The 1,153,433-nt window shown below is 39.8% G+C and overlaps 8 protein-coding genes, 3 long non-coding RNA genes, 1 other non-coding gene and 8 pseudogenes across 19 annotated transcripts in view; 10 read left to right on the forward strand and 10 right to left on the reverse strand.

Annotated features, from left to right (window-relative positions):
- OSBPL6 (oxysterol binding protein like 6) overlaps nucleotides 1-80,050 on the reverse strand; it is a 207,483-nt gene extending 127,433 nt beyond the window's left edge. For both annotated transcript variants that reach the window (XM_028123062.2, XM_028123077.2), the window contains exon 1: nucleotides 79,962-80,050. The gene's annotated coding sequence lies outside the window, so the exon portion shown is untranslated. The remainder of the gene's footprint in view (nucleotides 1-79,961) is intronic.
- On the reverse strand, nucleotides 5,187-6,441 carry LOC114224047 (large ribosomal subunit protein uL3 pseudogene; annotated as a pseudogene).
- Nucleotides 11,120-11,474, forward strand: LOC114224074 (transcription elongation factor A protein-like 8; annotated as a pseudogene).
- Nucleotides 80,051-117,063: 37,013 nt separating the features above from the next.
- Nucleotides 117,064-117,170, reverse strand: LOC114226160 (U6 spliceosomal RNA). Its single transcript, XR_003612690.1, has one exon. It is a non-coding gene; the product is annotated as a U6 spliceosomal RNA (small nuclear RNA).
- Nucleotides 117,171-135,749: 18,579 nt separating this feature from the next.
- RBM45 (RNA binding motif protein 45) lies at nucleotides 135,750-151,800 on the reverse strand. Of its 2 annotated transcripts, none has more exons than XM_028122123.2 (9): nucleotides 151,382-151,800; nucleotides 147,266-147,388; nucleotides 145,043-145,169; nucleotides 142,474-142,596; nucleotides 141,401-141,580; nucleotides 138,274-138,403; nucleotides 138,016-138,100; nucleotides 137,647-137,810; nucleotides 135,750-135,950 (listed from the first exon to the last, which is right to left on the reverse strand). In XM_028122123.2, exons 1-9 carry the CDS (start codon nucleotides 151,679-151,681, stop codon nucleotides 135,758-135,760), a joined length of 1,425 nt encoding a protein of 474 aa, XP_027977924.1. In that variant the 5' UTR covers nucleotides 151,682-151,800; the 3' UTR covers nucleotides 135,750-135,757. The 2 variants fall into 2 exon arrangements, with proteins under 2 accessions (XP_027977924.1, XP_027977905.1); XM_028122104.2 differs by having other exon boundaries at nucleotides 151,376-151,800.
- A 9,728-nt stretch (nucleotides 151,801-161,528) lies between these two features.
- On the forward strand, nucleotides 161,529-172,649 carry LOC114224279 (cytochrome c, testis-specific-like; annotated as a pseudogene).
- Nucleotides 172,650-189,347: 16,698 nt separating this feature from the next.
- On the forward strand, nucleotides 189,348-565,348 carry PDE11A (phosphodiesterase 11A). The gene is made up of 20 exons (XM_028123415.2): nucleotides 189,348-190,259; nucleotides 237,125-237,283; nucleotides 331,257-331,346; nucleotides 335,526-335,666; nucleotides 350,953-351,017; nucleotides 373,940-374,072; nucleotides 390,178-390,253; nucleotides 392,684-392,751; nucleotides 393,495-393,587; nucleotides 432,136-432,186; nucleotides 475,377-475,523; nucleotides 475,762-475,869; nucleotides 490,908-491,017; nucleotides 500,672-500,762; nucleotides 504,333-504,433; nucleotides 518,848-518,925; nucleotides 524,430-524,493; nucleotides 531,147-531,221; nucleotides 535,992-536,075; nucleotides 565,190-565,348. Exons 1-20 carry the CDS (start codon nucleotides 189,348-189,350, stop codon nucleotides 565,346-565,348), a joined length of 2,805 nt encoding a protein of 934 aa, XP_027979216.1.
- LOC114224853 (cytosolic 5'-nucleotidase 3A-like) lies at nucleotides 217,667-228,276 on the reverse strand (annotated as a pseudogene).
- Nucleotides 565,349-567,829: 2,481 nt separating the features above from the next.
- On the reverse strand, nucleotides 567,830-574,244 carry LOC114225215 (uncharacterized). The gene is made up of 3 exons (XR_003612518.2): nucleotides 574,186-574,244; nucleotides 573,572-573,686; nucleotides 567,830-568,765 (listed from the first exon to the last, which is right to left on the reverse strand). It is a non-coding gene; the product is annotated as an uncharacterized LOC114225215 (long non-coding RNA).
- A 524-nt stretch (nucleotides 574,245-574,768) lies between these two features.
- Nucleotides 574,769-576,925, forward strand: LOC148164694 (intraflagellar transport protein 70B-like). The gene has a single exon (XM_088021623.1). The coding sequence runs from the start codon at nucleotides 574,867-574,869 to the stop codon at nucleotides 576,862-576,864; it is 1,998 nt and encodes a 665-aa protein (XP_087877749.1). The 5' UTR covers nucleotides 574,769-574,866; the 3' UTR covers nucleotides 576,865-576,925.
- Nucleotides 576,926-578,717: 1,792 nt separating this feature from the next.
- LOC114225209 (intraflagellar transport protein 70B-like) lies at nucleotides 578,718-580,694 on the forward strand (annotated as a pseudogene).
- Nucleotides 580,695-587,889: 7,195 nt separating this feature from the next.
- LOC114225218 (uncharacterized) lies at nucleotides 587,890-633,050 on the reverse strand. Its single transcript, XR_003612519.2, has 3 exons — nucleotides 632,978-633,050; nucleotides 588,659-588,821; nucleotides 587,890-588,058 (listed from the first exon to the last, which is right to left on the reverse strand). It is a non-coding gene; the product is annotated as an uncharacterized LOC114225218 (long non-coding RNA).
- A 4,155-nt stretch (nucleotides 633,051-637,205) lies between these two features.
- IFT70B (intraflagellar transport 70B) lies at nucleotides 637,206-639,626 on the forward strand. The gene has a single exon (XM_028124696.2). It carries the CDS (start codon nucleotides 637,206-637,208, stop codon nucleotides 639,201-639,203), a length of 1,998 nt encoding a protein of 665 aa, XP_027980497.1. The 3' UTR covers nucleotides 639,204-639,626.
- A 6,277-nt stretch (nucleotides 639,627-645,903) lies between these two features.
- Nucleotides 645,904-793,554, reverse strand: AGPS (alkylglycerone phosphate synthase). The gene is made up of 20 exons (XM_028123497.2): nucleotides 793,229-793,554; nucleotides 761,374-761,463; nucleotides 749,368-749,458; nucleotides 747,226-747,346; nucleotides 747,056-747,130; nucleotides 742,727-742,798; nucleotides 741,141-741,220; nucleotides 729,811-729,891; nucleotides 719,729-719,854; nucleotides 717,140-717,248; nucleotides 707,525-707,652; nucleotides 697,645-697,696; nucleotides 694,080-694,156; nucleotides 691,677-691,789; nucleotides 686,206-686,275; nucleotides 685,211-685,272; nucleotides 680,655-680,744; nucleotides 675,332-675,431; nucleotides 673,114-673,171; nucleotides 645,904-651,546 (listed from the first exon to the last, which is right to left on the reverse strand). The coding sequence occupies exons 1-20, from the start codon at nucleotides 793,552-793,554 to the stop codon at nucleotides 651,425-651,427; spliced, it is 2,043 nt and encodes a 680-aa protein (XP_027979298.2). The 3' UTR covers nucleotides 645,904-651,424.
- LOC114226067 (U4 spliceosomal RNA) lies at nucleotides 680,413-680,484 on the forward strand (annotated as a pseudogene).
- LOC114224349 (large ribosomal subunit protein eL32 pseudogene) lies at nucleotides 776,747-777,154 on the forward strand (annotated as a pseudogene).
- A 101,699-nt stretch (nucleotides 793,555-895,253) lies between the features above and the next one.
- Nucleotides 895,254-929,041, forward strand: NFE2L2 (NFE2 like bZIP transcription factor 2). Of its 3 annotated transcripts, none has more exons than XM_028122206.2 (5): nucleotides 895,254-895,443; nucleotides 924,326-924,592; nucleotides 925,099-925,188; nucleotides 926,241-926,432; nucleotides 927,315-929,041. In XM_028122206.2, the coding sequence occupies exons 1-5, from the start codon at nucleotides 895,399-895,401 to the stop codon at nucleotides 928,533-928,535; spliced, it is 1,815 nt and encodes a 604-aa protein (XP_027978007.1). In that variant the 5' UTR covers nucleotides 895,254-895,398; the 3' UTR covers nucleotides 928,536-929,041. The 3 variants fall into 3 exon arrangements, with proteins under 3 accessions (XP_027978007.1, XP_087877752.1, XP_087877751.1); XM_088021626.1 differs by lacking the exon at nucleotides 895,254-895,443 and adding an exon at nucleotides 896,014-896,114; XM_088021625.1 differs by lacking the exon at nucleotides 895,254-895,443 and adding an exon at nucleotides 896,564-896,639.
- Nucleotides 929,042-935,436: 6,395 nt separating this feature from the next.
- On the reverse strand, nucleotides 935,437-945,421 carry HNRNPA3 (heterogeneous nuclear ribonucleoprotein A3). 4 transcript variants are annotated; one of them, XM_088021627.1, is made up of 11 exons: nucleotides 945,294-945,421; nucleotides 943,300-943,422; nucleotides 943,064-943,210; nucleotides 942,776-942,986; nucleotides 942,425-942,514; nucleotides 942,249-942,341; nucleotides 942,087-942,167; nucleotides 941,033-941,173; nucleotides 939,941-940,063; nucleotides 939,771-939,843; nucleotides 935,437-936,992 (listed from the first exon to the last, which is right to left on the reverse strand). In XM_088021627.1, the coding sequence occupies exons 1-10, from the start codon at nucleotides 945,363-945,365 to the stop codon at nucleotides 939,791-939,793; spliced, it is 1,134 nt and encodes a 377-aa protein (XP_087877753.1). In that variant the 5' UTR covers nucleotides 945,366-945,421; the 3' UTR covers nucleotides 935,437-936,992; nucleotides 939,771-939,790. The 4 variants fall into 4 exon arrangements, with proteins under 4 accessions (XP_087877753.1, XP_027978270.1, XP_087877754.1 ...); XM_028122469.2 differs by lacking the exon at nucleotides 935,437-936,992 and adding an exon at nucleotides 937,667-939,678; XM_088021628.1 differs by lacking the exon at nucleotides 935,437-936,992 and adding an exon at nucleotides 937,667-939,678 and having other exon boundaries at nucleotides 945,360-945,380.
- A 323-nt stretch (nucleotides 945,422-945,744) lies between these two features.
- Nucleotides 945,745-1,032,448, forward strand: LOC148164695 (uncharacterized). The gene is made up of 4 exons (XR_015767863.1): nucleotides 945,745-946,062; nucleotides 947,234-947,455; nucleotides 967,517-967,633; nucleotides 1,032,331-1,032,448. It is a non-coding gene; the product is annotated as an uncharacterized LOC148164695 (long non-coding RNA).
- A 73,359-nt stretch (nucleotides 1,032,449-1,105,807) lies between these two features.
- LOC114222651 (macrophage migration inhibitory factor-like) lies at nucleotides 1,105,808-1,106,260 on the reverse strand (annotated as a pseudogene).
- Nucleotides 1,106,261-1,153,433: the final 47,173 nt, after the last annotated feature.

Genomic DNA, 1,153,433 nt, shown 5'->3' on the forward strand with positions numbered 1-1,153,433 from the left:
GATTTTGCATACTTTATTGTACATAAGTTACACCTTTTAAACAAACAAGCAAAAAACACCATCCTTACTTCAAAAAGTTCAGTGTTCCCTCGCCTTGATTAATTAATGAACGCCGACCGCTACACTAACCATCGCAAGCATGCCCTTTGTGATCCTCGCTGTTATGGAGTGTGGATGCTAGTAGAGAAAAATCACTTCACTGGTAGCACTCTTCATTCGGCAATAAATCACATACCACCTTCTGACATCTCATTGTACTTTTTTTCGATCACTTGACGATTTTATATTTTGCTTAAATTTATATCTGGTTGGTTTAAGTCCTTCTATGCCTTTAAGTGCCAGGCACAGTCTTATACGCAGCATGGGTTTACTAATTTCTTGTTTACTCATCTATCACCACCATAGTACTTCTCTCGGCCTGGCGTTTCCTGGCCAATGTTCTTTTCTTCGGATTTTCACTTTTTTCTGCCTCCTAGGAAGCCTGTAAGTCTGTCAAACACTTCAGATAGTACACAGTCTATGTTTATATAAGCTCTATCTACTAGTATAGTGTAGGAGGTGGCTTACGTTATTCTAAGTTTTCTTTCTTTCATAAACCCTTTCAGCCAATAGTAGAATGAAATTCATTCTGTATGATTCATCCTATTATAGAACCCTATAATAAGAACGTGGAAGAGGTCAAGTGGGCAAAGTACGGATAGGATCGGGAGACTCACGTCATCAAGGGGAAAATGATAAGCCTTTGCTTTGATACCTTTCAACGCACCGGCCAAAAAAAGAAAATAGCCAAGCCTCTCTAGCTTCCTCTTCCCACAGTGCTCACGGTCCTGCTAGTGCCATACGTAGCCACACGCCCAGAAAACACCCCTGAGAATGACGTGTAGGATGCCATGCTACTCATCTCCCCAGTCTGTTTTTTTAAATGTGACTTTTCTAAGGGTCATTAATTGAAAAGTTCCAGAAAAAGCATGAGCCCTATAACCGAATGTACTTAACAACAGTTACCACTGATCTGACAGAAAGAGCAAGAACCAGGGATGACTTAAGTTTCATAATTTTCTTTTCTGTGGTGGTGTTACTGACAGCAGGCCTCCCGTGATTCCCAAAGCTACCTGTTCGCGCCTAAAGTCACAAGGCTGCAGGTTGCATCTGGAAGTCCCAGCCTTTCTCTCCATGTATTCAGGCTTCCTGTTGACTTTCCTGCTGACCGGCAGCATCCCCAGCCACTGAGCATCAGCTGCCCTCATAAGAGCTATGCCCACTTCAGAGACGGAGCAAGTTGATCCACCGCAAGCCCTGTGGCTTCGTGATGAAGCATGCTGCCGTAACAGAATCAGTTTCTGTTTGGTTCTCTCCCTGGTATTCAAAGGGAGAAGCCCAAATGTTGCAGAGCTTTACTCTTCTATTATCCTGGGAACAATCGTCAGAAGTCATGCTCCAGGGATGCTTGTGTGGCTCAGTCGGTTAAGCATCTGTCTTCAGATCAGGTCATGATCCCAGGGTCCCGGGATCGAGTCCCACATCAGGCTTCTTGCTCTGCGGGAAGGCTGTTTCTCCCTCTGCCTGCCGCTCCCCCTGCTTGTTCTCTCTCCCCCGCCCCCATTCTCTCTGGCAAATGAGTAAGTAAAATTTAAAAAGAAAGAAGTCATGCTCCAACGTTATGACAGGTCAGTGTGACATGCTAAAAATACGTCCCCACATAATTCATATGTTGAAGCTCTAACCCTCAACATGGCTGTATTTGGATATGATCTAGGGCCGTTAGGGAGGTGATACAGGTTAAAGGAGGTCAGAAGGGTGAGCCCTAATCAGATAGGACTGGCGCTTTATAAGAAGAGGAAGAGCCAGTAGAGATCAAAATCTCTCCCGTCCCTCCTCCCACACCAGCTCACAGAGAAACCATGTGAGGACACAGTAAGAAGATAGCCGTCCATGAGCCAGAAAGAGTCCTCACTAGAAACCAACCCCCATGGCACCTTGATCTTCAACTTGTAGCCTCTGAACTGTGAGAAAATAAGGATCTGTTGTTTAAGCCACCTAGTGCATGGCCAGCTTCTGTTAACAGCAGCTCCCTCTGACTAATACAGTCAGTGAAGGGCTGCAGGGGTAGTGGCATCCCATAAAAATCAGAGAACACATATATGCAGTCCACTGGGTGCAATGCAGCCCCTGAATCAGCTCAGCACAAAGAAGCACTTCACAGAAGGATTGAGGATTAGGCTTGAGACCAGAATTCCAAACAGGCAGCCCTGCAAACTTGAGTGTGATTTGTCCTGGCCTCACCAACCCCATGTCATCCTTCCTTTCAATTCTTGAAGAACCTTCTGGTTCCTCGGCATGGAAAACACTTCTTTCCCTTTCTTCATCATCTGTTTAAGCCCAGTTCAGCCCAAAGGTTAGTGCCCAGGCAACATTCTCTCATGCCACAGGCAGGGCCCTCTCTCTGTCAGGGTCTCATAGCACCACATTTTTGCCCCAGCATTTGAAGCAAGTTGGCAGAGAGAGATTTCTGTGATCTCTTTTTAGGCGCATGTTTTAACCACTAGTCTGTAAACTTCCCACAGCTACACGGTGCTCAAATACCTGCAGCACAAAGTTGGGAAAGAAGTGGAAAAGAGGTGATGAAAAGGGTAGGGGAGGGAAGGGGGGTAGGGGAGGGAAGGGGAGCAGGGGACAAAGAAAGTGAAAGAGAAAGGCTGAAGGACCCAGTACACTGACTTTGTCCGTTTCGGCTGCTGGACCAAAATAACCACGGGCTGGGTGGCTTAGACAAGGTGGAAGGGCCAAGGGAGCTCGGGGAGGTCTCTTTTATAAGGGCACTGATCCCATTCATGAGGGCTCCATCCTCAGGACCGAATCACCTCCCAAGGCCCACCTCCTAACACCATCACTTTGGGGGTTAGGAATTCAACATAGGAATGTTGGTGGGAATAAAGAGTCTAGTGTATCCATGCGGCAGTCTTGTCAGATGGAGGCCAGCGACAGCAGGGAAGCATGCTGACCTGCTCACACTTGCCCCCAAAATGCTGCCACGCTTCCAAGAGCTGGCCCAAATCTTTCAAGGCAAAGCCACTGGCAAAGATCTGTGACCTCTACTGCAGCTGTGGGACAGTTAGTCAGTCCTACAACTTGAAACAGCATTAACTAAATTAAATTGTTCTGTGCAAACTTTGGGGGCTGTATTTCATCATTTTGTACACATACACACACATCTACACGCTTATCAGTATAAGACTCTTAAAAAGTGACATATAAAAAAACCCCACTGTGTCCCACTGATGATACTCTTGAGTTTTCAAACCTCTCTTGAGCTGCACACCAGTGATTCCCTACCTATGGCCCAGGGACCCCTTGGGAGATTATGATGCCATTATTGTGAGGGGCTCACATGCATCCACAAAGCAGAGTTCTGCCTGCAGACAGAATACATTAAAGCCCAATTATTAAAGGAGACAATGCCTTATGAATCCATAGTACTGGCCTGATGATCAGTTTTGACATTTATATGACGGAATGATGCTACTGATCAAGTAACTTCAAGGGACTTAATTTGTTTTTTTATATGTTTATGGATTTTACTTTCCCCTGGTTAGATCATTTCCATAACTCAAGAATAAGCGGAAGACCTTAAGGAACAAAGCACCTAGCATTCACGGCGTAGAACAATGTTCCGTGTACAGCCCAACTGCTGGTCATCATGTAAGAAGCCCCGCCCCCCGGACAGCTCCCTGAGCCTCCTGTTACTGGGCAGCAGTCCTGTCCTCCATCCTAAATATGGACTTAGTGTGACTCTCGCCAACAAGAGGAAAAAAGCTCTTGGCAAAAGGCTACAATGTCAGAGGCTTCAAGGATATCTTGAGGCCAAGTTTAAATTGATCATCCTCATTTTAGAAGGTACTGAGAATTTGTGTCTCATGAGTAAAGCACACATATACCCATACCTGAGCATCTCTGCAAGCCCTGAGGCTTCCTAACCGAGGTGTGAAAGACATGTGGTCAGAGAGATACCTGAGCATCTCTGCAAGCCCTGAGGCCTCCTAACCGAGGTGTGAAAGACATGTGGTCAGAGAGAGAAAGGCACCATCACCAAGCATCCCAATATAGCTGAAAAACATCCTGACCAGGAGCTGGATGTCTGGATTTCTAGTCACAGCCCTGCTGCTTTGAAGTGTGTCACTTTGCAAGTCTCTGGGGCTTGGTCTCTTTATTTATAAACTGAAGATGTTGGGCTACCAGATGATCACAAAGCTCCTTCCAGCTCCGACAGTTTATTTTAGCTGTACTTTAGTCCAGGATCACCCTAACAAGGGTTCCATTTCCATTATAAATTTGCAACTATATCTACAAAAGACAAAGTCTGGAACTCCTGATAAGACAAGAACTAATACAGTACCAAGCACTGGCTATACTGAGCGTTATATGGGATTTGGACGTACTTTCTCCAACTCTGAATTTCAATTCTGATTCTTCACCTCAATTCCGTATTTCCCAACTTATGAATTCCAAGAAGCACTGAGAGATATAGAAACCCTAGGATTCCAATATTTTTCTAGCACCTTTTTTCCCCCAGAACTTTTTAAAATTAAGACTTTATTTCTTAGAGCAATTTTAGGTTCACGGCAAAACTGAGGAAGTACAGAGATTTCCCATGTGCACCTGCAGCCACACAGGCACACCTCCCCCATTACCAACATTCCCCCCAACTCGTATATTTGCTACGATTGATGAACCCATATTGACACATCATAAGCACCCAAAGTCTATAAATTATGGTTCACTCTTGTTATTGTACACTCAATGGCTTTGGACAAATGTATAATGACATCTACCATTATAGTAACTCAGAGAGTATTTTCACTGCCCTAAAAGTCCTTTGAGTCCGTCTGTTCATCCCTGCCCCGCCCAACCGCTCCAACCCCTGAGCAACTACTAACCTTTTCACTGCATTCATAGTTTTACTTTTTTCAGAATGTTCTATAATTGGAATCGGTATGTAGCCTTTTCAGATTGGCTTCTTTCAGTGGGCAATATGCACTGAAGCTCCCTGCATGTCTTTTCATGACTTGATAGCTCATTTCTTTTTAGTGTTGGATAATATTCCATTGAAACATTCACTTACTGGAGGACATTTTGGTTGTTTCCAAGTTTTAGTAATTATGAGTAGAGCTTCTTCCCCCTCCCCCCCCACTGGAAGATAATGTTTATTGAGATCCCACCAGCTGCACAATCTGCTCCTGCCATTAAGCTCCTTCTTCCTTTGCAATTTGGTCTTTCTTAAGTGGTCCCATGAATGCTTTCTTCTCCTCCACTGTCTGGAATCGGCCGTGGCCAAACTTGGAGGTGGTGTCAATGAACTTAAGGTCAATCTTGTCCAGGGCCCGCCGCTTGGTCTGCACCAGCAAGGACTTGCAGAGAGTAAGCACTCGCTTCTTGGTTCCCACGACACAGCATTGCAGCATGACAAAGTCATTGGTCACTTCACCATAGTGGACAAAGCCACCCAGAGGGTTGATGCTCTTGTCAGACACAGACAATGTCCGTGGAAGCATTGTTCTTGATCAGTTTGCCATCCTTGGTGAGGTAGCCCTGGCCGATCTTATAGATCTTCTTGTTGATCTCAGTGCAGTGATGGTAGCCCTCTGGCCCAGCCTGAGCCACGGAAAACGCCACTCGGGCAGGGTGCCATGCCCCAATACAGGCAACTTTTCTCAGGCCCCGGTGGGTCTTGCAGGGTAGCTTCTTAGTGTGCCAGCAGCTGGTGACCCCTTTGTAGCCTTTGCCCTTGGTGACACCAATGACATCGATCATCTCATCCTGCCCAAACACTTGGTTCACAGGCACCTGCTGCTCCAGCCTCTCATGGGCCCAGTCCAGCTTCTCGGCCACTGTGCCTCCGTTCACCTGGATCTCCATGAGGTGGGCCTTCTTCTGGCATAGAGGAAGCAGATGCATCTGGGTGTGGGTGATGACCCGGATCACCTGGCAGTACCTCATGCTGTTGAAGTCCTTATCCAGCTGCTTTTTGCCATCATCATCCTACCACTTCTTGCAGTATTTGGTGAAGGCCTTCTTCTTAGACTTATGCCAGTTCTTATAGAAGCACCTTTTGCATTCATCACTGATGTTCTCGGCAAAGATGGTCTTAACAGGTACGGAGGCCTCGAGGGGTTTCCACCATGCCCAAACCACCATGGGTGGTGTCTCCACAATGGTCACAGCCTCCACAACTTCCTTCTTATTCACCTTGGATCCTAGCCTGTCCACCTCCCGCACGATGTGAGTCATGCCAGCCTTGTAGCCCAGGAAGGCTGTGAGAGGGACAGGCTTGGAAGAGTCATCCTTGGGGAAGCTCTTGACCTTCCCACGGTGCTGGCTGCTGTGCTTCTGAGGCAAGAAGCCCAGAAACCCATGCCTGGGAGTGGAGAATTTCCAGTGAGACATTCCGCCGCCAAATGTTGCCAGTAGAGATGAGCAGAAGTTCTGTGAACATTCCTGTACAGGTTTTTGGGTGGACATAAGTTTTCAACTCCTTTGGGTAAATACCAAAGAGTGACTACAGATCATATAGTAGCATGTTTAGCTTTGTAAAAAACTGCCAATCTTTCTTCCAAAGCAGCCAATACTATTTTGCATTCCCACCAGCAACAAATGTTGCTCCACATCCTCACCAGCATTTGGTATTATCAGTGTTCTGGATTTTTGCCTATTCTAATAGGAGCGCAGTCATACCTCATTGTTGTTTCAATTTGCATTCCCCTGATGACATATGATGTGGAGCATCTCTTCAGATGCTTATTTGCCATCTATATCTCTTTTTTGGTGAGGTATCTGTTAAGGTCTTTGGCCCATTGTTTGATCAGGTTGTTTATTTTCTTATTGTTTGGTTTTAAGAATTCTTTGTATATTTTGGATAATAGTTCTTTATCAGATATGTCTTTTACAGATATTTTCTCCTAGTTTGTGGCTTGTCTTCTCATTTTCTTGGCATTATCTTTCACAGAGTAGAAGTTTTTAATTTTAATGAAAGCCAGCCTCTTCCATCTTTAATCCATTGGATCCCACAGGCTTAGAGAGGAAGGCTATTAAGCTATTTTCTGTTGAAATAGCAAAAGGAGGGGACGCTTGGGTGGCTCAGCTGATTAAGCCTCCGACTCTTGATTTTGGCTCAGGTCATGACCTCAGGGTCGTGGAATCAGGCTTCTTGTGGGGCTCTTGATTAGCGGGGGGGGGGGGTTCTGCTTGAGATTCTCTCTCTCCCTCTCCCTCTGCCCCCCACCCACTGCTCTCATGCACTCTCTCTCTCTCTCTAAAATAAATAAATAAATCTTTCAAAAAATATATCAAAAGGAAATTGTCTTTACAACATTGCATTTCACTGATGTCTTTTTCAAAATATTAAGATTTCCTCTTTAAAAATGAGTATTAAGTTTAAAATAAACATAAACGACACTTCATTTATGTATCTTGATTCATGAAATGCTTCCCCTGGAAACAGATTCTGAATAATAATAATGAAATAGAGTTGCTAACATGTTGTTACTAACCTTAAAAGCTGGTATATTTGAGGTGCCTAGGTGACTCAGTCAGTTAAGCGTCTGCCTTCGGCTCAGGTAATGATCCCAGGGTCCTGGGATCGAGTCCCACATTGGGCTCTCTGCTCATGGGGGAGTCTGCTTCTCCCTCTCCCTCTGCCCCTCCCCCCCAACTCATGCTTTCTCTCTCTCTCAAATAAATACATAAAATCTTTTTTATTTTTTTAATTTTTTTAAAAGATTTTATGTATTTATTTGACAGAGAGAGACACAGCAAGAGAGGGAACACAAGCAGGGGGAGTGAGAGAGGGAGAAGCAGGCTTTCTGCCGAGCAGGGAGCCCGATGTGGGGCTCGATCCCAGAATCCTGGGATCATGACCTGATCCGAAGGCCGATGCTTAATGACTGAGCCACCCAGGCGCCCCCATAAAATCTTTTTTAAAAAAGCTGGCATATTTGTATTCTTCCCCATCAAAAACAATTCCCTTTCGCAACAAGCATTAGAGAAAATTTAATACTAAAACAACTGAGAATATTTAACACATTTACTTCACTTATTGTAGATATTCAATGTGAAAACAGACATACTTTTGAGACTGGCATTTTAAACCTTTATAAGCAGTTTTTCTAGCAAAGAACAAAAATTTACATCTGTATTTAATTCTGAATCTCCCTTTGGAGTCAGTAAAATATTCATGTTTGCATCTCTAATTATGACAATAACATGCATATGTGTAATGTTTTGCCTTAGATATTGAATGTGTACATGAACTCATATGCCTTCCAGACTAACCAGGGGACACTGAAGCCTGGGCCTCTTGCCTCCACCCTGTAGAATACAAAATAGTAGTCAAAATGTCTTACACACTGCCTCCCAAATAACAACAACGTTCAAGTTAAGACCAGGAGGGGAAATCTGACAAAAATGATGCGGAGAGCTTTCTTGACTATGAAGGGAAACCAGAACCACCATGGGTATGAGGGGCTTGTTGGCAGTTAATTCTGCCTTGTTTTCACACACCAAATATCTCATTTCTAAAGATAAAAGCCCTTTTCAAGAAAAAGTTCAAAGTGAGAAAACAGTTGAAGGAGGGTCAACCGAAGCTGAAATTCGCTCAATACAAAGTTTTCCATTTGAACTGCCATAATGTGTTTTCTGATCTCCTCACTTCACATAAATCACTTCACATCAAGGCGTTCAGCCATTTCCTGTCCGGCTGAAGCCAGTGACTAAGATTTGAGCTTCACCTTCTTGATCCTTTTCTTTACTCAGACATGTTCAAATGTAGCTTTTGGGAAAGGGCAAAGAAGTAGGTAGAAAACCAGATCATATAATTCAAGATCCCTTTGCAGTTTCGTTTTCTGTGATTTTTATAATTATTTCCTTAGCCTCTTCTCCATTCTTGTACAGTCCTTGGTTATTCACTCTGCACTTTTCCAACCAATCGTCACTTGTTAGTAATCTTTAATTCAAACTGGAAGTATCAGTCTGAACTCATGAAGCAATTTGCTTAATTTTCTAGCTTTATGTCCTGAAAGGACCAAGAAATAATGACTAGCCAGCAGCGATCACCACCCCTAGTGTTCATATTGTGTCTTGAAATACTATTTCCGTCAAAAGGAACTGGAGCTCCATGGAGAAATGGCTGAATCGAGGCCTGGGAATAAAAGGTACAATGAGCGTGGAACATCTTGTCTATCAAAGACACTCTAAATAAATAAGTAGAAAGATAAATAAGTGGATGATTAATACATGTACACACACACACACACACACACACACACACACACATACTATATACACAATTCAGAAGCCAGTTAGAAGAGGCCCCCCAGCCTAGCCAAGAACTGGGTAATTTGATCATCAAACAGAATAATGATTGCAAATGGATTCAAACATATTAAATGTGTTTAAATCCATGAATTCATTTAAAAAGTTATTGGTCACTTTTAGAGGAAGCCAGTTAACCAACTCATTCTGAAACTGGTAAATAAAGAGAAAGAATCAGATTTATCTTGCTTTTCTATTACAAGCTTGCTCCTCAGGATAAGGGAGAAACTGATGCAGAAGAGTTTCTCTTTACGGAAGTTTCCAGCTAATAACTGAAGAAAAATGTTAGATTTAGAAGATCACCATGCAGCACCTCCTAATGAGTGAACGGGATCTCAGCAACAGTCCTCGATGCTATGATCACCGGAAGCCAGTCCCACCCTCCAGAGGTTTCACAAGGAAATGAATTATCCACTATTGATTCAAACTTAACGCAAACAGCAAATGGAATAAAGTCGAAGTTAATTTGACCTTTCAGACTCTCTTCTTTTCAAACAGTTAAAGAAACTACAAGTAATTCAGCAACGTCAGTATATAAACTTTCTTTGGGAAAGACACTGTCTGACAAAGGAGCCAGAGGTTCTTATAAATTAGTTCATCCTTGGGTTCACCGCTCTACTTATGAGCCTTTCCTTAGATAAACTCTTACACATATATCCCCTAATAGTGACAAGTAAGGGTAATTCTGCTTTTACTTTTTTGGTCTGTGTTGTCCTTCTGTAACCTAAAATAGAGATAATTGAGTTAAAGAATTCAAAGAAAATTCCCTACAGAAGAAAACCACTTTGGATCTAATTCTACTGTTGAGTTCTCACTGATTTCTTTTAAATGAAATGAAATGAAATGAAATGCAAGCTCTGGGTACAGTAATTTAACCACTATTTTGATCATTCCTCTTCTACTTAATTAGTAAAACTAAACTGTTAAGTAATCCCATTAAAAATGACAAGACAGGTAAATGGCTTTCTGAATCTTACAATTATCAGTACTTGACCTTAAAAAATCAGCACAAGCTCAAATGGAATTTGATCAAGAGGACTCCAGAAACATATAGGCAGACACACTAGGGGAAATTAGTAGGAAAGGGACCTGAGGCATGGGGAATCATTTGCATAAGCAAATGAGTTGGCTAGCTACAGGCAAATGATTTCATGGAGCCCCAGCACCACCAACCTTCCAAACAGAATCTGCTCTCACGGGAGGAAATGATGGATCCTTCATACGTCAAGAAAAACTGTTCATCTCCCTATATGAACTTAAGCAACGATAAAATGAAGCCAGGACCTGGGTTTTCTCATGGTATCACTCAGGAAATCATCTTTCTGTAGCTATGAGATAGGAATACAGCACCAGGGGCACCTGGATGGCTTAGTTGTTAAGCGTCTGCCTTCGGCTCAGGTCATGATCCCAGGGTCCTAGGATTGAGCCCCACATCGGGCTCCCTGCTCCGCGGGAAGCCTGCTTTTCCCTCTCCCACTCCCCCTGCTTGTGTTCCCTCTCTCACTGTGTCTTTCTCCATCAGATAAATAAAATCTTTAAAAAAAAAAAAAAAAAAAGAGTCGACGTGTGCAGAAGTCCTTATAGTCCAGGGCCTGTTTCCCTGTAGCAGCTCCGTATTGCTGGAGAAGGAGAAAAGTGTCCCGGATCCTTTGGTCTTTTGGGCATGACACAAATCGAGTGAAGGAAGGAGGCAGAAAATCCCCTGGATCCCTGCAGGATTAATTTATTCAAAAGAAATGCCAGAAAAATACTCAACATGCAAAAGTCTTGTGAAGAAAATGAAGCAAAACCACAAAACATGCCAAAGACCAAGGCCGACCGCCCTTCAGAAGATGAATCACAGGAGGCAGAAGGAAATCAATCCTCAACCTTCCGAAGAAGGTGTAAGCCAGGAAGCAGAAGGAAATCTTAGAGGAGGGCTGACCCAGCCTGGCAAGGGGTTTAAAGAGGACACTCCTGTGAGGCATTTGGACCCTGTAGAAATGATAAGAGGAGTAGATGAGTTGGAAAGGCTTAGGGAAGAGATAAGAGTGAGAAACAAGTTTGTGATGATGCATTGGAAGCAAAGACATTCACACAGCTGTCCTTACCCTGTGTGCTTTGGGCCTTGAATTCCTTTTTTTTGTCTGATATTAAAATCTGGCCCCTGCTTTCTTTCTGTTAGCATTTTCTGATGTATCTTTGACCTTCATTTTACTTTAATCATCTGGTGGAATTTTGTTTTAGGTAGTTTCCTTGTTATCGGCATCTCACTGAATTTTGTATTTTGACCCATTCTCCAGGTCTGTTTTTCAGTTGGAAAGTTTCACACATTTGCATGAAAATATATTCATTATATATTGTGAAGTAAAACATAACAGATTACAAAGCAATATATTTAGTATCAGCTCACATATGTAGGATTAAATCCCAAATTTGTGTGCGTGCACGTGTGTGTGTGTGTGTGTGTGTATACATACAAACATATATCAGAAACATAACTGCTTATTTCTGTGTGGCATGAGCTTTTTTCTTTTTGCTTATATGTATTTTTTCATGAACACATGTCACACACACAAAAAGAATTAAAGTCTTCTTCTTCTTTTTTTTAGATTTTATGTATTTATTTGAGAGAGAGAGAATGAGAGATAGACAGCACAAGAGGGAAGAGGGTCAGAGGGAGAAGCAGACTCCCTGCTGAGCAGGGAGCCCGATGTGGGACTCGATCCCGGCAGTCCAGGATCATGACCCGAGCCGAAGGCAGTCGCTTAACCAACTGAGCCACGCAGGCGCCCAAGAATTAAAGTTTTCTAAGTAAGAGTTAAATAATTTGCAACCAGCTTCTAAGGACAATGGGGACACCTAAACTCTTGATGGAAGAACTATTTAAAAAATGTAAACCTCAAGTTACCTCTGGATCCCTTAGCCAGAGGAATAAAACTGGCAATTCTTACAAAAAAAAAAAGGAATACAGCACCAGTCTGAATACAGCACCTAACTCTGGGTCAAAAGACTTAACCACCATGATGCTGAACGAAAGAAGCCTGATGCAAAAGAGTATGTACTGAATGACTCCACTCCTATGAAGCTTAAGAACAAGCAAAACTAATCTCTGGTAGGAAAAAACCAAAACAAACAAACAAACAAAAAACACAACAGTGGTTACCTAGGGAGGGTGGGGAGTTGACTGAGAAGGGGCATGAGGGAACTTTCTGGGGAGACGGAATTGTTTTTGCGGGGTATAGGTTACATAAGCATACCCATTTGTCAAAGCTATAGAGCTAAGGTTAGTGCTTTTCAATGTATGTAAACTTTTAAAAACTATAAATGCTATCATCATCATCATGTGGGGGTAAGAGCTGGTGAAGGTATAGATGATTTAAGGTGGCAGAAAACTGATAATTCTTGAGATTGGGGATGGGTACATGGGGGTTCACCACACTGTTCTGTTTACTTTGGACACGTTTAAAATTTTCCATGCTAACGGTCTCTTTAAAAAGACTAGAGCTTTAATCCCCTCTCCAGTACTTAATCGGGTGCTTGGCAAATCTCAAACTTTCTGAACCTCATTTTACTTATTTATAAACTGAAGATAATGATGCCTGCACATCTCACTCAAAATAACTCTGGCTTGTTGCCAAGTATCCCGTGAGGCAATGGAAATAAAAGTAACTTCTAAGCTGTGAAGTAATACATAAATGTAACAAATCAATAATGAAGATTTGTAATTACTAATAGGCTAACATTCCATCCTGGAATGTTTGAGGAGATCATTAGTATATTTCTTTCAACAGAAATATGAGGTGTATCTATTTGTTTTCAATAATTCCTGCTTGAAAAAATACTAATAGAACTGATAAATCAAAAGGATGGATAACATAAATGTTATTTATATTTACTGTAAGATTTATTTTGCGTAACTTCCTACTAATGCAAAAATTAATGCCTTAGGAAAAAGTTTGATTGCCTTCTAGAAACATCAACCTGATGGCTGAGAGAAGATGCCTAAAAGCACACTCCAGAAGGAAGTTGGTTTAGGAACTTAAATGACATAGATAATTCACATGCTTAAAACTGAGGTTCAACTGTTATAAAACCCACTGAAGCTTAACCATCCAAAATAATGTTCACGAGCACATATAAAATCACAACATTAGGGATAAGAAACACTACATTCTTAATGTGAATCCATTATACTTAGAAATTAGAAAGCTGGACTTCTAAATATTTGGCTCTTCAATGTTAAGGCACATAAATATTCAACTCAAGGAAGCCCAGTAGACATATGGACCGTTTCTTTATTTTATTAACTTGTCTGTTAAGCTAACCTTCGTCAGTTACAACTACCACAAAATACAACTTGTACTGGGAAAGGGAAAGAGAGGCAGAGACAGCGAGAGAGAGAGAGAGAAGTGGTGTGACTCTATTCTAATGTCCCAGTCTAGTCCCTAAGAGTCAGAGTGTACCCTGAAAAGACAAAGGGGTTGGCCTGGCGTGCTGTTGTTTGTTCAAGTTTCAAAGTAAATAAGCATGCCGGAGGGATGTTTTAAAGAAGCACATTCCAGTTCAAAAATACACTTACAAGAAAGTCACGTGGATACATTCCTTTGCATTCATCTTACCTTCAAATAATAGATGTTTGCACCCAGTGCCTACTTTCAGGGTTCGAACATCTTTGAAGACCTGGTTTAGGCAAACATGCTGCTTTCATGTCCGTTTTCCAGGCTGGCCTTTCTGCTCTGCCTGAAGTGACCTGCTGCGCTCCTCCTCGGGCAGCCTCAAACGCCATGTCCGTTTTCTTCCACGCAACTTCCCCAAAAAGTGTTGGCTAACCCTGCCAACTGCTGGGTTTCAGGATGGCCCAAGGAACACCATCTGAGCTGCTGTTTATGAAATTACTAAACAAAACCATGACTGAAACTGCCCACTTCTTATTCCTTTGTCATGGTAGAGCACATTATACAACACCATAACCAAAGTACTGGTCATTTCAAGAAAAATCAAGGCTTCAAGCTAAAACTCCCATTCTAGCTATCACCCTGTTCATAATACCTTCACCATTAAACTTAGGTTCTGAGTTTATATTTCCCCCAGTTTATATGGCCCCCAATATGGTGCAAATAAAATATAGAACCGTCTAGTTAAATCTGAATATCAAATAAACAAGGAATCTTTTAGTATAAGTATGTCTCAAATACTGCATTCTATACTAAACTTTTATACTAAAAAAAATTCCATGTTTATCTAAAGTCCAAATTTAATTTGGTATCCTATTTTTATTTACTAAACATGGCAACTTGCAGCCCCACCTCCACTATGATGATGGATAAAATCAACATGCCCATAAAGAACACACTAACTGTTATATCCACTTTTGATTCGCTGGCTCTGAATTTATCCTTTTAGAATATACAGCATGTAGATAATATAGCAAACTATGAGAAAAAGCAGGATGACATTACTGGGATAACCTCCCTTTCCCCGACTGTGAAACGGAAAGGGTTGGACTAGATCTAAAATTCCATTAAACTACTGAATTCTTAACAAACCTTTACCCACATCAAAGTTAATCATCAATGTCTGAAAACTCATGTCTCCTGGAAGAAGTTTCTTCACCAAAACACAAAACAAAAACCAAAAAACAAAACCAACCAACTCAATTTGTCGTCCACTTCTACTTGTCTTCCAAAAGCATTTCCTGAAACTCAACAGTAACAGTAACAGTAACAGTAACAACTTCTCTTGTACAGTGGCTTGAGTGTTCGCTAATATTTGCCACCTTCTATAGATTCTGTCCACAGTCCACTCTCTCAGAAATGTTCAGGGTTGTAGAAACTAATTGTCTAGTCACACCAGGGGCCATTATCACATGTGGTGATCCCTAATGTACTGCTTACCAAGAGGTCATATTATTTTAGCAGAAGATCCAAAACTATTCTAAGACAGAGTTGTGCCATGATCTCATCATGCCAGGAAGGAAGAAATAGCAGACATCTAATTCATGTCGACCAAAGACAGTCTAGAAGTATTAATATTAATTATAAGGAATGGGATAGGATTTATGCCTTTCTGCATATCTAAATTTGGTTCTATTCAAATGGCCTCAAGTACCAATGTTGTTATCTGTGACATAGAGGGCATCTAACTCAGTCCTATTTGCTTAACAAAAACCATTGACCATATGAGAACAAATGTTGTTGTTCCAATGTTGTTATCTGTGACATAGAGGGCATCTAACTCAGTCCTATTTGCTTAACAAAAACCATTGACCATATGAGAACAAAAGTCTGCCATTTTTTTGTTTCATCCAAATCATCTTCCCTGTTTACAATGTTTTGATTTGGGCAATTATGTTAATTACACTGGCACACTGTGGCCTGTGGGCCAAATCTTGCCCTCTGCTTATTTTGTAATAAAAGTTTTATTGGACCACAGCCATGCCCATGTATTGATGTGCTGTGTGACTGCTTGCACACACAACAGGAGAGTGAGTAGTTAGCGACAGACCATATGGCTCAGGAACCCCCCAATATTTACAACCTGGCCCTGTACAGACAGAGTTTGCCAATCTCACTAATCCCTTGCACTCTTCAAGGGCCCGGGGGGGCGGTTTTGGTGTAGTAGCTCATAAGGCCAAGTGGAGTTCCAATAGAACACCACTCTTCAGCCTCAGATATTCTTAAGAATCCAAAGGAGAAACACACAAGCGTGGAGATATGAGAAAGCACATTACTTTCTGCTTGGAGTCCAGCATTTCAAAAGGTGGGAACTACATCATGGCCAGCACACGTACAGGATGCTTGCTGCCACCGTGACTTGCAGTTCGAGGAAGAAAATGCAGGAAAGCAGGGATACAGAAACTGTCTCCACTTGGTGCCAGTGCCTAGGAAAGGTATTGTCACTGTTACAGGAATTTAGAATTTAAATCAACACAGTTGTTCCGTGACTTCACTGCTTTAGGCAGGAAGGGTGCATGATCAGAAAGAACAAGTGCCTTCAAAACCGAAATGACTCTGAGCCTTAAAAGAGCCCCACGTAGGTGCCTCGGAGGACAGATGGTCAGAATGACATATTATGGGCTCTGCGAGGCTCTTGCTGAATACCGCCTCCTCTGCAGTAATCAAGCATGAAGGGCCCCTTGTAATCTCTTTCTGCTCCGTGGAAAGCCCTTGTAAGCAGAAATGGCACACTCACAGTTAATGAAATTTTATGCCGTTGAAAATTAAACGCAGATATTCCTCTAGTTGAGAGGAGCAGGAAGGAGAAAAAAAAAAACTCATAGTAACTGTTGCTAAGTTTGACTTCACAATATTGACAGAGTAGATGACTTACCAAATAAAAACTTTAAGAACTGGGACTAATTCAATCCTTCAAACCCTCTTAGGGATCACAATGGGCTCTCCCACCAGGACAAAAGCAAGCCGTGGTCCTTTCTTCCCTCCTTTGAGTCTTATTCTTCCATTATGTAGCATCTTCCACTCCCTGAGCCCACCACTCCCTTGTTTGCCTAAAGGTGGGTCCCATGCTTGCAGTCCTTTGGCTCCTGCCAGACAAACACAGAAAATCAACTACACACCCACACCCCTGGACAGGGGAAAGAGACATGCCAGCTTATTTCACTTCCAGGTGCGGCCAGAACTCAGTATGTTCCTGCTTTTTTTATTCCAATATTTGGTGGACATCTACTATGTGCCAAGGACTGTGCTTAGGGTTAAGGTTCAAGGGTAAAAATAGACACAGACACAACCTTCTCAGGGCATTGACAGGCGAGGGGAGCAGAAAGGGCAGTTATCAGGTAAATAATCCCATAGAGTCTAAGGTTATATTATAAACGAGTCCGAATCTAAGATGAGGAGTCAATACACTATGTTCAGGGCTGTGAGGGTGAATGGCCGGAGTCTGAGAACAGAAAGAGGAATCCTCATTCGGGATCTGAGGAGGCTTCTGCTCTGCACAAGTGACATTTAAAATGAAACCCGAAGCAGAAGTAGGAGTTAGTTGTTCAGGTGAAGAACGGAGCTGAGGAGCATTTCAGGCAGAAGGCAGAGCAGGTGCCAGCGCCCTGAGGAAGAGGAAGTGTGGCCTCATCAAGGGAAGTGAGAGTGAGGATGGAAAGAGAATGGAAGGCTGTGACCAGGGCAGTGAAGGATTAGATATGAATACATAAAGATCACTCTGTGTGTGAGGACTAGTCCTGAGGGGCAGGAACAGAAGCAGGGTCAGGAGTTGTGGAGAAAGGATGACCATGACCTGGTTGCGGGGGGGGGGGGGGGGGGTGGTGGTGCACAGTAGGTGTGCAGAACAGTGGCATGATTCAAGACAGATTTGGAAAATAGGATCAACAGGAGATATTGATAAATGAGGGAGAAAAAGGTACCAAGGATATCTCCCAATTTCCTGGCATGAGCTCCTGGGTAGATAGCTCACCATTTACCAAGACAAGAAATACTTTGGGAAGACACTATAGGGTGAAGCATCAAGAATTCCATTTTGCGGGGCGCCTGGGTGGCTCAGTTGTTAAGCATCTGCCTTTGGCTCAGGTCATGATCCCAGGGTCCTGGGATCAAGCCCCGTGTTGGGCTCTCTGCTCAGCGGGAAACCTGCTTCTCCCTCTCCCACTCCCCCTGCTTGCGTTCCTGCTTTTGCCAACTCTCTCTCTGTCAAATAAATAAATAAAATCTTAAAAAAAAAAAAAAAAAAGAACTCCATTTTGCAAACCACACAGCTTATCTGTAAAGAGTACAGGAAGATTTACTAGCTTCTATGTAACCTTCTTGGTCTGTTTTCGTCATCTGTAAAATGGGAAATACGGTAAACCTACGTGGCTAAGACAGAAAGGGCATATACATTTAAAATACATGGCATGATTCCCAGCACACAGCAATCTCAAAAAAAAATTGTTAGTGGCTATGATTATTTTTTTACACTTGAGGTTTGAAATGTCTATTGGTGACCTCAGGCAAGATGTCCAGTAGGCAGTTAGATAACTCGGCTCTGCAGCTCAGAACTCTCTCCTGCTGGGAGAGTTCTGGCTATGAGATTATGAATCAAACACCTTGTTACAGATTTTATAATAGCAGCTGGAGATTTACTTGTAAATTGACTGAAAGGTCAGTGTCTGGGTATCAACGGCATATAGATGGCACCCAAAGCTATAGAAAATAGAGTAATTTGATGCAAAAGTGAACTCTAGGGAGAAAAACTGATGGGTGAAGGAATGAGCCTGTAGGGAGTTACTTAACCACAAAACAAAGATGAAAAGTTGAAGGAAAGCAAATAGATATAAAAGGAGTCTGTACATTTTATTCTATTTCTCCAAGAAGAAAAGTGGCAATCTTAAAAAAAGAGAGTCAGTTACTCCTTACGTATCAAAGTGTACACAAAGATATATTTGTAAAAATATTCACTGTAATGCCAAAATAGCAAAAATGACCTCAAGCAACCTAAATCAATAATAGCAGACTGATTAGGTAAAGTATGGCACATCCATGTAAAGGAACAAATGTATAGCAATAAAAATCATGCCATAGATGATTTATTGGAAAAAATGTTCACATTTTACTGGTACACCTACTTTTCCGGTGTATATATTGCATAATATACAATAGAAAAAAAGACCCAGAAAAAGAAAAAACACCAGAAGAGCAAACAATACCAGAAAATCAATAACAGTTGATTCTAGATAATGAGATTTCAGATTATTTTCTTTCCTTGTGTTTTTTTTTTCAAAATATCAGCATGAGTAGATGTTAATTGTATAGACAGAAAATGAAACAAAGCGGAGAACTCTCATGTCTCCCTCTAAAACATCTGACACTCTTAGTTCTCAAATCCTCAAACCAAAACGCTCAAGACAAATACGAAGACTGAACACTTGATACAAATGTCTCCAACACAGTAAAAGGAACCTGACACTGTTGTATGCATGGAGAGCAATATTTACTGATCCTTCCATAATGAAATAGAACCTCTCCACCAGCGGCTATGCTTTTCTAACCTTGAAACAACCAATGTTAAGGTTACAAGTTGGATTACATTCTTCTTGATCTTCAACAATATGCATCAAGAGACAATCACAGGAAAAATTCCATTTCATCGTAAAAAGATAAAGCAGCACAAACTTTCAGTCTGTACATAATTATGTACCAACACAGCCACACAACCAAACCTGAAATTTCTTTCTGTTTTAAGGGAAGAATCACGTATTTGGAAAAAAAAAAAAAGGATTTTATTTATGTATTTGGGGGTGGGGGAGGAGCAGAGAGACAGGGACAAGTAGACTCCACACTGAGCACAGAGCCCAATATGGGGCTCAATCTCACGACCTGAGCCAAAATCAAGAGTCAGACACTGGGGGCACCTGGGTGGCTCAGTCGTTAAATGTCTGCCTTCGGCTCAGGTCATGATCCCAGGGTCCTGGGATCTAGCCCCACATCAGGCTCCCTGCTCCACAGGAAGCCTGCTTCTCTCTCTCCCACTCCCCCTATTTGCGTTCCCTCTCCCACTGTCTCTCTCTGTCAAAATAAATAAATAAAATCTTAAAAAAAAAAAAAAGAGTCAGACACCGAACTGACTGCACCACCCAGGCACCCCCAAACCTGAAATTTCTTTAAAAGGAAACATTAAACATTTTCAGAATACCCTTACTTCCCCACAGTATTTTTAAAATTTATCAAGAAAATTTAGGGACGCCTGGGTGGCTCAGTTGGTTAAGCATCTGCCTTCAGCTCAGGTCATGATCCCGGGGTCCTGGGATCGAGCCCCACATCGGGCTCCCTGCTCAGCGGGGAGTCTGCTTCTCTCTCTCCCTCTGCCTGCCACTTCCCCTGCTTACGTGAGCCCTCTCTCTCTCTCTCTGACAAATAAATAAATAAAATCTTTAAAGAAAAAAAGAAAATTTACATTGCCCCTCTGCTAAACCATAAATAAGCTTCATAAAAGCAGATTAGACTTTCTCTGATATAAGCAAAAGAAGAAATTCTCCTTATATCCCGGTTTTTGATGTCCATGCCATCTTGGCCAAGTTCCTTAGCTTTTCTGAGTCTTGGGTTTCTCACCTAAAAGCAAGGGAAACGTAACTTTCCCTGCGGGAGCTTTCTAGTTTGGAGGACCACGGCAGCTGCATGGGTCCAAATCTCTCTACACATCCTTCCCAAAAGACGACAAAATCAACAAGATGGCAAATATCTTCACAGGCCCAAGGCATTTGTCACGATTAGGGGCACAGAATACCACAAACTTCAAATTACCTGTCAGTGTCGGAAGAAACGAATTTCTAGAAGAGCTGCTTCTGCTGCTACACACCAGTGAGTGTGAAGAGAGGCACGTGTGCAAGGAGAACAGGGGCATGGAGGGGACTCCAATGAAGCCCAGACAAAATTACCCCCGAAGAGGGAAAGTCGTGTGCCAAGTGTCCACAGAGCACACATGGCCCGAGGCCTGGTAGCTTTCAGCCCCAGCTCCACGGAGCGAAAGGGCTTGAAGATGAGAGAGAAGTGTTGCTTCTGGGAGAGAAGGAAAGAGGGAGTGGTGCTACAGCACAGAAGGAAGACAGAGAAAGTAAGGTTCCTACGACACACCAGAGCCTTGCCATCCACCACCAGCAGCACACATTGGAGAAACGGCACCTCTGACAGAGATGCGAGCTCCCGAGCCAGCAAGAGCACCGCGGAAATGCTTGGGAAGAGAAAAACATCAGAACCCTACCAAAGAGCCGCTGAAAACTCTCCCCACCCAAAGCAGAAGGAACCTGAAACAACACTCCAAACTGACTTAAATATCCTCACAGAAGCATTTGGAGATCTGAAAAAACACCTAGAATCAGAAATACAAAAATTAACACCAGAAATGGATGAGGACAAGAAAAGGAAGAAATGTACTGAGAGGTGACTGACTTCAACAAAGACAATGCAGAAAAAAGACAAAAGGACTTTTTCATCAGAACGGAAAAGTTGTAAGGTGTGAGGTGAAATAAGGAACATGGGAGAAAAAATCTAAAAATGACAAAGCAGGACACAGTAAAGAACTGGGCATGCGTGAGAAATGGTGAGGGGCTGGGGGCACGATAGCACAGGGACAGTCACAGGGAGGTAAAGTTGAGAAGCGAGACTGGAACCAGATTCATTCATTCTACACACACTTTTGAGCATTGAGGGCACAGGTGCTGGTGGCCATCAGTGGAAGTGGCCCTCGCCCTGTGGGGAAGACAAAGGGGGAGTCAGCAACCTAGAGTAAGGAGAGTGATAGAATCAGACTAAACAGCGAGGGAAGTAACTCTAGAAGCAGAATGGAAGACATTCTGGAGCGTGGCAAGACTGGAAGGGAGGCTAATTAGCAGGCCATGATAAATAAGTCTGAGGTAAAAGCATCAAGGTTTCCTGAAGACCCCACATAAAGAAGACCCCAAGGCTTCTATTTTGGGAAACTAGAGACTGACTCCATAGTAGATGGAAAGAGTTTCTGCTCCATATTGGGCATGGCAGGATACAATCTAGAGACTGGGAACTTGGGAGAGGGCAGGACCTGGAGACCTTGGAGGTGGTCATGTCTCTGGGAGCAGGGGTGGCTGCTGGACATGCAGAGATGGCACATGGGTAACTGAGGGCTCATGCCTCCAACGACCATGCCACAACTCCGGGCGCTTCAACATTTAAGGGGCAGAAGAGGAGGAAGAGCGCTGGAGGTCGAACAGCAACAGGCATGGAGCTAACAGAGAAGGTGCCCAGAAGCCACCTGAGGAGACATTAGGGAAATGGCAGCTGGTCCCCAGATACAGACTGTATGGAGACTGACGAGAGTAAGGGCTGAAAAACAGGAACCTCAGACAGCACCAGTGATTCCACTGAGAAGCAGTTTGGGGTTGAGGAGCAAATGGCACTCATAAAGGAGAATCAGGAAATGCTCTTACGGTGAAGGGAAGAAAGAGAATGGCGACACACAAGGGAAGCTGGATCAAGAGAAAAGCTGGGAGTGGAAAGACAGGTGGGGGCCAGCGGCGAGGCCAGAACTGCAGAAACGCCAAAAGGAGGATAGAAGACATGGAGCAAGAGAGAGGAAGAAGCCACGGTTCTAGGTGGGAGCTACCAAGTCAGCTTTCGAAGTCAGGGTCTTTTCCAAAACTGTGAGGGCTGTGTGTCAATGCCACTGAGGCCAGCATCCCAGGGGCCCATGAACAGCTCTTCTTTCTTTCAAACCCGGAGTCGAAGACACAGCTGTGGGCCCCAGTTCTGCCACTCCCTGCCTGTTCCCCTTGAACACACGCAACCTAAATCACCCCAAGCTCAGTTTTCCCATCAGTAAATTAGGTATAACAATACCAGTCACACACACCCCCACCTATGTCATGGTGTCATTGTGAGGCCCCCAAACACAGAATGTGGGGATGCACAGAACAGCCCTGTGTATAAATCACTGGGATCTAATTATTCCATGTATACTTGCTTCTCGCTAGAGCTAGTGTTTGCTTAATCTGTGCGCATCCCACACAGGGTCAGACACACTATTTTGTACAGGTGTTTCCCACACACTGACTCGGACTAAGAACCGACCTCATCTTCTTGAAGGGTACTGTGGCTGAATTGTTTTCTGTGTCCCACACCACTGCCCAGTGAAACCATCATCTTCAAACCTGGGGTAGGTTCCCAGGCTGAGTTTTTAGTTAAGACTCCTAGCAAACTGTGACAGAGTCCAACAACACACACCTTGTAACAGCATTTTCAAATTAGCAGAAGTGCAATTATGAAAAGGTTGCCATATGTTACAATGATTTTTTTTTAATTAAAAAGAAAACAGTAAGAAATCATCCTAGCATACTTAGCCATTGCGCCTAGAAAAGGCATCTAGAGAAAATCAACCACCCATCCCAGCGGAGCGAGGAGGCAGGGACGCCCCCTGCGGCTCTCACATGGTTCTACAGCAACCTGCTAGCAGTGGAAGACATGCTTGAGTTCTGTCGAATCATCCAGTAGGAAGCAGCGGCAGTCAAATCCATCATGTCATTTCTCACTCACATCCCTCTTACCTCTGAAATGGAGCATACTCTGGAAAAGTACATTTTAATATGGCTGCTACAGACTTACCTACTATTCAATCAAGATCTTTTTATAACAGAGATAATATTGCATCTGTAACTTAGCCCTTTGTGGGGGGCAAAAATAACACATGTAGAGAAAATACTTTTTTTTCACTACCAAAGAAGCAAATTATTTTTGCTGTTCTATACAGTACAGTACAGTAGGACTCATACATTTTAAACAACCTAGGTAAGTTTTTTTGTCCATTTGAGGCAAGTCTCAGTAGTGATTTAAAATTAAATTGTTAACCAAGTGTCAGGAACCACGAAATAAGCATAAGCAGTCGTCTCCCTCTGAATAGCAAACACCAGGATATGCAGAATCACGTGAAAGTATAAAACCATACAGTAGTAACACCACCTACTGAATGGCTTCAATTCAAGAAAGCAATCTACTACCTTTAACATCCAAGGGGAAAATGTTAGGACTGTTATATTATTATTATTCTCTTATTATAAAAAGATACTCACTTATTCATTCATGCAATACGGCAAGCATCTATTACATGTCAGACATACTGCTAGGAGCTGGGAATGTGATGTTAAGCCAAACTGACTTGCCCTTGCTCTTCTCATGGACCTATGGTCTAATGAGAGAGACAAAAAATAATAATAGTAATGAGCAGCTAAGCATCGGATTGTGCTCAAAGGAAAAAAGACCTACTACTATAATAAAAAAAAAAATAGGAGAGAGACTTAACTTGAAAGGAGGAAAAGGCTTCTCAGAGAAACTAGCATTGAAGCTAACACTGAAGCCAAAGAAGGAGAGGACACTCCAGACAGAGGGAACAGCATATGCAAAGGGTCTGAGGCAAGAAAGAGCTGGACATACCAAGGACTGGAAAACGACCGGCAGCATTTAAGTGGAGAGGGGAAGGAGAGGAAGGCATGAAATGAAGTGGCAGTTGTAGGCGGAGCCAGATAATTTGGGGTCAAATACAAGATCTGGGTTTTGTTTTGTTTTCTAAGATGGGAATGGAAGAGAATGAATTTGGGATATATTCTAGAGATGAATGGATAGGACTGTTCAATATGGGTGGGGAGTGCAGGAGGGAATGAGGCGCCAAAGGCATCCATCCCAGGTTTCCGGCTGGAGCAACTGACTGAATAGAGGAACACAGCAGGAGGCAAAGGCTTAGCTGCTACGCAGGGATGAAAAGACTGGTTCCAATCACAATGTTAAGAAGTTAAAGATGTCTTTGAGACCTCCAGATGGAAAAGCCAAGTAAGTGGTGGGATTCAATGACACAGAAGTGTAATACGTGTGCCATGCCACTCTTAACAAGCTAGATGAGTAGCTCAACTGGGTAAAGGTTGTCCAGCCTTCTTTGGCATTCCCATCCTCTTACTCACCTCTGCATACAGTCCACTCCCAGGCCAAGGAGCAGATCAAGAAGGGGAAGACAGATCATCCCTAAGAACTGTGAACAGTGCTCATTCTCAATTACAGCCATTTACATTCTGAGGAAGCAGAGAAGACTGGAATAAACCAGGTACAGAGAGCACTAAAGATTTTATAAACTTTTATATATGTTATCAATTTATATATCTTATAAAGTATATACATATATGACTATTAATAAAGTACATGAAATATATATAATTTTAATAATATTCTTAAATAAATAAATTTTATATAAGAAAATACAAGCTGGGGCATCTGGGTGGCTCAATCGGTTAAGCATCTGCCTTCCACTCAGATCATGATCCAGGGTCCTGGGATCGAGCCCCACATCATCTGGCTCCTTGCTCAGCAGTGAGCCTGCTTCTCCCTCTCCCTTTGCCCCCCCTCCGCCCCCCCAGCTCATGCTCTCTCTCTCGTGCTATCTCAAATAAATATATAAAATCTTTAAAAAAGAATATGACTACATTTTTAACGTTTTCTGTGGTTCATGTAGTATGCATATTGTTCCACAGTAAAAAAAAAATCTTAAAATTGAATCATTTTTTAATATTTAAGATAAGACTTATATGCTTAAGTTAGCTCATCTCCTATTTCTTTGATAAAAACTTAAGGCATCAATATCCTACTTACATTTTGGCCAACTGGCAGTACTTGGAAAAGCATGACAAAATGGTATGAAATCATTTATTGTATCAACCACTGATTCATGGTTTCAGGTTGTAAGGGACTCCTAACCCGTATCTGATCCCTGGGTTGGTATTTTGTTTTTTAACCAAATTGCTATGATTCAAAATTCTTTGTTCATTCAAAATTTCCACCAATTTCATAAGAGCAAAAACTGCAGAAGCAGGCTCACCACACTTGACTTCTGGCAGGGCGACATTTAACAACGGCGAGACAGCCACATAAAAGATGACGTCATCCACATCTGCTGATTCACGCAGAAAGGGGGGAATTAGGAGGAGCAGACAGTGAAGCCAAGAGCGATATGGGAATTGTGATTACATTTTACTGGAAAGTAGGCTGCTGAGCTAGACAACTGCTCAAAAAGGTTTCTGGTAGCCAATGAAGAAAAAGGAGAAGGCGGCTATTTTGTGAAATGAGATTAGAAGAGTCAAACAGTATTGGTGAAGCAGAGGAGTAAAAAGCAGAATTTTAGCCATGAAAGACTGAGACCGAGCATTCCCCTTTCTTTCCCTGAGTGCACACTTCCCACATCTAACCCATTTAAAAACATAGCTTCTCAGTCACACTTTCAGAAGATAAACTTTAAAATCATCTTAAACCGGGGCGCCTGGGTGGCTCAGTCGTTAAGCGTCTGCCTTCAGCTCAGGTCCTGGGTCCTGGGATCGAGCCCCACATCAGGCTCCCTGCTCCGCGGGAAGCCTGCTTCTCCCTCTCCCACTCCCCCTGCTTGTGTTCCCTCTCTCGCTGTGTCTCTCTCTGTCAAACAAATAAATAAAATCTTTTAAAAAAAATCATCTTTTTTTTTTTAAATGTTTTTTATTTTTTTATTTATTCATGAGAGTCAGAGAGAGAGAGAGAAGCAGAGGGAGAAGCAGGCTCACCACAGAGCAGGGAGCCCGATGCAGGACTCGATCCCAGGACCCCGGGATCATGACCTGAGCCAAAGGCAGACGCTTAACCATCTGAGCCACCCAGGCGCCCTAAAAAAAATCATCTTAAACCCACCTTTTGTCTAAGCAATCATGCTAACACCTTTATAGAGCTCATAATAATAAAACTTTTTAAATGGCTAATACACAATATGTGGCAACATAAATTCTAGAGTAAAATGCCTATCTGTGCAATACATGTTTAACTGCCTTAAATATAAATTTCTACACTGAACAACCATCCATGCAGAATGCTATTAGTACATTTAAGGCATCAAATAGAAAAGAATCAAGTACTTACTCTTAAGCCATGCCCATTTTCATAGAACTAATTCCCTAATGTGAAGAAAACCAAAAATTGATTGTAATCCACTGTTGTCATATCATGTATTCAATAACTGTTTCTTGAGTATCTACTATGTTGTATTAGGAACTGTGTGAGACCCAGTGAGTAAGATAATCAATTACTGAACCAAAATTAAGGCACTGAGAAGTATGAATGGGACCATGGAGTCAATTATTAATGACACTGGTATAGAAATAATAATAACAAATATTAACATCAACTTTTAATAAGTAATTATTACGTGACTGGTTCTCTGCTAAGCACTTTTTAAATTATTATTTTTAATTGTGGTTAAAGACACATAACATACAATTTGCCACCTAAATCATTTTTTTAAGATTTATTTATTTATTTGAGAGAGAGAGCAAGGGAGTGGGAGGAGGGAGAGGGAGAGAGACAGAGAGAAGCAGACGCCCCACTGAGCACATAGTCCTATGCCGGGCTCAGTCTCATATCCCTGAGATCATGACCTGAGCCAAAATCAAGAGTCAGATACTTAACTGACTGAGCCACCCAGGTGCCCTGCCATTTAAATCATTTTGGGCTGTATGATACAGTAGTGTTAGGTACATTTACATGTTGGGCAACCATTACCACCACCCACCTCCAGACTCTTTTCATGTTGAAAATTGAAACTCTGAACCCATAAAATAATAACTCCCATTCCCTGCTCTCCTGAACCCCTAACAACCACCATTCCACTTAAGAATTAAAATTTCATAAGTATAGCCAAAAATATACTTCTATTTGAATCCACACGTTTGTGGCGTATCTTTTTCAACTAAGGCAACATTAAAATCAAGAATCAAAATAAACTGTACTTAGATTTCTGTAAGACAAAGTATTAAATCTGGATTTTTTTTTAAAAAATGAAGTATATTAAATTATTAACATTTTAAAGAACAGAAAGGTTTTACTGTAAAAATTTAAGGATTAACCTCATACTCCCAAACCTCTGTAAAATTTCTATTTCATGTTTTAAAACTTAACACTACGGCACATGTATAAAATTTATTAATAAATATCATACTCTGGATGTAACATGCACAAAAACTTTTTAGCAATGTGGTGTACAACCAAAAACGCTTGGGGAACTGCTGAGAAAAAAGTGTTTTGGTCCCGTTAACGGGAATCAGTGAAAGGAGGGATGGTGAGGAGTTTGTTTCCAAACGTGTTGATACGTACTGAGTTAATGTGTCAAGCAGAAGATCAGGTTGAGGTACCCAAGAGGCGAAAGGACATGTAAAGCCTAGAGTGCAGCTGAGAAACGGAATCTATATTTAGAAGTCATCTGCAGAGCAGTGACCAGAAGAGACGTGAGAAGGGATGAGAACCATGAAAAAACAGGACAGCAGAGGCCTACACAGAGGGGAGTCCCTATATTTAGAAAGTCCAGGAGAAAGGAGACCTAAAGGAGACAGGGAGCTAGGAGGAAAGCCAAAAGAATACATAAGATGGATACCATAAAATGAGACCACAGTGTCAAAAGTTGTAGAAAACTAAGGCATTGAGAAAAGACCAGTCACTGGATTTGGCTGCCATGAGGTCATTTCAGTCCTCTGAGAGCATTTTCGGTAATGGGTAGTGCCAGAAGCCTGATTCAGATCTGACTGAATGGTGAGGAAGAGGAGATAAGAAGTGAGTGGTCCACAGGGAAACTTGGTGATGATGGGAATGAAAAGAAAAGTAGAAGAGCGATGGATGGAATGGCTTGGTCGCAAGAATTTTGCCCCTTAAGAGATATTTGGCAATGTCTGGCAACACTCCAGAGTGCTACTGGCATCTGGTGAGTAACGGCCAGAGTTGCTGCTAAACATCTTGCAATACACAGGACTGCCCCCTACAACAAAGAATTATCCAGCATAAAACAATGATGGTGCCCAAAATTATCAATAGTGAATCATTGAGAAATTCTCCTCTAAAAGATCAGATAGATCTGAGCATTTTCATATGGTAAGAAGCTACCAAACTTAAGTTACAAAAAAAAAAAAAAAAGAAAGAAAGAAAAGAAAGGATGTATTGACAAATCAGGTTCTCACAAAAATGGCAAGGTAAATGACTAAGGGCAGAAACAGGTGGATGAGCACTGGAAAAGAGAAGACCTTTCCAAGTTGTTTCAAATGGAATGGAAGCAGAGACAAGAGTAAACAGAGAGAACTGGAGATCAAAAAGATGAAAGTTAAGGGAGCTAATCTCAGATGGCCTTGAAATATCTCCCTAGAAAAAGGAGCAGCAAGAATTCCACAGCAATATGGGGATGGAAGTAGGGTCTTCAGAGGGGAAGGCACTGGGAAGAGCCCCTACATGGGTAAAGCAGTTAGAGGGACATGAAAGTTTTACCAAGTACCTATGAGGGTTTGGCAGGAGAAAAGCAAAATCAACTCAGCTTCCTGAAGACTTATACAAAAAAGTCATTTATCCTTGGAGCAAAAGATAAGAGAATAAATAACATTAGGGTTAACTCAAGGTCAGGATTGGCCAGATAACTCAGAGGAGGATAAAAAGTAACAAAAACTAGATAGTCCTCCTGAACTGGCTTGCTTGCAGTGCATACTAAGGCAATGAAACCTAAAGCAGATGAACTGAGAAGACAGAAAAGAGGCTGGGCACCATAAGAGAGGCAACTACCAGGCTGGGAAGAATGAGAAGAAAAGGAATGACAGAAAGCCAAGGTCAAAGGGTAATTTTGGGGTCTCAAATCTTGGATGGCAAGTTGTTTCAAATTATGATAAGGCCCAAGACAAAGGCACGCCTATACATGGCTAGAAACTATTCCTGACATCCAAGGAGGGCAGGGAGGACTCAAGCTTCCTGGATCGCACCATCCGTAATATATTCCCACCAGCACGTTTTCCGTGACCACTCACTTAACAGTATGTCTCTGTTCAGGTACACCAATCACATTGTCGCTAGATCCCCCTGTATATCCCACAGCACCTGTCAGTGCTGACATGACCATCTGAAGTTAGTGGAGACTGTGTCACCAGAGCTAGCTGGCCCACGTGGAAATCGAATCTCTCTGACGTCAAACTCAGGATCCTGAGAGTTGCACATAAAAGACACTATCACGATACGGTAGCACATAATATTCCTTATTACAGGATGGACACCATGGCTCATGGTTATCACTATTCTCTACTGTGGTAATAAGCGAATCCAGCTTTACAACCAAGACAAAATTAGCTTTCATTTCTTGCCAGTAAACTCCAACTGACTGTACTCTCTGAAGACACAAACACCGCTAAGCACTATTTCCTAGACTTACCATTTTCTTCCAAGATCAACATGTAAGAAACAGAGTTTCATTTCACCATCCTTCTAGCTACTACCTTTTCACACAAGTCCTGTTCCAGCATGCCCTATCATCTTAAAAGGACAATTTAATTTTTAAGGGACTGCAGCAACTAGAAAAAATGGATTAAATAGAGCCAATGACTAGGGAGAACACACAAAATGAGAATTTAACTTTATATAAAATTAAGTAAATAAAAAAATAAATAAATGAGAATTTAGCTTATAAAAAATAAAACTACTTTAAATAAATGATATAAAATTGAGACATTCTAAAATTGATGTTTTAATAAACATTCTAATTTTACTCCAAAATCAAATAAAGTATCCAGATATGAAACTGTCATTTTTCAGAGGGCTTTTTAAAGACACCCAAGGAATAGTTCTTTATGCTGATGAAAAAAATACTTAAAAATTGTAAAAAGAGCAACCACATATCTAAATATTAGGTTGTTCAATCACAGAAATCTTTTTTTTTTTTAGATTTTATTTATTTGTCAGAGAGAGAGAGAGCACAAGCAGGGGGAGTGGGAGAGGGAGAAGGAGGCTTCCCGCTGAGCAAGAAGCCTGGTGCCAGGCTCGATCCCAGTACCCTGGAATCATGACCTGAGCCAAAGGCAGACGCTTAACGACTGAGCCACCCAGGCGTCCCTCAATCACAGAAATCTTGATATTCACCAAATGCTGTGAATTGTTCTCCAAAGAGAGATTATATCAAATTATCTGCTGAAGGGAAGAAGAGGTACAAATAAGACCAAAGAACAAAAGAAAACAATAACCCCAAGACTATTTATATAACTAGATCCCTCTCCCCAAATATTATATAACTAAGTAATTTCAAGCATCAGAACCAATGTCTGGCCTTTTTGACAGACAATCTACAAATAATAATTAGGATGGCTCTTATTCTATCTACTACACCCTATTCATAGGGGTCCTGGAAAGTAACATCTAACCAATAATCCATTTATTAAAGACTTTCTGTGTATAGCAGCAGAGCGCATCCAGCAGAGCAGCTAACCCAGAGCTCATCCGAGGGTTGTGTGGAACTTATCACACATATCTGATAATACAAGTGGCAGGAATGAATGGGATCAGTCATAGACAAGGTCAAGAAAGAAGAAAAGAGACTCAAGGCCAAACTCTCTGAATCAGTGACTCTTGGATCTTAGGGAGTTTCTTAAATTAACAGACCATCAGACCCCATCCCCACGAGTGTGATTCAGACTGTCTGGGGTGGGGCCCAGGCAAAGGGGTTTTGTAGCAAGCACTTCAGATGATGCCAAAGCAGGTGCTGTGTCGACCTGCTTTTGAAAAACACAACCCCAGACCGTAAAAAGAAAAAAATTGATAAATTGGACTTTATCAAAATTTAAGACTTTTGCTCTACAAAAGATCCCACGAACAGGGATGAAAAGACAAGTAATAGACTGAAAGAAAATATTTGCGTAACTGAATGAACTCTACGGATGGATTATCAATGTCAATTTCCTGGTTTTGCTCTGTCCTATAATTATGGAAGATGTTACCTTTGGGGGAAACTGAGTGAGAGGTACATGAGAACTCCTGTACATTTTTTGGCAATTTTCCATGAATTACAATGATCTCAAATCAAAAAGTTATTTTTTTTTTTAAGTAACTACTTGTCTGTCTAGCTATCTAGCACTTTGGTAACAAGCCAGTGGCTTATACTAAAGCCTGAAATGCTGTTTATTTAATAGAGCCAAAGTCCAGGAAAGGTGACAATTCACAACTTGTAAAATCTTCAACAATGTTAACCTGAATTGAACAGGTACTCTCCCCCTCTCCATAATAATTCAGATGTAAGTGCAAAAGTTGAGATTGTTGCTGTTGTCATTATTAAATATTTTACTATCCAGAGCAGTGTTATGACATACCACAGAAACTGAGTAAGTGATATGACTTCAGATATATATAATTAATATTAAGACCTGTTAGGAAAGTATTTGCATTTTCTCCTTTTAATCTAATACTGAGTGAATATTATTTTTAAGACTATAAGATTAGTATTATTCAAAAGCTAAATAAAGTAAGTTATAGAGAAAAAGAGAAAAACTAGAGAACTATTACTGTTTCAATATATAGAGTGTAACAGCAAGAGTATTTTCAGTGTCTCTAGAAGTGCACCTACTGTGAATAATAATACTAATTAATTGCTGGTACTTATAAGGTACTTCTATGTGTTAGATACTATGCTCAGCTCATCATAAGTGGATCATCTTACTTAACACTCACAACCCACGAAGTAGGTATTGTAATGAAAGATGGGAAAACAGGGAGATTAAATAGCTCATCCATGGCCAGATCTCTTATGACGACAAAGCTCCTGATACAACCACTGAACATCCAACCCCTGTCACTGCTCCCACACGTCATCACCACCTTACACCCAGAGGGCAAGAGGTCCCCCAGTATGACTCTGAAAATGTGACAGAAATTAAGGGCCTCGGGGTTCTTGATGAGGTTTTTAATCTGACACTAAGCATTTTAAGGACCAACTGGATGGAGTAAGTAATAATATTCGCCATAATTCCAATTATTCTGGATGAATTAACATTGAAAACAGAACTGCCAGAAATGAAGCTGTCCTGCTTACAGCCCACTGAGAAGCCTTAACCAATTCAGAGGAAGTAGCCAGGATAAAATAAGGCCAAGTAAAACCAATGGAAATGGCCACAAGTCTCAAGAGAGCAAGGCCATTTTATAGGAATTAGAAACAGAGTAGCTGTTAATCTAATTTCTAATTTCACTTTTACCATGTATTTCATTTCTGAAGGCAATTCAAAGGATTCCTTTGAGTATTTTCTCATCTTTTTTGTTTTGTTTTTACAGGAGAGGTCCTGATTTTTCAAATCTATCCAAAGACTGAAGAAGCAGCTCTTCCTATTTCTACACTCATAATATCAAACATGTTTCTTGAATCAGCTGTGTTTAAAGGGCATCAAGAACTGTAAAGAGTGTAAGATAATTTACAGTTCCCAATATTAAGAAAATGAATACATTCCCGGTAGTATACCACAGACTGTTTCTACTCAAGCCATTAGGAAACTTCTTGTATATTTGTTATCCAATGTCAGCTACAATCACAAATTATATGATAGTTTTTTTAAAAAATCACATATGCTGGGGGGCCTGGGTGGCTCAGTTGTTAAGCGTCTGACTTTGGCTCAGGTCATGATCCCGGGGTCCTGGGATTGAGCCCTGCATCGGGCTCCCTGCTCGGCAGGAAGTCTGCTTCTCCCTCTCCCACCCCCGCTGCTTGTGTTCCCTCTCTCGCTGTGTCTCTCTCTGTCAAATAAACAAAAAAATCTTTTAAAAAAATAAATAAATAAAAAATAAAAATCACATATGCTGAGTCATTGTGAACTGCTTCTGGGTGAGAGCAGTTAAACAAGGACACCCAAGGCTCAGGACAGGCCCTACCTCCACCACATAGCACAGAAAGGCACTGAGCAGGGGTATTGCTGGGACTACTTTTGGAAGACCAATTGGGAGCCGTTAGTCCCAAATAAGGTAGTGGGCTGAGAGGGAGCTCAGTGTTCTGGGAATAAGGAGCACCACTCATGTAATTACAAGACAATAGAAACAAGAACAAAATGTAACAGGTTATTTAAACCCTGAGAATAAAAAGCTAAACAACTTAGTCAGTAAGTATTATCTCTGTAGAGTGGAGTTGAAACAATCCTATACCTGTCCTTTGAATAATCTCACCTAGGGGTAAATTCTGCTGTCCACATGATGGACCACACATGATCTCTGCTTCAAAGGAGGATGGTCAGGGGCTGATCGTAATGGCTCAAATTTTCCCTGGCACCTTTCAAGTTTACACATATTTCATGCACCATATGCACCCATATTTTGTCTATTTGACTTTTCCAAGAAACCCAATATATCAATGAAGATCAGATAGAGTGAAATTACAAAACCTAGGCTAAGCTCTAGGTTGCATAATAAGTCAAACTGAACCTACCTTTTGTGGTGAGAGTACTGATTGCCTCTAGATCCATTCTCCACTTTTTCCTTTCAGAAACAGAAACCTCCACAAGTTTTAGCTGGCACACGATCAGCCAGCTAGTCTACAATTCCCAGCCTCCCTTGCAGCTAAGTAACGGCTACTTGTTTCTGCTCAAAGGGATCTGAGAAGGAGGTATGCAATTTTGCGTCACAGACTTTAAAAAAGGGAATTGCTTGCCCACCCTACCCCTCCACCCCAGTCCCCAACCTTCCTACAGGTAGGGCACAGACGTGGTTCTAGCCAGCCAACTTGTAGCCTGCAGATGAGGACAATATTATGATGGTAGCGCAACATGATAAAGCCTCAGTCTCTGAATGACCTCTTTACCAGGGGTTCTCAAACTTTAGTGTGCCTCAGAATTACCTGGCTTGGCCCACCTCCACAGTTCCTGATTCACAATTTGCATTTCTAGCAAGTTCCCAAGTGATATTAACACAGCTGATCTGATGCAACAGGCTGGGGAGCACATCTTAATAACTAATGAACTAGACGTGCTCTTTCATTAAGATGGACACTAGCCACATTGGTCACTGAGCACTTCAAAGGTGGCTAGTGAGACGAAGGGACTGAATTTTTAATATTATTTCATTTTAATTAACTTAAATATCAATACTTGATTTAGTTAATGAAAAACTTGAGTATGTGAAACTACTTTTTTCAACTGTAAATTTTATGACATCTAAATACAGACCAAGTATTTCAGATGAAAATTCAGTGTCCAAGCCGAGATGTGCTGTAAGTGTAAATTAGCTCCGACTTTGAAGACTTAGTAAGAGAGAAAGAATATGACATATTTCATTGGTACTTTTTCTCCTGGAGTATATGTTGAAGTAACATTTTGACTGTATTGAGTCAAATAGATTATGTTATTAAAACAAATTTTTAGGAAATTTAATATTGTGACACATGTGGCTCACATATTTTTATTGAATGGCTATGATCTAAACTATATTATGTGAATGAGAGAGAGAAAGTGGGAAAGAGATCATCCATCTTATTTGGGCAATTAGCTTTATTTGTGTCTCTTTGTAACAGCTGCTTAGCCTAAACCCTGATTATCCTCCTATGCAAAATGTGTAATTTCCAAATTCCTGGTGGTAAATGTACGATGCTACCACTCCTTTCCACTCATCCTAATCCTCCTTTCTTGTTTTATTCAACCTCAATTGCACAGAACGGATTAATCACCATCTTGAAATGAGACACATTCACATCTCTGGGCCACATGAGCTGCCTTCATTCACTCATTCTTCATTTCTAAGCTATGATAGGTGACCATGAACCCATCACCTGCTGCAAAAATTAGACTTTACCATAACTGATCTACCCAAATGGCCCTCCCAGTCTCATCCTCCTGGTTCCTACTACCTAAGGTAACAGCCGTCCTGAATCCTGTACTCACCATTCTACTACTTTCCTCTCTCTATATTATCATCGTGTCTATATGTATTCCTCAAACCTACAGTTACAATTTTAGTTGTTTTAAATATCTAGAAAAGGGAACTATATGTACTATTAAAAGTTTTTTCATTTTATATTGGTAAGACTCATCTATGCTGTAACTCTTTCATTATACTTTATTTTGATTTGGGTATATGTCCCATTGGGTGCATATACTACAGTTTATTCATCTACTCTCTTACCCACAGACATTTTGGGTTTTTCCAGGTTTATGATGTTGTATACGGTGCTGCCACAAATACTGCACATATTTCCTGGTGCATATGTGCAAGAATCTCTTTTACATATATACTTAGGAGTAAAAATATTGGAAATGTGGCCATGAGATAATGCCAATACTCTTTTCTAAGATACTTGCACCAATATAGTAGCAGGTGTGAGATCCTCTGGATCTCCATCTGCCCTAGCACTTGAAATTAACAGATCATTCAAATTTTCCAATTGAATGGGTATAAAATGGCATTTCATTGGAGCTCTGAGTTGTATTCCAAATCACAAATGATGCTGAACATTTTATATATATATTTTTTGGCCATCTGTGCTTCCTTATCAGTATCTATAAAATACCCATGCACATCCTTGCCCATTTTTCTAGTGGTTGTTCACGCTTTTCTTCTTGATTGGTAGGACTTTGTATATTCTCAAAAATGATCAGTCCATGGCCAGTCTTGTTTCATCTATACCCCTATTTCCCCACCCACAAATTATACTGAAGCAAATCTTAGGCATCATATAATTTCAATAAGTCTCTTTAAATGAACAAAATTCTTAATTTTAATATAGTCCAATTTGTCAGTCTTTCTTTTATATTAAATGTGTAGGTTTTTGTTTTTTTGGTTTTGGTTTTTATATCTTAAGAAATCTTCTCTGAAGACTAAAAGTATGAAAACACTTAGGAAATCCTTTCCTACCCCAAGTCTTAAGGTTTTCTTCCTGACATTTAAGACTCTAGAAGGAGTTGATTTTTTTTTTTTTTTTGTATATGGTATAAAAGTGCAAGGTGAAGCAGCAAGTGTTGATGCAGAAGCTGCAAGTTCTCTAGAAGATCTAGCTAAGATCACTGATGAAAGTGGCTACACTAAACAAGAGATCTGCAGTGTAGACAAAACGGCCTTATATTGGACAAAGATGTCATCTAGAACTTTCATAGCTGAAGAGGAGAAGTCAATGCCTGCCTTCAAAGCTTCAAAGGACAAGCTGACTCTCTTGTTAGGGCTTAATGCAACAAGGTGACTTTTATTGGAAGCCAATGCTCATTGACCATTTTGAAATTCTAGGGCCCTTAAGAATTATGTGACATCTACTCTGCCTGGGCTCTATAAATGCAACAAAAAAGCCTGGATGACAACGCATCTGTTTACAACACAGTTTAGTGAATATTTTAAGCCCACTGCTGAGACCTACTGCTTAGAAAAAAAGATTCCTTTAGAAATAGTACTGCTTACTGACATCACACCTGGTCATCCAAGAGCTCTGATGGAGATGTACAATGAAATTACAGTTCTCTTCATGCCTGCTAACAAAACATCCATTCTGCAGCCCATGGATCCAGGAATCATTTCAACATTCAAGTCTTACTATTTAAGAAATATGTGTCATAAGGCTATAAGGCTTAGGTTGCCATAGATAGTGATTCCTCTGGTGGATCTGGGCAAAGTAAATTGAAAATCTTCTAGGAAGGATTCACCATTCTGGATGCCATTAAGAACATTCGTGATTCATGGGAAGAGGTCAAAATGTTAACATTAACAGGAGTTTGGAAGAAGGTGATTCCAATCCTCTTGGATGATTTTGAAGGGTTCCAGCCTTCAGTGAATGAAGTAACTGCAGATGTGGTGGAAACAGCAAGAGAACTAGAATTAGAAGGGGAGCCGGAAGATGTGACTGAATTGCTACAATCTCATGATAAAACTTGAATGGATGAGGAGTTGCTTCTTATGGATGAACAAAAAAAGTGGTTTCTTGAGATGGAATCAGTGAAGATGCTATGAAGATTGTTGAAATGAAAACAAAGAATTTAGATGGAATATTACATGCTATCAAATTGCATCACATGCTACAGAGAAGTTGTTCATGAAAAGAAGTGTCCATCGACGCAGAAAACTTGTTGTCTTATCTTAAGAAATTGCTGCAGCCACCCCAACCTTCAGCAACCATCACCCTGGTCAGCAGCCATCAATATTGAGGCAAGATCCCCCACTGGCAAAAAGAGTAGGACTCCCTGAAAGCTCAGATGATGGTTAGCATTTTTTAGCAATAAAGTATTTGTTAATTAAGGTACATACATTGTTTTTTAGACATAATGCTATTTCCCACTTAAGAGACTAGTATATAAACATAACTTTCATATGCACTGGGAAACAAAGAAACTTCATCTGACTCCCTTTATTATGAGATGTGCTTTATTGTGGTGGTCTGGAATTGAACCCGCAACATTTCCGAGGTATGCCTGTACACTACAGAAGTCAAAATCATCCAGAGATAGGTTAGGAAACAGTCATTCCAACACTTACTCAAGACATAAGCTTCTACTGAATGCTAAGCACTAGGCTAGATGCTGGAGAAACCAAGACAAACAAAAGGAAGTTTGTAACTGAGGTCAAGAGAGGGAGACATGCACATAAAGAAATAACAGCAATTGTACAATATACACTAGACTTAGCAGAGCATGTAAAGGGAGCAATTAGCTGGGAAAATCATGAGACTGGCTGGTGTCTCTGTTCTGCTACCCGGCTCCTATAAAAGACATTCTTTTATAAATAACTCCTCTTCCAAATGTGTATGCTTCCAAAGGGCAAGGAGAGCCTTAGAGAAAAGAAGATTTACACACTGTGTTGGTTATTCTCCATTTGCCCCCCCCACCCCAGATCCATGATCCAGCCTTCTCTGCCCTTCCCTGGGCTCCAGGAAACTGCGTTACCCAGAATCCCTTACTCTAGCTCCCAGATGGATCTGGCTAATAGAAGATACCAGCAAGACACTGGAGAGGAGAGGGAAGGGGAGTTCACATATTTGAACTCACCCCCATCTCCCTACCTGTCCCAGTCCTGCCTGTAGCTGGATCTATACTTACAGTTCCCTGGGCACGGTTCTCACTGGGTCCCAGGAACACTGTTTCCTCCCTCATTTCTTCTGACCTAGAGACAGCACTGGCTCCCACCTTTGCTACCTGTGAAGTGCTCTACCATCACCTGGGGGTTCCCTGAGCCCTGCCCTCGACTCTTTAAATCATTCCTTCATTAAATACTCCTCAGGTAAACCTTTACAATATACCATCAACCTTACCTGCCAGAACTCTAACCGAAACCATAATTTTCTGCAACTAAGAAATCCAGCCTCTAGAAAATATCTGAGCAAGGCTTACGTTTTCAAAGGGTCTGAAATCTGGACAATATCATCACTGCCCAACATTTACCGAATAACTACCTTGGATAGCGCCTCTTATCTTGTGCTGGGTATGCCAGTTTTGACTACAGTAAAGTTTGCATCTCTCCTGGACTTGGTTTGCCATCCTCAAAAAAGTGAGTCTTAAGAGCAGTTGTGGGTATTTTAAGAGTGAGTCACAGAATTTTTTTTTTAATGTAATGGGATGAATTAAGCACCTGACTGAGGGTTCTGAGAATAAAGAATGGTCGGCTCACTGATGTTCCCAGAAAGGTTTTCATCCCAGGGCTACACAATGCCTTTCTGCTCAGATCTGCATTCTGCTTATTCAAACAGCTAAAACAGTGCCACCTGTCATAATAACCATCTTGATACACTACTGTAGATTTGTTTTGTTTAAAAGAAAAACCAAACTGACTTTAACTACACTAGTTTCAAATCTCTAACAGCTCGGATTCATGGCATTAACAAGTAAAAGTATGTCCTATGATTCTGAGTGGTGTCACTCTGATTCCAGAAAAATCAGTCATGATTTACTCAGGCTACAATGACAAGTACAAGACGAAAACAATGTTAGTTCCTCAGACCAGGGTTGGCCAAACACATTAGATGAGTCTGTTTCAGTGAAAAAAATATTGTTATTATATGCTTTTCAGAAGTCTTCACCATTTTTTTCCCTCGCCAGATATTCATTTACTGGCCATGGATTTTTTTTTTCCAAACATAACTTTTTGGTATTCATTTTCAGTGCCTGTGCTGCAGTGTTTTTTTATGCTGCTCTTTATTATTTTGATTTCTCCATATACTTCAATGCAACCTTCTCCTCCTTCTTGCCTCTATTCTCTCCCTGTTCTCTTGATGCACTTTTCCTTCATTCTCTCCTTTCCCTGAGTTCATTGTCAGATCACGGCATAACCTCATCTCCCCGACACATTAGCAAAGTGCCCTAAAATTGACAAATGCACTTCCGCTGCTAAAGACAGAGTTCCTCCCATCAGAAGAGGCATTGCCCCTGGGACTCGGGTTATCCTTTGGGCATTTGATTAGAAGCAAGTGAGGTAGCCCAGGCAACCGCTCCAAATTGTCCTAAGCTGCCTGGCAAGCATGTTTTATGCAGCCTGATGTGAAGGTCACACTAGCCAACCCTGTGACAGTTAAAGGCGCAGTCTCTATGCAATCAGCTAAGGGCTCAGGGAACATCCATCAAGATGAGCTCAATAACATTTGCATAATCATAAAATTGTCAGACTCCCAAAGCCGTAAGGACCCATGTGAACAATCTATTTCAAAGAGCCAAAGATACTAGCTTTGAAAAGGAATAACAATAAGCGAGTGTGCTAAAATCATTAAAAAGAATACATCAAAAACCAACCAGATGGAATCCAATCACTTAGCTGGTAAAAACACTTGAGCTACTCAGTTTTCTCAAATGATTTAAAAACAGTTCTACTCTGAGGCAAGGCAATAAACTGAAAGGCCTGGAAAAAGTCACTCCATACATTTACTCCTTATAATCTCCTTAGATCAGAAGTGTTTAAGCTATTATTCTCAAACAGCAAGACTCAATATTGAAAAACATGCCCATACCCGCTAAATTAATATTACATTTGACTAAATCTCAATCCAAATTCCAGTCCACTGGGCAAAATACCTACGCTGCAGAGAAGAAATCCATGTGCCTAAAACATAAAGTGCTCTCAAAAAACAATAAGCCAAGGGCGCCTGGGTGGCTCAGATGGTTAAGCATCTGCCTTCGGCTCAGGTCATGATCCCAGAGTCCTGGGATCAAGTCCCACATCGGGCTCCCTGCTCCTTGGGAGCCTGCTTCTCCCTCTGCCTCTCTCTCGCTCTCTCTCTGTCTCTCATGAATAAATAAATAAAATCTTTAAAAAAAAAAAAACAAACAATAAGCCAAAACAGGAATACCTCCATGCAAAAATGGGAAAAGAACACAAACTAGCCAATTTACCACAAAATTCAAATGACCAGTACATTACAGAGAAATAAATGCTCAGCCTCAAAAACAAGGATACAATTTAAAATAAACGACTTTTGGGCACTGGGTGGCTCAGTTGGTTAAGCGACTGCCTTCGGCTCAGGTCATGATCCTGGAGTCCCGGGATCGAGTCCCACATCGGGCTCCCTGCTCAGCAGGGAGTCTGCTTCTCCCTCTGACCCAACTCTCTCTCTCTCTCTCTCTCTCTCTCTCTCTCTCTCATTCTCTCAAATAAATAAATAAATAAAATTTTTAAAAAAAGATTTAAAAAAAATAAAATAAAAAAATAAAATAAATGACTTTTAACATAACAAATGGATAAAGAAGCAGAATAAACTTTGGGGAAAGTAACATAGTAACAAGTCTCACAAGCTTTCAACATATGTTTTACTTTGATCTAACAAATTCTACAACATTTATTTTTGTTTATTATTTTATTTATTTATTTATTTTTCACGGGGTTCCAACTCATGACCCTGAGATCAAGACCTGAGCTGAGATCAAGAGTCAGTCGCTTCACCAACTGAGCCACCCAAGAATGTCTCTATTATATTTAAATGCTTATCTTAAGTACATAATTAAGCAAGTGCCCAGTCATATGTACAAAGATGTTCATCAGAGTATTGCTTATTATAACAAAAAATCAGGACACAACCTATGCGTCCAGCAAATCTCTGCAGCCATTCTAAATGATGATGTAAATATAGAGTCACCAATACGGAAAAAAATGGCTCAATATTTTCTCTGGTTAGGGCAAGTGTAAGGAAAGGGAGAGGTTTATAAAGCAGGATGTTTCCATTTTTGTAAGAAAAAAATATATATATACACATATAATAACTTATTTATAGGAATATAAATCCTAGGGAAGAAAACCTGGGTATTTAATACCAAATGCTATTTATTTATGGATAATGGGATTATGGGTGATATTTACTTCTTGGGTGAAGTTCCACTTTAATTTTTTTCTGCCATGAACAAATAGTACTTCCCATAACAACATTTAGTTTTGAAATGTTAAAAGGAATTGTAATTAATTTTCATGCACACCAAGAAGTTTTATTTTTTCAACAAGGCTTCACTTTAGGCTAAGATTATTAAACATCTTTGCAATATCTGAGTCTCCACAAATTAGAATATAGAAGGTCCTTAAGCATGTATGGAATTTAGGGAGATGGATGGACAAGAGATTAAAATGACATCACCAGCATCAATTACTGGAAGCCAGGCTGGTCACCCAGGAAAGCTGTAACCTAGAGCTGCTTCTGACATAATCAAAGAATCAGAACTTCCTGGGGTTGGACAGGAACATGCTGCCAGCCAGCTCTGGTTATAGACTCTATAAGGGTGACTTCTTTAGCTGAAGCCTTCCCTCTTTCCCCTCTATTCCCAATGCATACACAGAAAGAGAGAAAAGCCAACAATACAACAGAGAACATGGGATCGAAGAATGTGCAGTTTTTTCAAATACAGAGCTCCAGGGTGGTTGACTCCAGTGGGGATGATTTAAATGCTGTGTCTGTGCAGGGTCAGTTGAAAGTACAGATCTGGGTTCAGGAAAGTAAAAATCCATTCATTTATACCCGGTCAGCCAAATAAAAGTATCTAAAGGATGCTACTTCATGTATCATCAACCGTGAAACCAGCCGTCCTGCCCAGTCCCCGAAACTTGGCTGGTTGACTCAATCAGTGATCCTGTGAGTATTGCTCACACTAATCAAAGCCACACCTTTACAATCCACATCTCTGTGGGAACAGGCTGTACTTGACTGATGGACACTGCTAACGTTTATTCCGAAACTACTGAGGGTTAGCCAATATCATTGTGAAGATATTTAGAAGTTTATTACTTGGGAAAGACAAGTAAAAAATTTATCACACACACACACACACACACACACACACACACACACACACACTCCCTTCAAACAGGCTTAAAACCACATAATCTTATCATTTAACTTATATTTCCTAAAAATCATGTCATAACTTCATCTCCCCTCGCAGGTTGTTTTCTTTCAGTTTCACTCAGTAAGGACACACTCATCTAACAAAGGGCTGTATGTTTACTTTACAATGTACTCCTTGGAGCAGCCCTGTGTGTTTATCAGGTATTTAAATCCTAGCAGGCTTTCCACCCTACACTAAAATAATTGACAACACCATGCCCACCCAAATTTAGCCAATGCCCCCACAAGCCCGACACAGGGCTTGATCTCGCAACCCTAATGTGACCTGAGCCGAAATCAAGAGTCGGATGCTTAACTGACAGCACCACCCAGGTGCCCTTTTTCTCTCCTTTTTTAAGGCATATGCTAAGTGGCCATCTCTCAGCTGTGCACGGTTGGGATTTCCAGAGACTGTTTTGCAGCGGTTAGAATTTACAGTCTATACAAATAGTCTAGTTGAAACAGCCAAGCCCCCGAATGGAGAGGGAAACAAAAAGGTTCTTTACCAGAGAGTCGTCGAGCAGCCTCAGTGAGCCGACGAGTCCATTACCTCTGAGCTAAGCCTATAACGGAGCCGGCATTCTGGGGCAGAACCGGCTTAATGGACATGGTCCAGTTATCCCATGAGGGCAATTTTTTTTTCAGATGCTTTCACTGCTCAGCCACACCCTAGCAGCATCCAGTAACCACATTTTCCCATGCAGTGTCTCAGCAACATGGTAAAAATCCAAAACCAACAGGAAGATCCCACTTCAGGAGATAATCCTAATGTCAGTAGCCTACAAGCAGCCTCTGTACACAACCCCACAGATGACACTTCTGCAACATACTTTCCTTCCAGAAGAAAACTACATTTGAATTTCACCTTTTTCTTTTATAAAAATATAAATTTATTTATAAAAATATAAAAAATTTCAAATTCCAATTAGGAGTTTGTTCATTTTATAGCTTAAAAAAATGGAGGATATTCTTCCCATTAATCCCAGGGAGTGAACCAGCCCACCAGAATTTGGTTCCCCATACATTGGCCCAGCCTGTTTTCACATCCTGGCATTTGGTTACATGCACACCCAAGTGCCACTGGTGCAAAGCAGTTATTCCATCAGAACTGCGTGAGAGCAGGGACCCCAAGACCAGCTCCCAGACCATACAGCATGGCTTCGTTCTCTGCCCAGCACTTCTAGCCCCTTTCCTGGGCACTCTAAATCTGAAAACTGTCAGAATTAACTGTCAGTTCACATTTCTGAAATCTCCAGAACACTAGTTAGGACAACGTCCAGAATTTGTTGCCTTGAAATCACATTGCCCAGAGAGCACTGTGGTGATGGTTATTTAAAACTATCTGAGGGCGCCTGGGTGGCTCAGTCGTTAAGCATCTGCCTTGGGCTCAGGTCAAGATCCCAGGGTCCTGGGATCGAGCCCCGCATCGGGCTCCCTGCTCAGTGGGAAGGCTGCTTCTCCCTCTCCCACTCCCCCTGCTTGTGTTCCCTCTCTCTGTGTGTCTCTCTCTGTCAAATAAATAAATAAAATCTTTTTAAAAAATGAAATAAAAAATAAAACTATCTGAGCTCAGCATATTGAAGATGACATGTCACAATGTCACTAATTGCTTCTGACATGTGAGGTTTACCACTGGAACCTCTGAATATGAAATGGGTCTTGGATTTAATAGCACGTAATTAGCTCCTGTTACATTCCAAAAGGAGAATCTTGCTGGAAAGGGGTCCAATGGGATAGGTTTCAGCAGCAACGTGCGCTAATTATAAATAATTATTTGCCAAGAACCAGCCATTCAGACACTGACATGTAACTCAGCTTCACCTCTCCTCGCCGCCAGTGTAATCAACAATACAAGACTGTAATCCCTGGCTCCTTTTTGATACTCATCTAAATGTCACCCTTGATCTGGACACTAACTGTAGAACCCAACTAGAATGGAGCTAATATCTTTGGGCTACACTGTAGGTGTGAAGCACCCCAAGTTCTGAAATTCACTTGGGTTTTGAAGCTTGGCTTTACCACTTACCATTTTTTATTTTGGGTAAGTGGTTCAACATCTGTGCTTCACTTTCCTAATCTGTAAAGTGGGGATGAAAATACCTACTCCAAAAGGTTGTTGTGAGGATTAAATGTGACTATGGATAATGCAATCAATAAACAGTAGCTACTAATACAAGTTCGTTTGTTACCAACAGTCTGTTGCCAAGAGTCTAATTCAGATTGGCCTTCCTCTTGAATACAAGCAAATGGAAGCGTTATATCTAGAATTCTTGAGGCCGCAACTAAAAGGGCAGGGAAACAAGACTGAAGAAGGGGGAGAGAAGAATAAGAGGCAGACAAGAATAAAAGATACAAGCAAGGAATTTGTACCAGAGGAAAAAAATTAGCGAGGAAAAAAAAGCCAGTTAAGGAGGAAGTTGAAAGAGAAGCAGGGATAAGGAGGAGCCACCAGGTGAGTGCGGAGATTTTCCAAAAGCAAAAGAGGAAAAAAGAAAAGCACAGGGAAAGGCATTCCCATTGCTAAACCAGAACACTTCTATTAGTAGTATCAGACCACACATCTCTACACGCCATGGCAATAATAGATTATATTTCATTGGCATTCTCTCTTTTTAAAAAATGTTTACATATTTGTCTCGTTTTGCCCTAAGAAGGACCCACCCTGCGAGACAGACCAGGTAGATACCATTACCCTGGATTTACATTTAAGGACAAAGAATCAAGAGGCTGACTTGTCTACAGATGCATCGCTTGGGCATTTTCCTACTCTTAAATTTAACATTCTTTAATCTCCTCATTAGAAGCACAGTCTGGTTGCCCTCTGACAGCAAGAACAAATCCTATCCTATTCTGATCAAAGAAAAAGGAAATTAAAGTTAGTTCGGATTTTAGAAAAGCACTTGCACCTTAAAAAAAAAAAAAAAAAAAAAACTTCATTTCAAAGCAATTTGAAACTTACAAACTGCCAGAACAGGACAAAGAACACTCACGCTATCACCTAAAAACCCTCCTGAAATTTTGCCAACTACCCCAATGATTTCCTTTGCAGCAAAAGGATCCAATACAGATCACTCGATGTATTTACTATGTCTCTCAGTCTCCTTCCGTCTAAAACAGTTCCTTGGTCCTTCCTTGAGTTTCATAACTTTTTTTAGAAAAGATTTTATTTATTTATTCGACAGAGAGAGACACAGCGAGAGAGGGAACACAGGCAGGGGAGTGGGAGAGGGAGAAGCAGGCCTCCCGCCGAGCAGGGAGCCCGAGGCGGGGCTAGATCCCAGGACCCTGGGACCATGACCTCAGCTGAAGGCAGACACCCAAATGACTGAGCCACCCAGGAGCCCCGAGTTTCATAACTTTATTTTAAAATAATTTCAGGCACAAAAAAGTTGCAGGAACGGTACAAAAAACTCCTGTTTCCCCTTGGCCTAGAACCCAATTGTTTTGACTTCAGTATTTTTCTGAACCACGTAAGAGTACATTGTGGATATGGAGGCCCTTTACTCCTGTGTCTTCCAATATGTATTTCTCCAAACAAGGACATACTTACATGACAATCACACGTCTCCTTCAATCTGGAACAGTTCTGTCTTAACCTGTCTCTCTCATCCTTGACAATTTTAAAGAGTCAAAACTTTTGACTTGAGTCTCAGGTGACCTGGGTCACCCTACCTTGGGTCCATCTGATGTTTCCTCGTGCCCAGATTTGGACCACGTATTCCTAGCAAGAAGACCCCAAAAATGATTGTTGCACTCTTCTTGGCTCGTCACACCAAGAGACACAGGATGTCAGATCATCCCATCACCGACAGTGCTAACCTTGATCACCTGGACAGGTCTGTATCTGCCAGTCTTCACCATAGAGTCACCATTTCCTCCTCTGGAAGAATGAGTATTTTGTGGAAAAATACCATAAGCCTGTGCCAATATCCTGTTCTTCATCAAACACCCACCCACCCTTTGACAACTCCTGTAGTCATCAACTATCACTTCGATGTTTGCCAAATGGTGATTTTTCTATTTTCTTCCCTTTTTCTGTATTTATTTGTTGGCATTCTCCTATAAGGAAGAGCTTTCCCTCCCCATTCTCATTTATTTACTGATCAATATAGATTCACCGAATCTTATTTCATCTGATGGTTTATCATACATTACTAACATTGTTTATTTTGATGCTGCAATTTTCCCAGATTAGGTCAGTGAGAGCCCCTTGCACTTGCCTTTTTGGAAAGCAGGTTTAGTGAACACAATTTCATGTACCAAGAGGTATGTTGGAGGCCAAAAAACTCTGCTTTTTCAATTTGCTTTGGGAGTTGTAAAACAACACACAGAAATCACTGACGAATGTTAGTCTTTTTTTTTTTTCTTTCCCAATAGCGACTAGCTGACATTCATTTTTAATTATAAACAGACATCCTCTTAGAATCAAATGTCAGATAATTTTCAAAATGAAGTACCTATATTATGCTTTATAAAAAGACTGAACACCTAAAAAACAATCTTCAATACTAAGCATCTTCCTCAAACTTCTCCCTTGGTTCAGGATACTCCTTGGGTGATCTAACACAGGCTGGAAGTCACACCAGCATCTCAACTGACATGAGATAATGTGTGTCAATGCACCAAACCCAGCACAGTAAGTGGTGTTCCTTTTTGTCCTTTTACCGGTCTCAGAGCTAAACATCCATTCCTCCTCTGGTACCACCGCTGCCATGACTGGGCTTGTTACAGTCCCCATCTTTGAAGCACTAAACCCCAAAGTTTCATCTTCAAATCCTCTCTCTCCCTCACTCAACTGATAAACTCTGCTCCTGCGGGAATCCAGCCTCTAGTTCAGACTCCTGCTATTAACCCTCTCCTTCTCTCGCTTCACCTTCCACCTCAGATGCCTCTTCCTAAATTCTAGAAACGTGGCACTCCCCAACAGAGAACCTCTTCTCTCCCTGAAGAATAAAGCTGGATCCCCAAGCTTGGGGCTCAGGGTACTTCAGGCTCTGCCACCAAACCATGTCTCCCTCGCATTCTATACCACAACCCCACTAAACTGCAGGCCTGCAATTACTTCTCTACTTATTTGTGTACTTACATCCACTGCAAGACCTCAAAATAGAGGGTAGCATTCTGCTTCGCCTTGTATCTCCACTGCCCAGCTGTGTGCTCAGGAAATGTTTGCTGGGTTAATAAATCAAAAGGCACCCACAGAAGACACTGTTGTCCACTTACTAAGAGCACTACACATAAAAGCCAATTTTCCTAGAATTTTATTACTGATTCATATTTGAAGTAGCCCCATATTTGTTTTGAATAGCAGAGTAATTAGGTTATTTGGCATACTTCAGCAGAAGAGGCAAAAACCTCTTCAGAATGGCCATTACCTCCATAGCTGATAAGCCCACCGAATAAGTATTTAATTACCATTCTCAGTTCCAGAAGCGCCACACTGTTTTGTTTTGTTTTTTAAGGTTCACTTTGTTTTTAACCGGGTGTTTTGTATCAAAGGTTTATTTGATGGTTAACTTTATGTGTCAACTTAGATACAGGCTACAGTCTCCAGTTATTTACACAAACACAAATGTTTTTATTAGATGTAATTGAAGTACATAATCAGTTGACTTTAAGATGGGAGATTATCCTAGACAATCTGTGTGGGCCTGCTTCAATCAATCAAAAAAACCTGAAAAGTGGAGCTGGGGCTTCCCTGAAGAAGAAACCCCACCTGTGAGCCCCAGCTTGGCACCCCCCATGCCCATGAGCTCCAGTCTGCCTTTCCTGACCTCCTGCCCCGTGCATTTCCTACTTGCCTTGAACCCCTCTCAATCACATTAGCCGATTCCTGCAATACATCTTTTCTCTCCAACTGGTTCTATTTCTCTGGCAGAATGCTGACCAATACAGTCAACTTCCAGAATAAAGGGGAAAGCTGAACAGTTAACAAGATCTAAATAAGGCTTTCACAGTATTGCTCATTATGGAGTGGGAAGTGTTCGAGTCTTAGAACATCAGATACCCCCTATTCAAACAGAAGTACAAATACACATAACATATGCCGCAGCTTCTGTCCGACAGCATTCATTATACATTCATTTGGCAAATATTTGTTATGAAAGGCACTGGGGAGAGAATGGTGAGCCAGACAGGCATAGTCCCTGCTCTCAGGGAGTTTACAGGCTAGCAGGATAATCAGGCATCAAAACAGTAATTATATAAATACTCATTTAATTATAATTATGATGAGTGCTAGGCAATACAGGATGCTGTTGGCATACTTAATAGGGGAATCTAACCAACTGGGGAGGGCTTTTGGGAACGTCACTGAAAAGTTATACTGAAGCTAAAAGCAGAAGGGCAAGTAGGCAGTAACAAGGCAGAGCATAAAAGGAAGAGCATCCCAGGCCCAGGGAGCCATCTGTACAAAGGCCTTGCACAGGGAAGGATCTAGATGAATTCAAGCACCTGAAAGATGGCCGGCAACTCCAAGCTGTTATGAATTAGGGATGAAGAGCATACAAGCTCAAAAGCCCATACTAGTGAAAGACGTTGATCTTTACAATGGGTAATCCCTTCACACCTTAAAGGAGATAGTGACCTGATGAGATTCGTGTCTTAATACTAGCAGCTGTGTATAATTTGGAAGGAGGTAAACTGGATTTGGGGAGACCAGTTACAAGGCTTTTGCTACATTCCAGGAAGGAGACAATGAGGACATGGAAGGGCAGGGGGATGGGGATAGACAGAAATGGTTAGAAGAGAATCAACAGGACACGGAGTTGTGTTGGATTGCTTCCCAAGTTGAAGGGCCAGCGTGGGTGGGAGAGGGCAGATTTGGAAGAGATCACGGGTCTGTTTTGGGCTTTGCACAACTCTGCAATTCCTACAAGATGTCCCCATGAAAATACGCATCTGGAATCCAGAAGATACCTGGTCTAGATAAATATGGGGAATTTGCTAGCACCGATTATTGATTACTGATTATTGATTATAAATGTCTGGGGAGCACAGACATTTCAAGCGGATGGGAAAAAGAGCCTGAATAGGAGCAATCAAGAAGATCCATGTTCACAGAGTACACATTTATTTATACAAAAAACTTTTCCATGAGCTATTCTAGTTCAGCCTCCATGTTCAAAAGGGTACCCATTTACACTGACAAGGAAATAACCAAGTGTAAGAGTAACAACTTAGGGAAAACCCAATTCAAATGGACATGAATAATTTCCAGCTAAATTCCAGGCAATGAATACCACCTTACTGATTACTGTTTGCAATAGTTATTCAGTCTCTGGGTCAAACTGCACTTTCCAAAGTCACTTCTTATTAACACTAGTGGCTTGGCCCTTTATGTATAATTAGTTCAGGCAATTAGTTGTAAGGCTCACATTCAAACACACTGCTTTCATCTTTTGAAAATTGCTATGTGTCACATTATTCTAAAAGCGTCTCACTTGAAAGAAAACACTGAACCGATAGAAAGTGTTAATTTTTTAAAAGTTCTAAGAGTGCCCCAGCACCCAGAAGAGTAATACTAATAAATTAGTGCAGGCTCGGTGACTAAAAGAACCTGCTCCAGGAAAGGCCACATTTAAATTAAAACTGCACTTTCTCAGACTAGGAACACTTCTTGCCTTAATACTCCCCATTAGTATGACACAAAATGTGTCCGAGAAGGGTCTACAGTGAGCTGAAGTTCAGAGGGCAATTTGTAAGGCAGCCTTATTATAACTTATAAAAACAGGCTCAGCAGAGGCCCACAGATCCAGCAGTCACAACAGTGTGATGCACAAGTGGGAACTTAATGAATATTGATGATGACATTGTTCCTCCTTTGCACGCTGTTTCAAGGCAGCCCCCAACTTATCAATGGGACTCGTGCCAAAAAGTTGGTTTTTCAAATCTATCACCTGGAACTTGAAACCTTCTTTCCTTAAAAATTGTGTTTTATAAATGATGGAGCCCAGGCTATGGACTAACCATAATAGAGTGTAACTATAGTGTTCCTAACCACTATTTATAACAATGCTTTGGTGAAGAAAATACATTGAGCACAATTTAGTATTCAAGGACGGAGCTTCCCTCTGCAGCAATCCCAGAATGGACAAAGATGCCACTTTTCACCACAGGAAAAGAATCCACCTGGCTCCGAGCTGGGAAGCTGGGCAGAGGGGTAATGCAGGGCAGCAGCTGGGAGTCAGGGCCAGGGGCTAGCATGTGACACATCCAAACCAAAGACGAGGATGTGGGGGGTACTGTGGAGTATGGCAAGGCAAAGACTCAAGCCCTGGCAGGGCCTTAGGGATAGAGGAAGGTTAGGGATTCCCTACAAAATGACATCAGGCTGTGGTCAGGAAGTAAACAGCAAGTGTTGGAAGCAACCATGCTCTGGCAGGAGCCCTAAGGGGAAAGGTAGTTTTGGGGTCAGGGACAACCTAAAAGGTGAGTCCTAAGTAATGTCAAATATTAATCAAAGACTGAAGACCCTGCTTTCAGGACATAATGCCATCCCAAGTCTCTGAAGCCATATAAAAAGTATGGAGCTACTCCCATATGTGTACACAGGTACTTCATCTGCCCAACCTCCTGGGATTTACTAGGTTCAGAAGCTCCTGGACTTTGTATCTTGGTCTATCCATATAGTCACGCCCCATCTGAACTTGGTAGCTTGGCTCCAGATAACCATCTTCACCCCACTTCCTGTCCTAGCCTCTGCTCTGTCCCAGGAGAGAGACAGTGGTCATTTATATGTCCAGAGTACATAAGGCTTATGTACATGCCTTATGTGTCTACATTAGTCTTCCAAAATTGATATCCAAACTTAACGAGCCATCAAGCCATAATATTCAAAGGATGGCCATCAAATAATATCCTTGAGTTGAATCATCTAACAGTAAAATACTAGCCTATCCTAATTTCAGGGGAAGGCCAGTTTGAAAGCCTTTGTTGACTTTTTTTTTTATTTTTAAATTTACTTACAGCTTTTACTTTCAATACAGTGCTATATTTACACGCAGCAATAATATAGAAAAGGACAAAAACGTATGTCTTAAAAAGTTAAAAAGTCATTTAAGTTATTTAGTAGGTAAGAAGTAACGGTAGCCATGCCAATAGCCTTCAGGTAGAAGGTTGGGAGACTGTTCTCTATAAAATCTGTCCTGACCAACAGGAAAAACCAAAAGATGTTGCTATGATAATGGGGGCAGGCTTCCTCAAGGAACTGAACTGATTCTGTCTGAAGTCTTCACTTTAGAAGCCCCACTTGAGTGCAGGGAGATTCCAAATCAGCTCTCTGGGGACTCACTCTTAAATAAAAGTAAACAACTGAGGATCACCAGATATTTAAGGAAAAGCTTTAACATGAAAGATAGACCAACAAGGGGTGCCTGGGTGGCTCAGTTGTTAAATGTCTGGCTTCGGCTCAGGTCATGATCCCGGAGTCCTGTGATCGAACCCCGCACCCTGCTTGGTGGAAAGCCTGCTTCTCCCTCTCCCACTCCCCCTGCTTGTGTTCCTTCTCTCACTTTGTCTCTCTCTGTCAAATAAATAAATAAAATCTAAAAAAAAAAAAAGATAGACAAACGAGTAAGCAGAAGGGAAGCAACATGAAGGAATTAGAGATTGTACAAGGAAGAGAAAACATCCTTAGAGGAGTAAGAGAAGATATTATATCCACAAAACAAGAATGGTATGGTTAAGGGGGAAAAAAAGAAATCGGGATATAAAAAAACTCAATAGAAGGGCTGAAAAATAAGGCTGAGGAAATCTTCCAGACACTAGGCACAAAGATTAAAAATGAAGAAATATGAGAAAAGATAAGAAAATTAGAGAACCAGTGAATTCTGGAAGCCCAATAGTCAAATAAAAAGAATCCCTCCCCCCCCCACCAAAAAAAAGAGAGAAAATAGAGAAAAATGAGGGAGGAAAACCATCAACAAGACTAAAGATGTTTCAAATCTTAAGGACCTGAATTTTCCAGACTGAACTAGCCCACCAAATACCCAAAAAATACTACTAACAGCCAGACAGAAAGTAAACTGGGATTAGATTTTTACAAATGAGGTTTTAGAATAGCTTTCGTCTTCTTAACAGAAACATTGGAACCTAAGGAACAATGGACTAATAATGCCTTGAATATTCTGAAAAGAAGTTTTCCAACCTAGAATTCTGTATCCAATCAAATAAGCAATAAAGAATAAGAATAGTGTAAAAATATTTATAGACACTTAAAGTGTCAAAATTTTGCCTCAAGAAGCTAATAAAGGGTGTAAAAAAGAAATGGAGGAGAGTGGGGAATGAAACAATAAAAAAAAAATACTAGATTAATGCAAAGGAGGCTAGAGAGGAGAGAAAAAAGATGTAGAAATAGATTTAATTCTAAATATATTAGTAATCACCTAAAATGTAAATAATTAAATATTCAAGCTACCAGACAAAGATTTTCAGGCTTAAAAAGAAACCTAACTTTATGCTGCTTATAAGAAATACACCTTAGGGGCACCTGGGTGGCTCAGTCGTTGAGCGTCTGCCTTTGGCTCAGGTCATGATCTCAGGGTCCTGGGATTGAGCCCCACATTGGGCTCCTTGCTCAGCGGGAAGCCTGCTTCTCCCTCTCCCATTCACCCTGCTTGTGTTCCCTCTCTCGCTGTGTCTCTCTTAAATAAGTAAATAAAATCTTTAAAAAAAAAAAAAGAAATACAACTTAAATACAGAAAAGTTGAACATAAGAGCCTGGATAAAAAAAGATGTTTAGCTAGAGTAATATTATGCAAAATACACTTAAAGTCATTAATAGAGTTTTTTAAAAAAGTATTTCTTAATGATAAACGGGTCTATCCACCAGAAAGACAGTAATCATAAAGTGTATGCACCTAATAATTAGTGCTCTAAAATGTATAAAGCAAAAATTGATAGAACTAGAAGGAGAAATTGACAAATACAGAATTGTGGTGGGAGATTTTAACATAACTCTGTCAGATGTGAAAAACAAGCAGACGAATTTACTAAGAATATATACCTGCACAATACAATTAAGAAATTTGTATCCTTTTAGCATCAGACTCGATTGTCTTCACATTGTTGGAAATAGTTCTTTATATTGTACCTATTAAATCTTTTGGAGAAGGAAGAAAAAGGGGCTGGAGGGTGGAAGGAAGGGGGAAGAGAGAGGTAAAGAGAGAGAGAGATGGAGGGGAGTCCCTGGAAAACACCAAAGGAAAAATGGGATGACAGACAAGCCCTGCTGAGTACAGAAGGCAGCCCAGCTGGAGAAGTAAAAGCCAGAAAGCTGTAGTGATGTCAGTAAACATCTTTAGATGAAATGTATACCAGATTTCTTATGGTTTAATGTGGGGGGATCTTGTTACAATATGGATTCTGATACAGATGGTCAGGTTGAGTCTGAATTTCTGCATTAATACTCTGCTTGCAGGTGATGCAAAGCCTGCTGGGCCAAGAATCACCATTTGAGAAGCACAGACTTAGACAACTAATGAAAAGCTGGAGTTAAATTCATGATAAATACATAGAAGACTGAGCAAAGCACAAACAAAAACCACAGCTATCAACTAAAGCGAAACAAAAATTTTGTAGAAGGAGAAAAGTAATTATGATCTGTCTACTCCATGGCTCAGCAATGAAGTGTGTTTTCCTAGTCACAGTAATATAGGTACTGAATACTGATCTAACCAAAATATAACTCTATTGAAATGATGGATGATGGGAAGTTGGTGGTAGGGAAAATGTGTTAGGAAAGAAGCTGATTCTAACTTTCTGTGGTGAGAAGTTAATACACAATTCTTATAACTTAAAAATAATTAAATAGCAATATATTTAATTTAGAGATATGGAGGTTAATATCAAAACAATTAACTGAAGGGGGTGATAATGGTTGTTTTGAGGAGGAGGCAAGAGGATGGAGGAAACTGCAAAACTATTGTTATTTCTGGTTAAACTATAAGGGAGTGCTTAAAAAGAAAAGAGCTCCCAGTGGCCAAAGTTTCAACAATTTGAGAAACAAAGAAAATAATTTTAGAACTGGATTATAACCTATACAATCAAGTAAATACCCAAGAGTCCACACTGACATAAATATTTAAATAAACAAGGGAGACATTTCTCACTATTAGGGAAACACCTCAGTAATAACTGTTACAGTCAAGACCCACCGATGGATACTAAAATTAGTGTGTAAAAGGTTGAAGAGAAACAGGATTTGTGCCTACTCTCAAACTACCTCCCCCAAGCTACTTATTAATAACAAAGAGAAAAATAGTAATTTCACAGTGGAGAAACCCAGCAGATATCACTTTAATCCAGCGACTGAGGTCAACATTACTTATAATAAGACATGCTGACATCACACAGCTCCTAATATGATGCTTGGGAGGAAGGCACAACATCACCTCTACAGTATTCTTGCCTAGTATTCATAACCGCATCATAATCATCAGAAAATATCAGACCATCGATTGGAGGGCATCCTACAAAATATCTGAGCAGTATTCAAGGTAATCGGACATAAGGAAAAACAAAGGAGCTGTCACAGATCGAAGGAGATTAAGGAGACATAATAATTAAATGCAATGTGAGATGATCCCAGGTTGGATCTTTGAACAGAAAAAGGATCACATAGTTTTAAATGGTGAAATTCGAATAAGGTCTATAGTTTAGTTAACAGTACTGTAGCAATGTTATTTTCATCTATGTGCTATAGTGATGTCAGATGCTGACATTAGGAGGAACAGGTGAGGGCTGACCAGGAAATCTTGTATTAAAGTTATTTGAAAATACAAAATTAAAGCAATAAACAAAACACATCTTTGTACAGCACAGTGCAGAGGCTGAAAACTATGGACCACAGGCCACACCTGGCCCACTGCCTAGTTTTGTGAATAAAGTTTTATTGGAACACAACCACATCTATTCATTTACATATTATCTATGGCTGCTTTACTACTACAACAGCAGACCTGAAGAGCTGCAACAGAAATTTTATGACCTGCAAAGCCTAAAGTAATTACCATCTGGCCGTTTTTAAAAAAATCTTGCCAACCCCTGCCATGTAGTTAAGAGTATAGACCCTGAGTTCAAATTCTGGTAATCCATTACTAACTGTGTAACCATGAGCAAGTTACTTAACTTCTCAGTGTCTCAGTTTCTTTATAGGTAAGTCTGTAAAGCAGAGATAAGTTACTGATTTACTAGGGTTATTATGAATTTTAAAAAATAAAAATAAAGTATGATAAATGTAAAGTTAACTAATAAATGTAAAAAGTGCCTAGAACAAAACCTGCACATTTTTTAAGTATATGTCAATTAAAAAAAAAAGTTTAAGATGAAACTGAGCAACAACAGTGAAAGAATTCTATTGGACAATGCTGTGTTTCTAATAAAACCTTGTTACTCATCACATTGGCATATAAGTTCTCTAAACTTATTCTCCATATTTTGGTTAATACTCGTTTAACATCAAACAGTTGAAAAAGAAAAAGTATTCTCAATACTAGCTAGAAGACATTACCTCTTAAATTAGACTTTCTTAAACTAACAGTTACTATGTAGCTTTAGAATGGTCTCTGAACATTTAATACCTTCTCTTAAGATTCTTTCAAAATATTCCCTCCCCCTCCATCTCTTCCCCTCCTCAAACATACCCAAGAAAAATCACTCCAGCCCAGCACACCCGGGGTTCTTACAGGTGACTTCCCCTGCACCCTCATGGCATCCAGATGTTTGCTAATGTACCTCTGCAGGCATCTCCTGGTGGCAGGTGTATTCACAGCTGGAAAAACCAACTGTAGTAGGCTGAAAAATGGCTCCCCAAAGATAGGTTCACTTCCTAATCCCCAGAACTTGTGAATGTTACTTTATATAGCCAAAGAGAGAATATTATCTCATATGGGGAAAAAATATGGCTATGATATTGAGAAGAGATGCTTATCCTAGATTACCTGGGTGGGTTCTAAATGCAAGTACATGCATACTTATAAGAGAGAGGCAGAGGGGGTTTTGACACAGACATAAAAGGAGAAGATGGACACAGAGAAAAGAGTGATGTGAAGATGAGACAGAATCTGGAGAGATGTGGCCACAAGCTGAAAAACACCAAAGTGTGGAAGCTGAAATAGGCGAGGAATGGATTCTCCCCTAAGGCCTCCGGAGGGACAGTAGCCCTGCCAGCCCCATGATTTTAGCTCAGTGAAACTGATTTTGGACTTCTGGCCTACAGAATTATGAAAGAATAAATTTATGTTGTTTTAAGCCACCAAGTTTATGGTAACTTTTTACAGCCGCCATACAGTGCAATATACCACAGCACTATGCCAGCACACGCGGGTATGCACACCATTATAAGCAGGGGCCCACCGGCTATTCCATTTTCTCATTTAAAAAAACCCAACTCCTATAAGGGAGAGTTGGTAAAGATATTACAAAAGCCTTTGGTGGGGCGTGTGGGTGGCTCAGTCAGTTAAGCAACTGACTCTTGATTTCGACTCAGGTCAAGATTTCAGGGTTGTGAGATGGAGCCCTGCCTCAGGCTCCATACTCAGTGCAGAGTCTGCTGGAGATTTTCTCTCTCCTCTCTCTGTCCCTCCCCCTGCTCTCTCTCTCAAAATAAAATCTTTTTTACAAAAAGCCTTTGGTAACTGAATTAAATCCTTTTTAAAGTGATTCAACATGAATCAAATTTTCTAACTCTCTCTTCATCTTAAAAACCAAAGTAGGGGAGTGTCTGGGTGGTTCAGTCAGTTAAGCCTCTGACTCTTGATTTCAGCTCAGGTCATGATCTCAGGGTTGTGGGATTGAGACCCACATCTGGCTCTGCACTCAGCATGGAGTCTGCGTCTCTCTCTCTCTCTCTCTCTGCCCCTCCCCACCTCTCTAAAATAAATGTTTACAAACAAAACAAAACAAAAAAATAAAGGAAGAATTGTAATATCACTTGGTGTATAGGTTGAACTACTGTTGGCTTCATGGTTTTGTGCTCTGACTCTCTGCCCCATCAGTCTGTTGTATATAGAAGAAAACTATCCAGTGACACTTTTTTCATATGCAGCTTGTGCACCCAGTCTCTCTCATTGATATGTCTTAGCTCATAATCCCTGAGTTCTCACTTAATCTGTGAGTTCCCACTTTTCTTTATGTTGACATAATATACAAAAGCTTTTTACCCATACAAGAATCCAAACAAGGATCTTTTGTTGTTGTTGTTGTATTCCACCTATTGGAAAACACTATAATCCCTCATACAAGACAAAAATGAGATGGTGACTTTCTCAAAATAGCCAGTAAGACAAATCCTAATCACATGGCCTTCATATATTAACAAAAGAATTATTGTGGAAAATTAGATGCATAATTTGATTAATCAACATACTGAATAAACCTGAATAGCTGAAGGTTTCATACTGACTAAATTGTGACTAGTTTTAACAGTTTGAAATATAACTTTAAAAGATGGCAGAATTAATACTTCTTTTGCCCAGACTTTGATACCTCTATAGCCAAGAGCCAAATGCTTCTAAAGTGTGACAAATGATCATTCTAATTAAAACTGATCAAACACTTAGCTGTGCTGCTTAGTGGCATAATGCCCTTAAGAGGATTAGACAAACAATTCTGGAAATATACAAAGCCATTGTGTTTGTTACTGAATTTCTGATAGAAAGAATAGAACATATGAGTGTTTCAATAAGTGACTACCTTTAACTTCCCATTTGTCCAAATGACTGACCTAAAAATGATTTGGATATATGTACTGGAAATACCTTTTACTGTGTTGCTTGCTATTTTGTTCTCTGCCAGTGTTTTTAATAAAATAACTTCACTACAGTCAGATTTTCAATGTTTTCCTTTACGATGAGGACTCTTTATGTCTTTTTTAAAAAACTCTTTCCTTACTTCTTTTCTAGAAGCATTGTTGTTTTACCTTTTTCAGATCTACAGTCTATCTGGAACTGTTATTAGAGATCCAGGATTAATGAGGAGATCAGGTACAATTCTGGGAACGCCTTTCTTCCACATCACTTTCACTGCCATAATCCAAGGCTAACCATGCCACAGAGACCTTAAGGCCTCTGAAAGTGTTCTTCTTCTCATCCATCGGCCTTCATCTTTGATACTCTCCTTTCCTGATCTAGTCAGGAGCTGTCCCTGCAACCTCTCCCTTTTTAGCACCCTCAGTTCCCCTATCACTCTCTCAACACAAATCTCACTGTTGGCAAGGAAAAAAGTAGTAGGGACCAATTGGTTTGGAAGCTACAAGAATGGGGCTTGAAATCTGATTATATAGTCTATGAGCTGCAAGACTTTGGCAGTCACTTCACATTCTATCTCCTCATCTCTGACATTGAGAAGGGCTGGGACTGAGGGTGGGACAAAGCTGGGGGATGGGGGATGGAGAAGGATTATCAATAACAACACCTTTCAGGCTTATTGCAGAAATGAGAAATAATGCATGTCAAGGCCCTGGCACAGAGCAGGCACTAAACAAACAAACAAACAAACAAATAAATAAATAAATAGTTCCTACCGAAGAATCATCAATAAATCAATAAAGCCAGTAGTCACCTCACTCAGTTGCTTCTGAATATTGCCAGAGAAACCCTTACCATATCAGCTATGATTTCCCATTCACCACATTGTCTATGTAAACTTTTCCCACAACCTCTCAAGGCCTCTATTTCACTCCTCTGTCTGCCTCCTTACTTTCAAAAGACCCGGGGGGTGGAAAAAAAGGACCCAGGGAACTTCAACTTCTAGCCAAGATGAACTAACAAGGACCAAATTTGCCTTTCTATCAGAAACAACCAAAAAGTGGACAAAACATATGAAGAAATAGTTTCCCAGACACCATCTAGCAACAAGAACAGTGATCTCTGGAAGATGGGAAAGTGAGGTGAATCCTAAGATTGTATCTGCTTACTGCCTTAAGAGTTCTGGCCACAGGGCGCCTGGGTGGCTCAGTTGGTTAAGCGGCTGCCTTCGGCTCAGGTCATGATCTCAGGGTCCTGGGATCGAGCCCCACATCAGGCTCCCTGCTCCGCGGGGAGCCTGCTTCTCCCTCTCCCACTCCCCTGCTTGTGTTCCCTCTCTTGCTGTCTCTCTCTGTCAAATAAATAAATAAAATCTTAAAAAAAAAAAAAAAAAAAAGAGTTGTGGCCACAGCACAGGGAGGGAGAAGCCAGGCAGGAACCAGCAGACTTACTGAGTTGAAAGTCCAGAACACCAAGGAAGCTATGGTTCAAAGGAAAGGAGAGAAGTTCACAGAGAGAGAATTCTGGAGAGATGCAGAGAGTCCTCAAGAATTCCGCTTAGTCTTGCTCACGGGTATGAGGAAATTAAGGAGGTTGAAGGGAAAAAAACGTCAAGAAAGATTAGAGGTAACAGTGCAGTGCCCATACTCTCACAGAATCAAGAATAGTGCCTGCTCCCACCTGCCACACTGGAAAGTCTTATGATTCAGGGGACACTGGACAAAGTACGCAGAAGGGTCTTACCCAGTTCTGGGAAGCAATTAGCCCTAAATTAAGCACTGTTCTAGTCCTACCTACTAAAGCTTAAAACAAGACCTAAGAGAATCAAGCTATTTCCAAGTAAATTAACTGCATCACAGAACAAAGTTGAAGAATATTTATAGGAATTAAAAAATATCCAGGACCAACAAGATAAAATTCACAATATTTGGCATCTAATCAGAAATTACCAGGAATGCAAAGAAGCAGGAAATTATGACTCATAAGGACATCAATCAATCAATCTCAATCCAGAGTTGATACAAATATTAGAATTAACAGACAAGGACATTAAAACAGCTATAATTGTATTCTGTATGTTCAAAAAGTTAAATAGAGATATGGAAGATATTTCAAAAGACCCAAATATCACTTCTAGAGATGAAAACTGCAAGGTCTGAGATGAAAGATACACTGGACTGGATTATTTTAGACATTGCCAAAGAAAAGATTACTAAGCTTGAAGACAAAGCAATAGTAGCTCTCCAAAGTGAAACAGAGACAAAAGAGAATTTTTAAAAATGAAGGAGTATCTGGGGTGCCTGGGTGGCTCAGTCATTAAGCGTCTGCCTTTGGCTCAGGTCATGATCCCAGGGTCCTGGGATCGAGTCCCGCATTGGGCACCCTGCTGCGCTGCAAGCCCGCTTCTCCCTCTCCCACTCCCCCTGCTTGTGTTCCTGCTCTCACTATCTCTCTCTGTCAAATAAATAAACAAAATTAAAAAAAAAAAAAAGGAGTATCAGTGAGCTGTAAGACAACTGCAAGCAGTCTAATATACAGGTAAATACAGACTCCCAAAGGAAGGAGAATGAAGAAGGGGTAGAAAAAAATTTTGAAGAAATAATGGTATAAAATTTTCAAACTTTCTTGAAAGCTAAAACCTCATAGATCCAAGAAGCTCAATGAACCCCAAGCAGAGGAAACATGAGGAAAACCACAACTCTTTCTGTCATGTGAGGATATGAGATGTCTATAACCTGGAAGATAACCTCACCAGACCCAACCATGCTGGCACCCTGATCTCAGACTTCCAGCCTCCAGAACCATAAGAAAGAAATTTCTGTTGTTATAAGCTATCCAGTCTTTGGTACTTGATTATAGCAGCCCAAACAGGCCAAGGCAGGATCTACTTCTGCCTACAACGTGACTTGATTTTAAAGCTAAAATCATATCTGAAAAGGCATTGTAAGAACAGCCCTAATCAGTAGACAGATTTCTCAGGATGAAAAAGAATACCATTGGTCCCATCAGCACTTTCTCCACATCTGTATACATACTTGCAAATCAATCCTAATGTGTACCCTGTACCAGGTCTGGATAGATTAGTAGCCAGACATGTGATGGTAAGTATTAGACTGGCCCTGGCTTGGACACCTCCCGGAACCTCTCAGAACCTCAGGTTCCTCACCTACAAAATGAGAAAGGTAGACTGGAAGATCCTTTCTGTGATTTGGGTAATGCTGGAAACGCTAATGTCCTAGTGAAGTCTTAGGTATTGAGACAAGAGAATATAATGACAGATACTTCGGGCATCTGTCTGTCACAAAAGATTCTCAAAATAATCCTCCCAAAACCATGATTTTGAAGCATGGCCATTTTTCCCTCTCAAGCTGTCATTCTGATTTTATGGAAATCAGCTGTCTACCGCCCACCAACTCCCAACATTGCCTACCAATATTTTCTTTAGGCGGAGGACTAACCATGATTCTTACCTACCTTCGAATCAGAGAGATGAATTTAACTTTAATTCTCAACAAAATAATAATATATGTAGAGCGTACAATTTTAGGAATAGTCCCCTAAAAGCTTTCTGAAATTCCTAAAGAAAATCCATCCATTTTAGAAAGAATTCTAAGGAAGCATGAAAAAACTGCATAAAATTATCAAGTAATTTCCTCCCCCCAAAACACCAGTAATATATCCTGGCACAAAGTACTTTTAGATGCAATATTATGATCCAAGTCGCATCTTTAAACTAAAACTTGGGGCCAGGGGCGCCTGGGTGGCTCAGTCATTAAGCGTCTGCCTTCGGCTCAGGTCATGGTTCCAGGGTCCTGGGATTGAGTCCCGCATTGGGCTCCCTGCTTGGCAGGAAGCCTGCTTCTCCCTCTCCCACTCTCTCTGCTTGTGTTCTCTCTCTCGCTGTGTCTCCCTCTCTCTCTGTCAAATAAATAAATAAAATCTTAAAAAAATAAAACCTGGGGGCAGATGTGAACTAACTTGTCAAAGTCAGGGTTCCATGACCACCTTCAAAAAGAGCTTACCAATTTCCTGTTTTAAGTACAGACATCATACCTATGCCAGAGAGGAAAGAAAAATTTGTGGATAGTTTTTTAATGTGTCTGAAGAAAGAGAACCTTACTTGCAATTAACTCATAAGTTACTGCTTTGCAAAGAAATGTCAAATGGACTGTTTTAAACCAAAAAGAAGCAATGAAAAAGCTCTAGCATCTTCAACTTAAAGAAATGCATGTTAACCTTTGTTTACTTTATTGCTGGCTTTGAAAAACGTAATCCCTAAACCTGGTCATTTCACATTATGTGGTCTGTTTACAAAGAATAATTAGGCATTTTACTCCAAGTATTTCTTTTCTATATTTCTTACATAGAGAAGCAAGTAACTGTCAGTTGGCTACTCTAAAATGGGCATTTGAAAAAAGAAGTACAGCTTTATCCAAATATGTGTTTTCCTTTAAAGCTTAAAGGAAAAACTCTACAAGCGTTTCCTTCAATGTTCCCACAGATTAGAGTGTAAACACAAACTAAATAAACCCATAATTAACATTTCTAATAACAAACAATGTACAGTGTAATTTTACATGAATCAATTAACAAGAATTATATATTCAACAGCACTTACTGAATGCCCACTATGTACAAGGCGATGTGACATGAGAGTTAAAAAGATGAATAGACAGAGCTTTCTATTTCTATGAAAAGCCCTCTAATAGCATTAGTTTTGGGGATTTAACAAGTGAAAATAAAAAAGCACCCCTTAATGGTTATCAGTCCCACTGAGTCTCCCCATGACACCAGAGCATTCACTCAAAGGCAGCTAAAAGTTGAAGACTCAATATCTCAATGAGCCAGGAAACCAAAGGATACAGCCCCAAACCTAGGCAATAAACCAGTCTGTCTTTTTCTAAAAAGACCCAGAAAAGCATTTAGCAGCAAATATGCAAGCATCCTCAGGAGCAAATCAACAGAAATACGAAATGTGTGCAAAGGGTAATGGTTGAGGTTTAGGGAAGAACAGTGGAAAGGAGGAAAAAGAGTATGCCTTTTTATTTGTTTAAAGCAGAATTTCCACAGTAAAGCCAAAAATTAAAATGCTGCCTTTACCTGCTGTCACATGGAAGCTCTCATTTGGTTTAAAGAAAAGTGGGTTATTGTCTGTGTCTCTTTTAATTACCAATTGGGATTAATAATTTTAGTCAAAAAAATAATAATAATTTCGATCATATTTTACTATTTGCCAGAGAGCACTTCTATACTGAAAATAGCAAAGCCAGAGTTAAGAATTCAAAAGCATCTGATGGACTTATGCTACATCCAGTTTCTTCTCAGAAAATTTAAAAAAAGAAATTATAACCTGTCATTAAGTAGTAGTTAATCAACATAATGTACTAAATGCCAAGTGTGTTAGATGAGGTTGAAGTCTGAAGGAAAGAATTAAGGAAAATTCTAGTTGAGTAATTATCCATTAACTGAAAAACTAAGAGCCAATAAAATTCTCTATGATCACTCTCAGGGCACCTGGGTGGCTCAGTCAGTTAAGCATCTGCCTTCGGCTCAGGTCATGATCCTGAGGTCCTGGGATCGAGTCCCGCATCGGGCTCCCTGCTCAGCAGGGAGTCTGCTTCTCTCTCTCCCTCTGCCCCTCCCCACTGCTCATTCTCTCTCTCTCTCTCTCAAATAAATAAATTCTTTTTTAAAAAAATTCTCTATGATCATTTTAGTTCTCATATGTCTTTGATGCTACTACTTGTATCCCGAATACAACTGGTGACATTTGGTGAGTTTGTACTGTGGGCCAGAAAAACACAGAACAAATGACACAATAAGCTGAGGTTCGGGCTTACATTACAGTTAAGAAAACCATTTGGGCAAGACCATTACTTAACCTCTTTGTGTGCTGGTTTTCTCATCTTTAAAATGGAGCTAATGATAGTACTAACCAACAGCATTATCGTGACGATTTGATGAGTGAAATCAAGAAAAGCACTTAAAACAATGGCTGGCACATAGTGAACTGTACATACATCTGCGATTATTATTGTGTCTGTATTTTTGCAACTAATAGGACAGTTCTTCCTACTAAGCTCCTTCATACATTCTTAGTGGGAGGGAAAAAATGGTTTTAGAAAACTTCTGAAGGATTGGGCTGTTAGAGGATACGTAACAAAGGCCTTAAAATGTTCATATCCTTTAATCCTCCAAATGGCCATTTTGGGGAATAATCGGAGTTGTAAACAAAAATCTGTGTACAAGGCCATGCATCAGGTTATTTATCATGCAGAAAAATCACCTCGCTGTCCAACCAGAGTTAAGTAAAACATGGCAAATGAATAAAATGGAATATCCTACACCTATTAAAAATTAAGTTTAGCTATAGAAACAGTAAAAGGCTCAGAGGTTGCTAGGGGATGATGTTGGCGGAAAGGAAGAAGAGGCGGAACATAGGATTTTTAGGGCAGTAAAACTATTCTGTGTGAGATGATAATGGTGAATACATGTCCACTATACATTTGTCCAAATCCACAGATTGTACAACACCAAGAGTGAACCTACTGTAAACTATGGACTTTGGGTGATGATGATGTGTCAAAGTTGATCATCCATTTTAACCAATGTGCCATTCTGGTACAGGGTGTGGATGGTGGAGGCTCGGCTTGTTTGGGGGAAGGGGATATATGGGAAATCTCTGTGCTTTCTGCTCAATTTTGCTGTGAACCCAAAATTGCTCTTAAAAATAAAGTCTATTTTTGGGGTCCCTGGGTGGCTCAGTCGCTTAAGCCTCTGCCTTCGGCTCAGGTCATGATCTCCGGGTCCTGGGATAGAACCCTATGTCGGGCTCCCTGCTCAGTAAGGAGTCTGCTTCTCTCTCTTTCTCCCTCTGCCCCTCCCCTGTGCTCATTCTCCCTCTCTCTCTAATAAATAAATAAAATCTTAAAAAAATAAAGTCGGGGCGCCTGGGTGGCTTAGTCGGTTAGGCGTCTGTCTGCCTTTGGTTCGGGTCATGCATGATCCCAGGGTCCTCGGATCAAGCCCCGCATCAGGCCCTGCTCAGCAGGGAGCCTGCTTCTCCCTCTCCCTCTCCCTCTGCCTGCCTCTCTGCCTACTTGTGCTCCCTCTCTATCTTTCTGTCAAATAAATAAATAAAATCTTCAAATAAATAAATAAAGTCTATTTTTAAAATTAAGTTTAGAAGAATAATGGATGACCCAAGAAGTCATCATGATTCATTGCTGAGAAAAAGAAAGCAATCTATAAAGAACTGAAAACATATATCCAAATGCTAAAATTTAGCTTCCAGAAACAGTACTAAAAGTGATTTTAAAACACATTTTTCTGTGTTTAAGATATTAAGCGCCCATCATGAACTAGGTCCTGAGAATACAGCAGTAACTAAGATAGACAGTGAAAGGAGACAAAAAACAAATAAACCCATAAGGAAGATGTTCTCGGATGGGGGTGCACGGGGGTGTGTTACTGAAAGAACAGCAACAAGGCCAGTGTGGCCAGTCATCAGAAGTTGGCTCTTGACAACTCTGCATCTAAAATACCTTGAAGGTACCGAACAATTATCATCTAAAATTGGTTAAGAGTCCAGGCTTTGGAGCCAGACAGGCCAGGTTCGAATCCACCTTGGTCACTTGCTACAGTTGGATTGTGAGTTGGTCACCTCCTCCCTGGACCATGGCTTCCTTATCCATAAAATGAAAGTGACAATATCAACTGCAAGAGCATCTGCAAGGCTTTAAACAAGAGCATAATCATCTCAATTGTTTCGGAGGATGCTTGTCAGACAAAAAAATGCTAAACAAATGGTAGCTAGTCTTGAAAGTACTCTTTAGAGAATTTTTAAAAAACCACACACAACTAGAAATTTTACCATATTTGAATCACATCAATATAAATAAATGATATCTTATCTGACCTGATGATTCTTTCAGTTATATGCCATGTCTCAGAAATTCTGTTATGTGCTATTTTGTCAAGAAAAGCCAATGAATACCCAACCAAATCTCTGGCCCAAGGAGGATGAGGAGGGGATGCTTTTCACAGTCTTTCTAAAGTCTCATTCTCCTTGACTCTTCTATTATATTTGTGATAGCCCATTTCTTTTCCCAGAAATTCTTTCCTCTCTTAACTCGGGGACATGATTCTTGGTCCTTCACCCATCCATCTCTCTATTCCTCCTCCACCCCAGATTTCTCCTAGCCTCCCCACCCCCTAAAAATGTCATCAGTCCCTAAATTTTTATCCATTGCCCCTCTTAGCCACAAAACCTCCTCAGATACTACACAGCCCCCACAGGCACTCACGGTACTGAATCACACTCTCGCCGTGACACTTATCTCATTCCACTTGGTATTACACTAAATTATACCTTATCTCCCCTTTCGGATGGGCAGGTTCTTGGGAGCAGGGTTGACAGCTTAATCATCTTTCTTTCTTCTTTAAGACCTAACAAAATCTCTTGAACATAGTCATTGCTATCAGTAACCAAGTGGGTCAGCGTATAAAATACTTTTGACAGATTAGTAATATTAAAACAGAGCCTTACAAATACCATTGACAATTTTCTTCTCTCTCTCAAATTAGCTTTTGATTTGTAACAAGGCATAAAAGACATTATAACCGGGGCGCCTGGGTGGCTCAGTCGTTGAGCGTCTGCCTTCGGCTCAGGTCATGATCCCCGGGTCCTGGGATCGAGCCCCGCATCGGGCTCCCTGCTCAGCGGGAGGCCTGCTTCTCCCTCTCCCACTCCCCCTGCCTGTGTTCCCTCTCTCGCTGTGTCTCTCTCTGTCAAATAAATAAATAAAATCTTTAAAAAAAAAGACATTATAACCATATTTATATTTTACATAGTAAGTTTCTAACTAGTGAATAATATAGTTAATTTTTAATTAACACAGTAAAAATAATAACAGCTACCACTTACATTGCACTTACTATGTGCCCTGTTCTTAGAAATGTATATGCATTAATCACTCTATCTTCCTAACAATCCTCTGTGTTAGGCACCATTTTTATATTTGCCATTTTAGGAAACCAAAGCAAAGTAGAGCTAATTGACTTATTCAGAGTCATGCAGCTGGACAAAGCCAAGCAAGGATTCGAACCCGGCAGCCTTGGCCCCAGTCTATGTTTTTGACCCTCAGCCTTACCTAAATAGCCATTTTCTATAAAAATCTAATTTTACATAAGCATTTTTTAACTCCTTCAGAATTTTTTGCAGAAGATTGTTACTCATAAGTAATATGTTTTTCTTTAATATAAACAAATATATCTGTATTAACCACATGAAAGTTCTGGCTAAAGTATGCATATATAACATCTTAATGCAAATATCACATTGTGTCAATTTTGCATTAAATATTACAATATTTTAAGTTACCTCATCTTAATTTCTGAATGCTAAAAGATGGTACCAGTCTAACATGGAATCTTCTTGACTATCCCAGGAAATTTATATTTCCATATAAATTCTTCTGTACTCTGAATCAATTTTCAATTCAAGAAAACTAAGAATTTTCATGAATATGTAATATAAATCATGCTAATGCTACTTAGCATTAGGTATCACAGAGAAGAACTACAAAAATGTTATAATCTTGTTGAAAATGACAATTTAATATATGGTGTTAGGTTTTTAAAGGCCATATTTAGCCTTAATTAATTTACCTCTAGAAAATAATCTCTATTACTACAGTCTACTTAATTCTCAGATGTTATTATACTTAAAGTTTTTAGGTTAATAACCCAAAAATAGTGATGGAGAATTCTACCATTAAAATGCAAAGCAAATTTTTAAGCAATAAAATTCTTAAAATGTGATAAGCCACTGCTTGTAGGTCTGATTTTTCAGCAATTAAATTTTTTGGGGGGAGGGGGGAGAGAATCCCAAGCAGGCTCCACGCTGAACATGGATCTCACGACCCTGAGATCATGACCTGAGCCGAAATCAAAAGTCAGACGCTTAACCGACTGAGCCACCCAGGCACCCCCCTCAACAGTTAATTTTTAAGGAAAAAAATGTTTCGGTCTTTGCCTTACCAAAAGTGAAAACATCCAAGAATGTTCAAAAGTAAAATCCTATTGACTTTAACCATAAAAGTAACCTGCCCAAACCAGATACTCTTTTTGGCCTTTTTAAAAATGTAAAACCTTAGGGGCGCCTGAGTGGCTCAGTTGTTAAGCATCTGTCTTCGGCTCAGGTCATGATCCCAGGGTCCTGGGATCGAGCCCCACGTCAGGCTCCCCGCTCAGCGGGAAGTCTGCTTCTCCCTCTCCCACTCCCCCTGCTTGTGTTCTCTCTCTTGCAGTCTCTCTCTCTCTCTCTCTGTCAAATAAATAAATAAAAATATTTTAAAAATAAAATAAAATAGGGGCGCCTGGGTGGCTCAGTCCTTGGGCGTCTGCCTTCGGCTCAAGTCATGATCCCAGGGTCCTGGGATCGAGCCCCGCATCGGGCTCCCTGCTCAGCGGGAAGCCTGCTTCTCCCTCTCCCACTCCCCCTGCTTGTGTTCCCTCTCTCGCTGTCTCTGTCAAAAAATAAATAAAATCTTTAAAAAATAAATTAATTAAATTAAATTAAATTAAATTAAAATGTAAAACTTTAGATTCCAACAGGCTCATTCCCTGGGTCCTGGCACTTGCTGTTCCCACTGGCAGGAAAGGATCTGCACCCAGATATTTTCACAACTGCTCTTTCTCATCAGTGAGGTTCAGTTCAAATGTTTTTACCTAGCAAGGCCTTTTCCCTAGTCAGTTCACCCAAGAAAGCCCATTGTTATGGATTGAATTATAATCTCCCAAACAGATAGGCTGAATTCCTAACTCCCAATACCCCAGAATATGACCTTATTCATAAATAGGATTGTTGCGATGTAGTTAAGATAAGGTCATACTGGAGAAGGGTCAGCCCTTAATCCATCGTGACCGGTGTCCTTATACAAACAGGAGATACACAGAGACATGGGAAGAAGGTTAGCAGAGAACTCAGTTATGCTACTGCAAGCCAAGGAATGACGGGCTGCCAGAAGGTAGAAGAGGCAAGGAGGGACCCACCTTGATTTTGAACTTCTAGCCACCAGCACTGAGACAATACATTTCTTTTGTTTTAAGCCACCCAGTTCCTGGCACTTTGTTATAGCAGTGCTGGGAAACATACACCCACCACCACTACCCACTCCTCTCGGCCCCATCCATCACTTTTATTGTCCTCACTGTTCTTAAAAGTATCTAAAACAGCAATTAACTATCTTTTACTTTTTATTTACTTTTATTAGAATGTCAATTTCATGAACACTTTTTGATTTTGTGGCCTTTTCTGACTTAGTAGGTGCTCAAGAAATATTTTGTCAAATAAATTAATGATCCTGAGAAAGATGGTAAGATTAAAGAATGTCAGAATGATCATTCACTTCTAATACTCTGAGCAAGTATAAACTGGCCTGAAAAGGAGCTTCTGCTTGGCTTGGGAGGACAAAATTCCCAAAGGGCAGCCAAAGGCAGACCCTTGGTGGAACAGGGAACAAGAAGGAGTCTCTGAGTTGTCGGGGATAGTGACTGCTGTGGGGTTTCAGGAATGATGAGGTAAGAGGGGGCGAGACTGAAGTGCTGGCAGAGAGAGACCTGGGTGTGGAAAGGGCAGGGGCCAGCAGCTCTGTCCCAAAGGGCATCCACTGGCGGTTTCCCTCTTCTCTGGACTTTAGCCTGTCAGGGTAAGGATGAGTCTTTATGGTAACTTACATCAGATCAGAATGAGCCCCAAAGTTGCAAAGGAATGCTATTGGTTACAAGTATAACAACTACTTGTTATAGCTGCTTGGTTACAACTACTCAACATTCTTGATCAGTAACAGTGATCCCTAAGTAACTTTTTTAATTGAAATAATGGACATATAACACCCTATTCATTTCAGGTGTACATCATAGTGATCCGATAATTTTTATACATTATGAAATGATCCCCATTTATTAGTCTTGTTAACACCTGTCACCATACAAAGTTGTTACAATATTGGTCACTATATCCCCTATGCTGTACATTATATCCCCATGACTTAAATATTTTATAACTTAAAAGTTTGTACTCCTTAAATTTTAAAATTATCTTGGTTTGAATAGATAATATGTTCACACGTTTAAAAATTCAGAAGATAGGGGCGCCTGGGTGGCTCAGATGGTTGAGCTTCTGCCTTTGGCTCAGGTCATGGCCCCGGGGTCCTGGGATCGAGCCCCGCATCGGGCTCCCTGGCAGGGAGGCTATTTCTCCCTCTGCTGCTCCCTCTGCTTGTGCTCTCTCGCTCTGTCAAATAAATAAATAAAATCTTCAAAAAAATAAAAATAAAAATAAAAATTCAGAAGGTAGTAAGGGGTATACTAAATAAGTGTCCTAATTAAGTGTCTTTCCCATCCCCACCCCAACCACCCAGTTTTCCTCCCCAGAGTCAATCTCTGTTACCAGTTTCTTATGTCATCTTCCAGAGATAGTATTTGCAGTTGTACACATAAACATGTATTTATAAACTCATATTTAACACCCATGGCCATATCCCACTCTGCACCTTGATTTGTTCCCTTATTATACCTTAGAAATCATTTCATATCAGCAAATACAGAATGATCTTACTTTTTTAACTTTAGTAATTGGTAACAGTTTGTTACTTATAGCTACCTAGTTTTGTTTCTGCTCCTAATTATTTAACCGATCCCATGCTTCTAGATACTTAGCTTTCCCTGAGTCTTTTGCCACTACAGATAATGCTGCAATGGACATACATCTCTGCACAAATTAATTTTGTGATGTACAAATAGATCGATTAAAAAGTTTCTTAGATTTCCAGGGGTGAGAAGGTAGGTGAATTTTTAATTTTGCTATCCACAGATGCTGTACCATTTTGTACCCATACCAGTAATGCATGAACCTGTCAGTTATCCCCAGAGCCTTGCCACCATAAGATGGCATAAACATCAAAATCTTTTCCAACTTAATAGTATGGAAAGTGCTACTTAAATAGTTTAAAATTACATTTCTCTTATCATGAGTTGAGCATAATTTCATATTTCTAAGTGCCATTTGTAATTCCTTTTCTGTGAACTGTTTGTTCATTCCCTTGCCCCCTTTCCTATTAGATTAACAGTCATTTTTCTTAAGTGATCTATAGGAGCTCTTTGGATATTAAGGAGTTAAACCTTGTTTGTGACATGGTATAGTTTCTTTCTCATGTGGTAATGTTTATCTTCTCTGGTACAGATAATATTTTTCCTTAAGTGGCGTTTAATTTATCACTCTTTTATCTTACTCATTCTATGTTCTTCAAAATATTTAAAAGCTTTTATTTTTTTTTTAAGTGTAGAGGCAGATAGCCTCCCTCACATCTGACCTCCATCAGATGGGACTGAAATGAGACTGGAAGACAAACTGGCATAGAATAGCTCTCTAATTCCTGCCTTCCTGGACCTTCCTCTCCCATTACCCCGAGTTCTTGCAGATTCTGCGCGCTCCTCCTTTACTTTCTTCATGGAGTTTCACGTGAACCCTACATTTGCTTGGCCTACCTTGGAGATCACACTCTTTTTATAGTTCTTACTTCGATTTGAAGTTTACTGAGATCAGAGGAGATCAAAAAGAATTTCATTAATGTCTTTTCATAATCAACATGCCATTCAAACTGTGCTACTTTTTCTATTCTAGGAAAATTATACAACAAAAACTGCTCAGATTGTTGCCTGATGGGGTGCGAATATGCAAAAGATTGTCTAGCTGTGACAGATAAACAGAAAGCAAAAATGTTATCTTAATTTAAAATAAAAATCAGACTTTATCTCCAGAAATGACATGAAACAATTTTTTAATTTTAATGTTCTTTTAGATACTTTATTCTTTAAACTTTAGTAATTGATCATAGTGTGCTACTTATAGCAACACTGCATTATGTATTAAAAAAAATTAAAAACTTCTTCAAATTAGGATAAAACTTAGGCACTGATAGGAGATGTGAAATAAAGCTATTGCTAAAAATTGAGGCCAGGTTTATTTTAGGTTTGACTTTTGAAAAAAAGATTCTAAAAATATACTGCTGTTGTTCTCCCTTCTACTTCCATGCTCTTTTCAAAAGGTGGATAGGTCTTCCCAAGAGCTATGGTGAGAATTGCCTCGATTTGATGCAAGATAAAAAAGTAGAAGTTAATGTTCTATTCCTGACTCAATTCCCTCTACACTTTGATTTTCTCTTATATTAGCATATGGAAAGAGAATGTCAAAGGAAAAGAGATAGAAAAGTATCTAGCCCAGGATAATATAATTTTTCTCTATCCTTCCCTGCCCATGGAGTTAAAAGACAAAGTTGTGGGGATAAAAAAGGAAACAGCAAAAAATTTTAAATAATGATATTTGTAGTGTCATTCCTTTCATCATACCCTCAGAACAAAGTCTTTTCTCTAAAAACCCAAGAAAATTATACACACACACACACACACACACACGTATGATTTCACTTTCTACACCAGCCACTCAAGAAGAGAATGATACAAAAGAAGGTTAAAATTCCACTGCAGAGATTGATATTAGTTCATTCTCTCATTCACTTACTCAAAATTTAGGGCAGAGCATTATTTCCTGCTACCCCCCAACAGAAGTAAGTTATTTGGCACATTATCTTCTAGCTATATTTGTACATGGGGCTTGCACCTCACTAGGCAAGTCTCTAGGCCTCAGGTCACCCAGCTGGAAAATGGGAGAGTTTGGAATAGAGGATTTTTTTAAGATTTTTTAATTTGTTTGCGAGACAAAGAATGAGAGACAGAGAGGATGAGAGGGAGGAGGGTCAGAGGGAGAAGAAGAGTCCCCGCTGAGCAGGGAGCCCGATGTGGGACTCGATCCCAGGACTCCAGGATCATGACCTGAGCCGAAGGCAGTTGCTTAACCAACTGAGCCACCCAGGCGCCCTGGAATAGATGATTTTTTAAACTTCCTTCAGCTCTAACATCTTACTAATCTAATATAAAGGTCATCCAAGCACCAGCCATCAAGCAAAGATGAGTATTTCTAGCGCCTGAGTATTTTCTCCATATATTTTATATATGTGAATTGATAAACAGATTTTCTGGAGCAGAGAAAAACATAATCCATCATCTCTAAAGGAGAAGATAATTTTTAGTGTATTAATCATGAATTCTTTGTACTCAGCGTCAACCCTGGAGAAACGGATTCAAATGACAATCTGCCAATATCTTATTTAAATGTTATTTACCTACTTAAACTTACTTTTACTTAAACTTGTTTACATATTTACTTATTCAAACTTATTTGAAGTTTAAGAGTTAAGTTACATACTTAACACTCTCTCTAACCCAGTTATCCCTTACACAGTGCTGGATAATAAGCTACCTGCTTTGGCCTCCTTTCTAGCTCTGCTGTTTGACAGCTCACTATAGATTTTGAGACACTGGTCTTGCTGGATGGAATATCCTCACACACGGTAGGTTTACTTTCAAGTAAACTGCCAAACCAGTAGCAGAAAGAGTCACTGGACTTTTCTGCTTCCTATAATTAAGGTAATCCTTATAATTTAAAGACATTCAACTTTTACATTATGATTTACTTTAATATAAAAACTACACCAAGGGCACCTGGCTGGCTCGGTCAGAAGAGCATGTGACTCTTGGTCTCAGGGTTGTGAGCTCGAGCACCACATTGGGGGTAGAGATTACTAAAAAAGATAAACTTTCAAAAAAAAAACTGATTTAAAAAACTATACTACTACACAAACTAAGTGAACACAAAGAGAAGGGTTCATGTAACCCACCAGGAACCTCAACTTGAGACCATCATGATTCAATATAGTCAATTCCCTGTAATACAGCTGGATCTTTTAATAACCATTAATCTTTGTCTATTTTCTATTTTTCCCTTTAAAAATCAATTCAGTGCTAAGACACATTCCATTCTCACCAATCTGACTTCACCCACCCAGCTCTCCCTTCCCCTGACCTCTGTCTTTCTCCTATTTGACAACACTGAAATGTCTTCATGACAAAAGAACTTACCATGAGTTTAAAGCCGTCTGCTTTAAAAAGTCAATAAAACAGAAGTACATTTAAAGTAACTGTTCTTTGCAGGGACCACATTTTTTTTCCCCATAGCACTCTCAATTCAAGGAGGTCTAAACATAAATCCGGGAAAAGTTTAAGGAACAAAAGAAAAAATAGATACTTCATGCAAATTCCAAAACCAAAGCCAGATCCACCCCACACACATGCATACATATTCAATAGTAATTTGTTTTCAGTAGATTCTATCATGGGTAGACCCTGAGGGCAGACAGGTTTATGACCCAGCACTTAATATGGTGTGTGGTACATAGTAGGTGCTCAATAAAGATGGGCTGAATGAAGAAGGCAGGCACTTGATGGCCCATGTCAAACTCACACAAGACCCACAGACTCTGGTCACCTCTCTGTGAAAATGATCAGCCTGGGGTTTGGTAATTGAACGTATAGATGCAGAACTGCCTCCAACTTCACGGAAACTCAGAACCACGCCAGAAGAGCAGACTACCAATTTCACTAAGTGAGATGAATATCATGTCAGTTATCCCTAAAATTAATTTTAGCTCATTGTTTTGACCAAAGCTACTGAGTCCAGTCTGGACTTCAAATCAGTAAATATTTATATCTATTTAGGGGCTGTAGGGAATGTGTAGCTGAAGCAAGAAATACGACTAATCATCCCTGAATAATAGAGGCTTATGGAGAGAGTCCTTTACTTTCTTAGGAGCTTTTTGATAACTTCTGACTCTAATGGTAAACAACAAACTTTTTCCTTCGGGAGGTCTGTCTTTCTCTTTTTCTTTTTTTTCTTTAAAATATTGCCACATTTCCATTCAACTGCTGTTGGAACTACCAGCAAGATGTCAAGATGTTCTCCAAATCACTATGCCAAGGAAAAGCAACTGAGGATTAGATTGCCTTGGAGAAAACTATACAGCCACTAATCATTATATCAGCTGGTGTGAAATCAGTGAGAAAAGAACATTAGAAAGGATGAGAAGTCAAGAAATATAAGTAAAATCAGAAAAGGAATTTTAAAATAGGATGAGCAAATGCTGAATACCTATCATAATATTTACAAATTAGAATGCCAGCTAAAGTGGTATTCAATCAAAATGACACTATATATTATTCCAGAACAGCCCTGGAAATAAAAAGCCCTACCTGTCCCCACAGGAGAACATAAGCAACTCTTTATTATAATGAAGAGAACTTCAAGGGTTGAAATCCTTTATCTTTTTCAAGGGAGTATACGTCAGAGAATATAAATGCATGTGCCATTACTTTGCAACATTAGACGGGACACAGTATGAAAGCAAACATCAGCCCTCAAGGCTCCAGTCCCTCAATTACATCTTGTTCCCTGAACCCATGGGAAATGGCTATTAGTATCTTCATTTTAGATGTGCCATAACTGAGGATTAGAGTGGTCTGTTTCCCCAAATTACACACAACTAGTAAACTGTCAAGAAAAATTGGATTCCAATTCCTCTGACTGTGATGCCAACACACTCTCAATTTCCTGAACCTGCTTCCTGTCGATCCAAAACAGCTTCTTCACACCGTGGCCCACTGATCATTTACCTCCTTTACACAAGTAAATTAAAAATTACACAAATGCATTTTATGTACTCTTCCCTCTCAGATACTCTTCCATGCGCACCAGATACATCTTTAGAAAATCAGTTTTCACTGTGAGAGTCCTAACTGCCCACCAGCTCCAAGTTCTTATCTTCAGACATCAGCTTGAATATCTATTACCCCAAACTTGACATGTCTAAATCACACTAAAAGCTCCTACCACAACTTCTCTATTTCTTTTCATTAAAGTGAAACATCTTTGACTCCTTCCTTCTTTTCCTACTTAGGATCTTAAGCCTTGGATTCTTCTCCCAGCGTCTTTTAAAATCCATTCTTTCTTTTTAGTTCTCTCCAGATGGAGAACTCTCATCTCAATCAGTAACCTCCAAACCAGGGATCCTGCCTTGAATCTCTCCCCCTTCCCACCCCCCATCTATCAGTTCTCTAGACTTTTTAATAAACTCTTTGAGTGGTTCATTGTTGGAAAATTTCCCATGGCTTCTTCCACTTCTGTTCATTTCCTCTGTCCAAGATGGCTGAGGTTCCTCTTCTCAACAAGGCCACTTCCTGCTCATCTTTCCCATAAGCCTCCGCCATGAACTCTACACAATACATGCCCACACACAGGCACTGCTTCCTCATTCCTCAACTGACATCTGGTGGGCCTTTTGGTACAGGAGCCTTGTCTGCCTTATGATAACTCTATATTGTGCTTATTTTCTTTTTCTTAGAATTTTAAATTATTACTGATACATGCAGGAGACCCTCTTTCTTTCTTTCTCCTTTCTTTCTTTTTTTAAATATGATGATCACCTATGAACTTACTCTAGCTACTAAGTTATTACCAATAACTTATATCCACCTATGTGTTCCTCCCCATGCCATCCCCCTGGTCCTCTCAGAAGACAATTGCTGTCCTAGGATTTAAGTTAATTCCCTTGCTTTAAAAAAAAAAAATGTATTTCAACACACACACCTATATAAATGCTTGTTTGTATTTGACGATTTGTGTTTGCTTATTTCCCTGGCTTGTGTAAATCAGTACAACAATTTTGGGAAATAATTTGCCAATATCTAGTAAACTGAATACTCACACATCTTACAAATCAACAGTTCTGTACCTTGGTATTTCCCCAAGAGAAACACTTGCACATGTGCCCCAGGAAGCATGAATGACCAGAGGAGGACTCTGCAAACTTTTTTCAAGTGGGGAAAAAAAAAAAGCCATTGGCAGAACTGGGAAACATATTGCTACACATACATAATGGAATCATGCACAGCAATGAAAGTCAGTGAACTACAGCTATATACAACATGGATCAATCACGGTGACATAATGTTGAGAAGAAAAAAATTCCCAGAAGTCAGTGGATAGCATGAGACCTTTTTCGTAAGATTAAAAACGAACTTTAAAAAAGTATTATAATCATTACTTAACCTTTGCAGTTAAAAAAAAAAAAAAACTCTTGAGAATTCATGACTTACCCCCCAAACTAGACTACAAACTCTTGAAGGCAGAGACATCTTTTTATTATTTGTAGTTCCTACAGTACCTAGACCAGTGTCTTGAACAGATGGATGCTCATAAGTAATTATTCATTGAATGATCACTGAATGCTACCTAAGCAAGGCATTTTAATGAAATTTAAATTTTCTCCCTAATCCAAGAGTTTCATGAATAAAGTCACATAAAACTTTTACCTACTTATACATTAACCTAATTCTATTTCTGCAGTGCTACTACAGATCTCCAACCACAAATATTTCATCCTAGAAGGACTTTATCTTTCTTCCCAGAGTAAAGTTAACATAAGTTTAAAGCAATCTAGAGACGAGAAAACTTAGGAGATCCTGTAGAAGTTCAGCAGAATCTCATCACACTATATACCAAGAGACATCTGATAAACCACCGTAATTTGAAACTGAGATATCCCAAAAGGAAACCATCCACTGAATGTATAATTAAGTTATCAACAACAAAACTGAAAATATGAGCAAAAACAGGATTTTTAGGTTTTCTAAAAGCAAAGATTTTAATTTAAATATTTTGTTTCTACACTGAGAAAAAAATTATTTTTAGGGGAAACAAAAGAAATCCAGGGGCAAAAGAATAATAATAATAGTCCACCAATCAGGACCTTCCTTATAACTCAATGAGGACTATGCATATTCTCTATAGGTGATTATAGCGGAGTTACACTGCAGCTTCCCTTCGACCTTGGGAACTCTGCTCACTCTGAGTTACTGGGAGGTCTTCTGTTTCATTTATTATTAGTCTTTGTATCTGCAATGCTGTAGCATTGGATAGGAATATCAACATTGTGAGCTTGAAGTACCTAAAACTGTAGAAATGCTTCCAAAAAACAAATGGGGGTGGAGGAGGGAGGAAAAAACACAACCAGGAGGAAAACAAAGTTAATGATATGAAGACGGGATATTTTTGAATTTTACTTTTGACGAAAGACTACATTTATGATTCAGCTCTGTAATATACAACTATCCGCTAGCATGCAATTTTTTTTTTTAAGAAAAGATGTCATGGAAAAATTTTATTATTTAGGAAAAAGAATCACAAGTGAACATAACATACAATTTGCTAAAACTAGTTCAATTATTTTAAAAGGAAATTCGTATGGAGAAAAAAAAAAACCTATAGGACTTTGCGTCTGGGAGAAAGAAATAATCTGGTAACCCAGTGGGTTCACTTAGTTTCGAGTCATTTGCCTCATGTCCATTATGTAATGCCTTCCCCAGCTTTGGGTCTCTATGTTTAAGCTATCGTTCAGGTATATCACAGAATTGCCACAGAATCAGTATCTGGTCATAACTTTCAAAAACAGCTCCAAAGGTGTCATGCAGATGTGCCCACAACAGTAGAGGCTTAAAAAAAAAAAAAAAAAATCTGCTGGTGTCATTACTTCTTCCCGGCTTCCTCCCCAGGTCTCCCTTCCCCTCCTTCCCCAGCATCCCCGGCGACACGATCTGCGGGCAGCTCCCGGCTCGATGCAGGGGAAGCACGTCTTGACTGCAATGCAAACGCTGTCCCGGTCTGAACCAGGGAAAGCTGACTCGGCCCTGGCTGGAGGTGTAGACCAAGGCTGCAGGGGAGCCAGCAGCGGGTGGACAGGGGTGCCCCGCGAGGGCAGTCCGCAGTGCACGCGCACAAATAAAACCCAATGCCACAACTTCCCCAGCCGCTCCTGTCGGCTCCCGGGATTCGCTGGGAGGTGCGGCGTAGGCGTTAGCTGGAGCTGGCGCGGGCGCCGGCGCTCTCACCGCGCGGGTTCGGTTCTCCGCTGACAATTACATCAGTCCTCTCGGCCCCAGCTTCAATCCCCGGCAGCCAGGCGGAGCGGGGGCGCCGGGCAGCGCGGAGGAATGTGGGCGCGGGAGCCAGGCGGCCGGAATTCCCCGACAACAAGGGGGAAGGGAGGGTGGCGAGCGGGGGGACCTTGACCCAGACGCCCCCTCCCACCCTGGCCATGGGGCCGGACTGGCATCGCCGCCCCAGCCGCCCGGGCTAACCGGCCAGCGGAACCCCCATGGGGCGGCGACGCCTCCAGGGCCCAAAGCCCGGCTGCCCACCCGCGCGTCCCTCCGAGTCCTCGGCCCTCCGGACGCGCACAATGCCCCGGGGCCGCGGTGCGGGCACCGCGGTGCCAGGTCGCGGGGTCCCCTCTGCGCTAGGACACCTACCTGGAAGGCGAGCAGCGGCGCCGCCAATTTTGCGGCGGCAGCGGCGGGAGGCGGCCCTGGCAGGCGGGCGGGCAGACGGGCGCGCGGGCTGGCCGGGGAGCGGAGGCGCGGGCGCTGCCTGCGCGGAGCCGCGGACTCCAGCACCGACAGCGGCGGCGGCGGCGGCGGCGGCGGCGGTGGCGCTGCGCCTCCAGTGGTCCACCGCGCCGCAGCCCCTCCTCTCCCACGGGCGGGGCGCGCTGGCGGGGCGGTGCTCCCGCCTCCCCGCCCCCGGCTCCCGCGAGCGGCCCAGGCCGGAGTGGCACCGCGGGTGGCGAACGCTCTCGCTGGGCGCCCGCCCCGCCGGCACCCTTCACCGCGCCGCCGGGAGAGCCTCGGGCCGGGTTCGCGGAGCCTCCGACGCGCGGGGCTCCACCGCCTGGGCTCACCCCCCGCCCGGCCCCCGTGGGAAGCCCTGGTGTCCAGAGATAATCGCCGTGGAGACCCTGCCCGGGCGTCCCCGGGCCTAAGAGCCACAGCAGCGCCCTCGCCCGCCCGGGGCCCACGGAGGTGGGCCGGCAGCAGGTCTCCAGGGCTGGCCCCGCAGGGCCCGGGCTCTGGGAGCCTGGAGCGCAGCCGCTCCGAGCGCTGTGCGAGAGCGGGTGAGAAGGAAGCAGCAGCCCGGCGGCCTCCCCGGAGGTGCTGCCCAGCCCCTGTCCTGGGCCGACGTTCAGGCTGGTCAGTAAACACACAGGACTGTGTGTGCCTGCCCGCCCCCCGCCCCCACTCTCCCACCGCCGGGTCCCTGACACTCCGGAGCCAAAACTTCCCAGGCTCAGAGAAACGCTTGGGTTCGGTGAAAAAAAAAAAGGATCCGTTGGTTAAAGCTCCCCCGCACCACAATCCTTCCCACACCCTTAAACTCTTCCACCTTTAGACGGTTCCCAGCCTATACCCTAGGGTAGATTAATCTGAAGGCAAATTTGCTCCAAGGACGGGGGTTAATTTAAATATTTGCACAGACGTTTCTTCTGTAAATGGATGACTGAGGAAATGTCAAAAGTATTTCAAGACATTTCTATCATCACCATCTTCAGGGGGGAAAAATCCAGACAACACTGATTGAGCCTAACATGAATTACTACAAAAACAGCGCTGGAGTACTCTATGGGCTGTCCAGGCGTTCAGATTGGATGGGGCGGGGGGCGGGGGGGAAAGTGTTTGCCTTCAAAAATTGCAGGCATTGCTACCCACTGAGGCAACTCGGTGATAGTGTTTCACTGTTCTCATACTGTCCTGTTGTAAAATAACAGGACACCTTAACTCCTTCACTGTGAAGACAGTCCCCTCAAGGGAAGGATTGGAGTGCTGACCCTCCCTTAAGCAACATCGCCTTCTCTCTCCTTCTGAGTTCCGCTGACAGGAACTACTGAGACCACTCTAGCTAAAAAGAGGAGAAAAGTCAAACCCCATATACAAGAAAATACAGAAGAGTGAAAGGAGATAAGAGAGAACACACACAGAGTCCTTCATCTAAAGGAGTACTTCTCAAAGTTTTCCACTTCTAGGGAGATAGAACCATAAACTATTGGGGCTGGGGGGGGCGCGGAGAGAAGCTACCACCACTTAAACCCGTTTTATCTTAAGAATCCCTGCACACTTTTCACTCTATTCCATAGTATCTCTGTGTTTTACTATTTTAAAAATAGGTTTAAATATCAGGAAAAAGTGTTCTACCTGTCTCATTGATGAATAATCAAATACGGTGTAATGGCACTACTCCCATTGAAACGGGCAGATTCCAGAGGGCCGCCATTGTGTATCAAAGTGGCTTCTTCACTCTGCATCAGTATTTTGGGAAAACTCAGACTGGCGTAGATCTATGAATAAGAATAACAGGCTTTTCACTGCGTTTTGAGCTATGGCCAGGTTATGGCCCATAAGTTGCCAGAGAGCAATGTTTTTATTAAGTGTATATTCTTGTTAAGAGTTTAGGTCACAAGTCATATGTTGGCTAAAAGGATCTCTGCTCCCTGATTCATTCCTTTTATTTGTCTCAAAGAAATACTTGTTCATGGACTTTTTCAGTGAAGGAAGTTAATGATATTCTTAAAATACTATTACTCATAAATGAATGGAGCTTCACATGAATCATAGGCTCCACCATCGATTCACTTCATACAACTCTCACACTTCATTTTTCTTTTTTTTTAAGATTTTATTTATTTACTTGAGAGAGAGAGAACACGAGCGAGGGGAGAGGCAGAGGGAGAGGGAGAAGCAGACTCCCCGCTGAGCAAGGAGCCAATGTGGGGCTTTTTCCCAGACCCTGGGATCATGACCTGAGCCGAAGGCAGACACTTAACCTACTGAGCCACCCAAGTGCCCTCACCCTTCATTTTCATTATAATTTTTCTATGAGCACTATTTTAGCTGGGGTTTCTTAGAAAGAATGACGTGCTAATGCTTCGCTGAAAGATGCAATCCCTGGGCATCAAGAGCAAGGAAAAGAGGTCATTCGACAGGGAAGAATGGGAAGCAAATAAATGGTGATATATTCCCAACCTGGTCTATGCTTCACAAACCTGAAAAGACACAGTTGCTTGGCCATGTAAAGTATTTATGGACAGGCTCTACAGAAAACTGTGCACAGGAACAATCCATCAACGTGAGGACCAAAGAAGAAACTTACCTGCAATCTCCCTCCCATCTCCTATTTCCCACTGGTCAAAATTTCTCCCACTGATGGTTCACTACCCCAGCTTCCAGGTTGAATCATCTGACTCCTTTGGCAGCTACCTAAGAAGCAAATCCATGCTCTTCAACCATGCTCTGGGATTTGTGCTGAATTGTTCTACAGACAACTTGGTTATGCTGGAAGCTGTGTTTCCCAGTATCCTCTTTTCTACTTCCCAGGTCTGTATGCAACCAGATGGATAAAACTGAAGTTGCTGGAGACTTGGCAGGCAAAAGCGAAGCAGCAGCAATTACCCTCTGAAAGTTGTCATTGGTTAGACGTGGCAAGAGCCAAATGTCCACATGCAAGAGGGTTCTTGTTTGTTCTCAGTCATCCGTACTCTGTGTTCTCCTCTGCCCAATAACTATGACCACAGTTGGGTTAACAGACTCTTTACAGACACTTACAGAGGTGGCAGCTGCAAAGGCCACAACCTTCCGTGGACTTCTACACCAGCCCTCCTCATGGTCCCACTGCAGCGGCTGGATGTGCCCAGCTTCCAGATTTCCCTGAAGGCTTGGACTGCTTCGTCTGTTTGAGGGCTGGTCTCTGATCTTGGCAACCACTTTCCAGACTCTTACTTCCCCAGCTCCTTCCACAAATGTGGAGGTCTAATTCCCATAGGAAATTCTTTATTCAATGTTCTTATGGAGCTTCTGCCTTCCTGATTGAACCCAGTCTGCCAGAGGCTTAAGCTTGTGGCTGATCTGCCCCAGGGGGCTTGCACTGGGTCAGTCACCTTGTAGGCAGTTGAGGCAGGGCGAGTAGCTCAGAAACCTGGAGAAATGTGAGGCTGAGAGAATCTGAAGAGGTACTCTAGCAGTATCCCATATAAGCAGTAAAAATATTCATAGTTTTGCTTTGTATTTGTTCATTGACAGTATTTAGCTTTGAAATACTTTTATTATTACTGAAGTAACCCTGGTGAATCACTGTCACAAAATGGAATGAACAATGGCTTTTTTTTAACCTTTCTTGAGATATCAAGTAATACTCCGTTCATTTGTGAGTAATAGTATTTTAAGAATATCATTAACTTCCTTCACTGAAAAAGTCCATGAACAAGTATTTCTTTGAGACAAATAAAAGGAGTGAATCAGGGAGCAGAGATCCTTTTAGCCAACATACGACTTGTGACCTAAATCTTAGCAAGAATATACACTTAATGAAAACATTGCTCTCTGGCAACTTCTGAGCTATAACCTGGCCATAGCTCAAAACGCAGCGAAAAGCCTGTTATTCATATTCGGATATCTACGCCAGTCTGTTTTCGAAATACTGATGCAGACAGTGGAGAAGCCACATTTTTCCTTGAGTGGAAAAGAATAAACCAAATCTCAGCTGGAAAATTCTGACCAGTATCTTCCCCCAGCTATGGAAGCATCCTACCTGAGTTTCCCACTTTTGTTATAAATGTGAACATAAAGATGGGCCTTCCCTTTGTAACTTACTCTCTGTGAAGTTGACTTTTTTAAACAAATTTACCAATTTACAAGACCAAAGGAACACAGTGAGAAAATCAAAAGGCAAACTCTTTGAAGCAAGGAGTTCTTGCAGGAAGGGTGAAGTGTTAGCTTTTAGGGTGAGGGGCCTTCATGTACTCTTAACCTTCAGCCTATTTGTCACACTCGGCACTGCCTTTGAACATGTGCATACATGTTTCCCCCCAATTTCTCAATGCTCCTTAAAAATCACAGATGCTGTTGAAACTTTTCTTACCAAGAATATTGCCATCAAGAACTTTTGGCAAGATCAGGGGCACCTGGGTGGCTCAGTCATTAAGCGTCTGCCTTCAGCTCAGGTCATGATCCCAGGGTCCTGGGATGGAGCCCCACATCGGGCTTCCTGCTCGGCTGGGAGCCTGCTTCTCCCTCTCCCACTCCCCCTGCTTGTGTTCCCTCCCTTGCTGTGCCTGTCAAATAAATAAATAAAATCTAAAAAAAAAAAAAAAAAAAACTTTTGGCAAGATCAGAAGCCAAACTTCCAGGTCCCTAACTCCATTTGGTCCTATAACCTTCATTCCCACATTGTCACCATCTGCCCAGATGAGTTGCTGATCCAGCCCAGAGAATACTGTTACATCCACTTCAGAATGAACCTTTCATTCAGAGGGCTTATCAGAGTGCCTGAAAGGATAGAAAGAATTGGAATTTTGTTGAGTTTATTGGTTGCAGGCATTTTTGGGTTTTCGATGACTCTTTTACACATTTAATCCAATAAATATTTGTTAAGTATCTGTTATGTGTTAGGCATTATTCTGGGTGCTTGAGATATGAGTGAGCAAAATAGAGCCTACTCTCATAGAACTTACATTCCAGCAGAGAGAGACAGACAAGAAGCAATAGACCTAACAGATAAGTAGATTACACAGCATATTAGAAAGCCTTATGTAGGGGCACCTGGGTGGCTCAGTTGGTTAAGCGTCCAACTCTTGATTTCGGCTCAGGTCACAATCTCAGGGTTGTGAGATCAAGCCCCACATGGAGCCCCTCGAGGAGCCCCACCTAGAGCCCACCTCGAGCCTACCTCAAGCTCCACGTGGAGCCCTGGGGCTCCGAGCTCTGCAGGGAGTCTGTTTGAGATTCTTTCTCTCTCCTTCTCCCTCTGCCCCTCCCCCCACTTGTGCTCGCTCTCTTGCGCTCTCTGTCTCAAAATAAATAAAATCTTAAACAACAACAACAAAAAGAAAGCCTTAAGTAATACAAAAAATTGTAGAAGTTGAGCACATTAAGAGGGATGGAGGTGGACTGCCATGTTGCAATATTAAATGAAGTGGTCAATCTGGGCCTCATTGAGAAGGTGGCACTTGAGCAAAGACTTGAAGGAGGTGAGGAAGTTAGTCAGGTAGATGTCTGGGAATAGGAAGTTTCCACTCCTATCAGAGTGACCAGCCACTGCATAGCCTATGGAGTGGGCATTCTTGGTGTGTTCCAAGAAGGGCAAGGAGGCCAGAGTGCCTTGAACAGAATGAGGGCAGGAGAGAGTGTAGAATGAGGGCAGGAGAGAGTATGCAAAGAGAGAGGTAATGGGAGCCAAATCATGTAGAACCTGTAGGCCATAGTGAGGACTTTGAATTTCATTCTGAGTGAGGTGGACATTGATCACAGGTCCATACAGTGGAGTAAAATGATTTGACGTATGTTATAAAAGATGTCTGGCTGCTGTGTCATGAATAGGCTGTTAGAGGGGCAAGGGTGGAAGCAAGGAGGAGGCTGTGCCATCACTCTGGTGAGTGCTAACAGTGGCTCAAGGCCAAGTGGTGGAGTGGAAGGGTAAGAAGTGGTCAAATTCAACATGGGTCTTCAAGGTAGAGCCAGCTGGATTTTCTGATGGATTGGATTGTCCTTGCTGATAAGTGTTTGCATGAGTTATGATTGAGGCTTATTTTTCTTATACTATTCACTTGGTGAGGTTGTGAGGAGGAAACCTAGGGCCCTGCTGCCTCTAGATACTGGGGAACAGTGATCACTGGCAAAGATCCTAATGCCTGAGGGTGTCCATTACAAGTGCTAATACCGCTATTTGCCCAGCAACACAACAGCGCTCCATGATTTGGGTTTTTATAAAACACACACAGACACACTCAAACACAAGATTCATCCACATGGAAAAGTAGAATGTTTGGACATACTCACAACAAACCCCGTGGGGGCACAAAAATTCAAAATGAACTTTCCCCCCAAAATCATAGAATGACATTGGCAAAATGGAACCCACTTTGTACTTCTTATCCCCCTGCTTCATATCCCAGGGCTTACTTAGAAAAACAAGACTTTAATGTAAGCAAACTCAGAGCCAGAACATACTTACTTAGCCCTCAGGCTTTCACTACTACAAAGAATGGGGCATGTACCAAAGGTGTGGAGAGATGATTTAGTTGGTTCTCAAACATGCATTCAAAGACATTGATTCATAGAGTGAGAATATAACTCTTTCCCTTCCTTTCCTTTCCTTTTTTTTTTTTTTTTTTTTGGAGGTGGGGGTTGACCTCAAGAAGCAAGGCTTAATTTGGTGCTTATATGTTTTGAATAGCTCTGTTTAACATTTGCAAATCTCTCATTTTAACAACAAGCAAGCAGATCCCAGCCTAGGAGCCTTTGATCCTAGTAGGATGGTTTCAGAATTTAATAACATTTTATTTGTTGGTCTTCACTGTATTTATTTTTAGAATTGTTTTCTCTTGGTAGCTTGTGATACAGTTGTGATATAAAGTTTTTTTAAAAAAGATTTTATTTATTTATTTGACAGAGAGAGCGAAAGAGCACAAGCAGGGGGAGTGGCAGAGAGAGGGAGAGGGAGAAGCAGGCTTCCCACTGAGCAGGGAGCCCCGATGTGGGGGCTGGATCCAAGGACCCTGGGATCATGACCTGAGCCGTAGGCAGACACTTAACCGACTGGGCCACCCAGGTGCCCCTAAAGTTTGTTTTTAAAATGCATTCATTTGGAAATATTTTTTAAAGGAAGTCCATTCAGAAACATACTAGACAAACAATACCAAAGATAGTAAATAGATACAGCCCCAAAAATGATTAGAGCAGTAAGAAAACTGAAAATTGAGAAAAACTGATAAACTGGAAAGAGCAAAGTCAGAAAGGCTGAACTTCTAAACCCAGTCTCAATCTTTTCTTGCTGTTTGACTTTGAACACATTTCTGAACCTCTGTCTAAGCCCCAGATTCTTCCTTTCTAAAAGAGTTGAAAAAAAATTTCCAAACCCTACTAAGGTTGTGGTGAGGGCTGTTAGAGTAACATATAAAGTATGTCCTGTACAGAAGGTTCTGGACAAATATTTGGTTATCTCTGCCTTCCAAAAGCCCATCCTGCCTTAGAGATGAAACACAAATGTCATGACCTTCATAAAACTTTCCCTAATCCCTGCCAGGTTTGAATGCGATCATTAATCTCCACAGAACTGCCTCCTCTATTTTGCTGTTCTTATCAGTACTCTTTACACTTGCCTTGTTCCCCTACTTGATTACAAGCTCCATGAGGGCAGCTCTTTGTCCAAAGTCTTGTATGTCATGGATGATTAATATATATTCGAGTAGCTTAATTCAATTAATCACTTCTTCAGTGATAAACTTGTGCCCAACAACAAGTACCTTAAATCAGCGTGTCTGCTGACAAGCACTGAGAAGCCTTTCACTCATCAGTGCACAGCCCAAGAACATTTACACACATAAGGTACTGTCCCTAAACATAAATCAGTGTCTTACACATAATACAGCTTATGCTGTTGAGATTAATAAAGTACAATTTAGTTAAAAGTATGACTAAGTTCATAGTTTTGGTTATGTTTTTCCTTAACTGATACTTTTATGAATGAGTCCACAAATTTTTGGTTTGTTTGTTTTTAATATTATGAGTCTTTGCACTGAGAGAGGTTGGGAAACACTAGATTAAATGGCACATAAAAGCATTATATTGCCCTTGGTTTACACTCTCAAAGCTGGTATCAAGATATATTTAGGTTGATACATCTCTTAAGATTGTACCATAATATCAGACTAGTTCATGAGTTCTAAGCATTTCTTGCCTGATACACAATATAGCAAAAAAAGGCTACACAGTAGGGTCAGGTGTCTGGCTAATACCAGAAGCACCAGCAGTATGTATTGCTACACAAACCACATGTCGCATTATTTAGATATAACATTTCAAGTTCGTTTTATCATTTTACTGTTTCTCATTTTACTTTGTGAAACACACAGGTAAGATCTTCATCTGACATAAGAGGAAATAGGCACTGAATGTGACTTGCCCATGGTCACACACGTTAATGGAAGTTCTAGAACTCTGTTCTTGGCCTCAAATGCTTTCCCACTTCCTGACAAGGCACCGTGCCCTGGAGACCACATACCATATGCAGAAATATTCAAAAGTTAGAAATCAAACAAACTGTTTCATAAAATATGTTCTATTCTCCTACTTTAACGATGATACCTTTGTCATGACCTGGAAGGTATTCAGAATTTTCAAACCCCTTGTAGTTCTAACCAGATGACTTAGCAGTGCAGCAAAGTAGGGTCCTGGCTCCTGCCCACGTCTTGCGCCTCTTCTCTCCCCACTTCCAGCCCTAACGCATCCTGGGAGGATCTTTGTGCTCACACATGAGGACAATCCAGCCCCTACATCTAAGCTCTGCTTATACTTCCCTCAAACAGTTGCCCTTTGGCACAGGGTCCTCATTGTCCTGAGTGTGGTATAGAAGAGAGGCAAAGGCTCTGGTGGGCATGCCACCAGGGGCCTGCAGGCTTCGTGCCTGAAGGGGAGGTGCATGGCCGGAGGAGGACAGGAAGTGACCTCTAGATCACAGGGCCAGAGCAATGGCTCCCTCAGCTGACACAAGGACAGTTCTGATCTGCACTTAGAATTCTTTTTTAACTTCAGCATTTCCTGGGAAGAAAAATCCTTAAGCCAGATGCCTTGTAACTATAAAAGCTCACAATCTCCCTACTTCATTATTAAACCCCATTTCATCATTACAGAACTGTAAAAATATTTAAGGCACTCTATATATTTCAACTGGCAAAACAAGCAAACAAAAAACTATTGCTTTAAATTGACTTGGAGATATTGATAAACAGTGATAGTCAAATTCTTCAATATAGGATACAGAGAGGAAATTGCCAAAAGTAATTCATAAAATACAGATTCTGTTTTGTTGTTTTTTTTTTTCTCTTCAAAATCTAACTCACAAACTAAACAGATGGAGACCAATTTCCCTTTAGGGAGGTGAGCCTTTGACATCTGAGGACTAAATATATGTAGATGAGCAAAATAATATATCATACCCTCCAGGCTTTACTTTTCTTTCTTTTCTTTCTTTTCTTTTCTTTCTTTCTTTCTTTCTTTCTTTCTCTCTCTCTCTCTCTTTCTTTCTTCTTTCTTTCTTTCTTTCTTTCTTTTCTTCCTTCCTTCCTTCCTTCCTTTCTTTCATTACCTGCTGGGTTTTTTTTAATTTTCTTTTTTTTATTATTATGTTCAATTAGCCAGCATATTCTCCAGGCTTTTCTTAAAGAAGAGGTCCAGAAATAAGTGTCAATATAGGGAAGTGTCCTGGATATGTCTCTCCAAGACTGACCTTCCCTAGGTTTTCTCATTCCGACTCCCCTGACCTATCCGCACTTGGCTCCCGGGAATTTTCGGCGCAAACAGAAAGTTCTTCCCCTTGGTTCCATTTAGTAGGGCCAGCACACGCTGACATTTCCAAAATATCTTCACTGAAGAGTAAGAGCAAGGTAAATGGAAATAATTAACTTAAATATGGCCTTGCTTCCAGAATAAGGTTTCTGGTCCTCAATTACTTAACTGCATTTTAACATCCACAGGTTATAATTTCCCAGGTAGCTTATACGGTTTGTTTCCCTAAGGGCTCCCTGCCTCTCTTTGCTGGGGGCATCTGCTTACCATCTCATCTTCCTAAACTCCCAGGAATAATGTAATCATCCATTTGGTTCTGTCCTGGGAACAAGCATGAAAGACCCAGATGCATGGTCATGGCTATCTTCGGAGCCTGTCACACAGACTCTGTTTTTAGTTGGCAAGAAAAATCTCTTGTGAAATTAATTGTGAGAATATCGTTGTTTGATAAACTTCAGTGATCAACTCTCTCTATAGCTGAAGACCTCAGAAGAGACTTTTCTCCTTTCATCAAATACAGAGCCATGAACTCATCCATTATCAGCCCCCCAGGAGGATATAATGACCACAGAACAATGTGCAGGCGTCAGCATAACATTAGTGTAGACCACAGGAGCCCTTGGTTTAAAATAGTTGAAAGAGAAATACTCTGAATTACTGCAGAGTATCCTGCATTTAACATTATTATGAAAAATGTATAATAGCCCTCTCTTTTTCTGACGAATCAGAATCTGCTTTTAAAGTGGAATATAATTTAGAACTGCACTGATCAACAGAGTAGCCACAAGCCACATGTAGCTTGTATTTAAATTGTAATTGTGTTAAATTGTAATTGATACCAGTTAAAATTAAATAGAGTTTAAGATTAGTTCCACATTTGCACTAGCCACATTTCAATGCTCAGTAGCCACACGTGGCTTGAGGCTACTCTATTGGACAGCACAGACGAGAACATTTCCATCACCATGGAAAGTTCTATAGGATGATGCTGATCCAGAAGATATTCTTGTCACTAAAAAGGGATAAATTAATGGGGTGCTTGGGTAGCTCAGTCGTTAAGCGCCTGCCTTCAGCTTAGGTCATGATCCCAGGGTCCTGGGATCGAGCCCCACATTGAGCCCCACATCGGGCTCCCTGCTCAGCAGGAAGCCTGCTTCTCCCTCTCCCACTCCCCCTGCTTGTGTTCCTGCTCTCACTGTGTCTCTCTCTGTTAAATAAATAAATAAAATCTTTAAAAAAAAAAAAGGGAATAAAATTTAAAACGTTTTTCCTGTCACTACAATTCTGAGCAGAAAATGAAAGGGAGACTCAGGAGTAAGATAAAAACTGCTTTTTTGTCTACTATGTAACAAGTTTTAGGACATTTTCAGCAGTTTGGAAGGAAGAACCACTTATTTAACAATTAACAGGGTAGGAAAGAAAATCTATGCTTAAAGTGAATTTTAAGGTGCAAAAATGGAGAGTAAAAATAAATATCCTGATGTTAAAAAGTGAAGGCTCAACACAGAGTAATTTAGGTGAAACCAAGAGAGAAAATTGGCAGAACCAGGAAAAAGAGATTAGACTAGACCAAAACAGGTATGACTGTTTTAGTAGCCATATCTGGCTAAGAGATCTGGCAAGTTTTTCAGTGAGAAAGAACTATAAATCAAATCAGGACCCAAGAAAATGTCTTTTATAGTTGGCTACATATAATTGTGCTTAATTACGTAGTAAAATTGTGTATAGTGAAAAACGATAAATGATATCAGAGCGTGTTCTAGGATGGCAAAAATCTGATGAGATGTCTTTATGAGCATTGAAGCTATGAAGAAAGCAGACAAAAAATTAAAGAAATCTTAGAAAGCAGATAGACTTACATTTAATGCTACCTAGCTTTAATTATTTTATTTATTTTATGTTACCTTTAACTATAGATTCCCTATGTTATATAGTTCAGATATGTAAGATTTGGTTAATTCATTCATCCTTCCAAAGGTTTCTGTCTGGGCAATTGATTCTTTTGAGGACTGGTTATCACTAGCTATTCTTTGGCTGTTTTTAACCATTTGATCTCCTGTGCATTTTTTAAACCTATTGCTGCGGGATGAGTCAGACACAAATCTGTTCCAGAAGTAGACTGGTCATGATGAAGGACCCAGAATTCGATTCATTGTAAGAAGCAGGGTAGTATTTTTTTTCTTTTCTTGAATAATGGAATCAAGAAATACACACAAATACACATGCACGCACACATACACACATGCACAATCAATTTTGAAGGGCCCCCCCCACCTCGTGACATAACATGTTCCATAGCATATTTATCTTCCAGTCCTCTACCCTTGATTTTAGGTAGACTTCAGCAAAACTACTACTTTGGCCTATGGGGAAGCAAAAAGACAAAGTTCAGTTTACATCAGTCTAAGTGCCACGGGGAGATAAGCAGAGTTTGATTAAGATGAGAAAAAAAATAAATGTGCTCCTACCTGCCTCTCCAAGGATGGAGGACACCTCTCCAACAAAGCCAGAACAATAACAAGCTACCAATTCTGTCCATCCCACCACTTTCTCACTATCCATTAGTGCCCTCCTGCTCTTCATGCCCCTTTTTGCCCAGTTTATATTCCAGGGCCTACCACTATAGTTCTGTAATAAAATATTTCCGATTCCTGTGCTGCTTTCCCTGATTAGCTAAATTCCAGCCCTGTAAGGACTCAACTACCCCACCTTCTCTTGTTCTGCATCTGAGCAGCTAAATGCTGATGGAGAAAATTTTACATTGGCTTCAACTTTACCTTTGGAATCTTAGTTCTCCAAGTGCCCTTTATGCAACACAGCCATCATACCACTTTCCTTGTAGCTTTCTTTTTGGGTCTCAAAAATACTATTTCATGCTTTCTACTCCATCCTAAATCTGCTACTTCATACCATGTCAAAACTCTCAGTTGTTAATCTTGCTTCATTCTTTGTTGGGAAAAATAGAAGCCATCCAACAGGAACTTTTTGTTTTCCACATTTACCCATCTACAGTCCTGGGTCCCCCCTCCTATCAGAGGCCAATGCCACCGGTGCTTTGAATCCCAGGTGCCCTAGCCACCTCAAGGACTTTGTTCATTGAGTTATCAACCACTTCCTCCTCCTGTCATTTTTGACAATATACAAACATGTTCTAGTGTTGTTCATTCTAAAAAGCCTTTCTTGATCTGATCACCTATCCAGCTGCTGTATGCTTGTCTGTTCCCTTTCATAGCTAAATTTCTCTACCTCCTTGCTTTGTATTTTCTCCATAGGCTTCTGCAATCTGGCCTGTGCCCTACACTCCAAGACTGCCCTTATTAATCACCATATGTTGTTCCTAGTAACCTCAGTGTAGCCAAATCCAATGCACACCTTTCTAGCGACATCTTACTTGACCTTTTAGCTACATTTGACAAGTTCACTACTTCTTCTTCAAAGCATTCAGTCTTCTTTCTTGATTTCTGGGAGATTTTCCTTCTATCCTTTGACTCACTTCTCTCAATTTCTTCATGGCTCCTCTTTTACCAACTTCTAAATGTTGGGGTTCTCTAAGCTTTCATCCAAGGCCCAGATGCTTCTCTTTTCTAGGTAATCCCTCCAATCCAAACTTCTTCTCTGAGCTATAGACATTGTTTTCTAACTCCTGACTTAACATTTCCATTTAATATTTCCAGGCATTTTGAATTTAACTCAATGATTTTTGTCCTACCAAACCTCTAGGGTATCCTATCTCAGAAAATTATACCACATTCCACTTAGATGCCCAAGCCAGAAATCTCATGCCTCATATCTAATCAATCATCAAATCCTGTTGTTTTTACTGTCAAATGTGTCTAAAATGTCATTTTGAAGATGTCATTTCTTTCTTCTCTCACTGGAAATCATACAAAAGCAAAAAGGAAGGAAGGAAATAAGAAACTCATAAGCTGTATTTCTCATTATACTAAGGAAACAGCTAAAATCGCAAACCGTAAAACAAGTGGAATGGTTCCCCAAAGCAGGGGAGATCATGCAGGGTGCACACTTAGCAAAAGTGGTGAGAGGGTCTATGGATGTAAATCTTAGAGACAGCAAAGAATGTTTCTTAAAAGTGACAGGTACATCTTTATTTTCATAATCGAAATTCCTTGTTTATAACACTAGGGACAAGGTCCACTTGCTGGCCATGAGAGTACCCTGGACCTGGGTTGGTTCTGAGAAGCAGGGGAAGAGGATCTAAACAAGGAAGTATAGAGACAAGCTATATTTACAGGAAGCAGTCTGTCTCTTTGGCAGGATGGGATAAAAAAAATGGATTGTGAAAATTTACTGCCTGTCACCATTGGCTGAGAAGTAAAGGTTAAACAAAATTACACAAAATCAAGATTATGAAAAACATTCAGGCGGCCTGTGACTGGGCCTGGTCTTTTTTTTTTTTTTTAAGATTTTATTTATTTGAGAGAGAGAGAGAATGAGAGAGAGAACACGAGAGGGGGGAGGGTCAGATGGAGAAGCAGACTCTGCTGAGCAGGGAGTCCGATGTGGGGCTCGATCCTGGGACTCCAGGATCACGACCTGAGCCGAAGGCAGTCACTTAACCAACTGAGCCACCCAGGCGGCCCTGGTCCTGGTCCTTCTTGCAAGTATAGTAGTAGCATAGAAAAATTCAGCTGCTTCAGAGACAAGTAATCAAAATGGAATATGCACAGTATCTTTACAAAATTGCTACACAAAGAAAAAAAGGAAGAAAGTGTTGATAAAGCACTCTTACCAGAAAAATGTTTCCATAGAGCAGATGAAAATTATGATCAAACATTTTATCATGAATCTTAAGAATGGAATGAATTAATCTCCTTTATAAGGAAAAGCCATAAAGCAGAGATACAAGAGTTCATGGAGCAGATGTTAACACAACAGGAAGAAAGGAGATGATAGAGCACAGGGAAGAGTAGGAGAAAAAAATGTAACCATCAGGAAAATGAGAGCAAAATGGGAAGGAATACATGGGCAAATAGGTACTGCTGAAAATATAGGAAAGGACATAATTTCATGGAAATGAGGAAGCAAGCAAAATGCAACAGAAATTTAAAATTTCTTAAAGGATTAGAAAACAATGATAGATATAAAAGGCAAGCAAAAGAGAGCAAATTGCATAATTGAAGTGTCAGGAAAACAAAGAGAAAGAAATAATACTGATAGACATAACTTTAGAAAGTTATCCTAAAATAAAAGAATACCTGAACCTATATCTTGAAAGGACTCAATATATCCGAGGAGAAACTCCCCCAGAACAGACATAGCCCATTAAAGTTGCTAAATTTCAAAGAAAAGGAAAATTTAAAGCTAGGTTCAGACTTCTACATAGCAATATTCAATGCTAGAAGATCTTCAAAGGAAATCAGCATCCAAAGATGCTAATTGTTGCTCAAATGTAAAAGCACAACGTTTTGAGCATGCATATTATTCCCTTGAGTACTACCTAATGATTCTATCAGATGACAAGCGTAGGTGAAACAAAAGATGACCTAAGAAACTACTACAGAGGACTATCAGGGAGCAATGAATATATTTATCTAAGAGTAAAACAGTACAGGGATGAGGGTAACAGAATGAAATATAAATCTTCTGTGCTGGACAATGCAAAAATGAAAAACTAACAAGAGTCACGGGGGAAAGAAAAAGTAAATTGCATATGAATGTGTTGATTTCCTTATCTTTAATAGCTCAAAGTCAATGGATAAATACAATATAAAATTGTGTAGTAGAAAAAAGTAGGGGGTGGAGGAGAAAATATTAATTTAATCAATGCTTATGGTAGGAAAATAGTAGATATACCTACAAACAAAGGATTGGGGCATTATATAGAGTTGTACTGTAAAGATAACAACTAGAACAATATAAGTCTTCTTATTTAGCAGAAGAAATACACAAGGAAAAAAAATCATAGGAAATTGACTACTGGTGACTTATTTTTTAAAATATGGAAAAGCAATTACAAAAATAACATTAAAGAGTTGAGACCAGTGGTGCCTGGCTGGCTTAGTTAGTACAGCATGTGACTCTCCATCTCAGGGTTGTAAGTTTGAGCCCCACGTTGGGTGTAGAGATTATTGAAAAATAAAAAAAAAAAAATTGAGACCAAAATCTATTAAATCAATGAATATAAATGGGCTAACCTCACATCTTAAAAGAAAAGTACATTTTGATTGAATCATACAGCAAATTCAGTGCTGAATCTAAGGGATATACCTAAAACAAAGTAATTTAGTAAGGGTAAAAATAAAAGTATGGGGCAAAGTCAATTAGGCAAATGCAAACAAAAAATTTGTTTGCAACAAATTGCAAAACAAACAACAGAAATGGTGATCTTATACCAGAAAAGGTTGGATTCAGGCCAAAAACTATCAAATAAAAAAGGACAGCCCTTTATAACATTCCAAAGTACAGTTCATAGGAAGAAATGAATAATTTATATCTGTTATCAAATAAAATAGCATTAGCATTTATAAAGCAAAAAAAGAAGGTGATGCAATAAGAAATGGAAACACATTAGGGGTGGGAAATGCATCACTTCAGTCCACAACAGGTCAGGAAGACAAAAAACAAGTAAAATTATAGCACACTTAAATAATATCACGAGATAGTCCTTATTGTTAAAACAAAATATATCCTCAAGTGTCCATAGGAAATGTATAGAGTTTTATTTTTTATTTTTGTTTTTTTAAGATTATTTGTTTATTTATTTACTTGACAGAGAGATAGAGAGAGCACAAAGCGGCAGGCAGAGGGAGAGGGAGAAGCAGACTCCCCGCTGAGCAGGGAGCCCATTGTGGGGCTTGATCCCAGGACTCAGGGATCATGACCTGAGTCGACTTGAAAAGAAGGAGCTCTCTTAACCCTTGGGTACTAACGAAATCAAACTAAATTTGGATGCTATATAGAAAATAACAATAATGAAAAGCTAAATCAGAACCAATGAGACACAGGTAAGGCAGTACACAAAGGTAACTTTACAGTTGTAAAATACTTTCATTAACAAAAAAAGAAGCAATAAAAATGTATCAATTAATAAGTTAGAAAATTAACCACAAATTAATCTTAAGGAAAGAGAAGGGTTGGGAGAGATTAAGTCAAAAATTAATAATTTTGACGGGCGCCTGGGGGCTCAGTTTGTTAAGCAACTGCCTTCGGCTCAGGTCATGATCCTGGAGTCCCTTGATCGGGTCCCGCATTGGGCTCCCTGTTCAGCCGGGAGTCTGCTTCTCCTTCTGACCCTCTTCCCTCTCGTGCTCTGTCTCTCATTCTCTCTCTCTCAAATAAATAAATAAAATCTTTAAAAAAAAAAGAACACAACATTCTTTTAAAAAATTAATAATTTTGAAAGTGTAAAAATAGTAAAACTAATATATGTATGCAAAAACTATTTTTAAGAAAAACAACAATAGAATATAAACTGTTAATTGATCGTAATAACAAACAGAGAAAGCATAAATACAAAGAATAAGACATGAAAAGAAAGAACCGACTTATGCAGAAGAAATCAAGAGTCATGAGTCTGCTTAACCCTATCAGAGACTTTATAATCTATGAAAAGAAAGTTGAAAACAGGAATGCATAGATGAAAGGACATTTGCAAAGAGGTTATAATCCTTGTTTTAACAATAAGGACTATCTTATTCATGATATTTTTTAGGTGTACTATAGCCAGGTAAATATAATTTGCCAGAACTAACTGCAGAAGGGACAGGACATTCGAAGAGACCAATTCCCACAGAAGAAATAATGCAGTGAAAAACCTAACCCTCTTTTCCCTTCTATTGATAAAAAAAAAAAAATCAGGCCCACAGGTTTCACAGAAAATTCAGGGGAAAAGAGATAACTCTGCTATCTAAAATGATTCAGAGCATTAAAGCAAGGAAACTCCCTAAGTAAATGTAATGAAATGCAAAGATTGCCTTAGAAAAAACACACAAACCAATCTCACTTATGACTATGGGTGCAAAATTCCTTTTAAAAATTGTAAGTAGAATTCAGTAGTGCAATAAGACTATAAGATACCAGATCAAGTAAGGTTTTTTCAAAAACTGCAAGGATAATTTAATATTAGGGAATCTAAACTAGAGTAATTCATTACATTAATAAATGTAAGCATAAAAATCATACAATAACTTTTATATATGCCACTGAGGCATTATCGGTTTAAGAAAATAAACTTCCTGGGCGCCTGGGTGGCTCAATTGGTTAAGCGACTGCCTTCAGCTCAGGTCATGATCCTGGAGTCCCGGGATTGAGTCCCGCATCGGGCTCCCTGCTCAGCAGTGAGTCTGCTTCTCCCTCGGAACCCTCCCCCCTCTCATGCTCTCTCTCTCTCTCTCATTCTCTCTCAAATAAATAAATAAAATCTTAAAAAAAAGTTTAAAAAAGTAAATAAATAAAAATAAAAAAAAAAGAAAAGAAACTTCCTAACAAAATAGGAGTAGAAGAGAATTTCCTTAACGTGATAAGATATATAGTTACCTAAACCGTAAAGCTAGCATGTTGCTGGATAGGTAAATACTAGAAACATCTTCACTAAAGTCGGGAAGAACTTAAGGATGGTTTAGAGGTTAATATTGATCACTATTTAACATTCTTTTAGAGGTACTAGCTAATGCAATTAGAAAAAAAATGAGAAAAAATGTGGTACAATTATCATAGTTTACAGATGATATGATTGTATGCTTGGAAAACCTGAGAAAATCTTATAAGCAGTAAAAGAACACAATAATGTAAGTTCTTATCTACAAAATTAGTATACAGCAATAAACATATATATCACTCTCCCTAAACCTGTCAGAATGGCAAAGGGACGGGGTTACACTGATTGTCATCCCAATAAGGCCACACCTGCAGTCACGGATGAGGTAAAGCCCACTCAAACACCATGGGGCGGTTTCCCCCAAAGATAATCTAAGTGCTGTCCGAAGGGAGAAGGAGGAATGGATGCTGGGGAGGCAATAAACAAATGTCCACTTGGCCAAAGAGAGATTAGATATTTTCGCTCTTGACATTAGTAACTGCTACTACTCTCTCATAAGATGAAACAATAACCAATAGTATAGTGGATACTAACCAAAAACGTTTAAAGAGGAGCTAGCAAGGATAGTAACAGTGCTGGGTTTTGTTTTTTCTGCCTCCAGTGGGGATATTTAAAATGAAATAATGATTCTCAAATCCTGATAAGCCATAAAATGCTGTTATTCCTTTCATCTCCCTTCCTCCTCTCTCCTGTTCCTTATTTTCTTTTTTTGGCACATAAAATTATCCAGATGAGTTCTCGAAGAAGGGGACCTTAATTCATCTGGGCATATGTGTATTAACGGCTTCTGCTACATAGTTATATGAAGAACACTGAATAATTGCTGGTTTGAGGTCAGTAACTTTTTTATATACATCATTTAGTTTATTGTAGATTATTGGATCCCAAATGCCTTACTCATTATCATTAACAGGATACTCATATATCTCAATTACTCTCATTCTCCTTGGATGGTTTAAAATAGTGTATTTTTTTAAAAGCCTAATAGCACTCTCTTATACTTTTATCCCAAATGGCTTTTACAATGGCAGTAATTATGTTGTATTGATTATGTATTCATGACTTTCAAATACACAAATTATTACAATTGTATCTAGAAGTATACTTTGGAGAAGCATTTTTTTTTTAAATAAGTTACTTTGGGTATTTAAGAGATGATTGAGAATTTCTTCTTCAGAATAGATTATTCTTCACTAGATTAAAATGCAGTAACTGGTTAAGATAGATTGAAAATAGAACCTTTATGATCCACAACTGACTTGACCGAATTACAGTAATACAGCAGTGGAGAGATGACAGGGATCATTTGTGTGTGGGAAGAACATGGTAGCATGTTTTGATGGATTTTGATGGATTTCATTGTGACGTTTATCTCTAGCAAGTATTACTGGAGTTGGGATGCAAATCTTAAAAGTTCTTACCCCCGCCCAGCTTTATTGAGATATAACTGACATATAACATTGCAAGTTTAAGGTGTCAAATACGATGATTTGATGTATGTACATACTGCAAAATGATTGCCACAATAAGGTTAGTTAACACATCCATCACCTTACATGGTTACAATTTGTGTGTGTGTGTGTGTGTGTGTTTGTGTGTGTGTTTGTAAAAACTTTGAAGATCTACAATCTCAGCAACTTTTTTTTTTAAGATTTTACTTATTTGACAGAGAGAGACACAAGGAGAGAGGGAACACAAGCAAGGGGAGTGGGAGAGGGAGAAGCAGGCTTCCCGCTGAACAGGGAGCCTGATGCGGGACTTGATCCCAGGACCCTGGGACCAGGGCTTGAGCCACCCAGGTGCCCTCAGCAACTTTCAAATATATGATACAGCACTGTTAACTACAGTTACTATTTAAAAGTTCTATGAAGCATTAATATAATTATTAAGGTAAAAGGACTAAAAGAAATCTTGCATTTATAGTAATAATAAAGGAAAATGAAATAAATACATTGAGTTTGTGAAAGCATATAATTTAACTGTTGCTTGCATTTTTTAAAAGATTTTATTTATTTATTTGACACAGAGAGAGAGACAGCAAGAGAGGGAACACAAGCAGGGGGAGTGGGAGAGGGCGAAGCAGGCTTCCTGCCGAACAGGGAGCCAGATGTGGGGCTCGATCCCAGGACCCTGAGATCAGGACCTAAGCTGAAGGCAGATGCTTAATGACTGAGCCATCCAGGCGCCCCTGTTGGTTGCATTTTTAATGACTCAAACTTTAAACTACAAATACGAAAGTTTCACAGAAAAACATGCATTTGTATTGTATTATATTATATATTTTTAACACAGATAATGCATGTACCAATTTAATAAATTAAAATGACCATACTACTGTTTCAAATGCAGAATATAAAAATTACTGTATGCCATAACACAAACTAATATGATTCAGATTAAATAAAACCTTTTTTAAATTTTATTTTATTATGTTATGTTAGTCACCATACATTACATCATTAGTTCTTGATGTAGTGTTCCATGATTCATTGTTTGTGTATAACACCCAGTGCTCCATTCAATATGTGCCCTCCTTAATACCCATCACCTGGCTAACCCATGCCCCCACCCCCTCCCTTCTAAAACCCTCAAAAACTTTTTTTTTATTTTAAAAATATTTTATTTATTTGAGAGAGTGAGCATGCATGAGTAGGGGGGAGGGACAGGGGGTGAGGGAGAAGCAGACTCCCCACTGAGCAGGGCGCCCGAAGTGGGGCTCGATCCCAGGACCCTGGGATCATGACCTGAGCCAAAGGCAGATGCTTAACTGACTGAGGTGCCTTAATCAGGTGCCTTAAATAAAACTTTTATTTTTAAAATGATGTAGAACACTATTTTCTGTCCCTTGTCCCTTTCAAAAGCAACATAAGAATAGATAATGACAAATACATTTGGCCTAAGCTAAAATAGGAATATGTTAGAACAATCAATTATTTCTTGAATAGTTGATGTAAACACTTTATAGTATCAAAAACTAGGAAAGAATATCGAGTAAAAATAAATCTTTGTCTTTCCTGCTGCCAGTATCCAATGCCCCTCCCTTGCAGAACCATTGGTACCAGTTTCTTGTGTCTTTCTAGAGCTGTTCAATATGCAAAGAAGCTAATATAATACTAGAAATTATATAACAGTATCATTTACCTGAAGTTCAATACTGAGGTTTTTAAATTGAAGAATACCTCCTGGGTATTATTAGTATTCCGTATTAATGTCTGTAGAAATATTGTATTCTGCACCATAATTTGTTTAATCAATTCTCGTATGAGTCAGCGTTCTCCAGAGAAACAGAACCAATAGTGTGGATATGTAAAAGAAAGAAATCTATTTTAAGGAACTGGCTCATGCAATTACAGAGGGTAGCAGGTCCAAAATCTGCATGGTAGGTTGAAAGGCTGGAGATTCAAGTCCAAAAGCCATCTGCTGACAGAATTCCTTCTTGTTCGAGGGAGGTCAGTCTTTGGTTCTATTTAGATCTTTAGTGACTGAATGAGGTCCACCCACTTTATGGAGGACAATATGTTTTACTTAAAGTCCAGTGATTTAATGAAAATCTCATCCAAAAACACCCTCACACAACATCCAGAATAATGTTTGACCAAATATCTGGGCACCATGGTCTAGCCAAGCTGACATATGAAATTAACTATCACAGGTGCTTATTTAATTCATAATTTTTAGCTGTTAGCCCGTATCCTAATACGTAAATTAATTCACAGACATGCATGTATATCTATAAAATAAATTCCCAGAAGTGGAATTGCTAGTCTATGGGTGTATGCTTTTAAAATTTTGATAAATATTGCCAAATTGTCTTCCAAGGGCTCGCACCAATTTAAGCTTACAAAAGATGAGAGTGTGTTTCCCCAAGCCTTTCCAACACAGCGAAGGGAAGTTTTTGATCTCGGCTATTTTAACAGGTATGGTGTGAGTTAGGTAACTAATGAGAAGGCATTACTTGCATTTATTCAGGATGGTGTTCCCCATGGTATATGCAGATTCAGGATGTGTATGGTAGTGTAATCACAACAATGTTGGGATGAAATGTACAATGCAATTTATTTTAGTATTGGCATAACTAATCTAGGATAAGAAACAATCAGTATAGTAATCAATATTATTTATTTAATTGTAAATGATCATTGAAATCATAAACTTCGTAACTGTCATATGCTAAGATACCATGTTAATCACAGATTAGAACTCTGGTGACACCGGGATGAAATGTCTAAAATAATATGTAATAAAAGAGTTGATAGGGCCAGCTTTGAGCATTTGTTTTGTTGAAACTATGTTCTCCATTTCATCTAATAATAAATCATATGATTTGGTCTCCTTCCATGGGGGTTTTAAGTCATGATACATAAAAATCATAGTCTTATTTTTTTAGTTACAAAAAGTTCTGTTCATCAGAAAATGCGCTTTCTGTTCACAGAAACAGATGGTATGTAATATTTGACCTTCTCAGAGAAGACAGAATTGAAAAGTACATGTACAAGAGTATAAACACATGCATTTTGAAATGCTACAGGTGAATACACAATTTCTAGTTAAAAATTTTCTTAAAATAGAGTACGTCTCTCATCAAATGTAGGCCTTGTCTTTAGACAATGGGTCTGAAAGAAGATAGGCAGCTTGGAAAGAAGGAAATCATTCATCAAAGTACTCTGCTTTTCTTTCAGATCTCTTGTGGTTAAAGAGGAGAAAAATAAGACAGCAGGGAATAAAGAACTCAAACTCTAGCTATCAAGGTTTCAAACGTGTAGCAGACATAATTATCAAGGCTTCTTTGATAAAAAGGCACACGTTAGGTTGGCTACCCAGCTCAAATGGCCATATTTGTCCTACTAATCTCATCCTTTGTTTGAGGGAATTGTTCATCCTTTCTATGCTCTGAAGGGAGGTTCTATCCCTTACAGGGTAATCCCCACCTCTCAAAAAATGCGCTTATAACTAAGAAAGAGTTAATCACTGTACACCCCCTTTGGCCATTGTGATTGGTCCAAGGCATGAGTGTATGATTTAGTTCATGCCAATAAGTGTCCTTCCCTGATATTTTCCAGGTTGGGGCTAAAAGAAAGCACCTCTATTTCTGTTTGGTTGTTAAGCCATGAGGATGATGAGCGTGGTTTCACTGGAGGCCATGATTCTAGTCTTATGTGGATTTCAGTCCCCAAATCATAAAGCTAATAATCAGAGAGAAGCAGATTCACGATATGGAGAGAGGAAGAGAGTGGGTGAGAGAGAAAATAAATTTAAATCATCACCTCACATCCATCAGGATGGCTGCTAAAACAAAAAGCAAAAAAACCCAAGAAACAAACAAACAAATATGTGTTGGTGAGAATGTGGAGAAATTAGAACTCTTGTGCATTGTTGGTGGGAATAGAAAATGGTGCAGCCACTACAGAAAACAGTATGGTAGTTCCTCACAAAAAATTAAATATAGAAATACTGTATGATTCAGCAATTCCACTTCTGGGTATATACCCAAAGAAAGTGAAAGCAGGGACGTGTACAGATACTTGTATACCCATGTTCATAGCAGCATTACTCAAAATAGCTAAAGGTGAAAGCGACCTAAGCGTCCCACTGATGATGAATGGATAAACAAAATGTGGTGTGTACATGTGGTGTGCATTATGTGGTGTGTATTATTCAGTCTTAAAATGGATGGAAATCCTGACACGCGCTACAGCATGGATGAACTTGAAGATAATATATGAAGTGAAATAAGCCAGTCTCAAAAGGACAAGTACTATATCACGCTACTTACGTAAGGTACTTAGAGTAGTCAGATTCATAGAAACACAAAGTAGAATGGTGGTTGGAAGGGACTGGGGGAAGAGGAAAATGGGAAATTGTTCAATGACAATAGAGTTTCACAAGACGAAAAAGTTTTGGAGATTGATTGCACAACGATGTGAAAGTACTTAACAATACTAAACTGTATACTTAGAAATAATTAAGGTGTGAGTTTTATGTTAGTGTATTTTACCACAATTAGAAGTTTTAAAATTTAGCAAACTCTTAAAATCGTTAGAAGAAAACATAGGTAAAAGTCTGTCTAATGTAAGCATGATGTCAAAAAAAGCAAAAACCATAACAGAAAATGTCTAATATATACAAAGAATGCGTTAATGCTGCTTATCTGTTGCTCTTAGCATTATGACTCCTTTTTTCATCTTTAACAAACTATTTTTCTGTAATGAACATTATTGATTTGCATAATTAGGAAATCTGAAAATTAGGAAAATGAGATAGTTTTTTTTTAATTAGGAAAATGGGATACTGTTTTTTTCCCCCTCCATTCTGTCATTCACCAGAGACTGAAAAATAATGAAATTCAATGTTGGTGAAGGTATAGAAACAGGTACTCCTATACACTGTTCATGGAAGTTTCATTTGGTACAATCTTTCTGAAAGACAACTTGGTCATATAGACCCAAAGCCTGAAAAATATGTGCATTCTTTGATCCATCAATTCTGCATGTGAGAATTTATCTTAAGGAAATAGACCTGTAGCCTAAATGTTTAGCTACAAGCTTTTTCATTGTCAATCTCAGTGTGATTCATAATAGTAAGAAATTGAAAATAAACTAAAGATCCGACAGTAGGACAATGATTTTAAGTAAATTGCAGTCATATTTATAGGAATATACTTTGTAGTCATTTAAAATTGCATTGCAGAAGAATAATAAACAACGTGGAATAATGTTCATTATACAGTGAAATTTAAAAAGTAGGTTTTAGGCTCCCTGCTCGGCAGGGAGTCTGCTTCTCCCTCTGACCCTCCCTCCTCTCATGTGCTCTCTCTCTCTCAAATAAATAAATAAAATCTTAAAAAAAAATAAAAGTAGGTTTTTAAAATTGTATGAGTGGTACGATATCACTTGTATAAAAAATATGGTCTATATATTACAAGTAATATATAAAACTAGAAAGACTAAAAAGGCATGCGTTAAAATGTTAACTGTGTTTTTTTCTAATGGATTATAGATGCTTTCTGGAATAGTATAGTAAGTGAAATGCTTATGGATCCTCCAAAGTCAGTTAGGCCCAGAAGAATGGGGTAGGATTAAAGAAAAAAAAAAGATCTAAAATAATAAAATTAATGTATTAATTTTTACAATATGTTTAAAAATTAAAACACCCCAAAGTTCTTTTTCTCTGATGTTCTCCTTAAGAGACACAACACATGAAAGACAGAAAAGAAAAAGGGGCCATCGTATTATTATTATTATTATTATTATTACCTGGCAAAACAAAGTGACTTTACTGACATTTCTGCTAATAGAAGTTAAGATTTAAATATGACTTTCATGCTACTAATGAATAGAGACATGAAAAGATTTTAAAATTATCTGAAGGTAAATTATTTTATTTTCTATTCCATTTCAATAATTACCGTTTCCATAATTTCCACCCTATTTCCATAATCACCACTTTTTGTTCTAACCCCCTTCTTGATCCTCATTTTAATTCCAATTCTTTCTCTATAAATGCTTTTAGTGTATATATTATGTGCTCAGTGACACATGTTTTTTAAAAGTGACTCATCTGAACAATGAGAATTAGACACTACAGATTAATTTTGTGCTGTACATGTAATTCTACGTATACAAGTAAGTGGAAACTCTTTGGGAAAAGGTCTTTGACACTTCTCTTTAAACTAATGGGAACACTACAAGCATAAACTGTTAACAGAGGAGAAAAAAATGTGTCAATCTTTATTTGGCTCCTTTGGAACTGTCCTAGAATATAAAAATCAATGTGATACCAGAGATCACATGAAGAGGTCTAAAATCTCATGGAATGAGAAAGATTCAAATAACCCCAATTCGTTTTTTTTTTTCAAGATTTTATTTTTTTGACAGAGAGAGACACAGCGAGAGAGGGAACACAAGCAGGGGGAGTGGGAGAGGGAGAAGCAGGCTTCCCGCTGAGCAGGGAGCCTGATGCAGGACTCCATCCCAGGACCCTGGGATCATGACCTGAGCCGAAGGCAGACGCTTGACGACTGAGCCACCCAGGCGCCCCAAATAAACCCAATTCTTAACTAGAGCTAGGGATATAACCTTTAAAATGAAAGAGCTGAGGGTAATTCGTATTTCAAACTATAACAAAGTTTCACATCGCGGATTTCTGAGGTCTACGATTTGACGAAACTCATGTCCTGATTATCCAAAACACAGAGGACAGCAGTTATCATAGTCGAGCCATTAGCTACCACTTCTACATCCTGTCAAAAAAAAAAAAAAAAGGGCACTGGGATGCCTGGCTGGCTCAGTGAGTAGAACATGTGGTTCTTGATCTTGGGGTTGTGAGTTAGAGTCCCACGTTGGGTGCGGAGATTTTAAAAACAAATAAGGGCGCATGTGTAAAGACAAAAATGACCAATAAAGGACCAATTTTGAAAACAGAAAACAGATTAGGCAAATACGAACTAACAAGCTTAATGTCTTTGTTGGAACCAGATCTGGAAGCATTAAGTTACAGCATTCATATGATATTTTATCTCAGTAAAGTAAAAATGTGGAAATAAGCATACATGCTTTGTAAAACAGCACATCACATTTATACAACTTAAACAGTTTAAAAAAGTGATATCCAAGACTACCTACTTTGGCAGAATTTTAAATCTCACCAGCCCTAAAGATAATCATTTCTTTCCTTTTTTTTTTAAGATTTTATTTATTTATTTGACAGAGAGAAAGTACAAGTAGGGGGAGTGGCAGAGGCAGAGGGAGAAGCAGGCAAACCTGCTGAACAGGGAGCCCGATGGGGGGCTCAATCCCAGGACCCTGGGATCATAATCTGAGCAGAAGGCAGACACTTTGTGGACTGAGCCACCCAGGTGCCCCAAATTATCATTTCCTTAACCTAAACATTTACTTGTATGGCTCATGGTCTGCTAAAAATAGAAGTTAATGAATGAAATAGAGTTAATTTATGTTACTAAAATTTAAACCTCACTCTGTTTCTGCAAAAAATGACTTAATCTACAAACCGATGCTTGGGGTAAAGGATTTATAGCAGTTTTTCAAATAGGAGTGGTTCCAAGTACTAACTTTTCCCAAGATATTTTCCCAAGGACTTTGTATAAGAGAACTTCAATTGATGTGAAATGGAGAAGAGTATTGCCTATGTGGATGATTCAGTGGGGTGCCAAAAATATCTTTCTTACTAATGTCAATAGATTTGTTGCTTCCTTTCACCATTCTGTGGAAGTGCTCTGTTGTAGTAAGCCTCAAAAACAAAAAACCAAAAAACCAGAGAAACCCAACAGTCTCTACTGCAAATTCTTTTAAGGAGAATGACACGTTCCATCCACACACCCTAGTGAGAATGAGTTACTCTCTTGAGAAAGGAAGAGCCATGCAATAGGAGTACCTGGAAAAGGTGTCCCCGGGAGGCAGGGGTTGAGAGAGGGAGAAAATAGCAAAGAAAAGAGAGGTAGAGGCCAAGACAAACTTGTCTCAATCTTGCCTTCCCAAGACAGAATCTGGCTCCCACCTATGCTCTTTCTGTTCCCATTCTCTTAGTCTCTCCATCTTCCCATTTCGTGCTAGCTGATCAAGAAACAGAAAGTGGAGCAGGCGAGAGGGAAGGCCATGAATCTCTTCAATGTGGGGAAAATAAAAAGAGGGGAGGTCATAAAATTTTAATCTTACAAATTACAGCCTTGTTTAATAGTAAAAAATTGAAAAGTAATGATCCTTTTTGGCTCCAGAGAGAAATCATTGAGAGAGGATGGCACAGGTTGGCTTTCCTGAGGAGCAGACTCTGAGTCAGCAGGCAGGAGGTTCATAAGGAGCGTTCTAGGGACCATCGCCTATGTAAGGGAAAGGGAAGGCAAAGAGAAGGGAAAAGAACTGGCAGGGGGAGAAACTGAGCTGTGATAGATTCTCAATGAAAGCCTTTGTCCTCTGGAATGTTCCTTAGAAGGTTCAACCCTTCTAAGACACTTTGAATTGAGTGGGGCAAGAGGGAACTTCACAGTCACCAGCGATTGGATGCAGAACACCTTGGGAAGGGAGTGTGACCTTAGGCAAGGGCATTCTTAGTTGAAACAATCCCTAAAGGGGGCTGACAGGTGAGGGCCGATTTGTCTGCAGCATTCCTAAAAGCTAGGGCCATCAGGCCTTCAGTTCTGAAAGGGGATTCGGGTAGTGTATCACAGTGCCCACCACAGAGAGAAAATTAGTACCTACCACAGAGCTTGATATGTTACTCGACAAACATTTGTTGAAGAGATGAGTTTTGTTTTGTCTTTCAAATTGCTTGCCCTTTTCCACCAGAAAAGCAAATGTGATATTATTAAAGCTTTTATAGACAATTGCCTTTGATGTAAGTTTTTGTCAAGTACAAAGACTGGCAAGAAATCTTTGTAACGAAACTATACCTGTGGCCAAGGAAAATGGCATTATGTAACAGACATCTGTGAGAGTCCGCTGTAACTTTATGTGCATGTAGTTTTGCATTTTTGTAAAAAAATTTCCTTTTTGAAACAATGTCAAACATACAGAAAACTTAACAAAAAAAGTACAAAGAACTTTTGTTATTTAAACAATTTGAGAATAGGTTTCTGGCCAGATGCTCCATTACCCCTTAATACCTTAGTATGTATTTCTGATATTCAAGGACATTCTCTTATTTAACCATGATACAACCAAGCAAGATCAGAAAACTAACATTGACACATTACTACCATCAAATCCTTAGACCCTGTTCAAGTTTTGCAAATGTTCCACTGCCATTTATAGCAAAAGGATCTAGTCCAGAATTAGGTGTTGTATTTAGTTTCATGTCTCCTTACACGTCTTCATTCAGCCTCAAATAGTCCCTCAATCTTTCCTTGACTTTCAGGACCTTATCACTTTTGAAAATTATGGGTCAGTAATTTTTAGAATGTTCCCCAGTTCAGTTCTGTCTAATGTTACCTTACGATAAGGTTATGTTCCTTTGGCAGGCATCTTACAGAAGCGATGAAGTATTCTCATTACACCCTATCGGGTGGGGATAGGTTCCACATTTTCAATTTGTCCCATTACTGGGGTATTCACTCTGATCATGTGATTAAAATGATGTCTTCCAGTCTCCACTATTATAAAGTAGCCTCATTTCCCTTTTTAATCCATAAGTATTTTGTAGGGAGATACTTGAGATAATGTAAATATCTCATTCTCATCAAACTTACAACTTACTTATATCAGTGTGGACTCATGGATACACATATTATTCAATAGGTTATAATTTACTACTATTTATTTTAATGCTCAAATCATCCCAGATTTATCTAGTGGTATTCACTTCGAGCTGCTGTCTGTGTCCTTTTGACTTCCCCTTCATCGTTTTGGGAAGCATTTCCTTACTTTCTAATACAAGAAGATGTTCCAGGTTTAGTTTGGACTTCCTCTGCCCAAACCCTGGAATGAGCCATTTCTCCAAGCCTCTAAGACCGGCTCTCCACTAGTGCTCTGGACCCATCATGAAGATGTAAAAGAAATGCTCAAGAGGAGTCTATGAAAGCTAGATAATGGATTGTGTCTTGCTCTTTGATTTTGAAAGATACAACACTCTGTGCTTGAAATCCTAAGCTCCAAAGGTACAGATTTCCTAAGAGTTTATTGCAGTATCTTCACAGTACAGATAAATCTTTAGCATATCTCCGAGGTAATGCACTTAATCATACTTGCATAACATGGAACATTTATATAACCAAGGCCTGTAAAGGGTGATAAAACCTTTTTAAAACTGCTCTCTGGAAAGATTTGTCACTGCCGGTTCAGCAGCATGGCTGGTGGACTTTAAGCAGATGACATGGGTTTGTGTTTCAGTGGAATCTTCTAATCTGAAAATAAGCTCTCCCTCACTAGGTTGCTGTAAACATTAAATGAGATAGCCCCTGTAAAATTGCCATGTAAACTGGAAAAAAAAGCTATTTCAATATAAATTTTTTTTAGAAATGCTAACAATCACTTCACTGTTAAAACCTCTGAAAGTGAACTCCTTGGTTTTCTCAAGAAAAACCAGTGTGTCCAAAATCTCTAATACCATTAGACTTTTCAAAATGTGAGATTGCCTTTATATGCCATATTTTTTCATAGGACCTTTAATATATCACAAATTGCAATTTTGCTGAAATCTCTGATGATTATGCTATTATTGATTAACTTTCTCACATGCTTTGTTAATTTCAGAATATCTTCTTCTTTGAGGTCATCTACAGATAAAGTGTTAAGCTGTTAAAATTACTGAGAATGGGCTACTAATGAAAATAAAAAGGCTGCAGCTCTTTCAAAGGTGAGAAAATGGTTTGTCAGACTATGGGTGGCCTACGGCGGACCTAAATAATGTGTCACGAAGAAAGAGAAATGTTAAAGAATTCCCACTTGGTCTTCAGTAGGAGACTTGTAGAGGAAACAAAACTATGAATTACTGCTAACTTTTTAGTATAAGAATGGTATTGTTTTTTGGAGTCCTCATCTTTTAGAATACATACTAAAATATTTTAAAATGAAATAGGAAAGATATTTTTGCTGAGGAGAGTGGGTCAGAGTATACTTCAAGGTCAGCAAACCTTTCTTTGTAAATCCTAGATAGTAAATGTTTTAGGCTTTGCAGGCCACACAATCTCTGTTGCAACTACTAAACTCTGTTACTGTAGCATGAAAGTAGGCAGAGGCAACATGTAGACAAAGAGCATGGCTGTGTTCCAATAAACTTTATTTACAGAAACAGAAATAGGCAGTAGGCTGGATTTGACCTGTGGGTTATAGTCTCTCAAACCCTGGTATAAATAAAATAAGATTTACCATGATTAATAATTATGAAGCTCACGGGTACATAGAGGTCACTAGACTATTCTGTGTATATTATATATTTGAAATTTTCCACAATAAATTATATATAGTAAAAAAGTAAAAAAAAAGAGATAAAAACTTGTATAAGGCAAACAGAATGGGATAATCAGGCTATACTAATATTTAATATACACATTTAAAAGTAGTTTATTATGCAGCCATCAAAAAATGAAACCTTGCCACTTGCAATGATGTGGATGGAATTAGAGGGTATTATACTAAGCAAAAGAAGCCAGTCAGAGAAAGACAAGTACAATATGATCTCACTGATATGAGGAATTTGAGAAACAAGACAGAGGATCGTAGGGGAAGGGAGGGGAAAATGAAACAAGACAAAACTGGAGAGGGAGACAAACCACAAGAGACTTTTAATCTCAGGAAACAAACTGAGGGTTGCTGGAGTGGAGGGGGTGGGAGGGATGGGGTGGCTGGGTGATAGACATTGGGGAGGGTATGTGCTATGGTGAGCACTGTGAATTGTGTAAGACTGATGAATCACAGACCTGTACCCCTGAAACAAGTAATACATTATATGTATATAAAAAAAATAAAAAAATAAAAGTAGTATATCTTAATGATTGGATTACTGGGAAGAATAGAAGACTATTTCCTATTTTCCTTTTATATAATTAGCTTGATCATTTTTCCAAATGTACTGAATTTGAATATTTATGTCTATCCTTTAAGAAACGTTTTTTTTAAAGATTTTTTATTTATTTGACAGAGAGAGAGACAGCCAGAGAGGGAACACAAGCAGGGGAGTGGGAGAGGGAGAAGCAGGCTTCCCACTGAGCAGGGAGCCCGATATGGGGCTTGATCCCAGGACCCTGGGATCATGACCTGAGGCCGAAGGCTTAACGACTGAGCCACCCAGGTGCCCCGAAACTGGTTATTTTTTGTAATGTACTAAATTTAATCATACCTCAGTACCAAGAGACATTAAAAACAGATTTTATGTTTAAAAACCATCACAGAAATAAAAGAGAACCTTCATACAGTATTCTACAACTTTGGGTGGTAATGCTGTTAAAAAAGTTCAGTGTTCAAGGTTCCCCCTGCTCCAATCCCATGGCTGTGCCACATATGAAAGAAAAAACACACAGCTTTAAAAAAAAGACACAACTTTGTTCAATAAGATACAGCATTTCTGTGAGGTAGGAACAGAAAAGAAATGCTATGAACAAATGGGGGCTGGAGCCATGGGCCTGCTGAAGTGGGTCGTGAAGTAGGCAGAAGCAATTGAGAGTCTACATTCTCTTTTGGGGAGAATAAAAGTGCCCTAGATGAGGTGGGTCAGGGACAGGTTTGCTGCCTAAAATGAGATGCCGGGCCGGGGGATCCTCACTTCCTTCCACACCCTTACAAGGAAACTTTAAAAAGCTGCTGTTGGCTATTTCTTGGCCCTATAACTTTGTGGGAACCTGGGGGCTTCTGGAGGCAGAACAGAAGTGCAAGCTGGCAACCAGCATCTCACATATTACCATGGAGGATGAGATCAATTACTGGCCCAAATTCTTCTCCCCTCTCTATGTCCTATGCCATTCTAAGTTTGAAGTTCTTTCCACCAAAAGTCAACATACTTTTCCACCCTTTGACTTTGGGCTCAGCCATGGAATTTGTTTTGGTCAGTGGGATATTAGTGGATGTGATGAAAGCAGGGGCTTGTGCTCATCTGATGGGGCTTACCTTCTTGTATTTCTGTCATCTCACTGAAAAGGGTTTTCCCCAGAGTAGCTGCCACTCTTCAACCCGGGCCCTAGCATGACTATTTGCAGAGCTGAACTGCCATACCTGCCCATAGCCCTGCAATGTGAAGCAGAGCTGCTTTCGCCATTGCCACCTAAGCTGCTGTATCTCACCTGCAGACCCACGAGAGAATTAAGAGCTTATTGTTATGTGATAAAGAAAACCTAATACTGGGATGCTATGTAACAAAAACCTAAAACATGCTATTAGCTTAGAGGACAGGTAATGGATGGCATGAAAACTATTACAGAAGTTGAAAAACAGCAACATGTGTTTAATAAAACTGTTACCTGTTGTAACATGAAGGATAGTAGGGATGATTTCTAGGCATATGTTCAAAGTACGAGCCAGTTACTTTTAGTTCTATTTTATAACGTGGTATAAGAAACAGATACATTTGGGGGAGAAAAACCCCTGCCAACTTGCAAGGAGTATTTAGAGGAATTCAGAGTCCAGAGCTTGTTTATTCAGCAAATAAACCTCTTCACCTCCAGCCAGTAAGGGAGTCTCAGATTCAGCCTGGGCGGGGGGGGGGGGGGGGGGGGGGCGGCAGGATATTAAACTTAAAGATATTGCTGTAACTAAGAATGTTGTGTAATCTAAAGAATTCACCTTCTGGGAGACGAAACCAAGAGCAGTAGAGAACAATGGATTGGAGACATACTGCTAGGGAGCAGAATTAGGGTCTAATTAAGGAAAATTCTTTCTTTTCAGAATAGGGGTACCCCATAACATTTTTCCTTTGGTATTTTAGAACAAGTGAATGCTAATAATGCCTTTTAATTTCTCTCTTTTTACTAGGAGTTAATTGTAGTTATCCTATCCCAGGTTCTATCATTCCATGTGGTATATAAGATTGTGTGTGAAGGGGCGCCTGGGTGGCTCAGTCGTTAAATGTCTGCCTTCGGCTCAGGTCATAATACCAGGGTCCTGGGATGGAGCCCTGCATCGGGCTCCCTGCTCTGTGGGAAGCCTGCTTCTCCCTCTCCAATTCCCCCTGCTTGTGTTCCTGCTCTCACTATCTCTCTCTCTGTCAAATGAGTAAGAATCTTAAAAAAAAAAAAGATTGTGTGTGAAGATTGCACACACATATTCCCCCCCCCCCATATATCTTAGTTCACAGGTTTCCAGATCAATGGGAACTACATCCAAATTTGATGTATATCATGAATTACTGGATATTGATCATAATGCTATGATTAGATGAGGCTGTTGGGGGTCTTAGGATAAGGGTGAATCTGTTTTTCTGTGGGACACATATAAATAATTGTGGCCAAGAAGATGGACTGTGGTTGACTGAACTGATTCCTGGCCTCAATCCTTCACGCTTCTTTGTGTCCACCTTTTGCATTTTTAAATTTGAAGAATATATTTAAATTGCTCCTTGATTTGGGGCTTGACTATCAGACTTGCTTTGCCATTAGATGTTTGTAGATGTTATATAAGCAAGGGCTTGAAATGCTTGCATGATGGGTTTTGCTCTATTGTGCTCCTGCCTTGATCATGAGATGAGCTTCCCCTGGATAGCTGCTTCTCCTTCAGCCTGGGCTCAACAATGAACACAAGTGGTACTGCCCAAGCTGACTACAGACCCACAGTCTGAATTAGAGCTGTCCCATAGACTTGTGAGCATAATAAATGCTTACTGCTGTGTACTACTGAGATTTTGAGACTATTGGCAATAACTAATCAACACAGGGGAGAAATCTCAAATTGTCAATGTAAGACCTGATTTGAGACTAGAGACCCAGGGAGCATGTTGGCCAAGTGCAAAATCCTTAGATAGAAAGTTGTAGATAACAAGCTTTCCCACTCAACTTTCCCATTCAAAATAAACAGGGAAATCAAAGTTCCAATGCACATGAAGACATCTACCATTAAAAAACACTGCCATAAAGTCAATAATCAGAACAATTATTTTCCCTAGATTAAATTGAAGTAAAAGGACAATCTAAAGAAAGAAAAAAGACTGTTTCATATCCTCAAAGAGATGAAGCAAGACGTACATATTTTATTTTTATTTTTAAAGATTGTATTTCTTTATTTGACAGAGAGAGAGAGAGAGCGAGAGCAGGAACACAAGCAGGGGAGTGGGAGAGGGAGAAGCAGGCTTCCTGCCGAGCAGGGAGCCTGATGTGGGACTCGATCCCAGGATCCTAGGATCATGACCTGAGCCAAAGGCAGACACTTAACGACTGAGCCACGCAGGTGCCCAAGACTTATGAATTTTAAAAAAGAATAAGACATTATGAAGCAAAATCAGGCATGATAAAAATAGATAGGAAGAATTAAAAATTAGAAGAACATACCTATTGAAATAGAAAACTCAATGGGCACTCTAGTCTGCACACAGTCTAAGAGAGATATCCTATGTTAGAAACCATTACTGAAGAATTAACCCAGAATGCAACAGAAAGAGATTTTTAAAAATAAGCATGAGAAAATAAGTGACACAGAGGACAAAATGAAAGACTCTAACTGATGGAACTTCCAAAAGGAGGAAATAGAGAAATTACAAAGAAGCAGTATTTGAAGAGATAGTGGCAAAGAACTTTCCAAAATTGAAGAATAACCCCTAAGATAAAAAGTGCATTCTATACTGAGCAGGATAAACATAAATTCATATCTAGAAACATCATAGTAAACTGCAGCATATCAAACATAAATAAAGTAAATCAAGCCCTTGCTGTACCCCTTTTATGGGGATATTTATCAACTACTTCTTAACAAAACTAAGAAAAAATAGAAAAATCTTAAAAGTAATTACCAAAGAGGAAAAAAATAATTAACTATAAAGGAATGATAAAGAATTAAATCAATATCAGATTTCTAACTGGGAAATACAAATGATAGAACACAATGGAATAACAGCTTCAAACTGCCGAGGGGAAAAGAACTCTGAATGTAGAATTCTATACTCAGGCAAAAGCTATCATCCAAAGAGTGAAAGCAAAATAAAGACACTTAGAGACAAAAGCAAAACAAAACTCATAGGGACGCCTGGGTGGCTCAGTCGGTTAAATGTCTGCCTTCAGCTCAGGTCATGATCCCAGGGTCCTGGGACTGAGTCCCGCATTGGGCTCCTTGCTCAGTGGAGAGCCTGCTTCTCCCTCCACTGCTCCCCCTGCTTCTACTCGCTTTCTGACAAATAAATAAATAAAATCTTTAGAAAAAACAAACAAGGGGCACCTGGGTGGCTCAATCAGTTAAGTGTCTGCCTTTGGCTCAGGTCATGATGCTGGCACCCTGGGATCGAGCCCCACATAGGGCTCCCTGCCCAGTGGGAAGCCTGCTTCTCCCTCTCCCCCTGCCTCTCTCCCCAGCTTATACTCTCTCTCTCAAATAAATAAAATTTAAAAAAATAAAAATAAAAAACAAAACAAAAAAACAAAACTTCTAAACACATTTCACTGGAATAACCACTAAAGGTTGCAAGAAGAAAAGTGAATCCAAGAGGAAGAAGTTAGATGCAAAAAACCATGGTGCCTCTATGGTATATAAGTTATATATCACTATGCTGTTATTTAACAAAAAGGAACAATAATGAGCATAAAATATGTTGGTATATTTGAATATTGATTTAGAAAAATTATAAAAAAGTTGATGCTAATCTAACCTTACACCCAAAGGAGCTAGAAAAAGAAAAACAAAGCCCAAAGCCAGTAGAAGGAAGGAAATAATAAGGATTAGAGCAGAAATAAATGAAATAGAGACTAAAAAAATAATAGAACAGATCAATGAAAGTAGGAGTTGGTCCTCTGAAAAGATAAACACAATTGGTAAACCTTTACCCAGACTCAAGAAGAAAAAAAGAGTGGACTCAAGTAAATAAAATCAGAAATGAAGGAGGAGAAATAACAACCGACACCACAGAAATACAAAGGATTGTAAGAGAATATTATGAAAAATCATATGCCAACAAATTGGACAACCTACAAGAAATGGATAAATTCCTAGAAACACGTAAGCTTCCAAAACTGAGTCAGGAAGAAGTAAAAATTTTGAACAGACTGATTACTAGCAATAAAATGGAATCAGTAATCAATAAACTTCCAACAATAGTTCAGGACCGGATGGCCTCACAGGTGAATCTACCAAACATTTACCTGTCACCCTTGCACAAGTGCCGTGTTAATCTTCTCTGTGTCATTCCAATTTTAGTGTATGTGCTGCCAAAGCGAGCACCTACCAAACAGTTAAAGAAGAGTTAATACCTATTCTTCTCAAACTATTCCAAAAAAATAGAAGAGGAAGGAATACTTCCAAATTAATTCTATGAGGCCTGCATTATCCTGACAGCAAAACCAGATAAAGACACCACAAAGCAAAACAAAACAAAGCAACCCAACAGACCAATATCTCTTATGAACATAGATGCAAAAATCCCCAACAAAATAATAGCAAAGTGAATCCAACAATACATTTAAAAAAATCATTCACCATGATTAGATAGGATTTATTCCAGGGATGCAAGCATGGTTTAATATTTACATATCAATTAATATGATACATTACAAGAGAAAGGATAAAAACCATATGATCATCTCAATAAAGGCAGAAATATCATTTGACAAAGTACAAAGTCCATTCATGATAAAAACTCGCAACAAAGTAGGTTTAGAGGGAACATATCTCAACATAATAAAGGTCATATATGCAAAACTCACAGCCAACATCATACTCAATGGTGAAAAACAGAGATTTTTCTTTAAGATCAGGAACAAGACAGGATGTCCACTCTCACTCACTTTTATTCAACATAGTGCTGGAAGTCCTAACCACATCAATCAGATGAGGAAAAATAAAAGGCATCCAAAATGGTAAGGAAGAAGTAAAACTTTCACTATTTGCAGATGACCTGATACTATATACAGAAAACCCTAAAGACTCCACCAAAAAACTACTAGAACTGATAAACGAATTCAGTAAGTCACAGGATACAAAATTAATATATAGAAACCTTTGCATTTCTATACAATAATGAAGTAATTAAAGATACTAAAAGAAATTAAGAAGACAATCCCATTTACAATTGCACCCAAAAAAAAGTTGATGCTAAGTTTTTAGACAACAGTAAAAGATAGGAATTTGGTAACAGGTAAATAGAATGCAGTAATCTTCTTTTCCTGTTTGGAAGGAAGAAATATTGAATAACTTTAGACTTTGGTAAAAATTTTACAGATATATATGTAGAATATAAGGGTGGCCACTAAGGAAGAGAAATAGAATTTATAGCTTCCAAATGAGGAAAGCATAAAGGGTGAGGGGAAAATAGAGAAAAGCTTTTCAATCTAGTGAAAAAACCAGAACTAAAGCAAATGTAAATAATGGTAAACAGAACACATAAAATGGTAAAAAATAAATCCAGATTTCATTAATCACATAAATGTAAATTAGGATTAAGCCAACATATTGAATAGCAAACAGAATCAGATTTCATAAAAATATAAAACCAGCTACATGTTGCTTCTAAGAGATACATTTAAAATAAAATGACACAGAAGACTTAAAGGGATAAAGATATACTAGGCAGAATTCTGCTTCTGAAAATGATAGAGCAGGTTTATCTAAGTCTTCTATAACAATTATAAACTCTGGGCAACATATTAAAAAACAGCTATCTGAAGGCATGGAGAATGACCAACAGCAGGCAGAAACTGAGGGGAATAATCATTTTGGGAATCACATCGGGTGAGATTTGTTTATAAAGCTTTTTACCTGAGGGTACTCTCATGTCCTCTTGGGTGCAGGGATGCTAGAACTCAAGCAGAAAAGTGCAGTCTTACTGCTCTGAGGAGTCAACTGGCTGAGTTTAGAGATGCCCAAACAACTTTGAAGTTAGGGAGTATAATCAAAAAAGGAAAGAGTCACAACACAGAGAGTCCCAAATCCATAATGAACCTCATCCTAATTTTTAGCGGACTCCTTTGGCTGCACTCGTGCAGAACAGACTCCAAGGGGGCAGGTGAAAAACAAAAGGGGGAAGGCTGAAAACTGCAACAGAAATTTCAGCTGCAGTCCATTGCAAAAGAGTTGGAGCTGGAAATTTGGGTCCAGATAGATTAAATGCCTTCTAAGACAAAAATGAGCAGTCTTCAAAAGCAGATAACAGAATCTGGAATCTCTACAATGATTTGTTCCCAATCTCCTGTATACAATAAAACATTACTAAACACGTGGATGTTTATAGCAGTTTTACTCTGCAAGCTGAAAACAACCCAAATGTCCATCAAAGGGGAATGCATTAATTGAAGACTATTCTAACAATGGAATACTACTCAGACATGAAAAGGAATGAACCAAGCATATATACAACAGCATGGATGTATCTTACAGACCTGCTGAGTGAGATGGGGAAACACAAGAGTATTTGTTGTATGATTCCATGTATGTGATGTTCTAGAAAAGGCAAAAAACTATCTATTGTGAAAGAAAACAACCAGAAATAGGATCATCTCTTGTGAGACTGATGGGAGAGGGGTAGGAGGGAACCTGCTGCTTCAATGGATAGGTCCATATCTTGAAGGAGACTGGCTGTCAAGAACTGTGAAGGGTCTGAGGTTTTACCCTACTTGCAAGACAGCAAGTTAGCCTGCCAATCTTGTGGATGCTGGCAACAGACACAAACTCCTGAGTCAGAGACAAAGAACTTTATTATCCACAGCACAATAAGCAGTTTGAGCATCATGTTTGCATTGGTTCCTCTTGTCCCCTAAGTCTTAAACAGGTAACAAAGAGGGGCCCAGATTGGTGCTGTGTATGCAGTAAGCTTGTGTCAGAACTGAAGATCTTCAACCTTCAGGAACCTGAATCTTTTAGAAAGGCCAGTAAGTGTACCTGTCCTTTGCTCTGGAAGAACACATTATCTTTAGCATACTGGACAGTAAACAAACCTGCCTTTTGCTCCAGAGGGGACATTACCTTTCAAGACTGTTCACTATAAAAACATTCCTGAAAAGAGAGACGTTGCCTCTGCTTGCAAGACATGTGGAAACTGTCTCCAGCAGTTACAAGAGTGTATGCATTTGTCAAAATTTATTGAACCTTATACTTATTATTTGCACACTGCACTATAATTTTTACCTCAAAAATAAAACAGAACAAAAAGACCTGTAAAACAAACAAAAAGAATTAGGTGTGCACAAAACAAGTGGGACAGTAATAGGGAATTCTTTTGTTTGGGTGAATCCTTTGAAAGAGGTTTGGGAGGAGCCAGCCTGCTCTACCCAAGTGGCAGCTGGCCCTACAGTAGTACACTATTTCTTCAAACTACGTAAGAATTAGACTATATACATAAGGGCAAGGAAGCTATTTTTTTCCTTCTTCTCACCACTGTGTCCCTGAGCACTCAGTACATAGGTGCTCAATATGGTCGCTAGCTAAGCTTGTGCAGCCAAAGTAAAAAAGGGAGCAATGCTTTCACCCCAAAGCCACTGAGTCATCATTTCTTCTTCTGCCATCTGTAGTCCCTCTCTCTTTTGCTTTCTTCACTTCCTCTCATCTCAATTATACTTTTCTCTCCTTTTCTATCACCCCACTCTCTCAAGGGGCCACAAAATGAAATAAAATAATCTCTCCATCACATGCTTTATTTTCGTGACAAAAGATTTTATACTTCATTCTTAAACAAAGAACAGCACTTGAATTACAGTGTGTGAACTTAAGCAAAGACATGGAGTCATACTTCCTGAGTGTGACTATCAGCTCCATTATTTACTTGCTGCGTGTCCTGGCAGAAGTCATTTAACGTCTCTGTGTCTCAGTTTTAATTCCATGGAACTGTTGGGACTGCTAAATGGGAAAATGTCTTAAAGTGCCTAGGACAGTATTGACTTAGCAAGAGTTCAATAAATGTTACCTATTATTTTAAAATATCACCAAGATTTGTATGTGGACTGTGATTTAGCCACTAATACATTTATAAAAAACACCAGAAACATAAAATTGAAATTAAAATTAGAATCTTTAAGAATCAGCCTAGTAAGTAGGGTCTCATTTTGAAAAAAAATGGCATCTGAACAATCACTAGGATATTTATAGAAAACTTAGATTTGTTTACAGCATCTCTGTAGTAAGAGACATATATAGGACCCTCTATGTTGTAATCCAAATAGATAACCATTTTGTGCCCATTATGTGTAAAGTGCATAGCTGAGTTGGAGGTTACAAAAATAAACAGGCTTTACTTACAGAAAGCGTTCAGTCTTGCAGGGGATGCAGTATATTTTTTAGATTTTTAAAAATTATACATGTTCACCAAGGAAAAATGGAAAATGGTGAAAAGCACACACACATTAGCTTCATCTCAAACTCACCCTAGCTTAAAAATTTAAAAACCACACTATATGCAATTTTGTATACTGTTTGTCTTCACTAAATAGTAAGCATTATTCCCATGCTATTCCATAGTTCTGGAAGGATCTGTTGTTGTATAATATTCAATTGGTGCGTATGGTAGTTTCTGAATTGTTACAGCTGTTGATATCTAGTGTACTGGTTAAGAATATGGGTTTCAGTGAAGACTGTGTCCAAAGTGCTGCTTCCCGCTTTGCTGGCTGTGTGATCTTGGGCAAATTACTTCACCTCTCAGAGCACCTTAGCTTCCTTTTGATAAAACAAGAATAATACTTCATAGGTTTTGAGATGTAAAGCAATTAGCCTAATGCCTGGCAAATAGTAAGGGCTCAATAAATTGAGCTATTTTTCTAAGAAGCTGTTTTAGACATTTTGGTTCTCTCACTGATACCCATCCATACTTTGTTTCTCCATTACATAGCAATCATGTAGTTAGAGGGGAGGGTTAGACATTGCTTCACTTACAGATGTCAGGCTAATCCCATTTCTCCAGCTAGCGACTGTTTCAAGGAAACCAAACATAATCTAACTGTCCATGGCATTTACACAATCACAAGAATGGATAAGTAATCAACTTGCAGATCTCATTATGGTCCTATGAAGATAAGTATTACAGTAATAATTTTTCTTAATGTGAATTGCTCTTTCATCAAAGGATAAGCCCCCTACTAGGCATGGTTAATTGTTCTTTGAACATATTATTTGCACTTTCTAATACCTTATTTAGATTTGTTTACATCCATATTCATGGGTAAACTAAGAATATATAGCTTTCATTTTAACTGCCTTTTAAGTTTTGTTATCAGGGTAATGTTATTTATGCAAAATGGATGTGTGTACTCACTTTTTCCAGGCTGCATGGAAAAACTTAAAAACCAGAGGAATAATGTGCTTCTCAAGTCTGGAAGAATGGATAAAGTGATCAGGGCCCATTTAAGGATCTACAATTCACTGATAACTGCCTGAATTTCTTCTTTGGTTATTGACCTGCTCAGGATTTCTAATTCTTGTTGACTGGATATTCTAAACTGGTATACTTAACATTTTATAACAAATGTTTAAATTAAAATATATAATTGAGGATGGCACTTAAGTCTCCTCTATGTTTTTTCATACCTTTTGTTATTTCTGATTTTGAATTTTTAAAAAATGCATTTGCTAGGGTGCCTTTTTACTTTTTTCTAATTTATTTATGAGTCTTATCTTTATTGTTACTTTTGTTTCTAGTGTTACATGTTTAATTCATCCATTTCCCCTCTATGCAACAACGGCTACCAATTTGCCCTTTAGCATAGCTTTAAACATATCCTCCTCTACTTTTTTGCCATTTTGTTTTCACTCTATTTCATTGCATTTCTTTATAAAATAGCTATTTAGAAGAGGGCTTTAAAATTATTTTCCAGGTGATTATGCTTTTATTATCTGGTTTTATTACCTTGTGATCAAAGAACACAGCCTGTACAACTTCTGCCCTATAAAATGCACTTCAGGGGAATTATCAGGCTGCAAGGATTGCTTTCAGTTCTTTTACAGTCTGCTCAGATGCTGACGGAACGTCCAGCAGGTGAGCACCAAATGCTGAGCCATTTCATTCCTCCAGGAAAGCTGAGGCCCAGAGGGTCCAGGTTTGGAACAGAAGTGATTTCCTTGCAATTTGCCTTTAGGGCAAAGAGGCCAAACAAAGTTTAGAACAAATTTGAGGGTTGTTTTGAATCTTGCTGTAAATGCTCTAAATCAGCCGATGTGCAGAAGTTAAGAGATGTTTCTGGGTTCCCTAAGCTACCTATTATTCAATATTGCTATCTGATTGATTTGTAAACTATTCCATTTGAGAAAAAATTGTATTTTTTTATACATAATTTTTTTCCCATTTTTATTTCCCTTCTACTTGGTTTGTCTTATGATAGTTCACAGAACACATATTAAGGTCTCCACTATAATCTCCACATTATTTATTTATTTTAAAAGACTTTTTTTTTTAAGGTTTTATTTATTTATTTGACAGAGACAGAGATCGCGAAAGCAGGAACACAAGCAGGGGGAGTGGGAGAGGGAGAAGCAGGCTTCCTGCCGAGCAGGGAGCCCGATGCGGGGCTCGATCCCAGGACCCTGGGACCATGACCTGAGCTGAAGGCAGACGCTTAACGACTGAGCCACCCAGGTGCCCCATTATTTTAAAAGATTTTGAGAGAGAGAGCATGAGCAGAGGGGAGAGGCAGACTCCCTGCTGAGCATGGAGCCCAATGCAGGGCTCCATCCCAGAACCCTGGGATCATGACCTGAGCTGAAGGCAGAGGCCCAACCGAGCCACCCAGGAGCCCCTCTACACTATTTTAAAGGCCTTTGTATTTCTCCATTTTAATTCTATAGTATTCTGCATATAAACTCTAGGGTTTGTTGTCTTCACTACAAATTGTAATTTTATGTAGTGAATATGCTATTTATACTTTCTCTAACTGTACTCTGAAATACTTTAGTATTAGGCGTATGTGACAGAATTTGATTAAAGGTAAGTCTTCTGGAAGAAGTAAATCATTTCATTCTGTTTTTAGAATTTAAACAATTTAAACAGTTTTGATCGTAATTGCTATTCTTATTTCTTTTGACTTTTGTCAAATATGCGATTCCTTTTTTATCTTTTTCAAGGATTTGGACAGGAGACATTCTGTTATTAATTTTATCATTATTCACCTTAACAGATTTCAAAAGATTTTTTTTTAAGTAGGCTCCACGCCCAGCATGGGACCAGCATGGGGCTTGAACTCACAATCCTGAGATCAAGACTTGAGAGCGAATTGGGTGCTTAACCAATGGAGCCACCCAGGAACCCCTCAAAAAATTCTTAAATTTACATTTAATTTTCAAAGTAAAAAAGTTTTATTTTTTTTTTTAACAGAAGATAGGATTTTACCCCTCATCTCACATTCTAAAAAAGAAACTGTGGGATCTCTTCCTGGCCTTCATTAAGTTAATCTGGGGTTATTAAACCCCATTTAAATTTTTTGAGATAAGGGGTGGCTGAGTGGCTCAGTTGTTAAGCGAGTCTGCCTTCGGCTCAGGTCATGATCCCAGGGTCCTGGGATCAGGCCCCACCAGGCTCCCTGCTCAGTGGAAAGCCTGCTTCTCGCTCTCCCACTCCCCCTACTTGTGTTCCTTCTCTCGCATTGTCTCTGTCAAATAAATAAATAAATAAAATCTTTAAAAAAATTTTTGAGATAAATCATTTAATAAATGTTTTAAATTATCTGCATTATCCTAATAGTTTTATTGATTTCAATACTTTCTTTCCTCATTCTTTTCTTCCTAATTTTGGTTCATTTTGGTAATGTAGTGATTATATTCAAGTAATTTTTTCCATAAAGGGCAAGTAAGTAGTGTGTGTTGCATATCACAGAATGTTTTTCTGTTACAGTCACATGTGTTTGACTGGAGAAATCCTAAACTACAAAATTCTGCTCCATCCCAGCTGGCATTATATGTGTAAAAAGAGGATCTTCATTTAGACTTGAGCCTTTTCTTAGATCAAGGATTCTCCTATTAAAACTATTTATTGTTTAATTTGTTCTTGTTTTCTTTGGGAACACCTATCATTCAAAGAATAAATCTTTGTAATCAGCCTTTTAAATCTGTAACTTTTCTCTCACTAAATTCATCTGAAGGTGCTTTTTAAAGTTTATCTTTTACTCTGGTGCTTTTGGTTTATTGTAACATCTTTAAGCCACAGAATCCCTTAAAGGGAAGCTTATTACACACAATATAGAACACTGAGGAAGGCAGCTCTGATCTGGTTGTGAACATCTTCCTTTTGTTGGCTTAGGAGACCCTGCAGATTTCTGAAAACCAGTTTGATATTCACCTTTCTTCATTTGGGGCTAGATTTTCTTTAGCACTAGGACTATCTATTGTTTCTGACACAAATTTTAATTTGGCTTCTCCCTTTCTTTTCCCACTCTCTTACTCTTCTGCCCTCATCATCATAATGCTCTGTTGCACCAGGATGGGAGCTGAGGCAGATATTTTCTAATATTTCGTACTATACATGCACTGGAAAAACAAAGTCCTTTCTAAAAGCCTCAGGATTTTGTTTTTCTCTCATACTGCAGAATGGTCTGTCCCATTAGCCTCATGCTGATTTTGCTTAATTCATTAAGAAAAAAACCTTTAATTGAAGTGTAAGATAAATTTAAAAAAATGCATAAACCATTAAGAGTATAGCTCAAAAAGTTATCACTATGCTAGTGAAGAAAGACAAGATCACTAGCACACCATCAGCCCCATTTCTGACTTCTCCCCACTCCATTCTGCCTAAAGGTGTATTTTGCTTGTTTTTGAACTGTTTTATACTGGGAATCATACAGCACATTTTTTGTTGGCTTGTTTTTTTTATCATCATGTTTATAACAGTCATCCAAATTATTACATGTAGCAAGTTAGCTCATGTCCTTGTTACAGAGCAGGATCTCACTCTATGCATTCCGTTGACACGAGTTGTTTCCACTTTGAGGTTATTATGAATAATGCTAAGAATATTCTTCCCTATATATTTGTGTATGCATGTGTTCTTATCTCTGTTGGATACTTGCTTAGAAGTGGAATTACTGAGTTGAGTGTAGATGTATGTTTCAACGTTAGTCGGTATTTGTCAAACATTTCCAAAGTGGTTGGGCCAATTTACCCTACTGCCAGCAGTTCACAAGAGTTCCTGTTGCTCCCCATTCTCACCAACACTTGGTACTGTCAATATTTTAATTTTTGCTGTTCTTAACAGTGTAAGGGTATTTTACTAGAGTTTTAATGTGCATTTCCTTGATGATGAATATGGCCGAACATTTAATAGATTTAAAAATTATTCTTAAACTTACATTACCTGTCAAAGTAATAAAGACAATGTTTTAATGTTTCTTTAAAAAAGATAAGGAATTTACCCAATTCTCCCTTCCTCTGCCCCAAAACAAAACCAAAACACAAACACAAAAAAACGGAACTGTGATTCCTTCCTGGCCTCCTTTGTGAAATGCTTGTTCAAACCTCTTGTCCATTTAGTTATTCATTTCTCAGTGAGGACAGATTTAGCAGGGCCAGCTGCAGAACTGGCAGACTCTGAGGACTGCTTTCAGCTCTTTTTCAGTCCACTCAAGTGCTGATGCTGATCCAGCAGGTAATCAGAAATGTTAAACCCATTTCGTTCTTCCAGTAAACCCAAGAAGTCCATCAGATGTAGGCTTAGCGTAGACGGTAACGAACTTCCTTGTGATAAGACCAAAGTTCTTAGGAAAGACGGCTAGAAAGAACACTTTTTTTTTTTAATCCTGCTCTAAGTATTCTAAATCTGGTCATAGGTAGAGGCTAAGAGATCTTTTTTGCTTTTGCTGCTCTTGTCATTACTCCTCCCTTTTATGACCACCACCCCCCTACCCTTTTTTAGGTAGGGGGGTGAATACCAGCTGTGGCTCACTTGGTTAAGGAAAAGCTCCAGGATAGTACACCTTCAGTGCCACTGGTTAAGAATCCAGAAAGCCTCTTCTGATGGGACTCTCAAGAGTTGCCTCAAGTGATTAGAACAGCTTTCTTATACATAGGGTACTAATAAGCACTGTCAGATGATGGGAGGCTAAGGTGTCATCTTGCTTTACTAACAAGTTATTTTGACATGGAATTTGAGTCAGCCATTTATAAAAATCTATCCCTTATGTAAGGCTTTACCTAGCAAAAATTCCTTCTAGTTTCCATTATTCTTACCTAAGTTTCTATGAATAACATTAACTTTTTTTATTTGACTGTTTCATGGGTATTTTTGCAGAAAACTGTCATAGGAATGTTGTAGGTGTTTGTATTTATACTGCCTTTAGTATCGCTTTTATTTTCTAGATGAGAAAACAGGTCCAAAAAGGCAATGTTGGTATCATGTATGAAACCTGCTCTTGGGGAAACTGAAGGTTCACTATCAGTAAGCTCTAGAAGACATGATACATTCCTATATGACAAGTAACTGAAAGCTATTAAGTAGAAGTATATTGCTCATCTTTCAGGATGATATAAAGGAAATCTACTTTCATTCTTTCCCCCCGCATACTTTCTTTGAGTTACAATACTGAAATAAGACTGGGCTGTGTGAAAGATGAGACTACATGACAGTGCCTAGGATTCCCAGATTCAGGGTAAAAGTGGAAGGAAATGAGCCCTGCTAGGAGTTTCTGGTGGAAGGATTAAGCCAAGGTAGTACCTAAATGGTAGATGGGCCCTGGTAGGAGTTTATGATGGTTAAACCAAGATGAGTGCTATCTCTCCAAGTATGTGTTTTTTTGTTTTTTGGTTTTTTTTTTGGTCATTGTTGGTCCAATTTTGGTCTTGCCAATGCAAGTCAGCCAGTTTCAGTTTTCAGCAACCACTGCAGATTCTTCCTAAAGTCAGTCCTATCAGTAACAGATCACAATCTCCTTCTACACTGTCCCCCAAGTGTCACATTCTTAAGTTACTAATGTACTAATTGCGGAAGAGGAAGGAAGTCTCTTGTGCCAAAGGATCAATAATTTAAGAATGTAAAAACTATTTTCTAGTGCCAAAACCCAATATAACAACTTTGTCAAGGATGAAAGGGAAAAAAATTAAATGATGTATTTTTGTGTATCAAATCTTCCAGCAAATGAGGATGACTTTAATTAGATGACTTTAAAGTAGATGACTTTAATTTTCCTTTTAGCATTAAAAAACCACACAAAACAGAACAGAACAAGCCCAGAAACCCTCTAAGAACTCTGTGCTAATGAATGCTGTGACCTGTGTATTACTAATGCTGAAAAATGATGATAATATATGAGCAAGAAAATCAGTTAGCAGCAACAGCACTCACCTACAAAAATCAGAAATGGAGTACAGGCAGGAAAATTAAGAGTGTAGATTCATAGGAGTATCTGTGAGTAAGCACTTTGGTTGTCCTATTCTGCTCAACATTTTTCCAATTTCTATAGAAAACTGTACTTGATTTTTGTACTTCAAATACAAAAGTGATTTTCCTAAACCAGTCTCCTGGTGCCCTCCCTCCACCACTTCTGCAGCAGCATTGTCAGAAAGGCCGTCTCCAGGGTACCGCAGTGCTTGTGGCCTTAGTCAGCTTGCAGCTTAGCTGGCTCACATGGATCCTGACATCTGGATAGTGACTGCAATTCATCTCAGACAGTCAGGGGACTCTCTTTCCTGTGACAGATAACCACTCAAATGGATTTTCATAGGGCCTGGTAACTTTCTCCAAGTATAATATTAGGGATCTCCATATTCTACTGAGGACAAGTCTTTTCTACCTTAAATATAGTCAAAACATGGTCATGATAATGAACGAACTGCAACTTCATATGTTAACTAAATATTTCTAGCTGATCCCCTAGTAATACCATACCTTCAGTTCCCAGGATCCATGTGTCCTTGAGTTACTGTTTCTAGAAAAGGAAATAATGCAATCCATTTATTAGAATTCAGATGTTAAAATGAAACTTCTTATCTAATAAGGATGACCTTTATGTTTTCTCTCTTTACTGAAGTCATATGTAAAAACAGTTGCTATGATTTTAATAGAGCTTACTATCCACATATGGAATAAAATTTGCATATGGCTATACCCCTGGATGAAAAGGCCATATATATATATATATATATATATTTCATTTGTTCTTGACCTCACTGAGTTTTAGGCAAATAATAAGTTACTGAAAATTAAACTGTACCTATAAGTGAACAGATTTGTGAGTACATCAAAAAAAGCATTCACTTTGTAAGAAGATTCACTTTAGGATTGTAAAAATACTCAGATACATACATGTGTATTTCTGTTCTCCTGTGATTATTCTATTTCAGTTTTTAAACACTGATGATAATTACATCACCTTCATGCTCCTTTGTCCATTTAAAAAGAATGATACATATCTATATACTTCTTTAGAGACAAAATCTTTGATAATTCATTAAAATAATTTACTTCAAAATAAATGTAAATAAAAAATGAAACAAGATAGAAGCTTTGAATGGCAAAAGCAAATAATTACCATCCTATACAAACATCAAAAAATATTTGCTAACAAAAAAGCTGGCCTGACATCTTGCTATATCTCTAAGACTGCTTGTGTTTTTCAATTTCTTACTGTAATTCATATTTACTGATATTAAATTAAAGCATGCTAAACTCTAAAAAATGCTTAAGGTAAAAAGACTCAGGAACTTCTCAATGTCTTATTTTTACAATAGTCCAATTTAAGGTACAACACATAGAATCTCTTAAGGCCAGTATACTACGAAGTCAATGCCATTGACTACCCTAACAAATCACTTAGGGAGCTTATTGAGAAACTCAGCCCCAAATTTGCAGATTCAGTGTACCTGTATTTTAAACAAATACCTGAGGTGATTCTTGTGGACACTAAAGTTTAAAACCACTGCTTTAGACAATTAAAATCCTGTCATTTCATGCTCAATGCCTTAAATAACACTGGAATGCTGCACTTCACTGTTTCTAAGTGGCAATGTTTATCACCACCTAGTGGTAAAATCTCTTATTTCTATTTTCTTTCTCTTCATTGATACCACGTAGGTCCCAATTAAAAAAGAATAACATTCAGAGACTATGAAAATTTTAGAGTAATAATTTCCTTAGTATTTTGCATTAACTTTTTATCTACGGTGAGATTAAAAAGCATAAAAAATAAACTTATAAATAAAACCACACCACTACCATTGAATAAAAACAGTATATACTGTAGAAGAATCTTTCCTAAAATACATTCGTTGTTGTATCAGTGCCCTGTTAGTAGTGTGCCTCTAAAAATACATTGCCCAGTGCAAACCATGGTCTTCTTTTGGAGATACGGGGATGATACATATTAGCATATTAAAGGCTCTGAGAAGTTTCATGGTCAAAATAATCTGGGCAATAATAACCATTTTCCAAATATCTTTGACCATGAAAACGTCTTCTCTAAAGAAACTTAATGAATTCTCTCAAGACACTAGTATTTCAAGGAACATAGCTTAGGACATGATGCTCTAGAAACATCAAATCTGATACCTGCTTTCAGCATCTATAATCTACCATAAAAGACCTGACAATGAATTTACAAGAAAGTTTTGATCAGGCTTTATTTTAGATGCTATTTATATTTGAACCACATATTTGAAAGAGAAGTTTATTGATCTGAATTGCTTAGTATTTTTTTAGGTTAATGAAGTACACACCTAATAAAAACCCCTTTATGTTGGCAATTTTAGTAACTGACATATGCAGAGCATCTAAGTATCTATATATCATGTTCTTATACCCAAAGTGCATTTGAAGAGTAAACATCTAAGTGACGACATGAGCACTAGATTATTAAATGCTATTTCTGAGGTTTTAGAACCTCCTCGTTTTAAGAAAAATGTGACATTCTGGCTTTTAAAAAATAAACTTTTAGGGCTCAACTACAAGGGACAACTGAGACATGCAGCTGGAAAATGCAGCAGAAGGTTGCAGTGTAAAAGCAGTGTTTCGCAGGCAGAGAACGATGCTACAAATCTCTTTAGAATTTATACGAAGGAATCAAGGAACTAAATCTACAGAAGACACCTTACCGAAATCACAACTGGTTGCTGAAACTGGCTCCCTGACATTAAATGCAGAATGGAGAAATTGGGATTATTTCATCCAAATAGAAAATCTGGAGGTCAGGAGGGTATATGAAAGCTATCGGGGCGTCTGGGTGGCTCAGTCGTTAAGCGTCTGCCTTCGGCTCAGGTCATGATCCCAGGGACCTGGGATTGAGCCCCGCATTGCATCAGGCTCCCTGCTCTTTGGGAAGCCTGCTTCTCCCTCTCACATTCCCCCTGCTTGTGTTCCCTCTCTCATTGTCTCTCCCTCTCTGTCAAATAAATAAATAAAATTAAAAAAAAAAAGCAAGCTATCACCTGGAAGATCCAACTTCTATATGGCCCAGTGAAAAACTTAAAGACTAATAAGGTGAAAATTGTGGGGAATCAACTTTTGTTAATTATGAGGATTAATCGAAGATGCAATGGACTCAGGTATGAGTTAAGAGAACGCCTTCCCTACTTTTATACTGTTTAGATTAACCAGCTGCCAGATATATTTCTGGGGGAATTCAAGTATTACCTGAGTGGTAGAGTCTGATAACCTGTAGGGCACAATTTGGTTTCAATCCGTGAAAATGGAACTATGTGCACAGTAAATGAGTTCATGATGAATAAGTCTATCTGTTGGTAATTAATCCTCATCTCCTCACTTAGGTGTTTTTTTTTTTTTTTCCATTTCGAATGAGAGCATTTACTTTCTTTTCAAAATATGCCCTTTGGTTCACAAAGATTCCATTCTCATTAAGTCCTGCCTGGGAAGATGAGATTGGAAATTTTCTCATCTAAATTTATTAAAATTACTGATTCAAAAAAAGGATTTCAATTTTTCAATGGAGAGATGTCAAACTGCAATACTTTTATTATGCTCAGTGAATTTAATCTTTCATTATTTTTAGTTTAACTCAGAATGTGAGAAGCACAATGAGGAGGTAATTCAGTGGTCTTAATAACTGCATACCATTTATAGTATCTTTCTTTAAGATGCTGACTTTCTGACTTAGATATACCTTTTTTGATACATATTATTCACCTTAAGAGCAGCTAAAAATTTTTCTTGGATTTTCAAAATACAAGCAGAGTAGGGTCCTAATTTTTAATCCCTTTTTGGAATGACTATTCTTTCTATCATAGTCTGTTCTGAAGTTACTTACATGTCACGTTTTTACAGTGACCATTATAGCTTGTGTTTATAAAGGAAAATGTCCACCCTCCCGCAAAGCCACTAACATCTATTTAAACTTATTATCAATAATAACCTAAAACTTTTTTTTATTACCATTGCTCTATAATCTTCAAAGATCTTTATAAAATTACCAACAAATTTTGGCATAACCATAAAAATACAGTATAAAATATTTCTGATGTCTTTTTTTTTAAAGATTTTATTTATTTATTTGAAAGAGAGAGAGAGAGAGAGAGAAACAGCATGAGAGGGGAGAAGGTCAGAGGGAGAAGCAGGCTCCCCGTTGAGCCGGGAGCCTGATGTGGGACTCGATCCCAGGACTCCGGGATCATGACCTGAGCCGAAGGCAGTCGCTTAACCAACTGAGCCACCCAGGCACCCAATATTTCTGATATGTCTTTTGGCTCTTGCCTCAGATTAAGTTTAAGTATGTAGCCAATCTGCATGTGTAGGCTGAGCAGCAATTACCATATTTTATTGAATCTCAGATGCAATTGACTGAAGGAAGCACCTTTGTTTCATGTTCTATTAAGAAATAAAAACAGGTTGTCAATTACAGTATGGCACAGTTGATATCACGATGTGTCCAATTTCAGAAATACAAAAATGTGAAAAAATGTGCATCTCAAAATCAATGAAATATGTCATTTTGTCAAATTCTAAACACTGTTATATGTTTTATTCTCTTCTTTCACATAAATAAGGCATGATTTAGTCAAGCAAAGAAAACTTTATTTCTGCTACATATAACAACATATTGCTCTAAGAAACAACTATTATATTAGTTTAAGCACTGATGTGTGAATTCAAAAATACATGTCAACAATCCGTGCTCCCCAGACAAAACAATGTTGTGCACAGACTATCAGGTATATGAAAAAAAAGCGGTCAACTGTCCACAGGGAGTGCGTCCAGTCACATTTTCAGTCAGTCAGCTGAGGATTATGTCATTATTTAGTCTTTGTTCTGTAGAAAGAACACAACAGAAGTATGAAAATCATCACCTGAAAGGAAATAGCTATTGTATTTAGTATTCCTAAAACATTAGGAATTTCCTTTATTTCAAAATAACCAATTTATCTGCTTACTTAATCATAGATGTCCCCAAATAAGCAAAACCAAACTTACTCAGAAGGATGATGCAAGCAGGTACTGAATTTCTGAAGGGAAAATGCTGTGAATTAATACAAAATCAGGATGCTCTGAAATACTAAAATTTTTATTTTCCTCAAATAGAAAGAGAAACATTTTGTACATTAAACCCACTTCAAAATAGAAGTCAATTACTTTCAAAGTTATATTCTTAGACCAGTTTCTTTTCCTATTTCATAGGTGTAGCTCACTTAATCCTAGGCCTATTTCTCAGAGACAAAAGGAACCAGCCTTTATGAGTGGTGCTTGTCCCTTGAAATCAAGGGAACAAATAAAAAAAATGCTGTCCCTTCCAAAGAACTTCAAGTGCTATAATCTGTAAAATTTGGGAAACTCTTTCATATTATTTTATTGAACCTTAAAATAATACATTTATTTAATATACCAACAAAGGAGGAGAATCTCATGGAGTCCACAGTAAATAGAAAATCTACAGCAAAAATAAATTTAAAAGACGTGCTGCAACTTGTAAGACATTCAAAACCAATACAGCTGGTTATGTCCTACCATTTTTAGCTAACCTGAACCTACTTTATCTTTGCTCTGAATAGGTACAATGGTTCAATTAAGGGAAAAAGGATAGATTTATATTTTATGAATAGTCATGCTGAAGAATATGTAATTCCTCTGATGTAGGGAACGGGATAAATGTACAGCACTTTTACAGGGAAAATGTGGTATTATAATGCTTCATTCGCGAAGCACCAGCTGGCCACATTTTGTATCATTAAACTTTTAGTTTCTGACCATCCTGGTAAGATGACATGCCAAAGATTCACTGAAATCACCAAGGCAAGAGTTTTAGCTCACACGTGCAAAACATTATTATATTTTATAAGGAATTCTGCTGACTAATTTTCTCTCAATAACCCTATTAAAAAAATCAGCCTCAGAAAGGTGAAGAGATCTGCCCATTCATAGTCAGTTAAACGTCGGAATTAGAATTCCAAGCCAGATCTTCTGATTTTTAAGTTTAATATTTTTATACTATACAAATAATCACTAGGAAAGGCTCAACCACAAGAGTAATTCATGTATTTTCCCCATATTAAGAACTTAGTATTACTATCCTTTTTTAAGGACAAAGATTCTTTGAATAGAAGAATTGTTAGCTATATATTAAAATATTCACAGACACAAACACATTTTTGTATGCTATTTTAGAAGATAGCTTGTCTAACCAGAATTCAGGTCTTATCATTTTATTTGTAAATGTAAAAAGACAGTTTTGTTTTAAGGACTTGTTAATTCTTTTTCACTGGCATTTTAATATTTTTACATCGTATTGGGTAATGGGAATGAATTTTGTAATTAAATAAAACATTTCAAGACATTTCTAAATTAGGATTATTCATAATGGGCCCAACGGGCATTTCCTATTGCCAACTGCCTTCTAGGAAGGAGGAACTAATCACCTGACTTGTTCTATTAGAAAAAGGGTCATCAGCAGTAAGGATTGAGACAATGCACTCTGATACTTGCTAGTTGCCATAATTGGTCAGAAAGAAAATGGAGGTAAAAGAAATTTGCTTTCAAGTCAGTAACTTCCAAGTCAATCTAAAGTGCTTGCCAACCGCTACCATTTGACCAGCAGTGGACTTGGGAAGCTGGTGTGTGTGGGAACAGGGAAACTCTCAGCTACCCCTGAAGCTCACAATTCATTTCCAGAATAAAAAAAGTGAAAGAGTTGAACATTTCTACTTTAAAGAATGTTTCCCTAAGCCATGGAGATATATGTTGACTATCACAGTAAAAGAAATGTTAAGCTTGATCTCTGAAAACTAAAAGAAAAAGAAATTCATATGGCTGTATGTATCATTATAATAGACAAGAGTTTTTGGTAAATTGGCAGGGTTCCTTTTTCAGGACATATATACACATGTGAGAATACTTTTTGAATGTGTGGTTTTAATGCACAAACTCACAAATACAAGTCCAGAGAAAAACATCTAGGTTCAAAAGGTCCAAAAAGACGTATTATTTGATACTACTTTTTAGACATTTCACTAGTGAGACGTCAAAACACTCTTTATAAAGGTTATTACAAATTACCTTAAGTTATAACTCAAGATATTGACATTAATCCTCTAAGTTAAAAATCTTTAGTACTATTTCAATTTTAAAGTTATATAAACATACGGTAAAAAGTCAAATTCTTAATATTAAAACATTCACAAACAAAAAAACCCACTGTTTAACTTTCTACATTGAAATCTGATTTTATTTTGTAGAAGAGCAAAAGCATTCTCCCAGTAAACACTGAAAACATTTAAGTTTAAAAGTTCAAGTTTAAAAAAAAATATTGTGAAATTAACCCAACCTGTGGTTTTATTAGCCAAGCACTAAGTCACAATGCTTTTAACTGACAACTTCCAAATCCCTAAAAAGAAACTCTATACATATTCCTCTTGCTATAATATTTAGCCAACGTGTTTTTAAAACTCAGACTAAAAAGGGCTTACCTCAAGAATCAGTAAGTTCTTTGTCGTTTGTTAGATTCTTCTCTTGGGGAATCCGCCAGCATAACTTTAAGTCTGACTCCATTTAGGATCTTTCCATGTAAAGTAGTAATGGCATCATTTGCGCTTATTCTATCTGCATATTTGGCATACCCCACGTTTTTTCCTGACACAAGGTAAACTTCGATCAGGTTACCAAAACGACTGAAACAAAGTTAAAAAAAAATCCAATGAAATTGATAAAAATACAACTGTTTAGGTCCAAAAATTGGGGTCCATTCTGGACTCCTCCTCCATTCCTCTCCCCACACCCAATCTTCAAGTCAATCTTCCTTTTCAAACACGTGCTCTATTAGTCAAGTTCTCTTCATTCTCACTCAGGTCTCTTTCCTCATTCAGCTGGTCATTATCTTTTCCTTGGAATGCTCTAATACCTTCCTCACTTGTTCCCCTGCCCTTTGGGCTTGTCCCTCCCTAATCTATTTTCTACCCTGTCTTTCTAGTGACCTTTCTAAAACAGAGATTTGATCATTTCCTCCCTAAAAATCCCATCCAGGGTGAAGACCAACTCCCTAACATAGCTTGTGGGCCTTTCTTGACATGGGCCTTGTCCTCTCCCACTTCACCCTCCCTCCCAGTCTCTCAAATTTCATACTCTAACCATCTCCTTTCACATTCTCTCTTGCAGAAATAACCACCCCTGCCCCCCAAATCCCTGCTTCTCTAGCTAAGTTATTTTTATCTGCCAGGTCTCCATTACACATTGCTTCTTAGAGCTTCAGAAGTAGATGCTCCCCTTAATGTATTTCATAGCCTGGACATTGCTTTTCACAACACCAACCTCACGAGGTTGTAGTATCCTATTCACTTGTTTGTCTCCTACATGAGATTAGCTCTCAGAGGACAAGAACTATTATGTCTTATTTACATCATATCTTTTGTTTACACAATGTCTCTTGCACTTAGCATGATGACTGCCTGGTGCAAAGGAAATGTTCAAGAAATAAACCACATGAATCAGTTAAATAAGTCAAAATATTTGAACTACTAATGTTTTGTGCAGCTCTTCAATGAGCTTCCTATTTTTTTTTTTTTACTTTGCTAACACTGTTATAAGGCAAATAGGAACAAGACCAAAAAGAAAAAAGTTAAGATTAAAGTTCTATTAAAAACACAAAAATAAACAAGAGCCTTCCTTTTTCTACACTTATTATGTACTCTTCCTTACAATCAAGTAATTGTTTACTCAAAATAATCCTTAAGGATCCAACAGAGTGCTGACAAAATAGAAAATGCTACTCTGTTCAGTTGTATTACAATCACTAAGGAAAAGTTATATAAAAAGAATTCTAGAGGAAAGGTTGACACAGATGTATTTTCTATCAAGAAACAAATGATTTGTCCATTTTATGCATGCAATTTTTCAAAACAATACTGTTTTTTTTTTTTAAAGATTTTATTTATTTATTTGACAGAGAGAGAGAGACAGCGAGAGAGGGAACACAAGCAGGGGGAGTGGGAGAGGGACAAGCAGGCTTCCCGCAGAGCAGGGAGCCCGATGCAGGGCTCAATCCCAGGACCCTGGGACCATGACCTGAGCCAAAGGCAGACACTTAACGACTGAGCCACACAGGCGCCCCAAAACAATACTGTTTTATGTCTTCAAAACAAAGTAACAGGAAATTCTGTGTGGAGACTTAAGATGTATAAATAATAAAGAAGAGAAAGAAATCATATATTTTAAAAGGTGATATAAATAAGGAATTTTTTAAACTACAGAACAAATCATTTCTATCTGATAAATATTGGATATAGGAAGTTTCAAGTTTGTGAGAGGGCTTAAATGACTGATTTAAATAAATTATATTATAAACGAAACTTCGTGGAATTGAAATCTTACCAGAATATATCCTCTAATACATCTAAAGGTAAAGGATGAGGATTAAACACGATAAAAAGTCTTTCTTTCACAGGAGTTTCAGGAGGGGCTTTTTTTTTGCACGATGGAAGTACAACATCTGTCTGGATTTGAGGCAACTGTGATCCAGAATTTCCTCCAAATTGCTGTTGAAGAGTTAGGTACAAAATAAGAAAAAGAAAAACTGCACTTTAAGGATTTTAAGCCAAGAGCTAAAGAGATCTATATCATGACTTCTATGTGATCTTGTACTGTAGCTCTGAAAATTTTCTTACATAGGCAATAAACAAAGGCCGCATTTATTTTATAGCCTACTGATGTATGATAGAGGTTAAATTCTTACCTACTTACCAGAAATTGCTGCTGACTTGGGTTATTCCACACCATTGATGCAAGCTGTGCTGCTACCATCTGCGTTGCCATTTTTCTGAGAAGACTAAAGATAAGAACTGATAATTTACAGAAAACTAGAAATACTCAGTCTCTGACCTGTAACTTATTTTGTGTGACTTCCTCACCCAAGAGGTCAACTGCTTCCTATTCTTATTCTTCAAGTCATACCATGTATACCCAAAGCCCTGCTGTAAACCCTCCTGAGATAGTACTTACTCTGTTGCGTTACTCCCATCATCAATGAAGGAAACACCTATCCGATTCCCAGGAGGGTACTGAAACCCATGTAACTTGTATTTTGCATAAATAGCTGATGCTACGTTGAAATACTGAACCACTCCATGACCTAAAACAAAAGTAGAGAACATCAGGAGTTAAAAAGAACACAGGGTACCCAAAGCCTGTCTTGTCACAAAATCAAACAATATAGAAATAGCCTGTAATCACATAACTTGTTAACAGAGAGTCAAATGGGTCAGAAAACAAAGTTTTATTATACATATGTGCAACAGCTATGTTCCTACAAAGTCTAAACCAGATTTTGGCAAAAATATAAACATGATATTTTAAGGAAAATGTGTAATTATTAGAGTAAGTTCTGTCCAATGAATTTAATTTTAGGATATTGGTGTTTCTTATATGATAGATATACCTAAAGCCAAACAGTTTTTCTTTTGAAATCTGCTTTGAAATTTTAAAATTTTCCCTATCATACTGAGTCGGAAATGAAATGAGAATATATAGCCTGATAAAAGCATACAGTCATCAGGCTTGCTGCAGTGCTAGAGAAAGGAAAAGTGTTATTTATGAAAAAGAAAACGTAGGGAACAGAGGCTCTCAGATTAGAAGTCACATATTTCACATTTCTTTGGCGAGCTTTCAGCTAAGGAAATAGATTTCAATTCAGGAGGGTGATGCTGTAGTGGGGGGATAATTTTATACTGGTGTCCATATGTGGACAGCCTTGTAACACAACCAAAAAGTTTTCATGATATATAACCCATATGTATAATATAATATAATATAATATAATATAATATAATATAATATAACATAGATATATAACCGATATATACAGTATAACCCACTTGAGGAAAAACACTGCTATAATTTCATGTTCCTTTCTAAACCCAAGCACCCCAACATTTTAATGAAAATAAAATTCAGATAGCAAATGAACATATAAAACTCACAGAACTCTATGATGATACCTCTATTAATAAAAAGGTGCCCCAAAACACATATATTTATTTATCAGACACATTCAACCAGAGAAATGATAAAGAAGGTAAAGGAACAAATACATTTCAACATACCAGATAAAAGGGAAAGAAATACAAAAAAAATAGAATTATACATAATAACGAATGTGCCAAAAAACACAAAGTGTGTGCCTTAGAGTCAGAATAAAGAATGATAGTCTAAGGTTGGGTTAGGGTTGGAGATGGTCTAAAGTAGGCTCAGATGGGTAGTCGTGCTAAGAGACCAGCGCTGGGTAGAGTAATAGTAAGTGCAAGTGTCTGTGTGAAAAGTGGCACCACTCCAGGCCTGCCAGCCCGATGACCTGACTCACTTTCCTACTTCCCCTTACATCCATAACACCCTGAAAGGACTAAATCGAGTGTATCTATAGTACTAGAAGAGATGCCAAGTATGACTTCTCTATACCACCTCTCCAATTCTCTAAACAAACCAATAAGCTCTTGAGATTTCCTGAGTGCCTACTATGTGCCAGGACTTGCAATAGGTATTTTACATACAGCATTTCTAATTCTTATCTAACCTTGGCATAGAAGGTATTAATAATCCTCTTTTACAGATGAAGAAAGAGAGATTCAGAAAGGATAAGCAAACTGCCAAGGTCTCAGAGCTACATGCCAGTGCTGGGATTTGCATTTTGAGTCTAATGTGAAATGGAATGCCAACCATTTTCCATTATGCCACAATAACTCCATTTTCAAAAAGCCTTAAAAAATTATGAAGATGGTTAAGCCAACACTAGATATTAGGTTTAACCAATTAACTAGTTAATAAGTTCAAATGGCTATTAGAGCCTTGCTTCAGATTTTTAAAAAAGATCTTATTTATTTATTTGAGAGAGAGAACACAAGTGGGCAGGGAGAGGGAGAGGGAGAAGCAGACTCCCCACTTAACAGGGAGCCCGACATGGGGCTTGATCCCAGGACCGTGAGATCAAGACCTGAACCAAAGGCAGACGCTCAACTAACTGAGCCACCCAGGTGCCTCAGAGCCTTGCTATAATTAAGACTGGGAAGAAGTAGAGAGAGAAGTAGAGCAATTAGATAGCTTGAAATGAAGGGAAGGAGTTTCATTTTGAGGCATAAAACAGGGCGCCTGGGTGGCTCAGTTGGTTAAGTGACTGCCCTCGGCTCAGGTCATGATCCTGGAGTCCCTGGATCGAGTCCCCACATTGGGCTCCCTGCTTGGCAGGGAGTCTGCTTCTCCCTCTGACCCTCCCCCCTCTCATGTGCTCTCTCTCTCTCTCATTCTCTCTCTGTCAAATAAATAAAATCTTTAAAAAAACAAACAAACAAACAAACAAAAAAGAGAGATACGGACGAGGAGGACGCTTTAAGGGTTTTAGAACTTCGCCTAGGGGTGCCTGGGTGGCTCAGTCGTTAAGCATCTGCCTTCAGCTCAGGTCATGATCCCAGGGTCCTGGGATCAAGCCCCGCATCGGGCTCCCTGCTCGGCGGGAAGCCTGCTTCTCCCTCTCCCACTCCCCCTGCTTGTGTTCCCTCTCTCGCTGTGTCTCTCTCTGTCAAATAAATAAAAATCTTTAAAAAAAAAAAAAAAAGAACTTCGCCTAGCATTAATCAGGAGTACAGGGACCCCATCCTGAGGTATTTTGGTTGTACAACTGGAAAGAGAGAACACTCTATATTGTGGGAGTTAAAATATTCTTTAAAAATAAATGACTTGGGGCGCCTGGGTGGCTCAGTCGTTAAGCATCTGCCTTCGGCTCAGGTCATGGTCCCAGGGTCCTGGGATCGAGCCCTACATCGGGTTCCCGCTCGGTGGGAAGCCTGCTTCTCCCTCTCCCACTCCCCCTGCTTGTGTTCCCTCTCTCGCTGTGTCTCTCTCTGTCAAATAAATAAATAAATTCTTTAAAAAAATAAATAAATAAAAATAAATGACTTGTATAAAGGACATATATTCTCAGGGGTTTATTTACTAAGGTATCATTGTATTTGAAAGTTTAAAGCGGAGAAAAAGAAAACATAAAGTTGTCACAGAAAGAGTATCTGACATAAGAAGTGCACTGGAGAAAAGACATTTTAACAAAACACAGTATATTAAAAAATAATAGACATTATTTTACCATAATTAGAATAAGGATCTCGTTGAACTTCGCAGTATTCCAATCCTGGTACTATATCAAAAATACTGAAAAGCTGCTCTTCAGTGAAAGGAACTCTTGATACAACTGACAGGCGTTTGGAGATAGCTTCTTGGCCTCTGTTGTCATTCTTGTCAAAACTTGAATACTCAGATTGTTGTTCTCCAACAATATAAAAAAAGTATATCTTTTAATTTCTATACATTCAACATTTTAGGTACAAGTAAGATGAGCTGTCATTCAGTCCATTGCATTGGACCAAGGCACTGTATTTTGTAGTATGTTCTTGGGCATTAGCACTATCAGAGGGACCAATGGTGAAAAAACAGACAACTCTTCCCACTCCCCTGCCTTTGACACAGAAATATAAGCAGAAATGTGTAGTCTAACTTCAGAGGAATATGTTTAGTATGCAAAACTGCAAAATATGGTACGAGTTTCACCTAAAAGAAAGTTTATGCCAAATAACCTTTATAGGACTTACTTCCATCACTCATTTCTCCCTTTGGCTAACTTCTACTTTCGTCATTCCTCTCCTTTCTCTAGCCCTAATTTTAAAGCAGCAGTACCTTAGGGATAAATCTTAGGACTCACACTGAGGGAGTATCAGGATAGGTATCTCATACTTTTTGGTCCTACACAAAAGCAGAAGCTCACTCAAAAAAAGTGGCAGTGATGCAGTTTAGTATTTAGATAATACATAACTAACCATAGAAAACTATAATTGGAATTATTATTTTTTCCTATTACACATAGAAATATATAATTATATATAACATAAACATATAACTATATTTGTTATACATAAAATATAATAATATAAATAAATTTATATAATAATTTCCAATTACAGTTTTCTGTTACACATAGTGTTAGATACTAGTTACGCAAGTGTTAAATATTAAGACCGTGAGGAGTCATGACAAACTTCTCAAAAAACCCCATATTAACTTTTATTCACTAAGTAAGATTTACAGACTAAAGAATATTTTATGAAATCCAAATCCAATTGTATATACTACTTATACTATTAAAATAAAGGATAGCTTACTCACCAAATGGAAACATATTAACTCTAGGTTCATGTCCCAATGTCTCCTGCCTCATGTTACTATAATAGTCTTGTTCCGAGGATTCAGATGCTTTATTTTTAGGTTCAGCCAAGATTGCCCTAAAACCTGAAAAAGAGAATCTATGACTTTCAAACTTCATAGCAAATTTAACACACCTGCAAATATACTTTATTGCTATGCTTGACTTAGCTTTTAACTGTAATTGTATAAAACAAAATCTATACAAGGGCCATCTGCACCAGACCTACTTCTTGGCTTTTTGGAAGATGGCAAAGAATAAATAAAAAGCGCAAGAATCTCAAGTTATGGGTCAATGTAGACATGAAAGATCAGCAATTCTATCTTATCCTTTCCAGTCTCCCCGCTATTACAAAAAATATCATGGCTCGTTCTCCCTGGTTCAACATCAAAATCCTATAGGGCTCTTTACATTCAACCTGTTAGCAAGACTCTTCCTTTGAAATACACTTACAAGATGTTATCTTTTACTCCAATTTCTTTGCCTTTGTTTCTAAGTCAGATTCCCTTCAATTAATTACAACTCTTTAAGTGGTCTCTTTGCCTCTGGATCAAAGGTTTTAAGTAGGGGCTCAAAGATGGGCTTCAAAAAGTGGGAAGGTTCCATGAACTCTCTGAAACTTTAAACAAAATGTTTATGTATATGTGCATATGGGCATATTTCAAAGGAGAAGGTTCATAGCTTTCAACATACTATGCAGTGGCTCGTAAAAGGATAAAACCAGTCACTTTGAATTCTTTCTCTGGAAATCCATCCTTGAAACTGTGGTTAGATCAACTGTCCTAATAGTTATTTTTCTCCTTTTAAAACAATCTACAAGAATCCTAACTGAGGTTGAACTGTTTATAACCTCCCATATATGATGCCAATGTATCTAGTTAACTTTGTCTCCTAATTTCTCAACAGGATTATTACGCTTTCTTCAGACTGTTCCTTTCACAGTATTAAGCAAAGACATGTTTACTCCTAGCTCTGTGCCTTTGCTAAAACTGCTCTCACCCTCTGTCCTGCCTACTCTATACCAGATGTCAATCTTACCTCTAGAGGTGTTCTCATGCTCACAGTGCACTTGTTTCTCACCACTGTTGGACCATACCACACATTTTCTAACATTTTCTCATTTGGCAAATTTTTATTGAGTCTATTAAAAATGGCAGTATCTTTGATAGAGATCTCAATAAATCTTTATAGAGGGCCTATAACTAACTGTACTAGGTACTAGGAATGACAGAAACAGACAAATAAAACATACTCCCTGCTTTCAAAGAGCCTTTTAAAAATTCTTTTATTCTTTTTTTTTTTTAAATATTTTATTTATTTATTTGACAGAGACAGACACAGCGAGATAGGGAACACAAGCAAGGGGAGTGAGAGAGGGAGAAGCAGGCTTCCCGTGGAGCAGGGAGCCCGATGCAGGGCTCGATCCCAGGACCCTGGGATCATGACCTGAGCTGAAGGCAGCCGCCTAACGACTGAGCCACCCAGGCGTCCCTCTTCTATTATTCTTTAACTATTTTTTGTCTATTAGATTTTGGCTACCCAATATAATTAAATTCCTTAAAAGCTATATATTTATTCCCTTTGTATCTTTTTACTTAACATATTGCTGAGTATACCATAGGTACTCAATTAATGCTGGTTGACTGAGAAATTTAGAAGGATCTGAGAGGAAATTTTGGTATGTATCTTAAGGTCATTTAAGGAGGGCACGTTCTGCATGGAGCACTGGGTGTTATACGAAAACAGTGAATCGTGGATCACTACATCAAAAACTAATGATGTATTGTATGGTGACTAACATAACATAATAAAATAAAAAAAAAGAATTCTACTGATTAGCAATAATTCTTTCCAGTACATATAGATCTTTATAATATCCTAAAACCTACTAATTATTCCTCATTTCTCAAGGTCAATATAACCAGGAGTATGACAACAAAGGATATTTTCCTTGGCTTCTTTAAAATTCTTATTCTTCATTATATATATACCAGCAATAGCAAAAGATCCAATTAATATCACTCTAGCTCACAATTAACCCAATATATATTTAGTTACCTATGTGGCAAATATTACACTAAGTCTCAACCTTAACCTTTATGTTTATTAGTATATACTTAATTCTATTTAAGGTTTAGGTTAAATATGAACAAATATAACAGAAAACTGGAGTTCTTTTTTTTAATATAAAGAAAAAATATTCTTTAAAAAAGCCTGAAAGGGTAAGTCAATTTTTTAATACTTAAAAATTTTAAATTACTATAGAAATAATAACCAAAATGTGGCAACATATTTTCACTTATTAAATTAATGCAATTGCTCATATTTCTCTTCAGGACAGTGCCTCAATGAAAACTTAATCACAGCCCCCAAATAATTTTCATCTTAGGTATATACATATATTTAAACTCCCATTGCTAGGATTAAATTAGCAGGTATGGTTATTAGCAAAACCAAGTGTTAAATTCAGTTATTTAGAATAATTAAAAGTTTTTAAGAAGTCTTTAATATGTTAAATGAACATATCCTTACTTCGATCACAGTTTTCTATTGCTTGGGCAGCTTGTGATGGTTTTAAGTATCGAACATAACCCAAACCTTTACTTTCTCCAGTTACTTTATTCTTAATAATGCTGCAATACTCGATATCTCCATACACCTATGAGAGTTAAAAGAAATGATCTTAGAGGAGTCAAAATCAATAACTGAACAGATTATTTCAGAACTTAAAGTTTATTTGTGTCCCTTATTGGCAAAACTAGAAATGAGAATTAGAATTTACAGCCATTTTTAATAACAGAATCCAAATGTCACAAACTAATGAGGCACTAGAAAAAAAACCATACTAACGATACAGGCAAATAATAACCAAAATAATGATGATTTTCATTTTCATCTTCTGAGCATTTGCTTTACATATATTATCTTACTGCTACAAAAGTCCTTTAAGGATATATGTATAATATGTATGTGTGTATGTATATATGTATGTATATGTATATATACACAATATATTATAATTTGTATATCTATATATATTATATTATTTCACAGACAAGGAAACTGGGTCTTTGAGAAATCAAATAATTTGCCCATGTCATGGAGGGCGAGTAAGAATGTGTACATGGTTTGGAAAGCTCCAAAGTCTTGCTCAGTGGTGATTACAAGGTGGAATTGAACCTTCCATATTCAAATCTTAGTTCAGTCCCTTATGAACTGAGTAGTTTAGTTATCTTCTCTGTGCCTATCTCTTTACCTGTTAAAAGGGGCTAAAAGTTGTACCTACTTCAAAGGGTTATTTTAAGAGTTAAATGAACTAATAGACCTAAAGGGTCTGGGACACACTAAACATTAGCTACAGCTGTCTGCCTTCTAACAGGACATAACTGATTATGTATTCTTTTGAAGAGGAGCCTCTCAAAGTGTATCACTAAAACACACTGACGTACTCAGAAAGTCAATTCTCTATGTGAAAAATATGGGTAAAAGTTTACTTTTAATGTTGGTAGAAATATGGGATATAAATTCTTAGTATTTATTTTTTTAAAGATTTTATTTATTTATTATTTAGAGAGAGACAGTATGTGTGTGTGAGCAGGGGGAGGGGCAGAGAGGGAGAGAGAAAATCTCCAGCGGACTCTGAGCTGAGTGTGGAGCCATATGCAGGGCTCCACCTCACGACCCTGAGATCATGACCTGAGCCAAAATCAAGAGTCAGATGCTTAACCAACTGAGCCACCCAGGTGTCCCCTTAGTGTTTATTTTTTATTTTATAAAAGTCTCACATAACCACTTAGCTACTTAATTATTATACATTTGGATAAAAATGTCATATTTGTTCACTCAGAAAAAGATAAAAATTTATAAATATATAAGATAAAAACTTCTTTCTTACTATTGGAAGAAGTATGGAATATATATTTTTGGTAGTTGTTATTTTTGAGATATTTTATTCAACTCTTATTTGGGGTAGGACAGAGAAAGTTTGAAAATTACTTTTCACTGTTTCTTTTCTTTCTTGCTTGTTGCCCACCTGATTCATAATGTTGGGAAACTTAGTAGAAAAAGGATAAAAAATTACAACTTAAAACAATTTAAGAATTGCTTTTTAATAATTTTTGTGATATCACATATATAAAAATCAATGGCTAAAAAGAGATTTAAAATTCTCTTCAAATTTCATGGACTATAATCTTGCTATATGGTTCAGAGCTGTAGTTTTTTTTTCCTTTTAATAGAACTCCTTCAAAGGCTTAATTTTAGGACAAAAATTCTATAAAGGATGAGCCTTTCTGCGAATAAGTACATCTACCTGCCACAAGCTTATAATCAATACTAGATAATACAGTTGACACACTCAGGCTTCCTTGACTCCCCTCTATATGAGAGCAACAGAGTGGTGAGAGGGTCCTTGGAAAGTGTAAAGACCAAGAGCAGGTTCCACCACCTACAAGGTATGCGACCTAATTTAAAACTCCGGGCTTTATACTTTATTTTCCTGAATCTGTGTTTTCCTTTTATGGGGGAAAATACCATCATTAATATTTCCCAGTTTTTATGTTTTTTTTTAAGTTAGTTTATTCTAAGTTTAATATTTTAAAACTAGATGGAAATAGATGATTTAAAAACAGTTCCTTAATTCTCTACCACCAATCTAATCATCTAACTCAAACAACACTTAAGATTTAATAACCATACAACCAATTTAGGATTGTAAGTTACCACAGATGCTAGCTGATTAGAAAACATAAGTACCTTAAATTTTTCCCGCAGATCTTCTTCTGTGTAGGACTTTGGTATCATAACAAATATTCTCGTAAGTTCTTCATCTTCAACATCGCGGTGACTTCCAGATGATCGGGACTGAGCAATGAAAACCTAAGAAACAAACAAAATCCAAAAAATAATATAAAAAAAATCAGTTAACTGCTTTCCTATTTCTTAAGTATACTTACTTCATTATTAGTGTGAGATTCATGTTAGGTTAAACACAATGTAATAGCGTTTTGTCAAAAGTTTTTTTAAAGCAATCTTTACTGCAATGACATTTTATATGAGATAATACCAATGTCTGCATTTATTTTTGCACTTTTGTCTGCCAAGAGGAAGTCAGTGCATTGAAAAAGAATGTATACTCTGTAGTTGCTGAACAGTGTCTAATAAATGCCAATTACAGTTGATTGACTGTATTATTTAAATACAGTTTTTACTGATTTTGTCTAGTTGTTTTATCAGATACTAAGAGAGGAGTATAAAAACCTGATAGCAAATTTATCTTTCTCCTTTTAATTCTATCAGTAATGCTTCATGTATTTTGAAGCTGTATTACTGGCTGCATAAACATGTGGGATTGTTATGTACTTTTTGACTGATATTCTTATTCCTATGAGATTGCCCTATCTCTGTTAATACTCTTTGTGTTGAAGACCATTTTGTATGACATCACACAAGCTTTTTCTTTTTTTTTTAAATATTTTACTTATTTATTTGACAAAGAGAGAGATAGTGAGAGCAGGAACACAAGCAGGGGCAGTGGGAGAGGGAGAGGGAGAAGCAGGCCTCCCATGGAGCAAGGAGCCCGATGCGGGGATCATGACCTGAGCCGAAGGCAGACGCTTAACGACTGAGCCACCCAGGCGCCCCTCACACAAGCTTTTTCTATCCTTTGACTTTCAACCACTTTGTATCTTTATGTCTCTTTTAAATAGTATTTAGTTTGGTCTTTCTTTTTTTATAAATCCTGATAATCTCTGCCTTTAATTGGCACATTAAGTCTACTTATGTTTAATGTAATTATTGATATAGCTGGGTTTAAGTCTAGAATGTCATTATTTTTAATTGTTTTCTTCTAATATTAACCTTTAAAAAAGGTAACATAACCATATTCTGGATCATCTTAGGGACCATCCAAATTATTTATGTGAGCAAGAAAATGCACAGGACTACCTGACGCTCCATTTTCTACTATTAGCAATTTAGTTTTACTGAAACATCAACTGTGACATTAGATTACTTAGATTTTTTACTTGGATTATGATACTAGGTTGTTACTTATTACTTTATAAAACTGTTTTGGTTTTATATTATCCTAGAGGAATGTTAAAATCTCTAATTAGGATTGTGGATTTGTACAGAGCTATAAGGATAAGAATTTTAATGACTAGTTTTGTTTTTTTATAAATTGAAGATGTAATAAAATTAATATAAATCACCACACAAAGCCCTTAAGGTTTCTTTTTTCTTCTACTTTAAAGGGAGGGCTGTATACCATTCAAGTATGAGAAAACCTCAACTTATGGAATTCCAGAGTAGGAGGCAGCAACCCAAAGGACAGAGAACTTATAAAGCCATGGGATTTCAAAAGTATGAAACAGAAGATCATATGTTTGCTTAGAAAACAGCTGTCATAGAGGTATAGGACCTCGTTGACAAGATACAGCTGGAGACATATTCCTAGAGTCTACTGTTACTTCAATAAACTTACACTAGCAGTGTATGAGGTTATTAGTAACAGAGTACTGAGCAATACAGAAACGACCCACTAGAAAGTCAGTCTAGTGGACGTATCACTAATGAATGATCAATAGAAAAATAAAATAGGAAACCTTTACGAATATGGGAAGATACTGGGGGAAAAGAAAGAGACTCAAGTTAAGATTTGAGACTGGAGGTGTCATCAGATCACAAATTTCTAAATTTTAGAAGTCTAGAGTGTTTCAAATTTCCAATAAGGCAGGCAGCGTCTGAGCAGAACACATGTATAATAATTAACCACCTAATGGAGATTTCTCCTGAGACTTTATGTTCAGACTACAGACTAAATAAGAGGCATTCTTGCAAAGCTGAAAACCAAAACTTTACCACTTTCCTCCAGATAATGTAGTTGGTCACAGAATAACTCTTACTTAGCCAATCTTTCCTGGCTGCAGGCCCAGGGCTATAATTTTCTTATGTGTCTTATAGATCCTTTGGAACTTTGCAAAAGCAAACTACATGAGAAAAGTTGAAGCTGAATTAATTTAACGGGAAATACAGAGAAAACAAAAAGAAACACAAAGAAACTACATTCCAGTGAAAGACAGACCAAACTGAACCTGCTGAAGAATGAACTTAGACTGTCTAGCTCGATCCTGTAGTGCAACAAACTTCTGGGTGAAACTAAGTGGACCAAAACGTGGAAAACAACTTAAACTTGAATTATTTTGGGGAGTACCTTCTCTGCGGCTAAAAGGGAGGGTACATTTCAGTGATGGGACTTTTACTTCTCTTGTAGGAATTTAATTAAGGAAAGGGGATTATATAGGTTTGAGATTTGGGGCACTTTTTGGGTTGCCCACAGAGCTCTGGTTATACTCAAAAGTATAAAAAAAACCCTGGGCTAATTTAATTAGAAGGAGATACAAATCACCAATCTAGGACAGGAGTCAGCAAACCACAGCTTCCTGTTTTTCTACAGCCCATGATCTAAAAATTGTTTTTACATTTTTAAAGGGCTGTTAAAAACACCGAACATGTCACAGAGACTGTATGTGGCTCACAACACCTAAAATATTTACTATCTGTCCTCCTACAGAAAAAGTTTGTCAACCCCTGATCTAGCATATGCTGTTGCCTTACAATTCATTTTATTGATGATCTGTTCTGCTCCATTTCAGAGAGTTGGGGAGGTGGAAATAAAGGGAATGTCTATGGTGGTCTACTGTATTGCTGGTATACTCCTATGCTCCTTCTCTTTTGTGGATGGAGATATAGGGAAGACCTCAGAGACTGAAATATCTTTTAGTCTTTCATTTATGTCAGTATTAATAATATTCTTACCAGTTTTCTGTAGTAAATGGGAGGAATAAAAGGGGGAAAAAAAGTCGAGGGAAAAGAGAATTTTGTGGAAGTCTCCAACAGAATTACATACACAGCAACTATTTCTACAGGACAGGTGAGGGTACAGTTTAAGCAACTGTCAGATAGATCCTCAGGATTGGGTCCTGAACTGAGTTCACTGCCAGTAAGGAATGACATTTTGGCTACTACTGACCATAAGGATATATTGAGGGCCTACCTTTTGCCAAGCACTGTGCTAAAAGCATAGATAAAGTCAAATAACTCTCAAAATCACCCTTCCTGCCACATGTCAGTTATCTTAATTTTACACAAGTGTGGAAAGAATATAAATACCTCCAGGGTGAACCAAGAGTATACAAAGAAGCATTTAATAACAATACCACTACACTACCATCACAATAATTTGGCTCTTCTTAAGGCAGTTTACTTTGGTTGCTTTCAAAGAAAAGTGGCAATAACAAAACGTATGCCATTACTACTTTCACAAAGAGGGCTTAGTTAAGAGGATTTTTAAAAATCACAATGGTGTGACAAATATACAATAGCAGCAGTTTTAGTCACCTTGACTCAAACATTATATACATGTACACTTTCGTCTGGTACTGGGCAAACGCCCAACACCAGAGAGGCCACAGTTTAATACACCTTTATCAAGTTGTTAAGCTCAGTACCAACCTGAAGAAAAGCAAAAAAAAAAAAAAAAATCTGTTTTTATACATGGTACACGGGGTTATGAGAGAGGCGGTTCAGAGGTGGGCCGTGGAGTCCGGAGCTGCGTAGTGGTGACGGCCGGAGTGGAGGGAGGCCCAGTCAGCTCTGCAGCTGAAGTCGGGGCGGACGTTCTTTCCGCACCGTCCAAACCCCCGCACCCCTCTCTCGAACGCCATCCTCCCGCCCCCGGAATGCCAGGCGCTGCCCAGTACGCCCCAAAGAGGTGCTGTACTACCCCGACCCCACGCTGACACAGCTTCAGGTGCAGGGAGGCCCCATCCCTTCCCACTCCCGCGGGTACCCCAACCCCGGCACCTGCACCTTGATGGGCTTGGTGTCATTGGGGCTGAGGCATTGGCCGTGCATCTCCTCCATGGCCCTGCAGGCCTGCGAGCTGCGGGCGAACTTGACGAAGGCGATGCCCTTGGACTCCTTGGTGTGCTTGTCCCGCACCACCCAGATGTCCTGGATCTCGCCGAAGGGCGAGAAGCGCTCCCTCAGCACCGACTCGGGAGTGTACTTGCTGATCACCAGAAAGATGCGGCTGTTGGGGGGCTCGTCCAGGCTGTCCACACCCGGCCGGAAGCCTCCGCCGCTCGCACAGCTGCCTGCTTCGTCCATGGTGCTCCACCCCGGCGCGGGAGCCAGGCCCGGGTCCCCTTCAGGTCTCCTCCTTTCCGCCGCGCCCGCCACCGCCGCTTTGCACACCCAGCCGTTGTGGGTCCGGCGCTCCGCTTCCGGAAGACGCAAGAGTCGGGCGCCTGGCGCGGTCCGGCAGTGCCTGGTGCCAGCTTCCGGGGAGCTGCCTGCAGCGCCCCCTAGCGGTCCGGGGGGTAGGGAGACCGACCCAGTCCGGGAGTCCAATCCCGCGGAAAGGAGGCTCAAACTCAGGTGTGCCATCCGCATTCCCTGTGGCCAGAACAGCCCTGTGTGGTGCACAGGCTTTCCCAGCGCTGGCTTCATTCCCATCCCTAGAGCCCAAGCATTCTTCCCCCAAAGTTTGCCATCTTGGTCATAAGCTCAATCGAAGACCATTACAGGATAAAGTTAAAAACCCTATAGCCTTTAGAGCTATAAAGAACTTCTGAGATAATCCAATTCCAGCCTCATTTGTTGAGAAAATTGGGGTGAGGAAATCGAGGCCCTTGGAATAGCCAAAGATAATAGGGGTACAAATAACAGAGCCAAAACCAGAACCATCTCTGTCCGCTGATCTGCTCAACTCCCACAGGCACCCCTGGGGATTTGAAGGCTGAAAGGGTGGACTGCTCAGCTCTAGGACTAAGAGAAATCTTAATGGCAAGCAAAGTGGGAATGCATACTTACTTCTAAGACTTCTGTTATAGGAGACTTGAGGAGAGGTAGTGGGAAACTAGGAGAAATCCAGAAACAAGATCTGGATTTTGTAGTGGAATTAGAATAAAATGAAAAGAATGAAACAGAAAAGTGGTCCAGGAGCAGAGCTCTTTGAAAGTTCAAGTCCAGGCTGCTAAGATCTGGGTTGCTTTGAACTTAAACAGATAAATACTATTTATTGTGTGCCACCTGCGTGTCAGCTCTGTGTAAGGAGCTAGACACAACAATAAGGAAAAGGAAAAACATGATCCCTGCCCTCAGAGAGCTTTCTTTCTATTGTGGAAAACTTACATGTAAATATATAGTGCAAAATAATGTCTGATTGTGTTAAATGGTTTCGCCACTGAATTGTATGTTTGGACAAGTCACTTCATATTTCCAACTTCAGTTTCCTCAGCTGCAAGGAGAAATAGTATTACCCACTAAATGGGGTAGTTGTTAAACTCAGTTAATTCATCCATTTATTTGAGGACTAAATGTTTTTGACTGTCTACTATGTGTTGGGCACTGTGCTATATTCAAGTGATATAGTATTAAACAAAATGATCATTCTCTTTCTCTTACGAAGTTAATAGATTGAGTTTGTATACTTAGGATTTTATGAGATAATATATATGGAGCTCATAGCTTAGGGATCAAATGAGATAATATGTGTACAATGGAACAATGGAGATGAATTTTCTTGTTCCCTTTGACTAGGGTATCCATTCCCCCACTTTTGATATTGTACACTTGTATGACAGAAACTAAGAGTCAGGGATTGTGGGTTCTCACTCTGGCTTTAGCATAACAAGATTATGATAATTTCTCCTTGCTTTACATCCTGTATCTGTGGAGTAAGGACTCTTTACCCTGGAGCTTAGCAAGTCAAGGAAGTATCTTGTTTTAACTTTCCACTTCTCTTTGTCTTACCCAGATCAATCAAAGTGAATGAAAACAATGTAGCAATGTTAATAATTTTATTGATGTGAGAATTTGAAGATTCTAGCAACACTATTTGCACACCAGTGCCATCTAGTGGAAAATGTATAATTTTCTTGAACTGTACAGACTGGGCAATTTTCATTCTTTGTGAAACAAAATTACTGATTGGTATGCTGAAAATTTGAGGCTGATGTTTAGAGCAGTTAATTTCTTTTCTTAAAGAAGAGATAAAAGATGAATAAAACAAAACCAGGAAGAGAAATATCGGGAGATGCTAGGAAAGCAAAATTTCTTTATCAATCATGTGAAATACCACATATGCAAGGAAAATAATAAATTTACTTTCTCTAATGACTTTATGACTTCTCCATCCATTTATTTTAAACAGTTTTCTTGAGATACAATTCATATATCATACAATTCATCCATTTAAAATGTTCAATTAAATGGTTTTTAGTATGTTCACAGCATTGTGCAACCATCACCACAATCAACTATAGAACATTTTTTATCACTCGATAATGATAGTTTTGCCATATGTCAAATCATATAAAATCATATTTGAACATGAAACACATGTAGCTAAAACAGCTAAAAATTCTGAGGTTTGAAACAATGATTATTAATTGGTGTTATAGTAGAGAAAAGATGTGCTGTGCATTAGCAGATTAAATTTTTTCAAGGCTTGGGGTGCCTGGGTGGCTCAGTCGTTAAGCGTCTGCCTTCGGCTCAGGTCATGATCTCAGGGTCCTGGGATTGAGCCCCACATTGAGCCCCACATCGGGCTCCCTGCTCAGCGGGAAGCCTGCTTCTCCCTTTCCTTCTCCCGCTGCTTCTGTTCCCTCTCTCTCTGTGTCTCTCTCTGTCCAATAAATAAAATCTTAAAAAAATTTTTTTCAAGGCTTTACAACATGTAGCCTATAATGTACAATTATTAGAATGATAACACTTGTTGATTTCACATGAAATCATTTTCCCTTGATGTTTTTCTTCCAAAATTCTTAATAAATTTCTTTTTTAAAAAAACAAGAGATGACATTGTTACTTATTTTTGAAATGCAAGGAGAAAATCATAAATTCTTGTCATTGTTTTCCAAAAGTTCTCAAACTATGATATAATTACAATGATATTTACTGGTTATCAATATTAGTCTTCATACATTATATTTAAGTAAAAATGTTTTGCCATATTTGAAATGGCACAAAACATTTTAAATAGCCTTTACCACTGATATGTATTGGCGATCAATTAGTAATTTTCAGATTGTTCTGTATGAATAAGGTCCAGAGTGTCCATTTTTTCCAGCTGTAAGGCTACTAGCTACTGATAATGTATTCATGCACCTACACTGGCATGTGGAAGGCACTAGAGAAATTGTAATCTCCTTCCTTTTCTTGAGTTTGCATGTCTTTGTTTGAGTTTGAGAATAATATTTAACACCTGATTCCCCCCCCCCCAACCTGGTCCTTTTCATTCAACTTTTTTTTTAAAGATTTTATTTGTTTATTTGAAAAAGAGAGAGAGAGAGCACAAGCAGGGGGAGTGGCAGAGGGAGAGAGAGAAGCAGGCTCCCCACTGAGCAGATAGCCCAACTGGGGCTCGATCCCAAGACCCTGGGATCATGACATGAACCTAAGGCAGCTGCTTAACCAACTGAAACACCCAGGCACCCCCCTTTTCATTCAACTTGATGACATATATCTTTTAAATATGTTGATCATAGAACAGATTCATAGGTACCACTTAGAATAGTTTCATTCAACCATCTGGTAATTGTGACTATTTAAATTAAAATAAAAATTAATTAAATTAATTAAAATGAACTATAATTAAAATAATAAAAATTTCAGTTACCCAGTTGCATTAACCACACTTCAAGTACTCAAAGTTACTCGTGGCTGGTAGACAGTGCCCATGTAGAACATTTCAATCATAAAGTACATTGGACAGAGCTCTGGAGACCTAGACTATGGAAAACGTCCTACTTATCTAATACACATAATTTTCCCTATTACAAGTACTTTGTTGAACCAACTCTTTTTTTTAAAGATTTTATTTATTTATTTGACAGAGAGAGACACAGCGAAAGAGGGAACACAAGCAGGGGGAGTGGGAGAGGGAGAAGCAGGCTTCCCCCCCCCCCTCCAGCAGGGAGCCCGATGTGGGGCTCCATCCCAGGACCCTGGGATCATGACCTGAGCCCAACACAGAAGCTTAACGACTGAGCCACTCAGGAGCCTCACTTTTTTGACTTACTTAAGAATTATTTTAATACTCCTATTTCTCTGTCCCCTTACCACTCATGTCTCACTGAAGTAATTATGTAACCACGGGTAAGCAACTTTCCTTTCTCACGTTTTCCTAAATACAACTTTAACTTTGACCTGTTCGCTTTCAAAACTCTCTTCTTGTAGCTTTTTCAGTTCTTCCCTCCATATCTCCTTTCTTTGCTCCTTCAGTTCTAATTGTCTTTGTTTCTATTTGTACTTTATATCATTTTTTTTTTTTTGCAATTAGCACGCAGCTTGCAACCTGGGTGTCAGTTCTTATTGTATTTTTTCTAATGTATCTCATTTATAATAACATTTATAATCATTTACAATGATCTAACTTTTAATGTATTTAAATCTTCTCCCAGCTGAATTGTAACTCAGAAAATTGGAGCTACAGTTCAGTTTTTGTCCAAGTTGCTTAGCACAGTGACTTACTTGCCCATCGTAAGTATTCGTTTTATTCTTTTGATGACACAGTATGATTCCTGCAATCAAATGCTAATGGACCATTCATAAAACGTTGAGACCCTGCTTCAAGCAAGAACTGGGACACGAGGTCAATATGCATAGATAACAACTCTTTGGTTAGGCAAAAGTTAAACAAACAAGAGATGGGCTTGGGGCTGCTGCGCTCAAAAGACGTTCACCTTGCCACGTTTAGATTCAGCCTGCGACTGCCCAGCAACTCCGTTTTTAAGTTCCTGCGAGAGTTGCCAACTTGCGGGATCTGGGAGCCAATCAGCAGTGCGGATGGAGCCCGGCCTGCTATTGGCTGGCGTCCACCGGAAGCACATGCCGGACTGGGACTCCAGTGCAGGTGTTTGAGGCACTCCTGTCGGATTGCCAGCCTCAAACTTGGAGCCCGGGTTCTGGCCACGGAGAGTTCCGGGTGACTACTAAGGGTTCTCCAGGGAGGCGGTGGGCAGAGTGGCTGACCCTCCGGTAGGTATGGGACTGGCTGGGAAGGAGTGGGCCGGGCAGCCATGTGATCTATGCACTGGTTATGGGCCAGTGCAGTTTGGGCTAGGGTTCATTCAGAGAGGAGTATCCAACCGTCCCGCTAGTAAGAGGCTCACCTTAGCCCTCGCCTGGTGGCGTCTAGGTGTCCCTAAGTGCAGCATAAAACTATTTCTAGTGAGGGGCCTGTCTGCAGGTTTTATGATTTCTGTGTGGAACCGATTCGGGACAGAGCCTTCCGCCCACCGTTGGGAGAAGTCAGCCTCCAAGCGGGGGTGGTGGCATGAAGAACTGCAAGATTGGCGGTTTGGAAAGCTGGATTCTTACTCCAGTTTAGGGATTCAGGCACAGCAGATTCCAAGAGGGAAAAGCCGTGGACATCTGTGTGTGGCGGGTGGGGAGGGGGTTCATAGACATTTACCCAGGGTCACATTGTTCTGATGCATTCCACTTCGGTATATTTCCCGCTACAACAGCAGAATCCCACTTTATCTTTTAGCCTGTGTAGTATTCATGCTCAAATTATTCTAATGAGTTCCTCCTCCCACTTTTATTACTTCCAATTATGTGGGTTTTGTAAATCTTGAAAGTTTTATTGGTGCCTTGATTATTCTTACCACATCCCTCTTTTTTACGGGCAAAATTGGAAATAGCAGTGGTATGTACCAATATTTAAAATTATTTTACTTTTCTTTTAAGCATCTGCAGTGTGTCATACATTCTGTTCAACCCAGGGTTACTTAGATTGTTTTTAAAAGGGAATTGTTAAAATTAAAAGAGATTTAAAATTGCTTTTCCTCTTACCTTTCACCATCTCCACTTCTCACCAACTTGTGACTTTAAATAAGCCACTTAACTTCTGCGTGCCTCATTTTCCTCATCTGTAAAAACAGGGATATTAACAGTATCTATCTCACATGGCTGGTATGAGGAATAAATGCATTAATAATATATAAAGCGCTTAGCTGTGCCTGGCCCACAGAAGCATGCATAAGTGTTTGCTACTCTTATCCTATTTATCATTAGAATTACTTCATTCTTGGAAGAGTGATCATTCTCATACCAGGTGTCACATCTTTGCCCATTTCAGTGAGATATATCTTCTTTTTTGAGAAACTTTTTATTTATTGAGATAATATTAGCATGCAACATTATATAAATTTTAGGTGTACAACATTATATCTCTTTTTTGCATGAAACAATATCTTTATTACATACTATTTTCATCTATTTTTTTCTTCTATTTAATTTTTTTCCCCAGAGGTACAGGCCTATGATTCATCAGTCTTATATAATACCCAGTACTCATTACATCACATGCCGTCCTTAATGTCCATCACCCAGTTACCCCATCCCTCCACCTCACTCCCTCCAGCAACCCTCAGTTTGTTTCCTATGATTAAGAGTCTCTTATTGTTTGTCACCATCTCTGGTTTCATCTTGTTATTTTTTCCTCTCTTCCCCTATGATCCTCTGTTTTGTTTCTTAAATTCTGCATATCAGTGAGATCATATGATAATTGTCTTTCTCTGATTGACTTATTTCACTTAGCATAATACCCTCTAGTTCCATCCACTCATTGCAAATGGCAAGATTTCATTTTTTGATGGCTGAGTAATATTCCATATATATATATATCACATCTTCTTTATCCATTCATCTATTGATGGACATCTAGGCTCTTTCTATAGTTTGGCTATTGTGGACATTGGTGCTATAAACATTGGGGTGCACGTTCCCCTTCGGATCACTACATTTGTATCTTTGGGGTAAATACCTAGTAGTGCAATTGCTGGGTCCTAGGGTAGCTCTATTTTCAACTTTTTGAGGAACCTCCATACTGTTTTCCAGAGTGGGCTGCACCAGCTTGCATTCCCACCAACAGTGTAGGAGGGTTCCCCTTTCTCCACATCCCCGCCAACATCTGTCATTTCCTGACTTGTTAATTTTAGCCATTCTGACTGGTGTGACATGGTATCTCATTGAGGTTTTAATTTGCATTTCCCTGATGCTGAGTGATGTTGAACCTTTTTTCATGTGTCTGTTGGCCATCTGTATGTTTTCTTTGGAGAAATGTCTGTTCATGTCTTCCGCACATTTCTTGATTGGATTATTTGTTCTTTGGGTGTTGAGTTTGATAAGTTCTTTATAGATTTTGGATACTAGCCCTTTATCTGATATGTCATTTGCAAATATCTTCCCCCCTTCTGTCGGTTGTCTTTTGTTTTTTTTGACTATTTCCTTTGCTGTGCAAAAGCTTTTTTTTTTTTTAAAGATTTTATTTATTTATTTGACAGAGAGAGAGACAGCCAAAGAGGGAACACAAGCAGGGGGAGTGGGAGAGGGAGAAGCAGGCTTCCTGCCAAGCAGGGATCCCGACATGGGGCTCGATCCTAGGACCCTGGGATCATGACCCGAGCCGAAGGCAGATGCTTAACGACTGAGCCACCCAGGTGCCCCATGTGCAAAAGCTTTTTATCTTGAAGTCCCAATAGTTCATTTTTGCCTTTGTTTTCCTTCCCTTTGGAGACGTGTCTAGCAAGAAGTTGCTGTGGCTGAGGTTGAAGAGGTTTATATTTCTTCTTAATAACTAAATATTACTAGAGTGCCAAATGATTATAGGACAGAATGGATTCCCTTGATATCCTTCCTAGTCTTCCTGCCCCCCTCCCTTGCTACCATTGCTGACTCTATTGGTTTTAATGCACTTTGAAAAGGGTCGTAGGTACTTGCACAGCAGTGATTAAAGATAGATGGCAGCAGTGAATGTCTTCACATGGTAAATATTGGTAGTTTGAACAATGACAATGGACATTTTCTTTTAAGTGACTTGCATGTGAAATCTATTTGAGGAAAGAGGTTTTTTTTTTTTCTTTAAAAAAAATGTCTGGTTTCCTGAATTATCGGTTACATTTAATAAATACAAGAATCAATCTGTTTTTTTTGCTTTATATAAAAAATGGGAATGATTCTTTAGCTAGTACTCAGATGACATTTTGTATTTATATGATATGACTTTATGATTATTGTGCATGCATTTTGCTAAAAGGCCATAAATTTTTATCTGTGACTAAAGTTTTTTTTATGGCCCCTGTTCAGAGTTTCAGTGAATTCTGTACCTATACAGAGAATTGATAGAACTCATATAAGTAGAAATTGAATGCAGTGTTTTGAGTGAAGTTTGGAATTTAAAAGTAAGCTTCTCCTGGATAAAGTGAATTTTCTTACTCTGCTTCTTAAGACCTAAAACATTAATTAATAGCTTAGTTGTTAGTCTGCCCAAAGAAACTTTCTGTCTTCCCTTTAGGTGGATTATTGACACTGTTTTGGGTTTCCACATAGATTTAAAGAAATTAGGGAGCTACCAGGACACCTGAGTGGCTCAGTCAGTTAGGTGTGTCTGCGTTCATCTCAGGTCATGAATCCCATGGGCCTGGGATTGAGCCCCACTTTGGGCTCCCTGCTCAGAAGAGAGTCTGCCTCTCCCTTTCTCTCTCCCTCTGCCTCTCCCCGTGGCTTGTGCTTGTGCTCTCTCTCTCAAATAAATAAATAAAATCTTAAAAAAAAACCCAAAAAAACAAATTATGGAGATACCAATTTTGCAGGTTACTGTATAGGAAGTACTAGCCTCTCTGTGAGTAATAGTTAACTTTAGTTAAGCCACACTGTATTTTTCAATATTATCAGAATAACACAAACATTTTCTATTTCTCAGTAGAGTTATAAAGGTAAAAATGTGCTTCGAACTGTATTGTCAGAGAATTAGGTATTTTCATGATTTCTGTAATAGTAATACGATCTCATATTGAAATCCATCCCCACACCCACCTTCCCTGCTCTGATTTTTCAAATAAAAAGAGCAGGGGACACCTGGCTGGCTTAGTCAGTTATATGTCTGCCTTCAGCTCAGTTCATGTTTGCAGGGTCCTGGGATCAAGTCCTGCATCTGGCTCCTTGCTTGGCAGGGAGCTTGCTTCTCCCTCTGCCTGCCACTCCCCCTGCTCGCATGCTCTCTCTCTCTCTCTCTCTGTGACAAATAGATAAATTAAATCTTAAAAAAAAGAGCAGATAAACAAAACCCAGGTACTACATTCATTAACATTTCAAACTACATTTTTTTCAATAAGTTGAAATTATTTTAATTTTTACATAATTTTAGATGGAGGAGGCACTTAGTTATGCAACATAATTTTTTGTAGTTTTAACCAAAATATCTTTGTACAAATTTTATTGTATATATCTATCACTGTATAATAAAATCTTCCCTGCTTAGAACAGTATTTTACACTACATTAGCGTTAAACACATACTATTGCTGACTGAACTCAATAATGTTATTTGATTGCTTTGAGACAATGCTTAATCTAATCTGGTAGATGTGTTTATAGCTGAGAGTATAAAGTAAATGAGAAATTACGTGTTACATATAACCTGCTGTGGCCTCATTCTTTTGTTTGATATTTAATTTTACAGTTCTATTATTACAGGCATATAAGTACTTATAAAAATATCACATTTAAGTGCCTTTCCATTTTGTTCTATCCTTATTTTTAAATAAGTGGATGCAAATTAGACTTAGAAACTTTGCATTGTTTTTTGCACATGCGCTTTTTGGAAGGGAAAAGAAAAAATGGAATATAATTGATCTAGATAAATTACTATAGTTGTTTGAAGGCTGAAGTAAAACCAGGCTTATACCATAATATATGTTTTTGAAGTAGCTATAGCGCAAAATTTAAAATAAATCTGATAAATGAGATGATTAAGTCTTTATAAAATTGGATGCTATAATATGTTTGTGTTTTTGAGCACTCAGACTTTAAAGGATGCATGCTTTAAATTACCTTTTTGTTTACTATCATTAGTATTCATCTCAAAGTGATGGAATTTTTTTTTCCAGCTTTGCAAATCTGATATTTTTTTTGGTCTGTGGTTTGATGTTTTGTTGCAGAACAAAATGGGAGATGCTGAAGCAGGCAAGAAGATCTTTATTCAAAAATGTGCTCAGTGCCACACAGTGGAAAAAGATGGAAAACACAAGACTGGTCCAAATCTCTGGGGCCTTTTTGGATGAAAAACAGGACAAAGACCAGGATTTTCTTTTTCTGATGCTAGCAAAAACAAAGGTAAAACCTAGGCAGTTGTGGGAGAGAACCAGAAACTTTGTAGCAAAGAAAAAAAGCACATTAATTGGTATTATATTTCCTAGTTTACAGCATTAAAAATTAAATTCTCATGTTTATATTACTGAAATGTTGATTCATATCATAAGATCTATATTTTGATAACGGGTCTCTTTTTGATCAGAGGAATTAGCAATTCTCTGTGGCATAGGTTTTTACCTATACAAGGTGTTTTATTTTATGCAGTACATTTATGTTGAAAAAGCATGAGCTAAATTAAAAAGATCAAATCATATTTTATTTTATTTTTTTTAAAGATTTTATTTATTTATTTGAGAGAGAGAATGAGAGACAGAGAGCACGAGAGGGAAGAGCGTCAGAGGGAGAAGCAGACCCCCCACTGAGCAGGGAGAGCCCGATGTGGGACTCGATCCCAGGACTCCAGGATCATGACCTGAGCTGAAGGCAGTCGCTTAACCAACTGAGCCACCCAGGCGCCCCTCAAATCATATTTTAATGGCATAATGGTAGTTTTCTATTTGTAGTAGTGATTCTTAGCAGAGTGTGGGGATGTTATATAAATAGTTTGAAAAAGTATATTCAGTGATCTTTTTTTTGTTGATGGAAAGTGGGTAGATGGCAGTTAAAATGAGAAAGCATTTTAGGGTTGAAATTAAAAATGGCTGGAAAAAACTATAATACCTTTGCAAAGAATTTTATTATTCTTGGATATGCATATATATATACATACATACATACATACATACATACATATATACATATCATTAGCATTCACCTCAAAAATAGGGAATAACTCTAGATAGACTGAAGCTCTATTTTGAACTGTTCTTGGAGGCCTAGCATTTCTTACTGGCCTGAATTTCAGATCATTATAATGCTACTGTTTGGAAAGATTTTTATTTTATTTTGTTTTTGTTTCTTTTTATTCTTTTTATTGAAGTGTAATTCACACATTAGCCATTTTGAAGTGTACAAGTCAGTACATGTAGTGTATTCAGAGTATTGTATAATCAGCACCTTTCTGTAGTTTCAAAACTTTTTCATTACTTGAGAAGAACCCCTGTACCCATTAAATAATCACTCCCCATTTCCTCCTACCCTTTACCCCTTGTAACCTCTAATCTCTTTCTATCTTTATGGATTTGCCTATTCTGCATATTTCATAAAAAGGAATAATAAAATATGACCTTTTATGTTTGACTTCTTTCACTTAGCATAATGTTTTCAAGGTTCATTGAAGTTATAGCATGTATCAATACTTCATTCTTTTTATGGCTAATCATATTTAATAGAATGTATATATCACAATTTGTTTATCCATTTATCAGTTGATGAACATTTGGATTGTTTCCACCTCTCGCCTATTGTGAATATTGAGTCCCTGTTTTCAGCTCTTTTCGATATATATAGATATGTATATCTATATATATGTTGGGGTCATTTATTAAATCTATATTTAACTTTTTGAGGAAAGCCAAATTGTTTTCCACAGTAGCTGTACCATTTTACATTCCCATCAGTAATGTAGGATTCCTATTTCTCGGATCCTCTCCAATCCTTGTTATTTTCTTTTTCTTCTTAAAAATTGCCATCCTAGTGGGTGTGAAGTGGCATCTCACGATTTTGTTTTGCATTTCATTAATGAATGATGGTGTTGAACATGTTTTAGTGTGCTTTGTTAAAAAAGAAAACCACAGAGCCAAAATAGAATCACTTGTACTAGGCCCACAACACTAAACCCGGGGCTTAATACCTAGCTTAATTGTAGTTTCAACCTTTCCCAGGAATGTAATCTTAACCTGTTAGTCTGGAATTTCCTGGTCGGCGCTGGTAAAGTAATCCACCTAGTAAGACCCTTTTGTCCCCCCAAAAGAGGTGACTTTGTCTGAAATAATTCTTTCTTACTGTATTATGACTTCCTTGTCCTGTCTTTAAAAACCTTTCCCTTTCTGTAGCCCTTTGGAACTCCTTTCTATATGTTGCCTGATTCATGAATCATTGAATAAAGTCAATTTGATCCTTAAACTCACTCAGTTGAAGTTTTTTTGTTCAACAACTTGTTGGCCATTTGTAGATTTGGAAAAATGTTTATTCCTGTCCTCTGCCTATTTTTTATTTGAATTGTTTGTCTTTTTTATTGTTGAGTTTTGAGAGTTCTTTATGTATTCTGGACACTAACCTCTCATCAAATATGTAATTTTCAAATATTTTCTCTTCTTTTTTAGTTTGTCTTCATTTGCTTGATAATGTCCTTTGATGCACAGAAGTTTTTAATTTGTATAAAGTCCATTTATCTATATTTTTGTTGATTTTTGGGGAGGGCATCAAATCTAAGAATCCATCACCATATCTGAGGTCATAAAGATTTGCCCCTATGTTTTCTTCAAATAGTTTTATAGTTTTAGCTCTTAGATTTAGGTTTTTGACCCATTTTCACTAAATTTCTTATACAGAGTGAAGGAATAGTCCTACTTCATTCTTTTGCATGTGGCTATCATCGCTTCTCAGACTTTTGATTAAGATCAAGTGCATGTGTTTATCCAGCTATCCCAGCCCCATTTCTTGAAAAGACCGTTCTTTCCCAGTTGAATGGTCTTGATACCCTTGTTGAAATTCAATTGGCTATGTATGTTAGGGTTTACTTCTGGACATTGAATTCTATTCTGTTGGTCTGTATATCTATCCTTATAATAACACCACAGTTTTTATTACTGTAGTTTTTTGATAAGTTTTGAAATTAGGAAGTGTGAGCCCTCTAGCTATGTTTTCCTTTTTCAGTATTGTTTTGGCTATTCAGGGCCCTTTGCAGTTCTGTGAATTTGAGGATAACCTTTCCCATTTCTGCAAGAAAGGCTTTGGAATTTTGATAGAGATTGCATTGTATCTGTGGATTGTTTTCGTGAGTATTGCCATTTTAGCAACATTAATGTTCCAATCTATGAACATGGGATGCTTTTCCATTTATTAAGGTCTCCTTTCATTTCTTTCAGAAATATTTTGTAATTTTCAGTGTACAAGTCTGTCACTTCCTTGGTTAAATTGTGCCTAAGTATTTTATTCTTTTAGATATTATTATAAATAGAATTGTTTTCTTAATCTCTTTTTCAAATTGTTCATTGCTTGTGTATAGAACACAACTGATTTTTGTGTGTTGATCTTATACCCTGAAGCTTTGCTGAATTAATTTATTAGTTCTGGTAGATTTTTTGTGGATCCTTTGGGATTTTCTACATATAGAATCATATCATCTGTGATAGAGGTAGTTTATTTTTTCCTTTCCAGTTTGGATGGCTTTTATTTCTTTTGTTTTCCCTAATTGCTCTATCTAGGACTTCTAGTGGAATTCTGAGTAGAACTGGTGAAAATGAGCCTCTTTGTCTTGTTCCTGATCTTAGAGGGAAAGTTTTCAGCTTTTCACCTTGGGTATGGTATTAGCTGGGGGTTTCCAAAAATCCCTGTTTTCTTGTTAAGCAACTTACCTTTTATTCTTAGTTTACTGAGTGTTTATATCATGAAAGGGTGTTGGAATTTGTCAATTTTTTTTCTGCATCTTTTGAAATAATAATGTATTCTTTTTCCTTTTGCTCTATTAATGTGTTAAGTTGATTGATTTTCTTATGTTGAACCATCCTTGCATTCCTGGGATAAATCCCATTTGGTCATAGTATGTAATCCTTTTAATATGAGTTGGATTTAGTTTGCCAGTATTTTTTGAGGATTTTTGCATTTATAGTGATTAGAGATTCTGGTTTGTAGTTTTCTTACAGTGTCTTTGTCTGGCGTTGGTGTTTAGAGAAGTTTAAAATATAGATTATTGCAGCTGTGAGTTCTCTTCATACGTGATTTGAATTTGGTATTTTTAAATTTCTTAATGGGTTTTATAGTGCTGTATAGTGCTTATTTAATTGAGCTTTGTGGACTATATTGTAGGAGAAGGGTTTTAATGAAGGGAGTTGGCATTTTGTGCACTTTTTTTTTTTTTGGTGCAAATGTAATAGCTTGCATTTTGTCAAAAGAGAGATTCTGCTTATTCTAACCTGTGTTAATATTTCTAGTAAGATAGTGTTTTGGGTTGGTCTCAGCCTATCCATAGTGATATTATTGACTAGAAATGCCTGGGGACACTCACCTGGGCCTATACTACTTGTAGAGCCCCCACAGACATTTCCTCAACCAAAGTCAATGTTGTGGCTGGAGCAGACCTTGTGGTTCTTATTATGATTGAAAGACACTCCTTAGCATCAACCATCAGGGAATTTTGAAAAGAAAGATTTATTACTCATGAGTCCTGGAGGTTACATGGCATGTCTGGGACCACACAGTGAGGTTGAGAGGAAAGAGAGAGTGAGAGGGAGCTAGTGAGCAGGCCTGGTGTTTTGCTTTTATTGGAGTCAAGGGTGGGGTGCCTAGTTTTTGGCAGGTTCATTGTTTAATGGTGAATTTAAACATAAGAGTGGGAATTAAAGCATGGGAAGGGAAAAACAAACAGTCCTCAAATGTAGTTATCTAGGTCTACCAGAGCATTCCTAAAAAAAGGGGGGGGACTTCATGGGTGGGGAAACTTGGCTCTGTCTATTCATGTAACTGGCAGTGTGTTTATTCAGACTGGATGTCTTTGAAGTAGATGTCTTGGCAAACAAAAGCTTAATGTCAGGCATTTATATTATAATTTTTTAAAAAGCTAATTATCAGGTGCCTATTCTACAGATAGGTGAGATATAGTGAAATTTTTGTTACCTAGAATATTGGGGAAAGGGACCTGTTTATAGTCAAATGGTTTAGTTAAAACAAAAGTAGCACATGTAGGATTTTTACAGCTTTTTATGTGAAAAGAAGATACTTTTTATCTTTCTGAAATGTTGAGAACAATACAGTTTAGTAGGATGGAGAGCTAGGAAAGTCCTTGGTCCCTAGACTTCTCTTGGCTTTTAAAGCAAACCAGGATGGAGTGGGGTGGGGAATATATGTTAAGTGTTTGAGGACTGTATTAGTTTCTTAGGGCTGCTGTAACAAAATATCATAAATTGAGTGGCTTAAAATAACAGAAATTTATGGTTTCACATTTCTGGAGGCTAGAAGTGCAAAATCGAGGTGTTGGCAGGACCATGCTCTCTCTGAAACCTGTAGGGCAATCCTTCCTAGTTTCTTCCTAGTTTCTGGTAGTTTGCCAGTTATCTTGGTGTTTTGGGCCTTTGGCTGCATAACTCCAATCTCTGTCATTTCATGATTCCTGTGTGTCTCTGTCTTCACATGGCTGTCTTATAAGGATACCAATCATATTAGATTGGGAGCCCATCCTACTACAGTATGACCTCATTTCAACTTAACTAATAACATCTGCAATGATCCTATTTCTAAACAAAGCCACATTCTGAGGTACTGTGGGTTAGGACCTCAATGTGTCCTTATTCAGGGAACATCCATAATAAAGGACCATATATACATATAAAATAAATACATAGATAATTGGTAAAACACTTAAGGTAAAATAAAATAGAATAAAATTTAATCTTTGGTTAAGGGTGCTTCAGAATCTTTAAGCATCAATGTAATTGTTATTAACACAGTATCATTGTGTTTAGTATTTGCAAAAAATGCTGGTTAATAGGTATTCTATAATAAAGAATTTGGTTTTTGTCCTAGGTTCCTAGGAGGGTATCTCCAAAACCTTAGAATTTCCCAAGTTATAAGAGTGTCTCTTTTATTTAAGTTTGGGCCCTTGGACCACCACCTGAGTTTATGCTAGTGAGATGACTTATGGTAGGCTCCTAGATAGTTTCAGGATGGGGGTGGCCAAGCTTGAAAGACCAACTATGTGAGAGACTTGGAGCTTTGGGCTAGGCGAGTTATCAGTCCAACCTCCAGGGTTAGGGGACAGGAGCTAGAGATTGAGTTTTATCACATGGCTAATGATTCAGTAGGCATTCTTATGTAATAAAACCCCAATAAAAACTCTGGACACTTTAATTGGAAGCTCTGCTTGAGCGTCCTGTTTGTGAGCATATCAATTACTAGAAGAGTAATGAGTGCTGATCCCTAGGGAAAGGACTCAGAAGCTCTGTGTTTGGGACTTTCCCAAACTTCATCATATGGATCTCTTTATCTCGCTGGTCCTGATTTTATCCTTTATATTAAAACTGTAACTAAGTGTAGTGCTTTCCTAAGTTCTGTAAATTGTTCTAGCAAATTATCAAACTTGAGGGGGTCCTGGGAACCTTCAAATTTATGGCCAGTTGGTTAGAATTTGGCATGGCCTGGGACCCCAAACTTGCTGCTGGTGTCTAAAGTGAGGACAGAATTGCTGGGAACTATGGAGTCTGTTCAGTTTCAGGCAGTTAGGATCAGATTTCCCTTCCATTTATTGCAATAAGATTTCTAGTTGATAGACTATTGAATAAATCAGTCTGAAACTTGGATTTATTATTTGAATTTATATGGTTCTTTAGTTTTTAAAGTAGTATTTTTCTTTTTTTTTTTAAAGAATTTATTTATTTGACAGAGACACAGTGAGAGAGGGAACACAGGCATGGGGAGTGGGAGAGGGAGAAGCAGGCTTCCAGCAGAGCAGGGAGCCTGATGCGGGGCTCGATCCCAGGACCCTGGGATCATGACCTGTGCTGAAGGCAGACGCTTAATGACTGAGCCACCCAGGCGCCCCTAAAGTAATATTTTTCTATAGTGTCATTTTCTTATTTTGTTATCACATTACAAGAACAGTCAACTTTTGAGTCCTAACTTATAGACTAGTTATAACCTAATATTTATTAATCTAAATGCCAGTATTTTGAGCGTTTTATTGCTTATTAGCATTGATTGCAAATAATATTAAAACTGATTACATGGCGTCTTCCTTCTCCCTCTACCCCTCCCCCCTGCTCATGATTGATCTCTCTCTCAAATAAACACAATCTTTAAAAAAAACTGATTACAAATATGTCTTTTATTGTAGACTGTTGTCAAAGAGTAAAAGCTGTATAGAAGGCTTTGCTTTAACATTATTTAAGAATTAGTAATAAAATTTCTGTAAGTCAGATCATTTAAGTAGTATTTATGACTTATTTGGGGATATAATATTACTATTTGTTCTACTGGTTACATAATAATAAGTAGGGGAATGAAATCGAATCCCTGTATTATGCCACTCATAAAAATTAACTTGAAATGGATTAAAGACTTAAGTAAATTAAAGACTTGAAACTGTAAAACTTCTAGAAGAAAACAGAGAGAAAAGGATCCTTGACATTGGTCTTTGTAATGATCTTCTGGATATTGACACCAAAAGCACAAGCAACAAGAACAGTCATTAAGTGGGACTACATCAAACTTAAAAGCTTCTGCACAGCAAAATAAATAGTCAACAAAATGAAAAACCAACCTATGGAATGGGAGAAAATATTTGCAAATTATGTATCTGATAAAGGATTGATGCTCAAAATATATAAAGAGTGGATGCAACACAATAGTGAAAAAACAAACCAATTAAAAAATAGGCACAGAAACTGAATATTTTCCCAAAGAGGACATATAATTCGACCACAGGTACGTGAAGAGGTGTTCAACATCACTAACTGTCAGGAAAATGCAAATCAAAACCGCAGTGAGATATCACCTCATGCCTGTTCTTAAAATTGTTATCATCAGAAAGACAAGAAACAACAAGTGTTGGCAAAGATGTGGAAAAAAGGAAACACTTGTGAACTGGTGGTAGAAATGTAAATTGGTGCAGCCACTATGGAAAACAGTGTGGAGATTCATTTAAAATGAAAAATAACTATCATATGATCCAGTAATACCATCTCTGGATATGTATCCAAGGGAAATGAAAACAGAATCTGGGAGAGATATCTGCATCCCATGTTCATTGCAGTATTATTTGCAATAGCCAAGCTATGGAAACAACCTAAGTGTCAGCAGATGAATGGAGGAAGATGTGGTAATATATACAATAGAGTGTTCAGCCATGAGAAAGAAGGAAATCCAGCCATTTGCAAAAACTTGGATGAACCTTGAAGGCATTATGCTGAGTGAAATAAGTTAGAGAAAATAATACTGTATAATATCATTTATATGTGGAATCTTAAAAGGTCAAACTCAGGAAGTTTTAGGAAGGTGAGAGGATCCTGAGCTCACCTCATCCATGTGGACACACTGAGATAATATACTATGTGACTAACTCTGAAAACGACCTGAAGACTGGCAGAACAGACCTCCTAGAGCTAATCATAGAGAGAAGGCCACATCAAAAAGAGTAGAAGGGGTGAAAACATGTTTCGGGACCAAACCCCAGCACACAGTAGGAGGGACATCACAAGCACGGAGAAGCAAGAGGATCAGAATCCACACCAGGCACCCCTGGCACAGGAGACTCAAACTGGAAGACAAATCCCCACAACATCTGGCTTTGAAAATAAGTGGGGCTTAACTTTAGGAACTTCAACTTCAACAAAGAGATATAAAATATAAAATAACCTGTCAGTGGTGAAGAATTCAATAATTGAAATAAAAAAATCACTAGAGGAAATCAAGAGCAGATTAGAGGAGGCAGAGGAACTACCAGTGAACTGGAAGACAGGGTAATGGAAAGCCATGAAGCTGAACAGCAAAAAGATAAAAGAGTAGCAAAAAATGAGAATAGGTAAAGGGACCTCTGTGACATCATCAAGCATAATAACATTTGCATATAGGGATCCCAGAAGGAGGAGAGAGAAGGGGGGCAGAAAACTTATTTGAAGAGATAATAGCTGAAAACTTCCCTAATCTGGGGAAGGAAACAGACATCCAGATCCAGGAAGCACAGAAGGCCCCTAACAAGATGAACCCAAGGAAGTCCACACCCAGACACATAATAATTGAAATGGCAAAAAGTACTGATAAAGAGATTTTTAAAAGCAGCAAGAAAAAAAGAAAAGTTACATATAAGGGAAACCCCATAAGACTATTAGCTGATTTTTTAGCAGACATTTTGCAGGCCAGAAGGGAGTGACATGATGTATTCAAAGTGCTGAAAGGAAAAAACCTACAACCAAGAATATTCTGCCCAGAAAGATTATCATTCAGAACAGAAGGAGAGATAGAATTTCCCAAACAAAAGTAAAAGGTGTTCATCACCACCAAACCAGCCTTATAAGAAATATTAAAGGAAATTCTTTAACTGGAAATAAAAGGCCATAACTAAAAGTAAGAAAATTAATAAAGGAAAAAATTTCACAGGTAAAAGGAAATACAGTTAATGTAGTAGGTTAATCACTTTTAAAGCTAGTATGGAGGTTAAAACTCAAAGGTAGTAAAATCAGTTACATCTACAAAAACTAGCTGAGGGATACACAAAATAGAAAGATAAAATATGACATTGTATACATAAAAAATTATGTATACATTGTATGCATTGTATACATAAAAATTTAGTGCTTTTAGAGTGTGTTTAAACTTAAGGGACCATCAACTTAATATAGATTCCTGTACACATAAGCTGTTATGTATGAATCGAATGGTAACCACAAATCAAAAACCTATAATAGATACACAAAATAATAAAGAGAAAGGTATCTAAGTGTAACACTAAAGAAAGCCATCAAAACTACAAGGGAAGAGAGCAAGAGAAGGAAGGAATAGAGAAGACCTATCGACAAGAAGACCTATAAACAGAAAACAGTTAACAAAATGGCAATAAGTACATAACGGTAATTACTTTAAATGTAAATGGACTAAATGCTCCAATCAAAAGGCATAGGGTGACTGACTGGATTAAAAAAAATTAAGACCTGTTTATATGCTGCCTACTCACTTCAGATGTAAGGACATACACAGACTGAAAGTAGAGGGATGGAAAAAGATATTCCATGCAAATGGAAATCAAAAGGTAGAATGCTTCTTTTAAAGATGGCATGTCTGTGTTTTTTTTCTTTAATCCTGGCTCTCCTGACCCTCCATAGTGTCAAATTGAATTTAGGGAGATTTTCACATCCAGCTTATATACACTCTACTCTTTTTGGGCCAGAGGACTATGACTTGCCCCTTAGGATTTATCACCTACTTTGGAGAACTCTTCTTCTTTTGAGATCATTAGTGACAGGTATCCTCTTACTCTGGTCCAAGTTTTATGTTTTTGGTAGTCTTCTGATTATATGAAGTTTGGAGTTCTAGGTGCTCCCTTTATATTTTATCAAAAGGGGAGTTAGCATTCTTGTTTCTCTTTGTCCATATTCTTTTTGACTGGTTTTAGAAAGGAAAAAATGAAGAGACAACCTTTCTCATTGTAAAACTGCTTTCCTGAAATCATAGCTTTTTGACAGAGATTTGGACAGAGGCTACATGCTATGATTGGAAGAAAAAAACATGAAAATATGAGTTAGCAGTCATAGATTCTTGACTTTAAGTCATCTTGTCTCTTAGGTCGAATTATTCTCCTCTGTTTGGATCATTTATTCATCCGCAAAATGAGGGGTTGGATTAATTTCTAAGATCTCTTCTAGAAGGAACTCTGTGATTCTGGGAGGATGGGGTGCTGCTTAGGTCCAACATGTCTAGGTTGGAAGTTTATTGGTATACTTTGGATCATGCTGAACAGCATGTGAGTATTAGATTTCTATAGGGAACTGGAAGAGTAGAGCACCAAAGACTAATTTTGGAATTTTCTTACTGGTCAGAAACTGTAAGTATTCCCAGTTATGAGAGCCTTCCTATTGAATCCAAGAGTATTCTTTTGTTCACATATGTGGGTCACATCGGAAAGTAAGCCTTACAAATATAACTACACAAACTTAAAACTTATTTTCACCTTTATAGGTGTTATCTGGGGAGAGGAAACTCTGATGGAATATTTGGAGAACCCAAAGAAATATATCCCTGGAACTAAAATGGTTTTTGCTGGTCTTAAAAAGAAGAGTGAGAGAGAAGATCTTATTCAGTATTTGAGACGGGCAACATCTTCATGAAATGCTCTTGCAACATTAGTTATAAGCCAAAATTTTCCAATTTTATTTTATTTATTTTTTTTAAGATTTTATTTATTTATTTGACAGAGAGAGACAGTGAGAGCAGGAACACAAACAGGGGGAGTGGGAGAAGGAGAAGCAGGCTTCCCGCTGAGCAGGGAGCCCGATGTGGGACTCGATCCCAGGACCCTGGGATCATGACCTGAGCCAAAGGCAGACACTTAACGACTGAGCCACCCAGGCGCCCCAAAATTTTCCAATTTTAAATATTGCATGTTTAAAGAAGTCATATTTGATATTTCTTGATGAGTCTGTAGTAAATTTAACATTTAAAAGTAAAAGTTGAAATTTTTGATTGTGTGTAATCTACTGATCAAATGCCTTTCCAAGTCTGAACTGACTTTTGTCTGCTCACTAGGGATGTGAATAAGGTCAGCATGGAGGAGGAGAGGGAAGAAAACTGAAATCTATTGTGCTTCAGTGGTACCTACATGCACAAAATATTTTATAAGCCTAGCAACTACTATTGATGATGGAGATAATTTCCACATACTTATTTCTCTGTAATTTAAATGTAGATATAGCAGATATTAGCTTCAGTTTTCATTAAGCTATGTTTGGTTTTGTGTTTGCCTTTTATTATAACGTTATTGTATTTATAATTACAACTTTATCATAAGTAACTTTAAGGAAAAAAGTAAGGAAAGTGAAGTCAAATAATTGATCTTATCTTAGGAATATGATTGGAATGAAAAACAAATTATTGACCATGAGTGACAAAATAAAACCTAGAGAGAAGGAGAAAAGCGTGTTCTAGGTTAGTAAGCATTTATGTCATTTAACATATAATACTTTTTCATTCACCTTTTTATGGCACCTTTCTAATCCTGAGTAATGTAAGGCTGGACTCCATGGAGGGAGACCATATACCCTGAGAAAGAGAGAGAAGAAAAAAATAACCCTTACCATTGACGTGGAAGGGAATAGTGGCTCTGTGTGGTATGAGGTGGCCCTTGAAATGGCTGTGCAGTCCTACGAGCACTACATTACCCAAATATAAGGCCCAATGCAAGAAAGAGAAGGTATTTCCTTACCAAAGAGGTGGGTAATGGACTAGTCAGGGGTCATTATGGGTGAGAATAGGATATCCATTATTTAATTTACACTTCATAATAACACCGCTGTAAGGTGGATTTTACCTTCTCATCGAGGCTTGTGCCAGAACCAACATTTGGATCTTCTGCCCAATTCCTGGTGACTCTTTAACCATGTCATAGGGATAATATGTTAACTTATTAGCAAATTCTACTACTGGGAAGTTACCCTAACCAAAAATTCCCAAAGTGAGGGGACATGGTTGAAAAAGCTGTGATTTCCAGAAAATTCTATTAAGTCAACTAAGTGCTTTGACTCTATTTTAATGCTTCTGGCAAGTGGGCACTCAGTGCCACTACTGAATAGAAGAGTGTGTCTTTGGGGACCAAGGGAGACTTCAGACGAAGTTGAGCTTGTTACTCTTCTAGGAGAAATTCTTTGATGAGGGCAGAGACATCTGTAGGGACTCCAAGAGTGTATTAGGGATGTTACCAGTCTCAGTTGAGTTGGGTTTGCAAGGATATAGAATTTGGTGACATACCTCGTATTTTAATTTATACGGGACAGAGAACTCTGTAAGAAAGAACTTGAAGTTAATTCATATCTGTAATTATAGCTCAGATTTACACAACTCTGACAGATCGACTTGGTGGCTTTAACAAAAGGCCACATTGCAGGGAGGAACAAGAAGGAAGGCCTTATGATTGGAGTTTAAATACTTTTTGGCACAGGAGAAGCAGAAAGAAGATAGTGTGAGGAGAGCTGAGATGGTAAAGGGCAGTTGGGTGGAAATAGAGAAGGATGAAGGAGATTTCTTCCATTTAAAAAACCAAACTGATAAGATGTTGAATGTTGCTTTACATTTATGTCTTTCTTAGTAAGAGCAAAATAAATACCTCTTTGCTGGTAGTGATGTTTCTGGTATTAGAAAAAAGTTTGGAGGAAAATTTGCAAATAAACGCAGTAATTAAGATTCTGTACTATGATAGAGGTTTTATTATTGAATGAATATATGTGGTCTCTGAGATGCTTAAATCCATTTTAGGGTCAATTTATATGAAGGGACTTTTGGACACTATGTAATTTTATCTTGTGTCAACTGTGACTGCTCTTCTCTGTATGGTTCCTGCTTAGGGCTTGTCACATGAGAAATCTGCCTGAGATTTAGAAAGCAGTGGAGTTAGACAAAGGCCTTTACATTTGTAAGGTCAGTGCAGGGCCCCAGGTGCAACTCAGACTTGTCACTAATCTGTTGACAGCAGCCTTTGTGTGGTGGGGCAACAGCTGGGCACTCAGCTTCTCCAACTCCTCCCAGATCTCTTTCAGTTTGAGTCTTGGGCCATCCACATAATAAAGGTTTGGAATGATGAGAAACAGACAGAATGGTACCACTTTGTCCTCCCAGGTTTGTCCTTCCTCTGTCTACTTTGCTCCCAGCTCCCGTTCCTATCTGCCCTGTTGACCTACAGTAACTTTAGGCCCATCACCAAATGCAGAGCCAACAACCTTCCATAGCCTTCCCCAGCTCTCCTTTGTGATCTTAGCGACTTTGCTCTGATCCTTTAGGTGCTCCCTTCTAGACCTGTGTTCCTCAGCTTCTCCCCAAATTGTGTTAAGGTCTCTTTTAGTAACTCCATTATTCACATCTCTCACAGTGATCCCGCATCCCTGGTCAAACCCTAACTGATACAGGTACTGTGTCTGTGCAACACACCTCCTTACAATCACAGGAACCTCCAAGGGGATTGTTCTCTAGGTACTTGCCCACCTAAATTTGGGGTACTTTAACAGAGCAAAGGAAAGGATAATGAACTTTACAACCATCTAAGGTGTCAAGTTACTGAAGTCTGCTATTGTCTCCTAAACTTGAATTAAAGATTGAATAGAAAAAAGATTTGCGTTCATCAGAGAATAGATTGTTATGTTTATGAAATCTGAAAGAAGTAGTATCCTTGTTTTATAGGACCATTAGCAGGAACTGGGAAACTTCAGTAGGAAGGAAATGTTATGCTGATTGCATATCAACAAAAATATATTTGAAAAGTGTTACAGACAGTGGGATGATTATATAAGATTTGTCACTTTTAGCATAGGCAATTCTAAAATATATTTGACAGGGATCTGGAAGAATAAAGTGTTGTTTCATTTAATTAAAGTAAAAATGTGAGATCAGTTAACTTGGCAATTATTTGTGGGTTTCAGAAAGAACAGAGGGAACTCTTCAGAAAGCAAGGAACATTGTTAGTTGCTGTGTTCTTAAACTTTTTTATACTAGGGAGTGAAGTACTTTCCAGATGAAAACCTCTAGTCAGTGGTTCTTGTGGAAAACAACATACTATTTAGTTCTCAAGAAGGGTAATTTTTTAAATTGAACTCTTGTGTCCCACAGGAAGTTGTGTATAATACAGCATGATTTTGAGAGTATTTGCTTATTCTCCCTCATCATCACATTCTTCTAAAATATTAACACGGGGAAGAATTAAGAATCAAATTTTCTTCTCTATATTTTTCACTCAGTGATCATTATCATCAACTTGTGAGTTCAAAATCACGATTTCATGCATTTCTTCAGCCTGAATTCCTCATTCTCCACAAAGGGGGAACTCATTTAAGCACAGTATATTATGGTAGTAGAGGCAGGTGAGAGTGGGGCACCATCATGGGGAGGGTGTTGCATAAGGGCATAAGAGCTGATGACAGGCACTAAGAAGGCAGAGGAAGGGGTGCAGAAAGTGGCACTATTTATAAAATTTGGGGGATTGGGCCAGATCTCTCACTTTCAAATGTATTTTATTTGCACAACCATTCGTTTCTCTTCACCCAAAGCCATAAATTCATTAGGTTTATTACCTGTCGTCAAGTAATTGCAGGTGACAATTTCATTCACCAAATATTTGATCCCTACATAACATGGCTCACCATTTTTCTAGCTCCACATAACAGTTTCCATGCTGCCCACTATCTGATGCTAAAGACAGGGCTACAGGCAGCACCCTACATCTAGGAAGTGTTTCTGTATTAGTCAACTCTGCTATAGTAAGAAAATCTTACGGACTTGCAACAACAAAACACTTATTGCTCATTTATAGGGCATGTAGCCTGTGGTCAGCTGTGGCTCTGTTCTGTGCCTTCTCATTCTCTGGGTTCTAAGAGTCATCTAACTTAGGTTAAAGGGGAAGTACCTATATGGGACATTCCCATTCTTGTGGCAGAGGGAAAGATCAAAAGCCCTGGAAGTAGCTCCTGATGCTTCTTCATAAAGCTTCTGCTCAGCTATGGCATATGTTATGTGTGCTCACATTCCAGTAACCAAACCATTAAGTGGCTAAGCTCAACACCAATGAGGTGGGGAGGTATACTCTCCCTGCAAGAGGAATGGCAAGTCAGATAACAGTAGTAGGTCATCCTGTTAGAAGGAAGAGGGTAGTGAATAATGGCAAACAAGATACCATCTACCATAAACATGTATAAGCATTTCCTTTGCTCATATTTCCACTTGAGACAGTCGCTCTGTTGGACCCAGCCTCTTTGCTCTTTAAGTTACCTGTCAGTCACACCCTAGGTGCTAGCTTTGCTCTATTTTTGCTAAATTTGTTTTTATTGAGGTATAATTGATACATATTATGTCAGTTTCAGGAGTAAAACACAGTGATTCCATATATGTATATATTGCAAAATGATCACTATACTGAGACTAGCTAGCATCCACCACCATATGTAGTTACAAGAATTCTTTTCTTGTGATGAGAATTTTTAAGTTTACTCTTCCAACATCTTTCAGATATACGGTGCAGTATTATTACGTATAGCCACCATGCTATACATTTCATCCCCATAACTTATTTTAAAACTGGAAGTTTGGACCTTTTGACCCTGTTCACCCATTTCCCTTGCCTCTGGCAACCACCAGTCTGTTTACTGTATCTATGAGCTTGGTGGTTTTGTTTTTTTGTTTTTTAAGATTTCACATATAAGTGAGATCATCATGGTATTTGTCTCTGTTTGTCACTTAGCATAATGCCCTCAAGGTCCATCCATGTTGTTGCAAATGGCAAGATTTCATTCTTGTCTATGGCTGAATAATATTCCGTTGTATGTATATACCACGTTCATTCATTCATCAATGGACACTTTGGTTGTTTCTATATCTTGGCTATTGTGAATAATACTGCAGTGAATATGGGGATGTATCTTTTCAAGTAGGTGTTCTTATTTTCTTTGAGTAAATACCAGAAGTGGAGTTACTGATCATATGGTAGTTCTATTTATTTTTAAAGATTTTATTTATTTATTTGAGAGAGAGGGAGAATGCGTGTGCACACGCAAGAGAGCAGAAGTGGTGGGGAGGGGCAAAGGGAGAGGGAGAGGGCAAGAAGATTCCCTGCTGAGTGTGGAGCCCGACATGGGGCTCCATCCCAGGATCCTGAGATCACGACTTGAGCCAAAGTCAAACATTTAACTGACTGAGTCACCCAGGTGCTCCATGGTAGTTCTATTTTTAAGTTTTTAAGGAACCTCTATACTGTTTTCCATAGTGGTTGCACTAATTTACATTCCCACCAACAGTGCGTAAGAGTTCTCTTTTCTTCACATCCCTGCCAACATTTGTTATTTCTTGTTGTTAGCAGCCATTCTAACAGGTGTGAGGTGATATCTAATTATGGTTTTGATTTGCATTTCCCTGATAATTAACGATCTTGAACACCTTTTCATGTACCTGTTGGCCATCTGTATGTCTTTGGAAAAATGTCTTCTGTCCATTTTTAAAAACTGGACTTTTTGTGGTTTTTTTGCTGTTCAGTTATTTGAATTCTTTATAAATTTTGATTATTAGCCCCTTATTAGTTACATGATTTGCAGATACTCTTTCCCAGTCAGTAAGTTGCTTTTCCATTTTCTTGATGATTTCCTTTGCTGTGCAGAAGCTCTTTAGTTTGATATAGTCATACTTGTTTATTTTTGCTTTTCTTGCTTTTGCTTTTCGTGTCAGATTAAAAAAATCATCACCAAGACCTATGTCAAGGAGTTCACTATCTATGCTTTCTTCTAGGAGTTTTATGGTTTCAAGTTTTACATTCAAGTCTTTAATCCATTTTTAGTTAATTTTTGTGTATGGTGTAAGATAGTTGTCAAGCTTCATTCTCTTACATGTGGCTGTCCAGTTTTCCCAACATCATTTATCAAAGAGACTGTCCTTCCTTACAGTGTATTCTTGGCTCATTTGTCACAAATTAATTGACCATATATGCATGGGTTTATTTCTTGGCTCTCTATTTTGTTCTATTGATCTATATGTCTGTTTTTATGCAAATACCATACTTTTGAAATTACAGTAGCTTTGCAATATAGTTGTTTGAAATCAGGGAACATGATGCCTCCAACTTTGTTTTTCTTTCTCAAGATTGCTTTGGCTATTCAGGGTCTTTTGTGATTCCATACAAATTTTAGGATTATTTATTTGTCATATTTCTGTGGAAATGCCATTGGAATTTTGATAGCGATTACATTGAATTTGTAGATTACTTTGGGTAGTGTGGATATTTTACCAATATTGATTCTTTCAGTCCTTGAGCATGGAATGTCTTTGCATTTATTTGTATCTTCTTCAATTTTTTTCATTAATATCTTGTAGTTTTCAATATATAGGTCTTTCACCTTCTTGGTTAAATTTATTCCTAGGTATTTTATTCTTTTTGATGCAATTGTAAATGCAATTGTTCTCTTAATTTCACTTTCTAATAATTCATTATTAGTGTGTATAAATACAGCAGATTTTTGTATTGACTTTGTATCCTGCAACTTTATTAAATTTATTAATTCTAACAGTTTTTTGATGGAGTATTTAGAGTTTTCTATATAATATCACTGTATCTGCAAATAGTGACAGTTTTTCCTCTTCCTTTCCAATTTGGATGCATTTTATTTCTTTTTCTTGCCTAATTGCTCTAGTTAGGACTTCCAAAATACCACGTTGAATAAAAGTGGTGAGAGTTGGCATCCTTGTCTTATTCCTAATCTTAGAGGAAAAGCTTTTAGCTTTTTACCATGGAGAATGATGTTAGCTGTGGACTTGTCATATATGGCTTTTGTTATGTTGAGGTATATTCCCTCTATCCCCACTTTGTTGAGAGTTTTTGTCATAAATGGATGTTGAATTTTGTTAAGTGCTTTTTCTGTATCTATTGAGATGATGATATGATTTTTATCCTTTATTTTGTTAATGTGGCCGATTATCACATTGACTTGTTTGTGGTTATTGAACCATTCTTGCATTCTGGAATAAATCCACTTGATCATGGTGTATGATCCTTTTAATGTATTGCTGAATTTAGTTTGCACCCTCCTTTTGTATTAGTTCTTTAAGTAAAAACCAAATCATTCATTGTAGAATTTTCCCCCAATATTTTCTCCCTTTTGTTCTGATTATTAGTAGATCTACACTTTCAATATTAATACTAATTGTGGATTATTATTGAATACAAACATTATATGGTATTTAAGAATATTTGTGATTTCTTATATAGATTTTGTTGTTTGTTATACTCAATCAATGCATTGTACCTTATGTTGTCATTTGTACTTTAATGTAAATATTCTGTCTTCCTAGCTAGACTGTAAATGTTATTTGAGGAAAGGGATGTCCTTACATTATATTTTATATCCTCAATATCTAACTCAGCCTTTGATAGTTTAAGATATTTGTAGCAATGTTACCTTATAAAGATTCAAAGTATTTTGGGGCACCTGGGTGGCTCAGTCAGTTAAGCGTCTGCCTTCGGCTCAGGTCGTGATCCCAGGGTCCTGGGATCGAGCCCCATGTCGGGCTCCCTGCTCAGCGGGAGCCTGCTTCTCCCTCTCCTCCCTGCTTGTGCTCTCTCTTGCTATCTCTGTCACTATCTGTCTCTCTCTTTCCTCTCAAATAAATAAATAAAATCTTTTAAAAAAATAGTTAGAAAAAGATTCAAGGTATTTTTAAAATATTCAATCTGTCCATATTCTTTTTGAGTTTCCAAATGTAGAGAAAATAATTTGAAATAGTTAAAAATCAATTTACTTTATCAACAAATCATTCTTCGACAAGATACTTTGATTATTGCTAATTTTTCTTCTGAGATAAAATATGTATTTTTAAGAAGAAGAAAACAATATCTAAAACACTTATTAAGGCATAATATTGTAGTGTATTTTTCTCTCTTTTTAAAATTTTTTATTGGGTAAATTATTTTTAAGATTTTATTTATTTATTTGACAGAGAGAGACATGGCCAGAGAGTGAACACAAGCAGGGAGAGTGGGAGAGGGAGAAGCAGGCTTCCCGCGGAGCAGGGAGCCCGACTGATTCGGGTAACTACTGTTTTACATATACTCTCTCTCTCTCTCTCTCTCTCTCTCTCTCTCCTTTTTTTTGGTACATGTTTGACTTTTTTAGATTCCACATAGGAGTGATATCATACAGTACTTGTCTGGTTTATCATATGAAGCTTATTTTTCTACCTTGATTGGTCATCATTGTTCACCTGGGTATCTTTGAAATTAAAAAAATTTGCCTTCTGGGTACTTACTATTCTTTAATATAATTATGAAAGCATGTGGGCTTATTGATCAGAGTGGTTTCAATTTCTAAATTGAAAAAAAGATAAAAGAGTAAGGAAATGTGCTTTAATGTAAAAAAAAATTTTAAACAGAGAATTAAATACATCATGTTGGGTTGAACAAATACCAAATATTAAATGATTTATAGCAGATAGCTGACCAAAATATGTGGAACCAGGAAGACAGATCACACTGGAAGACAGAACACAGCTTCATAATATGGAAGCAGATAAAACTTTATAGAGGATGTGACATTTCAAATAGATCCTAATGGAAAATAGAAGTTTGAGAGGCAGGAAGGGAGAGAAGAGCATTTCAGGGGAAAGCCCAGAAGGGAGATGGGATCTGTATGCTTGGAGAATATACAGCAGGGAGTAGCAGAAGATAAGGAAAAGAAGAGAGATGGAAAATAGAGGTGCAGTGATGAAGGATCTTCCATTAGTTTTTCAGGGCTGTTGTAACAAATTACCGCAAACCTGGTGGCTTAAGACAACAGAAACTTACTCTCTGGTAGTTGCAGAGGCCAGAACTCCAAATTGAAGGTGTTGGGAAGGTTGATTTTTTTCTGGATGCTCTGAGGGAGAATTTGTTCCATGTCTTTCCTAGCTTGTGGTGGGTTGCCAGCAATCCTTGGTGTTCCTTGGCTTGTAGACTTGTCACTCCAACCTCTACTTCTGTCTTCACATTGCCTTCTCCTCTATGTATCTCAGTCTTCTCTTCCATATCTTAGAAGGAAAAGTGTCATGGGATTTAGGACCCATGCTGAGTCTAGGATGATCTTATCTTGAGATCCTCAATTACATCTGCAGAGACCCTCTTTCCAAGTAAGATCACAATTACAGGTTCTGGGAGGACATATCTTTTGGAGGGTTACCATTCAAGCCACTACACATCTTTGGCAAGGACTTAATCCTACAAATACAAGTTTATAGGCCAAGGCTGTGCCGTTATTACACTTGTTATGTGGAATTCGACACAGGTTGTTAGAGAATGGACAAAAGATGAAGACTTGAATTAAGTCAGGTGGGTTTGGAGAAGAGAAGCTGGATTCAAAAAGAAATTTCTGAGGCAAGGTAATCCTCAGGTTGAGTGTTTAAGATGGGGAAGAATGAGAGTGATCTTAGGAATGATAAATTTGAGGTATCTGTGAGACATATAGGAGCAAATGCTTTGTAGCAGTTGAAAATGTGGGTTGGGGATTTAGGAGGGAGCTTGTGTGGTTGTTCAATCAGTGGCTCCCAACAAACCATATCTGTGAGGATTCATATTCTTGTCACTCCTCTAACGGACTCTGCATTTGGCTATATGATTGGCTTTGGCCAATGGGAGTTCCCAAGTATGATGCAAGCTTGATAAGCCTTTGTGCAGAAGGGCAGTGTGGCAGCAGCACTTTTTACATGAAGGAGAAAGTAACTTTCACCTTTATGCTAATCTAATTTACCCTGTGTGGCATATATTCATCTATACAGTTACTTTATAAATTTATTATTCTCTTGTGAGTTACTGTGGGTTACAAACTTGTACTGGATTAAGGTGAAATCAATACTAGGGTAGGGAATAATGACTTAAACCTAGGCACATGTTAAAATTCTACACAAATAGAACAGGGGAAGAGAGTGCTTACAAAATTTAAAACCAGGTAAGGCACCTGCAGTGGTTAATTTTATGTGTCAACATGAGTAGGCAACAGGGTACCCAGATTAAACATTGTTTTGGGGTGCCTGTGAGGGTATTTCTGATGAGATTAGCATTTGAATTGGAGGACTCAGTACATTGCCCTCTCCAGTGTGATTAGATAGCATCCATTCATTCCGTTGAAGGGCTAAATAGAACAAAAGATGGAGAAAAGGGAAGGCAGCCCTTTTTTCCTGCCTTACTAATGAGCTGGAACACCACATCTCATCTTCTGCCCTGGGACTGGGATTTATATTATTCTCTCTCACCTTGTTCTTGGGCCTTTAGACTTGGACTGAATTATACCACTGGCTTTCCTGGATTCCCCGTTTGCAGGCAGCATATCATAGCTTCCATAATCATATGTGCCAGTCCCTCATAGTAAATGTTTGTGTGTATGTATATATGTATGTATATGGATATAATACTTTATGGTTTCATTGGTTCTGTTTCTCTGGAAAACCCCAAATAATACAGCTTCTCAGGTTTTGGATTTGGCATAGACCATGAACAAATTCTGATATTAAATTCCTATAAATATAAATTTCTCTGTGTGGAATTTATAGTTTAGAAATCTTTAATCTTTTTGGAATTGGAATAACCTTTTTTTTTATTTGATCCCATGGACCTCTATTTCCTAAAATAATAATATGCTGATTTTAATTTTTTTGAAGTGAATGTTTCATTTTGAAAATTGCATCAACCTAGTTGGTGATGCCTATTGTTCACATAGTGAAAGTGTTTTAGGAGATGGAATAATTAGGAGACAAGCTTAGGAGACAGAAATTCATTGGGCTTCAAGATACTGGTTTCAAGTTGTGGGATGTTGGTAAGGGTGGGATGGAACCAGGAGCAGATCAGAGGTTTTGCTTAGCAGATGACTTTGGAGGAGTTAAATGTCTGCTCTAGATCTCAGTTTCCACACGTGCAAAATGAAAGTGGATTATTAGAGGATCTCTAAAGTTCCATTTCATGCTAAAATGTAATGGGCCCCCTTTGGAAAAACAAAAGTTATCTTGCATGTAAACCAGTGCTTTGACAGGAAGAGTGATCAATCAATAAATGCTAATTGACAATGGCAGTGATAAAGTAATGAATACTTGGATTAAAGAGGAAGCCCTTGTTCTTGAAAACTATAAGTGGGAAGGCACCTTTATCTTCTCCATTCTCCAATGAGAGGCTATATGGGCAATATTTCTGTCTTGGTGGAAAGGAGAAGGGGTAGATGGGGGGGAGTCTGTAGAGCTTCTCCCTTTAGCTGATTGATTTATCATCACAGTATCATACCTTTTCTTTTTTTTTTTTTTTAAAGATTTTATTTATTTATTTGAGAGAGAGAGAATGAGAGACAGAGAGCACGAGAGGGAAGAGAGTCAGAGGGAGAAGCAGACTCCCCGCTGAGCAGGGAGCCCGATGCGGGACTCGATCCCAGGACTCCAGGATCATGACCTGAGCCGAAGGCAGTCGCTTAACCAACTGAGCCACCCAGGCGCCCCAGTATCATACCTTTTCAAGAGTGTCCTGCAGTAGGGTTCTGTTGACTGCAAATGTTGTAGAATCTATCATAGACAGTTTTGGTGGAATTAGCAGAACTATAGAGAGAAGAGGGCAGAATTGCAGAAAATTGGAGCTATAGCATCTATTATTTCATAAGGGGACGTCTTCAAGATCCCATATTGGGCCAAATATTTTCCATGTGTCCCTCCATAGCTTATACAGATCCTTCTTTGTCCCTGCTACTCTCTACCTAGGAAGGATGTCCCATATGGATTCTATCAACAAGCTCCAATACCTTCTAGCTTCTAGTTGGGTCTAGTCATGATAGGAGGGAGGGAGAATGCGTTCAAGGTATTTATTTCTGATATTCCTCCTTTGAGGTCAACTTGGGCTGTTTATGTCTTTTGACAGGCTGTCACTATTCCTCTGAAGGCAGTTGTTACTATGTAAGCCTCTGTCCTTTTGAGTCCTGGTGACCTTCCCCTTCTGGCTCCCATCAGGTCTGGGGGTGGTGATTTCTCTGTTGCTTTAAGTCCCAAGTGTCTTCACTATCCCAGTGGTTTACCTATATTCCACCTTTGTAATCAGTCTCCTTATAAATTAACCCTCTTGAAATTATTTTGAGTGTGCTCTGTTTTCTCTTGGGACTATGACTGATACACACACCATTCTACAAATTGAAAATGAAGAGGAAATGGCAATTGGGGCCACATCAACACACATCTTATTATGCAGCCCTTCATCACAGCCCTCTGGACTATCTTATGAGTATTCTCTGTCACTTTCTTAATTTCTTCCTCAACCATTGACTCCTTCAGTGACCTCATAAACCAAGCAGAGAATAAAGCTGGAGCCAATTCAAAACCAAGCCACAAATGCTCAATTCATTTTCCCACCCTTCCCAGTATTCTTCTCTACTCTCACTGCTCTTGGTGCCGTAGACTGTGAGATCCTCAATCAAAGGCAGAGGTTTTATCTTAGTCTCTTTTTGCTCCAAGAGCCTGGAACATGAACGTGTAAGCTCCCATAAATGCTAAACAACTGCTTTTATAATGAATACATGGAAGATGGGATTAAGGAAATGACTAATTATTAAACCTGTTTCCAAGCAGACCAGGGCTGGTCTCTCCCTTCTTTGGGGATGCTCAGCGCTTTTCTTACCTCCATGCACAACATTGCTGCTGCATTATGACCAGTCATGTCTTGGTAAATGGTTTTTGTTGTTGTTGGTTTATAACAGCTTAATTGAGATATAATTCATATACCATACAATTCATCTATTTAAAGTGTACAATTCAATGGATTTTAGTATAGCCACAGAATTGTTTTAAGCAGCACCACAATTAATTTTAGAACATTATTTTCATTATCTCAAAAAGAAACCCTGTACCTATTAGTGGTCTTCCTCTTCGTCTCTGTCTCCCGTCTCCTCATCTCCTGACAACCCCTAGTCTACTTTCTGTCTCTTTGGATTTGTCTATTGTGGACAATTCATATAAATGAAATCATACAAAATGTGGTTCTTTGTGAATGACTTCTTTCACTTCGCTTAAACTTTTCAAGGTTCCTCCAAGTTGTAGCCTTTATCAGTACATGTATACTTCCTTTCTATTATGGCCAAATAATATTCCACTTTATGGCTGTACCACTTTTTATTTATCCATTCATCAGTTGATGAACAATTGAATTGTTTTCACTGAATGTTGGTAAATGTTTAACAACTAGCACTCTGGAAAAAAAAATCCTGATTTGTAGCATTTGTTGATTTCTGTCATACAAATACTCCCATCATGGATGACTGCAAGCTACATAATGTCACTGAACATGGAGTTGAGAAGAGATGCTAAAATGGGCTCTGTGAGCCCCTGCAAGCGAGTTCCAGCATACCACTTTGACCATCTTTGCTGATGTTCCACTCAAGTTACTAGAGATGTGATCACATGCAGTGAGGTTTCCATACACTATTCACTGTAGGATGATAACAATGATAACATAAAAGTAATACAACAGCTAACATTTATTGAGCACTTTCTATGTATCAGGCACTGTCCTGATTGTTTTTTAAAATTTAATTCTTGATCACCACTATTTCCTTAGCAGCCTACATCTCCAGACTACCAATATTCTGTGCTTGATTCACTGTCTCCTAGGTGGTCTTCCTCCTGTTTCTTAAATACTCCAAATACATTGCATCTCTCAACTCTGGCACTTGCTTCCTCTGCCTGGTACATTCTTTTTCCCAGATATCAACATAACTCATTCCCTCATTTCCATCAGATCTCTGCTCAGGTGTCCCCTCCTCAAAAGAGCCTTTCCACTACCTCATCCCTTTATCTAATCCCTTGCCAAGTTTTGTTTTTCTTCACAGCACTTATCACAATGTTCTCTTATTCTGTATATTTATTTTCTTCTTTGTGTATTGGCTGTCTCCCCACCTTCTCTGTGAAGGCAGAGTCTTTGTTTTGTTCACGGTTGCATTTTCAGTGCCAAGGCCATGTTCTTAATCATGCTAAGCTGGGAAATTTGGAATTTTTGAATAAGAGCCTTTCTTTCTCCCGTGTGCAACTTCTGGTGCTGTTAGAGGAGTGTTTAGAGAACATTCTGCTCCAGCCCCTGCATCTCTATTACTACCCTAAATCCTGGCACCCATAAGACTCAGCTGACACAGGTGGAAGACAGTCCGGTGATGTGGCTGAGAGCGTGCCTCACTCTGGAGCCAAACTAAATGGATCTGCACCCAAGCTCTGCCATCCACTGACTGTGCACCCTGGGTATGTGACTCAACTTATCAGAATTTCTCCATCTTGAAAGTATGAGAAGACTCCCCACCTCCTAAGTCTGTTGCGAGGATAAACTAATCTTTTAATTTAAAGTGACCAATGCTGGGGTGCCTGGGTGGCTCAGTTGGTTAAGTGTCCAACTCTTGATTTCATCTCAGGTCATGATCTCAGGGTCATAAGATCCAGCCCTGCATCTGGCTCAGCACTCAGCACAGAGTCTGCTTGAGATTCTCTCCCTCTCCCTCTGTCCCTCCTTCCTCCCCACCCCAGGCGCATGCTCTCTCTTGCTCTCTCTCTCTCAAATAAACAAATAAAATCTTAAAAAAAAAAATCCATAAAGTGATCAGTGCTGGGCGCCTGGCTAGGTCAGTAGGTAGAGCATGCTGATCTCAGGGTTGTGAGTTCAAGCCCCATGTTGGGTGCGGAGCCTACTTAAAAAAAATAAATAAAATGATCAATACATAGCAAGTACTTGATATACCTTGTCTGCTTAGCTCTGAGGACATCTTCAGCAGTAATCTTTACTTACTGTGTTAGGTCATCTGTGTGTGCCTGCCACATGGAAGCACTGTAAAGTCACTGCTTGCTTCCTCTCTAGCTCTTTTCTATTACCCTCGTTGCTGTCATTCTGTAAGAATATGTCTAGATTGTCTTGCTGTACCAGGGAACTAGATAGTTCCCAGTCTGCTTTTGTTTCTCACCAAAGAGAGCCTTGAGCATCAAGAAAGTGTTATCAGCCTGCTGTTCTTTCCTGGAAAATCACCTACATTTAACCACTAGGTTTGGAAAAGGCCCAAGGGAAACTTGATGTTATTCTCGGTCTAAATAGCTGAGACAAGCCAGATCTGGAGCATCCCTAGGTCTGGAGAAAGAAAAGCTTCCCACAGAGGAAAAAGCTTTACCCGCAAAGACCTAGGATGTTGGTAGGAAGGGAAGCATTGGTGGCCTTGCCAGACTGGGGAAAGAAGGAAGAGATGGTCAGTCATCCATGAAAAGAAGAGAAACCACCCATAACAATCAGGACTGCCCTTAAGACCGCCTTGCTATACGCCCCTGCTAGGCAATGTCACCCTAATCCAAGGGACTGTGTTTTATACCCTCCCTCCATGTACCACCTTTCCCCACTCTCCCAGGTCCATGAATTTGGTTAAAGTCATAAGCTAATGGGTAACTTCATTTGCTAATTTCGGGGAAATCCAGTTCCATTAATATTTACTGAAAGCCCACAGGAGCTGGGCAGTGTTAGCGGGCAGTCCCAGGAATCTTAGGAACCAACAATCCACAGTCACATCCCAGAAAAATAATCCTCCCTTTCTCTGAGCATCCTCATTTCCTTGGAGTCAGCTTCTGGGTCTGATGCCTGCAAAACACCAACACTTCCTCGTACTTGGGTTCCCACTGGGCTCCCCTGGGGCCTCCTGGAAACGCTGGAGGATTAAGGGGCGGGGAATTGGGAGGGCTGGGGAGGTAAGGATGGGAGGACGGGGAAGAAACCAGGTGCGTTTCCCCCTTTAATCGTGTTCCAATTAGGAGTCGGCCGCGTTCCCAGGCGCCGATTCCGGCGGTCCAAAGTCTCTTCCAGGAACCGCCGGGCATCCTGGGCGGTGGACTCCGGCTGGTCCGGCGCCCGAGCCTCCCTCCAACCCTCCCCACCCCCCCAGCCGCGGGCTCCGTGCCTCACTCAGGGGCGTGTCCTGCCCTACCTCCCTTTTCACAGTGGTCCACTCAGCCGGGTACGGCGGCAGCGGGCGGCGGCAGCAGCCGGAGCCAGAACAGCGATAGCTCGGACTTTCCAGACTGGAACTGTGGCCACGGCAGCAGCTCAGTGGGGGCACCTGTGCGGAGCAGGAGTAGCAGGACGAGGGGGTGGGGTTCTTGCCAGCCACTGTCCGAGCCCGAAGGAAGGGGCCCCTCCCAGCTGAAATTCCTCTGCTCCGCAGAACCTCGCACGGAGCTGGGAAGACTGGTGGGGGTAGACATGTGCAGCACCAGCTAGAGGACTGGGGTAGGTAAACGTTTGGTCCGAGTGTAGAGTGGCCGTGAAAGCTGTGTCTGGGATCATGACAGCCTCCCGCCTGGACTTTGGGGAGGTGGAAACTTTCCTGGACAGACACCCAGAGTTGTTTGAAGATTACTTGATGCGGAAGGGGAAGCAGGAGATGGTGGAGAAGTGGCTGCAGAGGCACGGTGGGAGTCAGGGGACGGTAGGCCCGAGGCCCGCAGTGGCCGGCACCAGCAGCTTGGCTCACGGTGGTGGCAGAGGCAGCGGCAATGTTGCTGGTGGCACTGGACCAAATAGCTCGGCCAACAGCCAGCCCGCTCCGGGTGGCGCGGACTGTGGTGGGGTTCCCCTGAGTCCCAGCTGGGCCAGTGGCAGCCGGGGCGATGGGAGCCTGCAGCGGAGAGCTTCTCAGAAAGAGCTCAGGAAGAGTTTTGCTCGCTCCAAGGCCATTCACGTGAACAGGACCTACGATGAACAGGTGACCTCCCGGGCCCAGGAGCCCCTGAGCAGTGTGCGGCGGAGGGCACTTCTCCGGAAGGCCAGCTCCCTGCCCCCCACCACGGCCCACATTCTCAGTGCCCTGCTGGAATCGAGGGTGAATCTGCCTCAGTACCCCCCTACGGCCATGGACTACAAGTGCCACCTCAAAAAGCATAATGAGCGTCAGTTCTTCCTGGAACTGGTCAAGGATATCTCCAATGACCTTGACCTTACGAGCCTGAGCTACAAGATCCTCATCTTTGTCTGCCTCATGGTGGATGCTGACCGCTGCTCTCTCTTCCTGGTGGAAGGGGCAGCTGCTGGCAAGAAGAGCTTGGTCTCCAAATTCTTTGATGTGCATGCAGGAACCCCACTGCTGCCCTGCAGCAGCACAGAGAACTCAAACGAGGTGCAGGTCCCCTGGGGCAAAGGCATCATTGGCTATGTCGGGGAGCATGGAGAAACGGTCAACATTCCTGATGCCTACCAGGTAGGACTTTGCATTGTCCCCCTTCCAGAGCCCCATTGGCTTAGAAGCTGAGCCTTCTTTACCCTTTGGCATCCAGGAACACATTAATTTAGATTCTTTACAATACTAATCTTGCTACTTAAATTCCCTCTGAGTTTAGACCGGTTAGAATGTTAACTACACCATCTTTGATGTAATGGTCTTTTCCAAACACACAGTGGTTTGTGAACAGTTCACATATCACAAGGACTACATTTTGCACTCATTAATATCACATGTTTCTCTGTCAAGATTCCTTATCTTTAAGAATATCCCTGTATGGTTTTAGAATGCATTTGTGAGGTGCTTGGAAAAAAAAGTCTGCTCCAGAATACTAGTGTTAGTTTGAAGAAAATGGGATGTTGGTGTCTCTGATGTCTTTTGGGACTGTAATAAATTTCATTCTTTCAGAGTTGGATGGGAAACAAAGTACCAAACTACTTTCACATCCCTTAGCTTAAAGTTGCATACATTTCAAGGTAGGGAAGAACAGAGGAGGAAAATCAGAGGAAGAGTGGGCCTTTTTAATTGTTTCTGTTACTGAGTTTAGAAAGGTTGGACAAATAGAGGGATTATTTATCTTGAGGCTTGAATATAGCATTTTCTGCTGTCACCTTTTGATAAGACTGAGCACGTAGGTTTTTAGTTCGTGAAACAAACAAATATTGGTAATTTTCTTAGCAACTCCAGAGGCACTCAGCAGGGTAAACACGCTAGTTTCAAGTGGAAAAGGAAACCCAACATGCTGTTTTCTGGTATTTCTAAGCCTTTCATTTTCACGGCGACTTGAACTTGATATTAGATGCCAGATCCGAAAGCCAGTCAGTTCTAATTTCTTTAGTATCTATTCACTGAACGTGATGAAACTGGATGTGCTTTCTATGAGACTTCTTCAGGGTTCATAAGAATTGAAAGTTCTTATCCTTGGTTATGAAAGTTTTGTGGTCATTTGATGAGCACTTCTTCCAGTGTCTAATAGAGCTACCTGTTTCTCTAGAGTTTGGTAGCTGTTGATCAGAATAGCAAAAGTGGTGGGAAGAAGACTGAGGGCAAAATTTTCTCCATTTCATCTGAAAGTTGACAATTTTACATAGAAAATTGACTGGCTTGGACTAAAACCAAGTTTCACATTTTTGTGATGCATCTGTCAGTATAACACTTTCATAGTCAGGGATGCCTGTCAAAATACCCTCTTCATTAACCTTTTGTTATTGATTAAGTGCCTTATTCATTGTACCCTCCTTGAAGACTGATAGTTTTAGGTCAAGCAATGCAATGAAAGAACTTTCATAAGTGTCTGCTTCTCTGTGATCTTGGAAAGGCATAGGAAGAAAGGAAACATTTAATAGTTGGGATGTTGAAGATTCTGTAAGAAGTTGAACAATCACAAAGTATTTTCCTTCGCATTCCTTCCACATTCTTATTGTGTGTTTGGGCTAAAAAAAAAAAAAAAAAATCCCTTCCTAGTTGGATGGCACTTGTTAGAACACAGAATTGCAGTCTATTCTCTTCATTGCCTTAACTTTTTCTTGTTCTTCCTCAGTTGATATTCTCCTATTTCTATGAGCTTTTATTTCTTGCTCTCCTCCTTCAACTCCCCGCTTGTATTTAATATTGTCCCCATAACCACCTTTTCTTCCAGAGCAGAATTCCCAGCTTTCTCAGCAGTTGACTTGCCTTCCTGCTGCCTGGAATCATGGCTAGAGGTGTTATCAGAGTTACAGACAATCGGGTTTGTAGCAGCTGATATTTCTTTTGGGCCCTACTCGTACTCTGAAGACAGAATGAAAGCAAAGTTGCCTTTGATATCTGGAAGCTGACAGTGGGAAAGGAGAGTCCTCAGGGTGGCAGCGATGGCTGTAGAGAAGACAGGTTGTTGGGAGGACTGGCAAAAGGCAGGTAGGGGGAGGGTGTGATACTGGCTGAGAATTTCAGATCTGTCTGCATCATGCCTTGTCTTCATTTCGACCGGAAATGAAGAAAAGTCTCTTTCCTTTCACCACTGCTTCTACTATATATTTCTATATTTTTAACGTGGTGTGTTTTTCTTCACTTTTTAATGCTACTCTTCTTCAAAAACAATACTTTTTTTCTTTATTATGGTGCACCATAATATGTAGTCACCATTAGTATGACCTTGGGAGAATTTCTTAATCTCTAAGTCTCAATCTCCTCATCTGCAACATGGGAATAATAACATCTATGTGGCAAAGATAAAAATAATTGTTTGGAAAATAAAATGGGTATCGCATTATAGCCCCTAAAACAGTACCTGCCACATTGCAATTGCTCAGGAAATGGTAACAATTTATGATGATAATGATGATACTAGTCTGCTAGAATTCTTTTTCTTTATTTCATTTTCAATTCTTCTTCTCTTGATCAGGGACTGAGAGATGTGGACTCAGCACATTTTGACCAACCTACTCTTTCCCTGAGCCATGTTCCACCCTTAAATAAGTATTTTAGAACATCTTTACATTCAAGGAAGATAGAAATATCTCTACCCTTCTACTCTCTACTTCAGATTCCTCTAAATGTGATTGGTAACACTTGACCCTATCCTATCCTATCAAAAGTTTTATGCTTTGTTCCTTTTAGAAACTCATGCAATATAATTTTTACGGAGTTGTATTAATGCTGCATCCTTCCTAAATTCTAGCATTTTCCCCCCATCCTTTCCATTTCTGACTCTTATAGATTTCTCTTAATGAAAACCGACAACCTTTCAAATGTATGATCTTTTATCACAGTGTTGTTGTAATTCTGATCCTCTGTAAACATTCTGAAGTTTCTTTGTAAAAATATAACCATCCTTCTCTGATTTTTTATTACCTACTATGTTTTTAAGGTGTTTCTTGCTCAGATTCAACTAGCATTCTTTTTCTTCTTCGGGAGGTGAAATTTTTATGATACAACGTTTCAAAATTTAATCATCTGAAAATAAAGCTGATGATCCTCTTGCATTTAGAATATGGGTGAGAGAAAAGCATTAAAGATACTTATGAAATTATGATAATAAGCAAGACATTCTGGAGTCAAGAGTAGACTAATGAAATACTAAAGTCGAATACAAGTTCTGACAGCAAAAAAACTCCTTAGTTTATTTCATTACTTTTCATTACTTTCTTCAATTTGTCTAAAAAACAGACTTGAAATTAGAAGGAAAAAGATTGCAAGTGGAAAAAAATTCATTTTAGGTATCCAGTATGGATCATAGTGACTGCCATTTACCTTTTTTTCCCCTGACAGTTATAAGTTATTAAACAGCCCACTTTAATATAGTAATGAAAAAATTGCCCTCAAGAGGTTGAAAATAAGAGCACTCAAGTAACAGGTGTTCTCTTTGAGATTATTCTGAGCATTCAGAATATAGCACTTTAAACATTAATAAAAAGTGTGAGATGATATTTTTGTTAGTGTTGATAATGATGATACAGGTGTTTGATGGGCTTTGGGTCTGAAAAGCAGCCAGGATGTTTTGTTAGGTGACCTGGGAGGAGGAAAGGGGATGACGCAGAAGGGTTACAGGTGTGCCAGGGTTTCAGAAAACTGATCTGCTTACACTACAGATTCATTTATTCATTAGTTCCAACAAACATACACTGAGCGCCTATTTTACCTAAGGCCTGGGTAGGGGGACTGTGGGTATACAAAGGTGAGAGGACATGCTTTTTTGCCCTCCAAACACTTATATTTGAGGGGCATATACTATATACAAACAAGTATATACTAAGCGCTGTACTTAATAAATGTTGCAGATTAATGATTAGTCTCAGAGGAGAATGGAGTCCCATTGTGACTGGCCTCATGATGGAAGACTTCATGGAGTAGGTGCCATTCAAGCTGAAAAAAGGGTTAGATTTCACCGTTGGAGACGGTTGTGGGTTTGGGGCTCATGATCCAGGTGTAGTAAAATGGCTTCAGCCGAGACACAGTAATGAGCAAGCACAAGATGTGTATAGGGCACAGTGAATGGTTTCATTTGGCCAGAGTATTGCCCATGCTATAGAACGAGTATGCAAAAGTAAGATGAAGGCAAAAGAAGAAAGAACCTTGAATGCCTGACTAAAGAACTTGAATTTTACTAACAGTCGGTGACTAACAGTTACAGGGAGCCCTTAAAAACATTTTAGTAGGATCAGGGTGGTGTTTTGGGTAACCTGGTGGCAGTGGCTGAATGGATTGAACAGGGGGAGGCTCAAAGCTGTGGCAATAATTAAGTCTATTATGATGATCTAGTGGAGCCATGATGAACAACTGAATTAAAGCAGGGACAGTGCAAATGGGCAGCAGGGGACAGATGGAAGATGTTCTGCAGGTGTGGAGTTGGGCTAAGAGGGAGGGAAGATAATGCCCTGGATGATATGGAGAAGGGTGCTGCTGTTATCAATAACAGGAAAAGAAGCTGGGTGAGTAGAGATGCTAAGTAGAGCCAGCTATGTAATTTGTGGAGTGTAGTGCAAAATGGTAAAGCAGGAGCCTGGTTGGAGGTGAAGTTAATCTTCTCTTCCCAAGAGTATGTCGCCTCAACCCACAGCAGACATGCAACCCCCTAGTGATTTCAACCTCCATGCTGAGAAACTCTGTACCTGAATTGGGGGTAGGTAAGGGACCCTCACTGAGTTCCCTGCCTAACTGGTCATAATGCTGCCAGCTCTGGGTGAGGATAACCACAGCCTTGCTCTTCTCTGTGATGGCATGGGGCATGCACCTGACCTTCCCCACACTCCCACCCAGATCCCAACCAGGAGCAGAGGGCAATGGCAGATGTGGAGTGTGGCCTCTCACTCAACCAGGGTGACATGGTTGTAGCCCCTGGTCACAGGGGAAGGGTGATGAGGTGGGAGGCCTGGGACACAACAGAACATGGATAAATGACCGAGAACCGGTCCTGGGCAGGCAGTGGGAGCGAAGACTGAGTGTGAACTAAGGCTTCAAGATTTGGGGTCATATGCCCCTGTTCCATTGGACTTCACTTAGCACAAATTCAAAGATAAAATTATTAAGAGTTTCCTATAGCATAACATTAAACCTCAGGCAGGGGGCCCCGAGGCAACGGCACCAGTCATGTGTCCATGAAGCTGGCCTGAGTCTGAGTCATTTTGAGTGTTAGGTGGAGAAGTTCAGTTTTGTTTCGGCTAGTGTCTACTGCTTCCTTTCACATGGCCTCAGCTCCATTCTAATTACATTATGTGCCATTTTCAATGCCTGGACTGTGCTCCTCTATTTCTGTGCTTTTCATCCTTTCTGCCAGGATCACTCTTTCTCCATATTTTCTCCTTCAAATCTTGCTTTGCCTTCTCCTAATATAAGAAAGGCGGAGAGCTGATTGCTTATCCTTGATGAAAAGAGATGGAAAACAAACAAAAATTATACACAAAGTCATATTTAAGAATGCATTCTACTATACTGACATATTTATTATATGTATTAAATAAGAATATGCATAATGGTATTTTATAATTCACTTTCATTGAATTTCATTTTAGAATAATCTCCATTGAAATAACTACATTTAAATGTGTTTGGCTTCAGAAGGTATTAATTTCATATATCTAGAAAATTCAGTGAGGAGTATGCTTCATTCCCTGATGAGCCACTGCTGATAGACATGGGTCCTGTGATTGAGTTGCTGAGATTTGCTTAAAAGGCAGATGTTGATCCTACCCCAAGGCTGGTATTTAAAGGAGTTACATGAATTCTTGTTTCAGCCTTGCACATAGTGTTTTAAAAATTCCCCTAAGCCCACAAACATGTTCACTAGCCTAGAACCAGAATTGATTTTGTGCTTGAAGCAGGAAGCATTTGCTGTTTCAGCCCCTCTTCCTGACAGACACATGATCATGATAAACACAGTGACAAATTGCATTTGCTGCTTTGTACATGAGGATAGATTACAGAGAAATACAGTTCCTACAGAATCATGGGGAGGTAATTTAAGGTTAACTTAATTTTTTCCCAACCCATAAGCTAAATGTTTACTAATCTGACCAATTTATTTTGGTTCCTGAGGTTTGGGTCACCTGTTTATTTACAAGGTTAGCTTAATTTGGAAGTTAGTGTTTCATGTTTAATATAGTGTTGAAAAGTCATATGAAGCTTTCCTCTGAAATAGCTTTGAGTCGTTTTATAGGAAAGTCAACAAGATCCTTGACATCCACTACTTGCTACTTTAGTTACTTATTTTAAGGGTGGTGTTTTGCAATATAACCACATTCTTTTGGAAAGTGGAATTTGAATCATAAAGGAAGCCGTTTAGTCATAAGAGAGTAGGTTGGGTTTCTAATATTTGGGGAGAAATGTTGGTTCCTGGCTATTTATAGGCATTTTTCAGGCTAAATTTATTTTTATTTATTTTGGGGATTAAAATAGTACAGAAGGCTTCCTGGTATTAAAAAAATGTATATTTTCTATAATTCCAATGGTTTCTTATTAATTGGTTGGTTTCATTGACTGTTGAACAGTGGTTTTATACATTAATGATAAATTGTTTCCTATCATAAAATATAGCTTTAGGCTACTGCAAATTTAGTACAAGGAATCTTTTTTATCTAAATGAAAAAATGAGGAACTTTTGAGAGCTTTTTAAGGGTGTCAATTTTTTAAGAATTTGAGCATAATGATAGATGGGAAACTGAAGCTCCACTGTGGATTAACAATAACTCTATTTATGGAGCACTAATTATGAGCCAGGCGTTAGCTCATTAGCAAGCATTGTCTCTTTTAATCCTCTAGACAGTTCCCAGAGGTAGCTATTACCACCCTCATCTTCAGAAGGAGAAACTGAGGCTTGAAAGGGTTGAGTTATTTGCTCAAAGTCACTCAGGTGGTGAGAGAGCTGGGATTCAAAAGGAGATCTTTGGACTGCAGAGCCTTCATGCCTACCGTCCCCAGTGTGGCCTCTACTGACCACTAACTATTATATGCACACTGATAACTGTACCTTTGCCTTCTCCTTTTCTCTGCCAGTTTAAATCCTCTCACCCCTCAAAGCCCCACCTCATGAAACCCTTGCTAATCCCTGCCCCATCCCACCCAAACTAGACAGGATTTCTCCCTCTTTGATATTCTGTAATGCTTTAATGTGCTTCTTTCTATTTTCATAGTATTATAACTATTTGGATACTACATGACCTCTTGACCATGAATTCCTCAAGATCAAGATCATGACTTCTTCATTTCACATTCTGCAGTAGGTCATGTATGGATTCATGCAAATCTATTCAACTGAGGAGTTACACTAATACACCCTTTATGTGGTCAGTTCAGCCACCTCTAAGCACAAAGTTCAGCCTGTGCGGGCCATATAGATAGCTAAACCAGGAAATTCATCCCCTGAGCACATCTTTTACTCTTTAGACCTGATTTTGTAGATTTTTTTTTTTAAATAGGGCTTACGAAGCCCAGATAACTGGTCAATTATCTGAATTGCTTGTCTGTATTAATCAAATCTTCATATTAACTGCTGGGCCCCTGTCTCCCGACCCCCTTCACTTATATTTATTTATTTATTTTTTAATTTTACTTTATTCCATGTGGAAACTATGGAGAACATAGACTGCCACTAGCCAAATATCAAACTAGCAACAGCTCACTGCCAACTTCTTCTTGGCCAAAGCATAAGATGGAGCATGACTGTTCTGGCTAACTGAATTTTCTAGTTTTCTCATGATTACCCCTATTCATGCAGTATAACTTCTTGAAGGTAAAACACTCCTTCCAGGATAAGGTCTTAGAGATGTTAGAATTTTTCTCTGAAAGTCCTTTCAGACATGAGAGATTATATTGACTAACCTGGTAATTATTTATTTTTTGGGAACATTGCACTTTCAAGTTTATTGATTATATTTCTTATGTTTCACATACTCTTAAAAGGTGTAAAAAAATTCCAGTTCTGAGATGGTTGCATTTACAAACTACTCATTCCAAGATGTGGTTATTAGATGTCCATGGGGCATGTCCAAGTGAGAGCTATCTCTTCCCCTTCTATTCCCTATAGTTAGCATCAATAAACTGGGCTGGTTGCTACACCACCCCTCCATCCCTCCTCCCAGCTGAAATAACAAAGTATCTAATGGTAAACCATACAACTACCCTTGTTATATAGAAATGAACCACCATCCCTACTTCTGAAAAGGAGGGTGCAACTACCAGAACCCTGAGAGAGAGTTCCAGCTGTGGGAGAGGGGCCACCCAGCTAGAGCTGTGGCCTGAGGGAGAGGAATGCAGCCACTGATGAACAGGACCTGGAGGAGAGGGAGCCAGGAAATGTTACCCTCCTCACACCCTCTTCCCCTGTCAGTGTCACTCAGGGGTTTAACCCAGGCTTGGTTGAAACCAAGAGAGCAAAGGGAGTCCTCCCTGGCACAACGATTCATGGGAGTCAGTCTTCTGGCACAGAACAGAGTAGTAAAACGCAGTAAGAGCATCTGGAGAGCCAAATGGGGACTATTCAGAGTCATCGGGATATTTCTTATTATACTCACCAGGAATGTGAGTGTGTGTAGAGACCAAGTCAGGTGGGAATATCCATCTTTGATGTGAACACTGAATTTCATCAGTATATAGAAAATAGTGATTGAAATCTGTTGAAAATGAATTCAGGAATGCCATATTGGTATTTGGCTGTCTTGTTCTGTCCAAGTAATTTTGTTTATTCCCCATATGCTATTTCCCAGAAGAAACTCCATAGGAGGCAGCCAAGACCAAACACACCTAACAGGGATGAGATGACTTTGGTCTAGTTAATGGAATTTTTCCCTAAACAACCTGATTAAGCCCATTTACTCGAGAAATGAATTTGTCAATTACTAATCATCTTGTTAAACTGTAAAAGCCATCAGCGTGTAATAGAACATGCTCTAGACTTGGAGATAGAAGTCTTGAGTTCTATTCCCAGTTCTGCCTTACTGTTTTCAGCTATAATAAAGGCATAATATGTCCAGACATGTCTATCCCATAGTATTTTGTAAGGATCTATCTATTAAAACCAGTGTTAGATTCTAATGAGATAACGAGAAAGAATATTCAGAAGGGTAAAGTAAGAAATGTAAGACTTTATTCATATTTTTAAATGCACAGTACAACAGGCTTTATTCACAGGGACTGGCCCGGAAAGGTCCTTATGCATGAAAGGAGAAGTTTGATTTAAAATGTGGTAGTACCTCTATTGACCATATTTTCTTATTTTCCGTATTCTAGATGTTCTGGTTTTGGTGGCCTTGATCCTGCAAAGACTGCCCCTCTTAGGGGTAGCTAATTCCTAGAGATAGCAAAGGACTCCCCTGCAAGTGCACCTGTGATATACTAACCAACCACCCCAAAGAGCCCACATCCCCAACAATCTCCTTTAGCAAACTCTCACACACCAAGCCAGAATCCCTTTGCTTATGTCACCCCAGGGTCCTAGACAACTAGGGACCACCCCTAGAGTCCAGAGCCTGCTGAAATTCTTCAAACTATCCAATACTAAATTGACCCAGGGACCCTACCCTGCAATTTCTTCCCAAGATAACCCCAGTAAAGGCTCTGGGCCATGTTCTGCCCTCTCCCTTTCTGCCTCCCAACTGACTCTGGTTCTTCCCCATAGGGCCCTGCATGGTGTGCCCTGCCTCCTGTGTTTAGGGATCTGTGAGTATAACCTTCCTCCTTCAAGACAATCATTTCCATGTCATTGTGTCTTACCATACTGGATTAAAACAAATTTCAGGCACATTTCAGGATAGTACCATACATACATGATGCCTTATACATAGATAATGATTGCTTTAAAATGTAAAGTAACCAAATGCTTTAAATGAATTTTAGACGGTCAGGATTTACTGGCCATAACACATATCGTGCATTTAACAAACATAGTTAATTTTTTTTTACAACTGATGAATATGCCTGTTTTTCTAATATAACATGTAATCCCAAAAGTATACATTGGGTTTCTGTGCTGTAAATTCCCCCATAATGTCTCCAGATTGACCATTTGTACTTTTATTCTTGAAATCCTAAAGATTTTTTTAAATGACAATATTTGGATCTAGTACTTATAAACTAAATAAATTGTAGCAGCTGACATTAAAGGGTAAATGAATACTAAATCATGGTGCTTATAATCAAGCTCTAATAATTTATTAGGCTAGGTGGAATCTGTGATGCAATTTTATTTTAAATGTGTTGACTATACACCAAATAAAAGATAGGCTTTCTTTATTTTATGTTTTTCTGTTTAGATATGTTATTGATTTTATGCTATGCACTATCCTTGTACTTATGCTACCTTTATTTATCAGATTGTCAGAATGTCCTAACCTTTACTTTTTTCAATTTAAAGAAATTAGATGTTACTCCTTTTTCATTTAAATGGCTGTATGCAGTTTAATAACCTAATAGTTTTTATGGGGATTTGGCAACTTAATGTGTGCATGATTACATATTTAAAATTTTAATAACATCTGTAATGGAATTAAATGTAGGCTTGGGAAATTGTGGGAAAGATTGTCTCAGGGTTGCTAAGGAAACCAGTCTAGGTTTTTCTGTATAAAGTCCTCTGGAAAGGTGACGCTATAATCCCACCTCTAATGGCCACCTTTATGGAACATCTGCATTTCCCCCTTAGCTGCTTCTTTTTGCTTCTAGAGAACGACTACTACCTGATAGGGAGGGTATATGCTTTGCATCTGTTAAGGCTGGTTCCTTTTTCTGTCTTCAGGTGAGAGCAGGGTCAGATTCTTCCCTTACTTCCTCTTCTTTGAGCACTGGCTTTGAAGGCCCAGGACAGCCATGGCATCCCCTTTTTACTATAATCCAGAGATTGATATGCAGAGAAGCGAGGAGGAGAGGAGCCAGTGACAGTGAATGTGCCAAGCGTTGACCAAGCAGGCTGAGGAGCACAGAATCTCTGGAAAGGAGGCTGTTAACACAGCTGGGATCCAAGGCATTTTCCCCCCTCTCTCGTTGCCATCCATTTCTTTTTTTTTTTTTTTAAGATTTTATTTATTTAGTTGACAGAGAGAGACACAGCGAGAGAGGGAACACAAGCAGAGGGAGAGGGAGAAGCAGGCTTCCCGCTGTGGAGGTAGCTGGATGTAGGGCCCCATCCCAGGACCCCGGGATCATGACCTGAGCCGAAGGCAGATGCTTAACGACTGAGCCACCCAGGTGCCCCGCCATCCATTTCTTAAATGAAGAAACAGAAAAGCAGCTTCTGATTTGGTCCCTTTATGTTTTCCATGCCTGCTGTGAGTCCCATTGAATAACCAGAAAGGAACTGGCACTCAGGGAGTGCGTGCTAATTTAAAATAGAGCAGGAAAACATTATTCCACCTCTGAATTAACCAAATTGAGATGATCTGCTAGGTTAAATTAAAGAACAAAAAGGTCAACAGGGGAAAGAGAAACCGCTGTCATCGTAGGGATGTTTTATACCTAAGACCTTGAGTTTCTGTTGAAGAAGCAACCAATTTTATTCTTAGAGATAACCTGGAAGGATCAAGCATTTATGTATGTAGCAATGTAACAAAATTAATCATTTCACGTGGCAACTTTGTGAGACTGTAAAATTTAATGCCAAAGTATATGGAAATCACTTGATGAAAATGATATGGAAAGATATGAAGCTATAAAATGAAACTGATGTGCTTTCTCTCTAGCAAAGGAAGGTACAGTTTACTTCCAAACCACCTCCTCTCTTTACTCTTGACTGTTGATCTGACCCTCCTCCTTGAATGCTAACTTAGCACTTACTACAGTATCTGGCATATGGTAAGTAGATCTTTGGTGAATCATGTTTGAATGAATGGAAGAGCCCTGTTGTAGCCCTTGTTTTGTCTCAAGAGTGACACACCCTCATGAGACCATTATGTAGCTTAGAGTGTCTCAACATTGGCACTATTGGCATTTTGGACATCTTCGAATCCCTGGCCTCTACCTACCAGATGCTTGCTCGGTTGTGACAGTAATGTCTCTAGACACTGTCAAAGGCCTCTGGGGGCAAAATCCTCCTCCCTCCCCCCTTTTGGAAATCACTGATGTAAGACAGTTGGTCAATATACAGGTTTTGCCTTAAAAATAGTCCTAACTTCTGATTTAGCAATTCCAGATCATTCTAAGGAAATTTTTATGGGTATGGGCAAAAATTTGTGTATATGAATATTCATGGTGGTGTTATTTATAATAGTGTAAGCTTATCAATCCAAACACCTAACTAAGTGTTTGGATAAATAAATTATAGTACATCATAAAATGGAACATTTAATCAGAGGAAGTTGCCCACAAAATATTAAGTGAATGAAGCATATTTATAAAACAGTAGCATCCCAGTTTTCTTAACAATAATAACAACAACAAAAGCATGAGGGAGGGAGTTGAATTCAGAATCAGACAGACTGAATTTGATTCCCAGTCCCAAACCCTTGAGAGCTGTATCGTATTTTACTTCTGCAATTGTTAGTTTCCCCAGCCCTAAAATGGGGATAATGATACCTATCTTAAAAGGTTGTTGTCGGATTAAGTGATATCATATATGAAAGGTGTTCAACATGCTGTTTGTTACATTGTGAGGACTCAGTAAAAAGTACTTGGAATAATGCATGGGGAAAGGCCAGAAGATGATTCACAAGAACATTAATAAAGGTGGGCTTCTTTTTCTCTTTTGTGTTTTCTTTTATGTATTTTTCAAAAATTTCCACACATGTATTTATTAACAGAGTAACTGTAGCTGCTTTAATGGATACAGCTCGCAAGCTCAGTGGCAGCAGTAGCTTATTTCTCCCTCTTGGGAAGCTCAGCAGCTCTTGCTGATTGAGGGGTAGCCGTCCTCCAAGAGGGCATTCTTCCCTGCCTCCACACCTGCAACATGGGGCTTCAGTGTATGGTCAGCAGATGAGGGGAGGCAGAAATGGATAAACAACACGGGAGGATTTGTGGGTCAGGTCTGGGATTGGCACACATTATTTCCTCCTCCCACTTTTTGTCTTTCTAGGCTCCAGAACTCAGGCATGTAGCCATACCCAACTGCAGGGAGGCTGGCAACTATAGCTCAGCCCCACCCCAGAGTGGATCCCCGCCCAGGAACCATCTAGTCATAGTGTACAGCTTGAAGTGTAAGATCTTCAAGTGGGGAGCCATCCTCTCTAGCAGGTCCTCTTGGTTGTCACAGGCTGCAGCTCACATGCGTGATTAATTTCTCAGAACAAGATTTGAGAGGGAAAACCAGCTTTGGAAAGGGACCTGGAAGACATGGGGAGAGGAGTCTTGCTGTTCTAGTTTCCATTGTTGAGAATGGACTGGAGAGTAGGACTCTGGAGGCTGGAAATGTTCTGAGGAGATTGTGGTCTCTAATCTCAAAGGTCTGAAGGTTACAAGGGATGGAGCTAGACCAGGCTACATAATTTGTCGGACCCAGTGAAAAATCAAAATGGGGTTCTCGTCATCCTTCCAGGCCAGCCACCCCCACCCATAGCAAATGGGCCACCCCAAAGGACTGCAGCCTCGGTGCCAGAACATATGTCATACCTGGATCAGGGGTGGGTGGGAGGCCACCACAGAGTTGCTTACTGGACAGGCTATGATACTGTCAGCCTGCAGTGGAAGCAGCCAGAGTCTTGCTCTACCCCAAGACACCACAGGCTCCTGATTCTCCTCAGACCCATGCCAACAACCTCATTGGGAACGGAGGGCAAGAGTAGAATGTGGGCACCCTCCCATCTCAACCCCCATCAACCTGTTGTAATCCTGGGTAGAAAGAGGTAAAGGTCATGGGGCCGGGGCAGGGAGCAGGAGACTGAAAACCCATCAGGAAGCTGGACTGTGGGAGCCCCCAAGGCATGCTCCACCTGACTTCACGTACAAAACACTAATTCAACTTGAACTTCAAGTGTGTGTATAGGGGACCCTTCTTAGCATGGGGCTCAGTGTGACTGCACTGGATGCATACCCATAAAGCCATTCCAGGGTGGTGCCTACACTATGTTTTCATCTGTAAGAATAATGAGGATGGCAAACTCCCCAAGGAAGTTTTTTATTTTTCTACCACTTCCATAACACTTCGCCCATATGACTCTTGCTATTTATTCCATTTTTGGTAATTTTAATTTTGGCTCACCTGTCTTTCTCTCCATTAAACTGTGAGCTCTTTGAGGGCAGATGCTGTGACTTTCTCAGCTTTACAGCCCTCCCTGTGTGTGGCACAGTGCCCAGCATGTAGTAGTTAGGTACTCCATAAACATTTGTTATATGAGTAAGTGAAGAAAAGGAAGGTGATCAAGAATTCGGTCACTAGGGCAAGTGGCCTAGGAACTAGTACTAGGTTATAAGGTCATATTAAGACCAGGGGTTTAGCGATAATGTTGAGCTAGGCCACTTTATAGGCCAAGGGTTCTTTCATTTTCTCATACATAAGGCTGGGTTGAGTTCCCAGGTCAAGTGGTCAGGTACAAGGCTTTGGCGGTCCAGGCTGTGAATGTTAGAGAACTGAAGGCACAGGGAACCGAGCAATTCATCTGTTACCAATAGAGAAGAAGAATTAGCAAGGCTGGGAGGATGAAAGCAAGAGAATAAAGGTATCAGCTATGACTAACCTAACAGGCCTGGGGCCTTGGGAAAAGAGTGATTAGCAAAGGACATGTATTCTTCTTTTCATATGGTTATTTAGATGGCAGTAATGATGTCTTTTAGGCCAGGCCGACTGATTCACTAGGGAGAGTGTAAAAGGTCAGACCAGGAGCTCTCTGCTTTAGGGGTGGTAATTTAAATCAAATTAATGTATACAGAGAGCCCAGCACCAAGCCTTTGATGAAAGGGAATGCATCACCACCACCACCACTTCTATCTTCCCCCAAAGAACCACAAGTATTCTCATTTCTCTAGTCTGTGCTTGTTTCCAGGAAGCATCCTCTGAGATTGTCAGATTCTTTTTTAGACTCTAGATATTTTTATTTGGATTATCTATCGTTAACCTAGAAAATGGTAATGGTCCTTTGAGAAGTATGTAACTCTTCTAAAGTTGTCCATGACCAGTTGTGCTGAAAGGTTAAATGGCATTTCTAAAGACAGCAATCACAATCACAATCACTAATGCTCTAGAGCTCATTGGAACAATAGTGTCAACAAACACATTACCAAACACATTTACATTTCAGAGTTCCCTTCACTGCTGGCTTGCTTCAACCTCTCCTTTCCTCTCTCCATTTCTTTGTCCTGTGCTTTCCGTTTCCTCTTTTCTGGCATTCCACACCTGTCTTCCTGTTGACTAATTCTTCCCTCATTCCTCCCAACTGCCCTCCTGCCTTTTCTGTTCTCCCCACTCCACCTCCTGTCCTTCATCCTGCCTGTCCCCCTTTGCCTTATTTTTTCTTCTTTTCCCTGTCTGCTTCTGGCCCTCCCTGACATTACTGACCTTCACATAAAATGGCTGTAACATGAGAATAAGTATTTGTTCCCAGTTCTTAATTTCCCAAGCAAATTTTTAAATCTCATAGGATTCCCTCAAGAAAACAACTGAGTTTCCTTTTTTACTTCTATGTGGCCTGTGACTGTATCTTTCTTTTTAATTTTAAAATCAGATATATGAAATATATATATTTTTAAAACACACAGTTTTAATTACATTTCAAACTGTCATCCCATGTGGCCCTTGGTTGTAATTTATTTCCTCAGGGTCAATGCCTTGCGATATGAAAAAGACCTTGCCCCTCGAGTATATTCTAAGTAGAACAAGTGACAGGGAAATGGTATTTAAACAATTGGTATATAGCATCCAGCCTTTTATTAAAATGAGAACAATGATAAATATTATTTCTTTGGTATATCTCTTAGTTTAGTACCTACCAGGAGCTTTTAGCAATGGCAACACCAAAGTTACTATGCCAGCAGTTTTCAGGCTGATTGCTTGTTTGAGGTCCTGTCTCTGTTAACCTAAAGTTCCTCTTAGTGAATGTCTCCTGCAGCGTTCTTTTTTCCCTTTTGTACACAGAAAAGAAATATTTTCCATCCTCCTGAATCCACCAGGAAGCATGTGGGATTTAATCACCTCTGTTATTATATTGCTTTTCCCCCAATGTATTAATGCTCCGAAACTTGCTTAGTCACTTGTAAAATTCAGCCACAGGACTTGCTGCTGCCCTTCCGTGACAATCCATCAAAGGGAAAGTTAACCAAACTTTATAAGCTGTGTGGCTGTGTTTCCTAGAACTGATATTTTCTCTTGACTGAAAACCACATTGAAACTTAACACCTGCATCTTGCTTCATTATTTCTTGCAGAAGGTAATAGCTGACTTATGTGTGGATGTGTATTTTTTTAATCACTCCAGCTTTATAAAAGATAATTTTTCCCTTCCTTGATAAAGGAGTCCATTTATTATGAATGCATTTCTAATTCTCAAATTCTCTGTAAACATACCAAGCTGAAGAATAAGCCAGAGGCTTGCTAAAGCAAGTCTGGAGACCTTTTCCTGAGGCTACGGGGGCCATAAGTGTCAGAGTTAGGACGATTGTGTTCCTCTATCACTGTTTCTCCCACTCCTGGACTCTGAGAAGACCCAATAAATAACATCCCTTTTTCCTGCCCTGACCTGGCTGAGATGCGAGAGAAGACAGAAGAGGAATAACTTGTTGAACAGGTATTGGCCTATGGGCTTATATTCAAAGGCTTATAGTATTCACCTCCAAAATTAAATAGACCTGCTCTCCCAGATACAGACAATGCTAGAGGCCTACAAACTTCTCTACATAAGGACCTATCCCTTTGAAACTTAGAGCATTAAGGAACAGAGTAGAGGAATGCCTTCTGTGGGTAGCCTGACTCTAGAACATTAAGGGGAGCAAGAGGCGGGGGTGCATACCCAATTCGTCTCCCTAGCATACTAATCAGGTAACTCACCATGCCTTTGTAGGGGGGAACAAGGGGTGGGTCCAAAGGCTGGAAGGTTAAGGGAAATCTATTCTCATGGAATCCAGAAAAGGGGGAAGAGTCGTTCTTCCTCTCACATAAGCCACGCCACCTCTCAAATAGATTATTTTATCTGAAACATTGAGAAAACACTTTATTTACTGCCCCATGCCCCAACACTCTCCTTCCCCTGCCTTATCTTCCTTATCTTCAGTTACCCAAGCCAGAAACCTAGGTATCTTCTCTGATTCCTTCGTTTTATTCAAACACCATATTAAATCCATCAGAAAGTTCTTTTGATATACTCTTTAACAGAGATCTGTCCACTTTTCTCCATGTTTGCTGCCACAACCCCAGTCCAAGTCACCATTATATTTCACCTACATTAGTGAATCTGCCTCTAATGTATCTCTAATTCTGCTCGTAATCATTTCCCACATGAATGTTTATGAGGCGACAAGGAGTCTGTCTTGGATAGCAGTGGCTAGGAAGATGGGGCCACTTTGAAGGCAATGAACAATGGAAGGCTTGTGAACAGGAGAGGGACACAGATCTGGGCTGCTCTCCACTCATCATCCATGGGAACTTGGGCAGATAACCTGCTCCCTGTGGATTTCAGAATCTTTATATGTAACATGAGAGGGCTAGGAAAATGATTTCTAAGATCTCCAGTTCTAAAATTTCATGTTAATTATGGAAAGGAAGAGGAAAAACCTTATAAAACACCTCTGCCCGAGTTGAACAATTAGTATCTTTCTAGCAAGATATGCTTAGCCTTGAATGAGCCACATGTCTGAGTCCCTCAGTAGTTATAGTGGCAGCTCCTGAATGTTATAGGAGTGGCTCAGGGCTGCCATCTGGCTGGAGGTGTGGACTAGGAGACTTGTAATAGAGCTCTATTTGAGGAGCAACACGTTGTCTTTATATATCTTTGGAAAGCTGTGCTCGCTTCGGCAGCACATATACTAAAATATATATCTTTGGAAAGCTGGGACTAAGCCATTCTTTGGTATTGCCGTTGGGTGATATCTTTAAGATATCACTTGGGTTCAGGTTTGCTTTTGCGTCTTCTCATCAACTGCAGTACAGGGTATAACCAACTATTATGTCATAGCATCTGAGCCTCTTTATTTTCAGCAGAATTATTCCAATCTAAGAGCACAAATGAGTCTACACAAACAAGAGAGGTCTTAGACATAGCAATAGTGGGCAAAAGATATCAGATAATGTTCTCTGCACAACTTTACAACCTATAATTCTACTATTATAGCTTAATTTCCCCCAGTATTTCTGGCTTTTCCAACTTTAAGAATCTCTAAACATCTTTGAGAGCCCATCAGTGAAAAAGTTAATTAACAGTTAACACTAATGGAAATAAATTGACCACTTGGTAAGAGCAGTTGGACCAGGAAAGGTTCATGAATTGAGAAAAGTAAGGGAACCAAAGATGAACTGGCTAGCTCAGCTTTGCCAAAGACAAACCATGTTTAAGTCATGTCTGCCTGACTTTGATGGGCTAGATATCCTCTGTCTTAACTCTGTGATTTTCTCATCCTGAAGTTCTGATCTGAATTCTTAAATGGTACAAACAAACATGGGCGCCTGTGTGGCTCAGTCGGTTAAGCATCTGCATTCGGCTCAGGTCATGATCCCAGGGTCCTGGGATCGAGCCCCACATCTGGCTCCCTGCTCAGCAGGCAGTCTGCTTCTCCCTTGGTGCTTCCCCCTGTTCATGCTCTCTCTTTCTCTCAAATACATAAATAAAATCTTTTAAAAATTATATAAACAAACAAAAATCCTTAGTAGAAAGGAATCCCTGATGATTCTGTTACAGAGGTCAACCACTTTCTCAACATATTTCTATAAATTACTTAGACAACTACTCCAGAATTGTTTTATATTGTAAGGTTTGTAAAAAAACTTCCAAAAATGCATGTTAAAGTGAACTAAATTTGACATAATGGCACAAGAAAAGACTTCTGCCAGTAAAATTTTATAAGCCTTAAAGTATCAGTTGCTACCATAATTTGTTTTTTTGATTTACACACAGGCAAAGAACTCGTATCAACTGGACTAACCAAACCAAAGAAAAATTAATAGCAATAGCTAACATTTATTGAGTATATGTACTAGGCACTGTGCTAACATGTAATTGTCTTATTTAACCCTCATAAAGTTCTATGAGATAGATACTATTACTTTCCACATTTTACATATGAAGAAACTGGACTTGAGAGGTTTAGTAACTTGCCCAAGTTTACACAGCTAGTAAGTGGCGGAGCCAGGATGCAAATCCACCTTGTCTGATTTTGTCTACACTTTGACTACTATGGGACATATTAGGGATTATACTCATGTTCTGCTCACATATTCAAGATTGTACCAGTACTGCCCATGAAAGAAGAAGGCTCCTTGACAGAATATGAAATTCAAAACCACAGAAGCTGTGTGAGCAATTCACACCCACTGACATCAGACGATATTGATTATTTACATCTAGTGATCCCAGCAATTGCATGATGTTTGGAGAGTTTGGGACAAGATGCCTCAGGAAACTTCACTGTGTGCAGTGTAACCCCTTAATGCCTGTACTGGCAAAATAATAATGGTAGTAATAGCTAACATTTATAAGGAGCTTAGTGTGTGCCAGGCATTGTCTTAAGCACTTTATATATATTAACTCATATATTACGCACAACAATTTTATAAAGTAGGTCAATTATCAATCCATTATACAGTTGAAGAAACAGGTACAGAAAGGTTAATTAACTTCCCCAAGATCACATAGCTAATAAGTTGGAGAGCCAGGGTTTGAGCCCATATTATTTGGAGCCACAATTTGTATTCTTAAGCACACGACCAGCTGCCTCTGTTGTGCTGTATAAACATTGTGTAACAAGCTGTTCAGCAACATCTTTTCACAACGCCCTTTACTGAAGTTGTGAGACAACTTTGACATGGACTACACAGTTGATATTTCTGGAAGCTGAGTTGTGAGTGTACAACACTGATAGTTCCTTTTAAAAGAAAAAACCTTTCATTTCTCATCACAGCTGGTCAGTACCAAACCTGTTAAGATAATCTGTTTGCATCGTTAGGAATTAACTAGAGGAAATCGTCAACAAATTTCCCACACTATTGTAGACATATTGATAATCTGCAAGGCAGAGATACAGTTGTTCTTTGCAGATCTTATAAGTGTGTGTATATCCGTTTTAAAGTACGAGATGTACATGTCTCTGAGAAATGACCTGGAGCTCTGGAGTGTATAAGTGAGCAGATTATCCTAGAATAAATTGCACATTTCTCTTTACTGTGAAACTTTTTGGAAGCTATAGGTGAGCTGTAGGTAGGGCATTGAAGTTATAGCCACGGCAGTGATTTATTGGTCCAACAGCTCTTTGCTGTTTGGCTGGAGGGGAAGTTCTTTGGGGGCATTTGCTGCTTTAGTCATGGACTGGTTTGATTACTGGGGACAGACACCCACTGAAGCAATCAAATATAATAAGTGGGGTGAGGGATAACATCCTGGAAATAACATCTAGGGAAATCTCCCATAACACAAGACAGGAAGTTAAGCAAGCCTTGTGGGGACAGGATTTGGTAAATGGAGAGTTCCTGATGCTTCTAGTCTGAATCCTGCTCTGTATTCTGAGTGTGGTGGCATATTTGTGTAGCATTTTATGATTTATACAATGCTTTAGTCTGTACTACTTCAGTTCATCCTCACTTCTGTGAAAGGTAAGAATCATTATTCCCATTTAGAAGGTAAGGAAATTGAGGCTTAGAGAAGTTAAATGTCCCAGAATTTTGGAGCTAAATAGTCACAGAACTGGGACAGGGAAACCAGGACTTTTGGCATCACATCCAGCATTGTTTGCACTTCCCATGAACTTCCTTTATGACCATGATCATGACAGGTTTAAATTAAGAGAATATATTGGGAAATCATATATTATATTTATATATTAACTTTCAGCTTTTGGAAAATTAAAATCAGGATTCTAGCTTCACTTTCTTGGGTCATTTCATCATTTCTGTGAAATGGGCTGCACCTGGGAAAAGATATTTACAATTCAGGATGTGCCTACTCTTCATGAAGCATGAGCTTTAAGCTTTTGGAAAGCATACTTGATTTCTTCTGTGCTTTCCTTCTGCAGAAGTCAACCTTTGCTAATATAATTAATCATAGACTGGGAAAAGAGTGACCACCCTGTTGAATTTGGCGAACAAGAAGAATGGCAGTGTTAACTTCTGACTCTGTTCTGGTACATTAGGTTGAACATAAACTACTATTTATTACCACTGACAGATCTCTTTCTGATTTGGGGGCTGCATTTCACAGCAATATGGGCAGTGGCCCTGACCACATGTAAGCTAACTCTTGAAAGTAGCATAGTATGATGAAAAGAGCCCAAGCTTTAGACCCAGGCATCTCCGAGTTGGCACTCTAGCTCAGTTATTGGTAAATTACTCACATTGGGTAAATTTACTTACTTTCTTTTAGCCTCAGGTTCCTCATGTGCATAATGGGGCCAATAATACTCACTTTGGGTGGCTGTTGTGAATATCTTATGTATGTCAAACACCTGGCACAGATACCAGACCCATGGTAGGCTCTTGGTAAATGAGAGCATTCATTTTTATTATATGAAGAATCAGTTTCATAATTATGTCAATTCCTTTATAATTTAAACAGATCACAAGCCTCATTTAGTATCTCTTTTAAAGGCTAACTTACACATGCGATGCTGGAGTAATTGGTATGAATAGTCTACTTGACGCTTGTCTACGGGCTCAGAAGACCAAGATTGAAAGCCAAAGTCATGAACTCTCTGTTGCTACAAAGCCAGATTGTGTAGTTTCTCTCTCTCAAGTTTTAATGTCAGTAGACTCCTGACTTGTCTTTATATGCATACACATACAAACACACATACAGCCATACATACACATACATCCGTACACACATACATACATATATCATACATACATATGTATACTCAGCACTTCAGGGTTTGGCTAATATCTTGAATTTAGTATGAAAGGAGGGCCTAGTGGAGAAATTTCCTAAGGAATTCATGCTATTTATAAGGTATCAGTGTGAATCATCTGCCCATGACAGATACTGTCTGTGAGGAAAATAGCATTGGTTCTCATCAAAAACCCATTTCTTAAATTCCACTTCACAAATGTGTACCAAATACCTAATATCAGCCAGGTATGACTGTACTAGTATAAGGCTGCATTCTATGAACCATAACCAGAAATGGTCTTTATGACAATACTGGTTAAAATCTATATTTAAATTCTTATAATTCATCTTTGTACTGTAAAAGGAAAGGAAAAAAACCCATAAAATCTTCCCCTTCTGCATCTCAAATGTAGTCCTGACCACCCACACCCAGCGAGGCCAGTATCCCCTCATCTTAGTAAATTGTTTCAGGCCTTGCACCAAAGGCTCTGAACTCCCCAGTCTTTTTCTTTGAAACAGTGTACTTTGATTGTTTCTCTTTTGCTTGCTCCTCTCTGATTGACTTTTTTTTTTTTTTTTTACATGCTCTTCTCTGTTTTCTGCTTTGGCCTTCTTTTCAAATACTACCTATGTTTGCCATCGTCTTCCACCTTTTTGACCTCATGAAGAGCACATCCTTACACCTAGCCAAGGCATCCGATGTACCACACACTGATCCAGATCCAGTGTCCTGAGCCTTCAATTGCCTGTTAGAGGAAGCAGGAATAGTTTATGTCTATAAACCCTGTCATGACCTCTCAAAAGTACTTACCTTTCCTTGGAAATTTATTAAGAAACTTGACCAAGATGTATTGATTTTTGCAGGACCACAGAAGAGTATTTTAGTTGTGGTAATTCCTTCTTTTGATGACTTTAAGTAGATTGTTTTATCTCAGATCACTGCTGCAGTAAGTACACCTCTAAATCAATTATTTGCAAAAATATGGATTGTCAGAATTATTTCTCATCTGTTTTTATTTCAGTTGAGTTGAAAGAATTTGTGGCTAGGATATTTACAACTGCCATGATCCTGTTTCATGGAAGAGGCCAATCTGAAAAGATGGTGTCAGATGTTAAGAATGCCCTATGGGTGGATGGTCTGAGATGACAGGTCCAGGAAATTATGCAGGTTTTTGTTGCTTTGCATGTCATTCTATGTCTCACAACTGGAGTCAATCCTGATGAATTAGTAAGGGCCTTAAAACCTCCATCGAGATCAAATTTAGAAGTACAAGGTGAAATACAACAGGGAAAATTTTTATTCCAACTGTAAGTCTTTATTAGTCTTTGTGGATCTGGGCCAAAGTTGGTTCAAATTATTATAATTAAGATTCAGACGATGTGGCATATAAAACCCAAGGACACAGCATGTTGTGTGGATTTGAAAAATCAAGCAGTCTTATGTTAATACCCAAGCTAAGTCACTTAGTGCCCATGGCCTTGGATGCGTTGCTTAACTGCTCACTACCTTCATTTTCATACATGTAAAATACCTACTGTACACTTCCCAAGATGTTCTTCCCAGTTAACAAGAGCAGAGCCATTAGAGACCTTAGAGTCTTCTGTCATTGGTGTTTGGGATATATTTCTTTAGTACCCTGAACCACAAAATAGAGGAAGCCTAAATTCTTTGTTAGCCCCTGCTGTCAAGACTGAGTTGTAATTAAGCCCACAAGGTACATCTTCATTAATGGAAAGTGGGATCTAAAGGGTACCTCATTCCTGGTTAAAATACGTCAGTCAAGGGGGAGACAGGTGTTATGCCTGCTTGGAACCTCTGTGGTTCAACGTTGGTGAATTATTCGATTTTCTATCTCATGTTGCCTGCAACAATGATTTAGTACGAGGTTGATACAAAGCACTTTGGTAGCAAGAAGCCATGTTTTGGTTATAGCCTTCTTTCCTCTGTTGTTTTTTTAAAAACTTCTATGTGACATAATAATAATTTTAGAGATTTCATGGCAGAATATCTTGTGTACTATCAGGATCTGAAAATCAGTTTTACCATTCTGAATATTACTTAACAAAAATCATTGGTCCATTTCAGATTGAGTGGAAGGCATATAATATAAAGCTAATTACCTACACTTTAATATCTTCCAATATTCACACGTTTATTAATTTTGGTTAGCGACCTACCCTTTAAAATTGTATATATAGTGAAAGTTTGTTAGATGTTTTATAAAATAAAATATACAACTCATATGGATTTTATTAATTGTATATACCTTTAGAATTATTGGATAGACACTATGTGGCATGTGAAGTCAGCTGAGCTGTATAATATCCCTTTTCTTATTTTCATGTAAGAAAATGACCCCATTTACTCATTGTCTCCTTTGCTCACATAAGACAGCATGCTCATCACTTAGACCCCTACAGAAACAGGAAAAAGGAATAGCAATATTTCTACAGTTTCTTTAAAAATTTTTGAAAATAAAACTGCTTTTTTAAAAATAGGGATAAAGATGCTTTTTAAAAATTAATTAATTTATTTTTTAAGTAATCTCTACACCCAATGTGGGGCTTGAACTCATTACCCTGAGATCAGGAGTCAGATACTATGCTGACTGAACCAGCCAGGCAACCCCAGGAACTTCTTAATGTGAGAAAGTTATTTTTGTGATCATCTAAAGTTTCTAGCAGATAATAAATATGGATCTTCTGACAAACTTATGCTCGAGGGAGTCCTTTAATTCATAGGCAGTTCAGCTAAATATATTGTAACATTTAAGGGGATAATGCTTGAAATATTGTCTTTTCTTACAGAAAGGTTATGGGGAAGGTGTCAAACTGGACAGGTGGTACTTCAAAAGGGGAATTAAGTGCTTTGATACCTTGACAATGACATATGTCATACATATTATGGAGAAACGGGAGAACTCTTGTAACGTTCTGGCTTCTGCCACTTTTGAAAAAAATTTTTGGGGCACCTGGGTGGCTCAGTCGGTTAAAGGTCTGCCTTTGGCTCGGGTCATGATCTCGGGTCCTGGGATCGAGCCCCGCACAGGGCTTCTTGCTCAGCCGGGAGCTTGCTTCTCTCTCTCCCTCTGCCCCTCCCCCTGCTCATGCTCTCTCTCAAATAAATAAATAAAACCTTAAAATAATTTTAAAAAATTAAAAAAAAAGAAAATTTTATTTTTGCATGTGAAAATATCTCACTGTAGCTTTTATCCAGTTAGAGGTTATTTGGAGAAATGACATAGTTAAAAAAATATGTCTGAATACTTATTATTATCAATCTATATTTGCTGATTAGATTCTTAAAATTACATGTCAACAGCATCAAAGTCATAAAAGTTATGTGGACAAAACACCGTGGAAAGGACTGTAGAGAAGGAAGGTAATCCTATTTAGTAGATTATCTGTAATTCATGGCAATGTCAACATACGGTACAAGACTGAGAAAAGTGAACAAACTGTGGTGTGTATGTGTAGATCTCTGAATAAACATTCAGTTTTAGTACCAGTAATCCCATGGAGTAAAGTTTTAATTTAGTGGTTTAGCCACAGTGTTCCCATTAACATAGTGAGAACCGAGTTGTTAACTGCTCATGTATGTTGCCAAAGCATACCCCTTGGAACCCCGCAAATTAAAGTAAAAGAATGTGTGCTGAACATATTGGCAATGACAAGAGCTTTGGCCCTCCAGTTTTCATTGTATTGTCCATTTCCTTTTTTGGAAACTGAAATGTATCATATAAACCAAGGGGGAAAAGAAAATATTTATGTCCAGCATAAAGAATAATTAAAAACTGGACATTCTTCTATTTACACCAGTTTAAAACAGAAAACATAGCCACAGTACTGAAGTCTTCCGCTGCCCCTTCACAATTGTATTGTCCTCCTTCCCGAGCCTCACCACTGTTACCGCTATCCCAGGTATCGTGTGATTAGTCTCTTGATTTTTTTGTTGTTTTTATGGCTTTGCCACCTATGTGTGTTTTCCCATACAGCGTACAAGTTTGTTTTATCTGCTTTTGAACTTTGTATAAATGGAAGCATTCTATATATATTCTTCTGTTTCTTGCTTTTTCTGCCCAACTTTGTTTTCAAGAGTAATTCATGTTGAAATGCGTAGTAATAATATCCAGCGCTATATAATATCTCTTTGAATAAATATATCATGCTTTACCCATTCTACTATTGATAGACTTTTGAGTTACTTCTAGGTTGTTGTTGTTCTTGTTTTTCCTGCTATAAATATTTGTACGTGTCTCCTGGTTTACTTGTGTGATATGCTGAATAATGGTTTCCCAGAGATGTCCGCATCTTAGTCTTCAGAACCTGTGACTGTTACTTTATGTGACATGAGAGATTTTCAAGATGTGACTAACCTAAGGATCTTGATTTGAGGAACTTATTCTGGATTTTCTGGGTGGACCCAATACACAGTCATAAGGGAAGGAAGGGGATCAGAGTTAGAGGAAAAGATTAGAAGATGCTGTGCTGCTTGGAAGTGCATTTGAAGATGGGGGATTAGGCCCTGGACCAAGGAATGCAGACAGCTTACAAAAGCTAGAAAAGGCAAGGAAGTGAATTCTCCCCTAGAGCCCAGAAGGAACACAGTCCTACTCTTCTTGAGTTTAGGACTTTTGACCTCCTGAACTGTAAGAGAATAACTTTGTGTTGTTTTAAGCCACCGAATTTGTGTTAATTTGTTACAGTAGCAATAGGAAACTAATATATTTGTGTGAGAGTTTCTTTGGCGTATATATGTACAACTAGAATTGCTGGGTCATAGTTAATACACATGTCAAATTTACTATTAATGGCAAACTGTTTTCCCAAGTAGGGTCACACCGGTTGCATTCCCTCTAGCAATGTGTGTTGGTTTCTATTGCTCCACATTCTTGTTAACACTTGATATTGTTAGACTTCTTCATTTTTGCCAGTCTGGTGTGTTAAAAGTTGTATCTCATTGGGTTTTAATTGTATTTTCCTAGTCATTAAAGAGGTCCTCATCCCCCTCCCCCCACTCTTTTTTTTTTTTTAGGAGATGGTGATACCATCAGCATAATTTACCCAAATTATAAAAACAGCAACACTTAAAATCATGCACATTATTTGACTATTTCATGCAACTCTTTTCAAAATTATATAAACTTTCCCAGTATAAAAGGACTCCTGAGGAAGTGCTTGATAATATTAAATTCCAAAATCAATTTTAGAAAAGCAGGGAGTTATTTTCTAATTTTGGCCTTAATTTTTTTTGTTTTGTTTTTTTAACCTATTAAAAAAATATGGTGATAAATGTTTTGGAAGAGGTAGAGAAAAAGGAGTTTCCAGCTGATGGATTCAACATATTTGAAAATGCAGAAGTAACATAAAGGAAAAACTTTAAAAGCAAGACTATATTATAAATAGCTGCCTTTCTGCAAGATGAACCGATGAGAAGTTTTTGTATCAGTTGCTCTATGAGAGAGAGGTATTCCTGAAAGATACGTGTTTATAGAATCTTATGTAGGATAATGTTGGCTATCTCAAATGAGTGCTAAATTGTACAAAAAATGATATTGAAAGAGCCCAGGTACTTTCCTAAAAGTTCACCCATTCGAACATTTAGACACCCAGTTGTCTGAATATATTCAATATTAGCTCCCACACTCGTAAGTTTACTTGGGAGTCTTCCAAAGCATTAAGTTGCTATTGTCTTTTAGTGGATTGAAATATTCTGTTTTTGTTAAATATGTGCATTATTTCCCCTCTTTGTCCTTTGAAAGCCTATTTTCATCAAAATCCATGAAGCTGGACACTTCTTTGATATTTGGATGATAATACTAGCTCGATAGATAACCTAGTGTAGTACATCACCTATTTCATGCAAAAATATGAACACAGGGATATTGTGTTGCTGGAGCTTATCACATAAATTCTCATTTCCTTCCTTGAACATGAAATCAGATTCTTCCATAATTTCTTTAAGTTTGGCTTTTGATAAAGCTTGTTCAACTGGCAGGTTATGTAACTTAGTATTCTATTCTACCATATAAGGGTACTTCTAGTCTCTGGTAAGAACAAGATCAACTTTAATAACATAATATTTTTCTTTTAGTTGAATATCTTTTTTTGACTTTAATCTGTAAGCAGTTTACAGTTGTTGCTATTATAACATGTTGGGCATCTCTTCCCTTTGTATTTACTTAGTGTCATATCAAAGTCTATTATTATCAGAAGTATGTATGGTGGCTCCTCCTTTCATAAGACCATGGCACAGATAATTTTTTCTACCCTTGTAGGGTTCTTGATGAGAACTGGATGTTTCTGGGGAGTTTTGGTATCATTTTCACAAAGACAGCAGACTCTTAATTAGTCACTTCTTAGCTACTCAATATTCATCTCAATGATCTTAATCTTCTTCTGTATCCTCCTCTTCAAGGTGAATATGTACTGGGCCAATATTACCACTGCCACCAGTGCACAAACTCTGACACTGAGCCCATTGGCCCCATAGCCAGCCAGGACCCTCACCTGGCTCTTAGCCAGGAAAAGAAAAAGCCAATTACAGAGGGCAGTGGGGCACACACATGCTTCACAGTGAACCCTTTGAATACCAACCTCCTTAACGGTTATATATATTGTAAATATCTTTCTCTTCTCTATTGCTTGCTTTTCGTTCTTTTTAAAAAAGATTTTATTTATTTTATTTTAGAGAGAGAGAGAGACAGAGAGGAGGGGAAGAGGGGGAGGGACAGGGAAAGAATCTCAAGCAGACTCCATGCTGAGCTTGGAGCCCTGATGCAGGGTTCCAGCTCATGACTCTGACATCATGACCTGAGCCGAAACCGAGAGTCTGACACTTAACTAACTGAGCCACCAAGGTGCCCTCCTTGCTTTTCATTCTTAACGGTGAGTTCAGATTCTGAATTTTACTGTAATTTATTAATCTTCTCATCAAGTTTTGCATTATTTGCTTCTTATTTAAGAAACAAGGTTACAGAGAAAAATATTTGATATTGTCTTTGGCAAATTTTATAACTTGGTGTTTTATATTAAGTATTTGATTTCAATTCATTTTTGTGTTAGAATGTAGGAAAGGGATACAACTTCATTTTTTTTTTTCTGTTTGGATAAACAATGGACCTTGTGTCATTTATTGATTTGATCACCTTTTTTCATGATCTGTAATGTCTGCTTTGTCATAAACTCATTTTCCATATAGGCATGGGTTTAGTACTAGGCCCTCTATTCTTCCTTTGGTATATTAGTCTGTGCCTGCACCAGTATCACACTGCCTTGATTTCCATAGGTTATAGTGAGTCTTGATATCTGGTGGGGAGAATCTCCCAACCCCTCCCCACACCTTGTTCTTTGGAAGTATCTTGGCTTTTGTTGGCCCTCCTTTCTTTCCTGTAAATTCTGTAATCAGCTTGTTGAGTTTCTGTTAGAATTGTGCTGAAGTTAAAGATCAATTTGGAGGGAGGGTATGTGCTATGGTGAGCGCTGTGAATTGTGTAAGACTGATGAATCACAGACTTGTACCCCTGAAACAAATAATACATTGTATGTTAAAAAAAAAAAAGAAGATAGTAGGAAGGGAAAAATGAAGGGGGGAATTGGAGGGGGAGATGAACCATGAGAGACTATGGACTCTGAGAAACAAACTGAGGGTTCTAGAGGGAAGGGGGTGAGGGGGTGGGTTAGCCTGGTGACAGGTATTAAAGAGGGCACGTATTGAATGGAGCACTGGGTGTTATACGCAAACAATGAATCATGTAAAACTACATCAAAAAAATAAATAAATAGAGAGAAAAAAAGATCAATTTGGAGAGAATTATGATATACTTTATGATATTTAGTCTTCCTTTCTGATAATATGATAGACCTTATTCACTATTCTTTAATGTCTTTCAATGAAGTTTTTAAGCTTTCTTTATAGAAGGCTTAACATTCTTTATCATAGGTATTTAAAAATGTTTATGGCTATTTTATTTTATTTTAGTTTTTAAAGATTTTATTTATTTATTTGACAGAGAGAGAGACAGTGAGAGAGGGATCATAAGCAGGGGGAGTGGGAGAGGGAAAAGCAGGCTTCCCGCAGAGCAGGGAGCCCGATGCAGGACTCAATCCCAGGACCCTGGGATCATGACCTGAGCCGAAGGCAGATGCTTAACGACTGAACCACCCTATATTTTAAAAATTTACTTTTTAACTAACTATTGTGGATATCTAGAAACGTAACTTACTTTTGTGTATTGATTTTTTAATCCAACATCTCTAAATAATTTAAATTTTTACTTAAAAATTTTTTTTGAAGTAAATTGACATAAATAACTAAAATGTAAATTTTAAGGGAAAGGAAATTAGTATTTATTAAGTTTCTACTATGTGCCAAATAGTTGACAGAGGTTATTTCACTTAATCTGCACAATTATTTTATTTCTTATTTCCTCAGCAAACATTTATTAAGTAATCCCTGTGTGTTAAGCTGTTTTTTTCCTTTGAGATTTTCTGTGTAAACAATCATATCATATACAAATAATGAACATTTTTGTTTCTTTTCAATCCTTTGCCTTTTATTTCTTTTTCTTGCTTTACTGTGCAAGGACCTCCAATACAATGTAGAATAGGGTTGATGAAAACAGGCATCCTTATCTTGATCCTGAGATTATAGAGGATGCTTTCAAAGTCTCATTGTTAGGTTTGAAGTTTCTCTGGGTCTTTTGAAATGCCCTTTATTGGGTTAAGAAAGTGACTTCCATTCCCAGTGTGTTAAGGAGGTTGTTTCTCTTCTTTTAAATCACAAATGGGATGGTGCCTGGTGCTCAGTTGGTTAAGCGACTGCCTTCGGCTCAGGTCATGATCCTGGAGTCCCAGGATCGAGTCCCACATCGGGCTCCCTGCTCAGCGGGGAGTCTGCTTCTCCCTCTGACCCTCTTCCCTCTCGTGCTCTCTCTCATTCTCTCTCTCTCAAATAAATAAATGAAATCTTTAAAAAAAAATCACAAATGGATATAAAAGGTTATCCAATTTTTTTGGCTTATATTAAGATATGATTTTTTTATCTTAAATTGTTAATGTGCTGAATTACTTTAATTGATCTCATGATAAACTAATCTAGAATTCCTAGTAAACACCAACTTGGTCTTAATAAGTTATCATATTTATACATTGTCTGATCTGTTTTATAAAAATGTTTATTTTCAGAGTTTTTGCATCTATATTCACTCATACGTGAGATTGGCCTATATTTTTCTTTTCTTATAATATCCCTTTCTGGTTTTGAAAGCTGTTATATTACAATTGACTCTTTTTCCATTGTATGGAATAGTTTGTGTAAGATTAGAATTTCCTAATGCTTGAATGGTAGAATTTCCTAGAAATCCATCTGGATCCTGTGTGTGTGTGTGTGTGCGCGTGCGCACGCTAAATGGGAATATTTTAAACTACTGGTTCAATTTCCTAAAAGCTTATATGACATTTTATGTTCTCTCTTTTTTAAAGAGTTGGTTTTTGTTAACCTGTATTTATCTGTTTATTTCATTTAAGTTTTCAAATTTATAGGCACAAAGTTGTTCAAAAACATTTTATCTGTTTAATTTCTATAGCAACTATAGCTTTACCCCCTTTTTACTTAAAAATTTTAATGCCCTTCTCTTTTTCTTTTGATTATTTTCTCTAGATTTGTATATTTTATTGCTTTTTGGACCTTTATTGACCCTCTTCATTATATGTTTATTTTCTTTTTTGTTAACTTCTGCTCTTATTTTTATTATTTTCTCTCATCTTCTTGAGTTTTGTTTGCTGTTCTTTTTTTCTAATTACTTGTGGTTGGATATTCACTTCATTAAGTTGAACTTTTCTTTCTTTTCTAATGTAAGCATTTAAGACTAAAACTTTAAGAATCTTTATAACTCTGTGTCCTACAGTTTTGGTACATAATACTTATAGCACCCTGGTATTTTTCTAAATATTTTCTAAAAAGTTTATAACTCCATTTTGGTTTTTCTGATTGATAAGTTGTTCCAGCAGTGTATGTTAAATTTTCAAATATTTTATTTCTCTAGTTTAGTTTTTCTAACTAAAGTGCACTGTAGTTAGATGATATGTTCTGCATGATACCAGTTTTTGACATGATGATTTCAAATTGACTAGCTTGATGACCTAGCTTGTAGTCAGTTTTCCTAAATGTTTGATGTCAGCGTAACCAATAATAGGATGTGTCCTGTGGTTGGGTGTAGTGTGTAGCCAGATGTATCAGATGATCTTGTATATGAGCATGTTAGTGGATGTGTTATTGTGGGGGAAACATGCTCGTAAGATATTCTTTCTTTTTAAGTAAACAGAGGGACTGGGACACTATGACGTTTTAAAGTTGACCTTTCCATTGATATTAGAAGTCTATTAGTGCTTTGTCCACAGAATCATATAGGAGTCTTGTAGATTTGGGCAGCCCAGGGTTTTTGTGGTTTTTGCTTCTGTTGTTCCATCCTATGCATATCCTAAACCAGGGAAGAACTGTAGGTGGTTAAACTGATTGCTCATTTTATTAAAGTGAATTGAGATTTATAGAATGGTTCCTGACCCTGCTGCTTCTCTGAGAGCTAGTGCTAGCTGATATGTCTAACTTTTCTAAATTGGCTGAACCCAGACTGGAAAAATGTGATGAATGGTATAAATGGTTGGCTCTGTCAAGGGCTTGATCTATTTTGTAAAAAGCCCATTACAGTGTTCTGCCAGCTGGTCAAGGAAATATCTGGAACAAGGCAGAAGGCAGGAGACCAGTCTCAGAAGGGGCTAACTAAACCTATCCAAGGTGGAATAATTGAGACAAACCTGCCAAAAATCAGTCCGATTTAGTTCTCCAGTGTATCTCTCTAGAAGGCTCCTACTTATAAGCATTTCTTAGAAAACATCTTGGTGCTCTATCCAGGAAAAGACACCCTGAGTGCTGAGTTCACTCCTGTGTCTATCAAGATTATTTATGAATGATTTGTGCTGATGGAAACAAGCCTCTGAGAGACCTAACCACATATCAACACCTTCATTTTGATACATGGCTCTTCGTTTCATGTTGGAGGCCTGAAGATTGATGCCCCACTGTTTTGTGGCATGCATGGCCATATAACTTCTGGGGGGTGTCCAAGTACTCTTAGCACTGCTGTTTACTTGCAGCCAAGCTAGGATGAGCACCAGTGAGATGGAGAGCCTGGTCTAGGACAGCAAAAGAGGATTTCAGGGGAACAGTGGCTTATAGAGGGAATGCAATGTATATGGAACCAACCAGCCCTAGGGATCCACCTGGAAGTTCAGTGGGAGGTAGTGACATGCGGCTTCCAAGTCTTCTTCCCAATGGATGATGCCCGAGCTTTTCTTTTTCTTTTTTTTTAAAGATTTTTTAATTATTTATTTGACAGAGAGAGACAAAGTGAGAGAGGGAACACAAGTGGGGGGACTGGGAGAGGGAGAAGCAGGCTTCCCGCTGAGCAGGGAGCCCGATGTGGGGCTTGATCCCAGGACCCTGGGATCATGATCTGAGCCAAAGGCCGACACTTAACGACTGAGCCACCCAGGTGCCCTGCCTGATCTTTTCTAACCTGGACTTTCAGTGGTTGAATATACTCTAGTGGCTGGAAGGTTTATTCTTAATCATTTTCTTTCTAACTTAACATCTACTGGTTTAATAGTTTGTTGAGAATTTTGTCTTGTGAACCTATATCAGGCTGCTAATTTTTGGTTTCTAAGTATTTTTCCTTTTGGAAAATCAGGATGTTTTCCAGCATTATATACACTGTGCCACATAAGATGTTGTGATGTTGAACAATTAAATGTGGAGAGGGTCAGATTCTAAAAGAATTGAGAGATGCATCTATATCAGAACATTGCCCAACTATAGTATCTTGTCAATTCTTTTGTTCTTTATTCTCTGGGCATTTCAGAAAATATCAAATTCCTTTGACATTCTGTGTAGCAGTTCAATTGGACTGAATTTTTATGGTAAAGAATTTCATAACCAGGACAATAATGGCTTAAAAAAATAACAGGGCTATTTAGACTGGTGATATATCCTGCTAAAAGTGTAGAGTGCTGGGGCATCTGGGTGGCTCAGTTGGTTAAGCCTCCAACTCTTGATTTCAGCTCAGGTCATGATCTCAGGGTTGTGAGATTGAGACCACTTAAGATTCTTCTCTCCCTCTCCCTCTCCCCTCCCTTCCCCCCCCAAAAAAGTGTAGAGTGCTATACTATTTTTCACATATTTATATTATTTATGAGAATCAACCCCCCTCCATCTTGATAGCTGTCATTTGGTATATCTTGCCTATCTGTTTTACTAACAATCAGATAGTAGAATGACTTCTATCTTTCTGGAAGGCATTTTTGATGTTATTGTCCCTATGGTAATTCCATTGCCTCGAGGTAACTATACTAATTAGTACTGCTTTTATAACTTCTTTTCTTTATGTCATTTTTCTCATGTCATAATAAAAGCACTCAAACATGTATAATAACAACCTATAACTTTTTTTAGTGGTAGTGTGGGATACCTTAATATAATCAATTTCTTATTGAATATTTAGATATTTCTCAATTTGTCCTTGTCATAAATCCTAGAAATGAAATTCCTGCTTGCAAAGTATAAAAATTTTAAAGGTTTTTGTTATTTATTGCCAAATTGTCCTCCATATATATTGCACTATTTTGTATTCTCACCAGCAATGATAAAAGTAGACTTTTCAGGGGCACCTGGGTGGCTCAGTCAGTTAAGCATCTGCCTTTGGCTCAGGTCATGATCTCATGGTCCTGGGATCGAGCTCCGTGTGGGCTTCCCTGCTCAACATGGAGTCTGCTTGTTTCTCTCCCTCTGCCCCTCCCCCATTTGTGCTTTCTCTCTCTCGCAAATAAATATATAAAAATCTTTAAAACAACAAAAGTAGACTTTTCTTTCTTTTTTTAAAGATTTTATTTATTTATTTGACAGAGACACAGCGAGAGCAGGAACACAAGCAGGGGGAGTGGGAGAGGGAGAAGCAGGCTTCCCGCTGAGCAGGGAGCCCGATGTGGGGCTTGATCCCAGGTCTCTGGAATCATGACCTGAGCCAAAGGCGGACGCTTAACCTACTGAGCCAACCAGGTACCCCAAAAGTAGACTTTTCATAAAAACTTTCAATAAAGTATCTTGTATTTTGACATCTTAGATTTTTAATCTTTGCCAACTTTATAGAAAAAACTGTAACTGTTGTTGTAATTTGACAGTTTCACACTTATAGCCCATCGAGAATTTTTCTTTTGTTAATTCTTTATTCCTATCTGTTACTCTTTTTTTCTCATTGATTTGTCAGAAATCTGTATGTGAAGGACTTAACACCTTGCCAGCCATCTACATTTAAAAATATTTTTCAATTTTATTTTACTTTTAATTCTGTTTGTATTATTTTTCAGGTACTGAAATTTAAAATTTTTATTAGTCAAATCTAATAAAATCTATCAGTCAAATCTATCAGTCTTTTCTTCTGTGCTTCCTTCTTTTGGGTTTATGGGTTGAAAGACATTCTCCTCATGAGATCAGACAAATGTTCAGTTATATTTCTTCTATTCTTTTATTATTTTATATTTGACATTTAAATTTTTAAATAACATGTTTTAATAGAATTTTTAAGTAAAGAAAATGATGATTTAGTTTGTTGTTTGTCATGTCATTATTCATTCTTCTACTGAAAACTTTTGACCATTTGTACCTCTGATAAGAATTATAACTGAAATAGAATAAATGAAAGAAATGGAATTAATCTTACTTTTATTGCCTGCTTTGGCTAATGGTTTGGTGGGAAAGAAGGCAAACATCTGATCACAAAGCCATTGACTTTTCTGAATGCGGGATTTAGGATTCACTCGATAATATGGGGTATAATATGCATTCTCATAAGATTGGTTCTTATAATTAATATTCAAACTTTTTTTCCCTCCTCTTATGTAACATTAGAATAAATGTATCTTGGCAGGGTTTGAGTAAATCTGTCCTACTTTTGCAATTCATCGGATGAGTTTATTTAACTTCTTATTCAAGTAGAATTAATTTTGATGTATGATGTGAGATAAGAATTTTATTTATTTTTTCCAAATACATAACTAATTGGATAATCTATGCTTTTCTAATTGATTTGAAATTCTACTCTTATGATTAACTAAATACATTTGTTCACACACATGTGTACACTTATGCACATATATGTGGCTTTCTATTCTCTTTCCTCAACTTTTCTGTTTTTAGAACAGTATCTTCCTCTTTTAATTATTGTAGCTTTGAGGTATATTTTAATATCAGGTAGTCACTGTATTTTTATCATCATGCTCTCACAAGAAAGAATGATTTAGATATTTTTAAAAACAGATTTCATTTTATTTATTTATTTTTAAAAATTTTATTTATTCATTTTGAGAGAGAGAGAGAGACAGAGAGAGCATAAGCAGAGGAAGAAGGAGAGGCAGACTCCCCACTGAGCTGGGAGCCCGACACGTGGCTCCATCCCAGGACCCTGGGATCATGACCTGAGCCGAAGGCAGATGCTGAACCATCTGAGCCACCCAGGCGCCCCAACATTTCATTTTAAAATGTGTTTAAGAGGGACACCTGGGTGGCTCAGTCGGTTCAGCATCTGCCTTCAGCTCAGGTCATGGTCCCAGTGTCCTGGGATAGAGCCCTGCGCTGGTCTCCCTGCTCAGCGGGGAGCCTGCTTCTCCCTCTCTCTCTGCCTGCCTCTCTGCCTACTTGTGCTCTCTCTCTCTCTATCTCTGTCAAATAAATAAATAAAATCTTTAAAAAAAAAAAAGAACAACAATAAAAATTTTGCACTTTTTCTCAGCAAGCACTGAATTAGGAGACCCAAAGAATTAGCTATCTAGTTACCATGTCTTTGTTTATATGCAATATAATCTCAAGCAAGCCTTGCATCAATTCAGAACAATTAGTTCTTCTTGGTATGAAGAAAAGCAGAATAGTACATTTGAAATCTTTAAAGACAAATTAAAATTTTCAAGAGCTTAGCCTTTCAAGCATTTTCTGGAAAATAAGTGATGTTTATGAAAATTCATAAATGTATTTATTTTTTTATTTTTTTTCCAGTGGTCCACTCACTGCAAAATGTATTTATTGTTTTTTTTCTTTTTTTATTAACATATTATGTATTATTTGTTTCAAGGGTACAGGTCTGTGATTCATCAGTCTTAAACAATTCACGGCGCTCATCATAGCTCATACCCTCCCCAGTGTCCATCACCCAGCCACCCCATCCCTCCCACCCCTCTCCACTCCATCAATCTTCAGTTTGTTTCCTGAGATAAAGAGTATAAAGGAGATGCTTTTATTAATGAGAATTAAATGAGTGTTACTAACTGATGTACCAATAAAAGCAATTTTTTTTAAAGCCTCAGACATAGTTTGGCAATCTGTCAGTTTGAATTTCAATGGCTTATTCCTTTTACAGTTCGTATTTCCATTAGCTTTTCTACATTACAACTCTATAAGGCATTTTAAAAGATGTAGATGAAATGTGGGACTGAACTGGGTCTCCAAACCTTTCTTTGCAGGTGTGAAATAGTAGGGTGCTGGAGAAGGTATGCAGGCCTGGTATGTTAAGCCTTCAGGGAAAGTGGATGGAAAACATAACAAAACAAAACAAAGCTAACAAATACACTTGTCCTGAAAGCTCTAAATTTACAATCTATTCCCCTCAGACCCCTGAAGGCCTTGGATTTATTAAGGGACCTCTAATTCAGTGGTTCTTAACCCTGACCTACAGCCAAAAGTCAGATCTCCTGTCCAGTCCCTCCCCCCACCCATATGATTTAATTGGTCAGGGTGGGGCCAGGACAGCAGTATTTACCTAAAACTCCCCAAGTGATTCCAATGTTAGCAAGGATTAACAACCACTGTTCTATTCTTTTGAATATATATGTCTCTGAAGAAGTAAGAAATACCATATACACACATATATCTTGTATCACCTTTTCTCTATAACTTATGGACACAATGACTCAGATACAAATTCATTAAACATTTCATGGAATTAATAGGGACTTTTTGCATTTATATGTTTCTTCAAAGCTATGTTCTAAAAACAAGATTACCATCGTGTGGACATTATCAGACTTGAAGAGTTTGATCATTTTGGCTATGAAGAACCCAAGGTAGGGTTGAAATTGTGATTAAACATAATAAAAACAAAAACAAAAACAAAAAACAAACAATCACCCTTACAGGTTAAACAGTGGTCAAGACCAGTTCTTGGCTTAATCATGAGCACTGGAAAATTTTACTATAAAGTGTTGGGGAGAGAAGCCTTAAATACAGAGAGGATGAAAGAGAGCTTATGTGACTCATCCTTGCCATGAGTCTGAGACCTGGATAAGATTCTTAGTTCTGGCCCCTGCCTTGGGGAGCCTGGAGTGACTTCACAGAGAAAGTGAAAAGAAGGGATGGACTCCCTTTTACTTTGGTGCACCTATGTGACTCTAAATCGTGTCTCTTTGTGGCTGGCTGGGATTCTTGAGTGAGTGAACATAGCTGTTTTCTTAAGGACCTGAAAACTCAAGACTTGAGAAGTTCGATCTTTCTACAGCCTCAATGGATCTGGTATGTAGGACCCATTATCTGGGTATGCTATGTGGCATCCCATTCAACTGAGGAACTTGCAGAATAGGCTGCAAGTGCAAAGATCCTAAGTCAGAAATGTACCAAATTAACTGTTCTCTATGGAGCAGGCACAGTTCAGTTCCATTGCTAAAAAGTAATAATTGCTTTTAGCCTTATGACTTTGTCTTTTTAAATATTAAAAATCATAACTGAGTGTCACATGCAAAAAATAGGTCTGCACAAAAAGCACTGAGAAGATCCTTGCACTTCTTTTTATAAGAGCGGTTATACTTAAAATATTTGAGATAGGAAAAATATTATGACATAAAAATACTTGAAGCAAGAAGAGTCTACCACAATCATAAGAAACTCATTCCAGATTTTAACAACCTTATTAAAGAAGCCCTTACTTTAATTTATTAGAAATCTCACCTGTTGTAGATCATTTCTTGTACTTTTGTCCTAGGGGAAATAAGTAAAAATTGGACACCATTCTCCATGTGATATTTCATTATAGACCTAGAGGCATTTGTTAGTTTCCTATTCAAGTTTCTATTTTCAGCAATAAATAGGCCCAATGTTTCTACCTTATTGGTCCCATTTCCTCTTTCCTTGGCCTTCTTGAAGCTTTGCTATTGAGTGGGATGAACTTCCGAAGACCTCAGGTTAAAAGTTATTGATCGGAGTTTCTCACCCTTACCTAAACCATCTCTACTTTCCAATCTAAGTACCTTTCCTGAAATTTAAAAAGAAAAAAAAATATATATATATATATAATTTATCTCTCAAACTACTTTGGGTGCGATACCACCATGTGGATGGCCTATAGTCAACTAACCTCAAAATGTATACAGGGGAACTCATATTCCCACCTCCGAATCTGTCCCCCCTGTGTTTTTCACTCAATGAATCACTCTGCCACTCACCCAGGTACCTGTACCCGATATATGGAGTCATTTTTTGTTCCTTTACAAACTTTCATCAAATTAATCAGCAAGTCTTATTGATTCTACCTCCTAAATATCTTTCAACTCAGTCCATTCCCATTACCCTCACCATCATTAACCACCATCGCTGTCCAGAGATGGTTTGTCTCTCACCTAGATCTCTTGCTCCCAATCCATTCTTTACACGTAAGCCAGGGTGGTATTTGTTTTTAAAAAAAATTTTTTTTAAGATTTTATTTATTTACTTGACAGAGAGAGACAAAGCAAGAGAGAGCACAAGTAGGGGGAGTGGGAGAAGGAGAAGCAGGCTTCCCGCTGAGCAGGGAGCCCGATGCGGGGCTCCATCCCAGGACCCTGGGATCATGACCTGAGCCGAAGGCAGACGCTTAATGACTGAGCCACCCAGGCGCCCCAGAGTGGTATTTGTAAAGAAGAATCAGTTATATTACTCCCACCCACCTTCTGGAAACCCTCTAGGGCCCTCCTCTTCCTGGGATAAATTTGTAATTCTAAAGCTGGTCACTAGGCACCCCTTCATTAGTCTTCAGCTGGTCTTTCCTGTCCCATTTCAGACTCTTCCCTTGAGAGCTATCTTAAACTTCTTTCAATTCCTCAAACTTACCAGTGTTCTATTGCTTTTGCATTTTGGGTACTATTTTCTCTTCCTGAGACATTGATCCTTTGGGTGTCAGCTTAAACATTTCACTTTCTTTGGGGGATTTTTTATGACATTACACTAGATGTGGCCTCCAGCTATGTCTTCCAAAAGTCCTGTGTTTCCCTTACTACTACACTCATTTGTGGTCATTGCTTGGCAAGTGAAATCTATTTTTTTGCTGTCTTCTGTTTTTAAACTTTCCTTCCCTGTATAACATCAGAGTAATATGTTTCTTTATCTAATTATTTCCCTAGTTTTCTTCATCTCCTATAATTAATTTATACCTCAATTTTGTGCTCAACTTTCTTCATTTTTTTAAAATTAGAAAATTAATCTAGAGATTAATATACATTAGGAAAGTGTACAATTATATCAGCTCTTCTCACCTCCCATTAGATGGATTATATTTGAGTTAATTTGTGAGAATTATTCCATAAGCAGTGTAATGAAGACTTGGACAAAGCATATTTTAAGATGAATTATTTTTTTAAAAAATACTAAAACCTAATGAAATAAATCTTCACAGCTTTTAAATTGGAAGATTAACACCACATATATCAACATAATTATTTTTTTCTCCTCGAGTTAGAAGTTTATCAGATGGGTACAGAGAGTTGGAGAGGTGGTGGGAGGGTTTATATTATTTTGGTGTCCCTGGTCATGGGGCAGCGTCCCCATGTCTATTGTTCTCATGCAGTTTTGGATAGTTTGACAATGAATACCCTACAGTCTTGGTGGTTGGTCTACACTGAGTTGGACTTGGGTGGCTGAGACCCTTCTCCAGAGATGCAAATTATCACAAAGGTAAGAACAGATGGGCCATGTCTACTCCAGAGTGGATTTTCAAGTCCCGTTTAACACAGTCCACCCCATCTGATAGGTGACCACTAGAATATGAGTTGCTCTCCTCTTTTCTTCCCATCTTAAGCCTCTCCCTATCAATGAATTTTATTGACCTTGCTAGTGACTAATCTCCATATCATTCAGGACAGTTGTTCTCATATGAGAATCACCTATAAACATTTAAAAAATACCAATGCCTAATATTCATTGATTCGGTTTGGGGTGGAGCCCAGGCTCTGGTATTTTGAAAATCTTCTCAGGTAATTCTCACATGCAGTTTGTGATTTAGGTCACAAGATGCACCTCACCTTGCTTAATAAACTGATTCATCAACCTTCTTGACTTTCTTTATACATAGACTTTCACCTTCATCTGGATCTCTTCCATTCCAGTAAATGGCACTTCCATCCATAGTTTCTCAAATTTTTTTGGTTTCAATTTTTTATTTAAATTCTAGTTCGTTAACATATAGTGTATAGTGTATAGGAGTGTTCTACTCCTGAATATTAGTTTCAGGAGTAGAATTTAGTGATTCATCACTTACATATAACACCCAGTGCTCATCACAAGTGCTCCCCTTAATACCCATCACTCATTTAGCCCATCCCCCACCCACCTCCCCTCCAGCAACCCTCAGGTTCTCTATAGTTAAGAGTCGGCCTTATGGTTTGCCTCTCTCTATTTCCCATGTTCATCTGTTTCATTTCTTAAATTCTTAAATTTCTTAAATTTCATTTCTTAAATGAGTCACGTAATTTCTCAAATTAAAACTGAAGATATACTCTTCTTTTTCTAGTCCACCATCCTCAACCAATCCATCAGGAAGTACTGTAGACTAAACTTCCAACCTCTCTGTCTTACCTTCATTGCCTTTCTCTTAACCCAAACCATCCTCTTGCCTTCCCTGGACCACTGAAATTTCCTAATTGGTTTCTCGGATTCCAATCCTGTATCATCTTCCACAAAGTTCTTAATGTTTTAAAAATGGTTTTAAACTTTTTATTATAAAATATTGCAAATATTTAGATGGAAATAGGCCCTCAAGGTTTATAAAATCTTAACATTGTATTATATTTGCTTCACAATTGTTGTTTTGTTTTTTTCTAAAGAAGGAAAACTTAAAAAAAAAAAAAAGAAGGAAAACCGTTGGTAGAGTTGAAACCTCCTCTATACCCCTCCCTGACACCATTTCCCCCTTCCTTCCCAAAGGTAACCACTTACATAAATTTAGATTTTATTATTCTCATGTATGCTTTATACTTTCAGTACATATTTGAATCCATAGTGTTTAGTATCATTTTTAAATATTTTATATATATATATATATAAATTTTATATATAATATTTTAAATATTAAAATATTAAATAAATATTTTAAATATTATGTAGATGGTATCAGATTACAGGTTGTTTATTTTACTTAACATGTTTTTGATATTCATTTTAACATAAGCAGCTTTAGTTTATTCATTAAAATTGTTGTATAGTATGGTATCAGAACAAGAGATCATAATTTGTTTATTTTTCTATTGACCACATTGAAATGGTTTTTCATTTTTTTCTTTTCATAATTGATGTTGCAGTCAACATTTGTGTATTTCTTTTCTGTACATGTGCAAAAGTATCTCTAAATATACACCAAGGAATGAAATGTGGGGCCTTAGGGCCCTTCCAACTCTTCTATATTTTTGCATAATTGCAGTACAATCTTAAAGAAAAACTCCTATCACTCAAAAAAATTATTTTGCAGCACCTACGATATGCCTGTAGGAAGCAGGAAACCAGAGAGACAAAATCTCTGCTGTCTTAGATCTTATATATTAATGGAGGAAGAACAAGTAAACTAATAAGATGATTTCAGGGAATGCTAAGTGCTGGATAATGAGTCATATCATCCTCTGCTTTAAGATCGTCAATGACGTTTAGGGTTAATGTTACAACTCCTTTCCAAGCCTGTAAGACTTGGTACCATCTGGCCCCTGCCTCCCTCCTTTCTCCCTTTGACTCCCTTTTTGCCTTTTGCCACACTGACCTTGGAGTTTGGGGAACTTACTAAGCTTTTTCCTTCTTCAGGACCTTCGCATGTATTGTTATAACTTCCTGGAAAGTTCTTCCCAACTTTCTTTGGTTAATTCTTTTTTTTTTTTTAAAGATTTTATTTATTTATTTGACAGAGAGAGAGAGACAGTGAGAGAGGGAACACAAGCAGGGGGAGTGGGAGAGGGAGAAGCAGGCTTCCCGCTGAGCAGGGAGCCTGACGTAGGGCTCGATCCCAGGACCCTGGGATCATGACCTGCCCCGAAGGCAGATGCCTAACAACTGAGCCACCCAGGTGCCCCTCTTTGGCTAATTCTTACTCATGATGCAAGCCATAGCTTACTTGTCCTGTTTTCAGATAGACCATAGAAATAGGTCCCTCCTATTAAGTATCTCTCAGGGCACCCTGTTCTTTTCCTAGTATCACTTACTACAATACATGATTATACATTTGTATGTCATCTGCCTCACCTACTAGATTGCAGGTTCTGTGAAGGCAGAGATGATGCCTCTCTTGCTTCCTGCCATATCTCCTAGCTCACAGCTTGACATATAATGGTTCTTCGGTGAATTTTTTTTTTTAAAGATTTTATTTATTTGACAGAGACACAGAGAGAGAGGGAACACAAGCAGGGGGAGTGGGAGAGGGAGAAGCAGGCTTCCCGCGGAGCAGGGAGCCCGATGTAGGGCTCGATCCCAGGACCCTGAGATCATGACCTGAGCTGAAGGCAGACGCTTAATGACTGAGCCACCCAGGTGCCCCCCTTCGGTGAATTTTTTAAAAAATTAATACAAATTAGTGTTTTTCTGAAAGTTTGGTTGCAGACTCATTTTGAGCAGGATATTTGGTTTAGTTTGGGTTTTGATTTCCCTCCCTCCTTCAGGGCTTTTCTTGCCCTAACTAAGGGTTTAGGGTAGCTTCCATGAGTCCCCAGAACAAAACCAGGTCTTAGTATGGAGTTTAAGGGCTCCTATCCTTGTGACACTAAAGATAACAGACTTCATCAGAAAGCCAACAGTTTTGAGGTTTTGAGGCTATCACCCCTGTCCACAGCCAGCCTCCCTTGCCTCTTAATCAGATGAAATTCATAGCTCTAGATGGTGGTAGACAGTAGGGCTTTGTTGTTTTTTAAGCCTCTTTTAAGAAAGAATATTGAAGTCCTTGGGAAAAGCTTTACTCCACTCAGTGAGCCTGGATCTAGTTTATCATCTTCCTTGGAATCTTTTTAGTCCCTGTTACTTTTTCTTTTTCTTTTCTTTACTTTTTCAAAAGATTTTATTTCTTTATTTGACAGAGAGAGAGAGAAAACATAAGTAGGCAGAGCAGTAGACAGAGGGAGAGGGAGAAGCAGGCTCCTCCCTGAGCAGAGAACCTCTGTTACCTTTTGAGGAGCCAGTCTCTTTTCTCCCTCTCTCTCTTTCTCTTTTCTTCCTCCTTCCCTCCCTCCCTCCCTTCCTTCTCTTCCTTACCATTTGAAAGTAAGTTGTAATTTGGGACGCCTGGGTGGCTCAGTTAAGCGTCTGCCTTCAGCTCAGGTCATGATCCCAGGGTCCTGGGATCGAGCCCCGCATCGGGCTCCCTGCTTGGCGGGAAGCCTGCTTCTCCCTCTCCCACTCCCCGCTGCTTGTGTTCCCTCTCTCCCTGTGTCTCTCTCTGTCAAATAAATAAATAAAGTCTTAAAAAAAAAAAAGAAAATAAGTTGAAAGTATTATGACATTTCACACCAAAATGCTACAGCATGTAATTATCCTAAAAAAACAACATTCTACATAATTACAATACCACTATCACACCTATGAAAGTTTATGTTGATAGAATATTACCTATTATAATTTCCGTGTTCAACTTTCTCTAATTATCACCCCTCCACACCCAGAAATTGCATAATAATTTTCAGTGAAGGATCACACATTTTATTTAGATTTCAGGTCTCAAGTCTTCTTTAAACCAGCACAGCTCCCATGGCCCTATTTTATTTTTATTTTAAAATTTTTTGTCTTTCACAATATTGACATTTTTGAAGAGTTCAGGTCAGACTTCTATAGAATGACCAATAATCTGAATTTTTGTTAATTTTCTCTCTTTTTATAAGATTTTTATTTGTTTATTTGACACAGAGAGACGCAGCGAGAGAAGGAACACAAGCAGGGGCAGTGGGAGAGGGAGAAGCAGGCTTCCCGCTGAGCGGGGAGCCCAATGCGGGGCTCGATCCCAGGACCCTGGGATCATGACCTGAGCCGAAGGCAGATGCTTAATGACTGAGCCACCCAGGCGCCCCTTAATTTTCTTTTCCTCAATGGTCAGATTCATGTTACACATTTGAAAAGAACACTCCATGTTTTTGATGATGTTGTGTCCTCATCACATCGCATCCCATTAGGAGGCATATGATATTATTTCCCATCACGAGGTATATGAGTATTTTGTCTCCTTAGTGGTAATGCTAAGTTTGATTACTTGTTTAACGTGGTGTCCACCCAATCTCTTCACAATAAAGACATCTTTTTCTCTCTGAATTTAATAGGGACTCTTTGGGGTGGCACCCTAAGACTATGTGAATATTCTGTTTAACAACAACCTTTCACCCAGTGGTATTAGCATCCATTGATGATCCTTGCTTGTAGATGTTATTATATTAGTAGTTGCAAGATAGATAATATATAATTTACCATTCCTTCTACATTTTTAATTAATTAATTTATTTTTAAAGGTTTTATTTATTTATTTATTTGACAGAGGGATAGAGAGCACAAGTAGGCAGAGAGGCAGGCAGAGAGAGAGAGGGAGAAGCATACTCCCTCCTGAGCAGAGAGCCCAAAGTGGGACTCAATCCCAGGACCCTGGGATCATGACCTGAGCTGAAGGCAGACATTTAACCATCTGAGCCACCCAGGCGTCCCTGTTCTACATTTTTTAACCTGACATTCTATAAAGAAGCCCTTTCTCTCCTCCCTTCCAACATACTGTTTTTTTTGTTTTTGTTTTTGTTTTTTTTAAAGTATCATTATGGGCTCATAGGTTCTTTTTGCATAGGACATTTTGACTAGAAGTAAAGTAGTGCTTTTCTGCATATATTTTCATAGTGCTTAATCTGAATTTATTAGGTCTTTTTCTTATATGATACTTCATAATCGGTTGTCTATGTGAAGTAACATATTTGAATAAATAGCATAGTGTGGAGCTCCATTAAAAACACTTGCCCCTGGGGGGGGGTGCCTGGGGGTCTTAGTTGGGTAAGGATCCAACTCTTGATTTTGTCTCAGGTCATGATCTCAGAGTCCTGAGATCAAGCCCCATGTTGTGCTCCACGATGGTCCCCACAATGGGCATGGAGCCTGCTTAAGATTTTCTCTCTCGGGCGCCTGGGTGGCTCAGTTGGTTAAGCGATTGCCTTTAGCTCATGTCATGATCCTGGAGTCCCAGGATCGAGTCCCGCATCGGGCTCCCTGCTCAGCGGGGAGTCTGCTTCTCCCTCTGACCCTCCCCCTCTCATGTGCTCTCTCTCTCTCATTCTCTCTCTCAAATAAATAAAATCTTTAAAAAAAAAAAAGATTTTTTCTCTCCCTCCCCATCTGCCCCTCCCCCTGTTCTTGAGTGTGTGCTCCCCCCCCAAAAAAACAAAACCAAAAACACTTGCCCCTTCTCCAACTGTGAGAGGTTGTTGTAGTCAGGTTTAGTTTTTTCATCATTTACCATGGTTAACAACTATGGTAGTGATTTATTTTCATTTATTTTCCTTTGGTGACTTCAACATGAAATCAAATCTGGTATTGTTATTAAAAATTCATTGGGTAAAATTCCTAGTGATAAAATACAATACACAGAAATACACTTCTCTCCCCTTCTCCCTGACAACAATGCACATGCATTTAATGTCCTTTCTGTCTTATTTTTAGGATCGAAGATTCAATGATGAAATTGACAAGCTAACTGGATACAAGACAAAATCACTATTGTGCATGCCTATCCGAAGCAGTGATGGTGAGATTATTGGTGTGGCCCAAGCGATAAATAAGATTCCTGAAGGTGCTCCATTTACTGAAGATGATGAAAAAGTAAGTTTTCATGCCTTTTGTGAGTTGTACTCTCCTTGATCATTGATTGCTCTTCTCCCTGAAAAGGACAGGACTTGTGTGAATAGTTGTTGGATTAACCTATTCATAGATCAAAGAGTTTTTCTCATGTTACACAAAATGTAATGGAAGTTTGGGATATTTCATAGAATGTGTTACAGTTGAAAATAACTACTTCATCTTTTTCTTAGTTTACTTTTTATTGCAAGCCTCAGTAGTGTTCTTTCCTTGGTCTTTATCTTCCGTATACATAAGCTTTTTAATTGAGGATCACACCACCACTACACATGGCCCAAGGGAAGATATGGAATTAGGAAGATGACTGTGTTTCAGAAACTCAACACTTGCTCTTGTGTTTTCATAACTACTATGAAGAATTGTTTTCTCAGTTCTTATATAAAAATCTCAATGAAATGAATGTTATTTAATCGTTATTCCAAATTACTAATAAAGAAAACATTATTTTGTCTCTAAAGAACGCTTGGCTTTGGTAGAAGTGATGTATTTTTGTTCTGAAATGTTAAGTTCTTTCACCATAGTTTATTCACCAGCTCATATTAAAAGAGAGACTCTTCAAAAAGCTGTTCTTTCTGACTTTGAAGCTCTTACCTTTATATTGAATAAAATCTGGTGGAATATTTATGAAATTTGTGGTAAAAGCAAATCTCAAATTAGTTTAAGTTTGATGACTGTCATACACCTATTTGACTAAAAAAAACACTTTATAATTTAACCTTCTGGATGTGAGCTTGCTATTTGCTAGTGCTAATTATTAATGCATTAAACGAATGCAAATGTTCTGGTTCAAAAAGTCAGCGTAAAATATGATTATAAGGAGACAAGATTTTTAAGTGAAGTGAGTCCTTTACTGAGGTCGTATCTGTAGTTGAATTTGAATATCCCAAATCCCAGAAAAGGTTTATAAACCCTTAGGGCGTGATAGGACCTCAGACAATTTCTTACCGATTCAGTGAAAAACTACAGTGTGAAAGCACTTGTGTTGGGGCTGTAGGAAGCACAAAGATAAAACCCAAGTGTTTATGCCATCCTGGAGCTGAACAAGGCAGAAGGCAAGATCATTAATAAGATGACCTAGAACATGCTATGAATGCCTAGGAAAGGGAGGGTTCATCTCACCTGAAGAACCTTCTTGGAAGAGGTGGCATTTGCTCTGATCTCCCAAGAACGCCTAGGCTTCCATAAGACAGAGTCGGGTGAGAAGGTGAGGGCGTTTAGGGATGTATACAATGTAGGCTGCCTCATTCACTCTGCAAATGCTTCCATGGAATGTACCAATAAAGGAAAAATGTTATTTTGTACCAAATATGACAGACAGAGTCTTATAATAATGTACCCGTTATAAGGATTCAGATAAAAGGATTAGAGTTTTGTGTTTTTCCAAACATACAACCACCTGCCCACGACATCTTCCAAACAGTTTAGTTTATGGATGGTAGTTCTGCCTTCACCCTGCCTCCTTCACTTAAAAGGATCCTGTTATATATTTAATTCTCATCTCTGATTGCACTTATGTTAGATTTGTTTTCTGAACTTCTCTCAGTAGATTTATACTTATGGCCTAGGGCTTCATGGGCTCTGAATGATTTACAGGGAAGGTCTACACCGGGCTTTGTCTTGAGCAGCATCAGTGTTTAGCTCTATTGAGAACGAGGGCTGGGACGGAGGTCTGGCCCCACTAAGGACAAATGGGCCTGCTTTGGGTGAGACACTTAATCTTGTGACTCTCCTTTTTCTCCCCTGTCAACTATACTATTCACCATTTACAGCATGAGAATTAAATAAGATCATAAATTACAAATACTTTGTAAAATATAAGAAGCTAGGTAAATATAAAACATAAATTTTTATTTTTTAAATTATCATTTTCCCAAGAGTTTGAAATGTCCTTCTATATTTGTCACTTATCCTCAGGCAACTTATTTCTTAGATTCAATGTCATTTGAGTATCACATTTGTTCCATGTGTTATATTTTTCTCCTTTGCAGTTATCTCATGTGCCCACAATTGCATTTTATTTTTCAGCCTCTACAATTCCCTCACCTGATTTAAAAACACTACTCTAGTCTTACTTCTTGGATGAGGTCTTACCAGTTAGGGCAAGTTGATTATGCTCATGCAGATGACACTAGATGGAGAGTATTTTATCTCAACTTCTATATCTGGTTATTGTTTTTTCCTGCAAGGATTCTATATATTATAAACAAAACAGAAGTGGTGAAGAAGAAAAGCAGAAAACAAAATCTAGAAATGATTAATGGGAAAGAACAAGAGCTAGAGACTTGTTTCAAGTAAGAGAAGATGTTGTGACATAATGACCCATATAGGCCATAGCAATAGTCTACCCTGGTTGAAATTCCATCTCTGCCATAGCTGTGTAACTTTGGGCAAGTTGCTTAGTTGTTTTGTGCTCCAATTTCCTCCTCTTGGAAGAGAGATGATAATAATAATACCTATCTCATGAGATTATAGGGGGATTATATGAGAGAATACAGGGAGAGAACTTGGAAGAGCGCCTAGCACATAGTAAGTCCTCGTAAAAAATTAGCTCTCACTGACAGCACATTAATACATGTGAGGTACAGTCTGGTCTCTGTTTAAAAACTAGCTCTATATAAGTTGTCTACAAGTTTTTATTAATGACAGCCTATATACCTGTTCCACTATTGGAGCTACAACAATGAAATGAGGCTTATATGTCTTTATAAATTCACATTTCTCTTGCGTGATTGTTAATGCATAGAGTATTTTACTTGGCACAAGTGAAAAAGAAAAGTCTCGGCATAAGACTATGCTTATATACTAATTTGTATTCTACTTTTTAGAGTTATTTCTTACATATATGTCCACATGTGAATGTAGTCTACATTTGCCATTATTAGGGATTATGAAGTTTTTTTCTTTTCTTTTTCTACATGGCCTAGTTTGCTTAGTCATTGTCCTATTACTGGAAATTTGGGTTATTTCCAGTTTTTCACTAATTCAAAATAGCCCCTAAATGAACATCTTGAACAAATTACCTTTTTCTTTTGTGTTATTTCCTTGGGGTATATTCCAAAGACTGAAATTACTGAGTCAAAGGGCAAGAAAAGTTTTATAGCTCTCATTCCAAGATACAGATAGCTTTCGGGAATACTGAACCTATTTACAATAGTAGTAGCTTGCCCACACCTCTTTTTTGCAGAGCCCTACCACCTTTGTTCAGTCCCCATTTTAAAACTCAAATTAGTTTTCCGCAGCCTGCCAACCGGCTTCAAACAACCTCCTCCCACACTCACCAGTATAATTTAAGCAACAGAAGTTTCAGTGTTGCCTGCAAGTAAAGAAGAAAGGAAGGGAACTGGAAGGCCCGTGCTCAGTGGTAGGTAGGGGGCGCCAGATCAGATAGCCTTCGAAGCAGGTTCAAGTCTTTGCCCTGCTGCTTATTAGCTGAGTGACCTTGAGCAAGTCGCTCAATTTTTCTTAGCCTCAGAATCTCTGTAATAGTGTTGTGGTAAGGGATAAAATAGAGATGTAAAGTGCTTAAGGTAGCACTTACCAGTAAATGAACTTCATGAAATCTTGTCATCTATTTCAAAGTAGAACTAAAATAATTTGAACCTTATTTGTTATTTTACTTTATACACATAACTGCTATGTCATCATTTGTATGGGTAGTGATAAATTTATTGCACATTTAGCATAATATGATTTGTATGTCCTGATATCTTAAAATGTCAACTTCTGGAGAGTATCAGCTGTGTTGTGTTTGGTGTAATTCCAAATATTTTGCAATATGAGAATCAGTAAATTATTTGCCTGGGACAAATTGAAAATTAAAAGTGGTATATTCATTTCTGGGCCATTTGTATATCTAACACAATTGTGCATAGGATCGTATTGTGTTTCTCGAAAATTTTATGCCTATATTTCAGTGGCTGTGCCGTATCACATAAAGTTGATGGAAAAGCCTGGAAAGGTCAAGATAATTTCCCACCAACCCTGCCCTCATCCAATGCAGGAATCTTTACCTGAGAGATGGTCATCCAGACCCTGCCTAAAAACTTCACTTTTAATGACTTTAAAATCATCATACTCTTTAAAGTTCTTGCATAATAGCAGTAATTTTATCAACAGTGGTTAAAGTTTTGTATGAAATAACAGTCTACCATAGGCACATATTAATAATTTAAATTACATACTGACAAATTACTAGTTCTGTAATTCATGTTGTAAGTGCACACAAAGGCAGATCATACAAGGGAGATACTTGTAATTTCCTGGTTCACTTCGTGGGTTTCTAGCAAATGTCCCTAATCTTCAGTGATACGTATAAGCTAGCTGATTTAGGTGGTATGACTATGTTCCTTTCATCCAATTAATTTATCACTTTGTTATTCTTGGGTGAGTAAAGAGAGGCATTATTTTGCAGAATAAAATGAGACCTGAATGGGGAGCAAACACTGGTTATCTATCAAGATGTAGGGGCAGGCCAGATGAAACCTGGAATATGGCAATGAACATGGGCTCTTATCTGCCCTTCCCAGTTTGCCCATACCTGGTCCCCAAAGGAGCCATTTCTTATTGCAGTATTGCATAAAGACGATGTCTATTGCATTCACTTTCCAACAGCTGACATATAAGCAGCTGTGGCTTGAAGTTCTCCAGCTAATCTCAACAGGGTTTCTTTAGTGTGTGGTCACCTCTCTCCAGCTCATAATTCAGAATGTTCAGCCATCCTGTTGCTCTCTTTCATGCCAGCATGTTCAGACACCCTGCAGAGCTGGGATGCAGCCAGCTGAGCTTGGCTACTGGGACTGGCCACATTCCAGGACTTCGTTATGGGTGACGCTGCCCTGCCAGTTGGTGTTGAGGATGGTGCACAAATGATACTAATGAGATTTACAGAAGCTGGAGTTTTGTTATTGACAACAGGCCTGAAACTTCCAGCCAAGTAATGGGAAGGATTTGATAAGCTCTTGGCTTTACATTTTTAAGCTGTTCCTGATTGTGCAAAGGCTAATGTTTAGGATCCTGGTGAGATGTCAAGGGTGCAAAAGATATTATAATTCATTTTGGTGAGGAGGAGGGAGATTGAATATGTCTTGCTGATAGGGGTGACAAATTGGGGGTCCCAGAAGACTGAATGCAGCTCACAGATGTGTAACTTGCATGGAATTTGACTGGCATAAGATTGATTTTTTTTTTTTTTTTAAGTCTTTGGCTGTAAGCTTTAGTTCTGCCATAATAGCCAATCCCTGAACAACTAGTCAGTTTAATAAAATCAGCTTTTTTTCTGTCATCTTCTAAAGAGTTAGTTTCTACACAAAGGTAGTTTTCAACAAGTACTTTTTAAATAGTTGTTATTTTGAAAAATCTCTTGTATACATGGCTAGTGGTATTGCAATTCCGCCAGGTAAGTTTATGTGTTTTCTATTAATGCTCTGTTGTCTTTTGGATACTCAAATGCTAAATGAGCAGTGAATTAACTAATTCTAAGAAGTGGCCTTTGTATTCTTATTTCATTTTCCCTGCTTTTCTACCTATATTCCAATTAAGTTAGATTTCCAAAACTATGGCAATAAAATTATAATTAAAAAGTCAATGTTTAGGGGCATCTGGGTGGCTCAGTTGGTTAAGCATCTGACTCAATTTTGGCTCAGGTCATGAACACAGTGTCGTGAAATTGAGCTCCATGTCAGGCTTGTGCTCAGTGCAGAGTCTGCTTGAGATTCTCTCTCTCCCTCTCTGTCTGCCCCTCCCCTCATGCTCTCCCCCCTAATAATAGTAATAATAATAATAATAATAATTTTAGGATTTAGATGTCCTGGCAGATGGCTCTTGATTTCAAGTTATACTTGATCAATAAAATTTCAGTCCTAGAAAAATTTGGATGAAATCTCCTAAGTTGTTGATTGCAATACTTTATATTTAAACTGGCTAGTCACTGCACTATTTGCCTTCTAACAGCTATTACCCAGGTCCCATATGATCACTGTGAAACTACAAGAGCTTCAGAGACTCATTTGTTCATGTTCAATGTATTCCCTGGACTATATCTGACCGAGAGGTTCAGAAACAAACAAGATCTAAAGGAAAACCATTACCAACACAGTCTGTGTCAGAACTTAGGTTAAACGTCAGGGAATTTTTCCTATTGGAGAAATATTGTTGTAGACTTCTAGCTCTATTCTCTGCCTCTTCCTTAGGCAGTCTAACTTTGGGGTAAGAAGGCAGGTCTACCTGTTGGGACCATCTTAGGGGTTCACATTCAACGAAAAGTGGTCACTCTGTCCCAGATTTGGTCTTGTGCTTGACTTATATTCATATCTAACTGCACAAAAGCCTCTTCTTCTTTATCCTTTTCTAAGATTTAAGTCCAAGTCTGACGTCTCAGATTTAAGGAGACACTCTTCTGAAAGTGATTATTGTTTGTTCTTAATAGTGGTTCTAATATTTTATAGTGTAACATTTTTTCAGATGTTCCCAATGGTTGCAGTTGGATTTTGACTAACAATTAATTTAGAAAATATATAGTGACCAAATAATCAGGAAGTAAAAAAAAACTAGTAATACAACAATTGACAAAATGAAGAGCAGTGCCTACATGGTGCATTTTATATTTCAGATGCAAATAATGCTTGGTATGCCTGTAAGTTTGCAGGACCCTTGCAGAAATTCTGATGTCATCAGATGACTGATAATGCCGGCATTTGTAATTTCCTGCTTTCTTAGTTTCTTTTTTTTATATTTCTAAGAGTTACTAAGGAAATGATAAGTGCTTAGATACAGCATCCTTCTTTCTATCTCTTTCCATATAGTTTGCTAAACCTTGGAGGGTAGCTTGCATTTAGCAAGAACATGAAATAGCAGGAACATGAAATAAATGAACTAAATAATTTACATGGCAATAACTGTTCCAATGACAAATGGAGACAATTTTGAGTGATCGTTGATCCGAACATCATTTTTAGCAGCTGAATAATGTTCCATTGTGTGGAGGAACCATTCACTGACTCAATACTGACTGAGTTTCTACTTAGTAGACACTATTTTTGAGGCACTTCCCAGTACTGGAGTTAAACTGATGAATAAGATGGACAAAAATTCCTCCTCTCTCCTAGTTTAATTCTTGTGGTAAAAACAGACAATAAACAAAGTAAATATGTGAGTATATAACATAACTTTAAGTAGTGATTAGATGTGTAATTTTTATAAATTAGATAATTAAATAATATTTTCTGTAGTTTCTATTTATATGAGTGTGCTTTATTAAGGCTAGGTAATATCAAAAGGGCTCACGATAAAATAGTGTCTTTTACTAGGGAGCGAGATTTGATCCAAAACTCCTTCTCAAATAACTATGATAAATTGTGTTGGCCTCTTCAACTGAATCTCTTTCTTTTTTTCCTCTAAACTCCAGGTGTTCATGTAAAGTGTGTGTCCCTCTAGGCTGCCTTAGGCACTAAACTTGAAGTACAAGAAAGTGTTGTCTTTTTATTGTGCTTACCTCAAGTATCTTTGTGCTGCATCTGCTCATGAATATCACACTGTAATCAAGGTATCAAGCTACCATCAACTGAACTGGGGATATTAAGAGACCTGACAACCTTAAACCTGACACTGCCAGGCTATAGATATATATAGCTGGATGGACAGGACTCTGGGGCATCTGGGAGGGAAAGGTCAGGGCCTGAGAGGAGTTCAGTGCATTCTGATTTTCAGGTACTGATAATACACCTATGGCTTTTACTAGCTGGCAGGACATGAAATATTCTTATTAGTCAAGCCACTTCTAGAAGTGCAAAATGACAAAAAACTCTATAAACTCTATCTCTGACTTGTACATGGCTTGGACAAGGGAGGATGATATGCAATCCGCAGATCAGAAATAAATAAGCACTTGTTGGCAAGAAGAATTATTTCTAAAGAACTAGAACAGGGTGTTGTTGGATTCGTGGTTAGCAAAGCTTTCAAATTAAGACAGATTAAGACTGTCTTTGAATAATTGGTTTTGTGTTACTGTCTGAATAAAACAGCAGGGTTTCTTCTTTTCGCCTTAGAGGCTGAAATACTTGAATTGGAATTTTGAAAACTTAGGTCAAATTCTTTTTTGATTAAAAGTGAAAGTTAGTAGAATTCCAAGTACATTTGGCTATCTTTGAATTAGGCATCTAGGTCTTTCTTGTTTTATTTTCCTTTCCTTTTATGAAAGATTATTTTCTAATTATAAGAGTAGTGCAAGCCTATGGCAGAAAATTTACAAAGTACAAAAATAAAGGGAAAACTAAAATCACCTATAATGCTAACTTTCAGAAGTAATTCTGTTAATATTCTTGGTGTATTTCTTTATATTTATTTATTTTGGCCTATGAATGAAGGTATATTTCCAAATTTGCATCATGTAGCATGATACCTGGTATTTTGTCATGCTTTAAGCACTTCTTCAAGGAGGTAATTTAAATGTTTGCATTATGTTCTATCATGTAATTATACAATAGTTTATTTAATCATTTTTTTCCCCCTCAGCATTTAGGTTGTTTCCAAAATCATGTTCTGGGCTCCTGAGTGGCTCATTTGGTTGAGTGGCTCACTCTCGATTTCTGCTCAGGTCATGATCTCAAGGTCTTGGGATCGAGCCCCTTGTGGGCTCTGCACTCAGTGGGGAGTCTGCTTGAGAAGTCTCCCTCTCCCTCTGCTCCTGCCCCTGCTCATGCACTCTCTCTCTCTCTCAAATAAATAAATCTTAAAAAAATATCATGTTCTAATAAAATTACAGTGAATGAACTTCTTTATAAATAAACCTTGGATTCCATCTTAGGATAGCTAGATTAAGTTGCTGTTTTGTAAGTCAAAAATATTGGTAATTTTCTATAGTTCAAACTGATGCTTAGGGTTACTGGGTCAAGGAGCTTGAATATTAGTAATTTTTACAACAGCTGTATTGTGGTATAATTCCATGCCATACAATTCATTCATTTAAAGCAACAATTCAGTGGTTTTTAGTATATTTATAGAGATGTGTAACTATCACCACACTCAATTTGAGAAAATTTTCATCACCCCACAAGAAACCCCATATCCATCAGCAGTCATTCTCATTTGCCGCCAGCCCTCTCAGTTTTAGGCAACCATCAATGTACTTCCTGTTGTTGCGGATTTGCCTATTTGGGGCAATTTGTATAAATGGAATGATACAATATGTGGTCCTCAGTGACAGGCTTCTTCCACTTAGCATAATGTTTTCAAAGATTCATCCATGTTGCAAAATGTATCAGTGTTACTTCATTTCTTCTGGTGGTGGAATAAAATTCCTATGGATACACCACATTTTATTTATCCATTCCTCAGTTGATGGACATTTGGGTTGCTTCTACTTTTTGACTATTATGAATAATACTGCTGTGAACATTTGCATACCTGTTTTCATTTTTCTTGGATATGTACCTAGGAGTGGAATTGCTGAGTTATATGATAGCTCTAATGTTTAACCTTTTGAGGAGCTACCAGACTGTTTTCCAAAATGGCTGCACTATTTTACATTTCCACCAACAGTGTATGAGTGTTCTAATTTCTCCACCTCCTTGCCAATACTTGTTATTATGAGTCTTTTTGATTACAGTCATCCTAGTGGATATGAAGTGGTATTTCATTGTGGTTTTGATTTGCCTTACCCTGATAGCTAATGATGTTGAACATCCTTTCAGGTGGTTATTGGTGGGACATTTATTTTTAAAGCTCATGATAAATTTGACCCATTTTTATCTCCAGAAAATGGTGTTACTTATGATGCGCCATATGTCAACTTACTGAAACTTTACAACCTTCAACATTAAAATTTTTTAAAAATTGCATTCTTTTGGGGCACCTGGGTGGCTCAGTCAGGCATCTGCCTTTGGCTCAGGTGATGATCCCAGGGTCCTGGGATCGAGCCCCACATCAGGCTCCCTGCTTAGCGGGAAGCCTGCTTCTTCCTCTCCCACTCCCCCTGCTTGTGTTCCCTCTCTGGCTGTCTCTCTCTCTGTCAAATAAATAAATAAAATCTTTAAAAAAATTGCATTCTTTTGATTTCTAATTTCACTTTATTTCCACTCCTTTGATTTACTCTGTGTGTGTATGTACTCCACAAGGAATGAATTAACCATTGATCTAAGTTAATTTATTTTTTTAATTAGAGAAAAGACTAGGCCACCTGGGTGGCTCAGTTGGTTAAGTGTCGGACTCTTGGTTTCAGCTCAGGTCATGATCTCATGAACTGTGAGATCAAGCCCTGCATGGGGCTCTGTGCTCAGTGGGGAGTCTGCTCACACACACACTCTCCTCTCTCTCTCTCTAAAATAAATAAATAAATCTTAAAAAATATAAAAAGAAAAAAAGACTAGCACGAACCAAACTGACCTAAGCCAGTTGGGCCACACACAACTATTAGGTTGCTCATAATAGCACCTAGGTACATCATAATAGTTGCCAAAAAGTTTGCAGTAAGTAGGAGTTAACTACTAACTATCCTATAACTTTGCTACTTGGTTTTAATGAAAGGTGATCTCAGAGCAAATTCTGCTGCATATAAAGACATTTATTTAAACAAAGACTTATTGGCAAGTCAGGTCAAATAGTACAGACACTGTTCAGTAAGCTTTATGAAGTCCAAGTTCTCTTAATGTTAAGTGATCAAAACACCACTCGCAATATCTCAGAAGCAGAATCTGGTTGCTCTTGTGGTGGAAATCAGACAACTAGAATCCTTTGACCAAATGGCAGGATTGGACAGCCTCAGGCTCCATTCCTATGGATACAAGTTTGGAACTTGCTAGATTTTTATACCTTATTAATACAAAGGTTGGGGGGATGTCTCTAGAATATTATTACCAATATACATATCCTGCATACCACTAATTTCAGTAATTACCATCCATATCTAATATCCATTGTGCTGATTAATTAGCTATTAATTTCACCAGCGAAAGTCCATTTTTAACATTGGCAAAGCACCATGCTATTAATGGCAGGCAAAACTCTCTGGAGCCCTTGTAATAACCACATTTGGAGTATGGCTTTCTGATTATCCGTAGAGGGTGAATTCTTGAGAGGACAACTGTCTGTTCCTCAGTGGCATATTAAACCTGCCCCGCTGGTGGGGCACACAGAATTTCACATTATCTTTGTTAAAGAAAAAGCAAATTTTAGACATATGAGAGCATGGAGTACCTCTCAGTGGTTTTTTTTTCTTAGAAAGAAAACAAGAATAAAGAAAATCATTTATTGTCTACTCTGTGGTAAGTGTTCTGCATACATTACCTAATTTAATCATTTAATCCCCAACAACCCTGTGGGTAATTATTATCATCCTCATTTTATGGATGGGAAAACTAAATGTAAGAGATTTTAATAATGTGTCCAGGATTACTTGGTTTGTAAGTGACAGAGCTGGGCATCATCTCTGCCTGTCCATCTTCTTATGGCGTGTTGGAATGCTTGGTGGCTGTTCGTTATTTTCCTATTACATCATCTTCACTTTGGAGACTCATGAATACACCTGATGTGCATGCATGGTTGGTTAAATAAAATGTGAGATTCTGCATATTTAATAGATTTCAGGGAGAGCATGTGACTGAGTAAAACATAATTTCTAAATTACATTGCTAGAGGCATTCTGGCCTTTTCTAAGTATCTGTAACCAAGTTTGAGTTTTATGTCCATAAGAAAAATAAAAACACTAACAAGCTAGACAGTGATTAAAAAATATAATATAATATTAAAAAGAGTATATTAAAAAATAATGATGGCTTTGTATACATACAACTATTAAGTAGATGATTTAATATTTTCTTTTTATTTCATTTTTGTGTTTCAGTGACAAATAAAACATTTTACATTTATGTTTTTAATGTATTTTTTTCCCTCCTGAGGTTGAAAAGGAGGTGAGGATAAGTCTAACTGTAGCTTTCTTTTGCTTTTTGCAAGTCAGAATTTGCAAATAGTGTTCAATTTCACTGAGCAGAGAAGTGAGGTGTTCCACTGAATTATCTCTAGCTTAGAGGGTTGGTTTTTTGTTTAGCAAAATTATGGAGTATGCTGTTTAAATGAAGCTACATTATATTCTTGGAGAATTTCAAATAGAATATAAGATGACTTGATAGCATACTTCATAATTTTTATTTTAAATAATATATTGATTTTAAAAATATACTTGTATTTTTTTTTTCCTTTTCTTTTTTTTCTGTATCGGAGGTAGACATGAAGCCATTTCTTTTTGTCATTTTCCATTATTTCCTTTTATTTCTCCCACATGTGCCCTGGATAATATCCTGGCTAGATATGATTGTAGGCTATTTGCGCTGGCAGATTCTAATTCCATTGCCAGTCAGCAACTGTAGGAGCATTGTCCCCACCCCCTTCATGTTCCGCACACTCCATTTAGAAATGAGAAAAAGTCTCAAAGGTAGGCACCACTGTATTACCAAAGGAGGCAGCAAAGTTCCCCCGGGGAGGCCCTGAGCTGAAGTGAGAGCATGTTAAGAGGGGGAGAAAGTAATGAACACTTTTGAAAAATGAGGTTATGTAAGTTAGAGCTGCCCAGAGATGCTCTGAAAGTCTATTAAACACAGTTCTTGAGAGGGGTTTAAATGAAACTAAATGCAATAACAAAACTCTCTCACTGGAGAGAATTTAAAATGATTCCTCTGAATTAATTGACACTATCAGAAGGCTGGAGCGTGCTTATCTGTCTGAAAAGTGTGTTTGGTGTTTTGGAAGAATCGCTTTCTATGGCATATAAGTGACTGGGAAATCAATATCTTTTCTTTAAAGCTGCCACGTAGTCTGTAGCACTGGGTAATTATGTCCACCATGGCATCTGGGAAGTCTTATCTCCATCTTTAGTGCTTGATCATTTGGTATACTTCATTTCCCAAACCTACCCGTATCTGTTTTCTTTCTGTCTCTTAAAAAAACAAAACAAAACAAAAAGCAACGTGTTTCTAATTAATCTTGCAAATCCTTTAATAGTGACATCAGTTTTGTTTGTCATGATTTCTCAGTGAAAAACTGAAATTTGTTCTAGGCATTTTGTCCAACTTTCTATTTCCAAACCCAAAATGTGCCTTTAAAATAAGCTGTGAATTATTCTCCCCCGTCATGAAGACAGAGAATCACAATCTTCGGATGAACCTTTAAGTGTCCATTGCTCCTTGTTGTGTTTGGCTCTAGATTTATTTCAAAACCTCAGTTTAACAATTTGACATGATACATTCATGATTTGGATAGTCATGAGACGTAATGGGAGTTTGCTGTTACTATTCTTTTAACTTCTGATATAAGGTGATGGGAATTATTGTCTCTTTAAGACTGACAATAAATTCATTTTACTCTAGATCTTGAATGACCACCGTTTTAAGATTCGGTTCTGATACTTGTGGTTTGTTGCCATGGGAGTTTCTGTTGCTTTAGCTTTGAAGATCCATCCAGTTGAAAGCAAAACTGTATAAATTATGGCAAACCTCTGGTTTGCAGCATGGATTTCTTAAGTAGAAGAAAACTGGAAACCAAACGGTTTCTTCCTTTCTTGTCTTCAAATTGTTGCCAGGGGGAAGATTATGCACAGATCATTGGGTTAAGCAAGCGTTATTGTTCCCCCTGCCATGCACAGAGTAATAAGTCATTCTCCTTGAAATTACATCTTCACTAGGACCAGCATAGGAAACATAGTTCTATTTGTGTTGGAAGTACAAGGTCACAGCCATTCACCTGGAAGATGATCCTTCACAATTATTCCCAGAAAAATACTTTGGAAAAATACTCTCTGCTCTTCATGTTCAATGATGTAAAATGTTTGTACTGAACTTGTTATGGGCACTAAAGGCAGAGAGCTTATCCAACAGATAGACCTGTGGTCTGGTGCTATATTTAGCAAGACAGTCAACTGGAATATGGTAGGATACATGCCAGTTCATTCCATTTACTATCTTAAAAGCTATTGGCAGCATCAATCATTATAATAACAGCAGAATTTACATTTGCAGAGACTTTAATCTTCACACATATTTAACCCATATGATTCTGTCAATATTCTTATGAGATAGGTAAGACAGTTGTTAAATTTTTTATTACAGATGAGGTGACTGAAGTCTGTCTCATCTAGCAAGAAATTAATAGTGGAATTGGGACGTCAGTGTGCTTTCCTCTCCTTCTGCCTGTCTTGTCATTTTTTTGTAAACAGTGCATTGACTATTCCCACTACTTAGAAAGAGGAGAGCTCAGAGTAAAGAGTACCCATTGGGTTAATTGTAGAAATTATGCCATTTAATATGCCACAGAGTACAGCTAACTAATCAGTAGGAAATGGAAGATCATAACAATGAAATCACAGTTCTTCACAGATGATGAAAAATGAGTTGTTAAAGAGATAAAGGCGACATAAGAATCTTATCTGATAAATCCTCATGGAAAATTATTAAGAACCATCTGCTCTGAATGTATGAATATTATAGAAAGCAAAGATACTTGAGAAATTATTTTCTTCAAACTTTCATTTTACAACTAAAAAAAAAAAGTTCAGAGATTTCAGATTATTTGCCCCAGGTTACAGTTAGAAAATGACAGAGCTAAGAGTTGAATCTGTATCTTCAAACTCCAGTGTTCCTGGGCTTTACTCTATGCCATACTGATATTTGGCTGCCAATGGACAGAGTTCAACTCTGGTCCTCTGGTGAGCAACACCACACAGGGAACCTCATTTTATGGGTAGGAAAATCCTGATTGAAGAATGTCCCCAGAAGCAATTAGTATGTCTGTGGTATAATGTATCCCAAGAGCTCTTTGCCTGTCTTCTCACAGATGTAGGAGCCTGCAGTGTTTCTGCTCCACAGTGAAAAGGATTTGTGGAGAATCATCTACACATTTCAGCTGCAAGAGCTGAGAATGAGAAAAAAAAAAAAAAGAATCTCTGTTCTCCAGCCAATACTGAAGTAAAGTACGTATTGTCATGTCCTTTGACAATCTCAGTCATGCTGGAATCACATCAGAATACTTACGTGAGATTCTAGACTGGCATAGTTTTGACACCCTTAAGCTGATATTTGGATAGAGCAATTTTATGGCAAACTGAGGAATCTTCAAAAAATTGGTATGCAAATCAGTGGTCTGCATGGCTTAAGAACCTTAAAAGGGGGCTACAACTATTAAACTATCTACTGTGATCATTGATTTTTGATAGTTAACACAATGTATTTAAGAGTAAATGGAACCTCTGAAGTAAAACTATATGGAATGGTTAAAAACTACATTAAAAACTATAAGAAATAGGGCGCCTGGGTGGCTCAGTCGTTAAGTGACTGCCTTCGGCTCAGGTCATGATCCTGGAGTCCCGGATCTAGTGTGGCCCCCCCCCCCCCCCCCGGCATCGGGCTCCCTGCTCAGCAGGGAGTCTGCTTCTCCCTCTGACCCTCTTCCCTCTTGTGCTTTCTATCTCTCATTCTCTCTCTCTCTCAAATAAATAAATAAAATCTTTAAAAAAAGAAATAAAAAATATCCGTGAAAATGGGTTTTGAGTAGGTAGGAGGCACAGGTTCGTTGGAAAGACAAATAGTATGAATCACAGTTCTTCATGGATGATGAAAAATGAGTTGTTAGTATAAATGGTAGGAATATTTTAGTAGCTTCTCTTTATCATCTCACTACATAAACATTTTGTTTCAAACGTTTTTGATGCAGGTATTTTGTCAGAATTAAAGCCATAAGAACTCTGGAATCTTGTTCTACCTTTAGCCGCCATCCCTATTCTGGGCAATTTTTACTTTCTACTTTATTAATTTATATACTGTTTGGAAACTTTTAAACTTTGGGTTTGTATTGCTTTTATTTGTGGAAGGAATCTTGTTTGGCTGTGTATTATTGTTTTTATATATTGTTGGGTTCAGTTACCACTTGATAAATGGGATTGATCTATAGCTTTTTCATACTAGTTTTTTTAAAAATTTTATTTTTAAGTAATGTCTACACCCAATGTGGGGCTCAAACTCACAATCCCGAGATCAAGAGTTGAGCACTCTAACGACTGAGCCAGCCAGGTGCCCCTTCTATTTCTAACTCTACTATTTTTATTAAGATTATTTAGGCATATTATTTTAAATTTAAGGAAAAAGCAGTAAAATATTGCTTAGTCTACTATAATTGGGAAGCCTCCAAAGGGTTATCAGATACCTCCCCAAAAGCATTATTAAAAATAAGTTTTACTCTAAGTGTAATGTGTTATTTACAGAAGAGTTAGAAATTTAATTATGGTCTCCTGTGCACTCTGAAGCTGACAATAAGAGATTTTATTATGGCCCAAATGTCCTTCCCCCACATCTCTAATACATACCCAATTGTAAAGGAAACTCGGGAAACTTATAGGAAGAAGATAATGCTTTTCCTTTAGGTAGATATTTTGCAGCATTTAAAAACTCATGCCCTTATAAGAATCTACAAGAGTGCTATCTTGACTGGCCAACAAGATATTACTGGATGACCCTTTCTACAGTTTGTTTTATGCAAACAATACATATATTTTCATTTCCAAATACAAAGCTATATTATATTCTAAATATATTTTCAAACTATCCTGTCAGAAACTTACAACTCTGAAAATCACTGCTCTAAATTTCTACAGTAAAAACCATAAGTTGTGTTGTTGATCAACCACGTGATTTAAAAGGCAAAAGTGTCACCATTGTGACTTTAAAGGTGGAATTGCAATGTCTGAGATGCAGAAAACTCAAGACACAAGTGAATTCTCATTAACTGTTATTTGATTGGAATAATTCATGTTTCCTTCTGAGATGAGTGCATGGTTACTAAGCATATATAGTTTGTACTAGGTTAAGTTACCCCCATCTTCACCTATCTCCATTGGTGCTGGGATGAAGTTCACCAGAGAAAGAATGTCTGTTTTGCTTATAAATATAATATATAAACATAATTTTTCAAAGCTGAAACTGTAGTAGTGTATGTTTTAGGTTGGATCAAAATGTCACACAGTTGATTTTCTCTCTCTCTCTCCTCCGTCGCTCCTTCTCTGTCTTGTTCCATAAAGGATTTGAGGCAACTGATGGGAAATATTGGGATATGAATAGAAGTCTTATTGCCAGATGAGGTGATGAGCTGGAAGTTCTCTAGGGCTCTTTTTTTCATGCAGATTTTGGGAAACATAAGGGCCGCAAGCTGCTTGAATGTGATGGTAATTTCTGACTACATTCAGTCTTGACCAGAATGTGTCATTGATCCACCATCTTTCTGGCATGGGGTGGGGCTGGAATATTCTAGTGACTCCTAGTATTGAGACAGATGCTCCTAGGTCTCAGGTTGAAGGACTTTCAGACCGGAGGCAGTGACTCATGAGAATACACAGGACAAATAACACTATTCAGTGAGATAGAACATTTTGTGATCTACCAACCAGGAAAGCTGCTCTCTTGAAGTGGTGAAATTCATCAACATAATGAAGAAACTTGTTAATGCATAAGTATTACTATTAGGATTTTGGCCCTAGTAGATCAGTTAGTAGATCCACTTCCCCACCGTGTAAATAGCAGAAATCCCTGATTTTTTTTTTTTTTAAGAAATCCCTGATTTGTGCATGAAGGAATTCAGAGGAAAAAAAATCCTCTGTTTTACAGAGGAAATGAGCTTTCATTTCCTTTCTTATTTATAGCTTGCCTTGGGGTGTCATAGGAAGATTTAGCCCCGAGCAGAGTATTCCTCTGAACTTCATTCATTCTGTGCTATGACTAAAAGCTTTTTCTCATAACCACATCAAGAATTGATACTGCTTTAAGAAACAGCATTCCGCATCTCTAGTGAACTGTGGCGTATCTTTCTTGAGGCAGAGTGAAGCTCAAATTGTCATTCTTATGTATTTTCTGATGTAATAGAGGCACTAAGGCTATTGATTGCTTTAGACTGTCTGATGGATACTGAGGACCACTTAGTAGCATGCTGTGCAAAACAACTGAATCAGACTCTGAGCTCACCAAAGTTCAGCAGGCGAGCCTATTTTGCCATCCTGTCTATCACACTGAAATTTTGCAAGCAGAAGTGATACACTATCCTTGGTGTATCTGAAGACTTTGGTTAGTTTTGAGCAAGGATAAAATAACGGGGCTACCGAAGACCTCAAGAAGATTTCAGAGACTCTAACTTCAATATATCTCCCGCCTGCACATTTGTTTTAAGAATAGGCTTTCTCCACAGCTGCTCTCCATGAACCTCAGCTTGACTTACCCTTTTGACTTCCAGCACTAATTCTTGTCTTAATCCCAGAGCCACAGACATGAAGAGAGCATGGGCTCCCACATGGGAATAGGCCTAGACAGTTCAGACTCTGTGGCAGGGCCAACAATAGAATTTGTAGGGCCCAGTGCAGAATGAAAATGCTGGGCCCCTAGTTAAAAAAGTATTAAGAATTTTGAGCCTGTGACAATAAGGTGCTTTAAACTAAGCTTAGCACTCTTCTAAGCATGGGGTGCTGTGTGACTGCACAGGTCACATGCCCGGGAAGCTGGCCCAGCTCATTGGTCTGGAAATACAGAGAGAGAGAGAGGGATTTGCTTTCAATCTACAGGGTTTAGAAAGCAATAATAGAATAGATAACTTCTGCGTATGGCATCGCAGAAAATCAACTTGAAGGAAACCCCTGAAGTTCCAAGGTGGATGATGATAGCTTACCCTCCTTTATATAGTAGAAGCAAACTCCTTTTTCTGAGAAGTTTCACCGGGTAGATCCAAGAGTTTTTTATTTGTGCCAGCCTCAGGGTCAAGTGAATCCATGGAGGGCATTGAGAGGTGACTCCTGAAGGCTCAGTTTGGGTATAGGTGACATTCTCAAATTCTTGGGAATATCATAGAAGGCTAAAAGTCATTGTTTTGTTTATGGCTCCAGACCCGATTTGCTTTAATTAGTTAGAGCTTTAGAGTAAAGATTCTCACAAAACTTAGAAGAGCTGAGAAAACATTGCCTCGCAAGATTTGGTGTGTGGCAGTGGTGGCACCCAGCGACTTCTCATACTTAACTCACTAGAAATTATGTTTGTAGTTACTCTTCTCACTAGTGACTAATTTTACACAGCTGCTCAGCTTTTAATGGATGAACTGTGACAATGGAGGAAAAAGCATTAACTTCTCTGAGGGAATGTTCTAGAGTCATTGAAAAAGCCAGTAAAAGAGTTTTGCCTAGTTCTTTTTGCAATAACACAAAGTAAAGTATTAAGCAAAAAAATGAAAACATATAGTAAATGATAAAAATTAAAACACAACAGAGTAATTTCTTCTAAAGTTCTATAAGAAAGTAGACCTTATCTTTTTAATGCAATAGTTACACATAGAGTATTTATTTCCATACAAAATAATTCTAGAGACAACAGTCTATCTTCTCTCTTTCCCCCTCCATTTTCTATTCATCTAGCAGTTAAATAAAACATCTGTTTATTTCTGATGAGAAAAAAATAGCTCATGCAGGGATGTGAAACTAACATTTACTGAGTGGGTAACTGTGTTAGACACCTTTGTATCTGGCATCTCTGTTTTATATGACTACCCAATTTGCTATGTATCGTTGTACTTATAGATAAGGAATATTTGGTTCAAATGTAAACATTTCATACAGGATGTTCCTCAGAATAGTGATTCTGTAAGTTGTTCTGTGATAGTGGAATACTTGGGAAAATACTTGATTTTATCAAGCATTAGGGAAAATGGGGAAACTTGGAATATATAATTGACACTTTTTTTTTAAAGATTTTATTTATTTTTGACAGAGAGAGCGAGCACAAGCAGGGGGAACAGCAGAGAGAGAAGGAGAAGCAGACTCCTTGCTGAGCAGGGAGCCCGATGTGGGGCTCGATCCCAGGACCCCGAGATCATGACCTGAGCCGAAGGCAGACACTTAACGACTGAGCCACCCAGGCGCCCCTATAATTGACACTTTTTGAGGCCCTTTTTCTTTGCCCTTTTCCTTCCTCTTCCCCATGAGGGTTAGAGTCTTCTGTGTCCTCAGTACTGACTGTAGGAAAAGCTGCTCTTAGAAGGCAATAAAGAAAATAGTATGCACTATAGCACTGTAGACATCTGTAGGCTGGTGGGGGTGTAGTTAGGGGACAGAGGGTCTTCAAGGAATCCCTGAGATTTTACTATGTAAGCAGGTATCACTGGGTAAATCTGCCTTTGTTTGCAAACACACTCAGAAGGGTGTAGTTTTAGGAATGTTGAAAAAAATTGGACACTATATGTATTATATTCAGCTTTCAAAGTTAAAATTTTAATTTCCAAGATTTGAATCCATTATCAAACTACAGCTCTTTCAGTAAAATCAGTGTTAATTTAAAAGTTATTGTGTACTCTGTAAATCTGAAAGATAATGACTGTACTAGATGAGGTAAAAAATAGGATCATAATCATATATAAGAAGGCTTTTTATCTGATATGGTCAGGACTGGTAATTGGTTAGTTAAGGCCCAGATTCATTGAAATAATCATATGCCTCTTATACATTTTATTTTAATTTAAAATATTAATGCACATTCATTGGATAATCTTATCTTGTTGGGCACGTGTTTTCTTTGTGGATCCACCAACTAGAGGAACACTTTGTTTTCCTTATTTAAACCGCACCCATAACGCATTATCTATGATTGACCATTTAGTTTGATTTAAAATAGAGCTAGAGGTAAGAGGAACTTGTGAAGAAACCTAAAGAAATCAAGAATCCTTCTAGGCTTTTATGATTTTTCTCCAATTTTTTTACAGCTATTTTATCCATACATAGCTTGAGAGCTCTTATTGATGGCACAATTTTATCAAACTCTCTGGCTTTTAACTTAATTTTCCTAGAAAAAATAAAATAATTACTTTTTTCATGTTTTTTTGGTTTATGTTATAAAAACATATTTGAACTTACAATAAGAAATGCAACTGACACAAACAGGTTTGGGAACAAATACAATTGACAGTTGGTAAGCAAACACCAAACACAGCTAGCGGGAGCAGGTAGATGCAGGAGTATTGGCTTCCTGGCCACAACCTTGCAGCATGCCATAGATATGTCTGTGTCATCTTCCATGTTGAGACATCCAGGGAAGTAGGGAGTCAAGCTCCTACCATCAAACTAATACCCTCTCAATTCCCTTCTCTCTTCTTAGCCATGTAACATAAACTGGTTTGGGAACAAACTGTGGCAATGCATTAATAAGCTTTAGTACGTTCAAATTCAATCCTCTGAGTGATTATTTTCCCAAAAAGGCTTACTATCCATCTACACTATTCATTTCAACTGCCAACCCTGCTTGACATGTAGATTTGTTGAAGAAAGGAAGCACTACTTGAACTTCTGTAGCCTGAAATGCTAATAGACACAGCACAGTGTCCCATATCAGAAGCCATGGAGGACAGCTATGGAATGGCAAATATGCACTTTATTTCCGCTTATCAAATGCCAGTACATTTATTAGAGTAACTGGAGTGTGCTTCACAAAAGGGGCTTATTTGTGTAGTTTGGAGGTACCTGAGAGAAGTTGGAAGGCTCTCAGCAGGAGTTTTTTGAATTTCTACCTTATGAACTGCAGGGTGTATAATAACAACTAAATTGGGACACAGAATGCCGGAGTAATGTGCCAAGACCATAAAGCTGGGCAACTTAGGAGCCAGGTAGACCTCAGGCAACGTACTGCTGACCATCATGCTTCTACCTCTGCTCTACAAGGCAAGCCAGGGACTTTGGCATAAAGTATTCTTGGATTCAAAGCTTGGCTTTGCGACTCAGTACTTGTGTAAACTTGGCAAATTAACTTATACCTTTGTTTCCTCTTTATATGAGTACTAATCTCATGGGATTTTTTGGCAGGGTTTATGTGAAGTAAAGAAGTACGTACTATCAAGAAGTTACGTTTGGCTAGCTACTTATCACAATGCCTAGCATCTAATAAGAACTTAGTAAGTGGTAGGCTTTATTATATTATTATTATTATGACAGTGGGGGACTTAAGAATTAGTGAGATTACTAAGGCCAAGGAGCTTTTGGTTTAATTGGGGACTGAAACATATAAGTAGGTGTAAATTAATGTAGACTCAGCAATAAAAAGCATAAGAATAAAACTCCATAATTTGAAAACGCTTGAAGGAGACACAGGTATATCCTTGATTTGTTTTCTTTCTGGGTTTGCTTTGGCTCAATTAAAAGTGTTCATATAATGGGGCACCTGGGTGGCTCAGTCAGTTAAGTATCTGCCTTTAGCTCAGGTCATGATCTCAGAGTCTTGGGACTGAGCTCAGCATCAGGCTCTCTGCTCAGCGGGGAGCCTGCTTCTCCTGCTCCCTCTGCTGTTTTCCCCACTGGTGGTCTCTGGTTCTCTCTCTCACTCTCTGTCAAATCAATAAATAAAATCTTTTTTTAAAAAAGTGTACAGGTAATATATACAAATATGGAACCATTATGTTGTACACCTGTAACTAATATAATGTTGTAACTTAATTTATATCCAAATTTTAAAAGTGTGCATATGCCATTCCTACATACTTGCAACAATGTGCTGTTGATTTCACAAGAAAATTATTAATTCCAGATTTTTATATATGGACTATCTAACCTTTCATTTGCCCTACTGTTACAATATTTTTAGATTAGCAAGCAATTTCATGCATTTTCGCTATGCATCATTCTTACTCTTCCATTCAGCACTAGTCTAAAATCAGCATAGTGTTAAGGCACTCTCAAATTATAGTAGATCTTTTCTAGTGATTGGCACTTTTCAAATTTTTATAAAAACTACTTTTTTTTCCTAAGCTCTGCAACAATTGAATAGCTGCTAAGTAAAAGAATTTCTAAGAAGGAAATAATGAGTACCAGTGTATTAAAGAGAAGATATGTTGCTAATGTGTTTCACTAATTGATGCTACTTTGGGAGTTGGCTTTGTCACGCACTTCTGTTTAAGAGTCCCTCATCGGCTTCAGAATTCTTTATCTGGAAGATCACTTTTCTAAGCTGTCAATGTCAGTTGCCTTACTTATTTGACTGAAACAATCGGATTATACAGACTTGATGACTAAACTTGTTTATGTTATGGTTATAACCGGTGAACTAGCAATTCTTAGTTTTCTGTCTGTCTTGCACTTCAACTATAAATTCACTAGTGCCATGTATTTAAAAATAAGCAAGACTAAGGAACTTAGAACATCTGAAAAAGTTTTCTTTAGCCCATCAAATAATAAAATCTTCATGAATTTGTTTCATTTTGCAAGTAACTAGTTCGTCACAGTAAATAATAGGAGTCTTTAAAGTGGCTTCTTACGTGTAGTGGAAGATCTGGAGTGTGTTTTCTATGTAATCTTTCCATTTATGTAATCTTTCCTCATCTTCATTCTGCATTGCAGTGTCAGAGTTTTTCAGTTTACTCTAGAGCCACTTAGATTGGATCAGTTTTTAGAGTAGATGCTGATGAAAATAAGCGCCAATAGCCCATTGCTTATAGTGCCATCTTGTGGCCTTGATCCATTACTGTGCCCATGAGCAATGACTGCAGGCCCCCGGGTTGGGGTCAGATGTATCCCTAGTGAGTATAGGGATTATATTGTTTTCAGCTAACTACTATGAAGATTTGATTGGTAATTTCATTTTCCTGATCACTTGCAAGGTACAAATAGAGGTAGGTCCACAGTTTCTTCTTTTTGGGGGGTCTGCTATCAAGAAGTTGTGTTTGGCTAGCACCTTTTAGATGGCAAAAAAAATTGGTGCCTGAAATTTCATCTTGTTAAATTGTAAAGTACTTAACTAATTTTTTGTCTCTATTTGATTCCTCTCTTCTCTTCACATTAGCATATGAACCTTTTTTCTCTGCTACGTGTTCTTTGAGAGGAAGCCGTTGACACATTTAAATGAATGTGGATCAGTACAGCCCTGAATAAAAAAAAATAAAGGTGCTGAGGCACCTGGGTGACTCAGTTGGTTAAGCGTCTGACCCTTGGTTTCAGCTCAGGTCATGCTCTCAGGGTTGTGAGATCAAGCCCCACGTTGTCAGGGTCCCTGCTCAGCATGGAGTGTGGTGGGGATTCTCTCCCTTTCCCTCCACCCCTCCCCCTGCTTGCATGTGCTCTCTCTCTCTCTCAAATAAATAAATAAATCCTAAAATAAATAAGTAAATAAAGGTACTGTATGTTCTACTGGCCAGTGTTTTGTTCTCAAATATTCCTATTTTTATTTCTTGTTTTACCTAATTTGAAGGCTTTAAAGGTATACCCATGACTGCAGTGTTAGGAGATCAAATCTTCATGGCATGTTCCAGCTTTGGGCAAAAATATGTCATTTTGTAAAGCATATGAAGAGGTAGAGATGAATATATAGTGTTTGGGTATTATCTTTCATGATGAAAATGGGCTTAGAATGAGGGTTATGGCAGAGAAAACAAAAAGGCCACATTACTCATTAAAAACATTTAAGGAGAAAACAAAAGAAATTGGTTGAAAAGAATTCAATTTGATTAATAAGTATGTAATTTATACTCATTTAAATTCCACTGAAGAGCTGTTCTCTTACAGTTGTGATGAGCGTAATTGAGGTTGTTATATGATTAACAAATGGTTTAGAATAGAGGTATATGCTCTTTTTCTGAGGGATATACTTTTGCAGGCCTGGCTGCATAGATTTGTGGCAGATCTCCTTTCCTCAAGACCAGCAAACCATGGATAACAGAAGTCAACACCCAGCCATTCCAGATTCAGCTAAGAGCAGGAAACTCACTACTTTATACCAAAGTCTCTACATGAAAAAAAGCAAGAGGTATTCCTTACTTTAAAAAGAAAAAGAAACAGAAAATGAATCACTAGAGAAGGATATTCTACATTTTTATTTTATTTTATTTTAAGATTTTATTTATTTATTTGACAGAGAGAGACACAGTGAGAGAGGAAACACAAGCAGAGGGAGTGGGAGAGGGAGAAGCAGGCTTCCCGCCGACCAGGGAGCCCGATGCTGGGCTCGAGCCCAGGACCCTGGGATCATGACCTGAGCCGAAGGCAGATGCTTAACAACTGAGCCACCAGGCACCCCTATTCTACAATTTTTAAGTACTTATTTACTAACCTATCTCTTGCAAAATGTCTCTAGCAAAATAGCTTAGTAAATAATTGTTATGGGTTGATTGTCTTCTCCTCAAAAAGATAAGTTGAAGTCCTAACCTCCAGTACCTTAAGATGTGACCTTATTCAGAAATAGGGTCTTTACAGAGGTAATCAATTTAAAATGAGGTCATTAGGGTAGGCCCTAATCCAATAGGACTGGTGTCCTAATAAAAAGGGGGAATTGGGACACAGAAACAGAAATGCCCTGAGAATCAACTATGTGAAGAGACACAGGGAAAATGCTGTGTGAAAACAGGGGGGCAATGCTGACATAAGCCAAAGAATATCTGGGGCTCCCAGAAACTAGAAGAGGAAGGGTCCTGCCCCTTATAAGTTTCACAGGGATATAGCCCTTCAAACACCTCGATTTAAGACTTCTAGCCTCTAGAACTGTGAGATAATACATTGCTGTTGTTCTAAGTCACCCAGTTTGTGGTGCTTTGTTACAGCAGTCCTAGGTACCTAATACAATCATAATAATGAACTAGTACTTACGACATTGCCCTATGAGCATTTACAGGAATTGTCTTATTTACACCTAATAATAACCTTCAAAAGTCTATTATTATCTTCCTAAGATACTAACCGATGAGGATACTAATTGAGAGGTTAAATGATTTGCCTAAGATCAGGGTTAGTAAGTGAGTGAGCTGAGATTTGAAGCCAGGTCGGTTTAACTGTAGAGTCTAGTGTGTGTGTGTGCACGCGCATGTGCATGCATGTGTGTGTGTTTTCTCCTTACTGGATTGTTTAGGGCTGCAGCCACCTTCATACCACTCCCATGTCTCATCTAGAACCATTCGCCTCCATTTGGAGGAGAATTTCTCTTGGCATTCACTGGCACCCCCACCCTCGGCTTTCCAGGGCATGAGTAAAACTCCTTTTCTTTGACAATAAAGGGTTGGTAATATTCTCTTACTCTTTGTAATTTGAAATTTATAACCTTATTGTCCTTGTCCCACACCTCTCCATCTCTTTCCACCTCTTTCCATCACCCAAATCAATGGGGTTTAATATGTATAACGGAGTGAAAAATCTACATTGAGTCAATTCTCTGCTTCAAAAGAATTTCTTTAAAAAAACCCAACCAATGTCTTTGTCAAAGACTAAATAAGCCTGCATTGAATTGTGTGTATCAGAGACACTCAAAACTTAAACTAACTAACACTTAAACTAACTAAGCTAACACTTAAAACCCAAAATGTCATCAGTGAAACTAACCCTGTCATTCTGAGAGCAGAATTGTTTTTTTGAAATCTCAGAATGAGTGCCTTTTGGATTAATAATTATTTCTGTTACAGTTTAATTCCACTCAGTGATACCCAAAATCAAGACATAAATTTAATTTATAACAATGCCATGGGTTGGTTCAGTTATAAAAGGAATTCTGGTTAGACCAAGAGTTAAGCCAAACAGACAGCTGATTATACATTAGTCATATGATATCAAAGCTAAAGCCATCAAATTAGATTTCTATGAGCTCATTAGAGATACAAAGAGAGAATTAGAAATCTCAGGTTATATTTGACTGTTAACCCCTAAAACTTCTCCTCGTCTGATATTCTTGTTGTTGACTTAAGATGTCACCTTCTGCTCAGTCTTCCACGTTAAAGCAGTAGGTTTTAAAGTTTTTTTACTCTAACCCACACTCACAACAGCCAGGGGAAGAGTTTCAAGGAGGCAGGGATGGTAGGCACTGTCAGCCGCTCCAGCGAGAGTGAAAAGATGACTAAGAAGACCTGATACTTAGGGGACCAGTATTTACTGAAGCAAATGTTTTTACTGTGGTTTGATCAAATGGTCATCTAGGCAATATCCAGTCATGCACGAGTAATAGAGCTGTCAGAGGGATAAAAGTCACCGGATTCTCTAAGACTGGTCAGCTGAACAGCGAGAAAACCCTACTGCTTGGTAGGTGTTGCATGCTCCAGCAAACATCGCTGTACAGACAGACCGTCCATTAGCGAGGCCTGAGGCAACTCACCGAACAGCCTCCATGCACTCTGACTGTCTTACCACAGTACAAGGAGAGCAAGCCTCTGCAGTAGATTTCCTTTCACCTTTTCTTTTCAGATTGCTTTTTTTTTTTAAGGTTGCAAAGCATTTTTTTAAAGGTTTTATTTATTTATTCATGAGAGACAGAATGAGAGGGGGAGGCAGAGGGAGAAGCAGGTTGCTTTTTTTTTTCTTTTCTCTAACACAATGTTTATAGAGTGGGGTTGGGGGGGAGTCAGGAGTTTTACATATTTGTAGATTAGAACCTATACAGGTTGGGTGACTCGCCCAGGGCCCCAGAGCTAGGAAATGGCTGTACTGGTGAGGCCAGGAAATCTCCCACATCACAGTAATTATTCTGCCCTCACTGATCCTTTCTGTTTTAGGACGCTTTTCCCAAAGCCCTGGATTTCTGTCCTGCTATCTTGCCTGACTAAACTAAAATCACTACATTAAACTAAATTACTCAAACACAGATTTGTCCTGAGTTGAGGAATGTCAGGTAGGGACATCCTTTACTGATTGGTCATCAATTGTCTATAAAAAGAGGAGAAGGGGAAGAGCAGGTGAAGTGTGGGGGAAAAGAAACTGAGATTTTATAATAAGTTTCATTATTTAAGGTCACCAGGATATTTCTCTTTTTGCCTATTAATAAAACGGTAGGAAAAGAACGATGATACCAGTCACTCAACTTATTTCAGAGCTGGCAGGTAACAGTTGGACAATTCAGAGAGAAAATTCTAGAAAATAGGAACCTCTAAGAAATTCAGGGGAAAAAAGCAGTTATAAAAGAGACAATGTGACTATTGAGTGGTGACTTTCCATTCTGGACTGCTAGAACTAGAACCGTCTAGGGGCCAATGAGATTCTCATAGGAAAGCAAGTAACACACACACAAAAAAAAAGCAAAAAAAAAAAAAAAAAGGAAAGCAAGTAACATATGTCAATTTGTTGCATGTTTTCCTAATTTAAATGAAAGCAATATTAGCAGTAGGATGTAAAAGCTAACTCCATCAAAACCAGGTATCCTTCAGAGCTAAACAGAGCTAAAAAGAGAGATTTAGGAATTTCAAGGTAAAAGCGGTAGACAATGCCACTGAAATTGAAAAGATAATTTAAAAAAATGTCAGTAGACCAAGAAGATGATTATGTAAAGAATCCTGATATGAAGCTTATGTAGAAAAAGAAGAGCCAAAGAAGGGATGGTCTGAGACATGGGAAGAAAATGAGAGAAGGAGACCAGAAGGATTCAAACTATCAGTGACTGCTCTGGGGTTAAGGACTAACGATTCAAAATATGCCTTAGGATTTGGCAGGAAGAGAATACTCAACTTCAGTGAAAGCTTTCAGGGAAGTGGTGGGGAGAAAGCCAAATTAAATTAGAGTGAACAATAAATGGAAATGAATGGAGTGGCCACATCAGGGTAGAACCATCTTTTAAGATGTTTGTTCCTGACAGGAAGGCAGAGAGAGAGAGAAATAAAAAGAAAAACTGCATTGAAAGACGGCTATTTTATAATGTGGGAGAAGTGAGCATTGGAGAAGGAGTCTGAGGAGAAAGGAGAGCTGAAAAAATGAAGCTTTGGAAAAGGTGGGTGGGCGAAGGGTCCAGTGTAGATGAGGAGGGGATGGCCCTGGACAGAAGGAGGGACGTCCCTGGGATAGAGGTAAGAAGTGAGGACCAGCGTCGCAGCAGGTCATTTTAGAGGTTGGAGCTCCTGCCAGATACTTCTGTGATTGAGGAGCCAGTTTTCACTGAATGCGACTAAGGTAGAGGTTAGTGAGGGCCTCACAGAAAGAAGAAAAGCTTTGGATCACTACTGTGGTCAGAGAGGGTGCGCGGTGCGCATATTGAAATAGATCAGATGATAGATGGGAAAAGCTTCAACTAAGGTAGTGACAGGATAGGGCTAGAGAGAAGGCAGTGTAGGGGGACAGAAGTGAGGCAGAGCAGGCAGGTTCTGCTGGCGCTATCAGATGCCTGTGTTGTGATTCAGGACCCTCAAGGAGGGCTCAAAGGCAGTGTTTCTCAAATTCCGGGTCTCGACCCACTAGTTGGTCTGTGAAATCAATTAAGCCTTGAACAGAACATTTTTGCAAATGAAATAAAATAGAGCAAAAAAATATCAGAGTGCATTGACCATAGTGAGGGTAAATAACATTTTGTGACATTTCAGTTATAAATGTAAATGTGTGCTGGGTGGCTAAAAAGTGGTCAGTAAAGGGTGTCCCTATCTGACATTCCTCAACTCAGGACAGATCTGTGTTTTAGTAATTTAGTTTAATGTAGTGATTTTAGCTTAGTCAGGTAAGATAGCAGGACAGAAATCCAGGGCTTTGGGAAAAGCGTCCTAAAACAGAAAGGATCAGTGAGGGCAGAATAATTACTGTGACGTGGGAGATTTCCTGGCCTCACCAGTACAGCCATTTCCTAGCTCTGGGGCCCTGGGCGAGTCACCCAACTTGTATAGGTTCTAATCTACAAATATGTAAAACTCCTGACTCCCCCCCAACCCCACTCTATAAACATTGTGTTAGAGAAAAGAAAAAAAAAAGCAATCTGAAAAGAAAAGGTGAAAGGAAATCTACTGCAGAGGCTTGCTCTCCTTGTACTGTGGTAAGACAATCAGAGTGCATGGAGGCTGTTCGGTGAGTTGCCTCAGGCCTCGCTAATGGACTGTATAGACTGGTCTTTGTGTACAGCGATGTTTGCTGGAGCATGCAACACCTACCAAGCAGTAGGGTTTTCTCGCTGTTCAGCTGACCAGTCTTAGAGAATCCAGTGACTTTTATCCCTCTGACAGCTCTATTACTCGTGCATGACTGGATATTGCCTAGATGACCATTTGATCAAACCACAGTAAAAACATTTGCTTCAGTAAATACTGGTCCCCTAAGTATCAGGTCTTCTTAGTCATCTTTTCACTCTCGCTGGAGTGGCTGACAGTGCCTACCATCCCTGCCTCCTTGAAACTCTTCCCCTGGCTGTCATCACTCCATGTTGTATGGCTCACTCTGATTCACCATCTGCCTCAGTGTTCCTTGTTGTACCTGCAGTGGCTCATCTCCTTTACCTGGTCTTGAAGTGCTGGCATCTCCAAAGGAGCTATCCTCTGCTATCTCTTGTGCTCTTCACTGTATCCCTTCGTAGTCTCGTTAGTGCATTCTGACCATTACGTTGAACAAAGGTCACTAAGCTTCTTCATTTCTGAAGCTCTAAGGATCCACAGGTCATTTCTACTTGGATCTTCTGCTGTCTTCTCAAATGCTACACATCCCAAAGTTTCCTGCACTGGTGCCCTGACTTTAGTCTTCCTCTTGAGTTGTCTGAGTTATTTAATGAAATCACCATTCTTTTAGCAGCCTAGAGACCTTACCATCATCCTTGATTCTACTCCTCCCTTTAATTTCGTGTCCAATATCCAATTGGTTGTCAAATTCTATCAGTTTTACTTACAAAAGACTCTGGGATCTATAACCTTTAAAAGTGATAGCTTATAGCCCTACATTGTTGATTCTTGCCATCTCTCTGGAGTACTCCTTCTGTAGTTAGATTTTTACAGTCCTAATGTGACCATGTCACTCATTTCAAGTCTCTGAAAACTCTATTGCTTCCAGCATAAAATGCAAACCCTTAGGATGGCATTTGAATCATTTCAGTTGAAATCATTTCAACTACTTCTTGAGTCTCATTTCTAGACACATTGCCCAAACATTGTTCACACTAAGTCACACTGGAATTCTTGCCAATTACAGGACCCAAAATGCATCTTCCTATCTCCTGATCTTTGCTTTTTTCAACTCCTTCAGTCTAGAATTCAGTTAAAGTCACTAACATTTATTGAAACTTTGCTAAAATGCTGCTGAATCAATGTTTGTTGGATTGAAATATCATGATTAGCTTCTCTCCTGAACATAAATATGAAAGCAGAGATCAAATCTTTTTCATCTTCATGTTTCCAGCAATTAGCAGAGTGCCAGAAGTAGGGTAGGTACTCAAGAAATATTTACTTTGAAACAAGAGCTAAAGAATTACTAGTCTGCCTGGTTATATGTATTTTTAATATCCATATTTTCCCTAGGAGACACAAAGTAGTGAAATAACCAGTTAAATCAAATCAGCATTCCCTACTACCCACTAGCATGAATTGTTATTCACTAGGGGGACGATAGCTATTTACAAGATTGGTGCTGACATATATAGTTGCAAACCACTTTTTTAATCACTCAGATCAGATTGAATGTTTGTAGTAATGAGCTTGCTTATAACTTTTCTCTACATGAGCTTTTACACATAGAGGACCCTCAAGTTTTAGTATCATATATTACAGGTAACATATCTGCTCCCTGCTTTCTGGTAGCCAAAGTTCCCAATACAATGTATACGAAACACTGGGTGTTTAAATCTGGATCATAATTAACAATGAAATTATGGCTATGATGCAAACACTAGAGCCTTTAATAACTAAAAAGTTGTTTCATCCTATAGGAATTTACTTGATTGTGGACAATAAAGTATTTTCACCTGAATAATTTTTTTGAAACAGCTATATCCCGAGGCTTCAGTTTATTTAGCTTTTTATATAATAATTCTTTTGACCTTCTCAACCAGTCAGAATTGATTAGGAGAGCACCAAAATTCTAAATCTTTTTTAGTTTTCTATAGAAAAAACAATTTCTTCCTTAGGATAGTTCTGTGATATAGATTAAATTGGAGTCGATCAAAGAAAATCTACCAAATGAGAGAAATATTTGTCTTCTTAAGTAGGTTTGCCTGAGTGAATTATTTTATTATTTTGGGAACCACAGGGAAATTTCATTAGTGTTTGCGTAAAAGTAAATGTATCCATTTATAAGCCTTGATTCTTTTAGGAGACAAAATAATCTCTTACAGTTAAGGGACAGAATAAATATGGTCTCTCTGTCTTTTTAGTCTGTGATAGCAAGTCTATGTGGGATGACTCAAAATTAGCACCTTGTCTGACTCAATCATCACTCTCCCATTTGAGAGGATGGGAGAGTGGTTAAAGACCAAGGGCATTTGTATCAGTCAGACTGTGGTTTGAATCCTGGTTTCACCATCTATTAACTGTGTGACCTTAGGCAAATGGCCTCATCTCTTTCAGCCTCAGTTTCCTCATCCATAAAATAGATATTCATTCATTCAACAAATATTTATTGAGCAAGTCCTAGGTGCAAACTCATGTTCTAGAAATCTGGGAAATAACAGTGAATACAACAGGCAAAAATTTTGACCTTCATGGAATTTACTTGTAGTAAGACAATAATAATAGTGCCTACATCTGTGATAGTTGGAATTAGCTGATACAATGCACGTAGACTGCTTAGCACAAATCCCAGCACCTAGTATATGTAGTAAGGTAGGGAAAGAGACTGGTCTAGTTTGACAGGCATATAGAAGAGGTGCTGGGAGGGTGTGTGTGGCCTGGAGAGAGGGTAGGTTGGGGTCAGGTTGTTGAGGCTGAAGTTTATTGAACACTTGCTATTTTTCATTTTTTTTATTTTTTTATTTATTTTTATTTTTTATTGTTATGTTAATCACCATATATTACATAATTTGTTTTGGTGTAGTGTTCCATGATTCATTGTTTGTTCATAACACCCAGTGCTCCATGCAGAATGTGCCCTCTTTAATACCCATCACCAGGCTAACCCATCCCCCTACCCTCCTCCCCTCTAGAAACCTCAGTTTGTTTTTCAGAGTCCATCATCTCTCCTGGTTCATCTCCCCCTCTGACTTACTCCCCTTCATTCTTCCTCTCCTGCTATCTTCTTCTTTTTCTTTTTTCTTAAAATATGTTGCGTTATTTGTTTCAGAACTACAGATCTGTGATTCAACAGTCTTACACAATTCACAGCGCTCACCGTAGCACATATCTTCCCCAATGTCTATCACCCAGCCACCCCATCCCTCCCACCCCCGACCACTCCAGCAACCCTCAGTTTGTTCCTGAGATTAAGAATTCCTCATATCAGGAACACTTGCTATTTTTCAGACCCTGTACTAGGTGCTTCTAACTTACAACAGTCCAGTGAGGCAGGTACTTCTCCAGCACCTAACCCAGTCTGAAGACATAGGGCTGAATGAGGGAGGTCACTGGAATCATCTGAAGCTTGGATTACAGATTGGCTCCAGTTCCCAACCTGCCACCCTGCCCTATCCCTAAGCTGTATTTGTGACTGGTTAGACACTCTCCTGAAAGTTACCCTATCCTTGTGCTTTAAGGTAAAGCTATTTTATTTTATTTTACCATTTTATTTTTTAAATTTAAATTCAACTAGCCAACATCTATTACATCATTAGTTTCAGATGTAGTGTTCAGTTATTCATCAGTTATATTGCATATAACACCCAGGGCTCATCACATCACATGCCCTCCTTAATGCCCATCATGCAGTTACCCCATCCCCCGCAACCTCCCCTCCAGCAACCCTCGGTTTGGTTCCTATAGTTAAGAGTCTCTCATGGTTTCCCTCCCTCTCTGATGACTTCCCATTCAGTTTTCCCTCCCTTCCCCTATGATCCTCTGCACTGTTTCTTATGTTCCACATTTGAGTGAAACTATATGATAATTGCCTTTCTCCGATTGACTTATTTCACTCAGCAAAATACCCTCCAGTTCCATCCACGTCGATGTAAATGGTAAGATTCCATCCTTTCTGATGGCTGAGTAATAGTCCATTGTATGTATATATATATATATATATATATATATATATATATATATGCCACATCTTCTTTTTTTAAATTTTTTATTGTTATGTTAATCACCATACATTACATCATTAGTTCTTGATGTAGTGTTCCATGATTCATTGTTTGTGCATAACACCCAGTGCTCCACGCAGAACGTGCCCTCCTTAATACCCATCACCAGGCTAACACATCCCCCCACCCCCCTCCCCTCTAGAACCCTCAGTTTGTTTTTCAGAGTCCATCGTCTCTCATGGTTCCTCTCCCCCTCTGCCTTACTCCCCTTCATTCTTCCCCTCCTGCTATCTTCTTATGCCACATCTTCTTTATCCATTCATCTGTTGATGGACATCTGGGCTCTTTCCATGGTTTGGCTATTGTGGACATTGCTGCTATAAACATTGGGGTGCAAGTGCCCCTTGGGATCACTACATTTCTATCTTTGGGGTAAATCCCTAGTAGTGCAATTGCTGGGTCATGGGGTAGCTCTATTTTTAACTTCTTAAGGAACCTCCATACTGTTTTCCAGAGTGGCTGTACCAGCTTGCATTCCCACCAGCAGTGGAAGAGGGTTCCCCTTCTGTGCATCCTCACCAACATTTGTTGTTTCCTGACTTGTTAATTTCAGCCATTCTGACTAGTGTGAGGTGGTATCTCATTGTGGTTTTGATTTGTATTTCCCTGATGCCGAGTGATGTGGAGTATTTTTTCAAATGTTGGCCATTTAGATGTCTTCTTTGGAGAAAGGTCTGTTCATGTCTTCTGCCCATTTCCTGACTGGATTATTTGTTTTTTAGGTGTTGAGTTTGAGAAGTTCTCTGTAGATCTTGGATACTAACCCTTTATCTGATGTGTCATTTGCAAATATCTTCTCCCATTCCGTAGGTTGCTTTTTAGTTTTGTTGACTGTTTCCTTTGCTGTGCAAAAGCTTTTTATCTTGATGAAGTCCCAATGGTTCATTTGGTAAGAGCTATTTTAGATATTATATTTCTGAAAACAGATTTTGAGAGAAGAGCAGAGAACAAGGCAGTAATGCATTGGATATTTCTCTGGACCTGCTCTCTTATCTTGTAGGTGGACAAGGTGAGATGGACACTTTGGGTAGCAGGGCTCTGGTCCAAGTGGGTCTCTTCATTCAACTTGAGCTTGTCTTTCAAAGTTGGGAAAATAACTTCCTTTCTTTGGGGCCAATTTTCATATTTGAAGGAGTTATACTAGAGGATTTTTAAGATCTCTTCCTACTCTGACATTTTGTGATTCTTCATGTAGGAGGAGGTAGGTCACTGAATAGTATTATGTATTTGTGGGCATCTGGAATGGAGGGTTACACCCGCACACGTTCATGCACATTTCTCATTGTGGTTCCCCTCCATATAGTGTTCATCCTGAAATGGTAGAAACAGTGGCATGGCTGATAAAATTGAGCAAGAACCCTTATAAATTTAGCAGAAGATTATTTGATAATTTCAAAGCAGATCTTACTTTATTTTTCTGTGTTTGAGATAATTAAAGGACATAGATATAGAAAGCTTATTGTTAAATTTTATTTGTTTTTCCCACATAAGGCATAGTGACTGGAATAATTCCCACCACCCCAAACAGTTTCCGTATTTAGTTTTTAAAATTCTTCTAAGCAGCTTTTTTCTTCTTAAAAGTAAAACCTTGCCCTTTGGGAAGGAACAGTTCAAAGCTTAAAAAAAATTAGATACTATATTAACTAAATCTCCAGTTCAGATCTGAAAATTTCTGGGATTTTTTTTTCCAGCTTTTTCTCTCCCTTGCATCTGTTTGTGTTTATTTTGGTGATAGAACACACCTTAGTTTATCTAATAAATATGTTCCTAAAATAGGAATCAAACCATATTTAAAATGTAGTAAGGATTTGCTGTTTAAGTAGTTTCTCTTGTAAATTTATTTTGCACTGTAAGCTATTTGACCCTAATTTATCTTTGATGTATGCTTGGATTTTAATCTATTAGGTTTGTCTAAATCAAGGCACATCAGTTAACCATTGGATCTATTCCTGTTTATTGCTCTCATAAAATGTAGAGCTATCACTTTAAAATTTTAAAATCCAGAATCTCCTGTGGCTAGCCTAAGTTACTACTAACAGCAATGTAAGGTTTTTCTTTATTTACAATGTATTTTATATCCAAGATAATATACTATATATATAAATTCTGTATATAATTAAATGGTCTCGTTAAGTTTAACTGAAAGATTGAGTATCTTCATTTTGCTGATTATATATCTACAAGCTATGACTAGGGAGTATTGATATATTTGTGGTCATTTTTTCACCGAAGAAATATTTAATGCCTACCATGTGCCAGGCACTGGGCTAAATAAAAACACCGGGGAATGTAAAGTATAATATATGATCTCCTTTAGGAACTCACAATTTATTAGGATAAATAAATATAAACACATAAAGAGTTACATGATACAAGACAAATTTCAATATGAGACAACGACATAAAGTAGCATCTCCCAAATTGTGTCATATGAGATAATTTTAGGTAGGAGACATGGACAAACATTTTTTACATTAATGGTTATATTTTTATTGTATATATATTTACAATTACCTTCAATTTATGTAAAGTGTTACTGGCTTTCCATTATGGTCATGTTCTAAAATTTCCTATAAAATTAAATGTATTAAGTAAAAATACAGCAGTTCGTTTTAAGAAAATATTACAGATGAAAACAAAACAGGTAGTATGTGGATATGGAAAAATAGTCAAGGATACATGAATACTGAGATTTGGGAAACTAATGAAAGAAATGTCAACAGTGATTTTGTAACAAGGAGTCTTATCAGCAGTTGCCAGCCTGTGTGCTGGAGGGAGGCAAGGTCCCAGCAGGTTGGAGGGGAGGGCAGGCTCCCAGGAAAAGGAAATGCTTAAAACTGGATAGAGAGGAGGGAGAACTAGACCAGGACTCACAGTGCTAAAGGAATATGGAAGCCAGAATTCACATTATATTGAGGGGCAGGGAAAGAGTGTAGAGTGGAGTTTCTGTGTAGGGGAGGATGGGATGTGAGACAGAAAATGTAGGCTTGAAGGAAGATGGTACAGGGCATTGAATGTTATGCTGAGAAATGTGGGCTCTATTTGTTGTATGTATATAAGAGCAAGCATTTTATTCCACATGGGGCCAGCATCCAGGAGGGATGATCGGGAAGTCTCTGAAAAGCCTTCTGGATCGCATATATGTCTCCCAGCATGAGATTCTCAGCATTGTCATTCCTGAAGGATTTGCTGTCCTTTCCCACTGATTATGGTTCTATAGCAATTAGTAGCTTGAAAAACTCTCCATTCAGAAGGCAACTTTAGGATATGGATACATTTAAAGGGGGGGGACGTAGGGTAGGACTAGAATGGCATCAAAATATGGAATGCTGGGCAACCCAAAATAGCTTTAACTCAATAGTTTTGCTTAGGACTGACGTGTCTTCTCTGTGTGGCAATGTGGTACCCATGATAGAGTTGCAATAACATGTTACTGGATTTGTCATTATGTGTTTCCTTTTTTTCTTTTACTCTTGGCAGCTTTTCTGTTTGATATAATCATACATAACTATGGCAAGTCTCAAGTTCTTTATATAATTGCCTTTAGTTCTCCCAGGTGATTTTACTTTGGGGCAGCCTTGGAGTTCATTTTCCACAACCTGCAAATTCTCTTAAGTTTATTCTATGGTATGTTTAAATAAAACTTTGACTTTAAAAAATAAGCATGAAATGACTAATGTTTTGTAATGAAATTCAACTTGGGAAAAAAATTCATAATGAAAAATATTATACTAATTTTGCTATTCAGTTGAAATTTTTTCATTCCAAACGAGTTCCAAAAGGGTACCATTAGCTTCTTGGTAACACAGTCATATCAAAATGGAACTATTTTCAAATTGTTTTTAATCCTCTATGGTGGATGAGAAGGAGAACTCTGGGTTCTGATCTCTACTTCAGCTACAGCAAATCTGCTTTAATTTATTTTTTATATCTGTTCTCTACTTTGAAACTCTAAAATAAAGATGAAAAAGATAATGAAAACCATAAGCCATGGGGTACTTCTCCAGGCGTCCAGAGATCAAAGCAGTAATGACAGTAATTGCTCATCACCCCTGTCAGGGGGTGTTGGGATAATTACTAAACCTTTTGTGACATATAGATAAGCAAAGCCATCACTGTTTTTGGCTGGGTCAAGAATTGGCTACTCAGAAAAAGAAGAGAGTTTTTACTCAATTACTCTATTAAAAGTAAGTTATAAAGATTTACTCTATTCATAAACATCAACAAGTATTCCAAATACCTAAAAATTTAAAGGCATTATAGTTGAAGTAAAATTTGGAGCAATAAAATATATATCTAATCTTCTTGCTAATACTTGATTAACTTGTATCTCTCCTCCTACTTACCTAAATTCAACTATCTACTTGATTTGACGTTTGGATATCTAACTGATATATCGAAATATCGATATGACCCAAACCCAAATTTTGTATCCTCCTTGCAATCTGTTTTCCCCCAAGTCTTCCCTATTTCAATAAATGACCCTACCGGCTACCTAGTTATTCAATCCCTAAATCTTTTTCTCACTGCTCAAATCCAGTCAGTCCATAGGCAAGTCCTGTTGGCTCAAAATATATCCAATTTCTCCATCTTTACAGTTACCATCTTGGTCATGATCCAAGCCACCATTATTTTTTGCCCAGAGGATTGAGATAGCCTCTTACCGGGTCCTCCTGATTCTGCTAATGCTGCATAACAATCTATTCTCCATACGGTAGCCAGAGAGATCTTTTAAAAATGTGTATCAGATCATGGCACCCTTCTAGCTAAAACCTCTCTCTGCCTTCTCACTGTATCCAGATTCTCAGTCTTGGCTTATAATCTGGGTCCAGTCTTCCTTTGAGATGCTTCCACTGCTGCCCTCCATGTCCTGTACTCTTCAGCTACAGGGAATTTTCTGTTCTTGGCACATGCCAAGCTCACTCCAGACTTGGGGATGCTATACCTCCTCATCCCTCTTCTTAAGAACCCTCGGGGTCCTGATCAGCTTCTTGTTACTCAGATGCCCCTACCGTGGGAGAGATCTTTCTTAAATTAGTTCCACCATCCTCAAGTCACTCTTTTCATAAAACGAAAATTATCTCATTCATTTCCTTGTTTTTTGGTTTATTGTCTGTTTCTACCTTCTCTCCTCTGGAATGTAAGCTACATGAGAACAGCAACCTTATCTTCCTGGGAACCACTCATTCCCAGTAATTAGCACAGTGGAACATAATGGAGACTCAATAAATTTTGTTCAGTTAGCCAGTTCATGGATTCAGTATTTTTTTTCTTCCTTTTATTTAAGGAGGGAAACCTTTAGCTCTTTCTCTGAGATTCTCTTTGCTCTATTGCATCAATCTCTATTTAACTGTAGAATGAAATTATATGGAAACAGCAAAAATATAGCTCTATGTTCTCCTGAACCCAGCTCTGAGAGTTGCTCAGTTTAGGGAATTATGTCCTTTCCTAATGGCTTGATTCTGTTGAAATTCACGAGAGGTTTTAGCATTTCTCCTTTGATAGCTGTTCTTTCCACTTCTTTCATGAGGCAGAAATCAGAGGAGGGAGATTAATCATTCCCAATGTGTACAAGAGTGATATTTCATGATTGCCTCTTTAAAACTACAAGGGAATAATTTACCCCTCTCAATTTTGTCTTACTTCCCCTTCTAGGTATGGATTTGTTTGTCTGACTTTTCTCTCCACATCCAAAATAAAATATCTTTATTCAACAATTAGGTAAAGTTGTACAAGAATTTTAAGTAGAGATAGGATGATAGTAGTTTCCCAGAGGGCTTTTGTTGACTTGGGGAAGCACTTGTGCTGCCCACTTCCATTTTTCCTTCCAGTTAACCAAACCCTGTTCACCAAGCGCTTGCATGTATTGCTGGGAAAAAAAGCATGCTGCAATACTTTATGTACTGTAGGGTTCTAGTTATTAAAATGCATTGAAAAAAAACAGGAAGGAAAAACAACTGTACATAGGTCCTCAATAAGTGGTTTTGAAATTATGGATATTTTTGTTTTCTTTATATCTTTTGACATTTTCTAAGTTTTAAAAAAATATGTGTTACTTTTGTTTATTATTTTTATTACTCTCCTAATCAGAAAAAAAGAATATTCTTCAAAAGAGAATTATTGGAGCTAAAATCCTAAGATGGGCTGTGAACACCCAGGCCTCTGGTCACCTTTCTGTATGACTGTCACTGAACTTCCAAATCTTATTGCTAATAACCTGGAGGATCACGTAGCTCAATGGGCTCTGTTTTTTTTCTGGTTCAGAAAAGCTGGTTTGGATTCATTCCTGGTTTGAAGCATAATTCTTTTCCAGACAAAACTGGTTTAAAGACCAAATTGTACTACATAATGGAATTTCATTTCTTCCTGAGCACCATCACCCAGGGGAGGTTTTTTGTTTTGTTTTGCTGTTGTTTTTAGGATTAAAAAAAATTACTTCCATTGAATCGATAATGTTTGGTTCCATGAAAAGAAACACTATTGAATTTAACAGTTCTAACAATTGGAGATCTGAGACTGTTGAAAATAAAGAATTAAGTTTACCTTCTCCTTTATCTTTTTTTGTTGGGAGAAATAGCATATGTTACATACAATATTGGATTTTCAAGAAAGGAGGAAATACTTGTACATTTATGGTTTTAGGTACTAGGAAAAGCCAGTAAGGTTGGTGACATACATTTCCAAGTACCTTGCTCCTTCAGATCTGATGTATGAAAGAGCAGCTTGTTAGAAGTGCAGACTCTCAGGCCCACCACAGACTACTGCCTCAGAATTTGCAGTTTAACAGATCCCCAGGCCATTCTTATGCACATGAATTGACAAGCATTGTCCTAGTATACTTTGGGGATTTCCAGGGCCAGATTGCTTCATTTACTGCCCTTGCCCCTTTTCTTCTCTCCAATCCCCATTAATAACTCATAGACAAGTCCATAAAGCAGGAGTTCTGAAGCTGGGGTCTGTGGACTCTTATGAAGAGTTAGTTGTAGGTGGTTATTTGTGAACCCACTGAAATTTCACATAAAAAATTATGTGTGCATATGCATATTCAACTTTCATTATAGTCTCATGAAGTGCAAAAAAAAAAAGCCTACCTGTTCCAGGCTGCTAAAGCATAGGATACCATATTCTGCCCTGAAAGATGGAGTAGGATCATTCTTGTAATTACAGAATTATTATCCTGGAAAAATCTAGGAGAAAAACCCGATAAGTCTTTCCTATTGTTTTAATAAAAAGAATCAAACTGACCAGAGAGTTGGTCACACGATGAGGGATTTTTGGAAGCAGCTTCCTTGTTCCCCAAAATTGAATTCTACTCCACTGGTCCTGATGTGTTTAGGTTAGGAGAAAATCGCCTGTTCAGCTCCCATAGGTCCTGCATACTTTAGGGTAAAGAAGATAAACTTTTTCCTAATATGAATTTTGTATCTTAATTCTATCTTTTTGATTATTTTGAATCCCTAGGTCAGTGCTCCTTAGCCCTGGCGGCATATCAGATTCATCCCACAGTAGACCAATTGTATCAGAATCTCAGAACCTCTGTGGTGAGGACCAGGCTTGCTGGGTTTTGTTTTTGTTTATTTCTTCATTTTGTTATGTTTTAATTCTTTCTGGATAGTTTTATTTTTTAAGATTTTTTTTTTTATTTATTTGAGAGAGAGAGAATGAGAGACAGCATGAGAGGGAAGAGGGTCAGAGGGAGAAGCAGACTCCCTGCTGAGCAGGGAGCCCGGTGTGGGACTCGATCCCGGGACTCCAGGATCATGACCTGAGCCGAAGGCAGTCGCTTAACCAACTGAGCCACCCAGGCGCCCCTTTTTGGATAGTTTTAAAGTGTGGCCAGGTTAAGTACCATTTGTACAGAGCAATGTGTTTGATAAATTCCAGAATGTCTTTCTTGGAGAACTGTGTGTCTTTCATATCTGAGGGACACTTATTCCATTTCCTCTAGAAAATAAAGTCCCTTTTTCTATTGGAATATCATTATATATGTGTCCTGCTGTGCTATCTTTCTTCATCATGTCAAACCAAGGCTGATATGTAAAGAAATTGTTCAGATTTGGAACTGATTTCAAGAATTATTGAATCACTAGTTTCAGATGTAGGGTTCAATAATTCATCAGCTGCATATAACACCCAGTGCTCATCACATCGTGTGCCCTTCTTAATGCCCATCACTCAATTACCCTCATCTCCCCCTCAACCTCCCCTCCAGCAACCCTCAGTTTGTTTCCTAGAGTTAAGAGTCTCTCATGGTTTCTCTCCCTCTCTGATGACTTCCCATTCAGATTTCCCTCCCTTCCCCTATGATCCTCTGCACTATTTCTTATATTCCACATATGAGTGAAACCATATAATTGCCTTTCTCTGATTGACTTATTTCACTCAGCGTACCCTCCAGTTCCATCCACATTGATGTAAATAATAAGATTTCATCCTTTCTGATGGCTGAGTAATATTCCATTGTGTATATATATGTATATATACCATATCTTCTTTATCCATTCATCTGTTGATGGACATCTGGGCTCTTTCCACAGTTTGGCTATTGTGGACATTGCTGCTATAAACATTGGGGAGCAGATGCCCCTTGGAATCACTACATTTCTATCTTTGGGGTAAGTCCCTAGTAGTGCAATTGCTGGGTAATAGAGTAGCTCTATTTTTAATTTTTTGAGGAACTTCTACACTGTTTTCCAGAGAGGCTATACCAGCTTGAATTCCCACCAGCAGTGTAAGAGGGTTCCCCTTTCTGTGCATCCTCACCAACATTTGTTGTTTCCTGACTTGTTAATTTTAGCCATTCTGATTAGTGTGAGGTGGTATCTCATTGTGCTTTTGATTTGTATTTCCCTGATGCAGAGTGATGTGGAACATTTTTTCATGGGTCTGTTGGCCATTTGGATGACTTCTTTGGAGAAAGGTCTGTTCATGTCTTCTGCCCATTTCCTGACTGGATTATTTGTTTTTTGGGTGTTGAGTTTGAGAAATTCTCTATAGATCTTGGGTACCAAGCCCTTTATCTGATATGTCATTTGCAAATATCGTCTCCTATTCCATAGGTTGCCTTTTAGTTTTGTTGACTGTTTCCTTTGCTGTGCAGAAGCTTTTTATCTTGATGAAGTCCCAGTAGTTCATTTTGCTTTTGTTTCCTTTGCCTTTGGAGATGTGCTAGCAAGAAGTTGCTGTGGCCTAGGGGAAAGAGGTTGCTGCCTGTGTTCTCCTCTAGGATTTTGATGGATTCCTATCTCACACTTAGGTCTTTCATCCATTTTGAGTTTATCTTTGTTTATGGTGTAAGAAAATGGTCCAGTTTCATTCTTCTGCATGTGGCTGTCCAGTTTTCCAAGCACCAGTTATTAAAGAGACTGTCCTTTTTTCATTGGATATTCTTTCCTGCTTTGTCAATTAGTTGACCATAGAGTTGAGGGTCAATTTACAGGTTCTCTATTCTGTTCCATTGATTATATGTCTGTTTTTGTGCCAGTGCCATACTGTCTTGATTACAGCTTTGTAATAGAGCCTGAAGTCCAGCAATATGATGTCTCCGGGTTTGGTTTTCTTTTTCAACATTCCTTTGGCTAGTCGCAGGTCTTTTCTGGTTCCACACAAATTTTAGGATTATTTGTTCTAGCTCTGTGAAAAAAGTTGATAGTATTTTGATAGGGATTGCATTGAATGTATAGATTGCTCTAGGTAATGTAGACATTTTAACAATATTTTTTCTACCTATCCACAATCATGGAACATTTTTCCATTTCTTTGTGTCTTCCCCAATTTCTTTCATGAGTGTTCACAGATCTTTTGCCTCTCTGGTTAGGTTTACTCCTTGGTATCTTATGGTTTTTGGTGCAGTTGTAAATGGGATTGATTCCTTAGTTTCTCTTTCTTCTGTCTCATTGTTAGTGTATAGAAATGCAACTGATTTCTGTGCATTGATTTTATATCCTGTCACTTTGCTGAATTCCTGTAAGAGTTCTAGAAATTTTGGGGTGGAGTCTTTTGGGTTTTCCACATAGAGTAGCATGTCGTCTGTGAAGAGTGAGAGTTTGACTTCTTCTTTGCCAATTTGGATGCCTTTTATTTCTTTTTGTTGTCTGATTGTTGAGGCTAGGACTTCTACTACTATGTTGAACAGCAGTGATGATAGTGAACATCTGTGCTGTGTTCTTGACCTTAGGGGGAAAGCTCTCAGTTTTTCCCCATTGAGAGTGATAGTCATTGTGGGCTTTTCATATCTGGCTTTTATGATATTGAGGTATGTTCCCTGTATTCCTACACTGTGAAGAGTTTTAATCAAGAAAGGATGCTGTACTTTATCAAAAGCTTTTTCTGCATCTATTGAGAGGATCATATAGTTCTTGTCCTTTCTTTTATTAATGTGATGTATCATGTTGATTGATTTTCAAACGTTGAACCACCCTTCAGCCCAGGAATAAATCCCACTTGGTTGTGGTGAATAATCCTTTTAATGTACTACTGGATCCTATTGGCTAGTATCTTGGGGAGAATTTAGGCTCCATGTTCATCAGGGATATTAGTCTGTAATTCTCCTTTTTGGTGGGGTCTTTGTCTGGTTTGGGGATCAAGGTAATGCTGGCCTCATAGAACGAGTTTGGAAGTTTTCCTTCTATTTCTATTTTTTGTTTGTTTTTTTGTTTTGTTTTCTTTTTTAAAAGATTTTATTTATTTATTTGACAAAGAGAGAGACAGCGAGAGAAGGAACACAAGCAGGGGGAGTGGGAGAGGGAGAAGCAGGCTTCCCGCCGAGCAGAGAGCCCAATGTGGGGCTCAATCCCAGGACCCTGGGATCATGACCTGAGCCGAAGGCAGACGCTTAATGACTGAGCCACTCAGGCACCCTTATTTCTATTTTTTGAAACAGTTTCAGAAGAATAGGTATTAATTCTTCTTTAAATGTTTGGTAGAATTTCCCTGGAAAGCCATCGAGCCCTGGACTCTTGTTTGTTGGGAGATTTTTGATTACTGCTTCAATTTCCTTTCTGGTTATGCGTCTGATCGGGTGTTGCTTTTCTTCCTGTTTCGGTTTTGGTAGTTTGTAAGTTTCCAGGAATGCATCCATTTCTTCCAGACTGCCTAATTTGTTGGCATATAGTTGCTCATAATAGGTTCTTAAAATTGTTTTTTATTTCCTTGGTGTTGGTCATGATCTCTCCTCTTTCATTCATGATTTTATTAATTTGGGTCCTTTCTCTTTTCTTTTTGATAAGTCTGGTTTATCAATCTTATTAATTCTTTCAAAGAACCAGCTCCTAGTTTCATTGATCTATTCTACTGTTCTTTTGGTTTCTATTTCATTGATTTCTGCTCTAATCTTTTTTTTTCAAAGATTTTTATTTTTTTATTTGAGAGACAGACAGACAGTGACAGAGATAGCGAGAGAGAGCACAAACCAGGAGGAGAGCGAGAAGCAGGCTCCTGCTGAGCAGGGAGCCCAACGTGGGGCTCGATCCCAGGACCTGGGGATCATGACCTGAGCCAAAGGCAGACGCTTAACCAACTGAGCCACCCAGGCGTCCCTGCTCTAATCTTTATTATTTTTCGTCTCATGCTTGGTTTAAGCTTTATTTGCAGTTCTTTCTCTAGCTCCTTTAGGTGTAAGTTTAGCTTGTGTATTTAAGACTTCTCTAATTTTTTTTTTAAGATTTTATCCACTTATTTTGAGAGAGAGAGAATGAGAGGCAGAGAGCACGAGAGGGAAGAGGGTCAGAGGGAGAAGCAGACTCCCCACCGAGCAGGGAGTCTGATGCGGTTCCCAATCCCAGGACTTCAGGATCATGACCCGAGCCGAAGGCAGTCGCCCAACCAACTGAGCCACTCAGGCGCCCGAGACTTCTCTAATTTTTTGAGAAAGCTTATATTGCTATGTACTTCTCTCTTAGGACCACCTTTGCTGTATCCCACAGGTTTTGAACAGTTGTGTTTTCATTTTCATTTGTTTCCATGAATTTTTAAAATTCTTCTTTAATTTTCTGGTTGACCTATTCATTCTTTAGTAGGATGCTTTTTAACCTCCAAGTGTTTGGGTTCCTTCCAAATTTCTTCTTGTGATTGAGTTTAAGTTTCAAAGCATTGTGACCTGAAAATATGGAGAGAACAACCCTAATCCCAATCCCAGTCACCAGTTGAGACCTGATTTGTGACCCATTATGTGATTTGTTCTTGTGAATATTCCATGTGCACTTGAGAAGAATGTGTATTCTGTTGCTTTAGGATGAAATGCTCTGTATATATCTGTGAAGTCCATCTGGTCCATTGTGTTATTCAATGCCCTTGTTTCCTTGTTGATCTTCTGTTTAGATGATCTGTCCATTGCTGTGAGTGGGGTGTCTATTACTAGTATTATTATCAATGTGTTTCTTTAATTTTGTTAGTAATTATTTTATATAATTGGCTGCTCCCAAGTTAGGAGCATAAATATTTATAATTGTTAGATACTCTTTTTGGATAGATCCTTTAAGTATGATATAGTGTCCCTCTTCATCCCTTACTACAGTCTTTGGCTTAAAATCTAACTTGTCTGAAAAAAAAAATCTAACTTGTCTGATATGAGGATTGCTGCCCCAGCTTTCTTTTGATGTCCATTAGCATGATAAATGGTTCTCCACCCCCTCACCGTCAATCTGTAGGTGTCTTTAGGTCTAAAATGAGTTTCTTGTAGACAGCATATGGTTAGGTCTTGTTTTTTAATCCAATCTGATACCCTTTGTCTTTTGATTAGAGCATTTAGTCCATTTATATTCTGAGTAACTATTGGAAGACATGAATTTAGTGCCATTGCATTACTTGTAAAGTCCCCGTTTCCATAGGTTGTCTCTGTTTCTTTCTGGTCTATGTTACTCTTGGGCTCTCTCTTCACTTACAGGATCTCCTTTAATATTTCTTGCAGGGCTGGTTTAGTGATCACAGATTCTTTTAGTTTCTGTTTATCCTAGAAACTCTTTATCTCTCCTTCCATTCTGAATGACAGCATTGAAGGATAAAGTATTCGTGGCACTGGAGTTTTGCAGTTCTGTGTTCTCTGTAAACTTGGTATTCACCTGATGCTCCAGCTGGTCTTCTGGGGGAGGGGCCTCACCTGGCTGAGTTGCACCGCTCCTTGCCAGGGGGCTGGGCTCAGTGTAAGCTCCTCTGGGTTGTACTATGTGGTTTTTGTTCCCTGGAGGCTTTCAGAGCCCCTTTAGAGGATGAAAATAAAAATGGCGGCACCCTGATCTCCAGCCCTGGAGCTGAAAGATTGGGGACCCTCTCTTCAGTAAACCCTCAGGGAAAAGCAGTCTTCACTTTGGTGTGCCCCAAACTCTGCAGATTCCTGCGGTGCCTTCTTGGGCCGATCCTGCCAGAGGAGTGGGGAGGGATCGCTGCATTTCTGCCCTTTGTAGGGCCCCCACATGAGAGTGGTTGCCAATCTGACAAGGTTCACGGTTTATGGCACATCGAGCTGAGAGCCCCATCCCAGGCCCGCTAACTATAGACGGTTTCCCTGCTCCAATGCGTGGGAACTCTGCTGGGTAAGGCACCCCCATTCTTTCTGTGACCCAGGGATCCTGAGACCACACTGTCTCACCTAGGATTCTGCTCTGCTTCACCACCTGAGCACCTTTCAGGCAGCGATGTCTCTCACTGAAGCAGATTTCTAAAAGTTCCAATTTTGTGGTCAGCTGCTATATCACTTTCCGGTAATTGGCTTATGGAGGGTACCTCCCCCTGCCGTTTTCTTCCAATATATCCCCTCAGATTGACTTCTCCACACCTCCTACCTTGCAAAAAGTGGTTGCTTTTCTATTTGCTTAATTCCAGCAATTCTCTTCTACATCTCAGGTTGAATTCATAGGTGTTCAGAATGATTTGATAGATATCTGTTTCAATTCAAGGGACCAGATGAAATGAGGTCCCCTACTCTTCTGCCATTTTGCCTCCCTCTAGCTATAACTAAATAATTTAATTATAGGTAACTTGGGTTTTTTTTTCCATATCAGTATTGGCTGATACTATAGTTATAAAATCAACAGTCTCTGACATTTTGAAAGCCTAAGAACAAATAAGAATCTGTAGGATTCAGGATTCCAAAGAGAACAGGAAAGAGTATATAGACTGAATATAATTCAAAGTCACTAGTAATGCCTTTCATCAAACAAAATAAGTGAAATCCTATGATAAAGTTCCCATTTATAAAGGATTCTCCTAAGACACATTCACAAATTGATGCAGAATTTTACATATTCACATTTTTCCATGTTGTGCTTTAAGCATTTCTAGCATTATTAGATTTTGCAGCCAGTCCCTTGAAAAATAACCTAAGAGTTTACTTGTATATTGTCTTTTTCTAAAGGAGATTTCTGCAAATCCAAGCACTCATCTTCTCACTTGTGGGAATTTCCATGAGAATTAGTGGGATTTGTGTTCAGCTCATGTTTACCTCTCTGGAATGGATTCACCAAAGTTTCCTTTAATCACTGTTTCCTTCCAGATCATGAGAGTGCATGTCTGAGAATGATAAATTAGCTTTAACATCGTTTGGAGGAAGGGAAATGAGGAATGGAATTACAGAACAATTCAAATCTGATGAAGATATTTTTGAAGTTGCGGTTTGTACTCAACATTAATGAAAAAAATTGGAACTGATTATTTTCCTAGTATTAATGCTTCAGTGTTCTCTATAAATATTCAGAAGGATGTATTGTAACTTATATGATACTAACTTTTGTAACCTCTTTCTAGCTAAGAGATTTCTCAGTTGTCTCCTAGTAAATATATAAATAAGTGATTTTCTGTTTGAAATGGAAAATGTGGGGTGCCTGGTTGGTACAGTCGGGTAAGCATCTGACTCTTGATTTTGGCTCAGGTTGTGATCTCAGGGTCCTGAGATTGAGCCCCATATGGGGCTCCGTGCTCAGCACAGAGTCTACTTAAAACTCTCTTTTTCTCCCTCTGCCCCTCCTCCCTCTCTCTCTCTCTCAAATATATAAATAAGTCTTTAAAAAAAAGAAATGGAAAATGGACATAGGTTATATTAATGCTTTAATCTTTACAGAAGATTGCTCAATTGGAGGACCCTCAAGAGGAGGCTCTGTGATAAAATTACTCTTCTTCCTGATGTGCTTTGGCATTGGAATTTTTTTCCCCGGGTGGAAGCTACAGTTTTGTGACAGTCACACCTTTGTCTGATATTTGCTTCGTGTTCTAGCTTGCAAAAAGAAGTCCCATGTCTGAGTTCATGAATTATCTTCCCACTTAAGTTATTTTGATAGACTTTCCTCTCAATTTAAGCCAAACTAACATAATCAAGGACATTTGGCAATAAAATTCAAAATATTTTTTTCTTTTTTGGAGAAGACGGGTGACTCTCTGAGTTGTGAAGGTTTACTAGTCATTTGAATTCAGCCCAAGTGTATGAGTGCCTAAAATGTTCCAGGTTCTGTGCTAGGCATTCCAGGGAAGACAGTGAACACCTGCCAATGAATCACATACGAGAGGGAAAATAAAAAATGAGTAACTATAAAAAAATGTCATAAGCACAATACGTAGGGTGGGGCGAGACCACAGAGAGGTGACAAAAATCTCTGAGAGAAGCAGAGAGGGCTCCATGGAGGAGAAATATCAATTATCAATATCATCTGTTCAGTTACAAGTAACAGAAACTGATTCAGGGTAACAAGCCAAAAGACAAGAGGAGACAGAGATCAAGTTACTAGAAGGATTTGGGTTTCTGACAGGTTAAAAAAAAGAGGGGTGGGGGAGGGGCACTGAAGAACCAGGCCTCAGAAAGGACCTAAATTGGAGAGTTCGGGCTTCTAAGTAGAAGAAACTAAAGGATGGTTCCTAAAGGGAGTTGCTGAGGGATCAATCAATTCTAGATGTTTTCTGTCCCTGTGTCACTCCTCTCAAGATTTTCAAGAGATGCAGCATTATTTACAATAGCCAAATTATGGAAACAGCCCAAGTTCCATTGATTGATAAATGGAGAAAGAAGATGTGGTGTGTGTACACACACACACACACACACACACACACACACACACACACACACAAGAATATTACTTGGCCATAAAAAAATGAACTCTTGCAAGGACATGGATGGAGCTAGAGAATATAATGCTAAGGGAAATAAGTCAGTCAGAGAAAGGTAAATACCATATCATTTCACTCATATGTGGAATAAAAAAAAAAAGAGCAAGGGAAAAAAGAGAGACAAACTGAAAAACAGACTCTGAACTCTTAGAGAACAAACTGATGGTTACCTGGGGGAAGGTAGGTGGGGGGTGGGGGTGAAATAGGTAATGGGGATTAAGAGTACACTTCTTTGATGAGCACTGAGTAATGTGTAGAATTGTTGAATCTATCTTTCATACAGATCAATGATGAAGGTTGTTTCAGCTACACACTTGTGACAGAATTTTTTGGAAGGTATATTTTCCATATGCTCTAATCCAAAGCTTCTCCTGCCCTCAGGTAAAACACGTTTTCTCTGTCTCTGTCTAGAGGATATGAGGAAGAGATGGAGCTCAGATATTTATTTTAATCCTTTGTGTACTAGAAGCCTGCTTTTCTTTTCTCTACCATCTTCTTTCCTTTAAAGTCTAGGCTAACTCAAGCAAATAACCTCAGAAATGACAAAGAAAGTCCCATCTTCTGAGCATTTCCTTGAGAACATCTGACAACATACCCTATGTAGGGAACAAACAAACAACATTAGCTTCTGAATGTGTCTCTCTCAACAAATGGTGCTCGGGAACTGGATATTCACATGCAAAAAACATGAATTTGGGCCCTTGCCTTACACTGTATTCCAAAATTAATTCAAAATGGATTAAAGAGCTAAACATAAAACCCTAAACTATAAAACTCTTTAGAAGAAAACATAAGGGGAAAAGTCATGGCACTGGAGTTGACAATGATATCTCAGATATGACACTAAAAGCATAGGCAACAAAAGCAAAAATAGACAAATGGGGCTACATCAGACTTTAAAAACTTATATGTATCTGGGTGGCTCAGTCGTTAAGCGTCTGCCTTCGGCTCAGGTCATGATCTCAGTGTCCTGGGATCAAGCCCCCATCGGGCTCCCTACTCCACGGGCAGCCTGCTTCCCCCTCTCCCACTCCCCCTGCTTGTGTTCCCTCTCTTGCTGTTTCTCTCTCTGTCAAATAAATAAATAAAATCTTCAAAAAAAAATAAATAAAAACTTATATGCATCAAAGGACACAACCAACAGAGTCAAAAGGCAACCTCCAGGGTGGTAGAAAATATTTACAAATCATAGATCTGATAATGGATTAATATCCAGAATATGTAAATAACTCCTGCAACTCAACAGCAAACTAACCTGATTCAAAAAAGGTTAAAGGGCAAGATGGCGGAGGAGTAGGAGACCTAGATTTCGTCTGGTCTCAGGAATTCAGCTGAATAGGGATCAAACCATTCTGAACACCTGCAAACTCAACAGGAGATCGAAGAGGAGAGTAGCAACAACTCTCTGAACAGAGAAGCGACCACTTACTGGAAGGTAGGACGTGCGGAGAAGTGAATCCGAGGCGATATTCGGGAGGATAGACGGCGGGGGAGGGGCCTCCGTCAGCCGCTTCTGGCAAGTGATAGAGCCGCGGAGCACAAAATCGGACCTTTTAGAAGTTGGCTCGGCGGAGGGACGTCGCTGCAGTGGCTAAGCAGGGGGTGGAATGCTCCCGGGACAGTGTGGTCTCAGGACCCTTGGGGTCACAGAAAGACCAGGGGTGCCTGAGTGCGCCAGAGCTCCCAGGTGTCAGAGCGGGGAAGCCGGCTGCAGAGACAGAGCCGAGGCGTGGGCTCTCAGCTCGGGGTTGCCATAAACGGATCCGCAGCCCAGTCGGGCCACTGCTCCTCCAGCAGGGACCCAACAAGCAGCAGATCCGGGGAGACTCCCCTTCCTTCCCGGGGAGGAGTGGCGCGGGAACGCACTGCAGGGATCTGCTGGGTTTGGAGACTCCGCGCGGGGTCGGGTGCCAGAGATAGCAACGCTCGGTCACAGGCCCGGTGAGCACGGAGTGCGGCCGGAGACCGGAGACACGGAAGTGACTGCTTTTCTCTGGGGGCGCACTGAGGAGCGGGGCCCCGAGTTCTCAGCTCCTCCGGGTGGAGATTGGGAGGCCACCATTTTCACCCTGGTCCTCCAAAGCTGTACCGAGAGCTTGCGGGAACAAAAAGCTCCTGAGAGCAAACCGGAGCAGCTTCCTTAGCCTGGACCGACAAGGGCGGGGCAATTCAGCCTCCAGCAAAGACATTTGGAAACCACGGCAACAGGCCCCTCCCCCAGAAGATCAGCACGAACAGCCAGCAAGCCAAGACCAAGTTTACCGATCAAGGAGAACGGGAGAACTCCAGCGCTAGGGGAATACTGCACATAGAATTCATGGCTTTTTTTTTTACCATGATTCATTAGTTCATCAAAGTTAATTTTTGTTGAGTCTTTTTTTTTATTTTTCTTTTTCCCTTTTTCAACCAACATCTTATCAATCCCTTTTTTAAAAAAAAAACATTTTTTATTTTTCATTTTTAGAGTCATATTTTATTCCTTCATAGTAGTTACCCTTATTTTTGGCATATATATGTGTTGTTCTCTCTTTAAAATTTTGAGGTACAGTTTCTTCTAAGAGATCAAAATATACCCTAAATCACTAGTGTATGGCTTTGTTCTAGTCTCCTGCCTGATCACATTCTCTCCCTTTTTCCTTTTTTTCTTTTCTTAAATATTTTCTTTTTTCAAACAACTTCTTATCTTATCAAGTCCTTTTATAAAATCTTTTATAATTTTCATCTTTACAGTCATCTTCCATCCCTTCATTGTATCAACCCTTATTTTGTACATATATGTCTTTCTTCCTTTAAAATTTTAGGAGGCACTTTTTTCTAACAGACCAAAATACGCCCAAAATCTAGTGTGTGGCACTGATCTATGCACTAGCCTGATCATATTTGATCATATTCTGCTTTTTTTGTATTGTTCTGTTTTTGTTTTTATCTTTTTTCTTTTTTTTTTCTCTTTCTTTTTTCTTTCTTTCCCTTTCTTTTCCCCTGGTTTCAGGTCTTTTCTGATTTGTATACAGTATATTTGCTGGGGACGTTGTAAACCTGTTAGCATTTTGTTCTCTCATTCATCTATTCTCCTCTGGACAAAATGACAAGATGAAAAAAATCACCTCAGCAAAAAGAACAAGAGGTAGTACCGTCAGCCAGGGACCTACTCAATACGGACATTAGTATGATGTTGGACCTAGAGTTCAGAATCATGACTTTAAAGATACTAGCTGGGCTTGAAAAAAGCGTGGAAGTTATTAGAGAAACCCTTTCTGGAGAAATAAAAGAACTAAAATCTAACCAAATCGAAATCAAAAAGGCTATTGATGAGGTGCAATAAAAAATGGGGGCACCAAATGCTAGGATAAATGAGGCAGAAGAGAGAATCAGTGATATAGAAGACCAAATGATGGAAAATAAAGAGGCTGAGAAAAAGAGAGAGAAACAACTACAGGATCACGAGGGCAGAATTCGAGAGATAAGTGATACGATAAGATGAAACAACATTAGAATAATTGGGATCCCAGAAGAAGAAGAGATAGAGAGGGGGGCAGAAGGTATATTGGAACAAATAATAGCAGAGAACTTCCCTAATGTGAGGAAGGAAACAGGCATCAAAATCCAGGAGGCACAGAGAACCCCTCTCAAAATCAATAATAATAGGTCAACACCCCGACATCTAATAGTAAAACTTATGAGTCTCAGAGACAAAGAGAAAATTCTGAAAGCAGCTCGGGAGAAGAGATATGTAACCTACAATGGTAGAAACATTATATTGGCAACAGACCTATCCACAGAGACCTGGCAGGCCAGAAAGGACTGGCAAGAGATCTTCAGAGCACTAAACGAAAAAAATATGCAGCCAAGAATACTATATCCAGCTAGGCTGTCATTGAAAATAGAAGGAGAGATAAAAAGCTTCCAGAACAAACAAAAACTAAAGGAATTTGCAAACATGAAACCAGCCCTCCAAGAAAAATTGAAAAGGGTCCTCTAAGCAAAGAGAGAGCCTAAAAGCAGCAAAGATCAGAAAGGAACACAGACAACATACAGTTAACAGTCACATTACAGGCAATACAATGGCACTAAATTCATACCTTTCAATAGTTACCCTGAATGTAAATGGGCTAAATGCCCCAATCAAAAGACACAGGCTATCAGATTGGATTAAAAAACAAGACCCATCAATATGCTGTCTGCAAGAGACTCATTTTAGACCCAAAGACACCCCCAGATTGAAAGTGAGGGGGTGGAAAACCATTTACCATGCTAATGGACACCAAAAGAAAGCTGGGGTGGCAATCCTTATATCAGACGAACTAGATTTTAAAACAAAGACTGTAATAAGAGATGAGGAAGGACACTATATCCTACTTAAAGGGTCTATCCAACAAGAAGATGTAACAATTGTAAATATCTATGCCCCGAACATGGGAGCAGCCAATTATATAAGGCAATTAATAACAAAAGCAAAGAAACACATTGACAACAATACAATAATAGTGGGGGACTTTAACACCCCCCTGACTGAAATGGACAGATCATCTAAGCAAAAGATCAACAAGGAAATAAAGACTTTAAATGACACACTGGACCAAATGGACTTCATGGACATATTCAGAACATTCCATCCCAAAGCAACGGAATACACATTCTTCTCTAGTGCCCATGGAACATTCTCCAGAATTGATCACATCCTAGGTCACAAATCAGGTCTCAACCGGTACCAAAAGATTGGGATCATTCCCTGCATATTTTCAGACCACAATGCTTTGAAACTAGAACTCAATCACAAGAGGAAAGTCGGAAAGAACTCAAATACATGGAAGCTAAAGAGCATCCTACTAAAGAATGAATGGGTCAACCAGGAAATTAAAGAAGAATTAAAAAAATTCATGGAAACCAGTGAAAATGAAAACACAACTGTTCAAAATCTTTGGGATACAGCAAAGGCAGTCCTGAGAGGAAAGTATATAGCAATACAAGCCTTTCGCAAGAAACAAGAAAGGTCTCAAATACACAACCTAACCCTACACCTAAAGGAGCTGGAGAAAGAACAGCAAATAAAGCCTAAACCCAGCAGGAGAAGAGAAATAATAAAGATCAGAGCAGAAATCAATGAACTAGAAACCAAAAGAACAGTAGAACAGATCAACGAAACTAGGAGCTGGTTCTTTGAAAGAATGAACAAGATTGATAAACCCCTGGCCAGACTGATCAAAAAGAAAAGAGAAATGACCCAAATCAACAAAATCATGAAGGAAAGAGGAGAGATCACAACCAACACCAAAGAAATAAAAACAATTCTAAGAACATATTATGAGCAACTCTATGCCAGCAAATTAGATAACCTGGAAGAAATGGGTGCATTCCTAGAGATGTATCAACTACCAAAATTGAACCAGGAAGAAATAGAAAACCTGAACAGACCTATAACCACTAAGGAAATTGAAACAGTCATCAAAAATCTCCCAAGAAACAAAAGCCCAGGGCCAGATGGCTTCCCAGGGGAATTCTATCAGACATTTAAAGAAGAATTAATACCTATTCTCCTGAAACTGTTCCAAAAAATAGAAATGGAAGGAAAACTTCCAAACTCATTTTATGAGGCCAGCATTACCTTGATCCCAAAACCAGACAAAGACCCCATCAAAAAGGAGAATTACAGACCAATATCCTTGATGAACATGGATGCAAAAATTCTCACCAAAATACTAGCCAATAGGATCCAACAGTACATTAAAAGGATTATTCACCACGACCAAGTGGGATTTATCCCTGGGGTTCAAGGCTGGTTCAACATCCGCAAATCAATCAACATGATACAATACATTAACAAAAGAAAGAACAAGAATCATATGATCCTCTCAATAGATGCAGAAAAAGCATTTGACAAAATACAGCATCCTTTCTTGATCAAAACTCTTCAGAGTATAGGGATAGAGGGTACAAACCTCAATATCATAAAAGCCATCTATGAAAAACCTACAGCGAATATCATTCTCAATGGGGAAAGGCTGAGAGCTTTTCCCCTAAGGTCAGGAACGCGGCAGGGATGTCCACTCTCACCACTGCTATTCAACATAGTATTAGAAGTCCTAGCCACAGCAATCAGACAACAAAAAGAAATCCAAGGCATCCAAATCGGCAAAGAGGAAGTCAAACTCTCACTCTTTGCAGATGATATGATACTGTATGTGGAAAACCCAAAAGATTCCACCCCAAAACTGCTAGAACTCATACAGGAATTCAGTAAAGTAGCAGGATATAAAATCAATGCACAGAAATCAGTGGCATTCCTATACACCAACAACAAGACAGAAGAGAGACAAATCAAGGAGTCGATCCCATTTACAATTGCCCCCAAAACCATTAGATAGCTAGGAATAAATTTAACCAAAGAGGCAAAGGATCTGTACTCAGAAAACTATAAAATACTCATGAAAGAAATTGAAGAAGACACAAAGAAATGGAAAAACATTCCATGCTCATGGATTGGAAGAACAAACATTGTGAAGATGTCAATGCTACCTAGAGCAATCTACACATTCAGTGCACTCCCCATCAAAATACCATCCACTTTTTTCAAAGAAATGGAACAAAGAATCCTAAAATTTGTATGGAACCAGAAGAGACCCCGAATAGCCAGAGGAATATTGAAAAAGAAAAGCAAAGCTGGCAGCATCACAATTCCGGACTTCCAGCTGTATTACAAAGCTGTCATCATCAAGACAGTATGGTACTGGCACAAAAAGAGACACATAGATCGATGGAACAGAATCGAGAGCCCAGAAATGGACCCTCAACTCTATGGTCAACTTATCTTTGACAAAGCAGGAAAGAATGTCCAATGGAAAAAAGACAGTCTCTTCAACAAATGATGTTGGGAAAATTGGACAGCCACATGCAGAAGAATGAAACTGGACCATTTCCTTACACCACACACAAAAATAGACTCCAAATGGTTGAAAGACCTAAACGTGAGACAGGAGTCCATCAAAATCCTAAAGGAGAACACAGGTAGCAACCTCTTCGACCTCAGCTGCAGCAACTTCTTCCTAGAAACATTGCCAAAGGCACGGGAAGCCAGGGCAAAAATGAACTATTGGGATTTCATCAAGATAAAAAGCTTTTGCACAGCAAAAGAAACAGTCCACAAAACCAAAAGACAACCGACAGAATGGGAGAAAATATTTGCAAATGACATATCAGATAAAGGGCTAGTATCCAAAATCTATAAAGAACTTACCAAACTCAACACCCAAAGAACAAATAATCCAATCAAGAAATGGGCAGAAGACATGAACAGACATTTTTCCAAAGAAGACATCCAAATGGCCAACAGGCACATGAAAAAGTGCTCAACATCGCTTGGCATCAGGGAAATCCAAATCAAAACCCCAATGAGATACCACCTCACACCCGTCAGAACGGCTAAAATTAACAAGTCAGGGAACGACAGATGTTGGCGGGAATGCGGAGAAAGGGGAACCCTCCTACACTGTTGGTGGGAATTCAAGCTGGTGCAACCCCTCTGGAAAACAGTATGGAGGTTCCTCAAACAGTTGAAATTAGAGCTACCATTCGATCCAGCAATTGCACTACTGGGTATTTACCCCAAAGATACAAATGTAGGGATCCGAAGGGGTACGTGCACCCCGATGTTTATAGCAGCAATGTCCACAATAGCCAAACTGTGGAAAGCCAAGATGTCCATCGACAGATGAATGGATAAAGAAGTTGTGGTATATATACACAATGGAATATTATGCAGCCATCAAAAGGAATGAGATCTTGCCATTTGCAACGATGTGGATGGAACTGGAGGGTGTTATGCTGAGTGGCTTATGCTGAGTGAAATAAGTCAATCAGAGAAAGACATGTATCATAGGACCTCACTGATATGAGGAATTCTTAATCTCAGGAAACAAACTGAGTGTTACTGGAGTGGTTGGGGGTGGGAGGGATGGGGTGGCTGGGTGATAGACATTGGGGAGGGTATGTGCTACGGTGAGCGCTGTGAATTGTGCAAGACTGTTGAATCACAGATCTGTACTTCTGAAACAAATAATGCAACATATTTTAAGAAAAAAGAAAAAGAAGAAGATAACAGGAGAGGAAGAATGAAGGGGAGCAAGTTAGAGGGGGAGACGAACCATGAGAGATGATGGACTCTGAAAAACAAACTGAGGGTTCTAGAGGGGAGGAGGGTAGAGGGATGGGTTAGCCTGGTGATGGGTATTGAGGAGGGCACGTTCTGCATGGAGCACTGGGTGTTGTGAACAAACAGTGAATCATGGAACACTGCATCAAAAACTAATGATGTAATATATGGTGATTAACATAACAATAAAAAATTTTAAAAAAAGGTTAAAGGACTTGAATAGACATTTCTCTGAAGATGATATACAAATGGCCAATAAGTATATGAAAAGATGCTCAACATCACTAATCATTAGAGAAATGCAAATCAAAACCACCATATGGCTACCATCAAAAACAAAACAAACCCAGAAAATAACAAGTTATTACTGAGGATATGCAGAAACTGGAACCCTTTTGCACTATTGGTAAGATTGTAAGATGGTACAACCACTATAGAGATGGTGGTTCCTCAAAAAATTTTAAATAGGGACTACTATATGATCCAGCATTTCTGCTTCTGGGTATAGGTACAAAAGAATTAAAGGCAGAGTTTTTAAGAGATATTTGTACACCCATGTTCATAGCAGCATTATTATAGTAGCCAAGAAGTTGGAAGCAACCCAAATGTCCACCAAAAAACAAATGGAAAAACAAAATGCAGTATGTACATTCAATGGAATATTGTACAGCCTTCAAAAGAAGGAAATCCTAACACATGCTACAACATGGATGAACCTTGAAGACATACTGAGTGAAATAGTACAGTCACAAAAAGACAAACACTGTATGATTCCATTTATATGAGGTATGTGGAGTAGTCACATTTCATAGAAACAGAAAGTAGAATGAATACTAGTTGCAAGCAGCTGGTGGGGGAGGGAGAAAAGAGGAGTTATTTAATGGAGTTGTTAATTTCATTTTTTGCAAGATGAAAAGATTCTAGAGATCTGCTCTACAACAAAGTGAATATATTTAACAGCACTGACCTATACAGTTAAAAATGGTGAAGATGGTAAAATTTATGTGTGTTCTAGGATACTTCTTAAATTACCATGGTCAGTTGGGGCAATCATAATATGACTCAGAGCACTCCATGTTTTGGAAAAAAATCTGGATTTCTATACCTGAAATATTCCAGGAAAAATTACCCTGCTGCTATAAAACACATGCATCAAGAAAAATGTTTGAGGGATTTAGGAATTTAACTGGCGGGTGAATCCTTTGATAGGAGGGTTAGAAGAAAGCACAGGGTTGGATCTGGTAGAATCTCAGTTTTGCCCCTTACTGGGTAGAAAGTTTAGGGGTGTTCCATGAATTATGTGCTTTAGAATCTGCAAGATAGAGGCGAAACTGTGTGCTCTTTTGTTAGAGATTCACAGTGCAAGTTATGAGAAGTCCTGCCCAGCATTCTGTTTAATTCAGTGATTCCTCACTTATCTGGCCAAACCCTTATTAATATCATGCAGAAGACAATTTAGGGTAATTTCTTGATGATTATTATTTGCAAAAAGAATTGCTCATATTTTAAAAATAATTTTTAATACAGCAGAATATTTATTTTCTAAATGAAATTGATAATGGCATTAGCTAGGAGCACAGCGGGCTAATAAGGCAAACGATTATAAATAGGACCTGCATCCTTCATTCAAGCAGCTACTGAAATCTCACCTCTTTTAGTAAGCTTTTCTGGAATAAATAAATGACATAAATTCCCAGGACCCCATTCTGTCCTGATTATCATTTCATGTACTTGTTCTCAAAGACAGTTCCAGTAAAATCAAGGTTGCCTTTTGGCCTGATGCTTTTGAGGAAGCATAGCCCAATAACAAATAGGCGATTTCAGTTAATTCAGGTATTTTTCCATCTCAGAAGAAAACACTAAATTGGAGAGTATATTCTTAATATATAGAAAAAACTCTTTCTTAAAAAAAAAACCCTGTTTTTATAATGGAAAACTTAAAACTTTTGTACAGATTAGACAGAATAGTGTAATAATCCCATCTCAAGTGTCATCACTACTCTTGACCAAACCTGCTTCTTTGTATCTTTACACCATTCCTTACCCTCCACCTGTGCCCTCCTCCCATCTCATTCTGAAGCACACTTCAAGCACCAATCAATTTTATCTATAAATATTTCAGTCATAGCTCTCTAAGAGAGAAGAGTTCATTCTTTCAGAAAACATAACAATATAATTCGCAAATATCTTCTTCCATTCAGTAGGTTGTCTTTTTTGTTTTGTTGATGGTTTCCTTCGCTGTGCAAAAGCTTTTTACTTGAGTGTAGTCCCAATAATTTAATTTTGCTTTTGTCTCCCTTGCCAAAGGAGACGTAACTAGAAAAATGTGTCTACGGCTGATATCAAAGAGATTACAGCCTATGTTATCTTCTAGGAATTTTATGGTTTCAGGTCTCACATTTAGGTCTTTAATCCATTTTAAGTTTATTTTTGTATATGGTATAAGAAGGTGGTCCAGTTTCATTCTTTGGCGTGTAGCTGTGCAGTTTTCCCAACACCATTTGTTGAAGAGACTGTCTTTTTCCTTTTATATATTCTTACCTCCTCTGTTGTAAATTAACTGACCATGTAAGAATGGGTTTATCTCTGGGTTCTCTATCCTGTTCCATGGATTTATTTTTGTGGCAGTACCATACTGTTTTGATTACTATAGCTCTTGTATATCTTGAAATCTCGGATTGTGATACCTCTAGTTTTGTTCTTCTTTTTTTTTTTTTTAAAGATTTTATTTATTTGACAGAGAGATAGAGAGAGAGCACAAGTAGGCAGAGCGGCAGGCAGTGGGAGAGGGAGAAGCAGGCTCCCCGCTGAGCAGGGAGCCCGATGTGGGACACGATCCCAGGACCCTGGGATCATGACCTGAGCTGAAGGCAGACGCTTAACCGACTGAGCCACCCAGGTGCCCTTGTTCTTCCTTTTCAAGATAGCTTTGGCTATTTGCAGTCTTTTGTGGAGAAGATATTTGCAAATGCTATATCCAATAAGGGGTTAATGTCCAAAATTTAAAAAGAATTTACACAACTCAATGCCAAAAGACCCCCCAAATAATCCAATTAAAAATGGGCAGAAGACATGAATAAACATTTTTCCAAAGAAGACATACAGATAGACAACAGACACATGAAGAGGTGCTCAACATTACTCATTACCAGAGAAATGCCAATCTAAACCACAATGAGATCTCACCTCACACCTGTCAGAATGGCTAAAATCAAAAACACAGGAAACAAGTGTTGGTGAGGATGTGGAGAAAAAGGAACCCTGTGCACTGTTGGTGGGAATGCAAGCTGGTGTAGCCACTGTGGAAAACAGTATGGAGGTTCCTCAAAAAATTAAAACTAGAATTACCATATGAACCAGTAATTCCATTACTAGGTATTTACCCAAAGAAAATGAAAACACTAATTTGGAAAGATATATATATCCCTGTGTTTATTGCAGCATTATTTACAAAAGCCAAGATATGGAAGCAGCCCATGTGTCCATCAATAGATGGATGGATAAAGATGTGATATATACATACTCACTGATTAAAAAGATGACACAGGAGAAGAAACAGAGCTTCTACTGAAACATGAGGGAAGCAGGCTGAGCCGGCTCGTTGACATGACACTGAAATTGCATGGCAGAGCACACGGATGGAAGTCCTGGTGGAGACTGTGTAATCTGAATTAATACACTTGGCTTCCTTGCTTTGGAATTCCTATGTGTGATGATGTCTTTCCTTTGTTTAAAGGGCACTTTTTTTTTATTAATTAGTTTTTATTAACATATAATGTATAATTTGTTTCAGGGGTACAGGTCTGTGATTCATCAGTCTTATACAATTCACAGCGCTCACCATAGCACATACCTCCACAATGTCCATCACCCAGCCACCCCATCCCTCCCACCCCCACCCCTCCAGCAACCCTCAGTTTGTTTCCTGAGATTAAGAGTCTCATGGTTTGTCTCCCTCTCTTGGTTTCGTCCTATTTCATTTTCCCCTCCCTTCCCCTATGATCCTCTGTCTTGTTTCTCAAATTCCACATGTCAGTGAGATCATATGATAATTGTCTTTCTCTGATTGACTTATTTCGCTTAGCATAATACCCTTTAGTTCCATCCATGTTGTTGCAAATCGCAAGATTTCATTTTTTTGATGGCTGCATAACACAATGGAATGTTATGCGGCCATCAAAAACATATATATATATATGTATACACACACACACACACACACACACACACACACACACACACCACATCTTCTTTATCCATTCATCCGTTGATGGACATCCAGGCTCTTTCCATAGTTTGGCTATTGTGGACGTTGCTGCTATCAACATTGGGGTGCATGTGCCCCTTCGGATCACTACCTTTGTATCCTTGGGATAAATACCCAGTAGTGCAATTGCTGGGTGCTAGGGCAGCTCTATTTTCAACTTTTTGAGGAACCCCCAAACTGTTTTCCAGAGTGGCTGCACCAGCTTGCATTCCCACCAACAGTGTAGGTGGGTTCCCTAAAGGACGCTTTTAGCTTGGATTTCTGTTCCTGCTTCACAGGGATCCTCAGTGGCTTATCCCCTAAATGCTGTCTCCCACACATTCAACGACTCCAAACCCAGCTCGTGTTACTCTTCACTCCAAACTTCCTCTTCCCTTCCTTTTCATTGTAGTAGTGATTTTGTTCCCTTTCCACTCTAAGTTTTCCAACCTCCCAATCACTCCTTCTCTCCTATTTCCCTCTGTGGTTGCAGGCTAAAGAAAAAGGTTGTGAATGCTAACAATTAGTAATTGTTGCCTTTCTTTATATATGTACTTTTCTCTTTTTCATTGTACTTAGTGATCATGCTAAAGTCCTAGTGATTGTGCTAAAGTCCCATGCTAAAGTCCTAAAGTCCTTTGGGTGGTTGGTATGCTCTTCAGGAAAAAAAAAATCTATACTCCTCACTTTGTTTCCCAGATGCAGCCCTTGCATTGGGTGAGAGGTGAATCTGCTTCCTCTCTGGGCTATACAGGATCTTCTCTTCATCTTGGAACTCAAGGCAAAGTTAAAGTGTTCTTTTTGCTTGCTCCATTGCAGCATTTTGGAAAGAAAAGATGGAAAGCAACTTTAGGTCATTTTTGTAGGTAAATTTTATGAGAGAAGAGCCTTACCTTCTTGTCAATGAAGCTTTTACTTTATTATTCGATTTCTATGTTTAATCAATTATTTGTCTTTTATGTCTCCCTGAGGGTTGACTTATATAACCAAGTGCATAAAAGGTAAGGTGGCCATATAACTTATCATCCAAATTGGGCCACTTCTACAAATCAAAGGAAGTGGGTCAAGAGGCATAAGCCAGATTTCCCAAACCAATTGTGATGTACATTCAATCCAATTGGAGTACTGTGAAGGCATTCACAGCTTTCTTCCCTCTGTAGAAATGTGTAAAGAGATGCTAAACAAATATTTTTGGGACATGGTAATTAGCTCTAACAGTCCCCCTAACAGTCCAAACTCTCAGAAAATTGCAACTCCTAGGAATATCAGAGGGGTGTTCAAAATACAAAACAATTTAATAAAGGTATTCTTTCGGTTCATTACATTGATCCGAAGGGGCACATGCACCCTAATGTTTATAGCAGCAATGTCCACAATAGCCAAACTGTGGAAAAAGCCCGGATGTCCATCAACAGGTGAATGGATAAAGAAGATGTGGTATATATATACAATGGAATATTTTGCAGCCATCAGGAAGGATAAATACTTACCATTTACATCGACATGGATGGAACTGGAGGGTATTATGCTGAGTGAAATAAGTCAATCAGAGAAAGACAATTATCATATGGTTTCACTCGTATGTGGAATATAAGAAACAAGACAGAGGATCATAGGGGGAGGAAGGGAAAACTGAATGGGAAGTCATCAGAGAGGGAGAGAAACCATGAGAGACTCTTAACTCTAGGAAACAAACTGAGGGTTGCTGGAGGGGAGCTTGGGGGGATGGGGGTAACTGGGTGATGGGCATTAAGGAGGGCACGTGAAGCGATGAGCACTGGGTGTTATATGCAATTGATGAATTATTGCACTCTATATCTGAGGCTACTATGTACTATATGTTAGCTAATTGAATTTAAATTGAAAAAAGAGAAAAAAAGGTATTCCTTAATTTTTAAAACCCTGGGAATAAATAAATACATTTTCAGTCCAAGGCACTTTTCAGATATTCACCTATCCATGGAAGAGCATCTGAGATGGATCAACTTCAGGAACACGTTCTTCTCAGCATGTTTTCACAGTAGGGGGCTCTGTGAGCAGTACAGAGCGGTGATTAAGGAGTGAGTTACAAAATAGTCTGTTTAAATCGCACCAAGGGGGCGCCTGGGGGGGCTCAGTTGGTTAAGCGACTGCCTTTGGCTCAGGTCATGATCCTGGAGTCTGGGGATCGAGTCCCACATCAGGCTCCGTGCTCAGCAGGGAGTCTGCTTCTCCCTCTGACCGTCTTCCCTCTCGTGCTCTCTGTCTCTCATTCTCTCTCTCAAATAAATAAATAAAATCTTTAAAATAAATAAATAAATAAATAAATTGCACCAAGGGCATGGAGATGGCTTTCTGTCCATGGCTTCAAACCACGGAAGTAGGATGACAGTTTTTCCTAGAAACGGAATGAAAAATAGATCCAAGTGTCACTAGCAGACTGTGAAATGACAGGCTGTGGCTCTGACATTGTCACACAAATGCCAAAATACAACCAAGCTCAAAATAGACCAGGCATAGAAAACATTAGCAGTATGTTCTGGGAGAGCAAAGAGAAGAAAAAAAAACAGTAAAGGAATATTCTTTATTATGGCCCAAGACTCACTAATATTTTTCAAATTTCAGTCTGCCTGGGAAAATGTGCAGTTGCACTTTTTCTGTCAATACCTCACACTCCTCAAATGACATCCCACCCATCTTTTGCTGTGGTTCCCAATGATAATAGGTTAAGATATGTACACAGATGTCACAGAAGAAATGGAATTGCACTCTATTGCACTAGGTGATGGGCATTAAGGAGGGCACATGATGTGTAATTAAAAATTGCACCAAAGAGTGCTAGGGAAAAATAAAGGAAAATTATATAAAGGTAAGACAACATATGTTGACAAGTGAGTTTACATTCCAACACACAAAATGGAGCAGATTGATAGCTAATTAGGTATTTCTGTCTTTCTGACATCTACTTGAGATTAGGGAGGTGGGACTCAAATCCTTATTATTCCCAAGCCAATGTTAGTTGTCTTACTAAATGTCACATTTCTGGTAGGTGTTATGGTCAGGGCTAGAACTCAGACCTAGATCTTCTGGCTTTACATCTCAAGCTCATTCTATCTGCATGCCTCTGAGCAGCCACCCCCCCTCCCCCCAACATACATCTGCCTCTGGTTGCCCCTTCCCCTGGGGCAACTACCTTGTCCTGGACTGGTAGGGATGAGGCAGGGACCCAACTTTGAGTGTGGAAGGATTAGAGGAACAGATGGTTCCTAAGATCTCTTGGGTATAGCCTATTGATTTGCTGTGTCTTGCTTGTGAACACATGCAAACTTGTACTTGCCATGGGCTTAGATGCCAGGTCAAGGTGATCGGTCCTTACACCAAAAGCAAAAGCCCTGCCTTGAAAATATCATACCTAGATCAACACAGTAAAATGATGACTCATAGTAGCATTCACTACGGCTGAGCTACTGTGGTTTTCTGTACCTAAGTAAATTTGTAGCTATTCTAACCCGCTGCCTCCCCAACATAGTGAGTCCTGTCCCCTAGCTGTCTAAGAAGTAAGTAGTGATAGTAAGAGTTGGGGCAGTGGGAATTTGGTTGGTAAGAGGTGGGATCCATGAATAATTAAAGTAGTGCAAACAGACTAACAGAGACAACATGCTTAATTAACCAGGACAAGTCTACACAGATTAAATAAAACAAGGTTTTTAAATGTCTTTTGGTGGGAATTTTATCAATATTCTTATCAGAAGACATGATTCACATTCCAGTATGTATCTGATGAATAAAACAGTGAGAAACAAATTATTATTAATAATGGCAAATTCAGAAAAAGATGAAGATTTGGAACGCCTGGGTGGCTCAGTCAGTTAAGTGTATTAGCCTTCAGCTCAGGTCATGATCCCAGGGTCGAGTCCCACATCGGGCTCCCTGCTCAGCAGAGAGCCTGCTTCTCCCTCTGCCTGCCCCTCCCCCTGCTTGTGCGTGCTTGCTCTTGCTCTCTCATTCTGACAAATAAATAAAATCTTTTTTTTAAAAAAAAAGAAAAAGATGAAGATTTTAACAGATGGTACCCATAATAGGAAATAATAACAAAAGCTGTTCTTTTTGGTGAAGAGCATGGGAATCAGTGGATTAGCCCATGGCTGATTATGAGTCCCAAGGGGAGGTAAGCCTGGCTAAGAAGCCACAGTGCAGGACTCTCTTTGATGTGCAAGTTCTAGAACTTTTTCAGTTAAGTTTCACAGACCAGTTAAGAATCCAACCCTCTGTGGATCCTTACAAGGTCCCAGTTGGTTCAAAGATCCTCCTTTGGATTTAGGGCAAGTAATCAGAGGGACCAACATTTGTGATTTACTCAGGCTTCCCAAAATGATTCTGGGCCTTGTATTAGTCAATGTGCATGAAGAAGCTTCCTTATGAATACTTGTGGAATGAGATTTCCTACCCTTTCTACTCTTCTCTGCATCTCATTTCCAGGTAAAGGAAGGGTTGGGCCCCAGAACTGGGTACTTGTTCAGTATTCTACTTTTAACTGATTGTTGCTTCTGCTTTGACCCGGGCTTCCCTAGGATAGACACCTGGACTCGTGCCAAAACTATATTTGTTGTCTTTCCTGATCTGGTTTTAGTTCATTGACTACTCATCCATGTATTGGATATGGCTGCAAGGTAGGCATTGTGCAGCTGCTAATACAAGCTTGCCTGCCTGCTTGGATGCAAACCTTTCAGTCTATAAGCATATATGAGTTGTCTACTGCATGCACTGAGGAACTTATTCAAACAGTAAATTTGCCTCTAATACATCTCAAATTTACCAAAAAATTAGCTTCAGAAACACTAGTCATTTTATGACTCACAGCACAAATATATAATAATTTTGTGAGATAGCTGTTAAATTGCACATAATTAATTGATCAATTTAAGCCTCAAAGAATAAGTCTCAAATTGAGCAAAGAGAAATCTAAAGTATTAACTGCCAAACCACATAAATAGAATGACAAAGTGAACAGCCCACTCTTATTCTATCAAACTTGTAAATGGTGATTCATTCCTATTTCTTGTCAGGGAGTGTATTTCGTTGATTATAATCATATTTATCCTAGAACTTTGGTTTATTAAGTAAATAACTTGTACAAAAGTGGGATTATTTTTCAAATAGCAATTACCTATTTACGAATCTTATTGCTGTCTTTAGATTCCCACATAAAAACAGTCTGGAGGAAAAGAAACACTGTACACTGTGATTTCTGTGCTGAGAGTTTGATGTGAGATGGGGGGAAGCTTTATGAAATTCTAAACGGAATTTATTCAACTACAGAATTAACTCTCTCTCCCCACACCCCCACATCCACCCACATACAACCTCCTGAAGTAATTTAATTGAGATTAAATGTAAAAGAAACCCAAGAGCGTCAAACATACATATGTTAAAGAGAAAGCCAACCACAGAAGCTGCTCATAGGAATTGTGAACTGAAGCAAGAGTCTTGTCCTTGTATAGATGAAGCTTCAAGTTCATCCTAGCAGGCTTTAAAATACTGATGCCATTTTTGAAATACAGTTTTAAGAGAAGGTTATTTAAAATATAGCAGTCTTCATTTCTCAAGGTTAATCAGTTACTAAGTATCCATTTTGTTTTGGTCTTACTTACCTCTAATCAGTGTTCCTGAACATTTTGCTCAGCAAGTCAAGAGTCTCAGTGAACTAAAGAATGGTCTCTCCAGATATGGTCTCCAAACCACAGAGAATGTGCACGCCTCATGGAGGGTGAGCAGGAAAGCAGGGTATGGAGCCAAGACTTGTGGGCTGGGACTCACTGCTCTAGGGGAGAGACAGAGAAGACAGGTGGCCATGAGAGAACCCAGGCTGGTGACACTTACTGAGAGCAGTTGGGTCAACTTACTCTTCCCCATCTCCAACAGTCAGATTTCCTTGAAAACACCAGCATGTATCCTGAAGAAAGAAAGATTTCATTTTGCTGTAGGCTATTTTTTTTTCTATTCTTCCCTCCACATTGACCTAAAGGAACTCAGCTTAGGTTTTCCAAGTTCTCAAATGCCTTTATTTTGAAAAACATAAAAATTGAAAACATAACTTCAAGGTTATTTCTAGATTATTCTGTTATTTGCTTTTTTTGAGTAGAGGAGGGGAAGGTGGCAGAGTGAGAGGGAGAGAGAGAATCTTAAGCAGGCTTCATGCCCAGTGTGGAACCTGATGACTCAGGGCTCAGTCTCACAACTGAGATCACGACCAGAGCCGAAATGAAGAATTGGATGCTCAACCGACTGAGCCACCCAGCTGCTCCCCCTCCACTGTTTTTTGTTTCTTGTTTTTAGATTATTCTGTTATTTAGAACAAAGTTAATTCTTCAGTTGCAGTCAGGATCAGAATTTATACAGTTACTGGAGATACTGAACTTATATTATAATTTTCTACAATTTATTCTTAGAATCACAGAAAATAAAATCTTGACATTCTGTCAAGTGATTGTCATGTAGCTTTGTAAGTATTCATTAGATGAGATTTACTAAATGGTACTTCCTCTATCTTATGTTCTTTTCTTTTTTTTATTAAGTTCAATTAGCATCTTATGTTCTTATAAAAAATTAATCAACTTTAGTTTTTGGAGCAGTTTTTGTTTCACAGCAAAACTGAGTGGAAAGTACAAGGAGTTCCCATATGCACCTGTCCCCACACATGCATTATCCCCATTATCAGTATTCATCATCAGAAGGGTACATTGGTTATAACTGATTTGGCACACCATTTCACCTAGAGTCTATAGTTTATGTTAGGGTTCACTCTTGGTGTCATCCATTCTATGGGTTTTGACAAATGTACAGTGGCATTTTTCTACCATTGCAGCATCGTACAGAATAGTTTCACTGCCCTAAAAATCCCCTGTGCTCTTACCTTTTCATCCCTCCCTTCCCCGGACTCCTGGCAACCATTGATCTTTTTTACTATTTCCATAGTTTTGTCTTTTCTAGAATACCATGTAGTTGAAATCATACAATAAATAGCTTTCCATACAATGAATAGGCTTCTTTCTCTTAGTAATGTGCATGTAAAATTCCTCCATGTCTTTTCAGGGCCTGGTAGCTCATTTCTTTTGATCACTAAATAACATTTGAATGTCTGCATATCCATTCACTTTTTGAAGGACATCTTGGTTGCTTCCAAGTTTTGGCAGTTATGAATAAAGCTGCCATAAACGTCCATGTGCAGGTTTTTGTGTGGACATGTTTTCATTTAATTTGAGCAAATACCAAGGAGTGTTATTGCTGGATCATATGGTAACAGTTTGTACATTCTTTTAAAATCCACCATAATAATATATGATGAACCTGGCATCGTAGCATTTTAAATTATAACTCCAGAGCTTTAAGTTATTCCTTTACTTTAGGAAATTAGTTACTATTAGTATTTCCCTTTCAAAGGTAGAGACTAATGCAAAGATTGAAATGCTGAAATAGTTATTTTCTTGTCCCAATTTACCAATAATCTGATATGTTATCAGCAAAGACTTATTAAAATATGGAAAATGTGTTTTTCTAGAACTCATCTGTCTAAACATGTAAGTTTCAATGTTTTGTTTTGTTTTTTAAGATTTTATTTTTAAGCAATCTCTACACCCAACATGGGACTTGAACTTACAACTTGGAGATCAAAAGTTGCATGCTCTACCTACTGAGCCAGCCAGGCACCCCTCAATGCTTTTATTACTTACTAGCCACCTGTAGAGCAGTGTCACCTTTGATGGTGTGAGCCAACAGTCTGGTACCCTGGAGGATTTTGTTCCTAGTCTATAATCTCAACAGTTAAGAGGCACATTTTCATCCTCTTCACATTGTCACTGAACAAAATCAATACTGAAGATTGGGTATTTAAGAAGTATTTGCTAGGGGTGCCTGGGTGGCCCAGATGGTTAAGCGTCTGCTTTCAGCTCAGGTCATGATCCCAGGGTCCTGGGATCAAGCCCCACATCGGGCTCCTGGCTCAGCAAGGAGCCTGCTTCTCCCTCTGCCTGTCCCCCTCCTCATGCTCTCTCTCTCTCGCTCTGTATCTCTCTGTCTCAAATGAATAAATAAAATCTTTAAAAAAAAAAGAAGTATTTGCTAATTTGACTTAAGTATCTGAAGTGATGGGTTCTGCATTAAAGCAAAATTTTCTATTACGAATATAAATAATCGAGAAAGAGAAAATGTGTCAGATGGAAAGGATAGCCTGATCAGTTCCATTAGCTGTCATGGCAATGCCTTTTGAAAGATTATTAACAGGAAGGGAGATAGTGTTTGGCTTCATATTTCAATGGTGTGGATCAGAGTCAGTTGTATAAAGGGCCAGGAGGAGGTGAGAATAGAATATGTAGATGTTGGGCCCAGACTGTAAACGGCCAGGAGTACTCTGACCTGGTGGCATTAGGGAGCCACTGAGGTCACTGAAACGAGAGTACATGATCAGATCTGGAGAATAAATGGTGGCAGAGAGGAGGGGAAACAGTGGAGAAACATGAATCCATGAAAAGATTTTTCTGGTGGTGTGGGTGAAAGTTGATTAGGACTTGCAGACTTGGAGTAAAAAAAAATTATCAGAAAGTTCCAGTCTTTTATATCCTCATAGTGGACAAGAGTTCTGAGTAAAAAGGTCCAAAAATGTGTGAAAGCAGGTAGACTGAGTAAAGGAAAAAGCTCTAAAGGAGAACTGCTAAATAATGAACAAGATGTTGTCCCTGTTACATCATGGACTTAAGAAAAAAATCAGTAAGTAGCTATGGAATACTTTGAAATTGTCAGCTCCCCTTTGGAATATTTCTGAGAGCCAGTACTTTTCTTCAAACTGTTCAAATCTCAAAAGCTGAAAGTTGCTCTGTCTCATATTTCATGGGCTCCATATTTTACTGCCTAAAGTTGTTCACTCTCAGCACCTTAATTTCCTACCTGTTCATTGGGGTTGTATCCACTGAATTATAATGCAAACACGGAGGAGATATTGAATTTTATATCAATGAATCAAACTGTTGCCCTTACTGAAGCCTAAATTGATTCTCTCAGACATACAATCTACTTCTTAGACCATAAGAGGGTTTCTAACAAGAAAATATGAAGCTAATATTTTGCCACAAACTTTTCCCTACACTATCATGAAGTCAAGAAGGAAAGAATGTTTGAGTTCCTTTTAACTTTTAAAAAATATTTAGTAGAAATACAGGTGATAAATCAAGCATTCTTCCCCCCCGCCCCCCAGAAAATGAAAAAGACACTTCTGAAGTTATCTTGAAGCTATTTATTAAGGCTGTGTACAATATGTAGGCAAAATGAAATTAGTGCTGTGTAACATATAATTCATCAAATAATGCTTCCAGTGATAAAAAATTATTTGTTTCTTTTGGTTTCTATTATCTTCATTAACTTTGTATTTTGTTATAGATTCAGAAAGAATTTTTGCTCTCCCCTATTCTTTCTCAAAGCAAGAAAAGTTGGTGTGATCTGAAAGTTGATTCTTCATCCCCTCCAACCCACCTTTGTCCCCCTAAGCTTCCTGCTTGTTGAGTGTCATGAGGAGACTGGCATTCCATCCTTTCTTGGTAATGAAACGTACCTAAAAGAAAGCTTGACAGCAGAGAGAACATGAAGAAACACATTAAACCATAAAGATATATATATGTGTGTGTGTGTGTGTATGTGTGCTTACATCAATTCGTGAATTATTTCTTGAAAAAATTTTGTGTCAGACCTTGTGCCGTGTTTCAGAGGAACGGGGAAATGAATAAAATACTGACTCTGGCATCGAGGAGTTCAATCTCTATCTGTGGATTTGACATTGAATCTTACAAATTCCTTGAGCTGACAGCCACATCTAAGTTTCACGGTCAATGGGTAAGCTTTAGAGCAGTCACGAAATCAATCTTACTTGGTAGAGTAGGTCTGCTAGATATATTTGTAAGGGAAACTTCTGCCCTTCAAGACCAAAACAAGTCGTATCATTGCTTTTAGTTCAGGCAGAACTCTACTTGGTAGTCAGCATTTCTGTAATGTCAGCTTGAACCAGGGTATGATTTGATTATGGTCTTGGATGCTTTAACATATAGATGTAAATCCAAAATACAATTTGGGTTCATACATGATCATATAGCAGTTGATTTTAGTAAGTGAAGACAAGAATTTAAACCAATGGCCCATATTCTGAACTTTTAAAGGAAAAGAAAAGAAAGAAAAGATGGTGGGGGTCATGTACAGTTTTTCTTTAAGCAAATACAAGTTCTGTTTCACTTGGTTACTTGTTAAATAATGAATTACTTTAGGGTAAAGCAGATCTCTGTATTTCTTGTCCTGGTTAATGTGTGTATTTATGTATGACATATTCTATATACTCTTTTAGATGTTATTTTACAGATTGTGTTACTTATCAAGACATTGTTTTATTTATTTAACATATACATCCTAGACATATGTGCTAGGTGCCATGTGCTAGGTGTTATGCAAGATGTTCAGAAACATCAACATGATGCTCTTAATACTCCAGGACTATTTTTAGGGATAGGTTTCAAATTTTATGAAATTTCAAATAAATGAGATAACACTGAGAATTTTGTCTGAAAGGAAAGTTAATGATAATTTTCCCAAGAATTTTATAAACTACTTGTGTATATTTGTTAGTTTGAGCCCACCGCATCTTGGTAATAGGGGCCTTGATTTTCCCCTAGAGAGCTATCCTATTCTTGGTCTTCATTTCTACCCCAAGCTCAGTGATGGGCATATGGCTCAGGTCATGCCTATGAGGTGATTGGTTTTCTTTGACCTCAAGAATTGGTTCAGTGATGGTCATGTAATCCAATTCAGTAAATGAGGGCTAGGTCCAGCATTTTTGCGCACACTATCAGGGAAAAGAAGCTCGAATGATGGTCTAGAGCTACAATGGTGCTTGAGAATAAAGCCCACATAAAGGAGAGTGGAGATAAGAGGTAAATAGGGACAGCATTTTATGACCTCATTTGGAATTTAATTCAGCACCTGCTAGAGCTAGTTCTACCCCTGTGCTTTTTATTACATGAAAAATACATTTCTTATTTCTGCTTTTGCCAGATCAGTTGGGATCTTGTTCACTTGTAACAGAAAGTATTGAAGATATGCTGTAGAAACATATATTGAGGTCCTATGTTTTACCTAGGCCCTGAGCCACGTGGCAGAAGGAAAAAAGATGAGTAAGCCATTGTCTCTGCCCTCAAGCAATTCATAATCTATCCAAGGTTATAAGTACTGGTACAAATGAACTATAATGTAAAAGTGCTGTACTAGTGGTATGTATAAAGAGCTATAAAAGCATGGTGGAGTACTGGTTATTTGTTTGGTGGAGTGGAAAGAGTGGCAGAAAATGATAGGGCAAAAGGAAAGGTCCAGGAAGATATCATCAAGATGATCTTTGAACTCAACCTTGTAAAATAAGTAGAGTTTAAAAGGTAGACAAAGTGGGCAAGAGCATTCTGGAATGAGGGAATAATGATGGAAAAAAAACAAGTATAAAACTTGATTATGCATAAGAATGAGTAACCTCCTGTGGCTAGTATACAAGGAATGTGGAGGGAGAAGAATGTTGGAAGATGAGTCTAGAAAAATATGTTGGGGCCAGATTGTGAAGGGTTTTGAATGCCAGGTCCTCTAGGAAGTAGGAAGACATGGAAGAGCCATGAGCTTGGATTGAGGTGAAGGTGAGGCAGTGGGAAGTGATATGATGATGAAAAGAAACAGACAATGTTGAGAGATAACTAACAGGTAAAATCAACAAGACTTGGTGATGTGTTGGGTATGGGGCTCAGGCTTTTGTATTCAACCTTTGTTTGAGAGGAGGCACTTTGCTAGGGCACAATATTCCTCTCAGAAGAGAAATAAGTTGTTGAGGGTCGTCAGTTGTTACTTCTATCTTGGATAAGGCATTTAACATGCTTTTGAGATATCTAAGTGAAAATGTTGAGTAAGCAGTTGGATCTAGGATTCAAAAGAAACTCTGGATTAGAAATACAAGTTTGGAGGTCATAGGCATGTAGATAGTAATTTAACCTAGTGTTGCAGAGAAGATTTCCTATAAAGAAGTGAGTGGGATAGGAAGTCCTGGGATCGAGCCTTGAAGAACTCTAACAAGTAATGGTCAAATGGGGCAAAAAATTGCAAAAGAAAGTAAGGAGCAAAGTCTTGTAAGGTTAGCAAATGTAAAATATTTTAAGAGTACTCAATTGAGACAACTTTCTTTTTCCATTCCAACTTCCTGTCTATCATGCTTCCCCATTTATCAAGTGTTCCTGGAGGGGCCACATTTTTGGGACCTAGTTAAGGAAGAAGTCAGGTTGAGGTTGCACTTCGTTTGAGTTTAGTAGGATGCATTAATATGGTTTTCAATGCCTTTTGTGTAGAGTTAGGTTGTTGCAAGACTTACGTTGCAAGAATGGCTTCCCTGAATACTCTTTCACTCACTCTCCCTGCTCACTCAGCATCTTGGCACAAAGGTTCAAGGCTAGAGGACACCCTGGAATATGGATGTTTTCTATAGTATGTGGCCCTAGAAGTATGCACAGTGGAAGAGAAATACAGCTTGAAATGTATGGAGACGGAAGCTAGTCTATGGAAAATTGTAATCATCAGATGTATAAAATTTAGTTTTCATGGATGGCTAGTCAAAGCAGAAGTTCTCTCCTGTCAGGAGCATATTCAATAATGCAGCATCTACAATGATAAACACACCAGGCTTGCTTGCTTGCTCGCTCGCTTGCTTGCTTCCTTTTTTTTTCTTCCTTTCTTTTTTCTTTCTTTCTTTCTTTCTTTCTTTCTTTCTTTCTTTCTTTCTTTCTTTCTTTCTTTCTTTCTCTTGCTTGCTTGCTTGCTTGCTTACTGTTAGGTGAGAATTACTCAACATAGAATTGATCAGAATTCCTGCATTTGTAAGACACAAACCTGTACTAGCAATGCAAATAGGAAATATGTCTCTGGGTGAAGTTAATTGTATTACGCATTTTAACCATCAATAATATAGAACAAATATTGATTGCTCATGCTAGAGAAGACAATTATTTTTCTATGTGTCTATAGAGAAATAATATTAAAAATTGTTATCACATGCAGAGGCAATCAAAAATCATACTGTCAAAATTTTAGGAAAATTAATATAAATATTATGCTGTTTTGGGAAATGCTGTTGACAAATAACAAATGTTATTTGTCAAGTTTTAAAAAATTGTAATATATTATGATTTCTTTCCTCATTCTAAATAAATATTCATTTTATAACTAATTTTGTTTACTTTTTTGAAAAAGATTTTATTCATTTATTTTGAGAGAGAGAGAGCACAAGCATGAGCATGGGGAGGAGCAGAGGGAAAGGGAGAAGTAGTTTCCCCACTGAGCAGGAAGCCTGACCAGGGCTTCATCCCAGGACCCTAGGATCATGACCTGAGCTGAAGACAGACACTTAACTGACCAAGCCACCCATGCGTCCCTAATTTTGTTTTCATAATTTTGTATTTTTTTCTATTTATGTATGTATGTATGTATGCATGCATGTATGTATGCATGTATGTATGCTCCACATGCAGCATGGAGCCTAACGTGGGCCCTGAACTCAGGACCCTGAGATCAAGACCTGAGCTGAGATCAAGAGTCCGATGTCTAACTGACTGAGGCACCCAAGCACCCCTTGAATTTTTTTCTGAAAATCTCCCTTCCCAAATGTATACATTTCAGGCCTTACAAGATGTGAATTTGCCCCTGCTAAGACATAAGCACATTGATTAAACTTGTCAGATTATTTTCTTAAGATAAATTTCTAGGAATTAAATTGTGAAAACAAAGGGCCTGTTCTTAAAAGCACTTGATACATTTTGCAAAACTGTTCTTCAGAAATGCTCCACCAATTCATCTTCTTAAAGAGATGCCTGTTTCCCACATTATTATTAACCTTGGATATTAGTTTTAATTGTGATATTTGTCAATATAATAGGAAATATGTGGCAATTAACTGTTATCTTAGTTTATACTTATTTGATAGTGTATTAAACATTTTTCATATATTTTTTAGTTATGAGGTTTTGGGTAATTTTTATGAGGGTTTTTTTTTCTGATTGTTTTGAGAGTATTCTTTTCCTATTTAGGGTATTTACAATTATCATAAACACTGCAAATAATTTTTCTCGGTTCATTTTGCCTTTTAGTATTAATTTATATCTTGAGATATAAATGTTTTCATATACAAAGGTATCCATAATCTTTCACATAATTTCCACATTTGGTGGTATGATTGGAAAAGACTTTCACAATTAAGGACTATGTATATAAGTATTTATATTTCCTCCATGACTTCTGTAGTTTTATTTTTTAGCCTATCATTAGTCTCTCTGGGATTTTTTTTTAAAGTTCTAATTTTTAGTTGTTTTTTTTTCCCCCAAATAGTGAAATATTCGTCCCAATGTGATTTGTTGATTAAACCATCTTTTCCTGTTGATCTGAAATGCCACCTTTGTCAATATTCATTTGTCATACATCCTGGTTCTGGAACCCTGTTCCATTGTGCTGTGGGATTAGTTTGGCCATCATAGCTTTACTTACTTCTTATTTCTCATTCCTTTTAATGTTGGTTAGTGTTGTATATTTCTCATTTCATTTGAATTTTAGAATTACTTTTTTTCGAATTCCAAATGTATCATTTCAATTTCCACTAGAATAAAATTTATAGAGTGATTTAGAGGGAAAATTGATCTCTTTTTAATATTAGGTCCCTTCATTTAGAAATATGACGTGTTCATACACTTTTAAAATGCTTTTTAATAGCCTTCTAGCTTATTAAAAATTTCTTAGGCAATAGGTAGTAGATTTCACCAAATGATTTTCTAGAATATTAAGGTAATCATATCTTTTCCCTTACAAGTTAAGATGAAAGTTTGTAATAATTGATTTTGCAATATTGAACCATCAGTTCAGTGAACAGAAATTCTTGGTCATGTCCATTTTTTTATATTGGGGTAAATTCAGTTTCCTTATATATATATATATATTTGATTTTCTAGTATTTTTATTTAAGATCTTTCTCACTCATTTTCATAAGGGACTTATTTTCTAGGTTTAATTTTTGTGCTATTTTTATTAGGATGTGCTATCAGAATTATCATGCCTTCAAAAAGTATTTGAGGTTTTCTACCTTTCTCTGGACTCTAGTATAGTTTGAATAGCATAGTAATTACCTTGTTTTTGAAAATTTGAAAGAATTTGCCTATGAAACCATTTAGACCTGGCACCTTTTCTGAGAATGATTCTATTACAACTCTCCCCAATATTTATTTCTGTGGTGATTTGTTTACTCAGATTTTCTCATTCTTATTAATTCAATTTTGCTAATTTATATTTTCCTTAAAATGCACCATCAGATTTTCAAATATATAAGCTTAGGGTTGTGCAAAGAAGTCTGTTATAATTCTTTAAATTTTTTTTTCTGTAGCTGAGAATATATTTTATCACTTCTGTTTTAGTGCATTTGTGGGTTTTTTCCTCTGATTAAACTAGCTAGTGATTTATTTGCCTTATTGATTTTCCCTACAAGCACCATTTCTGGAGCAATTTATCAGTTTTACTGGTTGTTTTCTCATTTATTATTTTCAGTTTTTATTTTTATTAATTCCTGCCTTCTGCTTTATTTGGGCTTGTATTTTTATTCTCTCTCTTTACTGTATATGTAATTTAGCCCCTAAAATAAATATTTGAACTATGAAAAGAAACAACACCTGAAGCAATTAATGAGACCGTACTACTGACAGACTGAATCTGGATGAAGAATGAAAAGTGTGGATGGGGGCAATAAAGCATTTTGCCTTTGAAGATAGCTTCCTAGATTTTAGCTAGACTGTTCTAAGATACATAATGAGAAACCTTGCTGAATTCCTGATGAATCCCATAGAAGGCTTTCCTCTTTGGATTGCTACCCAACACTGGTAATACAAGCAAACTTCAGAGATATTATGGGTTTGATTCCAGACTACTGCACTAAAGCAAATATTGCAATAAAGGTGAACCAAATGAATGTTTTGGTTTCCCAGTGCATAAAAGAGTTATGCTTATACCAGACCATAGACTACTAAGTATTCAATAGCATTGTGTCTAAAAAAATAATGTGCATACCTTAATTAACAAATACTTTAATTCTAAAAAAATGGTAACCATCATCTGAGCTTATAGGAAGTCCTAATCTTTTTGCTAGTGGAGGGTCTTGCCTCCATATTGATGGCTGCTGACTAATCAGGGTGCTGGTTGCTGAAGGTTGGGGTAGCTGTGGCAATTCTTAAAAATAAGACAACAGTGAAGTTTGCTGCATTGGTTGACTCCTTTTCACAAACGATTTTTCTGTAGCATGTGATGCTGTTTGATAGCATTTTACCCAAGTAGAGTTTCTTTTCAAAATTGGAGGCAATCCTCCAAACCCTGATGTTGCTTTATCAACCAAGTTTATGTAACATTCTGTCTAAATCCTTTGTTGTCATTCCAGCATCTTCACCAGGAGTAGATTCCATCTCAAGAAACCACTTTCTTTGCTCATCCATAAGGAGCAACTCCTCCGAGCACCTGTGTGGTTCAGTTGGTTGGGCAACCGACTCTTGATTTCCGCTCAGGTCATGATCTCAGTGTCCTGGGATCGAGAGCCCCACATCAGGCTCCACACTCAGCAGGGAGGCTGCTTGAGGATTCTCTCTGCCCCTCCCCCCACTTGTGCTCTCTCACTCTCTCTCACATAAATAAGTGTTAAAAAAAAGCAACTCCTCATCCATACAAGTTTTATCATGAGATTGTAGCAATTCAGTCACATCTTCAAGCTCCACTTCTAATTCTAGTTCTCTTGCTCTTTTCATCACATCTGTAGCTACTTCCTCCACTGAAGTCTTGAACCCCCCAAAGTCATCCATGAGGGTTGGAATCAACTTCTTTCAAACTCCTGTTAATGTTGATATTTTGACCTCTTCCCATGAATCACAGATGTTCTTAACAGCATCTAGAATGGTGAATCCTTTCCAGAAAGTTTTCAATATACTTTGCCTAGATCCATCAGAGGAATCACTACCTATGACAGCTTCTGGCCTGATGACATATATTTCTTAAATAACTATACTTGAAAATTGAAATGACCTTGATTCATGGGCTGCAGAATGGATGTTGTGTTAGCAAGCATGAAAACAACATTAATTCCATCATACTTCTCCATGAGAGCATTTGTATGACCAGGTGTACTGTCAATGAGCAGTAATATTTTTAAAAAGAATCTTTGAGCAGCAGGTCCCAACAGTAGACTTAAAATATTTAGTAAACCATGTTGTAAACAGATGTGCTGTCATCCAGGCTTTGTTGTTCCACTGATAAAGCACAGGCAGAGTACATTGAGCATAACTCTTAAGGGCCTTAGGATTTTTGGACTGGTCAGTGGGCATTAGCTTCAACTTAAAGTCACCAGCTGCATTAGCCCCTAGTAAGAGAATCAGCCTGTCCTTTGAAGCTTTGAAGCCAGGCATTGACTTCTCTTCTTTGGCTATGAAAGTCCTAGATGGCTTTTTCTTCCAATAGAAGGCTGTTTTCATCTACATTGAACATCTGTTGTTTAGTGTAGCCACTTTCATGAATGATCTTAGCTTGATCTTCTGGAGAACTTGCTGCAGCTTCTACATCAGCACTTGCTGCTTCCCCTTGCACTTTTTTGTGCTGTGAAGATGGTTTCTTTTCTTAAACCTCATGAACTAACTCTGCTAGCTTCCAACTCTTCTTCTGCAGTTTCCTCACCTCTCAGCTTTCATGGCATCCAAGAGAGTTAGGGCCTTACTCTGGATTAGGCTTTGGCTTAAGGGGATCTTGTGGCCAGTTGGATCTTCTAGCCAGACCACTAAAACTTTCTCCATATCAGCAATAAGGCTGTTTTGCTTTCTTATCATTCATATGTTCACTGGAGTAGCACTTTTAATTTCCATCGAGAACTTTGCATTTACAACTTGGCTAAATGCTTGGGGCAGGAGGCCTACATTTTGGCCTATCTCAGCTTTCAACATGCCTTCCCTTACTGAGCTTAATCATTTCTATCTTTTGATTTAAAGTGAGAGACATGCAACTCTTCCTTTCACTTGAACACTGTGGGTTATTAATTGGCCCGATATCAATATTGTTGTGTCTCAGGAGATGGGGAGGCCCAAGGAGAGGGAGAGAGAGTGGGGAATGGCTGGTTGGTGGAACAGTCAGAACACACATTTACTGATTTACTTTGTTGTCTTATACAGACATGGCTTGTGGCATCCCAAAATAATTACAATAATATGTAATTACAATAATAACATAAAAGATCACTGATCATGATCACATAACAAATATAAGAACGATGAAAAAGGTTGAAATATTGAGAGAATTACCACAATGTGACACAGAGACATGAAGTGAGCAAATGCTGTTGGAAAAAATGGTACTGATAGACTTGCTGGATGTCAGGTTGCCACAAATCTCTAATTTGTAAAAAATACAATATCTGCAAAGTGCAATAAAGTGAAGCACAATACAATGAAGTATGCCTATAAATGATTAGCCCTTCACAAAGTTCCATGTGTTTTTAGGCTAGACTTTAAGCTCTGTCTTCAAGGTTGTCTATTTAAAAATGTCTTAAATTTAGTAAGTACCAATTCAGTGTTTTACTTGCATAAGCACAACTTATGTATTTAATCAAGGCTTTTACACTTATAATATTCATTTTAGGGTCCTATTACATTAATTAAATATTAATGCTCTAAGCATATTTTTCATAGCCTTCTCTGTTTCTTCTCCACTGGAGAATATTGCTGGAAATTAAAAAATAGTGTGGTTTATTATCCATGTCATTGGCATTGCATTTGGATGATAAATTATTTTTAGAAAATGAAAAAAAGATATATAAGTAGAAGAATCCCTTCTGGGTCTCATGTGTTCCTCTGAATAGCAATTTTATATTTCCTCACTGTTTTTCCTGAGATTATTACATATCTTCCACAAGCATCTATAAAATACTAAGCCATAGTCTTAAATATTCAAGATACTTTCTGATGAGCTTCTAATGAGATTTTTTTGAAAGTACTGTATGTGGTGTAGACATGCTCACACAATAGTATTTTGAAGAAAACAGTTTTCAATATGTATAAGGCATTTATAATATTTATTTCTTCCATTCTTTAATTGTCACAACAGGGCACATTGGGACAGTCAGTGTGTTTAAATTTATGACTTTTCTGGAAGAGAAAGCAAAGATTAATGAGTTCTTGGCACATTGTGAGGATGAGAATGTCTCGACTACCGTTACAATAATGTAGAGATAGTGAGGGATGGCAAAGCTGACCCGCAGAAGCTCAAGGGTGTGGGATGGAGACCTTGGAAGCTACTGAATTACTATTATGTGTTTTTGCCAATGTATAGACAGCAATCAAAGTTGGCTTCAAGAGTTTGGAACTGGGTAAATAGAACATTAATGGCTCATTTGGCACAGATAGAGCATTTTGGAAGCTCTCTTTCTTCCGGAGGAGAAGGGGTTGAAATGATAAACTTGGGTTTGGAATGCTGAGTTTGAGGTAATATACGGACCTCTGAGTTGAAATATCCTATAGGCAACTGGTGATGTGGAGCTAGAGCACAGAGAAAAGGTCAGCATCAGAGAGCCATCTCTGAGAATCATCCCAGAGGTTACTACTGAAGACACCAATAAAAAGAAGAGGCTTTGGCACCTGTCTAGTTAATATTGTTGAATTCAGAGTCAAGTTCAGTTTAGGACCGGAAATGTCAATATTAGACTATGAGATAGAGGAAGCAAATGTTCCCAGAGCTCAGCTTGGTGGATTAGGATGAGAAACTCTGAAACCTAAATCTGAAAAATAGCAGAGGGTGGCTGAGAGGAAGTGTGGCTAGGGACATAGCAGAATGAATTCAGAGCCAAAGGGAATTAGAGATGGAGCGACATTCAAGAGTAAGGCAGGAGAAGTAAGTAAGCAAAAGAAGGAAGTTTCTCGGCTGCTTAAATATCTGGCCCTATCGAATTTGCTCTTTTCTAGCTGACTCTTGCTCAAAGGTTAATTCTTGGATGCCAACCTGCTTTATTTTGTAGGATTCTTTTTTTTAAGATTTATTTATTTATTATAGAGAGAGAGGAGGAGGAGAGGGGGCAGAGGGAAAGGGAGAGAGAATCTCAAGAAGACTCCCCACTGAGTGTGGAAACTGATGCTGGGCTCCATCTCACCACCCAACATCACTACCTGAACCAAAACCAAGAGATGGATGCTCAACAAACTGAGCCACCCAGGCGCCCCTGTAGGATTTTTATATTATGAAAATAAATAAATCCTTAGAGGGAGAATGTGGAAAGAGAAGGTTAGAACGTCAAAGACTGAATCTGGGAATATAACTTGAATAGGGGTGTCAAAAACACAGAAAAAGAAATAGGAGTGTATAGTGTATGGAAGCCAAAGTTTTAATATCCAGCTCGTGATTAAGTGGTAAAGGTTTTAAAGAGGACAAGAACATAGATTATTTGGTGGGTTTTGTGATCTGGTGATCAGGAGATCATAGACAAGCTTCCAGTGAGCCATTCCTGTAGACTGAAGATTGTAAGCCAGATGATGGGAGTGAGGACCTGGAGGTATGCAGATGGAAACAGCAATACCAAATGAAAGGAAAGACATTTCCCTTTGAGGGAGAAGGGAAGATCCAGACATAGGAGATAGAAACAATGATGGTAGAGAGGAAGGGCCCCCAATCCCACAGAAATGACAGAAATGAAAGACCCTAGGAAAGGGCTTACCTCCACAGACAAAACATGGCTTTTCCCTTGGGCCTGGACAAAAGAATACTGTCCTGGGTACACTGATATCAAGAATAAGGTTGAAAGTAGGTGAGGAAATGTGTTAAAACCTTTGATTAATCCTAAAGTTCTCTGAAAGCAGAATAGAAACAAATAAGTAAAAATCTAGTTAAGCTTTACATAAAAAATAACATGTAATGAACACACCACAGACTGGGAGAAAAATCTCTACAAAACATATAAAGGACAGGTATCCAGAATATATAAAGAACTCCCAAAACACAATAAGCAACAAGCAACTTGATTTAAAAATGGCAAAAGATCTGAACAGACATCTTACTAAAGAAGATACTCCCAGCAAATAAATATATGAAAAGATGCTCAACATCCTATGTCATCAGGGAACTGCAAGTTTAAACAATGATGAGATATCATGAAACACCTATTAGAATGTTTAAAATTTGGGGTGCCTGGGTGGCTCAGTCAGTTAAACATTCAAGTCTTGATTTCAGCTCAGGTCATGATCACATGGTCGTGAGATCAAGCCCCGTGTTGGGCTCCATGCTGGGCTTGGAGCCTACTAAAGATTCCCTCTCCCTCTGCCCGCCCCCCCACTGCTGGCTTGCTCTCTCTCTCTAAAAAAAAAAAAAAAAATAGAATGTTTAAAATTCAAGACACTGATAACAGCATTTGTTGACAAGGATGTGGAGCACCAGGAACTTCTGTTCATTGCTGGTGGAAATGCAAATTGGCACAGGCACTTTGGAAGACAGTTTGGCAATTTCTTATGAAACTAAAATACTCTTCCCATGCAATCCAGCAATCATACTCCTGGATATTAAGCCAGATGAGTTGAAAACATGTCCACACAAAAACCTACACATGAATGTTTATAACAGCTTTATTCATCATTGCCAAAACTTGGAGGCAACCAAGATGTCCTTCAATAGGTGAACAGGTCAACAAACTGTGGTACATCCATATAATGAAATATTTTTCAGTGATAAAAAGAAATAAAAAGCTATCAAGCCATGAAAAGACATGAAGTCACCTTAAGTGGATATTGCTAAGCCAAAGAAGCCAACCTGGAAAGACTGTATACTGTATGATTCTGACTATATGATGTTCCTGAAAGGACAAAATTACAGAATCAGTGAAAAGATCACTGGCTACCAAAGCTTTGGGGAGACAGAGGAAGAGATGAATAGGCAGAACACAGAATTTTTAGGTCAATGAAATGATTCTGTGTGACACTGTAATGGTAGATACATGTCATTATACAATTGCCAAAGCCCATAGAATATGCAACCCAAAGAGTGAACCCTAATGTAGACTATGGACTTTAGTTAATAATAATATATCAATATTGGCTTATTAATTGTAACAAATATACCACACTAATGTAAGAGGTTAATGCTGAGGGAAACTGTGCGTGCTAGGGGAGGGAGGGAGGTTTATGGGAAATCTCTGTACTTTCCACTCAACTTTTTTGTTGTCTAAAAAATAAAGTCTATTAATTTAAGAAAGAATGACTGAAAAAAGGAATGGAGTACTGATGCATGCAACAACATGAATGAACCTTGAAAACTGTATGCTAAGCAAAAGCAGACAGGCATGACAGGCCACATATTATGTGAGTCTATTTATATGAAATGTCCACTACCTTAAGAACCAGGAGTTATAAAAAAAAAAAGAAGGAACTAGATAAATAAGATGGTGAAAGGAAGGATCCTGTTACTATAATGGGAGGAAATAGTGTGAATATGTTCTACATTTAAAGAAATACCAATGTGTTTCTCATTAGAAAATAGCCTAAGAGGAATTTTTCTGTTTATACAATGATTATGATATTATAAGGTTTTTCTAGCATCAAGTTGTTGATACCAAGACTAAATTACTATGCAGTGTAGCTTCCTGCATTTATACCTGTGCTTGGTAATTGGAGAAATCATAATGACTTTAATAGCTAGAACTCAAGAGTGGCTGGATCAAACTGCAGCTCAAACTGACTTCTTACACAAACTCTGAGTTACAAAAATGAATGGAGCAAGTAGGCAGCATGAGATATGTAGGTCAACCTGCTTATAAAAGTAACCTTGACGGGGTTATATAGGTAGATATTGTTGTGGAATTTCTTTATACTGTGAGAGGGAGTAGGCCCAAGTTTACTGGGTCGTAATATCTATTTATCTTAGACAAAGCAGTCATGGCTTGTAGGGCTCTTGGACTGTATCAAAGAGGTGACAATTGCCAATTATTAAATAAGATTCATGATTTTAAAAAATGGAAGATGGTTATTATTCTTAGAATAAAAAGAGTGCTTAGTAAGTAGTAAAAAATAGAATGTCCAGTAAAAGATAAGCAAAGACACAAATAGGCCATATTAAAAAACAGAGATAACCAACAAGTTATGGAAATTATAACCAACAAATTTGGAGTTATGAAATTATTATCAATATCATTAGTAATCAAATAAATGTAAGTTAATGCAAAAATGAGTGCTGATTTAATCTGTCAGACAAAATTTAAAAAGAATAATAATACCCAATGTTGTACAAGGAGAGGTAAATGAATTCTCTGATGACTATTAGTGGGAATTTAAATTGGTAGAGAATTTTTGGAGGAGGAGTAGGCAATAGCTGTTAAGATTTTTTTTAATGCACATTTTCTTCAACTAAAATTTCACTTCTAGGAATCTGTCCAACAGAAGTATTGTCCAAGTGCACAAAGATGTATTTATAAGAAAGTTCACGGCAGTGTTATTTGTAATAGAGAAAACTTGGAAACAACAAGAATGTCAATCAATGGGTACATTCATCTCCTAGAATATTCAGCAAAGATTGAAAAGAAATAAGTAGATTTCTTTGAACAGACATGTCAAGTTTTCCAAGATATAATGCCAAGCAAAAAAGAAGGTATAAAACATAACCTATAGTCTGATCCCACTTATGTTTACAAACACCCCCCAAAACTCGATATTATATGTAGGCAGTTAATGAAAAAAAGGTCCAGAAGAATATTATAAATGTCTCTTAAGGTTGTTCCTTGGGAGGGGAGTAGTTAGCAGGATAGTAAATGAAGAGGCATCTATAGCTATTTTATTGTATACCCTTCTATACTATTGGATTTTTTTTAACAAAAACTAAAAATTTGTGTAATACTAGGAGTTATTTAAAAATGTACATGCATATTAGCAAATTAATATTAGTAAAGGACGGGGAATATTTCCTGGTAGAGAGAAAGTGCTATGCAAGTGTGTGTTAAGTTAAATAAATAAGTTCAAATGTTAGGGCTTTATCCTAAGAAAATAATTATGAGATGTGCAAAGATTTAATTGCAAGAATATTTAACCCTAAGATTGTTAAAATTAGAAGCAACCTGAATGTCCAGCAGTGGATGACTAAGTGAAAAATATTAATCCATACAGTGAGTGAGATTTTTGAATGATAATTTTTAACAGCTATATTGAGATATATTTTACATGTTATAAACACACCCATTTCAAAGAGCAATTCAATGATTTTTAGTAACTTTAGGAATGGTGCAACAGTCAGCAGTTTTAGAACAGACCCCTAATAAGTTCCCTTATCTCACACTTAATCTCATTACCACCACCAGCCCGGGCAACCAGTAACCCACTTTCTTTCTGTATAAATTTTCTTTTTCTGGACTATACAATGGGATATTCTGCATTGGTCATAATAAGTGATAGCTAATTATAAAAAGTGAAAAAAGTAGATAAAATATTACATATAGGATCAGGCTCTTTGAATTTATATGGCAAGAGAGAGGAAAATTTGAGTGGCAGTCTCCCAAATGTTCATAGTGGTTACCCTTGAACAGTAGAAATATGAGTGCTTTTTTTTTTTCTGTTGAAATCTTATGATCCAAAAAAGACAATTCAAATTATCTTGGAAAGGACATGGCTCCTGAAATGGGTTCTTTCAGTAAATGAAGAAGCATGGCTCCTGAAATGGGTTTTCCTGTCAACACAGTGAGTAAGAGAGTGGGAATTTAGAAGTGCCTTGAGATATGAGAAGGTTGTTTTTCTAAAGTCTCCCATGTCGGGAATGGGAGCAAATAGAAATAAGGTTATCAGGTAATATGCATGATTCAAGTGCTCAGCAGACCAGAGCCTGCAAAAAAGTCCAGGAGAGTAGGCCCTGATGCTGCAAGGCTGCCTGCCAGGAATCAGCCTCAGCCTGTCTACCCTTGGATAAGCTTGGCTTCTTAGGGATCTTTGAGCCAATACTAGCCTCAGAAAGAGAGGTGAAGATAGTGGAAGGGAGATCATTCCAATTCCCCTACGGTCCCAGCTTTGATACCCAGGAGCAGAAGCAGAAGTACCTACATGCCCATCTCCTCAGAAGGAAAAGCAGAAGAGGAAGTTTCTTTCTTTCTTTTTCTTTTTCTTTCTTTCTTTCTTTCTTTCTTTCTTTCTTTCTTTCTTAGATTTTATTTATTTGTCAGAGAGAGAGAGAGTGCACAATAAGGGGGAATGGCAGGCAGAGGGAGAAGCAGGCTCCCTGATGCGGGACTCAATCCCAGGACCCTGGGATCATGACCTGAGCTGAAGGTAGACGCTTAACCGACTGAGCCACCCAGGCGCCCCATAAGTTTCTCTGTCTACTTTGTTTGTTACTTTGCTCTTCCTCATCTTTTGTGAATGAAATGCACCCCCGTCCATTCTCTTTAGAGGGTTAATTCTTTTTTCTTAATTTTGTTTAAAGATTTTATTTATTTATTTTTGAGAGAGAGGGCATGAGCACGAGCAGGGGGAGGGGTAAAGGGAGAAGCAGTCTCTCCACTGAGCAGGGAGCCCTATGCGGGGGCTCGATCCCAGGACCCTGGAATCATGACCTGAGCCGAAGGCAGAGCTTAACTGACTGAGCCATCCAGGCGTCCCCAGAGTGTTAATTCTTAAAAGAAACAATTTCCAAAAGTATGTGTTGAATCAATCTATTCCATGCCAGTGTTCTTTCAAACAAAGTGGGGACTTTATATGTCTGTATTTTTGGGAGACCGTTTTCTTCAAAGAGGGCACAGGTGACATTTGAAATAAAAATCTGACCTATTGTCTTTACTGAATTTGCCTAGGAAGAAAATTGCAGTGATCCAAACTATACCTCTGGAAGCAGGAATTTTCTTTGGAGACTCTAGAAAACTTCAGACTCATTTTTTACTATTTTATTTATTTATCTATCTAAGATTTTATTTATTTATTTATTTATTTATTTATTTATTTATTTATTTGTCAGAGGGAGAGAGGGTAAGTGAGCCCAAGCAGGGGGAGCAGCAGGCGGAGGGAGAAGCAGGCTCCCCACTGAGCAGGGACCCTGACGTAAGACTCTATCTCAGGACCCTGGGATCATGACTGAGCCGAAGGCAGATGCCTAACTCATGAGCTACCCAGGCGCCCTTCGTTTTTTTTACTATTTTAAATATTCTATTCTTAAAATATGTGGAAGGTGTTTCATTATGTGAAAACAATGTGACTGCCTCCATATTTTGATACCTTATTTTCCAAATTACTCCACTTGAAGACCTTATTTAGTGTTCGAGTTACAACATCTGTTTCAAATCAGTGGGGCCCACCCAGCTCAGTGACTTTTGCCTTATAGCTCCTGCCAGAGGGCGGGAGGGACCTGCAGCTGCCTATCACAGGGTCAGCGCAGAGGCAGATGTTGCCTGGTGGTGGGAAGACCTTCTCTCACCCATGACTTTAGCGGATAATGATGTGGTTCTTCAAGCTATTTGCCTTCAGGAGTGGAGTCCATAAAGGGGATGGCCCTAGGCCCCTCAAAGAATCTCCAGTGTAGACCTCCAGTGTCCTTTAATGATGAATAATTGGACCAGCCCTGCCCAGGAGGCTTTAATAACCTTTCTCTGTGGTCTGTAAGTTTGAAAAAGCTCAGTACCTACTGTCTTTCTTTAGGACATTGATGGAAGTCCCAGTGCTCCCATTTTATGCTTATTAGTGACACTTTTCATGAGTTTCTAGGGCTAAAGGGACTTTTCTGTGCTGTTAAATGATTTTCAGTTTAACTCCCTTTCCGAGTGGAATGTTGTAAAGATTAATTAGCTAATGTTCATAAAGTGCTTTCAAGCTGAAAAGCACTGCACAAGGGTGTACAGATTCATTAGCTTCTTAGTCATCAAGGTTTTTTTAGACCTTTTGTATTCAGAAACTGGATGATGAAGGCCAAATTAGTATTTTTTCTTGGAGGAGGGGGACTTCAAAGGAAAAGAATAGAACAATATTTCTCTTTCTTTGTTTAAGAAAAAGACATCTGTTGCACTGGGACTGAAAAAAAGACATAAAAATTTTTATTTTTCATTATCTCCTATTTCCATACTGCTTCTGCTTCTTTTCACTTCTTCCTTTCAAAATGCATTTGCCCGATTCTCCTGGATATTTATGTAGAAACTCATTGGATCATATTGTCATGTAGGTGTCCATAGTGGAACTGACTCTGGCTTCAGAGTGTTGAGTTGTTCTACCAATAAATGACACAGGGAAATCATTCCCTTTGTAAATCAAGATCCCCTCCCAGTTTGCAATGTGTCATAAAGGTATAATATTGTCTCCATCCTCAGTAATCTTTGGCCAATATATTTAGAGTTCTCTATGATTCAGTTAAGCCTTTGATTGAGGCTGGAAAAGTACAGACTGGCCACCAAAGACAGAAAGAGGTCCTAGGAGAAACAAGAGACAAAGATGGATAACCTACAAAAAATTAGATTGACAGCTGACTATTTTAGCAGCATCAGCTGCACATGATAAGAGAATAATATCTTCTAAGTATGAAGAAAAATAGCTGTCAACCTAGAATTGTATACCAAACTAAATTACCTTTAAAGATTGATCATAGAATAAGAACATTTTTATACAAAACAAAAATAACACATTTACCAGCAATGCTAAAGGATATCCTAAAGGATTCAAAAAGAGAAAAATTATTCCAGAAGGACAGAAGGAAATGCTAGAAGGAATGAAGAGGAAAAAATTGGTAAACATGTGGGTAAATCTAAATAAAGCATGAACTAATAATAATAATGTGCAGTTTGTAGTAACGAACAAGATATAAGTTAAAAAAGCAACATATATAACAGGAAGCTAAAAGTATTCCAGTGTCTTTATCTTATTTGGAAGGAGGCCAAAGATGTTATTTAGATTTTATTAAGTATATACATAGACTTTCTAGTTTTAGTCACTAAAATAAAGGAAATGCAATGTAGTAGAGGGGGAATCAATGGAATGAGACAATAAAATAAATAGCAACTAACTCAGTAAAAAGGGAATAAAGAAATTTAACATGGATCTCAGTAACTGTTCCTGGGGTTCTTACCCTACAATTACAAATACTAAGTAACTATGTCAGGGAGTTCATATCAATACACCTACAGGATAAATGAAAAATGAAATAGTCTTTTTAAAAATTTTTTTAAAGATTTTATTTATCAGAGAGAAAGAGAAAGAAAGAAAAAAAAAAGAGCAAGAAAAAAGAGCTGGGCAAAGAAAGAGCAGGAGGAGGAGGGTCAGAGAGAGGGACAAGCAGACTGTCTGCCGAGCAGGGAGCCTGATGCGGGGCTCCATCCCAGGACCCTGGGACCATGACCTGAGCCGAAGGCAGACGCTTAACTGACCGAGCCACCCAGGCACCCCAAAAGTGAAATAGTCTTAATGATATGTGAACAGCTGTTTCTGGCTTGGGATGAAATGTTCGCTAACAGCCTCATCTTGATGACACAGGACATGGGTTATGGGAGAGGAACAACAAATGTAGGGAACACAGATCTTTCATAATGGACAGTAAGCCTGCAAGAGCTCTGCCCCAGAGAGAGATACTCCCTTAATGATACTTCATAGTAAACAAATCTGCTCTTCCCTCTGGAAAAAGACATGGTTTCCCAAGGCTGTTCATTATACAAACACCTTTGAAAGACAGAGCAGTGCCTTTGCTTGTAAGTTGTGCTGAAATGTGAGAGACCCATGGAGAGACAGCTCCCAACAAATTTGGGTAAGTTTCTAAAGCCTCAGTTTTCCCATCCGAAAAATAGTATAAATGGTATGACATATGTGATTACAAGGATCAGAGGGTAGAGCACATATAAAATGCTTAACATCATATCCAAGGACTGTGTCAATATCAGTTACTACTACAAATGATTATTTCTTGAATAAAATATGAGCATGTTTATTGAGTTCTTTGTTTTCTCCAGTAAGTAGAATATTACAGCTCATGGATGTTTCTACTTATTAGAATCACCAAATATTAGAACTAAAAAGGAAAGATTAGCCAGTGAAACCAGGCATTTTATAGATAAGGAAATGGGTTCAGAAAGGTTAAGTGACTTTTTGGCTTTCACACAGAAAAGCCATACAAAGGACAATGGTCATGTAATTTAAAATTCACATTCTTTTTAATTATACACAATTCTTGGAGCTCAATACATATTGGTATTACAAATGAATTGAAGCAAGCCTAGCTATATTAGAACACATTTCACATGGGGCGCCTGGGTGGCTCAGGCGTTAAGCGTCTGCCTTCAGCTCAGGTCATGATCCCAGGGTCCTGGGATCGAGCCCCGCATCTGGCTCCTTGCTCGGCGGGGAGCCTGCTTCTCCCTCTACCCCTCCCCCCTGCTTGTGTTCCCTCTCTCGCTGTTTCTCTCTCTGTCAAATAAATAAATAAAATCTTAAAGAAAAAAACATTTCATATATTCATTTGGTCATTCTCTTCTACCTACTTGCATAACCTACAAACCATATTAAACATGGCCTCTGAAGGCAAATAAATACAGGAAGGAAGGAAGGGAGGGAGGAAGAGAAGAGGAAAGAAAGGAAGGAAAAGGAGGAGAGTAAAAGAACCCGGATCTCCTCCTCCTCCCCCCCACCTCCACCATCGTCACTGCCTCCACAGCAGAGAAAAAACAGGAAACAAAAGTGCTTTCTGTGTGTGTAGGTAATGTTGAAAGTGGTCCCATTCTGGCTAACGACAGGGAAATTCTGGCAGAATATTTGGCAGCTTTATGTCAACAGCTTTATCCGGGCTTATCAACAAACTTCCTAAGGCATGAGGGGGAGGATCAAGGAAAGAGAATGAGGGGGTGACAGAAATAGCATCTCGTTCTAGGAGACAGCATGTTGTAAGGAATGATCATCAGTTGTAGAAGAAGATGACCTGAGTTCCTGTGTGAGTTTGAGCAAGTTACTGAATTTCCTGATCTCTAAAATGTACTTAAAGTCTCTCCGGGAGAAGTTGATGTGCTATTCAAATGATGAAATGAAGTGAGCGTGTCTGGCATCTAGTAGGTCCTCATTAAATAGAAGTTGAAATTCAGTGAAGGAATTTATCCTGGAAAGATGTGTTAAAAAATCAACCCATTGGTTTTGTACATCTACCTACTCCCAATCCTGCCGTTTGTCTTTCTTCCAAGAGTGGTGTCGCCATATTAGCTTGTACAGCATTGTGCTACACTTCCTGGGACCCGAGGTCAGAGTTGAGTATGCCCAGGTAGCCAAAGCAAGGTTTTAATAGGAAAGAAATGATAGGGAATGTGGGTTGTCCTTTATCTTTTGTCTTTCTCAAGCCCTCTGTAAAATCACCTTCCACTCTAGGTAATTGTGTTCTGCGTGTCCCACGGGCGTCTCCCGCAGCTCCTGCTATTCTCATCCCTCACCCATGGTGAACACTGCACTTCTGCCTTCTGGGCATGCAGGAGCGGCTCTGTTTTGCCACTGCTCTGTACCTCTTCACAGGACACTGCAGTGTGTGTGGGGGGGTGTGTGAGAGAGAGAGAGAGACAGAGACAGAGACAGAGACAGGAGAGGAGACAGAGGAAAGGAGGAAGACGAGGGAACAAAACATGCCCTTTTCCTTAAAGAAATCCCAAAGCAATCTTGCTCATCACAATGTTCTATGTTGCAAAGAGTCTAGGGAAATCGTTCCTTTGGTTTTTACTTGGGGCTTTCTCTCTCTCTTTGGAATCAGAGATGCCAGAGATGAATCTGAGCAAGAGTGTCAGGAAGTATTGAAAATAAGTGATGATGAAATGATGAGAAAGTCTTTGTTAGGATCGAGCCCACCACACCGAGCTGTTTCTTCCCATAGGAGAAGTGTGCTCTCTGAAAGGATCCCCAGCCTTTCCTCAAACAGGCTTCTGTAGGATCATCCTGCACATTTGCATTCACATCCAGTTCTGTCAACAGAACGGTGGGCACAATTTGAGCTCTTTTGCACGAGGCTATTAGGCCCTGTGGCCCCTAAATTCCTACTGGGCCAATCTACCAGGCATACTGAAATTTGTAGCTGGCTGTGTGCTAGGGTCAAGCTGAGAACCCTGGTACAGATACACATGTACAAGGAAATTGGCTCATAGCCTGCCACCATCCAAATGTGAATGTGGACACTTGCCTTACATTTTAGATATATGAGTTGATTCATTTATTCCTTTTTCATTGATCAAAGAAGGGATACACAGATTTAGGTACAGTTCCTATATCATAGTCATCATTGTCTGTTGCTTCACTATATGTGCTCAGAGATGTGACTGTCCCTAGTTAAAGCTTGATTGAGACCATCTTAGAGTCAACTCTGAAAAATATCCCTTCTGAAGTTAAGATACTCATATCAATAATTCCATACTCGATTTCTGTGTTAAAAAGAAAGTATTATGATCAGGCCAATGCAAGGAATATAGCATTTGGTGCAGTAAGGTTTTAATGTTCTTAACACTCTCTCTGCCCCCAGGTTATGCAGATGTATCTTCCATTTTGTGGAATTGCCATATCTAATGCTCAACTCTTTGCTGCCTCAAGGAAAGAATATGAAAGAAGCAGGGTGAGTAGAAAGAAATGCTGTTCACAACCCTCCAAGCTCTCTGACTTTCAAGGGTCTGTGAGTCATCATGTCTTTTAAAAAACAGCAGATGATGTTTGAGTAGTACAGGAATCCTTTTTATTTGTTTAATCCTTCAAGTTTATGGTTGAAGATATCTTTGAAGCAATAAGTACAAATGGAAGTGGATACAAATTCTCTGTTGTTTGGGGCAAAGAGTACCAGCTTCTTTTGAAAATGAAATTAAGGGCACCTGGGTGGCTCAGATAGTTGAGCGTCTGCCTTCAGCTCAGGTCATGGTCCCAGGGTCCTGGGATCGAGTCCCGCGTCGGGCTCCCTGCTCCTTGGGAGCCTGCTTCTCCCTCTGCCTCTCTCTCTCTCTCTCTCTCTCTCTCTGTCTGTCTTTCATGAATAAATAAATAAAATCTTTAAAAAAATAAATAAAAATGAAATTGATTTCACATCTGTACTCTAAGGTAGTAGATATACTCTTACTTATAGCTTTGAAACAATAACACACTTTAGCTATATTTTTACAATTTAGTTCCTTTAAGAAGCAAGGTATGTTACAAATGATTTCACCCCACCTCATAGATTTTACTTTTGAATTGAAAGTTTTTCTGGAAGAGCATCACAAGAGAACTGGACAATAATGCAAACACTTCTATAGGATTATAAAGAAACACATACAAAGAGGGACTTTCACCTATCCAGATAAATAGGAAAGAGAGAAAGAGGAAAGAAGAGAGAGAGAGAGAGAGAGAGAGAGAGAGAAAGAAAGAAAGAAAGAAAGAAAGAAAGAAAGAAAGAAAGAAAGAAAGAAGAGGAAGGAGAGGGAGGGAGGAAGGAAGACTCAAAGAAATGCTAAACTATCAAATAGATATTAAATTATATTAGGCTCATAATACAATAGATACAGGTAGGTATAGGTAGGTACAGTAGATAATAGTCAAGCAAACCAATAAAAAATAATATAGTATTAGGTAATGATAAGTGCTCTAAAAATGGAATGAGATGAAGAGATAGAGATTGATCACTGAAGGATAGTTTGAGAGGATGTTTATTTCAGAGCATGATCAAGAAGTTGTCTATAAGATGTTATTTGAACTGAGACCTGAATGAAATGAAGGAGCAAAACTACACAAAGATCAGGGAAGAGCATTCCAGATAGTGGAAAAGTCAAGTTGAGAGGCACTAAACAGGCAAAAGCTTGGTCCGTGCATCTAGGGAGCAGAGAGGAAGAACTCAAATAGCCAAAGCAGTACTGAGAAAGAAGGACAAAGCTGGAGGTATCACACTTCCTGATTTCAAACTATAATACAAAGCTCTTATAATCAAAACAGTATGGTACTGGCACTAAACACAGACACGTAGACCAATGGAATAGAATTGAGAGCCCAGAAATAAACCCATGCATACACAGTCAACATATATTTGACAAGGGAGCCAAGAATACTTAATGGAGAAAAGATCGTTTTTTCACAAATGATGTTGGGAAAACTGGATATTCACATGAAAAAGACTGATATCAGACCCCTCTCTTATACCACTCACAAAAATTAACTTGAAATGGATTAAAGATACATATGTAAGACATGGAACTAAAACTTCTAGAACAAAACATAGGGCAAAGTCTCCAGCGATTTTTTTGGATCTGATACAAAAGCATATTTGTGATCATTTCACAACATGTGATGTATCAAATCATCATATTTTACACCTTAAATTTACACAAAGTTATATGTCAATTATATCTCAACAGAGCTAGGAAAAAAAGAAACAATGTGACTGAGACTAGAGGAGCAAGAAGTGAGAGATTCTCTCCCAAATTAGCAGTGACATATCCAAAGCTTATTGATGTGGGAAATGAGTGACAATGACTTTTGGCTTGTACATCTGGCAAGTAAACAGTTGGGTACAGGAGTCTAAAGTTTTGGTGAGATGTCAGGACTCGAGACTCATCGTATTGGGGAATGATCAGTATATAGATGATACTTAAAAGTAGGGTACCGAGTGGGTCAATCTGGAGGAGAATCTGTAGATAGGAGAAAGGGAAAGGTCCAAGGATGAGCCCAGAAGCAAAAGAAGGCACTAGACGAAGGAGGGGGGCCAATACAAGGGAAGTCAAGAAACAGGGAATGTTCAGCTGTGTGAGGAGCCTCCAATGTCTGTTGAATTACCCATCATCCAAGATCTTCTTCTCTTTTTCTCCCATTGTGGAGCTAGTCTGTATTATTTGTGAAACTTTTATCACTTGTTAGTAAAGCAGCAATTTTTAATTAGAAACAGTAAAATTACTATGATGTGATTTGTCAATGCAAGACTCAAGGCACAATTAGTTTTTCCTCTGAGATAAATGTTCTTGTATATGGGTCCCAGGAGCCCTATCCACACAGTCACAACAAATTGAAAAGTTAAATAATTGTTCAGTTAATATGATCCATCTGAAGAAATAGTCTGGATGATTAAGGAAATAATGTTTTCCCCCTTAATAACAGGGAATGGTTTTGGTAATTATTCAGACAATTGCCTCATTTTTAATGTTATATTCAAATATGAAATTATTGCACGTTGACTTCTTACAGCAATTTGCTGCCCAAATGCCAAACAGTCAGGATACACTCAAAACTTTTTTCACCTCCTGGTGTTTCTCCTCTTCAGGATCATAGAGCCACCCAGGCCCTTAGCCATACTCACAGGCTCTCTTTAAAGAAAATGCCACCAAGGATATTTGATCCTCTTTTAGATGCTCAGTGAACTAGACTCATTTCGTGGATCCCTTAACTCATTCAAATGCTTTTCTACCTGAATAGACTCAGAGAAGAAATTTTCACATGTTTCCAATGGTTTCGGGACAAATCAAATTCATTACTAAAGTTGAAAATTGTTCATATCCCTGGGATGATCATCAACACCATCTACCTGAATAGAGGTGAATTTGAAAACCCACAAAATCCTTTTGTGAGAGGTCAGACCTGAAAGTGTACATCTTATTAAGTTCTGTTGAACAAAGCACCTTCTGGCCAGTTCACTGGCTGTGTTAATTTTCTGATTGCTCTCTGGTAGAAGCATAATACCTACTACCTGTACATAGCCCACTATTCTGAAATCTCTGGAAAGAGCCATGTTATTAAAAATTCCAAATAAATATTATTTCAATGCAAAAATTGCATTGAACTTAGCTGGATAAAATGAGAGGTTATACTGTTTGATTTTTATGTGAGTATGCAGGTTTTCAAGTTAGAATTCTAAGGTTTTCTTTCTTTAATTTGTGTGTTTTTCATTCTGTTGTTTTAACAGAAATTTTAATGGTATTTTCTTTCCTGAGATATATTTTAGTATCTGTGTTTTCCTGGACAGGTGAGATGAAGCAATACTTCTTATGTAGAGGGATTAATGGGGATTTTATATATTTTTTTGAAGGCTCTGAAGCTTAATTAGCATTCACCCCTATAATTCTTTCAGAGTTCTGTGAGAGATGTGTATTGGGGAAAGTAAGTCTCAAGTCTGACCATGAACCTATTTCTTCCTGAGTGAGGAAGAGCTGCTTTGTAATTTCTGAAATAAATGTTCTTTGGAGAGAATAAAGTATTCATAATTTATAAAATGTTGGGTTTATACCTAGTCATGTTGCAGAAAAACTCCTGTGAAGTGGGGGTAGGGAGGGAAGCCTAGAGCTATAGCAGACTAAATGGGATCCTGTAGTCATTAGCTACTCGGGAGATAGTCCTATAGCTATATGTGGGATTTATATAGGATTATATGGATTGCCACTACTCTCAGGTTGTATTTTTCAGTTCAAAACTGTGTTATAAAACAAAATGACGGAGGGCGCCTGGGTGGCTCTGATGGTTAAGTGTCTGCCTTCGGCTCAGGTCATGATCCCAGGGTCCTGGGCTCGAGCCCCGCATCAGGCTCCCTGCTCTTTGGGAGCCTGCTTCTCCCTCTGCTTCTCTCTCTCTCTCTCTCTCTCTGTCTCTCATGAATAAATAAATAAAATCTTTAAATAAATAAAACAAAATGATGGAATATGTCAAAATAATCATCAATGCTTTAAAAATTAGCCACACAAAAATATTTATATTTTATTACAGCAAACACCAAACGGAATTTTGAGAGGAAAAAAAAATTTTTTTATTCAGTCCTGTACCCACCTAAATACATCCATTTTATCTTTCCTAGGCTTTGCTAGAGGTTGTTAATGACCTCTTTGAAGAACAGACTGACCTGGAGAAAATTGTCAAAAAAATAATGCATCGGGCCCAAACTCTGTTGAAATGTGAACGCTGTTCTGTTTTACTCCTAGAAGACATTGAATCACCAGTAAGTCATCTTTTATCTGTCACACAGTGTTGAAGACTGTTAATGGACTGAAGTTTCGTTTATTTGTAATTCAGCTTGTGAAATCTTTGCTTGAACCACTCTCTTCATGACTCTTCTAACCATGAGGTCCTTTTTATAAAATTAAAGTTTTTTAAAATTTCTTTTCCATGTATTTTCCATCTTGTTTTGCTGTCACCTTAGAACCATAGGCTCTTACACTGATGGGGACCTTGGAGATCAATCCCGGCCCTGAGTATTTACGGATGAGAGAACCGGGGGCTTAGCTGGTTTGTCCCATGTCTCCCAGCTGAACAGACGTTAGCTCAATGCCAGGCTCCCATCCTATTTCCCCAGCATGAGGAAGGCCCTTGGCATCTCTGGGTGTGGACTGCAGTCCAGGCTGTGCTCCCCAGCCCTCTTATGAGGAGGAAGCCAACAAATGCTGGAGAAGCAGTGCCCTTTGCTTCTGGGGCTTGGACAGATTGTACTTGAGCTGAGGGGATTGACAGGCCTCAGCTGGGCTGGGCTCTGCAGCAAAGGCTTGAAGTGCAGTTTCCAAGTTCTTTTCCTGTTGCTTCGGAGCTGGGGACGCTTGCACAGAGCACACACCAGGTGGAGGCGGCTCCTTGCCTCTTCCCCGCTGGGGTTCCTGTTAACTCCAACGGCAGGCAAGCATCGAGCTAGTTCAAGGCCTCCGGCCTGCAGCACCTGGGCTTTCAGGTTTCTGTTAAGCCCTTCGGCTCTTTGGGGGAAATCTGCTGGGTAAATACACAACAGTATTGAAAATAATCATCATCATCAATCTAACTTCTTGAAAGTTAAATGTCTAAACCCTTCGCAGCAATTTAATATCTTTACTGTGAACTGTCTTCAAAGACCAGGAATTGTCTAGCTATTTAAGTGCCGTTTTAATACCTCAGAGGATGGTATTTTACTGTACTTTGCTTAGAAAAGGTTATTGTCTTTGCCTTCAGGTTTGTTTTCCTCCAAGAATAAGAACCTTAGGGTAAATTTTGGAGATGTAAAAATAAGTATCATAAAATTTACAACATGAAGTTTTTTTTTTTAAGATTTTGTTTATTTATTTGACACACAGAGATAGTGAGAGAGAGAGCACAAGCAGGGGGAGCGGCCGGCAGAGGGAGAGGGAGAAGCAGGCTTCCCGCTGAGCAAGGAGCCCAATGCGGGGCTCGATCCCAGGACCCTGGGATCGTGACCTGAGCCGAAGGCAGACGTTTAACCAACTGAGCCACCCAGGTGCCCCACAACGTGAAGTTTTTAAAAATCTATACATGTTTAAAATGTTGAGGCATGTGTGCCCATATTTTAGCAGAGCTTGGCGTTACTTCTACATCAGCAGGTGTGGTTTAAACAAACGATAGCCTTGCCATTATCCTGTGATTACGTAAAACTCAGTGGAACCCTGGGAAAACACCCCCCTCCACAATAGCCTGCATTTATGGAATGCTTCTGGATGTTGTGTGAAGTACTTGAGTTCATTTAATTGCCCCTCATCCTTATGAAGTGGGTATTATTATCATTCTCACTTTATAGAGGAGGAAATGAGGCTCAGAGAGTTGAGTGACTTGCTGGAGTCTCCCCCCACCGCCTGACTCTAAAGCCTCAGAAAGGAATGGGGAGGGGTGGGGGTGCTCGGTGGTTACGGTGATAGTCTGGCCAGGCTGTAGGCTCTCATTAAGCAAGGGCAGGAAGAGGCAGCTGTTGGGGCCTCAGCTTCCATGGGATGAAATCTGCTGGTGGTGGTTCCGGGGTAGTGCAGTAGTCCGATGATGTAATCAAGAGCCCAGCACTGTCCACTTTCCTGCCCATGTCTCAGTGCTCGGCTGCCGTTCACCCTCAGGGTCCAGGAGGCTGACACAGTTCCAGGCAGTGTGTCATCATGTACCAGGAGAGGAAGAAAGGAACACTTCTGTTCACCTAGCTCTCTTTTTCTCAGGGGAGAAAGTCTTTTCCAAAAGAGTTTTTTCTCAGCTGACTTTCCCGCAGGATTCACTGGTCAAGAATGAGATGTTGCTTACATCATTCATATTCTTAGTATTTTTCTATTCTTCACCTCTCAGTCTCTGATACAGGTGTGTTCAAATGTTCAGCATAACTGAGATTTATCAGTATCTTCTTGTCCAGTTCTGTAGGTCGTTGATTTAGTTGTACTAATATTACTTGTTCGTGCGTTTTTGAGTTTGAGATTGGAGGTCATTTTGATGGGAGGGTGTTTCGTTTGTTGGTGCCATTGTTTTCTTTGGTTCTTTCTTATACTCCTTCCTCCCTGTCTAATAGTGTGTGCAGTCCTTGGCCCCTAGTCAAGAACAAGTTGGGTCTCCTGCTGTGTGGTAATATTACACTAAGCCAGAAGCAGCGTGGTTCAGTTTCTGGGGGTGAAGCTAGGTCACCTGTTTCAAGGGAACATTTTTAGTCCCCAAGCCCCAGTAGAACCTGAAGTTCCACTCATTGCCACCTGCCTGTTTCTGGACTTGGAGTACAGTAGGCGTATGTCTTCAGGCTTGGCCCTTTAGAGACCTTTTCTTTTTGGTCTTCTCTGCCATCCGGCCCTTCTTTTTTCTGCTTTTTAACCTCTAGATGTCTTTCTGGTTTTCTCTTTCTGTATTTTTATCAATCTGTGCTCTGTTTTTGGAAGAGAACAGATGTGTCAAAGCATTTACTTATGGCATCATGTCTACTGGCATTCCATGTGCTACTTTTTACAATCAGGGGGGAAATAAGCGTCATTTCAGGGAAAAAAAAAATCTGCTGGAAGTTTCTTTTCTCTAAAAATAACTTTTGCTTTTCTCTATTTTATTAAAATCATTCCTGAAAACAGAAACTTCTGATTATTGCCTTGTGATTTGAGTATTTAAAAAGCTGGTTACTGCAGATGTATATTTCCTGGCCTTTGTTCATTTGAGGGAAAGAGGAAGAAAAGAAATTGAAATCTAGCTATTGAAGCTTTGATTCATCATCTCCTCAGTGTTTAGAGACTGCCTTCCTGAGCAGGAAGGTGTTAACTGATCAGTTCACTCAGTGGATGCCAAAAATAGAAATAAGGAATGCCTTTCTGGCCTCTCTGCTGCCAAAATTCATATTTTACCCTCTTTTGCTTCCCTTAAGTGTTTCAATCAATTTTAAGTGACTTTGTCAATGGTATCTTCCACTAGACTGAAAAAATAGATTGTTCCATAGCTAGCTACCGTTGACGTTAGGAAACATTAGTCAAAGGACTAATCCTTTGAACTGAATATTCCCTGTATAATATGACATTCCATGAACCTGTCCAAGCAATTCCTATCCCTTCTGTTACCTTCTTTCTAGCTCATGTATTTACTATTATCTCTATTTCTTTCTGTGCTTTGTCAAGGAAAGCAAGAATGCGGACATTTTCATGGTAAAGTCCTAAGGCATTTTCTCAGGACTAGTGTTTACTTGTGTTCTCCTTTCATGGATCATCCCAATGGCTGGCGGCGACTGCCTTGTGGAGAACTCCTGCAAGGACTTCATAACCCAGCTTATAACCAGGAAGCTAGTTTCAGGAGCTCACTTCCTAAACCAGGAATCATGACCTACACTTACTTTTTAATATGTTCCTTAACTTCTTGGTTCTTGTAAAAACATACATACAATTAAGCCATTGAAGTAGATGATCTTCCTGAATCCCACACTTGAAAGGAAGAGACGGAGGTAACTATTATCTGATTATCCCAGAACAGCCTATAATTCAATCCCCTCCATCCTAAGTGGATGGCAAAAATCGCTCCAGGTGACTTTCTTTCCATTTCCTTACCTTTCTTTAGCTTGTCTTCTCCCTATAAGGAAATCAATGTAAATTCTTTTTGATTTTTGTTCCAATTGCTTTTTCTAGAGTGCAAAGTGGCAACTATCTAAAAAAAACTCTGATTATCCAATCATTGTTTTATATATACTCACATCATTAATCATTAATATATTATATATTTGTTATATTAAGTCACTTTATTAGTAATTTTCTATCAGTATATTAACTCACATCATTAATCACTTGTATGTGTTAACTATATGTATATGTGTGCATATATGTATATATGCAACTTCTGAACTTCAATTCCCACTCCATCTCCACCACATTCTGCCCCAAATCTTTACCACTTCTAAGATTTCCCATTTCAGTTCATAGAATCACCATCATGTAGTAAGTAACTCAAGCTAAAAAACCACACAGTAGCTTCTAAGTGTTTCTTACCATTTACATTCAATCGTTTGTCAGTTCTGTTGCTTTTATGTTGAAACCTCATTTCTAGCCCCTTCCTCCCACCTCTTCTACTACTGTCTTTACTAATCTCTTAGCTCCACATTTTCCTCAACTCATTTCTTCACTTGCAAACGGGGCAGTCTTCTTTTCCATCAGTTCTTAATACTCCTTCTAGTTCTCTTTCTAAAACATGCATCTGCCTCTTCCCATGGTTCAGAATATTCGGTAACTGTCTGTTGCCTATACCATAAAGTTCAAACTGCCCCAAATACAAGGTTCATCACCTCTGCTCCCAACTTAACTTTTGGCTGTCCTTCCTGGTCCTCAGCCTCACCCTTTCCATTTCTTCCTCCTCTATCCCACCTCCCCAGGTCAGCCTATGCATGCATTTGCCTCTGTGTCTTTGTACATATTGTTCTTGTGGAAGACAAAATGCACCAGACATTTAGGGAGATAATTTCATCCAGGCTATTGCAATAGGGAGAACATTCATTTCTGAGAAACATCTCAAAAAAAAAAAAAAAATGGAAGGAAGGATGAAGACAGGTCTTATTTTAGAATATGCTAAGGCAGGGTGGTCCTTTGAGGTTAGCCAATTCTGGAACAAAGTGGTAGGAGGGATTTCTTTATTATTACTGTTTTTTGGGGAGATCAGGGCTCAAGTAAATTTCAACATTGTCAACTCTGTACTGACTTTTTTCTGCACCCCCTTCTATTCTTGATGTTTCTCTCTTTAGCTCAGTGCCCTTGAATGTACTTGGGCTTTCTTGCCCACTGGCTTCCAGTTAAATTTGACAAAAAAGAGGGATCAGCAGAAGGTTTTGTTTTTTTGTTTTTTTGTTTTTAGATTTATTTATTTTAGAGAGAGAGCATGAGTGGGAGGGGCAGAGGGAGAGGGAGAAAGAATCTCAAGCAGATTCCGTGCTGAGCACAGAGCCTGATGCAGGACTCAATACCATGACCCCAACATCACAACCTGCATAGAAACCAAGAGTCGGAAGCTTAAACTACTGCACCACCCAGGCGCCCCCAGCAGAAGGTTTAAAGGCTGGAGGAGAGAGAAATTGGGGATAGTTATTCCTCTTGTTCTTTCTCTGCCAGTTGTTAGAGGTGGCTGGATTCTTCCAAGAACCCTTCCATAGTTCTAGGGCCTCAAGGACGCCAAAAGCATTATTCCCTCCTTCCTGCCATCCTTCCTTCTCTGCTCTCTGTGATCTTTAGACATGCTCCTTTAGACTGCAGTCTTTCCAAAGTTGCTAGTTCCTGGGTACCTCACCATTTCTTATTGGTTTCTTTTAACCCTGTCCACACTTCTGTAACTAGTCCCTTTATTGAATTAGGTTCAGTTAAAACCTTTTCAGTGTTCTTTCTGTTTTCGGCCAAAACTGACCTGTTTGGTCCCTCAACCCAGAAAACTTCCCCTACTACTCAGCCTAGAGCATGCCTGCCCACCGTTGATGAACACAGTTCACACAAAGACTTCTTCAACACCCTCTCTGTATGCTTGTAGAATTTTGAACATATATTGTCGTGAAATTATACTTTTTTGAACTGTTCCCCCCCACCCCTGTACTATTTTGTGAGTTCCTCAAAGACAGGACATGATTTACGCCCCTTTGGTATTTCCAGAGCCCATAACGGTGCCTGTACACTAAGTATTTGATAGATGTTGATTGAATGAATAAATGATTAGAGTAAATTACTCATCATCATAAATGAAAAATTTATCAAGAAGGATGACAGTGGATGATCATTTAGTTCTTTTGCCCTAAAGAATAGAATAGTCCTCTTGTGGAAAAATATGGATTAAGAAGACTAATGAAAAAATGATGATAATTAGATCATTCCTATTTTCTTTTTGGTGGCAGGAGTATCTGTTTGAGCACAATTTTTGTTTTTTAAGTTGTTTAAATTTAAAAAGCAGAGAGAAACCAAACCAACTAGTGCTTGATAAATATCCAAATCAGAGACTTCTGTCCGTGGAGCTTTTCCAAAGAACAGGCAGAGGTGCTCAGGGATATTTTGTTTACTTCACTGTGGCATGTGTACTGCCTTTCCCAGGGTGCAAGAATCAGGGCTGATCAACAGCCAGAGGAGCTTGGAACCACTTGTTCAGTTTCATTGACCTATAAACCACTTCTGATATTTATTTTATAAGATTCTCTTTTTACTTAGTGTATGTGAATGTGGGTATTTATTTATTTAATCTAGGCTCATGTAGCATATCCATTATAAAATCAGACTTGGATTTAGAGAATAAATTTTAAAAAATTAATGAGACTGAGAACTATACAATTGGTCCAAGTCAAGAATAAAGCATGAATTTTATTCTTTCTTTTATGCTCTTGTCTGTTTTTTATTGGTCATAATCTCCACAGTGACACTGTATATCCCATTAAATTGCACTAAAATATTTTAGCTGTTTTTGCTGTTTCATTTTTAAACCCAGGTGTCTGACTATAAATAATTTTCTACTTGAATTCATTATATTTTTAATAAATATTTTAAAATACATAAATTGTTTGGGGTATGGCTGCCTAGAGTTTTGTTTTTCAAAAAAAGATACTTTTGAGAGTGAAAAGTGGCACTTTTAATAATTGTTTCAGGACAAGAGGCTTAATTAAAGTGGAACAGTCCATGACAACTTTGATATATGCATGTCCTCAAGTGTGTCCCCCACCACTTACTATGGTGCCTGAAATTTCCATCATTATAGTCTTGTTTCAGATGTGAAGATTCGACTTCAGGAATCCCCTTTCTGTATCACAGATAAGTTCCATAGGAATATGAATATATTAATCTATCATCAGTCATTAAAGTTTAGCAAAAAATAACTAGAGATGGCTCTAGATCATAAGTCAACAAACTCTTCTATGAAGGGCTAGCTAGTAAATACTTTAGGCTTTGTGGCCCATATGGTCTCTGTTGGAGCTACTCAACTCTACTGTTAGAGCAAAAAGCAGCCACAGGTAATATTGAATTAATGAGTGGCCTCTGTTAAAATGCGACTTTATTTATAAAAACAGATGGTGGGGAAGATTTGGCCCATTAGACTCTTTTGCCTATCCCTGATGTAGAAGAATGAGAGGTAAGCAGATCAGTCTGCATCTCCAGAAACGTATTACTTCTTCTCTGTTCATCCTGCCAGCCTCAACATGGACCCAGTCCCATGTGCCTTAAGGGCCCAATATTCTGATGACTGGGAGGGTTCACTGGCTGTGAGTCTAATCTCAAATTGCCCTACATTCAGAAAATCTGTAAAAGGATTCCACCAGCAGCCCTGGGTTCCTGACTAGATGGTCTAGACTAGGATTTCTGTGATAAATCCATTCTAAAATGGACTTGAAGCCCTTCATAGTCAGATTGTCTGGACCCAGACTAACTTTCTACACCTTATGGAGCCAAGGCTGGCTTTTCATCACTTTCTTGATCTTATCTGGCTTACAGTCATCAGTGGGTTTGTCCTCACAGTTTCAGTGCTCTGCTTATATTTGACCACTCTCTAAATGGAACTCAAGCCTGCTTCTCTTTTATTCTTACATTGTTTGCTATCAGCTGGAGGCCCTTAAATGTTGTATTTCTCTTACCCACCATTCCAGATTCCCTTCCCATGCCTCTTAAAAATCCTCTTTTATACAACTTAATGTTCAACTGTAATTAGTTTTACATAAGGGAATTTTGTTACTTCATGTGTAAAAGCATTTTTATACACCTTATACATTTTTCAAGTACATAAGTACTTTATCTCCTCTTGGTTTATACTTTAACTCAATTAATTACCAACAGCACTTAAAGCACCCTTCAGCAAAAATAGAAAAATTCATAGTGAGCAAACATTTTCTGAGTGCTTATTAGGTGCCAGACACATAACAAAACGAAAGGCAACATTTCAAATAAAATGGGAGGAAAAAAAGCAGATGATATAAGCAAAACCAAATGAAATCAACAATCTCAAAACCAAATTATGCTGCAAAAAGATAAAACTTTGCAACTAAAGCTTTGCTCTGAGCTTCTAACAGCTAAGGTAAGAGAAAAAATTTAATACATTTTATAATTCTGTTTGTTAAGTAAAAGGAATCACATCAGAGGATCAATAAGATCTTCCTGACCCTTAAGTTTAAAGTTTTTTTCCCCTTTAAAATATTATTTAAAGGTTTCAGACCTTATTTACTATGTTTTGATATCTCTTTTTGCTATCCAGTATACACTGATATTGCCTTAGATAATCAATATTAGCCAAAGACCAGTCAACAGTATTCTCATTTTTCTTCTAAAGACATAAGAACAACCTATGAATTATCACATAAGGTACAAAGTAAGAGAATATAATCTATAATACTGCCCTCACTTCTGACACCAATTATAAGTTCAAGGGTTCCCAAGACCACCCTCAGTCTCAATAATTTGCCAGAAGGGCTCACAGAACTCACTGAAAGCTGTTATACTCATGGTTATGGCTTATTATGGGGAAAGATACAGATTAAAATCAGCCAAAGGAGAGATGTGTGGGCAAAGTCCAGGAAGGTCCAAATGTGGAGCTTCCAGTTGTCCTCTCTCCATGGAGTCATGGATAGCATTAACTTCTCCCAGCAATGATATGTGACAATGTACATGATGAAGTATTGCCAACCAGGAAAGGTCACCCAAGACTTGGCATCCAGAGGTCTTTATTGAGGCTTAATCACCAAAACTTAGTTGACCACCTACAATAGCTGACCTCAGTCTCCATTCCTTCCAGAGATCAAGTGATACCACATGACTTAAAGCTGCACCCGACCCAATCACTCCCGCAACCACATTGTTGTGTGGCTCAAATTACATTGTTCTGTCTGGCTGGCCCAAGGTGCCCAGGTAAACAAAGGCACTTTTATCAAGGCTCTATATGTCCAGGGCTTAGAGGTTACCTCCCAGGAGCCAAGGGCAAAGGCCAGACCTTTCTTTGCATAGAGTTAATTCTTTATTACACACAAGGTCAACACTATGGTTCATGAATCCAGTGTCTGACTTTGACTGGGACACCATGGACTGGTTTATTGGGGGACACAACTAATTCTGTCCATGATATAGAGTGTTAAAGTTGAAGGATAAACCTTGACTTCCCCTTTACTCATTAAACGTAAATTTAGAAAATAAAACTATTAAAATAAAATAAAATATTTGACCCTGTTTTTCTTTTTTTTTAAAGATTTTATTTATTTATTTATTTGAGAGAGAGAGAATGAGGGGGGTAGGGTCAGAGGGAGAAGCAGACTTCCCGCTGAGCCAGGAGCCCGATGTGGGACTTGATCCCCGGACTCCAGGATCATGACCTGAGCCGAAGGCAGTCGCTTAACCAGCTGAGCCACCCAGGCGCCCCGACCCTGTTTTTCTTTATAGCATGTGGTTTATATTGAAATAAAAAGTACTAACATTTTTTTTAAGTGTTTTTTTCCTTTTGGTAGTTTTAAAATGTCCTGTTTTACATATCAGGAGTTCACACACTGACATTTCATCAAGAGGTTATTTGTTGGGCGCCTGGGTGGCTCAGATGGTTAAGCATCTGCCTTCTGCTCAGGTCATGATCCCAGGGTCCTGGGATCGAGTTCCACATCGGGCTCCCTTCTCCTCAGAAGCCTGCTACTCCCTCTGCCTCTCTCTCTCTCATGAATAAATAAATAAAATCTTAAAAAAAAAAAAGGTTATTTGTTTATCTTATCCATTCTCTTTCTCATTCTAGACTGATAAATTTTATAGCTTTAAAATTCCAGGATTTTCTATTCCATTTCTTATCAGCACTATCCTTTAGCAGGTTTTTTTTTTAAATTTTTTAAACATTAAAAAAAATCTTTTTTCTCTTTGAATCTCTGAACATTTCTTAAGTTTGTTTTCCTAAGATGTGGAAAGCAGAAGTTCCTTATTATTCGAGGAAGAACTAATCTTGAGAGGCCAGGGCAAATTGAGCTCCCTAGGATACAGTAGACTTCATGCATACAGAGACTGTTTTCCATTTACTTTCCCACGTGTAGTCCAGTGCCCTATGCTCCTTGACACATACAGACACTCAGTACATATCTGTTGTGTAGAAGCACAGTTTTCAAAACGTTAAAACCTAACCCTTGCATAAATCTAAAGCAAGCATGTACCAAAAATTTATTAAACTCATTAAAGAGATAAACCAAGTGAGGTGGTGAAGTCAGTTTTAAAATAGGTACTAAGGGATGCCTGGGTGGCTCATTTGTTAAGCTTCTGTGTTGGGCTCAGGTCATGATCCCAGGGTCCTGGGATTGAGCCCTGTATCGGGCTCCCTGCTCAGCAGGAAGCCTGCTTCTCCCTCCCCCTCTGCCTGCAGCTCCCCCTGCTTGTGCTCTCACAGTCTCTCTCTCTCTGTCAAATAAATAAACAAAATCTTTAAAATAAAATAAAATAAAATAAAATAGCTACTGAAAGAATGCTAGGGTAAGATTGCTAGGTTAGATTTCTAAAATGGTTACTATCATCCAGACAATAAAATTGTAACTATGGGCTTACCTTTACTACTGCACAGAAATCATTTGCATTTCTCCTTGGATAAAATTCATTTGTGCATTGTCAAGCTGTTCTTTGTGGCCTCAATGACTCACTGAGTGCTGCACTCAGCCTGCTTGTTTTGAACTTTTACCTAGTTATTGCCCATTTCTGGGTACCCATCCCCAACGTGTGTGTTTAAGCAGTAAGCCTCATGATGACATTCCCATTTTGCCCCTTCCTTCTTCTCCGTGTTGACCCAGTTACATTCAAATTACCCAAAGAGCAGGTTTCCCAAGTGCCACAAGCTACCTTACCCCTGACCCCAATAAAGGTACTTACCATGGGTCCTTGCTCTGCTCTTTCCCTGCCTGCAGTGACCAAACTTTGGGCTTTGGGTGACTTTATATGATCCTCTGAGCATACCATGCTCCCCTCTCTATGATTTGTGATGAATTCTTTAATTTCACATGCCTTTCCAAGTATAATTTCTGGGACTTTGTCAGAATGATCCTTAATGACCCCACAAGGGGGCTTACTCCCTCTTTTACAACCCAATTTGTATTGCTATCAGTTTTTCAGGAATTATTATCTATCCTTTTAGAGTTGTAAAGTATTCTAATTAATAGTGAAAAGGAAGCCAAATGAAGTATTCCTTAGTAATACTGAGGAGTTTAATCTCATCTCTCCGGTCAGGGAATTTAAAGGTATCTCCTTTTTGAGGGGTGCCTGGGTGGCTCAGTGGGTTAAGCATTTGACTCTTGATTTGGGTTTGGGTTGTGATCTCAGGATCATGAGGTCTAGCCCTACATCGGGCTTTGTGCGCTGGGTGCATACCCTGCTTAATATTCTCTCTCTCCCTCTCCCTCTGCCCTGCCCAATTGCACTCTTTCTCTCTCTCTTAAAAAAAAAAAAAAGGTGGGGTGCCTGGGTGGCTCAGTCCATTGAGTGTCTGCCTTCAGCTCAGGTCATGATCCCAGGATCCTGGGATCGAGCCCGCATGTGGCTCCCTGCTCAGTGGGGAGTCTGCTTCTCCCTCTACTCTTCCCCGCTGCTCATGATCTCTGTCTCTCTCTCTCTCAAATAAGTAAAACCTAAAAAAAAAAAAAAGTATCTCCTTTTTTATTTCCAAATGCAGAAACAATTAATAGTGTATTGGTAATTTGATTAGTTTTATATTAAGCCAAGTATTTCACTTCAACCTACTTTTAGTCTGTGTTTATTCAAATTCAGGCATTAATGGGTACTCGAAAAATATTTATAGAATTGATAAATAAAGACAGAGTTTATCTAACTATTCTGACTTTGAAGGAGTCATGTCCAAATAATTTGGTGTCACAATTTTGCTCATGTTTACAAAAGCAAGGAGTAGTGTGGAAACTGGGGGCTGTAGAATCAGACTGACATGGTGCAAATCCCAATTCTGCAGTGTATTGGTTGTATGGTTTCCAGGAAACCACTTAACCCCTCTGCACCTTAATTTCCTTTCAATAAAATGGGGATGATATTATCTACCTTGCCAGAATGTTGTAAGCATTGATATCTACATAAAAGATTGGTCATAATGTATGTAAAATGCCTCATACATATTTGCAGCAAAAAGGGAGAATATAGTTGTCTCAGTCAATTCAAGCTGCTATAACAAATATTATAGAATGGATGGCTTAAAGAACAAACAAGTTATTTCTCACAGTGCTAAAGACTGGGAAGTCCAAGATCAAGGCACTAGCAGAGCCGGTGTCTGGTGAGGGCAATTTTCCTGGTTTGTAGATGGCCAATCTTCTCGTTGTATCTTCACATAGCAGAGAAAAGGAGAGGAAGCAAGCTCTCTCTGCCTCTTCTTATAAAAGCACTAAGCCATTATGAGGCTTCACACTCATGACCTCATCACCTCCCAAAGACTCCATCTCCAAATACCATCATGTTGAAGATTAGGGTTTCAGTATATGAATTTTGGGGGACATAAACATACAGTCCATAGCAACAGCATAAACATGATAAAATAGGGAAAGAATTTTCTGTCATCTAACAAAATAATGGAAAGAAATCACAAATCATGGACGATCAAAGCAGAGATAGAGGACTAACTCCCTCTTTTAAAATCTGTGACAATTTTCTATTATGCAAACAGAAATGAAATGCTACTACTTTTTACCTTATTATAATTTTAACTTTAAAAATTATTTGGAGTATAGTTTGAGAGATTTATTATTTGGTGATAGCAAATAGTTTCTTTGTGGCTTACTAGCCTTATGAGATCCAAGAATACTGCAAGTGGATAAAGATTTCTAAGTGATTGATTTCTGTTTAAGTCCTCAATTAAGACAAGTGTTCTGGTTATTTTTGCTGTGTAACAGATAAACCCAAAACTTAGAGGCTTAAATCAACATGTTATGCTCACAGATCCTATGGATCAGGAATTTGGAGAGGGTACCACAAGGATGGCCTGCCTCTTCTCAGGATATCTGGGGCCACATACAGTTGGAAAAACATAGAGACCAGAGGTGACTTACAGGCTGGGAACTGGAATCATCTGAAGATTTGTTCACTCATATGTCTGACTCCTAGACAGGAAAGACTTAAAGCCTGAGCTTCTGACCAGAACAGCTACACATGGCATCTCTATGTGGTTGGGCTCCCTTTCAGCAAAATGGCCTTAAGGTAGCTAGACCTCTTACATGGTATCTCAGGGCTCCAGGCACAAGTATTCCATCAGACAACACAGAAGGAACATCGCCTTTTATGATGCTCTCCGAAGGCACATCACATCCGTTCTATATACTTTATTGCTCAAAGTGGTCAGTAGCCCACTTAGATTCAAAGGGAGGGAACATAGACCCTACCACTTGGTAGGAGGGTGGCAGGGTCGTATTGTAGTGAAGAGTATAGGATAGGAGATAGTGTTGTGACCATCTTTAAAACATAAAATTGGCCACAATGAAGGACTTTGTAGAGGCTCAGTTCACACTGGAATATGAAATGAAATGTGTGCTCTAGTTGTCAAGGGCATTTCCTTGCAGTTGATCTGTTGTCACTGCCCAACAGTCAACTAGTCACACACAATTTTCTTTGTGATGGGCTTTTCTTTTCTTTTATCTTTTTCTTAATGTTGCATTTTCTTAGTTTGGGTCCATTACCTCACTGATAAAGCTGTTTTAATATTTAATCTATTCCCAGTTTCCAAATCATTTTCTCAGGTGCCCATCCATTCCTCATAAGTGGTTAATTTAAAAGGCCTTTGAAGCATGACTGCATCCAGCTATGGCAAATCTAAATGTCAAACTTGGAAGCATCCAGTGACATTCAGATGACTCCTTTCAGTATAAGGGCCTCATTTTTCTATCATGCTTGTCAGAAGAGGGCGAGAAATGGTGCTTTTCCCACTCCACATTTTTAGTGTTGTTGAAAGAACTGGCACTCTAGAATCATGCAGGCTTGCTTTAACCCCATGTGCCCCCGTTTAGTTCTGTGAAACTGAGCAAGTTTCTTAAAAATTGTGGGTTAGTTTCCTCATCTATACACTGAAGATAAAAATCCCTGCTTTATAGAGTTGTACTAAGGAACTTAAATAGTCCAAGAAGCTTCTGACGTAGAGCCTGGTTTATAGTAAGAACTCAATAGTTGCTAATAATAAGGAAAACTACCTTTACATTTCTTGTGTGCAAAATTTTCTTTCAGTGTAATCAGTCTTGATCAGGTTCTTGCACCAAATATGCCGGATTCACGAGACAGGTGAGAGAAGAAGTGTCTACACTAGGGATGATTCTTGAAGAAGATGGCTTTCTCTTCTTTACCCTTGGAGCAGGAGGCTGGGGTTGGTGGCAAAAAATGTTCACCTGAGAACAATGATAAACCGGGGAAGGTGACTTCAGGAGCCTGGGGTTGATGGAGGACATCCTTTTCTAGGTTTTTGTCTCCACCTTCTTCTCCATGCATATTGATCAGATTGTTAAAAGGGCAATAAAAATTTTAAAATGTTTCCAAGTGAGATGTCCCTTGGTAGAACTACCACAAGATAGTAAACACCTCATTGTAAAAATATAACACACTTAATTTTCCGCCGATGTTCATTTGTCTTGTTTCTTATATGAGTGGGGAAAAAAGAGAGGAAAGCCAAGAAACAGACTCCCAGCTCTAGAGAACAAACTGAGGGTTACCAGAGGGGAGGTGGGGGGGGATGGGCTAAATGGGTGATGGGGATGAAGGAGGACCTTTGTTACGATGCGCACTGGGTGTTGTATGGAAGCGCTGAATCCCTAAATTCTATACCTGAAACTAATACTACCTTGTATATTAATAACTGGGATTTAAATAAAAACTTGAAAAAAATATATGCATAGTTAGTAAAATGTATCAAAACTTTGACAATGTATGCCATGTTAGAAGTAAAATCCAAAAAGTAGAATAGAATTTTCTTTTTCGGCCCCCTGAGACTTCTCCACTTAAAATTCCTCCTTAATCTCCAATTATGTAATTATCATTATAAAGATGAAAGATGTTTATTGCATTATTTTAAACTGCAAAAAAGCTTTAATTGACTTTATGTCTTTCTGTGTGTGGCAGGTGGTGAAGTTCACCAAATCCTTTGAATTGATGTCCCCAAAGTGCAGTGCCGATGCTGAGAACAGGTAGGGCTTGTGAGTTTCAGGTTTGTTTTTTGCTCCTTGTCTTCAGTCCTTGGTGTTGGCAGCATCGTGTAATTCTTTGAGGATAGAAGTTCTTTCTTTAGATCGGCAAGTGCAGCCAAATACCATCATTCTTCTGTATTTCACAGCTTAAATAAAAACTGCTGCTTTTCTATGTCAACTCTACTTCAATAGTAAAAATTTTCAAGAAACTGTAGCTTAAAAATACATGTATCTACATTACAGAATAAAACTGCAAATGAATGAAGTCAATTTTTAGATATTCCCTAACTACACAGACAGCCTGATTTTCTGCTTTATTCCCTCCCTTTGCTTCTCTTCCTCCCTCTGTTTGCTTATATTTGGCCAATAATATACCCTTGGGAAAGAGGGAGAGTTTCCAGTAATTCCTTTTTTTTTTTTTTTGTTCCCATTGACATCTTTGAGGTAAAGGTGAGGGTTGGAGACAATCAGTGAATTTCTGTGAGCTTTGCGCTGCCCTGAATACCAGTTGGGCGCCTACAAAAGTGGATTCTGTTTACTTTGGTCCCTTCTAGAGGAAGGACTAAGAAATAGTGAAACTGACAAAAATGCAGAAATATGGAGAAAGGCAAGTAAAGTGTTTCTGGTGCCATGGTGATGATAATGATGTTAATATTGATACTAATGCCAGCAAGATAAGCAGCTTCCAATCACTGAGTGCCAAGTGTGCCAGGTTCTAGCTAAAGGCTTTATAGGCCTTTAATCCCGAAAATAATCCTATGAAGTCAGCATCATTACCCCGGCATGACAGAGGAGAAAACCAAGGTTCAGCGATTTAAGTGACTTGCTAAAGGTCCTGCAGGCAGTAAGTGGTAGCCACATCCAAGGACAAGGTCACCTGATGAAACTCTCCAACAGCCTCTGAACTTTGATCCTATTCCCACACATGATTTACAGCTTGGTAGTTAATCTCATACAGTGAATATCTGTTGGGTTAATGTTTCCCAAATCTGGCTGATCAATCGGAATCAAGCTTGGAGAACTTGATAAAAACAATTCCCAGAAACCTCACTGCGAGATTTTGATTCAATATGTCAAAATTGAAGTCCTAAAAATCTCTATATTCAGAAGGCTCCCTGGGTACTACCTGCTTTAAGATGTACTATTCAAGGGTAATTTGATTTTATATATCCATCATTGCCTTAAGTTCAGGCAATAGAAATCAGTACATTAACATTGACACTTCATTTATTTACTTTAATTTTTATCCAGTGCATGAAATTTAAAAGAGGCCTTTGCTACATACCATATAATTCCATTTACAGGGTATTCTTGAAAAGGCAAATTTATAGAAATAGAAAGCAGATCAGTAGTTTCCAGGAGCTGGAGATGGAGAGAGGGGCTTACTACAAAGGGGCACAGGGGAATGTGGGGATGTGATGGAATTTTTCTGTATCTTGCTGTGGTGGTGGTTGTATGACTGCATTTATCAAAATTTACAGAACTGTACACTAAAAAGGCTAAATTTTACTGTCTGTAAATTATACCTTAAGATGGGGAAAAAGAGGCCTTTCATAAAAGGTTTTTGTTTTCCTGCAAATATATTTTTGTCCACATCTATACCTAATGTCAGCCAATCTATACCTAAAAAAGATATTTAGACATAGAGAGTTACTAGTGGTGTACTGAGCAGTTTTCATAAAGTTTTCATGTAAAATAACATGAAATATATTAGAAAAAAATGTGTATTCATACTTACTCCTTGAGCTAGTCATGGCCTCATGTAAGCTCTCCCTCATACATGAGGGGGGCAAGGTTTATGGAGTTATTAAAATGCAACCTTTGAAATCCAAGTGCTTCAATATTGTTCTTTTTTATGCTACTGAATGTGTCCTCTTGGTCACTGCAGAGTTAAATATTTCTGGTCTTTCAATTATTTTTAATGATGAAAGAACTTCCATGTCAAAACAGAATGACCCAAGGCCCGGAGTGTCCTTGGCAAACTTTCTGATAATAAAGAGAGAAAGAAGGAAAGAAAGAAAGGTCAGATTTTCTTTAAAGAGACATTTGAAAAGTACCTTTGAACTTTGACATTATAAAATAGTACTCTCCATCATTCTATTTGTGGCCTTTAAATTGATGTAGAATATTCATTTATCTCAGAAAACCTTTCCTGCATTGTCTAGTAATTTCCCTCTTGTAGACAGGGGGATCCTTCAGTCATTTATTGGAAGTTAAAGGAATAAAGATGAGTGGCTCTAGCATTTACTTCGCCAGAGGCTGTGGAAGAGTCACTGAAACAGGCTATGAGTCTACAAATCACAGCCTGCTCTCAACACGTTGTATATCTTTCCTTTAACCTTTCATCACTTAACATCTTCGCTGTAGATAATGTCCATTAGATACCTTAGTCCTCTGGACATTGTTCAAAGTTATAATAGGATAGCTTTTGAAGATAAAACGTCTATGGCTTCATGCAATAATCTTTCAGGGTACGGTTTTAATTCTGATGAAATCTGGCTTAAGGTGCTGATTTTTACAGACAGTCCTTGAAGATTTTTTTTAAAAAACTGGTTTTGTTGCTGACCCATCATTTTTGCATATTGCCCTGTGGGGCTAACTCCTTTGTCATGGCCACGCTCTTCTTGGTTTTCGTGTAATTAATACCAAGCAGTTTGAGAGTTAGAAATGATTTGATGCATTTCTCTCCCTGAGGTATGTACCTCCTCTGGGGCATCTTTGACAGCTCCTCCAGTGATAAAAGGCACTACTGGGTATTTACCCCAAAGATACAAATGTAGTGATCCGAAGTGGTATGTGCACTCCAATGTTTATAGCAGCGATGTCCACAATAGCCAAACTATGGAAAGAGCCAAGATGTCCATCGACAGATGAATGGATAAAGAAGATGTGGTATATATACCCAATGGAATATTATGCAGCCATCAAAAGGAATGAAATCTTGCCATTTGCAACAATATGGATGGAACTGGAGGGTGTTATGCTGAGCAAAATAAGTCAATCAGAGAAAGACATGTATCATATGATCTCACTGATATGAGGAATTCTTTATCTCAGGAAACAAACTGAGGGTGGCTGGAGTGGTGGGGGGTGGGAGGGTTGGGGTGGCTGGGTGATAGACATGGGGAAGGGTATGTGCTATGGTGAGTGCTGTGAATTGTGTAAGACTGTTGAATCACAGACCTGTACCTCTGAAACAAATAATACATTATATGTTAAAAAAAAGAAGAAGATAGTAGGAAGGGAAAAAGGAAGAGGGGGAAATCGGAGGGGGAGACGAACCATGAGAGACTATGGACTCTGAGAAACAAACTGAGGGTTCTAGAGGGGAGAGGGGGGATGGGTTAACCTGGTGATGGGTATTAAAGAGGGCACGTATTGAATGGAGCACTGGATGTTATACGCAAACAATGAATCATGGAATACTACATCAAAAACTAATGATGTAATGTATGGTGATTAACATAACATAATAAAATTAAAAAAAGGAAGAAAAAAATAAAATTCCCAAAACTTAAAATTCTAAAAAAAAAAAATTCTCACTGTGTCACCATGGGATTTTTCTACTGATAGGGTTTTCTAATTGTTAGAAGAGCATTTTATGTTCCTATAACTTCCACCTATTTTTCCTGAATTTGTCCATTCGGGATAGTTGCTCTTTCATTAATTTTATTCCTTCATTCAATAGCTGTATGTTGAGTACCTACTCCATGATGGGAAATAGATAGGTAATGGGGCCACAGAGATTTTTTTTAAAAACCAGCAGTTTCTGCCTTCAAGGATCTCAAGGCTAATGAACAGAGGTCGGAGTAGGTTGAGAATATAATATAATATAACCATAACTAGATTTCACCAGTCCTCCAGACCATGACTGTGAGTAGAGTCACATTAACAGTGATAAATTATACAGTGATAATTTAGCTGCTGGTCATTTCCCCCTTGTAGTATAAAACCCTCCAGCCCCTTGCAAAAGCCACTCTTAAACTAGTTCTGGGAGTCCCTAAGATTTAAACAGACAGAAACAAAATAATTTTATTACTGACTCATCATTTTCCCAAGTGTCCATTTCTAAATCCTTTCCCTCTAGACATAACAGAGCAGCATCTGCTGGGCATGGGCTTTCTTGCCCACTCCAGAATTCATTGCATTGTCTCAGAGGTACCGGTGGCCTTTTCAAATCTGAGCAAGGCTGGGTAATGAGTGCATAAGTGGGAAGAGGGCTCACTTTCCCGACCATGTGTTATAGTTTGTTGTTTGGCCCCTAAATAGCTTTGCATGTACCCCATTTTTTCCAAATATTTCAGTTCCCAAAGCTTTTGTCTGTAGCCCTTCTTTATCCATAACTTGGATTTAGTCCATGAGGCCAGGCTTAGGAACCAGAATCCGGACTGAAGGCCAGCCATTAAGTTGCTCTCTTGGTTTCCCCACCTTACTTACCTGTTGGCCACCAGGCTTAGATGCTCAAAACCTCCCCCTCACAGTCCCTTTCCCTCTGTGCACATTACCTTGTGCAAATAAATGCCTTCTCATGTACAGATGCATCTCAATTTAGGCTCATATATCCTGCTATCAAGTAAGTCAGTGACTGCAGAGCAATTCAATACTTTTTGTAAAAGGTTTGTGCCAGGTGGTATTTTAATAAAGAGGAGGGGCACCCAACTCATCTGGGTAAAAACGGAAGACGATGTTCAGGGAAAGCTTTTGGATGTGATGAAACTTCACTTAGGTCCTCTAGGATGATGGAAAGTTAGTGACATAACTACCTTCCAGGAAGAGGAAACATTGTAAACGGAGGCAGAGGTGAGAAAGCTAATGAGGCATGTTTCAGGATCTTTAATTTGGGCTGTGCTGTTATCACAGAGGTCATCATAATTGATGATGTTGACCCTTAACTCCCCGTAAGGGCATCCAGCTGCCTAGAATGCCAACTGACTGGGGCAAGGGTCTTATCGGGTCCTGAAATGCTCAAACCCTCTTAATTGGCCTAGAGACTGGCTACATGCTTACTTATGGGGGAGTAACCACAGACAGTGACATACTGAGATTTGTGTCTTGAAAACTCATTGGGGCAGTAGAGTGGGAGACGTGCTAGAGGAATGGCAAACTAAAGCCACCAAGGGATTAAATCTACTGCCTCACCCCAGTTGCAATTGTTCAGTACTGGAAGACTGCCATGGATCCACTATGCTTACCTTCTCCTGGTCAGCAACTGCTATTCTTAGACGATTTTTATACTTCGTGGTCCAGACTTTTTGCCACTCTTTTTACTCTCCCCTGGATGTGTTCTAGCTTGTCGGAGTCCTTCTTAAAGTGGTATTTCCCAGAATGGGATATACTTTCCAGTTTTTTCCAGAATCAGAACAGATCAGAAGGAGATATGTACCTCACTTTTTTAGGACACAATACTGCTAATGCATTGATTATTTACAGTCATCTTGTGTTCTCAATGCTGACTTTTTAAAAAAATTAAGACTTTTATCTGATTCATTTGTTGCTCAACCTCCTCAGATCTCACTCTTAGAACCTTTCCTATGAAGCTTAATTTAAGAATATTTAGTGGATCAACTTGAATAAACTTTCTTGGATCTCTTATTCAAACTTTAAAAACCTCTTTTCTATCCTCAGTGGAAACAGGTAGTTTGAATGATCATGTGTAACTTAAAAATGGGAAAAGAACATTTGTGGACATCTTAGCAGAAATTTTTACTTCGTTTGAAATACATTTGGCCAAATTCTATTGATCTGTCTCCTATGTGTAAGTTTGGATGCTGCTTTACAATTTCTCAGCTGTGCTCCTTAAGGTATTTTTTTTTAAAGCCAAATGTCTATAATTTCTAGAAGGTAACACTGATTAAAGGGGAATTTTTCAAGTTTAAGGGAATATAGTGGAAATATTGTTATTTAAAACCTGAGCTCTGTAACCACTTTGGCCTTCTAAGAATAGTGAGTAGAGGGGACAAAATTTATTTTAGTGGGAAGCGATCCTTTTTTTTTAAAAAACCTTAATATTTATGCTATATTTTTCATTTGGAAGGAGAGGAGAAAAATAAAGCTAGAAATCTCAGAGCAGCTAAAGGGCAAGATGTTTGGTTTAAGGAGCCTTTTGGCATGCAGGTCAGCCTGGAGAGTGGAGAGCTAAAATGTTCTGTTTGAAAAGATGAGGACAAATGGTAGCAGAATAAGGACTCCCCAAAGATATCCAGGTCCTAATCCATGGAATCTGTGAATGTTACATGGCAAAATGGACTTTGCAGATCTGCATAAGAATCTTGAGATGGGAGCAGGAGGGGAAGAATGAAGGGGGGGAAATCGGAGGGGGAGATGAACCATGAGAGACGATGGACTCTGAAAAACAGACTGAGGGTTCTAGAGGGGAAGGGGGTGGGGGGATGGGTTAGCCTGGTGATGGGTATTGGGGAGGGCACGTTCTACATGGAGCACTGGGTGTTATGCACAAGCAATGAATCGTGGAAGACCACATCAAAAACTAATGATGTAATGTATGGTGATTAACATAACAATAAAAATTTTTAAAAATTTAAAAAAAAGAATCTTGAGATGGGGAGAATTATCCTGGATTATCTGAATGGTTCAGTGTAATCATAAGGGTCCTTATAAATGGAGGAGATGTGACAAGAGAAGCAGAGGTCAGAGTGATGCAGTTTGAGAAAGACTTGACCTGCCCTTGCTGGCTTTGAAGAGAGGGGAATGGGGCCATGAGACAAGGCATGTGGGCAAGCTGTATAGTTAGAAAAGGCAAGGAAATGGATTCTCCCCTAGAGAATGGTACGAATTGTCAGATAATAACCTTGCGCTATTTAAAGCCACTTAAGTTTGTGGAAATGTGTTATAACAATAGTAGGAAACTAATACAGGGGTATGAGTTTAAAAGGAGTCTAACAAGAAGAAAATTCAGGAAAAAAATGAAGGAGTAAGGAGAAGCAAACCAACTCTTCAAGAAGCAAGGGGGCTGAGAAACGTGGGTAGAGGCTAAAACTTGCAGGGAAAACATGGCCAGTGAGAAATTCCCAGGGATGGGACAGCTAAGGGATTTGTCTGAACTGTCTGCTGTGCTCAGTGTTAAAATATTGCACCCACTTTGTCCTTTGCTTGCTGTCTTCAGTTACTACTGGAGCTCTGGTGTTTCATCCAAAGGCTCTTCTGAGCAGTCACTCTTACCTGGCAAAACCTAGAAGTCACACTGTTACAGGCCACTTCTGAGGATATAAAGTAGAAAAAAATAAGAGATCTTTAAACACTCAGAGGTATGTAAGGTTAGAAATTTGTTCTCTTTTAAATGTTATTTCAGTAAGACCTCTTTCCTCAGTGCAGTGGGTTGAGTAGTGTCCCCTCAAAATTTGTGTCCATCTGGAACCTTAGAATGGGGCCTTATTTGGGGGCACCCTGGGTGGCTCAGTCAGTTGAGTGTCTGACTCTTGGTTTCAGCTCAGGTCATTATCTCAGGGTTGTGAGATCCCACCACTGAGTGCAGAGCCTGCTTGAGATGCTTTCTCCTCCCTCTTCCTCCCCCTTTACTCCTCCCCCTGCTCATTCTCTCTCTCTCTCATAAATAAATAAATAAATAAATAAATAAATAAATAAATAAATAAAATCTTTAAAAAAAGAGAATGGGACCTTATTTGGAAATAGGGTCTTTACAGATGCAATTAATTAAGGATCTTGTGGTGGAATCATGCTGGACATAGGTGGACCATAAATCCAATGACTGGTGAGGACATACAGGGACATAAGGGAGAAAACCATGTGAAGACAGAAGCTGAGATTGGAATGATATATATATATATGTCCAGGAACAGTAAGAGCCACCAGAAGCTGGAAATGGCAAGGAAAGAATCTCTCCTAGATCCTTTAAAGGGAGGATAGCCCTACCAATACCTTGATTTGGGTCTTCTGGCTTCCAGAATTGTGAGAAAATAAATTTCTGTTGGAAACCACCAAGTTCATAGAAATCTTATGGCAGCCCGAGGAAACTAATACACTCATTAAATGAGGAAGATGAAATAGATAATATCTACTAAATTTCTCTTCTGGCAACAAAGTTCCAGGAAGCATTGAGTCTATGAATCAGCTGTTGTGCATTATAGTGATTTTTTTATCTAATTAAAGAAAGAGAATTAACTGTCATTGAAAGATTCATATGTCACACTTATGTTAAGTTAATTTCACGAATGCCCAATGCATTAGACTTTATTGTCCTCATTTTACAAATGAGGAACCTAAGGCTCAGAGAGGTTAAGTCATTTGCATACATTTGCAGGTTACTAAGTGTTAAATTTTTAAGTCCAACAGCAGTGCTACGGGCAGTACTCTCTGCTTTCCTGCAGGCTTCTGCCTGGAAGAAATTCTCTTGGCCATCTAATGCTTTACTCTATTAAGGCTGAGGCCTTAATTGGGTTTAGATGCTGTTTAATATGTCTCTAACGAGATTATACTATGATCTGGCATTGAAATGAACAGTTATTGTTTCACAGAAAAACATGGAAACAAGAAATGGAGTATAAATTTGATATTAGTGATGAAAATGTGTATTGTTGGGAAACTGACCATGGTCTAGATGTTCTTGCAAAGCAACAACTGAGGAAGAAACTCACAGGGAGATGAAGCTAGACTATATTTTGTTCCTGAAATACGTACTAAAGGATTACTTACCAATGCCAAGTCATGCAACTGAAGACAAGAGAAATTGCCAAAGCACTCACAATAAATGAAAGAAATTTCAAAACAGTAAGAGGCTGGTGTAACCAACTTCATGCCTGATCAAGACTGCTATTAAAGTGTGGATTATCAGTTTGTCAAAAACTTCCAATGTGTTGGAGGCTGTTAAATTTCTGGGGACAAGTGATTCAATTAAAGAGAAAAGGAAACCATGAACTTAGTCAAATAGGAAATGCTGAGAAAATCCCAGTGTCCTTTGACATGCCTGTCAGTGCCAAGGGTACTAATATGATCACTATCAAGTACATAGATTACAAAATGTAGCATTTCAACATAATGCCATGTCTAATGTCAAATGGTTAAAACTTGCCACCATATTTAATTTTAAACAACAAAATCAAACTGAATGTGGGAAACAGAATTGCAGCCCCTGGGGCCCTCACCTTCAGTTGTCATATCCATGAATGTGTTACATTTCATGGCCAAAGAAACTTGCACATGCAATTAATCAGTTGATGTTAAAATAGGGAAATCATTCCAGATTACCTAGGTGCCCCAATCTAATCACAAGCCCTTAAAAACTTAAGGGCTTTCTTCTAGTTGAGGACAGAGAGATGCAGCCGATAAGGGAAGTCAGAGACTTAAAACACAAGCAGGATTCCACACATATTGCTGGCTTAAATATAGAGGGGGCCACATGTCAAGGAAACCAAGACCTCAGTGCTACAATTACAAGGAGTTGAATTCTTCCAACAACAAGCTTGATTCTTCCCCAGAAGCCCCAGAGGAGAATGCAATTCTGTCAACACCTTGATGTTGCTCTTGTGAGATCCTGAGCAGCAATTCCAGCTATGCCATGACAAACTTCTGATCTCCAGAATTGTGAGATAATAAAAGGGTATTGTTCCAAGCTGCTAATTTTGTAGTAGTTTGTTGTGCAGAAATAGGAAACTAAGGAACTATTAGTGCATGAGTTTGAACCCAATCTCATCTGAGAATGAAATTGAATTCAGTGATGTGAACACAGACACAGATAAATACATGGCAGCTGAGCTGGTGAAGGAGTGATGCATAGCCAGCCATGTAGAACAGATGACCAGGAGCCCTCCATAACCTTCAAATTATGTTAGGTCTTGATGCAGTTTTAGACATGTGGCTGCACAGTTAAAGAATCATTGATGGCATGACTAGACAACAGCAACCCCTTAAAATTTCTGGCAACAAACCAACTGAAGATCACTGGAGGGAAGACTATGAGTCTGGTTTTGTCTAAAAACTTTCCAGTGATACTTCCTACTAAGTTCAACAGAACGCCAGCATCAAAACTTGCAGGAGGGTGCTGGTGATTTGGAAGAGAGTCCCAGAGATGACACTAGAGCCCTCTTGTAAGAAATGCTGCATCCGGGCGCCTGGGTGGCTCAGTTGGTTAAGCGACTGCCTTCAGCTCAGGTCATGATCCTGGAGTCCCGGGATCAAGTCCCACATCGGGCTCCCTGCTCGGCAGGGAGTCTGCTTCTCCCTCTGACCCTCTTCCCTCTTGTGCTATCTCTCATTCTCTCTCTCAAATAAATAAACAAAATCTTAAAAAAAGAAATGCTGCATCCTCTACATCCTGATAGCTCAGAGGATGTTATCTGCAAACATCGATGACTCCATATTGAAAAGTGATTCAGAAGAGTGACACTGAATTTGAGGAAATTTTAGAAATGTCTTAGTCAATTTATTTTACTTATGATTTTTCCTTTTATATATAATTAACTTGTATAGTTTAAATTTTCCCTCAAGAATGGCATATCATAACATTTATGTCTAATCTAAAAGATCTTTTAAAATAAAATTAAAATAGTGTAAGTGATAAGAACAAATTGCCTCATAGCATTTTTTGTCTTTTTTTACTGATTCAAAAATAACAATGCATCTTACAATCGATGGTATTGTAGATTCCATCAAATAATATGACCCTTACACACATTGTTTTTCCTGTGGCTTTTCTACCCCTCAGCTCATTTACACCTACCCCTGAGGGTATATATATCTCAACTTTGAGAAGCACCTTAGGGGACCTTTAGGGTTTCTTTCAGTTTTTAGACTGGACAGCCCTCTGATTCTTCTCAATATTAGTTTTCTGTATTACATTTTTTAGGTCAGAATATTGAAACTTATGTTTCAATGCCTTATTGATTTTTTTTCCTTTCTTTAGAGTTCTGTGCAGATCTAGTTTTGCAAACAAATTATTCCTCCCAGCAGTGGTTTGCAAGCATTCCTTACTCCTCTGTAACTCTTTCCTTCAGGCTTCCAGCCCCGATGGCCCAAATCTGGCCAGTTTTTAAAAGGGAACTGACTTCCATAAGATGTGACTATAATGAGACAGAAGTACAGGATGAGCTCTAAGATTGGTTCATGAGTCTGTAAGTAAGACTCCCAGAGATGTTCTTTGTTCTTGTCCAGCAGCAATGATATATTTGGGAATAAACTTGGAATAGACCATCTTAACCTAAAAAGACTAAGAATGATGACAGAGGATTTTGTTTATTCACTTTATTGTGATTGTACCCTGCAGTCATATGATACATTTTACAACCCTGAGATGTACCTGACCCAGGTGAGATGATCTCTAGCACCTATCCACATTATGAATAGGAGTGGGCTTATGTTTCCAGAAAGTGTGATGTAACCCACCTTCGCCTGGACTTTGCTATTTAACCCTGATGAGGATTTTAGGAATCAGAAATTCTGCTTCTACCTTGAAGAAAGTTGTTAAATGTCTTCCCTGTGAGTCCTACTGTGCCAATTTCTTTGGGTATCCTTTAGGTGGTGGACTTTCAACCTTTTTAATTACAATGTAGAACAAAAGATATATTTTATATCCAAATCTAGTTAATGCATATAAATACACACAAAAATGTACACATACTTATCAAAAGCAAGTTTTATGAAACTATGCTTACCTTTGCTATGTATTTGCTATGTATTCTGATGTATTCTGTTCTTTAAAAACAACCTGCTGTCCTAACTCATAAAGTTGATTTCATGATTCACTAATTTGCTGTGACCCACAGTTTGAAAAACACAGCTTTAGATGCATAAGCCTTGTTTGATTCATATATGTAGTATGTGTGGCCTCAATCAATGCCTATATTTGTTATTTTTAATTTATTTTTAAATTTAAATTTAATTTAATTTATTTTTAAATATGGTGGTCATATGAAACATACAACCCATGGTATTGTAGATTCCATCAAATAATATGACCCTTACACACATTGTTTTTCCTGTGGCTTTTCTACCCCTTCAAAAATTTTTTCACTCAAATATATGTTGTGCTTCAAATCTGGCACCTTGGAGAGTGTTTTCCTTGTGTAAGTTTTGTATACCACTATTTAGTACAAGTGAATGAAATGTGTTACATAATCTGTTGATAAGGTTGACACTCTTTCTTTAAGCACTTTGAATATGTCATTCAGTGACCTTCTGGACTCCATGGTTTCTGATCATGGAGCTCTTAATCTTACTGAGAATCACTTGTATGTGATGAATCACATTTCTTTTGTTGCTTTTAAAAGATTCTTTCTTTGTCACTGGTTTTCAGCAGTTTAGTCAGGATGTGTGTAGGTGTTGGTCCTTTTGAGTTTATCCTACTTGGAATTTGTTGAGCTTTTTGAATGTATAGATTAATATTTCTTTAACCAAACATGGGAAGTTTTTAACCATTATTTTTCAAATATTCTTTCTGCCCCTTTTCCTCTCTCCTGTTTTTCGAAGACTCCTGCAATGTTCATATGCTTGATGGTGTCTCACATGTCTCTGAGACTCTACCCAATTTCTGCCTCTCAAATCAGATATTCTCAATTAAGCTATCTTCAACTTTGGTGATTTTCTCTTCTGGCTTCTCAATCCTTCCGTTGAACACTCTTAGTGAATTTTTCATTTCAGTTATTGCATTTTTCAATTCTAGAACTTCTTTTTATTCTTTTTTATAATTTCCAACTCTTTGTTAATATTCTGTGTTTGTTGAGACATTGTTCCCTTATTTTCCTGTAGTTCTTTAGATTTGGTTCCCTTTGGTGTTTTGAATATATTTGTAATAGCTCAATTAAAGTCTTTTTCTAGTAAGTCCAACATCTGGACTTACTCAGGGATGGATGGTTTCTGTTGACTGCTTTTTTTCCTGTGTACTTTCCCATTTTTTTGTATGTCTCAGTTATTTTTTAGTTGAAAACCAAATATTTTAAATAACATAGTGTGGAAACTGGAGATCAGATTCACTTCCCACTCACTCCATCTAGGGTTTGTTGTTGCTTCTATTTGTTGCTGTTATTGTTGTTGCTACTGTTTGTAGTTCAGTGACTTTCCTGAACTATTCTTTGTTGTGTGTGGCAACTGAATTCTCTGCTTGGTTAGCTTCTTATCAGCAAATGACTGGACATAGCTTTCCTTAAAAGCCTTGAGCCAGTAAATCGTCCAGCCTCGCTGAGGGTATCTGTATGCATGTGGGTGATACCTTCAATTCTCTGAGGGGAAGTTTACGTAGCTTTCACTTTCTGCTTACACAGAGCTTCAGGGTCAGCCAGAGGTAAGGACTTAGGGCCTTCTTGGGTCTTTGCTGGGCATACATACAACTCTGCAAATGAGTGTGCCCTTCTAGATTTCCAGGAATATGTCAGAGCTTTTCAAAACCCCCTAGGAATATCTCATTTCCATGCTACTTCTTTCAAGTTTTCTAGTCCACTTCCTGTTAGTTGCAACTCTTATCCCTGCCTACAGCAGTTGCAGTGTTAAACAATTGCTGCCGGTTTTTTCCCCAAATGCCCTGAGGTGAAGGCTGTTCTCAGTGAGCAAGCCCCAAGTCAGGTCGCATAAAGACAAGCTCTGTGAGTGGAGGTTTCTAATGGAGCTGCCAAACAGGTCAAATAATGACAGCACTCTGGGGACTGGACTTTTAGGGAGCTCCAAATCTGTTCTCCCTCTGCCAGTGGCTGCTAGGCTGCTGGTTTTCACAGCTTGCATGATTATGTAGCTCTTGGTCTTCTAGCTACCCTAGAGTTGGGGAGAGGGAGACAGGAATAAAGTCCGTGAAAATGACCCCCCCAAAAAAACTTGCTGTCCTTACAGAAATTCAACTGTTCTTCTTGAATAAATACTCCTCAGAATTTTGCAAGCCTTTCCTTAATTTTCAGAGTTCTCAAAAAGTTGATTTTGACAATTTTTGCTAGTGTTCTTCCTACTTTTATGGAGGAACAAGTTTTCAGTGGCCCTTAGTCTGCCCATTTGGAAGACAATCCTCTTCTTTTTAATTTCTCTTACCTAGAGGGAGAGGAAACGATAGACAAACTCACACACGGGTATAAGACAAAACATTTCCACAGTATGTGACGAATATATTCTTTTTTCCTACTTTTTTTCTTCATGGATCTCCTTTCTTCTGTGCTAGAAAGCATGTGCTAGGAAGCCTGTGATGGGTGTTTTGTATGAATAAAAAGATGATACCTATTCTGATTTCAAGAAAATGAAGAAAACCTTTAAAATATTAAAAATTAAGGGGCACCTGGGTGGCTCAGTCATTAAGTGTCTGCCTTCCGCTCAGGTCATGGTCCCAGGGCCCTGGGATCAAGCCCCGCATCGGGCTCCCTGCTCGGCAGGGAGCCTGCTTCTCCCTCTCCCACTCACCCTGCTTGTGTCCCTGCTCTCGCTGTCTCTCTCTCTGTCAAATAAATAAATAAAATCTTTAAAAATAAATAAAATAAAATAAAATGTTAAAAATTAAAACAGCACTGTCACCACCACCCCCAGTCATCTTGAAACAGAAGCAAGATTTGTGTTGCTATGTCACTTCCTTTAAAACAAGAACTTTAGGACATTCTTCTTGACTACTGTCTAGCAAATTCAGGGCTGCTGAACCTCATGATGCCAATATTTAATGTTGCTAATTGAAGAAGAGAGGTGCAGATGGCCCAGGAGTCTCATTTTTATCCCCTTTCCATTGTCTAGAAAAGAGGTGGTTCAGCAGATCTGAGTTAGCTCAGCAGAAGACAAGACTGGTACCAGAAACTGAACTCTGAGGCTCCCTCTTGGTATAAAGGCTAGTTCTTTACCAGGAAGCTCTATTGTTGCAGAGTCAAGTGTATATTTCTGATTCCTTTCCCTAAAAATATACGGAGTGTTATGAGATTGGAGTGTTTCCACTGAAACATTTTATATCTGACCTACGCATACCTCCCAAGGAGCTATGTCACTTTGATACTTCTGGGCTTGCATGTTTCCCCCCCAAATAACCCTATATTATAAATATCCTCCCTGACATAGTGGTGTATGTGTCCATGTACCATTTGCATGATGCTAATTATAAGAATTAAACATCAATGAAAGAGAGGAAACATTTTAAAAAGCAGTCATATGTCTTCCAAAATCTTAAGAAAGTCAAGAACACATATTTCTCAAGTATCTAACCTTTATCTCTTAAACATATGTAATTTCTATCTTTTCTTTTTCCTGCCTTTGAACATGAAGACTCAAATGAAAGACAACCCCTCTCATTACCCTTGTTTATTTTGGACCAATGGGCTTGTCACTCTAGAAAAACTGTCACAGAGGAGAAGAAAGCTATAAAAATGTTCTGTGGACAGCAAGGCACATGAATAAGTACTGAGATCAAACATAATAAAGTAGCTTATGGAGGTCAACTGTCTCTTAGGTTGATGCTATGCAGTAAACAGAATTATGGCAACTTGAAAGCCTTCATGATTGGTTTTTATATTTGACTCTTATTTTTGTAGGTCTCTTATTTAACATGCTTGAGTTAATATTTTAACACTTTGAGTCCACTTCTCCTTTCTTGCTGTATAGACATATGTCTGGGACTTGTTGGGAAGGTATGTCCTCAAAAATGGAAGAACAGATGCATACAGTTGGCCACAGCACCCCCAAAGAGAGATATGGTGGGGCTACTTGAAACATCTAGCGGGATAGGAATTTTAACTGTGCTCTATTATCAACAATTTTGCCAGCTAGCACATTTTCTCTTCAGCACATCTCCAAATATGACAATGATGCCACAGTCAAAAACAGTTAACATCTCTCCTGCCCCGGGAAAGAAGCAGTTAAACAGAGCATGTCTCACCTTAGTGTTTTTAAAAAAAGAAAAATCTCTGTGATATAAGGAATTGATTTTTATTGAGAGCTTTTTATGTGCCATGCATTCATCAAGGTTATATTATTGTATCCTCAAATCATCTCTGTACAACGAATTTTATTTCCCCTATTTTCCATTATGGAAACTAAGAGTTATTAAAATTTTATTTGTAGTCTCACAACTAGGAAATGTTGGACCAAGATATGAAAAACCGTTCCAGATTGGCTTGGCTGTGAAACCAAGCAGTTGTCACTATATGATGCTAAATTGTAGACATCAACCACTCACAGTGATGCCATCTGACACCCATCCGAGAGTCACAAGACTCTTCTCCAAAGTGACACCAACTCCTGCAGGTGATAAATCTTATCATTCTAATTGTACAACTTGAGGAAATGAAGGACAGAAAGTGTGTTCTTTGGTCTCCATGTCTTAATTTCTAGTAACAAAGGATGCTTAAAACAGGAGAAATAAGAGTGTGATGAAGTGTCCTCAGGCAAGACCTTAAAGGTAAGTCCATAAACAGGTCATGATAAGGTTTTGGAACTTCTGCAACTTAGAGCATCTTCCTCACCTACCACCCTGTGACAATTGACAAGCTAACTCTGCTTGCTAATTACACTCTCTCCCATTACTTTTTATGACTAAAAGATTTGTTTGGTAACCTTCAAAGATATACTGAAGCCAGTAGGGGGTTATTCATGTCCCAGTTATAGATATTTAAGACTGTCCTGCTGGGGTGCTAGCTTTGAGTTCCACTGGTATTGACTTAGTTCCTTAATCTCCTAAATCTCCTAGTTGAAAGACAACTTCAAATAATATTGCAGAGCTCGAGGCTTCAGGAAGGACCCAGGGATTGATAGGTTTACCTGATAGGAAAAAGTAAGGAATAGAATTTCTCTCTGTGAACCAAAGCTCAGAACAACCTCTAATCAATGAAACAAAATGGCAAATAGTATTAGGTACAACCTATAGATCAAAAAAACAGTTTTTGTTTGCAAAACGGAAAAAAGAAATATCTGTCCTAAAGGGTTCTTGGAGTTCCTGTCTTGCTTCTTTGCCTTTCTGAATCCTGCCCCCATTGGATAATACTCAAGCTAGCAGAAGGCAATTCACAAACCCTCCTTGACAGTGAGAAAATAGATGTGCCTATGTTGATACTTCTGCTCCTAACCTAAAGATATATTTTTAGTTAATGGTCACAGTTTTGATTAATGATTGTTATAGCACATCAAGGAGAATATATTAATGTAGCCCTGAAAACGTTAAATTTGAGGTGACTGGAAATGACGAGGAAGAAATGTCCAGAAAGTGCTTGGATATATATGTAGGGAAGTCAGGACTCAATGGGCTGCTGGTGTAGATGTGGAGATCGTCAGTATATATTTGGTTGTGGATACAAAGTAGGTCCATGGGACCACACAGTATATTGGTTGGCCTCTTCCACTGTAGCCTTCTTGATCACTTCCACCATGTATCCTAAGTTTTAGTTCTAATATTTATAATATCAATACCGAAAACCTCACACTTCTAAAGCTTTACTCATGCTGTGGTTTTGTCTGGATTGTTTTTATGAACTTTTATTTCTACAAAGACCAGCTTAGACCGACTTCCTTTTGGGAAATAATTTTCCAAATACCATTCCCAACCCAAACAAAACTGACCTTTCTTTGCTCTGTTCCCATAATGTCTTGTACATTTTTCCATTAAAGCATTTATCACAAATTGTTGTCATTGTTTGTGAGCTCCCCAAAGGTGTGGTTCCTTTAGCTTCTTCCTATACCTTTTTCTGTAAAGGTAGGGGCAGGGCTGAGCTAGCTGACCATCCACACACAGATGGGTTCCCACTGCCAATTTATTTAAGCAACAAGGAAAAGACCTTTATTGGTGTGTTTATGCGATTTGCCCCATGACTGTCCAGCTCTTAGTAGGGAGCATGGTCATTCTTGAAATAGCAAAGTCTTGGGAGTCTCTCGTGAAGACTAAACTCTAGGTTTGAGAACAAAAATGTCAATGCAGACACAGAATAATGATTAACATTATTTTATTCAGATATTTTGTCTTCTAATTTAGAGACTCGTTTTGAGAATTAATCCTTAAAAAAGTCTTAAGTGAATTTTCATATAGTTTTCTCTGTTTGAATCTTTAGCTAAGATAGGTTTTTCAGACAATTGAAGATGGTGAAGTTGCTTGTCCAGGGGTGTTTTATTTTGTCTTGTTTTGTTTTACTTGTATTGATTTCTTTCCTCCACTACTCTGCAACTCGTTGTCCTCAGGTTTATATCTTACTTCACTGGCCCTCACTTCAGGGGCAGTCACATTTCAGGAATTATGTGTTGTCTGTAATAGGGCAATTCTCTTTTATCCTTCCACTGTCAATATATTTGAGCTCATGAAGCTCTCTTTGAAGTCAGTGTGAGTCTCATATTTGGAAGCAAGATACCACTGAGAAAGAAGATTCTAAACTGCAGCCCTTTGAGGGAAACTTACTTTTTAAACCTGCATCTTCCTATGTACCTGGTTCTAGTAAAATACAATTGTGTAAAAGATTTCTTTCAATTTTCATGTTATTTTAAACAAGCCTCGCTCTTAGGGAGGTCTACTTTTTAAAGAGTTAAAATAAGCTAAGTGGTTAATTTTTACTTTTTAAGGAAGAGTCACTAAAGTTAAGTGACAACTGTATTTATTTTCCTTTTCTCAGACTCTTATTTCAAGGATTTTTTGGTCTGCTAGTTTTTTTTTTTCTTTAAGCCAGAATTTATTTTAACATCCCCACCTTAAGGGTCAAAATAATTTTATGATTTGAACATGAGAAGCTATTAAACATAGTTATTAAAACATACAAACTTTGGAAGTATTTTAATGGTTTCTCAAAACTTCTGATTTTCAACAACAAATGAATGTTGTATAGAATTTTAAGCCATTTTTCCCCTCTCTATGATGCACTGAGGTACAGTAAATGTCTTGGCGAAATATACACAAACCCAGAAACACTCACACCAGACATCCACTTGCATGAGATGATCTGTAAGTGTTTTTTCCTTTTTGCTGAAAGAAGGGTCAGGCCATCCCTATTCCCTATGTATAACAGACAAGGGTATGGGAGAAGCCAAAGGGGCTATTTAATGAGGAAACTTGCAGGAGTGTAGACATAAACAATATGGCCTTGGGACCTAGGGACCAAAATACAATGCAGAGTGTGGGGGAGAGGATTCTTCCTTTACCCCATGAAACTTAAGCACCCTCAAGTGTCTGGTCTCCCTCAAGTGACTTCCAAGGCTTTGACAAGGGGCCTTGAGCAAAAGAATAAATCTCCCTAGAGACTAGGGGTGGGGAGAGGACTTAGAGGTGTCTGTGGTCTTGCAGTTATGCACATGGCAGCAAAGATCCACTGAACTGACATGATCTCACTTGCACCCACAAACTACAGAGTAATCAATATTGATGTGTTTCCAAACTGTGGTAACTCTCCTTATCTTGGTTCTGGCCCAAACTGAAAATCTTAGTGCTGGATTTGATATCTCTGGTCAGATTTAGGGGGGGGGGGGCTCTAGAAAGTTGGCCAGTTCAATTTTGGATATTAATTTAAGCTTCCAATGACCTATTAACAAAAAAATAAGACCTGCTAGAAACTATCAACCCTGACTCTTCTGTAAGAACAAGATCTAGAACAAAGATGATGGTCATCCTACCTCCATCCTGCTCAGACCTCATGGAGAGGACTATTCTGGACTGGCTTTCATAATCAAGAGGGCTATTACTCAGCAGGGGTACATGTAGGACAAGGATGATGAGAATAAGGAAGGCATGCCAGAGGAGAAGTCGCTGAAGGAATTAGAGCTGATTAGAAAAGAATGATCTTAGATGGAAGACTATGGGGAACATGTTAATTATTGCCAAATATTTCAAGGGCTGTCAGCTAATGAGATCCCATGGGACTGGGAGCAAAGGATGATTATTAGGAAGTAAGCTGCGCGGCCACAAAATGGAATGGAATATTTTGGTAGGTAATGGGTTCCCTGTCACTAAAGACATTCAATTTGATATTAGATGTCAGTTTGTCAGAGAGATTGAAACAGGGCCATTGTCAGCCCATACAGTGTCTCTGTGAGAATAGAAAAAGTACTCACTCTAGATGGATGCAGCTGTAAGTCAACATGCACAACTAGGCTAGATTTTAACCCCCATTTGTTCCTTTTACAAGGCACCCCTATGCAGGGCAGAACCTGCATAACCACACATGGCTGTGTCCATGATCTTAACATGTTCTGCTCCAACAGCAATCAATCAAAAGAGAGGAGGCCACACAGAATAAAAGAGCTCTCATCAACCAGAAGGAGTTGACCTATTGGACCTTAATGAAAGAACTGATCCTTTAAGCCAGATGTGTCCCTCAAGAAACAGAAATAATTTGGGCCCTTTCCTTTGTGGTTAAATTCGTAATACTTCATTGCTGAAATGTACAAAGGCTACTGTCACATGAGGAATTTACTTTTGAAGCTATTAAAATGTAGATACTTTTTAAAAATATTCACTGCGGGCTAGAAAATATGTTAAGCACTTGTATAAATTATTACTTTAATCTGCCCAATAAGTAGTAGTATTATACCCATTTTACAGATGAAGTGTAACCCAACTTGTCTGAGATCACTTTGCTAGGAAGAGGCAAAATAGGTATTTGAATCAGGTATATTTGACTCTAAAATTCATGGTCTTTCTCATAAAACAAAATTATCGTTTTGAAAAAAAGCAAAGTTTTCAGGGCGCCTGGGTGGCTTAGTCGGTTAAGCATCTGCCTTCAGCTCATGTCATGATCCCAGGGTCCTGGGATTGAGCCCTGTGTTGGGCTCCCTGCTCAGTGGGGAGTCTGCTTCTCCCTCTCCCACTCCTCCGGCTAGCAGTCTCTCTCTCTCTCTCTCTGTCAAATAAATAAATAAAATCTTAAAAAAAGAAAAAAAGCAAGGGTTTGAAAGCTCTAACTCAACATCATAATTCTGCATTACAGTAAAATTTTAAGATTTAGAAGGTTGAATTTGTGCAAAAGCCAGAATGTGATATAAATACTCAAGAGGACAATCATCCTTCCTGCCATCTCTCTGAGCATTCTGTCACGCTGGGCCTTACTTAGTTTATGTACCCATGCACCATTAAACTGACGAAATGGAGAGGTGGTTTTCAGAACATCTGCTTGCACTGTTGCAGCTATAGGTTCACTAAAATCTCCCCTCCCTTCTGTAGCCTTACCCCATGACAACAGTCTCAGCGCTGCTTCCTCCCTTGCACTTCTTTTGCATTCCTGATCGGTACCGTTGACTTGGCAACTAGTCAACACCGCCATGTGACACATTTCTCATTTGAAATTTGAACTGAGCGCTTAAAGTGGTCATTGTATAAGTGTCATCTCCTCATCTAGGTGGAGACCTCCATGAGGGGAGAGACCATAGTTTATACTTCTTAGAAACCACCTCAACTGTGCTTACGTGCCGTGCCTTGCACAGAGTTGACTGTCTTACGTTGTCCTACAATTTTAGAGTGATTGCAGTACGTACATAGCCTGAACTAAACCCAGTTCTAAGCATGTTTAGATTTAGAATGAATCTCCCATGAGCCCCTGTTCAGTAAGTGTTCTCATCATCATCTTCCTTGGGAATTTTTAAGTAGGGACCTATGGCCCTGGACGATCAAGTCCAATGTCTTTTCCTCCCTCTTCTTCTGACTGCATACAGTCTCAGACTGCAGTGTTTATGATTAGCAGTGTCTCCCTGAAACTCCCTGTATGTGGACTGCCACTCCCTTCTTTCCTGTAGGTGAGAACCTACTATTCTTGCTCTACCCCTACTCATTGATTCCTCTCCTGAGAGGCTACGGGGATGAATAACATCACCAGTAAATGTTACATTCACCAGACACAGACCAGCAGCCATTACAGATGATGTCTACGGATGGTGCTAAAGAATGCCTCTGCTTCCCAATTCTTCATGCATCCAGGGGCCTCTCTGTGCCCCAGATCCTCGGGATGGCACACATTCCACACTGCGGCACATCGTTGCATAGTAACAATGGCTCGTGACAGTGGTTAGTGTTTTCCTTACATATAGGGCAGTTTAGATTAAAAAGTCGATAGGGTTCTTACTCTTCTTGCTGTGGTACCCTCACTCACGTGTCCTGGAACCTAGGATTCCACAGAGTGTGGTTTGGAAAATGTCTCCCCTGTAGACTTGCATTCATTTATGTAATTTCAGTTATCACCTGCCATGCCACAAACCTCACATCCTCCATGAAAATGTTCCTTGACGTCATGATTTTGAACAGTACTCAGTTTTGCATTTCCATAGCTCCTGGCAGTGCTCAGTTTGCACTTAGGGAAGAAGTGGTGGAAGGGAGGGAGGGGAGTAGGGAATCTTACTAATTCTTATGCCCTTTCTGTAAATTTGATGATTGTAGTGAACGTGATACAAGGGAAAGTTCACAAAATCATTTTGCATAAAATTCCTGTTCAAATCAAATATGGATGTAATTCAAATGATTAACGTTAGGGGTCAGTAGCATTAAAAAGAGTTTTCCGGTAAGATTTTGTAAGTAGGAAATGTGTTTTGTTAAGAAACTCTGAGACATACTGGAGAAGTAGTTACATAATTACTAGGATTACGCATGGTCTAGATCTGCTCTTTTGCTGCCTTTAAAATTTTGTAAACTCCTAATTTATTTCCTGATTTTTCCCCATTCTGGGGCTTAATTTTTCCCTATGTCAAACATCCAGTCTGCTCAGTTAAGGGGTGTAGGTTTTGGGAGGTCAGTGGAATTTATTATGCTATGGTGTTAGCATCCTATTGTCAATTTCAGTCATTACTTGATTACTTACTTTATGTCTGTCGGCTTTGGCCTAAATACAACCTAGAGTGGTTCTCTGGATCACAGGGAATCTATTATTTTACATTACATCAGGTAGGTTTTTTTGAAGTAGCTATTGATAATTACCTCGCTAGTCTGTTACTCAAGTCACTTATCCCTTCTTAAGGGGGATAGATAATCCTACTATGAGTATAATTTTATGAGATTTGCTTGCAAGCAAATTTATGTTTCTCTGTTTTCTTGCTGCCTGCTTTGGTTTTGATAGTTTCAAAGAAAGCATGGAGAAATCATCATATTCCGACTGGCTCGTAAATAACAGTGTTGCTGAGCTCGTGGCTTCCACAGGTCTTCCAGTGAACATCAGTGATGCCTACCAGGATCCTCGCTTTGATGCCGAGGTAAGAGGAATATTCTCGTTGCAGTCTTAAGGTTCACTTGTCACAGTGCTGATGGTTTGCTGGTTGAAGCAAAAGAGGGACCATCATATAGATCGATAGCAACCCTTGAGTTTATAGGCAATTTTTTTTTTTGCATCTTTCCCCCGTGATCAGATTTTTAGCATTGCCTACTGTTGCGTAACAGAAAAACCTCCTCTCTACTCTGATTTGTGGCAAAATGGGTATCTGTTATGTATTAGTTTGATGCTCTTTTACAATTGGGTACATTTTATATTAAATGTACCCATATACAAGTGCCCATGCCTTAACTCATGGACATTTTATATTAAACATAGTTTATATTAAACGATAATTATTGATAAAAATGCGTATATAACATAGTTATTTCCCAATAGATGCTAGAACAACTACCATGTCTTTTAAAATTGCTCCCAAGAAATGGTAAATTGGTTTGTGTTATTGTTTAATGTTAATTTTGTAGGCACATTGTGCTCTATGCAGAATATATTAAAGCAGTATAGATTCTGACTTGCAAAAGTTTAAATTCTAAGTATCTATAGTATCATACAGATAAATTTACATGAATTTATAAAATGTGTATGTGTGTGTGTGTGTGTATTCAATAAATTACACGTTTCCTATTCTACATTGCCAAGCTAAGATCTAAAGAGTAGCAGGAGTTTTTTGGCGAGGAAGGTGAGGAGATGTGTTCCAGGCAAAGCTGAGAGAGCATGGGGGCTGAGGAGCTGGAGAGCTGAGATGAGTTAATGCTGCCGAAAGCACGAGGTAGATGAGGCTGGAGGAGGAAGCAGAGGTCAGGTTGCTCCAAGACTTTGAAAGCTACGTTAAGAAGTTTGAGTATTTGTCTTAGGCAATGGGGAGCCAGTAGTTGAGTTTTAAATCAGGGAGACGCAGGACTTGTATTTTAGAAAGATCACACCACCTCTGTGGCTACAGCACAGAGGATAGATTAGCAGTAATAACTGAACATTTAAGCTGAAATGATGACTCTGGAGACAGACAGGGATTCAGTCCCAGTCTCCAGACTCCAAAGCCCTCCTCCTCAGGTCTGCTCTATGCTGCCCCATGTCTGGGGTGGGGCATGATGTGGCAGGAGGCTGCAATCTAGACTTAACTTCGAACTTCAGTCATGTCATCTTTGCAGATCTCTGCAGGGAAATTTTTTATTCCCCAAAACTCACCACCTCTCTGTAGCTGCCTGGGAGCTTTCTTCCCCCAAGCCATGTCCTCTAGTAGTTTCTGTTAATTCTTGAGCATGGAGCTTAGCTTCTCCTACCTTGCAAAGGCTTTCACGAACTCCCAGTCTGGGTTGGGTGTCTCTGCAGCATTCTCTCTCGACTGTCTCAACCCTGACCACCCTCTAGCTCTCTTCAGTTCTGTTGCATTATTTCTGAGTTTTGACTTACCTTTCTTGGGAAAGTACACAGTCTAAAGCTTCTTTAGTTGGCCTCCTTTGCGGGAAAATACCACCACCTTTGTTCTGTGATTGGCAGAGCAGAAATAATTTATAGAGGTCAATATTTGTATACTTTAGCATTATGATTGGGTTAGGACTGATTTGACAAAGTTTTGTGTTTTGCCTTGTTTCTTTCTTCCTTGCTTTTAGAGAGAGAATACTGAAGAACAGATATCTAAACATCATTTTATGAAGGAATGCTTTCAATACCCTATTATTGACATCAGTAATAGCTGAACAAACTGAAAGGCTTCTATGCAGAAAAATCATTCGTTGCCAATTCCTTGTTACCAGGTCATCATGTTAGATTAGATGTCAAGGGGTCATGGTTGATTCCTATCCCAAATTTTAACGCTAAGTTTGGTATGGATTACTGTTATTCTGCTCCTAGCTTTGGATCATGAAGTCAAATTCTGGGGGAAAAAAAAGAATCAACAAATTACACCATTTTAAAAAGTTGGTTAATTAGCCATATGTAAAGGTATAATGAAACATGAGGCAGTGAATACCCACTACCCAGTTTAAGAAAAGAACATGATTATTACTTGTGAATCCTTGTACAGATCTTCCCTAATCCTTTCCCCCTTTGCTTTCCCTGCAGAGGTAACCCTATCCTAATGTGACCTTAACATTCTATTGCCTTTCTGTATAGTTTCATTGCATATGTCTGAATCCATGCCAAATATATCATTATATCTTACATGTCTCTGAACTTTATATACATTATATTATACTGTATGTATTTTTCTGTGGCTTGCTTTTTCATTCAACATATGTTCCTGAGTCATGTGAGTTTGCAGTTCATTCATTTATTTTCACTGCTGCCAAGTATTCCACTGTATGAATAAGCCCTGCTTTTTTTATCCACTATGGTGTTGATGGACATTTGGGTTCCATGTTTGGTTATTACATACATAGCTGCTAAGGACACTCTTTTACATGTCTCTAAGTGTACACATGCAAGAGTTTTTCTAGTGTCTATATGTTGGAGAATGACATGCTGGTCATAGGCTATCAACGTGTTTGCCTTCATCAGGGAAGGAAAAATTCTTGTCCAGTCATTGGTCTTTTTTTTTCCTATGGGAAACAGCACATGTAGCAGGCACAATTAATATCTCAAGACTACTTCTGCTCATACAATTTAGTGATATTGGATATACCATATCTTTATGTCTGCAGACTCTTACCACATCTCTTCCTGATTAGTGATACAGCCATTTTACATTTTTCTCTGTGCTTATAGTCCATTCCAATAAAGCAGCCTGCTCCACTGATCTATAAAAAGAACAGTGTGGACTCCTGAGCAAAAATGCAGCAGTTACTTCTGTGGGATTGGTCATAAAAATTTCATGCTTTTATCCAGTAGTTAGAAGCAGCGATGCCTGAAGACAATAAACTGTGGTAGGTTAAGCAATGACTATTTCCTGAAATCACTTTCTTCCCTCTGATAAAATAAAGCATGTACTTAGACCAACATTTTTTCTTGGTGTTTCACCTAAAATGCTTTCAATCTGTCACATACCTAATACTAGATTTCAAATGCAAACCTGAAGATGCATTATATATGATTTTTACATGGTCTCTTTGCATGGTATTGGAATTTAAAGTTATTTTATGTTTCCCTTCTCATGCTAAGGGAAAAAACTGGTAAGGAATTAAGCAATGTAGATGGAGGTGAGTGAGAGAATTTTGCCTAAATGCAGGCATTTAGTAGATATGTTCTATGAATGTGTGTGTATGTTATAGTGTGTGTGTGTATTGCTAGGAAAAGCAAAATTATTTATCTGCTTAGGCTTCTTCCCTTCTCAAGTATATTTTGCCTCAGGGCATTTTGTCAACTGTTTATGTTAATAATGAATGAGACTCCAGACTAAGTCACGATGCCAAGAGGCTAAAAGGCTCCAACCTTCTCCCCATGAAGCCTGATGTAAGATGGTGTAGATCATAAGATAAAGACAACCATTTCAGATAATATTTTTATTAATGGTTTAAAAGTTTTCCTCACTATAAAAAAAATGTCATGACAAAATGAAATTGCTTCGTTCTTGCACTAAAAGTAATTCTGGAATCATCCTAGAGGTAGAGGGTAACTTTTATAACTGTGTTGTCTTCCTGCAAAGGTTTGAGTCCTCTCCGCTTGGTCTGCTATGGATCCATAATTTTTATCAGTAATTATAATTGATTAGTTATTTATTACTGGTAGAAAATAAGGAAATAATTTTTTAATCCAGGATTAATGGAGTATCTCCCAGAGTTCTCTCCACTGGAAGAGGTGCTTGCTTTTTGGTTCACTACACTCATTGACTTCCCTGAATAGTTTGAAGCTGGTTAATAAGAATGATAATTTGCAGAGTGGTAGCATGGGTAATCCCTTTCAAAGCATTTCCTACTTTTCTTACAGATTTTCTCAACCTAAGTCTATATAATGAACTTAAATCTGCCAAATATATATTTTCCTGAATGCTGGTATCTATCCTAAATTTCTCAATGGTTCAGTGGCTAATTCTGACAACTTGAATTCTCTTAACTGAACATGAAGAAGGACCCCAATTCACCAGACAATGTAGTGTCCTGGGATAGAACACCCAAAAATGGATTGGTCTTATTCTGGGGTTTTATACTATAGATGTGTCAACTTTCAGTTATTAGGAATACAAGAGATTTCTTTAATTTACAGATGAGGAAACAGACTCAGAGAGCTGAAGTGACTTGCCTAAGGCCACACAGCTTCCTTGAGATAGGACACAGAACAGACTGGACTTTCTGATTCCTAATTCAATTCTCTGACTGGTCTCCTATAGGGACCAGCTGCTAAGGGGCTGCCTGGGCAATGGAATCACCACTCCATCTTTCCTCTATCCACAAAGGCAAATGAATGTTGGCCAGTAGACCTACCTCTTTGTCCAGTCTGCTCCACTCACCTGCTGAGTCATCTTGGGCATACTACTTGCATATATATTGTAACATGTAAAATGCTATATAAATATTTTGTAAATGATGCAGTTCTATAGAAATGTCAGTGAAGATATTTATCTGATTAAGGATTAAGTTTCTTCTTTTGGGGTAGGAGCAAGTTGGCAGAAGCAGGTCCTTTTCTCTAAAGTGAGGGTCCTTTACACAGAGCTGCAGACCAGCAGACCTTGGTTATAGACAAGCCAACTTCAATTCTCTTCATCCCCAGACACAGTGGGGAAAGAAGAGGAAAGTCTCTAGCCAAAGAGGGGAGTTAAGGGTGATTGTTTGTTGACAGTAAAGAGGAGATGGTGACACTAATCTGATAACCTGTAGGTCTTCAAGTCAGCCAGGTCTTTCTTTGTCTTCTCAGAGGAGGAACAGTAACAGATGTTAGTTACAGAGGTGGTGAAGGCTGGATGCATGTCCTGTGGCCTTCGGCTGCCATAGAGATGGTCACCATATCCTCTCCTCAAGGAGCCAGCAATATGCAGACTTGGCTTTTAACAAGAATGGTCAGACATCTGGGGGCCAGATTACCAATGCACATTAAGGATGATCAAATTTCAGGAGCCAGCCACACTGTCCAGGCCCAAACAATCCACCAATCTTTAAAACATATAGCTGAAAAACCAATTACTCTGGTATATTTCAAACACAGCCCTGTTGCCTACATTCAAACCACAGTATCAGTTAAGGCAATAGATAAACTCCAAAATCTCCATGGCTTAACACAATAGGAATTTAGTTTTTGCTCCTGTTGAGCTTAAGTGGATGCGCCTGATCATGGGCACTGCACAGAGAGATGTTCCCTCTTCCATGAATGAAATTGTCCAGCAGCCACCAATGAATGACTTGCCAAGTGAACCATCTTGTGGAGTCTTCAGATCGCTAACTGGGTGCCAACCCCAATACATCTTCTCATGTGCATTTGGTAGTTTCTTCTCCAGTTTAGACTAACACGGGAAGCTTGTCAATTTGGGGATTCATGTTCATGTTCACTTTCTGTTAATGAGAGAATTTACTCTGCCAAGCTTTGCCTTAACTGTACAGCTAAACTGGGAACTAGATTTCCAATTGCAGTGTCTTTTCTACCTTATAACTTCTGGGAAGTCCTCACAAACTCTGCCCAAAGATATGCAGCAAGAGAATGATCCTTATTTTGAAACCTCAGTTTTGAAACTGTTGGTCTTCCTTTTAATAGAAACTACAAAGGGTTGTGTTTCATGTGATATGAAGCCCATTCCAGGTGCTGCCAAGAGCTTGCTGTGAAGGCTATGGGGCAGATAATCATAGTTGTCTACCTACTGTGTATTCTCTTTGTGATTGTATTAAATATTTAATGGAGGTCCCTCCTCGTGGGGAGCAGAGCAACTTAGAGGGCAGCCACTGTGATTACTTACCTTCTGTCTGCCTGTTTGAGTTGACTCTGAGGAGCGGCACCTGCTGGGCTTGATCTCCTGCATGGTTTTAAGGCCAAAACTCCTTGGTTTATGGGTGGAAAATTATGACAGAATGGTTATATAAGATACTCACAGAGCCAGAACTAAATTTCTGAGCTTTAAATTCAGCAACCTTATGAAGATCGCTCTATGTTTATTCTGTTACAAGACTCTGTTACATCCTCCATGAAAAGGATGGAAGACAGAAAAGATATACCTGATTATATTTATTTATAGTGGCTCAAGAAACACTCATGTTCACAGGTTATCATATAGGTGGTAGGTTTTGTAGTTTTACCCACCATTTGCTCCTTGGGAAGAGGGTGCCCATCCTCAGCTCCTGAAGACACTGACAGAACACCATGTGTATTAATTTTCTATCGCTGCCTAACAAGACACCACAAATTCAGCAGCTTAAGACAAACACTCACTTCTTATCTCACAGTTTCTGTAGGTCAGAAATCTGGGCATGGTATAACTCCAGTGTCACACAGGCTAAAATCAAGGTGTTGGCCAGGTGGCATTCTCATGAGGATTTTGGCACTTTTCAAAGCTTATTCGGGTGATGGCAGAATTGAGTTCCTTGCAGTTGTAGACTGAGCTTTCCCTTTTCTTAATGGATGCTGCTAAAAGGTCTCTCTCGGCTCTTAGAGATTGCCCTTAGGTACTAGCCATATGGTCCTCTCACAACATGGCAGCTCACTTGCTCAAAGCCAACAGGAGAATCTCACCCAGTTGGCTGTGACAGAGGCTTACATGATGTCGGGAGTGACTTACATAATCACAAGAGTGGCTATCCCATCACCTCTGCCACATAACATAACCTAATCAAGGAAGTGATGAACCTTTCATATTTACAAGTCCTGCCCACACTCAAGGGGAGAGGATTCTACCAGACTCGTACAAAGTAGAGGGTGGCAGGTGGGAATCTTAGAGGCCATCTTTAGAATTCTGCCTACCACACTATAAAAATGACCACAAAAAATATCCCTTCCATATGTCCTGCTATGGAAAAATGTCACGAGAAAAAAAACCCACAAAGAAGTATGTATAGAATAAAGTATAGAAGTATGTATAGAATGATAAATGTACATATATACACATATTTTTCTAATAGACCCCTCAAACCTAACATGTCCAAAACAGAGCTCACGATCTTTTTTCTCCCAAGCCTACTCCTCTCTCTATCTGTTTCCCTCTCTCTACTAAGGCAACTCAATCCTTCCTGATGCTTATGACAAAAATTTTGTAGGCATCATTCTCTCATGTTGCACATCTAACTCATCAGGAAGTCTAGTTGGCTCTACCTGCAAAATTTACTCAGAACCTAACCACTTTTCACCACTCAACTGCTACTACCCAGGTCTAAGCCACCCTCATCTCTGGACTGTTTCATGGTCATAACCTCTTAATCTCTGCCCCTCTATGCTCTATAGCCAGAAGCTTTTAAATTTTAATCATATCCTATCACAACTCTGCTCACAAACTCTTCAAAGTCTCCTTATGTCATCACTAGAATAAAAGCCAAACTCACAATTCTTTCAGAGCTTTCCAATATCCTCCACAATCTGGCACCTCATCATCTGGCCCCAGCCCTGACTCCTACTTTTCCAGCCACGCTGGACTTTTTGTTATTCCTAGAATATACTGCTTACACACCTACCTCAGGGCCTTTCCACTGGCTATTCCCTCAGCCGAAATACTTTTCCCCCTATATCTGTGTGGTTCAAATCCTCACTTCTTTAAAGTCATCTTTCAAATGTTACCTGATAGTAACGCCTAACAACTTTGATATTAAATCCCCTTTATCCTGCTTTATTTTTTCTCTGTAATTCCTAAGACCTTCCAACATGTAATCTATTTCTGTATTTTTTAAAAATTTTTTGCCATCTGTCTTCTCTCACTAGAATGTAAGCTCAATGAAGGTGAGGATTTTGTCTGTTTTGCTCACTGATTCTCCCCAACAACTGGAACAATGTTTAGTACTTAATAGTCATTATTGTTCAACATTGTTGGTTATTTTATCTATGTTATTTATGAACATATATATTGTTGAATATATCATAAATTGATGCATGAGCATATTATATATTTGTAAGAAAAGATAGAACTTACACTAAGCTGTTAATAGTTGCCATGTTTAGAGATGGAAAGATTAGAGATTTTGATTTTATTTTTACTTAAAAATTTCACAAGTATTTGTATTATTTTCGTAATCAGGCAAAATTATAAAGATATTTTAAAATTTTAGACCCTTTATATCTTATGTGAAATTATATTTTGCCAGGCTATGGTGAGCCCTCTAAAAGCTATAAATTATTACTCAGAACCAGAACTGAAATAATGCAAGATCTAAGTGCATTAACTTGCCTTGCCGTATCTTTGGGGAATTCAGATGGTTATTTTCTATTGCCCTAGCCAGCGTAGAGTGCTGCATGGATTTTATCCTAAGGTCTTTCTTTGCCTGAGACTGTCCCCACAGCATGTACATAAAGTGTCTTTGCAGATGAGCTGCTGCTGTATTAGGTGATTTCTTGGAGTGCATACTCTATTTACAAATACAGTCACTCTGAAACAGTTATTCTGGTCTTGCTTTTAGCTGGAATTGTGCTTATGAATTCAACTGCCAATAATTAGTTACACTCTAGTGCCTTATCTGTGAAGCTTTCTGCCCTTCTTTTCAGACTAGATTCAAAAGAATACCTTAAAACAAACATACTAATGCACAAGACATTATTTAGTCATTATAAGGTATAATATTCTGTTGCTTAATTTAGTATTTCCCCCCATTTGTATAGTTATGGAGAGAATTTTCAGAGCCATTATGTGCAGAGTTTGTCCTCTGTCTGCAGCAGGAATGAACAATTGGACCGAACATTTAAATAAGAAAGGTTCGGGAAGGTGGGGGGGGATGGCAGAAAATAACTAAAAAGTAGGGCAGGCCTTATGCACGGATGGTTTGGTGGTGTATGTATTTGTTACAAATTTAGGAGCAGTGGGAAACCCATCAGTACCCAGATCTCCTCTGCCATGGGTAGCTGATGCGCAGAGTTACACAGTTAAATATAAGGTGTCATGACCCTAAATCCATCACGCTTCAATCCTATGCAGTTTTTCCATCTGAAATTCTTTCTCTGATTTTTTTTTTTTTATTACTAAAGCCTGTTGAAGACAACTCAATAGTTCTTGCCCTTGTCATGTAACACTTAAGGTTAATGGGGGCTCCTTTGACTTAAAGCATTAAAGCCCATTTCACCTGTCAGAGCCTCACAGCCAAGCACTCCCGTAGTCTGGGATGCTGAGTGCTAGCCCAGCAGGACAATTCATTATCTATTTCCTATAATGTCTTCTGGTCTATCAGCTATGCTGCCGTTACAAACGAAATGTGCAAAATTGAAACCATTAAGAGATAGAGCTCCGTGAATCTGCTGAAAAGCATTTGCTTACCAGTAATCTCTCAGTCGCTGATACTTAGTGTAAGCCAGTTTGAGATACCTTCCAGGGAGTAGGGTTTGAAGACTGAACAGTGGATATAACAATTCCAGATGACCAGGAAGATGAGGAAGGTTAGGAGGGTTAATAAGACTTGAATAAGGTATAGAATGGGGTAGCTGTGGGGAGTGAAGACAGAAAGGGGTCCCATGGTTCTAGTGGAACAGACTTTGCTGCGTAGGTGGTAAAGAAAATACCTCAGTTGTAAGCCCAAAGGTCAGTTATTTTTCTAGGAATACTTTTGTCAGAAATTTAAGGAATCATTGATAGGTATGTTCCAGAAGCCATTAGGACCGATCCTATGTGTAGGTGAGGTAGGCAAAAAGAAACTGCCTCTCTACTGCTTCAGAAAAATCAAGGGACTGATGTCAGAAGTTCTCCACCCTCAGCTTGTCCTAGTACCAGAATTTCTCTCTGGTGGATTGACATTTGGGAGATAAAGTATTGCTTTAAATCATTGCTGGGGTGCCTGGGCGGCTCAGTCAGTTAAGCATCTGCCTTTGGCTCGAGTCATGACCCTGGGTCCTGGGATGGGGCCCCTCGTCAGGCTCCGCTCTCATCGGGGAGTCTGCTTCTCCCTTTACCTCTCTTCCTTTACCCCTACCCGTCCCCCTGCTCATGCACTCTCTCTCTTTCTCTCACTCACTCTCTCTCTCTAAAATAAATAAATAAAATCTTTTAAAAATAAATAAATATATGAATATATAAATAAATAATTGCTAAAATTGTACGTATCTTTGTAGGGAAAGGAAACACATTGAGTATAAAGAATAGTGTTATAGTACCACCAATTCACTTAACATTTCCAGTGACCATCTTTGAGAGGCTGGAGAATATGACAAGTGTATTTTGATGGCTCCAAGTAGATCCATTTACCGGGAAGCCCCAGTGAAGACAGACACCAGACAAAATTTTTAGGTATACACATCTTTAATTAGGAAGCAGTAGGCACTTTCCGATAATATGTTTATTTTAATAAACTGTAGCCTTCTAGAAAGGCTGCTTGGTCTCACATGGTCTAACATTTGGGACTCTAATGATGTGAGTTTTAAACTGAGAATGATTGAGTGGGAACCCTGTGGAACAGTGGGGCAGATATTTGGGGGCAGGTATTCCTCTCAATATTAGTAATATTTACATTTGCAGAACACCTTACAAATTTTGAAACCCTTTCACAAATATTCTTACAAAACAACTTGGAAAATAAGAAAAAGCACAAAGGGAAAAAGATGAGACTTGACTATAATGCTAAAATCTGGAGACAGCCAGTGTTAACATTCTGGTGCACACGAGATAAATGTCAATAACAAAATTGAGACAGAGAGAGTTTTGGTGACTTGGTCGGGGTCAAAAGACCAAAGATATTTTTGAGCTCCGTTGACTGATACGATCTGAAGACCTGGGGTTATGTGATGAACAGAGATGATTCTTTCCTTCCTACTTTGTTATTCCTCTTCATCCCTGTTTGGGATTCATTCTTCAGGTGTCTTGTGCTTCCACTGATGGGCTTCATCTCTTCTCCTTCACCCCTGATATATGCCCCCCTCCCTTGATGTTTCATATGGTCATATTAACTAACCTGGATTTGTTTAACTTTCCAGAAACAACAGCATTGTCACAGATAGACAAGTCTTGTGGGGGGGGGGGGGAGTGTGGGAAGATTGCCTTAATGATCTTAAAATCAAAAAATTCACTCTCATCATACTCTGCTGTCCTTCTTACTCCCCATCTCCCATCGTGCTGGGCTCATCAAGCATGCTGATCACTACCACTCTCTCTTCCCTATTCTCATCGCCAGTTGGTGCCAGTTTCACTTCCTTCCCTCATCTGCAGTGGGAATGATTTAAAGACATTCTCAGCATTCTCTTTTGCCCCTCCTCTCCTCTTGTGCTCAGCCCACGCAAGCCTCCAACATTGGACCAGTGCATCTCCGCTCTCTCAGTATGGTCTTCCTCTCCTTCAGAACTAAACACTTGACTTCTGTTTCTCATCCCATCCCTTCTTGCCTTGCCTGTCTTTGTCTTCAGTTATCCTTCTGTGCTGCTAAATTTAATCACCCATTTTTGGTGCTTATCCTATTTCACTATTCTGCAAAATTTGACACTATTGTTCCACTTTAGTTCTATTTAGAAAATAACTTTCCCCCATGTCTACAAGTAATTCATTATCCAAAATTTAGAAAGCAGAAACAATGATTTAAAAACTCCCATAGGCAGAATTTTTTCACAATGTATACATGTATTAAATCATCATGAATTACACATTAATCATGTTCTAATTTTGTCAGTTGTATCTCAGTCAAGCGGGGCCGGGGGGAAGAGAGAGAAAAGTGGTGGCCAGAGCTGAGCAGGGATGGAGGAATGAACAGGAGGAACAGAGAGAATTTGAGGGACAGTGAAACTATTCTGTATGATACCATAATGGTGGCTACAGGTCATTATGCAGTTGTCAAAACCTGTGAAATGTACAGCATCAAGAGAGAACCCTAATGTAAACTGGGGACTTTGGATGATAATGATGTATCAGTGTGGGTTCATCAGTTGTAACAAATGTACCACGCCAGTGAGTGATGTTGATAGTTGGGGAGGCTGAGGTGCATGTGTGGGGCAAGGGATGGGAACTCTCTGTACTTGCACTCATTTTGCTGTGAACTTGAAACTGTTCTAAAAGAGTAAAGTCTATTTAAAAAGTAAAGAAACAGAAACTCCCATAGGCAAAAAATTCAGAGGGGACTATTGTGGTTATATTTCCAGGATTTTCCAATGTATATGATAAGTGTTTGTATACCTACAGACACACACAGTTATCACTTAATATATTAAAATTTTCCACGTTTAACAAATATTCTTCTATAGCATGATTTAAATTAGATGGATAATATTCCATTATATAGATGTGCTAGGCTTTACTTAACCAACTCCCTCCAGTTGAGTATTCAGGTTATTTCTAAAATAGCATTATCATTAGGAATCCTACGGTTTACACCTTTCTATGTAAACTTTTGTGTAGAGCTATAATAACCACCATAGGATAAATTTCTAGACACAGGAGCTGATGGGTCAAAGGGTATTTATACTTTTTACACTCTGGATACACATCAATAAATCTGTTTCTGGAAAGGTTGTAGCAGTGTATTCACGCAATAGAAATGCTACAAAGCCTTGAGGTTATGAGCTTTGGAGTTCTTTTCCATCCTCGGCACTGACCCCACCTTCTTCATTCTGCCCAAAATACCCTGTCCCCTCAGGTTCAGTTTTCATCCTTTTCGTCTTTTCCTTGCACAAGTTCTTCCTTGATGATTTTACTCACTTAGTCCAAACCAGAGGCTGATGACTCCGAGGTGAGTGCCTCAGCCGCTCCTTCTCTCCACCACCTTCCCGACTGGAACTTGAACTCGTAATCATTTCGCTCAGACTTCCTGTGTTCCCCACATCAGCAAACTCCAGCCACTCTTCCTCAACCCTGAAATTTCCATGTTATCCTCGGCAGGGATGAGAGAACCTCCCCAGAATAGAAACTTCTTTGGGGGAACTGTAATAATTTTTGGTAAACAAAATTCTCTCTTATTTCACTAATAAACAGGCTAAGGTTTGTTTTTCTGCACCACCAGCCTCTCAAGCTGTCTCTCTCCTTGTTTCTTTCACTCACTGCATGTCCTTGTCTTCTTGCACTGCGACCTCGTTCCTCAGCTGCTGCAGATCTCCTAAGACAGGTAGCGTGGGACTACGGCTGTCCCAGAGTTGGCAGAGGCAACCGTACCTCCTACTACCGACCGCTGGGTATGACCCTCAGCAGAACAAAACAGACCCAGACATTCTAGTGCTGCTCTGGCTAGCCCGAGTCTGTGGCTGATGCCTCCCAGACCTCTGTACAACCCACCTCCTCCTCTGCCTGCTCACTAGCATTGCTGTTAAGTCAGACTGCAGCCAGAGGGAGAGAAAGAAAAACCACTTTGTTTCTTTCGGAAGATAACTTTGATGGATGTGTTTGTTATTGCCTGACTTCCTTTGAACCAGTCTCTCCACTCTCAAGGCAGTTAATCTCTTATCTGAGAGGGAGGGAGTGACCAGGACCTACCTGCAGGGTTGTTTTAATAAGTATACGAGATAATGCGTGTGAAGGTGCTGAACCCAGTGCCTGACAGGAACTGAACATCCAGGAAACGTTAGCTCAGCATCATCAGCGCCATCACTGTCCTTGAAGACCCACTTATAAGGATCTAAAGCTACTCTTCATTTCTCTAAAAAGGGTTGCTGGCTTTTCTATAGTATTTTGAAATTGCTTTACTTGGACACTTATTTTATCTTAACTATTTCTATTTTTACTACACTGTGAGCTCCTCACACAACTGTTTAAATTCATTTTTTTTATATCCTCCAAACCCAGCCATGTGTCTGGTGCATAGGAGGTGGTAAATAAATATACGTTAGAAGAGTCTTGACTCTTAGCTCACACTATTCTCGAAAATCACTTTCAGTTTGCAAATCTAGACGTGAAAGCTAAAACAACAAAGATTCTAGGAAAAGATTTGGAAAAGATCTTCATGAGCTAGGAGTAGGGAAAGATTTCTTGAGCAAAACCAAACAAATACTTGAAAAAAAGAAATGAACATGCTGGTATCAAGAATAGAAGATACCTGGAAAATTAATTTCTCAGAGGAAAACCAAAACAATCTAAACATAAAATTTAGGTGTGTAAATGAACTTCCAATTTCAAATGTTTTTAAAATATGTAGCACTTAATTTCTACAATGAACATTGTAGAAAAAGAGTACCTTTATTTCCCCAATAACCATGATCTAAAACCTTGATGTCTTTTTTTTTCCCCTATAGTATTGGGATGACAGGTTGACCTTTCTCACGAGACATCAAGGTCATATGAACTCACCAACACCCTATCAGTCTTTAGTAGCTCTTATCTAACAGTTAGATATGGACCATTGGTTTTAATATTAAGTGGAGCTTATTACTGAATGATGGTTTTTGATCCTAGTAATTATATCTTCCTATCTTAAATATGTCATCCGACAGTCTGCTAGAGTATAGAAAGAAGATCTCTGAACCTCTACATTTATATTTTTGCAACTTCAATTTTTTGTACATGATTTTATAATATATATAGTAAATTAGTAATGTTAAAAATATAGAGTACTGGGGCACCTAGGTGGCTCAGTTGGTTAAGCGTCTGACTCTTGATTTTGGCTCAGGTCATGACCCCAGGGTCGTGAGATTGAGCCCCACTGGGCATGGAGCCTGTTTAAGATTCTCTCTCCTTCTCCCCACCCCCATACCCACATTCATGTGTGCTCAATCTCTTAAGAAATATATATGTAAGAGGGTTCCCCTTTCTCCACAACCTTTCCAACATTTGTTGGTGGGAATGCAAGTTGGTACAGCCACTTTGGAAAACAGTGTGGAGGTTCCTCAAAAATTTAAAAATAGAGCTACCCTATGACCCAGCAATTGCACTCCTGGGTATTTACCCCAAAGACATAGATGTAGTGAAAAGAAGGACCATATGCACCCCAATGTTCATAGCAGCAATGTCCGCAATAGCCAAACTGTGGAAAGAGATAAGATGCCCTTCAGCAGATGAATGGTTAAAGAAGATGTGGTCCATATATACAATGGAATACTACTCAGCCATCAGAAAGGATGAATACCCAACTTTTACATCAGCATGGATGGGACTGGAGGAGATTCTGCTAAGTGAAATAAGTCAAGCAGAGAAAGTCAGTTATCATATGGTTTCACTTATTTGTGGAACATAAGGAATAGCAATGGAGGACATTAGGAGAAGGAAGAGAAAAATGAAGGGGGGGAAATGGGAGTGAGAGATGAACCATGAGAGACTATGGACTCTGAGAAACAAACAGGGTTTTAGAGGGGAGGGGGGTGGGGGATGGGCTAGCCCGGTGATGGGTATTAAGGAGGGCATGTACTGCATGGAGCACTGGGTGTTATACGAAAACAATGAATCATGGATGACTATATCAAAAACTAATAATGTATTGTATGGTGACTAACATAACATAATAAAATTAAAAATATATATATGTATATATATATAGAGAGAGAAAGAGTATTAAAAGTATATATGCATATGGCAGCATTATAGGCTCAAAACATTTTTACTAACAGATGAGCCCAAACAAAGAGAAATATTGACACTAGTTTAATTAAAATGTTTTAAATACTCAGAGCAGAAACTGTTGCTAGAATTTTTGTCTGGTGGTATGATCACGATCAAGAGTTTTACATCCAGGGCGCCTGGGTGGCTCAGTCGGTTAAGCGACTGCCTTCGGCTCAGGTCATGATCCCAGAGTCCTGGGATCGAGTCCCACATCAGGCTCCCAGCTCAGTGGGGAGCCTGCTTCTCCCTCTGACTCTCTCCCCTCTCATGCTGTTTCTCTCTTGCTCGCTCTCTAATAAGTAAATAAAATCTTAAAAAAAAAAAAAAGAGAGTTTTACATCCAGCTCTCCGTGGCTCCAGGGATTGCGGGAGGTAGCATTGGTGTGGGGTCTTTTGGTTGATTCATATTTGGTTGGGGTTTGATCTCCTTAGGATGTCTATTGTGATGCTTTAAATTAAAAGAGGCAGGTGAGTGTATGCATTTAAAAAGAGATTATAATGTGTCTTTTTAAAAGCTATTTTTAAATGTCTGTTATGAAGAGTGGTAAGCTGTAAGTCAGAAATGGGTAAATAATGTTTAATTTTAATTAATTACTTTCTTATACCCTAGGCTGACCAGATATCGGGGTTTCATATAAGATCTGTTCTCTGCGTCCCTATTTGGAATAGCAACCACCAAATAATTGGTAAGACATTACCTAAATAGTTTAAAGTTCTTTTTCTTTTTTCTTTTTTTTTTTCATTTGGGGGAGCAGGTGAGGGGCAGAGGGAGAGAGAAACTTACACAGACTCCATGCTGAGCGTGGAGCCAATGCAAGGCTCAGTCTCATGGCCCTGAGATCGTGACCTGAGACGAAACCAAGAGTTGGATGCTTAACCAACTGTGCCACCCAGGTGCCCCAGTGCAAACTTCTTGTATAAAGAAAGACAGATTTACTTTAAAATACACCATATCTTTTGTACCTGCACCCCCCTTTTACACTTGATCTTAGCAAAAAGGCCAAGAAGTGATACCTGCTCCCCGCTTTATGTCCAGGACTCATCAACCTATGTTTCATTCTCTCATATAATTTCGTAAGTGCAGACGCCTAATGAATTGACATTAACCAGAACAATGAACAAAGATTTATTCTTTTAACTAAGGATCAATAATTTTGAAGTTGGAGGGGATCTCAGAAATCAACTAATACAACTCTCCTATTTTACCTTGGGGAAATTGAGGTGGGATGGTGGAATCACACAAAGACCAGAATAAAGTCACAGAAAGTTAGTAGCAGGATCGGGATTACAAGTCAGGCCTCCTAACTCCTATACAGATTTCCCCACTACATCTGTATTTTCCATCTATGTTTTTACACATGGAGTACATGCAAAGGAAAAAGAACATGCATTATTAGACATATACTGAGCATGTATCTTTCTGTCTGGATGATTCTGAAATAGGTTATACTTGACCCAGAATAACAGAACTGTGTGCCAAAGCAGCTTCCAAGTTTTTTCTCCCTCCTTTGCTCCTTTCCCTCCCCTCAGAACCTCTGTCAGGAAAGTATCAAACCCAAGAAAGAAGTCAGTGGGTAAAGTAGAGAAGTCATAAAGAGTGGAGGCGTTAAAATTATTGAAACATAATTAAAACATGATTTTTTTTCTGAGACACAAGGTAACTAGTGCATTTGCCTTTCTTTGCTTCCCTCCAACATTGTCCATTAAACTGTAAGACACTGCTACTTATCAAAGGATTTAGTATACTATAAATATTATCAAGACTTGAACTGTAACAGAATTTTTTCATCAGTTCGCTTAATTTGCAGAAAAATATTGGTACATTAATGAACATAAAGAATGTTCTAAGAGTTGGGAATTCGAGCCCCTAGTACAAAGTGTTGAATTGCATAATGTATAGTTTTAAATATATTTAAGTTTAAAGAGAAGAGAAAGTGCATAAGAAACACTGTTTCTGTGCTATCTGTTGATGTCCAATGGCAATCTCAAATACGGTCCTAGCTTTCATTCGTAACAGTAAACATCTGTTATTCTTTCCCGATTAAGACTGCAGTTTGCCTATTACACACTAAAGATTTGTGTTTCATTATATACGTCATTATATGTGTCTTCTAGCATATGATGCCTTACTTCCCTAGGGGGAACGTGGGGTGTTTTAAAAAACACAGGTATGCTTCAGAATTATAGCTATTTTTTGTTTGTACCAAATGGGGACACAGGAGAATGTTTTTCAAGATTGTTCAGTTTTTCTGGTTAGAGTTGTATGTTTTGAGAGTCTTGCCCCAAAACATCTGGTACAATGCTGGAAATGAACTTTGGAAAGAGGAAGTACATAGGAATTAAGTTTGTTAGAAGTGTGTGTACCCCATTGGTAGAGGGCAGCAGATCTAACCTTGCTTTGAAGGTTAACTGTGCCACAATCCCCCACATTTCTTGAATGTTCACTCCATGTGGAGCAATATGCTTTAAAACATTCAAACATTATCTCATTTCATCTTCATAACCCTCTGAGATAGTGAACATTTTAATCCCCATTTTACAGATGAGGATTTTCAGTGCTAAAAAAGTTAGGTAACTTGTTCAAGGTAACAGCTGATGGTGGCGTTGAAATGTGACCTGAGACAGTGTGACACCAGAGCCCATGTTCTTAATCATGATGTCATCCTGCCTCGCTCAAGCACTGTGTTCCACGGGATTGAGAAAACATAAAAAATTACATAAATATATGTAGACACACATATGTATATACACACAGTTATTAATATTCAGTGTATATCTAATTGCATATATGTGTATATGAGTGTGTATATTTGTCAGACATATCCGAGTCACTGTGCACAGTTCTCCTGAAAACCATTTTCAAGGAATCAGACTGACTCCCAGTAGAACTCCAGGCTTCACTGTGACCCTGTTTGGATATCACATCCTTGAAGATAGACCACATCGCTGTACCTCAGATCTGTCCCATGGCGACAGCAGGCAGTGGGAAGACCAGAGATTAGACTGAGTGTCTGAAGTTACCTAAGGGAGGTATTGAGTCAGCTGGGCTTTATTATATTATAGTAATACAGTGGCCAGTGCTAAAAATGACCACATCACCCAAACTCTTCCCACAGGAGTGGCTCAAGTGTTAAATAGACTTGACGGGAAAGCTTTTGATGATGCAGATCAACGACTTTTTGAGGTAAGAAAATAAATTTGTGAACCAAAGGCTAGGGCTGAGTCACCAATAGTCTCCTGGTTGCAGCTTGCCAAAATCTGTCAAGAGTATGTCTGTAGTTGCCAGACCGCCAGCCAGCTCCACGGCAAGTTCGGCCATCTCCTTTCTTGTGTTTTCAAGCCTCCCTTTATTCCAGTCTGTCCTGTAGCTGGAAATGTTGGCCTTGAACAGGCATCCTTCTAAACTTTGCACCAACAGTAACCAACATGAAAACCCCATGATTATTTTTTCTCTAGGAGAGAATACCTCACAGCTTCTTTACTAACTGGTTCTAGATCTATCTTCCTTCCTCTTAATAACATTTACCTCATGGGTATGCTCACTTGGTTTCCTCACCAAAATATTTTATAGCCTAGCCACTAAAAGAGGGTGCTTTAGTTTAATGGAATGGAATTACTAAAACCAGTCCACGACCTAAATAAATTAAGAACACATTTGGTAAGACTATAAGTATGTCTTTAAATTTATAAAGTCATTTCTTCACCATGACATTATGTTAATAATTTTTTCTCATGTGCAATGTGAGCTATAAAGTTGTTACATGACAATAGTAATTAAGAATTTTAATGTGCATATTTCCCCAAGGCCTACCTCTGTGTACAATAAAATTATATTTTCAGACCCATTTCTGATGACTGCCTGCTTTCATATTAGATTATACCAATGAGTTATTGCAATTTTTAATTAGTGGGCTTTCTCTTTCCTAGGCTTTTGTCATCTTCTGTGGCCTGGGCATCAACAACACAATTATGTATGATCAAGTGAAGAAGTCTTGGGCCAAGCAGTCCGTGGCTCTTGATGTAAGTCAGTATTTATGTCCAAATCATATGCTTAAAAGCCCTAATTTTATGAGAGAAAAAAGGTCCTTGTTATGGGACTAATTTCTCAATTTTTAATTACCTATTCATTGGGTTTTAATTATTTTAGAGTCATGTGTTTGAATTTGATGAAAGCCACAGACCCTCTCTAGAACAATGCACCTATGCACACAATTTTGCATACAATTTTGGGGAGTTCACAGATTCCTTGAAGACCATCCATATGTTGCACAGTTAGATATAGATTTTATGTGCTAGGTTTATTAAAAGTGATGATACAAAAACAATTTGTCAGCATTTATTTAAAATTAAATGCATTATGAACTTATTTTGAATATGTATAGGTAGTCTGGAAATTCACAACTTTTCTTACCATAGAAGAACCTTTCACTGTGAAGATATGTGACCCAGGTGGGGGAAGCTGCTCCTGTCATTCTCCAGCTCCCCCGTCACAAACACGTACACCTCCCACCGAGAACTCCGACCTATTCTCCAGACCTAAACTGCATCTCCCCTCAGACTAAGTCCCAAAATAGTTCTCCCTGGATCGCAGCTTGTTTCTTTTCTCAAATGGTACAATGCTCTTTTAAAGTACTAAGACGTTAAACTCTACTTACAACATTAGAACAGAAACTTAAAGATTTAAAAGTATTCTGCTCCAAACCCATCATTTTTTTTTAGCTGCAAGTAGCTATAGCATTTTTTATTATTTAAGTTCAATTAATTAACATATAACATATTAATACTTTCAGAGGTAGAGGTCAGTGACTCATCAGTCTTATATAATACCCAGTGCTCATTACATCACATGCCTTCCTTAATGTCCATCCCCCAGTTACCCCATACCTTCCCTCCAGCAACCCTCGGTTTGTTTCCTATGATTAAGACTCTTATGGTTTGTCTCCCTCTCTGATTTCATCTTGTTTTATTTTTTCCTCTCTTCCCCTATGATCCTCTGTTTTGTTTCTTAAATTCCACATATGAGTGAGATCATATGATACTTGTCTTTCTCTGACTGATTTATTTCACTTAGCATAATACCCTCTGGTTCCATCCACGTTGTTGCAAATGGCAAGATTTTATTTTTGTTGATGGCTGAGTAGTATTCCTGTGTGTGTGTGAGAGATACATATATATCACATCTTCTTTATCCACTCATCTATCGATGGACATCTCGGTTCTTTCCACAGTTGGGCTATTGTGGACATTGCTGCTGTAAACATCGGGATGCAGGTGTCCCTTTGGATCACTACATTTGTATCTTTGGGATAAATACCTAGTAGTGCAATTGCTGGGTCCTAGGGTAGCTCTACTTTCAACTTTTTGAGGAACCTCCACACTGTTTTCCAGAATGGCTGCTCCAGCTTGCACGCCCACCAACGGTGTAGGAGGGTTCCCCTTTTCTCCGCATCCCCGCCAACATCTGTCGTTTCGTGAGTGGTTAATTTTAGCCATTCTGACTGGTGTGAGGTGGTATCTCATTGTGGTTTTGATTTGTATTTCCCTGATGCCGAGGGATGTTGAATATTTTTTCATGTGTCTGTTGGCCATCTGTATGTTTTCTTTGGAGAAAGGTCTGTTCATGTCTTCTGCCCATTTCTTGATTGGATTATTTGTTCTTTGGGTGTTGAGTTTGATAAGTTCTTTATAGATTTTGGATACTAGCCCTTTATCTGATAAGACATTTGCAAATATCTTCTCCCATTCTGTAGGTTGTCTTTTGGTTTTGTCAACTGTTTCCTTTGCTGTGCAAAAAGCTTTTTATCTTGATGAAGTCCCAATAGTTCATTTTTGCCCTTGCTTCCCTTGTCTTTGGAGACATGTCTAGCAAGAAGTTGCTGTGGCTGAGGTCACAGAGGTTGCTGTCTGTGTTCTCCTCTAGGATTTTGATGGATTCCTGTCTCACATTTAGGTCTTTCATCCATTTTGAGTCTATTTCTGTATACAGTGTAAAGAAATGGTCCAGTTTCATTCTTCTACATGTGGCTGTCCAATTTTCCCAACACCATTTGTTGAAGAGACTGTCTTTTTTTCTACTGGATATTCTTTCCTGCTTTGTCAAAGATTAGTTGACCATAGAGCCGAGGGTCCATTTCTGGGCTCTCTATTCTGTTCCATTGATCTATGTGTCTGTTTTTGTGCCAGTACCATACTGTCTTGATGATGACAGCTTTGTAATAGAGCTTAAAGACTGGCATTGTGATGCCACCGGCTTTGATGTTCTTTTTCAACATTCCTTTGGCTATTTGGGGTCTTCTCTGGTTCCATATAAATTTTAGGATTATTTGTTCCAGCTCTGTGAAAAAGGTTGATGGTATTTTGGTAGGGATTGCATTGAATGTATAGATTGCTCTAGGTAGCATAGACATTTTAACAATATTTATTCTTCCAATCCAGGAGCATGGAATGTTTTTCCATTTCTTTGTGTCTTCCTCAATTTCTTTAATGAGTGTTCTCTAGTTTTCTGAGTACAGATCCTTTACCTCTTTGGTTAGGTTTATTCCTAGGTATCTTACGGTTTTTGATGCAATTGTAAATGGGATCAATTCCTTAATTTCTCTTTCTTCTGTCTCATTGTTAGTGTATAGAAATGCAACTGATTTCTGTGCATTGATTTTATATCCTATCACTTTGCTGAATTCCTGTAAGAGTTCTAGCAATTTTGGGGAGGAGTCTTTTGGGTTTTCCACAATACAGTAGCATGTCATCTGCAAAGAGTGAGAAGCTGACTTCTTCTTTGTCGATTCAGATGCGTTTATTTCTTTTCGTTGTCTGATTGCTGAGGCTAAGACTTCTAATACTATGTTGAACGGCAGTGGTGAAGCTGAACATCCATGCCATGTTCCTGACCTTGGGGAAGCTCTCAGTTTTTCCGCATTGAGAATGGTATTCACTGTGGGGTTTTTGTATATGGCTCTTATGATACTGAGGTATATTCCCTGTATTCCTACACTGTGAAGAGTTTTAATCAAGAAAGGATGCTGTACTTTGTCAAATGCTTTTTCTGCATCTATTGAGAGGATCATATGGTTCTTGTCCTTTCTTTTATTAATGTATTGTATCATGTTGATTGATTTGCAGAATCCCAGCTTGTTTTGACCTAAGACCTATTGTTTCCCCCAACTTCTGTAACTATTATCAAAGATTCTTTTTATATCTGTGAAATACTTATTAAGTAGGGCAGAAAAAATATCACATAATATATGACATCATCTAGAACAGCATAATATAATACATGTGCAATCTTCAAAATATTCTGTGTACCAAGCAAGATATTGGTAGAAAGATAAAACTAAGGGAAAGGATAAGTAGGTAACACAGTAGTACCTGCAGCACTTTGATTTAAGGTTTAAAGACATAAAATTACTTCTTTACCAAAAACTTTTCTACCCTTAATTGAACCATGAACATCCTAGCTCTGTCACCTACCTCAGTTGTGAGAATTAAATGAGATGATACATGAGATTTTAAAACTCCATCAATAAAATTATAGTAGTACCAATAATCACCACATTATTACTTGCAGTAATATGTTTATTCCCGAGAAATCACCATAGATTGTAAGAAAGAAAAGAGGACAGGAATTTTGAACAGCAAACGTCATGACTCTTCCACCATCTTCAAATTTTGACCTCCACAGAGTTGCCTCAGCCAGCTTTAGCTTCTTTAAAAACTTTAGTTTCTGCAACTGTGAAAAGGACACACTATACACTAGTCCCACAAACTCTATTTCGTCCTGTCATCTTATACTTCACACACAGAACAGCTCTTATACACCCACATTCAAGCTCCTCACCACCCCCTAGTGGATCTTCATCCCGTTGAGAAGGGAGTAGAATCCGTGGGTTGAAGCTCGAGCTGCCATTCACCAATGAGAGGCAGCACTCTCACTGGCACCATGGCCTAGTCGCCACCGGACCCCAAGGAGTCACAGTTCCCGTTACCTAGAAAGTGCTACCACAGCCACAGTCTCCTCACCCATGAAGTGCTCATTTGGGTTCATAGTGAACACCCTCTTGTTTGTGTAACTCAGATACCTTCCATCTTTACACACAAAAATTATTCCTGACACTCCCAAATTTCCAGCCCAAGTCTGGGCCTCATGGCAGTCTCACCCCTTCAGAAGTTGCTGGTATGTGTGGTTGTACGTTCTGTGTGCTTGCCCAGTCACAACTCTGGTGTTGCCATCGTGGTTCGTCCCTCCCCGCTCTGCTCAACTCCTACCTCACTAGATACAAAACTCTGATCTCTAATGATGGGGGGGTGGAGGTGGAATCCATTCCTCACCCAGGGATCCATATGCAAGAATATCTGGAAGGATTTCTTATCTCAGGGCTTTATGAAGACAAAAGATGATTTGTTGAGAGCTACTAAACCCAAACTCTGGAATGAAATCTACATGTATACATTAACTTTTGAATGAATATATATATTTTTTTTAATTTATGTATTTATAAATACTATAGATGGGTGTGAATAATATAATTTTATGTAAATATTTCTATTAAAAGTCTGTATTTATAAGCAGCCTATTCCAGTAAAGGATTTAAGCTACTTTATAGGAATGCAAATAATCCAGCAAATGTTTTAAGGTAAAATTGTAATGATGACTAATAATAATAACAGCAGCAACATAACAGAGGAGAGAGAGAGAGGACACACAAGCCAGAGGGGACAGAACCACATGCATTGCTTTCCTTCTATCATCTCCGTCCCTCATCCCCAAGGACCTGGAATGACCCTCTCCTCTTTTTTCAGTGTGGCTAAGGAAAGATTCCCTGCTTGGATCTGGTTAGGTTCTTCTGCTTGTGTTGTCTCATTTTTTACTTATTCTCTTCAGTTTTTTCTGCTTGATCTTGCACAAGAAGACCTTTGTCTAAATGTAGCTTTCCCATTCATATATGTTCATATTCATATAGGAATTATAAATATAATATATATTAAGTGTATATTATATATATATAATCTTTTTGCAGTGTGTTTTTTCAGCTGGCAACAAGAATGAAGGGAAGTAATCCATCCCACAGCCCCCAGTGACAATAACCACCCTAGAAGCCTTTCCGTCCCCAGAAAGCGAGCACACATATTTCATGGCCTGGAGAGGTAATGTGAATACATTTCTTCCGGCGTGTTCAGGAGACTCTTGAGAGACAACACGACATTCTCTTGTCTTTTAAGAATCCTTTCTCCCAGGCATTTTTATTTTTTTAAGATTTTATTTATTTGAGAGAGAGAGAGCACACGAGCAGGGGAAGGGGTAAAGGGAGAGGAAGAGGCAGACTCCCCACTGAGTGGGAGCCCAAATGCGGGGCTCAACTCCAAGACCCTGAGATCATGACCTGAGCCGAAGGGAGACACTTAACTGACTGAGCCACCCAAGCATTCCCTCCACCGCACCCCAGGCATTTTTAATATAAAATACCACCTTGGTGCATTCTCTGAAAGTAAATATTTTCCCTATTCTCTGGGAAGGCTACTTCTTAACGAATGCTTGCCGAAAGGTTCGGAGCACACTAGAAGTACACTATTAAGGCACACCTTGCTCTGTATCAACATCCCCTGCAGAAGGAGGCTGCTGGCTTTATCTAAGCGAGAGGCAATGTGGGCAGATTTAGAGCCTTGTCTTCAGCGTTGGTCTGAGCAGTCTAGTTCGGACTGCGTCCCAGTTCAGTTGCTCTGGATCTTGGACAACTGAACTTCTCAGTCTCGGTTTTTTCATATGTTAAATGGGTATTATAAGAGAGGTATTTGGGTGGCTCAGTTGGTTAAGCGATTGCCTTTGGCTCAGGCCATGATCCTGGAGTCCTGGGATCGAGTCCCACATCAGGCTCCCTGCTCAGCGGGGAGCCTGCTTCTCCCTCTGACCCTCTTCCCTCTCATGCTCTCTATCTCTCATTCTCTCTCTCTCTCAAATAAATAAAATCTTTAAAAAAAAAAGAGAGAGAGGTGTTTTAACAGTTAAATGAAACAATGCAGGGAAAGTGCTTAGGGAGTGTTTAGTTACAGTAAGCACTGAATAGAAGCTCCTTGGTCTGTTAACCAGAGCACACGCTGCCCCCTTAATCTGCCCCGAGTTCTGCATGCTCAGCCTAAGAGTTGCCATAAGACTGCGCTGATTGAGGGACTGGGGAAGAGGTATAATTTTTTGCTCCTTTTAATAAGGAAGATCATTTCCTGCTTGAAGTTTGAGCTGAAAACATATCCCTAATTTCCTAGATACTCAGCACGCCCATGTTCCACTACTGAACATCCCAGCAGCGTCGCCTCTGCTCCCCATGGCTCACTTAATGCAGGCCCACTTTCTGTGGCTCCCGTCGCCCTTTAGCTTTCTACAGAAAAGTGTGGGGGTGTACATACAAATTTTCCCAAGTCAAAAATAGCTATGGAGGTCTTCAAAAGCTATACATCACCAAGGGCAAAGCCTCCCCAAAAGACCTGCCAGGCGAGGGGTCCCTTCCCTGTTGCCACATACTGGCAACTTCAGCTCATTTTAACCTAATCTACAAAAGGCAAAAAACAGCAATATGAACATACGATATACTTTCTTCTTTTCTGGCCTTTAAAAAATGAAGTGGCCAATACACTGTCTGGATTTTGTTTAACAATTAATTGAATTATAAAACACTATTATTTTGATGACTGCTTTACTTAATTTCTCATAATTTAGTTATATAATTCTATTGTTAAAGTTCTTTTTCCTAAATATATAAAACTAATAATCTAAGACTCTTAGAGAGCAGGAATGCTCTTAAAGCTGAATAATGGAACAAAGAGAGGAATTTACTATCATTTTTAATAACTCTAATTTTATTATCCTGATTTCCATTCTGCTGGAGTGCCAAGAGCTTCACAGGAAGTGTACTAATGTATGTTCACATTTTCTGAGTGTAACAATCCTATGGTAAAAGAGGTAACATCACCTGAAAGTCCAGAAGACAGAGAAAATACAGTATGAATGTAAAGCAGAATATCACTTCTTCATTTTGAACACCAAGAATTGTCCTTTGGGGTGTCTTTCACAGAAAATGCAAATGAAGCCTCGCTTGATACTGATGAGAAATTTTCCAGAAACTATGTCAGTGTATTAAGGACACCTTCTACCCTTCTATGATCAGAGGAGGGAAGGGACGAGGCTCAGACAGAGGGTGTGGAAAGGGCAAGTGCCATCAGGAGCCAAGCCCCATTTATTCTACCTCCCTAAAGCCTCTCCCATCCATTTCCTCCTTTCCAACTGCCACGGCAACCATCCCACTTACGGGCTTCATTACCCTTTGACCGAGCAATTGTAAGAGCCATCTATCTGTTCTTCCTAAACCATATTTCAGATTGCATCACTCACTCACTCAGAGATCCTAAATTACTCCCGCATTACCTATCAGAGTACAAACTTCCTGGCCTTCTGGGCCCTTTGAAAGCTCATATCAAACTATCTTCCTACCCCTGGCTCTCATTTCTCTTTTCAGAGTATTCTATGCAACTTACAAAAAACTCAGCTACCTCGTAGTCTCCAAATCAGTCACCTGCTTCTCTGCCATCTGCCCTTTAACACCCTTTCCACTTCAGTTGTTCTCTGTTCCAATTATGCCGTCTCCCCTCAAAGTTGTTCTGTCGTTCGAAGCTCAATTTAAATGTAATCTTTCCTATAAGTCTTTGAATCCCGTGCTTACTTGTTCCTCTCTTTGTCCTAGATTATAGTTAATTGGGAGTTTGTATGATTTCCTTTAGAACGTGTGTACGTCGAAGTACGTGATTATGTCCTGTGTATTCTTTATTCCTTTCAGTGCTTTATAGATAGTGGTCCTCAACAAAAGTACATTGAATAAATGAATGCATGCAGCCACAGCTAATTACTCTGGTTGGCCATGTCAGCGTTCCAAAGGGGAAAAGCTTGGGCTGTGCTGGGAGAGCTCGAAGTCACCAGCGCAACCTTGCTGGCCACAGACTCACACAGCATGCCTCTGTATTCCCTTCCTCCTTTTGTTTCTATGTATTTGTTTTGGGGGAGATCTCCTCCCAGATACCATCTCCCCTGGGCTATTTCCGCAGATGATTATTAAGGGGCCGACCGGGCTTCCTGAAGATAATTCTGCCATGCGGAATCTCCTACGCTCCAAGGAGAAATTTTCTCTAACTGGGTGATGGACACAACTAGACTCATAGGACGCCAACGGAATGCCACTCCATTCCTTTTCATCCCTCTTCCTTTAGACCCGTGCTCTCGAACCAGTCTTCCCTACTCCTGGATGAACTCTGTGGCTCTCCTCCATGGCTCTTCTTACACACTCAGGTGTTAAATAGCCTCCATGCTCTTCCCCTTCCCTGGGGTTAGAAGCCTACAGTCAGGAGAGGGTCACACTGGGCTTCTTTACTCTTCTTCACTTCACCTCCTTCCCAAGACAGCTGCAGGGAGCAAGATGCAAGTAGGATAAAGAGCAAACTCTTACATGACTGGTGCTGTCCTAACCTGGTTTCAAGGTGCTCTGTGTCAAGCAGCAACATTCTCTTTTTATTGTGAGTTGCTTTCATGAATTCTTCAGAGAATTCTGGGGAGTAGAAATCTCCCAGTGACAGTCCCTGATGTGAGTTTACCTCTCCTGACTGACAGGTTTTAATCCTCTCTCAGGCCTTGATTTCCAGTGGCCCATGCAGACCCTCTCTCTGTGGGGATCATTTCCTTCAGGAAGTCCTCTTTCTTAGGATCTATTTTTGTTTTTCTCTTTTATTTATTGTACTCAAATAAACACAACATAAAGTTTACCCTTTTTAATTGCACAGTTCACTGGCCTTTAGTGCACTAGCAATGTTGTGCAATCATCACCATCATTCATCTCCAGAACTGTTGGCTCTTCCCAAACTAAAACTCTGTGCCCATGAAACTCCTCACCCCCCTCTCCAGCCCTTGGCAGCCACTCTTCCACTTTATGTCTATGAACTTGACTCCTCTAGGTACCTCATGTAAGCAAAATCATACAGTATTTGTCCTTTTGTGACTGACATATTTCACTTAGCATAATGTTTTCGAGGTTCATTCATGTTGTAGCTTGAGTCAGAATTTCCTTATTTTTTAAGGCTGAATAAAATTCCACTGTAAGTATATACCGTATTTTGTTCATCCATTCATTGCTTCAATGGTCAGAGTCCTTTTAAACCTGGTTATCTTTCATTGGTCCATTCGGCCCATGGAAGTCACATGTCTTGGACCAACAGATTACACAAAATAGCCCTCTCTTCCTGCCCATTAACCTTCAGAATTTTTAGGCATGAATCAGTGACTAGTCTGTTTCCACACCACACCCTGGGGGTATACATATTAGGTTCTACATGTGTTTTTCTGGAAGGAACCCTCAAAAAGCCTTTAACTAAAAGATTTTCAATATTGGGTCCTCTGATGAATTGTTTCCCTTGTCTCATACAGTGCAGAAATGGGGAATGAGCACGTTAGCTTGAAGGTAGCAGAAGTAGTTTGGGACATCTTCTTTCCAAGTCCTGTATTGGTAACCTACATGGCCTAGCACCTCCTTTTAGAACATAGTATCTGTTGTTCTCAACTATAAAGTCAGACAGAAAGAGTCCCGTTTAAACATACTGTTATTGACCAAAATGACTTTCCAGACCAGGTTACTGTCCAACCATGATCCAGTGATTGTCTGAATGATAAATGTCTACCTTTGGAAGATCCTTGTTTATTTGCAGGTTCATTGACTACAGTCTGTCAATTACAAGGGTAAATGCAACACTCAGCAGAAGTGGAATTGTTCCCATTTGTAAAATCTTCTTTACTGAAAGCATGTTGCATTGTGTAAACACTTCTTTTGAAGAAAGGATAAAAAGGGAACCCAAATGAACTACCTCACTGAAATCGTTATTATGATCATTAGTTCCCCATTGTAGCTACTACTATTTCTTAAGTTACTTTTAAAGCAAACAACATGGGGCACCTGGGTGGCTCAGTCGTTAAGTATCTGCCTTCAGCTCAGGTCATGATCCCAGGGTCCTGGGATCGAGCCCCACATCGGACTCCCTGATCTGCGGGAAGCCTGCTTCTCCCTCTCCCACTCCCCCTGCTTGTGTTCCCTCTCTCACTATGTTTCTCTCTGTCCAATAAACAAAATCTTTAAAAATAAATAAAGCAAACAACACTTTGGAAGCAGTTCTTTGTGAAAATTCCTGGCTCTTAACTGAGCTAGTTTATAAATTATGATAAAATAATTGTGCTTTCTAAAAGGCCCTAAGAAAATAATCATGCCAACTTTCTTGAACTTCTTTGGTTATAAGGTACAGGAAAACCAATTAAATAGTGTGGGCTTCCACTTTTTACTTGCCACTTTGAACGCAGGGTTCATACAGAAACCAGGGAAACAAATAGGGTGATTGATTGCTTTTCTGTGAGGGCTCACTGAAGAGTAGGGGCCTTGAAATTTCAGGTCTGAGGCTAGAGAGCAGGGCGCAGCCATTTCATCCTGCCCATCAGTGCTGAAAGCCTTCAGGGAGCAAAACAGCACCACCTAGTGGAGGCTGGAGCCTTGTACACCAAGCCCTGCCTCCCTACGCCCTGGAGACTCATTTCCACTGAGCCAAGTCAGCCTGAGAATCAGCGTAGCAGGCCCCTCCCCCAGAAGACCAGCACAAACAGCGAGCTCACACCAAGTTTATTGATTATAGAGTGCTGCAAAGCTTCAGCTCTAGGGGAAATAGGATTGAGCTTCTTTTTTACTTTTTCTTTATTTCTTTTATTTTTATTATTTTTTCATTTATTTTCTTATATTTTCCAATCCCCTTTAAAATTTTTAAATTATTTTTTATATTTATTTTTTCACATTTTTGAATTTTTTGGTCTACTTTTATTTTATTTTATTGGGATCTAGATTCTTTTAACAAGCAGACCAAAACCCACCCAGGACCTAGTTTTTGTGTTTGGTTTGGTTTGGTTTGGTTTTCTTGTTTTGTGTTTCTGTTTTTCTTGGGGTTTTTTGTTTTTTCCCCCTTTTTCTTTGTTTTTTGCTTTGTTTTTGTTTGTTTGTTTGTTTTGCTTTACTTTTTTCTATTCTTTTCTTTTCTGAACAAAATGACAAGACAAAGGAATTCACCCCAAAGGAAAGAACACAAGGTAGAACTCACAGCCAGGGATTTAACCAATACAAGCATAAGTAAGATGTCTGAACTAGAATTTAAAACAACAATTATAAGGATACTATCTGGGCTTGAAAAAAGAGTAGAAGACACTAGAGAATCCCTTACTACAGAGATAAAAGAACTAAAATCTAGTCAGGCCAAAATTAAAAATGCTATAACTGAGATGCAAACACAAATGGAGACCATAAAAATGAGGATGGATGAAGTAGAGGAGCGAATCAGTGATATAGAAGATAACATAATGAAGCCAAAAAGAAGAGGGAAAGAAAGGTAATGGACCATGAAGGTAGACTTAGAGTACTCAGTGACTCAGTAAAATGTAATAACATTCAGATCATAGGAGTCCCATAGGATAAAGGAAGAGATAAAGGAGCAGAAGGTTTATTTGAACAAATTAGCTGAAAACTTCCCTAACCTGGGGAAGGACACAGACATCAAAATCCAAGAAGCACAGAGAACTCCCATTAAATTCAACAAAAGCTGGCCATCGCCAAGGCATATCATAGTCAAATTCACAAAATACACAGACAAGGAAAGAATCTTGAAAGCAGCAAAGGAAAAAAGGTCCTTAGCCTACAAGAGAAGACAGCTCAGGTTTACAACGGATCTGTCCACAGAGACCTCACAGGCCAGAAGAAAGTGACAGAAAATATTCAACTGCTGAGTGGGGAAAATATGCAGCTAAGAATTCTTTATCCAGCAAGGCTGTCATTCAAAATAGAAGGAGAGATAAAGAGTTTCCCAGACAAACAAAAACTAAAGGAATTCATGACCACTAAACCACCCCTGCAAGAAATTTTAAGGGGGACTCTGGGTGGAGAAAAAAAGACAAAAAGGAACAAAGGACCAGAGAACATCTCCAGAAACACCAACTCTACAGGTAACACAATGGCACTAAATTCATATGTCTTAATAATTACTCTGAATGTAAATGGACTACATGCACCAATCAAAAGACATAGGATACCAGAATGGATAAAAAACAAGATCCATCTGTATGCTGCCTACAAGAGACTCATTCTAGCTCTAAAGACACCTCCAGATTGAAAGTGAGGGGATGGAGAACCATCTATCATGCTAAAGGATGTCAGAAGAAAGCCAGAGTAGCCATACTTATATCAGACAAACTAGATTTTAAAATAAAGACTGTAACAAGAGATGAAGAAGGGCATTATATCATAATTAAGGGGTTTAACCATCAAGAAGATCTAACAATTGTAAATATTTATGCCCCCAACTTGGGAGCACCTGAATATATAAGTCAATTAATAGCAAACATAAAGAAACTCATTGATGATAATAAATAATAGTAGAGGACTTTAACACCCCACTTACAGCAATGGACAGATCATCTAAGCAGGAAAATAAGGAAACTATGGCTTTGAATAACACACATTCTTCTCAAGTGTACATGGAACAGTTTCTGGAATAAATCACATACTGGGTCATAAATCAGCCCTCAACAAGTACAGAAAGATCAAGATCATACCATGCATATTTTCAGACCACAACGCTTTGAAACTTGAACTCAACCACAAGAAAAAATTTGGAAAGATCTCAAATACATGGAGGTTAAAGAATATCCTACTAAAGAATGAATTGGTTAACTAGGAATTAAAGAATTTTAAAAAATACATGGAAGCAAATGAAAATGAAAGCAAGACAGCCCAAAACCTTTGAGATGAAGCAAAAGTGGTCCTAAGAGGGAAGTATATTGCACTATAGGCCTACCTCAAGAAGCAAGAAATGTCTCAAATACACAACCTAACTTTACACCTAAAGGAACCCCAAATAAAGCATAAAGGCAGTAGAAAGGAAATAATAAAGATTAGAGCAGAAATAAATGATAGTAGAAACCAAAAAGAAACCAGTATAACATATTAACAAAACTAAGAGCTGGTTCTTCAAAAGAATTAATAAAATTGATAAACCCTTAGTCAGACTTATCAAAAAGAAAAGAGAAAGGACCCAAATAGATAAAATCACAAATGACAGAGGAGAGATCACAACCAACACCTACTTCACACTCTCTCTCTCTTTGAAGCTTTTTTCTTTCCAGCTAACTCTTGATTCTTGTATGTACCTACAAAAGTTCAGACTTAGCATATCTAGCAATTATAATCTCCATTAAAAAACAAATATATGTTATTAACAGAATACTGATATGATGTTTTCATTTACAGTGGTTTATCTTTAACTTCTCTCCCTGATTTTTCACATCCAGACCCCTGCCGGTCCCAGTCAGTTCTGCAGTATCCTGCAGACACTGCAGTATCTCCATTTTCATGGTTCAGGTCTTTATTTCCTCTTTCTGTATTAATTCTATTTATTCAAGCTAATAATCCTGGCTCTATTGTCTTCTCTCCTCACCCGTAGTACACTCAACATACAGATTTATTTTCCTAAAGTGCAGTTACTGATCATATTTGTCTCTAAAACCATCAGTGGCTCCCCATCACCTGCAAATTAGAGCGATAGAACATGTAGAGTACTTTTATGAGAAGAAATCAAAATCAGTGGTAACCAGTGCTTACCTTATCATTTGGGTTGACAATTTTTTTTTCTTTCAAACCTTTTAACATATCACCATCTTCTGGTTTTCACTGTTACTAATGAAAAATCTGCCATCATTCATGTTGTTCCCTTAGGTCTAATGTATCTTTATTTCTTACTGATTATAACATTTTCTTTTTATTACTTCTGGGTTATTTTGTTTTAGGCATATTTCTTATAAACTACATACATCTGATTCCATACAAGTTTTAGGATTGTTCTAGCACTTTGAAAAAAGTCATTGGAATTTTGATCGGGATGGCGTTGAAGGTATAGATTGCTCTGGGTAGCATAGACATTTTAACAATGTTTCTTCTTCCGATCCATGAGCATGGAATGTTTTTCCATCTTTTTGTGTCTTCGTCAATTTCTTTCATGAGTGTTCTGTAGTTCCTAGAGTATAGGTCCTTTACCTTTTTGGTTAGGTTTATTCCGAGGTATCTTATGGTTTTTGGTGCTATTGTAAATGGAATCATTTCTCTAATTTCTCTTTCTACAGTTGCATTGTTAGTGTATAAGAAAGCAACTGATCTCTGTGCATTGATTTTGTATCCTGCCACATTACTGAATTGCTGTATGAGTTCTAGTAATTTGGGGGTGGAGTCTTTTGGATTTTCCACATAAATTATGATGTCATCTGCGAAGAGAGTTTGACTTCTTCTTTGCCAATTTGAATACATTTTATTTCTTTTTGTTGTCTGATTGCTGTTGCTAGGACTTCTAGTACTTTGTTGAACCATAGTGGCCAGAGTGGGCATCCTTGTCATGTTCCTGATCTTAAGGGAAAGGCTCTCAGCTTTTCCCCATTGAGGATGATATTCACTGTGATTTTTCATAGATGGATTTTATGAACTTGAGGAATGTTCTCTCTATCCCTATACTCTGAAGAGTTTTAATCAGGAAAGGATGCTGTATTTTGTCAAATGCTTTTTCTGCATCAATTGTGAGGACCATATGGTTCTTCTCTCTCCTCTTATTAATGTGTTCTATCACACTGATTGATTTGTGAATGTTGAACCACCCTTGCATCCCGGGGATAAATCCCACTTGGTCGTGGTGGATGATCCTTTTAATGTATTGTTGGATCCTAATAGCTAGGATTTTGTTGAGAATTTTGGAATCCGTATTCATCAGGGATATTGGTCTGAAATTCTCCTTTTTGATGGGGGTCTTTGCCTGGTTTGGGGATTAAGGCAATGCTGGCCTGGTAGAATGAGTTTGGAAGCTTTCCTTCTGTTTCTACTTTTTGAAACAGCTTCAGGAGAATGGGTATTATTTCTTCTTTGAATGTTTGATAGAATTCCCCAGGGAATCCATCAGGCCCTGGACTCTTGTTTTTTGGGAGGTTTTTGATCACTGCTTCAATCTTGTTACTGGTTATTGGCCTATTCAGGTTGTCAGTTTCTTCCTGTTTCAGTCTTGTCCATTTATAGGTTTCCAGGAAGGCATCCATTTCTTCCAGCTTGCTCAATTTATTGGCATATTGTTGTTGATAATAATTTCTAATAATTATTTTTATTTCCTTAGTGTTAGTCGTGATCTCTCCCCTTTCATTCATAATTTTATTAATTTGGGTCCTTTCTCTTTTCTTTTGGATAGGTCTGGCCAGTGTTTATCGATCTTATTAATTTTTTCAAAGAATCAGCTTATAGTTTCGTTGATCTGATCTACTGTGTTTCTGGTTTCTAAGTCATTGATCTCGGCTCTAATCTTAATTATTTCTCTTCTAATGCGTGGCTTAGGCATCGTTTGTTGCTTTTTCTCTAGTTTTTTAAGGTGTAAAGTTGGTGAATTCAGGATTTTTCTATTTTTAAATTCAATTTGAGAACCTTTGTTTTTGATGAAAGATTTGGTTTTACATAAGTTATCTTATTCTTCCCGAGTTTTTACTTTCTTATGGTTTGCTTTTTCTGTGTTTTACTATGTGGATTATATTTTGCTTGATTTTTTACTCCAATGAGTGGAATTTTTTTATTATGTGTCTTTTACAAAAGCATTCTTTAATCAATATTTCTCTAATTAATAAAGACAAAAATTAACCGGTATCTTTTTACTTCTCACTATGTAGGAAAATGAATTGTGGTGCATTTATTTACCTGCAGTTCTCTGGTTTTGTTTATGTATTATAGGATTTTAATTACATGATCATGAGCAAATTGTTACATTTACATACTGCATTTATTTTTTCAAAAGTACTACTCATATTTTTCAGTACTATATAACTATATTTATAATACTTATTTAGACATAGGTTTTTTTTGGTACCATAATTATGTCTATCAAACCACCAGTTTTAAAACAGCAATTTTGTTATTTCTCACTAAGAATCATATCTTAATATGTCACAGTACATAAAGTGTTCCCCCATGCCTCTTCCCAGAGACACCCACCACCACCCCTAGAGAAAACCACTGTTTTGATTTTCCTACCACAGATTTGTTTTACCCATTCTAGAATTTCACATAAATTAAATTATACAATATGAAATATTTTATTTAATGCTTCTTTCAACCAGCACAATGCATTTGAGAGTCACCAATATTGGGTATGTATGTAAGTTTATTCCTTTTAATTGATGATTAGTATTTCATTGTGGTATTATACCACAATTTGTTTATCCATTCTCCCATTGATCAGTACACAGGCTATTTCCAATTTGGGGCTCTATGAATAAAGCAGTATGAACATTTTGTAAAAAGTATTTTTGTAAACATATGGTTTTATTTCTCTTAGGCTAATATCTAGTACTAGAATTACTAAATCAAAAGGTCAGTGTGTATTTAGTTTTATTTTTTTAAGATTTATTTATTTTAGAGAAAGAGAGAGAGACAGGAAGAAAGAGAGTACGAGTGCGGGGAAGGGCAGAGGGAGAGAATCCTCAAGCAGACTCCCCCGTTGAGCACAGAGCCCAACATAGGGCTCGATCTCACAACCCATGAGATCACGACCTGAGCCAAAACCAAGACTCAGATGCCTAACCAGCTGAGCCACCTAGGCACCCTGTATATTAGTTTTATAAGAAAATGTCAAATGTTTTTCTTCCAATGTGGTATACCATTGTACTTTCCTACCCAGTATCTATGAAAGTTTTAGTTGTTTCACAGTCTCATCAATATTTGGTGCCAACATTGTTTTTAATTCTAGCCATTTTGGTAAATATGTAATGATATTTTATTCTGGTTTTAATTTTAAATATATAATCTACAACAATATAAATATACAAAATATACAACTAATAACGTTCTATATTTTTTCATGTGTTTATTTACCATTTATATATATCTTTTGTGAACTCCCAAATTTCTGCCCACTTTTAATTGGATTGCTTGTCTTTGTATTACTGGATGGTAGGAGTTCTGTATATATCCTGGATACTGATCCTTGGTCCAATATATGTGTTGTAAATGTTTTCTCCAAATTTGTATCTTGCTTATTTATTTTCTTCATGGTGTCTTTTGATGAACAGATGTTTTTAGTTTTGATGAAGTCTAATTTGTCATTTCTTGCAGTTTTAAGGTGGTTGCTTTCTGTGATGTAAGAAATCTTTGCCTGCCCACAAATCAAGGATATATCCCCCTATGTTTGCATCTAAAAGCTTTATGGTTTTAGCTTTTACATTTGGCTCTATGATCCATCTCAATAATTTTTGTATATGGTAGAAGTTGAGGTTCATTTTATTATACATCCCATTTGTTAAAAAGTTCTTTTTTCTCCATTTGATCACTTTGGCACCTTTGCTGAAAAACAAATGACTATATAAGTGTCAGTCCACTTCTCGCCTCTCTATTCTTTTCCAATGATTTGTCAATCCTGAACTCTTGCATTAAAAAAAAAAATCTTTTTTAATTCCAATCAGGATATAAATTCTGCTATTATCATTTGGATTCCCTTGAAATGTTCCCATATGCTATCCCATTTGCATGTTGTTGGCTGTGTATTCAATCATTGAATAAGTATTTGTTGAGCTACTTTGTGGTGGATACTGTTTTAGGTACTGAGGATTCAGCAGTGAGCAAACAAGTAATATTCCTATTCTCATGCACCTTATATTCTATGGGAACAGACAAGCAGTAGATAAGTAAACAAATAAGTTAGCAAGATAAATTCATGGTGATGTGTCATAAAGAAAACAAAGCAAGATGCTTTAATAAAGAGTAACTGGAAATAGGTGCTATTGCAGATACACCCAGGAGAAAGTGACAGTTGACCTTTGTTATTTCATCCTTTGTTTATTTTTAAAATTTCATCCAGATCTATTTTACCTATATGGTTTTCTGCTCTAGCTTTTTATATCTTATTGAAGACACTAAGCATAAGATTTCTGAAAGGTAATGGCCCTTGCATGAGATGCTATCAGAGGTATATTTTCTCTGAGTTTTCAGGATGATGTCCTTTTCCCTTGGATTTCAGTGTTTACCAACTGGCAAGGCTTTGTGACTGGCCTTAGGCCTCTCTCATTGTCCATTTACATACTATTGAATCCCCCAAGAAGGCCAGAGTGGAGCCCTTCAAAGCATGGGACCCAGGCCAGGGACTTAGACTGCAGGGTCTTGAGCAACACAGACAAGGCTGAATACTTCATGGTTCTGGTCCTTTTCTCCCTGAGTGGGGCTCTTCTTTCTAGATCCCTATGCATTGTCTCCACAGATCACAGTCTCCAGTTCCACTGTCCTAGCCCAGCCACCATTCTCTCTTCTATATCCACTCTTGCCCACCTCCAATCCATCCCCTACACAGCATCCAGGGTCATGTTCTACATGTCATGGGGATCCCTTTATGTAAGTTCAAGAACAGGCAAAACTACATCATATAACAAGGGAATGAATGCCTCAAAAGTTGGAGTGGTGGTATAATTGAGAAGGGGCTTCCAAGATCACAGTGATGGGAAAGCTAACCAGGTCATGTCAGTCTCTTGCCTAAAAACCCTCAGTGTATTCCCACTGATTGTAATAAAATCCTTTATTAGCCCACAAGGCCCTGGATGGCCTGGCCTCAGCCCAGCACTCCTACCTCATCTCAGGTCACCCCTGCCTCACTCACATTATCCTTTGAAGCAACTTCTCCTTCTGCCCAAAATATCTTCCCTCTACCCCTTGGCCTGGCTAGTTCCTTCTTATTTTCCAGGTCTCACCTTAAATATTATCTCAGCAAGGCTGTCTCTAACCAACTTTCGTGCCACCTCTCACACTCGGCCCACCCCCAATCTCGTTCAGCATTTTGCTAATTGACTCTGTAGCAATTATTTCAGTGCATATGTTTGCCTGGTTAGTACACTCTCTACTGCTGAAACAGAAGTTCCATTAAGACAGGGACCATGTGCACAGTGCTTGGCACAATTTAAGTCCTTAATAGATATTTCTTGGTTGAATGAACGACTCATGATCTAGACACCCAACTGCGTTAATGCTGTTCCCTGACTTACTCCTTCAAATCTCATCTGATCTCTATGGCCACCAACTTTAGTTCAGACAAATTGCCCTTTTTAGTCTTATTTTTGGACTTCCCTTCCCTCCATGGCAACCAGTCACCCTGTGGCCCTAGTCAGGTTGACAGTGGCTCAAAGTAGGTCTGGTCTCTCCTTACTCTTTTCACTCCAGAGGGAGCTCCCTGCAAAACCATGCTGCATCAAACATAAAGTTCTCCATGGTTCCTGCATAGCCACTGCAAATAAGCAATGTATCTTTCTCCTAAATCAGCAACCACAGTAGCCTTGCTGATTATGCAAAACCCATGAGGGAAGAGATATGGAAAATAAATATATATAAATACTCAATAATGGGCAACTTAGAAATATGCCATTAAGTGAAATCAAACTACTAATAGTTCCAGATATGTAAATTGTAGATTTGAAAAGCCATTGGCACACATTATAGTTGTTTTGGTTTTTTTGTTTTTTTATTTTTAAAGATTTTTTATTTATTTTTTGACAGAGAGAGACAGCGAGAGAGGGAACACAAGCAGGGGGAGTGGTAGAGGGAGAAGCAGGCTCCCTGCTGAGCAAGGAGCCCAATGTGGGACTCGATCCCAGGACCCCGGGATCATGACCTGAGCCAAAGGCAGACGTTTAATGACTGAGCCACCCAGGTGGCCCTATAGTTGTTTTAGACCCAGTAATAACCAATCCAAGTTGCTCAATTAGTCCAGAAAAATGTTACATTCTCCTCTGTTCGAATTAACAAACAAGAAAAACAAGCAAGGAGTTCATTAGAAAGGCATTTGTGAAACATTAATACATATAATAACCTACATGATTAAGAAAAACAGCCTCACATTAAAACAAAATGTGGGGAATAATGCAATTGTGGGAAAGGAACACTTATTTTGAAGCAGTTATAAATTATAGTCCATTATGTGTATATATATAGGATTATATTGACTCACACTACGAATTAATCCAAAAGTAGCCTTTTTCATTTAAGTGTTAATAGTTGAGATCTTTAGTGAGAGACTACTAAAAACTTTTATAACTTGGAAGAATTATTACCACATACAAATTTTTCAAAAGGAATAGGGTGTTTCTTTCACCCTAAGGACATTGAAATGATTGACATTAGTATCTAAGCCATTCAGAAAGTTATGTAACAGAAGAAAAAAACAATCATAATCCTTCGCTTATAAATAACTTTCTTCTCTAGGTATCAGAATATGTTTAGTCAAATCAACAATATTTAATGGCATATACTACATGTACTATATATGCTGTATATAAAAAATATTTAATAAGCACATACTGTAATCCCACTTATTTGGAGATCTTGCCTACCAAACACAACTCTTTGAAACTCAGAAGAGAATCAAGAAATAAGTGAAAGTTGAATAAACACCATGAAATTCATATACTAGAATTCGTACATTGGACTCATCTGCTCTAATTTCAACACAATCTAACACAGCTTGCTATTTGATTGCCTAATCTATTGTGATACTCATTAGAGCTCATGACCAAGTATGTCTGATCCTGTCCCTTTTGAGCTTATGGTAGGGTTACACTTTTGCACCCCCTTGAAGTTACATGGAATCATGGGACTTGCTCTGGCCTATGAAATGTGAATGAAAAATGCAGATATCTCCCCCTTTTTACTGATGAGGAAACTGAGCCTCAGATGGGATAAGCCATTAAGGCTAAAGTTACAGGGCTTGTGGAGCCAGGATTATGAGCTTGGGCAGTCTGACTCCAAAGCCCCCTATGCTCAACTGCCAAGGTATACTGCTTCCCACTGTTACTGTACTGTAGTGACAAATTAAGAAAACAAAACTTCACTAAATGAAAGGAAATGGCTTGCCTTAAGAATTGCTGTAGAGCGCCTGGGTGGCTCAGTCGGTTAAGCGTCTGCCTTCAGCTCAGGTCATGATCCCAGGGTCCTGGGATAGAGCCCCACATTGGGCTCCCTGCTGAGCAGGAAGCCTGCTTCTCCCTCTCCCTCTGCCTCACACATCTGCTCTTCTCACTCTCTAGTGCTCTCTCTCTCAAATAAATAAATAAATAAAATTTTAAAAAATAATTGCTGTAAATAATCCATAAATCAATTAATCCACATAAACAAAATCAAGTACTACTGCTGACCCCTTTGAATAAGGAGAGAATTTGGTCATCCTATAAGCCGGTGGCAATTCAGGGGATGAATTCTGATTTCTGTGCTCAGAAATGTCATAGAGTTGACTTATGACATGATTTTAAACAGGATCTTGACCAAATTGCTTTTATAAGCCAAAATGAAACTAATTTCATTTATTTTGTATTTCCATTTTCAACATAATTACGAAATGAAAAGAAATCTAGTTATAGGAAGTGTAATTAGTAAAACAAAGCTAAGGAAACATTTCAAATAAAGAAACTATTCAAATCACACTGGGATTTGGGAGAAGATCCAGACAAACTTTATCTCTTTCCTCTCTATACTCATTCCAATGTCCAACCAAGAACGTCCACTCCAATCTAGTCATTTTTAACCTGGAATCCATGAGTAAGACTTAGACCAGTGGTTCTCAAGGTGTGGTTCCCAGACCAGCAGCATCAGCATCACCTGGGAACTTGTTAGAAATACAAATACTCCCACCCCACTCCACACCTGCTGACTCAGGGAACTCTGGAGGCAGGGCGCAGCCATCTGTGCTCTGATGCATGCTAATGTTTGAGAACTACTGAGCTAATGAATGACTTAAGGTGTGTATGAGAAGTTCGGATATATAACAACATGGGTGAAATATTATCTAACTATAGGTTACCAGCATTTATGGGAAAACCCTTGACAAGCCCTCTTGGAGGTAGTAAAGATATGAGGGAATAGATTTTGACTGCTTCCAGCAACCAGAGGGTGTGGAAGACATTCTGTGTGAGAAAAGGAGAGAATTTTGTTATTTTACATTTGAAATGGAGGGAGAAGGGAGAAAAGGTAAAAGGGAAGAATACATTGGAGGGTAGCCAGAAAAATGAAGAGAGGCTGAAACTTATGAGGTTAAAGGTCAGTGAAATGTCCCATTCATGGAAGGAATCAAGAGGCATTTTGAGAATGGTGAGGCTGGCATTTGATTTGAAATGATGTAACCCCATCATTTGTTTTTCAGAAAGAAAAAGGGGGGGGAGAGAGAGAGATAGAGGAAAGGAGGAGGAAGGGGGAAGAGAGAGAAAAAGAGAAGGAAGGGTGAGAGAGAGAAAGAAGGAGGAAAGAACAAGAAGAGAAAACCTTCTTCATGATCTACTGAACTCATGAATGCTTGATGTGAATGGACCTTTTTATGAAAATTAAAGAGGAGTTGAATTTCACATTTCTGTATGATGGATACAACATAAAAATACATAGGAACTTGAAGGCCAAGGTAACCAGTCGAAGGTTGATGTTGTTTTGCTTATTTAATGCTCCTTAACCAACTATCCTGAAATTGAGTGGCTTAAAACACTCAACATTTTGCTTATGATCTTATGGATCAGGAATTCCAAAAGGGCTGGAATAGATGGTTCATCTCAGATCCACATGGTATCAGCTGGGGTGATTGGGGCTGGGGGATGTATTTCAAGATGGCTTCCTCACTCACTCACATGTGTGGCTTCATGGTGCTTCTTGGCTTCTCTCTCCTTGCACTTGGCCTTTCATCCTTCAGGCTCCTTCATGTAGTTGGAGCCTCTCCCAGGGTAAACAGACCTTATACACAGTGGTTCAGGGTTACAAGAGAGAATATTTAATGGGCTAGGTAATAGAAGCTTCCAGTCACTTAAAGCCTGGGCCCAGTACAACTAGCACAGCGTCGCTATTATACATTATATTACTAGTGAAGTAGTCATAAACCCTACCTGGAGTCAAGAGGAAAGGACATAGACTCCGCCTCTCATGGGAAGAATGGCAAAGGATGTGTGGTCTTCTTAATCTCTATAGATAATAATTTGCATATAGTTGCAGAGTACCTGTTAAGTTTCAGGATTTATGTAATACAAAATATGTTATCCTCCAGCAAGTGTACCTGTACCAGTATTTATCAACTTATAGGCAAAGGGTGAAAGATAGTTTGGGTAGCTACCAAATGAATGTCAGTGTTGTCATATCCTAGTTAATGGGTACTATTTATAATTATGAAAGTATTTTAAAGGCTTGCTTTTCAAGATTAGATTGAAATTTGGAGTGTTGTTACCAATATTAACATTTTAATTTGGTAATGACATCGAATAATCAGGTTAAGCCTTTGCCTTGGGTGAATAAATGATGAATGCACACCTCATCTTAAGTTGAGGGCTCTCTCAAACCAATGGAGATGTTGACTCCACACCTCTGAATGAAACAAATGCAAAAATGACATGTATGTTCTGTCAAGATTAATTAATAGAGAATCCAGCCAAGATGAGCAGGTCTCACTCTGACCTAAAAAGCCTAAACTTCTAATATGGGAACATCATATCAAGGTAGATTTCAGAACACTAAACTCGCATCCCACTGAACACAATTTGGTAGACGCTTTTATATTCTTTCTGTTTCTATATAAAACTGGAGGCTTGTTATTTCAAAACTAAGATGATTCTTTTAAGCGCCCACGAAGATGGACCCAGTAGGAACTTGATACTTTCTTGTAATCAGTTTTTATACGCCATACTAATTTGTCCTACTGGTCAAGTGGAGATCTTTTAGCCTCTTACATGAGAAGTTCACTGTTTCTTATATTCCAGAGGGCCAGCAGCTGGCTACAGAGCTAACAGGCTTATTGTCAGTATAAATTATACCTAATGCAAAATGAAATTGAAAATCAAAATTACACCCATGTTTTAGGTACAAACCTAATCATTTAAATTTAGACATCTATGATTTTCTCAAAACATATCTTTGCAGCTCTTTCATCAAGAGAGCCTTGGACTGAATGAGTTAGATCCAGAGGCTCATTGCTTATATTCTGATGTTTCCAGGGATTGCACATGCGTAGCACAAATGCTACCACTCTTCCCGCCTAATGTGCTGATGACATCAGTGATCAGGCTCAGCAAACCTTCCCACTGAGCACCTCCGTAACCCTCAACACCCATTTTCAGCACAGTAGTTCATACGACTACCAGTAGGCCAATGAAATTGAGGCCCCCAAGTAAAGTTTATTCGGCAGGATGGGGAAAGGAAGCCCAAAATGTCTATCACCATGGCTTACACATAGTAAGCCATGGTGATAGACATAAATATGTGTTGATATGAACTACAGATGTGGCCCTTCTTTCCTGCATGTAGTAGTTAAAAAGCAGCTGATCTTAAAGTCAGGCTGACAATTGATAATTTTATTTATTACCCCAGGTCCAGCAGGTATTTTCATTCTACTTTAAATTCAAAAAGGTCGAGTCTGTTTCAGAATTTTTTTAATTTTTTTTTTTTTTATGACAGGGGCGCCTGGGTGGCTCAGTAGGTTGAGCGTCTGTCTCTGGATTTCGGCTCAGGTCAGGATCTCAGGGTGCTGGGATGGAGCCCTCCCCACTCAGCAAGGAGTCCGCTTGTGTCTCTCTCCCTCTGCGCTCTCTCTCTCTCTCTCTCAAATAAATAAATCTTTAAAAATATTTTTTTAATCACAGATACATTCTGAAGGTCATGGTAACAGATCACATAGCAGACGCAGGTTTCTGGAGTCCCTTTGTGAACGTTCCATTCCATTAAAAAGCAGGTAGTTTCTCAAATACTTGACAGTAGAAACTGATGATCTCTTTGTTTCTACGCATTCATTCAGTGGAAGTATCTATGAGGTTTGTCATCCTGTTGTTAAGAAATCCTGGAGTATGGTTCTTCACTCAGATAGCATTTCTGTTAGGTCATTCCAAGTAAATTGGCTTTCTGTTCCTTGTGGGTCATCATCATCCTTGGCTGGAGACCTGCGGCTGCTAGCAAAACTTCTTTCTTTGGAGCTCATCAACATAAATTATTTGGGACTTTACTTTGGATCAGCTTAACTTAACTGATATGTTTAGTTTCTAAGTGCCACCAAGTGCCATTTTTGCCACCAGAGTTATAAACATTTCAGTAAATACTTATGCGGTCCCTTTCTGCCCGAGCATTTGCGGCCTCAGGGAGGGCTGTCTTCCTCCCCCGTGTTAAGTAGTTCTTTACATTTGTGCTCCTCTCAGCTAGTATCTGTAATGGTCCATTTCTCATTTTAGGAGCAAATGACCGCCCAGGTCTACAATAAATTAACATTCAAAACTACTGATGTGAGATATTTGCTGTCAGCTACTCGGGGGCAGTTCCTGGGAATTCAAGGCGGGCATTGGCTCTAGTCTTGAACCGCGTGAGGCAGAGGGCAAGGCTTGGTACCGCGGTCGTGTTTCATAGCTCAGCTCATTGTTTTCCTTTTGAAAGGTGATTAATTGTGTTTTCCCACTGAAGAAGCTCGACACAAAAACATGAGTTCTTTACACTCTCGTTCATGGGCCTGGTGATTGCTTTATCTCGCTTTTTGTGCCTTTTTTTGTTTTGCTAGGAGCAAATTCAATCCAAAAGTTAATTGAAGTTGGTAGGGTTTTGAAAATAGTAACTTATTTTTGGAACTATTAAGATTTCTCAAGTTAGAGTTCACCAACAAAACTGAGTCACTACTTTTTACTTTAAAATTTTTCTACTTTAATATAGATATAAAAGATAAATCTACCTGGGATAGAAATTTTCTTGTGAAAGTTTAATATTTGTCAAGTGTTCTGTGGATCAGTTGTTTACTTTTGTACATAAGCTTTATACAAATTTTATTTAGCTGTCAAAAAATTGAGGAGTATGTATGTTATGGCTAAACTCATAACCTAACAATGTTCCTCACAGAGAAAATATTTATATAATTAAGGTTTGCAAATGCTTCTTTCTTAAAACTATTACAATGCATTCTAAGTAAAGCATTTTTACTCAAAGATGTTATTACTTAAAAATGGATAACTAGATTTTTGATATGAACTATACAGTTGATGGAATTCTTATAAAATTAATAGAGTCTGGAATCATGGAGGAAGTGTTCATTTATCCAAGAGGGTCTGACAATAGTAGTTAAAAAAATACAATTCTTGGGGTGCCTGTGTGGCCCAGTTGGTTAAGCGGCCAATTCTTGGTTTCCACTCAGGTGGAGATCCAGCCCCACCTCTGGCTATGAGCTTAGTGCGGAGTCTACTTCAGATTCTCTTTCCCTCTCCTTCTGCCCCTCCCACCCCGGTCATGCTCTCTCTCTCTCTCTAAAATAAATAAATAAATCTTTAAAAATATATATAATTCTTCATTTGCAACATGGATGGAACTCAAGGGTATTATGCTAAATGAAAGAAGCCAGACAAAGACAAATACCATATGATTTCACTTATATGTGGAATAAAAAAAACAACAACAAAAAAAACAAACACTTTCTTAAATATTGAGAACAAACTGGTGGTTGCCAGACGGAAGGGAGTGGGGGGATGGACAAACTAGGTGAATGGGATTAAGAGATGCAAACTTCCAGTTATAAAATAAAAAAGTCACAGAGATGAAAAGTACAGTATAAGGAACATAGTCAGTAATATTGTAATAACATTGTATGGTAACTATACTTAGTGTGGTGAGCTTTGAGTAATGTGTAGAATTGTTGAATCAATATGTTGCACACCTGAAACTAAATAACATTGTATTTCAATTATACTTAAATAATCAATTAAAAAAAAAAAGAAAAATCTCCAGGCCATGTCAGTGTGTGTGTGTGTGTGTGTGTGTGTGTGTGTGTATAATTCTTTCAGTTTTATTCTCAACTATAGAAATTTCCCTGATCTTTAGTCTTTAGTCATTAGTTGTGCTATATGGTTATATATATATATATGATTCTTTTTTGAATATTTGCTATGCTAAGAGTAATTAGGAATTACTTTTGTTTTATTTCCCTCGATGGCATCCATCCATAGATTTGTCACAAGATCTTAGATTAATGAGGTTATTTGGCATTGCTAAAAATATTCTAGACTCCAGGCATTTGATAGGTTTGCCAAATAAAATACTGGGAAAAAAAGTCACTGGGAGATGTTGTGGGGTGAGGATGGGGGAAGAACATGAATATTTTGGGTTGTGGCTTAGAGTTTCCCATATTTGTTTCTAGCCTTTTTAATTTGCAGAGAGTAGAAGTAGAGTTTCTAGGTAAAAACACAAGACACCCAGTTAAATTTGAATTGCAGATTAACAACAAATAATATTTTTAGTATCAGTTCATCCCCAATTTTGCAAATATCGATTGTTGATCTGCAATTCAAATTTAACTGGGTATCCTATATTTTTATTTGCTAAATCTGGCAACCTTTTACATGGCTCAATTTATGCTCTATGACGTATTATGATTTCACTGAGGAAAAGATAGCAATTAAGGCCACTCATAATATAAACAATGAAGCATTATGGGAAATGGAGAGATTCTTTTAAGGTCATTTTATTTTTTATTCCTTGATTCACCAAATATTTACTGAGTACCAGCTAAGTATCAGGCACACTCCTAGGGACAGGTTATCCACTGGGTACCCAAACCAGATCTGATCCTTCAGAGTGCTGACAATATAGTGGGGGAGGCAGGTGATGAACAAGCTAACTAATTACTCCAACTGTGGTAAGTGGTGTGAAGTGGACAAAAAGTCTTGAATCGGCAATAATTGTCTGCTTCACTGATTCAAATAGTTTCAGTTAAGTGGAATTAATGGCTCCTTTTTTGTTTTTTTTAAATAACAAAGGATGTGGGAAAATTTGATTTAAACAAGGCAAGTGGGTGGTATGCCTTAAATACCAAAAGCCTGGCTAAGCACCACCTGGTGGCAAAGATTTTGAATTTCAGCTTGAATTTTTGTGGAATTTTATTTTTTAAAGTAAAGACAAATTTTGAATATTAAGTCTGCAAAGAGAGACTTATAAGTTGTAAGAAATTTTAATAAAATCACTAACATAACATAATAGAATAAAATTTTTAAAAAATGACATCCAAATTAAAGTTACCATAGTAAAACTGAACCAAAAGAACAAAATCTGTTCATTTTTGCATTGAAAATACCTATAAATACTTATGAGCCAATGAAGATAATAATAAGATGACACAATACTCTGCCAAATATTTATATGACAGAAATGTAATTGAATATTAATACAAGAGCTGTAAGTTGATTGTGTGCCAAGTGTTTGACACGTATTATTCCATTTAACCTTCCCAAGAACTGTGTGAGGTACAGGACCACACCACAGAATTTCCCCAGTTGAAAATATCTTGGTTTTTAATAACCAAACCTCATAGAACATATTTCTTTCTCAATACAACATTTTTGTGCCTTTGTTTATATTTTGGAAAAAATATATTTATGTCCCCAAAACTCTGTATAATTTTTTTAAAACAAAATGAGGTGTGGGAAAAATTTTGATTTACATTCCAGATAGACTTGGTCTAAAGAACTTCCAAATCATGTGTAGACATGTTGAGAACCACACAGAATTTAACAATGAGGCCGTGCGTCTCAGTTGTCCCTGCTGCTGAGAAAGGCAACTCATCCTGATGTATCACTACCAAACTGCTAACATTTAGCTCTTGTTTTTGCTTCGTAGTATCTGACAATGAGTCCCCTCCCAAAGATGAAAAAGTGTTGAGAAAACTATGGGAAAAGAAGCGAGTGATCAAAGCCCTTACAATGGGAGAGAAGATAATACTGAATATAAAGCAATGTTTTATTAAGACTGTTTCAGTTATTATCAGAAAATAAACACTTGAAGCAACTTATAACCTAACATTTTTTGTTTCATACATACATATTAATTTTACTGTGTTTTCATTAAGTTTTAGAAAGTGCTTGTAGGTTTTATCATGCATTATAATTTTTTTCAATTAAAAATAATGGAAAACAGGATCCCTGTGGGTGTTTTCAGGTAGAACCTGATTTTTAAGAATAGATTACTGATGTTCAGCAGGAGATACCTGTTTAGTGTTAATATTAGACCATTAAACAAAGAGCCACTTGTCCAAACTCCCATAGCTGGGAAGTGGTGGAGCCCCGGCGACCTGGCCCCAGAGGCTGTGTTCTCCACCTGTGACACTGCCCCAGTGGGGCCCCTCTGCTGTCGCACAGATGGTGCACACTTCACATCAGCTTTTCTCAAAGCTTTTGGGCAATAGGTTATTAGGTTAGTATGTTACTAGATTAATATATCACCTAAAAGGGAGTTCTGTGGCTAATTAGATTTGGGAAATGCTGCATTTAACAAAATAAAACATGTTAGTCTACTTTTCAGAACCAAATATGCAGCGTCTAAGGTTGGTAGTTGAAGAGGGAGTTAGCATTTCCTAGACTTACTTGTTTGAAATTTGTGTAGATTAAGAATGGGATTGGTAGCGGGGCGCCTGGGTGGCTCAATCGGTTAAGCTTCTGCCTTGGGCTCAGGTCATGACCCCAGGGTCCTGTGATCAAGTCCCACTTTGGGCTCCTTGCTCAGTGGGGAAACTGCTTCTCCCACTACCCCTCCCCCCTGCTTGTGATATCACTCTCTCTCTCTCAAATAAAAAATTAAAATCTTTTTTTAAAAAAAGAATGGGATTGGTAGCATAAAACATATAACAGATAAATTGTGTGTGTGTGTGTCTGTGTGTGCGTGTGTGCCTTGTAACATACCAATACTGACTTAAGCAAATGTGTGTTTATTTGTCATACATAACAAAAAGTCTGAGGCAGGGCAGTCCAGGGCCAAACTCATTTCTCTTTCCCATTCTGTTCTACTACCCATCACAAGCGGTCATTCACACTCATAGTTGTCACCTCACAGATACCAGATTTTGCTGCACCCCCAAGCCTTACAGCTGTTTTTCAGAGAAGAAAAAGCAAAGATGCAGCCCCAGCCTTCCCACTTGTATGTCATTGACCAGAGGAGCATCACATATGCACTCCACATGATTACCCCTAGCTGCAGGGAACCTGTGAATTCGAGTTTTGACTTTTAAGCCTCTGAATCAGTAAATTACAACGTGGTGATAAACCACAGAGCTTGATCTCAGGCTCACATGACACATCATCAGCTGTGGCTACGCTCTTCATTTTGGGACCCGGGCTGAGAGAGCAGCCCTTCTGGGGGCTACACACTTCCCATGGTGGAAGGGAGCAGGCGATGGCAGAACCATGCGATGGCTCTTGAAGACTGCTCAAAAACAGTATCTGTCACTTTCCCCCACATGGCATTGGCTAAAGCTAGTCATACACTAAGTCTATCAGTAGGACAGAGAAATGTAATCCTCTTACAAAAAACATCACAGATGGTTGTGCATATCAATACAATCTTTTCTATAAAATAAAAACAAGCAAGTGAGAATAGACCAGAAATGGAAGTTGAGTCAGCTGTCTATAGCGTCGGCCACAGTTCACACACACGCACACACATACAGACCACCCACAACCTTTTTATTTATTTAGGTTCCACAGCATTTCACAGGACAAGTATTCATGTCCTTTGGTAACTGGGTCTTGAGTCACACCATGTCCCTTTGATAAAATAACTACCTATAGAAACATCGTGGTATAAAATACTTAGGCTTTATTTTTTTTAATTTTATTTTATTATGTTAATCACCATACATTACATCATTAGTTTTTGATGTAGTGTTCCATGATTCATTGTTTGCCTATAACACCCAGTGCTCCATTCAATACGTGCGCTCCTTAATACCCATCACCAGGCTAACCCCTCCCCCCACCCCCCCTCCCCTCTAGAACCCTCAGTTTGTTTCTCTGAGTCCATAGTCTCTCATAGTTCATCTCTCCCTCCAATATCCCCCCCTTCATTTTTCCCTTCCTACTATCTTCTTTTTTTTTTAACATATAATATGTTATTTGTTTCAGAGGTACAGGTCTGTGATACATCAGTCTTGCACAATTCACAGCACTCACCATAGCACATACCCTCCCCAATGTCTATCACCCAGCCATCCCATCCCTCCCACCCCCCACCACTCCAGCAACCCTCAGTTTGTTTCCTGAGATTAAGAATTCCTCATATCAGTGAGGTCATGGGATACATGTCTTTCTCTGATTGACTTATTTCACTTAGCATAATACCCTCTAGCTCTGTCCACATCATTGCAAATGGCAAGATTTTGGGGTTTTTTGATGGCTGCATTTATTCCATTGTATATATATACCACATCTTCTTTATCCATTCATCTGCTGATGGACATTGGCTCTTCCCACAGTTTGGCTATTGTGGACATTGCTGCTATAAACATTAGGGTGCACATACCCCTTTGGATCACTACATTTGTATCTTTGGGGTAAATACCCAGTAGTGCAACTGCTGGATCATAGGGTAGCTCTATTTTCAACTTTTTGAGGAACCTCCATACTGTTTTCCAGAGTGGCTGCACCAGCTTGCATTTCCACCAACAGTGTAGGAGGGTTCCCCTTTCTCCGCATCCCCGCCAACATCTGTCGTTCCCTGACTTGTTAATTTTAGCCATTCTGACTGGTGTGAGGTGGTATCTCATTGAGGTTTTGATTTGGATTTCCCTGATGCCGAGCGATGTTGAGCACTTTTTCATGTGTCTGTTGGCCATTTGGATGTCTTCTTTGGAAATATGTCTGTTCATGTCTTCTGCCCATTTCTTGATTGGATTATTTGTTCTTTGGGTGTTGAGTTTGTAAGTTCTTTATAGATTTTGGGTACTAGCCCTTTATCTGATATGTCATTTGCAAATATCCTCTCCCATTCTGTCAGTTGTCTATTGGTTTTGTTGACTGTTCCCTTTCCTCTGCAAAAGCTTTTTATCTTGATGAAGTCCCAATAGTTCATTTTTGCCCTTGCTTCCCTTGTCTTTGGCGATGTTTCTAGGAAGATGTTGCTGAGGCTGAGGTGGAAGAGGTTGCTGCCTGTGTTCTCCTCTAGGATTTTGATGGAATCCTGTCTCACATTTAAGTCTTTCATCCATTTTGAGTCTGTTTTTGTGTGTGGTGTAAGGAAATGGTCCAGTTTCGTTCTTCTGTATGTGGCTGTCCAATTTTCCCAACACCATTTGTTGAAGAGACTGTCTTTTTTCCACTGGACATTCTTTCCTGCTTTGTCGAAGATTAGTTGACCATAGAGTTGAGGATCCATTTCTGGGTTCTCTATTCTGTTCCATTGATCTGTGTGTCTGTTTTTGTGCCAGTACCACACTGTTTTGATGATGACAGCTTTGTAATAGAGCTTGAAGTCCAGAATTGTGATGCCACCAGCTTTGCTTTTCTTTTTCAACATTCCTCTGGCTATTCAGGGTCTTTTCTGGTTCCATACAAATTTTAGGATTATTTGTTCCATTTCTTTGAAAAAAGTTGAAGGTATTTTGATAGGGATTGCATTAAATGTGTAGATTGCTCTAGGTAGCATTGACATCTTCACAATATTTGTTCTTCCAATCCATGAGCATGGAACATTTTTCCATTTCTTCGTGTCTTCCTCAATTTCTTTCATGACTATTTTATAGTTTTCTGAGTACAGATTCTTTGCCTCTTTGGTTAGATTTATTCCTAGGTATCTTATGGTTTTCAGTGCAATTGTAAATGGGATCGACTCCAATTTCTCTTTCTTCTGTCTTGTTGTTGGTGTATAGAAATGCCACTGATTTCTGTGGATTGATTTAATATCCTGCCACTTTACTGAATTCCTGTAAGAGTTCTAGCAGTCTTTTGGGTTTTCCACATAAAGTATCATATCATCTGCAAAGAGTGAGAGTTTGATTTCTTCTTTGCTGATTCGGATGCCTTTTATTTCTTTTTGTTGTCTGATTGCTATGGCTAGGACTTCTAGTACTATGTTGAATAGCAGTGGTGATACTAGACATCCCTGCCATGTTCCTGACCTTAGGGGGAAAGCTCTCAGTTTTTCCCCATTGAGAATGATATTCGCTGTGGGTTTTTTCTAGATGGCTTTTAAGATATTGAGGTATGTACCCTCTATCCCTACACTCTGAAGAGTTTTAATCAAGAAAGGATTCTGTACTTTGTCAAATGCTTGTTCTGCATCTATTGAGAGGATCATATGGTTCTTGTTCTTTCTTTTATTAATGTATTGTATCACATTGATTTTTGTGGATGTTGAACTAACCTTGCAGCCCAGGAATAAATCCCCCTTGGTCGTGGTGAATAATCTTTTTAATGTACTGTTGGATCCTATTGGCTAGTATTTTGGTGAGAATTTTTGCATCCATGTTCATCAGGGGTATTGGTCTGTAATTCTCCTTTTTGATGGGGTCTTTGTCTGATTTGGGGATCAAGGTAATGCTGGCCTCATAAAATGAGTTTGGAAGTTTTCCTTCCTTTTCTATTTTTTGGAACAGTTTCAGAAGAATAGGTATTAATTCTTCTTTAAATGTTTGGTAGAATTCCCTTAGGAAGCCATCTGGCCCTGGGCTCTTGTTTTTTGGGAGATTTTTGATTACTGCTTCAATTTCCTTAGTGGTTATGAGTCTGTTCAGGTTTTCTATTTCTTCCTGTTTCAGTTTTGGTAGTTGATACATTTCTAGGAATGCATCCATTTCTTCCAGATTATCTGATTTGCTGGCATAGAGTTGCTCATAATATGTTCTTATAATTGTTTGTATTTCTTTGGTGTTGGTTGTGATGTCTCCTCTTTCATTCACGATTTTATTTATTTGGGTCGTTCCTCTTTTCTTTTTGATAAGTCTGGCCAGGGGTTTATCAGTCTTGTTAATTCTTTCAAAGAACCAGCTCCTAGTTTCGTTGATCTGTTCTACTGTTCTTTTGGTTTCTATTTCATTGATTTCTGCTCTGATCTTTATTATTTCTCTTCTCCTGCTGGGTTTAGGCTTTATTTGCTGTTCTTTCTCCAGCTCCTTTAGGTGTAGGGTTAGGTTGTGTATTTCAGACCTTTCTTGTTTCTTGAGAAAGGCTTGTATTGCTATATACTTTCCTCTTAGGACTGCCTTTGCTGCATCCCAAAGATTTTGAACAGTTGTATTTTCATTTTCATTTGTTTCCATGAATTTCTTAAAATTCTTCTTTAATTTCCTGGTTGACCCATTCATTCTTTAGTAGGATGCTCTTTAGCCTCTATGTATTTGAGTTCTTTCCGACTTTCCTCTTGTGACTGAGTTCTAGTTTCAAAGCATTGTGGTTCGAAAATATGCAGGGAATGATCCCAATCTTTTGGTACCGGTTGAGACCTGATTTGTGACCTAGGATGTGATCTATTCTGGAGAATGTTCTATGGGCACTAGAGAAGAATGTGTATTCTGTTGCTTTGGGATGGAATGTTCTGAATATATCTTTGAAGTCCATTTGGTCCAGTGTGTCATTTAAAGTCTTTATTTCCTTGTTGATCCTTTGCTTAGATGATCTGTCCATTTCAGTGAGGGGGGTGTTAAAGTCCCCACTATTATTGTATTGTTGTTGATGTGTTTCTTTGCTTTTGTTATTAATTGCCTTATATAATTGGCTGCCCCCATGTTAAGGGCATAGATATTTACAATTATTAGATCTTCTTGTTGGATAGATCCTTTAAGTAGGATATAGTGTCCTTCCTTATCTCTTATTATAGTCTTTGGTTTAAAATCTAATTTGTCTGATATAAAGATTGCCACCCCAGCTTCCTTTCGGAGTCCATTGGCATGGTAAATGGTTTTCCACTCCCTCACTTTCAATCTGGGGTGTCTTTGGGTCTAAAATGAGTCTCTTGCAGACAGCATATCGATGGGTCTTGTTTTTTTATCCAATCTGATACCCTGTGTCTTTTGATTGGAACATTTAGCCCATTTACATTCAGGGTAAATATTGAAAGATATGAAGTTAGTGCCATTGTATTGCCTGTAAGGTGGCTGTTATTGTATATTGTCTCTGTTCTTTTCTGGACTGTGTTACTTTTAGGCTCTCTCTTTGCTTAGAGGACCCCTTTCAATATTTCTTGTAGGGCTGGTTTCGTGTTTGCAAATTCTTTCAGTTTTTATTTGTCCTGGAAGCTTCTTATCTCTCCTTCTATTTTCAATGACAGCCTAGCTGGATATAGTATTCTTGGCTGCATATTTTTCTCGTTTAGTGCTCTGAATATATCATGCCAGTCCTTTCTGGCCTGCCAGGTCTCTGTGGTTAGGTCTTTTGCCAATCTAATGTTTCTGCCATTGTAGGTTACAGACCTCTTGTCCCAAGCTGCTTTCAGGATTTTGTCTTTGTCTCTGAGACTTGTAAGTTTTACTATTAGATGTCGGGGTGTTGACCTATTTTTATTGATTTTGAGGGGGTTCTCTGTGCCTCCTGGATTTTGATGCCTGTTTCTTTCCCCAAATTAGGGAAGTTCTCTGCTATAATTTGCTCCAATTTACCTCCTGCCCCTCTCTCTCCTTCTTCTTCTTCTGGGATCCCAATTATTCTAATATTGTTTCATCTTATGGTATCAGTTACCTCTCAAATTCTGCCCTCCTTATTCTCCATCATTTGGTCTTCTATATCACTAATTCTCTCTTCTGCCCCATTTATCCTAGCAGTTAGAGCCTCCATTTTTTTATTGTACCTCATTAATAGCCCTTTTTATTTTGACTTGTTTAGATTTTAGTTCATTTCTCCAGAAAGCATTTCTCTAGTATCTTCCATGCTTTTTTCAAGCTCAGGTAGTATCTTTATAATCGTCATTCTGAACTCTAGGCCCAACATCTTACTCATGCCCGTATTGATTAGGTCCCTGGCAGTCGGTACTGCCTCTTGTTCTTTTTTTTGAGATGAGTTTTCCGTCTTGTCATTTTGTCCAGAGGGGAATAGATAAAATGCTAACAGGGTAATAATGACCCCAGAAAAATATACACTAAACAAATCACCAGGGGAAAAGAAAGGGAAAGAAAGAAAAAAGAAAAAGAAAAAAAAAGAATATGATCAAATATGATCAGGCTGGTGAATAGATCAGTGCCACACACTAGATTTGGGACGTATTTTGGTCTGTTAGAAGAAACTGCCTCCCAAAATTTTAAAGAAAGAAAAATGTATATGTACAAAAATAAGGGTAAATAAGATGCAGGGATGGAATATGACTGTAAAGATGAAAATTATGAAAGATTTTATAAAAGGAATTGATAAGAAGTTGGTTGAAAAAAGAAAGAAGAGAAATTTTTTTATAAAAAGGGGGGAGAGAATGTGATCAGGCAGGAGACTAGAACAAAATCATACACTTAGAGATTTAGGGTATATTTTGGTCTATTAGAAGAAACTGTATCCCAAAGTTTTAAAGAGAGAACAACTCATATATATACCAAAAATAAGGTTAACTACAATGAAGGGATAGAATATGACTCTAAAAATGAAAAATAAAAAAGATTTTTTAAAAAGGGATTGATAAGATGATGGCTGAAAAGGGGGAAAGAAAAATTCAAAAAAAAAAAGAAAAAGAAAATTCAAAAAATTAACTTTGAAAGACTAAAGAATCATGGGGGAAAAGCCATGAATTTTATGTGCAGTATTCCCCTAGCGCTTGAGTTCAGCCGTTCTCATTGATCGGTAAACTTGGTCTTGCCTGGCTGTTCTTGCTGATCTTCTGGGGAAGGGGCCTGTTGCTGTGGTTCCCAAATGTCTTTGCTGGAGGCGGAATTGCCCTGCCCTTGCTGGGTTGGGCTAAGTAATCTGCTCGGGTTTGCTCTCGGGAGCTTTTGTTCCCTGCAAGCTTTCCGTACAGCTTTGGAGGACGGGACCGAAAATGGTGGCCTCCCAATCTCCACCCGGAGGAGCCGAGAGCTTGGGGCCCTGCTCCTCAGTGAGCCCCCAGAGAAAAGCAGTCAATCACTCCTGTCTCCGCAGTCTCCGGCCACACTCCGTGCTCACCCGACCTATGACTGAGCATTTATAGCTCTGGCACACGACCCCGTGTGGAGTCTCCAAACCCAGCAGATTCCTCCTGGGGGAGGAAGGGGAGTCTCCCCGGATCTGCCACTTGTTGGGTCCCTGCTGGAAGAGCAGTGGCCTGACTGTGCCACAGATCACAGTTTATGGCAACCCCGAGCTGAGAGCCCACTCCTCAGCTCCGTCTCTGCAGCCGGCTTACCTGCTCTGATACGTGGGAGCTCTGCTGCACTCAGGCACCCCCAGTCTTTCTGTGACCCCGAGGGTCCTGAGACCACACTGTCCCAGCGAGAGTTCCACCCCCCGCTTAAGCCACTGGAGTGACGTCCCTCAGTGGAGCTGACTTCTCAAAGTTCTGATTTTGTGCTCCGCTGCTCTTATCACTTGCCCCTGGTGGCTGATGGAGGCTCCCTTCCCCCGCCTTGACCACTTCTCCGCACATCCTACCTTCCAGAAAGTGGTCGCTTTTCTGTTCAGAGTTGCTGCTATTCTTTTCTTCAATCTCCTGTTGAGTTTGTAGGTGTTCAGAATGGTTTGATACCTATCTAGCTGAATTCCTGGGACCAGATGAAATTTAGGTCTCTTACTCCTCTGCCATCTTGCTCCTCCAAGCATCAATCCTTAGCCTTTAATGTGGGCTGCAGTTCCATTCAGCTTATAATAGATTCCATTGCACTTGCACAGATAACAATCTGTGTCACAGTTATTGGAAATTTCATGTACATTAAAACCCCTGTTGAAAAGGCAGTCTCTTCAATAAATGGTGTTGGGAAAACCGGACAAGCTACACACAAAAGAGTGAAACTGAACCACTGTCTTAACACCATATACAAAAATAAATTCAAATTGGATTAAAGATTTGAATGTAAGACTTGAAGCCATAAAACTCCTAAAAGAAAACATAGGCAGTAAGCTCTTTGACATCAGTCTTAGCAAAAAAAATTTTTTGGACCAGTCTCCTCAGGCAAGGGCAACAAAAGCTAAAATAAACAAATGGGGCTACATCAGGCTGGAGAGCTTCTGTATAGCAAAGGAAACCATCAACAAAACCAAAAGGCCACCTCCTTAATGGAAGAAGATATCTGCAAATCATACATCTGATATGTGGACTCTAAAAACCAAAGAAAAGAAAAGAACAAATGAAACAAAACAGAAATAGACTCATTGAAACAAGAAATAAACTTTTGGTCACCAGAAAGGGGAAGGGTTGGGGGGGGGCAGATGAAATCGGTGAAGGGGATTAAGAGATACAAACTTCCAGTTAGAAAATAAGTAAGTCCTGGGATATAATGTACAGCATAAAAAATACAGTCAATAATATTGTAATAAATGTATGGTGACAGATGGTAACTAGACTTATCATGGGCATCATTTTGTAATGCATAAAAGTATCAGATCACTATGATGTATACCAGAAATTAACAGGATATTGTATGTCAATTATACTTCAATTAAAAAAATCCACTATTTTCAAGGTGACATAATGAACTGCGTTTATTATAAGCCAGGAGAATTTCAGAAAACAGTCATGTCTGGTTATTAAAGGGTTTTTTTTTTCCTTTTCTTCTGAATCAGGTGCTGTCATACCATGCAACATGTTCAAAAGCTGAAGTTGACAAGTTTAAGGTAAGGAAGCAAAGGGTGCCCTTGCTAGTACGTAATGTTAATCTTCACTTGACATTCTGACCCGTTGTCACTTGCCTCTGTAGAATCAGTCTGGCCCACTAGGTATTAGGGAAAAGAACTGGGCAAAGGTGTGTTTGAATATTTCAGTCGTAGAGGGGAAAAGGGACTTATATATAAACTAAATATCCCCTTCATGATCATTTAAATGATTCAGTATTTATTTCTTTCCATTTGTTAAATATGTGCGGTATTAGAAAAAAATCTGTGTAATATTGTGAGAATCGGGACACCTGGCTTTGGCATTCATTTTTCCTCCAACTTTCTATTCACTTAAAAATCTGTATATTTTCATCTGTAAAAATAAGGAAGAGATTAGGACAATAATAACTAACATTTGCCATATGCTTACTATGGACCCCAATACAAAGCATTTTACCTATATAATTCGTTTGAGTTTCATAATCCTGTGAAGAACATACTGTTTTACATAGGAGTCAGTTGAGGCATGGAGATGTTAAGTAGACCGCCAAGGTCAAATGATTGTAAGGCGTATAGCCAGGCAATCTGGCCCCAGAACTGGAGTTCCTAACCACGGTATTCACTGCTGTTCAGTGGGACCTTCTTCCAGCTCTAACATACGATAAGTCTGTGAAGGAGGCTTAGATATTCTTTATCTTTTTTTTAAGATTGTATCTTTAAGTAATCTCTACACCCAACATGGGACTCAAACTCACAACCCCAAGATCAAGAGTCATATGTTCTACCAACTGAGTCAGCCAGGTGCCCTGGATATTCTTTTTCACCTCAGTCACCACCATTCTCTTAAAGGCAACCCAGAATTCTTGTCCCTTCCCCTGCACTCTAACCAGTCATGGTCAAAATATGAGAGTGTGGGAGACCTGATTTCCCTCCCCTTTGAAAGCTTTGGTCTCTGCCTTTTTAAGTTTTCATGGAAGTTCAGAATTATCAGGTTAGCCACCACAACCGTAAGAAAGATAGTGTTTTGTATTGTGAAATTTGTAAGTAATAACCCTTGGTGATGGCTACTCTTCTAAGCATTTCATTTACACGCAGATGCATTCATCTTCCCAGGAACAATGGCACAGAGACCTGATCCCTAAATCAGATCATTAGAGTTGAGTCACACTAATAAGGAAAGGAAACAAGGGAAGACTCCAAACTCAGAATAAGGATGAGGGGACTGCTCAGAAGGGCAGGGAGCAGTGCATTTAGCGCGGGCACAAGCTGAGCTTCATGGGCTCCAGCCAGGGATATGGTGCTATTGGCTGGATGAGAGGCTTAGGAAAAGACCTGCGGTGGTGACCCAGATCAGGAGCGACATGTTGCCAGCAAGAGGTAACAGCTGACAGCAGAAGAAGGGGACAGAACAACCCAAACTGTGGCAGTCAGGGCCCTCTTGTTAGGGAGATAAACATCCTACCTATCAGCTAGAATGTGAGTGTCTTCCGGGCAGCACTTTTTGTATGTTGTGTTCACTGCTCTATCCCTATAGTTCTGGGAACATGGTAGTACTTAGCAAATATTTGTTGAATTGATGGATGAATGAATGAATGAATGAATGAATCCAAAAAGCATCAGTGTTCTGTAATTCAAAACAATTATTCATTAAGAAAATTTTAAAAACCATGGTTACATATGATTATTTTTCATATCATCTATATATTTTATAAATAAGTCCATCAAAAATAGGTAAAGCTTTTATACTTTAATAAAGCTTGGTTACCTAGAAATCTGATTTAGGGAAATAACTTGCTGCAAATATTTTACTGTTCTTACTGTCTTATATGTTTACTGTTATTATCATTATCATCATTGCTAAAAGAAGGAAGGGACTGGCAGGGAGAAAGATAGCAAAGCACACAGTGGGACAAATCTGACTGCAGGAGCTATTTGACGGGACAAGCACAGAGGCACAGCGGGCCAAAATCCATGGCTGTGTACCCTCTACACATACTGCCCCTTCTTCAGCCTTAATTCTTAATTCCTTAGAGTAAGGAAAATACCATTGTCTTGGAATTTGCCATGCTTTTCTATTGTTCGCTCACAAACACACTAAAAATACGAAGTATTTAAATTTGAGAAAAAAGGGTTATTTCATCTTAAAAATTATCAAGAATATTAACTTAACTGATTTATTCCAGATTTTATCCTGAAAGATATTGGTAAATATCTTATCACAATGTAATTGAGATATAGCAGATAATTTTAACCTAATGGCTTTTTTTCTTGATATATAAAGTAAATAAAACATTATCATAATTAGTAGCTGATGTCTTATAACTGCAGCAATAACATTAAAATGTAGTGAGCTTAAAATAATCCTGCACATAGACACTGAAAAATACTTACTGAAATTTCACACTGGAGTATATGCAATGGCAGTTTCCTAACATTGTAGCTAAATAGCAGTAAATAAATGCTTTATTTTGACCCATATGTACAGAAAAACCATGCTTGCATTCAAATATATTGTAAACTTTGCTACTTACAATAATTTTTTAACAGAGATAGTAAAGAAAATAGATCTATATATAGAGAGAGATTTGAAATCTGGAATAGAGTTATGCATAAAATTTCGTCCTTTAAGAATGGCTGAGTCAATGTATTGGATTATGTACAGCTGGGACCAAGCTATTGATCAGTGATTCAGAGATGAAATCAGGGCTTGGAAGGAAATATCATCCTCTAGGACCTGGAGGTCAAATACACGCATACATAGGCCAGATTCCAGTTGCAGCCCAAGCTGTACCACATCCAGGATTCAGGTATGTTAAGAACACCAGTGAGAAGTGGCTATTCACACAAGAGACTAGAGGCCTCCTAGTCAAGAAGTCTTCCTAGTGGAAATTGAGGCCACAGGCATCAGTGTCTAGATGATTCCAAGTTCAGCATGGGGTTTGTCTCTTGGATTTGTCCCTTACTCCAGCCTCCTAGAGATTCATCTTCTCAGCTAAAAATTTGAATGGACACAAAAGGTATGGACTTTAGTACAATTTCAGTGCAATAAATGACCCCAAGAGCATGAGGGTTCCAGAGTGCCAGTAGCAAGCAACAGAAAGCGGCAGCCCTAGGGAAAGGAAGCCTCAGACCAGAGGGAAGGCACCTTCTACCAAAATGACCAGCAGAAGCTGAAGGAATCGATGCAGGCTAAGTGGTCACATTTTAAGGACAAGTTAGGTATACCCTGAGAACTCTCAGAAATAAGTAGGAGAGATGGAAATTCCATAATATTGGAGAGTACAATACACACCATTAATTAATTACTTTCAATTCACTACCATTTGTACTCCTCAGTGGGATGGTTTCAAGGAATGCAGATTTCATATATGATAAACCTATAGTCAGTCTTTAATAATCATTAATGCGAGGCTAATATCATCTTACCTTTGTTCATATCTTGTCTTCCTATTTCACACCTGTCTATATTGGGGATTTCTTTTCCTATTGTAGAATGTCAGAGGAGAGGGAAAAGATGTTTTCCTTTCTGTTTTGTTTTGTTCTGTTAACTCCATTTCTCCTGTTGGGAAAAGTCTCTTTCATGGGTGTGTGGTGGTAGGTGGGTGAAGGGTGGTCAGAATGTGAAAACCATTCTAGAAGTTTTCCTGGATTATCTAGCCAGAATAAGTACATGAAACAACATATAATTAATTGCTCATCTACGAATGTCAGAACCTAAGCTTATTTTTGTGGTTGTGATATATTATTTATACCTTGGGAAACAGTCTTTTTTGGAGGGCCACCTATACACAAAAAGATCACAGAACTTCCTGGAACTAACGAATTAACTTTTTCAAAGTCTGATTGAGGTTATAATGTTAATAATTTGTCCTTTATGGGCTGGTTGCCCTGTGCATTGAATGAGGAAACCAGGATCTAAAGAACGGCTTTTCATCCTCATTAACATTTACTGATCTTCCTTGAACTTGAAATAAGAAAGGTGTGCCCAGAAAATTTGGGCAGATTTTAGTGCCTGTTTATATCTCTTCTGCTCTGTGCTAACGGGAATAATGTATAAAGACCATATTGACAATTAGATCTCTTTGAAGATGACTGGTTTAAAGACTTTTAATAGCCTGAAGATGCCATATGTGATAACATAAGAAAATGAGTTTAGTACACCAATTATATGCTCCTGTAATTTTATGCACTTCCCTAAGTTTCCAATGTGGTGGACAGACCAAACAGTTACTACTGTATATTCCAGTTTACCAATTAAAGTCAACTCATGGACGCTCTCATGTTCTATTGCCACCTTTTATCATCCCTTCTTTCAATTCCAAACTGCATGGGTTATGGCTGCAACCAGAGATGAACTCATTTACGGCACTATTTAACTGCCTCAGTAATTAAACACCAATAACTCCTGTTAGGTGTTTGGGTTTGGACTACCTCTTGCGTATTCCAAGTTATCACTGTTAATGCCTAGACCACAAATTAACATCCTGGTAAAGTAAATAAAATAAAGTGCCAAGGAATAGGTACCCCCTGTGGCCTTTACATACCAAAATAAGAATGGCCACATCAAAAATAGGATCTTACAAACTCCTCTGTAAGATAGAGGGCAAGGGACAGGCTGAGCAATGGGATGGGATGTACTAGGCTTTTTTTTTTTTTTTAAGTAATTCAGTTTGAGGAGACATCTTTGATCCTGAAATATTCAAATGTTATCATAAGCCCTGGCAGTTGTGCGGGTAGATGTGTCTATCATAAGTCCTGCACGAGGGTCCCTGTGTAAGGAGGCAGGAGTTGGGGCTCGCCCCCACTTGGCTGGTCAACTGATGGGTTGCCTTTTAGTGACTGATCTCCCAATGGGCGCACCTTTTTCTAACTGCACAGCGACAGAACGTGTGCTGGCCTGCCAACTCTATTTCCAAAGCTGGGGGAAAAGTGCAATCCTTGCACCGGCTTCTTGCAGAGGAAGAGTGTCCCATGTAGACGGAGGGTAACACCATGACACTTACCCAAACCCAAGTAATGAGGCAGCTGCCAAGGAGAGGAGAGGTAGGGCAGGGCACCATGTGGCAGAGGCTTGGAGAGCTCGTGTTCCCCACCACAGTCAGTAGGAAGCACCTTCCGGCTCCTCTCCGGCAGGCCGGGTGCTCCCACAGAGACACCTCCAGAGTCCAGGAGGTAATCCACGACGTCAGGGGGCCAAGGAGGGAAGGAGAACTTCCACTTGTTCCTCTAGCCTCAGCCCTCACAGTCTTCCTGAAATGTCACCTTTGGAAATCTCAACAACCAACCACTTTCCGGTTCACCTCTGCTTATTTCTAACGTTGTTTAGAAGATGACCTCGCAACAGTATAAATGGAACTTGGGAATCATCTTACACCTAACCTATCCTGTCTCCTCTCTTGTCCCCGCCTCTTGACTTGAGGGCTTTGTTGTTACTTTAATAGTATCTGTGCCGAGTTTAATTTCCGAGATTTTTTGTGTGTCATCAGGGAGCTCTTGAACCTTCAGTAGGAAACTGGCTGCGGGGGAAACATCCGGGAATCGGCATCCAAAAGGGCATGCCCTGCTCCTGTGGCAGCTGGCCGGGCCGGGCAGCCTGCACTGCTTGGGCCATGTCCAGAAGTCCGTTGGAGTGCTTTGTGTCCGAATGTCCACATGTTCATCTGGGCTTCTCTTTATGAATTGTGTCTTCATGGAATGTTAGGTCAGATAAAAGATGGTTACACTTTGTCACTGTTGAGTGTTGACAACCCTGGGGAGGGGAGCAGTGTGAGGGGAACCGGGCCGGCCTTTCCTGCTGCTGCACTATGTGGCTATGAGTTGAAGACTCCTCAAGAACTCACCTGGCCAAGTTACATCCTGTGGTGACCCTGACCTCCTCCCAGATCAGCTTCAACAGCCATCATTTGTCCCTTCTTTCCATTTGGAAACAAAAAAGGGACACTGTCTCCGAAAGGTCATGAGGAATGTTGACTTTCCCTGGGAGGAAGGATGTGCCTGGAAGGCGTTCTCCCACCTTCTTGCTTCCACACACTAACACAGCTGGTCCACTGCACTCCTGGAGTGGCACACGTGAAGGCCCAGGGAGTCTGACCCTGAGGGAATGAAATAAAGGGCAGTTCATTTTTGGTTTCAGAGCAGTGATGAGTCCTGAAGGTCCAGAGAAGACAGAGTGGAGGGCAATTGTGTGGCCCGGTTAAAGCGCTGACGTCTGAACGGTGAAGGGAGCTATAGAGGCCAAAGGGGTCAGAGCTTTCCAGAACACTAGGGCATCTGGGACTGTATCACTCTCCTTCTTTCTGGTTTGCCTCTAGTTAGAGCCATCTATGACTACAGGCATGGAACTGGGAGTAAAGAACTGATGTGCCCTCCCCTCAGTGATGTTGGTTTGGTTTAGCAATCGTAACGGTTGGTTTTCTCTCTGCATCTCCTTCAGTGTACGTAGGAGCTACAAACCCCTGACTGCCATGCTCCCCTCACCCTCCTCTCCAGAGGACCACTTTGGATATAACTGTTCAGTCACCTTTGAGTCCTCACATCTCCTAACTCCCATGGACTTGTCCCTCCATTCTGACTTCACAATGTCTCCCATGCTCCCCCCATCCTCACAGTCACCACCAGCTCGGATCCTCATTCTTTCTCATGCAGACATTTGTTATGCATGCTCTCCTAGTTGGTCTCCCTGCCTCTCTTTCTCTCTCGCTCTTTTTTAAAATTTTTTAAGCAAGCTGGTCTTATGCCCAACATGTTGGGCTCCCAAATTAATCCTGTGCATAGTGGCCGGATTAACAGTATGTTGGTGCCAGTTGCCTTCTCACAAAGCTCAACATCTTCTGTAAGCCTTTAGATTCCATCATTTCAAATCCTTCAGTTGGACATTAAAATGGGTGAAGACCAGTGGGAGAAACAAGCTTCCAGTCAGAGAATGAATGAGTCACAGGAATAGAAGGTACAGCAGAGGGAATATAGTCAACGATACTGTAATGTCACCATATGGTGACAGATGGTAGCATAGCATCATGGGTAGAGAAGTTGAATCACTGTGTTGAACACCTTAAACTGATGTAACATTGTGTGTCAGCTATACTCAAATTAAAACATTTAAAATAAATAACTAAATTCATTATAATAATACTTACAAAAAGTGCTCTGAACTCTCAGCTCCAGTTCACTTTTCCATCCTGCCTCCCATGCTCCCACTGACCCACCCTTCACACAAGCTCTATTTGATATTTTCTGTCCATTCTCTGCCCTTCCCGATCTCGGTCCCCATTCCTGTTTCTATCTCAGCACATTTAGGGTCCTGACAATCCATCTGCTCCTGCTCGGTTGTGCCCTCTGTGAAGTCATTCTCACTGTAATTCAGGCAAAAGTGATTTGCTTGTTTGCCATTTTTTTCATTATACTTATCAGTTTCTGCCTTGTCATATAAATCTTTATGCACCTGTCCATTCACCTGATTAAACCAAGAGCATTTTTAGGAGTGAATCCTTGTCTTTACTCATTTTTTGTAACCTTTATATTTCCTAAAGTCATGTCTTGCACCTGGGTGCTGGAGAAATTTCTACCAAATCCATTGAACTATTTGTGGTTTTGATGGCAGAGGTGGTTACAACGAATTTGGAAGCAAAGATCTATGACAGTAAGAGTGTCTGCAAATTGTATCTCAACACCTTGTTTTAAGTTCTTGGTTGCTAGTTTCCTAAGAAGCCTGACCTATATGAAAATAAAGGGATTCATTTTCTTTGTTTAGGATACTCTCTTTGAAGTGTTCAGTAATGACAATATCTGAGCTTCCCTACTGTGGGCAAAGGTCCCTTGTCATTAATTCTTAGTTGATTCAGCAATTGCTATAATACAAGTACACCTCGGAGATGTTGAGGGTTTGGTTCCAGAGTAGTGCAATAAAGCAAATATCACAATAAAGTGAGTCAAATGCATTTTTGGTTTCCTGGTGTATATAAAAGTTATGTTTACTACAATATATTATAGCCTATTAAGTGTAAAATAACATGATGTCTAAAAACACAATGTACATATCTTAATTAACAAATATTTTATTGCTAAAAAAAGGCGAACCATCATTTGAGCTTTGAGTAAGTCATAATCACTGATCACAGATATATAATAATATATATAAGATATAATAATGTAAAAGTTGATAGTATTTTGACAATTACAAGAATGTGACACAGAGACACGAAGTGAGCAAATGCTTTTGGAAGAATGGCGCTAGATAGACTCACTCAACACAGAGCTGCCACAAACCTTCAATCTATAAAAAACCAAAGTATCTGCAAAGCACAGTAAAGCCAAGTGCCATAAAATGAGGCATGCCTGTATTAAATAAGATTCTTCACCCATGTATCCTGCTACCACCATCCCGATGACTAAATCTGTTAAAACTATTCTTTTCTTGAATCTCAGGATGCCTTTCTAGTTCTTTTTATTTGTAGCATCCTGCATTGTGTCCCTTCTACCTATTTTTGAAATTATGTGCTGTTTTGGGTAGTTCAGCATGGTTTCTCACAGTTGACACCAGATCCACCCAGAATCTTAAAAATGTGCGTAAATCATGATTCTATTGATCTCAAGGCCCAACATGAAATACCAAGTTAGGAAAGAATGTCTCAGTTGCCAGAGCTGTCCCTTTTGAAGCAGTCTTTGTAAGGCCATGGACAAAAGGCCATGGACATAGGACAGAGAGCGAACATGTAAATAGCCAAAGTAGCCACCAGACCTCTGGGTTCATTTAAAATTGCTAGGCCTCAGCTTTCCTCATCTGAGTGACAAAGCCATTTTCAGCTATAAAATGCTATAATGTTATGAGCCTACAAAATGTATCTCCAGGAGGGAAGGGGAAATAAAACATAAATCAACATAAAGTTTACAAAACATCTTGGGGTTCTTATAATTTCTAAATACCCAAAGCTTTAAATTTAAGCTCTATTTAAAAATTTGGGTATTTGGTGGAAGACTTGGCTCAGCTTGATGTAATTATATATTATAAGTGATTTCCAAAGCCCACCATGGCTGTATTGTATTTGAAGGGTAACATTATACAGTAATACTCATTAGAAAGATCAGTGATTATTTTAGGTAGGATAAGAATCTTAACCTCATCAGTATAGAAAGTATACACTAGGGCTACCTATAAATGTTGAAATAATATTAATGCATCAAATAATATGTAATATGACCTAGCAGTGTATAAAAACGTTTTCCTTCCCATTATCATACTTGAACCTCACACCTCTTGGTGAGTGCAGTGTCATTACCCTTTACATACAAGGTGACCAAGAACCAAAAGAACGAGCAAGAAAAATGCACGTGGTTGGCCTTGATTTTTCCTCTACAGTGTTTTGTTTTGACCTTGAAGATAATGCTTCTCTTCGCGTTCTGAATAGGAAAATGTAAGTAATATCATGGAATTTTATCCTGAAGTCATTTCTTTTGATTTCTTGGAACCTCTGTGGCATTTTGACAGTGTGGGGGCCAGATAAGTGTGAATGGTGATGATGTCTGAGAAAAACAGAGTTTGGGGCTGAACTTAACATAGACATTTAAAAAGAGGCTTTCCATGGTACTCTTTGGGCAATTGATATATAATGCTGTTTTATTAGAAACTTCTTTTTGTATTGTGGTTGTACCATCCATGTGACTTCTTGCCCTGAGGTTTCAGACTGCTTAGAAACCTAAGGAAATTGGAAACAGCAAACATTATGAAGATATTGCATCATTTTGAGCAAGGGGGTATATGATCCATTATTCTGACATCTTGCTTGTCTTCCTTACTGTCTGATTGGCTATCTAGCTGTATAGAAATCTCTCGACATCTGGAAAGCTCAAAGGAAAGAGAACAGCCCCACTTTATTATCCTGTGCTCTCCAGGCCTGCCAAGTACCTTGTAAGAAAGATAACAGGGTTATGAGATTGTGAACATCAGTTTAAGGATAAAGCACTTGTCAGGAGATAAAGTCTTATGTTTAAGGCATGAAAACTCATGAACTAGAGACTATTTGGGGGAAGATATGAAGTGAAGAATGGGAGACTGGGTTTACATTTGTATAATGTTTCCTATAATGATGCACGGTATTAGGGACATCACAGACAGTAATCTGCATATCTGAAATATGACGACTCTAACATAAGACTTTAAGCTAAATTTTTAAGGATTTTTGAATGTTATTCTGAATTAGCCTCTGTATATAGCTTCAATTTGTATGTGTGAATATGTGTGGGGTGTGCGTCTGTGTGTGTGTGTGTGTGTGTGTGTGTGTGTGTGCGCGCGGACACACTTTAGCTTAAAGGGATAGTCAAGTGATGTAGTGTTTCAACTCTGGTGTTAGAAAAAGATGGCAATTCATTGTCTCCAAAGAGACAAGCAATGGAAAATCTGTAAGAAAACAAGATCTGAGATGAAACACTTTGGCCACTGGGTGCCATCCTTGCTCCACGTAAGGATTTGCTGAGCCACATTTCTAGGAAAATGGTTTTAAAACCCAAAAGACAGTCATTTAAAAGTAATTTCAAGATCTAATAATGTTTGTGTGTGCACATGACCTGGAATATGTTAGTGACACAGCAGCTTATTTATCTGCTGAGGCACGAGGTGGAAGGACTGGGGAGATCTCCCCTCTGGTTCAGCCTTACCAACAAAGCCTGGGTAAAGCCCTCTTGCTGGTTGTATCCCAATGAGCCAGTGGGTTCAGGGGAGGCACAGTGGAGGTGCTGGGAGGTGATGGTGAGGTGGTGTGGTAGCTATCCAGAGGTCGGAGGCTCCATTAATTATTTGTATGGTTGCATATTGTGCAGTATGCACGTAGCAGGACTGGAACCCAGCCGTCAGTGTGGCTGTGCTCAATCTCTTCGAATGCACTCCTTTCATTACCAGAGCTGGTGGAGCCATTCAGCACTCTTCCCTTTTCTAGGAATGCTGGTGATGCGTGTTGGTGGAATAGGAACTCTGTTTTGGGTGTTTTTTCTTTCCCTGGAAGCAATTCATGGAGTCTACAAAGATAACACCTTAGCCAGGCACCAGAACATCCCTAGTCAATGACACAGTATCTGTGCAGGATTTTGTTATCTTTGGATTTGACACTAATATACACAAAACTTAGAAATTACACTCAGCTTTACGAACAAGAGTAGCCACAGAGACTGTTCTAAGACTAGCTTGTAGTACAGGCCAATGTTTCCATCTAGGGCCTCAAACATGGTTGAGACTAAAAGGAATTAAGGTGTGAACAAGTAAGAATTTTTAATAAAAATCAAAAATCTGTGACAGTCACACTAACAGAAGACTCTAGAATCCTTTCTACAGGACCACATTGTAAAAGGGATCCAAGCTCCAAATAGGTTTTACCTCATACCCCCAGGCTGGGGGCTGTGCAGCTTGGCCTCACCACTGGCCCAGGAAGCTGCCCAGAGCAGGGCCTACATGTACTTCTTCAGGCTCACTGTCATCAAACCCACATGCCCATGAAAGGGGAAAGTGTAGGAAGGGCTAGTGAGAACTTTAAAAAAAGGGCAGGCTTTTTTCAACCTACCCATGGATAAAAATACCATCCTGCCATTAATCATCCACAGGTGGACGGACTTTAAAATACATTTTCTGGGCTTACTGTAGGATAACATGACACCAATCATTATATACTTTTAAATATTGCTACTCGCTGAGAGTTGTGTTGTTAATGGCTGTAGCATTCCTTCTGATTCAGTGTGCTTTCACTGTGCTTATTTCATTGGATATTAACAGAAGCCCTTAAAGGAGGCATCAGTGGCTTTATCCCACTTACGCATCTGGCCGCTGAGGGAGATTGCACACCGCCCATTTGGAGGCGTCACTTCTTGCCCCAGAGGTCCTTTTTTGGGACTCTCCTACCCAGTATGTGCTCAGTTCTCACAGTGTGATGGTCACATGGAAAATAACAAATATTTAATGAACACTTTACCATGTGTGCCAGTTCTCTTTTCAGGGCCTTACCTGTATTACAAATTAGGAAATCTTGATCTAGGTAGGCATGCTGAATTTGTAATATTCCCTTTCAAAATAGACGTGGAACCCTTTTCGTTTTAGGTTCTTCTTGTCCTGGTTTGGCCCTGTCCTTATGGTCTGATGATGAGCCCTTCTGAAATCTAAGGCTTAGTTCCTTGATAGACGGAGGAGTTCAGATTTCATCAGACTCTGCAAAGGCGTGTTTGTTTGTTTGTTTGTTTTTAAGGTGACACAGTAGGAAGGCAGTCCAGGCCTACTGCTTATGCAGGTGTGCTTTCAGAAACCTCAGCATCCGGGAATAGCAACTTCAGCAGACAGGCTGTGGGATCTAAAAGCGATTTTTCCCCCTCGAAGGGTAAATCCCAAACAGTTCTTGTGGTGAATGATCCCATTCCTCTGTATACCAGGTTCATTTTTCCTGACATATATTATAATTCATCTTGGGCCTTTCCAGAGACAGAAGAGAGTTCTGTGAAAACCAAGCTTTGTGATGGTTTTTGCAGGAACAGGTGGCCATCTTCACCACTGGGCTTAAATTTGTCAAACAACTCCGTGAAACACTGAAGCTGGATTTTTTTTTTTTTTTTTTTTTGAGAGAGAGAATGAGATAGAATGAACATGAGAGGGGGGAGGGTCAGAGGGAGAAGCAGACTCCCCGCTGAGCAGGGAGCTCCATGCGGGACTCGATCCCGGGACTCCAGGATCATGACTCAAGCCGAAGGCAGTCGCCTAACCAACTGAGCCACCCAGGCGCCCCTGAAGCTGGATTTTAAAGAAGGACACTTAGCACTCTTCCCCTCATGACCAGCAGGAAAACCCGAGAACTCAGAAAAGAGAGGAGGGAGAGAGGCTTTCGGTGACTACGTTGCTCTAATATGAAAAATCATAGGACTTGCCCTCCCTTTATTTTTTTTTATGAAACTATCCATTTTCCTTTATTTACTTAACTTTTTTTTTTTTTTTTTTTACTATTCACCCTCCCTTTAAAACCATGGAGAAACTTATTCTTCTGCCTAAAATATTTTTCGAACCATCAGTGATCTCTTTGAAAACAACTTTCCTCTGGTTCTCTGAGGAGTTATGTGTGAGAGCAAAGGCTGATTATTTTGATAACCCCCTTAAAAACCAAAGGTCCAAGTATTCTGTTGTCCCTGTCTGCATTGGGCTATGATCACGTGTCTGTCTCCACATGAGCTCCTTCTCCCACTTCATAGTGATTCACTTATGAGAAGGCAGGATGGAGTGGTGGCAAGGTCCCAGAGGTAAAAATCTCCTTCCTCTGTGTAATATATGTAAGCTCAAAGTTCCTTCCGAGAAGGGTCACAAGTAGGAGTACACTGTATACCAAAAGGACAACATGCCCCACAGAATGTGCTTGGACAAAGCCAACTGCTGCAGGCAGAGGAACCTGGCTGCAACAAGCACCCAAGGGGCCCCTTGAGCCAGATGTGCAGAGCCGTATCAGTGCAGCTTTGAGCCCTCAGATATGCTCCCTGCAGCCTCGCTTTCCTTACAAAGGGGTAAACGTGGCCTCTGTCAAGGCCTCAGTTTCTCATCTTTCAGCAATCCCCTCCAGAAAGAACTATTTCCAAGTTCTAGTTTGAAGAATCTCAGGAAAGTTTTCCAGTTGGTCTATTTTGGGTCAAGGGCCCATCCCTGGGCCAACCAACTGTGATAGGGACATTGTCATAGAAGAATATATCAGCTCCAAGATGGAAAAACATGGTTGGAGTGAGACACATGGTTTCCTTGAAAGGAGAGGGAGGGGCGCCTGGGTGGTTCAGTTGGTTAAGTGTCCAACTCTTGATTCCAGCTCAGGTCATGATCTCAGGGTTGTGGGATTGAGCCCTGCATAGGGCTCCACGCTTAGTGCAGAGTCTGTTTGTCTCTCTCTTTCTTTCTTTCTCTCTCAAAAATAAATAAAATCTTTAAAAAAGGAAGGGAGGAAGGAAGGGAGGAAGGGGAGGGACACTAGGCAGATAGTAACATAGCTGGCCTTCACAGGTGAGGTACACAGGCACATAACTTTAAGATGAAACTTTTGGTCCCTATCCAACCTACTGTGGCCTCTCTTATGGAAAGCACACATTTCCTGGAGCCCAGCTGAGATGCTTACAATCTCCCCCTTCATAATTCATAATTGTAGACACTGGGCAACACCCACCAGTGACCTGCCAGCCATAGTGGTTTCCCAAGAGCCTTTTTCTAGATTGCATTATTGAAAAGAATGTTTTATTATACCCTTAAAGCATTTCTATTTCCACCACTAATCCCATTGAGGGTCACCTTGATTTGGCTTTCAAACTCACCCAAATTTTATAAGACAAATAAATCTAACTTCCAGGAATGTGCCAATTAAATTGGCCCAGGAACTTCCCATTAACAATTGTCTCATCTGATCATCTCACAGTAGCATCTTTCTATTGCTCTTGAGTCCTGGGGTCACCAATGCAGACCCAGGAAAACCCCTTTAAACTGGATCAACCAAAAACCCACAGCTCTCTTCTCGAGTAGTCATTTCTTGGTGAACTAAATAGGACTTACTGGAGAATTGAGCAGATCGAGTAAGCCAAACATCTCAAAGGTCCTGAAGATCTGATGTTTGAAACTCACAGTAAAAGCTCAATTCCTAATCTACTTCCTAGCCTCATTAGAATTCATTTAGTAGAAGGACATTCTTTCCTAGAGGCTCTTTGGCAGATTTGTGTATGAACAGTTAACCCCGCTGCTAGCAAAAGCAGTTACTTGTACCCAAACAGCTCTCTCTGGCGGCAAAGAGAATCCCAAAGCCGGTTAGACAAGACTTTGCTTATCCTCCCACCAGGATGCAAATATTTTAAGTGGACAGAGTGAGATAAAATGCAGTCAGTACTGTGCTGACACTGACCACACCCTGTGGCTGATGGATTTTTGGACTTGAAGGTCAGGGGAGGAAGGTGAAGGAGAGGACACTAGAGACAAGGAGACAAAGAAAAAATTTAAAAGGCTTCCTTGACATTGTTTAAGACTATTTCCCTGTGTAAACAAGTTTGGACTTTAAAATGTATCAACACGTAACTACAAAGAGTATGTAGAAATACACGTATATTTCTAAGACAGGTGGAACTTCTAATGTGACATGAAAAGCAGGATATTTGAGGATAAGAAAACCTGGAGTTTTGTGTGTTTTTTTTTTCTTTTTTTTTCTGCAGTATTCCCATAACTGTTCTTAGGATGCCCACATGTAGACTCAGGGAGATTTATTTTTCTTCTAAGCGTATGTAATAGTTGTCACTCAGCCTTGAAACGGTTTTCCTCTGCAGTGGAACATCGGGCCAGTAATATATTCGCATATAGCTATTCCCGCCTGTCATTCTTCTGCCAACCTAACGCGTCAGCAGCGCCCAAGACCCCCCACAGGCCAGTGGCAAGCTTTTAAGCTGCTGCATTTATGGGACATAGTTTCAAAATATCCGTAGTCACCCAGCAACAGGAAAAGGTATTTCATTGGCTCTCCTGCTGTCAGCTAGAAAGGAGGACAATCCGGATGGGCTTCAGCTGTGAAGATCAAGATGAGGCATTGGGAGAGGGGCGAGGGGGCAGGGGCCTGGGGGGAGAAGGGGGGGCCAACATTTGAACACAGGAGCCTCTCAGTGGCCAGTGTGATATTTTATAAGTATTGTGTAAAGCATGATGCTTTCCTCCCCCCAGATTTAAGAAAAAAAAATCAGATGTTAAAGAATAGCACTGTAACAGGGCAGGTAGTTTTCATCTGCCGTGTCATAGATGCAGAAGAGATCAATCTTGGCTCCCAGTCTTACCTGCCTGATCAAAGGGAGTGCTGCTGAATTTGGAGCCCCAGTGAGAGATAAATTAGAGCTTTTTAGTGTGGAAACAATTAAGCCTTCCTCTACTAGAGGTAGGATGCCATCTTTAGTGGGTATTCTAAATGCAAATCAATCCCATAACTTACTTTATCAATATCTAATCTTGTGAATTATCCTGCCCTTAAAAAGTTCTGCCTAACTCTTCAGGCTGACTTGTGCCCCACTCCCCGAGCAAACCCAGGAGAGAGCTGCAGAGCAAGTCCAGGTGGCCTGGGCCTTGAATAACAGGCCGTCTCACTGTGTCCTCTGCCTTCCCCTCCAGCCGTTCCCACGTAATCTATCTATAAAGGAGAACAAGACTTCCTCTTTCTGATTTTACTCTTTTGTTGTTACCATAGAGCAGAAAATTAATACCAACTGGGTGCACATGTGAAATCAAAGCAATTAGGGAATGCTCTGTAAGCCAGACAAGAAAAAAAAAATACTTAGACTGATGACACCCAGTCCTTGCTGAGACTCCAGCCTCATCACTTTAAGCTGTATGATGGAAGGATATACACTCTCAGTAGCTAAAAACCATTAAACTCTTGGGATGCCTGGGTGGCTCAGTCGTTAAGCATCTGCCTTCGGTTCAGGTCACGATCCCAGGGTCCTGGGATCGAGCCCCCCGCATTGGGCTCCCTGCTGCGCGGGAAGCCTCCTTCTCTCTCTCCCACTCCCCCTGCTTGTGTTCCCTCTCTCGCTGTGTCTCTCTCTGTCAAATAAATAAATAAAATCTTAAAAAAAAAAAAAAGTTAAACTCTTCCCTGCAGATTCACCTGAGCTACTGCTTAAAGCAGCAAAATGGAGGGAAGTTGCTGTCTGCTTTTTCTGAGAGTTAGTTGGATTGGAAATTAACCGTAATTACTAGTAATTATAATTAACAGCGGGCAACGTATTAACTGTAGAACCAATACTATTGTAATAGTATTGTAATAATTCTGTAGACTCATATTAATAAATTAGTATGTGAATATCATTTCTGTGTATCTCTTAATGGGTATAAAAAAGGACGCAGGCAAATTTGCCTTAGCTAGACTCTAGGCTACTTGAAAACTGCTTTATCTTCAGTGCCTAACACGATGCCTGATATATGGTGGGTGCTCAAGAAATATTTCTGGAGTGACTAAAGCAATAAATTGATGCTGAAATTGATGAGTCAACAAATGATACAAAACTTGTGAATCTACCTGAGTTTCACAAATGACAAGCCTCAGAAAGTTGTGAAACATTTCAATCTTCTTTTAAATGTTTGGATTTAGGGCGCCTGGGTGGCTCAGTTGGTTAAGCGACTGCCTTTGGCTCAGGTCATGATCCTGGAGTCCCGGGATCGAGTCCCGCATCAGGCTCCCTGCTCAGCAGGGAGTCTGCTTCTCCCTCTGACTCTCCCCCCTCTCATGTGCTCTCTCTCTCTCTCACTCTTTCTCTCAAATAAATAAATAAATCTTTAAAAAAAAAAAAAATGTTTGGATTTACGCATCTCATGGATACTAAACACAGGAGACCTGAGTTGTTACCTTGTTCTGTCACAAGTCTAGGAGATAGACTTTCTTATTACCTCATTTTATAGATGAAGAGGCTGAAGGCTAAGAGGTAATGTGACTCTCTTAATGTAAGTCACAGGATAAGATTTGAACCCGGATCTAATCCAAAGTTCATGTTCTTACCATTATGCAACTCTGCCTGCACACCTATGTGTTTTTTAAGTACTGAAATACAAACCCCCGGGGCAGAACATGCTGCCTTTCTACACAGCATTACCACTTACTCTGTTCCAAAACCACAGACTAGAACATTGAGGAGAAAAGGCTTCTGAGACGTTTTGGAGACGACACACAAAAAACTGAGAGTCAAGATGCAGGAAAATAATGAAAAACATGGAACTTTCTGAGCGCTAAACGGGTCATCAAGCTCAGACTGGAGTCCCAGCCTGTTGCCTGTGGTGGACTCTGCAGAGGTGGGAAATGTTGGTCTGGGCCCGAGTTTGCCACCATCATCATCGTAAGACCTGGGCTCAAGGCTCAGCTCTGCCTCACATTTCCAGCAGGACTGTGGGCAGTGCCCACAGAGGAGTTAGGCCCTTTGAACCTCCCTTTCCACAGTCAGAAAAGTAGGGTAATAGGAACTACCCTAAGGGATAGTGTGAAGATGAAATGTTATGACAATATAGACAGAACTGTGTTTATCCTAGCACATTGCCGATGCTTAATAAATATTAAATGTCTTTTCTCTTTCTCCTATACCTTTAAATGAAAAGGTTGAAGAATCACATTTATTTAGCAGATTATAAAAGGACTCCATAAAATTATCCAGTTTTTCTCCCTGGACTTTTTAATCAGCAAATGTTGGCTCCTTATTTAAGGAGGAAGCAACATGCATTTTCTATTCCAGTAAGACTTTAGAAAAGCTCAGAGACAAGGTGAAAATTTGAGCTAGAAATTTACTTTAGACATGGCTTTCCAAGCCTCCAGGTACCAGGCTATTGCCCTGACTTTCATTTCCCAAGTGAACTACATTAATGATGGACATTTCAGGGATTTTTATCACCTACTAGGTCAAGTGGGAGATAGGCTACCATAAGTCATAGAGAACGTCTTGGAAGGTTTACCTACAACAGAGGTCCTCACCGTTTTTCATGAGGAAGAGCAATTCCTCACTTACCTGAAGTCATGATACAGCAGATACAGGTTTTCAGGGAAGGTTCTGGGTAAAAGAGGCAGCCTGTTCCTTCCCACTGAACATGGCAACTACCAAGGAGAAGGAAGTGTGGTAGGGAGTGGGCCAGTGAAACCAGCAAATCAACATGTCAGCTAACACTTCAAGATCCATTAGTGATCCAGATCCGAGCCCAGAGAAAACGTCTTTCTCTGACACATTAGGGCTCTAGGTCTGCACACTAGAGGGGGACCACTGCGGGGCATAAGTGGCAGGCCTCTGTCAGAGGTTCTTAGCCCTGGTTGATATTAGACTTATCCAGGGAAGAGAGTCTTTAAAAACGATACCACTGCCTGGGTATCACTCCCAGTCCAATTGAAAAGAAGTGGGCAGAGGGCTGGCATTGGTATATATATATATATATTTTTTTTTTTTTTTTTCAAGCTCCCAGGTAAGTCTATTATGGAGCTAGGAATGAAAAGCCTAGCTCTAGCTAATGTTTTCCAAACTGGTGTCCCATTAGAACACCCTTCCACAGAATATTAATAATGTGCCACCCACCCACCAAAAGTGTTCTGGTAAATACTCGATTAAATGAAGCTAAAAAGTGACTTTACTGCACCCTTCCTGAGACCTTGTGCCCTCGTGGGCATTGTACTTCGTATGGTAGAGTATCAGCTTTGCCCAGCCACTTTTGACCCCACCTGTTTCAAAGTCCACCTGCTCATGGCTTCTGTAACAGGCAGCACCAGTCTGAGCGCATGCTGGCCTGGGGCTACATGTCATCAAAGGAAAGGCGCAGGAAGTCCTAAAAAGGAGTGGCTGGGTGATAGACATTGGGGAGGGTGTGTGCTATGGTGAGCACTGTGAATTGTGTAAGACTGTTGACTCACAGATCTGTACCCCTGAAACAAATAATACATTCTATGTTAAAAAAAAAAAAAGAAGAAGAAGAAGAAGATAGTAGGAAGGGAAAAATGAAGGGGGGAGAATCGGAGGGAGAGACGAACCATGAGAGACTATGGACTCAGAGAAACAAACTGAGGGATCTAGAGGGGAGGGGGTGGGGGGATGGATTAGCCTGGTGATGGGTATTAAAGAGGGCACGTATTGAATGGAGCACTGGGTGTATACACAAGCAATGAATCATGGAACACTACATCAAAACTAATGACGTAATGTATGGTGATTAACATAACATAATAAAATTTTTAAAAATTGGGAAAAAAAGAAAACAAGCAGAGGCATCTGCTAGCGGCCACATTCTGTGATCTGAAATGCCGAGGACATCCAGCTCCTGGCATTGATATTATTCTGAGCCTGAGCCTTTAATAATTAATAATTATTATTAAATAATAGTTGTAGTAAAGACTTGTTTCAGGAATTTCCAAAGATCGTCACTTTAATTACAGTAATGTACATTTCAAAGCTGCTCCATTTTTATTATCAGTATTTCTACCCTGAAAAGAAAATGTGTTGCTGTTTTGAGTTGTAAATTGCCTCAAAGAAGGGAAGCTCCTAAAGATTCATAGTGCCTTCGAATACCCAGAGGCGCTCAGGGAGCAGGTCTTTACCTCCAACCAGGGATCTCGGAAAGGAGGTGGAAATAAAATGGAACTGACAATGATATTGAGCTTGAGAATGTGCAGGAATTAACGATGTACTAACTATCTAACTGCCTAAAATAAAAATGGGTAGTCAGTGATTTGTATTTTACTGGGCAGAGGTGGCAAGGTTTCTTATGTGCGGCTGAGATTATGTACTGTTGTAAATGAAACCTAAACTCCAGTTTTCAGGATCAGAGAAGGGAGCTCTCTGAGCCTCCATCTTCCCTTTTGCCCAGGACATTCTCGGATTTATCTGACCTCTTAGTTTTCCCGACCAGCTCATCATTTTTCCATTCATAGTTGGGAATACGTAACAATACAGTAATTTCTAAATCACAGTAAAATGGTGACCATACTCCATGCCAAATGGCCAAGAGCCTTAGAATTTATTCAGATGAGGTGTAATGAAAATAATAGTAATGACAATTATTATTTTTACTGTTATTCTAGCTATAATTTTTCATTATTAATTTACCTACTATGTGCCAGGTACCGGACATGTGTTATCTTAATTTAATCATCAGTATAACTATGTGAGATTAGTGATTTGGGCCTTCTTGACCTAATGGGGAGCTACAGCTCAGAGATGGAAAATAACTTGCTCAAGTCAGCACTGAAGCTAGGATTGAAATTACTGTCCATAGGAAAAAAAGAAGAAGAAGAAAGACAGAAACTACAGTCTATAATTCTTTTTGCGGTAAGCCCTTCTCTTAAATGTATGGTATACCTTGTTCCATTGGTTAAGGGAAATGACAATACAGAGGAGAAAATGATACATGTTTATAACTTTATACATGAGCTATTTCAGTATACTGAGACTTCAGTCTCTAAATATAAATATTTTTACAACATTTTTCAACTTTTAAAAGATGATTTGGCATCATTTAACTGCAGCTCTTATTTGTAGAATGATGTATGGAGCTTACAATAGCAGATTAGTAGACATGTATATATTTATATTTATATAGATAGAGCTACATGAACATATGCCAGCTTTTATTTTGTCTAGTGAGCATTCTTTGATGTCTTTACTATGGGAAGATGACTTTCCAGACCCGTCTCTGTGGCACATCAACTCCTAGTTCTTTAGGGAGCTATAATCATTGGATTTGCTTTACTGGCCACATTCCTTTAAATGAGCCCCTTCATGACACATTTATTGATAAGAAAGATGGCTGGGGTGAGGACCACTGTCTGTAGCCACAGAAAATAACAAAGCTAACTAGCTTCTTAATCCCACAATCACTACCCAGAAAGAGAGGTGTAATTCTGACATACTGAATCCATCTGAACTATGAATCTAATGTTTGGTGACCTGTGGGAAAGAAGTATAAAAAAGAACAACCACCAAAAACCAACCAACAAAACAAAGGGCAGTTAAAATATGAAAAAAAATAAAAAGAAAAAGAAGAAAATAGCAGGAGGGGAAGAATGAAGAGGGGGAAATCAGAGCGGGAGACCAACCATGAGAGACTATGGACTCTGAGAAACAAACTGAGGGTTCTAGAGGGAGGGATGGGTTAGCCTGGTGACGTGTATTAAAGAGGGCACGCTCTGCATGGAGCACTGGGTGTTATGCACAAACAATGAATCATGGAACACTACATCAAAAACTAACAATGTAATATATGGTGATTAACATAACATAATAATAATAAAAGATTTAAAAAAAAGATGAACTCCTATATATCCAGCAAAAAGAATGTTAGATGGTGGCTAAAATATATTGGAAGCATAGTTGGGAAAGTAGTCCACTCTGGTCTATCCTGGCAATAGCATACTCTGCATCTGACTCAAAGAAAATAGCTTTTGGCATTTATCCACGTAATTTTTTACCACCTAATTCAAAAGCAGAACATTCCTAGGTCTGGCAAAAAAGCTATTTTGATATTTTATTTTTATTCTCCAGAAAACAGTTTCCAATGCGAAAGAATAATTTTGTCAATATAAATAATCTACCTTCAGGTGTTTTATATCACATTCAATGACAAACTATGAAATGTAACATTTTGTGCTTTGACAGCCCATGAAATCCATTATCTCTCTTTATAGATCTTTCATTCAGAAAAAGATTTGAATTTAGAGGATTTATGGTCCAATCAGAAATATTTGAATAAAAGATTTGCAGCTTTTAAAATCAATATTGAGATTTACTAGTGAAAACCTAGAGCCAGTGGGTGAAGTTTTATTGTAATCATTTATCCTTTGTGACCTTTAAAAGAATTTAAAAAAAAACACAAAACTGCAGTCTCATGCCCATAGTTTATATCCAGCAACACCAGGCAAGAGCAAGAAGCTTTTTTCCTTCACCTGGCGGTTCATGACTTTGCCAGGAATTACCCGTATACTGTTTCTATGAGGAAGAGGACACGGGGTGATCTCGGTATTTAATAAGGTATGACTAGGTAAGACAGAGAGGGGGCTTTATCCACCTGGTGTGTCTTTATAAAAGTAACTGGAATGATGAGAAATATGACCTGATTCATTTTCAGAATATAAATTTACAATCTTGTCTACTCTCTTTTTTAGATGAGTTAGCATGCTGTTCTTCTATACGGGTCCAAAAAATGGACTCAATCTAAAACTTCCATTTAATCAAATCATTATCATAAAGGACAACTATTTCCTCTCAGTGGTAATCACAACTTTAAGACTATTCTCTCTTGGATAAATTCTATTATTTATAATTTATTAGATTTATTAAAATGCTCCCATGTGCTAGAATTTTCTTGGTAGAGAAGTGCAGATATGATCATTATGTTAAAATTCGTCATCTGAAATGCTGCATACTCAAAGCAAAGCTACAGAATGGGACTAACTAGAGTCCGATTTAAGGGAGAGGTTGAGCAGAGCACCCTGAAAGTTGGTAAATTCTGCTTCTAACTGGAAGGGGGACGTGGTAGGGGCAGCAGGGTCTGGTAGAGAGAGCCCTGGGCCGGGAATCATGAGATCCTGATCCTGGCCCTGACACCAACAGGTGCTCTCACAGTTTGGCCTAGACTCCTTAGCAAACTGCCGGTGCTACCCTTAGCCCATCTGGCAGGGAAGTGCGGTGACTTTGGTGCAGGGAGGGCTGGAGGCCAGGCTCCCAGGAGCTCGTACCCAAAGTGAATGATTGCAAAGTGAAACACTCAACAAGGTCAAGAGCCGGTTAGTTCCCAGAGTGGGGCAAGTTTAAAAGTGAGAGACAAATTTTCAAAACAGAACACAGCTGAGGGAACATCAGGTACTATTTCAGGAGCAGTGAAGCAAGACCCTGACAAAGTCTTTGGTGCTTCTCCAACTTCTCAATCTCCTCCTCCTCCTCCACTGGTGAGAATTCTATTCCCAGAACACCCTACTGTTACATGGAGGCAACCAGTCAACCAATTCCCCACTGCTTCTTTTACCTTCACCTCTGTAAACCTTTAGGACATTCCTACTCCCACCTCTAACCAGCTGTGATCATGAAATGTTTTCCTTCCCCTCTCTTCTCCTTTCCAGGGCTTACCCACCTCATGTCTATCCCCCAAACCTCCATCTTGCAGTCAAAGTGTAATACTTTTTCTTCTAGATGGTTGTGAACTTTCCCCTGGCAGTCACTATCTGTCTTATTGACACTGGTAGTAGATAATTCCAGTCAATCTCTTACTATTTCCATTTAGATTTACCCTCTATGTTGTTAAGATTCCTCGCTCGCCACCTTTTTCCTGTTCTTGTCATCTTCCACTCTCTCCGCATCTCTGTTCAGGCTCACTCATTTGGTTACAAGCTCTGAATTCTTCCCTAGCCACAAATAGCTTGCCTGCACACTAGCAGGTGAAGCCTGTCTTTGCCAGACATAGGGATCCAGGGCTGTAGTACTTTTGTCTCACATGGGCATGGCCGTTGTCTTTTGCTCTCAAGGTTGCACTGAGAAATCAAATACCAATCTGACTCCTTTTCTTTTTTAAGTTACTCATTGTTAATGTTTAGCAGCTGGTAGATTTTTTTATCCTTCTACCTTAGATTTAAGGAATCTTATCAGAATTTTATCAGGATGTGGGGCGTTTTTCATTGTTTCTATAGATTTCGGTCTTTCATCAATTTAGGGAGATGGCCTATTTCGGTTGTTTAATTATGTCCTCTCTTCAGTAAGTTGCTTTTTCCTCTCCTGGAATGCCTGGTGTTTGCTCATTTTCCTCCTGGATCTATCCACCAGGTATTTTGTCTTTTCTTTCCAGATTTCTAGATTTCCCAATGTTTCTATTTTTCTTTGTGCTTCAATATATTTCTTTGACTTGGTCTTCCAACTCACTACTTTGGATCTAAATGGGACCTATCTTCTTCACTTTATCTACAGATTTTTTTGAAGAAAGTCACCATTTTTGGTCCCATTTTCCTGCAGTAATTCTTAGATGTGATGGTGATGATGGTGATGGGCAAATTGTCTCCTGTGTCTTTTAAGCAACTCTGTTTCTCTCTGGTGACTGGTTGCCTTCCTATGCATTGTTATTTTCCTTTGTTCATGGAGGTCAGGTCCAATTCCTGGCAGTGTCCAAGGAGCATGAGAAGGCTCAGAGGGCCCCCCAGAGTAAGCAGTGAAACAACAGGGCAGGTTGTCAACCCCTACACAGACTTCAGCAGAAGAAACCTTGGCTTCCTGGTTTGCTCGACTGACTGCAAGGAATGATGCCATTCCTGCCTCTCACTGGTAGAGAAGGACTCAGCTTACCTGAGGAGCTTGCAGGGGAAAAAGCTGAGGAGGGGCCAAGGAGAACAGATACACTCCCTTGTGCCATTGCCGGCCCCCTCCAAGAAGGACCACCGAGGGTTGGGTGTTCCTCGAATTTCCAGAGCTCTCCAGTACTGGGTCCAGCCTCTCACCTGGCCTGGAGAAGCCAGCATCCAACACCAGCATTCTGACCAGAACACTGGCAGAGTCTGGATTTCTCTGGAACCCTCACAGTCCTGCAAGACTGCCAGTGGAGGGGGGCTGGTGATAATGTCCCAACATGACATCTCATCATCATCACTTGGGGAATACTTAGAAAATAAAGACCCCAGGGCCTGCATCCTAGACTTACTGAAGCAGAATTTCAAGTTAGGGCCAGGAAATCTGGGTTTATAAGCTACCCATTTGATTCTGGGATGGAACTAAATATCAAAACCACTGATTTAAAGTGGAAGCTGGTGCTTTCTGCCTAGGGGTGCTAGGAGCCCATTCTAGTGTTGATACGGGTTGTATATGCTCAGGTGAGAGTTCTGGCCATTGTGTTTTATACCCAAGGGTGCCAAGTCTCCCAAAGACCTAACTCAGTCTCTTTTTCTTTCTCAATATGCCACTTTTTCTCCTTCTTCTTTTTCTTTTTTCTCCCTCTTCTTATATCATGATTTTTCTGTCACATACAAAGTCTGCTATCATTTGGGATAAGAAGGAAAAGTATCCGTGAATGGTAACAGTTATCCTTTACTATGGACACTGGCCCTAAAAAAGCCAGGGCAGTATAAAAGAAAGAGAATGTACAAAGGAAAGGGTCATTATAACAACTCTCATTAGCTTCTGTTGAGGCAAGAACCACAGCAGAGGTTTGTTCTAGCTCTCATTACACGTCCACTGTCGGTCAGCTCTGGCTGGCTCCTTCCCCACACCTTCATTCCAGGGCTTGAGCTAGAGAGTTGGCAAACCACATGATGGGCCCTATGGATTTGTTCCCTCTGATGTGGGTGAGATGGGGTGGTGTGCAGTCACCCCCACTCACATCCCATGGGCCAGAGCAAGTCATGGCCAAGCCTGAGGTCAATAGGCAGAGAAGTAGTGCCATCCCATGGGAGGCACAGGGTCAAAGTGCAAAGACACGCAGAATCTTCTCACATGGAGAGAAGCAACTCATCAAGAATAATAATACCATTTGTCATAGTCACTGCGCATCCCTTTCAGAAGTTATCTCATGAAGAGGCCCAATCAGGAAAGTCCCCTGATACACAGTGATTGAATAACGTAACCTGGACCAGTGGCCAACTGCCTGTCCCGGCTGGTTGATCCCCTGGCGGGTCCTCCGTGATTCGGGAAGCCGGGAATGTTCTTTCTCCTCCTGCCTCCCACAGCGTGAAGAGGAATTTAAAGGAGGTTTGAACATACCTTAGGTTCATGCTAATCTATCTAATGTTACCTAGTCAAGAAAAGCATGGAACATTGTGCGTGGTCCCCGTCCTCAGCAGTCTCCCCCAGCACAGAGGGTCACTGGCAGACCTCAGGAATGTCCTGTCAGGTCACCAGAGCATAGTTCTCCTCCTGCCTTTCTCTCAGCGCTCTCCCACATGCTCTTTCCTTTTCTTCCCCTGGATCTCTGCCTTTTACCATGTCTCGTCTTTCAAGGTTCCTTCCTCCCTGTGTATCCTGAGCTGGAGCCCCACTTTGGTCTTAGAAATGTGGAAGTCTCCAGCCCTTCTTGCCTGGTGTCAGGCTGGAGCAGGGGCAGAGGAGGAGGGAGGGGAGGGAAGCCCCATTGTGGTCTGGACCCCAGGTGACAGCTAGCTTATTTTTCTTTTTGAATGATCCAGATACCTGAAAAGTACAAGCCATCTCGCCCAGCCAAGATTGACATAGATTTAGTCTCCTGCTCACACATTCTCTCATTTCCAACTTGAATTTCATACATCGGGCCTCTTCAGCAACCCCTTCCTGGTTCCCAGCTGGGAGAGTGATAAAGCTCTCTGAACCCTTACTACACCCCTCCCTTCCCTTTACCCTTCAGAGCTCTCATGCCTCCTTAACTTACTTGGACTTCTTACCAGCAAGTTGGTCAACCAGTCTGAGCCTCGCGGGGCCATGAATATTCAAAGAGAAACTAGCTGCGGTGGTACCCACTCAGAAAATGCCAGTTCCTTTCTTTTCATTTCTCTTCAAAGGATTTGAGAGAACTCCTTCTTGGCTACCTAAATCAGGTGAGGTTGATTTTGGAGGCATGTCTCCCCTGAGCCCTCTTACCCGGTGCTTGCATAGTTCAGAGCGTACAGTGAGCACCCGATGGCCCAGTTCCCTTCCCTCATCCCTCACCCCCCTGCCCCTCCCCTTGTCAGCCCCGTGCCCTCCACACGGGTCCTCTTCTGATCTCCGTTTCTGCACAGCCAAAACCAAGAGAGCAGCAATTGCACACTTAACCCTTGTGCAGGGCTAACAGTCAACGATCCCAATAATCAGACTATGAGAGTTTACCAGAAAATCGGGAAAGCCGCAAAGTCCCATTATTTAAAACTTAACGTTCTACTTCCGGTGTCTGTAACCAAGCCTCTTTATTAAGCTTTGATTCTTCTAGCCCTCTCCTTGTTCCAAGGAGAAGGAAAGAAAAACCATTATAGACAGCTTTATCAAACGACTCTTCACATCATTAAATCACTGCTGTTTATGTAGAGGCAGGACACAAATTCCGAAACATGTCATCCACAAATTCCAAAAGCAGCAGAGGAGGGAAGAGCAGCTGATACTGAACTGCCTGGTAGTTCCCCTGTGATAAGGTTGGTCCCTAGTCCTCCCGTCACGCCAGCTCTGCCGAGATCCCTTTGACCTGGGGGCCCCTCTCTCAGAACAGAGGTTGAGAACTGAAACCTCGATTAACTCTACTGTCTTTTGGAAATGGAGCTTTTCTTCAAACCTCAAGATACTGCTACCTCTTATTTTCCTACCCACCCCTCCCTTCGGAGGAGAGTGTTCTCAGAGAATGTATCCTTTTATATCTGTCAATCGAATTTAGCTAACACTTATGGAAAGTCTGCCAAGTGGCTGCCCCCTGGGTGGTACAAAAATGAAGTAGGCACCATTCCTATTCTGTCCTGCCCTTCAGAGAGTCCCTGTCTAGTAGGGAAAATGAATTCAGACACAGTGCTCTGCAAAGTGCCCCAGGAAGCCCTCACTAAGGATTTGTTGAATGAATGAGCAAAAGAATGAATACACAACAACTTGAACAGAGAGCAGACTATGGTAAATGCTATAAAAGAGAAGAGAGCAAAATATCCTGCGAAGGTTGATGGGAGAGATTGCAGGTGGCTAGAGACACCGGGGAGGGCTTCATAAGGGGAGACAGACAAGAGACGGGGCCCCACGGGGGTGAGGTAGATTGAGGTTGGCACACCAGGGCTCTGCGGGAATGAAAAATCTTTCCTGGCCTTTTCTCAACAGCACCGCCACGCAGTAATTTTCTACATAAGAGAGGTACAATGATAGGAACGCAGGGATGGTGAGGGCTTGTTCCACAAGATATGAGGCCGAAGAATGACTTGGTTGCTGGCTCTCCACAAGAGGAGCACCTTCCCTGGCAGAACGGGCAGGCTGATTTCATGTTCGACAAGTTTACAGTTCCCCCGATCTTTACTTTTTGAGATGTTTAACTTGAACTTGACAAATCATATTTTCCTCCAGTGTATCTTGGATACCCCAGCATTTCTTTCCAAAAGTGAATATGGTACAATTTGCTGGGGAGAGAAAGCCTCTCTAGATTGTCTTCTCTAAGAAACCAGGGAGAGGAAGGACTGGAATTGTAATCAGGATAATTTTGAAGGGGACCACCACTCTTGAGTCTGACATAAATCATTTATTTTGAATATTTGGAAATTTAGTATTTAGTTCATCTGCAAAATAATAACCACCTGTTGTGAATGGAATTGTGTCCCACCCCATCCCTCACTGCAATTCATATGTTGAAACCCAACCCTAGGGCACCTCAGTCAGTTAAATGTCCGCCTTCGGCTCAGGTCATGATCCCAGGGTCCCAAGATTGAGCCCTACATCGGTCTCCCCACTCAGTGGGGAGTCTGCTTCTCCTTCTGCCCCTCCACCTGGTTGTGCTCTCTCTCTCTCTCTCTTCTTCTTTTGCTCTCTCTCTCTCTCTCTCAAATAAATAAATAAATAAAATCTTGAAAGAAAGAGAAAAAAAGAAGGAAGGAAGGAAAGAAAGGAAGAAAGAAACCCAAACCAGTTCATTAGCATGTGACTGTGTTTAGAGACAGAGCCTTTAAAGAAGTGATTCAGGTTAAGTGAGATCATAAAAGCGGCCCCAATCCAAAATGACTGGTGTCCTTAAAGAAAAGGAAGAGGCATAAGGAATGCCTACACACTGAGGAAAGGCCATGTGCAAGCCAAGAAAAGAGGCACAGGAGAAACCAAACTTGCCAACACCTCAATCGTGGACTTGCAGCCTCTAGTCCTGTAACGAAGTGCATTTCTGTTGTTTAAGTCACCCAGTCTGTGGTACTTGCTGTGGCGGCCCTAGCAGACTGATACACTGCCATCCGCTGAGGGCCTACTAAGAGCCTGGCACTGTCCTACGTGTTTTATCTCACTTGACACTTTTAATGACTATGAGAGTTATTTTTACGCTCCTTTTTCAGAACAGGAAGTAGATGCCCAAGGCCAGAGCTCTAGTAGGTGGCGAAACTCAGATTCAAAGACATAAATAACTGTTGGCCCCAGACAGTATGCACTGAGCATACCACCAACCCCCATTTACTAAGTACAAGCCATGAAAGGAGTACTAGGCTATAATAATTGCTGGCATTTGAGAATCTTAATCTTTTCTTTATGGAACTTATAAATGATGAGAGACAGACTTACAAAGATAAATATATACATACGTACTGCATGGATGAGAACATCTGGGATTAATAATGCCATGGCAGCATCACTGAGAATGTGAGCTAAGAGAGCACTCAGATGGTGGTGAAGATGGTATAGGGTAATGATTACACACATTGGGGGCAGGGGGCAGATCCAGCAGTTTTCTAGTTATGTGATCTTGGCGAAGTTACTTATATTCTTAACTTCGGTTTTCTCATTAATGCTAAGTGGGGCTAAATTGGGCCTAATAATAGAACATTACCCAGCAGGTTGTTAGAGGATTCAATGAGATGCTATAAAACACTTCGTATGATGCTTGGTGTATAGTACATCTCAAGAAGTGCATGATGGTGATTAAAAAAAAAAATTCTTGGGGCGCCTGGGTGGCTCAGTTGGTTAAGCGACTGCCTTTGGCTCAGGTCATGGTCCCCGGGTCCTGGATCGAGCCCCGCATCGGGCTCCCTGCTCAGCGGGAAGCCTGCTTCTCCCTCTCCCACTCCCCCTGCTTGTGTTCCCTCTCTCGCTGTCTCTCTCTGTGTCAAATAAATAAATAAAATCTTTAAAAAAAAAATTCTTCTAATGCGTATGCTACTAGGAACTGATAAAAATAGCCAACCTGTTGAAACATGGTTGAGTTCTTGTTTAAATGAAAATTATTCATGTTGTTAAATTTATGACTATTTTCACTGACCCTTGTATGTGGGTTTCTAGATATAATTTCACTTCCAAAATATTTTTGTCCGATCCAGCACATTTAGCTGGAGTCAGATAGCAACGCACACGACCAAATGTCCATCTGGGTGTGGGGGACGGCCTGACAGAAAGGCAGGACACAAAGGACTAATAAAATACCTGATAGAGTCAAAAAGCAAATTAAAAATAAAGTGTGTGTGCACATACATGCACGTGTGCGCATGACAATACATGCATGGAGGTACGTGTGAGTGTGTTTTCAGGAGCTCCTCCGTCCATCTGAGAATAAATCCAAGTATGATTCAAGACAGGGAATTGTGGCTGAGGAATCAGCACCACACCCCTCTTTCCTCACTTGACAGATTGCTTCTTTACTGCAAGTGATGGCTTTATTCACCGCTATGAGTAGAAACTTCTTTTAGAATGCTTCATGGGCTTTTATGGCACAAACCAATATAAATATTTACTGGATCTATAAGTAAAAGCACATAAATTCTTATTTATCTTGCAGCATAGAGGAACCATGAAAAACATGTGGAAAGTTGAGTCTATTTTTCTCCAAGAAGCTACTCAACTACATGCTGAGGCAACAGCAGAGAGATGCTTAGTGTCAGAAGTGACAACGAGGCTCTACGATACTTTTTGATCATAGGATGGGAAATAGTTTCTACTGAATACCTGAATATTGAAATATGTACTCTGATCAGCTCACTGGAAAATGACGATTGGGTGGTCAACCACAGGTGTCCATGGAGACAGACTGGACTCCTAACCCCAAGTAGCAGGCCAACAGGAGTACGGAATTCAGAGTATGGAACAAGGGGAGAAAGCATAGGATCAGGCCAATAACATGAATGGAAAACCGAAACAAAACCCAGTCCTGGTCACTGACTCACACCATCCTCTTCACCCCCAGTATGGCCCACTGTTGCTGTTAGCTTCTAATTTTAATCCCATTGTTCAAGTTTTCCCCTTCTGTAGCTCTGTTCTCATGGTGGGTGTGGAACCTTGGAAGAGAGCATTGAGACTCATCATCCCAGCACACACAAGGCAGGGGCAGATGGACTTCCACCAAAACCATAAAGAGAGGAAGTTGAGCTTCCAGTTCTCTTTGATCCCCCAACATTATCCTTCTCTACTATTCACTGGTCTCCAGGCTCCACGCCCCTTGGTGTCCTCTGTGCCTTAGGTATTATGGTTCAGCATTAGTGTTTGCTTGTTCCTATGAATTCTTATTAGTGGGAATTCTTTGATAAGCCTGTAATTTCAAACCACAGAAACAAGGGAGTATGATGTTCCTTTATCTTTAGCCATTTTTTAATAAAGTGCAGAACCAACCCACCTTGTCCCCATTACTGGTTTCTAAACCCTGACCCATCACCAGGGGCTGATGTCCCAGACAGCCTCACGTTTTGAAATAGCACCACTTTTGGGGTGCTGTTTCAGGCAGACAGGAGAGAGCTCACCTGGAATTGTAGATCCCCGACCTCCATCCTGGCATGTAGGCAATTATCAATTCAACCCATGTTGATATCATATTTGTGCATAAAGTTGCAGTTTTTTCTTTGCATTATTCCCACCAAGAGTTGGGAATTTCTGACAGTCTTTTGCAAGTTTCTGTTTGTGAAATTAACGTCGACGCCTGCTCACTAAGTCCAAACCTTTGAAAAAATTACAGCATGCCAAGGCTAACAGCAGAAGTGAACAGCGTTGGGTGCGTTGTTTTATTTTCTAAGATGCCTAGATTGTTCTAAAACTAATATAGAGTGGCTACTGGTTGGAGTAGATGGTATTTATAAGAAAATGACATGTGAAGTGTCCTTTTCTTTTAAGTGGAAACAATGTTGATTAAATCTATATTATTTGATATAAAATCTGTATTATTTCCTAGAGGATGATCTAGGTTATCTTCCATAAATCTCTTTTGTAATATTCTTTAATTTCCTGTTCCTCTTTGAGTATTCATCGGGTAGACTTAGGAACTTGGATAAACTACCAGTGAGTGTAGAGTTTATCCTCACTCGTCACACAACTACAGAGTCCCTGTTAGGTGTCCTATAAGCTGCCAGGCACCGTAGAGTGGGGAAGAAGCATCAGTGGCTGAGCCTTCCCTCTGCTGGGTTATATTGCAGCAGAGGGGGGCAGCAAGGATCAAGCAGCACTCACAGCTCAGCAAGTTGAGGCTGAGGTGAGCAGGAGGCTATTAAGGTCCAACCAAGTGTGTGAGTCAGAAAAGCGGTATACAGAGGGGATGGTGGCTCTAGCAGGGCTAAGATGAAAGGTAGCGGTTTCTTGAGCTGGATGGGCCGCATTTGCTTTAGGGTATTCATATCTCACATCTCTCAACTCTGAAGTCTAACGCAGTCAACCCAAGCTTGGCTGACCGCAAACATCCCCCGGTCCTTCCACTACTAAGACATGGGAAGAAGTTCATGGTAACCTCACAGGGTCACCATGTTGCCCTCATGTATCCACTGCAAGGACTTATCTCCTTCTTGGAGAGATGAAGCAGGCTTTCTTGCCCCTCAGAGTCACACGGCTGATGAGCTCAGATGGGAGCCTGAAGACCAGGGCCACAGGCTCAGAGGTCCCTCTGTGGGTCTCCTACTACAAGTAGCCCTGGTGATGTATGCACAAATAGTGCATTAGTTTCACTCAAAATTAGAAAGCTACTTGACTCACTTAATTTTGCCTGAGCTTGGATTTCTGCGTATGTGTGTGTCTCCATATGAAGGATTCACAGAGGTGGTTGGCAGTAGGTCCCGCAAGCTCAAATCCACGAGAGGGTGTTGTGGCATGGTTGGGGAGAACGAGTAAAATAACTTTCAGTGAGATTATCAGGTGTTCATTCACTCGTTCAATAAATGTTTAGTGAGTTTCTTCCAGGTGCCAGGCACAGCCCTGCAAAACTATCCTAGACACTTAGGACACAAAAGTAAATGAGACAGACATAATCCCTACCTTCCTGTAGCAGATCTTTAACAAATAATTACATAACACATTACTGATGATGCACAGATGTCATCATCCAGCTTCCCACCCAAGTTCAGGTGTGCAGAGCTCCCCCACCAGCACTCCTCCAGGTACCTGGGACTCTACCCCTCTTTCTTGGCTTTATTGGTAGCCTTAGGTATTATATGTTTGGGGACTGGGCAGAGGTGTTGTTGCTCAGACAAGTGTCACACCCATTGAGTGGCTATCGGATGAGGTGCTGACACTGATGAGCTAAAGTCTTCACCAGTCTCCCATGGGACAAGTAGCTGGTGAATGCCTGAGTGCAAACAATGGGGGGTATCCACTTGAGCAAAGGCAGGACAATCCATGTGTGAATCCAGATTCAGCTACCGTATAGCTCCTGGAAGCTCAAACAATGTTTCCATGGTGGTCCTTTGCTAGGTGCATCTACTTCTTCTGCAGATGCCCCTATTTTCAAACACTGCTGGACCCTGACCCTGAGTGGGTGTTATTTCATTTACTCCTCACAGCAACCGCACAACAGAGGTTTATTAGTGTGTCTACACGGAGCGCGCCCAGTCTCAGGCTTACTTCAACTTCTTGCCCAGGGCCCTTAGCAAGTAGGGTCGGGGGTAGGATTAGAGCCTGTACCTGTTGTGTTCTAGGCAAGTTCTAGGCAACTACAAGGTAAATAAATAGCTTCAAGAAAAAACAATTATTGGAATTTAAGCCACACTCTTTAGAAACATAACTGCACAAATCCCTATAGAGCCAAAACTTTTTCCTAGAGGATAGTATTGTTAGGATGATGCTTTATCAGTTGTTGGCTGTGAATAATTTTTCCCCACATTTTATTATGAAAATTTTCAAACAGAAAAGGTCCATTCCTACTATCTTCTTTTTTTATTAAGAAAGAAGAAAGAAAGAAAGAAAGAAAGAAAGAAAGAAAGGAAAGAAAGAAAGAAAGAAAGAAAGAAAGAAAGAAAGAAAGAAAGAAAGAAAGAAAGAAAGAAAGAAAGAAAGAAAGAAAGAAAGAAAGGAAGGAAGAAAGGAAGAAAGAGAGAGAGAGAGAGAGAGAGAAAGAAAGAAAGAAAGAAAGAAAGAAAGAAAGAAAGAAAGAAAGAAAGAAAGAGAGTCCAAAGAATTGCATAGCAAACCCTCATCAATCAGTGGTTTTTCACTTCAAGAGTTGCTGTGTTGTTGCTATTAACTGCATAAACATTTTATGTGTTCATTTAATATGTATTTATTGGTCATTCTGTAGCTATGTAATTGGCATTTTTCTAGGCATCTGGAATACATTGGTAAACAATTTTTTTTAATCTTGTACTCTGGCAATTATAATAAAGCAATTGCCTTCCATCCCCCAAATTTGCACACCACCCAAAGCCACCCCAGCTCTGAGTAATTTGCTGCTGTGCTTCTTGAAGGGATCGTGTTCACAACAATGGCTTTCTAGCAAGCATCAGAATCAGAGGGCTTGTTAAACATAAATAGAGTTTTCTGATTCAGAATTTGCATTTCTAACAAGTTCTCGGGTGGTGATATAGCTGGTCTGGAGTCCACTCTTTGAGAATTAATGGCTTGGGAAATTTTTCCCTAAAAACCACAAGAGACATTTCTCTGTAGACTCAGAGATAACATAGCTGTGTCTCTATGGGTTCCCTGTCTTTTAAAAAAAATCTTATGAACTCTGTAAATTATCTAACATACCAGATTCTCTTTATAGTGGTTGCTAGGAAGCTTACAGGCAAATTTCTGGCTATCCTTACAAATGTCTTGACGCTAGGGCATGCATTTTGTCTAGTAACTTCACTTCTGATCATGATTTATATTCCTATCCTTAGTTTCTCTTTGATTTCTCTTTCTGGGCTCTTTTTATTTTCTCTTACTCTTTGTTATTGCATGGATTTTTGAAATCCACATTAAACGTTTTTTTTGGAACAAAGCAGGCTATGTATATACCACTACCACCAGCAACAACAAAACAATACTTTGATATACCATATTGACTAAACTTTAATAAGAAAGCACTTTGCTAACAGAAACATTTTTTAAAAGAAAAATTACTTCACGGGGCTCACCTCACTCAGGGACCATTGGCTTGATTTTAAATTAAAGATTCAACACATCATCATCTCTTAGTGCTAATTCTCTTTCATCTTACCCACTGCCTTTAAGACCACCGTAATGTACTGAATGCAAGACGGATTAATCTTGTACTCTTAAACAATCTTCTTTCATAAAGAAACTACAGAGAACATGAAAATATATAAACAAATACTGCATCGTACATGAAAATATATAAACAAATACTGCATCGTCTGACCTGGGATATCTGCATGTGTTAAAGAAGAAACACTTGATACCTGGGATATCTGCATGTGTTAAAGAAGAAACACTTGATACCTTTAAAACACACACACACACACACACACACAACTTATATCGAATTGCTTTTAATTTTATCTTAAATGTTACATACTAGAAAAAATAAAATCTCTTTAAAAATGACCAGTTGCTGTTGAAATGCAGTATTTAATTATTATTATTATCTCCACAGTGCTGCTGTGGAGACTGTTTCATTGATAAACATAAAAAAGAAGGGCACATTAGAAATATGAAAGAGCCAGTGTTAAAAAGACATCACATAAAAGAAAGTGTCTCTGTTTCCAAAAGGAACACCCACTCTGATGTTTCTTTTACTTTTTGTTCTCACCATGACAAGAAAAATCTGTGGGCATCATGCCTCCCGAGGCTTATGTTGTTGCATAAAAGGTAACAAAGGCGGTTCCTGAGATCAATAGGAAACAGGTAGCACTGAGATTGTTTAACCAGAATAGCTCAAACAGAAATATAAGATTTTTAACTTCTGGTAAAATTTCTGAAAATCACATGTCAAGAGATGATAGAAGTTCCATTCTCCTGTTAAGAGATTCAAAGTAATAAGTGTACTCAAGCCTAGAAAACCAAAGTGAATTAAGCAGTAATTGAGAATAACTAAAGGTTAGTGAGAAAAGGGACATACTGTATCTAAGAGCTCATATTTCTTTAAACTGTCCTCTCTTTTTTTCAGTATAGTGATTATTGACTGCAAATCCTCCTTGCTTTTATGCACTTAAAAAAGACAAATACATAAAATGCCCTTTGACTTGGTTAGCTGTGTAATGGGAAGTGTTGCCACTGTTTAGGTGAAGCTTAAGTATGCGTGTATACCAAGATTCTGGGAGGAAACAGCCCTCAGCGTGTACAGAAGGATCACCTGGTGAGTTTGTCAAGCTACAGAACCCATGTTAAACAACAGAGGAGTCTGAAGAAAGCTATGGACCCCTCCCCCCCCATTACAAATAATCACATTCAAACCAATCTGCATACCTGATTCAGGGACCTACCTACTTCCAGCTCTAAATGGTATACATGAAAACCCTAGAGTATAAAGTGACTGTAAATATTACAGTGACTTCTATAACTGCGGAGAAGGACAACATCACTGTAGGATGAGATAGGAATGAATGAATGAATGGAAATGAACTTGTAAAGAAGATGGCGTTTGAATTTCAGTTGGCACAGAGTAAGGAAGAAGTCAAACCCCATGGCGGGGGCCGGGGAGCAGAGTAATCTGAAACAGAGACGGAGAGATGAGAAGAAGAATAATGAAATGCCCCGCCTGATGCTTCCACAGACGACTGGCAGATGGTAACGCTGGATGGGCAATGTTTACGAAGAGCCTTGAATGCCAAGCTAAGGAATTTCACTTCATTCAGCAGACCACATTGAACACTTAGAGGTATTCGAAGAGGGAGTTATAAGATAAAAAATGGTGTAAGCGGAGTCAAAGGCATAAAGTCTATGTTTTAACATAGAAGCATGTTAAAATATACTATGTTTATATTTTAACCTGAGATAGGATAGGGCCTTATAATTCTTCTTTTAAAAATATTTCTTGACAATTCTTAGACATTTATATTCTCTCTTATGTTCTAAATTTTACTGTTTCCACATATAAATTGAGCCCGTGAGCTGCAGGGTTTGGTCATCTCCTTATTGTATGTCTGGCCCCAGGAACACGACTCAGAGCTTCACATTACTGCCACCCAGGCCACCAGCTGGCTTCATAGCCTTTTGTGGCTTCTGGCAGCATTTTGTAGACACGCAAGGTGGGTGTCACCAGCAAATGTGCGGGGCAGCCAGCACCTCCTCCATCAGCTGAGCAGCTGGCTGCTGGAGCTTTGTTGCGCTATCTTCTTTGAATTCCGTATCTTTCCCCACACGTGCCACAGGTTGTGGGCTCCCAAATAGCCCAGCTTTCCTGTTTGAAAGTTGATTTAGGAAAGCAACGTTGTACTGGGATTAATGAGAAATCGTTTCCTTTGGGGTGCCTGGGTGGCTCAGTCGTTAAGCGTCTGCCTTCGGCTCAGGTCATGATCTCAGGGTCCTGGGATCGAGCCCCGCATCGGGCTCCCTGCTCCGCAGGAAGCCTGCGTCTCCCTCTCCCACTCCCCCTGCTTGTGTACCCTCTCTCGCTGTGTCTCTCTCTGTCAAATAAATAAAATCTTTTAAAAAAAGAAAAAGAAATCGTTTCCTTTTTTCCTGAGCAAGAGCGGAAATTCGTTAAAATGTCACTCTTTGCCACCAGAAATATGACTGTAAACTACCTAAACCACTAACTACTTCTAGTACCGTTAGTCCCTCTAAAACCTGAGTGACACATATGTTTTAAGCATTTCTCAACTGTGTCCCAAATGTCCAGGGAAACCTTCCCAGGTTTCTGACAAAAGGATCCTGTCTAGACAGAAGGATCCCTCGTCTTCCTGCTCTCCACCCAGCATCTCACCTGTTTGCTGCTTCCCTTACTCTTGCCTGGCCAAGGGTAGTATCAGCCCCATGCATGCTCTGCTTTCCCGTCGGAAGCTAATGTCATTTGCCTGAAGTCTGCTCCTGCTCCCTCAGAGAAGAAGTTATTTTTTTCAGGATGGTCTTGGGAGTATTGAACTGATTCTGTGTTCCCTTTAATCAAAACAATGCTAATGACTGGGGCTATTCTAAAGGCAGTTGTGAACCTAGAAACTTCCCAAATGAATTCATGTAAGACCAAAACATTATCCTCTCAAATGGTTCCAGGCTGCTCATCATGAAAAATGGATCGATAATTATCTGGATCTAAGTCCCAAACACCGCTCCTGGTGCACCCAAGTTAGCTTGCATAAAACAAGGATGAGGGACCCTTTGGCTTGGCAGCAGCCCATTTTTAGAGGCAGTGTAGTGGTTGGGAACCAGTCTCTGGTGATGCCCCAGGTTCAAATCTGCCTCTGCCAGTCACCACTGTGCAAATTTGAACAGATTACCTATCATCTACTCCAGTTGCCTCGTCTGTAACATGGGATTAAAAATACTCCCTACGTCTTCGGGTACTCGTGAGGAGCAAGTGAGTTAATATGCATAAGGTGCCAGAATAGTGCCTGGCACGTGGGAAGAGCTATAACAGTGTGGCAAAATAAAGAACGTTGCGGTCCCTTCCACATCCCCACAGCCCAGTCCCCTGCCTTCCATAATCCCAGGATCCTAAAGCCCCCAACTTCTGCTCTTGTCCAGAGGAGTCCGTGAGTGAGTGGGCTGGGGTGGCGACAAGTCATTCTGCCTTTGAAATGCTTGGCCTGGACCACCACCGACTTTGTTGTTTCTTCCCATTTTCTGAACATCACAAAACGTAATATTCATGTGTCAGGGGATCCAGGATTGTATTTTAACATTTTATGGCCTCTTTGCAAAGCTACCTTTTCAATTTTAGAGGAGGCAGTTTTATGACTTCCTTTGATAACCACTTAACTATTAAGACCCAAACAAAGAAGAGGCATGGTCAAAGGATATCAGGTACTCCCAGCCAGCTAGAGTCCCACTTCTTGAACATTATTCAAATTAGCTCCAGGACTCATAATTCTGTGTTTTCATTTATTGCTGCAGTAAAGTAAATTGTTCTTTTATCCAAATGTTATTTCCTGGCTATTAATTCAGTAGTTACTTTGGATTGTAGCACTCTTCTTTGATTTAGGGATATGGTGCCTTTTAAATATTTACAAAAGTTGAAGACTGACAATTGGAGAAACTGACTTTGATTTGTTTTGTTAATATCCTATGTCTAGAGTAATTATAGGTCTGGAAGACGTGATCCCATTCTCTGCTTATCAGAAGATATGCAGAGCTTGTGTTTCTATAACAAGGACATTTGGCAACAGAAGGCTCTTCCCAACTCTTTTGCAGACAAGATCTCCATGCACACCTCCTCAGGACACACTCTACTCTTAATTCTTCATAATTTCCGCCAGAAACCGCTCTTGAACCCAGGAATGGGGATGAAAACTATCCATACTTCTCAAAATACCTGAAACTGGCCATTTCTGAAAGGCTGGGGACTTTCTCTGCATCTACAAGTGCCAGCAAGGGTTTACGACAAGGCTTGGGGTGATCTATATAGGCTGGTATGATTTAACAGTGGATCAATCAACCTGCTAGGGGAAAAAAGACAAGGTCAATAAGTATGGGTCTTGGTGAACCAGAGGTCACCCTACATTTTTCAACCTAATGTTCTTATTTCCTTTCCATTAACATTTCATAATGAAAAAATGCCTATATTCTTTAATTTTTAAGATATTAAGTGAATTTAGTGCCTTTGAAGGGTAGAGGATTTACAATGGCATCAGAGACGACACTATTAATAATCCACAAGACAGGGGCCACCTGGAGAGCAGCACGGCCTCCACTGCCGTATAAGCTCCTCGGCAATCGGCTGGGAGGGGTTTGGACTTCCTCTGCCGACCCAGGACCAGTCTCTTCTCCTGAGAGCAGAAACACTTGTGTCTTTTGCGACGGGGCTCCTACCCTCTTGAGAAGTGGTTTTCCAGGTGTATTTGAGTTTGAACATGAACAAACTACCACGAGCACAGATATTCTAGGCAGAGAGAAAGCCCTTGAAACATGTGGTGGAAGTAGAAAGCCGTTTTGGAGTTTCTCTAAGGGAAAGGAACACTACATCCTCCTCTAAGAGTGTTACAGCCTAAAAGGCAAGGTCAGGATTGACACAGGGGTACAGAATAAGAGAAAAGGGTGTGCACGGTTGCCGCCAGGCCCATGCACGTAGAAACAAAGGGACTAAAAACCAAAGGCCAGTTTACCTCTGAGTTCTCCAAGCTGATCATTTAAGTCACCATTTAAAAAAACACAATTTAAATGATTTTTGGATAACGATGGTAGAGTAAACTGACTTTTTCTTTTGTTCCTGCCTCAGGCCCCACTAAAAAATCATAAAGAAATTTTTTTTTAGGGTACAAATTCTCAAAAACAAAGAAATTGGGAGAGGACTTAATAATAACAAAATTTTGAAAGCTAGAAAACAGATGGATAAATATTAAGTAATTTAGCAAACCCAAGAAAGCCAAAATAAGCCAGCAGTGGGAAAAGCTGAGAGATAAACAAATTTATACCACAGAGCCCCTCCCAGATAGCTCCAGAACTGGCTAATTAAGTACCTTTGGAAGTAGGGATGAGGGTGGGACTATGTCCAGGAAAATGGGGAATCTAAGAAACAGTGACATCTCCAGATCCTTTGTCTCACGCCTCCACCTCATAAACACTGAGAGCTGTGTGTAGCTTAAGAGCGTATAACAGCTGCTCCTTGGGTTAGGGAGACACCAGCGCAGAGCTTGAGGGTAGGCCTACAGGCTGCAAACAAGGCTGAATGAAGGGCTAGAAACCAGTGCTGGGGCTCCTCCCCCAAGCCCCTTCCCAGCCAGGCTCCACCCTCAAGAGTCTTCTCTGGGGAATCTGAGTAGCTAAAGAGCAAAGTCCTAAAGATACCCCACATTTGGTGGCTTTCCCAAGGAAACAGGTCAGTTAGATTCCCCCTCCAGAGAAGGCTGCCGAAGATTTAACAGGAACTATTAGAGCCTGACTTGTAAACAGAAGCTGAAAATCAAAGATGACCATACAGCTAAGGAAAACCTCTAACACTCTGAAACCTCTGATATATGAAAATGATTGCTTGACAGATAAGCTGATTAAGACAGAGACTAAACCATAAGCAGATGAATGGATAAAGAAAATGTATTACAGTTGACCCTTGAACAACATGAGGGTTAGGGGTGCCAACCCCCATGCAGTCAAAAATCTGTGTAAAATTTTGACTCCCCAAAAACATAACTACTAATATCCTTATTGACCAGAAGCCTTACTGATAACATAAACAGTCGATTAGCACATATTTTGTATATTGCATGTATTAGGTACTGTTAATTCTTACAATTAAGTAAACTAGAGAACATAAAACGTTAAGAAAATCATAAGAAAGAGAAAATACATTTACAGTACTGTGTCGTCTCTATTGAAAAAAAGCCGCATATAAATGGACCCATGCAGCCCAAACCCATGTTGTTCAAGGGTCAGCTGCATACACATGCAACGGAATATTATTCAGCCTTAAAAAAGAAGGCAATCCTGTCATATGGTACAACGTGAATGAACCTTGAAGACATTATGCTAAGTGAAATAAGCCAGTCACAAAAAGATAAATACTACCTGATTCCCCTTATATGAGATATCTAAAGTAATCAGACTCATAGAAACAGAAAGGAGAATGGTGGTCTCGGGGGCTGCAGGGGAGAGGAGAATGGGGAGTTGTCCATTGGGTGCAGAGTTTCAGCCACACAAGGTGAAAAACTTCCAGATACCTATCGTACAACAGTGTGCATATAGTTAATATGGTACCATATTTATATATTTGTTCATTGTTCTTCTGTGTTGTGGGGAATAAACAGTGTTCTGATTTTAGCCTAGAGATGTAAACTCTTATGGAGGAGCCTGGAGTTGGGAAGGCAGGACTGATTATATGGTTTCTAGAATGCTTAGAGTGACCAGCGTTGGATTTCATTGCTCAGCCAAATTAGTCCCAGGGTGAAGATAACTCCTTGAGTAATTTACACCCAGTGAATAGACTAGGAATATGAATCCAGAATGTCCCTGATAGCTTAAAAAGGTAGAAATTATTCCCTTACCAAGAGTGGCCCAAAGGATATGGTGAACCAAATGAAATCAGCATGAAAATGGTTCCCTAAGATTTTTTTCTTCCCTTTAAGTTTGTGTGGGGCAACGGATGGACAGCTGCCTCACATGAGTGTTTTGAAAACCCTGAATATGTATGACCACTATTGTAATTACACTGTGATGTTTATGTAGAATGAAACTAAACGATACTGTAAATTTATTCTTTTGGTGAAACATATGCTGGTGCTGATCCTCCAAACGTCGCTATTCTATTAAGAAAACATTTTGTGCCAGAGATGCTCTGTCTGATCCTTTCCATCCTTCTGAATATACAGAACACGTGTGTAACAAAGGGCATGTGCGGAGCTACAATATATAAGGACAGAAGAAACGGAAATAAGGATACACAACGCAAGGATATAAGAATACAAGAAACAAGGCAAAGGGGTGTATTATACCATGTCCTCCTCTGAATAGCAGCATTTAAAATTCACAGCTGCTGGCTGCCCAGATGTTTCTTGCATTAGTGCTCTGTAATATGCATCAGAATATATTGTATGACTGCAGTTTCAGTAAACTAGACAGCTTTTATTCTAAATTCTGCAGACTAGATCCAGTGTGTATATTTTTCCTTCAGAATAGCTTCCCTTCCCCCCTCCCACCCTCTTCATTTGCTTGGGGCATTTGCAGCTCGGAAACAAAAAACATTTCCAGCTCAGAGTTTAGCTCTATCGGAGTGTAAGTGCAGGTCAGGTGTGATTTATGTGGCACGTCTGATAAGCAAGAAAGGAGAGAGCACGATGAGGGCTTTGGAAAAGCCGGTAAACTTGGCTTGACTTCTGTCTTCTGTTTTGTAGGCAGCCAACGTCCCTCTGGTGTCAGAACTTGCCATCGATGACATACATTTTGATGACTTCTCTCTTGATGTTGACGCCATGATCACAGCTGCTCTCCGGATGTTCATGGAGCTGGGGATGGTACAGAAATTTAAAATTGACTATGAGGTAAGATGTTCTGACAAGGCGATCTGTCTGGGACAACATGGTAGGCAGCTTTCCCAAATGCAACTTGAGGATGATACTACTCAGCCTGCACACCTCCTGGGATTACCGTGAGAACCCTGGGAGGTTTGTGGAAGGACTTTGGGTGGTGAAGATGACTCAGACATAAGGCATCGTTTTGATAACAGCCCACTGGAGACACATCCAACCGCCTGATACAACCTTTCCCTTCCCATTTCAGACACTGTGTAGGTGGCTGTTGACAGTGAGGAAAAATTATCGAATGGTTCTGTACCACAACTGGAGACACGCCTTCAACGTGTGCCAACTGATGTTTGCGATGCTCACAGTAAGTGTGTTCGGTAGCAGTGGAAGGTCATCTGTCATTTGGAGGGACCTAGAGGCCTTCTCCTTCACATTTCCATTTCTCTGACAAATTGCCACATGATTTATTTTACACTGGAACTTACCTGCCCTGGTTATGGGAGTATATATTTCACAACAATTTCTGGGCTTTAAAGCAGTAAAATCGCTGACACCTTGAAGCAGGTGTAGTCTTGGCATGATTGCTTGAGCCTCTTTTCAGTGTTTTATCTTGGGAAACTAGTTCTTTTTACAAAAGAAATGCTTGGATTTTCAAAGTAATCTTTTTGCAGAGGACAGGGGCTTGAGTAACAAAACATAAGGGATCCCTGGATAAAACTCTCTCGGTTGGTGAAAAGCCACAGTCAGGGCGTGTGAACATTACCCACGGGAACATGGAAATCCTGAAAGAGCGCTTATCTGTGAGATGCCCAGGGAGGCAAGGGAAGAAAGAAGTAGGAGCAAATGCCATTAGGGCTTAGGGGCACACGAGGCTTAAAATCTCTGTTCTAGGGGCTGTCACCCAGGGAAGGTGGTAGTCTGGTTTTTGGAGATGGTTAGAGCCACTGGCCAGAGGTAAGCCTTGGAATTTAAACTAACAGCAAATGTTTGTGGCAAAGATTGAAACCAAATCTTCTATTCATCTCCGTTTACTGGCAAGAAATAAGGCTTGTTTTGGCCTTATTTCCACTTATACTGTTAAACTGTAATCAAGTAAAATGTTTTCTGGCTTAAATATATTGGCTTCTCTGGCCTCTTGGTTTTATACATACACATATGATGTAGACATATACATATGTACATATATTTGTATGTATAAACATATTTACCATATAAAATAGAAAAGAATACAAGTTTTAATTATTATAGCATAAATCTAAGTACCTTACATCTTTGTACCCACACTGAAATTTAAACCCAAAATAGGGAACTCCAAATGATATACATTTTTCTTTGGCCAAATGAGCAAATACTGTTCTGCTCCTTCCTTATGAAATGATCTATCCCGTTCTCTGCCTATTAAAATTTTACTCATCCTTGAAGGCACTGATCCATGCCAGTTTTTCCCAGAGTCTTCCCCTATCTCCCCAAGCATCAATAATTACTTCTATCTCTGCACTGTGTCTAGTACAACATATCTTTCTTTCCTCTGTGTATCTTAAGGCACAGGTTGCTAATTTTGCTATAGAGTCAGCAGCTTGAGGCCGAAGAGATCATTTCTTATTCTTTCAACAACATTCATTTGTTTGCCCAATGAAGGCATTTTTTTGCTGAGGGCCTCGCCAACACTTTGCATGCCCTCGTACACTTGGTAGGTTTTCAACAGATGTGTGTTAGGTTAACTTAAACGCCAATGTGCATATAGCATGAGAAGATGGGACCAAAATGTCTTCACTTTTACACTGGAGGACATCTGTTTTGGATCCTTAGCCGCTTAAGGAGCAAGCGGATTGGCCTGGAAAAACTGGACTGACCCTGTCCTTCTGTAACATACCCCATGAAAGCAGTCGGCCAGGCAAATGAGGGAGGAAGACGCTTTGAACTATTAGCCTTAATTGTTCAAGTGCCAATGTTGCTTAAAAAAAAAAAAAAAACGCACTTTCATCTTGCTTTTCCATATCAAATCTCAGTAGACAAGGAATCATTTTCTGTGTGCAGAGTTTATGTGTCTGACTCACAGAAGACATTCAATAAAGAAATTGTTAACCTGTTATTTTGGAGAACCTATGGATTTATGGTGACTTGCCAAAAATAAGTCAGTGGGAGCCTTGTTCAATGAAGGGAAAAAAGGAATGGCCTTGCTATTATAAGTTAGAGATGTAAAAGACAGAAACAGACTTCTATGACAAGCCTTGAAATAGTCAGGGTGGGGTAAGTTGGCAAGAGCAGTGGGGTCAGGGAGGGCACTTAGGAGTAAAAGGAAATACATACCCAGTTTTCTTCAGTATATGTTTCCAAAAGACAATCTTGATCCTTTTCAGGAACTGGAAGAAAGGAGAACTCTCAAGCTGTGTTATTACAACAGGGGTATTCATACTGCCAGAATATTTCAAGCGTATAGTTATTTTTGCAAGTCTGCTCAGCAACCTTGAAGAGTAGCCCTGTGTGAGAAGGTTTGGGTTTTGTTTTTGTATTAATGCTAGCTCAAAAAGGGGAGAATTCTCTGTTAAAGTTCCCACCCTGGCTTTGAAAAAAATACACTGGTGAATGTTATTTTTTTCTCCCTCAGACTGAATTGAGAAGCCACATCTGGAAAAGATATTATTTCCTGCTCATTAGATTTTGCTGAACTTGCCTAAGGGTTACAATAGGTTGAAAGTATCAACTTTTGTACCTAACACAAGCAGTCTCTTCAACTTGACCATGGGCAACCTGGTTAACAAGAATTTTTTAACTAAGAAAATAATTACGGAGGTGAAAAAAGATTACTTGATCAGTGAAGAAAAAATGAATTTAATTTACTCATCAGTTCTAACTTCTGGAATACAACCTCAGCTTATGGGCAAAATGATAACCTACTCACTTCCAAGAATGGGTATTAACACTTCAGACACTCCTGAAGACTAGTAGGGGCTTTCACTGTTCTGTTCTCATCAGTGATTATATTTCCATTCTAGTTATCTCATATTCTATTTCCACGTATTGTGTTAGAAACAGAATTTTCTCTTAAAAAAAAAAAATTACCATACACCAACCGACACTAGATTCCTTCCGTCTGAGTCACAAAGCCAAGAAAGCATGGCGCACATATGCTGAGTTTTCCTCTAGATGGCGCTCCAAGGCAAAGTTTCCCAGCCAGTTGCCAAGAAAGGAGGAGAAACAACCTTCCCAACCTTCTCTGAAAGTACTTCTTTTCTTCTAGGACAGGAGATAATGAATCACACACTCCCACACTCTTTCCTTAAAAAAGGCACCACCAAAGCAAGTGTGTCCAAAAAAAGCCCCTCCTATCAGGTCAGACTGTATTATGACTGCCTTGCCCACAGAGCTGTTAGCAGGAATAATATAACATTCTCCATGTGACCTTGTATCTGTGCATGTATGTATTTTTCTAAGCCCATTGTCTCTGAGAGTGGGAAGATGCATAGTTGTGTGTCACTGCTGAGCAAGTTATGACACCGTGTACAACAGGACAAGCAATTAGTAAATCTACACACCAGCTTCCAAACCTTTAACCCTAAAATCATTTTGAACATGGAAAATAAACTTACTGACTCAGAATTATGTTTTGCAAAAGTATTCAACCTCATGTCTAGGTAACAAATCGGTTTTGTTCTTTTAGGGGGGAAAAGAATGAACTGCTTTGAAGAATAAGCAATTTGATATAAAACGGTGGAAATTTAGTACACTGGGAACCCGGCTAATGACTTACTAATTTATTCCACACCTCTGGGCTGAAATTCCCAATTTAGAAATGAAAGCTCCAGTATTATTCCTTGCTTCTAAAGAGATATTTAAGTAGTTAGAATTTACCAAATATTTTTAATTCCTTGGATAAATACAGCACAGTTACTATTTGGGGCTAAAACAAGGAATAAAAACCTGCAGATCAAGAATAATCATACAAATTCTCTTTATTTATGGAAGCTTGTAGAACAAATATTCCATTAAGCACATACATAATGAACAATGAGAAACACATCTCTCCTATTCACAATGCAGACCAGATAGGGAAAATGACTGCTTTTTTGTTTGTATTCTGTGGAATAAAAGGTATGCGGTAGTGCCAAAGTTGCGGAGACATTTTTCGGTTTTATAAATGATGTATGAGTTCTGACAGATTCTCCAGGGGGGATTAAAAAAAGGTTTCCTTAAGAGTCAGTGTTCTTTACTATCCCATAAATGTACTCATTAGCACTTTGGGCCATGCCCAGCATCCTGTAGGGCTCTTTCAAAAGAGACGCATTTGAATGAGTGGATTTAGTTGAGGGTAATATTATTCATGTTGCCTAGTGTCCAGTTTTTTAAAAAACTATAAAACGATGAACAACTATCACTGCTAGAAATCTTGTTTTTTCTTCATATCACACTAAGGTTCAGCTAGGGTTCATATAGAATATTATGATCCCGCAGAATTCACTGGATATGAAAAGAGTAGAGCACATGATCACATTAAAATTTATGGTGGTGCAGGCGGCATGGCGCTGGTGGGGGATGGCAGTTAAACACTAGTAATAACCAAGTATCACAGCAAACACACTGACACCCCCTGACATTTACTGGGGGCTTCTTAAATCTTAAATGTGGAGGTAGCGTGTTTAAGTCCATATTTGTGTTGTCAACAAGGTTATTTTCAGAGATAAGCCAAGTCATTTTATTGATAATTCAAACTGGAGAGCAGAAGGGACGTTTAGGGAGAAAAATCCATCCTATTCACCAGCTTGAGGATAATGCGCTGTCTGCTATCTGCCATTTTCAGAGAAGTCCTTGATTTTTTGAGATAGAAAATTTATTCTGGAAGGAGATCTGAGAAGCACAATTGGAACTCTCCCCCATTCCCTCTCTCCCCTCCCACCATCCCCACCCCCCTGGCCTCCCAAGAAGGACAGAGTCAATTAAAAATTTTTTTAGAACCAATTAAATTTTTGAATAAAATATTTTCACTAAGTAACCAGAATCCTAATCTCAACAGAAATCTAAGTTTTTTTGTAGATTGTCACATTGGGAGGTCCAGAGAGAGCTACATGTTTTGTTCTGTAACTGACTATAGTAAAGTAACAAACAATAATCATGTTTATAATCATCAAACATCATTTTCACATTGTATTTCCTTTTCATATAAGTAGTAACTACTATATTTACTTGAAAATAAATGGCAGCGTCATCATTACAATGCGATAAAATCTGCATGTTAGAAAAGCCAGTTCTTTAATCTTCATGTAGGTATGTCTTGACTTCCAGTGTAACTTTAAAGATGCCAGATTTTCAAGTTAGGAAAAGAGTGATTTTCAGTGTATTTGGAGAATATCAGCACTGGGCACTAATCAATTTGAATGCTGTGCTTAAATTACATTTAAGAGTCCTGCCTTTTCATCATTTAAGAAGGTTTCTATTTTTCTTCTCTCTGGCCACCTCTGAGAGCCCCAATTAAGCACTCCATGCTTCTAGTTGACAATCCCTTTATCCACATTTATTTTATAAAAGGAAAAAGGCAAAGCCACACATAATTAAGAACCCGGTGCGCTAATAACCAAACATACAATTGGGCAGAAGGATAATCCAATCCATTTCCTCACACAGGAGAGTAACCTCCATAACTCACTTTAAGCGCTGCCATTCATGAGTTATGGGTCATTCCCTTCCTAGTGAAAATAAATTCTCCAGCACCATCAGCCAGAGCTGGGTATTTTTCTTAGGACATGTAAATTGTAAAACTGTATGAACATAATCATGTCCAGTATTCCGGGGCGCGTATAAGCTCCTGCTGATGGACACAGTGTTGTGAGGAAATGAATGTGGTTTCAGGGCTCGGGCTGCCTTGTTACAATATAGGATTTTTGATTAAAGGGAATTTATTCTTGAGATTTTTACGGTGTTGGTAAACTGCTTAATCTGTCGCTTTGTGTTTTATGACACCAGCCGAGTCCTCCAGGTCAGGGAGACCCAGCAGCAAAGCCGTGGTCATTTATCACAGCCTCCATTCTCCCTGGTTTATAGCTTAGTGATGGCACTTCCGTGGGGCTGGAAATGGGCACTTCAAGGTGTCAAGTTGGGAGCTTTAAAAAGTTTTAATTGTTCATGAGTCCGGTGTTTAATTTTGACTCAACGATGGCAAATAAAAATTTGGGTAAGCTTTGAAGAGCCCTCATAGTCTTGAAATTCATCAACCTGGCTTCTCGTACTTGGAGAGGTCTGTCTCTGCACAATTGATGTTCACCAAGTGATCTGCCTCATTTTCTGTGCTCACAAACCACATGCTGTATTATATTCAGTTCACTAGTAATTTATCACAAAATATAAACTACCTTTCTAAACATGAACAAAAAAATCTCTGCCTCAAAAAAAATCACAAAGCACATCTATTTTTAGTGTTGAAAGCTAAGTCCTTAAGAATTGAATATGCTTTTTCTTGTTTCTTTTTGAAATACAGTGTGTGCTGCATGCACACAGATAAGTAGTTCTTGTATTATCTAAATTGAAGTACAAACTGTGTTTTTCCCAAGTCTTATTAGGATATCCATTCTGAAATTTTCCTTCTACCGTTTGTATGTCTTTTTACACATTTTATCGAAATATGAGAGCAGAGATAATTCGGCCAGTTTTTATTTGACGTCCTGAGAATGAAATAAAGAGTGTTGACCAATGCTGGAGGTTTGCTCTGAAAGACTCTAGCTCACAAAGAAACAAAGCAATGCATGTGAACAGATAGATGAAACAGGACCAGCAAACCATGGATCCTGTTGTTGAAGTTGGATAATGAAGACGTGGTGGTTCATTATAAGTATTCTACTTTTTGTATGCTTTTAACCTTCCAAAATAAATAATTTTTTAAAATTATGATAATAGGTAGGTTAAAAATTAAGTCTTGGAAGTGGTTAAAAAATAACTCTATAAAATTTATTAGAAGCAACCCAATTTTTTTTCATGCATCAAACATTCATTCAACATATGCAATTACACCAAACACACCACTGAGTTTTGCTCCCTGGCCTTTCTCAGACTTACATGGGCAAACAGTTGCAACATTACTTGAGGTTGAGAGTCACGGTATATCCAAAATATGACTTAGGTTTTACTCTTTGATGACAAGTGCCTTTAGAGGCTTCTGGTTGTAGGAGAGAGTATTTCAATGTAGACTGTAAGATTTTCCCAACTCTTGGGTTGGGAAAGGAAGGGTCATTATAGATTTAAATCAGTATTTGGCTGCATTCATCTCGAGGAGAAAGAGACGCAAGTTTGATCAAAACTACCCCTAGTCCCATGGATAATTAGGCAAACTACAACTGGTTTGTGTTACACTACATGCTTTGGTGAAAGGGACATGTAAACATAGTGCTAGATGGTGGTCCCCTAACAGCTGGAGAGGTTCTGGTCTCTGGACCTCAAAAATAGGGCTAAAGTGCCTCTTTTTCAGCTCAGCACACCCAAATACTGGCAGAAAAAGATTACTGTAAATTCCAAAGGAGTATGACCATTAAATCTAGATGCTCTGGTTTGTGCAGTAGGGTTTTTTCCCCCAGTAGGGGATTGTGGCTGTGAATACCTGTTCTCCTCCCCATTGTGTTTTCATCACATAAGCCCTGGTTGGCAGAAATAGGATCCTGTTTTAAAAAGAAGATAGGTTATGGCATCAAGTAGTGTAAATTTATTCATAAACACTCTTGGTAAGCAACTGAAATCTACTTCCATCTTAAAGCTTGAGAAAGCCCTCTGCCTAAACTCATTGCTTTGGAGCAGTTGAATAGGCTGATGCCCATCAGCCTCCTCCCTAGATTTGTATGTTGAGAGGTAGCCATTCCATCTTGAAGCCAACAGATTCCCAAAGAGAAACATGCTGGGCTTGCTGTATACGCCTGTGGAGGCCAAACCCGTGACTTAACAACTCTCACTGCTCTGATCCACCCACACCGGGCTATGTGCTCAATCGGGAGGGTGACTGAAGGGCCCCTTCTCATAGAACCTTTAGTTCTTGTTCACAGATCTAAGTTTCCCAGAGAGACATGAGCATCTTGTATGTGGCATTTACAATGAAACCCTCAAAGAGTGCTCTTTGGCTAAAGTAAACTTGATTTTAATAACGTATCAAACAAAGGCCCCAGACAGTGACCCGCAACACTCTGCACACCAGAAATTAAGAAAACCAGAAACTAAACGTTTCTTGTCTAAATGCTGCATTTCGGCCCCAATCTCACGTCACTTCGAAGTTGGAAGTCATTTATAGGTCAGTTGAGACATGACACAGATTAAGGATGTGGTGTGCAGATTCTTCTAGAGGGACACTTCCATGAGAAACCATGTTCTTCTAAACCCCTTGGAATGGTGAGCTCTTCTTATCCAGAAAGAGCGAAAGATGAAGGGGAGAAGGAAATCTCTACAAAAATTAATCGCGTTCTCCCTCGACTTTAGCCAATCCACTGAGGGCTCTGCTTTAGTGCCTGGCTGTCAGCATCCACGGAGGAACATTCGGAGGCAAGAACCTTCAGTCTGGAATTTCTGCAACCATTAAGAATTCCTAGTACATCATTGGACTCCCTCCCTCTTAGTCCACCACATGCTAGATCTTGAAATCAACAGGATGAACTCAGGAAATCCCTCATCATTCAGTACCTCCGACACCAGGTGCAAAAACAAATGTGAAGGCAGAATTTCTGGCATCACTTTCTCAGCTTCCCATGCTGGAGTTGAATACACGACAAGGGTCTTGCAGTCCATAATCTACCGTCTCCAGAAACAGAGCAGGGGTGGCTGACCTCTTCCAACATTAGTCTTTCCTACAAAGCACAGCCAGTGTTGTGATGGTTTCTCACTAGAAAGGGGACTTTTACCGCATGCCTCGGGCTGGCCAGGGTCTTTCCAATCTTCCTCTGTGCTCTCTTCCTCATGCTTGGAACAGTGTAAATGCTTCATAAATATTTGCTCAATGAATCAATGAATGAATGGACACTTTTCAAGCTGTTAGTGCTTCCCCCGTGCCTAACATGGAGCAAATGCTTAATGAATATTTGCTTGATGAATAAGTGAGTGAATGACACCTGTGAGGTTGTCATTATTTTATTCCAAGCTAGGAAAGTTTGATGAAACATGGGCTTACTCTTAAAACAAAACAGAATTTAGACACACACACACAAACACACACACACACACACACACACACATTCTAATGAATAAATGTTTTTTATGGAATTTGGACACAAAGGAAAATTTTTAAGTCAACTGTGATCCCATTACTGGTAACATTTTGATGTCCTGACAGTCTTTTTCTATGCATGTATTGAGTAAAGTTGGGATGTTACATATAAACCATTGTAACTTTCTTTTCTCTCCAAACCTATTTGCACGTCACTATTTATGATCAGTTATATCTTGATGCACCCGAGCTCATGTTTAGGCGCAAGATGTCCAGTGGTTCTGCAATATCAACTCATCACCACTCAAGCATAACATCCTTTGTGGAATAAAGCACACATCAGCTGATTCTTTAAAGCCATGTCATCTAACACTGTATCATCACAAGAGTATTTAAAAGCTGCATAACTGTACCCACACCCTCACCTTAGTGGCTGAATAGCAGAGTGGATGAGAACACACTTGGGAGCCAGGTTGCCTGAGTTCTAATCCACCTCTGTTACATTCTAACAGTGCATTTTAGTGCCTCAATAGCCTCATCTATAAAATGAAAGATAAGAACAGCATCTTCCTTAGAGCGTTCTTATAAGGATTAAATGAGTTAATGGATTTGGAGTATATAGAACAGTGCCTGGCATACATTAAGCACTATATACTGTTAGTATTATCCCAAGCCTTTTCTCAGATATGAAATCATTATCCACAATATCAGTTGCTTGATATATAATAAGCACTTAACAACATTTGTTAAATGAACGAAGCCTCTATAGCACCATCTATATTGTGATGATATTACGGCTCTTGTTTTTTAGACCTTTTTGGATTCTACAGAGCCACAAAGCAACAGTCATTTTTCTCTGCCCATGATTTCCTCCATTCACTATTATTATACGGGGTCAGCTTGGAAATGGTAGTATATCCTAGCTAGTTTAAATCTTATGTTGACTCAGATGATAGGAAATTATTGGGTAGCCTAGGGTACCCTGTGAATCAATCTAATAGTCTGGGTTCTTTGGATTCTGGTGATTATATGCTCTGGTAGCTGGGAATAGGATTATCCCAGCATATGTTTTAGCCCAAGAAAGGACGATCATTGGAAGTCTGCTCAGAGGGTAGTCATAGGCTTTTCTGGAAAGCGTGATGTGAGAACTGGGTCCATATGCCTTGACTATCTCTTTGCTTATATATATATTGTATTCACTGCTTTACATTTTTTATATGGACTGTGAGGGAATACAGGTGAAAAAATAGATTAATGTAAAGATCAATAAAACCCATAATTATTGGGTCAGGAACAGAAAATATATAACTATATTTGAAAATAAAAGAATAGAATAGAGTCAGGCATGGGATAAATACATTAAAATATACTTTCCATGGCAACTGTGTTCTCTTTTGAAAGTATATTGTCCTCAGCAGGCAGTTGACTTTTTCTCCTCAACGTGGGTAAGTGGAGGTCTGAATGGAGAGGGCACGAAGGAAGATGGATGTGGGGGTGGGGCAAATGGACACTTACTGGCAGCTGGACACTTTTCAAGCCTGATGATTCTCAGAAACCATTTACCAGGCAGCTTTAAATCACAGTCAAGAGATAGGTGCTGCTTCAGTAATTCAGGTATCATGGTTGAGAGAGGTAAATATGTTCGTGACTGTGAGTGGGCTGGACTTCAGCGACTCTTCATTCTGAGGATCTAGAGGTGGGTTCCATGGTCTTTGAACACCATAAATTTATAGAATAATTTCTGGGAAGAGGGTGCATGATTTTTATCAAATTCTCAGAAGTATCCATGATCTAAATAGTTTAAGACCTACATATGGATTCCCAAGAAGGGGCGAGGGAGGCAAGGGGAGGAGATGGGCTGCATGGAACATTATAGTAAAATATATTCCATCATATTATATAATGGGTGATAACTGATAGCTTAAAAATGACTCAGGATTCTGATCTTCTGTCTATTAGAGGCATTCGCTTTCAAGTTCTAATTAAATTTCTAGTCTAATTACCTTACTTTAACATTATCCCTATTCTTACCATTCTAATTCATCAGCTCATTCTAATCAATAACATTTTCACAGGCAGAACCTCTGTAAATTTTAGTGTGGTTCTATTGTTTATTACAGCACTGATTTCCACAGTATTCTGGATAATTATTTCCTATTTGATAGGCTTTCAGGATTTACTTATTATTAGCAAGATCCAAACCCAACAAAGTTTCAAGATGACAGAGATGACAGATAAAAACTTTTATACTCCTTCCTTTCAAAATCACCCCCAAAAAGCAAGGAGAACAAGAAATGGATACACATCCCATATATTATGGGACCATAATATATGAAGGCAGAAAATGGAGAGAGGATAGCTCATAGCTTAGCAGAGAAAAGGAAGATCTAACCCAAGTGCCTTCAAGGTGAGGGGATAGAGGAAGTGGTACACGTGAGAAACATCTCTCCAGGGCTTCTGGGTGGCTCAGCTGGTTAAGTGACTGCCTTCGGCTCAGGTCATGATCCTGGAGTCCCGGGATCGAGTCCCACATCGGGCTCCCTGCTCGGCAGGGAGTCTGCTTCTCCCTCTGACCCTCTTCCCTCCCGTGCTCTCTTTCTCTCTCATTCTCTCTCTCTCAAATAAATAAATAAAATCTTTAAAAAAGAAAGAAAGAAAGAAAGAAAGAAAGAAAGAAAGAAAGAAAGAGGAAAGAAAGAAAGAAAAGAAAGAAAGAAAGAAAGAAAGAAGAAGGAGAAAGAAAGAAAGAAAGAGGAAAGAAAGAAAGAGGAAAGAAAGAAAGAAAGAAAGAAAGAAAGGAAAGAAAGAAAGAAAGAAAGGAAAGAAAGAAAGAAAGAAAGAAAGAAAGAAAGAAAGAAAGAAAGAAAGAAAGAAAGAAAAAGAAAGAAAGAAAGAAAGAAAGAAAGAAAGAAAGAAAGAAAGAAAGAAAGAAAGAAAGGAAGGAAGAAAGAAAGGAAGAAAGAAGAAAGAAAGAAAGGAAAGAAAGAAAGAAAGAAGGAAGGAAACATCTCCCCAGAATCTATCAAGGCTCAGGAACCAGAGGCATCAGATAATTTAAAAAGTGGGGTGAAGTAGCGTGAGGAGGTGCTGAAAACTGAGTCCCCAAGTCTCCACCCCTTCTCCATGTAGTCAGAGGGCTACTCTTCCCCTCACCTCTGCAGGAAACCAGGATATTTGCTGGAGAAACTAAACTGACTTGGGGACACCAGCAAAAGAAAAGTTAGGGTGAGGTACACCCTGAAAATGAGAGAATTAAGTGAAAGTCTACATTCTCAAAGATGAGGAGATACAGTTCTCTTTTCTCAAAATGCCAACACCCACGTTTACACCATTTCCAAGCAAAAGATTGGCAAGTCCAGAGAAAATGAGCTTAGATACTGACATTTAGGGATGTCCAACAAAAGGCCAGCTGGCCTTCTGCTCGCCTGGTGGTAAGGCCCAGCAATCTACAGATACCACCCCCATGAGCTGTTGTGTGGTGAACATTATAATGCTTTACTCTTCTATGACTAGACGCTCAAGGCTATCAGGCGTTTGAGGGAAACCAGCAAATACAGAGAAAAAGAGTTCAGAGGACACAGGCAATCAAGGAGCAGAAGAGAACTTCAGAGGAATTATAATTATTATCTTCAAAAAGATGAGATGAAAATGCATCCATGAGAGAATAGCATGCTATGAGAAAAGGAGCAACAAATAAGAAAATGCTTATAAATTATTACTCCTGGACACTCAGAGGGAAAAGTCAATAATATGAGCAATGGGAAAGAAGAGACAAGACTATAAAGAGATCAATACAGGAAGTCCAATGTCCAACCACTTGGAGTTCCATTCAAATGGGACCCAAAAAATAGTGAAAAGGAAATTATTTTTTAAAATATAAGATTACAAAAACATTGTGCTGAAGAAAATGAGCCTCCAGGTTGAAAAGCCTCACCAAGCAAAACGATGGGGGGAAAAAGCCCCAAACCAAAGCACATCTTTGTGAAGTTGCCAAAACCCAGGGATAGAGAGAGGATTCTAAGAGAGAGAAAATCAAATAACATCTGATTTGTTAGGAATGAGAATTGGATATACTTCTCAAAAACAGCTTCAGAAGTTAGAAAACAATAGAGCAGTCTTTCAAAATTCTGAGTGGAAATGTTGCAAGCTAGCATTGTAGGGGAAGCTAACAACTGAATAGAGAAATAAAGACATTTTCAATCATGCAAAGCCTCAAAAGTTAACGCACTCCCCAGTGTTGCAAAGTTAACACCCTTTCTCATTAAGCCACTGGCAGATGTGCTCCTGCAAAATGAGGGAGGAACTGAGGAAGGAGAGAGGTGTGGGGTGCAGGACCGTGGAGGTCACCCCTAGGAGAGGAAAGCTGACAGCCCACAGAGAATCCAGACCAAAGAGCAGGACCAGGCTACTGCAGGGGGTCCCTGGGACAGGAAGGCATCGAGGAAATGCTGTGACCCTTTAGAGAGCTGTGTAGGATGTGAGAAGGCTTCGATGTTCAAAGAAATCTTAACTCCAGGAAATAAAAACATTTACATCAGAAAGGACACAAACCTTGGACACTAGTTGGCTTAGTTGTGTATATTTATATAGAGAGTGTGGATCTGGATTGCATTGTGAGTGTGAGGGGAGGGAAGAGAGGAAGGGAAGAGAATTCTCCCCTGTCACAAGACATCAGTGTTTAAGGGTAAACTCCGGCACCTGGATGCTGGGAGCTTGCCCACCTCTGCCACGTACTAGCTGTGAGTCCTTGGGCACATTACCCAGCTTCTCTGTGCCTCAATGCCTTCATCTGTACCTGGGGATAACAGTGGTTCCTAGGACCACAGGGCAGTAGTGAGATTTAAGTCAGTGAAACAGTTGGAGAGCTCTTAGGATTGTCGGCACAGAGGGAGGACTATATACATACTTGATGAATAACCAAGTGCTAATAGTATGGTCATACTATCTAGAAATATGGTAGGAAATAACTATCAAATTAGGGAAAGATTAAGTACCTTTGGGAGTCAGGAAGGGGAAAGGATGAGAGACTACTGTTTTTGATTCGAAACCTCTTACCATGATTTGATTTTTGTTTTATAACTATTCAGGTAATACTCAAAGTAAAATAAAAGTAACTTAAAATGAGCAGCCAACTCCAAATTTTAAAATGAAAGGGCGCACACAGCTTTGCTGGGGGCTAAACGTAATTAATTAAAAAACAAAGTTTTCATTGCTCTAAAGGAGTGTCTTACAGATACTATCTATTGGTCCAAGGTTTGGGGAAAAAACATACATGAAAAAGGAAGCAATTTGAACCCCACTTTCCCCCTCCTCCTGCCCTACTGATAAAGATTTTCATAAGGAATGAAATGGGAGACTTAACTAAGTAAAAAGGGGGAAACATAAAGGCTTTGGGTCAAGAAAATGCATAGACTTGTGTTTCCAGAGGCTCACTTCCTCTTCTAAACTAACCAAAGGACCTCAGGAACCAACCAACCTTGGTTCTGTAATTACATCATGCTGCTCCCCAAAGATCTCACATCCAGCCTATGCATCCCAAGAGCATGCTACCATAGGCTAATAAAAAAAGGATTCCATGCAATAATACTCCACCTGATGCTCAATCTGCATTGCCTAATCATCTGCCAAATCCTAGTTTTCAAGACGTACCCTGTCTTATTATCTGTATAAATTTAATCTGTCGTCCAAGCTAGTATGAATGAAGGTAGTCACAAGATAACTTCTCGAATATTATCATGTAGCAATCTGATACCTCTAAGTTGCTTCTTTTAATATACATGTATATATGAAAGGTGTTTTTTTTTTGCCTGCCTTCCTTTGAGTGGCCACTGATGGATATAGCATTCACTTCTCAATTCACAGCCCTCTTTTCTCCTCATACCACTAGATGCTCATCATTGCAATGTAGAATTACAAAACACATTTTGCTCTGGGCGGCTGCCAAACTGTCACTGTATCTGGATAGTGCAGCCTCTTCTCTAAAACGGGAACAAAATAGTCTGAACTGTGTCCTGGTGTGCCAGGGTGGGCCACCATGACAGCCAGCTAATTCATCACTGTGGGCACCTTAGGCTCTGCAACTGACCACCCAACTGACTGTCATCGAAGGGGATGGCAGTTAATCATTACCCTAAATGATGTGAGTATGAAAACAGAGCTGACTGTTGCTCAGAGGATGAACCTTATCCATCCTCCCTGCCCCGAGTAGTGACTGTGCCATTTTCCCTTCTTCCCAGACTGCAGGGTTTCAAGAGATTCTGACCGAGGTGGAAATTTTAGCAGTGATTGTGGGATGCCTGTGTCATGACCTTGACCACAGGGGAACCAACAATGCCTTCCAAGCTAAGTAAGTGTTCTAATTGTTGTTATTTTAATGCATTTACCTTTCTGTTCAGAGCCAAAGGTGACGAGTGCTAAAGAGTAAAGCATTAATTTCTGGCATCTGAGGCCAAGGCCACGCAGACTTGGGTGTGCATGTCATGGGGCTCATCCATCTTTATAATTCCCTATTCTTCTTTTAATTGCAAATTTGCCCTTCATGTCATGCTTGTTGATTTGGTCTGTCTCTGTTGACCTCAGTCAGATAACAAAGCTCAGATTTTAAAGGGCCTGTTTTTTTTTTTCTCCCAGAATATTTGACTTCATGGCATTATAAGCATCCTGGACTTGCTACTCTCAAAGTCGGTTTTTGAGACTATTAAAATAAAAGTGGTCTTGGGAAATTTTATGAAGCAAAATATCTTTCTTCACCCAATAGAATCTCTTGCAGGCTTTTTAATGGTGGGTTTGTATAAGCTGCAGTAACAGTAAAGCAACGTGAGGAATAGGGTCTCTGCTGCTTTCATCCGTCCTCCCACAGAAAGGTGAGAAACAAAGGATTGCATCAGGACCGGGGATGTGCGAGCACATAATGTGCACAGACAAAATAATCTGCCCCTAAGCAAGTTGGACTGGCCAAGATAACCATTGCTTGGTGGCTCACACTGTGGCCAAGGCCGTAGAATGTATGGGTGCTGGAAATAAGACCAAAACCCCAGTCTCTCATCTTAGGTTGAGGGTCCAATTTCAATGTTCTTTTTACTCTCTGTTTGCAAACAAAATGATATGTTAGTTCAGACTCTGGAGCAAAAAGTTTGGGGATGGAGAAGTTAAAGAAGGCTTCAACAAAGAAGTAAGATAACTGTCAGGTGACTGATTTCGAAGCCCCTGAACAGGTCTGCCTCCACAGTCTGAACATCAACAGCCCACTGAACGTCAACAGCGCACCACTCACTTTGTTCCTGGAACATCTACCTATTGAGGCCTTTGAGTCCTGGCACCTTGCATTTACTCCTGATCGAGCAAATGAATTTTTATCTTACTCACTTCTCTATGCATCCTGGATCCTATTATAGCCTATCACTTCAACCCTCTCTACTCAATATCCTATGATTTCTTGACCCTCTTAACCTTCTGTGACATCTACTCTGCAAAAACTCAGTCCCAGTTCAATCAAACAATTCAATTTCTTGCTACTTTACCTAGATTTTTAAAGGCTTTGGGAGAAAATGTCACAGTTGCGAGAGTCTGAGACATACCAGATATATATTGTCCCAACTCAGCTGGCGGCTCTGTACTCCCCGCTGATCTTTCTGCGTCCCCAGCCGGTTCCATCCCCCATTGCTTTTAGCAGTTATATGTACCAAACTGTTCTCCCTTCCTAAACCACCTCCTGTCTACCACCGCCCCCGCACCACTCAGCAGATCACCGTGCCTCCTCCTTCACCGAGAAAATTGAGGCCATCAATTGAGCACTCCCTCAATTTCCTCCCCTGCCATGTAGAAACTTATCTGTCTGGCCGCATCCTTTCATCCTTCCCTCCTATCTCAGCCAAAGGGCCGTGCTGCCTCCCGTCTGAGGCTAATCCCTCCACCTCAGCTTTGGGTGCCTTCCTTGCCCCCTCCTGCGGGACCCCACTCCATCAATCTTCCTCTCTCTGCCTCGTGTCTCCTACCCTTTCCTACTAGTGCTCAGCATCCTGTTAATGTGAACGATTCTCCCCCGTTTTGAAGAAGCCCACCTCGATCCCCACTTCTCCCTCCGGCTTCTGTCCTCTTCCCTTCTTTCCTTCCCATTCAGTCTTCTTGGACAGTTGTCTGTTCATTGTCTTCACTTCCTCAGCCCCTGCCTTCCACCTGGCTTCCAGGGCCACCTGACCAGGGGAGACCCCCAGGGACCCCTTTTCCCAAAGCTTCGTTCTTGGCCCTTCTGGCCCTCAGGCACGTTTTGCCGCTCCCTCCTTCTGACTCCTGCTGGAGTCCCCCACTCTCCTCAGAATCAGTCTTTCCCTCTCCCTTTTCCTCTATCCCAGTGAGTGGCAGCACCAGAAATCCACAAGGCACCCAGATCTTCTCCCTAGCACCCCTCAAAGTCTAAATCTCCACATCCTTACTCTAACTGCTGCTTCTTCGCATCTGTCCTGGATTGCTACAACAAGCAGCCCAACTTCCCTCCTCCGGTTTTCCCCCTCCCTGGCACTCCAGAATAATCTTTATAATTCACAAATATTCTGACGAGATCACTCTCCTGCTTAAAAGACATTCACTGGCCTCCTGTGACTTTCAGGATAGTGTTCAAATTGCTTAGGTTAGCCTCTGAAGGTCCTTTTCAGTCAGGCTCCTGCCCATTTTCCTGGCCCAGCACCCACTCCTTCCACCCACACCCCCATCAGCACATCAGTGTTCCAGACACAGGGGCTATTTGCAGTGCTCGAGGGGGGTCCAGTTAATCACCTCTCTCTGATCCCCGATATGCTGCCTGCCTTGCCTGGAATGCCCTTCTTCTCCTTTCCCCAAAACTCCTCTGAAAGCATCACCCTCTGGGCTTTATCCCTGAGGTACCATCCCCTTTGCAATTTTCTTTTTTTATATATATAGATTTTATTTATTTATTTGAGAGAGAGAGAGAGAGAGAGAAACAGCATGAGAGGGGAGAAGGTCAGAGGGAGAAGCATGCTCCCCGCTGAGCCAGGAGCCTGATATGGGACTCGATCCCAGGACTCCGGGATCATGACCTGAGCTGAAGGCAGTTGCTTAACCAACTGAGCCACCCAGGCGCCCTCCTTTGCAATTTTCTGTGCCCACATAATGACTTCTGCTTTTTCAAAAGTATGCATCTCACTACATTTTAATTGCTGATTTACCGCTGTGTCTTTCCTTCTTCTTGAGTACCTGTAATGCGTAACAAGTACCAAGAGCATAAGAAACACACAAGGAATGTTTGACGAGTGAATGAATGAATGATGAATGGATAAATGGATGAGATTTTATTTTAACCAATTCAACAACTTTAATATAGCTTTTCAATAAAGTTTCCTGATTTGTTAAGTGTAATCTTTTATAGATTATTATAAAACATAGTATTTATACACAGAGGTTTGATGTTGCACTTAAGACAATAGTGTCCCTGGGGCCTACTGAAGCGTAAACTGAGTATACTTTCATTACAGAGTCTGACAGTTCCTTATGTTTGAGTTCCTGTGTCTGCATTTCATTATTTTTTAGGATGCCTCTCTCTCTCAGGTCAATGGCATCATTATCAGTGTATCTTCCTTTAGCACCCTCTCTCCAGCCCCCTACCATTCTGCCACTTACGCATAAAGAAGAAATAAATGTATTAGAATTATATTCATAAAACAAGACTGAGCACCTTGTGGGTTCTTTTTAAGAATCAAGGGCACAATGCTTGTGCTTAGATACCAATGTCCCCTCCCAGAGAAAGCCTGTGTATCACACTGAGAATGGCAGCCCTTCTTGCCAGTTGACCTCTCAGCATTTTGGACTGAGAATACACACCTATAATTAAAACCCAGCTAATCGTATTTTATCTGCTAGGAATTTGGAGTTGGATTACCACGGTATTGACTCAGTTAGATGTTGAGATCCAAGCTGCAGATCCACAGAGACTTGGGAGCTGTAGCTGCCATTCTGGGAAAGCCATGATGACCACATCAAGTAGATAAGAGAGACAAGAAAGGGAATCTGCAGAGAGAAGAGAAGAAGTAGATATTCAGAGAGAAACAGAAAGAGATTGTACAACCCTAGAGAAAGACAGAGAAAAAGCAGACTTGATCCATGCTTTCCACATCTCTCCTCCCTTTCCAGGAGACCCAGCCACACTTGTGATGATTGGGCTCTGTCAGAGTTCATTTTATCTTTTAATCAATCTTCTCTTTAGTGAAGCTGCTTCTAATAGATTTCTCTTCTTTGCAACTAACAGTCCCTGAGACCAAGAGAGGAACTACAGTGTGTTGTTTCCTACCTCCGGTGCTCACCAGCATACCTATAGGGCAGATATTTTTTGTCTCCATTTAAGAGGGAGGGCCTGAGCCTCAGGAAAGTAATTAACTTGCCCAAATTCATACATCCAGAACGTGGCAGAGTGGCATTTGGACTGGGCTACCTGATTCCGAAAGCCACTCTTTAACCACTGCATCATACTCTCTTTCATGACTTTGTAATATTTATTTGGGGCCTTTGAGCTTCCAGTTTATTGGCTGCCTTGCCATATATGCGAGCTCTGGAAAACTAAAATATATTTTGACATCCAGCAAATCAAGACGCAGAGCCATAAAAAATCATAGAACTGAACTAAACCTTGGTAGTCATATCTTTTTTCAACACCTTAATTTTACAAAAACGGAAACTAAGTTTCCCAATCTCAAGCGACTGGTGTAAGATTAAACAACTTTCAACATGTGAGATAGGTATTAAGTTGATGATATTAGAATTCAGGGGTTTTTTTGGCATCCTCATACCACATGATCAAATCTACCCGTTCCAAGGTAGTCTGACGTGTTTCCTCGAGACGATTAAACTTGTACACAATTTACCAGCTCATGGGATGTCCATCAGCCCTGCTTCTACCTAAGAGAGTCACTTTTGAACCCAACCTCAGTTAAAATTTCCTTCAACAGTGAATACTGGAAGAGACCTTTTACATCATGGGGAAGGGATTACCTTTTTATTGATTAGAATAAGACTTATTCAGTAAGTGTGCCATTGTTTAGAAAAACCCTAAGAAGAAATCTAATCCTCATTTCCTTTGTTATTCCACAATAATTGAGTGCTTTATTGTGTAAGGCTCTGTGCTAGGCATTGTGGGAGAAATAAAGAAGTATAACAAACAGTCCCTTCCCTTAAAGTATTCACAGTATAATTCCAACCTTTCAAGTGATTTGGAAATGGGATTTAAATGCACCAATTATTATGTGGCAAAGCATACAGTACCTTTTATTCATATGTAAGGCTATAAAGAAACAGGAGACATTTAGCAAGGGACAAATTACTATATAAAATGCAAAATGCCTCTACAATAAAAAGTTGTGACTTTAGTTATAGCACAATATGATTTATTCTCTTAGCCTTTCTGATGAGTGAACCTTTGCATTTTCCTATTTTATTCTTAATTTTTAAGTATTGGAGCGCATGCAGTGAATGATCAATAGGCAGAGAGGGCTGCTATCCCACCATGCTTGGCAAGTACTCTGTGAACACCTCTCTCCTGTTTTCTCTAGGGACCGCGTTGCCCACTCATCTCCCTCTCCATTACAGCTGCCCCCGATGATTAAATATCAGTACCAAGCAGCTTTGTAGTATATTCTCCTAGGAGACTTCTTCTATTCATTTCTAGCATAATCTCTTATACTCATTTATTGGGAATGAAAACCCATCTTGTCGCTTTCGGCCAGGTCCCAGAAGTGAAATCCTGGTGCACATTAATCTGCCGTGACAGCCTAATCCCATTCCTCACCACCTCCCAGCAATTCTCAATTTCCTAATTACCTTTCATAGTTTTCCTTTTAAAACTTTCCCATAAGCCACGGCCACACATTTCCATTACATCTGTCTTTATGCACATCTAGCAAACTTATGCATGTTTTGCATGTTTGTTTGTTTGTTTGTTTGTTTATCTATTTATTTATTTATTTTTGCTCCCTGTGCAAAGTGCTGAATGCCTATAGGGAAAGAATTTTCACTTCAACGTTTCTTTTTAATAAGTGTCTCCTTGGTGTGTCGCCTATCCAAAAATGAAAAACTTTAGTATGTTGGGATGACCTAATCAATAATGAGCATCATGAATAATCACATGTATAAATATTCCTGTGCTTTTGGCATTTGGATATATAATATGGATATCCACAATTTGGAGCTATACATAGCTCCACATTTGGATATGTAATATTTTTGTAACTACACTGTGTGTGCCCCAAAGCTCTTATATGATGGATATACTTACTGCAGACAATTAAGATGAAGGCTGGTGTTAAAGTTCATTTTTTCCATATGAAATTGATTTGGGTATCTTTTTCATATTTTACATGAAAAACTGGAAGTATACCTTTACACAAAATATATTACATGAAAGACATGGCCTCTTTTAAAAAATGGTTTTATGATAAAGTAAAATTGATTAATACTGCATATTACATTCCTCGCCTGCCAAATCACAATGTATTTTCACATATCGATACCACTGGGAAAACCTACAGTAAAAAAAACACCTTAACTTTTTAAACCCAGCATTTTGACCATGGGACTTTTTCATTTCTGCCCACATGCCATTTAATATTTCAAAGAACTAATATTCTGCAGACTACTTTTTGATAAGGTATATCCTAACAGACACATTTTATTTTTTGCCAGTTACATCAAGTTTAATGTCTTCACTCCTGTGGCCCTAGGAGGTTCATAGCATGACAGTGGCAGGTATAGGCAACATCCTCAGTGATACTCGGCCCGAGAGAAAAAGCACCAAAGGGTTTTGCAGTCTTAGAAAAACTGACAACGACCAAATCTAACAGTGTAAACAAAGGATCCATATGGAAATGGAAGCATTCTTGCTTATATGATTTTACTCTAGAAAACTGAAGTAGGTTTAGTCTCACGCTCTATTCTGTGAACGCTAAGACGGCACCTTGTTTGCAGAAAGGTGAGTGTTATCAGGGCAAGTCTAATCAGAGAATGTCTCCTACAAAACTATAGGGGACTGTGGGCTTCCTGAGGGCAAGAGCCAAGCCTTATTCATCTTTGTGCTCCACATGCCTGCAGCCTGGCTTGGTGAAAGTCATCAGTCCTTATTGGGTGAATTAATGATAGGTGAATGAATGAATGAATGAATGAATCACAATGTCTTCCTGCACTTTTGTAGCCTTACTCTGCTTCAGTTGCAAAATCTACATATTTTTGTGATGAACTCAGTATTGTGTGAGAGTCGGGAGAATATAAGATGGAATTACAAAGGGAACAAAGAGAGAGCCTGCTGTTGAAGATGCTCAGATGGGGGACAGTCACATGGCTGCATTTGCAGGAACACCCAAGAGGACTTGTGACGGAACGCAGCACTCAGAAGCCCTGTGGATCTGGGGAAGGGGGAGAGGAGCAATGTAGGAGGCACCAGAGTATTCGTTATAAGGTGTCCCCTGGTTAAGGGAGGGAACATCCTACTCATCCTGAAAGAAGAAAATGTAATTTGTGATCATCTAGCTGGTTTAACTTTTGTGAGGTCTGCTAAACCAACATGATAAAGGAAGAGAGAATATTTTGCACTGTGACCTGAGCTCTGTTATCAGGATTCACACCACTAAGTGAGGTGCAACTGGGCCTGGCTGGTGAATAGAAATAAGTCACAGGAATCTGAGCCTGTGGTTAGCAGTTATACAAGTAAAATTCTGCATTACATTTTGAAATCTTCTTTCACTGATGACAACCAGCTTGGCAAAAATGGAGACTCAGTAGCAGAAATGAGAAAGTTATCTTTCTCATGATGCAATGAGAAGAAAGTTACAAGCTTGGGTTCCAGTCCAGAACTGGTACCTGCCAGCTGTGAGATCTTGGGAAAGTTGCGTAACTCTTCTGAGCCTCGGTTTCCTCATCTGTCAAATGAGAAAAATAACACCTCTTTTGTGGCTGTTGTCAGGACTAGATGAAATAATATAGTAAGTTGTTAATATATTGCCTAGTGTATGATAGGTAAGTACTCATGATAGCTATCATTGTTAGAGACATTATCACAAAATATGCTAACACGCTTATTACTGTCAACTTTCCAATTCCAACTATAATCTCTAGCCATACCACTGTAAGCTTATTAGCCAAGCAGCTAATATTTTTTAAGCACCTGTTCCATGCCAGGCAATTGGATGTGACATGCATATAACACAACCTAGAATTTCAAAGACCAAACCAAAGGCATACAGTGTACACTTTAAAAAATGTATTTTCATAAAAATGAGCTGATAGAAAATCATAACTAAAATTAAATATTAATTAATCATTGATTACTAAGAGTAGCCTAACAAATTTTCACTTACTAAATGGTATAGATTAAGGTAAGATTTAAAGAAATAACACATACCCAATTAAAATCTAGTTCCCTCCTTACCAACTCTATTCATAATAATCCCTATGGACCCTGTGCTTCTCCCAACAGGTGGTGAGTTCTGAGTCTTTCCAAGCATCACAGGTCCCTGGGCTCCTGATCTGGCTGGGGATCTTGGGGATGGAGGGCAGCTCATGACCAAAATCCTTCACATCGCACATAAATGCAGTTCTTGCTCCTCTCATTAGCAGGGCAGACTGTGAGCTGTCAACCTCTGGCATTTCCAAGTAAAAGCTAAATTGCCCTTTCAACATCCAAACTCCCTGGAATGAGCAGGAAAGAATACAAGGACCTAGATGGGTCGTTAGTCAGAGTCCCAGGACTGCCCTTTAAACTATAGGATTCTCTGGATCTCTCTTGGCTCTTAAGATGCTCTAATTCCTAATCCACACGAGCTGGAAATGAACACACTTGGACATTTCCAACAAATACTTTGCTGAACTGATATTGTTGAGAATTAAGTTGTTCTACATGAGCAAAATTTACGGATATTTCAAAATGATTTTTTCAAGTATCAATTAACATTTTCTTTTCTTTTTTTTTTTTAGATTTTATTTATTTATTTGGCAGAGAGAGACACAGCGAGAGAGGGAACACAAGCAGGGGGAGTGGGAGAGGGAGAAGCAGGCTTCCCGCCGAGCAGGGAGCCCGATGTGGGGCTCGATCCCAGGACCCTGGGACCATGACCTGAGCCGAAGGCAGACACCTAAATGACTGAGCCACCCAGGTGCCCCTCAATTAGCATTTTCTTTTCGCAGATGGAAATATATATGGATTTTAATTGATTTACTAGACTGCAGTCTGCTACGTGTCATACATTATGACAGGCACTTTCAAATATTTTATTTTATTTTCATAAATAATAGGAGGTAGGTAGCATTATCATAACTTTAGAGACAAAGAAACTGAATCTTAAAGCACCCAAGTAATTGTCCAGAGCTATTACCAAGAGCCAGGGTCTGACTCCAAATCCAGGGAACTTACCAGAGTTCTACCCTGAGATATAATGGGGCTGTGGGCTGGGAAACCATAGTAGGAGCTTGTCGGCCGTACATGTAGCGGTTAAATGGGCTCTGCCTAATATTTCCAAGGGTTTTCCCATGGAGCGTCAAATACATTTAGTATAAGACAGTTAGTTGTTCTGGGCGCTCAGAAGCTACATAAGGTTTAGTTCATGAAGCGTACCCTGATCCCCTGAGCTAGAAATTATGTCTTTTGTCCTCAGATCATCCACAGCACTTTGGTTGGACCTGGAACAATTTCTAAGGTATCTGGGTATCTGGGTTATGTGCATTATTTTCCCTTATGACCACATCTCATCTTCCTTACTAGTCTGTAAATTTCTTAGCAACATGGACTCTGTCTCATTTATTGTTGTATCATCCACCGGCCCTAGCCTAACACATAGAAGTTTTTCGAAATATTTCCTTCATGGATGAGTGAACTACACAGTTTCCTGAGAATGTAGATGCTCATGTTCCTTTGCCAAAGCAGGGAAAGCAGTTTGATCCAAAGAGCTGGTGTGGGAGAATTGTTGGCAGGTGGAAGGCCTGGGTCACTCACCCTTCTGTCCTCTTTCAGGAGCGGCTCTGCCCTGGCCCAGCTCTACGGAACTTCCGCTACCTTGGAGCATCACCATTTTAACCATGCTGTGATGATCCTTCAAAGTGAGGTACAGACCTAATATTCTGCTTCTCCCCTTGACAGAAAACCAATAAAACAATGTTTGCTACCTCTTTCTTTGTAGTGCCACAGGTAGATACAGGGAAGAGGGACACATTTTTTTTTTTTTTAGGCCAAAAGATTGTTTTTCTTGGTGGCTTTTTAAAATTCTTTCAGATGCCTGATTAAGAACCTTATTCAAATTCTTCCTGAGCAGATTTCATTTGGGTCTCATTATTGGTAAGAAGACTTTTCAGGTCCACTTAGCAGAGGAGACTGCTTATATAGCTTGTCACCAAAGCACAGTCTTACCTTCCTGAAGGAATACAGAAGCCCACCGACAGAGTGACTTGGTCCAAGTAGTGAGTGGCCCAATGTTCCCATTTCGTGAAATCCAAAGCCATTTTAAAAAACAGTAGAAGTAGAAACAGGGCGAGAAAGTTACACTTTATTAGCACAATTGAGAAAGCTATAAAAGATAAAAGAACCCAAAATTGCTGGTGGGAGCAGTCTGAAAGTGAGAATTGCAGCTAAACTTGAGACCCAGGGCTAAAGTCATATGCCTTATTTTGTTTCACGTGGCAGTGCAGGAGTTGAAAATAGTTGGGCTTTTGTACTTTGAGCTCTCCACGGAGAAAAAGAAAAACCACTAACTGACTCTGGCTGAGGCCTCTGAGTTTTAAATTGCCAGGAAAGGATCTGTTTAATTTTCTGCAGGCATACAGACTTTTTTTTTTTTTAGGCCAAGAAGGGATCATCTGTTCCCCATTATTTGTCAGTTCTCTAGCTGTGCCATTAATTATTATTATTATCATCATTAAGGCCCTGCTTCACTGGAATAGCATCATTAAATATGGAGGGTTTTCTTCCAGGCTTCCTCCAGCCTATCTTGAGAAAGCATGCCTTTTGCAATATCACAAAAGCCTTCTTCGACCCCATAAAGGAGAGTCAGCACTCCGGAACCCAGTGCGGCTGGGGAAGGGCAAAACTGCTGGGGGAGATGTATTTTCAGTTGGGAATGAAACATCAAGGGTTAGGCTCTCAGCAACTCTGACAGAAACCAGCATCCCAGCATCTGCGGCTCTGGAATTTTCCTATGTAAGCCATGTTTCAGCTGAGCGCTGTGGAAGAAAGAGGGTAGAAGGGAGGGTGAGGAGCTTGGGTGCAGACTGTGTTTTCTGTACCTCTGACCCCAGGAACTCCCCCCTTCAGAACGACAGGGATTAGAAACAGGGTGTTAGGGTTTTCTCAGAGGGTCATTTGTTTCCTGGGAAAAACAAACCCCACTAACTCATAATTTGGCTTCATACAAACAAAACACATTGGCTGGTCTTCACTCCAGGGTTCTCTATGAAGAACAATAATAACGGAACTGTGCCCTGAGCAACTGGTGTGTGGGTTGGGGCCTGGCACTCCCCTCACATGCGCTCCTGCCCTGCCCCTCGGAAAGGCAAACATGCAGATGTCATTATCACCCCGCTTTTCAAATGAGGCAGCAGCAGGGTGAAAAGTCGCTCCAGACCTTGCTCCCTCCACATTTGGTTTTCTTTGCTCCCTAAACAAGGAGTAGAAGCAGTATTTCAGGGAGGCAGATCTGTTTCAGGGACCAAACCCTTGAGGCACTGTAGAAGGTCAATTTGCATATAAGCAATACTCTGCAAATTAGCTATTCTTTTTATTAAAGCTTATCTTTATCACTCTGTTAGGTGTAAATTGTGTCAGTTACTCTATGTCCTTTAAAATTGGTAAAGCATGCTGTCTTACGAAATGGTCAAGATCCTCAGGGCGCCCGGGGGGGCTCAGTCGGTTAAGTGTCTGTCCTCAGGTCGGCTCAGGTCATGATCCCAGTATCCTGGGATCAAGTCCCGCATCGGGCTCCCTGCTGAGCAGGGAGCCTGCTTCTCTCTCTGCCCCTTCCCCCTGCTCATGCTCTTGCTCTCTCTCTCTCTCTCAAATGAATAAACAAAAAATCTTAAAAAAAAAATCCTCAAATTCAGACCTACTGTCTCCTGAACTCCACATAGTTTTTACTGTAACTTACTCCTAAATGCTATATTTCTTTCACCAGGAGATGCTAGACACATGGGTCTGGATCCAGGTGACGACTTTTCCACGGCTTCCACCCACTTTCTCCCAGGCCCCCAGCACAGCAGCCCATGATTGATCCATGGGGCAAGGCTCAGGCAAAGAAACCCGTGCAGAATTATGGCATGGCCTACCTCTAGTTATTTGTCTTCTTCCTAATGGCTGAATTAAGGGTCTGGAAGAGTTCATTTGAAAATTATTATTAATATTGGACCTGGTCCCAGGTGAAACCAATATACTCTAGTCTTTAAGGAGCAGAGGGTTCACCCAATGAGATAAATTAACCCAGGGAAGGAGATTATCATCTGGCTCCTGGTAAGAACTAATTTGCTAATTGATATTCTGGTCCCCTGAAAGAATTAATTTACCTCTTGGTAGAGAATAGTTTATTCTCAGGCAGTCATTCTGCCCCTTCCTTCTGCAGCACCTTCTGGCTCTCAACACCGGGTTTAAAACTCCTCTGGTTCCCAGGCCTCGTGTTTATGAGTTCATAATTCATGCTAAGAAAACCTGATCAATGAAAAAGTCCCTGACAACAGATTAAGTGAATTGTCGGTCACTTTACACAAGGATTTTTTTTTCACTTTATAAAAACATTGCAGAACTGTCTAATGTAGCCAAAACAAATTTTGATGAAAAGAAGTATGCTTTCCAAAGGTACGGAGATACAGGTGCAAGTTTTCCTAGGTAAAAGTCATCTTACCAGTCCCAAGAACTACGCCAAGAACCACATCTTATACATTCTAGCCACTCAGTAATTACATACTGAGCTTAAACTACCACACGCTTCATTGGGATGTATCTTCACAATTTCACACAGGGATTCTCAAACTCGGCCGTGTTGCCATGCAGGGCCAGGTACATCTTTGTTGTGGGGTCCCTCCTGTGCATTGTGAGAGATTTAGCAGCATCCCAGGCTTCTACCCACCAACAACACACCCAGTCAGTGTGACAATCAAAAGTGTCTCTAAGCGTTGCCGGAAGTCCCCATTGCCAAAATCACCCTCAGCTGAGAACCACTGGTCTAAGGTTTTTTTTCTTCTTCTTGAAGTCCTTTGTTGCCATAGCCGGTGCTTCCAAAATGCCAACTTAAGTCTTTATTAGAGAAACTAGTGTTCATTTTAGGGTCAGAAAGATTCCCAAATGTTTTGTCAACTTCTACACTCAGTAAATTCCACGGGAAGTGGCAGTCAAATGAAGTTGTCAGCACAAACATATACACAGTAAGTTTAAAGATTTTCGGAGTTTTCTATTTAGGACTAATAAAGTCTAATAAAGAATAACAAAGTGCCCCTTGGTAATCCTCGAAAATGATTGCACTTTCCACCTTTGCTCTGTCTGCCAGAGAATGTTTGTACTTGCACGAAATGTCATTAAATTGTCTTAAATGATTTTATCATGTACCCATACTTTTTTTCTTAATATAAGAAACACATGTAATCAACAACCTCAGATTTAATGTTGTCTTTTGTGACTTTTTACTTTCTCATTACAGGGTCACAACATCTTTGCTAATTTGTCCTCCAAGGAATATAGTGACCTTATGCAGCTTTTGAAGCAGTCAATATTAGCAACGGACCTCACGCTGTACTTTGAGTAGGTATTGGCATTTGATCTATCTGACAAATGGATATTGAAAATTTCATCCTGTGATTAATTTTCAGGTCCATATTGGGGGTTGCTTGCTTTTCTAACACTGGTATCAATGTGTAAATGAGCTAAACTTTCGGTTGTTGTTTTCCCCTCATCTAAATGAACTTCATCAAGGTGGTATCTGTAAGACAAGAAAATCAGGGCTACCACGTGAGATTTATAGCTTTCTTCTATTTTATGAGTTTTGTGTGAGATTTTGACTCTGAAGCTAAGCGATGGCCATTTTTATTTTAGAGACTGGCGAAGATTGCTACTTTGGACTATTATTTCTGGTCAGATCCATAATGGTGCTGATGATGCTAATGAAAGATTTGTTGCTGAAAGGCTGACTTGAAATCCAAGTCTTCCTTTCTTGCTTCTCCTCTAGTTCTCTTTCTCAGAAGAGCTGTCCTCCTTTTCTCCAAAGTTCAAGCTGCCATCTGAGCTGGGAATTCCATTGCTCTTATTTCCTCTGAGACCTGCTCCATCGGGTATCACCTATTTTAGCAGCCTGGAAGTGTCTTCCTTCACCGATAGGCAGAGTTTCCTCTTAAAGACCCATTTCCCTTCCTTAAAAAATTCTTTCACTTGATCCCTTAGAGATCTTTAATTGCTTTTCAATTTACCTTTCTTTTACTGCCTACCTTTTAAAATGAATGGAACACATTACTACCTTTATTTTCTTAACACGTATTCACACCTCGAAGACCAACGTGCCCTTTCACATTCAACCAAAATTGTTCTTTCAGAGGTCACTAGAGACTTCCTTGTCCTCAAATTCAATGTCCTTTACTCATTTCTGATATTGTCTAGCTTTGTTGAGACCTCTAAAGGTTTACGGACTTCTCACGATCATTTTCTACCCTCTTCTCTTCCCCAACATCTGGCTGCTTTTCTCCTTCCTTTTCTGGGTTCTTTGTAGGTTTCTTTTCTCCTTGTTCCCACAAATGAGTTTTTGAGCCCATGTTCTTCTCTCTCTACTCAGATTTGTTCCCTTAGCCTCATCTCCATATAACCTTATATACGTGTGTAGAAGGCTCTGGAATTCTTCAGCCTAACCCTCCCTCACATTCTAATCATGTATCTCCAACTTCCATCTCAAAAACCTTCAGTGGCTTCATTGCTTCAAACTTGGTTCAAGTTCCAGAGCCCTCCATGATCTGCCCCCAGCCTTTTTTCCTTCTTATCTTCCACTCCTCTCCCACGTGATTTGGCCACTACAGCCTGGTTACCTATTGCCCTTTGAAAACACCTCATGAGGTGCCCCTGTACCCTAATCACGCTGTTTCTCCATGAGACCCTGTCCCTGCCCTTCCCCACCTGGCTGAACTTTCCTTTAAGGGCCATCTCCTCCATCGCCTTTTCTAGGAAGACTGTTCCACTCTCTTTGAAATCTTACTGCACTTTGGCATTCTGTCAGTTCGAATTAGATTCCATTGTAAGGGTGAGAAACCCCAAAATAGCAGTGGCTTACTTCTCTATCACGTAAAAGAAATTTGGAGATCCACAATGTGGAGATGGTAGAGTAGCTACATTAAGTCCTCACGGACCCAGGGCTCCTTTTGTCTTTCTGAGCTGCTGCCTTCAGCACGTGGTTTCTACCATAGTCCAAAATAACTGCTCAAGCTCCAAACATAATGTCCACATTTCAGCTAGCAGAAAGAAAGAAGGGGCAAGGAAAAAAGGGGGCCAAAATGTGATGCAGGTTATCTTTTCTTTTTTGGTATTTGATTTAAGAATTACTTTATTAAGTACTTAGAATGCGCTTGAAAACTATGTATACATCAGTAAAACTACCACTCACATCAAAATATTGAACATTTTACAGATGAATGCCATGTTATTTACCACATGAAGCTTCTTAAATGCTACATCCTACACTGTTTTATATTTTGTTATAGCTTAAATTCTATAAAAATGTTGTTTCCTATTTCAATTTCTATGCCCTAACAGTTTTCATTATCTTTAAACTCCTTTATCCTTTGTTTTATACAAATGTGAACATCCCAAGTTATCATTTCTATATGAAGGCAACAGGAAGACATTCCTAAATGCAGGTTATCTTTTAAGAGAATTTTCTGGAAGCTCCACATAACTCTTCCAGTTACATTTCATTGGACAGAATTTAGTCATTTGGCTATACCTAGGTTGAAGGAAGGTTGGGAAAGGAAGTCTTTATTCTGGGTAACCATGTGCCCTGCTAAAAAAGTAGGGGTTCTATTATTAATAAAGGAAGGAGGGATATTAGATTAGACAACTAACAATCTATGCCATAGGTATTTATTGTTGGATTCCACTGAATGACTTAGTAAATGGTATTGTGGAAGGAGTAAAAGCTTTGGAGGTATGTCGGTCTGGATTTAAATTGCATTCTGGCATTCTAGTTAAACCTGGTAGATTGAGCCCATGTGTCTATGTCCTCTCTCTCCTGAAACTCCACTGAAAGGATACCAAATAAATTTAAAAGAAAAATAAAGGCATAAATCTGGAAGGAGAAAGAGAGAGGGCACACCACAACTGAGAAGAGATGTCAGTACATTGGTGGAGAATCGAAGACTGACCAACAAATGGTAACTGATATAGCAGAGTAGAAGTGAAAAGTAGGACCTACAGAGAATAGCTCTGAGAAGCAAGATACTTTGCCCTGTAAGACCTTGTTTGGACCCCAGAGACAAAATGTGCCATGAAAAGGGAATGTGACTCTCAAAGCTTAAGGAAGATAAGGAGATCGATAGCAAGCCAGTTTACAGAACATGCAGAGCCCACAAAATGCTCTCCCAAAGTGGTCAGTTAGCTTCTTTCCTCTACCCCTGGAGACAGCTAAAGGTTTATCCCCTGGAGAAATGAAAGAGCAGACTCTGGACTGAGGAAAATACAAGGTGGGAAGGAGAGACAGAGCTCAGAAGAGGGAATGAAGTGAAATGGAACAAATCTCTGGATTGAAAACCTATAGCCCAGTCACCCAGAAGGTAGGAGTTCATAAGCCATATACCCAGGGTTGTCAGATTTAGCAAATGGACATACAAGAAGCCCAGTTAAATTTGAATTTCATATAAACAATGAATAATTTTTAGTATAAATACATCCTGTGTAATGTGTGTGTGGGATGCACACATACAACTCCTGCTCAGTCTTTTAATGCCTTACTATTATATGCAAACAGATACTGAGAATCACAGAAAATTTTGTGAAGACCTCCCATACGAAATACAGAAGCCAAAGAAAATAGGAAAAAATTATATTCAGGGCAAACAGGGAGAAGAAAATAAAACCCAAAAACCATTGTTGATATCCTTAGACAGCTAAGATATTCATCCATGAAACAAGAACAGGATGCTTTAAAAAATAATAGGAGTGACCATAGAAGAAGAAAAAGCTCTTGAAATTAAGAATATTATGGCCAAAATAAAACATGAAATGAAAGCACTGGGAAATACACTCAGAGAACAAAAGGCAGCAATATGGAAAACACTGTTTTGTTTCATTATGTGCTTTTCAGTATTGTTTGATTTGTTAACTATGTGCATGTATTACCTTGATAAATATAAATTTAATTAATTTTTAATACATATTTTAAAAACAAAAATCCCAGCTCTGCCACCACCTGGCTCTGTGTCATCAGACAAATTATTCACCTCTCTGAGCCTCTTTTCTTCATGTGTAAAATGGAGCTAACAATACCTGTGTTATGTATCTTATTACATCTCGTAAATGCCTTGTATGTCTTATAAATGGCAACATCTGCAACCTCATTGCTTTATAACCCATTTATTTTGCATGTTTTGTGGCCCTCATGATTGACTTAGCTATCCTGATCTTCCATCTTTTTCTGGAATGATGTTCCTTGATTTGGGATTCATGGAGCCCTATACCCCTTCAATGTTTTTATTTCCTCTCTCTGACACTTGTAGGATTTTGTGTTATTTTTCTCAAAGTCAAAGCATTTTCCCAAGCCAAGTTCCCAAGTAACTTCTAAGGAGGAAAAAAATCTCCCCAGTTGGAGTCCATTTGTCAAGGCCTGTTAGGGATGTGTTGAATCACTGAGTGACCGCTGGGACGCAGCCAAGGAAGTTGGTTGCAACTCGTTTTCTCATTACTCTGTTCTTATCTTAATGCTGCAGCCCCTGCTGTTTGCTGACTCCCAAAGAAGCCAGCTTGTTCTCTTTTTGTCAGCATTATTGTCTTCTGAGGTTCCAAATAGCTACTCATTCCCTAATCTAGACCTTCAGGAGGCTGTTTCACTTGCTTGTCTAAAGTTGCATTAAAGTGTTGCCATATTTTTTAGACAAAACAATCCGTAGGGTTAATGAGGGGAATGGCAGCCACTACAAACCGTCACCCAGATGCTTTTATTTCACAAATATACAATTGTGGACATGATGTAATCCAAATCATCTCCTTTATTTTATAGATCAGGTACTGAGCTCCAAAAGGTTAAATGGTGTAGCTTGGGTCATGTAACTAATTAGTGGCTAAACTGAAACCCACACCTGCTTTTTCGGGGCATTTTCCACCATCACAGTATTCCTTCTCTCATGGAAGAATCAAGAAATAGTTGTCATTTGAGTTGGAGATACATTATATGGAATATTGACCTTCCCAGATGTATATTAATCAGTTTACTTTGAAAACCAGCATAGGTCCCTGTGCCCTCTCCCAAAGCAGGAGCTGGAGACAGGAGCTTGCGTGCAGTTAGCATAGCTTTGGAAGTGACATCAGGAACAGGAGTGGGGGACTGGGGCAGTAGAAATGGGAGGTAGGAAAGCTATTGTAAAGACACATTTCCTTGTTGGTCATCCCTGTGGTCACCTGGGCTTGATCCTGCAGGGACTGTCTGAAAATTCTCAAGTGCTGCACCTCAAAATTATCCACTCGCCTCCATTCTCCCATCAACCAAGGTTGTTCCATGGGCGTGAACTCCCAGGACTTGGGACTTCCGGGACATACCCACCTGAGGGCAGGAGATTCCTCCAGCGATCCCTATCCCACAGCCTCCCCACCCTGCACCAGCAGAAAGTAAGCGAGGCACCCCGTAGCTTCGGCAGAAGCTTGGTGCAGCAATGGCTGGGGAAAAGTGGGTCAAGAAGGCGTGGGTGGTCTGGCACAACTACTCTCTAAGGGTCCGGAGGACCGCTGGTTCTTCTGCCCTGGCTCCTCAAATCGAAAGTCAAGGGGTGCCTGGGTGGCTCAGTCCATTAAGCTTCCGCCTCATGATCTCATCTCAGGTCTTGATCTCGGGGTCATAAGTTCAAGCCCCACATTGGGGTCCATGCTAGGTGTGAAGCCTACTTTAAAAAAAAAAAAGTCATAATACTATTGAGGTCAATCAAAAAGGAAGCTCACTGCCTTCCTCCCCTAGGAAAGGGAAAGCACTCTAGAAAGGACCAGTGCAGGCAGGAAGATGCTCTTTTGGACCTTTTGGAGAGTTTATGACCCATCCCTACAGGCAAGATCTGCTCCTGTGTGCCCAAAGAGGAAAATAAGATTCCTAGAAATGTGGAACCCCTTTAAAAACAACCACAGAAACTTGTAAATTTAATTTCTAATGGCTTTGGTCATCCTTGGGATTCTATACTACAAGTGATAGGTGAAAGCAGAATTCACAGGCTTAAAAACAAAAATAAAACAAACAAAAAATTAGTGTGAATTTCTAGGCTTCACAACCCAAGTCTGGGGGCTAATTCTTTAGTCTGATTTTCCAACTTACTGAAAACATTTTCCAGTTTCTGCTGAGTGATTTTCTGAAATTGATTTCCGTGCCTATTTCTGAGTCCCTGCGGTGAATAAGGCTTTGATAATTAAATAGTAATTTCAGCATCTCGAGCAGGACTTAGACCAATCGGTGACCAGCCATGCGACTTTGAGGGAGTCACTCACTTAATCTCTCCTTGCCTTGGTTTCTTGTCAGCAGCATGGGGACAGCATATCACCCATATCAATCCCCTAAGGTCCCTGTGGTGGCCAAAGGAGATTACCTATTGCAAAGATAATTTGGTAGTTCAAATAATTAAGATTTCAATAATCTAAATAATGTAAATTTAAATCATTTAAATTTGACAACTTCGATCATTTAAAGTACCTTCTAAGGAGAAAAATCATTCAGCCAGAAAACTTAATAGAAGTTACACTGTAAAGGATGATGCTTGTTGGGAGTGTGGGTAGCTGTGTGGGTAAAAGCGTTAAAAATTCAAAGGGAAGTCACAAATGCCCTGTCTTTTTGTCTGCATATAAGTCAACAAAGATGATTATTAATAAAAACAACAGCTAGTATTTCCTGAGTGCTGACTTAGGAGCTTTATATATACATTATCCCATTTAATATTTAGAGCAATCCTGTTAGAATAGGCACTATTACTGACCTCGTAATACACATGATGGAAACTGATGTTTGGAGACATTCAGTAAATTGCTTACAATGTTAAATGGTAAAGCTGAGATTTGAACCAAGAAGTTGGACCCCAAATGACTGTGGCATTCTCTCTGCAGTTCTAGAACTACTGGAACTGAAGCCAATCCTGGGAACACTGAGGCATTAGGGACAGCAGTCACTTGAGCATGCCCACGCCTGAGGCCGGTTCCAAGCACGGGCAGCCAGCAGATAGCCATTCAACTAACTGCAGGCCCACCATCAGGGGGGAGGCGGGGTGGAGGCTCCGTAGCACTCTATCTCTCATCCAGTAGGCATCTGCTCTGTGCCTAGCACCGTTCTAGCTTTATAGGAGCTTCCTGTGTCATGGCTAGCATGGCGGCCCTGTGAGTGCAGACATCTCACTCTAGGAGGCCCAAAACCTGACACGATGCCTGACGTAATGAGTTCCCAGAATATTAGCTTTTCGATACTGAATTCTCATATCAGCCTCCAAAGTAGATATTATTGTCATCCCCATCTTACGGATCAGCATACATGGGCTTAGAGAGCGTAAGTAATTTGCCCAAAGTCAGTGAGTTGTCTGTGCTCACGTCCCCATGCCACATTGCCTCAGACCACTATAGAAACTGAGACTTACCCAATACTTCAGATTTTATAAATCCATTTGGATGCACAGCGCTTTTCCAACTGGCTCTCTAAGTTAATCAGATGGATCTTCAAACTGAAAATTTTCCATTTCCCTTTGTGCTCTACAAACATTCATCAGCAATTATGGAAAATGCCCGGTCTAATGGTATCTTTGTCTTTGTCTTTCCAAGGGGAGGCAATAAGTAACATTTTTCAAAGCATCTGATAATGACAGCAAAATGTACTAAATTATCTTAGATTGTTAGAGGAGTTATAGTTTGACCATCCTTTTAAAATTAGATTAATATCTAGAGCAATTTATTTTTTTAAATACAATAGGAACTCAACAAATGTTTCTACTGCTATGCAGACAGGAATATTCACTCATTCATCACTCAACAAATGTTTATTAGGAGCCCACTCTGCTTACTGTTTTCAGCTTCAGCTGTTGCCTGCACTCCACTTAGCCACCATATTGGAAAGAAGAAAGATAAATTAATGCAGAATAAGGCATAATGACTGATAACTCAACCCATTCTTATATTTTAACAGAGCCTAATGAATTAACCCGCTGAAAATATTCTACTGTTAGAACAGGCCCCATGGCAGGTTGATGGAAGAAATATTTTGGTACCTCTTGATGCATTTCAAAGCACTTTTACATTTATTCATCCCCATGTCCCCATCCACATGGTATTGCAACTGAATAAAATCTGAGAAGTTCATCCACTAGCACTTATTGATGCCTTCTTTATGCACTTCTCTAGGCACTGCTAGTTTCTGGGGCTGCACAGGCAGGTAAGACATAGCTCTTACCTCAGGGCGTCTGTGACCATGGGGAAGAGAGAAAACGAGTAATACCACAGCTTGAGGGGTGCTACAGCCAAAGGAAATGCAGGAGTGGCTAGGACACGGGCCATCTAGCCATTTGCCTTCCACCACCTCTTGGCCTGGTGATTGTGCCTGGACTGAACCTATTCTTAGGACTGTGTTGTCTAAACTTTGGCCATTCTCAACATTCAGTCAGTCTAGCCTTTCCATTTCCTGCATTTTGCCAATTTTATTCATGGCAGCAAAAGCCCAGCTTCCGACAGATAACTTCATTCAGGTGCTTAGCTGACCTTTGCGTTATCAGTGCTAGTCTAAAACTGGGAGACAGTTCACTTTCAAAATTAAATATATGACTTTTTTTCCTTTAGTCATAATTACTAGAGTTAACATCTGCATATTAATTTTCTACTCCTCTCAGTTGCTTTCATGCCCAAATTCCAGAGATCTCTCCAGAGTCTACATTTAGCAATCAACCACGGACATATGATTTGCCTGTTGAATGAGCTGTAAGAATACCAAAAGAACAGATCTCTTCCCCCCTGCACCCCCTCACCTCCCCACCCCCCACACACACTCATGCCACCCCTGCCTGATAATTCTGGGGCTGACACTGCAGAGGATCGCAAGGATGATCTGTCAGTTTGTCAGTAAAACCTTCCTGACATTCATGGACTTTTAGTAGATTTGGAACAGTGAGACGAACAGAGAGATAAAGAACATGTGCACATATATGCATGTACAGATATATAAATTTACCCCCCAAATTGTTTGATTAAAATATACACAGAAATGGTGATTTCTCCCTTTACAAATAAAAGGTGTCTTCTGCAAGATAGATTACAAACCAGAAAGGTTTTTAGTGTAGTGACGGGTGACCAGTAACCAATCTTTAGAATTATTTTTGAGGGTAATTTTAGCAGTTCTGTTCAAATGATGCTTTTTTAAAGACTGCTATTTTTCTAAATAGAGCCTTTGTCAGGAGAGCAGGATAAAAGCCTAATAAAAACATATCTGATTATAAATGAGATTTTCCAGTAAATTGCTTTTCACTAGCTGAGGTATTTGCCATTGTCCTTGAAAACCAAGGTTCCCAGTGATCTGCTTGAGAAGTTAATGATATAGTTCCTCATGACAGAAGAGCCTGGATCCAGGGAGTATTAGATAACTTTGTAGATTTTCACATGTTCCTTTTAGGAGTCCTGTGTTTTTAAAAGTGTTCCTATGTCTAACAGATTCACATATACTCACGCTGTTGAGTCTGTATAATCTATATACACATACACAGATAGATGCTTAAAGGAGCAGCTGTGTGGGCAAATGCATGTCTCAAAAGCACGGTGGATATCACATTGTTGCTTTGTAATGATCATCACTAAGGAGGAGGTCAGAATTACGCCCCCTGGAGCCACCAACCAGGTGGCGGAGGTGTGGAGCATCCCCTTGTTGATGATGGAAACACCTGTGTGGTGCCCGCCTTGGAACTTCGTATTTGGCACGTCCGTGTTGCAACAGCCTGCAGAGCCATTATATCTCATGAGGGCTGGGGGCCACTGCTGTCCATATTCTCTCAACATGCTGGGCTCTCTGGCCCCAGGGTTCATGCTACTCACGGCTTACCAAATGATCTCAGAGACCAGAAGTGGGAGGCTGGGGGCTTAGAATCTACCAAGATCTGCCCGTAACTGCCATGGGGCTCTGGAAAAATCACCCCACCTTCCTTCATCTTGAGTTTCCTCACCTCTAAAATGAGAGAAAGAGTAGATGTTTCTCAAATGTACCATACACCTCTTAGAGTCTATAATTATAATGAAAACTCAAACATAGAAAACAAATCACTCTATGACCCAGCAATTGTATATATGTATGTGCATGTGTGTGTGTGTGTGCATAGAGACAGAGGCAGAGAGAGAATGCACACAGATTCACAAGGAGACATACAAGGATGTTCATAGCAGCATTATATGTAATATGTAATAGCAAAAAAAATTGGAAATAATCTAAACCTTCATCATCAGGAAGTAAATAAATAGTGTATAGTAATACATGGAATAACCACACAGCGGTAACGTGGGTGAGTCTCACACTGAGCAAGAAAAGCAAGCTGCTAACGAATACATACACTACAATGACACTGTTTATAAAGTTTCAAAATATGCAGAGCAATAGTTTGCATGATTCACCCAGTAAAATTAGAAGGATCTATGTGGAGATGATTTATACAAAATTTAGGAAATGGACATCTTGTGGTGGGAGGGAGGGAGGCAGACGCAGGAGTGCAGAGCTGTACAGAGCGGATAAAGCTTTATTTCTCGGCTGGATGGTGAAGAGGTAGACACATTCTGTACGTCTGATGTGTAATTTGTATACCTTCTAAAACATATTAAGCATGCATAATAAATTTGTGATGTGACCTTTGCATATCAATACTTCCAAATCCTTTCTTGCAGCCTTATGAAAATGATTAACCCCACCTCCTGATTTTTCAAGATGGTTAAGTTTCAGGAACTTAAAAAAAAATTTAAGTGCACTTTGTTTTAAACTTTAAAGTGTCTATTTGACTATTTGTGTGACCAAACATATTACGAAGTGTATGATATACACGGTTTCAGCAGTGACTGAACTTGACAAAACTATGGTATGCAGAAAGTCCTGTTGCCTTCTGAGGTCACAGTCAAACCTTGGGACGTCAGAATAAATAGCAAGAAATAGCCACACTTTTGTCAATGGAGGAAAAATAAAATTAGTATGTCACATTTTTCTGTGCCCTACCGATTCTTTCCACCCCTTCTCTATCCATCATCCCCTAGGGACAGTGGATAATCCCTTTTGTCCCAATGCAGTGGAATCTAGTTTTGTTATAACGTGATGTGAAGCCTATAACTGATTTTGGGTCCAGTTGATTTAAGACTTTCACAGCAGTAACTCTAGCTATTAAAATTTCCATAGTTGGGAAACTTATCCTTATGGTTCTGCTCAGTTGCCCTATCACAGATTTGCATTTTTTAAGAAATTCTTTTCTGCATTGAGTTAGCCACCTAGGTAATATGTCTCCATTTTGCATCAGAGATATTATATCTCACATATTGATAATACTCTCCATACTCTCCGCAAATATAACAATATTAGTGGAAGGAGGGTCGGACATCATATGGGAATGATGTTCTTAAACTTCCCACAACTTGTTTTGTTGTTCTCTTGGTCTAGTGGGAATCTAGTCTTCAAGAATCTAATGGAGCTTTTCTTGGATAGATTTTATGTTGTTTTCTTATCTCAATCTCTCCAAATGGCAACTGTGAATACTCCAGTACAATTAGAATCAAGGTGAAACCAGTGGCTAGAGAGTTATTTTTTTAAAAATGAATAGGTGGGCGCCTGGGTGGCTCAGTTGGTTAAGCGACTGCCTTTGGCTCAGGTCATGATCCTGGAGTCCCGGGATCGAGTCCCGCATCGGGCTCCCTGCTCAGCAGGGAGTCTGCTTCTCCCTCTGACTTCCTTCCTTCTCTTGCTCTCTTATCTCTCATTCTGTCTCTCTCAAATAAATAAATAAAATCTTTAAAAAAAATAAAAACAAAAATGAATAGGTTTCTGAGGTAATCATTCTCATTCATTCGTTACTTCAACAAATATTTATTGAGCTACTACTACACATCAGGCACTGTTGTAGACACTGGGGATCTAAGAGTGAAGAGAAAGGGGCCAGGCCCTTGTCCTCGTGGAGTTTGCCTTCTAGTGATTTCTTAGAATAACTCAGAGGATTGAAATGACAGGTACATATGATGACAAGGATGATGACGGGCAAGCTCTTTCAGAAAGCCTTTCATGATCTTCCATGACCCTCCAAGCTAAGCTCAGTGCCTTCCTCCTCCCCTGCCCCAGGACACCCTGGGCATATCTTAGCCACTTGGGGCACCTGATATCTCAGTAGGTTGCCTTTGTATCCCAGCAGTGCCCCTCAGCAGCTGTGCAACCTTGGGCCAGTTAACTCAACCCTTTTGAGCTTAATAACTAGCTAATCCTACTGAGCACCTACTATATGTGCCAAGCTCTCTGCTAAGTGTTTTACATAAATCATTTTACCTAATCCTTCTACCAAGGTAGATCCCATTACTATTACTCTTACTGATAAGAAAATTAAAGCCCAACAAGGTTAAGTAACCTACTTGAGGTCCGTCATGTGGGTAGTAAGGGACAGAACCCATAGTAAGGGTCCAATAAATGTTTGCCTCATGGTGTGGTGGTGGGTACCAGGGGGAGGCAAGTGAGGCAAGTCATGCACATGCCATGTCAGATCCTGTTGAAAATCTTGATGCTTTGTTCATCATGGATTTTTCCTGCATTTATGTTTTTTTAAAATATTGTATTAAAATATGTATCTTGATAACTGAGCTTTTGGGCACCCACCATAATTTCTTGCCCAAAATGAGTGCCTCTCTCACCTCACTCTAGTCCCAGTATCATTAGTATTATCGTTGGCATCACATTGGAAGGGGAGTTACCTATTTATTTGTTGAATGCCCCTGCTAAATTCAGAGATGTTTAGAGGTTGCCCCCAAATCTTGTGTCCATAAATCTTGTTAAGAGTTGGCACAGAGTAGGTGTTCAAGAAATAGTTGTGGAACCAAACTTCCTTCTCCACAATAATTCAAAGGAAGACTAGCCACCCTTCAGTGAGAAGAGAGAACTAGCTGACCTCTTCGATCTCATGTAGTACGATTAGTCCATTGTGTGTCATTGTTGGCAGTAATCCTGTCAATATTATTAACATATTAACCACCGCTGTCAGGCACTGAGTATCTGCGAGGGCCAAACACTTAACACACCTCCTCTCAAAATCTCACCACAAAGCAGAAAACCGAGGCTCAGCAGTGTGGAATCACTTGCCTGGGGCCACACACCTAGTAAGCTAGTAAGTGACAGTCAGCACAGGTCAGTGTGAGTCCAGACTTGAGTTCTTTCCATTCCACCACCTTTGTTTCTCTTTCAGCTCACAGTCCGTCACTGAACAGACTGTGGCATGACTGGGGCTGTAGAGAAGGGCGTGGGCAAGTGAAGACGATGATGAAGTTATACAAAGAAAAGATCCACACACACCTGAACCCCCAAAGGGGAGGAAAGTTGCCGGGCCCTTCCGTGTCCCTGTGCAACACCCTCTCTGACCACTGCTACAGGGTTGTGGTGGCTATTATCCCATACTGTGGTGTGACCTTGACCTGTATCCATTTGGAGGGATGGATCCACAACTTGTCTGTGTGTCTCAAATACTTGTCTTCCTGACCTGCTTCCTTTCAAATAAATTGAGTAATTAGTCTGACCGGATGACAAGAAGTCTATACGGTTAGGCAGCTGGTGATGGGCACCCTAGATCAGAAACAAGGAACCCAGCATTATGCACCCAGCGTTATGTTCTTTGTTCTTCAAACTACATTGGGTCAGCACTAAGTGTCTAAGATCCTACTCTGATTTCCACCGTGAATGACATGGTTGTATTTTCCAAAGTGCATTTCTTAAAACATCAGTACTATGGGCGCCTGGGTGGCTCAGTCGTTACGCGTCTGCCTTCGGCTCAGGTCATGATCCCAGGGTCTTGGGATCGTGCCCCGCATCGGGCTCCCTGCTCCGCGGGGAGCCTGCTTCTCCCTCTCCCACTCCCCCTGCTTGTGTTCCTGCTCTGCTGTCTCTCTCTCTCTCTGTCAAATAAATAAATAAAATTAAAAAAAAAAAAAAGGAAAAGTCATGTAACTAGATGGAAGGAAAGTTTTGGGAAAATAAAAATAAATCACCTTATCCGAATATTCCTTTCTTTGCCTTTTCCGTATCTATACTTCTCCAAACGTGGATCCGTATGTGTATGTGTGTCCGGCACTGGAAATGTGCAGACGCTATGCTAACTACTTGCATTTAATCCTCACAGTAACCGTGTGAGTTAGCAAATATGATCTCCGTGTTTGAGATTTGGAAATGGAGGCTCAGCAGGTTTAAGTAACTTCCCAAAGTTGCACAGCGCGTAGGTGCCCGAGCCACTCTTTAAACAGTTATTTCTGACTCCACAGACTATGTGTTTAAGCACTGAAAGGCTGAAATAGTTATTTTCTAGCCTAGCAAAAACTATTTGCCCTGAATTTACTACCAGGGAGCTTAGCTTATCTCAGATCCTCATAGAGCTGAGTTCTCTGTTGAATGATAAAAGAACATTCCAAATTGTTCCGCTTTTTATTTGTCCTTGCTTCCCTCCTCTGACTTTCAGTCACAAGAGCTTCACAGCCAGTAATCCTAAACGCGGGACCACATTGTTTTCTGTTTTATGGCTCGACAATCTCCTCTGTTGTAAGTACATTCAGAAATGATTGTGGCTTTTTCTTGAAGCCTCAACATTTTTTAAAAAAGTGATTTATTTTGACAGTGCTTTAGCCTCATGATTTCAAATATTAAATGTGACTTGCTTGGTTCAGGTGATCTTATATTTTCCCATAAATGTGTTTATGTCACCCTGCAGACTGAGAAATTTCATTCCAGATTTTTTTTCTTTCTTCCTTCATTTGATTTTGTGCAGGAGGAGGACTGAATTCTTTGAACTTGTCAGTAAAGGAGAATATGATTGGAACATCAAAAACCATCGTGATATATTTCGGTAAGAAGCAGCTCTTGTTTATGTGTTTCTTCATTATTTGAAGATTTCACCATGCTTTTCAGACAGTGCTAAGGGCACACACGTGAATTTTAAAGTAACAAATCTTAGCTTCCATTGAAAACATTCAGAGAGTAGTTGAATAATTAGAGAATAGATAGATGGCATATCTTTTCATCTTCTAATCCATTATATTTTTGCCGCCTCTCCATAAATTTGCCTTCAGTATTAGAAAATGGTGTTCAAATTGGTTCAGTTTCAGCAAGCTGTGACTTCCTCTTTTTCCTGGGGTGGGTGTGTATGTTGAGGGGAGAGAGGATTTTGAACCTTAGAAAACAGTGTTAGCCAAAACAAAGTAGAGAGTTAACTTTGGGGGTTTTTTTTTAGAGACAACAGGCGTTGTAGATGGAAAACCAATTGGAACAGTTTGGGTGGCAGAAATAAGGAATCTGTTCTAGAATTTTCACTGAACTTCTTCCTAGTTGTTTAGAAAAGACAGCAGCAAACCACGGCCCTTACGTGGCACATTTGAACCCCCTGACTGGAGCCATCCCGCTGGCTAGGCACTATTCCACTCTCTCTCAGATCCTGTCCCTCCACTGTCCCTACCTTACCCACCCCCAGACCTTCTGCTGCCTCAGTCCTGTTCCAAATTGGAAAGCTTGTATTCCTGGAAAAGCCTGTGAGGCCTGGACTGAGGCTCCTTGTATCTGTTCCACAGCCAGGTGACTACTAGAATCACCCAGAACCGGACCCCTCATGGCGGCCCCCTAGCTGCTATGCAAGCCCCTTCCCCCCACCGCCTCCAACTTCAGAACGCAGGGCTGCCTGCCCCTCCCCCTCTGCCCCTGACCTCGCTTCCCCCTTTCCCCAGGACTTCTCACCAGGGCCCTCTGTTTCTCCCCTCCTGCGGTAATATTTCTCTCCGCTATCTTTTCAGACCTTTTTCTTCTTCCTGTCCAGGGTGGGAGGGGACCCTTCCTCCTTCAAAACTGGTCCTCCCCATGTGTCCTAACTCCGTTCCCTCCACCTCCCCCGCCCCTGAACTTGCCTCCTCAATTATGCTCCTTTGGCATTTTCCAAAATCTGCTTTTTTCCAGCATGACCATTCTAGGCCTAAAAATATGCTTCTGTCTCCTCAGGCAAAAATATCATGCCTAAAATCTGCCTTCTTCCCCAGGTCCATTCATAGTCCCCGTTTTCTCTTCAGTTCCACACTTGACTCACCCTCCTCCTAACTTCTTGCAAGGCATGTGTTTCTTTTTAAATAATTTTGAGTTCCACAAGTAATTATAGGAATACATTTTTCTGTAACAACTGAAAACATGACAGATGAGCCGCCAGACCTTCCCTGGGCTTCACTCCCAATTCCCATACTGAAGCGCAGCTATACGCTGTTACCAATTTGTTGTAAACTTTCCAGCCACTTCTAAAGCATTTATGTACATGTATATTCTGAGGGAAAAAATGCTGTTGAGTGTGGACTTGTTTGTTTGTTTTAACATAAGTTACGTATTTATATATCCATCCAAACTGGCTTGTTCACTCAACTGTATGCCTTGGAATTTTTTCTGTGTCCCTATGTCATCAGCTTTTACTGTTGCACAGTACTTCAAAGTACGGATTTACCACAGAGTAGCTAGCCGTTCCTCTACTGAGGCCTTCAGTCTGTGAAATGTGACTTCTGCTCCTTTTGAAAGTCACCAGTCACCTCCCAAGGATCAAATTCTAGGGCCTTTGTTCTCTCCCGGGATCGCATCACAGCCCCTCATTGCACTGGCCTTTCTGTGTTGAAGCTCTGTGTTGAAGCCTCCTTGGAGGCTGCCGAGCCCTGGGCTTCCAGATTTTGTACTCTCTTCTGACTCTTGCTTCTCCTCTTTGTCCTTCTCCAGCCCTAACCCCTCTCCACCACCCTTGAAAGGCAAGGACCCCCGAGGACCCATGTTTGAGATTTCTCTCCTGTTCCTCAGCCTCATGGTGGCTTTAACAAGCACCTCTTCTCACGTGACTCCTGCCCTCTCTCTCCAGCCTGGCCTCTCTTCTGAGCACAACTCCTAAAATGCCCGTGCTCATTCCACATCTCCACCTGGGTGTTTTCCTACAGAGGTTTTCAAACGCTTTTGGGCAGGGAACCCCAAATGGAAGAAAAATCTGGAAGTACAGTGTGTAAAATAGAGGTGCTCCGGGAGCTCTCCACGCCCCGCCCTCAGCTTTGCCTTCCCTCCCCCGTTTCATGGTTAGACTCCGACCACTGGCACCGAGGGGCAGGGGGGCTCCGGGGGACCACCGTCTTAGAGAACCTGAAAAAAGCAATAAAACCAACTAAAAGTCGGTCTGCTTTTTATCATCACCACGTGCCTGCAGCCTGAACAATGTCAACGATAAGCTACTTCTCCCCGAGAAAAATCTTATGTTGGTAGAAGTCCTAAACAATTGCTGAGTTTACTGTTGAGTATCAAAATAATTGATCTGAAAGCTTCAGATGAGCACATTATTACTTATCCTTTAGTTGTACACGTCTGGTACCTGCAAGTTCACTGCGAGAGTGCGCGGGGACCCCGTCAGCCGCTGACACCGGTAGGCGCGGTGCCCACTTCAAGTCTAAGTTCGTTTCGCGCGGGCTCCGCGGCTAGTTGGTGCCTTCCACCTACGGAGCTTCACATTCCCGCTTTCAAACAGTACATCCGGAAGAAACAATGATAGCACAGTAACGGCAAGGACGAAAAAACATAACTCGACTCACTTCGCTTCTGTCATTTTGTGTTGACCATTTGGACGTTTTATTTGTGTCTTAAATTTTAAAACCGTGACACAGAGGGCAAGGCTCTAAGTGGGATTTTTTGTTTGGTGAGTGCCAAACGGAGCTCATACGTGAACTATTTTACTGACTATGAATCTATTTTTTTAAATTACAATGGATTCTTTTTCATCGCTAATTGTTTTAAAACGAGAACCAATCAAGAAAATGATGGTTAACCCAAGACTGTTGTTGCAATGACTTGGCACATAGAGGGGAGGTGCAATAAAAATGATCTGCCGAGAGAGAGCGTCGGGTACTCCGGCTGCGGCCCCGCCGACCGCAGAGGAGGCCGTACCTCCGGGCTCCTGACCACTCGTTCACTCAGCGCGCCGCGTAGCTGCACACCCCCCACCACAGACTGAATGAGAAGTATGCGGACCTCAGGAGTAACTTCCTCCCTCCTCTCTGACTCTAGAAAAGACCTTGCACTTCTTCTAGAGGCATCGAAACAATAGGCTATCACTACTCATTCACCCCCTTTGGTCCTTCCTCTGGAATCTCTCAGCCTTCTCCTTGCCTTTCCATTCTCCTGCCCTTCCTTGTTTTAGGCCCTTATCAGTTGGTACTTTCCAACTGGTCTCCCTGCTTCCCTTCTTCTCCAAACTTTTTTCACACCCACCACCGAAAGTTCTGCCTGGAACGTCTAGCCAGGTCCTTCCTGAATCCCCAACCCTAACAGACTCCCCAGTGTCAGTTGGATGAAAGTTTCAGACCCCCCCCCCCGCCCCCATCTTCCCTCCCAGCCTTTTTCCGTCTTCCTTCTCAGTATGGACTTCCTGCTCCACTGTAGAGCATTCACTGAAAATAGAGATCCTTCTGTCAGACTTTATGGATTCCGGCTCCAGCTTTGATACTTCCTCACTGTGTAACCTCTGGCAAACTTTGTACCTGTCTGATCAAGGAATGCAAAACACTAATTTGCTTTGTAAAATGGAGGTAATAATGGTATCCCTGCCTCACCTAGAGGCTATGTAAATCACTCTGTAGTGCTTGCGGGATTAATGGTCCCTATTAGAATGATCACTAACAGAGAACCTAGCTAGATACTCAATACCCATGTTGATTGATGAATGGTGACATGAATTTGAGAAGTAAGCCTCAAATTATCAAGCAGATGGAAGCTAAATCATTGTCCAAGTTACAGTATAAGTAAGCAACCTCATAGAGATTATTTCCTGTCTAGGAGACAGACTGCAAAGTTCAATGCATTACCTACAGTCTTGTCTCCCTCCGGTACCAGCAGAACCTAAAAGGAGAAGCATTTGAGTGTAGCAAGAGGGGGTCTGGTAGCTTTGTGATAAACACAGAATCCTGACTCCTTACTCGCTTTGGGAAAGTTACTTCATCTCTCCGTGCTTCCTTTTACCGCTCTATAAAATGGGAGTAACGGCCCCTCCTTCTGAGGGTTCAGTAGATTCATTTATTAGTAGTTAGGGGGTCAGCACTTAGTACGGAGGCAGGCACACAGCAGAGTGCTTGTTACAGAAGATCAAATAAGAAGAATGCACCCCTGCATTGCTCCGCGGAGTGCTTAGCACAGGGGGCTTGGGATTAGGTGCTGCCGAACTCGTGGAGGGGGCTGCTGAGGCCAGCATGCCTGGCGGGGCTTTGAATGACCTATTGTTACCTGCCATTCTGCCCTGTTCCCTGGGGGGGTTTCCTGGGGAAGTTACACAAACTCCACTACCATCATGCTCTGCCATCTGGGAAGCAGACATGTTTCCAAGGCATTGGAGTCCGGCAGGGTAGGAAATGTTAACACCCGTCATCAGGACAGCCCCCTGACCTCTAACAACACACCCCTTTCTTCCAAAAGGAGCCAACCAAGATGTGGTCTCTTGACTCCAATCCATCATCGCTTTTCATCACATCCTGCTGGCTTTAGTACAAAGAAAGCAAATTTTGGACAAAGGGTGTGCCTTGTTTTTCCCACCTCCGCATCACATCACATGATAAGCACCAGAGCTATCCACAATTTAAATTGTCCCCCATGTTTTTATATCCATTGTTCGGGGTGAATTCTAGTTAAACCCAGTAGAAATCTGCCCCTCAAAGATCTGGTTCAGATCTTCCTGTGCTTTCTTATGTGCTCAAATTAATGAAAACTGGTGCTGAATATGTTTCTTCTTCATAATGCTGATAAAACATGGTTGCTGCCAGGTAATAAACTGGAGTGAAACAGTGTGGCTCTCCCAGTAAATCTTAGCTCCGTAGAGCAGGTGGAAATGAAGGAGCTCCTAGGGTAGCATGCGCCTCGCCTCTTTGCTATAGGTTTCCATCCATTCCCATCAATCAGCGATAAGTTGGTGAAGAGATTCATCAGCTATGTATATGGCATTATAGGCTGATTCCCTTGCTGCTAGTTAAAAATAAAAAGCAGTGTCCAGTAGAGATTATTTTAAGCAGAGCTTGCTTAGCTCTGGTGTAGAGAAAGTAGTTCTTTGCCTTCCTTGATCCGCTGCAGACATAACAAAAGGGCCGCCACGGAGGCTGAGGCTGTGTGTTTGCTTTGTCTTCTTAAGCAGTGTGGCCACATGATGGAGATGCTAAACATGGGGACTGTAAACAGTGCTTCCCTTGTTGAAGGAAAGACACGTGAGAGTTGGCCTTGGTCCCATTTTATTTATTTATGTATCTAGCACGGATTTGTTTAGGAAGAATGCAACAAAAGATTATTCAGGCTGTTTTGTTTGGTTCTGTTTTTCAGATCAATGTTAATGACAGCCTGTGACCTTGGAGCCGTGACCAAACCGTGGGAGATCTCAAGACAGGCAAGTGGTGATTAATGGCCGGGCCTGGCAGAGGAGGGACTGGAGGTGGGGAGGGGGGGAGGGGGGAGCAATATTCCCAGAGCCCCGACTCCCAGGCACTGAAGCCCTAGTCAATTTGCATCAGTATTAACATGGTGTAAAAAATAGCAGGAGGCTCAGACGAGACATAGTTTATTGCACAGCCGTTCATTAACGTGCTTCCACTGAGTCATAATATGCCTGATTCTCTAAGATTTTTTTAACACTCTAAATCCAAATAATGCATTGGCCATGTCCTAAGGCAAGAGTTTCAAAAATAGAGTTTTTAAATAGGTAATCGTGTTTTAGCGCAAGGTCTGCTTTTTTCTCATCTTAAAAGAGAGAGAGAGAGAAAAGAAACCAAGGAGGTCAAAAGGAAATTTTATTTTTTTCTTTTTAAGGACTATTTAGAGATCAGATCACTTTGGCCGAAGTGTGCAATATCCACAAAAAATCATGCCTTTACCACCTATCTGGTTTCACTGCCGAACATGTTAGTTTAGAGCAAGAATAGTTTTCAAGCCGATAACCACACAGTTAAAGATCCTTGATTACTAATAGTTTTTGGAGATTAATATCTTTTCATTTTTATGAAGCACCTACTGTGTGGGGTGTGAAATAGTAACTTGGTATCTTAAGTCTCAACATTTTAGGGAAAGTAAAATAGATTCATATAACAATAAATAACTAATATTTATTGACTATCTAATATCCAAATATCTAATTTCAAAGCCCCCCCCACCTTTGATTTAGGTATAGTTACTCCAGTAGGCTGAATAATAGCAACCCAAAGATAGGGGATCCTAATTTCTGGAACCTGTAAATATTGCCTTAGAAGGAAAAAGGGTCTTTGCAGGTGTGATGAAGTTAAAAATCATCATTATCATTATTATTGTCATTATCCTGTATTATCCAACTGGGCCCTAAATTCAATGACAGGTGTCCTTAGAAGAGAGAGATGCAGGGAGATTACACATTCAAAAGAGGAGAAGGGGATGTGAAGACAAGGCAGAGAGTAGAGCGATGCGGCCACAAGCAAAAGAAAGGTGGCAGCCACCAGAACCTGGAAGGGACAGAGGATAGATTCTCCCCTAAAGGCTCCAGAGCAAGCTTGGCCTTGGCAACACCTTGATTTCTGTCCAGTGAACTGATGTTGAGCTGCTGACCTCCAGAACTAGAAGAAAATAGAGTCCTATTGTTGTTGTTTTTTTTTAAGATTTTATTTATTTATTTGACAGAGAGCGAGAAAGAGAGCACACAAACAGGGGGAGCAGGAGGCTGAGGGAGAAGCAGACTCCCCGCTGAGCAGGGAGCCTGATGCAGGGCTCTATCCCAGGACCCTGAGACCATGACCTGAGCCAAAGGCAGACGCTTAACCAACTAAGCCACCCAGGCACCCCAATTCCTGTTGTTTTAAACCACCAAGTTTGTGGTCATGCCTGGCAACCCTGGGAAACTGATACAGTTTATTACCCCTATTTCACAAATGGGAAAAGTGAAGCCTAGAAAGGATAGCTTGAGGTGATACAGCTAGTAAGTGATGGGGCTTGGTATTCAAATCCTAGCAGATTAAGCTCCAAAGCCTTCACTCTTTACAGTGCCTTACACTATCTCACACCGGATACATCAGTGGGCATTTTTATTTTTTTTTTAAGATTTTATTTATTTATTTGACATAGAGAGAGACAGCAAGAGAGGGAACACAAGCAGGGGGAGTGGGAGAGGGAGAAGCAGGCTTCCCGCCGAGCCGGGAGCCCAATGCAGGGCTTGATCCCAGGACCCTGGGATCATGAGCTGAGCCGAAGGCAAACGCTTAATGACTGAGCCACCCAGGCGCCCCTCAGTGGGCACTTTAAATGATGCCAGTGGTAAGGAGAATGAGCTATTATCCTTCAGCCTCAGTGGCTTAAAACAACATATTGTTCATGAACATGTGCATCCAGGGTCAGCTGGTACTGTTCCTCATTTTGGACTCGGGCTGAAGGAGCAGTTACCATGTGGATCATTCTGACAGAAGCCCTAGCCTGCCTCATACTGGCAAGTAAATGCCTCTTCCCAAGAATTCATTGGCCAGAACTTGTCACAAGACCCCACTCAACCAGGAAGTATAATTTCGTGTGCCCAGAATGTAGAAAGCCAGAAATAGTTAATGAAAATGTGACTACCACAGTTTGCCCTTCTAATCACCAAAAGTGTGATTCACTCTCCTTCCTGCAGGCAAAATATAGTCAGCCTTTCCCCAAGGGAAATGACCCAAACATCCCATTAGTCATGGTATCAAGCTCAAAGTCCAAGATCTCTGGGTGATTCATGCCAGTCTCTACATCAGGTCTGGATGCAAATTAAAGACCTACACACACCCCAAACATAGCATCTTACATACACCCAAACCACAAAATACTCATTGTGATACTCCCATTCAGAAAGGAAAGAGATGGCCAACATTTGGCAGTTAAGGGGCCACAGTAATTCCAAAATCCCACTGGGCAGTCACTGTGAGGCCATCCATTCTGTGGTAGGCTCTGGTTCTCTGCAAGATGCTCCCCAACCATCATTATCCATGGCTGCTAGATCTATTCTGGGAAATTATCCCTTTTCCATTGTCCTCCTTGGCTATATCCAAAGGTCAGGCAGCTTTCCAACCTGTTTCCCACCCAAAATGGTTGAGGACCCAAGGCTTGTTTTAGGCTTTAAGTAGTCACAGTCTTATGTGGTTTTTGGCACCAAACTCTCTTGCACGTTTAGTCAGCTTCTTGTGTCTTTGATTCTAGTCATTTCCACTTGCCAATAACCACATACACAGTTCTATTCTAGATGGACTTCTTAGATCTGCCATATCTCTTTGCTTCCTTGTTTTCAAGAACAAAGAAAAATAACATATGTACGTCTTTCTTCCTCCTTCATGACCCAATTCCTAGCAGTCGGGGCCCAAAAGGTGCCAGTGAGAGAACCATGTAGTAAAATCATTTCTCTGGGCCATTTTGTACAATGGAAGGGATATCCTGGGTACCACTTACTTCATTCGAAGTTCTTAACTGTGAGTGCACTGGCCGTACCTTTGATTCTTGTTTCAAGGCTGAGTTGTTGTTGTTTTTTTAAGATTTCATTTTTAAGTAATCTCTACACCCAACATGGGGCTTGAACTCACAACCCTGAGATCAAGAGTCACATGCTCCACCGGCTGAACGAGCCAGATGCCCTGCAAGGCTGAGTCTTGATCAGCCTTTGTCATTCAAAACATATCTCAATTTTTATTTTTATAGTTTGGGATTAAAAAGCAGTTTCATCTTTCATCCCTGAAGATGAAGACTCTGAATTTGTGACTCTTCCTTTTCATTTCTGATGATAAGCCTGCCAATCCTTTTCTGAGCTCACTTCTTACAATACTTAGCAAAACATAGTCAATAGCAGTCGTCACGAGCTACTAACATTTGTTTTCCAATCTCTTCCCCTAAGGCAGTAAATTCATTAGATACATTATTTGTTTTATGTATCTAATGAATCATTTTTAGATACATTTTATGTATCTAATGAATCAGTGAGAATTGTACAAAATATTTTGCCACTGTGTAACATGGGCCATCATCCTTACAGCCTCCAACAACATTTCTTCACTGTCATATACCTGGTCCCCTTGCTGATGCCACATATTTTAGGGTCTTCTTATTTGTCTTCCTTTTTTTCTTTTTCTTTCAACAGCAGCACCTCAATTCCATACTAGTTTTTGTGTTAGTCAAAACTAGGGTAGGCTTTGCTGCAGTAACAAATATATTCTCAAATTTCGCTGCTTAACTCAAAGAAACGCTTATTTCTTTGCTCCTGTCACAGTCCAGTGTAGATTGGGCAGTTTTCCTACAAAGTTCTCCTCCAATAAATAGCTCTCCTCCAACTGAGCCTTGGCTTTCATTTTAGTGTGACACATTTGAAGTTACATAAAGCAGGGTAAGTGGGAAGAATTTGCACGGTTGAGTGGCTTATTTCTACATCTCTGCCCACTCTTCACTGCCCCCGTGTGGGAAGGCTCCCCTACAGTGAAGTTGGGGAACAGAGAAGAGGTAGGAATCTTCCAGGTACTGGGGAAAGGTATAGTAGCAGAGGTGGGCAGTCTGACTGGGATGGAAAGAAGTGGAGGAGTGGAGAGTGGGAGAAGTTCAGGGGAGCAGGGGAAAACTAGAGAAGATTGGAAAGCGAGTGAGACGATGAAGTATGGTGTGCCAGGCCTTTCAGGAACCCCAGGGAACGGCACATCAACAACTAGAGGAGCAGTAACCCTCTTGGGAGCAGGAAAAGGACAGGAGAACATCCTTAGAATGAAAAAGAGTTCCTGCATTGACATTTTAAACCAACTTGGGAGGCCCACTGGCCACTTGAAGGTGGTCTTCTTGGTCATTGATGTAAGTAATATTTTATTTTTAAGATGTGAAGTTCTGCTGATAAGTGCAGAGACCCAAGAGTTCAGGGAAATAAAACACAAAACCATGTTTTTCCAAACATTTCCATCAGAAATCTTGTCACAGCTCTAAACTGGAGATCTCATTTGTGTTTGTCTCCAAACCGAATAGGTTAAAATGTTTTCAAAAACATACTCACTTCTATGATTTTAGGAAACATTTGGACAAAAACAATGGAAACTTCTTTTAAAAATATAAATAGATTTCTAGTTTCCTAGATGTTGATTTTTTTAACATTTCCTTGCAAAATGTTTTTTTTTTACTGGCGTCTATTCCAACCCTCCTTCCTCACACACATGACTCTAAGCATGTGGGTTTCCCCAGTGATCCCCCAAGGCCTGATTAGCATCTCAATTTCCTTCTTTAATAAAAAATTCAATCAGGAGCCACTTAATGTTCCTGATTGGGTTTTTAAGTACAAATGAAACAGTGGTACAAGTTGAGCCGTGAAAGAAGCCCAGGGGAGATAGCCAGGACCACTTTCGAAAGATCAAGGACAGGATTTTGTTTTAATTTCTTTGCTTTTCAGGGGCTATAGACCTATGCAGGACTCCTACCTTGGGGTGACCTGATGTGCACCTTTGTATTCTTTAGTGCAAAAGACCCACCTCAGAGCAATCTGAGGGAGTGTTCTGAGAGCTGAACAAAGGAGGCCAGGCCCTTAGGGGACCATTTCTTTTTTGCAGGAAGCCCAGAGACAGAGAGAAAGGTCTGGAGTGCTAACGGGAAAGGTAGTGGCAGAGACTGCAGAGAGAGAAGGAAATCGGGCCCTAGGAAAACTGAGCCAGTGCCAACTAGTTTTATGCTATTGAATTTTTAAAAGGTACCCATATTCCTTATTAGAAATGCTTAAAATCTGAACTGACTAGATATTCTGTTTCTTTATAAATGAGCTACATACTTGCTATTCTCAAGGGGTGTGTGTGAGAGAGAGAGAGAAACAGAAACAGAGATGGAGAGAGACGTTTTTCTGTTTTATCAATGGTTATGATTTATGGTTGGCAGAATCTCTTGAGAGATACACTTAAGTAAATTATCTTGATTCTATCCACTTGACCAAAATTAAACCATTCTAGCCTTTTCCAGACCTTAGAACCTCATCTTTGTAAGAGCCTGGAATAGAGGGAAAACTAGTCTGGGGATCCAGATCTTCTTGCCATCAAGTTTTCTGGGATTTTTTTTTTTCCCTGCTCTTCCAAATTTTCTAAATCCAGCTAGTTCATCTCAGAGATTTCCTAGATACACACTATAGTGTTGTTGAAAATACCCATTTAACACTTACTGCCCTATCAGTATGCTTCCCATAAGCTATCATTAGAAGCACAGGGCTTGGCGAAGCTTCTCTTCAGCTTAACAATGACCAATGAGCAACTTCTGATCATCCATGCTAATAGACGAAAAGTGGAAAAATAGAAGTCCTTACTTTGGAAAAATCTCTACCATTTGGGGTAGAACCACCACTTCCATTGTGCTTGTACCAACTGGAACCTACCATAAATTAACACTTTTAGTACCTAGATTAAGACAGCTTGAAGACCAAATCAACACTCTTCAAACTGCATCATGACACACTGTAGAAAAACCTGGTATGAACAGTGACTCTAGCGTTAGTCCTGCCCTTGGCTGATTGCTCCAGTAAGAAGCAGAGGTTGCCCTGGGGTTATCCTGTCCAGAGTGCATGCGAATATTGGTAGGGTGAAGCAGTTAGAGAGTTTGGGGGATGGCAAATGAAACCAAGCTAAGATAAAAGTATGCAACAAAGTGAAGAATCTCTGTAGAAACAACCAAAAGTTGGCTAAATTATTATTGCAAGTATATCATATTATAAAAACAAAAAATATTATTAGGCATTATTTGCTTCATTTTTTCTGCAATAAGAGCATTTCCTACTTTGAAGGTGGCAACCCAGTGCCTCCTCCTGAATATGGAATCTGTACTCGCCGAGGTCGTCTACTAGCATGCATCTAAAAATACCTTGCACCAGTTCCTCTGATCAAGAGGAAATCCGTTTCATTGATTAAAGTCTGTAATACCTTGAAACAGAAAATGTTAATGTACTTCTTCAAAAGCTTTTTAAGTGCTTATCTGGGTTGAAGATCATCACCATACACGGAAGGCAGAAATAACTTCTGAGTCTTATGATAAACCACATATAACCATAAATTAAATATGTATATGTTTCAGGTGGCTGAACTTGTAACCAGTGAGTTCTTTGAACAAGGAGATCGGGAGAGATCAGAACTCAAACTCACTCCTTCAGTAAGTTCGTCCTTCTGTTATGACGCATTTACCCTTTGGAATGACATTTTCGAAAGTAACTCCAAAAATCACAACTTGAAAGCGGGGAAGACTGAAAGTTGGATTTAAGGAAGCACTCCTGAAAGTTTAAAACTTTAATTAAACTTAGATGCTAAACCCTCTTATTCCCAGGTTTCTGATTAAGAGTGGTGAGCTACTTAACAAACATTTCCTGAGCTCCCACGGTGGGCCAACTAGGCACGAGGGAGGATATGCAGAGTGGCATTTGAGTAGCTCAAAGCCCAGTGCTGTCATTTCATATGTGGTCAGTAGCTCCTTTGGAATAGAAATACAGACAAAAGTTAAATGCAAGCTGTCCAGCCTTGAGCAGCTAGAATGGATAGCTGCAGTGAATAATGGATGTTCTGGATTTTATTTTCCAATTTCAGACTTTCCAAAATCGTAAACCAAAATCATTTCAAGTCTCTGTTTCTTTTCTTTGTTTGCAAAATGAAAAGTTTCACTTGGGGAACTAGGTTCTTCTGACTGAAATGCCATTTTTATTGGATTCATCCATTCGATTATTATTTGAAAATGCTTACTGCAGGCTCTGGATGATGCTGTTTTTACTCAAACAAGACAAAAGACATAAATGCCTCCCTCACCACCCACAAGGAGGGGGTGGCCTCTTTATTCATAATGAAGGGTTAGCTAAAAACACATCGCCTGACAACTCAAGGAATGATGCAAAGTGTTGGAAAGCCGGCTCAGCTCAGTAGATTCAGTGCGGCTCAAGGAATATGTCCATTGTCAAGAACGTCTCTTTATGAGGATTCAAGTCAACTGAGTTTTGCACATTTGGGGGTATTTATAAGATCTTCAAGTTTTAAGAGGTCTTTCTTCGCTGACATTTAAAAACAAGGAAAGGCAGCAGAACTAGCTCCTAGTTAACGTCACCTGCTTGAAGTCAGACCTCACAGCCTTACTAATGTTGACTATTCCTAATTTGTTGCTTACCCATGAAAGGTCAGAAGACTACATCAGTTAGAACACTCGCCCAGTATTTTAGTTTCCAAAGCAACATCTATTTATACTCTTTCCAAAACCTCCCTTTATTCTTTTTTGGTGGTGTCACCAGATTTGGCTATAAAAATAAAGACGCTGGATTGGGATACATCGTTAATGGGTAAAACCTCGTACAACCCACATTTCTCTCAGCTACATATCTATCTTCAAATTAAAGCTTTCCTCCACTTAAAAAGAACTGTTTCGGAGGCATCCTCTGAAGGGTGTATAACACAGCAATACTACAGGTCATTTAATTGAATGAAAAAAAATATGAGTCAGTTGCCAGCATTGGTGAGCTGGCAGGGGCAGTGACCCAGCACTAAGGAGCCTTTGTCTGTGGGCTCAGGTAAGGCGTTCTCTGAAGACACAAATGAGATCGATTTTGCAGTGGAAGCATAGCACTAAATGCTACTCTCGCCTCCCAAAAGGCTACTTAACATTGCTGATGACAGTCTCCTGGCTGCTGTGGCAGGGCTATTTCTCATTAGTCCTTTTCCAGAGATGTCTGGAAATGCATGCACCCACAGGTGACACCAGCCGTGTCTGTTATTCCTTGATATTCAGGAAGAAAATTGTCTGGGAGCCCCATCAGGTGTCATGGTCCTAAAGGTCATTAGAGTAACCAAAGGGTTAATAGTGGAAGCAGTGAGTCAGTTAATAAAACATGCTTGAGCACCTCCAGGTATCAAGCATGAAGTTGGGCACTGTGCTTCCAGCCATGAGCAAGGTGCCATCTTCCCTGCCCTTCCCCAAAGCTTGTCAACTGATGGGAAATATAGATATTAAATAAATAATCACTCAGGGCACCTGGGTGGCTCAGTCAGTTAAGCATCTGCCTTCGGCTCAGGTCGTGATCCTGGGGTCCTGGGATCAAGCCCTGCATCGGGCTCCCTGCTCAATGGGGAGTCTGCTTCTCCCTGTCCTTCTGCCTTCCCCTCCCCGACTTGTGCTTGCTCTCTCACGCATGCTCTCTCTCTCTCAAGTAAATGAGTAAAATCTTTACAAGTAAATAAATAAATAATCACTCATAATCAATTACAAGATGCAAAATGCTGTAAAAGGAAACCACAGGACAGTGTACTATCTCACACTTCCACTCAAAAACATTTTTTGAGAAGTGACTAGTCTGCAAATAAACTCTGACAGTTATGGTCAACTGATTTTCAAAAGGACGCTAAGACAGTTCAGTGGGGGAGGAAAGCAGTGTTTTCAAATGGTGCAGAGACAGTAGGATATCCACTGCAAATGAGTCAAGTTAGACCCCTACCTCTCACCAAACCTCAGAATAACCTCAAAGTGGATCACAGAACTAAATGTAAGAACTAAAACTATGTAAAACTCTTAGAAGAAAACAAGGTGTAAATCTTCTGGATTGGATCTGGCAATGATGTCTTAGATATGACACCAAAAGCACAAGAGACACAAAACACAAGAAAAACAAAATAGATAAATTGGACTTCATTAAAATTTAACACTTTGCATCTTAAAGGACACTGTCAAGAAAACGAAAAGACAGCCTACAGGATAGGAGAAATGATTTGCAAATCATATATGATATGGGCCTGGCATCTAGAATATATAGAGAACTATGAACAACTAGAAAGGCAACCCAATTTTTAAAAAGGTCAAAGGATCTGAATACATATTGCTTCAAAGAATATACAGAGATGGCCTCATGAAAACATGCTCAAAATCATTAGTCATCAGGGAAATGCAAACCAAAACCACAGTGAGATGCCACTTCATGGGGACTAGCTATAAATAAAAAGACAGACAATGACCAGTGCTGAGGAGGATGTGGAGAAATTGGAACTTCATACACTGCTGGCAGGCATGTAAAATGGTGCGGCTGCTTTGGAAAATAGTTTGGCAATTCATGGAAACATTAAATGTCAGCCTAGGCTCATGGCCCAGCAATTCTGCCTCTAGGTCTATCCCCAAGAGAAATGAAAACATACATCCACGTGGAAACTTGCACATGAAGGTTCAGAGCAGCATTACTCATCAGGGCCACAAAGTGGAAATAACCCAACTGCCCATCAGCTGAGGCATGGATAAATAAAATGTGGTGTAACTATACAGTGGAATCTCATTTGGCCATAAAGAGGAATGAAGTGCTGAAAAATGCTACAGTATGGAACCTTGAAAACATCATGCTCAGTGAAAGAAGCTGGTCACAAAGGCCACGTATCATACGATTCCATTTATATGAGTGTGCAGAATAGCCAAATCTATACAAACAGAAAATAGATTCGTGGTCACCTAAGGCCGGGGATTTGGGGGAGGGGGAGGAGTGACTGCTAATTGGTATGGGATTTCTTGTTGGGGTGATAAAAATGTTCTAAAATTGATTGTAGTAATGGTTGCACAACTAATTGTGAATATACCAAAAACCACTGAACTAAAACAAAAACAAAAAGTTCTATGCACCAGAAACAGTAATTAAGTAAATAAGAAAATTTCAGGTAACTCTGAGAGCTCAAGAGTAGATAATAGAATAATATTTTTAAAGGAACACTTCAGACAAAGACTCCTGCAGTTCACAAGATCATTCCTTCCTTCCTTCCTTCCTCCGGCATGAGTCAGTCTTCTCCAGACCCTAGTCCCCTTTCCTGGTATTTCACATTTCACATTGTAAGACAAGGACGAGCAGAGTCTGTGGGAGTCAGTGACCTTCTCCCTGATTGCGGGGGTTTTCCTCAGCAGCACCCTTCTCTCCTCTTGTGAGCTTTGGCAGCTCGTGATTTCTGTCCTACCCGCTCCCACCCTCATTCATGAGTCTGAAGGATGCTGGCTTTTTCAGCATCTCCAGACCAAGGGAGTGCCTTGGATCTGCCCTCGTGACCTATGTGAACGCCAGAATGATGTGGATGCCACATGTTATCTCTGTAGAGGAGAGACCAAACCTACTTTAAGACAGTAATGCAGGGGAAGGTCACTTCGTAGACCTGGCCTTACTCGCTGATAGCAGAAAGAAGGACATGCTTAATGGAGTAGAACCGGCTGTGTTTGTTCAAGAATCCATGTGCGCCCCAAGTCCAGCTGATTGGCTCCCTTTTCATGTCTGCCCAACAGACACATGTCATTTCTTTTTCTTGAAGAATGTTCAAGAAATTTTCTAAACATTATAGTATCATGAAGTTTAAAGGCTGGGAAGGAGGAGAGAATGGGTACCTACCACATCATCCATCCCATGATAGACAAAAACTTAGGATTTTTATTAATGACAGAACCTTATTGAAAAACACACAAGAGTCGTCAAACCAACACCCCACCCTGAAAAATTAATACAAATAGTTTCTATTTAAGATGAAGCTGCTTTAAGGATCTTTCTAATCTATCCCACCTTCTTGCACTATAAAAATAAAAGCCTGCATTATTTTTGTGGCAATAAAGCATATCCCCTTCCCCTTGACTTGTACCCAATTCCCAGTGACCTGATGACTTGATTTAGTGGCCATTACCTGTATCTGAAGGCAGATTTTGGCCCCAAGGAGTTGCGTGCTATAAAGTTCAAATAAATTCGCTTACAAATCTCATAAAAAGAGGTGAAAATACTTTATTTCTCATCATAGATAAAGGAAAAGAAAGTACATGTAAAGATTGATTGTGATTTGTGAAGTGTTCAGTTGGTAAAAATTGGATCATTGTGGCAAAGTGTTTGACAAAGTACCTGTAAAATACTCCAGCGTAATAAAGCAAGCTTCTTTTCCCCCATTCTAGGCTATTTTTGATCGGAACCGGAAAGATGAACTGCCTCGGTTGCAACTGGAGTGGATTGATAGCATCTGCATGCCTTTGTATCAGGTAATCATGATTGGGGAGGGTCTGCATGTCCAAATGAGCCAGGAAAGAAGAGCGTATGTACTTTCAGAAGGTCTAGCCTTCCGATACCCTTCCAGGGTATGGGCATTGCTAAGAACTCTGGTTGCAGTCAGTCTCTTCTCAGATTTCTGACTGTCTTCTAGGAAAAGTTGATGCTAGGGGGCCGGAGACCTGAGTTCTCCCTTTAGGACATAATGTCCGTGGGCCTCGATGCCCTCATCTCTAAACCAGGGTTAATCATATTTTATCTCAGTATTTCCCAAGCTGTGCCCCCAGGAAACACAATTATCCAGCCATAGCCTAATAGATATTTCTTCAAAGACAGCTCTCGGGCCCGACAACGAGGGAACCCGAAGTCTCAGAGAGTCCTTTGGGAAAGAAACACGTTTAACCTTGATTCATTTCAAATTTCTTTAACATCTGACTGTGGGAATCTTTTTCACTTTTTTTTTTTTTTTTAAACAATTCTTCTTTTACTTCTATGAATATCACGTGAGACACAAGAGTTCCATGAAACCATGAAACATGGTTTTCTGTCCTGGCCCCATGGTCTGGGCCCCAGGGTTTTCAGAGAACCTTCCATGTTAAAACTCTGCCTCTCTCTGAGACGCGTGTGACAAATGCTGACCCCTGCATTCTGAGCAAGATGCACTGTGGTTTCTGGCTCTGCTGCCTGGCGTTCGGGACCCTGCTCCTGGCAAGCAGATGAGTGCCATCAGCTTGAACGTGCACGCTCCACTTTTTGAGTACAGATTAGGGTTGGCATCGTTAACACTAACAGTTTAGTGTACATTGGCTTTTAATTCTCCTACTAAGCATTTGCTTTCATGTGTAAAACCTGGTGAGTTCTTTACCCCCTACCCAGCTCAATCAGCCTGAGCTGCTTTTCTAACTTCAGACTGAGAAACACACGCAGGGAAAGCAAAATCGCTTTAGTTTCTCACTCTGTGTAACTCCATTAAAAACACAGTATTGTTTTTTAAGGACCTCACAACTATTAAGTTTCAGGCTTATCTACCACTTCGTTTTCAGCACTTTTAGGAGCTGCTGAGCCCTGTCACATTACGCTAAAAAAAAAAAAAAAAAAAAAAAAAATCTAGAATACTGTCTTGAAGATGGAAATGTAACTTTTCAGTGACTATAAACACCAAAAATAAATTCCTTTGTTTTATGTTAACCATTAAATACATGATAGCATAAAAATGAGACCAAGTTTTAAAATAATCTAAGATAGAATATTTTAGTTATAACAGCACATAATGTTCTTTTGTTTAATAATGAAAGATTGGGCAAAAAAAATCAGGAGTGATGTGTACTTTATTATAAGAGGATCCTTAACTCCCTTTTCTTCCTGTCCGCTCCTCTCATCCTTGCTTCTCTGGTATCTCTGCATATGCTGGGGGCCCAGGTATAAAGCCTACAGCTGTTGGGTCAGATATATCTTGCTTTGCTAAATTCACCTTGACTACCCATGTTGAATTATTTATAATTTATTCAGTTTCCTGTGCACAGTTATGCAATAAATGGGATGAATTCTTGCCATGAATAAATTCCTTTTACTGTGGGTAAAGCTTAGGAGGATGTAGACTTGCAATTGCAGGGCTGATACATTTTTGGTATTAGTTTGCAAAGCTACTTTGGAATGGACCCAAAGTCCACACATCCTTCCTATGTGATTAGTTATAGTAAATGCTGGAAAGGATTCTCATGTGCTTTTCCATGCTAATTTCATTGTTTTGGTACTGATTCACAATCATTTGAACTTATTTTATACTTCCTATTAAATACTTTGAAATCTTCAGGTTAAAAAGGAGGCTGCTTGAATTTAAACTGAAAATAGTACTTTCCAGAATTTAGGGAGTAATATTACCAGATCACATTACCTATCATTCCTGATTTTCCACATCTGTTTTGCTTCACTACCTATGTGTGAGGTTAGATACTCCTGCTATTTTTATCCACAGAAAATTAACATATAGAAATTTTAAGTGACACTCCCACCAAGCTAGAGTTGTGTCCCACACATCTGTGGTCTCGGTTTTGGTGTAGTGGCCTTTCTACCACCCATTCCACCTCTGCTGGATATCTCTTCCACAATCTTTTCTTATTAAACTATGGAGAGAATCTTAGCATTGTAAAGAGGAATGTGGAGGAGCTGTTTATAAAAGGTCATGTTCATTTCCGCTGCTATGTCTTCTTAGTTAACAAAGCATGAAAATCATGCTCATTTTTTAATGTCTTACCATCACTTATTTTTAAAAATAACACAGAGGGGCACCTGGCTGGCTCGGTTGGTTGAGCATCCGACTCTTAATTTTGCCTCAGGTCGTGATCTCAAGGTTGTGAGATCAAGTCCCATGTTGGGCTCCGCGCTCAGCAGGGAGTCTGCTTGAGATTCTCTCTCTCCCATTCCCTCTGCCCCTCCTCCCTCCCCTCCCCCTGCTTGCTCTCTCTTTTAAAAATAATAACAAACAACTAAGTGAATAAATAAAAATAACAGATTTTATTTGTAAATTCTTTATAAGTCTTTGAAACCAATATTTCAAAAAGCCCTCAAACTGAAACTTTGTTGAGCAATTTTAAGTATCCTCTCTGAGGGTCCCTATTTTGTTCCATCTCACGCAGTTGGAGGCCTGGGGGTTGACTGTTATTTAACTGGGTAAGCTGACAATTAACTGTCACGCTCCCAAAGTGAAAACGGAATTCGTCAGTGGGCAGGAATCACCGTTAGTGCAAAGATACAAAACCTTGACGAAACAACTCACCAAGCAAGGAACGCCATTGATGTGACATTAGTCACTGAGGCAAATGTCTGCAGGAACTCAGGTTGTTGCTGAAATGCCTGAACAGTTTGGGGTTTTGAACATGAACATGCAATAATGAAGAGTCTGAGAGGATGGAAAGCAAATGGGAAAGTATGCAGGTGGCAGGCATCCCAAAAAGGGATTGATCTGAAATGACATGGTCTGAATTCTAGAGCATAGGAATCCAGGGTGGCCTTGCTAGGTCAGTCTGGTCATAGGACAAAAGGGTACAGAATAGTACATATGAGACAGAGAATGTTCCTTTTCATGGCCAGGGTCCTGAGTGGCACCAAGGTGGAGCAGTTTGAGTGGCAAGAAGCCTCGTGTGGCACCTGAGACAAACAGATGCGGAGAGAGCTGGAATCCCTGTGAGGGGGGAGCTGTGTGGAGAGATGCCCTCCAGTGAGGGTGGAAGCTAACGGAAGCACTGGGGCGGAGGACTGAAGGGCAGAATACGGATGGAATTTGGAAGCAGGGATGGAGGTGCAGATGAGCAGTAGATACAAATATGGTTTTAGGACAGCTTTTTTCTTTTAATTTTTTATTTAAATTCAATTTAATTAACATATACTGTATTATTAGTTGCAGAAGTAGAATTTACTGATTCCTCAGTTGCTTACAACACCCAGTGCTCATTACAATAAGTATGCCCATCACCCACTTACCCCATCCCCCTCCCCTCCAGCAACCCTCAGTTTGTTTCCTAGACTTAAGGGTCTCTGTGGTTTGCCTCCCTCTCTGTTTTTGTCTTATTTTATTTTTCCTTCCCTTCCTCTATGTTCATTTGTTTTGTTTCTTAAAATCCACACATGAGTGAAATCATATAGTATTTGTCTTTCTCTGACTTATTTTGCTTAGCATAATACCCTCTAGTTCCATCCACATTGTTGCAAGTGGCAAGATTTCGTTCTTTTTGATGGCTGAGTAGTATTCCACTGTAGACATCTGGGCTCTTTCCGTAGTTTGGCTATTATAGACATTGCTGCTTTATAACATTGGGGTGCAGGTGCCCCTTTGAATCACTATGTTTGTGTCCTTTGGATAAATCCCTAATAGTGCAATTTCTGGGTCCTAGGGTAGCTCTATTTTTAACTTTTGAGGAACCTCCATACTGTTTTCCAGAGTGGCTGCACCAGCTTGCATTCCCACCAACAGTGTAGGAGGGTTCCCCTTTCTCCGCATCCTCGCCAGCATCTGTCGTTTCCTGACTTGTTAATTTTAGCCATTCTGACGGGTGTGAGGTGGTAACTCCCTGGGGTTTTGATTTGTATTTCCCTGATGCCAAGTGATGTTGAGCACATTTTCATGTGTCTGTTGGCCATTTGGATGTCTTCTTTGGAGAAATGTCTGTTTATGTCTTTCTGCTTTTTGGGTGTTGAGTTTGATAAGTTCTTTATAGATTTTAGATACTAGCCCTTTATCTGATAAGACATTTGCAATTATCTTCTCCCATTCCATAGGTTGCTTTTTGACTTCCTTGACTTTCACTGGGTAAATTGGTTTCACTTCATGGTTTTGAAAAGGTTGTGCTTGTCAAATATGAAAATAGATCAAGCACTTTCCTTGTTCACTCCAGTTTGCTGAGTTATGTCCCTCTGAGCCAAGGGCAGATTATCACTAGTCTCAGGAGCCTGAAGGGCTCTATTCATTTTATGTGCCTAGGTGGGAACTCCCACAAACTACATTTTGGATGCCCGCTGCATTTAAAATTGAAACTCATCTCAGAGACAACTTCAATTTCCAACCAATTAGTGCCTATGTTGAAGGAAAACCAGGCTCACTCCTCCAATCCTCCTAAAATCTATTCATTAGGAAGTTACCTAAGTAATCCAGTGACTGACTGGAAGTGACTGACTGAAAATATATAAAAATATATAAACAAAGCAGTGCATAGGGAGGAAGTGTGCAGAGAACACTCCCAGATCCATGACTAGTTATAGAGTTGGGAGATATGACACACTTGTATACGTATATTTACATGTGAGTATATAATTCTCCAGAACTTGCTCATCTTTTTAATCTGATGGCTCCAAACTGTTCGTTAAAGAAAGTAGAAAATGGTCCTAACAGGCAGAGTCATGATTTATCTGTGACAGCGTTTTAATCAGGAAGCATATAGGAAGTCAAGAGTGGGCAAGGAAGCATCAGAGCGTGTGCCCCAAGAGAAGACTAAAGCCTGGTTGGTTAGCTCTGTCCTAGCAGGGTATCTTGAAGGAACACATTGACATCTGATTCCTGTGCTTTCTGCTGTCTTTGCACCCTGCTGGGGATCCATTAGCCTGCTGCTCAACATCTTCAGAGGGAGAAAAAATAGAAAGAAAGAAAGAAGAAAAAGAAGAAAAAAAAAAAAAGACACCATCAAACTTTGAAGTCATTGCTGCACCAGCCTTAGGGATAAACAGAAAACCTGATGTAGCAGTGTCACACTGAGCCTCTCTTTGCGACAGCAAGCAACATTTCTGCCCTTTGTTTTCATTCGTGACTTAATCAAACCTCAGTGTACCTAGAATTTCAATGATGCACAGAGGCGTTACAAATCTTCTGTTGTTAAGGGTTGAGGGACTTAATTTTTATTATGAACATAATCAGATTTTCAGCCCATCCCAAACAGGTTCTTGATTTGGGGATGGCTTTTTTCACAGATATTGCCGAAGGGCTTGACCTGGACAGGATCTAGCCAGAATAATTCCCTGTCTCCATCTCCATTTTCCTGCAGAAAAATTCTGCAAGAGTATTGCCTCTTTATAAAAATGCCATGGGGTTCCTACAACAGGCAGACCTTCTGATGTTCTGATTACAGTAGCTTTTGACTTTTTTTCTGCCTTCAGCTGTAATAGTTGTTTTGGAAAATACATTCACTTGATGCAATTATTAATAAGCTCTCTGAAAGAAAGGAGAAAAGAATCTTTAAAATATAATTAAAATTGTCAAGACTGGGAATTAGAATTGATAAATTGGAAAAGAGGATGTAACCTGCTAAGACATTTTTTCTGGACTTTTTAAAAAGTTCTTTAAGAACAATTTCATATTCCCCAGATGGCTCATGCCTTGTGTCTAATTTTTTAAAAAAGAATAAGTAATGAGCTATGGAGTGATTAGTTAGAATGTAATACATCTCCTCTTAAAAATCTACAAGGAATAGAATGTGGATACAGAGAAGAATGATTTCATCAGATACTTTTTAAAAAAAGGACACCACCCAAATCAGTTTTCTATAAATGTTTTCTCTACAATATTTAGTGTTCTTGTAGATGAGAGGAAGAAATAGTTGGGGCTAATTTCTTACTTGTGTTTACAAGGAATGACAGCATGTGTAATTCAAAAAACTCGAGAAAGAGAGAGAGAGAAATAACTTCCTACAGTCTCTATAATTAATCCATCTGGCTCCACCTTTTCCTAGTGATGGGGGGGAGGGGAGGCAGTCAGGGACTGGTCCTTAAACTTCACAATTAAAATATCATAATTTTTTCTGGTTAAAACAGGTCTTTGGGAGGGACTGAAATGTGAATAGTTCCCAACCGGAGCTATTTCTTCTCCCCAGCTGCCATCTGGGGCCAGGGAAGCTCACCTCTCCTTGTGATCCCGTCAGGTGCTTCTCCCGTCCAGGGCTCAGCGCCTATGGGCCACCCATGGACTCCCAGCTCCTTTCTTCTCACTCTGCAGTCCACACAGCTTCCTCTGTCCTTTCTAATAAGCTGTCGGAGGACAATGCCAACTTGTTCTAGGACAATTCTGTCATTTTCCTGAATTAAGCCCTGAGATTCAAGAGACAAGCCCTCCCATGACCCCCCCCCCAGGCTTTGTCCCCCAAGAAACAGGGAGCCAAGACCCTCACTTCTCATTTTCCCTTTCTCACCACTACCCCCTCTTTCTGTCTCTCTCATTCCCTCTCTCCTCTCTCTTTCCCCCTCCCCTGCCCCTGCCCCTGCCCCCATCTCTGGCCCCGACAGTGGAAAGTTTTTTTTACTTCTTTTTTCTTGTCTGATGGGAACTACCCTTATATGGTCTCCCCTGTGCCGTCTGCACTAGAGCTTTGTGGTCAGACTGGATGATCTGACTTAGCCAGATTTGGTTCTTAAGAGGTAAAGGAGAATTCTGGGATTTAGACACCTTCTCTCTCACCACACAAAGCTGGCTTTCAGGGTTATAGTCTCTCAACGCTGACTGATGACAGCTTGCTGTTTCTGAGGGGAACTGCCATTTGCCTGCAGGAGGGGAGCCTACTGAGTTAATGGGCGCAGAGCCACAGGCGTGACGAATCAAGCAGAACAAAAACACATGGGTTTAATATTTTCAAAATATTGTCCTTGTCACATATATTATACCTAAAGCTGAGTGCTGGTAGTAAAACCTGTTTACTTCAAAATTTTTCATGTCCAATCAGTCAGCTACGAATGGCAGAGAAATGTGAACATTTGAAAGTGCCAGTTTTAGGTAGTTTCAAAAAAGCCCCTCCGCGACGGCCTGTCCTCCAAACTTTTGCCAGTGATCTTCCTTTAAAAAAACTGGATCATGGCGCCCCTGCTTAAAAACCTCGGGTGACTGGCACCATCTGTAAGATCCCTTCTGGATCCCTCGCTTTGGAGTTTCAGGGCCACCTTTTCTGAGGCCCCCTGCCTCTTGGCTTCCTCTGCTGGCGCCCTACCTGCTTCCTGAGCCAGGCACCCTTTGTCCCAAAGCACAGGACTCCCAGCCTTTTTGTCCCTCTTCCCTTGCCTTTTCTGTGCTCCCTCCCGCTCCTTTCTCCTGGAAAACCTTTACCCCCCCCCTCAATATTTCTGTGGCACTCCGTCTGTTTCTTCCGAACCACACATGACACTCTGTATTGTGAGTGGTTGGCTGGCTGGCTCCCTTCCCCAGGAGACTAGTTTCTGGGGACCATCATATTCCTGGTACCCAGCACAGGGCCTAGCACATTCGAGCTGCTCAGTGAAAGTTTGTGGAACACATGAATGAAGAAACGGAGGAATGCATGATGGGTGCAGCACCACAGAATTAATTACAATCAGCGGAACGTGTGAAGTAGAGTTTATAACGTCACGTTAAATTATCATCTATAAATACATAAAACCTTTCATCAAAGTGTGCACTGTTCTATTCCTGCCCATAATCCAAAGTATATGGCCTATGGTATCTTTTTAGAAAGTGGTTTAGTTCTCATCATGGTTGAATTGGCCCTTAATTCTAATATAAAAAGGCCAGTTTATAGCCATGAATTTTTCAGGGCTTTGACTTTTTCAACCAAGAAATACATGAAATTTTCTTTTATCCGGCATTGGCAGAAAATATGGTCTTCTGGTTATTTTAATATTCGTGTTAATAGAGAGAGCTAGCACATATATATATGGATTTCAAGAATTTATGTTGTACATTGTATACATGTGATTTCAACATATGTTGAATCATATGCAAATTATAATACAATAAAACATGCTAAATTTGTTATGATTAAAATGTAATCTTTCTTTGACTTAGAAGACTTTCAGATCCTACATTTCCTAACAGTTACCACTACTGCAAGCATCAGATAATCATGTGCTGTGTAGAGGGAAGTGCTGAACGGCAGACAGGACTTACTAACAGAACAGCATTCAAGTTCACGTCGCTGCCTGCACTGAGCATGGTATGTGTCAGGTGAAGGCATCTCACACCCTTGGCTACATCTCAGAGTTCTTCCTGAATACCTGATGTGCCAGGATGTTTGATTTTAGAGAGAATTTTCCACCTCCAAAACTGAGTTTGACTTGATAAAGCAACCAGTTCTGTGTACATTTGCTTGTGAATAAAATGGACTTTAATTTGTCTCATTCCATGCAACTCTTAAAAGAAAAAAACTGCTCTTTATACAGTAGCACTTAATCTATTCTTATCCATGTGCATTTTATGAGTTCAAAACTGCCATGATGAATCCATATTAAAATGCTGGAATCTGGTTTAAAAAAAAAAGATAATATATTCCCTCATAAGGCTTTTGAAGCTAGAATTTAAGATAAGATCTACTTTTCCTTATCAGGCTGACCAGCATAAATAACTCTTTTTGAAAGTGTTTCTGCTTGAGAATCATGAAGCTAAAAATGACTTAACTGAAGTCCATAGAAGGCCTGGAATGTTGTCTTACGTTGCTTCCCAGTGCCTCTAGAAAGCATATTTTAAAAGCTGATTTACCTCTTTTTCATGGCTCTATCTTCTTTGAATCTCTCAGAAAACGAGGAAAAGAGGAAAAGCAGGAAGGCAGAAGAGAGAAAGAGAGGGAAAATTGCATTTTTCCACCAGGAAATGAATCAAGGCCTCTTTTAAAAGATTGTTTTTAGCACTGTAAGTGCCTCTCCGAAATTTCTGCAATTTAATGTGCATTTGGAAGGTCAGCAATTGCTTGAGCTCGTGGGAAAAGATGCATGAGATAAACATAAAGCATTCTTTTTTTTTTAAGATTTTATTTATTTCTTTGACAGAGAGACACAGCGAGAGAGGGAACACAAGCAGGGGGAGTGGGAGAGGGAGAAGCAGGCTTCCCGCCGAGCAGGGAGCCCAGTGCGGGGCTCGATCCCAGGACCCCGGGATCATGACCTGAGCCGAAGGCAGACGCTTGACGACTGAGCCACCCAGGCGCCCCCACATAAAGCATTCTTATTATGCTATTGCCAAACAGAATCTTCTATACTACTCAAAATGTTTCCTGAGAGAATTCAAGTAGGCACTATCTGGATGCCTAGCCATCACAACTCTTATATTTAAATATCTGAGCTGCAGCCATAAAAATATGAAATAAATCACTCAAGACACATCGCCTCATCTAGCAAGCAGATGCTAGATGGCCATGTGACCAGAGAGAGCCAGGCTCTCAACCTCATGCACCAAACAATATGGCAGCCCGACAGTTGACTTTGTTAGCCAGGATCCAAAACGAAGTTAAAGACTTCTATCAGAGGGGCGCCTGCATGGCTCAGATGGTTAAGCATTTGCCTTGGGCTCAGGTCGTGATCCCAGGGTCCTGGGATGGAGTCCCGCATCGGGCTCCCTGCTTGGCAGGGAGCCTGCTTCTCCCTCTCCCTCTGCTGTGCCCCCCTGCTTGTCCTCTCTAGCTCTCTCTGTCAAATAAATAAATAAAATCTAAAAAAAAAAAAAAAAAGACTTCTATCAGCCTGAGCACTTGGAAAAGATGTTCGGTATTAGAGTCTTGACAGACATGGGGTATCCTTATGCACATTGTTTAAGAAAGCAGACATTTATTGAATACTGACTGCATTTACAGACACAGTTTAATTTGACTCTCACTGTGAAAGAAGAAAATACTTCATTCTGGATCCTATAATGTCTAATGGTCTAAGTTTAACATATGAGGAAAGTGAAACCTACAGAAGCTAATGGACTTAATTCGAGTGAAGCAGTTAATACAGAATAGAGCCAGAAGTTCAAATCCAAGTCCTCTCTGTCTTCATCTGCTGCTTTTTCTCACTATACTGCCCTGAGGAAGTAAAAAGTGATTCCGTTCTAACCAGTAGTGCTCTACCTTTGTAAACCTCCATTTATAAGATAAAACCCTGAATCCTTCAGAGGGGAGGATACAGGGACCAGAGTAGAGATTCCAGGGAGAGCAATTCCTAAAAGGCCAAATGGGCTAATGGATTCTGTTAGCTGGTTACTATAGAAAATTCTCTCAGAAATACGTTATGTTAAGCTGTTCTTGACCTAACACTTTCACTTGCAAAGTGGGTTGACATTGTCAATAAAAGATGGGAGGCTGGCCTCACTAGTTTATCTCCTCATCCTTCTGAGACTTCCATTAATATAATAATAAAGGATTTTTTTTTAAGGTATAAACTTTCTTGGGTATTGAAAAGAGGGTGAAAAATTTTTGAGGAACATGATAGAAAAAAAACCTAGATTTCCTTGAACAGACTGTTATTATAAGTAAGGATGTTAAGGACTCCGCCAGTAAAGACTCGGAAGGAAATAAGGAACACAGTAGAGAAAACATATTGCCTTACAGAATACTTGAATTATTAAGAGCAGGTTGTTAGGAGAAGTAAGGACCTCACATTCTCTTCTTCCTATGGTGCCCCTTTATGCCACTGTCCACACATAAACACGAATTTACCCAGAGACACTAGTGTTTTCTGCCTTGGTCACATAACATAATGTCTTAACACGTATCCACATTACTATCATAACTTTCATGTTATCCTTTGAAGCAACAGCCTGGTATTCCAGTCAGTTGACTTGTCATAATTTATTCAGTCATTACCTACTTTCTTTTACTTTTTGCTAAAAGAGGTAATTCTGAAATGAGCACCTTTTATTTTATTGACTTGTTTAAAACTATTAAGCGTGATTCAAAATAATGAAGTTGTATTTCTTTAAAAACAACAACAACAAACTCTCAAGGACAACAGAATGTGAGAGGACATAAGATCTCCTCAAATATTAAAAGTTGGCAGGGAACTAACATCCCAGAACGTCTGCAGACGGAAGTGAGCTGATCTGTCTTTCAGAAGGAACTCCTGAGAAGCTCAGGACTCGGAGGGGCCAAGTACCCCCAAGAGGGTGTATATTAGTTTCCTAGGGCTGTCTCACAAAGTACAGCAAACTGGGTGGCTTACAACAACAGAAATCTATTGTCTCACAGTTCTGTAGGCTAGATGTTCAAAATCAAGGTGTGGCAGGGTTGATACCTTCTAGAGGTTCTGAGAGAAAACCTATTCCATGCCTTCTCTTAGCTTCTGGTGGTTACCAGAAATCGTTGGTATTACTTGGCTTCTGGATGCATCACTCCAATTTCTGCCTCTGTCTTCATGTGACATTCTGCCCCTGTGTCTGTGTGTCCCTGTGTCTTCCCATGGCCTTCTTATAAGGATACCAGCCATTGGATTTAGGGCTCATCCAATCCAATATGACTTCATCTTAACCTGATTATATCTGCGAAGACCCTATTTCCAAATAAGGTCACATCCCAGGTACCAGGGTGAGGACTTCAGCATATCTTGGCGCAAGCAGCGGGGGGGGGAGGGGGGGTGCACAATTTGATCCACAAAAACGAGGTGGCAGCATAAGCCTGGAAATAAGCAGAAAGGTTAGAAGCCGGTAAGTGGAGTCTCACTACCCACACGGCCAAGGTAAACCACTTCTGTCACCGCTGCCAAGGCAGGAGACCAGGGAGCTCTTCCCTCAGAGCGCTCATCGGCAGAATTCGGGGCTGAAATTAAGTCTGTGGAATGACTGGCTGGACTCCCTACCCTGCACCCAGGATGCCAACAGCCAGACATCCCCAGGAGCAGAAGAGTGGCCTCAGAGAAAGGATCCGCACGTACTTGCACTTGGGACGCTCTCAGTGAGAGTCAGCTCCCAGCAGGATGCCCCCCAGCGACCAGCGCGCAGCCGGGGACAGCTTCTGCCCTTCTTCCGCGGCCACACTGCCTGGGAGCTGTTTTCGGTGCCTTGCACTTGAACTGTGCAAAAGGAGAAGGGCCACAGGCTGTTTCAGGAGAGCCCCACTATGAAGGAGTGGAAGCAAATCAAAAACAACGAAGGGAAAATGGAATTCAGAGGATACAATAAATACAAAAAACAAAAGACAGCTTTAAAAAACCTGCTATCATCAATAAGCCCAGAAACACGTTATAAAACAAGACCAGGTGCCAGTTATTATTTTTTCGTTGCCACATCATGATTTTTCTCCTTCCTCTGGGTCCTCTGTCCCCACTCAGACCTTGTCACGCTCAGCAGCCCCTGGCGAGTTTCACGGCCTCAGTCCCATCGGCCAAAGCAACACGGGAGTTATCTTCCGAAAGCAAATTTGACCGTGGGTCCTTCAGACCCTCCCTCCCCGTTTCTGGAGGGAAACGTCTAAGCTGGCATTTGACCTTCCTCAGCTCACCTTCTCTCCCTCCTTGCTCCGTCCCCTCTGCTCTTGAGGTAACTGGTCACCTGCCATTTCCCAAACTGCTACTCCACCGACGTGGCACATACACACACACGCGCGTGCACGCTCGCACACCGTGCCTTTGCTCACATGGCTCTCACTGCCCGCCCTACCTCTCCCTCGTCTCCCCCAGCAAATCCTACTCTTACTTGAGGAATCTGCTCAGATGACAGGCTCCCGGTAAAAGCTTGGTTTGCTCCCAGGAGGTAGAGACCGCAGCCTCAGGGCCCCTTTGCATTTTCCTTTACTAGCACATTACACTTATTTGCATTCATCGTCTCTGTTGCCCAGCTGCAATGCCCCGCACACACTATGCCACCGACCTCCGGGGAGACCCCACGGGACGGCCTCGGCAGCACAGCCTGCGGGGGTGGGGGGGGCGCAGAAACGGGGAACGGGGAGGAGTGGCTTATGCGGTGCCGCTAGGAAGCTCTGGCGTCCCCTCCGCGCCTTGTGCTTTCCGCGTGCCCTGAAATAACCCACCATTCCCGAGTTGCCCTGTGGCGGGTGTTAGCATTTCTGTCTTTATTTCACGGCTGAGAAAGCAGGGAGGTTATACTTGCTGTTCACAATCGCCCCGGTGAATCAGGGGGAGTTTCAGCCTACCAGCCGCTGCCTCCTACAAGCAAAGGGAGAGATAAACCACAGAACCATAAAATAACAGAAAAGGAAGAGTAATTCTCCAAGTCCTTGCCTTCCTATGTCGTCTATAATCTTTGTGCTACAGATGCTCTGAATGGCCGAAAACTAAATAGGAAAGGAAAAAGAGCAACAGAGACTTACAGAGAAGAATGAGACAGAGGGAAACTGAAAGGAGACCTAAGAGAGGCCAGTAGGGGCTGAGTGTTTTTATAAGCATCCTTTCAAATCTGCCCTCCACATTTATAAAACCTAAATCTTGCTATCCTCGGACTTTTTTTTTTAAGATTTTATTTATTTATTTGATAGAGAGCACAAGCAGGGGGAGGGGCAGAGGGAGATGCAGACTCCCTGCTGAGCAGGGAGCCTAACGCAGGACTCCATCCCAGCACCCTGGGATCATGACCTGAGCCCAAGGCAGATGCTTAACCAACTGAGCCACCCAGGAGCCACTCCTTACAGTTTTTATGGTGATCACCACAAGCTTGTAGGTTGGACTAAAAGTAATGCCACTTTGCTAAGTTTTAAAAGACTTTGGCCTTACAAAGTGACTCTCTTCTTGGCGCAAAGGGAAATGACGATAGTTAATATCAACCTTTCCAAGAGTCTGAACCAAGGGAGAGGAGGCTCGTGGAAATGCATACATACATGTGAGTTGTCATTATTATTACTATCATTAATACGTCCCCTAAGCTTCAGTAGCCGGTATAGTAAATTTGAGTAACTACCAAACTGCCTAGCTTACTAAGATGTTGTAAGTCTACAATAACATTCCTGAGCATTTACTATGTGCCAGGCACCAGTCTGACTTTCCAAGCATTATCTGATTTAATCCTCTTAGCGATAGCAAGCCAGATCCTACTATTATCCCCCTTTTCCAGATGTGAAAGCTGAGGCTGGAGAGTTTCAGTATCTTGCCCAAGAAGACGAAGCTATTAGATGACAGAGCTTAGATTCTGCTTCCAAATCTGGGCTCCTGCTGCCACCTGCGTGTGTGAGTGTGTGTGTATGTATGTGTGTGTGTGTGTAGGCCTTAATGTGCCACAAACCTCACATCCTCAGTGGGTCACTATACACGGAGACAACATGCTGTTGTGATACGAAGATTCTTGACGAGAAGTGAGCTTATAAATAATCTGTAGGTTGGGAAAGCAGAAACTTGAAAGGTCACTTGTGACCCGAATTAGTAGCAGCAAAACTGGTTTACAACCCAAGACTTCCGACCTTCAGTGATGGTTTGTCCCAGTACACCCTGCCATCTATGGGGAAAATTGGAAACATATAATCTCAGAGTTTTCAAGTTTCTCCTGAAGGGACGAAATTTAAAGGAAGTCTACACAAGTAGTGATGCCGATTTCCAGCAAGCAGAAAGCAGATCGAACCAGGGAGTTTGTTTTGAAGGACAGCATGGTGAACCAAGATGCCTCGGAGAACGGGGGAAATGGAATGAAAAGTCAGCAAACAAGGTAGAAAAGACAGCCCTGAGAGGGCCTGAGAAACTGAACAGAAAATCTGAAGGAAGATAAATGGATAATTTAACAGCCATTCAGTTTTTAAGAAAGACAAAGAACAAGCTACATTGCATCAGAAAAGGCCTAGAAATGATGATGGATGGGGCCCTTCAAATGAGTGGTGAACACAACAGAACCACAGTTGCCTGCCCAATTCCCAGCTGAGGGCAAATTTGAGGAACTAAATAAGGATATGAGACTGATACGGATTGAAGAGTTTTTCAAAATCTATTTAATGGCCAGGCAGGGGACATTGATCGCTTCTCAGAGGAAATGTTTAGGATCAATGAGGTAGTCGGCCCTTATTTGTGATGTGGGTGGCTGAGTGGGCTGGGGGAGGGGGTTATAACGTATACATAACAGTATCGCCACATACTTTAACGTACTGAAATAATTCTTGAATTATGGTGGCGAAACACTAAATTATTTCGATCTTCATGAACTAAGCATTTCTCTTCTTTATCCTTGTATCTGTGAACCTTCTTTCACTATTAACAATCAGATAGATGACTTGTTATTTAATAATTCTCACACGTGATCAAAGATTGCTAGTTCCTTTATCGGTTCATGATAAAATGTTTAAATATCTTACTGTTAAATACTTTATACACATCCAGTGAACAGAATTCAAAAGGCACAAAAGAATTAGAGAAAAGTGATCCTCCCTCACACTCCTGTCCCCCAAGGCACCTCCCTCAGGGGCCACCACCTCTAATGACCTTCTTATGTATGCCTCTAAAGACAATCTATGGAAAAGCATTTTTTATACCCACTGCTTACGCACTGTTTTCTCATGCAGCATATATGTACGCATATGCACACTCTGCCCGTATGTATGTACATATGCGTGCATGTGTCTGCGTATATACATGTATGTGCACATATATGAGCATAAGTATATCCTGCTCCAGACCGTGTTTTTTCACACTTGATATATTTTTGAGATTTTCCTGTTCCAGTGCCCAGGCAGCAGCTGCTTCCATCTTTTTGATGGCCATAGGGTATTAGATTTTAAAGATGAAGAATAAAATATTTAACCAATGATTAATTATTTAAGGACACCGATGTCATGTCTCATAGTTTGCTACTGTAAACAATGTGCAATAAATATCCTTGTAAATGCATTCTTCACACTTTATTTGTAGGATAAACACTTTATTTGTAGGATAAAGACTTTATTTGTAGGATAAATACGCAAAAGAAGTATTGGCTATTTGGCATACAGGCATTTGAAATCTTGATAGGTATTGCCAACTTTCCCTCTGTGCAGTGTGTACCAATTTATATTCTCACCAGCAATATGTGAGGTGCCCCTTTCTCCACACCTTTAACAACACACTATGTTATCAAACTTCTTGAATTGTGTCAATATGATAGGGTAAAATCTATCTCATTATAGTTTTCATTTGCCTCTTCCATATCATAAATGAGTCTAATCATATTTTTAGTATAGACTTGTTAGGAGCAATTTGTATTTTTTCTGTAAACTCTTCATATTTTTGCCATTTTTCTATTAGGCTGGTGGTCTTTTTGATTTGTAGGCGCTCACTATATATTAAAGAAATAGACCTTTATCTGTAGCAAAAGGTTGTCATTTACCTTTTCCCTTTGTTTATGCTGTACAGAAATATATCGATTTTGTGTAGTCAAATTCATGACTCTTTTGTGGCTTCTGGATTTCATGTCATGCATAGAATGATTTTCCCATTGCAAAAGGATAACATTTAAGAATTTTTCTCAGAACATCTTTTAGTATTTTACGGTTTCTTTTTTTTTTCTTTATATTTGTACCTCTGATTCATCTGGCTGTACTTTATTTTGTTGGATGTGAAGTATGAGATCAGAATCCAACTTTAGGTTTTCAGGTGGTTCCCCAGTTTTCCCATCAGCTTTTGACTCGTCTTTTTCCTTAGGATTTAAAAAGTCACCTCTATCATAGGCTAAATTTCTTTAAATTTAATTCTATTCTTAGTCTTTCTAGTCTGTTCTATCGATCTGTCCACCTCGTCATACTACCTTAATTAATGTCTTTTATAATATATTTAATGATAAGCCTAGTTTCGTCTTCAGCATTACTCTTGCAGTATTTTTCTAAGGATGTGTGTTTATCTTTCCATGTGAGCTTTAGAATTTAGTTCAAAAACAAATCTAGTTTGTCATTTTATTGGGATGCTTATTTATTTTTAAATGGTCGGTGTTTGGAAGGCAAATGACTGTAAAACTTCCCAGCATTGAGAGATAGAAAATCGTTGCCCCTTAGGAAATTTCTATTCATAACGTCCTGATGTTCTCATCCTTAAACTGCACTTCAGTAATGTAATAAAAAATATCCAGGGTCATGGTCCTGCTGTCCCCAGACAAAGTTTTCCCATATCTCAGCTTTTGGGGAAGTTAGCAATGTAACTAAAGAAAAGCCACAATAGCATACCCTCGACCAGGTCTTAAAGTGACCAGCTTGGCCTCTTTCTTTGGACAAAGAGAAGGCCAGCTAATGAAGCAATATCCTCCTCATACACCCAGTGGTATGTGCAAAATATTCCTTTTCTTGTCTTCCTATTCTTTGTCTCCAAACTCTCACTTTCTTCATTATCTTATAAAATTAGGAAAAAGAAAGTTCTCTTACATACGGAGAGAAACCACCAAAGTACTAGAGGATTTTTGTCCCAAGGATCTTGGATTTCTCATGGGTGCTTTGGATCTGGTGCTCTGTAGATGTGGGACATTGGGGTGCACAGGCTTTGAGGGCTCCTTCCTGTCTCAAACCTGAGCCTGTGTGGTACTGAGCATGAGGACCACCCGTAAAGCCTCGCAAGAAATGTTCCATAATCATTTGCGTGGTGCTCACTAAGCGGCTCATCAGTACCAATAATTAGTGTTTTGATTCTTTTGAAATGCTCAAATATAGGCTAAAAAATCGGAGAGCAAAATGTTAGTGGAGTATTCTAGAATCCTTTCTTGAAGGCCCCATAGCACCTTTCTCAGAACACCATTCACACCAAGGGCATGGAATCACAATTCCATATTTTTACATAGGCACCCTATCCATTCTGTTTGGGGAAGCTTAAGACTCAAGGCACATGAGAAGTCCACACCAAATTCCTGGAGCTCAACAAACTAAAAATGTTTAAATGGTCCTTCTTACACATTGAACTTGGCCAAAATAATCGAGTCTGTATATTTCTATAAAATCGCAGATGGCCCCGTTTCACCGGAAAACATCCCAGTGCGTGGAGGGGAGGACTGTTGCCAGGTGGCTGAGCTTTAGTTACGTGTTCCAACCACCTATGGTCCCATCCGTCAGAGGCTGCGGCTTCTGGGTCAGCAACCTTTCCTTCCAAGTCAGATGTTGCCTACACAATGAAGGTGATTGATTAGCTACCAATATGTTCTAAAAACCCAAACAACAGGATAACTTAGGACAGTATCCTAGAGGGGCTCATTATAACAGAAGAGGCGGTTCTCCTTGCTCGCATTTACACAAACTATCTTTGGGCCTGCCTGTTATTTACTACTTAAAACCCTTGTTTTATTTTCCCAGGGCGGGACAGAGTAGATGAGTCACAGATAAAAGATTCACTGTCCGCAGCTAATGTTTGGGAGATGGTGTTTCTACATTACTCAGGGAGGTGGTCTCCGACCTGTGGGCTTGTCCCGAAAGAGTGTCCCAGACCCCAGAACAAAAGAGGCACTCCACTTGCCTGACACTGCAGTTAGGTGGGAGAGACACCTGTCATTACCAGGTTCCCAGTGAGATCCCTTCCACGGGCTTTGTACTCAGGCAGGTCACAACTGGCATTCCAGCTCTGCTGTATTTTAACCATGTTCACTCTGGTGCCTTTGACTTCATTTCCCCCAGTCTAAGGTTCCTCATCTGTCAGAACGGGATCAACAATACCAATCTGCCAGCACTGTTGCGGGGTTTCATCAGCTCACATACGGAGAGATCCTCAAATGGAGCCTGGAACATGGGACGCATTCAGTACCCAGTAGTGAGTTCATTATGGCAAGACGGGTTTTCCTGTCTGTCACGGCAGGCAGATGGCAGCCCACAGAACTGACTCAGCCCACAGGCCCGTTTCATTCAGCTGAACGCTGTTTTTAAAACTGTAAACAGTCCAGTTTGCTGGAGGCCCCACCACGCCCAGCTGTCTCGTGCAGCCTATTTCATGCATTAACTGTCCCGGCCTGTCCCTGTAGACATTTGAGGGTTTTTTGGGTTTTTTTTGGTTTGTTTTTGTTTTTGTTTTTGTTGAGTTTAAGACTCTTGCCCTCTATGATGGAAATAACAATGCTGTTTATCCCAAGAGAGACGAAAATTCCTGCCTCATGAATTCAGAATGTTAATGTCATTTGTAAGTATCATTTTCCACAGAGGAATCCCTTGAGCGTATAAATAAAGTAAGCAAAACACATAACCTGAGAGGTCGGAAGGGAATGGAAATGGAAAGAAAAGAGGGAGAGAAAATGGGTATCAAGCATTGTAGCATCTTCACTTCTATAGGCATCTGCTTCACACCTCGGAAAGGAAAGGATCACTTCCTAAGTTCTTACTAGTACTATAATTAGCTTTCAGGATATTAGACATCGATGCTACAAACATCAATGTTATAACCTGGCCAGACTATGCCCTTAGGATTCTGATTATAGATCTGAATCACTCTTCCATTGGATTCTAATGAGCTCGCGTACCCTCATAATAAGCATTACCTCCGTGGCTTTATCATCTTTACTGCTGTTCAGGTAACTGCCTCACATTATTTAGATTTTAAGATCTCAAATATCACTAAAAGATTTCAGAAAGATCTGACAATATTTTTTGGCATTTGCAAAATTTGGACACAGCCAAGCTGTTACTGCACATGTATAGAAAAATAGTTTTCTCAAATGGAAAAAGCATCTCACCCGATATGACAAACATGGGGTAATAGTGAACTCCCACTAAAGAGAAAGTAACAGCTCGTTGCTGTTTGTCCTTTCTGTCAGAACTCACCTGGTCTACAGGGAAAATCGAGGCTACATGGATGGCAACTCCCGATTCCTTTGAGTATTCCTTCGTTGGAAGCTGAAATTCCACAGGCCTGCTGACTTTGCCACCAGAGGGAATTGGCATACACTGTTAGCATTTTCTGAGTCCCCATAACATGGCAGGCAAAGAATGAGCAACCCTTGGGACACTTCTGGGATTCAAGGAGAAGGGAGAGAACTGCTAGCTGATCTCTGACCCTCACTAATTTCGTAAAGAGCACTGCCCAGTGAGTGTCAGCAGCAACTTTGTGTGCTGAGGAAGCTGAGACTTCCTTATGGGAGCTGCCAGTTCAAAGTCTGGGGGCGGGGGTAGGGGGTGGGGGAGGTTCAATCTCAAGTAATTCTGGGGGTGACAAAGAAAAATAAATGACAACAGCAAAAGACTATTTGGAGCTCAGAAACTCACCCAGATTAGTCTGAGCAGAAATGGGAATTGATTGGCTCAAGTAAGGGGGGAGCTGAGAGGCACATGTGGCTGGTGGCACAGAGCTAGAGCCAGGGCATTCAAAAGATACCATAAGATGTGTCCCCTTTTCTCTGCCTCCTACGTATGTTTTGGCTTCATTCTCAACCAGGCTTTCCTCACACATCCTGACAGGTCTAATGTCACATGTCTATTAGAGGTATTATCACACCAAAAGAAGCATGAAAAGGAAAACCTCATTTCCAGCAGTTCCAGGTAAAACTTAGAGAGAGTTCTGATTGCCTTAGCTTGGGCCGCAACCCTATTCCTACACCAATCAATGAGGCACTCCTGTTGGTCAGGCCTGAATTATGTGCATACTCAGAGCACACGGAATGGATTTTATTATCAGAGGAACAGTAAAGGGACAGTGTATAGCCTCTGCTGTCTCTTACGGTTCACTTATAACCTGCTGTCATAAAAAGTTAACTCATAATTCCCCAGTGCAAGGAATCAACTAGAATTCTCTGACACCTGCACAGTTCAACAGAAAATAGAGACCTACAACATGACATCGGTTCTTTCAATTAGATATTGCATGCAGCTGCTAGTAATAGAGATCTGAAATCACAACAGCTAAACAAAATAGAAATTTGTTTTTCTCTCTCCTTCAAAATAATCCAGAGAAGTCCACTTTAGACTGCTATGATATGGTAGTTCCATAGCCATCAGAGACCCAGTCCCTGTTTTTCTTTCCTTAGCATGTGGCTGCCATACTTAAGGTTGCCTCATAGTCACAAAGTGGCCACTATAGCTCCAGCCATCATGTTAATATTCCAGCACCGAGAAGGAGATAGGACCAAGAGCAAAAGGATGCACCTTCCAGCTGAATAAACTCCCATTTAAGAGTTTCCTCAGAAACTCTTCCTCATGAATTCTGCTTAAACCTCCCTGGCCATTCCTAAGGTCAGGGGAGGCTGAAATGCATATTCAGAAGGCAACTAGCAATCTCTATTAGAGATGCCAGAGTCCTGGCAGAGTAAATGACTCTGTCCCCAAATGGAGCAGAAGTCATAAGGCTAGAGCCCTTTGAGTTCCATTGCATTCTAGCCTGGGAAGAACCCAATAGTACACAGTGCCTGGCATAGTTACATGTGTAATGTATGTAAATGATTATTATTAACTTTCTGACTTTAGCAAATTACCCACTAAAGATTTATTTTAAAGTGGGTATCTTTAATGTGAATGTTTAAAAACATTTATTCACAGAAGTCTTGGCTTGCTTCTGTGTTCACCATTATTTGATTATTAGCTTTTCGAAGCAAGTTTTAAAAAACTGCTGGAAGCCTCTTATGGTAGTTAATACATTATCTTAAGCAATTTAATGCAAATTAATTTTTACACAACCTTGAGTTTCAAAGGCCATTGAACTGGGGAGAGAAAGAGTGAAGTTTAGGAGGAATCTGTTTGCTGCCTCCCATCTGGACCCCATAGCCAGCTCCATCTGCTCTCACATGTAGTAACTAACGCTTCGGCGACTCTCCTGCCAAACACACCATGTGGAGTTTGGCTTATTTTTTTTTATTATTTATTTTTTTACTCAGAAAGATGTTAGAAAGATGTGAATTTCAGGTTTTCTAGAAAACTTGATGGGATTATTTGGGCATTTCAAAATTCTGCTTTTGTACCTTAACCCAAGTTTTCCATTGGGTTTTATGGGGTTTTTTCCTCTCCTGTGTTGTTTCTGGATTCCATTCTCTTTTAATACCACAGTTCTCTTTTTCCAGTGGAGTCTTCCAGCACATTCATATCAGATGGGAGCCACTGAAAGGCTTGGGGTAGAGAGGGACGAGCTGGGGTCTGTGGCTACAATGTGGATGGTTAATTAGATGGGGAGGGGAGGGGAGGCAGGCAGGTAGGCGAGGAGCAGGTTAGAGCAGTTGAGAAGATGACGGCCTTCTAAACCAGGGTTGGAGACATGGCAAGAGGCTGACATGAAAAGAGACTTTGGAAGCAGGATTGACAGGACCTGGTGATAAGTTTGGGGTGGGGGGAAGAGGGAGATGTCACGGATGGCTCAAAGATTTCTGGGCTGAACAGTTGGGTGGAGGTGATAATGCTTAGTTCCCTGAGAGAGTGAACTGAAGAAGGAAGTTGGGAAGAAGGTGACGAATTCAGTTCTGGACAAGCAGTTCACTGTCTGTGGCCTTTGCAATGGGACAGAAGAATGGAAGGCTGGCAAGCCAAACATGATCCTTAGCCAACTGCACCACTGCCACATGGCATGGAAAATTCAGGACTACGTTAGCTTGAATCATGAATAATCTTAACCTCTGGGAATCAAGAGATATAGCAGTTCGATAATTTAGACGTTTGGATTTGCTCCCACAACTGGCCCCTTCTTTCTGAAGGCACATACCTTCAGAAGAAGCCTTCTTTGTTCCTCAGAGATGCTCTGGCCAGTCCCATGAATCCAAGAGAATCTCAGGGCCTGCCACCACGCATGCTCTCCTGCCCCTCCCGTTGAAGGTCTGAGCAGAGATGACAGCAGCTGGTCATATCATCAGTGATTTTCCATTTCAAGATACCAACCCTCAAATGGGCTTTTTGACATTTTCACGCAAAAACTAAATAATCATGGTAGTAAAAGTGATCATATCTTCATAACAGAGATATTGCCTCAAACAGTTGAGATGGGCTCCAAGTCTAATTTTATATTTTATCAAAAAATTGATATTAAAGAAATACTTTTTTAATTTTTTTTAAAAAATCATGTATTTGTTTGACAGAGGGAACACAAGCAGAGGGAGGGGCACAGGGAGAGGGAGAAGCAGACTCCCCACTGAGCAGGGAGCCCGATGCGGGGCTCGATGCGGGGCTCGATGCGGGGCTCGATCCCAGGATCCTGGGATCATGACCCAAGCCAAGGGCAGACGCTTAACCATGGAGCCACCCAGGTGACCCAAAGAAATACCTTAAATTGGTTGTTTTCTACCATGTATTGTACCTCTTAGTTCTGAATATTTCTCTTGGGTAAGGTGGGGGTGAAGGAAGACAGAAAATACTAAATCTTATTGCCAGCACTTTGGAATTACATAATTCAACCATAGGAAGGGAAAACCATCTTCTCTGTTTGGCCTTTTAAAAAAGTAAATGAATAGCCAGCTCAGATAACTCCCTCAAAGTTTTGAAAAGATCTTAATGACATAGTTGGACATTTTCAAGTTCAAAGACAAATGTGGTTTTAATTTGCTGGTGCTCCTTTAGGCCCCCTTCCAACAACAGAGTAGAGGAGTAATGACTTTTTCTAAGAACGTGGCTTTCTCCTGGTTGATTCCCTTGTCCCGCATGTGCCCGGTCTATGGAGCGGTTGAGTTCTAAGAAGTGATTGTGGTCAGCTGAGAAGTACACACCGGGCCACAAGATAGCAGACGTGGATCATGACGGCAGAGGGAAAAGCAGGGCCAGAATCCGACTCCTAGCAGCTTGGTGAACGGACAACAAAACAAAACAGAACATGGTCTCAGGAATAATGGTAATAAGAGAGGATACTATATTCATTTCCCAAGAGGGTCGTTCTGGGGTTGTTTTTATAGCAGCTTTCTGCAGCCGGTCAGAACGCCCTGACCCCGCTCTCAGCCCCGGGCCGCTGGCCTAGCCTCGCGCCTCCCTCCTGCCTCGGTCTGAGGGCAGAGGAGAGGAAAGGTTCTTGTTCCCCAACGGCCGCTGCCGGAGGAGCTACAGACGCAAAGCCGAGAGGCCCTGTTTCCACTCCCATGGGGGCTCCCGGGGTAGTCCCCCACACGGAGCCGTTTAAAACCGCTGATAAGGGACTTCCAGTGCTGGCCGGGAGAGAGTGACCGGGAAAGAGCGTGAAACGAGAGTTGACAGAGGACTCGGGCAGCATGTAGCCCAATATAGTGGTTCCTGAGAGAGGGGAGCAAACGAAGTGAGCCCTGCAGTTGTCCTCGCTCAGCGCTCTCCGCTCTCCACTCTGCGCTCCGCGCTCTCCGCTCTCCGCTCTCCGCTCCGCGCTCTCCGCTCCGCGCTCAGCGCTCTCCGCTCCGCGCTCTCCGCTCCGCGCTCTCCGCGGTCAGCGCTCTCCGCTCTCCGCTCCGCGCTCCGCGCTCTCCGCTCTCCGCTCCGCGCTCTCCGCTCCGCGCTCTCCGCGCTCAGCGCTCTCCGCTCTCCGCTCTCCGCTCCGCGCTCTCCGCTCCGCGCTCTCCGCGGTCAGCGCTCTCCGCTCTCCGCTCTGCGCTCAGCGCTCTCCGCTCTGCGCTCTCCGCTCAGCGCTCCCGGATCTCCGCTCACCACTCACCGCTCAGCGCGGGAGCTGCTTCCGGCCACCGCACAGGGAGGGAAACCCGGTCTCACTGAGCTGACGAGGCAGAGCCCGGGGTCTGGGGAGGCCAAGGAGGTTGGAGTTCCCAGGCAAGAGGACCAGGGAGAAGAGAGCTACGAGACGAGAGAGAGAGAGAGAGAGAGAGAGAGAGAGAGCGCGAGCGAGCTCCACAGACTTGCAGAGCGATCTTTAGCGCTGTTCACCACATGCGTGTGGGGAAGCTGCTAAGGCTGAGGAAAAAAACAGCAAAAAGGAGCAAGTAGAACAATGCTCAGAGCTCGCACAGGCTGGGGAACAGTCCACGCTCCCACCAGCCAGAGCCTGAAAGAAAACCCTTGAAATGTATGAGGTACCGGCTATAGTTCTCCGAAGATTATTGCCTGGGTAGCGGACCCGCGTTAACCCTAGACTACAGGCTACTCTGGACTTGGAAATAATGTGGTCCTTTTGAGGCTTATTTCCAAGTCACCTAACCGCATTCCAGAACAAAATTGAAAAATGTTTAAAGAAATGCAAAAACAAATGGATTAAATAAAAATCCAGCACACAACAGCATAAAATTCACAATGGCTGATACCCAGTCAAGAATTACCAGGCATGCCAAGAAGCAAGAAAACTTGGCCCATAATAACGAGAAAAAAATCAATCAATACAGACTCAGAAATGATACAGATCATAGAATTGATAGAGAAGGACATTAAGACATTTATTATGTTTTATATGTTCATAAGGCTAGAGAAAAGATCAAGCATGATAAACAGAGTCATGGAAGATATTAAAAAGAGCACCCAAATCAAACTCCTAGAAATGAAACCTACGATTCTTCAGAGGAAAATGACAGTAGATGGGATTCACAGCAGATTAAGCTCCGCAGAAGAAACTCTCAGTGTCATAGCAATAGAAAATTAGAATGTGGTCCCTCTCCTCTCCATATACTCCAAGTGCTAATTTCTACACAGTACATCTGGGCTCACTCAAGCATCATAATAATGTTGTTCCACAAAGTTTTGATTTCACTCCATCTCTGAAAGAAACATCCAAAATGGTAGGAGAATCAACTTAATTATATACACACACATATATGTATACATATAGACATTATATACATATGTATATATGTATTTTTATATGTGCTTACATATGCATAAAAGGTTTCTTGAAGGATACCCAAGAAATTGATAACTTTGGCTGCCTCTAGTGAAAGAAAGTGTCTGAGGCAGGGGTGAAGGGAGATTGTGCATTGTACCTTTTTACCCTTTATATCCATTGGACTGTGGGAATGTATTACTTATTCAAAACATAAATAAAATGTGGAATAAACTGTAGCTGCTGGTCCCAAGGGGACTCAACAACAGAGTGAATGGAATCAGGAGGAAGTGGGGGCCCACAGCCACTTGGATGACTAGATGCCCAGGGCTGTGTCCCGGAGCGGGCAGGGATCCAAGGTGCTGTCTGTGGTGGGCCAGGTGGAGCTGACGCAAGCTTGGGGGCCCCCGAGAGAGCCGGACAGTTGCCCCAAGGGATAGTAAGCAGCATATCCTAAGTTGGGGTATTAGGTCAGTCTCAACCCTGACCTACGCTTGAAGCAGCACATGAGTCATCAGTCCTACAGTGCTCAAGTAGATTCCGGCTTAAAGGACCAGTAGGTAGAAGTTACACGGATATAGATTTCTGTTCAATATACAGAACATTCTAAAATCAGAACCACCTGGGAGGTAGTGAGTTCACTGCCTCTGGACACGTGTAAATACTGAGGGTCCCACTGCAGGGATGCCACAGAGGAGATTCAGCATCCCATGGCTGATGGCACCACATACATAACCTTTAGAGTCCCTTTGCATACATATGGAGAGTGACGAGACAGGTGATATTTGTCCCCTCTCTCTTTTGCAATGTGAAGAACAAGTCAGACAAGACTTGCAAACAAGTAGCATTTGCACATAACTCATCAGGTGTCACTCACCGATGAGAAGTTTTTAGGAATATCCATATTTTCTAAATAGTAGGAGCAATTCTTTTACTGATGGCACAGGATGGGATTTTTTGCTACCTTCGCCTAGACCTGCACCTGCCAGGGGAAAACGATATTCTAATATGGCAATTCCGTGTTTAATTAAAGAGACTAGGAAACAAAGAGAAGGAATTCTGAGAAATATGTACTGCTCCCCCCACCCCGGAAAAGTTGTTTTTTGGTGTTTTTTTGTTTTGTTTTGTTTTTTGTATTCACCACAAAGGTAGCAAGAGAGACAACAAAGAGCTAGATAAGGGAAGGAAATCTCTGTCTGGGACTCAGCCAAATAAACTTAAATGGTTTAAGGAATAAATTGGTGGAGTAATTCGAATCATGGGCAGGTGCTATGAATGTAATTTAGTAAATGCTCGGGAACCTGCCAAGGAAGAGAAAAATGTGTTGCTTTTGAGATCATTTCCCAACAGCTTCATAAAAGAAAACTGATTACAGGAATTTAATAAATAAAACAGAGCCAGAAATATAGTAATCAAATGAGTTTTTAATTACATTTCAGGCAGAAAAAAATTCCAATTTGTGCTCCTGGGATTAAAAAAAATAAGTTCTAGAGAAATGCTTTTGTAGCAAGAAAATAACATAAACACTAATTTCCATAGGAATTATAGTAGTCAGTTTAATTAAAAGGCTTGATCAGAGTGAAGAGGACCAGTGCCAAACTATACTAAATAAAACCATGGCATTCATTGCTACCCCACACTATTGTCCAAATAAAAAAACTGTGCATTGAGCAGAAAGCAGTAACCTGCATTTTTCTCATGAAAATAAAGGGGATTTTGATCACTACCTGAGTTATCATGTTGCTATGTTTTATTTCCGTATGGAATGGTTGATAAATCTGATTTAGAATTGAATGTTGGTTGGTGTAATAAAGACCGCTTTTAAGAGAGAGAATATGCTCTGTTTAAAAGACGTCTGTGCGAAGGGACCCCACTTCAGCCAGGTTGGAGGGCTCACGGCTCAGTAGGATCCCTGGTTACTTCTGGGCTTTTCGACAACCACTTAACTAACACCCAGTTGCATTTAACTCATATCCTGCAGTGAGGGCTATTTGAGGGGATAGATCAGGTCTAACTGGTGATTTGCAGTCATGTTTAGGAAAGGACACTCTCTACATGAAGGGCTATTCTTTCCTCCTTTGGGAGGCTTTGCTATGAACCTCCCCCTAACCACACATCCTGCTTGGAAAGAAGGCTGTTCCAGAGGTATGCTAACATTGCAGTGGCTTTGTTCCCCTTGGGATGAAGGGGACACACACCTGCAAGGTGTCTACATGGAGCAGGGGGTGGGGGGATCATCTGTGGCTACAGCACGCAGACCCCAGGTATTGGGCGGGAACACTGTCTTTCCATGAACTAACATCCCCACACCTCCACCATCCTTGTTTTATTCATTGCTCTGTTCCATGATAGAGGCCATCCAAGTTTTGTAAAGCTGGAAGTTTATACCATTAAGGAGTAGGGGACTCTTTTTTTTTTTTTTTAGTAACAAAATTAAGTGGGGCGCCTGGGTGGCTCAGTCCTTAAGCATCTGCCTTTGGCTCAGGTCATGATTTCGGGGTCCTGAGATAGAGCCCCGCATCGGGCTCCCTGCTCAGCGGGAAGCCTGCTTCTCCCTCTCCCACTCCCCCTGCTTGTGTTCCCTCTCTTGCTGTGTCTCTCTCTGTCAAATAAATAAATAAGTAAATAAATAAATTTCAAAATTAACTAAAGGAGAAAATATTTAGGAGAGTCTCCTGCAAGTAGGACCCTGAGTCCGGGGTTGGCCTCCAGCCTCAGCCTGCATGTCCTCTTCCGTCCTGCTCTCCGTGGCACCCCGGCCCTCTCTTCCCCACTCCTGTCTCCCTTCGCTCGCGTCCATCCCTGTTCGTGTTCACATCCACATCTGTACGTGTAGCACAGCTCCCAGATCCTTCGTGGGAAAAATGAGCACCCTCTCTTCTTTCAGGATGTCCCCTGGCCTTTCTCATCCGGTGAGTCCACCCAGCACCATCTGTGGTGGAGCAAATGGAAGGTGTGTCTTGGTCAAAACCGAAGTTCATGGTCTACTGAGATCTGGAGGTCTCCATGGCAGGCGACAATATACGTATTAGTAGTCATGTGTGAGCTGGATATTTTGTGTCCTGTCTTGTCCGCTGTGGATTAAAAACAGGATCATAATCTAACTGGCTGGCACCCTGGGAGTAGTACATAGCCCCACCCCCCACCCCACCCCCGTCTTATTTTTCCCTTTTCCCTATGGCTCTATTAATGTAACACAATGGCGTTACATGCATATTTGCTTCTTGTAAATAGCTCGTGTTTACCAAAATAATTATCACTTTTCATTTCTTGCAGCCAGTTTCCATTGTCCTCACCAGTGAAAGCCGGAAAATCGTGTCAGTGACTCGGGTTCCTCTCCTCCACCTGTTTTTTTGTTTTACTTCAGGCGTTGGTGAAGGTCAATGTGAAACTGAAGCCGATGCTGGATTCCGTGGCGGCGAACAGAAGTAAGTGGGAAGAGCTGCACCAGAAAAGGCCGCTGGCGTCGGCTGCCTCCCCCTCCTCCGCCAGCCTCTTGCCGGCCGCCGGGGAAGACAGAAACTAACCGTCCAGCTTCGCGGCCGCCGCAGAATGACCGTGTCCTGAAGGGCCGACCTCGGTCCAGTCGGCGGCATCCCTTGGCCCCTTTTCGCTCAGGCAGATGAAGTCTCAGTTTGCGCGGGGAAGCACGCCTGGGCTTTCCCCTTGAAGGGGGGTCAGCAGAGGAGAGCGCGGCCCTGAGGGACGCAGCCGCAGGCGGGGAGGGAGCGCGGCCCCGGCCCTGGGCTTTCCCCGCCGGCCGGCCGCCGAGCACCCAGGGCCTGAGGCTGAGCCGGGGCGCTGCGCAGACGAGCCGGCGCCTGAGGACAGCCGGCCCTGCTCCTTCCCCGCCCAGGGAGCCCGGAGCAGTGAGGACGCCCTTAGCGCTGCTTCACTTCCTATCCCGCCCTTGATTTGTTACAGGCCACGCAACGCCTGCCTTTGCATCCTCTCCTCAGCGCTCTTTTGTGCCACATTGTCCCAAGAATCCCACTTTGTATTCTGTAGAGGTATCTTATTTTTATCCCAAAGCTTCTTAATGATGGATCAGAGCCTTTAGAATCGCCTCCCTAAGATATAAACTATAGTATCCCTACAGATACCAATCATGTCTAGTTTTCCCCTAAAAGGCCCATAGTAGGGAGACAGCAGATGTGTTTGTGTGACTGGTGTTTATACAACACTCATAACACTCCATGGGGATTGCGGTTCCCTTTTTCAGTTTTTTAAAATTCAACCTTCCTTGTAGACCAAGTTTTCTCCCAGGAGGAATGGGTTAAGAGACTTTAATTAAAGGAGGAATGAAAGGACATCCACAGCTGGATTTACCACAGGTGACACATGAATACTTAGGAACTCTTCCCAACAGCAGGGACATTTTCCAGACACAGCAGAACCATGGAGAACGATCACAGACTACCTTGAGTTCTCTTAGGGGTAAGTTTTTGTAAACCATTTAAGGTTCCGACCAAAACCAACCTAAAGCCAAATGCAGTGGTCCTCAGTTTTCGATTTTTCCTTAAGTGTAAGAAATGATGCTTGAAAAGTGAAGAAATAACAGTCTGGCCAGAGGACAAATATTTTCTAGGAAACTAGGTTTATAATTAGAATAGACGATATTAAATTGATGCAATGACTACAAAACTACTTTGCGCCCCGTTTTACCTGAGAGGTTGAGGATGTGGTTTGATTTGTCCAAAGAACACTGGACTAGAAGCTAGACTTCCTGCCCTGGCTTTGGCACGACTGATCAGGTGACTGTAGACAAGTCACCTAACTTCTCCCAGCCTGTTTCCACATCTGTTGAATGAGATTATATTAGGAAAAGATTTTCAAACATATTTTAACCTTAGAACTCCTTGTGCAAATAAGCCTTACGAGGACTGTCCAAGATATAAAACGTCTAAAAACTGAAATTTTCTGCTTGAAGCCAGGTTGGGGGATCCAGAACCCTGTAAATTCTCCTCTCTTTGATTACACACGTGCCGGTCCATAAAGGAGCTCTGAGGAGTTGAAAGGTTCCTGGACTAGATGAACCTTGAAGTCCATTCCAGCTCTGGAAAATCCCAAGTTCACCATTTTTGTTCTTGTTTTTACTGGTCAATATCAGTTATTAACTTGACTCCTCAAATATTAAAGAAATAAGGACCACGTTCCACAAAGAGCACTGTTCCCCCAGAGGCACACAGTAGACATTCCAGAAATGTTTAAAGAATGGGTAAAGGAAGGTACCAAAACAGGAGTGAGGGAAGAGCGGGTATCGGGAGGGAAGACGTAAGATTGTTCATGGCAAGAAATAAAGTATCAGAAAATTATAAACCAGGCAAGCGGGGGGTGGGGGGCAGTGAGCGAGGAAGATGAGAAGCAAAAGACACCCAAAAAGAAACAGACGCTGAGGCAGCTGGTAAGAGGACTGCCAAAGGCCAAGTAAACAATCCAAACAAAGAAAAATGGTGCCTCTACCCCCCAAAATGAGGACGCAGATTCCTGTCATCAATTGCTTAGAAAAGAGAGACACTTGAGGGGGGTTTGGCCAAAGAGAGGAGGGAGTGGGAGCCTGAACAATAAGGTTCCCAGCTCACCTTCACAAGTGCCTCTGCAGGGAAGGCTGGAGGAGCTGGGCGAGAAAATGAGTGCAGGGAAATTGCCTCCACAGAGCAGGTAAGAGGAGCTTGTTCAGATTTATGGATTTTATTAAGCCAGTTTTCTGAATCGCTCTGTTAGAAAGGAAAATAGCTTCTGCCGCGCCGTCTCGCCTCCTTCAGGTGAGGAACAAAGCGGGGGTGGAGTTGGGGACAGACCCTGGTCGGCGTCTGCAAACTCAGAAGCACTGCAGGTGTTTCTAGCTATTGCGCTGCATCCTGTTTATATCACAGACGGGAATTGAAAATCAGTCCGTGTGAGGCAGAGACGAACCCACATCTGTTATGCTCCCCAACAATAAATAAATAAATAGCCCCGACAGACGGATGCCAGCCTATCTAGAGCAAAATTTTAAAGCATGTGCTTTATGATAAAACTAGACCCAGGGTCCGACGGAGACTGCAGGCAGCTACGGGTACTGTAGGCGCCCTGAACGTTGATGCTACATATTGCTAAGGGGAACATAATTTATAGCACAAACCCTACGGCTTCCACTAAGGTTGAGCTTTCGTCTCATTTTCTTGCCTTTTTATTGGCTTCACTGCACGGTTGCCAATAGCAACATCCACTGGTGGCAAGGGGAGTTCAACACCATCACAATCTGCCATACACTGGAGCCCTGACAATGTCAACCATCAATCAAGTAGCTGTGTGTAATTGCCTCCATCTATTTCTCCTGTCTCGAGGTATCTTTCCTATTGTGGGTCAAAATTCAGAAACTGCTGACTAATGCCATGGGTCTGTTCCTCAGAGACCATGAAGCAGTGGAAAGGACAGCAGCGCCCTCCCTGTGCAACCCCGGGGGTGAGAGGTTGAACACTTGCAAGTTGGGAGATATTTTTAATCTCTTTTCTAAATAATGCATAATTTTCCAAGACTGTGAGGGATGTGTGGTTATCTATGTACTCAGCTTTTCTACAATACACAGAAATTTTCTCAGTCCTTATTATTGTTTATTTCCTACTGGAGGAAGGCAATTGAAATGTGAGCCTCTTATAAAACCTTCACCTGACCAGACAATGTTTGCTTGCTCCAGTCTCTTGGCCATTAATTGTTGTAATGACTTCATCCTACTTTCTCCGTGTGATGTATTTTTTCAGACACGCTATTTATTTTCTTGTTAGTCAAAATGTACATAATACACGCACAACCTATGATGTAGCTTGCGATCCCGGCCAGGAGGGACAGCGTGCAAACTGTAAAGGGCACCAGGCAATGCACAGCCGATGGGGGCTCCCCGTCCCCTTGGCCACCAGCTGGACCTGTTCTCTTGGGACTCTCCAGGTCTTGGGTTTTCCACCTGCAAAATAAAAGCGCTGGCTCTTATTCAGTTCATTTCTGCACCAGAGAACCAAGCTGTATTTAATTTTTAAAATGATTTCTACATAAAGGTCTTATTTACTCTTCTCAAATAAAAGAGGAGCACACCCACAAAGGTCATCTTCTCTCTAAAGACAAAATAAAAAGTTACATACATGGATAGATATAAAACATCCTTACCACAGATACATCTGAGCCTGCCTCTAGTGATCATGAAAGATATGGTCATCAGTACATTTTTTTTTAAATATACCCTTTTACTTCATAGAGGACAATTTTAGATTATCTCATATCTAGATGTCCCATAAATGGCAGTCACTTTAATTTAGAAGTCAATTTATAAAGTGAGTCAGGTGAAATTAAAATTGCGTGTGTTTTTTATTTCTAAGATCTGAGATGTCTATACATTTCCAGGTATTTTATATTTGCATACATGTTGCATTGGGGTTAGAAATAATCTTTAACATTTTGTTAGTGTAACAACAATATTATCTAACGTTAACACTACAGGAATTCAGTTGATTTTTTTCATGTATCAAGATTTATCATACTTTATCCCCTTACCTTAGGTCATTAAACAGAGTCTGCTCAATTTACTTTGCAGTACAATTATTTTAAAATCCATGTCTCCTGCTGACTCTTAGTGAATTGCCGAAAGATATAGTCTCATCCCTAGAAATAGTGTGAAACAACTCCTTTCAAGCAGGACAGAAATCTAAACATATTGGGGGAGATTTAAATCTAAAGAAAAATGTCTGGGCTGGAAAAAATAAAAACTCAAAAGAAGATTCATTAAACAGAACAAGAACAAAACCTAATTTGGGCCCGTACAAACTCTGGCCACACCAGCACAGGGAGGTTTCATTATCTGCTTCAGCCTAACAGCCTCTGAAACAATCGTTCTGCCACTTGCTGTCAAGCATTCCCCAAACTCAAATGCAGCAGGAAATGTAAAGGCTGAGTCTTGGCTACAAGAAGGCCAGAGTTGCCTAAGTGAGCCGTCACAGAATCCAAGACAGAGATGGCAGAAACAAAATGAAGCGTGTCCAGGGACTGTCATGAGCAGCACACGGTTCAGCAATGCCTGGTGTCCTGTTCACATGTTCGTGTTACTACTTTTCCTCAACTAGCAATTTGGGGTTACATCTTCCCTAATTTAATTTTGAATCTTCTTGCATATTTGGCACATCTCTCAACAGGGCTAAAGATCAGCTGTTTATCTGTGTGGCATATCTATACCAATATTGTCGAATGTATACACTGGCATAGAAAGAAATATGTTTATTAAGTAAATGAAGTATTCGCTGAGACCAAAATGTGCTATTTGCAGCTATCATCTATCTTTGTGTTCACTTTCTGTGTGTATATGTGTATCAGAATCTCAATTTGTTTTCTTTAGATTCAGATCAAATCATCTTTAGACGAATTAAGAAAGAAGAGAAAGAAAAAGGGAAGGAAGGAAGGGAGGGAGAGGGAGGGAGGGAGGAAGGGTGGGGAGAGAGAAAAAGAAACAGCATACAATGGAAATAAGAGACTAGGTTTTGTTAAGTCTCATTCCCATAGGGGAAAACTGCTTTTGCCGTTTTATTTTGATATACAATAATCTACAAAGGATCCCCCCTGGATTTGCTTCCTAATTATTATTGTTCTACACAAAAGAAGGGAAATTCTCTTCAGCTGAGTTGTTTGAAGTCACTCTCTGTGCAGATCTGCCAGGCTGTTTCATTGTTGAGAATACTACCTTGCAGATCGCGGTGCCATTTCCCAAGCAGCCAGTTCATGAGTTTGAAACAATCTGCTTTAAGAGACCTAACTATCTTTGTTTTTAATAAAATGCTTAAAGTTTAAGAAGCCTCTGGAATAATCTTTCTCTCTTGAGAAGGGTGATCTAAAGGCTGAAAGAGGCAAGCATGGCATCCGAATAGCGACAATTTAGACTGTCAATTTAGCCCATTAACCTTGTCTTGATCTGTGATGTTTGCCCATGAGAGGGATCCTGAGACCCTCCTGTCCGTGGAGCATTTTAAAGATGACAAAAGGTTCTTCGAATTACTGAAGATCTTCTGGAGGGAGAAGCCTCGGCCGAAAGCGGGCTCCCGCGGGCTCCCGCGTCCGTTACAGATTGCTCGAATTTGCATGGGCAATTACACAGGGGGATCACATCAATGCAGCGCTGCCAGCCACACTGACGCCATACAATTACACAATGGCTTCGGTGCTTAAACTTTAAAATTCTTACACCATTGTGCCTGTTCTATTAGAACAAACTGCAGCAAATGATCCAAAGCCAGTTCAAATGACTGGAGAGGCGGTGCCCAGGGGAAGCGAGGGAAGAGGTGCAGGGTGGCCCCTACCGGCCAGCCGAAGCAATCGCCAGCCCCCGCGTGCTGGCTGCAGCCACCACAGGCTTCTTTCTGTGCCTTTGCTGCCCAAGATTTTCTAGTGGGGCCAACGGTAAGAGTCGCCTAATTCACAGAAGGGCTGTGAGGATTAATAAGGGGAGTTAGGCAAAGCAGGACCTGGTCCTAGTACAGAAAGTACAGCATAAACACGAAGCTTAGAGTAACTCTTTGTTTGGATGGTTGACTGCTTTCTTTAAATGCCAGTATCCACAGTCGTGCCTTCTCTACTAATTCCATTTATGAGCTATAATGCTATTGTGCTTCCCTTGATAATTTAGATAATAATACTGTGAACACCCAAATATAGGCAACTTGATAAAAAAAAAAAACCCAAGGTATATCCAAGAAGGAAATCTAATTAAAATATTAATAAAGCTGAAACTACCAGCAAAAAGAAAGTTCATAATGAGGTTAAATGGTTTACTATCTGAGCATAAATGTCCCCAAGTGTTGATCTGGTATACAATCTTGTTAAAAGATTGAACAGATGCTCCTAAAAGTCAATTACATTACCAATTGGCACTAATTTATTCTTTTTCCCTGTTTATTGTTGAGAGGAAGCAAGGTAACTGAGCCCCTGAAACTGGCCATCCTGAAGAAAATGGCCTGCCAATGAGAGGGAAAAGGAAAGAACAACCGGCAAATGGTTTTGCAGAAGGTCTTCCGTTATCAAGGAAGATGTCTGCCCACGGCTGTGGTAGTTGAGATGTTCAGAAATGACCGATTTACCAATAGGAAAGGATCACATTTGTGGGATAAATAAGAAATCATACCTTCCAACTGTTTTACAAGACAATGCCGAATAGATTACACATACAAATAGAACAGGATTTGATCATCTCACGGTTTAGCAGGCAGAAACATAAGCATATGAAGAACCAAACCTCATGCTTTTAGCTCCTACACATTTTGCCTGAATGGAACTCTTCTACGTGGTAAACATGCCTCCCTCATGCAGCAAAATCCATCGAGCCCAACATCGTTTCCTCAAAGCCTCGTTTCTTTCAATAAGGCACTAAATCATTTTATCTCAACCACCAAGTGCTTTCTTATTGCTAGGAAAGGTACATTTACTTTCTGATACATGCTCCAGTTTTCAAGATTCTGTTGGAAACAAAATGAGCCTTTATGACATTCTATAATATTCCATCCCATTTATTGCTTTCCAGAATTTCTATCATTAATTAAAGGGCCTTCTTTCACCCTCCCCCCCCAAAACGCTAATCTATTCCCCAACTGCCTATCAGAGACTAAATAAAAGTCAATGTTCACAGCAGCAGTGATGGTCATGCCAATTTCACAGTGTGATTTGTGCACTCATTTCATTTTGAAAATGACCCTGCCCTCCATCTGTCTAAACCGAATGTCCTGCTTTTTTCAAGCCAGGCCTCAGGAACAGTAGCACATGAAACAAGGGGAAAAGACACAGAGCAGCCTCCCTCCTGCGCCTGTCGGCTGCCACGCCCACAGACAGGCACCAACACAGAGAGGCCCCCAACTGACGCCTGAAGGGATCAGCAAAATTTGGGGAAGAGCAGATAGTCGTCCTATTTTTCATCCATTTCCAAGAAGCCATTTGAAAGTGAATGCTTTCATGATATAAATCCAATTCTGAAAAAAAGACTGACCAAAGATAAAAAGGTAGTTTCCCATTTCAATGTTCTGTTGTCTTACCTTGATTTAACAGTAACTTACCCAAAGTAACAGTTAATACATAAGGATTTTAAAATACTGTGCCTGAGTTTCCAAGGGACAAATGTAGTCAGGCAGCCATAAAGGTGAAGATCCTCCCACACCCACCCCTCAATTATTGGGCAGCACTAATCAGCCTCTGTCAAACCACATACCTGCTAAGTTGAAGGCCCTAAAAGGGTGCACCCAGAGGTTGGGTTGAAAGAAGTGTCTGAGGAGAGTTATAGGAGTCTTCATTGCCTGTTTTCTCGGGGTATCTCAGGTGTGTGAGAGCCCCCACTCAACCCTATGAAATATATGTAGTTTGTTCCTCTCTTGATATTCATGCAGTAGCAAGTTCCTTTTCTGGTCCCACTCAGAGCTTCACAGCTCTGCCAATTTCTCAGCGAGAGAGAAGACTGAATGAGTACATAAAGTCAGTTGTTTTTTGATATGAACAATCACACACCTGGAGAAGTCTCCTCTTAGATACACCAGGTGACTGACTAGAAGCTATACCACCCCACCCACTAATTAATTCCTAACATCTGCTCACAGCTGCCATTCCGATCTGGAAGTTCAAATTTCTACTGCCCACACCAAGTCGGTTGGTTGGTTGGTTGAATGTACGAAAACGACACTAAGCTTCCATTCTACAAACGCTAGGCTCTTACAAACTCATCTAAAGCGGATATACATAATGAGTTACTTACCAGTCACTATTTCCTACTGAAACTAGATGTTGGATATCCTGGCACAGCTGCTACCTATCTAACTGTGTGGTCTTAAGCAAATAACTTAAACCTTTCCAGTACACAGATTCTTTACCTGCAATATACAGAATATGGAGCGGTTATTAAGATCAGGGAAAAAAAGGACATAAATGGTCTAATAATACAATATGGTTGGAGTCGTGTCTAAAATTTACATATAGATAAGCTGCATGGGCAGCAAAACTATAAAGGAGGAAGATAAAGGACTTGCACTGAAGTCTTTTAAGTATACAGCAAAAACATGCTTTTATTTGGACACCGTTTATCTTAGGGACTAGACAGGCCAATGCATATGATAGAAGACCAGTGGAGATCTAGGTAGATCAAGGAAGAATGGTTTCTTTTTTGTAGTGAAAGCCAGAGGACCAAGGCAGGAGATGCAGCCAAGTTTAAACGCTGCCATCTGCTCTGTAATAATTCTTTATGAAAAATAAGGGGATGGAGACACTTGAATCTAAAATTGAATGTCTCACAGTAGCATATAATACAAAACCATTTCCTACAGTCACCTGTGAAAACGACAAAAATAAAGACTTTTGGTCTCTCCATATTACCTTCGTAGAAAGTATGCACTCGGGTCAGCTCGTGTTCCCTCTCTCGCTCTCTCTCTCTCTGTCAAATAAATAAATAAAATCTTAACAACAACAACAAAAAAAACCTACTCTAATTCCAGGGCAATTCAAGGAGCTATCCACCTTTTCCTTCCCGCTAATTCACAAGCACAAAACACGAACCGGCACCTTTGTATGCACTGCAAACTTAAAAAGGCTTAAAAAAAACAAAGGATTTCAGACAATAACCCTTCCTCCCCCACGCGAGACACCGAAATGATACAACTGGCAGCCAACAATCTCCATAAAATACAGGTGGGAAGAGGTACTGAAACCTCATCTCCTCCCATGCCTGTGAGTGGGTCCCGCGAGACTAGGGCCCCAGCATACAGCGCGGTCACGTTCCGGCTACGCCACAACTAGAGTGGTGCATGCCGGGAAGTGAAGTTTTCATCTCTGAGCTACCTAGAAGAGTGTGTTCAGTCTTGCGTAACAAACGGCCTTAGCAGCCTAAAGTCTTCGAGGATAGATTTAATAATGGAAAGACTAACTTCACTGATTACTTTTTATTCCTAATGGGCTTATTCCGTTACAAAGAAATCTCAGGACAAGCAGCCTTCCGTTTCCGGCGGCTTGTTGCCGTGGTAACCAGCGCGCACCACCACCACCACCACCGCGGCGGTTATGGCCGGGCTGAGCGGCGCGCAGATCCCCGATGGGGAGTTCACCGCTGTCGTGTACCGCCTCATCCGCGATTCCCGCTACGCCGAGGCGGTGCAGCTGCTGGGCGGCGAGCTCCAGCGGAGCCCGAGGAGCCGCGCCGGCCTGTCGCTGCTGGGCTACTGCTACTACCGCCTGCAGGAGTTCGCGCTGGCCGCCGAGTGCTATGAGCAGCTGGGCCAGCTGCACCCCGAACTGGAGCAGTACCGCCTGTACCAGGCCCAGGCCCTGTACAAGGCCTGCCTTTACCCAGAGGCCACCCGGGTGGCCTTCCTCCTGCTGGACAACCCCGCCTACCACAGCCGGGTCCTCCGTCTGCAAGCCGCGATCAAGTACAGCGAGGGCGACCTGCCCGGGGCCAAGAGCCTGGTGGAGCAGCTGCTGAGTGGGGAAGGGGGAGAGGACAGCGGGGGCGAGAACGAGCCCGACGGCCAGGTCAACCTGGGTTGTTTGCTCTACAAGGAGGGCCAGTATGAAGCCGCGTGCGCCAAGTTCTTTGCGGCCCTCCAGGCTTCGGGCTACCGGCCTGACCTTTCCTACAACCTGGCTTTGGCCTACTACAGCCGCCGGCACTATGCCCCGGCGCTCAAGTACATCGCCGACATCATTGAGCGTGGCATCCGCCAGCACCCGGAGCTAGGTGTGGGCATGACCACGGAGGGCATTGACGTTCGAAGCGTTGGCAACACCTTAGTCCTTCACCAGACTGCCCTGGTGGAAGCCTTCAACCTCAAGGCAGCCATCGAGTACCAACTGAGAAACTATGAGGCGGCCCAGGAGGCCCTCACTGACATGCCACCTCGGGCAGAAGAAGAGTTAGACCCCGTGACCCTGCACAACCAGGCGCTCATGAACATGGATGCCAGGCCTACGGAGGGGTTTGAAAAGCTACAGTTTTTGCTCCAACAGAACCCCTTTCCCCCAGAGACCTTTGGCAACCTGCTGTTGCTCTACTGCAAGTATGAGTATTTTGACCTGGCAGCCGATGTCCTGGCAGAGAACGCCCATTTGACCTACAGGTTGCTCACACCCTATCTCTATGACTTCCTGGATGCCATGATCACTTGCCAGACAGCCCCCGAAGAGGCTTTCATCAAGCTTGATGGGCTAGCGGGGATGCTGACCGAACAGCTCCGGAGACTCACCATACAAGTACAGGAAGCAAGACACAACAGGGATGACGAAGCTGTCAAAAAGGCAGTGAATGAGTACGATGACACTCTGGAGAAGTATATTCCCGTGTTGATGGCCCAGGCAAAGATCTACTGGAACCTGGAGAATTATCCAATGGTGGAAAAGATCTTCCGCAAATCTGTGGAATTCTGTAACGACCATGATGTGTGGAAGCTGAATGTGGCTCACGTCCTGTTCATGCAGGAAAACAAATACAAAGAAGCTATCGGTTTCTATGAACCCATAGTCAAGAAGCATTATGACAACATCCTGAACGTCAGTGCTATTGTGCTGGCTAACCTGTGTGTCTCATACATTATGACAAGTCAGAATGAAGAAGCTGAGGAGTTGATGAGAAAGATCGAAAAGGAGGAGGAGCAGCTGTCCTATGATGACCCAGATAAGAAAATCTACCACCTCTGCATTGTGAATTTGGTGATAGGGACCCTCTATTGTACCAAAGGAAATTATGACTTTGGTATTTCTCGGGTTATCAAAAGCCTGGAACCTTACCATAAGAAACTGGGAACTGATACCTGGTTTTATGCCAAAAGATGTTTCCTGTCCTTATTGGAAAACATGTCAAAACACATGATTGTGCTTCGTGACAGTGTTATTCAAGAATGTGTCCAGTTTCTACAACAATGTGAACTTTATGGCAGTAACATACCTGCCGTTATTGAACAACCCCTGGAAGAAGAAAGAATGCATACTGGAAAGAATACAGTCACCTATGAATCCAGACAGTTAAAAGCTTTGATTTATGAGATTATAGGATGGAATGTATAGTAATGTCTGATAATAGCATTTATCAGAATGGCTCTGTTATTTATATTTGTCCTCTATTTTGTTTGTGTCCATCCTTTGGCAACTTTACATTTGTTACATATTGAGCCTTGTACAGTTTAACATTGAAATAGTTTAGATGTAACTTTTGAGAAACGTCACAAAAAAATATAATAAAAAGAACTGTACCCTAGAAGGATTTATGAAAAAATTCAAAAGTGGATGAGGAAGTTGTGTCATTATTTGTAATGCCCATGTTCTCATTTGTATTTCATGCTTTGCTTTATCCTAAGGAAACCCTGTATCATAAGATTTCATCTTCCAGGGACTAGGCACTATCAACTGTATGGGAAATCTGGACATTCATAACTATTTCAAAGATTGTGTATTCTACTCCCAACAATTTACCCTTATAATTACATTAATTTGTAATGCAGACATTTTGGATAGATTACAGTATGTTTGGGCAGAGTTTTCCAGTATGGTTGTAATTCTTTAACAAAAATTCCTTGTGTTCTAGATATTGCTGGCTGTTTTTAATTTGCAAGATTCATGGGAAATCTTGTGCCATAACAAAATTATGATGCTATGGTGTGGATACAATAAAGAATTGACAAATTTCCATGGTTTTCTTTGCTCCATTCGTTAATTTGAATATATGAACATAAACATGATCCTTCTATTTATGGAGTTGATCTATTAACAATGATTAATAACAGAAGGTAGCCTTACAACTTTCTTAAATTTAGGACACATTCATGCTGGAGTTTGTTTCCATGTTGTAGCCTCTTGAAAAAAGAAAAATATTCACATTTCCATGACCCCAACAAATTCTCCTACTCACACTACAGATGGAGTGATATATCAGTGGATTCTGAAACTATCTAGTAGATTTCATAATGCCGGTTTCATATTCAAAACCCTATCAATAATATTTTCAGCTTCTCACTGTGACCCTCACTTACTCTGCTCAGGCATTTAATTTTCTATAAGCTGCTAGAGTGTCATTCTTTCCCCCACCACTTACCTTTTTTTGCTCCTTATAAATGTAACTGGCCCATTCTACCTGAACTAGAAAAAAATCAAAAATACTAGATTGAACCATATGTAAGTGCTGATTTAGAAAGCTTTCAACCTATATGTATAACAGCAGTTTCTTTGGTTTGACCTAATAGCTTTCGATGACTGATAGGGATCCTGCTATTTTTTTCCCCTTCAAAGAGGAACAGATTAGGGGCGCCTGGGTGGCTCAGTCCTTAAGCGTCTGCCTTCAGCTCAGGTCATGATCCCAGGGTCCTGGGATCGAGTCCCGCATGGGGCTCCCTGCTTGGCAGGAAGCCTGCTTCTCCCTCTCCCACTTCCCCCTGCTTGTGTTCCCTCTCTCTCTGTCTCTCTCTGTCAAATAAAATCTTAAAAAAAACAAAACAAAACAAATTAGCTACATAGGTATCTAGACGCATTATGCTCCAAATAGTTCCTCTATAGCATGACATCTTTGGGTGCTGAAATGCTATCTGTCCAAGAGTTTGGCTCATTATGAATACTAAAGCATGGTATCTAATTTATGTCACTTTTAATCTGTACCATTTATCTAGCTTATAGTGATGGCCCCATATTTGGAAAAAAATCTGAAGGGATCTTTGAGTTTACATGCCGTATACTGGAGATTATTTCCCATTTCCTTAGGAAATAGAGGAAACACTAGTGTCCTTGGTCGCGTAAGTGACTCCTTTCGGATTCTAGCTAGTTCCTTCTACTGCAAATAACTACCAGAGAACCTAAAGAAATTCTGTGTGTCTTCCGTTTCCGGCGGGCTTGTTGCCGTGGTAACCACCACCACCACCACCGCGGCGGTTATGGCCGGGCTGAGCGGCGCGCAGATCCCCGATGGGGAGTTCACCGCTGTCGTGTACCGCCTCATCCGCGATTCCCGCTACGCCGAGGCGGTGCAGCTGCTGGGCGGCGAGCTCCAGCGGAGCCCGAGGAGCCGCGCCGGCCTGTCGCTGCTGGGCTACTGCTACTACCGCCTGCAGGAGTTCGCGCTGGCCGCCGAGTGCTATGAGCAGCTGGGCCAGCTGCACCCCGAACTGGAGCAGTACCGCCTGTACCAGGCCCAGGCCCTGTACAAGGCCTGCCTTTACCCAGAGGCCACCCGGGTGGCCTTCCTCCTGCTGGACAACCCCGCCTACCACAGCCGGGTCCTCCGTCTGCAAGCCGCGATCAAGTACAGCGAGGGCGACCTGCCCGGGGCCAAGAGCCTGGTGGAGCAGCTGCTGAGTGGGGAAGGGGGAGAGGACAGCGGGGGCGAGAACGAGCCCGACGGCCAGGTCAACCTGGGTTGTTTGCTCTACAAGGAGGGCCAGTATGAAGCCGCGTGCGCCAAGTTCTTTGCGGCCCTCCAGGCTTCGGGCTACCGGCCTGACCTTTCCTACAACCTGGCTTTGGCCTACTACAGCCGCCGGCACTATGCCCCGGCGCTCAAGTACATCGCCGACATCATTGAGCGTGGCATCCGCCAGCACCCGGAGCTAGGTGTGGGCATGACCACGGAGGGCATTGACGTTCGAAGCGTTGGCAACACCTTAGTCCTTCACCAGACTGCCCTGGTGGAAGCCTTCAACCTCAAGGCAGCCATCGAGTACCAACTGAGAAACTATGAGGCGGCCCAGGAGGCCCTCACTGACATGCCACCTCGGGCAGAAGAAGAGTTAGACCCCGTGACCCTGCACAACCAGGCGCTCATGAACATGGATGCCAGGCCTACGGAGGGGTTTGAAAAGCTACAGTTTTTGCTCCAACAGAACCCCTTTCCCCCAGAGACCTTTGGCAACCTGCTGTTGCTCTACTGCAAGTATGAGTATTTTGACCTGGCAGCCGATGTCCTGGCAGAGAACGCCCATTTGACCTACAGGTTGCTCACACCCTATCTCTATGACTTCCTGGATGCCATGATCACTTGCCAGACAGCCCCCGAAGAGGCTTTCATCAAGCTTGATGGGCTAGCGGGGATGCTGACCGAACAGCTCCGGAGACTCACCATACAAGTACAGGAAGCAAGACACAACAGGGATGATGAAGCTGTCAAAAAGGCAGTGAATGAGTACGATGACACTCTGGAGAAGTATATTCCCGTGTTGATGGCCCAGGCAAAGATCTACTGGAACCTGGAGAATTATCCAATGGTGGAAAAGATCTTCCGCAAATCTGTGGAATTCTATAACGACCATGATGTGTGGAAGCTGAATGTGGCTCACGTCCTGTTCATGCAGGAAAACAAATACAAAGAAGCTATCGGTTTCTATGAACCCATAGTCAAGAAGCATTATGACAACATCCTGAACGTCAGTGCTATTGTGCTGGCTAACCTGTGTGTCTCATACATTATGACAAGTCAGAATGAAGAAGCTGAGGAGTTGATGAGAAAGATCGAAAAGGAGGAGGAGCAGCTGTCCTATGATGACCCAGATAAGAAAATCTACCACCTCTGCATTGTGAATTTGGTGATAGGGACCCTCTATTGTACCAAAGGAAATTATGACTTTGGTATTTCTCGGGTTATCAAAAGCCTGGAACCTTACCATAAGAAACTGGGAACTGATACCTGGTTTTATGCCAAAAGATGTTTCCTGTCCTTATTAGAAAACATGTGATCGTGTTTCGTGACAGTGTTGTGTGTCCAGTTTCTAGAACAATGTGAACTTTGTGGCAGGAACATACCTGCCATTACTGAACAACCCCTGGAAGAAGAAAGAATGCATACTGGAAAGAATACAGTCACCTATGAATCCAGACAGTTAAAAGCTTTGATTTACAGAGGGGGAGATGAACCATGAGAGACAATGTACTCTGAAAAACAAACTGAGGGTTCTAGAGGGGAGGGGGGTGGGAGGATGGGTTAGCCTGGTGATGGGTATTAAAAAGGGCACGTACTGAATGGAGCACTGGGTGTTATACGCAAACAATGAACCATGGAACACTACATCAAAAACTAATGATGTAATGTATGGTGATTAACATAATAAAAATAAAAAGCTTTGATTTATGAGATTATAGGATGGAATATATAGTTATGTCTGATAATGGCATTTATCAGAATGGCTCTGTTATTTATATTTGTCCTCTGTATTTATCTTTGGCATCTTTACATGCTACATATTGAGCCTAGAACACTTAAAATTATAATAACAAATACTGTTTGAGGAATCTTTCCATTTAATTGAGTAAGGAGCACTCAGTATGAGGTAGCTCACTTTGGTATTCTCTCTGCCAGAAGTCACAAGGTTTTGCCCTCAAGCAACACTTGCTAGAGTGACATCTTTACATAAGCCAGTTACCCTCCATAGTTTATATCCTAATTTTAGGCTGTAGGAAAGGATGTGGCATAAGCCAAAGAACTGTTAGAGTGGGTATGTTTGCATTCCTCTGGTGATCACTATGTAAATGATTGCTAGCCCATGGCTGGACGTTTCTTCAATCAGCAGTCAAGACCCATCCACTGTGCCATCCCAGGATAGACTTTGCTGTCCAATAAGACCAATTCTGACCTTAACTGTATACCTCCACTCCATTTTTTTAGTCCTGTAGCCTCCGGGTCTCAACTGAGTCAAGTTTGGACCTTGGCCTAAGCTCTTATAGAAGTACAAGTACTAAATGAATGAGAATTATTTTTTTGGTTCTTTTCAGGTTATGAGGTTTGGTGTGTAGCTTAATTTTTCTTCCATAATTTGGTTAATTGGTTTATCTTGTTTTATAGAATACTTCCCCTAGTTTTCCATTTTTGGTTTTCCAGGATTGATTGTGCCTCCTTGTGAATAGTGACAAATAATCAAATGTAAAATCTTTCTAATGTGTGTAGCATAGCATAGAAAAGTAAGCACTGAACTGACAATGAAAATACTAAGGTATGAGTTCAAGACCGTCCACAGTCAACTTTTACCTTCAGAAATTCATTTACCCCTTGAGGTCCCACATCATTTGAACTGCTAGATGCTTTTTACAATTACTTCTGGCTGTTACAGTTACTTCTGTCTGTTACATCTGATTCTGTACAACCATACAGTAGAAAGTTGACTGCTTTGATGACCTGGCTATTTAAATAAGTCAGTCAGGAAACAAAATATATAATTACGTTTCAAATGAATGTTTTCTGGTATTTGGGCTTACGGTAAATGTTAACCCATTAGATAAATGTCTGTTGTCACTTTTTGTTGGATGCTACAACATATTGATTACTACTAAGAAATTAGGATTTTTGCCCTTTTCTACTTGGAGCTTTTCTTATGACTAACTATGAAAGTATAAAAGGCAGTCCTTGTTCTCAGCTAAAGGTTGTGCAAAAATTAAGAATTTTGTAAATATTTAGAAATTATTTAATTCTCTTACTCGTTTAGTTTTATCCACTAATTTATCTATTTGGTGGGGAAGGGGAGATTTGCTTTTAATTCCTCCAAAAAATGTTATACCACAAATGATATGTAAATGATATATACTCCAGGAGTTCTAGTAACAGAATATTATAATATGCCTTTTTAGATCAATTATTCTTGAAATAATTAGAGCTCCTCCTGCCCAAGGTGAAGGCCTCCAGCGGCCAGTCTGCCAGAAGTCTGGAAATAGAGGAACAGGTGAGGTGAAGATGAAGCGGAGATGTAGCTATGTGATCTACTTCACGACTCACCTTGGATCCCCTTCGGGTCCAAATCTCAGTAGTTTAATCAAATGTCTGCTGCCATTAACAGAACAGAAGTACTGGATAACCAAGTGGAAATAACAGATGCCAGAGCTACTTCTGTAACTAACTCACCAAATCGAATCATCAGTCCTTGCACCCTTGTCTTATTTAATACAAGGAGGAGAGGTCATGCAGACTTTCCAAAAGGACAAAGCCACAGTGAAGAGGAAGACAATCTCCAGTTTATAAAGCTTTCTCTTGGAGTGTTTTCTTTTTCTGCCTTCAAAGGGTCTATTTAAGAGATAGTAGTGTTTACTGCTACAGAATGTATCACAAGATAAGAAATGAAAAATCTATCTGCCTTACTGCCCTCCTTTTCTTGCTCTTTTTTATCTTTTATTTTTCTCTCTTTTGTCAATTATAATACTTCTCTGATAGCTGGTAGTTGAAACCACAAGCAGGTATAAAAGATGCGTACCAAACTTTTAGCAATAAGTGTTAGGTAAGTAGCACTGTGATTATCACAGGGACTTTAGAAACCATTTAACCATGCATTTTTGCAAATTGAGATAACACTTATCAATAAAAAGTGACTCTCAAATTGGTAAAGCCAGAGAAGATTTTAAGAGGACCTAACCAAAAGCACTGGATCTATATAATTTGCAGAATGCTGTGAGCTTTTTTTGTATATTTGCAGTAATACTTATCTTTTTCTCTTTGACCTCAATAGAAAAACAGTGACTGAAATTTTAAAGAGTACAATATTTTTTTAATGTTCTGTGACATTGGGAATTAAATATACTCTTAACTCTAGAGGAGACTTTCTTTTCTGTAGCCACAATCATTTTATATTGAAAAATAGAGCCAGGCATTAGCCAGAGGTAATTAATTAATTAATCATAGGTACAGTGTGGTCTTGTTTTATATTACCCTTGGGGAGGGGGGAGAGTGAGTCTTTACAAGGTGATTGCTTTACACTTGAGTTCACAAGAAATCAGGGTTCTTTTGGTGGTTTAATAAAATCAGCTCCCTTGGATTTGGGCCAAGATTGACCTATCACATATTGAAATCTTGTCTACAACATCATAATGTGTTTATATTAGAAAAGGAATTGCCCTCATAGGGAAAAATGTTCAGACAATAGAGAGTTCTGTGTACATTTCTAGAATAAAGATAGGCATTTGTTAGTTTAACAGGACCTGCTGATAACTTGATTGTAATATTATTAGGTGGACATGTAAACTGAGTCCAAGTCCTTGTTCCAAAGTGAAATTTGCACATTTGTGAAATTAAACACATCATTATCATTGACTGGATCTCTCAGTTCAAAACAACAAATGGCTAAAACTGTACTGTGCAAACAGGACCTTAATAAGGTTTGTGAGAAAGCATTTATTGCTAGTATTATGTTTCCAGTTATTTTAGTACAGAGGCAAATGCTTCAGAGAAAAGACACATTACTAAAGGTTTTACCAGCACTCCTGGCAACTGCTGTAAAAAGTATGTCTACAAAGTGTCCACAGAGTCTTGAAGAGCTTGTCAAGATTCACCAGGAAACTACCGGCTGGTTTGTGTTTCTGTCTCTGCTGCATAAGGTCAGAAGCTATTCTGTGAAGTCTCAACCTCTTGGTCCGAATTAGTCCAAATTTGACAAAGCCATGCCCTAGAGTTTAAGCACTTCGGATATGGAAAGAAGAATATACACTTTGGGGAATAAAAGGTTTAGTCCATTGTTGAGTCAAGAAATACTATATTTAGAGCAAGAGATCCTAATATTGTAAAGCGAAAGAAAGCTTCATGAATTGAATCATAACAGTTTTCCAAAAAGAAGATCCTATTACAAAAAAAAAAAAAAGATCCTATTACAAGGGCAATACCACATATCCACGTTCTGTGTTATCTACTAGAAAGGTAAAACTTTTTCTTTAGTTAATACAGCATTTTTGTGTACTGGTCTTTTGTTCTTGTACCGATTCATTACATTTAAAGTGTTTTGACAACATGCCAAAGAACAAAGGTCAGCTATGCATGATTTGACCAAGATGCTGCAAATAGTTATTAGTCCTTTTCAGAAACTAAAGAGACTATTTTTCTGACAGTGGATGGAAGATCGATAATGAAATGGTTGGCAAAACTGTAAAATTATTCTAGAAATAATCATGTGGAATCTAAAATGGAAAATCATAAATGGATCCTTCTGTGACGTTTGTAGATATGACTTAATAGATTTTTTAAATTACAGATTGGGTATTATGATAAAAATGTGGAATGCATCTGCAACAGTGAGTCCAGGGCTTGGACTAGCTCATCTCTTAAATCTTAAAACTGAGGCTCGCGGAGAATACTATGACTTGCCCAAATCACAGAGCCAAACAGTGGCAAAGCCAGAATCAGAACCCAGGACTACTGGCTCCGATCCAGTGCTCTCTCTACTTCACCACCGTCCACCTCTTAGGTTTTTTTTTTTTTTTTTCCAAATTATTCTGACACACTATCAATGCCAAGTGTTTCTTTTTCCAGAACTATGACTTTCACTACTAGTGTCGCTGCTGATTATTTCATTCGTCGTATAATAAGCTTTCCCCAAAGTACACTCAGCGAACATATTCCTGCGCCAGCCTAAATTATATTCTAGTTTCCAGAATGTGCTGGAGGGGACTCGAGCGCGCAGCACATGTTGTTTACAGCGGGCGCAGATTTAGCTGTGGTACAATCTGGGTTGGGCATGAAGATTATTGACCCACCTGTTGTTTCATCAGCTCTTTAAAAAAAATCACTCTTTATGATCCTTCTTCAGGTTAGTGATTGTCTTCTCTCCATCATGGTCTCCAGCCACCAACCACAGCAAAAACAGCTGTCATGAGGCTACTCTGCACCTCAAGTGCAAAGGGCTATATGTATGACGTACTTACTCAGAAATCACAGTAGAGGGCCAGCTGCTTCCACAGGTATTTACAGAGTGTTACCAGAGTCTTCCGAGGCTCCATAAAGCTCTACCTTTACTTGCAAAACCCATTTGACCCAAGACCTTAAGGGCTTACTTACACTCTCCCACAAGATTGCTCACTCAGATTAGCTTCGATTTGGGTGAGGAAAAATTAAAAGCAAGCTAAGAACGAGAGAACAGATTATGTCCCTGTTATCTACCTCCCTTTTTCCCTTTGTACTAATACCTCTCAGTCCTCACTCTGTGTCAGAATCAGCCAGTTAAACTTTTCAAAAATAGAGATGCCTAGGCCCTAACCCCTGAAGATTTGGTTTCAACTTATGGGGATGGCAGTGGGAGGGAGGGGTCAGTCTTTAAAAAGTCCCCCCAGATGATTCTAATGTGTAGCCAAGGTGGAGAAGCCCTGTTCTATACGTGCAAATATGACAGTGACCACGTGAAAGCTGCATGCTGGCCACCATGGGGGTGGCGTGCGGTGGGGCACAGTCTATATGAGAATAAAATGACCTGGATATCCAGCCTAAAGAAATGATAAAAAAAAAATGGATAATTGGAAAAAGTCAGGGCATCTGAATTTTTTTAAGGCATTCTGTCTGGGGTATTTGTATAACTTTTAAACTAGTGAAACCTTTTTTGTTTTTATTTTTTTTTTAATTCCAATGTAAGTAACATACAGTGTTATATTAGTTTCAGGTGTACAATAGAGTGATTCAACAATTCCATACATTACTCAGTGCTCATCATGATAAGTACACTCTTAATCCCCTTCACCTATTTCATCCATCCCCCACCCTCCTTTCCTCTGGCAACCATCCATTTGTTCTCTGTATTTAAGAATTTGGGTTTGTTTAGTTTTTTTAAGTCTCTTTTTTCTTTGTTCGTTTGTTTTGTTTCTTAAATTCCACATATGAGTGAAATTATATGGTAGTTGTCTTTCTCTGACTGACTTATTTCACTTAGCATTATACCCTCTAGATCCATCCATGTTATAGTGAAATATTTTTTTTATTCTTGTTTTATTTTTTTAAGATTTATTTATTTACTTCAGAGAGCTCGTGAGGCAGGAGGAGGCAGAAGGAGAGGGAGAGAGAAACTTTAGCAGACTCTGCCCTTAGCCTGGAGCCCAACTTGGGACTCGATCTCATGACCCTGTGATCAGGACCTGAGCTGAAACCAAGAGTCAGAAGCCTAACCAACTGCACCCTGAAATCTTTTTTTTTTAATTTAAAAGATTTTATTTATTTGAGAGAGAGGCCAAAAGCATGAGCAAGGGGGAGGAGCAGAGGGAGAAGCAGACTGCCTGTGGAGCAGGGAACTCTATGCAGGGACTCGATCCCAGGACCCCAGGATCATGACCTGCACCAAAGGCAGCTGCTTAACCAACTGAGCCACCCAGGTTCCCCCTTTTTTTAAAATTTAATATCATGCATTCAAGAATTCTTAAGAAATCTTTGGCTTTCATAGAGGGAATGTGAAAAATACTGAAGTTATCTAGAAGCTCTTTGACAGTGGAAATTTTTTTAAAGAGAGTTTCCAGAATTTAAGAGTATTCTCATACTTTTTTCCTTCAAAGACTCTTAAGTATCCTTTACTGTCATCACTTCTTAATTTATTACACTCTGCTAAAGTCAAAAGTCACCCTATATATGCATTATTATAACCATGCTCATAAATGGCTTTGATTGGCTTTGGATGTATCCAAATTTGTCTTCCCAATATGGACCACATTCATCTGGTCTCCCTATAAAATATGGATTCCTCCAAACCTGACTCCAAATCCCATGTGTGCATTTATATATGCACATACATCTTTTAAGATTTACATTGAAAATACAATAATATTTAGTGGCTATGGTAATTTATAATCCAATATTCATTTCCTACCTCTACCCTCCAGATATTTGGTCTAAATTTATGGTTCTCAAATGCTTTGCCACACATTAAAATCACCTGGGGAGCTTTTAGAACTCTTTGTGCCCCAGGCTGCATCCCAGGATCTCTAGAGGTGGGACCCAGGTATCAGTATTTTTCTCAAAATGCAGCCAAGGTTGATAATCACTGGTCTAAGTCCATTGTTGTAATCCTCCTTTTCCCTGATTAATTTCAGGATAAATATGTGGTCCAATCTTTACTAAGGCATGAGAAGTCTCTTGAAGGGCTGCTGAGAAAGTTTCCTTAAAAAAAAAAAAAAAAAAAGATATAAGAAGGACTCTCTTCTTCTGGGCATGTCTGATCTGAATCTGCTGCCACCATCTTATGACCATGACAGAAACTAACCTAAGCTTAAAGGGGCGGGGGGGGGGGGAACTGGAGTCTTTTATTATATCTTTGAGCCACTATATTACCTTCTTTAGAACCTGACCTACCTCTGGTTCTCCTATAGAATGGAAAAAACAAATTACCTTATTGTTTAAACGTGCTTGAGCCAGATTTTTTTGTTACTTGTACCTAAAAGCACCCCGACAACACTGGCCATACTTAGGTCACACAATTTTGAGTGTTATCCAGGAGGTGATGAATTTTTATGCATGGTGCCAACACTTTAGTCATCCAGTCGTCCTTGAGACCCAGCATCAATCCTTAGATACCAGTGAATAAGACAAAGTTAGTTGACCTTTGGAAAGACATTGCCTGAAAATTGCCTTCATTATTATTAAATGTTCATGCAGTCTTTTGAAAATTATAGCAGCTACTCATGAGATTGGTAATGCTATTCTTGGAAGAGCATTCACTTATGTAGAAATAAATGCAGAATCAAACCGCTCTACCCCAAAAAGCTGCCCTAAGTCCAAGGCTTGCTCACTGTTGGCAGAACCACAAGATAAACACCAATGCATATCGTGACTCATACAGAAAATATATTCCTCAATTTTAGAACTTCCTCCACATTCATATAAGGTTGTTTCAGCAAAAGCTCAATAATAATAGAAGAATAAAAATGAAAATGAAAACAATGGCAGCATTTATTCACGTATAGTAAACCTAAGTTTTAAAGTGAGGCAACCTAATCTTTTTTCCAGTGAGAAATGCTAATCCATGTATTTCAGCCTTGGCCCTTTCCAGTCATAAACCTGGTTATAGGAAAAGCTTCATAAAAAATAAATACTTTAGTTTTTGATAATTCCCACAGCACGGCATTCCACCCATCAGGCCCAACTTATTCTGAGTTGTTGGCTTACATCAGTTCTCTAGAAGAAAGATGAAGAAAATTCAAATTCAAACCGGATGGTCCATATCACATGGGGGGATTGGGACAGTTGATTTACTCATATAATCTCTTTAAACATCTACCAGGAGAGGTTCTCAGACAGAATTTATTGCCTCCTCTTGCCATCTTTGGACCTACAAAAAGCAAAGCGAAATCCTTCTATGAAACCTGAAACTCCAGTCACTGGTTTCAGCTATAGCGGAAATCTGCCTCTCTACGGGGTTTCCATCTGTTTGCCATCAGAAAGGACCTTTTTGGGGAGCCACAGTAAATGCAGAGCACCCATTCCTCCCTGTGGGTTCTGGAGTCTTGAATTAACGTTCTTAAGATCAACTGTTATTAGGATTGAATAATGCTTAAATTTTCCCAGAATGAGAAGGTATATAGAATTACATTGCTGTAGCTTTTGTTTTTATTTATGTGGGTTCTCCTATTTTCTGTAAACTTTCCATGTGATTCTGAAATTACTTTGCAAATGTTACCAAAATAAGAATTCCGTCACTGATTTTTTTTTTCCTTTGGAAGAAGAGTTTTCTATATAATTTTATGTAGTGAACTGCTTATAAAACAGCTGGTATTCGAAGCAACTCCTTCCGCGGTCTTTAGGTCTAAAGTTGTTTAAAAATAGAAATTTTGTGTCAAAAGGCTATTTATTTACTTTTCATTAAGGGTCAAGAGAAATGATATACAAAATTAAAACAAAGAAAATAAAGTATTAATGACAAGAGGTTTCAAAATTGAGATCTTCTATGGATCGGCTTCAATACAAATAATCCACTGTAAATAACTGGGGCTTCACAATGGTACCAAGCTATACCTAGCTGGGGATTGAGTGTATTCACCCAGCAACAAATGCATAATGGTCGCCTTTATTACTGAGGAAACAAAGCTTGAATTAATCACACAGGAATGTTTAATAAGGGAAAAGATTTCATGAAGATCAGCCTTTTTCTCATCCCCATCCTCCCCTACAGGTAGTCCAGCTTTCACAGTGCCCGGACAAAAACAGACTCTCCATTATATTCCTCAAGGAATAATTTATTAAATTTGTTTTTATAAATTGGACTTTCTGTGTTTATGTGCCATTTCCTCGGAGAAGGCTGACTCTAAGGATGAAATAGAAATAACATCACTTTTCAATATTCCTCAAGTCCCAATTCCTAGAAAAAGACATGAATATAAAGGTCTTTTTATTCCTTCTGTCAATTACCAGTTTGTTTCAATATGGTTTTCCTGGAGTTCAGTATCAAATGAGGCACGGTCCCCAGTGGGCTACAGAGAGGTAAAGTTTTCCTCACCTCACTGGGGAAAAGGAAATATGAATATTGAACCAAAGAACTTTGAGAGAATGGAAAGGGGAATGAAGGAAGATTCATGACAGAGGGGAAGGCATGAGGGAGAGGCCAGGCGAAGAAAGAAAATAAAAAAACTTGCCTTTGATGGAAAGCTGAAATTCTGACTACTATATTTACATGACTTAAACATGAAGTATATTTACCTGAGTATCTCCTAAAGCATGGTAAACGCATGCGATAATTAAATGAGCTGAATTTAGCTCGCACACAGAAGAACATTTTTTTAATAGCCATATACTTATTTTATTATATTTGTATACACACACACGACACATCAAACCTGAAATTTCATGAATTCTATTGCATGAGATGCGGCTAAAATAAAAAAATTACTTGACTGAAAGAAAAATATTAAATAATAAGACACAGTAAGTACTTAGCTGTGTCAAGAAGCATGTCAGTAGTACTTGAATGACGAGAGTTTAAGAAAACTTAGTTTAGACAAATGGAGCACAGAACTCCGTGTGAGGGTGTGGAAGAACCCTACTCTCCACTGAGCAAAAATGGGTTTTTTACCCATAATTGACTCAGTATTTGTCAAGGGCTTCTATTTTCCAAAAGCTAACTTCACACTTTAATACAGAGAATTTTGCCACCTACTGTGAAAATTTCCTCAGTAGAATGTTGCCTAACAAATTTATGACCAAAAAAGCTTAAATGTTCTAGATCTCGGTTTCCTTGGTTGAAAAACTGAGATTTAAATACTTTGCTTTCAGGGATCATTTCTATAGTTTGAAAAGCTGAGATTTAGGTATTCACATTTCCTTACAATTCTAATCTGTTCTGATTCTATGATTTTTTTCCCCATTTCCCACAAACCTAACAAGTTTGTGGGAAACCAACAAACTGACTTTTTGGTGGATGATGAATCCCACCAGTAGAGGGGGCCTCGCTCTGCTTGAAAAGTGCTCTGAAAGGCCGAAGGGGTGGTTACTGCACTCAGAACAGGATCGCCCTTTCCTCTGTTTGCTTAAGATCCTGTGGCTTTTCTCTCAATTAGTAATTTTAAAATGAGACCGCCGGCCTGTGGAGCAGTCTGGAATGTGCCAGCACACTTCAGTCTCAGATCCAGTCAAGTTTTCATACGGATCTGGTGAGCCGCGGTACAACACATCTAGCTAAAATAGTGAACGTTCTAATTGTTACCACATTTTTCATATGTGCGTAGTAGTACCTTCGGGCTGACTAGGCAAGGGTCCAGTTGTGTTCATTTTGAGTTGAATTCCAAGTTCTGAGTTGGAAGGATTTTTAAGAGCATCTGTTCCAACTCCCTCATATCACAAATGAAGGACAGATATTCAAAGAACTTATTTCCCATAGAAAGATAATAGTGTGGAAATAGAACTATTCACAGTGTATAAACAAAACAAGTCATTTGTAGCCTGCTTAGTCCTGACTGCCCCTAGGAGCTGTGTGGCAGCCCATTTAATCTTTGGGTCTCAGTTTCCTTTTCTGTAAAATAAAGGCATAGAACCAGGGAACAGCCAAGATCACTTCAGCTCTATTAGGCTCTCTGCTTCTAAATGATTATTGCTTTGGTTTCCATTTGCAGGCAATTCTAAGGCTTCTTGTTTGCTTTATTGTTCATTCATCCTCATTAAGTTTATAAATGTATTTTACCTTTATGAGTATAAAAGGAATTAAAATGCAACTGCAGAACAAAAAGTTAAAACTCCATTGTGAATGCAACAATCAAAAATAGAATCCAGACAATAAGAGAAGGTAGAAACGTGAAAACAAGTTGGAGTATCAAGGTTGTAGAGCTATGAATGATTTGTCTTTAAAAAAAAAAAAAAAAAGAAAATGTTTACCACCATTGTGTAATAAACAAAATTCAAGAGGATGAAAAAGGCCATCTAAAAGGCAAAGTCGAGGTTACCAAGTATCAAGCACAGCCAGCTAGAGATTTTAAGAGGTGGAATGAAAGCAGTCAGCAGACCCTCAAGCCTTCACCCCCAGGTCCCCCACTTCTGGTGTACTTCAGCCTTGCAATAAAGCTTCCCATTTTTCAGGATATTAAATTCGAGTTCAGGGAAAGCCAGACATCATGTAATCACAGTTTGGAATTACAGTGTACATCTAATAAAAGCCCACAGAACTTGCCAAAAAAAAAAAAAAAACCCAAACCTCAGAATCTTTTAAAGAGCTATGTGTTTGCTTAGGAAGAAGGGAGGTGGGAAAGAAATCACATGTAAGGGGAACCTTTTCACAGAACCAAGGCAACTCCAGACCAGACACAGATCCTGGCAGATAGCCTGAAATAAGGACCCCCTCCTCTGAAAGAAAAGGAGGAAGAGGAACAGTGAAAAGAGTCTCCACCATAGACTGAAGACACCTTTGTTCAGACTGGACCCTAGGGAGGTCCGCCCCACACGTTTCCCCTGCTGGCATCACAGCTCTGTGGAGAAGGCCAAGTTCTTTCTCTGATTGCTACGTAAAATGAACGCAGGAAAGTTCTGATGATTCACCCAATTACTCCAATCACGTTTGAATTAATTCTCATGGAGACACAGGGCCAACTTTATGGGTGGCTGTGTGGTCACACAAGGCTCTGCACACAGAAGGGTCCCCATGCTAGGTTTAATCCTCTGCTGTCACTGTTTTAAAATTCTTAGTGATTTATGAACAAAGGACCCCGCATTTTCATTTTGCACTGGGCTTTAAAATTGACGTAGCTGTTTTTGGCTGGGCATTTTTATGAGGCTGTTCATATTACTGCATACTTTTCTGACATTGCTGCAACATTTTTGACATGCTTAATCATGGCCTAAAGCACTTTGAGAGTCTTGTCTTCTTATATGTCCCATACGCAGCCTGTGGGCCTTTTCCATAAGGATTCATCCTCTGGCCCTCAAAAACTCCAGGTCAGAGCCTGTGTCGCATCAGATGCCGCCCAGCGTGCCTTTTGTCTCTTCCCCCAAATGTCCAGAGTCTCAGTACTCTTTCTATGTGGGTGCTCTACGAATATACTACCCTCTTAGAACCAACATGAAAAGCAGTTGAGGCCCTTATAAGACTTGGCCTGGGGCAAAGGTGAGTGTGAACTCTGGCTCCTCTGAGCGCTCCATGTTGTCCTCAATCTGGCCTGCCTGCGGCGAAAACAAAGCAGCTCAGTGTGCTACTGAATCTTGCTCAAACCTCTGTGGACCCTTAACACTTGGTCTTCTGCTGGTCAGATGCTTTAAGGCCAAAAGTGGTTCCTTCAAGTGGCTAAAATACAACGATTTAAGGATAACTCTGGATTCCAAAAATCCATGGGCTACAGCAAGAACTGACAACCTTCCCACCCCATCCACATACAAAAGGCCTGAGGAGGATGGGGGATGGCCCTGGGGTAATATAGCTCCTTTAACATTCCAGCAATCTTCCCCTCCCCCAACTGAAGGCAGAGCAGAAAAGAAACAAAACACCCTTGTGCACAAAAATGGGGCTTATAGCCTCAAGCGGAAGGGGGAAGGGGGAGAAGGTGGGAGAGAAGAGGAATCACACCTTGCAAATTTGGGAAATACTTCTCAATATCAATTTACATTGTATCATCCCTGAAAATTAACATGGCCACTGGGTGAGACTGGCAAACACAACATAAGAGGTGAAGGAATGAGCATTCTTGCAGCTCACCGTGGTAGAAATAATGAAAAATCAATCTGACCAGTGGACTTCAGGCCTACTACCCTTCCCCAGGCAACAGGGAGCCCTCCTCCCTGGCTGTTTTGTGAGGTTTAAACAGCAGGGGGCATCACTAATCATTTTGTGAAGACCCAGATGGTTTCTGCAGACCAAATCACAGGGAAGGGATGGGAATTGAGTTTTCACAAAGGAAATGGGTGTGCACATGAAGGCCAATGAGCTGGTTATGACCCAGGTTGAGAGTGGGAATCTATAAGGGGTTTTCTTCTTCTGAGAAGGCCTATATCTTTACAGGGCATCCCCTTTGAGATTCAGGGCAAAGCCCCAATTAGCTGAAGTCCTGCCTTTTCCTCTACTGTTGAAGCGATGGAAAAGTTTTCCCTTCAGCTCTTCTAGGTTCTTTGGCTGGCCTAACAAATTGACAAAAGACAGATTAACAGGAAAAAAAAAATTTAATCATTTGTATGGGAGCCCCATAAAAATATGAGACTCAAAGGCAGGTCAGCTAATTGTATATGCCATCCTGAGCTACGGAATAGGATAGGGGCCTGGGGCTTGAGAGGGGAGAAGGGCAGTTCTCAGGAAGATAAAAGAGCAGATGAAATTAGATGTTTGCCATGCCATACAGACAGGTCAGATAAAAAGTTATCTCCAGTAATAGCTCTCTTTCTGGGCCAGGCCCCCTATCTTAATTCTTTTAGGCAGTTAAGGAAGAGGTAAAAGTGTTTCCTGAGTCTGCTGGGTCTTCATTGCTTTCAGCTCAAAATAATCCACATGCCAAAGTGGCACGTTTTGGGGTGGCATATTCTGCTCCCCTTCACTATATGGTTCTTTTCAAAACCATGGAACCTTGGATGGACTCAATGACAGAGTGTCAATCTCTGGTCCAAGGGAGGGACATCGCCTTATGGAGGAGACCAGGACTCAGAGGGCTTAAGAGAGCAGGTAAAATGAGGCTCTCTCCTTCCTGCAGCACTGCCTTCTGAAAGAGAGAAGTGTTGAGACTGGACACTTGGGTAACCAACAGAAACTGGCCCACTGTCAAGGCCTAATAGGGAAACTGCACTGTTTCTGTTCACCTTCGAAAGGAATTCTGTGGGATGGGCATTCTGCATCAAATCACCATCCAATTTCTAAAACACTGATGACAAAGAGGGTCTTAACATTTCCCTCAGCTTGACAAGCCTTTGGAAATGTAATCATCAAAGGAGAATAGCACCCCCATCTCCCAGTTCCTGTGGGAGAGTAAAAGCCTAACTTCTGCAGGCACCTTGCTCTAAGCTATAAAACGACAACTCGTAAAGATACGAAAATTTTCTTTTGGTCAAGTCAGTTAGCAAACACAGATGGCCGATGATCATTCTCTCAACCCCAATGCTTGAAGAGTTTACCGCCCTTTGTTGCGGTGGAGTTGAGTTCAGACTGAGTTCTGGCCTCTCTTCCCTAGTGCAACAGCCTTGAATAAAGTCTTCCTCGCATGTTTAATTTTGGCCCATGCAATTTTTGCTTTGACACCAACAATGTAAATGCTGTCAACCAAAATGTGTTGTGTTCCTGCAAATCCTGACTGCTTTGCAGATGAAAGATCAATGAGGCAAAGTGCCCCTTGGTTTGTGCATCTCCCTGGAGGACCTTGGGAAGGTACATCTGGGTCAAAGCCGACCCAGGAAGGAGGGATGTCACCAACCACTCTCCATAAGTGGCACATCTTCAGGGAGCAGGAAGGGGTCAGCTGGAACTGGTCTGCTGCTGCCCAAAGTACAGCCTTACTAGATTTAACAGAGCCTGGGAGAACGTTCACCTCACACCAGGCACTGCTCTAAGCACTCTACAAATAATAATCATTTAATTCTTACAATAACCCCGTGAAGCAGATTTTATTAATAGTCCCACATTTTCAGGTAAGGCACATCTCTGGCACCACAGAAAGCTTAAGTAAACTTGCTCAAGCTCACACAGTTGGCAAGCCAATAAGCCTGGCATTTTGATTCCAGCAGCAATGGTTTTTGTTTTTTTTTTCCCCCAGCAGCAAAGTTTTAATGCAAAATTCTGCAACTAGAACCAAAGAGCACAAAATCCCAAAGGCATTGTAGCGGGCCCAGTGAGACCTGATCAGGAAACGCGGTCTGTTTTAAAGAAGTCTCCAAGTCTCTACCAGAAAGCAGCTCTCTATTTCGGAAGGAAAGTGGCCCATGACAGCCCGTCCAGCATGCACCCACCATGTCCTCTAGCCTATAGGATGGGACTATTCTGCACCAGCACTCCACCATTTCCTAAGGTTCGAGAGATTCCTGTATAAAAAGTTCTGTAGATCCTTTCTGTAAATCTGCTTTCACAATGAGCACAAGCCAGGCAGTTCCAGGAGAAAAACCTCTTTTTCTGCAAAGGGTTGTACAGAGGTGGCAGTGTCTGAGAACGACTGAACAATATCTACGTTCTTTTCCTCCCTGCAGTTCTGAAGCTCAGCATGACCTTGGCTGATCTCTGCAGTATATGCTTAAAATGAAGTGGTGGCTTTGACTGCCATCAAGGGCAAACGAAATTCACATTCAGTGTGCAGCTTTTCTCTTCTCCCCTTTGCTCCCTTGCAACCTACTTGCCTCCCTTGCTGCTTCAGGAAGTGCGAGAGAAGTCCTTTGGCAGAGTGAATGGATGCTTGCACAAAAGAAAGCGATTTGAAGTTGCAGCTTCACTGCAACTGCACAAAAAATGGTCCCTTCTCTGGGTCCCTGAGACATGCCCCCCCCCTTGGCAGAACCCCAAGAGGTCTCTGCATGGCCAGTCGTGGGCCAGGGGGGAGGAGACCCGGGCTGTGGCACCCAGCTCACCACCTCATCACACTCTGAACCTTCCTTTTTCCATCTGTGAAAAGTGACTCACAATATCTGTGCTTTGTACTCTCCAGGGCTATTACGAGGCTCAAATGAGATAATGTATGTAAAGCGCTTTGTAAACTGTAAAATACTCTACAAATGTAAGGGATTATTATAAACCACAATACAGCGATGTTTTATGCTTTTATAAAACTACTGGCTGGAACTGCAGGAAGGGGAATCCCTCTGGTGATTTTTATTTTGGAAACAGGAGGACTTGGGTTTGCTTCTTTGCCAGGAATTGAATTCCTGGCAGCAGCTGTTCATTCCATTTCGCTGGGCGACGCACATATGGCCGCCGCGCGCCTCCTGTGGAGCTGACAATATGTACTGCTTTGTCTGAGCACATCAAGGAAAAGCGTCTTTTCACCTCCCTCGCTATTTCCAACTTGCCAAGTCTAACACCTAGGAACTAGAGACTTTCAAATCGCACTTCACCACGGCAGCATTTGGTTTTTTTAGATGAGATTTTTTTTTCCTCCTTAGCAACCAGAAATTTACAGGCAGCCTCTCACCGTAAAAACTGCCTTCCCTTGAGCTGTTTGATGCTTTTATAAAGCTTTGCCTTGGTTAAAATGAACATGATATTAATATTTGTCCTGGGACTGAGTTTGGACCAGCTGAAAAGGATTAAGCTAGGAACAGAGTCTTTTTTTTTTTCCCCCGCGTCTCTCCAGCGACGGTGAGGCGGGGGCGCGCTGGGTGACTGTGGGGAGGGTGGGGAGGGCGCCAGGGAGCCGAGTGCCTGCTGCTCTGCACAAATACCTGCCCCGGCGCTTTGCTGCAGGTAGCCACTCGCTGCAAGCGGAGGTGTTTTGAGATGACTCTACGTCTAAGAACTACTACTTGCTTGTAAATGTCAAGAGGAATTATGTACGTTTGTAGAAAAGTAACTGTTTGACTAATTTCCGGTTCCATGGAGCAAATGCACTACCCTATGTATTTAGAATCTGGTGCTGACAGCCAGGCCGTGGCAAGCTTCAAGGTTATAGGATCATAAATGGGATTAGATATCCCAGACAGTGTGGCTCAGGCTCTAGCACTTTTAAAATATTATTAAAACCCCAGAAAAAGGGCAAACGATTTTGAAAGGAAAGTAAGGCATAACAGACCCTTAACAAAGAGAAAATGGAATCCTGGAGATGGTTCTAGGGACTTGTTAATTCCCTGGAGCATTTCTAGAGTACATGTTAGAATAAATAAATATTTTAGAACATAAGACATAAAGAAGCAGGTCATGATTTATAGCGTAGAAAGATTTTTCTATTAGATTTGAGCCATGGAAGAAAGAAAAAGAAAAGGACAAGGAAAGTGTACTGAGAAAAACCAAAATTGACAGTAAGAATTTGCAATTCCAGATAGCAGAATTCAGTGCACCACCTGGAAGGCTTTGCATTTTAAATTATCTGTTTCTTTTTAATTGACCAGATTAATTATTTCCACCTTGCCACTTGGCAGGTAGGTCACTGTTCCTTTTCACAGCATTAATGAACCCATTCACTTTTTCTCCATGTAATTAAGTCTGTGAGTTACAGATCACATTCTTAAATTGGCTTAGTGTACAACCAACTCAGTCTTTATTAAACAAAATATATGACATCAAGTATTTCTCATTGAAAAAGTGTCGAGTTTCTACCGAGTTTTCTTCCAGTTGTTGTGAGAGTGGTGACTTTGTTCTTTTTCTCTTGTGGAAAAGAAATACAGACCTATAAAGGTTATAGCATCCAGGGTGGTGTTTCATTCTTAATGTGCTTACAGTCTGGAGACCTAAAGGACAGCTGATGGATTAATGTTCAAGTATTTCTATTGCCACCAAAATTCTGACCAAGGCCTTTCATGAGCTATTTGAAAAGAAATAACTTTGGGTATACTGTTAAAGTTAGTTAACTGAAATATATTGCCCTCTTCTGTTAGCTTTATTTCTAGGCCATTTAGGAAACCCTAGGAACATTTAAAGAGTTACTCTGCATTGAACACAGTAGCAGAACACAGTAGAGAAAGCTTTGTTTGTGGTGTCTATGGCCCTCAAGAGAGCAAGCTTTAATTTAAGCCAACCCAAGCTGTCTCCCAAAGCATTTGGCTTCATTCAGGACTTCTGGATCTCAACCTACTTCCCAGAGGAACTGAATTTAGAATGAAAGTTTAAGGTGCTTTAATCTTTCCAGGACCTGAATGGGATTTTCTCCAAGAAGATGAGTCTGGTGGAGCACTTAATCAAGAGGAAAACTGTTGGGACAGAACTCTTAATGGTGGTCACCTTTGCTGCTGGCAAAAGACTATCAACACAAATCTAAAATATTAGTAATACAAATGCATTGTTTTTACATACTGAAAGCTTGTGAGAAATTCTGTTTGCGTTGTCTGAATACAGTGGGGTTGGGATCAAAGATACAACAACTGATATTTTTCTAATTCTTTTCTCCATTTCTTTGTAGAAATGGACACTTCTAGTCACACATAATAAGCTCTACTAATCACTGTGACAAAACTGCTCAAGTTTGTAACATAACTTACTTCCTAATTTTTTAACGGAACCTACATTTTGCAATCTTTTGTCCCGCAGTTGTAGAACTTCATGGTGTTCTTTTACTATTGAGATTTCAGGTGGTTAACTGCTGTATTTCCTTTCAACCCAAAATGCAAGTGCAGTAATGATCTCCATGTGCTTCGATAAAGGCACGTTGGCCTGTGGTTATGTTTTAAGTAAGTGCCTAAACACACATACTCACACAGAGTCCCAGTCAGCAGGAATGGCTTTTCATCCTGTGGGCAGGCTGTGGTTGTGACGAGAAACATACAAAGTTAATTGCAGTGTGGCTTAGCAACGCTCTATCTTTTTGCACTAAAAGGGACAGGTTAAATGCATTTTACCCATTGTTGGGATGGCTTGAAACAGCGTGGAGTCTTTATATGAATAGGGCATTTCAAATTCATGTCATATGAATGTGTGGGAATAGAGGTGACGGGAAGAGAAACATGTCAATTTCAGGACCTGGAGTTCTTATACACGCTGTTGGAGTCCTCTTTGGGGCCTGTGCCCAAATTGTTTTGTGCTGGATAAAGCTGAAGACTGGGGCATTGGAAAGCACAATAATAAAAGAGAAACATGCTCAGAGCAATGAAGTGAACCAAACTAGGAAGCTGCCTCAATACATTCCCGGTCCTGGCTGGCCAATTTCACCACAGGGACAGAGTCATTCCAAATGACAGTTAAGTCCATCTCTTTGCTTTCCCCTCCAGGAATAGGCTGCCAAGAAGCAAAAACATCTGCCTTGGGGAAATCTTTGGGCACTGTCAAAGTTCCTTGCTCACCCTTTAACCAGATTTTACTTCTGTGCTGGCGCAAGAGGGCTGCCAGACATAGCACTTGGGAAACCCGCATACTGTAATGTAATCAGCTACTCTCACTTCTGGCTCGATCCTCTGGAGCTACATTTTTACTAACACCTCTGCTTCTTGCCTCCCTCTTTCCCCTTCCCACAATTAGCTTATCTCATTTCAGGATGGTGTCTAGATTAGGAGCCTTCGGGACAGGGTTGGGGGAGAAAAATAGGAACCAGGACTAAATTAGGTCTTGAGAGCTTATCCCCCTGTATAAAATACTGGATGTGTCACTTAAAAATAATAACCACAAGAGATCTATCCAATGATTGCAATACTGGTTTTCAGTTGTCCCCTGAAAAGGAAGAAAGACATGGTGAAGCCGCACAAAAGCCTTCGTGACCTTCTGCTCAGAAGCAGCATGTGTCACTCTGGTAGTATTTCATTAGCCAAAGAAAGTTATATGACCAGGTCTGACAACAATAGGGTGAGGAAGTATAATTCTGCTCCACAGAGAAGCAGAAAATATTTTTGAACAATATTACAATCATAGGCCAATCATTAAACATATTTGAAGCTAAAAGTCTAGAAATTAATGAAAATGAAAAAGGAAAGGTATAGGGAATGAAAAGACAAGATCTTGGTCAAACTTGAGTAGCTGAAGAGAACTGGATGTCTGATTATAACAAATGCTGAGCAAAGGTCCACATCTGATGGCTTACTTGGAGTATTTTATAAATGATGTGGATGGAATCTGGCAGAGCTGGCCATCTAGGACTTAGTTAGAGCTAAGGTGCTCTAAAGAAGTGAAGTTCCAGTAAAGTACTCTCAGTCATGTGGTTGCAGAATGAGAAAAGCTACAATCATTTGTTAGTATGGGAAGAAAAGCTCGGCATTTCCTGACAAACACAATTCAGCAATATGGTTCCCTCTATAATAAAAGACATCTAGGCCCACCTGGTGGTGCCCAGCAGTTCGGTAGCAGATGTGGCCCTAAAGAGAGAGTGTAGCCTGGAAAGTAGAAACATCCTAATTTTAATGGGGCCAGTCCCCAGGCATAGGCAACTCTGAGAGCTAGGATGTCTTGGACCATGACCTTCTGTTGGTCATCTAATTTGGAGTGTTGACCTCACTTCTACTCGACCAGGAACCTGGTAAAGGAATTCCTCTCAAGATCAGATGAAAAGAGCCGAAAGGCCATTTGCTTAAGCGTCACTCAGCTAGCTAACAGCCCTGAGCAGGAGGCATCTCCTCTGTCCACCATCATCCCTGGCCCTCAGCTGGATGATAAGGGAGAACTCTGGCTCATAAGGCAGATGTTTCCACACCTGCTTCCACATCTGCCTGGATCAAAGCGAATGCAGTCAGATTTTGCCTTTGCCTAGACACAAATCTGTGCTCCAGCAAAATCCTGCTGAGGCCCAACTGCAGGCTCTCACGCAGACCCACTGATCTCTGGACGGCAGCCTGAGTGAGTGGCAGAGGGGCACAGAGGTTCGCAGTTATGACCCTGTGAACTTGCACACCCAGAAACACTCAACTCAGCTGCATACTCACTGACAAGGAGGTGGAATCCCGGTCGCAGGCTTTTCATAAAACAGCACCTGCCGCTAACTGGAAGCCATGTAGCAAGCCTGTGCTGACATGCCCTCAGTGGCTCTTTGCCCTCTCCCCATCTGAGACATGAGGATGATTAATTGGAAACATCCCTGTTAGAAACCCACCATCTTGCAGTGCCTGCCTGTTCCTTTGCATGCATTAATCCCACCTGCATGGATTAATGTCAGATTCCTTAGGGGGGCAACTGGTTTTGAGGAGGAGGTCTAAAGCTGCTCTAAGCAAAGATGAAGGTCATGAGATGGATGGGTATGAAATAACTGGATCACATACCAGACCAGGAGAATGGTTCGAGGTGAAATGTTCCTAAGGCTAACTGAAGGACTCTGCCTCCTCAGGATGAGGGGACACACAGCGGTGGCTATGCAGCAATACCAGCTACCCCTATGCTGTGGAAAGCCAGAGGGGCCCACTGTTTTTATCATTTAAATATTTACCTACTCGGTACTCTTCTCCTGTTTTCTGGAAAGAGTTCAACTCCACTGGCCACAAGAGTGGGAACATGTGCACAAGTTTGGCCCAATCATAGTAACTCATATACTTATTTTTTAAACGTGGACAGATAATCCAACAGGGACTAACTGGACTCCTTCCCTGGGATTTTTCAATGATAACTTGCCTCTTGGATCAGTGAAGCTGATGGTGCCACATTTGGCCACCTTGGCAGGAAGGCTGTGAGCATGGTATTTCCTTGGAGGACAAGGTGGGGGTATCAGTGAAGGAGGCACAGGACTAATTATGTCCAGTACAGGTCTGAAGAAAGAAAGAAAGAAAGAAGCAGCAAGGACCACATCTTATTCTTACTTGCATCCCCAATGCCTACATGGTGCTACATATATGTTCGATGAATGGATAAATGCATGAATGAACATATGAGGCAATAAATGAAATTAATGAAGCAGAAGCAAGTGCTACTCAGAAGACAATTAGTCTTACACTAGAACAAGAAGGAACCAGGACACCACTCAGCAGCCCTCCTGGACCAGAGCTGTTCCTGGCACACGCTTGTGTTCTGGACCCCAGACCTGCCCCTGATAGGCTGCCTTCTTGGAGCATGAGCAAGGAAAAACCCTGTGAGCCAGGTGTTTCACCCAGAACCTCCCTCTGGCTTTGAAAATTCCCCCATGCCAAGGACAGGGCTGGACCCAAGAGGCCTCTGGAACAGGAGAAGACTTTAGATGCGCTCTCTAATTAATCTTGGGTTTAGCAAGAGTGGCTGAGAGCATCAAAAGTCTCTCATCAAACAGATGCTTCTGAGCTCTAACAACTAACAAAGTTGTCAACTATGTTAAGGAACAAGAAGCCATAAAATTGTTTTACAGCCCAGTGCCTTAGTCAAACAGACATGGAGAGGAAGGTACTGGATTTGCACCCAGAAGGGGGTGAGTTTGGGTTTGAGTAACCTGGACCAAGTCCCTTGACCTATAAGGCCCCCGTTTTCCTTTAAAATGAGGATAATTGCTTCCGTCCTCCCCGCACCTCATTTGGTTGTAGTGAAGATCACTTTAGACAACATTTATGAAAAGAGTTTGTAAATGGGCGAAACGTGGGTATGAGAGATTGTTACTAGTGTCACCAAACAATTCACAAAAAATGGATGGGTGCTGGAAAAATCTGGAGGTAAAAAGTTCAGTTAGGAGGCTGCAGGTAACCAGCTATGGGAAATGCTAACTTGAGCCAACACAGAAGCAATGGGAATGAGAAAAGGGTCAGGGACTCTCCGTTAACTTTCTGCCCCTATGAAGCATCTAAGTAGTTTAATAAATAGAGTATAACCAGCAATTCTTTGTAAAGAAATCATCTTTCTTATCAAAACATTACCTGTTACAGTATATTACCTGTTTCTAAATTCTGAATTTCTCTCCTATTTTTGTAACACCAGTGAGCTTGGTATGTATTTTATTATTGCATTTATCACCCTGTTTGTTAAATTTTTCATCTCCTCTTCTAGACTTGACTCCCTGCAGGGCAAGGGCCATGTTTCATTAATATTTGAAATCTCTCGTGGTGCCTAGCCCACTGTTTAATGCATAATAAACATGTACAGTTTGATGGATGAATGATTAATCATATCACTGTGGATTAATTACTGCAAATCATCACAACAGTCTTGCAAGGCAAGTATTTTAATTCCCATTTTGCAGATGAAGAAACTAAGACTCAGAGAGGTTAAGTAAATAAGTTACCCAAGATCCCATAGCTGGTAGAGTCTGGATTCAAATGGCCTGCTCTCGAGCCCACACCACCTCTGCCTGTTTCCACAGTGCCCAGCCAATAATAACAATTCTGGAGGGGTGTGTCCTTGTGATTTTGCATGTGTCTTCCAGTTGCTGAACTCCTATCCAACCCTGTACTTGTCTTGGCTGGACACACATTTTACTTTGGGGAGCAGGGAAAGAGCCTCTGCGAGTGAGGCACTGCTGTGAAGACCATGGGAAGGACTGAGTTTATAAGTCCTCTTCTGAAAATGCTCAGCTTCTTCTGGGCCAAGATTCTCGAGGATAAAGCCTGATACAAACTTCTTTTAAAAATTATTTATTTAAGAAAGAGAGCAAGAGAGCTGCAAGTGGGGGGAGGGGGAGCAGAGGGAGAGGGAGGACAAGGAGACTCCCCACTAGATGTGGGGCTCAATTCCAGGACCCTGAGATCATGACCTGAGCTGAAACCAAGAGTCAGCTGCTCCACCAACTGAGCCACTCAGGCGCCCCAAGCCTGATACAAACTCTTAAATAAAACTAAAGGAAGTTCCTGAACTTGAGGAACCCAGCATGCCCCACCTTCTCCTGTGGGGCCTTTATCGTTTCAGGACAAGTAAAGGATGGAGAGAATGAGAAGGATCAGGACTCCACCTGTGTCCAGCTAGGAAGGCAGCTAGCAAAGCCTATCCAGACAGGAAAAGAGGTTTCTGCACCACTAGTAGTCTAGGATGTAGTTGTTAAAGGCTCCTTGTCATTGATAAGGGAAACCAAGCTACTCTTATATGTCGTGTCCCTGCTTTGTTTTGTTTTATTCACATGTCATAAGCACATCTGACCTGCCTGGTCCAGCTAATATGCTGATGTGCAAATACGTTCCTCTAATAGGAGATCCAGAATTCACAGTGCTATTTGTAGAACACCATTAAAAATTGCTCCATTTCGGGGCGCCTTGGGTGGCTCAGTCGGTGGAGCATCCGACTCTTGATTTCGGCTCAGATCATGATCTTGGGGTTGTGGGATTGAGACCCACATGGGGCTCCATGATGGGAGTGCAGTTTGCTCAAGATTCTTCCTCTCCCTCTCTCTCTGCCCCTCCCTGCCCCTCTCTTTCTCCCTCTTCCTCTTAAAAAAAAAAAATTGCTCCATTTCATTGTAAATTTCATCATACAAACCAGTGACAATTTTACTGAGACAAGTGGTACCAGGCACTAGAGATGAAAGGATATTTAATAAACTCAGAGTACAGAAAAGTATAAAATGTAAATATATAAAAGGATATAAAATGTAAAATGTATAAAACGTAAATGCCTTCTTTCGGAACACCTACCCATCCCACTCCCTCTCCAGAGGGACAATGTTGACAGTTTCTGATGTATCCTTCCAGAAATGTCTCCACATCTATATAAACTTATTTAGAATATGTATATCCTTTAAAAAAAAACAGTAAGGAGTTCATATTATAGATGCTCTTTTATACTTTGGTATACCGACAAAATACATACTATAAATAATAGAAACTATGTATTATTAAGAGGTTTTAAATGAAATAATAAAGGAACTTTGAATGAATAAGTAAATGAATGACACACACTGTAGGCTTTGATATGGTCCAGAAATGATCATCTAGCTATAAACTATACACAGACCTTGCTCTTATTTCCCAATTAGTCCCACTTTCTGGTTTTTGAAAGGCACCCTGCCCTGTAAGTCAAGTAGGAGCATGTGAGCCCTGACCTCCACCCCCTCCCTCATCCAGAAATCCCAAACCAATGGGCCCGAGAAAGAGAAGAAGCAGGTTTGTTTTTTCATTGACAACCTAAGCACATACCTCTAAAAATCTCACTAATTTAATTGAAACGAGCCTGAGTTACGGGATAATTCTATACATAGACTGTCACTGAGACCCAAAACATTTTTTTCGAATAGTGTTCAGGCCAAGTGACCTTAATTAAGGAAAAAGAAAGATTCATATGCTATTTATTCAGTCCCGTGCATATCCACTCCAGATATTCTAAAGCCCTTACTTCAGATTCCTATTAATTACCTTAGCAAACACCATTTGGGGTACTGGAACAAAGATCACCTTCACTCCAAGCCAGTTAGCATGAAGGAATGAAGTCTGACCACATTCCTGAGCTGGAGCTCTCAGGGCCTTGAACCCCTGTGCTCTGCTTCAGTTCCACAGCAGGGTGGGGAAGGGGCTGGAGAAAGGGCTAACGTAGGGAGGGTGCTGACCTGCAGTTGGTCCCTTCCAGGTTGCAAAGAGCCATGGAAATCCCTAGAATCTCAACGGGCCTCTGGGACCTCAGAGTGGGAAGCCCACCCAAGGCTGACTTCATGGTCTCCTTATCATTGCCCTTCCCGCAGGTGACCTCCTGACTCCTCCCTGGCTCCCTACACAGTCCCTACTGTGACATCCTGCTGGCCAAGCAGCTAGGCGCACAGATTTGTTCCCAGCAGGGATGAACCTCTGCACCACCCATTCCAGAGACTATCCCAAGATGCCCATCTCTACTACCCCATGCCACACAGGGACAAAGATTTTAACCAACCCACAGGTCTGAGGGGAGAGGGGACCTGGTATCTGGAAGGCTCTTCCTTACCCCACTGAGATCTGTGGGTGTGTAAGGGTAGAACAGCTCAACTTTTCTCCACGAAGGAATCAGACACACAGGCATTTATATCCCGACTCCTTCACTCAATAGACTTACAGCTGATGAGGCTCCTTGACTTCTCTGAGCCTTAGCTTCACAAACAACAGAGGGGGAAGTACATCACCTACTTTATAGGACAGTTGTAAGAATTAAGCTACACAAAGCCTGGGGGTTCCCGGTGGTAGACTGCCATGCTAACATCTGTTTTCACAGCTTGGCCTTCATCTTTATGATGGGACCACTAACCTTGGTTAACCAAATCTCTCACCACTGATAAAAATCACTCTTATAACGTATATGTATCAAGTAAGGAGAAGATATACTGTTTGTACTCCAGTTGGGGACATGTTTGGTTCCTCTCTGTATAAAACACAAGACAAGATTAGTTGGGGTTTCATTTGGTTTTTGTCTTGTGCAGACATGCTTAAGCAGTACTGGCTAAAACAGCAGGGGTTGGATAAGCCCAAGTGTTAGATGATGTGACAGTTGACCAAGCCATGCCTTGAACTTTGAAGCTGCCTGAGCCAACCAGTCCATTAATCATGGTGCACTTTTCAAGATATGAGATCAAAGGTGAGTCTCTCCCTGCCCTCCCTTGTAAACAGCGGGATACCTACATACCTACAAGGGGAACTGACTATGCAAGGAGGTGTGTGATTAAGTGCCAAAAAGTGGCACAGGCAATACTCTAACAGCACAAACTGGACATCTTACTGCCAAGCACAGAGAATTTAGAATCAGCCCTTCCTCACCACGACTTCTGTGTTCTGACCTGAACCCAAGCTGAGCTTTAGACCTTGAGGTCAGTTATCTACAACTTTGTCTTTGTCCCTCACTAGAAAGACAATCAAGTTCCTCAAGGGCCTTCCTGATGGCACCCAGCATAATGTTTGGAACATAGTACTTGCTCAATTAATGATAAAATCAATTCACACTTAAGGCTATCAGTTGCCTGATTTTTAGACCAGGCGTGCACATGGGATAGGTAGCAGGTGCATGCTCTGGGCAATTCTAATGCTATTGTTATTGCTGCCTTTGATATTTCTTTGTAGAAACAGAACACAAACATCTGGCGGGGTGTGGATGGGGAGGGAAGGGGGAGGCCTCTTTGTTTAAAGGAAGCTCAAAGGCTTACAGAGACAGAAGTGAGTCCCTATCCCATACCAACAGATGTTCTGCAATCACTCCTGGCTGCTGGAGACACTGAGAGCTGAAGTTCCCAGGTGGCTGCAGACCTGCCTGAATGTGACAAGGAAGGCCACTCATTAGAGCCCCCAAACCATTGCCCCAGGCCAGTTTCAGGGCTCCTGGCTGGGTCTGCCTTTCTGGGTACACCACCTGGGCCATGAGGCCTGGAAGATTACCTTGATGGCCACATCAATTTGGCAGAAACGCAAAGGCACAGAGGTATCAGGCAAGCTATTAGTGCCTGTGTTTGTGATCTTCTGGCACTTGCAGCCCATGCTGGCTGGCTTGCCAGCTTGCTCTGGCACTCAGGCCTAGCATTTCAGAAAGTTCTGGCAGCAGAACCTATGAAATAGTAACTTTAAAAAATGTGGAGAAAGCTAATGTCGCACTGGCAAAGCTCACCTGGGGCCACCTCCATCTGTCAGCCCCTCTCTTTATGGCTCTCCTTTTTACTTTCTCTTTAGTGGTCAGAGCCTCTGCTGTCCTTTCCATGCCCTCACTGAGGAGAGGCCCGTGGATGGTCTTCCACTGTCCCCTGGTTTATGACTCCCTCCTCCTTACAGTTTGACAGCTGGGCAAGACAGCTGAAGCAATTCCCGTAAGGGCTGTCAGCTAAGACTGCGGTGGAGACGAAATGGCTTAGAATGCAGTGAACATACCAAACTCCCTACCACAGATGGGCAGAGGGGCCTGGGCAGAACCTGAGATGGTTACAGTGGGGCAGGAGGAGTGGTCTCAGGTCTCCTTCTGCAGCCCAAGGCAGATTGAACAGAGACAGTTGTGGGATATAAGGCCTTTCCTGCTACCCTCTGGGCTTCAGCTAGGGTTCCTTAGTTGTAAGCAACAGAAACGAAGTATGTTAAGTTTAAAAAAAGGAACTTGTTGAAAGGGTACAGGGTAGCTCACAAAACAGAAGAGGGTGATTAGCTTAGTCTTAGAAAGGGCAGGAAAAAGGGAAGGTCTTGGGATCAAGGTAACAACCCATAGAACATATTAATCTCTTCAGAACATTTTTTTAAAAAGATTTATTGATTTATTCCAGAGGAGGGAAGAGGCAAAGGGAAAGGGAGAGAGAATCTCAAGCAGACTCCCCGCTGAGCACAGAGCCCGACACGGGGCTCCATCTCACAACCCTGAGATCATGACTTGAGCTGAAATCAAGAGTCAGACGCTTAACTGACTGAGCTACCCTGGTGCTCCCTGAACATTTTTGTGCCACTTTCAAGCTGTTCAACATTCCTGGTGACTCTGACTGGCTATTGGATCAAGTGACCCAAACAAAGCCAATCAGAGGCTTGGACCCAAACAAATCCTCATGTGATTGACAAGGAGCTCACTTGTGAGAGGAGCCCTAATGAGGAGACCCACCAAGACTTCCCAGAGCACAGGAGAGGGCTTGTTCCCAAAGGAAAAAGTTGGCCAACTACTGGGTGGCCAAAAGCAACAGGTATCCATCACTCAAACCCACAGAATCCTTTTCTCTTCACTCTGCACTTGCTCTACCTTGCCACCAGCTGGATTTTACCGTGAGAAAAATGGTGGAAGAGTTAAGGGAGTCAAGGATAGGAGAGGACTTGATTACTGTTGGCGAGTCCAGTAGGCCTTGCCAGGTGAGTCTTGGAACTGTTTCTACTTCCTTGAAAATCTGAATAGTTCATTCACCCAAGCCAGAAACCTGGGAGATACCTAGATGTCTCCATCTTCTTTCCTCTTTCCCTCAAATCAAATTGGGCACCAATTTCTTTCATTTTATCCCCTGAACATTTCCCATCTCTACACAACCTTTCAGGGCTCCAGCCTTTTATTTGCCCGGGACCACAGCCTTCTAACCCATAGCCTTCCCTCCAGGCTGCTCCTTCTAATACTCTCCCAAGCTGCAGCCAGAGGGATCTCTTAGGAACCCAAATCTGATCATTTCTCTCTCTCTCAGGGGCTTCCATTGCATTCAGGAAAGCCTTGACACACACACCACACAGGGCCCCTTGATTGGTCTCCAGCTTACTTCTTCAGACTTCTTGCAAGTTTTTCCCCTCTTTACAACTTTCACATGAAGTTTCTTGAAGCACTGTTAGTGCTGGCTAATTGTTTGCTTTGAAGAGGTAGATATAAAAGAGCTATCTTCTCCCACTGCCTAGATTTTGAGGGACTGAATTGTGGCCTTCGAAATTCATATGTTGAAGCCCCAATCCCCTGTGTGACTGTATTTGGAGGAAGGAGGTAACAAATAAGGGTAGGACCCTAATATAATAGGGTTGTGTCCTTATAAGATGAGGGAGACCAGAACTCTCTCTATAATGTGAGATCACAAGCCAGGGAGAGAGCTCTCAACAGAAATCCACCCTGCCAGACTTTGATCTGGGACTTCTAGCCTCCAGAATTGTGAGAGAGAAATTTCTATTATTTAAGCCACCTAGACCATGGGATTATGTTATGGCAGCCAGAGCTAAGACAAGGGGTAAACTGTGAAAAAGTCTTTATAAACCTTGACGTCTCTTTGAAGTCTTTTTTTTTTTTTTTAGAGTAAGTTTTGGTATTTTTGCATTCTACCTCAAAATAATCTTATTTGCTTTGATATAAATATATTGTTTTAAATCACATGCACAGTGAATCAGGCCACAGTGATCTGCAGACTTCTAGTATCCTCAGCCCACCATACCGCACTCCACCACCCAAGGGGGGTCAGAACGCAGTTTCAAAGCCCACGTCAGCTGTTTCTCCTCAAAGCTTCTGCATACCTTGCTCTCTGCTAGAACATTCTTTGACTCCTTTTTGCCCAATTGGTGAACCCTTTAAAGCAAAACTCAGTTGTCACTTCTGTTTTTTTTTTTTTTAAGATTTTACTTATTTATTTGAGAGAGAGAGAGAGAGAACAGAGGGAGAGTGAGAAGGAGAAGCAGACTCCCCGCTGAGCAGAGAGCCTGATGCAGGGCTCGATCCCAGGACCCTGAGATTATGACCTGAGCCAAAGGCAGACGCTCAACCGACTGAGCCACCCAGGCGCCCTGTCCCTTGTGCTTTTATGATGCTCCTGGCCTCACACCTCAACGTGGAGCCAGCTGACATCCTCCTTTGGGCACTCACTAGGCCTTTTGCAGATGTCCAGCCCTTTATTATTTGCATGCATGTTTATGTTTGACTCTACTTAATTGTAAGGTCCTGGGGGGCAGGCAGGAGCTCTGATTAATTGGTGAGTCCCCCAGGGCCCAGAAGAAGGCAAAGCACAAAGTACATGCTTAGTAACTGTAGAAGAAGGAATGAGTGAATCAATGAATGAACTCACAAATCAGCTTTATTAAAGCAGCAGTCATGGGGCGCTTGGGTGGCTCAGTCGGTTGAGCGGCTGCCTTCGGCTCAGGTCATGATCCCAAGGTCCTGGGATCGAGCCCCACATTGGGCTTCCTGCTCAGTGGGGAGCCTATTTCTCCCTCTCCCTCTGCCTGCCGCTCTGCCTAATTGTGCTTTCTTTCTCTATCAAATAAATAAATAAATAAAATCTTTAAAAAAAAAAAGCAGCAGTCATTTCTGTGGGATATTCTTGAGAACAGTGGTAAAATGTGAAATGTCTCGCAAAAATGGACAGTGAAATATCTATGGCTGACGCCAGCAGCAGGGAGGCAAGGTTAGGTCTGCTCCAAAAGGCATGACCACTGAGCAGTCTCACAGAACGAGAGGGATAGCACAGAGGGTCTCCTGAGACTTCTGCAACTTGTATTGGTGAGCTTGCTCCCTAAACCCTCGTTGCCTCTCACACTGAACCCCTTTTCTGAGCTCTAACATAGTTGAGCTCCTTAGTACCTCAGGCTTGGATTATCATTTATTTATTTAGGACAGTGGCCTAAAAGCAAGCCCCTCTTCAGTCACTCTGTGTAGCAATGCCAGGAGTACTCACTCCACCCAAAATTGTACCCCAATCAACCACATACCTGGAGAACGTGGTCTGAGGAATTTAAGCTCCTTCAGTCCCTAGCCTCAACTTACTGTTCAGTAATAGTCCACAAAGTGAATTGGCAAAGCTGGCTCTAGGTATTCACAGTAGTGAATTCAATGGACAGAACTCCCAGCCCCTGGGGACCTTCTATCCTTGTAGCTTTGTCTACCCCACCTCCTCTCACCATCTTTCCCCCGCCCGCTCCCCATTACCTGAACACACCTCCTCATTCCCATCTCCCTGCCTTTGCAGAGGAGTGTATCTTTTCCACCACTAGAATGTAAACTACCTAAAGACAGAAATGGGTTTCTGTCTCCTTCTGGGTCTTGCTCAGTGCTCTGCATGTGGAACTCAATGAATACAGACTGAAACAGGGCCGTTAGTTGGCAGGAAACAACTCTGTGGGGCTCTCCCTGACCTTGTGGCTTCATTTCCCACTTCCCAAGATACCCACTTCTCTCTGTCACTCTGCCTGAGTCCTGCCAGCCGAGGCGCTTGTGGCAGTCTGTCAGTTTAGGATGATGCCCTGCATCAGGGCTCTGGTAACCGGAGAAGGACCCAAGTCTTGAAGGTGTCACAAGGCAGACATTTTCTTTGAATCTTGATAGAACTGGCCAGGGTCTTTCTTCCTTTCTTGATTTCTCCAGAACAGAAACTACATATATATATATATATATGCACACTCTGAGACATATTCAAACTATTGGGCATTCTTTTTATTCTGGTGAGTGACAAGGATGTTAGAGCAGAGAAGAAAAATAAGGTAGCAAGAGGGCCTTCAAAGAGCTGGGGTGTCCTCTCAGGAACCCCATTACATACACACATGCACAGAGGCATGCGGCCAGGGAGCTCACAGCATGCACTGCCGCTAGAATGGGAGTCACAGCCTAGGTCTCATGAACATCATGTCCAGATGGTTGCCCTGGCATAGTCAGACAAAACCTGCTCAGAACACACAGACTGTGCAGGCTGTCTCTCCTTCACAGCAGAAGTCATGACCAGCCCCGTTTCCCACTGTCTCCGGCCATTCATACTGCAATCTGCCAAAGGGGAAGAAAGGGAAGCAGTTCACAGCCATCATTATCACTTGCTCAGCAATGTGGACTCCTCCTCTAAACTGGTTTTCTTGTGTGCCAAACACGGCAGCCAAGATAGCTCCTACCCTGGGACCAAATCAAAGGAGAGAGGAATTTAAGGAAAAACAAAATTAAAATCCTTCTAGATAGCAAAACCCACAATGCTCTGGGGCCACATCTAATTAACTTAGAGCCTCTGATGTCAACAGCTTCCAAGCCTGGCATTGGTGCATTCACAAACACATTCCAGGAGAGTCAACATGATCTGGTGTTGACACAGGCCTATAACTGTCAGAGGCAGTAATTTTCAATTTATGGATGCCGTAAACCTTTGGCAATATGATTGCTACAATGTGTGGTGTGTTTTTGACAATAAGCAGGAGGTGGGGAGTTGGGGAGTACTGGCTCCACATTTGGCCATGGCCATGGGCTCATGAAGGCAAGCCTGTAGTGATTTCTGCTATTGCAAAGCAACTGCAATAGTAGCTCCAACAATGAACTTAAGAATGTTATGTGATTCTTTACTAGCAAACTCTAGACTTCCATATCAGACCAAAGGTCATTATTTATTCAATAAACATGGATTACCACCTATCATGTACCAGGCACATAATGCAGAATCAGCACAACGGAAGCACAAGAAATGGGGTATAAGCTTACCTCCAGGGGACTCAATAATAGGTCTCCTTCCTTCTAAGAATCCTCTTTGAGGAACAATGAAGGAAGAAAAAAAAATGAAACAAAGGAGAGGGATAATGAACACAGTTCTCATCAGCTTTCGCTCCTATCACCTCGGGGTTTGGTGTCCATAGGTGCAGGTGTGGGATTGGTTCAGTGTGGGCTGCAATAGGGAGAGTAACTGTTTCATTGTCTGAGACCCAAAGATAATAATGGCCCTGATGATTGACCAAGATAAAACATAACCAAAACTATTCATTTATTATCACCTATAGACCAAGGCCAACATGTGGAGGTCCTCAGAGTCTAGGGTTTGAAAGCCTAGGCAATGTGGTCCCAAGCTGGTATAGAAGAATACCTGTGGTTTTTGTGAGTATGTATGCATGTGCGCATATGTCTGAATCTCCCCAAATAGATCCTTCTGGTTCTCAAAAGCAGAGGTAGCCAGGTCATTGAGAGCTATGCAATCAGCAAACATTTTCTAAACACCTACAGGATGCCAAGATGACACAAAGGAGCTGGAGGGCAGACTGTGTGGCTCTCAGAAGTTAGTGTACTTCTGCTTAACAACAGAGAGGAGAGAACTTGCTTAGATTCATAGTCACATACTCATTTTCAGGCAATTCCAAGGCTTTTATCTTGAACAAAAAAAGAAAAAGAAAAATGTTACCACTACCTATCAGAAAGGCTAAAATCCAAAACACTGACCAACACCAAGTGCTGCCAAGGAAGGGGAGCTGCAGGAATTCTCATACGCTGCTGGTGGGAGTGCAGAATGGTACGGGCACTCTGGAAGATGGTTTCTGACAGAACTAACCATACTCTTAACATACGTTCCAGCAATCAAGCTCCTCGGTGTTTACCCAAAGGAGTTGAAAACTTATATCCACACAAAAACCTGCATACAGATGTTTTTAAGGCAGCTTTATTCATCATTGCCAACACTTAGAAGCAACCAAGATGTCCTTCAGTAGGTGAATAGATAAACTGTGGTACATCCAGACAATAGAAATATTATTCAGCAGTAAAAAGAAATGAGCTATCAAGCCATAAAAAAGACATGAAAGAAACTTAAATTCATATTATTAAGTGAAAGACGCCAATCTGAAAAGGCTACATATTATATGATTCCAACTATATGACATTTTGTAAAAGGCAAAATTATGGGGACAGTAAAAAGATCAAGGGCTGCCAGGGGCTTGGGGGAAGGGAGGGATGAATACATGGAGCACAAGAGATTTTTAGGGCAGTGAAATTATTCTGTATGGTACTATAATGGTGGATACATGTCTTTATAGATTTGCCAAAAGCCATAGAAGTTACAACACCAAGAGTGAATTCTAATGTAAGCCACAGGCTTTGATTGATAACATGTCAATATTGGTTCATTGACTATGACAAATGTACCATTCTGGTGGGAGATGATAATGGTGAGGGAGGCTGGAAGTGGACAGGAGAGGGAGTATATGGGAATTCTCTATACTTTCTGTTCAATTTTGCTCAACTTTTGTGAATCCAAAACTCTAAAAAATAAAGCCATAAATAAACAAATGAATGGACGAATAAATAAGAGAAAATGGCATTCCAAACTGTGAACACGAAGAAAGAAGTGGATCTGATGGGTAAGTTTCTCAGCTAGGGCCCTGAGCAGATTTCTTGGGTTCTTTTTGACAATGAAATATTTTATATTTTTACATGATTATATAGCCATGTTTAGAAATGGGATAGTGGTTCCAAGAAGCCTGTACCCAGCCCCAGGAGTTGGGCCATAGCTTCCAATCCAGGAGCCAGATGAAGTCCACATAAGGGAGCTGGTGCAGTCTAGACCTCTCAGTGTTCCATGGCCAGGAAAGATTGTGTTGAAGAGTAAGAATGCTTGACCAGGCACAGTATCATGGCTGTGATATATTAAATGAAAAAAAGTACTTCGCAGAGAGCATAAATGGTCCCAATTCTATTTGATCTTAGACAAAAGACACACCAATTGTTAACAGCAATTGTCTCAGGATGACAGGCTAATGGTGTGACTTTTATGTTCTGCTTTATGCATCTCTATGTTCTAAATTTTCTACAATGTAGAGATGTATTATTTTTTAATCAAAGGCAGAGGAGAGAATGACTATTCATCAACAGAGCTCCCATTGAAGGCTTGGGTTTATCAAGATGAAAAATGACCAGTAGGTAAACCTCCCTAACATCTGACTCAGAGCAAGCTTCTGAAGGACTGAGGCACACTTGGGTTAAAATAAAAACTCTGCACATGAGAACATAAACCCATATGTGTTGTTTTTTAAGTCAGCCACATGGGCCATAGCAGTAACAATCTGCCCAGTTCTTGTCCACTCCCAGGAGAAGAGAATCAAAAGAGCACAAAGTATTTGAACATGGCAGGTTTTCTCATCAAGGTTCAACCTCTTCATGCATGGAAAGAAAACGCTCTCTCCAAAGCTGAAAGGGCAAGAATGGTAGTGTCTGCAGCCCTAAAACAGATACAAACAAGACAACTGGAGTTGTGGGCCCGAGTGTTTAAATCTTAATAGGTTGAGACTAAGGAGGTGGGGGGAGGAGACAGAAATTAAATAAACCTGAACCACAGCCAGGAATCAAAACCCAACACCTTCTACTTGATGTGATGGCTCTTCCAGGAGCCTGTTAACACTTCATAACTTAACTGACACCCACAAAAGAAACCATTCCACAGGGGGAACGCATAACAGTCCACATACCCCGAAGTGATCACAGTCTCTGGAGCAGAACAGACAATTCTTCCCAGAAAGGCTCTGCAGTGAAGAAGCAAAAGAATATGGGGACATTTTTAAATGTCCCTCAACATTCCTGAGTGTGATTTGTCCATTCAAATCCTGGGAATGCACATTTTTGTATTTCAGTGAAGGGCTCCTGTTTGACATGTGAGATAGTGGATTTCCAAATCCTGTCTGGAGGGCTAGATGAGAACTTGAGGATGGGCTGTGAGTTCCTATCAAGAGCTGCTGGGCCACTAAGGTGCTGTCACTTGGGTTTCTCTAACATGAGAAACATCCTGAGTCAAGGTCACTGTGGCAGGCAGGGGCTCAGTTGAAGGTCAGATCTACAAAGTCAAGCAGGTGTCATTCCCATCCTGGGCCTTAAAAAAAAATTAGAGCTGAAAAATTCTCAGAAGTCATATAAATTGACAGATATCTCATTAGGAGTTAGAGAAGTAGGGTTAGGATTAAGTATGTGTTATTAAACATTAAATGGCCTTTCTAGATTTTTATGATGTATGAATCACACTGATATTCACATCTCCTTTATGCTTCATAACAAAGCAATATGATAAGTAATATTGTCACTATCAATTTATTTGAAGAAACTGAGCCTCAGGGAAAATGCCTTGCCCAAGATGGTAAGCTAGTAAGTGACAAAGCTGGGATTTGAACCCAGATCTTCTCACTCAGCACTCAGTCCACACTGCCTACTCTAGGGCAGCTAGCAGAGTACTATAAAGGAACTTCCAAGCAGGACTTGGAATGGGAGCCTGGACAGTCTGAGAGTCTTTCCAGGACAGGGATCATGTCCTGTTTACCTTTGTCTCAGGGGCTGGTGTATGGAAGACTCCACATATGGTGAATGATGGAGGAAGAGGAGTCAGGAAGACTTAAGGAACCCAGCGGAACTCAGTGCCAGCTCACAGACTGATGGCTTTGGGCGAATCAATGTCTCATGATGGCCTCTATCAGAACGTAAAGCAATTAAACTTCTTAGAGCACCTCCAAGAGCTGACTTGGTATGGTGACTACAGCTCTGGGCATACGTAAACCTCCCTCCCTGACCTTTGGGGACTTTCAGAAACAACTTTGGGCCACTTCTAAGGCCTAATCTTTCAGCCGCTGAAGATTGAAGCAGGTGACATTTAAATTATTTTTGTGTTTAAAGATACCTGTCTTTGAACTTATCAATCTAGAATGGGTATCTTTCTAAATCAGTAAATATATATAGATCTATGACACGATGGTTAATAGTTATATTGTTCTCCACAATATACAAGAATACAATTTATTTAACTAACACTCTAGGGGCTCCCGGGTGGCTCAGTTGGTTAAGTGTCTGCCTTTGGCTCAGCTCATGATCTCAGGGTCCTGGGATCAAGCCCCACATCAGGCTCCTTGCTCAGAGGGGGGTCTGTTTTCCCTCTCCCTCTGCCCTTCCCCTGGCTTGTACTCTCTCCCTCTCTCAAAAAAATAAATAAAATATTTTTTAAAAAATAACTGACACTCTATTGATGTCAGTTATGTCATTTCCCATTTTTTGCTACTATGACCATGCTGCTGTGAACTCTGCTTTGCTCTCTGCAAAGAGAGTTTCTGAACTTAATAAAGAGGATTGGATGGTCAAAACAGAAAAGGTGACTTTCAGCTTGGGGAGGAAGATTAGGCCAGGCTTCATGGCACATGTGAAGTTTGAGCTGGACTAGAGGTCAGGTAGACATTATGAAGTGAGGATGGGGGAGAAACAATCCAAGTAGTAAATGACTGACCTAGAACAAAGGCAGACAGCTGGGAAAGCATGGGTTTTGCATGGGGAAAGAGAGTACTGTATAATGAGATCAGAGCAGAGAGATGATGAAACAGAGGGGCTGGAAATAAGATTCCCAACTAGGTTTGCACAAGACCGAGGAGGGCTTTGACTGCCAGAGAAAGGGTTCTATTTTTGTAGATCGACAAGATGGTTTCATGCTGACTCATTCATGTTAGAGATCATCCCTCCAGGCCTTAGTACTCAATGTGTAACTCAAAGTCAATTCTCCTGTTAATGGTAATAAAGAAAAAAGAATGCCCTTGATTCCAAATTGGAACATTAGAAAAGAAAACTCACAGACTCAGAAGTTCAGTGAGATATGCATGAAATCACTTGGTATGGATGTGTCATACAGTAACTGTTCAATAAAAGGTAATTATTAGCATGCATAGCCACAACAAGAGGTCATTTTGAAATTTGGAATTCTGCAGTTAGAAACAGCTTTTTTTTATGTTGACTTCGCTCTCCCTGCACTTATGTTTTTAGGTTCCAATAATGTTGCATGGGGAGAAAGCAAGCTTGCTTTAAGGAGAGAAAAGGAGAAACCCCACACATCCGGAGGCTACTGGAGCTAGTTTTCAGATTGCCTTCTCTCTTTAGTATTCAAATCCTCACTAGCTGATCATCAAAGTCACTGCAGTCTAAACTGGCCTATGATATTTTTTTTCTGTTTGGAGTTTATATGAGAAATTAAGATTTACTGCATTTGCAGACCATTTTTAGCCTTTTTATGAAAAAAGTGGAGGCAATAGAGACCCACTTGTCCAATGTGTCATTTTAAACACGGTGGGCAAGCAGAGGGTGGCAGCTTTATTTATCACCACATGCTCGCTGGAGTGCTGGCAAATGGAATTGCTTTGCTCTGCCAAGCACACAGGGAAAAAGCACAGCAGTGAGGCTGAGTTTTTACAGCAGCTCTGTGATCTTGAATTATGAAAGGATTAGACAAGTTTGAGAGAAGGGAGGCTCTCTTGTTTTTCTTCCTTCTTTTGTGAAGATTTGAGGCTGAGGAAAAGCCTAGAATAAAGACAATAAAAAAAGTCCACCAGATGATGCTCATTGGAAAATGGGTTGGGAGATTTCTGATTTATTCCCTCTGGTTATTTGCCAAGTCAGAAATCATGATACAAATAATGATTTTGTTCTCTGGAGTGAGGAATTCATTCATGTTAGACCTAAAGTCCTGCTGGGTCCCTGAAGCACTTGCTTTCCCCGCCAATCTTAAGGGCCACACAGTATTCCGTTCCATGAATTTGAGAGTTGAACCCCATGTCTGTTTAATGACATTACTGATAAGTGAACTATATTTTTTGGAGATGCTTATCTTTTCCCTTTGCTGCTAAACGGTGTCAAATCCAACTGACCTGTAAGCATCTGGATATTTTCTTCATTATAGACCACTACTACCATTTCTAGACCAATCCCTTACTTCTCTCTGCCTGCCTACCCTTTAAGCCACGCCCCCAGGTCTCTGCTCATCCCATCATCCTTGAGTGCTGCTTCGAGGCATATGCCTGACAGAAGCCATCTTCCTGGAAACCTTATTCAAAGGCCTCAGTGTAATGGGAGGTTCTCCCTGCAGATCCAACCTTAGCTTACCTTTCCATCCTCCTCGGCAGCCACCAAATTCCTTGAACAAGTCATGCCGTCCCTTATCTCTGGGCCTTTGCAAAGACCAGTCCCTTGGGAAGAAATACCCATCTGTTAAGGTTAGCAAAGGTTGTCGTAACAAAATACCATAGACTAGGCAGCTCAAACACCAGACATTTATATCTCATAGTTCTGGAGGCTGGAAGTCCAAGATCAGGGTGCCAGCATGGTCAAGTACTGATAAGGACTCTTTTCTTGGCTTGCATGTGGCTGCCTTCTCACTATGTTCTCATGAGGTGGAGAGAAATCTCTTTCTCTTCTTCTTATAAGGAAACTAAATCCACCAGGAGGGCCCCACCCTCATGACCTCAACCAACTCTACCTCCCAAAGGCCCCATCTCCAAATACCATCACATTGGGAGTTAGAGCTTCAACTTGTGAATTCTGTGGGGATTCAGAACATTCAGTTCATAACACCATCCCACCATCAAATAGGCTTTGCTTCAAGACTTAACTTAAGGGGCACCTGGGCGGCTCAGTCGTTAAGCGTCTGCCTTCAGCTCAGGTCATGATCCCAGGGTCCTGGGATAGAGCCCAGCATCGGACTCCCTGCTCTGCGAGAAGCCTGCTTCTCCCTCTCCCACTTCCCCCTGCTTGTGTTCCCTCTCTTGCTGTCTCGCTCTCTGTCAAATATATAAAATATTAAAAAAAAAATACTTAACTTAAATGCTACCTCTGTTGGGCATATTTCCTGAAATGCCCAAGGCTATGTTCTCTTATAGCATCCTGTGTTTATCATGGTACTTATCACACTGTATTGCAACTGCTGATATATCTCTGTCTTCTCCTGCCAGGCTGAACTCCTTGAGGGCAGGAACTATTATTCACTGATGGATCCCTACTACTCACCATAATATCATGCATATAGTAAGCATTTAAATGCCTATTGCCTGACTGCGTTAGTAAGGATCGTACTAGTTGTTTCAACAAAAAAATAACAACATTTAAGACAAAGAAATTTATTTCTCATACATACAACAGTCCGGTGCAGTTGCTTAGCAAGCAGCCTTCCATGGGGTGATTCAGGAACTCAGGCTCCTACCCTGTGGCTCCACTACCCCCGACGACTATAGAGTCCTATTCTAGTCCGCAGACAGGAAAGAAAGGACAGAAACAGCACACCTCTTACCTAATCATTTCTGCCCGGAAGTGACATGCTTCTTTTCCAGTCAGGCCCCACTGGTAAGAAGTGGCTCCAGCCACATATAAGGGCTGAGAAGGCAAGGGGAGCAGGCTGATAAATACGATCCCTGATGGGCAGCTGCTTCCAACCACTCCTTATCATGGGATGAATGAGTCAATGAACAGATGAATGAATGAAATCAAAGATACAGTACAGTGGAAAGAACACAGAAATGTTGGGACCAAGAGGCAAACCATATTAAATCACCCAACACCCTGATGTTACAGGAGAAGCAAGAGGTCCACAGGAAATGACTGGCCCTAAACTCTTCAGTGGATGTCCTGGGGTTTGAATTCAGGTGAGCTTGGTTTTTGCCCTAGTTTATTGAATGGAAAAGCCCCCCCCCCTCCACCTCTCTGAACCTCAGCTTTGTCATCTGTAAAACAGTATTGCACTAAATGCTCCCTAAGATCCCAGCCCAGAAAAGGGGCCACAACCAAGACCTTGAAGGTTTATTCTGAGAAGGGTACAGTTCGTGTCCCTGGGATCACACCTGTCAACAAAGAAATGAAAAATTGATCTGTTGATCAGTTGTTCTATCTGCATATCCTAAATCATCCTTCAATGAAATGAACTACATTGTGAAGGTATTTAGAATCAGGCAGACAGAACACTATCTACACACATTTATTCATCCATAACAGAACACTATCTACACACATTTATTCATCCATAATTAGCCTGGGTTTGCACCTGGAGTCAGTGAGCATGGCCTGAACACCTGTGCTGTTCCTCAGGCCGACTTCAGACCATCACACAGCGAGAACGAGAGTGAGACTGTACCTCAGTTATTTGAGATGAGAATCTGACACCTGATGGTATTCTGATTCTTTTTTGATGTTGTTTTTTAAGATTTTATTTATTTATTTGAGAGAGACAGAGCATGTACACAAGCTGGAGGAGGAGCAGAGGGAGAGGGACAAGCAGACTGCACTGAGCGCAGAGCCTGATGTGGGGCTCAATCTCATGACCCTGAGACTGTGACCCGATGAGACAATGACTCGAGCCGCCATCAAGAGCCAGACGTCCAACCCCCTGAGCCACCCAGGTGCCCCTGATGGTATTTTGATTCTTAACAGCTGTTAAGAATGTTCCTGTTCTTCCTTTCTAACCATTTCTAATCATGCATTTCACGCTATTCAGATGTGCTCTAACTCTCAAATTTTAAAACACCTGGGAAGAAAAGATAAGGGAGGACTGAAAGCATGCTCACTTCATTAGGAGCCTATTTTAGGAAATAAAAATAATAAACTTGAATGACAGAAGTTTTCAAAATGAACTTCAAATGGGGATAAACAAACTTAACTAGTCATTTTTGAGGAGTTACTGTGAAACTTCAAATGTTCCTTAGCCCCAAGGCTTTCTTTTAACTATAATGACTTTCTAGACTCTCATTTAGCTAAATGACTTAGGCTTAAATCCTCAAAGTGCAAATCAGTAAGAAAGTGTCCTAGAACTCTTACAAGTTTTATTTTGTTTAGACCATTACATTGCCTCAGGAGAAAATGAAAGGGTTCCCCAATGTTCTGAAAGCTATGTATTCTCATGTATATGACTCAATAAACATGATCACAGCCTCCTTTACACCTCCCAAACCCCAGGTCCTCTCACTGTGAAATCCTGCTCTGACTTATGTGCCTTACCTCCCTGTCCTAATTCCCTGCCCACCCCCCAGCCCCATATATCTCCTGGGCAGAATATCACTTCCTGAGGTTGGAAGAGGGTAGCATAGAAATGCTGCTGCTTTGAAAGTTACTGGCAGAGCACTTCCTAAGTTCAACTTGGCAAGGGAGGCCTACCCACCCTCCTCTAGCGTTGCCACTGCCACTTCACACAATGTACCTCTCGCCCCAAATCTGGGGCACTGATCTATAAAGAAGAAAGGGAAAAGCAAGCTGTCTATAGAGTCTTAATTCTTCTTCATGGAATAAAGCAACATGTTACTGTGGCTTTTGACCTCCAGGGGTTGGATTAGATGGTTTTCCACATGGTTTATTGTGAAAGGTTTTATTGCACATTCACCTCACAGATCCCCCAACAATTTAATTGCCATAAAAATAGCTAACATATGTGGCAGGTTTTAAAAATGTCCATCCGTCAAATGGATTTGCTTCTCGTGTGGCCGCCCAAAGCTGGCAGCTTTTCCCCACACACCTCACTAGGGTTCTAAGTACTAGGGTTAGAGAATCACCCTGAGGAGCTGTAATGAATGTGGCTCTCAGGAGACAGGAGGCAGACTCTCTGCTTCAACGACCCTCAGAGACATGTCTTGGTTGCCATTTTTCTTTTTCTATACTGGTGGGAGTTTTGTTTGCTTGTGTTTCTTCTTTGGGAAGTGAGTTTTCAAAGAACATTCTCTGTGGGCCATCAAAAGTTTGTATAGTCCTTGATTCTATGAACACAGAATGACCTAACAGGGCCCATGGCCACTGTCTCAGTGGGCTAGTCCATCATATTCTCCCAAGTGTTCTCATTTGCATGCCACCAACATTACAGACCTGTTAGAAACAGAGGGAAAGAGGGGTGCCTGGGTAGCTCAGTCAGTTAAGTGTTAGACTCTTGATTTTGGCTCAAGCCATGATCTCAGGGTCCTGAGATCAAGCCCTGCATCCAGCCCCACGAGCCTCGCATTGGGCTCCACACTAAATGGGGAGTCTGCTGGAGATTCTCTCCCTCCCTCTCCCTTTGCCCCTTCCCCTGCTCGCTCTCTCTCAAAATAAATAAATCTTAAAAAAAAAAAAAACCCAGGGGGAAAGAAATCTATCATAATCTACTAGAAGCAATGCAATTATTTCCTTGGTAGGAAGTCATTGTCTTTACATCCCATTAGCTAGTAACAACAATACTAAATATATATATATATATAGAGATATAGATATATAGATGCACATCTTTTTACATAACAGATGTTACTTCTCAAAGTGAGGCTGCCTTCTGAGAAATCCTTCAAGGTCTAGTTAATTAACGTCTCCTCCACAGATCCAATAACCAGGTGTGATTTCTCCCTTGACCTGTCTTTTGTCACTTATAGTGTCCCCTAGCTATTACTGGGTGATCCAAAAGGTAGCCTCACAGAAGTCTGAGAACCAGCCTGTTAATAGCAGTCCCCCCATCCTTCTTCAGTAGTGCTGCCCCCTTCAGCTGCCTATCACCTAGCCTGAAGAGGACACTGCCCATCAGAGGAATGCCATTATCTGTCCCTAGGTGCCAGCAAGATTTCCCAAGCTCCAGGTACCAGAAGAAAGCTGGGGAAGGTCAAGCAAGCCCTCCTCCTGTCCTGTTCCCTCAGACCCTAGAATGATCACCTGGCTCAGGAGTCTCCATCCAGGCCCAGTGAAGTCCCTCTTGGGCAGCTCTATCAGCTTCTGACCTCAAAATTAATCCAAACCCCCACTGAGGACTGAGGGTCCTTCCTTTCTTTATCTTCCTGGTCCAACTAGCATTTCTGATCCCTTCTTCTCTCCCTTTTAGTAACAGCAACAGAGAGAGAGGAACATTGTTTCAGGAGCTAGCAGCAGAATTCATCCGGTGGAGACTTGTTTTTTGTGTAGAGAGCTCCAAAACAGGCCTATATACATATTTGGATAAGCCACTTTGGCTGTATCAAGATAGTCCATAGGAGATAGGTTGAATGAGACAAGAAGGCTTATACAAAGTGAGAAGAATTTTTGAGTTTCTAGTAGCAGTGCTGGAGGAATAAGGGGGCCTGGAAAAGGGGAGAAGCTAGGAGAGATGAAAAGAGATGCTGGGAAGGGATGGCCTAGGAAGAGAGCAAGGAGTCTGTGACTCAAGAGAAGAGAAAATGAGGGGTGCCTGGGTGGCTCAGTCGTTAAGCGTCTGCCATCGGCTCAGGTCATGATCCCAGGGTCCTGGGATCCAGCCCCACATTGGGCTCCCTGCTTAGCGGGAAGCCTGCTTTCCCTCTCCCACTCCCCCTGCTTGTGTTCCCTCTCTCGCTGTGTCTCTCACTGTCGGATAAATAAAATCTTAAAAAAAAAAAAAAAAAAAGAGAGAGAAGAGAAAGTGAGAAATCCCTAGTGCAGCATATGACAATTGGACTTTTTAGAATAGGGATAGCTAATCTTTTCAGTACAAAGTTGTTTATTCTGCCATGGACACCAGTTTTATATTAAAAGGAGCTGAATTAGGGGCACCTGGGTGGTTCAGTCGGTTAGGCAGCCGACTCTGGATTTCGGCTCAGATCATCATCTCAGGATTGTGAGATGGAGCTTGTGACAGGCTCTGTGCTCAGTCCCTCCCCCTGCTCTCTCTCTCCCTCTGCCCCTCCCCCTGCTCTCTCTCTCTCAAATAAAGTCTTTAAAAGGAGCTGAATTAAATTCCTTCAATGAAACAAGCTATAGGTTTAAAAATGATGAAGATCATTATTAATGAATGAAGATAATTTTAATTAGTTCAATATATCAAAATATGTCACATATATATGCACCCAAATACACTGAAGTTCTTTTTTATACACAGCTACATATTGTACCTGGGATAAGAGATAGGGTTTTACTGCTTCTCTTTAACCCAATTATTCTCACATACAGCCTCCTCCCCAATCTTACTCCTACTTAGTACCTAGTGGGAATGGTATTTGGGAGAGGGCAAAGAAAATGAGTGTCTTCCATATTTGGCTAGCTATGAGAAATAAAGAAAGGTTATGCCAGGAAAAGTAATACGTAAGAGAAATCAAGAATTCAGTGGAAGTGAAAAATCTGAGTATGATACATTGGGGATGGGGTAGCCAGGTGAAATATAGAAATGCCCAGTTAAATTTGAATTTGAGATAACAGGTGACTTTTCAATATATGTCCCAAATATTTTTCTCCTTATACTAGATATCCTGCAGTTTTATTTGCAAAAGCTGGCAAACCTGGGTTAGGGGGATGCTGGAATATGTTAGTAGTAAAAAACATTTGAAATGTCATAGAAGAGTATGATTTGGGTACAGTGAATGTCTGGGTTAAATAATGCTGTACAGTTTCAAAGGTACTATATTTAGAATCAGGCTCAAAGAAAGCCCTTCACTATGAAACACATAATCTGAATATACCCTTGCAACATCAACACCAGCAATGAGACCTTTAAGGAGGGCCTAAACGCCATTATCTCTTACTAATTGTATAGAAAAAACTAGCTCTTCTATCTTTAAAGGGAATTGCTAGTTAGACCCTTAAACTTATAGGGAAACTAATTACTAGAGAGGGAAGTGAAGAGCCTCCCTTTTGACTCCCTCCCTATAGGATAAACGGAATGAAATGTAGCCTGGGGGACCCCTACCTAACAAAGACTGCAATTCTCAAGTAGGCCAGCTTAGTCATCAAATAAGCAAGTTGGGGGCCCTTTCCCCACTCTCCAACTACCTGGTTTTATCAGGCAGCAACAATCATGCTCTTAAAATGTCCAAATTTTGTTTTAAAAAAGATCTAAGCCATCCACAGAGGCAGAGTGAAAGAATAGGAAATACTTTTCAATTTAAAAAAAAAAAAGGTTATTACAAAGGTGCTTAATAAAATACAAGGTAAATGTACTTAAAGTTATAGCTTTAAGTGAAATGTGGGGAACCTGTTTCATTTTTATTAAAGTTGGATTTATTGCTTTGGTTTATTAGTTTATGTTCTCAGAACTTAATTTAGTCTCTAGATGATTTGCCCAAAGGAAAGCAGATGGGTCAGCTGAGTGTTGGACTATACCAGCCAAGGGGTTGTGATATTGGTATTAACTAATTTTGGCCTGCGTCAGCAACCCCCAAAGGAACAAAAACATTCCAAAAATCTTTCCAACTTCATCAGGATGAACTTTTTATAAACATCCCTTGTGCTTTTTAACCTTTGCATTGAAACTCTACCTCCTTCTCTCTCTTATATTTGCAAGCTTAAATCCTATCCATCCTTTAAAGCTCCTCTATGGCATCACTCCACTTCTCTAGCCTGTCAGCTCTCAGTGGGGGCTGCACTACTCTAAGGGGGCATTTTGAATATTTGTGGGGATGTTTTTCTGGTATTGTCATGGCCTAGAACTTATATACATTAAACTACATACTATTCCATATAAATCATTTTCCTTTTATTTCTTCTTCATATTATAGTAAGGGCATTATGTTGATAGTGTCGATTTAAAAATTAGGTATATAAGTTAAAGTAAAGAGCCAAGAGTGGCCAAGATGCTTCACTTCTATTTTTTTTAAAGATTTTATTTATTTATTTATTTGAGAGCACATATGCACATGAGCGGGGGAGGGGGGCGGAACAGAGTGAGAGGGAGAAGCAGACTCTCCGCTGAGTGTGGAGCCCAAGGTGGGGCTCGAACCCAGGACCCTGAGATCATGACCTGAGCCTTAGAAAGACGCTTAACCAACTGAACCACCCACATGCCCCGACACTTCATTTCTGAAAAAGTAAAGTACAGAGGGGGTATTGCCCAACCATATTTGGATTTATAATGGAGCTATAGAAAATAAGACATGTTGTGTTGGTCCTAAACTTGATAAACTGACAATGGAATAGAATAGAGAGCTCCAAAACAGGCTTATATACATATAAAACTTTGTATATTACAGATAAGCCATGTCAAATTGAGGTAAACTGAGAGACCGTTCAATAAATGGATGGGGTGCCTGGGTGGCTCAATTGGTTAAGCGGCTGCCTTCGGCTCAGGTCATGATTCCACGGTCCTGGGACTGAGCCCCATGTCGGGCTCCCTGCTCAGTGGGGAGAGCCTGCTTCTCCCTCTCCCTCTACCTGCCACTCCCCCTGCTTGTACTCTCTCTAATAAAAAATTTTAAAAATCTTAAAAAGAAATAAATAAATGGAGCTAAGAGAAAAAGGTTATCCATTTGGAAAAAAATTAGCTTGAATCTCTACCTCACATCACACACAAAAATCAATTCCAGATGCATTAAAAATTTAAATGAAGAAACAGGACTTTAAAAAATATGTGTGAATATAATGTAGCCATGAAATAAAGAAGTTTTTAAAACAAGACAAGACATAAAAAGCATTAAGTATAAAAGAGAAGATTAATAAATTTGGCTACATTTAACTTAAGTACTTTATCTTAAAGAAAGTGAAAAGTTACACACTGGAAGAACAGGTTTGCAATTCACATAACTGATAAAGGATTAGTAAAGGAGTATACAAAGAACTCCTAAAAATCATAAGAAAAACACCAATAAGCTAATAGAAAAATGAGCAAATATAAGATTGGGCTTTTCACAAAAGAAACTATATATATGGCCAATAAATATGAATTTTGACAATATGAAGTATTAGAGAGAATGTGGATTTCTAGAATCTCTTATATGCTGCTGGGGGAATGTAAATTAGGTCAACTATTGTGGAAAACAGTTTGGCTTATATACGAACATTAAACATGCAAATACTCTAATGACACAATAATCCCACTTCTAGGCATATGTACAAAAAAAGTCTTGGACATGTCCACCAAGGAGTACATACAAAAAATATCACAGCAGCACTTTCCAAAGCAGCAAATATTGAGACACAACCTGAATGCCCATCAATAGGAGAGTAAATGAGCAAACCATGGAATGTTCACACAATGATATATATATATAACAGAGTAGTTGAAACCAGTGAACCACAGTGACACGTGCAAAAATATGGATGAATCTCAGAATTACAACATTACAAGAGAAGATATATGTGAATCCTTTTGATAAAGTTAAAACAACTAAAATAAAAATACATTCAAGAAACTCATATAGATTCAATGAAACTGTGTAAAAATGGAAGCAAGATGGGGTGTCTGGGTGGCTCAGTCAGTTAAGCATCTGACTTCAGCTCAGGTCATAATCTTAGGGTCCTGGGACCAAGCCCTGCGTCAGGCTCCTCACTCAGTGGGGAGTCTGCTTGTCCCTTTCTCTCTCCCTCTGCTCCCAGAGCCTGAGCCACCCAGGCGCCCCTGCTCCTCCCTTTTATAACAAATATTTTCTTAGACCCTCTTTGTTGTTTTGAAATGAAATTTAGGGGCGCCTGGGTGGCTCAGTCGTTAAGCGTCTGCCTTCGGCTCAGGTCATGATCCCAGGGTCCTGGGATCGAGCCCTGCATCAGGCTCCCTGCTCTGTGGGAAGCCTGCTTCTCCCTCTCCCACTCCCCCTACTTGTGTTCCCTCTCTCATTGTCTCTCTGTCAAATAAATAAATACAATCTTTTTTTAAAAAAAGGGGGGAGGAGAAAGGTATCTATAATAGAGTTGCAAACCACCACCCTAACCAAATGCTGGTCTGTTTTTACTATAAACTCTGAACCTCTATGTCATGTTGTGTCACTCATAAGGTACCGCATACATTGCCTAGATTGTGGATTTTTAATGTACTTATAGTATCTCCCCTGGACTATAAGTTTCTTGAAGGCTCCGGATTATCCACAATGCAGGATAAACACTCACTAATTTGCTGAATGAAAAAAATATACTATTTAACTTGGTGCTTTAATTTCCTGGAGAACCAGGTTTAGTGAAGACACTAATTGACACCAGATAACTGCCCCTCCACTTTTTGGAGTTTATCAGGCACTCTTAGGAATACAGCATCTGAAATGTCAGGAGAACACCTACTCCTGGATGCAAATGTTTTAACTTAGTTTTGACCCATAGCTATTCAAGCCTAAAATACTCTAATTCCCAAGGAATCTCAATAGCTCCATTTATGTAATAAAAATAGTTAAAATATATTAAGTACCTTGAACAAAGAAATTATTTTTGTCCCTGTATTACTAATAAGGGAACTGCAATTCAGTGAGGTTAAGAATCTTTTCCATGGCTACATTGTTGGCAATGGCAGGACAGGAATTTGACTTCAGATGGTTTTATGCTGAACTAGCCTGTCTCTTTCAAATATGTTATTGCCACCTAGGGACCTTTTCATATCTTCATCAAGTTTTTCTTTATTTCTTGGTTGTTGTTTTTGTTGTTGTTTTTAAGGGTCCTTTACAGATAGAAGGCAAAGTCTGCAGGGTTCTATTTGCTGAGGCCACAGAAGAATATAAAACCATTTTAAAGATTAAAAGGCACAGAAAAGGCAAAGGACCCCTCTATGCATAGAAAGCCAGAGGTAAGAAAAGCACTTGATGTGCTTATAAAACAAAATAATGTTATTAAATTATTCAATAGGAGTAAGTGACTAAATCAATTGAAGTTTCTATATCATCCTCAAATTCTACTACCATATGTAGCAACCATCCCTTTCAAAACCATTTGAACTCTCAGTCCCAAGACATTCCCATACGTGCAGGCAGCAAGAATTATTAGAATGAATGACAACATCTTACACACTTGAGACACAAATTCTCACTTAGGTAGCAAAGCCATTGGGAGTTTTGTTTTGTACAAGGAGGTTCCCCAGAGTAAAACCCTTAACAAACAAGGGAGAAAACGTGCCCTGAAATCTTTGTAAGGGTCCCAGGAAGAGATGAGGGGAAGCCATTTAGGAGACTTATTGCAGATCCGGGAGAGAGATGGTGGCATAAAGCAGAGTAGCAGTAGTGGAACTCTGAGAGAAACATACAGAGTGGATATATTTTAAAGGCAGATTGTCAGAATGTGGGGAGTTCAGCAGCAGGAGGCTTGAAGGAGAGGCTTGGTTTCTGAGTTGGGTTTCATGGTCCACCAGCACAGGCCCTGGGAGTGTGTTCCATAACTCTCTACACAGAAAGCCTAAAAAAATACTACAGTACTTTTGAGATAATTGGATGACTGGTTGTCAAAGCCATCATGAATGGCTCTCTAGTACTGCAAGTACTGTGCAAGCCAAAAGCTGATGACAACTTTCTTTGATAAGAATAGAATCTTCTGGAATGCCTAGGTGGGTCAGTCATGATATCAGAGTCCTGGGATTGAACCCCCATTTGGCTCTCTGCTCACGGGGGTTTCTGCTTCTCCCTCTCCCTCTGTGTGTGTGCACGTTCTCTCTCTCTCTCAAATAAATACATAAAATCTTAAAAAATAAAAAAGAATAGCATCTTCTGACCACGGACTTCAAAGACCTTTCCCATCCAATTTATTATTTTCATGGCCAAACTGCAGAAATGAGAACAAGCATAGGATATATCTGACTATGAAGGGTACAAGTCTTGGGAGAAAGAAGTGATACTACAAATTTCTTGCCTCTTAGAAATGTGAAAAAATGCTCAAATGAAGTGATTTGGGTACCAGCCCCATCAGTGAATTCCACAGCACACTCCAACTGTGGGGAATAAATTTTTCAAGGGTAGTACCACTTGTGGTGTCTACTCTGCTAATTCCTTTTTTTGAAACATGTTTTGTGATCTGCCTAATAAATTAGTTTGGATAATAACACCATAAGTCTCAAAATAGAAATTATTTGATCAAAAGCAAGATATATGAAGAAGGAAACATATTACTATATAAAATATTAATAGAGCTGGAACCACCAAAGAAAAAAAGATTAAGTCTCAGTGAGGTTAAATTTCTCACCATCTGAGCATCAATGTTCCCAAGTGTGAATTCAGCATACAGTCTTTTCCAAAAGTCTTAAAAGACTGAATAGATGCTCCTAAAGGTCAGTGAACTACATTACAAATTTGGCACTAATTCATTCTTTTCTTCCCTGTTTAGGGGTGAGAGGTGGTGGAAAGTGGGTCAGTTCTATCATCATCAATAGACACACACGGACAAAATATCAAGCTGGACTCCGGAGAAATCAATCTGGCCATCCTGCAGAAAATGGCCTGGACTGGATGGGAAACAGAAACAATAACTTGGCAAATGGTTTTGCAGAAGTCTTCCTTTATCAAGGAAAATCTTTAATCACAGTTGAGGTTGAAATACTCATAAATAAACAATGTTTGCTAAAAAGAAGTGGTTATTTTTACAAGATAAATAAGAAACAGTCATTTCCAATTAGCTTTATAAGAGAATGCCAAATAGAGGGGCGCCTGGGTGGCTCAGCTGGTTAAGCGACTGCCTTTGGCTCAGATCATGATCCTGGAGTCCTGGGATCAAGTCCTGCATCGGGCTCCCTGCTCAGCAGGGAGTCTACTTCTCCCTCTGACCTTCCCCCCTCTCATGTACTCTCTCTCTCTCTCATTCTCTCTCTCAAATAAATAAATAAAATCTTTAAAAAAAAGAGAGAGAGAATGCCAAATAGAAATTAGAGGGGATTTAATCATCTCATGTTTTGGCAGGGAGAAACATAAGCACATGAAGAACCAAACCTCATGCTTTTAGCTCCTATACATTTTGCCTAAATGAAATTCTTCTGTATGGTCAACATGCCTCCACTTATGCAGCAAAATCTATCCTGAGTCCAACTTCATTTTCTCAAAGCCTAAATCCTTTCAATAAGGCACTAAATCATTTTATTTCAACCACCAAATGCTTTCTTATTGCTAGGAATGGTACAATACACTTACTTTCTGATACATGTTTCAGCTTTCCAAGATTTTGTTGGAAATAAAATGATCCTTTATGACATTCTATAATATTCCATCCCATTTATTGCTTTCCAGAATTTCTATCATTAATTAAAGGGCCTTCTTTCACCCTCCCCCCGCAAAACGCTAATCTATTCCCCAACTGCCTATCAGAGACTAAATAAAAGTCAGTGTTCACAGCAGCAGTGATGGTCATGCCAATTTCACAGTGTGATTTGTGCACTCATTTCATTTTGAAAATGACCCTGCCCTCCATCTGTCTAAACCAAATGTCCTGCTTTTTTCAAGCCAGGCCTCAGGAACAGTAGCACATGAAACAAGGGGAAAGACACAGAGCAGCCTCCCTCCTGCCCCCCGTCGGCTGCCACGCCCACAGACAGGCACCAACACAGAGGGGCCCCCAACTGACGCCTGAAGGGATCAGCAAAATTTGGGGGAGAGCAGACAGTCCATTTTTCATCCATTTCCAAGAAGCCATTTGAAGGTGAATGTTTTCATGATACAACTCTGAAACAGACTAAAAGATGTAAAGGCAATTTCCCATTTCTATGTTCTGTCATTTCACCTTGATTTAATAGCAAATTACCAAAGGTAACAGCTTAATATATAAGAATTTAAAATACATTAAGATTTTAAAATATTGAGCCTTTTGGGCACCTGGGTGGCTCAGTCAGTTAAACGTCTGCCTTAGGCTCAGGTCACAATCCCAGGGTCCTGGGATGGAGCCCCGTATCGGGCTCTGTGCTCAGCGGGGAGTCTGCTTCTCCCTCTGCCTCTCTTTCTCATGAATGAATGAATGAATGAATGAATAAATAAATAAATAATTTTTAATAATAAAATAAAATATTGAGCCTTTTGAATAATAATTTTTTTTCAAGCAATAAGTGTCAGTCAGGCAGCCATAAAGGAGAAGACACTCTATTTCCTGATTATTCAGCCACACTAGCTAGCATCCCTCAAACCATGTACCTCCTTTGGTTGAAGACCAGAAAAGGCTGCAGCCAGAGACTGGGTTGGAAGCAGGTTTTGAGTAGGGTTATATAGTGGTCTTCCTCAGCTGCTTTCTCAGGAAATCTCGAGTGGCTCAGGGCCCCCCTCAATTCCTCTGAAATGGGTGCAGTTTCTCCTTTTGTTAGTCTTCATGCAGTGAAAGGCTCCTCGTCTGGTCCCATCTAGAAGAACACAAGTTTGGCAAATTTCTCAGCAAGGTAAGTACATGAAGTCAGTTGCTTGATAGTATAGTATCCAGATGCCTTATTGAAATCTCTTTTTAGCTATAATAGGTGACTAGGAACTACATTGCCACTCACCAATCACTTCCTTACATCTGCTAACAGCTGCAACTCAGGCCAGGAAGTTCAAATTTTAATGCCCAAATCAAGGTGGTTGTTTTAATAGGAAAAATAACAACCAAAAAAAAAAAAAAGACACTAGTATTCCCTCAAAAATGGGCCCTTAGGTAATACATATATTGAATTAATTCAACAGTCTCTCTTTCCTAATAACTTAGCTTTTGGATGTCATGGCTCAGCTAGGTTTTTTTTTTCTTCTCTATCTAATAAGCAGAATACCGGGTGATTAGTTTTTTTTAAGATTTTATTTATTTATTTGAGAGAGAGAGAGAATGAGAGATAGAAAGCACAAGAGGGAAGACGGTCAGAGGGAGAAGCTGACTCCCTGCTGAGCAGGGAGCCCGATGTGGGACTCGATCCCAGGACTCCAGGATCATGACCTGAGCCGAAGGCAGTCGCCTAACCAACTGAGCCACCCAGGCGCCCCTACTGGGTGATTATTAAGCTTAGAGATAATCTATGTAAACAGTCTCATAGAGTGCCCTGCAACATGGTTGATGTTGGCTCCAAAATGTATTTATAGAAAAGGCTTATAGGCTGCAATACTATTGAGGCAGATAAGGGATTTGCATTGAAGTCTTTAATTATATTGCAAAGACATGCTTTTACCTGGACTATGTTTAGCTTGGATTGTAGTGAGGTCAATGGAAATCTGAAAGACTATGAAAGAAAACCCTCTTACCCCAAGACACTGGATATGATATTCATAAATTATAGTTGTTTTTTTTCCTTTAGAGAGAGACACACACATACAGAGAGAAAGAGAGAGAGAGGAGGGGCAGACAGACTCTTAAGCAGGCTCCATGCCCATCGTGGAACCCAACATGGGGCTCGATCCCACAACCCCAAGATCATGACCTGAGCCAAAATCAAGAGCCAGATACTCAACCAAGTGAGTCACCCAGGTGCCCCATAAACTATAGCTAATTTTATTATCTTAAGAACTGGTGTTACCTCACTGGGATAAGCCAGTTTTGCCTTTTGTTATCTTGCCTATGTCTCTAATTCCTGACTGAAAAATTATATTCATTTCTTACAAATCTTACAGTCTCCATATCAGTCTAAACTATGGGTATGTTTTTTATTAGTGATCCATTATAATTTTATAGAATAATTAAGTCCCTAGTTTTCCACTGTCCCATGAGGGACAATATTGAATTCGAAAGTATTTATACAAATATAGACCAGAGGTAGTAACATGGAATCTAGAGCATCTATTCCAAATACATGACAAAGGAACAAAAGAAAATCCAGGATTTTTTTTGTACCGTAGCAAATTTCCAGAGATCTTCAAACTAAGAATCCGAGAGGAAAAAATTAAAGTGTAGGAAATTTTCTTTTTATTTTAACTGAAAGAAAATCCAGTTTTTATCAGTGATATCCAAAAACATTAAAGCCCGACAAGTACAGGCTGAATCAATCTCTCTTTCACACACACACAAACACACACACACGTACAGGGTGAATCAATCTTTTCTCACACACGTACAGGCTGAATGAATCTTTTCAACACACATACAGGCTGAATCAATCTTTACACGCACACACACAGTTTTGGAGAGTTAGAGGAGTTACACACACACACACACAGAGTTTTGGAGAGTTAGAGGAGTTACACACACACACACAGAGTTTTGGAGAGTTAGAGGAGTTACACACACACACAGAGTTTTGGAGAGTTAGAGGAGTTACACACACACACAGTTTTGGAGAGTTAGAGGAGTTACACACACACAGAGTTTTGGAGAGTTAGAGGAGTTACACACACACACGCAGCTTTGGAGAGTTAGAGGAGTTACACACACACACACAGTTTTGGAGAGTTAGAGGAGTTTCACACACACACAGAGTTTTGGAGAGTTAGAGGAGTTACACACACACACACAGTTTTGGAGAGTTAGAGGAGTTACACACACACACACAGAGTTTTGGAGAGTTAGAGGAGTTACACACACACAGAGTTTTGGAGAGTTAGAGGAGTTACACACACACACACAGAGTTTTGGAGAGTTAGAGGAGTTACACACACACACAGTTTTGGAGAGTTAGAGGAGTTACACACACACACACAGTTTTGGAGAGTTAGAGGAGTTACACACACACACAGTTTTGGAGAGTTAGAGGAGTTACACACACACAGAGTTTTGGAGAGTTAGAGGAGTTACACACACACACAGAGTTTTGGAGAGTTAGAGGAGTTACACACACACACAGTTTTGGAGAGTTAGAGGAGTTACACACACACACACAGTTTTGGAGAGTTAGAGGAGTTACACACACACACAGTTTTGGAGAGTTAGAGGAGTTACACACACACACACAGTTTTGGAGAGTTAGAGGAGTTACACACACACACACAGTTTTGGAGAGTTAGAGGAGTTACACACACACACACAGTTTTGGAGAGTTAGAGGAGTTACACACACACACAGTTTTGGAGAGTTAGAGGAGTTACACACACACACAGTTTTGGAGAGTTAGAGGAGTTACACACACACACAGTTTTGGAGAGTTAGAGGAGTTACACACACACAGAGTTTTGGAGAGTTAGAGGAGTTACACACACACACAGAGTTTTGGAGAGTTAGAGGAGTTACACACACACACAGTTTTGGAGAGTTAGAGGAGTTACACACACACACACAGTTTTGGAGAGTTAGAGGAGTTACACACACACACAGTTTTGGAGAGTTAGAGGAGTTACACACACACACACAGTTTTGGAGAGTTAGAGGAGTTACACACACACACACAGTTTTGGAGAGTTAGAGGAGTTACACACACACACACAGTTTTGGAGAGTTAGAGGAGTTACACACACACACAGTTTTGGAGAGTTAGAGGAGTTACACACACACACAGTTTTGGAGAGTTAGAGGAGTTACACACACACAGAGTTTTGGAGAGTTAGAGGAGTTACACACACACACAGTTTTGGAGAGTTAGAGGAGTTACACACACAGTTTTGGAGAGTTAGAGGAGTTACACACACACACAGTTTTGGAGAGTTAGAGGAGTTACACACACACACAGAGTTTTGGAGAGTTAGAGGAGTTACACACACACACACAGAGTTTTGGAGAGTTAGAGGAGTTACACACACACACAGTTTTGGAGAGTTAGAGGAGTTACACACACACACACAGTTTTGGAGAGTTAGAGGAGTTACACACACACACAGTTTTGGAGAGTTAGAGGAGTTACACACACACACACAGTTTTGGAGAGTTAGAGGAGTTACACACGCACGCACACACACACACACACACACACAGTTTTGGAGAGTTAGAGGAGTTTACAGTTTAGGGACACTTGGTCGTGCTTTTATTCCCACCCCACCCTGGAAAAGACTAGGTCATAGATCTGTCCACTGTCTCTATATAGTAGTGAAATTTGGAGGATCGAGGCAGGGTGTACCGCCAAGTGTAAACGCTAAAGAAAGAGAAAGTCAGTGAAACCTCACCTCCTGACGACTGTGCGTCCGCTTGGCAGAGACTACGCCTCCCAGCATGCAACGCGGTCACGACTACAACAGCGGCGCGATTGGACCGGAGCATGACGGGAAGTGGAGTTTCGGTCTTTGAACTACCTAGAGGAGTTTCTTCTTTGCTAACGCCGCTCACACTCTGGAGTCTTGGTGAAAGGCCATATATGAGATACTCACATTAGTGACTCTAACCGTAGTCTGGTCTTCCCCCTGCAAAGTAACTTTGGAGTACGCAAAAAAAAAAAAAAAAAAAAAAAAAACCACAAAAAGAAAAAAACTGACATATTCTGTGTGTCTTCCTTCCGTTTCCGGCGGGCTTGTTGCCGTGGTAACCACCACCACCACCACCGCGGCGGTTATGGCCGGGCTGAGCGGCGCGCAGATCCCCGATGGGGAGTTCACCGCCGTCGTGTACCGCCTCATCCGCGATTCCCGCTACGCCGAGGCGGTGCAGCTGCTGGGCGGCGAGCTCCAGCGGAGCCCGAGGAGCCGCGCCGGCCTGTCGCTGCTGGGCTACTGCTACTACCGCCTGCAGGAGTTCGCGCTGGCCGCCGAGTGCTATGAGCAGCTGGGCCAGCTGCACCCCGAACTGGAGCAGTACCGCCTGTACCAGGCCCAGGCCCTGTACAAGGCCTGCCTTTACCCAGAGGCCACCCGGGTGGCCTTCCTCCTGCTGGACAACCCCGCCTACCACAGCCGGGTCCTCCGTCTGCAAGCCGCGATCAAGTACAGCGAGGGCGACCTGCCCGGGGCCAAGAGCCTGGTGGAGCAGCTGCTGAGTGGGGAAGGGGGAGAGGACAGCGGGGGCGAGAACGAGCCCGACGGCCAGGTCAACCTGGGTTGTTTGCTCTACAAGGAGGGCCAGTATGAAGCCGCGTGCGCCAAGTTCTTTGCGGCCCTCCAGGCTTCGGGCTACCGGCCTGACCTTTCCTACAACCTGGCTTTGGCCTACTACAGCCGCCGGCACTATGCCCCGGCGCTCAAGTACATCGCCGACATCATTGAGCGTGGCATCCGCCAGCACCCGGAGCTAGGTGTGGGCATGACCACGGAGGGCATTGACGTTCGAAGCGTTGGCAACACCTTAGTCCTTCACCAGACTGCCCTGGTGGAAGCCTTCAACCTCAAGGCAGCCATCGAGTACCAACTGAGAAACTATGAGGCGGCCCAGGAGGCCCTCACTGACATGCCACCTCGGGCAGAAGAAGAGTTAGACCCCGTGACCCTGCACAACCAGGCGCTCATGAACATGGATGCCAGGCCTACGGAGGGGTTTGAAAAGCTACAGTTTTTGCTCCAACAGAACCCCTTTCCCCCAGAGACCTTTGGCAACCTGCTGTTGCTCTACTGCAAGTATGAGTATTTTGACCTGGCAGCCGATGTCCTGGCAGAGAACGCCCATTTGACCTACAGGTTGCTCACACCCTATCTCTATGACTTCCTGGATGCCATGATCACTTGCCAGACAGCCCCCGAAGAGGCTTTCATCAAGCTTGATGGGCTAGCGGGGATGCTGACCGAACAGCTCCGGAGACTCACCATACAAGTACAGGAAGCAAGACACAACAGGGATGACGAAGCTGTCAAAAAGGCAGTGAATGAGTACGATGACACTCTGGAGAAGTATATTCCCGTGTTGATGGCCCAGGCAAAGATCTACTGGAACCTGGAGAATTATCCAATGGTGGAAAAGATCTTCCGCAAATCTGTGGAATTCTGTAACGACCATGATGTGTGGAAGCTGAATGTGGCTCACGTCCTGTTCATGCAGGAAAACAAATACAAAGAAGCTATCGGTTTCTATGAACCCATAGTCAAGAAGCATTATGACAACATCCTGAACGTCAGTGCTATTGTGCTGGCTAACCTGTGTGTCTCATACATTATGACAAGTCAGAATGAAGAAGCTGAGGAGTTGATGAGAAAGATCGAAAAGGAGGAGGAGCAGCTGTCCTATGATGACCCAGATAAGAAAATCTACCACCTCTGCATTGTGAATTTGGTGATAGGGACCCTCTATTGTGCCAAAGGAAATTATGACTTTGGTATTTCTCGGGTTATCAAAAGCCTGGAACCTTACCATAAGAAACTGGGAACTGATACCTGGTTTTATGCCAAAAGATGCTTCCTGTCCTTATTAGAAAACATGTCAAAACACACGATCATGCTTCGTGACAGTGTTATTCAAGAATGTGTGCAGTTTCTAGAACAATGTGAACTTTATGGCAGGAACATACCTGCTGTTATTGAACAACCCCTGGAAGAAGAAAGAATGCATACTGGAAAGAATACAGTCACCTATGAATCCAGACAGTTAAAAGCTTTGATTTATGAGATTATAGGATGGAATATATAGTCATGTCTGATAGTCTTTTATCATAATAGTTTTATGTATCTGTATTTTATAGTTTTATCTATATTTGGCCATTGGCATCTTTACATTTGTCACATGTTAAACTTTGTACATTTGGAAATCGTATTAATTAGATTAACCTTATTTTAACTTTGACACCTAGAAAGATATATGAAAAATTCAAAACTGAATTGGGACTCTGTGTTTATTAGAACCTGTAGTGCCTATTTTCCCTCTCCTTTGTTATCATTTGTGCTTGGCTGTATTTAGACAGTCCCCTGCACAGGGTTTACAGTTTCCAGCACTATCTTGGCACTATCAAGCCCAGAACAGAGTAGTTAACATACAGGATTTCTGGGCTTTTAGTATTAAGTTTTAGGGATTATGTGCTCTAGTCTCAAAATTACCCTCATATTAATTTGAAATGCACACATTTTGCATAGAGTTTAAGATGTTTTGGCAGGGTTTTTCAATATATATTTAACACTTCCTGTAACCAAAATCCCTTAGGTGATAAATGTTTGGGTTTCTTGTTTTCTTAATGTACAAGATTCAGTGGAAAATCTTGTGCCCTTAATAAAATTATGGTGCTATGGTATAAAGACAATAAACAATTGCTGAAGAAACAACTTTATATAGTTTTCTTTTGTTCCATTTGTTAATAATGTGTATATATGAACAAGATATACTGTTACTCTTTTTTAAAACCCTGTTCTCATTTATCCCTTGACAGTGACTGATAGCAAAGGTACCGTGAAAACTTAGTTCTTAATTCCTACCTATTTAGGATAGGTTAATGCTGGAGTTGTTTCTGTGCTGTAGCCTCATTTGTAAGGAAAAATCTACACAATTCCCATGACCCCACCAAACTTCTTTCCTACCTCTATCACAGATGAAAAGTTCTGAAACCTTATCTGGTAGATTCATAATGCTAGTTTCATACCCACAACATTCCCAAGGAGAACTCCACTCATTCTGCTTAGGGATTTTATTTTCTGAATCATATATAAGCTTTACTATTTGTTCACCCACCCTTTTTCTGTCCATAAATGTAACTGTCAACCCCAACTTAACCTGATTCAGAAAAAAATGTATTAGGTTGACTTATATGAAATTGCTGATCTTGAAAGTTATTGACCTACAAAACTAGCAGTTTCTCATGGTTCAATCAGATAGCTTTCAAGTAATAGTGAATCCCTGCCATAAGGAGATGATGATTTTTTTCCTTCAAGACTATACAGACAAGGTATGCACAGCATAAATCCTCTGTAGCATGACTTCCTGGGTGCTCAAATTCTATTATATCTATCAGAAAATTTGGCCTACCATGAAGCCCAATGGTTTTAAATTTATAAGCATTTTTAACCTTAATTATGTATGCTGATAACCATTTACCATAGATGTTTGATCCCATGTTTGGAGGACAATCGATGTTTAATGACCACTTCAGTATATCCCACAGCACAATTCTATCTCTGGGAAATGGTCTTTAACAACTTTTGTACTAAAAATATTGCTGCTTCTTTGTGCAGTAGCTCTATGCCCTTCTCAATCTCCATAGCCCCTTAAGATTAGGAAAGTAAATGAACTGAAATCTTTTCAACAGCCATGTTAAAATTCTGGTGTTTTTGCACATTTCCTCTATTTTTTTTCTTAAAAAACAAAAAAACAGTGTAAGTAACATTAACCACCCAAAAGCAAATGTTTTCCAGATTCCCTTTTGCAAATAGCCTGGCCTTTATTCAGTCACATTTTATTTACCCAGGTGCTGCGTGTTTGTGGTTTGCATGTATGTGTAATTTAGCTTTCCAGAACATAAAAGCTTTTCAGAACAGTTTTTAACCCCTTGCCGCTGGGCGGCTGGGATTTCCTGGTTAGTAATGAATCAGGAAATCCTGACTGCTCCTACCATGGAGTAAAGGAATAAACGTCAATCACTGCATTTGTCCCCTTCCTTACCCAGGCTCTCCGGAGAGGCAGCCCCTCAGATTGACAGACTGCTGCCTAGTAACAACAAAGAATCTTGAACCACACCTACAAAGCTGCCCAGTCTTCTGAATGTTAGAGGAGACTGAGAAGGGTGAGGACATTCCTAACTCTTCACTTACTGTTCTTTATTTTTAGGATATATATGTTTTTTAAGATTTTATTTGTCGGAGAGAGAGAGCGCTTGAGAGAGCACAAGCAGGGGGAATGGCAGGCAGAGGGAGAAGTAGACTCCCGGCTGAGCAAGAGCCCAATGCGGGACTCAATCCCAGGAGCCTGGCCTGAGCGGAAGGCAAGTGTTTAACCAACTGAGCCACCCAGGTGTCCCAGGATATATTTCTTTTAAACTCACCTTTGGAAGTACTTAGCTCTGCTTATTGATACTATGACACTAACAAATGACTTTACAATGACTCTACATTTTGCCATTTAACTGAAGGTTTTCATCCCTAAAGCTCTGATGAAAAGTCTTGGTCTGTGCTCCTACAACGTTATATATTCAATGCTAAAAGCACTTTTCTTGACAAAAAAGATTTCTGTATATTTCTAAAGCTTTCACTCTTTTTTCTTCATTATGTCTGCGTGGTATATTTTAAAGGGATCAAAGATTAAATCCAGTATTTCAAAATCCTAGCCAACCCCCCCATCTCCATGTGTTCAAAATATAAGCCTGTGTTTGTACACAAGTAGTTATTTCTAATTTCTCAGACATGAATAAGAGCTTGATCTTTCCACACAGAACAACCAGCAGACTCCTTTGATCAGTGATATGACTGCCTGCCAATGGATTCCCATTCCTCCTGACATCCTTCTTTGAATTTGGCCTCAGCTGTGGCACGAATGTTCACACTAACTCCATCTGTGAGGTCAGATATACAGTGATAGAGGGGGGTCACTGGGCAATGAGATAGCAGGCAATGAAATCATAGGAGATGATCACACTCTCTCCCTGCAGGGTGATATAGGAATATATAGATTATGGCCTCTCAAACCCGAGGAGCACCCAGATCGAATCCATATAGAACTGCCAGTGATAGGTTTGGCCCCAGATTCTAACAAACAGATTTGTTTGTGGAGGACTATGGGGTTGATGCCCAAATAAAAAAGTTTACAAAAAAAATGTGAGATAAGAAAGGGTAAATGGCTTGAAGGGGAAGCTTTAAGGGAACAACTTCCTGAGCCCTCTGTCCTATAATCCTTGCCTGGGCTTATTTCCACATTGGCATACAGAGGGTTAGCAGTGCTGGATGTCTGTCCAGGTAAGTAGGGTATAGCTATTAAAGTACCTAATTGTTAAAGGAAACATCACCAAAATGAAACCTTTCAAGTGAACACACCAGCATTTTTGAATATAATTTTGTCTTGGGTTCCTTAGTCTTTTTCTTAATGGCTATAGGTGATCTAGAAACACCTTGGAGATTGTGGTTTCTTGACAGTATTCTCTGACACACTAAGTAAATTCCTAGCAATGGTGTGACTTGCAGCTCACTATCTACCATTCATTAACTACCTCTTATTCTTTGTTGTCTTATCACTGAGACTAAAGTGACATTTGGGCTTTTTTGTATTCACTTATTGGGCTGTACCCAGAGTATTAAACAGAACATTTTGTGAAGAGCCAATAACTCTGGGTTCTTGGTTGTCCAACCACAGAAGCACCATGACCATAACCATCAGATTCTAAACTTATACTTTCATTCTAGCTATAAGACACATGCAACTTTTTTAGTACCCTAATGTAGCTCAAATCCTTCAGCAGCAACTTTAAGTCTTAAATTAGCAGTTTTAAGGAACTGTGACTTTCCATAGATGGGCAGATTATAAAACATTTCCTTAATCTTAACAGTTCTTTCAATTTCCAGTCTCTCTATGGGAAGGTATATAACTTAGAGAAACAGGTATTCTTACATTTTTAAGTGCAGCTCAAAGGAATATAGTATTAAAAGTTATAAAAATGCGAATTTATTAAGTCCATCAAATACAGCACTTCCTTTGTAAGTTTCATATTAAACATATAAAGGCACCAATACAGGACCTTCTGGATTAAACATTTACAGAGCATGACAGCATCTGAGACAAAAGGTGTCCTGGTATTTTCTATGGTGTGTAGTCATGAAGACAGTGGCTTCCACTTTGTAGCTAGGAGAGACTCCATTTCCTTACTTGTGCCCTTCTGTAGAGGGCAATGACTAATAATCTACTTTAAAAGCAGAAATTCTGTATGCATCACAGATACCCAGTACAAGCAGCCTAGAGCAGTGAAGCAGCCAGCAGAGGGACTGGCTTTAGTCAGACCCACTTGCCAGCTACTAACAGCTGATGTTACTCAACCTCTCTAAATCTCAGTTATTTCACCAGTTAAAAAAAAATAAAAAAAGGATGATACCACTCACTTCACAGAATTGTTGTAACAATCATTACCTCTTGTCTAGGGTTAAATCTCAGCACAGTGTCTGGCTAATAAAGGATGAATTAAAAAGTAAATTATCAATGCCAATAATCATTTCTAGGGTAGTATTCAGCAAAAATATCTAGACTTAATCAGAATCACTAAGACCAAGTTAGAAGGGACCTTAGAGATTTTCATTTTATGAAAGAAATTAGTTCCAAATAGGGAAAGTGACTTGTAGGTGGGTAGAGGAAAATGGAGCACACACAAAATTTCGGAACAGAACTCTTTCCAGTGTGTTATTAGGCTTTAGAACTCCATCCTCTTATTTTACAGCTGTATAGTGACAAGATTTCAATTTTTAAAGAGTACCTTCCCAGGTGTAATGTGGATATGATGAGATACAAAAGATGTGACAGAACTGTGTAAGAATGGATTTAAGAGGTTGTCCACCAGCCAATACTAAACCCAATCAACAGATCACATCAGAAAATGGGTTTGAGTGTATTGAAAATAGAGACATGCTCCTGAGGCGAAACATAGGCAAAAGTAAATGCAATGGCAGTAAGACCTCATTTGCGTTTCTGATAGGGTAGCACAAGAAACTTCATCAAAGGATTTCAGTCTGGCAGCTGACAATGTTAAGTAAATGTAATTGCATGTTTAATGTTAATGTTTGTCTGAAATAACTGTTGATTCACTGGGGGAAAAAAGCCTATTTGTGGACAAAATATAAAAATGTCAAGTGGACAATAGCATGTCAAGTGGAAGAATAGATGCCTGAGCCCTGAATGCTCTTTCATGGTGTTACTGGGCAGACCTTTGTGTACTACAGCTATCTCTCATTACTTGTAAGAGAAGCCAGACATAGTATGTGTCACTTTTACTAAGGACCCAAAACTGGATGGAACAAAAAATATTCTGGATGAGTCAAGATTCTAAAATTTTGAAACTCTGGAATTAAATCCAGCAAGATACAAATTTTAGTAAGGATACATATAGGTAATTGGACTTTAAAAAATCAGACTCCAGGGAGATGTGGCCAAAATGGCATATGCAGAAAAGACAAGCTTTGTTAAATTCAAGTTCAGTGTGAGGTAGTACAATGTCCATCAAAAATGCATTTATTAGTGACTAGAATAAGGAAATCATTGCTACTACTCTGGCACATGTAGGCCTAGACACTTCACTTTAAGAACTTCAAAGAGGGGGCGCCTGGGTGGCTCAGTTTGCTGGGCATCCAACTCTTGATTTCAGCTCAGGTCATGATCTCATGGTTGTGGGATCCAGCCCCACTCTGCGTAGAGCCTGTTTGCTATACTCTCTCTGCCCCTCCCCCCTGCTTTGCTCATGCACTCTCTCTCTAAAAAAGAAAAAATAATAATTAAATAAAATTTTAAAAATGAAATAAAATTTTGGGGTGCCTGGGTAGCACAGTCAATTAAGTGCTGACTTGGTTTTGGCTCAGGTCATGATCTTGGGGTTGTGAGATCGAGCCCTGTGTCAGGCTCTGCACTCAGCAAGGAGTCTGCTTGAGACTCTCTCGCCCTCTCCCTCTGCCCCCCTCCCCGCTAAAATAAATAAATCTAAAAAAAGAACATCAAAGAGGCACATACAAAGAGACTGGGATGGTGAAGGGTCTAGAACTCACAGGAGCAAAAGCTGACTGGAGAAGATGTGGGGGAACATGAGCTGCCTTTAAACATGGGAAGAGCTGCCCTTCAATAGAGCAACTGGACAATTCTTTATGACTACAGAGATAAACGTTACATCAATGAATAGAAGAGGAAGGCAGATTTCAGTCTAATAAACAAAAACCTCTTAATACCTGAAGATTGAAAGTTGGAAAAGGCTTCCTGGAAAGCCAATAAATTGCCATTTGGTAACAGCAAATGTTCAGGAAGACTGGTTATCTGTGGCCTGGGGGATAGGGGAAATTAGACAATTATGTTTGGGAAAAGGTAAGATGAGAGGATTTCTAAGGTTCATTCAGTCCAAGCTTATATGAATCAGGCAGAAAACTTATTTCTTTAATTAATTAAGAGCTGAAATCTTAGTGAGGCAAGCGATCATGAAATGAACCAAGTAAGATTAGGTTCAACAGGTTTGAACCTCAGTCATTTCAGAGCCCAGAAAACTACAACCTTCCCTCCAGTATAGGAGCTACAGGCAGGGACAAAATCAGTATCTGTGCACACGTCATTCACTAATAGGCTACTCATGGGTACAGACTATATACTATCCATTCTCTGTCAGTATAGCATGATGCTGACAAAAAAGGTTAAATGGAATCAACATGAAATAAGCAACAATTTCTGTAACAATGAGTGGTTTTGATACTGTTTTATTTCTTCCCAGCACATCTTAAAAATCACACATGGGCATTTGCTTATAGAACAGTACAGTCTAGGAAAAGCAATAAAAGGAGAATCCAAACATACACCAAAAGCACAGTATATAGACTACGTTTTGAGCCCTTGTGGAAAACAGTATGGCTCAGTTTGAACTGACAAAGCTGTGTTGAAATCTCTCAGGAACTTCCCTCCCCACTACATATCAACATTTAAAACTATAAATGTAAAGAGAAGAACTGTTTGTATGCATTAGTTACAGCAATATAATGGCTTACATACAAGAGCTTACCCACATGTAGTTCCCAAAAGATTACTACAGTACTGGCAGGAATATGTACTGCCTTGGAGGAAGACTCAGGATAAGATATTATTCAAGTCAAGTTGTATCAGAGCCAAAGTATTTCACAGGCTTAGCAAAAAAGGACAAAAATTAAGAAATATAATCTACACATATTTCTCATAAGATTTATCATTGTCCAGGAACAGAAATACTCATTATTCTGAAGGCACCATCACAGAAAAAAAGACTGACACACAATATAAGGAATAGAACCCCCTCCCCCCACAAGCCCTGCTCCTCAGGGAGCTGTGTGAGCTAACATCCAAAAGCATGTAGTGGGTGTCTCAGGGACTGAGTGAGTAGGCCACATCCACTAAGCCACATCTTAGGGCTACTAAAATGGGACAATAGGAATGAAAATCTAAGAATGAAAGTACATATAAATCCCAACAACTGAATGGATATATGGAGTACAGGTCCACCATATAATCAGTGAAACAGACTAGATGATCCGAACCCACACTGTGGAAAGGATTTTCAGTATTTCTACATATAACTACTTAATTCCTGACATATTCTTGAAGAGGAATAGCCCTGAACTACTAAACAATCTCAGTCTTTAAAGACTTATTTATCCTCTCCCATTCATTTTAAACGATGGCTATTTCACAGAAAAAAAAAAAAAAATCCCAACAAGGCACTGTGAACTTTTGGGGATATTCCTTACGAGGCCCAAAAAAACAATTATTTATAGAAACTGTATACCAGTACAAGCATTTCATGTCCTTTACAGATATGTGAACAAGATTACTTTAAGGGATAAACAATAGGTTTCGTTGGGTGCTCACGTTGTTCATGAGAACACTGCTAACAGTAAGATGCCTGAAAAACAGGTATTTGTGCTGCTTAGAAATCCACACTAAAACATTTTTCTTTTCCTTCTCTCTCCCTCTTAGATTTGGAAGTTCAGTCTCTGAAAAATGTTCTTAATGATATTTAATGTATTATTTTTCTTCCTTGTGGGAAAAAAAGGGTTATAAAACAATCTCCTTTGGGAACCAAAAAAAGAAATCTTTTCATGTTCACAGAACTCAAGTTACTTATTCTGTGATGGTTCTTTGGCTTGAGTGTTCCATATATCAGTGGTCCTTACATTTGCTAAGGAATTGCTGTAGTTAGAAGAGCACAGTGCTCATTCTCTGAGGATCTTCCTAGGTTCAAATTGGAATGCTTCAGGTTCACGGGAGACTAAACACCTCCTAGGAATATAACATTGATTTAAAAAATAATTAGTGATAATATCTAGCTAACTACATTCTAAAGGGGCTTGATTATGCGTCATTAATAAAATTATAAAATTTTGTTTTCAAATCAGTGGAAATATGAAGATGAAAAACTAAAATTGAAAGAAAAACCCATATGCAAACAGAACAATGAGCTTCCCACTCCCTTTAAAGAAAACAGAATCTCTTAGACCTGGGTGCATTTTATTAATAATATACATTTCTGTAACCTGTTGTGTTACAAGTAGTTTTTCACAAATTCCACACTAAAGACAAACAGTGTGGTTTAGGAAGCAGAAAGCCAAGTAACTTACATACTTCATAGCAGAAACTCTATTCAATAGTTAAAAAAAATCTTTTACATTTTCTGAATTTCAGCATCAATGTATACATTCTTTCCTTTTCAGGACACTGAAATTAATAAGAATTCAATGAATATATTGACATATGGTTCATTTGGAGCCTTGAGCAAAGCCGCGCTTCCAATCACTTGTCAAGCCAAAGGTGATTCTGTATTCTTCAATCCGAAACTAGCACTTGTTTTTTTCAGCTTTTCTCCCACCATGAGCTAAGCCCTAATTAAAAGCAAAGTTGCCAAAGATTAAGTGGTAAACGAAAAGCTATTAAAGCTGTCCTTAATGCCTGTCTCAGTGTTTCTTAAAGCGTAGAGACACTTTCCACAGCATTCCATTGTGGCTGCTTCAAGCGCCAGCATATGCAGCTTGTGAATCAATCCATAAAAACTGTCTGTGTTCTACACTTACACAGAATAGATGCTCAACCACACCCAGCCCCATTTGAGCAGCTGAGGTTACACACTTCAGCTTGGGACTACAGGGCTTCTTTGATCAGCTCTGGTTAAGAAGTTGTAGCTAAAAAAGGAAAGGACAAAGAAAAGTCTCTGGAGCCAGCGTGCAGAAAGGCATTCTCAAAAATGTAAGCTAGGACTTAGCAGTTACTAAGAGAATATTCTGAAAACCAGGTTTCCTTGCAACCATCTGTATCTGACACAGTATACACACTGATGGAAGCTCATCCTTTACTGCGCTTTTGTTTTCCAAAATACATCAACACAACTACATTTACGAAGGCGTCCAGCTTCATAAACAACTCTTAAGTAATAGTACTAAATACGTAAGCATTTAGGAAGTAAACTCCCAATTCTTCCGAAGAGCAAAGAATTCAATCCTTTCTTTGTGGTAAAATGCTGGGCACAATGAGCATGTGGCTTCTACAATTCTTACTAAACTAAAAAAGCTCAAGTTACTCAGTATAAGACGAAATTCACTTATGCACTATATTTTGCACCAAACATTAAGGCATCAGTCTCTAAGGGTCAATAAAGCCTGTTCATATTGAGTCTTTAGTATTCAATGCCACTTCTCACTAGCAGCAAGTTCCTAGTCCCACTAAAACCTCAACCCAAATGTGACATCAACAAATATTAGAAATATGACTAATTTAAGAAAGACAAGTCAATGTTTATGCTGTACTAAAAACTGAATAGGTTATGAGCTTTTAAAATTTTAAACAAACTTATTCAAAGTGAGTTTAAAAGCCTCACATAAACAATGTACTCCAGGCTTTAACTTTTATGAAGCCATTTTCAGATATTTCAGAAATATGAGGCAAGGTCTAAGTGCCTCTGTGCATAATCAAGAACCCAGTTCTCCACAGAAACTAAGTATATGCTGAGGTATCTCTCAGAAGCAGGTGTGAGAGTGGGGAAAAAGGCTTTCTGATTTACTCAATCAGAGTCAAACAGCACTGGTGTTGAGTGTTCATGTGTTTCAAAATAATCCCTGTAGAAATGATACCAAGAACAGAATGTAGTCATCACTATAAAATCAAGGTTGGGGAGTCCTGCATACATGGGAGAAGAAAAACCAAGACATAAATCACTAATTTCCGTAAGGTTCATGTAGAACAGTGAACACAACAACTTTCAGCTGTGACATTTATAGTTTCCTAATACCAAATACAGATTTCTGAGGCTGTTGAAATCTGAACTCCCTGGGAAAAAATGTTATAACAATCACGTGCAAAGGAATGGATCTGCTTATGAATCTGTAAATTTTATTTAAAAAAATTACTCAGAAACATGTATACACTCCAGTGAGATATTAGTACTGTATTAAATTTTACATTTTGATCACCAGTTAGAGAAATTACCTTCATTAATAGATAGATGCATTTTATAAAGCTGAGATTTTTATAATTATAGAGGCAAGTGTAATTTCCTCATCAAGCATCCAACTATTTCAAATAGCAAGGGCTTTTAAAGCTAAGATCTGCTGAAAATTTTACAGTTAAAAATAAATCACCAATGAAGAGAGGCGGCTTCTAATAAATAAATATTTAGTTTTTGTTGTTAAACTGATATTTAATTTTGACTTCTTACAGATTTTAAGTTTATTAGGTTCAGGCCAATTTTATTAAAAACTATTTATCATTTTGAAGTCTTAAAAATACCATTTTGTCCATTTAAATTTTTACTTTTCTGGTTAAGTATACTTCAGATAAAAAAGGTATCAAACTGCCCAAAAATACTTTGGAGCCGTTGCTACATAGACAGACAGTGTGTCCTTTTAAAGGATCGTGTGCACTTTGACTTACATTATCTGATCAAGTATTAATTTTAAAAAATTATCAAAAGTTAGGTATTGCATTAAGAAAAGAATCCATCCCAAAATGTGAATCATGAACCTTGACAGACAGTGATTCAAAGTAATCATTTTACTTATTTTAATATCCAGGTTTGAATGTAAAAATGTTTGCTAAATGTGATGAACGTTCTCCCTATTATTTAAGAAATATGATATTTCAAACTTTTGATTATGGCATGTGTATTAATACATTACATTTTTTCAAAATTTAGGTTAAACCAGTAATTTTAAAAAGGTGTTAAACCACTATTAAAAACTAAATTGAAACTTTACTTCTATATGAAAATTTATCATGTTGTTTGGGCTAATGAAAAAAAATTTGTCATTGAAACTTGAGGTTTTCAAATTCAATAGTTAAATGATAACTGTGTTTCGTTAGCCAAACGATTCTTTGAACTGGAGATATTAAGTGTAAGGAGGCTTCCTTCTTCTGTTTCTGTTGCAGCTTCTTCTGCATCTCAGCAACAAGAATGTGAAATCAGAAACATTAGGACTCTTAAGCTGAATAAAGGCATTCATTTCATGGTAAACCTGTTCTTCACATACAATGAGTGATAAGTCAGCTTTTCTTATACAATATATTATGAAGAAACTAGGATATAACAAGAGGTTATTTCAGTTATACACATACAACTCATACCTCAGTAGAAACAGAAACATGGAGAACAAAAACATGTCCCCTAACAATTTTTAGACTGATTTAAGGTTCTATAACTGCATACAAATTTCAAAGAAAAATGTAGGCCAAGCACCTCACAGAACTGAAGGTATCCTAAATAGCAGGTTGCCTATGTTCTTTCATAAGTACCCTCCTTAATGGCCTACTCACACTAGAATGTGTAATCACTCCTCAACGGAATCCTTCCCTAGATACCGGCTTCCCAGAAACGCCCTTTTAAAAAGAGGCTAGATAAGCAGTGGATGACACCAAAATCTGCCTTTGTTCCCAAGGGGAAGCATCAATACAGACCAGCTGGCAGCATCTTCCTTTGAAATAATAACTAGCAGCCTTGTGCTGCCTGACTAAAATTTGAAATAACAACCAATTGGCGGTAAACTGATGCACCTACAATGAGAGAGATTGAGGAATACCATCTGTCAATCCATAGATGTAGAAACAAAACAAATACAGAATGAAACAACTTATTTTTTCAAACAAACAAAAAAAAACTTGCTGAAATACAGTCCATGATATATTTGATTACTGGTATAACCATAGTTGAAGACTTAAAAAAAAATGTGACATTTTTCGTAACAGTAATAGATTTATAAAAGGTTTTTGTTTCCAAAGATGTTATTGGGGTCCACATATTCCTTGACAGACTTCAGCATCCCAAAGCCGACATCAGAGATACTTTCCTTTAGCCACTGCTTCCGTAACTTGCCCACTGGAAAAACAAAATCAAAAATGCTTCAGTATACACTATGATGCTAGGAACCAATCAATCTTGTGACCATGAATGAACAAACACTGTGTGATAAATGTTTTTATTCAAAAATGAGAAATGTTTTGCTTTATTTGATTTATTGAGCCCACCAGACTATCAAGCTCATTAAGCCCAGTGTACTCCCAGGGGAAGCCTGAGCTCCACAGCGTCTCCTTTCTCTGTAAACTATGAAACGGAGATGAAGGAAGCTTGGGCTGAAACTGGGGCCCACTTTACGAAGAACAAAATGAGAAAAACATGCTTTTCAAATGAACCCATCTCCTGTTTTAACCACCAAAACACGTCAAAGTTTCAGAGAAAATGAAGTTAACTAAAGAAAAACATCATCTCCAGATGAATTTGTTGGGAATATTATAGCAAAAATGGCAGGATATATACATCCATAAAACATTTTAAAGCTTAAAATAATTAAGAAAATCTGAACCTTTAATGGGTTTAAGAAAAAAATGTGGTTATGAAACTTTCATTTGCATTTTATTTTCATATTACTTTTAAATAAATTTACATGTTCCCAAATAATGGTTATTTTCTTCTTACTGTTTTTCCAGAATTAGAGATTTTTTTAGGCACTAAATCCTAATCCAATTTAAACTTAATCTTCTACTTTTATACATTGTATAATGTTCCCCTTGTTTCTAGCTCTTGCTAATTTGAGAATAATGAAGTAATATGATGATCCACAGCATAAATTATCTTTTTAAGGGCACCCAAGGAAAAAACAAACTTTCCTAAGTATAGCTTTTATAAGAAAGGATATGTACTTAATCTGTAAAAAAGTTTTGAAATGTTAACTTGCTTTGGCATTAAGAAAAGAAAAGCAATATGCTAATTCATCTGTGGCAAAATGGATAAATCTTTTAATTTACAGATAGGCTTATTTGTATTTAGTACTTTTCAAATGTATTATTGTAATAATTGAATTCAAATGGTCATTTTCCACAAATGTTCATTAATGATCCAAAGTCATCAACAGTGATTTAATTGGCCAACAGAAATGGAAGCCTTCTTTCATTAAAGTATTCAGCCTGTCATTCTAAAATGCAATCTCATTTATCAGGCTGCAGTGATACACTGCAGCATCTGCCATTTGGAACCTTAAATACCATTTCAGGCTCAACTCAAACCATCTTTGTGTCCAGTTCTCCAGGAAACTATCAAATTGTCATTAAAATTATAGCATGATTTCCTTAGAAAGCAAAGTATTTCTGCTTGACTTCTAGAAATAAAAAAGTTTGCTGGTATTAAGATGGGGAAAAATGAGATACAGCAGAAAAAAATTTTAAATTCAAAAAGAAAAAAAAAACTGTTTAAAAGAAGCTCTAAAACTGGAAGCCAAACAAAACAAATTCTTATTCATGAGCTCTCTACCACCAAAAAGATATTCTACCTGGTCCTCCTACTATCTCTCTAAAGGACAACTCACCACAATGCTTTAGCCTTGGTTTTGTCATCTTCAAAGAGATTAGAATCTATGAACTCTTTCACCTCAAATAGCCTATGATTTTAAGCATTTTAAGCAAAAAAGTTGCAAATCAGTTATTTTCAGATTTGCTCCAAGGGATTAAAAAAAAAAAAAAGCAACTACTCTGTGAGTGACAGAAGTCGCATTATTGTAAGCTACCCACACTGAGGCAGCTCAAGAGAGGGGTGAAGAGCAGTCATTGTTAGTCTCCACTATTATCTGTAATATAGTTTCACTGAATGTGTCCTGTGGTTATGGATGTAATTGTCCTGAAAAGACTGCAAACAACTGCTCCAACAAGATGGAGCACATTAGAACCTCAGCAGGATGCCCAACAGCTAGCTTGTCTGCCTGGTTTTACACCTCTAGTAATAATGCAATTCCACAAGGAGCTGAACCATCGTCTGAGAAGCCACCCAACAGCCATTGCATATTTAATGAAGTTGCTCACCAAGCGCTGGAAAACAGAAGGTGCTTGGAGTGCATCATTAGTTCTGTCAGAAGGATAATTTACACATCTATCTTGTCAAATTTTCTATGGTTTATACTTTTACAATAATCAATCTAACATACATTTGATTAGTGAACTAGAAAGTAAAAAAAAAAAAAACAAGCAGTACAGGCGAAATGGCTGTGGCCCCTCATAAACATATTTAATGAAAGAATTTAACCCCTTAATGGCAGAGGTCTGCGAGCTTCTTCCTTCAGTGATAACAGATTTTGAACCGAGGTCAGAAATCATGGCCTATATGATTAAAACAACCAGGAATCTTTTTAGTTTTGCCTAACAATTTAAGTCAGCTACACTGTAGGATAAGTGTACAGACAGAAAACATAGTTTAAGTTAAAATGCTCAGCCTTTCAAGCTTTTAAGACTATTAGTAGAAATAGTCTTCATAAAATGCTAAAGACCCTTCAGCGGCTATCTCAGATGAATCAATAAATCAAAACAACAACAACAAAATACCAAAGACCATAATCTCAAAGAGAAAGCACACTTCAAAGTAGAAGACTTTTATTCTAGAGTAAACAACACTAATAATGTACTTTGTACAATCCTTATCTGCACTGCTAGGCATTCAGAAACTAGCTGACTGTACTGGTCTGGATACGTGTAACACATGTGTGCACAAGTACACGTGTGCATAAACATTTGTAGAGCTCATTTTACAAATGGAAGAAATGACACTCTGTCCTTTATGTAGCATGCCATATTTGGAGGAGGGGAGAATGGATAAGAATAGCAAATGACAGGCAGCCGAAGACTATTTCAGCATCCCTTGTTGTGTATTCACACAAGTTATTCATGACAAGACATATACACATTCTTACCACATGAAGCTTATGCCTCTTTCTGAACCTGGATTATCTGACATGGGATACTCATGACTACTGACTCAACTATATTCTTTTGACTTCTGATTTTCCAGAAGTATAAACCTAGTCTGAGAGCTAACAATAGAGCTACAAAAAGCCAAGATAGGGACCTTGTACTGCATAATTCACAATTATCCTAAATATATGCAGGTATTTAAGAGTCTTAGATATATTTTTAAAGATACAAAAACTTGGGCGCCTGGGTGGCTCAGTTGGTTTAGCGTCTGACTTTAGCTTAGGTCATGATCTCAGGGTCCTAGGATCAAGCCCCGCATCAGGCTCCCTGCTCAGCAGGGAGTTTGCTTGTCCCTCTCCCTCTACCCCTCCCCCCGCTCGTTCTCTCTCTCTCTCACAAAAAAATAAATAAAATCTTAAAAAAAAAAAAGATACAAAAAATATAGACCAGCTAAGTGCTGAACATTATCAAAACTGATGGGAAAGTTCTTTTTCCGCTTAAATTAAAAGTGGAATTCACCTTTTTACAATTTAATATCTAATGTATATACAGATTGGATAAAACAAGTATTTTATGTTCCTCAACAATTTACAGTACATTTTTTAAAAATTACTTTTGGGGGCGCCTGGGTGGCTCAGTCGTTAAGCGTCTGCCTTCGGCTCAGGTCATGATCCCAGGGTCCTGGGATCGAGTCCCACATCGGGCTCCCTGCTCTGCGGGAAGCCTGCTTCTCCCTCTCCCACTCCCCCTGCTTGTGTTCCTGCTCTCGCTGTCTCTCTCTCTCTGTCAAATAAATAAATAAAATCTTTAAAAAAAAAAAATTACTTTTGGAAGAGAGGAAATGGAAGCCTTTAGGGACAGTATTTGAAATCACAAGTTCAACAATCCCCTTTGGATGCCAACAGCTCCAAGAAAGAATGCATTTTGTGGTATGAATGACCAAACATGTACGGAGAGTACTGGGAGCGTTGGGTGTGAGAAATGTGGACATGGTAGCCAGCCTAGTCACCAAAAATTATCTGGAACTACTCTTTGTGGTCTAAGGGACTGAAGGCTTAGCAGAAGCTACCAAATAGTCCTGTTTTAAAAGGGATAAATCTGGGGTCTGCTAGCCAGAGTTCTTTTTAGCTAGACAAATTAAAAACTTTTTGAATTATGAATTTGATTTTAAGATTGCAAAGATTATATGCTTATTTAAAAAACAAATTATGAAACAGACTGTACATTTAGAAGATTACCAAAGCTAAAGCTCGGAAGTAGAATTCAGCCAAAGCTAAAAGAACCTATTATTATATAACAACTATATTTTGAAAGTTCTAGTTTGGGCATCCTGGATATCACTTCAGCACTATTCTATAGGTCAGATTTTAAAGAGAAAATCTAGACTTAGCTGCTTATATGAGTGATCTGGGCATTAACTTTATGCATTAACTTTGTATTTCAAGTTTTAATTAATTCAACCAAACTACTGGTGGATTATGTAAGGGATCAGTGCTGGAAGATGTGTTGGAATCAGCCCAACAACCTCATGCCATTTGAGGTTCTGGCCCTATGAAACCTGTTAGGTACTGATGAGAACAGAGAACATGGACAACTTTCACTCTGAGGTGATCTGAGGATGCTTCTTCAGAGGGAGGGTTTCAACATGTAAAGAGGGTGTAGTTGTCCATGTATTTGTGCTAGACAGCACATTTTTGCGTGTGTTTGGTTCTGGTAAAAGTACGTGCTGAATGTTAGCCAACAGATCTCCAACGAGGGATGCTAAGATGAGATGGGACTATGCCTATCCAAGAGTTTAGTTTAGTGCTTTGTGGATACTTAAAGTCATGTTTCCATTTCTTTTTCAGATATTTGACTTACTTTCTACTAATGAAACTTCTGATATTGAGATGACAAATGCATGGATACAACAGGCTTTAACAAAGCAATTAAAATCTAATAGGATTTTTCTTTTATTAAATATTTAAAATGTCAATTTCTTCCACGCTAAGATTTCATCTGTGCAATTCACACAATAGCTCGAAGATCTTATTGATCCTTAAATAGGTCTTTAGAGATTATGAAACAGAATTAATGTTTGAATTACTAGGGCCCATAACATCACAAGAGATCTGTCTTCAGAACATAATCAAGTGCTAATTCTGTTACACTCTCCCCATAGATGGCTTGACACACTTGGAATTGAAGCCCAAGTTGTCAATTGATGCCTATACAATGGAGTAAAAAGCAAGTGAACAGGTGAAATAACATTAGATAAGGGCAGAAAACAACAGAAAACATCATACTCTCCCTGAAGACTAGGGCCATGTTTTATTCATTTTTGTGGTTCTGTTGTAGAACAATGTATGCCACACAGTAAGAATTTAATAAATGTGGGGCGCCTGGGTAGCTCAGCCGTTAAGCGTCTGCCTTCGGCTCAGGTCATGATCCCAGGGTCCTGGGATTGAGCCCCGCATCGGGCTCCCTGCTCCGCGTGAAGCCTGCTTCTCCCTCTCCTGCTTCCCCTGCTTGTGTTCCCTCTCTCACTGTCTCTCTCTCTCTGTCAAATAAATAAATAAAATCTAAAATAAATAAATAAATAAATGTTAGTTGACATAAAAAATAAATATTGAACCACAGTTATCTGTAAGTCTTGTTAGATTGGGAGCAGAAATCAAGTATCTAGGGAAAGCTATCTGGGTTTCCTTAATTTCCATTGCTTATATTTGCCCTGCATTTCCTATATTCTGACATTATTTCTTGGATATAATCAGAGCTATTTTACAGTAGCTAAAACAAGAGGTAAGTCACAGAACCTAAAACTCTTTTCCTTCAAATCTCTAGGACTCTTTGGACTCTATCAGTGGTTCTCAATGGGGGCAATTTTGCCCTCCAAGGTACACAGTATAACGTCTAGAGATATTTTTGTTTGTCCTAACTCGGATGATGTTACCAGCATCTAAAGAGGCCAGGGATGCTGCTAAATATCTTAGAATTCACAGAACAGTCTCCAGAACAAAATTATCTCGACCAAAATGTCAGCAGTGCCAAAATGAAGAAATCTTGGTCTACGTGCTTCCAAGGGGCTATCTCTTAGAAGCCCAAACAATTTCCATAAGGGCAACACACTTTCAGTGCTACAACCAACTGGATTAGTGGCAAATGGCTTATTGCCATTTGCAAGGTGAACTTGCTCTAAATTTGAGACTACTAACCAAATTGAAAGAAATTCTGGAGAAAGTGACAGATGGAAGTTACATCTGAGAACATCAAACACTGATGACAAATGCTACTTTATTTTAAAAATTAACTCCTAAAAACTTGAATTTAATATCGATTGAAAAAACACTTGTAAGTCATTTCTTGTACCATTTTTCTAGCCAGTGGGTGAATATATATATATGAAATAAAGCTTCACAGCACTATCCAATACAACTCTCTTATGATGATAGAAATGTTCTTTACCTGCATTATTCAGCATGTGGATACCCATATGTGGATATTAGCATTTGAAATGTAGCTAGTGAAAGTGAGGAATTTTTAATTTCATTTTATTTTTTTTAAGATTTTATTATTTATTTGAGAGAGAGAAAATACAAGCATCAGGGAGAGGCAGAGGGAGAGGGAGAAGCAGGCTCCCAGCTGAGCAAAGAGTCCCACTCGGGGTTTGATCCTAGGACCCCGGGATCTGATCTGAGCTGAAGGCAGACACTCAACTGACTGAGCTACCCAGGCATCCCGTGAATTTTTAATTCTAATTTTTTTTTTTAAGACAGAGAGGTGAGAGTACTGGGTATTTACCCCAAAGATACAAATGTAGGGATTCAAAGGGGTACGTGCACCCCGATGCTTATAGCAATGTCCACAATAGCCAAACTGTGGAAAGAGCCAAGGTGTCCATCAACAAATGAATGGATAAAGAAGATGTGGTATATATATACAATGGAATATTATTCAGCCATCAAAAGGAATGAAATCTTGCCATTTGCAACGACGTGGATGGAACTGGAGGGTATTATGCTGAGCAAAATAGGTCAATCAGAGAAAGACATGTATCATATGACCTCACTGATATGAGGAATTCTTAATCTCAAGAAACAAACTGACGGTTGCAGAGTGGTGGGGGGTGGGAGGGATGGGGTGGCTGGGTGATAGACATTGGGGAGGGTATGTGCTATGGTGAGCGCTGTGAATTGTGTAAGACTGCTGAATCACAGATCTGTACCTCTGAAGCAAATAATACATTATATGTTAAAAAAAAAAAGAAGAAGAAGAAGATAGCAGGAGGGGAAGAATGAAGGGGGGGAAATCGGAGGGGGAGACGAACCATGAGAGACGATGGACTCTGAAAAACAAACTGAGGATTCTAGAGGGGAGGGGGTGGGGGGATGGGTTAGCCTGGTGATGGGTATTAAAGAGGGCACGTTCTGCATGGAGCACTGGGTGTTATATGCAAACAATGAATCATGGAATACTACATCAAAAACTAATGATGTATTTATGGTGATTAACATAACATAAAAAAAAAAAGAGAGGTGAGAGAGGGGCAGAGGGAGAGGGAGAAAGAGAATCTTAAGCAGGCTCCACGCCCAGTGTGGAGCCTGACATGGGGCTCGATCTCACAATCCTGAGATCATGACCTGAGCCAAAATCAAAAGTTAGACACTTAATGGACTAAGCCACCCAGGTCCCCCTAATTTTAATTAATTTTAACTGATTTAAATTTAAATAGCCACAGGTAGCCTAGTGGGTTTTCTATTAGACAACACATAACAACATTTAAAAAAAATTGTAACTAAAGTCACTTTTAATAGATTCACATCTGAAAATATCTATAGGGTTATTTTGTTACACATTTTTAAAATTTAAAATCTATTTATTGACATGTAGTGAATTATTAGTTTCAGAGGTAGAGTTTAGTGATTCATCAGTTGCATATAACACCCAGTGCTCATTACATTACATGCCCTCCTTAATGCCCATCACCCAGTCACCCCATCCCACTACCCACCACCCCGCCAGCAACCCTCAGTTTGTTTTCGGTAGTTAAGAGCCCCTAATGGTTAGTCTCCCTCTCTGATTTCACCTTCTTTTATTTTTCCTTCCCTTCCCCTATGTTCATCTGTTTTGTTTCGTAAATTCCACAGATGAGTGAAGTCATATGGTATGTCTTCTCTGATTGACTTATTTCACTTAGCATAATACCCTCTAGTTCCATCGGCTTCATTGCAAATGGTAAGATTTCATTTTTTTGATGGCTGGGTAATATCTCACTACACACACACACACACACACACACCTTCTTTATCCATTCATCTGTCCAGGGACATCTGGGCTCTTTCCACAGTTTGGCTATTGTGGACATTGCTGCTAAAACACTGGAGTGCAGGTGCCCCTTTGAATCACTACGTTTGTATCCTTTGGGTAAATACCTAGTAGTGCAATTGCTGGGTCATAGGGTAGTTCTATTTTTAACTTTTTGAGGAACCTCCATACTGTTTTCCAGAGTGGCTGTACCAGTTTGCATTCCCACCAACAGTGCAGGAGGGTTCCCCTTTCTCCGCATCCTCTCCAACACCTGGTGTTTCCTGAGTTGTTAATTTTAGCCATTCTAACTGGTGTGAGATACTGGTATCTCATTTGATTTGTATGTCCCTGATGCGGACTGATGTTAAGCATTTTGAAAACATCTATTAGGATTAACTGTTTACTAATCATATGAAACTACAAAAGTTAATTGTTCTCTAACAATCTAATAATGTAGTACAGGCATTCTTAGACTAACAAACATCTTACTTAGAAGAGTCTTTGGATATAAAATTGCTGGGAAGGGAAACTTCTCTTTAGAGGTCCAAAGAGAAGTATTAGTACCTAAGCAACCTATTCTATGATGGTGATACACCTGAGGGTGTAAACTACAACAGGTAGCTTCTGTAATTGCATACTTGGAAAGGCACAGGGATCAGTAATTCTTTACAATTCTTTACAACAGATTTTCTGTCAGTTCTCAAATCTGTTTATCCTATGATATAGCTGTAGTAATTAAATGTTCAGTGAAATTATGGGTTAAACTGGCTTTTACAGTCTGGTCTTGAAATCTATTACAACATTGCTTCAGTGGAAAAATATTATAATCAACTAATAGGTTTTGTGAGAAAAAGCCAGTCACAAAGAAGAAACCAAAGGAAAAAAATAATTTAAAGGACAAAACAAACTTTTTGCTATATTATGGTAATCTGATATTCAATATTGGAAAGGCTATACTCATCTGGTAGGCATCAAAAGATGAAAATCACAACCAGGATACTGACATTGATATAGTCAAGATACAGAACAATTCCATCACCACAAGGATCCCTGTGTTGTCCGTTTTAGTCACCCCTTCCCCACAACCAACTCCTAGAAACTTAATCTATTCTCTATTTCTGTAATTCCATCATTTCAAAAATGTCATAGAAATAGAAGCACATGGTATTACTCTTTAGGGACTGGCTTTCTTTAACTCATCATAATTTCCTGGACAGTCCTCCAAGTCGTTTGCATGCACTGACAGTTGGTTCCTTTTTATTGCTGAGGAGTTAGTTGTCCATGGTATGATGTACCAACCACTAGCTGAAGGACATCTAGGCTGTTTCCAGTTTGGGACTCTTATAGGTAAAGCTGCTCTGAATACTCAAGCACAGGTTTTTGTATGAGCCTAAGTTTATAATTCTCTGGTATACACAAGAGTGTAATTGGGTTAAAATGGTAGTTGCATGTTGGATTTTATAAAAAACTGCCAAAGTGTCTTCAGAGTGGCTGTACCACTTTGCATTCCCCCCAGCAATGTATTATTGATCTAGTTTCTTCATATGCTCACCAGCATTTGATATTGTCACTATTTTTTTAAATTTTAGCTTTCTGATAGGTATGTAGTGATCTCCCTTGTGGCTTTGAGTTTTCTTAATAGCTAATGATGTTCAGCCTCTTTTCATGTGATTATTTAACATCTGTATATCCCCTTCAGTGAAATGATTCTTCATATCTTTTGCCCACTTTCTAACTGGACTGTTTGCATCTTACTCTTAAGTTTTGAGAATTTTTTATATATTATAGACACAGGCCTTTTGTTGGACATGTGGTTTGCACGTATTTTCTACCACTCTGTAGCTTATCTTTTTATCCACTTATCAGATTCCTTCATAGAGCAAACGTTTTTAATTTTGATGAAATCCAATTTATCAACTTTCCCTTTAATGGACTGTACTTTTGGTGACCAGCCTAAGAACTCTTTGACTAACTCTAGACACTGAAGATTTTTTCCTGCTTCCTCCTAAAAGTTTTATTATTTTGTTTTATATTTAAGTCCATTATCTATTTTGAGTTAATTTTGGTATAAGATGTTGAAATTTAGGTCAAGGTTTTTTTTTTTTTTTTTTGGCTTATGGATATCCACCTATTACAGCACTGTTTGTTGAACAACTATATACTTCCTCTACTGGATTGCTTCTGTATTGTTGTATTGTTGTCAAACTCAGCTGGACATACTTATGGGGGGGTTTTCTATTCTGTTCCATTGATGATGTTTCTCTCTCTCCTATAACAGCACAGTCCTGATTTTACTATATAAGTCTTACAGAGTAAATAGAGCTATAATATAAAGTCTTGAAATCAAGTAGATAGATTTCCTATGACTTTAGTCTTCTTTTTCATAATTGTTTTGGCTATCTAGTTCCTTTGTCTTGCCATATAAATTATAGAATAATCTTTTCTATGTCTACTAAAAATTTTGCTGAAATTTCAACAGGAATCGCATTAAACAAATAAATCTGGAAATGACCATCTTCACTATTTCTAGTTTTCAACCAATCCATGAACACGGTCTCTCCATTTATTTAGGTCTTCTTTGCTTTTTTTCATCAACATGCTATAATTCTCAGAATACTGATCCTGTATATATTTTGTTAGATTTATGCCTAAGTATGTACAAATTTTGTTAGATTTATGTTCACTTCCTTTTCTTTGAATCAACTAGAAATGGTACTGTATTTTAAATTTCAGTTTCTCTAGGTTTGTTCTTAATATTAAAAATGTGATTGATTTTTGTGTGTGCTCTTAAATTCTGCAATCTTGCTGATCTTGTTTTTATAGATTCTTTGGGATTTTCTACATAGTTATGACATCTATTAATAGCAAGAATTTTATTTCTTCCTTTACAATATGCATGTCTTTTATTTCATACTATGGTTTTAACAAAGGGCTTCAAAGCCAATCTTTTCCTCATTCTTTTGAGTAGTCTCTTTTTTACTTTTAAAGTTTCAGATACTACCAGATTCTGTTAAGACCACACACACACACACACACACAAAAACTTGGAGTAGCTGCCCCACAATTATTCTCTGAACAATAGGAAATAATTTTGGCGAGGTAAAGATACCAATATTTAAACTAAGTCTGGTTTTATTTAATCAAAGAACTGTACTTCCTGACAAGGACTTAGGTGTAATTTTAGCCGATGAACAACTTAAAAACTTAAGTCATAAACTGAAATTAAGTACATGGCTGATATAAACTCTTTCAACTGACCAGCTCGTCAGTTACAAAAACAAGCACTATGAAGATTAAGTTAAGCAGGCTTTATATTTCCTATAGCCTCCAGTTCCAGACTACATCTGTTTTCTTTGATACACAAAACCAGAGTTAAAATAGCTCCATTTATCACAGCATGATTGTAGGCAGACAAACCAGCCTGTCTGTTTCCAGATAGTGAAAGCAACCGTTATTAATCACAATTACAGGCCAAATCCTCTAAGAGAAATTGTATCAATATTCTCCCACCCCCCAGCCCTTCTACTCTCTAACTCAAAAATGGTACTGAGAATGTCACAACACTTCGTGAAGGTCAGTAAATAAAGATGACACTATCAGGTCAACTTGAGTTTTAAGTTCAGGATGCAAATTAAGGAAAAGCTTTTCTTCACATAAAAAGAAGTGATCTCTCAAAAGCTCTATCATTAGTTAAGTTTAGCAGGACAATTAAACCCATTCTATTTCAAATTTATATAGAAAGGTTTCTGTTTTATGAAACTATACTGAACAGCACAGGATATTTGACATTTATAAATTAGATAATTAGCTTTAAGCAGGAGGCATTTATGAAAATAGACATTTTTGTATAGCATATTTTGTAGCCAAGAGTGTGAATGATATTTCTCTTTTCATACAGATTATAATAGAACTTCCAATAGAATGAGACCAACTAAGATTACAACTGAAAATATGTTAGGACACTTGTTGTATCATATCCCTTGAATATATGAATGTATCCCTTTCATATAAACTGTAACGCTTTCTTCAGTGGTTAAGAATATAAACCAGAGGGGCGCCTGGGTGGCTCAGCTGGTTAAGTGACTGCCTTTGGCTCAGGTCATGATCCTGGAGTCCCTGGATTGAGTCCCGCATTGAGCTTCCTGCTCGGCAGGAGTCTGCTTCTCCCTCTGACCCTCCCCCTTCTCATGTGCTCTCCCTCTCTCTCCCATTCTCTCTCTCTCAAATAAATAAATAAAATCTTAAAAAAAAAAAAGAAAGAATATAAACCAGAGTTTCCATTTGGAGTTGTCTACTGCTATTTTTTTAAGCAGCTACTATATGCAAGGCACCTGAGATGTTTTACATACATTATCACATGTAATTCTTATAATAATATACAAGATGGGTACTATTATTCCTAATTTGCAGAAGAGAACACCAGCTCAGAGAAGTTATTTCCCTAAGGTCACACAGCCAGTTAAGTGCAAAAGCCAGGAGTCAAATAGAGATTTGATTCCAAAGTCTATGTCCTTTCCCCTCTGTTTATAAGCCTCAGGACCTTTTTTCAAAAAATTATTTTTAAGTTTTTATTTTACTATGTTATGTTAGTCACCATATATTACATTATTAGTTTTTGATGTAGTGTTCCATGATTCATTGTTTGCGTATAACACCCAGTGCTCCATGCAATACATACCCTCCTTAATACCCATCACCGGGCTAACCCATCCTTCCACCCCTCTCCCCTCTAGAACCCTCAGTTTGTTTCTCAGAGTTCATAGTCTCTCATGGTTCGTCTCCCCCTCCAACTTCCCCCCCTTCATTTTTCCCTTCCTACTGTGTTCTACTTTTTTTTTTTTTAACATATAATGTATTATTTGTTTCAGAGGTACAGGTCTGTGATTCAACAGTCTTACACAATTCACAGTGCTCACCATAGCACATACCCTCCCCAATGTCTATCACCCAGTCACCCATACCTCCCACCCTCCACCACTCCAGCAACCCTCAGTTTGTTTCCTAAGATTAAGAGTCTCCTATGGTTTGTCTCCCTCTTCATCTTGTTTCATTTTTCCCTCCCTTCCCCTATGATCCTCTGTCTTGTTTCTCAAATTCCTCATATCAGTGAGATCATATGATACTTGTCTTACTCTGATTGACTTATTTCGCTTAGCGTAATACCCTCTAGTTCCATCCATGTCGTTGCAAAGGGCAAGATTTCGGGGTTTTTAATGGCTGCATAATATTCCATTGTATATATATACCACTTCTTTATCCATTCATCTGTTGATGGACATTTTGGCTCTTTCCCTAGTTTGGCAATTGTGGACATTGCTGCTATAAACATTGAGGTGCGCGTACCCCTTTGGATCACTACATTTGTATCTTTGGGGTAAATATGCAGTAGTGCAATTGCTGGGTCATAGGGTAGCTCTATTTTCAACTTTTTGAGGAACCTCCATACTGTTTTCCAGAGTGGCTGCCCCAGCTTGCATTCCCACCAACAGTGTAGGAGGGTTCCCCTTTCTCCACATCCTCATAAACATCTGTCGTTTCCTGACTTGTTAATTTTAGCCATTCTGACTGGCGTGAGGTGGTATCTCATTGAGGTTTTGATTTGGATTTCCCTGATGCTGAGCGATGTTGAGGACTTTTTCATGTGTCTGTTGGCCATTTGGATGTCTTCTTTGGAAAAATGTCTGTTCATGTCTTCTGCCCATTTCTTGATTGGATTATTTGTTCTTTGGGTGTTGAGTTTGTAAGTTCTTTATAGATTTTGGGTACTAGCCCTTTATCTGATATGTCATTTGCAAATATCCTCTCCCATTCTGTCGGTTGTCTTTTGGTTTTGTTGACTGCTTCCTTTGCTGTGCAAAAGCTTTTTATCTTGATGAAATCCCAATAGTTCATTTTTGCCCTTGCTTCCCTTGCCTTTGGCGATGCTTCTAGGAAGAAGTTGCTGCGGCTGAGGTCGAAGAGGTTGCTGCCTGTGTTCTCCTCAAGGATTTTCATGGATTCCTGTCTCACATTGAGGTCTTTCATCCATTTTGAGTCCATTTTTGTGTGTGGTGTAAGGAAATGGTCCAGTTTCATTCTTCTGCATGTGGCTGTCCAATTTTCCCAATACCATTTGTTGACGAGACTGTCTTTTTTCCATTGGACATTCTTTTGTGCTTTGTTGAAGATGAGTTGACCATAGCATTGAGGGTCCATTTCTGGGCTCTCTATTCTGTTCCATTGATCTATGTCCCTGGAATTGTGATGCCACCAGCTTTGCTTTTCTTTTTCAACATTTCTCTGGCCTGTATGAGTTCTAGCAGTTTTGGAGTGGAGTCTTTGGGGTTTTCCACATAAAGTGTCATATCATCTGCAGAGAGTGAGAGTTTTACTTCTTCTTTGCCAATTTGGATGCCTTTTATTTCTGTTGTCTGATTGCTGAGGCTAGGACTTCTAGTACTGTGTTGGATAGCAGTGGTGATAGTGGACATCCCTGCCGTGTTCCTGACCTCAGGGGAAAAGCTCTCAGTTTTTCCCCATTGAGAATGATATTCACTGTGGGTTTTTCATAGATGGCTTTTATGACATTGAGATATGTTCCCTCTATCCCTACACTGTGAAGAGTTTTAATCAAGAAAGGATGCTGTACTTTGCCAAATGCTTTTTCTGCATCTATTGAGAGGATCATATGGTTCTTATTCTTTCTTTCATTAATGTATTGTATCACATTGATTGATTTGCAGATGTTGAACCAACCTTGCAGCCCAGAAATAAATCCCATTTGGTCATGGTGAATAATCCTTTCAATATACTGTTGGATTCTATTGGCTAGTATTTTGGTGAGAATTTTTGCATCCATGTTTATCAGGGATATTGGTCTGTAGTTCTCCTTTTTGATGGGGTCTTTGTCTGGTTTTGGGATCAAGGTAATGCTGACCTCATAAAAAATAAGTTCGGAAGTTTTCCTTCCATTTCTATTTTTTGGAACAGTTTCAGAAGAATAGGTATTAATTCTTCTTTAAATGTTTGACAGAATTCCCCTGGGAAGCCATCTGGCCCTGGGCTCGTTTGTTGGAAGATTTTTGATTACTGCTTCCATTTCCTTGCTGGTTATGTGTCTGTTCAGGTTTTCTATTTCTTCCTGTTTCAGTTTTGGTAGTTTATACTTCTCTAGGAATGCATGCATTTCTTCCAGATTGTCTAACTTGCTGGCATTTAATTAATCATAACATGTTCTTATAATTTTATTTCTTTGGTGTTGGTTGTGATGTCTCCTCTTTCACTCATGATTTTATTTATTTGGGTCATTTCTCTTTTCTTTCTGATAAGTCTGGCCAGGGGTTTATCAATTCTATTAATTCTTTCAAAGAACCAGCTCCTAGTTTCATTGATCTGTTCTACTGTTCTTTTGGTTTCTTTTCATTTATTTCTGCACTGATCTTTATTATTTCTCTTCTCCTGCTGGGTTTAGGCTTTATTTGCTATTCTTTCTCCAGCTCCTTTAGATGTAGGGTTAGGTTGTGTATTTGAGACCTTTCTTGTTTCTTGAGAAAGGCTTGTATTGCTAATATACTTTCCTCTTAGGACCGCCTTTGCTGCATCCCAAGATTTTGAACAGTTGTGTTTTCATTTTCATTTGTTTCCATGAATTTTTTTTTAATTCTTCTTTAATTTCCTAGTTGACCCATTCATTCTTTAGTAGGATGCTCTTTAGCCTCCATGTGTTTGAGTTCTTTCCGACTTTCCTCTTGTGACTGAGTTCTAGTTTCAAAGCACTGTGGTCTAGAAATATGCAGGGAATGATCCCAATCTTTTGATACCGGTTGAGACCTGATTCGTGATCTAGGATGTGATCTCTTCTGGAGAATGTTCCATGGGCACTAGAGAAGAATGTGTATTCTGTTACTTTGGGATGGAATGTTCTGAATATATCTGTGAAGTCCATTTGGTCCAGTGTGTCATTTAAAGCCTTTATTTCCTTTTTGCTCCTTTGCTTAGATGATCTGTCCATTTCAGTAAGGGGGGGGGTGTTAAAGTCCGCTATTATTATTGTATTGTTGTCAATGTGTTTCTTTGATTTTGTTATTAATTGGCTTATATAATTGGCTGCTCCCATGTTAGCAGCATAGCTATTTACAATTGTTAGACCTTCTTGTTGGATAGACCCTTTAAGTAGGATATAGTGCCCTTCCTCATCTCTTATTATAGTTTTTGGTTTAAAATCCAATTTGTCTGATATAAGGATTGCCACCCCAGCTTTCTTTTGATGTCCATTAGCATGGTAAATGGTTTTCCACCCCCTCACTTTCAATCTGGAGGTGTCTTTGGGTCTAAAATGAGTCTCTTGCAGGCAGCATATTGATGGGTCTTGTTTTTTTTTAATCCAATCTGATACCCTGTGTCTTTTGATTGGGGCATTTAGCCCATTTACGTTCAGGGTAACTACTGAAAGATATGAATTACCATTGTATTACCTGTAAGTGACTGTTACTGTATATTGTCTCTATTCCTTTCTGGTCTATGTTACTTTTAGGCTCTCTGCTTAGAGGACCCCTTTTAATATTTCTTGTAGGGCTGGTTTGGTGTTTGCAAATTCTTTTAGTTTTTGTTTGTCCTGGAAGCTTTTTAACTCTCCTTCTATTTTCAGTGACAGCTTAGCTGGATATAGTATTCCTGGCTGCATATTTTTCTCATTTAGTGCTCTGAATATATCATGCCAGTCCTTTCTGGCCTGCCAGGTCTCTGTGGATAGGTCTGCTGCCAATCTAATGTTTCTACCTTTGTCGGTTACAGACCTCTTGTCCTGAGCTGCTTTCAGGATTTTCTCTGTCTCTGAGACTTGTAAGTTTTACTATTAGATGTCAGGGTGCTGACCTATTTTTATTGATTTTGAGTGGGGTTCTCTGTGCCTCCTGGATTTTGATGCCTGTTTCCTTTCCTGAATTAGGGAAGTTCCCTGCTATAATTTGCTCCAATATACCTTCTGCCCCCCTCTCTCATTCCTCTTCTGGGATCCCAATTATTCTAATATTGTTTCATCTTATGGTATCACTTATCTCTTGAATTCTCCCTTCGTGATCCAGTAGTCGTTTATCTTTTTCTCAGCTTCTTTATTCTCCATCATTTGGTCTTCTATATCACTAATCCTCTCTTCTGCCTCATTTATCCTAGCAGTTAGAGCCTCCATTTTTATTGCACCTCATTAATAGCTTTTTATTTTGACTTGGTTAGATTTTAGTTCTTTTATTTCTCTGGAAAGGGATTCTCTAGTATCTTCCATGCTTTTTTCAAGCCCAGCTAGTATCTTTATAATCGCCATTCGACATCTTATATCTGTATTGATTAGGTCCCTGGCAGTCAGTATTGCCTCTTGTTCTTTTTTTTGAGGTCAGTTTTTCCATCTTGGCATTTTGTCCAGAGGAGAACAGATGAATGAGACAACAAAATGCTAAAAGGGTAACAAAGACCCCAGAAAAATACACACTAAACAAATCAGAAGAGACCCGAAACTGGGGGGAAAAGAAAGGGAGAAAAAAAAAAAAAGAATATGACTCAGGCTGGTGAAGAGATCAGAGCCACACACTAGATTTTGGGCATATTTTGGTCTGTTAGAAGAAACTGCCTCCCAAAATTTTAAAGAAAGAAAAACTTATATATGTACAAAATAAGTGTAAATACAATGAAGGGATGGAATATGATTGTAAAGATGAAAATTATAAAAGATTTTATAAAAGGAATTGATAAGAAGTTGGTTGAAAAGAGAAAGAAGAAACATTAAAAAAGAAAAAAAAAAGGGAGAGAATGTGATCAGGCAGGAGACCAGAACAAAGCTATACCCTAGAGATTTAGAGTATATTTTGGTCTGTTAGAAGAAACTGTATCCCAAAATTTTAAAGAGAGAAAAACATATATATATATATATATATATATATATATATATATATATACACAAAAAAAATAAGGTTAACTACAATGAAGGGATAGAATATGACTCTAAAAATGAAAATTAAAAAAATTTTTTAAAAAGGAATTGATGTTGGTTTAAAAAGGGAAAAAGAAAAATTTAAAAAATAGAAAAAAAAGAAAAAATAAAGAAAATTTAAAAAATTAACTTTGAAAGACTAAAGAATCATGGGGAAAAAAGCCATGAATTCTATGTGCTGTATTCCCCTAGCGCTGGAATTCTGCCATTCTCATTAATCGGTAAACTTGGTCTTGGCTGGCTGTTCTTGCTAATCTTCTGTGGCCATGGTTCCCAAATGTCTTTGCCGGAGGTGGAACTGCCCCGCCCTTGTCAGGGACCAGGCTAAGTAATCTGCTCGGGTTTGCTCTCACGAGCTTTTGTTCCCTGAAAGCTTTCCATACAGCTTTAGAGGACAAGGAAGAAAATGGCGACCTCCCAATCTCCGCCCCAGAGGAGCTGAGAACTCGGGGCCCCACTCCTCAGTGAGCCCCTAGAGAAAAGCAATCAATCACTCCTGTCTCCCCAGTCTCCAGCCGCACTCCGTGCTCACCCAGCCTGTGACCAAGCATTTTTTCTCTGGCATGTGACCCTGTTTGGAGTCTCCAAATCCAGCAGATTCCTTCAGTGCATTCCCATGCCGCTCCTCCCAGGGGAGGAAGGGAGTGTCCCCAGATCTGCTGCTTGTTGCCCCCCCCCCCCCCCCCGCTGGAAGAGTAGTGGCCCGACTGTGCCACAGATTATGGTTTATGGCTACCCCGAGCTGAGAGCCCACTCCTCGACTCTGTCTTTGCAGCAGGCTTCCCCACTCCAATACCTGGGATCTCTGCCACTCTCAGGCACCCCCGGTCTTTCTGTGACCCCCTGAGGGTCCTGAGACCACACTGTCCCGGCGAGGGTTCCACCTCCCGCTTAGCCACTGGAGTGATGTCCCTCGGCGGAGCCGACTTCTAAAAGTTCCGATTTTGTGCTCCACGGCTCTATCACTTGCCAGAAGCGGCCAAAGGAGGCCCCCTCCCCCGCCGTCTATCCTCCCGAATATCGCCTCGGATTCGCTTCTCCGCACATCCTACCTTCCAGAAAAGTGGTCGCTTTTCTGTTCAGATAGTTGCTGCTATTCTTTTCTTCGATCTTCTGTTGAGTTTGCAGGTGTTCAGAATGGTTTGATACCTATCTAGCTGAATTCCTGGGACCAGACAAAATTTAGTTTTACTCTTCCTCTGCTACCTTCCTCCTCCTCCGCCTCTCAACCTTTTAGTTGCTTTAAGACAAAGTTTGAATGGAACCTTACGTACACAACGCATCTATGGAAGAACACTAAAATGTCTGCTGTTATGCAGTTGTAGAGAAATGCATGTTATTTCACCCCACTTTTCTACTGAATAACTGGCTCTGCTAATACACTTTCTCAGAAATATTATGGAATGGGGCGCCTGGGTGGCTCATTCATTAACCGTCTGCCTTCAGCTCAGGTCATGATCCCAGAGTCCTGGGATCGAGCCCCGCCATCAGGCTCCCTGCTCAGCAGGAAGCCTGCTTCTCCCTCTCCCACTCCCCTTGCTTGTGTTTCCTCTCTCGCTGTGTCTCTCTGTCAAATAAATAAAATCTTTAAAAAAAAATATTATGGAATAAACTGAGCCTTTTCATGATTAAACATGACCCTATATTCAAACAAGGCCTGACCCTTAAATGTTTGAAACTAAACTAACAGTGAGACTACAGCCATTTTAATATGAAAGATTCAGAGCTCTCTGAGAATTTGCAAAACTGCCCCAAATTCTGTGAGTACTGAGGCACTTATCCATTCACTTAACATATTCACTGAGCATCTACTATACAGAAGAGCCAGTAGTCACTGCTCTCAGCACTGGGAAACACAGTGACGAACAAGATAAAGTCGGTAACCTTACTGAACTTATTCAAATGAGGAACACAGAAACTAAACAAGAGAACAGGGAAGATACCTCTAAGAAGGTGACATTTTTTTTTTTAATGATTTTATTTATTTGACAGAGACAGATACAGCGAGAGAGGGAACACAAGCAGGGGGAGTGAGAGAGGGAGAAGCAGGCTTCCCGCGGCACAGGGAGCCCGATGCAGGGCTCAATCCCAGGACCCTGGGATCATGACCTGAGCCGAAGGCAGACGCTTAATGACTGAGCTACCCAGGCGCCCCAGAAGGTGACATTTTTATCAGAGAACTAAATGATGGGGAAAGTGAGCCATGAAAATATCTGGGGGAAAAACAATTGAAGAAAGAACATCAGAAAAAGAAGAAACAGCAAAGGCCTTGCAGGGGAAAGGGGGTTGGTATGTCTGAAGAACAGCCAAGAAAGCCAATGTAAGAAAGTAGTAAGAGATGCAGATGGAGAGAAAGACACATGTATATCCTTGAAGGTCCTGATAAAGAGTTTGGATTTTATTTTGAGTGTGAGGAGAAAACACTGAGTTTTGGAAAAAGATTCCTCTGGCAGCAACAGAAATGACGGTAGGGGAGCACGAGTGGAAGTAGACAGACCAGTTAAGATGCTACTGCAGCAGTCTCAGGAAGAAATAGTGATTTGAACTAGAATGTCGTGGTGGTGATGCTTTCTGGTAGATGAGAATCATCAGCATATCTTTAAGTCCTGGGACTGAGGTAATCACCTGGACTGAACACAAAACAAACTGGCTCAGGGCAGAGTCCTGGAGGATACTCCAATATTTAGTAGTTTAGAAGAGGGCAAGGTGGCAAGGGAAAGCATCTTCATTTTACCAGCACAAAGGAAATATACTTTGTATTTAGGCCTACCTAGTATCTTTTCCTAAGCAGTAGAGGAAACCAGGTAGTTTAGAGTTTTTTCTATGCAGTTTTAATTTTTGAGCACACAGAAAATAAAAATATGAGAAATATGATAGAAATAAAAGATTTCTATTTAAATGAGGCAGAATCTCTTAAAGTAATATGTAATCAAACCTAGCTAAATTCAAGTTCAAGCCAATAATTTTGAAAAATAAATCATTTCATCAAACTTGGGAATCTTTAACAAATGAAGACCTATAGGCCTAGACCTTGAAAATGCACATAAATTACAAAAGTTTTATTGTAACATGATCTGACCTATATTTGTTTGTTACCTGTTACCTGACAACGTGTTAAAACCTACAATCAGGAAGTATAAAAACAACCAGAAAATCCAACTGATTTACATGCAAGAGCTGAGAAAATGAAATGTCTATGATGTGGAAATTAAAATGTTGACTCATTTCTATTTTAACATCTAAAGCATGGCAAGTAATTAACTTAGTGTCTAAATTAGAGAAATAGAAGAAAAACAGTAATGTTTAATATTTCTTCTGTTGGTTACTACCACAACCTAGGCTATCTCAATGACAGACACACAAACTCTCAAGAAATATCTGGTACCCTCCAATTACGTACTGTTGTTCTCCACAGCACTTTATCAAACCAATTATTTTTAATAGTAGGAATATTAGAAATTCTACCTCCGTGGTGATGCGACAGGCTCCCTCCATTAGCAAGGATTTCTTCTCTAGCAGCTGCCTGTATTTGGAAACAACACAACAAATAGTTGCTACTTAGGTTTCACTTTGAAGCGAAAGAGTAAGACTAAGACCCAGCTCCCAAAGGAGGCAGGTACTTCCTGGCTTAAATTAACAAACTGGATGCCTAATTTTCCTTTCTCTTGGCTTAACTACAGTTAAGAAAACTTAAAATATGCAGCCTAGCTTTATACGTTTTTTCCTAGCGAATGGTCACAATGTCTGCAATAGTCACTTCAAGATTCTAGAAAAGAAAAAGAAGACAAAATGATCAATTCAGCAGCACTACATTGTTAATAATTTTGTGAAGACAGTCAAGTCCTACTCTGACATAAGCATCTCACTGTACCAACAAGTGTTAGTAACTCACATTTATTTTAACTGCTTATTTTCTGTCTACAAAAGTACACTAAGCAATTTACCTGTAGTAACTCATTTATTTTCTGCTATAGCCTTATGGAATAACTACAATTAACCGCATTTCACAAAGAAAATGAGGCTTAGATGGTTAAATTACTCACCAAATATCATAAAGTGGGCATCAGACTCAAAATTAGTTGCAAAGCTATCAGAGATCAAACAGAAAAGCCCTTATGGAGAACATTTCTTAGGTCAATATCCTGGGACAAATTACTGTCAGACCTACGGACATTTAAGCACAAAAAAACCCGCTTGTTTTCTCCTCCTAATATGTTCGGCCCTGATTAGCCTCCTTATAGAGCACTAAGTGTAGAAAAATAAACACTTGAAGCAAAACAGAGAATGACTAAAGTGGAGAGTGAAAAAAGGGGAACAGAAGGAGAATTATATTCAATTCATGAGTATATACCAGCCATGAGGTGAAATATCTACAGTGCCTAGAACCTCTCAGATTTACTCAGGTGTGTATAAACTATCAGGAGTTAGGCCAGGGTAGAGGAGGGCCCAGGCAGGACAGATGGACCATATCTCATTGCAAAGTAACTTGTATGAACCCTCATCATTTAGGATTTAGGGTTTTTCAAATGAATCAAAAAAAAATTCTAGCATTATAGCTTCTAACGAATTATTTTAAATAAGATTATTTTACATTTAATAAATTATTACATTACTTAAACAAGTAATTTTAAATAAAGCAATAACTACTTGAAATTAGTAGTGCTTTAAAAATGGCGGTTTGGATTGGGGAAAAAGGAATAATTTCACTCTTGTAGGATAGTACAGGGACGGGACCTTTGAGGAGCCAGAGGGCAATCAAAACACTGAAAGGCTAAGCTGACAGAAAAGTACTCAAACTTTTGAGGGTGATAAATATGTTCATTATTTTGATTGGGGTGATATTTTCACAGGTGTAAACACATGCAAAACTCACCAAATTGTACACTCCAAATATGTGCAGTTTCCTGTATTTCAATTATACTTCAAAAAAGTTGTTAAAAAAAAAAAATAAAGGAGGCATAGGAGGGAGCCAACCAAACCTTGTCTATGGTTTGTGTCTACAAGTGTGCCACTGAAAATCACTGCATGGTACTACCTTTGGCTGGCATGCAATAACACTAAGACACTAGGCTTTAACACTAGTTTAAACACTAGCACATGTGAGGTTTAACCAAACCTGTCTCCTCCCAGCTCCTCCATAGTCTAGTCTGTCCTTCAACTCTAGGCATACTTGTAATGAAAATTGGAATCTTAAGGCCATTCAAGGAATGTTAACAGAAACTGGCAGCAAATGAGCCTCAATGGCCTGTGTATAGCTAGAGCAAACAGAAAATTAGAAACCTAGAATGAGGATATTACAGCAACAAACAGCAAGAACGGCAGGGCTGCTGACTGCAACTGCAGCCACCACTGGCAAATGGGTGAACTGCCAAAGTGATCCCAAGGATGCCTACAGTCCTTTGTTATTTAATTTAATCAGGTTTTATATACTGTAAATAACAACCAAAGAATCACAGGCTACAGAATAATTTCAGAATATTAATTCTAATGTCTCTAGAGAATATTAATTTTAGACTCACAAGTCACTATACAACTCAGTGTGCCAAATATGCTTCTCATTTCTATGAACTACCAACCAAGTAAGTCATTGAATGATTAAAGAGAGTCAAACTAAAATTCATAAATTGATAGGAAAGTTTATTTAAAAAAGAATGTAAGAGTATACTCATATATGCAAAATTACCTCTGTTTGTTCAAACACAGTCAGTGGGTCACTTATTCCCCTGTAGTTAAAGGCAAAGTAGAAATAGATACATGCACCTGCATCATAAATCTGCGTCACCCTAAAAAACAAACAGACAATTTCCACAAGGCTTTAAGTTAAATGAAATCAGATTTAACATCTAGAAATGTAAAGGTAAAATCATTTAATCTGTTTAAGCCATAATCTCATTCTCTATCCAGACTCTTAACAACATGGAAGGAATGGAGATTGGCTGAAGGAAATACAGGAACTACTTGTACTATTTTTAACAACTTTTTTTTGGTAAGTCTGGATTATTAGCCAAAGAATTTAAAAAATTAAAAACAGTGTAAATGTTTCTCCAATTGGCCTGAAATAAACAAAAACCCCACCTCCTCAGAAGAGATTGGTTTTGTTTTGTTTTGTTACAAAGTATAGGGAAGTTAAAGAAGTCCCCAGACAGACTAGATGGGACTTGGTGATCCATTATAAGCCTTTTATTACTTCCTCAAAGTCAAGAGAAATAGGCATGAGAACTTAAACCTCGGAAACAAGAAAAATGCTCAAATACCAAAAATGAGCAGGCTGGGTAAAATACAGCATCTTCACTAACTTCATATTAATAATTATTAAGAACTTTTGAAACAAATTGGATGATCAGACCAAATGCAGTGACATGGCTTTAAAATACTGTCCCTGAAGGTTTTATTCTCTGGGCCCCATTTGTGCGCACGTTGTATGTGTGTTTACAAAAAGATACCCAGTTTTACATTAGATTATTAAATCATACGTATGATATATATCTGGGCTTTCAAAATGCAATTAGGCGAAGCATGTAAAAGAGGGCTAAGATAATCACAGTCAGATCTGAGTGCAATTTACAGAGGTTCCTACAAAGAATTTAATTTAACAGAAGGACCAAATACAGAGGAAATACTCTTTTTACTACGACAATACAAACAGAATCTAATCTAAAATTTTAATGGCCTTTTAGGCCAAATGTTAGGTGCCTCAGAACAGAAGAAATTAACTGTTTAACAATGCTACTGTCAATTTGCCAGCTGTGTGTTTCTTCTAGTGTTAATTCACACTCATAAAAAAGATCCCTTGAATGTTTACATTTTAAGTACCAGATTTACAAAGTTTAAGAAAAATTGGAGAACCATTTTAACTATGAGGGTACTATCATTTAGGAATAACCAAATTTAAATAAACTGAAAGGATACCTGAATGAAATGAGTTTATAGCAATTAGTAAAATATGTATCACTCATATTTGAATCAATATCAATAAATAGAAAATGCAACTAAATACTAATAGAGCATTGCTACCTTCCAACAAATCTAGGATCTATACCAAAGAGTTGTTTTTAATAGATAAGCAGTCTTCTAAAAGTTTCACTGATCAGTAACTCAAAGACAAAGCAAAAATAATAGTATAAATAATAAAAAAAAACATTTTTTGGAAAACCTCATTTTCGATTTACTTCAGAAACTGACTCATCTACACCTCTTAATAGATTGATTCTATCATTTAAGACAAACACCAATCTCTTCCAAAATCATCTCGACAAGTGACAGCATGCCTGCCAAAGTCATTATATTATTCTTTAATTTCTAAAAAGTTTTTGGAGTTTTTTTCTTACGTTAGACTCACTGGCCAGGAATTCCTTCCTATAAACCTTCAGAAAATTTTGGGTTAGAATTTCTATTCCAGTATACAAAGTACATTTTAACAGAGAGAAGTGAAATAAATGAACTCAATAAATGCACCCTACAGCTAAGTTATTTCCCTTGTGATCTTTGATTTCCTTGAGAGCTATAATTATTTCAAGTTAATTTTGGAATAACTTTTTAAAAAAACTCGTTTAAAAAGTGTATCTCACACACTCAACATTTACATTCAACACACAATAGCCTCGTTGGCCACACTATTAAGCAGCTCAAATCAAACTAAACTAAAATCAAATTCTGGTTAAATGTTAGTTTTATCAAGTAGTATGAGATATAAGAACTACATTTAAAACTCCTTACCAAAGCCATTCAAATAACTAGACTGCACATTCTAAATTTTGGTTTTATAAAATGGTCACAGAAGCTGAGCATATAGGCTTTTATCAGAAAAATTCTCGGGCGCCTGGGTGGCTCAGTCGGTTAAGCGACTGCCTTCGGCTCAGGTCATGATCCTGGAGTCCCGGGATCGAGTCCTGCATCGCCTGCTTCTCCCTCTAACTCTCCCCCCTCTCATGTACTCTCTCTCTCTCTCTCTCATTCTCACTCTCTCAAAATAAATAAATCTTTAAAAAAAATTCTTTAAAAAATAACTACTTAATAAATGACATATGTCAAATTTAGTTTACCTACAACACATAATAAAGAACCTTAGTTCTTTTGAGTTCCAAGACTTGTGCTATTACGGTAGGTGTCTGAGGCAGAATATTTTACTTTGCAATACCTTTCAGTAAGTAGTGGTTTGTCACAATGATATTCTCATAATGGAAGGGGAGAAGTCTCGAGAGATAAATAGGGAGGTGGGGAAGAAGGAGGAAGAGGGGATAAAATCTATTAAGTCACTACTTGATAAAACAAAGGAATAAAAATTCTCAACTACAAAAAAATAGATTCCATTATTTAAAATGTTTCAAATTTTACTGGTCAACAAATGACTTTTGGATTATTAGGCCTGATTTGCTTTCAGTATTATAGTAAGAGGCCTGATAGACCAGACTGTCAAAAGAATTAAGTATCAATTTGGGTTCATAATATAAATGAACACAAAATTTTTTCTCAGACTTTAAGATAAAAGACTTACTTTAAAAGACATCTCCAAATTAAAAAAAGAGAGAGAGAGAGACAGAGAAAAAGAAAGAAAGAAAGAAAGAAAGAAAGAAAGAAAGAAAGAAAGAAAGAAGGAAGGAAGGAAGGAAGGAAGGAAGGAAGGAAGGAAAGAAAGAAAGAAAGAAAGAAAGAAAGAAAGAAAGAAAGAAAGAAAGAAAGAAAGAAAGAAGAAAGAAAAGAAAGGAATGTGTACATTCTTACACCTTTATTTGGAAAAGTTCTCTCCAAGGTCACTAGGCCACCAGTAGGTTTACCAAGTTATAAGCTTATTATTGTACAGAACAAGGCCCCTATTTTCCCTTCTTTTAGATATATCAAATGACCAGTCAATAATCTCTAAATTCACATTTTTAGCTTTTATGTTCTTGGATTCAACCCCGAATATATTTGTTCTAAAACATGTTAATACATAGGTTAATACATATAGGTTCAGTACTTCCTGAAATGGTTTTCAAATCCTGACTCTCTCTCCCACACAGACGCAAAAAAACACAATTTCGAGTAGATCCTTCTAGTTGACATGAACATTTAATGTATAAGAAAGATGCTTTCCTCAGATCTCATGTTAGAATTTTGCTTTCTTACCCCAGCAGAAGCACAAAAATTTAGCAAATTCTGAAAGATACCTGTCCCAAGAGGGGCAACATGTAGAACTAAGAAACACAATCTGGTAGTAGGGAAGTACAAGATGAGGATATAAAAGATAGAGAAAAGACAAAAAATCAGGAGCGACAGCAGTCTGAAGAGTACAGAAATATTTCTAGTCTTACACAGCAAATATATGCAAATTATCATGCTATATTAAAATACCAAAGAGGACTTAACAACTGGATGCCTTCATGAGGATCTGTCATTGGAGAAGAAAAACAATACCCACATCTCCCTCACTAGCACTAGTATAGGTTGTCTACCTCCATCTTCACGTAATGACCTCACAACAATACAATGGCATCCCCAAAGCCCTTCACATGCCTTCACATTTCAGACTCACAAGCCTCATCAAGTAGACGGTATTACCACTGCCTTACTAATGATAAACTCTGAGCTCAAAGAGATTAAATTACTAATAAACAGAACAGTGCCTTCACCCGTCAGACACATGTTACAAAACAAAGAAATTTAAAAAGTAAACAGGAAGTTGCCATGGCCATACAGTTGGCCAGCAGGGCCTGGTTCTTGGAATAGGCTGAAATAGGCCCAGGTCTACCTTCCCAGGCTGAGATTAAGCGATTCCAGGCAAATCAGTACAAGCATCACGCACAGAAATATACAGAAATGGTGTTTTGGTGAGTATCTGTTGTTTTAAAGTCCCACATCGGGTGCACTTAACAATAAAGATATTACATTATTTCCCAAACTACCTAATTTATAATTTTGCTTCTATTGTAATTTTTTTGTTTATTTCTATAATAAATATTGAGTTATATTCTTGAAAACCACACACACACACACACACAGAAAAAAGGAGAGGCAGGTATGTAACCTAGAGTGTTTCATAAATTTTAAACTGCTAGATTACTACTGTATCATTTACTTTAAGGATCCCCTTCACATAATCTCCCCAAATTTCTCTTTATTCTCCATTCCAATTAATTCTGTAACTTTATAGATAAGTCAAACGCTCAATTCAATCTTGATACATTTAATCTTCTGGTGTTTATACAGGTCTTTTAATAAGAAAAGATTGAATACAAAGTGCCCCTTCTCAAGAAAACCTCGCTCTGGACTGCTGCTACCTAACAAAGAGGACAAGACCTTCAGTTAACTTGCCACTATGGAAGATACCAGCCACATGTGATGTTTTAAATTTAAATTATTTGAAATTAAATAAAACTTACAATTCAGTTCCACAGTCACATTTCACCAGCTCCACAGCCCCATGTGGCTTGTGGCTACCATAATAGACAGGGCAGATAAAGAACAGTTCCATTGCTGTAGAAGGATCTATTGAAAGCAATGAGTTAATCTTCATTTGGATATTTTGCTCCACTCATTCCTTTATTCTATGCCCATTCATTGAATCAATAACGAATAAAGTGGTTAAAAATGCTTTTTGTCTATTGAACAAAAAGCTATGTTGACTGTATATTAAATTATACTTTCTTGAATATAAATGTGATTTATAGTTTCAGTGAATGAAGAGGGAGTCCTTTACTTATTCCAGGAGCTCCAAGGTAGAAAGCTCACTTACAGAAAGGTATTCCACTCCTAAAGGGCTGAGGACTGCTCTAAAATCCTAGTGGTAGCTTTGCGCAGTGGCAGTGTCGTAGCCGATGAGGTTTATCTGAGGCGCCATTATTGCTAATTAAAATCCTAGTGGCACAACCCTAAGAAGGTGGCAAAAGGAAGGTTAGGAAAACTTGCTAACTGGAATAGATCGAAGATACTCCTCAGTTGGCAAATTACGTTTCTCCATTAAATAAAAAATGTGTTTGTTTGTTTGTTTCAGGATAAGTAGTATAAGAACAACAACAACAACAACTCACCTGCAGGTAGAAAGAGGAGCAAACTGAACACCCTTCTCTTTGCATTCCCTTGTTATTCGTTCTTTTACATTTCTACAGAGATCCACAACCCTAGAAAACATCATTGAACACAATATGAAGTTTTCAAATAAATTACAAAAATTTGAATAAATGCTAGTTAATCTGGCATCCTTCCATTCATAACTTCAAAGGAGTAAAGTTCTTTCTTTTTTGCCATAGGAAAGATAGAAGTCAGAAGACCATACTCAAGCCTGCTGAAGGTGGTTTCTTATATTGAGGCAAATCCAATTTCAAAATAAATTTAATTATAAGATTTTAAAAGCTTTAAAGAAAGCTGTATCGAACATGTTAATGAAAATTCAATTCTAGGTTTATAGGAATACCAATCTGTGTCCATGTCTAAGACATTTCCCTTAATATAAAAATAATCAATAATCGTGATGTTATACCCAATGTCCAGGAGCCTATTGTCAAGCACTGAGCTAAAATATAGTTCAACAAAGACTTACTGGACATGAACTATGTGTAAAGCTATGCTAGACTGATACTAAAAGTCAATGAAAACAGACAGGTAAGAAACAGTTCTTAATGGAAGAGGGAATTGATAATATTTAACAATATTAATCATTTTTTCTATATTTTAAATAAACTTTTTACTTGAAATAGTTTTAGATACAGAAAAGTCACAAAAACAGTACAAAGAGTTCCTCTTTCCCCAGTTTCCTCTATTGTTAACATATTATATTAACCATGACAGATTTGTCAAAACTGACTTCAGGACATCACTATTAACTAAAACACACACTATATTCATATTTCATCAAATTTCATTTTGACTACAAAATACTGTTGTTTTAAAATACAAAGGTATCTGATTTCTTTTGTTGTTTAGTTTTTGATATAATTTTTAAGGTCCTATTTTGGAGTGAAGGAGGTCTAATGGTGACAAATTCATATTTTGGGAACATGCTCAGGAAAAAATTCTGAAATAGAGAAAAGATGTCAATCAATGCTTCTAGGGTGGAGATCTAGAGACAAAAGGTTTGACTGATAAAAGATTAATCTATTTTTTAATGTGAGCTGTAATATTTTGTTATTACTACATATTCTATTTCTTTTGGAAAATAAAACTCCTAGGGGACCTATAAGCCATCTTATTCTCCAATAAACATTCTGGCTACATACTGACACTGACTCTGTGTTTTAAACCTTGGTCTGTTTAGAATCAGGAGAACGGAAAAGGTAACAAAGAAACTTAAAAGGCTGGGCCATCTCTAGCCTAAAGACTGATTTGACTGTGTGAGAACCAATTTGATAAAAACAGTCATTTACATGGATTATGCTTTATAAAACACATTAAAGTTACTTATATTTCCAATAAGAACAAAGAATATACGTTAAAACATAAATATGGAATTTCAGTATTTTATTAGCTATTATATTAGCATGTTAAATTTTCTTTTTTTAATATAGTATCTGCAAGTTTTATAAATTCTGATTTTACAAAACAGTGTTTTGTAAAATTAAATTCTGCTTAATTCTATGAGAGTTGGAGGCCAACATGATTTACCAAGGTTATCTATACCTCATTTATGGAATGATAAGGATGTATGTTTTTAAAATACCTCTTGTAAAAGTAGATTATTGGAATTTATTGTATCTTTATTTTGAAAATCCAACTTATAAAACAAATACTTTAAATATAAATAAAACCTTTAAGAGCTTTAAGAGCTATAGGGGTTAATGAAGATTATAAATTTATAAACAAGTTCTTTATCATGACTCTAGAAAACAATGTTACATAACAATAATAATCATAATCTACAGTAATAATGAGTAGGAGATGGGACAAAGAACATGTCTGAATGGTTAAAACCCTTAATCAGATACTTTCTAGAAATGATTTGCACAGAGGGAGTTCTGAAAGCATACTCTCATAGAGCTTGTACAAAGTTCAGTCCATTTGGACTGAACATTCTATGGGAGAGAAAATTAACTGCGTATACTTTTAAATTCTTACCTGACCTATTAGCAAATTTAACCCTGTTGAACATTTCCTGCTTGAAAAAAATTTCCCTGGGCTTCTCTCATATCACTGGTTTTCCTCCAAATCCTCTAGATATTATTCTCTTTTGCTAGCTCATTTGTATGCTCATCCCTTAAATTTTAGGATTCCTTGGAATTCTTTCTCAGGCCCTCTTTTTTTTTTTTTTTCCTTCATCTATACTATCTATAAGGGTTTGTATCTACTCCCTTGGTTTTCACAAGTCTCGTGCTAGTGTCTCCAAAATCTTTAAATCTCCAACTCAGACCTTTTAGACAGCTATTTTTATAGGCTACATTCTTAACCATTCCAGAGTTCACTCATAGGACTCTATGCAGAATATTTATTGAGCACTTAACAGGTACAGTCATTTTGCTAGGGCCACCGAGAAACACACAAAAACTAGTAGACCAATAATCCCTTAAGAGACTTACACATGAAAAGGCCTAGCACAACCTAATAATGTGTGAGAGTTGAAGACTCTGATCCCTTGGGTTTCTGCTAAACATTGTCTCTACCTAGCTAAATGTTTGAAAGAAAAAGCAAGTTGCTAAATGGGTAATGAGTAAATTTTATGTCAGGAATGTAGCTGCTTTTCATTAACTTTATTTATGAAAACTTCAGCTGACAATGTTGTTTTAAGTGAAAACAAACCAAATATATAACCCCGTATAAAACAGATACTGTCAGTGAGTCAAATATATAAAAATACACAAGAAAAGGATTTAAAAAGTGAAAACACAGGGGGCGCCTGGGTGGCGCAGTCATTAAGCGTCTGCCTTTGGCTCAGGTCAGGGTTCCAGGGTCCTGGGATCAAGCCCCACATCAGGCTCTCTGCTCAGCGGGAAGCCTGCTTCTCCCTCTCCCACTCCCCCTGGGTTCCCTCTCTCGCTGTGTCTCTGTCAAATAAATAAATAAAAATCTTAAAAAAAAAAAAAGTGAAAAGATAGTATGTGATTAGCTTCGACAGCTGCAAGAATAAAAAGACAAATGACAATCATCAAATAATAGTAACTGATGAGGAAATTCATGCTAAAGAAGTTAACACTATGCTAACCTACTTTGCCAAGCAAGGAAAAGTATAAAAGACTAAAATGGTCTTTGAGACAACTATGAACAGCTACCAAATGATATTTGCTGTTCAAAAGTTCAGATGTCAATAAGTTGATTTTTTTATTTATAAGATTTATCCCCTTGTTAAAGTATAGCATCAACAATTGTGAATAACAGATTGGTACTATATATTTGATTAGTTTTACAATGCATGGAATATGAACATCCATGCACCAAAAGTTATACCCATAGTAGATAAAGCAGAAAAGTATAAAGTTTTCTGCGGGAGGGGAGAAAAGAGGTTAGGGTAGAACAAAAATGTTAAGATATGTAATGTCTAGGAGGTGGATTCATGGGGATTTGTCATACCTTATTTACTTTATTGTAGATTTAAAATAATTTGTATATTTTATAAAGAAAAAGTAAAATGTAAGGCATACTAAAAAATGTACTAACAGTCTTAAGAATTTTTATTACTGAGTGAGTTAACTCAAAAGTCCATTTTTTAAAAAATATTGTATTTATTTATTTGACAGAGAGAGAGAGAGTGAGAGCAGGAACATAACCAGGGGGAGTGGGAGAGGGAGAAGCAGGCTTCCTGCTGAGCAGGGAGCCCGATGCGGGGCTCCATCCCAGGACCCTGGGATCATGACCTGAGCTGAAGGCAGATGCTTAATGACTGAGCCACCCAGGCGCCCCTCAAAAGTACATTTTTAATAAAACCACTTCACATTGCTCATCAGTTTTTATTATCAATTCCTTAACCAATATCTGTATGTATATGTGTTTAATGCAAAAATAGAGGTTGTACATAATATCTTAAGCTGGATTTCTTTTAGAAATCACTGAAATACAAGTTAAAATCTACTTAATAATATCCATACAAATATCAATCATATGTTACAAAAGAAGGTTAACACTGGTTTTATAATTTTGGGGGACTTTTTAGAGAACATTCAAGCATATTAAGCACTTAAAAATTTAAACCACAGAAGCCAGTAAAACTATATAGTGACACTTCAGTGCTCAATAAGATTCTCTAAAATGTAGACTTCAGTAATATCTTCTCCTTCTATGGGACATAGACAAATCTGTCTCAAACCAAAAACAAACAAAAAAAAAGGCTTGCAAATATGACATTCTGATGAAGATATTAAGTTTTTAAAAGATTTATCTATTTTAGAGAGAGTGAGAGAGAGCGAGTGGAGGGGAGGGGCAGCGGGAGAGGGGAAGAGAGAATATCAAGGAGACTCCCTGTTGAGCTAAGAGCCCAATGGGGGGACCCAAGCTCATGACCGGATGCTTAACTGACTGGACCACCCTGGCGCCCCAAAGATATTAATTTTATAAAAGTGTTTCTTAATAAAAATTTAAAAATTTGCATATTCATGTACAAAGTTACATTATTTCAGCAACTCCTATAGCATATTTGAATATCAGGCTTTTTATTATACTTTACCTGTCCCAAGGAGCTGAAGTCTCGAAAGACTCTCCTAACACATAGTATTCCAAACCCAAGTCCTGTTAAAACATATATACAAAAATCAAGCAATTACAACAGGTGCAGAAGAATTAATAATATTGTAATATTGCTAGTATTTCATATAATTTTTAGTATTACATGTTTCTAATGTAACCTCCGCTGCTCTTCACTCCCTACTCCATAAAAGCACCAGAACGTGGCCCTGAGAATGAGCTACAACCTTCAGGAGGACAGGAACTTTGTCTGTCTTGTTGTCCGCTGTACCTTTGGCACCAGGTAGTGTGCCTGACACATGGTAGGAATTTAAATATTTCTTCAAGGAATGGAGTCTCTAAGAACCGTCTATGTACATGTACAGGATATTAGAACAGATTTTTTAGTAGCCTGAACAGCAAATTAAACAACAAGAAAAAGAGGTCGTCAGGATGGAAGGACGAGGACAACAGAGAAGTGGGGGGAGGGGGACTAAAAGAAAATACCTCTTTCCTGAAATCAACTTTTCTTTAAAAACAAATTAGAGCCCTTCTTCGTAGTAACTAAATAAAATAGGGTATCTGGAAGCACCTCTGCTAGGAAAATATATTTTATAACACACAAGATATAATTCTTACTTGGTAAGTAATTTATAATAAAAATTTCTTTAACCAGAATACAATTCTGCTTTAATATCAAAACTGGAAAGAACAATTCATAAGCCACCACAGAAGTGCAAAGATAGGAAAGAAAACTTTATAAGTAGAAAAATCTATACATGTTAAGTTTTCACTTCTAGCAAAATGAATTACTTCAACTCTACCACTGGTTGACAAGAAAAATCCCCAAATTACTGATCTAAAATGTGTGGCTTTTCTCTTCTGTATTCACTTATGAAATTAACAGGTTAAAATTTAAGAAAATAATTTTATTCATTCAAAGTAAGAAAAAGTAAGGTCAGCAACATAAACTGACAAGGGAAATACGAGATAACTTACTCGAATGTATGCAATGACATAGGTCAGCAAATAACCTCTCTGTCCATTATCTTCTCCAGCTGCCAACCCACTGTAAAGAACAAAGTGTCAATATATAGCATATATATTTATTAAAAATATATAAAACTAACCAAACTAATATGACGCCCCAAGGTAAATGCTTAATGGATTAACAAATATTACACTGCATCTCATTTTTATTTTAATCTAATTTATCATAAACGTGTCAAAGAGCTGTCAAAAGAATAAGCTTGGATAACAAAAACCTAAAAATACTTTTCATATTTCAGTTTGGTCATTAATTTCAAACTTTCATCCATCAAACTAATAAAACTGACTCATATGAACTCAACTACTTCTACCCAAACTGACAAAAGAACAGAGAAATGAGAAACAAACTTAAATAAACTTTAATAAACTTCACAAGCATAACAAGATACTTAAAATACTCTTATTCATATATTCTTATCCATATATTCATGTGTCATTATAGTCTTATTCACATATAAAGATGTATGACTGACTACATCTTCCAAATACCAAGAAGTTTTTTGAATACTCATGCACACTGTATATGAAGTATTAGAGTGTTTACTTTATGAAACTTATAACTTAAATGAGACAAAACGTACTTACACAGAAACACTGAAGTGTATGAAGCAACAACATATAGACAATTACAAGAAAACAGGTAAGGTTTTATTACCATGAACTATCCATTTCAATTTGAAAGTGGTTTTATCCACAGAAATTGTATTTGGTGATCTAGTTAGAACTAATCCCATATAACATGTAATTCAGTCCAAGTACTCTGCTTTGTGAAAGTCATTCTTATTTTAAAAGACTATGAATGATAATTGATTTCTACTACCTTCAGTAAAGAGCTTTTAATTTTCCTTGTTTCCATCATCAGATAGAAACTAAATTTTAACTATTCTTAGTCAATTAAAGAAAACTTCCACAAACTCCCAAAGTACCCATGAAAAAAATCCCTCACTAAAACTAGATAGAAAGAAAAGTCATATTTTCATGTGACTTTCTTGGGTCATAATGGATGATTAACTTCTCTGTCTCTCTGTTCAATCCCGTAATTACACCTCCTTGGTCTCAGGATGCTGAGCCCTTAACCATGGTGTTGCCCAAGACTCAGGTCTTGAGCCTCTGTTATTTGAGCTTCCTCTGGAAGAATCAATTTTCTTATTGCTTCGATTAACACCTGATAGTTAAGTTCTTCCTTCCCCTGAAGTTTTGCTTGGATTTAACAGTAAGAAAATAATTTAGCATGGATATACCCTTGTGCTATATAAATACTGAAAGGCAATTTTAGGCTAGGATGTAAAGGCCAAATCAAATTTCCCTTAGAATTATAGCTGCATATAAACAAATTAGTATCACCAGAGAAGTGGTAAACACTTGATAGGAGCAGCTCTAGTCTAGAACCACTTGGGGGTGGGGTACAATAAAATGAAATGGGGGGGTTGTTTGTATTACTAAATGTTAATGAGCAAAGAAGACAACTTAAGTCAAGCAGTTGACAGTGAAAAGTAAGAAGAAATAGTATGATTCTGGGTTGGATATATATGGGTTTGAGGTTAGGGGTAGGAAGTCAAATAAAGTTCCAAACAAGAAGGAAATAAGTCATAAAGTTGCTGTGGTAAATGCGTGGAGGGAAATATCTGAATCTATACCTTGGGTAGATATGAAACAGAGTCAGACACTGAGTCCAAGAAAGAAAAAAAACACTACTGAGGTAGGAAATAGGAACAATTCATCTTGGGCCTAGTGGCAGAAAGGACAAACGGTGAAGACTAGCAAAGGGTGCAAAAGACCTGCACTGGGAATCCTTGAGAAGGCACATTCTAAGCGGGTATTTGGTGAGAAGTAACAGGTATGGACATTTAGTAGGCCTATCTCTCTTATATCAGGATGAGAAAAAGTCTTACTTTGCAATCCCATGTCAAGACATTTTTCTTTAGATCCTGTTCTAACATCTGGTGGGGGTGGGGAGATCTGCTCCACTTTGGAATTTGGTGTGACAAACCACACAGAAACATGCATTTTCTTATCCAAAACAGGATGAAATTGATATCCATTCTAAATTCATAAACCCCAAAGGAGAAGACAAGTCATTCTGGGCTTGCTTTTCTGAATCATAGGTTTCCCTGCAAATTTAGCTTTCTGTAACTTCGATCTCTCTCTCTCTCTTTTCTTTAGTTTTCAGAACTCTTATCTTCTAGACAGGATTACCTTAAAATACGATATATAAATAACAGTAGGGGTAGAAATTAAATGCTTCTAACTTGCCATTTTCGCAGCAGCCACTCCAAAAAAGTATACTAAGATTCAAACTGCTTTATGGTAAAGTAGCAATATCCATCTCCTACTTCCTGCTCCCCTCTGCAAATTTCAAACATCAATTAACAAGGTTCTTAAATGTAAACCTGTTTCATGAGAAAGGACTGGGAAGACTAATGAAAGAGGAATATGAGACAATCTTTTTATATAAAAGAGCCATCTGGTGAACCTAATCACTCTCATGTTGAATTACATTAAACAACTTAAGCACACACTTTAAAAATAACAATAACACATTACCTTAAGTTCTATGGTAAATGTCAATACATCTGTCATGATTGCTGACAGGGAATGTTTGTTCTGTTTAGCTCTTAGAGAAGTTAAAGTATATTACTAGCAAACATAGATAAACAACCAAAGTATGATTATTCAACATTTGCCTATTATGTTCTCTTGGATCATAAATGTTCAAAGGTATTAAACAGTGTTAGGGTGGGGGTGGAAGGCAAGGAGGAAAAATGGCTAGGATAACACATAAAAATGTTCTAAACTGTTGGGAGTACTTCATTAAAAACAATCAATTCAAAGCTAATGAGGTGGTAGGAACAGAAGATAAAACAAAAGAACAGAAAATGAAAGGACAGATGAATAATGCCCTAATTCAAAATAAAATACATGAGCTAAACTAACTCATGAAACTTTAGCAGAAAGAAATTTAGTGCTGCTTTTTAGTTATGCATAAGAAATCACTCATTGGGGAGCAAGGGTTGGCCAAGTGGCATCTTAAGTAAGAAAAATATCCCTGCATCTTTCAGTGATTAGAACAAAGAACTAGTGCCTAGAGAGAAACATGGAGAAAACCAGGACTTCTGCTAGAAACCACATGAAGATATTTCCAAGTACCAAATCAAATCAAATCAAAACCAAAACAGCCCTAAGTCATCTGCCTAATGACAGCCTGGGCTGTGAATACAGAAGATTTCTACATCCAAATGAAGGAAACCAGGATGAAAGTACACTAAGAAATTAATTATAACATAACTTAATAAGTAGCAATAGTAATAGCCAAAAAAATGAGACCCCAATCAGAGTGTGAATTTTAATGCTGTGCCCTTGCTTTAAATAGGTATCTCACTTACTATAACCTATTTTAATGGGTGAATTTGATTTTTTGTTTGGTATAAACAAATCACTGGAATTAACTCAATAGTTCTGGGGCTTCAGTATCAGCATCTAAAAAGACCTGGATTCATCTTAAGGAAGTTCATTTTCAACTTTTAAGTTGTAAATAACTGGAATTACATGGGAAAAACAAGACAAATTACATGACAAGAGAGTTCATGACAGTTGGCAGCTCAACTTAAAACTGACAAAATGGCTCTGATAAATACCTAAAGATTAAAATACACAGTTTTAAGGGTGGCACAGCAGTTAGGCATAAATGAAACAGAATAAAAATTGTTAGGGAAAAATATTCAGTTTCCTTAATTCTTTCAACAAATGTTCAATCAAGCATCTCGTATATACCAGGGATCAGCAGTAATGTCCAAGAAAAGACAGGTCATGCCTTATAAAAATTATGTCTTACCTCACATAAAAAGGCATTTTGCCATCATCCTACCCCCCTCAATCCAACAAAAAATGTAGCACATTACTAACTACTAATGATTTTGCTGGCTACTCTGAATTGTAATTACACTTAAAGATATTACAAAGTGGAATTTCTGTGCATGTGTATGCATGGGGGGGTATGTTAGAAGGAGGAGGAGGAGGACCAGGGGACTGAGGTGAAACTAAGCAAATTTACCTTATTTATATAAAATGATTCGAATATTATAGCATGCATTTCCCTACAAGCGCTCCTGAATGATTCTGAAATCCCAATTAAACATTTAAATATATAAAAAACAATTTTTTAAAGTTCCAGCCTCTAATATTTAAGGTTAGAACAGAAATAGTTAATTTAGATATAAAATATTTTAATTTAAATCACCTTGTTTCTAATACCATGGATTTTAAGAAAAAAGTTTAAAAATCAAATTATATATAAGCTCCACATAACTTAGAAACTGAAAAACAGGTACATATACATTTCAAAAATAAATTCAGAGATTAACCTGAAATCCAAGCCTTTTGGTTATTAACTGAATTTTTATAGCATAATTACTCTTAACTAATTTAGTTAAAAAAAATCAGTAATTCCCAAAAAAGGTACTGTGAAAGAGAAAAAGTGAAAGATAATGAATTTCATCTTTTGTTAAAGAAATTAAATTCCACTTGCCAATTTCAGAATAAGGTAAGAATAAAACTGAGAGGCTAATTTGCTATACTCAAAAACAGTACAAAAGTAAACTAAAAATTAAGCCCACGATTAGATCTTTTTCAAAGAATTCTACATTTTAACACTAAGTTTGGAAAATCCTAAAAATAAAGGGCTGAATATCGTATGTGAGAAAAATACATAAAAGTGGGACTTCTAAAACACAAGGTTACAAATTAAGTGCCCATTTGTTCTCACAAATAGCAAAAAAGGGAAATTAAATATTTACAAAGAACTCAGATTAAGCATAATGTATATTTTAAGCTCTGAAATTAAAAAAAAAAAAAGGAAACTGGTATCCAGAAACTTTAGTTTAAGTACTTAGAAAGGAAAGGAAAAAATGTAGTCCTGATAAATGGCATTTTCACTATAGTTCTCATTGATCAGTCTCATAATCCATCACGTAGACAGAAAGAAACCACCCAATCATTATTCAGTTGGTTATAGATGTGAAATGTTTTCTGTTTCTTTATACCAGCACAAAACAGTAAGTGACAAGGGGTGGAGTATAGATAATTTATCAAATTCTTTTGTTTAAAAAAATTTCCTTTTAAAAACATACTAATAACATGTTTTATACAAATACACAATTACCACTAAATAGTAAGAGGACTATGAATTTTTCATATTTTCCTCTAGTACAACAAAAGCAAATATTATAAAATTAGCATTAATGGAATAATACAATAAAATATTTTATATATGATCACAAATTTTGGAAGTAAACCAACACAACATTTTAAGTTGACTATCATATATTGCTACAAATTTAATACTTTAAAGGGTATTAACAACTGCTTGCAGATACCAGAATTTTAGATTAACATTCTCTTGGCATTATGAACTAAAGCCATACCCAAATTTTGCAGCGATGTCATACACTTGTTTTTCATGTTGAAGAACCTTCTCACGGTCCCCCTCAAACAGTAACGTAGCGACAGTTAGCTGATTTGGATCAAATCCTTTAAACTACAAAAAAAAAAAAAATTCATTACAGATAAGTCTTACCCTATAAAACAGGAAATCAAAATACATTTTGCTCATATTTCCTTCTGATCTGGGCTCAAACATACCAACTCCTTAAAATTGAGCTTTGGAATTTTACATGTGAATCAAAAAGAACGTTTAATGCACCTCTTCAGGTTGTTACAAATAACAAAACTACAGAAAAATACTTAATTTCAAAGTATGTCATGGTGTCAATTGTAATGACAAATTGGTAAATAATACAACAAAGAACTTGTAAGAATTGTAACTGCAATAAAGAAGCCAATAAAAATACCAAATGATAGAATATAATGAATTAGCAAAATGTATGATGAGAAGGTAAAAAAATAACTGCATCCTTACATGCCAACAATAACCTATTAAAGAACATTTTCAAAGGAGATCTTACATATATAATTAAAATATCTAAGAATAACCATAAAAGGAAATATGTAACCTCATTAGGAAAACATGTCTAAAAATAGATTATAAAGACATGTTCTAGAATGCCTCAACTAAGTATATAAATCTGTCCATTCTTGCTCAAATTAATATACAGGTTCATTCCAATTCTGACAAAAAACTTAGGGGTGCCTGAGTGCCTCAGTCATTAGGCATCTGCCTTCGGCTCAGGTCATGATCCCAGGGTCCTGGGATGGAGCCCACATTGGGCTCCCTGCTCCGCGGGAAGCCTGCTTCTCCCTCTCCCACTCCCCCTGCTTGTGTTCCCTCTTCCGCTGTGTCTCTCTCTGTCAAATAAATAAATAAAATCTTAAAAAAAAAAGAGAGAGAAAAGAAAAGAAAACTTAATGGACTTCCTAAGATGGTGAAGAGTTTCTAAAATTTTTCTAGGCTGATAAACAGGTAGGTTATGATGGATAACAAGGAAAATTCTAAGAAACAAGAACTAGAACTATAGCAATTAAATCCATTTAATTTTCTAAGAACAAAAACTCATTTAAAAAAATGTGATACCTTTTTAAAATTCAATTTATTTAAACTAGGAAAAGTAAAAACAGTTCACGCTCTCCTTCCACCCCTCAACCCCTAAAAACAAAAAAAGTTCACCTTCTTCTCCCACCCCTCACCCTGTCTCTGGCAGTTACCAGTCTGTTCTCTGTATCTATAAGCTAGTTTTTTTAATTTTTTTTTTGATATTTTTTTTCTAGATTGCACATATAAGAGAGATCATACAGTGTTTTATACATTAAAATGGAGTCTACATCTAGAGTCAGTATTTAAGAAGATGTCTCAGACATGGCAAGTCAATGTTAAGAGAAGCAGGGATTAGTTAGCTAATGGTGCTGCCACAACTGGTTAGCAATTGGGGGACTGGAAGGTGAAGATTAATTTAGAGCTTTATCTCACATCATAAAATTGAAATAAATTCAAATAGTAATAAAGATAAAAATTTTTAAATTCCCATTTAACAAAAAAAAAAGCGAGAGAGAAGAAATGGTTCCAGCTTAGAAATGATGAATCACAGGAAAAGATACAAAATTTTGAAACCTTTGCACCAAAAAGAAAAACTCTTATTAAAAAGGGAGTAACCTGACTCAAAAAATTATTCACAACATTTATCACAAAGGCATCTAAAAATCCCATTATTCAAAGGGTACATGCAAAGTACCAAGGAAAAACACCACAAAGTTGCCACCCCAGGCAAAATAACCACACTCAACTAATGCACACAAAACCTATATCTAGGAAATACAGGGAAATGATGGGTCTCACTGGAATTTCAATGAGAAACATTACCTAAAATAAAGTACTACTTTCCCCCCTAGATTCAGTACATTTGAAACATAACAGAACACATTTGTTGTGTTTTTGTTCCATAGCAAGGATGGAACAAAGAAACAGCACCTGTAGGTCCCTAGGGATAGTGCAAGCTGGCATAACCCTTTAAGAAAGGAATTCAGCAAAGATTTTTTAAAAATCCATACTTTTATTTCACTAGATATTGATATCTAATACAAAAAAAAAAACCAAACAAACAACTATAAAAAACCTTACATGCATGAAACTTTTTAATGTAATGTTATTTTTAGGAACTTCAAATCTGGAAAAAAATTAAAATTTCTGAAATTAAATGCATAACTAATTTACTCGATAAAATATTTATTCCAACATGAAAAATAATAATTAAGACATGTACACAGCACCATGAAAAAACATCCTTGATAATACGTACGCGTGAGGGGGGAGAAGGCAGAAAACAAAATTAATATCATAAGCATTAAAAATTTTAGCATTTTATAAAAATTCTTACCTTTGTAATATAAAACTTCTTTAAGCCATCCAAAAATGATGTGAAAATAGAGGAAACCTGAGGTTTAAGAGCATGACCTAAGAAGAAAAAAGTTCATAATTTAAATTAATAGCAAACTCTGTTTTTCAAAAGATTAAGCTAGTTTAATTTAGTATCCTAAAAAAGTGAAAGTTTCATTTCTCCAATTTTTTAAATCTTCCTACGTTGTATATATAGCATATTGATATTAAGAGCTACATCTTTTATTTTCTTTCAAAAGTCACAACTTTTTGTTTACAAAACTTCTCTTGTTTCTTTTTTAACTCAAATTACTATATGTAATTAATACTACATATAGTTTAGGTTATCTTTCAATAGTATAGTTTATACATAGTAAAATCACTTCATTAATTTTTATTTCATTAAGAACACCCAATGGTGGCTGAGTTTACTTTTATTTTTTTTAATTATGCAGAAACCATTCAGAACTATAACCAAATATGCAGTCAATGCCAAGTTTGAGGTTGTTTCTTAATTAATTCTTAATTCTTCCAGAATTCTTGGCATAAAACTAGTAACTGCTTCCTTAATCACACCCAGAGAGTTAAAATTGCCAAAACAACATAAATGGTATCTCAGAGTCTGTTAAATTAACATCTTTGCCTGCGGACTGAGCTTAATTGAGTGAAAGTCTTTTACTGTTTTCTCATTGTTTTCAGAGTAACAACTTCTTAACTCCCACGACTGTTAGATTAAGAGTCATACATCTGCCCTTAGTGCTATAAGCCCAACTCAGAAAAATGGGCATACCATTTATATAGAATTTTTATAAAGAATTTTAAAGTCTCTAGTAAATCTGAAATTATCTCTAAATAAAAATTTTATTTTTTAAAAATAGTTTTAAGATTTGGGGATGTTTTGTGTTGTTTTGTGCTTGTGTTCTCTCTCTCTGTTTTTTTAAAGCATGGATCCCTTCTTTAAAATAGGTGCAAACAGCAAACGAGTTTCTTCAGTGGGGAGGGGGGAGATGACTTGTAGTCCTTTCTTTTTTTTTTATTCATCTTTTTTTAAGTTCGAATCTGAATCTGTAATACTTATTACATTTTTACTGACTATAATAGGAAACTGACATGAAAGACCAACTAACATAGCCTTAACCAGAGGTTAAGAGTTAGATATCAATGCTATAACTGAACAAAACAAAAAACAACAAAAGTGACAGGCAGATTAGATACAGATCAACCCAGCAATCTTTTCAAGTTCCTGGATCACATGTTTGGGAAATTTTTTTTCTTTTATTGTACCCTGTCAAAAATGCTTCTCCTGCATAATCAGTGCCTTAAAAAAATTCCATTTCTAGACAGTATAAAGTTAGAAATAATATACCATCAAAATACTCATTCTTGTCCCAAATGGAATTTATCCTACTTTAATAATTGGAAATAAATAAACATAAATGTGTGAGTGTGTTAGTCATATTCTTGCAAGAAACTAAAATTATCTGTTCCTCATACAAGCCTTCTGATCCACACATCTTTACGTATTGTATGAGGAGACTCCAAATGTCACTACACTGATGTGAAATAATCCTTAAGGGTCTATGTTCATCTTAACACATGGAAATTTATTTGCACGATTTCCATTAACACTAGTGGGACTTAGTCACATATATCCCTAATACTGAGTTGACATGATAGCTCTGAAGAATAACTATCCTAAAAGCGATACTCACTTTAAGTGCGTCAAGCATTTAGCAGGAGGTGAATACCTAAGAGGATATTATTTTTTTTATTTTTAAATTAATGTTGCCTTTCAAAATAATTACATTCTAAATGTACTCTGGCTACTGTGTTTTGTATTTTTTGGTAAATAAAGGAACTAAGTTTTCAAATTTACTAGTTGAACAGTCTTATTAGTAAATTTGGTGCTGTTACAGTGTCAACTTAAACATTTTTAATTATTTAATAAATATCTACATTTCAAAGAATTGATCTCAAATGGTGGGAAAAGTCTTGGGCCTTGGAGTCAGACAGATTTGGGTTCAACCCCGGCTCTACCACATACGACCTGTGGGCTTTGGCTGAAATGTCTAGCCTTTGAGTCATTTGTAAACCGGGAGTACCACTTTCAGAAACAGTTGTGAGGAGTATTTGATAAACTGTGCTTTTGATAGTGTGCTTGACACTCTACTATGTGCTATTCAAGATTTGTTCACCCTCTTTTGCTTGTGTAGATGATTAAGTCAATCAACAGCACTGCCTATCATAGGACAGGTGCAGGAGATATAAAAATGAATAAGAAACATCCCCTAAATTTGACAAACTTTAGTTTTTCAGAGGAAATCTACAGAACATTTCAATATACTCAATGATATATATCATTTCAATATACTTAAAACATCATTTCAAGGATGCCTGGCTGGCTCAGTCGGTTAAGCGTCTGCCTTCGGCTCAGGTCATAATCCCAGGGTTCTGGGATCGAGCCCCGCCATCAGGCTCCCTGCTCAGCGAGGAGCCTGCTTCTCCCTCTCCCTGCTGCTCCCCCTGCTTGTGTTCTCTCTCCCTGTCAAATAAATAAATAAAATATAAAAAAAACCCTGTATCCATTTCAATATAATGAATTAAAGAGTTGTGTCAGAGGCAGGAGTGAAATTTAAAATATTAACATCTAATAATAAGGCTTGTGCTTTGTTAACAACCAATATGGTACAAACACTGCCAATCAGCCATACGGCTAGTAAAATGTCCTAGACATTCCTTGCTGCGCTAAGCATTATTCTTTAGTTGCTTGATCATGGAGCCATGGCAGGATATATAGATGGAAAGGCTTCAACAGGTAGTGAGAAATCAAAAAGGTTATAGATAGCCAATAAGCAGAATCAGATTTGTCTTTTCAAAAAAATCACTTTAATGGCCATGTAAAGGGTGGCCATGAAAAGGGTGGAAAGAATAGATACAGCCCAGACTAGAGACGGTAGAACCTGCCTTAGAGCATGTTCCTAGATATAGCAATGAGAACGTGGAACAGGAACAACAGATGGCCTGAAGGACCTTTTCTTTAAACCCTCATTTTAAATTGTTAAAATCACAATTATAAATAAAATCTAGTCAGATCATAGTTAATTTTACAAACATGTCTGTGTCTAACATAATTCACTATAATGACAGCATATATAAAAGGATAACACAACATTACTAATCAGATACGTGGCTCTCTTAAGGCCTAGAACTCTAAATGCAGGCTAAAACACACAGAAGGCTTTACTACTTAACTTAAGCATGACCCTCCTTTAAGAAGCCTTTCCTGACTCCCCATGTCAACATGCAGCAAAATCCAGCAGGCTCAACCACTCCTTCATTTGCACCCCAGGGTACCCAGTGTACTCTTATTTCACAACACCTGCAACAATCCTGCACTCATTCTTTTATGTAATTGTCTGTCCTCATTAAACTGAGAGCTTCCTGCAGGACAGGAACTATGACATTCATCTTCCTACCTCTTCATTCAGTACTATTCCTGGCAGGTAACAGCTGTTTCACAAATTTTGTGGCTTCATGAGTTTTTAAAATGACCGCTCCTTACTTACCAAACTGAAACTGTTGGTTGTCCATGAGGCGGATAGATGCAGGAGCACATCTCTGTTTTAAAAAGAAAAAAATGTGATACAAATTTAATACTGTAAAGAAGCTAGACAGGTAGAATAGAAATGTCAACTTTCTGTATTTGAGATCAATAGTTTAGCTCCTAGGAATATATGCAGTAAAAAAATCTTAACTTTTTATATAATTTTAAGATGACAAAACACCAGTGATTTCTACTAAATATTTGGAGGAGAGATCCACATACATAATACATACACATATATGTTGCCAAATCTTTAACTTGTCTGCAACTAGATCTTCTTAATGCCTAGCAAAGATCTATGGAAATACCTAGAAGAAATATTGGGCCTTGAAGTGGATTATTTTAGAACAAAGCAGAAATTTCAAGGACTAAAATCAATGCCTAGAACATTATACATTTGTGAATTATAATGTGTCCTCAGGTCCTTATATCATCTTTTAAAACAAAGAAGATGATGGTGGATATACACTTTTAAGATGAAGAAGATGATGGTGGAATTTTTCTGAGTAAAAGCACTTTTTAAAAAAATTATCTGTGATGTCTTCATACATAACTCTAGGAACTGTTCTTTTTATCCTTTCTCATAATCCATTTTAAATAGAAAATTCCAGACACTATCAATGTCCAGAATTCTAAAATCTTTCAAGGTTACTTGTATGAAAATAGCAACAAAATTATGAAGGATAACATAATGTATCTAAAACTGTGCCAGTGTTAAATTTAATCTAGGCACCACACTAAAAGCTGCAAGGAAAGAAAAATGAGAACAGACAGCCATATAAATTTTGTGATGCTGAAATACTACAATACAAACTCTAGCAAGGTTTAAGTTAGCTACGATTTTTCCATAATATTAAGGCAAGTTGGACTCTAAATACAATTTCATTTTCTATGTAAATTTTTAAAATAAACTTCTACCAAGAGGTTGCTTTCAGATGACAAAATTTTCAGTCATAAACTTTTTAAACATTTATCTTCTGAGTAATAACATCAATAAAATTTGTATCAACACATTTAGACTTATGCAGATCATTCAAAAGAAGACTTAAATGTGCATTATAACATTTTTGCTATTATTCACTTTTAATTAAACAAATACTTAATTTTATAAAATCACTCACAATACACATTTTATTTCACCCGACAAAATGACTAGATTCTTATTTTGAACACTATACAATTTATTTACTCACCTTTGATACTAAAGGTGAGATAATTCAATCTATATTTTAAAAAGGCATTGCCAAGTCTAAAGAAACAGTATTAGGTAATTTTATATACATAGCATAATGATAACCTATTGCCTTACTTTTACAGAATCCTGTGATGTCTAACTTATTTTTACATGTCTTATTTAATATAAGAAACAACCCCATCAGGGTAGCAGAACTGGTATTATACCCATTTTTCAGATGAGTACATAAGAACCAGAGAGGTTAAAAGACTTGTCATATGACTGTTAAATAGACAAAACTAAAAGATAGAACTAGGACCAAGATATCCTGAATGCTAGATAAGCAATATTTCAAATACACCACAAAGCCTCCTAAAAAAATCACTTAACACACACACATACACCACACACACACAAACACAGACACACACAGCTTTAAAACCATATTTGAAACAAAAATTATATGAAAATTATTCACTATACAATTATAAAATAAAATAAAAAATATACGTATAACCTGAGTAATTTCAAATCTTGGTATAAAGATGTCTTTGTAATTGGGTTATGCTTCTAGAAACCAAACCACTTTCCAAAATACTAAAGAAAAATCAATCTTCCTAAAATGTTCCTATTAAAACAGGTATATCAACTTCTTTTTTTAAATTTATTTTTATTCTTATTTATTTTTTTAAGTAGGCTCCATGCCCAGCATGCAGCCCAAAGCAGGGCTTGAACTCATGACCTCAGCTGAGATCAAGAGTCAGACACTTAAATGATTGAGCCACCACCCAGACACCCCAGGAGTATCAACTTCTAATAAGACAGATGAAGCCTGATTAGACCAAGTTTCTTTTCTTCATAAAATAAATAGAATATCACATAAAATACATATTTATATGCTTTGGCTTAAGCACACCAGTAACATATAAGAAAGAATTCAGAGCCCTTCTGGTATTATTAGAAAAACAAACTTTTTTTTTTAAGATTTTTTTTTTTTAAGTAATGTTAACACCCAACATGGGGCTCAAACTCACAATCCTGAGATCAAGAGTCAAACGCTCTACAGACTGAGCCAGCCAGGCACACCCCCACCCAAAAAACAACTTTTAAATTCCTAACAACAACTTGTAACTTCCATCTCCTACTGCCACATAGATTCTACTACTCCTATGCCTACAGCAAGTGTTATTAATGAAAACGACCAGCATAGGCACACAGGTATCAGAAAACGGGGGGGAAGCATATTACATTTAGTAGAGTAAATTTGTAGTGGAATTCAATCTCTGAAACAACTAAAATACAAAAAATATGCAGGCCTTGATAAAATCTTGGTTTGAAAGACTATTTACAAAATACATCTTGGGTACAACTGAAATAATCTGATTGTAGAATGAATATAGGATGTCATTAAAAAATTACTGCTGATTTTCTTAGACATGATAATAGTATCATGACTATGAAGAAAAACACCTTTATTTTTAGATGTATGTATAAATATTTAGAGGTCAAGTGCCATGCTGTCTGCAACTTAATTTCAAAGGGTCCGGAAAACAAAGACACAAACATAAAACAAACAGCAAAAAGTCAATTGTTGAATATATAAGACAGATATACAGGTGATCACTACCCTGTTATTTTAAAGTTTCTTTATGCTTAAAACTTTCAAATTAAAAAAATGGAAAAATAAGTAAGCTTTGGAGCACTTGGTACATATAACAACTGATATTTAATATTACTGAACACGATTTTAACTTGACAGCTGAGTCACATAAACTAGTCAGTCATGTACTACTCCTATTTATACTGAGGCAGGGTAGATGGTTACAGGCTAATACTTATCACAAAAGAATGAAAAGCTAAAGAAAGTTTATTGTATCTAGATAATAAATATTAGCTTTCAATACTGACTTTTTAAAAATTATCAAAATCAAAACAACAGCTTTATTTAGTCTGTTTTTATAGTGTCATATTTTTAAAAGTCAGTAAATGAGTTTTTCAGTTATCATCACAAGTAAATTCTCATAAGTAAATTCCCATTCTCTCTCTCATAAAGTAAATTCTCAAGTTAAAAAACATCATCTAGATTGCTTTATGATCCTCTGGCAATTGATAATCTGTAAATGACTGCATCATTCTAAAAATACAAAGCAAGAAAAGTCTCTTCGAGTTTTACATAAAAACTTGCCACTATAACTAATTTAGTTTAAGTTCCTATAATCAAAAGACCAAAATAATGTTATTTTTAAAAAACAACAACACTCAATCTGGGTAACTCCACCTATGGTTAAGATCAGGTTATGCTTCAACTGCTATAAAACCTCATTTGGAAACCTAAAAATATTTCCTTTAAAACTTAAGAGACATCACAAATCCTGAGAATTTGAGCTCTAAATTCATTCCCATGCTACTGAATTACGCTAGGAGTATTCCATAGATGAGGAAAGGGGGAAAAGGGTCCTTGGGTTAAAGTGACCCCTGGTGGTATGTGATCAGAACTAATCTGAGAGGGAACAGTTTTAACAAGTAATTTTATTGGTGAGTTAATAATACTCATTCAGGGAATTTAAGGAACACTCAAACAAAATTTGCTTACCCAAACTGGAGTTAATGAAATAACTGACGTATTTCCTATTATGATAAATGTGTTTTTACTAGAATCCCTCATGTCATCTGACTTGTACCCAAGTATACTTTATACCTAGTAAATAATCTGAAAAGAGATGAGAAACTCATTATTGACTAATAAGGAAATATCAATTATCTGTGTTTTATCTGAGAAGAAATAAATAACCACATTGACCTCAGAGCACAAGTGTAAGATTGACTAAGTCAAATTGCTGGCAATCTCTTCCCTTCAATGATGCTACAATCAGGAATTTACTTGAATATATAACCTGAAAAATAAAAAACCATCACTTATTAGTCTTATTTACTAAGTGGAAATCTCTATACTAACTTAAAAAGCAACAGATTTCTCAGTCCATTTTCTCCAAAAAATAATCCCTATAAGACATCAAAAGATTTCTGCAAAATTTGTTTTTATGGAACTAAGTCATATCTCTTTCTTATCACAGAGAAAACCAGAACTTGCACTGCAGATGTGACACATTATTTGTGAAGATATCCCTTAGTTTACTAGTTACTGGCAAATCAATATTAAAACATTCCAAATGTCAGCAGGATTTCTACTATTCCAACTTCAGAAAGATAAAATATAAATATAAGCACTAAATGGTAGTACTATATCTATGGTACCTTGGTTAACATATGTATCATCTTTGAATTGAAAAAGCTTGTTTATTCACGAAGTAAATCAAACATTCTGTGTAGACTCTAGAACGGTCCAAATTCCTGAACCTTGAGTTTATTTTGGAGATAGTCTAGTAATCTCATAGTATATCAGAAGCCAAAGTTCCAATATGAAACCCCTTGTACCTAACCATACAAAAATTTAAACACCTAAAATTTATCGTGATATACACCATCTACAGTGATTGCTAGAAGACAGGAACTGTCTATTTCACTCACACAATATCCAATGTACTTTGTTGGATATAAAGTTAAGAGCACACTATCTCATATAGAGATACACACAAAAAAATAAATTAATAAATAAGTTCAAAAAAGGGTATGTGAAGAGAATTCTCTTAACTGCAAATTTCTAGACAGAAAAAACTTAAAATGTAGACAGGTAATTGGTTCTTTCTCAGAGCTGTTACCACAGACAGTATTTTAGGCTACTGGTAGAACTGGTAAGTTCTATTGGAAGTGACAGCTAGAAGTCCACGTTATAAACAATAAGAATGTTCTTTAACAAGAGAATTATCTCTTGGTTTTAAAGAATGAAACAATACATCTTATAAAGTAGATATTTCCCTCCATTTATGTTAAGGGAAGAGCCAAAAGTTAATGCCAAACAGTCTCTGGTTCATCATTTTCATTTTTCATTTTTGTAAAGGTGTAATGACTTGTTCTGAGTAGCTCCTGGTTGAAATTACGTCTTGTAACTGTCCTCAAGTTTAATACATTTTGCTGGATCACAGAGTACAGAATCCAATTAATCAAACGTTTGGCGAGGTTATTTTCTCTGCTTCAGAGGGAGGAAAGAACACGCGCGCACGCATACACTCACTCACTCACTCACACACACACACACACACACACACACACACTCATTTAAAATAACAATGCCATTTTCTACATGTAACAAATTATTTCCAAGAATTACCACTAATATAAAGAAGTTTAATTACTTTATAATGTAAGTGCTAAACCTAGCTCCTTTTAGTTTATTTCAACCCATCCAGGATAAATCAAATTTAAGACAGAACAATTCAGAATTGAGATAGAACAGTCTGACGGTGTCAAACATGAACTATGTACTTCTTTCCAAATTATGGTCTAAACGCTCTAGAAAATAACACCGTACCAGTTTAAAATTGCTCAAAATAAAAGTGATGGTAGGTAGAATGGGCCACACCTTATCAAAAGGTAGAGAAAAAGCTGCCTTTTAATTTGTAATTCTAAAAACCTAGTTCTAATACCGAGAAAGACAGTTTTCAGAGGAATGCATTCTGATCTGTGACACACATACAGTGTTTCCTGTTAATGGAACAAATAGTCCTCCCTCAATACTATAGGGCAGAATTCATAAGTTTTTACTGGGAACGGGAAACGCCAGACTTCAAAAATTGCTTTTGAGCTTATTTCAACACTCTTCCCTTAAAACTTTATAAAGATATCATTGTCATCTTTAAACAAACAATAAGAGAATAATAAAATACACCTGAAACTGATATTCTGATTAAAAAACACTTTCTCCTCTCCTGAGAGGCTACAGTAAGAAATGTTTGCTCAGAAAGTCTTAAAAATCACTTACTTACCCATCTACTGAGTTAAGTTGGAGATTATACTGGACTGCCATTTATAAGATAGAATCACATTAATCTTCCACTAAATCTTCCTTTCTAGTTCCTCACCAGGCAGTGAAGTATTGAAAGAGGACAATCCTCACATGGACAAAGATTAGATGAGATACCTTAGAAAAATCCTTCTGCTGTCAGTATAAAGTTGTTTATTTCCTTCAGTAGGAAAAGTGATGAAAATATACAAAGAGCCCACTTTGCTATTTGTAAACATGCATGTATACGCCTTTCCAAAAGATACATATCCAAAATAGTTTCCCATTTCAAAAGCAACTTGAGTCTGAAAATACCGCAAAAATGGAAGTGCTATGAAATGACAGTGAGAAATTACAAGCAGCCAACTCATTATTCAATCAAGAATTTGGCACAATCATAAACCATGTACCATCTATTTTAATGGATCTTAATTCTCCTGCTATCAGCTGAAATTCCAAATTGCAAACTGAACAACTAGTGCCAAAATCTGATCATTTGCTCAATTTTTCTGCCTCAGAATACTGTTACAAAGCAGGGCTGCACACACAATTCCATTCTTGACCTACAAGATTTGTACATTCTATAAACTGATATGTAAATGTCCATAAATTATAATACAAGGATTTACCCATTTCCAGGGAATATAAACATTAATGCTTGTGTATCTGTGCAGAAGTAAAATAACATATGTTCCCCAAACAGTGGAATATCTTCAAATTGCAGTAACTATTCTGTTTCATTCATACAGGCAATATTTGAGAATAAAATATTACCTATCTAAGCTTTTTAATCAGTTTCAAGCAAGGCAAGCTTTCTAGTTGCATGGTATATAGTCTTTAAAAACTGTCTATTACTAAGTACAAAGAACAAAATTATTAAAATTATAGATTAGAAAGGAGCTTTCTTTTGAAGTCTTTAACCACAGGGTGGCACTTTATCAACCATCACCTTTGTTTATTCCAAACCATACACCCAATACAGTTTTGTGTAGTCAATTTAGATTATGGTCAATGGTGAATATCCAAAGAATTTTTTAAAACAAAAGGGCAATTTTTACTGACTTACACAAGGATGAAGGAAAATTTCACCCTCTGCTTTTCATTAGCACAAGTAGTTCTTCTCTGTTACTTTCCACCAGGGGCATATTAAATTGTACCAAAAACCACATCAGATTATAGCAACTATGTTTAAATCCAACATTTCCATCTTAATAAAATTATAAATTTAGGATTCTGATGTATTTGTACATTTCTCATTAATGAAACCTAAGATATATTTAGATATTTGCAATATGGAAAAGCAGGAGAGCACAAAATATGTCTACCACGACTTCAAAGATCACATAACAACACTTTTTAACAAGTCTACTAAATCTGTGTTCTAGAATGGTGATCTTGTGAAGGGGAATATTTAGCCAACATAGACTGAACGTGACCTCAATGAGATCATTTATTGAAAATATATACAAACCAGATAGTTTTATAAATTCTATGATTTTTAAAAAAAAAATCTAATTTGGCATTCCTTCTTATTTTGCCATAAAAAATGGAGACAAGGGCCAATTAAAAAGATGTTATTCAAAACTTGAACAAGAGAAATAATATGAACTATATCTTTTATTATAAAGCTTTTTTGGGAGGGAAATAATCAAGCTTGACAGACAGAAAGCAAATAAAAGTAATTAACACAAAGAATAAATTATAATACAAAGTGAAAACATCTTAATAAAAAAGTCATTAAGATGGAAATTGGTAAGAAAATATAACTTAATTATGGAAAATGGTTTGTTCTGATTTTTAGTTGGCGAACTTAGTTATTTTGTAAACAAAATAAAGAACACCAAAACCTAGCTTTCCATTCTCCTAGGTTTTAACTAACTCACAGGCAAAACCATGAGGTTTTGCAAATAGTTCTTTTATTCTTTAACACCTGGGCTATCTTAAATTTGAAATTACTTTCCTTTGCCTCTAAGTGTGGAAAGTTTTCGCAACAGTATTAAAACACACTTGAACTTTACTGCTCAGTGCTCAGATATTATGTTAGAATAACAAATATTTATTCCTAAAACTTATTTCCACTCCTTTATTCAACAGTCCTGCTTTTAAATATTACAAATATTTAATATTACATGAATTATACATACATAAATATATTAACAATATTTAATATATGTGTTGAGATATTTACATTTTAAAATAGTATTTAAATATTATACCATCTCATTATTTTAGCATACATAGCATAATACTCACTGCATATTCTAGCTCCCTAATCATAACATAATATCCCCAAATTAGGGGAATTAGGGGCTCTTCTTGTATAAATTTCAACTACTAACATTCGCTTTTGCTTTAACACCACCAAAGTAACCTGCCACAAGTTCAAGAATGTTCATTCCGGGACTATACTTCTTTATTTAAACTCTTCCTCCTCCCAGCAGTAAGACAATCAAGATTAAGAGGCCTACGGCTAAGTCTTGATGAAGGAAGCAATCTAACTGATAAATAACTGAAGCTACTTGGAAATTATAAAAATTACCTTTGTCAACTGTGAGATTAGGTGACCATATAACTGAACTTCCTGCAAATGGAAAACTGACAGAAAAAAATGACTGTCTCAGAAAGCAAAAGTATATGAACTCAAGAACATTGGAAATGGTAAATATGTGAGTAAATGTTAACATATTTGTGCTTATTTTAAATTTCTTTAAAACATTTAGGGTGGTTGTCTTGGGATGGTGAGAAGATAAGACTCTTGACCACTTTCCATTTCAATACCTTACAAAGTCCACAATGAATACACAGTATTTGTTGGATATCATTCCTTTGCCTCATCAGATCCTCCCTTCACCCTGCTCTTGATACCTGGAAGCCGACCTATATGGGTCACATCAGAAAGCTCCCTTGCCCTCAAGATTCTAGTTACATATAGCTGATGGGAAGTACTAAAGAACTCTAGGAGTTTGGAGAAAGCAAGAAGAAACAGGCTGGAGTATATTCCCTTAATTTCCTCCCTGCTGGGAAATGTTGCAATAAAATTTTTCTAAAAACCATTGTAGTTCAACCAATGAACCAAATGCCTAAAGAAATGCAAGAATTTCTACAATGATACACAGAACATAGCAATAAAATTACGTGGCATTATCTGGTCTCTTAAAAATCCTTGATATCTTTTTTTCAAGAAGGGAAGAGAAAATGGGAATTCTTACCTTATAGCTAAATATATTATGTTATATTATGCTGTATTATGTTATTTAATTTAAACTATAGCTTCGGTAATATTATAAAACAAAGTAGGGCCTAGTAGTAGCACATTCTGAGAATTGAGAGAGTTTGATTACCTATACTTAATTTCTGTATTTTTGGATAATTGACATTCAGCCATTTATTTTAATTTCAATAACTGTCTTAGTTTAAGAAAAATTATATATTACTTCAAATTAATCACAAAATGTCTTATCTAAAAATAATTTAAGAAAACATAACATTCATTAAAGGCAGAGTCATTCAAAGCCATCAACCCAAGTACATATCTTACCTTGGCTTAAAATCGCACAGCACTCTTTAAACCAAAAAATAAAGAAATAGCAACTGCACTTACAGGGATGATTTTTCATTACCTTTTCATATAAAACTGGGTAAAACCACATATATAACACAACTAAATATGAAGATTATATGTGACATATCAAAATCAATTACGCAGTAGAATTTTTAAAAATATAAATATAGATGGGTGGGGTTTTGTTGTTGTTGTTTTCTTTTTACCTGTTTTGCAATTTCTCTTAAACAGGCTACTCCTTGTTCAAAATTAGGGAAAGCTACTGAGCCATACTTTTGGTATTCAGGGATTGGTCTGATTTTTATTGTAGCTTCTGTTATCACACCAAGAGTTCCTGAAAAAGAAGGGGGAATAATCCAATATATCACATGCCAATTTTCTAAATCATATTTAAATCTATTTTATCTATTTATTCTATTAATGTATTCTATTCATATTTAAATCTATTTATTCTATGTGGGGAATAACGGCTACTCAAGTTTTTTTAGAAAAACAACTAAACAAATTTTATACTTTCTAAAAAAAAGGTTTGGGAATACATTTTTCTTATGTTATGCATAAATACTTTAAAACATTTTTAAGGTAACCTTCCTCCAAGACGGTTACTTTTAAATAGTTTTAAAAGTATTACAACCTATTAAAAGAAAAAAATTGTTGAAAAACAACAGGTTTATATATCTCAAACATTCAGACAAAAGTATATTTTGATATTTGTGCCTACTTTTACTGTGAGAAAAATTTGCTGGGGCAAAAAGAAAGTTCTATGAGAATTTAAAATGATAGAAGAAATTAGAGGGACTATTATTACCTTGCCTTTTTCCTAGGAATTCATACAATGACAACGGCAATACTAAGATGCCCTTGTAAGACACAAAAAAAAAAACCCAGACCAGGTATTTCAGAGACAGAGCAGTTACCATACATATCTAGTACAAGAGAACCACCAATGAAATAAATGCTCTTTCCTTTATTACACGGAGGATGGACAAATCAAATAGGAAAAAAGAAAGTTAAATATAAACTACATTCTATGAGATCTAAATAACTATGCTAAAATATCTGAAGAGACATGGTTATAATGATTATATTCAAGAAGCCAAGCTTTTTGAATTAGTGGTTTCTGATGTACAAATGGTAGAAATTATTAATACTATTAGTAAATTTTCTGAGAATCATGAAAAAAAAGAATAAAGAGGGAAATCTCTGAATTGGAGAACTTAATGATAACACTAGGAATAAATAAAAAGTACCACAAAAACCAAAGTTTCCAGTAAATTTATAATACACCCAAAATGTCAATACAGAATACAAGATTAAAAACTAAGAGTCCATTAAAAAGTAAATTACATTAGATCACAGTACGTTCATCACCTACACAAATGATTGCCTACTGAGATATCAAATATGACCATATTATAATTTGTAAAATCACAAAAACTCTGCAAGTCTGGCCTGATTAGTATTTAAATAAAAAGTAAATATATCTTGTAAATTTTAAAGGATCACAAAAATGACTAAAGCTTTATCTTTTATTTTAGTATCTTTATTGAGATATAATTCACAAACCATAAAATTCACCCATTTAAAGTGTAGAACTCAATATATTTTCAGTATATTCACAAATATATGCAACTATCATTAAAATCTAAGTTTAGGGGGCACCTGGGTGGCTCATTCAGTTAAGTGACTGACTCTTGATTTCGGCTCAGGTCATGATCTTGGGGTCATGGCATCAAACCCCACACTGGGCTCTATGCCCGGTGTGGAGTCTGCTTCTCCGTCTCCCTCTGCTCCTCCCCCACTCCCCCACTCTCTCTCTCTCTCTCTCAAATAAATAAAATCTTAAAAAAAAAATCTAAGTCTAGAACATTTTTATCACCCACAAAAAGAAACCCTGTACCCGTGAAACAGCCATTCCCTGTTTCCCTACACATACACTTCAGCCCTAGACAACCACTAATCTAGTAATTATCTCTATAAATTTGCCTATTCTGGACATTTCATGTAAATGGAATTTTACAATATGTGGTCCTTTGTGACTGGCTTCTATGTTTTCAAGGGTTATCCCTGTTATAGCACATATTAGTACTTCATTCCTTTTTAATTGTGGACAATTATTCCATTGTATGTATAACTAATTTTGTTCAACCATTCATTAGCTGATGGACATTTGGGTTACCACATTTTTTTAAACTAGATTACCAGTTTAATATAAAACATGATACTACTCAGGCAAAGCCAAGATGAAAAAAAAAAAAGAGATGCATAGGACAAAGTATGGGGGAAGGGGCTCAGAGTTTCCATGCCCTCCCAGCCAGCACCTCCATGTGTTCACCACCGTGGAAGCTCCCTGGAATCACATGTTAGTGATTTTTATGGAAACTTCATTACATAGGCATGATTGATTAAACCACTAATTCAATGTCTAGTCCCCCTCCCCTCCCTAGAGCTGAAAGTTCCATAGGTTTCCACCTTTTGGCTACTTCATATGAATAATGCTATCATGAATATACATATAAATTTACATACATATTTTTGCGTGGATGTATGTTTTCCTTTTTCTGGAATACATACATGAAGACTTTTTTAATTTCAGAAAAACCTCTGGTCCTATTCCACATAACCCTGCCCTCAGCTACCTTTTCCTAAGGCTACATTCCGGGCAAGAACCACCAAGAGGGGGGAATGGGGAGGAGGTCAGTTCATTTCTTGTACCCAGCCTTAGCTGGTGGGACAGAGGCTCTACTTGAAATAACACACTAATACTGGTGACCCAACTGCCCTTAGCCTGACTTGTAATGAGATGGCATCTCGCCAGGAGACGCAAACCAAGAAGATCTGTTTTCCTTCCCTCTTTTCCCTAGCACGGAGCTACTAAAGTAGGGATGTCCTCAGAGAAAAGCATGCCATTGCTCCCCTTCCTCCCCTCCAGAGCCAGGCTCAGAGACTCAGAGACTCAGAGACTTGTTCTCAAGGGGCTGAGGAGGGAGAGGGAAAGGGAACACAAGGCAAAAAACAGCTCCTAATCTCTTTCCAAAGAAAATTACTTTGTTTGCAACAAACAGAGTATGGAGAAGTTCAAGCCTAAGAACACTCTGAAAACAGTGGAGGATGTAAAAGGTAACTGGGAGGACATAGGTAAGTTTATTGGAGATAAAGGCAACATTGTATGCCAGCTAGTTTGCTTGTATACAGTGTGGAGGACCCCAACTATGGTCAGAGAAGAATCCCGAACACTAACCTCAGGAACCATCCCTTCTAAGAGATACACAAAATGGGTGAATTTTATGGTATGTGAATTTTATTTCAATAAATCTATTAAAAATAACCATAAGTTAATTAATTCTCTAAATGAATTACAAATGAAACTTCAGAGTTATTTTCTTAAATAAGGAGCTAACAGTTATACATTTTACAAATAGGAAAATTTTTTAGAAATAAACATCTTAGACTATAAAAGGAGTCTAAAAGAACTTCTAAACCTTTGCCAGAGAAGAGGTAAAAGGGTGACAGGTAAACTAGTACTATGGTGTCTCCTCATCCACCAATACAGAATTATCTATCACACTTGTTTGTTCCTACCAAGTCATATCAATTTAATTTTTATTTCCCTACCACATACTGACACCATCACTAAGCTTATTTGTAATTCTTTCAACTCTTTTCAACATTTTTAGAAGCTCCTGGTAGCCTTGGAATTAACACCTCATGTTAAAAGTCATTTCTACAAATGAATTGAAATTTGACAGGCATATACTCTGAAACACAGGAATCATCTTCTCTATGTAATCTAACCACAGATTATAGAACACTTTAATAAATACTTGCTGAAACTCAAAGTCACCAGATTGAAATCCATTAAGGAAAAGGTCAGTATAAGCCATGATTGCAGACAGGAACACTTTTCTACTTAAAACTAAACTCCAAGTTCCCACGTTTTTGTGAAATCCTTCCTTAATATCTGAGAAATGGAGCCATCTGAAAATACTTCTTTGAATTATAGCATGTAATATCATCTAATACAACTTAAATATAATCCAGGAAAAAGCTGGAAACCATTTAAATGCCAATCATTGAGGGTCTGGTTAGCGTACATTCAGTAGCTGTCAAAAAGAATGAAGTGGCTCTAAATGTAATGATATGAAGTAAGCTTTAGAAAAGGAAGTGTAAAGCAGAAAGACTGCATACATATATACTTAAATATAGCAGTTAAGTATTTACTCTGAACAAAGGAAATGCTCAGAAAAAGGGACAGAAGGGCAGATTTTCCCTTACACATCCTTTAGTACCTTTTGAATTTTGTACATTTGTCCATATTTTAATTTTGTATACGTATTTACTTATTCAAAAAGTTGATTTTAAAACATATATCCCTTTACATCAGCATTCTAATTCTACATCAAAATTCCAAGGTACCAGCAAAAAGTGACCATGACTTAAACTTCTACCTACCTGTATTGCTTCCTCTGTAGAGTAAGCACCCTAAAGTAGTAAACCCACCATAACATTGAAAGTGAGGTAAAAAAAAAAATAATAAAATAAAAATTAGTAAAATGAGACTTTGCATTATTGCAAGGCTAATGAAATGCCCAAGGCAAGTCTCTGCAACTATCCAGCTATGAGTCTACAGGCGGTCCTACTGTGAAAGCAAAATCATCCAGGTCTCAGAGAGCAGCTTCCATCCAGACTTACATTCAACTTAGCCCATCACAAATGGATATATCTAAAGTCACTTAATCAAAAGGCTCGTTTCTGTTGTGTTATTATATGTATTGATTCTTTTGCTCTGGGAATATTATGTCAGTGGAGTGACAGAAAAGACTTGGATTACTTATCACTTGATTATATGTATACTGTACCACTTTATACACTTTTATATTTTATATCTACTTTATATAATTGCTTATAAATAACTCCATGGCAATATGACATCACAGAGGCTTATACATCATTCGCTTTTCTGTTTTATCAAAACTACATTATAATAAATTTAAGAATTTTCTATTTTATAATTTTCAAATATAATATTTGTTCTCAAGAAAACTAAAAGCTTCAAGTGCTATTTGATATAAAATGCAAGTATTTGCTTAAAGTAAATAAACTCTTTTGTAATTTGACAATATACTTTCAGGTGACTTTGGGACTAAGAAGAATGGCAGTCATTTGACTCTGAATCTTCCCCCCTCTGCATTTTCCCCGCAAGACATAAAAATCAACAAGAAACAGAAAACCACATATAATAATGAAACAAAACTTTCAATATTACTAGGAAACAAAAAAACACTCTGAACTTGACATTACCTGTTAAACAGAGAGAAAACAAATGCCAAAAGACCTACTGCTAGCTTGTAAGGGTAGGAAGTAAGGGGAGGCTCAAAAGATTTTATATGGAAAAACAGAGAGTATCAGAGGACCTGGAGGAAGCAAAGATAAAATCAACCACAGACAGCAAAAGCACAACAATAATACCAAAATCCTGTACAGGGAAATCCATAGCCCTGGCTATGGGGAGGGGTTTGAAAATGGGAAGAACTAGAAATGGCAGCCTTGGTGAAGCAAGGGGAGTATTTTCAGGGGAGCATCATATTCAGAGAAGTGTGGCACTCCTTGGAGACAAAGTAATGATGGGAAAGAATGAAGTAAGAGAGGGAAATTAAAGATCCTATAGAAATAAGAGAGAAAGAAGACATGCCAAGCCTTCTCCCACCAAAAATACCACCATCCACAAAACAAGTAGCACAAGAGAGGGTAGGAGTGACAGAAAAGGACATTCCCAAACTACAAAACACTTTCTAAGTAATAAATAGCAATAGAAAAAAGCAGACCAAATCCACAAAAACTACTGGAAAAAGACAAAATATAAATAAAAGCTTTTCTGCTGATGAAGTCTCTCCCCTAAACCAACCAATATGCTGGAAAAAAAAAAAAAACAGTAATAAACATCTCAAACTGAATTAAATACTGTCAAGCAAGCATTTGGGAATATTAAAAAAAATACCTGAGTCAGAAATACAAACATTAAAAGTGGACAAAAAACAAGAAGAAATGAAATAAGAGATGACTAATTTCAGGAAAGGAAAAGAACAGCAGCAACAACAATAAAAAAAAATATAAAAACTGAAGGCTAAGTTATAAGGTATCCAAGGAGAACAGAGAATAGATTCAAATGAAGACTCAATAAAGGGCACTGAAGAAAAGCAGGAAAATAACCAAGAGAATGAAAATGAAATAAAGAAAAAAGTTGGGGAATAAGAGGGTCAGAGAAATAGTGGTTGAAATGCCAAACAAGCAAACATAGTCCGACATAGTATAACTGGTGTCCCTGAAGAAGAAAAATCAAAACAATGGGGGGAAACCCCTAATATTTAACACTAGATACAAAAAAAAAAACTTTCCAGAAAGAATAAAAGACGTAAATATAAACATAGAAAGGGTCCACTGGGCGCCCCGCAAAACAACCTAGGACAGTCAACTCTGAGTTATAAAAGTCGTAGACTTCAATAATAAAGAAAAAAATCCTCAGGACACCCAGGTAAAAAAGGGAAACAAGCTATAAAGGCAAAAGAACTAGCATTAGATTTCTTTAAAACAACATATAAAACCGGGCAACACTGGGGCAGTAGTTTCAAGAAACAAGGAAGCAAAGGGCAACCCATGGATATTATAACTACTCAAGCTGTCCTGCAAGTGTCAAGGTCATACAAAAGGTAAAATTACACAAAGGACTGATAATAAGCATTTCACTTATTTCAACATAGAGCAAAGGCAAAAACAAGGGTGGATCATGGGTTAAAAAAAATAAAAATGTAGCTTTTAACCATTTTTCAAATAAAATAGCAAATTCTTTTGAGTTACTAGTAAATTCCATACATAAGAAAAGAATGCAAAGCATTTCAGAGGTTTTAACTATTTATTATAATTTTCATTATATTGATGTTATAGCACCTAAAATGGAAGGAAGCTGCTAATTGAAAAAAAATCATTATGAAAAACTCAAAACAAGACAAAAACATTAAATTTAACATGGTTAGTCACATGTAAAACTTAGTAGGATCAGGAAAATACATTTTTTTAATGATAATCCTTTCAAGGTTATCATCAGATGATTTAACTATAGCAAAAAAGTATTTTTAAAACTTGAGGAAAAGTTTATGATTCACACTGAAGACAGGAGGTTATTATTTAGAAAAATATTATTCAGGAAAGAAAAAGAACAGCAGCAACAACAATTAAAAAAATATAAAAACTGAAGGCTCAAGATAGCAGATAAAAATACATATTATAAAAGAATACGAACTTGTTGTGATGAGTACCAGGTCATATACAGAAGTGTTGAATCACTATATTGTACTCCTGAAACTAATATTATAATGTATGCTAACTAGAATTTAAATAAAAAGTTTAATAAAAAAATAAAATTCAAAGGTAAAAAATAAAATAAAAAAGAATATGATTTCACATAAATTAACTTTCTCAATCATGCTGTCTCCTGGCCTACATTAAGATGACTCTATATCCACATACAGAGATGGAGCTTAAGGACTATAAATACACTTGTAAAGATCACTGATGTCAAAATAATAAACAGCAACAACAACAGTAATAAATTTAACATTTGTTGAATACTTAACTAAATGCTTACAGACTGCTTATCATAATCTCATTTAATCCTCACAAAAGCTTATGAAGATGGATTTTTTTTTTATTATCCCCATTTTATAGCTGAGGACACTGGCATAGAGAATTACCTAATCTACACAAAGTCACAGAAATTTAAGTGGTGGAACCAGGATTGAAATCCAGATCTGAAAGATTTCATCATTCATGCTCCTAAATCACTATGGCATTTTACATGTATATTTATAGTAAGAGCTCATTTAAATACAGTAATTTGCCCTAGTATATACATTTAACAAATCGTATTTCTTTGCTTACTTTATTATTATGAGTTTACCTTCCTTAAATTCAGAGAATAATTTACTATTGAGGGAGGTAGTCTAGTCATTTAGATACAGTTGAAACTATTTTAAAAGGCGTAAAAGACCAAATTATCTCTCCAGTTACCCTGTAACCCTTACCACTCTATTCCTAGACCTGCTGCCTACTCCACCCTACAGTTAAATTTTATGTTCCAGTTACACTGGAAACCTGGCCGCTACACCAGGCAGACGTGGCTCTTCTCACTTCTAAGTCTGCCCACCTGCAGTTCTCTCTGCAGGGCAACTCCCTCCCCACCTTATTCCCTCGACTCCTTATCAACCTTCAAGGACCACTTTAGGCATGACCCCTCTGAAGAGGCCTTCTTAAGCACCCATCAATGTGAACTTTGTCTATATTTCTCCTGCATTTACTTCTATCATATAATTTATTGTACTGTATTATAAGGGTCAATTGTTACCTGTGTCCTTCATTGTGCCAGCACAGTACCTGGCACCAAAAATTTTAAAATACTAAGCAATGGGAGAAAAGAAATGTCTGATACGGTTACTTAAAAAGATCATTTATATTTACAGTTGACTCCAACTATGTATGCACCAATAGTAATAGTATAATTAATGACTATCAGTTTTAATACCTATTTGTTACTCAATTTGACACCTGGTGGCAAAAGGTTATATATTTTAGTTAACTTTTGGATGATGTGTTAGTATAAGAAGTTGCAGAATATTTACCAAAGAACAATATTATTTTAAGAGAATTTAACATTTTTTTCTCATTAAAAATGTAGTTCTATCTTTCCATAGAAGAGTATACTGATCAGAAAAGGAGTAAGAGGGTAAACTGGTAAGACATCTTGACAAAGGTTTATCATTGATTATCATGAAAAAATACCTAAGCTATATCATTGGTCATCAAATCACTAGTTGACCTCTAGCCTGTCACTGAGACATAGTTTGTTATTTTTTCCCTCCCTGACGTTACCATCAAAAGATAGAATTTATGTCCTATCATCCTAGTTTATTGTAATTGCTCAGCTAAATGTTTTGAAAATTTTCTAGGTACCATCTTCAAGGTACCTAGAAGACGGTAGCTTGTACCATCTTCTAAACTAGTAATGAGTTCCTCCACCAATTTAGAGACACTTATTTTATCTTATTTCTCTGGATTTAAGGGATAACTCTCTCTACCATTCTAAGAATTGACAAACACTACTATGTTCATCTTATCCATAAAATTCACCACATAAAAGTTAGTTTGCAAAAACAGAAGGTCAGTTTTTTCCTCATCAGTACAGCAATTAAATGTTTTGTATGAGATAAAGAATTATATTCTAATCCATCCCAGCATTAAGTAACCAAGCAAAGAATAGTAAATAGTAAAAAAAAAAAAAAAAAAATTTAAAAGATACGTAAATCAACAGGATTTTAAATTCCACTTCTTCAAAGAATCAAATAGCAAGTAACAAAAGGTACAATTATAGAAAGACAAGACACTAAGACAATACTTTCTCAGCCCTTTCCCCCTGAGAAGTCAGACGAGATTAGAGAATACTATAAAATTTTAAAGCAAACCATTTTAAATCTTAACAACTACTCTTCCTAAAATCATTGATTAAAAACTCTAAAACAAAAATAAAATACCAAAAGGCTAACTTATCTCTAAAACTATAAAAACCAAAACGTAAAAGGGATGTTTAATAAGATGTTCTCATAATAAAAACTTTATGAAGTACTAAAATAATAAAACTTAAAAAAAATCACCATTCTTTAAATATATAAAACAAGTCTTTCTTTCAAAGATCTTATATCACAATATCACAGATTTTCAGAAAACTGAGTCACTAACCTGTATTTCTTTGTAATAAATTTTGTTATATTTACCTTCAGATCCCATGATGAAGTGATGGATATCAGGGCCTGTTGACATACGAGGTCCTTGACAGCTTTTTTCTATTATACCTCTAGGTGTTACCATTTTTATATGAACCACCTGTTTAATACAATGCACGATGTAAATTCTACATATTTGTTAGGGAATGTTGTGCGTGTGTGTACACACATCCATCTATATTTATTAAAAACTCTACTTTTAAAGATATTGGATTAAGTGATAAATGGTGATACCCTTCAGAATTCTAGTATCTTTTAATAATTCTTAGACTAAAAATAAATTTTAAATAACTTTAAAAGAAGAAAAAAATCATTCTAAGGTTGTTATTGATTTGGGTATATTCATTCATCATCTTAAAAAAATGAAAAGCACTTTTCTTTTCTTTTTTAAGATTTATTTATTTTGAGAGAGTGAGAATGAGAGAGAGAGAGAGTACATGAGAGGGGGGAGGGTTAGAGGGAGAAGCAGGCCCCTCGCCGAGCAGGGAGCCCGATGCAGGACTCGATCTCGGGACTCCAGGATCATGACCTGAGCCGAAGGCAGTCGCTTAACCGACTGAGCCACCCAGGCACCCAAGCACTTTTCTTTAAACCAAATTTAGTCTAGGATTATCCATGTTGCAAAGAACTAAAGGACGAAAGAAATAATCAATGATATTTTAATAGGTTCATTCTTTCACTTATTTAACAGTACTGATGAATCACTATTATTCACATCAAGCTGCTTCAAATGCTTAGAATTCTAAGAAAACACTTATTCTTGCCTTATTCCCACCCTCAATTTATCTACTTTGCCCACTTAGTAGAAAAGAATGAAGTATTAATTATAATCAGGTGAAAAATGGGATGAAGAGGGAGATGTAGTGATTGAATTAAAGAGAAGAAAAGAGACATGCATGTGATACAAGTCTCACACCAGTGAGAAAGTAAGTATATTGGAAGTCGAGGGTCACGCAAAAATAGTTCCTGAAATCCAAATCAGGAAATGGTTAGGTGAAAATCCAACACATTTTTACAATAGCTTTTTGACAGATAAACAAAAACAGTCTATTTATTATTTAAGGAAATGAGCAGAGGACATTAATAAACAATTCACAAAACAAAAACTAAAAATCACCAATGAGGACATTTTAAAAAGTATACATTCACTAGCAATTAAAGAAAATAAAAAAATTAAAAAGACAAAATTATAAATACAAGGTCCAATAAAATAAAGATTCTCATAGTGCTAGTGGGAATGCCAAATGGTACAAATTTCTATGAAGCATTTTGGCAATAAAGATTCAAAGACTTAAAAAACATATATAAACATCTTGATTCAACCATTCAAGCTCTCTAGGAACTTGCCCAAAGAAAGTGATTAAAGATGTATGCTGAAGAAATTACTAAAGAAGACATTTTCCCCTTTGTTTCCCACAATTTTGAAATCAAGGATAATTTAAATATTCACTAATAGGGAATTACTTTAATAAACCATGAATTATCAATAAAAGAGAATTATATGCACTCTAAAAATGATAGTGTACATTTACATTTGTCTTTGTTCATTTACAAGTTAATATATGGACAGTATAGTTTAAGGAGATTAAACACAGCATGATCCTTTTTTATATTAAAAGCTAGATATACACATGCAAGTAAGCACATTAGGATATATGCTTATAATCTGTGGTCCTTAAGGCTCTCCAAAAAAGGAATAAAATAAATTACATGCTTTAGCAGTCCTAAATGTAGCAGTCTATCACGTTTGCTTAACTATGATAAAGTTTTTAATAATCCAATACTAAAAGGATTAAATTCTCTCCTCTGAAATTGAATTTATTTGTAAAAAGAAAAATGTGATTTCTAAAATATCCTCAATTAAAAAAAAAACAGGATAATGTAAACATTTTAAGTGTTTATAATATATACTTATAATAATTCCATGCAGTGAGTATCATTATTTTACTTTACAGAAGAGGAAACAAGTTTAGAAAGGTGAACCAATTTGCACAAGGTCACACAACTAATCACTGGAAAAGCTACACATGGAACAAATGATATCTAATCCCTAGCCAGAATGCCCACAGTTACACTATTACCACACTAGCTCCCAGAACACTGGCAACAGATCAGCTAAAATGGTGTGCACATAAACCATTACAGGTTGTACTGCCACCTACTATAACATTTTCAATCAGGCTCTTTAATTCTATATAGAAAAAAAATTTTTTAAGGAAAATAAGTATAAACTCTCCTAAGGCAAAAAAGTGGCAATGATGAGATCACTTAAATAAATGGACTAAAATCTTGGGAGAGTTGAAGACTGAGGCTCCATGAAGCTTATAACATAATGTTTATATATAAGTAAGATACTATGAAGCTTCTATAAACCTTAAATATCAGTCACTTGAAAAGGAGCAACTATAAATAATGACCACAGTTGTATTTAAACTGCTTCTACTATACATAGTCAACTTTACTATAATCAAAAGGGGTATACTTTTGGGGAGACCTTACCATCCAACTCCAAAAAAGGCTTTAATCACTTCACAGTAATAGACTAATCAATTATGACATAGTAACCAGAAAAAAATTTACCAGGTCCTCAATATTGCCATAGATATTCTTCTTCATGCCCGATGCCCGAGTAGATACCCATCCTCCCACAGTGCTGAATTCCAGGGAATCTGGTTCATGACCTGTACAATAACCACTTTCTTTAAGCTGAAAAACAAAAAATGTAGTATTTTACTAGTGAAAATGAGACCATTTCACATAGCATTCAACACATTAACTCTTCACACTTTAAAATTTCCATATGTCACTGGTATTTGGACTCATTAAAACCTATATAGAAAAAGAAATACTTATATCATGCTCATTCAAAAAAATTTTTAAGCTTTTGCCCAGTGGAAAACTTTACAAAACTAAAAAACATGGACCAAAAGACAGGTTCGCTAGCCAATCTTACTCCTTACATCCTTTGAAAATAAAATCAACTACCATCCCTACTTTTTTTTTATCACAAAGAGACAATTTAAATACTTATGGAGATCAGATTATCCTTAAATAACTGCCAACTTCACCTAAACACTTTCAATAAATAAAGCACTTAATCTCTTGTTCTCCCTACCCTAATATAATATGCAGCAGGCCTGCAGAAAATCTAAGCAAATTGCCTGTACTTAATTCTCTCAAGGAGTCATGTGTTTTAATGTACAGCCATCTGGCTAGGTTTCCTGAATGTAATACCATCATTTATTTGTGATGCAGATCATGCATTCCTGTACATTAAATAGTCACTTGTTTCTCATTTTTCTATATTAGCTTGGCTTTGCCATCTGCACAGCACCTGAAGTTGAATGGATGCCCTTTACTGCAACACCACCAAAGCCATTCCACTGAAATCATTTTAAAGACTCAGCCATCTCATGTCAAATGGTACAGGCACCACCATCTGCACACTCACTGTCTACTGCACTCAAGCCCATCAATCTGTATTGACCATTTTGATAGTCATCCAGTTAAGCAACTGCTTCTATTTTTCAAGTAAGCCATGCAGAGATGCAGAATGTGTCAACTATGTTTGTATCTGTAAGTATGGTATAAAAGTTGTGATCCAAACTGAAAGAACCTAATAGGTTAAACATAATTTGTTAGCTTTTGCACATAAGCATTGCAAATTATTTATCTTTTCTAATATTTCTGCTAGGAAGACAACATTTAAAAAGACATCAATTATTAATAAATTATTTTCACTAAATATTGAAGGTGTTTATTTAATTTTAAGAAGTTATTAACTACTCACAAAGTAGCTTAAATATATGAATGAACAATTTAAAATGATTATCGGATTGTTATTTTATAGTTCTTCCCTAATTCCCAAACTATATTCATATTATTTACTCTCAAAAAAAGACTACTGTTACTCAATTTTTCTGAAATTAGCAGAAAAAGAAAAAACATTCATAGGGCACTTAGATGTCCTAAGCACTAAACAGGGCATTTTCACATATTCTCATAACAAAATCTCCACATAACCTACACCAAAGCAAATTAAATCTAAACTACTTCTATAAGTACATCCAATGTTAAATATACTTATAATTTGCCTCTTATGTCTTTTAGGCTACTTCATTACACCTCAATTATTAAGTGGTGACCACAAGCCAGGAATTATGTAAAGCAATGAAAATGAGGATATAAAAAGAATGAAAAAAAGAAAGACAGTCCTATGCTCAAGAACCTCGACGTAGCACACCACTTTAAATCTACTACTTTGTTAAAATCTGACTAACTTCCTACTAGGTAAGTGAAGTGTAATGGTTAAGAACCTGAACTTGAAACTTGTCATTTATGCCTCCTAGAAAAATCTGCCTGCTACAATACAATAAGAAACAATTTTTGACATATGGTTAGGTGCTTAATAAATAGTATCTATGACCATATACAATCAGCCACTTTTTCTTCTAAAAGTCTGTGTCTTTGCTGTGTCTTTGTTTTTGTTTTAAAGTTTTTATTTATTTATTAGAGAGTGAGAGAGCACAAGAGCGGCGTGAGGGGCAGAGGGAGAAGCAGACTCCCCGCTGAGCAGGGAGCCCGATGCGGGACTCGATCCCAGGACTCTGGGATCATAACCTGAGCCGAAGGCAGACGGTTAATCAACTGAGCTACCCAGGCACCCCTTGCTGTGTCTTTGTTAATGCCATTAGCTGCTAGAAAAATCTGAAGAAAGGTTTACAGATTTAACTCATATAGTTAATCAAACATCCTTTTTTATTTTTAAAATTTTTTAAGATTTTATTTATTTATTTGACAGAAAGAAAGACAGAGAGAGAGGGAACACAAGCAGGGGGAGTGTGAGAGAGAGAAGGAGGCTTCCCGCTGAGCAGAGAGCCTGATACAGGGCTCGATCCCAGGACCCTGGGATCATGACCCGAGCTGAAGGCACATGCTTAACGACTCAGCCACTAAGGCGCCCCGTCAAACATCCTTTTTTAATAAAATAACCTCTCCTCTCCATCTGTATGCCATAAAACAGAGTAAGAATTTTATCTTAGGGGCACCTGGGTGGCTCAGTCGTTAAACGGCTGCCTTTGGCTCAGGTCATGATCCCAGAGTCCTGGGATTGAGCCCCGCTTTGGGCTCCCTGCTCAACAGGAGGCCTGCTTCTCCCTCTCCCACTCCCACTCGCCCTGTTTGTGTTCCCTCTCTCTCTCTCTCTGTCAAATAAATAAATAAATAAAATCTTTAAAAAAAAAAGAATTTTATCTTACTTCTGTACTCCCATTCAATATTAAAACAACAAATATTTACTATGTTCTAAGCATCAGACACATCACTAAGAGCAAATCCGAAATGGCAGAGCTTGTTACTATACAGACTGTGAAAGGAACTCAAATTAACAAGAAACATAAATAAATACAGAACATTTAGAAGTGTAACGGAAAAAATTATAAGTATAGCAGGGACGTTCACCCAAGTTCAAGTAAGAGGAACTAGATTTACCCTCTCACATGAAAAAAAAAACCCCTGAAAAAACATAAGAAACAAAAGTCTTTAAACACTGGACATGAGGTAACAAAGGACTGTGATTCCCCTGAGAAAGCAAACAAAGGAAGTGAATACTATGAATGCCCCTTGCTTATACCCCAGACTGTGATGCAGGGAAAGAGAATCCAGGCACAACTCTGGCAAACACTATGTGTGAGGTAAGGGGACTGAGTTCAAAGCTATGGGAAACCAAAGCATCTAGCATTCACAAGAGAAAGTACTGAAGAGCAGAGAGCAGCACAGAGAGAGGGCCCTGGAGACTGGCAGATGGTCCCCCTCAAGTAGTCAGCAGAGTAATGAAAAGCACACACAAGTGAGGAAACTACCCAGGATGAGAGTTAAAAGTAATCCAAGAGGATTAGAGAAAAGTACCAGCACTCATACAGGCCAGAAATCTGTTCCCACCAGGCTGACTTGGAAAATTTTTCCTTCATAAAGCATGAGATGGAACACCCAAGATGGTCATTCCTCAGTAATGAGAAATGATTAGCCTCCGATTGAGCACTGCTCTTGAACCCACCTAAAAGATCACAGAAGTGAGAACTAAAGGATCAAACTATTTCCAAATATCTACATCCCAGAAAAAAAGCTCAAGAATATTTATAGAATTGAAAAACATCCAAGACCTAACAAGATAATATTTACAATGTCTGGTACTTAATAAAAAATTACCAAGCATACAAGGAAGCAGGAAAACACAACCCATAATGAGGAAAATAATCATTATGAGGTGAATAATCAAAACCAACCCAGAACTAATACAGATGTTAGAATTAGCTGACCAGGACATTAAAACATTTATTTAACTGTATTCCATATGTTCAGAGTAGAGACATAGAAAATACAAAAAGACCCAAATTAAATATCTAGAAAAGTAAGAAATACAATGCTTGAGATAAAAAAAAAATACACTTGATGGGGTTATGAGCAGAATATACTCAGCAAATAAAAGATTAGTGAACTCCAAGACATAGCAAAAAAAAAACCTAAAGAAAAAAAAAAAGAGCATCAGCAAGTTGTGGAACTTCAAAGAGCCTAATATATGAGTAAACAGAGTCCCTAAAAGTCAGGTGGGGGAGGGAGGGTCAAATACTTGAAGAAATAATAGCCCAAAATTTTCCAAATGTGATGGAAACTATAAACCCACAAATAAAAGCAGCTCAACAAAGCCCCTGTGTAAGAAACACACACACACACAAACTACACCAAGGTCTATCACAATCACATAACTCAAACCAGTTATAAGAAAATCTTAAAAGGAAACAGAGAAAAAAAACCCACAGAACGTACATAGGGACAAAAATAAGATTTCTTGCCAGAAACAGTAAAGTGAGACCACAGCAAAGCAATATATTTATATTACTGAAAGAAAAACACTATCAACTTATCATTCTATACTCAGTTAAAATATCTTTGAAAAAACAAAAAGGTAACCTTGAACTAATAAGGAATTAAAGCAAGACTGCAGGATACATGATTAATATACAAAAATCAATTGCTTTCCAATATACCAACAAAGAACAAGTGAAATTTAAAAATGAAAACATAATGCCATTTACATTAGCCCCCCACCAATGAAATACTTAGGTATAAATCTAACAGATACGTTACAAGATCTATACGGGAAAATCAAAGTTTTAAATAAATGGAGAGATATTCCACATTCATGGAAGACTCAATATTATCAAGATGTCAGTCCTTCCCAAATTGATCTACAGATTCAGTGTAACAAACCCAATCAAGGGGCGCCTGGGTGGCTCAGTCGTTAAGCATCTGACTTTGGCTCAGGTCATGATCCCAGGGTTCTGGGATGGAGCCCCGCATCGGGCTCCCTGCTCTGCGGGAAGCCTGCTTCTCCCTCTCCCACTTCCCCTGCTCATGTTCCCTCTCTTGCTGTGTCTCTCGCTGTCAAATAAATAAATATTAAAAATCTTTAAAAAAAAAAGAACCCAATCAAAATCTCAACAAGTTATTTATAGATATCAATGAACTGATTCTAAAGTCTATATGGAGGGGTCCCTGGGTGGCTCAGATGGTTAAGCATCTGCCTTCAGCTCAGGTCATGATCTCAGGGTCCTGGGATTGGGCCCTGCATCAGGCTCCCTGCTTGGCGGGGAACCTGCTTCTTCCTCTCCCTCTACTGTTCCCCCTGCTTGTGCTCTCTCACTCTCTCTGTCAAATAAATAAATAAAATCTTTAAAAAAATAAATAAATAAAGTCTATATAGAGAGGCAAAAGACCCAGAATAGCCAACACAATTGTGAAGGGTAGTTTTTTTTTTTTTTTAAGGTTTTATTTATTTGACAGAGAGGGACACAGTGAGAGAGGGAACACAAGCAGGGGGAGTGGGAGAGGGAGAAGCAAGCTTCCCACAGAGCAGGGAGCCCAATGTGGCACTTGATCCCAGGACTCTGGGATCGTGACCCGAGCCGAAGGCAGGCGCTTAACGACTGAGCCACCCAGGCGCCCCTGAAGGGTAGTCTTTTCAAACAAATGGTGCTGAAATAACTGGATAACCACATGGAAAAAATGAAAATGAACTTCAATCCATCCTTTGCACCATACATAAACATTAACTCAAAAATCTTCAAAACTCATTAGAGACTTGAATGTAAACCAAAAACTATGAAACTTAAATGGGAGAAAACCTTTGTAACCTCAGGTAAAGCAAAGATTTCTGTATATGACAGCAAAACTATGAAATATGAAGTAAAAATTAAATACATTGTGGAATTCACCAAAATTAAACACATCTATTCATCAAAAGACTCTGTTAAGAGATTGAAAAGACAAGCCACAGACTGGAAGAAAATATTTGCAAAGCACAGATCTGCAAAATGACTTATATCCAGAATATGTAAAGAATTCTCAAAACTCAATAAGAAAACAACCCAAAATTAGACAAATAACTTGAACAGACACTTCACCAAAGAAGATACATGGATGACAAAGAGCACTTGAAAAGATGTTCAACATCACTAGTCACTAGAGAAATACAAATTAAAACCACAATGAGATACTGTAACACATCTACTAGAATGACTAAAACTTAAAAGACTAACATTAACAAGTATGGAGAGGATGTAGAGAAATTGGAACTCTTACACAGTGCTAGTGGGAATATAAAATGATGCCCTCTGGGAAAATGTTTGGTAGTTTTTCAAAAAGGTGCATATATACCTACCACTTCATTTCTAGATATTTACCCAAGAGAAATGAAAGTATATGTCCATACAAGGATTTGCACATGAATGTTCATAGCAGCTTTACTTGTAATAGCCCCAAATTGGAAATAATCTAAGTGTTCAACAAGTGAATGGATAAACAAACAGTGGTATATCTATACAATATAATACTACTGAGCAATAAAAAGGAATAAACTAATTGATACATGCAACAATATGCATGAATCTCAAACTAATTACACCTAGTGAAAGAAGCCATGCCCTCAATCCCCAACCTCAAAAATAGTACATGATTAGATTTTAGTAAAATTGTAGGACAATTAAACAAATCTACAGTGATAGAAAGCAGATCAGCCTCCAGAACTGTGAGACAATATACTTCTGTTAAAAAAAACAAAACAAAACAAAAAACAGATCAATGACTGTCAGGGGTGGAGGGTAAGGGTAGGGTAGAGAAATCATAAAGAAGCAAGAAGAAATCTTTGGGTTTGGTACAAGTGTTCAATATTATTGTAATTGTGGTGATGGTTTCACAACTGTAGTCATGTATCAAAACATATCAAATTGTACCTTTTAAATAAGTGCAATTGACTGCATGACACTTAGACCTCAATGAAGTTACTATACAACAAATCCATAATTGACATGTTAGTGACCTCCCTTAAATTGTACACATAATAAAATCAATATAATTTACAAACTAAAGAGATTAAAATGTGCTACCCAACCACTATCTTTGTGTTGTTTTAGAATTTCTAGAAGGAAAAAGTAGGATGTTTTAAGCTGGTTACCTCAGCTGATTAAGAAACTGAAGAGTACAGAAGTTTAATGAGGAAGAACTTGAAGTGGGATCAAAACAGCTGTAGAAACTACATTACAGTTTACTGGAGGCAAAAAAGAAAGTTCTATATTGGCATTTAGGGAAATGAACTAGTAGGTAAAATATCAGAAGTTCCTAGTCTAGGAAAATGTCATTTAAATTTCAAGGAAATATATTCCTTGAATTTTAATCCTAACCTTTCAAAAAAAAAAAAAAAAGAAAACTTGGAAAGGTTAAAATACTCCATCAAATGCTGTAATAAAAGATATAAAATTAGAGACATGAAAGGCCAGCCTTTGTTATTAAAAAATTGCTGTGTTGATAGTGCCTCATTTAGATATAATGGAAAACTAATATGGGATTTTTACAGGTTTTTTCATTAAATACTATTATTCTGCCCACTTAAGTTCATTATAAACTATAATGATTAACAAATCCAATTACTTGGACTTATATAAAACCTTGGCTTACTGAAGATCTTTAACACTGCCTCAACTAATATGTTCAATTTCATTCCAGTTCTTAGTGCATTAAATCAAAAATAAAGATAATAGTTTAATAATTTTTTTCAAAGCTTTTCATCCAGAGTTGGCCAGTGGCATACCAATTTCATTCAAGTTTACCAAGAAATAAGGAAAAAGACAATAAAAATAAGATGGACAAGCATGTCTTATCTCTCTCTGCCCCATCCAAATGTAGGAGGGAGGAGTCTCTGTAACTCAGGTTGAAAAAAGTGGTCAAAATAGCACCAACAAATTAAACTTCCTAATTTTGTTTACAAAAGCTGAGTTATAGTCATCTTGACCATGTCTGTGGAAGTTGGAAATACATTTTAATAATTATCTCCTTAGAATGCATGAAAGGAACCTAAAGTTTTCCAAGAATTCTTCAGCATCCTAAAAAAGTGCTACAAGGTCTCCAAGAGTTTGACTAATTCATGCGATAAGCAGTTTTCAATGAAATTAGGCATTGGGGCACCTGGGTGGCTCAGTTAAGTGTCTGACTCTTGATTTCGGATCAGGTCATAATCTCAGGGTCATGAGATCAAGCCCTGCATTGGGCTCCAGGCTCAGCGCAGTGTGCTTGAGATTCATTCCCCTTCCCTCTCCCCTCTGCTCTCCCACGCCCCCCCCACCCCGCTCTCTCTAAAATAAATAAATAAAATCTTAAAGAAAAAGAAATTAGGCATTGAAAAGTTCAATTAATAGCAAATACCAACACGTACCCAGTTGATCCAATTTATCATCAACTTCTGAGAATTCAATGTCCAGTATGTTCCACTTTGCTCTATTCTTACTTTCATTATAGGTCACTATCAGCTCTTGTCTGAATTATGCCAGTAGCCTCTTAACCACCCTTACGTGCCCTCCCATCCATCCTCCAACAGAAGCTGGCCAGAACTACCTGAATACAGACGTAAAGTGCAAACTTCTAAAAGGGGCTTTATAAGGCCCCTTTAAAATCTGGTCTCTTTGTGTTTCCCGGCTTCATCCTTTACCACCACTATACGTATTCCCACCCAACATATAAACACCAAGACTGTGTATTCTCCCATAAACACACACTAGACCTCAGCCACACCCAGCTGTCTGCAGGCCACCCAAAAGCAAGAGCTGCCCTAAAAGCCTCTGCACTTGCTGCTTCCTCTGACTGGATTGTTCTCTCCACTCCCATTTCCTTTTTTGCTGACTTTCACTCATCCTGAAGTCTCATTTTAAATGCTGTGTTCTCCATGAAAAAGTGCTCAACATCACTCGGCATCAGGGAAATACAAATCAAAACCTCAATGAGATACTTCCTCACACCAGTCAGAATGGCTAAAATTAACAAGTCAGGAAACAACAGATGTTGGCAAGGATGCAGAGAAAGGGGAACCCTCCTACACTGTTGGTGGTAATGCAAGCTGGTACAGCCACTCTGGAAAACAGTATGGAGGTTCCTCAAAAAGTTGAAAATAGAGCTACCTTATGATCCAGCAACTGCACTACTGGGTGTTTACCCCAAAGATATAAACGCAGTAATCCGAAGGGGTACGTGCACCCCAATGTTTATAGCAGCAATGTCCACAATAGCCACACCAGGGAAAAAGCCAAGATGTCCATCAACAGATGAATGGATAAAGATGTGGTGTGTATATATATACAATGGAATATTATGCAGCCATAAAAAATGAAATCTTGCCCTTTGCAACAACATGGTTAGAACTAGAGGGAATTAGGCTAAGCAAAATAAGTCAATCAGAGAAAGACAAGTATCACATGATCTCACTGATATGAGGAATTTGAGAAACAAGACAGAGGATCATAGGGGAAGGGAGGGGAAAAAATGAAACAAGACGAAACCAGAGAGGGAGACAAACCATAAGAGACTCTTGATATCAGGAAACAAACTGAGGGTTGCTGGAGTGGAGGGGAGTGGGAGGGATGGGGTGGCTGGGTGATGGACATGGTGGAGGGTATGTGCTATGATGAGCACTGTGAACTGTGTAAGACTGATGAATCACACACCTGTACCCCTGAAACAAATAATACATATGTTAATAAAACAAACAAAAAATAAACTCCCTAGAAAATAAAATAAATAAATGTGTTCTCTGCAATACCTTCTTTGTCCAATTCCTTCCCTGCTAACCCTATCTGATGAGTCATGACACCCTGTATTCAGCCTTCACCTTGCAATTCTCACTCTGAATCATAACTGTCTATTTACCTAACTTTCTATTATAATATAAGCTTTCCAAGGTTAGGGAATGGTGTCTTATTCACTACTGTGTCCTCAGTATCTAGCTCAATGCCTGACCCACAATGGAAACTGAGCAAATCTGTTCAAAGAATGTGCTGTGACAGGTACTCCATTCATAAAGAGGACACACAGAGGGGTGCCTGGGTGGCTCAGTTGGCTAAGCACCCAACTCTTGGTTTTGGCTCAGGTCATGATCTCCGGGTTATGAGATCAAGCCCTGAGTCCAGCTCCATGCTCAGCAGGGTCTCTGCTTGAGATTCTCTCTCTCCCTCTCTCTCTTTTTGCCCCTCCCCCTGCTTGCTCTCTAACTAAATAAATCTTAAAAAAATAAATAAAGAGGACACATAGCAATTTTGAAAATCTTAAAGGAAATAACATACCTGTCTTTCCAACTCCTGTCCTGTGATACCAGCCTCCACATGAGCTGTCAGATTGTTCTCATCAACCCAGAGGATTCGATTCTGTTGCAAAGGAAGAAAAAAGTCTCATTACCAAGAACTACTGACATTTTCTGAGGAAATATAACTTCCTAACTCAAAATAGCAAGTGGTAATACAGAAAACTAGCAAATAGGGTTACCCACACTACTACACTACCCCCGTATCCCAGACTATACAACATGACAGATACAGTAACATAAACAGTATAGTGCACAGGAGTTGGGTTTAAAACACAGACTCTGTCTTTATTCAGGGATTAGTTTGAATCAAACTCTACCTCTTACCTTAAGCAAATTATTTAACTAAGTTTAGTGTTTCCTCATTTGTAAAGTGTGAATAGTAATACTACTCATAAGGCATAAGGGATTAAATGAGATACTGCACATAAAAAGTTTAGCATACAGGGGTGATCTCGGGTTGTGGTTTTGAGCCCCACGCTGGGTGAAGAGAGTACTTAAAAATAAAATCTTAGGGCGCCTGGGTGGCCCAGTTGGTTAAGCGACTGCCTTAGGCTCAGGTCATGATCCTGGAGTCCCCGGATCAAGTCCCGCATCGGGCTCCCTGCTCAGCAGGGAGTCTGCTTCTCCCTCTGATCCCCTTCCCTCTCGTGCTCTCTCTCATTCTCTCTCTCTCAAATAAATAAATAAAATCTTTAAAAAATAAAATAAAATAAAACAAAATCTTAAACAAAACAAAACAAAAAAACCCTTAGCATACAAAGTTCCTGGCATTCTGCACTCTCTGCACTAGTATTAATAGTTAACGATCATATATAACTTAAGAATATCAGAAGATGCCCATTGTGACACCAGAAAAAGATACCTGCAAAGGAAGACATCTGAATATACTAAATGGCATTCCCACTTTATTTTTAATCCAAAATAGGACCAGAGGCCCTGGACAGAAATCAAAGCACACCCCCGCCTCCTGTTTAAAAAGGAACTGAGTATCATCTGGCTCAACTTACCAAATGCATGACTGCCCAAAAAATGTTTTTAACATTCGTGGTTGACCTAATTTTTCTATATATGAATCTTCATGAATTATTTTCTATTAAAAACAGACTTCTTTCCCCTATTTGGCTGAGCAATCAGGTTAACATATACACTCTTCTTTTGGATCCCAGGGAAGCTTTCTTTGCACTTTGATATGTTCAATTTCATGGCAATAACTAATACAGACAAGTCTAGCTAATAATAAAAAGGAAAGAATACAACGACAATACGAAAATTGCCTGCTTATATTTGAAATTTGAATACATACAAATAATTGCACTGCTTAATTCACAGGATTATGATAAACATTAAATAAGATGATGTATGTGAATGTACTTTTTGTCTTATGTTATATAAAACTCTCATTTTAATTATACTCTCACAATAAAACAATAGTAATTTCAATACAACTCTCACAATAAGACAACAGTAATTCTGTCTTTTGGCCCTACAGCCACTAAACAAAAGGAAGTACTAAACTAAAGTAAAAAGACAGAATTCAGTAATCTGTTGGTACCTTACAATAACTTAAACACATCTTCTCTAGTAGGCTGGCTTTTTTTTTTTTTTTTAAGATTTATTTGACAGAGAGAGACACAGAGAGGGAGTACAAGCAGGGGGAGTGGGAGAGGGAGAAGCAGGCCTCCCGCGGAGCAGGAAGCCCAATGTGGGGCTCGATCCCAGAACCCTGAGATCAGGACCCAAGCCGAAGGCAGACGCTCAACGACTGAGCCACCCAGGCGCCCCATAGTAGGCTGGCTCTTGAAGTGACTACATACTTGTGCTAATTATATACCTTGCATCTACCAGGGGCCCAAACATATTTTTGGTAGGAAAAAAAATTGAAGGAGGCAGAGAAAAAAAATACCTTTATGGGTACTCACAGAAAAACCTAAAGAAAATATATAGGATATCCTATTATATCCAGTATACCTTACCCTAGACAAGTTAACAATAAGACAAAAACTTTGAGACCAGTATCTTAGTCTTAGTATTACGGTACATATTTAAGAAATACAAAAATAGAAAACTGGCGTACCTATCATATTTTGTACATACTGTATCAGAAGTACTCTGTGCAAAATCATGCATAGACATAGCTTATCAACTCCAAAGCAAATCACAATTTTAAGTACCACCCAACCACTACAATATTTAAAAGAGTTCAACATTAAAGGCAGTGAATATACAAGGTTTTTCTACACAATAAATGGTGAAAAACCTGGCATTTAAAATTCTGGCACAGAATTTTAACCATCTACTCAGTGTAAAGACTTTTATATTATCTCATTTAATCTTCACAACTACCTTCTGCATTATTACTGTCTCTATTTTACAAATTCAGTAACAGATTTAGTGGTAAATTTGTACACCGTAAAATATATAGAAATTCAAACACATCCATAGCCTATTCCAGAATAGGCTCTTAAGTGATCTCCTAAGGAAACTGCCTTTTCTTAAACTCTGGGATAAGGACAAAGGTTAATGGGGAACTTTACAGAAGAATAATGAAGCTGTCACCACCTGAACGTCCTGATTAATTTTAGCAACACTTAAAGTGGACACCCAGATATTACATGCCTCCTGATGTGATGTGACGAGAGATAGAAAAACACATCAACCATCACATCACATCATCTACAAGATATCCTTGCTTAAAAAAAAATTTAAAAGCTTTGCCTGAATCTAATTAGACTTTATATCTAACTTTGAGTTTAGAGGACATACAAAGCCTAGGGGAAAAGTTAAACAGCAAGATGAAGTGACACGGAAATTCAAAATATGACACATTTTATACTGCAAATAACCTACATTCTCCAAAAGTCAGTAACATTCAAAAAAGGAGAAAGAAGGGGGTTTCAGATAAAATGAGATAGGGAAACAACAAAAAGCTAACATGGGCCTTGTCTGAATCCCCATATGAACAAATGAAGTATAAAAGACAATTTTGCAACCACTGTAAAATTTGAATGTGAACTCGGTATTAAATGATATAAAGAATTTTTTAAATTTGCCAGGAAAAATAATAATATAGTGAGAAAATGTCCTTTTAAAAACAGATACATAAGAAATATTTAGTTTTAAGTAGCATAATATCAGGATTTACTTTTAAAATAGTCGAGAGGAGAGCATCTAAGATGACGGAGTTTCATCTCATCCCAGGAATTCAGCTAGAGAGCTATCAAGTCAATTCTTAAACACCTGTGAACTCAACTGGAAAACTAAAAGGATAGCTGCAGCTCTACCAATAGAAAACTGACCACTCTCTGCAAATAGGAGGTGCAGAGAAGTGAATCCAAGGTAATACATGGGAAGATAAACTGCAGGGGGAGGGAGAGGGTGCCCCCGTCAGCTGGCACCAGAGAGTGAGAGAGCGGCAGAGCACGCAATCACAACTTTTAGAAGTCTGCTCCAGTGAGGGATGTCCTGGCCTGAAAGGGGCTCAGGTGGGAAAGCAGGGTGGAATCCTAGGTGGGACCGTGTAGTCTCAGGATCCCTGGGATCACAGGAAGACCAGGGGTGCCTAAGTGTGGCAGAGTTCCCCAGCATCAGAGCAGGGAAGCCAGCTGCAATCAGCAAGCTGAGGAGTGGGCTCTCAGCTCGGGTTGCCCTATGCTTCCAACCGTGGCACCGCTGGGCGACTGCTCTTGGGAGCAGGGGCCCAGAGAGCAGCAGAACCGGCGAGCCCTCCCTCCCTCCCTCCCTCCCCCAGGAGGAGTGGCACAGATGCACACCACAGGAGTCTACAGGGTTTGGAGACTTGAAATGGAGTTGCATGCCTGAGGTAGAAACGTTCGGTCACAGGACGGAGACCAGGGAGACAGGAGTGATTGACTGCTTTTCCCTGAGGGTGCTGAGGAATGGGGCCCTGAGCTTTCAGCTCCAGGGCAGGAGACTGGGAGGCTGCCATTTTCATTCTCATCCTCTAAAGTGGCAGGAAAAGCCTTCAGAAAACAAAAAAGCCACATAGAGCCATCTGGAGCCGCTTACTTAGCCTGGCCCCCTGGCAAGGGTGGTGAAATTCCGCTGGGGCAAAGACACTTGAGAATCAATGCAACAGGCCCCTCCCCCAGAAGATCCACAAGAACAACCAGCCAAGACCAAGTTTACCAATCATACAGAATTGCAAAATTCCAGCACTAGGGGAAAATAGTATATGGAATTCATGATTTTTTTCTTCACGGTTCTTTAGTCTTTCAATTTTAATTTTTTCTCTTTCCTTTTTCAACCAATTTATTTTATCAACTCTTTCTTTTCATTTTAAATGATATCCTAGCTGGATAAAGTATTCTTGGCTGCATATTTTTCTCATTTAGCACCCTGAATATATCATGCCAGCCCTTCTGGCCTTTCAAAAATTTCAAAAATTTTCATTTTTAGTTACACTCTATCCTTTCATCATATTTAATTTTATTTCTGTATATATATGTTTTTCTTTCTTTACAATTTTGACACCAAAATACACTCAGGACATAGTGTGTTGCTCTGTTCTGTTCACCTGTATGTTTATATTCCTTCTTTTTTGTGTGGGTCTTTTATTTGTCTTTTAAATTTCATTTTTACACTTACATTCTATCATTGTATTTAATTTTATTTTCGTACAAGTTTTTCTTTCTTTACAATTTTGGGATCTACTTTTCTAACAAAAGACCAAAATATACACATGATCCAGTGTATTGCTCTGGTCTGTTCATCTGTCTGATTATATTCTTTCTTTTTTTTTTTTCCTGGCTTCAAGTCTCTTCTGATTTGTTTAGTGTATATTTCTCTGGGGTCGTTGTTGCCATTTTAGTATTTTGTTCTCTTGTTCATCTATTCTTCTCTGGAGAATGAGAAGATGGAAAAACTCACCTCAAAAAAGACAATAGGAGGCAGTACTGACTGCTGGGGACCTTATCAGTATGGATATAAGTAAGATGTTGGAACTAGAGTTCAGAATAACGATTATAAAGATACTAGCGGGGCTTAAAAAAAGCATAGAAGACACTAAAGAATCCATTTCTGGAGAAATAAAAGAACTAAAATCTAATCGAGTGAAAATCAAAAGGGCTATTAATGAGATACAATTAAAAATAAATGAAGCAGAAGAGAGAATCAGTGATATAGAAGACAAAATGATGGAGAATAAAGAAGCTGAGAAAAAGAGAAAAAAACAACTACTGGATCACGAGGGGAGAATTCAAGAGGTTAAGTGATACCATAAAGCAAAACAATATTAGAATAATTAGGATCCCAGAAGAGGAAAGACAGAGGGGGGCAGAAGGTATATTGGAGCAAATTATAGTGGAAAACTTCCCTAACCCAGGGAAGGAAACAGGCATCCAAGTCCAAGAGGCACAGACAACACCCCTCAAAATCAATAAAAATAGGTCAACACCCTAACATACAGTGAAACTTGTAAATCTCAGAAATAAAGAGAAAATCCTGAAAGCAACTTGGGACAAGAGGTCCATGATCTACAAGGGTAGAAACATTAGAAGGCAGCAGACCTATCCACAGACACCTGGCAAGCCAGAAGGGCTGGCATGATATATTCAGGGTGCTAAATGAGAAAAACATGCAGCCAAGAATACTTTACCCAGCTAGGATATCATTTAAAATAGAAAGAGAGATAAAAAGCTTCCAAGACAAGGGCACCAGGGTGGCTCAGTCAGTTAAGCGTCTGCCTTCGGCTCAGGTCATGATCTCAGGGTCCTCGGATCGAGCCCCGCATCGGGCTCCCTGCTCAGTGGGGAGCCTCTTTCTCCCTCTGCCCCTCCACCTGCTCCTACTCTCTCTCTCTTTCTCTCAAATAAATAAAATCTTTAAAAAAAAAAAAAAAAAGCTTGCAGGACAAACAGAAACTAAAAATTGTGATCACTAAACCAGCCCTGCAAGAAATATTAAAAGGAATCCTTTAAAGGGCACCTGGGTGGCTCAGTTGGTTGGGTGACTGCCTTCGGCTCAGGTCATGATCCTGGAGTCCCGGGATCGAGTCCCACATCAGGCTCCCTGCTCAGTGGGGAGTCTGCTTCTCCCTCTGACCCTCCTCCCTCTCGTGCTCTCTATCTCTCATTCTTTCTCTCTCAAATAAATAAATAAAATCTTTAAAAAAAAAAAAAAAAAGGAATCCTTTAAGCGAAGAAAGAGCCTAAAAGGAACACAGACCAGAAAGGAACAGGAACAATACACAGAAACAGTGACTTTACAGGTAATACAGTGGCACTAAATTCATATCTTTCACAATTATCATATGATCTCACTGATACAAGGAATTTGAGAAACAAAACAGAGGATCATAGGGGAAGGGAGGGAAAAATGAAACAAAATGAAACCAGAGAGGGAGACAAACCATAGGAGACTCTTAATCTCAGGAAACAAACCGAGGGTTGCTGGAGTGGAGGGGAGTGGGAGGGATGGGGTGGCTGGGTGATGGACACTGGGGAGGGTATGTGCTATGGTGAGCGCTGTGAATTGTGTTAGACTGATGAATCACAGACCTGTACCCCTGAAACAAATAATACATTATGTGTTAATAAAAAATAAATAAATAAATAATAAATAAATAAATAAAATCCATATCTTTCAATAGTTACTCTGAATGTAAATGGGCTTAATGCCCCAATCAAAAGACACGGGGTTTCAGATTGGATAAAAAAGCAAGATCCATAGATATGCAAGAGACTTTCTGCAAGAGACTCATTTTAGACTCAAAGACACCTCTACATTTAAAGTGAGGGGTGGAAAACCATTTATCATGCTAATGGACATCAAAAGAGAGCTGGGGTGGCAATCCTTATCTCAGGCAAATTAGGTTTTAAATCAAAGACTGTATAAAGAGATGAGGAAGGACACTATATCAGAATTAAAGGGTTTATCCAACAAGAAGATCTAACAATTGTAAATATTTATGCCCCTAACATGGGAGCAGCCAATTATATAAACCAATTAATAACAAAATTAAAGAAACACATCGATAATAATACAGTAATAGTATCGCACTCACTGCAATGGACAGATCATCTAAGCAGAAGATCAAATAGGAAACAAGGGCCCTGAATGACACATTGGACCAGATGGACTTCACAGATATATTTAGAACATTCCATCCTAAAGCAACAGAATATACATTCTTCTTGAGTGCACATGGAACATTCTCCAGAATAAATCACATACTGGGTCACAAATCAGCTCTCAACTGGTACCAAAAGACTGGGATCATTCCCTGCATATTTTCAGACCACAGTGCTTTGAAATTTGAACTCAATCACAAGAGGAAATTTAGAAAGAACTCAAATACATGGAGGCTAAAGAGCATCCTACTAAACAATGAGTAGGTCAACCAGGAAATTAAAAAAAAAAATTCATGGAAATAAAAGAAAATGAAAACATAACTATTCAAAACCTTTGGGATGCAGCCAAGATGGTCCTAAGAGGGAAGTATATAGCAGTACAAGCCTTTCTCAAGAAACAAGAAAGGTCTCAAATACACAATCTAACCCTACACCTAAAGGAGCTGGAGAAAGAACAGCAAATAAAGCCTAAACCCAGCAGGACAAGAGAAATAATAAAGATCAGAGTAGAAATCATGAAAACAGAAACCCAAAGAAGAGTAGAACAGATCAATGAAACCAGGCACTGGTTCTTTGAAAGAATTAATAAAATCGATAAACCCCAGGCCAGACTTATCAAAAAGAAAAGAGAAAGGATCCAAATAAATAAAATCATGAATGAAAGAGGAGACATCACAACCAACACTGAAGAAATACAAACAATTATAAGAACGTATTCTGAGCAACTATATGCCAACAAATTAGGCAATCTGGAAGAAATGGATGCATTCCTAGAAATGTATAAACTACCAAAGCTGAAACAGGAAGAAATAGAAAACCTGAATAGACCCATAACCAGCAAGGAAATGAAAGCAGTAATCAAAATCTCCCAACAAACAAGAGTCCAGGGCCAGATGGCTTCCCAAAGGAATTCTACCAAACATTTAAAGAATTAATAGGTATTCTTCTGAAGTGTTTCAAAAAAACAGAAATGAAAGGAAAACTTCCAAACTCGTTCTGTGAGGCCGGCATTACCTTGATCCCAAAACCAGACAAAGACCCCATCAAAAAGGAGGATTACAGACTAATATCCCTGATGAACATGGATGTAAAAATTCTCACCAAGATGCTAGCCAATAGGATCCAACAGTTCATTAAAAGGATTATTCACCACAACCAAGTGGGATTTATTCCTGGACTGCAACGCTGATTCAACAACTGCAAATCAATCCGTGTGATACACTACATTGATAAAAGAAAGAACAAGAACCATATGATCCTCTCAATAGATGCAGAAAAAGCATTTGACAAAGCACAGCATCCTTTCTTGATTAAAACTCTTAAAGAAGAAGTCAAACTCTCACTCTTCACAGATGACATGATACTCTATGTGGAAAACCCAAAAGACTCCACCCCAAGATTGATCGAACTCATACAGCAATTCAGCAACATGGCAGGATATAAAATCAATGCACAGAAATCAGTTGCATTTCTATACACTAACAATGAGACAGAAGAAAGAGATATTAAGGAGTCAATCCATTTATAATTGCACCCAAAACCATAAGATACCAAGGAATAAATCTAACCAAAGAGGCAAAGGATCTGTACTCAGAAAACTAGAGAACACTCATGAAAGAAATTGAAGAAGACAGAAAGAAATGGAAAAATGTTTCATGCTCATGGATTGGAAGAACAAACATTGTTAAAATGTCTATGCTACATGGAGCAATCTACACATTCAATGTAATCTCTCTCAAAATACCATCAACTTTTTTCACAGAGCTGTAACAAATAATTCCCAAATTTGTATGGAACCAGAAAGACCCTGAGTGGCCAAAGGAATGTTGAAGAAGAACACCAAAGCTGGTGGCATCACAATGCCGGACTTGAAGCTCTATTACAAAGCTGTAATCATCAAAACAGTATTGTACTGGCACAAAAACAGACACATCGATCAATGGAACAGAATAGAGAACCCAGAAATGAATCCTCAACTCTATGGTCAACTCATCTTTGACAAAGCAGGAAAGAATATCCAATGGAAAAAAGACAGTCTCTTCAACAAATGGTGTTGGGAAAACTAGACGAGCCACATGCAGAAGAATGAAACAGAACCATTTCCTTACACCATACACAAAAATAGACTCAAAATGGAGGAGAGACCTAAATGTGAGACAGGAATCCATCAAAATCCTAGAGGGGGGGCTCCCGGATGGCGCAGTCGTTAAGCGTCTGCCTTCAGCTCAGGTCATGATCCCAGAGTTCTGGGATAGAGCCCCGCATCGGGTACCCTGCTCAGCAAGAAGCCAGCTTCTCCCCTTCCCACTCCCCCTGCTTCTGTTCCCTCTCTCGCTGTGTCTCTGTCAAATAAATAAATAAAATCTTAAAAAAAAAAAATCCTAGAGGGAGACACAAGCAGCAACCTCTGTGACCTCGGCTGCAGTAACTTCTTGTTAGACATGTCCTCAAAAGTAAGGGAAACAAAGGCAAAAATGAACTACTGGGACTTCATCAAGATAAAAAGCTTTTGCACAGCAAAGGGAACAGTCAACAAAACCAAAAGACAACTGACAGAATGGGAGAAGATATTTGCAAATATCTCATCAGATAAAGGACTAGTATCCAAAATCTATAATGAACTTATCAAACTCAACATCCAAAAAACAAATAATCCAATGAAGAAATAGGCAGAACACATGAACAGACATTTCTCCAAAGAAGACATACAAAAGGCCAACAGTCACATGAAAGAATGCTCAACATCGCTCAGCATCAGGGAAATACAAATCAAAACCACAATGAGATACCACCTCACACCAGTCAGAATGGCTAAAATTAACAAGTTGGGGAACAAGAGTTATGTGGCAAGGATGAGGAGAAAGGGGAACCCTCCTACACTGTTGGTGGGAATGCAAGCTGGTGCAGTGACTCTGAAAAACAGTATAGAGGTTCCTTGAAAAGCTGAAAATAGAGCTACCCTAGGACCCAGCAATAGCACTACTAGGTATTTACCCCAAAAGTACAAATGTAGTGATCCAAAAGGGCACCTGCACCCCAATGTTTATAGCAGCAATGTCTACAATAGCCAAACTACGGAAAGAGCCCAGATGTCCACTGACAGATGAATGGATAAAGATGTCGAATATATATACAATGGAATACTACTCAGCTATCAAAAAAATGAAATCTTGCCATTTGCAACAACGTGGATGGAACCAGAGGGTATTATGCTAAGCCAAATAAATCAATCAGAGAAAAACAATTATCATAATATCTCACTCATATGTGGAATTTAAGAAACGAAACAGAGGCTCATAGGGGAAGAGAGGAAAAAGAAAACAGAGGGAGACAAACCTTAAGAGACTCTTTAATCATAGGAAACAAACTGAAGATTCCTGAAGGAGAGGGAGTCAGGGGGATGGGGTAATTGGGTGATAGACATTAAGGAGGGGATGTGATGTAAGGAGCACTGGGTATTACATAAGACTGATGAATCACTGACCTCTACCTCTGAAATTCATAATACATTATATGTTAATTAATTAAATTTAAATAAAAATAAAAAATAGTAGAGAGACAAAGAAAGATAAAGCCAATATGATAAAATATCAATAATTACTTAATCTAGAAAATGGATTACTCTTCTCTCTACTTTGGTGTTTGAAAAAATTTCAAATTAATAAATAATAAATAAATCTTAAACTTGTTATAGTAATGAAGGAATATACAACCACAAATATTATTCATTATATAAAAATTAAGTTCATACTCAAATCAAAGCTTTAACATGGTACAATGACCAACTCTTGGACCACAGTGAGCCAAAAGGTCACAAAATAATCCTATGATTAAAATTAGTTTGCTCTCCATTCTTCCACAAGCAAAAATGCAACAGCACTGAAAATTTGGGGGACAAGTCTTGGTGTTTCAAATCAACCTTAACTAATAATATTTGTTTTGCTTTTAACAATACAAATCAGGTCATCTATTGTATCAATATTCCAACCCACGCTTCTCAAATTATCAATTTCTCAGACCAGTGTGGTAGAAACTACCAAGATATGTACCTGAGTGTGAGTAAACTTAGCTTTTTGAGACCTGAAGACAATGGTAAAATGTAATGATAAAATAAATTTAAAACAAAATGGAAAATATACCTTTTTAATGACAACTAAGACTGAGCCGTAAAGTTTTTATAAACCAAACACTATCTTCAAATGTGTCTAAAATTATCATATACCATTTGTGAAGTGTCCAAAGAAATAATCGTTCTTGTCTCATCTGCAGGACATGTTAGGCCATATGATACACTTGTTCCTCCTGCCAAAATAGGAAACAACTTTAATATTTTATTTTTTAGCTACATTTCTAGGGCAAATCCCTAATATAAAGTATACAAACAGGCCCGCTAGAAAAGTAATACCTATTTCTACTTTGCAAAATGTAATTTGCAAATGCTAACACACTAAAAGCAAACTCACCTTTATTTTATGCTGCATGCCAAAATGAAGAAATATTATGGAGCTGAAAGCAATGGGATATGGCTCCATCCCCTGGGCACACTCAAGTGACGCCCCTAGCAATTTGTGAAACTCCAAAAACATGATTAGAAAAATTCTAAGCTAATGATTACTCTGGAGATATTGTTTAAAAGAAAAAATACCCTTCCTAATTCAACTAAAGACACCTTACCTTAATTATGAGACTCATTTATGATTTGAAATAATATCTTATATTGTCACACAAAAAGACTTTAATAAATTAGAATATAAACAAGTTAAAATTGCCCAGATTATATAATATTGGAACAAATTTATATGCTAACGATGAAAAGGTGATTTTAATATAGAATAACCAATATATACAACTATATAAACAATGTACTGTTTCCATTAACATTTGTTATCAAAGGAAAAATGTTTTCTTGATACCAACATAAAATAATACTATGTTTAGTCCTTAACCATCTTATTATCATATATCAGAGTAAATTCTTAATTGGTATTTCCATTTGTCTGGGATAGAAAACTCTTGATACAAGTAAGAATTACAAGAGGTGCTGATCTAAATATTCAGTTTACTTTTACAAGATGAGACCATGAACTGTCAATTAAGAACATGCTTGTAATCAGTAAACACTATTTGCTTGTCATAGTCATTTGAAATCAGAAAAATATTTCGCTAAAAGTGGCACTGTAGTGACTTTTTTTTTTTCATTAATTCAACTGAAAGTATCAGCTGAAGAAGGAATCTGGAGCTCCTGATTTGTTTGGGGTCCCACTTCTGTTCCATCAATGCTAATTGAATCAGTGAAGGCAATTTCCTTTGGCTTGGGTAGGTTATTAAAAGAATGTGGTTGATAAAAGATCAAAAAGCAATGTTAGTTTTCAACATTAAAATGTATTACTGATCTGGTCATCATTGTCCTAGCTGATCTTTCACACTGCATAGTGTTCCTTCCCAAAAGTATATATTGGGTATATTTAGCCTCTGAAAAATAACATTCTCTCCATAAAGATAAAAGTTATAAAGTAATTACTAAAGTGGGAACATTTTCTTATTTAAGCATTAAGTCACAGCATCAACTAGAATCTATATGGGAAAGAACCCATGAACTACATGTTTCAAACAGTTCAGGTAGATAGATCTACTCAAAAATGAGCAGCATAAACAAATTTTTCAGAATAACCATATCAAAATTACAACAATGTTTACTTTCAATGGGATGGCACAAATATTTAGAATACAAATAATTTAAATAAAAATAGAAATAAAAATAAAAAACACATATACATCGTATCAAAATTTAAAAGGCACAATACCTACCACCAATTGGTATGATACAAAGGTTGTATTTGCACGCTAGATTCACAATCTTAACTACATCATCATGACATGCTGTTGAAAAAAAAGGGAAAATAAATTAATCATAGGGATGTGAATAAACCTGAGTAATCCTGCAAAATAAGGGTCCATGAAGTTCTTTAGTGTCTAAACTTTTTCATTTATTCACTCATTAACACACATTAAACAGCTATATTAAAACAAAATGTTTAGTATTTATCTTTTTAACTTTTCATTTTGAAATGATTTAATTCTTACAAAAAGGTTGCAAAAAAGGTACAAAGAATTTCCTTCATCCAGCAGACATAAATATTAACATCTTACAATTATCAAAACCAAGCAATTTACTATTACACAATACTATTAACCAATCTACAGACCTTATTCAAATTTTGCCAATTGTTCCACTAATGTCCCCTTTTCTGGACCAGCCAATCACACACTGTATTTAGTTGTCATGTCTCCTTACTCTTCTTTATTTTTTTTTCTTTAAGATTTTATTTATTTGACAGACAGAGAGAGAGCACAAGCAGGGGGAGCGACAGGCAGAGGGAGAGGGAGAAGCAGGCTCCCCGGTGATCAGGGAGCCCGATGCGGGGCTCTATCCCAGGACCCTGGGATCATGACCCGAGCTGAAGGCAGACGCTCAACTGACAGCCACCCATGGGCCCCTCCTTACTCTTCTTTAATCTGAGAGAGTTCCTCAGTCTGTTTTTTATTTTTATTTATGGCACTGACACTTTTGAAAAGCCCTGGTCAGTTATTTCATAGAGTATCTCTCAATTTGGGTTTCTGCCTCCCCATTATTAAATTCAGGTTACACACTTAGGCAGGAATTCCACAGAAGTGATGTTGTGCCTTTCTTAATGAGTTACATATGGAGGGACATGATGCAGACAGGTCTCATTTCTGGTAATGTTAACTTTCATCATTTGTTTATAAAGTATCTGCGCAGTTTTTTCCACTATAAGAATACTGTAATTAATAAGTATCTTATGGGGAGAGAGTTACTCTATATAGATATGTTTGTCATCATACTTTCACCCACTAATTTTTGCAGCCATTGATGATTCTTTATTCTTTTTTAAACAAATTTTAAAATGCTATACATAATGTACTACAGATATTCCTTCCTATTGCATACAACTAAAGAGTACTCTTTATCAGAGTAAAGGCTATATGAGTAACAAAAACCTGACAACAGAATATTTTAAATACAAGACACACAAGATGCTAAACCTCAATCTGAGTAGCAATAGAGCATTAAGCCAGGGACCAACATGGCAAATAAACTATTTGAGAAAGACAAATCTCCTGATAATATGGAATGGCAAAGAAGAGAAAAAGACTTGAGGCAAGGAAACTATGCAAAAATCCAGTATTTCCGGGGCACCTGGGTGGCTCAGTTGGTTAAGCGACTGCCTTTGGCTCAGGTCATGATCCTGGAGTCCCAGGATCAAGTCCTGCAGGGCTTCCTGCTCAGCAGGGAGTCTGCTTCTCCCTCTGACCCTCCCCCTTCTCATGTGCTCTCTCTCTCTCAAATGAATAAATGAAATCTTTAAAAAAAAAAAATCCAGTAGTACCTGCTAAAGGAATGAAAGGGAAATTTAAGGATGTAAAACATACAAGTGAATATCCATTTATGAAAGTAAAAATATTGTTCCGTAAGAGTTATCATTTCTCAGGTTTGTTTAAAACTAGGAATATGTCATTTGTATCATTCCAATTTTTAATGAAAATCCATTTTAAGCTTTCAGATTAAGCTTATAAAAATTACTGTCTGTGGTAAAATTTTTTTACTAAGTGGAATACTAGTTGATTAATAATTAATAAAATAACCAAACATGACTGTCAAAAATCCTTTAACAGGGCAAAACTACTTCTATGATTGTCAACTAATCAGCAGCTTTCTTTGACCATGTTATCTGACACAGCACTCCCTCATTCCACTGCCCACCTACACAGCTCTCTATTTTCTTACTGTGCCTTTTCTTTACAGGACTTATCACCGCTCAATACACTATATATTTATTTGCTCTTTTGTCTGCCTCCTTCTTCACTAAACTGTATGGCACCTGAGAACAGATTTTTGTTTTGTTCACAGCTCATCCTCAATACCTGTAACAGTACCTAGCACATATTTTCACAGGACTAAAGTTTTGGTATTTAGACAGCTAAAAATAATGCATAAATATTAAATTTAATAAATGAAATGACTTAAAAATATGTAATTGTTAAAGCAGATTTTATTTTTATAAGCATACTTACTACAGACAACATATGAGTGACTACTTGTCCAAATTAAATGAAAAGCAGAGATATTCACACTGTGTTAAGGGTCACAATGGTGACAAATCCTGGTTTAAGGACAACTCCAAATCATAAAAATTACATATATTACAAATTCTTATGCTAAGACAAGCTCTAGACATTCTACTAAAGCAAATATAAAATTCAGATTCAAATTATAGCCAGACTTAAAGACATCCACAAGGATAGATATCCTATATACATGTATATATATATGAGGGTGTGTGTGTGTGTGTGTGTGTGTGTGTGTGTGTGTGTGTGTGTGTGTGTGTGTGTGTGTGTGTGTGTGTGTTTCAAACTGCAAGATGAGACAGCCACCTTCACTCTATGGAATACCACATTGTCTTAAATTGCCATATTGTCTCAAAACTTGCCCTCGTGCAAAGGTAAAAAACCTGAATTTTATCACCAACAGAAAATTTACATTAAAGTTAAATAAAGGCCTCAAAGATCTGATAACCTGTTGGGGGAAAAAAAAAAGCTATTTCAAAGAAGTCATTATACTGGAAGATTCAATAGAATAAAATTATAAACTTGATTCAGGCACCTATACGCTATTCATATAGATTCCTGAGGTATGTAACATGATGGTAAAGGGAATATTTTAGAAAAACTAACCTCTGAAGAGTATATGGGAGGCTTGGAAGAATAAGAAACTTGAAGCATGAGAGAGAACCTTATGGCTATTAACAAAAATCCGGCTATGCATTGATAAGGGCCTGATTTGAAAACTGATATGGAAGAAAAAAAAAGGACAAAGTTTTGAGGGAACTGCCAAATGGGATGGGTTTTACAAAACAAAGAAAACTGCTGTGCAACAATAGACTAATTATGCATGTTTCCTAAACCTGGATTTTTAGAAATATTTGTATTTCCTAAAGCAAGACCTATATTTTCATTATGGTAATTTCTCAGTATTTTAATAGTCAAACACATGAAGAAAATACCTAGAAGGCACGCTTGAAAGTTCTACTGAAGATATATCAAAAGATGGTGTATTAAGGTTTCCTATGGGAAATGAAAACTGATAAATTTTGCTTTCATTTTTTTCCAGTAAAAAAATGGAATGAATCTTCCCCAGATCTTGGTGAAGAAGCAGCCTAAAGCTACTAAAAGAATACTGGGAGAATATACACCACAAGTATCAGGAAAGTAATTTAATCTGGCTATATATACTCTTGGATTTTCCTCCTATGTATGTCACCTCCCTCCTACCTCTATATTAAAGTATGATTGTCTCCTTCAGATACTCCATACATATCTAAAAACAGATGAGCCAATTTTTGAAAAATAAAATACTCCTCTACTCCTTTAACAGAATCTGAAGAGTAAAAAGGACCAGATCATTGCAACTCATTTTAAATGGTAATTATGGACAGTAAGGTACAATATACCAATTCTGCTTTAAATTTTCTACTAAAAGAGATAGGTATAAAAATCATATATATAAATATACTGACTGCCTAATCATCAGCAAGAGCAAAATAACAACACAAAGCTCATCTATCCTCTATCTCAAGCCCAAATCATGAATATTAATTTTTCAGAATTTAATTATTTATATCAAAGACAATGGGTATCTTAAACAACTTGTTTCATCATTTGGACATAATGCTTTTTAGGCCACAAGCTGATATCAACAAAGTACTACAACAAATTTGCAGGAATCAGTAGTTAAGAGTTTCTCTACCTGTGAATATATCATTGATCAATACTAATTTCATGAAGCTTTCAAACTAACAAGAAATACATTTTTTTTACCTGACCTCCCAATATGATATTAACATTTAAAATGAAGATTTAATCAACAGCAAAATCAATCATGAAAACCAACAGTTCAGGATGATCAGATCAAGAAAGAATTATGACTTTTGGTAAACTTTAACAATATAGCTGCCTGTACTTTGTACAACTCCTATGTTTAAAAGTACATATTTCCAATACTAAATTTATTTAAGATTTTACAATACTAAATTAATGATACAAAGAAAAAAAACTTACTTGGCCATAAAACTATATCAGGAATTCGCTGAAACATTCCTTCCCTGAGCAAAAATATCTCATGAAGACAATGACCTGTTTTGCAGTTTAAAAAAGAACATGTAAAAACATCTTAAATTATAGGAAATTTTAAAATTAAAATCAAATAGTGTTTATATAAAGTTGCTTACCATGAGCTCTAAATACTCGATCATCTGCTTCTTGTGAATACGAAATATTAGTTTCTTTAAGGTCATGAAGAAAATCTTCATTTACAATAGAAGGAGGTGTATCACTAGGATTTAAGGATGCCTAGAAAGTAAAATTGGTTTCTTTGACTCCAAATTGAGACAAAAGCATAGGAAAATACCAAGTAACACATATGGAAACCAACTCTGTGACAGTAACAAGTTATAAATGGTCTGGTTAATCACATTCTATAACATAAGTTATAAAAGCTGTATGCTTCCTCTTTTGCATCTATGGTCCACTTTTTTATTGTTTCTGAAGATTGAAATCAAGAACAAAGAAGATGGCAAAGTCTCAAATCTTTCATTTTAGATCAAGGAAACTGGGGGAAAGCTGCTTAACTTTTTTCATCACCTATGTTTTCACCTGTAGATAAAATTTACCATTTCTTATACTTCAGTTACTATTTTAAAATGATCAACAAGAAACCTCATAATAATAGGTCCATTTTCACAGAACTGCTTTAAAACTCGTAACATAATTATAACTTGATACTTAATTTCAACTACTAGGTAAGCTGGGGAAAAAAATCTTTAAAGCTATGCAACACTGGGGAAGTCACCCAACTTCTCTGGGCCTTGGCTTCTTCATCTGTTAAATGAGATTATCACCACTAAATTTATACAGCTACTAAAGAAGAAAGGTTAAATGTCATAACTTTTGTGAAAAGCACCAAAAACCTGCCTACTATATAAGAAAAGACTGGCCAAATCAAATCTGCTATTAAAAAAAAAAACTACAATATAGTATTTGGAAAAAAGAAAATACAAGAATGTGTAAAATATATATATATGATATTTATATAGTGTTAGCATCTTATTAAAGGGTCTGTATTTAATATTCAATTATATGAGAAATGTTTATTAAGTGTGTGTTATATGCTAGGCACTGTTCTAGGCCTTGGGGATATAGCAGCAAGATAATCAGGGAAAAAATTTTGACCGCAAGGAATTTATGCTATAGTGAAAAGAAATGACCATAAGAACCCCAACAAAACATACATATTACTATTTTGTTATTAAAAACTGAAAAGGGCTCAAACTCAGAAAAAAAATGCATGTAAAACTGGTGAAATTTCTGAATACGGTACACAGATTGCATCAATGTAAAAAAAAGTAACTACAAATAGCCAAAAGAAAGAATTAAGGAAATAAGAGATCTTTTAAGAAAAGTTGAAAGAATTTGGTTTAGGAGGGGTAAGAATTAGTTGTTAACATAATTTACTTAGTAGAATAAAATGTAACTGTGGAATTAGAAATAAATCAAGTAAGTACTTGCTGAATACTTATAGTTCTGAATAACATGTTGGATACAGTAGAGAATATAGTATAAGACACGGGCTCTGCACTTATGGAACTTATATCCAATTTAGAGGGACATGCAGAATACCATGGCATAGCAAACAAATAATAATAAACATAATAACATAAATAAATGCTATTTTGTTAGTTTGATATGAATACAGTTTAAAGTTTTTTAACCCTAGCTTAAGAAAAGTGAAACTACATGAACAAACTAAAATTATCACTTATATCTTTATCAAATTTTTACTTTTTTATGTCTTCTAACCTTCTAAATGCTCTGATATTAAATGTAACATATTTTTATTTCAAATTATCCCATATTAATCCTGGATTACTGTCAGTCCATTAAATATCCTAAAATTAATAGCAACTTATAATATTTTTCTAACAGTCCTCCCACAGAAATAGTTCATTTGCACTTCACTACCACCCTATGAAAGGTAAAACAGTTATTGCTCTCATTTCTCAAATTAGGAATAATTGCTCTCAATTTCTCAAATTAGGAATAAATTAGAGAAGATAAATAGTTTACCAGATAAATTCTGAGATTAGGATCTAGATCTGTGATGCTGAAAAGTCATCCCTAGAAAACCTAGCAAGGCCAATAAAACTAGTAAACTACTTAACAAAAAAATCACAACAAATGCATTAAAGCAATTATAACAAATTACAAAGATAAATTTAACTGATTTTGGATTAAACACATATCCATGCACACACAGACACACCTACACAGACTTAAGCATACTTAAGACTTAGTAATCATTCTTATTTGCTTACTTTAGAGGTAGTTTTATGCTCCAGACTTACTCCAAGGGTATTTTGAATCCAGTCTTTAAAAGTTGGTAAAATCATACCACTAAGAGGATACCTAAGATTACAAAGAAGATAAAACATTAGAGTAAGGGATCTTCTTTTAAATTAAACCTTAGCTTTGGCTTCTAGTAATGGTCAAGTAGTTCCTATCAAAACAATACCCCCCCAACATATAACTATAATCTCTGGACAAAAACAAAACACTCTGAAGGCAGTACAGACAGACAAAAGCAGGCAATAACAGGGGGAAGGGGATGTGATACACTTAGAAAAAGGAAACAGCAGTACACGAGTTTCCAGGGTCTTTTTATTTTTAAAACAGGTTTTAGACCGAGGGACAGCCCAGCTGGTACCATAAAAGGAAACAAAAATACAGAAAATCTATTGTCTTCCTGCCTTGAAAAACCAGAAGGCAGTGTTTGCAGTGAACACAACAGCTGGGAAGAGTATAGAGAAATCACAGAAAAGGAGAGAGTCAGAGAGTGATGTATGTATAAACTCTGTCCAAATGCCTAGCTGACCTTGAATTACACGTGTATGGAGCAGACCTGAAGCAGCCCAACTAAGCTTAAAAGATCTCAGTTGCTCACCACCACAGAGGGAAATAGGAATTTGAGAATAGTCAAGTTAACCAATTGATGTTAAAAAAATAAGTAAAACCCCTGCAGAAGAACATAATAGAATACAGAGTTTCTACAATAGCCATTAACACTGTCCAAGATGTACTCCAAAATTACTAGACACAAACAAACAAGAAACTGTAATCCTTAATCAAGAGAAACGGTAATAAACAGGGACTGACTCTAAGAAGATCTAAGACTGACCCTAAGAAGATCTAAGATCTACTAAGACCCTAAGTAGCACACAACCATTTTAAAACAGCTATAACTATGTTAAAGGACAAAAGGGAAACTATGTTCCCAGTAAGAAAAAAAAAATCTCCGCAGAGAAACAGAAACTATAAAAAGAAAAAAATAGGAATTCTATAATTAAAACTCTTAAAAATTCACTGAAAGAACAGAAGGGCAGACTGGAGATGTCAGTGAATGTACAGGTAAAGCAATAAAACATATACAATCTGAAGAGCAGAGAAAAAGATTGAAAAAATAAACAGTTTCAAAGACCTATGGAACAATAACAAAAGACTAACATATATATAATATACATAACATACATAGAGAGTCCCAAGAAAAAGGGGGGGAAAAAGGAGGGAAATGGAGTAAAACAGTATTTGAAGAAATAATGGCAAAAAGTTTCCAAATTTGATGAAAGACATACATTTACAAATTCAAGAAGGCCAAAAGACACTAAGATGATAAATGCAAAGAAACTCACACTACACACATCACAGTCAAATTGCAATTTAGTATATGTGCTGCCGAAGAGAGCGCAGTCAAATTGCAATTTAAAAGAAAAAGAGTGAGAAAGAAAATGTTAAAAACATCTAGAGAAAAATGATATATTACATACAATGGAATAACAATAAAAATTATGACCAGCTTCTCATCAGAAACAGTGAAGTCCAGGAAAAAACTGAACAACATTTTTAAACTACTGGAAGAAAAAGAATGTCCACCTGGAATTCTGTACCTGGTGAAAATATACTTCAAAACTAAAAGTTAACTAAGACATTTTCAGATGAAAACTGAGAGAACCTGGTGCCAGCAGACCTACACTACAAGAAATGCTAAAGTGGTTTCTATAAGCCGAAGGGAAATACAACACTTAATATAAACTGAAATCCTCAAGACAGAATAAATAATAACAGAAAAAGTAAATATGTGGGTAAATATAAATGACTATTTTTTCTTAATTTCTTTCCAATATTTATGACTTTTAAAAATTCTATCATGGAACTAGAGGGTATTATGCTAAGCGAAACAAGTCAATCAGAGAAAGACAATTATCTGATCTCACTCATGTGTGGAATTTAAGAAATAAAACAGAGGACCATAGAGGAAGAGAGGAAAAAATAAAACAAAATGAAACCAGAGAAGGAGACAAACCATAAGAGACTCTTAATCATAGGAAATAAACTGAGGGTTGCTGGGGGGGCGGGGGCAGAGGAAGGGGTAACTGGGTGATGGACATTAAGAAGGGCATGTGATGTAATGAGCACTTGGTATTATATATATAAGACTGATGAATCACAGACCTGTACCTCTGAAACCAATAATACATTATATGTTAATTAATTGAATTAAAAGAACAAATAAATATAAAAAATACTATCAGTGTGTCACAGAGTTTATGATATGACAACTATAAAAAGAACACGGGATAGTAAATAAACCTATAGATTTGCAAGGTACTTAGATTTTACATGAAGTTGTACAAGAAATTTAAAACACACAAAAGAGCTCTATAGAATAGGAAGAGTATGGAAAAAACTAGATTTGCTACTCTGATTTTGTTTCCTATATTTTCCATCCCAATCCTTAGTTTATATGAAATATGAACATTATTTTATATACACAAGAAATCCTAAATTTTATTCATTTATTTTATTTATTTATGTAAACATATATGTGTGTGTGTGCGTGTGTGTGTGTATATATATATATATGAGAAGATTGATGCAGAAAACTCAAGTGCTTAGAAATCCAGCTTTTCAGTTTTGGAAATACTTGTCAGAGGTGGCAAAATATTAAATAGCAATAAGTGCTAAAAATAGAGATAAAATAAGTATTCCACCCTAGGTTAGTGTAGTGAAGGCTGATATGCAAACAATAATGATCCAATGTGTTATAACAGCACTAATATAATAGCTCTCTGAAAAGACCAAAACAACATTTTAAAATGTGTATTTTAAAACAGTACTTTAAACTTTTTACTTAAATAAACACATAGCATTTTCATGTGCCAGGCATTGTTCTAAGTGTTTTATGTATATTAACTTAAAATAATGTTATGAGGTTGGTGCTATTATCCCTATTTTATAGATGAGGAAGGTAAAGCACAGAAATTAACTTAAGATGTTAAGTAAGTTAAGTAACTTAATCAAGGTCACATAGCTAGTAAGTTACAAAACAGGATCTGAACCAAGTAATAAATAAGGCTTCAGTCTGTGTTTTTAACCACTATATGATGCTGCCCTTAGTCTGATTCTTCCCTTACCACCATTCCAAGTGAGATCATTATTCTAAAATTCTTTATGAATGATTATTTATAAAATCATTGTACCTATATTCAGTAAACTTTTTCACTATAACGTCCTTGCAACTTCTCTACTCCCCCAACAAAATGATGATGGGACAGCCAAATAAAACTGTATTATAGTTGCTTTATTTTTATTTGATTTTATAAATATTTTATTTATAAAATATTGAAGTACGATATACATTAAAAAATATAGACAAGTTTAGAGCGGAATTTTTACAAAGTAAACCTCCCACGTAATCAGTGTTCAGATCCAGAAACAGAAAGAACACTTACCAGTACCCAAGAAACACTCCCCTCCATGCCCTTTCCAGGCATACCACGTTCCCTCACACCAAAAGAACCACTATCCTGTTAACATTACAGAGTAATTTTGACCGTTTTTGAGCTTTATATAAATGAAATCATATGAAATGTACTCTTTTGTGTTAGCCCTCTTTTGCTCAAATATTATATTTGTGAGATTCACCTATGTTGATACATGTTGTTAACATTCATCATTTCAATGGCTTAATTCCACTGTGTGAGTATAGCACAGTTTCTTTATCCACTGTACTGTTGATAGACCAATAGTGTTATTTAGTTTTTGGTGCATGCAGGGACATTCTTGAACTTGTTTTCTGAAGAATGTATCACATTTTTCTGACAGGTACATAACTAGAGTGGAATTTCCAGGCCATCATCTATGCATATGTTCAACTTTAGTAGGTATTGGTAGATAAGTTTTCCAGTATGTTTACAACTAACAATGATATATGGACTTAATCCCACATCCTTCCCACACTTGGTGCTATAGTTCTTTTTAATTCGAAACATTCTACTGGTAATCTCTTAACCATTTTAATTTGAATTTCATTGGTTACATATGGGTTTGAGTTTCTATTCATGTATCTATTGACCATTTGGATATTCTGTTTTCAATGCCAGTTCATCTTTTGTTCATTTTCCTATTGGATTACTATTGTTTTCTCATCAATGTATAAGAATTATTTATATATTCTGAAATCAAGGATGTATGTATTAAACATTTTCTCTTGCTTTATGACTCGTCTTTCATTCTCTTTTGATGAAAAGGAGTTGTATATTTTAATATTATCTAATTGATTCATTTTCTTCCTTTATAAAAGTTAATACATTTTGTTCTCTGCTTTTTGACAACCTCAAATTCAGAAAGACTTTCTGTATATTCCAGCAATTTTACAGTTTTAGCTTATACATTTAGGTCTACAATCTATCTGGAATTGATCTCTGTATCTGATCTGAAGTAACATCAAAATTAATTTTTTTCAAGATGATAGTTTAGGGCGCCTGGGTGGCTCAGATGGTTAAGCGTCTGCCTTCGGCTCAGGTCATGATCCCAGGGTCCTGGGATCGAGTCCCGCATCGGGCTCCCTGCTCCTTGGGAGCCTGCTTCTCCCTCTGCCTCTCTCTCTCTTTCTCTCTGTCTCTCATGAATAAATAAATAAAAAGTTTTAATAAAAAAAAAAGATGATAGTTTAAATGGCCCTATAGCAATCTTTATTTCCTGTGTGTGTGTGTGTGTGTGTGTGTTTAAATGGAGAAAAGTACTCTAGTAGTCACTATCCATTCCAGATCAAAAAACAATTTAAAAAATAATAATAAACTAATGCTGACAACAAATCAGAATAAACAATAAATTGGTCTTAACATCTATGTGAGGCAAGTTATTTAAAAAGTTCAAAGTATAATGTTTGCTCAAGGTTATTTCCCATTCATTTCATCAGAGCTTGAGAACCGGCAAAGCAAAACTAGCCTGAAAAATTACTTTGATTTCACAAAGATAGTATTTTAAAAAGCCAGAGGATAATATATAAACTCTGTACCAAAATTAAATATATGTTTATAATAATGCAGAATTCAGTATTTAAAAAGCTGGTATTAAGGCCCATCTAAAGGAATGTTTAATTGGAAGTGACAAAAAGCACTCATTTTATCACATAATTTTAACAGTTACACAGCATGGGTTGAGTGGGTGTCACTCCTCATGTTAACTTCAAATTATACAACAAAAATCCTATCTAAAGTTGTCAAATCAGTCTTTACATAAACATTAACAAAACAAAAATGACAGTGGAAAGGAAAAAAACATGAAGAATGCGTATTTTAATCAAACAAGTTTCTTGTTAAAAAATCACAAGTGCTAAAAATCAAACTGAAATGGTATGTTTGAAGTACTATATTATAATACCTTTTTCATAAATCTAAAGAAACTGAAATGAAAGAGTATGGGACTTATAGCTAAAACAACTACAGATAGCCATTCAGCATATAAAATCTTCTTCATTTCAACTGAGGTCAAAGTACAAATTCTGGAAAGCTGCTTATTAACAGATACACAATTGTGTGTTAGTAATGTCCTACAAAAAGACCAATTTGGAACTATTAGGTTTTAATACTGGGTCTTTATACGTTAAGTGTACAATTAATTTGGGTCTCCATAAAGTATATTAGACCCTTGATATTCATGGCAGAATCATACTCAGACCTTTGTGAATCCCCTAATTCACAAATAACTTTATCCATAAAATAAAAAAGTGACCACCTTCAAGATACTTGAATTAATAGATACAGAGTTGGTGTTACTGGATGTGTAAAATTTAAAATTACATTCTACCATTAAGACAAACACAATACATTTTCATATCTGAATGCACAGTATTTCGGACTCTGAAGAAGTATCTTGTGTGCAGAATATTTGATTTAAGACTTTGCTCCCTTACTGGGGTGCCTGGGTGGCTCACTTGTTAAGGGTCTGCCTTCAGCTCAGGTCACGATCTCGGGGTCCTGGGATTGAGCCCTGAGTCAGGCTCCCTGCTCAGTGGGGAGCCTGCTTCTCCCTCTCCCTCTGCCCCACCCCCAAAGGTGTGTGCGCACTAGCTTGCTCTCTCTCTCTCTCAAATAAATAAAATCTTTAATTCCTGAACAAAACATACAGTTCAAAAAATCATGACAGAATGTAAACCTTTCAACTGTACTTTTTCTTGCATCTAATGCCCTGGGACTTGAAAAACAGTAAAGGAAGCCTGACTTAATAATCATAAAGCCTAGCATACTGCCATGGGTTCTAAAAAATCTCACAAAATATCATGAAGGGAAAATGAAAACTTTGGGGCACCTGGGTGGCTCAGTTGGTTAAGCGACTGCCTTCAGCTCAGGTCATGATCCTGGAGTCCGAGGATCAAGTCCCACATCGGGCTCCCTGCTGAGCAGGGAGTCTGCTTCTCCCTCTGACCCTCCCCCCTCTCATGCTCTCTCTATCTCATTCTCTCTCTCAAATAAATAAATAAAATATTTTTTTTTAAAAAAAGGAAAACTTTGAAGTCAAAGAAGTAAATTGACTGAAAAGAGACATTATAAGGAAAGTTAAAGGAATTAGAGGTTTTTAAGAAACAGCCATGTAATAACTTGATTATTACATTACACTAAAATGATTTAGATTTACATTCAAAACTATAAACAAGCATTTAACACTAAGACTGCACTGAGTATTGCAGGACATGAAGAATTGGTATTATAACTCTGTTAAGAGACAACCTGAAAGAAAGAAAGAAAGAAAGAGAGAGAGAGGGAGGGAGGGAGGGAGGGAGGGAAGAAGGAAGAAGGAAAGAAAGAAAGGAAAGAAAGGAAGGAAGAAAGGAAGGAAGGAAGGAAGGAAGGAAGGAAGGAAGGAAGGAAGGAAGGAGGAAAGGAAGAAAGGAAGAAAGAAAGAAAGAAATTAATTTACAACCTAGTTTAGTCAAAGCTACAAAGACACTTGACTGGTAGGATGAATATATGGGCAAGAAACATGTAACTTTTGCCAGAAATGTGGTAAGAGCAAAGCCAGGTACCTATACCAATTATTGAAACAGGAATGGATCTTTAATCACAATTGAAGATGAGTTTGAGAATTTGAGAATTAAGAAACGGTTCACATTGTAAAATATAAGGTGAGATCAACTCACCACATTCCCTCAGAACAGAATTAAACTATATTGTGGAAGATATAGAAATAGGGGAAGCATTCAAGACCAAAGAAATCACTGTGTGGAAAGAAAATTCTGTGAATATAAATATAAATATATAAGAAAGAAGTGCACATCAGTATGAACTGTGACTAAAGACAAAGTACTCTCACTCTGCAGCAGTGCACAGTGGCAGCAAAACCATCTATAGATACAAGCATCTATCCTCAGAGTGAGTTACATAATAATTGCTAAGCAATTTAAAAATCTTTTTATAATCAGATAAAACTTTAATGAAAAATTATGCCACTGAAAATATAAAGTAAACAAACCCAAACAAATTCTCTCCATTTAAACAGTAACTTGTGCTTTGTAAGCACCAATTAATGTTTAATACCTTTAAAGTCAATGAATAATGACAATTTTCAAAAATTTTAGTTTGTAGAAATGTGTAGCATTAGCTCTGAAGTATTGCCTTCTGCTGTTTAAACCCAGGAGGACTCAATTCATCTATATCTAGAAGGAGTAAGAATGGCAAGATAATAAACCTAAGGATTTATAACCTGACAAACTCTATGTTCAGAAGATAAGATTGTGTTCAGGAAAAATCTGAAGCTTTTTCCCAAAGATCTCTAACAGTTTATAATAATTGCTTCTAATTTAATGGCTGGAGTGCTTGCTTCGGCAGCACATATACTAATTTAATGGCTGGGTTAGAAATGTCAATGTTACCCTCCCAAAAATATACACAATCAACCACATTTGCTTATAAAAATTTCTTACCTTTTCAATGTCTTTGGATCAAAAATTAAGGGAATCCCTATAAATTTTCATTGAAACTCACCCTTGGTTGCTGGCATCTAAGAATTCCCCTTTCTTCCCAGCTCTGTTTTATATCTTTCTTAGGATATCTTATTCATGTTTTCTATGCAGTTATAGAGAACAAAAGATATGTAATTTGTTCAGTCCACTATAATGCCAGAATAAAAAGTCTTTACAAAGAATTTCAAAAACTGTCCTCACAGTCTAATATTATTAATACAAAAGGGTGAATTAATGGGGCGCCTGGGTGGCTCAGTTGTTAAGCATCTGCCTTCGGCTCAGGTCATGATCCCAGGGTTCTGGGATCGAGCCCCCATCGGGGTCCCTGCTCTGTGAGAAGTCTGCTTCTCCCTCTCCCACTCCCCCTGCTCATATTCCCTCTCTCATTGTCTCTCTCTCTTATAAATAAATAAATAAAATCTTTAAAAAAAAAAAAAGGAGGGGTGAATTAATACTGTTCAGCCTAATCAGTGTATTCTTGTAACTCATCCTTTCTAGTCATGAATTCCATTTTCTCTTTTAAGAATATCACAACCTAGGGGCGCGTGGGTAGCTCAGATGGTTGGGTGTCTGCCTTCAGCTCAGGTCGTGGTCCCAGGGTCCTGGGATTGAGCCCCACATCGGGCTCCCGGCTCAGTGAGGGGCCTGCTTCTTCCTCTCCCTCTGCCTCTCGCCCTGCTTATGCTCTCTATCTCTCTATCTCTGTGTCTCAAATGAATAAACAAAATCTTTTTAAAAAATTTTAAAAAAAAGAATATCACAACCTTCTTTTGCTTTTGCACTGTGCCTTTCACTGGAAAAATAGGAATTTCTGTCACAGGGTAATTTTTTACAATTTTTCTACTGTGCTAGTGTATAGCAGGTAGAAGGCTACTATAAAGTGCTCTCAGAGTTTGGAGAGAAAACAAGATCAATACAATAGTTGAATATGGTTATCTGCAGAAGAACAGTACAATAGAAACAGCACAAGAACAAAGCTTAAAAACACTTGGGTTTTAATCCCAGTTTCCTGCTGAGCAAGTGACCTCAAATAAGCTATTTAACCTCTCTCATCCTCAATCTCTTAATTCTTTTTAAGAAAATACCACTACCCATCTTAGGGTTATTTTAAGATAATTCAGTAGGCACTCAATTAAATAATAGCTATTATTATCTTAAAGAATGTTTAAATGTTTTCTGATAAAAACCAGAGAAACCTACTAATTCAACCATTATCCCTAGGAGGCTAGACTAAATTTACAGAAAGCTATGATCCAATTCAATCCGGTTTATTATCCTGTCTATAACAAGGTAATGGTACTTCTGGAAGCACTAAAATTGGGAACTGAATATTAATTATTGGTTTTAGTTATTAAATAGTTTATGTAGTACATATTTAATCCTAGAGCATTTAAATTCCATTTCTGTATTTGGAGAATTGCCCTCTAGATGAGTCTTAGTGAGAAGCCAAGGCTACCTTCCACTAAAGCAAACGTGCCCAACATCCACTTTACAGGTCTCCCTTGTAGGCTCTGCCAGTCAGATGCACCCCATTCTCTTCCCTTTTCTCCCACTGGACCTGATTCAGGGGTCAATGCAAAGAAATGAAGGCTTTAAGGAACTAATTCTGGTTAGAGTGGCAGCAGCAGCAATCTTCCAAAGTCAGAAGCCAAACAAATACATTCTCTGGTTCTATTACAACCTGGATAAAAGTCTCTCTTAAGACCACTGAATCCCCCTTACTCTGAACCTATGCTCTCCAAACAATATATTTTATATTTTATATTCTATATATCTTAATATCATGAAGGGCATTAACAAGTGCTCTATCCACAGAAAAAGGAATAATCTAAACATAAATGAATATACTGGGGTTCTAATGTTTTTCATGAGTATATAATGAGTGTGGTACATTTGTCAGACCTCTACAGCCTGATCCTCTGTGGAAAATGACAAATCAAGTGCCAGAGCACCTCAAATAGGAACCAGATTCCGAACCCACGGGACGAGTAAAATATAATTACTTGTGCTATTTTCTGTGACAGATAATTCATTTTGCACACATAGACTTCCAACACAAACTACTAAATAGCCGACAGTGCTCTACACAAGTCAGTAGCTGTCTAATGCTTTCAGTGGCACTGTGCACAAGTGACAATTTGCCCCCCTCCCATAAAAGAAAGATGCCATACTTTCAAGGTCCAAAGAGAGAAAGAAATGAAGACTGTGTCTGAGAGGAGAGGAAGTTGATTTTCTAAGTTCAGAAGATTAACTTTTTTCTCCCAGGAGAGTTTGCAAAGCCAGTTTTTACATACATAAGTTTCTACCGCATTAGACATTATTCCATTTAAAACACAAAACACTCAACATTTAGAACACTGGTAAATTTAATTTTAACCAGAAATCCCTTCTACCTGAATTACACAATTTCTCAACTAAGCCTCCACCGACATGCTGCCCAGTCACACTTAAAAATGGGAATGAGAATACAGATATTTGTTTTTCCTATTAAAAAGCAAATGTCAAATGTACATTTCATACCTTTATTAAAATTAGTCTCTAATTACTACTCCTGAGGTTTTGTTTCAGGTACAAAGTATGTTTAAATCAGAAAACTGGAACAATTATGTTGCAAAGAGAATTTCTCCAAAGGAATAAAACTTTTCTCGCTGATATTTCAATATGACATACCAAAAATATTAACCTAAGCATATTAATGCCCAAAAGATATTAAGTCAAAGCACAATACCAGAACAGATTCGAAATATATCTGATCCGATTTTTTACCTACTCTCAATTTTTAATTTATAGACCCAGCATTCAAATCTTATGTGTTTATATTCACTGTCCTTTCAAAAGTTGTATCAAAATTCAATAGACAAACCACCCAAAACACCAACTTTGGTAGGGTCCGTTCTTTTTCTTTAAGATTTTATTTATTTATTTGACAGAGAGAGAGAGAGAGACAGCACAAGCAGGGGGAGTGGGAGAGGGAGAAGCAGGCTTCCCGCTGAGCAGGGAGGCCAATACGGGGCTCGATCCCAGGATCCTGGGATCATGACCTGAGCCGAAGGCAGATGCTTAACAACTGAGCCACCCAGGTGCCCCGGTAGGGTCAGTTCTTAAAATCAACTAAGAACTTACTTTACAATTCTGTCTGCATCTGGAATAATAACAATACAAATATTCTTTAGAATTCTTATCCACACATTACCAAAAATATTTCAGAAATTTGAAAGTTACCACACAAATGACTGTTCTTTCTTCATCACTTCTTCCCTAATGTATCTCAGAAAACTAATTTCAAAAATACCATTTATGGGGCACCTGGGTGCCTCAATCAGTTAAAGGTCTGCCTTAGGCCCAAGTCATGATCCCAGGGGCCTGGGATCCAGCCCTGGGCTCCCTGCTCAGCAGGGAGCCTGCTTCTCCCTCTCCCCTACCACCCGCCCAACCCCCCTGCTTGTGCTCTCTGGCTCTCTCTTTCTCTGTCAAATAAATAAATAAAATCTTTTTAAAAATTAAAATACTATTTATATTCACAAAGACCTAAAATTGCTCACCTTCCATAATAACCCACACCCAAAAGTAAATCACCAGTCCTAAAAATGGAGCTACTTTGAACAAGTCAATGGCATGGAGACTAGGTGGTGGGATGACTACAGGCCTTTTTGGATCCTGATTCAAACAAACTACCTATAAAATGGCATTTTTTAGATATCAGGGGAAATGTGGATTGGATAATCAGATATAAAATTTCTCTTACTTTGACGAGTATGATAATGGTATTATGATTAGCTAATATTAGGTTCTTATATTTTTAAAGGAGATATATGTAAATGTAACTTTAGAAGTGACATGACAATGCCAGAATTTAAAATACCAGACAAAAGAAGGAGCAATTATGTCAAAATGTTGATAACTTTAAATCAAGGGAGGAGTCTGTATGTCTATTATTTAACATAATAATGTTATTTATGTTTAAAATTTTTTTACAGAAAGTAAGTGGGGAAAAAAGGAACAAAAGAATAAACCAATCAGTTACCTTTTCCCAGTCAACTCAACTTGGCCTTTCTTATTGAAGAAGAACTTGGAATCATTATATCCCCAACCATTCCATTTCATAACTTCTTGCCTAGTAATAATAAAAAAATATGTTAGACCTATGCTAAAATCTCATAATTAAAAACATAACAACTAAATTTAATGCATTCAAAGGAAAAAAAGGAACGAGAGAAAAATATAGAGTATGCAACAATTTGTATATGTTACTAGTTTACATTATAGGATGGCCTAAAAAAATTTGCAATTAAAATAAAACTTGAGTAAGAAGCAAATTTTTGCCTATATTAGAAAAATCACAATTATTTATCTGCTATGATGAAAAAGACCAATTTACAGAGTAAGTTCTCTAGTAATGACACTCTAGTAGCAGACACTTAATAAAATAGATAAAAAATCTGAGAGCTGGGTTTACAAACATTCTAAATCCTCCAACTTCCATGTAACTACCAATTTCTATCTTGACCTACATATTAACATAACAGTTAATGACTACACCAGTTTTTAGTATTCCAAAACAATACGGTATTTTGAATTTCTAAAATGCTAATATTTCATTGTCTTAAAAATCACTTTCATCAGAATCAGGGACTCAGTGGGACGCCTGGGTGGCTCAGTAGGTTAAACATCTGCCTTCGGCTCAGCTCATGATCCCAGGGTCCTGGGACTGAATCCCACATCGGGCTCCCTGCTCAGCGGGGGGCCTGTTTCTCCCTCTGACTGCGGCTCCCCCTGCTTGTGCTCTCTCTCTGTCTTGCTCTCTCTGACAAGTAAGTAAATAAAATTAAAAAAAGACTTTAATTTTGAATACTACATAGGAATAGATAGGTCTAGGCCTGTGCAGAACACAATACACAACCACAATGAAGTATTCTACCAGCATTTATTACATGTTTTAGCATGGTCCCCTAGTATATCTGGGCAACAAATTTTATTGCAAATTCAATTATGCAGTCTATGATGAAAATACTTGAAGAAAACTTCTCTATACAGAAACTTATTTGCTGCATAAAAATTTCAAAATATATCACAAGAAAAAAATCTGTAAATATTTGTGGTGATGGATGTTAACTAGATTTATTGTGGTGATCTTTTCACAATATATACAAATTTTGAATCATTACATTGTACACCTAAAATTAATTACAAGTATATGTCAATTTTTTAAAAATGTCAAAATAAACAAAGATGCACTCATTAGAAAGTATTCTAACTCTCCGTAATTCCCAAGGAAGAACAATATGTCAACTGACAAGCAAGTTTCTTATTACAATCATAATTCTTCATCCAAATCAAAGACTTTTCAAACAAGTAGAACACTAACACAGCACAACTGGACCAAGTATAGGTTGTTAAATGGTCACTACCTATACATAAAACTGAGAAAAAGAAACTAGGCATGCTCTCTTTAAAACTAGTTTGCTATCAATAAAAACTCCAGTCCCTAAACAAAAACAAACGGTTCAAAAACATCCCAAGAGTATCAATCCAGAGACTGGGTTTGTAGATGAGCCTGTTATGAACTATCACCCAATGTTTTCTTCTGATTTCACATTCCTACCTCATTGTAGAGGGAGGTTCTGGAAGAGAGCTTTTAGAAAAATCTCTACAGAAAAACCTCATGGCTAATGTCACCACTGACTTCCCATTTTCTTAAGATTACATTTTCTAAAAACCAATTTACTTATCATCTGCTTCACTTTTTTCATAATTATATTCTCTTCACTTCTATGAAGTATAATTTACTTAATATTTTATATTTCCATAATAATTTACATGAGGATGATATGTACATTTTAATTAACATTTTACTTAATGTTTTATAATATGGTATAAGTTATTTGTGAAATACATTTTATTAGTGGATTTAAACATTTGTCATGAAGTCTGTACTCAATAAAACAAAGTTTGGTGTTACACAAAATAAATGCAAAAATACCAACATAGTCATTTTGCTTTGCTATTACAATCACTAGGCACTGGGAAATTATTTCAGTACAGATGTTGAATTTGGTATGTTTACATAGCTTAACAATGAAAATCATTTTCCTTAAAATTATGTTTAGATTTAAAAAAAAAATTATTCCCATATGGCCTCAAAGTAAAAAGTGAAACCTGATTACATGTGTTCACTCTTAGCACTGCACAAGAAAAATAAATCAAGGAAAGTGGGAAATATCTGCTGCTGTGCACTCAAAAATGAAGAAATTTACATTCTGAAGAATCACTAGCCTTAAATTTTCAGTTGGGTAACAGTCTAAAGAATTCCCAAGTTTTCAACTATAGGCTAAAGGTACTTTTTTCTCTCCTTTCATCTCAACTAGAAAATTCTGCCTATGATATTTATACCATTACCATTTATATACCATTACCATATTTATACCAACTTATGGAGCCTTCCCAGAAGTTGAAATGTAGACATTTATAATCCATTTGTGCCCCCCCAACAGTATTATGTTGCTGAAAATAGTATATATTTAAAACCTAGGTTGCCCCAAAATCAATCTTCTGATATCTTCAAGTACCCCACATATTATATAAAAAGTAGGCAAATTTCCTAGGTTTCTGGTATTAAACTTTGTACAAAGGTATAACCCTTAAATTACTAATATATTTCATGAGAGTTAAACACAACTATGTGATTAAACTTTCAAAATAACTTCTTATACAGAAGAATATAATAAGTAACCTGAAGGGCATTATAACATTAACATTTTAAAAGTTAATAATAAAACTTTAGTCAGAATTCTAAAGCTAAAAAGATCCTTAGAAATCACCCAGTTCAACTGCTCATTTTTCAGATGAAGAAATTTATGCCCAGAGAAGCACTCATGATTACACAGCTAAGCTAGTTGTGAGCAACAGAAAGTGAACCCCCAGTCTTGGGAGAGGTAGTATCCAAAACCCACGAAGTCATGTCCTCAAGTAATCAAAATGATTTAAACGAACACTTCTTTCATCACAGCAATATTTTTCAAAGCACTATTCCATTGATTATTATAGTCATTCTTCTGCACTTGACATTTAAAAATCAAGGACTATGGTTGAGTCAGTAAGCCGTTACTTTGTCTATAGTATAATGACTTCCGGCATTCAGAATAATTATCCCAAAGCATGGCAAGCACTAAAATGAAGAATGATCAAAGAATCATCAACATTCCATAAGATTCAAATAAAATGATTCAATTTCCTACTAACCCCAGAGATCAATTAACCAGACTGATCCCTCAGACTTTTCAATTCTTAGAGCTAACTACACCAAATTTAATGTCTTCAAAATACAAGGCCCCTCCTCCTGCCAAGAAAAAAGAAAACTGGATTGATTTTACTACATGAAAAATGAAAAAAATAAAACAAATGTTTTACACATTTACTTATCTAACCATAGTATCAAATGGTGAAGAAGCACTTTGTATTAGTTGGCGTAACAAAAGAAAACGGAGACATAACATAGCATCATGTATACACAAGGTGGCAGTATTCTCCCATGATATACATATTCAGTACTCCGCATTCCCCCCCCAGCTGTTGTTTGCACAATCTTTAACTGAAATATTTAGATCTAACATTATTATTATGAAACCCAGAGACCCTTTCTTTAAAATCGGAGATACTCACTTTTAAGTCTCTGCATATACATAGACTACTACTACTACTACTACTATTACTCTAATAATAATAATAAATTGCAAGCATCCTGATATAAATGCATAGTTTCTACCATTACTATTTCTAATCATATTTTTTCATTAGAAAATATAGAAAAGGAAAATATGCTTTAACCTAATTTTATTTTGGCTTAGTAATAAAAAATTCAACTAAGTGATAACAAAAATTTTTTTCCAATATAATTCCAATAATCAAAATTCTAATAAAAGATACTTCACTACTTAGTTCAGATGAAAACCAAATTTTTATCTATCGTTTCCAGTTTAAACAATAAGAAAAAGATATTATGATCTCAGAGATTTTAGAAAATAAAAACTGAAGTGCAAAACTTAATCCTCAATGCCAGATTTTTTTTTAAAGATTTATTTGAGAGAGAGAGAGAGCTCAAGTGCACATGTGGGGGAAGGGGCAGAGGGTGAGGGATTGAGAGAATCTCCAGCAGACTCCCCAGCAGCATGGAGTCTACTGCAGGGCTTGATCTCACAACCCTGAGATCATGATGTGAGCCAAAACCAAGTTCAATGCTGGATTTCTAACTAACCAGGCTCAGTAACAGATAAATTCAAATTAATCCCATATGTAGTACAATATATATAAATAAAAAATCCTTATTATCAGGTTGTGTGCTTAATTACTTCAAGACCCAGAAAACCTAAAGGACATCATGAGGGGCGCCTGGGTGGCTCAGTTGGTTAAGCGACTGCCTTCGGCTCAGGTCATGATCCTGGAGTCCTGGGATCGAGTCCCACATCGGGCTCCCTGCTCAGCAGGGAGTCTGCTTCTCCCTCTGACCCTCTTCCCTCTCGTGCTCTCTGTCTCTCATTCTCTCTCTCTCAAATAAATAAATAAAATCTTAAAAAAAAAAAAATAAAGGACATCATGAAAGTGAAGTAAAAAAGTGTTGAGAAAGATACCAAGATTTTATCAATACAACAAATATATCCCTAAAAAGATCTGCAACAAAAAAATTCCTATAATTGAAATAATCCTACTAACTTCTTTTATTAAAAAAAAAAATTGAAGCTAAGTTACCATTAGACATATAAGGGGCTAATGAGGGGAGAAAACTACAGAATACTAATTCTAAACTTAATTTAAAATATATACATTTTTAAACTTAATATCATATCTAGACTACAGGTCCTACAAAATTATTTTTTTTAAAGACTTTATTTATTCTGTCAGAGAGAGAGAGTGCAGGCATGAGCACAAGCAGGGGAGCAGCAGGCAGAGGGAGAAGCAGGCTCCCCACTGAGCAGGGAGCCCAACATGGGACTCAGTCCCAGGACTGCGGGATCATGACCTGAGCCGAAGGCAGACGCTTAACCGACTAAGTCATCCAGACGTCCCTACAAAATTATTTCTAAAAACTCAATAGAAAAACTATATGAAACTATTTACAATGCTTACTTCCTCAACCTAACAGTGCAACTAATTTCCTTTTGTTAACCTAAGCAGCTTAATTATAAGTACAGCAATTTATGTATACTATAAGAGAAAGCCCCTTTACAAAAAAAGAATAGAAAAAAATTTTTAAAAAAAGATATGGAGGCAACTCAGTGGTTCAGTTGGTTAAGCTTCCGACTCTAGATCTCAGCTCAGGTCTTGATGTGAGTTCAAGCCCCACGCTGGGCTCCACCCTAGCGAGGAGCCTACTTAAATAAAGAAACAAACAAATAAAAGACATGGATAAATTATCATCACTTAACACTGCTACAATATCAGGATACCAAGACTGTTAAAACATTTGACTTAGAATAGATAGATGTCATCAGCCTTTGATGGCTTGATACCATCAAACACCTGAATCACAGAATACTTCCTCTTGCCCGATATAAAACTTACCAAGAACTCTTCTAATTACACTTCATTTTCCCCCCAAAAAAAGTGGCCAATTGATAATTGTGTTTTTTCACCATGAATTAGTCCACTGACATTCTAATTAACTTTGGTCACTAATGAGAATAGTTTACCCAAGTCGGACTACCTAAATATGATGGACTCCAGGGCCCTGACAAGATCAGGTTGCTGGACAGTTCAACAAGATAATATCCCTGCCCTCTAAACTGTGTACTTTCTCCTTGCAAAACCTGTACAGGATCATGCAACACTTTAAACTTCAACATGAATTTCAATCGTCCCTCAAAATCCCCATTATAAGTTTTAAATCCCTAGTTGCCATAATAAAAATGTGGCCCTTCCATGTAATAAATTATTAATCAACTTTCTAATATCTTCCAGTGTGATAGTGTAAAATGGATTAAATTTAAGATTTATGACAGAGAAAGTTGTTAGCAAGAACATGGAGAAGAGGAATCCAAATGCATTACTGGTAAACTACTCCACAGAGCAATTTTGTGCTAAGTTTTCATAGGTAATGCCATTTCTATGACCCAGCTATGCAACTCCCCGGCATATATCCAGGAGGAATTCACACACAGTTCCATAAGGGACTATTTCCTGGAGCATTATTCGTAAGAGTAGCTAGAGGCATCACTAGAGGAATGGATAAGGGTTAAGCAAATTCGGTGAAATAATATGCAGCAACCAAAAGCAGTGAGGAAGACAGATATATATACAGAAACATGAAAAGAATTTTTAAACAGTGGCAAACATAAAAGGAGAAAACAGTAAGATCTATAGCATAATACTAATTTTTTTTTTTAGTTCATGGCATTTGTCTATGAACAAATGTGAGGCCTCTCTTATTTTTTATTTTTATTTTCCTCCATCTCTGATTCCTAATCCTATCTGACCCCTTCCATGGACATTCATTAATGTTCTTGAACATATGTGCATGTGTTTAAAGTAAAATATGTTACTTTCTGGGTGTATTTTTAATTTGACTAAATAGTATTATGCAATTTTATTAGTGTTTTATTAATAGTATTACGTTATTATGCAAATGCAATGAACTAAAAAAGTATGATTACAACTCTGCACCTGAAGCAAATATGCTGCTCAGCCCTTGAATCTCAGTGCAGTTTCTCTCTGTTCTAAAAAAACAATTATTTCTTTCACATATACATAGATATTCCATGATGGTTTGTTATAAAACCCACTGTTGGATTTCTTAGCAATCTCCACAAATTTTTTTTAAATAATAGAAATCCATTCATAATGAATCAGCTTCAAATAGTCTGCAAGTCAAATATATATTTAATTTCCTAGATTCAACTTTTTAGGTTACAAGAAACTGGCACTTCATTGAAGAAACTTTTTAAAACCTGAATTCAAGGGTCAAAAATTGTGTCCCTAAAGTCAAAATCCTATTATACTTGCTATGAATCAATGAATGAAAGGAAAAATAGATAGCTATGGGGGAAAAAATCTTATAGACAGAGGCACAAAAAAGCAGCGGAAGAAGGGGAGACTAGGGAAAATAAGGCAAGGCCAGCTTTACCCCTTGGCAGAATAATCTGGTACTAACTACTCCCTGCAGGCGCCTAGGATGTCTTCCCTTACCCCCCAGACTTCTCTTACACACACCGAATTCTACCAACTGGAAAGTCATTACTGTTTGAATAATCTCTTTGAAAATAGAAATACAGACCATTAGTCATTCATGCAAGTAGTAGTATATATTCCAAATACTTTGTGCTAGGGCAGGCGCGTTATATAAGGACGTACTCACACAAGCCTGCTATCCGCCACTCCAAAGGCCTGGAAAGACACTACTCTCCTGTCCTTTACCTTCGTATCTGGGTCTGTGTAGTGAGGGAACAGTCTTAATCAGTATCCGGGAGTTGTCTTGGCAAAAGACAAAGAAAAGGGATGTACCCTTCCCCTGACCATGTGAGCTCCCTAATCTATACTTTAAATTTCATGTTTTATTCCCTCCACTGTCCACTTGTAATCTAACCAATATGGCAATTTACGCAGCGAATTCCAGACTTTGTCTACCACCAGCTGGGAAAATGCCAATTCACTTTAACTGCTCCCTCTCTGCTTGCTAGTAATTAAAATAAGAATAATAACACAAGCTTATTATACTGACCAATCTGTAAGTGACCAAAAACATTTCTGGTACAGTCTTACATTTCTGCAAACAGCAAAGAAAATATGAATGTCTCCAAAAGTCCGTATGCCATTTTATAACAGAAACCAAGCCTTTGAGTTCCCTTTCTCAGCTGTCTTCCAGGGTACAACCCAATAATCTTAACAAGACCCTAAAAAAGCCAAGACTAAAATCCATACCTGCTTGATATCCATAGTATTCTTGCTTGTAACAAGTGGGGTTTTTCTCTTTACTAAAATAGTAAGCAGCAGCCCCTTCTACTTTAAAAGACAGGTAGCTGGAATTGTTACCTTTGCTTCTGGCAAACCCACAGGAAAAAAATGAACTCCACAAAGTTTGGAGGGAGAAAAAAAAGAGATATTACAATCATGACCCAATCACAATCACAATAGAGGTTCCCAAACATCTTGGGAGTATAAAAATCACTGGGTACTCATTTTAAAAGCAGAATTCTGGATGTCACTCTAGACCTAGCCAATAATTAGAATCTCTGAAAGTGGGGTCTCAGAATATAAACATTTTAAACAAACACTGCCAGAAAATTCTGATGCTAGCCATCCACAGACCATAATTGTGTAAGCACTGCCCTAAGGAATGAGGAAAAGTTGAGAGCAGAAGCCTCAACTGTTGAATATCCACAAAGGAATACAAAGCCTTAAAGAAAATGGTTTATCAAGTTACTCTTACCCAAACTCTATCAAAATCAGAAGGGAGTGGAACCAGTGGGGGAGAAGGGAACAACTTTAAATTCACTGCACTATAGGAGAGGAGAGACCTGAGGAGAATACTGCAACAAAACAAGAGGGCAGCAAGGGCAAAGTGAGGGCACTCACCATGTGAAAGACAGGGGAAAGGGAGTAACAGGAAATGGAGATTCGGTTATGTGACCAAGGAGGCAGACAGGTTTATACCCCAATTTTACAAAGGATTATCCTGTAAGGGGGAAATGAAGGTTATACAGAGATAATACTTTCTGACCCAAATTTCAGGAAAGTCAACCTGTTTGTTATGGAAATTTTCCTAGTTTATACATGTTAAAAAGGATATAAAAATTAAGACAATGGTTTATCAAATAACTTGCCTTTAGCGATTTCAAAGTTCAATGTTCCAGTTTATGTGTTCACCAAGGCCACACACCAAGAAGAGGCAGTAGTGGGCCCCAACTCCTAAGAGCCAGAAAGAAGAGTTGCAAACGACAAGAAGCACAATGGTGACCACTGTGTGCATCATACTGACAATCAGCACACCATGCAGCATAAGAAATTGCTAATTCTCTTTACTCTTTGGGTTCTTCCTTTTCTTCCTAACACATAAGGTGGTATTCATTAGAAATCTGTTCTCGATATTAAAATGCCATGGTTGCCACTGCCTATGCTTTCATCTTCAATTATTTCAGCACCAGATTCTTCTTACTCTTTCTATACAGTATACTGCAATAGCAGTAATAGTGCATAATACTGTAGAGCTATGGGTTATATAATCATTACCTCATTTCTTTTTCATAATAATGTATGTGAGATTAATGATATAGGTTTTATTATTCCTATTTAAAACATAAGAAAGGGGGCACCTGGGTGGTTCAGTCAGTTAAGCATCCACCTTCGGGTCAGGTCATGATCCTGGGGTCCTGGGATCAAGCCCCGCAGCAGGCTCCCTGCTCAGCAGGGAGTCTGCTTCTCCCTCTCCCTCTGCCCTTCCTCCCTGCTCATGCTCTCTCTCTTGCTTGCGCACTCTCTCTCAAGTAAATAAAATCTTCAAAATATAAAAAAATAAAACATAAGAAAGGTTTAGAAAGAGTCAGTAGCTTGTCCAGAGTCACACAAACAGTACATGACACAACTAGGATTTAAATCTTGGTCTTCTGGCTGCAACACTTCTTAATTACCAAACTATGATTTCAATGTACTCACTGATTCAAAAGCTCAGAGAATATAGCATTCATCTAGCTGAGAGGAGAAGGCTTCACTTCCAATTGCGTTGGAAAATTCAATAATCAAGCAGAAGCAGAAAAGCACAAGGACTTTCCCATGCTAGTAAACAGCCCAAACTGGCTGAAGCATAGAGCATATGCAAGAAAGTCATGGAGAACAGCAGAACTCTGAATGCCAAATTAAGGGATTAAGCTTTATTACTTCAATAATTAATAGGGAGCAATAGGATCAAAACAGTATTTTCTATGTTTCACACTGCCACCAAAAGTAAAAATCTAACAGTATCTGCTTTAAAATTTTGCTACTCTCCAATGTGGATGAAATTCCAATTCTTTAACATAGCATACAATGTCTTTTGCAATCTGGCTCCAAGCTACATTTTTACCTTCCTTAACAACTATTCTTTCAGCCACACTGAAAGTTATCACATTTCCTTATACACACCATGACCTTTTATGTCTGCCTGTTCTTGTACTTACATATATATATATATATGTATACACACACACACACACACACACACACATCCCTCCTCTGAAATGCCCTTCTCCCTCTAGAAAACTCCTATGTATCCATCAAGAACCAGTCCAAAAGTTACTTTTTATAAAGCCTTTCCTATCTTCCTCAAGGAGAATTTATGGCTCCCTCTGTATTACACTGATTATAGCATTTACTATGTCATATCTTCTACATATCTGTCTATATATCTCTACTGGGCTGTTAATAAATTTTGCAATGTTAGAATGTAGCACAGCACTAGCAGGTAACAATTACTCACACTTTCTCTGAACAAAGATTGGTCTGGTAATGGAATGGAGAATCATTTGAAGGGGAAAAATAAAGGAAGATCCAGAGTAGATGTGAGACAATTAAGATTTTATCTAGGTTGGTGTCAATGGGAGAAAAACAAAAGTGTCTTCACAATCACACCTAATAGATAGAATCTATCTGATCTGTCAACAGCCTGGATAAGGGACAGGGAATGGAGCTCAGCAAGGCCTTATAACCGAGACACTGGCCTTGAAAGGTGTCTAAATAACAGGAGAAATAAATAGAAATAGTGGAGTACTAGGATTGAAAGCTAAAATAACGACCTTACACATGCATACTAGGTTGAAGAATTCAGCAAGGCAGTCAGACAGAAATGTACAATAATTAAAAATGTGAAAATGGAAGCTGACAGTTAGAAATATTTACTTAAAGTTTCCCCTAATAGTGGTAAAAGCTAATACAGTCTGAGTAGATGAGGTTATTAAGAAAGAAAATGTTTGGGTGCCTGGGTGGCTCAGATGGTTAAGCATCTGCCTTCGGCTCAGGTCATGATCCCGGGGTCCTGGGACAGAGTCCCACATCGGGCTCCCTGCTCCTTGGGAGTCTGCTTCTCCCTCTGCCTCTCTCTCTCTCTCTCTCTCTGTCTCTCATGAATAAATAAATTTAAAAAATCTTTAAAAAAAAAAGAAAATGTTTAAAAGAAAAGGACTGACTAAAAAATTAATCTCAAGGAAATCCTCTAGGAAGCAGAAGGAAGAAAAGTCAGCAAAATCATGGCCAGAAGGGTAGGAAGAAAACCAAGACAGTGTAACAACACGGGAGCTAAGGAAAGAGATATTAGGTACCAGGTATTGGGAACCGGTCAAGAAAATGACTAAGGATTTTATAATTAGGTTACTGATTGCTTTTAAAAGGGCTGCTTCAAAAGAGTGATATAGGCTGAAAACACTCTCAATAAATTATGAGTGTGCTTTTAAGAAAACAGGAAAAATCAAGAAAGAAAAAAAGACTGCTGAGGTTCTGGGAAAATGGCTAAGTAGGAGAATCCTGAGCTCACCTTGTCCCAAAGACACACTAAGGTAACAGCTACACAAGTGCAGCTAACTCTGAAAACCACCCAAAGACCATCAGGACAGACCTTTCACATCAAAAAGGGTAGGAGAGGCAGAGACATAATTAGGAACCAAACTCTGCTCCCTACACCCACCCCTCCTGCTCACCCCTCCCTCCCAACCCACCAACCCCCTCTCAAGAGACTAACCACAAACAGAAGGGACACCACAAGCACAGAGAAGTGGAAAGATCACACCCACACCCACCCTAAACACTCCAGGCTTGGAGGCCCTTGGAAGACAAATCCCCATAACATTTGGCTTTGAAAACCAGTGGGGCTTAACTTAGGGAGTTTCTGCAATAAGCAGGATTTAACTCTAGGTACTTTAAAAAAAAAACAAAAAAAAAAAACAGCCGTCATAGCTCTGGGAGACACCCAGAGAGAGATTAAAAAATAGTCCCCACCCTTAAAGGGCCAGCATAACAAATAATCTAGCAAGATACAGCACAGAAGCAGCAGTTTGAAAAGCGCGGGGATATACTGAAGAAGGTTTATTCACTCATCTCAGAAAGGCACTGGAGAGATCCTTAGGAAACTTCTCCAAGAACAAAAATGCTGGCGAGCACCATTTCTCCCCCCTACCCAGGCTAGATAGCCTGACACTTGCAGGAACCAGCAAGAACACTCTCTACCTATCTTGTTAGTACCAGACACCCTGTAAATGTTCTCCTTTGGATCTACCCCACCCAACCCGACCCACTCAGCAGGTGTGCCTCCAAAGCAGCTCCTGCCCTGACTCTCCCTGCAAGCAACCCCAACAAGGACCAGTGCCACTTCAAAGCGACTCCTGCCCTGGCGAGAGGGCAATATAACCAAACACCAGTGTGCTGGCAGTCCCAGCAGCGAACCTTATAGCTGGCAGTGCAGAGAACGTGCCCTTCTGATTAGTCCTAGACTAGGAGTAGATATCTGGTCTGACGGCCCGCCCTGCCCACAAATGAAAGCCTTGCAGGCGACAGTGTGGGGAGAGCACCCTGCAGGTCAGTGTGAATACAGCCCCAGCAGACAGGCTGAGGGCAGGCACCTGGTCTGACTGCTGACACTACCCAACCACAAGCAGTGGCCCCCACACTGGCCCCTTAACAACACAAGGACCAAACCCTACCCAGTGTACCCACAACAGGCAAAGTGGGCCACTGCAGCCACTGGACTGAAGGCAAATGTGGCTCAGCCACAACAACAGGGCACACAGAACCCACATAGGAGACACTCCTGAAGTGCCTGGTTCTGACGAACAAGGAGCATTGAGCTGCAGGGTACCACAGGATCTCTTCTTCATAAGGCCACTACTTTCTGGATCAGTTGACATAGCTGACTTTCCTAATACACAGAAACAAACACAGAGAATTAGACAAAATTAGGAGACAGAAGACTGTGTCCCAAATGAAAGAACAGGACAAAGCCACAACAAAAGAGCTAAATGAAATAGAGGTAAGTTAGGGGTGCCTGGGTGGCTCAGTTAATTAAGTGTCCAACTCTTGATCTCAGCACAGGTCTTGATGTCAGGGTTGTGAGTTCAAGCCCCACACTGGGCTCTACGCCCACAAAAAAAAAAAAAAAAGAAAGAAAGAAAGAAATGGAGATAAGTTATATGCCTGATAAAGAATTCAAAGATGAAAAACTAAATAACTGAAATTAAAATACACAAAGGGAGGGCGCCTGGGTGGCTCAGTCGTTAAGCATCTGCCTTCGGCTCAGGTCATGATCCCAGGGTCCTGGGATTGAGCCCCACATCGGCTCCCTGCTTGGCAGGAGGCCTGCTTCTCCCTCTCCCACTCCCCCTGCTTGTGTTCCTGCTCTCACTGTCTCTCTGTCAAATAAATAAAATCTTAAAAAAAAATACACAAAGGGAATCGAGAGCAGATTAGAGGAGGCAGAAGAACAGATCAGCAATTTGGAACACAGGGTAATGGAAAGCCACTAAGCAGAACAGCAAAAAGGAAAAAAAAAGAATAACAAAAACTGAGACTAGGTTAAGGGAACTCAGCCACATCACCAAGTGTAATAACATTTGCATTATAGGGATCTCAGGAGAGGAGAGAGAGAAGGGGGCAGAAAGCTTATTTGAAGGAAAAATTCCCTAATCTGGGGAAGAAAACAGACATCCAGATCCAGGACGCACAGAGGGAGAGAGTGTGCCCAAGCGTGGGCACGGGGGAGGGTCAGAGGAAGAGGGAGAGAGAGAATTCCTAGCTGTCTCCATGCTCAGCAGTCCGGAGCCCAACATGGGGCTCAATCCCACAACCCTAAGATCATGACGTGAGCCAAAATCAAGAGTCGGACACCTAACCAACTGTGCCACCCAGGCACCCCAAGAAAGGAATTCAAACATAACACTAAAGAAAGCCATCAAACCGCAAGGGAAGAGTAAAAGAAGAAAGGAACAGAGAAGAACTGCAAAAACAACCATAAAACAAGTAACAAAATGGCAATAAGTACATATCTATTAATAATTACTTTAAATGTAAATAAACCATTAAATGCTCCAGTCAAAAGACATAGGGTGAATTATACAGGAATTTTAAAAAATTTTTAAATTAAAAAAAAAGACACAGGGTGACTAAATGGATTTAAAAAAAAAAAAAGCAAGACTCATCTTGCTACCTATAAGAGACTCACTTCAGAACTAAACACACATGCAGATTAAAAGTGAAGGGATGGAAAAAACATTCACCATGCAAATGGGAGCAAATGAAAGCCAAGGTAGCAATATTTATATCAGACAAAATAGACTTTAAAACAAAGACTGTACCAAGAGACAAAGAACACTATATAACAATAAAGGAAAGAATCCATCAAGGGGATATAACAATTATAAATATCTACGTACCCAACATGGAAGCACCTAAATACATAAAGCAACTATTAACAGACACAAAGGAAGAACCTGACAGTAATAAAATAATAGTAGGGGACTTTAACACCCCCCTTACATCAATGGAGAGATCATCCAAACAGAAAATCAAGAAAATGCTTTAAATAACACATTAGACCAGATGGACCTAACAGATATATTCAGAACATTCCATTCAAAAACAGAATATACATTCTTTTCAAGTGCACAAGAAACATTCTCCAGAACACATCACGTTAGGCCACAAAACAAGTGTTGATAAATTTTAAAAGACTGAAATCATATCATGCATCTTTTCCAACCACAACGGTATGAAACTGGAAACCAAACACAAGAAAAAATACGGGAAGAACATAAATACATGGATGCTAAACCATGCGACTAAACAATGAATGGGTCAACCAAGAAATCAAAGAGGAAATCAAAAATACACAGAGACAATGAAAATGAAAACACAACAGTCCAAAGTCTTTGGGTACAGCAAAAGCTGTTCTAAGAGGGAAAATTAGAGGGTTACAGGCCTACCTCAAGAAACAAGAAAAATCTCAAATAAATAAGCTAACTTTACACCTAAAGGAGGTAGAAAAAGAACAAAGCCCAAAGCAAATAGAAAAAAGGAAATAATAAAGATTAGAATAGAAATAAATGAAATCGAGATTTTAAAAGCAATAGAATAGATCAATGAAACCAGGATCTGGTTTTTGAAAAGATAAACAAAACTGATAAATCTTTAGCCAGGCTCATTAAAAGAGGAGAGAGAGAGAGAGAGAGAGCACGCACTCAAATAAAATCAGAACTGAAGAGTAACAACCAACACCACAGAAATACAAAGGATTATAAGAGAATATTATAAAAAATTACATGCCAACAAACTGAATAACCCAGAAGATATGAATAAATTCCTAGAAACATATAATCTTCCAAAACTGAATTAGAAAGAAATAGACTCTCTTCCTCGGCGCTGCCTGCAGAGGCAGCAGCCATCTGTTACTGGGCATCATGGCTGTCCTCAGACCTCTGGTGAAGCCCAAGATTGTTAAAAGGAGGACCAAGAAGTTCATCTGGCACCAGTCAGACCGCTATGTCAAAATTAAGTGCAACTGGCAAAAACCCAAAGGCAGTGACAATAGGGTGCGCAGAAGATTCAAGGGCCAGATCTTGATGCCCAACATTGGTTACAGGAGCAACAAGAAAACAAAGCACATGTTGCCCAGTGGCTTCCAGAAGTTCCTAGTCCACAACATCAAGGAGCTTGAAGTGCTGCTGATGTGCAACAAATCTTACTGTGCAGAGATTGCTCACAATGTCTCCTCCAAGAACCACAAAGCTATTGTGGAAAGAGCAGCCCAGCTGGCAATCAGAGTCACCAATCCCAACGCCTGGCTGCACAGCTAAGAAAATGAATAGACAGCTTATTGTGCACATCATATTTGTGTTAATAAAACCATAAAACTACAAAAAAAGAAATAGAAAATTTGAACAGAATGTTTACTAGAAATGAAATTGAATGCATAATCAAAAAACCTGCAACAAACAAAAATTCAAAACCAGATGGCTTCACAGGTGAATTCTACCAAAAATTTAAATAAGACATAATACCTATTCTACTCAAACTATTAAAAAAATTATATATATATTATATATACACAGAAATATATATAATATATACATATACAGAAAAAAATTATATATATATGTAAACATACACACACACACACACACACACACACACACACACACACACACACATACAGAAAAAGAGGGGGCCTGGGTGGCCCAGCTGGTTAAGCATCCAACTCTTGATTTAGTCAGGTCATGATCTCTGGGTCGTGAGATCGAGCCACATGTTGGGCTCTGTGCTCAGCGGGGAGTCTGCTTGAGATTCTCTCTCTCCCCCTTCCTCTTGCCCCTCCCCCATTCACGTGCAGTCTCTCTAAAATAAATAAATCTTAAAAAAAAAAGAAAAAGGAAACCTTCCAAATTTATTTTATAAGGCCAGCATTACCTTGAAACCAAAGAAAGACACTACCAAAAAAGAAAACAAGAGGCCAATATCTCTGATGAACACAAATGCAAAAATACTCAATAAAATATTAGTAAATCAAATCCAACAATACATTTTATAAAAATCATTCACCACGATCAAGTGAGATTTAGTCCACGGATGCAAGGGTGGTCCAATATTTGCAAATCAATTAACATGATATATCACATTAACAAGAGAAAGGATAAAAATCATATGATCATCTCAATAGATGCGGAAAAAGTAACTGACAAAATACAACATCCAGTCATGATAAACACTCAATAAAGAAGATTTAGAGGGAATATACCTCAACATTATAAAGGCCATATATGAAAACCCACAACTAACATCATCCTCAATGGTGAAAACCTGAGAGCTTTTCCTTTAAGATCAGGAACAAAATAAGGAGGTTCACTCTTACCACTTTTATTCAACAAAGTACTGGAAGTCCCAGCCAGAGCAATGACACAACAAAAAGAAATAAAAAGCATCTACATTGGTAAGGAAGAAGTACAACTTCCAGTGTTTGCAGATGACATTTTACTATATATAGAAAACCCTCAAGATTCCACCAAAAAACTATTAGAACTAATAAATGAATTCAGTCAAGTCACAGAATACAAAATTAATACACAGAAATCTGTTGCATTTCTTTTTTTTTTTTTAAGATTTTATTTATTTGAGAGAGAGCATAAGCAGGAGGAGAAGCAGAGGGAGGGAGAAGCAGGCTCCCCGCTGAGCAGGGAGCCCGATGCGGGGCTCGATCCCAGGACCCCAGGATCATGACCTGAGCCACAGGCAGAAGCTTAACCAACTGAGCCACCCAGGCACCCCTGTTGCATTTCTATACACTAATAATGAAGTAGCAAAAAAAGCAATTAGGAAAATAATCCCATTTACATCAAAAGGAATAAAATACCTAGGAATAAACATAACCAAATAAGCCTATTTACAATGACACCAAAAGGAATAAAATACCTAGGAATAAACTTAACCCTCCTAAAACCATAAAACACTGATGAAAAAAACTGAAGATGACGCAAACAAATGAAAAGATATTCCATGCTCACAGACTGGAAGATCCAATATTTTTTAAATGTCCATGTTACCCAAAGCAATCTACAGATTCAATGCAATCCCTATTAAAATACCAGCATTTTTCAAAGCACTAGAATAAATAATACTAAAATCTGTATGGAACCACAAAAGACTCCAAATAGCCAAAGCAATTCTGAGAAAGAAGAACAAAACTGTGGGTATAACAATCCCAGATTGCAAGATATACTACAAAGCTGTAGTATCAAAACACTATGGTACTGGCACGAAAACAGACACATAGATCAATAATAAAGATCCCAGAAATAAACCCATGCATATATTGTTAATTAATCTATGAAGAAGGAGGCAAGAATACACAATGGAGAAAAGACAGTCTCTTCAACCAATGGTGCAGAGAAAACCGAACAGCTACCTGCAAAAGAATGAACGGGGACCACTTTATTACACCACACACAAAAAATAAATGCAAAATAGATTAAAGACCGAAATGTCTAACCTGAAACCATAAAACTCCTAGAAGAAAACACAGGCAGTAATTTCTTTGACATTGGCTGTAGAATCATTTTTCTAGGTATGTCTCTTTGAGGCAAAGGAAACAAAAGCAAAATTAAACTATATTGGGACTACGCCAAAGTAAAAAGCTTTTGCACAGCAAAGGAAACTATCAAGAAAACAAAAAGGCAACCTGCTGAATGGAAGAAGACATTTGCAAATGATATATCCAACAAGGGATTAATATCCAAAATATATAAAGAACTTACACAACTCAACACCCCCCCAAATAATCCAATTAAAAGTTGGCCAGTGGACCTGAATAGACATTTTTCCAACGAAGACACAGAGATGGCCAACAGACACATGAAAAGTTGCTCCAAATCACTAATCGTCAGGGAAATGCAAATGAAACCCACAATGAGATACCACCTTACACCTGTCAGAATGACTAAAATCAGAACCCAAGGAATAGTAAGTGTTAACGAGGATGTAGAGGAAAAGGAACACTCATACACTGTTGGTGGGAATGCAAATTGGTGCAGCACACACTTTGAAAAACAGTGGTTCCTCAAAAGATTAGAAATAGAATTTCGATATGATCCAGTAATTCCACTACTGGGTACTAACCCAAAGAAAACAAAAACACTAATTCTAAAAGACATATGCACCTTTGTTTACTGAAGTATTATTTACAATAGTCAAGATATGAAAGTAACCCAAGTGTCCATCCATAAATGAATGCATAAAGAAGATGTGCGATATTATTACAATGGACTGTTACTCGGCCATAAAAAAGGAATGAGATCTTGCCATTTGCAGCAACACAGATGGACCTAGAAGGTATAAGGCTAAGTGAAATAAATCAGTCAGAGAAAGACAAACACCGTATATGATTTTGCTCATGTGTAGAATTTAAGAAACAAATGAACAAAGAAAAAAAGAGACCAAAAAAACAGACTCTTAAATATAAAGGACTAACTGGTGGATGCAGAGGGGAGGTGGGCAGAGGGATGGATGAAATAGATAACGGGGATTAAGAGTATACTTATCTTGATGCACACGGAGTAATATATAGAATTGGATCATTATACTGTATACCTGAAACTGTATGTTAATTATGATTTAATTTTTAAAAAATCATCATCAACTAGGAAAAAAAGATTGATAACCCCAAGAGGAAAACAACAAGATAACTCATGGAGCAAGATTCTGGGGAAGGAATCATCAAAAAAGATGAGCAGATGATCTGGCTGTGACATATTTCTAAGTATGATAACCAGAGTAAGTTCAGTTCATTTAGCTGCCTGGGCAGCTATTTTTGTACTAAGATCACCACCACTCTTTTCTAAGCAATAGCTGATTAGAACAATGTAGACATGTGACCCAGCTATTGGGAACAAGATGGTTCAATTACTTGTTGCTACTGGCTGAACATCCAGGAGGAGAGGGGTTACCATATTTTACCGTTTGGACAGAAGAGCCAAAAAAGCTATCTGCTTAGAGAAACAAGTAGCAGATACTAGCAAGAAGTGATGCTAGCAAGAAACCTGATGGCTTTCTGGGTTTTAGTTCTGATTCCACCCTGAGGCCAAGCTCCATTCCTGCCCTTGGGTTCTTTGGTGCCCCTGTACTCTTACAATAAATTCCCCTTTTCTTTTTTCACTTAGCTCAAATTATTTAATACGTCTAAATAAAAGTTTAATTAACACACATGCTAATAAGAATTCATTCTTAAAAAAGGTTGCCACTTGTATGAAATCTGAAGACAGGCAGAGCAAACTAGAATGTACTTTCTGAAAATAATGGCAGATGGCAGGAAAGAACTTGGAAATAAAGCCAAAATCAAACTAGAGATCTAATAATTATGGTGTGAAGCTACAAATATTTTACAAAGACAAAGCAGACAAAATACTATCGAAATCAAGATCAATATAAAAGAACAAAAGTAGAACCTTCTACTTCAAAAAACAGATTTTTAAAATTTTATTTCAAAAAGGGATTACCACTATGTCAAAACACCAAGACATTCTCAGATAAAAATGCCCAATAATTGAAAATGTGAAAATGGAGATTGAAGAGTTATAGATATTAACTTAAAAGTTCCCTCAATAGTAGTGAAAGCTAATACAGGAGATTTCACTTCAAAAATGAAGCTACTAATTTTTTTTAAAGATTTTATTTATTTATTTGAGAGAGAAAGCGAGTGAGAGAGCACAGCAGGGGAGAGGGAGAAGCAGGCTCCCCGCTGAGCAAGGAGCCTGATGCAGGGCTTGATCCCAAGACCCTGTAATCATGACCTGAACCGAAGGCAGACGCTCAACCGACTGAGCCACCCAGGTGCCCCAAAGCTACTAATTTTCTTTAAAATTCATCAAATATAAGATAGACTAATACTGAATGGAGAAAAGGATGAATTAATGGACAGATATGTGATAAGGAAACATAGTATGATGTTATAGGTAGAATCTAAGTGGTTGGTATAAAAGTGTTCATTATAAAATTGAATTTTGCAATATGTTTCAATTTTTTCAAAATAATACGTTGGGTAAAAAAAGAAAACTACTGACATTACAATTCTTAAGGTGCATCACAAGATGCAGAAAGATTTGACCAAACAGTATGAGCCATCTGAATAAGCATGTAGTGTACAATATTTACTGATAACAATAAGTGGTTTAAACTGGCACATCTGGGGCGCCTGGGTGCCTCAGTCCTTAAGTGTCTGCCTTCGGCTCAGGTCATGATCCCAGGGTCCTGGGATCAAGCCCCACATCGGGCTCCCTGCTCAATGGAGAGCCTGCTTCTCCCTCTCCCTCTGCTGCTCCCCCTGCTTGTGCTCTCACTCTAACAAATTCAAAAAATCTTTTTTAAAAACTAAAAATTTAAAAAATAAATAAACTGGAACATCTTGGCCAGTTGCCTCAGCTCTCTCTCCTCATCACCTCCAAGGCCCAGGCAAAGTTAAGCAATATTTCCTAGGCTCTCTGTGGTCATGTTTTAGTTTCCCCTTAGCAACTCAGGCCAAAACATTGCATTTCCTTTTATGTGAATTTCTGGAAAGCTGCTTCCTTAAATTATAAGATATAAATCTGCTCAAACATGATAGGAGTCTTTCTCCTAGGATTCCAATAATTTCCAATTCTTTATTCTTGGTCAAAATTAAATCCAAACAAGCAACTGTGCTTTATTTCTGCCTCTGCCCACCGAGATGAATGAATAATGTATTCCAATGTTCTTTAACCCATTAAAGCCCTTTTTAAATATATGCCTTACGGAAATTTTTAAGGATTTAATTGTAAAAAGTTTATCACAGCATTCTTTATAATAGGGAAAGATTAGAAACAATTAAAAGTGATATTGTACTGGCTGAACTTATAGTACCTACATATACTGCAGTACTTGATGAGTCACTGAAGATGAGGTTGCCCATTAGTATTTCTTGACATAGAAAGTTATACGCAAGATAGTGAGCGAAAAATGGTGGTTTCAAGACATTATTACAGCATGACTTTACACACATATGCCATATCTAAAAGATGCCAAGATGCCATAGTGTTTATCTCTTATTTTCAACGTTAGTCTTCATTTTGATTATTTTGTTCTTTTCTTTAAACAAAATGTGTAACATTTCAGCATAAGTTAGGTACCCTCTGATTTTTTAAATTGTAAATTAACTGCCAGATATTCTGCTCGCAGAATAAGACTTCTAAAAGCTATCCAGGTAGCTGAAGGCCCCCGACATTACTAGAGCCAACTGTCATACTAGTTCTTTATTATATTGTCCACTTTCTCTTACTCTAATTCTTCTGATTCTATTCTCATCCAAATGCTCTCAACAAAGTTTTTATCCTCAGATTTAAGAATTTTCACATAGCATCTTAACATAGAAGAGCACTCCTCCACCCTTCTAATCGATGTTTCCTTGAAATGAAGATGCCCTTCCATTGCTGTACCAGTCATCATTCCTCCCCCTTCTTGCCTCTATTCTAGCACTTAGCACCCTGCTGTAATAGAACTATGGACTCTGAGAAACAAACTGAGGGTTCTAGAGGGGAGGGGGTGGGGGGGTGGGTTAGCCTGGTGATGGGTATTAAAGAGGGCACGTATTGAATGGAGCACTGGGTGTCATACGCAAACAATGAATCATGGATCAAAAACTAATGATGTAATGTATGGTGATCAACATAACATCATAAAATAAAATTTAAAAAAAAAAAGACAAATCAGTCTTCCTTAGTAGACCTACAAGTCCCATAAGGCAAAACTAGGTGCTAATCCTCCCCAGTGCTTAGCACATAGAAAACAAAGAATTGACTGCCAACAAACTTGAGTAGATGGAAGTTCAAACAGGTGAGAAGATGCCATGAGGTATCTAGCTGATTTAAATGAATTAAAGTCTCCAGGCCTAGATATTATATAGCATGATACTTAACAATGATTTTAGAGTTACTATTTATAATATGAGAAATCATGAGGAAGAGATAACAGACAACAGCCCAGTATCACCTCCCTCGATTCTCAAAAATAAAAAGATCCCCACCACCCAGAGACCCTGAAGCCTGGTGTCAAGCAAGCAAAGATCTTCCAGAGAGTGGCACAAGGAAAGCTGTGGAAGCTAAAAAATGTAGCATGAATAAGAGACCTTGACTAAAACAGAAGAGACAGGTAAATTAGAAGCTAAGGTCTCGAAGATACACACTTTAAACAGTGTGGGGGTGGGAGGATTATGAACTGACTCCAGCAACACTTGTTACTGTCCTATCACAACACACATGTACCTCCCCTTAGGGTATGTGCACATACTATCCCTGTGCCTGGAATGCTCATTCAGTTAGATATCCATGTAGCTTAACACTCGCATCCCCTTCAAATATTTGCTTAAATGTCATGTTCTCCAGTGATATCCTATTTAAAATGTGAACCCTACCTCCTTACTCTGTTCTTTTTCTTTTTCCCATAGCACTTATCTAACCTTCTAACACACTTAATAATTGACTTATTTACTGTTATTATCTATTCCACCTATTAGAATGTAAGTCCCATGAAAGAATAGATCTTTGTCCATTTGTTCACTGATATAGCCCAAGCACCTAGAACACAAATGACCAATAAAAACTTGTTTAATGCACAAAATGGATGTAAGAAAGATTGTGACGAAAAAAAATGACTAGGACTGGTAATATCAGCACAGTATCAAGGAAAAAGCTCTAGACTTGAGATAAAAGATCTGGATTCAAATCTAAGCCCTACCACTTACTATAGCAAATGACTGTTTTCTCGCAAACACCTATGAACTTCAGTTACTAATCTGTAAAATGGGTGGTTGTGAAGGTCATAGGAGATAAATGTGTTTAAGAGTAGCAGCATAACTACAGAATTATTTGAATATATTAATTCAAAAGAGAGTTCAGGGATGCCTGGGTGGCTCAGTTGGTTAAGTGTCTGCCTTCCGCTCAGGTCATGATCCCAGGGTCCTGGGATGGAGTCCCATGTCAGGCTCCTTGCTCAGCAGGGAGTCTGCTTCTCCCTCTGCCTGTGGCTCCCCCTGCTTGTGCGCTTGCTCCTTCTCTCTCTCTGACAAAATAAATAAATAAAATCTTAAAAAAAGAGAGAGAGAGGGGAGCACCTGGGTGGCTCAGTTAGTTAAGCAGGGGCCTTCGGCTCAGGTCATGATCCCAGGATCCTGGGATCAAGCCCCGCATCGGGCTCCCTGCCCGGTGGAGAGCCTGCTTCTCCTTCTCCCTGTCTGCCGTTCTGCCTACTTATGCTCTCTCTCTCTCTCTCTGTTAAATAAATAAAAATCTTAAAAAAAAAAGAGAGACTCAATCAATCATAAAAGAAAAAAAATGAAAAGAAAACCCAGAAAGGTAACTTCATTTGGAAACAAGAAAGGACAGATAATGAATTAGATTTCAATTTACAACTGTGCTGTCCAACATTAGGTAAAACTAACCACATATGCCTATTTAACTTTAAATTAAAAAAAATTTAAAAAAATTTAAAATTCAGCTCCTTGGTCACAATGGCCATATTTCAAGTGCTTAATGGCCACATGTGGTTAGTGGCTACCATATAGGACAGCAGATTACAGAACATTTCCAGCATCACAGAAAGCTCTAGTGCAGAGTGCTGATTATAAACTTTGATAGCAGAATAGAATCCAAGTGAGTGTTATTTTAATATCCCTGATGCTGGATTCCTGGAAAGTTCAGAATGAAGAAATGCAAAATCCAACCACATAAACAATCTGAGTGGGAACAGCAAACTGTGAATATAACAAATGAAATAATTCATATTATTTCATTGCAAGGTCCTAGAATACATGAACACGCCCCAGTTGATAATATGAGGTCACTGATAAGGCAACTATAAATAGAATTTGGAGAGGCCCAGTGAAGTTGCCAACAAGAATTTGGCCAGCATCCCAGCTCAAATCTCTGGTTAGTAACTTCAGATATGCCTGCAGGACAAATATTATATGCAATACAATAGTTTTCTTAGTGAGTGATTAGATACCTATAGCTCCAAATCTCACCCAAGCAGCAAAACTCCCTTGTCAAAAGTAACTGCAGCTACTTAGAATGGTAATAGCCTTCCTTAATGAGTAAGCCTATTTCAACTATTAAAAGATCTAGAATTAAATATACAAATGCTTAAGAAGGGAATCAAAGTCAGATGTTAATGTTTTTGTTTCAAGAAAGCTATGCAGAAATTGATCTTTTATATACTTACAAAATTGAAGAGGCTCTCGCTTCTAAGAATGGCTTATAACAAATTTAAAATGTGTAAATGAGTTATAGATTTAGACTTGTGATTTTAAGCTGATCTTACAAGTTTATAAATAACATTTGAACAATGCAAAGACTTTAAGGTCAGTGTTTAAAAAGTTTAATGTTTACATGAATGATTTAGTATCTAGGGGCATTTTATTACCTCAAACAAATGATATACTTAAGAAAATTGAACATATTATAAACTAAATACTATTTTAATTATTTTAGCCTATTTCTATGAGGCAATATCTATAAAAACACTAGATATGTACTTCATATTAAAATCAATAAATAACTATTCAAACTTAAATTAGCAACCACCTAAATGCTCATCCTTAACAAAATGGATAAACTGAATGGGGTGCCTAGGTGGCTCAGATGGTTAAGGATCTGCCTTTGGCTCAGGTCATGATCCCAGAGTCCTGGGATAGAGCCCCAAGTTGGGCTTCCTGCTCAGCGGGGAGTCTGCTTCTCCCTCTCCCTCTGCTCCTCCTCCTGCTCTTGCTCTCTCTCTCTAGCAAATAAATAAATAAAATCTTAAAAAAAAACAACAAATAATGTATAAATTGCAGTATATATCCATCCAATGGAATACTATTCAGCAGTAAGAAACAAAATACAACAAGAGAGAACAACATGGATGAAGATTACAAACATTATGATGAGGGAAAGAAGCCACACACTAAAGAATATATACTGCATGGGGGCGCCTGGGTGGCTCAGTCGTTAAGCGGCTGCCTTCGGCTCAGGTCATGATCCCAGGGTCCTGGGATCGAGCCCCGCATCGGGCTCCCTGCTCCGCAGGAAGCCTGCTTCTCCCTCGCCCACTCCCCCTGCTTGTGTCCCTTCTCTTGCTCTCTCTCTCTAATACATATATATTAAAAAAAAAGAATATGCACTGCATGATTCCATGTATATAAAGTTCAAAACAAGCAAATCCAAACTATAGTGGGAGTTGAAAAGGAACATGAAGAAGGCTTGTGGGGACTGGTAATGCTGTTTCTTAATCTAAATACCGATAAGATGGATGTGTTCACTTTGTGAAAAGTAATTAAGCTGTAAACTTATGATTTGTGCATTTACTTTTATAATAAATTATGTAATAATTCAATAAAGTTTAGCAAAAAAAAAAAAGTATATATACAAACATTTATAACTACCCAAGTAAGATTGTAAGCCACGTACCACCCCAAATTATCCCTGGACCATCAGTACTATGTGTACTATTCTTTGGAAACATTAACATATCAAAGAAAGAAAAGGGGAAAGGAAGGACATGTCCCAGGAATAGCAATAATACTGGTGTATAGCTAGAGTACATAGTAGGTATCAAGAAAATAAGAGGGCTAGAAAGGCCCATTTGCTTCCCTGGAAGACCTTAACTGCCCTAACCAAGGAAACTGCGGATGTATTCAGTAGGCAATGAGGATGACACATGCAAATGATGCAAGCAGAAGACTACCTACCATAAAGTTTTCAACCCTTTCCCTTAATTTACCCAAAAATATATCAGCAATACCTCTATTCTCTGGCATCTAGTTTCCAATCTGGAGGGAATTCAGAAGAGTAACTGTCCTGGTCGTATCTCCCCAATGGTCACACAGTTATCCCTTCTCATGGGAGGAGTGATTTACCTGGTTAGTAATTTCTGAGAAAAGGCACCAGGCTTCTGGAGTCAGCCTTTTTTCTCCTTAGAATCTATCAGCTACAAAGTGGTTATACTCCTGTCTCTCTCAGGGCCATGTATAAGGCTTACCGGAGCTGGCTCTGCCCTTGCAGGGGAGGCCTTCTGTGGTCCAGCATTACCTGTGACTGTCTACCCAATTCAGGCAGTCCAAATCTAAGCCATATTCTCCAACCAGCTTTATTTGTAATAAAGCTGACATTTTTATCTCCACCTGTCTATACTCTATGTATTCTCAATTGATTCTGAACTCAGATGTGGGACAGTGATAAAATTAAATATTACTCCTAAAGCCTAAAAATTAAGAGAATACTAATGGGGGGAGGGCGATTACTACTTCATGTCAAAAGAGTAAACTCTACTCAGGATACTTTGATTTGGTTTGGAGTTGAAATTAACATACTAATCTGCTGAACAACAGAAACTCTCTTCTTAATAAATAAGAAAATAAAACTGAAAGGAGTAATACTTGCTTAGCATTTGCTTTTAAAGTGTTCCATAAAGTATATCATCTGACTACAACAGCACTCCATTCCTCTGCAGCCTAAAAATAGATCACTTAATTTATTCCTAGATATTTTTTATTAAGTGACTGGGAGTAGGTGGCTTTATAGTAAGTAAATTCCTGACATAAAGAAGTTTACTTGCAGAAAATGTGGTCCATCCCAAAATGATACTTGCAATTTAAGAGATGTATGCTTCTGTTTTATTCTCAACGTTGTTTTCTCGCACAAACGAAACAGCAAAATTCACTCACATAAGGAAATAGGTTGGTGTATTTTTTAAAACCATGCATTACATTTTCTAAAATTATGAATTTCAGTTTGATAGGATCATATATTTTGTAGATTATTCAGTAAGTACAATATAAACTAATGCCTTAACTATACGACACTGTATTTGATCATGATCTCTTTAATCACAAATGGTTGAAACTTGGCATGACAAAGATGCCCTCCTAGGAAACATTTACATGAGGTTAACTCAGCTTTTTCGTTCTGGAAAACATCTACCAAGGCTTCTGGGAGATGTTAAGTAATACATGATTTTTTTAAAGAATGGTGTGTATAAGTGGCAGTATAAGTAAATTAAGCAATTAGTAGCAGTCTTAATCAGATCTTCCTTTGATCTAAGCAGTAGAGTTTATAACCTCTGTAAAAACTGCCACAGAACAGTTCTGACTAACCCAAACCACAACTGGGAAAGCCGTTAACAGTGCGGAGGGATGGATGTCACAAGGGATTTTTTTCTTCTCTTTTTCTAACATTACAATAGCTTTTTAAAAATATTTTATTTATTTATTTGACAGAGAGAGACAAAGCGAGAGTAGGAACACAAGCAGGGGGAGTGGGAGAGGAAGAAGCAGGCTTCCCGCCCAGCAGGGAGCCCGATGCGGGGCTCGATCCCAGGACCCTGGGATCATGACCTGAGCTGAAGGCAGACGCTTAACCGACTGAGCCACCCAGGCGCCCCACAATAGCTTTTTTTTAAACTGAAAAAATCCAAAACCAAGGCATAAAAATGTCACATACTTAACTGGCATTTACTGTGATTTTTAGGAATCTATAACTGCATCCAGTGGCAAGATGAAAAAGAGAAACTTCATGCAACTTAAAGAAAAACAGAGAGTCCAAAAGTAAATCATCACTCTTAAAACTCTGCTCAATAACTTCAAATAATGAGAATATATGTTCCTGGATAGAAGTAACTAGAACCAACTCATAGGGGACCAACGTGATAAGTGCAACAGGTTGTGATCAGCCAGCCCTTTTAAATATCCACATTCCTCAGGACTTTTACCATCCCTTTTCTATTATCATTGTCTCCAAACTCCCATGGCATATAGTCACATAATTTTATGTACTACCTAATGCACTACTTTGCAAAACTCAAATCCATCTTTTCTTCTCTATTCTCACTGCCATCATCTTGATATAATCCTTCATTATTTCTCACCTGTTCTGCTACAACAGCTCCCTAACTGGTCTCCCTATGTGCAACCTCATCCTTCTCCAGCCCATTCTTAATACTGTAGCTGGATGCAAATCAAAACCCAATCTGATCAAGTCTCTTCCCAGCTTAATTGCCTCAAGGGTTTGCCATCACCTAACCTTCTTGGCTACTTCATTTTTCTTTATTACATTTATCACCATGTGACATACTATATTACTTGTTTGCTATCCCCATCCCAACTAAAATGTAAGTCCCTAAGGGCAGAGTTTTTGTCCACCACTATATGTTGCATAGTAAGCACTGAAATAGTCACACATGAATGAGTAAATGAATGAATTAATGGACTGATGACCTGCCAGGGCCCTCCTCTTTTTACTTCACTCCCACCTCTACCAATACTGAATTGCTTAATTACCTAAATACAATATGTACTTTCATGCCCCCTTGCTTTGCCATATGCTATTACCTTTGCCTGGAACTGTCGTCACCATCCAATCTGCCACACCATCATCCATATTTTAAAATGTCTCCAGAAAGCTTCCCCTGAACCCAAGGATAATCACTCTTTTTTTCCTTTGTGCTACATCTGTACCTTTGTTATAGCAGCTCCACTCAAACTGTACTGAAATGTGTATCTCCCTTACTATTGTGAATTCTTTGAGGCCAAGGATAATTATTCATCTCTCTGCCTTCAGTGCTTAGGACAATACTTGTCATAAAGCAACTACTCTATAAACATTAGATAAATTAACATACGTGTGACTATCCTGTAAGGGAAATGAAAACATGAAGTTTCAAGAAGTCACTCCTTCAATTCCATGATGATAACCAGCCCTGAGATAGAAGAATTACAACCAATGACATCATCCAAGGTAATCAGAGAAAAGGAGTTGTACAAATAACACACATCACCAAATGATTCCAAAATAAGACATACAGTCACACTCACACTTTATTAGATTTACACACTGGGTCCTTGCTCCATCATTTGTCTTCCCTTAAGATTCAACTCTGCTGCTGGCAAACTGAGGCCCAGCTAAGCAGGAGGAAGTTGAAGGGAGACCCTGGTTCCCCATTAACAATATAGTAAGTAGAATCACTCTCCGAGGGAGATCACTCTTCCATCTAACAAAAGTTTTTATGTTCCCTCATATTTTGATTCAAACTCCAAAACAGTTGTACAGGACTAGATTTTACCACTAGCCACACCTAACTCTGAACCAAAGACCAGAGCTTTCTACCCGTAATCTACACCAACAATACGTTACAGTTGTGCCTTCTGTCTATGGAGTAACCACACAAACTAGTCACCTTTAGCCATGGGAAGCCTCATTCGTCACCCCAGTGTGCCTTATAAACATTACTATTTTTCTCTGACTGCTGCAGACCAAGGCCCCTAAATCCAACTACAAGGAACACCTTATCAAAAAAACGAACACCTGACCTACCTACTTAGTTCTAAGAATATGAACACGCATAAAAATGTACAATCACAGAGATACATACAAATGAATAGACATAAATGTACAGGAAGCCATTTGGGAAAAAAATGTCTTAAACCCAATGATGGCTAATATAACATCAAGTGTAGCCTGAGGCCAAGATGTGATCCTTGATTCCTCCCTCCCCCATCATTCAGTAAACAAGTTATAAAAAATTTATGTCTTAATATTTTTTCAAATAGGTTTGCCTACTCCCAATATTATGCCTCAGTTCAGAATGGCAGTATTTGTCATCAGAGTAATAGTCTCCTAATTGGCTTCCCTGTCCTTGGACTCAATGAAAATTGCACCTATCATTTCATTTGAGGGGTTATATAACCGGCAATGCACTAAGCACTTGATCGCTGAACTCTGTATTGTTGAATTTTCACAGCAACACTGCAAAGCAGGAATTACTGTCCTCATTTTCACAGACAAGGGACTGAAGCTCTGAAAAAGGTTAAGTGACTCGCCCAAGGTCATACAACTAGAATTGTGTAGTGGAAATTCAAACTCAGGTCTTGGTTCCCAGCCCTTAACCTTCTGCTTAATCTTCTTCAATTGGTTCCCCAAGTGACCTTTCTAAAAGGTAAATGTAATCACGTTTTGCCCCACATAAAATCCTGCAAACAAGACTTGCCTCCAGCCCTCCTCCTGTGTTATTCTCACCCCCTCCCACCACATTGAACTCCCAACAGTTTCCTAATCTGACTTTCACTGCTTTACCTGTGAACACAGTTTTTCTGCCAAGAACACTTTTCTCCTTTGGCAGGTTACTTCCAACCCAAACTTCAAGATTTACTCAATCCTTACTCTCGGAAGCCTTCCCCCCCGCCCCGGAAATACAGACCTAAAACTGAGATAAGTGACCATTTGCTATGGTTATCAGATAAATTTCTTATCACACTGTATTATGACTTTACCTTACTAGGCTACTAGTTCTTAAGTAAATACTGCATTTTTAAATCTCTGTATTCCTGGTAGAGTATATAACTAGCAGAGGAAGGGCTCATGAATGTGGAATTACTGAAAGAATTCATCATAAGTAGTACAAGTTAAGAACTTGGCCCTAAAGTTAGTATGACGTACTTTGGAATTCTAACTTGCCACATCTGAACCAGGCTTCGTAAATCTGTTTTATCTTTCATCTGTAGATAACTGTACCTACCTCAGAGTTTGGAGAGGAGTAAAAGAAATAGTAGACTTAACACAATCTCTGGCACACTGGCAGTACCATTAAACATTAGCAACACTTTTTCTCACTCTCAAAGTTCATCCACGTGACAAAGACACATCTCAGAAAATATCTTCTCCGGTAGCTTCCATCAGCATTTAAGATTTCTCCAAAAAGTAGTTAAGTCAAGATCTCTTAAAAAAATCCTCATGCACAGGCAAGGGTCTTTCAGCTTCTAGTTACACCAGAGTTCAGTTACCACCACAACCTAAATCATTAACTAGTGTCTTAAGTTTTTTGCTTCTTACCCATCCCTCACTTTCCTCCCTCAAAGTCAAAGACCATGCCCCTAAGCAAATGGAAACCTGCCCCACAGAAACCAGTCAGCACCTTCCTCCAAGAACCATCATATCTCCCCACACCCAGGCTTGCGCGAATTAGAAGAGAGCCATCCTCTAGTGCAAACTTAAATCTTCTTGCAGGATCATGTTAGAAACCTCTCTATCCATTCGAAGACCTTATCCGTAAGTATTAATTCAGGATAATGAATTCCTGGCATTAAGAATCCAAGAAAACGGGTCCCCCTGAAGACTTCCCCAGTAAGAGTTCTTCAGATTTGTTACTCTCAAATAGTGACCAAAATCCACCATTCCATCCCGCCCCCTTCCTGCCAGAGTCCAGGGTCTCGTCCTCTCTCGAAAGACGCGTCTTCACTTTCAGGGACAGGATGCCTTCCTCCCACCGGTGTCACCTCCCTTCCCACCTTGCCAAGCCCTCCCGCAGCACAGGCCTGGCCTGGTCTTGCCGCCAGCCAGCTCCACAGAACCGCTACTCACCGCTTCTTGGGGATGGTGCCTGACTCCTGCGCGGCGGGAGCGGCAGTGGGCGCCGCCGTGGCCGCCGACGCGGCTCTCCGCGCTTTGCACTCATTGGTACTCACAGCCTCCTGGGGCCGGCCCAGGAGATGGCCCGAGAGAACCCGGAGCCTCCGCCCGGCGCGGTCCCGGTCCCGGTCCGCTGCACAGCCGGAGCCCCCGCCCGCGCCCACGCCCGTCCCACCCGCTGCAGCCGCCGCCTCCGCCATGGCTTCCGCCTTGTGCTGCCGCCCAAGACCGCTGGGCGCAGGTGAAAGGTCACTCAGAGCGGCGCCCGGCGCGACCATTCGCTGCGGCGCATCCCGGCAGCCACCGCGGCGACTGGGCGGCGGGTGCCATGCGCCGGGAGCTTCACCATCTCAGCTCCCGCCCACCGCGCCCGCCGGCCCTCCGCGGTCACGCCTCGGACGGCGAGCACCTGCAGAGCAGGTGAGTTTGAGCTGTCCCCTGATTGGCCCAGACCGGGCTGGGCTGAGCTGGACCAGATTCCAAACCACAAGCGTCCCGAGATGGCCTAGTACCCTGGGTGGTGACCTCGGGTGTCTCCTGGGCCTCCGGAGTAGCTTTCCAGGGCAGACGCCTAGGACCAGGGTGCTCTGGACCTGACAAGTTGAGCAGCGCCATTCTTCTTCTGAATGAGCTCCTACTACTACTCCCCGTGGCCCCTCCGCGTCACTGAAGTAGCTCAAAACTGACTCGTTGCCTGTAACCATTAGAGCAAATAGCTGTCATTTTCAAATCGCCTACTTCGTGACTGGCACTGTGCTTAATGCTAGATCTCAAGTAATCTCCATTTTACAGATTAAAAAAACTGAGGCTCGGAGACACTAACTTACCTGAGGAAGTAAAGCTGAGTTGCAACCGAGATTTTCTTTCCATTCATTACTGAACGCTATGTCCTTTTCCTTACTTTAATGGAGGCAGAGTTTTTATAGCTACAGATAGAATTACCCAACAGCTGTTCTTGGGACTTCTGGCTTTTCTACAAATTGACTTTCTGGATAATAGCACTTGGTGAAAGTAGGGGATCTCATAGAGCAGTGCTCCACAACCGTTAGCCAGTGGATTAGATAGGCTTTTATAAAGCACCTTGCAGACCTAACCATCAGAAGTAAAGTTCCCTTTTCCAAAATGTGCAATTCAAAGATAAGTTTTGGGAATGGTAAGAGAAAGGGTTGCCATAGGCATTCCAAGCCCAATGAAGTCACCTTCTTTCCAAATAACCACCTTCTTTCTAACACAGGCTCTATGAAAGAGTTAAGACATTCCAGGAGCTATTTGACTAATATAAAAGAACTACTTAATAGTTTTGAGAAAATTCAGGCAACAATAAGAAAGACTTGATTTAAATGCCAGATCTCCAGATCTTAAGAGATAGTTCAGCATTAAATATCTAGTCTAGCTCTAGAATCACTGAGCCCAACTCCTGTTTAGCTGCTCCTTTTCTCCATTCCCTCCTTCGGACGGAGGAGTGAAGAAAAGGTCCAGGAGGAGTCGATTGCTGAGTGCTCTAAAGACAAAGACCCCTCAAGCTTCAGAGTTCAGCCACTCTAACCCTCAAACTTCTCACACCCTTTCTACATGCCACTAGAACAGCATTAAAATTTGCTTGCAATCATGTAAAATTGGTATTTTTCTTGCCAAAATGATATCATAAGCAACAACTTCCTCAGAATTGTTTTGGAATGAGACTGGTCTATTAATTTTTGCTTGACTCTCAGAGAGCTTAGTCTAACACTAGGCAATAGTTAACTAATTTCTTCACTATTGTCCAAACTGAGGTATGGATATACTTCTCACCAACTCTCAGGCAAAATTTATAAATTTTGCACATATCAACAGAATAACAAAAAGCCTTTTCTCCTGGGTGATGAGAAGTTTGATATAAACCAAAATTACATACCAGTGGAAAAATTAGTGATATTTTTTCAAATATATATACAGTAATGAAATACAGGCAGTAAAAACATATGTACCTAATTCATTACTATGTGCTATGAGATGCAAAAGTATGTAAGTCAGTGCCTCATCTACATGGTATAATCAGGCTAATTAGGAGTTAGGATATATGTGGGGGGGGAGCCCACGAACAAAAGGAATTTTAAATGGAATGGCTTTTGTTTGCATTTATGATAATCTTCTCTGATATGTGGCACAAGAAAAGTCTAAATAGGATAAATTAATACCTGAAACATGTACCAAATTTACTGCACTGATTTCCATTACTTATCTACAGAGCAGCTGGTCTATTAATTTTTACTTGACTCTCAGAGAGCTTAGTCTAACACCAGACAATAGTTAACTGATTTCTTCACTGTTGTCCAAATTCAGGTATGATATGCTTCTCACCAATTCTCAGGAAGCAAAATTTATAAATTTTGCATATATCAACAGAATAACCTATTTTAAGGAATTCCCTGAATTAAGAAATTCTCGCATTTTTATACATTTTTATTATAAAATATAACACAGAGAAAAGTGAACCAAAGCATATATTATCACAGATCAAACACCCATGTAGCTTCCAACTAGACTGAGAAAGAGAACATTGCTAGCACCCTGGAAGTCCCCCTTATGCCCTCTCCCAATCCCTTAACCCTCCCTATCTGCCAAAGGTAACCACAATCCTCAGTTTAATAGTACACATTGTGTGTGTGGACAACAGTGATCAAGCACTCAGGAGAAGAGATATTCTCAAAGGTAAGTCTTTCTGTCCTAATTCAGGTATCATGGGAATTGTTTTTTTGCTTTGCTCAAACATATTCTTTGGGGATAAAGAAATGAAGTCTTTGAGTGTGCTAAGACTCCTCCAGAGTCCCAAAGAGCCAAGTTTGAAGCTATTATGGCAAAAAGTCAGTGGTTTCCAGGCGCCTGTAACTCAACTCTGGCTAAATCTACTTTTGGCTGCTTCAGGACTATATACGTTTTTAGGAATCCCTACTCCACACTTAGGAGAACTTACAGTGGAAATAATTTGCCTGCTTAATCCTCTATAGGTGTCCCTCAGCTCTCTCTACTCAACCATTTCCCATTATTATCTTTCCTGAATGGGGGAGCCATCTTTACTCCCCACTGCCTTAGGTTGTTTTGTAAGAAAGCTACTGTGAGTTTATTATGAGTACACACACCTCTAATGGTCATGCCATCCTTATCCTTTTACAGTTAAAGAAGTTTTCTCTCTAGTCTTACTGAACCATGGCACTACCTCCCACCACCAGCAATCACATCTCCTTGAAGCCTGAAGAGGTATAAGAGCTACTTTGAATCAAACGTTTAAAATGACCTACTAACTACCCATGCAGTGTTTCCACTGTACCCCAAAATCTGCTTTTAAAAAGCAATATCTGGGGCACCTGGGTGGCTCAGTCAGTTAAGGGTCTGCCTTTGGCTCAGGTCATGATCTCGGGATCCTGGGATTGAGCCTTATGTCGGGCTTCCTGCTCAGTGGGGAGTCTGCTTGTCCCTTTCACCTCTGCCCCTTACCCTGCTTGTGCTTTCTCTCACTCAAATAAATAAATAAAATCTTTAAAAATAAAACAAAATGTTGACAAATGACTATTTTCAAACAAAGATATATGGTAGCTTCTTCATGCTCTTATTTTTTTTCCTAATTTTTTAACAACCCCCCTTTGTATTTTTTCTTTCTTTTAAAACCATCTTTTTTCTTTTCAGTTTTTCAACTTGAGTCAGTATAATCAGAGCTAAAAAAGAGGTATGGAAAATAGTATTCAGGGTCAGTAAAATGAGACAAAATCATGGGAAGACAACCAAAGCTAATGTCAGGAGATCCCCCTAAGAGAAATCAAGGCAGGAAACACACCTCAAAATGGAGCCCTGAGTAGAACCACTAATAGCCAGACTGCAAGGCACGAATGTGAAGATGGTCATTTGGAGGCCAACTAATTCTGCTAAAAGGGAACCTTTTTAAAATACACTCTTTAAGAACATTGTCTGACCCTCTGAATATAGTCCTCAAAATGTATCCTTGATCCAGCTTGTTTTAAGCTTCTGTGCAAAATAATGGTGTGTTTGAAGTGTTAGATAATTTTTCATTTCTGTTTTGAAGGGATTTAAATATTAGGAGACTGTGATCCATTTCTTACTTCTTTTCTTTTTCTTGTTTTTAAGTAGGCTCCACACCCAGCATGGAGTCTAACATGGGGCTTGAACTCATGACTCTGAGATCAAGACCTGAGCTGAGATCAAGAGTTGGACACTTTACTGACTGAGCTACCCAGGGGCCCCAATTCATTTCTTATTTCTAGAAATAGAGGAAGGAGGGAAGGAAGGAAAGGAAGGAAGGAAGGAAGGAAGGAAGGAAGGAAGGAAGGAAGGAGAAAAGGGAAGGGAAGGGAAGGGGAAAGTCCAAAGCTCCTGGATCAAAAGTAATATTCTGATTTGCTTATGTGTGGTTGAGGATGGGGCAGAGTTGAAATTCACAGTACTGAAAATTTAATTATAGTCAGTTCTAGCAATTTTTATGATGAGCCATATGATCCATAAGCAGCTTTTAAGCCCATCTATTTAATCACAGTTCAGGTTAGAAGAGGTTGCCTATGTAGAGTAGGGTCATAGGATGAGCCTCCAGAGAGCAAGCAGGAGGCTGGTAGAGGGGTGAACATCAATAAATCTCCCACAGGGAGACAGTGCACCAGCTGGAAAAACATGACACCAGATGCAATAATAATCATGAAGACATCTAGGCCCCACAGCAGCTGGGGGTTCTATCAAAGGGAGGGGAAGATGTTTGAGTGAATGAATCACTTTGTATACTAGTTCTGGGTGGTACTTTTAAGAGGTCAGGGAAATCAGCCTTCAGTGGCTACCCATTAACTTGACCTTTTGCTACTTAGCTACAAGTACATTTGTAGTCAGCACCATCCCAAGTTCTAACCATGATTTTCTAAAGACGACTCCATTATCAAGGGAGTTTGTTTATTATAATCAATCTATGAATCTTCCAGCAGATCTTAAAATGTCAGGGAAAAAATTTCAGAAACCCAGAATTCCATATATGAATACATAAAACCACCATAATAATGTGTGAAAATTCCATGTTAGCTTACAGGAATTCATAAAATATAGGTCAATGACCAATTACACAACTTGCTAAAATAAAAACATATTTCAGCTAAGGCACATTTTCCTTAGAACCAATCCATAAGAACAACAGGTAAGTTTCTGCTTTCCAGCTTTGATATGGGATTATTAAAATTACCTTGTCTTTTGAAAGAATGTGATGAATATCTAGTACAGGTGAGCCAGGAAGGCAGCAAGCAGATTGGAGAGTAGATCAAACAAAATTGACCATGTTAAAGCTGGGTGGGGGCTACATGAGGATTCACACACTCTCTCCTTTTGTATATGTTTAAAATTTTCTGTAATAAGAAGCTTAAGAATTATATTTAAAATGTTAGCTCTTTTTTATTACTACTTCAAAAACAACCAATGCAGATTGTAAAGATTCTAGAAAGCATAGTAAAATGTAAAGGAGAAAAAAAATCTCAGCATACATAATGACCTTTCCCAACACTCAAATATCAAATACACTAATAATGTCACTTCATAAATGTAAATTGGTCAGTGGTTTTAGTAGCCCCAAGTAGTCCTTAACTTTCATGCCATGATTTCTCTATTATTGAATGAAACTGATCTTATCCCACATTTGTGAAAGTAAGAGATGATAAAAACAGCTATAAAACACATTGTGCTGCTTAATCACTCAGAAGTCATGATAATTGCAAGCTCAGGTCCAATGGTGAACCAACATGAGTAGATAGATACCTGAGAGTAATGTTTTTATCCTTCATGATTTGAATGAACTCTGTCAGGGAATAAGACATCATCAAGTCAATTACTGTCTGCAGTAGCTTTGCAAAGCACCTGAGAAAGCACTGGTGAGCAATTAATTGGCGCCTGCAAAAACAGTAAGAGAGGTCATTTCTTCAACCTAACATAAAGCCAGTATTTCACAGTTTAGTACACTTGTGATATAGTGGTTATCGATTGCTGGCTAACAAATTACCCTAAAATTTAGCAGCTTAAAACAATAAACATGATCTCATACAGTCTCTGAGAGTCAGGAACTCAGGAGTGGCTTATGCAGGTTGTTCTGGCCCACGAGCTCTTAGGATGTTGCAGTCAAGCTCTTGACCAGAGTTGCAGTCATCTGAAGGTTCAACTAGAATCAAAGAGTCCATTTCCAAGTTCATTTCACAAGATTGTTAGCCAATCTCCATTCCTTACTACAAGAATCGCTCTTGTAATAAGGCTCTCTTGTAGTAGACTGCCTGGATGACTTCATGGCATGGCAGCTGGTTTCCCACAGAGTAAGTGATGAGAAAGAGAGTGAGAGAGAAAAAAAGAAAGAGGAGACCAAGCAGATGAGAGAGCATCCAAGATAGAAGCCACAGTCGTTTACAATCTAGTCTTGGAAATAACATAGCATCATTTATGCCTTATTCCATTGGTCATACAGACCAACCCTAGTACATCATGGAAAGGGAGACACAAAGATGTGAATACCAGGAGGCAGGGATTATTGGGCACCATTTTGGAGGCTAGCTACTACATGTAGGATAGAAGAAAAGAAAAAACTCTCAAATATTAGAGATAGGATTTGCAAGGGTTGTCTTCGAGTGAAGTACAGTTGGACCCTAATCTATCTAGGATGGTTTTTTTACTAAAGAGGGAGCCAAACAGTAACTTTCAGTCATGTAAAACTTTCAAAATATCTTAATGCTATAAATCTCTGTGTATAAAAGCAGAGAACCCCTATCAAGCACTCAAGCCAAGGGATGCCAAGCTTATCTACATTTAGAGCTGAATAGACAGCAGTAGTATGGCTGCTAAATTCTGTTTTATCCCCACTCTTCCCAAATGGGATGATGCATGCCCCTCTGCCAAAACCTGCTTCCTGGTTGCTAGTCCCATCCCTAGTGGACTTCAGTCTGACTTGGCACAAATGCTCCAGCCTGGCTTTTTTGTTGATACGTTATCTTAACCACCCCAACAAAAGAATCATGGTAGAAAAGAGAGAAAATACAGCAAATGGTTTTTGACTTCCACAACCTTAAAATTTTAACAAAGGAAGAAAATAATCTCCCATACCCACAACTAGAGGCCTTGAAGAAAACACTGGAAAATCTATAAACTGGCGGCCCCTAGCTATCCCTAGGCCTCAGTTTATACATAATTAAAAGTTATGCTTCAGTGTCTTCCTCTGTATTCATCTCTAGATGAAATCCACACTTATGTGTTGATTTCTAGCACTAGTAGTTTTGAAAAGATTTTAGGGTTTCCCGTCATACTTTCAGAATGCAAGTCATCATTGCAAATAACTCGACCCAATAACTTAATAGTAATTGATATGGGTATATCACTGAAGTGTAGATAAATTCCAGTCCACCTAGAGAAGCCTATTTTTTAAAATTCTGATATCGATGAGATTATAATAAAGTATGTGATGTATTGGCAAGTAGATACTGTCTCATCAAAAATAAAAACTAATAACATACTCAAAAGTAGCTCTAAAATTGATAAACTGGGGGCGCCTGGGTGGCTCAGTTAAGTATCTGCCTTCGGCTCAGGTCATGATCCCAGGGTCCTGCAATCCAGTCCCATGTCAGCAGGGAGCCTGCTCAGGGAGCCCGCTTCTCTCTCTTCCTCTGCACACGCCCACCCCACTTGTGCTCTCTCTCTCTCTCTCTCAAATAAATAAATAAAATCTTTAAAAAAAATAAAATTGGGGGCGCCTGGGTGGCTCAGTTGGTTAAGCGACTGCCTTCGGCTCAGGTCATGATCCTGGAGTCCCGGGATCGAGTCCCACATCGGGCTCCCTGCTCAGCAGGGAGTCTGCTTCTCCCTCTGACCCTCTTCCCTCTCATGCTCTCTGTCTCTCATTCTCTCTCTCTCAAATAAATAAATAAAAAATCTTTAAAAAAAAATAAAAAAATAAAATTGATAAACTGTGCAAATCAAAGAATGATTATTTCATTATAGTAGAAGAAAAAGGGAAAGATGAGTGACATCTTTTCACTCTCGTAATAGTTATCATGAAAGAAATCAGTTTAATGATAACTTTACTCAATGGTAAAAGTGACTTAATCATTTTTACAATCAGTTAAATAATAAATTAACTCTTTTTAATGGAAAGAGTTTGATGCATATGACTGTTCATGCTGAGTCTAATAGTCACTATCAATCATTATCTCCTCCCAACCCAACAGTCCTCAATATCCTACAATTCTGAGGTGCAGATTCCTTTTTGAGTCCTTTCTTGATGTTATCAGAACATGTGGAATTACATTGTTGTCAGGTATTTTCTTCCTGTCAAGATAATTCATTGGTATCTTTTTAAAAGAGGTTTGTGTTCTTTGTGGGATTTTTTTTTTTTTTTTGGTACCACTCTAAAGAATAAAGACCTATACTGCATCCCCTCCCCAAATAAAATAAAATATTTTTTATTCTTTAACAGATAATTACATAGTTCAGGATGAAGACTCTCCTCTCTGATTTACACTCTATGCATTATAATGTTTATGCAGCCACATTATTTGGGTTTTCCTTTTAGGTTCACTTTAGCAGACACTTTTCCCCAGGGAAGAACAGTGTTGTTGATCCTAGCTGTAGGTCTAATTCCTTTCTCATATGTTTATTTTTGAAGAACTCCCACAGACTGGCTTGTCCTTAACCACAGGTAGAAGTTTATTCTTTATGATTTGTGTGTGTGTGTGTGTGTGTGTGTGTGTGTGTGTGTGTGAAGGAGGGGGCAATGATGGTAGTGTAGGAAATAAATCTTTCTTTACACAAACATGAAAGAGAACCCTCAAAAAAGCTTAAGGAATATTTCACCAAAGCATAAGTGATTAATATCAGATTCTTTCCGAAGAGCAAGTTTTGATAGGTCAGAAATAGAGATACTACAAGAACACAACACCTAAGAGGGAGTTAAGAGGTCAGGCAGAACATACCTACATCTAAGATCAGCAGTCTGTCCTTCTATCCAGGTTCTACCTAAGGGCAGAGCACCTCAAAGACTTCCAGAGGAATTGAAATGAATATATGGGAATATTCCTTCATATTATGACTTCAAAACTATTGTCAACTCATTAAAACTTTTTTCTTATTTTTTCATTAAAAAAACTAATTTTATAGTCACTCATATTTCAGGGAATTTTCTCTGATACCTAGACAAGATTCCTTGAGGCTGAATTACCGAAGAGTAATATGAAGAATAGTTTTTATAAGGAAAGATGAGAGAAAGATAAATAAGAAATGAGATGCAATCTAAAACGGATATAAAAGGGGCGCCTGGGTGGCATTCGGTTTAGCATCTGCCTTCGGCTCAGGTCATGATCCCAGAGTCCCGGAATCGAGCCCCGTGTCAGGCTCCCCGCTCTGAGGGATGGCTGCTTCTCCTTCTGCCTCTGCCCCTATGCACACCACCACCACCACCCCCACTCATGCTCTCTCTCTCTCTCTCTCTCTCTCTCTCTCTCTCTCTCGCTGTCTCTCAAATAAATAAATAAAATCCTTAAAAAAAATAAAATGGATATAAAGGTTAACAGAAAAGCATTCTTCAATTGTATATATTAAAGGAAGAGCGAGGAAAATCTCACACATACTCCCCAAAACAGGGAAGCAAAAGTGATTACAATTGACCATGTAAAGATAATTGTTTTTCTTTTTTAATGGTTTCTGGGTGGTGGTTGTTTTATCCCCAAATCTTAAAATAATTGAGTTAGGTACAACAGTTGGTCTTGATGAAGTAGAGTAGAAAGCAAACATTGGATCAGAGATGGAAATGGCTGATGTATATTTTTAATTGCTGAATATATTTAGCATGAGGGTCTGATGGTATACACCTCACCATATTAGAGAGGGAAAGAAACCTGCTTTTGTCGAAATAACTCCAAACTCTGAGTCAGGAGACCTGGATTGAAGGTCTGGTTGTATGCTTTTGCTCTCTTCTTTTTCTTGCCTTTGTTCACGATACTTAACCTTTTAATAAGATCTTAATCTTGTTTACCTGTTGGGCTATTGTTAAGGTCAAATGAAGTAGTATAAATGAAAGTACTGTTCAAAGTTAATAGCACTGTAAAAATGCCAGTATTCCTTATTATGCAGCCATAAAAAAAAAAAAAAGAAATCTTGCCATTTGCAACGATGTGGATGGAACTAGAGGGTATTATGCTAAGTGAAATAAGTCAATCAGAGAAAGACAATTATCATATGATCTCACTGATAGGAGGAATTTGAGAAACAAGACAGAGGATCATAGGGGAAGGGAAGGAAAAATGAAACAAGATGAAACCAGAGAAGGAGACAAACCATTAGAAACTCTTAACCTCAGGAAACAAACTGAGGGTTGCTGGAGTGGAGGCGGGTTGGAAGGATGGGGTGGCTGGGTGATGGACATTGGGGAGGGTATGTGCTATGGTGAGCGCTGTGAATTGTGTAAGACTGATGAATCACACACCTGTACCCCTGAAACAGATAATACATTATATGTTAATAAAAAAATGCCAGTATTCCTAAGAACATGTTGTCATTTGTCATTCTGTTTTACACCTTGGAAGATAAACAAAACTTCCTAAAACTTGCAAAGGAATAACTGTAATATTTAATGCTAGAAAGAAGGTAAAGGACAACCCAGTTTGAGTTTAGTTTTGAAATACTAAAACAGATCAGTAAAATAATATATTAATCCATCAGGAAAGTACCAACTCCTTGCTCAGATAGCCATTAAATGGCTTCTTACAGAGAAATGGTAACAAATAAGTTCATCTTATAACACAGTAACAGGCTATCCAAATAAGGTAAGAATAACAGGTAAGTAGGCTTCAGCCACAGTTCAAATGCTCACAAATATTTAATATGATTGTAGAAAAACTTATAAAGCTACATTCTATTTCACATCCCCTTTCTCAGTCTATGACTAATAATTGCTTATTGGTTTAGGCAAAGCTTTTGGCTTTAGACTTAAGCTAGAGTGTTAAATAGAAAAGTTAATATAAAATATTTTTTAACTTGAAGATTCTGTACAAGTGTAATGTACACACACACACACAAACCCCAAGTGTAATATAATAGGAAAAACTGCCTACATTGAGTCTGGATTCCTGCATTCTACCCTAGAATTAGTTAGATGATCAGACTAGTTTGGTATTTATACATCTGGTTCTGGTGTCCTACTGAAAGTTGGTCCAACACCAAACAGCCATTGGGCATGTTCCAGAGGCCTATGGAATGTTCTGCATTTTTCCCCTGGAGAAAGAGAAAAGAAGACTGTGGATTGCAGGGATCTGCCACTTTGGAAATTTAGATAGTTGGAGGTTTCCCAGTGTAAATTCAGTTAGGATGCTAGTTCTTCTGGAGACTGAGCATGTTTCTGTGGTTCTACTGTCATAAATTTGGGAAACACTTCCCGCTGTAACTCTGCCCCCTTGAAAAGTCACATTGCCCATTTACTCATTAAAGGTTCTGAATTCTTTGTAACCCTGTGTAATACAGTCTGTTCATCCACAGAATGATTTTCTTCCTAATACCTTTGGGATATATTGGCTTAATTTTAAGGTCCTACAGAGTAAGTGCTCAAGATACGAATAACCAAGGCCAGCACCCATAGAACAGTGATCATTGATGAAATCATTCTGTGAATGTTGGCCCAAAATAGTCAATCTGAGTTTAATTATTAATGTCCTGGATGAGGGTCTTGGGAGCATATTCTTAACATTTGAATATGAGACTAAAGCTAAATCTATGTAATAAAACCTTTTTCTCTTAGCTATAAGTTCAGCCAGTTGTGCAGAATCAAGCCTTTTAAACAGACCTAGAAAGCTTATTCCACACACGAACATTCACATGTACACTAAAAATTCAGTGTTTCTGTACACGGAAGCCATAATCAAGATGGGTGACCAAGATTCGTGAGCTTGCTAATTCCCTAGATGAAAGCACAAGAATTCAAGATGATACTGAAACATTCAACAAATGGTAGAATTCAAGAAGCAACGAGTCCACTACTTCTTAGTTCGGATGAAGGGAGGGGAGGGGTCAGACTTATAAGAACATTGTAAAAAGGAAAGGAAGGAACTCATAATATCTCAGCACATGGCAAGAATCATGATGCTTCTGACTGTACTCCTTTATTTCTTATTTGAAGTAGGAAAGTTGTATATGGTGGAGGATGAGATATTAGCAGCTCTGTCCTTGATATTTAACTGGACAACAACATTATAGACAGAATGGGGTTCAGAATTGGACAAAATGTCGTGTTTGTATAAAATGGACAGATTTTATACCTAAATATCATGAATTTAGGTATAAATTTCCCACCCTGAATTTCATGAGTAATCTTCATAATCCTCTTTCAGTTTTTTTTATCCAGAAAAGAACGATCTTTGTGAATTTATCCATTTTTTTTTTAGAACGTGACCTTCTAGGATTACATCTATGGCATGCTCTAAGTGGGTGTAAGCATGCTGGGGGTGTTCAATAAATGATGAAAAAGAAGTTTAGATGAAAAGTACAAAGTCAGAAAGTTAATAAGGTCCAATTCAGGATTCTTAATGCCTGAGTTTCCAGTAAAGCCAGATCTCACTTGCATCACTTTTAAACTGCGTCTGGGTTTTAAAACCTACTGATTTTGTTTCCTTAAAGTAATTTACTGTTAAGTGTTGACTTACAGCGCCAGCATGTTTCATTGTACTGAATTATCATGAAAACACCAAATATTTTGAAGACATGTATGGTCAAGACATGTTTTGCTCTTATTATCTCCCTCTGGCTGGGGAAATTAGAGAACTTGCTGCAGATAGCAGGATTAGTGGATCACAAAATGAATTGCTACTTGCTTATGTGAAATCCTGACTTCTCATTACTGTTTTCATGGTTTGTCATGCACAACATTTTTAGCAAACCTGGTCTGAAATTTATGCAAGTTATTAGTCATTTCTATCTATAGACCTCATCAAGTCAATTGATGTCAGCTCAGCTATTGGACATATTCTTTAAATTTATAATCGAAGTCTCTGTGTAGTCTATGCCTTACATAGTAATTAGTTCTACAGAATTTTCACTATATTCCAGAGTTGTGACTTCCAAGTGCTTGGATTGGCTACACCTGCAATAACCCAATTTCTTCAAATCTGCTGGTGCTGCCACTGTCCTTTCAGGCTCAGATAGAAACCTGAAAACTCTCTTTTACTTGTCTCCTGTCCTTCTGCTTCCATTCTGATCATCACCAAGTTATACCAGAAAAGGAACTGCCTTTTCTTCACTGTTCCCACCACCATAGTTTATGCCAGGCCACATCTCCTCACTCCTGGCCATTATAGTTTTCTCCAGGCTCCCTCTTTTTTTTTTTTTAAGATTTTATTTATTTGTTAGAGAGATCGTGGGCAAGAGAGAGAGTGAGCAAGGGTACAAGCAGGGGGAGCAGCAGGCAGAGGGAGAAGCAGGCCCCCCGCTGAGCAAGGGGCCTGATGTGGGACTCGATCCCAGGGCACGGGGATCATGACCTGCGCCGAAGGCAGACGCTCAACCGACTGAGCCACCCAGGCGTCCCCAGGCTCCCTCTTTTTAATTATTCTTACCTACATTCCTGCCAGAATAGTCTTACTAAAGTACCATTTATAATACTCTTTAGCAAATCTGACTACTCCAGACCTCAATGATCAATACAAATTCAGAGTACCCATAGCACTAATAGGCCCACACAACTTAACACTTAAATATTTCCACATGGCTCTATTTGAATTTATTTTGTCTTCCTTGAGGAAAGAGAGTTTGTCTCCTATTTCTTTTCAGCTACTATAAGCCCCTTGAATAAGACTTGTTCAAGACCAACTGTCAGAATCAAGTACTGCCCAATCAGTACTACTTTAAATGTGCCATAGACTATTCTGTGCTATGCCAGGAAGAAGTAGGTTACCATTCATTCCTGCATTATTCACTCATCAAGTATTTTCGAGCAAACTCTGTATGCCAGGCACTGTGCAACGGATGCAAAGAGATATAAGCCTTGCCTTCAAGGAGCTGGTGGCAGAGTCAGAGTACAGTGCACTGAAGGTAGAATAGACTGTGTGCAAATGCTTACAGACACCAGAGGAAACACAACTAAATCAGACTGGGAATAAGAAGGAATGGAACATCATTGTCCAAAGTGTGTTTCCCAAGTGTGTTTCTCAGCACACTCCACCAGCCCCACCTGCTATACCAGCGTCTAGATAACAGAGCAGAGAAGAGATAGGTTGCAACTTGCATGACAAACAAACAAACAAACAAAAAACCAAGGTTTCATGGTCAAATAAATAAGAAACCCTGGACACCATCATTCCCTCTCCCAAAGAGTCACAGAGCTCATTAGCACACTATTGCCTTAAGAGGAGTCCGGTGGTAAAGAAACCTGTGGGAAACGCCGGTGTGAAATACAGATGTTCTGGTCATCACGAGAAGAGTGGTGGCTGAAACCTCTGGACAGGTGAGGTCACTGAGGAGCTGATAGAGAACAGAGGTCTAAGGCCCCAAACTAGGAAAATACCAACATGTAAACGTGGACTGGAGAAAGAGTGGCCCAAAGGGAAATGAAAGTGAACTGGCCAGGGACGTACAAACTCAAAACAAAGTAGAAAAATTCATGGAAGAATTTCAAGGAGGGCTTGGCCAGAAACATCAGAGCCCCAAGTGAAGGCATGAGGGAGTCCCCCGGATTTAGCTATCATGAGGTTATTAGGGACATTGGTAAGAGTGTTAGCAAGGAAATGGAAGGAAGTGGGATTGCAGGGGATTGAGGCTGTAAGGAAGTAGAGACAGTGAGTGTAGATTGGCCTTTTGAGAAATTTGGTTGTGAAGGGTCGGGAGTAATATAGGAAGGGAGAAAGAGAGATGCAGCATTGAAGGAGGGTTATTTTACAATGAGGAAATTGGAACCTCTTTGTATGTGGAGGGAAAAAAGTCAATAGAGAGGAAAGGTTAAGAAACAGGGCAGTTGGGGTGAGAGGTGCTTCATAAGGCTGGATAGCTGAGAAGACAGAGAGGAGGGGACAAATCACAGGTGAGGTGGAATTAGCCCCAGGCAGAAGGAAGAAAAAAGACAATGGACTAAGAGAAAGATAAAGTTGTAGGCAGTGAGAGAGGAAGTTATTAGTATCAACATTAATTAATATTCATGGTGCCAGGCACTGTGCTAAGCGGTTTACATAGGTTGTCTCATCCACTCTTTATAGTAACCATTTAGAGAAGGCACTAATATTATCTCAATTTTACAGACAAAGAAATTGCAGTATGGAGAGAGAAGGCATCTTGTCATATAGTAGAGTCAGGATGCAAGGTCAGGTAAAAAAAAAAAAATCTCTGGGGGCGCGTGGGTGGCTCAGTGGGTTAAGCGTCTTCCTTCGGCCCAGGTCATGATCCTGGAGTCCTGGGATGGAGCCCCACATCGGGCTCCCTGCCCAGTGGGGAGTCTGCTTCTCCCTCTGCCTGCCGCTCCTCTCCTACCCCCTCGCTGCTCGTGCTTACTCTCTCTCTCAAATAAATAAATAAAATCTGTAAAAAAAAAAATCTCTGGCCTAAAAAGTACTGTCTAGGAAGAAAGTTCTTCCTTAGTGTTCTCAATTTTCAGAATGAAACAGGAGGCAGGCCTCTTTCCTGAGAGTAAGCCAGGGAGCTGGCAGGGTAGGGGGTGTCTAAGGAACAGCATACTCACGACTGGAATACCTGCAGAGAAGAATGGGGAGGAGCTCTTACTAAGGACACATTTGAGAGCAGAGCTAAGTTGAAGAACATGCCTTGGTAGAGACCTGTGACATTCCAGCACACTCCACCAGCCCTGCGTGCTATATACCAGGGTCTAGATAACAGGGCAGAGAAGAGAAAGGTTGCAACTTGCAGGATCCTGGAGAAGAGACCGCACACATCCTCAGAAGTGACCACAGTAGATACAATGTGGTTTGCTCTCCTGTAGATACAAGCAAAGGGCTCCAAGGTACAGAGGTAGGAGAGGGATTCACTCCGATTAAGGAAATTGGAGAAATCTACGGATATGGGGGAAAATTTCAATGAGCTCTTGCCATATAAAATTGAGCATATTTCAAGCCTACTCTACTAAGAAATGAATTGCCAGAGCACAAAAAGAAGATCAAGTTTGGGGGAAAACTGTTTTCAGACATGTTGATTTTGAGATGCCTACAGTTTTACTCCGTGAACTTGAAAGTTATCCCCTAAAGGTAATAGTTCAAGATTTCACACACCAAGTTGCTTGTACACCAGAGAAAGTGGAAAGGTAACACAAAGCTATCTCAGTTTCCCCAAAAATAAATGCAGAAAGGTAACATGGCCACCTGAGGTATGATTAGAGTAACACAATGGTACCATTGAGGACTGGAGCCCAGCTCTCTGGCAGTGAAACCAAAATGGAAAAGGAGAAAAGGCCTAGAATACTTTCAGGGTATGGAGTGGGTACAGAGTTACTGATAGAGCCCTTAGGAGGGATTAGGAGATTGCATAAGGGGTCTAGGAAGGATTTCTGGTTATACAGAGGGAGGACCCCCTACCTAATAAAGATACCCCCTACCTAATAAATAAATATTTACCCTAATAAAGAATTACAAAAAAACAAACTTCCGTTCTTTCACGAGCTTGCCTGGAGCAAGCCTCACAGGAGATTACAGCAAAATTCTCCCGGGTTCAGTAGTAAGGCCACCACAATTGCACAAGGTCCTGAGTCACCCATGCTGTCTTGTAACTCTATTTCTAACCTCCACTGTCTTTGTTGTCCTCCACTCACTGACATTGCCCCCCTTACCCCTCTTTGCCCTAAAAGCCTATTTTTACTATAAAGACACCCCAAAGTAACACATTTGTTTTTTAAAAATTTTTTAAAAGATTGTATTTATTCATTTGAGAGAGAGAGACAGGGAGAGCACAAGCAGGGGGAGAGGGAGAAGCCGACTTCCCACTGAGCTGGGAGCCTCACGTGGAATGCGGGGCTATATCCCAGGACCTGGAGATCATGACCTGAGCCAAAGGCAGAGGCTTAACCATCTGAGCCACCCAGGCGCTCCAAAGTAACACATTTGTAAAAAGAAAATTATTTTAGTGTTTTACAGTAAGCTCCAAATCCTGTGTGTGTTTGTGCCTGGTTAAATCCTAGGCTTCCATCGTAAAATTCAAATGTGTGAGGCAACCAAAGAGTATTCCAGGAATAGCCCATGGAAGTAAGATGAGGCAAAAGCCACCTCAACCAAATCTACGAAGTGTGTAAGGAATTGCTGGTTAGGCACACATCCTTTATCTACACTGGCACTTACTCGTAACGACAAACTTTTTTATTGGACACCTCTCACTATAACTTAAAATTACGGTAATCCAGTTTCAACTCCATCTAAGAGAATACAGCCACCAGAACTCAGGTTCTAGTCCCAAACTCATTGTTAGCTACCTGTGCTATTACAGGCAGGTCAACCTCGTGGAGCCTTGTTTCTTCATCTGAAAAAGAGAAATAATGCCTGCCCTTCTTCACAAGGTGGCCCTAAGAATCAAACCAGATAGCTATTAGATGGAAGCATTCTTTTATGAGTATCATGATACAAAAATAAAGAATTGTTAGAGTTATAATAACTTTAATGGTAGTAGTAATAATTGTTATTATTAATAACCATAGTAAATATGAGGAGTTTATTTTCCCACAGTCTCATGGTGTAATCCCCAAGGACTATATACTCAGATCTTAGCATTAAAGGGCCCATCCATCTGCTACATGGCTAAGTTCAATAGCAGGCAAGGAGAGAGAAAAGGAGAAAAGGTGGTAAAAATAAAAGGAGGAGGGGGAAAGAAGGAGGAGAAGGAAGAAGGGAGACAGCAGACGGACAGACAGGGGCATAGGAAAGCCAGGGAAGTGGGGGATGCAAAGAAAAGACCTCCCCTGCCAGCCTTGGGTCTCCTGAAACCTTCTTTCTCAGAGTCACTAAAAGGTGGCTTTCAGAAGGGAATCTTCCCGAAGAGGTCATTGAAATCATTAACTGAACTAGATAATCTATGAATCCACAGTGTTTTGGGTAGTTCCTGGTCTTCACACATGGCCCCTGGAGAAGGAGATACTGAGAAAGGCAGTTTTAATGGCAGAAAGTAAAAAAATTTTTTAAATGACCAAGGAAGTAATCTTGGCTCAGTGGTGAGCCACTATTTTACATGAGACCCAACTTGGGGAAAAGAATGGTTTTGGCTACATTTTTAAAACCTCTAAATGAAATACCTCTCCTCTATTAAGTCTCCTAGGGGAAAACATATTTTATAATATACATTAACTACCTATTAAATAGAAAAATGTCAGTGACTAAATTGGCACAGCTTATTGAACGCCTAATTGTTAGTATCTGGGCAAAGCTGAAAAGTAGCAAAACAGATGCCGTTGTCAGATTTTTATTTTGATTAGCAGCATAAGGGAACTTGGTATGGTGAGGGTGGTTGGGGTTCAGCAAAGGAGAAGAGGAGAAAGAAACAAATGTCTAAATAGTTATTAAAAGATTCCAATTTTCAGGGTGCCTGGGTGGCTCAGTTGGTTAAGCATCTGACTTTGGCAAAGGTCTTGGGATCTAGCCCTGCGGCAGGCTCCACATTCAGCAGGGAGTCTGCTTGGCCCTCTGCCTTTTCCCTTTCCCCTCCCACTCTGTCTCTCTCCTCCCCCTCCCTCCCCCCCTTCTCATGTACACGCATGTACATGTGCGCTCTCTCTCAAATAAATAAATAAAATCTTTTTTTTTTTTAAAGATTCAAATTCTCCACATTTCCTCTCTTTGGAAAAAACTCAGAGTTTAACTTCTGTGGGATTTCATAGACGTGTGTGTGTGTGTGTGTGTGTGTGTGTGTGTGTGTGTGTGTGTGTGGTGTGGTGGTAGATGCAGAAAAACATCTTAAAACATACCCAGGCTAACCAATAGAGGAGCAGGACCCATTCCTTCCTTCTCTTTCTCTCAATCTCTTTCTCTCTCTTTCTCTCTGTCTCTGTCTATCTCTCTTTCTCTCTCTCATACACACACAGTCACACATCATTAATAGTTTCTGAGGTTTATTTTTTATTTATTTTATTTCTCATATACAAAAGCCTAGGAATATACTCCTCCTCTTTATGTATCGTGGGAAAACATTTAGGTGCAATATTCAGGAAGTTATTACCTTTTACCTGCCAAGTGAAGTAAAAAGTCTACCCCTAGGGTTAATATTTTATACTTCCTTACTGAATTATGTAGGTAAATGAAGGGGTTTTCTTTTAAAACACACACACACATATATGAAATATTAAAATCAATGGATTGGTGAGAATGAAGCAAAGCTGCACATTTACAGAAAGCCAAGACATGTGCTGTAAAATGAAAAGGAAACTGAGCTGGTTTCAGCTGAAAATATGGCACAGATGAGAGTCCTCCTTGACTGCCCCAAATATCTGTTGGATAATTAATGTGCCCTTTACCCTGATTAATGGAAGCCCACTGTCCCACTCTATTTAAATGAAGGCAGGATCCTTTCAAACAGTAGAAATAGGGGGAGAAGGAGATTTTATATATATAATGATCTCCTCTGATTATAAAGTAATTCATGAGAAAAAAATTTAATAAAAACTTTTTACATTAATGTTCATTGTAGAAAAATTGGAATGTGCCAAAAAAGATAAGGAAGAAAATAAAACTAGTTTCTCATTCCACCACCCAGAAAGATAGGCTGGTAATATTTTGTTGAATCCCTTTCTAGTATTTTTTTTCTTTAATGTTAGACTATCTTTGTTTAGTACAAGAAAAATACTGTCATTTGATGCTTTCAACACTGCTGGACAAGAAATAAATTTAAAAATGCAAAAATAAGAGAGAAACAATAATTGCACCCAATTAAACTGTGAAATGCTGTACCAGCCTCCAGACCTAAGTATTTGAAGAAAGCAAGCAGTTGTGAGCAATCGGCAGAGTAGAGTAGAAAGTACACACAGAAGATTTTGTCCTACTGTTGTCTTACTGTTACCTCATTCTGTGACCTTAGGAGACGCTTTTTCCTTCTCTAGCCTTCATTTTCTTCATCTTTAAAGTAGGGGACTGCAGCTCAGCAGTTCCACAAACATTAGGTGTTCTGCCACGTGCTGGAGACCAGAGATGACAGGCAGGAAGTGTCTAGTCTAATCTACCAGGTTTTGCAACTTAGAAATGAAATTCAGGTAAAATTTTGTGATATCCTCTGATATTTAAAATGCCCCCTGAAATTTAAAAGAAGAGAATTTGCAAATTCTTGCTTTAGTGAGGTGGACAAGATGCTACCCAAAGTTCCTCGTTCTGAAAGTCTGTAATGTCACCAAGAGTCAAGGGCATCTTTAAGATACCACCCTAAAGCAATATTGACCCTTTTCATGCTGACAGCGATCAGTAAATCTCTTGAGGGTTTAGGAAGGCCCCACCTTCAAAGCAAATGGAAACTAGAGCTGAATATTCTGTCAATTCAGTTGTCATTATATAGTCCCTAAATACCAAAGGCCAAGCTTTCAAAAATTGAGCATAAAAATCTATCCCCACTCCAAATCATTTTCCTTCTGATCCTTCTCAACCAGTTCTACCTCAATCTAGGAATTTAGCAACTTTGATTTTCTCTTCCATTTCCAATGAAAACCTATTGGAAAGTCGTAAACAGGAGTCACAGCTTAGTGTATTTCTCCCAAGGATATTTATACTAAATCTTTATATGTAATTGTTTAAAAAAATTGTTTATTTCTCCCAGTTGAAGAAACATACATCAATGAGCAGGTGGAAAAGGTACATTTAAAGCAAGACAAAAGGACCTTCTGCAGTTCCCTAAATTAATACAAGATATGGAGAGCCTTTGTCCATGAGTCTTTCAAATTTAGGAACAGTGTGGATTCTGTCTAATATGTGTCATTCCCCAAACTTCACTAATAAGGACACTTCTCCCTCTACCCTCCCCCCCACTTGGAGCTACATAGAAATACTATTAAAGAACCATTTCAAGAGGTGGAGAGGAGATTGCTTTTTTTCAGTTTTTGTAGTGAGGCTGAAAGAATTTGGGGAGTTGTCCCAATTTAAATGAATTACAAATTGAGTTAGTAATTGATATATTTACAAATAAATGGTTCTTTTAGATCAGTACTATCCAACGGAACTTCAATGATGATGGAAATACTCTATAACTGCACTGCCCATGAGTTAGCCATTTAGCCCCATGTGGTTATTGAGCACTTGAAATATGGCACTTGAAATTCAGAAACTGAGTTTTTAGTTTTTATTTAATTTTTATTAAATTTAAATAGCCACATGTGGCTAATGGACACCATATTAGTACAGTTTCTAGATGATTCTTTGTGGAAGTTGATTGGGTGCCAAATACCCTATTCTGACCCTAACAAGACAACTTCATCCAAGTAGGGTGAATACGTCTTTAGAATTTGAGGTCTATTGTAATTACATTAGTTGCCAAGTCAAAGGCAGTTGCTATTGACAAACCAGAAAATCTACAGAATTGCCATGGAAACCCTATTGGAGGAACATAGGGCAAACCGGTGTATTGCCGTTCAGCCAGACTCCAGTAGGCCCCAGCCTATCCTTCAAAGTGACCCAAAAAAAAAGCCAACTTAATGCTTTTTGTTTTCTTAAATTTGTGTCTACTGGGAGTTTTTCGTGTTTCTACATCAACCCTCGTTACAGGATATCTTGAATTGATCTCCTATGACCGAAGATCTCCTGAATTCACAATTTTTTCTAACTAACAAAATGAGGAAACTATGACTATTATCTATTGGGACCCTTCAGAGTAGCAGCTTGAATATCTATTACAAGGAAGGAGAATTATACAGTGTGTAAAGGCCCTTTTGAAAATTTGATTTTTGATAATTACATTCTTATCTGAAGGCCCTTTGTCAAAAATCCCTCTTTGAAAATTATGCTTGCTGGGACATCTGGGTGGCTCAGTTGGTTAAGTGTCTGCCTTCGGCTCAGGTCAGGATCCCAGAGTCCTGGGATCGAGTCCCACGTCAGGCTCCTTGCTTGGCGGGGAGACTGCTTCTCCCTCTGCCTGCCGCTCCCTTTGCTTGTGCTCTCTCTCTCTCTCTCTCTCTGACAAGTAAAATCTTTAAAAATAAATAAATAAAATATATGAAAATTATGCCTGCTGACTCCTCAGATAAAGAGAAAAGATGAGGGAAATGCTTGGCCATCAGTGTTTCAAATAAGAAGGTTTCGATATGTTACCACTGGCCCTTGATTTCTACCTCGTTTGACATATCAAGGGGGTCCAACCATTGCCCAAACCTCTTTTGGAACAGTTAAGGCTTGCCAGGGCCTCAGTTACCTGTTACTTGTATCCTAAAGTCCAGTGAGCTCCGCTAGCTAGAGAGGCCACGGTTTACAAGAGCAGATTAAGCATAGAGATCCCTGGCCAGGCTCACCATACCTGCTCTCATTCCCACATAGGATAGAATTCATTAGAAATTATAAAACCATCTTTATTGCTAGGGGCTAAAAAATTCTTTTCCCTTGGCCCTTAGAGACTGAAGTGCCTGGAAAGGAGGCATGAGGCTTGGCCACCCTGGGTAAGGACCCTAAGAGGCTGTGGCTGAAGAAACTGAGATGAGCCCAGGTCCTTGGCAAGGTTGCTGGGTTTCCTGCATTGTTAGGAAAGTTGTCGGGAAACTGAGGACTCTAGTGAAGTGAGAATACTTGTTTTAGACAATAACAGCTGCTGGTATGAACAAAAAGAGATAAAGGAATCACTTCCTAGTCAGGAGCCCAGAGAGAGGAATGCACACTTGAGCACTGTCTCAGTTTAACTTTGAAATATAAGGGGGAAAGCTCTCTAGTTGCCTCCAATAACTGGCTTGCTTTCTTTTCTTTCCCCACCCAAATCTATGTGAGTTTTTGGGCCTTGCTTTTCATACTACATTAGACTAAAAATTACACTTAGAGCCCTTGTTATATGATCCCCTTACTTTAAGAAAGCAAAGATGCAGCCTTAGTCAACGAGATATTACTAGAACTCCTGGCCCAAAGCTTACTTCATATGCCACAAAATAAGCAAGCCCCATTTGTTCCCTATTTCCTCCTCCTTTCTACAATGAAATGATAGGAGATGGGGACTCTAAAGTGTGCTGAGAATATATAGACCTCAGGATCTTCGGACAGCCCTTACACTTTGCTGCAATCATGCTTCCATTCAACAAATACTGACCAAGTGACTGCAAGGCCCAAGCCTAGTACTAGGTGTTGCTTCAGCAGACAGGAGCCTCAAACATGGTTATAGCTAACATTCACTTGAAAGGGTGATTTTTTTTAAAGATTTTATTTATTTATTCATGGGAGACAGAGAGAGAGAGAGAGAGGCAGAGGGAGAAGCAGGCTCCCAAGGAGCAGGGAGCCCGATGTGGGACTCGATCCCAGTACCCTGGGATCGTGACCGGAGCTGAAGGCAGACGCTTAACCATCTGAGCCACCCAGGCGCCCGAAAGGGTGATTTTTATCTCCACCCAAGACAGAGAGGCTGGGGAACTCGAACCAACATATTTTTCCAACTGTGCATGTATAGTTAACCCATATGTACTCAGCTACTCCTTTTTTCTAACTGATTATAAGTTTCCTCTTCCCTCTTCTATCTTCCTAGCATCCTTGCCTGTTGTCTCTGGTTAAAGTTGAGCACAAGATTCTGGGAAAGGAGTGAGAAGGCCTAGGGTGTGACCCCACAAGCCAAATCTTGCACTGTTTCCGTATATGGGGATTAGGAAAAGAATGACTGAGTCTTAAAGTTCTGGTCTGACTTGGGGCCAGGTTTGGGAGTGTGGGGATTCTGGCATGAAGAGAAAGAGAGTATTACTAAAAACAGTACAGTCTTGTCGATATAAAATCTGGTCCCCACTTACACACATACACTGTCTGACCCGGCCAAGCCATGCTCTCTTCAGATCGCGCCCCCCTCCTCCCGACCTCTCTTCTGGACTCTCCATCTCACTGTGTTCACCCCAGTCCAAGTCACCCTCATGTCTTTGCCTGGACCCTCGGCAGGCAGACCTCAATAGCTCGCCGACTGGCCTTTCCACACCTGTATTTGTCTCACTTTGATCTTTTCTCCATTCTGCACTCAGAACGACCTTTCCAAAACCTGCTGGGGCGCCTGGGTGGCTCAGATGGTTAAGCATCTATCTGCCTTCGGCTCAGGTCATGATCCCAGGGTCCTGGGATCGAGTCCCGCATCGGGCTCCCTGCTAGGCGGGGAGCCTGCTTCTCTCTCTGCCTCTGCCTCTCTCTCTCTCTCTCTCTCTCTCTCTCTGACTCTTATGAATAAATAAATAAAACATTAAAAAAAAAAAAACAAACCTGTTGCTTCCTGGTGTGCAGGTGTAATGACTGGGGCCTCCAAGGCCATGCACAGAGAAGCTTTCACCCACCTCCTTAGCCTTTTCACTGTTTGTGGGCCACCCACACTGTGCTACCACCAGCCTTGTTTGCCGCTGCCCTCAACCCTAACTCTGGCCCCTGCACCCCTACTTTTTCTTCAGGGTTCGGCTCACATGTCACTTCAAGGACAACTTCCCTAATACATGAGGGCCCTGGTCAGACGCTCCCCTAGCATCTTGCCCTTCTCCTTCACCATGATTATTACAGTTGCAATTCTATACTTAGTTGTTTTTTTAAAGACTGTCTCCTTGGTCAGAATATAAACTCCGTGAAGTCAGAGACCATGGGGGTCTCGTTCACTGCCCTATCCCCCACATCTATCACAATGCCCAGCACAAGGAGGGGCTTGTTAAATAGCTGTTAAATGAATGACCACACTGATTCCTAGACAGCAAAAGCAAGGTCTGTCAAAGTCCCAACCACGTGCCACGTCCCCTCTGAAAGGCTGCCTATTCTTGTCAGACCTTCTCTCCTCTTGCCGGAAGCATTTTTTTTCTTGTTTTTTGGTTTTTTTTTTTACCCCTGTTTAGCAGTTATATTCTGTTTGGTTTTTTGATTCACAGTTGTTTTGACACCCATCTGCCTAACCTCCTAAACTCTGTTCTGAGGGCAGGTACACGGAACTGATTTGGTGTCTGAATCATCTTTGTGTCTCAGCATCTAACACAATGTTAGATGTTTATTAAGCTAAGTTTATTTTTTCCCATTGCTACAGGACAAGACGGGGGCTAAGTCCTTTAGTCTGATCAGTTCCGTTCACCAATTTCATCGTCTGTCCTCCTTCACTTCCACAAAGAAGTACAGAGAATGGAGACATCCTGTCCTCTTTCCTTTCTTATGAAAGATTACTAAGAGAAATGCAAGAGAAGAAAGAAGAGGCTTATAAAAATACAGAACAAACCAAGTAATGCCAATAAGTACATAACACTGGGTATGGTGTTTGTTTAAAGCCCCATGGCTCTTCCTCATAGCAGATGATGAGAAGTTTAAAATGCCAGGGGCATCCACTGAAACAAATATCTCAAAAAAAGGAAAGGAAATAGCCCATGTGCTGATAAATTGAACGTGCCTTATTGTTGATTCTTAGAAGAAGGATAATACTGTGCATTGTATGCTTTGCAATGGAAATCATCCTCACTAATGTGTAAACATCTAAAAATGATACAGTCACTGAAACCACACACATAGACCTGGAAATTTAGGTTCTAATCCCATTTGCCCCTTTCTAGCAAAGTGACTGGGCAAGTCAGGTTACCATCTATAGTTAGGTGCCTCATGTCACGGATTTTAAAATAGAAAGCCTCCTAAAGGAACTTCCTTTTATTTCAACCAGCCCTCATGGAATCATGTGTGGACTTGCAGAAGGATGCTGTCAGGCCATGACTGTCAGGTGAGAAACTAAATTTTGCCATTATCAAAGGTATACTATGATATGATATCTGGGAAAATAAATCTTTTTCAGGTAAAACCTCTTCTTGTCAATTGCCAATTTCTATTGGGGTGTTTCTTTTTTTTTTTTTCTTTCCCAATTCAACTAGTATTTATTAAAAGCCTGTTACTCAAAAGAAATTACATAATATAACAGAACTACCAATTAGGAAATTGGATGCCTGGGTGGCTCAGTCGGTTAAGCGTCTGCCTTCGGCTGGGGTCATGATCACAGGGTCCTGGGATTGAGTCCTGCATTGGGCTCCCTCCTCAGGGGGGGAGTCGGCTTCCCCCTCTGCCCCGCACCCCGCCTCCAGCTCGTGCATGCATGCGTGCGCTGTCTCTCTTGCAAAAGTAAATAAATAAAATAGAAAAAAAAAAAGAAGAAGAAGAAAGGGAACGTGAGCTCCAGATCTGCCTATACCCCTACAAGCTGTGTGATCTTAGGTGCTGTAAGTGACAGCTGCCACTTATGAGCACCTACTCTGTGCTCCCTGTGCTAGGCTCTTTACAGTTATTAATTCCTTAATTCTCACAAAACCCCCCATGATAAGTTTTATTAGCCTCTTTATATAAATGACAAAACTGAGATTCAGAGAAGTTAAGTAACTTGCCGCAGTTCACATAGCTAGTAGAGTAAAGGGAGATGTTTTTTCCACTGATGAATTCTCTAGACTTCAGTTTGTACCATCTGTAAAATTAGGGAATTTAATTATGTGATGTCTATGGATGATAGTAAGTACATTTGACTTATTTGTTGACATTTTATTATGAAAAATTTCAAACTTGCACAAGAGTCGAAAGTTTTGTCCAGTGACTGGTCCCCCAGCCACACTAGTCAGCACCTCATAACCCTTCTCCCTTCATCTGTTCTCCACCCACTTTCCTCCGCACCCCTGTGCGCACTGGATTCTTGTGAAACAGTCTACATATATTATCTGATCTGTAAATATTTCAGTATTTATCACTAAAGAGAAAGACTTTTTAAAAACATAGCCCCGATACCATTAGCACATCTAAGATATTAACAGTCATTTCTTAATATCATAAATATCTAGCATTTAAATTTTTCTGATTTTTTTTTATGATTGGTTTGTTTAAATCAGAAACCAAGCAAAGTCCTCATATTGTTTGTGGCTGCTATGTGTTTTAAGTCTCTTTTAATCTATGCTTTCCTCATGTCCCCCATTTTTGTTTCCCTTGTAAAGTATTTGTTGAAGAAACAGGGTATTCATCCTAAAGAGCTTCCCACATCTGGATTTGATTGTATTCCTCAATTAACATGTTTCTCTGTTCTCTTTATCACCTATAAACTTCTAGTTAGGTCTAGAGTTTAATCTGGTTCAGGCTTGATTTTTTTTCTTTACAAAAACCCTTCACAAGGTAATGAGTATTTCCATCAGGAGATAGTGATATCTAATCGTCTTTCTTTTTATGTCAACAATCCTTAATGATAATTGCCTAGCTCCATTATTTCCATGGGGGGGTTGCAATTGGTAATATTCTAATTATATCTTTTCTTCTTCATTTATTAGCTAGACTATTTCTGTAATATCTATTTCTACAATTTGCCTGACCTCAACTAGTTAATTGCCATGAGATACAGTTCATAAAAGAAAGACAGGTTAAATACTTGATTCTTTCCTTTTATTTACCATTTTTATTTATTTTATTTTTTATTTTACCAGAATAATGACTTGGTTCATTATCATCCTCTAAAGGTGACTGATACAACTATTTTTAAAATATCATTATGATCTCAGGATTTTAACATATTTAATGTGTTTGATCAATTGCAGTTATTCTTATTGATGCTCAGATTATAGGAACCTCCTCGAGTTGGCTCCAGAGTCCTTTTGATATGTAGTAGTCTTTGATAGCTTCTTCACTTTTTGTATGACAAGATGTCCAGCCTCATACATTTCTTGCCCCAGATCTCTAATCAGACATTTCTCTAAGAATCCCTAGGGACTACAGTCTGGGCAGTAATAGTATTTATTCTATGGATTGTTCACTGCTTCTAGGCCTTTTCAGTGAACATAGGAAAATCTATTATGAGTTCATACTGATGTTTTCTATTCAAATTTAGGAATACAGAGTTTTACTTCTTTGATTTTATAGTGGTATTCCTTTCTTTTTGCTGAAAATCTTGGTCCCTCCTTTTAGAACACTTTTAATACTCTCAGAATTTTTATAGATAATTTAGTCATTAAAGATAATTTGAGGGGCGCCTGAGTGGTTCAATCAGTTAAGTGTCTGACTCTTGATTTTGGCTCAGTTCATGATCTCAGGGTTGTGGGATCGAGCCCCAAGTTAGACTTCACACTCAGCATGGAGTCCGCTTGAGATTCCCTCTCCATCTCCCTCTACCTCTCTCCCTCATTCTCTCTCTCTCTCTCTCTCTCTCTCTCAAAAAATAAATAAATAAATAAATAAATAAATAAATAAATAAGTCTTTTTTTAAAAAAGATAATTTGAAAAATTTTTTGCAGGTTTTTTTTTTTATTGTGGTGGTTTTTTGTTGTTGTTTTGTGGGGGGTTTTTTGGTACTGAGGGTATAGTCCACCAGGGGTCAAATTATACAATGTGTTTAATATCACTTCGTTTTAATACCACTGATACTCAAAATATTAAGCAACCAACTGGAACCAATCAGCCCCCTATTACGTCATGATATAATCTTTAGTTGTTGGATTGCAGAGAGGTAGAAGAGCGGTAATATCTCAGGGGAGCGAAGTTCACCGACACATATAGAATTGTTCCAATACTTTAAAAACCGGAAATGATATATGCTGCATCCTGGTTTGCTACAAGCTTTGGTATGTTGTATCTGAGTTCCCTTCTAGCTCCAACAGGAACCTATACATCACTCAATTGAGATACCCTTTTCCTGCTTCCTTACCCTATTAGGCTTGATTTAAACATATACCTGAACATTTTACAATTATACAAATGATTCTTTTATGTGATTCTGGAAGTTCTGGCCAATAAAATAAGCAACAAAACAGAAATACAAGCTATAACTATTAGGAAATATAATTAACAGTATTTGGAACCACTATGACTAGATACCTTAAAACAAATAGAAAATCTTAGATAGAATAAGGAATTTAGGAGCACACACCTATAGGCAAGCAGGCCTGCAAATAGTGGAGCCAGCTACAGGCCTGAATCAATTAGTAATTATAATTGAAGTTAAATATAATTAGTTATACAATTTTCAGCGGTTTTGATTTAATTCTACTAAAATTACTTAAGAATTACCATAGTGGATGTCAGTGATACTGCCTTCCCCAAAAGCTCTTTCCTAAGAACTGGTATCCCCCTGCCCCACAACCATCCACACGGCTATAAGCAGAATTTTTCTTGCTTATATGACCCCACTCCCCTGGCCAGACTTGGTGGGTCTGTGGGTAGGTACCTGGCCTCAGCCAGTACAATCAGAAGCTTTCCTATGGATTTTTCAAGCTGGAATCAAGAAAGAGAGTCATTTATATGGTTGTTAAAAGACAGTGACCCAAAGGGCTGTTGTTGTCCACATTTTCTGCTTTGTGGGGAAATCCTGCGGTGAGAGCAGATGAAGCTGACATGCAGAGAAGAGCCAAGACAACTGTGAAAAGGGATTTTGATGGCAGTGGAGTTCCTGCTGTTGTTGCTGAGGCCAATTGCAGCCCTGCCCATCTCTTAGGTTGGTTTTATAATGCTTCCTTGGCATCCATAAGCCAATTATTTCTCATTTTTGCCAAGGCTAATTCAAATTAGATTGCTGTCACTTGCTAGCAAAAGAATTCTCACTTCTTTGACAAAAGGAAATACATAGAATAAATCTTCCATAAATCATAGATTTATATTTGAGTAATGTCAGCTTTATTATACCACATATAAATCCTCTCAGTTCCCCCACATAGTGTCAATAAAAAAATTCAGAATGTTAATGGATTTTTGATTATGTGATTTTTTTAAACTTAGATTTTCTTAGACTGGGATGTGGTGGAAAGGCAGGACATAAGTCTGGAAAAGGAGACTGAGATTAAAACATACAGAGCCTTAAATGTCATGCTAAGGAATTTGGACTTTATCTTGTAGGTAGTAGGGATCTAACTGGAAAGTTTTCAAGCAAGGAAGTGATCTATTTGGATCTTTAGGATATTCTGGTGGCACTGTGGAACTTCATTTAAAATGGGAAAAACAGGGGCACCTGGGTGGCTCAGTCGGTTAAACGTCTGCCTTCGGCTCAGGTCATGATCCCAGGGCCCTGGGATCAAGCCCTGCATTGGGCTCCCTGCTCAGCAGGAAGCCTGCTTCTCCCTCTCCCTCTGCAGCCCCCCCTGAGTGTGGGCTCTCTCTCTGTGTTAAAGAAATAAAATCTTTTTTAAAAATGGGAAAATAGTTTCATAGGTCCTTATTCTGGAAATCTAATCATGTAAAGGCTATTCCAGGTATATGAGGCCAAGTTGATAAGGGACTCACCTGGTTTGAAAAGGGAAGAATTCAAGAGAAATTTCAGAAGTAGACTTAGCACTACTTAATGACCACTTGGATACAAGGAATGAAAGTGAGGAAGTACAGAAGGACTGTGAATAGATAGAGATACCATCAACACAGGAGAAGTTTGAGGAACAGATTTGAGAAGACTAATCTGAGTATCACCCTGACCTTTATGGTCCATTTTAGCAAGTAAGATTGTTCTGTACTCCTGTAGCACTCACAGAATTTCTCATTTCAAAGACAGCCATAATATGATTATATCTTGACAGGTTTTTTGTACTTTATTGGAATTCCTCCAGGTAGGAGGCCAGGGAAATCATTAAGTTCTGGAAATTTAGGTCTCTGATAAGGAAGGCATTAACTGTAGTTTTGTCATGCTGGTGTGAGTTAGTGTGATATAATATATTTTATGTATTTTATATGTAATATATCAAAAATAGTATATGCTATTTACTTATTGGTTTTATTTAGTGAATATAATTAAAAGAATAATTATAGCCAACCTAAAATTTTGTATATCACACGTCATAAAGAATACCATCAACTCATTGCCTACTTTGTGCTCATGGTTACAGGTAGAGAAATTAAAATTTTATAGTGAAATAAAATTGGAAAGAATATAATAAAGTGATATGAGGCTCAGATTTTCAGTGTCAATATTTCTATGTTCAAAGCAGTTAACCAGAAGGAACATTTTCGCTATACCTTCCCTGGGGAACTAAAGAGCTCTTGTCTACCTGATTTCTAGAGCAAAAGTATCAAATGCTGACAATGTAATTCATTCTGTTTTAAAAACAGAATTAGGTACTGTCCCGGTTTGCTCACTGCCATGCCGATATTTTCTGAAAAAGTGCAAAAATTCCAATTTGTGAATGGCAATTTTGTCAAAAGTAAAAGCTCAGCAGCTCATAGACCTAAGTAACTGACATCTTTAGAATTCTGACAACTTTAATGAACTACTGGGAATTTTGGCCAAATTCCACTTGGTTTGGTTTGATTTCCTTATATTAACACTGATCAAGAGAAATTACAGCAAACTACATATGTAATTTTAAATTTTCTAGTGGACACGTTAACAAAAAAATTAAAAGAACCGTGTTAAATTTTAATATTTTATCTAACCAATTTTTTCCAAAATGTTGTCATTTAACATACAATCAATATTTTTTAACTACTAAATGAAATATGTTATATTATTTTTGCATACTAAGTCTTCAAAATCTGGTGTGTGTTTTACACTTACAGCATATCTCAATTCAGACTAGCCGAATTTCTAGTGTTCAGTAGCCTCATGTAGCTAGTGGCTATCATATTGGACAATACAGCCTTAGATAAGAGAAGTTACAACTGGACACAACATCTTTCACAGAATTAATCTGCCTTCCCTTTAAATGACATGATGACTACAACATGCTTAGCACAGTCTTAGACACTTATACCTGGAAGGCCATTCCAAGCCTGAGAGGAAAATGTTATATGACAGAGATTACAAATATGCATTCAAACATTTAATCTTTTTCATTCTGGTCTCTACCCCCGCCATTCTGTCTTCCATGTTTTGAAGAATGGAAAATGGTGGTACTTTTCTGTCGTGATAAGTTATGAACTAAATAATGGGGAAGAGTGGGGCTGCCATTAAGTGGGACTTATTCCCAATTACAGAAGTAATATGCTATTCTGGGGAGGGCACTAACTTGAGAGGCAGACCTGAGTTTCATCCTGGCTTTGCCACTAGCGTTCAGCCTGAGACAGGTCAAGTCAATTCTTTCGACGTTTTCTCATCTCTAAAGGAAGATGGCGGGGTGCCTGAGTGGCTCAGTCAGTTAAGCGTCTGCCTTAAGCTCAGGTCATTATCCCAGGGTCCTGGAATTGAGCCCTGCATCGGGGTCCCTGCTCAGTGGGGAGCCTGCTTCTCCCTCTCCCTCTCCCCCTGCATGTGCACGTTCTCCCTCCCCACTCCCTCTCTCAAATAAATAAATAAAACTTTTAAAAAAATAAAAATAAAAAATATATATAAGGAGGATGGACTAGATTTAGCAGCTTTCAAACCATACTCTGAGGAGCCTAAGGGCTTATAAGGGAAGAGTGAAGAGGAGTTAGGTGAGATCTTTGCCTCACACACTCACACACACCCTACCACATTCAACTACTGCTGGATCAAGTTTGTTTTAATTAATAATCTCCAGTATAAGCTCCAAAGCTAACTAAAATGTTAAATATTATAACCAGGGAATCTGATCACCTCTACTTCTCTTTTCAACAGTGTAGAAATCATATTCACATCTCCTGGCCCGTTTCTAAAGGTCCTATCACATACCTTTTTCTCAAACTTCCTTGCCACAAGTCTTACCCCTCCCAAGTTACTGGTCAGGTTACCAGATCAAATTGTCAGACACCGCTGATTCCAGGCAAACTGAACAATGAGGTATATTATTAGTTCAAGTTCTGCCCCTTGTGAGGATTATTCTTTTCCTTTGTCCTTCTGGTCTCTGAGTGAGCTGTAAATGCTAGAACAATGCCCTTCAGGCCAGTAAGAAACATTTGTAAACCAGGGTTTAGTTTTTTCCACCTAATTGATCATGTGAATACCCCTGTGAAGCCATACGTGTAAGGGACAGCAGTCTGACATGATAAGCAACAAGAGAATTATAGGCAACTTTCTCATTAAGTTTACCTGCCTTCAAAACCTGTCCAAGCCTGGTTCTATACTTACCTTTTCAACGTGGGCTAGAAGTCTCAGATAACACCAGGATCATGATGAGCAATTGCGATTGCAATCACTTGGTGTCCCAGGGTTAGTTGTTACAGTGGGACCCAGTAGCCAGCCTCTAAAAATCCAAAAAGGTCCACAAAAATAGTGCCTCTTCCTGTTGGTAAAGGGTTCAGGTACAATGCTTTTTCCCTCACTTTAGAATCACAGCCACACATATTCTATAAAGGCCTTTGTGAAGAATGGCTTCTGGACCTTATTGAAAGACATAGTTGAGGTGAGTGGTTGGGTCAGAAATGATAAATCCACTCCACCATTCCTCTCTTGAAATTTTTAAATTTGTTCTTTTACATTTTATTGAAGAGATTTGCATCTTAATTTCATTTTACATGAGTCACTGTTATGTCCAGATTTCAGTCAACCTTTAGCAGAACAAACAGAATTATCCCCAGGTTCGCAAACTAGAACAGTTAATCCAGAATCTCTTGCAAACCCTGATTGTAAATCGGCCCAGAATACAATTGTGTCCTCCTCTTCTTCATGCAGCATTCTTAAAATCTATTCTAACCCACATTCCACAGATTAATTAGCAAAACTCTTCGATTCCTTTGGTGCTTGAGCCATCTCTTCCTGAATTTCCCTTTGTAATAGGCCTCTTGAAACATACCAGAATTTAACTCTAAAGATCTGGAGATACGCAGAGTAAGAGTAGGGCATTGGTGAACTGGCTTCCTCTTGTAAGGTAACTCCCTCAAACTAGGGTGCTTCAGTATCATCAGACAAAGGAGGAACAGCCTCATAAGCAAACGGAGATACTGCTTCAGCTGGCAAGGAGGCTCAGTGAAGTTTGGGGGTGAGGGGGTTATCTTCTAAGTTCTCCAAATTCTCTTCTACGTGGTATTTTAATTTTAAGGCTATAACTCTTTTGGGATCAGCACCTTAGCATATATTCATGTAAGACCCCGGTTAAGGAGGTGAATTCAATTGATTTGTAAGCAATCAGAAAGAACAAATACTGAGTTATAGCTATCTCAGTCCTAGGGCGGTAAGAGTTTCTTTTAACAAATTCCAGTTTGGGTTTCAGCTCATGTTTTAAAATGAGAATCTAGAGTTTCCATTTGTTAATCTCTTCAATGGAAACAGCTAACCCCAGCACACAGCTCTTGAATTCCTCATATCCTTCATGCTCTTCTATGGTAACAACGGTTAGGTCCTCCATGGTCTTGTCTTCAATGCCCACCTTAGTCCTAATGTTCACAGGCATTACTTTCTTTAACCATAACAAGCTATGGGCTTCCAGCATTCCATCTCTGAATATTAATTGGGTTTTTATTATCTTCAAACATAATGAGTCTGGATAACTAGTCTCATCATTTTGTTAAGAGTCTGTTGTTTGAAACCAACTCCCCAACACCAGTTTCTGTACAAGCCAGGATTCATAGTTGCAAGCATTAATGATCAACTCTAGGTAGCTTAAACAGAATGGAATTTGTTGGAAGGCTACCAAGGGCTCACAAAATCTGTGGGAAAGTTAAAAACCAGGCTCAGAAAACAGATAGGAGCCAAAAGAGGCTGGCAACAGAAAACTCAGCCAAGAACCTCTGTAGGAACAGTCTGGTTAGAATGCTGCCAGAACTCGGCCAAGAGCCGTTATAGGAAGAGGTTAAGCAGAATGTTTTCAGTGACACTGCCACCATCAGACATTTTCTTCTCCTCGATTATTGAGGTCACTACCATCTCTGTAAATAACTTGCTAGTCCCTGCACCTTTGTATATCACTCCTTCTGGATTGAGTCTCAGAATCCCACTGGACAAACCTCAGCTCTATGCTGATGCCCTTGCTGTCAGGAAGAGTGACAATCTGCCCTTCTTCAGTTTCCATATTGGGAAAAGTGTTGGGATGCTAGGTAGCCAGCACACATGGACACACACACAAGTGCGCGCGCACACACACACACAGCCACATACTTGGGTTTATTTCTGGACTTGCTCTTCTGTTTTATTGGTCTGTTTATTTTGTTATCACTATGACACTGTTTTAATTGCAGCCATTGTATAATATTTTTAAACATCTGATAGCTCACCCCTTCCCGCTCAAAAGGTTAAAAACTTTTCTTGGCTCTTCTCAGCTTAATATTTCTCAGTGAATTTCAGAACTCTTTCATCATGTTTCCAAGAATGTCCCATTGGAATTTAATTGGAATTGTACTATATTTATGAATACATTTGAGAAATAATTTAAAATTTTTACAATCTTGAATCTTCTTATCCAAGAACATGGTATATCTCTATTTTCTTAAGCCTTCTTTTATACTCCTGGTATAGCTGTCTTCACTTAGATTTGGCACACTTCTTAAATTTATGTCTTTTTGTTGTTGTTGTTAGGGTAACTAGAATTTGTTCCATTTTATTTTCTTTTAAGAGTTTCAAGGCCCTTCTTTTTGGCCCAAGCAAAATCTTAACATCTCATTATTTTATATGCAAATCGCTCTATGATTCTAATTTCCCTACTGAGCTGAATGAGTCATTAAGCTAAATTCTTCCCAGGTTTATCCAGCTTCTATTACTGAATTAAATCATATACTTTGTAGTATAAATTTGAGTTTGAAAGTTAAAAGTAGGGAATGTTTCTCAGGGGAGTAAATTCAGGGAAAAAAAATTACCAGAATTGGATAAATTGGAAGATGGTGGCCACTGCACTGGTACTACAGTACCCCCTAGTGGACCCGAAGAAACATGGTCTTGTTTATACCAAGAAAGAATCTAGAGAAGCCTTAGTGATCAACTAGGTAAGCAAATTGAGGAACGAAAAGGAGAAATGAGGGGCCAAGTTTATATGGCTGAACCAAGGCTAAAACATCCACCACCGGTCCCCCACTTGCTTGCTTTCTTCCTTCTTTTTCGACGTGTGCTATGCACCTATTATATAGCAGGGCACCAAGAATACAAGTATAACAAATATTTAGTCTTTGCCTTCAAATCTAGTTTTCTTTCAAGCCTACTAATTTTATCCATTTCCAGGGACCGAATTTGTTAGAGAATGACCATACAACTATGTAGGGGAAGATTCTTAATCATCCCACAAATTGACTCACAATGTGATTAATTATTGAGATTTGATTGGAAAATACATTTGCAAATGTGGATACTGCCCTTGACCAGGTTCAGACCATTTCATGAAGAGAGAAGACTTTACAGAATCATGACTGTGAATTCTTTTGCAAAAAATGACAATAGGATATTGAAGGTGTTCGTGTGTACCCACCACCCAATCCCAAACGTTATCATTTGTGTGTACTTCACTGAGTAAATCTTTATTGAGGACCTACAAGCCAAGCAGGTACTAAGCACTGTTTAGTATGCAAAGAGAACAGACATGGTTCGTTGGTTTCTGCTCTCATAAAGCCTACAGTGTCGTATATGTGTATATATGTGTGTAATTCTCTAACTCCCAGGAAAACTGTTTTTCTCACTTCAGTTTGGCAAGTCATATTTTTAGGTTATAGAAATCAGGGGGTATGTAAACATTTTCTAAAATTACTCTGCCCCACCCTAAGGGACCATAGGATTTGGGGCAAACAGGACTAGAATTGAACCTCAACCCCACAATTCACAAGTGATTAGACAAACTGACTCTCTTTTCTGAGCCCCAGTTGCTTCTACAAAATGAAAGTAATATACGTCCCTTGTGAGAGATGATAATTTATCATTATCCTTATTAATACCTAAACAGAGACATTACTTCTTAAGTCAAAAGCATGAATTATATATTTCCTTTCCTAAAGTGCAGGAAAATTATTGAAAAAGAAGCATTAATATTGTTCACTTAGTTTCACCAAGAATGCCATTTTTCAGAATTAATACAGAAATATTCTCATGGCCACTGACATTTCAGTTTAAAAAAACAACTGGGCGCCTGGGTGGCTCAGTTGGTTAAAAAAACAATAACAAAGCGAAATCCTCAAACAACGGATGCTCCTACAACAGTATTTCTTTAAGGCCATTCTCTTCCATGGGGGAAACAAAGCCCTGTTATTTCAATTATGAATAAATCTGTTATGACCATTATTTATAAGGGATCTTTTAGTAAATTGTATCTAACCTTATCACTCCACCTATGTAATGGTTTGATAAAGGCAGGAATCCTATTTTACTCAGCTCTCCCTCTTCTCTCCACCAAATGGTACGTTGCATAGGGTGAGAGCACACTAAATGTGGCTAAGAAGACCATATCTTATTATGGACTATTTGACATACAAGCTGCGAGAGAAAATCTACCCTAAGTTATAGGTAAACTTACTTTGTTTTACCTGGAAGTAGCAATTATCAAACAAATCCTACTCCCATAATATTTCTGCTAGGAAAAAATACTTAAATTCCCCAATCTCTACTCAAACCAAAACAAAACTTCAGAAATATTAAACACAGAAGGAAGAAGACAGATCAGGGGATAACCGGTATGCTTGTACATGGTGTGCGTGCAGCAGGCCGACTTCCTTTCCCTGTTGTAAATTTACCTAAAGTTTGCCCCACACAAACCAGTCCTATGAATAGCCCAGGGTTTCAAGGTCATATAAGTTTGGGAAGTTTTGCCCAGCATTTTCCTCTCTTGAAAGTTCAGTGTACATTGGTAAATTAAAACCTATCAGAAGTCCTGCCTGTAATAAAGAAAAGTGTTTAAAATTATTTACCTCGCATTCCCCCAAATTTATTTGACCAATATTTCACCTATAAACAGAACTAGTAGTTTCTGTGGAACACACTGACTTCAGGAAACTGCCCCACTGCATTCAAAGGACCTCTTTACCTTGTTAATTCACACACACACACCCTGGCATTTCATCTCCAAATCCTGCAGGACTGAGAATATGAGCATTTTCAGCAATATTTTAACTATGGACACCAGTCTGGAGGTACTAGAAAGTTAATACAATTGAATTTTACTTACGTAAGAAGTCAGTTTGAATCCAGGAAATGGTTCCCTAGCAATGCCTGGAATGTTGTCATAAAAAACAATAAACAGATATCCAAGTCTTGTTTTGTATGTGGGAGGGACAGGGAGGGAGAGAGGAAAAAACATAAAATTGCCACCTCCAAATCTCACTGATTTTTCTTACAGTTTTCTACAAATTAATACACAGAATCCATTTTCCCAGACTCCATCTTGGGACTTCCAGTTTACCTTTGTGTGTTTCTAATTCTCCTCTCTAGATGGCAGCACAGATGAAAAAATGCTAGAAAAGCCCGGAGCCAACTGACTTTAACAGCAGCCAACAGCTAACCACTGCCAACTCCAGACTAACTCCTTTAAAAAAAAAAAAAAAAAAAAAAGTCAGAACCTAACGTATGATAATTACACTTAATTTTTTCAAATAGATTGAATCAGTCATGTGGGGATGTAAAGAATCAATGACAAACATATCAGTGAATGAAGAAACTGACCACTTAGCAGCATCTCTCCCACGCTAGCTGTGTTTTCTGTATCTTAACCATAATATCATCAATGGTCCCACGCCATGCAGAAGGTCATATAAGCATGGTCGTTTGCATCATGACACTGGGCACCCGATACAACCAAACTCCAAGCCACCTGGTTTGCTGTGAGTATTGGATTCATTTAAGATATAAACAATGCCATTTACCTACCCTTGTGTCAACCGATGCTTTGAACCTGCTGTAAAATGATCCCCATGTCACCAGATGCTGCACTGAAGCTTAAGTTAGCAAGAAGGTAACGCTTCATTAAAAGCATGCAACTTATGGTTGAATTAATAATGCAAGAGGAAGGGAGTAGAACAGACTTAGAGAGAAGACCTTTATACTTTACTTCAAAGCGCCACTAAGGTTTTTTAAAACCTTATTCCTCATGGTGTTAAAAAACAACATTCAACTGAGTAAATTTAAAAATCAGGTTCACTTTATTCAACAGTTCATGAATCAGGCAGCATCCCATCTAGCAAACAGAAAAGAGCTCCGAGGAGCTGTACAAAATGGAAGGCTTTTGTAGAGGCAGGGATAAAGAAAAGGCAGATTACCTCATCTTTCTTTAGGGGATGGAAGGAACCTATCGGGCAGATTACCTCACTACTGCTGACCAAGAATTTCAGCTTGACTGACTCAAGGTTACATTCCTGGGAGAAGCTGAAACTGCAATTAAGTTAGGTATTAACTATTGGTTTGGTGACATAGGCTTAGCTTAAATGACTCCATTTGGGGGCCTGTTGTTTCTTTTTTTAACAAAGGGGTCTACCAACAAGATGTTCATAACAAAATCTGCTGACAAGGAGAACATAAGGAAGGTGCCCCTTCAACATATGGCATTTCAAGGGCCCAAGGGTATCCTAAAGAACATTAAATTGTTCATGTGTAATGAACTGAACAGAAGCTAAAATGTGACCTGTACCTTTTAAACAAACGACAACAACAAAAACCTCACCATGGAGAGTGAAAATAACTATAATACATAAATAAACCAACCTGAGGCTAAGTGGATTGCCATTCACATTTAAGAAAAAAATCAATTTGCAGTGTATCAGAGTCCTTTTAAATTCTCTCTCTCTCTCTCTCTCTTTAATGAAAGCAAATATTCCAGGAAATTACTCTAAACACTGTATCTTTCCTTGAAGGAGTACCTTTTAATATTCCTTGGGTTGTAATCAGTTAATGCTATGATGAATCAGGAAATCTGCCTTTACCAAAACAACTCCTGGTGCTCTAAGCTTACTGAATGCTTTCCCCTGGGCTCTAAGTTTAGAGGCAAAACTGAGTCCTAAAATGACTAGACTGAGAGGCATTGAAATAATGCAGAATATGAGAGAGTGAAGTTGGGATATTGAGTATCACCCAGCCACGGGCTTGCATGCTTCTCAAGGGCTACACCATCCCCCACCATCCAGAGCTGCAGGCCAGCAGCGCTCCCGCTCTGGGACTTTCCCTGGAGCCAGGACCCAGATTACTCTGAGACCCAGGACTCAGAGGTGTCACATACCCAGGACAAAGCTGAATCCTGAGAGCCCTGACCCATTAATTCTTTTGCATCCATCCGTGTAGCTGCCAAAACTGCCATCCCTGATATGATGATCCCTGATATGATATGATTCTTGATATCATTGATGTGTGCCCAAGAGGGAAGCCCTTTCAAGGGGTTATATCCTCTACGAACTCTCATCCTCTTCTTGATTCAGCTTCTGTCCCCACTTTCCTCCTAAACTTTTCCTCTGTGACCCATTTCAGGAATCCCATTTCATCATCAACAAAGACCCTGATGCTCCCAACCTCTTCACTGGACATTCTTTAGCTTTCGAGCCCTAACGTGGCTTTTCCTGCAAGCACACTGCTTCCCCTGCAGCCCTCACAAGTGGAAGCTGCTGAGTCAGGTTCCTTCTGTCAAACACTGTCATTTCCATGGGTCTCAGTTCTCTGCCCTCTGAGACCCAGACTACATACATAGCCATCAGGTCACACTCTCTACCCCAGCTGTCACCCACTGACTGCCTAGCCATGGCCTGTATTTATTAGAGACATTAGCAATGAACCCCAGTATCCCTTTTCACTCCTTATTCTGCCAACAATCTGGCCCATGTGTTATGACCATGAAGCATACTTGATCTCTCTCAGTTCCTTGATTCCATCTCTGACTTCCTTCTCTATTCTGTTTCAATCACCGAATCCCATGGCCACCCCAGGTTCAGTCATCAAGAAACCACAGCACCTCTGAACTCATGACTTTCTATTCCTCTAGTTCTTCTGTGGTTATTTTTACTCTACTGATTTTCCAAGCTTATTAAGAATTCTGTTTTCTTCTTTCTCCTTATCTGTCCTCCATCTGCTGGCTCCTTTTCCTTCTCTATCCAGAAAAGATTCCATGCTTTCTAATGTTAGCCTCTGACTCGTGGCCCCAACTCCATTGCTCCATTTTTCTTGTTTCATCTGCCTGACAAAACTTGAAACTAGTTGTTTGCCTTGGCCATTCCTTTGCCTGGGCTGCTGGACACTGCTGGAGAAAACTGCATGGTCACACAGATTGGACTGCCCAAAATTCAGGCTCAGCAACCTCCAGTGGGACTTAGTACTGCCTGCCATCCTACCACATTCCCCTGACCTGCTTGCTCTTTCTTTCTGAGTCACCAGAGCAGCTATTTTGAGAATTCCCTTCTTTCCAAACCTCCAAGCTTGCCTTCTTTACTCTTCTCTGTAGGTGGTTTTATTTTCCACCTGTCAAGGGGGTGAAATAGAAGTTATGAGGTGTGAGTAGTCTCAGGTTTCCATGCCCGCCTATCAGCTTGCATCTTTCCCCACCTTGCCTCTTTCCTCGACCTCACCCGTTTACAAAAGATGTTCCCTCCTTCTCCTAAGGCCCATGTCTTGGCCCACGCTCTGGGTCCCCTCTCCTTCTGACTTCTTATTCACCTCACTTTCGGTTATTCTTTCTCACTCTTATCTATATATTCAACCTCTTCTTCTCTATTCGTTCCTTCCTCCTCAGGTTTAAAAAAAAAAAAAAAAGCCACATTCCCCCTCCATCTACAGCCTGCTCACAGCCAGCTAAACTTCTTGGAAAAGTTATCTCCACTCACTGTTTCAACTTCCTCACTTTCCGTTCACTCTCCCAATCTGCTTCCTCCAAAATAACCAGTGATCTCCCTGTAGCTACACTCAAGGGACACCTGTCAGTTCTCTCTTTATTTGACATTTGACATGTCCTCCTTTTGACACTTTCTCTTTTCTGGGCACCTATGACACCACCTCCATGCTCTCAGATATCTCTCCAGCCCAGACCGTTCTCTTGAGCTTCAGACCCAAATAGCTACCTTCTAGCCATCTCCACCTCTAGGTTCCAAGGCATCTTAAAGTGAACTCATTTCCTCTTCAAACATGGACCTCTTCCTGAATTTCCCCTATGAGTGGTAAGCACTACCCTGGACTTGTTGATGTGGCCAGAAACTTGTGTATCATCCCTGACTGCTTGATGGAGGTCCATGTATGATTGGCTGCATGGTGTGATGCAGTGTGAGCTCTTCATCTAGTCTCCTCTGGGTGGTTTGAATGCTGGCATGAACTGCTCACGCCACTCTTGTCTGCTGTCAGCCTGGCAGGGCCCAGGGTGCCCTCTAGGTTTTTGACCCTGCTGGCTCTGATGCATGGTGATGGGCTGGCTGGGTTACATGCAGGTCCCACGTAGCTTCGTCTTGCAGAGGGGCAATCACATTCCCCGCAACCCGAGCAAACAATCCAGAAACATCTCTTCCTTTTGTCCAGCACATCCCCTTCCATATCATTTCTTCTCCACTCATAGCACAGACAGGAAAAATTGACTCATATTTACCCATGTGTAAATTGTTTAACTTCATCAATTCACATGTGTGGAATTGCATTAATCTCAAACAATAGAAAAATTAATTATTTAATCTCTCTCAATTTCAGTTTAATCTCTGGGTCAAAGAACAGAGCCCTTTGTATTTCATTTTTATAATGTAGAGTCTGGGTCTCTCTCAGCATCAGATCATCTCCACAATAATTAATGTACTTTCTACCCTATTAATAAGAGTCTGGTGGTGGTGGTGGTGGTGGTGGTGATGGTAGTGGTGGTAGGGTGTATGTCTGGGTGGGTGAGTGGATGTGTGTGTGGGTATGGGTGTACGTGTGTGTTGGTTGGTTTGGTGTCAGGGTACAGGTTGGCAGTCCAGGGCCCAAGGAGATGAGTGAAGAGAATACATTCTGTTAATACTTCACATTTCATCCTATCACATGTCCTTTCAAAATCATAAATCTGATCAGGCCATTCACCTGCTAAAAGCCTGTCTGTACCTTCCCATTGCCTTTAGGATAAAATCTAAACTTGTAAACTTGACTTACAAGTTAAGATCTGTTCCCAGTTTACCTCTCCCAACTCATTTCCCACAATTTTCCCTCTTCTTTCAGTTCCATGGGCTCATTGGTCTCTCTTGCCTCTGGATTTTCTTACATTTCTAGAGGATTTTCTCCAACTTTTCCCTATGCCTGGTTAATTCCTGCACATTGCTCAGGTCTCAGAGTAAATGCCAGCTCCCTGGGAAGTCCTCCTTGACCTCCCTCCCACCCTTGATGTGTCCCTTCTATGTACTCCCAGAACTTTCTCAGGTCATAGCATTTATCATACTTTAATTTGCTTTATTTATCTGCTTTCTGACTAGACTGTAAATGCTTTCAAGGCAAGATTGTTTCTGTCCTGATCACTGCACACCCTCCAACACCTAGCATGTGCCTGATACATGGTAGGTGCTCGACAAATATTTGTTAAATAACAAATGAATGAATGAATGAAGAATAAATTGAACATGCAAACCAGATAAGAGCTGGCTTCGTGGGGCGCCTGGGTGGCTCAGTTGGTTAAGCAACTGCCCTCAGCTCAGGTCATGATCCTGGAGTCCCGGGATCGAGTCCTGCATCGGGCTCCCTGCTGAGCGGGGAGTCTGCTTCTCCCTCTGACCCTTCCCCCTCTCATGCTCTCTCTCTCTCATTCTCTCTCTCAAATGGATAAATAAAATCTTAAAAAAAAAAAAAGAGCTGGCTTCACGTGCACTGCCTTTCACCTTAAAGCAGGACTCAGTGCTTTATTGTGTTTCTCTAAAAGTAAACCCCACAAAGCAGCAGATTTGACTGAAGATTTTATGAAGAGATGGAGAGAGTCTAAATGGCAGGCATTTCTGTTCTCCCCTCAACATCTCTCTTTGATTTCCAGATGTTGGGTCTTCCTCTCTTTTGACTCTCCCTTCTTCCCTGCTCTGTCACTCCCAACTCAGCCTCTACTTCCTTCTCTAAGGAAATATCCCTCTGGGAGGACTATAGAGGATGAAGTGCATCAGTGGATACCATTTAGGAAAAAATGAGGCCAGGCAGAGATGATGAAGGCCTGAATTAAGAAAATGACAAATGAAGAGGAGAGAGTGGGTTGAGGAGATGTTTAGGAGGGAAGATCAACAGGACGTGGTTATGATTGGATTGGGGGTAGAAAAGAAAGGAAAGAGAGGAATATAGGATACATCCCAGGTTTCAGTGAATGCAAAAGAAGGGAAGGAAGTGGGGAAGGAAAGGAAGGGGGGAGGGGGACAAGATACAGAAAGAGGAGGCTCATGTTATAGAATCTTAATTTCTTCCATGAAGCAAAATGGGAAAGTGATATGCAAGAGGTGAGCTTGGGACTTGGGGGAAGTAGGAAAGATTTAGAAAAGGAGAAGGGGGGAATGTCATAGGAAGGCACGTATCTTGACTGAAAATTCAAAGAATCGCCCTTAGTAGTGAGGGCTCATCTGGGACCAGTCACCTGACATAGCTTGGATCAGATTTCTAAATTGTCTCCATCAATATCTTCTGCTTGGGAGTGGAAACAGAAAGTACATGGTGGCTTTCATTTAGGGTAGGGATTAGGAAGACAGGAAAGAACGAAGGACCAAGGGGATGAGGGCATCTGTCAGGATCATTGCTGAAATCATCAACACCAATAATAGACTGAAAGGACGTGAGTCCTTGGCACTATGAGAACAGGGGTGGGTGAGAGAGCAAGAGTCACAACAAGGGGGAGGACAGACAGAGAGCTCAGCAGCCCTTATAAAAATAACACCAGAATCTTCCAGACGTTATCTCCATAAAATGAAAAGGTGAGTGCCCCTTTAAATCATTAACTAAACTGGCATTCAAATCTGGACAGACTCTCCCAGGTTGAGCTGTTTTGCTTTGCCAAGAATTGATAAGCTTCTGTGAACCCTCCAGGGTGAATGAAGCATGATCCATCTTCCCTGTCTGGACAAGCTTGATCTGGCCTCCCTCTTCCTGCTGAAGCAGGCCTGAGGTATGTGCCAGGATTCCGTGTCTTAGACTAATTATCACATTCCACCATGTGGAGCTCCTGCTGATACTGCCTTTCAACTTTTAGAGGGCCCCGCTCTGACCCTCCCTGGCTGAGCCCCTCACCACAGAGTGAGGAAACTAGGACAAAAGGGTTGCACCCACTCAGACTCCACATCGATCCCTACTAGACCACAGTCTAGATGACTTGAACCACCTTAGAATTTCACTTCCAAGGCCTGCCTACGCTTCTCCAGTCCCATCCTCTCAAGGGCAGACCAGGCCACCAGTATATGCACTCCCTAGCCTGAAGGTGGCCAAGGAGAACCTGAGGGATATGCTCAGGGTGCGGGTGTGTGGGCTGGGGCTTCCACACATGCCTGACAGATCTTTCTCAGTCAGAGCCAGGAACGGAAAGAGAAGGGGGGTAGCCTCAGATCTCCCCATGCCTCCAGGTCCTGGTGCAGAACAACAAGGTGTCCAAGAATTACACATTCAAACTTGGCTTTCAGGTCATTAGGAAGACAAAGTTACCAAGTTAGGAAAATAGAACATATTTTATTTATAACTTTTACATATACATATGGAATATGGACATCCGTCTGTACTTTTACCCTCGGTTTCACAGATTTTAGGGGCAGTCCTGGCTCCTGCAATGTATTATTTACGTGTTGTGAAGAATAGCTCTTTAAAATTACTATTCTAGGTTTATTTGACATAATAGTTAGGTCCAAAATGTATTCCAGACAGTAAAAAATAAAAACCCCTGTTTGGATTTCTAAAGTTTTTAGTTTGGTACACTAAGCACTTTCCCCAATTTTTTACATCATTTGATCTCATTTGATAGAGTATCTTTCCCTGTTTTACTAATGTCTATATTTAAGGTAAATTTTCTAAAAGAATCAGCGAATGTTTTTAGTTTATTTACAGGTATGTGCAGTTATCGCCACAGTCAATTTTAGGACATCTTCATCAGACCCAAAAGAAACCCTGTACCCATTAGGAGACACTCCCAGTTTAAGACCCTCTGCCCCAGCCCTAGGCAACCACTAATCTATTTCCTGTCTGTATAGGGTTGCCAATTCTGGACCTTACATATAAATGGAATTGTATAATATGTGGTCCTTTATGACTGGCTTCTTTCACTTAGCCTAATGTTTTCAATGTTTATCCATGGGATCAGTACGTCCTTTTTATTGCCAAACAATATTCCATTGCGTGGATCTAACACATTTTATTTATCCATTCATCAATTAATTGAATTTGGGCTGTTTCCACTTTTTAGATGTCATGAATAATGCTGCTGTGAATATTTGTATACAAGTTTTGGACATGTTTTCATTTGTGTTGGGTTATGTACCTAAAAAGGGAATTGCTGGATCATATGGCAACTCAGTGTTTAGCCTTTTGAGAAACTGCCAGACTGTTTTCCTAAAAGGCTGCATTATTTTACATTCCCACTAGCAATGTATGAAGATTCCAATTTCTGTAACTTCCTCATCAACACTTGTTATTCTCTGTCTTTTTTATGTTCGCCATCTTAGTGGCTATGAAGTAGTATCTCACTGTGATTTTTATTGCCATTTTCCTGAAGGCTAATGATTTTGTGCATATTTTCATGAGCTTATTAACCATTTGTCTATCTCCTTTGGAAAAATGTCTGTTCAGATCTTTCGCCCATTTATAATTTGGGTTGTCTTCTCATTATTGAGTTGTAAAAATTCTTAGTGTATTCTAGATGCAACTCTCATGTCAGATATATGATTTGCAAATATTTTCTCTCATTCTGTACATTTCTTGCTGGTGTCCTTTGAAACACAGAAGTTTTTAATTTTGACGAAGTCAATTTCGCCTATGTTTTCTTTTGTCGCTTGTGTTTTTGGTGTCATATCTAACCAACCATTGACTGAAAGTTGCAAAGATTTATGCCTACGTTTTCTTCTAAAGTTATAGAGTTTTAGATCTTACATTTAGGTCTTTGCTCCATTTTGTGGTATTTTTTTAAGATTTTATTTATTCACGAGAGAGAGAGAGAGATCACAAGCAGGGGGAGGGGCAGAGGGAGAGGGAGAAGCAGGCTCCCCAAAGAGCAGATGTGGACCTTGATGCAGAGCTCAATCCTGGGACCCTGGGATCATGACCTGAGCCGAAGGCAGACGCTTAACCAACTGAACCACCAAGGTGCCTCTATGTTAATTTGTATATTTGGTGTGAGGTAAAGGTCCAACTTTATCCTTTTGCGTATAATATTCAGTTATCCCAAACCATTGGTTGAAAAGACTACTCTTTCCCCATTGGCTTATCTTAAAACCCTTGTCAAAAATTAATTGATCATAAGTGTGAGGATATATGAATTTTTAAAATACCCCTTTTCTGATATCTATAATTTCTTTTCTTTTTTTCCTTTTTTAAGGTTTTGTTTATTTATTTCTTTATTTGAGAGAGAGAGAGAGTGCACGAGCAGAGGTGAGGGGCAGAGAGAGAGGGAGAAGCAGACTCCCTACTGAGCAGGAAGCCCAGTGCAGGGCTTGATCCCAGGACCCTGAGATCATGACCTGAGCTGAAGGCAGATGCTTACCCGATTGAGCTACCCAGGCACCCCAATAATTTCTCTCCTAAAGGGATATGCAATAGGTCATATCTCCAGTTACTATGACTTATTTATTTATTTATTTTTAATTTTTTTTTTTTAGAGAGTGGAAAAGGCCAGGGGGAGAGAGTGAGAAGGAGAATCTTAAGCAGACTCCATGCCTGGTGCAGAGCCAGACGCAGGGCTCAGTATCATGACCCTGGGATGATGAACTGAGCCAAAATCGGACACTTAACCCACTGAGCCACCCAGACACCCCACTATGACTCTTTTAAATCAAGAAGTTCAAACTAGAAACTACTTTAGGGGCACCTTGGCTGGCTCCATCTGTGGAGCGTGCAACTCTTGATTTCGGGGTTGTGAGTTTGAGCCCCACATTGGGTACAGAGATGACTTAAAAATAAAATCTCTTTTAAAAAACCTACTTTAATAATTGTTTTTGTTCCGCTAGAGCTATTAGGAAATTCTACTTGCAGCTAAAACATTCTTCCTCTTTAGTATTTTACTGAGATCGAAAGCAGAAATCTGAACAAACCAGGAAACTGAGGACATACCACGATCTCTTTAATCTCTGGGGATGTGTTCTAATTTGTCCTTTTTGCCCCCCCCCCCACTTTTTTTATCCAGAAGAGAAATATTAACTTTTTGCAAAATTCATGGAGATTGATCAGCTCTCTAGTGTTTGGAGCCAGAATATATTTCTTGGCTCAAAGGTCCCTTTACCCTACTTTTACATATTGGAAAAAATTAAACGTGGGCCTTTAATCTCATACATGAAAAACTAGGGTTGTTTCCTCAAATGAGACAAGGGCTTAGGATGGGAACATGTTTGGGTTAAGATGGTTTTCTTAAACCTGATTAGCTCCAATTCTAGGCTTATTTTATTGCTCCCTGTATTTTGTTCCCATTTATACTGATGAATAATGGATTGAATTGTGTTCTATCATTTATATCATAAACACTTCCTCTCGATTTGAGTGCTGTGAAGTTCTCTTTTAAACTTGCGCAGGGATTAAACTTGGCAATTAATTCATATGTCAGTTTGTTAACAAGGTCTAGTAATTAAAGTCTACTTCAGAGTAAGTTATTAACTCTCCAAGAAAAAAAAAGTACTTTATCAACTTATCAGTTTTAGCTATTTATTCTAGTTGACGGATGAGATAGGGAAGTTGTTGACTGTATATAATCACCTCTGTACTTTTGCCACTGAACACTGGGGTCAAATAGGAATCTAGGTTGTTCAAAGTCATAGTTTAAATCTAGAATAAGCCAGTTCACGTTGATGGGGGGAGAAGAGGGTGCCCTTGGATCTTGTTACCTTTGCAATACTGCCTCCTTAAATTGTATAAAGCCCATTTTTACTCCGTTCAAAATTCTCAAACTTGTAAATTAAAAACAGCCTAGACCAAGGCTTTCATATTGGTATCTGAGATATTAAATTTACTTACTGTTTACATTTTTTTACAGCTTTAACTATAATCTCCCTGCCGTACATTATATCCCCATGACTTATTTATTTTATAACTGGAAGTTTATCCTTTGACTCTCTTCTTATAATACTTTTTAAAATCCTAATACAATCTTTTTAAAAACTGTTAAATGCTACATGTCAGCTATATCTCAATGTTTTAAAAAGGTAACATTTTAAATGTTCTTCATCTTTTTGATGCTGTCCTTGTGAACAAGCTAGAGGACAAACTCTAACTGAGTGGAAATGCCTAGGATACAACAGGTGCATGCTTTGTTTTTGCAGACCTAAACTAGTCATGAGTTTCCATCTCATGAGAGCAAGTTTCCTTTCATTCTGCTTTGTTTCTTGGCCTAACATCTGGTATAGTTACACAGTTTGAGGGTGCCCCATATGCGCCCTCTGCTTTCCCCTCCTTGGCTTGTGATGAACTACTACCAAGGTCAGCTCAAGTCTGACTCTTTCTTGTGGTCAGCATAACTGCAGTAGTGCTTCCCAAGCCCAGCTGACCATCAAAATTTCCTGGGGGAGGGGGGGGGTTGTAAAGAGTTTTCAGGCCTCACCCCAAAGGTACTGAATCTGGAACTTTCAGATAGAGCCAGTGAATCTGTATGTTTCAAACCTTCCCGAGGTGATACTGATGTTCAACCAAGTTCAGGCTATGGTCCAGGACTCTCCAGGTGCCTGGAGGTCCTGTGGGTTTGGCCTTAGGGCATTGCCTCTGAGAAGCTGCCAGAGTATTCTAAAATAATCAGGGGTACCTACTTGCAATCTGCCCTTAATGACTATCTACTACCTTGGCAAAGAGTCCTATGTTCCTCGTCTGTCCACTCTCGCCTCCTTCCGACTATCCTTACGACTTAGCGCTCCTTCAAGCTGCCTGGCAGTGGCACTAGTGAAAATAAGATAAACTTTGGTTCTGATAAATCTGCCATGGACTTTTGGCCCAAACTGCTGTATGAATGCCATTTTCCTCATTTGTAAAATGAGGATAATATCATCCTCTCAAGGATGAGGACCAGAAGAATGTATTTACGTAGCACCTAGAATATAGTGCACCTTGCAGTATGCATTATTGTCTGTTTGGTTTTACTTGTCTACCTCTTTGAATATGGTGGGTTAGTGAAGCTTGCTCATCAGTTTTCCCTCATTGTAGCCCCCTAGGTTACTCTGGGCAGTGTTTCTCAAAGTAAGGGACACAGACCCCCTCCGTCTGAACAAGACGGAGGAGGACAAAAATCTGGTCTTATGCAACTCTAACTCTCACACTTTTAAATTTTTTTATTGCAGTATAACATACACATAGAAAAGTATTTTTATTATAAGTGAACAGCTCAGTGAATTTTCATAAACTGAACACACCCATGTAACCAGCACCCAGATCAAGAAACAGAACATTACCAGCACCCCAGAAACCCTCCTCCACACATGGAACTTTAAGAACCACTGTTAGAGGCAGAGCCCTGTGGTGGAGCTCTCCTTAACCACAGCCCTGCCTTTCCCTCCTGAGCCAAATCTGCATACTGTGTGAGCCCTTCCCAATCTGAGAGACTAGGCCTGTGGCTTCATATGCCCCCCTAATAGTGATGTGACTTCCTTTGTAAGAAAGGTTACAAAGGGTGTTTCCATCATTTATATTCCTAGCATACACCCCAAACTGTTTAAAGTAAATGAATTCAGATCCTGGCCAACAAGGAGTGGAGATCAGTCATTGCCTGAAAGCATCAGTTTATTACAACACTCCAGCATTTTCTCACGGAAGGGTGAATGAGGTGGATTCTAGTGTAATTATCTTTGTGTAATTGAAAACTAAATCACTGATGACTGCATAGTTTAAATACCCATTTAAATGCTTTCATTTTATTGCACTTATTTTTGCAGGACACACTACTACCAAATAGGCTATTAATTTTTCTAACAAATTAAAATCTGAATGGGTGCATTAAAAACAAGCAGAGCTCAAATAGATGCCCTCTTTTCCCAGAGATCATTAGAGTTTCTTTAAATTTATTTAATCCAACTATTCAAATAACGTATTAGACCAGGACCTGTAATAGTACAGGTCTTGCCCAAAAGAGATCAGGTTTTCTCTGTAATATGATTTACGCAAGATTTTAAATAGGACAAAAGCCTGTGGTGCTTTTGCGTATATCTTCTCAAATATTAACATGCATACAGATCACATGGGGGTCTTGTTAAAATGTAGATTCTGATTTGGTGGGGCTTGAGGCTTGAGATTCTGCATTTCTAACAAGCTCCCAGATGGTGCTGATGCCACTGGTCTGAGGGCCACACTCTGATTTGCAAGAATGCTCAGAGTAAGCAATGACTAGAAGCTTGGATACATATCTGAGCTTCAATTTCCTAATATATATAGACTATTTCTAAGGTCTCTTCTAAATGTATGAATCTACAATTCAGTAATCCCTCTTTGCCTATTAATTTTTCTTTAGGCTGCTGATTCTTATTGTTTATAAGCTGTTATATTAGATATTGTTCTGTATTGGAAAGCCAGACAAAAACTCTTGCTTATGGTTGGCAAGTTTTATTTTTCAACCTTCTACAAGTCTATTGGGCCATAACCTAAACTTGAGTCAGCAGTGTAAGATTTTGGTCAGATAAGCAGGTGTGTACCTAGGAGTATAACCAATAGAAAAGGACAGCTAGTTCCAGTTCAAAGTGATGACATAGGAAGATCCTGAACTCACCTCCTCCCGTGGACATACCAAATCTACAGCTATATATGGAAAAATTTCCTCTGAAAAAAACCCTAAAAACTCACAGAGCAACCCCTTCACATTAGGCAAATGAGAGGGAAACCACATCAAAGGGAGTTAAGAAAGGCTGAAACACCATCTTGCTATAAGCCCCACCCTTGGTACAGTGACCCACAATTAGGAGTAAACTAAAATGCAGAGCTTCTTCCTGAGAAGCAAAGCATTCAGACTCCACGAAAGGCATTCCAGATTTTAAGACTGGCACCTGAGAGATGAGCCTCCAAAACATCTGACTTTGAAAACGAATGGGGCTCATGTCCAGGAGACCCATGGATCCATGGTGAACTAAGGAATGTCTGTTAAAGGGCATGCATGCAGGCTCACCTGCCCAGGATAGTTCTTTGAAAAGGGACCAGATTTATGTGAAAGAGACTTATTTCCTAATTTTAAAGCACAAGTCTAAGGGAAAAGGACCTGCTGAGATACTCTCCATGGTTAGAGACAGGTAGGTACCATCTTGCATACTCTCCTACCTTACTAAAACCAGCCAGTGCCACCTTTTTTTTTTCCTTTTCCTTTTTCTTTTTCTCTTCTTTTTTTCACCTTCTTGTGGCAAGTGCCATCTTTGCATTTTCCCTCTGCCTTGCTCCAACCAGTGAGCACAATCTTTGTACTCTCCCTCTGCCATGCTCCACAGTGTCAGTATCTCCCAGAGGAGAGCTTCTACACACATCTGTTGCCCTGGTTTTTACATCTGGTGACCTGATTTTTGCAGCTCCTGCCCCGGAGACACCCTTGATTGCCTGGCTCTAGAAGCCAGGGGGGCTTACATTCCTGGGTCTCACAAGGAAAGAAAATTACAGGTCAATATCCCTGATGGACATAAATGCAAAAGTCCTCAACAAAATATTAGCAAATTAAACTCAACTAATACATTTAAAGGATTATATGCCATGATCGAGTTGGATTTATTCCAGGATACAAGGATAATTTAACATCCAAAAATAAATCAACATGATACATCACATTAAAAAAAAATGAAGGAGCAGAAACAGACTCTTAACTATAGAGAACAAACTGATGGTTATCAGAGGTGAGGGGGGTGGGGGGATTAGTTAAATAGGTGATGGGGATCACTTGTTATGATGAGCACTGAGTGTTATATGGAAGTGTTGAATTACTATATTGTACACCCGAAACTAATATTACACTGTATGCCAACTGGAATTTAAGTAAAAACTTTTTAAAAAAATGAAGGAGAAAAATCATATAATCATTTCAAAAGACGCAGAAAAGCATTTGATAAAATTCAACATCCATTTATGATAAAAATTCTTAATAAAGTTTGTATAGAGGAATGCCCCTCAACATAATAAAGGTCGTATATGACAAACACACAGCTAACATCACATTCAGTGGTGAATAGATGAAAGCTTTTCCTCTAAGATCAGGGACAAGACAGGGATGCCCGTTCTTAGCACTTTTGTTCAACATGGTATGGAAGTCCTAGCCAGAGTAATTAGTCAAGAAAAAGAAAAAGCATCAAAATTGGAAAGGAAGAGTAAAACTGTCATTATTTGCAGATGGCATGGTACTGTATATAGAAAACCCTAAAGATGCAACCAAAAAACTGTTAGAGCTAATAAATGAAGTCAGTAAAGTTTCAGGATACAAAATCAATATACAGAAATTCACTGCATTTCTGTATGCTAATAACAAAGTAGTACAAAGAGAAATTAAGAAAATAATCTTATTTACATCAAAAAGAGTAAAATAACTAAGAATAAATTTTTAAAGATTAATTTATTTGACAGAGAGAGAGAGAGAGCACAAGCAGGGGGAGCGGAAGAAGGAGAAGCAGGCTCTCTGCTGAGCAGGGAGGCTGATGCAGGGTTCGATCCCAGGACCCTGAGATCATGACCTGAGCCGAAGGCAAATGCTTAACCGACTGAGCCACCCAGGCACCCCAATAACTAGGAATAAACTTAACCAAGAAGGTGAAGGACCTGTACACTGAAAACTATAAGACACTGATGAAAGAAATTTAAGAAGACACATATAAATGGAAAGATATATCATGCTTATGGATTAGAAGATTAATATTGTTAAAATGTCCATATTACCCAAAGCAATCTACAGATTCAATGCAATCCCTATCAAAATTCCAATGGCATTTTTCACAGAAATAGAGCAAACAATTCTACAGTTTGTATGGAACCACAAAAGGTCCTGAACAGCCAAAGCAATCTTGAGATAGCAGAACATAGTATGCACCCTCATCTCAAACTATATTATAAAGCTATAGTAATCAAAGCAGTATGGTATTAACATAAAAACAGACACATAAATCAATGGAACAGAGCAGAGCCTAGAAATAAACCCACACATATATGGTCAATTAGTTTACAACAAAGGAGCCAAGAATATACAATGGTGAAAAGAAGGACAGTTTCTTCAGTAAATGGTGTTAGGAAAAGTGCATAGCAATATGCAAAAGAATGAAAGTGGACCACTATCTTACACTATACACATACACAAAAATAACTCAAAATGGATTAAAGGCTTGAATGTAAGATCTGAGCCCATGAAACTCCTATAAAAAAACATAGGCACTAAGCTCCTTGACATTGGTCTTGGTGATGATTTTTTGGATTTGACACCAAAAGCAAAAATAAACAAATGGAACTATATCAAACTAAAAAGCTTCTGCACAGCAAAGGAAACACTCAACAAAATAAAAAGGGAACCTAATGAATGGGAGAAAATATTTGCAAATCATCTATCTGGTAAGGGGTTAATATCCAAAATATATAAAGAACCCATACAACTCAATAGCAAAAAAAAACAAAACACCAAGCTGATTAAAAATTGGGCAGAAGATCTGAGCAGACATTTTTTTCAAAGAAGACATACAGATAGCCAAAGGTACATGAAAAGATGCTCAATATCACTCATTATCAGGGAAATGCAAATCAAAACCACAATGAGCTATCACCTCACACCTGTTAGAATGGCTGTTATCAAAAGGACAAAAAATAATAGCTTTGGCAAGGATATGCCCTATTTGTGTGGGAATGTAAATTGGTGCTGCCACTACGAAAAACAGTATGGAGGTTCCTCAAAAAGTTACACATAGAAATACCATATGATCCAGCAATTCCACTTCTGAGTGTCCATCCAAAGAAAGTAAAAAACACTAACTCAAAAAAACATATGCACCCCTATGTTCATTGCAGCATCATTTACAATAGCCAATATATGGAAACAACCTAAGTGTCCATCTACATATGATGGGACAAAGAAAATGTGGTATATAAACATATAATGGAATATTATTCAGCCATTAAAAAAGAATGAAATCTTGCCATTTTGACAACATGCATGGACATTGAGGGTATTATGCTAAGTGAAATAATTCAGACAAAGAAAGACAAATACCATATGATATCACTTATATGTGGAATAAAAAAAGATCATAGATACAGAAAACAGATTGGTCATTGCCAGAGATGGGAGATGTGGGGGTGAAATGGGCGAAGGGATCCAAAAGGTACAAACTTCCACTTATAAGATAGGTAAGTCATGGGGGTATAATGTGCAGCATATCTATAGTTAATAATATCGTATCACGTATCTGGGGCGCCTGGGTGGCTCAGTCGGTTAAGCATCAACCGGTGGCTTCAGCTCAGGTCATGACCTCAGGGTCATGAAATCCAGCCCCACATCAGGTTCCATGTTCAGTGCAGAGTCTGCTTGAAATTCTTTCCCCCACCCTCTCCCTCCCCCTCTGGTCTCTCTCTCTAAAATAAACAAATAAAATCTTTATTAAAAAATATTGTATTGCTTATTTGAAATTTGCAAAGAGAATAAATCTTGGAAGTTCTCATTACAAGAAAAAAAATTCTGTAACTATGTATGATGACATATGTTAACTAGAGTTATTGTGGTGACCGTTTCACAATATATACAAATATCAAATCATTACATTGTATGCCTGAAACTAATATAATGTATGTAAATTATACTTCAATTTATAAAAAAAAAAAAAAGAAAGGAACAACTAATCCTACCAGAATAGGCAGTCCTTATATGAGTACTGTATTCAAATAGCCACAACTGGGAAGAGCTGCAGAACATGCAAAGAAAAGTTCAAAGAATTGGCATTATTTAGCTTGTGAAGAGAGGACAAAGGATGCCTTAAGAACCATCTTTGAATGGCAGCAGAAAGCAGTGTATCCTCTGAAGTAAATGGCTTTACAGTACATCAGAGTAGATTTAGGTTAGCTCTAAAGCAGATCTTATGATAATGCTGATCCTAGGTGGTAGGATTGCCAATGGTAATTTCCCTTTTCAAAGACCTTTAAAACCAAACTGGACCCTACTACATTGCCTATCATTTGTATTATAAGTTGATATATCAACTGGGGTTCAGTGCAGACACCACTCTAGGTGTTGAATACAAGGAATTAGATGTTTCCAAAACAAATAGGGGGGGGCTGGAAGAGCAGGGGCTAGAGGGCGGCCCTTAAGCTTCCAAGTCACACCACACAGCAACAACCTAGAGATCAGGAGCCTGTGGAGACCATAGCTGGCATCCCAGCCACTTCTCACCAATGGAATTGGTGGCAATGCAGAGGTACAGAAGTCTGGCCGTTGAAAATCACAGCTAATGTAGCATGCACATCAAAAAGTAACAGAGAAAACTAACAGGCAGGGAAAATAGGCTCCATCTTGCGTTTACCTTCCAGTCTCACATCATTATACCTGACTGGCAAAATCCAAATTGTATACCGAATCCTATTAGCAGGAAAGTCTAAGAATTATAGTTGTTGGGATTTTTTAAAGTCAATTTTCATTGAAATATAACATACATACAGAAAAATGCACAAATCACAATCAGGTACAGCTTGATGAATTTTTATAAAGTGAGCATAGCCATGTAACCATAACCCAGCCTGGAAAACACCAATTACTTGTACACCAGAAAGCCTCCCTCATGCTCTTTTCTAGGCATTATCCTCCCAGAAGGTAACTATAATCTTGGCCTCTAACACCACAGAGAAATGTTGCCTGTTTTTGAACCTTATACAAAGTGGAATGATGTAGTATCTCCTCTTTTGTGACCAGCTCTTCTCACTCAACACTGTATTTGTGAGATTCATCCATGTTGTGCAGTGCAATAGCATCTTGATTTTCATTGCTATATAGTATTCCTTTGGATAACTGTAACATAATTTATACATTTTACTACATATGGATATTTGGGTTGTTTCTATTTGGGAGTGATTACAAATAGCACTGTTATGAGCATTGGTGAATATATGTATTACCTCCAGTTAGATATATAAGCATGCAATTTCTGGGTTATAGGGGATGCATATGTTTAGCTTGAGTAGATATTTCCAAACAGTTTTCCGAAATGAAGGCTGTGCCACATCCTCACCAAAACTCTGTATTTTCTACCTCTACATTTTAGCTATTCTGTTGAAAGCCTAATGCAATGTATTGAAATTGTATTATGGTTTTAGTTTTTATTTTCCTGATGTCTAACAAGTGAAGCACCTTTTCATATATATATTGGCCATTGGGATATCCTCTTCTATGAACTGCCTGTTTTTCACCCAATTTCTTATTGGCTTGTCTGACTTTTTTTTCTTTGTAGTTCTTTATTCTATGAGTCCTCTGTTGGGTGTGTGTATTGTAAACACCTTTGGCCATGGTGACTTGTTTTTCCATTCCTTCAATAGGGTCTTTTGATGGAGACATTTATAATTTTAATGTAGTTCAGTTTATCAGAGGCTTCCCTTTATGGCTCATTTATTTTGTATGTGTCCAATTTAAGAAATCTTTGCTGACTCCAAGGTCACAAAGGTATTTTCCAATGTTTTTTGTGAAAACTTTATTGTTTTATTGTTTACATTTAGATCTACAATTCATCTGGTATTGATTTTTGTGTATGATGAAAAGGAAGAAAGAAGTTCTGAGACTTCCAACTCCTATAATACTGCAGAATGAGGATGGGGTGTCTCTGGAAGGGTGAAAATGAATGCTGCGTGCTGAGAGACCATGCCCGACACAATTAGGCTGATGAGTTTTTACACTGTAAAACAGGTAGCTCCAAATTGTGAATTTTTCTGAACCTCTTTTCAAATACAACCTGTGATAGTGATTTCCCACAATGTCAACAATCCACCTCAGGCAGTCTCTCTGTGTCTCCTTTCTTACCCTACCTCTTGGAATGTCATCACTGTTGCAAGAGCACTGTGTTCTTTTTCAGAAATTGCAGTAAGAATTGATCTGCTTCTAAATAAATGAAAAGACCAGGGTTAGACTTGGTGAGTAAATGTGAATGTTAGTTTACTTTTAAAGCAATGTTGTTTTACTACCCAATCTAAGAAAGTGTAGTCAAGGGGCGCCTGGTGGCTCAGTTGATTAAGTGTCTGCCTTCAGCTCAAGTCATGATCTCAGGGTCCTGGGATCGAGCCCTGCATCAGACTCCCTGCCCAGCAGGGAGTCTGCTTCTCCCTCTCCCTGTGCTCCTCCCCCTGCTCATGTGCTCTCTCTCTCTCAAATAAATATATATATTTTTTTAAAGTGTGGTCAAGTACACGTCATTGTTCTAAAAGCTTTGGGGACATAGAGACAACCTAAGTGCTCATCAACAGATGAATAGATAAAGAAGTTGTAGTTTAGATATGCAATGGAATATTATTCAGCCATTAAAAAACAAAACAAAAACAAGAAATCCTACCTTTTGTGACAATATGGATGGACCTAGAGGGCATTATGCTAAGTGAAATAAGTCAGAGAGAGAAAGACAAACACTGTATAATCTCACTTATTTGTGCAATCTTTAAAAAAAAAAAGACCTCATAGGAAAAGAGATCAGACTTGTGGTTACTAGGGTGAGGGGAGGGGGAACTGGAGGAAGGTGGTCAAAAAGTAGAAAATTTAAGTTATAAGATAATAAGTACTAGGAAGTACTCTGTGCTCAAGGGGGAGCCTGCTTCTCTCTCTCCCTCTGCCCGTCCCCCCTGTTCGTGCTCTCTCTCATGTTTTCTGTTTCTCTCTCTCAAATGAATAAAATCTTTAAAAAAAAACCTACTCTGTATGATGCATATGAAATTTGGAGAGAATAAATTTTTTTTTAAGTTTTATTTATTTGACACAGAAAGAGACACAGCGAGAGCAGGAACACGAGCAGGGGGAGCGGGAGAGGGAGAAGCCGGCTTCCCGCGGAGCAGGGAGCCCGATGCGGGGCTCGATCCCAGGACCCTGGGATCATGACCTGAGCCGAAGGCAGACGCCCAGTGACTGAGCCACCCAGGCGCCCCAAGAATAAATCTTAAGAATTCTTATCACAAGGAAAAAAATTGTCTTTTTTTTTTCTTTTTATTGCATCTATATGAGATGATGGATGCTAACTAATTGTGGTAATCGTTTCACAATATCTGTAGATCTAACCATCATGTTGTACATCTTAAACTTATATATTTGTATATAAACAATCATATGGAAAAATATGAACATGTCCCCCCAAAACAATTTTGGATCCCAATCTGGTTACATTCCTTGATTATGAACCATGTTAAATTCTTCGCATTTCTTAGATACCTTAACTCATAAACCTGGCCACTTTAAAGGGAAACTTCTGGTATTTTCTCTATTCTTTACTCTTCCAGACTGAAGCAGATGTTTCAGTCTGGAAACCAATTCTCAACTTAAGCAAGTTAGTGCTTCTGTCTACTTCAGGAAAAACAGAGCTCTCTGGTAGGAATCATTCAAGATTTTAGAGAAGTGTTTCACAAAGTTCTAATTATGCTTATTTATCTCAAAAGTAATCCCTAATTAGCTGAATGTAAGATGACCCACAGTAGGAATTAGTTTTACTGGAACATCTTGGTCTGTATTTCTGTGACCATGAGTTTAGTCCTAGAGAAAGGAAACTCTGAATCATTTGCTTCACTCCATCATGTATGTAGGTCTGGCACAGGAACCTGCTCAAACTGTCCATGATCCTGATGGAAATCAGAATGTCAGGGCTTCGTAAGAAGAAACATAAAATCCCTGATCCCAGAGAATGATCAGTTCATCTTGTTGCTTCTTCCTCAGATGAAGAGCAATTTCAGTACGGTGAGATCCCTGAGCACAGAATCTGCAGGAAGGGGAGTGTACTGAAATGGAAAGTAACCTTAAACTTTGTCTTGAAGAATTTTTAAGCCTCCATCCACCTCAGTTTTGTTATCTGTGAAAGGGGGTCTTAATATCTATTTAATAGGAATAGTATAAGATCAAGTGAGATATGTGAAAGTGCCCTGTAAATTTAAAACAATATATACCATTACAGATTTTGAAAATTCATTTTTATATTTCCTTTGCTTTTTTAACCTAGAAAATGCCCTGACCAGCCATAATGGCCACATTACATATTTTGAAAGCATTGTTAGACTTTGATGATGGTGGTATGATAGTAGCAATAGCAAACAAAAAGAGAGGTGTGGGTGGTGGGGTATGTGTGCATGCCCACGTGCTGCATTTTTTTCATGCGCCAAGATGGTCTGTGAAAGCCTTCAGAGTTCAAATGGGAAGGAACACAAATCAGGTGGGGAATCTACCCAGACATCAGAATTCACGTTAATCTTACCACCAAAATAACTATCCATCACAAGTTCATTTCACTTAAAAATCAAAAAACAAGCTCTGGCCAGTTTTAGTAAAGAAAAGTTTTGCGTGATTTACTTTTCACCAGTCTGTTCTGGCATGCTTCTAATGATATCATAATCACCTGAATCAATGATAGTGCATAACCACTTGCTGTGCCCAATTCATTATTATTGCCACTCTAGTGATGTGATTGGTCAACATGCCGCAGTATTCTATTTCAGATTGCCTCAAGGCTGGGCAGTTGCTGGTGAGGATGACCAGTTTCACTTTGCCCTCTCTGACCATTTTCAGAGTCTGCTCGTACCCTAGCGGGTACTTTCTACTTTCCATAATGACTTGGAGCCTGGAGTTGATCAACTCCAGTGACTTTTCCTCTTCTTTGCGGCCACCATCTTCCTCCCTATGTGTGGGACAGCCCCAACCAAGAGCAGCTCCCAAGATGGCAAGAGCAAGAAAGGGTCATTATTATTATTATTTTTAAAGATTTTATTTATTTGTGTGTGTGTGTGTGAGAGAGAGAGAGAGAGCAAGCGAGCACAAGCAGGGGGAGTAGGAAAGGGAGAAGCAGGCTTCCCGCTGAGCAGGGAGCCTGATGCGGGACTCTATCCCAGGACCCTGGGATCATGACCTGAGCTGAAGGCAGATGCTTAACCGACTGAGCCACCCAGGTGCCCCTATTTTTTTTTTAAATAGCCCTTTTTATTGCTAATAGTTTCAAAGATTTGTGGAGATTTCTTTTTACTTTGTTAAATTGGTTAAGATACCTTAAATTAGCCTTTAGATAGTTTATCTTAAGAATGCTCTGTTTTAAGAGATGAGATAAATTCAGATCTGGAAGCAAGAAGACCTAGAACAGACACCTCTCTCTAATTCCAATCCAATGGAACCCTTAGGCTGAATTCTATCTCTTACAAAAAAAAAAAAAAAAAAAAAAAAAGCTGGGATGTAAGGGTGGAGAGAAGAAAGCTGATAGTGACTCACTCCAGTTTTTGGAAGGAGGTGGCTCATGCTTCCACCCCCTGCAAGCCTAGTGCTGGGAACTCCCACTTTGGAAGATGAGGCAGATCTTTTTTTTTTTTTTTAAGATTTTATTTATTTATTTGACAGAGAGAGACACAGCGAGAGAAGGAACACAAGCAGGGGGAGCGGCAGAGGGAGAAGCAGGCTTCCCGCTGAGCAGGACCCTGGGATCATGACCTGAGCTGAAGGCAGATGCTTAATGACTGAGCCACGCAGGCACCCCTAGGCAGATCTTGACATGAAAAAAAGTTTGGTTTTTTTTAAGATTTTATTTATTTATTTGAGAGAGAGAGAGCGAGAGAGCGAGAGAGCACAAGAACGGGGGGTGGGGCAGTAGGCAGAGGGAGAGGGAGAAGCAGCCTCTCTGCTGAGCAGGGACCCTGACTCGGGACTCGCTACTTGATCCCAAGGACCCTGGGATCACGACCTGAGCTGAAGGCAGATGCTTAACCGACTGAACCACTCAGGTGCCCTGACATGAAAAAAGTTTTTAGTGTCCCGAAGCAAAATTCCTTGTTGGCCTCTAGATTGCACAGTTAAGATGTAAAAACAGCAAATACCCATTACACTCAAAGGCTTTAAAAACTCACATATCTTTTGATATGAGCAATTTCAATTTCAGAACTCTATCTTGAGAAATAATTAAGGATATGTGCAAATATTGAACTACTTACTAGGCAGGTCTTCTCAGCTGTGTCCAGTATTTTCGCCATAAGCATCTTTGCCATAGACATCTTTGCCGCAGACATTTTTACCCCGTAATAATTGGCTGTAAGCAATTTCGCCATGAAAAATAAAATAACTGGTTGACAGTTTGGTTCCATTTCTCCATTGGCAAAGTTCCCGCTTTTATAGTGTATAAATCTTAGCTAGCTCTCATAATGGTCTATACAGCGATGAGTAGACATGGTGGTCTCAAAATAGTAGATGATAAATATGTACATCAACTTGTTAGAAAATACGGTGATAAAACTTACTAGAAGTGTGAAATAAGAGTATAAAGCCAGATTGCATACTAGGCTATACTAGAAAATGATAACGTATCAGTTATAATGATAACAAAGCTCAGTAACAAATGCCTCACATAGTTAGCATTTCCTCCACATTTGCCATGGAACTTTGGAACGTCTGTCAAGGGGCCATGTGACAATAGGCAAAGAACAAACAACCATGTCAAAGGCTTTCACAACCCAGTACAAAGCTCAGTTACAAATATACATCTTGATACTTGGAAAGCTGATACTTCTCTTAAAGTAGGAAGAAATTAATAATTAATTTTATTAACTTTGTTCATGTTTCATTATGTCCTTTTTAATATCTTTTTTATTTTTTCATTATTTTATCTTTTAGGACACAATTGCCTTATGGTCAATTAGTTATGCAGTGAATATGTTTGCAGTAATGCAAAGATGTCTACAGCAAAGATGTTTAGAGTGAGACTACCTAGAGCGCAGCCAAGCTCTATTTATCATACGGAAATAGTAAAAGCAACTTACATAGCCAATAATAAGACTTTAGTTAAATACAACCGTAGGAGGGATACTGTTTATGTTTAAAATAATGTTATAGGTAAATATTTGTTAATGTGCTAAGACTTCTAAAGTTTAATAAATTAGAAACGACAGTCTGATTGGGACATCCTAATCTCACCTCTTATTATGTCACCATTTTCTTGAGTAACACAGAATGGCGGTGGTAAGGTTGACAACTTATAAGAGATCAGGAGTGCCCTGAGGGTCAAAAGGTAGCTTTCATCGACCCAAAATCGTTAACATTACCTTAAATTTTACTAATAGAAGATTGTATCTTCCCTCTATTAGTATGTAAATAATTTATACATTTGCAATATAATTTGATTGATTTCTGTGCTGATAACTCTCCATTTGCCTCAAATCCAGCCTCTGAACTCTGCAACCCCAGGTATTGACCACAGCAGGCCGCATCACTCAGGTTCCCTTGCTGGCTGGCGTCTTAGTTGGTCTGGCCAACGGGAGACACCAGCAGGAGAACAGGTGTCAGGAGGAGGTAGATTATCATGGTATTTTTCCTTAATCCCTCCTGCTTGGGTGTTGTGCCTTTGGCAGGAGCCGGGTCTCTCCATGAGGGTTTAGGAACGTGTCATTGTTAGTTCTGAGTCCCCCCACCACCCTTTGGTATTCCCATAGCTTTAATCATGCCTCTTTAAGTAGTGGCTTTAATAAAGACTCTTTATTTAAACCCTAACAACAACAACAACAAAAAGATTTCTAAAGTTTATTAAGGACAAACCCTGGTGACAACCAATATGTGCTCAATGGTTCCAATTTTGTAAAATAAATAAATGTGTGAACATAAGCATGGTTTTAGAAGCTCTTAAAGGGCTTCTGGTTCAAGGGGGTAGACTGAGTAGATGCGTTTCATCTCCTCTTGCTCTCCAAATCCACTAAGATAATTTTAAAATACACACATTCATGGGGCACCTGGGTGGCTCAGTCAGTTAAGCGTCTGACTCTTGATTTCAACTCAGGTCATGATCTCAGCATAAAGGGATCAAGCCCTGCATCGGGCTCCCCACTCAGTGGGGAGTCTGCTTGAGATTCTCTCCCTTTCCCTCTGTCCATCCCCCTGCTCTTTCTCAAATAAATAAATAAAATCTTTAAAAAAATTTTTTAATAAAAAAAAAAACACAACATTCACAAAGAACACAGTTTATAAAAGTGCAGAAAGGCACTCCCAACCCAATAGTGGGTCTTGCTCCTTTTCTCAAAGTAGAAAGAATGCCAAGGAGGCAACCCTGTAGGGAGCCCTCTCACTGTTGAGAGCTTTTTCTGTATCTTCACTTAATAAACTTGTATCGCTTTACTCACTCTCATTTGTCTACAAGATTCATTCTTCCACTCAGTGAGACAAGAACCTAGCTCTCCAGCTTCAAAGCAACACACTTTTTTGTGGCGCACCAGTATTCCCACAAATTCACAGTAGTGGTGTTACGTGCCACCAAAGTGACCAAGGGGGCCTTCGGTGACATGCCAATTTGCAGGAACTGCCCTTCAGCATCTAAAGCCATCACAATTCCAACTCTGAGCCTGTTCTGGAGGAAGCAGGGGCCGCTCTCTACAAACAAGTCCCTTGACATTCTCCTCTGTTCCTTGGAGTTATTAAGGGGGGCAAGATGGGATTCAAAGGTTTATTATTATATTTGCATTTAGAACTTGAAAAGAAAGGTTAAATGCAAATACACTTGGGGAAAAAAAGAAAGAAAGAAAGAAAGAATGCCAAGGAATGAGACAAGAGGATGGAAAAAGATTTCTACTTTTTATTTCATACTTTCTCTACTATTTGAAGTTTTTCATTAATATGCATGTTATTTTTGTAACTTTAAAAGTTATTGAAGGATAGATACAAATGTATTATTAATACAGTAGCATCACATTCAGCATTATCTTCACTAGGATTCACTTAAACTTAGTAAGAGTAGGTGGCAAAAGAGAAAGAATAAAGGGAGAGGGAAAGTGGAGAAAGAAAGGAGGAGGGGAGAGCAAGTGAGAACACATTAAATGGTGTGGTGATTTCTGCCTTACCTTCCTTTCAGTTAGCTTGAACTTAACCCAAAGTAAATACGAAGGAGGTAATGTGTATTTGAACCATTTCTGGTCCCATGTGCTTTACATGCTTTGAGTATCTAGTCATGCTGAGTGTGATTCTAGTCTTAACAGAAACTTTTATTTTGTTTCTTTACATTTAAATAACATGGCTTATAAATACAACTACGTCATTAGCTGCTCAACTGAGGAAGCAACATTCTGTTCCAAAATTGAGTGACTTAGGGTATTTCCCAGGGTAATTATCATTCCTCCCTGAATTTAGAAGTTAATTCCCAAAACAATGGAAAGCCACTGTAGAAATTAGTAATTGGTGGTGTATTAAGGTGTTTTTTGTTTTCTCCCCCTCTCTCTTTTGTCATACTTTCTATTTGAAATATGAGAAAGTCTTCCTTTTTTAATAAGAAGACTGTATTAAAAAAATTTTTTTAACAGTACCTGTAGCTCTCATTCCACCTTCACCTGGCCCAGTTGCTCCTCTTTTCCAAAGGCAACAGGTTTCATGACTCAACTCCAAGACATATCTCCTTTCCTCCTGCCACCCCAAATGGAACACTTTTTAAGTAATAAGATACTATAGCATCCCAATTTTATGCCTTACAAAATTCACTCAATCCCCATCTGTGTTAATGATGTATATAACTAGCCCCTCAATTGTTTGTCTTTTTTCTTATATAAAGTGCTTCATGAAATTTTAAGAAACTCAAATTTATAGGGGCCACTGGGTGGCTCAGTCGGTTGAGCAGCCAACTCTTGGTTTTGGCTCAGGTCATGATCTCAGGGTGATGGGATCCACCCCGTGTCTGGCTCTACACTCAGCAGGGAGTCTGCTCGTGGATTCTCTCTCCCCCTCTCCCTCTGCCCCTCCCCACCACTCTCTCTCTCTCTCTCAAATAAATACGTAAATAAATCTTTAAAGAAAAAGAAACTCATATGTATATTCATCTGTAGGAAAATTGTTTTTTGGGAATTTGAAATACACATAGAAAAGGCCATTTGTAGCAGAAACATTGAAGAGGCTACTACTTTATTTTATAAATTAAAAAGTCATCCAGGGGCGCCTGGGTGGCTCAGTCGTTAGGCGTCTGCCTTCGGCTCGGCTCATGATCCCAGGGTCCTGGGATCGAGCCCCCCATAGCGCTCTCTGCTCAGCAGGAAACCTGCTTCTCCCTCTCCCACTCCCCCCTGCTTGTGTTCCCTCTCTCGCTGTGTCTCTCTCTGTCAGATAAATAAATAAAATCTTTAAAAATAAATAAATAAAATAACATAAAAGGTCACCCAAGAAACCTCAGAGAGCATAGAAGACGAACTCACATACCGATGATTAATCTGTGCTTCTGCCTGCAAAATTGAGCAATCGGGGTTGGGCTGTCCCCAAAGAACAACTTTGAAATCCTGGAAGGGCAATTGAGCACTTATCTCAGAGGCCTGTGGGATGGCCAAATCCTTTGGATACTTTAGAAGTTAGAGAATAAGAAACATCTGAGGGCTGCCTGCTCTTTCAGAGGGCCAAGCCCCGATGAAATCTGTCTAAACTGATAGCCTGGCCAGGGTGCCGGGTTAATGATTCGGGTCTCTAGAAGGTGAGACTCCAAGACCGTGTGTTCCCTATGGAGGATACTTGGATATAGATACCTCATCACAAGTGAAGGATCCAGTTTGAATCCCTTATTATGTGATGCAGAACACTTTACTTAATCTCCTGCACCCCTTTATTTTTATAGATTCAAAATGGAAGACATACTCTTTGTTTATTTTGCGTATTAAATGAGAGGCTCCTTATGGGTATACAGTGCTGGGGTCCCAAGGTATAACAGTAAGCTTTGAAATATATATTTAGGAAAAGGGTAAAACACTCTATCTACAGGGAAGATTTCGGGCCTCTTTAGTGTGGGAGGTAGCCCACAAGCAGTTCCTGATGAGCCCAGTGGGAAGCCTGGAAACATTTTCATGTTCCCCTCTGGCATTTTGCAACTTGTTTACTTGTTAAATTAATACCTTGGCAACACGAATCTGATTTTTCTTGCATAGAATCCATCTCTAAGAAAATGCACACCTAGAAGCTGTCAACAACAATTTGCTTGCCAAGTTAGAGTGAGCCCATTGACAGGGTTGGCATGGATCAGCCTTAATCCTTTCTCAGGGCACTGAAGCAAAAGACACAGGGGAATAGCTGTCGGGGGTTTTCATGTGAATCCCATTCTGCCTGACTGTTCACAGGAGGCCTGCAGCACAGCCACCTCCCCTGTCATCTGATGTTAGGACTGCTGGGGTGCTTTACAGTAAGCTCAGCTGAACCATATTTGAAGGCTTTCAAACAGCTACAAGTCCAGATAAAAGTTCTGAAAATCTTTCTTGAGACAAAGGTCTCTCTCCTCAGATTCACTGAGATGCCTGACCACTTAGTTCATCACCTCAAGATCTCAGACTTGCTGCTGAACTACTTACCTAATACCCACCTGCACCCCCAGACTCACTACAACTTGTCTAGGACATCCCATCCATTGCACCATTTCACCCAAAACTTAGGTATGCTAAAATGTCTTTCCAGCTCGGACTCTGCTCAGCAGGTCCAATGCCATTCTCACTACTATTCCCATGTCCCATCCCTACCAAGCCTGCTGGGTTGGGCCTAACCTGGATCTCCACCCTCCACTCACCCACTTCACCCTACCCCCACTGTCCTTTGGTCTAGTCAGTGCCCACTTGCAGAAGGCCAAAGTGTAGACTCTGCAAGGCTGTACCACTCTTTTTGCCCCTTAATCACCTATATGATAGACCGCTAGCATATCCCTTAGAGTCTACAATATTTGATTAGAGAGATGTCAAAGGCATATTTTCTGCTCCTCCTGCGCTTTAATTCCTCCTTCTTTTCCTACTTCTGAGATGGGGACTGAATAGGGAGATACCAAATTGATCTGGAGAGGATAAACTAAATGTGCTTCGCTTATGGAGTCTGGCCTCAGTGGGAGGAATTGGAATCCTACCCATCCAACTCTGATACCCAATTTTAAGCTTTAAGCATCTAAAACAAGAACAGTTGTGAAAATACCCAACTTCTTGTGAGAGCAAGATCAAACGAGGTAATGGGTATGAAAACACTTTGCTTTGCCAACTGTAAACTATTTAAAACAGATAAATCACATTAACAAACGTTGTAGTGATTCTTTTCAGAAGGAAACAGCCAAGATCTTGAATGAGTGGAAAAGTTAGTACATCTCCCCTCTCCTGCCTCCTTCTCCCTAACCCCACCCCTCAAATTCCAACACTCACTGCTTTCCTATCACACCCAAATCTCCCATTCCTTTATCCTCACCCAGATTTCCTTACACCCTCCAGCACCAGGGGAAACTTCTCAACTAGCTGTTGATTTCATCAGATTATACAAATTCACAATAAGGTGTGAATGGGGATTAATTCTGGAATGCATTTATGTTTTAAAAGAATTTGTTTCTCGAAGGAATTGCATGTTGATAGAATGGTCTATAGAGGAAAAAGGGAAAATGACTTTTTTATGTAGTTTTGGTTTATTTTTTCAGATTTTAAATTAAAACATATGATAGCAGAAATGTATTCATATTTTCACCAAAAAAATGTACAAAAATGTGCACCGGCACATTTTTCATAATAGCCCAAACCAGAAACAATTTGAATGTTCATCAGCAGTAGAATAGATAAAGTGTAATCTATTCACATAATGGAATACTACACAGCAATGAGAATGAAGGAACTAAAACTTTGTACAACAACATGGATAAATCTCACAAACATAATAGTGAGTAGAGGAAGCCAGGCACAAATGAGTACACACCATATGATTGCATTTCTATAAAGTTAAAGTCAGGGGTGCCTGGGTGCCTCAGTTGGTTAAGCATCTGCCTTCAGCCGAGGTCATGATCCCAGGGTCCTGGGATCGAGTCCCGCATCGGGCTCCCTGCTCAGTGAGGAGCCTGCTTCTCCCTCTCCCTCTGCCTGTTGCCCCCCCTGCTTGTGCTCTGTCTCTCTCTGTGACAAATAAATAAATAAAATCTTTTTAAGTAAAAATATAAAGTTAAAGTTAGGAGCAGCTGGGTGGCTCAGTTGGTTGAGTGTCCAACTCTTGATTTCAGCTCAGGTCATGATCTCAGGATCCTGGAATTGAGCCTGGGCTCTGAGCTCAGCAGGGAGTCTGCTTAAGGATTCTCTCTGTCCTTCTCCCTCTGCCCCTCCCCGTGCTCATGTATGCACATGTGTGCACTCTCGGTCTCTCTCTGCCTTCCTCTCTCAGATAAATAAATGAATCTTTTAAAGTTAAAGTCAGACAAAATGAATCTCTGATGTTAAAAATCAGGATTGTTCACCCATTTGGTGGGGAGGTAACAGTGACTAGGAGAGAGACACAAAGGCAACTTCTGAGGTCGTAAGAATGTTCTATTCCTTGATCTGAGGATTGGTTACATAGCTATACAGATTGTGTGAAAATTCACTGAGCTGTATACTTATGTATGCAAGAATACACACTTAAATTAAAACATGAATACATGTTAAACTTAAGCAGAGCATGCATGTTATATTTAAAGGTTTATTTAAAAATTAGCAACACATGTTTACTGTAAAAAAATCTAAAATATAGAAAATATGTAGTGTTAAAGAATAGCTTTCAGAAAAGATAAAATCGTGACTCATATAAATATACAAGGAGCACATATCAAAGATTTTATTTAACTCATTAATTAATGAGGGAACCAGTAAGGTGTTATAACCAGTTCAAATGGATTTGATTTATGGAAATTTTTATTATCTACCAGACAAAATTAATTTCCATTGCATTAATGGAATCATTTACATAGCTACAATAGGAAATATTTGCATTCCTATCAATTTTCTACATGTTAACCTCTTTCTCTACAAAGTTGTAAAATAATCTAGCCAAGGACAATGAAAGCAAAAATAACCAGAATGGATGAGCTAAATTGCACAGATTTTTTTATAATAGAGTAATACCAAAACAACCTATAATCCTACTAGTCAGAGATAACATAGAAAAATTTTGTGCCATATTTTTTTAAGATTTACTTATTTGAGAGAGAGAGTGAGAGAGTCTCAAGCAGACTCCTCGCTGAGTGTGGAGCCCAATAGAAGGCTCAGTCTCATAACCCTCAGATCACGATTCGAACTGAAATCAAGAGTTAGACGCTTAACCCAATTTTGTGCCATATTTTTTAAGATCCCGTGAGAATTGTCTTACGTCTATAACAAAATTTTCCTAACTAAAAAAACAAAAAGCCCACTTAACTGTTTCCATATTGAGTACAGATTTTTCCTTTGTTCCGGAAAGCATTTGTTCACATTTCTGATTATTTCCTTAGCATACTTTCTTAGGAGAAAAAATACTAGATCAAAAAATATGATCACTTTAAGGCTCTTGATACATATTGTCTAATATTATAGGAATACTTTGGAGCACAGAGTTAGGTTGGAGGAGCCTAACAAGGCTACCTGCATATTCCAGGAACTACTCCTGCCCATAAGATTTCAGGAGTAAAACATGTGTTTACAGTCTTGCAACTCCCCACCATCTGCCCTCTTCTTTGCTTTTGGACTTCACCAATATTGAGTAAAAACCTAGTCATTGGCTGAGGAAAAAGCATGGGTTGGCATAGCAAACTACCGAAATCTCAGTTTAGACCCAAATCCATGACTGCAAGAGGGCTGTCTGCACCGATGTCTTCATCTGTATTGGGTTCTCAATTCCTGGAGGAATTCTTCAGAACATAACTCCAATCCCACTTCTTCCGTAGGACTTCCTTGGTTCACATGTATTTTCTGATCTGTTTGCCAGTCTGGATTTAAAATATTCTATAAGCTACATGTCTACATGTATTTAAACGTGAGACCTGAATTATTCAATTATTCAGCAGTGTTTATCATTGCCCGTTAAGTGCCAGGGATAGTGGTGTGCTAGGCCTGGGGTAAGTGATAAGCAAAACAGACTTGTTTCTGTACTGTCCAAAAAGTATGGTTACTACATAATATAGAAGATATAACCATATATCTGGAGGGAACACTGTACATTTTACTGTCAGGGTACTTATTGTTTTATTGTATTTGTTGATTGTTCTCAGGAGGTAGGTCTTCTCTTTCCAAGTAGATAAGATGCTCCTTGAAGTCAAGGGCCATGTCTTTACTTCTCTGTCATCTTCTAAAATACTGAGCTTTTTTAATAGGTGCCCAGTAGAGAGCAAACCAATTGAAAACATTAGTGCCTCTTGTCTGCATGGATCAAGCAAGCTATTTCTTCTAGCTCTTCAATATCTCTTAGAATCTCTGCAGGAATAAGTAACAAACGATTGAGAAACATTAATTTATTACGTAAATTATCATTTTAAATTTTGCATCTTCACCAACAGGTGGCACCATCAATTTTAAAGTTATATTTTATATTGTTAGAGCCCCAGATTATTAAGTATGGAATTCATTCAGTAAATGTTTATTGGGCACCTTCTATGCGTAGGCTGCCCAGCTGGCCACCACTAACAGTAAAAAATCAAATACTACGGATATGCTTTTCATGTTTCCTTTTCCAATAATACCCTAAAGGACATTTCAGGGCCGGATTTCATCCTCATTTTAAAAATAACATCTAAGTCATTGGGTAATGACTCAGAAATGACAGTTTGTTTTGTTTTGTTTTTTAAGATTTTATTTATTTAACTGACAGAGAGAGACAGCGAGAGAGGGAACACAAGCAGGGGGAGTGGGAGAGGGAGAAGCAGGCTTCCCGCCGAGCAGGGAGCCCGATGTGGGGCTCGATCCCAGGACCCTGGGACCATGACCTGAGCCGAAGGCAGACGCTTAACCGACTGAGCCACCCAGGCGCCCCAGAAACGACAGTTTTACAATTGTGTGTGTGTGTGTGTGTGTGTGTGTGTGTGTTCCAACTCAACCTAATATCTTATTTAAAAGCGGGGAAAGCAATGCAAAGTTACATAAAAAGCAAACCAGAAAAATCTGGATGGGGGGATGGGGATTCAATCTGCAGAATTTAATCCATGTTGGCTTTTTAATTAACATAATTTACCACTTCTCAGTGAAAGGAACTTTCTTTCCTTTTGGGAGATAACAGAAGTGTGACCCAGGCATTACAGAATTATTTCTACAGTTTCTAAGGCTGCACAGTCCCATCTGGAGAAAATAAAAGGTCCCATTCCTCTCTGTTTATTTCATTTCCAAAGGTACATTCTCTGGAATGGCTTGAGGTGGCAAACTGTAGAGCATTTGCCAGCCAAAGAGGGCTGCAGCCTGAGAACTACTCAGGAAGTCTCTCGTGCCCACTACAACTCATCTAAGGTCTTCTCAGAATGGAAACAGGTCGCTTCTACCCCTCCCAAGGACAATGCCTTCTCCACAGGCTGAATGGGGCAAAAAGAAACAGGGAGGGGGCTCCGTGGGGAAACGGAACTGTAGTATTTGCATCAAACACCATATACTAGTCCTTACTTTACCCACCTACTGATGAGAGAAAAGGAAACATTTTGACGAACTCTGTGCCTCTTCTCACTGAGCTTCTTTAAATTGCAATGAATGGCATTAGGTACTTTGGGAGATGCAAAGATGGAGCATCCAAGGATTTTTGCCATCTTTGTCTAGCAAACCACAATATATCTTGTGTAGTAGTGGTGAGAAGTGTGGGCTCTGGGGCTCTATTCATTTGAACCTTGGCTTCACCACTAATGCATTCTTGAATAAATTATTTAATCCCTCCGTGCCTCCGTTTTCCTAACCTGCAAAATGGGGATAATAGTAGTTAACCTCATAGAGTCATTAGGAGAATTAAATGAAATAATGCGTTGAGATTTTAACAAAGGATGTCTATTGTTAATACAAATAACTTCTTTAAAAAAAAGATTTTATTTATTTATTTGACAGAGAGAGACACAGCGAGAGAGGGAACACAAGCAGGGGAGGGGGAGAGGGAGAAGCAGGCTTCCCGCTGAGCAGGGAACTCGATGTGGGGCTGGATCCCAGGACCCTGGGATCATGACCTGAGCCGAAGGCAGCCGCTCAACAACTGAGCCACCCAGGCGCCTCACAAATAACTTTAATACAAAAGGAAATGTTAAGTGTCCAGAGGTCTAGATAAAGAGCTACAAAAACGCAGAGACTGGAGCAATAACTTTTTAGGGGGGCAAAGCAGAGCAAAGCATTCATTGATGGCTTTATGAAAGTGGCATTGTAACTGAGCTTTGAAGAATAAGTAGCATTCACAAAGAGATGGGGGAAAGGAGGGTACTCCTATAAACAAAGGTGGTGGGACAAGGAGGTAAAAAAGCAGAGTGTTTGTAACTGAAGTAGTAGTTCAGTTTAGCTGGTATGAGGGCACTTGAAGGGAAAATGAGTGGTGAAAAAGTTAGCTCTAATAATAGGTTGGAGTTATGTGCAGGGCATATATCAGGCAATGGAGTTTGGACCTTTTACTTTGGCCCACAGGGTTAGGACTTCAACATATCTATCTGGGGGAACACAGTTCAACCAAGGAAGGAAGAACAGTGTGAAGCAGGGGGAGGAGGGGAAGAATGCGGGCTGGTCAGTGTGGTAGAGGTGCAGGTAGAATTTTTGAACACTAGGGGATGGTGGAAGGGCTTTTGGCCTCAAATGGGTCTGAGTTTGGGATGATTATATTGGTTTATACAGATATAATTATATCTCTAGCTTTAGAACATCATTTTTTTTTTTTTAACCATCAGGAATTGACTTGGATATGGAAGTTAGGTGCTTTACTAAAGCTCCAGTGTACCTGGACCTGGTCTTATGCTGAGGCTCGGGATGCTACTCTGGTGGGAAGTGGGAGGCTAGGGAACTTGTCCTAAAGCTGTTTTATGGCAAGCCCATCATATCTATATGGTTTGTTGTTATTTGAGGTGACTTGGGGTTAGAAGAGCTGATGGGGGGAAAGGGGCCATCCTTCTAACCAACCCTTGGACTTCCATTGGTCTCTAGCCTATCCTTTCATTTTGCTGACCTTTCAAGATCTATTGTAACTAAACCGAACCTGTTAGTTGGAAATGGAACCAAGACTATGTGATTTTCATGTTCTCAGACTGTCTTGCTGGATCTTTGCCCATCAACAGAGAGAGAGAGCAGTGTGTGTTAACTTTTCTAGAACAGCAGTTCAAGTGTTTTGGAGCAACCTGTAGCAGCCACAGTCTTCCATAATGGTGACACAGACCTTACTGGCCTTGGAAAAGGTGGATGAAGAACCACACACAACACAACAACACAACCTGTGTTGTAACAACTCACACAAACAAGATACACGTTAAATTAAGTACAGTAGAGGGGCACCTGGCTGGCTCCGTCGGTTAAGTGTCTGCCTTCGGCTCAGGTCATGGTCTCAGGGTCCTGGGATCGAGCCCCGCATCGGGCTCCCTGCTCAGCGGGAAGCCTGCTTCTCCCTCTCTCTGTCCCTCTGTGCACTCTCTCTCTCTCAAATAAATAAATATTCTTTTTAAAAATTAAAAGAAATTAAGTACAGTAGAATGGTTGCTTCTAGGCAGAGGGAGGAGAATGGGAGGAGACGTAAATAAAATGAGATGATAGATAGATAGATAGATAGATAGATAGATAGATAGATAGATAATATAAATAGACAGACAAAAAGAGGGGCCTTGCAGGGACTGATGAGAAGCAGGTATTAGGGAACAAGGAATGTGAGAATTAAGTAAAATAATCCCCATAAAATGTTTAGCAAAACACCTGGTCCACAGTGTCCAATTGAAGTCAGTTAGGTGCTGTTGTCATAGTGATCCTCATTATCATCACCATCATTTCTTTACGTGGCCAATACCATTCTTGTAGTAAAAGAGAGAATTAGAGACTGTTTCCCACAATGGAAAGACAATGCTTTCTCTTATACTAATTGTGCCTCCAACATCTCCTTTTGTGTAATCTCAGGCAAGTTACTTATTTCAGTGCCGGCTTCCCTCTGCAAGCCTCCTGTACATCAGCCGCATTAAATCTCATTCTTGGCACATCACTCCTCTGGAGGCTCCTTTGGAATCTCCACTCTTAGGTCATGTTAGTTATTATGGAGGACCCAAAGTGAAGGCATCAGCCTAATGCTCAGGGAAGTCACCTTGAGATCAGCAGACCCCTTAGGCATACCATGCCCTGTAACACAAGCCCCATCAATGCAGCCTACAATGTGTAGCCCAAATAAGGGGTCATTGGAAACTCTCAGTGTTACATGGAATCAGAGAGGCCCAACGAAGATGGGATAATCCGGGTCACCCACCATTGTCCCAAGGACTCTTTTTTTTTTTTTTTTTTTGAAGTAGGGTCCATGCCCAGCATGGAGCCCAAAGCAGGGCTTGAACTCACAACCCTGAGATGAAGACCTGAACTGATATCAAGAGTCGGTCACCCAACCGACTAAACCACCCAGGCTCCCCTCTTGTCTCAGAGATTTTACTTGTCTTGTTCTGACTTTTGTATTTTCTATTTTGTTTCAGAGTTACCCAGGACTCACTTTGTGTCAGGTGTTGTACTGTTTTACCTGTATTCTCTCATTTAGTCTTTATAAAAACCCTGTGAGGAAAGTACTGCTCACGTTACCGTTTCATGGATGAGGAAAATAAGGCATAGGGTTATTGAGGAATTTACCCCAGGTTACACTACTAGTTCAGTGGCTAAGCCAGAAGCTGACCCTAACAGCCTACAGCAGAACCCTGCTACTGTACAGCCTCTTCGTAATTCCTAGGGAGTTTGGCAGTTCAGGTCAAAATGGAAATTGGACATAATCTTTAATCCAGCAATTTCACCTAATGAATTTATCTGATAGATCTGTTTGACTTGTTGTTTGAATGCCTATCATGACAAAAGAGAAAAAAAGGTAAACATCTGTTTATACGGAACTGGTTAAGTAATTTATGCTACATAACTGCAATGGGGTGATACAGACTCATGAGAAAGAAAGGCACCTGGGTGGCTCAGTCAGTTAAGCATTTGACTCTTGGTCTCAGCTCAGGTCTTGATGTCAGGGTCATGAGTTCAAGCCCTGTGTTGGAGCCTACTTAAAAGAAAAGAAAAAGGATAATGCAGGTTTATATGCATTAATATGAAATTATCCCCAAGATATCATCTTAGCTGAAAAAAAAGTTTGCACAATTATATATATTTAAAAAGAGATTATAAAACAGTGTATATAGCATGCTATCATTAATACTCTCTAGAAGAAAATGGATACACACACACACACACACACACACACACACATACACACAATTGTGGTTTTATCTACAACAAATATCTCTAGAGGCATATATAAGAAATTGGAACTAGAGCTTATCTCTGATGAACAGAATAGGAGAACTGGAGAGCTCCTGGGGGAGGCAAAATACTTCTCACCCTTTCTCATAAACGTTTATTGCCTTTTCAATAATTATTTTGAAAGAGAGGAAGCAAGGAAAGAAGAAAGACTCTGAGATATGGAGGCTTCAGACCCTTCTCTGAGGTTCCAGATCATTCCTGGGTTTCTGGGGAAACATGGTTTAGCATCGCTGGCTAGCATTGTTTGAGTGCTTGCTTTGTGGCCACTTCTGTGCTAGAGCTTTGTGTGCCTTATCGCAGTTAAACCTCACAACTATACAGATAATTTTATCTTACTTCCGTCTTACAGATTACTCTGAAGCAGATCTGAGTCTGCAGAGCAACCTGAACAGATCCTCCAGAAGTAATAAAAATCTAGAGTAGGCCTCCTCACCACTCCCATCCCTACTCCATTCAGTTGTTAAGGATACCAAAGGTCTCCTAGACCAGTGGTTCTCAAAATGTGGGCTCTAGACCAGCAGCATCATTATCTGGGAACTTGTCAGAAATTCAGGGGCGCCTGGGTGGCTCAGTTGGTTAAGTGACTGCCTTCGGCTCAGGTCATGATCCTGGAGTCCCGGGATCGAGTCCGGCATCGGGCTCCCTGCTCAGCAGGGAGTCTGCTTCTCCCTCTGATCCTCTTCCCTCTCGTGCTCTCTATCTCTCATTCTCACTCTCTCAAATAAATAAATAAAATCTTTAAAAAAAAGAAATTCAGATTCTCAGGCCCCACCCCAGACCTATTGAATCACAAACTCCAGAGGGCGGACCCAGCAATCTCTGAGCCCTCCAGGTGAATCTGATACAAGTTAAAATTTGAGAACCACCGTCTTAGGTCTAGGGCTTCACCTGGGAAATGTTTAAAAATAGCAATATCTGAGTCTTACCCTACCAGAGATTCTGATATAATCGATTTATGATGTAGCCTGGACATGAGATTTTTCATGACTCCCAGGTAATTGGAAACTACTGTGACCTAGACCTTTTGAAGCAGCCACTGGCATCTGGGAATGGCTAGTGGCACACTTATGGCATAAAATCAAGCTCCAGGGATTAGCAAATATTTAAGAGCATCACAACTTCCCAATTTTAAGTCCTATTCCCTTCTCCAAACCCAGCCCCCTCTCCAAACCCAGCACCTAACCCTGCAGGCAGAACCAATGGGTGGGCAGTGCTCTTTGGGTAAGCAGGTATGAGCTTATTAGTTTGAACACTTTAGTAATATTACTTACTTTAAGCCTATAAATTCAGTCTTTAGTGAATGTCGAAAGGGGCAGGAGAGAAAATATCAAATTGCCCACAAAATAATTGAATAAAGGAAATGAGATCTATAGATGGCATAGTAAAAGCCTAATGTTAGCGGCTCAATATTTCTTGGACTTAAATATTTTATCCTGAAGGTCACATCATGTCACATGGTACATCTCCAGCACAATCGGGTTCAATTGGCATTTGTCTAATAAATGAATCCACTAATTAATAAATTTATGAATGGTTACAATTGAGGGAGAGGCTGATTCTGTCTTTGGCATCCACTGACCAACTTACTACCAATGCTATTCTGGGAGTGAAGCATGGGAACAAAAGTCCATTGGCAATACATGTGCTAGGATCAGGTGAGAGAGCTGAATGTCACCTGAGAAAGACTAAAAACCCAGATGCGGAAGGAAAGGGGCAAAGCAGGTGTGGTGGTCATAAGAGCTGGCAACCAAATATTTCCAGGTCTCCTCCTCCTGATATAGTGGGGATGGCACATCCCCACCTGTGATCTTGTGATTTATAAGAAATATATATTTGGTCATTCGGATGCCTAAAATATATTTCTCATATATATCTGGTCTTTGTCCACAATTCCTGACTCACAGCTCCCAGAGGTCTCTCATTATGTTAATGAGGTGACTTTTGGACCTCCCCTAAGGCTGGGGGCTGATTGGCAGGAGAACGAACCATGTGACTGTAGGGTTGGAACTTTTAGTTCCACATGCCCAACCCCACCCCTGACCTCTGAGGAGGGGAGAAACCCAGGAGGTTGACTCAATTGCCAGTGGCCAAAGATTTAACCAATCTTGCCTATGTAATGAAGCCTCCGTAAAACCCCAAAAAGAACTGGCTTCGGAGAGCTACCGGGTTAGTGAACACGTCGGGATATTGGGAGAGTGGCACATACCTGGAGAGGGCACAGAAGCTCCCGCTCCTTCCCCCATACCTAGCCCTATGCATCTCTTCCATTTGGATTTCATCTGTATACCTTATCATATCGTATTATTATAAACTGGTAAACATAAGTAAGTGTTTCCATCAGTTCTGCGAGCCTCTCTAGCAAATTAGTTGAACCCAAGGAGGGGGTCGTTGGAAACGCCGGTCTATAGCTGGTTGGTCAGAAGCACAGGGAACAACCTGGGTTTATGACTAGAATCTGCAGGGGGGAGGCAGTCTCATGGGCCTGAGCCTTTAACCTGTGGGATCTGACCCTATCTCCAGGTAAACAAGTCAGGGATTGAATTAAATTGTCAGACACCCATCTGGTATCAGAGAATTGGTTGGCGGGGGAAATACCTCCACACATTTGGTGACCAGAAGTGTCAGAAGTATTCTCTGAAAGTAAGGGACATACACAGGAAAGAAAGAGATAGTAGGGAAGAACTGGATATTTTTTTTCCCCACTCAGGAAAGAAAAAACTTGAGTGACGTGCTGGGGTCCCTGAAAAGAGCTGAAGTGTTGTGCTTTGCGTTGAGAGCCAGTGTGTGATCTGTCCCTGCTTCTCTGTGGGGTGACCAACATTTCTGGTTTGCCTGAGATTGAGGAATTTCCGGAGCTGTGGAAATCAGGACAGTTCCAGGCATCATTTGGGTAGAGTTCATTCCATCAGCTTGGGGCCAAGGATGAGGCCAATCTGAAGCAGAGCCCCATCAGGCCAGAGACGCAGAACGTTGAGATAACTCACCGGTAGACACATTGCTAGTAAGATCAGGGATGGATTTCAGACCACATCGGCCTGGCTTCAGGGTCCGTAGTCATGACCGCTCCACCCAGTGTCTATTGCAGGTATCTTTTTTTTTATTTTTTATTTTGTTTTCATCCTTGGAGACTGAGGTAGGTGAAAATACCAGCTTTTCCTAAATTCATTAAATGACATTCATGCCACAAACATTTATTGCCCCCTACTGTATTCAAGGCTCTCTGCCTCAGTGTCACGGGCTAGACAAAAATGAAGAAATGCTACGATTTCTTTCCTCAAGAGACATAACGTAGAGGGAAGAGAGACCATACCAACTATATCACAAAACAGAAGCTGATATTTTATATCAGCTTTTTATCATTTTATATACTTCTCTGTACTTGGCAAATTGACCACAATAAGCACATATTAGTTTTATGATCCTAAAAGCATTTATTTTAGAAAGCAACAATTAAAACATTTAAAGTATCTTTATTCCTCAGGTCACCAATTCTCAGTACAATAATAGTAACAGTGGCACCTGGCTGGCCCAGTCAGTAGAACATACGGCTCTTGATCTCAAGTCATGAGTTCAAACCCCACACTGAGGGTAGAGATTACTTTTAAAATAATAATAATAATAATACCTATCGAAAATATATTAATGCTTTCTTTTTCTGAAGGTCAGTACCATTTATTCAAAGATGATGGTACAGTTGCACTTAGGGCTTTCAGGACAAGGCCTTTGAGATTTCATTCAGTTGTGCTGACAGATTTCCCACTGTATTCATGGTTCTTCATTTGCCCTGTGTGACCAACGGCTCAAGTCTGCATGCCCCCTGGGTAAGATTCTCTGGCATGGAGCAGAGCCAGCTACCTGGTCCAAAAGAGGGTAGTCTTTGTTTAGGAATTAAGTGACCGGGCCTTCCTCGAGATCCTTCCCAGTGGTGCAAAGGCATTAAGAATAAAGACTTACCCAGGGGTGCCTGGGTGGCTCGGTCAGTTAAGCACCTGCCTTCAGCTCAGGTCATGATCCCAGGGTCCCGGGATCAAGTCTCGCATCAGGCTCCTTGCCCGGCAAGGAGCCTGCTTCTCCCTCTGCCTGCCGCTCCCCCTGCTTGTGCTCTCTCTCTCTCTCGCTGACAAATAAATAAATAAAATCTTGAAAAAGAAAAAAGAATAAAGACTTACCCAGAGAGAGGGTGGTGACCAGGCATGACCAGGCATGCGGCAGAGAAAATTTGAAGCCCGAGGCCTTGAAGATAACTGAGCTCTCTTGCCAGCCCTGGACAAAGAGAGTATAGTTTTGGGGAAAAGCATTACTATCCTTCTGTCTGCGGTTGGACAGACTCCAGGGCTACAGTGAGGCTGTGGTCTCTGAGTACAGTCAATAGTACCCACTGCTCTGGTGGCTCGAGCAGAAGTTAAGCTGCAAATGTATGTATGTTGGAACTGTTTGGGGAATGGAGTTAGTAATAAGCAAACATACAAAACCTATCGCTTTGAGATGTTTAGTAACAGCTGTGCTCCCTACAGAATGGGTTTCCTCATTGCCTAGATCCAAGATCTCCTGGGTCCTCCCTGTTAGAATGCTGAGTGTCCACGGAGAGTTTGGGATGAGGAGAGAGGAGACCATCTTCCAGCGAGGCCCGTGCAGTGATCAGGTAAGACACTTCAACTGCAGTGGCAGCGGTGAGGTGGTGCAGAGGGCCTGGGGTCTGTCAGAGCCAGGATTATAGGTGGCCAAGCTTCCACTGAGCAAGCCAGACACAGACCTGAATGTCATCATAACCTGCGCTTGTGACATCTTTGCTCAAGAATAGCACACAAAGAATAGCACAAGCTGAATTTACATGTTCGTCATGTGGAAGGAAAGATATTGACTGAGACACTCCTTCATTCTTGAGACATCTCACTTGATAGATAGATAGATGATATGAAATATGTATATATATTATAATAATATGTTATCTTATTATAGTACCATACCCATCAGGATAGGCTAGATAGGCTACATGAACGCATAACCCAAAAATACTATTGACTTGACGTGATAAAAGTTTACATCTCACATCACAGTCCAGTGGAGGAAGGGGACACTCTTGGGCAACTCCTCCAAGTGGTGACTTGGCAATTCATCTTAAAATGCCATGAGCTTCAACATATGGCCTCAGCAGTTGCTACAGAGGGAGAAGGGAATATATATAAGACCACACAGGGGGATTTGTGGCTAGGTCTACAAGCACTGTTTGTTACTTCTGCCACATCCCAGTGGCAGAACCCAATCACATGGCCCCATCCTAACCACAAGGGAGGTTGGGAAGTGTTGGGAAATGTTATCTTTTGTGTGCCAGGAAGAGAAAAGGAAATTAACAAGTCTTTTCCACAAGCTTCTATAAGTTGGAGTTACTGCAGAAGATTTTCTTCTAATTATGATTTGCATTTGATACTATTTAGGCTGGCTCCTTGCCTTTCACTCTATTTAATGACATCCACATGGAGCATCCTGTTCTCACAACAGCACTGTGAGTTGTCAGGACGGGTGTTATTATACACATTTTATTAGACTGAGGACCCTGAGGCCCAGAGTATTTACATGACTTGGCCAAAGTCACATACTACTAAGTGACAGAGCTCTCTTTCAGGTTAGTGTCTCTCAACTATACTGCATAGTCTTCCACAGAAGCTCAAACTAGATAAGGCACAGATTTCAGTATACAAACGCAGGTATGCCAAAGTGTATCTTTTATTCCACTATGGTCAAACTACTTTATCTTTTAAGCTCTGGCTCTATGTTGAAAGGTATCAGCAATGACTTCCATCATTTGGGTACTTCTCTACCTTTGAAGGTATATCTAAGCTTGAGGTGGGATGCAGCAGGGGTGCCCAGGTTACTACAAGGTATTAGAGACCCATTTGCTCCTCAAGTCAGATGTTTGAGGAGGCACCAGCCAAGATGTCTACAGTTCCTTTTGTCTTCCCACTGATACTGATGTATCTGTGCCTCCTTCCTGTTCACATGGCCTATTCATGTCCAGCAGCTCCCTGCTACTTTGGAGCCACTCCAGGGTCTGGGAAGTTCTGTAGGCCCACACCACACAGCCATTCTTCTGCCCAGGCTTGTTGCCTTCCGGAGGCAGAAGGGCGGGGTAGGAAGGACTCATTCATGCCTTTGCTCTCTCACTTCTCATGCTTCTCTCCTCCTACCCCAGTGAAGGGAAGTGTTTCTAGTGTTCCAAGAAAGAAAGCCCCACTGTCCTCCAGCCTTTTCCTTCTAAATCCTTTGGCTATATTCCAAATCCTCTCCAGTCCTCTGAGGGCTTTTATAACACAAAACACAACTCACAGAAGTTTTGTTCTTGTTTTGCTTTTTACCCTATCACATCATTCTTCCACCTCAAGGTAGTGAGACAAGGGCCTGCTGTCCAAGGCATGGAGGTGGGGTAGGGGAATACCAAGGGAAAAAAAAATTCTTGATCACATGTGTATCACATTTAACTTCATCAGGTCCTTATGAGGTGAAGGCTCTGTGTCATTTTCCTAAAACTAACAGTGAGAAAGCGTGCGGGGGTGGTTCAGTTGGTTAAACAACTGCCTTTGGCTCTGGTCATGATCCCAGGGTCCTGGGATCAAGTCCCGTGTCCGGCTCCCTGCTCACAGGGCCCCTGCTTCTCCCTTTCCTCCCTGCTCATGCTCTCTCAATATCTCTCTCAAATAAATTTAAAAAATAATAATAATAAATAAATAAATTACACTAACAATGAGGCAAAGAAGCATTGATTGATGGGAGTTCTTCTGTCAAGGGAACTAGCAGATTAAGCCCCTTCCTCCCTGCTTGGTCTTTAAATGTACTATTTTTCCTTCTCCACCTCAACCCAAATGGCTCCACCCTTGATGACTTGATCCTACACTCTTGGTGATCAGGTTTTCACTTAAGAATTGGGAACTTGGGGGAGCCTGGGTGGCTCAGATGGTTAAGCGTCTGCCTTGGGCTCAGGTCATGATCCCGGGGTCCTGGGATGAAGTCCCGCGTAGGGCTCCCTGCTCCTTGGGAAGCCTGCTTCTCCCTCTGCCTCTCTCTCTCTCTCTCTGTCTCTCATGAATAAATAAATAAAATCTTAAAAAAAAAAAGAATTGGGAACTTGGTGGGGGGAGTGCGCCTGGCTGGCTCAGCCCGTTGAGCGTCTGCCTTCGGCTCAGGTCATGAGCCTGAGGTCCTGGAATCAAGGCCCGCATGGGGCTCCCTGTTCAGTGGGAAGCCTGCTTCTCCCTCTTCCTCCGCATCCCACCCCCCATGCTCTCTCTCTCCTGCTCTTTCACTCAAATAAATAAATAAAATCTTAAAAAAAAAAAAAAAAGAACTGGGAATTTGGGGGCACCAGGGTAGCTCAGCCACTTAAGCAGACAACTCGAGATTTCTGCTCAGGTCATGATCTCAGGGTTGTGAGATCAAGCCCTGAGTCGGTCTGGCTCCATGCTCAGTGGGGAGTCTGCTTGAAGATTCTTGCCCTCTGCCCCTCCCCCGACTCATGCATGTGCGCTCTCCTCTCTCTCACTCTCAAATAAGTAAATCTTTAAAAAAAAAAAAGAAAAGAAAAGAGAGGCTGGGTGGCTCAGTCGGTTAGGCATCTGCTTTTGGCTCAGGTCATGATCCCAGGGTCCTGGAATCAAGCCCTATGTTGGGCTCCCTGCTCAGCGGGAAGCCTGCCTCTCCCTCTGCCTGCTGCTCCCCCCTGCTTGTGCTCTCTCTCTTTTTCTCTGACAAATAAATAAAATCTTTAAAACAAAAAAAAGAAAAGAATTGGGATCCCGGTCTTCTTAGAGGAAGACTTACAGCTTCAAAAGCCTGTCTGTAGATGATTTACTAGTGTTCTAAATGCGGAACAGGTGATTTGTTTCTCCTAATGTTTTAGTGTTTATCACTTCCCCTGCAGCAGTTATGAGCACACACCCTAGAGTAAATCTGTTCCCCAGGGGGACAGGTCATTGTACGGGAAGCACACCTACAGTGCTGAGAGGAAAAAGAAGGCTTACAACCACGTTAAGTGGAAAGATCACCTACGGCCAGTGAGAGCTGAAGAACTCAGACCAAATAACGGGAGAAGAGATGCTGCCTTAAAGCAAAACCTCATTTAAAAAATTCTGTCTTGCACCAAATCCTATTGGCAAAGTGGATTTTAAAATCATTTCAAAGCACACGAGGCTTTTGAAAGATGTTTGTTTTAAAGAATACAGTTGGCTTGTGGTCAAAAAATGAAATTCACTAATGCACAGTAACAACTGTAGTATAATTACCGGCCACAAAATACCAGGTGTTCAACCAAGCCTTTTCTACCCATTTAAGAGAGCCCAGCCAAGCAAAAATGCCCTGCCTAGCCATACCCAGAAGTTCAAAAGCTCAGCCTTTGTCACCAGGAAGGAATTAATTCAAAGAGCAAAGCCATTAATAGGCACAACCAGGCATTTTGTTGTAAACACCTTATTGTTAATACATGTTGAGAGCTGAACTATCTCACATTTGAAAGAGGCCTGCTTGAGAGGGAATTTAAACAAGCCAGGCTCACGGTTGTTTTCTTTTCTTTTTTAGATTTCTGATGACATATCTATGGGATGTGCACAGTAGGGAGGTGCTGGCCTTGGAGTCCAAAGTCTCCCCCAGCTATCATTTGACCCAAGAATTATAGTGTTCCCAGTTCTGTGAGCAGATCACTTTAGTGTCAAGGGAATGAAAGTGCAGAAAACAGACAAAACACAGAAGTGTTACAGGGAAGAAGCACATTAAGAGACCTAACAATGCACTTCCTCATTATATGTAAGGAAACCATTTCCTAGATTCCTTGAGCTATAAAAAGCCAAGTGCATTTGCTTAAGTTAATAAATGTTATTTAATTATATAATGACAGTACGGCAGCAAAATGTTTTGTTTCCTCTCCTTTTATTGCTTCCTGTTAGTTATTGAGAGAAGAAATCCAATGTCACTTTTTCATACTCCACTAATGATAAGGCTACCTCATTTGTTTTGTTCGTGTGTCCCAATATACGTGTATGTGTGTATATAAGCGACTTGAATAAGATGGCCACATTGTGTGGTTGCTATAAACACAGATGTAAGGCTAAAGATGGGACCCAATTTTGCTAGAGCAAGACCCATTATAAAACCTCTTTGCTGGGCTTCGGAGTTGGTCGTTCTGTCCTGAGAGAAAAAGCAGAAACTTCAATTCTCAGAACAACTGAAAAATCTGAGGTATAACCCTTATTCTCCTCTGCTAACCCTGGGATGAGAATGAAGTTCTATGTTCAGCTAAGGTGCCCCCTCCCCCTTGGTTTGCGGTGCTGCTCACTGTCCGGGGCTCCCTACGCTCCTCTGATGGAGTACGTGGGCCTCTGTACTTCTATACCAGTGGTGGCCGAGGAGGCAGCAGAACAGTGACACCCCTGAACGGGCAGTGTGACAGGGGCTGTTCGGAGCACCTTCTCACCTAGTCCTCTCCGCACGCTTTCTCGGTGGGCACCTCTCCACCTTTCATTCTTGAGGAGACCAAGGAAAAGAGAGGAACTCATTAGACTTAACCATGTGGAATTCCTGGTTTTGCAGGTCAAAAGGTCTCCTATTGGCTCGCTGTGTCTCTCTCTGTCAAATGAATAAATAAAATCTTTAAAAAAAAAGGTCTAATATTAGCGAGTTCATATGATTCAACCTAACACTTGCTCAATATTACAGAGTCAGTAGGGGGTGATGCCAGAGTTTGAATTCTCAAGGACCCCCAAAATGATAGCTGCATATCTGTATTTCATTTATTTTATTTTTTAAAGATTTTATTTATTTGACAGAGAGAGACACAGCGAGAGAGGGAACACAAGCAGGGGGAGCGGGAGAGGGAGAAGCAGGCTTCCTGCTGAGCAGGGAGCCCCATGCGGGGCTCAATCCCAGGACCCTGGGACCATGACCTGAGCCGAAGGCAGACGCTTAACGACTGAGCCACCCAGGCGCCCCTGTATTTCAGATGACAGACTGGGGCTCAGGGCAAACGCATTTAAAAATAAATAGTGCACTCAGTAGACTACTTCCTTCTGCAGTCTCTGGTTTCAACCACCGACTTTATTCATGTCATACTGTGGAAGTTGGCTCAGGTCAGACAAGAATGCCTGCCTGTGGCTACCGTTCCTGCTGTGCACTGCAACCAGCCCATCAAAGCAGCTCTCGGCCGGCTGTCTCGCAACGCCTGTCTACCAACATCTCCCTTCCAGGATGACACGGGGCCACACACCCCATTTCCCCAGCTGAGCGCCCACCGTTAGAATCACTTGGCTATGGCCACATGCCTTCCTCCCGGGGCCATTGTTAAAATTCCTCTGCGAACCCCACCATCCTTTCTTGTTAACACACTGTTGATTAGTTTTCATCAGATTACATGAACTCAGGACCTGGATTGTGTGAATTTTGTTTGAGAGCCGATGGGTAAGGTCAGGAGCATGAGGGTGAATCATGAGCTGTTAGATGTGGCAGTAACTTTAGAAGCTATATTGGCTGATCCCGGCATTGTACAGCTGAGGAGCCATATTTAGGTGCCAAAGCCGTGGCATCTTGATTTTTAGGGTGACCAATCACCCCAGTTTGCCGGGGACTGAGGGTTTTCCTGGCATGTGGGACTTTCAGTGCTCAGCCTGGGAAAGTGTCGGATGAACCAGGACTAGCTGGCCACTCTACTTCATTTGGAGCCTCAAACTCTCCTGCTTCTCTGGACAGATCAGACTTGAGCAGGACCTTGCAGCAAGGGCTTCAGAGCTGCTCGGTACAACTCAGAAACTCCAGGTGGGAAGATGACGGCAAACACAAATTTACATGGCTCAGTTTAACCAAGGCTAGTCCCCGAGCGGTCAATCTCTAGGCACAAACACGGATGCCACAAGGGAGCAGCCATGCAAAGTAAGGTTGTATCTGCCTCCTGACTGAACCCTGAGCCTCTGGGGCCACAGCATTCGGGACAGCTGGTTCGACCGAGTCAGTCTCTGCAAATTAGGCTGAGGTCTGGTTTATTCACTTGTTAGAGATGAGCTGCTGTATAAGCCACAGGCACACCGTTCACAGAGCCTGCAAGGAGAGGGCTGCCGCGTTTTTTCTGCTCCATGCAGCTGCAGGGAGGATGAAATGGGGAAGTACTCAGGCAGGGAGAAGGGTCAGCAGGGTGCCCCATGCTACCACCGCTTCCTTTTTCAGAGGTTTTGTCATTCAGAGGTTTTGGAATCCTGCAATAAGCAGTCATTCTTGGCTAACCTTGGACTTTTCTCCTCAAATGTCATGCACCTAATTTTTAGATATTTCTCGGTTTTACTTCTCCTCCTGGTCTATTTTGTTCCCAGCCCTCGGCTGCTTGGCAGTTGTCTTCCCCACCAGGCCTCCTGCTTTCTGTTCTGCCGGGACCCCCGCCCCTAGTTCATGCCCTAAATGTGGGGGCGAGTGTGTGTCGAATAGAGAAGGGATGGAAAGGGGGAAGCAAAGAAGGAATGATGCAAGGATCCTAGTCAGGCAAAATTGTCAGACAATACAAGTGCTCTTTAATATTCTCTTCTCTGCATGCATTCCTTGAAGCTCTGCCCCCATACCCCCACCCCCACCCCCCCCCACACACAACTGCTGGAATCTAAATTTGTCATGATCCTCCCTTGTTCTCAACCACTCATGACAATGTCCTTCTTAATGCCCAAATAACAAATTTATTGATCTTACAAACGAATCACTTTTAATGGGAAGTCAGAGGTAAAGACCTCAAAAGTAAATCTTAACTGTGACCTGTACAGTTAATATTCCTTCTAGGTTGTCTTAACACTTCAGTGAACCTAATTCCAGTGGAGGGATTTGAAATTGGGGGGGGGGGTGAGGAGGCGGGCAGCATAGTGAGGGATTATTTTGGGAAGAGTTCTGTGGTAAGTGTTGCCAGATTTAGCAAAGAAAAATTCAGGGCGCCCGGTTAAATTTGAATTGCACTTTAACAATAGATAATTTTTTAGTATAAGGATGTCTCTCGCAATTTTTGTGATATACTAAAAATTATTTGTTGTTTATCTGAAATTTGATTTAACTCAGTGTCCTATATTTTATCTGGCAACCCTGCAACCCATGAGGTCTCCCAAATATGTACCCTGTGCAGTAGAAGGCCAGGATTGCTGCGGAGTTTGGAACACTTTCCAAATGTCTGGCAGAAGGAAACCAGTCCATCTGAGAAGGCAACACGTGGTACAGTCAGGTGAATTCTCAGCCCTTAAAGCCAAGCCTGCTGATTCGTGGGGGCATCTGAAGTAGGCCTGAACCGAAAACCCCTGGAGACGGGCCAAGGTGCGGGTGAAAAGGGCGTGTTCTGCTGGATCCTTCCCAGAAGATACAGTGTGTCTGGTTCTGGTGACAACTAACCCATCTGATATCCATTGCACTAAAACATTATTTTTAGATCTGAGGAAGGAGTGGCAGGGTTTTAAAAATAAGGTTCTAGATGTAGGGAGAACTACATTCGAGAAGCTCAGTCCTGACCAGGAAATGCAGGCCATGGGCCTGCTAGCATGAGACCTAGACAAGATCGGTACCAGCAGCTTTCCACATAAAAATGCCTAAGACTGAGACCCCACACTTCGCTTATAAACAAAGATGATGCTACTAGCTTCAAGAAAATTGCTTTTACCACCTGTAATAATCTTTTTTTTTTTTCCAAACGAATGAAGACAGAGGATGTCTTGTTATCTGGTTTTGGCTTCTGCACTGGATCTACTGTCAGCCCTTCTCTACCCTGCTGTGTGTTCTGGGAAGCTGACCCTTAGGGATTTCCTTCTCCTCTGTCTTCTGGTTAGGACGAGCCAACAGGAGACATGGAGCAAGAGACTGGAGGTTGGGAGGACAGATAAGGCAGAAGAATATCTTTAGGGACGCTTGGGTGGCTCAATCGGTTAGGCGTCAGGCGAGTGGGGGAAGTGGGGCAGAGGGAGAGGATTCTGGTGCACAATCTCTCCCTCTCTCTCAAATAAATAAATCTTTTTAAAAAATTTTAGCACAGTCCCAATAAAAATATCAACTTTTATTCTTTTTGAACTTGACAAAATAATCCTTAAATTTGTATTGGGGACAGGAGGAGAATAGCCAGGGAAGTTCTGAAAAGAAAAGAAATATGTACTTCTGTGTGTGGCAGAAGGTGGAATGGTTGGCCCTACTAGATGTTAAAACACATTATAAAGCCTCAGTAATTAAAACAATGTGGACCTAGTCCATAAATGAATATATAGATGAATGGAACAGATGAGAATGTTCTGATATAGACCCAAAGAGATGCCGGAATTATTATGTGACAAAGGTGACATTGCTAATCGCCAGGGAAAAGAGATTATTCAATAAATAGCATTAGTATAACTGAATAGCCATCTGGAATAAAACTGGGCCCATATTACACACTATTCAATAAAGTATATTATAAAGATATCAGAGGGTGCCTGGGTGGCTCAGAAGGCTCAATTTGGCAAAATCAATCAATCTTACAAATGCACATATCCTTTGACCCAACGATTCCTTGTAATCAAATATATCCTATGAATATATTTGACACATAAAATGACCTAGGTACAAGGTTAGTCATTGTAGCATTACTTGTAATAGGAAACTTGGAAACAACCCAGTGTCCATCCATATGAAACTGGTTAAGTAAATCATAATGCCTTCTATCTATTGGAATATTATGCAGCCATAAAAAGATAGAAATACATAAACATATGCTGTACTGATATGTAAAAATCTCCAGAATGCAGTATACGCTATCTACTATCCTTTGTGTGGAAAAAAAAAAACATAAAATATATGTGCATATAAGTATGTGCTTCTATATACCTAAACTACTCTGAAACGATAATCCAAGAAACCAGTAACAGTGGATTGGGAAGAGATCTAGTGAATGGGAGATAGGGAAGGGAGAGAAACTTTTACCTTTCATATTTTTAAAATATTTGAGTCATGGGTATATATTACTTATTAAAATATTAAATATTATAAAAGTGCTTGTGAAAAAAATCAAACAATACAGAAATGCCTAAGGTAGGAATTGAATGTCCCCCTACCCCTAAACCTACCACTCAGAGAAAACCAATGCCAACAGACGGCTATTAACCTTAAGAGATTTAGTCATTGAGAAGGAGATAGGATACTTGCTTAAAAATCACACATTAGGCAAGGAAAACACTATTTTCGGAGTCCCTGAAATGTTGTCGTGGCACTGCCAAATCCGCTTAGGCCAAAGATGAGCAGTGGAAATAAATATTGACCTCCTTCTGTGCACTCATCATGAGCCCCTGGGCTTACATAGCACATTCAATCCTATGTGAGTTCAGGTATATGTAAAATTAGAACTGGAATAATTCTGATTTAGGTAGCAATGTAAAAGTGAATGGTAGAGGCCCTTAGCTCTAATGGGCTAAGTATTATGTGGATGTGAAATTGAGACATTAACATTTCAGCAAATGAAAATATTTATGTAGTCTGAAAAGTCTTGGCAATGGAAGCACAGAATTCAGCCAGCAAAGGCTTCTAAATTACAAACATAAAAGAGTTTCAAAGAACACTAAAAATTATTCCTAACTTTCCACTGCTGTTATTAAAAATTATTAAAAATATTTTCTAACTGGAATCTGACATCCCACCAGTGCAATGAAGCAAATACCATGTTATGAAGACCCCCACCAGACCATGCTCCTTTGGGGTGCCTGGGTGGCTCAGTCGTTAAGCGTCCGCCTTCGGCTCAGGTCATGATCCCAGGGTCCTGGGATCGAGCCCCCCATCGGGCTCCCTGCTCCATGGGAAGCCTGCTTCTCCCTCTCCCTCTCCCCCTGCTTGTGTTCCCTCTCTCACTGTGTCTTTCTCTGTCAAATAAATAAATAAAATCTTAATATATATATATATATATATATATATATATATATATATATATCATGTTCCTTTGACTCCGAAAATTCCTTGTTGAGTAGTAAATGAATGTTACAAGTAGCTATGAAAAAAGCATATAGAGCCTCCCCATTTCAAAATAAATATCCAGGGTCTCTAGCCAAAGCAGCAGTTGACATTTTTAATACATGTCATTTATTACAACACAACAAACAGTGTTTATACAATACACTCTCTTTCCTCTCTTCTTATAAAAGTAGTGTGTTGATGTTGGAAGAAACTTTAGAAATCAACAAGTCTACTCCTGCAATCATCCATTCATTTAACCAATACTTACCAAGAACACCCGCGTAGGACCAAGTAAAAAGCAGCGCGGTAAGAGGATGAGTAACACAGTTTCTGGCCCTTGAGAAACTTGCCTAAGCTTACTCCTGTATTTTGATTTTGAAGAATCTTAGGTCTCTTGAGTTCAGACCAGTACTTCTTCTGATAAGGCCACACATCAAGCATTTATGAAAATAACTAAAGCTAAGGAATGGCAATTGGCTATTATTACTTCAGTGTTTTTCACGTAGTAATTCTTTGGTTTTGGATTATCATTTCAGAGGATCTCACTGCTCTTCATCTTCACAAGTAACTTTACATACATTATGACAGCTTCACAAAACTTTGATTTCACAGATGAGGAAACTGATATCAATGAGATTAATCAACTTTCCCTGCATCACACAGCTAGTAAGTAAGTGAACCCAGTTCTGTCTCTTGCTAGTGCTTATATTCTTTCTACCATGGTACCCAGCTGGACTGGTCAAAATGTAAGCTTCAGAAATTGTAATCCGTACTACTACTTTAAGAGTACATGATTGTCATTTTGATTGTTAAATATTCTGCAGCTTCACGGAGACTTTCTTAGAGAAAAGCACACTGTGACTGTAAACAATGTATTTCTGAGCACCTTAATGTCAGTTCAAGAAGACCATGAAATGACACTGGATAACTATTCGTTTTGGTCACTCCAATACTCTGCGTTAAAATGATCAATGATTAAATGAAATTAGTGTTTTTTCCAAAATTATAGTCCTTTACCTTTTTATCCTCAAACCCTATAACCCTATCTTTTGTTTATTTGAACTGCTTTGCTCTATGTCTTTTGAATATCCATATTAAATCTATATTTTAAAGTTACTATAATATTTTTATATTATTATTATGTTTTTAAAAAGGTCTCTGATTTTTCTTCTTTTAGCCACATTGGTGTGACTCTCCTCCTAACACACATGCTCCTCTACTTTTAAGCCTTCCAAGGAGCAAGACAATCGCTTTACAGTGAATTATTGATGCATAGCTTCCTCGGAGCAGGGCTTGGATTTTTGCAATCATGAAGGTGATCTATAGTAAAAAATAATTTGGGTAAAGTCCTGGATTGAATCTGCCACTTGTTGTCTGTTAGCTTTAAAGACCTTGGACCTTGGAATCAGACCATAAAATCTGAATTGTGTTCCTTAGAGTGATATTCTTCAAATTCACCTGCGAGCAACTAGCAATCACATACAGGTTTCTAGGGGCCCTTGTAATTTCTTTCTTTTTTAAATGTATTTACAGATTTGGATCATTAAGAGAGGGTTGGTAAGCAGCAATCAAGAAAGACAAAAATGTGGAAAGCTTGAATTTCAGCATAAAAATTACAGTCCAGCGTATATAGCTTTATTATATCCCAATAGCATGAAATTATGCTACACGCTTCGAAGTATATCATACACTTAAATGAGGTCCATGGCAAAAATTATAGTATAGACCATAGTCCCCATGTTGTTAAGTTATTCACAAATACTTAATCTCTTGTGAATAAATTATTGTAAATCATAATTGGGTGGTATCTTGGGACCTAAGTTGGCCTAGTGAAAAGGCAAAGGTTTTGGAATGAGCTAAACCTGGGATTTCACATGAACTCTGCTGTGGAAGTTGGCCAAGTTATTGACTCGAGTTGTGTGACCATAGCCAAGTTACTATATCAGATTGAACGAAGCTTTATCGCTTGTAAAATGATTGTTGTGAGGATTAGTAATGACTGACCAAAGATTTGGAAGTAGAGGCTCTTATATAGTAGGTGCTCGATAAAGTCAAGTCTCACATGGGATACTTCACAAAATATACACAATGATTTTTTTATTAAATTGAATTGATTAAAAGGAAATTAAGTGTTGGTGTTATATGACCTTCCTCCTGGAATGGACAATTGAAATTGAAAGGGCGTTTTTCCTGCTGACAATACAGCACTTACTTCCCCAGGAGACTAAAACAGACCAACTTTAGCAAGAAATGTCTCCATAGGGGCACCTGGGTGGCTCAGATGTTTAAGCGTCTGCCTTCCGCTCAGGTCATGATCTAAGGGTCCTGGGATAGAGTCCCGCGACGGGCTCTTTGCTTAGCAGGGAGGCTGCTTCTCCCTCTGCCTGCCACTCCCCCTGCTTGTACTCTCCCTCCCTCTCTCTCTCTCTCTGGCAAATAAATAAATAAAATCTTTTTAAAAAAGAAAAGAAAAGAAAAGAAATGTCTCCATAATGTTCCTTTATGGAGAAGTCTATAGTATACACAAAAATGTCCTCTGTCTTATAAATAAGTATTGTCACAAAATATCTGTTTATTCAGTGTTTAGGTCTTTGTTGTTATCGTTGCTAATAAATCTTCAGTGACCTTGTCAGGGTAGTTAATAGATTATTTTAACTAATTTGGTTTAAATTATTTATGGTAACAACTAGGATTTCAAAGAGAAAGGAGTCAAGGAGGTAAAAGAAACAGGTACTAGTTGTTGCTTCTCAACACAGTTCAGGAAGCATGAGTAAGTAGGTCCATCAATGCATGGTGCATGGAAGAAATTCTGAGATACCAGTAGAAAGTAAAAGCTTAGTATTTTGTAGTTTCTTTCTTTGCAAACTCAAATTTGCATTAAGATGCATATTTTATATTTTCTGGAATTTTTATGCCATTTAAAGCAATAGTTAATGTTACTTTCTTCCCATAATTCCTCTTTGATTATCTAACAGCAAAGTTTCTTTATTTTTCTTTTTTTCTAGAGGGAGGGGGTGGGGCAGAGGGAGAGGGAGAAAGAGAAGTTTAAGCAGGCTCCACGCCCAGCATAGAGTTCGATCCACACATGGTGTGACTCGATCTCGCAACGTTGAGATCACGACCTGAGCCGAAACCAAGAGTCAGTTGCTCAACAGACTAAGACATCCAGGCACCCCTAAAGCTGTTTTAGGGGGAAAAAATATTGTGTCAATTTTTCATAAAAGCAGAGAGACAACCCTGACTGTGCCATTAGGTTGGCTAGATCCACTGCCTCTTTCTGCGGTATCCACCACTTCCTGGCTGCGAGCAATGGTGATGTTTTCTTACTGGACCTCTAGGGCCTTGAGGGGAGAATCCATGTTTAATTCATCTGGGTGTTCCCTCAACCCCCCAGCATGGTAATCCTCTCAATGGTTAATATTTTAAATGAATAAATTGCCTGGCTACTTTTTAGGAAAACATTTCAGAAAACAGTTCTACCCAAATTCCCTAATCAACAATTTTTTTTTTTTTATATCCAAGGAAAGCAGCAAATCTTCATGCTTAAGCACTTCAGTGCCAAAGTGACCTGCTCAGCTACTTACTGCTTGGCCATAGATAAAAAATAGCTGCTCCACACTTCTGTTTCCTCATTTTTAGAGGAGGTAATAATATACCTATGTCGGGGCGCCTGGGTGGCTCAGTCAGTTCAGCGTCTGCCTTTGGCTCGGGTCATGGTCCCGGGGTCCTGGGATGGAGCCCCACATCGGGCTCTTTGTTCAGCAGGAAGCCTGCCCTCTCCCTCTGCCTGCTGCTGCCCCTGCTTGTTTTCACGCTCTCTCTCCCTCTCTCTATCTGTCAAATAAATAAATAAAATCTTTTTAAAAAAATAATATACCTATGTCATTGGTTTCTGAGAGGATTAAATAAAATGATCCATGTAAAGTGCATAGCCCGTAGTCAAAACTCAATTTTATTTTTTTAAGATTTTATTTATTTGTTTGAGAGAGAGACAGAGAGAGCACAAGTTGGGGGAGGGGCAGAGGGAGAGGGACAAGCAGACTCACTGCTGAGCAGGAAGCCTGATGTAGGACTCAATCTCAGGACCCCAGGATCATGACCCAAGCTGAACTTAACTGACTGAGCCATCGAGAGGCCCCCCAAAACTCAGTATTTAAAAGGCAAGTGAATTCATACATTTACCATCACAAACTTTTTAAAGTTTATGAACCTCAAAGACTGAAATATTTTATCTTTCTATAGGAGAAAGAAATGTGATGGGAGCACCTGGATGGCCCAGTTGGTTAAGCATCTGACTCTTGATTTCAGCTCAGGTCTTGATCTGAGGGTCATGAGATGGAGCCCCACATCGGGCTCCATGCTCAGTGTGGAGTCGGCTTGAGATTCTCTCTCTCCCTCTCTCCATCCCTCTGCTCTCTCTCTCTCAAATAAATAAATAAATAAAACCTTTAAAACACAAACAACAACAAAAAGGAAGGAAGGAAGGAAAAAGAAATGTGATGAACAGTTACCCAAACCTTACCAGGAACGATAGGTTTAAACTGGCAGCAAAGTTACTGCATGTTAGGTTTTTTAGAAGCACACAACCAGAGGAATTTAATTTATTGGAAGAAGTGCAAGGATTATAATAGTTTATATTCTTGTCAGTACATTTTATACCAATGTTGTTAGACCTTTTTATTAAAACAGAAAAATAAAAACCCTATTATTAGGTAGAGAGGCTGAAGTTGCAAACGGTCCATTTAGTTTTCTCCTGCCCTTCACTTTGAGGTTCTTACACATAGAAATCCTGTTCTCATATTTGTTTGCAAGTTTTCTCTCTAGTGAAAAATACTTTATCATTCTGTCTACGGGGAATTAATTAAACAGAATGTGGAAAAATGTAATCTCCAAGGAGCCTTGCTGTCAGTACTCTCAGTAAATACAGCGTAGCCAAGAGACTCTGCAGAGGCCTGACCTAGAGTGGACTAGACCGGCTTTAGAATCGGCCAGCCTCAGAGAATAATTTTCCTGAGTTTTGAGCAACTCACATCATTGTTTGTAGCCCTCTGATTTGTCATATTGGGTCTAATCATGTCTCCATGATTTGTAGGGAATATTTTTTAAATATATGAAATAATTACCATCATTAATAAACTGAGTTATTAATCTCCTCCAAAAATAAGGTACTGGCATGTAAATAAAATTTACCACTGACCCTTTAGGGCTGGTCCAGTATTAAATTGGCCTTCAAAAGTCCTAGTCAGGGGTGCCTGGGTGGCTCAGTTGGTTAAGCATCTGCCTTCAGCTCAGGTCATGAGCCCAGGGTCCTGGGATCGAGTCCCGCATCAGGCTCCCTGCTCGGTGGGGAGCCTGCTCTCCCTCTTCTGCTCCCCCTGATTGTGCTCTCTCTCTATCAAATAAATAAAATACTTTTAAATTTTTTTTTTAAAAAAAGAAAAATAAATAAATAAATAAAATCTTTAAAAAAAAAGGAAAGAAAGTCCTAGACAATTTGTTGCATGGGAAGAACACACTACCAGGATCAGGAAATGTTATTCCACTCCTGGCTCTGCCAGTAACTAGCTCTGTGATCATTGGTAACCACTTCACCCCTCAGTTTCCTCAAATGTAGAAGTAGACAGTTGGACAAGATCAGGGAGGAAAAACACCTAATATGTGCCACTACTCCTGCAATTCTGTGTCCAGGGCAGACATTATTAATCAGTCACTGAAATTTTTCTATCAAATTGGGAAGCTGCTTCTGAATTCTCAACATTATAGAGTTGGCAGTCAAAGTAAACCGTACTTGCCACCTTTGGGCCAGAAGATCTTTAAAGGTTCTTTTAATTCTAATATTACTCAAAGGCCAAAATGAGAATCTATGAAATAGCAAATGCCGAAAGACAAATACCTAGGAAAATCTTACTTCTCTTTTTCACATTCCAATCTCTGAGAGTGTTAAAGACTTTGTCTGAAAGGCCTGTCCATGAGGATACTTTGCTCTTCCATGATTGCGTTCAGCTTTTTGTTTGTCCAAAATGAACACAGTTTCATTTTTTCCCCTAATTCTTAAAAATGCTTACTGTAAAAATTTGAACAGTGTAGAAAAGTACAAAATAAAAGTGAAAATTATCTGATACCCAACACCCCTTATTACTATTTGGTAACTGGTCTTGCAAACATAGCTCTAGGTGTAAGTGTTTTTCTGTACTCCGTTTATTTTTTTAATATGGCAGTGTTATGTGTGAGCAACTTTGAGGATCAATCCCAAGCTGTGGTTCTTAGTCTCTACTCAGTGTACTCACAAAATTCCATCTTTGTCTGGGGGCTCCTATTCTAAGTGAAACTTTGCAAATATAGCAGTAGCCTGAAAGAGCAAGGGATCTTTAGACCCTTACCACAACCGCACTTAAAGATGTGGTCAAATTCTCCAGGCTCCACTCTAGTAGATACAGAAAGGAAAGATTTGCAAAACTTGTGGTTAAAATTCAATTTGGAAATGAAATGGATCCAGTGGCTTGGGAGAAAAGCAAGTGTTCCTCCTTTACCCTATAACCCACCCCCACCTTCCTTGCTTATTATTATAAAAGTAATATGCGTTTATTTAGGAAAATACAGACAGGCAAAAATGAGAGAAATAAAATCATAAGTAATCTAATCAGAATATTTATGATTGGGGCACCTGGGCGGCTCAGTTGGGTAAGCATCTGCCTCTGGCTCAGGTCATGATCCCAGGGGCTCGATCTGATCCCAGGGTGCTGGGATAGAGCCCAAGGTCAAGCTCCCTGCTAAGCAGCGAGCCTGCTTCTCCCTCCCCCTTCGCCCTCCCCCATGCTCTCTCTCTCTCTCAAATAAATAAAATCTTTTTTTAAAAAAAGAATATTATGACTAACATTTTGGAGCATGTATGTTCAGTCTTTTTTTTCTATGCATATATATTTATATAAGTATCAATACATAATTCAAAAGCACTCTTTAAACTTCTGGGTTTTTCTCTTCACTCACTGCACTGCCGTTTCTGCACAGCACTGTTTCTATTATCAGCAGGAAACTATACAAGTTAAAACTGACTTTGGAGATGCAGAGTTCTTTGTATCAGCAGTTTGCATAGCGAGGTATGCACACCAAGGAACCAAGGTTATGGGTATGTTTTGAAATTAATACACTAATTACTCTGAATACTGCTGTACGGGAATTCAGTTTATCCACTGGGCATGCTGCTCCTGAAGTTCAAATTCCCTCAGCCGATATTCAGCAAGTATCTTACATAACTGGTATAAATGAGGTCATGTCAGGGCCAGAATTTCTATACGCATTTATTTATATCTCCATCTATTTAATTGATGAAATGTCTGTGTTCCTTAAGTGTTCTGAGAAGAATATCTCATCATCCACCATCATCTATCAGTATGATACTGACATATGCTGTGAGAAGGTGACTTACTTTGTATGTAGCAACAAGTATACACTATAGGAAAGATATCTTTCTCATTCACAGGGAAGTCAATTTGCTTCTAAGGGTTTGAGACTATTAAATTGCAAAAGACCATCCCTGTATGTGTTCCCAATGATGGTTAACAAAGAAAAAGCAGCCAGGAGAAACCTTGCCTTTGATATTTAATATATGCTGTTTTTTTATCTATTGCTGAGAAACAAGCCACCCCCAAAATTTAGTGTCTGAAAACAATTGATTATAATCTCTTGCAATTCTCTGGGCTGATTAGGCACAGCCAGGCAGTCTTCTACAGGTCTTGCTTGGAGTCTCTCATTGACGACGTCAGATAGCACCTGGGGCTGGAGTTCACTGGGGGTTTGATTAAGTGGGCGGGAAGGTTCCAAGACGGTTTCTTCACTCACAGGTCTGGTGCTTTGGTTCACATAGCCTCCCTCTCCACCTGGGGTCTCATCCCCCAGGGTTTTCTCCGTGGCCTCTCTTCCCACGAAGATAGACTTCTCCCATGATGGCTGACTTCTAAGTATAAAATTAAAAGCTTTCAGAACTTTTTAAGGTTTGGGCAGAGACCTGGCGTAGTATCAGTTTCAGCCTCTTTCCATAAGTTAAAACAACTTAGGGCCAGCCTTGATTCAATGTTGGGAGGGGTTGCTATATAAGCACATCAATATGAAGAGGGGTGGTTCACTGGGTGCCATTTTTGGAAACTAGTTACCTAATATTCAACTGTACGCTAGACAAATTTAGAATTTCGACTATAATTTCAAAAGAGTCTAGATATTTTCTGGCTCAAAGACAGAGTACAATTAAAAAGAAAGTGACTTAAAAAAAAAAAACAACAGTGAAAAGAAGAGGGAAGGAGCCTCAAGGTGATGAAGTGTTTTGAAGCAACAGGTGCTTTAATAACCTTGCAAACTTGGCAGATTAGATCACAGAGAAGGTGAAATAAATGGGTCATTGCATCACCACTATCCAAACTTTGTGTACTCAGAAAACTTAATTGATGTTGCTTATTTTTTATAACTCTAGAACAAAATATTGTAATTCTGAAACATTTGAAGCATATATGGAGGGCTGTCCTTCCAAAGACAGCGGAGAATTCAGACATCAATGGAAATGTGAAAGAGTTAGTAGCATTTGAAACAAATTGGGGGAAAAAATTAACTAGTAGTTAGGGGAGCAGACAGTAAAGATCCCCATGGCACCAGGACAGGAGAAAACCTGCATCCTCTTTCCTATTCCTCTGGAGCTTCTCAAAATGCATAGTATCTGTGCCCGCACAGCACAACAGGGCAGGGAAGGGCCCAGGTTCTCACATGAAGACAATGTCATTTCAGTGTCTGCAAAGACTGGGAACCTCTTCGACATGGATGGTCTGAGACTAGGGTTCCCTTTTCTGGTGCGGAACTACCATTTAACACCAAGCAGCTTTTCATTAATGTTTATTTTCTTTAACATGTTTAGAATGTTATCATTCTCCTCCCTTTGAAAATATGTACTCTGGAGGTGCCTAAAATAATACTCTCCCAGCAATGGCAGTTTTGAAAAATAAAGGTTATTTCATTCATTAAACTCAATGGAAATTTGTTGCTTAACAAGGAAATACCCAACACTTTATAAACTCCTTGACGGCAGCAACAGTGTCATATATGACTTTGGTATCTCTTACCTCCTGGGTTCATTGTCTACTTTCTCCCATGTAGTAGTTTTAATAAGTAACCAGAATTGTTAAACAATATACTCCTGTGCCCTTCTTTGACGCAGAAATGTCTTTTCATTATGTCTCGGCATGTTTTATGTCAGGCTCTTTGTAAATAACTGCCCCTAAGCTTGTTTTCAGTGTGCAGATCATTTTGCAGGCTTTTCAAAGAACAGCTGAAAAGGTTTAATTCAAGTTGAAGAAGTTTGCTTCAATTACAAGCAATTAATTTAGGCTTCACTTACCTCAAGGAATATTTAAACCCATAAATTTACAGATAAATCCTGGGAGTGTCAAATTATGCAACCAAGAGCGGGTAAGGTCTGCAGTTTTTTGGGGCGTTGATCTGCAATAATCAGGCTTTTTTTTTCCCGTCAGGTTTTTGAATGAAATAGTAAAACCTCTGCCAACACTGTCTACTTCACCTGGCTTTGCATAATTCCAAGAAACTAGAAACTAAAAGCAAGGATTCTTAAAGAGTTAGATTGTTGATGCATAAGAGAAAGCAAAACAGAACAAAACCATTTATCTCTTCTCTCTTAAGAAAGATTTCACAATATTCCTGTTTTTAAGTACTTGAAGTTTTTTGTGGACAATGATTACTTTTTAAATAATCGCTTTTAAAGTAAAACATAATACATGTTCATTGTAGATTTAGGACTTACTTAAAGTAACAACGAGAAAGATAAAAATCATTCGTGATGTTACAACTACGATTTTGGGTAACAACTTTCCATTTTTTCCCCTAGACACCAGATGTTTTTACAAGACGGGTCCATACAACACAAACTATTTTATAATTTGGTCTTTTTTATTCTTATTTTTAAAATTATACGCGTGGTACGTGAAAAGAAACTTGTAAAGATTATAGCATATTATAATAGTACTGCAGTGTTAAAAGACGCCATCTGTGGTGTGGTGTGTGCGCTCTGGTGGGAAGAGAAAACTCTTGCTGGGAGATCCTGACCACTCTCCCGACGAGAAGAGACCTCCACGTTTGCCCTTGGCGATCTGGGCCTAGCGGGAACGCCAGCGCGGGGAAGTAAGCGGAGGGCGTTCAGGGTGACTGCGAGCACGAGCTCCCCGCGCGGTCCACATCTGCCCTGGGCAAGTCCCGCTGGCCCCGGCCCCGGAGGGGACGCAAGGCGAGAGGGCAGTTCGCGTTGCGCAGGGCCTGGGTCCAAACCTTTAGCCCCAGCCCCCAGGGCTGGCGCCACTCTCGAGGGGTGGAGTGAGATAAAGCCGAGCAAGGTTCTGCAACTCCAATCGGGGAGGCGCAGCTCCGATACCAGGTCTCCAGGCGTGTTTGTTCCAACTGTTTAAACTGTTTCAAAGCGCCCAAACCCGAGCGACCTTCGGCAAACAACTCTTAATCTCGCGGGCCGAGAGCGTAGGTTTTATTTGCCGGTGGGGGGGGCGCGGTGAGCGCAGCGAGAGGGAAGCTAATGCAGTCCTCCTCCGGGAACCCCGCCCGGCCGCTCGCGGCCACCCACGGCCGCCCACAGGGACCCCCCCCCCGCCCGCGGCCAGCGAGCTTCTTGCGTCAGCTGGAGCGGGGGTGGGGGATTTTCGGAAGCCCGGCCCGCGCCGGCAGCCGGGGAAGGAAGGGCCGCGGCTCTTGCCCCGCCCTCGGGGGGCGGGAGGCGGAGCGGGGCAGGAGCCCGGCTGGCCACTCGGGCCGTGTCGCGGAATAGCGAGTGCCGGGGAGTCCGGGGGAGCCGCCGCTGCCGCCGGATCCGCGCCGCGCCTCGTTAGCTGGGACAGGGCCGCCGTCGGGGAGCGCCAGAGCACGGTCCCCAGCTCATCATGATGGACTTGGAGCTGCCGCCGCCCGGACAGCCATCCCAGCAGGTGCTGCCCCCGACCTTTGGAGCCCCGCGGTGGTGCCCGGACTGGGACAGGGGCGCGAGGGAGCCGCGGACCGGGCGGGGACAGCCGCAGCCGGCCTCTCCCGTCTACGGCCGGAGTCCGGACTGCAGCGGCCGCACACTAGAGCCGCTGCGCTTGCGCCGGGCCCGGGCGGGGAGGGGGAGCGAGAACGCCGAGGGCCGCGAGGACCCAAGGGGCAGCGAGGGGAGCTGGGGGGGAGTGGGGGGTGCGGCCCCCGAGGGCGACTGGGTGGAGGTCTGGAGGCTACGTTCGCGTGCGTAGGGCGAAGGGGCCTCTCTAGCCGCGTCCCCAGTTTCCGGAGCTGGGACTCGGGAGCCCCAGCTGGCCCCCGGAGTTTGAGCGGCCCAGAGGTGGCAGGGTTGAAGGAGGGGGCGGACGTTGCTGGTCTGGGGCGGACGCTGGCGGTCTGAGCCGGCGCGGCCCGGCCCTTCCGGGGCTGCGCTGCTCCTCCGCCTCGGAGCCGGCAAAAATGTGCCTAGTCACGGGGCCGCTCTCGGGGGAGTTGAGGTCTCCCCCGGACTGGGACCCAGCGCCCCTGCTCTGCCGCCGCCCCCATCCACGGCCTCCGTGGGCGCGGACTGTGGCGCTGTGCGCCCACCCCGCTGGGCCGTCTAAGGGCGCTCCCTTGCAAGGTAATCAGTCCATCCGTCGGATCGCTGGTAGGCAGCTCGGCGAGGAAGCCCAGCCCCCAGGGTGGGGGAGGGACGAGGTCACGAAGTGCCCAGCGCGCTCCGATGCCCCGACGTGCGGCGGCCGAAGCGGGCTTGCGCGCTCGCTCGCGTAGTGGGGAAGGCTCGGAGATCCGAGGTCAGCCTTTGGCAACCCGCGGGTAAGTGCGGGCGAGCCAGCGGACTGAGGTCGGACGCCGCCGCGCCCCAGCTCGATCCCCGCGCGGTGTCTCCCAGTGGCGCACGCCGCGTGCGTGGACTCGGCCTCCATGACAGTGGCCGGTTGGCTGTCACGGCGGCCCTTGGTTGGCCCTTTCCGGCTTTATAGCGTGCAAACCTTGCCGCGCCGGGGCCAAGGGACAAGTTGGAGCTGTTGATCTGTTGCGCAATTGTTTTTTTCCCCGGGGCGGCTTTGTCTTTGGATTTAACGTTTCAGAATTGCAATTCCAAAATGTGTAAAGCAGGAAAATCCGTTCTGTGCTGTCAAGGGTAAGAGTTTCTCGAGTGTAGATTAGATTTTCTATTGATTTTAGGCTGTTACCGAATTTTCTGCTATCATACACTATTTCTTCCTTGGATGCTTTATACAGTTTTTCTCTCTTATTTAAGAATTTGCCTCGATTTCTTAGCATGTTGCTTCTTTCGCTAGGGCAGAGGGAGGGACACTTGTGTTTCATAACGTTTTGCAAACACGTTTTGTAAGTTGTTATAAGAGTGAAAACAGGTTTCTATTCATAGTTTGTAGGGACTTTTAAAGGAGTAGATACTTGTATTTCCAACTTTTTTGGTAATTGGGTTCTTAGGAAAAAACATTTGGTCCAAGGAAATGCGTAACATAATAGGTACAGTAAGAGCATACGTTTATACTCGTATATATGAAGTTTTAGACTAATCTTGAAGATTTAAAGTAAGATTTTAAGTTATTGATAATTTATTACTTGTGCTTTTTTGTTGTTTAAAGCTGTTTGTCTTAAACTTTCTCCCAGTAATGATTAGGATCGTATTCTCCCAGTTCGCACTAGTATGAAGTAAATTGTGCTGTCCAATTTAGCTGCTATTCTATTCAACAGTAACTCATATAGCCATTTATATAGTAATCTTTGTGATCAAAGGATATGAGGCTAATGGACTTTTGCTTTTCTAAATTGTAGCCTAGAGCCCTCTCACTTTTATTTTTTTAAATGTTTATTTTTTTTAAAGATTTTATTTATTTATTTGAGAGAGAGAGACAGCACGAGAGGGAAGAGGGTCAGAGGGAGAAGCAGACTCCCTGCTGAGCAGGGAGCCCGATGGAGCCCTCTCACTTTTAAATAACAACGGCAAAGAACTGTAATTTAATATTCCATACATAACAAAAGCTCATAAAGCATGTGTACTGCTTTCTCTTTTAAAAGTGAATTTTCAGTTTCACCTGATAAGGTAACTACTTTTCCACCTTTAATCAGACACAGTTTTCGTATCTGAAGACTATACAAAAAGAAAATGGAGTAAAATTTGGAGTCAGTTTCACGTCTGTAACTGGGATTCATTCTAAATAATGGTTGGTGTTCTGGAAAGATTTCAGCAGCGTCAGAAATGGATTCTGACCTCTGTCAAAGAAATTCCAGGTGTGAGGTGGTACTAGGGTACAGTTCTTCATCCTGTGTGTGGAGGGGATGTTGATAAACAGGGTAGCAAGGAGAGGCTTAGGTTCTGTGTTTCCGTTAAGTGGAAGGAACCATCCATTACCCTTTCCAAGGGTGTCTTGGAGAGAGAAAATACTTTTATGTAAGAAGGGATGAAGTTGATCTTGGACTAGACTGATAAGATGATTCTTAAAAAGAAAAATAGGACGGACCTCTCATCTGAATGAATGTTGAGCCAAGAACAACTTGACTTTTTAGATACGACTTTTTTAGACTTTTGAGAGATTCTGGAAGCCGCGTGTCGGAGAATAAATACACAATTCACAACAGTCTTCCTGCATTAAAAATAACTTGGGCCATTTTGGAATCTTTCTTTCTTATTAATTTGGGTTTTTATAAACAATGCCAAAAAAAAGAACTCCTGTCTTTCTTTAAGACTACCACAATGAGTTGAAAGCCAAATACACTATTTTTCTTAATATTTCTTTTTATTCAGGATGAAATATCCTTCACAGCTACATAGAAAAGGACCCCTCTGTGGACTGTAAGCACATTTTTCTGGGAATTGCCTACCTACTGGCTGAACATAACTTAAAGGGGGTTTTGCGTAAATAATATTTTCTCTTTAATTTTTCCTTGATCTGGGGTTAGTTTTTCAGTGCGAACTCTTCGGTGCAGGAAGAATTTGGCAGCAAAATGATAATAGATGAGTTATTGGGCACTTCTTGCGTGCCAGACACTGCAATAATTGCTTCACATGCATGATTCCACACCAACCCCGTGGGCAGTACTATTCTCTCAAGTTTCTGGGGGGTAGAAAAGAGGCCAAGAGTCCTGCTTAAACTACCCCAACTACTTTTTTAATTAATTCATCTATTTATTAAAGTAATCCCTGCACCCAATGTGGGGCTCAAACTCATGATCCCGAAATCAAGAGTTACCAGAGCCAGCCAGGCACCTGAGATGCCCCAACTGTTGAGTGGTAGAGATGGGAATCAAACCACCGTAGTCAGACTTCACTGGCTTTTACTCGCCACTTCCATACTAGCCCAGGACTACTTAAACTTCAAACCAGAAGGAAAAGCTCATACTTTATTTAAAAAGTGGATTAACTGAGAAAAACTAGGGGAAGGAGAAGCAGGAGTTTTAAAGATTGATCTCTGCACCTTTTCCATTTAACAAGAAATTCACTAACTATGTGTGTATTGGGGGAGGTGGACCTTCTTAAATACAGTGAGAGTAAATACAACCTGTCAAAGGGGCCTTTTAAGGAAGACACAGACCTAGAGGGGTTTAATTGAGAGAGGCAGGACCTTTTTTTTATATTTTATTTTTAAGTAATCACACTCACTCAACGTGGGGTCAAACTCAAAACCCTGAGATCGAGAGTCACATGCTCTACTGACTGAACCAGCCAGGCACCCCAGGACCATTTCTTAATATGATAGTACTTTAAAAAATCCCTGGGATTTCAGCAGTGTTCCAAATTAGGGTTAGAGTTAGGTTAGGGTTGGGGTTAGGGCATCACATTTTTCAGGGACCATATTCCTTTTTCTTAACTAAATCTGTTAGCTACTGGAATCTTTGTTTACCTTTATTTGCCTTGTTAGTTGGTACATTCTCCTGTTCCATTGGCTTTTTTTGTTTTGAAGTAGTAGTCAAAAATAAATCTGATTCTGAAGATACATAATATGGCAAAGAGTGGGAGAGACTGGGTTAAGCCAGGTTGAAGGTCAGTGGGTAGAATGGGGAGAATTTGAGTGGAAAATGGCTAGGAGAAACCTGTTGGCTCAGATTAAACACTCATCTCTTGTTTGGGGCATTTCTGAATTGAAGCAAGCAAAAGAGCTCAAATCAGTCTCGTTGAAGCCTACTTAGGGTTTTGAGTACAGTACATTTCGAAATTAAATATATTATTTCTTACTCTTTATTGTTAAACAAGTCACTTTCAGAATTGTCTTATTTGTCTGATTAAGGCTGTTGCCCATCCAGTGGATGATTTGCCTGAAAGTTAGGCTGGGTAAACCCAGGGCATTTAAATGCCTGGTCCAGCCACTTTGAAAGTTTGCCAAAATCTGTTGCACACCAAGGTATAGGAAGACAGGTTTATTAAATGCAGTATTTTGCCTGCCTCCTTTACCTTTGGCTGTATGTTTGTTTTAAATTTACTGTAACATGGAGAAAAGAATTTATATTTTGATAATACAATTTCTGGGAGTTACTAAAATTTCATTGCCACCTGCTTTTAAATATGCTCCAAGAAACGTTTATTTAGAAGGCTCTAAGTTGGGGCGCCTGGGTGGCTCAGTCAGTTAAGCGTCTGCTTTCGGCTCAGGTCATGATCCCAGGGTACTGGGATCGAGCCCCGCGTCGGGAATCCTTGCTCAGTGGGGAGCCTGCTTCTCCCTCTCCCACTCCCCCTGCTTGTGTTCCCTCTCTCTCTGTGTCTCTCTCTCTCTGTCAAATAAATAAATAAAATCTTTAAAAATAAAAAAATAAAAGGCTCTAAGATACAGGCCAAGGCTTTTTTAATTGCTCAGTTGATAATGTGTGTTTTCTAGAAGCAAAAGCAAAAATACGTTCAAGTTTATAATATTTACATTCCCAAACGGTATTGGGGGGGGAAATGGTGTTCTTACACTAACCTCACACACACACGGACACCCCCCTCAAAAAACCAAGACTACTGGGGCGCTTCGTGGCTCAGTCATTAAGCGTCTGCCTTCGGCTCAGGTCATGATCCCGGGGTCCTGGGATCGAGCCCCGCATCGGGCTCCCTGCTCAGCGGGAAGCCTGCCTCTCCCTCTCCCACTCCCCCTGCTTGTGTTCCCTCTCTCGCTGTGTCTCTCTCTATCAAATAAAAAAAAAAAAAGAAACCAAGACTGCTAAGCAAAATTCCGTTATGCCTAAAGTTGGGAGTTTTCTGTGTGTCAGCCCCTGCCACAAAAAACACTTTTCAACTATTAAGAATTTTAGGAACAGGGCACCCGGCTGGCTCAGTTGGTAGAGCATACAGCTCTGGAGGGTCATGAGTTTGAGCCCCACGTTGGGTTTAGAGATTACTTTAAAAAAAGATTAAGAATTTTAGGAACTCTGGCATAGGACACACTTTTAACCAATCATCTTTACTGCACATGGCCTGTAATACCAGGGTGTCATAAAGCCTCATATATGAGAGTTTCTTTGTGTGTAAGCACGTGCATTTATTTGGCTTAAACTGGTGGTAAAGACAAATCCAGGCTAGAAGAAGGATTAGAGCACCAAGTCCATCTTTCAGTGGCCCTGTTGATAACTGACTCTTGAGACTCATTATAATCCCATCAAGAGCCTGTGTTCTGGAGGATTAAAAAAAAATTCCTTGGCAATGCTAAATAGTCACTCCTTTCTCACAAGCTCAGAAATGGAGACTTTGGGGTCTGTAGTAACAGCATAGCAGCCAGATCTGAGCTCTCCGTTGCTTTTCAAATAAAAGAAGAACGATTGTTTAAGAAAAGAGAAAATCGGATCCTTGAAGCCTTCTTTTGAACTTGAGTTTTTGTTTTCCATATTTAACAAGTCTATTAAATTTGCCTTTTAAAATCTCTGATAATTTGTCCTTACTGTGTATCTTTTTTTTCCCTGTACAACTAGATTGTAAATTTGTTGAAAGCTGGACATAGAATTTATATTTCTGTCCTTTTTTTAAAAGCAGCTTTATGAGATAGAATTCACATACGGTATATTCCACCCATTTAAGACAGAAGTTCACTGACTTAGTGTATTCAGAGTTGTGCAGCCATCACCACAATCAATTTTAGAACATTTTCATTATCCCAAAAAGAAAGCCCGTACTTACTAGCAGTAACTCCCCATTTCCCTTCAACTCCCTTAGTCGCTAGTAACCACTTACCCATTCTCGGCCTCTGTGGAATTGTCTATTCTGGATATTTCATATAAATGAAATCATACCATATGCGATTTTGTGTGATTGGCTTCTCTCATTTGATGTAGTGTTTATAAGGTTTAACCTTGGGGTAGCACATTCTACCGTATGGATACACCCCGTTTAATTTATCTTCCCATCAGTTGATGGGCATTTGGGTTGTTTCTGCTTTACGTATTTCTTTTTTGTTCCCTGCAGCAAAGGTTCTTAAACTTTGTTGTCTGGTAGAATCACCATTAGTATTTTAAAATACTGATATCCAGGCCATATCCCTCATGAAATCAAAGTCTGTGGTGGTGGGACCCAGGCATCAGTATTTTTTTTTTTAAGGCAGCTGAAAAGGGACTCCAGTTTGTAGTCAGGTTTATGAACCAGTGCCCTAAAGCACCTAGCTCAGTGCTTGGTACCCATCGAAGGTATGGTATTAGGATGTCTGTCTTAAATCATGAAAAGAAGTGTTTTGTGTTTGGTCACTGACCTTCATAACCTAAGGTTGACACTAAAATCTGGGAACTGTTTTAAGGTCCTGGCAAAATGTTTGAAATTCAGTACATATAACTTGAGCTCTTTAAGTTTTTTAAGTTGATTTGGGTGATAATTTTATCAAAACATTTTCTCCAAGTGGGTCAGAATTTTTCTGTGTTTGGTCAGGAACGTGACCTGTGAGAACGTGCAGTCTGGATTATTTGAGACTAGCATAGAAAAGGCCTTGAGGACAAAGTGCTTGGGGTAGGTGTTGGAGAGCCTGGAGCCCAGGACAGACTTTGCCTTACTCTAGGAAGTGCTCTGCATTCCTCGGCCTCGTTATTCTATTTAAAAAGAGCAAAAACCTTAAATCTACAAGGCAACTTTTAGCAATTCATTTTTTGACTCCCTGTAATCTGCCTGGTGAAGTCTACTTTATATTCTGACCTCAGTGGCCACCACTTGTACTTAGCTGAGTGGCTTTCTGGTGTACATCTTTGGAAACTGAGGCTAATTTCCGAATCGTTGGTGAGTGTTGTACAGCACAGCAGTACCCTCAGGAGACCTGAAGGTGTGGTTCAGGGCCTCCTGAAGCTGGCTGAGCCCCGCCTCGCGGACAGGGTGGGAGGGGGACAGGCCCAGAGGGGAGCAGGCACCCCGCCCCTGCCTCGGCCTCTCTACAGTGTGGCCAAGCCGAACTTCTGCAGCCCATCTCCAGCCTTTCCCCACCATCTGTCATTGGAGGGGTACCGTTCGTCACCTCTTGGGAAGCTGCTGCTTTTCTCACTCTGGTCAGTAGTTCAGAATTTTTTTAACCCATTCTTCCTCTTAAGATTTAAAAAACAGTATATTATTCTTTCATTTGTTCTTAAGAGTTTTGTGCTAAGTGGTAGATGTAATATATGTTTAAAGTACCTTAAAACAGAAGGATTTCAGCGTTAATAGTGAGGGTTATATGCAACGCATACTTGAATTTCAGAGAATTACTTCTCCTGTTAAATGTCCCTTTCCTGCTTTGCCGGAATGTAGCCGTCATTCAGGGTGGGCTAGTCCCCATCTACCCGCCCTGTGTCTGTGTAAGAGGCGGGGACAGACTGTCCGTGTGGGTGGCCTCGTGAGAATGGGCATGGAATTTTGCTTTACTCCAGACTCGACAGCCTTTTGTCTGCTCTGCTTCAGCACAAAATAATAATGCACATGCATGTAGAACCCAGCCTTTTCCAGTCTGAGGGATTAGAATCCAGGGGAAAATGATTATGGTGTTCTGTTGCTGTCTGTGAACAGAATTGGAACAGAGGTGTGACACACAATGAACTACGCTATTGCTGCTTTAGGAGCTTGAGGGTTGACTAAAGAACCTGTCCTTTTTGCTGCTTTGTTTTATAGTATTGGAGCCGGGGAGTCTTACTGCTGTGTCTAGAGAGTGTTGAAGAGCCCTGAATTTTTTGATACAGCAAAAAAAAAAAATTAATAAAATTTATTAACATTAAAATCCTGGTAATGAAAACCACCAAAAATAAAACCTGTATTTTTTAATTGCAGTAGGAAAAATTGCCAATTTTTGAAGAAGTTTTTGTTCTTGGTAATTCTCAATGAAATTTAATTAAAATATACATTGAGAAAACAGCCCCAAAGGACAGGAACAGGGCTGGTTCACTTTGTGCCAGCTGTGGTCCCTGGCCCGTATGTTCTTCTGCTGGTTCCCAGGCTGAGACCAGAACCAAGAATAAGAACCATTCTGTGAATTCAGGCTCTTTTCTTCTCCAGAGAGAGAGGCTCACCCTCTGCTGGAAAATTCTTTACCAGGCTGCATGTTTGGGAGAATTCTTGGGGCAGTGGATTGAGAGTAGGATGATGAATGACTCTGTGAAGGAAAATTCCACGTTCTCTTTGACTTGGGAAAACAGTTCTATCATGAAGGGGAGAGAGATTGGGAGGAAAAAGAAAACTAGCTTAAGGGATTTTTTTTTAATGAACCTAGGAGGAATACAGACCTTTTGGACTCTCCCTGAGGGAAGCTTCAGATGGACCTGGAATTTTTACCTGAAGATCTCCTAAATATTTAATCCCTAGATTTGCTCTTCAGCGTGCAGCTTGCACCTAGATTCTCCACGTGAGGAAGGGGAGAGTGCTTTCGGGTATTTACTTGTGCTGTTTATACTCATTACCTTTAGTTCTTGTAACAACCCTGTTAATAGAGGTTTGGTGGTTCTTGAGAAAAGTCTTTGGAAAGGTTAAGAAAGAGTCCAGAGTTGAGTTTAGGAAACCAGAAACCAGAGGAGATATTTCAAGCAGGGAATTCAATATAGGAAATTAATTCTATAGGTGACGGACAGACAACCTAGAGATGAGCAGCTTCAGGAGGCCACTGCCTTCTGGAAGCTGGCAGCGCATCAGGAGCTGGCAACCCTGAAAGCAGGGCTCTCCCTCCCACCCTCCAGCTCCCCTCCTGTGCCCCTTGTAGTGCACTGAGTGCACAGGTGTGACCATTGGGCAATTCAGTCGTAATGTAATCTTAGAAACTCCCGTAGGGGACAGATGCAGTCTCCATTCGGGGAGTTCCCAGTTGGGAGTATTCCCATTGTTGGTAGGTCGTGTGCCTCCCTTCCCCTGTGCGGTGTCCCTGGGGTGCCAGGGCAGGATTGATTCCATGTAGGGATGTTTCTGGTGTTGCCGAAGGACTTGGGCCTCTGGGTCCCGAATGTGGGGAGAAGTTCAGAAAGGAGGGAAAGTATCTTAAGAGCTGGGGAACCTCACATCTTTTCTCATTGATCCTGATAAATAAAGCCTTTTCTCAAACCCCAGAGGGATGGGAGTAGAAATGACTCCCCAAGATAGCTCATCCATCCCCCTTTCTTCAGCACTCGTGTGTGTGCTGATGAAGATAGTAATGGAGACCGGGGCGGGGGTGGGGGGAGGGAATTAGTCTTTCTCTGCAGTTCACCTTTTACCAACTCATTTCCAATTTGTGAAAAGAATCAGCCTTTTGATGTTACAAGGCATCCGAATACAGACAACTAGCAATTTCAGAGGGAAGGAAAGGAAAAAAGCAAACAACACCTGCTAGTACTGTAGTAGGTCTTGGACATGTTCTCTTGCTTGATCTTGAGAATAAGTCTGTGGTGATAAGGGCCATTACCTCCATTTTACAGACAAGGAAACCTGTTCAGAGAGGTTAAGTAACTTGTCCAGGGCCGTGTCCCTCTCAAGGGCAGAACAGGGATTTAGAATGCCCATAATCCCTGTTCTCCCTTCCCTCTTTTCCTCCTTCCTTCCATTTCTTCTTTTCTTGTCTAATGAGTGACTCCTTTACAAAGAGTAATTAGGGCAGTGTCCCTACTTCATGGAGCTTGCTTCTTGTTTATCGGAAGGAGTGCTGCTGGGCTTCTCTTTGGGGTGGAGGGTGGTCCCACATTCCAGGAACCATTGTGACCACTAGAAAATCCGTCCCTCATTCCCATCCAGTATCAGTTGCTCGTCGGTGGTGGTGCCAGCCCCAGCGGAACCACTGTGATCTGCTGACTTCCAGAGATAGTTTGAAGCTAGGACATTACTGTTCCCAGGAAATCACAGTAATCCCCCATTATCTGTGGGGATCAGTTCTAAGACCCCCAGTGGAAGCCTGAAGCCAAGATAGACTAAACCCTATATATACTATGTTTTTTCCTATACCTACACACCTAGGACAAAGTTTAATTCATCACTTAGGCACAGTAAGAGATTACAACAACAGCATGATGAAATAGAGCAGTTATAACAATGTAATATAGTAAAAGTTACGAACATGGTCTCTCAAAATACTATGCTGTACTCTTCTCATGATGATGTGAGAAGATAAAATGCCTGCATGATGAGGTGACATGAGTGACGTAGGCCTTGCTGTGGCTGCTGTTGAGCCTCTGATGAATGCATCAAGAGAGGGTTGTCTGCTTCTGGACCTTGGTTGAGTGCAGGTCCCTGAAACTGGTGGAAAACAAAACTGCAGATCGGGGGCGCTCCGTGGGTACTTCCCTTATTCTTTGTAGGGAAGCCCACCATCTCCTCAGATGGCAGCCTAGTCACATCTTTTATTCTAAACTAGAAGGGAGCGGGCGCCTGGGTGGCTCAGTTGGTTAAGCAACTGCCTTCGGCTCAGGTCATGATCCTGGAGTCCCGGGATAGAGTCCCACATCGGGCTCCCTGCTCAGCAGGGAGTCTGCTTCTCCCTCTGACCCTCTTCCCTCTCGTGCTCTCTATCTCTCATTCTCTCCCTCTCAAATAAATAAATAAAATCTTTAAAAAAAATAATAAACTAGAAGGGAGCAACAGAGAAAGATGGAAGCTCCAGAAACCAGAGGGGCGCCCAGTACATTTCATTTATTCCGGTAGAGTGTCTGGTCCAGTTCACTGAACACAGAGATCAGTGTCATTTGATACGATAATACTGTCACTGCTGGTATTTACCATTTTTCAGACCTACAGCTGCAAGGAACCTGTCCTCCCAAGGTAAGCATCGTTTTACATTTTCAAGTTGAAGTTAAAAGTCATGTACCATATGTCTCTGGGTCTTTACTGCCTTTTCTACCAGGTACTTTGTGAAGTCTGAGTACTGAGTATAGAATAGTTGAAGAGGTTAAGATATTATGGTAATAGATTGATGGCTTTGAAAAAAAGTCTAGAATATGGGGGCAGAGTGAGGTTGCCATGTTTGACCATCAGTCTGAGGGACTTAAGTGTTGTCCTCTTAACATACACTTAGCATTTATGTTGACTGATTGATGTCTTACTCGGGTTCCAAGATTCTTTGATGGATATATGAAGATACTGTCATGTTGATTCCCTCAAAAATTCAATTTTATTGTTAACCTGAAAGGGTAGGTGCTTATAGTTTTTAAGGTGTAATACGTTGTTTTTAGTAAAGCACCCAAGGAATAATTTGAAATATTGGTAACTATGAAATAAGTTTAATAATTAAATAGATTCTGGGGTGCCTGGGTGGCTCAGTCATTGAGCGTATGCCTTTGGCTCAGTCGTGATCCCAGGGTGCTGGGATCGAGCCCCCCCTGCTCAGCGGGAAGCCTGCTTCTCCCTCTCCCACTCCCCCTGCTTGGGTTCCCTCTCTCGCTGTGTCTCTCTGTCAAATAAATAATAAATAAAATCTTAAAAAAATAATAAATTTTCTATGACTAGTAGGTCATAACTGATAACAAACATGGTATCTTTGTTATTTAAGTAATTAGAATTCTTTGATCCCAGATACCTTAGGTATACAATTAAAATACTGAATCCTGAGCCTAAATGTGTACTTACTCATTCCATAAATATTTATTAGGTGTTTGCACACCCTAGGAACTTTCAGGGCATGAAGTTGTTACTCTTCCAAGATAATTCAGCAAATGCGTTGTCTTCCTTGAAGGACGTTGGCTTTTCAAATGACCCCTCCTCCTAATCAATCCCTTTGTTCTTTGTACACCTGGATTATACATGTTTCATATCAGTGAGCAAAAATTACTTTACATCTCTGTCCGCTCTGCTTAAGGTATGACTTCCTCTAGGGCAGGGATTAAAATGTATTTTACTCATTTTTATAACTCTGGTGTCTGGCATCGTGCCTAGTGTTTATGTAATAGTAGTCGCTCAGTAAAGTGAGGGTGGGCCTGTTACTGCCCTCTACGAGCTTGGTACTTATACACGCTCATGGGTGATGTGTGGTGATCCAGAGGAGAAAGTGTCATTTACATCTGGGGTGCTCAGAGAGGACATCCTGGAAGAGGTAGCATTTTAACTAGATTTTTTTTTTTTTAAGTCAGTAAGATTTCTTTGGCTTAAGCTTCCATTGGAAGCCTGAGGAAGGGTACAGGCAGGAGCTGGGCTCTGGCAACAGATTGGGTCACTAGGGGTGAAAAGGTTAATTTGGGGCTGACTGTAGGGAGCCCTACAGTGCCCACGTGTGGCGTTTCAGGTTTTAGGGATGTAGCTCACCTTTTCAAAGGAGGGGAGATTTCCTCTTGCTGTTGGTCCCATCAGATAGCACTCGTGCTCAAGCTCGCGCGCCCTGCTGTTCCTGTGTGGTAAGAGAAAGCATCCGCCACTGTATTCATGCCCCTAATGGAAGGGGAGGGAAAACGAGCCAGAGATTGCACGTTGCTCGAGAGATGGATTGTTTTCTTGTCCAAGGTGGCACAGAGGGAGTTTGTCTCTTTGTGCCCTCCTCTAAGATCGATTCACTCTTACTACCTTTATTCAACTGTTAAGTCTCGTCCTTGGCTTCCAAGCCCAGTGATTAGCAGTATTCACCCCAGAGAAGAAAGCACAGACAATATTCTCTTTTTTTCTTCCCTGCGTGCTTTGCTTGTAAGCCCCCCAGGTGAGCAGAGGTGGGCATCTAACGTTATCCATGGTGGCCGCTGTGGTCTCTCGGGCTCTTCCCAGTGCTGGCCAGTATGCTCCTGCTTCAGCACACTGATCTCGTCCTGTGCGCTCCTGAGTCTGCCCGTGAGGTGGACCTGATCCCTGTTTTGTAGGCAGAGAACCGAGGCCCAGAGAGGCTAAGCTGACGGATATGCCAGTGGGATGTGCTTCAGTTTCATCATCATTAGAATGTGGAGGACCCCACCATGGCGCTCTTGCAGTTAAGCCAGAAAAGAACTGGGCCTGAGACCAAGCAGACTGTGCATATTCAACAAACGGTGGCTGTGCTTATTGTTCTCATGATTGTGTCTCTTTTCCATCAGGGATGTTTGATGTGGGGGGCTGAGATTTCTTTGGCATACCTGAAAAAAAAAACCCTCCTTGAATTCTAGCTGTGTAGTGGCATAAACATTCATGCCCTTTTTTGCTCTTTGCTGTAAACTTATTCTCCTGTGCCCTTCCTTATGCATGTCCCTCACGTTGGGCACTGAAGTTTCCAGAGACAGAAAACCAGTCTGTGGTGACCACAGAGGGCTGCCTGCTGCCCCGGGGTCTCCCCTGTGGGACCCTGCAGCCTGTCTGCTGGATTCCCTGTACTGATGCGGATTGATAAGCCATCTCATTGAACTCCTTCCCAGACAGACTCCTTCACTCGTGGCAGAGTTTCTTACTCTGGGGCTCTGGGCCTAGAAAAGGAGCAGTGCCCACAGGCACGCTGAAGGAATAGAAAGAGTCTGGGGGATAGCAGTGTGGTAGTAGAAGGCCAGATCCACACAGGGACTGAGCTGACTCCACGAGCTGCTCTGCCCAGTCCTGCCCCTTTTAGCCTTTCACGACTGAAACGTTCCCTTTGTAACAGCTACCCCCCGGTAACGCTGGCTTAAAGAAGGGGGGCGGGTAGGGTGGTGAAGGGAGAGACGACATCTAGAAAACCCTCGGAAGATGACGCAGCTGAAAGCTGAAGACTTCTTGCGTTCACTTACCCTTTGATGTTGCCATGCAGATGTCTGTATGTACATAAATCATGACCTCACCTTCTATTTTTTATATAGTAGTTAGACCCAGAAGCCTAGAAATTAGTTGCTTCTCGTGTTCATTTGACATTGCAACAGAAGTTGAATTTATTAAGTTTTAATACCTCACCCCTGATTGCCCTTTATATTTTTAAGGGGCGTTACATACTTTTTTCCCCTGTGGAAAACAACTCTGTGAGGCAGGCTTAGCGTCCTGGTTTATTCCTCACAGGAGTGGCACAGGGAGGCTAGGTGGCGAGGTCCAAGCCTCACGGCAGAGGCCTAACTGGTTGCCCACTGGGCAGTCTCCCGGAAGAGACTCTAGGTTATTCTGAAGAAAAGCCTGTGTTATTTGAGTGCTCCTGTGACATCACCCTGCGTTGGATCTCATTGTCATTTAGTAGTGGGGGTCTTCAGGCAAAAGGACTTAACCTCTTCGTGCTTTGGTTTCCTCGCTCCAGAAGGGCGATGGTTATAATACCACCTACCTTGCAGATTGGTGTGAGTGAATGAGATAATAGACACAAGAACTTGCAGAAACGTTGAGCACATAGAAAGTGCACAATAAATGGTAGCCATCATCATTAGTATTACTTAAATTGTGTCATACCTCTCCTTATCTGGATTCAGAATCCTGTGGCACTGTGATCTTTCATTCTCAAACCTTAAGGTGAAGGCTCACCAGGTAACCCTTGTCCTTACATATTCATTTAGCAAGTTAATTGAAAAGATTTGCATTGAGGAAATGAAAGATTTCTGTACTGGTCTTAAGAGCATGAAATACGATAGATACACTAATTACAGTTTTTCTGTAAGAGGTCCAGATTGCTGCCTGGCGGTTGGCAACAACAGTGGGTATTGCGTATCGTCAAACCTATGCATCTGAAAGTAGCTGAAATATAATTTACAGACTCAGCTTAATTCATATCCTTAGTTGAAACAGATAGTGCTTTCCCATCACCTAAGCCTCCTATTTCTCCCCATTCTTCAGATGACCTTTGCAATAGTCTGGTAATTGTGTGCTGTCTGGACTAGACAAGTGCTGAGGTAGGACCATCAAGGTCCCGTCAGTCATTAAGAGCCCCTTTAGGCATTCAGATTCACACTAGCACTTGCCGGGCACTGTAGTAGCTTTTTATAAATAATTGCTAGCATTGTAAATACTACCTAGTGAGGTTTGGAAGACTTAATGTTCCCAGTGTAGCCTCAGGAAGTAATTTGCAAAACGGAAGAGATTGGTGCACTAGAATTCCCCCCATAGGAGTACGGAGGGCTGACTTTGGAAGCTTCCGCAGCAAAGCTGCACTGTCATTAACCACCTTGTCACTTGTGAGCACTTGAAATGGGGCTAGTGCAGCTGAGAAACTGAATTTTTAATTTCAATGAATTTTTATTTAAATTTAAAAACAGTAAAACAAAGTTAAAAACACAGTGTTAAGATTTTTTGTTAAATATAATTTTATTCTGGGAGCAAACTACATTTCATGTGGTCATATCCATGAGATTTGTTGTAGTGTATATTAAGTGTATTCACCACTTCTGATACCTCATTGATAATTCTGAATTTTTGGTTACGTGTTAAAATAATTTTTTGATATATTGGATTAAATATATTATTAAAATTAAATTCACTTGTTTCTTTTTTGGTCTTTTTACTAAGGCTACTAAAAATTTTTAAATGATACATGTGGCTTGCATTATATTTCTCTTGGACGGTACTGCTTTGGAGCATCTATTACAGGTAGCTAAAATTAGCTTGTCTTCAAATTCAAAATTAGATTTCAGACTTACATTTTGGACATTGTAGAATCAGAGGTATTTAGAGGAAGGGATCTTAGGAGTTACCTAACCCAGCCATGTCCTTTGGCAGAGGAAGAAACCGAGGCTGAAAAATACTGTAAGATGGCAAGACTAGATGGGGACTGGAAGCTGGTGTTCTTGATAGCCTACTGCCTCAGGTCTGAGGTTTGCTTGGCCTTGGAAAGTTGGTGGGCGTCAAGGGCTGCGAGGAACTTAAACTTTGCCTGGGTCCAGACCGAAGAAAAGGCCTTTCAGAATAAATTATTTTAGTTGGTAAGGAAAAATAATTTTTTTGCTTTACCTACCAATGGACAGGGTGGTTGATTCCGTGTTTGACACATGTTTTTGTTGGGCTGTATAATGATACAGTCATGGGGCATAGTAATAAGGTAACAATAATTCCCATGCTTTGTGTGAACATTTACTTTGGGAACCTCCACACATCTGGTTTTCATACTTAAAGTCATTTTCCCAGAGCCCGAAGACTTTAAACCAGACCCACAGCTTTTGTCCTTGAGAAAATGAGAGCTTGACTTCATATGTTTATTATTTAGGTAATTTGTCTCAGGTCATTTGGTAAAAGTCTAGGCCTGTTTTATGGTACTGTTTTCTTATAAGGGCAGCAAAACTGATTTCAAGAAAGAAGCCACCAACAAACTACAAGGAACACCCTTAGAGCAAACCCGAACTTTATTTGTATTTTGAGGTGTGGAAGAAGAAAGGGAGGCGTTACGATTTACCAAATGGTGATTTGATTTATGAGTACGTCCATCAGATTAGAGGAGGCTACTTCTGCTTAAATTGCAGGTGACAAGTGTGTGTCCTTTGACATTTAGCCTTTCTCAACTTCAGTTTCCTCATCCCACTGATCTTCACACAGAGTAGTGTGAGGATTAAATGACTTAAGAATACACGTGAGGGGCGCCTGGGTGACTCAGTTGGTTAAGCGGCCGGCTATTGATTTCGGCTCCGGTCATGATCTCAGCGTTGTGTGATCGAGAGTCCCACGTTGGGCTCTGCCCTGGCGGTGGAGTCGTTTAAGATTCTCTGTCTCCGGGGCGCCTGGGTGGCTCGGTCGTTGAGTGTCTGCCTTCGGCTCAGGTCATGGTCCCAAGGGTCCTGGGATCGAGCCCCGCATCGGGCTCCCTGCTGGGTGGGAAGCCTGCTTCTCCCTCTCCCACTCCCCCTGCTTGTGTTCCCTCTCTCGCTGTGTCTCTCTGTCAAATAAATCTTAAAAAAAAGTTTCTCTGTCTCCCTTTCCCTACCCCTTTGCCCCCTCGCTGGTATGCACGTGTGCTTGCTCGCTCTCTCCCTCTCTCTTTAAAAAAAAAAATGCTCGTGAAAGTGTTTTCTGATCTTAAAGCACCATAAATGTATGGGCTGCTGTCTTCAAGGGCTTGCTTTCTCCTAGACAGTGTAGAACTATCTCTTGGATCACACTTGTTCTCAGCGAACCCTTGGATGATTCCGTCAAGTTTGGAATGTGCATTTAGTAGGTACGTGGCCTTGTCTCTGGGATTTGGGGATTTGGGGGGGGGGGACCCATGTTGATTCTGAGTTGCTTTTGTTGTGGTAGCAGAGATGATCTGTCTGAAGGGGCTTAGTTCTGTTGTGTTGAGCAGGGGTGCAGTCTTCAGGAAACTATTTAGAGCTTGGGGGTGGCAGAAGGAAAGTTCTGCACAGAAAAATGCATGTTAGACATTGGTCAAATAACAGGGTTTTATAGGCCACTAATCTGGCCGCAGGGTTCAGTGCCACACAGCAGTTTCGTGAAGGTCTGTTTTCAGAGTAATTCTAGTATTTCATGAGTCCTAAGTAATGGATGTTGTAATAGAAAGTCTACCTTAAAATCTTACTTTGTGTTAGATTGACCATATGACCCCTCCTTGGTTCTGCATCATATGAGACCTAGGGACAGTTACTCATTTAGCATCTCGTGGCCTCAGGAACCTCATTTATAAACCCGGGGTTTGGACTGTGGTCTCCCAAGATCACGGTCAGCTTTCCTTAGTCCATTGTGTACTCTAAATGTAATTTAATGACCAAGAAACATCTGTTCCTGAGAGACCCATCCCTAGAAAGAATGCTTTCTCCTGGTCTTTAAGAACCTGGGAGAGGGGTCAGCTAGGCTGGACTTGCTATTTTCCTTTGACATTTGCCTTGTCTATGAGAAAGGCAGAGGTTTCTGGTTCTCGCTGACATGCCGGGGTATTTCAGCTGTTGAGAACTTGCCCAGCCTCGGTCTTACCCATGTGTACCACAGCCTCTCTGTTTCTTGCTCCTGCAAATGTGCCACCAGCTCCAAAGGCACCAACCAAGGTTAAGTTGGCAGGAGCAAGGCTGGACATAGACTGGTGGTTAAAGAAGTGCTGCTTGCTAAATTAAAAAAAAAAAAAAAAGTGCTGCTTGCTAGCCAACCGACTGTAATGTTTATTCTCACCGTTAGTCTTGATTTCATTATTAAAAGGTAGAGGGAGGGGCTGGTTTTGAAATGATTCTGGAATTGATATAGGAGACCTTGTACGGTTAATACATGTTTACCGTACAGGTACCATGTGCCAATATGATGCAAGGTATGCAGGACACATGAGTGGGAAATGGGCACTCCCACACATTGCTGGTGGGAGTGTAAAAGGCACCACCACTGTGTAGAGCTGCTCGGCAGTATCTGTCATGATTACAAATGCAGGTGCAGTGAACCCTCGAACAGCGCAGGTTTGAACTGTACTGTCCGGGTCTGCTTACACACAGATGTTTTTGGCCACATGTATTTTCTCTTTCTTCTGATTTTCTTAATATTTTCTTTTCTCTAGCTTACTTTATTGCAAGAATATAATATATAATGCATAGAACATACAAAATATGTGTTAATCTACTGTTTGTTACTGGTGAGGCTTCTGGTCAAAAGTTACACACGGGTTTTTGACCATGTGGGGGGTTGGTGCCACAAAGCCCATGTCGTTCAGGGGTCAGCTGTACCGTTTGACCCAGAAGTTCTACTTATAATTCTTTATTCCACAGATGTCTCCACACACTTTTACGGAATGATTTACGTACAAGGATGTTCATTATAGCATTATTTGTAATAGTAAAAGATCCGAAATAACTTAAAAACCCAAGGAGGGACTAATTAAATAGTTATGTTATCAAGTAATATATTATTCTAGTGCATCTTTATGATGAGATACTGCTCAGCCATTAAAAATAATGTAACAGGAGCCTGGCCTCGGTGGTGAAGCGTGTGACTCGATCTCAGGGTTGTAAATTCGAGCTGCTTTTTGGGTGTAGAAATTACTTAAAAATAAAATCTTTAAAAATAATAATATTAGAACATCTCTATGCCCTGATTTAGAACGGTCTCTAAAATACATTAGTAAGTGTGGAACACGATGATACGCTATTTGTGTGTATTTAATAGAATATCTTCCTAAGAAAACACAAAAAATTGACACTGGCAGTTGCCTTGGGGAAGGGTAACTGGGAGGTTACTTTTGCATCTTTTCAATTCTGTACCACATATGCATGTGTTAACCTATTTTAAAAAGACACTGAGGCGCCTGGGTGGCTCAGTTGGCTAAGCGTCTGCCTTCGGCTCAGGTCATGATCCCAGGGTTCTGGGATCCAGCCCCGCATCAGGCTCCCTGCTCAGCGGGAAGCCTGCTTCTCCCTCTCCCACTTCCCCTGCTTATGTTCCCTTTCTCGCTGTCTTTCTGTCAAATAAATAAATAAAATCTTTAAAAAAAAAAAAAAAGACACTGTCATGCCCTAAAGGAGTGCACGGTTGAGTCAGACCATTGTAAGCGAGCCCAGATAAGACATAACAAAGTATAGGGAAACTACTGGCCTTATGGGGAGGTAGATTGATCGACTGATTGATTTTTAAAGATTTTATTATTTATTTATTATTTATTTTTATTTTTTTATTATTATTTATTTATTTGACAGAGTGAGTGCCGGGGAGCGGCCCCATGCCTTGGGAAGAGCCTGGCAGGCCCGGAGGCCATTCTGGGTTGGAGTCCTGGCTCTGCCGCTTGCCAGACATGTAATTTGGGGCAGGGTTGCTCGGTGCCCAAAGCCGAAATGTGTTCATCCCTAAGTGAAGATAAACCAGCTCCCTGGGGCACTGCAGTGAGGCTGGAATGAGATACTGCGTGCAAATACCCCTGTAAACCGTGAGTGCTTGGCAAACACCAGCCATAATGCAAGCCTGCACGCTGGCAAGAGAGGTTCATTTAAAGATTAAGGTGGAGCAAACATGTATCAGTGTATCTCTTCCCCGCTGCCAAATAACTTGGAAGAGTTGTAGAGAGGTTGGTGGTTTTGGAATCCTTCACCTCTGACCTTGGGGCAAGTCATTTCATCCTCTGGCCTGTTTCCCTGTTTGAAAAATGAGAGGGGCTGTCTTGTGTGAGTCCTGGGGTCCCTTCAGTTGTAGCGTTCCGTGACAGTGTGGCATTAGCAGTAATACCCAGCTCAGCTGACATGATTCATGTTGCCGGATAAGTCCACATGTGTGGGGAGGAAGCCGCTGGGTCTGACAGTCGTCCTTGTGCTGGGGAAATCTGAGCCTCTGTGGGGAGAGGAGGTGACACACTACCACCACCAAGAGGGGAGACCAGGAATGCATAAAGTGAGTGGCCATGTGTTCGTGGTTCTCTCTTCTCTCTACCTCCATAACCTCCTTTGCTTTCGAATGTTTCCTTGGATTGGACCTTTGGAAACCAGGTATAAACCTGGTTGATTAAGCGGGACATTGACATTCACGCAGTTGTGACTTTGTCGGTTGTGACCTCTGTCTGTGCAGTGTAGTGATACTTGCCTTGGTGCTGCCTTGGCTCCTATATGCTTCTCCTCATGTCCAAACTAAGGTCAGAGACTATCTTACTTATTTTTTTCCCCAGGCACCTTGCACAGTTCCTGGCACCTGAGAGGTGATCTGTACATACATACTAGATGGGGAGATGGAGTGATGATCCATTTAGGGTAGTTACATATACTAATCTTGTTGATCTTGACCCACCGCCTTTATTATAACTACCACCATCCCAGTAAAATGAAGTTTTAGCGAGGAGTGGCTCATTATTTCAAGAAAGATTTCATACTCGGGGCGCCTGGGTGGTTCAGTCCGTTAAGCGTCTGCCTTCTGCTCCGGTCATGATCTCCAGGTCCTGAAATTGAGTTCTGCATCAGGCTCCCTGCTCGGTGGGGAGCCTGCTTCTCCCTCTGCCTGCCGCTCCCCCTGCGTGTGGGGCCTCTGTCTGACAAATAAGTAAGATCTTAAAAAAAAAAAAAAAAAATAGGACCCAAAGAGGCTAAAGATCACACAGGGTGTTTAGAAGTAGCAGAAGTGGCCGTAAAGAGTCCCAGCAGGTGAGTCGTGCAGGAGCACTGCTCTCCCTCCTGGTAGACGCCCCATAGGAGGAAGGCACACCGGGATGGGCAGATAGGGCTGTTTGACCTCAGTTTGGATAGCCAAGCCATGTGGTGAGTCCACACTCAGTGAATTTCAGTGAACCTTAGGTAAAGCAGGTAGAGGAGTTAGATCCAGCGCTCCTGAAGGTTCTTTTGGAGTGTGTGTGTGTGTGTGTGTGTGTGTGTGTGTGTGTGTGTTTCCCAGTAGAATCTTTTTTTTTTTTTTAAGATTTCCTTTATTTGTCAGAGAGCACAGCAGGGGGAGCGGCAGGCAGAGGGAGAAGCAGACGCAGGACTCGATTCCAGGATCCCAGGATCATGACCTGAGCGGAAGACAGCCAGCCGCTTAACTGAGCCACCCAGGCGTCCCCCCAGTAGAATCATTCTAATAGGTTGGGAGACCTACTCACAGAATTCCTTTTGTGTGTGGAGGACAGCGTCCAGAACTGAATGGGATACGAAAGAGATTAGAAAAATGTATCCTGAAGTTTGCTTATCAAACCAGGCCATTCTGCAAACTCACGATAAACCCTCCCAGAAGCCCTCCCAGGCCTGGCGGCAGCATCCACCCAAATACAAACCACCAAGTAAGGAGTCTGTTGGGGTGCAGGTGTGAAACTTCTCGTAGATGAGTTGGATCTGTGTACTTTTTGTAGCAGGTGGGATCACCTACCCTTTTGGAAATTCAGTGTCCTTTCTGACTTCTTTTTGGCTAAACACATATGTACCTCCTGAGAAAACCAGCAATCCAAGTTCCTTTTCTTCACTCTCTCCAGTTTTATCTTTGCATCGTGTTTGCAGCTTGCAGACAAGCATAATGGGTGAAAGTTCCAGTAAACTGGCTGGATCATATTTCTTAGATCGAGTCATTGCTGAGAAACTTCTTTGTGAACAGGAAGCAGCCCATGAAGATGTCTGTACATAGTAACATGCCAGACTTGAAACTGAACTATTTTCTAGTTGAAAGACAAAAGGGTGGACGGATGATTCCACTCCTCAGGGAAGAACAAACTCGTGATCTAGGGTTTTAACTTGTTGAATAATTGATCTCTCAGTGTATGTGTGAGAATTTTTATTGTTAGAAATCGCTGATTGTTGAAGATTCTAGAAATAATCATTAGTAAGATTTCTCTAGAAGGAAAACTTGGACTAGTGGTAACTATTACTACCTACCAGGAGTCTCTGCTGACAGAACTTTTTGCTAGGCCAGTTATTTTTAAAAATGGAGCTGTAGTTACACAGAAGTTAACTCCGTGACATTTACATTTGTCTAGACAGCTGAAAGGCCCTTTCCACGCCTGACATTCTGTGGTTTTACATATGTATGTACATACACAAACTTTGTGACTCTTACTGCTTCACAATTATTGTAGCAACTATATTTAGACGTTAGCACATCAGTGCAGAACCAAAAGTGCAAGAATAACCTGTTACCTGCCTTCTCTAGAATGTTCACTGAAAAAACAATTGGCATTGTCTTGTGTATCTTCTTTTTTTTTCCTTTTAATTTATTTGTCAGAGAGAGAGCACGAGCAGGGGGAGTTGCAGGCAGAAGGAGAGGGAGAAGCAGACTCCCCGCGGAGCAGGGAGCCCAATGCGGGGCTCGATCCCAGGACCCTGAGATCATGACCTGAGCTGAAGGCAGATGCTTAACGACTGAGCCCCCCAGGCGCCCCTTCTATGGAAAAAATATTAAACCAGATTTCGTTTTCAGGTGAATAATACAACCACCTGGGCATAACCTAAAGTCTGACATGGATGGGGAAAAAAATTACTGAAAAAAGTAGCTTAAGACTCTGAATGCCAATAATTAATATTTGAATGAAGGAGAGATCTGAGAGAATAAACTTTAGAAGACTTATTTATTATCTTAGTGGAAATACATGATTTTAAGGAGTAGCTGGAGACATGGTTTCATGCTTACACAGTAAAACTGAAAGTGAGTAGCAGTTTTCATTTTCTGTTTACAAGCTTAGTAATCTGTGCAGTTAAATTTTTAAGTTTATTGGTGAAATTTATTTTTAGAAGCAAACCTCCCACCACCTTCCCATCCTCAAGACAAAATAAAGGATGGAAGAGGGAGGGCAGGGCAGTGGGTTGAGAGGTGCAAGCCTCATTTACCTGTGTGGATATATTATAGAAGTCATTTTATCTTTCATTTTAGATACTTTCCCAAAGCCTCAGTTTTACAGAATTACTTAATTTAAGAGGAGATTGTGCTATCTTGCCTTATCTTTTCTAATTTTTTGGTTCATCTGAGTATGAAAAATGCTGGTTTGTTCAAGGCCTTTCTCCTTTCTTTATCCTGGAACAAAGATGTTTGTTTCAAAGTGGTAGGAGTTAATAATCCAACTTCAGATTCCCCATAAAACATGTAATAGATTAAACAGATGGCAAATGATGATATATACATTTTAAATATGAAGATTTCCGTTGGACCAGATGGTGATTTAATGCGAATTGCCAAACATTTATGTTTCTTATTAAATTGTCATCTTTTGTGTAAGCCAAGCTAGCAGCATAATTTGCAACACACTCAGGAATCATTAAAGGACAACAGCAAAAAATTCAGATACCAAGTGGCTCCATATGGCATGTGAAGGCTCACAGTCAGCTTTTTCCCTAGTCCTAAGGAAATACCTATTGGAATGCTGTAGAAACCATCCCCCTGCTTTCCTCTCCTTCCCCATACTCTACTGACCTGCCAGTTAACATGGTGGCCTTCCTCTTTAGGGGCTTGGAGGGGTTAAGAAGCTATTCTTTCTCAAGGCCTGGGATTTATATGCCTTAGAGCAGTTTCAGCTTTTCCTTAGGCATTTCCCTTCCTCACTGTCGGGTGTCCTGTTCTTGTTTGTTGATGGGCTGTGCCCAGACTCCTTCCTCTTAGATGGTGCACGTGCGGGAATAGGTCATTTGTGGAAGAAATCATGTGCCCCGTCACAGGGCTCCTTGCAGGAAGTGCTCCCTGCCTGTGAGGGAAGCACAGAATAGTCCCGAGGCCGTGGGGCTCCCCAACAGCAAGTCTTGGGTGGACACAATTCTCATTTTCAACATAAAGCTTTGAAGATTTCATACAATATCAAACTCCTGAAGGTGTTTTCTTCTGAAAATGTGAGTAAGACAGAGGATAATATGTGAAGGGCATGACAAGAAACCCATTGTTGCTTCATTCTAAATATGATCAGAACATCTGTTTTAAGGAATTCAGGGTAGTTAAGACTACCCTTGCTTTTATTTTTAAGCAGAAGTTTTCTTTTAGAGACTTCTCATAGCAACAATAAACACTACATAAAAATAAACCTTAAAACACAGAGGAAAACCTCTGAGGACACTTTGAAACCTGTTTTGTTCCCACTATGATCTCACAGAAGGCTGCCCAGTCTACCTTAAGAACAAATAGATGTTGGGGTGCCTGGGTGGCTCAGTTGGTTAAGCATCTGCCTTCGGCTCAGGTCATGATCCCAGGGTCCTGGGATCAAGTTCCACGTCAGGCTCCCTGCTCAGCGGGGAGTCTGCTTCTCCCTCTCCCTCTACTGCTTCCCCTGCTTGTGCTCTCTCACTCTTTCTGTCGAATAAATAAATAAAATATTAAAAAAAAAAACAAGTAGGTGTTGTCACTTGAAACGTCTTTTGGTAGCATTCCTGGTGGAGACAGTAAGCTCGGGCTGTAGGAGCTGCTCTGCCTCCCTGGGCCCAGCATTGTTTCAGATCACAGGAGAACAGGATGCTTAAGAGGTGATCCAAGTGATGCTTCGTGATCTCTTTTTTCCCGTTTGTTGATAAGGATCCATCAGGGTGTCCTTTTCTGAGTATGTTAGGGGAAATTTTTAAAAATTGAATCAGTTTGGCTGGGCATTGAAGGGTAGTCCTATCAGGAATTGAACAACAGTTAAATGGGTGTATGTGTGTACATAAAAGTAAACAGGAGAGTGTATGTTATGTGTTTTTGTTTTCAACACATGTTGCACAAGCCCAGTAGTCCCATTTCAGACCCTCCCTGAGGAGGAACCAAGTAGCTTCATTGCCGAATGTTATTGCACGCTCCCACCACACTTAGGTCCGCAGCTTCATGATCATCCATTGGCCTTCAGTTTGATCTTGCTTATATTACAGCAAGTTCTAGAACCATCACTGTCAGCATGCACAGCAACATTTGCATAGACTTTACATTTATGGAGAGATTTCTTTCACGTCTCACTTGGTCCACCAACATCTGTATGATAGGGGTGGGATAGAACAATTATATACTGAATGTATAGCTAAACCACCTGAACCCACTCAAGACAGCTCATCTGGTGGGGGGAAGGGGAGGAAAGGAAAGAAGAGAGTTGTATCAACTCTTGGTGTGGCCGCCACTGATAATTTTAGAGTAAATTACAGTAGAAATTTTCAGGCCCTAGAGCTGGGTTCTGGGGATACTCTGGAAGTCTGGTTTGTGAGCAGGTATTTGCAGCATAAACTGCTTCAGTGTTCTTTCAGTTCTTTTATGAAAAAATCAAAACTGGGTGTTGCTTTTTACCCTGGGATCTCTTAACAAGGAGAAGCCCCCGCCTAGGCATTCTGGGCAAGTGAGGAAGGGATGCGCCAGAGTGGCCCCAGGTGCCAGGACACATGTTTGCACTTCTCTTCCGTTGATCTGAAGAGGTTAGTGCACTGTCCGCAGAGGTCAGCGCACTGTCCGCATCAGTTTTTGAGAGGGACTGGAGTTCAGCTGAGACTATGTGATCGTGCATTCTTTTAATTTTTAGTGCTGGCTTTCAGTGGATGTGAATCGTCTGAAGACCTCCTTAATACCTTGGTCCCTTTGCTCCAGCTTGGAGAATAGCCTGGTTAGGATTCTCTGCTGTATCTAAATTCACTAAGAAGATACAACCTAACCAAATCAGAATTTTAAAGTAGGTTTCTCTCTGCCTTGGACCTTTGTCTTTCACATGTCCTTTGGATAAACGTGTCCATTAAAATGGTGGAAACACATCATTTTTAAACTGGAAATTATTTTCATGCTCATTGTTAGTGGGGAGCTCTCTGAGGAGATAGCCATGTATGAAGAAATGCTCTATGGTTGTTATGCTCTTGAGGCCATGAAGACGATTTGAGGTGATTTGCTCAATCCAGCCTTCTGTAAACTGGCCACTTTTTCACACCACCAAGATGTGAAAGCAAAGTATATATATGACAATGGATTTTATATCCTGCCCAATTTAAGAACCACTGGTCAATGATCAGATTTTATATTTTTTAGTGTAACTTGTGGTTTAAGACAGCACGAGTCCAAGATTGAGGCTGCCCAGGACATACATGTCCCTGTACACTTTCTAGCAGTATCCCTTTTTTCTAAACCTCAGCATTTTCATCGGTAAAATAAGAATGTTATCTTTATATGGTTGTCTTGTGGATTCATTTGTATATGTCGTAAAGTACTTCGAACAAGTCTTGGCATATAGAAAGCCTTTGGTAGGTGTCAGCTGTAGTTCTAAAGAGCTGCAGACGCTGTCCTCACTGTACCTACTGTGTGTACCGGATACTCTTTAACCCTGCTGCAGGCTAGAACACTGATAAACCCGACAAGCGGGGTTTTGCAGCATTTACGATCCTGCCACCAGGGCTTAGAGGTGGCCTCTGCTCCCCATGTAGCCATGCTGCCATTAGGCTGGGTGGCCTGCTCCTCCTCGGTTGGGTAGAAATAGCCTGACTGCTCAGTGAAGCAACAACCATGTTATTTTGGTCCTTGAAGGCAGAAAGTAGTAGAGTCTTGACACACTGGGAATCCAGTGCCACCAGCCGTCATCAGAACTAAAATGCATCTGTGATGGTTGTGCACACTGTGTCCACCTGCCTTCAGGCCCCAGCTCCCTTCCCCCCCCATGTCTTGATTTTTCTAGTCTCAGTTCATTATATTATTTTCAGAATAGATGGCTTTTTTTTTTAAGATTTTTATTTATTTATTTGTCAGAGCACAAGCAGGGGGAGCAGTAGAGGGAGAGGGAGAAGCAGGCTCCTCACTGAGCAAGGAGCCCGATGTGGGACTTGATCCCAGGACCCTGGGATCATGACCTGAGCCGAAGGCAGATGCTTAACAACTGAGCCACCCAGGCGTCCCAGAATAAATGGCTTCTTAAATGGAAGGTGATTTAAATTTCCTACCTGTGTAGACTTTTCCAAAAACTAAAGTTATAAATCAGAAAAACTGCTTTTAACACGTGGTTAGGAAAAATCTAGACATGGTACCAAGGCCTAGCTTTGTTATAGAGAACAAAGTAACCATTCCCTCATTGTAAGATTCTCCCCATACCTTAAAACTTCTAGTAACTTCCGGGACGCCTGGGTGGCTCAGTCGGTTAAGCATCTGTCTCGGGCTCGAGTAATGATCCCAGGGTTCTGGGATCAAGTCCCGCATTAGGCTCCTTGCTCGACAGGGAACCTTCTCCCTCTGCCCCTCCCCCTGCTTGTACTCTCTCTGACAAATAAAATCTTTAAAAAAAAAAAAGTGGGGGGGGGCGCCTGGGTGGCTCAGTTGGTTAAGCGACTGCCTTCGGCTCAGGTCATGATCCTGGAGTCTCGGGATCGAGTCCCGCATCGGGCTCCCTGCTCAGCGGGGAGTCTGCTTCTCCCTCTGACCCTCCCCCCTCTCGTGTGCTCTCTCTCTCTCTCAAATAAATAAAATCTTTAAAGAAAAAAAAAGTGGGGGGAAGAAAACGAGATGAATTTGACATCATCAAAAAAAATAGAAATAAACTTCCATCCTTCCCTGGAGCCATGTTTTTTGTTTTTGTTTGTTTTTAATTTTGTGCATTTTTTTAAGAGGGTTATTTGTGATTTCTCAGAAGTGAAACTAGTGAGCAGTACGTCTTTCTCAAGGCAGCCTCTTGCTTCACCCATGGGTCACAAGATGAGGACTTTTCTTTACTAATTTGTTCATGCCTCAGGAGCTAAAACTCAAGTCAAGAGGAAATTGTTTTAATAAATGAGCCACGGGGACAAGAATAGCAAGAAATGATGGGGGAAAGTAATTCAATGTAGGAAATACCAAAAGAATGGTGATATTTTGCAATGGCTAGATTGACATTTAACAAGGGCTCCCCCCTCTGTAAAATGGATATTTGCTGAGGTTTAGAAAAAATTCCGTGTATTTGATTATGTTTTCCAAACTCCATTTGTCATAAGAAACCAGTGGCTTGGAGTGCTTGCTCTAATTTTTATATTCCATTAAACAAGTGTGGGATTTCTTTTAATTCAAGAGCTTTAATGTGCAGCATGTTACTTTGCTCTTTAGTGACCTCTACTATCACCCAGTTGTTAATAATCCAAGTAATAAGTGATTAGAATGGATGGCTGTGTTTGTAGGCTGTTGTTTCTTTTAATGAATAGATTCATTGAATGGAATTAACTATGCTCTTCCAGAACACTGGATCTGTGTTCCATTCAGATTGTCATCTCCCTACGGACCCCAACCATCAACAATGGCATAATGTAAATTATATGATATCTGCCATTTAAAAAACCATCTTAACCATGGTCTCTTTCCTTTTTTTTTTTTTTTAAACACAGGACATGGATTTGATTGACATACTTTGGAGGCAAGATATAGATCTTGGGGTAAGTCGAGAAGTATTTGACTTCAGTCAACGACGGAAGGAGCATGAGCTGGAAAAACAGAAAAAACTTGAAAAGGAAAGACAAGAACAGCTCCAAAAGGAGCAAGAGAAAGCCTTTTTTGCTCAATTACAACTAGATGAAGAAACAGGTGAATTCCTCCCAATTCAGCCAGCCCAGCACATCCCATCAGAAACCAGTGGATCTGCCAACTACTCCCAGGTACAGAAAACTCAGTTCTTGGGAAGGTGTCAGGGTTTAAGGAACAAATCCTGGCCCAAGAGTTAAAACATCTGGATTTGAGTTCCAGCTTTGCCTTTTACTATGTCTTCATTACCATATCAAGTCAACTTCCCAACCTCAGCCTCCTGATGATTTCAACACCTAACTTACGTCACAAGAGTTGTTGTAAGGATTGCGAGGGCATAAGTTACGTGACAGTGCTTTGTAAGCTGTGGAAACATTATGTAAGGATCTAGCAGCAGTAAAACCAGTAGTACAGATTACTGGCGTTTTGTTCACAGATTGAGCAGTTGAAGCTCAGAGACTCAGTAACTTGCCCAAAGCACTCAAGAAATTGGGGAAGCCAAGAATGGAACCCAGTCTGGTTTGATTCTGTGCTCTAAACTACACTGAACTGATTTCTGAAAGAAGATAAATGTTTGATTAAATTATAAACCTTGTATGACACTGAACAATCTTTTTCTTCTTTTATATCTTTCATCTAGGTTGCCCACATTCCCAAACCAGATGCTTTGTACTTTGATGACTGCATGCAGCTTTTGGCAGAGACATTCCCATTTGTAGATGACAATGAGGTACAACATTTGGCTAACAGTGAAACTCCCCCACTCTATCTAATATATCCTATAAGTGTGTCTCTATTAAAAAAATATTTTAGGAGGAAATTTTGTCAAAGAAACCTTAGCCTGTAGATAACTTTACAATTAAAAAAAAAAAAAAGTCCCCTACACAATACAAAACCAAAACCACTTATCCCTGAGATAAGCATGGATCTGCATAACCATGGAAACAAATAACTCATTGGTTATAGGTACTTAGAAATAAATTTGGGGGGGCGCCTGGGTGGCTCAGTTGGTTAAGCGACTGCCTTCGGCTCAGGTCATGATCCTGGAGTCCTGGGATCGAGTCCCACATCGGGCTCCCTGCTCTGCGGGAAGCCTGCTTCTCCCTCGGCTTGTGTTCCCTCTCTTGCTGTCTCTCTCTCTCTGTCAAATAAATAAAATCTAAAAAAAAATTAAAAAAAAAAAAATTTGGGGGGGTGCGCCTGGGTGGCTCAGTCGTTAAGCATGTCTGCCTTCAGCTCAGGTCATGATCCCAGGGTCTTGGGATCGAGCCCCACCTTGGGCTCCCTGCTCAGCGGGAAGCCTGCTTCTCCCTCTCCCACTCCCCCTGCTTGTGTTCCTTCTCTTGCTGTGTCTCTCTGTCAAATAAATAAATAAAATCTTTAAAAAACAAAAATTTTTTTGGTGAGTGAAAATCAAGCTGGGTAATAAACCAAGGCTTGCTCAATTAACAACTTTAAATTTATTGTATTTGAAGCACTATAATAGGTATTTTTACCAAGAGATACAAATTAAATCCTAAAGACTGTTACTTATTTTGAAATTTACCTTCAAATGCAAGGGATAGAACAATTAAGCTAGTAAATGAGTCAGTTTGGAGTCAGTTGGGCAGGGGAAAAAAGATTTGTTTCATTATAATAGAAATAGGGGTTATAAGTGGTTGTAACTAGAGAAATACAGAACTGTTAGCCAGTTCCAGTTTAAGGTGTTGTGATGGTGCCTGGGAGTGTACTTCCCCACTGCTGCTGGCAGACTCACGTAGATAAATGCTTTGTCAATTTTAGGTTGCTTCAGCTGCGTTTCAGTCACTTGTTCCTGATCTCCCCAGCCAAATCGAGAATCCAGTCTTCACTGCTCCTAATCAGGCTCAGTCACCTCAGACTCTCGTCGTTCAATCAGTCATTGCTGATCTAGACAATATGCAGCAGGACATTGAGCAAGTTTGGGAGGAGCTGTTATCCATTCCAGAATTGCAGGTAACTAAGATCTAATATAAATAAATGCCAAAGATACTTTTATATTCAGTGCCTTTAAATTAATTACTCCAGTTATTTACATGCCACCTACTTAATGGAAGGATTGGAGGGTGCTTTTAAATTAGTCATGAGAGGGGCGCCTGGGTGGCTCAGTCGTTAAGCGTCTGCCTTCGGCTCAGGTCATGATCCCAGGGTCCTGGGATCGAGCCCCACATCGGGCTCCCTGCTCAGCGGGAAGCCTGCTTCTCCCTCTCCCACTCCCCCTGCTTGTGTTCCCTCTCTCGCTGTGTCTCTCTCTGTCAAATAAATAAAATCTTAAAAAAAAAAAATTAGTCATGAGAGAGCCGCCAGGTGGCTCAGTCACAAGAGCATGTGACTCTTTCGGGGTTTTGAGTTTGAGCCCCACACTGGGTGTAAAAATTACTTAAATAAATAAACTTTAGTCAGGAGAGCTGCCTGTGCTCACTGAAGTATACTTTTATTAGTTAAATTGACTGGATGTCTTGAAAGATCTGGTCTTTGTAGGCCAGAAGTCTGATCTAGGAACTCTGAAAATAATACATATGCTTAGACCTAAATATCTGTTAGAAATGGGAATTATCTGAATTACAGAAGAGCCTGGAAAGAATAGGGGTGGGGAAAGAGCTTACCATCAGATACAGATTATCAGCTATTAAAAATATTTGCCATCAGGGGCACCTGGCTGGCTCATTCAGTGGAGCATGGGAATCTTGACCATGGGGTTGTGAGTGCAAGCCCCATATTGGGTGTAGAGATTACTTTAAAATCTTTAAAAATAAATATTTGCCATGAGATATATATAATCAGCTATTAAAATATTTAACCTTGATTTACATTTAGTCAAAATTTCTTTTCACACAGTGTCTTAATATTCAAAATGACAAGTTGGTTGAGACTAGCACGGTTCCAAGTCCAGAAACCAAAATGACAGAAATTGACGACAGTTACCATTTCTTCTCAATGCCCTCGTTGGAAAAAGAAGTAGGTAACTGCAGTCCACATTTTCTCAGTGCTTTCGAGGATTCCTTCAGCAGCATTCTCTCCACAGAAGATTCCAGCCAGCTGACCGTGAACTCATTAAATTCAGATGCCACAATTAACACAGATTTTGGTGATGAATTTTATTCTGCTTTCATAGCAGAACCCGGTAGTAGCAACAGCATGCCCTCTGCTACTTTAAGCCAGTCACTCTCTGAACTTCTTAATGGGCCCATTGATGTTTCTGATCTATCACTTTGTAAAGCCTTCAACCAAAACCACCCTGAAAGCACAGAATTCAATGATTCTGACTCTGGCATTTCACTCAACACAAGTCCTGGCATGGCATCACCAGAACACTCGGTGGAATCTTCTGTCTATGGAGACACACCACTTGGCTTCAGTGATTCTGAAATGGAAGAGATAGATAGTGCTCCTGGCAGTGTCAAACAGAATGGCCCTAAAACACCGCCGGTACAGTCTGCTGGAGATACAGCCCCGCCCCTGTCACCATCTCCAGGGCACAGCACCCCAGCGCGGGAGGCCCAGTGCGAAAACACGCCAAAGAAAGAATTGCCTGTAAGCCCTGGTCATCGAAAAACCCCATTCACAAAAGACAAACATTCAAGCCGCTTGGAGGCTCATCTCACAAGAGATGAGCTAAGGGCAAAAGCTCTCCACATCCCATTCCCTGTTGAAAAAATCATTAACCTCCCTGTTGATGACTTCAATGAAATGATGTCCAAGGAGCAGTTCAGTGAGGCTCAACTGGCATTAATTCGAGATATACGCAGGAGGGGTAAGAATAAAGTGGCTGCTCAGAATTGCAGAAAAAGAAAACTGGAAAATATAGTGGAACTGGAACAAGATTTGGATCATTTAAAAGATGAAAAGGAAAAATTACTCAAAGAAAAGGGGGAGAATGACAAAAGCCTCCATCTACTGAAAAAACAACTCAGCACCTTGTATCTCGAAGTCTTCAGCATGCTCCGGGATGAAGATGGAAAACCGTACTCTCCTAGTGAATACTCCTTGCAGCAAACAAGAGATGGCAATGTATTCCTTGTGCCCAAAAGTAAGAAGCCAGATATTAAGAAAAACTAGATTTGGGAAGATCTGACCTTTTTCTGAGCTAGTGGGTTGTTTTGGGGATTGTTTTTTTTTGTTTTTTTGTACTGTTATACTAAAAGCTCCTACTGTGATGTGAAATGCAAAAATACACTTTATAAGTAATTCTATGCAAAATTATAGTCAAAACTAGTATAGAAGATAATATGAACTTTAAAAAGCATTAAAATAAGTCATCAGTATGCTGAATCAGTAGTTTTCACTTTAACTGCAAATTTAATTTCTTAGAACACCATTTGGGCTAGTTTCTGTATAAGTGTAAATACTACAAAAACTTCTTATTTATACTGTTCTTATCTCATTTGTTACGTTCATTTATATGATATCTGGCTAAAAGCAAATTGTTGCAAAACTAACCACTATGTACTTTTTTATAAATACTGTATGAACAAAAGCATTTTTTTATATTAAATTGTTTAGCTCTGGCAAAAACCAATTTAGTTAAAAAGCTGGTACTAATAAAGGAGTATTATGACTGTTAATTTCTTTGGAATTCATTCGAGTTTATTCACACTTTTCCATAACAATAACACACTTAACATATTTAAGTATTTTGCATTTTGAGAATGTTTTCATTCACTGAAAATATGAAAAGCATTTCTTTTTAAGATTTTATTTACTTATTTGACAGAGACACAGCGAGAGAGGGAACACGAGCAGGCAGGGGGAGTGGGAGAGGGAGAAGCAGGCTTCCCGTGGAGCAGGGAGCCCGGTGCAGGGCTCGATCCCAGAACCCTGGGATCATGACCTGAGCCGAAGGCAGATGCTTAACGACTGAGCCACCCAGGCGCCCCTGAAAAGCATTTTGTACTAAATTTCTGATCCCAGAGATACCAAGTATATCAAGAAGATACTTTACCTTTTCAATAGCAAGTACATCTCAACCAAGGAAAATACTATATGTTGACATGAAAACATTGATTCAGTTTACTCACATCAGTACATGTATGCCTACCATGTGCTAGATATTTTTTAAAGTACAAAGGACACAATGGAAATCCCTGTCCCCCTGGAATTGAAGACAGCAAACCTTACACATGCCAGGATTGGGATGGACAGTAGAAAGGAAGCACTGCAATTTAAAATAGGGTTGCCAGCGCACCTGGGTGGCTCAGTCGATTAGCCTCCGACACTATTTTGGCTCAGGTCATGATCTCAGGGTCATGAGATAAAGCCCCATGTCAGGCTCTGTACTGGGCTTGGAGCCTACTTAAGATTCTCTCTCCCTCTGCCCCCATGCTAGAATAAATAGGGTTGCAAACAGGAAAAGCCTTATTGAGATGGCAGCATCTGAAGATGTGGGAGACCCATTCTATTAGCTAAAAAGACTATTGCAGACAAGACACACAAGTCCAAAGGCTCTGAAGTCTATTTGAGACAGAACAAGGACTACATGGCTGAAAATGAAGGGGTGGGGAAAGCAGGGCAGGTAGAGTGGAACATGGCGCAGAACCTTGTTACACTGTCCTGACGGCTTTGGCTTTTACCTAGCAAAATGGGGAGCTATAGGTGTTACCATCTGATTTTTAAATTTCCTTAGCCTTGTGTGTTGAAAATAGTCTAGAGGGTTAAGATGGGAGCAGACAAATGGGGAAGCTCTGAAATACATGGGAGGGATAGTGTGGTCTTAGTCTAGGGTGGTGATAGGAATAAGAAGGCACTGGATTCTACAGGTTTCAAAGGTAAAACTAAAAGAATTTTCTGACAAAATGGATGTTGGGTGAAGGTGGAATCAAGGACTTGAACAGCCGTAAGAACTGAGTTGCCCTGAGATGAAGACTGGTGAGAAGGGAAGTCTAGGTGGGAAAGTCCGTTCACTTTAGGACATATCGAGAGATTAAACATAAAAAATTAAGGCCCCACAAAACTCTTGAAAATCTGCAGGCTGTCCAATTGACCACTCACAGCATTGATTTCACTTTTTTAAATTTTATTTGAGAGAGAATGAGAGACAGCGCGAGAGGGAAGAGGGTCAGAAGGAGAAGCAGACTCCCACTGAGCAGGGACCCCCCCCTCATGCGGGACTCGATCCCAGGACTCCAGGATCATGACCTGAGGCGAAGGTAGTCGCTTAACCAACTGAGCCACCCAGGCACCCTTGATTCACTATTTCATCTAAACAGTTTGTCTTTTGTTTCAAAGTAGGGAAATGGAGATTTATCTTGAGAATTACATTTAGAATAATTTACTACATGTGGATTATTCAGAGTCCTATTAATCCATTAAGAGCAATACAGTGCAGAGGTCCACAGGCCATATGACCAGATTGGCTGGGCTTGCTGCTGCCATTTTCCTACAATGACCTCCAGTAACTCCAAGCAGTCAGGCTCATTTCCTGTCTGTAGGGCAAGAAGTTTTGAGGGGCGTCTGGGTGGCTCAGTCGTTAAGCGTCTGCCTTCGGCTCAGGTCATGGTCCCAGGGTCCTGGAATCAAGCCCCACATCAGGCTCCCTGCTCGGCAGGAAGCCTGCTTCTCCCTCTCCCACTCCCCCTGCTTGGGTTCCCTCTCTCACTGTGTCTCTGTCAAATAAATCTTTAAAAAAAAAGTTTTGAGTTACTACACAAAAAGTACTGTGCCTAGCTCATTAAGCACTCTGTAAATGGTGTTTTCTCCTTTTCCTTATTAGCCTTGTTAATTAGGATCACTTTTAGTTGCTAGTGAGAGGAACTAAAGTCAGATTAAGAGAATTTGACTTGAATGACAAAGCTCAGGGTTGAAAATGAATTCAAGAACTAATGGGAGTAAGGGCGTCTGCCTTCGGCTCAGGTCATGATCCTGGGGTCCTGGGATCGAGCCCCGCATCAGGCTCCCTGCTCAGCGGTAAGCCGGCTTCTCCCTCTCCCATTCCCCCTGCTTGTGTTCCCTCTCTCGCTGTGTCTCTGTCAAATAAAATCTTAAAAAAAAAAAAATTTAATGGATGTATGTTAATAGGCATTGAGATTCTGCCCCAGGCCTTTCTCATGCAGTCAAGTATCTTCTCCTGTAAGTGGTGATGGTGAGATCCATAGAGACATTTTTCTAACCTCAAGAAAAAAAAATCTCGGATCTTGACTTAAGTGCCCCACCCTTAAGACAATAGGGATGTGTGTGTGTGTGTTGGGGGTGTGGCACGAATTTGAAACCAGCAGCACCACCTGGAATTGGCTGGCACTGGCAAGGGGTGAAAACAATATCAGGCAGACTGAACAGACTTCTAGCCAGATAGCATGAGTTATTTAAGTAACTATAGTTCTTTACAGTACCTGAAAAAATTACTTTGAAATACTAACCATACTGCACTATGCAGAATTAGAAACCAAATTTTCAAATATAGCAAATCCTAACCTCATGACAAAAAAACGAAGCCAAGTTTTCATCTCTTGATCTGGACTTAAGAGCTTTTTACTCTCCTGATTAAATTTGGCTATCCAATTATTAAACATCAAACTCAAGTTTCTAGTTTTAAAATGTGTACCTATGCCTTTTACACTGATGTATACCAAGCATTCTTAGAAATCTTAATGATACTGCATTTGTTAATGTAAAGAAACATTTTCTGAGATTTCTCAAGCCCTGGATTTTTAGGAAGGGGTGGCTGCTCAACTTTCACTACTTCTCTTACCATACTTGTTTAAGCCTCAGAATGTAGACAAAATACTTCTCATTCCTAGTTTAAAGATACTTATCAGGGGGCGCCTGGGTGGCTCAGTCGTTAAGCGTCTGCCTTCAGCTCAGGTCATGATCCCAGGGTCCTGGGATGGAGTCCTGCATCAGGCTCCCTGCTCCGCGGGAAGCCTGCTTCTCCCTCTCCCACTCCCCCTGCTTGTGTTCCCTCTCTGTGTCTCTGTCAAATAATAAAAATCTTAAAAAAAAATACTTATCAGGACAGGTTCAGTTTTAAGTTACTTTTTATACTTTTTGAGAGCTGCAGAAAAAATTTAAAGACCTCAAACACTGTCACTGTATGTGGAGAAAAGAACTCAAGACATTGGCATAACAGGGGCCCCTGGGTGGCTCAGTCAAGGTTAAGCATCTGCCTTTGGCTCAGGTCATGATCCCAGGGTGCTGGGATGGAGCCTTGAATTGGGCTCCCTGCTCAGTGGGGAGTCTGCTTCTCCCTCTCCTCCCCACTCGTGTTCTCTCGGTATCTCTGTTGCTCTCAAATAAATCTTATAAAAAAAGACCTTGGCATAATTACCTTTGTCACCCATTACAATTTTAACTATGCCTGAAGATATTAAGATGGTACCCATAATTATCACCAAAAATATCTTTAGGGACCATGGACCAGGCAACAGATTTTTTTTCTTCAAGATTTGATTTGACAGAGACATAGCGAGAGAGGGAACACAAGCAGGGGGCGCTGGAGAGGGAGCAGCAGGCTTCCCGCGGAGCAGGGAGCCCGACCCGGGGCTCGATCCCAGGAGGCTGGGATCATGACCCGAGCTGAAGGCGGACGCTTAACGACTGAGCCACCCAGGCGCCCCCAGATTAAGTTCTTTAAGCCCATTATCAGATTTAAACTTCAGATTTAATGAGGGTAGGTATATCTCCATTTTACAAAAAAGGAATTAGGTAAAAACAATCTGGATAAAATGTCAGAATTTTGAATTCAATTACTTAAAACATTTAATGAAACTTAACATTTCCTTTTATATTAGAGACAACAAATCACAATGGTATTCAGTGCTTAAACTATTAAAAATCCTTACAAATTCCTGTTATTTCAAAATACCATTTATGCATCACAACCTCAAAATTCGAAGTCAGACCCACTAGCCTCATTTAATACTTGAAGCATGTGTTACTAAACCAAACTTAATATATTTTGATCACTGTTTTTTGAGAAGGGGAGGGGGAGAGAATCTTAAGCAGGCTCCAAGCCCAGCACAGAGCCCAACATGGGGCTCTATCTCACAACCGGAGCTTAAGTCAGTCAGATCCCAACCGAGCCACCCAGATGCCCCTTGATTACTATTTTCAATGTAATGCTTAATTCTACGTATTTAATGTATATGAAACCAACATTCTTAGGAGCCTGTTGGCACCACCAAACTGCCAAAGTGTAGCATGCATAAAAAAGAAACCCCAAGTACCTTGCCCAAGCTCACAAGTTCTGTATTTTAAGTATTTTACTGATAAACTTGATACTAAGAAACAAAAACCTAATTGCATTTTCCAATACCTATTAAGGATGTTAAGAGTAAGAGACAGGGGCGCCTAGGTGGCTCAGTTGGTTAAGCGACTGCCTTCGGCTCAGGTCATGATCCTGGAGTCCCGGGATTGAGTCCCACATCGGGCTCCCTGCTCAGCGGGGAGTCTGCTTCTCCCTCTGACCCTCTGACCCTCTTCCCTCTCGTGCTCTCTCTCATTCTCTCTCAAATAAATAAAATCTTTAAAAAAAAAAAAAAAGAGTAAGAGACAAATGAGAGTGAATCCAAATAGACCACCTGTCAGTTCTTTTAATAGGTATTATTATAAAGGACAAGTTTATTCAACATTTGTCAACAACGCAGACTAACGATGTATTTTAACTTCAGGTGTAACTAGTTAACTGAGATTCATCTTTGTGATTACAGGCCCTTGTAACCATTCTAATGGCTATATACACGGATGTGATGACACTTAAGCATTTCACATTTTAAGATTTTATTTATTCGACAGAGACACAGCAGGAGAGGGAACACAAGCAAGAGGAGTGGGAGAGGGAGCAGCAGGCATCCCGCTGAGCAGGGAGCCTGACAGGGGACTCAACCCCAGGACTCTGGGATCATGACCTGAGCCAAAGGCAGATGCTTAACAACTGAGCCACCCAGGTGCCCTTAACCATTTCGTGTCTTAAGCTGACAGCACCCTTTATCCACACTTACCAATAAATTTTGAGTATCTTGGGCAAATTCCTATTACCTAGCTAGCTTTCAGTAGGATGTCCACTTAATCTTTATCACTTAAAAGGTAGTTCGACGTCATTACGTCTTTCAAAAAAATCAAGCAAAAATGGCATACTTATTAATCTTTACCCCTTCTTAATCCTTGGTACTTTCTATAGAATCCTAACATATCAACCATAACAAGGTCCAATTTTTGTAAAACACTCATCTCCAAGATTATAGTCTATGAATACATGGAAGATTCCAATCATTTGTTGCCTGAACATTTTAAATTTTCATTCTGAAAAAAGGCAAATATACTCTTGCCAAATTTAGAACTCAAGTATTAAACTAGAATTATAAAGTACTTAAAGCTGCACATAATGTGAAACCACTGCATATACATGTTGTAATCAAGCAAAATGTGTTGCTGTCCTAACAGCTAAAATTCCTCATATGGCTTCAACTCCCAAGTATTTAACAAGCTGTTCTTAATGCCAAGAATCTAAATACTTGTATATTATAAAGTCTTCCTAAAAATCAATTCCTCAAAGCCCTGCTTTACAAATTGATCACTTTGAGATTATCACATTTGGGTTAAAGTGCAGCACTGCAGTTAGACTAAATTTCATGCTTTTTCCTCCCAGCCCACCCTCACACCAGACTCAACCAATCCACTTTGGGGGCAAAGAGGAATTCTTCCAACATCTGAAGCCCCACCCCTATCTTTCTTCCCAACTTTCACTGGCCTATCATAATCTTAACTGTATTTTCCCTCAAGTTCAGATTCCTCACTTGTCACCCAGCATCTCACCTATTGGTATTCAAGACTTACATCCTTAATAAACTTTCCTTTTCTCTTTTCCATACCTACTTCTAGTGCCATGTATTGGTTTTCCACGGAATAGAATCTATAATCTCTAAAATTAACTATGTAAAGGATCATTCCAAGTTTCCTGTTATTTTACAATTGTAATATTCCTCTAGTGTTTAAATCACATGAACACTGTGAAGCAACAAACCACACACACATTTCTAAAAATATTTTAATGAAAAAGTTATCTTTCTGTAAACATTTCATTATACTACAAATGAAACATTTGAATCCATTACAGACCACCTCTTAAGTCTTAAAAATCAGGGTAAAACATCAAAATTTGTAAGTAATCTTGAATATCATATAGGCTAACAATCCTTATACATCACCCCTGCATTAACTTGTGAATTATTCAACTACTTGAGACATCAATTATTGGAACTCCCAAGATACTGTCCTTAACTAAGAGATGTTTCAAGTTGTGACTTCCATAGTGGAACTCTTTATTAAAGACAAGCTTATTTCAGTTGTTCAGATCCTTAATAAATGATCTTTATTACCCAATTTTCTTCAAGATTTCAGTGTGTATCAGGTTTTTTTGAAAAAAATGTAGCGTGGGAAGCGGTAACATGTGAGATGGCTTGACAAGATCAGTTGAAAAGTTTGCCTCAACCATTTCCCCCTCCTTAGAACTTCCTTTTTTTTTTACTGGTGCTATGACTGAAGAGCACATTTTTCAGGAATGACAGTGGAACTACATTTAAATAAAATCACTTTATTTCATAAGAAATAAGATGGACTGTAAAGAACAATGCCTTTTAAAAAAATGTTTCCTATCTTAATTCCACACTAAAACCACTTTTGTAAAGAAAATTAAAAGGCTATTACCTTCTTCAACACTTCATTCTGTGTAGAAATTCAGTCCTAATCTGATTAGGTACAGAAACAAAGCCAACCATTTTCTGAAAATAAACTCTGGCAAACTAAACTATTGAATGAACTTCATCAGTGTTTGCCCAATGTGGTGCTTTAACTCAAACCCAAGCAAGAGTTGCATGCTCTACCAACTGAGGCAGCCACGTACCCCTCAAATCTTATTTTTAATAGGCCCTTTTTGGGACAGCAATAGCCCTTATAATCACCAAGGATATGAAGAGTAACTGAGTAATATTTTAATTATTCTTTGGGAAATCTTCTAAAAAGGGAACATTAGCATAATTAGGCCCCTACTTCTGGCTAAGTGGTTAAAAAGAACCAAAAATGTATCCTATTAACTCAATTCCCTGAATTTATATGCAAGACAATTTATGAGGCTACCTGAATGAAGACCATTTTTTCTATCTGTAACACCTGACAATTTTGCAAGTTCATCTAAGGTGTTTTTCAAAGAATGAGGACTGGCAGCTCAATGCTTCTGTTATAAGCGTCATACTTATTACCTTTCTCCTCTTATCAAAACTCAACTTTACCCTAAAGACACCAAGAATGAATTGTATACATGGAGCCACATCTGACTCAAGATACTCATGGTTGTTGCAGGACCTAAAACTGTTTAAAATGTGTTGGATGTGGTTTTCGAAGTGTTCAGCTGAATAATTTTGCCAATGTACCTAATATTTTGAAAATATATAATACGTATTTTGTAGGGAAACAAATGGTGTCATCAGCTTTTACTGTGAGCTACAAACCTTACCCAGCCAGAAACCTTCGTATTTAAGATGGTAGGAAAGACATTCCTCATTTAGGCAAGTAGGGTTCTCATTCAACCTGCAAATCAAAAAGATTACTCTTACCTTGCTTTACAAAAAATTACTCTTTAATTAGTGAAAAAATTCAAATTCAAGCCTTACCTAATGCTTATTGCCCTTCCTTGCAGGTCTAAATGCTAGACCTAGTGACTGTGGCAACTATCTCTCATTGATGTTCCAAAAGGCGAAGAGCTCCTTCCTGCTAGACTTTCTTCGATATTTCAGTTGTAATAAGCAGATTTAACTAGCTTTTGGAAAGTTGCTCACTATCACCATAGTATCTTATGCCTTCACTTCTCTGTAGTTGAAGCTCTTGCTGCTGCCTTGTCATTCTTTATTTATGCTGACTTGTCCATACTCAAAAGGCTGCTGAAGTCCTGTCTTAGTGAGTCTCCTTTGATCCAGACTGTGCTTAAAATGCACATCTTAGGTCCTTTAAAGCTGGTTAAATCGCTCTCCTCATGGCTTACTTTTCCACACTGTTCACAAGAACTAAGCTAATACAACTTATAAACAGGTCACATACACAGATTTCACCTGCTTATAGGTTGCAAACAACTTACTGAAAATATTTTCACTATTAAACTAGTTCCAGAACACAGAAAGTTTGTTACAGCACAATTAACCTCATATACCATTAAAGGATACTGTCAAGGTTGTGTCAAACAATTCCACAAACATAGAAACAGGAAATGTTAATCTCCCCCATTCCTTCAACCTTTATTATATGAATAAAAGAACTTGAGACAATTTAGCTCAATTTTAATGTTTCCCAAGCAGTACTTTGACCAGGTACCCAGGTTTAAGTTATGAACATTGACAGTGTCCATTTATATAACCACATTTGAAGTTGTTAAAGACTTAACCATTTTCTAATTATTAGCCTATTTTCTATGCTGCTTATTCACATATGTCCATTAACAAATGGAATGTTGTCTGTTACATTTATTGGTTTGTGAGTGTTTTCTGGAAAACTTCAGTATCTGTGAAGACCGATTTCCATGCTGGCATTGCATGCATCCAAATATTAATAATGCACAGAGGCACAGAATTAGAGCAACAAGAGAGCATATTCAAACACTAGCACACCCCATTCCCCTTTTTATTGCTTGTTTTGCTTAGTACTTCTGAAAACAAAAATAATCTCGAATTCAACGTTCAACTGCCAAAGAAAGAACAACAGCAGAGCACATAACTTAGGGCTTGAATGAAATTGTAAGCACTAGCTGGCGCAAAACAGTAGACATTGGTGTTTATATATATGACCTTATCTGAAACTCTTCTCAACCAAGGTCTTCCAAACCAAACTGTTAACTCATACCAACACGATTTAGGTTCAAGCATACACATGGAATAACAGTGTGTTCTTTTGGATTTTGAGTGAGCAAGAACAACTCAAGATTATTCAAATTTGAGTTCAGGTCTCTGGGAAGTGAGAAGTTTGTACTAAGCAACTGTGCTACACTTCTACTGCAGTAAGGTCATTTGAGATTTTATCTAGACTGTCCTTGGTTTTATCCAATAAAACAGAGAGGGTACAAAACAGGAAAGCATGCCAGCCAGTTAAGGGTTCAACAATGCATGATTTTTATTCTCTTGCTTCTGAAAGCTTGTATCAAAAAAATATATATATTAAACCAAGGAAAGTAACTGAAGACTTATGGGCCTCTTGTGCTTTGTAAAGAAAAGAAAAAAAAAGGACAGCCACTAATTTGCTCAAACACAACAGGCTTAGTGGTCCTGTATTTTGAAGTTTTTAAGAATGGTTTTTAAGGGAAAGGGATAACATCCACTACCCCTTTCCAGAATTTAAACAGAGGGCAGTAGACATTCTTTACACCCAAATAAAACTATGGCAGTTCACATGTGACCAAGGTGAATGTAGAATGGAGATGTTCTAAACACGGCTAGGACTCAGCAAAACTAACACACTAAAATCGTATGATTACATTTTGAAAGAAAATGCACAAAAACCAAATAAGAATTTTGAGATTTTTTTCATTTGAAGATAAATCTTAATGCTATTAAATTCACAAATATGCTAATTTAAATACCCAATTCTATTTATCTAAAACACACATTGCAAACATACAAATATCTATTCTCTCCACATGTCAGAGCCCATTCATTTCATGGTTTGGAAATGCGGAGAATAGATTCCCCTTAAACTGCAAGTCAGCAGGTGTTTCTTTACAGTTAACTTTAGCAAAATTCATACAAAATAGTAATTAACAATGATCTTCTTTACTTGTTAACTCACAAGGAAACACCTTCAAAACTGCATTTTGTTAAAGTTTCTGTACTAAAATGTAGAAAAACTGAACTACACAAATATTGAAAAGTTAAAAATTCCTTAATTTTTTATTCCTGGTACCACTACCACAATTTACAGGGCAATATACCTGATGTAATGAAAAGAAAAAGAAAAAGACAAAGCTACAACAGATAAAAGACCTCAGGAATGTACATCTAATTGACACTACATTGCATTAATCAATAGCTGCACTTTTTGCAAACTGTGGCTATGACAGTCCTGAACAAGAAGGGTTTCCTGTTTAAGCTGCAGTAACTTTTCTGACTATGGATCATCGTTCCTTCTGTGGCAGATTTTTACAGTTCCTCTAATGCATTTGGGACGACTGTCTCAAAGTAACCTGCAGCTTTCCTGACAACTCCTCGCTCTCTCTCCTGCTAAGAACTGTAGCCTGTTGAATAATACAGGATAAAAAAATTATTACACTCAGTGAACAGTTCCACATATTCTTTATCATCATGATAAAATTTTAAAGATACCTACCCTTTTCTTCTGAATTTTTTTTAGAACCTTCTGCTACCATATCCACCACTTCCACCACCAGATCCATAACCACCTAGAAATACACAAGTTTTTTTAAATATGTTTAAGTTTTTAAATTAAGAAATCCATGAAAATTTTTAACCAAAAGGGGGAAGGGGAGGAGTACTTACCACCATAGGGACTGCCCGAGCTTCTTCCACCAAAACTGCCCCCCTTCATGGGTCCATAATTTGACTGCTGTTGTCCACTATAATTTCCAAAATCATTATAGTTCCCACCACCACCATAGTTACCTGAAATTACAAAAGTTTTGTTTGTAGTTAACCTACACAATTATTTTCCTCTTTTAATATATATGATTAACTTTCCACAATCACAACAGCACACTAGGAACACTTACAATGCAACCCTTCAAAAAACGTATATAGAACTACCGACTCCACAGAGGCCCACTACCAGACCTCAGGCATTGAGAGGGGAAATAATGAAGACGGTCCAGAAGAGCATGTATTTACATAGGTGCCATCTTTTGCCCACATCAGATGCCAACACCCTAGCACACATTCTTGTCTTCATACCACTATCAACTTTGCTTGATTCTCTAATTTGGACATAGCATAACTTTTAAGTCAATGACAAAAAAGGTATCTAGAGTGGCTGGTCGAAAAAATTTTCTAGGGGTGCCTGGCTGGCTCAGTGGGTAGAGCATACAACTCTTGATTTTGGGGTTGCGAGTTTGATCCCCATGTTGGGCACAGAGCTTAAAATAAATTTAAAAATTAAAAAAAAAAACCTAAAAACCGAAAGTTGAAACATTAATGCACCCCAACAAAATTCAGTGCATTTGTTTATAACAAAGCTCTTTATTTGTAATTACCATAGAATAATGATGCAAACTTGCTTATTGTCTGAAATGTACCTAGGACGTTAAAATTCCAAGTACTTCTGTCCCCTGAACTCCAGACCACACCCTATTCATTTCAATGCGTCTGCATTCAATTTGCAGTTCCCATTTGTCTAATTTAAAAGTGCCCAGAATTAGCACTAAATACTAGCAAAATACATTACTGAAAAATGCCCATTTCAATTACATAAAAAGTGAACATAATTTACCAATTTGCTAAATAGCCAACAAAGAAAATTCAGTTTAATCATTCATCATTTAAGGATTTTCTAATATTACTATTTGACCAAATGCTACATTTTAACACTTTTTGAATTTAAACAATTTTGAACATTTAGAACAAGTGAAAGCTTACCACCTCCAAAATTTCCTCCTTCATTGTAACCATCGTATCCTCCACCACCACCTCCATATCCGCCTCCTTGGTTTCCATATCCTGGTCCACCACCACCATAGCCTCCTCTACTACTATATCCAGGACCACCACCATAGTTGCCACCTTAAAAAAAAGGGGGGGGGGCGGGAGTCACACAAAAACATACACGTGTAAAGTCAAGTTATTCAACTCCATATTACAATTAGTCAACTTGAAAATAAACCAATGACTTAACACTCGAAAGACTGGTACTACGTCGTTAACAGAGCATCAAAAACCTGGGCTAGAGACACCTGGGTGGCTCCGTTGGTTAAGCGTCTGCCTTCCACTCAGGTCATGATCCCAGGGTCCTGGGACTGAGCCCGGCATTAGGCTCCCTGCTCAGTGGAGAACCTGCTTCTCTTTCTCCGAATGCTGCCATTCCCTCCCAACCCTGTCTGCCTGTGTTCTGTCAAAATAATTCAAGTTAAAAAAAAAAACAAAAACAAAAATCCTGATCCAGTGAGGATTAAAATGAAAGCTTACATATCTTTTTATACTAAAAAAATTGTTTTTAAAAATTAAAGTTCGCTAAAGAAAATAGTGAACAGTCTCCTGAGACAGAAAATTCAGCTCAAATGCTAGCACAGTATTTCTGACCAAAAAAGGAACCAGCCAGGGGCCCCTGGGTGGCTCAGTCATTAAGCATCCGCTTTTGGCTCAGGTCATGATCCCACGGTCCTGGGATCAAGCCCCGCATCAGGCTCCCTGCTCAGCCGGAGTCTGCTTCTCCCTCTCCCACTCCCCTGCTTGTGTTCCCTCTCTCGCTGTGTCTCTGTCAAATAAATAAAATCTTAAAAAAGAAAAAAAAAAAGGAACTAGCTAATGTTGCAAATTTATGGGGGGGAAGTCTAGTCTTCCATGGTATTAGTTCAGAATCATATTTGAATATCGTCAAGTCATGCTAGGTATAACTAAAATTAAAAATAGAAACAAATGTACTTTCCATAAAGTATAGGAACAAAATTAAAATATCAAACATCCGTTAAAAACTTACCATCACCTCCAAATCCATTATATCCACCATCACCTCCTCCATAACTACCTCTGCTGCCACCACCTCCGCCACCATAGCCTCCTGACGAAAAGCAAGATAGGAATTAAAACTATACAACTTACCAATCAACTTCAGGAACACAATCAAAGATAACCCTCTTACCTCTTCCACCAAAGTTTCCACCACGGCCAAAGTTACCACCACCTCCAAAGTTTCCTCCACGACCCATGAAGTTGCCAGATCCACCTCCACGACCTTTAACATGGGCAAGGAAGAGCTTTAAAAACTTTACAAATGTCACTCACACCTATTTTATGTATATATATTGTACTACTCACCTCTTTGTGATCCAGCAGACTGCATTTCTTGCTTAGAAAGGGCTTTTTTCACTTCACAATTATGCCCATTAATAGTGTGGTATTTCTGAACTAAAAATTTTTTTTAATCAAACAAACAAACAGAAATTATTTGAGGTTTGGAAAATCACAAATAACCTCTATCACTACATAACATTAAATCATCAAGAAAGTAGTGACTTTGAGAATCAGTGTTCTAAAATGTCATTTATGAAAACTGAACATACTTTATATGCTATTAAATGCAATACAAAATAAGCAATTTGGCAAATCTAACATAGCACAAAGGGACCTTTTGTTTTCTCATTCAAGTTCCAATAAATTTCTACTTACCAACAATTTTATCAACTGTATCATGATCATCGAAAGTTACAAAAGCAAATCCTCTCTTTTTTCCACTCTGCCTGTCTTCCATAACTTCTATGGTTTCAATCTTGCCATACTTTTCAAAGTAGTCTCTCAAATTATATTCTTCTGTGTCTTCTTTAATACCACCAACAAAAATTTTCTTCACTGTTAGATGGGCACCAGGCTTTACAGAATCCTACAAATAAAAAAAGAGTCAAAAACCAAATTCTCCAACAATCTCACATATTACACAGCATAGTATCATCAAAATACCTCTCTAGAAACAGCTCTCTTTGGTTCCACTACACGCCCATCAACCTTGTGTGGTCGGGCACACATTGCTGCATCCACCTCTTCAACACAAGAGTAAGTCACAAAACCAAAACCCCTGGAACGTTTTGTTTGGGGGTCTCTCATCACCTACAAAACAAAAAATTTTAAGTACTGAAATATATCTGCACAGGTCCTACGCCCCTTAACAACCTTTTTTTGTTCCATTAGTAACTCACCACACAATCTGTAAGTGTACCCCATTTTTCAAAATGTTCTCTTAAACTATCATCTGTAGTTTCAAAGCTCAAACCACCAATAAACAGTTTTCTCAACTGCTCTGGTTCCTTTGGATCATGGCCCTGAGGAAACAAATACATTTTAATTATTTCTTTTAGCAGGTCAATTGCTGAGATGCACAAGTCTTTAATCTGCTACAAATAATAAACCCAGCATCAAATTCCTGTACCATTAACACTTTGACCAATTAAAAACTGGAGTAAGATCACATGTCAACTGATTAAATCTACACAGCCTTTCAAATGCCAACATCACTTCAACTACATTTAAGTCCAGAAAATTCCAGAATCAAAAGTCCCTTAACTTTAGACTACAACTAAAAGTATCTGGGGACAAATTTATAAGTTGGTACTAACAAACTGCTCTTCAAGAAACCAAAGTGCTGTAGAAGTAGTGTTCCATCCATGCCATTTTTCATGTCTTCCCTCATCAGTCTACCCTTCGAACATTTAATGTTAAACCACCAAACTGTTTAGTATGTAACTTAAAGGTTCTGAGTGCCAAATTTTAAAAAACTTATCAGTTTCTAGCATAGAAAGGTTAAAATAGTATTCCCCATTAAAGGCTGAACCAGCAACCCCCTCAAAATTACAAAAAGAAACCGACCATTATCTTGATAGCTTTCTGTAACCAATTTATGTTTTAGGTTATATACTGTAAAGTTACCTATTTGCACTTGTATCACAGGTCAAAAATTTCAAAAACATATTACAGGGTTACAAAAAGGGCAAGTTGCACTTATATTAAATGTAGCATATACTTTTTGACAATGGAGCACAACAATTAAAAAACTAAGATACAGCCTGAATTTGTTTGCAATTCAACTAGCTCCTCAGTAAATTACATGAACTGCCATTTAATGCATGCATTAAGTATAGTTCATCCAAATTCCTTAAATAAAGGGGCTCACATTTACATTCTAATGTCTTCGTGTCTTCCAAAGTAGAGATGTTAAGGCATTTAATATGAAAAGACTGTCACATGCTAGAAAAAAATGTTAAATGATTAATAGCCTAAAGCATCAATAAAGTTGGTCTCATCTTTTCAAATCTTGGTTAATTGTATTTAATCGATAGAACAGATAAAAAAACAATTATAACCCACATAAAATTATCTCAAACACATGAAAAATTTAACTGTGGTTGCAGTCCTCTCAAAAATCCAAAAAAACTACAACGAGCCGACCCACATGGCGCGAAGATACGTATAAGTACTTTAGCAAGAATAGCAGATCAGGGTGTATTTTAAAGCAGCAAACTTTTTTTAAAAAAAAATTTCGTATTGTCAACTGGGTACTGCGAAGAAAAAAACAGGAGAATTAAATTCTCGTCGCCTTAAGAGATCTGAAAGGACTAGAAACGCGCCGCATTAACTTCAGCGAAAGCAGTAGGCCGCAAGATCCGAGGCCATTTGTGGCATTTTCTGCCGGGCCGCCTCCTCCCGCTTCCTTCCAGTCCCGCGCTCTCTTTCCCGGCGGCGGAGCGAGCCGGCGGCCATTGCGGCCCAATGCGCCATTTCGTAACGCGGCAGCGGATCAATGTCAATGTGGCCGCCGCCCGCCTGCTCGCTCGCTCGCCCGGATGTGACTCCTCGTCCCCTCCCCCACCATCTCCTCCCAACCGCTCCCGCCGGGGCCCGCCATGCCGCCCTCGGCCTCGGATCTGAGGCCCCGCGGCCGGCAAGCCGGGTCCCCTCCCGAGGTCTCCCCAGCCACGCAGCGCCTCCGAGGGGCCACTTCTGCAGCCGAAAGAGAATGCGAGGAGGGCGAGGGGCCCCAAAAGACCTCTGAGGCCCGCTCCCCTCCCCCCCCCACCGCCAGTCTCAACGCAGAGCGCGGGACGGCCGATCCGGTCCACCCGGCCTCCCCGCTCCCACCGAGCTAGGCCCCCCACGCCGGCCACTACCCATCAACCCCCCGCTCTCCCCCTAATACCTCCTCCCCCCGGCGGCGGCGGCGACGGCCGGAGTCGGGCTGGGGGCGACCGGGCGGCGGTTTTACCTCCATTTTGAGACCGGACTCGCCTCTTCCAACTCGAGTTCAATATGGGACCGAGAGGAAGAGGCGGGGCTAGTCATCACGTGACGCGCTTTCCGCGCGCCGCCGAGCTGGTGGGGGAGGGGCGAGTTGGGAATGGGGCGTGGCCAACTGGGCGCGAAGAGAGAATGGACGAGCGGGTTGGCCGGCGAGGAGCGGGGGCGGGCCGGGCTGCGGGAGCGCGCGGGCCTCGCCAACTTCCAGTGCGGTGCCGCCCTTTCCGCCGTTCGCGCTCGGGCTGCTGCGGTGACGCCGGCTCGGACTCAGCCAATGGCGAGCGTCCACGTCGGGAGAACGCCTTGTGACCGCTCGTCACCGGAGGAAAAAAAGCCTTTCTCTTTCTTCTCGCGTTTCTTTCCCCTCCCCCACGTCGGCCTCCCGGTGTTCATTTACGAATTCATTTCTTTCCCGTGCCTGAATAAAACCCCGCTTTTCTCTCTTGTACTTAAAGGTTGCAAGAAAGTCCTCTGGCCCCCTCTGCATCTCCTCACACGTTTCCGGATGCCGGAGACCAGTTTCTGTGACTCCGACGCCCACTGTGAGGGCCCGCACAGAACATTCCTGCGACCCCGACTTACATGAATCACGGGCACCTTGGAAAGGCCTCAAAAATGCGGCTGATACAGTGAAATTTCACCCTTAATGAGCTGAGGCAGAACTGGTCGAGGTCAGTTCATTAAGCGCTCACCGAACTCAAGAAATCTGTCGCCACTGTTTACTAACTTCTGCTTACTGTGGAAAGAGCTGAAGCAGCTGTTACCGCGGATTTAATTTAAGGAATGATTTACAAGATTTCTAAAAGGATGGCCAGATAGGCTTCCTATGTGCTAGTGACTTTTCCCTTAATGTTTCCAACTCGGTCTCGAAATACAACGAACGAGATAAAGGGTTAAAAACCAGAGAGCTAATAATCCTTTCTTGATAGAGCCAAGTAATTTTAAATTATTCGACCTTACTGAGCTTTAGTTTTTTTTAATGAAAATGGGGGTGAAATTAGGTGGTCTCCAACACCTGTGAGAGCTGTAAATGATCTACGGATCCATAATTAAACAGAGATACTGGTAAAAGCGACCACAATTTACAAGGCTCCCTGACCTGCTTAGAAACGCCCTGTATTTTTAATGTAGCAGTCCTTAAGAGCAGCTCCTTTAGAATTGATCAAGCCCTCCCTTGGAAAGATTAGAAATCAAATCAAATATAAACTGCTTGAAAAACAGTTTGTGTTAACAAATGGGGAATGGTTTGGAGTTTGGAAAAGGGAACACAAAGAATAAGAATTTGTTGATATTTATCTACCACTGCCAAGCAGAACAGGTGTTTTATTTGGGAGACGTGAACAAGAAGTACTCTGTTCTGCGGCAGAAACCAGTCACCAGGCCTTAATATAACGTGGATGAAATAGTGCTCCAAACCAGCCTCCTCCTGTTACTATGATCCCGTATCACAAGCAAACCGTGACGTATTCTTATCAGGTACTCCTGACAGCCAACAGTAGTAGTTAAGACGTTCAGAAAATGTATACCCTTAGTGTTTTGTTTATACATCAAGGCTTTGTGAGTTTGATTACTGTGATTACTGTGGAATAGTCATGCATAACTTCATCAATTCTGAGTACTTAGAAAAACACGAAGTTAAATACCTTAGGAAGATGGTATCCACACCAGGGTACCTAAGAGGCGCTTCAAGGGTGATCAAGAAGACTTATCTCTTGGCTTCACTATAGGGGATGTTTGTCTAGATGTTTCCTAACCAAGTTATTTCTAATCAATAATAACAATCATAATTTGCTATCATTCTTTCTTTTTTGAATTGTATTAAATTTTTTCTTTTTTTTTTAGATTTTATTTATTTATTAGAGAAGAGCAGAAGGAGCAGCAGACTCTCCGCTGAGCAGTGATCCAGCCATGAGGTTCATCCCACGACCCTGGGATCATGACCTGAGCGGAAGGCAGACACTTAACCGACTGAGCCACCCAGGCGTCCCTGAATTGTATTAAATTCTTACATTCATATGAGAAACGATGGGAAATGTGCTACTAAGTACTTCATCCAGGAGCATGGTATGTCAGTCCATTTATTCTCTTTTGTCCTTCAGTAAATGTAGATTCCTCTCTTTGGATTTGTCCAGGGTTGTTCATCCAGACTCTGTGATTTTTAGACATTAGCTATTTTTTATGCTTTTGTCTAAGCTTGCCCTCCAGCCCTGCAGCCACACGGTATCTCATACAAATATCCATGCTGGAGTTCTTGACCCTGTTGGATACAGACTTGAATCTTGGCCGCTGTCTACCCCTGTAGCCCTGGCTCTCTTTGAAATGTGAGAGATAGAGGCACCTGGGTGGCTCAGTCATTAAGCGTCTGCCTTCGGCTCAGGTCATGATCCCAGGGTCCTGGGATTGAGCCCCACATCGGGCTTCCTGCTCGGCTGGGAGCCTGCTTCTCCCTCTCCCACTCCCCCTGCTTGTTTCCTCTCTGTCTCTCTCTCTCTCTGTCAAATAAATAAATAAAATCTTAAAAAAAAAATGTAAGAGAGAAAGAGTATATAGGGTGGGAGGCAGGGGACAAGGGTCCTAGGGTGAGATGAAGTGGCAGACACACTTTATAAATAATATCAGGGCCTCTCAACTTCTTTCATATCACAGCACATACAGAAAATGATAATTTTTGCACAGCACACTAGGTTACATAAACAAGATTTGGAAGCATCTAAACGATGGTAAAAAAAAATTCATAGCATTGTCTTTATATAATGATAAAATAAATTAGAATGTGTTAGAGAAGATATTAAAAATTGCATTTGAATAAATCAAATTTTTCCACATTTTTTAATGATCAACTTGGAACTTGTTTCTGTGAATATATTTTGATACTAGGTTTTATGGTTGAAGTGACTTTATGCAGTTTCTGATCTAAAAATTTTCTTTAAGATTTTATTTATCTATTTGAGAGAGAGAGAGTGAGAGAGAGAGTACAAGGGGGGGGTGAGGGGGGGGGAGAGGCAGAAGGAGAAGCAGGCGCCCTGATGAGCAGGGAGCCCGATGTGGGGCTTGACCCTGGGACCCTGGGATCACCACCCGAGCCAAAGGCAGAACCTCAACCAACTGAGCCACCCAGGCGCCCTGATCTAAACTTTTTAATGATAAACTTTTCATATTCCAAATAGTAATTATCAGTGAGGGACTCTGATCACATAAGTGGGTGATAAAATATTTAAAACCATATTATACGACCATTCAGAATTTACAGTTATATGTAAAGAATAACTCTTCCTTTTCTTTTATTGACAGATGTAATATTGCAATTTCATAAGATAATGCAAATGGATTTTGAACCCAATAGTGTATTTTTATATCTGGATTTCCACACTGAAACTCTAGCTTTCAGAACATGCATACATTGTCAACAGCTAGCCTGGGCACCAAAAAAAGAGTGCATTGCTACAAAGGGTAGAAACAGCCACTATATGTTAAGAAAAATATTAAGGGCATTGCCTGGAGTTGAACCCACCGGAAACCCAACTCTGCCCAGGCTCCTTTTTCACCCTCTAACAGACTGCCCTTGAGACTGTGTGCTCTGCCCCTTGGATATCTGGATCACAAGCTTGAGCATTGGCTCCAACATCTCTCTGGTCCATTATGGGCAGTGAAGTGCTTTGCATATGGATGCCCATGCGATAGGCATCTCTTTGGCCATGCATACTCAGCAGGACTATAACTGCTGGTTATTGTCCACAGTGCTTGCTGCTGCTTTGGCATACATCCCAAACTGCTCTACACAGGCTGCTCTAAGGAGACCTAAACAAGGTGGCTCATGGCCAGAGCTACTGGCCCAGGGAGCTCTGGCTCTCCCTGACCCCTCTCAACTGCCCCATTGCAGGAGAGGTCAGTTCCTTAATCCACATTCAGGACACCAGCATGCCAAAGTTCAGTAGTTGTGAAGCACTACCTAGATTGTGTGCCTCATTTTATGAACAAGGAAGTTGTTCTGCAGATCAAGGAGTTAATTTTTTCTAAGATGAATAGCACATTATGGCAGAGTCAGAACGAAAAGAGAATGGAAATGGATTGAAAATATTTTGGAGGGGCGCCTGGGTGGCTCAGTCGTTAAGCGTCTGCCTTCGGCTCAGGTCATGATCTCAGGGTCCTGGGATCGAGCCCCGCACCGGGCTCCCTGCTCGTGAGAAGCCTGCTTCTCCCTCTCCCGCTCCCCCTTCTTGTGTTCCCTCCCTCGCTGTGTCTCTCTCTCTCTCTCTGTCAAATAAATAAATAAAATCTTTAAAAAAAAATATTTTGGAAGAGGAAGGTTATTCTTAGAAAGGAGGAATCGTAATATACTATAAGCTTTGTTACCCACCACTATATTCAGAATATAATAATAGTTTTATTTTCCTAAAATCTTGGGGTTTTTTTTAATTGATTTTATTTATTTATTTGACAGACACAGCGAGAGAGGGAACACAAGCGGGGGTGGGGGGGGATTGGGAGAGGGAGAAGCAGGCCCCCTGCCAAGCAGGGAGCCCGATGCGGGACTCGATCCCAGGACCCTAGGATCATGACCTGAACTGAAGGCAGACGCTTAATGACTGAGCCACCCAGGCACCCCTAAATTCTTGTTTTTTTTTTTAATCTTGGTTTTTAAATAAGGAGTATATAAAGTAAAACAAAACAAAATTCCACTTATGTTTTCTTCTAGACCTAATGAATACATTAAAAATACATGACTGTATATGGGGCGCCCAGGTGCCTCAGTCAGTTAAATGCCTGCCTTCAGCTCAGGTCACAGTCTCAGGGTCCTAGGATAGAGCCCCACTTGGGGCTCCCTGCTCAGCAGGAGTCTGCTTCTCCTTCTTCTTCTACCCCTCCCCTTGCTCGTGTGTGTGCGTGTGCTCTCTCTGAAATAAATAAATATATGAATATATATATGTAACCATAACTGTTTCATTTATACAAAAATATATCAAACTATCCAGATTGATCTGAAGTTTTCATTTTACCCCCACTTAATAAGCTAGTCATTTATTGAACTCTATGTGCCAGGCACTGCTAAGTACTGGAAATTCATTTTACTCACATTTTTTTAAAAGATTTTATTTATTTATTAGAGAGAGATTGTGTGCACATGCTTGCACATGTGCAAGGGGGGAGGGGCAGAGGGAGTGAGAGAAGCAGACTCGGATCTTAACTGTCAGAGCAGGGGCCTCATCCCAGGACCCTGAGATTAGGATCTGACTAAAGGCAGAGGCTTAACCAACTGAGCCACCCAGGCGCCCCTATAGTCACATTTTTGAACACGCACCATATACCAGGCACTGTTGTAAGCACCTTCTATTCCTGATCTCACTTAATTTGCTTAACAACCTTAGGAATAGGTCCTATTATTGCCATTTTTTAGGTGAGTAAACTAGGGCTTAGGAAGTTGAATAAATTGATCAGGGTCATATAGGCCCTACAGCTGAGGAGTTGAGGTGGAATGTTATGTCATAGGTGTTTGTGCATTTTAATATTCTTGAAAGTAACAACCTTTTCTTTTTTATTTTTTTAAAGATTTTATTTATTTGACAGAGAGAGACAGCGAGAGAGGGAACACAAGCAGGGGCAGTGGGAGAGGGAGAAGCAGGCTTCCTGCTGAGCAGGGAGCCCGATATGGGGCTCGATTCCAGGACCTGGGATCATGACCTGAGCCAAAGGCAGATGCTTAACGACTGAGCCACCCAGGTGCCCCAGTAACAACCTTTTCTTAAAAGATTTTCTGTTGTGTATCTGTCACATTCACTACCTCTTTCATCATGTCTCCAAAAACTACAAGAGTGGATAACTCATAGTAGGCAATTCATTTGTTGTTGAATAAAAAAGTGAATGAGGGGTGCCCAGATGGCTGTTTGGCATCTGCTTTTGTCTCAGGCCATGATCTCAGGGTCCTGGGATTGAGCCCCACATCTGGCTCCCTGCCCAGTGGGGAGCCTGCTTCTAACCTCTCCCTCTGCCTGCCGCTCTCCCTGCTTGTGCTCGCTCTCTTTCTCTGTCAAATAAATTTTTAAAAAAATCTTTAAAAATAAATAAGTGAATGAACAATGAATGAAATATTTTGGGTCCCCTTCAGGAGTACCTATTGCATAATTTGTGGGCCTAGTGCAAAATGAAAATGCAGGGCCCCTTGTTCAAAAATTAGTAAGAATTTCAAGACTGTGACATCAGAGCATCAAGCCAAACCAGGACTCTCCAGAGCCTAGCACCCTGTGTGGAATGTCCTGTCATACACCCATGAGGCTGACCCTGGTGCCTAGCTGTAGTGCTCTGTCTAGAGTAGGCTCTTAATCTCTTAAGCAATTTGTTCACTTTTCATTTTGTGATGTATTTACACTTCCCATCAGCCACTCATTGCTTAAGTGTTCATAATCTAGTTTGTGCCTCAGGCTTTGGAAATTCTTTCTTCAAGTCATAAATGATTATCTAATCATCAAATTAATTTTTCTATTCTCGGTGTTAACCCTTTTGACTTAGTTCAAGCTGCTTTAACAAAATACCACAGATTGGGTAAATTTAAAAACATTTATTTTGTTACAGTTTTAGACTGGGAAGTCTATCAAGGGTGCCAGTATAGTTGGGTTCTTGTGAGAGCCCTCTTCCTCACTGCAGATGGCTTCCTTCTTGCTGTGTCCTTATATGGAAGAGAGAGAGAAAGACAGAAAACTCGCTCTTGTGTTTCTTCTTTATAAGGACACTAATCCCATCATGAGGACTCCACCTTAATGACTTGTCTCCTAAAGGCCTCATCTCCAAGTACCAACATATTGGGGATTAGGGTTCCAACATGAATTTTGGGGCAACACAAATATTCAATCCATAGCATACCTCCCTAACCCGGGGATTGACAATACTGCCTATCCCTCCTTTTTGGTGTTCCCCTACCTTGTCTTTATTAAGGACATTGATTCTCCCCTTCACTGTTCTCTCTGCTCCCCTCTGGATCCTTTCCTCCATTTCCTTCTCCCTCTGTTTCCATGAGATTTGTAACACTGAGAATCCTCGGGGATCTATACATGCTTCCCAGGAGGTAAAGTAGTGGTCAGTTCTGATAAGTGTGTTGAAATGATGGGATAGATCACAACACTCCTCCGCAACACACACAACACATACCCCGCAGGTGGGTGATTTAAAGGATGAGGTAATTTGATACTAGAAGTATTGATGAATGCACGCTGATTATGCTCTCTCAGACAGGTCCCAGCTTGGAAGTTTGAAAAGGCTAAAAAATCTTTGTAATAAGTCTTTTACAAATGACTTCCCTGGGGCGCCTGGGTGGCTCAGTTGGTTGGGCACCTGCCTTCAGCTCAAGTCATGATCCTGGAGTCCCTGGATCGAGTCCCGCATCGGGCTCCCTGCTCGGCAGGGAGTCTGCTTCTCCCTCTAACCCTCCCCCCCTCATGTGCTCTCTCTCTCTCAAATAAATAAATAAATAAAATCTTTAAAAATAAATAAATAAAATGTTAAAAAAAAAAAAAACAAATGACTTCCCTGTGCTTCCCTTGTCACATCTTGTGGACTGGATATCTGTGATTTCACCTGTCTAGCATCTAGTTTCCTTCTAGTAATCACACTCTGATTTTCTTATGGAACTACCCACTTCTCATTCTTAGACTATAGGGTTCAGGTGGAGCTAGCTGATGGCACCCCTGACCACAGAAGCCCCATCTGACTTAGGCCTGGTCAGTTGGAACATTGCATCCCTTTGTAACTGCAGGAGTTTGCTCCTTGGTGAGTTACAAATAAAGGACTACACCAAATGGAATTATCACACAAAGGGAACTTTATTTGCAGCAAATAAGGAGATCACAGGAAATAACTTCCAAAGCTGTGACTCCCCAAGCAGGGGTGAGTGGGTTCTTTTTATTTAGGGTTAGGGTAAATATTCAGAAAGGGGAGTTTTATCATCATATGTAGAAGTGATAAGGTCATGCATGCATATTTAGGAAACATGCCTATACATGCATTGTATGTTATGTTAACGTCGTTTGTACTCCTCCTTGGGTGGAGATTTTAACATAATTATGTAGAGGTAACTGTCCAACACTCCAGGGCCCACCTGCAGAGGTCCATTTGTGGAGGTGTGAGTCAGTGGTTGAGTTCAAACTGGTCTAGGCCAGCATTAGCTCTTCCTGTTGTTTGCCTCTAAAAGATAAGGTTAACATTCTTGTGAAGAAGAGGGTTGTTGGGGGTCTTGCTGGTGGCACCTCTAAGCTATAGTAATTGGTTCAAGATCGGGCAAGTGACTTATCATTCATTGATTCATTTATTCACTCAACAAATATTTATTGAGCACAAGCCATGTGCCTGAAAATGTTTTAGATGCAAGGGATACATCACAGGAAAAAAAAAAGATAAAAGACAACATTCATGGAGCTTACATACAAACTGAGGGAGGCAGACAATAAACTAAATAAATTATATAGGAATAGAAAATAGCAAGTGCAGAGACCCTTGTTAAAAAGCAAAATTCAGGGCGCCTGGGTGGCTCAGTTGGTTAAGCACCTGCCTTCGGCTCAGGTCATGATCCTGGAGTCCTGGGATCGAGTCCCGCATCGGGCTCCCTGCTCAGCAGGGAGTCTGCTTCTCCCTCTGACCCTCTTCCCTCTCATGCTCTCTCTCTCAAATAAATAAAAAATCTTAAAAAAAAAAAAGCAAAATTCAACTGAGTAAATTTTAAAGGTCGAATTGGCTTTATTAAGCAATTCGTGAATTAGGGAGCATCCCACCTAGCAAGTAGAGGGGCCTCCTGTGAGTTGTACAAAATGGAAGGCTTTTATAGAAAGAAGTGTAGGGCAAGAAGTTATTAGCAGGGGCGCCTGGGTGGCTCAGTCGTTAAGCGTCTGCCTTCGGCTCAGGTCATGATCCCGGGGTCCTGGGATCAAGTCCCACATCGGGCTTCCTGCTCAACTGGAAGCCTGCTTCTCCCTCTCCCACTCCCCCTGCTTGTGTTCCCTCTCTCGCTGTCTGTCTCTCTGTCAAATAAATAAATAAAATATTTAAAAAAAAGTTATTAGCAAAAGGAAAGGATTGTTTCAGGTAAGGTCCTTTCCCTAGGAGGAATTCAGGGAAAGATGTCTTATTAGGTAGATTACCTCATCTTCCTTTAGGGCGGGTGGAAAGGGCCCAAGTGACAGATTATTTTACCTTGGTGGTGCCTACCAGAAAATTCCAGATTTTGGCTTAAGATTCCACTCCTGGAGAAGTTTTGAAACTGCAATTAAGTCTTGATTTACTGTGGTGGGGCAAGTGACTCCATCTTGGGCCTGTGGCTTTCTTTTTAACATCCTGAAGTTGGGTCTTGTCGGGAGTATTTGAGCGGGGAAGTTCATTTGGTAGAAGTAGAATGAGTGACGGGGTAGAGAACTAGAGTGAGATCAGAGATAATAAGAGATGTAATCATGCAGAACTTGTAGCACATTGTAAGAATTTTGGTTTTTACTGTGATAGGAGAAACCATTGGATAGTTTTGAGGCTTCAATTTTTACAGGATTGCTCTGAACTTAATCAGGTAAAGCATTTATCTTTGTTCATTAAGGTCTGTTTCTGGGGTTTTATCTTGTTCTCTTTTTTGGGGGGAACACATTTCTCTGTTTCTTCATTTTCTTTTTCCAAGATTTTATTTATTGAGTGTGTGTGAGAGAGAAAGAGAGCAAGCATGAGTGGGGGGAGGGGCAGAGGGAGAGGGAGAAGCAGGCCACCCACTGAGCAGAGAGCCCCATGTGGGACTCGATCCCTGGACCCCGGGATCATGACCTGAGCTGAAGGCAGATGCTTAACCAACTGAGCTACCCAGGCTACCTGTTTCTTCATTTTCCTTAAGTCTCTGTCACCTCTCCCAGTCTTGAGGGACTAGTCTTGTATAGGAGATGAACTTTGTCGTTCCCTGCCCTGGCTCTTGATCGTCTTTCAAGTCTTTGTGATTGTCCAAATGGGAGCCAAATGTTAGAGTCAGGGAAATGTGAAACCAGAATGTTAGGTTAGTTAGACATGGACACTGGATTTATCCCTGATGACAGTAGGACTGGAGTCGAGAAGGAAACTGTGCTAGAAACGAGCCAGGTGTTAGTGATAAAGTTTTTGAATATAGGTGAACTTTGGTGGGGTCCGGAGCGGATGGCCAAGAAAGACTGAGATGTCTTCGGTGCATTTTAAATTAACATAGGGAAGTGAGAAAACATCTGGGCTAGAGATAAAAATATATGGAGAAAATAAGATGACTTTTTGTCGGAGTTGATGCTAGGTAGTTGAAAGAAGATGAAAGGTAAACTTTTGAGTCAGCAGAGCCAGCTTCTAATAGTAGCTGTGGAAATAGTGATATATTCTTTAAAGAGTTAACTGAGATAACCTGCACGAGTGTACCTACAACACAACACAGGGCCTACTTGGTATTTCACTAGATGGGAGGGATTTGGAAAGCCTCAGGTCCTCAAAGGAGACAAAAACCCAGTAGAGTGTTTGTATTAATCTCTGACCAATGCAGTTCAAATCCCACCCAGCGTGCATGGTAGGTAGAACTGAAATGACTGGGGCTAGAGGGACTCAGAACTGGTGAAGTTGAGGGTAAACTGTCAACTCCAATCCTCAGAGCCAAGGACAGACTTTTGAATGAGTCTGAGATGAATTGAGCATGAAATAAGAGCCAGGTGTTAGTGATGTAGTTTTCGAGAGCTTGTTTGGAGGTTCTAGCAGGGGAGCGCAGCTACTCGTATACCCTTGACCGAAGAACAGTCCTCTCCTCTATTGGGGAAGGTCGTCCTCTTCGACCGAGCGCGCAGCTTCGGGAGGGACGCACATGGAGCTGTGAGGGTGGAAGGGGACACCCGTCTAGCCAGCCAGATCAGCTGAATCAACGCTGGTGGTCAATGGGGTGACAGATGTCGCAGCCAGATCGCCCTCACATCCAGTGATGTAGTTTTTGAATATAGGTGAGGTTTGGTGGGGTCTGGGAGCAGACAGACGGCCAAGAAAGAATTCTTGAGACATCTTTGGTGCAAAATGGCATTTTTTTGGTTTGTTTTGTTTTTAAAGATTTTATTTATTTGACAGAGAGAGACAAAGCAAGAGAAGAAACACAGCAGGGGGAGTGGGAGAGGGAGAAGCAGGCTTCCCACAAAGCAGGGAGTCTGACTCGGGGCTTGAGCCCAGGACCCTGGGACCATAACCTGAGCCGAAATCAGATGCTTAATGACTGAGCCACCCAGGTGCCCCCAAAATGGTGGTTTTTTTAAGCACGGGGACAGGACCCGTGGGCAGAATGAGCTGCTGCTTCCACCCCTGCTCCCGGCTGCCCCAGGATTGTGGGGAGCAACTGATTACTATACTTTGGGTGGGGAGGACGTAAAGATGGGGGAAGTACCAAAAGGATTTTCATATGCTAAAAAAAGACTCCTGAAGCCTGAGGCCTTGCTATTATTGTCAAGCCAAGGTTGTTTTTCCCTCTAGCAAGGCATTAACATTAAGACAGTTGGGAGCTTTGGGGCGCCTGGGTGGCTCAGTTGGTTAAGCGACTGCCTTCGGCTCAGGTCATGATCTCAGGGTCCTGGGATCGAGCCCCGCATCGGGCTCCCTGCTCCGCGGGAAGCCTGCTTCTCCCTCTGACCCTCCCCCTGCTTGTGTTCCCTCTCTCGCTGTCTCTCTCTCTGTCAATTAAATAAATAAAATCTTAAAAAAAAAATGCTTTATAAAGACAGTTGGGAGCTTCTTGGAGGAACATTATATTCTCCCTGCCTCAAGTATTTGTCCATGGGCTGCAGGTTATAAGAACATTTAGTTTTGGGGCACCTGGGTGGCTCAGTTGTTAAGTGTTTGCCTTCGGCTCAGGTCATGGTCCCAGGGTCCTAGGATCAAGCCCCGCATCGGGCTCCCTGCTCAGCAGGAAGCCTGCTTCTCCCTCTCCCACTCCCCCTGCTTGGGTTCCTTCCCTCGCTGTGTCTCTTTCTGTCAAATAAGTAAAATCTTAAAAAAAAAAAACAAACATTTAATTTTATCTACATTTCCTTCTGCCTTTGTTTCCCACATTATTAGTAGGGAGCCAGGCAGATGAAGTAAGAGGAAGGAGATGGAAGCCCTAGAAAGGGGGATTGACTTAATTTTGGTGGACAGTTTCCCCAGCTCAGGATTACTTCCCTCCAACTGGGAGTACTTTATGTAACCATCTCGATGCGGCATTTCTTACTGTGGTATCTTGGTAGCTCTCCGCAGCCAGCCCTCAGTTTTATCTTAATTTCTCAACTTCAGTTTTCTACCACCAGCACCACTACTGTTCCCATCACCCTAATTTTGACTTACTTTTATTAATTTTAACATCATGTACCAACCTGGCTTCTTTGTGGATGAGAAATATCAGTGTACACACTGAATGAAAATAGTATCAAGTATAAGACTGTGAAGAAAAATATGGGTGGGGGTTGCTGTCAGTACAGTTGGTCTCAGCTATTGTTTGGAAGAAAGTAACCTGATTGAAAAAATGAGATTAACATCCAAATTGACTGACAGACCTTTAATTCTCTCAGGGCTACTTTTTTCCCTATTTTTATTATAGAAATTAAAAAAAAATACAGAAAAATGGAAAGAACTGTATAAAAATCACCTTTATATCTATACCAATTAGATTCAACAATTGATGATTATTTGCCATATATTTTTTGTTTCTGTATGGAAATACATTGCAAACATCATGACACTTTTCCCCTAATACTTTAGCCTGCATAACCTAAAAATAAGGACGTTCTCTTCTATAATCACATTGCCATGGGTTTTTTATTTATTAAATATTTTATAATCAGTTGCAGTCATTATTCCTTTTGATATGTAAATTGCCTCAGATTTGGCTTCTATGTCCTTTATGTCATGCTCCCATGTCCTTTTTTTTTTTTAAGATTTTTTATTTTTAAGTAATCTCCACATTCAGCATGGGGCTCAAACTCACAACTCCAAGATCAGGAGTCACATGCTCTACCAACTGAGCCAGCGAGGCATCCCATGCCCCCATGAGCCTTAAAGAGTTTACTTGAATTCTCTCTCAGGTGCATTTGAATTTTATTAATCAAAACAAACTGTAGATGGTGAAATTTTAGGCAATATGTAGAAAGATTGGGAGATGAGGAAAGGCAGAAACTGGCCTATAGACATGTAAGCCAGCAAGATTGTCCTTAGAGTCAGCCAGCCTAGGCTCATCTTGACCTGGGGAATCTTCCCTTCCTTCACATTCACACATTTTCACCAAAAGCGCCATTGTTTTTCAGAATTTATTGGCAACGGGAGGCTGAAATTACCATGTGAATGTTTTTCACTTGTTTGTAAATTAAGAACTTCCTATATATCTGTGTAGAGAGTCAAGAAAACATGACCCACTAAAAGAGGGAGGTTCCTGATTGGCTTAGCCAGTAGAACATGCAACTCTTGATCTCGTTGGGGTGCTGCGTTTGAGCCCCACATTGGATGTATAGAGATTACTTAAATAAATAAATAAATAAACACTAATTTAAAAAAATTTAAAGGGAAATACTCATCAGTAGCAATATGGGACCTTAAATGAGGAAAACACGTAGTTAAAAATAAGACAATAGGTCCAAAAAAAAAAGATAATAGGTCCAAAATGGATTCATTTAGGCTAAATCCTACATCACTAATCCAAGACTGAATCACAGTTTCACTCATTCAGAAATGGACTCCTAAACCAGTCAGTCAGGAATCACCAAATCAGCACTATTTATAGGTCCTATGCCTGAGAGGACCCAGCCATCCACTAAAGGAAAGTAATCTTGTGATAACCAACCAGCTCTTTTGCCCAGCATAACTTCCTCCTGTCTGCTCCCTCCTGTCTATAGAAGTCTTTGATTTTGTACAGCTCCTTGAAGTGCTGTTCTGTCTGCTAGATTGGATGCTGCCCGATTTGAATTGATTTTGCTCAAATAATCTCAACATTTTTAATATGCCTGTATATCTTTTAACACATGTTAATGTGTATAGTGATGAGAGACTTCTGACTGAGATGCTGAGAGAGCACACCTTTGGGGCCATCCACACACAGACATCTGGTTGCCCCACACCTTGTTCCTTCATGGCCTTCTGAGCTCACATGGACAACAAATCCCACAGCTTTGTGTTATCTTAGCTATCCCAAGGGAGAGCCGTGCCTTAAGAAATTTTCTTGTGGGGCGCCTGGGTGGCTCAGTTGTTGGGCATCTGCCTTTGGCTCAGGTCATGATCTCGGGGTGGTAAGATCAAGCCCCGTGTCGGGCTCCAAGCTCAGCGTGAAGTCTGCTTGAGATTCTCTCTCCTTCTCCCTCTGCCTCTCCCACTTGTGCTCTCTCTCTCAAATAAATAAATGAATCTTTTAAAAAAATCAGAAAATAAAATAAAATGTAGGTGTAAGAAGAGGCAGATTATTAAGGGTGGGCATCATTCCCTTTATTCCCTTAATAGACATTTTTCTCTGGCATTTTATTTATTTTCACTGTGGTAAAATATATATAACATAAAATATATCGTTTTAGCCAATTTTAAGTGTACAATTCAGTGACATTACATTCACAGTGTTGTGTAACCATACTGCTATTTCCAAAATTTGTCTTTTACTGCAGCCAGACACTCTGTACCCACTAAGTCAAAACCTCCCATTCCCCCTTCCTCCCATTCCTGGTAACCTCAAATTTACTTTCTGTCTCTATGAACTTGTCTGTCATTTTTAAGGTGTTTTTTTTTTTAAGATTTTATTTATTTATATGAGAGAGAGAGAAGACTAGCAGGGGAAGGGGCAGAGGGAGAAGCAGACACCCCACTGAGCAGGGAGCCCTACTTGGGGCTTGACCCCAGGACCCCGGGATCACGACCTGAGCTGAAAGCAGATGCTTTTTTTATTTTTTGACAGAGAGAGACACAGCGAGAGAGGGAACACAAGCAGGGGGAGTGGGAGAGGGAGAAACAGGCTTCCCACAGATCAGGGAGCCCAATGAGGAGCTCGATCCCAGGACCCTGGGACCATGACCTGAGCTGAAGGCAGACGCTTAACGACTGAGCCACCCAGGCGCCCCTGGAAAGCAGATGGTTAACAAACTGAGCCACTCAGGCACTCCTTATCTGCCATTTTTTAAAAGGTGAGCTTTGGTGGCTATGTGGTTAGGAAATGGCTTAAGGAATGCAGAGGAACAAGACTTAACTCTTCCTTCTGGTAACTCAAAGGGATTAACTTGGAAAACCATCACAGTGTCCTTTTCTTTTGCTTTTCTCAAAATGCAGTATTTGCTCTCATTAGCAGAGGCGTTGATCTAGCTGGCCGAACTGGGAAATTTGAGATGGAAAGGACACAAAAAGAAAAATCTACATGATATTCAGCTTTGGAAAGCAAAATAGTATTATGCATGTCAGTAGGCTTGCAGGCTGAATTTTTATCTTAAGAGAGGATTTTTTTCTAAATCCTTTTATTATTCACTGGTTGAAGCAGGAGGGACCAGCTCATAAAATTCTGTGGTATAAAGAGAGGATACTCGTCTGTTTATATTAATAAAACCACAAATCTTGCTGCTCAATGGCAGAAAGGGGGAGTACTTAGGTTAAGGTTGCCTGCAAATAACAAAAATACTCCAGGTAAGAGTAAACAAGGTAGAAGTTTGTTTCTCCATCATATTCCAGAAGTCTTTTTTTTAGTTCACAAGGTTGTACAAATCTGGCATGGCATTCAATAAGACTTGGAGACTTAGACTCCTTCAGTCTTCCTATCTGCTATATTTCACACTAGAAATTTAATCTACATTGCAGCCAGTAAGCAGACTGAAACAGGGAGTGAAGGGTACATCACCTTTAAGGATGTTTGCTGCAAACTGCATATACAATGTGTGTTCTTATCCCATTGGACAAAACTTTGTCACATGGCCATAACTGACTGCAAGGGAGCCAGGAAATAGGAGCTGTCATTATGGGAGGAGGGACGTACAGATATTGGGGAATAACTAGCACTTTCTGCAACAAAAGAGAGGTAGTTTGAAGAATGAGACTTCCAAGGTAGAGGGCAGTACTGAGTGGAAGGCCATGAGCAGGGTTCTGGGCAGCCCAAAGGCAACCCAGTAGGAGGGAATTGAGTAACAAGAGTAGGTTAGTTGTGAGTATGTCAAGAGGCTGGGAAATGGTTTTTGTTAGCTGAGAAAGTAGCAAATGTTCTTTATCTTATCATTTTGGCTAAGACGAGTCCTGTCCTGTCTTTACTACAAATTGTATGTGAAAAGACTGCTTAAGAAAATGAGTCCCAGAAGGGAAGGGAGCCTGATGGGTATCTCTCTTCACCAGCTGGGCCTAAAGAGCCTGAAGGTAGGGTTAAGGCTAGTAGGAAAGACCTTAACCAGACCTGGAAGACCGGGCCTGGACCTCTGGCCTGCTGAGGGAACTGGCTCTGGTGAGCAGCAGCAGGTGAAGGTGTATATTTTGGGATGCACACAGCTCTGATGCCTTCAGTTTGAGAGGGGACTGCTTTGCTCTGACATTTAATTTATGCCACATGGGCACAGAGGCCACATATACAGTGATTTACAGCAAGGATTTGGTAGCCAGACTGTGTAGTTTTGAACCCCAGCACTACCCCTTGCTATCTGTAACTTTCCTATATGAAAGGAGGTACTAAATACACCTTCCTCGTACTATATGATTACAGGATGTAAACAAGACCGAAGATATATTATCATTGTAAAGTTCCATATGGTTGGTCCTACCAAATTGAGATTATTTGCCTGTATCTATAAACAACATCATTTGAGATTCTACTTTGTTCTACAGCTCTGTTAGTGTCTCTCCTATTATGTCAGAATTCTTACAAGTGGTGCTGTTTGGGTTTTTTACAAGGTTTTTGTAAGTTTCTTGTAAGGATTAATTTAATTAAAATATGATATATGGGGGGGTGCCTAGATGGCTCAGTTGTTAAGCGTCTGCCTTCAGCTCTGGTCATGATCCCCGGGTCCTGGGATCTAGCCCCGCATCGGGCTCCCTGCTCTGAGATTTTTATTTTATTTTATTTGACAGAGAGAGACACAGCGAGAGAGGGAACACAAGCGGGGAGTGGGAGAGGGAGAAGCAGGCCCCCCGCGGAGCAGGGAGCCTGATGCGGGGCTCGATCCCAGGACCCGGGGATCATGACCCCAGCCGAAGGCAGACGCCTAACAACTGAGCCACCCAGGTGCCCCAATAAATAAAATCTTAAAAAAAAAAACAACATGATATATAGAAAAACTCAAAATAAAGTTAGCTGTATTTTTTTATTTTTCTTTTTTTAAAGATTTTATTTATTTATTTGAGAGAGAGAGAATGAGAGAGAGAGAGCACAAGAGGGAAGAGGGTCAGAGGGAGAAGCAGACTCCCTGCTGAGCAGGGAGCCCGATGTGGGACTCGATCCTGGGACTCCAGGATCACGACCCGAGCCGAAGGCAGTCGCTTAACCAACTGAGCCACCCAGGCGCCCCTATGTATTTTTTTTTTTTAAAGATTTTACTTATTTATTTGATAGAATGAGAGACAGAGAGCATGAGAGGGAAGAGGGTCAGAGGGAGAAGCAGACCCCCGGCTGAGCAGGAAGCCCGACACGGGACTCGATCCTGGGACTCCAGGATCATGACCCGAGCCGAAGGCAGTCGCCTAACCAACTGAGCCACCCAGGCGCCCAGCTTTTAGGTATTAATATTATTATGTCTCAGAACAAAATGGAGAAAAATATCTGAAAAAAATGGAAGTTTTTAATTTATTTTTAAGATTTTATTTATTTATTTGTCAGAAAGAGCACAAGCGGGGGGAGTGGCAGAGGGAGAGGGAGAAGCAGGCTCCCTAGAGAGCAGAGAGCCTGATGCAGGACTCTATCCCAGGACCCTGGGATCATGACCTGAGCCCAAGGCAGAGGCTTAACCAACTGAGCCTCCAGGCATCCCCAAAATGGCATTTTTTTAAAAAGGAGTTTACTTAGGCTCTGGATATAGGTATTTCTTTTCTTTTTTTTTTTTTTTAAAGATTTTATTTATTTATTTGAGAGAGAGAATGAGATAGAGAGAGAGAGCATGAGAGGGGGGAGGGTCTGAGGGAGAAGCAGACTCCTGGCTGAGCAGGGAGCCCGATGTGGGACTCGATCCTAGGACTCCAGGATCATGACCTGAGCCGAAGGCAGTCGCTTAACCAACTGAGCCACCCAGGCGCCCTAGGTATTTATTTTCATCATATTGATGTAGGGTGATGTAGATGGTGATAACCTATAATCCTTGCAAAAGTTAGTAGATGAATAAATATGCTTTCAGTTGCATCATCAATTCATGCAACAGAAATGACCTTAAATCCATAAGATATGATAAACACAAGTGGGGTGAAGACTGCATTAATGAATTATTTTTACAGTTGAGCAACATAAAATCAAACAATGTTATTCTGCTGTTTATATCACAGATGTGTGCTTTTGGTTGGTCCCTTGTAACAATTATGACAATCACAAAACTGAAAGTAGAAAACAAAGTGCAGGGGCACCTGGGTGGCTCAGTTGGTTAAGTGTCTGCCTTCTGCTCGGGTCATGATCCCAGAGTCCTGGGATCGATTCCTGTATCGGCTCCCTGCTCTGTAGGGGGCCTGCTTCTCCCCCTCCCTCTGCCTGCTGCCCCACCCCACTTGTTCTCTCTCTCTCTCAGATAAATTAATAAAATTTTTTTTAAAGATTTTATTTATTTATCTGAGAGAGAGAGCACGAGAGGGAAGAGGGTCAGAGGGAGAAGCAGACTCCCTGCTGAGCAGGGAGCCCGATGCGGGACTCGATCCCAGGACTCCAGGATCATGACCTGAGCCGAAGGCAGTCGCTTAACCAACTGAGCCACCCAGGTGCCCCAAATTAATAAAAATCTTAAAGAGAAAACAAAGTGCAATTCAGATTGTTCTCAGGAGTAAATGTAAGAGAACAAAGCAGGACCCCTAGTACAAAATCGGACATTATAGGAAATACACTATAAAGTTTATAGGGACAAAGTAAATACAACCCTGAATGTCTTTTTTTCCACCGTTTCCTTTTTACAAGATATAAGCAAACTCCATGTTGAACTTCTAATGATAATACATCTCTGGATTTATTTATATCCTGTAGTTTATTCACAGAGTATGCTGACCAGCATATTCTGTGTATTTACTTGAAGCTTACAATATCAATGGTGAATTCTATTCCTTCCAAATACTACCATGGTCTTTTAAAGTTGTAGTTGGGGGAGCCTGGGTGGCTCAGTCGGTTAAGCGTCTGCCTTTGGCTTGGGTCATGATCTCAGGGTCCTGGGATTGAGTCCTGCATCAGGCTCCCTGCTTACTAGGGAGCCTGCTTCTCCCTCTCCCTCTGCTGCTCCCCCTGCTTGTGCTCTCTCATGCTCTCTCTCTGTCAAATAAATAAATGAAATCTTTAAAAAAAATAAAATAAAAAATAAAGCTGTAGTTGTATTATTCTAAATACTATTAGATGTATTAGGAAAGCCAGATTAATTATTTTTAGTTTATATCTCAGATTTCTTCAATTTTTATTATTTTAATTATCTATATGTTGTAATTACATTTCTACTATACTTTTTTTTCAGTAGGTTAATTATGTCTTGGTGAAATGTCCCTTAAATCAGATGATATCATATGAACCATATAAAAAGAATAATTATAATATTCTAATATGCAGTGATTTAGATTTAAAGCAGTTTTTTTTTTAAAGATTTTATTTATTTATTTGAGAGAGAGAGAATGAGAGATAGAGAGTACGAGAGGGAAGAGGGTCAGAGGGAGAAGCAGACTCCCTGCCGAGCAGGGAGCCCGATGCGGGACTCGATCCCGGGACTCCAGGATCATGACCTGAGCCGAAGGCAGTCGCTCAACCAACTGAGCCACCCAGGTGCCCTATTTAAAGCAGTTTTAATAAGTTGTAGAAATAAAATTTATATATCACTTCATTAATATTGTTTTAAATTTGAATTTCTCAAGCATTAACTATTTCTATTAGGTATAAGACAATTTGAAAAGCAGAAACTTATTAAATAATAGAGCAATAAATATGTTTTTTTTGGGGGGAAAGAAGGTTCAAAACAGCTTAATAAATCATTTGGCATGAAGCACCTCAAAATGTGCTGACATGTTCAGAACCCTTAATTCTGTGTATCTGAGGGGGAATTTCACATATTTTGATTCCCCAATTTGAAATGATTTTGAGTTTTGTCTCTTTTTGGCTAAAAAAATGACCTTGATTTCTCAATTTTGGAATTACACATTCCTTAGTCTAGACCTTATAATAAGTAATGAAGACAAACTGGTCACATATTGGTGTAACTGCTAAAGTTAAAACTGTCAATAATCAGAGTTAAATCTCTAAGAAGTAGAAAACTGACTCTCCTTTAGTGAATACTGCTATTTCCTGAAAGGTAGAATATTGTAACATGGTGTAGCTGATGGGGGTGGGTAAGCTCGCCTCCAGCTGGTTGGTGCTCCTTGCTTCCCCAGTCTCCCTGGGTCTCCCAGTCTGCCTTCAGGAAGCACTTTGAGTAGGTTAATTCCAGGCCAGGCACTCATATCAGTGTTCCTGGTAAACTAGCAGTATAAAACATTGTAAACCAAGACCTCAGATGGTCCATGAAGTCCTTTCAAGTGCTGCTTCCTGTTTAACTCTCTACCACAGGCCAAGCCAGCCCTACAGGCAGTCACTGGGGGTATATCCCCAGTTGTCTTAGCTTCTTCTCTTTTTGGAAGTAAGGAACAGAAATCTAATTAATTCAAATAAAAGGGGTGGGGACATGTGATAGCAAAGATCTCACAAAATCAAACATAGTCAGACTTCATGGGAAATAAGGCTGTAAACTGAAGCTATCAGGAACCAAGGAATCTATATTCTTCCTTTTTCTGTCTCACTGGGGCCAACTGGTGTTTCCGCTTCCTTTCTCTTAGCACATCTCCTCCATTTTCCTCTTTCATGTAGCTGACACGTTAACACACCTGTTCCTGAAATGGCAGGCAGTCTCCAAGTCTGACCTATCAGTATAGCTACCTTCAGGCTTTCCATGTCTGTTCAAAATATTTGAAAGGGGTAGCAGTGAGGGGAAAGAGACAGAATATGATCTGATTTGGGAAGCCAGTGAATAGACTAGTTTTACCTCAGATAGCTGTCTTTGAGCCACCAACCTTGGTTGTAGGACTCCTGGATGTTAAAGATCAGTCTTGGGGCGCCTGGGTGTCTCAGTCATTAAGCGTCTGCCTTTGGCTCAGGTCATGATCCCAGGGTCCTGGGATGGAGCCCCACATCGGGCTCCCTGCTCGGCCAGAAGCCTGCTTCTCCCTCTCCCACTCCCCCTGCTTGTGTTCCCTCTCTCACTGTGTCTTTCTCTGTCAAATAATTAATAAAATATTTAAAAAAATCAATCTTATTCATTACAGCAAAGAAAATGGGAGATGAAATGTGAAGCCAACTGGAAGATCAATGACATTTGCGAATAGTAACAATTACTACATTTTCATCCTCCTTTATATTTTCTCTTAGTATGCTAGCTAGATTTTATGATATTCAGTTGGTTAGAGCTTAAACACTTTTTTTTTTTTTTTAAGATTTATTTGACAGAGAGAGAGAGACAGAGAGAGAGGGAGTACAAGCACGGGGAGCGGGAGAGGGAGAAGCAGGCTTTCCGCTGAGCAGGGAGCCTGATGCGGGGCTTGATCCCAGGACCCCAGGATCACGACCCGAGCCGAAGGCAGATGCCTAACAACTGAGCCACCCAGGCGCCCCAGAGCTTAAACACTTTGTAGGAGCAATATTGACACAAGAGATGATCTCTATTTCTCTGCCAGGTGAGGATATGGCAATATTGCTGCCATCTGCAAACCAGGAAGAGGGCTCTCACCAGACATCAGATCTGCTGTACCTGGATCTTGGACTTCCTAGCCTCCAGAACCATAAGAAATGAATGTCTGTTGTTTAAGTCACCTACTCTGTAGTATTTGTTGTAGTAGTCCAAACTAAGATAGGCAAATAAGATCTAATAAGGTTATTTAAAGGTTTTTCTCTTGATACTTGATAATTTTAACAAATGTGCACTGGATTGACACGTAACTGTGAGTGTGTTGCTTACATTCTAGGGACTTCAGTTCTTCGGAGTTACTATAATTCACTTCATAATAATGAAGTTCCAGATATATTCAACACATCAAGAAAGCATTGCCTGATTGGATTTCAGAAAGGATTCTACACCTCAGGTATTTCAGTTCATTGTTTCTATGATGATATTATTCACCTCTAACTTTCTTTATATTTATGAAATTTTATTATAATAAATCTTAGAATATTAGACCTGGAAGAAATATTAGAAATTATGTAGTCCAATTTCCTCATTAATTAATACCATATTTTATCCTTCTAACTATTGGTATACCATATTGAGGTAGCAAAAACGAATAAGAAAAATCTGGAACTACATCAGATGAAGTGCTTTTTGGAAAGGAAACAAAACTCAAATGAGGCCTTATCTTTATCAATAAAGCTTTACTCATTTACCCCATAATTATTACCTAATAGATTTTTTTTAAAGGTTTTATTTATTTATTCAACAGAGAGAGAGAGAGCACAAGTAGGCAGAGCGACAGGCAGAGGGAGAGGGAGAAGCAGGCTCTCCACTGAGCAGGGAGCTGGATATGGGGCTCAATCCCAGGACCTGATCTGATCGATCATGACCTGAGCTGAAGGCAGACGCTTAACGACTGAACCACCCAGGCGCCCCGACCTGATAGATTTTTAAAATTTGAAATAATCATAGTATTCACAGATATGAAATAAGGTGGCCATGTTTATGGTTTCTGTTACGGGAAATAAAACCAAAGTTTAGGTGATTCTCCTATATTCGTAATTAGTTGAGCCTCAAATATACACAGACATTATATGGATCACTGATGTTGAGATTTTTCTATGTAGACAAATTTGAAAAACTTATTTTAGTCTTACCATAAGTTTTGAATAGTATGCTGTTTGATAAAGGAAAGCTTCTTTCTTTTTTTTTTTTTAAGATTTTATTTATTTATTTGAGGAGAGAGAATGAGAGAGAGAGCACATGAGAGGGGGGAGGGTCAGAGGGAGAAGCAGACTTCCCGCCAAGCAGGGGGCCCGATGCGGGACTCAATCCAGGGACTCCAGGATCATGACCCGAGTCGAAGGCAGTTGCTCAACCAACTGAGCCACCCAGGCGCCCAAGGAAAGCTTATTTCTATACTTATTAATATTTGTAGTGCCCTGATGGACAAGGCACCATCTCAGCTGTAAGAAGAATGTGTTCTGAAGTCCTCAAGCTAAAGTCCTCAGGCCCAAACATTTCAGTTTTGTTGGTGTTTTAGTGACCACACACCTTTGAAAACTGAAAGGAGTCTTTCAGCATAGCAATGGAAAGGACAGACAGCAGGCTATTTTTAGTTGCCAAGAACATCACATTCTAGCCAATACATTTTTTTACATGATAGTGTCAGCCAAGTCGAGGGTGTCATTAAAGTATCCCTTAAAGTGTGGAGCAGATTGTTTCTAAAAAGTGTTCATAAAGTCAAACTCCTAAGTAGTTAAAAAAAAATTAAAAAGAGATATCTAAAATTAAAAAAAATTTTTTGCTTATTCCTTTGAGAACTTTGCTTCACTAGATATAAATAAGTCTCAGGTAAGAACAGTACAGTCATTTCCCCCATCCTTGGCTCTCTGTCAATTTCGACACTAGATTTTGTGCTGTTACCTGTGCTGTGATCTTGAATTTCTTTCTTTTTTTTTTTAAGATTTTTTTATTATTTATTTATTCATGAGAGACAGAGAGAGAGAGAGGCAGAGGGAGAAGCAGGCTCCCAAGGAGCCGGGAGCCCAATGCGGGACTCGATCCCAGGACTCTAGGATCATGACCTGAGCCGAAGGCAGATGCTTAACCATCTGAGCCACCCAGGCGCCCCCAGTGATCTTGAATTTCTAGGCAATAAAGATAACAAGGTAGCAACAGTGTGGCTTCTCCTTTCCACCTATATTTAAAGATAGGAGGTAGCTGGAAACTTACACGTAAAGAGCCCACTAGTGAGTGGGGCGCCTGGGTAGCTCAATTAAGTGTCTGACTTCAGCTCAGGTCATGGAGTCCCTGGATCAGGACCCCACATCAGGCTCCCCACTCAATCGGGAGTCTGCTTCTCCCTCTTGCTCTGTCCCTCCCCCTGGTCCTCTCTCTTGCTCGCTCTCTCTCTCAAATAAATGAATAAAATCTTAAAAAAAAAAAAAAGAGCCCACTAATTGCCAAAAGTGTGTGCAAATTGTTTCAGTGAATCCTTTTATTGGCCATAGGTAGGTCAATTATCTCCATTTTAGAGAGTAGGACACTATGGGTCAGAGACGCTAAGTAATTTGCCTACGGTCATATGGTGAATAGAAGTGACTGGGAGAGAACACTGAGCAGAAACAGAGATAGTATGAGATGAACTTCTCACTCGGCAAGCCACGCACTCTCATCTCTCTTCACCGCCCTTCCACACGGACAGTAGAAGCAGTAATAGCCTTAGCTGCCCTGGGCCTCTGAGCAGGATGAAGGCAACTGCCATCCCATAGCAGCTTTAAGTTCTGAAATAGAGGCCATAACCTGCCAAGTATATTTGTAGTAAGATGCCATAAAAAATGGAAGGTATAATATTGAATTGCTTCTTTTATTGACAGTTTTGTAGTGAAAATTCTCCATAAGGAGTCCATATAGCTCACCATACAGGCTGATGTGGGACACCTGTACCAGATCTTTCTCTTCTGGCGACCTCAAATAAATTGTATGGGCTTGTTTTTGTGCTTTCAAATCTTTCCTCCTTTGAGTCTTTCAATTTATGGGCAATTCATTTCTTAAGACTCAGAATTGGCTTTCAGTAAAGGTCTTTTTTTCTTTCCAAAGTGGTGTGAGATTTATATGCTAATTGTTTTGTTCGTTTAATTAGATGTGTGAGTTAAGGGGTATAAAATAAGCAACTACCCTCTCACAAGATACAATAAATTGCTCAGATTAGGGGCACCTGGGTGGCTCAGTTGGTTAAGCGACTGCCTTCGGCTCAGGTCATGATTCGGGTCCTGGGATCGAGCCCTGCATCGGGGTCCCTGCTCGGCCAGAAGCCTGCTTCTCTCTCTCCCACTCCCCCTGCTTGTGTTCCCTCTCACACTGTCTCTCTTTCTCTCTGTCAAATAAATAAATAAAATCTTTTAAAAAAATAAGTAAATTGCTCAGATTAAAGAACAAAATGGCATAAATTGTAATCAAAATAGTGTATGATATCGGGGCGCCTGGCTGCCTCAGTTGGTAGAGCATGAGACTCTTGATCTCGGGATCGTGAGTTTGAGCCCCATGTTGGGTGTACAGTTCACTTAAAAAATAATAGTGTAGGGGCGCCTGAGTGGCTTAGTTGTTAAGCATCTGCCTTCGGCTCAGGTCATGATCCCAGGGTCCTGGGATCGAGCCCCACATTGGGCTCCCTGCTCAATGGGAGGCCTGTTTCTCCCTCTCCCACTCCATCTGCTTGTGTTCCCTCTCTCGCTGTGTCTCTCTCTGTCAAATAAATAAATCTTTAAAAAAGTAAAATAAAATAAAAATCCCAAACACCTCTTTAAAAAAAATAATAGTGTATGATATCATTTCATGCAAGAAAAATGAATGATTTCCAAGAACTCTCCCTGAGAAATTAGGTTGAGAGACTGGCTAAATCCTCAAATCCTCCCTACCTCCTCATCCACAAGAGAAACAAAGCAGGTATTTTGCAACACACAATTTAAAGTGAAGCTATAATTATCACCTAGTAATCTCTCATCATCTAGTTCCTAACTCTTCACACCATTCTGCTTCAGCAATTCTCTGCTAAAAATAAACCCTGCAGTATAAACTGTTGAATGTCAATAATCAATTCCTTGGCTAGATTTACATAATAGAATAACAAAACAAAAAAATTGCTGCATAACAAAGCTTTTAATCTCTCCTAGCCACTCACACCAAATGCCAGTATATCATCTGCAGATAACGAACAGTGCAGCCATGGCTGACATGAAACACTTGGGAAGGCCTCCAGGCCTAAATCGAGCGGATCCAGTCTACTGCCCTCAACTACCTACAAAAGACATGCTCTTTTGTGGTTTTCTGGGGGCAGCCCCCCCTTCTGGAACATGCTCTGGCTTCCTGGGACCCCCAAACTCCTTGCCCAGACAGTCTGGAGCATGCATCAGAACTTGCAGTGTCCCCTCTAGGTTCTTTGGTTGGTCTAATAATTAAATTGAGGGGCACCTGGGTGGCCCAGTCGTTAGGCATCTGCCTTTGGCTCAGGTCATGATCCCAGGGTCCTGGGATCGAGCCCCGTGTTGGGCTCCCTGCTCCACAGGAAGCCTGCTTCTCCCTCTCCCACTCCCTCTGCTTGTGTTCCCTCTCTCACTGTGTCTCTCTCTGTCGAATAAATAAATAAATAATCTTAAAAAAAATAATTGACATAAGACAGATAAACAGAAAACTAATTTCAAACATAAGGGAACTGATAAAAATATGAGCCTCCCTGAAGTGACCAAAACAGGCAGCCTTTATACCTTTTAAACAAAGAAACAATTATTTATGAAGAACTGACAAAAGGTTTTGGGCTTGGGGTAGCAAATAAATGAAGAAATAACCAAGTTTGTTTATGTGGCCATCTTAACCCTGAATTCCCTATCTGTGGTGATAAGGATGCTTTCTACCCTCCAGGTGCAGGGAAGGTAGCCTTCACATGGGGAATTTATTTCCTGCTTTCAGGGGGACAAAAGGGCCTTCTTGTACCAGCTGTTTCTTAGGTAACTTTAGTTCAAAATAATCAATATGTCAAAGTGGCATATTTTGGGGTGACCCGCCCTGAACCCCATTGTTCCCTTTCATTGGCTGGCTACCTTGTGGCACAGCTTTCCCATACAGCCTACCCGTGCGTTACTTCCCATTCTTCCCTGCTTCTCCCTCTCACTGCCCTGGGTTTACACCTACCACATAAAAGCAAGAACACTCAATCTCCCCTACACTTTGTTGTTTAGTAAATTGGGCTAAAACATAGGCCCACCATATGAATTAGAAAAAATAAAATTCTAAAAGTATGTGCAAACGAATGGTTTTTTTTTTAAGATACATTTTTTAAAAAATAATTTATTCATTTGAGAGGGAGAGAGAGAGAGCACAAGCAGGGGGAGAGGCAGAGGGAGAGGGAGAAGCAGACTCCCCGCTGAGCAGGGAGCCTGCGCCGTGGGGCTCCATTTCAGGGCCTGGAGATCATGACCTGAACCGAAGGCAGATGCTTAACTATCTGAGCCACCCAGGCGCCCCGAGGTACATTCTTTTTTTAATTTTAATTAATTAATTAATTAATTTTTTAAAGATTTTATTTATTTGGCAGAGAGAGACACAGCAAGAGAGGGAACACAAGCAGGGGCAGAGGGAGAGGGAGAAGCAGACTGCCCGCTGAGCAGGAAGCCTGACACGGGGCTCTATCCCAGGACCCTGGGATCAGGACCCGAGCCGAAGGCAGATCCCTAACAACTGAGCCACCCAGGCGCCCCTCATTCTTTTTTTTTTTTTAATATTTTATTTATTTATTTATTTTTAGAGAGAGAGAGAGAGGGAGAGGGAGAAAATCTTAAGTAGGCTTCAGGCTCAGCGCAGAGCCCAATATGGCGCTGTCCCACAACCCAGAGATCATGACCTGAGCTGAAATCTGGAGTCAGATGCTTAACCGACTGAGCCACCCAGGTACCCCAAAAACAAGTGGTCTTAGGAATAACTGATAAAAACCTATTTTTATACCAATATCTTCATATTGCATACGTAATAAGTAATTGTTTCAGTATGAATTTGGAGACACTCTAGTGCTTGGATAGACACTCTAGTGCTCGTTTCTTTTCCTGCAGACTCCTAAGACCCTTTCTTATATCCTAATTAATCAATAATTTTGGGAATCAAGTAGCACTATGTAAATCTTTGGAAATGCTGAAAAGGGCTTCTTTGTCCTCATAATATAGGTAGACAATATAGACAGTATAGAAATACTAACTTGTGTGGTCTACACCAAAGTGCCTCAGGGAAGTGGGGAAATTATTGATGGTCTCAAAGATCTTGGAAGGTTTCATGATGGAGAGATAGGAGTTCTGCCTCCAATTCCAACGTGGAATGGGGGGTTTCCCCCACACCAACCAGCGATTCTGGGGCACCAGCTGTCCTACAGTTCAACCCAGTGCTGACACTATCTGCCTTGAGATAGCATCAGATTCCACAGATTAAAGGCTCAGTCCTGCAAGACTGCCTCCCACCCTCTTCAGACCCCAGTTGCGGGCTGCAGTTATCAGCTGTGCTTCTGATGGACCGGCTATAGATCAGAGGTTCCAGAGCCCAGGGAAACATGTTGCTCACTAGATTACTGGTTTATTGTAAAATGCTGTAACTCAGGAGCAGCCAGATGGAAGATATGCCTAGGGCAAGGTGTGGGGAAAGGGGAAAGGGCGTGGAGCTTCCATGCCCTCTCTGGGTATGCCGCTTTCCTAGCATCTCCATGTTTTCACCAATGTGGAAGTTCTCTGAACCCCATCTTTTTGGGTTTTTATGGAGGCTTTATTAGGCATGATTGGTTGTATCATTGGCCATCCACTCACTCTCCAGCCCCTCTCCCCTCCACAGAGGTGGGGTGGGGGGAAGAGTTCCAACCCTGTAATCACAAGGTTGGTTCTCCTGGCAACCTGCCCCCCACCCTTTGGTGCTTTCCAAAAGTCACCTCATTAACAGAAGAGAAGACATCTTTATTGCTCTCATCACTTAGGAAATTCCCAGGGTTTGGGGAGCTATGTGCCAGAAAAAGGGATGAAGACCAAATATACATCTCTAATGATAAATCACAACATCACAAAATGAAACTTTTTTTCTCAAGATTTTATTTGTTTATTTGACAGAGAGAGGGACAGCAAGAGAGGGAACACAAGCAGGGTGAGTGGGAGAGGGAGAAGCAGGCTTCCGGCCGAGTGGGGAGCCTGATGCGGGGCTCAATCCCAGGACTCCGGGATCATGACCTGAGCTGAAGGCAGATGCTTAACGACTGAGCCACCCAAGTGCCCCCAAAACGAAACTTTTGAATGGCATTTTTAAGGATGGATAAGAACTGAATTGGTAGAGAGGAGACAGAAAGGTGCTCCTGGTAAAAGTTTCAAACCCTGAGTGAAGGCCTGGAGATTGGATTCAGTACTTTGGAAGGATTCACTATTCTTGTACCCCTTTTAATACACCTAGGAGGGGTTACAGACTGCTTGAAATTCACCAGTGAAACCCAGATTCATCCATGGTATAAAAAATTTAATGATTTGGAGTGCCTGGGTGGTGCAGTCAGTTAGGCATCTGACTCTTGTTTTTGGTTCTGGTGGTGCTCTCAGGGTCATGAAATCGGGCCCCTTGTTGGGTTTTGCCCTCAGTGCAGTCTGCTTAACCTCTCCCTCGGGGCACCTCGGTGGCTCAGTAGGTTGAGCATCTGCCTTTGGCTCAGGTTGTGATCCCGGGGCCCTGGGATCAAGCCCTACATGGGGCTCTCTGCTCAGCAGGGGGCCTGCTTCTCCCTCTCCCTTTGCTGTTCCCCCTGCTTGTGCTCTCTCTCTCTCTGTCATATAGGTAAATAAAGTCTTTAAAAAAAAAAAGGACTCTCCCTCTGCCCCTCCCTTCCACTCTCTCTCTCTCTCTAAAATAGATAAGTTTAAAAAAATTTTAATGATTTGATAATTTTCTTTTTTTTTAAATTTATTTTATTTATTTATTTGTTGGGGGCAGGGCACAAGCAGGGGGCGCGGCAGGCAGAGGGAGAAGCGGGGGGGGGGGGTCTTGGCTCGGTGGGGAGACTGATGTGGGACTGGATCCCAGGAGCTTGGGATCGTGACCCGAGCTGAAGGCATACGCTTAACCGACTGAGCCACCCAGAGATGTCTCTGATTTGATAATTTTCTTAACATCAGCAAACAAAACAAAGCTGAATCTAAACTTTTTTTTTTAAAGATTTTATTTATTTGAGAGAGCGAGAATGAGAGAGAGAGAGAGAGAGCACATGAGAGGGGGGAGGGTCAGAGGGAGAAGCAGACTCCCCACCGAGCAGGGAGCCCGATGTGGGACTCGATCCCGGGACTCCAGGATCATGACCTGAGCCGAAGGCAGTCGCTTAACCAAATGAGCCACCCAGGTGCCCTAAACTTTTTTTTTTAAAAGATTTTATTTATGTATTTGAAAGAGAGAGAGAGAGAGAGCACAAGCAGGGGGAGTGGCAGGCAGAAGGAGAAGCAGAGGGAGCCTGATATGAGACTCAATCCTAAGACCCTGGGATCATGACCTGAGCTGAAGGCTGCTGCTTAACTGACTGAGCCACCCAGGCGCCCCTGAATCTAAACTTCAAACAAATTTTCAAAAGGGCCCTCTCAATTTTGTTAATAAAAATAAACATTTCTGGGGCGCCTGGGTGGCTCAGTTGGTTAAGCGACTGCCTTAGGCTCAGGTCATGACCCTGGAGTCCCGGGATCGAGTCCCGCATCAGGCTTCCTGCTCAGCAGGGAGTCTGCTTCTCCTTCTGACCCTCTTCCCTCTCGTGCTCTCTATCTCTCATTCTCTCTCTCTCAAATAAATAAATAAAATCTTTAAAAAAAATAAAAAAAATTAATGCATATTAAATAGAATTGTCAGAATATAGGATTATTTACATAAGAGTGAAAACATAATAATTCACTTTAGAATAATATTGAATTATGGGATATCCTGGAAATAAGTGAATTACTCTCATTGACAAATGATCATCTAGGCCCTTATTTAACATTCAAGTATGTGACCTGTAAATTTTTGTTGATCTGGGAGTAAAATTCAAGAATTTAATTTTACCTGAGGACAGTTTATTAGTTGAGAACTCACAATTCAGCATAAAAACTCCTACTTGAATTTAAATAATTGAATTCAATACAACTGTTAAAGAGCAATTTATGAAGGAAAGGAAGATAGAAAATTAGGAAAAATTCCTAAAGGCTATGGAAAACTCTTTTTTTTAAATTTTATTTATTTATTTGACAGAGAGAGAGACAGCGAGAGCAGGAACACAAGCAAAGGGAGTGGGAGAGGGAGAAGCAGGCTTCCCGCGGAGCAGGGAGCCCGATGCGGGGCTCGATGCGGGACTCAATGCGGGGCTCAATCCCAGGACTCTGGGATCATGACCTAAGCCGAAGGCAGACGCCCAACGACTGAGCCACCCAGGCGCCCCAGAAAACTCTTAAGGGGACAGAGTATGTTCTCAAGCTATCAGCTACAAATTTCTCCTCTTTCTTTGAATGAAACTAAAATTTCAAAAGTTCAGTACATGAAGTATGTACTGGTGAGCCAATAAGATGAAAGAATTTGCTTCAAAATATTCCAGGAGGAACAAAGTTGGGAGAGGAGCAGATAGGAGGAGCAGTGAGAGGTGATAGGTCATGAAGTTTCATTATTCCTTCTCTTTTGTATATATTTGAAATTTTTCTTTTGTTTTTTTTCTATATATATATTTGAAATTTTTATAATATGAATTTTTTATAAAATCCCATGTATTTTCAGTAGATGACAATTGAATCAAATCTAAATTTTCTTCATTCTCTTCAAGGGGTTTATAAATATACATTTGTCAAAAAGAAAACCACAAGCCCAAAATGGAGTCATTTATACTAGGCCACATCAACAAACTGGGGATTGATATTTACCCTAATTGCAGCCTTCCCCAGAAATGTATTCTTTAACCAGTCAGTCAGGAATTTTCTGATCTGCACCAATGAGGTAATCTGTCACATGGGCCTTCTCCATTCCCCCACCCCCAAAGGAAGGTGAGGTAATCTGTATAAGACCACCCTGCCCTTCCCCTTCAGGAAAAGTGACCTTGCCTGAAACAATGTTTTCTTTTCTTTTGCTAATACTTCCTTGTCCCACCCTCCTTCCATTTTGTACAACTCTTCAGAGTTCCTTTCTTCTTCTTCTTTTTTTTAAATTTTTTAAATTTTTAAATTTTTTTAAAGATTTTATTTATTTGAGAGAGAGAATGAGAGATAGAGAGCATGAGAGGGGAGAGGGTCAGAGGGAGAAGCAGACTCCCTGCCGAGCAGGGAGCCCGATGCGGGACTCGATTCGGGGACTCCAGGATCATGACCTGAGCCGAAGGCAGTCGCTTAACCAACTGAGCCACCCAGGCGCCCTTTTTTTCTTTTTAAAGATTTTATTTACTTATTTGACAGAGAGAGACGCAGCGAGAGAGGGAACACAAGCAGGGGGAGTGGGAGAGGGAGAAGCAGACTTTCCGCGGAGCAGGGAGCCGGATGCGGGGCTCGATCCCAGGACCCTGGGATCATGACCTGAGCCAAAGGCAGACGTTTAACGACTGGGCCACCCAGGCGCTCCTAGAGTTCCTTTCTTCTTGCTAGATTGCTGCCTGATTTATGAATCACTTAAGAAAGCCAGTTAGATCTTCAAATTTACTCAGTTGAATTTTTGTTTTTAATACATCGATTATTTTATTTCATCTAACTGTATTGTTATTGGGGTGAATGAGGCAGAGGAGAGGACAGACTAGTCAGGGGTTATGGGCCTGAGTTATTGGATGTATAAAAGGAAAACAAACAGGTTCTAAGGAAGTTTACAAGAGTTAGTAATTGCTTAAATAAATAGGAATTGAAGTTTCTTCAACTGAGTGGATGATGGTCCAACTAACTCCTGAGACTTAAGGTAGGAATCCGGAGGGATAAAGACGTAAAGAGCATGGTTTGGCTGGGCTGATTTTGAGGCACAAAAAAAAAACTATCTCCTTTCCTTCCTTCTTTCCTCCCTCCTTCCTTCCTTTCCTTCCTTCTTCCTTTCCTTCCTTCCTTCCTTCCTTCCTTGCTTTCTTTCTTTCTTTCTTTCTTTCTTTCTTTCTTTCTTTCTTTCTTTTTCTTTCTTTCTTCCTTCCTTCCTTCCTTCCTTCCTTCCTTCCTTCCTTCCTTCCTTCCTTCCTTTCTTCCTTCCTTCTTTCTTTCACCTCTCCTTCCCTTCTCTTTCCTTTCCTTTCTTGTCTTTCAATTTTATTTATTTATTCCAGAGAGAAAGAGAGGAGGAGGAGAGGAGGAGCAGAGGGAGAGGGACAAGCATGAGGCTCCATCTCAGGGGCTTGATCTCAGGACCCTCAGATCATGACCTCAGCCAAAACCAAAAGTCAGATGCTTAAACTACTGAACCATCCAGGCTTCCCTCTTTTTTTTTTTTAAGTAGGCCCCACACCCAAGGTAGAGTCCAACATGGGGCTTGAACTCACCACCCTGAGATCAAAAGTTAGACACTGAACTGACTGAGCCACTCAGGCACCCCCCCAGGAACATGTTTCAGTTTTTTACCTTGAAATAAAATACCACAGTCCTTTTTTTTTTTTTCACAGTCCTTTTTATAGGAACTATACGTTGATATTTTCAGAGGTATTCTTCCTTTAAATGGATTTGTCTGCATAGTCTCTATGGGCAGCTTCAGGAGGTTCTGGAACCTCTCTGGCTAGCATTTTTTCATGTTGCTGAAAAAATATTTTCAGGCCTAAGAAATTAAACAGTTAGTTTACATTTAATTGCAAAAACAAACATGAGAACTACCAAATCTTTTTTTTTTTAAGATTTTATTTATTTGAGAGAGAGAGAATGAGAGATAGAGAGCACGAGAGGGAAGAGGGTCAGAGGGAGAAGCAGACTCCCTGCCGAGCAGGGAGCCCGATGTGGGACTCGATCCTGGGACTCCAGGATCATGACCTGAGCCGAAGGCAGTTGCTTAACCAACTGAGCCACCCAGGCGCCCCGAGAACTACCAAATCTTGATCACACTGGTATTTAGTAGCGGGGTACTTTACAATGATTTATTATCACATACTCCTGGCTCAGTCAAAATTGCTGTCTCCTCATTGTGAGTTGAGTGATTTGACCAAAGTCTAATTACTAAACACAAAGTGCAAATAAAACTCCATGTTTTTATTCCTTGTTCTTTTGCTCTATCTTTAAAAAAAATCTCCACAGCATTTATAAAATGATAAAAACAGATTCATGAAAGAACCAGTAGCATGTTCTTGCAGGTGGTGTTTCTCAGCTGAACTCCAACTAACTAACCTGAACCAGAGTGCCCTCCCTTTCCTATTGTACCTTCACTGGCTTCTTCCAGTAACCGAGTATCTTCTCAGTTTATTTCCCTTCAGTTCACTGGCCCATCGCTTCCAGGTTAAACAGAGAAATTTCAGTAGATCCTTTTTATATTTGTATTTATGTACGGTAGCTTCCTCTTCACCTTCCACCATTCCTTCTAACTTCCACCACTAACCAGGCAGATTTTTCTGGCTTGTTATTATTAGATAAAACACAAAATGTGACTTCAGATTAATTTCCTTTTTTAGTCTTTATCCAGTTTTCCACAAACTACTTCACTCCTAACTAAAGGGATCACTCCTGAAATAGTTTTCATTTTTTTATTTTTTTAACCTTTGCATTTGTTTTGCCTCAGGTACTTTTGAGAATGCTGGCTAAAAGTTCAATCAAATTTAAGGAAGATTAGATTCTTTTGAGGTTGGACAATTCTGTTCTCAAACTTGCTTTGAGATCTTATCATCTGATTGGCTACATGAAAGGATAGACTAAGAAAAGAGACAGCCAGGAATCTGAATCAGGCTACCAGTTGATCTAGTGTCACGGAAAGAGAGAGGTGAGCATGACCTTTAACACACGGTAAATCTGCCCAAGGGTCAACTTGGCCTAATTTGATGTGTTGGGCTCAGACCAATCAACATTTCCCTTTGGGGACTGATTTAGGCAAAAGTGAGAAAGGAAATTAGAAGAAAGGAGCAGAGACCTCAGCTTTCATAAGCCTAAGGAAACAAAATTCGTGTGTGACTCTTGATGTAGGGATTGTGAGTTCAAGTCCCATATTGGGTATAGAGATTACTAAAAAACAATGAATAGAAACTTAATATTCACAATATGTGAAAGGACAGGTTTTGCATTATAGTTATCTGCGTAAATATTTTCACTTTCCAAATTGTGAAAAGAAGGAGTTTCTTGTTTGTTCCATAGCTTATATTTTGAGAACTGCCTCTCTCCTGCTCTGAGTGATTATGGTTGGCCATCACAATAGCCCACTTCTCCGGAAATAGAGGCTGGTCTAAGAATGAGCTTGTGACCTGTCTAAGCAGGACCAACCCTGTTTCAGGAGATTGATACGAATGCTCAGAGAGGGAGAGGTACCTGAACTGCTAGGGCCCATGTTCCCCAGCACATGCAGAAACCGTACCTGAGAATAAACCTAGTAAGGAAAGGGACAGAAAGAGAGACAGAGACAGAGGGACAGAGGGAGACAAACCAGAGAATACCGTTTGAGTATCTGGATGTACTGAAGCCAGCCAAGAACTGGAACTTTATAGTTTTGTGAGCAAAAATATTCTCTTTATTTGTTTAAAATAAATGGAATGGGGTTTCTATCACCATCAAAAAGTTCTGACAATACACATGTGAATACATAGTCTTAGCCATCATCAAAAAAATAACTGGTTTCAATGCAAAGACCTTATTTACAGCAAGCGTAATAAATGTTGTCAAAACAGAAGAGGTTCCATACTAGGATTTGTGAAATGCTCTCCTATTTTACTTCCATATTTGCCTTTCCTCTCTCTCTCCCTTTCTTTTATTCTCCTATGTTTATTCTCACTAAACAAACATTGATTGATCATCTACCATGTGCTCACCACAGAGCAAATTGCTGAATGTACAGTGGTGAATAAAACACACTGGGTCCCTGCCTTCTTGGAGCTGATGCCACAGACTTCCTTTTTCTTGCATTGTGTAACATTGTATAGGACAGCATTGGTGTTGTAGTGTTCTTCTATGTTCTGTTTTCAGGCATACATGGAATTAATATGCTAATACTATTAAAAAATCTTGTATGATCCTGAGATATTACAAAAATGACTATGTAGATATTGAACAGTCTAAATCCAATAATTAGAAGCCTTTGAAAGTGACAAATGCTCTATGACACAATATAACCTGTTGACTTGTTTGCTTTTGAAATATACATCATTAAGTTGTCCTTGTTTATTTGTATTTTTAGGCTTTATTTATTTAAGTAATCTCTACACCCAACATGAGGCTTGAATTCACCACACTGAGATCAAGTCACATGCTCTACTTACTGAGCCAGTTGGGTGCCCCAAGTTGTACTTGTTTTTTGACTAGACACCAAAATATTTTCCATATATAAATCAGTACAATAGAAATACAATCAATGCACAGAGAATTACCACAGGTACTGTATGTCTGGTCAGTGGAAATAAGTAAAATAAATTCATTTTAATTAATTAATTAATTTTAGAAGGGGGGGAGAGGGAGGAGAGAATCTTAAGCAGGTTCCACACCCAGCTCAGAGCCCAATATGGGGCTCAGTCTCACAACCCTGAGATGATGATCTGAGCTGAAATCAAGAGTCGGATGCTTAACCAGCTGAGCCACTCAGGCGCCCCTAAAATAAATGTGTCTATGGAAGAAGATTCTCCCAAGTTTTTTGCATTTGCCCCTAGCACAATGTAGAATTCTTTCAAAATGTTTTGACTAAAATAAAATAAAGGTGTTAACGTCCCCTATTAAAACTTACGTAATATTTTTAGAATGTAATATAAAAGCATAGGAATAAAATGATGATAAATATATTTGGAAGAAGCAAACTTTGGAACAAAATCCATCACAGAAAAGTTGACGCCTGGGTGGCTCAGTCGTTAAGCATCTGCCTTCGGCTCAGGTCATGATCCCAGGGTCCTGGGATCTAGTCCCACATCGGGTTCCTTGCTCAGTGAGGAGCCTGCTTCTCCCTCTCCCTCTCCCTCTGCTGCTCCCCCTGCTTGTGCTCTCTCTCTCTCTGACAAATAAATAAATAAAAATCTTTAAAAGAAAAGAAAAGTTGTTTTCTCAGAAGTAAAGGTAGACCACTTCTCCTATACAAGAGTGCCGCAGTGTTTAGAGCAAGTTTGGCTTTCCTGCCAGGAATTTGGCCTTCTAAAAGTGCTAAGGGTTACAGCTTCTTGGCTTTTTCCAGCAGGATCCATGTACAGTGATAGCAGAGACACATGGGGAGGAGGGTTTGGGGGGTGGTTCTGCCTTCCTAGAAACTGACTTTCCTCTGATGTCAGGATGAAGAATGGTGGTTCTGATACCTGGGCTTAGCAGGGCAACAGAAGTGCATGGCTCTGCTGTGTGCCCTGTTGCCATGTTCCCTCTGGAAGAGATGGCCATGAAAGCTGTCCTCTAAAGGGTCAATGGGGTATAGTCTAGATTCTTATCCATGGGTGGCCAGGAATTCGGGGGCTGTCCTGTCTAGACACAACACACTATTTTTATTTTTTAATTATTTTTAAATTATTTTTAAAGGTTTTATTTATCTATTTGACGGAGATTGATAGCGAGAGCAGGAACACAAGCAGGGGGAGTAGGAAAGGGAGAAGCAGGCTTCCCGCGGAGCAGGGAGCCTGATGCGGGGCTCAATCCCAGGACCCTGAGATCACGACCTGAGCCGAAGGCAGACGCTTAACGACTGAGCCACCCAGGCGCCACACTAATTGTTTTTAAATAGTTAGATGAAAGCCAATCACACCTTATGTTTCAAACCTCACAGTGATGATGATTTTCAACACTGACTGCACATTAGAATCAGCTGGGAAACTTTGGAAAATTAAATCTTGATGTCCAGGCTGTACCCCAGCCCAATTCTTTGGTGGTCGAACCTGGGCATCAAGAGTTTTAAAAAATTACCCAGATGATTCCAATCATCAAAGTGGTAACAGCTAACTCTTGTTTTTTAAGCCCATAGGCTTTGATTACTTTAGGAGATGCTCTTGTGACCAATGAAACAAAGCGTGTTACAGAGTGGCACTTGTTTATAGGATCCCAGAGAGAAGGACAATCATGGGGATCCTCATGAAGATTTCATTATATCATTTTTATTCCTCTTTTCTTGTTACTACATTGGTCCTGTATTATTTTCCCTTTTCACTCTTAGGACATGCTTTCATAGGGCCGCTAGATCACTGTGTCGGTGTGTGTAAACAGAACAAATTAATTTTGAGGATAGTACTACCTTTACTTACTTACCTTGGGTTGCTTTGTATTTCTACCAAAAACAGGAATAAATGGGGGGTCCAAAAATTGAACTGGGACCACAGCTGTTTTCAACGAGTCAAGCTTTTCCACCACCCCCTGAGGGAAGAGTGTTTAGATCGGCTTGCCACCAGGAGCTTTCCAACAGAAAGGCAAAGTAGTTTAAGTCACTAAAGGGACTTTATTCCACCCCCTACACTAGGAATTACGTAAAATTTCTCACCACATCTTAAGGCTGCCCTGAAAATGCCATTATCCTCAAACACCCTCAAAAGAGGAGTTAATTAAAGGCTAAGTATTTATCATCATTAAACTAAAGATATTTCCTATAAAATTTCTACTTCAGAACAAGCAGGCCTTTAATCCAACATTCCCCTGCTTTCAAATCCACTCCCTGTCCAATACACACGCGGGTTTTACAAAAAATCCACGTATTAAAACTAAACATTTGTGATTATGATTTAGAAAGTCCACAGAGGTTCAGTTAACTATCACGGACTTTCATTCTTTTTTTTTTTTTTTTTAAGATTTTATTTATTTATTTGACAGAGAGAGAGGGAGGTAGGGAGGGGGAGAGAGAGAGCACATGCAGGGTGAGCAGCAGGCAGAGGGAGGCAAAGGGAGAAGCAGGTTCCCTGCTGAACAGAGAGCCTGATAGGGATGTGGGGCTCAATGCCAGGATCCTGGGATCATGACCTGAGCCGAAGGCAGATGCTTAACTGACTCAGCCACCCAGGTGCCCCACTAACTTTCATTCTTTTCATGGGACTTTTTTTTTTAAGTTTATTTATTTCTTTTTAGTAATGTCAAACTCACGATCCCAGGGTCAAGAGACTGAGCCAGCCAGGCGTCCCTTCATGGGACTTCTTTATTTCAGTGTAGAGTCAAAGAGGGAACCTGGATTTTCATATCAGAGAAGTCTAGATTTGAATCTCTGCCTCTTATACTGTGACTATGGGCAATTTATTTAACTTTTCAGTGCCTCAGTTTCTTTGTATGATATGTAGAGTTAATGTGGGAACAGTGCAATTATGTGTGAAGTTTTTGGTACATGATATGGAATCAGTATTTAATATTAAAGTTTTAATTATTTTTTAAATTTTTTATTGTTATGTTAATCACCATATATTACATCATTAGTTTTTGGTGCAGTGTTCCATGATTCATTGTTTGTTCATAACACCCAGTGCTCCATGCAGAACGTGCCCTCCTCAATACCCATCACCAGGCTAACCCATCCCCCTACCCCCCTCCCCTCTAGAACCCTCAGTTTGTTTTTCAGAGTCCATCATCTCTCATGGTTCGTCTCCCCCTCTGACATACTCCCCTTTTCTTCCTCTCCTGTTATCTTCTTCTTTTTCTTTTTTATTAAAATATGTTGCGTTATTTGTTTCAGAAGTACAGAACTGTGATTCAAGTTTTAATTATTTTTTAAGTGATCTCTGCACCCACTGTGGGGCTCAAACTCACCACCTTGAGATCAAGAGTCAGTTGCTCTACTTACTGAGCCAGCCAGGCAGCCCCAATTCTTTTTTTTTAAAACCTTTTTCTCTATCTTGCTTTCTCCAGTAATAACCTATGACCACTGAGTTCCCACACTTGACTGTAAACGCCACGAAAGCAGGAACTCCTATGATTTAGTCTATTGCCTGGGATAGAGGGGTGATCAGTAAATATTTGCTGAATGCATGTCTCTTGTACAATGTGCTCAGAAAATCATGTGGACAAATACCTTTACTATGACATAAAAAAATTTTGGGACTCAGTCTGGTGATGAATGAAGTTCTAAAAACCCAATCTCAAGGTTACTCATTTGAAAACATGAATTTGTTGTTCCCAGTTTTGTTCTGTTGCTTTTTTAGTGCTCTAGCATAGGGTTGAGGGTGCGGGTTCTGCAACCACATAACAACACTACCTGGTTTTGAATCCAGGCTATATTACTTATTAGCTGTGCAGAAATAAACATTCTATTTCTCAATTTTCTCAGGTGTAGAATGGGTATAATAATAACACCGAGCTCACAGAACTATTGTTGATGGTTAAATGAGCTAAAATATATGTAAGTGCTGAGAATAGTGCTTGGCACACACTATGAATGTTAGTTTATCTAGCTCCTTCCCTGGGCCAGCCTATGCTGGTCATCCTATCATCCTTCTTTTCCCAGGTTTAGGATGAATTGTCTCTTTCAGCCTCTGGTTTCTGAAGTGGGCTAAGTCCTGACTTTGCTCTCGTTCACCAGATTTGCCCTCCAGTATTTACTCTGTTCTTTCCGTAGCCATGTGACTGGCACGTGGGCTGCACATCCTGAACTCTGGGTGCTGGAATCTCTCCGGTATTTCCTGGTTATGAGGGTTTCCCCTCTGAGCAGTTTCCCCATGGTGAGCTTCCCATCAGGAGGTATTCTCTCTGTCGTCTCCTGCCTTGCTCCTTGGAGCTCTTCTCTCCCAAATTCATATATTCTAGATCCTCTCCTATGATTTCTCTTGAAAGTTTTTCGCCCTTCACAAACCCCTCTCCCCAAGTCCTCAAGCTGCCTAGCCTGATCCACAGGACCTTCACTTTCCTTTCCCCAGTTACTGCCCCTCCCTCCCTGGCTTGGCCGCAGAAGTTCCTCTGGGAGCTGTTTGCTTAGAGTCTCAGATAAGTCTGTGGGTGTATGCAAGGCATTTAAATATCGCCTAGAATGAGAATAGATCACTCAGCTCCCTGAGTCCACCAAAAAACAACAATAATAATAACATGAGGGCAACCTGGGGCTCTTGAATAGCAGAACTGATTTCCAGAGCTCCACACCTAGAAAGTGCCTAGCACATAGTAGGAGCTTCAAAAAAGTGTGTGGAATACTGAACTGGCCCCCCCTTCCAGCCAAGCTACAGTCTGGAAAGGACAGCCCTCGAGGGCTCCTGACTTTACTTAATTCTGGGAATCAGGCTCCGCCCCCTTTTTTTTGTTTGGTTAACTTGACCTGCCCAAGAGAAACTGCAGATTTCACTGTAGCTTCCTACCCTATCTGAGGAAATGTTTATTTCTTGTCGGCTGATAGCATAATACAACAGTATTTAAAAAAATAAGTAAGGTGGCCAGAGAAAGCCGTGAAAAGAAGAAAAAATGGAGTTGGTTATTTGCTAACAAGAGAGCAAACACATCAAAAGAGGGGAGAAAATGTAGGTATTGCTAAGAAGTGACACAAGCAGGGATCCCTAACCAGTTCCTCCTTTCGTGCTTCTGTCCATAGGCCACTGTCTCCCCTGACATTCCCTAACTGGGCATCTCTCTCATGTGACCATGGCTGGTGGTTGTGACTCCCTGGGCTCTGAGACAGAATCACCAGGAGGGTAATTTGCTTCTGGCCTTCTCTCTAGACTCCCCCAAATCAAAAGACCCACATTCTTCAGGGCTAAGGCTGGGAGGGTACAGGATTGAAATGTGCTCCGCGTCTGTACGAATTCCTCATTCAACCAGGCTGACCAGCTCCACATGTACTACAATTTTTGGAAAGAGATAGTGGAGAGGGAGGAGGGGGGTGGTTTGAGAGGCTTTGAGAGAAAAAGATAAGGAAAAGGAGAGGGAGGGAAAGTGGGAGGCAGATAAATCTGTCCCTCTGACTTTTAGAATTTTAAGAGCAAATTTTTGTGTGTCCTCTTTGAGACAAGACTCATATAAAGTGTATACTGCGGGGCACCTGGGTGGCTCAGTCGTTAAGCGTCTGCCTTCGGCTCAGGCCATGATCCCAGGGTCCTGGGATCGAGCCCCACATCGGGCTCTCTGCTCTGCGGGAAGCCTGCTTCTCCCTCTCCCACTCCCCCTGCTTGTGTTCTCTCTCTCACTGTGTCTCTCTCTGTCAAATAAATAAATAAAATCTTTAAAAAAAATAAAAAAATAAAGTGTATACTGGGAATATCCTACGATGAAGGTTAAAGGTTATTAAAATGAGGGAGGGAGTTGTCTTTTGGGGGTTAGTAAATCTCTACTGTGTATTTTTAGAGCTCTCATTGAATTGTAAGATAAGGCAAGGAAAACAGGATTTCTAAGTATTGCTAAGCAGCAATTTAGCAGTCTTTGGGATAACCATCAAAAAGTTTCCTTTTTTTTTTTTTAAAGATTTTATTTGTTTATTTGAAAAAGAGAGAGAGGGAGGGAGAGCACAGAAGGAGCGGGAGGAGCAGACTCCCCGCTGAGCAGGGAGTCTGATGTGGGGCTTGATCCCAGGAGCCTGAGATCATGACCTGAGCTGAAGGCAGACGCTTAACCGACTGAGCCACCCAGCCACCCCAAAAAGTTTCCTTGTACAAAGTTATCTAAGAGTTTTCAAACTGTGCCCTTGGGTGTTAAGGGAGAGGGGACTGAGTGGTGGGGGTGGGGGGCTGGCTCAGGGGTGTCTGAGGCACCTGCCCACAGGTGCAGATTCTGTGTATCTCTTCCAAGTCTTCATTTGGTGACGGCCAAGGTGGGAGCATTTATACCACAGAAAGCAGCGAACCTCCAAGTCAGGGTTTCTTAGAGAGCTCCTTGTTAAACATTTACCAGCACACCCCTGGAGCAGATCTGCTTTTATCTGTATTTATGTAGATAATGTCTGTGTAAAATACAGCTTTTAAAAAAAGTTTTGTGGCCACGAGGAACTTTGAACACCATGCCTCAGTTAGATTTTTTTCTTCCTTTCTGAGTAAAATGCATAGTGAATATTATCCAGATCTTCCTCAACTTATGATGGGGTTAAGTCCTGATAAACCCATCAGAAGCGAAGAATGTATTTAATGCACTTTATCTACTGGGCATCACAGCTTAACCTCGCCTACCTTAAACCTGCTCAGAACACTTAGACTGGCCTACAGTTGGGCAACATCCTCTAACTAGAAGCCTATTTGATAAGAATGTTGAATGTCTCATGTGATTTATTGAATACTGTGCTGAAAGTGAAAAACAGAATGGTTGTATGGGTACAGAAAAGTTTTGTAAGGGTGTTTTCAACCCCCCCCCCCAACCCCCGCACTGTGATGGCAGGCCTGAACTAGGGGCTGCTGCTGACTGGGAGCTGGGGCTGCCTGGGGGTTGGGGCTGCCCAGCATCGCAAGGGAATATAGTACTACATGTTACTAGCCACAGAAAAGGTCAAAATCAAAATGGGAAGTTTGGTTTCTACTGAACATGTATCACTTTTGTACCATTGTAAAGTAAAAAAAAAATAGTAAGTCAAACCACCATAAGTGGAGGGCCATCTGTGATTTGAAGAACTATGAATCATTTTGATTTTATTATTTACTAAAACTATAGCAGTTACATTACATTTCATAAGCTTTCTAATAAATCTACATAAAATGCCTGCATCGAGTACTTTAAAATGCTTTAAGATACATCAAAAGAAAAAAAAAAAACCCTTAGTTGTAGGCTTGGAGTTTAGTAAATGGAGACTTTATTGGATTAGTCACCTAAGTAATTACAGAATTAGATGTGTTCCAGGAAATTGCCACTCCTCTATGTTTTAATACTGCCAGGGAGCAGAATTAATATTTCTTTAAGTTCTGATTAACATTTTTGTTCTTTTTTGGATTATGATATTGAAATACTGTAATTGATTTTTCCCACATTACTTTTGGCTTCCCAATTGTTTTCCTCACATTTTTTGTAGCAGCTCCTTAAACTAGCCCTTTGAGAATTATGATGGTCAAGCCCATGACCAGGAAGCATTGGTGATTTAAAGCCTTAGATCACTCTCCCCAGCTTTCCCCTGCCTCTCCTCTGACTGCTCCTTTCTCAGGCTTTGTTAGGTCAGATTTCAGGTCACCATTTGGGCTATTTTTTACTTTGGTCTCTTATCCCACGAGGCTAGCTGGCTTGAGGGAGGGAAGATGCCAAGATGTAAGATGGGCTTGAGGGAAAGGAGAGAACTCATTTTGAGTTAAGCCTAAACCATGTGCTTGGCCTAGCATCAGAGAGCTCTGCATTGGGGTTTTAGGCATATGGTTCTTTGATTTCCATTTCTCATTGCTTCTAAATGTCTTTCCCGGGGCCTATGTGGAGGAGAGGAGGAGAGCTGGGTACTTTGGAGTCCTTTGGCTTAATAGCATTGTCATCATTCCCATCAGGGCCTCCATGTGTGGTTTTGGGGTTTTGAACTGCAGGTACCAGCCCCAGCCTCTCCCTTGGCCAGGTTCTGAGGCAGGGCATCTTTTTCTGATGAATACGAAGGCACCCATAAGGCTTGTTTTCTGATCTGATAGCAAATCCTGCTGAAGCCTGCAAGAGTGATACTCCCATTGGGCATACAAGATTCTGACCCTGTGTCCCAATTTCCTAGGACTCAAAAACAATCATCAGAGTTATTTTGAGGGCTCGTTTTGGCAGCACGTACACTAAAATTGGACCGATACAGAGAAGGTTAGCATGATTGGTGCCTGCCAGTGGCCAGGGTGGGGGTGAGTTTAATGGGTAAAGGGAGTCAAAAAGTATAAACTTCCAGTTATAAAATAAAAGTCCTGGGGATATAGTGTACAGCATGGTGACTGTAGTTAATAATACTGTATTGCATATTTGAAAGTTGTTAACAGTAAACCTGAAAAAATTCTCATAAGAAAAAAAACTATAAATCTATAACTATGTATGGTGATGGATGTCAACCAGACTTATTATGTGATCATTTTGCAGTATATGCAAATATCCAATCATTATGTTGTACACTGGAAACTAATATAATGTTGAATGTTGATTATACCTTAATCATCATAAAAAAAAGAATTATTTTGAGAGGGGAAGATAAGTCAGCCCTTGCTCATGCAAACAAGACTCGCTCTACCCTGAAAATGGAGTTCTTCTGTTGGGAGACTTGTGCATCTCACACAGACGCCCTTCTCCTACCCCTACTCATTTGCCAGACTTGTCTGGATGTGTTTGAATTTAAGTAGCAGACCCAGTTTGAGTTCATTGCCAGAGGCCCCTCAGGCTTCTCCAAGGCCTGCCCCACCAGTTTGACAAACATGCTCAGGCATACTGGAACTCCCCCAATTGACAGTAGATTTCCCACTGTACGAGTAAGGCCAGGAAGCAGGAAGAGAAGTGGAGGTCAAGAAAGGAGAGTGAAAAGGCAGTGTGACTTGCCACACTTGGTGCTGCTGCCTGCCCCAGGCCCGCTTTGGATTTGCATTTGGGTGACTAATTCAGCAATACCCACCTGTCTGCCTTGCTTCTCTCCACATCTTAGACCATAAATTCTTTGGGGGTCAGGCTCCCTCCTGGTTAAGCTGTAGTGTTGACCAAAAATGCTTTGGAAACATTTTGGACAATTAAAAAATTTTTTTTTGCTGTGTTGGGGGGGTGGCGCGCCTGGGTGGCTCAGTCGTTAGGCGTCTGCCTTCGGCTCAGGTCGTTATCCCAGGGTCCTGGAATCGAGTCCCGCATCAGGCTCCCTGCTCCACGGGAAGCCTGCTTCTCCCTCTCCCACTCCCCCTGCTGTGTTCCCTCTCTCGCTATGTCTCTATCAAATAAATAAAATCTTTAAAAATAATAAATTTTTTTTCTACACAAGGAGGGGTGACCAAAAATGAACTTAGATGTGAAACTAAAGCTGACAAAAAGGCTTTTCACTTTGCTTTGAACTGAATACTTTGTTAAAAGAACAAGGCTCTTTCTGCGCTGTGATATAGTTCCAATGTGGCCAGTTTCACCCGATCTGTCCAACGGGGGTTTTGGGGACTGGGTCAGTTGTAGTGTGCATATAAGATAGCATCACTAATTCCTGCTGCCAGCTTCAGCTCAGACACAATGGGGAAACAACTCCCTGACGTTGGAATTGATCACATTGATTTTTCTTCAGTTCTGGTCTTTGCAAAAAACAATGAAGGTACAGCCAAACTCACTATCCCTGTTTCTTGTATTTCTGGGACTGGTAGTGAGATATTATAGCAGACAATATAAACTTGATTTTTGTGATTTTTATTTTTAAGATTTTATTTTTAAGTAAACTCTACACTCAATGTGGGGCCTGAACTGGTACTGAGATTAAGAGTCACATTCTCCACTGATTGAGCCAGCTAGGCACCCCTGGTGTTCTCTAAGTTCATAAATGAAATCTTTTAAAAATATATAAAAGTAGCCAGATGAACAAGTACATGGAATTAATACAAACAGTCTCATTTCAAATCCTGTTGAAGGTTATAAATGAGGATTCTTGTTTCAGAATTTCTTACCAACACAGATGTTGGAGAAAAGAACCTCTCCCCAGCAACAAAATAAATTCAGGTGGCCTCAATCTCTCATCATCCATATTGACCAATATTCTAATTACTTCTGCATTTTTATAAAAGATGGTTGTGATGGGGGCTGTACAATCCTACCACCAGCGTCTATTTACAAAAGGACTTTTTTAGGGGCGCCTGAGTGGCTCAGTCATTAAGCGTCTGCCTTCGGTTCAGGTCATGATCCCAGGGTCCTGGGATGGAGCCATGAGTCGGGCTCCCTGCTTTGTGGGAAGCCTGCTTCTCCCTCTCCCACTCCCCCTGCTTGTGTTCCCTCTCTCCCCGTGTCTCTCTCTCTCAAATAAATAAATAAATCTTAAAAAAAAAAAGGACTTAAAAAAAGGTTTTATTTATTTATCTAAGAAAGAGAGAGAGAGAGAGCGCATGCAGGGGGAGCGGCAGAAGGAGAGGGAGAAGCAGGCTCCCCGTTGAGCAGGGAGCCCGATGCGGGACTGGATCCCAGGGCCCTGGGATCATGACCTGAGCCCAAGGCAGACGGTCAATTGACAGAGCCACCCAGCGCCCCACAAAAGGACTTTTTGAGAGTGAGAGCAGAGTGGCAGCACCCTGCCTCCTCTCACGTAGTAAAACAGTCCACAAGTTTTGGCTGAGCCTCAACTAGCTTTCGTCTGTCCCCCTTCCCTTGCAGCTCTAGAGGTAGCCATGCAACCAAGTCCTGGCCAGGGGGATCTGAGTGGAGCTTCCTGCTGCTTGGAATTTTAGAACAAGAGCACGTGGCTATGCTCCCCTAAACAGCCCGACAGATGAGCTTGGGTTCCTAAAACCATGGATCACTGTGTCACTTCTAGCCCTTCCACCCCGACTGTTATGTGAGAATGAAATTTAACACAACAAAAGTTTATTTCTTGATCCCACCATTTGTCCAGTGCTGGTCAGCAGGGGAATCTGCTCATTGAGGGCACTGAGAGACCTGGGCTGAAGCATTCTATCTCAGTCAGTGCTCCCACTACTGTCCAGACAGGCAAAGGGAATGTAGTCAATCGTATACTCTTAAAGCTTCCGCCTGAAAAAAAACCTGAGTTTTCACACATGTGAAAACACACGTGTTCCTTCATTAGCTAATGTAAGTCACATCAAAATGCCTAACTTCAAAGAGGGTAGGGAAATACAATCCTTCCATGTGCCCTGATGGGAGAAGAACCAGAATACGTGAACTATCCTAATGAGTACGAGAATTTCTGTCTTGTTTAAGCCACTGTTATTTCGGGTTTTCCTCTACTTGAGTTTCACTGAATCCCAACCAATACAGGAATGATGGCATCAATGCTGTAATCAGTAGGAAGTGTTTGTCGGCATCTCTGGAATTCCCAGGATAACAATAGTAGATAACAGCAAATCACAGGTTTAGTAAAACACAGTAGAACCTTAGTATTTGAGTAGTTTAGGAATGTATTCTGATCTGCTATAGGTAAAATCAGGTCTGTCTGCCCCTGCCCCCCAACGTAGAAACCATCTGTGCAGAAGGCTGACAGATATTTGTTTCTTTCAACCAGACCTATTGTGCAACACATCCATTAAATCTGTAATCCAGAGCTTTTATTTACTGTGTGTAGGTGTCACCTAGAAGCAGGCACAGTTCATTAAAAAAACAAAGGAAAAAATCAGGTTAGTCTTATGGAAAAAATTCTGTAGACTATGGACAGAGGAAGTCTTTTCTGTTAGTGGAGAGCGAGCTCATGCACGGAATGGACCACTCTTGCTCTCTTGTAGTCTTTCTTGAGCAGGAAAGCAGAACTGTATCAGATATGAATCTGAAGGACAAAAGCAGCTGTGGAGACACCAAGCAATAGTCTGTGTTACAGGTTTAGCACACTCCTTTAATTTCATTGGAAAAAAATAATGAAACTGGAGAAAAGTATTTATGGAACTGGAGGAGAGCATATTTTGCTGGTTTTACTTTATGTTTGAAGTTTTGGGTATAGCTCTGCCCATAAATACTGAAATGCCTAGCATAAAGAACGCAGCCTGGGGCATACCCCATAAAACTTACAGTGCAATTAAATGAGCAATTTCCACTAGAAATAAAATGGGCATGTTGAGTGGAATATGAATTAAACTATGCATAAGACTTGGGCTTGCACTAGGAACCTGCTGGGTTCAGTAGCAACTGATGCAGTCCATCTATAGATCAAGGCCAGTAAGTAACAAAAGACAACTGCAGTTAGCATAAAGATCAAGGCATTCCAAATTGTGGTTAATTTATTTCCCCCATCATTATGTCTCCTGGAAAGGCCCAAGCAAAATCAGCACTGATAACAAAAAAGTAAATCTGACCCTCCATGACACTGCAGATGCACTGAGCTCCTCCATTGTGTTTGCTCTGCAGAATTTTTTACAGTCTCAAAACTTTATTATCACCTTCTGAATATTCCCTCCTTCATCAAAGTCACCTAGGTGTCATTAGGTAAGTGTTTGTAAAGATTTCAACGGGCATACTGAAAAGCCACCAAAACAAACATCAGTTGGTATAGCACCCCACACCCTGTCCCGGTTCATTTCTGGGACCTTATTTGGAGAGGAAAGGACATGACTCACTGATATCCCAAGGGAAAACTCAGCTCAGGAAAGGTTTAGAACTGCAAGTCTGAGGCACCACATGTATACTTTGGCTCAGAGAGGGACTGGCTTCTAAGTACAGAAAACACATTTATCTCATTTGTCCTGGAGGTGAAGCAAATCAGCCCAAGATAAAGCTTAGCATTCATTCTTTGAGGAATTAGCGTAAGGGTGAGGGAAGGAAAGCTTGATGTTTTTCTGTCTCCGAAAGCCAGGGGAAGGCTGGTTTCGAAGAAACCAGTTCTTTCCTCCCCAGTCCCACGTGGTCCACCTCCACTGTTCCTGGAGGACACGAGGGGGCAGAGTAGGTAATAGGTACGTGATTCGAATGGGTATTACCAGCCATTTAGACCATTCATAAGTTAAACTAAAAAGTATTGCTTCAGAAAATTATATTTCACTGTAGTTTTGTCTAAATTCTCCTCTTGCCAAAATAATCGGTGTCTGCCATTTTTCTAATTGTAAAAATGTATTACATATATATGAAGTTTGCTCAAATGAAAACCAGTATTTTCTTTGTTTTTTTAATTTAATTTAATTTTATTATGTAATGTTAGTCACCATACATCATTAGTTTTTGATGTAGTGTTCCATGATTCATTGTTTGCATATAACACCCAGTGCCCTAATCAGTACGTGCCCTCCTTAATACCCATCGCTGGGCTAACCCTTCCCCCACCCCCCTCCCCTCTAGAACCCTCAGTTTGTTTCTCAGAGTCCATAGTCTCTCATGGTTTGTCTCCCCCTCTGATTCCCCCCTTCATTTTTCCCTTCCTACTATCTTCTTTTCTCTCTTTTTTTTTTTAACATATAATGTATTATTTGTTTCAGGGGTACAGGTCTGTGATTCATCAGTCTTACACAATTCACAGCACTCGCCATAGCACATACCCTCCCCAATGTCCATCACCCAGCCACCCCATCCCTCCCACCCCTCACCACTCCAGCAACCCTGTTTGTTTCCTGAGATTAAGAATTCCTCATATTAGTGAGATCATATGATACTTGTCTTTCTCTGATTGACTTATTTTGCTTAGCATAATACCCTCTAGTTCCATCCATGTCATTGCAAATAGCAAGATTTCGGTTTTTTTGATGGCTGCGTAATATTCCATTGTATGTGTACACACACACGCATATATACATACATATATACACACATACACACATACATATATATACCACATCTTCTTTATCCATTCATCATCTGTTGATGGACATCTCTTGGCTCTTTCCATAGTTTGGCTATTGTGGACATTGCTGTTATAAACACTGGGATGCACGTACCCCTTCGGATCACTACATTTGTATCTTTGGGGTAAATACCCAGTAGTGCAATGCTGGGTCGCACGGTAGCTCTATTTTCAACTTTTTGATGAACCTCCATACTGGAAAACCAGTATTTTCCATGGCAGCAAAGGCTTTGACCTTTTCGCATATGATTTTGTTCTAGTCAGACCTCTATCTCAGTATATCTACTTGCAAAACGATAATTTACGTCATGAACCAAAAGTGCTATTTCCTTCTTTTGTCCAGGAGCCATCTTTCCCTAAAATGAGCGATTATGTGCATTTGGCTGCCATTCCTGGCCACAGAGTTGCAGCCATGGCGGTGTCTGGAAGGGCGGTGTTCTGCTTACACTAGAGGAGGCAAGGGCAGGATGAGAGAAAGCTGGTCTTGCAGAGCAGGCATGCTAGGAGTGCAAAGCTGAAGCTAGTTACAAGGAAGGAGGGTATAACAGTGAATTAGGAGTTAAGGCAGTAAAGTTGCTTTGACCCTCCTATGTTGGACATTTCTGTCTTAGACTAAAGGCATAATAAAAAAAGGCACTTTATTATTTAGGTTAACAGAGCATTATATAACCAGAAATTTTTAGTTTTATATGTATAGTGAATAGTTGGTGGAGGAAAAAAGGGCTTCTCCTAGGTTTATTATTTAGATAAGAAAAAAAAAACCCTTCAGATTCTTTAATGATGCTTTTCTCTCCCTCGCTCCCTTCCTTCCTTTCCTTCTTCGACAAAAGCTTGGAGGCATAAAATGGGGTTATTTTAATCGAAATGGCAGCCTCTGTGGTGCTGCTTTACTACATGTTCACAGTGAAAATAATTTCATGTTTTCCTCGGATAACTGCGGTCAGTTTGAAAACAGTCTTGTTAATTAGCAGGCTGTGACGCAATATATCACTGCATCTTTAGAGCTCTGGCGCCAGCTAGTGGTAGGAGAGGGGAGCCGCGTGGTTGCTCTCAAATCAGGAGAGGCGGCTCTCATCATGTTGCCTCCCCTTAGCCCTCGTCCTTCCCCATTTTTTACCCCCCCATCAGTATCATGGGGGATCATTGCCGCGTGGCTAGAGAGGGGCAGGCGGAATTGCAGATCAAAGTAGAGAAAAATGGTGGGCAGGGGCGGAGAGAGGAAAGGCCAGACAAATGCATTCCGTTCTTTCAATGGATTTGAGAAGAGATCATTTATTTGAAATATTCCTGCCATGTTGATGGAGCAGCGCAATCTTTTGCGAGTGAATGCTTAGCTTTTTGTTTTTCATTTGTAGAGATATTTGAATGTATACTTAGGACATGTAATAACTATGGAACTTCACCACAAACACAGCACTGAAGACAGACATGTTGTAAGTCTAAATTTGTGTTCATTTTTAAGTAGCAAATATTTCTACTGTGAACAGGCTCTGCTACCTTCTCACTGGTACAACTCTAGATGAATAACTCTCAGATGGTTAATAAAACAAAACACTCTTAAGATAATATTTGTAGCTGGTACGTTATGAAAAAAATATATAAAAATTTCGGGCAAAAGATACTTTGTTGGGGATTTATGAAGTAAATCTAGGCTTGGAGCCCAATCTGTCCTCAAGTTGAAATAGGTTATAAGGATTTGCAGGAAAACTTCAAACATACAGTATGTATTTTAACAACAAAGAATTTTTGGCAGGCCATTTTTCTCATTTAAGCTATAGCTGATCTTACTAGGGTTATGGAGGGACTTCAAATGCTAATAAATAAAACGTGAAGCTGAGGCATTTCTTTCATTAAATAGCAGGAGTGTTTATAACTCTATTACTTGTTGCTAAAATCAATTATTAGTACTAATATGCAATGTGGAATTTCTAATGAAAACAAGCTGAAGCTTGCAAAGAACTTTTAAAAAAATGTCATTTGTTGGGGCGCCTGGGTGGCTCAGTTGGTTAAGCCGCTGCCTTCAGCTCAGGTCATGATCCCAGGGTCCTGGGATCGAGCCCCACATCGGGCTCCCTGCTCATGCAGGAAGCCTGCTTCTCCCTCTGCCTGCCGCTCCCCCTGCTTATGCTCTCTCCCTCTCTCTCTCTCTCTCTCTCTCTCTCTCGCTCTCTCTGTGTGTCAAATAAATAAATAAAATCTTTAAAAAAATGTCATTTGTTATTGATCACTGGGTGTTATATGCAACTGACGAATCACTGAATTCTACACCTGAAACTAATAATACAGTATATGCTAACTAAATTGCATTTAAATAAAGAATTTATTATTAAAAGAAATGTCATTTGTATATCTCTATGTCAGTTCTAGAGAATAAGGATAATCTGAACTAAAATTCTTGTAATAATATTTTTAGAAGGTAGATCTAATTTAAGAGGAGTTTTCAGGCAGGAATTATTGTCACAGTCTTCCCGGGCAGCCTAAAGTGTTACTCTGCTATTGGGGAAACACATTTAAAATCTTCTCTATGGGAGACGTCAGATGGTAAAATAGCCAGCAGCTCCCACTGCCGCTGTGTGAGATTTATGTAAACTGGAACTTTGAACTTACTTTGCACTTTTGCTAAAAGCTGCATATTTCATATTAAAAATTCACCTAACCTCCTTGTCAACCAAGTTAAAGTATAGACATCGTCTCTTTGGTTTTAAGCATCTTGTAACTTTTGATCTATAATAAAGCCCTACTTAAACATCTTAAAATCTTCAGTTTATCTGGTCTCCTCTGAGTCTCTTTTATCTCTCTTCATGATAGAAGTTGAGCTTATCTAAATGAATGTGAATTTTAAGGAGTATTTTTTTCTTTTTTGGAAAAAGAAAATTAATTTTAACAAGGCTCTTTCAATGACAGATTAATTGAAACTGAAATGAATGATAGAGTGGAATTGTCATAAAATTTTGGGAATTACAGCAAGATAAAATAATTTATGCTCTTTTAAAACAGTTTTGTAGTATGTAACTACTTATTTTAAATGCTGAGGTTGTGATTAGGTCTATTTTTTTTTTAAGATTTTATTTACTTGACAGAGAGAGACACAGCGAGAGAGGGAATACAAGCAGGGGGAGTGGGAGAGGGGGAAGCAGCCTTCCCGCAGAGCAAGAAGCCCGATGTGGGGCTCGATGTGGGGCTCGATGTGGGGCTCAATCCCAGAACCCTGGGATCATGACCTGAGCTGAAGGTAGACGCTTAACGACTGAGCCACCCGGGGCCCCAATTAAGTCTATCTTTAAAACTGTTTAGTGGTTGCCTTAAAATATTTTGATGCCTACTATAATCCTTATGTAATTTCCCATATGCTGCTAGGTAAATGCTTTGAAATGTCATTCTGTCATAATTTGAAATTTACTCATAAAGATTTTAAGATTTATCATTTGGGTTTGATTTCTTAATACTTTTTGATATTATAAAGTTAGAAATTAACTCTACATTGCAAAATAAACACATTTGAAGGAAGGAAGGAAAATACGCCTGAGTGTCTATATATATTTTTCCTCTTTGGAGATTTCTCTGATGATTTTGAAATAGTGATAGCAAATAACTGGTTTACTCAATTTGGATTCTCCTTTTTTTAAAAATATTTTTTATTATTTTAAAGATTTTTGTTTTTATTTATTTGAGAGAGAGAATGAGAGAGAGAGTACATGAGAGGGGGTAAGGTCAGAGGGAGAAGCAGACTCCCCGCTGAGCAGGGAGCCCGATGTGGGACTCGATCCTGGGACTCCAGGATCATGACCTGAGCCGAAGGCAGTCGCTTAACCAACTGAACCACCCATGCACCCTGGATTCTCCTTTTATTTGAAATAGTCTATAACATTTTTACAAAAGAAATAAGCATAGGCTATAATTTTTACTTGTGGGTGTCCCTGAATGTGGCAGCATAAAAACAAACTTATAAATACAGTCACACATTCTGATGTTCACACTGGAAAAGACAAGGCATACTAAAATGCATATGTACAAATAATCAAGTACTGGTCTGGCCTCTAGATCACACGGTTCCTAAGTAGCATAATCTTCCCTCGCAGGGTGATCCCGAAGCCCTCTACAGACCTCCTCGTTAGGAGACTCTGGCACAGTATGAGGAGGGGACGCATCTGCCAGCAAAGTGCTACAGATGGTTCCCCTCATTAGCCTACAAAACTCCAAGCAACCATCACGGAGGAGGCCTGGGATCTCACTTGGACAAGATGTTAAGCTAGCCTCCTGTTCAATGTCATTAGGACTTCTCCAAAATAATCTCCTTACTGTACCCTGTTGGGCTTGGGCTTGTCTACATGTCCCCACTTGCAGAGAGCCGAGATGGCGGCACTGTGTCCAACTTGCCAAGGGGCATTATATGACTTTCAGATTTGACAAAGTTCCCTAGCAAGTCAGACTTATAAACTTCTTTATCTAAATGCGGCAGGACGGTCTTGATGCTCCCCAGAAGCTCATTAGCACAGCTTTTGGAATTCCAGGCAATGCTCACCTTCGTGTACGTGCTTCCTTATTACGACAGTCTCATTTCTCCTTTCCCCCTCAACCTACTGATTTATTGATATAATGGCATTTTAATTTTGTTTTGTTTACCCTTTGTTTATGAATCAACCTTAAAATCAGGGCACCAAGCCCTGGCAACCGGAAATGTTAGTTAAGTTTAGCAGTAGAAACAGCAGGGGGAGCCCATACTGTTTTATGCTCTGCAGTTTCTCTGGCTGATTATTATAATAATTATTATAGTTGTTGTTTTACAGTTATAACAGAGATGTTTACAATCTATGTACATTTATAACATAGATGTTTAGAATTCAGATAATTACCATGTGCTAGACTATTATAATTTTAAGTCACAGAGGGTCAATTTTTATTCTTTAATTATATGAAATTATTAGGATGCACTAAGAATAATTGATAGGTGACAATTTGGCAGTAAGAATTTTCTTCCCTGTCTTTTAACCCAGGGAGAAACTTGTTCTAAATCTTATTTCTCAGAAAATGAAATCAGCTAAAATCCCTATATGATTTCTTGTGCCTGTTCTTTGGCATTTACACTTTATACCTTTCCCCCCCGAAATAAAGTGTAAAGGTAAAATATACCAACTGACATATTTTTGAGACTGTGATAGCGAGGGGAGGTCCCACTGCAATTGCTTAGTGTTCTAATATGACCCAGACTTAATTTTCCATTTTGAAGTTAATAAAATGCAAAAGCCCAGTGGCCTTTAATATTGTTTTCTTATTCTTGATGAGATCCTTGGGTCAGTAGGTTTTCACTACCATAAAATAATTCAGAATATCTGAATGACTTTTTGCTCTGTAAATAAGCCATTGTAATGTCTCTAGGCATACATTCTATATATTGGAGTCCATCCTAGATTATTCTGCTCTGTTGGAGGGGAAGGAATTCTAGAGTGATACCCACATACCTGCATTGGTGATTTTGCCCATAATATCAGAAAAGCCACCTCACAGCATGACGTTTCATTGTGATGTTAAAAAGGGGTTTGTAAATTGAAACAATTTCTATTGAATAATTTTTGGATTTCTTAAGAAATAGCTTAAAACAAAGCATCAACTGTACATTGAGGGGGACACTGAATGTTGGTACAACACATGCAATTTTAACAAAATAAAGAATTAATTTTTTTCTTTTTTGCCAAAAGACTGTAAGACTTAAAATTCTATGATGGATCCACAATTCTGTGGATCCACTGGTTCCGTCCATGCTGAAATTTAAAAAAAATGCAATCTCAGAGTGATCAGAAAAGTTTAGGAGGAGTAGCATTTGAGCAGAGCTTTGAAGGTTGGGAAGAACTTTATGGGGATGATGGTGGGGCTGTAGTATAGTTGTGGTGAGAGGGAGAGACACTCCAGGCAAAAAGGTCATAAACAAAGGGTCATAGTTGGAAAGGGTCACAGACCAGAGCATAGGAACTTTGGCTACCTACAAGGAGTGGGGCGTTATCATGAAGTTTTGATGTGCAGCTAAGCAGTTAGAACTTTATTCTGGAGGCAGAAGGAGCCAGGGAGGATTTTAGAGGGAAACATACTCATAGGAATAATATTACCAGGGAGATTGATCTGGTGACAGGGAACAGGATCCTTGAAGATTTAATCAAATTGATATAGCATCAGCATTAGAAAGCAAAAAGAAGTTATAAAGTCGCTGTTTTGGGCGCCTGGGTGGCTCAGTCATTAAGCGTCTGCCTTTGGCTCAGGTCATGATCCCAGGGTCCTGGAATGGAGCCCCGAGTTGGGCTTCCTGCCCAGCGGGGAGCCTGCTTCTCCCTCTCCCTCTGCCCCTCTCCCTGCTTGTGTTTGCTCACTCTCAAGTAAATAAAATCTTAAAAAAAAATAAAGTCGCTGTTCACATAATTTTAAAATATGATTTAAAGTGTTTTTATAAAAAATAAAGTGTTTTATATTATCTTCCTTGATTATTATAGTCAATGCTAAAATCCAGGAGAACAAGTGTGAGTAGAGCTGTGTGTGGATATTTTATTTCCATGAATATTAATAATAATATCTTGCATTTGGGGAGCATGTTTTATTATTCCAAATATCAACATACTGTTTTATTCTTTCATCAACCTGGTAAGGTTAATGGATACTTACAAAAATAACAGGTGTTACATGCCCGACCCTTTGCCCCCACATTATCTTTTGGTTGCATATGTAAATTTAGATCGAGAGATTAGACTGAAGCTTATGGTTGTGTCAGTTTCTCTGTGAAGAGTTGACAATATTATTGTATGGTTATTATTATTTTTTTAATATTTATATTTTGAGAGAGAGAGAGAGAATGAACAGGGGGAGGGCAGAGGGAGAGGGAGAAGCAGACTCCCTCCTGTGAAGGGAGCCCTACACAGGCTCAATCCCAGGACCCCGAGATCATGACCTGAGCTGAAATCAAAAGTTGGATGCTTAACTGACACTGAGCCACCCAGGTGCCCCTCTATGGCTATTTGTTTCAAAGAAGCTTTGAATTTCATTTTGTAGGTATCGTACACTGTGGTACTATCATTGTTTCAATTATATGCTCAAAGCAAGCACGTTTTGGAGGGAAATAGAGTGTCATCCAGTTATATATGTTGTTTGGTATATCTTTTTTTTCTCTGAAAAAATCTATAATTTATATATATATACTATATTGGTATTGATATTAATACTGTCTTTTACTTGATCCAGAATGAAAGAGAAAGGTACAGTAACATGAAAAAAGCAAAAGGGAGTCCTAATTATAGACAGAGAAGAGATTTTTTTTAAGATTTTTAAAATTTTAATAAAATCCTATATTTTTTAAAAATTTGAAGCAAATACAGTTTAAAAATGTGAAGAAAGTACAGTTTACATCAATAAATTTAAAAGCCATTTACTATACTTTTAAAAAATACCAGAATATATTGGCCGGGGGAGCCCAGTAAGACAATCATGTTTTTCTAAACTACCTGACCCAAAGTGGGAACTTAGATGAGATTGGGCGTGTTCAGGGTGGTAAAAAAGTGGAAACTTAGAATAGTTAGCTGCTCAGTGTTCAAACTTTTTAATGCAGTACATATGTTTGTCTTTTGAACTAATAGTTCCAGGATTCCTGCAACACATCATTTGTGGCTTATGTGGCCGTAATTATCAACTTTGACTTCTATGTCAATGTTTGGTTCCATCTAACTTTATAAAAATATATAGGGCTCTTTAGACCCTGTGTTTGGCATTATCACAATTTTTACTTGGCTCAGACAGGACAGATTGATTATCATTAAAGTGTTATTTATTTCTATTTTATTAAGCCCCTTTTACATTCATGTTACAGGTTAATTTATACTTTTATTTCATGCACTACTTGGCTTTACTGATTAATATGCCCCATGGCATTCAATAAAGTCAGGCAGTGGAGGAAATAAGAGTGGTATTAATTTCTAACATTGCTATAAATTTGCCTTAATAAAACTAGTTCAGTACCATTGCAGAATTAATACAATGGATGCTTCCAAATTGTTAACAAAGATGCAACTAAACAATTTTCCTTCCTGAATTTAACCTCCCCCAATTGCCTTTTCTTTCGAGTGTTGAAATGAAACCTGCCATATGTTTTTTCCCTCTTTAAAAGGTAATCCAATAGTTGGCATAATATGATAGTAAACAGCCCTGCGTTTGACTTATGCCAACACTTTACTCAGACTTAAGGTTACAAACTATGCAAATTAACACAGGCCCTTGGGGGTGGGCGGACGACGACTTTGTTCATATAAGAATTTTCATAAAGATTAAAATTATCTAAAAAAAAAAAGATGTCTCCAGCATCAGTTATTTGTCCTTCTTTAGTGTGTTAACAGTCCCAGTAATAAATATTATTACTGTGAAATTTGATAACATGAAGGGGCTGGTGAAAAATCTATGTGCTGGAATTATTTTTTTTGTCAGTTAACCCACCACTCCCACCCCAACTGCTTAACCAAATAAGGTTAGAATTAGGATTCATAAGGGGTTGCCTGGGTGGTTCAGTCTTTAGGCGTCTGCTTTCAGCTCAGGTAATGGTTCCAGGGTCCTGGGATCGAGCCCTGGGATCGGGCTCCCTGCTTGACAGGAGGCCTGCTTCTCCCTCTCCCACTCCCCCTGCTTGTGTTCCCTCTCTTGCTGTGTCTCTCTCTGTCAAATAAATAAATAAAATCTTTTAAAAAAATAGAATTAGGATTCCTAGGAATTTATGAAGATAAGGACCCACTACCACCCATTGATTTTGGGGTCACAAAATTTTGATGATAAGGAATGTACTCCATTGATAAGCAGCCAAATTCATATATTAAAAGACAACACATTCTTTCCTTTTCATTTATTAGACTGTAGCTAGGCTGGCCAAAAAAAAAAAAAAATTGTTAAAATCAGAAATTTGCCCTCATTTCCATTATCCTGAAAGAATAAGTATACTTTAGGGCACCTGGGTGGCTCAGATGGTTAAGTGCCTGCCTTCGGCTCAGGTCATGATCCCAGGGTCCTGGGATCGAGTGCCGCGTCGGGCTTCCTGCTCCTTGGGAGCCTGCTTCTCCCTCTGCCTCTCTCTCTCTGTCTTTCTTTCCTTTTTTTTTTTTTAAGATTTTTATTTTTTTAAAGATTTTATTTATTTATTTGAGAGAGAGAGAATGAGAGATAGAGAGCACGAGAGGGAAGAGGGTCAGAGGGAGAAGCAGACTCCCTGCTGAGCAGGGAGCCCGATGTGGGACTCGATCCTGGGACTCCAGGATCATGACCTGAGCCGAAGGCAGTCACTTAACCAACTGAGCCACCCAGGCGCCCTCTCTCTCTGTCTTTCATGAATAAATAAATAAAATCTTTAAAAAAAAAAGAATATACTTTATTCACTCTGAAGTTCCCTCTTTTCTTGCCTTTCAACAGTTTCTTTAAGTTCTAGCATTTATGGATTGGAAAGAAAATTGATTTAAAAAAAAAACAGCAAACAACATTAAAAAATTCTCCTTTGCATAAAAGTGTCAGGAAATGTGTTCATTCAACAGATAGATATTTATTGATTAACCTTTCTGCCAGGAACTAATCTTGTCCTGGGGACAGAACTGTGAGCTGTAGTTTCTGTCTCCTTAGAATATACAGACTTGCTCTTTTATTTACTTTAATAAAATGGTGGTGAAATTTCACACATTAGTAAGGAAGATATTTTGGGACAGAAAAAAATTCTTATTTGGGGTCTGTTTGTCTTTTGAATGGATGAGGAACTTCTAGATTCCTTAAAGTCCCCTCAAATCACACCAAAGTAACAGGCATCTTTGCTCATAAAACAGTTCAAGAAACAGTGGAAGAGTGAGTCATCCTACATCCATGCTGTGCTCAGGAGCATATTTCTTGGCTTTTACTAAATCAACCAAATGGAGTGATTCCGCCACCCCACCCGCACCCCCCCACCCCCCAGCTCAACTCCAGTGAATCCAAGTCTATTAGCGAGGCAGATTTGATCTTACTGTGTTTTCTCTTGCTCGTCTTTTGGTTAAAATCAACTTTCAGGTAATTCACATTTAAAAGATGTGTCTTTTCATGTTCGTGTATTTATGCAAGCTCCAGCTTTATGCAAAAATAAAAATCTCCTCTTTGCTGTTTCTATTACCAAGCCCAAACTGATCCTCTTTGCTCATAAAAATGAGACTTTAAGAATAAGTATTTCTTTTTTCTTTTTATTTATTTTCTTTTATTATTTTTAAAAGATTTTATTTATCTATTTGAGAAAGAGAGAGAGATTGTGCGTGCACTGGAAGTGGGGCGGTGGGGTGGGGTGGTGGGAAAGGGGCAAAGGGAGAGGGAGAAGCAGACTCCTGCTGAGCAGGGAGCCCGATGCGGGGCTCGATCCCGGGAGGGCTCGATTCCAGGGCCCTGGGAACATGACCTGAGCCAAAGGCAGACGCTCAACGACACCCAGGCGCCCAAGAATAAGTATTTCTAGATCACTCCTCAAACCAGTTTTTAGTAAAAAGTTATTTTCAAGAGAATAATCTACATCTTGGATCGTGAGGAAGCTGATTCAAAAGCAAAGCAACAATTTTGGAGGCTCAGGAGTGTCCCATCTTAGAAAGTTAGTTTTAGCAAGTAAAGAACGGTTTGTTTCCAGAAACCAATGTATATCCAGACCCTGGAGAATAAGGGGCTTGCACTGGGTTAACAATCTTTCTGTAACCTTTACTCACAAACATGCTGACTCAATATCTGCCTCAATCCACTGAGAGAGTCCCGTCCACTGGCTTCAGGAAATCTGGTTGTTAGCTACTTTGGAAAAACAGTTTAGAAAATTGACCCAAAGTCATTAATTTTGATGTGTTTTGATGGATCTTATGAAGTGGACAGACACAGTCTAGTTTATTGTATTTCAGGTTGGATTTAATAATGCCATTGATTGACCAATAGCTGGTCAACACACAAAGGAACTTACACACACACACACACACATGCACACACACACACACACACACACACACACACACGCCTAGCTATTAGGCTAAACTAAGACTAAAGTTTTGCATTATAATGAAATGGAGAAATCTTACTTAGGTAGGAATAGGTAAATCTGACCTGTTGGTAAAATGAGTTAGGCAGAGGGGCTCAAGTCAGTTAAAGCAGCCGACTCTTGGTTTTGGCTCAGGTCATGATCTCCGGGTTGTGGGATTGAGACTCGCATTGGTATCCCCACTTAGTACAAGTCTGCTTGTCCCTCTCCCTCTGCTCCTCCCCACCACCCCCTCTAAAATAAATAAATTTAAAAAATCTTTCAAAAAAATGAGTTAGGCAGTGAATTGAAGCAGAATGTAAGGTTATGTTTTTAGCTAATAGGAAATTAAAATCTACTGTTTCCAACACCTCAGGACTTTGAATCCATGTATAATAACATTTCTTGGAATCCCGCCCAATACTATCTAATCCAAAGTAATAGTAAATAAAAACAAACAATGCCCCAAATGCTTTTTTTTTTAAAGATTTTATTTATTTATTTGACAGAGACAGACACAGCGAGAGAGGGAACACAAGAAGGGGGAGTGGGAGAGGGAGAAGCAAGGAGCCAGATGCAGGGCTCAGTCCCAGGACCCTGGGATCATGACCTGAGCGGAAGGCAGACGCTTAACGACTGAGCCACTCAGGTGCCCCGCCCCAAATGCTTTCATCTTAAATTCCTATTATATAAATCTAAAAGCTTTAGGAGTCTCTAAAAATGTATTTTAGTAAGTCATTCTTTGCAGAGCCTTCTGGGGTATAATGCTGAACAGAATGACCAGTTGCAAAAATATGATCATTTTGGAAATATTGGTGTAAAAATTGATGTATAAAGCAAAGAGGACTTATTTGATTGGTGAGAACTAGAGAATATTGTTGCAACTTTAAATTTTAGATAGCCTCAACTGAAATCTTTAGTTAAGTCACAAGATCAGAATTCAACAAAATATATGCGAATGTGAGGTGAGGGGTGTCAAGATTTCCCCCTCTGTATTTATTTTTTAAACAAATCTGTTCAAGAATTACTACCCTTTGAGGATAAGGATATTATTTTCTTTTTGAAGGGCAACATTGTACTCTATAGTGTGACTGGTACTGTCTTTTGTGCCATTATTAATACATTTCCTGTTTAAGGAAATGACTTTTTTTTTAACATGATAGTTTAAACTTCAAAATAAGTGCTATTGAGTTTTAAAATGTCTTATCTTACCAATGTCATTCTGGGCATGAAGAATAAAGTATGGGAAATGCTTGTCATAATAATCCTATTGTCATGAGATTCTTCTTTTTGAATAAAGTGGCTCACGTTTGGTTTTCCTTTTTTGGGGGCAATTGGGAGAGAGAAAGTAAGTTTTGTAGATAAAACAAACAGACCCTTCCCTTTTGGATGAGTGATTTTTAAAAATACAAATATATAATATCCCTCTAATATAAATAAAGATCAGGAATAAATTCCAAAGGTCTTGTCTTCATATTTCCAAAGGCCATGCAAGTCTCCTCATACGGTTCTAGCTAATGAATTTTGTTTCCCTTCATTTTTACTTTTCTGTGCTTACTGCATTCTTCAAAACCATCATTTAAAACTTAACCAGATTTGAACTGCAATATTAAGCGCAGAAAAATAGCAATAGCAGAGGTTAAGTTTGTGGTATTGCATTTTTCATTTTATGTGCTTAAAGCATATTTCACCATTGAATAACATATATGGTTAATGTGTATTTAATAAACGATGTTGATTCCACTGTGAAAATTCCAGCATTTACTGAATGGAATCTATTTATATTTTCAGTGAACTTACGATAGTTCAGATATTTTTTTTCAGTTATAAAATAAGCAAGGTAGTAATATATATATATCACATATATTAATTACTAATTATATTATATATATAATACAAGCATATGTTTTAGGGTTTTTTCATTCGATATGCGTATATGTATATAACATTTTTCTTGTTATTAAGGCCTTCATCTTTTATTTATTTATTTATTTATTTATTTATTTGACAGAGAGAGACACAGCAAGAGAGGGAACACAAGCAGGGGGAGTAGGAGAGGGAGAAGCAGGCTTCCTACCGAGCAGGGAGCCCGATGCGGGGCTCGATCCCAGGACCCCGGGATCATGACCTGAGCCGAAGGCAGTCGCTTAACAACTGAGCTACACAGGTGCCCAGGGCCTTCATCTCCTAAAACCAAGGTGACCCTCAATTTTGAAAAGTACAGAGAGCACTATAATGAATGGTTAACAAATTATAGTTTGCAAAGGGCACAAGTGTCTTAATTGTGCATTAATAATAAAGATAATGCCTATTACATACTTGTTCTAAACAATGTGCTAAGTGCTTTATGTACAATGTAGTTCATTAGCCTCACAAGCCGGCGGGGGTGGGGTGAGGTAGGGGGAGATATTTTTACCCTCATTTTAGAGGGAAAAACAAACTTGGAAGTGGATGACTTATTCAAGATCCCACAGCTAGTTATTGGTAGAGCTAGGATTTTAACCCATGGCTCTCCATTTATACTCACTGTACATTGAACAAGATCAGATAGTTTAATTTACTTGTAAATTTACTTGTAAAGTTTTTGATTAGTTAAATATCAGGTGGAAAAATATAATAATTATGACAAGACCAAGAAATGCTAGAAGGCAGGGTTTAAGGGCCAAGGATATGGAACATTACTCTCTTCCCTTGTAGAAAGAGTGAGAGAGCGATTACAGTAGAAGCGATGGTAGAGCAGTCCCGTAACACTGTGAGGTAAGCATTGATTATTTGCCCAGTTCATCATTAATTCACTTAAGCAGGATTTTGTTGGTCACTGTGATGGGTGGTGGTGTACAAAGGTAAGAAACAGTGTCCACCGTTGAGGAGTGTACAGCCTTATGAGGATATAGACCATCACACAAATAGTGCAGTAGCTTAAGAATGATCAGGAATTGTACTGATGACCAAAGAAGGTATGTAATCTAGAAAAGGTGGATGGTAGGTAGACTTGTCCTGAGTTTTGAAGATATACAAGTGAGGCAGACAATATGGTGAAGGGTGAGGCCGAGAGAGCAGGTGGAATAAAGGCCAGAAGGTCCAAAGGAGTTTGGGTGGGTTAGCATAGCAATAGATGAGCCTGAAGATGGACAGACAGACAGACCAGGTTCTCCAGGGCTGAGGATCATAGAGGTTCATATGAAGGCTCTAGGGGAGAGGCATGATGAGATCTACTTTTAGGATAAGCACTCTGGCTAAAGTGTGGGGAAAGGATTGGGGAGGGGTCCAATAGCGAGGACCATGTAGGCGGCTGGGGGAGGACAGGAGGGAAATGACAAGGGCCTGACAAGTGGCAGGACTTCGGTGAGAAGAGGACAGCTCAGGAACAGTGTCCAACGATGTCAAGAAAAGATGTTTGTTGGGTTCCAAGAAGGTCCCTGGCGACTCTTACTAGAGCCGTCTCAGGTGAGTGGTTCTTGAAGCTGGTGGGGTTGAGTCGTCACCCAGGGATGAGTGTAAAGGAAATATAGTGAGGGCAGTCTCTGCGTTTTCTCCTTTTCTACTCCTTGTGGAGATTTCCTCTATCCCCAGTCTCAGAGAAAGAAAGAAAGAAACAAAAAAACCACTTACCAGGCAATTAACGAAAACCAGTGCACTGTGGGAGCCTCATAATGACCTTGTGATAGAGGCCCTTCTGTGATTTTTGTTTCATAGGTGGAGAGAGTGAAGAGTTTGAGAGGCTTATACACCAGCCCAAGGCCCAGAGTTGGCAAGTAGCAGGCCTCTAGTTCAAATCCAAGTGTGTCTGCTTCTTGAGCTCACAATCCAACCACTGCCTTCTTCTAGAATTTAGAGTCTTCATGCCTACTCTTTTTCCCTCTCCTTGCAAATCTGCATAAATGATGGATAAAGCTTAATGTGTTCTTTTTCCTGATGCGTTTTTGGACTGATCATTAGATGTGCTTATTCTACATTTTTTATTGTAAAATATAACTTTCAAATAGAAAAGTGAACATAACATGAGCAGACAGTTTGAGGAAGCATCACCAGACCTCCAGAAATTGCCTGTGTCTCCCTTCCTGTTTTTCCTTCTTCCCTGAGGCAGCCACTAGCCCAGCTTTGGTGGCATTATTACCTTATGTTTCTCTGTCGTTTCCCAATCTGAGTGATGCATCCCTAAACAATAGTTTAGTTTTGCCTGTTCGGGCACTTTATGTAGGTGGAATTGTGTGTATTTTTCTGTGTCTTGCTTCTTTTGCTTAAAATTATCTTTTGTGTTGGGGTGCCTGACTGCCTCAGTTCATAGAGCATGTGATTCTTGATCTTGGGGTTGTGAGTTCAGGCCCCATGTTGGGGGTAGAGTTTACTTAAAAAAAACCCTAGACTTTAAAAAATACAATTTTTAAAAATTTTTTTAATTTTTTGAAAAGATTGTATTTATTTATTTGGCAGAGACACAGCGAGAGAGGTAACACAAGCAGGGGGAGTGGGAGAGGGAGAAGCAGGCTCCCCGCGGAGCAGGGAGCCCGACGCGGGGCTCGATCCCAGGACCCTGAGATCATGACCTGAGCCGAAGGCAGACGCTTAATGACTGAGCCACCCAGGCACCCCCAAAAATAGAGTGTTTATAAAAAATTATATTTTGTGTTGTGTGTGGTATGAGTGCATTCATTTTCAATGCTGAATAATGTTTCATTGTATGAATTTACCATATTATCTGTTTTATTGTCTAGGGACATGTGGGTTATTTCCAGTTTTGAGCAATAATGACCAATGTTGTCCCTTTTTCGGTTAAGTCAAAGGCAGGATGCTCTCAGAATGCAATTTTAAATATCTTTAAACATTTTAGGGGGGTGGGAGCTCTTTCTAATTTTCTTGAAATGAAACCCCGCAGGTGGCTCCTGTCGGGTTCCTGATTTGCTTACTCATGAGGCCAAGCCTGAGGACTGTGAGGAGCATTTCTAAATTAAAATGTTTAAAGAGGTCAGGTGAACTGAAAAAACAAAGAAAGAGTTATTACCAGATCCCCCATTTCCCCTAGCTTTTCCACTTCATTGTTGCAATCTTAGCTAAATGCAGTCAGCTTGCATATTTTCCTACATCAGTCCTTTGATCAGCAAAGTAATTTCTTTTCCTTCCTCTGTACAAGTCTTTTAATTATAGTAAGCTCATTCTTTGAAGAACAAACATGGTAAAAAATATGAACAACTTGAATAATTTTAGCAGCTATTTAAAATAACTGGTTTTACATGGGATAAAATAATAACTATTTAGTTTGTATAACATGAATCATTGAAATATAATACAACCAGTAATAAGATCAGAATGTGTCATATATTTAGTAACAACATAGAAGGCAGACAATGTGTAGCAGGGTGGGTCTGAGTCCAGGTTCTGGAGATAGGCTGAAATCAGGTTCCTGCTCTACCTCTTACTACCCATGTCAGCTGGATGAATTTCTTAACCTTTCAGACTCGGCTCTCCTGAACTATACGATAAGGATGGTAGTAGTACTTTTTTCATAAGGCTGTTGTGAGCATCCAATAAGAAAATTATGAGTACTTACAGGCCTGCTTTAGTAAGGCTCAATAAAGTTAGTTATTGTTGATATATTTAGCCCAACAGAAAGGGTAGAATAACGAGAGTATTTATTAACAGATCTTAACAGAGACAGTCATCTACTTAATGTCACGGCTTTGTATTCAATACAATAGGCTCCTGGACTGTGGTAGAGGCTGTGGGTCATACAAAAGTACTGTTTGTGGAGATAAGCAATTAGGAAATCACAGACAAGTGGCAACGGTTAAATAAGGCATGTTGGGATGTCGTACACCTGAAACTAATGTAACATTGTATGTTAATTATGTTTCAATAAAAAAATTTTAAAAAGAACAGCATAGGGAATGCAGTCAATAATACTGTAATCACATATGAGGACAGATGGTGAGTACACTTACCGTGGTGAGCACCACGTGATGTACAGAATTGTTGAATCACTATGTTGTACACCTAAAGCTAATATAACATATGGCAATTATACTTCGATAAAAAAATAAAGACATGATTGGTAACATAAAGTAAAAAGTAATCTGGATCAGCCAGGGGTACAGCTTTCCAGGAGTTGTATTTTGAATTTAATCTTAGACTGAGTAATTGACACAACGTGGCCAAGAAGAAAGTTGAAGGTCTTTCATCCAGAAGGTATGTGTGTGCAAAGAACATCTCTTTTGGGAGATGTTAGGAATAGATGGTATTCGGGTGAAGAAGGGAGAAATAGTTGGTGGAATATTTTATAAGCAGCATCTTTAAGCATATATTTATTAGATGTTAGGAAAAATAAGGATTCAGTTCCATTTGAATTGCCTTACTGAATCATAAACACTTAAAGTTAACATGTAATCGTACAGTGTCCATTTTGGCACATTATAGGAAAGAGAAAATGGTAATATTTTGGCAAAATAAACTTTTCATATTTTCCTTCTCATAATAAATATATAAATAATGAAGCACATTTGACATTTCGGAGACTTAAAAATTCATATTGAAAAACCAGTGGTGAAATTCCTTTAAGAGTCATTTGAGTTAATATATATTCTTCTTTTCCTTTGTTTTTATTTTTTCAAAGATTTTATTTATTTATTTGACAGAGAGAGTGAGAGAAAGCACAAGAACAGAGGAAGAGGGAGAAGCAGGCTCCCCACTGAGCACGGAGCCGATGTGGGGCTCCATCCCAGGACGCTGGGATCATGACCTGAGCCCAAGGCAGACGCTCAACTGACTGAGCCACCCAGGTGCCCCTCCTTTGTTTTTAGATAAGCCTCCTTTCCCAGTGCTTTGATTGTTGTTTGAGGCAAAACATTTTTTTACAAGTACGTTGTAGGAATTATTCCCAGAATCTTAACACAACCCCCCAATCTCTTGCCGACTCCCCCAGATCCATGGTGTCCACTAGATGGCGCCCAAATCTACCGCGGCGTCTTGCCTCCGTGGGGCGCAGGTCCTGGGAACAGCGGTGGATTTTCTAAGAATGGCTGGAGAGATCAATAAGATCCGTGTGCAGCAGCTTCCTAAAGATCTGCTCCAAATGTTGTAAGCCAAAATGCTGTAAGCTCCTTCACACTGTTACTGTAATGGAATCACCAAATATGGGCAACGATGTGGTTTGAGTCCGAGAATGCCTGCAATTTTGCCTCAAGAGACTTAGCCACAGGCAGCGGGCAGACAGGCATTTATTTAGCTGCAGTTCACAGCCTGTTCGCGGGTAAATTGCATGCTGGCGACTTAGAAGCTACATAGAAGCTACTCCTTAATGCCAAAATACTGATTTAGGCAACGACCCTGCTATTTGTGGAGAAGGGATAAAGGGACAAGAAGATGGACAAGAAAGAGGAAGAGATCTTAGTATTAGCTTTTCATGCAAGCATAATCCTCTCTCATTCTGTCAGATAATTGAACGCTCTGCTTGAGATGCAAAATCGAGGATATATTCTGATGTAGATTTCAGATAGTAGGAGATGAAGTGTTTTGTTTTTCTTTTGAATGGCACTGGAGAATTGCCTTTATTTCACAAATGAAACGCTGAAGGCTTTATAAAATCATTTTATACTTTATTAATATTCTCCTAGAAAGGGACACCTCTTCTTTCTTTTTTTTTTTAAAGATTTCATTTATTTATTTGACAGAGAGAGAGACATAGCGAGAGAGGGAACACAAGCAGGGGGAGTGGGAGAGGGAGAAGCAGGCTTCCCGCCGAGCAGGGAGCCCGATGCGGGGCTCGATCTCAGGACCCTGAGATCATGACCTGAGCCGAAGGCAGACGCTTAACGACTGAGCCACCCAGGCGCCCCTCCACATCTCTTCTTTCTAATTCAGAGTAGTGGATAATGACTTTGGCAGCATTTCCCTGCCTCTTTTAAGTTTATGGGAGCCCATTTCTCTTCATTAGGCTTAAGATGCAGATCAGAAAGAATGAACCTCATTCTGGAGCTTGTCACATCAGTGTTGCTTCTTAGGTGATTAAAAAGAAGCAGTGGAATCTTGGAGAAAACATCTGACAAAAGGTAATGGAAACACAGTTCATAGATGAAAATCCGTGATGGGTTAGGCATAACCAGCTGGGAAAACCCTCTCTGCTACAGTACATGTGTGCATTTCAGCTCAAGAGCAGAAGACTCTTCTTCTGAGGCTCTTAAAAAACCTGACCTGCTCTGGCCCCACAAACTAAGGTTTATTTGAGCTCCCGAAGGTGATTATATTCAGAAGGAGGTGTTTTTTTCCTGCAGTTATTTTAGAAACTCAGCACCAGTCAAATGCTTCATGCAGCTGCTAGTTGGCAGGTTAAAAGTTTTGGAGCCTCTTTAATTAAAAAATTGTAGGTTCATATTAATTTTGGTCAACGTAGATTTTGTTATTTTTAAAGTTCCTGTGGAATAAAACAGTACTCTTGTTTCCTTTACTGTACTTGCCCAGCTCTTATTCTGTCCTCACCTTCTGCTGTCATGATAATGGGAGGGTTCGGCAGAAAATTCTTAACATCTCCTCAGGCTCATAATTTGGGTTCAGGGCTATATAATAGTTCAAATAAACGTTTTTAGAAAAAAGGTACTATGGGGCATATGGAAATTGTGTAGCAGTCAACAGAACTATTTCTGAAAAAAATTTTTTGCTAATAATGTTGGTTGGGCTAGAAGTAGACGAGTGGGCTTTATATTCCATTCTGGGAAGTATTTTGCCTGGTGTTCAGTTGGTTTGCTTATTGTGTTTTTGGGGGGGGCGGAATTGATATGCAATGTAATCCAGAAGGAAAGTACTTTTTCAAAACGAAGACATTTATTTTTCTTCATTAAATGATGGTATTTCAATATGTAACTGAGAAAAAATTATTTCTGGTACATTACTAGTAAAAAAAATCTGGAGGTGACAAAAAGGATATCTGAAAACCAGACGATGGTTAACCATATAAATCTCTAGAAGTAATATACTTTTCACCTCTGGGTGCCACTGTTCAACTGCTTCTTGTTTTTTATGACTGAAAGGCGGGTGCTTCCTGTAGCTGTATTCTTAAAAGAATCTGTTAAAGAGACACTTCCTCTGTCTCTAGTTATCTGCTAAATAACTTTTTGGCACATGGATGTAAATTCAGCATGGTTGTGATTTGCCATTTTAATTACCAAATGATGACCAAATAACACTGAAGATTGTTTATATGGGCAATTGGCCAGGTTAAAAGCCTGATTTCATCTCCCGTGGAAATAAATCTTATACTTACCTTTTGGTAGGCATTTAACCAGAAAAAGCCATTAGGACACAAGGGAGTTTTAGCTTAAATTTGTTGCCATCTGTAGACATGATTTTAATTCCGCACAAATATTTCCATAGAAATCAATTTTATAAAGGGAAATAATTGGGTAGACATGAGGGGAATAATCAATTAAAATATAATTTTGAGAATCTAACATTGTTAACTGAGATATTATCTTTCCACTTACTTTTAAAGCTTAACTGCTTCAGTGTTTCCATTAAAAAAACCCTACAAAATATATTTCTGTATATTTTCAGAAGTCTTAATTCTCAGGCACGATTTTAATAACTAAAAATAAGAACCATACTTGTCATTTTGCAAAATGTATGAGTAATCTTTTCTTTTAACAAACCAAGCAGTGAGTTAGTATTCTGTGCCAAGAGGCAAATGCACATGTTTGGTTGGTTTTTAAATCTCCAATTATTTTAAACTTGGGGTTCATCTGAAATGCCAGAAGAAGGGGTTATAATGCCAAAGTTAATTTTGTTTTGTCATATACAAACTAGTTAATCTAAAAATTATTGATTGATATTCTCCCTCTTTTAACTCTTTTAGGACTCAATATTTAAAGCAAAACTAATTTATCTAGGTGTTCTACGGCACAAAATTAATTCTACTGGGACTGGGCCAGGCCAAGCCTCATTATGGAACCGTTCCTCTTGCTGAACCAGCCTAAGCCTGGTTCTTACTAGAATACTGTCTCAAAATTATTCACAACACAGAACTTAACCCTTGAGATGCTATAGAATTGATCTTCAATATTACACTTATTAGGCCATTTGACGGCATCAGGGATCATTAAAATGAGTATGTTTTATCTCTGTTGGTGCTGAGACTGGGACTTTTAGATTAGGCAGCTGTATTTGAGTATATTGGACGGATTTTAGTTTTGTGATTCATATACCAGATTTGATGTATTCATTAAAAAAATTTACCCCTGCTCCTGTCTGTGTCCCCATGAACATATTGCTGACCCTGTCTTTTGTCATTTGTACGTAAAGTGGTGAGTTTCTCTCTTTGTCTGGGTGGCCAAAGAGTTGTTTGGGTCACCCAGATGTTTGACTTTCTTTGCTCAAATGTCTGATTAAGTTGATTGGTTATTTTGGTGTTTTTGTACATACACTGAGCCCAAGAGTGTAAACTGTTAAGCATCCGTTATTTGTTGGAGGTACGAAAGGAGTTTTCAGCATCATATACATTTTTCGTGTGTGTGTGTGCGGTGTTCATTTAATGTCTGTGCAAATATTATTGGCAAGTGGATTTTTTTAAGTCAAAATTTTTATGTTGACTTTTTGCTTGTTGTGTAGCGGTTTGGGATGATTTTCCACTGGAGGATCTCTTGCATTTTAAGTTTCTCTGCTCAGTGTGGGCATCTCACCACGTTTTTTCATAAAGTAGTTTTCCTCATTCAAATTGCCTCATTTTCCAATAGAATGTTACTAATTTGGCACGGTATATATATATATATATATATATATATATATATATATATATATTGTGTGTGTATGTGTGTGGCTAGGAAGAAATATTTATTTGGTGGTAGTGATTTTGTGCCCAATCTACCAGTGGGGTCTCCCACAGAGAAGAATCATATGGTTGTGACCTTGAGTGTGGTTAGATGTCTTTATGAAGGAAAAGCAATAATTTAGTCTTTAGGTGGTTTGCTTGATCTTTATGCTAATAACCCTCCCACCCCAAAGGATAGATTTCCATTAGATTAGTAAATTGACTTTGCGCCTCAGTGTCACATAGACACACCAACAGAAGTTGTTGCAGTTATGTTGTGAGGCCTAATTCATCCGCTTAAACTCATTTTATCTGAAATGCAATAACAATTGCTAAGTTTTCTAAAGTAAAAGTAGCCTAAGTCAATTATTCTAGGCTATTATTAAACACTAAATAACAGGATTAATAAGTAAACTTTTAGGTAATTCAGTGGTGCTTGATAAGGAAACCCATTGGTTTACATAAAATTAAATTGTAAAAGTCCCCTATATAGGTCCTATTGTTTCAAATAAAGTAGGTTTTTAAAAAAAAGCTTTGTAAAAACATAGACTGGCCAGTGAATTTAATTTCTCCATAAAATAGTAGTTTTAATAGAAACTGTTGCCTTGTGAAACTGAGTTCTCAATCTGTAACACACTTCTGTTATAAATCCATTATGAAAGGTATTTAAGCTGCATAGATTCCCCCCTCCTCCCTTATATTCTTGTTAGCTTAGATGCATTAAGAAAGAATAAGGCTCTAAGCTTTGTGGAAATTTAATAAACATTAATTTTTTATTAACAATTTAAATATAATCTCCAAATAGATGCAGATCTATTTTAGTTCAAATCTGTTCACAATAAATAACAGGGTCCAGGAAACTTTGGTAAGGTTTATGGTTCTCCATAAGAAAGTGTGCTTGGAGCTTGTCAGGGAATATTTTTCAATTTCTTTTTCCCCTGCACCTTCCCTCTGCGGAAATCAGTACTCCCAGTCAACGGTGAAAGAAAAACTCCTCCCCCCAAAAGAACGCCCACTCCCCAGTTTCAATTTATTTTTTTATTTCAGTTGGAAAATCCCCACTGAATGAATTAAAAAAAAAATTGAATGTATCCTGGGAACATGCCGTTCAGGATTTTGGAATGAGAACTTCAAACGAAGTTGGTAAAGGAGTCAAATGCGTAAGTGGAAACTTTGAGGAAACTGGCAGTGGGAGACTGGAAATCAGGCAGTCATTTACGTTTCACTCCGCCACCCTCGGCATGTGAGTACAAAGCAGGGAGCTGGCAGGGCTGTGAGTCAGAATTCTCCTCTCAGGAACTGAGCAGAGAGAGATTCCCAGCATCTGTTTCCTCCACTATCACCCAGAGGATACTGGTGGTAAATCATGGGGAATAAAAATAGCTTTGGAAGTCTAGTTCCAAACAAATGTTACACATCGTTGGCTATGTGATCGTGGCATGGAGTCTCTTCTCTCCAAATTCTTCCTTAGCTAATTAACAGATATATTATTATTTTTACCTTGAGGAGTGATATTGCTTAAGTTGTTCATCAGAATGTTGAGCAAAATCTTGACATTTTTATTGATCTGAATTGAACTATTACCTAAATGACATGGTGTTTGGTATAAAAATCCGAACCACATAGTTATATGGAGATTGGTCTATAATCAATAATCACAGATGTTAAAGCTTTGCTCCAGACAGCAGAAACATGTATTTCTGAAATAGAAACACTGGTGCACGCTTCTTACAATAGCGCTAATTGCCAGTAGACTCATAGGATCTCTCTGCATTTTGGTTGCAGGAAATTTTATGGCTAGAATCTTATAATTGAACACAACTTAAGATCCTTTAAGGTTATATTTCACATATAAAGAAATATTTTTTAGATCTGGCTGGAATTGTTGTAATTTGATATTAAGTTACAGCTTCAGATTTTCAACAAAAACAGCAGCTTTAATAAATGAGATTAGCAAGTGGTGAAAAGTTCAAGGCATTTAATGGAATTGATCTACTAAATTAGCATTGACAATTTTTAGTGGCTATCTTAAATATACATTATTATCATGAAAGAATTAGTCTAATTAAGCCTTTACATTTGGAATATGCCCAATCTGACCTTGTTCTACTCAATGTGAAAAGTGAGAGTGTCTCTGCGCTTATTTAAATTTGGTGCTAAATCAGTAGGTTTGGGGAACCCTTTCACTGTTATTTGGAAAGGAGAAGAAATCCAAAGGTTCTTTATGGTGGCAGTTCTTTATGGTGGATTATTAGAACAGTTATGTATTGCAAATAAAAACAATGGCCAAAGAATAGAACAATATAATATTCAATAAATACATCAGATGAATCAACAAGAGTTGGGTTGTTTTCTCACAATTTCTCCCTACAACCATATATTACTGGGTATACTGAACACATTAGGTACAAAGGTCATGCATTTTGAAACTGAAATAATTATATTCGATATCAGGTGTCATTTAGAGCATTCTGAATTACTAAATAACCAGCTAATTTTTAAAACATAGAAATATATGCAAATATACATGAAGAGATAAGTATGGGGACTTTGCAGAAATCTACTTCCTATCTACCCACACTATATTTTATATTCTGTTGATATAGACCTCTATGATGCATTCAACATAAATATCATAAAAATAAAATTGGGTTTTGCATTTTCATGCAAACCTGATGATGTCTGATTATTCTTATTTATCATGAAATTGTGGGGTTCTGGCTCTGGAAGGGGCTTGCTTTTGAGAGGTCAGCTCCTTAACTGACAAGGGTTCACATACCACTCTCATCAGTGGAGCTGAGGAGCCGGCTCTTTTGTGAAAACATTTAGTAAAATGTATTTTAACTTTGTCGTTGTTGATGATGTTAGTCTCCATTACAACATTTAATGGTCCATTTCTCTAATCTGGGCTTCTTACTCATCCATTTGGGGACATTTTTAGTAGAAAAAGATGTCTCTTTTGTCAGATTTCTTCAGAATTTGAGCATTGTAACTAATACACCCCAGCTTTCTCTTCCATAAATTGAAGAATCCAGTTCGATAAACTGATAATCCTGTTCTCGTTTACTGACCTCTCAGCATTTCTAAGTTCTCCCCTGAATGGTCAGAAAATTATTCATATCCATCTTTAAATATAGAGCCAAGAGTGAACTTAGTGCTTTATTGGGGTATCCTGAGGAAGATGGGAGGATGATCTCATTCATTCTTAAAGATTTATTGAAAGACTCCTCTTGCCAGGCTCTGCTAGGTGCTGGAAATACAGCAAAGAAAAAAAAAAAACAACTGAGGGAGAGCAAGACTTGCCAACAAATAATGACAGCACCGTGTGGTAAATGCTAATGTGGGTGTGTACCACGTGCATTTGTATGTTACAGCCCTGATTCCATAGCCACGTCAGAACACTGGTCTAACGCTATTGCAATGCCTATTGGTAAGTCAGACTTCTATCCAAATCATTTCTAATTCTCTATCTCCCACAATCAAGATATGTTTGGAGCACATTTTTCTTACTAAGTTTAATTCTGAATTTTGTTTCTGGTGATTTATACTGTTTCATCTTAACTTGTCGTTTTCCCTTCTCAACACCCTTTTTGGCATATCTCTTTGTTGTTTGGTCTGATGTTACAAAACACTATTTGTGGTTGATCTCCTAAATTCGAGTGTTTTAGCTTACTGCTTCCCTATCAGGCTGTAGTTAGCTGGTGAAGGGTTGTCTGCTCCTGTTCATATTTTCCCAGCATGTCTTATAGGACAGGATCTAAAGCCTTCCTAAAGTCAAGCTAGGTTTTTATCAGCTTAAGTTCTGTGATCTGCCAGGCCTGCTACTTTCCTGTGTTAGAAGCTGATGCTATCGTCCCCAGACGCAACCAGTTCTTTGTGAAGTCCTGCTGATGATTCATGGTCATATAATCGTGAACATACAAGTTCTGGTTATTTTGATCCTTTTCTCAGTTTGTAGACCTCTACTTAGTTCTCCGAATGTTACACTGAAGTAGAGATGATAATTTTGTACCACTCATTCAATTTGTCAGATGGAGAAAGTCAGAACCAGGTATGTCAGAAAACGCAGCAGGTCCTGTATCCTGGTCACAATCTATCACATGCCAACATTAGTTCCTTCGTAGTCTGCACTAATCATGGCATGATGCAAGCTTTTATTTGGTCACGATGGGCAGGTTTTCCACATTTACTGATTGTAATACACTCTTTAGGTTTATTGTAGTAGGATAGGACATGGTAGATAACAAAATGATTGAAAAAAACAAACCTGTGATTTCCCTATCTAGAGATACCATTTTAACATTTTGGCCTATAGGTTTCTGAGATATATGTGTTTATTAAACACACATATTATTTTGAAACTTGTTTTTTTTTTTTTAAGATTTTATTTATTTGACAGAGAAGGAGAGAGAGAGCACATGAGCAGAGGGAGAGGGAGAGGGAGAAGCAGACTTCCCACCGAGCAGGGAGCCCGATGCGGGACTCGATCCCAGGACCCTGGAATCATGACTGAGCCACCCAGGCACACCAAAACTTGTTTTTTTTTCACCTAAAACTATACAGAGTTCATTTTCCTCAGGTAACACACATCATATAACCATACAAATTCAGCTTTCCAATATCAAACCTCTGTTGTGTTCTTTTTTGTTTGTTTGTTTAATGATACTTCCTTAATTCCCTGAGTAAAAAGAAAGCTTTCCTTCACACAAACCTTTCTGTGGCACTATCTCTTTTTTAATTCAAGTAGATTCTTTATTCTCTTAGTAGCTGTGGCTCTGAGAGTAGGATCTGTTTATGACTTATCCTTACGCTGCTTAAATTCTAGCTGCATAGTAACTATTTATTGAATTAATGAACTTTAGTAATGGGAATTGAAATTCTGAACCTTTGTGTTTTGGTCTTAGTTCTGCTTCTGCTTTTATTTATTTTTTAAAAAGATTTTATTTATTTATTTGTCAGAGAGAAAGAGAGAGAGCACAAGCACGGGGGGATGGGAGAGGGAGAAGCATGTTCCCCACTGAGCCCAGAGCCCAGTGCAGGACTCAATCCTAGGACCCTGGGATCATGACCTGAGTCAAAGGCAGATGCTTAACCGACTGAGCCACCCAGGCATCCTAAACTTTATTCCTCTTTTTAGCAAGTGAAACATATTAAACAGTTAGAAAATATAAAAAAGAAAATAATTCTACTACCCAGAAATAAACCTTATTTTTATTTTGATGTGTGTTTTTCCAACCTTTCCTTTTTATGTATTCCTATGCATATGGTGTATGTTTTTCACTTAGATTTTTATCAAAATGTGACCATAACAAATTACTATTCATAATTGCTTTTTTCTCATTAATATAACATTTTTACATGATGGATATATGCCTTATCATCAGTGTTGATGGTTGTATAATATTCCACGATAGTGATATGCCATAATTTCTTTACTGTCCTCCCCTTATTGGGTATTTAAATTATTGTCTACTTTATTTTTATTATTTTCTAATTATTTATTTGAGAGTGAGCGAGTGAGTGAGAGAGAGAGAGAGCATGAGTGGCAGGGAGGGGCAGGAGGAGAAGGAGAAGCAGACTCTCCACTGAGCAGGGAGCCTGATGTGGGGCTCAATCCCAGGACTCCGGGATCATGACCTGAGCTGAAGGTAGACGCTTAATGGACTGAGCCACCCAGGCACCCCTGTGGTCTATTTTACACATTATACAAACAACATTGTAATAGATACCCTGGTATCTGGACACTTGCCTATGAAAGGTTTTAAAATCCTCTTTTAAACTATTAAAAGTTGGGTGAGTTTATAGTCCCTTTTCCTTTCATCACCAGATTAAAACAAAATATAGCTTATTTGCATTTCTTTTGTGTATGAGATGGCCTAAGATTTAAAAAATTACTATTAAACCAGGGCATGTTACTCTGGTGGTGATAATGGAATTACTTTCTGTCTCAAATTTATTCTAGAAGACTTGTTTGGCTTCATTTGATCTTTTGTGACATACAAATTGGATTTTTTTCCCCCTGGAGTTAGTCCTATATACAGAAGAAATAAAAATTTAAATGTTTACATTTCCTGGAAGAAGTTGATAAATCTAGCTAAATCTTTGTGTCATTTCATAAAAGTACAGGCTTATAGGGAGATTGGTTTCTGTGATCAAGTCTGTTCTCCAGCTTCCATTTTTGTAAGTAGGGATAGTACTAATCCCGCTTCTCACAGGACAGGAAGAGTAGCAACTAATGGGAAAAACAGCAAAGTCACCATAAATTGCTGTGAAAATGTGGGCAGTATTATAGAAGTGCCTTCAATTAGAAAACTCTCTGCAAGTTGCATCCATACCTGTGGAAGTCTCTTTTTTTATTCTTGAGAAAAACACTTGCATTTGACTCAGCTGTTGCTTTAATGCTAGGCAATGTTTATAGCTAAGCTAATGTTTATAGCAGATCGAAACATTTACTGGATCAAAACATTTGTAAGAAAGAAAATGGCAAAGTCAACTCACTGGTGTAGAGTAGGAAGACCAGGAATTCCAGCGCTCCCTGTGTTGTCATACTGAGTAAATCACATAACCTCCCTGGCCTTAACTTCTTAACCCATATTTTTTAAAAATCTAGTATTTGTCAAGCGTTTACTAAAAGATAGGTTCTTCCTGAGTGTTCCTCCCAAATACATATCTATATAATTTTGTTTAATCTTCACGAAACGAATGGGGTAAATTTCATTATTACCCTGTTTTATAGAAGATAGAGTTATATAGAAGGTAGTCTACTTGATCGACTTCATAGAATGGAAGATGATGGAGTCAGGATTTGAGCCCTGGCCATCAAATTCCAAAACTAACGTGCTGATCTTTTTTTTTTTTTTTTTTTAAAGAAGGGTCGGACTATATGATCTTCATGGTCCCTTCTATCTGTAACTCATATAAAACTCTAACTTCAAATATCTCTGTGAAAAATAAAAAACAAACCCATCTCTTGATGACTTATATACCCTCCCAAACATCCAGATATCTGATCTCTGCCGTTTTTTTTAATTTTGTTTTTTAAAGTATTTATTTATTTATTTGACAGAGAGAGATACAGTGAGAGGGAACACAAGCAGGGGCAGAGGGAGTGGGAGAGGGAGAACCAGGCTTCCTGCGGAGTGGGGAGCCCGATGTGGGTCTCAATCCCAGGACCCTGGGATCATGACCTGAGCTGAAGGCAGACACCCAGCGACTGAGCCACCCAGGTGCCCCTTTTTCTGAATCTTTTAAAGTAAGCTCTGTAACCAGTGTGGAGCCCAATGTGGGGCTTGAACTCATGACCCTGAGATCAAGATCTGAGCTGAGATCAAGAGGTGGACGCTTAACTGATTGAGCCCCCAGGTGCCCTAAGATGTCTGCCTTTTTACTTTTTAATCCTGATGCTTTACATTCTGTGTCCCCAACCTTTGAGGTCGTACTACATGATTTTGTGTTTTAACACAGGTTAGGTCTAGGTGAAAAAATCAGAAACTGCAGGAGCTGACCACTTCGAAGTATCACAGTTCAAGCTCTAGAAAGAAAATTAGTCATTACTAGAAAAGAACTTTGAAAATCAGGATTGCAGTGTTTACCCATTTTGATGGTATCTATCATGCTAGATTTTTAAAGAGCTTCAGCTATCTGATTTGGGGTAGAAGAAGCACTAAAGTAACATTTACATTATGGGAATGGGTGAGAAAATAAAAAGTTGCTACAATTTTGCTTAAAATGAATCAGTGTTAATTGGAGATAGTGAGATTTTACAATTGGGAACTAGAGAATAAAGAGAGATTACTATTTTTATTTTTAAATAAATCAATGCTATAAATTGAGATCTGGTCTTATTCAAAAACAGAGGGAAATAAGAGATTACTATTTAGTTTTGTCAAGTAACACCAAATAATATTAAATTTGGTTGATTAGAGATTTTTTTCTCCCCTAAATAACCTACCAGGAGGAAGTGGCCCAAGTTGTAATGTCTTAGAATTAAAAAAAAAAAAAAAATTAAAAAACTTTACAAATCGGCAAAATTTCATCATGGTTTTAGTTAGTAAAATAGTTGTGTTAACAAAAATAAATCTACAATCACATCATGGACTTTCACACAGAAATCTGGAATATTCAGGTAAAAGTGGTGGGTCTGGCTGCCCAGCACTGTTCTCCAGCAGTTGAGCAGTTGTGTGCTTGTTGGCGTTAACCATCCCCGCGTACTACAGAAGAATGATTTGCAAAGCTGATGCCAGAGAAGGGAAGAAAAGAACCATGGTTAACCATGGTTAACCAGTGCAGCCTGAAGGGAAAGGTGAAAGACACCTGAGCCTTAGGCCAAAGAGTCAAGGTAAACTCAGCTCTTACAAAAAGGCATTGTGGGATCTTTGGGGCCCACAGAGCTGACAGGACCTTTATAGTTCTCACTGGGAGATGTTCATGCAGTAAGTGGTATGGGACTTGAATTTGAATTTACTTACTTTTTTTTTTGTAAAGATTTTATTTATTCATTTGACAGAGAGCGCACAAGCAGGGGGAGCAGCACAGGGAGAGGGAGAAGCTGAGCAGGGAGCCTGATTCAGGGGCTTGATCCCAAGCCCCATGCGGGGTTCCATCCCAGGACCCTGGGATCATGACCTGAGCTGAAGGCAGACGCTTAATTGACTGAGCCACCCAGGTGCCCCTATTTTTTTTTTTTTTCTTAAGTAGGCTCCATGTCCAGCGTGGAGCCCAACATGGGGCTTGAACTCAGGACCCTGAGATCAAGACCTGAGCTGAGATCAAGAGTCAGGCACTTAACTGACTGAAAGACCCAGGTGCCTCATGAATTTATCTATCTTAGAAGGAAGCTACTTGAGCCTTGCTTGCAAGCTGATAGCTCCGGAGAGCCAGTGCCTAGCGGGATGAATTGTGGTGTACAGAAGAAGCATAGGGTGGGAAATGGGTTGGCTGGATTCTAATGCTGGCTGTTTGGCCTGGACAAGTCTCTTACCCAGTCTGTGCTCGGTTTACTCTTATATAGAGCAAGAGTTTGATATTGGATCCTGGTACAATCATCACTCAGATCATTCCCAAGTTTTGGGCATCCTGGTCTCAGGGAGACTGGGTCCTCAGGACTGGGAGTTTTGTGCTCTGGACGATTACAGTCACAGTGGCTAAAAGACAAACTTTGTCTTTTATGTCACCGTGTTGCTCAAGGGGGATGCCTATTGACGTGAAGGTTGAGGTTTTTTTTAAGCTTATTTTGATAAGTTGGTATATTGTTTCTTAAAGTTTTAAACTGGTCTCGTGTAGGTACAAGCTGCGCATATTCCCTATTTTGAAACTTCAGTAGAAAGAAATGCTGTCAGTTAATGTTAGGTCAATAAGGCATTTTGATAAAAAGGAGTTACCTTTGTTCTTGATCTGACTCTAGAATTATCAAGAAACAAAGAAGGCTATGCCAACAGAATCGTCAGAAAACTACTTATAAATAAACTTCTTCAGAGATAATTTCATGAAATATGATTCCTAGCCACTTACCTTTATCCTCTACCTTTTCACCATTAGAATCCTCAAAAAATAGTATCCTTTCTATAATAAAATGATTAGTTATTTAAAATTTATTTAAATTTATTTATTTATTTATTTATCAGAGAGAGAGCACAAGCAGGGGGAGCAGCAAGCAGAGGGAGAAGCAGGATCTCCGCGGAGCAGGGAGCCCGATGCAGGGCTCGATCCCAGGACCCCGAGATCATGACCTGAGCTGAAGGCAGACACTTAATGACTGAGCCACCCAGGCGCCCCCTATTCTTCCACTTTTGATTTCTTTTTCAAACATTAAACAAATGGAAAACTCATTCTTATCTTGTGAACCATGCAAAAATAGGCAGTGAGGTGGACTTGGCCTTCATGTGGTAATTTGCTAAACCTTGGTATAGGAAATTATTTGTGAGGAAATATTGGAAAGACACAACTGATAATTTGTTTTTTTTTTTTTTGTTAAAGATTTTATTTATTTACTTGACAGAGAGAGACACAGCGAGAGAGGGAACACAAGCAGGGGCAGAGGGAGAGGGAGAAGCAGGCTTCCCCCTGAGCAGGGAGCCTGATGCGGGGCTCGATCCCAGGACCCTGGGATCATGACCTGAGCCGAAGGCAGACACTTGACGACTGAGCCACCCAGGCGCCCCACAACTGATAATTTGTGGCTGAGAGTATTCTAAGTTCTAGCCAGTGGAATGTGAGCAGAAGTGATGTGTTGTTGCTTCCGGGCCTGGCCCATAAAAACCTCCCATGCATGCTCCTCTTTGTTCTTTCCCCATATGTTGAATATGGTGGGGACTCAAGATGGAAGGAGCCTGGTTCTCATTTTGGCTTTACATGAATAAGAAACAAATTTCTAGGGGCTCCTGGCTGGCTCAGTCAGTAGAGCATGTGACTCTTGATCTCAGGGTTGTAAGTGTAAGCCCCACTTTGGGCTTAGAGCCTACTTAAAAAGAAAATGAAAGGAAGGAAGGAAGGAAAAAAGAAAGGAAGAAAGAAACTTCTGTTCCCAAATTACCCCAATTTAGTGTTGTTTTTTTTTTAAAGATTTTTTTTTTTTTTAATTTATTTGAGAGAGAGAATGAGATAGAGAGAGAGAGAGTATGAGAGGGCGGAGGGTCAGAGGGAGAAGAGACTCCCTGCTCAGCAGGGAGCCCGATGCAGGACTCGATCCCAGGACTCCAGGATCAGACCTGAGCCGAAGGCAGTCGCTTAACCAACTGAGCCACCCAGGCATCCATACCCCAATTCCGTGTTAAGCAGCTGAGATTTTCAGGGGTTTCTATGTCAGCAACTAGTGTTATCTTAACTAATATGTCGTTAATTCTTCCAAATGTTTTTGGTTTGACTCTTAAACTAAATTGAAGTCTCGAATGCTTTGCCCTTGGATTGACTTCTTTTTCTGTTGTTGTTGTTAAAGATTTTATTTATTTATTTGACAGAGAGAGACACAGCGAGAGAGGGAACACAAGCAGGGGGAGTGGGAGAGGAAGGAGCAGCCTTCCCGCCGAGCAAGGAGCCCAATGCGGGACTTGGTCCCAGGACCCTGGGATCATGACCTGAGCTGAAGCCAGACGCTTAATGACTGAGCCACCCAGGCACCCCTTGGATGGACTTTTCTTTGGTGTCTTCCTCTCTTCTTCATTTCCTCCCTCTCACATTTAACTGGCAGATCAGAGACAGGGTCTCTGACTTTTCATGTTTAAGAATATAGTTTGGTGGCCATTAGCGTTTACAGAAATGTTTCAAGAAATGAGACACATTGCTTTGACCGCAGAAATGTCAGTGAAGGAACTGTCCCGTGTATGAAGCCCACCTGAGAAATTATTTTAGAACTCGGGGCCAGGAAAAGCTTATCTTCCCCTGAGGAACTTGTATGTTTTCTTATCAACAAAGAATATCGTTGACTGTGCCTGATTGTATTCCCTTTTCCCTTTTCCCTCTGGTTGCCAAGAAGCTCAGAGCCAAATTTTTGGCTCAACATTAATAATTTTATCGAACCCTGTGGCCTACATATCTGCATTCTTAGTTTCCTCCTGGTCTTGACCTTCTATTCTGCTGTGTGTTTTCCTTGTTCCTGATTTTTTGGTTATTTATATTTTTCGATTTTATTGCTTGTTTTCTTGTAAGCTTCCTCAGATCCTTTGTGGAACAAGGTGGGGTAAATAAAAAATGGCTTCAGCTTATTAATAGAATATGCCAAAAGCATTCCTTAATCACCAATTTAGTTGTTTGGGAATTAGAACATCAAATTTATTTATTTTCAGGTTCTCTCCTTAGTTTTTGTGTCTCATAGTTTGATGAAGGAATGATTTTACAATTATGAAAGCTGAAGCCTTCACATTTCTCCATTCTACTTAAGAAAAAAAAAGAATGTTATTTTATCAAAAGTTCCTATTGTTTGCCCTAGAAATTGTAGAAAGGTCGGAGGTACATTTGACTGACAGGTAATAAGCTGGGAAAAGATATTTTCAATGTTTAAAAGCAACAAATAATTAATATAAAGAATATGCGATGACCTACTGCAAATCAACATGAGGAAAATAAGAAACCCAACAGAGAAATGGTCAAAAGATAAGAATAGATTATTTTCAGAGGGGTATACTGGCAAATCTAACAAAAATATATATGAACAGATGCTGAAATTTATCAGTAATCAGAGAACAGCATATTTATACAAGTTATTGCTTCATACTCATCCAACTGGCAGAATGTAAAAGGTGGATAATAGCAAGTATTGGCAAGGATGTGGGCGGTGGGAGCCCTCGAGTACTGTTGATGGGAGTCTGGACTATATAGCCATTCTGGAAAGCAATGTGTCAGTATTTAGATTAAGTTTATATGTATCCTATGACCCCTTCTACATATATATTCCAGATAAAATCTTCCATAAGTCCAGTAGGGGATGCATAAAAAGTTCATCACAGTCTTGGTTGTGGTAGCAGGGTGTTTGAAGCATCCTATGTGTCCACCATAAAGAGTGAATGAATAAAATGTGGTGGATGCATATTTTGCAGTAGTTAGTTGGGAACAATAGAGATTTACAGTAACATCTTATGATTTTAAAACATAGTGTTTAGTGAAGAGTGTATGAGAGAGAAATTTAAAACAGCCACAAAGAAAATAACACAACACAATTTGAAAAGGTTCAGACAAATTAAGGTATCAAGCCCATTAAAGTATGTATTTATACAGTGGAGAGGAGTAGAAAGGACAAATGACCATCTACCCTCTCTGTGGCAGCTTTGAATTTACTAGTGTTTTGCAGCAGCTAAAACATGAGAACTTTGTAAAAGTCATCTGAAAGATGGGGATAATCATGGTTCTTACTGCGTAAGGTTGTTGTGAGGATTAAACAAGTTAATATTTTAAAGCCCTTGGAATGGTACTTGGTACAGAGTAAGCATTATACAAGTACTTATTAAATAAATAAAGCCATTTAACAAATACTGGAGCACATAACATAGGCAAGCGCTATGCTGGATTCTGAGAATACATCTGAGAAAAGAGGACCTTTAGTGCTGCTCTCCTTCTACCCTGGACCTGGATTCCTGGATCTTAGTACTTGCTTCATGGCTTGTCCCCAGGCTCCATCTATTGCTGTGCCTGCATCTTTGTTTTCTTCTCCCATGCTTGAATCTGTCTTTGTTCTCTGACAAATATCCTAATTACTGAAGGTTTGGGTACCTGGGGAGGTGCACTGGTGTTTGAGGACCCACTCTAGGCACTAGACTCTTCCAGTGTTTAAATGCACACGTGATAACTACTCTTGTAGTTTCTACCTGGTGGTTCCACTTGCCTCTCCTCCTTTTGCTGAGTACTTGCCAGAACATTAGTAGGTCTGTCCAAAGATTCTGTTTTTGTTGATCTTTCCATTATAGTAAAAGTCCTTCCCAGAGGTTCCAGCCAGAAACCTAGGATTGATTCCTCCTTCTTTCCCTACCTAATCAAATCCATCAGCAAGTCTTGTTAATTCTACCTCTAAAATATCTCTTGAATCTACTGTCATCACCCAAGTTCAACTTGTGACCTTCTTTTTTTTTTAAAGATTTTATTTATTTGAGAGAGAGAGAATGAGAGAGAGCACATGATGGGGGGGAGCGTCAGAGGGAGAAGCAGACTCCCCACCGAGCAGGGAGCCTGATGCGGGACTCGATCCTGGGACTTCAGGATCATGACCCGAGCTGAAGGCAGACGCCCAACCAACCGAGCCATCCAGGCACCCAAACCTGTGACCTTCTTATGCTTGGATTCCTGCAGTAGCTTCTTAACTGATTTCTTTGCTTTCACTCTTTTTTTTTTTTAAGATTTTATTTTTCTGTCAGAGAGCGAGCGAGCACACAAGCAGGGGGAGTGGCAGGCAGAGGGAGAAGCAGGCTCCTTGCTGATATAAGTGATTATCAAACAGTACTTGTCTTTCTCTGTCTATCTCAGTTAGCATAATGTACCCAAGGTCTATCCATGTTGTCACAAATGGGAGGGTATCTTCCTTTCTCTTGGCTGAGTAATATTCCATTGGGTATATATATCACATTTTTTTTGGTAAGAGCAAGCTTTTTTATTAATTAAAAAAATTTTTTTAAAGATTTTATTTATTTATTTGACAGAGAGAGACACACAGAGAGAGCGAACACAAGCAGGGGGAGTGGGGGAGGGAGAAGCAGGCCTCCCACTGAGCAAGGAGCCTGATGAGGGGCTCGATCCCAGGACCCTGGGACCATGACCTGCGCCAAAGGCAGACGCTTAAGACTGAGGCACCTGGGGCGCCTGGATGGCTCAGTTGGTTAAGCGACTGCCTTCAGCGCAGGTCATGATCCCAGGGTCCTGGGATCGAGCCCTGCATCCGGCTCCCTGCTCGGTGGGAAGCCTCCTTCTCCCTCTCCCACTCCCCCTGCTTCTGTTCCCTCTCTCGCTGTCTCTCTCTTTCTCTCTGTCAATTAAATAAATAAATAAAATCTTTAAAAAAAAAAAAAAGACTGAGCCACCCAGGTGCTCCAAGAGCAAGTTTTAAATCAGTGTTTTCTAAACTCTTGGGTCAACCCCAGAGCTTTTAGCTATAAATTTTCAAAATTAAAAAAAAAGCACAATTGTAATATTTTTTTAAAGATTTTATGTATTTATTTGAGAGAAAGAGAGAACACACAAGCAGGAGGAGAGGCAGAGGGAGAGGGAGAAGCAGACTCCCCACTGAGCAGGAAGCCCGATGTGGGGCTCAATCCCAGGACCCTGAGATCATGACCTGAGCCGAAGGCAGAAGCTTAACCAACTGAGCCACCCAGGTGCCCCCACAACTGTAATATTTGTTTAATATTCTCTGTTATTAGGTATTTTGCTGACAAAATTAGTTGGCCTGGGAAGGGGGAAGCCTGAGGCATAGTTGCTGGCAGCCTCAGTTCCAAGAGGCTGGTTTCTACAATCTTTTTTTTTTTTTAAGATTTTATTTTTAAGCACTCTCTATACCCAACATGGGGCTTGAACTCACAACCCCAAGATTAAGAGCCGCATGCTCCATAGACTGAGCCAGCCAGCCACCCCTGGTTTCTGCAGTCTTCAAACAGGTGAGCATCCCTCCCTGGCTCCCCTAGTCTTCAGTTTTGGGGGGAAGGGTTTGTATTGTTTTTTCCTCAGAACCATGGCCCTGGAAAAGTCTCATCTAGTTCTGGTCAGAATCGGGATCCAGGACCAGCCCAGGGTCAGAAACAGGATGTGGGTGAACCAGCAGAAGGGCACTGAGAAGTCAGGGCAGGGCAGGAGACAGAGCCTGAAGCAGGGATAGATGGCGCTGGAATGAAGCTGACCCAGAGGGAGTGAAGGTGAAGGTCTCAGGCTAGAATCCAGGCAGCTGGGTCAAGATCAGAGGAGCGGGTGTGAAGGGCTGGTGTAGGCCCTCCCGGCCGAGGGGCGAACAGTGCAAGTCCTAAAAACCTGATAGGGCTTCCTGGAATCCTTTCCTCAAGTTGCAGAGTAACTTCTTTTTTACTGACCCTGTTTCTTTTCCTGGTGAGCTGGGTCACCACACAGACCTTGTCCGAATGTAATGCTCTCTTTAAGCAGGTGGGTCTCAATCTCATGAGAATTACCTGGGGAGATTTTGTAAAAAACTAGGATGCCAAGTTGTATCCACCTGAGACCAATAGAATGAGTCTTGGGGGGCGGGGCAGGGTGGCTTAGTCGGGGGCGGGCTGGGTTTAGGTGGGGTTGGGCCAGGCATGTGTGATTTTTTCTTAAAATTCACCCTGGGATTCTGAGGCACAGTGAGGGTAGAGGACCACAGCTTTAAGCACTCTTGTTTTGAGCAAACAGGATCATTCACATTTGAAATAATTTTTTTTAAGCAATCTCTACACCCAACATGGAGCTTGAACCTACTATCCTGAGATCAGGTGGAGCGCTGAGTCTGTGCCAGGCCCCATGCTTAGTCACTGGATTCTCACAGTCACTTAGTGCCCTGTAGTCACTGGATTCTCACAAGCCTGTGCCAGAGGTCCTGTTTTACAGATGGGAAGACTGAGCCCTGGCTAAGTTCAGCACCTTGCCCAGGATCGTCATGTTGGTAAGTAGCAGAACTGGAATCTGAATCTAAGCCGACAGTTTCAGAGGTGGTGAGCTTAACCACAGTGTAATACAATTTCAGTGGCAGGATGGGTCGTTCAGGGACTTGGCCCCAAAGCTGTGTTTATAGAACGTTATTTGTACAAGGTTGTGTATTTATTTGAGATGGTGCTGGAAGAGGGGGATAAAAATAGAGAGAGGCTAAAGAGAGTATGACCAAACCTGTAAATACATCTATTCAATTCTCCACTCAAATGGTTAGTAGTTCTCTACTCTCAGATAATGTGCTGGGGAAATGGAGATGAGTCAACAGGATTCCTCCCTCCCAGGAATTCACTTTCTTGTATCTGGGTAACAATAGTGCAATGTGTTGTGCTGGAATAGAGGTCTGCCCCAGGGAGCACAGGAGGGAAGAAGTGTCAGGGAGGGCTTCACTAAGCTACACCCACGACATACAGAACAATGGTGTCGGAGGGCAAGGGTAACATTTCAAACAGTACTGAAGGGACAGCTCTGGGCACGTGAGGTATGATGTGTTTGTGTGTAGGTTAAATCCATGATGCATCATCGTGGAGTTTCACTAGAGACCCACTCTCAGGAAATTCCTAAAAGAAATAATAAGTGGCATCTCAGAGGGTGTCTAACTGACAAACACATGGAAAAATCTGGTTTCATAGCTCTAAGTAACAGAAACAGTTTGCTATGCCAGCAGAGAGACCATGTTGGTTCTGGTTTGGTGTACTAGTCAGAATAGGCTAGTTGTGCTTGCAATAAAAATAACCCCAAATATCAGTGGCTAAGACAAGAAAGGTTTATTTCTTGATCACCCTTGATGTCCAGTGTGGATTGGTACATAGATGGGTGGCAAATTCTGCTACATTCTACATCTCCTAGAGAGATGGCAATTTCATCTTAAGATGTGACCTGCCAGTACAATATTTCAGGGCTCCTCAAAGCAAGGAGGGCAGGTATGGAGTCAAGAACTGCCAATTAATGCTTTTTGCCGGGAAGTGATATATTCACTTCTGCCCTCATTTCATTGGTCACAAATAATTACGTGGCCATGTCTAAGTTCAAAGGGATGAGAGAGTTAGAATCTTTGTGTTTCCTGAATATTGGGGACTGTAACAATGTCTGCTAAAGCCAGCCTCCTCAGCTCCACCCATGTGTATTGGAAATAGAAGGGTTGTATTTTTCCCACATGAAGCACAAAATGACTTTGTTACTATCAGTTATCATTCTTTTTATCTTTTAATATATGTGGGATTGTTGGCAATCAGATTTTTATTTTTATTTTTTTATTTTTTATTATTATTTTTTAAAAGATTTTATCTATTTATTTGACAGAGAGAGAGAGAGAGAGAGAGAGAGCACAAGTAGGCAGAGAGGCAGGCAGAGGGAGAGGGAGAAGCAGGCTCCCTGCCGAGCAGGGAGCCCAATGCGGGACTCGATCCCAGGACCCTGGGATCATGACCCGAGCCGAAGGCAGCCGCTTAACCAACTGAGCCACCCAGGCGCCCGGCAATCAGATTTTTATTTAAAAGTAGTAGAAGATCAGTTTTCATCAATATTAAAACTATTCTTTTAAATCTTTGAAATTAAACTACCACAGCTATTACTTGAGGCAGTATGAATATGAATTCCAAATTCCAACCAGTATGAGGGTTCTATGACAAAAATAACGACAACATATAAAATATGTTAACTTATATATAGAATAACATTAATAATATATAAAATAATAATAATAATAACTGAATAAATGTGCCTCTGCTGAATATCTAGGGATTATAAGAGCAAAATCCATATGGAAGCTACCCCAGTGAACTGCATACAAGAGGTATTTGCTGTTTTTGTTTTTTTTAAAAGTTGCCTTCAAAAATCTCTCACACATTGCCACCCCTATCCTCCCCTGGGCTGAGGAAATATGGCAAAGATTTGAGGAAGAGGAAGGGTGGCACCTATGGGGGAAAAAGGGGCGGCCAATTTGGTGGGCCTAAACAAATACTCTGAGAAATAGTGGATCGCCCTATGTCTTCCTTCTCTCCTTCTTGGTTGAAGGGAGCTGTTATTCCCCTCCTTAGCTCTGCCCTCTGGAGACTAGTGCTGTCCCGACAGACCTTTCTATGTCTGTGCCGTCGAATGCGGTGGTCTCTAGGCACCGGGGGCTGCAGAGCGCTTTGAAGTGTGCCTAGTGCAAATGAGGAATGGAATTTTAAATTTTATTGAATTTAACACATTTATTTATTTATTTTAAAGATTTTATTTATTTGTCAGAGAGTGAGAGAGAGCACGCATGGAGCAGCAGGCTCCCCCCTAAGCAGGGAGCCCATGTGGAACTTGATCCCAGGACTCTGGGATCATGACCTGAGCCCAAGGCAGACGCTCACCCGACTGAGCCACCCAGGCGTCTGAATTTAACGCATTTAAATAGCCACAAGAACCTGGGTGTAGGAGAGAGGAAGGTTGCTTTTATTCTTGCTTTCTTGGCATAGGCTTTTCTGCACGTGACAACTATTGAATCTCCCACACAAGGGATTGTTAAAGATGAGTTTGGCCAGTTTGAGAAAGGGTTGCAGAGACATGAGCCTGCAGCAATGCCTCCCTCCTTTGGCCCAGGCGGCCCAGGCTTCTGTCATGAACAACGGGGTCCAGGGGACTACATGATGCCCAAAGACGTGCAGATGTAAAAACGGGGACTATCACATGCATCTCAGGCTTTGTCCTTTTTATTTATTTAAAAAAGATTTTATTTCTTTATTTTAGTGGGGGGAGAAGGGCAGAGTGGGAGGGGCAGGGACAAGCAGACTCCATGCTGAGCCCATGCTGGGCTCAATCTCAACACCCTGAGATCAGGACCCTGAGCTGAAACCCAATAGCCCCTTAACCAGCTTGAGCCACCCAGGTGCCCCAGACCGTGTCCTTTTTAAAAGGAAGGCGATGGCTTTGGGCATGGGAAAAAGAGAAAGAGGCAAATGAAGTGATCGTTTAATGTGGCATTACATCTATTTCTTTGTAATATATTTGGGTATAAAATCTTTATTGTGCTCAAAATTCTTATTAAAAATGCAATGAACTTTAGTTTACACATTGGCAGCCTTTCATTCCTCAAAGCGTTCTTTTGTAAGAAATTATTTTTTTTTTAATTTTTTTATTTGACAGAGAGAGACACAGCGAGAGAGGGAACACAAGCAGGGGGAATGTGAGAGGGAGAAGCAAGCTTCCCACTGAGCAGGGAGCCTGATGCAGGACTCCATCCCAGGACCCTGGGATCATGACCTGAGCTGAAGGCAGACGCTTAACGACTGAGCCACCCAGGCGCCCCAAGAAATGATTTTTTTTGATGGTAGGTGTTTAATGAACGACATGGGCAGTTATTGAAAGAAAGCTAATGCCATCAAGCACTCACCAGGCAGCTCCTGTACGCTGATGCTTTGCTGAGAACGAATGGCACTTTGCAACACTATTTATGTTTTAGAAAAATGACTTCTTAGCTGTCAAGTCCCCATGAGTTGTTTTCTGGAATCCTATATACTTTTCTACTTTTGTCTACTGTCCATTCTGGAAAACATTTGCTTTTATTACACAGTTGTAAAAGTTAGTGCTCATTCTAAACAATTTAATGAACTGAGCTGCTTCAGACCTCACGTAGCCTGACTGGCCTCCCTTAGATCCTTGAGCAGAGGCCAATACAGAGTGTGTTGGCAAGATTTTATTCTTGGGATTTGATGTGAAGGCAAGAGAGTGAAGAGAGGTAGGAAAGCAAGTATGATTCTGAGACATTGTGATTTAAAGATAGAGGCGCCTGGCTGGCTCAGTCGGTAAAATGTGCAGCTCTTGAACTCAGGATCCTGAGTTCGAGCCCCATGTTGGGCATGGAGCCTACTTAAAAAAAAAATAGAAATTCTTACTTTCTGAATTAAAACTATAATTCACCTTAAATAAACTTAGCGCAAAGGAAATTCTTTTCAAAACATAATATCCAACTACATCAAATTTTTTTTTCCCACGAGAGCGTATGTATAAACAGGAAAAATTTTTTTTAGTGGAAGGTTAATTGTTGACATCACCATATTTACACTCAAGTGTAAGACCATTCCTAGTTCCATCCCCTGTAACATTCCAGAGCCTACCTGTATTTTACCCTGACATTGTCCCAGCATAAAATTCTGATATGCTAATTACTTCTCCAGATCATACCCATGGTTCTGATGCTATAAGACAAGTGTTCAAGGTTTAGTTTTTGAGTTCAGAATAATTGGGTAATTGGCATCATCCTGTGACAAGTTTCCCCTTTTCCTGAGGTCTTTTGACTAATGGCTCTATTGTTATTGTTGGAGTGGGTTGAGCTCCATAGAGTCATGACGCAAAACTTGATCTTTGGTAGAAATACCTTACACATTTATTCCTTCCAGGAAACCAAAGGGCAACAAAGCCACATTCCATGTTGAGAACCTGGCCTTTTGCACTATGACCTAACCTGTTCCAGGTGAAAAATACTAGGTCAAAAATAGTTTCATAGGAAAGCTGTTACCTGGGTTCTTGCAGTGGTCCTCATTCCCAGCTGCACATTAAACTTGGCTGGGGACTAAAAAAAAAAAAGAAAAAGAAAAAAGAAAAAAAATCGGCTGGGGAGATTAAAAAAACGACCATTTGGGCCCCATCGGAAACTTGTTAAAGAGACTGATTCAGGGGCCCCATCACATACCTACCTGAATTGAGACTCTCCGCAGGAGGGCCTTGGGTATTCGTATTTTAAACAAGACTCCCAGATGATCAGAGAAATTTGGCCGACCTGATTTAGGGTGTCAGTCTTGGGAAAGAGCACTTAATATCACATTTTTGAAATGAATTTAGTGGTCCTGAAGACAGTTCTCATGCCAGTGGCTTGTCTTCTTTTACTTATTCACATATGAATACTATCAAAGAAGAGATATTTAACAGAAGAGAAGGTTTACCATTTTAATCTCCAGTCAAACCAAGTCTCTGATCCTAGAGGGGAAATTTCAGGTAGTGAGGGGAAGACTTTCCTATGGCAGTGTTCGGCAACACCAGTCAGTGTGCTGTGCTGTAGCTCAGAGCCCAACGTAGTGGCTCTCAGCCTCTGCCCATTTTAAGAGGGAGCTTAATTTTTTTAAATTTAAATTCAATTAATTAACATATACTGTATTACTAGTTTCAAAGGTAGAGGTCAGTGATTCAGCGGTCTTATATAAAACCCAGTGCTCATTACATCACGTGCCCTCCTTAATGTCCATCCCCCAGTTCCTCCTTTCCCCCAACCCCCTCCCCTCCAGCAACCCTCAGTTTGTTTCCTATGATTAAGAGTCTCTTATGATTTGTCGAGGGAGCTTAATATTAATGGGGGAGTGTCTTGGGTTCTTCTTATACTGTGAGACGAATTTGTCAATCTCCAAATGGAATAGCAAGGTATTCATTAGTTCACCCATTGCTTCCATTCAGTAGATACTGTTTGAATGTCTACCATATGTCAGACTCTGTGTTAGGTGCTAGGGATAACCGAATAAAAGAAATTGAGGTTCTTCTTGGGGAACTGGTAGACTAGAGTGGTGGTTCTCCAAGTGTGATCTTGGACCAGCAGCAGTAGCATTCCTGGGAACTTCTTAGAAAAGCCAATTCTCATGCCCCACCCCAGACATACTAAATCAGGAAGTCTGGCGGTGGGGCTCAGCACTGTGTTTTAACAAGGCCTACGGTGACTTAGATAAAGTTTGATAACCACCCGTCTCTAGGAGGAACATCAGTCTAGCAGACTTTGGTAGGTACAGCAGGGATGGAGAGGGGGCTGGAGGCTTTAGGGCTGCTTCTAGGGGAAGGCAACTCTTAGAATAGTTGGTGCAGAGTGAGGAGAGGTGCTCCTGGAGAGGTCAGCAGGGACCACACAAAGAAGTTGGCATTTTACTCTGAATGCAGTGTGGACTCTTCCTATATCCGTGTCATTTGTATTCGGTATCATCTTTTGGCCGGTCTTTCAGCTGAGTGGTGCTGGGCTTGAGCCCTGTGCTTCACGTGCTTCCACAGAAATGAAAAGTTAGAGACATCTAGACATAAACAATTCCTCTTGCATTAAAACATTGAACACAGTAGGTGTTAAATAAACATGTGGTGAATGAACATGGAAAAATGGACAAAGCTAGGACTTGTGAACTCAAGGAAAATGTGTAATGTGAACATAGCAGAGTAAGCATCGTTTCTGAGCTAATTGAAAATCCCCTGGTTGGGCGCCTGGGTGGCTCAGTGGTTAAGCGTCTGCCTTCGGCTCGGGTCATGATCCCAGGGTCCTGGGATCGAGCCCCACATCGGGCCCCCTGCTCGGCGGGAAGCCTGCTTCTCCCTCTCCCACTCCCCGTGCTTGTGTTCCCTCTCGCTGTGTATCTCTTTCTGTCAGATAAATAAAATCTTTAAAAAAAGAAAAAGAAAATCCCATGGTTTTCAAAGATTACACAAACCTTTACTGGTTTACTCTCGAAGAAGAGAGTGTCTCTCCCATTCCTCAGAGGAAGCAGAATCACCATGTAGGAGGGAGATGGAGAGAGCAGCAAGCCTCACTGCTTCTCTGCCTGCTCATCTCCAGTGCCCTGGGTTTGCCTCCAAATTCTCATGGTTCAGTGACTGAGCACCACCTTGTTCCGGGAAATGTACATGTATTTTTAACATACTCAACAATGCCATTGGCCCGCATTTAGAAAGGAACTAAAAATCACAGGGTCCTGGAATCCAAGGAAGAAAATGATTTACCCAGAGATCACTGGGAAGAACATTGCTCTGCACTCAGGATCAACCTGAGCCGAGGAAGCTGGGGTGGAAGGAGGGTAAGTGACTTGTTCAAAGTCAGCGTGCTTGGAATGGGAACAGCCGGGGATCCGAAACCAGGACTGTGTAAAGGGGATCTGCCACACTGCTCCGTGGGACCAGAGGGAGACTGAGTGTCCTACTCCAGGAGATGGCCTGTTGACGTCCAGACCTGCCAGGATGACTCATTCATTCTTCACTGGCTCTACGAGCCGCTTTCCTTTCCCGGCAAATTCAGTTTCCACAGCATGTGCCTCCCCATGACCACACATAGATCTAAACTCATGCAAAAGATACAAATTGTTTGTGTTCAAGTACAGAGACTATTTGGATTTAACCTTTTACTGTATTGTAGCTCATGATTTATGGGATTTGTTTTTATGGTCTCTGTCCAAACAATAAATGATTGTTTTATATTTATAGCCACATAAGGAAAAATCTTTACAGATCTCAATTGCCAAATTTTTTATTGTATTGCCCCAGCATTATATGACCCTTTGTCTCTTCAAATGGCATGTGGCCTAGGCACAAAGTGGACTGACTTCTCATGACTAAGATATTTTTTTAAAGATTTTATTTATTTTTTTAAAGATTTTATTTATTTATTTGACACAGAGAGAAAGCACAAGTAGGGGGGAGCGGCAGGCAGAGGAGAAGCAGGCTCCCGATGATGCAGGGCTCGATCCCAGGACCCTGACATCATGACCTGAGCTGAAGGCAGACGCTTAACTGACTGAGCCACCCAGGTGTCCCTCTTGACTAAGATTTTTATAAATTAAGTTCAATGGTTGGGTTTAAGTCACTGCATAAATGCTGAAAAAACAAGTATATACATACATATGTATGTACACACATGTATATATGTACATATCAAAAATCTATTTTATAGCATATTCTTGTACCTAGCATGAATAATGTACTGTATATTATAGGTTTTTGTCAAAACTGAAGAAGGGTAATAAATCACGTATTAAAAAAAAAGCCTCACCCATTCTGTGTTTTTTCCTTCCTATACTTACAATAGATAATGAAAGAGATAGATTTTGGTTAAAAAAAAGCTTTCTATAGTTTTATTTCAAAGACTATTGGCAAAAGTTTATAGAAGACACATTTCCTAACTTCTCATTTCTGTGTTCTGGTTTATTAAAAAATATGACACGATACAACCTGAACAGTTAATAGTCACTTTCTATCATTTCAGTTGGACTGTAAGCTTTTTTTTCCCCCCAGACAATTGTAAATGTTTGTTTTTCTGTATTCTTCTACTACAGCAAGTTGTGGGGGAAATATTATGTAATAAGAGACTCAGAGGAGGAGGAAATCAAGAAAAATAACACCTCTTTCAAATATGGGAGCAGCTGTTTCTTGGATGTATGATGGAGTCTCCTGGGAACCAAGCAGAATTTGAGAAGGTCTGCCCCATCTCTAGTGGCTCTTGTCATGATGAATAAACTAGAAATTGACTCAGTATAGCTTAAGAGAAGAGTTCCCTCTCCTTTCCTTATTTTCTTTGCCTTCTCTTAGTTAAAACCAGCAGATAGTAACTCAGATTAAAACCCACTATCTGGATACAAACAACAGTGCTGATTAAAAGGATCACTTTGCCAAGGGAGATTCAGCTGGAGTGCCCATTTTTCATTCAAATGTTCCAGCCTGGTAAAAGTAGCTTCCAGCTCTAAATATATTGAATCACCATTTTCCTACTAGAAAAATGGGAACACAAATACACACTTTCTTACTCGATGAACATGGCAGGTTGTCTGATTATGCAAACAAACAGAAGAATTTATTTATAGCTCTCCAAGGGTCTTGACAGAATTCCTTCTGTCAGAGAAACACAATTCCCTTCTCTTTACAGCAGCCCAACTGGAATCTTGAGATGTGAATCCTTTGGAGTTTGGAGATGTGTGCTGATTTGTTTGTAATGGATATTGGTGAGTGCTCTATGAGGAGTAAATGTTCTAGGTCTTTGCAACCCACAGAATGGTCCAGGACCTGCAGCATCTAACATCATGTGGGAGCTTGTTACAATTGCAGAATCTTGAGTTCCACTGTTCACCTTCTAAACTAGAATCTGAATTTTAAAAGCCCCCTGGGTGATTTGTATTTTTATTAAAATTTGATAAGCCCTGTTATAGCAATGGTTCTCAAACTTTAACCTGGATCAGAATCTTTTTGGGGGGTTTATTAAAACAAATTGTTGGGTTCTATCCCTAGAGATTCTGATTCAGTAAGTCTGAGGGGCTAAGAACTTAGATTTCTCGTGTTTGTTCCCAGGGTGCTGCCGATGCTACTGATCCAGAGGCCACACTGAGAACGTCCACTCAAGGCAGTGCTGTCTGATAGAGTTATGATATGGGCCACATATATAATTTAAAATTTTCTAGTAGCCACATTTTAAGAATAAAAAGTGAAATTATTTTTAATATTTTTTATTTAAGGTAATGTATCCAAAATGTTGTCATTTCAACATCTGATCAATACAAAAAATTATTAGTGAACTATTTTACATTCTTTTTTGGTAGCAAGTCTTTAAAATCCAGTGTGTATCTTATACTTACAGCACATCTAAATTCAGGGTAGCCATATTTCAAATGTTCAATAGCCACATGTAGCTGCTTAGGCTACGTTACCAGACAATGTACTAGGGCATTGGTTTTCCAATGTTACTTCAGGGACTGTCACTGTGAAACTTGCATGGACCTTGGGAGAAATGAGAGACATAAGCTGAGTTTATGCCATTGATTGATGTATTGATTTACTTTAGAGAGAGCATGTGTGAGCACACGCATGAGCAGGGGGAGGGGCAGAGGGAGAGGGAAAGGGTGAGAAGCAGACTCCCCACCGAGCTCAGAGCCCAGCACCAGCCGATCCCCCCCACTGGGAGATCATGACTTCAGGTGAAATCAAGAGTCAGCCGCTCAACTCAACTGACTGAACCACCCAGGTGCCCCTGAGTTTACTCAATTTAAATGATGCTCCTTTATCCTGAGGTTATCTTCCCTCATTTTTGCTGTTGAAATGGCCTCTCTTTAATGCAGTACTTTTCAAAGTGTGGTTCCCCAGACCAGCAGTATCAGCATCACGTGGGAACTTGTTAGAAATGCAAATTCTTGGGCCCTATTTCAGTCCTATTGAACTCAACTCTGCAGGTGGCACCCAGCAATCTATGTCTTCACAGTCCTCCAGGTGTTTTGATGTATGCTGAAGTTTGAGAACCACTGCCTTAATGATATGATGGTTATAAAATAAGGGGTAGCTTTTCATGATTTTTTTATAACTGTAATTGGCAAAATAAGAAATTGGCAACATTACACTAGTCCCTCAATTAAAACATGTACTTTTTCTTAGTTTATGAAATCTGAAAGTCAGAAAACCAATGTACTGGAGGTTGGTTAAATAATATTTTGTGCTGCTGTGGATAATAAATAGTTCAAAAAATAGGAAAGGGCCAGGAAAATGAGTTTGTATATAAGCATACAAATGAATTCCAGAAAGTCAATGTTTGATTCTCATTAGTAACACCTTCATGCAATTACTGCTGGAAAATGAATACACTCACTAAACAACACTTACTAAGAAAACACATTTCCTATGCAAAATAGTGAAATTAGAAGAAAAATCCCATAAATATTGATGATCTCATTCTCTAGTTCTCTGGTAATTAGTCAGTATTTGGCTTTTATTGCTACAAAAGTTGTTCTACAAAGGTTATAATATCTGATCCTTAAAAAATCAGGAAACAAAACCTTTTACGAATTGTGTATTTCCTTTTAGAAACGTTACTAAATAAGGCATAGTGTTAGCATGTTATGTTTGGTTCCTGCAGCCAACTGAGGGCTGGAGTAATATTGAAATGGGATAGAGTAGGTGAAATATGAAAGAGAATAAAAGGAATTAAGCATGAAGGATTGACAAGTAGAACCAAAAGAAAATTTAATAACCTTACGAAACAGGTATATATGCTCAGGAGACCTGTGAGACTCAGAATCTCAGTCCTGGGTTCAGTTTCTGTGTCCATATTTGATGTTAGCCATTCTATTCTAAGGCTCTATTTCCCTAAATATAAAATGAATTGCAATGGCAGAATATGTCAAGACTGTTGATTAGTGAACCAATGTGTGTGTGTGTGTTGTTTTTTTTAGTGAACCAATGTTCTTAAAATTTTTTAGATCCCAGAGGAAGATAGGCTTAAGAAGTCCAAAGCATTATTATTTCCCTTTTACAAGAAGTTCCTGTTAGGCCCAATCCAGAGGAAATTCAGGGATATAAAGAGAAAAGATGTGATAAAAATGACCAGTTCTATTGTTCTTTGTGAATAAGGTACCTGCTTCTACTTAATGCTAAAATTAGAAATCTCCTTTGTAGTTTGGAGGTCTAATAGGCTTCTGAGTTTGGTGGTTGGGTCTCTATTTTTATTCTCTAAAACTGAAGCCAAGTGGATCATTATTCCTTTGGAGACCATAATGCTGTGCTGTTGAGTATGTAGTCACATGCCACATGGGGCTCTTGAGCACTTGAAATGAGGCTAGTCCAGATGCGGATGTGCTGTTAAGTGTAAAATACACCCTGAATTTTGAAAATTTAGTATGAAAAAGAATGTAAAGCATCTCACTAATAACTTTAAATGTATTGATCAGGTGTTGAGGCTACTACAAGTTTAAAATTACATCTTTTGGGACACCTGGGTGACTCAATTGGTTAAGCGGCTGTCTGGCCTGGGTCATGATCCCAGGGTCCTGGGATCGAGTCCCACATCGGGCTCTTTGCTCAGCAGGGAGCCTGCTTCTCCCACTCTCTCACTCTGCTTGTGCTCTTTCTATCAAATAAATAAAATCCTTAAAAAAATAAAATAAAATAAAATTACATCTTTGGCTGATGCTGTATTTCTACTGGACAGCATTGCTATCGAGTGCTATTTCTTGAGTATTAGGAATGCTGTTAAGAATTTAGGGGATATGACATAATTTTCTACCACGTTTTGAGTGACTGTGAAACCTACACTGTTTAACTGAAACCTGTTGCTAGATACACAGGGATTATGCATAAAAGTACTTCTTTCCAATTTGATCATAGAGAAACCTTAGGTGCTGGGACTCCCTTTTACAAGTGTGAAAGAGGAAACTGAAATAATTATTGTAATTCAGGAAAAAACAGTTTGGTGTGAAAAATTCAGATAAGGCAAATATCAAAATCCTTTAAATATGTTTTTTACTTATTTTTTACTACAAAATACAGTGGCATACAAAAAACGTATGAAAATATATGTGTGCAGTTTAAAGAAAAATAAAACAGATTCCTCTGTATCTAGCGCCCAGGCTGAGAAACAGAACATCACCGTACCCCAGAAATCCCCTTTGTGTCCTTCTCCTCCTCTGGGATTGTCTGCAATTCTGAACTTTGTTAATCCATTCCTTGCTTTTCTTTGTGGTCATCACTGCCTATTTATATGTTCCCTAAACATTGTATTGTTTAGTTTTTAAAACTTTATATGAGTGCGGGGCGCCTGGGGGCTCAGTTGTTTGAGCGACTGCCTTCGGCTCGGGTCATGATCCTGGAGTTCCGGGATCGAGTCCCGTGTCGGGCTCCCTGCTCAGCGGGGAGTCTGCTTCTCCCTCTGACCCTCTTCCCTCTCGCGCTGTCTCTCATTCTCTCTCTCTCAAATAAATAAATAAAAAATCTTAAAAAAACACTTTATATGAGTGAAAACATGCCGTACATATTCTTCTGTGACTTCTTTTAATATTTTATTTATTTTTGAGCTCCATTCATGTGGGCTTGTAGCTGTAGTAAGCTAATTTTTATTTTTGTATGGTATTTGATTATGAAATTGTACCACAACTTATTGATCTAGTCTGTTGAAAGCATTGAGGTTGCTTTCTGGTTTTCACCGCAATAAACAATGTTGTTATGCATATCCTTGTGCATGTCTCCTGGTGCACATCTACAGATTTCTCTAGGATACATACTTAAGAGTAGGAACATATGGCATGCTTAACTTTACTAGGTAATGCCAAGTTGTTTTCCGAAAGTGTACCAATTTCCTTTCTCACCAGCAGAGTCTTAACATTCTCGTGCCTCCTCAGTCTTGTAAAAGGCTGTATCACACTTCTTAAGTCTGGCAGCTTTGGAATGGTTTCTCATGTTTTGAAATTCCATGATTTGCGAGGAAGTTGAACATCTTTTCTTGTGTTTATGGGCCATTTGTGCTCCATTTTTCTATTTGGATATTTGTCATTCCTGCTGATTTGCATCATCATCTGCAAATGATGATGCTTGATGTGCTGCAATTATCTTCTCTCAGTTTGGGCTTGTCTTTTCACCTTTTATAATGCTTTTCGATCAACAGAAGACGTTAATTGCAATGTAGTAAATATTTTCTTTTATAATTTGAACTTTTTATGTCTGGTTTAAGACTTCTCCCTACTTTGAGACCATAAAGATGCTCGACTTATTGTCTTCTAAAAGTTTTGTAGAGTTACCTTCACATATAAGATTTTTTTTTTAAAGATTTTATTTGTTTCTTTGAGAGAGAGAATGAGATAGAGGGAGCATGAGCGGGGGAGGGTCAAGGGAGAAGCAGACTCCCCGCTGAGCAGGGAGCCCAATGCGGGACTCGATCCCGTGACTCCAGGATCATGACCTGTGCCAAAGGCAGTCGCTTAACCAACTGAGCCACCCAGGCGCCCCCACATATAAGTTTTTAATTGACCTGGAACCGATGTTTGTTTATTGTGTGAAGTAAGAGTTTAATTTTTTCACATTGAAAACAAATCGCTCCACCACTATTTATTGAAAACAATCCATCATTTCCCCATTGATCTGCATTAGCAGCTTTGTGATATGTTAAATGGCAATTTATGTGTGGTTTGTTTCTGGACTCTTTATGCTGTTCCATTGGTTCAAGTTTCTACACCCCCTCCCTTCTTAAAAATTATATGTCATATTGTATAGCTATTCATTCATTAAAGTCTTCTTTAATATCTGTCAATAATGATGTATACTTTTTCCCTTAAAGATCTTGCATATCCTTTGTTATATTTATTCCTAAGCACATCATATTTTTGATCCTGTAAGAAATGACATCTTTAAAATTTTTTTCTGCTTATTACTGGTATATAGAAATACAATAGATTTTGCATAATGATTTTATATTTATCATGTTTACTGAACTTTTTATTTTTATAGTTTATATTTGTAGACAATCACATCATTTTAAAATAATGAAAGGTTTGTTTTTTCTTTCTGAATTCTTTTACCATATTTCTTTTTCTTATTTTATTGGTCTGGTCTGGACCTACAGTTTAATTTTGTGTAGAAGTGGGGATAGTAGGTAAACTTACCTTATTCCTGATCTTTAAATGGAGTGCTTTGAAAATTTCAAAATTGAATATGTTGTTTGCTATAACTTTTTGGGTAGATGTCCTGTATCAGATTAAGGAAGTTTATTTTAATTCATGATTTACTAAGAATTTTTACTATTGGTGTGCCTGGGTGGCTCAGTCATTAAGCGTCTGCCTTTGGCTTAGGTCATGATCCCAGGGTCCTGGGATTGAGCCCCACGTTGGGCTCTCTGCTCAGCGGGAAGCCTGCTTCTCCCTCTCCCACTCTGCCTGCTTGTGTTCCCTCTCTGGCTGTCTCTCTCTCTCTGTCAAAATAAATAAATAAAATCTTTAATAAAAAATAAAAATAAAAAAAATTTTACTATTAAGGAATGTTGAATTTATCAAGTGCATTTGTTGCGGTAGTCACAATTTTCTCCTTCAGTACATTAATGGAGCCAATAACATTATTTATTTTTCCTCTTTAACTCATTTTTATTTCTGAATAAACCCACTTACTCATTTGTGTGTGTGTGTTTGTGTGTGTGTGTGTGTGTGTGTGTGTGTGTATTTTTAATACTTGGAGAGATTTGGTTTGCTAGTGTTTTGTCTGGGACTTTTGCATTTATATTCACAAGTAAGATCTGTCTGTAAATTCCTCTTTTTGAATATCATTGTTGAATTTTTGTATCAAGGTTATACTAGTGTCAAAAAATGAATGGATTAATGTCTTTTTTCCCCTCCATAATCTGAAATAGTTTGTGTAAAATGAAATTGTTTTTTGAATGATTACCAGTAGAGTCTCCTGGGTCATTTTCTTTGGGTGAAGATTTTAAACTGATGACCTAAATCTCTTTAAATGTTATAGGACTAGGGACACCTGGGTGGCTCAATCAGGTGAGTGGCTGCCTTTGGCTCAGGTCGTGATCCCAGGGTCCTGGGATAGAGTCCTGCATTTGGCTCCTTGCTCAGCAGGGAACCTGCTTCTCCCTCTGCTTGCCGCTCCCCCTGCTTGTGCTCTCTCTCTGTCTCTCTGACAAATAAATAAATACAATCTTTAAAAAATATTAAAAAAATAGTTATAGGACCATTCAGGTTTTTTGCTTTCTTCTTGAGTCAGTTTTGATAAGTTATATTTTATAGGAGTCATTCAGCTATGTTTTCAAGTTTATTGGAATAATGCTCATATATCTCCTAATTACCTAATGTCTGTTGCATCCTAATATATGTCCCCTTTTTATTTCATATATATATATAATATTTTCATGTTATATACGCATTATTTTAATTTGAGGGGTCTTCTCTCTTGTTTCTTAATATTATCACAGGTTTGTAAATTTTACTAGCTTTTTCAGAGAACCAACTTTTAATTATTAAATCTTTCATTTTCTACTTAATTATTTTCTCCTAACTTTATTATTTCCTTTCTTATTTTGGGGCTTTTTTCTGTCCTTTTGTTAACTTTTTAAGATAGACATAGGTTTCTTTTTCTTTTAAGATTTAAAAAAATTAAGTAATATTTATTTATTAAAATAGATTTTATTTATTTGGCAGAGAGAGACACAGTGAGAGAGGGAACACAAGCAGGGGGAGTGGGAGAGGGAGAAGCAGACTCCTGGCTGAGCAGGGAGCCCGACATGGGGCGTGATCCCAGGACCCTGGGATCATGACCTGAGCTGAAGGCAGACGCTTAACGACTCAGCCACCCAGGCGCTCAAGTAATCTTTTTTTAAAAAAATTATTTATTTATTTATTTGAGAGAGTGAGAGAGAGAGAGAGAGAGAGACAGAGCAGGGGGAGGGACAGAGGTCGAGGGAGAAGCAGACTCCCCACTGAGAGGGAGAGCCAGATGTGGGGCTCGATCCTGGAACTCCAGGATCATGACCTGAGCCGAAGGCAGACACTTAACTGACTGAGCCACCCAGGCGCCCCTTAAGTAATCTTTATGCCCAACATGGGACTCAAACTTACAACCCTGAGATCAAGGGTCACATGCTCTATGGAGTGAGCCAGCCAGGTGCCCCAGTTTTCATCATTGTTTACTTTTCTTATTTTCTATTTTGAAATTAAAGCCGCATCTTTTCCTGTAAGTTCTTTAGCTCCATAATGTAGTATTTTATATGTTCCATATGTTTTGATATGTACTATTTTGTTTGTTATTCAGTTCTGAATGTTTTCTGATGTCCATATAGTTTCTTCTTTGATTCTTGAGTAATTTAAAAGGGTGTTTCTTAATTTCCAAACATATAGGAATTTTTCTAATTATGTGTTTTGGTTGCAAATCCATTGTGGTTGGAGAACTTCATCTGTGTGATACTATTTTTTGGGGGTAGGGTTACATTTGTAGAAACTTCTTTGAAAACACCATTTGATTAAAATGTTTCAAGAATGTACACTTTGAGCCAAATAGTGCAGTATTCAATATATGTTCATTAGTTTAAATTTATTCACTGTTTAAGTTTTCTATAAAACTACTGATTTTTATGTTATCTCAAAAGTCAATTGCTGAGAAAGTGTGTTGAAATCTTTCAGTAGAGTAGAGAATTTGTCAATTTTCCTTGCTTTGTGTATTTTCATAGGCAACTTCAAATTGATATCTTCCAAATGAACTGAATTTCTAATCATTTTGTAATGATTATTTTTGTGTCTAATAAAGTTCATCTATAAAAGTATTTGTGTATTGGAACTGACTACACCAGATTTCGTTCTTTCGTTCTTTCTTTTTCCTTCTGATTTCATTTATTTATTTGAGAGAGAGAGAAAGCGCAAGCAGACAAACAGACTCCCCACTGAGCAGGAAGCCCAGGGCTCCATCCCAGGACCCTGGGATCATAACCTGAGTCAAAAGCAGATGCTTAACTCACTGAACCACCCCGTGCCCCTCTTTGGTATTTACCTTGTATATCCTTCTGTATCTTTTTACTTTTACATTCTCAGTCTGTTTTTAAGCTTTAGACATATCTCTTATAAATAACATAAAAAAAGATTAAAAAACCCCTCAGTTTAGCATTTTTGTCTTTTAACTGAAGCAGTTAATCTGCTTATATTTGTTGTAATTGCAAACATATTTAGGTTTATTTTTATTGTCTTCTATGTTATCCATTTGTCCCACCTTTTCTATACTAGTGTTCTGTAGCTGATAATTTAAGTATTTGAAGTATTTTGGGCCTGATTGTGCTAACTTTTGTTTCTGCTGGCTCTAACTCATGGCTTTGATTCCTTCTTTAGTAATTTTGAACTTTACATTGCTTAGTTTTCCTTGGAAAAGTATCCATTGAGATTCTTTGTATCTTAGAGTGAGACTATTTCCTACAAAGGATTTGCATTTGCTTTTGTTAGACACTTGGGGCTTACCAGTCCAGGACCACATTAAATACAATTGACTTCAGGTTTTATTTAGGCTGCTTCAAAAGTGAAAATTGGTTGTGCTAACTTGTGGAAGGGTAGTTTGTGGTTATAAATTCTCAGGGTATAATTTTCCCCCACTCTACTCACTGCCAAATTTTGAGACTGCTAGTTTTCCACGCAATCTTTTTGTGGGGGGATGGTGGAAATGGGTGGTTTATTTTAGTCCCCTCTTTCACTGAGTTTCTGTGTTTGGGATCCAGTTTTATGAGGGTTCTAATATAAGACACTCCAATGTGGGTGGTCCTGGGGTTTTGTTTTGTGTTTCCAGAGCACAGAATTTGTGCTTAAGTTCACTTGGTTCAGCAAATGCTCTGAGGGTAGAGCTGATTCAGTACTGCATTTCTAGGTATTACTCTTTTGCTTTCATTTGGGTGCTTTCAAGATGTTCCTATATTATATCCAGCATTTTTAGTCATTTCCAGGAAAGGTTGGTGCTGATACTTAGTCTGGTATGTTGCTAGAAATTCAATTATCCAGATAAATCCTCACTTCTGATAAAGGTTTGCTTTTCAATTATAGATTTGTGGAGGGTCTTGATGGTAGGTAGAATTTTCATAATCATTGACTCCCTTCATTCCTTGAACTTTCAGGTATAGCTGGCAAGGGAAGGAAAGACAAGGGTAATTAAAAGAGGTGATATATAATTCCATAGAGTTTGAGAGCAAAGTGTGGAAAGGAAACTATGTATCAACCCTCTACTTAATAGATATTAAATCATTTTGCTAGTCCTTCATCTGTTATCTCACTACAATACTCTTGTAAAGCAGACATAATTATGGATTATTTTACAGATGATATAGGAGCTAATTTAATGTTTACTGCTTGTTAGGTCATTGCCAAGTAATTTACATGCATTTTTTTTCAATTAGCACCATCTTATAGATGAGGAGACAGAGGTTTAGAGAGTGACTTTCTTAAGGTCATTCAGCCATGAACCAAATACCTGGAGAGTGCTTTTAGATGATGGTATTTGACCTCTTCAGAATCTCTCTGGCTTTGCCTCCTCCTGTTTTCAACAGAATAGTTCTAAAGTATCAGCAACAACTAATGCCTATTATGTACCAGACACTTTTCTGACACTTGTATGTGTGTTACTCATTTAATCCTAACAAGAAACCTATAAGGTGGGTCTTATTATCATCATCTTCATTCTAAAAATAAGGAAATTGGAGTGTAGAGTTTAAGTAACTTGCCCAGGGTCATACAGCTCGTAAGTGAGGAAGTGGGATTTGAGCATGGGTGATTTGTGTCCATTGTCTGTGCTCTTGAATATTCTGCTATGCTGTGTCTCAAAACATGAATCAAGACTTTGAGAATGGAAAGGAGAGTCTGCCTTGGAACAGAATCAGGATTTCCTTCTCACAAGTAGCCCAAACACACTCACCAGAATCAGGGGGTGATTAAATAAGTGAGGGGATAAAGAGAAGGATGGTATTGTGTTTTAGAACTCTTGATCTTAAGGTGAACTGTGGAATGGAAAGGCCATCTGCCATTGCCAAGATTGATAAGCAGTGAGAAAACTATTGTGTTGGGGAGAACCAGTGCATAGAAGTGAAGAGATCAGCGGAGAAAAACAGTTCTCCTGACACCCACTGTCAATTTCTTCTTGTACTTACATTTAGCCAGGTGAAAATTATCCAGTGAAATAGTGGAGAGTTACTGGAATTCTTGGGTATGTTACTAATTTTAGAAATAGCACTCATAAGCTATTCTTTCATTCCTTGAGAGTAATGGCCCAAAGGATTACCAATGGGTTAAAATATTTTGCAATCCATTTATGACACCATTAAATATAAGTGGCTCTGTTTGCCTGGCTTAAATACTCATTTACTCTGTGAGAGTGAGCAAATGGGAATTTTAGCGTTCAAGTTTTAAATTATTTTGGTGAAATTTTATACCAAAGGAAGAAATATAGTGACTTGCTCTAAATAAAACATTTATTTCTCCCAAAATAATAAACCCCAAACTTGGACCACAGAGCCTTTCTCTAGAGGAAACTAAAAGAGTATTTTTTTCTTCCAAAGTTGGCACTTCTATTTAGCCTTCCAGTAGGTGTGATTAATATATAGGGGGATCTTAGCTTGAGCTTGAGCTGGGGTTTGGCTATGTGGGGGTATGCATGGTATGGCACCTAAAGGATATATGAAAGGGGTGCTGGGGAGCTTTCAAGGGGAGAACTCATTTTATTTTATTTTATTTTTTATTTTTTTTGAAGATTTTGTTTACTTATTTGAGAGAGAGAGAATGAGAGATAAAGAGCACGAGAAGGAAGAGGGTCAGAGGGAGAAGCAGACTCCCTGCTGAGCAGGGAGCCCGATGTGGGACTTGATCCCGGGACTCCAGGATCATGACCTGAGCCGAAGGCAGTCGCTTAACCAACTGAGCCACCCAGGCACCTAGGGGAGAACTCATTTTAAAGAAAGAAGGTGCCAGGCACGCCTGACACAGTGATAGAGCTCTGGATACTGTGGGGGAGCATGTTGCCTATAAAAGTCAAACCACAAACAAAACCTAAAATTCTTTTTTTTCCCCAAATTTCTCTTTATTTCTTTTATTAATTTTTTTTTAAATTTCAGTATAGTTAACATACAGTGTTATAATAGTTTCCGGTGTACAATAGAGTGAAAAACCCAAAATTCTGTATGGTTCAGTCACATAAACACCACTATGTTGGAACCTTTGAACATGTTGTAATGTCAATACTCGTCAACATCAGGCAGATGTGGGGCATCATCCCCATCCCACTGCACGTCGCTGGTTCTTCCAGTGACAGAAGGGCAGCAGTGTGGTCTGGCAGAGCGTGCAAGCCTGGTGACATGGAAGTGTCCAGCGGATGTCAGAGACAACCACAGCAGATGCTCAGATTCTTCATGGGCACACCTGAATTCCAGAAGCACCTGACTTCAGAGAGAACTTATACTTCAGAAGCACTTGAGAAATTTTATAGGTTGTTGAGGTCCTGCCAGGTGGACGCAAGGACCAACAGAATTTGAGTTCTAATTGCTCGTGTGATTCTGCTTGTGTTCACAGGTTGAGGAGGCGTGGGGAAACTCAGGTTGCAGTCCTATTTCACAAGAAAATTTTCAGTACAGCTAGAGGCCACCAACAGATACAATCATGCTGCCGAGCATATAGACGCCCAAGGATTTGGTATCCTTAAAGAACTTTCTAAAATGGGCAAAGGTGATCAAAAGGTACAGACCTCCAGTTAGAAGATAAAGAAGTTCTGGGATGTAATGTATAGCATGGTGACTATAACTAACAATATGGTATTATATATTTGAAAACTATTGTTTACTTAGAAGAAGAAGGCACCTGGCTGGCTCAGGTGGTAGAGCATCCAACTCTTGGGGTCATGAGTTTGAGCCCAATGTTGGGCGTAGAGATTACTTAAAAAAAAAAAAAAAAAAAGAAAGTTGCTAAGAGAGTAGATCTTAAAAGTTCTCATAATAAGAAAAAATAGGGGCACCTGGGTGGCTCAGTTGGTTAAGCATTTGCCTTCGGCTCAGGTCATGATCCCAGGGTCCTGGGATCGAGCCCCGCATTGGGCTCCCTGCTCAGCGGGAAGCCTGCTTCTCCCTCTCCCACTCTCCCTGCTTGTGTTCCCTCTCTCGCTGTTCTCTCTCTCTGTCAAATAAATAAATAAATCTTAAAAAAATAAAATAAAATTCTTAAAAAAAGAAAGAAAGAAAGAAAAAATATTTGTGGGGCGCCTGGGTGGCTCAGTCATTAAGCATCTCCCTTCAGCTCAGGTCACGATCCCAGGGTCCTGGAATTGAGCCCCGTGTCGTGCTCCCTGCTCAGCAGGAAGCCTGCTTCTCCCTCTCCCACTCTCCCTGCTTCTGTTCCCTCTCTTGCTGTCTCTCTGTCAAATAAATAAAATATTAAAAAAAAGAAAAAATATTTGTAACTATGTGCGGTGATAGATGTTAACTAAACTTATTGTGACAATTATTTTGTTATTTATAGATTTTATATATATACATATATATGTATATACATATGATTTTATATATATACATATATATACATATGATTTTATATATATATACATATATATAAAATCATATGTTGCATACCTAAAACTAATACAATGTTATATGTCAATTATATCTCAGTTAAACTGGAAAAAAAGAGCTTTCTAAGCATGCATTAATTGACATATCACTGTTTTGAAGTTTAGCATTGTTATATATATTCTTAGGGTTTGAACTTGAAAATAGAATCAGACTATATGAGTAAATTAAAGACTTTATGTTAATGATCCTTTAGTATTCAGATTTTATTACTTTTCATCTCATATTCGGTAGAGAAGGCTTTGAGGAAGAATGGCTAATGGTCTATAGTTAGAAAAAGAATTGGTAGTTTTAAAATTTCCACTGGTGAAATAAATGGTTATTTTCCAATACCTATTTATTTAATAGTGCATTTCACAGAGCAATTGGTTAATAAGTATTTCTTAAATAAATTTTAACAAATTTATTTTCTGATAAGGCCAATCGGCCCCAGGAAGCTTAATTTACCAGTTATGGTTCGACTAACAATGCCGAGGCTTAAAAAAAATTAAGAAGACAAAGTGTGAGATCAGAGAAAAACCATGAACGTGTCAGAGCCTGCAAAAATGTACCATGAAAATTTTTTTTGTTAATCTCTCTCCATATTCTTATTGTGCATCCATTGCTACTAAGAAACAAATGCTATATAGATGTGGTATAAACTTTTCTTAGTTATTATTTTTATTAGTGAAATTAGAGTATGTCTGATTTCTATTTAATTTTATTTGATTTTATTTGAGCTCTACATAATTATGTAGACATTCTAGTTAGAGTGGACAGGAAGCTCTGGGTGGTCCAGAGGTGTCTATTTCTCCTGGGGGAAGTCAGGGGCAGGGAGGAAGGCCACAGTCAATTTTAATGAAGACTGTGGGCAGGATTGGGTTAATCCTGGCCCCATCAGGCACTGTAAATTTTTATTTCATTACCATTTGGCTTAACAACTGAAATAATAGAAATAGAAATTTTATGGCAAAATGGAATTTACCTGTTGACTATTTTGGTGGAAAATGGAGAATAGACTGCTAATTTAGGAGTCTCTGTCTTCATTATTATAAATCATTATAGTAACTTTATAGTCCTATTAGCATTTATGAATGATTAGAATGATGATTTGAGAACTTGTATAAGAAAAGGATGGGTCTGAACTCAGTGCCCTTCAAAAATGTCACAGCAATACTGTGTAATTTTCCTCTTTATTGTTTTGCTTGTTTTGGACTAGTAATTGAAATTTTGAAATATTCTTTTTACCACACTGACAGTGCTGATTGAAAGCTATCTTGGAAGTTTGGAGAAAAATTTGGTAGAGAGAATGTACTTTTCACTTTTCCACTTTATTCCACATAGATTCTTTGGGAAAATCCCAAGAAAATTACCTATTTGAGTTTTTTTAATGTCTAAAGTGTCTATAATCCTCTTTCTTTGAAAAGTCGGTGAAATGTGTATACAACTTTATTTTTTTTTTAAGATTTTATTTATTTATTTGAGAGAGGATGTGAGAGCAAGTGAGCCTGAGCAGGGTGAGGGGCAGAGGGAGAAGCAGACTCCCTGCTGAGCAAGGAGCCCGATGAGGGGCTCGATCCCAGGACCCTGGGATCACGACCTGAGCTGAAGGCAGCCGCTTAACCGACTGAGCCACCCAGGCACCCAAAATGTGTATACAACTTTAAACTGTATTTTATCAAGCCTTTATATCCTGAATTAGAAGGTACTGCTGGATCTTTTTTGGTTTCTCTGTTCCTGCATTTCGTAGTCTTAAGCACTTGCTCCTTTATTTAAATAAATAAATCCAGTTAAACAAAAAAAATTTCCCCTAATTTTCAAAGTGATATATGCTTATTAGCATAACAGTGAAACACATCACCCATAATGGCATTTCCAGCGATAACATGGCTAGGACTTTTGATTTCTTTCTTTCTAGATGGATGTGGATGTATAATTTTGGGGTTTGTTTTTAAATATTAGTATTGTGGGGCGCCTGGGTGGCTCAGTTGGTTAAGCGATTGCCTTCGGCTCAGGTCATGATCCTGGAGTCCCGGGATCGAATCCCACATCGGGCTCCCTGCTCGGCAGGGAGTCTGCTTCTCCCTCTGACCCTCTTCCCTCTCGTGCTCTCTATCTCTCATTCTCTCTCTCTCAAATAAATAAATAAATAAAATCTTTAAAAAAAATAAATATTAGCATCGCAAGGGGTCCATTAGCAGGTGCTGGCTCCCCGCGGTTTCAGTGTTATTATATTAGAAGTGAGTCTTACTTTTCATTGGCTTATTTACTTCTAAGTCCTATTCAGAGAAGTGGAGTCTAATTATTATCCTTTCTTATGCTTAGGAAGATAAACCTGAATTGATAATAGGAATCGAAACATTCCTTTAGCCAAGTCATTGTGATACACAAAAGTTTTCTCTAATTTATTTAGTGAAAGCAGAGCATTATAAACTAAAAGATGTTCATTATGACTAATGGTCTTTTCCTAAGGCAGGATAATCACAACAGTATTCTTAAGGAAATTCTCTATATAATTGGGGTCAAGCTAATATATAGTTTTGTGTCAGTGTTTTCACTCAACATTGCATTACCAGCATTTTTCATGTCAGTAAGTGTTTTACAAAAATGTTATTTTTAATGGCTTCATGAAATTTCATTGAATTGGGGATGCCATCATTTACTTAACTACTTTCCTATTTTTGGCTATTTTGGTTGTTTCCTTGTTTAGAAACTTTTTTGCTTTTATAATACTGTGGTGAAAATACTTGTATAGAAACCTTTGACCTTATTTAAGACTATTTCCTTGAGAATATATACTTTAAGGATCTAATAACTTCTTAATTGGTCTCCATAACTTCAGAGTCTATGTCCTGCCTATTGCTACAAGATGCATTTTCCTGAGACATCAATCACATCATCCATCCCATGCTCATCAGCCCTCAATGACTTCTTACCGCCTCCAGAAAAAACCTGTAGATTCTTCAGCTTGGAGATTGGAGTACTAGACAATCTTTTTCCTTCCAATTTCTATAATCTATGTACCCTAAATAACTAGGCTCTTTGAGATGACTCCGCTCTCACCCAACACCCACCCTTGAGGACTTCCAATAATGATTTTTAACTCTCTCTCTCTCTCTCCCTCCCTGTCCCAAACCAAACATAAACTCCAACACTCCAATGATGTATGGGTTACATTGCCTGTCACAAAATATTTTAGTTCATCCTCAAACATCTCAGTTCTCTCCCCAAAGTTTCTTTTCTCCCAGTAAATCTGCCTCCATCTCTAGCTTTTCTGAATATTTCAGGACTTGTGTGTGTGTGTGTGTGTGTATGTGTGTGTGTGTGTGTGTGTGTGTGTGTGTGTAAATGCATTGTGAAAGGTCTGAAAGGATACGTGTCAAACTTTACCTGTGAGAAAGGGCTCTGGATAGAATTTGTAGAAAGGATTAAGGGAAACTTCCACCCTTTAGTCTATGTACTTCCATATTGTTTTGAAAATTTTTACAAGTATTCATTCATTTTTAACTTAAAAACAATAAAATTGTATATATTTGTTAAAAAAAAAAAAACCTCGCAGGGTTGTAAGATATAATGGAGGTAGGGTAGGGGTTGGAGGGGCCTCCCTGTGACTGTGTCATGTTTGCTTGAGGCTGCGGCCGCATGGCTGAGGGAGGCCGAGGCCAGGGCCGGGGCCAGGCGTGATGGTGGACTGGGCTTGGGCTCAGAGCCCCACCGCTGTGGAGGAGATTCTAGACCGGGACGATAAGCGGATGGCCAACAGTTTGGCTTCCAAGGTCACCAGGCTCAAACCGCTGGCCCTGGACATCGATAGGGACTCAGAAGACCAGAACCGGTACCTGGACAGCATGGGTAAGGACATGAGCCACTAGGAGCTGACTTCTGTGGGTGCCTGGGGCAACCAGGGTCTTCCCCTGCCTGGTTGTCCTAGGCTCCAGAGGACCTACCTGCAAAATACTCCTTTGAAATGATGATTGTGGCTTAGGAATTTTCTTCCTCTGTGACTGGCGTTCATGGCTGCCTCTGACCAAGTGAGCTCATATTGGCTGGTCCCATGTGTGTAAGGGTCTCTTTCCCTTGGGGAAACCAAGGCCCAGGCCCCTGTGCTACTCTGGGTACTAGAGGCTCTGGAAGAGCCAGGTGTGAGCAGAGCCTCTGGAAATCCTGAACATGGCTACCTGTGGCCAGCAGCCCTTCCCTTGGCCCTTGGGGCTCTGATGTCTCAAGGCTCTGCCCCATCCATGTCTCTGGGTAAGGCCACGTCTGATGCCTGAGGTGCCTGGAGCTGACACAGGAAGGGGATTTGGCTGTGAAGTTTGAGCACCAGCTCCTCAGCTCAGAGATTGCAGCTACTCTTGGCTAGGGCGGCTGAGCATGGGTGGATCAGCCTTGCCTGCCCTCCAGACCCTCGGGGAAGGGCAGGGTATTGTGGATGAAGAAGTGGACCGCAACCTTGGCTGGAGGCACTGGGCCCTGATCCTTTTGGATCTCACAGTCTTGTATCCAGGAGCAGAAACTCCTGTTTTTTTCAGGATTCAAGATCTAGCCAACACCAAAGATGTGTTTCTGGGAGACCAGACCTCTAGAAGCAGTTCCATCTGGTGTTTCAGAGTCAGGCGGAGTTTGTGTTGGGGAGGCGCCTTCGGTGGGTCAAGACAGGAGGCTTCCCTACAAGGACTCTCTTCACAGGACCCATGGGTCACTTCTTGAGGGTCACCAGGCAGCTTCCCCTCCACCATGTGAGGCCCTTCAACAGTGAGTATTCCCTTACTAAGGGAACTCTTAGTCGTCCCCTCATCCGAAGCCTCTGCACACTGCCCTCTGTGCCCGCCTTTCTGGGCCCTCACTGCCCACTTGGCCAGCCCCATGTTCACACAAACCAAAGCACAGACCCAGCTGGGCCAGCGGCTTCTCACCGCATGGTGAGGTGTCGGCACCCTCATTGTGCATAAATACATGTAAGAAACGATTTGTCAGCTGTGTCCTTCTCCATCCTTGTTCCTGTCTTCTGCCAGCCCAGTCACTCCCGCTTTACTCCCAGAGGACTGATGGCTCTGCCCCACACTGTGTGCTGTCCAGGCCCCTGGTGTGACTCACACACACTGACCACACATCGGCTCCGGTCTCCGACTCTGGTCACCTCACCTTCAGCACTGCTGCTGTACCCTGTTCTCCCTTCTGTGTCCCTTGTCTGTCCAGCAGGCCCACCCCTCCTCACATGGTCACTGTAGCACTCTTCTCGCATTGGACCTGCTGGGCTGCTCAGCCTCCTGGAGGAGGGGGACCCTACCTTCCTACTTCTGAGTGCTCTGTTCTGACTTGCCCCTACCCCTCCAGAGGCTAGTTTCTCATCCAGGGAGGTCAGCTTACCTGCCTCCCTGTCTGTGGGGCTTTGCTGTTTCGCCTGACTCCTTGACATTCCTTCTCAGGCCCCCATGGTCCTGCCTCCCTCTCCAGTCCCCATGCACTATGGCTTTGAGTTAGCCATCTCACTTTAAATCTTGCGACGGGGGCACTGGTCACCACGCTTACTAGACCTGTGTAGTGTCTCCATCTGGTGGCATTGCAGATGGACCCACACCCTGCATCCCCCCTGGGCCTGTGGTGCTGACTCTTCCTGAGAACATGGCTCAGTTGTGGGAGCTGCACCACACTACGGATTCGATGCAGGCTCGTTTAGATTTTGTGTTTCGGGTAGTCTTGATGAGTGCTTTCTGCTGTCCCCCTGAGACCTCAAGCTGCAATGTTCTCTCCTAAAGCCCCCATCTCTGCCTCCCCGCCTCCACTTCCATAGCTCTTTGTGGCCCTTCCAGCTATTTTGGGGTCTGGGTTTTAGTTACTTTCTGGTTTACCATTTTGTTTCTCACTGCACTGGGATGGATTCCATGATGGGGTCATGGCAGCTCTGACCTGTCAGAGCCTTTGCCCTCCTCCTGCCCCACCTCAGGCGCTCAGGACCTACTCCTGTGCATAAGTGCGGTTTGCTGATGTTGGTCCCTGAAACCACTAAAACAAAAAGGACCTGGGGACCTGACCTGTGCCAAGTGAGGACACACTGCCAGGCTGTATCCCACAATTCAAGAACAAGGCATTTAACAATAAAGATTTGGAATAAACAGAAAAAAAAAATAATGGAGGTAGGGTTTATGAAATTGCTTTCTTTTTTTAAAAAGATTTTTTTAAAAATCTATTCATTTGAGACAGAGAGAGACAGAGAGAGCATGAGCAGGGGAGAGAGGCAGAGGGAGAAGCAGGCTCCCTGCTCAGCCTGCTCAATCCCAGGACCTGGAGATTATGACCTGAGCTGAATTCAGGCAGACGCTTAACCAGCTAAGCCACCCAGGCGCCCCTGGAAATAGCGTCTTTTAGAGGTAATCAAGTTACAATGAAATCATTGGGTGGACCCTAATCCAATATGACTGTTGTCCTTACCAAAAGAGGAAATTTGAATACGGAGACTTGCATAGAGGAAAGATGATGTGAAGAGACAGAGACATAGGGAGAAATCAGCCATCTGCCGTCCAAGGAAGAGATGCCCAGAACAGATCCTTCCCACACAGCCCTTAGAAGGAAACAACACAGTTAACACCTTGATTTTGGACTTCTAGCCTCCAGAAAATGATGAAACTAATTTTTATTATTTAAGCCATCAGAATTTGTGTGATGCTTTATTCTGGCAAGCCTGGCAACCTGGTACAGGGGCTAACACATCTTTTGTGTGGACTAGTCCTATAATAAGGTCCACAGTACTATTTTAGAGGGCCTGAGCAGACTTATTTTTCTTGTACGTAGAGAATAATCAAATGTAAGTAACGGAGTTTATTTTTCAAGAATTTTGGACAAACTGAAAATAAAGGTAGTCTAAGGATTTAGGGTTAATGGTGTAAGCACCTTGAACTGCTAATTCATGGCAAGCAAGACTTGGTACATAGTAGAATTAAGTTGTCTTTTGTGCCTTTCAAATAAATGACTTCTTTAACATAAGACATTATTATCCAAAATGAATTTTCAATTCAATCCAAATACTTAATGATGGTCGTGACAATGGTAGAGTCATTTGTCCTTAAGGACAGTTGGACACCCTTGGGGCAGAAAGAAATTACACTGAGCTGAAGTGTTTTAATCACAATTAAAGATGTATCCAATGATACTTGGTTCAGATTGCATCAGATGGAGAGTTATTTTGGCCTCAATAATTTAGTGGAAAATTTGGTAAGATAATAAAAAAAGTTTTTTTTTAAATTTTTCAGGCAGACAAATTTAAAAAATTTCTTTATAAGATAGACTTTTTGTTTGCTCATATTATTTGCATATAAATAATTTATTTGCATACTAACAAAGGGAGTAATTTATTCTTCCTCAATTTCTCCCTCCCTCTGCCGCAGCACTGGACATCATGCTCACACTACTCCGTTGAGAAAGTCAGTGTCATCTGTGTAACCACCTTCCCGACAAGGTGGCTGCCTAGATAGTTCACATGATCTCTTAGTGTTTCCTCAGAAGCCCTTACTTGGTATTTATATAATTCTGCTAATCTAGAGGGGCTTCGGCAAGCAAAAGTTGTCCAGATCAACTGTTTTTTCCTTTGATGAATGCTTATTGTTTGGAAATACTATAAATGAAATTCACAGGTGAAAACAATCCCTGAAAAAAATTATATACTATTATTACATATGCCTTCTTCAAAGGAAACCAGTGATCAGGAGGTATTTTTTCCTTGGTTGTGACTTGAAAACACTGGTAAGATACATTTCATTATATTTTTGATAATTATATTTGACCAGGAAATAGTATACCAGATATTTCATTGCATATGGTAAGTGTATCAGACATCTCTTTTGTGCCACCTCGGATTCTCTGGCCTTGGCCTGTCTTGCTGGAGCTCTGGATGTCTTCCACTGTAGTTGCTGGCTGGTAACTGACTTGGTATGGCTCCAGGATCTGATAGATGCGGGGGCTGGGTAGATAATTTGTCTCCCTTTCCACCCCTAGATGGGCTGTTCCGAGAGACTGCTTTCTGTTAGGTTATCCTAGGAGGCTTCTCTTTGTGAAGGGACTAATTTTGTAACACAGTATCTTGCATGTGCTCCCCAGTCTTACCTGCCTCAGTTCTCTTCTCCGTCATCACACTGCCCTGGGATTACACTCCTAATGAGCTTAGAATGTAAACCTCAACCCAGGCTCGATTTTCAAGGGAATTTATTCCAGGACTGTAAAAGTTCTATAAATGTTTAGTACATTGGAACGAATAAAAAATAGAGTCTGGGCTAAACAGGGGCTTTTGTTCAATCGTTTTTATCTTTCTCTGCTTCCGAAGAACTTGATCTGCACCTCCTGCCCCAGTCATCTTGTGGCTGCCTCTGGACTGGTAGGGCTGGTGCCTGGAAAAAAACAACCGACAAATCAGACTCCATTTCACTGATAGTAAGGGGTCTACTAGATGAATCAAAGAGAAGATACATTTCTAAAAGCCTGGTTCGCTTTTTAGTCTCTGTTGCAGCAACTTCTTGCTAGACATGTCTCCAAAGACAAGGGAAACAAAAGCAAAAATGAACTATTGGGACTTAGTCAAGATAAAAAGCTCTTGCACAGCAAAGGAAACAGTCAACAAAACTAAAAGGCAATCTACAGAATGGGAGAAGATATTTGCAAATGACACATCAGATAAAGGGCTAGTATCCAAGATCTATAAAGAATTTATGAAACTCCACACCAAGAAAACAACTAATCCAGTCAGTAAATGGTCAGAAGACATGAACAGACACTTCTCCAAAGAAGACATCCAAATGGCCACAGACATATGAAAAAATGCTCCATATCACTCGGCATCAGGGAAATACAAATTAAAACCACAATGAGATACCACCTCACACCAGTCAGAATGGCTAAAATTAACAAGACAGGAAACAACAAGTGTTGGCAAGGATGCAGAGAAAGGGGAACCCTCTTACACTGTTAGTGGGAATGCTGGCTGGTACAGCCATTCTGGAAAACAGTATGGAAATTCCTCAAGAAGTTAAAAATAGAGCTATCCTTATGACCCAGCAATTGTACTACTATGTATTTACCCCAAAGATACAGATGTAGAGATCCGAAGGGGCAGGTGCACCCCAATGTTCATAGCAGCAATGTCCGCAATAGCCAAACTATAGAAAAAGCTGGGTTGTCCTTCAACAGTTGAATGGATAGAGAAGATGTGGTTCATATATATAATGGAATATTACTTAGCCATCAGAAAGGATGAATACTTACAGTTTACATTGACGTGGATGGAACTGGAGGGTATTATACTGAGCGAAATAAGTCCATCAGAGAAAGACAATTATCATATGGTTTCACTCAAATGTGGAATATAAGAAACAGGGCAGAGGATCATAGGGGAAGGGAGGGAAAACAGAATGGGAAGTCATCAGAGAGGGAGGGAAACCATGAGAGACTCTTAACTCTAGGAAAGAAACTGAGGGTTGCTGGAGGGGAGGTGGGTGGGGGGATGGGGCAACTGGGTGATGGGCATTAAGGAGGGCACATGATGTGATGAGCACTGGGTGTTATATGCAACTGATAAATTATTGAACACTACATCTGAAACTAATGTACCGTATGTTGGCTAATTGAATTTAAATTAAAACAAAACAAAACAAAAAAACCAAAAGGCTGGTTCAATAAGGGAAGATGAAGAGTGAATGATTCAGGGTGAGAAGAGAATAGTCCAGACTGGGGGCCTGAAACCCATCTTTCCTCAGAGACACAGCGTACTTCTAGATAAGTCACAGCTGTCTTCTCTCAGTGCCTTTCCTGTTAGAAAAGCCCCTGTGTCAGTGCTGCCTTTGTTCTTCCTTGAGAAGAAAACAGAAGTGTTTCTCTAATGTCTGGTCAATTTCAGTGAATTTGTGATGTGTACATGAGACTTGAAAGACTGAAAATGTGAGCTGCTCTGTTAAAAGGACAAAAGGAAAGAAGGATAATTAATTAATTAAATTTTTTTTTACCACTCTCTTGCCTTTAGTAACCGGGAAGAGTAACTAAAGGAAAATTGTTTAAGACATTCAAGATGTTAAAAAAAAGATTCACAGCATCTGTTCTATATTTTAGTGCACGTTGGTACCCAGGGCCAAGACCTTTGTGCTCTTGGGAAGAAATGTAGACATTATTATTACTTTTATTGCCATAAATGTTATTAATAATAAAGAAGAATGTTACAGAAATGAAAGTAAGGAGGTACCAGCTATGCTGAACTGTATGAAGCCTTTTGCAATTTAATGAAAAAAAGACAAGAGACAACATTTAGAGTATTGCCTATTTTTTTGTGTGTATATGCAATTGGGGTCAAGTAACTGTATTTGCAGGTAACTTTTTTTTAAGGACTATGTAATCAATCAAATCCATAGTAAATGAGGAAAATTATAATTTTGTATAATCTGGCAACTGAAAAGTATGAAAAGGAAAGCGTTGGTAGGGGACTTTAAAAAAAATCCTGAAAAGTCTGGTTTTATCAAGATACATGTGGGGAAAGTTTATTATAAATCAACTGATCAGACTATGACTCATCTTCAGGGATGTTACTGGAAGTGGCTCTTTGGATCTTACCATCACTGGAGGTAATGCTTGATCTTTTCACTGACCATAAAGATGTTTCAAAAACAGTGACATAAGCTGCACTCAGTAGAGTCCACCAAGGCCACTGCAGCAGCAATGTATTTAAGTGTTTAGTCCAGCAAAGACATGATATTCATCTTGCCTTTACTTCTGCTGTAAGGGCAGACATGAAGAAACATTCATTTTGGCTAACATAAAGTCATTACAAATGAGGCAAGAGAGCAGTGGAGTGTAAAGCAAGTCGTCTGTCCCTATCAGTGGGAAAATTAAGAGAAGCTGTGGGTGCTTCACGTTGGTGGATGTGGAAAGAGCAGGATTCACACGCACATCCATTGCTGCCAGTTTTAGACTGGCAGGAGTCCTGGACTGGCACAGCTGACCTGGGGCAGGGACGGGGATTGTGCTCCCAAGCTGCATCAGTGTGTGGAGCTCTAAAAACCACATATGGGGTAGAGAAGGAGTGCAAACAACAGATAACACTAACAGGTTTCAGGTTCAGGCAGAGGAGAAAAAAAAAAAAGAGGTAATAAAACATAAAGGCTGATCATCCAACCCAGACTCCTTTTCAGTGAAGAAATCCCTTTCGTTGTGTCCTGAAGAAAAGCATAGTCGACAGTGTAGCTCCGTGGGACCCTAATGTCAGTCTGTGGATTGGCTGCATCAGAGTCTACTAGAGAGCTTTAGATATACACGTTCTGGAAGTTCTGCTTCACTAGTCTGAAGTAGGACTTGGGATTCTGTATTTCAAAAAAATCTCTCTAAGGGTTCTTCTAGCCAGTCGTGTTTGGGAATTCCTGAACTCTACTTAAGCATTAACAGTAACAATGAGCTCATTACTATTTTGTTCCTGCTTAGCTGATGTGATTACAAGTTGTTATCTTATTTCAAACCAAAATTTGCATCTTCAAGACACCCACCCATTTTTTTTTGTTGTTGGTTCTTTCTGGAATGTTTACAGTAATTTAAAAGTCTTAGCTCAAGTTGGAGAATTTGAATTTGTGATGGACCCCATCATCATAGTTTTACGATCTTAACCAGCAGCAAGGTAATTTGGGAGCAGAGAATGAATGATGAAGGGACTCAGATCTGGGGGTTGGAAGATCAATGAAGAATTTTAAGATGCTGCGGAGGGTGAAGTTGAAATGACCGTCAGTTGCTGGGGAGACAGTTGAGGTCTTCAGAGCAGGTGTGAACTGGAATGCAGGGAGCTCCAAAGGACTAAGAGGTCCAAGGGTGGGCTCTGCTGAGGGGGAAGATTCAGGCTGGGCTGGGCCGGTGATTAGCTAGTCTTCCACTGATTTCCTAGGCCCAGGTGAAGTAGGTTCTCAATAGGTGTTTTTTGACTGACTGACGATGGCAAACGGCAGGTTGAGTAGGTAGGTGGGGATGGAAGCAGAAAGTGAGGAGATTTTGTCAGCAAGTAAGAACTGACTAGAAATCTTAGAGGTGAACAGTTCTAAGTGGTGGGAAAACCCAAGCTGGGGCTAAAGTGTGATGGAGTTGAAAGTGAGAGCAGTTGCGAAATTTTGTGGGGAGAGTAACTGTGTCTCAAGTATCTGAGCAAAGTGTTTGGAGGTGACACAGACATGAAATAGAAATGAAAAGAGGATGTAGGGAGCATGAAGTGTGAGGTCCTGGCTCTGTTTTAGGGGGCAGTCTGGGCAAGTCCCACATCCATTCTGGACCTCAGTATTTGAATTAATAACGTTTTTCTACTTCCTTTTCAGAGTTGTTGGAACCTTATATGAGATGCAGTGATATGTATGTAAAAGTCACTTTGAAAGGCTAGATAATCTCTAAGGGCTGTCCTAGTTTTGAGATCATGCAACACAACTATTCTAGTTATTACAACATATCAATGTTAAGGGATGTCATAAAATATCTATGTATGATAAAGCCACGATTTCACTTGAAAGAAAAATATCTAAAACCAGTACTCTAGCACAAGTAGCCAAACAACCATTAAGCTAAGTGACTTCTATTTCTGAAATTAATAGGTCAAGTTTGGGGAAAATAATTCTAATATTTTTTTCTCTTTCATAGAGCACATGTTGGCACCTTTTGAAAGATCCAGAAATCTACATGTTGGACATGAATCTTGGGCTCTATTGCTGTAAATGCACCTTCCACAAATGGTTTTCTGTAATATCCATTTCTCAGGTAAAAATGTGTTGCAACTAAATGCTCCTTTGATGCTGATATTGTGTTTTTAAATTTATTACAATTATTTATAATTCCGTAACTCTAACTTATAAGTTCTAGTGAACAGGCAATTTTCTCTAATGTTTCTTTACATCGCTCTTTTTAAAAAGTAAGCTCCAAGCCCAACATGGGGCTTGAACTCACGACCCCAAGATCAAGAGTCACATGCTTTACTAACTGAACCACATATCTCTTGAACATGGCTGCTCTTTTTACTTTGGAATATTCAAAACTCAGCACCCAATCTAGGATGAAGATGCAGTTGCAAAAATGAGTCTACGCGTTTCTTACAGTGGGTAGACTTTCTACATTATTACTTCTGCTCTAAAGTATAGTCTCAAAGTCTCACATATATCCAGAGTTGGATTCAGATATGATTTCTATGAATTGGTCTCTTGTCCCTCATTTCTAATACAGAATTTGTAGGTAGCTAGTCCTTTAGGAGGTTCAGAGCTTAAAATATGTTCTTTTGGTAAAGGAAGGAGATATTCCCAGATTCATAGTGTTCTTCCTTGAAGTGTACTTGAGAGAAACTGAAAGTCCATTTCCAGGAGACTAGTCTTTGGCAGAGGCATTATTTATGGCCTAAGAGCATCGTAAATACTGTAGGTTCTTTATTTAAACCTTTGCTGAATGTGTTGGTTCTAAGAAGCTGGAGGCCAGAGGTGGAGAGAGGAAAAATATTCTTCTGAGAAAGATGAGGTCAGTGTTCTAACGTTTGGAAGGATTTTTGTCAATTTACAACTAATGCAGGTCTAATGATAATTACCATGCACATGTATTACTCTTAGCAAAATAAGATACAAAGCATCGGTTGTGAGTTATTCCAAGCTCTCTTGCTAAGGCGATAACAAATACAGAAAACTCAGGGGAATCTTGTACCTAACAGATGAACCTATTTGAGAGGTAGATTTCCCAGAACAGATCTGTGGGGAAAGGTATCAAGTTGTTCTCTTTGCTTTGAATTACAGAGATTGAAAGTGGAACGACATGAATGGTAGCTTGCAGGAAAGGAGACTAAACAATGGAGAAGTGGGTTTAGAAAATTAGAATGGGAATCTTTTGTATTGCTTTGGCATTTTTCCTGGGTCCACATTGCTGTAATATGACTGCACCATTTCCTTGCTTTGTTTTGCTCAAAGTTTTGCCTACTGTATATTATGGGTTACATAGTGTCTTCCAAAAAAGATCTGTTGAAGTCCTAACCCTTGGTACCTCAGAATGGGACTTTATTTGGAAGTAGGGTCTTTATAGAGGTGATTGAGTTAAAATGAGATCATTAGAATGGGCCCTAATCCAATATGACAAATGTCCCTATGTAAAAGAAATTTAGCCAATGAGATAGATATGCATGGAGGGAAGATGATGTAAACCCACACTGGGAGAAAATGGCCATGTAGAGATGCAGGCAGAAATTGGAGTTATGAAGCCATAAGCCAAGGAATGCCTGGAGCCACCAGAAACTAAGAGAGCCATGGAACAGATTCTTCCTCATAGCTCTTAGAAGGAACCAATCCTGCTGACATTTTGATTTTGGACTTCTAGCCTCCAGAACTATAAGGTGATAAACCACCCAGTTTATGGTACCTCATGATGGCAGCCCTAGGTAATTAAGACACGGTACTTACACCGAACTTAGGAACTTTCAATGTTTCCTCCAGTCCTTTGCTGTCTATTGAGAAGTAGAATTTCAGACCCTCGAAAAAGTCCTTAACTCTCTTGTCCACCCAGTTTCCTCTGCACAGCTGTAGATGAATGGCCCGTAGAGTCCTTGTTGGGAGGATTCTCACTTGTTCAGAAAGGTTGAACTGTGTAAGTGACATGAATTGTGAATGCAGATTACTTCATGTCAGGACCAGTAAAACCTTGGACCTTAAGCATCTCCCAGATAAAGGAATATTGACAGATCTTAACTATGGAGAGGGTGTTGTGATAATAACCAATTCAAAGTAGAATATTGCTTTTTTCCAAGGAAGATTCAAACAGGGAGTCAATAACACGAACCTTCACATCAGCTAGTCCAAGATGAAATACTAGCATAGGCATCGACTAAACAAGATTGTCTTGTCCCTTGTGTTCTTGTGTTGGGAAATAACTTTGTTCAGTATCTTTAAGATTTATTCACCTTGTATTTGCACTGATCACATTCATTGAACTGCAGACTGGGGCCAAGAACTATATTTTGAAGCTGAGCTGGTAATAGGCGGACTGTCTCAGTCCTTGGAGTAAATCCAGCCATCTTAAATATTGAAGTGTTACTTTATGATGCTCTGGAGACATTTTCATCATGCCGTATTCTTTGTGATCTGCGGAGCCCGACCACTGCATTTGAATGCTTATCTAAGACAGGGAAATTCTCTTAGTAAAAATTACTTAACACGCTGGTGTAAATGACTGACAGAAAAATATCCATGTGGACATTTAAGAAATAGAAATAAAATACAGCTGGTGAAAAGAAAAAAAGATTTTGACTTAACATATGCATATGTATGTCCATACCCATATTCGTACAGATTTTCTTTGAGTCCAGTTTATATACCCATAGAGAAAGGATTGGAGCCTTAAAAACTCATTTGTGTATCATGAGTACTTTATGTCATCATGGCCCTTTCCCGAGTCAGAGATTGTTAACCACCGCTGCTACTACTAGTAGTGCTGCTATTACTACTATCACTAGCACTTAGTGGGTGTTTACTGAGTACCAGGCAATGTGATAATTGCTCAGTCTGCACGGTCCCTTTTAATCCTGTTGACAACCCTATGAAGTATATCTCTTTGTCTCCATTTTACAGACTAGGAAGCTAAGGCTTTGTGATATTAAGTAGCTTGGACAAGATCACCCAGTAAGTGAGGGAGCAGGGATTAGAGATCCAGATCTTTCTGCCCCCAAAGCTTGCATTCTTATCCATTTTACACTCCAGTCTCAAGTGTACTGTTGGGAGCACAAAATATCCTATTAGGACCGGTAAAGGCCTGAATCTGGGAGTTCACTTTCAATTGGCAGAGATCAGTGCAGAACTGACAGACATACAAGGAAGGAGCAAACTGCCTCAAGGACTGAGCAATGCAAATGCAGCGCCGATGGAGAAAGAAGCCATTCCTGGCACTGACCAGCAGCACCTTTAAATGAAAGTAATGAAGACTCAGTCCCTTGTGTAAACCTCATGTAGCCATAGCCAGTGGCTGAGAACCGTGCGTAACGAGGGCCCTGATTCAGGAGGTGAGCATCCAACACAACACTGCAGGGGCCAGGAATGTGCAGAGTGTACAGGACAGGTAGAAGAGGGCCCGCAAACTCGGGTGACTCGAGAAGAGAGGAAATGGGGGTGGGATGGGAAGAGAAACAACTCTCGGCCAAGAAAAGGAATGATAAGAAACCCGTATGTAACGGTTTTTAAAACATGGCCATGAATCCTTCGATGCTCTTCTCATGGAGATGCAGGGGTCTACGTCTCCTCTGATGAATCTGGGCAGGCTTGTGGCTGCTTCAGCCAAAAGAATATTATGAAAGTGATGCTATGTCCTTCTGAGACTGGGCCACAAAAGACATGCTCTCCTTCCTCTGCCCAACACTTCTTCCTTTTAGGCTGTGGGAAATCTACTTGTAACAACAGAAAGCCATTGTCAAGTTGCACAGATGAGGAGAGTGCTCCATGCCATTTTCTTCATCATTTCTGGCACTCAGTTCTTCCTCTATAATGTTTCTTTACTGTGTTTGGAGTGCTTAAAGAAAACAACACCAACCCCCCAAAAAACAAACAAAAAAACCCCGCAAAACACCCAGAATGCAGCTAGAACACTGCCTGCAATGGCAGCCAGGTGAAAAAGAGCCTTCTTATAATCTCTCTTTGTCTTTCACAAGTATTGAAGGGTTCTGTCTGCCCACATGTTCTGCAACTTGTGCAGCCCTCCCAGGGATTAGGGATAGATTCCTGTGGTTTGACTCAGTTGCTTACCTCTCTGCAGACGCGGGACAGTGAGTGAGAACCGTCACTGGTCTCGCAAGATTTAGAGAGTATCTAAAGACTCTTCATCTCCAAGTAGCTTTACCTCAAATTCCATTAGAAATCTATTTCTTGGAGGTATATGGTTTTTAGATTCCCTATTAAGATATCTGCAAAATTTCTCTAAACTGAAAGGAGGCAGTATAATGTAGTGGAAATGGGAACAAACTTTAAGCCATGCAGACCTGAGTTTAAATACCAGTCTTCCACTTTGTTGCCTTGGTTACGTTGTGTAAGCTCTCTGAGCTTCAGGTGTTACATTCATAAAAGGTCTTAGACAGTTGTTGTAAGGCATACAAATAATGTATGCGAAACAGTAGACAGTCCATGAATGGTGGTTGTTATTCATGAGCCATTACACCAGCTATCGAAACTACCATAGGGTAGGTGCTTGGGGAAGGAAGAGTCAACCGGAATAGTAAAGAGGAAGCAAAAAGGGAAGGTAGGCAGGTCTTCAAAATATTGCCTGAGTCATGGTTTGTTTAGAGTAGGGTATCCATGAATTTGGATGGGAAAATACACAAGTGTGTACTTTCATTAAGCTCTAACTAAAATGTAACATTTCCTTTTATTATGTACATAGCCAACAAACCCCAGTAATATTGGCAGTATCTGTGAATTTGCCACCAAATTATAGATATTTTTATAACATACTAGAGTGGTTGCAGATATTTCAAAATATCATTTATACTAATTACTACTTCAAAATTATGATAGTATTATTCCTGAATAATATGCTGACCTTGCTATTTAATATGTTAATAAAAAACACATATATTACTATGCCACAAAATTGCTTTTAAAGATATTTTGATAACAGTATTTTAAGATAATTATCTCCTTTTGCAATCTTACTCATTTGTTTTATGTGTTCTGAGTAGGGGTCCATATAATCCCACTTCCCAAAGAATTGAAATCGGGATCCTAAAGAGATATTTGCACTCCTATGTTCATTGCAGCACTATTCACAGTAGCCGAGATATGGAAATAACCAAAATGCTATCAATGGATGAATGGATAAAGAAAATGAGGTATATAAACACAATGGAATGTTATTCAGCCTTACAAAAGAAGCAAATCTTGCCATTTGGATTGAATGGATGGATGGATGGATCAGGAGGGCATTATGCTAAGTGAAATAAGCCAGACACAGAAAGACAAATACTCTATAATCTCACTTACCTGAGGACTCTGAAATAGGTTCTTGGAAGCAGAAAGCAGAATGTTGGTTAACAGGGCTTGGCGGTGGAGGAGATGGAAATGGGGAAGCGGTGTTCAAAGGGCACCACGTTTGCCTATGCAGGATGACAAAGTCATCTTGGTACAGCACAGTGTCTAGAGTTACAGCGTGCATCCAAGTTCACTAAGAGGGTAGACCTTATGTTACATGTTCTTTTGAAGTGAATTGTACACTCAAAAATTTGTTAAAAGGGTATATCTCATGTTAAGTGTTACCACAATAAACAAAAAAGTGTACAGCTACTCTGGGAAAAAAAAAAGGATTGTATAGGCTTTAGATGACCAAAGGGGGGCATGGCATGAAAAATTTTATGAATTTTGTCTATGATTTTGGTTCTATCAAGAACCAGCTGGCTAGTATGGCTAATCAGAGTCATCAAGTTTATGTCCTTTTCTGAGGTTTGTTGGTAACAACTGAGATTCTTATCACTCTGGCCTTCTACCAACCAAGCAAAGGGAATGGGGGATATCTCTACTTCTACCTCTACATCTATCTCTATCTGTATCTCTACCTGTAAGTATTTTTTTCTCCTCATTTTCACATCCAGGAGTGGTCATTGTGGACAAAAGAAGGGAACTGGATCAATGGGAGGAATTACAAAGAGAAAGTTAAAAAGAAAGCTTACACTCGGGAAAACAGTGTGGAATTTCCTCAAAAGACTAAAAAATAGTAGCACCATACGATCCAGTAATTCCACTTCTGGGTATTTCCTCAAAGAAACTGAAGACACCAATTTGAAAAGATACATGCACCCCCATGTTTATTGCAGCATTATTCCCAACAGCCAAGATATAAAAGCAACCTAAGTGTCCACTGATAGATAAATGGACAAAGAAGATGTGGTGTATTTCCCTGATGAAATATTAGTCAGCCATAAGAAAGAATGAAATCTTGCCATGTAGGACAACATGGATGCACCTAGAGGGTACTATGCTAAGTGAAATAAGTCAGACAAAGACAAACACTGCATCATCTCACTTATATGTGGACTCTAAAAAACAAAACAAATGCATAAACAAATAACAACAAAAACAGACTTGTAAATACAGAGAACAAACTGGTGGTTGCCAGAGGGGAAGGAGGTGGGGGGATGGACATAATAGGTGAAGGGGATTAAGAGGTACAAACTTCCTGTTACAAAATAAATAAGTCATGAGGATGACAAGTACAGCATGGGGAATATTGTCAATAATATTGTAAGAACTTTGCATGGTGGTTAGACTTATGGTGATCATTTTGAAATACGTATAAATGTTGAACCACTATGTTGTACACCTAAAACCAATATTAAATGTCAACTGAACTAACAACAACAACAACAAAAACCTAAAAGGAAAAGTTGCTACTTTGGCCTTGAAAATCATATCTATTTCTTACGAGTGGGAAGGGAATATTAAATTAGCCCAGTGGGGAAACTCGGAGCAGAATGAGTTTATTATTTTTTCTGAAACGGTTGAGATATTTAGTCTGTTCATCCTAGTCTCCTCATCTGTAAGACGGTCAAAATATTTGGGAAGTGTTTTGGGGACTTTATGCCTGGCTCCTATAGCTTCTCCCTCTACTTTTCTGGTTTTTTTCAGGTGTGTTTTAATTTGTGGGAGCTGAAAGGGATACTGAACACTGGTAACCAAGGCCTTTCAAATGCCATGACTGAGAAGGCAGTGGGGCAAGGTCAGGAGAGTGAGGTATAGAGCCGGGTGCAGAGAGAGGGAGAAAGAGAAGATACCAAGAAATTTTACGAGCACTCTGACCTGGAAAGAATCAGTTCGACTAGCAGTTTCAGTCTTTTTTTTGCTCATGTACTCCATGAAAGAATTCTGAAAGATTCTTTTTGAGATGACATCTAAAATTTTTTATTATAAATTTAAGTAGTTGCAAAGTATGTATTAGATGAAGTACAGAATATCACATCCGTGATTCAAATATATTTTCATCAAAACTTTGGAGCTGCAGATTTAGCTCATTAAATTTATGGAGAGTGTCCATCATATAAATTAATTGGCAAAGCTAGTCCTTATTGTCAAACCATTCTGCCAAATTGGACTTGCTTCATGTCAGAAAAAAAAAATCTCACTTCATTTTTTAATTCAGAGAAGTGTGTTAGCATGCAACCCTTTGAAATCTTCTTGCTCCTGAATTCTGACTCTTAAGAAGTGAAGGAAGACGATCTCACATTCATTACATCCTAAATAAACTAGACAGAATATAAAGTTAAAAAAAAAGTGAAGGAAGAAAAGAAGGAAGTGAGGGGGAGGAAAAAGGAACGAAAGAGGCTAACCATGAGTTTTTCACCTGCCTTCCATATTCCTTTCTGAAGCTCGCTTGCTCTTCTCTCAAAGGACTGTCCTTCCGGAAGAATCCATGAAAGTTTTGACACCCCAGGACAATGCACCTGAGTAGGACCGCGGTGGGTGAAGGGTATGCTTTTCTTGCAAAGTCGGAAAAGGACTACTGGAGATAGAAAGAGTCCTTGTGGCATGATCTTAGACAAATTAATTTCATGAAAGAGGAGAAGCTGAAGATTTAGCGGTTGATTCCCCAGAGCTATCCCTTTCCTTGGGAAAGCGCTTCGGAAGTCTTCATGCGCCAGGGCACGTTGTAGCTCTCCCCCAACTTAAAGACCCCCGAGCTAGTTCAGCAACATCATATTTATTGCAATTTGCCCCGGTTCACCTTGATACTACCGGTGGAGACCAGAACAATCTACGGATCCTAAACTCTCTCCGCCACTACATCTGCCGCGGCCCCAGCATGGCTAGCAGAATCACGGTGGGGGGCTTGCAGCTTAGGGGATTGTTATTATTTTTCTTTGTAAACTCCACATGGCTAACCAGCCTTTTTGGTTTCACAAAACACGAACGTCCTGACTTTCTTTCTTTCTGAAAAAGCGTTGCCTTTGTTCTCTCAGGCCCGCTGAGAAGGAGGGGAACATGACTTCTCATTTCCATGCAGTCCCTGTCATTGAGCAGCAGTGTGGAGCAAACACCCCTTTTGGAACACAGGAGTCGTTTATGTTTGGCACGCTCAGAGGGAGAAAAGCTGAACAGATAGATCTCTTCCTTCAAGCCGTGCCTCCACACTCCACTGCAGTGGGAAGGGGGTGTCCCATCAGTGCCGTTGTTGGGCCAATTGCATTTTCCCCCACAGGCACAAATTTGCATGGAAATTGCTGCTTTGTGTTGGCAGGACTCTTCTAAACATTTCACCGGAAGAATTATGCCCAACATGGGAGTTTGCCCTTTGGGCTGTATCTCTGTTGGACCAGGAAAAGTGAAATTCCTCCATGAGAAAGGGCTCGCCTCAGTCTTCAGCAGCAGGAATTAGCAGCCTCACACTCCAGCAGATTTCATCGGTCTCCTGCGTTGTCTGTGTCAATGGCCCGACGCTGGGGTGGTGTGGGAGTTCTGGGAGTGGAAGGGGAGTGAGGGCTAGAATCTTGCCTTAATGACTGCAGGAAGGATTAAAATATTTCCCCAGATTCTCTCCTATGGGCGGACAAAGGTCCAGACGGTGCTCCAGGGGTGGCGGAGGAGCAAAGAGGGAGCGAGGTAGGAAAGCAATTTGATCAAAATAGTCCGATGACTGTGGGGCCTCTCATCTCAGGTTCCTCGCCCTCTCTTGGGCGGGCCTCCCACTGACTTCATGGCCCCACGTCTTCCCCAGCTCCCCCCTTTGCTTTTCCAGGAAAATGCTTGACACCTGGTAGCTCCCCCTCAGGATGGACTGAAGTTTGCTGAAGCTTTTTCCGGGGTGCAGTCTCCCACACTTCTGTGGTGGCGTGAAAAACTTGGCCTGAGGTTTCAGCCATTGTGAACAGGTGGGGAAGTTTTTAGTTTTTATTGTCTTTTTGACTAAAGCTCAGTATATAGGTAATTGCCTACTCTCTCTAGATGCAAGATTGGCTCTGTTTTTGACATCTCAGTTCTGTGAAACGACCGGATATTGGGACGAATCCAGGAAAGGTGGGATGAACATGCCTCGGTGTTGGCAGAAAGTCTGGTTGCTGAGGTGCCAGATAAATATCTGCACAATTCCCTCAGAGAGCTCCCAGTCATGGCCACGGGTCCTCAAACAGGTCAGAACCCCCAGGAGACCCGAGGGGGACAGTCGCACCACGGTCAGCTAACTCCAAAGACAAGAGGTCTGAAATGTTAGCATGTTAACTTTTGTGGAGAGGAGCTGGGGGGCCTTCGGGAAGTGATTGAACAGGAGAAGCTGAGCCGATGCTTCACTTCAAGAATTTAAAGAGAAAAGACAGCCTATGTGTGAGGCAACATCAAATAGGAATAAAAAATAAATTCAAGTGTGAGCCTTTGAAATATTAGTACCTCTAAAGTGCCCTCACGAAAGGCAGGAAAGGTGTTCCAGTGAGCATTAAAGGGATAGAGTTGTAGACATTTAGGAAAAGTCTTCAGAAGAGAGGTCCTCCTGCAATTGAGTTGGTCAAGGACTGCTGCCGATGTCTGCGGATCTCGGAAGGTGAAGAGGCTGCATCACAGGGGGGTGTTGGGAAGCAAGGAAAACGTGTCACGACATCGGGGAGGGGCCATATGGACAGCAGTCATGAACTCTGCTGGACCTGCTTAAGATCAGAAGCTGGAAGTGGTGCTTTAGGGAAAGGAGTTTGCCAATGTAAACACAGATACTGAATTAATAATTTTTATGATAAGTATTGTATTAAGGAAGCTGTGAGAAGAATAATTATTCTGAACTTTAAATAGTTCCAGAAGTGTTCTGAAAAGCAAATATGTAAATTATGTAGTACTCCAAGAACATAATGCATCTAAGAAATGGGTCTAAGAATACACAGATAAGAGTGAGGTGAAAGCCCAGACCCACATGCCGTGTGTTTCCTAAGACATTTTATTCTCACATTCATGATGCTATGGATTCCATGCTTTGGAATTGCTATCTATCTGTTTATTGAGGTATAGTTGACACAAATGTTACATTAGTTTCAGGACATTGTTATTGTTTTAAGTGAACATCTTCCCATTTCTCTGCCTAATAAGGTGCATTGGCGCTCCCTTATAGCAGAGGCTCAGAATGGGTCAGGAGGCCTTGCAGGTGCTGAGATTAGCCTCTCTAGCACACCCGAATTCAAATCCTGTCTTTGCAATTTACTAATCTAATTTCTAAAATGAAGATAATAATCCATAATCCATTGGGCCGCTGTGGAGATTAAAGATAAATAAATAAACCACACAGTTTAATGTATGGGACCTAGTTAGTCTCAATAAATGCTGGTTTTCATTATAGTGATAACAATTTGCGCTGCTATTCTAGAAACTGCTTTGGGAAGGTCCCAGATTCTCTGGGTCAAACTAATTATGAGCCTTGCAAGCTGTGTAGCATCAGATGAATGAGATTATGGGCAACATACACAGATGTGATTGCTGTCACCATTTTATTCTCTTTCAACATCATCTCACCTTTGCAAAGCATTCGTAAAACTTGTTTCCTGAAGAACCCTAGTGGGTAAAAGTAAGGAAGGGAAAGGCTGAGATGGATAGTTAGCACCAGGTCTGTGATATCAAACAAGAGAGAAGAAGAGAGAGGCTCTTTGCAGCTCTCAGAGTGTGCCTGGCGGAGAAGGAAGGCAGGGGGGAGCTGGGGTGCTGGGGCTCCTGCTGGGACCCTGCTGGTTGTGCTGGGGGAGCCATTGGCTTGAATGCTTTGCTGTGGTCTGACCTGCTACAGCCTAGAAGCTAATGAGCCTCATTAAACAAGCAAGCAAACAACCACTGCAACTGGGGGAGCAGTAAGGGAATCAGCTGGGGGCTGGAGCTTTAAAAGAAAGAGACCAGGAAAGTGGCAGGACATCATATTCTCTTCTCCGGCATCAGCAGTGACTGGGGAAGGGCAGCGGGAGGAAACACAGTGCGGTCAGTGGCACCATGCCTCGTGTCCGTCCCCCCCCCCCCCCCCCCCCCCCCCCCCCCCCCCCCCCCCCGCCAAGCAGCTCCAGTCCAGAGGGAGGGACGGAGGTGTGGAGGTGTGTGGTCTGTGCTGATGAGGGAGCCTTCCCCGGGCTCCTTTGAACAGAAATTTCTTCTAATGGTAGTGGATTTTCTTCTATTCAAACTCCTTTGTGATTCATGTGGCCAATTTGCTTGCAGGTGGGGGAGTTGGAGAGGGGCCGCTTATGGCCTGTCTAAATTTCCTCAGGTTTCTGAATGGCGCTTCGAACATGAATGCCGACCTGACCCACTAAATAAGGGGCCTTGAGAATCAAGTACAAGTATCAGAATGGGCATGCTTTTGAGATTTGTGGGCCCAGAGAGCTGTATTGGCGGGTCATGCCCATCTCTCTTTCCCCACCTCTACGTCTTCTGCCCCACTGTTGGTGCAGTTCAGACCAGCTCCAGTACCTGGGTCAAGCTGGGGGAAAAAAAGAATAGAAAACGAATCATTAGGATACTCCCTCCCACGTCTCCATCTCTGTGTGGGTTTGGAAACAGGTCTACCTGTGCGGACTCACAGGGCCGCGAAGTGTGACTTCTGGGCTTGTGTATGTTTCACTCCCAGGGTGCTCGCTGTGCTGTATGTTCTTAGTTTGCCGCAGCCGATTCACTCTCCATGCTCCTGCCTCCGGCCCTGCGCTCGGAGCGGCTGTCTTGTGTCTCCCGCCTCAGTCGTCCTCCTGTGCCCTCTGTTGCATCTGACGAGGGAAGAGAAGACAAGAGAATGTGTCCGCGCCTGGCCCCCCTCCCTGCCTGGCCTGTGTTGGCCGTGGCCGTGCTCCTCCTTAAGGGGGTGCAGCTTCTGTTTGGTGGGCCTCTCTTGCAGCCACGCCAACAACTCTCTAGGTCAAAACCCCTGAGAGACAGTTCCCAGCGGCTCCTCCCCTTAACCCACCAGGCCTCTGGTGGTAACTCCTCCCCTCACCCGCACTTGGGAACACAACGGGTCCGCTCTACAGTTTCTTTAACCCCACCCCCTCCGTTGAAACCTGTCCCTTCATGAAATTCTCCCTTTCCTTTTTTTGTGTGCATCTCTTTCCTTCCAGAACCACACCTGATCCATCACCCAGGCTCTCCCTTAGCCATAGGGTTATCCGTCTCTGCCATCTCTAGCCAGTTCAGGGACCAGCATCTTGGGCTACCTAGTTGCTCTTCCCTAAACCGAAGTTGGCCTGCCTGACCCCTGTGCAGTCTCCACCCCCCGCACCATAGGGTGCTGGCTGCTTGTGCTGGACTGTACAGAGAGATCTCCTACAGCTGCCACGGCGGCCCTCGGACCCCTAACACTTGATTGCCTTCTGCTTCCCTAGAGGTTCCCTGCCCCGCAGATCCAATCGGGTCCTCTCATACCCACCTCAGTGCCCCCTTCAGAAGGGCTGAGACCACTGCACCCCATCCTCTGTTGCATGGTCCTCCCAGCCTAGTCTAGCTCCCAGTCTGTCTTCTTCCATCCCCGGCCCTGGCCTCCCTTGTCTAAGTGAGCCCATGTCATCAATGGAATGAACCACCCCTTCCCTGTGTCGGCTGGAGCTGTGGTGGAAAGCTGTCTTCCAGAAGCCTCCAATAACTCCTGAATAACTCAGGCAGAGCAAGAGCTCTGATGTGGGAAAAGCGACCTCTGAAACTGCCCTCGAGTTTGGAATGAAAATTTAAGAGGCAGAGCTGAAGACTTAAACTATCTTCCTCAATAATCTGAAGCATTTGCAGGGAACACAAGCATATCATGTTTTATATCACCTTGATTTGGTGTAATCCTATTTGTTTCTGAAATATTTTCCTAAAATGTGTAGAACCAAATAAAAATGTATAATAAATATGAATGTATAAATGCAGATATATAGCAATCTACTAGAGTACACTGTTAATGTGCATTTTCTCCTTATCCAAGTGTGATTGTATACTCTTAGTAAGGAAAGCTACCCGGGCAAACTATACTGTAGCTTGTCCACTAAGGAGAATTACTAGCTCACCACACTGCAGTGGGGTGTATTCAGCAATGCTTGTGTTTTCTTTCTGCCACTTAATCTAAAGGATACTTATAATCCCTCACTGATGATGTAAAGCCGCTCATGGATAGTTCTGGACTTGCTGCAAAGAAACACAAGGAAAATAACAACCTGGGTGTTTGCAATTGGAGGAAATTTCAAGAAAGTGACTGGGGAAGAGCAGTCCAGTAGGGGTGGCTGAGAGGCCTCCTTCATCTTGAGGAACCTCAGAAACTTTCCTGTAGCCAGGGAGGGTCATCCCAAAATGGTAGGCAGGGTAGCTGGAAGAAACAAGGTAGGAGGGACTTGAAGGGAGTTGAAGAGAACCAAGGGGGAGGGTCTGTCTGTGGATGGTGACTTCTGTATGTAACTCATCATTTTACAAAGAGACTGTGCTCTAAGCCATGCTGCCTATTTCCAGCACAGTACGCAACCTCTGTGCTAAAAGGACTCCAGGAGCCATTTCCTTTCTGCTCCTTGTAACAGTTACCCCAGTATGTTCTGATAAATGAAACAAAGGGAAGAAATAGAATTTCTATCTAGAGCTAGCTACTGCTATGCAAAAGAGGCCAAAATAAGCAGCTGTCATGCATTTATCAAATTCAGGACTCTCTCAAGTATTAAATCAATCTCATCAAAGCAGTTTTATTGCTGATGGACGAATGGATTGAAGTAGATGGATAGCTTTAAAAGGGCTTGCCATTTGGAGGAGGGAACGTTCTGTGAGGCTCAGTGGCTTGGTGCCATTCTTTCAGAGCCCAGGAGTATTTACTGAGTAGGTTCCAATTCTGTTGCTCCTGGGCTTACTTTGTTGAATTGTGCTCTTTTAAGAGTATTCTATTTTCCAAGAACTTCAGAGCGAATTCGGAACATTTCCATGATTCCAGTGGGTTGTAAAGAGCCACGGTCATTCACTCAAAATCATTTAACATCTAAGCCAGTGCTTATTAGCCGAGTTTAGTTCTTTGGTGACTGTCGCAGAAGGAATAGTATCTGGGTCTAACTGCATTATAATAAATTATCTTATTGTTTCTCTAATTAGCAAGTTGATTCTTTAAACATGGGTGACACATTGGAGCCTCTCATCTTAATTATTTGTTGCTGAAATTTAAGTGGAGGTGAGATAGCAAAACAGGCTCTGTTTTATGTAGAAAGACTAAGAACATGGATGTCGTGTTTATTTCCCGGAAGCGATGATGAGTTTACATTGATCTATTAATTTTCTTTTACCTGTCCTCATGCTGCATAGTAAGTGGCTAGGGTTTGTGAATTCATTCAGGGCCCAGAAGCTCAATGAAGTCCTACAGCTTCAAAGAGCCGTGCTCTGTTCCCTTGATTGCTTGTGTCTCTAGGAGTATTTGTGTTTCCTCGGGACTGGCAGACGGAGTAGAGGGGAGCAACAAGAAGCCAACTTGTTTATGGCACAGAAGTTTATGGCACAACTTCTCTTTAGACCACTGCAACTTTATTATCTTTAAAATGACATTCGATGTACTTTTCCAAGGAATTTTAATGTGGGACAGTTTGTGGGAATGAGCAGTACTACCCAGTATGAGAAGAGGTCTCATTTCACCTTTGCCCATTACGGGAGTGTTTCTTTTATTAGCTCAAAGAAACTAAAAGATTTGACTTGCATACACATGCTAACCACAGAAGCGTGAGTTATTCTGAGTTGAGAATACTAGAAGATACTTGCCAGCTCCCTGAATATAGCCAGAAGTGAGTGAGTTTAAGTGGAAAAAGATAAGGGAAAGGGTTTTCTCATTGGAGAAATTGGTGGACATTGACATGAACTACTTTGGAAGACTATGGAGCTGTTTTTTTTTTTTTTTTTAAAGATTTTACTTATTTATTTGACAGAGAGAGACACAGCGAGAGGGGGAACACAAGCAGGGGGAGTGCGAGAGGGAGACACAGGCTTCCCGCCGAGCAGGGAGCCCGATGCTGGGCTCGATCCCAGGACCCTGGGATCATGACCTGAGCTGAAGGCAGACGCTTAACCAACTGAGCCACCCGGGATTTTGGTTCTAAAGACCTTTAAAAATAAGGATAGATCCCTATTGTTCTGTAGTGTGTTTGATTTATAGATATAAAGGAATGGACTAGAGCAGGACTTTTCAGCCTGTGCTCAGTGGGAGTTTTCTCAGGGTTGGGTGGGAGAGAGTCAGATGGAGGCTGGGGGGCACTGGCGATATAGAAGCACATGCCCCTTCTGTGGGGTGTGTGCTACTAAACCCAGAAAAGAGATACGATCATCTTCGTCTAGTTACTTAGTTCCAAATTTTAAATTCAGGCAAGAGACGATCAGGAAGCAAATATTAATGGCCAGAAAGCATTGAAAATTCACTTTGAAATGAGAGCATTTCTTCTTTAAATATCATGGCGAAGAGAACTCTCATTCAGTTTTAGTGCATGTTCATTAGAGCTCTCATATAAAGAGGTCACTGTGTGTGGCTCATAGCAGGCACTCAGTAAATGTTGAATGAATGGGTGCAGAGGAGAGCAGAAGTAGCAAAACACATTTGGCTTACTTATTACTTGAATGTTATTGGCAGAAGAAACATTGAAAATATTTGTTGTGTGGAGAAGAGGTCAGCATATTTTTCCTGGAAAGGACCAGGTAGTAAATATTCAATTTTGTGGGTCACATTATCAGTGTTACAACTAATCAACTCTGCCACTGTAGCATGAAAACAGCCATAGGTAATATGTAATTGAATAGACATGACTGTGTTCCAATAAAACTTGATTTGCAGAAATAGGCATCATGCCAGATTTGGGGGGCGCGCATAATGCGTTGACCACTAGCGTGGAGCACAGGTATGATCAAAACTTTCAGCTTCACAGAATATTGAGGGTAACGAATAAGAATATTAGGTGTGAATATCATCACTAATAGTGGCTTATTGTTGGCTTAAGATTTTGTGTAAAGATGGTTCTAGACTTTTATTTCAGAATAGCTGAATAGAAATCAAGTGCATATATATGCCAACAAATGCTCATTTCATTTTGCTATCATTTCAGCAAACTATTCCTTTCTCTTCTTTAAACTCCTATAAGGTGCTTTTACATAATAAAATATTAGGAAAAATATATACTTATCTTTCAGAATGAGAAGTCTTATTTATGAAAAGCTTTGTGTGCCATAGATATAGAATTTTTAATCTGTGGAATTAATTTTCCTTTTCTTCTTAACACAGATAAAGCCTCCTTTCTTTACGAAGGACCCAGCAATAAAGGAATCAGATGAAGTCAGTCTATTAGTGGTAGGCAATCCAACGTGACCAAATGCAGGATGTTGAACACATTTCTGGCAGAAACAAAAATGGCTGACTCATAAATCATCATGGATTTTGTAAATGTCTCATACTACAAAGCTACTCTATGAAAACCTTGACATATTTATTCTCATCCCCTGTCCGTCTCTACCTCTGTCTGTTTGACTTTTAGACAGATAGAGACAGGAAGGGGATGAGAATAAATATGATTCAGAATTTTGATCAATTACTGGCACTTTTAAAATATTCTATTTTATTATTATGGCATCCCAATACTTACATTGATTACAGTAACTGTATTAGTTCAAATCATTCCAAATTTGAGCTACTTTATAAGAAGATTAAGACATTACTTGTTTTGGAATTAGAACAGTAAAAGGAAACAATCTTTATGCAGGGTGGATTTATGATATAATACTAATTATGTCATTAACCTTCCCTACAGAACCATTAGCATGGTCAAAAAAAAATCCGGGACAGTATAGTATTTCAGTGCACAACATTTGTTAGGAAAGCAATTTATAGCTAAGTTGGAACAAATTTCATTATGCAAATTCCTTTTTTAAAAAAGGCCTGATAAGTAGCAAGTAGCTAATTAATACAAACTTTCATGGTTGTGTCTTGAAAATATCTGGAAATGTAGCATATTTGGTCCTGGGATTTTGTGTGGCCCTAAGTAAATCTTTTAGTCTTTAGCTCAGTTTTTCCACTTGTAACTCAGGGTATCATTTTTAGAATCACAAATTTAAGATAATGAGAAATGGTCAGATGAATTTATTGGACAATATGCTTTTATATTTATTTTATGTTATTTTATTTTTACTAATGATATTTCTGGACCTCAGATGAAGTGACTTGTTTGTGGTCTCATAGCTCATTGGAACTTTAGGGGTGAAGAGGGTCCTTCTCGATGTCAGTTTGGCCTGACTTTCACAAGAACCGGGATTTCTTGGTGAAGGTGGGTGGTCCAGGCTCAGGCGGTGAGAGCCTCCCTCTGGCTCCACCATCCCCACAGTTCTGTCTAGATTCGGCCTTCTCTGGCCGAGCTGGAGTGACAGAAGGCAGGTTCTGTCTTGCTGTTCCTGTGGGGCTGGTGCCCTATGTTCCTTGCTGGTCTTTCTCAACACCTCAGTCACCTCAGAGAAACAGAAGCCATTTCTAGCTGCTGTTCTGTAAAACAAGATGATGGTAAATAGGACATTCTGCGAAACTGACAGTTCTTTTCTACCATGTGCCCAGCCCCGTGCTGTTACTCTGGGTTCTCACCATTGATACGGGCACTACACATTTCTAAAGGGTTAGACAACAGCACAGCAAAATATATTCCGCTCTAAGATACTGCACTCTCTTGGAGTAAAATCACCACATTTTGGGTGAAGAGACCCAGACCCAGTTGTGGTTCTTCTGTTCCCAGATCTGCTATTATTTGTAGGCTTGGGCTCATCACCTGGCCTCCGAGCCTCCCCTGTAAGGAGGAGGGGATACTCCAATCTACCTTAGGGCTACAGTGATAACAAAAGAGAAATCCCAGCTCCACTGTCTCTTAGTGGCTCGTGACCAAAGGGAAGTTACTCAGTGTCCTCATCTGTAAAATGAAGATAATAAAATGATATCTACCCCACAGGGTTGTTACGAAGATTGACGGACCACATGTGAAACACTTAGAGCAACACCTCACACACAGTAAGCATTCAATACATGTTAGCTATTATAATTATAACTTATAAAACTTATAAATATAATGTAATATAATATAATATAATATAATATAATATAATATAATATAATATAATATAAAACTGCTTTGAATAAAAGAATTAAATTAAGGTAAAGAATTATGTATTAGTACCTAAATAAGAATTGGATTTAAATGCATTTCTCATGGTGTAGGAATCCATCGATACTTGGTAGAAAGGACTTGTTCCAAATATTACGTCCTCTCCATTTTCCTTTTTGTTTCTTTTTATTGTCACTGTTTTTTTTTCTTCTCCTTATTTTCTATTTCTCCTCTATTCTCTGGAAAATGAAAAGTGATCCTGAAAGAGGAGGATGAAATTCTTTCCACTCCTCAGAAAAAAGAGGCTATAAAACTGCAATATAATAATGCTAACCATAAAAATAATATGTAGTCAAATCTGTAGGCAGCAAAAACAAACTTAGCCCAGCTCTGTTTTTGGTGGGGCCAATGAAAGCCTACAAGTTTTTCAGTGATTTGTAGGATGCAGAGCCCAATTCAGGTTGCAAGGCAGTTCAGAAACGTTGTTGGTTTTTCAAATGTTTCTCTCCCATGTATTTGTAAGTTTGAAATGACATAGGTAAATAGATTAAAAGTGTGTTTAACTGTGAATGACATATTGGCTGGGATGAATACTGTGCACATAGACTGTTGGGACCCTCATGTAAAGAGTGGGTGTTGTTGAGATACACAATGGTAAGGAGGTGGGTTATGTGTTATTAAAGCTACTGGGTGGTGACCAGGAGGCATTTGGATAGTTATCCCACCAGTTGCTCATGTGTGGCTTCTGTCTGATTTACACAGCTGGCTCTTTGGACAGATACTGCCAGCAGTCTGTAAATAATGAATGGTTCTATAGAGAGAAGAGGGCTCTGAGACGACCAGATAGTAGTTGATAATCATGGCCACCTCTACCCCAATCTGTCTAGCTATCTGTTTCTCTCTGTCTCATCTTTCTATCTCTGTCTATCCATTATCTATCCATCTGTCTATCATCAGGTATCTATCCATCCATCCATCTATCCATCCATCTTTCCATCTATGATCTCAGAGTAAATTGAATTCAAGGAGACTGTTGCAGGAATTGTCAAGAATCCACACTAGGTGAGGGGATACTAAGTGCCTTAATCCACGTTAAGGACAAACTGTGAAATGGGTTTGGAGAGTTAGTCTTGATGGACTGTAATATCCATAACTTAGTGGAGAAATCACTCATTTGCAAACTGAGAAAGTCCTCATTAAAGCGATGTGACTTAACTGATAAGAACAATTTCAGAAGGGTGCCTGGGTGGCTCAGTTGGATAGGTGACTGCCTTCGGCTCAGGTCATGATCCTGGAGTCCCGGGATCGAGTCCCGCATCGGGCTCCCTGCAGGGAGTCTGCTTCTCCCTCTGACCCTCCTCCCTCTCATGCTCTCTGTCTCTCATTCTCTCTCTCTCAAATAAATAAATAAAATCTTAAAAAAAAGAACAATTTCAGAAATTATACTGAGTTGGAGCAATAGTATACATATTTAAATTCCCCCAAGAACGTGTTTATGCAGAGAAGAGCAGCAATGGCCTATTGTGCCCATAATCTGTGCATTAAAGAGCCTCACAGCGCCCATTTACACAGCAGACCGTGGCCTCACTTCAGTGGAAATGAGCTGTGGACTGAACACTCATTGAGAGCTACCAGGCACTTTCCCTTACTTGGTAGTAATAGCTCCAGTGGAACCCTTACACATACTTAGGATCCTGGTGTAACAAGCAGGATGAAATGAATGCATTTCTGCCTTTACTTCTACAAAGTTGTTGTTGTTGTTGTTTTTCCTTTAAAGGCTCATTTCTACTGGCATTAACTAAATGCAAGAATTCCCAGAAATCTAACTTGAAAATGAGAGTTGAAATCTATACTAACAATGTTATTCAGAATTGAGTCATGTTATAATATACTATACTATATATCATATATCGTCAAATATTGCTTTGGTCTGCAGACATAATTAATATAAGCTAGCCATTAATAGTATGATATATGGTCCAGGGACCTTAAATATAACAAAATGCAACTAATATTTATCTCTAATGTGCTATAATCTTTATTCACATCACAAAGCATTAACAAAGGGTATATTCTTTAATGCTACAATCCCAAGGGTTTATTTGAACTTTTTTTCTAGTTTAATTAGCTTATTCATTTTAATTAGAGTACAGTGCAACATTTACATGGTGTTTAATCTGAAAGCTAATCCTGTTTTCTTAAAAGATTAAGTACAGTAATAAATATAAAATAATGGTGGCTGTATCTCCTAGGACTGGTACTTTGGCTACATGAACAACTTCTGCTGGAAATAGCAGAAACATAGATTTTCTCTAGTATCCTTTTGTTAAGACACAAATGCCACAAGAATGGTTTTCTGACTAATTAAAAGCTTCCACAAAAGCCACGTTCCTGCCCTACCCCCGACACTCATGAATGGTCGTATCTTTTGGGTTTGAGGAGGAAGCCCAAAACTTGCTGCAGTCATCCTACAGCCTGTATCCATGTGTTTATGCTCCACCTCACACCCCCTGCTGGAATTCTCCCCTCTCAAGCCCAGTTCATCCCAATGAGGAAGTCTGACGTTTTGCTAGAGACGAGCCTGTTTGGCACTGGTGTTCTACCGTAGCCCAGCTCTCGCCTTTGCCTTTGGCAAATCCATCACCTATGTGGACAACCTGCACATTGAGCACATTGTCCTTCAGTTCCTTGACCTCCATATTAATAACGACTTTCTCTTCCACGCTGACGTAGTCACCCACTTCTATGGTCAGGCTCTAGACTTGTCATTGCCCAAGATGGCACTGCTTTGAAGTCACTTATTCGAACATACTACTCTTCAACCCCTACTTCCTCTCCTTCCTGCCTCCATGACAGCAGCACTTCACTAAGACTTCTAGTCCGTTAACCTCTCCATCTCTCCTATCTTTACTTTCTTTCCAATTTACTTAAATTGCATGGCCATTTCAACCTCTTTCTTGCAAATACCCTCGGTTCCCTTGCCCAACTCATTCCATGATAAAACTCCTATATTGGACGAACCCAATTGTGCATTCACCTTCCCGGTGTCCATTCCCAAATGGAATCTTTTCCATCATTATTCAAACATGCTTCTTCTTCTTCTTCTTTTTTCCAGAGAGAGAGAGAGAGAGAGAAAGTGTGAGTGCATGGGGGGAGGCAGAGGGAGAGAGAGAATCCTAAGCAGGGTCCTTGCCCATGTGAGGCCCAGTGCAGGACTGGGTCCCACAACCCCAAGATCATGACCTGAGCCAAAATCAAGAATCAGACACTCAACTGACTGAGCCACCCAGGACCCCCTCAAATGTGCTTTTGTATCCCCTACTGAAAAGAGTTCTCCCTTAGCTTCACCTTCTCATCAATTGTCTCTTTCATACTCAAGATTCTAAGACTTGTGTATACATAATTACTTCACTTCCTCATTTATTTGCTCTTTGTCCGTTCCAATTTGGTTTTCACCTTTACCTCTCCACCAATATTCATCTTACTAAGATTGTCAATCACTTTCATGTTATCAAATTTAATGGACACTTTTCAGTGCAGAGCCCACCCTACCTCACAGCATCATTTGTCAGAACTGTTGATTACTGCCATTTTGAAATATTTTTTCTCCTGGTTTCAAGAATACCACATTTCACTGGTTTTCTTCTACTTCTCTCTCCTTTCTTATCAACTCTGTCTTGGGGGCTTCTCCTCTTCTGTCCAGACTCTACAAGGAATAACTCAGAGCTTGTTTCTCTTATTTTCTCAAATTCTTGAGAAGATTCATTCAAAGGATTCTGAAGATTTGGGGCACCTGGGTGGCTCAGTCGTTAAGCATCTGCCTTCGGCTCAGGTCATGATCCCAGGGTCCTGGGATCGAGCCCTGCATCAGGCTCCCTGCTCCGCGGGAAGCCTGCTTCTCCCTCTCCCACTCCCCCTGCTTGTGTTCCTTCTCTCGCTGTGTCTCTCTCTGTCAAATAAATAAATAAAATCTTAAAAAAAAAGATTCTAAAGATTCAAAATCCATCTATATGGAAAACACAAGTCCACATAAAGACTTGCACATAAATGTTCATAGCAGCTTCATTCACAATAGCCCCAAACTGGAAACAACCCAAAAGTCCATCGGCGGGTAAATGTATAACAAAATGTGTTATCTATACAATGGAATACTACTCAGCAACAAAAAAGAACGAAAAACTGCTACACACAACCATGGATGAATCTCAAATGCATTAATGCTAGCTGAAAGAAGACTGGCATGCAGTGTATGTACTAGATGTTTCCATTTGTTTAACATTCTAGAAAATGCAAGCTAATCTATAGTGACAAAAAGCCAATTAGCATCATAAGGGAAGAGAGGAAAAAATGAAACAAGATGAAACCAGAGAGGGAGACAAACCATAAGAGACTCTTAATCTCAGGAAACAAACTGAGCTTTGCTGGAGTGGAGGGGGGTTGGAAGGATGGGGTGGCTGGGTGATAGGCATTGGGGAGGGTATGTGTTGTAATGAGCACTGGGTATTATATAAGACTGATGAATCACAGACCTGTACCCCTGAAACAAATAATACATTATATGTTATTTTTTTAATACATTATATGTTAATTAATTGAATTAAAAAAAGCCAATCAGCATTGCCCGAGGCCAGGGGCAGAGGGAGGAATGGACTGCAAAAGAACACAGGGAAACCTTTCGGGGTGATGGAAATGTTCTGTATCTTTATTGTGCAGTGGTTTCTTAGGGATACACAGCAGTCAAAACTCATGAAATTGAGTACATGAAATAGGTGCAATTTATTATAAGTTGTACCTCAATATGGTTGATTAAAATCTATATACTGCCAAGGCTTGAATTTATGTCCTTAACGTAGATCTCTCTTGTGAGTTTCAGACTGTGGATCCAACTATTCATGTGATACTCCCATTTTGATATTTCATAGGGATTTCAAACTGCAGCGTAAAACTGAATCCTGGATTTATTCTCCCACAGGCTCCATACCCTGGGTCCCCCTAAGGAAATTGGTATCTCAAGGAGACCTCAAAATACAGGGGTTTAAATAAACCAGGATTTTCTTTCTCTCTCATAGGACCGTGTAGAGATGGGAGAACCAGTGTTGGTAGGGTGACTCCACCATCCTAACCCCAGGATTCTATTCCTGGTTGTAGGAATGCTTCAGTTCTCATCAGATCCCAGCCAGCAGGGGGCAGGGAAAGGGTCAGAGAAGGGCCTGCGCATCTCCTTTTCAGAGGCATAACCCAGAAGTGTCAAATGGCCATACTTCATAACAAAGGAGGCTGGAAAATACTATTTTTATGTGATCACATGTTCAGCTAAAATTTTATTTCTATGGTAAGGGGAGAATTGATGTCAGGAGACAGGGCTTCTGGCTTTCTTGAGGCTGTGTAGAGACTTGGGCAAATATGTTTTTGTGGGACTCCATCTATTTATGCAATTTGATTAAAAAAATCTGTTACAAAATCCATGCGCCTATACGAAGTAAAGTGATTTGTTGATGAAGATTTACATAATGGGTGTAGAAGAGGTACTTACATATTTGTGTATTGTCTAGTCAAGTGCACGTGTCCAGGCATCTCTTCATGTTCTTTATCATTAATTACATTGTTCCTGGCTGATTTCTTTCTTTCTTTCTTTCTTTTTTTTTAAGATTTTATTTATTTATTTGAGAGACAGAGAGAGAGAGCGAGCACATGAGAGGGGGGAGGGTCAGAGGGAGAAGCAGACTCCCTGCTGAGCAGGGAGCCCGATGTGGGGCTCGATCCTGGGACTCCAGGATCAGGACCTGAGCCGAAGGCAGTCGCTTAACCAACTGAGCCACCCAGGTGCCCTCTTTTTTTTCTCTTTTTTTAAAAAAAAGCTTTTTATTTATTTGAGAGAGAAGAGAATGAGAGAGAGAGCATGAGGGGGGGAGGGTCAGAGGGAGAAGCCGACTCCCTGCTGAGCAGGAAGCCCTGCAGGACTTGATTCTGGGACTCCAGGATCCTGACCTGAGCCGAAGGCGGTTGCTTAACCATCTGAGCCACCCAGGCACCCCCTGGCTGATTTCTTATCTCCCATGCAATAAAGAAGTAGCAATACTGTTTTTATAATGACATGGCTCTACAGAACTTTTTGCATTGAAACAGTGTACATCTTTTTGTTGCTGCAGTACCTTAATACCATTTATTTTAATGCTGGTTACATCATTACTCATGATATGACATCATCCACCTTGCCACACTTGAATACTGGCTTCCAATGCCTCTCAGACTGTACTGAGACTGTTCTGTGTTTCCTCGATGAGCACAAATGCAAGTCTTACCCAGAGTACATGGGGAAATGCAAATGATCATTTTTTTTGTAGTTTTACATTTTTCATTCTTAAATTTATGGCCTAAAGGTAGAACAACACATCTTCCAACCATGTCTTTTCTTGAACTCTTCAGGTTGGAATCACTGCATTCATAGAGTGTGATCTCTTACAATGTTGACTGCCCCTCTGCAGGGCATGGGGTGAAGGATCCATGGGTAGAGAAGAGCAATCCATTTGCAAAAAGGAATGTCCATTCTTCCTCCAGCACAGCTTAAGATGGATCGGAGATAGTATGGCCTCACCACATCCATTGAGGGCAAGAGAAGACATTGCTTGGAAGGATGTGTTGCCATTGGGGAGCAGTGGTCTTGAAAACCCTTAGAGGGGATAGACAGACCGTCCTCTGGCCCAGTGGGTTTGAGATGTCTTTTATCTCCCCCTCCTTGGTGCAGGTGCTGGGATGCAGGCTGCTCTCCTCTACTTGAAAAGGCAGGCACCAGCCACCTTTTGCCCTGCTGTTCTTTTCCCCAGAAGATAGCTGTAGAGTGAGATACAGTGTTCTCAACCAACTGACTCCCAGCTGACTTTGAAGATAAGCATCCTGTCCCTTTAAAGGGAAAGGTAAGGGATAACAAGAGGAAGTTGTAAGCTTCCAGAAAAAAGTGGCTGGAAGTTCTCATGGTCATGATTCGTAGGCTAGATACTGTTCCTTTAGAGTATTGTAACTGGAAGTACTTTCAGACTCTTCACTCTTAATTTTAATTTCTAAAATTACTTACTCTTATATTTCTAACAGTGAAGTTTCTCAAATCATTCTAAACACAGAAACCTTTATTAGCTCCTTAGGGAAGTACTGTCCAGGCCGGGCCAACAAGTCTTGGCAGAATCAAAGTTGTTGTCTTATCTCTAGAGAACAATGTGTAGTTCTGAGGCCCATCATACCACCTCTCATCACGTTCCATTGGATGGTGGCCTCATACAGTTTATTTTTTTATTTTAAACATTTTAATTCCAATATAGTTAACATACAGTGTTATCTTAGTTTCAGGTGTACAATATAGTGATTCAACACTTCCATCCATCACCCAGGGCTCATCACAAGTGCCCTCCTTAGTCCCCATCACCTGTTTCACCCATCCCCCCACCCGCCTCCCCTCTGTTAGATGTCAATGCAACAAGACTGATGAAATCTATCATCTGTTACATATTATAGTGATTATTGCATGGTACTTCACAGCATCATCATGGGAGAATGATGATTTTCTCCATTTTAAAGATGAGCAAAAGGAGATACAGAAAGATTAAATAATTTGCCAAAGTGTATTTGACTCCAAAGAACTCAGTGTTTCTAGCTCGATTGTCCTCTCAAAGGGAAGGAATAAAACACAATTATGCATCTTACTCTGATGCCACCAGAGAAACTGGTTTGGAGAAATTTTGACTAGCCACTGCCAAATTTCTGTCTCATAGGCTACTTGTTCTTGGAGGTTGTAAGCTGCAAGAGGAAATATACCTCCTTAGGAGATTAAGCTAGACACAGCCTGGCCATCTGCTCTCTTGGCAGGGGCTGACACAGGCTGCCTTTATGGATAAGGGAGATAGAGCAGGGCATGTCATCGGCCAGCAGTGCTGTTGGCAGTGAGGTATGGAGGCAGACAGACTCCTGGGCTGCTGACTGCTGTCAACATCTTAGAGTCCAGGGAGGAGACCTAGTGAAAATTGTATGTCTTGAAGGAAAGGGATGAAGAGGAGTGTTGATAGCAGTACAGCTCCAGTGATGGAAGGAGACCCCACTTTGGCCAAACAACTCTGCTAGGTATCATGCTAGGTGCTGTGGCTAGAGCAATAAACAAGAGTATAGTGGGATAGAAAGACATTAAGTATATATTCATGTACATGATTACAATTGTGATAAACTCTATGATGAAAAAGTAGAGTGCTTTTTTTTAAAAAAAGACTTATTTATTTATTTTAGAGAGAGAGAGAGAGAAAGAGCAAGCAAGCTTGAGTGGGAGGGGCAGAAGAAGAGGGAGAGAGAATCCTAAGCCACTTCTCGCTGAGTGTAGAGCCCCACAGGGGGCTCGATCCCACAACACTGAGATCACAACCTGAGCCGAAACCAAGAGTCAGATGTTTAACTAACTATGCCACCCAGGTGCCCCAGTAGAGTGTTCTTTGATAGCTTATAGTGGGGAGGTCTGAGTCTGGGTGTGGGGTAGGTTTCAGGGACATCTTTCCTTGAGAAAACAACCTCTGTAACAAACCCTAAGGGTTGTTTGTAACACACCCTATAGATTGTTTCCCAAACACCCAATTTCCCTTTCCTCTTCTTTCCCTTGAGGACTACCATTCTCCATTTTAATTTTTATGTATCCAACTTCCTTTATCTAGCTATGTTCTTCAGGGAAGGTGGCCCCAGAATATAGGTCTTGATTGATTTGAGTTAATAATGTTAGTCTTAGTGGTTTTGCCATTGATTGGCTTAGGTATGTGTTAAGTTAGAGCATGTGATTAGTTAGCACACGTGTTACAATTTTGGCTATTGAGACCAGAGAGAAGTCTGCTAGAGGACTTTTGAGAATGGTTCCCTTACTCTTTACAAGGAAGAGGTGACTCTTTCTGCCTCTGAATGTTGTCATGTCTGGTGACCTTGAGTGGAACTTGAGGACAAATCCCATTCACCAAAGGAAGAGCAAGAAGATGGAAAGATTCTTGGTTCTTATTAGCTTTCTTAAGTTGGTAAATCAACTGCAGAGCACCCCTAGCTTGGGATTTTTTGATGTTTCTTATAATGTGAGCCAGTTGATTCGAGTTTCTGTTATTTCCACCTCAAAAGATACAAAGAGTTATCCAGGTAATGAGTGTGATGAGGACCACTCCAGACAGAAAAACAATGCATGTGCAGCCCTGAAGTGGAATTAGAATGTAGTTCCATGTGGCTGAAGAGCAGTGAGTGAGGAGGATTGGAGTAAGGTGAAGCTGGAGAGTTGGCAGAGGCCAGAACGCGCCACTGTCATCCTTGGACATTAGCTAATAAAATTTATATTTGAACTCTTTACAGGCATATCCAGGTTTATAATTCTTTTTTTTTTTTTTTTTTTTTTGGATGACTCCAAAAGAATGCTGGATAAATTTTACTTTTACTTCTGGATAGTGGAGAATGGGAATACTTATGTATCTCAATGGTCTCCAATATGAATGAAATTCACTAGTAATCACTCAGTTCTCTAACTTACTTGGCTTATGTAACTATAGCCTGAAGTGGTTTCTATATTGTTGCTCCTGGGCTTGCTGTCTAGTGGGACTGCTTGAAGTTTACCCAGTCTCAGTGGGCTTGAATTGCGTCCTCAGCACATAAGCATTTTGGGCAATATTTCAGGGAGTAGTTACTCTGGTTGTGCTTCTTATTACGAAGCTAGAGATCTTCAAATTCTTTGATCTAGGGATCTGAGGAAGAATCTGGGCATTCTGTAAGGTAATGAGGAGGAAGTCCATTGGTTCTTGCAGAACAGTTCCCTTGTGGTCTCAGCAGGTGGAAGAGGCCCAGGAGAGCAGTAGGTCCAAAATATATCTGCTGGGGGTGTGGTGTCTAATAAGCTAAATTAACTTACACAAGAAACTTGCCTGCTAGCTCAACCTTGCCCATTGTCTTTGGCTCTTCTTTGGCACTTGTAGGGTCTTTGCTTATTTTTTGCCAGGCTCCTGTGCGGTCTGTGTCTGCTGGCAGGGGAGTCTTCTCTGCATGTTAGCCTATAAGATTTGGACCCTAAATTCCAAAAGCTCAGGCTTTGGAAGCAGATGCCACCTGACAGCTGTGTGAACTTGAGCAATTGTGTTTACTCATCTATAAGATGATAGTAATAATAGTACCTAACTCATAGAAATGTTGAAGATCAAAGGATGTAATCTATGAGGAGTGCTCAGTACAGTGCAAATGTTCAGTCTATGATAGTCATTATTTAAAATCATTATTGCTCTTTGTCTCTACCATCAGTATTTGGGGGGTGGATCCTGATCCTCCCTTGAATGCAGTGTGGAGGACCTTATCACCTTGGCCATTGTCTTGGTTAATAGAGTAACATAACACAGCTGTTTACTGAGCTATGTCCCAGGCCCTGTAAAGCAACAACAACAAATTCAGCAGCTTTCAGAGTTTGCAAGCCAGAAAGAATACCTCAGCTTCCCCATTTATTTCTCACAGTAAGATCTAATCCAAGAATATGATTGTGATTGCTAGTCTGAATTTTAAAAATGATGACTGTAAAAATCTTTTTAAAAGTTTCCTTGTAAAAATATTTAATATTTTGATTTGTGCTGTTTGATAGATATGTTGAACCACCCAAATCTACAGATTCATGACAAGTGCCACTTCGTATTCAGAGGCAGTGATTTTGGTTTTTTTCCCCCTGTATATGGACCCTTCTGGGATGTTTCCAGCACGAGTACAGCTCTGAGCAAACCATGCTTTGCAAAGCCAGTTATTTGTTTTACTTCTGCCAGAATATTGAAAGTTTGCCTGGTGAACATTCCCTGAAATCAAAATGACTTATTATCAGGCTTCCTTTGCTTTTGATCCTGCTGCAGGATGGTGTGTTTTCCTAATGATGCAGAATCTCTCGTTAAGTTCAGGAAACAGGATATAAGGATAAGTCAATTGACTCAATTTATGGACATAATAAAACGGTCCCTATTACCTTCAGCAGTCAAGGCAAGACAAGGTGAAACACAGTGTTGTAAAGTTATTATGACAAAATAGTTTAGTATTTACCTGACCAAATAAAGTGAAAATACTGCATTTATTTTTGAAGCGGCATTTCAGACATTATGACCTAAAATTAATAGTGGTAGACGATCATTTATCCTGTCGCACTGGGATATTGCAGAGTTCACTCAAAGCCAGGAATATCTGCTATTAAATCATGGCAAACTAAAAAAATTTTTTGAAGTATTTCCTTGTGTCTGCTCTATGTCTACTGTTGGCCCCACCGAGCCAGTGTTAACAGCTAAGGCATTTCTTTTTCCATCTTGTAATATAATTAAAAACAAATTTAGAAGCAGAATAGATGTTTTGTATGTTAGAGCCCTGTTAGTTTTGGGGAAGGTATTGGCAATGCACACAGCTGTTCCTGACAATTATAAAAACTCAGAAAAGAAAAAAGGAGAGGACAGAAACCAAATTGACCAAATATGGTTGCTTTTGTCTTCCAGTGGGAAGCAAGTCTTTGGGGTGGCCATAGGAAAAATAGATGTAAATCAAATTTTTTTTTAAGATTTTATTTATTTATTTGACAGAGAGAGACACAGCGAGAGAGGGAACACAAGTAGGGGGAGTGGGAGAGGGAGAAGCAGGCTTCCCTCGGAGCAGGGAGCCCGATGCGGGGCTCGATCCCAGGACCCTGGGATCATGACCTGAGCCAAAGACAGACGCTTAACGACTGAGCCACCCAGGCGCCCTAAATCAAATATTTTTAATCTGCTGCATTTTAAAAGAGATGGACATAGGCTTAAGGGGTATAGAAAGTTTCAAGTTGTTAAATATATCCAAGGGGTACATATGATATTAGTAGCTTATGAAAATACTTGAGGTTTGGGCTAAATTTCAGTTTATTTCTGGTTTTTGGTTAATTTCTAGACTCTAGATTCTGAAGTCTAAAGTAATTTTATGTTTCTGGATGAAAATGGGACTATGACTGAATTAGGCAAGCAAGACTGTGGACACTGAGCAAACATGAAGAAGTCCTATGTTTTGGGGCGCCTGGGTGGCTCAGTTGGTTAAGCGTCTGCCTTCGGCTCAGGTCATAATCCCAGGGTCCTGGGATCGAGCCCCGCATCGGGCTCTCTGCTCGGCGGGGAGCCTGCTTCTCCCTCTCCCTCTGCCTGCCTCTCTGCCTAATTGTTCTCTCTCTGTATCTCTCTGCCAAATAAATAAATAAAATCTTTAAAAAAAAGAAGTCCTATGTTTTGTTTTGAATAGCTAATAATCTGTTTGCATATGTTGATTATGAGTTGCACAGTGACCAGCAAAAAGATCCTGCAGGTTTTTGCTGGCTATCACCCATATTAGGCCTCTCCTTGACTCTGAAATTACATATGGCCATGCTCCTTTCCCCCACTCCCACTCTAATCTGTCTTACCCTGCATGGTTTTTTTTTTTTTTTTTTAATTTTTTAATTTTTAATTGTTCTATCCCCTTCTAATATTCTGCATAATTTATTTTTTATGTTTAGTATTAATTGTTTGCCTCTTCCTCCACCTCCCCCCCATATAAGGCCTGGATTTTGATTTGTTCACCAATTTACCTTGAGCATCCAGAGCAATGCCTGCCACATAGTAGGTGCTCAATAAATATTTGTTGAATGAGTCATATCCTTTTTTGCCTAAAACATGATAATCATTTTCATTGGCTTTGTGATAAAGTGTAACTTCTTTCTTTTTTTTCTTTTGGGGGGGAGGAGGGGCCGAGGGAGAGGGAGAGAGAATCTTAAGCAGGCTCTACACCCAGCACAGAGCCCAGTGTGGGCCTCGATCTCACAACCCTGAGATCATAACCTGAGCCAAAATCAAGAGTTGGATGCTTAGCCAACTGAGCCACCCAGGGACCCCATAAAGTGTAACTTCTTTATGTGGCATGTATGAACCCGATCCATTTTAAATATCCAAGTATATTTCCTTTTGTTTTTCTCCTGAATGGTTCCAGCTCTACCAAACTATGGCCTTCTTGCTTGTGGGTTTTTGCACATGCTGATTCTTTTGCTGGGTGTCTCTTTGTCCTCTTTCTTCTTGGATAACTCTAAGATTTTAGGACTCAGTTTAGATTTTTTTTTTCCCAAGAAGCCTTGTCTGGCCTTCCAAGTCTGGGTTAGGAGCCTCTCCTGTACATTCTTTTTTTTTTTTTTAAGATTTTGTTTATTTATTTGACAGAGAGACACAGCGAGAGAGGGAACACAAACAGGGGGCGTGGGAGAGGGAGAAGCAGGCTTCCCTCGGAGCAGGGAGCCTGACGCAGGGCTCGATCCCAGGACCCTGGGATCATGACCTGAGCCGAAGGCAGATGCTCAACGACTGAGCCACCCAGGCGCCCCTCTTCTGTATATTCTAAAGTATGTTATACTTCCCTTATAGCAAGCTTATATTATGTGGATTGCCATGGAACGACCATCTTTCTTTTTCTCCTTTAAGTTGTCAACTCTGTGGGGGCAAGAGCCAGGCTGCCTTGTTCATAGTTTTCTTCATGTCAAATGCATTGCTTAGCACCTTGTAGGAGGTTCATTATATTTGAATCAATGAATCAATATGAAAGGAAGGGTGTGTAACTCAGACATCGGCTGTGATCATCCTGCCCAGTAAGATCTGGGGAAGATGGGTTCAATGCCCTTGTCTAAGGCATTTTGACTATTTCTAGGGTCTTACCACTTCCAGCCCCAATTTCCTTTTGTCCCTTAATTTTGTATAGTACAGTGGTTAAGCATGTGGCCCTGGAACTCCATCATCTAAGTTCCTCCCAGATCTTCCCTGAGTTGATCATCCTTTCAAGGACAGAATAAAGATTAGCTCCAGAAATGTATCACATTGAAACAGAGTGAAAAAGATATATTAAAAAATTTCTCCTTGTTTGAAGGAATCCAGGGCATGCTTGGGTTATGTGGGAGGGAATCATGCCTGATCCAATTTCCTAAATGTATTTGTGTGTGGCTCCAGTCTATTCCAAACCAAATCTTGTTGACAGTAGAGAGGTATAGTCAGGGGTTCCTTGTTGTCAATCTAATGAGGGTGTTAAACATAAAAAAAAATCCTCCATGTTACACCTGAACCATTTATCTTTCTAAACCCTGCGTATCTTTTTAAAACATGAACATTTCTACATTTAAATTCTTTGTATTGTTAACAATGCATCAGAATTGGATTTTTTTCCCTCATCTGAACATAATATAAACTTTAAAGAGTATTGTGATATCAAGCCCTTTAACATACGTATTAGAGAAACTGATGTGGGTTTTAAAGGTTTTGGAGTACATTTAAATAGGTCTTTTCATGTTTTGTTCTTTACAAATAAAACTGTGGGGTCGAACAACAGCAACAACAACAAATCTCACCCTTGCCATTTACTGGCCTGTTAATGTCTCTGTTTCTGTTTCCTCGTTTGTAAAGTGGGAATGATTATAATAATTACAGCACCTACCTCATGATACCATGTAAAGATTCAGTTTGTACTTGTAACCTACAGAGTTTAAGTCATAATAGGTCTCAGTAAGCTTTACTTACTGAGTAAAAAAGTAAAAAAAAGATTTACTTATTTATTTTATGGGGGGAGGAAGGGAGAGAGCGCGAGCCCATGGGTAGACGGGGCAGAGGGAGAGGGAGAGAGAATCTCAAGCTGACTCCTGCTGAGAGCCGAGCCCATCGCGTGCAGGCGGGGGCTGGATCTCTCGGGGCTGGGTCTCATGGGGCCAGAACTCACGCGACGATCTCGCGGGGCTGAGATCACCACCTGAGCAGAAGCTGAGAGTCCGAATGCACTACCCAGGTGTCCCAGGTCTGGGTAAGTTTTAACTTTCCTGATCAACTACATAAACAAGGCTGTTGCATTTAGCAGAGTTTGCCCTGAAGGTTTGCAGGCCCCAAGGTTATATTACAGTGGATAAATGAAGGCATCCCTGTTGGGCCAAGTCGTCTGGTGCATCCCACCATCAGGATTTCTCCCCAGTGCACGCCCCAGCTGGGCGTTCTGGCCTGTGGCTCTCTTGCCAGCCCTCTCTTCCTCTTCTGTGCTTGTGCTTTTCCAGTCCACACGCTCTGCACTTCTCTTGCACAATGGCGGCTGGAAATGCCCAGTTCTTCCCTCTCTTTTGCAGCACACTTCAGCTCTCCTGCTTGAGGCGGACTTCCAAACTGGATCTACACCTGTCTTCATGTGCAGAAAGCTCAGTCCGATGACTGGGCCGTCTCCAGCTTTAGCAGATGCTCATCCCCCCTTTAACGTGGCCATTTTCCTTAGGAGGCAGCTGTGGTTTTAAATGGCAAATTGCTTTTCTTCATTGTAAGTAGTTGGAAAAAATAACGATAAATCCCTAACAGGTGTGTGTGTGTGTGTGTGTGTGTGTGTGTGTGTGTGTGTGTGTGACAAGTAATCACATTGTTTGTGAAGCAGAAAACACTAGGAGACTAACCAATCCCAAGCTTTTGCTTTTGAGACAATGCAGTTCCCCAGGTGTGTGTGTGTGTGTGTGTGTGTGTGTGACAAGTAATCACATTGTTTGTGAAGCAGAAAACACTAGGAGACTAACCAATCCCAAGCTTTTGCTTTTGAGACAATGCAGTTCCCCTGTGTGTGAACAGGACTGGTGGAGGCTTCCTGCCCTAGAGAAGCATTCTTCTGCTTTCCTCTCAAAAGTCCTTGCCTAAGTGTGGTGTTGGAAGCAGCCACATTAGTGGGGCTGAGCTGCTGCAACATTGTAAATGCCAGCAAATAAAAGTGTCAGCAGCCTGGCTGTGGGAGGCTGGCAGGGCCCGGAGTTTAGTGCTGTCTGTCCAGATTGGCCATTCTAAGGGGGCTGGTTCATATCCAGCCCACATGGGTAGTGATTCAAAGTTATTTCCTACTGATGGCTCTTCCTGACCCCAGAAAAAGGTGTTTGGAGTTCTCCAGCCTCAGCCCACCAGGAAGGAGGAGTGCCTACTCAACTTGAACTGCCCTCTCTCTGCAACAGATGGCCTCATCCTAGTTAATGGATGGCATTTTGAGTGGTTGGTGGAAGCTTCCCCACCCTCATCTATACTGATAACAGAATTTTTGTATCACTTCTGATGGGACCCATAATCACAGGAAAAATATAAGCAGACTTGTTTTCTTTTCACCACTGGATGTATTTATTTACAAAGAGGGACTTTAAACAGCCAGACACACATACACTTACTGGTAGTAAAACTCTAACCTGTGATTCACAGATTTCTCAGGCTGTACTTCCTGCAGCATCGAGGGTCTATAATACACAGTGCTCAGAAGGGAAGTTCAGCCATGTCTGTCTTGAGCCACTGCACAGATGATTCCTGCATTTGGTGAGTTGGCAAAAGCAAATAGTGTTTTAGGCCTAAGGGTACATTTTACATTTGCATTTGAGAGGAAAATGCAGCTTTGGGCCTTGAAATTGTGTAGAAGAAAATGCTTGTTGTATGCAGTGAATATTCAGTAGTATGGCCTTCAAAGCCTTTCCACCAACAGCAGGATCCTGGCTGTGTAGCCAGTAAGGTTTTTCCAAGGTGAGGTCTTTGGAGAGGAGGGAAACAGAGCTCCCTGTTGCTGAACGCTCTTGGTAACGGGCATGTTAAAGGTGTGGAAATCATAGACAGCCATTTTGAATCCAAAGAGTTCTGAAGGCGTGGAAAAATGTCACAGATCATTAGTAAATGAAAGAAACAAGTAGGATGTCAAATATACACTGTGTGACCTAAACTCTGTGAAACAATGGGTATTAAAGGACATACCCCCAAATGCCCATGATTGGTGGCAAGCTTAGGAGTCTATTTTAGTCTTGTGTCTCTTAATAATGTCCAGTGGTTTCCAGGCTTCCCATAGTGAGCATATATCACTTTTTAAATCTGCATGAAATAGGTGCTTATTTAAAAGATAAAGTGGAACAATCTACTTCCATTAGTGATGATTTTATTTTTTTTAAAGATTTTATTTATTTATTCATGAGAGAGAGAGGCAGAGGGAGAAGCAGGCTCCCCGCTGAGCAGTGAGTTCGAAACGGGACTCGATCCCAGGACCCCAGGATCACGACCCGAGCCAAAGGCAGATGCCTAACCAGCTGAGCTGCCCAGGTGCCCCATTAGTGATGATTTTAAAGGGTTTAATTTTTTACAATGAAGCAAAATCTATTATTCCTTTTTATTATTCTCTGTTGGGAGGTAAAATGGCCCCAAGACTACTTTATCCAGCTCTTGTGATTTGCTATGTATATTTTCTCCTTGAAAATAATGCTGTTTTACATTTGCCCTGGGTTAGCACATTTGTGACAGATGCCAACTTTTTGGGGGCAAGTCAGGACCACTTGGTTTTAGCTTTGATGCTAAAGCTTTCACGTTTTCATCTTAGAGCAGTGTGATAAAATTCCATGACCAAAAATTTCAGCGTACACACATACAGCACATATATTTACATATAGAAATTTGCCAGTGTTATTACTGTTATTATAAAATCTTATTTTAAAAAGTAATCAGGTGATTAGATATCCTAAGTTGCCAAGCTTTCATTTCATTTCATTTATTTTTCTGCCAAGCTTTGATTTTGATATTTGACTGTTATGGGGGAAAAAAGCACCTTCCTTTATTGGACAACTCCAAACTCCTTCCCCTCTTTATTAAAGTAAAAGTGGCATACACGTTTTTAATGGGCGGTTTACAAGATATATCCTTAGGGCATATCTGTTCTGCCTATTCTTGTGCGCCTTTCATATTTACATTTATGTTCTCAAATACAAATTCTAGGAGTGTATTTTGTGGAATAAATAGTTCCATGACATGTTTGTGGGGAAAAAAACCTGATTCTCTGTCCAAAAAGTTTTGGAAACACTATGTACTATGTCACTGTCCAACTCTGTTTTCCATTCAGTTACTCACATTAAATGTCCTGAAATGTTCTGTAGCAAAGAAATCCCTTAAACTCTGTTTAAATCCCTATTTCTCAAACGTACCCAACCAGGATATTCATAAGTACTACTTCGAAAGCACTGCAAGAGCCCACACCGTCAAAGAAACATTAACCGACTTTGCTTTGCTGTACTGAAAAAAAGCAGGAGAGGAGACAAATAAAATGAGAATTTTCTATAAAAATAACTCACGAAGGGTTTTATGCTTAAGTCATAATCCTCTGCCCCAAGACCTTTGATTGACTGTAGAATCCCTCAGCTTCTCAAGTGATTGTAACAGCCATTGCTTAAATTCAGGTCACGGAAACACTAGAGATCAGAGTGAGTTCTCCTTGGCCATCTCGGATAATTTCGATTTATTCCCTAACTTCAGGGTAATGCTTGGCAGTAGCGGCACGTTGATCTGTTAGGCATGGAATGTTAGCACCACCACTGCCCTGCCCCCACCCCCTCCCCAAACACCGTCCTTTCTGTCAGCTTCTTGTCTTGTTTCTTGACCCCAAAGCGACTGTGTGAGTGCCGGAAGTTTCCTCTTGACACCTTTTGCTCTCCCAACTCTATCACTTGTGAGGATTGGCCTCACAATAGAGTTAGATCTCTAGTTTGACAGGTCCATGCTTGGCCTGCAAAAGATGGCTTTTAGGCTTTTTAGCAGCAAAACTTTGAGGATATTGTGCCTTTGGGTAAGTGCGTGGAGTCTTCTGAGCCTGCTTTGTGATATTTATATTTTTCAAGGACTGTGGCTGTATTTGCGCAGTGCCTAATGTATCAGAATCTTCCATTATTATCTCTTGGTGCTTTTGAAATTAGTTTTTGTACTTACTGAAGGATGGGCAAATCTATAAACAAAGGGAAGTGGTTGGGAAGTCATAGTTGTTTTGTAAAAGGTATCCATGACAAGGCTAATTGATTCAGGGGACTTCGTTTTCAATAAAGGAACTGAGATTAGTTTACTGTCGATCTTAATTATTCCATCCATCAACCATTTGTTGCCCCGGGCAACTGGCATCATCTTTGCTGCTTGCTAATTTTAGCTCATTTTACTTAGTGAAGCACGTTTCTTTTGTTTCATTTTTGTGTATTTGGATGAGGGAAGAAGGACCTGACATTTCTGTGGGTGAAATTCTAAGCTGTGCTATGCTGAATTCACCAACAGAAACATTTATTTCTTTTTTATTTATTTAAATTTTTTAAAAAAGATTTTATTTATTTATTTGATAGAATGAGTGAGCGAGAGAGTATGAGAAGGGGTAGGGTCAGAGGGAGAAGCAGACTCTCCTCTGAGCAGGGAGCCCGATGCGGTACTCGATCCTGGGACTCCAGAATCATGACCTGAGCCGAAGGCAGTCGCTTAACCAACTGAGCCACTCAGGTGCCTAATTGAAATTCATAAACCATAGGTGTCTGTGGGTGTACGTGTAGATGTACAGATGAACCTGTAAATAAGCATAAATAACACGAACCTGTAAATGAACATAATCTAGCCTACTCGCAAACAAGCCAAAATGAGAGAAAGAAAATATAATTACCATCGCCAGAGGGTATTTGGTCAAGGTCTCAAAAGAATACTGAAGTTCTGGCTCTTGGAATTCAAATATGCCCTGTGTCCTTTAGTTATAGTGCTTTTATTTTATTTTATTTTATTTTATTTTTTGCAGCCTCCAAACCGTTTATTTATCCCGACTTGGGGGTGGAGGTCGCCGGGGGGGGGGCGAAGTGGGCAGAATATTGCGAGTGGCAGGGCCTGGCGCAGGCGGGTCGGGCAGGCGTGGCCCTCACGCGATGGTGGAGCTGTTCCAGCCCACATTGGCCGTGTTCATGTCGTAGTAGTTGATGTAGATCCTGCGGGGTGTGGACGCCGGGCTCAGGGGGTTGCGGGCCCCCCCACCCCGCCTCTCGGTGACCCCCGCGGCCCCGCTCTCCTATCTGGGCTGACGCGCAGGCGCTCGGCCGGTAGGCCGCACAGCAGTTTGCTGTAGGAGCGGTTCTGCGCGCCTCCGATCTTGCCGATGCTGTGCAGACTGCAGAGCACGCAGTGCAGACTGCAGAGCACGCACGGCTCACTTGAGCCGCCGAAGGCCATGAGCTGGTCTGGGACCACGTGCACCGCGATGTAGTGGGCCGGCTTGCCGGTGGCCTGCGCCAGCTGCTGAGTGAGCTTGGAAAGGAGCCCATCTGGCACGGGGGCGCGGGGGACGTTCGTTGGTGTTCACCACGAACATCGGCATGCTGGCGGAGAAACGGCGGGGACTGGTGCACAGGAACTAACCGACGCGCGTCTGGCAGCAGCCCGGGAACCTGAGTTACCTAGTTATAGTGCTTTTAAATTAGTTTTTGGTTTTGTTTTGCTGAACCCCAAGTACCATTCCACCTTCCTGCATGTCTCCCCAGTGCATTCTGTTCCTTTATGTGCCCTTGCTCTGTTTGCCTCTGCATAGCACTCTCTTTCTGGACCACTTTGAATATATGCAATTTGGACAGAAGGGCGTTCTAACTGGAGCCATACTGGCAGGAGGAGAGGCTAAAGACAGGGATCTGCACAGATAAAACACAGTTCCTTAGAAAAGGAACAACTACATGGCTAAAAATGCGGGGCATATGTTTTGTGAATGGACTATCATAAAACTTGTTTGAATACTGCATTTAGATTTTCACTTGTCTGGAAGGTAACTTGACTTATTTGGAGTTTTGTGTTGGGGACAGAGGTGCAACTCTTTGGCACCTGCTCTCCCTTCTTGTTGTTTTCTATTTTCAACATACCACTACCCTGGGTAAGTTTGATCATGCGTAAGTGGGATTTTCTCGTGTAACTGGATGAAATTCATAACAAGCTAAGCTAACACACTGAATTGATTTCTCTTCCCTTTTTTGCAACATGGCAGTTAACATCATAGTCTCTAGGTCACATAAATGGCTCCGGTCTTTGTCAGATAACCTGATTGTTGCAAGGAACAGAAATTCACTTATGGAAGCTCAAGTCAAAGTAGTGCTGATGAAGATGGTATAGTGTTAATCTCTTGGAACCCAGTTATGGGAACTGTAGACAGGACTTTATGGGAACTAGAAAGCCATCAGGAAGCTACTCTTGACCTCTCTGGTTCTCTCTTTGGGCCTAGATGTTTTTGCATGTGTGCTTTTCTTCTGTAAATATACTCCATTCTCTTCTGTGGTAGACAAGCTTTCTTTGTAAGATTCTTACATTTTGCTCCTTTAAAATTCACATGGGCCTGGGGTCTCCCACCACCTGCCATGATCTCACAGTTTCCTGCCTATGACCATCTAATGGACTCTCACTGGCTTTTTATTCTTCCCCTTCAAATGAGGGATTATTGTTGATCTGTCCCAGCAGACTAAAACTCCATAAGGCAGGAGTCACAACTGTGTGCTCCTCAATATATTCTCATTGCCTAGCACACTTCATGACATGTGGTAGGTAGGCAGTGACCTGGTGAGTAAATGATAACTCCAATAGCTGGATCTTCGGAGGTTTGTTTCTGTTGTCTCCTATATTTTCATCTCTTGGGTTGCTTAAATGGTCTATTGAGTGCCGAACATGGTACGTGAAAAATTGAAGAGATCATTTGAAGTTCTGGATGATATTATCACCACCCAGAGAGGATATACTTTTGCTGCTGATGCTTAGACAAAGCTATTAGGATAGAAGCTAATTACCTTAATCCAATCTGAGATTGAGCTAATTCAACTTTGTGTTTCAATCTTTACAGAGATTGTTTATTTCTAGTTGTTGATTCGCAACCTCCTTGGAAGCTTCCCAGGTATAATCTGAAACCAGCCCCCTTATGCCCAGGGCAGGGAGAGGTGGAAGAAAGAGGCAGACCACTCCAGATTGGTAGGTGGGGGGTTTAATAAATAAGGGAACTTAGGAGACTTGTCTCGGGTGGCCACAAGAGGAATGCATCTCTGCACCTGCCTGCCAAATCTGAAAAGTTTATGCAGAGGCCTTAACTGGATTCGGTCACATATACCATCCAGATGGTCTCAACGCTATATCGCCATCTCAAAGCTGTATCCTTGGGACAGCTTGTGGGAATGGGGAAGACAGCAGAGCACACATTCCAAGGACTGGGGCGGGGATGGTAAGGAGCCTCTGATTGTCCAGGTCCAGCTCAGGGGACAAGTGGTAGTCACGTTTTCTCAATGACCTCCCCTGGTACTAATGAGCCCTTATTCTTAGGGTGTGCCCTCCAGCGATTCCAGTGGAGACTTTAGGGGTGTCTCTAGGACTCTTTTTCTTGGTAGGCCCTGAACGGTTTTTTTTTTTTTTTTTTTGGTCGCAGTAATAGAAAACTGAAAGCATAAAGCACTTCTCAGCTTTCTAGTCTCTCGGCCATTCTTTAAAATGCCTCAAGGAGAAAAGTGTTGCCAAATGTCAGGCTAATCTGTGTGTGCTTTCCTTTCCTTCTCTCTAGGATCTTAGCTCTCAGGTCTTGCTACCTTGGTAGCTAATGTACTTTAATTTTTTTGGTTTGATATTTTAACTCATCTGGTTCTTCTTGGCAAGAGGGTTCATTAGTCTGCTCTATCATAGCCAGAAGTGGAAAGCGACTGTTGAGTAAATGATTATTATATTCTAGAGAAAGAATCTGATGGGCCTGTCTTGGATTAGATGTTTTTATTTATTTATTTATTTATTTATTTATTTATTTATTTATTAAAGATTTTATTTATTTGAGAGAGAGAATGAGAGACAGAGAGAGAGCACATGAGAGGGGGGAGGGTCAGAGGGAGAAGCAGACTCCCTGCCGAGCAGGGAGCCCGATGCGGGACTTGATGCGGGACTCGATCCCGGGACTCCAGGATCATGACCTGAGCCGAAGGCAGTCGCTCAACGGACTGAGCCACCCAGGCGCCCAAGATGTTTCTATTCATTTAATCAACTCTGGCCAGAGGGCTGGGATGACATGTTACTCAGAGCTGCACTGTGACCAGCGGGCCAGCTAACCAAGGGAGGAGTGCACAGGACACTCATTGTCAAGGTGTCTGCCTCAACTACCGTCAGCAGCAGCAGCACTCCTACTAATGCCTCATTATTTTCTATACTTTATGATTTCTAAAACTCTGCAATCCGGGTTTTCTTCTCTGGTTTCATTACTCTAGTATCTGTAATGGGTTTCTATGCTAACATTCGCTCTAATACCCTACGCTGTTTATCTTCCCTCATTTTTACCACTGTCATCAACAACCCACACACCTAAAATATACATGTCCCGGATCTTATAATGACCAGTTTCCATTGTTCCCAAAGCTGTCTCTTTCCCCTTGCAGCACCCAACCCCAAACGTCCCCAGGCCCTAGGGCCAGAGTGGCCCTGTGTTTGGTCATTACACGGCTTCTCTCTCTGCCCCCTTCAACTCTTTCCACTCCTCATATGCTGAGTTCCTGAACAGCTAATACGTGTTTCTGTGCCTCAAGCCAAGTGTCCAGGAGGGACTGGGGAGCTTGAGCACAAAGTGTGGTGACCGAACAGAAGGGCAGAATGAAGGACCCGTGACAAAATGAGTTTCAATATAAATTTAGTAAGAGGCACCACCAAATACCTCTCTTATCTATAATGTAGTACCTGGGATTCCCTGAACAAAGGCTTTATTTTTTTAAAGATTTTATTTATTTATTTGACAGAGACAGGGAGAGAGGGAACACAAGCAGGGGGAGTGGGAGAGGGAGAAGCAGTCCTCCCGCGGAGCAGGGAGCCTGATGCGGGGCTCGATCCCAGGACCCCGGGATCATGACCTGAGCCGAAGGCAGACGCTTAACAACTGAGCCACCCAGGCGCCCCCTTGAACAAAGGCTTTAAATAAAAATACCTAGGTGAACTGATGAGTTGAGGAGAACATATCCATTCTTGCTTGGCTCACAGTTTAGAAAAGCAAGAACTACGGGGAGGAGGTGCTTCATTGGGGTTAAAAAAGAGGAAGGCAATGGGTGAAAAAACACGGTTTTTCAATTTTGCTTCATCCGTTTTTGTTTGGTTTATCCGACTGGACAAATTGAAGCTATCCTCCACAATACTTTTTGTCCTATATGGCTACTTAAATTTGCCACTTAAATGTAACAATAACATTATCATTATCATAAGAACTAACACCTACTGAGTACTTATCATGTTCTCCATATGCATTATCATTTAATTCTTTTTTTTTAAAGATTTTATTTGTTTATTTGAGAGAGAGAATGAGATAGAGCATGAGAGGGGGAAGGGTCTGAGGGAGAAGCAGACTCCCTGCTTAGCAGGGAGCTCGATGCGGGACTCGATTCCGGGACTCCAGGATCATGACCTGAGCCGAAGGCAGCCGCCCAACCAACTGAGCCACTCAGGTGCCCACATTATCATTTAATTCTTACTAAAACCCTATGAGGTAGGCATTATCACCATCACATTATAGATGATGAAACTGACGTTAGAAAGGATGAGTAATTTTTCCAAAGTTACATAAAACTTAGGAAGTGGCCAATATTTGAATTCTGGGGCCTGACAAAACCCTCACTTTGAAATTCCACACTTTGCTGTACTATGTCCATATTAATACAGATTAAAATGTTTTTTTTTGAATTTCCACACAGTAAGAAGAATACCTGGGAAAGTATGATTTTCTTTTAGGAAAGGGGGCTGTACAGTAGAAGGTTAAATTAATATTTCTATCTTTGTATATTTACTAAATGGCTATAACAAAGTACAGTGCTCAGTCAAGATCCCTATTGCATAGAATAGCCTAGAGCAAGGCAGGGGTCCGGCTTCCTTGGGGATTGAGACTCTCCTCTCCTGTTGCTCCTGTTCCCAAAGGTGTTGCTCATGTCTCCTTGGTTAAAGCTGGCATCCTGTACACATTCTAGCAATGGGCAGGGGAGAGAGAAGAGTACCTACTCAGACTTCTTAAAATGCCAACAGTTGGAAGTCGCACACTTCACTTCTGCTCATGACCTGTTTATGAGAACTTAGTCATGTGGTCATACCTAGCTGCAAGGGAGGCTGAGAGGTGGTCTTTATCTGGGCGGCTCTGTGCCTGGCCAGAACTTAGGAGGGCATTCTGTTTCTAAAGGGGAGAAGGAGCAGGTGAATACTGGGGGACAGTTAACGGTCTCTGATTTCCAAACTAATAACACAAATGATAATATATTTATGAGTTCAGAATTTTTAGAGTTAGCTGGCATTGGTTATAAGTGATTCTTTCCCTTATTGTAGATAAAACTGTCCTGTCTTGGATACAGTCAAGATAATCAGAATAATACTCTAACTCAAAGCAAATTCCATAGTCTAAATTATATTAAAACCAGAAGAGATTACAGGCCATTGTTTTACTGCAAAAGAGATTATAAATACCATTAAGATAAGCTTCACTTTATAACTAAAGGATATTTATGGGTGCACTTGTATAGGGCAACTGACTAGATATTTGGAAACAGCTTACAGGGTTTAATTATAAACGTGCTATCCCTTCTCTATTTGATTTGTAAGATAAGATTGATGGGTGTACACGCAGAACAAAAGGGGATTTAATAACAGAGATCAGCCTCACACCAAGTAGGCGGTCTGATTTAAAACAAACAGCACATCAGCAAGCTCGAGACTCTAAGCCTCTAGGCTTGATTAGCATCTTTGGGCAAATTAAGATTTCTTAAGCCCCCTGTGGGGGCCCATATAGAATGCAGTCACCTGAGTGACTCACAGCCCAGGGAAGATGATGACATCTAGGACTGCAGTTTTTATTTCCAAGGAATGTTTGCTTTGGAAATTTCTGTGCATGGGTGTTGATGAAAATCTACAATTTTCATGTATCCCCAGTATCATGTAGAACAGAATGCCCTTTTGGGTGCAGTGAGCCTCAAGTTACTGCTGTTTGCCATTATTTGGTGGAGCTTGGTCTCTGAAGTCAGGGCTTGTTTGTTTTGGTGATTGCAATTCTCTTTTTCTCACAGTCTCACAGAATTGCTTGCTTGAAGCGATCATTAGTTTTAGTTCATGGACCAGGAAGGAGCTTCTCCAGGGATGGGCACTCAAATCACAGAACACGAAGCCGTAAGTGTCTCCCACAGCACAGTCCGCAGTGGATGGACAGATGAGAGAATCAAGCCCTGGGAAGTTAGGGGCTCCGTTATGGTTTCCTGGCATCCACAGGACAGTTGGGTCTAGCACCTATGTCTCTAGACTCCTACTCCAGGGCTCTTTAAATGCTCACTGGCATTTATTAACTGCAAATATTAGGCAGTTTGGGAATTTAATAAAAGTCCTCTGAAGTCCTATCTTTTTGTTTAAAATTCATTTTAGAGTCTAAAAAATGTTTGGATTCTCCAGTGAATTAGGCATTTCCTGGCACAAGTAGAATCTGTCCCAAGGGCCAGGAATTTCTCACCTTGACTTACTAAGGGCTCTTTAGACTGGGACATTATTTCCAAGTGAGTTATCTATATTCCAATCATTGTAAATGTGTATGTGTGTTCAGCACATTAATTTGTTAATGCTAAACATTTAAATACCCTCAATTTTTATAACTGTTTTGCATAATGTATTTTGTTTTAATAAAACAGGGGTCTAGACAGTTGAATGCCACGAGGGTCATGATTTTTGAGAGATGTTTGGGGCAATGCCACGTGCAGGTACAGAGCTGAGATTGAATAAACACTTGTTGAACTGTGTTTGAGTTGAGGTTGAATCGGAGAATTAAACCTCTACTTAATTGCTTTGCTGTTGATTTTAGTCCTGGTGGAAAATCAGCAAAGTATAGCAGAAAGGGCACAGGAGCTGATGTGAGGACATGAACTTGGAGTACTGACTCCACTTGTGAGTTATGTGGCCCTGAGGCAGTCATCTCTGCGTCCAGAGCTCAGTTTTCTCACCTGTGATATGGGGAGAAGGTCACGTGCTTCACAGTAGGGCTGTGAGGCAGGGTTACATCTTCAAGTAAGATGATGTTTGTGAAAGTCTTTTAACTTGGGAGGCACCATTTGAATGTGAAGCACGTTGGTTTTTGTTATTGTTGTAGTAGCTTTATTACTATGTTAGTTCAGTTGTAGTTGATTTCCAGTTTAGTGGCCTGTGTTCTAGTAAGTTAGGTTTTTGCAAGCTAGTTGAAAAAGGTGTTGAGCTGATAATAAGAAAGTGTTTGGCCCATGTATTCATAGGGTGATCTGAGAACCAGACATTCAGCAGTGCACCAGCAGATCCAGAATATCTTTGTCAATTGATGGGGTACCTTCTTTAGGTACCCCCCAACCTGCTGGGTGGAGGCCACTCAGCGGCTTCAGATCCCCCCAGGATAAGCAAGGATGAGCTCTATCTGACCACCAGCATATAGGATATTGGTTCTCTGCAAACCACCTTCATCTCTCCAAGTCTGCGTGGCCATAGTAAGGTGGCTGAGAAGACCAATACTGTCTTTGAGCCATCACAGGGACATCCCCTGTTCTCTAAGCATGCCTGATATTGACAGCCTGAAACCCTCCTCCTCCCTTGGTTTGGTTTTGTTTGTCTTCCTCCTCCCCCCTCCCCCCTCCCCCCTCCTCCCCTTCCTCCTCCCCCTCCTCCTCTTCCCCTCCTCCTCTTCCCCCTGCTCCCCCCTCCTCCCCCTCTCCCCCCTCCCCCATCCCCTTCCCTCCCCCTCACCCCCTTCTTCTTCGTCTTCCTCTTTTCCTTCTCATCTTCCTTTTTCTCTTTGTCTTTCTTCTTCTCCTTCTTCCTCTTCTGGTGATGAAATCCCACAAACACAAAAATCTGGGAATGTTTGTTCCAGGCATAAAATGCTGCCTTCCACAGTTATCCATTTCCTTCTTAGAGCTCTACTTTTGTTAGGGTTTTTATATTACTCCTGCTGATTAAGATGGGGAGAAATTCTTAGTAGGAGGCCTGGCAAGGAAATGGTACATGCGAAAGCTCAGAGGTGGTTAAGTCCTTGGAAATCAAGTACCTGAGGGATTCATTTGAAACAGGCTGGCCTTGGAAGCCCATGGCAGGAGTTTGTAGTTGTCCCTGTGGGCAGTAGGGAACACAAAAGTGTGTTAAGCAGGAGAATGACAAGATCAGGTTTGCATTTGACCGCTCTCCTCCTTCGTAGAACCTTTGCTTGGAGGCAAACAGAGCTTCTAGGTCTCTGCTCGTGGAAACCAGTGAAGTGAGGTCTGAAGCCTTATGTTCCAGAAGAATAGCCTAGTGGAGTGGAAGGGTGAGCGATTTCCTCGAAAGACAGAAGTAATAAAGAGGCAGGTGATTTTTGACTTTATGGCAGCAGAGAAGACTAACTACTCTGAAGTCAGAAGCGCTTGTTGTCAGCGCCCGGAGTGAGGGGCAGTCCATGCCCACACGTCTTTCGGAGCCTTATCACGGTCGCTCACTGCTCCCACTGCCTGGGGCCTACACACTGTTAGAACAGGTTCACTGCCCATCAGCCCTGACCAGACCTGTCTCCAGCCAGCCTGTACTGTTTCTGGTCTGGAAGGAACAGAGCTCAGCAAGCTAATTTACCTGGTAGCAAGGAAACTATACTAAGATGGTATCGTCACCAGGAGAGTCCCTGTGTGATCTGAAGCTGTCCTACATTGGGGGTAAACATTCTTAGCCTCTCAAGACAGACCCAGCTTTCGGCCCTGAATACGGTTTGCTGGTTCACATGAGGGCATGTTGGTAGTTCTAGAACAAACCTGAGTCACTGAGGAGTCACTGAGGAGACGCATCCTGAGAATTATGTGAACAGGCATGAACTCCGCAAGAAATGGGGTGATTTGATCTACTCTTTGACAAACTTATTTAATAAAATTAGGATATATTAGCAAACAGTATTGTGAAGGACTTAACACCTTTATCTACAAATTGGAGAAGAAGTGGAAGGAGCCAAAGGCATCCTCGAATGATTTTATAATTTTGCCTGGCTCTGGCCCTGGTCTCTTCTTCTATCCTGAGAACAGCTGGGAAGCAGCTTTCCTTTTGGAAAACCAGACGTGAGGGGTGTGTGTATGTGTCCGTGTGTCCCACTTCCTCCCTAACTGATTTTAGCCCAGAACACAGGGTCTGCCTTTGTCACGTGCAATTAGTTAAAAACCAGAGCGATACATAGTGTGCAGGGGTGGCGTGGGTTGGCCAATTGACGTGCAGTCATCTCAAGAACTACTCTTCTGTTTCATTGCTTCAAAGAGCAGCCTCGGACCCAAAGTGAGAGTTACAGAGAGACGGGACTTCTCCCATCTTAGGGGATGTCCACTGGCAACAAAGCAACCCGCCTTTTGGGCAAATCAGCTAATGCTTTGACATGATAGGCTGGTATCTGGGAGGGATGCAGGGAGGGTATTCTGATCTTGATGGGGGATGAGCTGAGAAGACTTCTAAAGTCCCCTTTAATTGTAGGGCTCTGCACTCTGGAGAAAGGTCGGGAGAGGGGAGTGATGGAGGGAGAGGGGTGGTGGGGGCAGAGGGAGAGGGAGAGAGAAACAGTTACTTCTGTCCTAATTGTAAATATGTCAGCTGAAGTGTAGAGAGATTATCATTGCAACTATTGTGTGAAGACGAATTTAATTTCCTTTTGATTTTTTCTCTCCCCTCACCTCTGTATGGTTCTTTTCTTCAGTTTGCTGCTGCTACTGCTTCTCCTTTTACTTCCCATTCTCCTTTTAGAAGAAACTGGTAAATAGAAGTTTTTCCCAATCTACTACAGTGCTTTTGGGGAAAAAAAATCGAGTTTATTTTATCTGGGGATTTTGCAAACACAGACTCAAATAGAAACCACGAGAATGCGACGTGTGGTGGAACAGAATTGTAAAACATGCAGTCAGTTACACAAGTATTTTAAAACTGGTGGTTCTGAGGGGTGATTTGATTAGGTAATTACCCTTGTTAAAAGAGTAACTTAATCTGTGAGACACTCCCCCAGCAGAAAATTCATACTGCCCTGGTTTAAAATAATTTCTTCACAAATTGCACTTAAAAATAGTTGGAAATTTTAAAAAAGCAAATCTAATTTTTCAATAAAAAATCAACTTTTAAAAATTCCTCCCTGGTGGTCCAGTATTATTAAATATTCTTCTGGATTTTTTTTTATCTTGCTTTATTGGAAGGAGAAAAACAATTATCTGTAAACGTAATTTTTAATGCATGGTAATAAAAATAAATGGCATAGTTCTGCCGCAGTTCACCTAAATCTTCTTCCCTGGTGGTCTAGTGGTATTAAATAATTGGTACCACATGTATTCATCATTTGCTGACAGCAAAAGAAAAACTTTGGCATTTTATTGTCTAAAGAAACAGGCATGATGTTATTCAGGCTTCTGGGGCCACTTTGCTGATGGTCTGTGAAGAAAACATTTCCTTGCTGGTGGGGCTTTGCTTTTTGTTAATTTACATGGCAATTAGTATAGAACCAGAGACGGGCGCTCTTTACAAGGTTGATTTGAGTTCCTCTTGCAGGTTGCCCTAAGAATTTTCTAGCTTTTTTTCCGCATTAACTGAGGCAATGAAAATGTATTGTGTGTATATATATATATATATATATATATATATTTTAAAGATTTTATTTATTTATTTGACAGAGACACAGCAAGAGAGGGAACACAAGCAGGGGGAGTGGGAGAGGGAGAAGCAGGCTTCCCGCTGAACTGGGAGCCTGATGCAGGGCTCGATCCCAAGACCCTGGGATCATGACCCGAGCCGAAGGCAGATGCTTAACCATCTGAGCCACCCAGGCGCCCCTGTATTGTATATTGTTAACTCTGTGTTGGGTGGGAAACTTGCAGTCGCGTAGAGGCCAGAAAATGGGTACTGAAGAAGTGCGGTTTTCTTTGCCCTGGTGTTGAAGGTGAATTGTTAGCAGTCTCAGGAGAACACCTCAACTTTGGTTCCTTGTGCCTATGCCCTTAACCTGGATGAGGCTGAATTTATTGCCACTTAATTGTATATAGCAAGTTTCAGACTTGAAAATGGATTAATGTTTCTGCTGTGTGTATTACAAAGGATGCCTTGTTTCCTTTTGTGAAAAGAGACAGACTTATAAAAGCTTAAGTATGAAAGTAAAGTCAGTGCCCTTCCTGATGTACATAATAAATACAGTGGTTGTGTGGAGCACCAGGAAACACACTGGTTGTCTGAGTACACGGATGTGATCTGTGCGTCAGGCTTTAGAAGGTACAATGAAAGGCAAAGTGATCTCATTTGCACACATATTTATTTATAATATTTATTGTAAAAGCAATAAAGTTACTTCTCTCGTAGAAATACATGCCTTATGTAATTGAAGTGATTGGTAAAAAAGTAGAGGCATGATGATTATGAACATTGCTCTGTTTTATGAGGCGGTTTTGTCCCCTGATGCATCATTAGAGAGAAAATGGAGGCCCCACGCCAGTGTGTCTCCTATTGTTGTTTCTGATGGGGTGGCACCATGTCACGGCAATGAACTCCCAGACAGTGTTGAGTTCAGGTCCTACCACCATCCCTTATTAGCTGTATTGAACAACGTAACTAAACTGCCTGAGCCTTAATTTCTTCACTTATAAAATAAGAACATATACCTTATTGGGTGCTCTAAGGATTGAATGAACATCTGCTATATGTTCAGTATTTTCTAGCTTAAAAAAGAAAAAGAAATTTATAGAGTGAATTACCACTTTTTGTGTTGTGGGAGGGGTTGTTCCTTTGAATTAATGAAAATTCTTCTCCAAAATTACTCTAGTCTTGGGTTATTCCACAAAAATGAGATGTTTTAAAAAAGGGAGCCAGTAACCTTGTAAATTCATAAGCTTGGATGGCTCCAAATCTAGAAAGAGCAACACTCTCTGAGCCCATTGTCCTTAGAAGTTCCCCAGACTGCCTTCAGAGCTACTTTATTTTGACCACCTTAAGCCCTAAGAGCAGAATGTGAATGTTCCATGTTGTCTCAAATGTCCAGAGGTTGCCAGGTTCCAAAGGGTCTATAAATAAGAAGTACTTGTGGGGCGCCTGGGTGGCTCAGTCATTAAGCACCTGCCTTCGGCTCAGGTCTGGTCCCAGGGTCCTGGGATCGAGCCCCACATCAGGCTCCCTGCTCTGCGGGAAGCCTGCTTCTCCCTCTCCCACTCCCCCTGCTTGTGTTCCCTCTCTTGCTGGGTCTCTCTCTGTCAAATAAATAAAATCTTTAAAAAAAAAAAAAAGAAGTACTTGTTAGATTGTTATGAGATGCAACTTTGATTTCACTGTTTCAAGAAGGTGCGGTGACTCAAGGAATTCAGAGTTGCAAAACAGATTGCCCTTAACCAGAGTCTCAACGCTTTCCCCTCCTTGAATGGACATGGTGTGTGTGTGTGGGGGGGGCATCTTCCTGAGAAGTCCAACTACGTGAGCTGTGGACATTTTCTCTCCTAAAAGAGTTTCTCCCACAATTAATTTTGAGTCTGATAGAAATCTCCAGTTTGTAACTGAAAACACGTGTACTGGGATTGAGTGGAGTTGCTGCTGCCAAGCTGTGTGTGGCAGGAGTGAATCTCCACTGAGCTCCAGAGCATTCCTGATTTTATGGCGAGTCTCTCCATTGGAGTCCTTATTAGTAGGTTTTATGTAGGTGGCTTTTTAGCGATCCACTAGAGGGAAAAGCTTTTTCTGAAAGGTTCGAAAAGCTACATTAAAGCCTTGGAGGGAACAGGTTTTAACTTTGTTGTGTTTTGATTTTAAATGATATTTGATGCTGTGGCTTTACCTTTAAACTTCTCCCCCCATTGATGCTAGCTAGCAGCATCCCTGCACTTGTGGGGGAAACTCCCTCACAGTGTAGCAATTACTGATTTATGTTCCAGTGATAAGAATGTGTTTTATTGTGGTCATAACATTTGTTCAATTTAACTACTATGTACTGGAAAGTCATCATAAAAACTTCTCTGATCAAATGTTATGAGCAAAGGATCATAAGCTGCTCTTGATCCATGCACTCTACTCCCACGGTACCTCTGTGCGTGCCGCCATGGAGAGAAGACACTCGATGGTCCTGTATATTTCTGTGTCCTCCTACCCATATTTTAAAGTCAGTCCCCAATATAGGTCGTTTAAGCATTTCTGATGTTTTCTTGTCATCAGTTGGACTCCCTTTCGAGACTATCATCTATCCCTTTATAAAAAAGTTTAGAAAGTCTCATGGCCAGATCTCAGCTTCTCATCAGTCTTTCCCCAGTCTCTTTTGGAAGCTGTGAATCCCACTGAGTTTTGCTGTCAACATTTGAACCTGACTTAGGCTTCTGTATATTTTGTGATCATCGCTGAAGAAAAGGAAAAAAAAAAGACCCTTCTTATCTTTTATTTTGATCTATTATTATTAGGGACAATGGGGGACCTCCACTAAGTAGGCAGGGCTATTTCTCCAATGTTAGATAACCACACAAGTTCTAGGGTAAGGGCTTTTTATCTGTCTTCTATACTGCCACTGCCAGAGAGGTCTTCCCTGGTTGGTCTTCTCCGGCAGTTCTCCATAGTCTCCAGAGTCAAGTCTATACACCCTCAGTGACGTAGCCCCTGGTTAGGCTAGGCTCATCTCCAGGACTGCCCCACCTCACCCTCACCCTCTGTTTTACCCACTGCTCTGTCCTCTAGTCATAGGGAACTACTTGGATTCTCTAGTGGATTTACCATGTCATGTTCTTCAAGCTCAGCATTTTCTGAGAAGCCTTTCCAGCTGCCCCACTGGGCTTCCATAGCATCCAGTGTGGACCAACTAGAGCTGGACAGGGGAGGGAATATACTAGATACTGCAGTGGAACCACTGTAAGAGGAATCTAGATGCTGTTCCTGATCCATTCCAATGTGAAATCAAACAAGAAATGATTTTTAAAAAATATTTTATTTATTTATTTGACAGAGAAAGAGCACGAGCATAAGTAGGGGGAGTGGGAGACATAGGGAGAGGAAGCAGCAGCTTCCTCGCTGAGCAGGGAGCCCGATGTGGGGCTCAATCCCAGGACCCTGGGATCATGACCTGAGCCAAAAGCAGACGCTTAACTGACTGAGCCTCCCAGGTGCCCAAGAAATGATTTTTTAAAATGCCTCTTTACATCTCCTGAGAGAGTGAAAAGAACCACATTTTCTGTATATGCTCTGTTCCCTCTTCCACTTAGGACAGAGCTGAAGTCAGTCTGTTTCTCAGCAGATGCTGCTACAGGAAGTCTGAGGATTGAAGAAGAGTGGAAACTATTTTGTTTGTTTGTTTGTTTGTTTGTTTATTTATTTATTTATTTGAGAGAGAGCATGAGTGGGGTGAGGGGCAGAGGGAGAAGCAGACTCCCGGCTGAGCACAGAGCCAAAGGCAGATGCTTAACGACTGAGCCACCCAGGCACCCCAAGAGTGGAAACTATTTTAGTGTGTAGTTGTTGGATAACCCTTTGTTCCTTGTCCCCTGCAAAGTGTGGTGACTTGTGTGGTGGGTAATGGGGAATTCCTTCTTCGTTCAGCCCTAGGTAAAGGGAAGAGCACCGATGCAGACAAGGATGGGATATCGCCAAAGGCTGGAGTTCTTTATGGGGAATAATTTGTATTCATCTTTTGAGCCTATGTAGGTATTTAGATTCACAAATGAAAGAGTTTACAAATTTGACCCCTCTGTAGATTTTAAATGCCATTTTTATTAAAATGCTAATAATTCATTACATTTTGAAGATTAATCATTGAACTTCTGATACCTTAATTTGTAATCATTGGGTCTGATAGTCATGGAGGGATTATGGAAGAGGGTAGGAAGATAGGTTGAGGCAGAGTGGCATTGTGGTAAATCAGTGGGCTCTGGAGACTTGCTTTTTCGCCCTAGGCAAGTTGCTTGGGCCTGTCTGTGGCTCAGCTTTCTCATCTGTGAAAATGGGGAATAATAAGAATACCTACCTTCCAGAGTTGTTATTGGGAGTCAGTGTGTCAGTTGGTGTAACGTGCTCATGTTGGTGCCTGACATACAGCTTCGATCTCCTGAGTACTTGCTGTGATATTTTTGGTCACTTACTTCTTTTAAAATAGAAGCTGCTAGTTTTGAATACCTCTAAAGAAATATCAACCTTCTCTGTTTACTTGCCTTTCCCCCCCCCACTAGACTCTGAGTTCCTTTAGCCATCTTTGTATCCCTAGCACTTAACCCTGTAGGAAACACCCATAATTATTTTTTGAATGAATTAATGAGCAAATGGTAGTGAACTACTGCTTCTTCCTTCTTTCTCCTTTATCACGGAAGAATGAAAAAGGAGCATGAATTCTGCCACGGTGTATGATTACTCTCTGGGGGTTGTCTGACCACGGCAATTAAGAATTCACAAAGATGATTAATCTTACACAGCTGTGCTAGTAAAATAACTTTGATAGGCTCATTGAACGGGGATTTCCCTAAAGGGTCATAGAAGCCATCTCCCTGCTTTTGGGCAGGTGGTTCTAATATAATGTAGAAATGTTAGCTGTGTACTATTTCTAATAAATCTCCAAAAGAGAGAATTACTTATCTTCCTTGATGCTAATATATAATAATTTAGTGGCCTATATCTCTTATATAGGAACTTCATTGGGTAGTTTTAAAGGCATTAAAGACTTAGGTGAGGTACAATGAAAATGGTTGTCAGACTTTGGAATGAATTCTCATTCAAGCGGCTGTTTTTCCTACTTTAGAGATTCTTTGAAAATAAAGTGGATAAGTATCAACATTATGTGACCTAATTGGAATTCTACCTAAGAAGAGGTCCATTGATACACTAGGCAATTTTCCTTCATGAGGTCTTCATTGAGTGCCTTTTGTGTACTAGGCATCTGCTCGGGGCTAGGATATAGTAGTGCATACTGTACACATGGTCCCTGTCCTCTTGGAACTTGTAGTCAAGGGTAAAGTTAGAGTTTGAACAAGCAATTACAAGGGCACTAAGTGTTTTTAAAGAAGATCTTGGTCAAGGGAATCTTTCTGGGGGAGTGACCTTTAAAGAATAAAAAAGAGGAGAAATTCACTCAGGCAAGGATGGAGAAGTAGGCAGGGGCTACTAGATCATGCCAGATCTTACAGGTCGGGCATGGTGGCTTTAGACCCGTGCCCACTTACCTAAGCTGTGTCATGTTTCCCAGAAATCTTTTCCTTGTATGGTTCTGGGTTAGTGTGGGTCATAAGAGACATTTTGCGGGAGACTTGGAAGGCAGAAGTGAAGCATCAGCCATACTTTTTGTGCTCTGAAGGTTGGTGCAGGGCTCCGTGTGCTGTGGCAACTTGTGCATTGAGATCTGCCAGCTCATCTCACTGGTGTGGGGCAGCTCCTGGATCTCCCACCCTCACTGGATCTCTTCCTTCAGCTGCCTCAAGCCCTGGCCTAAGTGCGCTTGCAGCTCCATGGCTAAAGTTGAGGGTGGAGGTGGTGAGTGACACATGCATTCCAGTTTGTCCTCACAGTTTCCCATTGTCCTTGTAGATCCCAGGTCATCCTCAAAGGTTCCAGTGTGTTCTTGCTCTTGTCCACATCCAGCTGGCCTTCCAGTCACCAGTCTGGTTGATCTTTGATCTATGATAACTTCAGGCTCAGAACTAGAAGGCAGAGGCAATGGCTGACATACTGTTCCATCAGCTCCCGCAACTGTGTGAGGTCTGCACCTTCAAACAAATCCCATTCTTTATCATGGTGGTTCTTCTCGTTTGATCACATGCTGACTGATATACCATGAGAAGGATTTGGGTATTTATCCTAAGAGCAGTGGTGGCCATTGAAAGGTTCGCAGCTGGAGAGTAATGTGATTCAGAATTTTTTTCCATTCCATCTGCAGCGTGAAGACTGGCTTAGAGCGGGGCTGGTGAAGACAAGGTCAGATAGGAGGAGATCTGTGGGTAGAGAATGCTAATGCTAGCCGATAAACATTTTCGTCCTGGCCCAGTTCTTTCACGCTTTCGTAAGGCCCCATAGCTGGGTCCTGGCCAAGGAATGAAAGTGGATGAGATATTTGCCCCTCCCATGCTTGGCAACTCTTAATGCCCTCTCTCTTCCCTCATATGCTAGCCAGAAGCAGAGGACCCAATAGAGGACTCAAAAGCCCAGAAGATCATGGAGCCATAGGAGAGGAAGAGCCTGGGTCCCTGGACAAATTTTGCAATAGGGGCTCCAGCACCAACTCTCATTGCACTTTGCTGAGTAGAGAAAAATATTTTTATTGTGTTCAGTCACCTAGATTTTGAGCTTGTTTGTGAAAGTGGCAAGCATTATTTAACCTGAGTAATATAGGATGTGGGCAGTAGATAATGATGGAATAAGGTACTGGCAATGGGAATAGAGATATTTAGAAGGTAGAATCAGTAGTTTTTGGTGGTTGATTAGATGGGGTGGTGGTAGAGAAGGACAAGTTAATCATGAGACAAGAATGAGTCCAGACTTCTAGATTGGATAACAGGGTGAGTACTAGTGAACTGAGTGAATTTGATATTGGTTCTGACCAGTAGCTTGTAATGTCTCATGATCCATAAGGCATTTTGTGTTGTTTTTTTCCTTCTACTTCTTCAGACATCTCTAAGATTATCTTGCAAAGTCTTAACCTCTATCAATTTCTAATTTTTAGATATAGGGGTCTGCCCACAAAGGAGGAAGGTGGTTATCATTGGTCTTGCTAGGTCATCTTCCTCATCTTTGTCCTTATCTGGGTTGCTTTTTTTTTTTTTTTTTAAGATTTATTTATTTATTTTTAGAGCGAGTGCGCAAGAGCAGCACACGCATGAGTGTGTGAGAGCACACGCACGAGGGTGGGGCGGGGCAGAGGGAGAGGGAGAGAGAGAATCCCAAGCAGACTCCCCCTGCTGAGTGGGAACCCAATGCAGGGCTCGATCCCAGGACCCTCAGATCATGACTTGAGCCGAAACCAAGAGTCAGACGCTCAACCAACTGAGCCACGCAGGTGCCTCTTCCCTGGGCCTCTTAATGAAAGACAAAAGGTGATGTAAAATGAACATCCTCAGGGACATTTTTTGTTTGAGTTTTTGTGGATTGTAATTGTCAAGAGGTGCTGAGGTTGCCTCTAGAGGAAAGATTATTAGCCTCTACTGTCCAACCAACCGTTTATGTCTTGGATAATATTGATAATTAAAATGGACAACAGTGATTTTTCATTTCCTCTGGCCTTAGATATTGGCCTCTAGAAGTGGTATGAATACCCTGGACCAAATAGGAATTTATTGATACCAGTTTTTATAAGTCACCTACCAAGTTTGGATGCAAACCAGTAACCCAGATGTGGGAGACATAATATCCCATCGTTAATCTCTAGATCCATAGTCTTCATTTCCTCTGTTTGCCTTCCTTTCCTTCCTCTGGATAACAGTGAATTGTCAGACTGGTTTAAGTGTGTTCATTTGTTCACTCATTCATTCAATCAGTAATTTGTTCCTATTATATGCCAGGCAATGAACAGAGTGCTGGGGATGCAAAACCCAACAAGTTGGATTTCCTGTGTTACAGGAGCTTATATTTTAGTGAAATTTTAGACAAATGATTAGGCAGTTGTAGTCCAGAGTGGTAAGTGCTATGGGAGCATGCATGAAGGTAATCTAACCCCATTTTAAGGAATCAGGAAGCTTACAGCGGACATGCTTAGAGCATGAACCAGTGAAGGGGTCAGGAGGGGAGGGAGTAGGGAAGGAAGCACTTTTACCAAGGGAAAGCATGTTTGAAGGGAGCAGTTTTCTGATCTTACACTGGTGATCTTTGTGAGGCACTGCCAACCACACACAGGAGAGAGGATCCTTTAGAGCTGCCCCACACTGCTCACAGAGAACTCTATTCCAAGGCAACTGGGAAATAGGGGACGTCTTCAGCTTGTTCCTCCTCTGGGGTTTGTTAGGGATGTGGGTCTTCCAATATTTTGAATCTAAATTTGTCTCTGGATATGTGTGGATATGTGTGTGCATGGGTGTGTGTACCCATCTTCCGATGAATTAGCTTGGTTAAGATCCTGGGACTGGATTCAGACATACATTGTTTTCATTCTTCTGCAAGGGCCTGATTATGATGTAAGGGAGACAGTGGTTAAAAATGCAAAGGTAAATGGACCTACATTTTTAGGCACCAACATATTAGGGGCAAATGTACCTGAGAGTGATAATTCAAAAAACATGGCTCCTAAGGTATGTATGTGGTTGTGATTGGCAAGAACATGATGGAGATTCTTGTGTCAGGGTAGGAAAAAGCTGAGATAACCTGGCATAGACAACGTCTGAAACGTCCCTGGGATTTCCAAGGAATGCTCAGGTGATTCAGCTGCGGAGGTCCACGGAGCACAATTTTAGAAAATGGTGCCCTCAAAAAAATCAGCTTAAAATGAGAGGTTTAATTTCTTTTTTTCCAAAGCTCCATGGAATTGTTTTCCATTCGTTTTGGCTCTTCCTGAAGATGTTTCTACATGATGACATAGGGAGAGCACATTTGCAAATCACATTCAGGGTGGTGAGAGATAATGAAATTGAAGTGTCAGCAGTTTGCAAAAGGAAGCTTTTTTTTTTTTTTTTCTCCCAAGCCCTGTTATTACCTTATTCAATTTGCACTTTATTTTGAAGCACATGTATGGAAATAAGCAAATTATTAATTCAAGCTTGTCTTCAATTTTGTGCTTGGCCTGCAAACCTCTAACATCTCTCCCAGTTCCCCAGGCGGACTGCTGAAGGCTTGGTGATAGGCTGCGGCGGGCATATTCATTATTCAATATGAGCTGCAAGCAATTTGATATTTCATGTGAGCATGTGGCAGGGCTGAAAGGGGGGAGAGTGTCATTCAGGGGAATATGGTCTAGGCTGCTACTACCATTTTCATGTTCAGCTGAAGGCTTAACATTAGCTGTGCTCACATGTTTCAAGGATAAGGATAATTCCATTGAGAATCATGGCTACAACCAGGTGTTTTTGTCTCTGTGACATGTTCTATTTCTCTGTGCAGGGAGCACTTCTTGAGCCAGGCCATATGCTCAGCATCACGGGGGCTTCATGTGTTCCGTCTGGAGCACTGGGAATAATGAGATCCTGAACAGCGAAGGGCAGAGTCCCTGGAAAGCAGCCATACTTAGTGGGGGTGGGGAATGCTCATGGCTCCCAGCTCCCGAGGCCTGGGAAGCATTTCTGTATGATGTGTGCATTGTCTGTCAATACCTCCATTCCATGGGTGAGTACCCACACTGCTGAAAAGAGTCCTGGGCCTTATTCCCTGTTGTAAGAGAAATGGGCCCTGCAATCTTCCTTCTGTACACATCAAAAAATGTTTTTTTCTTCTGCTTATGTGTTTGTAGGTTGCCAGCAGGCTTTAAGCTCATGGAATTTTAGGGGCACTTGGGTGGCTCAGTCGGTTGAGCATCCAACTCTTGATTTCAGCTCACGTCTTGATCTCAAGGTCATGAGATCAGGCCTTGCCCTGGGCTCCGTGCTCAGCGTGGAGTCTGCTTGACCCTCTCCTTCTGCTCCTCCTCCTTCTCTCTCTCAGATAAATAAAACCATTAAAAAAAAGATCATAGAATTTTAGAATAGAAAGGTCATTAGAGTTCGTTTGTTTTAATGTCCTCATTTTTACTTATGTGCCTGTGAGCATCTTGAGGTTAGAGAGGTTAGGTGATTTGTCTGGGGACACACAGCTAGTTAGATGCAGCCCAGGGACCAGATCCCAGATACCTGGATTCTCAGTTGAGTGCTCTTTCTACTAAGATAGTGAATACTTAGAACGGTGCCTGAACACAGAGAGAGCTCCATTTGTGTGTGCCGAGCTGAAAGTTCTTTGAAAACTGTAATATTCTCCCAAAATGTTTGGTCCAAGACACGTTCATTTTCAGAACCTTTCCACCATGTCAACAGAGGGTCGGAGAAATGCCTTCTTGGCTGTCTGAGAGAGCTTGTCTGCAGCTATTGGAGCTCTGGAAACTGAGTGCATAATCCGCCCCCCACCCAATCCCTCTTTCCTGGTGTCTTGTGGAGGGATGGCTCAGGTCTGCCACGGCTGATCTGCTAACTAGGTACTATCAGTGGTCACTTTGGGATGACAGCAGTTGGTGTGTTGGGAATAACAGTGAGTAAACTGGTATTGGGTTATCAGGGAAAATAACAATGAAAAAGTCTGGGACGCCCTCACCCCATTTAGCCACTGACTGGTTTCCTTAAGCAGCAGATATGCAGCGGATGGTCTCGGCGGCTCCTCCGGCTCATTCTCCTTGCCGCAGACTAAAGTGCCTGGCTAATTGCAGACAAGGACACTCAGGGCACAAATGGAGTGTGGCTGAGGAGTAGAGGAGATGACGAGGTTTTAGCTGAGCTGTTGGGCAGCTGAGCACAGGCCCCATTAGGGTACAAAGTCAAGTTAGAAACATGAAGACCGAAACATCTATTTTCCTCAGAGTAACATTAAAGAGCTTCTGAAATCTCATTCTGTATTTGTGCACGCGCGCGCGCATGCGCGCGCGCACACACACACACACACACACACACACACACAGTTTTATTTATTGTCACACTATAAATAGTGTGGTTTTCCCACGTGATCTGAGGAAACCTAGCCGTCCTGAGACCCGTCAGGGAGTCTGTCAGATCAGAGCTATTTTCATCGTTATGTTAAAATAGTATCTTTCTTTCTCACTTTCATTCTGTCATGGTGTACAGTGTTTTCCAGATACACAACACGGGGCAGATTGAATGTGGGAGCAGGTGTGAGAATCTGGTAGTTTTCTCTGAGCCCAGACATTAAGAGGGATTTGCAAAGATGTAAAACCATACCATTATTCTTACTAAATTTTGTTTTGTTCTGAAAATGCAGTCATTTTATATAAAACTATGTTATTTATATTAACATGTAGTGGGTTTATTATTTTTAAGTGACTCAACAAACATTTTACACATTTCTCAGTTTTAATTTCTAATATGGTAAACACCAATGGCTAGAACTCATATAAATGAAAGTTCCTTGGAGTCCTTCATAATTTTAAAAGTATAGAGGAATTCTGGCCTCCTGGGTGGCTCAGTTGGTTAAGCGACTGCCTTCGGCTCAGGTCATGATCCCGGAGTCCCGGGATCAAGCCCCGCATAGGGCTCCCTGCTCAGCGGGGAGTCTGCTTCTCCCTCTGACCCTACCCCCTCTTGTGTTCTCTCTCTCTCAAATAAATAAAATAAAACCTTTAAAAAATTATAGAGGAATTCTGAGACCAAACATTTAAGAACTGCTACTCGAAAGCTATGAGACTTTCTCCCTCTCTCTCCCAAACAGATGGTGTAGCATGTAGTAAGCGAAGGTTTCTCCTTTTCAGATAGTCACTTTGAAATCCTATACTCCTAGTCTGGTGACGTCGTTTCTCAGTCTCCTTTTAATCTTTCGTTTTGGAGCTCTCTTGTTGGCTAGTTGGCCAGAGCTTCCCAAAAAACCAGTGTTATGATTTTATCTGTAAGCCTTGTTTTCGATCCATAATGCGCCATCCCTATTGATAACCTACATAGCTAATCAAACCAGGCTTCAAGTGACTTTGGATTCTTCACAACAATCAAATCCATCACTCGAGGTACCAACATTGGCAACCAATAAGGTTATATCAGAAGGATATGCCTGAGTTCAGAATGCAGATCCTCAGAACGAAAGAAATGTTTTGATAACAGCAGTATCATGGAAATTATGTAGCTTTCAAGGATTCTGGGAGATCTGTGTGTTGAGAATGTTTAAGTCCTGGCATGATCTTATTATTTTATAGTTTTATCTCATAAAGCTCAAAACTATAGTGCACACACACCAAGTTGGTATTCTCAAAGCAGAGTACTTATTTGTGTACTAAAATAAAACCTTATGAGTTGTCAAATACCTTTTTGGTTGGGTAATGATTTTATCTCATTTTCAGGGCTCTGTGATAATGCTCAGAAACAGATACGTACAAGTGAATGCCTTGCTTCCCCGGGGCCACGAAGCCTTTGGGGCTACTTTTAAAAGGATGCATTATGTTTTTCATGTTCATGGGAACCTGCGTGGTGATTACGTTTGAGAATAATTGGCACAGTTTCTAGGAAGGAAAAAAAATGGTGTAGTGTTTTGCAAAGCTCTTAGGAAAGAGAAATCTCAGCATTTCTCATTGGAATCGCCTTTTGCTAGGCTGTCTAGCATCCTTTGCTGGTGAATTCCCTAGGGCAGTTTTGGTGGTGCACGTGACAGGACTGAAGGGTTAAATGCAATCAAAACTCTGAACAATGGAGGCTTACCTTTACTGTTTTCTATAGAGAGATACAGGGTATTGATCTAGTTCTGCTGCAAGGCTCTTTGCTTTATCAATGAATTTTATTTTTTATTTTTTTATATATTTTTTTAAGATTTTATTTATTTGAGAGAGAGAGAATGAGAGAGAGAGCCAGCGTGCACATGAGAGGGGGGAGGGTCAGAGGGAGAAGCAGACTCCCTGCCGAGCAGGGAGCCCGATGTGGGACTCGATCCCGGGACTCCAGGATCATGACCTGAGCTGAAGGCAGTCGCTTAACCAACTGAGCCACCCAGGCGTCCCTATCAATGAATTTTAAAGAGAAAACATCTCGAAGATGCAGAGGCTGGTGAATTACCAGGAGCAGAGACATTTTCAGAAACATCACAGATAGGCAGGCTTTGGAGTTTGGAATGGCAGGGCCCATGCCTACATTAATGTATTATCTAAAGGTAGTGCCCTTTTAATTTATTTTTTAATGGGAAACTGCATGGGTTGATAGATTATAAACTGCCTCTCCCACCTGTTTACCCATGTCTCTTCACTTTTCCACTTGTCCCATTGCCATCTCTGATACTTGCGATTTACTTAGAGGTGCCAGGATATCATGTGTTCAGTGATCATTGTTGAAAACAGGAACAACTTAACACTTCTTCCAGTGCTTATTCTCTTGAAAATATTATGTACATTATGATTATTATTTTGTATGTGTCACTATATATTTTGTATTTTTGTGTATGATGATTATTTTAACACTTCCCAGTAAGATGCGGAAGCTTGGGCTAAGTACCTTGTGTATAACCAAAGGCTCATGATGGAGTTGAGATTCAAACAGAGTTTTGCTCTAAAGCAGAAGCTCTTTGCTGTATATCCAACTTGAACGCCTCCCCCGCCACCATAAAAGAGTCAGTGGAGATGGAAGTTTTTTATTTTTCTTTTTAAGTCAAAATGTTTAAGCATTACTCTGAAAAATATGTCTTGATGAGCTGCTCTGGTGTATTATGTCTCTATAATATACTGCTTAAGTTCATGACTAGATGGGTAATCATTAGGGGATAGGGAGCCTAGATATTTCCTTGGGGAAGGGGTCCGCATTTCATTGGTGGGGTAAGGGAGTAGCCTAAGATTTGTTTCTAATTCATACATGCATTGTTATTAGTTTTCGATTGTGCCATAACAAATTACTACAAATTTAGGGGCTTAAAAACGACATTTATTATCTTATGGTTCAGTATGTTAGAAGTTTGACATGGGTCCCAGTGCGCTAAAATCGAGGTGTCAGCAGTGACGTGTTCCTTTCTGGAGACTCTGGAGAGTATATCTTTCCTTGACTTTTCCAGCTTTTAGAGACTGCCCACATTCCTGGTCTTGTGGCCCCCCTCCTTCATTTTCCAAGCCAACACTGCTGCATCTTTTTTTTTTTTTTAAGATTTTATTTACTTATTTTAGAGAGAATAAGAAAGAGCATGAGGGGGGAGATGGTCAGAGGGTGAAGCAGACTCCCCGTTGAGCAGGGAGCCCAATGCAGGACTCGATCTCGGGACTCCAGGATCATGACCTGAGCCGAAGGCAGTCGCTTAACCAACTGAGCCACCCAGGCGGCCAACACTGCTGCATCTCTAAGCTCATCTTCTGTGGTCACATTCCCTCTCAATAACTAGGGACCCGTTTGCTTTTAAGGACATGATGAGATTGGGCCCACTTGAATAATTCAGGATAATCTCCTCATCTCAAGGCCTTAACTTTAATCACATCTGCAAAGTCCTTCATGCCAGGTAGGATAACATACTCATATGTCGAGAGGATGAGATATGGACATCTTTGAGGGCCCATGATTCTGCCTACCACGTGCATGAAAACTGGCTAAGCATGCTGGCGTACCTATGAACAGAATGCAACAATCTGTTTTCAAAGAGATGCCCAGTGTCAAAATGAACCAAGTTTAATGCTGATTCAGTGACTTTATTCAATAAATATTTATTAAGCCTATTGAACACTTAGTATTTGTTGAGATTAATATTTCTTTTTAAAGTGAATAAACTTCATATTTCTTTCAACCAGTTTTAGGTTTACAGAAAAATTGAGGAGAAAGTACAGGGAATTCCCAAATATTCCCTCTCCTCTCATTTTCCCTTATTATTGGCATCTTCCATTGGTGTGGTCCATTTCTTACAACTGATGAACCAGTACTGATATATTATCTTTTACTAAAAATTTTTTAATTTAAATTTAATGAAATTAGCATACACTGTATTATTCATTTCAGAGATAGAGTTTAGTGATTTCATCAGTTGCATATAATACCCTGTGCTCTTTACATCAGGTGCCCTCCTTAATGCCCATGACCCAATTACCCCACTCCTCACCCACCTTCCCTCCAGCAACCCTTAGTATGTTTCCTATAGTCAAGTCTCTTATGGTTTGCCTCCCTCACTGTTTTCATCTTATTTTATTTTTCCTTCCTTTTCCCTATGTTCATCTGTTTTGTTTCCTAAATTCCACATATGAGTGAAATTATATGGTATTTGTCTTTCTCTGACTGACTTACTTCGCTTAGCATAACACCCTCTAGTTTCTTCCACATCGTTGCAAATGGCAAAATTTCATTCTTTTTGATGGCTGAATAATATTCCATTGTATATATATTCCACATCTTCTCTATCCATTCATCTGTTGAAGGGCATCTCAGCTTCTTCCACAGTTTGGCTATTGTGGACATTTCTGCTATAAACATTGGGGTGCAGGTGCTTGAATCACTATGTTTGTATCCTTTGGATAAATACCAAGTAGTGCAGTTGCTGGGTCATAGGGTAGCTCTGTTTTTAACTTTTCAACTTTTTGAGGAACCTCCATACAGTCTTCCAGAGTGGCTGTGCCAGTTTGCATTCCCACCAACAGTTGATACATTATCTTTAACTAAAGTGCATTGCTTTTACATTAGGTTTCCCTCTTTATGTTGTATAGTTCCAGAGATTTTTGCCAAATGCATAATGTCATATATCCACCACTTCAGTATCATACAGAATAGTTTCACCATCCTAAAAATCCTGTTTCATCTGTTCATTCTGTCCCCCTGCCCTCCAGCTCCTGACAACTGATATTTTTACTTTATTACAATAGTTGGGCCTTTTCCAGAATGTCATACGTTGAAATCATATAGTATGTGGTCTTTGCAGACTGGCTTCTTTCACTCAGTGATGCACATTTAAGGTTCTTCCATGTCTTTTCATGGCTTAATAGTTCATTTATCACTGAATAATATCCACTTGTATGGATGTACTGCAGTTTATTTACTTTTCACCTACTGAGAGAACATCTTGATTGCTTCCACTTGAGGCAATCAGTAAAGCTACTGTTAACATTTGCATGCAGGTTTTTGTGTAGACATAGTTTTTAACTCATTTAGGCAAATATCTAGGAGTGCAATTGCTGGATCATATAGTAAGACTATATGGAGCTTTGTAAAAACTGCAAAAAGATTGGTGTTTTTAACTTGAACTTCGGAGTAATTAGGAAGGTGGAGCTGGTAGCGTTTTGGGCCTGCTTCTAAAACTTAGACCAGAGAAGTTCTGATTCTATGAACTTTACATATTGAGGTTCTGAGTAAGATGTGTTTATAAAAGGACAGTGCAGCTTAAAAGCAGTCTGAAAGCTTTTTAAAATCTAATGTGCCATTACAAATGTACTTTCCTCCCACCTTCTCCTCCACTATTCACCTTGACTGGGAGCCCAAAAGGTGACTTGCATTGTAAGGGGGATAATTAGAAGGACTTCGAGTGTCATATTGTAGCGGACCAGGTCTGATCACACTGATGAGAAGGCAGGCAAACCTTCTCTCCTGGAGAAAGATAACATTGCAGTGTGAAAACAACGAAATTATTGTCCTAACAATAACATATGAGAGTGCTCTGCAGCAGAACATAACTCCCTAAGGGCTTACAACTATGCAGTTACTTGTCTAGATAAATACACACACCACACACCACCTACTTGCATACACTCCACCAATGACTGACAGGCACAGCCTTAATTGACTCTTTTATGTTGCTACAGAGACTGTGTCTTAGTAATCGGCAGGGTGACCTCAGCATGAGTCCGAATCCCAGTTCTACCACGAACTTCCTGTATGACCTTGGGAAAATGATTTATCCTCTGTAAGCCTCAGTTTCCCCATCCATAAAATGGAGGTGATAGTAGTATCTACCTTGTGTGTGGATATAATGAGAAGATGCATACAAAGCCCAGTTCCTAGCACATAGTAAGTCCTCAGTAAGTGCTAGACGTACAGAAAACTACCTTTTCTTCTTAAACTCCTACCTTTTGGTAAGAGAGGCCATTTTCCCCCCTAGATGAAATCCCTGAGGCAGGATTAAGTAGGTGTCTAGGAGCCTTCATGTTATCCCACTCAAGAATCCCTTTCATCCTGACAACTGGGTTTATTTAATTCCTATCTCCACCCTCCCCACCTTTCCGGCTCCATCCTTCCAAGATTTCAGTTCCATTCCTGACTCCAGGCAGATGGTTTTAAGGAGTCCACGGACATGTGCTCATTGATCTGGTTTGGTCAGCTTTTGCATCTGGTCTCATTCTGAGCCTTGACAGCTCAGCTCTTCTGTGGCTGAGTCCTGCCATGTGTGCCTCTTTCTCAGTGATATTAGAAGAGTCTCCTCCCCCCCTCATGTTTTATTTCTTGAGTAGATTTCTGCTTTGAACTCGAGTTCTCTCCATATTTGAGTCATTGGAAACCTGCCCCCTGCCACCTGCGCTCCTGGACCCGCACTGAATGCCTCTCATTCAGCCATAAGCTGATTACCTCCCTGCCCTGCCCCAGATTGGAACACCACTTGGCACTTGTACTAGTAGTTCTTTGTGCCTCTCATCTTGGGTTGGACATGGCTCCAGCTCCCCCTTCCAAGATTCTCATCTCTCTTAGCCCAGCTCCATTTTTTTGGCTCCCAGACTTTGTTGTGTCTTGCAGTCTATGTGCTGGGCATTGGCTCTGACCCTTTCTCAGTCTGACCTGTCTCACTGTGGTCAGAGGCCTGGCTCTGTTACTAGAATCTGAGCTATTGGCTGTAGAACCCAGTGTTACAGAAAGGCATACCCTGATAGATCTTAGAAACTGGTCCAGGTTGTAAATTGTGATGTAAGGAGAAAATTATTCAGGTCTTTGGCAGAAAACAGATGGCATATTCAAGATGGATAACTGAAGAGAGATTAATAAATGGACTATTTAAATGTGGGGGTAGGGTTTGTGAAAAGCAATAAAGCATAATGCAGACCTGCTGGGCTACTCCCAGCAGAGAGCTATTCCATCACTAGGCCATGATGGAGCATGGGGAAAAGTGGTTACCAGGAGTGGGAGGGAGACAGAGTGTACATTATGGAGAGAGGGCTACTTGACAAGTACTGGGGCCTTCAACTGAAGCAGGCGGCCTGCCCAAAGCCATCATGCTGGGAAGCAGTCGGTAAAATAAAATACCTTTATCTCATTCTCCTCCTTCCCTCTGACCTGCTGATATGCCCATTGGCTGAACCCACCTGGAAGCCTGAGAGCAAGGAAGCCCATTGATTCAGTTCCCACAGGTTACCCAGAATAATGAGAAGTGTGGACAGTGGGACCTGAAGAGGCAAACAGAAATAAGGGGTCACCAAGCTATGCATGATATCTGTCCAGGTATGGTTGTGTTCTTTGTGGACACTGAACATAATGGTGTCATTTTAGTGTTAAGGACATTCTGCACCTTCTCGGTGACCTTACAACCATGTAGGGTCATGTTGACTGTCTATGACAGCTTCAGGCAGAGTTGTATGAGGTTGCAGAACAAGGACTAGCAATAATAACAATGTTGTTTAGATCCTATACTTTTTTGTGATAGGTCAAAGGTAATGACACCTTGGAAATGATGCATTTAGGATGGAAAGATAATCTCTTGTTTTATTTATGATTATTAAGTAAATTCCATGGGCTGAGTCATAGTACTCCAAAAAAGCGCTCATTTCTTCAGCCTCCATAATTCATAATTTTATGCTCTTGTACAAGTATAAAATCTCTTCATAAACTCAAGGATGTGCTACTTGAAAAAGGATCAGATGGGTCCAAAAAATCTAGGATGTCAAGATAGGCAAAAGGGGGATATTAACACCAATAAATGCTTCTTACTTCTCAAAGTGATTGAGTATATATTCCTTTAGAGTAGCAGAATCACAATCATTGAACATGAAATATGACTTGATTTACCAGACTAATTTTCAAGGATGTACCTTTGAGTAAAGAAAAATAGATTAATGTTAATAATACTAGTAATAATGAGTAATATTTAGGATTAGCAAAAACTTCATAGACTCTGTGGTTGGAAGGGTCCTTGAGGCTATGTGGTACATCTAACGCAGCTAATGCCTGAATCCCCTCTTCTGTACCCCACTAAAGGGTGTCCAACCACCTTGGGCTGTGTAGAAGTCCACTGACATTATTTCCTCAACCAACAACAGTTGTCATGGTTCAGATAAACATAGTCCTAATTTATCATAATAATGTGGTTAATTGTATTATAATTGTCTATTATCGAAATAGAAATTTACTAGTGGTTTGAAAATAATCAATCAGATTTGAACTGTAAGAGCCCTCATTTGCATCAAATTGTTTTAACTGGGGGATGACAGGGTAGAGGATTGGTTGAAATGAGATTAAATTGAGGTAACTTCTGAAAGAGACCTGGCGAGAGGGAGGGGCCTAACATCTCACTGTAGATAGGCAGAGACCTGGATACTTGGATGCCTACTCTACAGATGCATGAGAGGCCCCCCCAAGGGTAAGTATTATGCTCAAGGTCATAGAGTTGCTGAGTAGGAACTTGGACTCAGAGTGCCCTCCTCTAAGTCAGGGTTCCTTAGATGAACTTCTAAAGGATAGGATGTGTGAAGAGAGATACCTGGCTGGGGTGGGAGTGCAGTTTGCAGAGTCCTTCTGCTACTTGGCATTATAATAAGGGCTCTACTTAATAAGGGGAAAATGGAAGTGATCATTGCTCCGCATCGGTCTGGTGTCAAACACATGTTAGACTGGGTTTAAGGGATGGCAAGGGTTCATTCTCGTTTCTAGAGAAGGAAAGGAAAGGCCTTTATGTGCACCTATAAATCCTGCCTTTTACAATAGCCTAATGGAATGAAGAAGTTAAGAATAGCCAATGCCATTTTCTTGCTGGATACAATTAGCTGATCAAATATGTCAACTTGTAGATTCAGCTGATTGAATTGAAGCCAGCATCCTGTTTCGCAAAATATAATCATGGTTAATATAACTGATTTCTTTTCTTCCATTTTTGTACATATTATTGTGGCTTCCACCTTTTCAGGTAATTAATTCCCTCAAGTTCCCTTTCTAACTTGTTGAAGGCAGGCCCAGTTTTGGAGAAGGTGGTGGATCACGTGATGATCCCCAACAGCCAAGCTGCTGCTGATCCCTGGCCTGGCTGCAGATTGCCAGACTGCCCTCCGGAAATTCTAGCTCTAGCTAGATTCTAGCCCTGGGATCTGTATTTTTAACAAGCTCTCCAGATAATTCTGAAAGTCCTCTAGGTTTGGGGACTAATGATAAAGATTACGTTTCCAGAGACTTGCGAATCTAAATATAATTTTCTCCCTAGCCTTTAAGCGTCTTCTGAGAAAATGTAAATGTTCTGGCTAAGTTAGTACTTAAGACTTTTCATCTTGTAGGAGAGAGCTGTGGGGCTGGGGGGTGAGGCAAGAGAGAGATAGTGGGGGTAGGAGGCGGGGGATGATGGTCGTGGTGAGGCGGAGGAATGAAGACTCAGGAATCAAGCATCTGGGAACAGGGAGAATAAAAGAGAGACTTGGCCATTTTGGCATACATGCCTAGGGCCAGCTCTGGATGAGTGAACACAGCTTGTAACCTTTGCTATCCTACTTCCTTTGAGATGAAGATGATAATAATAAGTGGGGTAAAGGGTTGTTAGGTTTTAAGAATTTACATGGTATTGTGATTTTTATCCTCTTCTCAACCCAAGAAACAAAACAAAACTGAACGGTTATGTAAACTAACCGGCAAGTCTGAGTACTGAACACAGTTTTTGAGAACTTCTGTTAGAATTTATTAGATGTGAAAATATCTGACTTCGCCCTGAGGGGGGACCACTTTTGCAGTTAGTGGAAAGTTGAATGTTCCGGTGTGTTAGTGTTGTGTTTTTCTTCACGTTGAAGAGAGTAAATACACAGTAATCGAGCATGTTCTGCGGTCCTGAGGGGAATGGGGTCCCCAGTGGTGTGTGGTGGGAGTGGAAGGCCGGGGTCTCATGGAGCTCCCCAGTGCGCGTGAGGCTGGGACTGTGGGATGGATGGGACACCAGCACCGCCCCTCCCCAGCGTGTGGCCGACAGCCCCAAAGCCCGGCAAGGAGCACTTTAGTCAATGGAAAAATACCATCATTTGAAAAGAGCTCCTGATACTTCTTGCTCAAGAATTAGAAAGAAAAAGGGCCCCATTTTCTCAAGTAGTTCAGCAATTTTTAGCTTATCTGAGATTTTTCTCCCCAAGCTTTAAGGCGTTAGCTTCTCCTTGAATTGTGCCTTGTCCCTTTTCTCTTAAGACTATGACATGTTAAACTGTGATTTACTCATCTCTGTAATTAGATGCAGTGATTAGAATCCTCTTTATCTTACTCTGCAGTTTTCCTTTATGGGGAATTATGAAAGAATAATAGGTAAAAAGTTCAGAATGGGGGAAAGAATAAACAGAATGCTGAATGGTAAAAGGAGACAGAATGCTGAATGGATAATAAAATATTTAGTGCTTTTCAATTAACTGTTCTCACGATTAGTACACTAGTATATTATATCATAAAAATCATGTCTATTAATTTTTTGCAGCCATTATCTTGACTGTGATTTACTCCCCTCAAATCATTAAAAATGCCATTAAAAAGGTGGATGGAGATGAATGTTCTGGATAGAGTTCAGGGAGGTAATGGGATTATTGTTCAGGGTCATGGAGAGACTGAAGACCAGTGAATGGAGGGAAGGGGGCTGGAGAGTGTGGAGTTGGTGAGGGGAGAAAGTAGAAGGAGACAGGTTTGAGAGACAAGCCACTCACTTGGTGCCACAGTTGGGGAGGAGTGCCTTAGATGAGGCTGATGCTGTCTTCACCCCGGAAGACGCAGGCTGAGAAAGCCCAGTGACTGGGAGAGCATGAGTTTTCCTCCCGGTGGAATTTCACATGCATAGGGAGGGGAAGATAAATATGTGCGTGTACAAGAGTAGTCCCTGGGGTCCCATAGGAGGCAATGGAGCATTCTTGTTGCAGGTTATGCTGGTGGTTTGAGGGCAGTGTTTCCATCCAGCCAAAGATGGGGCCATGACTCTTCATAAATAGTTCTCTCCTTGGGAAAATGAGATACGCTGTAGAACCAGAAAAGTGTTAATCATGTAGACCAGCAAAGGCTGAGCTCCGTAGACTTGTATTGCAGCTGTCGATTTTGAGAAATTTGCCCATGAAACATCTTTCTTTCGTTTTCTTTACCTGTCTGGTGTCTACCTTCAAGTCATCAGTTAATCAATATTCAGTTCATCAATCTGTTTTTGGTTCTGCATCTTTAGAGTCTTGAAATATCTTTTGGCTGTATTTAAAGATAGGAATTTTATTACTATAAAATACAATGTGTGGAAGATTTTTACTCTTTAGTTTTTTTTTCTTTTATCACTAGCACCTGGGATAATCCTAAGGCCTTTGTGAATATAGAATCTATTTTAATTCAGGGTCTGAAATTCTAATTTTCTATCTGGGCTGCTCAGAGTGTACATTGGAGATGGGCCAGAGTCTCCTTTGTATCGTGTGAGTCCGTGGTAGAGGCCAGAGTCAGAAGCCTTTGGTTTTTAAATTTTAAATGGGTGTTTTTCCAAGTGGTTTGTCCACAGACATGTCCTCATAAAGCAAGTTAATTTGTCATAATTTCATAATCAGGAAATTGGGATTGACTAGTCCATCAGACAGCGTTTTTAGCAGCTTAGTATAGTTATGAGTTAATATCATTTATCAGTTGTTCATTATAACTAGGAAACAACATTTCTCTTTAATAGCCATGGAAGGCAGCATAGCTGCTCATGGCCTGATCTTGAAAGATGACACTGAAACCTCAAGAAATCTTGAAAACAAAGTTTTAATAACAATATTTTAGAGCCTGGAGTTCAGGTGTTATATTTTTCTGGATTACTGCCTTCTTAATTCCCATTATGAGATTTTTAATATATATACGTATATAATTTGTTATACATTTAAATATGATATATAATTTATACATATTTTGATATATAAAATGATACAATCCTATTATTTATTAAATAATATTTATATAACACACTGTATAATAAATTTTGTTTACATTTATTTATATTTCTATATGAGTAGGATATATTATACACAATATATTTGTATATAAATAAATATATATATACTATGAACAAGCTCATAATCAAAACCTGTGTGTCAAATGAAGCAGTATAAAATATTTCTAGATACATAAGCTTTATACAGTGAGACCTAGCACCTTTTTACTAGAACTAGGCACTCTGGGATCATCTTTATCACCTCCTCCCCTGCTCTCTTCTCCCTCCTCTTTTTTTTTTCCTCCTCTTCTCTTTTCTCCTTTCCCCTCCTCTTCCTCCTTCTCTTTTTCTCTGATCAATTTAAACAAATTTCAAGAGCTAACTCTGCACCTCGGAGTTTCCCTGGCATTACTGAATGACGCACGGCCAGCTCAAAAATCTAATGCATCATTCCGACCAGTGTAACTTCCCAAGCATGCAGCTACACGCTCCAAAGCAACGCTTAGCTCTTGTTAGCATGCTGCTGCTAAACATGAAATGTGCCATATCCATGGCATCTGTGGCTGTTGAGAACCTGCCCGGAGATGCTACCAGTAGTCTGCTGTGATAAGCCGTCTTCTTATTACATACTCTTGGCTCAAAATGGTGACGGGCGACATTTTGCCTAAACGATGTCAGGGATAATCCATCATAGGTTACCCCTTATCACTGTCTGCCTTTCTTTGGGGATCGTGTCCTTTCAACACCATTCAGAATGTGTCTTAGCTAATGTAATTTCTGGCTCTGAGATAGATCAGGGGAGACAAAGACTAGATCACTCACTGTAGGAAACCAGAAGAGCATATTTTGCATTATCAAAACCCTGATATGGATGGCTTACATAGATGTCACCTAACAGGTCTCCAGGGCAGTCCCATTTACATGTGGACTGTAATGGCTCTATGTTCTCATATTCTCAGCTGCAAATCATCAATAAAAATGAATTAAATAATACTGTTTTCTTTTAACCTGGGTTGCACTGACCAAATCACCCTTCAGAACAAAAATCCTCAGGGCGCCTGGGTGGCTCAGTCGTTAAGCGTCTGCCTTCGGCTCAGGTCATGATCCCAGGGTCCTGGGATCGAGCCCCGCATTGGGCTCCCTGCTTGGTGGGAAGCCTGCTTCTCCCTCTCCCACTCCCCTCTGCTTGTGTTCCTGCTCTCCCTCTCTCTCTCTCTCTGTCAAATAAATAAAGAAAATCTTAAAAAAAAAAAAATCCTCATTTACCCTGCTGTTCAGACTTTTGGCCCCTGATCAATCACAGCCAAGTCCCTCAACAGGAATTGTCCTTGACTGAGGGCAGTTTCCTTACTGAGGTTAGCTTCCCCAACCCTGGAGGTGGGGAGGGAGAGGGAAGCTCACATTTAGCGATGGATGGCTAGAAGAGGGTTCAAAGATCTGACCCCTCGCCTCCACTGGGAGACTCTGAAATGTTACCCCGGCCATGGAGCTCCCCACAGGATCAGCTGAGGCCCTGCGTGTCTTGAGGCTGTGCTTGCATGGCAAGCACACAATTATACTGTTTGTTGGGGTCACGTGGGAGGAGGCTTATGGAACTTACAGAGGACCCCTCAGCCCCAAGCCATCTTGGAAATGGCCACGCTTGTGATATGGGAAGAGTGGGTAATATTATTTTTATAGAAATTGGGAACTGAACCAAGTTTCTTATTACCAAGGCATCTGCAGGTTGTTCTTTATGGGAAGCCACCAGTCCCTTCCCAAGCACCTGAAAACACTTATCTGAGACCATTATCATGGCATAACTAGTCCTGGTGATGGAGTTAGCACCACCATTTCTACCGTCATCACCATCCTGTTCTTCCACCCTGAGGGGACAGAGCCCCGGAGTCACCGCTGTGGGCCTTTCTCTGAGAGTCCAGTGCTTTCTTCAGCAGCCTGCCTGGTGGGGGACATGAGGGCTTTCAGCGTGGGGAGGCTGGGCGGGGGGCGGGGGGGCTGGTGGTGGCTGTGACCGGAAAGATGGGTAGTCTCTGGGGAGTGGAGTTGAGAGATCTAGAACTTAGTCAGCCTGGCATTGCTGTGTGGGCCTTGGCGAGTGCCTCTCGTTTTATCAGCACTCCACCTCCGTTTCTGTCCCTTCCCTCAGCCGTGCTCCCAAGCAGGGCGCGAAGACCAAAACAGCTGTGCACGTTAGCAGTTTCAGCTGTTCCCACAGCAGGGCTACACTGCAGTATCCCAGGGGTCATCAAATATGTAGGAGGGTGTTGTAGACCTTTGTAGCATGGCCAGAAATGCCATGTGCTCAGGTTTGGATTCCACTGGGTTCTTGTTCGTGTTAGCAGAAAATGGTGACGGAAAGGAAATGGCTCTTTTACCAAATTGTATGGCGTTATCGGATCAGCTGTGTCTTTATGCTCACTATATGGTTATAGCTTTTCGGTTTCTTGTTAGAGACAATAACTAAGCAAGAACAATGCTGGAATAAGAGTCTGTCCCAGATGAAAAACACTCTAGAATGTTTATTTCTCATTATAATCTATTCATTAAGTGTCGTAGCCTGGCCCTCTAGGGAGAGTCACATACTAGAACCCATACTGGAGACAAGATTGTGTATTTAAAGTCGGCCTTGGCTGATAAATGTGGAAAACTACAAGCTGCCTGAAAATTGCCTGGCGACTGTTGATGCTGGAGAATGCAGCTGGGGATGCTGAGAAGCCTGTGGTATTACCGCAAAGTGTGGTCTAAATTTCCACTAAATATTTCCTTTCAGATGTGTGACTTCTCTGGGGGTGAGATATATATCTCTTGTCATCAGGGACTAGAATACCCACTTTGGTAAAATTTGTTCTCAATTTAAAGTTATTTTCTTTTTTCTTAACACAGCTAAAATGTCTTTAGAGTTTTGTCTTTTCTGGATGACTGGAAAGCCAATTTTTAGAGACCTGTATTGTAGCTTAATATTATGTCATTGGTTCGATGTCAGCCAATGGGAAGATTAAATGGATTTCCATAATGGCCATCTTCGGTCCAGTCCTAGTCAACATTTCCTTAATGACTGGGATGTTGGAATAGGAATCTGTTCCTTAATTCTGCCAATAAAAACAACTGGTGGGATGGCTTGTGTTTTAGAGAGCCGGTCTTGGACTGTACTAAAGAAAGAAGAAATGGATGATTAAAAACCATAGAAGTTTAGAGGGTGGTTATCAGGTAGTATTAGGGAGAACCCTCAAATTGCATAGCGCAAAAGGGTACCTAATTCCTGGGACATTGTGGACAATGACCTGACACTCATAACAGACCCCAAACTATAGCAAGTGGAAAATCAAGATGTATGTCTTGAAATAACCAAGTCAGCGTCTACATTCCCAACACTAGGTCTTTTGACTACTGCCTGGTTATGAAACTCTGCACTGGGGATAGTGAAAATGGATCCCTCTGCAATTCTGATGAAGGCTGGTGTTGACTTTACAAAATCCAGATTGCAAAGAGCACTGGTGTAATGGTTTCAGTGGAAGAAAGGACCTAACTAGATATATGGATTTAGAGTAGAAAGCTGTCAACGCCCTCCACTGAGTCAAAAGATTCAGTTCCTAGCTCAGACTTTGACTTTAACTGGCTGAGTGACCTTGAACAAGTCCCCCAACATCTTGGGTCGTCTGTTTCTTAGCTTTGAAATGAGGGGTTGGATTAGTACAATGATTCTCAATCTGTGGTCCTCAGGGAGTAATGGGAGACTGAACTATTTTCAGTGCTTAAGAGACCTAAAGAGATAGTCAATTTCTTAGTAAGGAGGCCATGTAGACTATTATTTAATGAATGCTGGTGATACATGAAAACTTTTGAAACATGAGTACACATAGGAAAAATAATAAAAGTCTTTTTCTTGGTAATCAAAACATAGGAAGCATTTCAGTCTCTAAACCAAGGCTGATGATGACCCTGGTTCCCAATAGAACTGAGAAACCCCACAGACAGTGCATTTGTACTGCATAAAGAGGGAGCTAGGGAAACATCTCTCAGTGGGCGGGTGGGCTTTGATTGCAAGATTAGCAAGAAGGCAAGGGGTATCACTAGTATTAGCTATGTGCCAGCCATTTATCTAGATGCTTTAATTCATTTAATCCTCAAAACCAGGTACTGCCAATATCCCACCTTGAAGATGAGGAATCTGAAACACAATGATAACACTTATTATAAATTCATTAAATGTTAGTTATCATTGCTAATGATCTGGATTATTCCCAGTGATATGTGGCCACTAATCCCACAGAAATGAGAAATGGTAGATAAAGAGGGCAGAAACAGGGCTTCTCATATTCAACCTTCTCCAAGGAGAAAATTATGGGCGCTAGCCTAGAGGACCTATGCTCCAGGTAACCCTGTGTGTGACCTTGGGTGAGTCATTTTACCTTTCTGAGTCATAATTTCATACCACACCACTAGATTATTGGGAAAACATAGAATAATGTATCTGCAAGTGCTTTGGAACCGAGAAGGTGCTACAAACATGGGAGAATGAGGGATGACCTCCTGCCTCAGTGGCACTGTCCCCCAGTGACATCAGTCATTCACTTAACAAACATTCATGGTACTCTCATTATGTGAAAGCAGAAGGTTGGGTAACCCTGTGTTGAGATGAAAAAGTGGTTAGTGCTTCTGTTGCTCTATCCGTTGCTCAGGTAGTCTTGCTATAAAATAATATATTTAGATGACAGTATGTCCCAAATTTGTGGTAACCTAGTTTCCCACTGTTAATTCATGGTCTTAATTGTTGGGTATCTCCATTTCCTTGCTTCTACCTCCCAGTGGTATAATTGCTGGGATGGTGACAACACCAATGGTGTTGTCATTGCTGCTTAGTCTCCAGGATCAGTTTGTGATCTGTGGCTGATTTTATTTCATTCTTATAGCTTATCCTTCCCCTCCAGAAAATGAGATCAAATACTTCGCAGGACTGAGATCAAGACCAGTGAGAAAGGTCTTGATGTCCCCTCTGGGAGGTGGGGTGCACAGAGTCATTTGTACACACAGTTTCTTGTTTGTGCACAACTACCGTATGGGTGCAGAGAAGCATGCATTCCTCTTAATAGGTGGATGTTGTTTCTGGTTGTGTGATAAGAGTGGATAGGATGGGAAGGCAAACGGTTCTCAGCCTTACACACTGGGAACATGGTCTGGTTTCAAATGAAATGCCCTCAGCTTTCTGCTGTGATAAATTGTATCCATATAATGTCACAATCTCTCTGGTCATAGGTGATAAACTAATTAATGCCATCTCAGTAGTAGAAACTATATTGAGCTTGGAATCCAGAAGGCCCTTGCTTGAAATAGAAAACCTCATTAAGGGCTCTTTTTCCACAGTAGGCCCTGGATAACTGGTACATCATGCCGGACTGGCCTGTCCCAGCTCGGCTGGAGAGGGGGCTCAGGAGATGCTGGGTTGTGAGGACAAGGCTCATATATTATCTGCGGGCAAAAAGGAGAACTCAAAATAGAGACCACAAAGATCCAGGGATTTGGAACACAGGTGCCTTTAAAATGAACGTGAATGTTAAAAAAAAAATACACACCATGGAGTGGTTTACAAAGAGTGAACTTTAACTAGTTGGGTTGAGAGGGAGCTAGGAACACACAGCATGAGTATTTCTGTATTTTACCTTTATGTTCATGATAGCATCTTGTGATTTTCTTTTAAATATATATTTTGTTGCAGATCTTAAGTACTTAGCCGACTAAGTACTTATTTAGAAGTATCTCTTTTTTTTGCATTTTTTATTGAACTGTGTTTTGCATACATTATATTGGTTTCAGTTGTACAATGTAGTGATTCCACAATTATGTACATCACAAAATACCACAATAAGTATAGTTACCCTTTGTCACCATACAGTGTTGGTATAATATTATTGATTATATTCCCTGTGCTGTACTTTTCATTTTGTGATTTACTTATTTTGTAACTGGAAATTTGTACTTTTATTTATTTATTTTTTTAAAATTTTTTTATTGTTATGTTAATCACCATACATTACATCATTAGTTTTTGATGTAGTGTTCCATGATTCATTGTTTGTGCATAACACCCAGTGCTCCATGCAGAACGTGTGCTCTTTAATACCCATCACCAGGCTCACCCATCCCCTCACCCCCCTCCCCTCTAGAACCCTCAGTTTGTTTTTCAGAGTCCATCGTCTCTCATGGTTCGTCTCCTCCTCCGACTTACTCCCCTTCATTCTTCCCCTCCTGCTATCATCTTCTTTTTTTTTTTCTTAACATATATTGCATTATTTGTTTCAGAGGTACAGATCTGTGATTCAACAGTCTTGCACAATTCACAGTGCTCACCATAGCACATACCCTCCCCAATGTCTATCACCCAGCCACCCCATCCCTCCCACCTCCCACCATGGAAATTTGTACTTTTTAATCCCCTTCACCTATTTTGTCCACCCCCACCTCTCCTCGGGCAACCACCATTTTGTTCTCTTATTTATAAATGTTTTTCTGTTTGTTTGTTCGTTCATTTGTTTTACATGTAAGTGGAATCATATGGTATTTGTCTGACTTATCTCATACGGTATTTCTCTGACTTATTTCACTTAACAAAAAACCCTCTAGGTCCATCCATGTTGTTACGAATGGCAAGATTTCATTCCTTTTTATGGCTAAGTAATAATATTCCATTGTGTGTATATGTGTGTATATATATATATATATATATATATATATATATATATACACATATATACATACACACCACATCTTAGTCATTCATCCATTCATGGACACTTAGGTTGCTTGGCTGTAGTAAATAATGCTACAGTAAACATAGGGGAACACTTATCTTTTTGAATTAGTGTTTTTGTTTTCTTTGGGTAAATACCTAGCAGTGGGATTATAGGATCATGTGCTATTTCTATTTTTAATTTTTTAAAAGATTTTATTTATTTATTTGAGAGAGAGAGAGATAGAGAGCACGAGAGGGGAGAGGGTCAGAGGGAGAAGCAGGCTCCCCGCTGAGCTGGGATCCCCATGTGAGACTCGATCCCGGGACTCCAGGATCATGACCTGAGCCGAAGGCAGTCCCTTAACCAACTGAGCCACCCAGGCTCCCTTCTATTTTTAATTTTTAAGGAAACTCCATACTGTTTTCCACAGTGGCTGCACCAATTTACATTCCCACCAACAGGGCAGAGGGTTCATTTCTCTAAATCCTTGCCAATATTTGTTATCTTTTGACTTTTTGATAATAGCAGAAGTACTTCTTTCTGTGCTATTGCCTATTAGTAACCATGGAACTTAGAGAAACATTCTCTGTTCTCTACACCTTTCAGTATCCATAACATCATGTGTATGTCCCATTATGAAACTTAAAAAATTTGTAATTATTTCCATGGTTGTTATGTTTCTTAGTAGAAAATGCTCTTAATGCAAGTGTAAGGATTTTGGATCTGTAGAGAAACTCAGTTTTGAATTAATGGTTCTGACACTTGTAAGATGCATGGACCTTGGGCAACTTACTTTACCTTTCCAAGCCTTTGTCTCTTCTGATATAAAATGGGTAATAATATGTATCTCCAGCACCGGAGAGAAATAAATAATGTAGTATCTGTAAAAGCACCTGGCACATGGGCCAATAGATACTGTTTCTTTTTACATCTGTTTTTCTTAGCTTCTTGAGTTCTGGAACCAAGTATTGTGTTTCCTGTAATTCATCATAGACTATTTATTGGGTACTCAAAAATACTATTAAATTAGAGAATCTATTCTATGTTAATACCAAAGACATAAAAATGTTACTTTCTTGCTTTTTTGACTTACCTTTATCCTGGGACAGTTGATTATTTGCCCTTGATAATTCTCTTTTACAGGTCATATGTCTCTTCTGCACAAAGTAACATTTGGTAGGTACTGCTATAAGTGCTGATTAGTGCTGGTCCAATTATGGATCTCATTTAAGTTTATACTGCCATGTTACTTTGGCTCAAGTGAACTCCAACAAATCTATAGAGAATGAGTAATGGTATATATATATCCTTCAACAAAACTGCTCTTTTTATTTTTAAGATTTTATTTATTTGAGAGAGTGAGAGAGAGAGAGCACGAGAGGGGGGAGGGTCAGAGGGAGAAGCAGACTCCCCGCTGAGCAGGGAGCTGGACTCAGGGCTCAATCCTGGGACTCTGGGATCATGACCTGAGCCAAAGGCAGACACTTAACTGACTGAGCCACCTGGGCACCCCAACAAAACTGTTCTTTATGACAACTATATTCTTTTTTTTTTAAAAGACTATTTGAGAGAGAGCATGAGAGAGAGAGAGCATGAGTGGGGTTGGGAGGGGGAGGGTTAGGGCAGAGGGAGAAGGAGAAGCAGGCTCCCTGCTAAGCAGGGAGCCTGATGGCGGGCTCAATCCTAGGACCCCGGGATCATGACCTGAGCCAAAGGCAGATGCTTAACTGACTAAGCCACCCAGGTGCCCCTATGACACTTATATTCTTGATGGGAAAATAGGCAAAAATACCTGCCCAATGAATGAGTACGTTTACACGGTAAGTTCTTGTAAGAGCCCTATTCCATTTACCCAGGATTCCTTGTTCTCAGTAACCATTGTCTCTTGCGATTAACAATCTCTTTAAATGATGTATGGGGACTGGGGAAAAAAAGGAACAGGGCATGAGAATATTCTTGAAGAATTTTCCAGAAAGAATTAGGCTAACAAGCCAACAAACTTGGTATCAGTTCTGCTCTTTAAGGTTCTAAGGAAGAGATGCACATCGGCAATCATCATGGGTGAGGGATTATCATAAGGCTACAATGGGAGAGTCGGGCAGCTCCAGGAACCCTCTGGGCAATTATACAGTGGCTTTGGGTCCCGGTGCTAACGTGGCCAGAGCTCAGAGGGAGAGCCCCTAGTTTTGGGAACCTGCTTCCTTCTTGAACATCTGGCATTTATCCTGCCCAAGAAGTGGGCTCTGATTGGATAAGTTTGTCATTATACAACTCACAGATTTCCTGTTTTCTATAAGTTGACCTGAGTTTTTTGGTTTCTCCAGTGTCTGCCATATTCTCTGGCTTGGGAATCATCATTTTAGAAATGGGAATAGGGATTTGGGAGTCTTCCAAATGAAGTCATGGAGCCCTGAAGAGGGAATAGTATGAATAGAGGCACAAATTACTGCAGGGAGCATGTTTGGGAGAACATGAAACAGTGCACGTTAGTTAGTGAAGTGTTTCTCAGGGGTTTGTGAACTTCTCAGGGGCCATGAAGGTGTTGTTAGGGCAGCTGTGAGTTCTCTTTATGCATTACTATAACTTTAATTTCAATAATAACCCTAAAATAATGAACATAAACACATATTTGGCCATATGTGGCCACCTTATATATAATCTGCACTGAGCAGTGTATACTATATTCATGGTGCTGTGAGATCATTAGAACATCGTGATTACACACACAAAATTGATGTTATTTGAATTTTATTGGTTTTTTAAGTTTATTTGTATTTAGTACATAAATTTTTGATTTGTAGTTGTTTAAAAGCTATGAGCATAAGGAGATTTTTTATTTTTTAATAAGTTTTTGTTTATTCACATTTAATAACATTGTAATGAAATGATTTAATTCAGCACTGGGCATCTGAAAGAATATATGAAAAGGGGTCCATGTTCATGAAGAGGACACTTATGATGAGCACTGAGTAATGCATAGTATTGTTGAATCACTGTATTGTATACCTGAGACTAATATAATACTGTGTTAATTATATGTGATTTTTTTTTAAAGAGTCCATATTTTACTCATGTTTGAGAGACAGTTGGCTAGAGTGGGAGTTGGCAAACTTTCTGTGAAGAGCCAGAGAGTAAATATTTTAGGATTTGCAGACCAAGCGGCAGAATATGTTGATGCTTACCTAATAAAAGAAAAAGCAAATCTCCACAGATTTTTTTATTGATGATATACAAACAACAATAATTCTGCTGATAATGATAATATTTGAGTATAATTTTTTTTTTTGTAATATAGGCCTACTAATGAAAAGAATGGAGTTTCTTTTTTAGGGAGGATAACATTTCATTTAATTTGGGTCCAGAGTTAGTGTTCCCTGTCATCATATAGGTTACAAACATTCATCTGTAAAAACAGTTGTCAGCTTGCAGGTTGTGCAGGAACAGCCAGCAGGCCAGATTTGACCTGTGGGCCAAGTTTATTGACGTTTGAGTTGAAGTATAAGGTTATGTATTGTGGGTGGAGTAATTTAGCCAACCTCTCCATGCTTGTTTTGTCTTTTTTTTTTTTTTTAAGATTTTATTTATTTGTCAGAGCACAAGCAGGGAGAGAGGCAGGCAAAGGGAGAAGCAGGGTCCCTGCTGAACAAGGACCCCAATGCAGGACTCAATCCCACGATCCTGAGATCATGACCTGAGCTGAAGGCAGCCGCTTAACTGACTGAGCCACCCAGGCGCCCCTTGTTTTGTCTTTTGTAAGCTATTCTGTATTCTTGGGGATGTTAAAAGCTGCAACCTCTTTTGGGATATTGTGAAGGTTAAGTGTGATAATTCATAGCAAGTACCTTGATCCCTGTCTTACCATCATCATTACATTTTAGAGAATATTTTATAGTTACTTTGGAAAATAGTATAGGTCACTGGAGGATTTTGAGCAGGAAATAGTAACCCTGGAGCTCTACTTTGGAAGAGTCATCTGGCAACAGCCGTGAGGGATGGATCAAAGTAGGGGCAGGAGGACGGTGGGGAGGCTGCTGAAAGAGCTCTCCATCCTGTCATCGCTTCTTGGTACTTTTGTCCATGTCAGTTACATCTACTCCAAGTGAGGCGGGTGAGGGGCCGAAAACAGTCGTAGTAGGCAGAGTAATGGCCCTAAAGATGTCCACACTCTAATCAACAGAACCTGTGAATATGTTACCTTACCTGGAAAAAGTTTTTCCAGATGTGATCAAGTTTAAGCACCTTGGGATGAGGACAGGGTCCTGGGTTTTGGGCCCAGTCTAATCACATGAGTCCTTAAAGGCAGAGAAGCTTTCCCTGCTAGAGAGAACCAGAGGTGGCAGTGTGAGAAAGGCTTGGCCCACCATTGCTGGCTTTGAAGAAGGAGGAAGGCCATGAGCCAAGGAATGTAGGCAGCTTCTAGATGCTAGGAAAGGCAACAATCCTGTTCTCCCTAATAGCCCCCCAGAAAGGAATATAGTCCTGCCAACACCTCGATGTTAGCTCTGTGAGATTTGTATTGGATATCTGAACTGTAGAACTGTAAGATAATAAATTTATGTTATTTAAGCCACCAAGTTTGTGGTAAATTGTTATGGCAGCAATAGAAGACAAATACACCAATACTATCCAGTTATACATGATAGTAAGAAAGTGGAATGAAAGACAGTTCCAAGTAAGTCTAAATATTATGTTACTCCAAGCATTTTCCTTATTTTGAACAAAGAGATTATTGTTTTTATGGATAGTTTTTCTTGATCTCACCAAATGAATAATAAACCAATATTTAAAGAATATTTATTTGAAAGGCACCAAATTATTGGCGTACATGAAATCTTAGCTTGGAAACATGGGGAAGTTTTCCTAAGTTCAATTCAATAAATTCTACCAATACTTCATGAGTACTTTGTTCTGTGGCAGCAGGGAGGGAGGGCTTTAAAAAATAATTATTTTGGGGGAAGGGAAGGAAAAATAAGGTAAAAACATGGAGGTAAACCATTAGAGACTCTTAACTCTAGGGAACAAGCTGAGGGTTGCTGGAGGAGCGGTGGGTGGGGGGATGGGGTAACTGGGTGATGGGCATTAAGCAGGGCACATGATGTAATGAGCACTGGGTGTTGTATGCAACTGATGAATCACTAAATTCTACCCCTGAAAGTAATAATACACTATATGTTAACTAAATTGAATTTAAATAAAAAATTTAAAAAAATGGTTATTTTGTAGTCCCTGCTAACAAACTAGTGAGCCATCCATGAATATGAGTAGGGATATGAACCAGGTATTACAAGCTCAGAGTTCCTCAGTGATCCTAGGAAGTGGAGATGGTGCCAAAGCAGTTGACATTTTTGCAGATGACCCCAGTGCTTGGTCTTACAGGATAAGCAGGAGTGATGGGAGGAGAAAAAATCCAAGGGTGGTCAAGCAGGGGTAGCCAGTGCACAGTGGGATGAATTTGCAGAGTCCTAGGCAGCCTTGGAGGGCTCGCTCTGACAATGAGACTTCTTTCTCCCCCTCTAGCTGTGATGGTTCTGTGGAGTTGAGTGGAAGAGAGGAGAGATGTCTGGGCAGAAAGTCTTCTTCTCTAAATACTGTATCTTGACTTGACAAGCTGCTTGGCCAGTCCCAGACTCTTTTCCTCCCTCCTTGGCCCACTCAACATTTAGAAAAATTGGAAAAAAACTATTATCTAGAATAGTAGAATAGGAGCAAAAAAAAAATTTTTTTTTCCTGTTTTGTAGAGAGAAGGAATATTTAGTCCACCTGTGGGCCTAATAAACAACAGGGAGTTACCTCAGTGGGGGGAGAATTGAGGATAGAGTAAATTGAATGGTATTTATGGATTCCATTAACTGACTGACAGAATTGGGCCCAAGATGGTGGGAAGGCATGTCAGCACCTGGGGTAAATGAGGAAATGAATAGCAACAGAGATGTAAAGACAGGTCATCTGGATGGGGGTTGGCAAGGGCCTTCATTAACCTTGAAATTTGCTTCAGGGGAAGTCATGTCCTGGAGGTTTCTTTCCAAAGGCTATGGATCCCAAACTTGAGCTGTGGAGAAATCGCTAACCATAACAACTCATTCACTGTCATATCTCTTAGCTGAGTCTGTGTAGTAACTCATAAAGCTGCCTTACACAGTTTGCATATAAGTCAGACACATAGCTCACAAGATAACTTCTTGTACTTTCAGGTTTCCACAGGGTCTGAATGGAGTCCATTGGTTCTTGGGCAAATCCTACTTTAGTAACAACAAAATTCAGTCAGTCATCATCATCACTCTCAGTAGCAGCGGCAGCAATAACAAACATCTAGTATTTCCAAAACAAAGAGCAGTTTACAAATTACTTCATGTATGTGAAACCATTTGCTTTTCTTTGTCTGCCTTCTGTGGCCAGGTGGCGTATGTGAGAGTATTATGACACTAAGCCATTAACTGGTGTAGAGCAGCCCAAACCGGATGTCATGTTAACTCTATCCTTCAATGACACCTGTTCATGAGCAACCCTTTCTTGAACTGGCCTCGGGCATTTTGCCAGCCTGAGGCATGACAACAGCAGGAATTGAAATATGGAAGAAAAGAAAAGAATTCTGTACATTAATGTTGTGTTCCTGAGTTTCTCCAGGGACAAGGGTGATTCAGTATATACACAGGGATGATGGCGTAATCACATGGGCTAATCAGGATCCTCAATAAATCTTGGGACAACTCTGAGGGAGGGGTACTCTGTGATGTTAGCAGTCGAATGTAGGGAGACAACACCATCCCCTCCTTATGTACCGGTAGCAACAACATGAAAGCACACACATGTCTGATTTGTTCTTTTTGAATTTACTGTGGCAACTTGGGGGAAATGTGGCTGCTAAGTGCTGGCTTCTGGTATGCATAGAGGCAGTTATTTCATGAGAACTATCAAAAGATTAAAAAATTCAAAGACAGAAGATAAGAAAGATGAACGGAACTAACGTAATTAGCTAAATATCTGTGAATAACAGAAGCCTCAGGATGGTTGTCCTGAGTTTTTGCTGTAAAGTACTTGTCTGCAATATTTTAAGGACTTAATAGAATTTTATTTTAAAGCCATGACATTAGCACAGTTAAGCCAATCAATGTTTTTTAATAGCCTTTTAAAGGTGCCTTTTTAATTGTGCTCTGTGGGAGGGAAAGGCACATGAAGACTGGAAAAACATCTAAAAAT

This window comes from Eumetopias jubatus, unplaced genomic scaffold (assembly GCF_037043125.1).
Source record: "Eumetopias jubatus isolate StellerSeaLion01/CBP00866 unplaced genomic scaffold, mEumJub1_p1.0 scaffold_3, whole genome shotgun sequence".
Taxonomy (NCBI): domain Eukaryota; kingdom Metazoa; phylum Chordata; class Mammalia; order Carnivora; family Otariidae; genus Eumetopias; species Eumetopias jubatus.

Bases quoted from the DNA above. Each gene is read 5' to 3' on its own strand.
- LOC148164694 (XM_088021623.1), top strand. From the start codon at position 574,867: ATGGCCGGGCTGAGCGGCGCGCAGATCCCCGATGGGGAGTTCACCGCT.
- HNRNPA3 (XM_088021627.1), bottom strand. From the start codon at position 945,365: ATGGAGGTAAAACCGCCGCCCGGTCGCCCCCAGCCCGACTCCGGCCGT. The intron at 942,342-942,424 runs GTGAGTAGTACA...CCCATGTTAAAG, and splicing joins GTCTGCTGGATCACAAAGAG to GTCGTGGAGGTGGATCTGGC. The intron at 940,064-941,032 runs GTGGTAAGCTTT...TTGTAATTTCAG, and splicing joins TGAAGGAGGAAATTTTGGAG to GTAACTATGGTGGTGGTGGG.
- RBM45 (XM_028122104.2), bottom strand. From the start codon at position 151,681: ATGGACGAAGCAGGCAGCTGTGCGAGCGGCGGAGGCTTCCGGCCGGGT. The intron at 147,389-151,375 runs GTGCCGGGGTTG...TTTGTTTCTTAG, and splicing joins CCAAGCCCATCAAGGTGCAG to GTTTTCATTGCTCAGTCCCG. The intron at 145,170-147,265 runs GTACTTATGTTT...TAACTCTCATAG, and splicing joins ATCTGCGGGAAAAATTTAAG to GTGTATGGAGATATCGAGTA.
- IFT70B (XM_028124696.2), top strand. From the start codon at position 637,206: ATGGCCGGGCTGAGCGGCGCGCAGATCCCCGATGGGGAGTTCACCGCC.
- PDE11A (XM_028123415.2), top strand. From the start codon at position 189,348: ATGACAGCCTCCCGCCTGGACTTTGGGGAGGTGGAAACTTTCCTGGAC. The intron at 500,763-504,332 runs GTACAGACCTAA...TTCTCATTACAG, and splicing joins TGATGATCCTTCAAAGTGAG to GGTCACAACATCTTTGCTAA. The intron at 504,434-518,847 runs GTAGGTATTGGC...GATTTTGTGCAG, and splicing joins GACCTCACGCTGTACTTTGA to GAGGAGGACTGAATTCTTTG.
- NFE2L2 (XM_028122206.2), top strand. From the start codon at position 895,399: ATGATGGACTTGGAGCTGCCGCCGCCCGGACAGCCATCCCAGCAG. The intron at 924,593-925,098 runs GTACAGAAAACT...TCTTTCATCTAG, and splicing joins GATCTGCCAACTACTCCCAG to GTTGCCCACATTCCCAAACC. The intron at 925,189-926,240 runs GTACAACATTTG...TGTCAATTTTAG, and splicing joins CATTTGTAGATGACAATGAG to GTTGCTTCAGCTGCGTTTCA.
- AGPS (XM_028123497.2), bottom strand. From the start codon at position 793,554: ATGGTCGCGCCGGGCGCCGCTCTGAGTGACCTTTCACCTGCGCCCAGC. The intron at 729,892-741,140 runs GTATATGATAAT...CCTTTGCAACAG, and splicing joins CTTTGGACACTTCACAAATG to AATCGAATCCTCTGGGTTGA. The intron at 719,855-729,810 runs GTATGTTATTTC...TTTGTTTTTCAG, and splicing joins GACAGGAGTTGGAAAGACAG to CTTAAAGAAAGTGGTTATTG.